The sequence below is a fragment of the Aedes aegypti genome, chromosome 2 (genome assembly GCF_002204515.2).
Source record: "Aedes aegypti strain LVP_AGWG chromosome 2, AaegL5.0 Primary Assembly, whole genome shotgun sequence".
In the NCBI taxonomy this organism is placed as follows: domain Eukaryota; kingdom Metazoa; phylum Arthropoda; class Insecta; order Diptera; family Culicidae; genus Aedes; species Aedes aegypti.
In genome coordinates, this window is record NC_035108.1 from 32,568,615 (window position 1) to 33,537,416 (window position 968,802).

At 36.8% G+C, this 968,802-nt stretch overlaps 3 protein-coding genes and 2 long non-coding RNA genes across 7 annotated transcripts; all 5 read right to left on the reverse strand.

Annotated features, from left to right (window-relative positions):
- Window positions 1-214,346: 214,346 nt before the first annotated feature.
- Window positions 214,347-214,903, reverse strand: LOC110676896. Its single transcript, XM_021846524.1, has one exon. It carries the CDS (start codon window positions 214,813-214,815, stop codon window positions 214,393-214,395), a length of 423 nt encoding a protein of 140 aa, XP_021702216.1. The 5' UTR covers window positions 214,816-214,903; the 3' UTR covers window positions 214,347-214,392.
- A 6,618-nt stretch (window positions 214,904-221,521) lies between these two features.
- Window positions 221,522-222,552, reverse strand: LOC5564014 (protein lin-37 homolog). The gene is made up of 2 exons (XM_001648287.2): window positions 222,357-222,552; window positions 221,522-222,289 (listed from the first exon to the last, which is right to left on the reverse strand). Exons 1-2 carry the CDS (start codon window positions 222,382-222,384, stop codon window positions 221,613-221,615), a joined length of 705 nt encoding a protein of 234 aa, XP_001648337.2. The 5' UTR covers window positions 222,385-222,552; the 3' UTR covers window positions 221,522-221,612.
- An 81,707-nt stretch (window positions 222,553-304,259) lies between these two features.
- Window positions 304,260-928,158, reverse strand: LOC5565109. 3 transcript variants are annotated; one of them, XM_021840461.1, is made up of 9 exons: window positions 926,429-928,158; window positions 644,317-644,382; window positions 499,805-499,857; window positions 388,563-388,741; window positions 373,838-375,957; window positions 312,493-315,320; window positions 312,034-312,432; window positions 305,450-305,677; window positions 304,260-305,296 (listed from the first exon to the last, which is right to left on the reverse strand). In XM_021840461.1, the coding sequence occupies exons 5-9, from the start codon at window positions 375,669-375,671 to the stop codon at window positions 305,165-305,167; spliced, it is 5,421 nt and encodes a 1,806-aa protein (XP_021696153.1). In that variant the 5' UTR covers window positions 375,672-375,957; window positions 388,563-388,741; window positions 499,805-499,857; window positions 644,317-644,382; window positions 926,429-928,158; the 3' UTR covers window positions 304,260-305,164. The 3 variants fall into 3 exon arrangements, with proteins under 3 accessions (XP_021696153.1, XP_021696156.1, XP_021696154.1); XM_021840464.1 differs by lacking the exon at window positions 388,563-388,741; XM_021840462.1 differs by lacking the exons at window positions 644,317-644,382; window positions 926,429-928,158 and adding an exon at window positions 520,787-520,865.
- LOC5565107 lies at window positions 451,971-452,651 on the reverse strand. The gene is made up of 3 exons (XR_002499492.1): window positions 452,330-452,651; window positions 452,157-452,263; window positions 451,971-452,095 (listed from the first exon to the last, which is right to left on the reverse strand). It is a non-coding gene; the product is annotated as an uncharacterized LOC5565107 (long non-coding RNA).
- On the reverse strand, window positions 452,885-453,961 carry LOC110673988. The gene is made up of 3 exons (XR_002499491.1): window positions 453,621-453,961; window positions 453,422-453,552; window positions 452,885-453,361 (listed from the first exon to the last, which is right to left on the reverse strand). It is a non-coding gene; the product is annotated as an uncharacterized LOC110673988 (long non-coding RNA).
- Window positions 928,159-968,802: the final 40,644 nt, after the last annotated feature.

The following is a 968,802-nucleotide window of genomic DNA, read 5'->3' on the forward strand; positions in this document are numbered from 1 at the left end:
CATCATTTTTATGGAATCATAAGGCGTTGAGACCTCGAAAAGGTTCACTTCGAAGCATTTTCCCGAAGGGTTATACTATGCTATAAATCTATAGCTCCGTAATATTAAATATGGCAAACGATTTTCTAGTCGCGTTTTTACGTCTCAACTTCTTCAATTATTTTTTAGAAGCTTTATGCATAATTTTTGTATAAGAGGGCCTTGTAAAACCAATAACCGCATAAGTGACTTTTATTGAAGAACTGGACATTTTCTTAAAACTTTGAGAGAAAACGAAAACAAAAATGTTTTCTTTTAAAGAAGTATTTGCGAATCAAAAGCGCTGGGTATTGCAAAACGGCATGACCTTTTTTTCTAATTAAATGAACATTTAAAATCAGTTTAACTTTTGGACTTTAGCATAAAATCTGAAAAATTCGGTAAGTTTAGAATTGATCCTTCAATTTATGTTTCTGATAAATTAAAGCATTTTATAATGAATAGTTTACTGTATCAAAAGGGCAAACATAAACATGAGAAGATGCATAAATGTCTTGTAATTGTGTAGAATTTAATTTTTACTTGAAATATTTTTTAATTCAGCTTGATAAATGTTTGGCACTGCCTTATGAAATCAACTGAAATTTACAGGATCCTGTTATGGAACCTCAAGAACCTTATAGGAATCTTCAGGTTCTCATAAGAAATCTACAGAAAAAATGCTTGAGCTCTGAAGCATCTTGCCAAGCATCCGTAGGATCTCGCATAGAGTTCTCAGGATATTGCTAAAGATTTTGCTATGAGTTAACATCTTGGAATTTCGCTGCAATGTTGCCGTAAATTCTCAAGTCTCCGATGAAAAAAAAATAAAAGGTTTTTTTATAAGGCTACCACTAGCACACCTCAAATTCCTCTGGGAACCTTTTCAAAATCCTCAAGCTTTCGCCGAAAATATTAAAAATACTACTAGAAATTCACATTATCCCGCTTAAAATGTACAAGACGCCCTAGAGTGTATTAGGAATCACCAGATTTTGGACATAATCCTCCATAACCAGTTAAACACTCTAACGACTCCTCATGAAGCTCTCAGTGTCCACTTGGAATCTGCAGATATTTTCATGAATTCGTGCAAATTTCCGAAAAGTCCCACAAGAACAAGTGGAAGAACAGTGTTTTTTTATTGTATCACCTACTGGCAGACTCAAGTGGGCTGGTCACTCAATATGAATGCCTATGAAAAAAGAATGGTCTTAAGCTGAGATACTGGTGGAGATTATTGGTCTCATGACACGTTGCCTATGTATGACTGAAGTAAATAAGCGCGTACGCGAGTCCTTAGTAGTTGGTGAGATTTGGGGAAACATCGACGAAAATGGAGATCTGGAATGTAATCGGTGTGGAGTTGACATGCTATTCAAGTGACAAAAGCAACAGACACGATAATACTTACAAAAAATTACAAATTTCAATGGTATTGAAAAATGTTGCCAAAAACGGATCCATTTTGTTGCCAAAATCGGGGGGTGCCAAAATCGGAGCATGCCAAAAACGGAGCATGCCAAAAACGGAATCCCACTGTATTGGGGAAATTGAGAAAAACGAGTAAAATTTAAGAAAATTGTGAAAATATTGATAAAAAAATGAAAAAAACTAGAGAAAAATAAATTAAGAAAAATAGGGAAAAATTTAGATAAATTGAAAGCAATTAACATATGAAAAAAATATAAAAAAAGAGAAAAGTTGAAAAAATATAAATTAAAATTAAGAACATTGCTATCAACTCATAAAAATTCATATATATTGAAAAAAATAGGAAAATTTAAACAAAATAAATAATTACATATTAGGAAAATTTAAATAAAATGAGAAAATTTGTGAAAAAACTGAAGAAAAAAAAATTTTAAGATTGCGAAAATTGAAAAAAATAAGGATGATTTGAGAAAAAATGAGCATTATTAGAAATGTTGAGGAAAATTCAGAAAAAATGAGAATAACTACGATAAATTGAAATAATATAAAAAATAAGAAAAATTGAACAAAAATGAGAAAAATTGAAAAAATTGAGAAAATTTGAGAAAAATTGAGAAAAAATGAGAAAAATTGAGAAAAATTGAGAAATATTGAGAAATATTGAGAAAATATGAGAAAATTCAAGCAATATCGAAAGAATTCGACAAACTTGGGAAAATTAGGAAAGTAAAAACAAAATATATAAAAAAAAAATAAAAAAAAACTACTATTCAGATTTCGATTTAAGTTTGGATTCCTCCCTAGAATTCTTGAGAAACTTGAAAAAAGTTGAGAATAATGAAGGAAAATTGAAAAAAATTGAGAAACATTTTGGAGATTTGAAAAAAATTGAGAAAAAATTAGAAAAATAAGGATAATTTGGAAAAATTGAGAAAAATTTGAAAAAATAATGTAAAAAAAAACTGTTGGGGAAATTGAGAAAAACGAGTAAAATTTAAGAAAATTGTGAAAATATTGAGAAAAAAAATGAAAAAAACTAGAGAAAAATAAATTAAGAAAAATAGGGAAAAATTTAGATAAATTGAAAGCAATTAACATATGAAAAAAATATAAAAAAAGAGAAAAGTTGAAAAAATATAAATTAAAATTAAGAACATTGCTATCAACTCATAAAAATTCATATATATTGAAAAAATAGGAAAATTTAAACAAAATAAATAATTACATATTAGGAAAATTTAAATAAAATGAGAAAATTTGTGAAAAAATTGAAGAAAAAAAAATTTTAAGATTGCGAAAATTGAAAAAAATAAGGATGATTTGAGAAAAAATGAGCATTATTTAGAAATGTTGAGGGAAATTCAGAAAAAAATGAGAATAACTACGATAAATTGAAATAATATAAAAAAAATAAGAAAAATTGAACAAAAATGAGAAAAATTGAAAAAATTGAGAAAATTTGAGAAAAATTGAGAAAAAATGAGAAAAATTGAGAGAAATTGAGAAATATTGAGAAATATTGAGAAAATTGAGAAAATTGAGAAAATTGAGAAAATATGAGAAAATTCAAGCAATATCGAAAGAATTCGACAAACTTGGAAAAATAAGGAAAGTAAAAACAAAATATATAAAAAAATAATAAAAAAAATTACTATTCAGATTTGGATTTAAGTTTGGATTTCTCCCTAGAATTCTTGAGAAACTTGAAAAAAGTTGAGAATAATGAAGGAAAATTGAAAAAAATTGATGAAAAATTAGAAAAATAAGGACAATTTGGAAAAATTGAGAAAAATTTGAAAAAATAATGTAAATAAACTATTGGGGAAATTGAGAAAAACGAGTAAAATTTAAGAAAATTGTGAAAATATTGAGAAAAAAATGAAAAAAACTAGAGAAAAATAAATTAAGAAAAATAGGGAAAAATTTAGATAAATTGAAAGCAATTAACATATGAAAAAAATATAAAAAAAGAGAAAAGTTGAAAAAATATAAATTAAAATTAAGAACATTGCTATCAACTCATAAAAATTCATAAATATTGAAAAAAATAGGAAAATTTAAACAAAATAAATAATTACATATAAGGAAAATTTAAATAAAATGAGAAAATTTGTGAAAAAAATTGAAGAAAAAAAAATGTTAAGATTGCGAAAATTGAAAAAAAATAAGGATGATATGAGTAAAAATAAGCATTATTTAGAAATGTTGAGGAAAATTCAGAAAAAAAATGAGAATAACTAGGATAAATTGAAATAAAATAAAAAAAATAAGAAAAATTGAACAAAAATGAGAAAAATTGAAAAAATTGAGAAAATTTGAGAAAAATTGAGAAAAATTGAGAAAAATTGAGAAAAATTGAGAAAAATTGAGAAAAATTGAGAAAAATTGAGAAAAATTGAGAAAAATTGAGAAAAATTGAGAAAAATTGAGAAAAATTGAGAAAAATTGAGAAAAATTGAGAAAAATTGAGAAATATTGAGAAAATTTAGAAAATATGAGAAAATTCAAGCAATTTCGAAAGAATTCGACAAACTTGGGAAAATTAGGAAAGTAACAACAAAATATATAAAAAAATAATAAAAAAAACTAGAAAAAATTTTAAAAATTCATTAAAATTGATCGACACTGATAAAAATTTAAATTAAACAAAAAAATGAGAAAAATTGGGGAAAATTTGTAGAAAAATTGATAAAAAATGAAAAAAATGAGCATAAAATAGGACAAATTAGAAATAAATGGAAAAAATTGAGAAGAAAATATAAGGAAAATTGGAAAAAAATTGAGTTTAGTTGAGAACATTTAAGAAAAAAAGTTGAAAAAACCTGAGAAAATATAAGGAAATTTTGAATAACTGAGACAAATGAAAAATTGAAAAAAAAAATAAAAAAAATTGAGAAAATTTTAGAAAATTTTAGAAAATTTTAGAATATTTTAGAAAATTTTAGAAAATTTTAGAAAGTTTGAGAAAAATTGAGAAATGATTGAGGATAATTGAGGAAATTTTAGAAAATGTGTGGAAAATTGCAAATAAGTGAGAAAAATTTAGAAAAATTGAAAGAATTTGGTAAAATTGGGAAAACAAAATAAGAAAACTTGAAAAAAATAAAGAATAGAAACGAGAAAAAAACATCAAACGAAGAATATAAAGAAAAATTGAGCAAAATTATGAAAATTAAGAAAAATCAAGAGAAATTTATCAAAATTGATGAGAATTTATCAAAACTGATTAAAATTGAGAAAATTGAATAAATTGAAAAAAAATTGACAAAATTAACTAAAAGGGCAGATTGGGAAAATTGAAGAAAAAAATAGAAAAAATGAGGCAATTTGAAAAAATTGAAAAGAATTGAGCTAACATTTAGAAAAATTGAGAAAAAATTGAAACAAATTCTCGATTACTTTTTCAAATCGACGTAAGTAACTTCCATACGGTTTTGAGAAAATTAATTCAGAAGAATGACAACCTGTCTTTAAAAACTGTTTTAGAATGAATCAAAAATAAATTAAATTTTGCATACAATGAGCTCGCGTTCAAAAACAATGGAGTTCCTAATATTTCACACAAGAATTTTATGACAAAATGATAAGCCGTTTTATTCAGTTACTTCCGACGTTTTTCTACCAGTGTTAAATCGGCTCAAGTAGTGTTTTGTTTTGGTTCGTGGTTGAGTCACTTTGTCTCTCCATACAGCTGGGCGGCAAAAGTAGTGATTAGGTTGCGAAAGTTGAAAATCTTACTTTCGTCGTTTTGTAAATCCGAAAATTAAACGTTCAAAAAGTGAAAAATCGAGTTGGTACAGAGCGAAACGTGTAGAATTTCGTTTGCAAAACATAAAGATGGATCGATAAATTATGTTTGTATACTTTTTTGACTTGAGTCTAGATGAATAAGTTTTCGAGAATTGATGAAAACTGATAAAAATGGAAGGTAATAAATTAAAAAGAAAAGGGGAAAATGATTGAAATTGAGAAAATTAAAAAAAAATGAGAAAAATTAAGGAAAAGTGGGAAATAGAAAAACATTAAATGAGAAAAAATTAGGAAAATTAAATAAATGAGAAAAATAGACAATATGCAACTTGACAAAATTCAAGCAAAATTAAGGAATTACTAAAACCCTGAGAAACAAAAATGAGAGAAAGAAAACATACGGTCATAAATGAGGAAAAAGGAGAAAAAAAATAAGAAGAAAATAGATAACAAATTTATAAGGAAATATTGATTAAAATGTAAAAAAATGATCCAAATTGAGCAAAATTGAGGCAAAATAATAGAAATGTGAAAAATTGGAAAAATATTATTAAAATTGAATTTGAAAAATTTAAATCGAAAAATTGAAAAATATTAAGAAAAATCGAAACAATTTGAGAATAAAATTGAGACAAATTGGGGAAAACGGATAAAAACTGAAAAGATAGGAAAAAAGTTAAAATGGAGGAATTTGAGAAAAAGTGAAGAAAATTGAGAAAATATGAAAAATATGATGTATTAAAATAAATGAGAAACGAGAAAAATAAACAATAGAAAAAGAAAAATTGAGGAAATTAAGCAAAATTAAGAAAAATCAAGGTAAAATTGATACAAATTGATGAAATTCTATAAAAACTGATCAAAATTGAGCAAAGTTGAGACAAAATAATATATGAGAAAAAATGGAGAAAATTGAGAAAATATCAGAAAAATTTCGAAACATTTAGAAAATTTGAGAAAAAATAAAAAAAATGGAGAAAAATTTAGTAAATTTGAGGAAAATTGAGAAAAGATATTAAAAAGTTTAGAAAATTTTAAAATTTGGAAAAATTGAGAAAAATTTGTAAAAAGTTGAGAAAAAAAGAAAAATTTAATAAAATAAGAAAATTGAAAATATTGGGAAAATTCGGGAAAAGTCGAGAAAATTTGAAAAAAAAATTAGTAAAATTGGAACAATTCAGGCTTGTTGGTTATAATTGACAAAAATTGATCCAAATTGAGACAAAATATAAGAAATCCAAAAAGTTGTAATAAAAGGAAAACACCTGAAAAATATTGAGAAAAATTTAAAAATCGAGCTAAATTTGAAAACATCGTAAATAAGAAAATAAATAGAAATTGAGAAAATTAACAAGCAATAAAAAAAATTAGAAAAATTGTGGAAATGGAGAATAATAATGAGAAAAATTGGGTAAACTTTAGAAACAAAAAAACTCGGAATTTCATTAATAAAGGACGGTAATGTCATTTTATTTTCCCTATTAGCAATCAAACTAGGGGAAGACGGGGTAAGACCGCCCGCCTAAGCAATTTAATTCATATGTCAAAATCAAGAATTAATAAATCCTTTTTCGATGCAGCATGTCGTTTTTTGAAGCTTTAGGCATGATCAAAAAATATCACAGGTGTTGTATTTCTAAAAAAATATTTATTTCCTAACGCTTGAAAAAGTGATGTCTTATCAGGATTATTTTCAGCGACGGGATAAAACCGCCCACCTACGGGGTAAAAGCGACCACCACGATTTTCGTACACAATATTGCGAAAAAATGTATCAGTTCCCTATGATTCTCAAAGTATAATCTTTTATGAATTCTGCATTGATTAACGGGGATATCGGAAAAAAAATTTAGGGTTAATTAATTAGAAAAACTTAGATATATACTTATTTTCACCATGAGACACCCAAATTTAGGAAAAATATGTGTATTTGGCTTGTATTTATAACAATATTGATTTCATTTTACTTGAAAAGTAATGTAAAACGTAGTTACAGCTTTTAAAATGATTTAGACATTTTATTTGGTATAAATTAGGGGTGGCGGTCTTACCCCATCAACAGTGGTCGGTTTTACCCCGCTTGCGCAATTTTCACAACTATAGCCTCATTTCAAAGCCAAATATTTACAATTCATAATTCACTTCACTGAAGCATATTTCACATTTCTGTTGATGCATGGACGGGTAATTTGTTATGATTTTACAATAAAAACCTTTCCGAAATGCTTAAGTGAGCATCTGTTAAATTTAGATCAAATTCAATTTCGATGAGCAGAAACTTTGTTTTTGATATTTGTTATGAAAAATTTAATGTAAACATCAGCACGTATTTTTGGATTTTTTGATTAGGGTGACCATTTCCGAAATAGGGTGACCAGAAGAATCGCGATTTTGCAAAATTTTTATTAAAAAAAAAAAATTATAACTTTTGAACCGTTTGACCGATTTTCAATCTCTTTGGACGAAATGAAGGCTAAAGATTTTGAATTTTCGAGAAAACTATAAAATTTCACAAAAATTGTGTTTTCTACATGAAAAAACTCAATAGTTTCCGTTTTTTCGTGGTTTGAAGGCCTCAGGACCAAAGGGGCTATTGCTGCTCTCATTTTTTCTTAAAAGTTTAGAAAATTTTACGTATACTGTCAAATTTTCAACGATGTATGTTTTTTAGTTTTTGAGATATATTTTTTTGAAAATAAAAATTTAGTCATTTTTAATCGGCACACACTGTAAATCTCAGCGCATTAGATTTGTAATGTTTAAAAAAAATCATAACTTTGGAACAGCTCAACCGATTTCCAATCTTTTTTTATGGAATAAAAGCTTAAGGTCTCAACTTTTCAGAAAAAAATAGAAATAAATAGAAAACATTGAAAAAAAAAATATTTTCAACTAGAAATTTTTATATTTTTTCACGTTTAAACATAATTTTATCAGATATTTCAATTTTGTCTGAATAGTTTAAATTTTAAGCTTTCATTCCATACAAAAAGATTGGAAATCGTTTAAGCTGTTCAAAAGTTATATTTTTTTTTAAACATTACAAATCTAATGCGCTGAGACCTACAGTGTGTGACGATGAAAAATGACGGATTTTTTATTTTCAAAAAATATATCTATAAAACTAAAAAACATACATCGCTGAAAATTTAACAGTATACGTAAAATTTCCTGAACTTTAAAAAAAAAAAATGAGAACAGCGATAGCCCGAGGCCTCCAAAACACGAAAAAGCGGAAACGATTGAGTTTTTTCATGTAAAAAACACAATTTTTGTGAAATTTTATATTTTTCCTGAAAAGTCAAAATCTTTAGCCTTCATTTCGTCCAAATAGATTGAAAATCGGTCGAACGGTTCAAAAGTTATAATTTTTTTAAAAATAAAAATTTTGCAAAATCACGATTTTTCTGGTCACATTATTTCGGAAATGGTCACCCTAATCAAAAAATCCAAAAATACGTGTATCCTTATTTCGGATAAGGAACAAAAAAGCAAATTTTCACGGAATTCGGAGACCCACTAGATCGGTTTTTCATGGAATGGCTGTATAAGTGATTCTATTTTATGGGGTTGTGATAAAACTTATGAAGATATTGACCATATAGTTTTCCACTGCACTCGGTATATAATTCCAAAAAATAAATTCATTAGCAGTTCAAAGAAAAACATTATCATTGTCCTTCATCTGCACAAGACATTTCAGGAAGAAGATTTCTTCTATCTTTGAAATTACTTTATAGATTTTTAAATGGTACTTCACATTATATATTATACATTTGTTTCTTTCCCCTTTTTTGTTTTAAAGAATATTTTTTGCAATTCCGTTGCAAATCAACCTCCTACTGAAAGAAACAGTGCTGAAAAGTGCTACTCTTCAGCACTCATATCAGTATAGAAAAGAAGCTATTTTCAATACTGTTTTGGGAGTTATCAAAATGACGTCGGATTGCATCCTTACGTCATTTATTCAATTGTTCTGAGATTCTTAATGACTTAGTTAACTAGGTTTTGATTCAACATCCGTTTGACAAACCGAATCGAGTCGGATTCAAATCATAGATTCGTATGTAGAATCAGGAGCTAGTTGACTTTGAGGGATTTTTAGTTGAAAAAGGACGTAGAGCAAAACAGGCAGGAGTTCTATGAGACGATTCATCTATACGTATTTACAGACAATTCAGCACACGAAACTTGATCTTTCTTTGAAAATAGAATGAGCAATGTTGTATGCAACTCGTTGTTGAATTCGATTTTTCAGCACTCTTCGTATTTATCCAACTTGGCAAGCCTCGTTAGATAAATGTACGACTCTTGCTGAAAAAAACATCATTTCGCAACTTGTTGCATATGCATATTTTCTTACAACGATTTTAGAAAAGATAGAGAGGTTCTATGCCTTTTTGATAAAGATATCTCTAATGTCAATCACTCGAAAGGGCTTATCCCTCTTTTAAATTTTTATTAAGACAAATAAATAAATGAAATAAAAAAAATTTAGGAGAAAAAATAATATGACAAAATAGAAAATTGAGAAAAAAATACACAAATAAAGATATTGAGAAAATTGAGAAAAAATGAAAAATTGAAGAATTTAAAGGAACATCTCATCATCTTGTCTTCTTGAATTCTTGCCTTCTTGTGTTCTTGTCTTCTTGTCTCATCGTCTTCTTTTCTATTTACTAAAAAATCAAACAGGGCCTTCTTAGTTCAGTTTCTTAGGAGTTTAAATCGAAACAACACAGTTTCGATTGTTCCAATAAAGAACTGTAATTAAATCATATTTTGTATCTTTTTCACCAGAACGAAAGGGTAATTGTTTATCCAACCCCTTTAACGTTCTCCGAAGAAACCTTCCAGTAAAACCCATCGGCACCTAATCAGCGTATTAAATCTCACACTGTAACGAGTAAATCCAGTTCCAAACAGCTCGTCATTTGGGAAACGCAGAAAAGCCTACACTTTCGTCATGCATCGTCGCGTGGCCTTTCATCATCGAAACAACTCCAACCTCAGCTGGCAGTCAATCGCTGCAATCCTCAATGGCAAGCGCGTGTAGGTGATGAAGTGGTAACACTTTGAATCTTTCTTCCTCTTGTTTGCAGCGACAAAGATGAGGACGACGAACGTAACCAGAAGATGCAGTTTGGTTGCTCAAACATTTATTTATGAACCGGTACGCACCTTTTGAACTCTGATGGGCGAGCACACATGAAACGTATCGACTGATTATTGGTGGGAAATGTTCGGAAGATGAGATGCTCCATGTCGTGTTATGGATCGTGAAGAAGCGATATGTGGCCCAGCGGCTTGCGTGCAGTGTCAGAGAGTGCGCTTCATTGCCAGGGCGTTCAGTTTGAGTCAGTGTCAGTGGTGTTAGCATTGACACCTCCAGTAGTTTAGTACTTAGTTACGAAGGAGTGTGCCGTGCCGACTGCGACTGTCTGTCTGACTGTTTGTCGTACGGTTGTCTTTTGGAATGAAGGGTTCCAGAGTAAGGTAGATGGGACAGTTTTGAACCAATGATCAATCTTGCAGTATCACTCATTTAAGATTATGGGTTACTTATTGAACTTATAGTTTGAGGCTTTTTGAGTTAAATGTCAATTTTCCACATTCCACATCAAAATGAGAAATCAATTCAAAGCATAATACATATAATCTTTTCGAGCAGCATCTGGAAAGACTCTTCGATTCAAATAAGGAAGCAATCAATGTTCAAAATCACCACTACGGCTGAAGCATTCCAAGCCTGTATAAAATTTCCTAATAAAATTGTAATTAGTTTACGTTTTACTAATGGATCCAATTTTTATGAATATTTTGAATTGGAATGCTCTTTCTTTGAATGGTAAAGGAGATAAGCTGTTTAATTTTCTTACAGCTAGTAGCACACATAAATCAGTTATCACATAAACTTATTTTAAACCTGGATATAAACTCAACAGAGATTCAAACTTTTACGTTTATCGCGATGATCGACTGGATGGAGCATGTTAAGGAGTTGCTATCATCATTCATAATTTGAAAGCAAAGTTCTTTGAAACTTTGGGTGTTTCTGTTAAAACACAGCATGGTAAATATACTTTTCATAGCTTTCTTTTAGCCTTTTCAATGCACTGGGCAGCAAAAAACTTGCAGAAATTGACTCACAATAAGTCAATTTTTTTTGTCATTGGTCAACTTTGTCTTCAGAACAAGCTGTTTGATCTACGAACAAATATTCAAGCCAGTCATGTTGTATGCCGTGCCAATATGAACTAGCTATTGTAGTACCAGTAAGATATCTCTGCTGAAGAAAAAAAAATGTAAACGAATCTGAAGCTCCCTCACTGGTATAGTACTTATAAGTTGCATGGAATATCGAATGGTAAAACTTTGGAACATATGTCAAATAAAATAATAATATTTTAGACAAAACCCGGTCTTTAAAAAAACATTTTTTTTCTTTTATAAATAGGCGAATACATATCATCTGTGAAAATTTTGATCTACTTTGGCAAATAAAACGAAATATGTTGTTAACAATATTTGCTAAATTTGGTTCTACTAAATTACAATGATTGTGATGCTGGGCACAAAACACTTGGATATAACAAATGGTTGGCATTATAATTATGAGAGAAATGTAAAAAGTGCATAAAACGAGTTTAGTTCCAAACACAAGACCCCACCCTACCGATCGATTATGCTTACAAGAGCCATAGACACAAACATCTGTAGGCAGCACGGAATTGATTTATGAATCGGGAGTCTATCAACAAGTTGATAAATGAGCCCTTCACCCAGCGAGAGAGCTTGTGAGAAACCGTTTGACTTGAACTTTCCTTCAGCAAACACGAGGGGCTGTACCTTCCTCGTAAGCTACCGCGAAAGAAAGAGAAACTGTCGAGGATCAAATGTGTCGCCGCGCCGTTCGGCGTTTGTTAAATGGTGTCAATGTGTGGGCAAACGGTACGAATGGGTTGCCGCTGATGAGGTGGCTTGGCTACTTGACTATCGTTGATTGGTTGGCGTGTCATTGATAACGGATTTGTCCGAAGAAGCCCTATCCCGCATCAAAATCTAATGATGTGGTTTTTCAAGTTGTGTGCGGCAGAGATCGAACAAGTTCGATATGCCTATTTCGATTCAAGGATGTTCGAAAAGTGTGACAAATTTTTAACTGCCACTCATTAATTCATCGCAATCGATTGGCTCGTGGCGGCAGAAGATGACAAAAGCTGCGAACTGCATTGTTTCTGACATTACCTCCTCCCTCTGGCAGAGTCGTGTCGTAAAATTTAAGCCAACTTTGGCATTCAAATCAGGTCACGAATCGATTCGATTGTCGCTCATAAATTGTAATCTCAAATGAATCAATCAAACACACTGGATGACAACCGATCTCCGTCATCGACGGCACGGTTACTGACACACATCCTCCACGGCGCTTTGACAGTGCACAGTGGCATGACCTAGCCTAAAAAATTTATGTTCATAAAATTGTCAGTATGTATCCTAAATAATAATTAAACCTGATTTTGGCTTTCGTGTGAATTCCTTCTTCTATAATGCATTACTTCATCACTGGGATAGAGCCTGCTTCTCAGCTTAGTGTTAAAAAAGTACTTCCATAGTTACCAACTGAGGGCTTTCTTCACCAAAGTTGCCATTTTCGCGTTCGTACATCATGTAGCAGGTACGATAAGGAAGTCAAGGAAATTGCCATAACGAACCGGGAATCAAACCCAGACACCTGGCTTTGCTTTCTAGCCGCGGACTCTAATCACTAGGCTAAGGAATTAGCCAGACAGCGTGTGGATTTATCGATGTTTTATTAAGGTCACGAGAATTATATAATGGATAGAGGAGAATTTCAGTCACAGGCTGGTTCTCCTCCAAACTTACCTTATTTATACCTCCTTAATCAGTATTTGTGATTTTAAGATACAAAATCACCATAAACATTTCGAAATAATTAATCTGCAAACCGATTACTAATGCAATAATGCGAAACAAATATTCGTTTTGTTTGTTTTTCTTAAATTCTTTATAATGACACGCCCAAACTGTCATACTAAATTGAATATTCCTTTATAATCATAAAAAGCAATACAAATAGGTTGAATCATCTTCAATTCATATTCAGCAAGAAAATATTACATGAACAAATGCCAAATCATAACATAACCGAAACTTATCAATTATGGATCTGCCATATTAGCTTCTCCTTGGTTGTCTTAATTTAACTATTTTAGAATAAAATTATCCCCATTAATATGATCATAACATGCTATGAGATAATGGTGAAACTGATTAAATGAAATTTGAAGCTCAACAATTGTCCAAATAAACCAAGAACTAAAAGATTTTTTTTTTTTTTTTTTTGTTGCTTGGTGATTTTTTCTTGCACATTCGATATGACAAGATATTTACTACTTTCAGAAGGGGCACATAAGTTTTATTTCTCTTTACTTGATGATTGTCCCTCGCTTTAATCTGCTTCATAAACAGGAAAAATTGAGATGTTGCCATCTTGCATTTATATATAAAGTAGCAGGCATGGGCGTTGAATTATAGAAATCATTCAGACATTTTATGTACAGTGCACATTGGTCCCAAAGACATATCTAAAAGACAAAAATGTTTGCACCTAAACCGTCTATTTTAAACATAACGTGTTTTGGGAAAATTTCTCCATATTTTTCACATTTTTGCTGAAACCATCAAAGAGCTATCTTAATTATTTGTCAAGGTATAAACGTTTTTCGTTCAAAAACATATTATTTTCAAAATTCAATAATTCTCTTCAAACAAAGATTATCCTCACAGTTTTCTTATCATTAACAGAAAAACAGATAATCTCTCTAATGGCGGCAAAGCCTTTCAGACATATTGACATTTGAAAACAACATTTTTTTTTTCGAAGAATATCTTTGATAACTCTGCAACCAGAAGAGATAGAACAGAAGTTTCTTCGGTAAAAAGTTGCGAAATCAAAAGTGCTAAAATTTCTTGGAACAAAATTTTTGCGAGAAATTATCGCATAAAAAGTTATCGAGAAAAAACTGATTATTTAGGACCACCCTAACTTTGCTTAAAAAATGATAACTCGCGAACCATAACAGATAGACATTTTAGTTTTTCGGCAAAGTTGCTCCAAATCGATTGTTCTTAAATATTGTAGAACATTGTTTTGGTCTAAATGCATCACAAAAAAAATATATTCTGATCTCCTAAGCCACGTGGGCCATCCTAATTTCACATTACTGAGAAAAATGTCTGAAAAATATGGAGAAATATGGAGAAACTTTCCCGAAGGTACTTTATATCTTAAACTGACGGTTTAGGCACAAATATATTTGTCTTCCTCGCATCTGAAAACTCTTTTCTTCTTCTCCATAAACTCCTTCAATGATCTCTTCGAAAGTCCCTTATTTAAATTCTTGACGAGATCCATCCACCGACTTATCAAAACATTTGTTCTAAGATACCTCTGAGAACCCTTCCAAAAACTTTTACAGATATTCTTCCATAAACTTGACGGATTTTCCTTCAGGACTTTTAACTCCACTTTTTACGAGCAACTCCACCAGAAAACGATAAGATAATATCTTAGGATTCCCACAGGAATTATTTCGGAATTGTTTCATGAGTAAGTTAAGGAATTTCACTACCAACATCTACACACATTGCATTCCATCAAGCAGGGATTCCAAAAGAAACTAATGAAAGGATTCTTCTAAGAAATTTTCCTTAAATAGTTTGGGATACTATAAAAGGAAATTCCACAAAAAATACCTTTCAAAGCATCTTTCAAAGAAATTTGCTGAATAAAACTGGAATTTTCTAAGCAATTTCTCCGGAATATATTTTCGATCTTTCCTTCTTGTATTATTTCAGGAATTACCCCAAGTAGTACATGAAAAGATTCTATAAAGATCCTTAAAAAATGCTCCCTGCAGTGTTTTGTAATTTCTATAGGGATTTTTCAAAGATTTTAATCTAGAAATTCTTATCTGCAGTTTTCAAATAAAATTTCTCAGCATATTGCTTTACAAGTTTTTTCTAACCAAAATTCTGGGACTTCCTGAAAAAAAAAAATTCTGGAATATTTCTAGATGGAATTCCATGAGACATTCATTGGTAAATATTTCAAGCGATCTTGGATTTAGTGCACTATTTTTTGTCTCGATTGACGAGATTTTGGGCTAGCTCATATCGGGATCAACGGTTTTACTTCTCTTCCGAAGGAAATCGTCACTATAATCTTTGCGACATAAGGAACTATCTCGGGGATGAGATTCGATCCCAGGTCCTCGGCGTGAGTGCTTAACACTACACCAGCCCCATCGGCTCGTGTATTATATCTTTTTATCTGGATCTAAAGATAAAATTCTGGGTGAATTCTTTCAAATTATAGTTAAAGAAGTTCTAAGAAGAGCTTTTGTGAAAATTATTCGTACTGTTTCAGAGAAGCTTCTAAAAAATCCGTTTATAAATTCTTATACAGTATTGATCAAAACAGTTGCAACTTTTTCAATGTTTCATACAAAGTGATTAACTTTGGAGGCTCAGATCTCAGATATTTGTGGACCGATTTGAATGAAATTTTCGCAGCACGCCTGACATTACTTGAATTTAACATAAAAAGTTTTAGAGATTTTTCACGAGTTCAACAGCAGTACCGTAATTTCGGGTGAAATTGATCATTTTTCACGGGTTTTCTAGTCTGTTTTCTATAATGTTAACAATTCCAAACAACTAAATGCAGGAAAACAAGTACGAAGGTGAGCCTCGTCGACTTATGTACCGAAATTTTCTAACAAATGTCATTTTAGTGTTAACAAATATCTCTAAAATAAAAAAAAATCAGAGGATCTCATTTCGGGGTGAAATTGATCACTTGTCAATGCCATTATTGATAGTTTTCAAAACAACTCTTTATGATAAATTTGAGCTCCCTGAATCCGAATATGCTTGTAAAATTCTTAACAATGCAATATTTATATAATTAACGAATAGTTAAATTTCAATAATTACGCGGACAACGCCTAAATGTATGCAATTTCCTAAGGTATTCAATGATATCTAACAGAAATTCAATTATTTCAACCATATGAGCTAATTGGTACGAGTTTTGGTGATGAAATCTGGTTTAGGGATACATCTCAAGCATCCTCACAAACTTTTAGGTTTATACCATGTTCAAATCCTTGCTTATAAATAGAAGTTCATAGGTGTTTTTCAATACTGCACCGTGCATGATTTTGAAATTTTACAATATTTTCATAGTAATAAACATTCTTTAACGCAAAAAACTTCACAACACACAATTCGACAATAGTTATGACAAGCAACGTTCATTTACTGCAGCTCTCATTGATATTTGTGCTCCATTACGAATAAATAAAATCATGTGATAAGATGATCAATTTCACCCTTCTGATCAATTACACCCGATTTGACGGTAACAGTTTAGCTACACAGCTAAAAAAAGTTGTAAATTTAAGTTTATTTTCATGCACATATTTGGAGCATCGAAATCAACCTAAATTTCAACGATCAATCCATTATTTTTGAATGTAATTCACTTTAAATTTACACGATCATGTAATATTCAAGTATTTTTAGTTGAAAAATGAATGTATATTCTTTTAAGTTTACATGATGCTGTAACAACACACGAATTTGATTTATTTTTACATTAGACTTCAGTCTACATTGAAGTTTTTTTTTCTGTGTAAAGTGAATTTTTTGACATATTTGTATAATTTTCGTAACTTTCAAAGTTGAATGAATATCATTATGATGACTTCAGTAAAGTTGTTGATTTGGACTATATGAACAAGTTTGCTAAAGACAGCTTATGTGTGGGACTTTCCTACTTTTAGATTGATCGTTTATAATTTTTCGTCAATAATTTCACTTCAGTTAAACCGTTATTACTTTTGAACTCGTGATTTAAAAAAACGTTTAATAATATATGTTGAAATTCAAGTAATGTTTGACCTACCGTAATCCGGGGTAACTTTCATCAGCGGTCATGGGTTCGATTCCCAGCCCCTCCACAAAAAAACCCGTCTAGCCAGTAGAAGACGCCTCACGGAGGACCGTGCTTTGGGGAGCACATCCATCCTCGGTCAGTATCAGATGGTGAATGAGACAAACTGACCCTCTTCGCAGGCAGCTAGCCTCACTAATAGCAGAGCTCTCTCCTACCTGCTCGGTGTGAGAGTAAAAGAGTAGGAGAGAGTGAAACTAGATGTAAATATAATAAAGATAAGTTGAAAATAGATCTGTATCGATAAAGAAGCTACAGATCAACTGAGTCCGGCACAGTAGTGGCCACGAGCACGGAGTGCCTACAATAATAAAAAAAATGTCAACTTTTTGAATCAATGATTTTTATCATTATTGATGACACTACCGAAGATTCATGTCTCACATGAGTTCTGCATATGGTTTGAGCAAGAAAAATGTGGTTGTTACTAGAACTGGCATCGCCGAAAACGATTCCGTAGTCAAATCTTTTATAAGTTCATTCGATTAAGCAACATTAAAGAGGTTCTATTGAGAATGCAGAATTTCCTTAGGAAATTGCCTACCTTTGGGCGTTACGCGATACAAAGTGTTTTTGCTTTTCAAATAACTCAAAGAGTAAGAGACTTGTAAGAGTTTGCTCTTCATACCGTTTTGATTCATATTATGGACACTTAAGGCCTCAGTGAAGTATAACCCAGCTTGGACCATACAAAATAAATCATTCTGTATGATTTTTTAGCGTTATCGAGCGTCGGAAGCCCTTAACTTTCGGATGGTGGGTAAAAAATACGCGTCCGCAACTTGAATAATTTTAAATAAATCAAAACGTGTGGCCTTTTCATGATTCTTATTCCGGACGCTCCTTCACTTTTGCCTCATATTACGGACGCTTTGATTCGAATTACGGACAGCTCATGATAATCATTAATGGAACAGTCAAATCATCAATTGAAATCGTTCAACCACTTAAGAGACTCTAAGGTAGTTGGGCATTATAAATTTGCAATGATATTTATGGAAAAAACCTAATAAAACGAGCCTCGAAAATGACAATTTTTGGACGGTGAAAATTGAAACATTTCGTGTGAAATGTTTCCCATACAAACGAGAGTGTCCGGAATTTGAAGCTGTCCGTAATATGAATCAAAACGGTATTTGGCATCAGATATCATGGTTTAAGTAAGTAATGACCTGTTCAATATTATCGAACGTTGTTTACATGGGTGATCAATGTTACCCCATATCAGCAAAATAAAAAAAATCACACCACACATTTATTTAAACATACTCAAGTCTTTGGAAACCTCAAATACGATAAACAGTCTCGAGCGGTTGGGTGCCAATACTGGTTTTAAAAACATTAAACTTGCGACATTTGCATTTTCAAATGAGAAATTTTAGAAATATCCCAAAAAATGAGCAATGTTACCCCGGATTTCGGTACTGTGAAAATTTGGTTCAACTCGGTTAAAAAAAACATAGATCCAAGCCTCCAAATTTGTCCATTTTGTATGGAAAAACGAAAAAGTTGCAACTATTTTGTCCAATACTGTATGTAGGGGAAGTGAGGGTAATAAACACAGTGGGGACCACCTCAAAAACATGAAAAAACAAAGTCATTTGACTTATGTTAATGCATTTTAGGTAGTTTTATTCAATAACAATCTCCTCAAATGGAATTCACGATTGGATATGCTATATATTTCTTTAAAATTGGATAAATAAAAAAACCATTCATATTGATTCATATTCTCATTGCTTATCGTAAGTTCTTGCATGCCTCTTGTAATGAATTTATTGTAACCTTAATACCCACTTCAATCAAAATTGTCCATTTTAACACCTGAGTAGAAATGAAACTACAAAATAAATTTCTTTTTCACAAAAAGCTCTATTTTATAACATAAGTTAAAATGGGATAAATTGCCCCACCATGGTGATAAAGAATCAGTATGTTCACTGTTAGTGCTGGTAGATTTGCCACCAATTTATTTTTGCTACTCGAAGATGTATTATTTATCAACATTAAATTACACTGCGGAACACGTTTTTGTCTCAAGCACCAAAATACCGCTATTCACTCAATTAAGGGTTGCTGAATCCATTGCCGTTTTCAAAGTTATCATAGCACGTCTAGTTTTTGAGATATTAGCTGTTGAATATGCAAAAATTGACTATTTTGGCCAACTTGCATGCAAGTTTCCCAGCTTGTAAGGCAATTTATTAGCTTAGTTTGACACAGAATTCAAACTTTATATGTATAACAATACTTATCGGCAAAGTTTATAATATTTTCGATGCGGAAAAGTTGTTTTTTGATGGTGTTGAATCTTTAACTATACTGTAGCGTCATTAATGGACTCACTTCAACTGCTCGAATAGTTACATCAATAGTTGTCTCGCTTTCGCTCATGTGCCAATATTATTGGAAGATCACAGCATCCGATCGGATTACCGATCGTTATCAGATCCTATCTCTATACCATCTTCCCGCTTATCGATAAAACTCGATAGCCATCAGAGCTCTAACTCAGTCGCAAATAAAACGTTAACCGCATCACACTGTATATCGCCGCGTATATTCAGTAGAGCGAATAAAGTCGTTCTTTCGTTCCCCCCCCAAAAATCGAAGCACAATCATTCCAAATTCGAAATCCTATAGATGGTTTATAAAAGTATTGTATTTTGCCATATAAGAGAAACGAAGAATTTTGTATGGAAAAAGCAAACATGTCGAAAAAATCGGTTTAATCCAAATTCTTTTCTAACCATGTCCGTGAAATTAAATTAAACTTCATCTAAACGTTAAAAAAAAACTATGTCATGAATAACCAGCAAATCTGCTAGTACTGTACCTAGATGCAGTAAAAGGTGTAAACAAACAAAGTTGAAATGAAAGTTCGTCAGTGCGGTATCCAAAATGCCTCGAAAATACATTCGGAAGTCCACTAGGCGTTGCTGATCCGTCGGAAAATACATGAGTAGTTATGGAACCGGCTTGTCCAGACACGATGTTTAAAATTTTGCCAGCCAGTTGGTGGAGAGAAAACACATCAAACATCGTTTCTGTCACGAAACGGAACTGGCAGGACGCGACTGCCTTGATAGGTTTTTGAAGAGGCACCCAGAATTGTCGATCATGAAGCTGGAAGCCACTTCTCTTGCTCGCCTGAAAGGATTCAATCGTAGCAGCGTTGAACTTTTTTTTTCTAACTTCTTATTACCACGGTATACACAACAAGGTAGGCTATTATTCCCACGTGTAAACAACGATTTTCAATTAAAAAAATGTGTCATCATTCCTATCGCCAAGCATGGGTCTAGAACAGTGCTTCCCAAACTTTTTCAACTTTCGCCCCCTTGAGACCAACATTTATCTGGAATCGCCCCCCTGATATGTGATTTTAATATTTTATGCTGTACGTCAAAAAATGTTTTTGACTCGCATATCCACAGAATCATGATACAATAACTATTATGTACATTTAAACATATATTCTCAAAAATCGATATCCCAAAATTATTAGATAATTGACTAGATTGCAATTTATAATAGCAATTTTAAAATATATTGCGTGCATTACAGGCTACTGAATCAGTTTTTGAGACTAGTTCAGTTCAGTTTAAACTATTTGAATGCATATGCGCCAACTTGTGACGTAGATGGTGATTACATACTAATTTGTCTTTCATTTCTAAAATTACTGCAATAATTTTCAGAAATTGTGAATTTTAAATGTTTGACGTTTCTGAGAACGATTTTTTTTTCGTTCAATAAAAAAAACATTGAACAAATCTCGAATACTTTTTCAAAAGGACGTAAGTCTAAAAATGTACAAAACTTGATTCTGTACTACGTGCAATAGTAAGACATGCAACAATACTACTATTTTAATAAATTTAATCATAATCGAATATTTATACTTTTAAAATAGTTATTTCAAAACGACGAAACATTGCTATTTGTGTTTCAGGAAATTATTATCGATACGTCCTTTTGATAGTAAATTGACGAATCAATCAAGCTCACTAATAGCATACATACGATCAAATGAAAACGACGAAACTGACATAGTAAAGGAAAATTTCTCCTGATTCGACTTTCGTCATTTTGTTTTTTGTGTTTTTGTGTTTCGTTTGCGTTTTTAAGTTCTAGTAACATAGCTTTTAGGTAAAGTGATAACTCAAACGAAAAATATTGAAGGTATGCTTTTTAGCATGACGAGCACAAATGGCTAAAATATTAACGTCCCATAAAAAAATATAAAATTTCCATAAAAAATGCAAAATTTGCCAGTAAAGAAACAAGGGTGAAATCAACAGAAAAGTTAAAAATTTACATAAACAAATTAAGAAGTGCATAGAAAAAACAAAATTTTCCATAAATAAAAAAATTTTGAGCAATAAATAGATTCAAAAGTGCAGTAGAATCGACAATAATCTCACTAAAAAATATCGAATTTTACATTTAAAAACCTAAAAATTTTCCTATTTTCTTCACAAAAAGCAATAAATAATTATAAATTTTCCACAAAAAAAGCCAAAATTTGCAATAATTAAATAATAATTCGCCCACAATAAATCAAAAATTTCCATTCAAAAAATCAAAAAGAGCAATAGCAGTAAATGCAAAGTTGCAATAAACAAACCCAACTGAACAAATCAAAATGACAATCAATACATGAAAATGTTGTAGAAAATTCCAATATTTTTATTCCAACTTTCCATAAAAATAACGTAATTTTCCAATAATGAGTAATAATGTGTGTAATGGATTTCATAAATTTTCAGTCAAACTGAAACATTGTTTTCACAATTGGAGCTAATTAGTCGTCGTATGTAGATGTAGTTATTGCATTTAAGAGTTCGATAATTAATTACGTAAGAATTTAGGTGAGGGGAGAGCGGGGAGATTGGCCGGGTTTGAAAAAATATTTCTTGCCATATAGGAAAAAATAATGTTTCATACAAAAAATCATACATGGAGGGGAGGCGAGGTTTCGAAAAATCACAAAAAATGCTTTTTAATACACCCCATCGTTAGGCGCTACAATTTTAATTATTTCGGCAAAGTTGAAATGAAACATGGAACATGGGATATCTAATCTTCCAATATTAGGAACATTTATGTCACTGCTTGGGTTATGTCCAACTACATTGATGGTAGAAGCTTATGCTCTCATGCCCCACCAGCCAGGGAACTGGTGTTTACAAACTAAGCATCAGTAAAGTAATTGCAGAGCATAAGCTTCTACCATCAATGTAGTTGGACATGGAAAGTTTTACTTTAATATTGGAATTTTCTACAACATTTTCATGTATTGATTGTCATTTTGAATTGTTCAGTTGGGCTTGTTTATTGCAACTTTGCATTTACTGCTATTGCTCTTTTTGATTTTTTGAATGGAAATTTTTGATTTATTGTGGGCGAATTATTATTTATTTATTGCAAATTTTGGCTTTTTTTGTGGAAAATTTATAATTATTTATTGCTTTTTGTGAAGAAAATAGGGACATTTTGAGGTTTTTAAATGTAAAATTCGATATATTTTAGTGAGATTATTGTCAATTCTACTGCACTTTTGAATCTATTTATTGCTCAAAATTTTTTTATTTATGGGAAATTTTGTTTTTTTCTATGCACTTCTTAATTTGTTTATGTAAATTTTTTACTTTTCTGTTGATTTCACCCTTATTTCTTTACTGGCAAATTTTGCATTTTTTATGGAAATTTTATATTTTTTTATGGAACGATTAATTGTCTGCCGAGCACAAATGAAATTATCCAAACGTATCGTGTCATTATAATTCAGAGGAAGTGTGCGGATGCCAATTGCTAGAATGCACTTGAAATTGCAGCGCCTATGGCGCGCCGATCGAGACTGACTGCAGAGGACTAGCCCCGTTGTGGCTAGTGCCCTGTAACAATGATTAAGTCGGCTAGGAGAAGCAGTTTGCCTAAGCTACTTCTGCTACCTGCATGGCCCCTCCTCGAAGAAATACGGTAAGGTAGTTCCGGGGAGAAAATGGTCTGAGGGCAAAGGTAATGACAGTGCATGGGCTGATTTTAGGGGGTCATTGGTGATGCAGTATTCCCAAACTTCCTTGTTAGCTTGTTAGGAATCTAGTTGCAGATTTCCACCTTGTAAAAAAAAAGAAATTGTGCGAATATTAGATTCAGTATTCGCAGGTAGTGCTCAAGCTGCTATCCTTCTTTTCATTAACCAAAACCTAAAGTGATTTGGCGCAGAGTACTGAAGACAAATTTCTACCTTTTACGATGTGATGATGTCCGTTTACTGGTGTGGCCTCAGCAGAACTTGATTGGATGGAGAATGTTCCTAATGTAGACCGCCACAGTGCGAATGCTCTGGTATTCGATTCCACCGGTTGAATGCTGATGCAGCACTTTTTCTCCGAAAGTTCATCATTAGCGCCCATAGGTTCACGGGAATGGGTTCGACGCTAGTCTGATCTGGAGTAGGGCTGACCTTTGCCAAATATCCAAAAGATGAAGATCTACAGCAGCTGGAATTTTGATGCGGGTTGTGGCGTACACAGCCTGATATTCGGGTCGGTTTCTTTGCCACACTCAAATCAATTCCTTAAAAAGGAGGCGAAGCTTCTATCACATTCTTGTTCGCAAACGCTAAGGCTCTTCCGGAACAGTTCCTGCTTCATCGTAGAATCACTAAGCGGGACTGTTTGTTTGCACTGTTGAAATGATAATAAAAATAATATTGAGCACCTGACGTACGATAGAAATTTGAAACTACTCACCTCTCCTCAATGTGAAAACACCGAAAACACACATTCAAAACAACTTTGCATCCTTTCACTCTGCGATTTTGTGTATAAACACCGAGACAAACAAGCTTTTTTGTTTGATGTCAGATTTGTCGTATGTCATGTTCATATTTTGCAGAAGACGTAACACTTTGACGAATGTCAACAACAAACTGGTAACGTAACTTAACGTTTTGACGAAAGTCACGCACTGACTCACAGTGTGACTTATGAAAATGACGCATCTCTTTTTGTGATGCCAAATCGTGGTAAAATATATTTTATTAAAAAATCTAATATACTTTGCAAATATTGGAATATTTTATTTGTGTGATTAAAAGTATTCATTAATGACATATTATAAACGTATAACCATTAAATCAACTTGTCAAATTTTTAAATAGGAATTGAAATGAGATGGAATATATTCAAGCCCAATTATCTGAACAAGAGTAAAAACGACATACGTCCTTTTGAAAAAGTATTCGAGAAATTATAAAATCCAGAATGTTTTTCAAATCATATGTCAAAGCAATACATAAAAGAGTATTTTTTTCTAACACGAAAAATTTGTCTCTCAAATGATTTGTTCCATGAGAAATGATAAGAAATAGTGCAACCGAATCTTCTTTTGTTCTGTAAAATAGCTGAATGCCAATGAAAGAAATATTAGCTTCCCAACCTCAAAGTTCCCATATAAAATATTGGGCATTTGCAGGAAGTTCTAAAAATTCTCAGATATATGTTTTGTACATCCAAAATATGTTGTGTTTTAAATGTTATCTGTGAACTTGTGAAAATCTCAAATACCGACCATTTTTAAAACTCACTTGATATAAAAAACCTGAATGCATGTGTTTGACCTTTAACCTTCCAGTCGTCACGTGGTTTGCCACCGTCAGAACGAACGCGCTGCTGTTGTGAACGAAATTTTTATTCAACAGTGTTGTACAAAATACAACAGTGCGACGACTGAAGTGTTAAAATGACCCTGATTGTTGATATATCGATCCAACGTAAAATATTCCTGGAATTAGTTAAGTTTGGAATTGTTTAACCTTCAGACAGGTCCGTCCCACTCGGGCTCAGATTGGGTACCACTTCTAGTACTGCATTTGGTCCCTCGGTAATGCAAATGGTACCCAAGCATGACAGATCGCAGTACACTTTTCACGCCATTCTAGATTACCTTATGAGCCATAAAATTTTGGGCAATTGCAAAAAGAAAATGAGTTACTATTTTCAAATGCTCCCGTGTTAGCCTTTTCGCCCCCTTTCTGATTTTTTCGCCCCCCAAATTCTATTTTACAAATTTTCGCCCCCTTGAGACCGAAAATCGTCCCTTGGGGCGCGAATTCGCCCACTTTGGGAATCACTGGTCTAGAAGAATAGGAAAAGAGAGCAGGCTTTGCTTTCTCTTGCACTCGTTCGAGATTGCGATAGGAATGACGTCAATACCAATTGTCATTTTTCAAAATATAATACCTTGTTTCTTTTTATCGTGCTTACTACGAACAACGGCAGCTGTCAATATCCATGAAGACGGATTTGGAATAACGATGAAACGGGTTTCAGCACGATGAGTTATATTGAATTTCGATTAAACTTATTTTACTCATAAACATACATTTAAGCTGCCTACCAGGTGTGTGAAAGTAATGGTGAAAAAAGGAGTACGACAGGTTCCAGGAATATCATTCGGCTTTGATGTTTATAATTCCTCGAAAGCGAATGTGCTCTCCGAACCATTGTGCACAACCCAAAAATGAAAAGAAGAAATCAAAGAAGCCAAGAAACCAAGCCAGTTGTCAGTGAGCTGTCTCCTCTCTCTCAGTATGGACCAATGCACTATTTGACGTTTTAGCGGTGCCATGTTATTTATGTGGCCATGGAAATCAGTGAATTCGGCACCGCTCAAACGTAAAATTAGTGAACTCGTGCATCGGTCCATGGAGTTCACTAATTTGACGTTTGAGCGGTGCCGAATTCACTGGTTTCTATGGTCACATAAATAACACGGTACCGCTGAAACGTCAAAGAATGAACGCGTGCATTGATCCATACAATCATATACAACGTATTAGCTTTGATAAACGAAGCATTCACCGCGTGTGCTTCTAATTCGACGGCGAAGAACGGATTTCGAGCAACTGGTGTCTACCCTCCCAACCCTCAGGATTTCTTCGAGGAGGATTTTAGGAGGAGTGTTAACGAATCCAATATAGCTGAAGTTGGGACTCAATTCAACAAATCAAACTCCAATGCATAGCCAAACGGTTCAAACGGATTTCAAATTGAAAACTCCGAACCGATTGCGCAGACTTCATTAACAGATACAAACAAATTTTTGGTGTTGGATCCTGTCGTGTGTTATTTCTGATGATGAAACTATGGACCAGTGCACGAGTTCACGAATTTGACGTTTGAGCGGTGCCGAATTCATTCGTTGCCATGGACCCATAAATAACACGGCACCGTAAAAATGTCACATAATGAACTCATGCATTGGTCCATTCGATTCGTATATGACGAATCTTGCTTCAGAATTCCACAGTGCTCCAACGAGTTGTGTTTTCAACAAGCTTTACGAACCATGGAATACTTTGCTGTTGGATTCAACTAGCTCTCACGGTGTAATTGCTGTTAGTACCGATACACCCACCGATGGTTACCCATCGGTATCGACCAATGCAATAATGGCGCGAGAAGTGGGTATGACAGGTAGGACATGTATCACGCACGAAAAAACCTGGGTATGACAGTCAAGTGTGCCTTCCTTAGCCGAGTGGTTAGAGTCGGCGACTACAAAGCAAAGCCATGCTGTCTGAGTTCGATTCCCGGTTGGTCCAGGATCTTTTCGTAATGGATATTTCCTTGATTTCCCTGGGCATAGAGTATCATCGTACTTGCCACACGATATATACGAATGCAAAAATGGCAACTTTGTCAAAGAAAGCTCTTAGTTAATAACTGTGGAAGTGCTCATAAGAACACTAAGTTGAGAAGCAGGCTCTGTCCTAGTGATGACGTAATGTAAAAAAGAAGAATATTTATGTAATTTGTTATGCGACTTCTGTTTGTCTGGGTAATAGTCCCGTTACTCAGCGTTTATAAATCGAACCAAGATGCGTTTAGGACTCTTCTTACTCACTGTGAAAAAAAAACTGATTTAAATGGCCTTCATGTAAAAAGATATACAGGTTGAATAGAATGATCGTTTTGTGTGAAATTCGTATATGAATAAAAATTAGTCGCTTATCGAATCTTTGCATGGAGGCGCGCCACTGTGTAGCGTAGTTATCCGCTTTGGATTCGATCGATACAGTAGGTAGGCAGCCACTCGATTCCGATGAAGAGTGATTCCAAGCAACAGCACCAAAATTTGGTAAATTTTTTAATTCATTTTTTTCTATTGAGCTGAAACTTTGCACAGTTTTCCAGTTCCATCTAAATCGTCATTTTCCGATATCAAATCTTCAAGTTGAGTCACGACTAACTTTTCAAAAGGGTGTATGTGAAAATGGTTCAAAAATATTCAAAAAGCTGCACAGCAAAAACGGTTCGTTCGATTGTTAGACAACTAAAGAAACAAAGTTAGACAACTAAAGAAACAAAGTTAGACAACTAAATAAAGATTCCAAAAAATATACACACAGTAAAAAAATTTTTTTTTGCATTAAAAAAAATAATATTTGACACAAAAACTCAAATATCTCAAAATCCTATCGGAATACCAACGTAATTTTTTGAGGGAAAACGGTCCATTATATTAGCTATCTACCATAAAAATTTGGTGATGGTAAACCAATAAACAAAAAAGTTATGATATTTCAAACATGTCACAATTTTCACATTTAGTAGAAACAAAATTTTTTTTTTCGGTGTAAATTATTACGGGAACCGCAGTTTGTTGCTGATTTTATTGTTAAGGGCCTTGCGTGAATTAAACAAGTCGTTTTCATGTATTCACTAGTATTATGTATATTATATGTATAGATATTATGTATATGTAAAAATATTATATGTATATGTATATATGTATAAATTAAAATGAATTAACAGATTACACGAAAATATTTTTTTTTTTACCAGGATATTTTTTTTAGAGTATGATCGATGAGTTTCTAAATGTTATATATAAACTTTAAAAGTTTTGGATTTGGGTAAGCGTTATGAGATCATGAAAACATTTTATTAATGCTTATTTATTTATTTATGGTTATTCAATTTTTTTTACAATATCGAACACTTTTGCATCATTATCAGTACAGTTCGAGTATAGTTTTGCTTTAATTTTATTTTCTGACAATGGAATGAAACAGTGAAATTTTTGGGTTCCTTGGATCGTTTTCGCGTTATTATATTGCTCGCTGAGCTCTGATGCCGTTAATTCGTACTCTTCAGTAGTAGTAAAACAAAATGATAATTTTGTTAAATCTTCTTCTTTTCTGCGATTCGCCCAATCAAATAGTTCTTTTGCAGTTTTAATTGGATGCTCACGTTCTTTGGCTAAACTTGCTCTTGTGGCCATGCGCTTTATGGTTCCTCCAATAGCATCATAAGGACCTTTGCCATGTGACGTAGCAAAGAAATGCCATTCTGCATCAATTCCGTACTTTGATTTAAATTGACATAGGCTCGAAAAATTCTTACGGTTTTTGTACTGCGATGCTGCTCCATCAGACATGAAATATATCTTTCTGATTTCTTTATCCTTATCAACGTGTAAAAAGTTAATCATTTTGGCAATGAACAAATTTACAGATACTGAGTCGTGTCTTAAATCTTCGGAAATTATAATAAAACTAAAATGTTTAATGTGCGTACTTCCATTGAAATAAATAACGAATGGATGAATTGTAGCTTGTTGTACGTCCCAGTGATGGGACTGCACTTCATCTTGCAATACAAAGCTATAGTTTTCAGAAAAATCACAAATGACTAAAAATTCACCATCTTGTAATGTATTTTTCGTATTTTTTAAAAAGCGGGATTGCTCTGTTTTAATAAAGTCGTGAGGAATTAAACTTTCTAATTTCAAGCAAAAAAATGACACAAACTCATCTACAGGTTTTACAATAGTTTCTAGGTCACACCTATCCGTGGTCACCCATTGCTCAAATGATAACTGATCAATATAATTTTCTTCAAACTCAGCGAATAAAGTATTTTCCAATGATGAAGAATCTGGACAATCCGAACAAGATCGTAGATAGCAATTTGATGTTGTATTTTCACACAAAAGACTACCAGTTAACATTTTAATATCCTTTGATAAATAGTAAAAAAAACTATGTAAGATTAGGTTAATATTTTCGTGTGTTGTGCACACACAAACATTATGTGTTCCTGAATTGGATAGAAGCTTGCATTGCCTTGGACGAAGGCTTGCAAATGAGGAAAAACCTACCTTAATATTTTCGTTAATTTCCTTGAAGCGTGTATTTTTTATGTATTTTGTAAGCGGTATTTTTTCTCGGGATAATTGACGTAACCCATCTTCGTCCATTTAATCGGAGTCACTTTTATTCCAGCTATCTCTTCGTTGAAGCGTTCGATGTTGACCTTCTGGATGCACTCATCTTCTGATTGATTTGTTGAAACAGATGTCGCTGATGGTACCGTGGCAAGACTATCTGCACTTGGTACTTCTGGTAACTCCTCAGTTGTTGTCGGTGCATCTAGTAATTCCTCAGTTGTTGTTGTTTTCGAACTTCCTGCAACCTGATCCACCGATGATGTACAGATTGCCCGTTTGTCAACGTTTAAACGGCAGGACGTACAAATGCGTAAATTTGAATTCAATGTAGACATTGGAGCATAACCAGCCGCTTTCAGTTTATCTATGGTGCTTTCGGTGAGATTTCGTAGCTCTTTCGAACTCTTTTTTTCTGCAAACGGCCTGCAACAGTTGAGAAAGCGACTACTCATGTTGCTCGTTAGATTTCAATAAACAAAATCACTTTTAAGTTTTTACTGACTAGTTTGGTGTCGTTTGCTTGACTGAAGAAAAATTTTACAATTAAATCTTTTATAACCATAGTGGTAGTATATTTTTAGCTTTTTCGTGAGTATGTTCATGGTATGTACCTATCATGTTTTTGATGTTGTTGAAGTTACTCGCTTTCTCCCAAATATGATTAACAAAGTCTATTCTCTACCAAGGTGGGTCTATACCCAGGTGTAATCAGATTTTAACTTTGTGGAGAAAACCAGCGCCGAGAAAACCGACCTGCTTTACGTATACTAGATCACCTGGGTATAGACCCGCCTTGTTCTCTACGAGGTAAACTTTTTGCAGGTAAACTAGTCGTATACCTGTATAGAAAACTTTTTTTGTAGCTTTTGTCTTCAATATTAGATTTCTTATAGGTTTCTTTTATCAAAAGGTTTCAACTCTATTGAGAGAATTTTCCAATAAAAAATATGACACTATCAAGACTTTAGATCACAACACTGGATCGCGTCTAACTTTCTAGTAGATGCTATAATAGTTATGAATAATTAAATAAAATATCATGAAAACAACTTGTTAACCTCATGTGGTACCCTTAACAAAAAAATCAGCAACAAACTGCGGTCCTAAAAAAATTAACAATGAAAAAAAAAAATTTCACTAAGTGTCAAATTTGTGAAATATTTGAAATGTCATAACTTTTTTGTTTATTGGCTTACCATCACCAAATTTTTATGGTAGATAATATAATGGACCGTTTTCCCTCAAAAAATTACGTTGGTATTCCGATAGGGTTTTGAGATATTTGAGTTTTTGTGACAAAAATTATGTTTTTTAATGCAAAAAAAAAAATTGTTTTACTGTGTGTATTTTGTTTTGGAATCTTTATTTAGTTGTCTAACTTTGTTTCTTTAGTTGTCTAACAATCGAACGAACCGTTTTTGCTGTGCAGCTTTTTGAATATTTTTGAACCATTTTCACATACACCCTTTCGAAAAGTTAGTCGTGACTCAACTTGAAGATTTGATATCGGAAAATGACGATTTAGATGGAACTGAAAAACTGTGCAAAGTTTCAGATATTTTTGAAATGGTCGATCAGAATCGACTTGCATGCCTCCGTGGAATCCCTCTGAAGTGCATCGCGCTCTCTATCTCTCTGTTGTCTGTTGTCTGTCGTCTACCGAATGAACGACAAAATGTTTTCGAACTAAGGGCCACACACTTGTTGGCTGGCGCGCGAACGAAACAATCACCGAAGGCGCGTGACAATAATTTTGATTGTTTGTTGATCCACGTCGGTTAATTCGTGTTTGGCGGTTTCGATACACATACTAGGTCAGTGATGTCATTTTCGGGGTGAATAATTGCCGGAGCTTTTGAAAAGGAGTTCCAATATCGCGCGAGAATGTCATCAGTATCGCACAATTAAAATAGGAGATTAGAGTGAGTCACGATTAAATAGTAATCAAGATAGCATCATAGCATATCCAAGTCACAACAAACATCTTGACAAAATTTATTAAATTAAAGCAGAATGAAGAGACCGAAAAAATCATCGACCTCGGGAAAGATATCGAGATGTCGAATCTCTATTTTATTATACCGTTGAAGTGGTGTATTTTGATCACTCAAAATATCACAGTAAGCCATTAGTGAAACGAATCAAAACTGATTACAATCGAAAAAAAAATGAATGCGACGAATGGACCAATGCACGAGTTCACTAATTTGACGTTTGAGCGTTGCCGAATTCACTCGTTTCCATTGTTACGTAAATAACACGGCACCCCTCAAACGTCAAATTAATGAACTCGTGCATCGGTCCATAGACAACGGTAAGTAATAATTTCATTGCATTATTTCCAATAACAATCAAGATTCATTAAAATCGAAATGTGAAAGCCCTTTGAGGAAACAATAGTTTGGCATTGGTAAGCATCAGCATCATTCACTGGAATACTGGTAAAATTGTATGTTCTCTTTGATCGAAGCGTAATACGCATCACCCTACGTGGGAAGTAAAAAGGTCAAAAGTCCTTCAAATATTTTAACGGTGTTTGTGGACTCAACAGCTTCGCGAGTGATCGACACTGATAGAGTCAGCCCAGTTGACAGTCATCGTCGCCAAAAACGCTTAACATCTGCTCCGTACAGTTTATTACCCTTGGCGCTTGTCACTTCCATCACAACGGTAGTTGTTTCTGTTTTTCTTTCGGAAAATTTCCATCAATCCATTTTCTGGCACACCATAGACTCCGTCGCTTGCTACCACAGCAAGTCAACCAGGAAAACCGTTCCACGCACATCTGGCTTTCCGACGGTGGCGCGAAACGACAGAACGTGTTCACAGTATCGGACATATAAAATGCACCCAATCCGTTTTTTCCATGCGAAATGTTCAACTTATGATGGCTATTTCACCGCCGTTTATAAACTTATTCTCTCAATTTTTTTGCGACGAACTTCAAATTACCTCGAATTTTGAAAGTTATTGGAAAAGTTGTGAAAAAACCATCAATTCAATAGTTACAGATAGATTTAATTTTGACAGGAAAAGAACCAAGACAAAAAGTGATTTGGCAGAAAAATTATGCGTCGACTCATCTTGATATTTGCAGTACATTTGTTCATTGAGTAGCAGAGAACAAATGCGCGAAGGTGATTTGTAACAAAGTTTTCTTGCTACATCAATTATTGTCTTCTTGCATGTTTTTTGTTGAAACTTGCATTCAAAATTCATCACAGAAAAAAAACGGAAAGAATCGGTTGAAAAATGGTGAATATATTCCTATCTGAAGTTGAGTTGGGAAAACGGCTTTGGTGTATTCCATGTCATATCCGATACTGTACCAGCCGGAATCTGAGTGATCTTCGCAATTCGCACGCTTTCCTCACTTTCGCTTTCGTGTGAAATGTGTTTCCCCATTTCAGCTTTTTTTTTTTGCAACGCCATCACTTCAGACGGGTAATAAATTTAACCCCGCGCTGAATCCCAAACGATGAAAATCCAGAACCGACGCATTCTGGCACCGATAAATTAAACGTTGCGACAAGATTTGGGGAATTCCCATAACAATATTCATTAAAGATGGATAAATAATTCATTCGCCGACAAAGAGGGACGCAAAGCGCAGAATGGTTCCCATATGTTTTCGGAAGCGAGTTGACTATTTGGCCGATTACGGAATTTACTATTCTCTGGCCAAAGGAGACATTCTCGGGGTTTTGTGGGGGACGGCCATTCTCACTCCGCCCTCCTAGACATATTAGAAATGGTGAAATGGGTAAATCACGTCAGCTCGAATGGTTGCATTGCAAACATATGGTAAATTACATGGGCGTAGCCAGAATTTGATACAAAGGACAGTGTTGACTCAAAGTCAAATCTCAATAAATGAGCTCTCCACTATTCTCGGAGTTCGACTGAAACCTAATCCAGACTTCCGCCAAATATCATTTAAATATTTCTTTGAGAATCAGAAACAGGTCATAGCAAGGACACTGTCGAGAAATATTATATTCTGATTATCCAGTAATCTTATATAAAGGTACACCAAATCAAATTACGTTGGGTATTTTCTATTGAAATTTGGGGTGTAATTTGTTCAAAGTGTATTTGTTTACGCTGTGTAAGTTTCACTAGCAGATGTGCAATTATTGTGAAGATGGAGTCTGAAGAACAGCAGCGGCGCAAAGAAATTATGCCCATGTACCTCAAAAATCCGGATCTATCTCATCGTGTCATCAGCAGAAAGCTGGCAATGGTACATCCTACAGTGTCTCGTGCTTTAAATCGTTACCACGAACGTTTGACCATCGATCGGAAGGAATAAAGAGGCAAAAATGGATCTCCGTATCGTGTTAAGGATCCTAAACGGGTAGTTCAAGCTTTCAAGAGGAATCCCAACAGTTCACTTCAAAATATGGCGAGAAACCTTAATCTTTCAAAAAATTTTCGTGCAAGGTGCGAAAAAACGTCATAGACTACATACGTACAAAGCAGAAATTGTCAAAGTTTGCCAAAATATATGCTTTGGCAAGCTATTTGCTCGTGTGGACAGTGGAGCTCCCCATTCGTGACAACTGGAACGATCAATGGGCAGGTGTACCTAAAGTAATGCCTCCAAAAGCGTCTACTTCCTCTTCTGAGATCACACGATGGTCCTACGATTTCCTGGCCGGATTTGGCCTCGTGCTATTACTCGAAAGAGGTTTTGGAGTGGTACAAGGCTAAGGAGGTCGTTTTCATGTCGAAGCATCTCAACGCACCGGACCTGCGGCCAATTGACAAGTACTGGGCCATCATGAAGCATCCATGTCGGAAGCATACTTAGGAAGTGAGATCGGAGGAAAATATGAAGAAAAAATGGACTGCCATACAAAACAAAGTTGGTTCAAGTATTGTACAGGACCTTATGAGTAATGTGAAAAGAAAAGTTCATGCATTTGAATATGGAATTGAAACTGAATTAAACATATATGGGAAAATATTCATAAAATGTTTTATTCAAAGTTTGAAGATGACTGGTTGAACGTGCGAATTTGGCCAAGTATTTTTGTGGATCGCAATTTGATTCCGTACACCCTTTAGATCTTACAAGCAGAATTTCTTTTTTTTTTTTTTAATAAATCCATTCAGGAAGGATGGACTTTTAAATTGTCAAGGATTTTCGCAAGAGGTTCCATTTGGTATAAGAGCAATTGCTTTTTCTTCAGATTTTTACCGAAATTCTTTTTAAGTCAGAGGGGGCGACCAAGGAAAACAATCTTGTGAAAAAAAGATCATACTGTCATTGAACCCTGAAATATCTTAGTTCCATTTTAATTGGATAAGATTTGATGAAAGTTTTAAAATTCGAGAGATATCCCGAGTACAGGAGAATAATTAATCATGCCTTGTTTTACCAATATTATGTTATTAATATATAAGATTCAATATCACATCAATAACAAAACATGCAATCAAATTCAAATTTGTAGATGGTATGTCGTATTTTAGAATCATTAAATAACTTATTGATAACAAAGTATACTATCACGGTAAAATTTGCATTAAGAAATACACTAAATAAAATAAGTTACCTAGCTCAAGTGATTCCTGAAACATAAATCTTCAAATCCAACTTGTTTCGTACAGCAAGTGACTGAATACGAAATAAAAAATTCTGTGAGTATTTTTCCGGTTCCATCGTGCACCATGTCCACGTCCAAGGGATTTCTGGTACTAGATAGCGTTAGCGTTAGCGTAGTTACGGTATACTTCGTAGATTGGATACTAGCAACATTCATGTTTCTTTTTAATAATCTCATCCTGACTACTTTCAAGAACAAGGCAGGGGAGTATACCTTGTTCAAATCATAAACAAAAAAACTAAAAGCATGAATATCGCTATTCTCGGCCACGCCCATCTTTACCGTAACTTGGGATAGGGGAAGGAAATGTTGATGTAGCACTTACTTAATGAGAGGCCACCGACTCAGCGACACCCTCATAAGTGCTACGGAGCTGGAGGTTGGGGAAGGTATATTGTCAGGATTCGCCTAGAAAGCTGGCGATAGACCATAAATACTTGTTGTTTAAGCGTTTTCAAATTAATCTTTTGAATGCCGGCAATCAAAAGAGAAAACAATAGCTATAAATAAGTATAAATAGTATTTCTCGAAATGCTTGTCGATTGTGCAGTAATATTTTTGCTCAATAATCAGTAAAAAGCAAAACCGATCCCTCCAGGGTCATCGGATTGTATAAAATAACGATACGCGTAAAAAAAAATCTCCGGCGACAAAAACACGCGCGAAACCGTGAGCAAAATCTATCTGACGACGCAAAACCGAACTGTCCTGCTTGGGCTTTAATACGATGCACTACCCAGCAAGACGCTCCAAAACAGGAAAAAAAAAAAATCTCCGGCGACGAAAACATGCGCGAAACCGTCAGCCAGATCTATCGGACGACGCAAAACCGAACTGTCCTGCTTGGGCTTTACGAAGCACTCCTGGGATTTCTGGTACCAGATAGCAGAAATACTGAAAATTGAAGAGTTTTTCGGTAGCCGGTCGCACATTGTGTAAAATTATTTTAGAACAATAAAACACGTGGTTCAAATTATTTTTAAGATTTAAAAAGTTTAACGTTTGTGAATAAATTTGTGGCCAAAAGAAAAAAGAGTTTTGTGAATAAATGTGTGGCCAAAAGAATGTTGGGCTGAGTTATTAGATTTATACTGTTTCAATAATTATTGGCGCTAAATTTGTTTTATTTCAAACATAATTTTCCTTTCTTTCAATGGAAGGCTGTAATTTTTAGTTGTTTTGCGATATTTCTTAAAGATACACTATTCAGTAATATCCATATGACTAAACTCATTCATGCCAAACGTCTCAGATCTGTTTCCTCAGGTCAGCTATAAATCAAAAAAAGCTAATCTTGCGTCAGTTCTGCCACACACCTTTCACGTTGTGAAAATTGCATAAAATGGTATGCGAAGGTTGTAAAAAAATTGAATAAATTACATGGATCGATCAATAGAGTTTTGTTTTTTTTATTTGGCGCAACATTCACAACGCAATTGTTGTACTGCAGAAGTGACACTAAATTACAATTCATTTTTCGCTCCAGCTGTGCATTCCAATAGTCCAATCCTCTTGATGAAATTATCTGAATGTTTGCTATACAAAGTTTCATGATCAAAGTACAAATAATATGAATAAATTCAAGATACCTATTTTGGAGGTATCGAAAAATTTGGTAGACTTTAATTTTCTATTAATTTGTCAATCAATAGATATCAAGGTTGAAAATAAATTACAAAAAAAAAACGATTCTGGGGAATGGCTTTCTGGCGAATGGTACATTCTGGCAAATGGTTTTCTGGCAAATGTCATACAATCGTATAAAATAACACTGTTGGAGCCGGACCCATCTACTCTGTGAATTATGTCTATCTATTTTAATTTCATTTTAAGCTACAGTTCTGTACCCCTTAAGTACCCCATTGCCACTCAGCAGTACTACGAGAGACTGTGAGAGTAGAGTGGGGATTATTTCCAAAAATTTTCCGTAGTCAGGATTTACAAAGTGGAAAATGATCATCGGTCCCAAAATAACATCCTGTGAAAAAATGAAAATTTTTGGTGAAGGTTTAGAGGTGGCGCAAAGGGCGTATGTGCAGTTTTCCCATTTTAGTGAACTCTGAAAAATTTTGGTATGCTTTTCAGCTTGTTTTGGTAATTTTAGGACCCTTAAGGGCAAAAAATCACCTCAAAATTGCGATATCTCCACTCCTTTAGATGATATTTGACGAAATATATTTTATGCATGCGATTTTTGGCCCTTGAATAGGTTACGCTGACTGATTAATATAAACCCGAATAAGCATATCAATAGCTGGGGAGTCCTATGCTAGAAGAATGGAACAAAGAGCAAAGAAGAATGAGAGAAAGAACAAAGAACACAGAAGAATGTAAGGTGGTGTGGGTTAAACAGGTGGGAGGGTGAAACTAGTGATGTCTTGAGCGTAACTGAGGAATCTAGAAAACGATGATTATATTTATTGATCTTATTTTTTTTTTTCAATCTTTATTAACGAGATTGTTAGCTATTTAGCTATGGGCTAGTTCATCTCGGGACCAACGGGTTTACTTCCCTTCCGAAGGATATCGCCACTGAAATTTTTAGTGACTATCTCGGGGATGGGATTCGATCCCAGATCCTCAGAGTGAAAGGTGTGTGTTCTAACCACTACACCAGGTCCGACTGTGACGACTTAATTTTGGTTTTATTTGAGAGGTTTTCAACCTGAAATGCTTTATCTCTTGCACCCTATAGAAGCTCGTGTACTAATTTAAATTTTGACTACCGATTTTTTTTTCCTTCTGCTGTTGTTTATACACATCGATTTCAAATACAGATGTAGAACTATGTATTGAACTTCATCTGCATTTTCGTTTGTCCGAAGTTATGTTGAAGGTGTTGTGGCGAAAGTGAAGTATTGGAACCCCAAACGCAATTAATTGCTGAAATAGCATCATAATCCAGAAATTCCTGTGGAAATTCTAACAAGAAGTGTTATTGCTGGAAAGCAAAAATCGTTTATGGATTTACCTAATAAGGATATATCGTGTAGGATCAAAATCCGAACACCTAAGAAATGAATCTAAACCCTTCCACTTCATATAAAACTCCTTCTATTTGTATGAAGTGTACGGATTTTGAGCCTGTATGGATTTGGGCCCCTCTGTAATTTCTTTCAGATTATAAAAGCAATTGCTGGAGTTACATCAAACGGACATTCTAAAATACTAAATGAGTGTTAAACTTGCATATAATCACATCTCATACATCCAACCGAGATATTTTCATGGCTCCATAGTTGATTCTAATATGGTCGGGGTTCTGCTAAACCGCACCAAGTGCCAAATGCATTATTTTGAGATATTTAACTTTAAAGTTCACTCATCTGCGAGTAAATCGCAAATGACTCTTTTGAAAATTTCACCGTTCACAAATGACTAATAGGGTCCAATAAGTAACTCAAGACAGAATATTCAAAAAAAATCATCAAATATTTTCCATTTAATTAGATTTTATTTCAAATCAAGAGGTACTCAGTTCACTCTGGCTGAACAAAAATTGAAGAAAATGGTTTTCAGTTCGGTATGGCTGAATGTGTTTCATGATTTCCAGGAACACAGGAGAAAGAAAGGAATAAAAAGGGTTCATATCATCGCCATGCATGTTGGAATGCTTGTCACAAATGTTTATGCACTGTGAACGGAAAAGATTTGTAATTTTCCATAGAACTGGCCACAATGTAGTGGTATGAATTGGTACAAGCCAATTCGTATTCTAACGTATTCTACCGACTTTCGCTTGATGGATTATCTATTTCAACAGAAGAGTTATTGAACCAAGTCAATCACGCATTCAAAGATTCGAAAAAGACAATAATGATGTAGTTAAAGAATGTGCCGATCAAAGAAAACCATGAATTTGTTCTGCCAGAGCGCACCAAGTTACTCGCGTTTAATACACTTTGGCTGAACAAGTTCACGATTATTAAATTTTATGTGAAGTGGATACCAAGAATGGCATGCGTTTCATCATTCCCGTTGTACATGAAACTGCTTGTGCTTTATTGTTCAAAAATAGTCATAAAAGCTGAAAGTTGATTGATTTTACCGTTTTGACTCATATTCCGAACACTTAAGGCCAACAGTGACTTCAAATGCATCTGATTGGCACAAATTGGCAAATATTTGTGTAAATTTTAATTTCTTCGCAAAGTCTAACTGTTAGCTGTTGAGTGTACCAATAATAATGTTGATTAAATTAGTTTTATTATTGTTTAAACGTAAAAGTTTGTAACAACATTTTGATTCAAATGCCGAACACTGTGTTTATTCTGTCTCATATTCCGAACACCTTGATTCAAATTCCGAACAGCACGAATAAATTATATGCAAATGAATAATTTCGCAAGTAAATTTATCTGAGCTTATTCTACTAGTCTCAAACAAGAGAATCATCACTACTCCCGTGGTATAAATTTTATTGGAGACGTTAAAATTGAATTGCAATTGACTGCCATTTCCTTGTTATTTGGTGACATATTTCAGCGAAACATTTCAACCAAATCGCCATACAAAAACCGAGTGTTCGGAATATGAGTCTTTTCGGAATTTGAGACAAAACGGTATATGACTCCCTGTTAGGGACAACGTAAAAAAATATTAATCGGGATTTGAACTCGTGTCCTTCGAGTGGTGATAAGGCGTGCTACCTCTCGGTAATTTAGAACTGTTACATCGAGAGCGAATAATTCGAAACAAGCTGTGCGCGATCTGATCTAGGAGGCTTGATGATGAAAACAGGTGAAAACGTCATTTTCTGAACAGCTAAAGCGCACCAAGTGCTCCCAAATTATTCAGACAACATCTAATTTAAATGTCTTGTTATTTCATCACGGCTCCTGCATGGACCCATCGACATATTATATATAAAGCGAAGGTAAGCGTCTTGCGAATGTTGATATCTCTTCTTCATACAAAAACACGATTTTTATATAAATGGTACTTGGTGCGGTGTGGCTGAACAAAATTTCAATGATATTAGATCAGCACCACCGAAACAATACTGTGTTTTACAAAGCCGTTAACTTACACGACATACTAAAATCCTTTGGTGTTGTTACTGTATGTTGTCCGGAATGGCCACTTAGCAATATTTAAGGAAGAATTTAAAAAATGCCGTCTTCAATCAGAATACTAAAAAAACCTCTAATGACAAGCTAAGGTTTATGGTTCGCTCTGGTTGGATACAATTTCAGTTTTACATGTCCTGCTACAGAAAAATTTTGAATTTACTCAACGAGGGATGGTTCAAATTATTCAATATCTTAAATGTAGATAGGTTATGATAATCTGAATCCTCTAGTGTAAATAACTCATTTTTGATAAAAATGGCGTTTGGTGCGGTTTAGCAGAACCCCGACCATATAATATCATCAGTTACATCCTCCCCCCTGTTTAACCCACCCCACCTTACATTCTTCTGTGTTCTTTGTTCTTTCTATCATTCTTCTTTGCTCTTTGTTCCATTCTACAAGCATAGGAATCCTTCCCAGCTATTCTTATTCGGGTTCATAGTAATCAGTCATTGTAACCTATTCAAGGGCCAAAAATCGCATGCATAAAATATATTTCGTCAAATATCATCTAAAGGAGTGGAGATATCGCAATTTTGAGGTGATTTTTTGCCCTTAAGGGTCCTAAAATTACCAAAACAAGCTGAAAAGCATACCAAAATTTTTCAGAGTTCACTAAAATGGGAAAACTGCACATACGCCCTTTGCGCCACCTCTAAACCTTCACCAAAAATTTTCATTTTTTCACAGGATGTTATTTTGGGACCGATTATTATTTTCCACATTGTAAATCCTGACTACGAAAGATTTTTGGATATAAGCCCCACCCTACTGTGAGAGGAGAGCGCAAGCTTGCGCATACTAGCCATTGTCCACCGTCTGTGGACTCGTATGTGAACAATAGGTAGCAAAACTCATATATTGTGTGAACCTATTGTATTTAGAACAGTTCGAAATAGAAAGTAAAACGAATCACACGTTCGGTCGGTCTGCGTCTCCCGTTGTTCTTTTTTATTCGATCGAGTGAAAATTTCACAAGTCCCCCGTTACCAAGGGACTTAGTCGTTTTACTGTTGTGTGGTAGTAATTTCGTTCGGTGCGAAATTTTCTAAGTGCCCGGTTAACAAGGGACTTAGTCGTTTTCGTGTCGTGTGCTTCGGTCCAACCTTAGTGAAAAGGTGGACGAGCTCTAGTGACCTACCGTTGAAGAAAGCGTGGTGGTATTCTGGAACTCAAGAGGCTTGTGGCGACCCAAGCCCTCGGTCAGGTATTCTCACGTGTTTTGCCGGACTTAGGTTACTTTTCGGTGGATGCCAAAGGCAGCGAAGGAAGCCCTTCGATACCGTGCATAGTTCGCGCTCGAACAAACACTAAAACAAATAACCCTTTGAAAATACAATTGTAAAAAAACAGCCAATTTTAAAAGAAGTAAGAATAACTATGAAAACAAAACAAGTTTGATCATTAAACATAAAATGACATATGCAAGAGCAGCTTATCTTGAACGATTGAGCTACTTTTCCCCGAACTCCTGGTTTCATAATGCCTGCACACCCCATTTTCCCGCATAGCCTAGTTCCTCGAAGTTTTTAGTTCTTATAATTGTCATGACTTTGTGTGTTTCAAGGTGATGAACAAAGCGGTCATCTGATATGCACTCTTCTTTACTTGATTGGCGTTTTTTTTGAGTTTCAAAAACATCATCGGCATTTATGGCAAGATGTATTTAGTCGAGGATTACTTTATGATCTATATTATCTTATTCTTTTAATTGCTTACAATTCTTTTTAGTTCAGCACCCAGCCCCTAAAGACTATTCTTGCACCTGATTGAACTGCATCACTTTTCGGGAAAATGTGTTTTGGTGAAATCCGTCATTTGAAGAGTTGACATTCGGGGAAATTCAGGGAAACAACAGTAGCACAATCATTTTAAGCAGATATAAAATTTTTAAGATTTTGGTAGGGTCTGGCCTTGAACCACGTACTAATTCATTTTGGATTTATTTTCAAACCCCCTCCTTCCCCCAATCTTCTCTTATGTCCGTACAAACGTATAGATTTTTTAAGGGCCGTTGATTTTAGACAAACCATGTCCGCCATGGATGATCAAGTGGTTTATGGACGGCCCCTTGGATGGTAAGATGGTAAATGTTTTTATTTGACTCCATTCCATTTTTATTCGCTTGAGATCCAAAAGAAATGATTTTGACAAAATAATCTTCTTCTTTCTGGCGTTACGTCCCAACTGGGACATAGCCTGCTTCTCAGATAAGTGTTCTTATGACCACTTCCACAGTTATTAACTGAGAGCTTTTTTTGCCGATTGACCATTTTTGCATGTGTATATCGTGTGGCAGGTACGAAGATACTTGTATGCCCTGGGAACCGAGAAAATTTCCTTTACGAAAAGATCGTCGATCAGTGGGATTCGAACCCACGACCCTCAGCATGGTCATGCTGAATAGCTGCGCGTTTACCGCTGCGGCTATCTGGGCCAAAATAATATTTCGAGTGAATTGACGCCTGTGTCCAGAATTCTAAGCTTCTGGAAATTCGAATCAAATCACTAGGTACATTTTTTTAACGACAAATAAGATAGAAAGTTCGGGTCTTCGGAAAAGTTCCTCAGGGATCCAAGGACATCCGGAAAGCAAACAGTTTAGTTCGCGTTTTTGCCGCTTGGTGGCGCTAGTGAGCATGTAAAATTGAGCATTTCAAACTAGTACTAGCTTATGATTCACAAGAGTTAGAAAGTTCCAGTCTTTAGCAAAGTTGTTCAGGGGCTCAAGGACATCCGGAAAGCATATAGTTTAGTTCGCGGTTTTTCCGCTTGGTGGCGTAAAATGTACAATTGAGCATTTTAAACTAGTTTTTGCTTGTGTTTTACAAGTGGTAGAAAGTTCGGGTCTTCGGCAAAGTTGTTCAGAAGGTCAAGGACATCCGGAAGACAAACAATTTTGCCGCTAGGTGGCACTAGTGAGCATGTAAAATTGAGAATGTCAATCTAATTCAACATTCAGTAAATCAGACCTGAAACACCTGAATATAAAATGAATCAGTCATGAACCACTTTAAAATGAGTAAATAAGCTCTGAAATACTGAGATGTGAATTAAAATAAACCTTAATAATTGAATAATGAGACGAAACAAACCGGAATAACTGTAGTATGAGTATATGACACCTGAATCAATTGAATATGAAGTAACTCAGACACGATTCACTTGAATATGAAGATGAATTTTGATATCAGATGAATCGATATGGAACTAATTATCTCTGAAACACTTGAATATAAGGTAAACTATCGGTGAATCGGACCTGAATAATTTGAATATAAAATGAATCAATAGTGCATTCTTCAAAAATGAAGTGTAACATGACATGAATCATTTGGATATAAAGCGAATCACATCGGAATAAATTGAACAAGAAGTTAATCGGTTCTGATTATTTGTATATGATATATTACCTTAAACACTTGACTATGAGGTGAATCAGACATGAATAACATGAAGTGAATCTCACCTGAAACACTTGAATATGAAATGAATTGGACATGAATCTCTTGGATATGGAGCTAATCAAATCTGAAACACTTGAAAATGAAGTGAATGAGACCTGCATGCCTTAAATTTACTTCAAAAATCAAACATCAATCACTTGGATATTGAACTAATCAAACCTTAAACACGTACATAAAGTGATTCAAGCATGAATCACTTGAAAATGAAGTGAATCAGCCCTAACGTGCTTGAACATGAAGTCATACCTGAAAAAGTGGAAAATTTTAGGTGAATCAAACCTGAACAACTTGAATATTAAGTAATTCGTACTTGAAATAGGTGAATATGAAGTACTTCAGACCTGCAGCACTTGAATAAAAAGAGAATCAAACCTGAATCACTTGAATATGGAGAAAATCCGACATGAATCATTTGGATATGCAACGAATAAAACATAAATCACTGGAAATAAATTCAAATCTCTTGAATAGGAAATCAATCTGACCTGAATCACTTGTACATAAAGTGTATCAAACTTGAAACGTTTGATAATTTTTTGAATCAAGCATGAATCACTTGAAATCATTTGAACGTTAAGTGAATCAAACCTGAAACAGTCGAATATGAGTGAATTAGATATGGAGCGAACTGAATCACTTGAATATGAAATGAATCAATTCTGAATCACTTAATAATAAAGTGAATCTGACGTGAAACACTTGCGAGTATGGAGAGAACAAAACTTGAATCTTTGTTTTATAAAATGAATCAATCCTGAGTCACTTGAACATGGCATGAATATGACATGATTTTTTTTTACTCCATATTAAAGTCAAACCTGAATTATTTGAATATAGAGTGAATCAAACCCGAAAGAATATAAAGAGAATCAGACATCAATCACTTGGATATGAAATCAATCAAACTTGAACCACTTGTATATGAAAAGATTCTGATTTGCATAATTTGAATATGATGGATATGAGTCCTGACTGAGTCACTCGCACATGGAGTAAGTTATACCAGAATCACTAGAATATGAATCAGGTATGATACAATTGAATATGCAATTGATCAGACCTGAATCACTTTAATTTAATATGATTCCATCCCAAATCACTTCAACTTCCAAATACCAAAGGCTTTCTGAACATAATTCTGGAGATTCTATCTTATCAAATTCATATTGTTTAGGTACAGTCATCCCTCCAGACCCAGAGTAAACAGTTTCCTTGATACCCTTCACATTCCGAACAACTTTGCCGAAGACTCAAACTTTCAATCTCATATGGCTCAAAAGATAGAATTTGTTTCATATATTTATTTAAATTAAATATGCGTACTAGTGCAACCTAGTGGCAAAATTGCGAACCAAACAATTTGCTATTCGGATGTCCTTTACTTTCTTTCTGTTCTCTATTTGCCGAAGACTCGAACTTTCTATCTCTTGTGGATCACAAGCTAGAACTAGTTCAAAATACTCAGTTTTATATGCTCACTAGCGCCACCTAGCGGCAAAATCTCGAACCAAACTGTTTGTCTTCCGGATGTCCTTGAACCCTTGAGCAACTTTGCTGAAGATTGCTTCTTTGCAAGTCGTAAGGATCTCGAGATATAGCAATGTGAATTTACCTGTTTAGGGGTGATGCTAAACTTTTTGGGGGTGATTCAATATTCAGCTGAGTGTTGCAATACTTATTTTAGTAAGTCCGTATTTATGACGGGTAGTGTAGATGTATAAAAGAAGTTAAATGTCTCTGGAAACCTTGATTGATACAACGCTTGACTTGTGATCAAAGGGTTTTCGCAGTGAAAGGCAGTAGACTGTGACAAAACTTATTCTCCGGTAGTCTGTCACAGCTCAGTTTGGAACCAGCGGATGGATAGAGCAAACGAAGGTGTTCCTGAGTGGTCATTTCCGGCTAAAAGATCATGGTGCGGCAAGGAAGCTCATAAGTGGCCGTGCATCAGTTGAGTCGGTACAATTCCAATTCCGGAATGCAGCAGTGTTTTTAAATAAAATTGTTGTTCAAAAGAAAAACTACTATTATTTTGAGCGATTTCACCTGGTGCGTAACTTTTTAACTGGTACTTCAAATTTTGTGAGAATGAAATTGAGGACATTTGTTTTGATAATGAAATTGAGAATACTTGTAGTTCTCTGCCAAAATGTCATGCCGATTGCTCATAGGGAAATAAAGTAACAGCATGCAAAAGTTGAGCATTTTGTATGAATATCGGCTTACACTACTATTATTCTGAACACTACTTTAGATTATAAGAAATAAGGGATGGTACACAAATTATGTCACGCCAAATTTCAACTTTTTCGACCCCCTCCCCCCCCCCCCCCCCTATGTCACACTTTTTGTATGAGTCCTCCAAAAATTTTGTAAGGCTTGTCACGCTTGGCTCGACCCCCCCCCCCTTGGAGCGTGACGTAATTTGTGCATGATCCCTAATTAAATATATCTACTAGATTTAAACAAAATGATATTTTAGAAATTACTGTGCAATATTAAAGTAATTTCAGAATATATATCGGAATACACTACCGGGATTGTTTTCAAAGTGTTCTGAGGTTGATTTATGTAGAAATTGTAGAGAAAAACTCAGGTTGAATAATAAATTAATAAATGAATTTCAAACACAACTAAAGTTCTTCAATAATATTACGCTTAGAGTTTGCACAAACAATACTGTCTTCTCCCTATGATTTTTCGCCTCGTGACTCCTCCTCGTAAACATAGTCGACTTCTAAAAGAAATAAATTACTCACAACGATGGATAGGTGGAGCTCTTTTCACCATATTGTGAAGTATAAAACCCAAGGTAATTCTGAGCATTGGCCATTCAGTAATCGAAAGTCAAAACGGACGGAACGTTCAGACAGCGACAAAACACGCAACCGAAAATAGCGCGAAAGCCTTAACCAATCGCGTGCGAGTAGCGAACGGTGCGACGAAGCAACAATGCGAGAACTCCACCACTCGCCATCGGAGAACGGGACTGGAGCAAATAAAACCAGTGGTTGTTCTGCTCCCAACTCATTCACAAATCGAACGGCGTAACGAACGGATCATCTGGAGCAGCAAAGAAGAGCGAACGGAACCAGAGAGCGAAAGCAACAACTGAAAAGCATTCAGTAGTCAGCGCCAAAGGTACGGCTAACGAAATATAGGGTAACTTTACCCCCACTCGCGCCCTCTAAGGAAGGAAGCGTTTTTAGCTATGAAGAACATTATTATAAGCCATTTTTTATTCATTACCTCATAGACAAACATGTTTTTATCAAATAGTAGAAACAGTCATCCATTTTCTTTTTTCTGGAGTTAATAAATCAATTTTTACAAAATGCTTGCTTATATCCATTTTTATTTTTTGCGGGGTAAAACGCGCCACTTGATCTCGGCGTTAGTCGTTCGCGCGCACGCAAGCGCAATCATGCTTGCAAATACGTTGCATATATTAGGGCGTTTGATCAGATGTTATTGTTCGATTATAGTATACATGCTGATTCGAAAAATGTGCATTTGTATGGTTCGAATTGGCACGTAACTACAGCGTGCCATTACGTTTTCTGGAATTTGAATTCAAACGGCTGTTTTGGTGTTATGAAATAGGTGTGGCCGTTTTGCCCCACGAGTTGATTAAAGTTTAAGTCCTTCAATACGCTTTTTAAGGTTGAATTCAACACTTTTTTTCGCATGCAATACAAACTTTGGGAGTGCACAAGTCGATTCTCCGTGATAGTTTCAAAAGTTTTGTTGTTTATCGGCCTGAAAAATGGCTTAGAAAATAACACAAAATTACAACGAAATTAGCGAAAAACGTTTTTTTTTTTTGAGTTTTTCACGATTTATGCCAGGAAAACACTTAAAAATATATCTAGAGGAGCATGTTAATACTTTTTCCATTATTTCGGGTGAAAAACAGCGTCCCAATTCACGTCGTTCGTTCAAAACAAGGGTGACGCGTTTAACTCCAACGGCGCATTTTACACCCAGTTCCCCTACACCATCTGCCTCTCCTTACCATTCATATCCTTGATGAATTCAATGAAATGGTTTGGTTTGGCGATGGTGCAAAGAGTTGTTTAGAAGAATGATTTCACTTAACAAAGAGTTATTGATAAATATTCCAATCAATAAGAGTCAGGTTAAAATAATTCACATTTAGCAGAATTTTCTTCAAAAAAATTCTGTTTTACAAAAGAGTTGTTATTGAAATTCCTGCAGCAAAGGGTCGAGTTTCTCCCCACGAATATTTCCGGCCAGGACCAGTCATGGAGGACAACCCATCCCGAGCACCACTGCCCCCACGGCCACTACCGGCGGCAATCGGAAATTTCGACAGAAATCTTTGCATGAATCTCTGATGGGGTTCTGGAAATATGCTTAAGGAATCACTAGAGAACCTTCTAATAGTATTACTGTTTACGACCTTTTCAAAGTGTTCTCAGAGGTATCACTGAGGTACATACTGGTGGTGACCAATCGATTAGGTTTTCAGCTTAAACGGATGTTTGGTTATCCAGATCCGTGCTCTTGAAAATTTGAACTTTGGCTTCGATTCATCTTCACCTTAATTAAAAAAAATCTGAAAAACTTTCCGGATCCGATGAAAACATATATTCTCAGAAAAACATTCCGATGAGAATTATATATTGAATGCTGGAAAATGCCGTATCCCTGAAATAATCCCAAGAAAAATTCCGAGTGTAATTCCTTGAAGAATTGAAATGAAAATACCTGTAGCAATTCATAATAGTATTTTTTTTAACTCTTAAACTAATGCTCTATGCCTTTTCTGTAAAATTTCTTAAGAAACATTCGATTTGTTTTATGTACAAATTAGTTTGAAATTCATTGATAAACTCATGAATTTTTTTCCAATTGTATTTAAAGGCAAAACCTTTCAAATATCTAGAATGTTCTGGTTCTACAAGGGTCTTAAGTTCCTTGTAGAACATCTGGAATAATTCTAGAGAACTTTTGGAAAAATCACTAAACACATCTCAATAAAATCAATAAAAAAATAATAAAAATAATAATAATCAATAAAAATACTCGGAAAGTGTCAAAAATTGTCATTTTATGAGAATTCAGTGAATAACCACCCCTATTCTTGTTCACGGTGGACCCAACTTTCGATCAAATCCTATTCATTCGAATCCATGGCCCATTTGATTTTACTGGCGTAAACGAGAATGCGAAAAGGTTTTTGATCGAAAGCGCACTCGAACGTAGACAAGAATAGGGGCGAATGCAATTGTGGTTATTCAAGATGGAAGTCCTGACTACGCCCATAATAATCTCCACCAGAAAGGACGTCGGAAATCTTATCGATTCACGTACCCACCAGAGTGGAACCCATCCCATACACCTTAATGGCCGCATGACATGTGATGGCGATGGATGGACGATGATGGCCGTGGTCCTAATTAAAACAGTTTTGGTTCATTAAATTAACATTAATCGCTCCAACCAGATCCAACCATCCATCCGGCGAAGAATTACTTCGGACAGTAGTGAGATCCACCGGCACCTAAATGGGTTCGGTCGACTGCTGCTTGTTGAACGATAATGGACACCATTGCAGGGAACTGGGGCCAGTTCTGGATGCCGCACAGTGGTCCAGTTCGTAACATAAAGAATGAGTTTCTCATATGTTTTTTTTTAACTATATGGTATTGCAGGTGCATGTGTGACTTCATTTTTCAACTAATACCATGTTTGGAAATTGGATTTTGCCAGATTTTTAAGAAAACTGGACCGCTGGGTGCCATCCGACGTCACTTAACGGAACGATCCATCCCGGTTAGTTGGCTTGGCTAGGTCGTAAAGCTCTTTCGTTGTTATGTCCTGGATTGTTGTTTTTCGGACGACACAATCATTACGGTGATGGCTGAGCTCGTGTTCGTCCGAAACCCTCCCAAGTGCACCCAGAAGAACAACAACAGTGAGGAGAAATAGTTTTCCACCAGCGGAAAAGTGTGCTGCAACATCTCGAAGGCGGAAGAAAGACGAGGAATTACTTTGATTTTAATTAAAATTATCTTCATACTTCGCTGGAAACGTAAACAGAGCGTGGGAAAAGTCTGCCATGTGGGAAAGTGGAGACGCGGAGAGTTGCAGTTGCTAGCTTTGTTAGAACGATAAGATGTTTCTGATGCTAATTGAGTCTGAATGCGTCTTAAACCTTTAAGTGTGTTGGCCAAGCAGTTCCTTGGAGAGGATAAGAAAAATAATTGTGAACGATTACTGCGGGTGGTCTATGATAGTTGTGAAAAGCCTGTCACAAGATATAATAGGTTCAAATAAATCTTAATACATTAAAACTAAAACATGGTAGTACATTTTTCTATTCAGTAATAAAACAGTCAACAGTCCTGCAGCGCGTTTACAGAGGTTCCTCCATAGGTCATAAATCCAAAAATTCATATTGATATTGATATTTTTCAGGTGTATCGTTATGGGCGGCTGTGCTGGAAGTAGGTTGATCATGCTTGTGGTAAAAATCAACAAATTGTTGATAAAAACATTAACTGTTCTCCACAAACATCTCAACCACTTTCCACAGTATTCCGTATACAAACACACCAGCTGTTGAAACTTCTGTTACGGAACACTTTCAGTACTCTAAATCCCAATCAACTTGCTAATCCCTTTCAGGCAAATCCCGCTCTCGATGTCAGCCATTCAAAGTGGTAACCAACCGCGTGAAACCCGCCAAGTTTCGGAAAGAACAGCCAGACCTTAGTGCGCTTTTGGTAGTTTGGTAGTGAAAAACTTGTAAGCCATTCCGGTAAATCACTGTCTAGGCTAGGCTAGACTGCTCTTTGCCCCGTTGTTGCACTGGATGATTGTTGCCTTTGCAGCGCATCCGTGTTCAAAAACCATCCAAACCACAATGACGACAACTGTCGTCGCGCTGCTGCTGGAAGCGAACAGTCAGTGCTGCAACCCGAGCAGGGGGGAATTGCTGAACAATACCTAATAATTTTCAGTACTTCTTTTTCTTCGTGGCCGTGCGGTTAGTATTACCAAGCATTTAGCCGCATCGAGTCAAGGACTGTGGGTTCAATTCCCGCTTCAGTCCGGAAACTTTTTGTCAGGAACGTATTTCGACTGTGCCACTGGGCGTTGCATGCTAGTCCGTTGTCTAGTGTAGTGCTTCCTTCAAAGGGCAAATCGTCCACTGGAAGCATTAAGGTGTTGGTGTATTTTTTACTTACTATCTGAATAAGGTATTGAACAACCATGCGTAGCAATAAAACAAATACCACAAATAATATCTCATGCCAGTAGACCTCAAAAGCAAACAATTACCTTACTAAGTTCTACCTCACTGATGATTGATAAAAAAATATTTAAATATAATAATAATATCAAGATTACAATCCCTGGATAATAGGATAGTACCTAATTATGGTTTAGTACTAAAATGTGCATAGGAAAGTGCAAGTTATTCGTTTCTGCTCGGGAACGACGGCAGTGGTGACGATGACACAGAACAGGACTAGTCTCCAATGGGAAACACTTTCACAACCAAACCGAAAACGACCCGAGCCGCAAGGGAATTTATATGCTTATGGCTTTTACAACGCAGCTAACGCGTGTTTGCACCATTTTGCAGTTGCTGGTTACGAGAGTTGTACCTAATTGCTAATGTTTTCCAACATCCCTCTTTGCCATCCTTACCAGGTGGTGCTGCCAGGTTCGAATCCGATGAAAGGTGTTGCGCTGCTCGAGGCTCTACAAGAGGCAATGGACCAAGTCGATATTAGTAGAAAAGTTGAATTTCATTTGCACAGACTTTTGCACTATGAGGGAAGATAGTGAAAAATTGATCATCTAACCTTTCTTCTGCTTCACATCAGAATCCAAGCACCAGAATACCGCTAAATACTTAATTAAGATAAACGTAAAAAAATCTGGTGCCTAAATCTTTACTGTTTTTGAAAAAAAAGCACTTCAAGTGAATCTATGACAAAAGGTCGAAAGACAAAAGGTCGAAAGACAAAAGTTCGAAAGGACAAAAGGTCTAAGAACAAAAAAGAAGGGGCAAAAGGTCGAAAATCTTTTTTCAAAGAAGGAAAAATTTCCTACCATGAAAATCATTTTCGACCTTTTTTTTTCCCTCATCTGTAGAGCCTTTTAACCACTGCTTCCATTATTTAGGAATATTGTGGTATGACCCATATTTTATTTGGTGCTCATCAAATATCCTTTCACAATTGAGATGTGATAGACATTGGTTGATGTGTCACACTGTCCCAACTGGGCACAACTCGTTTTATAAAGTCTATTACCCTATTAGGACTACTTTGCCAAATTTCCAAGGGCTCTAATAACCCTTTTCCAAATGTTAACGTTCTTTGATTAAGCAATGCTCCGCAGTTGCAGAGTAAATGCTCAGCAGTTTCGTCTTCAGCTTGACAAAAACGACACTCAGAGGATTGTATTTTTCCTATATTTTTAAGATGATACCTACTTGGGCAGCGACCGGTCATCAGGCCAGTTATTACCCTAAGATTTCCTTTATTTAGATTCAGTATAGCCCGGGCTTTAGCTAGACTGGGTTTTATGAATCTTTTCGCTTGCTTGGATGTATCCGTGGCGTTCCAATTGGATTCTACCATGGACATTTCCCAATTTTTCAGTTTCATTCTGAGAGTGCACTCAGGAACACCACAGTACGGTTCAGGGCCGACAAAGCTCGAAGCTGCACCCTGTCTTGCTAGATTGTCGGCGATTTCATTCCCCTCAATTCCACAATGGCCGGGCACCCAGTACAATGTAACTTCGTTCCTACTGGCCAATTGCTTCAAAGAAAGAATGCATTCCCACACTAACTTTGATCTACATGTGAATGCCTTTAGAGCATTCAAAGCTGCTTGACTGTCTGAGAAAATACAGATCTTTGCAAACCTATAGTTTCTTTTGAGACAAACATTTGTACAGTCAATGATGGCTTGTATTTCAGCTTGGAACACAATGGGACTGCGCCCCATAGCGATTACCTTGCTGATACCGGGGCCGAAAACTCCAGCTCCGGTATTGTCGCCCATCTTTGACCCGTCGGTATAAAACACAATAGAACCTGCACGTAAACTTGGCCCACCAGAATCCCAAGTATAGCGGCTTGGTTTAACCACTTTAAAGGGAACATCATAGTTGGTCTTCGTTGTCATCCAATCTTCTATTGTTTTGTTATCTGAATTCAAATTGAATTCCTTGATGATTTTCATGTGACCAATCAAATCACCATCTAGTATTTTATTATAACGAATAAACTGCAAGGCATTTTTTGCAGCTTGCAGTTTAATGAATTGATGCAAAGGCAGTATATTAAGAAGGGCATCCAAGGCAACCGATGGTGTACTTTTCATTGCCCCTGTCATTGATATACAAGCAAGTCTCTGCAACTTAGCCAGCTTCTTCTGAGCGGTTACCTCATTTGTCTTGGGCCACCATACCAGTGAAGCATAACTAATTTTTGGTCGGACTATTGCTGAATAAATCCAGTTTACCATATTAGGTCGCAGTCCCCAAGTTTTTCCTAGGGCTTTATTGCAGACCCATAGGGCATTAGTACCCTTACTTATGACCTTGCTCAGATGAGAGTTCCAGTTCAATTTCTTATCCAAAGTAACACCAAGGTGTTTAACTTCTTCCGAAAATTGAATTTGAACTCCATTCAAAGAAGGCTGTATAAGCTTTACCTTTTTCCTTCTGGTAAAAGGCACGATAGTAGTTTTTGAAGGGTTTACGTTTAACCCCTCTTTCCTACACCATTTGAGAGTAATGTTTAACGCAGTTTGCAACCGATCGGAAATCGTGTTATCAAACTTTCCACGAACTAAGATGGCTACATCGTCGGCATATCCAATTACCTCAAAACCTTGATCTATTAAATTTATAAGGAGTTCGTCTACTACAAGAGACCACAGTAAGGGCGATAACACTCCTCCTTGAGGACATCCCTTCGTAGATCTTATAGATATTTGCGCACCTCCTAGATCAGCAGAAATTGTGCGACCCTTGAGCATGGTCATAACCCATTCGATAACACTTTTATCCAAGCCCCTTGCTTCCATGGCTGAACTCATAGAGCTATAGGATGCATTATCGAATGCTCCTTCAATATCGAGAAAAGCAACCACGGCTATTTCTTTGGCTTCAAGAGATTTCTCGATTTTATTTACCAGCGACTGCAGCGCCGTAATGGTAGATTTACCTGATTGATACGCAAATTGGTATTTACAAAGAGGCATTTCTATTAAACTTGTTGTCTTGATGAAGTCATCAATTATTTTTTCCATTGTCTTTAAAAGAACAGAGGAAAGGCTTATAGGTCTAAAGGCTTTGGGAGTTGTTTTATCCTTTCTTCCAGCTTTTGGAATGAAGACAACTCGAACCTTTTGCCACGCTTTTGGAATATATGAAAGCGCAACACTTGCTTTGAATATTTCGGTTAAGAGCGGACAAAGCGTCTCTTTTCCTTGTTGCAGTAAGGCTGGGAAAATATCATCTTTCCCGGCAGATTTGAAAGGCTGAAAAGAACTCAATGCCCATTTGACCCTCGAAGGCGTGAAGATTTCACAAGCTTTCTGATAGGCATTTATCGACCATACATGTCTTGCCTCATCTGAGACCTGTTCTTCATCCGAATATGGGATCGATTCAGGGAAATGAGTTCTCATCATTACTTCCAGTGTTTCAGAAGAGTCAACAGTATAACTGCCGTCTTCTTTTTTAAGGCAACCTAGACCATTTGAATGGTCTTTTGAAAGGACTTTGTGCAGCCTTGCAGCTGCAGGAGCGTTGTTGATGGTTTCACATACCCGTCTCCAGTCCTTACGTTTGGCGTGCCTTAGTTCTCTGTTGTATTCTGTTAGGGCTTTCACACATCTTCAACATCTCCAGGAAATCCCAATTTTCGACCTTTTGTCCTTTCGACGTTTTGTCTTTCGACCTTTTGTCCATGAACCGCTTGTATGCACTAGATATTTTAATACAGAAGATTAAGAAAATTCGTTGACATTCAAAATGTTGAACTAATCAAAGGTTATTTTTAGTAATGAAAATAAATGAAAGCTATGCATAAGAAAATTATATTTTACAAGCATAAGGGTTTATGCAGGCACTTGAAGTGACGAACCATCCACAGTTTGTTTGAAAAGTACGAAAACGATAGTCATAGAATTTTGAGAAATAAGTCAAAAACCTTAATCAATCTTCTTAATTTAATGCATTTCGATTTAAATTAGTGAAATAGGCATTAAAATTTAATAAAAGAAATCCTATACATCTTTAGGAAAACGTAAACCTGGATAACGTCAACATTCGTAATATCAAACTAATCAAAGGTTATTTTTGGTTATGACGAAAAAAGAAAAGTAAATGTATAAAAGAATTATTTTAAACAGAAAAAGGGTTTCTGCATTCCACTACCAAACAAGATTAAAGAGATCCATAGAATTAATATTATTGCCGTAACCGCAACACTAACGTTTTTTTAATGATGAAAACAACATGATATATTCTAGTCAAAAGTATAGCAATGCTCTCTGTTATTTTGTATTTTCTTATAAAATCAATAAACTGCAAATTAGGGTACTATTATTGCATTTATTTATTTAATAGGGTGCTATTTTGAATATAATTTGAATATTAATTCAAATATATTGGAATATTGCGATAACATCAATAATGTGGAGGTATGTACAGCGAAATTCAGAAGGTTGTAGGACATTTCCCAGAAAGCCAAACCCCAGAACGACATTCCCCAGAATGACGTTCCCCAGAAACCCATTCCCCAGAATGGGACATTTCCCAGAAATCCATTCCCCAGAATGGGACATTCCCCAGAATGGGTTTTATACGTTTGTAAAGAGTGGAAAAAAAATGGTAGTTTAGTTTTTTTGTCGTTAAGAAATGTACCTACTGAATTGATTCGAATTCCCTGAAGATTCAAATTCCGGACACAGACGTCAACTCCCCTCAAAATATTATTTTGTCAAATTCATTATTATGGATCTCAAGCGAATAAAATCGGAATTGAGTTAAAAAATCTTTTGAACGGCGAGTGTTTGCTTCCTTTATCTCAGGCAAACCATCTAAGCTGCCGTCCATAAATCACTTGGTCTTCTATGGAAGGGGGGGGGGGGGAGGGTGGCATACAAATTTCAAAAAGTTTGTACTATCAAAAAATCACGAAGGGGGAAAGAGGGTGGTTTTGTGGCTAAGTGGTTCATCGGCAGACCCAACCATAATCTTAGGAGGAAAAAGCTGTTTAAAAATTTTCTTAATTGTGTCTTAATTAATTTCATAATTGTGCTACTGTCGTTTCCCTGAATATCATTTCCCTGAATGCCACCTCTCCGAATGACCCGTTTCCCCGAATAGTGATGCAGTTCAAACAGGTGCAAGAATATTTAAGGACTGGGTGCTGAATTAGAATGAATGATTAGCAATTAAAAGAAGAAAATAATATAGATTTTAACGTCATCCTCGACTAAATATATCTTGCCAAAAATGCCAATGATGGTGAAACTCGAAAGAACCGCCAATCAAGTGAAGAAGGGTGCATATTAGATGACCGGTTCGTTACCACTTCAAAACACAAAAGTTATGATAATTATAAGAGCTAAAAACTATGATAATTATAAGAGCAGAAACTAGGCTATTCGGGGAAACGGATTGTTCGGGGCACTGGCATTCTGGGAACTGGCGTTCGGGGAAACGACATTTGGGAAACCGACATTCGAAGAAAAGTAGCTCAACCGTTTAACATAAGCTGCTCCTACATATGCCATACTGTGTTTTATGATCAAACTTGATCCAAGCTATTGTTTTTTGTTTTCATAGTTATTCTTCCTTCTTTTAATATTGGCTGTTCTTTCTAATTGTACTTTCAAAGGGAGATTGGTGTAGTGCAATATGTCATAAAGTAAATTAATGGAATTTGTTTTTCAGCTTTCATGGCATATTCTCCCTTTTTTTTGAACATATGCTGTTCTTCCTAGGTATATTGTCTAAATAATTAGGTATGGTACACATATTATGTCACGCTAAATTTTAACTTTTTCGACGAAAAAATCGTCAAAAAATATAAAAATGGTTCGAATTACATTTCCGACCATAGCTGGTTAATTTGAAAAAATTTTTGATTTAAAGATTCTCAATTCAATGAATGAAAGACTGCAACAAACCGAAAGTCCTACCGTTAAAAATAAAAAAAAGAACAATACGAAAATGTTTTACCTATGAAAATTATGGTTTTCCTCGAATTTTCCAGTTAGATGCATTCACTATTTACTATTTACCATTTTCCTGGATTTGAACACCTCAAAGATCTCTTGTTATTTTTTTTTCTGGGGAATGTCCCATTCTGGGGAATGGTTTTCTGGGGAATGTCCCATTCTGGGGAATGGATTTCTGGGGAATGTCCAATTCTGGGGAATGGCGTTCTGGGGAATGTCGTTCTGGGGAACGTCATTCTGGGAAATGTCGTACAATCATTCAGAACACTTTATTGTTAAACGAAGTTCGCAGTTCAAATTCTTTTACAGACAAGTTCAAAATTAACCTGTTGTTGAGAATGAAAAATTGATTGAAAATAAAATTTTAGAAGAGTTTTGAAGTTATGGCACAACAATTATCTGAACTCAAAAGGGAAAAAAACTGTATATGATTTCTGTGAACTGTATAAATTTCAACTAAATTGCTATCAGAGCTCACGAATATAATTAATAGATTGGATCCAATGATATTATTCGCAATAATGAATTTTGAGCAAAAATCATTTTCAAACTGGCATTTCTCATAATTTTACCCAAAGTTCATACATGTCCGCTAATAAATTGTCCAAATGTACTTCACTACATCTGAACAAAGCACTTAAGCAACCAAATAGAGCTTTTAAATTTAGTTTCGAATGTTGTACTTTGGTAGATGTACGAATATGGAATTAGGTGAATTTTATACATAAATTCAATACTTTGCCATTAATCTAAACTGCCCATAACTGTCCCATATTGATTTTCGAACCAACATCTTTTTTCATCGCAACATTCATGTTTTCATGTGCACTTCACTAAGCATATGAAAATTTATGCATTTTGATTGAAAATGTTGTGGAAAAATATGAAGTTGGTGCAATCCCCAATTTGAAAAAATAGGCATAACAGTCACTATATGAACTTTGAACACCAAGAGCAACTGCAAAACTATAATTATGTTCAACTTTATATTTTTTACTGATAAATATTAGCAAATTGAGTGTTTTGTGGGCGGAGCTGAATGAATATTGCATTCAAAAATTTACTAGAAAATTATAATCATTTGTATGAGAATGCAAACTTCAAACTTTGAGCGCTGTTTTCTCAGTGCCTACTAATTCCATATGGGACAGTTATGCTTTTATGAGCAGCAAAGATGAATGTAAATGAAAACATTTTGTGATTGGCAAATAATAGATGACACCTATTACCTTCAATGTGGATAAAGTATTTTAAACTCAATACATTATTTAATAGTTTTTTACTAACTTGATTTGAAAACAGTATCTTGTACGAATATGAAATTTGGCCACTGTAGTTACACTCAGCAAAGTAATAAAGCACCCCCTATAAGACTGCTCCCAGTTAACACACCATCGTATTTGATGGGATAAAAGAGTGCAAATATGGAGACGATATACGTACATCGTGCATGCAGCCTTATGGCGCATGTACGTATATCGCTTCCACATTTGTAGTCTTATGCGCTATCGTATACGAGTTTGTGTTTATTGGGCTGTTTACAAATAATAGATAACGCAATACATTTCAGAATATAGATTTTTACAGCACAAGCTGTACACTCGGCAAGCCTCGTTGGATAATTACGACGAGTGTTGTTGGAATCTAGCTCTACAACGAGTTGCGTACAACATTTTTTTTCCAATTTCGTGTAAAAACAAATGGGGAGATTAGAAACCATATCGAGATACATTCACCATTATTCCGCAATTTCTTAAAATTATTGCGTAAAGTTAGTAAAATAGTTGCATAATGAAAAATCGTTGCGTAATAGTCATTAAACAACTTCAGTTGTGTTATGACTACTAAAACACTGCATGATTCAGTGCAGAAAAGTAGGCCGACAGATTGGCATGATAAAAAACAGCCTTTGCTTAAAACTTCTCAATCAAAATTGCACTGCGAAATGAATCCTTAAGCATAGGGGTTGTCTATTAATCACGCGAGAGGAGAATTTCGAATTTCATAGCGGCAAGCAATTTAGTTTTCAATTTTATACACAATATCGTCCAGTAGAACAGTCGAAAAACATTCTGACAAAAAGTTTTCCGGACTAAAGCGGTAACTGAATTCACGCATCTTGGCTCGATGGGGCTAAGTGCAATAACCGCACGGCTACGAATCCCATCCTCTTTCATTTGGGTTTGAAATTTTTAATTTACATATTTCTCAACCGTGTCGACCACTTTTGGTAAAGCTTAAAATGATTCATATCAATAAAGCCGTTTATAAATACTACAACATATGGAGAGTTTGACACCATGACAACGAAATACGGTAAAAATGAGATAATGGTATAATATAAAGTCGTGTTCAGTACACGACACGAAATATGCGTATCTGTCAAAAGATACAAGCTAGATATGTAGTTCAGCTCAAGAGAAGTAAAAAATTCTGCGCAAGAAATGGTCAAGAAATTTTCTGCAGTGAGCGCCATTTGAATTGACATATCAACTGCGTGCTTTGCTTGAGCATTTTTTGCAAGAAATTTCCCACGCATCGAGATAAGCGATTACTTTTCTGTTGAAGTACATACTTCCCAATAAACTACAGTTGACTCTCCACATCTCGATGTTCTACATCTCGATATCTCTTCCTATGTCGTTGATTTTTTTCGGTCCCTTCGTTCTGCATACATTTTCACTCTCCATATCTCGATATCCTCCTTATCTCGATATCTCCCTATCTCTATGTGATTTTCGTTTCGAGATGTGGGGAGGTGACTGTAAAGTAGAATGAAATGGTATAATACTAAATTCGGTGTTTCATTTACTTTTACAATATAGGGATTAAACAATTTGAAAAATCTAGTTTATGAAAACATACGTCAACATACGTTACACGAAACGAAAGGACAACCGCACATCCACTGACCCTGGGCGAAACATAGGCAGCTTAGCTGTCAGTAAGTATGTAAAGAGTAAAGGAGAAGGAAAATAAAATCAAATAGATGCGGCAGAAGAAGGCAAAAACAAAATGGTTAAATGGATTTTGTTGGAAGTCCACGAGTGGAAATTATTAGAATGGAATTTACTATTATTGATTGTCTTTTTTGGGAAAAATAAGGATCCTGATTGATTTATTAGAGATACGCAGTAAGTGAAATGATTTGTTAGCTTTGAGACTAGGGTAGATTCAAGAAGCGCAATAAATGTATATGTTAATGTTTTAACTGGAAGTAACGACCTGAGAGAGACTTGCAAAGAGAAAATATATCAACGTCATATGCAGCCCAGATTCCGCTGTTACGAAACGTCAAATGTCGTTTTTATGGCTGACAAAGTGAAAAGTATTGTATTCAAAAGAAACCATTATTGGAAACCTCAGTCAGCGGAGCAGTTTTTCCAAAGATGCTGATAAATCTCAACACAAAATTAGTTATTTATAATGTCTGCTATGTTTGCTGGCATGAAATTTCACTAAAATTTCCGTTTAGGCTTCGGTGTGTTGCAAACGCAAAAGTTTTTTGCTGAGATGGTCATGTGAGAGTTTAAACGGCTTGCGCAAGATTGATGTAAAAACTGAGTCGAATAAGAAGAAAATCAGCACTGTACCACTATTGGTACACTATTCCTTTGATTGCGGTGTATTTTTTATTTGTGTTCCTATAGTTGCGGTATCCGTGGTTTTCTTATGGGATCCTCCACTATAGGAACACGCTACCGCAACTATTGGAACAAGAAAGAAAAGTTTTAGCAATTTAGTGATATTTATTGTTATTGTTATTGTTTATTAACTTAAAAATTTTGAAAGAGGGAAAAGCCCCTTTGAGTGATTTCCTTTCGAAATCTTTCTCAAAAAGGCATAAAACCTCTTTATCTTTTCAAAAATACGTTACAAAAAAATTAAATAAATATAATTAAAGGCTCTTGCGGAGCATATCCATTGCGGAGCCAATATCTGTCAAGTGAGGTCATCATAGTTAAGGGCCATCCACACGATTTACAAAGTCAATCATTGATATGTCCCATGTGCCAATCCTGGACTTGTAGTAGCTGAAAATAAAAAGAAAAAAGAAAACAAAACAGCAAATATCAAACATGATAAGAAATGTCATATAGATATTTGTATAGAATTTTTAATATAGGGAGATATTTATTTCCCAAAATATCGCGAACAGATACAGGAATATCAAAACCTAACCTGATTATGTTGTCCAAAATTTTTTCTCGTGGTCCATTAAAGCGAGAACATTTAAAAACAATATGATCAATGTCTTCATAAGATTCATTGCATTCACAAATATCTGAATCTATAATATTCATGCGGTACAAATAATTATTACAAATATAATGGTTGGACATCAATCTAGAAAGGGAACAAATAAAATTACGTCCAACATACAAGTTTTTAAACCAAGGAACTGCCTTAACTTTCGGGAAAATAGAATAACAATAACGTCCTTGGATACTTGTATTCCATGAAAGTTGCCAATTATTCAAAGAATATTTTTTTAATTTTGTAAAATATTTAAAATCACAAATATCACGATTGTAAGTTATTCCACGAAAAACACCCAATTTTGCCAATAAATCAGCCTGCTCATTACCATAAATATTACAATGAGCTGGTACCCAAACGAATTTAATAACATATCCTCGAAAATACAAATTGTGTAATAGGTTTTTAATAGATAAAACAGTACGATGAGTTTTAAAATGAAAATTACTGCAATTCAAAGCATTAAGACAACTCAGGCTATCAGAACACACCATGTATATGTTAGGAGCGGAATTTTTAATTAAATTACAAGTAAAATGTGGGGCCCAGATAGCCGTAGCGGTAAACGCGCAGCTATTCAGCAAGACCAAGCTGAGGGTCGTGGGTTCGAATCCCACCGGTCGAGGATCTTTTCGGGTTGGAAATTTTCTCGACTTCCCAGGGCATAGAGTATCTTCGTACCTGCCACACGATATACGCATGCAAAAATGGTCATTGGCACAGTAAGCTCTCAGTTAATAACTGTGGAAGTGCTCATAAGAACACTAAGCTGAGAAGCAGGCTCTGTCCCAGTGGGGACGTAATGCCAGAAAGAAGAAGAACAAGTAAAATACAAAGCAGTTAATTCAGCTGTGAACACAGAACACGGAGATTCCAATTTATAAAAATGAGCCAAATTGATGTTAAAAACTCCAAATCCTGCCATATTTCCGACTAAAGATCCGTCTGTAAAAAAAATTTGGTTTTGTTCCACTCCAATAAATTTTCGATTAAATAACATATTAGCAAAACGGAAATGAGCATGACAAGGAATTTGTTTTAATTCTTCAAGTAAAGATAAATCAATACATGGACGGAAGGCATGAACATTCATGCTATATTCATAAAACCAGGTGTAGAATTTGGAATAATGGTTTCTCCAGAACAATATAAAAATGAATGCAAAATTTTATTAGTTGGATTAATTTCAAATATTGATTTTAACAGATCAATAATAGGATGATTATTTGAAAAACAATTTATTAAATATCTACAATTAAGCTCATGTAAGCGATTCCTTAGAGGAATAATGCCAGCAAGAACTTCAACAGATTTTGTATGAGTAGAATTCATTAATTTTAAACAAATTCTCAAACAACGAAACTGGATTATTTCAAGCTTTGAAAAATGTGTTTGAACAGCATTTCCAAATGTAAAACAACCATCTTCCATAACTGAACGAATAGTTGTTTTATAGAGTGTAATCATATCAGAGGGATGAGCACCCCACCATGTTCCAGTAATCATACGAAGAAAATTGATTCTTTTTGAACACATTTTTTGGATATATTGAATATGACTGTTCCATTTCAATTTATAATCAAACCATATACCAAGATATTTGTAATCAAAAACTTGATCAATGCGATGACTATTGAGAAACAATTCAATACTAACTGGAGAATGTTTGCGAGAAAATAATATAAATTTGTTTTTTTGAGCTGAAAAAGTAAAACCATTATTATGTGCCCATGTATCAATATTATCCAAAGCAAGTTGCATAAAATGACGAATTACTTCTCTATTTTGGCCAGTTATAGAAATGTTTTTATCATCAGCAAATTGAATAAAATAACATCCATTCGGAATAATGGAAATTATGTCTCTGGTGAATAAATTGTATAGAAATGGGCTTAAACAAGAACCCCGTGGCAATCCAAAATAACTATAACGAATTGTTCTAAGAGATTCGTTATGGTAAAAATGCATTATTTTGAAAGAAAACAAATTGCATAAGAAATTAGTAAGGATGATTGGAATTTTACAATCAATCATTTTACTAAAAAGTAAATCTATTAAAACAGAATCATATGCACCAGAAACATCAAGGAAGGTAGTAACTACATCTTGTTTTTTATTGAACGATAATTCAATATATGAAGCTAAAAGACCAACACAATCATGAGTTCCACGACCTTTCCTGAATCCAAATTGAGAAGATGAAAGAATATTATTTTTCTCAGCCCACAATTCAAGGCGAATGAGAATCATTCTTTCCATTAACTTACGAAGACACGATAATAAGCTGATCGGTCTTCTACTATCTACTAATGAAGGATTTTTATCAGGTTTAAGAATACTAACTACTTTTATAGAACGCCATTGCAAAGGAAATATATTCTGAAACAAGAATAAATTATATAAGGAAAGTAAATGTAATTTACCATCAATGGGTAAATTTTTCAACACAATGAATTTAATATTATCAATACCTGGAGCAGTGTTATTGGTAATAGATAGTGCCAAATCCATTTCCTCTATAGTAAATTCGTTACAAAGTTCAGGGAAATAATTATAACGTTGCTGATTTTTAAAAGTGATGGGAGGAGGGACAAAATTAGGACAAATTTTAGAAGCAAATTGATCGATCCAATCTTCTGAATATTCCAGAACAGATGTAGAAGGAATATTGTAATTTCTCAAATTTCGAGCAACAGACCATAATTTAGATAAAGATGTGTCAGGATCAAGATTTTCAACAAAGTTTCTCCAATAATCTCTTTTCTTAAATTTAGTAACTCGAGTAAACTGAGCTTCAGTTTTACAATAAAAAATATAATGCTCTCTTGATCCTGAACGCCTAAATTGTTTAAAAGCATTTGATTTATTTTTTAATGCAATGGTACAATCATTATCCCACCAAAAAGAAATGTGTTTCCTTTTCGCTGGCCCCAATTTAATTTGTTTGCATTGTGATTTATATAAACATTCAGTTAAAATTTTTGAAAAACTATCATAATTTTGAAGGGGTGAAAGCGAATAATCAAACTTATTCAAAGCAGAAGAAACCAAGTCCGAAAATTTATTCCAATGTACATTTTTCGTCAAATCATGAACATAAGGTTCTATACTCAATTGCCCACGGACAGGATTATGAAGGGAAATTTTAATGGGTAAATGATCACTACCATTAGGATCATCAATTATTTTCCAAGACGATTTAATGTACAAACTATTTGAACAAAGCGATAAATCAATACAGGAATGGCGAGCAGGAGGCACAGCAATTCTAGTAAATGACCCATCGTTCAAAATATTTAAATTTAATTCGTCGATTAGATCCATTATTAATGATCCTTTACCATCGGTCATATCACTGCCCCAAGCAAAATGATGAGCATTCAAGTCACCAAGAATATAAAATGGAGAAGGAACAGAGTTTAAGGTAATTTTAAGTTCTTGTAGAGAAAATCTTGCTTGGGGAGGAATATATAAACAAATAATCGAGAATTCAATATCATTATGTTCGACAGAAATAGAAACATTTTCAATTTGAGAGTCCAATGAAAATTCTAAAAATTTGAATTGAATATTTTTACGAATTCCAATCATAACCCCTCCATATGAAATATAACGATCCCTTCGGATTATATTAAAAAAAGGAATTCTTAAGTTTTTAGTATCTACTAACCACGTTTCATTTAAACAAAATATATCAACACCATTGTTTAAAAGTAAAGCTTTAAGTCGATCAACTTTTGGAATAATCCTTCGACAATTCCATTGTAAAATATTCAAGCTTTGATTATTGAATTGAGCCATTAGGAACAAAACAAGGAACTTATGAGTGGTCCAAATGAATTCAATTTTTCAAGAATATTGGCCAAAAATGGTAAAAACTTCCTAATCAGGTTCTTCCAAAAATCATTCAATCCCAAAAACTCAGTAATATCTTCCAAAATGTTCAAAATGTTAGCATCATTATTTTTATTCTCATTATCCTGAGAATTATTTTTAATATTATTGCTATCATCAAATTTATTTCCAGAAAATATGGTATTACTTTTCTGGAAACCAGGAATATTCTGAGTTGTATTAGAAGAATTCATGGGAGGAAATTTTTTGTCATAAGATGTTGAAGGTTGTGGTTCCAAAATGTGGTTGTGATTGTTAGATTTATTATTTCTTTTTCTTTTTACAGGAGGTTTATAAACAAAATTATTTGTTTCCTCTTTTAAATTTTCATTGCAATTATTTTCAGATAAAGGTTCGAAAATATTTTGAGAAGCAATACCATCGGAAGTTTTAATAACATCTGAATAAGATAATTTATTTTTATTTTTAATTTTCAGATTAAATTGTTGTTGATGTGCAAAATAAACTGAAAACTCCTTCAACAAGTTATGTTTCTTCCCACAATAAATACAACCATCAGAATTTTTCTTACAATCAGATGGAGGATGAACTCCACCACATTTGGAACATTTTGGTTTATTAGAACAAAAATGTGATGTGTGTCCAAAAAGAAGACAACGATCACAATGCATAATTTTGGGATAAAATAATCTAACATGAAATTTCACATTATCAATAATAACATAATCAGGAAGAATAGATCCTTCAAATGTTATCTTGATACAATTAGAATGTTTATAGGATGATCCTTTATCTGAAAAGGTTAATTTAGATAAACGGACACATTCTAAAATTTTCACAGGAGAAATTGCCTGATTTTTGAAAACTCCAGAACCATGATTTACAATATCATCACACTCTAAAGCTTCGTCATAAATTATACCATTAATTTCACATGAGTCACATGGAGCGTAGACTCGATATGAATTCAAAAATAATTTGTACTCTAACAACGCATTAGCGTCTTCTCGAGATCCAAAAACAACCCTCAATTGATCAAGGGAAATTTTTTTGATTTCCTTGACAGATTTATACAATTTGTAAATCTCAGAGGAAATCAAAAGGACATTAATTGGTTTTTCTTTTTTACGAAAATACCACAAAGGGACCCAGAAAGGTAGTAGGATTAGTTTTCACACGAATGTGTTTAACAGTAGAAGAAGAGTTTTTAGATACACTATCTACAACAGAAACTGACTCCCCGTCAGTCTCCATAATGGAAAAATGACGGGGATAATAAAAAATCGATTACACCAGTATAAAAACCAAATAAAAAAAAAAAACAACAAAAGAAAATAAAATAATACATAACGAGCAAAAATTAACTTCGGCAACGCCAACAACAGCAATCGAAAACCGTCAACGGCTGGAAATACCAACAGCTACGAGAAATCTTGCAAAATAAAGCTTCCCAATGATACAGCAAACCTTCGCTTCCAGTGAATTACACTCAAAATCCAAACGCCTTAGATCGCAAAACTTCGGGGTAGAAATTCACCTGAAAATAGAAAAAAATTGACAAGCGCAGAAAAAAAGACCTGTAACCCGGTCAAGGCCTACTTACCGAAGATGAATTTAGTGATATTTCATCAGTTTTAAAGCAATTTGAACGCTCTTTTCAATTATTCCGTATATCAATAAGCCAATACGTCGTTTGGCATTGTCGGTTGTATTAAAATCAGTGAAGTTGGCACTACCACAACTATAGGAACACCCACAAGGTGTTGGGCACAACTAATGGATCACTTACCCTTAATTTGTTAAACCATAATTTTCGATATCGCAAAAAGCCAGAAATCACGTCGCAGTAATCAACCTGCTGAAAAAGAAGGAAAAACTGTTAATGTAAGTGTAGTTAATATGTGAAATAGCCGTAAAAGAATATTGAATTGATTTTTGTATGTTTTGTTTACTTGTTTAGTAATTGTAGTTTCAAGCTGTTGCTGATTTGAACTCTAGAAGCACTGCTGTGCGAATACATGAGGTATATTTTAAAATGATAAAAATCTCAAAAAAAAGTATTTGGTTGTTTTTTGGCCGCCCTTTATATGGAGCCCGACCATTGTGAATTAGTTGAATAGGGATCATGCACAAATTACGTCACGCTCCGAGGGGGAGATGGGGTCAAGCCAAGCGAGACAAGCCATACAAAAATTTCGGAGGACTCATACAAAAAACGTGACAAAGGGGGAGGGGTCACCAAAGTTGAAATTTAGCATGATATAATTTGTGTACCATCTAGCGTTGGGCAAATTTGTCCAGAACATCGATTTTATTGAATCGATTTGAATTTGAACTGCTGAATCGATTCACCAATTGAATCGAATACTTTACATCGATGTTTTTGAATCGATTCGAATCGGATGGAAGTTGAAATTTATGAAGTTTGAATTGAGACCAAATGCATTTCCATTCAATTTCAATCAAATCAGTTATGAAAATCAATTGAACTGATTTACTACTTCAATGCTGGGTCAAAATTTGTTTCTCTTCCAGCAACTCATTAAACATATTTATATATAAACATGTCGTGAAACTGAAATTGAAATAGTGATGGAAATACCATTTCCAACTATGCGACGCTTGAATTGGAAATATTAACCATTCAACTTTTGCTACTCCATACAGTTATGTAGAATTTTTATTTCATTCGAAAAGTGCCTCTTCACAACATGAACTATCCATGGTTTGTTGGCTCGGTCATACGGCTCGACAATTTTCTGAGTTGCCAATAGAAAAAAAAACTACCAAACAAACACTTCAATTTGCTTTCCGAACGTGAATGCTACTGGTATACGGAACTTTCCTGTCACGTTAAAGCGAATTGAACTTTTTGAATCAGGATGATGATAGATGCATGTGGTTCAATAAAGAGAAGCATAGAAACGAGCCTTATTTCTATCACACAGTTTTAGTAGTAGTTGCAGTATATTTTAACATCATGCTGTGTTTGATCTATGCACAATCGATTGCGGCATCCCAAACAGTTTATGAATTGAAAATGACGATTTGTTATAAACAAATTATATATTTTTATTTTATTTAACATTGTAATTTTAAAAGTTTTATTTGGAGTTTTACTCTTTGCCATTTGACACGATTTATTTCTATTTTAAGTTTTTGTTGTTTCATATTTTAAAATAATATTCACATCTAAGAACGTAAGATACAAACATGTTTTGAAGACTACCAATGTATCCACTGAGATTAGTATTATTTCCAAACAATGAAAGATATCATAAAGTGTCTAACAGTATCTAGTGTAAAGATGAAACTGAGATCAAAGGTAACGGGGTGGGAGCTCAAACATTTAATATTGCCTAGATATACTCTAAAAATCCAATGACTGGCACAAATTCATATTTTTCTCAATAGTTATGTCAAATTGAAGGTAGGAAAAAAATAGATTTTTTCTGGCAAAAAAACTGGCAAAGAAAAGACTTCTAAAACAAATTTTGAAAAAATATTTGATCCAAAAGATATTTTACAATAAAAAAATGGAAATATTTCCTTACTTTAATAAACCACGATACTCATATAAACAAACTGCTATGGTTCCGAAAGATCCCGTAATTATTTGTTCTTGTATGGAAAAAGCATAGATTGCGGACCAGCGACATGTTAAAATTTCTGCTATTTGTTGCAAATCTAAATAAATGAGATGTCAAAAATGTGTATTTTCGTCTTAAAACCGAAACACCCACGCCTTAAGGACACTCTTTTAATCACCATCCATGGTCGATAAGGTTCAGCACAAATGAAATAAATATAAAATTTGCCCTATTGTCTTCCAAAGACGTATCCATATCATCAACCACCCTGGTTGCTAATAATGTTGTTTGCATTCAAAACTTCAAAGGGATGGAAGACACGAGCTGACGCCAAGTCAAACGTAAAACTCGTCACACGCTCTGTGGGAGGAATTCCAAGGAATTCATTTCCTTTCAATATGTGCGATTCCTTTGTTTACTGCTCTTTCTTTGTGGCATTTTTACAGTGCCGCTGCCAGACTGAACTCGGTTGAATAAATAGACTATTTAAGGGCAAGCGGTGAAGTTGAGCTCGTTAATAGCTACATTTGATTGTTCCCACTTTTGGGAAATCTTTCAGATTATAAAGCTATTTTCATCACAGTTCTAATTTTACATTTCATGCATATATGATTTTAAGTTGATAAAGAGTAATAGGGTAGCTTGCCCAATTAAAAGCTATACAATTTGCATTTAAAATAACAGATTTTAATTTTATTGTTGAATTCAAAATATTTTCGAAGTTATTGAATAATTTAAAAGATACTGATAATTTTCAAGATTTTTTTTTATCTGGGGAGATTGAAGATTTTCATTCATAACTAGGCATGATTAAATTTTTAAAGACTTGCTCTACCTGATATCACTTTCTCCCCTGGACAGATTCCACACCGGAACAGCATCCATCCTTGCGACTCTTTGACTGTTCACGCCTACCATCACCATCGACTGCCATGGAAACCATCACCATCACCGGTTGAATGCGGTTTCTGCACCCCGATGGTGCCAGGAAAAGGAAGTAGCTCCTACACAGTGAAAACAATAACCTGCTGACAGGAAAGGAAATACTTCGGAAGAAGAATGCGGTTGGCTGGCGAAGCCTCAGCCAGGATATAAGAAAGGCATGTGTTTGATGCGAAACTACTTACGGTACGGTTGCTTCGAGAGAATATGCAAATGAATTGCTTTTGCTTCGGGTGGGCAATGCAGTTGCATTGTAGGTCTAGTTATAGGCCTATTTCCATGTATCATGTAACGGATCATTCAACACGTCTTCCATCTTCCCCAATAGCTGTCTAACCATTTCAAGATTCCGATTGCATTGTCTTTTCTAGAATGCTCACTGGAACATCATTTCGAAACAGAAATGGGGTGAAAATTTCTTTGAAACAAAATGTGCGGAATCAATAAAAGAAACTCATTTGGAATCCGAAAGAAAATGTGTAAGCTTGAGGTGAATGTTGAAAGCAAGTGGTGTAGAAGTTTCGAGATTAATTGATTCAGTAAGGTACCCCGGGGCAAGTGAGAATCCGGGGTAAGTGGGGCGTTTAGTTATAGCTCAACTAGGAAAAGTTTTTCATGGGGGTATTCTTCTAGAAAGTTGAAGATACAATGACAAGGAATGTATTTAGTACAAAACATATTGTTATTTTTATTACCATGTGGTTCATGTAACAGTTGTCAGTTCAGCGCCATTTTCAACTTGCTTGACAAATTGTGACACGTTTCACGTCTTGCATCGACTCGCAAAAAATAAATGTGTTTTAAATCGAATTTCCATCAGTAAGCTATAATGTTTAGTATTATTACAAGCTGCTAACGATAAACCAGTATTTTGTTTTCATTTCATATGAAATTTTTGATGGTCTATTTTATCCCAAAATATATTTGTACCTGGGGTAAGTGGGACCTATCAAAACAAAAACCAGAATCAAAACTTTTCGTACACGTTTCATACATTTTGCTAGAGAGTAGCACTAAAACATTCAATCAAATGATTTTTATCAAAAAAGAACAACCTCAAATTACGTAATTGCATAAGAGGGAGAAGAAAAGTGTTATTATTCCTTATTTTTTAATCAATTTTTTATTTTTGAAATACTACTTCAAAATTGAACAAACACACAGCTTAAATTTGAAATGCATCATGAGAACGAATACTTTCCTATGTTATTTGAACTTTATTTGTTATTTCTACCAAATTAAGTAGTGATAGAAAACAATTCCATCCCATAAGGTGGTTTTCTGCCATGCATATAAATAATAAAAAAACATATTTATAATTTCGTCAATTATTGATTGTTTGTGTGCTACATTTTAATTAACAACTTATAAATGATATATTTTGAACATGTTTAATTCCTCTTTACGCTTTTATTGAGGAATTTTCAGTTAATATTAAATGTGAGGTGACATACTATTAAATAAAGGGTTTCTTACTAAAACGTAACGTATTTTATTGTTGATCCCTTATGTACATCAAATATGCACTTAAAATTAAAAATCTATGACTTATCAATCCTATTATTGTAATGGTTGACTTACTGATGTGGATTGACGCATGAAACTGGATGTGTCCCACTTGCCCCGCTTAGCGAGGTAACTGCGTCCATTGGCTCATTCTAAAACTTTCTTCCAAGGTTTTCACAATTTCGAAATTATTCGATTAGTTTCATGTACACACCAGCAAATATGTTGCCAGAACGTGATTGTGTTGATGGATTTGAAAAATATTGACATTTGAAAATTTTATTGAACAATTTGTTTGAACTATCGTTTTTTTAGTTCCCACTTGCCCCGCGGTATCTTAAACAAAACTGCTAAGCTAGGATCCGAGGGTCTCTAGACAAATTTACAAGTTTTTTGTTATCAATTTTGTTAGAAAACAAGAAGACAAGAAGACAAGAAGACAAGAAGACAAGAAGACAAGAAGTCAAGAAGACAAGAAGACAAGAAGACAAGAAGACAAGAAGACAAGAAGACAAGAAGACAAGAAGACAAGAAGACAAGAAGACAAGAAGACAAGAAGACAAGAAGACAAGAAGACAAGAAGACAAGAAGACAAGAAGACAAGAAGACAAGAAGACAAGAAGACAAGAAGACAAGAAGACAAGAAGACAAGAAGACAAGAAGACAAGAAGACAAGAAGACAAGAAGACAAGAAGACAAGAAGACAAGAAGACAAGAAGACAAGAAGACAAGAAGACAAGAAGACAAGAAGACAAGAAGACAAGAAGACAAGAAGACAAGAAGACAAATCGAAATTCATGGTAATTCTAACAGAATTTCGAAAAGGAATTTTTTTTGAAAACAAAATTGTTATGCAAATCAAAATCTATTAAAAAATCCAAGCCAACATAAAAAGGGAAAAAGACATCCCATTCAAAGTGAATTCTAATAACAGAAACCTTAATCGAAATCCGAATAAAACAAGAATGGAATCCAATTATTAATTATAATTTATAAATCCAAATTTGGATTAATAAATTTGTAAAACTTAATACATAAAATTGAAATCAAGATCCTATTCTAAATATAAGTTCAAATTAAAATCCAAATTGAAGTAACATTATTTATAATATCGATTATAATCGAAATCAAAATCCATTTAGAAATTGAAATTGGAATCCCAATGAAAATCAAAATAAAAATCTTTTTAAGATCCAAATCCATATGAAATTTAAAATAATACAAAATCTAATTACTATCCAAATTAATTTTGTAAAACAGTAATTCACGTAAAAAATGAAATTTTTAATAAAACTTGTTTCTTTACTCAATTCTAAATTAACATTCATATAATCAATTAATTTCAATTTATAACAAAATTCAAATCTAGATCGGAACTTATATTTAAAATATACATATTGGAACCTAAATCAAAATCTGTTATCAAATCCAATACGATATTCCTATTCGACATAAAAATCTAAATCTAATGCGAAATCGAACTCGAATTTAAGATACAAAGCCAAATTCAAATAAAAACCCACTTAAAATCTAAATCTTATCCCATAACAAAATTTTAAAATGAAGTCCAAACGACGTCATTCCAATTCCGATGCAAAGTGCCAACGTGCCACAAAGAGCCAGATCCAAAAAGCCAAAGACAAAAAGCCGAACCAACACTGCAAAGTCAAAGAGCTAAAGAGCCAAAGCCAAAAAATCAGGTATAAAGATCCAAAGCCAAAGTGTAATAGGCTAAACGCCAAGGTAAACAAACCAAAGACAAACTCAAGGAACTAAAGTTCAAAGCCAAAGATCCAAAATCAAACTGCTGAAGCCTAAGAGCCAAAGATTGAAATCCAAAGATCCGTAACCAAAAAATCAAGCCGAAGATCCAAAGTTAAAGAGCCGAAGACAAAAAGTCAAGACAAAAATGCCAAAGCCAAAAACCCAACCCCAAGGAGCCAAAGATCCAAGGTCGAAGATCCAAAGACAAAGAGTCAAAGCCAAAAAGTGAAAGCCAAAGATCCTAGGCCAAAGAGCCAAGGCTAAATAGCCAAAGTCAAAGAGCGAAATACAAAAAGTCAAAGCCAAAGAGTCAAAGCCAAATAGCAAAAGCCAAAGAGCCAAAGCCAAAGAGCTAAAGCCAAAAAGCCACAGTTATTTATTTATTTATTTTAACTAAAATTTTGAAAGAGGGAAAAACCCCTTTGAGTGATCACTTAATTAGATCTTCTCAAAAAGGCACAAAACCTCTTCATCTTTTTTAAAACGTTATAATAAATATCTTATAAACTAAAGGCTCACTCGGATAGAACCATAACAGAGCCAGATTCTTGATCTTCTGAAACGTTCAATCAGAAAAAAGGGAAATAATCACTCTTGGTAGGTGTTTCATATTTGAATCCTGAAAAAAAAACAAAGAAAATTAAGGCAGATACAAATCAAACAAGATATGATATCTCATTTAGATAATTATATAATAGTTTCAAAGTAGGATAAAATTTACTTCCAAATATATCACGGACAGAGGTAGGAGGAGTTTGGTAAAAAAATCGAAATCAAAAAAGTCAAAACCAAAAAGGCAAAGCCAAAGAGACAAAGCCAAAGAGCAAAAGCTAAAGAGCCAAAGCCAAAGAGCCAAAAAGCCAAAGTCTAACAACGAAATCCAAAAAGTCAAAGCCAAAAGTTAAAGCCAAAGAGTCAAAGCCAAAGATCCGAAGCGTAAGCCAAAAAGTGAAAGCCAAAGATCCAAAGCCAAAGAGCCAAGGCCAAAAAGCCAAAGCTAAGGAGCCAAAGCCAAACAGCCAAAGCCGAAATGCCAAAACCAGAAAAGTCAAAGCCAAAAATCCTCGGATCAAATCAAAGATCCAAAGACAAAGAGTCAAAGCCAAAAAGTGAAAGCCAAAGATCCAAAGCCAAAGAGCCAAGGCCAAAAAGCCAAAGCTAAGGAGCCAAAGCCAAACAGCCAAAGCCGAAATGCCAAAACCAAAAGTCAAAGCCAAAAATCGTCGGAAAAAGTCAAAGCTAAAAACCTAAACTTAGAAAACCAAAAATCCAAAACCAAATATCCAAAGATACAAAACCAAAAAGTGAAAGCCAAACAACCTAAACCAAAAAGTGAAAGGCAAAAAGCCAAAATCAACAAGCGAAATCCAAAAAGTCAAAGCCAAAGAGCCAAAGCTAAAAAGCCAAAGCCATAGAGCCAAAGCCAAAAAACCAAGGCCAAAGAGCCAAAGCCGAAGATCCGAAGCCAAAAAGTGAAAACCAAAGATCCAAAGCCAAAGAGCTAAGGAAAAAAGCCATGGTTAAAAACCCAAACCTAAAGAGCCAAAAATCCAAGGCCAAAGATCGAAAGCCAAAGAGCCAAGGCCAAGAAGCCAAAGCTAAGGAGCCAAAGCCAAACAGCCAAAGCCGAAATGCCAAAACCAGAAAAGTCAAAGCCAAAAATCCTCGGATCAAATCAAAGATCCAAAGACAAAGAGTCAAAGCCAAAAAGTGAAAGCCAAAGATCCAAAGCCAAAGAGCCAAGGCCAAAAAGCCAAATCCTAAGAGCAAAAAGAAATGCTAAAGATCCAAAACCAAAGAGTGATAGCCAAAGAGCCAAAGTCAAAAAGCGAAATCCAAAAATCCAAAGCCAAACCCAAGAAACATTTGCCTATTTTATAATCATTTATTAAGCAATTTTTCATAACTACATACTGAATAGTTGCTTTATTATATTACTTTGCAGCTGCTACGCACACATTGTTCAGGCAAATCTGGCAAAATTATTAGGCTAGTTATAATTTAGTGATTGCAATCATATATTTAAATGATGTTTATTCAGGTGACACTTAGCCTAATAAGGATTGTTGATTTAACAACGATAGTTTAACAAACAACATTCTTCTTCTTCTTTCTGGCGTTACGTCCCCACTGGGACAGAGCCTGCTTCTCAGCTTAGTGTTCTTATGAGCACTTCCACAGTTATTCACTGAGAGCTTACTATGCCAATGACCATTTTGCATGTGTATATCGTGTGGCAGGTACGAAGATACTCTATGCCCTGGGAAGTCGAGAAAATTTCCAACCCGAAAAGATCCTCGACCGGTGGGATTCGAACCCACGACCCTCAGCTTGGTCATGCTGAATAGCTGCGCGTTTACCGCTACGGCTATCTGGGCTCCCTACAAAACAACATTATTGCAGTTTAATTCAGCATCATGGTTAACAGCATTTTAATTATTTCCATGTGAAGCCTTTGTTCAGGCGTTGTTCACACAAATTTGGAGAAGTTATAAAGCGTGTCGTTGTATATTGACTTTATTCTACAACTTGAAAATCGCTCTATAAGCATTTATCTCAGCTTTTATTCAACTGCCACAAAATGAATTGAAAACAAATAAATGAACAAAAATCGCTAACACTGTATACATCAAATGCAGTGTATACTTTTACCATGAATTAATAACCACTTTTAACAATTACCTGGATACTGGATTCAAACTCGAGACCTTCCCATCGTCAGCGTATACCTTGCCATCTGCGCCATCCTTGAATTCATGTATCAGCCTTCCAGTGCCCAATATACATGGTGATTACTATTTCCTGTCAGTAAAATAAGTAATCATAGAAAAAAGATGGTTGTGTGATTTTTAATTATCAGTGCATATCCAGTTTTGGACATCTGCAACATTTGTCTTCACTGTACATAGATAACATATTTATTTTTTTGCCTTAATTTCCAGCCACATGCGTTGTTTCAGAAGGATTACGGTTAACACGAACGTTATTCAGAAGCATATATTTTAACCAAAAAAGACATATTTTTTTCGCTTAAATTTTCCATAATTAGTCTTATACTATTTTCTAGTGAGTCTGAAAGATTGTGGTAACATACTGTTTTAATCAGGAAAATTTTTCAGCGGAGTTTAGTCAGAAATACATATCTGCCGAAAACGTGCGTGCCAGGTGTTATGCCTTTAAAACAACAAATATGACTCAAACCTAAGGTAAATGAAAAAATATTTAATCTTTACATTGTCAAAACAAACTTTATAGATGTACAAAGCAGAATGTACACTGGAAATTAAAATTCATACATACATCTTTTATCTATGGTCGGTTACTTTACTGACCGGAATTAGTAATCACCCTGTAAACCTCTTGTAGCTGAATATTGATCATGCTTGAGCTTCTATTCTACAATGTCTAATCAACACGTGCTATGCTGATCAACAACTGAATAAGCGCATTACTTCTGTTGCTGTTCAGTACTGATGCATGCTGAATTCAGTGGGCTATTTATAGCGCACAGTGAGAAAATTTATGTCAATGATGGTAAAAGATAAAGTTGTTTTCACAAAGTAAAAACAGCCTGAAATGATTATTCGAATTTCATTATTAGTTTGAACCTTTTAAAACTGTAATTTAATTGTTAATCTATCTATACTAAGAATTATTCATTTCATATATAATACTTTTATTAGGTTAATATTTAAATTATTTGTCGTACTTTTTCTATCTATTAAGCATTATAGAAATATAAAATAAAATTCAATCATTTGTATGTTAAATATGTTAAATGTGCTCTTTTTGTTTTTCGAAATTCAGTCATCTCTCCATAACTCGATATTCAAGGGACCATCGACTTATAAAATTATCGAGTTATAGAATATACCGACGCAAAAAATTCCAAAATCGAAGGAACAAATTTCTGAATTTCCAATACAAATATGATTTCTTGTGTAAGAAAGCAATAATATATTGTTGATATTATTTCACAAACTATTATTTGAATTTTTTTTTTCTAAATGCTCGAAAAATCTCATTATTTTTACTGACAATATATTTTTTTTATTTTAATGTTTTTCAACATTTATTACAATTTGCAAGTATTTATTAATTTCTAAACAAGAATTAGTTCAAGTTTCCCCAAATAAGAAGGATTTCAAAATGATTATCGAGTTATAGAGGCAAATTTTCCTCTCATGTGACATCAACTAGTGAAGATATCGAGTTATAGAAATATAGACTTATGGAGAGCACGATGTATGGAAATTTGAAGGCACCGAAAAATCCTTCGAATTATAGAGTATATCGAGTTATAGAATATCGAATTGTGGAGAGTCGACTGTAATCCTATATCAGAAGACTGATTCAAAATATTTTCTAAACATAATTGAATAATTGTATTGAGAAAGTATCAGTTATGATTGTATCCAATATGTTTTTATATATTAGTAAGTTAGTGACGAATTCGCCAAGGGCGAAAAGCCACTCAAATAAAAATAAATGATAATGATATTAGTAAGTTGAACATTGCAATACATAAGGAATACAACGCAATTTTTAGATATTTTGTCCATATTTCGAAAATTTGGCTATGGTGTGACCTCTTTTGTAAGGCTTATTTGTTGCTGAACAATGTGTTTATTAATCGTTATTTTGGCCTTCTTTGGATTAACTGCTCTATGTTGTATTAGGATTTTATAAAATACCTATTCAGCTTTTAACCATGTTCATGTTAAGCATGGAAACAGCTGAAGTGCGAAGCAACTAAAACGTTAGTTCGTGTCCTGTACATCTGTTTACACAATTATATTTGTTTGGCGGAATATTGGCTCTTTAATAGAAGGAAAAATGACTTGTTCAACTCATTAGTAAAACAATATTGACAAGTCGACACAGATTCTTTGGAAAAGTTTAATAAATGTTGATTCTACTATTATTCATTCCAATGAAAAATTTTGAACATTGACAAAAATTTGGATCTAAATAGCATTTTCTCAGCTCTTTGTAGGGCATTTTTTCAGCTGTCACTATAATTCAACAATAATTAAATATGTATGTTTATTTGTGAATTACGTTCTTTCTAACCCAATGTGTTTCGAACTTTACCTTCGTTGATCCATAGTCGCCTGCATGTCTTAGATTTAATTTGAAAAACATTCGAAAATAACATAAAATGACATAATGTGTTTTGCTTGAATAAAAGCATACTCATATATCGTTATTCGCATTGTTTTTAAGTTTTACCAATCATGCTGGCCAACATTTTAAGTATTAGACACTGAAACTTTTGTACGATTTGTTGTTAATCTAATGTTCAATATTCTACTGGAATGATAACTACAACCTATAGAAGATTTTAATCAGTCAATTGTTAAACTTCTTATGTGTTGTAGAACAAAAGCTTCTATATTTGCATTTTCGGAGGTTTATTCAGCTCTTACTAAAACCACAAGCTTCAAGTGGAATAATAGCTTTTTTATAAGCGGAAATTAATTTTATTCAATTAATGATTCAACTAAAAATATGTTCAGCAATGGTTGCTGCTATGCAGCTTGTATTAAACACGTATGTATCTTAAAAGCTATCAATTGTTCCTTGGGAAACCCCAAACCCAAGGAGCCAAAGATCCAAGGCCAAAGAGTGAAAACCAAATATCCAAAACCAAAGAGCCAAAGCCAAAGAGTCAAAACCTAGAAGCAAAAAGAAAGAGCCAATGCTTAAGATCCGAAGCCAAAGAGTCAAAGCCAAAGAGTGAAATCTAAAGATCCAAAAGTAAAGAGCCAAGGCTTTTTGAGTCAAAATCAAATATCCGAAAATAAAGAGCCAAAACCAAAGAATCAAAATCAAAGTGCCAAGGCAAAAGAGCGAAATTCAAAGAGTCAAATGCAAAAAGCCGGAGCCAAAGAGCCGAAGAGATAAGCTATGAAGTCGAAGCCAAATCAAAATCTATATGGATATCCATATCCAAAGTCACATGTAAAACCAATCTCAAATCGAAATGCGATATAAATAAAAAAAAAATATACACGTTCTTTATCACACCAACTTCCGATTCGCTCTTCTATTTTCCATGGAATGACCAAATTTTATGAATGAAATACCTCGTGCAGATGTGTAGTGAGCCAACATAAATATGCAACGAGTTTGCTGTGATTTGTTCGGTAACTCAGCCTCCCAGCATCTTCCGAAAAAACGTCGGTCTCCCATCTCTCACTCTCTTCACATGATCCGCTCTCGCAATTTCTCGAGCAAGATTGAGCAAGAACCTGTTGGCGCTCCTCTCGACAATGAAAACAATAACGGTTGGATTGGCCTGCGGCTGAAACCACGTGTGTGGCTTCATGCTGTCTGGTCTGGTGGCCTCTCCATGCGCTCCGTCCGTCCGTGTCTGAGGAATCGATGATGTCCACGTTCAGACGGCTAATGGATGGATATCGATTGAATACATGGCGCGCGTCATTTCCAGTAAAAACCTAGTTGAACGATCCGGCAAAGGTACAGTTTGGTAGATGGCTCGTGTGAGCTTCCAATGCTGCTGAAATTGCAATTTGTATGGTAATCGAAAGGGATTAGGTAGGCGCTGGGCTGGATTCCGGAGCAGGGCGGCTGCTAGTGCGTATAGCCAAACCGGACCCCAAGTCTGGCAGCGATTCCTCGGAACATCGGGCGCAGCAATGGGATGATGATTTATGGCGTAGACAATTCGTCGTTTGTTGCCGTAGCCGATGGCGACGACCCGCATAGGGTCCAATTGAGTAGTGTACCGATGGGTGTGCGTGGATTGCGGTTTCGAGTGGAACGATGCGTTGGATCTGGACGCCGGTCGCAAGAGGAGACGCCGGCTGGCTCAATCGATTGGACGATTCGTTGGACACAATTGCATATTGGAATTTTTAACTGCGAACTAGAATAGGGCTGGCAATTGCAATTTTTCAAACAGTATATTGCTGAGAGTGGAATCTATTTGACGCTGTCAGCCTGAATCGACGAAAACTTGTCAGATGCAAGCATTTTGGTAACCCTATCCTAAGTGTTGATTCAATTGACAGAGTTTTCATGGAGAAAGGTTTCCGCTGGACTCCCTAAGGATATGCGATATTTCGAATGATTCTTCGAAATCTTTTGAGTCGAAATTTAACGAAATGGTTCTGATGTTTATAAAATGAGTCGAAATTTTTGTTTTCCAATTTAGTTTTGGTTCATACAATTGAAAATTTAATTATTTGTATTTTGTTCTCTATTCAAACAAATTTTCAGGCCAGCCATGTTGTATGCTGTACCAATATGGACTAACTGTTGTATTGTTGTTTGCATTTGAGATGCAAATCTTGGCTAAACGTCCTCTAAACGCGGTAACACAAAACAATCAAAGGACACCTAGCAACGATTATATAAATCACCGCCACCCTAGCAAGAAAAATCTATCTTTGACATCGCTTTTCTTGTATAATATCTTACCGCGTTTGGTGTTCCGGCATTTGATATTTGCATTTTAAACGCACACAGCAATAATACCAGGAAGAAAGCTCTGCACAGGATTCAAAGTAAAATTTTGAAAATGATTCTGAAGCTTCCTCCCCGGTAAAGTGCCAATGAGTTACATAGAATATCCAATGTTGAAACATTGGAACAAATGTCAAATAAAATAATAAATAATTTTAGACGAAAATCGTTATATATTCAGGTTAAGTTAGGTTAAGTAAATTGAAAGCGTTTTTTTTTCTCTTATAAGCAGGTGAAATCAACTCACCTGTAAAATTTCTGAACTGCTACGGCAAATGAAATGCAATATGTTGTAAACAAAATGTTAATAAATGCTTAATTTAGGATGAAAGAATTGCCTAACACAGAACACCTAGATATAAGAAATTAATGTAATGTTTCGAATGATACTATTGAATAAATAAAAAATCTAAAATTTTCATGCAATACTGAAAGAGGGATGATTTTGGTGGCTACATAATGAAAGATGCATGAATTCCGTATAACGTTTCTTTTTGACAAGATAAAAAAATCCATATCGCATACCTGTACACAGAAGTGAGCACGCCACGAAGAATATCGGAATCGATTTTGTATTTCGAATTTAGTATCCATTCTTCATTCAGCAGTACATAAATTTTACGATCATGAATGAGCTGGACGTGCTGGCTGCGCACATTCTGAAGGCTGGCACACCTATCCAACCACTATTGAACGGTGTGGGTAATGCTTCAGTGCAAGTGCAATTTAATACGAAATTGGGAGAATTTTGGTGCGCCAGAGTGCTTTATTGCGAAACAATCAAACGCAGTTTTGTTTTCATCACTTTGATGCCGAAATCATGGCAAGTCATGCGATGTAAGTACGTCACTTATCCACATTTATAACCGAACTAGAATATCTGCGAGCAAAAGTTTTCATAAGCCAAAATCCGAAAGATATATTGACCGTAATAAAAGGATTTATTGACCGTACTTCCTAGACAGCGGAACTCTCTCTCCATGCCGGCAGGTTTAGAACTTTTAACCTTTCCCCTGGGCAGGAATGGATCGCCGGGTTTAAAGGGCGCCACTAGCAGAATGGACGAGAAAGAACGTGGCTATGCATAAAACTTTTGTATCGTATCAGGTGCAACGGTTGTTGCTTTCTCTCGAGTCAGCTGTGTGATGGAGCCGATGTATCCCTTGCGCTTCGATGTGAAGCAGTGGTTCGGAATTTTTGCTGTTGTACGGATAGGTTTCTGAACCGACAAATTTTTCAACTTTAAGTAATGACGGTTTTTTTGCACGAATTTCCTATTGCTAGCAATTTCTCTTGGGGTATTTTTCTTCAAGCCAGTTTATCAAGAAACGCCATATTTTCCTCTGCACTTGATTATGTGTATTGAAACTTACAATTTGTAATATTCCATTAAGCAAAGCTAGGTACGCAGATAACACTGTAACTTATACGAATATATTATGATTTATCTCCACAAAAAAAACAGTGTTTTTAAACGATGTTCCTATTAATTACTTTTAATACTACATCTTATAAAAAATATTTAAAATTTTTGAAAGGAATAAAAAAACAAATCGTGACCTGAAACCGAATCGAGAGCGTCGAAAACAGAGAGCGTGTGATTTACTCACAAGCTCATTGATTATCTGATTGTTTAAAATCCAAATAAGTTGCTGTCGGTAATGATTGGTAATAAGATCGAATAATTTTCATAAAAATTCTCTTTTCAAGTTTATGACATGAACGGTCGTACGAAAATCTTTGGCGACGTATCCTCAATGTAACTCATTTGAGTTGCGTAATGACTCAGCAAACGCAATAGTTATTTATGCAACAAGTTGCAAAATGATGATGATGAAAAAAGAAAAAACAAGTTTTGCAACGCGTCGCATACAAAAAATTTTGCAATTACGAAAAATGCCGTTTGAGGTGGATTATTTCTAGAAACGGAAGGTAACCAACATAGACAAACATCCACGTTTAGTATCGACCAGGCATTGCAGAATTCGCTCTCATTTGAGTATGAAGCACGATCAAAGTAAGCAAAGAAAAACATCCCATCTGTTGCGGTCCACGATCGACAATGTATCGCAAGTTGTTACAAGTCTGATAAATGGAAGCAGCGAATGAGAGCCCCAAAGAGAGAGCGATTATAAAATCCATTTTTCTCGCTTGTTTACCGTTGGGGGGAGGTATTTTTCTTTTTGCAATTTCTCATCGCAATAGGCTGTTTTTTATCACGCCAATCTGTCATGGAACGATTGACTTTCCTGCACTGAAGTATGCAGTGCGGAAATAGTAATTACTCAACTGAAACCAGTGCTGTAATGATTCATTACGCAACGCTTTCTCATTGCGCAACTGTTTTGAGTTGCGTAATGAATCATTACACAACAATTTTTCAGAAATTGTAAAATTATAGAGGGATTCCACGGAGGCATGCAAGTCGATTCTGATCGACCATTTCAAAAATATCTGAAACTTTGCACAGTTTTTCAGTTCCATCTAAATCGTCATTTTCCGATATCAAATCTTCAAGTTGAGTCACGACTAACTTTTCAAAAGGGTGTATATGAAAATGGTTCAAAAATATTCAAAAAGCTGCACAGCAAAAACGGTTCGTTCGATTGTTAGACAACTAAAGAAACAAAGTTAGACAACTAAATAAAGATTCCAAAAAAAATACACACAGTAAAAAAAATTTGTTTTGCATTGAAAAACATCATTTTTGTCACAAAAACTCAAATATCTCAAAATCCTATCGGAATACCAACGTAATTTTTTGAGGAAAAACGGTCCATTATATTAGCTATCTACCATAAAAATTTGGTGATGGTAAGCCAATAAACAAAAAAGTTATGACATTTCAAATATTTCACGAATTTGACACCTAGTGAAATTTTTTTTTTTTTCATTGTTAATTTTTTTTAGGACCGCAGTTTGTTGCTGAATTTTTTGTTAAGGGTACCACATGAGGTTAACAAGTTGTTTTCATGATATTTTATTTAATTATTCATAGCTATTATAGCATCTATTAGAAAGTTAGACGCGATCCAGTGTTGTGATCTAAAGTCTTGATAGTGTCATATTTTTTATTGAACGTAACTGAAGAAAAATTCTCTCAATAGTGTTGAAACCTTTTGATAAAAGAAATCTATAAGAAATCTAATATTGAAGACAAAAGCTACAAAAAAAGTTTTCTATACAGGTATATGACTAGTTTACCTGCAAAAAGTTTACCTCGTAGAGAACAAGGCGGGTCTATACCCAGGGGATCTAGTATACGAAAAGCAGGTCGGTTTTCTCGGCGCTGGTTTTCTCCACAAAGTTAAAATCTGATTACACCTGGGTATAGACCCGCCTTGGTAGAGAATAGACTTTGTTAATCATATTTGGGAGAAAGCGAGTAACTTCAACAACATCAAAAACATGATAGGTACATACCATGAACATACTCACGAAAAAGCTAAAAATATACTACCACTATGGTTATAAAAGATTTAATTGTAAAATTTTTCTTCAGTCAAGCAAACGACACCAAACTAGTCAGTAAAAACTTAAAAGTGATTTTGTTTATTAAAATCTAACGAGCAACATGAGTGTCGCTTTCTCAACTGTTGCAGGCCGTTTGCAGAAAAAAAGTGTTCGAAAGAGCTACGAAATCTCACCGAAAGCACCATAGATAAACTGAAAGCGGCTGGTTATGCTCCAATGTCTACATTGAATACAAATTTACGCATTTGTACGTCCTGTCATTTAAACGTTGACAAACGGGCAATCTGTACATCATCGGTGGATCAGGTTGCAGGAAGTTCGAAAACAACAACAACTGAGGAATTACTAGATGCACCGACAACAACTGAGGAGTTACCAGAAGTACCAAGTGCAGATAGTCTTGCCACGGTACCATCAGCGACATCTGTTTCAACAAATCAATCAGAAGATGAGTGCATCCAGAAGGTCAACATCGAACGCTTCAACGAAGGGATAGCTGGAATAAAAGTGACTCCGATTAAATGGACGAAGATGGGTTACGTCAATTATCCCGAGAAAAAATACCGTGAAATCAACGAAGCTGTACGAAGAAACCTCTTCAAATTAGGACCTGAGGATGTGGAAAATACAGACTACGATGAGGTAATTATGAATATGAAGGAAAGGTTCTCGAATCTAGCCACGACAAGGAAAGAAAAATTATTGATTTTGTCGATGCTGCCAAGCTCGTGGTCTATTCAAGACGCCATTGATGAGTTCAAAACCAATAGAAATACAGCAAAAGAGGCAAAACAATTCAAAAATAACTGTCTTGCAACCAAAAATGCTAGATCGAGTACTTCATTAACAGATGAGACAAAAGAAAAAAAATAATTCAATATTTTGAAGACGATGAAGTAAGTAGAGCTATGCCTGGCCAAAAAGATTATGTATCTGTAAAAAAAGATGGAAAGCGTCAAGCAATCCAAAAACGATAAATTAACGAAAATATTAAGGTAGGTTTTTCCTCATTTGCAAGCTTTCGTCCAAGGCAATGCAAGCTTCTATCCAATTCAGGAACACATAATGTTTGTGTGTGCACAACACACGAAAATATTAACCTAATCTTACATAGTTTGAAAAGAATCAATTTATCAAAGGATATTAAAATGTTAACTGGTAGTCTTTTGTGTGAAAATACAACATCAAATTGCTATCTACGATCTTGTTCGGATTGTCCAGATTCTTCATCATTGGAAAATACTTTATTCGCTGAGTTTGAAGAAAATTATATTGATCAGTTATCATTTGAGCAATGGGTGACCACGGATAGGTGTGACCTAGAAACCTGTAGATGAGTTTGTGTCATTTTTTTGCTTGAAATTAGAAAGTTTAATTCCTCACGACTTTATTAAAACAGAGCAATCCCGCTTTTTAAAAAATACGAAAAATACAGTACAAGATGGTGAATTTTTAGTCATTTGTGATTTTTCTGAAAACTATAGCTTTGTATTGCAAGATGAAGTGCAGTCCCATCACTGGAACGTACAACAAGCTACAATTCATCCATTCGTTATTTATTTCAATGGTAGTACGCAAATTGAACATTTTAGTTTTATTGTAATTTCCGAAGATTTAAGACACGACTAAGTATCTGTAAATTTGTTCATTGCCAAAATGATTAACTTTTTACGCGTTGATAAGGATAAAGAAATCAGAAAGATATATTTCATGTCTGATGGAGCAGCATCGCAGTACAAAAACCGTAAGAATTTTTCGAGCCTATGTCAATTTAAATCAAAGTACGGAATTGATGCAGAATGGCATTTCTTTGTTACGTCACATGGCAAAGGTCCTTGTGATGCTATTGGAGGAACCATAAAGCGCATGGCCACAAGAGCAAGTTTAGCCAAAGAACGTGAGCATCCAATTAAAACTGCAAAAGAACTATTTGATTGGGCGAATCGCAGAAAAGAAGAAGATTTAACAAAATTATCATTTTGTTTTACTACTACTGAAGAGTACGAATTAACGGCATCAGAGCTCAGCGAGCAATATAATAACGCGAAAACAATCCAAGGAACCCAAAAATTTCACTGTTTCATTCCATTGTCAGAAAATAAAATTAAAGCAAAACTATACTCGAACTGTACTGATAATGATGCAAAAGTGTTCGATATTGTAAAAAAATTGAATAACAATAAATAAATAAATAAGTATTAATCAAATGTTTTCATGATCTCATAACGCATACCCAAATCCAAAACTTTTAAAGTTTATATATAACATTTAGAAACTCATCGATCATACTCTAAAAAAATATCCTGGTAAAAAAAAAATATTTTCGTGTAATCTGTTAATTCATTTTAATTTATACATATATACATATACATATAATATATATACATATACATAATATTTATACATATAATATACATAATACTAATGAATACATGAAAACGACTTGTTTAATTCACGCAAGGCCCTTAACAATAAAATCAGCAACAAACTGCGGTTCCCGTAATAATTTACACCGAAAAAAAAATTTTTTTTCTACTAAATGTGAAAATTGTGACATGTTTGAAATGTCATAACTTTTTTATTTATTGGTTTACCATCACCAAATTTTTATAGTAGATAGCTAATATAATGGACCGTTTTCCCTCAAAAAATTACGTTGGTATTCCGATAGGGTTTTGAGATATTTGAGTTTTTGTGTCAAAAATTATGTTTTTTAATGCAAACAATTTTTTTTTACTGTGTGTATTTTTTTTGGAATCTTTATTTAGTTATCTAACTTTGTTTCTTTAGTTGTCTAACAATCGAACGAACCGTTTTTGCTGTGCAGCTTTTTGAATATTTTTGAACCATTTTCACATACACCCTTTTGAAAAGTTAGTCGTGACTCAACTTGAAGATTTGATATCGGAAAATGACGATTTAGATGGAACTGGAAAACTGTGCAAAGTTTCAGCTCAATAGAAAAAAATGAATTAAAAAATTTACCAAATTTTGGTGCTGTTGCTTGGAATCACTCAGCAGTATACGATAAACAGTCTCTCATAATGTGCAGCATATTATGATAGTTACAGAGAGCGATACGCGAGAGATTCTCTCAAGTTTCTCACGTTCTTTTAAATCACGTAGGCTATGCTACTGTTCGCACAGGACTGTCACAAATTTTAACTCTTCCATCGGTATCACATTTGAACTACATTCGGAACAGGTAAGACGCTGAATTCACATGCAATTTTCTGCCATATTTTACCCATAGTTGTATCTCATTTTGGCAGATGAGGCCCTCACGAACCATCATAGAAAGACCCTGATTTTTTTGTGAGTTAACTTGCTGGCTTTACTACATCTTCTACTTACGCTTCTGATTTTTAATCAGAATAGCTCTTCTGAGTCGCCCAACGGATGTAGAATCAGAAACTAGTAGCATAAGTTTTTGAATTATCCAGAGTAATTAGAGAAGAGATATGTGCTAAGACTTGTTGTTGACAAGTTCAAAATCAGAGCTGAAAAGTGCTTCTTTTCAGGACCATTAACAGTACTGAAAAATAGAACTATCAGAAGGTAATAGTATTGTTCTTCTTCTAGATAAAAATTGGGATCATATACAACGGAATTGCAAAAATTTTATTTTTCAATGGATTATCATAACATGCTACATTTTTTTAGCATTAATATAATAGTCATAACGCAACTAAACGAATCACTTTTAAAGTACGCAATTGTTGTGAAATGCATAATGAATCATACAACACATTAAACATTATACAACTATTTTTAAAAATTTCAAAATAATGTGGAACACACCTCAATTTGGTTTTTGACACCTTCAAGCAGTCTTTAACGAAATAACGATTAAACTTGTAACACGCAACTTTTACAGCACTACATAATTCAGTGCAATAAAGTAAGCCGTTCCCTGACATACTGGTATAATGAAAAATATACTATTATGATGAAAACTTGCAAAAACTATTATTTCTCATCGTAAGAGGCGGTTTTGCAACACGCCAAATTGTCATGGTGCGGCGAACTTCCCTGCACTGCAACTGAAATCAGTTGCGTAATCAATATTACGCAACGCTTTTTTATTATGAAAATTGTCTATAATTGCGCAGTGGATCATTGCACAACAATTATCAATAATCTAAAAATAATGGGGAATGCATCTTGATATTATTTCTGATACTCTCACGTAACTCTTTGCAGAACTCATTTCTACAGTACTCGTCATAATTATTCAACTCGATGAGCCTCGTTGCATAAGCCTACGACACGTGCTGTAAAAATCATCAAGTTGCAAGATGAATTATTATTCAGCACGAGTCGTACGTAATATATAAATACAACAAGTGTTGAAAATCTCATTTGCAACGAGTTGCACATAGCGTTTTTGCAATAACAAAATTTTCGTTAAAGTTGGATTATTCATATGAACATCGAACCTTTGTTAACTCAGAATCTTTCACATTAGTCGAATTCGGATCGCTGAACAGATATAAGGCCTGTGCTTGAAAATAATGCACCATTTTTATCCGTGTGTACATTTTTAGTCCGTGGGTAAAAATTGATGAAAATTTCATAACAATCGGTTTAGTGATTATTAAGATGGCATCGAAACAAGAAGAAAATCGCCGGAGAATTTTGCGCGCCGTCATGGAAAATCCGACTGCGAGCATGAGATGAATCGGAAGACAACTAAGAATCACCTATAGAACTGTCTTTCGGGTGGTTCAATCTCTTAAGGAGTCCCAGACGACCGAGCAGCGGGCTGGAAGTGGAAGAAAATCGAAGACAGCTGACCCTGTGAAGGCCCGGATGGTGTTGGATTACTTCAAGCGTAATCCGAATGTTTCGATTCAGGAGAACAAAGTCTTCTATAAAACCAGAGTCTATCGAATTGCTCTGGTTATCAATTATGGTATCAGTTATGGCACTCGAATATCAATGGGCTAACTCCCAAAATATAATTGAAAAGTGTAATACTTTTCAGCACCAAAATCAAAAAATCATATCAGGAGAACACCATTTGCTAAAATCCCATTCCTTTCGTCAATTAGGGTTGATACCACCATATTTTTGAAATTTCTGAAAATCGTTGTGTAAAGGTATTTACCCAAACTTTCAGAATGATGGTTTTAACCACGGTATACACAACAAGGTAGGCTATTTTCACATGTAAACAAAGATTTTCCATCAAAACAGGTGTCGTCATTCCTATCGTCAAGCATGAGGTCTTAAGGATAGTAAAGGAGAGCAGGCCTTGCTCTCTTTTGCACTCGTTCGAGTTTGCAATAGGAATGTCGTCACTACCAAATGTCATTTTTCGGAGTATAATACCTTACTTTTTTTACCGTGGGTTTATTATGACGAATTCTAGGTTCGTAAATTTTCAGATGGTCACTCTAGTAATCATATTGAGATGTAAATTATCAAGCAATTTCTGTAAAAAAGGGCTGTGTGATAAAGTTGGGCTTTGAGTCATTACGCATCAGAAGAAAGCTGCGTTACCTATCAGGCAGGTTCTTCGGAAAAAAAATATAACGAATAGCATAACGACCTTCTTTCTAACAAACGAGAACAATACTCTCCAGTTCGGTTAAAGGAAGTGGCAAATTATTATTATCTCCTTCAAATTTCTCTGGATTTCTCAATGACCTAGTCCACCAACTCCTGATTCAACATCCGTTGGACGATCCAAATTCGACCCAGGTGGGGGATTTTTCAACAATTTTCGTAGTAGCAAAAAATGTTGCGCATTACTCTTTGCAAAATTGGATTTATTAACAATAGTCGTATTTATCCAAATCGGCAAGCCTTGTTGGATAAACGTACGACACGTGCCTAAAAATTTAATTTACATAAATAACGGTTTTTCAATTTCTCATTCTAATCCAGAACGGTTCCACGCCAAATCGGTAAACGATGAAACTCGACTACCTTGGATTCAAATGGAATTTTGCACATAGTTTCGATATAACAGAATAAGTTTTTTTTCCACTGGTGGAGAGACCATTTGAAATCAAGAGTAACTTCTGATAAGGGCGTAAGTGTTTTTAGCATCACCATTTAAAAAAAATGTACCTCGGAGACCGTTTGTTATAGAGAAAAAGTGTCTGAGGAGGGATGGTAGACAATCAAATAGGCTTTGTAAAAAAAATATACACTGAAAAAAAAATACTCTTATTGTCATGAAAAAATCGAAATTAAACCTTAAAACACAAATTGCAAAAAAAGGTATCTGCGATTTTTTTCAAATTTTTTCTGTAAAATTTCAATGTAAAACCAGATGTTTTAAGCACAGTTTCAACATGGTGCAATCTAAAATAAAAAAGTTTTTCTAAGAGCAACTTTTGGTGCATTTCTGAAAATTCAATTTCTGGCCGTAGAAAAGACGTTTTGATGCTGTAATATGATTCTTCACCCAAAAACAATTCAAAATGCTGATAACAATGATCTTCCTAAAACTAGCCGTTTTCAAGATATTTAGGATTCAATTATATTAATATCATAAAACTTAAGAAAATACGCCCGTTTCTTGCATTATTCCAGATGCTCCATCAACAATGTTACGTTAATCTCTTCCCACATAAATATCCCATCTACTTTTTCTTTGTCATTTAGACGGTTGGATGAACTGTTCGAAAGATACAGGATGATTGTTGGAATATTGTTGAGAATTAATATAAGAATAGAAAAACCACAGACAAACAGACGTAACACTGGATAAATTTCCATCGCCCTTGAATTTAACGATCAGTCAGAAATTTTACAGAAAAAATTTGAAAAAATCGAAGATACCTATTTTTTGCAATTTGTGTTTTAAGGTTTAATTTCGATTTTTTCATGAAAATATAAGTATTTTTTTTTCAGTGTATATTTTTTATTACAAGGCCTATTTGATTGTCTACCATCCTTCCTCAGACACTATTTCTCTATAACAAACGGTTTCCGAGGTACAATTTTTTTAAATGGTGGTGCCAAAAATACATACGCCCTTATCAGAAGTTACTCTCGATTCTAAACGATCCCCAATTATATGAGATAATTTTTGTTTCATATACTTAATACATCTGCGCAGTCTCATCTAAATCGGATCACTGAAATAATTGTCATTCCATTTCTGTCACTCAAACTAAAATCTAAATCCGATTTGCATAGATAATACTTTAATCGCTTAATAATCACAAGACAAACACAAGATTTGTTTGACAACATCTCCCAGGATTTTGTGATAATATTACCCAGAGTTAAAATCGTGCTCAATATTACGCCAAACTCTAGCTCTGGATTCTAAGAAAATTCTTGCTATAAAATCTGTGATAATGATGTCCAGGATTTTGCAATAATCCTAGGATCTCGCCAAATAACTTGTTGAAATAAAGTTCCGAATAATGTGGAATCTGTAATAACCTTGCTAAGAGTTTCATCAGAACCTCGTCCAAAGTTCTAACTTACAATCCTGTCATAGAATATGTAAGGGTGTTGTCCAAGACTTTATCATAATCCAACCCAGTAATATGTGAAAACCATGCTTTGAACATTGTGAGAATTACGGCCTGACGACATGCTGCATAAATTTCTTCCAGGACTGTGTAACTCTAAAAAAAACTTCTAACATCATTCTGTGAGACTCCATCCTTTGATTTGGTTATTCCGCAAATCCAAACAAAATTTTCATTTGATTGACAGAAAAAAGAAACAATGAAATTTAACGGTTCGTCAAGGCATGGATATGAGCCTTTGCATGCCATAAAACGTTTGACTTTTACTGTGCGCTCTGTTTTCAAGTTGCCTGTAAGAGTGAGCGAGACAGCACCAACACACGGCGCACAGTAAAAGTCAAAAGAACAAAGGAATTTATAGCACGTACAGAGGTTCATATATCCAGGTTTTAGTACAGTGGTGGTCGTCAGCATTTGTAAAATATTTTATAGCATATTGTTATTATGGCGAGCGTAAAAAGCTGAATAAGCTGTTTTCACCCCGTCAATCTGTCTTCAAATGGTCAACTTTCCTGCACTGAAGTATACAGTGTCGTAAGAGCTATTACGCAACTAAATTTAAATTCATTAAACAAATCTTCTGATATGCGTACTGAATCTTTACACAACGATATTCTGAAATTTGCAAAATTATGGTAGATGCATCACGGTTTAACTTTTGATACCCTCAAGTGGTTTTTACATAATTTTAAAATAATTTTCTGAGAATCATTTAAAAACTTCATCCAGAAATCAAATGAATTCAAATATATTCAAGAGATTTCCTTTCAAAGGGTTCCAAAATATGAATATTTTCTGTTAAATATATCCATCAGGGTTTGTTTGAATACTCAAAAAAAAAAATTACAAGTTCAATCGCCCATATATCATTCTGCTTGTTAGCATTCATATGATTAGAAATAGTATTCGAAAACAATTTTTAGCTCTTTCTTTTTAGGATTATATGGATTTACTATGGAGAAATAATGTCAAACGTCACTAATACATTAGTACTGTAAGCATTAAATTATTGTCTCATATTAGAAACTCATTTTGCAAATCTCAATAAAAGAAGTAATTCAAATTCCGAAAAGCTAAACATTACCTATAATTTGCAATTGGATTAGATGGACAAATTGATGTGAAGATTTGCGAAAAAGTTACACGTCTTCTCAGTGAGAATCGAACTCACAACTCCCCGATCTCTAGTTGGGGCACGTTACCACTACGCCATGAAAGGATTCATGAACGCAGAAGTTAACCTGAATTCGATTTCAGCTCAATAATCACGTGGTCCTTTTTCGCAAAGAGCACCTCTTTTGAAAGAATTAGATGCCCATCCAAACACAACGCTTTCTATATATATCCAATGCCTAACCCGAAAGCGCACTAGGCAGCAACTGCCAGTATCGTCACGTGAATTGAAAAACTAGCAAACAAATTCACGAATATCACTTCACTTATCTGTTGGATTGAATTGCTCTCTCTAGCAACATTCTTTGGGTAGTTTGTAGAACATTTTTTCTTTATGAGATGATAATTTTGTACTTATATTAAGCCCTGAGGTTTCTGCAACATTTTACAAAATTTCTCCAATTTCTATATAAGGTTACATCTTCTTTGGGCCTTTTTTAAATTACCACCAAAGAAGCTGAAAACTTCATAGAACACTATTTTTCATCATGAAGATGTTAGGTAAGATATGACAGATTGAATTTTCAAACTTTTTCAAATTTTGAATTGCCCTAGTGGCCAACAACAACTTACAATGTGTTTTGTACTTGATTGTCGCGAAATAGATGTTTCATCAATTTAATAGAGTTTACAACTTTCAACGATGCTCTTGTCTGGTTATTAATGATTTTGAAAGCCTTTCTGGAGCCGCCAACATTTTCGCAAAATTTAGTGATTCAACCGGTTGAGAAAACTTAACATTGAGTTTCAGATAATTTGAACAATAGCTGCATTTACTCATATCTTGTAAAATTCTCTGAAATTCCTTTTCTGGATGATGTTGAAATCACTTGCAAAAATTTGTTACGATCTTGCTTCGGATCCTGTAACATTAGGCACATAATCTCGCCCATTCAAAATTCAGAAGAACGATGCGTGAATGTCGTCAAGAATTTTTTTGAAATTTATCCTACCATTATTCCTGAAATCCATTAAACTTTATTTATGGAACTTTCTTTGTTTTTTGTATTAACTACATCCCGGAATCTTTTCTTGGATTCGTATAAAAGATTTTTTATTTTTGAATTAGTACCATTGAGTTTCAATGTTTGGACCTAAACTGAAGCTCGTTGCATCATAGAAAATATTGGAATTGGAAAGATTATTTTTGTTTTGTACTTTTGCTATTAAATGTTACACTTTCCAACATAGGAAGTGCTTCGGAAAGCCAAAGCAAGACAGTCCGTTTTTGGGTCGCTGGAGAAGCATTTTTATTGGTGTTGTGTGTTTTTTGGGATGTGTTCGATCCGATAATTCTCTTGAATGCTCCTGAGAGAAGAGCGCCGGAATTAGGATCAATCGTGTCCAGTTTGCGTTGTACGTGGGTCAGGATAGACTACCAACTGGTGAGCTCGTTTCATACTTATGATAACACATTTCTATCATTTCAGCGTTACTAGTATGTGATTTCCTATCAAACTATGGATGGTTTGTCACTACAAGTGTAGGCATAAGCCCTTATTACTGCTTCATGTAATTTCTATTTTCACATTACTCTCTTTTTTTTGTTACCTAAAACAATTTTTGGGTGGTTCAACATTAATAATGTTGACCTGTTTTTAAGTCTTCTCCCAATAACTTTACATCTCGACACAAAAATAATCAGTTAAATGTAAAAGATCATTTTTCCTCCTTCTCCATGGATCGCATCACCGAACAAAGGTGACTCCCAGATGCCTTTCTTCCCTCACTAACAAACTAAATACCCTTCCCGTGGATTCTAGATAACTAGGTATAGAATTTGATAAAAACCCTGGATAGAAGTCAATGGATTCCTGTTAAAGATTGTTTAAGAATCTTGCTCGTGAACCCCAGAATTATTGAATGATTTTGTGCAAGTAGGTACAGTCAACTCTCCCTTCTCGATATTCGGTATCTAGTTAGAGACCCATAGTAAAAGTTGGTTGTCATGGCTAACTCGATAGTTCGCATTCGCACTAATTTTGTGCAGTGTTGATGTACTCACACTCAAATCTCAATCAATACGCTCTCCCGTGAGAGCAAATTCATTAGAGATCTGCTTCGCAAATCTCACTAACGCAAATAGAGTTAGTAGTTGTTTTTTTTATAATCATCTTCAAGTCAGATTATAACCATGAAATGACACACTTGCGTGAGTATGCTCGTTAACGATTGATTTATTCCTTCACTTATATCAACCTTGACCATTCAGAATAAAATGCTTGCATACATTTTTATGAACAAGATGTCAAATCATCAAAATTCTCCATATGAATCGGTGTAGAGCCCTTTCTGCTTAACTTGTGAACACAGCATGAGAGCACGTTGGAAATGCAACGAGCGCACTCTCTCTCCTGGCCCAAGTTGCCAATTCTATCGAAACTTCATCATCACGCCAGGTCGGCCGGAACCTTTTGGGCCACGTTGAAGTAGAATGTTTATAATTCATAATCGAAAGCTCTGAGCTCGATTGCGGTAATACCTCCGGGCGGTATTACTCGAAAGAAGAACATTAGGTTATTATTTCAGCTTGTCGACACTGTACTGGACTGGAATCAAGTTTGACTATAGGCGTACTCGCAAAGCAGATTATTCGGATTCAGTGATGCTCAAATCATTTTTTTTTTTCAAAAATCTAAATTGCTAAGCGCAATATTTGATGCGCAATATGCATCGACTAGTTTTACCAACCTACAACAATTTCAAAACTCTAGGTAGGTCTCGGTTTATCTCTTCCTTAAGGATGCAGAATCCGTCATTGATTTCAAAATTTTCAAAAGCAGTTTTTGTTTTCGTTCAAAATTGAGAAAATTTACATGAGATTGTTTTCACTGTATTCTATTCTCCATTCGAAACATAGTGGACACATTTTCATCGAAAAAATTTAGTTTTGAACAAAAATACTGCTTCTGAAATTTCGATGATGACGATGATTACGATGACGGAGCGTTGAACTATAATGTCATTTAACAGCACTGCCAGGATCAATTCCTGTTATTTTCACCTTCTCACTCACAATGCTGATTGAAAAACTATAGCTCTTTGCTACAGTTTGTCATTGCCTCGAATGAAAGCAAAGAGACAGAAGCTTTCGAAAATTAACCGATGAGTACATAATATTCCAGAGCATTTTAAAATGGAGACAACGTAGGCCAAGGCAAGGCAAGTTAAGCAGAACTAATCGATAATGAGAGCATATTCCTTCCAGAAATGTTCCGCAGGGGATGAATTTAATTGATTATAGGAATTAGAAGGTTATTGAAGGCACCGCAATAAATTATTGATTTGGGGTGTTTTTGAGAAAAGGAAAATCAATTCAACTTGAAATCGAAATCCTGCTTTCGAATTATTTTCTATTAGTTGAGCTTGCATCTAGTACATCTATGAACAATACCTGAAGATACTATTTAGAAGCATTTCCATACTTTTCGTCAGGACGCCTGATAAGCATAATTTCAAGCTTCCTTGTTGAAAAACAAACAATCCCGGGATTTCAGTTTCTGAAAATATCTGGATCAGGTGGCTTACGGCGCACAACATGTGATTGTGGTGGATGCTATGCTTGGCGACATGTCTGGATAATATTTATAGCCTCATCGAGTGCACCTACGTGAAATACACCGGTATACTGTACAAACAGACGACACCCCTCTGCAGACGCCTAAAATGGACAGAAAATCAACGAATAAATTGTGTTCCCTTTCGAAGGTTGGGAATACAAAGCCTCCCAACAACAGCACATTTTTGTAAGCTGCTGGTGGTGGTTCCGAATTCGAAAGCTATGGTGTGGAAAACTGCATCTTTGTCATCCGAAAAGCCCACCACGTTCACGCGTTTTCCGTTTGGAGTGGATTCCGAGAGTTACAGGAATAAGAATGAACTTGCACTATTTTATCGGCATTCGACGCTGTGACGGCGACGTGTTGAAAGTTGGCTGCCGCAGGATGCTGATTTGTCACTTTGTACCGTTAGAGATATATGTCGACGTAAGTACGCAGAGATCGTTTGGAATGCTAACACGTTGCATTTCATGACGGAATGAATAAGTCTGGCCACAGATAATGGTCAATTGTTACTCCATGCAAAAATGGTCTATTTGAAAAAAAAAGTTGTTTGTTAATAACTGTGAAAATGTCCCAATTGGGACGTAATGTTAAGAAGAAGAAGAAGAAGAAGCAGAAGTGTGTATTCGTTATAAAAATGAAAAAAATATTATAAATATATTGCTTTTTGTAATAATATGACCACTTATAATTTTTCGTGTAAAAGAAAATATAAATGAAGTACGAAGAATATCCCAAGTATCACCAAAACATATTTTTAATTCAGTTTGTCCTACACTGCCCATAAAGGCATAACTGTCCCATATGGAAAAAGTAGACATTGAGAAAATAGCGCTCAAAGTTTGAAGTTTGCCTTCTCATACAAATGTTCATAATTTGCTTAAACATTTGAGCCTGACATATTCATTTCACAAAACCACCCAGAGTACTCATTATGGTTCTATTGATAAGCAAAAAATATAAACTTGAATACAATTCACGTTTTGCAGTTGCTATTTGGGTTGAAAGTTTATATAGAGGCTTATATATGCCTTTATTTTTCAATATGGGACTGCACCAACTCCATATTTTTCCACAACATTTTCAAACAAAGTGTTTGGGCCCAGATAGTCGTAGCGGTAAGCTTGCAGCTATTCAGCAAGACCAAGCTGAGGGTCGTAGGTTCGAATCCCACCGGTCGAGGATCTTTTCGGTTTGGAAATTTTCTGGACTTCCCAGGCCATAGAGTATCTTCGTACCTGCCACACGATATACGCATGCAAAAATGGTCATTGGCATAGTAAGCTCTCAGTTAATAACTGTGGAAGTGCTCATAAGAACACTAAGCTGAGAAGCAGGCTCTGTCCCAGTGGGGACGTTACGCCAGAAAGAAGAAGAAGAAGAAGTGTTATTTTTTATATGCATAGTAAAGTACATACGAAAACATGGATGTTGCGAGGAAAAAAGGTGTTGGTTCAAAAATAAATATGAGACAGTTATGCTTTTATGGGCAGTACAATAGTTGCTAGAAAGATTTAAAAATATGTCATATCTTAAGTAAGTCGTTTTCTGGTTTTGTTAACTCTTAAAAGCCCGAGACAGACATTGAATTTTTAAATGACCCCAATTCGGAAACTAGTAGATCAATTAATTCGAAATAAATTTTGAAGTAAATGCGATTAGGTGGTCTTACAATCGTTGGGTGAGACATCCCTCCTGACTCGTCCCCCTTCTCTTGGTAACGGAAAAAGCGTGGACAGGAGGGGTGCAAAATTAGTTTCAAACGGATATCTCAACATCTAAATGAGCTCGAAGGTTGGTATCTTCTTCGGCAAAGTTATTCAGCAGATCAAGGACTATCTGGCGATGAAAAATCTGATTGAGAATTCATCAGCTAGATGGCACCAGTGTAAAACTCTATTCAATCTTCTGTATCTTAAGATCCTTATTATTTAGAAGGTTGGTGTCTTCGGCAAAGCTGTTCAGCACTACAAGGGCTATCTAACAGTCAAGAGTCTGATTGAGAATTTTCCCGCTAGGTGACGCTAGTGACAAAATTTCTTCAATTATCTGTACCTCAAGATCCTAAACAGCTAGAAGGTTTGTGCCTTCTGCAAAGTTGTTCAGCAGGTCAAGGGCTATCTGTCTGATTGAAAATTCATCCACTTGGTGGCCCTAGTAAAAATAAATTTTCAATTTTCTCTACCTCAAGAGCCTTATCAGAAGCTTGGTGTCTGCGGCAAAGTTATTCATCAGATTGAAGGCTATCTGATGGAAGAGGGCCTGAATGAGAATTATCCACCAGGTGGCATTAGTAACAAATTTTCTTCAATTGTCTGTATCTTTACATGCTTTGCTTATCCGCTAGAAGGTTAATGTCTTCGGCAATCCTGTTCGGCATATGATAGGCTATCTGGCGGTGATTCGAGATTCTTGAGATACAGGCAATTCAATGAAATGTGTTACTAGCTTCATTACGAGTAGATCGTTGAAGTACAATTTTGCTTTGCTAAAGTTTTTAGCGAGATGTTGCTGAATTCAGCAGATAAATCTAATTGAGAATGTATTCGCTGATAATGACGCCACATACCTTTACAAACGTTTGTACAAGACGATATATCTTTAGGATAATTCATTTTGATCATTTTAACCAGATTTGCAGACAACGAATGGTCTGATTATTTTTACAGATTTCAAGAGCTTTATAAGTTTCCATGGTACAGGTTGGGCTCGATTATCCGGAGTATAATCGAATCATTAAAAGAAACAATGAAATCTGCGATGAAAGAATTCAAATATTACAGTTGACTCTCCACAGCTCAATCGCACTCCCTATGTCGATGATTTCTTCAGTCCTTTCATTCTGCATACAATTTCTCACTCCATATCTTGATGGCACATATGCTGAACATCTCTTCCGAAAAAAAACCAACCTTTTAGTTTTTCAAGGTCCATGAGTTACAGGCAATTTGAGAAAATTTGGTACTAACACCATCTAGTGCATACATTCTCATTCAGGCCCTCTACCACCAGATAGCCATTGATCAGCATACACAAACATACCCTTTTTAAAACCTCCTTCTTTTACCTAAGTCTAGCACAGCTAAACCATTCATACACACTTAAAATTTGTTCGCGAGCTCGGCATTTCAAAATGTGATTTAACTCGGTTTTCGCACATTTTACTGAAAACTCAGCTAAAAAACAGAGTAAACCTCGGTTAGCTCTATTTTTAAGCCGTAACGCACCAATGCTAACTATGTTTTCACCGAGCTCAGTTTTCTTGAATGCTGACTTATCGGTTTTCCACCTAAGTTTACCGAGATTCTTAGCGTTTCGTTTGACATTCTGCCATATTGTGTTCTTTAATATCCGGAAAAGTGAATCGGTCTTGTATATACAAAAAAAGGTGGACATATCGTGTAAAACTTGGAATGAAAGCTTAAGGCCTCAACTTTTCAGAAAAAAATAGAAAACTTTGAAAAAAAAAAAAAAATTTTTACATTAAAATATATGAAAATTTCTAAAAAATCTAGAAATTTTTATATTTTTTCACGTTTAAACATATTTTTATCAGATTTTTCAATTTTGTCTGAATAGTTGAAATTTTAAGCTTTAATTCCATACAAAAAGATTGGAAATCGGTTAAGCTGTTCAAAAGTTATAATTTTTTTTTTAACATTACAAATCTAATGCGCTGAGACCTACAGTGTGTGCCGATAAAAAATGACAGATTTTTTATTTTCAAAAAAATATATCTCAAAAACTTAAAAACATACATCGCTCAAAATTTGACAGTATACATAACATTTTCTGAACTTTCAAGAAAAAATGAGAACAGCGATAGCCCTTTTGGTCCCGAGGCCTTCAAAACACAAAAAAACGGAAACTATTGAGTTTTTTCATGTAAAAACCACAATTTTTGTGAAATTTTATATTTTTCCTGAAAAGTCAAAATCTTTAGCCTTCATTTCGTCCAAAAAGATTGAAAATCGGTCAAACGGTTCAAAAGTTATAATTTTTTTAAAAATAAAAATTTTGCAAAATCGCCGTTTTTTAGGTCACCTAGTTTCGGAAATGGTCACCCTTATCAGAAAAATCCAAAAATGTGTATCCTTATTTCGCATAAGGAACAAAATAGCAAATTTTCACGGAATTCGGAGACCCACTAGATCGGTTTTTCATGGAATGGCTGATTGAAGATTTATTTTCATTAGCACCGCCTAGCGGATGTAGTCTAAATCATACTCTTCTCCGCCTGATAGTCCTTCATATGCTGAACTTCTCTTCCGAAGACACCAACCTTCTAGCTTTCAAGGTTTTAAAGATACAGGCAATTTAAGAAAATTTGCTACTAACGCCACCTAGTGGATGAATTCTCATTCAGGCCCTCTACCCCCAGATAGCCTTCAATCTGATGAATAACTTTGCCGAAGACATCAACCTTCTAGCTTTTTGGGATTTTGAGATACAGACAATTGAAGCCCAGATAGCCGTAGCGGTAAACGCGCAGCTATTCAGCAAGACCAAGCTGAGGGTTGTGGGTTCGAATCCCACCGGTCGAGGATCTTTTCGGGTTGGAAGTTTTCTCGATTCCCAGGGCATAGAGTATCTTCGTACCTGCCACACGATATACACATGCAAAAATGGTCATTGGCATAGTAAGCTCTCAGTTAATAACTGTGGAAGTGCTCATAAGAACACTAAGCTGAGAAGCAGGCTCTGTCCCAGTGGGGACGTAACGCCAGAAAAAAGAAAAAGAAAGAACAATTGAAGAAAATTTGTCACTAGCGCCTCTTAGCGGAAAATTTTTCAATCAGACTCTTCACCGCCCCTATCGCAAAACATTTACTTAAGAGCCAGTTCGCGAGAGCCGCAACCCCTTCTTGTATCGATGTTCTTCGATCAGGCTGAAGTTTTCAGGGAACATTCTTCTATATAAAAGAAGATGTTCTGCAAAATATTAGATTTTTATATTAGGGGAAAGTGGGTCAAAATGACCCTCAATGATTTCATGTCACTTAACATGCAAAATCACAAAAACCGATATAACTTTAGAAAAAGTGCACGGATTATGTTGAAATTTGGCATGATTACTCTATATACTCTATATTACGCTATATAAACTTTAAGATAAGCATGGTACCGTAATTCGGGGTGTAGTTGATCAGCGGGGAGAAGTTGATCATTCCCGTACCCACATGTATAGGATGTTATAAGAGCTATGACATGATTTCAATTATCACAATTTCTGAGTTGTGGTATTACCTGATAGCTACTCTTGATTTTCATAAATTCGGTTTGGCGTTCAAGTTAATTATTTCATGGAAAAACAGATTTTTTAGTAAATTTTTCATGAACTGTTGAAGGGTTCTTCTCCAAACAATCGACTTTTTCCACGGCTTTACAAAGCTACAGTTTTAATAAACTGTTTCATACATTCCAGATATGTTTTGTGTACCCAGTTTCGAATTTGTATTGAGGATACAAATACTTTTTTTTGGAGAAAAAATGATCTTTTTGCAAGAGGGTTGCTAATTTCAAAGAAAATTGCCTACCTTTAGGCGTTTAATGTAGTGTAATCTGTAATTCACAACTTTCAATTAAAAAATTACCCGATTTATCAATAAGTTGTAAGATTTTTAAGTCTTGATTCAGATTCAGAGACCCCAAATTTAGTGAATAGCATACTTCTTTATTTTAGGAAACCTATCGCAGTAATTGATCAACTTCACCCCGGAATCAAAAAAACCACTTTTTGATCTCCAAAAATTGTTTTTGTTATTACGATAATAATTCATCAAAATTTCATTTATATAATTCGTTAAACATTCAACCAGTACGGGTTTTAAAAATATTTGGATGATAATACATGCATCCCACAAGGAATTATAGCACAGAATCGCTCAAAAGTGATCAACTTCCCCCCAGTTTACGGTATATGATTTTTGAAAGTGCTTCAAATCGAGAAAAACAATTTTTTCATAAACATTTCAGTGATTTTCAAATCGATTTTTTTCTTGCCAACCGAACTAGGTCAAAAAACTAAATATGACGTTTTGTAGGGCAACTAATGGGCTTTCATTTGAGGTGTAATCCAGATATGTCGTTTCACAAATTTCCGAAAAAATTTTTTTTTCGGGTAGTGTTTGAACTTGAGCCATTTTGCGAGTACCGCAACCCCCTTTCCTAGAGAGGTTCTATCGATGTTCTCTAATTGAGCTGAAATTTACAGGAGTTGGATTTTCTATACAAAAGACAATATTTCGCAAAATTTCAGATTTTAATATTAGGGGGAAGTGGTACAAAATATCCACTTATTATTTATTTATTTTTTTTAATACAAAATCAATTAAACTGCTTATAGCTATAGTAAAAATGCACGGATTTGTATTAAATTCGGCATGTTAACTTAACGTTGAACGAACTTCAAAATAAACATGGTATTTGGATTAAAAAAAAAATCAAATTGAAAAAAAAAAACTTTTTTATATAAATTCAGGTTTTTTTTTCAAATTGACTTATTTTTTGTTAACCGAACAAGGTCAAAAACTAAATATGAAGTTTTGTAGGACAACTCAAGAGCAGTCCTGGGAATGGTAATAGTAGTAGGCTTGAATTTCGAGAAACTCATTCGCGGTGTACCGTGGTGAATCAAAGTTCAGTCTGTACTAATTTCCGGACACGCTGATAATATTTACCAATTAAATGCTTAATTCAAGGTTAATATGTTTATTTTAATTCTTTCATTGTTATAAACATGATTGATCATTATACACGCATCTATAATTCAGTTACCATTAACAGATAATTGAAAAAAAAAAAAACGAATAGGTTACTCCAGACGAACTTCTATTCTCCGTGGTGAACTTATATTAGTGAATACACCCACAACGTTTATACAACTATATTGAATGAAAAATATGATTTTTATATAGTTATTGTAACATAATAATATACAAAGTTATAGTTTATTAGTTATTAAAGGCGTGATATATTTAGTTAACTTTGAAAAGCTTTGCATGGTTCAATTTTCAATTTCATGTTAAAACATAGTTGTTCGCATTTTAGCATAGCATAGCATAGCATAGACTGACTGTACATGTCAATGGTTGCTACTCCGTGATTGATCGGAACTGGTAAGAATTGCACTACGATCCAAATGAATAAGGGATGGGAGTTTCCACTTACTCTCGAAGTGCAATTTTAGCAGATCTAATATTATTGATCAATAACGGCGCCGGCCAAGTCCTTACAGTCAGTTGGGATGGGGAAGGAATGTTAGGGTGTAATGATTGTTGCTTCTAGAGACCGAGAATACCTCTGCATCTCCACAATCACCACGGGAAGGGTGTTTATTAGTGAGGGAGGAAAAGATCTGGGAGTCACCTCTGGTCGGTGATGCGATCCATGGACAAGGGGGAAATATACAACTTATATTTAAAACTAGTTTTGTATTTTTGTCTCGAGAAGTTTTTGGTAGAAGCTTTAAAAAATACGTCAACATCTATAATGTCGAACAATTCAAAAGACGTTTTTATTAATGACGAAAACTGAAAGTTACATGTATATATTTTAAATTATTTGAAACAGGAATAATGCTGACACTTGTAGTGACGAACCATACATAGTTTGTTTGAAAATGACATATGAGTATTACTGTGCATTTTGTCTCGATATGGTAGAAGTTTTAAAAAATACGTCAACATTCACAATGTCGAACAATTCAAAAGATAATTTTTAATAATGTCAAAAAGAGAAAAATATATGTATGTTGAAATTGTATAAGAAAAAAGCATAATGCCGACACTTATAGTGACGAACCTTACAAAGTTTGTTTCAATATTACATAAAAGTTACGCTTTCAAGAAAAAATGTGTTATCATAAGCATGAAACGAACTCACCAGTTGGTAATCCATTCTCGACTGAACACAAAACTGACACTGGCAGCAAAACTTCTTGGCGTCCCGAAAACAAACCGTCTTGCTTGGGCCTTCCCAAATACCTACCCAGAAAAACGCTCCAACAAAACAAGAAAAAAAAAAATCTTCGGCGCCGAAAACACGCGAGGAACCGTGAGCAAAATCTATCGGACGACGCAAAGCCGAACTGTCCTGCTTGGGCTTCACGAAGCACTCGTTAAAACATAGTTGTTCGCATTTTGATTCAAAAGTGTCCGGATTTATGATTTGCTACATTTCTCGTTGTAGTGTTTGAACTTAATCAGATAACCAAGTTACAATGAGCACAATTTAAAGCTTGTCAACTATCTCATAATAATCTACAGTTTAACAAGATGTATTTATTAATTTTTAAAAAGAAACCCATTTAGCAGAACTATACTTTTCTTAAGGGAAAAGTGAGTCAAAATGACCCCCAATATTTTTGTGTTGGAAAATACACAAAATCACAAGAACTACTGCAACGTATAAATGAATTTTACTCAAAAATATATATATTTTTTTTGTAGAAATACCGTAAAACGGGGTAACTTTGATAATGCGGGTAACTTTGATAGTGCGTAACCCACCACATACTAAATGAAATATCATAATTTCTGTTAATCAGTTAAGCAAAACGAATGCAAAACTAAAGAATATTAGTATGACACTTCATGTAAGAGCAGTTTTCATTTGAATCAAGAACATTTTAGGCTTTTTATACGAATTTAAAAAAATTACACAATTTTAGCATTTTCAAAACGCTTACAAACAATCTGTTCTACGATCACTATTTGATGTAGTTTTTAATAGTTGGCCACTTATCTTTGATAGCCTAGTTATCATAGAACTTGAATACGGTCTCAAATCTCTTAGAGAAAAGCATATTCACAAACTGGGACCATTTTTGTAATCTAAGTCAGATATTTCCATATAACGTTAAACGCCTAGATGTATGCAATGCCCTACAAATGTTCGTTATTCATTCAATTTTGTTCGAATCATCCTCCATTATCAAAGTTACCCCAAAACAGAAAACCAACTTTCGATTATATGAAAAATTATATATCCATTCAAAATGAATCTTTTGCCAATTTATCGACTGTAATCGATAGCTAGGATGCCAGTACTTGTTTTAAAAATATAAATTGTAAATCTTTGAAACAGCATGCAAAAATATTCAAGTTTTCTTCGAAAAAACTATCAAAGTTACCCCGTTTTACGGTACACAATTTTCGTGAAACAATGCAATCATCGAGAAAAAATGCAATTTTTAACAATTTTCCTCTCTCTTTCACTCTTTCGTGAAATTTGCAAACATCAAGACCATTAAAAGTCAAAATTCCATTCAGATAAAAACAGTACAGTGTCTAATAGCAGCCATATGTGCAGTCAGTCTGAACTTAGCTAAACTCAATTATTTACAAAAAGATCAATAGCAGACATATCATCATATAAGGTACCCACACATGTGGCCCTCTCAATCGATCCCATCAAAACATTACCCAAAAAAATGCGGTAGTTGATTCCCAACCAAACAGCGTGAGAAGAAACAACGCTTATTACTAAACCACCGAGGCTGCCAACGAAAACATTGGTGCAATACCTAATTGTTATCCACATCATTACTTTCACAAGGAAGTGTCATTTCTTTCAGATATGGCAGTGGCAACACGGTATGATAAAACCGGTATTACAACTACAGATAAGAGGCCTCCATACGCTACTTATACCGTCCGGATTTTGATTTCCCACGGTACACCTCAAATGAAAGCCCTTGAGTTGCCCTACAAAACTTCATATTTAGTTTTTTGACCTAGTTCGGTTGACAAAAAATAAGTCGATTTGAAAAAAAAAAAAATTAAAAGAGATAATTTTTCGATTTGAATCATTTTTTTATCCAAATACCATGTTTATTCTGAAGTTCGTTCAACGTTAAGTGAACATGCCAAATTTAATACAAATCCGTGCATTTTTACTATAGCTATAAGCAGTTTAATTGATTTTGTATTAAAAAAAATAAATAAATCATTAGTGGTTATTTTGTACAACTTCCCCCTAATATAAAAATCTGAAATTTTGAGATATTTTGTATTTTGTATAGAAAATCCAACTCCTGTTATTTTCAGCTCAATCAGAGAACATCAATACAACCTCTCTAGGTAAGGGGGTTGCGGTACTCGCAAAATGGCTCAAGTTCAAACACTACCCGAAAAAAAAAAAATTTCGGAAATTTGTGAAACGGCATATCTGGATTACACCTCAAATGAAAGCCCATTAGTTGCCCTACAAAACGTCATATTTAGTTTTTTGACCTAGTTCGGTTGGCAAGAAAAAAATCGATTTGAAAATCACTAAAATGTTCATAAAAAACTTGTTTTTCTCGATTTGAAGTACTTTCAAAATTTATATACCATGCTTACCTTAAATTTTATATAGCGTTGAGAAATCATACCAAATTTCAACATAATCCGTGCACTTTTTCTAAAGTTATATCGGTTTTTGTGATTTTGCATGTTTAGTGACATGAAATCATTGAGGGTCATTTTGACCCACTTTCCCCTAATATAAAAATCTAATATTTTGCAAAACATCTTCTTTTATATCGAAGAACGATCCCTGAAAACTTCAGCCTGATCGGAGAACATCAATACAACTTCCCTTGGAAAGGGGGTTGCGGTTCTCGCGAACTGGCTCTTAATTTGAATTCACACAATGTAAATCAACAGATTTGTGAAGGCGAGCTAGTTTTTTATAAAGCAAAATTGCGTGTTTCACCATAACTTTTGATTCGCACATAAATAAATTGTTTGTTAACAGTTTACTTTAGCCGAAATTCTGCTGTTGAATATAAAGGTTTGTCAATATTTTCACTTCAACATTTTTTTTCTCTACTCAAAACAACAAAAAGCCATAACTTTTCCAAATCTCAATCGATTTCTATAAGAAATTAAGCCCCGAAAAAAAAAACCGTGCTCGAAAACCTAGGATTTGGATTAAGTTTTGCACATGTTTTTGGTATGGAAGAATTAATGTTTAATATGGAAAAATCGATCATTTTTACTTGAGAATGACTTTTGAAAATGGCCTTTAAGATTCTCAATACAATTTATTTGAAAACTCCTTACTCCGAAACTGTTGATTTCAGAGAAAAATGTTGTATGAAGAAGTTGTTGTGAACCGTTTGGACTACAAGAAAAAAACATACACTGAACATTTTTTTTATTTTTTTAATTTTATATCGCACGGGGATGTTTTTTTTTTTTTAATTTTTACCTTTGAATCTTGATAAAAAACAGATGTTAGGAACAAAGTTTCATGATAGAGAAATTTTTAGTAAACAAGTTTTTCTACGAACAATTTCTGGTCGATTTTCAAAATGTTATGTTTTTTTTTAAATAAATACGTTCTGATGGTACAATAAGAATCTTGAAATTATTCTAAACCACAATGATTATCATGATCACATCTTTGAAAGTAGCCATTTTTTAATTATATCGAGTTCATGCAAAACATATTATTATATAGTAAAATAGGACATTTTCATTAGTTATTCGCGATTAAATAAGATGTACGACAAACATTAAACTCTGTTCTGAGGTTAAACGAAACACTGTTTACGATAGTTTATATTTCATTTCCATACAGCGTATATAAATACATCTATATATGCTCCAAAATTAATCTGAACTGTTTCCCAACCATTTACTGGAAAAGTTTCACTTCCCTTTGAGAGCCTTCACTGTTTTACACATTAACAATCGCTTGTAAATTTTCCACCCATTAGCTTCTCGTATTTCGTAGCCATGCTTTGCTATCCCGGGTAAAAGTGAATAATTGATTGGAACCACAATGAAATCATAATTAATTTTTGAAAATTATCTCGAAGATTTAATTTGTAATATAAATAGCATTCAATTGTATTGAGAATAATAATCACAATGAACTTTTATGCGTTCGATACATTTTGTTTGAATCGGTATTGCATTAGTTTCTATATTAAAAACTCTTGTCTACTCTGCATGACGTGATAAAAATTCAACATTTTTGGTATTCTTGTTATCCTCTTATTGGGTGGCATTAATATACGAATCGTTTCTACCCGGGATACAGCACAACAATACCGTTCTCGGAACTTATTTGAAACTAGGTTTAATAATTGCACTAATTGCAGCATTGCATTCACTTTCCGTCTCGTGGCTCATAATAGCATGTAGAATCCCGCTGCGATTGCTCCATTCTACATCCGCACAGTAGTGTGAAGGCAATCCGTTTCCGGTGGTGCCACCCGTCGTCCTGGTTTAGAGACAAAATGTCGAATCCCATAGCGTCGAAATGGATCACACGTTGATAGCAGTCAACTATCAACTGTGATTTGGAACTGTTTTCTTAATTTCTGTTTTTCACATCGTGTTCACTTAAATATGCGTTTGGCACATAGATAGTCAATTATTTATTCTTACAGAAGAGAAGCATTCTTCCATTGAATTTTCGCTCCGTTCCAATCCTCTCCTTTCGACGTTTTGTCCTTTCGACATTTTGCCATTCGACGTTTTGTCACCCAACACGTGGTCCTGCATGGATGCTGCAAGCAAATATTTGCAAGCTTCTGAATTCAATCGAGCTGCTAGGTACCATTATACAACTGATTTATGATTTGCAAGGATCGACGGACTTGTTTGGTTCCGGAAGGCACACGGGAAAATCGAAGCACTTTCAGCATCATAGATTATTTCATTTCAGTTGCGGGGGAAATTGGAGACTTTTACGAGCATCGCCATTGCTGAAGGGGGTTGGATCCTTTGGTTAGTGTTATTGTGGATGGGAGGGCTGCAATTAAGTCTCATATCCGGAAAACTGTACGGTCTCCGAGTGTTATTGTGCATTGAGGAACGATTGATGCTGATGCTTGAATGCTAATCTTTTCCTATTATTTTGCTGTATGATAAACGGTACCCAGATTTGGGTGAAAGGCAGATTTCAAATTCTTGACAATCAGAATGTAAGCTTAAGCATGAACAACAGTATTTTCTCTACCAGAAGGAGTACTGAATTCAAAGAACAATTACCTAAATTTCGTAGAGAAATCATTGGACTACATGATCTTTTGCAGACAAGTCCCAAGCAGTCATCTGCTCAAGTTCAAGCTATGTTATACAGAACTTCTCCAACGAAATCTTCCAAAAAGTTGTCTCGTAAGCTTATAAATAAATGATTTCCATAAATATTTAAAACAATCGACATACAATTTTAGGTGAAGATTAGGTGGCATTCCTAGTCGATTGGTAGGGAATAAAAATTGGTGCAAAAACTTTCGATTTTCTCAAAACTAAGTTTCTGATTAGTAGCAAATTAGTAGCTCTATTATGAAGTTTTGAATTGTCTATTACTATTTTGATAATCACTATATTAAAAAATAGAGAAACATCTTATATTTTCTTATAATTCATGGATTTATAATTTCGAATTGCATTTAATATCTTTAGTTTACTCTTCTTTGATGTTTTAATTATGGTAGAATTGTGTACATTTTGTCAGTTTCGCCTGATTCGCGAATCTTTGTAGACATAAATATTGTTTTATATAACACATTAAATAAAACTCAGGCTATTGAAGGATATAAAATAATTCAATTGTTCAAACACGTTTCAACATTGAAATGATTTAAAAAAATTCAAAACAACGCATGGTCCTACCTATTAACCCACAGTAATAGGCAGAGGTTTGTTTTAGAAACTACGCTTATGCACCGAGTTCAGCAATCTCCACGATGAACACAAGCTTTAAGAATGAATTTCTCTCGGATCGATGACGTCACCGATAAGCCTCCGAATCACCCACCACCCAAAACGTGCTATTGTTTTGAATTTTGCCGGTTTCCAGTGCACTGGAGGACATTGATGGGCATGCGTGGCACTGGAAGAGCTTACCGTTATACCTCCCCTTACAATGCAGGAGAAGGAAGCTTTGCATCGGGAGAAATAATTTCAACCGAAAGGGGAAAGCAACATGTGATTTTGACAGCTGCCAATACTTCTCTCTCTTTTATTGATTTTCTTCGAAGTGATGGTAGCGACATCCGGTCACAAAGTGGAGATTGGAGCGAACTAGTGGGAAGAGTTCATTCAACAGTTGAAGGACGTGGCGGCTGGGTTGAACAACATCAAGTTTGAAAGGGATAGTGAGTCTTTCGGTGGCCTTTGAGTGGATAACACGTTTAACGGAGTTGAAAAATATGATCATGCAGTATCCTATAGTATCCCATAGTATAGCAAGAACACCCAAAATCGTTGAGACTTTACGTCATTTATTTGATGCGTTGCACTATTGGATGGATGTTTGCGCGAGAGTTGTTATGCTTATGTAATAGTGCTTGCAGAGAATCAGTGGCGGAATCTCGAAAAAGTGGTTTAGTGGAGCCTAAGTATTAAACCCCAAACACACTGGGATTTGATACTTATGCTCAGACAACACAAAAACATAAGTTGTAAAATAGCTTACTCTGGCGTTTTGAATTGGTTTGAGACAGATTCAAATTCCATTGCAATTTATTTGAAATTGATTTTTATCTGATTTTATGACACGAAAAAACAGTCTTGACAAACAGCTTTATAATAAATAAAGAATTTAGTACTATACATTGTCTTTGTCGAGTCTAGTACACGACATTGAAGACGGCCTTACAGTTGAGGTCGAAATAAAAGTATCTGTCAAAGAATACAAACTCGAGTGGACTTAAATGGTATTGTACTGAATAAGGTGTATCATTTACTATTACAATAATTATTTTTCTTTATTTCTCACTTAGAGATGGATAATTGAAAGAATCTTATCCTTGTATATCCGGGTAGTTTCAACTCATTTTATCAGCTGTAGCTACTGAAAGCTCCAGCTCTGCTCCCTGTGCAGTTGGACCACTATGTTTCTTAACTTGAATTTCTCTATGGAAAAAATCTTACTGTCTCCAGCAATGCAATCTCGTCAAGGTTCATACGTAATCTATAAGAATCACCTCCGGCGTCTTTGCTTTCACCCGTTCCATATCACAGCCGACCTTCTCCGTTATTTTTTTTTGTGCAGATCTCTTGTGACTCGCGTATCTCCAACCCGTGTGCACCTAATGTTCTGTAGGTCGGCGTTCAAAACATATTCTGATGATTCTAATAATACGCAGGACCTGTAGATTGGCTTCTTTAGTGGCTAAGCAGCACTTCTTTTTTACCATAATATTGTGGGAAGTTTGACCATAATGATAGAGTTCACCTATCCATTTTCCAATTCCATAGACCGTGTCATCAGTATGATGTAACCAGGATCTCACTGGTTTAGAAATCTGATGCGTCAGTTGGCACTCCAGATGTTGAACAGGTTTTTCAGATGCACCTGCCCCTGAATCAGTGCTACTATAGAGTGTACATACCCAGTGCCAAGAAAAAACAAAGATTTTTATTATTCATATTTGTATGCATGTTGTATGTTTCGATCACTCGATTTATCTATTGAAAGCACCAAAAATACTATCCCACCTACGCCTCTATGAGAAGTTGACAGGTAACACTGAAATTTTACTAAGCCTTAATAAAGGTTGCAGCATGATAACTATAGATTCGTACAACACAATCTCATTGAATACCAGGCTGGACCCTTAAAAAAATCATAGAAAATTGAACATGAATCAAAGATTATCCTGAGCGTAATTTACAAAAAACTGGGCAGAATTTCAACAGAAAATTGGGTAAGATTCTCATAAAATCAAGGACAGGATTTTGAGCAGAGCTCTTGCTTCAGCTTGATCGGCCTTTCACATAATTCTATCTGTGATTCTGACAGGTGTATTTCATCAGAATTTCCAAATTTTGTGCAAACATTTAATAGATTCTGTAAATTTGTTTCTAGCTATATGAGCTGCAAATTTTCTAGGAATTTTCCAAAGCATCTTTTACAAGTACTCAGACAATTTTCGTAAAAAAAGAATAAACAATTGTTTATTTTTAAGTCAACATTTGAATGTGTTCTGATCTAAAGAAAATATGTAAGTTATTCATGACACTTTTGATGATATCCTCAAAATTCTCAAAGAAACCGCTCCAATTTTTTCAAAAATAATTCTTGATAAGCTTTGATTAAATGGTGTTGAAATGGAGATTTGTCAAGAGCGGCACTCTACGGCTCTGGACATACTTCATATTAGACTTACAATAGCGCTATGTATAAGCTCATAAAGAGAGTTATTGGGCGATTGATGTTGACTTGGGTGTGATTTTCTCTAAAAGGATTCAACAGGAAATTTTGTTGAAGCTCCATTGTTGCAACTGTTTTCTTTTAGAAGTCCCGAAGGTAAAACTCAAAGTGGTTGGGATTGCTTTAGCTGTTATTAATATACTTTATTTATTTATTTATTTATTTATTTCTCATAGATTGTTGTAGAGTAAGGCAAATTCCTTTTAAATTACCACAACCGGTTTTGTTCGATTAATTCAAACAGTCTTATTTACTAGAAAAAAAAAATCATAATCTATTTAATTTTGATGAATCTCCCTATTATAGAAGGCAAAGCAATCTCGCCGAAATCCAAGCAATGTAGAATTTTGTTTAATCTGAGTTGGTAGCATGTTCCAAATAGCAATACCCCTCACAAACAAGTGTGTTCAGAACGCAATGTATTGTAACGTGGAATAATCAAATTTCTGGCTCTGGAACTACAAAACAGCTGCAATTTCTCATATGGGAGACGAAAGACTTATCATTTTGAAAATTGTTAGAACTGTTCGCATTTTCAAGAAGTCTTTTAGTGAGCATCCAAGCAGCTGGTTTTGTAAGTGTCTAACACTAGAAAAACGTGAAAGATTGAAGATGTACCTGACACAGCTATTAAGAGCAACCCGTAAACGATCGATTGATCTTGCAGAAGCGTTAAGTAAAAATTCCGCTTCATAAATGATATCAGGCAAGACAAGAGATTTAAAGAATTTTAGCTTAATATCCCTAGTTAGCATGCTTAAAGACAATTTTAATTGACGTAAGCTACCATAAACTATACTACAAATGTAATTAACCTGACTATGCCATTCAAGATCATTTGTTAAGACAAATCCTAAGTTAACTACCCTATCGACATAATCAATTAAGTCTTCATCAAGAAAAATGAAAGGCTTTGGATCACTTAGTCGCTTGCGAGTAATACAGATTGTTTTTGTTTTTTCAGCATTTATGGGAAGCAAATTATTATTGGACCAATTGAAAATTCATTGAAGATCAACTAATTCATTTATATGCAAGCTCGAAGAGCAAATGTACAGCTGTACATCATCAGCAAACATGTGTATCTGACAATACTGAATTACTGATGGCAAATCATTTATGTATAGTGAAAATAGCAAGGGCCCCAGAACTGACCCTTGTGGAACTCCACTAACTATATTTACGCACTGGGACAAAATTCCATCTATTGACACACATTGCGTCCGGTTTGTTAAGTAAGATTGAATTAAATTGATGGCACTTCTCGAAAAACTAAAGTGATTAGGAAGTTTACGCAATAGTTTGTCGTGGGATACCCGATCAAATGCTTTTGAGAAATCTATCAATAACAAAAGAGAAATTCCTTTTTTATCAATCTCCTTATGGATGTCATCATGGATTTTTAGAAACGCAGTAGTAGTATTATGATCTGATCTGAATCCGGATTGAAAATCGCTTAGCAAGCCATTATTTTGAATGAAGTATAAAATTTGTTGTTTCAAAAGCTTTTCAAAAACTTTCGAAAGAGCAGACAAAATGCTTATAGGGCGCAAATAAGACAAATCTAAATTGTGTGGTTTTTTTCTAATCGATATAACTTTTACAATTTTCCATGAGTTCGGAAATTTTTCGGAATCAATACACAAATTGAATACATAACAAAAAATGGGCGCCATCATTGGGAATATATTTTTAAAAAGCGTAATAATATTTTATCCAGTCCAACTGCATCTGATTTTATTGAATGCCTTGTTAGCCAAATCTCATCTGCTGTGACATTAGAAAACGTAAAACCATTAGCATTGAGAGGACTGCATTTGCATTGAGAGGTACAGGAAGCGATGATTCACTATTTGTGAAATTTGCTCCAAAAGAGGCATTGATTTCATCAGCAGAGTTATTGAACTGATTATTACCTAGAGTGGAATTGGAAACCCCAATAGTTTTCAATTTTTTCCATAGAGTTTTGCTAGAACTGGTATTATTTATTGTCTCACACATGTAGTTTTTCTTCGCAATGTTTATTAAATTTGTAACTTTGTTTCGCAATCTCTTGTACTGATTCAATGTCTCCGTCGATTTATGGCTTTTCCACGATTGATATGCTATATCTCTTACAATTATAGTATTCAAAATACTATTATTGCACCATGGGTTAGTTTTTGGTTTAGTAACGCGAACCGGAACACAGTGATCGAGCAATTTTAAGAGGCATTGGTTCAAAAAATCTAAGTCTAAGTGCGGTATGTTTTAGGATAAAAAATTTACTTACAATTTTAACTACTAATCCTCTAGTTTTACAAATTTAGCTAGAAGTGTGTATTTTATGTGTCGTAATAAGATTAACAAATTCATTCTAGGTAAGTAATAGGTTGTATATATGAACTTATTTTCGAAGGGTGGTTAAAACATGTTCAGTCCGGGGTTCGAAAATCCTAAGAGTTTGCAAGTCCTTTTCGAGCATAGTTTATGTTTCATGACCGTAGAGGGCCTTCGGTTTTATAAGCGTTTTGTACACAGTAATTTGTATCCGATGTTAATATTTTAAAGACCGTAGTTTCTACTGGAGCCCATTAACTATATAATACAGAGTAGGAAGAAAAGGTAGAAAACCGACGAAACAATTAGTATCTTGCACCTCAATAACTATGATAACGATAATTTTACTCAAATTCCTCTCATTATCAGATATTTGATAGGATTTCTCATATTATAAACAAGGATGAGCTATTGGATTAACGTTTCCTAAACAGAGTGTTTAGGCAGCAGCTGATGACATTAAAACTGACTGCACGGATCGTTATCATTCTCATTTCACCAAAACTCCCCATTATGTCAGGCTAAAAGGCAGCAAGACTTCTTATTTTAACCTTCCTAATGCATTAAGAAAAAGTTACATATTATGCATTGAGGGTCAAAAATAACCCATGACTTTGAAACTCAGCAATTCAGCAGCTCATACACATGTATATAACGACTGTTCACATTTCATGGTTTTTTATTCCGATTTTCAAGAGCACCGAGGGGATCAACATTAAGATTTGGCCTGGTTTTCGGAGCATTCCGGAACCGGTTTCGCTAGGGTATGATGTGGACATTTTCAGAACATCATGTAGTTCCATCATGCGACGGCTCAAAGTACACGATTTTTCATCCTGATGTAAATGAATACCATGCTATATACCTGGCGTAACGCCCCTACAGGAACAGATCCTGCTTCTAAGCTACGCGATAACCGCTAAGGCTATACGGGCCTCTCAAACATAAAGTTATCGTACTCGAATTCCATTTGCGTTATTACCAAATTAAAAAAAGTAATAAAAGGAATCAGAATCATTCGACAAACCATAATTCATGTTTTGGGTAAATAAAACGACATTTCATTGCTAGCAAATTATAACTTGGGACACCAATCGCAATTTTGAGACCTGCTCAGGCTTTGCAGAATTCGCTCTCATTTGAGTATGAAGCACGATCAAAGCGAGCAAAGAAAAACATCCCATCTGTTGCGGTCCACGATCGTCATTGTATCGCAAGGTGTAACAAGTCTGATAAATGGAAGCAGTGAGCGAGAGCCCCAAAGAGAGAGCGATGATAAAATCCATTTTTCTCGCTTATTTACCGTTGGGGATAGGTTTTTTTCTTTACTGGCACGATAAACAATCCACGAACTTCTAATAGCAATAGTGTCCCCCAGGCTTGGAGCATGTTTAGAGGGGTTTTATCATGCACTACTATCCCCCCAATCTGATCAAAGTTTTAGCAGTATACGATAAACAGTCTCTCATAATGTGCAGCATGTTATGATAGTTACAGAGAGCGATACGTGAGAGATTCTCTCAATTTTTGCAGGATTCAATCCCTGGACCTGCTCAAATAGGGCACCAGACTCTTTCAAGAATTCCTCTCTAAATTTCGTCAGAGACTCTTCCAGAGAATTATTTCGACGATTCCTTCAGGGATAATCTCTACTGTAATCCTTACAGGAATTTCTTCACTAGGGCTTTTGCCAGAGATTCCTCCAGACAGAACTATTGATACATGATACATTTTAGACTTGTTACGATAGAGCTCCATACATATCTTAGCAATTCCTCCAGAAGTTTCTCCATGGATTCGAAAAGGAATTCGTCATAGGATTCCTGTAAAACAATGTTTACATGGATTCCCTTAGAGATTTTGCAAGGAATTTCTGCATGAATGTCTCAAGTGACTCTCCCAGTAAACTTTTTACTGGGATTTTTCCAAGAATTTCTCCCAAAAATCCTCCAAGATCTGTTTCAGGAACTCTGTCAGGAAAGCTTCGGAATTCCTCCAGAGAATTTTCAAGCGATTTCTTCTGGTCTTTATTCAGAGATTCCTCTAGAAAATCAAGGATTATTGCAGCGAATCTTCAAGGCTACACTTTTTTTTTAATTTGATGGAGGGATTATTAGAATATATTAATGTTCAATTAGTGGTTTCCATATCTTCAAGGTTTCCTTCAGGAGTTACACTAGGACAATTGCTTTCAAGGATTTCTCAATATATTTACCAAGTGATTTCATCAGAATTTCCTCCGAGGATTCCTCCACGGAAACATACAAAGATATCCCCAAGTAGTCCTCTCAAGATTCTTCCAGGAATTATTTCGGAAATTTCTTCCGGGATTCCTCCCCGGATCGCTCCAGGGATTTTAACATGAATTCTTGCAGGTGTTCCGCAACTCACAAATTCTTCAAGAAATTCTTGCTAGAATTCTCCCATAAGGAAAATCGCAACACGAATTATTTGAATGATTTTTCCAGATAATCCTCCATGAATTCCCCATGAAATTTTGCATGGACTCGTTCTGAGCCTCCTATGAATCCTTCGGGGATTCCTTCAAGAATTCTTCTTGAAATTCAGTGATTCTCCCATGAATCCCATGAAAAAAGTGATTTTCAAGTTTTTTTTCCTAATGAATTCCTGCTGGAATTTATTCAGAAATTATCCTAAGAACTACATCAGTGATTATTTTAGGAAAATCTCTACAAAAATTCCTCCAGTAAATGCTCTACATTAATTCCATTTGGAAAATCACATGAAAGATTTATCCTGGGATTTCTCCAAGAATTATTCCAGGGATTTTTTCAGGAAAGTCTCTACTGGAGTTTTTTTTTTCCAGGGATTCCTCTACAAATTCTACCATAAAATTCTCTACAGTGATTCTTCGCGGGATACCTCCAACTATTCTCCAGAAATTCTTCTAGAAGCCCTTCAGAAATTCCTACAGGAGTTTCTCCAAAGGCTCATTCAGGTATTCAGAAAAATCTTCCTCAAGATGTTGTCCATGAATTCCTCCAGAAATTTCCTCAGGAATCCCTCGATAGGCTCCTGCAAGTAAACTCAGAGATTTTTTCAAGAATTTAACCGGGGATTTCTCAGGAGGTTTAATTTAAGATTTACAGAGCATTTAGCCGCATTCAGCCGACCAAGGAGAGCGGGTTCGATTCCCGCTTCAGTAAGGAAAGCTTTTCGTCAGGAACGTGTTTCGATTGTGAAATTGGGCGTTGCATGCTAGTCCGTTGTCAGGTGTTGTGCTTCTTTCAAAGGACAAATCGTCCACTGGAAGCATTTACGTGCAGGTGTCTTTTTTTAAGGTTTCTTCAAGGATTGCTCCAGGAATCTCTTCAGGTGCTCAACTCGGTTGTTTTTCTAAAAAAAAAACTGTTTTTGGAAAGGAGTAGAGGAATCTCTAAAAAAAATCGCAGGTGAAATTTTGGATGAATTCTTATTTATTTTAATTAAATCTTTGGAGGAATTCATGGAAGAATTCCCCGGAGGAGTCTTTAGAGGCCCACAACGAGTCTCTATAGAAATTTTAAGGAGAATCCCTGGAAGATTACCTGAAAAAATCCTTAGAAGAATTCCTAGATTTCCAAAATTTCCTGAAGTAAACTCTTGAGGAGCCCCTATAAGAATTCATGAAGCTATTTCTTGTAGAATCCCCAGATGAATTTTTCCAAGAGAATTTCTAGAGCAATTCCGGAGGAAATCTCAGGACTTATTCGTAGATGAATCTCGAGAAGACTACCAGAGAAATATCTGGAGAAATCCTTGAATAAATCGTTGTATTCTAACTTGGAGAAAGCCTTGAAGACATTTCTGCATAAATCCCTGTAAAAATATTCCTGGATGAGTGCTTAGAAAAGTCCCGGTCCAGATAAAAGAAGCAAGATTATAACAGGGCCTTCCTTAGCCGAGTGGTCAAAGTCCGCGGCCACAAAGCAAAGCCATGCTGAAGGTGTCTGGGTTCGATTCACGGTCGGTCCAGGATCTTTTCGTAATGGAAATTTCCTTGACTTCCCTGGGCATAAAGTATCATCGTACCTGCAACACGATATACGTATGCGAAAATGGCAAGTTTGGCAAAAAAGCTCTCAGTTAATAACTGTGGAAGTGCTCATGAGAACACTAAGCTGAGCGGCTGGCTCTGTATGGGAACGTTAATGCCAAGAAGAAGAAGATTATAACAGAAAGTATTGCTATGATATGATTTTATTACCGTTAGTAGTTAAAATAGCATAAACTCTAACAAAATGTACACGAAATCAATATAGAACATAACGAATCCTATTAAAATTATAGCAAAATGATTACAAAACGTATTACAGATATGTCACAACATAACAACATTGTTGCAAATTTTGTTCATAAATTTAGATATTATTTACAACCAACTTACAAATGCAATGTCAAATATAGGGTTTCGTTCTACTTCGTCGTAAGAGCTACTGTTCGTCGTATCAAACTTAAAATGTTCCACTACGGCAGATATTCCAACTTACCTGCAACATAGATTCATTTTCCAAATGTAATTTTGTGAAAGCTTTCATGATTCGTCCACCTGTATACCAAAAATGCAATGAAACTACTGTATTTCGATAAATAACTTCAGTTCAATTATCCACTTTGCACTTTTTCACCGAAATCGCATGGACGAACACGATTTGAGAGAAATGCTTAGCGATCGACATCAGTCACACCACTTTCCAACACAAGTTTCTTTCCGCCCCCGTGGGTGACTTACTTCGCCGGGCACTTATTTTCACTATGGAAATCCTTCGTACTTCTTCACTGAAGGATTTCATTCCAATCACACGCCGTAAAACTTTAATAAATCGCCAAATTTTACGAAATTTCCTCAACCGCCGCGTATAATTGAGAATGTATACAAAGTTCAATCCGTCGTACTGAGAAAAAAAAGCTTGTGTGCATCAATGTGTGCGCGACGCTCGACGTAAAAATACGATTCCTTTGATTGTGTTGTTTTCGCTGTACTGTGAGCAAATGCCATAATTGTACGGTCAAAAGCAATTGTGTTCATATGTTTGGGCTGAATTTTGATGACGAACAATTAATTTTAAAGGAAATAAGTATATTCCATCATGCTGAAGGAATGGAGAGAGATGCCCGTAGATCTATATATTCTAGTAAAACATTTTATTATATCGTTGATATGTTGTGTTTTAACCACTCAATACACACAGTGAGCCGTCAGTTGTGAAACGAATCTGGAAACTGATTGCGACGGAGTTGAAAACGATACGACGGATTGAGAATACGATAAGATGCATTTTCTTTGTATTATTTCCAAAAACAGATCAAGATTTATCAACATGTTATTGTACAATGCTAAAGCCGTTTTAAGAAAGAATTGTTTGGCATCGGTTTGTATCAGCATCATTCACTGCAATACTGGGAAAATTGCAGTTCTCACTGATCAATGCTTAATACGATGGACACTAGCACATCACCCTATAACAAATCTTGTAATAAATCTCTTACAAAAAAAGTGAAAAATTAAGAACAAAGTTATCTTGATCGCAGAATTATATCCTCTTCGGATGTCTGAAAGAAATTTGGGAGGAATATCGGAAGGAGTCCTAGAGATAATCTCTGGAAAAGTTCCCTGAGGAATCATTGGAGAAATTTCTGGAGAAATTCAACTGGAGATTCTACTGGGGAAATCTATGGAGGAATCACTGGAGACATTCCGGCAGAAATTCCTATTGAAATATTCCTGCAAAAATTCCTGGAATACTCCTTCGAAGAATCCCTGAAGGAGCTCCTGGCAAAATTCCTGATTGAATTGCTGAAGGTATTTCTGGAGCCCTATCGGAACCGGTCTGGTAGCGAACAAAATTTGTGTCTTGGAGAAATCTCAGGGAAACCGCTTGTGGAATCCATTAAGAAATCGCTGTAAGGATTACAGTAGAGATTATCTTGGATCTTGTGGCTCCTGCACATTAGGCTACAGCATCAGTGCACATGCTACCCGACCAGTTGATTACAACAAAATTGTATCACAATTTTGTCAAGATTTGTTACTAATATCAAATGTTGTTTCAGTTTTCTTCATGCACGTTGAGTTGATGAAGGACATTGTTACATAAATAAAACAAAATCAGTTTCAATAACAAATGTTGTTTGAATTTAAAACATAATAATAACACAATTCGTGATAAAAAAAATCTTAGGGAACTTGCTTATACATTGCGCTTTTATTCATGTAAAGAACATAACAAGGGTGTTTTAAAGTCATGGTCACTTTTTTGTAGCGCTGCTCTTAGAGGTTGCTGAAAGCTCATTTTAGCACTAAAATGTTTGTTTTCAAAAGTAAGGAAAAGTCCGAAAATTTCAGATTTCTATATTTTTTCTCTACAAAGTTACAGCTCATTTACGATCCCGATTGGCCAAAAATGACCCCAATGCACAAGGGAGGAAGGAAGGTTAAAGCACAATTACTGCCCAAATATGTTTAATTCTTCACCTGGCGGTTAATTTTAGCAAATGCTAAATAAATAGAAATATGCCACTTACAGAGGAATCACAACCAAATTTACTTCTCTTCCATCACATTTCACAGTTAATCTCACTCGGCACTAAAAATTTGATCGCTATATCCAAATAAATCACTTCAAATAAGAAGCACTACGAAATAACTCATCACAGACGTTGGAATAAATCTGACAATATCGGCATTATGATAATATCATTTTCAAGATGAAGCGATATTCATCTAGAACAGGTGGCCTCAAAATAGTACCATTTATTTTTTTTTTTTTTTGCTTTATTTGTGTGACATAAATATATACTTCATAGTCTCTTAGAGAGCGGGCCAACTAGTCACGCTCTAGTCTACAAGAGGTTTTGCGGGATGCGATGAAGGCAAAAGTATACCTTTACCTGATTTTATGTGCTTTTATTTAAACAGTAAACAGTGATATTCTGGTGCTTGAGACAAAAACGTGTTCCGCAGTGTTATTAATCTCACGAAGCTGCCGTGATAGATAGTGATGTGAAGAATGTGTTCAAAGATACTTTTAAGTTATTCATAATGGATTCACCATGAATTTAGCAGGGATCCCTGAGTCAGTCCAATGATAAAGATACTACAGATACTCTTCGAGGTTCTTCTAAGGAATCTCTCCAGAGTCGTCAAGTAATTCTGTAGCAATTTTTATCTTCGAAAAACCTAACTGAACCTCATTAAAATTTCGTTTTGACATTACGTAACAATATTCCTAGCATCTCGTATAATATCCAACAAGAATTGGTTTCTTTTTCATTAGTAAGTAATTGGATTGGATTCCATCAACATTTTTCACAACTAGCTTCAGAAACAGCTTCCCCTGATATCATCCACGCGTATGATGATGTTAAGTTCAGTACAAGTTAATTCCTTCAAAACCGTATCATATAAATTTTATGAAGCTCTCTTTGTAATACGCTAAAGTAAATTGCATATTTAATCGATTCCAAAATTAACCCCTGCCTACGATAGAATTCCAAGCAGCTGCTTTTAATCCAGGTTATGAACGGAACCGCAACCAGTTCCCAGACGGCCTTCTCGTAAGGGTAACCCACACGAAAATGTTAATCGCTAGGCCAAAATCTCAAAAGCCGTTTAATTCCGTGTTTCCAAGAGAACATACATGTACCTGGAACCGCAAATTAAAATTCACAAAATCGCTGTCGAACGCCCATTCGGTAGAAGCTTCACCGAAAGGATTTTCCCGTTCGACAGCAGTTCGCGTGGTGGGTTCAAAGGCAGAGAAGCAGTTCCAAGCAGTTTTCCTCCCAACCCGAACGACGGGTTGACTCTGTAATTATCCCCTCGACATAAACCCATCGGCAAACACAGCTCTATGGGGTCAATGAGGGGGAGGAAGGGGTTGTTAACGATGGCGAATGATGGCGTGGCAGCTCATTTCAATATCGAATCTTACCCCTGATTGGATAGAATGGCGAAGGACGCCTATAGTCGGAGTAAGAATCAACCCCCTTCTTGCTCGATTGGTTTGCTTGCAAACAAATAGTGGGAAGGGAGGATCCTGGCTGGGGCAGGGGAAAACTGCTGAATGGTGTGCTTTTGTACTTGTTAAAACACTTATTAACACGAAAAACAGAGCCCCCTGCCTCTCCGGATCTTGACGGGTGCCTTCGAATGGGTTTTGAGTTGCGTGATTTGGTTCAGAGGTGAACAAAGTGCACAAGATGGAGGGGGGTTTCCGAAGAGTAATCATTATTAGCAGTTCTAGATCTAAAAAAAAATTGCGTAAATGAGTACATGTTGTAAATGGAATTTGTGTTACGAATATTCTTTTCAGTTTTGAGTTCTACGACCAATAATTGTACACGAACTTTTTGATCTACAAACTCAACAAGTTATCTTTTGAAGGATTATGTACAATAGAATTTACGTAAACAGAACTTAGGTAAAAGGAAGTATCAGTGTGCTTTAAAATATATCAAATTATTAGAGAAGAGCACTCTGGATATGATGCATGATAAAATTTGAAAAAAAGCTACGATTGCATAAAACTCAACAATAACCACTTCATTGAAACCTAGCAACGTCACTGTTTGAAAGTTTTCCTACAAGAATGTTCTAGCCGATTCCTATTAAGAGGGAAGCAGAGCTACTATAATAGTCTTATTAACTATGTTACAAAGCCGGAGAATGTCCGTGTGTTACAGTAAACGTTCCTTGGCACCATCAGCGAAGCAAAACCACACAAAGAAGAAGAAAAATCCGGGAATCTCGGCTCATTCCCCATAAATTTGCATACTCAAATATGCATGCGAAAAGCAACCAAAGCGCAAAACAAACAGCCGCCTCACCTCAAAGCATCAAGAAACCCAACTCAACCATCATCAACCCAATAGTTAATGGCCGAAAAGTAGCAGCTGGGTAAATTTCCCTAAACAAAACGGTTCCCCAGCCTCGGAGTTGACTTCAGGGGGACTTTTGATGCAAGGTGTGTCCTTTTGATCCTGATTATGAACTCACACCGTCACCTCGCTGAACCCTTTCCTCGTTCCGGACGACGGCAGCAGCAGCAGCTGAGAGAGCTATAAATACTTTTTCAATTTTCCTGGACGTGTTGGCCGAACAAGGTGGACCAAAGCCGCCAGTCGGTGTAATTTAAGCATCGAAAGCAAGCATCGCATGGCAAAAGGATATCAAATGGCGTGTGGCTGGAAACGTTGCATGGATATGTGTGTGGAGTGGAAGAATAATCCAGCCAACCGTTTCGTGATGACGGTTTTAAAGAGAGGTGGAAGAGGAGCACTTGAGAAAGGTGTCGCTTTCAATATAGGTGATGGTCACACTGCTACCGGTATACTTTGCTATTGATCAGGATTCCGATAGTGATTTTAAATCTTCTTGCTCATATTTGACGATGACAAAGAGACAAGAAAGGGGCCCAGATAGCCGTAGCGGTTAACGCGCAGCTATTCAGCAAGTCCAAGCTGAGGGTCGTAGGTTCGAATTCCACTGGTCGAGGATCTTTTCGAGTTGGAAATTTTCTCGACTTCCCAGGGCATAAAGTATCATCGTACCTGCCACACGATATATGCATGCAAAAATGGTCATTGGCATAGTAAGCTCTCAGTTAATAACTGTAGAAGTGCTCATAAGAACACAAAGCTAAGAAGCAGGCTCTGTCCCAGTGGGGACGTAACGCTAGAAAGAAGAAGAAGATGAAGACAAGAAGACAAGAAGACAAGAAGACAAGAAGACAAGAAGACAAGAAGACAAGAAGACAAGAAGACAAGAAGACAAGAAGACAAGAAGACAAGAAGACAAGAAGACAAGAAGACAAGAAGACAAGAAGACAAGAAGACAAGAAGACAAGAAGACAAGAAGACAAGAAGACAAGAAGACAAGAAGACAAGAAGACAAATCCAAACTTTGTTTAATACAATTAAAACTTGTCACAGCTTTTTCATTACCATTATTCATTATTATTGTTACCTTTTGTAGTGAATGTAAATTTAACGACATTCGTTGATGTCGTACAAAACTTCACCGGAACTGTTTCACTGATTTTTCTGGAATTCTTCTATTATTACTGAACTCTTTTGATATCCTTAAAATCTGATATTTTGCTCGTTCCTACGGAATGAAATTCCACTTAAATGTTTTTCATTCGGAAATAATGGTCAAAGCTCTTGTTCTTTATAGCAAGTATCTTGATTACAAATAAAAAGAGTGCGTCGAGAAAGTCCGAGAAGTCGTCAGTTTTTTTCCCTCTCGGGTGACGCGTTCTTTTCTGCCGGGCAGTGCGTCGAGAAAGTCCGAGAAGTCGTCAGTTATTTTTCCTCTCAGGTGACGCGTTCTTTTCTGCCGGGCAGTGCGTCGAGAAAGTCCGAACAGTGCATCGAGAACGCCCGAGAAGTCGTCAGTTTTTTCCCTCTCGGGTGACGCGTTCTTTTCTGCCGGGCAGTGCATCGAGAAAGTCCGAGAAGTCGTCAGTTTTTTTCCCTCTCGGGTGACGCGTTCTTTTCTGCCGGGCAGTGCGTCGAGAAAGTCCGAGAAGTCGTCAGTTATTTTTCCTCTCAGGTGACGCGTTCTTTTCTACCGGGCAGTGCGTCGAGAAAGTCCGAGAAGTCGTCAGTTTTTTTCCCTCTCGGGTGACGCGTTCTTTTCTGCCGGGCAGTTCGTCGAGAAAGTCCGAACAGTGCATCGAGAACGCCCGAGAAGTCGTCAGTTTTTTCCCTCTCGGGTGACGCGTTCTTTTCTGCCGGGCAGTGCATCGAGAAAGTCCGAGAAGTCGTCAGTTTTTTCCCTCTAGGATGACGCGTTCTTTTCTGCCGGGCAGTGCGTCGAGAAAGTCCGAGAAGTCGTCAGTTATTTTTCCTCTCAGGTGACGCGTTTTTTTCTGAGTGCTTTTATATGGCCGAGCACACGAGTGAAGCTGAAAGTGGATTGTGGCTGCTCATTCAAGGATGAAGGATCAATCGGTGAGCTCGTTTCATGCTTTTTTTTCCAAGTCTATAAAATATGTATGACCGCACATTTAATCGTTACATAAATATGATTTTTCAACAAACTATGAATGGTTCGTCACTGTAAGTGTCGGCATAAACTCTTATTCATAACTTTATTGTTTTATATTTTTTGTATTAAATCACTTACCTTTATTTTTATACATAAAAAAATGCTTTGAATGGTTTGGTCTGTGCTAGAAGTGTAGACTTGTAAAACGTTCATTTTATTCAAAAAACTTTGAATGGTTCGCCACTGTAAGTGTCGGCATAAGAATATTGTGTGATGGTCTAGCCAATCGATATTTTTTTTCAATTTGAGTAAAATATCCTGTAGGAATGTTGCTTTTAGCTATTTGTTCAACAAACTTTGAATGGTTCGTCACTTCAAGTGACGGCATTATTTTCTCAAACTTGAAAATTTTTCATGTCAATCGAAAATTTTATATTTCTAAGTATGTTTATAACTCACAAATAATCGTTTATCATGGTCTAATCGCTTATCAAAGTGAATCCTGTGACCCAACGATCCTCCCCATTAATAAACATCCCTCCCAGTAACCTTTGCGGAGATGCAGAGGCAAACACGGTCTCCAAATAGCAAAGGTTACACACTAACATTCCTTCCCACAATCCCACCTGACTGCAAGGACGTGGCCGGCGCCGTTATTGACCCTGTATAAATAGAGGCACTGAATTATGCACACTGAAGAAGATTATGGCCAATCCCAGCCGAACTTCTAGTTGATTCTTTGTGCATTTTCACTGACTTCGGTCAATCACGGAATAGCAACCATTGATATGTGTAGTCAGTCTAAGCTAGTATCTTGATTACAAATAAAAAAATAGTAATATTGATTTGCTTCACAACGACAAACACAATCGAAAGCCAATTTCATACAAAAATCAGAATATCATTGTAATTCAACACTACTAGGAACCTATCAAATCAAAGGCATCTTACACCATAATTGTTCGTAAACTTTCTGTTCTTGGTAATGAAAATGTAAACTTGCCATTCGTTTCATTCCGGCCAATGCTAATACTCCCAACATTAGTACTGTAAACATCCCGGGCATCAGTATAACACCATGCTCTCTTTTCGCTGAGCTGGTGATTTTGCCTCCATCCTGCCAACCATTTTTGTCATCTCCTCCCTTTTAGAGTAACGATGTTGAAAATGGCACCATTTACATTACAACCATTTCCCAAATTGCTTAAAATCAACTTTAATTTGTGTACAACGAGCAAACGTTTTCATCGTTGCTACCAGCATCCAGCGAAGGGTTTTCATTTGCCAAGCATTGTAGTGTTGGCCCCATTTTTCCTCCCAGCGGACTTCACCAGAAAAAGGCATAACTTCTTTCGTTTTCGCTCTCTCTGTGGAAAGAAACCACCCTAAGCTGGTTGGTTGTCTTACAGTTTGTTCAATTTGGCAAATTGCGTCTTCGGAGTCGTTCCGACAAGTGAAAGCGAATGGGCAGACATTTTCAGTAAGGAGGGAAAAAATCCTTCCAAGAACCGATGCTGGCCTGCTGGCACTATTTTGCGTTCCATTTCGCTTCGGTCGTCTCCAAAATGAGAGCGATGCTATCTATCGCTCCATCTTCAGCCCACTCAGCTAGAATTATGGGTATGTGGTATTTTGAATGATTTTTTTTAGTGAAAGCCCAAGCAAGTGCGGTCGGTTTGTGCGTCGCCGGAATTATTTTTTTCTCAGTTTTTGTAGGTGCTGTCCAGTGTTTTGCGAATGCGATCTATGCCATCAGGATCGTTTACACAAACCCGTATCTAGACATGTTTGATTTGGACTGTCAATTGAACGGTGAATTGCAGAGAGGTTCAAAATGCAGGTTTCGGTGAGTTTGTTCCAATATCAATGTCCAAATGTTATTCATATGTGCCAAAACGTCTACCAAACGTATCATATGGCCTTTCCTATCCCATTAACATTCCACAATATCCCGTAACAAGTATGAAAGGTCGTAGAGTTCTCTGCATCTTTCTTGAGTAGGTACCGTTTTGATTCATATTACGGACAGCATCAAATTTCGGACAATGTACTTTGTATGGGAAACATTTCACACGAAATGTTTCAATGTTTGCAGTTCAAAAGTTCTCATATTCGAAAGTCGTTTTTATATGCATTTTCTATAGATAGCTATTCAAATTTAAATTGCTCAACTGCCTGAGTAGCCTCTTTGGTGAATTGACGATTTCGATTAATGATCTGACTTTTCTAATTATGATTTTATTGAGCTGTCCGGAATTCAAATCAAAGTGTCCGGAACGTGAGGCAAAAGTGAGAAAGCGTCCGGAATAAGAATCATAAAAAGTCCACACATTTCTATTTATTTAAAATTATTCATGTTGCGGAATCGAAATCTTCATCCACCAATCGAAAGTTGATTGTTTTGGAGGCTCGATAACGCGGAGGAATCATACAGAATGATTCATTTCATATGATTTCTAATAAGTTACACTTCACTGAGGCCTTAAGTGTCCGAAATATGAATCAAAACGGTATTCAATTAATCATTCCTTCCCATTCCTCAGCATTCGCAAGGACGTGGCATGGACAGCTTCAGACTGTTAGAGGATACGTCAAACTTGTCTAAGAGCCAAGGATTGGTCCGAAATTTTCGACTTCGGTAACGGACGGGAAAAGGGCAACCCTCATACAACGATCTAAGACTATACCACACACTTAATTTAGAATGCCGTATCTCGGCAAATTTTAACCGAGATTCGCACAGCCTAGTAGTCAGCAAACGAATTTCCTGGGATCTCAGGAAATAAATACCGAGCATCAGTAAAACGTTGCTAAGCAACCGGACAATTGGTTAGCTGAGTCTCGGTTAAAATTGGAAAACCGAGATTTGCACAGCCGAGCTCGTGAAAAAAATCTAAGTGTGCATCTACGAATTAATGCGGATTGCTTAATGCTAATGCTAATATATTTATTTCGTTTCGTCAAATTGAAAAAAAAAAACAATAATGAACGATGGATCACAACGCGGCGGACTAATCGTCCACTTTAACAAAACTGGCAGTTTCGGGTAGAATTGCACTTTACCACTTTGCTCAAATTCTGCGGTGATACATGCACTACGTTTATTACGCGAGAAAAAAAATCGAGGTGTATGGCAAACACGACCGTCTCGAATCAGGGTTTATTGGGAACTAAATTAATATGTAAAAGTAGCTATTCAATACATGAGCAACGATATCGCTTAGTGGTATTATCAGAGATAGGCAATTGACCTTTTTTTTTCTATCTTTATTAACGAGATTGACCGTTAGCACCGGCCTTTTTCTCGGTTCCCTATACCTAAAACTACGTTTATAAACAAACGAAATAAAAGGAATTCCGAGAAATATCAAGTTATATTGATGAGAAAATATTATTAACTAGTGGTCCCAGCAAACTTCGTCTTGCCATCAAGTAGGCCGTTGAATATGCTATGGATCGTCCCATTCAATGTGACGGTTCCGTCCACTCTGGTTTTTCTGGGTTTTCCGGTGAATATCCCGGGGTTTTTATACACACAAACACGTCGGAACCCTTGACGATCAAAACGGAGAAATAATCATTCAAATCCGTTAACCCGTTCGTAAGCCATTTCGTGACATACAAACACCATTCCATTTTTATTTATATAGATCTGAAAATTATACCAATTTCGACTCTTCATTATCCCTGAGTGAGATGATATGCACATATTTTATTTCGTGTTTTCTAGATTAAGTTAAAAAAAAAATCATTTTTATATGTACTTGGGTGTACTTTAATGCATGAGTTCTACTGTTTTATGTTAAAAAAGAATAAACTTCACACAAAGATCGAATTTCAATTAGTTTTTTTGTATGAAAATAGCTCGTATGATGCACACAGTCATGCGAAATGGGAATTGAAATTAGATCTGGTGAAAAAAATCTTCTCGAGTACGATAGCTTACCAGGTTTTCAAAGTGAAGCACTATCTAAAATCTATCTATCTTAGATATATCATATCTTCTAAAGCACCGAATGAAATAGTTCCTTATACAGCCATTCCATGAAAAACCGATCTAGTGGGTCTCCGAATTCCGTGAAAATTTGCTATTTTGTTCGCTTTGGTTTGGCATCCAGTCTCAAGGAATCAAAGGAAAACAGTGATTTTCTATTTTCCGATGTTTCGGCGCAATGTATTTTGGCTTCTTCTTAGGACAATAGTGTTCTATTTTTCTGTCATTATGTGTTTAAATAAATCCAACGTTAAATTGCCTACTTATTGTTTTACACATGACGTCGCTAAATTTATGTTTCACTACTTCGGCGTACTGTTTCATGAACACTATTATCCTAAGAAGAAGGCAAAATACATTGCGCCGAAACGTCGGAAAATAGAAAATCAATGTTTTCTTTTGATTCCTTGAGACTGGATGCCAAACCAAAGCGAAGAAAACTATAAACAGTCGATAAATCAAGCTATTTTGTTCCTTATCCGAAATAAGGATACACATATTTTTGGATTTTTTGATTAGGGTGACCATTTCCGAAATAGGGTGACCAGAAAAAAAGCGATTTTGCAAAATTTTTATTTATAAAAACAATATTAATTTTGAACCGTTTGACCGATTTTCAATCTTTTTGGACAAAATGAAGGCTAAAGATTTTGACTTTTCGGGAAAAACATAAAATTTCACAAAAATTGTGTTTTTTACATGAAAAAAACTCAATAGTTTCCGTTTTTTCGTGTTTTGAAGGCCACGGGACCAAAGGGGCTATTGCTGCTCACATTTTTTCTTAAAAGTTCAGAAAATTTTACGTAAACTGTCAAATTTTCAGCGATGTATGTTTTTAGTTTTTGAGATATAGATTTTTGAAAATAAAAAATCAGTCATTTTTCATCGGCACACACTGTAGGTCTCAGCGCATTAGATTTGTAATGTTTAAACAAAATCATAACTTTTGAACAGCTCAACCGATTTCCAATCTTTTTTAATGGAATGAAAGCTTAAGGTCTCAACTTTTCAGAAAAAAAAAAGAAAACTTTGAAAAAAAAATTCATATTTTTTCACGTTTAAACATAATTTTATCAGATTTTTTAATTTTGTCTGAATAGTTGAAATTTTAAGCTTTCATTCCATACAAAAAGATTGGAAATCGGTTAAGCTGTTCAAAAGGTATAATTTTTTTTAAACATTACAAATCTAATGCGCTGAGACCTACAGTGTGTGCCGATGAAAAATGACTGATTTTTTATTTTAAAAAATCTATACCTCAAAAACTAAAAAACATACATCGCTGAAAATTTGACAGTTTACGTAAAATTTTCTGAACTTTTAAGAAAAAATGAGAGCAGCAATATCCCCTTTGGTCCCGAGGCCTTCAAAACACGAAAAAACGGAAACTATTGAGTTTTTTCATGTAAAAAACACAATTTTTGTGAAATTTTATATTTTTCCTGTAGCCTTCATTTCGTCCAAAAAGATTGAAAATCGGTCGAACGGTTCAAAAGTTATAATATTTTTTAAAAATACAAATTTTGCAAAATTGCGATTTTTCTGGTCACCCTATTTCGGAAATGGTCACCCTAATCAAAAAATCCAAGAATACGTGTATCCTTATTTCGGATAAGGAACAAAATAGCAAATTTTCACGGAATTCGGAGACCCACTGGATCGGTTTTTCATGGAATGGCTGTATAAATTTGGGTTATTGCTATTTCCTATAATATTTTTCTTATGAAGACACAATTCTGCAGTAATTTCTGACTAAGCAGTAAGGAACTGTTCATAAATCACGTGGTTCAGATTTTGGAATATGGACTTTTGTCAATGAGCTCAAAGCTGGTTTTACGATGTCCCACCAAATTTAAATTCATTTAATTTAGTAATTTTTGATTTGATACAAATCTGTGAAATATGTCTAGTTTAGAATTTTAGAATTCTTAATTCATAAATCATGTGTTCCGTGGAATCTAAAGGTTCTAAGTCTTCTTTAGAGATACCTATGAGCTATGAGGAGTATCGTATTCTGGGCTTCCTGATCCGTATTCTGGTCCAGCATGACCACTGGATGGCTGATCATAGTTCCTCCTGATCATCCCGCAAATGCGATTTTCGTACACCGACCGATACGTCCTTCCGTTATAAAATCGATTTTATGACTGACTCGCTATTCTCTTCTATTCCCTTCACTCTCACTCCTTCTCTCCTCTTTTTTTTCTGGGTCAATGCTGCCGTACCAACAGTACTTAAATCCATCCTTAGTCAATGTTTTTTTTTTTACCTTTTGATTTATTTTATTATGTTATCTCCTATGAGAATGTCTAGTTGGTTCCAAAAGAGTTTGAAAAGAGTAGCCCAGGGAAATTTTTTTTTTTCAAGACTCTTTAATGAACCACAAAGCATTTCCATCAGATTCCGAAGAGTAAAGTCATTGAGATTTGATCGCGTGTAATCGTATCTGTGCTCGCTGAAAAGTCCGTACTGGCGGGTGAAAACGCACTCGAACGCGTCTAAAAAGTGTTCCCCCGGTTGGCCGGAAACGCGTACCTAGTGGAAGTGATATTTTCATCCGCTGACGAGTTTGGAAAAGTGGCTAAAAGTGTATTTTTATCTGCGGATTTTGAGCCTCCATTAGCGAAGAAGGTCTTTTTTTTTTTGCTGATTTTTTTTTTTTTCGCTCACTCTCTCTCCCGGTGGTGGTCGCATTCTCTCGCTCTCGCGTTTGCAGTTTTGGTCGTCATCGTCGTCGCATCTCCGGGAGCAAACGACGCATTGGTGTTGGTGTGGATTTCGTAGACTTCGTCAGTAAAGTGTGTGTTTGTGTTGTTCGTGCAGTAGTTTGGATCGCATCAGCGACAACAGCAAAAACAGCATCCAGCCCATCTTCCGCATTCATCCGATGGTGGAGGCGAGGCAGATAGATAGTAGATAGATAGCTGTCGGTGGTACCTCGTCGCGTGTCGCGCTTTTTTGTGTTGCGGTTTTTGTAAAGTAGTGTACGTGTACAGCAAAGTTCGCCGTCAAAATGTTGCGGGTTGAGCGATTGCAATGCACAGTGGGACAAATGAAGAATTACGGGGGTAAAATCGTTTAGGATGGAAATGTTTGAGAAAAACAGATTTTTAAAAGTGATTGGAGTGTTATGTAAAATTAAATTTGTATATGGTGAACTGAAAAGTTTTTTTTTTTTTTTATGACCACTATGTTAGGGTTAGATTCGGCAGATGGTGCCATGTGGTGCGAATGTTCTATGGAAAAAAGCTTTTCAAAGTGATAAAAGTGATGATTTGTGGAGTTTTTTACCTCTTGTTCGATTTGCTTGCGTTTGAATTCGTTTCGTGCGACTAGTTTTTTTTTATCTCCTAACACTAAGCTGAGAAGCAGGCTCTGTCCCAGTGAGGACGTTAATGCCAAGAAGAAGAAGAAGAAGAAGTGTGTTGAGCGTGTTGATTCAAAAATTGAATGTTATTCGTTGATGCTCGGTTCGGGATGGGTTATGAACTGCAGTTTTTTGTCGATTTTTGCGTGGTGCGTGCATTTTGACGCTGAGTGCTAAGTGACGGCTCACGTTATTGTTCATTGCGAGGAGCGAAGGATCGCAGAGGAGTTTCGAAAAAGGAATTTGGTGAGTTTGTTCTGATCATCAGCGCATGATCACAATGCGTAAATATTAACCATTTGTTGGCCAGAACGTCTACCGAATGTACCCTATGGCACTACCCTTTCCATCAACATTCCACAACATCCCGTAAAACCTAGCAGAAGTCGTCGTTATGATGATTTCGACATATATTCGTTCCCATGTTTTATATGGTCTGTGTTATGTTAATATGGGTAAATATTTCCATTTTTATTTATATGGTTAAATATTGTTATGTTTTATATGGTTAAATATTACAGAACGAGTGACTGGATACCAGAACATTCATTATTTATTCCTTTCGGGACAAACGGTTTCTCATTTTTATGATCAAATTTCTTTCAGCAAAAATCAAGCAAGGATGATGGTAACTTACATGAATACACACATAACGTAGGCTTTTGTCTATTTAATTGGAATTTTATATTCTTGGAACGTAAATTATTCTTCTATTTAGTCTATTATGCTGTGTACATTTTCAGTCTTCTGCGTAGATAACATATGACCTTTTTTTTTTTTTTTTTTTTTTTTTTTTTTTTTTTTTTTTTTTTTTTTTTTATGAAAAAGTACACTTCTAAACACAACTAACAAAATAATATCAGTATCATTGTTTGTTCCGCGTGAAATTAATCCAAAATTATCAATAATTCATCAATAATAATCAACAATTCCTTGCATTTTCAATACTAATTTTCACATTATGTATTATATTTCAATTTAACGGGAGAACAGGATATTTTTACTATTTGGTTTACAATTATATTCTCAAATATTCTCAATTTCAGCATTCATACTATAGAATCACCGCGTTGGAAGGAGTTTGTATAAATGTCTTTAATGAAACCGAACGTTGGATTTTAAATAGCTGTTGAAACTTACGTGTTGTGTGGACATATTGGACGTGATTGACCATATTATATCAATATTTATTGTTATTTATTTTCGGTTAATTTGATAATTTATTAATAATAAGTTTTTTTTAAATTTATAATTGATTAAGTTCTACACCATTATCTATATGAAACCTCGTACACAATATTTAGCCAATTTACTGGAATCATGACTGCCATCCTTTATCTTTCGCCTCATAGCACATTCTTCAGATCCTGTTGCGCCTTGTTTATCTTCTTATTCCACTGCGTTCCATGGCTTTTATAATTAACAGTACCCGATTCTGTTTTCGCACAAATTTATTTTACACGGCCGTGCAAAAAAAAAAAACAAGTTGCCATATTTTGTTATTCGCTAAAACATGAAACGTCGAGAAATTATATTACTTTGTTATGCACGGTTTCCGAAATTTTGAACTGAAAACTTTGTTTGTTGCACGGTGCACATCAACCGTGCAATAACAGAATCGGGTATACTGTGATTCGTGTATATTATTATAAAATGTTATATTATATTTTATTATATTATTGTATATTGTTCTATATTATTTCATGATATAATACATACTATATAACATATGTATTGTAGTTACAAAAAAAACTGGGGAAAGAAGGAGAATCAGGGCAAGATTAAAGATGCAACTCAACAATGAACTGGAGTTCTTGAATAAGACGCGAGTTTCGTTTTTACAGGATTGTTATTTGGAATTATTACTATCGGCCCTGTCTAGCGTACACTTCAAGCATTAGTCACTTTCAGGATACTTGGATACAGTTGGAGTATTTTATAATATTATATTGTGTTTTATTATAATATATTAGAATTTATATATCATTATATTGTATATTCATTATATTGTATTGAGTTATTTCATATATTAATACTATTTACTATATTACAATATAATGGAAGGGACGGAGCACCAAAGCATCATTCAAGTTACAACAGGACAATGAAGTGGAGGTATTGACCGTGACGCGAACCTTGGTTTTACACTTTTGTTATATGGAATTATTACTATATGTCCTGTCCGGCGTACACTTATAGCATTAATCTTTTTCAGGATACTGGGTTGGCGGATTATAAATACTATATTATATTATATTATGTTTCATTGTATTATATTATGCTTTGTTATATTATATTATGTTTTTCACACACCATATTATGTTTACATCACATTATTACACTATATCGTCCCCTTGATGCTACAACTAGATAACTCGAAATTTGAAATTTTTGACTTCAATATGCCAAAACATTATTCTTAATTGGACTGCAAAATATCCGCAGCTCATAAGCGTGTGATTCAAAATACACATGTTAAAGTTTAATTCTCAATCATTTTCTCTGCGATTAACCATCACCTTATAAAACGGTCATATTTTCAAAGTTACACATCCCAAAATTTTGATTTTCGAGTTATCTAGTTGTAGCATTAAGGGGACGATATAACAATGACAATCTACTGGGAAGGGAGGGGGCATCAGGGCATCATTGAATTTACAACTGGACAATGAAGTGGAGTGCCAATCGGAGTCAGGAGGAAAAGTGTTAGTCGTTCGCGTCTAGTACTTATCTCTCCAACAGTTGTAAAAGATTTGACGCGCCCTTCTTTTAACAAACCTTTCCGTGGAAAGCTCGACAAGTATTGCAAATTCTAATACTCAATCTGTTGGATCATATGGCTGGAAGGAGATTCTCTATTTCCCGCGGGTTTCTACTTACGGGTCCGCCACCCCCCTTTTGGCCCTTCATACAGCGATATGTTGAATGCAGATTGGTAATAAAATTTGACCTTACTGTTGAGTGGAGCCGCATGCAGAGCAAGACTCAAGCAAGGATTGGTGGCTACCTACATACATACATACATACAAAGCATTTCCATCAGATTCCAAGATTTTTTTTAGTGGTTCCTAAGCGATTTCCAGAGGTTACCAGTGATTTTAAAGAGGTTTGCAGAAGTATCTAAGAGGTTTTCAGATGGTATCAATAGTTATTCCTGGAGATCCTGAAGCTAATACAAAAATGCCGGGGGTCCAAAATATATACTTATAGGGTCCAAAATATGTTGGTGTGCAAAATAATAAAAAACAGTGCATCACAATTCCATTATTTTCGACGTTTTTTGGATCCTACATGACTGTTTGAGCATTTTTATCCCGTAGAGGAAGATTTTCTCTACATTTTGGCATGATAATTGGCTTGGTAACGCTGTGCAATTAATTAATTGGGACAAAAAACTAAAATCACTTCCTTAAGAGGTCCAAAATACGACCGTTATCCTACACGTCCACATATGTTTTTTGATTTACACTGCAAAAATTTACAGAAGAGCTATTTTAACATCATAACAACTCAAGAAAAACTTACCCAAAAAGAATCTGTCTTTAAAAGAACTATTTGACATTTTTTACGAAGTTTTCGCAAAAGCATACAGAGGTTTTTATTTTTTCATGTTTTCAATGCTTATATTCCTGGTGATTTTCACTGGATTTCGTGATGTTTTCCGGAAGAAAACAAAATACAGTTAACTCTCCCTTACTCGATATTCCGTATCTCGATATCGAGTTAGAGCCATAGTAAAAGTTGGTTTTCATGGCTAACTCGATGGTCCCTTAGATCGCAGTTGCATTGGTTTTGTGTTCTGTAACTCGATACCAGATAGCCGTAGCGGTAAACGCGCAGCTATTCAGCAAGACCAAGCTGAGGGTCGTGGGTTCGAATCCCACCGGTCGAGGATCTTTTCGGGTTGGAAATTTTCTCGACTTCCCAGGGCATAGAGTATATTCGTACCTGCCACACGATATACGCATGCAAAAATGGTCATTGGCATAGTAAGCTCTCAGTTAATAACTGTGGAAGTGCTCATAAGAACACTAAGCTGAGAAGCAGGCTCTGTCCCAGTAGGGACGTAACGCCAGAAAGAAGAAGAAGAAGAACTCGATACCTCCCTAACTCGATGGTCCCTTCAATATCGAGTAAGGGAAAGATGACTGTACTTTAAAGTTGTTTAAAAGCCACAAAAGCCATCATAGTAGGTCCATAAGCTCATAAGACGTTCTCAATCAAGGGGATTCTAGTGGTTACATAGTGATCTATAAATCATTTTTTCAGTTCATCGAAAAGTGTTTTCCGATGTTCCTATTTCAAAGTTTATTCTAAGGGTTCTACAAAGGAGAGCCTGATTTCAACTCAACTTTTTTTTATGTGAGTATCATGTGAGATCTGTATGCAGAATTTTTATAGAGGACAATGGGCGACCTCTGGAGATTTTTTATGCAAAAGTCAGTTTTCCCATAGTAAATCTCATACAAACTTTGAACGGCTGGCTCTAAAATATAGTTTCTCCGATCGAGCTGAAATATTGCACAGTTGTTATGGGACCTAAATGCAATCCAAAAAAAAAGGACTGGAGCGAGAATCTATTTTTTTATATAACCGTGTCCCAGAATAATGCGTATACACGCAAACAAATGTTGTTGTATAAATCTACCGAATCCATGGTAAAATTAATAACTGCACCAACGATTTTCAACCGACTACAAAAATCTGCAAAAGTTCACTATAATCTAGTACAAATCACTGAGAAGTGCAGTAAATGTGACCATGTCCATAGTAGCATCCACAAAAAGCATTGTATTTCAATCAGTGACACCCACCGTACAACACAGTGTGGTCAAAAGTAGAATGCCAAAATTGTCGAATTAAGAATGTTTCTAGTCATAAATACTGCAACTGTGGTTGAATAAACGGATTGTGTAGTGATGTTGACTATGTTTTGGTAGAATTAACAGATAAATGTAGTCGGTTGAAAAGCGTTGGTGCAGTTTTTAATTTTACCATGGATTCAGTAGTTTCTACAATAAAATTAATTTCAGTATAGCCTTAGCGTGACCTCATGGTGCCCTTTTCGATCCGTCACTTGAGCTCCCTTTATTATTATTTTGGATTGTACAAGTTTCGATGAAACATTTCAGGAAAAAAAAACAAGGATTCTTACTGAAATTGTAGAGCTATCAACGACACACATAGGTCCAGATTTCCAGAAAGCTATCAAAAACCCAATTTCCAAACATGGAAAGTTAAAAAACAAAGTCAAACATTCATTTACAATTTTAAATAGCTAAGAACACATATGAAAATTACGAAACAAGATTGTTTTTTTTTTTCTTGTTTTGACCTTTAATATGTGTCCATGTTCAAAAAGCCTTAATTTATGCTTCACATTTTACCCATTCAAACTTCACAAAAACTTGTGCAAATATCGTTTTCAGCGTAAGTTTTACTGATCTTTTTTACCTTATTTTTACCTAAATCTAACTTTCTCCGTTGCAGATTTATTTTGTTCTGTCGTTAACCCTATTGAATTAACCGTAATAGTGGTTAATGTAAAATAATATAAAAACAACTTCTTCATATCGTACAAATCGCTCCCTGCGGAGATATCTTGCTCAAACGCTCTTTTAAGTCAGAGGAACCCATCAAAGAAGAATGCTCTTGAATAAGTTTGCCTTAACATCCATTTTGTGAAAAAGACGATTGCCTCAAAATGTATAATAACAGCAATTTTGTTAAAAAAATTGTTCTATGAAAATATGGTGATTATGCCCAAAGCTGGATCTGCAATCCTAAAACATGTTCCAGAACAGTTGAAATGATCATATTTAGTTGTCATGTTTTTTTCTAATCTGGACCACTCTGTCCCGGGATACTTCTGCCAAAAATGTCCACCAAAATCCTTAAAAAGTTGCATAAAAAGCTAAAGTAAAATTATGTTATTCATAAATTTCTAAAATTTTACCTTCTGAAAGAAGGTAAAATAAATGTTGGAAATCACTTTTAAAGGAAAACTGTTTAATAGTCCGAAACATTTAGAAATTGCGAAAACAAATTGCTATTAAAATTGTTGTTTATTTTTACAGAGGTGAATTTGCAGGGACTACTGAATTAACCGTTAAAATAACAGTGAAATTGATACTCTCAAACAGATAATTGCAGACGATGACGATTTTTTTTTTTATTTCTGCAAAGTTTTTCAACACATTTGTTCATATATTGTTTCAAAAAAAGTTGCAGTAATTTTCTTTATTGCTATATACTAGTCATATTTTATTGACAGAAAGAACGCAAGACAACTACAGAATATGTTTAATAAATTTATGATCAATTCCTGAAATAATCAAGAATTTTCCGAACATTTGAGCTTGGATAATAAAATAGTTTTAAGAATATTTGTTGAAGTATTGCTAACGATGTGTTTAAACTAAGAGAGGAAGTCTTAAAATGAGAGCTTGAGCTTGATTGGCCGCCCTCAGTACATAAGTGCCGGTGATCTTCTATTTTTAGGCAATAATGGCGTTAGAATGCGGACCAATGACACTGCAGGGAAGGGGGAGGAAATGATGATGCATTAAACTGGCTCCCACAATAGATCGTATACACCACTGCGTCACTACGTCAGTTCATGCGGGAAGGGTCTAGAGGGGCCGGTATTTTTTATGGCAGAGAGGCTTGCTTTTTGGTTAGCAGATTGCCTATGTATCATGTGCAAGGAAAGACGTGCTAAAGTGGTGGATGAATGGAAGCGTAGGGCTTTTTGTCCGTCTCGGGTTCTAGCAAATGCTATGAACTGGGATAGATCAACTGTAATATATTAAGTGGGGAGGACAGAAGTAAGTGAAATGTACAACTACAAAGTATAAGGAAAGGGACGGGCCTGGGATTGAATCCGTTACCTTCTGCTTATGAAGCAGAAGCGGTAGCCATTGGACCACCAACCCCGTCAAAGAGAGGAAGTCTTAGATGAGATATAAAAAATTAAAAGAGATCAAAAAAGGATTCCTAGAAGCTAAATTAAAAACCACAAAAAAAAAAATAGCAAGTTTTGTCAACAGCAAACAAAAACTTGAAATATAAAGATGAGTTTTTCAGGAACTTTTTGTGATTTTTTTTGTGAATCTAAACAGTAAGCAGTCAATTTGAAATCCTATTCAGGAAAAAAAATCACAGTTTCAAATTTTCGAATATTATCAAAGTTGAATGTATCTCTAATTTTTCCAAAGAGGGCAAAACATTTAAATTTTGAAAGTTAGAAAATATTCTGTCGTGAGTAATTGGATTTGTTTGACTTTGAGTGCTATTTTCCAACTTAAATTGAAGAAAAGCCTTATTCGACATCAAAACCATCCTTTATAAAATATTCTAAGTTCCATAAGGGTTCGAGATTTTGACACTAAGTACCTTATATCATTTTTTCACTCATGTCTAACTTCAATATTCAAAAATTTAGCCTAAGGTTTCGTGAGAACACTGAGAAATACTGAAGAATCCTGCTTGATTTCTGCCTGAAATCCGCTTAGTTTTTTTTAAACCTTGGTTATTTGAAAAGCCTGCCCAAGATTTTTTGACGTTGGATAATGTCTTACGGCAACATACTGGGGTACAATTTCGAAAAATCGCTCGCGTCACGAAAAGTGGTTAGATTTTGACTGTTAATAACTTACTAATGCCCGCTTAGATTTTAAAGATTTTTGCACCAATCGATTGGAAATGTTTCTACGAATGTATTCCAATAATACAAACTATTGATTTTCATGACTAAACTTTTGAAAAATGGGTAAATATCGAGGCATGTCTTATTTTCCATATAAAAGTACATTTTTCTTGCTGTTATAAGGTTTTGACGTCTTTGTACCCTAATTTCCGGTGAAATTGATCATTTTTCATGGTTTTTCTTGTGTTTTCAATAATGTTGAAAATGTCAAACAACTGAAACAAGGGAAACAAGTACGATGGTCAACCTCTTTGGCTCATGTGCCAAAATTTTCTAACAAATGTGTTTTTAGTGCTAAAAATCATCCTTTAAATGAAAAATCGGGGAATCCCAGTTCGGGGTAATATTGATCACTTGTCAATGCGATTATTGTTATATTTTGAAACGACTCTACATTATGAATATGAGCTCCCTGAATCCGAAAATGCCTGCTAAATTCTTAATAATGCAATATTTGAAGAAATAATGACTAAATAATTTCAAGAATTGCTATGAAAACGCCTAAATTTAGGCAATTTTCTAAGGAAATCACTGATACCGTAATTTCGGGTGAAATTGATCACTTTTCACGGTTTTACTTGTCTGATTTCTATAATGTTGACAATGCCATGTAACTGAATGCAGGAAAACAAGTATGAAGGTGAGCCTCATTGACTCAAGAACCGAAATTCTCTAACAAATGTAATTTTAGTGCTAAATATTACGTCAAAAATAAAAAATCTCATTTCGGGGTGAAATTGATCACTTATCAATGCCATTATTGTAAGTTTTCAAAACAACTTAACATAAAAAATTTGAGCTCTCTGAATCCGAATATGCTTGCAAAATTCATAACAATACTGTATTTATAGAAATAATGAATGTTTAAATTTCAATAATAACCCAGAAAACGCCTAAATGTATGCAATTTCCTAAGGAATTTCCTGATGTATAACAGAAATTCAATTATTTCAACCAAATCAACGAATTGATACGAGTTTTGTTCTTAAGTATCCTCACAAACTTTCAGGATTATACCATGTCCAAATCCTTGTCTAGAACTACAAGTTTATTGATGTTTGTCAACAATGCACCGTACAAGATTTTGAAATTTACATTATTTTCATAGAAATGAACATTCTTGAACCCAAAAACATCACAACACACAGTTTGGACATACTTACGATAAACAACGTTCATTCACTGCAGGTTACATTGATATGTTTGCTCCATTAGGAAGAAATAAAATCGAGTGGCACAGTGATCAATTTCACCCGAATTTACGGTAGCTAACAGAAATTTAATTATTTCAACCGTATGAGCTAATTGGTACGAGTTTAGAAGATGAAATCGGGCTCGGGGATATATTTTAAACATCCTTACAAACATCACTTACTATGAATAGTGCCGTTGTCGTCGTCGCTAGTAGAGATGGTCGGGTTTCACATTTTTAAGACCCGAACCCGACCCGTACCCGACTTATTTTATTCCTTCAAACCCGGACCCGACCCGAACTCGAGACAAAAATTGAAAAGCAAACCCGGACCCGACCCGAACCCGAAAAATTTTCGCTGTTCAAACCCGAACCCCACCCGAAACCCGAAATATTTTCTGAGAAAAACCCGAATGGAATCCGAGTTCGATAAGATGATAAATTCATCGTTTGAAAACCCGAGACCCGACCATCTCTAGTCGCTACCTACATGTAAATGCACACATAGAAGACTGCAAAAATACTACCGCCGCCCGACCCGAGTGACGGGAACCTAAACTTTGTTTGTCATTGATCTCCGTTGAAAACTAATCAATCAAAATTATAATTGATAAAAAAAAATAATTAATTAATCAATTTATAGTAATAGATTAAGTGTCTCTGGTTGTAACTCTTTTACGTTGAATGCATTGGTGTGACCCTGAAAAGGGCCGTTTTGTTTGAAATGCTGCAATTCATTTAAAGCGCGTTCTCCACGGATACGACGGACGAGTCAGCTGGATGTGCTGACACGCTTGGCGTGGATCGCGTACAGGTTGGTATCCTCAAACAAACCGATCAGTTAGGCCACTCGCAGGACGCCGCCTGCAGGACCATGACGGACGAGCTCTATAATCGCAGATTTGGCTCTACATTTCCCCGACGAAGCAGAATAAGTTCTTCATGGTGCGGAACTTCTTCGAGTATTAAAAAGAGATCATGCCAATCATCGTGACTAGCAACTTTAACATCGATTTGAGTAAAGAGGAGAACATGGAGCTCGCGGACTTCATGGAGAAGTACCTCAACCTCAAACTGGCTTCGGAACCCACTAAAGCAACTAATCTTAGTGGATCGTGCGTGGACCTAACGTTTGACCGAACTATTTGTTTGGGAAGCTAGGGTTACCGCTCATGCTTCTTCTTCCATCGACCGATTCTATCGGTGTTGAAGTGTTAACCGAATCAATCAAATAATAACACACAATATCCATAATAGATCAGAATGACATGCAACAAATAGTGAAAAAAAATGATTGGATTTTTATCCGTAAAAACCTTTCATAAGTTCGTGACGGTATCAAGCCAGGAAATAGAAGAAGCTATCGTTATCCAACATCAACTTGGCGGTTGTATCTCCTAAATTACCTATCTAGGTTTCTGTTCTTCTATTGAGGTCAATCAGTAACCTCTGGCGGTTTTTTTTTTCGTAAGAGTAGGTTCTCCCATAAGTGAACATTGGACGGATGGCGCTAAATTATAGTTATACTTTCACGGTTTGAGCTAAAAATTTTCAGAGTTTTAACGGAACCTAAACGGAATCTAAAAAGTTGACTGGAGTGAGAATCTGAATTTTGCCCCACTCTAATGGCCGTCTAGGCTCATTCCAAGAATATTGTTAATTTAAATGACAGATCCAATGAGTTTGTCGGAAAGAGTTTAATTTACAAAATGAGGAATTTTAGGAAATATTGTCGATATTTTTTCGATTTTCTGGTGGTCAATACTCTTCAAATGAGTTGTCTCGATCAGGTCTGAACACGTTTTTGTAAGTGATGATGTTTGCCACTGAAATTTACCACTTTAGAAAGTAAATAAAATGGGCCAATCTGAGACCGGTTCCACGGAGGCATTAAGAAGAACTAAAAAAATGTCCCAGGGCTGAAGCTGGTTCCATTGGTTTATTTAGTTATCACATATTATGGACACTCTGTTAATAACTGTGGCAGTGCTTAAAAGAACACAAATCTGAGAAGCACGCTTTGTCTCAATTGGGACGTTACGCTAAAAAGTAGAATGAGGAGATTATGAAGAAAACAAAACTATGTTTTCTAAAAATCAAAATATATATGAATACATGTAAGATGAAAATTTATGGGTTTCGTAGCCGTACGGCTAGTGTCTCCAGGCATTAAGCCGAATCATTCTAAGGAGGGTTCGATTTCCGCTTCAGGCCGGACATTTTTTCGTGAGGAATGTTTTCCGACTGTGCAACTGAGCGTTGCATGTTAGTACGTTGTCTAGTGTGGTGCTTCCTTTAAAAGGCAAAATGACCACTGGACGCATTAACGTGTCGGTGTCTATTTAAAAATAATAATATACTCTGCGAAATAAATCCAAAATTTAGTTTTATTCCGAAAATTTCCGCGCATTCTCAGATTTTGTATCGAGATTTACGAAACTTTCTCAAATTTCATTCAGTTTTGTCATGACAATGCTAGAAATTCGATATAAAAAAAACGACATCGCATACCCGTATAGCCAGCGTTCCTCCCGGGTTGCTCCGTGCAGCAAGAAGCTCTGTTTGCTCGCTATGTGCCAAACGTGAAGTAGGGGGAGATCCCCCAGTACCGGACACTTAAGCCACTAAATTCATAATTCGAAAAATATTGATTTTATGGGCTCGTGTTACCCATTTATGATAAATATTATCATTTTTATAGTGTACAAAAATAAATTTGAAAATATAAATATGAATTTTGACATTGAGTTTCGATGATGTATTTTAGTACCAAATTGATCGATCTTGAAAGGTGGCACCCAATACCGGACACGATCTGGAAATGCCTCGAATTCTGTAAATTTGAACATCATTGAATGTGTACACTATAGAAATAGTTTATAATTCCCAATTCAATGCAATTACAACATTTACAAAAATAATTTGAGTTTTTCTTAGTTTGCAAGATGCCTATCAAAAACCTCTTTCATATATGATGAAAAGTAGCACATTTTACGATGTTGTTTTGAATGTTCATTCTTGTTAATTTTATTGCATGTTTGATACCATGATCGACGAAACCCATGAAAATGAAAGTATTTTGAGACACTGGTGCAATAATTACAATGATATCATATAACAAATCAAGCTGTCCGAAACTGAGGGACAGGAGGTGCTTAACCAAAATTGTAATTTGTCAATATTTAGTTCAATTATGGTACAAAATACATTCATACTATCAAATAAGGATTATGTTCGATCATGCTTGCGGGATCCAAAGTATTTTTTCATATTCAAATTAATTACTAAATAGGCTCAAAATTAAGAGCATACGTCAATTTTTTAAAGATTTTCAAACTTTTCTACTTTTTTTAAAAGGCATGCATATTTCAAGGATGTGTTATTCTACGCAAACATTAGTCTACATAATAGCTTTCTTTTCTACTAATACACCATCTTGATTGGACCATGATTTCTCAATGTTTCGACTTTGTCCGGTATTGGGTGCTGTCCGGCACTGGGGGATCTCCCCCTATTCTCGACAGAAGGATTCAACACACTACAATTTTGCGCCTCCCAGCACTCTGCTGGCTGGCTGACTGAGCTGAGATGCTAAAACATATGCAGACACAAACATTATACAAATGGGATGAACATGAGAATCAACATTCAGCAACAGCCAGCTCCTATTCGGCTGCGGGGCAAATAGCTGTCGAGATTGTGACCCCCCTCCCTTTTCACCCGAATGATGCCATTTGCTCCGGGGGATGGGCCAAGGAAAATGGGGGGCATGACTCGGAGACGGAATTGAGTGAGATGGGCTTCGGCAGCAATGTTTGTCCAGGGAGCACTTTGAGGAGCAATAAATTGTAGCTTTGAGATGGTTAGTGGCTTTCAGCTGGGCAAGGGTCACTGAAATCTTGCGTCCATTTGCATTTGGATGCAGTGTCAAAACTTGAATCGTGGTCCGGGTTGTAACAAAGAAGATTGAGCGAAAAGTTGAAGCTGAGGTAAATGAATCTTTGCCTATGATTGTAATACTTCTGATGCTTCGTGATCTACTAGTTACCCGTAACATGAAAATTTCAAGAAGAGGACCTAAATTAGCTGCGGCGACATAAGCAACGGTATTGTATTGGGCATTTCCATTCGAATTGAAAAAATAGAAGCAAATGACAGGATTAAAAAAATCAAACACTACTTATAATTGGAAATGAACTGGAATAATAGACAAATTTAAATAAATTTAAAATCACAATTTCAAATGAATAAAAAAATTCAGCTTGATATGATGCCCTAGTGATTTGTTATTCAGTAAGCCATACGAAATATGTTAGAGTCCATACTACCATTGGCCAACATGAGATGCAGAATTTTAGCTCGTCATGAAAATTTCCTAGCGGCTGCATGCCTAAGAATGGACCATGTGCTTGTCAAGGAACAAATCTGTCTCAAAAACTTGCCGTAGGTTACGAGACGATGACTGTCTGCATTCAGTTTCCGAGTTTTCCCGGAAGGAAGAGAAAGTTAGACGAGCCATTTTTGTTGCAGCTCTAATTTTGAGGAAGACGAACCTCCTTCTGCATGGAGCAAAAACTTTGTGTCTCTTTGTCGTATCATTAGTAAGGATTTATGTCGGCCGGGTCAACAAATCTCCGACCGAATAATTTGGAATAGTTGTTCCGGTTGTGTGGTTATTTTGATTCGTCTAATAGTTGCTTGTCTGTGACTGAGGATAGAATGCATTTTCTACTTTAAAAACATTTTTCATGCTCCAAACCCTAAGCGGTTTTAAAGCTTCCAGCTCTCTGATCCTTCAATGCACTTGTACCCATTACGTTCGACACTCATATCGAGCGAGAATAAAGTGCCGTCTCATAACTCACGTCTCACTTCCGCCATCCGGTTCGCAATCCGGAAACGATACTCAATTACAAGCCGTCCCATTCTCGGTGCCGTTGTTATGCCGAAGAACCGTGCCGTTAACGTCGATAACAATCATGAGAGCTTTCCCGTCGTCGGCGTTGGCTTCGGAGGACCTTGAGACGGTTTCTGCTGAGGAGGCTTCATGGTACAAACCCCCTCTTGTTCGACACTGTTCCGTTTCCACCAATTCACGTACGTACTAAAAGGTTGAACAAGTATGCAAGCAACAACAACGAGCGTAATATTTTATGATCTCATAATCATAAATTTTGTGCGCTTTTTTGTTTGGGTATTAATTTTATATTACTCCACTTGATTAAGTGTATACATGTGTAAGATGAGGAGAATTGAGTAGGTCTGTCCTTGGAACACAACACGTTCGTTCTGTATTATTTTTTTTTCATTATTGCTAATACAAAAAGCTTCTTGTCTTCTTGTCTTCTTGTCTTCTTGTCTGTCTTCTTGTCTTCTTGTCTTCTTGTCTTCTTGTCTTCTTGTCTTCTTGTCTTCTTGTCTTCTTGTCTTCTTGTCTTTCTTGTCTTCTTGTCTTCTTGTCTTCTTGTCTTCTTGTCTTCTTGTCTTCTTGTCTTCTTGTCTTCTTGTCTTCTTGTCTTCTTGTCTTCCTTGTCTTCTTGTCTCTTGTCTGTCTTCTGTCTTCTTGTCTTCTTGTCTTCTTGTCTTCTTGGTCTTTCTCTTGTCTTCTTTGTCTTCTTGTCTTCTTAGTCTTCTTGTCTACTTGTCTTCTTGTCTTCTTGTCTTCTTGTTCTTCTTGTCTTTCTTTGTCTTCCTTGTCTTCTTGTCTCTTGTCTTTCTTGTCTTCTTGTCTTCTTGTCTATCTTGTCTTCCTTGTCTTCTTGTCCTTCTTGTCCTTCTTGTCTTTTCTTGTCTTCTTGTCTTCTTGTCTTCTTGTCTTCTTGTCTTCTTGTCTTCTTGTTTCTTGTCTTCTTGTCTTCTTGTCTTCTTGTCTTCTTGTCTTCTTGTCTTCTTGTCTTCTTGTCTTCTTGTTTCTTGTCTCTTGTCTTCTTTCTTCTTGTCTTCTTGTCTTCTTGTTCTTCTTGTCTTCTTGTCTTCTTGTCTTCTTTCTTCTTGTCTTCTTGTCTTCTTGTCTTCTTGTCTTCTTGTCTTCTTGTCTTCTTGTCTTCTGTCTTCTTGTTTCTTCTTGTCTTCTTGTTTCTTGTCTTTCTTGTCTTCTGTCTTCTTGTCTTCTTGTCTTCTTGTCTCTTGTCTTCTTGTCTTCTTGTCTTCTTGTCTTCTTGTCTTCTTGTCTTCTTGTCTTCTTGTCTTCTTGTCTTCTTGTCTTCTTGTCTTCTTGTCTTCTTGTCTTCTTGTCTTCTTGTCTTCTTGTCTTCTTGTCTTCTTGTCTTCTTGTCTTTCTTTGTCTTCTTGTCTTCTTGTCTTCTTGTTCTTCTTGTCTTCTTGTCTTCTTGTCTTCTTGTCTTCTTGTCTTCTTGTCTTCTTGTCTTCTTGTCTCTTGTCTTCTGTCTTCTTGTCTTTCTTGTCTTCTTGTCTTCTTGTCTTCTTGTCTTCTTGTCTTCTTGTCTTCTTGTCTTCTTGTCTTCTTGTCTTCTTGTCTTCTTGTCTTCTTGTCTTCTTGTCTTCTTGTCTTCTTGTCTTCTTGTCTTCTTGTCTTCTTGTCTTCTTGTCTTCTTGTCTTCTTGTCTTCTTGTCTTCTTGTCTTCTTGTCTTCTTGTCTTCTTGTCTTCTTGTCTTCTTGTCTTCTTGTCTTCTTGTCTTCTTGTCTTCTTGTCTTCTTGTCTTCTTGTCTTCTTGTCTTCTTGTCTTCTTGTCTTCTTGTCTTCTTGTCTTCTTGTCTTCTTGTCTTCTTGTCTTCTTGTCTTCTTGTCTTCTTGTCTTCTTGTCTTCTTGTCTTCTTGTCTTCTTGTCTTCTTGTCTTCTTGTCTTCTTGTCTTCTTGTCTTCTTGTCTTCTTGTCTTCTTGTCTTCTTGTCTTCTTGTCTTCTTGTCTTCTTGTCTTCTTGTCTTCTTGTCTTCTTGTCTTCTTGTCTTCTTGTCTTCTTGTCTTCTTGTCTTCTTGTCTTCTTGTCTTCTTGTCTTCTTGTCTTCTTGTCTTCTTGTCTTCTTGTCTTCTTGTCTTCTTGTCTTCTTGTCTTCTTGTCTTCTTGTCTTCTTGTCTTCTTGTCTTCTTGTCTTCTTGTCTTCTTGTCTTCTTGTCTTCTTGTCTTCTTGTCTTCTTGTCTTCTTGTCTTCTTGTCTTCTTGTCTTCTTGTCTTCTTGTCTTGTCTTCTTGTCTTCTTGTCTTCTTGTCTTCTTGTCTTCTTGTCTTCTTGTCTTCTTGTCTTCTTGTCTTCTTGTCTTCTTGTCTTCTTGTCTTCTTGTCTTCTTGTCTTCTTGTCTTCTTGTCTTCTTGTCTTCTTGTCTTCTTGTCTTCTTGTCTTCTTGTCTTCTTGTCTTCTTGTCTTCTTGTCTTCTTGTCTTCTTGTCTTCTTGTCTTCTTGTCTTCTTGTCTTCTTGTCTTCTTGTCTTCTTGTCTTCTTGTCTTCTTGTCTTCTTGTCTTCTTGTCTTCTTGTCTTCTTGTCTTCTTGTCTCTTGTCTTCTTGTCTTCTTGTCTTCTTGTCTTCTTGTCTTCTTGTCTTCTTGTCTTCTTGTCTTCTTGTCTTCTTGTCTTCTTGTCTTCTTGTCTTCTTGTCTTCTTGTCTTCTTGTCTTCTTGTCTTCTTGTCTCTTGTCTTTGTCTTCTTGTCTTCTTGTCTTCTTGTCTTCTTGTCTTCTTGTCTTCTTGTCTTCTTGTCTTCTTGTCTTCTTGTCTTCTTGTCTTCTTGTCTTCTTGTCTTCTTGTCTTCTTGTCTTCTTGTCTTCTTGTCTTCTTGTCTTCTTGTCTTCTTGTCTTCTTGTCTTCTTGTCTTCTTGTCTCTTCTTGTCTTCTTGTCTTCTTGTCTTCTTGTCTTCTTGTCTTCTTGTCTTCTTGTCTTCTTGTCTTCTTGTCTTCTTGTCTTCTTGTCTTCTTGTCTTCTTGTCTTCTTGTCTTCTTGTCTTCTTGTCTTCTTGTCTTCTTGTCTTCTTGTCTTCTTGTCTTCTTGTCTTCTTGTCTTCTTGTCTTCTTGTCTTCTTGTCTTCTTGTCTTCTTGTCTTCTTGTCTTCTTGTCTTCTTGTCTCTGTCTCTTGTCTTCTTGTCTTCTTGTCTTCTTGTCTTCTTGTCTTCTTGTCTCTTGTCTTCTTGTCTTCTTGTCTTCTTGTCTTCTTGTCTTCTTGTCTTCTTGTCTTCTTGTCTTCTTGTCTCTTGTCTTCTTGTCTTCTTGTCTTCTTGTCTTCTTGTCTTCTTGTCTTCTTGTCTTCTTGTCTTCTTGTCTTCTTGTCTTCTTGTCTTCTTGTCTTCTTGTCTTCTTGTCTTCTTGTCTTCTTGTTCTTTGTTCTTCTTGTCTTCTTGTCTTCTTGTCTTCTTGTCTCTTGTCTTCTTGTCTTCTTGTCTTCTTGTCTTCTTGTCTTCTTGTCTTCTTGTCTTCTTGTTCTTCTTGTCTTCTTGTCTTCTTGTCTTCTTGTCTTCTTGTCTTCTTGTCTTCTTGTCTTCTTGTCTTCTGTCTTCTTGTCTTCTTGGTCTTCTTGTCTTCTTGTCTTCTTGTCTTCTTGTCTTCTTGTCTTCTTGTCTTCTTGTCTTCTTGTCTTCTTGTCTTCTTGTCTTCTTTGTCTTCTTGTCTTCTTGGTCTTCTTGTCTTCTTGTCTTCTTGTCTTCTTGTCTTCTTGTCTTCTTGTCTTCTTGTCTTCTTGTCTTCTTGTCTTCTTGTCTTCTTGTCTTCTTGTCTTCTTGTCTTCTTGTCTTCTTGTCTTCTTGTCTTCTTGTCTTCTTGTCTTCTTGTCTTCTTGTCTTCTTGTCTTCTTGTCTTCTGTCTTCTTGTCTTCTTGTCTTCTTGTCTTCTTGTCTTCTTGTCTTCTGTCTCTTGTCTTCTTGTCTCTTGTCTTCTTGTCTTCTTGTCTTCTTGTCTTCTTGTCTTCTTGTCTTCTTGTCTTCTTGTCTTCTTGTCTTCTTGTCTTCTTGTCTTCTTGTCTTGTCTTTGTCTTCTTGTCTTCTTGTCTTCTTGTCTTCTTGTCTTCTTGTCTTCTTGTCTTCTTTCTTGTCTTCTTGTCTTCTTGTCTTTCTTGTCTTCTTGTCTTCTTGTCTTCTTGTCTTCTTGTCTTCTTGTCTTCTTGTCTTCTTGTCTTCTTGTCTTCTTGTCTTCTTGTCTTCTTGTCTTCTTGTCTTCTTGTCTTCTTGTCTTCTTGTCTTCTTGTCTTCTTGTCTTCTTGTCTTCTTGTCTTCTTGTCTTCTTGTCTTCTTGTCTTCTTGTCTTCTGTCTTCTTGTCTTCTTGTCTTCTTGTCTTCTTGTTTTATTGTCTTCTTGTCTTCTTGTCTTCTTGTCTTCTTGTCTTCTTGTCTTGTTGACTTGTTGCCTTATATTTGCATCATATCAATATTCTTTCTCGTTGATAACAAAAAAAAGGAAACTTCAGTCGACATATTGAAAAACCTTCCAATCGAATTGATATTCGATATCCTACCTAACAATCTTTGTCTGCTAGTCCTGAGAGACGGTTTCACATTTATCTTTCTTTGATACAGCCCCATGGTTCAATAACTTTGGGTCCCCTCAGCAGGACGTATGGATTCGAAATAGTTGAACAGCAGTCAACCGTGTACCAGTCAGCCGAAGATTTGCCTAACGAATGTTGATGCGGACGTGATGTGAATGGGATTCCTTCAACGATTTCTTATATTTTTACAATTTCACCGGACCCAATATCAGTGAGCCATGCCATGCGGAGAGCGATTGGCCGAAACGCTAATCGAAACGAACTGAGGCGGATGATTCGGTGCTAAATGACAACCTACCGTGCGTCTCCTCCGAACTTTTTCAATTTAAATTTTTATCAAGAAGCAACGGGTCGTGATGAAATTGTTATCGAAATTGTCGGTTTCCTCTCAGGTCAGTTACAGTCATTGTCGTCGAATGTTCTCGAATGAATTCAATCATGCATGGACGGGATTACCATTATCAAAGCTTGGAAACAATTTTCCCAGAGAATCTTCTCGAGATTGACCTTGCCTTTTCCATGCAGAGCAGAATTCCGATCAAACCGTTCTGATCCCTTTCATCGATGCCCAGGGATGCAAATGCATAACTGAAGTCAATTTTCCTTCGTCTTCCATCCTTGAATAAAAATGCAAGTTTTGCTGTCCTGTTCTGTTCCACTGCTGGAACCGAAGAACTTTCATCTTGCTTCTCTTTGCATACTGCCCATGGTCACAGTGGGTAAAATCGGACTATTTTAGAAGCCGCTGAATTAGAATATTAAAATTTTGCATTTCTGATGTTAAAATGCTCATTTAATCTATTGGTGAAGGTTGGTCCTTTGAAGACCTCAGATAGTAGTTAATTTTTCACAATTTCCTCAGATTTGGAGAAAATTTCAGGGAAAATGTGAAGAATGGAGCACTTTCTAAGGCCTTCACAGGATGAAATCTACACCAATTGATTCATTAAAAAAAATCATTGGAAAATTTATAATTTTAAGTTTCTTTCTGATTCCTTTTTTTTAAGACTTCTCAATAAGTCTGATTACGGGTCCGATTTCTCCCACTATGCATTGCTTGGGAGCAATAATGGCGAATCAATGCAGCCAATCCACTCGCCAGGGGTAGTCCAGCAAAAGCATATTTTCTATTCTTCTGCAAAATTTCCTCAATCTTAGAGCTTTGGCTCTGTAGTGCAGCAAAAAAAAAGGATAACACAACAAACCCGCGTGGACGTGATATTGTGTCCCTGGGCTCCTCAGCTTGTGCAGTGTTTCTTGAAGGTGATGATGCTGAAGACTGCATCTTGAGAACATTTGCCTTTGGCAGTACACCAGCAACGGGTTTTATAAAGTGAGATAATGGCTCCGGTAATGCCCACCATGAAAGGAGAAGTCGATGTGTATGCGAAACGTGTGGCTGCCGATGACACTCGCTAAAATGCGGGAGAAATTTAATTTTCGTTCATCGGTGAATAACATTTTACGATTATTTTTATTCCGAATCTTGGCTAGCATGCACATGACACGAGGATTGGGGTTTATCTTTTTGAAAAAAGAAAGGTTGGTACTTTACTCAGGAGAGCAAATCTTACACGTACAGGTGATTTTTTTTGAGTTACTTACCGAGACGAAGCAATTGAGTGCTTTGTTCAATTGATTCAAAACAGCCTCTCGTTCAAGAGAGTTATAGTTCTAAAGTATGGACTTTCATGAAATGAATCAAGATAATACCGACAAAATTATTAATATGTGAGTCTTTCCTAATCAGATGCCTGTAGTCTCGTTTAAATGCCTAACTTGCGGTGGAAATAAATGGTTTAAATTCATGCGGATCGACCATTAGTGCTTTTCTGCTTGCAAAATTAATTTTAAGCATGTTTTCCGAACTTAAAAAAAAATACTCTACGTATAACAACAAATTTGTATCGCGATAGTGTTACATTTCTTAAATCGTTAAACAAACAATGGATGGTTCGGCATTATTCCTTATTCATGTTTTATTAAAACAAATGGTAAGGCACACGTTTATCCTCATATTTATTTGTCGCTATTACTTGAAAGAAACTTTGAATAGACATTTATAATGTCTACGCACTGAGAGGCAACTTTTTAAAATGAGTTCACATGAACCGCATCACTTACCATGATGTATCCTGATCATGTGGATTTCGAACCGTACCACCAACAAAACACCTTCCTGTGAAAACCATGGAGATGCTAAGATGATATTGGTCTCTAGAAACAATGGACATCACACTAACATTCCTTCCCTTACCCGATGCCCGTGAAGACGTGGCTAGTGCCGTTATTGGCATTGAAGCTGATGTGCTACTCCCAAGCTGCATCTGATTATTCCGGACAATCACGAAGTAGCAACTATGAATTGTATGATCATCAATGCTTCTTCTTATGCCTAAATCAAAAATACTTCATATTTGCCTAAGAGAATGTTTAAGTGCTGTGCAAAAAACATGCGTGCTGGTACGAAATTTATTGCGCGTCTCTCATTATTTGCCAGTAACTCAAAGCAAGGTACACAAGACAAACTCAAACAGGTGCGTAATGAAAAAGCGTTGCGTAATGAATCATTACAGCAGATTTCATTTGCGTTATTACTATTCCCGCACTGCATACTTCAGTGCAGGAAAGTAGGCCGTTTCATGAAAGAATGGCGTGATGAAAAACAGCTTATTACGATGAGAAATTTCAAAAATAAATTATTTTGATCGTTCCTAAGAGGTTTGGCAGCTACATATTAGTGAAATAAACTCAAGTAGAATTTTGTACGCGTGTACGTAACGCAAAGGGTCAGATTGAGACAATTCGATAAGTGCGCATCGTACCTTCGTGCTGTGCGTACACGAGTTCTCTCTGCTCTTGGAAGTTTTATTAAAAACTACCTAAAGCAATAAAACAGTACTTTTCAGTGCTAAAATTAAAAACGGTACTTTTCAGTGCTTCTTAAACAGTACTTTTCAGTACTATTTTCTACTATTGATCCCTTTACGATCCTTGTTTGGACCCGTGCCTTCGATAACAAACAAAAGGAAGGGTGAATCTCTGAATTCACTACTTCCTTCCAAAAGAGTGGGATTTAAAACTGTCACTAAACGTGGCAAGAATGGAAGAAAGGACGCTTCCCCGGCATGCGAACTTTCTTCCAAGGGTGAAATGAATAATTGTATCGAAATGAGCAATCAGTTCGATGCTCTAGACAAATTTTCCGAACACCAAATCGAAGCAGCCTCTAGCCCAGGCTCTTTGATTCAAGTGAGGAAGCAAAGAGTGCCGCCTATCGTGGTCAGTTGTTCCGAATTTGGAGGATTTAGGCAGGAGATCTTGAACTCCATGAAGGGAATCAAGGTTTCCTTCCAAATCGCAAAGAAAGGAGACTGTCGCGTTTTGCCGGAAATTCTTAAAGATCGTGAACTTCTTCTCAGACATCTTGAAGAGAAGAAGCACAAATTTTTTACTTATGACGACAAAACTGAACGTTTGTTCAAAGTTGTCTTGAAAGGTCTCTCAAGTGACTATAAGTCACCTGAAGAGATCAAAAATGGAATAAATGATTTACTTGGATTTTCCCCAGTCCAAGTAATCATTATGAAAAAGAGAACCCAATCTGGCATTGTTCGGAAAGGGCTTTCTCTAGAATTTTATTTAGTTTACTTTAACAAAAAAGAACTAAATAATATTAAAGCTTTAGAAAAAGCAAAACTTTTGTTTGATGTCCGTGTGACATGGGAACATTTCCAGAAACCTGGAGGAAATTACCAGAACCCCACTCAGTGCCGTCGGTGCCAAAAGTGGGGTCATGGTACAAAAAATTGTCGCATGGATGCTAAATGCAGGATTTGCGGAGGTTCTTCTCACGCTAAGGACGTCTGTCCTGTGAAAGAAGATACCAGAAAGTTTGAATGCGCCAATTGCAAGGGCCCTCATAAAGCTAACTTTTGGGAATGCCCTTCACGCAAGAGAGTCGTTGAGGCTCGTGCCAGGCAGATGAAGGATAATATCCGTTACGATAACGGTCGTTTCCGGAATTTGCCTGTTAGAGTATCGAACAATGCGCATTTTTCAGTTAAAGATCATGAATCATACCCATCAGGAAGATCATAATCATGCTCATTCACAAACTAATTTTAATCCGTCGGGTAGCCGTTCGAATCTTTCAATTTCGAATGTACCTACCCACGGTAAATCCTTTGCCGATATCGTAGCAGGAAATTCGAACTCCTCCCCTGTTCGATCCATGGGTACCCATTCTACTTGTTTCAAATCAAATGGAAAAAACCCTACCGTCACAGGTAACTCCTACTCCGCTTCTTCGTCTACCGAAAATTCCAGTGGGAAATTATCAAATGTACCCACTTCAACTGATATGTCTGCCTCAGATTTTAATTTTCTAACTGAACAATTGAATCTAATGATTGATGCAATGTTCAAAGCCACCACTATGACTGAAGCAGTCCAAGTTGGTGTAAAATTTACAAATCAAATTGTTAGTAGATTACGTTTTTATAATGGATCCAAATAATAATTTAAATATTTTAAATTGGAATGCTCGTTCTCTGAATGGTAAAGAGGACGAGCTGTTTAATTTTCTTACAGTACAATATGCACGTTATTAGCATATTGCAATTATTACCGAAACGTATTTAATATCTGGATCTAAACTCAAAAGAGATCCTAACTTTTTTGTTTATCGTAATAATCGACTTGATGGTGCATGTGGGGGAGTTTGCAATCATCATTCATAGGCGTATAAAACATCAACTGTTTTCGTCATTTGAAAAAAAAGTTTTTGAAACTTTAGGTGTTCCTGTTGAAATACAGTTTGGTTACTATACTTTCATAGCTGCCTATTTGCCTTTTCAATGCTCTGAACAGCAAGTTAATTTGCTCCAAACTGACTTGCGAAAATTGACTCGCAATAAGTCAAAAAATTTTGTCATTGGTGACTTTAATGCCAAACATCACTCATGGAATTATTCTCAAAGTAATTCCAAGGGCAGAATTTTATTTGATGAGTGCTCTTCAGGATATTTCTCAATTCAATACCCTGATAGCCCTACATGTTTTTCCTCTTCTAGAAATCCACCTACGATTGATTTGGTCTTAACCGATTCTAGTCATCTTTGTAGCCAACTGATTACTCATGCTGGTTTTGATTCTGATCATGTCCCTGTTACATTTCAAATATCCCAAGAAGCAATTCTCAATCCTATCAGCTCCACTTTCAATTACTTTCGAGCCGACTGGAATATATACGAAACGTATGTTGACTCTAATCTTGATGTTAACATTTCATTAGAAACTAAACTTGATATTGACAATGCTCTTGAAACTTTAACAAATTCCATTGTTGAAGCCCGGAGCATTGCAATTCCAAAATGTGAAGTAAAATTTGAATCCGTGATTATAGACGATGATCTTTAACTCTTGATCCGTCTTAAAAACGTGAGGAGAAGGCAATTTCAACGCACTCGCGATCCTGCTATGAAAATTATATGGCAGGATTTGCAGAAAGAAATCAAGAAACGTTTTGCTCAATTAAGAAACAAAAATTTTGAAAATAAGATCTCTCAATTGGACCCTGGCTCTCTTGTTGTGTTCGCCATCTGCGGTCTACCGTTGAGTATAATCGTGTTGCTGTACATTAAACCGTTATCTCATCGATTGGTGAAGTCCTTTGGAAGAAAAGCGATTAATATCATCAGTTGGACATTCCGCGAGATAAAGTCTACAAGTTGCTGTTGTTACTGTGTTGTGCGCTCTATCTGTATTGCTGTTGTATGCTGTTGCTGCTTCCATCTGACTATTGCTGCTGCTGTTTGTGTGGTACTGTTCATCGTAGTGTGCCTCGGTTTAATAACAGTTCATGAGTCAACTGTGGTTACGCAGCCGAACAGCCGAAATGTCAAAACTCGATTCCAAGCGTAAGGAAATCGTTCACGGTAGTTCCCCATCTAACGAGATCTCCTACAATGAACTGGCACGATTGATTACAAACCAGGGCAAAACAATGCAGGACCAAGTAAATAAACTCGGGAACGATTTGCGTGCAGAGTTTTCGAAAGGAATGGATGAGATTAAGGCAGATTTGGTTGAAGTCAATTCCAAATTATGCTGTATGCGACAAGATGTGTTCGACAATGCCAACGCGATTGCTCGATCGAACCTTTCGAACGATTTGATCATTAGCGGAGTTCCTTTCACCGAGAACGAAGATCTACTACACTATTTCCGATGCTGGTGCAAGACTATGGGCTATGCAGATGGTAATGTCCCATACGTGGATATTCGACGCCTTTCCAGGACACCGCTGAATGCTGGCAACATCTATTTCATTTTGGTGCAATTCGCTATAACCAACCAGCGCAACGACTTTTTCTCGTGTTATCTGCGGAATCAGTCTCTCAATCTGAACCAAATTGGCTTCCAAACCAACAAGCGAGTGTACGTAAATGAAAATCTTACTCCCACGGCCAGAAAAATCAAATCCAAGGCCATCGAATTGAGGAAAGCAGGGAAGCTGGCAAAGGTTTTTTTCACGTGCAGGGGAAATTTTCGTCAGAAGCAAAGAGATCGACCAAGACGTTATCATCAAATCTGAAGAGGATCTAAGACGTTTCGAGCATCTTGGCGGCTAATCCTATCCCTATAAGTGCTCTCTGTCCTTCCTCACCTGTCCTAATTTCTCCATGTATCCTGTCCTGAAAGTTGTAGCCAATAAGTTTTTTTTTTTAATTAAGGTTTAAATTCAATCCTTGCTATTACCGGTAGATTGTGTTATGTATATCTTTATGTCTAGTTTGTTTCTTTTTTCTTTGCGTTATTAGTAGTTTTATGCGTAGTCCATATCAATGTAAATCAGGTTTTTGTTTTTGTAAATAATGCAATATTCGAGCGAAAAAGGAATGCGTAAACATGTTTTCTTAGGGTGGGATTTCGACTGGGATAATGGCCAATGTACGCCGCGAATATACCTCTACAGATTGGATTGTTCAGGGAATCGTAATGAAATCAGCATTTATATCTAACAAACTGTCAATTTGCTGCATGAACGCTCAAAGCATATGTGCCAGACGAATGAGTAAAGTTGTTGAGCTGCGTCAGATTGCAAAAGTTTCAAATGTAGACGTTATTTGCATCACAGAATCCTGGTTGAATATCAATGTTTCCAGTGATGTGTTGGATATTGAAGGATACACAATTGTCAGAAATGATCGTGTGGGTAGGCTTGGAGGAGGTATTCTTGTATACCTGAAAAAGAACATTAATTTCAAAATTATTGAAGCATCCAGCAATGATATTGGTACACCTGAAACAGAATTCATTTTTGTGGAAATTTCTATCGATCACAGAAAAGTGCTAATGGGATTTTTTTATAATCCCCCAGAACTAGATTGCTCGCAAGTGATTCACGATAAATTGACCTGCTTAAAATATCAATATGACCATATCTATTTGATGGGAGACTTTAACTCGAACATAATAACCCAAGTAACACAGCTAGTTATATAAAGGTTAAAAATTCCAGTTTTTAACACATTCTGTTGTATTTTTCTAGTGATATTTACTTTATATCTAACACTTGTATAGCTAAAACAGCGCAAAAAATGGCGGCTTTTATAACATCTCATAGGCCTGACAACCACTTATAATCACATTCCATTAACGATTTATAAACATACTCTCAACATAATAAAGATGAGAATATAAGCTATAATGAACAGTTGTTATAATTAGTTTATTTTTCAGCATTAAAGACTCACAATTCAAGTGTATATAACGACATAATTCATGTGCTGTAATTGAGCTATTTTAAAGTACAAACCACATATATATGGCACAAGATGACTAGATTATAATAGAGGCAAATGTTCTGGTTATTGTGACGTTATTTGAAAGCTATATAACTTGAAAAACACAATCATATTACATACTATCTGCTTGAAATGCCCAATCTGCAAAACGAAGGAACTTACAGAAAAAAAATACAAAATTGCCTCAAAAAATACATGGCTTCCATAACCTGACAAATGTTTCCAAACTAAAAAATCTAAAATTGTTTTTCATCACGGAAATGAATAAAATTAAAAAGGATGGTGTTCAACGATATTTGAGAAGTTTATTATGCGGATCAAAATTAATGGTGAAACTTTCAATTTCACTTTTCAATAATTCATGGGCCATTATAATAATTTCTAAATGTATAACGAAGCCACCCAAAATTGTGCAGTTTTGAATAATTTTCTTCAATTCTCACGAAAGAATAAGATGGCAGATTTTTAATATGGCTTACAGCGCCGTCCAAAATTATTGGAACGGTTCAATTATTTTATTAAATTTTTCATACTCAATTGTTTTATATCACTGTCAATGACGCAACTTATCAAATCGATACTGATTTCTAATCAATTTATTTAATTTAATATAATCGATATGAAAATTTAATAGATTCGAAGTAAGGTGATTCAAGCTTTCAACCGGTACTGTTAGCCTGATTATTTATTTAGCAAAATGTGAAATGTTTGTGTATGTTGATTCAGATATGTGTTGAAATTACGTTGTAATAACGTCTCCAGAGCATCTTAACTAGAGGATTTAGATTGACTTATAATAACGTTCATAATACATCATAAGAACATATTTTTTTATTATTGTTTTCTCAATAATGTTTATAACACCCAAATAACTTAAATATAGCTTCTTGCTTAGTGGATAGATTTTAATCTGTCAAACGTCAAACATTACTCTACGAATGTCAACAATGTGAAAATTGCAGTAATGTTGACAGACCTCACGCAGTAGCTTTTTGTTATTTTCGACGATATTCATCAATTTGAGAGCCTATTCGACTACAATAATTTTGGCCCGCACAGAAGAAAGCTGCTTTATTTTAACACAAGTGAAATATACATCATTTGGATCATGTGTTTTCTGCTACCAGAACAAATTTGAAATTATGGTGCCAATACACACAAAACACTCTGGACTACGTGATGTGCCAACCGCGGTGTTAAATCCGTGAGTTTATTTTCCAATGTGAATATATCAAAGTTCGTTATGTGCATGTTTAAAACACCGAGTTCTAGTAGAAGAAGCAAACGCAGTTGGCAGAAGTTTTGTTCACCTAAAAAAAATATTTATTTTGTCAATTCGCAGTACACTCTGAAACCACTCTTTCAGAAGTTTATGGTATCAAACCGATTGTTTTTTTTTTTTGTGATAATGAAAAGCAACCGAACTTAGAAAACCACCCGCTAACGATTTCATTACGTTCAATTTTTCTCCACAAGGTTTGATTATGGCATTTTTGTCCCAACTTCAATAGTCGATGTTAGAATGACTCACAACATGTATCGACGATGATACCCATCATCATGATGTTTGAATCTTGTAAAAAATTCGTTTAAAATGCATTGTTACAACATACATTTTATTATGTACGTTTGTAGAGCATCCAATCAACCAAGTCAGGTTGTCATTTTTGCATTTAATGTTTTGGGATGACTTGTTTTCCGATAGCTATTTTATAACATTTATATAACACAAGATGTTATGGTATTCACCATTATCACTCTTATATGACAAGATCTGCTATCTGCTATCTGAAAAGATGTTTTCGGTGTTACTTGGGAAATACTTTATCAGAAAAAGTAAAGCGGTTCTGTGCTACTTTACAATGTTTATCTCTTTCATGTCTAGGCCGTATTCCAACACATTTTCATCGAACTGGTGCATCACTTATTGATATGATTATTACAAATGATACTGGTTCTGTGCTACGCTTCAAACAAATTGAAGTTCCATTTTTATCTAATCACCATTTATTATTTGCTTCACTGGATTTTGAGTATAACCGAATTGAGTGGAATGAATTCTATTCTATTGATAACCCTGACTATTTTGTTCCTTTTTTCAACAATCACATAGAGAATATATTCGATTCCTGCGTACCATTAAAAACAGTCCACACGGATAAAAATCTGATCCCCACACCATGATTTACAAATCATGAAATTCATAAATTGATTAGGTCATAATATCAAGATCACAAATCATGATTCCTGGAGTTATAATCATGATTCCTTATAAGCGTAACATCCAGTGTGAAAACACTAAGCGTTGCACTTTGCTTCATCTCATTCGTATCGATCACTCTCAATTCAAGATGACGAAGCGGTTGAGTGGTAGAGTACGTGGCTTACAATCAGAAGGTTCTTGGCTCGAATCTCAATGCATGCTATTTTTAACTTTTTTTTATTTTGTCGATCATAAACGGATGCGCGACTCAGCATTTTTGGCATTTGAATCATGATTCCGAGCAATCAGCTACAAAAACCTAACGTGTGTGTTGCGTTACGGCAATCTGACTCATGATATCATGAGTCCAAATCATGGTGTATTTTCATAAGACGAAAATACGCTGGAATCATGATATCATGAGCCATAATCTTGTTTTTGGATTCTGATTTCTACCCGTGCATAACCATCCAAGAAGCAATCCTTGGTTCAACCAGGATATATCCAAAGCAATGATTGATCGTGATCTAGCCTACCGAGTGTGGAAGGTCTCAAAATGTGATACTGACTATTCGTTGTATAAAAGCTTAAGAAATAAGATCACGGCTTTGATAAATACAGCTAAGAAGGAGTATTGGAACACAAAAGTTTCAAATGCTTCTACCTCAAAAGAATTATGGAAATATTTTGGACAAATGAACGTCAATTCTAAGAAAACAAACGGTGATACACGTTTTTCGCCTGATGAAATCAATGTTCATTTTTCTAATTGCTACAGCACTAGCAACGATGTTGTTGCGAATAATCCGTCTTTGGTTGATTCATTTTTTTCTTTTAGTGCCATTGAATTGAATCAAATAATAAATGCAACTTATGAAATCAAGTCTAATGCAGTCGGTTTATACGGAATCCCAATAAAATTTGTGAAGTCTATTTTACCTCTCTTGTTGAAACCAATGCACCATATTTTCAACAGCATAATAAAACTGGGGGTCTATCCTAATGCGTGGAAAATTTCAAAAATCGTGCCGATAAATAAAAAATCTAATAGCAATTCTTTGGATAACCTCCGACCCATCAGCATATAGAGTGCCATTTCAAAAATATTCGAAAAGTTGGTTAAGAACCAAATAGTCACCTATATCTCGAATAGTAATTTACTCTCTTCCTCCCAATCTGGTTATCGTAAAGGGCATAGTCCAAAAACAGCAATGATTAAAGTATGTGACGACTTGGGCTTTGTCCTAGATAGTGGCGGCTCAGTAGTACTTCTGCTGCTAGATTTTTCAAAAGCATTCGACTCAATTTGCCATGAGACTCTGTGTCACAAGTTAGAGCGTCAGTTTGGGTTCGACTTTGATGCTGTAAGTCTCGTTCGTTCGTATCTGACGAATAGATCGCAGACTGTGTTCGTGAATAATCAGTTTTCAGAATATTTGCCTATTACTTCAGGTGTACCACAGGGCTCAGTACATGGGCCGATATTATTCACGTTATATATCAACGATCTCCCAATAAGGTTAGCAGGCTGTAATGTCCACCTTTTTGCAGACGACGTACAAGTGTACTTTAATTGCTCAGGGCTTACTACTGACGCTGCTGCAGAATTGATAAACAATAATTTGCAAAGAATTTTGGATTGGGCTGTGGAGAACCATTTAATTCTAAATGCACGTAAAACTCAGGCTTGTTACATCAGCCGTTTTAAGAGGATGGTGGAAAAACCAGAAATAGTGTTGAATGGTAATCGAATTTTGTACTCTGATGTTGTAACGGGTCTGGGAATCATCGTTCAACAAAATTTCGAATGGGATAGTTTCATTCTACACCAGTGTGGGAAAGTTTATGCTGCTTTACGTACTCTTAGATCAAACGCATTTTTTTTGAGTTCGGCTACGAAACTTCGATTGTTCAAAAGCTTAATACTCCCACATTTCATAACTTGCGACTTTATTATGACTCAGGCATCCAGAACCACAATGGATCGATTGAAAGTTGCACTTAATTGCTGCATTCGATTTGCCTACAATCTAAATCGCTACTCGCATGTTACTCCGCTACAGAATGCTTTGATCGGTTGCCCTTTTAACAAATTTCCTTCAGTTAGATCTGTTTTATTGTTACATAACATAATACGAACACAATCTCCTAGTTATTTATTATCAAAATTGATTCGTACGCTTCTACGAGGTAAAAAATTTGTTATAACGCGCGTAAGAACTTCTCACTATGCCAGTTCACTCCTAGTTAGAGGTAAGGTACCGTGGGGTAAGTGGATACAGAAAAATCAATAGTCAACTTCATTGTTATGTACAGCTAACGTGAATAGTTTAACTCAAACTTTTTTCTGTGGATAACAAATAAGGGACTATTATACTTCAAATTGTCATTTATTTCTATTTTTCTGATTGTTATGTATTGAGAATGAGAGACTTAAAAATTTGCGCCAAATGATCCACTTGCCGCACCATGGTGGGGTAAGTGGATCACCATTAAAAAAAATCTGTTCTCGAAACAAATGTAGTATGATTATGTTTATTACGAATGATATTACCCTCGCACTTGTTATTAGTGCTAGTAATGTTACATTTTATTACTTTAAAATTAAAAAGTACCTTTATATAATCAAAATATAATAAAAAGTATGTAGGGTAGGTGTACCAATTATGGATGCAATATGTCAACAGTAGTAATAAAAATCAAGTTGTAATCGCGTTTCTAAAACGCAATCATGACTTGTTGGTGTCAATTACTAGTTTAAAGCCTTGCGAATCTGTTGATTTAAACAGTTTTAGTACTAAATTGACTTTAAGCTTCTAAAAATGGATTTTAAAAAGCGTTGTCTTTGTACCAATTATGGCAATAGCGTTCCTAGCATTCGACATAAAAGTGTACCAATTATGGACTATCGAATTTTTGCACGAAATGAACTCAAACGCCATGAAGAGCGAATGATAATGCAACGCTTATATGTAATAAAGATATCGCTCATAAAATTTTCCAAAAATTTTGGGTTAAATGTATGTTAAATCAATTTTTTTCAATGGGTTCATGGGAGAAAATTAATTTTCGAAAAAGAAGTCAAAATGTAGTGTAAATGCAAATTATGATACAAAACAGCATTAATGATCTCACATTACCTTTCCAGTGCCAATTTTTAACGAAAAAAGAGGAAAAATTCAAAAATCGAGAGTCGCTGAAAACCCCTCTCTATCATTAAATTAGCATCTTCCGCTCGCAAACGTTTTCGAACGTGTGATTGAAAAATCTTAGTAATTGAGTACAAAACATGAAGATAATGGCTTACCGAACCGTCCCGTCGTGGAAGTCACCAGTAAAATAGCTTTACTTCTTTTATTTTACTGATCAAAAAATGTAAACAAACCGCCTCCAGAGTATTGCCATAATTGGGCTCTCATACACTCTTTGTACCAGTTATCGACATAGGGGAAATAACACGATTTCCAACTTAAAACAGTAGAATTGATTGCATACCAGCTAAATTTATTCATTTGTTCTCACTAGGTAACATACATTCATCGGTTGAAACAGTTTATCCGGATGAAAACACACATTTCGTAGCCAACTGCTAAGAAGGTGACATATATGTGAGGCAAAATTTTCAAATGTTCATTTTTCGAAGCTTATTGCACGAATGTTCTTTTCAAGGTTTAGTTATCATCAAAAACAAATAGTTTAATCATTCCTGTGAATATAAGCCATTATAGTCTAGTGAAACAATAAGAAAAATCTCTTTTTGTTCCCACTATTGCCATAATTGGTACTTCTACCCTATATATTAGTTCATACTAATTAGAACAAAAAAAAAACATTGTAACTAGGAAAATTTGGAGAAAATTCATCGATTTATACGCATAAGTTATACAGAAGTATTGTAAGATTATTCCTAACGATATTTTTGAAAAGCACTCTTGGTTTAAAAATATTAGTTACATATACTTTTGAATAACAAACTGAAATCCTTCTGTTTTATTTATGAATATATGTGTATCATCTGTCTAGAACAATTTATATGGTCAAATCATGTACGAGACTATGCTTTCGATTGGAAAATTAGTATATTTTGCTCTTTTATAACCCAGCTTACATAAACTACGAAAAGTTTTGTGTAAATTATGAAATTATTATTCTTTTTATATTTTTTTTATACCAGAAAGGTTAAAAAAACTTTAAGGTGGATTAATTCAAATTTTCTATGGTCAATTTAACAAATTCAAGCTGGGAATGGAACAAAATAAAGGAAAAAAATATTTGCGTGTATTAAAGCTTATTAAAATTCTCCTAAGCAGTCTGCCAATAAATGATAATTATTCTTGATCCACTTACCCCACCCCACTAAAAAGTAGGGGTAAGTGTACCATGTCCAATATATTTGTATTTATTCATAAAAATGACATAGTTTTCATTGTGATTCATTCAATTAGAACTGAAATGCTCACCATGTGTCGAAAAAAATAATAGAATTTGATTTTAGACAGAGATACAATGGATTTTTGATTGATGGAAAACAATTTTCAAATTAATTACTTTTTGCAGCTAACAAGTTTGCTTGTGTTAGTGTACGTGTAGTACCAGTTTTGCAATAGTATCAGTGTGGGCGTAAGAATCAAACCTAAAACGAAGCAATGGTGCGAAAACATTCAACATATCCAAGTATTTAGGCTTTATATTGACAAATGATCCACTTACCCCACTGATACACTTCCCCCACTGTACCTTATATCTTTATGGAATAATTTACCATCGCATATTCAAAATACGAATTCATCCTTAGGGTTTAAGAAAACATGTTTACAATTCTTTAATCATGAATAGATATTAATTTTCGTAGAAAGTTTTTTTTAATGTTTCATCTCATACTATTAATCTACGCTTAACAGAAAAGACTATGTCTTATGTTTATGGAAAATAAAAATGAAATGAAATGTTTTGAATTGCCATATTTTCCTGACAAATAGAAAAATGCTAAGGTTGTTCCAATTTTAAAACCAGACAAAAATCCTGCAGAAGCTTCTCGCTATCGTCCAATCAGTTTGCTATCCTCCATCAGTAAACTTTTTGAAAAGGTTATTTTGAACAGAATGATGGCCCACATCAACGAAAATTCAAATTTGATTCGTTCCAACAAATCTGAAGGCTATTCTACTGGTCTTGCTCTTCTAGACATAGAAAAAGCATTTGACAGTGTTTGGCATGAAGGTTTGATTGTAAAATTAAAAAAACTTTGATTTTCCAACATACATTGTTAGAATAATTCAAAGTTATCTGTCAAATCGTACACTTCAGGTTAATTATCAGAACTCCAGATCTGAAAGACTTCCTGTAAGAGCTGGTGTTCCCCAAGGCAGCATTTTGGGACCAATATTATACACTATTTTCACATCTGACTTACCTGAATTACCTCAGGGATGTCAAAAATCTTTGTTTGCGGATGATACAGGCCTCTCTGCCAAAGGACGAAGCCTGCGTGTCATCTGTAGTCGATTGCAAAAAAGTTTGGATATTTTTTCTTCATGCTAGCAAAAATGGAAGATTTCTCCTAATGCTTCCAAAACTCAACTAATAATATTCCCACATAAACCAAAAGCTCTTTTTATTTGAAACCTTCAAGTAGACATGTTGTCACGATAAGAGGTATTCCAATAAAGTGGTCAGATGAAGTTAAGTATCTAGGGCTCATGCTAGATAAGAATTTAACTTTTAAAATCAATATCTAGGGCTCATGCTAGATAAGAATTTAACTTTCAAAAATCACATTGAGGGCATTCAAGCCAAATGTAATAAATATGTAAAATGTCTCTATCCCCTTATTAATAGAAAATCAAAGCTTTGTCTTAAGAACAAGCTTTTGATATTCAAACAAATTTTCAGGCCAGCCATGTTGTATGCTGTACCAATATAGACTAGCTGTTGTAATACCAGGAAGAAAGCTCTGCAGAGAATTCAAAATACAATGTTGATAATGATTCTGAGGCTTCCTCCCTGGTATAGTACCAATGAGTTACATAGAATATCCAATGTTGAAACATTGGAACAAATGTCAAATAAAATAATTAATAATTTCAGGCAAAAGCCGTTACAATCTTCTACTACCACGATAATAGCGTTAAAAAAAAGCAGCTGATCGATGTAACTCGTCTGTAGTCCCTTTCGATAAAATAAGCATGCATATTTCAGATGTCCCCGTCGATTTTCATAGTAATTAAGTCACAAAGAGTCACAGCTATCAAAAACTCGAGTAATAAAGCCGTAACGAGCGAATATTTTGATCGACAGTGACTCCAGTCGACACTGCTGATCGACTCGACTTAGTAAATAGATCCTTTAGTATGAATATTTACGGTTAACATGGAGCTCTTCTAAGATCAGCAAAATATTTTTGATCAAAAAAATGTTTTCATCATACTATTTTTCCAATAGTTTGTTGCCATTGATTCATCGGTCTTCTATTTTGGGGATATTTTATGGTTCTTGGGGATCTCCCAAATAAACTTTCTCTTACCACCGTTTTGTTTGTACCTTGTATTTGCTACAAGGCTAACAGGACCTAATTCAAATTAGAACAAACACATTTAGAACATTTTATTACAACTACAGCAATAATTTAATTTAAGAATCAGGGAAATGAATCTTCTGCTGCAATTCTTTCACAAGTTACCCCCTCCTTACAACCCATTCAATCTTTTCTATTTTTATTCCAGCCATTCAACTTCCGAGCAACCAGTAGACGGCCACGGACCTTGGTAGTAACAATAACAATCAACTTAATGAGACACTACGTATGACTATCTCGTAGCCATTCCATTGTCTTCCGAACTACGCACTGTTCTACGACACTGCCCACGCAGAAATCAGACCCAATGCGATTCCTGACCCTTGGTCTTCCACCCAATTCCCCTCCCAACACTGTATGTTGTCTCATTCGGGGGCATTTTTTTATTGCCACCATAAATAAAGCTGATGTATGGACCACAATAACATCAGGAGCGAGAACGGCCCGACAAGAGTCACGTTACAAGATTGTAACACATTTCGATCAACAACAGTTAAAAATAACAGAAGATTATGTATTTTTTTTCCTCAACTTGGCTTTAGTTGAATAGAAATGTGTAAGATTCATGTTAAGTTATTCTGGTTGTTATTCAAAGTTATGAACAGTAACATAATTGTCAATGAATTTGTTATTCTGAATTAAAGGATTTGTCATATTCTTGTTTTATTGGGCGCATATTTTGTTAGATGTGTTTGTAATTTCAACTACTAACGGTACATGTTCTAAACAATTGGTGATATAAACAAATCGTATCAGAGGAGTACATTCTTTTGTAATCTTGTCTCTTCCGTCTATTCGGGTGTGTAATCTTTTTCATTGGCAGCATGGTAGAAGCGAGTCCTGAGTAACTGACCTAATAAGCTTGGTGTCATTTTCTGCGTCGGTTGTCGTCACCAACCAGCACAACACAAGAACGAACAAGACTGGAACTCACTGCCAGTTTTCGTTCTGTGGCAAATGGTGAACACACGGTTGGTGCTTGGGATTCATTTGCTGGTAGATTGGTGTATTTTTCACTCAAATCCGTTGGCTCGATGATAAAGCTTTCAATCTCATGTTTTTTTTACGGTTTGTGGGTTGGAGAGCCCAATGAAAATAGACTATTGACGAGTTAAACTCCTGATCACTTTATGAAGAAAAAAAACCATAAATAATATTATAGGAAAAAAAAATGACTTGCTTAAGTGGAACTTGAACCCATGATCGACAAGAGAGCAATTCTCGCTGAAACCAGGCCGTAAACCATCGTTAAAATTTAAATTTTATGTTACTGATATGCTAAAACTTGAGGATAGTGTGCCAGCTAGCTAAACAGTTTGACAAAAAGCCTATTTATTGATAAATCTACGGTATTTATTTGCGAGATATGTATCACATTTCCCTTGGAATATAAAGCAAACTTAGTGGAATTGTATATTTCTAGAAGGATATCGCTTCCATTTGAAGTTATTCTGAGTAGAGAGTAGTATCCCGGGACATCGTGCGACAAAAAATCCCAGGATTTGACATATTTCGGGATTTACCGTTTCCCGTGATATAAGATCTGACGTCCCGAGAATCCCGGGATAGCTGAACTGAACGTAACATTTGAAGAAAACCACTAAATTTCAATGAAAAACGACGCTTTTCTTTCTTTCAGACCAAGCCTTAATAATTTACCCAATAAGAATTTAAAAAAAATATTTATTGCTTTTCTCTTTACTGTTAAGCGTATTTTATAAGCCTAGCCTTTCATCATTCTAACCATCTTACTGATAATATGATGGCAAATACTAAGCTTCAATATCGATAGGGCAATTATTCTAACCATCATCATACAAAAAGCAAGTGTTCGGAATTTGAGACAAAACGGTACCTCTCGTTTGTCGTTTAATAGCCCTATAAACCCAGAAAAGGTGAATAAGTTAGCTAAAGGTAACTCGTTAGAAACATGCTACAGATCTCAGAAGAATCCTACCCGGTAACATTGGTGGAAATGTTCGCGTCACGAAGCACTTGACGAGTGTTAACCAACGCTAAACAAACATGATAAGTTCACGAACAGGTTTGGTGTGAGTACGTTCGCACCCGTCAGCTCGGGAGAACATATCACAAGAAACAGCAAAATGTTCGCGAACATTTATTCTCTAGTAACCGAATAATAAGTCAATTGTGTATCCATCAAATCGACAGTAAAATACCAGTTTGTAGTCAAAATCTCTTGATAACCAGAAACCTTCGAGGGCAAATAGCTGTCTTTTCCGAAAGCGCAATTGACTCTGAACAGCTTCAAACTCGTTCACGAATTACTTCAGCGACGTTTACTCACGAGTGCGACAAATGCGAGTAAATCTGCACTCTGATGCTCGCGAGCATTTTGTTTTGTTTTTTATCCCGTTCAGCAGACATGCTCGCCACTTTCCAGCACTGCCCGGAAACGAGCCATCCTTGAATTACACTGCGGAACACTCGTTTTGTCGCAAGCACCAACATATCGGTTTAATTTAATTTTATATTGCTAAAATATTCGAGATATTGGCTACTGAAAGTACAATAATTCTCCTTTATTCTGTATCTCTATATTTTCGCTAGCTCGATGGAATGCGCGGACCCTTAAATTTAGCATAGATCCCTCTTTTCTAACTCAATGCTATCTGTTTGAGTTTCCCATGCAAGTTTAACTCTCTAAATCGATATTTTTATAAGAAGTTTCAAATATTCTCAAAAGTTTTATAAATTACATAAATTTGGCTGTTATGATTATGATTATAGTTAAATGAAGGGTATGAACTTGTTTCAGGGTGATTTTTTTTTATTTAACTAAAGGTGGATTGTAGGTAAATGCCCCCGACACGAATGCCAAATAAATGGTAAAGTGTCGCTAATAAATAATAATAATAATAATAAGGTGAATATGTCAAAATTCTATTGTTTTTCACGTCGAAATAACAATTTTTGAATGTATTTTGTAAAATTTACGAAAATTTCAGAATTTGAAAAATATTGGATCTGTATCTCGATACCTCCCTAACTTAATGGTCCATTCAATATCGAGTTAGGGAGGGTTTACTGTATTTTACCATTTCAGTTCAATTGCATGCAAGCCTACACTGTTTTTATGGGGATTTATTTGCTTAATATACCTTAATATACTTCATGTGTTAAAGAATACTTATCAACTAAGCTCATAGAACAATCGATGCTTAAAAGTTATTTTTGATGCTCTTTCTGTATGAGAGAAACGAAAAAAAAATATATGCAGACTGGAGGCATGTTGAAATAATCGATTTCATCGAAAATTAATCGTTTAATGTTAACCAAACTATATGTTATATCACATTTCAGGCCCACTTCTACATGTTTTATGGATTACATAACCCAAAAGATTAATAAATCGAAGTTTCAATTTAGTATTAACACCATTTAAACCAATATTTCAGAACCTCAAAGTTTTTTTTTTTTTAAGAGACACGTGATTTGATCCTGCAGAAACGCATTTTTTGTTACGCAGTGTTATACGCGGAGGAGAATTTTCAGATTTTTGTTTGCAATGCAACTTATTGTAAATTTTGTGAGTGTGATTTAAACCTTTTTTTCAAAAATTATCTGGAATATCGTGTGAGAAGGGCCAAACTTTTTTACGCAAAAAATAATATCAATTTAAATACTTCATTATTTTATTTGATTGAATTTTTTTCTCAAAATTGGTAATTGTGTTTATTACTTATCAATAATACATCGCGAGGTGGGCAATTTCATTTGAAAGTATTTTTTTAGTCAGGGTCCCGAATGAGAAAATTTGCATATGGAATTATTAATAATTCAAAGTAAATTGATAAGCTTCAATTTTAGTCGCTCACTGAGCTTTATTGACTTCTGACATGATTGTGACTTTCACTTGTATATTGGTTGAATTGATCACCGTGAACTTCTATTTAATATTATATATTGGCTTTTCTCGGTAACAACAGACAAAAACAGCATATTTTGCGTTACGCGTTTCGGCTTACTTCACTTCAGCCCTCATCAGACGCCTAAAATTACATTTATTAAACAGTTACAGTGTTTATGTGAAAATTGAAATGTTCTTTGTAAATTGTTAAATGTAATTTTAGGCGTCTGATGAGGGCTGAAGTGAAGTAAGCCGAAACGCGTAACGCAAAATATGCTGTTTTTGTCTGTTGTTACCGAGAAAAGCCAATATATAATATTAAATTTCACTTGTATAGTTCTATTTGAAAAAAAAACGGTGCCCAGTTTGGTATGAACTATAGTTATTGAGAGTACACAATCTTAAGACGAAATTTCAATAAAATAAAAAATGGACACATTTTTAAATCGACTTTAAATATTGAAAAAATATTTTTTTAAATGCAGATATCAAATGACATTTATGTCAGCTATTTTATTCAAAATTTCATTTATTTAGTTAACATCCAAACAGTTAACATTGAATCATCAATTTCACGCCACAATACTTGGTTCGTGGCCGCATCTCTCTATCCTCGGTTCTGCCTCACCCTCGTCAAATCGGTACGCATTTGATCCGCCCACCTAGCTTGCTGCGCTCCACGCCTTCTTGTACCAACCGGATCCGGAGCGAACACTGTCTTTTCAGGATTGCTGTCCGGCGTTCTTGCAACATGCCCTGCCCATCGTATCCTTCCAGCTTTGGCCACCTTCTGGATACTGGGTTCGCCGTAGAGTTGGGCGAGCTCGTGGTTCATCCTTCGCCGCCACACACCGTTCTCCTGCACACCGCCGAAGATCGTCTTAAGCACCCGACGTTCGAAGACTCCAAGTGCTTGCAGGTCCTCCTCGAGCATCGTCCACGATTCATGCTCGTAGAGGACTACCGGCCTTATGAGCGTTTTGTACATGGTACATTTGGTGCGGGCGTGAATATTTTGACCGCAGCTTCTTGTGGAGGCCATAGTAGGCCCGACTTCCACTGATGATGCACCTCCGTATTTCACGGCTAACGTTATTGTCAGCCGTCAGCAAGGATCCAAGGTAGACGAACTCGTCGACCACCTCGAAAGTATCTCCGTCTATCGCAACACTGCTACCTACGCGAGCCCTGTCGCGCTCGGTCCCACCTGCTAGCATGTACTTTGTCTTGGTCGCATTCACCACAGTCCAACTTTTGCTGCCTCGCGTTTCAAGCAAGTGTAAAGGTCTGCCACCTTTTCAAATGTTCGGCCGACGATGTCCATATCATCCGCGAAGCAAACTAATTGACTGGATCTCGTACAAATCGTACCCCGGCTGTTAAGCCCGGCTCTCCGCATAACACCTTCTGGCGCAATATTGAACAACAGGCACGAAAGTCCATCACCTTGTCGTAGTCCCCGGTGGGATCCAAACGAACTGGAGTGTTCGCCTGAAACCTTCACACGTCGCTCTTATCAGTCTCCTGAGCTTCCTGGGAAAGCTGTTCTCGTCCATGATTTTCCATAGCTCTACGTGGTCGATACTGTCGTATGCCGCCTTGAAATCGATGAAAAGGTGATGGGTTAGGACCTGGTATTCACGAAATTTTTGGTGGAAGCTGGCTTGATAACTTCCCACGAATTCGTTTACTACAGGTGGCAGATGACGGAAGATGATCTGGGATAGGTCGCATTTAGAATGGTGATCGCTCGAAAGTTCTCACAATCTAACTTGTCGCCTTTCTTGTAGATGGGGCATATCACCCCTTCCTTCCACTCCTCCGGTAGCTTTTCTGTTTCCCAGATTGTGCCTATCAGCCGGTGCAGACAAATTGCCAGCCTCTCCAGACCCATCTTTATGAGCTCAGCTCCGATACCATCCTTACCAGCAGCTTTATTGTTTTTGAGCTGGTGAATGGCATCCTTAACCTCATTCAAACTGGGGGCTGGTTGGTTTATCTATAAGTTTTGTGGAGCAATCGGCTGTATATTTTAATTGTGGAATTTACGGCTGCGCACAGTGGTTCCATTTGTTCTACGAAGCGGTCATAAATCATTTTACTCGATATCCGGTGGCAAATACCATGAGCAATTGCCAAATTAATTATTTTTGACTGTTAAATCGAGGTTGATGTCGTAATTCATATCAGTTCAAAAATTCAGATTAGGATGCGGAGATTATAATGCAAAGGCTCTGTTATGTGAATGATTGTATGTGCATAAAACCGGCTTTGCAATTATCTTTGCAATCCTTCCGTATCCAGTTCATGTATTTAATATCTAGAAAAAGACCATGAAATCTATACATTGAAAGCAATACTCTGGATAATTTTTTTTTTCAACTTGAGAAGATTCTGTGCTCAGAGTTTTTTCACATGTTCAAAAGTTCAAAATTCTATGAATATTTTTATCATTGCCTTTATTGGTAAAAACTAACAACTTTGAAAGCACGCTGCAAACTTATTTGCAAATTTTTGCAGCTAGAACCTTCACAGGTTCATTTTTCTACTCAAACATGATCATGTGATGGCAGACGTTTGATTAAATGTGATTAAGAGCATATTTAAAAACGTACTTCAAAAAAAAGTGATGTAGTTACCAAGTGAGTATATTTGTATTCTCATTACTCACATCAATACTGATTCCTAGATGTCTCAGAACACTCTAAAATGTATTGGAAGTGATAGATATACATCTGTTCTAAGGTTCTGTAATCTAAATTGACTGAAAAATCAATTGATTTTGGTTTGCGAAGACAATAAACAAAGTGCTGAAATCGCTCAATTTTCAACGTATTTTTAAAACATGAAAAATACACTCCTTCATTCATAGCCCTATTATGAATATTATACAGGAACGCCATTAATGTTTATGTTTTTACAATCTTGAGATCATAATTGATCCATGAAAAGGTAAAAGAGTGACATACAAGACATTTTGTTATGGGCGGTACCACTGTGCTGCGTAGTCTTGAAATAATTAAAACGAGTGTAATTTCAACTGGCCCAAAATATTATGTATACTATGGTTATATGGTAAATAAGGGTAATTTCAAAAAACTCCATGAAATTAGCTTGATTTTCACGTTTTTAAGAATTTTCTGGGATTCCGGGAATTCCCGGGAAATGACAATTTTATTTCCCGTTTCCCGGGTAGTCAAATCCCGGGAAAATTGGAAACTATAGTAAATGCCATTGCTCACCAAGTTTTTGTAGCTTTTCTTAAGCTATTTTTCTTCAGCTCTCCGATGGTGATATCAGAATTCTAAACGAGCGGTGCGCTAATGATGAAAAATCATTTTTTCCAACAAAATTCAAGATGCCGGCCAAATTCAAAGTGGCCGCCAAGATTTTTTTAACTTCAAATGAAAGCTATATCCTTTTTCTATACGATGCCACTAAGTTTGCTATGTGTTTCAAGGGAAATATGAGACATACACAGTTCGAACGAAACGTGTAAATTTCTGAGACGTATAATGCACATAATTGGAGTGTGGTATATAATGGATATTTACATGACATGTCATGTAAACTTCAATTATATGTCATGTAATCCAGCAGGATTCTGAGTGATTACATGACATATAACATAAATTTACATGATCCTAGACTTAAATTTACATGACGTCATCTTTACATCGCACAAATGAAGTTTACATGACAAAAATGGGTTTTTTCGCAAATTTTTCAGCTGGCTGGCGTACGAGGGGTCCACCAATTTGAGAAAACCGAAAGGACCACCCTTAAGTTTTATCGAAAACTAGCGATCAATAACGTAAAATTAGAATTCTAACAATGGGTGCCGATGGTGGCCTGGTTTCAGCGAGAATTGCTTAATATACATTCATAAAAGTTGACGAACTTATCATTTTTGGGTAGGTAAATTAAGGCCAATGTTTGCGATTCTAAGCGTCCGGTCGAATCAACGCGGTGAAAAGATGGCAGATCTGTAAACTCAACGTTGAAACGTTTTTTGCAAATGATTGTATCAAGCAAATCTTAGTTTCATCTAAATTGTAGGCAAATATCCACAATTCAGGAATCACCAAACAGACAACTGAAGCGTTAAATTCGCTTCCCCCACCATCCCAACAAATCAATGAACTCATCACCCTAGTCACGTTCGACGCTCGCAAATGAACTCCAAAATGCCTCGCATATAGGAGCCTCTGTCTCTCCGGACCCTGGGCAACTGAATGGAAGAAAAATTTCTCCCTTACGGTCAGTTTGCCAGCTAACGACAGGAAAATTAGCCACCTTAAACTTTCCCAAGCTCTTCGTTATCTTTCCCTCGGTAGGTTTTTCGTGCAACAACCTTCTTCCGTACGCGCCGAGATGGAAAAGCGCTTAAAAAAGAAGCGCCTCCGGAAGTGATAGAAAGTTCCGATCGTCCTCTCAACCGTATCCCCCTCTCCCTTCTCTTAGGCCCATCGAACGGAACTTGGATAGTTTGTTTAATGCCAAAGCAGTGAAAATATTGAACGATAGAAACGTGCGAGAATTTTGAAATGAATATTGAATAAGCAGAAAAGTTTCGCTCGCTTCTGCGAGGATTGGGGGCTCTGTGTCCCCCCTCCGAGCCATCCAGGGAAACTTGGACGTTGACTTTATGCAATCGGAGGCAAAATCTCGGACTGCAGAAACTCCCTCGCATCCGAAGCATCTGAAATCTCTTCCCGGCTAAGTGAGATTGTAAGCAAAGTTAAAAATGGTTCCTTCGCCTTCTTGGGTGTGCATCGGCCTGCAGCTCTAGGGCACGGAATAGAGCGGCCCGACTAGTGGATAATAACAGAAATTTAACAGATTTCGTAACTCAGTTACACACTTTTTTCTAACACAATATGTTTGGCTGATTGAATGTTAAAATTTCAAAAAAATTACCATAATCATTGATTATCTCATTATTCAGACTGTTTTCACAAAAATAAAACTTGTTAACTGCAAAAATCAAAATATTTCTATCGCAGGTAGGTAGGTTTCAATTGTTTTCTATTTTCATATTTCAACTTACAAAAATGAAACAGACCTTGTTGTTTGTAACAACTTTTGATATTTTTGTGAAACAATTCTGTTGCAATCCACCGGTCGAGATGGTCCATCCCAGGGCTCCGTGTAAAACCCGTCGAGGAAACGGACAGGACAGGAAGTTTCTTTTCTGGAAAGTTGCCACCCGAAAGATATTTCTTATGCTCATCCAGAAGAAGCAACACGGATTGAAACTAGCCCATACATACCGGGAGGGCGGATGGGACTTTTCTCGGGTTAGTCCGGCAACGGCAGCAGCAAAGAAAATAGGTTTTCCAGAAAACTTTTCGGCTTGCTCGATTCTATAATGCTGAGATGCACTGGCCCTTGGTTGGACGTCTTATAGGTGGACGGGTTGGAAGAGTGTATCTTGGCTGACTTTCTTGGACCGGTCGTTGTTCTTGATGGTTTTATGCTTCTTTTGAATACTTGTCAGAGATTTACTCAGTTACCCGCTCGGGAAATTCGCAAAGAGGATTATTGTAATAAATTGCCGGCTCGTTGAAACATGTGAATGGATTTTTTTTTTCTCGATTAAAGTTTTAGTCATTAAAATATGTCCGAAAAAGTTATGATTTCTTTGGTAAGCTATTCTGTAGCTCTATACCACAATGGGTTCGCCCTGAAAAGAGTGAGAAAAAACGCATTGATGCAAAGAGATCCTGTTACTTCTCACCACAACTAGTTAAGAATAACAGAATATCCAGAAGATTTTGGTTTCTTAAATCAGTTTCACTTAATAAGTGTTTGTCAAGTAATTGGAGCCACAATTGCACAAAAGCTGGTCAGTTATTTATCAGAAGATACGAAATTGCATAATCGGATTCACAACTATCACACAAAAATGAGTCAGCATTTTATGTACAATTTTGTTGGACAACTCGACTCCAAACTATTCTATTTTTTGGTGCTTAGTTGCCTTGTCATACAATGTTTTATGGCGATCCAACTCATTTCCAGTAATGAATGAATGGCCAGGTAGCCATACAAGGTTTACAGAGATAACTGAATTTTCTTCAACAAGAGTGCGGCCCTGATATCCGTAGCGGTAAACGCGCAGCTATTCAGCAAGACCAAGCTGAGGGTCGTGGGTTCGAATCCCACCGGTCGACGATCTTTTCGGGTTGAAAATTTTCTCGACTTCCCAGGGCATAGAGTATCTTCGTACCTGCCACACGATGTACACATGCAAAAATGGTCATTGGCATAGTAAGCTCTCAGTTAATAACTGTGGAAGTGCTCATAAGAACACTTAGCTGAGACGCAGGCTCTGTCCCAGTGGGGAAGTAACGCCAGAAAGATGAAGAAGAAGAGTACGATAAAAAGCTCCGACCTTGAGTTAACCGAAGCAAGAGCTGACTATCTATCTATCAGATTTTGATTCACAAGTGCCTGGATTTCAATATTCTTGCTCTATGTTTCCGAATTTAAGGACAAGACAAGAATGATTGATTTGACTATTATTGATTATTTAATTTTTTCGGGTTAAAGGCGGTCTTACATCGCTGCTTCCTCCCCCCGCACCAGTCGCAACGCCAACAATTACATCCGTGCCAGCAATCTCCCATTCAATAGGTGTGAAACTTCCAACAATCACCCTACCTCAGTTCGATGGTGATCTGAACGAGTGGTTAACGTTTCACGATTCCTTCAGTTCGCTGATACATTCGTCGGCAGATATCCCGTGTATCCAGAAGTTCCAGTATCTTCGTTCCGCATTGAAGGGTGACGCACTGAAGTTAATTGAATCACTAACTATCTCCGCCGCGAATTATAGCGTGGCATGGCAGTCTCTTCTGAATCGCTATTCCAACAAATATTTGTTGAAAAAGAAGCACCTGCAAGCAATTACGTGTCCACAAAAACCGCTTGCGAAATCCGCTTCCAAACTTTGTGTCGTCGTGGAGGAGTTCCAACGGCATGTTAAAATTTTGGAACAATTGGGTGAGCCAACAGACCATTGGAGTAGTTTGTTGGTTCATTTGCTTTGCTCGAGGCTTGATGAGCAAACTCTCAAGGATTGGGAGGAATTCAACTCGGCCGGTAACGATCCAACGTATACCAATTTGGTTGAATTCCTCAACAAAAAAATACGCACACTAGAATCCCTATCGGTCGCTGCTGATCACTTCGCACCCTCCATTCAGAATAAGCATATTCCCCCCTCAAAGCAAACAAGGTCGTCGCAAGGTCCCCCTTCATCTCGAATCAACAGCTACGCTGCAACGGAAAACTACCTACCTGGATGCCATGCATGCAGCCAACAACATCTGTTGGTAAAATGTCCCGTCTTTGAGAAAATGCCCCTGAAGGATAGGCTGAATTTGGTGAACGCCAAGAAGATATGTAGTAACTGCTTTCGGGGAGATCATTTCGTCCGCAAATGTTCTTCCAAATTCTCGTGTCGTGTTTGCCAAAAACGACATCACAGTTTACTGCATCCCAGGTTCGATTCACCAACTAACAGCAACGGAAATTCAAACACTGGTCAAGCTCCACCAACTCAGTCAACCAACGTGGCACGATGTGAAGTCGAGGCGATCTCTGCACCAACTGAACAGTCGATTTCTTCCAACTCGGTATCGGACCCTCGCAGCGTGAATGTATTTTTATCCACCGTCATACTTATCATTGTAGATGGGTACGGGAGAGAGCACTTAGCGCGAGCATTATTAGATTCGGGTTCACAATGCTGCCTAATGAGTGACCGACTCTGCCAACAATTGCGATTGGTTAGACGCCGAATAAATCAACCCATTTTCGGTGTCGGTGAAGCACAGATTCGTGCTGTTGGCTCGGTTTCTACCGAAGTTCGATCACGATTTGATAAGTTCGCTATTCCGATAGATTGCTTAGTTCTTCGTAACATTACGACGAACCTACCAGCGGTTACAATCCCAAAGAACAATTGGTCCATTCCGGAGGGCATTAACCTTGCTGATCCCGACTACAATGTGTCACGGAAGATTGATCTGATTATTGGCGCCGAACACTTCTACAACTTCCTGAAGGGTGGTCGGATCAATTTGGGCGAAACATCACCCACGCTTGTGGAGAGCGTATTTGGATGGCTTGTGTCAGGAAAATCGTCATATACTCCAACTACCCACCCCCCCACTGTGTCATATTTCCACCCTTGAATCGCTAGATAGACACATAGAAAGGTTTTGGCAAATAGAGGAGGTTGACACGAAGGTCCTTTCACCCACGGAGCAGATTTGCGAGGATTTCTACAATCAGACGGTATCAAGGGATTCTGCTGGCCGATATGTAGTCAAATACCCAAAAAAGGAAGCATTTTCCCAGATGATTGGTGATTCGTATTCCAATGCTTTGCGACGGTTGGAAGGTCTCGAGCGCAAGCTAGACCGAAATGAACTTTTGAAAGAAAGGTATCACGCATTCATGGCGGAATTCATCAACCTTGGACACATGCGTGAAATTCCGTCTGATGAAAAACTACCCCCAACGACATGTTTTCTCCCCCACCACCCTGTGCTGAAGGAATCGAGCTCGACCACAAAAGTTCGAGGCGTATTTGATGCGTCAGCGAAAACCAGTACAGGGTACTCCCTAAATGATGCGCTTTTGGTCGGTCCTGTCCTGCAAGACGAGCTCTATTTGATTGTACTGCGTTTCAGGAGGTACAGAATAGTTTTACTGGCGGACATAGAGAAAATGTACCGTATGGTCCGTATGCACCCTGACGATCAGCCTCTTCAATGCGTACTGTTCCGCTTCGGCAAGGATCACCCTATCACCAGGTACGCTCTCACCACTGTAACGTATGGATTATCCCCATCGTCGTTTTTAGCAGCACGAACGTTGCACCAATTGGCCGACGACGAAGGTAGATCGTTCCCCCTAGCAGCCGATGCCCTCAAACAAGATTTTTATATGGACGATTTCATCCGAGGAGAGGATTCCATCCCAGCGGTTATTCAACTACGGCAGGAGATGACGAAGCTACTCAATCGTGGAGGTTTTCGGCTGAGAAAATGGTGTTCCAATTTCCATGAGGTCCTTGATGGAGTTCCCGAAGAAGACCTTGCCACTCAATCGAACCGAACATTCGATCCTGACGAGGCAATCAAGACGTTGGGACTCGGTTGGGAACCATCGTCTGATCAGTTTCGCTTCGACATCAACGTAGACATGAAGGACGGGCCCATAACTAAGCGCAAGATTTTGTCGGAGATTTCGAGGTTGTATGATCCGCTTGGCTTGATTGCACCGATAGTAGTGAGAGCCAAAATTTTGATGCAGCAATTGTGGATGCTGTCGCTGGAATGGGACGAGGAGGTACCCATCGAAATTCAAGCTAAATGGAGGACATTCATCAACGAATTACCAAGTCTATCTAACTTCCGAATCGATCGATATGCTTTTGAGGAAGGGGATGTGCAACTGCATTGTTTCGCAGATGCATCCGATGTTGCTTATGGGGCGTGCGTATATGTGCGGACGGTTGGATCCGGTGGGGCCATAAAAGTCGAGCTTCTTACTTCAAAATCCCGAGTGGCTCCGCTGAAGAAGCGTAGCATCGAAGGTTCGGACTACTTTGGAAATTGGAGCGAATTCCGTTTGGTATTGGTCCGATTCTATGGTGGTATTGCATTGGCTCCGTTCACCACCCCAAGCGTGGAAGACGTTTGTGTCGAACCGTGTGGCGGATATCCAAATTCTCACCCACGGATCCAAATGGCAGCACGTACCCGGAACGGAGAATCCTGCGGATCTTGTTTCGCGGGGAATGGCAGTGGAGCAGTTTACGGAGAGTCAACTTTGGAGACATGGACCTAACTGGTTGCGGGAGGGAGAGGAACGTTGGCCGGAACAAAATGCAGTTTGGAGAAACGACGACAACGATGAGCTTCTGGAGCGGAAAATAATCACCCTCGCAATTCAAACCCCGCCACCACCTAACCCAATAATTACCCGATTCTCTTCATACCATCGTTTGCTGTGAACCATTGCTTATTGCTTTCGTTTCATCAACAATGCTCGGATGAAACAAAAGGGGAGCTCAGATTTTTTAACAACCGAGGAGCTCGAGCACTCAAAAATTGCGCTCGTTAAAATGGTTCAAACTGAGTGCTACCACAATGAACTCCGTGCTCTGAAAAGGGGACAGTCGGTCGCAAACCAGTCCTCTCTGAGACTACTGAATCCATTTGTTGATTCATCTGGCTTAATCCGAGTCGGTGGCCGGCTCAGACTGTCTGCGCAGCCATATGAAACAAAACATCCTATTTTGTTACCTGGATTCCATCACTTCACGAAACTGCTTCTGACGTCGTATCACCGCAAGCTGCTACATGGCGGTATTTCGCATACCCTGGGTGTAGTTCGGAATGCCTTCTGGCCAACCAACGGCAGGAAGGCCGTGCGCAGCACAATTTGGAATTGCAACCGCTGTACACGTGTTAACCCCCGACCAATTAAGCAGCCTGTAGGTCAAATACCTGCAGCCCGTATCACACCTAGTCGTCCGTTTTCATCAACAGGTGTTGATTACTGCGGACCAGTATTGGTCAAATCAAAAATTCGACGTTCAGCTCCCACCAAGGCCTATATAGCACTGTTCGTATGCTTCAGCACTAAGGCTGTTCATATTGAACTCGTCGGCGATTTGTCTACGCAATCCTTCCTCTCTGCTTTACGTAGATTTATTGCTCGCCGTGGGTTACCCGAGCACATCTACTCGGATAATGCCACAAACTTCGCCGGGGCAAAACACGAACTTCATGCTCTCTACCAAATGCTCAATAATAGAACCGAAAACGCTCGTATCGCTACCAGTCTCGCAACGAATGGAATCAACTGGCACATGATTCCCCCTCGTGCTCCCAACTTCGGCGGCCTATGGGAGGCCGCAGTCAAGGTGGCTAAAAAGCACCTCATTCGCCAAATAGGAACCAGTTCGTTGCTGCGAGAGGACCTGGAAACAGTGTTGGTGCAAATTGAGGGGTGCTTGAACTCCCGTCCTTTGGTCGCATTATCGGATGACCCCAACGACCTTGAAGCCCTCACACCGGGACACTTCTTAGTGGGCTCGCATCTACAAGCTCTACCTGAGCCGGATCTGCGAGAAGTGCCAGTCAACCGACTGGACAGGTACCAGCTAGCTCAGCAGAAGGTTCAGCAGTTCTGGTGTCGATGGACTTCCGAGTACCTAAAAGAACTTCAACATCAAGCCACAATCAACCCACGAAAGGTCGACCTCAAGGTTGGTCAAGTAGTGATCGTCCAGGATCAACAGCTTCCGCCCATTCGCTGGCCATTAGCCCGCATCATGCATCTTCACCCTGGCCAAGACGGCGTGGTGCGCGTAGTGACCATACGCACCGCTTCGGTAATCTTCAAGAGGCCAACGTCAAAGCTCTGTCTTCTACCATCGACCATGGAGGACGATTTCGAAGGGAACATCGCAGAGAATCCAGCTAAGTGAATTATTTGATTGTATCAATGATTGAATTAGATTAAGATTGATTGAAATATTCATTTCGGTGGCCGGTCTATGTTAGGATTAGAACTTTTCCAAATAATTTGAATTTAAATTGCAATGCAGAATCCATCTCTCAATTCGCCAACTAACAGAAACGCACCTTTGCTCATTTTTATGAAACGCACTGCTATTATTATATATTTTTTGGCGATTTTGAGCTTCCTTCTCTTTTCTGCTATCACCCGGGCCGACCGGTCACCAGTTAGCCATAGTGAACAAAGCAACCACAGTGAACTGACCATCTGAATTAAAGTGCTCCCTTTTTGCAAATAAAAATCGGTTTTTCGCTAAGTATTCGTGTCGTTGCCAAGTGTTCAGTGATAATCCGAAAATTACGCCCGTGATTTAAACCCCGTTCAGAACAAAGAGTAAGTTGCGATTTTTTAATGATTAATTTAATTATTAATGTGTCGATAACGTAATGTTTCTTTGGGCATCTCTTATCAGTCAATTCGCATTATTTTGAGCGTCTTTGTTTTAAAAAAATTGTTCTATGCCAGAGAGTGCGTGTAATGAAAATCTCAAAAAATATATTTATCAGCATCGATATGATAATTGATCGGACTATCACTAATTGAAATTGAAATTTTAAACTTAAGCATATAAAATTTGTAATGGAAATAAGAGTTCGATTCCAGCCGTGGTCGATTTGAAAATGGCCAATAATCAAATCCTTATATTACGTAAAAAACATTATTGATTAAAATTTAGGATGCCTATCCAAGTGAATAAGGATTAACCTTTCGTAGATCTGAATTGTATTATTTTTATTACTGTTTAGAATGCCTGAAGAGTCATAACTTCCAGATGTTGTCTTATGTGGAGAAAAAAATACGATATTTTCGAATTTTACCAATTTTTTAAGTTTTCACTAACAAAGACAAATAAAATTTCAAACAAAAATTTATGTAAAGCCCCCTTGATACAATGTACTTGAAATCACCATTGCGAAAGATTTTGATAAAAATATATTTTACTAGTTATTTTTGAACAAAAACACAATGTTGGGTCTGTGCTGACCAGATAAGAATTGATATTCTAAAATCAAAATTTTCAATGTAAACGATTATTGAATCAAACAAATTTATCACAGATGCTGGTTAAAATAGCCTATGGAAAAATACAAAAAATATAAAAATGTTTGATTCTTTGGAAAAGTTTGGATTTTCATTATCAAAATCGTGCCCATACTTTCTGGGACACCTTATAATATTGAAAATGCAATCACTTACTAAAATCATGGTCTTTGAAACCAAACAAAAATATCAAAGTTTTACTTTTTGAATTATTTTAATGTTGCCTAGAAGTGGGCAATTCTGATGCAATCCTAATTCAATTCTATATTCTTCATCGAACTTCGTTATTTTTGCTGATTCGGACAAAGTTGAGAAAATTTTCACGGCTTCTTACCAGCTTACTTACAGGCTTTCAGCGTTATATTCTTTCTTGTATTATTTGCAAACCTTCTTTAATGCATGAATCTAAGGTAGTGTCGTTCACAAAAAATACGCCTGCACAAAACTAAATTTTTGGCATAAGCCTTAATTTTTGTACGCTCTGAGCTGAATTTGTTTAAAAGATGCATCATTCATGCATCGAAAATGCTTTATCGAAATCGTGTGAAAAAATGTCACTAAAATTTTATGTTTTTACTTAGTTTTGTGAAATACTGTTTTTTTTTTTTAGAAAATATAATATGTATGAAATAAAGTATAAATTGACGCTTATATTGAGCTGTTCGGTAATCCAATCTGCATGGTTATTAAATTAATTAACTCATTACGCGTGGTAAAGATATACAAATTATGGGTGAAATTATGAAAAAAATCCACGTGCTCGGCTGGGATTTGAACTCAAGACTCTTGTATGCTAGACGAACGCTTTACCAACTAAGCTACCGAGCCACTTGGTGATCCAATAACTGAGTTGGTTACAAGTTTAGAATTCAAATACCTACAGACCACGCGGACCCCTTTCATAAAGTATGCCTGTCTTAAAAATATCGATGTTTTGTGTATCTACTAGGAAACTTTTGCCCCACACTAGATTCGTTTAAAACAGCGATTTTTCAGATCGTGCTCCACTAAACCTTGGCAAGTATTCCGCGACAATCTTGAACATTTGTACCAATGCTTTGAAATATCTCAACTTTTTTAGTTCAAAATAAGCTTTCAGTTGTACCAAGCCAACTATTCTCAAGAGTACAAATTGTTAAGAGAAATTTAAGGCACTTGAACTAAGAATTTGTAATTAGAAGCAGCAAACTGGACCAACTAAGTAAATAACACTTTGACACCAACAACTATAGGAGTAAAGCATTTGCTACAGCAATAGAGCAGTTTTTCCTTAGGGGGGAGGGCGTATTATACCTGTTTACCCTAGAAAAATGACAGATTGATGCACCTCCCTTCTAAATACTTTGGTGTTCATAGATCTTGACAAAGTAAGCCACAAAATACGCAATTATTTTTTACAATTTTTGTTTTCCTAGACTGTCATTTGAAAAGGGCCAATCTTTTTTACCCGATTTTTTTTTCTCAAAATAATGTAATTAAAAAATCTGTTGTATGGGTGACTTGTAGAAAATTGCCTTCATTTGTGAATAAAAAAATTAAAAAAAAAATCACTTGTGGCTACACTGAAAGAATTTGATTTTCAAAGCTGAAGATCGATTTAAAAAATATTGCCATTAATATTTTAATGACATTTTGTCTCAAGATAGTAAACTACCAACCATCCATAAATAGCGAGGTGTTTTGTTGTATTAAATTAAATTTGTAAGCGTCAGTGCGCATCGTACCTTCGTGCTGTGCGTACACGAATTCTCTCTGCTCTTGGAAGTTTTCTTAAAAACTACCTAAAGCAATAAAACAGTACTTTTCAGTGCTACAAAAACAGTACTTTTCAGTGCTAAAATTAAAAACGGTACTTTTCAGTGCTACTAAAACAGTACTTTTCAGTACTATTTTTTCTACTATTGATCCCTTTACGATCCTTGTTTGGACCCGTGCCTTCGATTTTTCGTTAGACCCGTTGGCGAAAGCTAGCGGTGGTAATCCTTCTTGGACACCGTCTTGGGAAAAAACCTCTCAAAGGTCACGTCTTCTTTCGTTTATTAATTAAACATGGTATCAACAACAAACAAAAGGAAAAGTGAATCTCTGAATTCACTACTTCCTTCCAAAAAAGTGGGTTTTAAAACTGTCACTACACGTGGCAAGAATGGAAGAAAGGACGCTTCCCCGGAATGCGAACTTTCTTCCAAGGGTGAAATGAATAATTGTATCGAAATGAGCAATCAGTTCGATGCTCTAGACAAATTTTCCGAACACCAAATCGAAGCAGCCTCTAGCCCAGGCTCTTTGATTCAAGTGAGGAAGCAAAGAGTGCCGCCTATCGTGGTCAGTTGTTCCGAATTTGCGGGATTTAGGCAGGAGATCTTGAACTCCATTAGGGGAATCAAGGTTTCCTTCCAAATCGCAAAGAAAGGAGACTGTCGCGTTTTGCCGGAAACTCTTAAAGATCGCGAACTTCTTCTCAGATATCTTGAAGAGAAGAAGCACAAATTTTTTACTTATGACGACAAAACTGAACGTTTGTTCAAAGTCGTCTTGAAAGGTCTCTCAAGTGACTATAAGTCACCTGAAGAGATCAAAAATGGAATAAATGATTTACTTGGATTTTCCCCAGTCCAAGTAATCATTATGAAAAAGAGAACCCAATCTGGCATTGTTCGGAAAGGGCTTTCTCAAGAATTTTATTTAGTTCACTTTAACAAAAAAGAACTAAATAATATTAAAGCTTTAGAAAAAGCAAAACTTTTGTTTGATGTCCGTGTGACATGGGAACATTTCCAGAAACCTGGAGGAAATTACCAAAACCCCACTCAGTGCCGTCGGTGCCAAAAGTGGGGTCATGGTACAAAAAATTGTCGCATGGATGCTAAATGCATGATTTGCGGAGGTTCTTCTCACGCCAAAGACGTCTGTCCAGTGAAGGAAGATACCACCAAATTCATATGTTGTAATTGCGGGGCTAACCACAAGTCCAATTTTTGGAATTGTCCTTCACGCAAAAAGGTCATTGAGGCTCGTGCCAGGCAGATGAAAGATAATATCCGTTACGATAACGGTCGTTTCCGGAATTTGCCTGGTAGAGTATCGAACAATGCTCATTTTTCAGTTAACGATCGCTTGATCATGAATCATACCCATCAGGAAGATCATAATCATGCTCATTCACAAACTAATTTTAATCCGTCGGGTAGCCGTTCGAATCTTTCTATTTCGAATCCTTTGCCGATATCGTAGCAGGAAATTCGAAATCCTCCCCTGTTCGATCCATGGGTACCCATTCTACTTGTTTCAAATCAAATGGAAAAAACCCTACCGCCACAGGTAACTCCGCTTCTTCGTCTACCGGAAATTCCAATGGGAAATCACATGACATGTCTGCCTCTGATTTTAATTTTCTAACTGAACAATTGAATCTAATGATTGATGCAATGTTCAAAGCCACCACTATGACTGAAGCAGTCCAAGTAGGTGTAAAATTTACAAATCAAATTGTTATTGGATTACGTTTTTCTAATGGATACAAATAATAATTTAAATATTTTAAATTGGAATGCTCGTTCTCTGAATGGTAAAGAGGACGAGCTGTTTAATTTTCTTACGGTTAATAACGTGCATATAGCAGTTATTACCGAAACGTATTTAAAACCTGGATCTAAACTCAAAAGAGATCCTAACTTTTTTGTTTATCGTAATGATCGACTTGATGGGGCATGTGGGGGAGTTGCAATCATCATTCATAGGCGTATAAAACATCAACTGTTTTCATCATTTGAAACTAAAGTTTTTGAAACTTTAGGTGTTTCTGTTGAAACACAGTTTGGTAAATATACTTTCATAGCTGCCTATTTGCCTTTTCAATGCTCTGGGCAGCAAGTTAATTTGCTCCAAACTGACTTGCGTAAATTGACTCGCAATAAGTCAAATTTTTTTGTCATTGGTGACTTTAATGCCAAACATCGGTCATGGAATAATTCTCAAAGTAATTCCAACGGCAGAATTTTATTTGATGAGTGCTCTTCAGGATATTTCTTAATTCAATACCCTGATAGCCCTACATGTTTTTCCTCTTCTAGAAATCCATCTACGATTGATTTGGTCTTAACCGACTCTAGTCATCTTTGTAGCCAACTGATTACTCATGCTGATTTTGATTCTGATCATGTCCCTGTTACATTTCAAATATCGCAAGAAGCGATTCTCAATCCTATCAGCTCCACTTTCAATTATTTACGAGCCGACTGGAATATATATAAAACGTATGTTGACTCCAATCTTGATGTTAACATTTCTTTAGAAACTAAACTTGATATTGACAATGCTCTTGAAACTTTAACAAATTCCATTGTTGAAGCCCGGAGCATTGCAATTCCAAAATGTGAAGTAAAATTTGAATCCGTGATTATAGACGATGATCTTAAACTCTTGATTCGTCTTAAAAACGTGAGGAGAAGGCAATTTCAACGCACTCGCGATCCTGCTATGAAAATTATATGGCAGGATTTGCAGAAAGAAATCAAGAAACGTTTTGCTCAATTAAGAAACAAAAATTTTGAAAATAAAATTTCTCAATTGGACCCTGGCTCTAAGCCCTTTTGGAAATTATCTAAAATCTTGAAAAAACCTCAGAAGCCAATACCGGCATTGAAAGAGGAAAACAAATTATTACTAACTAATTGCGAAAAAGCTCAAAAACTTGCTATGCAGTTTGAAAGTGCGCACAATTTTAATTTAGGACTTACTAGTCCAATTGAAAATCAAGTTACTCAGGAGTTCGAAAATATTCTCAATCAAGAGAACGTTTTCGAAAATGCCTGGGAGACTGATTTGGAAGAAGTGAGAACTATTATTAAAAAATTCAAAAACATGAAAGCTCCTGGCGATGATGGAATTTTCTACATCCTCATCAAGAAACTTCCAGAAAGTAGCTTATCATTTTTAGTTGATATATTTAACAAATGTTTTCAATTAGCATATTTTCCTGACAAATGGAAAAATGCTAAGGTTGTTCCAATTTTAAAACCAGACAAAAATCCTGCAGAAGCTTCTAGCTATCGTCCAATCAGTTTGCTTTCCTCCATCAGTAAACTTTTTGAAAAGGTTATTTTGAACAGAATGATGGCCCACATCAACGAAAATTCAATTTTAGCCAATGAACAGTTCGGATTCCGCCATGGACATTCGACCACTCATCAACTTTTACGTGTAACAAATTTGATCCGTTCCAACAAATCTGAAGGCTATTCTACTGGTCTTGCTCTTCTAGACATAGAAAAAGCATTCGACAGTGTTTGGCATGAAGGTTTGATTGTAAAATTAAAAAACTTTAATTTTACAACATACATTGTTAGAATAATTCAAAGATATCTGTCAAATCGTACACTTCAGGTTAATTATCAGAACTCTAGATCTGAAAGACTTCCTGTAAGAGCTGGTGTTCCTCAAGGCAGCATTTTGGGACCAATATTATACAATATTTTCACATCTGACTTACCTGAGCTACCTCAGGGATGTCAAAAATCTTTGTTTGCGGATGACACAGGCCTCTCCGCCAAAGGACGAAGCCTGCGTGTTATCTGTAGTCGATTGCAAAAAAGTTTGGATATTTTTTCTTCATACTTGCAAAAATGGAAGATTTCTCCTAATGCTTCCAAAACTCAACTAATAATATTCCCACATAAACCAAAAGCTCTTTATTTGAAACCTTCAAGTAGACATGTTGTCACGATGAGAGGGGTTCCAATAAATTGGTCAGATGAAGTTAAGTATCTAGGGCTCATGCTAGATAAGAATTTAACTTTCAAAAATCACATTGAGGGCATTCAAGCCAAATGTAATAAATATGTAAAATGTCTCTATCCCCTTATTAATAGAAAATCAAAACTTTGTCTTAAGAACAAGCTGTTGATATTCAAACAAATTTTCAGGCCAGCCATGTTGTATGCTGTACCAATATGGACTAGCTGTTGTAATACCAGGAAGAAAGCTCTGCAGAGAATTCAAAATAAAATTTTGAAAATGATTCTGAGGCTTCCTCCCTGGTATAGTACCAATGAGTTACATAGAATATCCAATGTTGAAACATTGGAACAAATGTCAAATACAATCATTAATAATTTCAGGCAAAAATCGTTACAATCTTCTATTGCCACGATTAATGCGTTATATGTTTAGGTTAAGTTAGGTTAAGTATATTAAAAACGTTTTTTTTTCTCTTATAAGCAGGTGAAATCAACTCACCTGTAAAAAAACTGAACTGCTGCGGCAAATGAAATGTAATTTGTTGTTAACAAAATGTTAATTAAATCTTAAATTTGTTTTACCAAATTAGGATGATAGTGTTGTCAAATAACACAGAACACCTAGATATAAGAAATGAATGTAATGTTTGGAATGATACTAATAAAGAAATTAAAAAAAAAAAAAAAAAAAAAAAAAAAAAAAAAAAAAAAAAAAAAAAAAAAAAAAAAAAAAAAAAATTGTAAGCGTGTCATCTAAAAACAGCACTTCACAAGTGATAGTCACATTTATCTCAGAGTTTTTGGAGCACAGCGATGGGACCAGAAACACACTCGTTTGAAATACACTTCCCAAATTGAGAAGTACCTCGTGATTATGTCATGGATCGAAGCACTAACCGAAAGTTACTCCTATATTATTTTTTATCCCACCGACTCAATAGCTTTTCCATGTAGAGTGTCCATTTCCCGGCTGTTTTGCTTATCCTGGAATTCGGAACAAAAGTTTAACTTATCCCGGGAAATACCTGGATTTCTCAAATTACCTTTAAGACAAGTGGTTTTGTTAAAATGGAAATAAAATTTCCATAATATCTTACAATTTAAAAAGTTGTAATAAAATGATTAGCTATAATATTATTATGTAAATATGAATAAATTTTGAATATAAATATATATATATCGATAAAGCAAAAATTAACGCTGATCCCGATTTCTCATTTTTCTAATTCCCTTCAATATAAATGAAAGAATGACACACATTTTATCAGAAAAAAAAACTATTTGCTTCAACGAATTCAAAAAGTTATCCAAAATTTAAAGAACAGAAAAAAACGTTTAAGGATAGAAAGAACAATGCTCTTAGTTTAATATAATTGTAATACAGTGGGATTCCGTTTTTCATGAGATTTTTCTAATTCCCTTCAATATAAATGAAAGAATGACACACATTTTATCAGAAAAAAAAAAACTATTTGCTTCAACGAATTCAAAAAGTTATCCAAAATTTAAAGAACAGAAAAAAACGTTTAAGGATAGAAAGAACAATGCTCTTAGTTTAATATAATTTTAATACAGTGGGATTCCGTTTTTGGCATCCCTCAATTTTGGCTTCATTTTTGAATATCATTAAGAAATGTATTTCTTTGTAAGTATCGTTGTGTTGTTTGTTTTATTCGATTGAAAAGCATGTGAACTTCATGGCTATCGCATTCCGGGGTTCAATTTTCGTCGATAATCCCCCTAATCGCACCAACTACTAGGGATCCCGTATCCCCTTGTTTAAATCGAGATGGTAGTGAGTTCGTAATGTTTCATGAAGTCATTAATTTCTATGAGTATCTCAACAAAGGTTCCAACATATTTTCTTAGACATTCACGCTGTTTGACCAGCCCACTGTAGTCTTCCGGTAGGTGATACACTTAATAGAAAATATTTTTTGATCAGATTTTGATCAGCTCAGAATCACTGACACTAGGGCAACAAAAAGTCTATGAACCTCACAGAGTTTCAATAATAAATTTTGTCTCTCTTTTTCAGTTGTATTCTTTGTGGTGAAACTACATGCCTTGTGTATGTAAAAGCATACAGCAATAATAGAAGCAAATCAAGCAAATCGTCGTGTCCTTAAGCATTTTATAAAACTTCATGAATAAAATAGGTGGCGTTTTTCAAGAAAATTCGTATTCAAGTAAACTGTAGAAGCGTCATCATATAGTCAATATAGTCCTAGACAAAAACTAAAGAAATAAATGACTTATCAGCTTTTTCTGTATACCGTTCAATAGCGCCACCATGACAAATGTGACAACTACCCTTTTTCTTAATAAGGACAGTAAAGTGTGTGATTTATACCATAGAGACTCTGTATGACGTTTGATTTTTTAAGACACGATCCAATATACTATACCAGTGGCACTCAGGCTGGAGTATACTGCGTCCCATATCAAGGATTTAATAAAGAATGCGGGTACCATCGCTAGCTGGATCTAAGAGTTATTTTAGCTGCATTCTGAAGATTTTTTACGGATTCTATGTTTTAATTCTGAGATTTTTAATAGATTTTTGAGGGTACTAGGTGGAATCTGAGTATTTCTATCAGACATAAGTAGTTTCTTGCGGGATCCTGAGAATGCATAATTCTTTATTGGGGATGCTATGCGAAACCTATCGATTCCTATTGAACTCTTAAGATTTAACAACATTGCAATGGAATTTCAAAATTATAAGCGATTTCCTCAAAACTCATAGCAAGCTTTTGGGTAGATTTCAATTCCAATCTGACTTCCAAACAAGATCCTGAGAATTCTATGCAGTATCCTGTCAATTCCTAGCAAGCAACTTCAGATTCCTGGCGGCTTTCTGTGAATTTTTAACGGATACCTGAAGACTCATATCAGGCTCATGGGGTTTCATAAAGGGATCTAGAGAATATCTGTTGATTTCATATGAATGATTACAACATGCAAGCTCATCTTCTAGAACACAATCAAAACTTCTTTAGAATTGAAGTGATAAAAAGCTTAATAGTGTATTGTACGAAATTACGGACCACAGTTATAGATCTTGGGGTGCTTATGCGGCTTGCGAACTTCAGAGCACCACTGTTCTACACTGTTTTGGGATTATTGCTGGAGAAATTTCGCATCCATATTTCCATGGAAAATCCTATTGAAGGCTTGGTCTGTATTCTGTTTCATAATTTGTGTGCACAAAAAATGATTTCAAATGTTTGTATGTGTTTTTTTGACTGAAGTCAATCATTATAAATAAGAAGCATCACGACGCAAAAAAAAAACAAAATTTCGAAGAGCCATTTTCAAATTATTGAATATTGTCAAATTTGAAGCTTTAAAAGATAACATGATTTTTCACTAAATTAGGAAAATCGTTCCGTTTTATAACATCTACAATTTGTATACGTTTCTAATGAGATGTAGGGCGTCTGTACCAGTGATATTGGCAATAGTAACGGGTTGAGGAATAAAAAATCGCCAAAAAATAACGGAAACTCGTTTTTTATATCTGAATATGTCATTCGAAAGCTTTTTTATTATAATTCACGTAAAAAATAATCTTAGAATGATAAAATCATTAAATCTATCAAAAAAGCATTTCCTCCACTACTGGAACACGTTCCAGTAATAGTGGTATTTGCTAACTTTTGTTCCTATAATAGTGGTTTACATTGATTTCCCATTGAGACTCACTATTATAGGAACGCACCACTATAACTGGTGCAAAGGAGCAAAAAAGTTAAGGATTTTAATTATTTTCTACTATTTCCTTACTATTTCACAAGATTTTTTTTCACACATTCATATCATTTCGACAATCTCCATGTTAGAAAAATACACATAAAAATAAAAATTGGCTATAACACGCTTGAAACGGCACTACCACTATTATTGGTACACACACTATGACTGGATCAGACACCCTATTGCATTTCTGTATTCTCACTGTGTTTTGAGAAATTTTCCCGTTCTTGAATAAATGTCACTTATGCGAATGTTGTTTTGCATGACCAATGTATGCAAATAGTATACAAAAAGCTTATAAACAACGTTGAAGATATTTCAGCAATAAAAAGTTTGTAGCACGTCTGTAACAATAAGCAAGACGGGTCTATACATTTATAACATAGTCCTATCTCTGATTCGAAGTGGACCGTTCCGAAGTCTGGCCATCATTGGGTTCCATAATGATGATGTAACAACAAAAAAATAATATTTTTAAAAATTGAATAATGGGTTCCGATTTGGGCACGGTTTGGTTTTTGGCAACTGAAAATTTCTACTTTGTTGCTAAAAACGGATTTCCACTGTACATAATTAAGGTATTTCCAATAAGTTTGCGCTCACACCAGCACTTCGCTTGATTTTTACGACAGTTTTTTATTCGTGTAGATGAGTACAATAATTTGTCAAAGATGCTTTGAGTACAAGCAAGTATATGACAACTTTGTATTGAAATGAAGTGGTTTGCATTAAATTATAAATTTATGCCGCGGGAGACCGTGTTGTTTTCGTTATCTTTCGTCTCACTCTAACAATTATCATCAAAACTTTGTGGAAGCAAATCTCGAGTTTTAGTGAACCGTTGAAGCTGAAAATTTATCGGGTTGTGCACTACATACATAGAATCATAGTGATACATTTTCGCATCGATATATGGAGTGATTTTTGGGATTTGCTTCTTGAAATCGATAGGATGATTATGATGACGTCCCGTGCGGCATTTGCCAAAAGGTTTTCAAGCTTGGTCGTTCAGCAGGACGAAGAGCTTTCTTGCTGATTCTTCTCATGACTGTTTCTTTTCGAGCAGATCGTTGTGTCCAACGCTTTTTTTTCTAGCAGATATCATGATGGTTGGACGATTATCTATATTAAGTAATCCAATACGTGTGCTGCTGAAGTATCCCATTTTCATGAAAACCTGGGACTCTTACAGTTTTTCTTCATTACCAAAACATCAAAGCAGTGTCATCATCATCATCATCATCGTCGTCGCCATTACCGTCCTGATCCCGCTGCCGGGCACCATTCTTTGAAGCGTCATTTGACATAAATCATCCAGCAGCCACCACCAGCGCTTTTCATGTCCAACTTTAATGAGTTGGTACGCTTGCTGGCGACAAAGTCATACAGCATCGAACGAAGGACTAAGATACGATAAGACTTTTCATTCCAGGGTTGAAGCTAATTTCGTGCATAGGAGCTAAGCCTTTTTTTTCATTTCTAGGTTAACGGAGTGTGCAACAAAAGGCCGAAGAAGATTGACGCCGTAGGGGTGGGACGCGGGATCCTGGCTCAGTTGGTCGAAGAGAATTTCTTTCACGAAACAAAAAGCACTTTGATGAGCAGCTCCAAAAGGAAACGGTTGACTTGTTTGGAACGGCTCGAAAGCGTCAAGAATGCACCCAAGGACTTCAAAGCGCCGGCGACTAATCCACCTACCAAGTGCGGAAGCAGACGGCACTGAAAAGAAGTCATCACAGCGGAACAAAACTATCTCGTTGATCAGCACTTTCGAGAGGACCGCCCCCCCCCCCCCCCCCCCCCCCTCCTCAATTGCAGTTGATTGTTGGCAAACAGTTTTGTAGCAATTTATGGTCGTCGCTTTCCGAGTGAAATCATCGCATCATCTTGCACCCAATGAGGTAGGCACTCGTTCATCTATTCATCGCTCGACAAGAGCTCCTCGCATAGGGTTATCATAACCATGAATAAAATTTCTCATGAAAATTTTACAAAACTAAGTGATCAAACCGCTTATGTGAAATCAAAGAATTAAATATAACAATTTGAAAATAATACAAAATATAGCGAGTGAATTTTCTGATCTTATTTTAATCGAATGACCTCTGGAGATCTTCCTGAAGGAATCCTTTAAAGAATTCTATTATTTTTTTGTGTCAGAAATTATATAGCTATCGTTTAAAGCAAGAATTTTTCATTATGGGACAATCCAACTTGGTGTATTTTTTTTTTTTTCTAATTTTACTGGTCAATATGTGTCATCTCGTTAGTGCAGCTGAAAGATCATAGGATGAATGCTGAAAACTGATATCAACTCAATATAGACAAAAATTCAGATGAGACTGACTTACGATTCACGGCAGTTAAGCCCTGTACAATTTTAAGTAGAAGTTTGGATTTTTAGATCTAATGGAAGATCCCCGAGAAAAACTATGAGGGAAATTTGTGAAGTATCCCCCTGAGCCGCGCTTCCCAAACTTGCTTTTTTCTGCGCACCAGCTTGTAATTAGTGATCCTTTATAAGAGAGATTCGCGGAAGCTGAGATTTCTGTCAAAGTGTGAGTCAATCGAGCAGCGAGAGCTGTCAAAGCGTGAGCCAAACAAACATGCGTTATGTTTGTTTTGAACTTTTCTTGGGGAGTAAGGTAGTCCGCTTGAAATTATTTCAGCAAAAGTTATTTTGTATGGAGCAAAAAATATGAACTATTTTCCTTTCTTGAATGTTTGTTGATGCGATATTGAGTTGTTGATATTTTCCCGATGTTTATTAGTTTGAAAATGCAGCTCAAAGATCTATAACAAAACAAAATACACTTTTAAGCAATTAACAAGTCATGTCCGTGTTACAATATTATTCGCGACGTCGAGCAAACTCAGCACTGCTGGTTCGTTGCCAAATCATTTAATTTAACTTCCGCTTATCTCTCATATAAAGCATCACTACTTGTCATGAGCACGCTAGTTGTTGAACAAAAAACTAAACTTACAAACGACTAAGGCACTTGGAAACCCGAGTTTGGGAAGCGCTACGATGAAGGAATGTTCACCGCAGAATATATTTTAGGGATTCCAAATACTTGTGTTTGAGTTCATGGAATAAATTTTGGAGAAATTTTTTGATAAATTCCTCTGTCCAAAATCAAAAAAAAAAAGTTTAAAAAAAATGCAATTATAGTGGAAGAATCTAGAAAAATCTATGTTGGAATATTTGCAAACATGTTCCGAGAAGCGTGTAGAAATTTCACTTTATAAAATCTTTAAGATGTGGCTGAAGGCATCATTCAACACTTCCTGGGGCGATTCCTGTAAGAATTTTTGCAAGACTGCTTCAAGGAATTCGAAAAGAACGTGTAATGCAAAATGTAATATAAACTGTAAATATGAACAATTACTTCAGGTAGTGCAACACTCGACTTGAATACTGCCCAGCCAACAATTTGACTGCTATATCGAAATTGGAACTGAACTATACATGCATCTCTTTAATGAATGTTCGAATCCTCTGAGCAGAATCTCAAATAGAGAAACTTTAAAGTAGATGGAGTACCGTGTACCTTTTAATTCCGCTCCTAAATGCTTATCTTTGACAGATACGCGTATTTCGACTACCACTTGCAGTCTTCTTCAGTGTCAGTTACTCGTATCCACTGAAGAAATCGTCGCATCTCTCTACCTTAAATACTAACACCAGATAAGTACCTACACAATCAAACTACCTAGGAAAAAATTTTTCGACAGGATAATAATAATTATACAAATCCCTAACTATCTACCTATGTATTCAAGCTCGTATTTCTTAGGTACAAACTTAAACAGCCTTGATTGTCCGTTTCCTTGATCCCTATTAAGAAGTAGTGAAGGCTTTTGTTTGTAAATTTCTAAACTTTCAGCGACGTCTAGTTTCCAAGATGAAGATACGCTTCGTACGATGTCTATGTTATCGCTTGTCATTTGATGTCCATCCTGGAAAACATGTTCAGCCACTTTTGATTTAAAATCATACGCTAATCCCTTTTCTAATTCCTTGTCCGCTTTTTTTACCTCAGCAATATGTTCTTTGAATCTTATTTCTAGAGTTCGTTTTGTTTGTCCTATATAGATTTTATTACAATGGGGGCATGAAATTTTATATACTCCTGCTCTATTCAGTTTATTAATTTTATCCTTTGTTGATCCTAATCTAGATTTAAGCTGACTACTCCTACTGCTGAAAACCAAATCTACTCCATATTTTCGAAATTTCTTAGCCAAAGGCTGTGTAATCTTGGTATCAAAATTCACCGCTACTCTTTTTAAATCCTCTTTTTCGGCAGTAAGTGTTGTCATACTTTTCCTATATTTATCCCTTGCCCTCTTATCTACTACTGCTTGTATTGTACTATTCCTATATCCGTTAAGCCTAGCCGTCTCAAAAATATAATCCAGTTCTTTTGATTTTCCAGTTTCACTTAAAGGAAGGGTTTGCATTCTATGTATCATATGATGAAAAGCCGCCATTTTATGCTGATAAGTGTGGTTGGAAGTACTCGGAATAACTCGCATAGTATTAGTTGGTTTCCGGTAAATTTCAAATTCAAAGTGAGACGATTCCCTAGTAATTAGCAAATCCAAAAAAGGTAGTTTATTATCCTTTTCCTCTTCATGAGTAAATTTAATATCTTTGTGGATACTGTTAATTGCTTCTAAAATTTTTGGCAAATAATCCTTTTTGATAATGCTAAACACATCATCTACATATCTCCACCACCGCTGTGGTAACAAATCTTTCTTTTTCAAAATGCTTTCAAAATTGGCCATAAACAACTCGCTCAAAAACGGAGACAATGGATTACCCATAGGTGCACCTTTTGTCTGTTTATAAAAATTACCACGGAAGCTAAAATAGTTCTCTTCCATACAAAGTCGGGTTAATTTGATGTAATACCGAACTTTGTTTTTCCAATTTGACTCATTGTGTTGGTTAAGTAGCCATTCTTCCAAAAGGTTTATGGCTTCTTTAACTGGCACACTAGGAAATAATGCTTTAACATCAAAAGAAACCATAATTTCATCATCTTGAATATACCCAGAAGCTTGAAGTTGGCTTGCAAACTCCTGAGTATTGTTAACCGAACGGCTTTCAAAAGGTTTGGGCATGGATTGGAATTCCTTAACCAGCCACTTTGCAAGTTTGTGTGTAGGAGACCCTTCTGCTGATATAATTTCTCTCATTTCATTGCCAGGTTTGTGAATTTTTGGCAATCCTTTAATTCTTGGTAGAACTGGATTAGAAACTTTGAGGCGGCTAGTGTTATCTCCAAGAAGTGGCTTACATTCTTTTAAAGTTTTTTCTACATGTCTCACCATTGTGGGAAGTGGATCGACTCTAAAATGCCTATAGGGACCAGTGGTTATTTTTTCGTTCATTTGATTATCATAATCATCTTTATCCAAAATAACCACTGCATTGCCCTTGTCCGCTTTTACATAGTATACCGACTTATCCCGAAGTTCACTCAAAACTTTATCCTCATCACTATTTTGACCTCTTAATTGAAATTTGTTACCTTTTAATGACTCTTCAGTGTCATTTCTAGCAGATTCTTGAAACTCTATTGGTATTGTGTGTGTAATGGCGGTTTCAACATCGATTATTGTCTGTTCAATATCTGGTTTTGTGGCAACCGCATATGCTAATCCCTTATTGAGAAGTGTCAATTGTTCTTCTGAGAACTGCTGCGTCGAGCGATTGACCACAAAACCTTCAATAGAATGGACTTTCGGCAATGCTGTTACCACTTTGTTGTGCTGCTTATTCTTTAAAATTGCTAATTTTTGTGAGTGAATATCTTTCTTTCTACGTGCTTCGCACTCCTCTGCTTGTATCACCTTGGTAAGGAAAAGTGGAAATTCCCAAGGGTATTGTTTGGCCAATTTCAAATGTAAACTATAGCACTTCAATGTTTGTGAGTTCAATTTTGAGTACAACTTCTTGATACTGGATCGTAAATATTCTGATTCCATTTTCTTAATAATGTCCTGGGGGACCTGACCTCTAACCTTAATTTTATGACTCTTTGGTGTGAGATTAAGCTTACGACACTCACTTAAAAATGCTATGTCCTTTTTTAACCCTGCGATCGACTTCTTCAGCTTGATAAAAGTATTTGATTCGGAAAGCGTGGAAGCCATTACAACTCTTTAATGAATGTTCGAATCCTCTGAGCAGAATCTCAAATAGAGAAACTTTAAAGTAGATGGAGTACCGTGTACCTTTTAATTCCGCTCCTAAATGCTTATCTTTGACAGATACGCGTATTTCGACTACCACTTGCAGTCTTCTTCAGTGTCAGTTACTCGTATCCACTGAAGAAATCGTCGCATCTCTCTACCTTAAATACTAACACCAGATAAGTACCTACACAATCAAACTACCTAGGAAAAAATTTTTTTTTTTTTTTTTTGCATACATATACATTTTTTTTTTTTTTTTTTACATTTTTTTGCATGCATATACTGCCGTGAATCGCAAGTCAGTCTCATCTACATTTTTGTCAAAATTGAGTTGAGTTCAGTTTTCAACATATCTTCCAATGCCCTTTCAGCTGCACTAATGATACATTATAATTTGTTCAGAAAAATTAAGAAAAAACAGCAAGTCAAATTGTCCCATAATGAAAAGTAACCGCATATCAGTCACACTACTGAACTCCGCACCGTGTACCATATGAATGAACCGTATTCTGATCATCTTTATATTTTTCTTGGATAGATCTTATAGTGAAAAGCAAATTGTGAAAGTTTCATTAAGATTGGAACATGTTCAAATCTTCTGGGATTTTTTATTTATTTCGTATGGAAAACGAATTTGAGAACTTTAAAGTCGATTTTCTCAATGCTTGCTTTTTACAGATGGGACTGATTTGCGATTCACGGCAGTATATAACACCAAAGGAGTCGTAGTTACTGCTCAAAAAGGGCATGTACATTAGTGGGGGACAAAATTTAGATTCTCGCTCCAGTCCACTCTTTGGATTGCATTTAGGTCCCATAACAACTGTGCAAAATTTCAGCACGATCGGAGAAACTATATTTTAGCGCCAGCCGTTCAAAGTTTGTATGGGATTTACTATGGGAAAACATACTTTTGCAAAGAAAAATCGCCAGAGGTCGCCCATTGACCTCTATAAAAATGCTGAACACTGACCCCCATAGGTATTTTTACGATGAAGAATATTGCCAAAGACCACGAAACAATCCGACACTTGTGAAAAAAGTTATTCAATGAAAATAAATAACAATAATAACAAAATCGGGCAAAATTTCCGAATAGTCTATGCTTAATAACTTTTTTCACAAGCATCGGATTGCTTTACGGTCTTCGGAAATGTTGTTCATCGTAGAAATACCTACCGAGATCTGTGTTCAGAATTTTTATTGAGGTCAATAGGCGACCTCTGGCGATTTTTCTTTGCAAAAGTATGTTTTCCCATAGTAAATCCCATACAAACTTTGAACGGCTGGCGCTAAAATATAGTTTCTCTGATCGAGCTGAAATTTTGCACAGTTGGGACCTAAATGCAATCCAAAAAGTGGACTGGAGCAAGAATCTAAATTTTTCATTTAAGCGTGTCCCAGGCTAATGTACATACTAAAGAGGAGGCTGTTTGAATAATGATAATATATAAATTTTGCTTGAAAATATATCATTATAGTTTTAAGTATAATGTTTGCAACATTACCAACCATACCAATTGAGCTATATAGTGGATTTAATCATTTTTGAGCATTATAATTGCCGCTTTGTTGATGCACATCAGCGATATCATTACCGACTCTAACGATTGTGTTCCTATTCTAAACAAAACGAACAGAGGTAATTTGTGGATTTTAACGATTTTATAACTCCTTATACGACTTTATCGTTCTCGTATATACGAGTTCGCTTTGACAGGCTTGATCAGTATACATCACTCTTAACGTTATATACGATTAGTTTGATTTCAATTGCAATAAAAAACATATGTCGTGACCGTGCCACGACTTTCATCATCAAACACGACCAGATATACGACATTTAAAGACGGATCCGTGTCTCAACTAAAATGTTTATCTCTTAACGACTTTATCGGATTATATCCGACATCATACGATTCTGTTCGATCCCTTACAAGATTCGGTATGATTTTGTGAAACATAGTTGTATAATGATCTCATATGTCGGAGAATATGATTTTTTATCATCTGTGACAGTTTATATACATATCAATAAAGGATTCCGATAAAACTTATCTAGATACATTATTTTAATTGTATATTGATATACGATGTCTGGTTTGCTGGGTGCAACACCCCAAAAAGTTCAGAATCATCGGAAAATTGCTGTTGTTCTGATCTTGCACCACTCAAAACTAGTGTTCACGCTTAACCGAATTTTTGCAAAATTGACGTTCACGCCAGGTATGTAACTTTAAAAAATTGTTGTCTCCAAGAAATTTTACAATCTGTTTGAATTTGTTCACAACTCTCTCTTATCTATTCTGACTTCAGGCTAGTGGCCACTAAAGGGGTGCACGACGAAGCAATAATTTGATACGCTAGAGTGCTGATGCATGATCAAAATCGGTATCATTCAACCAATTTAGTGGATGAACTTGGACAATAGTCGTGCTTTTGAGAGTGTAATGGTGACAAACATTTTTCATAAAAAATGTATCTATGTATATGTATCTTTTCTCTAAAGAAGCTCTTTGCAAAACGATTTAGTATTATAATTGTATAAAAACGAAGTTTTGTAATACAGATATTATAATTATCACTATTTTTATCAAAGGTTTAACCTCCTTCAAACCAAAAGCTGATCTTTTTGAGTCATGTTCGAAATTTGAGACAACACGGTAATTGTTGCCAGTTAATCTATTAAAATTAAAATTATGAGCATTGTAACAAGGGTCCTTGTAACTTACTGAAAGTCAATGATTGGCAGAAGAACAAAAATCAACACAAACGATTGACTGAATGCAAAATGTTTTCATGAAAGATTTGCTCTTCTTTTTTTACGACAATTTTTTTCAACGTTTGTGTATAATAGTTGCATGACTGAAAATTTTAGTTCTATGGTTTTAAAGCTGAATAATCACTGTGTTTCTGATATTTTTTTTTTTAATTTACTACTGTAAAAGAATTGGTTGTAAAGCTCAAAAATAGATGACTTGTTTATGAAACAGGTAAGGCTCTCGTTGATCACACCACATGGGATGTTTAAAAAATATCGTCCATCGTTTTTAAAGTTTCTAAACACCCTCTTCCATCTATCACGCATTTTCCAGTTTTAAAAACATGCATTTCAACATTTTCTTAGAAATTCGCATTCCTTCATCAATGATAAGTATAATTTATATAAGTTTTCGCGAAAATTATTGTTGCTTGATTGGTACACCCAGAGGATTGTTTTAAACACTAGCTCATTTAGGTATACATGAGAAACACGACACTGTGATTGTTTATGCCAAACGTCTGTTATGCCCAACTTTTTTTTATGTCAAACGTCCCTTATCTCTAATTTGTCAATGTATTTCTCTAATTTGTTAATGTATTTCTTTTATGCCTAATATCGTTATGCCTAACGTCCTTACGCCAAACGTCTTTATGCCTAATGAGGTAAACTCCTACTAAAGATCAAAACTCATTTGACAGTCTTTGTTCAGAGTCTTCGGACGTGTCTTCAATTCGCTCTCGCACTCTGTAATCTTCGCACTTGTGCCAAACATGAGTGGTATTCGGAAAAAAAAACTCTGGTAGTGGATTTTAATGTCCTGCCAATCCGACCCGATGTCGGTAAAGTGGAACATTTCCTGGAAAGTGAGATCCGAATAAACCTTTCGGACGTTAATTTCATTTACACAACACCCGCAACTGTCTGTATATTGAAATGAAAGACAACGAAAAATTGAACAACCTCAAATGTCATTTTGTTTGCAAAGACAAAGCATTCAAGATCCCCGTATACGTGGACAGCGGGGCAGTGACTGTTAGAGTGTGCGATCTTCCTCCTTCCATGCTTCATGCGACTGTAGGAGATTACATGTTGTGGTTTGCAGATGTTCTCTCCATTCAAAATGAGCGGTAGAAAAATTATTTCGGCGGAGTTTTCAAGGAGTGCGACTTCTGCAAATGAGACTCAAACAATCCATCCCATCATCCAAACAAGTCTAAGATGTGTAGATATTATTCTAGAGCGGTCCACCCTGACCAGAAATGCTTAGATGCAACCGCATCTGAGAACAATTCTTAATCAACGGCAGATGCAACACCTTTATACACAAACGAATCTTCTTTCAACGAGGCTGATTGTCTTCCGATGCAGTTCAATCTTCTCGTGACGCGTTGAGCAAAATCGTAACAAGAGCCAAATGCGCGCTCACCGAGAACGAGACCAAAGCGAAAACATTACCTGCGAGCCAAACACAACAGTAGAGTACAAACGATACGACGACAGTTCATCATCTCCAAGCGAACAAAGTATATTATTCGAGCTGATTTTAAAATTATATGTTGATCATAATGATGCGTAACTTGATTGATGTATATTTCAAATATAGTTAGCACCTAAAAATTTGTAATTTTATATGGAATGTCGCATGCAAGGTTGGCAATCTCGAAAATACCAGCTCAATGCTTATGCACTCAAAATTTTTTGATGATGGGTCACGAGGAATACGCCTGATGGCTAGGTGGATCACATATCCGTAAAAGTTTAGGAATCTGTGACCTAGAGAAACATATGAGATAAACCCTGGACGAAATATTGGTTCTCGGATGAATGCTTGGAGAACCTCTGACAGTACTCCTTAAAAAATACCCTAGATGAAGTTATGGAAAAATCCTTGAAAAAAGTGAATGAACCCTTGAATGAAGTATCATTACTCTTGAAATTCTCAATTTGTCTCTGGAAAAAACTCTGATTTTTTTTACATTCAAAAAGTAATTTTGCTAGAGTGCATAAAAGCATTAATGGAGAGAGTATATCATTGTACATCATTGGATTACAAGAGAGAAATCTTTCGTATAATTTGAAGTGGCGTTTCAAATTCCTGAAGAAGATTTTTGAAGCATTACTAAATAAATATCCAGAATAATTCCTAAACAAATCTATAAAACAAATTGATCGAAAAATCACTTGAGGGATTCGCAAAAATCCTTGAAAGAAATTCTAGAATGGAAAATGTCTCTGAACATCAACCAGGTAAATATCCAGTACGAATATTTGAGTGAAAAATAAAAATAAAGCTTATAAAGTAAATCTGTGAGGAATTTTTACATTTCTCTAAGTGTAACTAAGAATACTCAGAATAATCTCTGAAGAAATCTCTGAACAAAAATAAGTATCCATTTTAATGGGGAACACCTCAAAGCCAGCAAAATGCTTACAAATTACCGGATCAGTAGTTTTTCAAGAAATCTACGACGGAACTGATGAAGCTGGTAGAATACATAGAATAATCCCTTGTGTGAAGTAATTTCTATAGGAGTTCCTTATGAAATTCTTGCATGAGGGCCATCATGAAAGGCTTTTGGTAGATATTTAGAAGACATCGATGAAATCCGTATAGAAAATCATGACGTACGCCCATAAAACGAATCGACTACGGCGATGTGGCAAGGCGGTGCAGGTCTATGCTGAATTCCTTAATTCTTTTAGTTCAATTTAACTGCATTAAGGCCCAAATACAATGATAGCAAAACGGCAACGGGAAGCGGAACCGGTTCGCCAGCATGAACTATAACACGCTTGTCGACTTATTGTTGGTTCACCTTCATTCGATTACAGCTCAGTTGAGATGATGTGATCCATTCTGGCCGAACCATTTCGGCTTCCATTGCCGTTCCGCAACCATTGTGTTCGGTTTTTTAGTAATTGGGGTTGACATAAAGCCAAACTGTATTCGATTATGATCCTGAAGAGCCAATTTTTTAAACCTTATTTTAGTATCTTCATCATTATTCTGCATGTGACAATCATTATAATTTCTATTCATTTTTTTCATATTTAGCTACAATGCTTCGTGAAAATGTCGACTGTTCAACAAAATTCGTCTGTCAGAAAGAACATAAGAACAGACAAAAAGAAACGAGATTCATATTTAATATCTTGAATTTAATATTTTCTTCCAATGCCAGTGATTAAGAACCTGTTTTGAAAAATATGAAAGAATATTGGCTTATCTATCTTCTATATAAATAAAAATGGAGTGGTGTTTGTATGTCACGAAATAACTTCAGAACGGGACACCCGATTTGCACAATTTTTTCACTGTTGTCTTCTTGAAGGGCTCCGACGTGTTCGTGTGACGAAAAAGTTTAGGGGAGTTGTGGGAAAGTTTGGTATAATGGGGGAGTACTAATATGTCATGCTGTGTGAGAGGTTCCATAACATTTTTCAACAGCCTACTTGATGGCAAGACGAAGTTTGCCGGGACCACTAGTTTTTAATAATAGTTTAATGTTGTGTTCCACTAGGGGATAAGCACTTATTTTAGACCTTGAAGAATTTAATGTCAATTTGTGGATATTCATACGAAGTAGACTAAAATTGTATGGATGGGTCAAAAATTAATACTAGATCGAAAATTGGTGCTCTTCCCCTAGTTATTTCGTTTCATGAAAAATTCTGGATGACGTCTTAAAAAGAGAAGGGGGCGATCCTTGATACCAAGATCAATAAAATCCATAAACAATGAATATATTTGAAGACATTGGTGCAATCATTACAGAGATATCATGTAACAAACTAAGCTGTCCGAAACTGGGGGCCATGAGGTGCTAGACAAAAATTGTAGTTTGACCACATTTAATTCAAAAATGGTAGAAAATACATTCTCACTTTCAAATTATGGTGATTTTTAGTTTAAATTTAAGGTGATACATCAACTTTTAATCGTTTTTCAAACATATATAAAAGCTTCCGTTTCTGCTTCTACACCATCTTGATTGGATCAGGATTTCTCAATTTTTCGAAGGGGTCCGGTACTGGGGTATCTCCCTAATACACTTCTCGCGTTCACTATAACAAGGGTGTAACAACAGAGATCGATTGATTTTCATTGATTCTCTCTCTAGATAATAATAAAGTCTGTCGACCAATTTTTGTACTGCCAATTTCGATCCGGTATATAATACTCATCGTCCTTTGTCATATTGCATCGTAAAATATTAGAGTGATTCCAAGCAACAGCACAAAAATTTGATAAATTTTTTAATTCATTTTTTTCTATTGAGCTGAAACTTTGCACAGTTTTCCAGTTCCATTTAAATCGTCATTTTCCGATATCAAATCTGCAAGTTTAGTCACGACTAACTTTTCAAAAGGGTGTATGTGAAAATGGTTCAAAAATATTCAAAAAGCTGCACAGCAAAAACGGTTCGTTCGATTGTTAGACAACTAAAGAAACAAAGTTAGACAACTAAATAAAGATTCCAAAAAAAATACACACAGTAAAAAAAATTTTTTTTTGCATTAAAAAACATCATTTTTGTCACAAAAACTCAAATATCTCAAAACCCTATCGGAATACCAACGTAATTTTTTGAGGGAAAACGGTCCATTATATTAGCTATCTACCATAAAAATTTGGTGATGGTAAACCAATAAACAAAAAAGTTATGACATTTCAAACATGTCACAATTTTCACATTTAGTAGAAAACAATTTTTTTTTTTCGGTGTAAATTATTACGGGAACTGCAGTTTGTTGCTGATTTTATTGTTAAGGGCCTTGCGTGAATTAAACAAGTCGTTTTCATGTATTCATTAGTATTATGTATATTATATGTATAAATATTATGTATATGTATAAATATTATATGTATATGTATATATGTATAAATTAAAATGAATTAACAGATTACACGAAAATAATTTTTTTTTACAGGATATTTTTTTTAGAGTATGATCGATGAGTTTCTAAATGTTATATATAAACTTTAAAAGTTTTGGATTTGGATATGCGTTATGAGATCATGAATACATTTTATTAATACTTATTTATTTATTTATTGTTATTCAATTTTTTTACAATATCGAACACTTTTGCATCATTATCAGTACAGTTCGAGTATAGTTTTGCTTTAATTTTATTTTCTGACAATGGAATGAAACAGTGAAATTTTTGGGTTCCTTGGATCGTTTTCGCGTTATTATATTCCTCGCTGAGCTCTGATGCCGTTAATTCGTACTCTTCAGTAGTAGTAAAACAAAATGATAATTTTGTTAAATCTTCTTCTTTTTTGCGATTCGTCCAATCAAATAGTTCTTTTGCAGTTTTAATTGGATGCTCACGTTCTTTGGCTAAACTTGCTCTTGTGGCCATGCGCTTTATGGTTCCTCCAATAGCATCACAAGGACCTTTGCCATGTGACGTAGCAAAGAAATGCCATTCTGCATCAATTCCGTACTTTGATTTAAATTGACATATGCTCGAAAAATTCTTACGGTTTTTGTACTGCGATGCTGCTCCATCAGACATGAAATATATCTTTCTGATTTCTTTATCCTTATCAAAGCGTAAAAAGTTAATCATTTTGGCAATGAACAAATTTACAGATACTGAGTCGTGTCTTAAATCTTTGGAAATTACAATAAAACTAAAATGTTCAATTTGCGTACTTCCATTGAAATAAATAACGAATGGATGAATTGTAGCTTGTTGTACGTTCCAGTGATGGGACTGCACTTCATCTTGCAATACAAAGCTATAGTTTTCAGAAAAATCACAAATGACTAAAAATTCACCATCTTGCAATGTATTTTTCGTATTTTTTAAAAAGCGGGATTGCTCTGTTTTAATAAAGTCGTGAGGAATTAAACTTTCTAATTTCAAGCAAAAAAATGACACAAACTCATCTACAGGTTTTACAATAGTTTCTAGGTCACACCTATCCGTGATCACCCATTGCTCAAATGATAACTGATCAATATAATTTTCTTCAAACTCAGCGAATAAAGTATTTTCCAATGATGAAGAATCTGGACAATCCGAACAAGATCTTCTTCTTCTTCTTCTGTCTGGCGTTACGTCCCCACTGGGACAGAGCCTGCTTCTCAGCTTAGTGTTCTTATGAGCACTTCCACAGTTATTAACTGAGAGCTTACTATGCCAATGACCATTTTTGCATGCGTATATCGCGTGGCAGGTACGATGATACTTTATGCCCTGGGAAGTCGAGAAAATTTCCAACCCGAAAAGATCCTCGACCGATGGGATTCGAACCCACGACCCTCAGCTTGGTCTTGCTGAATAGCTGCGCGTTTACCGCTACGGCTATCTGGGCCCCGAACAAGATCGTAGATAGCAATTTGATGTTGTATTTTCACACAAAAGACTACCAGTTAACATTTTAATATCCTTTGATAAATTGATTCTTTTCAAACTATGTAAGATTAGGTTAATATTTTCGTGTGTTGTGCACACACAAACATTATGTGTTCCTGAATTGGATAGAAGCTTGCATTGCCTTGGACGAAGGCTTGCAAATGAGGAAAAACCTACCTTAATATTTTCGTTAATTTCCTTGAAGCGTGTATGCTCTTCTTTCAAAGTAGTCATCATTATTCGTTTTTGGATTGCTTGACGCTTTCCATCTTTTTTCACAGATACATAATCCAGGCATAGCTCTACTTACTTCATCGTCTTCAAAATATTGAATTATTTTTTCTTTTGTCTCATCTGTTAATGAAGTACTCGACCTAGCATTTTTGGTTGCAAGACAGTTATTTTTGAATTGTTTTGCCTCTTTTGCTGTATTTCTATTGGTTTTGAACTCATCAATGGCGTCTTGAATAGACCACGAGCTTGGCATATCGACAAAATTTTTCTTTCCTTGTCGTGGCTAGATTCGAGAATCTTTCCTTCATATTCATAATTACCTCATCGTAGTCTGTATTTTCCACATCCTCAGGTCCTAATTTGAAGAGGTTTCTTCGTAGAGCTTCGTTGATTTCACGGTATTTTTTCTCGGGATAATTGACGTAGCCCATCTTCGTCCATTTAATCGGAGTCACTTTTATTCCAGCTATCCCTTCGTTGAAGCGTTCGATGTTGACCTTCTGGATGCACTCATCTTCTGATTGATTTGTTGAAACAGATGTCGCTGATGGTACTGTGGCAAGACTATCTGCACTTGGTACTTCTGGTAACTTCTCAGTTGTTGTCGGTGCATCTAGTAATTCCTCAGTTGTTGTTGTTTTCGAACTTCCTGCAACCTGATCCACCGATGATGTACAGATTGCCCGTTTGTCAACGTTTAAACGGCAGGACGAACAAATGCGTAAATTTGTATTCAATGTAGACATTGGAGCATAACAAGCCGCTTTCAGTTTATCTATGGTGCTTTCGGTGAGATTTCGTAGCTCTTACGAACACTTTTTTTCTGCAAACGGCCTGCAACAGTTGAGAAAGCGACTACTCATGTTGCTCGTTAGATTTTAATAAACAAAATCACTTTTAAGTTTTTACTGACTAGTTTGGTGTCGTTTGCTTGACTGAAAGAAAATTTTACAATTAAATCTTTTATAACCATAGTGGTAGTATATTTTTAGCTTTTTCGTAAGTATGTTCATGGTATGTACCTATCATGTTTTTGATGTTGTTGAAGTTACTCGCTTTCTCCCAAATATGATTAACAAAGTCTATTCTCTACCAAGGCGGGTCTATACCCAGGTATAATCAGATTTTAACTTTGTGGAGAAAACCAGCGCCGAGAAAACCGACCTGCTTTACGTATACTAGATCACCTGGGTATAGACCCGCCTTGTTCTCTACGAGGTAAACTTTTTGCAGGTAAACTAGTCGTATACCTGTATAGAAAACTTTTTTTGTAGCTTTTGCCTTAAATATTAGATTTCTTATAGGTTTCTTTTATCAAAAGGTTTCAACACTATTGAGAGAATTTTTCTTCAGTTACGTACAATAAAAAATATGACACTATCAAGACTTTAGATCACAACACTGGATCGCGTCTAACTTTCTAATAGATGCTATAATAGTTATGAATAATTAAATAAAATATCATGAAAACAACTTGTTAACCTCATGTGGTACCCTTAACAAAAAATTCAGCAACAAACTGCGGTCCTAAAAAAAATTAACAATGAAAAAAAAAAAATTTTCACTAAGTGTCAAATTTGTGAAATATTTGAAATGTCATAACTTTTTTGTTTATTGGTTTACCATCACCAAATTTTTATGGTAGATAGCTAATATAATGGACCGTTTTCCCTCAAAATATTACGTTGGTATTCCGATAGGGTTTTGAGATATTTGAGTTTTTGTGACAAAAATGATGTTTTTTAATGCAAAAAAAAATTTTTTTACTGTGTGTATATTTTTTGGAATCTTTATTTAGTTGTCTAACTTTGTTTCTTTAGTTGTCTAACAATCGAACGAACCGTTTTGGCTGTGCAGCTTTTTGAATATTTTTGAACCATTTTCACATACACCCTTTTGAAAAGTTAGTCGTGACTCAACTTGAAGATTTGATATCGGAAAATGACGATTTAGATGGAACTGAAAAACTGTGCAAAGTTTCAGATATTTTTGAAATGGTCGATCAGAATCGACTTGCATGCCTCCGTGGAATCCCTCATTACGAAAATCGATTTAATTTCGTGTACCAAACCAAAGAGAGAAATCGATCGCTGCAGATCAGTGAATCAATTGTCAAACAACCCGCAGCAACAAATACATTGTTTTTAATTATGAATCGTGGTTTTACGGCTTTACGGTTACGGTTTTACAGCCGAGTGGAAGTTTAACAAACTTGTTAAACTTCCACTCGGCTGGTTAGCCGTAAAACCACGATTCATAATTAAAAACATGTATTTATCGAGCAACGGACTCATGTTCCGTAACCGATCGTTTGAGAACGTCGCGACCCATTGGAAGCCCACACAATAGATACCTCAGCCAGCGCAGTTGCTGGCTAGTGTAGTGTGCTATTCCTATACCTAAAAAAACAATGCGCTCTCGGGCTAGGCATTGGATATATATATAGAAAGCGTTGTGTTTGGATGGGCATCTAATTCTTCCGAAAGAGGTGCACTTTGCGAAAAAAGGACCACGTGATTATTGAGCTGAAATCGAATTCAGGTTAACTTCTGCGTTCATGAGTCCTCTCATGGCGTAGTGGTAACGCGCCCCAACTAGAGATCGGGGAGTCGTGAGTTCGATTCTCACTGAGAAGACGTGTAACTTTTTCGCAAATCTTCACATCAATTTGTCCATCTAGTCCAATTGCAAATTATATGTAATGTTTAGCTTTTCGGTAGTTGTTAACAAATACATTGTCCTCTTTTATTATTGTAACAAACTTGTTCCATAGTTTATCACAGATTGAACAGAATATGATAATGAGCACTCACCAAGTGCATAGCAACTTTCTAGACTATGCATTAAAATTTTCGAAAACTTTCCTGCCTTGGTTAACATTGCCACATTATCGAAAAACAACTATAAAAGAAATTTGATTTTGTTGTTAAAATAACTTTTAAATCACGTATTGCAAAAATTACAACATTCACGTCCTCTGTGTTTGTCATGAAAATTTTTCTTGATGTTGAATCCCAATCCATAAAAGAAGATACAAACGATTGTGAACTCGCTTGCTTTATTGTTTGATTAGCGTCTCTTTCGATGACAATTTGAATAATTGCTGCAGATACATCTGTATGCAACTGAACGCGATTCTTAAGCTCATTTAACACAAAAGAATTACACTGCGGAACACGTTTTTGTCTCCAGCATCAAAATACCTCTATCTACTTAATTAAGTATTTCTAAATCCATTGTCTTTTACAGAAATATCATATCTCGTCTAGTTTTCGAGATATTGGTTGTTGAAATTGCAAAAAATGACTATTTCAGCCAACTTGCATGCAAGATTGTCAGCTTGTAAGGCAATTTATTTGCTTAATTTGCCACAGAATTCAAACTTTATGTGTATAACAATACTTATCATCAAAGTTTCTAATGTTTTTGATGCGGAAAAGTTATGTTTTGATGGTTTAGAAAACGTATTGTATTTTGCCATCTAAAAGAAATGAAAAATTTTGTATGGAGACTGCAAGCATGTTGAAAAAAATTGGTTTAATCTAAATTTAATCGTGAAATTTCAACCACAATATATCTAAAACGAAAGTTTAAGTCCTCTTTTGCATGCATGGTGGATAAAATCACAAAAAAGTTTGATAAAATATACTTAAAATTTTAGGTAAACATTAATAAAACCAATGTTTTATACAACTTTGGCGACCTGTAGCTTAAAATTGTGACGTGCTGGAAAATTTCTGAAAACTGCATCAGATTTAGCAACCCCAAATCTACTAGAGACACATAATTTGATCCTTGAGACACGCAAAAATGTCATTTTTGTTGCGCTGTGTAATAGCAACATTTTGAAGGTTAAAAAGATTACTTACATGTACTCTCAAATGAGTGCGTATGGTAACCCTACCCAAGCACCATCAGGTCACAATTTTCGTTCGTCAAGCAACAACGTTTGATCTAAACAACTTCACCCAAACCCCATCATGTCCTGTCCATGGTCCTGATCTCGAACCAGTTGCTTTGCTTCGTCAACTGAAAACTCCGCGAGATTGACTTTTGTGCTTTGAAACGTCGGTTAACAACAGCAGAAGCGGTATCACTTGGCTGGTATAGCAGCAATTTTCTCATCACGACGATTCTTCACCCTTGCCTCTTCTGTGTTCGCATCAGCAGATTTGTTAGGAGAAAGAGTGAGAGAGTCCTTCAGGACGATCCTAGAGTTGCAGCAACGGCAGCCATCCATCCATGGTACTATCTAAAATTAAATCTGAAATCTTTGAATTATGATCCTGGATGGATGCTGCTGGCCTAGGCGTAGAGACAGCACTGTGGGGCTGCCAGTTAGTGGCGTCAGCATTGGCCTGGAAATTTGCGACTTGTTTGTTGGCCACTGCCGCCACAGTTTGACGAAGTGGAAAGCGATGATGCCAAAAGCGTTTTCCTGTGTGATTCGGATGAATGAGCGATTACCCTAAGATGCATTAATGGAGGATGCACATCGTTTGTCAGATAATCGGGAACTGGGAACATATGTTCTTGGAGAGCTCAGGATTTTGTCTGTAATAGTAATGTGGAAATTCTATGCATAAATATTCCAAAATATATGGTGAGTTTCCTAGAGTCGCTTTATTAGGCCACACATCTTAGTCCTTAATGTGGGTTGAAGGATCCTAAGTTGGCGGATCGAAAGTTATTGTTAAAGCCATTCGTCAACTTGAGATTTCTCGAAACTTCACATACCAGTACACTAAGGTTTTTTTTACTTCGGTCAATGTCCCGGCCTATATTGTCAGTCGAGGCGATCTGGAGCCACTATCGACCAAAGAATTAGAATTGTTAACAACTATCACTTTTTATGACTGGATTACTATGAAGGTCAATGAATTACTTATGAATATGTGTACTTACTTTGATTGGTGCTGGATCATAAGGCCGAAGTACGTTAGGCCGAATGGATCATTGCAACTTGAATTTGTAATAAAAGAGACTAATACTGTTTAGCCATGATTTATTTTTGATTGTATCAAATTGAATTTCCTACTCATTCCTCGGAGTGATAGCCATATAGCACATCACCTCTCCCTGCTGATTCTGATGAACGGAAATGACGGCCGTATCGTCTTCGGAACGGTGCAGCAGAATGGGCTTCAACGGTCCACTTCGGGGCAGATACGGACACTCGTTGGCCAGCGAATTCCCCAACGATTCTGCCAGCGGAACCAAACGGTGATTTTTAGGCGGATAGCTTTTGAAGGGATTCACGAAATAAATCGGCGACGAAGACAGCAAAAGTTTCAGATAGTCCATATATTCCTCCACCAGCCGTGGATGAGCATCGGGTTCGGCAGCCGTTTCTGACAGTTTCCTAATCCATTCGGTGACGCGAACCCTATCACCGGGGTTACCAATTTTCGACGCCAGGAACATTAGTTCGACGATGGATTCTTTCATGCTTGACATTTTCGGTTCGCTCTCACCTTTCCGCAGAACTATCCTGACGCAAAACCACAGCTCACTTGGATCGGTGACGGATGATTTGAGTTGACAAATCGACCTACTGTGACCGCAATCAAACGGGGGACCAAAAGCCATCCGGCAAATTGTTTTCAAAATGCTGCCCATAAAAAAGGTCGCCGGCTTGCAATTTTGACCGGTCAACGACCATTTGGTCGCAGGGTCGAGACCATTCAACTGAACGACGCTCCTAGGGTAATTGAACTTGGGACGTCAAAAGGTTCCTCCATTTACAATTTGCTAATAGTGAGTGGATGAAATTTCATCAATCTAATCAGCCGGAATAAATTTCTTCCCATCAACAAAGCTGGATGGCAAATTGGCCTGAGAGAAATGTGGTTCAGTAATGATGAAGATTTTCGCGCCAGGTGGAAATAATGGATGTTTTTGTCCCAGAATAACGAACGACGGCGATGTAGGCTGAAATTTGAACGGCATACTCAAACGAAATCACATAAAAAATTGCGTTCAGAATCATCGAAGTAACTACAGTAATCTATTCCTTTTTTGGTTGATAACTTGTGCATATCAATGTTATCGATTGCCACCCGCATATCAGTTGAGCATGAGCATGAGCATGATTGACCGCCCGCAGTTGCTACTCCGTTATTGCAAGAACAGCTGTACTTACACAGGGAACCAACAGATGTCACTCAGGATCAGTAGCGATTTCAATGTGTAAGTACTGGTGCTCTCATTATTATAACAAACAATACCGGCGTCGGCTGTGTCCGAATGCAGGTCAATTTGGGAATGGGAGCGAAATGTTGACGTGTTACTTGCTTTATGGAAGCCGAGAAGTCCTCTGCACTTCCACAAGAAAACACTGAGAGTTTGGATATGGGAAAGGATTCGTTTTGGTAAACGATAAAGTTATAATTTTAAATGAATACGTGAACATGTACACGGATGATCGATACCGATAGTGCGGTTACTATGCGAACTGAACACGATCTGAATTCCATCGCTCACCCTCAAAGGAGCATGCAACAGATTCAACGGATCAAACACTACTCGATTGCCACCCTCATATCAGTTGAAACAAAAAGGTATCGAAAAATATAGCTCTAAAACAGCCTATGTATAAAACAATATTAAATTTATTCAAATTTTAAAGCAACAGTTTTTATACCTATTATTATAGGCTTTAGAACATTTGGTCGCATGACGTTTGGTCGAATGACATTTGGTCTAAAGTAAATTTGGTCGAAAGGACATTTGGTCGAATTGCTTTGGAATATTTATTTTGGTTTAATGACGTTCGAACCCAGGACATAATTTTACCCATAGTTTATCCATCTTTACCACGCGTAAAGATCACGTTAATTAATTTAATAATCATGTGGATTGTATTACCAAACAGCTCAATGTAAGCGTCAATTTATCCTTGGAGTTATTTTTGTAGAGATTTTCCTGGAAATCTGGGAGAATTTCTGGAAAAAACTCTTGAGAAACCTTTGAGGAATGTTTTATACTTGATGGGATGCAGAACTCAAAACAGATGCAGATCACCAAAGGAAGCAGAACAAGAATCTAATCATTGAGAAATCCAAAGCAATTAGAAGAAGGGCTTTACAGACATTTGGAGATTAAGTTGACGATTCGTAAAACAGTAGCAAAAAGTAGCACTTCCATCATCAAAAACAGTATTGTAAAAAAAAGGAAATTTATGTGTGGACAGAAGACCACCAGGAGAAGTTTTTTTTTTCTGGCGTAACATCCCAAATGAGATAGATTCTGCTTCTTGGCTTAGTGTTCTTATGAGCCTTCTCGATGATGATGGGCTTTGAACACTCGACTCTCAGCATGGTCTAGCTGAATAGCTACGTGCTTATCACTGCTGCAAACTAATACTTATAACTGAAACATCTGACTCTAAGCTGAGAAGCAGGCTCTGTCCCAGTGAGGACGTCATGCCAAGAAGAAGAAGAAGATCTTACTCCAAAACCTTCATGAAACATGGGCTAACACTCTAATCGATTGAGAGAATTACTTGATTTTCCTGTAGTAATTCTCTGGGAGGGAGGAACCGATACGAAATGTAGTACATAAAGGTGATCCAAGATTCATTTGTCACGAACTGCCACTGTGAGCTGCCTTTTGAAACAATGGACTAACATGATAGAAGCGTATTTTTGCATTTTAATCAAAGTAACAAAAACCAGATAAGATTTAATTTTACACTTCCAAAAGCAATGTCACAATATCGTCTTTGATTTAAATTTTAAAACAGTGATAAAATACGCATTTTGTTGATCTTTTTTTGATAAAAATTGTAATTAAATGCATAGGGAAATATTGCCCATTCTAAAAGTTTGTTCAGAAAGTTCGAAGGTAGACAACAAATCGAAATTATTGATTTTCAATAAGCCGTTAGCGAGGTGAAATCTTCTTGGAACAAACTTGTTCCTCGACGCGATTATTTGTATAATAGAGAACGGATGAAGAAATACCATTTATGTTATGCTAGCCGAAGAAGAATTCTTGTACCATGAGTGAAAGTAATTTGCACATTCTATTCAATTTTGAATAAAGACATTTTACACATTTCTGCCATGAGATACGCAACATGATTTTGCGACGTCACGTTACATGTGAAATTCAATTAGCAGCAACAATATAAAACCTCCCTAACGTTTACCAGATTCTCATAGCGATTTTTTCAAGAACACGGTTTATATTTCTTCACTGAAAGATCAATGTTTCTATAAATAGAGTACAATTCTATAAAGTCCTCATTAGAGTGTCCATCCCGGAACGAAAAATCTCGAGATTTGGTAAATTTCGGGATTACCCATTCCCCGGGATTCGAGATCAAACGTCAACATCCCACCGCAAAATCGCTAGTGTTTGGAGGTGATTTTATCATCCAAATTGCTAAATAACCTCCAAATCATCACCTCCAAGTTAGTTCTAATAACCTCCGTTATATGAAATATGGTGGCGCGTCGATCGTCGCAAGTTTATCGTTACAGTCAATATAAGCTTCACGTCCCGGGATTCCCTTGATTCCCGAAGTGGACGTAAAATAAGTTGATAACCACTGAATTTCGATGCAAAACAATGACTCTTTTTTCTAAGACCCAAGCTTTGTCCGATTAAATTAGACTATCGACATGGATTAAAATAACTTAAATGACAGAAAACCAAAGAAGAATAAGTTATTATTTTCACGAAAAGATCAAATTATAAAATAAGTGAAAATATGTTAATTAGTCTAATATCAAAGCTCATTTATGGGATTTCTTTTTAACATTCGCTGTTCACATGATCCTAGGCTGAAAATGCCAATCGAAAAAAAACAACCAAATTTCTGTCGATGATTTTCAGTGATCAACATGACATAATCAACTACAATATCTCCAATGATGCAAATCGTTTCTTTTATTCTTCCAAGTTTTGATAACATTTCGAATGTCTGAAAAAAACAGCAAACCCGTAGCAAGGTGAGCTTTGGTTTTTGTTTAGTTACTTTATCGGAGTAAAAAGACATGTATAAAATATAAAATGTTACAATTATCTTGTTTACCATGGAAAGTTTACTTTCTGTTTATTTTTTATGCAACAACTTTGAATTTGTAATGTTTAATTTTATCCATTTAATGTTTAATGTTTAATTTTATATTCTAATCCAAAATTTTAATCAGTGATTCATTCATCGATTTCCCTGCGACAGTCTCCAAGATTCCCGGTGAGAACACCTCCTAAAATTGAATCAATAACTTTTCCAGAAATTTCTAGGAACTCTATTTGAAATTGCCTTTCATGATTTACATAAGATTTCAACTAGGGATTTCTCTAGCAATTGCTCCAGAGATTCTTTCTATAATTTGTACAGAAATTCATCCAGTAATTCTTTGAGCTTTTCTCAAGTAAGTCATGGAAGCTTTTTTTCAGGATTTCTACCAGGATTGTCTCCAGGGAAATGTTAAGGAATTATTTTTCTGAAAAATTAATCCAGGCGGTATTTCTAAAGAAAATCCTAGAGTAACCTCTGATAAAACTTGTATTTGTTGTAAAGTCACCCTTGATGAACAAAGATCTCTGAGATAACTCGTGGACTCTTGAAGATGTTTTAGAAGATTTCCTAGATAATTTGCCTACATAATCAAAAAAATCAATCGAATTTAGGGAGATTTTATCCCGCAACTTCGAAAAACTTTGGACTGAATCTCTTCAGTTTTTTTGTAGGAATGATTAGGGATTACTGGAAAAAATGCTGTAGTATGAACTGGTTTGAAAACTCAAACAAACTTTTGAAGATTGCATAGGACTTTTTTGAGAAACCTTTTAAGAAATGTTTGGTTAAACTACACGACTAATGCTTAGAAGAAATTTTGGAAAAAATCCTTGAAATAATAAACAGACTAATTTGAAGAACTTCTCAAAGAATTTTGAGTTTCTGGAAAGAAACGTGGATCAATTATTGAAGAAATCCACATGATCAGGCAAAGGAATTCTTTCAGGTTTTTTTTTCAAACACTTTGGAATAAACCTTTGTGGGTTTCCTCGGAAGAAATTCTGTAGAAATCTTTGTAAGAACTCCTAGAGTAACAACTAGCGAATTCTATTGAAGGATTAGTGAAAAAATACCTGGAGAAAATTCTAGGATAGTTTTAGAACAAAAAATAAAATTATACTTTAGGAAGTAGCTTTAGTGTTCTCAAGGATTTCCTGTAATAAAATCTGGGTAAATTCTTTTAAGCTTCCTTTGAAAAATTTGCTGGAAGAATTTCTAGGAAAATTGGTAGATAAATCTCTAGAAGAATTTCTGGAGGATCTCCGTAGAAGACCCTGAATGTAAGTATTCTAAATAAAAACTGATAAATCCTGAAGCTTTTCCTCTGGGAATGTCAGACGAAATTCTTGAAGAGCCTGTCCAACCTCGTAATAGTCTTTGAAGGTTTCTTTGGAGCCTGTAAAAGTTTGCATCAGGATTCAAGGCAAGCACCATTCGGGTAAAAAGATATATTTTAAAAACATGCAATAAAGGCAAAGTCTTTAAAAAACTACTACTTGTCATGTCTTTAGGATCATTCGTCGGATCAACTTTTGTTATTCGTATTAAATATTATAAATATCCTTTATATTGATATCAAATTTGAAAAAAATAGACCAAACTGCTTGCTTTTACTACCAATTAGGATATTCTCATGTCCTCATCTATTTCTAGATAATAAATGGTTGAATCGTGGGTAGGGTAATCCTTTGATTTCCCTACCCAGATGATTTTCTGCGTAGCACATGTCCTACCTGTCCTATCCACTCCCGCGCCACTAGATGGCGTCGTAGCTAACAAAACCAACAAGTAACGCACATGTAACGCTTTATGTTGGATTTTACATTGAATGCAAGATGCGTGCTTCTATGGAAGTGCCATATAAACTGACGTGTGAGTATTTATTTTTCGACGTTGAAAATGTGCACGAGAATCTATTCCTCAACTAAACGAACAATACTTCCATTTTAATAAAAATGCTAGTTTTTTTTTGAAAATTAGGAAAAAAACCGGGATTTTGGGAATTTTCGGGACAAGCATAAATTCTTGTCCCGAATCCCGGTATATGCAAAATGGTTGGGAAATGAACACTATAGTCCTCTCAGAAGTTGTGAACATATCAATTTTACATTTAAAATTGCCTTTGTTCGTGATCTAAATCATGGTCGTAATTCGAGACAAATCGGAACTCTGAATGCCTAACAATTGTCAAAGGAATCATTTTCGTTCGTGATATCGCTTATCTAAAGAAGAAAATATGCCGTAAACTACAAAATTTAACAGGAAAGATTCAACACAAAAGTGTTTGCAACTTCTTAATAAGAAATTACAATATTTCTATGAAGATGCGAACTCACAGCCTACATTTCAACAAGCAAGCTCATGGATCCATTATCACAAAATTTGATTGACCTTTGCGAAAAACTATCACGTGTTTTCTCCTTTTATATCTGTAGCAGGTGCGGTTTTCAATTTACGGCTAAAGTTTTTATAATAAATCTTCGAGCTGTTTAGTAGAATACCTATAAGTAGATGAAAAAGACGAGTTTAGTACTACACCATTTAATTTCACTAGAGTTTGTATCCTTTGACAGATACGCGTATTTCGACCGCAACTGTAAGGTCGTCTTCAGTGTCGTGTTCTAAGCTCGACCTTATATAGTGATCCTTCATCATACGGCACAAAAATATGTTACGAAAATAAGAATCAGTTTTTTTGCAATTACACAAAGAGATCAACGATGAAGAGAAATCGATGAATCTCTCGCGTTCAGTATCATAAGGGCGTAACTGCAGTGATCGATTTCTCTTCATCGATTTTCTCTTTAGCTTATTACTTGGCCAGGCGGCTGTTTTCGACAGCAATTTTCGACTCAGTTAAAAGTACTCATCATCCTTCATCGTACTGAACCGTAAAATGTTTCGAAAAACGATTGAATTTTGTGTAGTAATGCAAAGAGAAAATCGACGAAGAGAAATCGATCACTGCAGATACGCCTGTATGATACTCAACGCGAGAATCTGCAATAAGCCCTAATGACAAAAAACAATGCAGAAATACTCTGCCTTGTATGCACTGCATGTTATGGTATACTGGGAATATAAATCAATCCAAAAACCTGAAACAACTCCAACCACATAAAAAGACCTCAATTGATAATCAAACTTTATTATCGTTAATCCGTAAACCAGCAACAATCGTTATTACAAAATAATTGTTGTCATTTCCCAACAGCGCCTTAGCTCACACTTGCTTCATCATGATAGCGTCCAGCACATCGTAGCTAAGCTGATACTTGCGCAAATAGTTCTGTCGATGGCCCTGCCAACTTCGACGCACTTTTGTCCACCGCGCCTTGTGGTGCTGCAGGAGAATCTCTTTCCGATCAGCTGATCCCTCTACTCCATCCAATTCGGGCTCTTCATCTTCACCCTCCGCGAAATGCCGCTCGAACCGAAACGGTTCCAGTTCGGTTTCGCTCGGCTTCGGCATGTCTGGAATTTCAAGCACCTCTTTCCGATTGAACCGCTCGACAATGTCGGGCATCGAGTGGCGTGATGATTCCGCTCCCCGCGGAGGCGAAGCCGGGTCGGATGGTTTCGGGCCGTCCGGGTTTTGCCGAGCACGCGGTTGATTGCGCATCCAAGCTCGACAAACGGGATAGAGCGAACTTTCCCCGTCGAATTGAGCCAAATCGACGCTTCGATCGAAGAGTTTCATGATGAAGGAGGAACCTTGTTGATGGCGGAGACCCACCGATAGCTGTTCCATCTTTAAACGCTTCGGTGGCCGTCCACGGAGGGGTAACGAAGGGTCGATGGGCTTCGGTGTGGTTGGCATAGTTAGAGGTCGTAGAAGGGACATTTGTCTGGTTACTACCGTTTGGAGCTGCGCATTTCGATTGACCTTGAGAAGGCTTTCTGCAGATTACAGAAAAACAATCAACCCTTACAATTTTACGAACGGATTATGTGATATAATACTTACGACGACCTGGGAATCGTGGTTTCGACATCGTTGTTGTTCTGACAAATTAGTCTGTGTAACCAAAAATTTAGCCGGATCGGTTCAGATATTCACTTTCTTTACTAAACAATAGAAAAACATTCATGACGAACATCACAATGACGGCTCAAGCTACATGTCACTAATCTGTCAAAACACGATGACAGATTAGTGACAGCATTTTGTTTTTATAGCAGCTGGTATTTTTGCAACACCACGTGTTCAATAGAGATAATTAACTATGGAGAACAAATTCGCTGGTTAACATATTTGAGGAAATTTCACGATTCACCCCTATTTTTGTTTACGTTCGAAGAATAGAAATATTAGTAGTAGAACGCTAATGGCGTTGTTGTCACAAACTGGTTTTAATTATTATTACTTCAAATTATGGTTTTTCATTGTTTGTTCAATACCATGTCGTTGTTTTGGTTTTTTAAAGTAATCTGACACTTTGAGCCCCGGTACTCAAGTTGTCAGTTCGTGGCAAACTAGATATTGGTAACACGAATAGCAGCGACATTAGCATTCTTAGGTTAATGCTTCTACTGTTCGAAGGCACTTTCGATCGAAAACCGTGTCGCATTCTCGTTTACGCTAGCAAAATCAAATAGGTCATAGATTCGAACGAATAGGATTCCATCGAAAGTTGGATCCACCGTAAACAAGAATTCTCGCGTAACATTACTAAAGGACCTATCTAACATTGAGAGGCTCTCTTTGTTTACTTTCTCTTTCATTAATAACTGAGTCTCATTAATCTCATCTATTGCGTTTTTTGTATGAAACGCTAGTCAAGGAAATTGACTTTCGATCTATAGTGAAAAACTTCCCAAAATCTTTAGTGTTCCACTGTTATAATCGAAAGAGAACGAGAGAGGAGAGAATCTCTCATTTGTACATAGGTCCTTTAGTAATGTTACGCGAGAATTCAAGACGTGCAGAATTCGGGCTAAGATTTTGTAAATGGAAATAACAAAATATTCTGTCGGCGAAAAATGTCCATGCAACAAAACAATCAGTGGTACATCCAACTTCGATAATTATCAAAATGGTAATGTATGGAAGTTGAAATTTTTCTGTTATTTCAAAAATGTCCTTCATGGTTATATCAAAACAAAAGTTTCTTGCTTCTCCAAGAGACCTTCCGAGAGTTTCTTCAGGAATGCTTCCAATATATCATTCACAAATTAATTCAAATTTATTGATTTAAAACACACTATCTTTGTGTTTCTCCAGTTTATTTCCATGGAAATTCTGGTATTTTTTCTCGGGATTCTCTCAAATCTTCCGCCGAGCAATAGCAGATGAGTATCCAGATGAGGAAATTTCAGAAGAATTATCTCTAAGAATTGCAGAATTGAAGATTACATTTTTCGAGAAGCTCACGCGCATTTTACCACAGCCAATTACTTTTGCAATTCCACCATTTCGTCTTAAAGCACTTTCCAAAGTTTTCCCACATTTTACCTACAAATGTTTCTGCATTTCTCGGACCATTTCTTTTTGGTACATAACAAGAATTCTTTGAAAAAAAATTCCTCCAGTGATTTCTCTAGAAACTCTGCTTGATAATTCTAAAATGTGTTCTGTGGGTCAATTTAAAAATAATATATTCTAGAATTCTGCTAAGGGATTCCATATATATATTTTTTGTATTCAATTTTCAGATTCCAAGTAAATGAAAACTGAATTGAGTAATCGAATTTAGCACGACTGTACCAAGTAATTCTTTATGCATTTCTCCAAGTAATTTCACCAGAATTATGCCCCTGTTCCTACGCTAATTTCAATTACTCTTATGATAAGAAATTAAAATGATAATTCTCGAAAACTTATTCATACAGACTCAAGTCAAAAAAGTATACAAACTTACTTTATCGATCCTACGTGTTTCGCAGACGAAATTCTACACGTTCCGCTCTGAACCAACTCGATTTTTCACTTTTAGATCGTTTAATTTCCGGATTTTCAAAACGACGAAAGTAAGATTTTCAACTTTCGCAACCTAACCACTACTTTCGCCACCCCGCTGTATGGAGAGACAAAGTGACTTAACCACGAATCAAAACAAAACACTACTTGAGTCGATTTTACACTGGTAGAAAAACGTCGAAAGTAACTGAATGAAACGGCTTATCATTTTGTTATAATTATTTTAGTGGGAACTAGTAGAAACTATCTAGATTTTGAACGCGAGCTGATGGTATGCAAAATTTAAGCGATGTACACGGCGAAAAAATGTTAAAAAGGTGATTCATTTCAAAACAGTTTTAGAAGACAGGTTGTGATTCTACTTAATAAATTTTCTCAAAACCGTATGAAAGTTACATACGTCGATTTGAAAAAGTAATCGAGAATTGATTTGAAGCTGAAAAACAAACCCACGCCCACCAAGTTCTCGAAATTACTGGCTCTCTGCGACAACACCGAAAAGCACAAACTAGAGTGTCCATCCCGGGACATCCCGGGACAAAATATCCCGGGATTTGCCAAACTTCGGGATTTCCCGTTTCCCGGGATTTTAGTTATGACATCCCGGGAATCCCGGGATTCCCGAAATGTATGTAGAATTTTATGAAAACCACCAATTTCAATGAGAAACAATGACATTTTATCGCATTGTCGAGCCTTATTTGATAAAATAGAAAAGCATAATGATAAAAAATAGACAATTAACTATTTTCATGAAAAGTACTTAGTAAGAAACACATATTTTTATTTGTCTAGTAGCAGAGTTTCAATGCTTTTCTCTTCAACAATAGCCGGTTTTATAATTCTAGGCTGAGAAAGCAAATTTGAAAGAAAACCTAAACTTCAGTCAATAATTTTGGGAAATTACCTTTTTGCATGATCAATTGCCTTAATATTATGGCCTAATATTTTACCATACTTCTATTCATAAGTGATATAGAGAGTTTAAAAAATCCCAAACGTCAAGCTAAGTTTTGATTTTTTTAAGTTACTTCATCAGAATAAGAAAGTCATACATGAAATGTGATTTGTTATAATTATCATATTGTCTTGGAAACATACATTATCTTTTTCTTTCATTAAAAAAACATTGTATTGTTGAATTTGTACTTCTATTTCAACCAAAACACTAGTTTTATTGAAACTTCGAGAAATCCCGGGATCCCGGGATTTCCCGGGATAAGCTTAGATTTTTGTCCCGAATCCCGGGACGAGCAGAATGGCCGGGAAATGGACACTCTAGCACAAACATCGCCATAATCGACGTCATCTGCAACGACGTTCGCACTTTGATCTCATTCTTGCTTCCAGTTTCGACACGGTTCCACAAGGATGCTCCACAGGTGCTGTAAAGTCACGCCAAAACATACATAATAATCATAAATTTTATGTTTGCATTTTGGATCATGTACGTGGTGATACGGGGTAAACCATCAACGAAACGGATTATATCGCGAAGGGTGTTTATGTGGAAAAAGCCCCTCCTTTTCGACAGGTAGGTGTTAATTTCTTCATTCTGTACAGATTAAGAGAGTAGCTTCTTCTTCCTGGCAGAACAACTCAACATGGACAGATGCTGCCTATCAACTTTTTATCATTTGATAATAAATCTACGTACACAGCTCGTATACCGATAGTTAAATTAAAACCCGAATTTAGTACTTTACCATTTAATTCCAATAGAGTTTGTATCCTTTGACAGATACGCGTATTTCGACCTCAACTGTAAGGCCGTCTTCAGTGTTGTGTACTATTCATGCCAAAACATTAAAAGACTTTTAAATGTCGTCTTCTTCTTCTTGGCTTTAACGTCCTCACTTGGTCAGAGCCTGCTTCTCTGCTTAGTGTTCCTATGAGCACTTCCACAGTTATTAACTGAGAGCTATCAAGGAAATTTCCATTACGAAAAGATCCTGGACCGATCGGTAATCGAACCCAGACACCTTCAGCATGGCTTTGCTTTGAAGTCACGGACATTTAAATTAGTATTTGGTTCAATTTCAGGAAACCCCTTAGAAGCGATGAATAGAGTTTTTGTGACAGTACATTGTGAGAGATCCCGGAAGGTAACATTTTAAAGCCATATATGACAAAATTCTATCAGATTTTCTGTCAAATTTCTGTGGGAATTTCATACGACGTAAAATAACATATTTGAAGGGTTAGAAACAAAATGTTGTTAGTGACTAAAACATTCTTTTAAAAAACCTCTTTGAAAATGCTTTCGAAACTTTTTCATTTTGAACACATTGTTATGTTACTATTTCTGTTTGACGGAATAACCGATATAAATCTTGAAAACAGTGTTATCTTAGTGAATTGTTTTTAATCCGACCAAAAATCTCACACGAATCTTTACGTTAGCGTATGCGCGTTAATGCTAATGAACGATCTTTAGATTCAAGATAGCATATTTTTTGCTACTTCATGTCAGCTAAGTAATCGAACTGCTGAGCAACAAACAGGTCATATGCTTTGAGTATTCTGCTGTGCTGCTTTTTTAGTGTTTACTGGTTACCTGGGTATCCATTTTTGAATCCTCGAAACTATCGAATAAATCCTAAGTAAGACAGGGTGTCTACAACCTGGAAAAACCTGGAATTCTCAGGGAATTCCGACCATAGTCAGGGAAATTATTTTGAATCAGTAAAACAAGATAGAATATGTCCTTTTTGTGACAGAAAATCTTTTCAATCATTTTTTTTTGCTGTGCCGCTATCAAGACGTTTCTAGAGATGTTCAGTTGTTATTTTATTTTTACGATTTTCATTATTTCAGAACTTGGATTGAAAAGTTGGTAAAGACACATATTTTTGGCTGTTCCACAAGTGTTGGAGGAAACTTCAAGGAATACTTAAGGTATTATATAGATTCTTTCTGGAATGCCTTTATGAATTTTTCCAGGAATGCTACCAGCAATTTTTTCAAGATAAGCTTAAATGAATTCCTTCACAAATTTTGTCAGAACATATTAGAGCATTGAAACATTATTACCTCCAGTAATATTCAGATATTTTTCCACTGATTCATTCACCGATTTTTACAGTTGTTACTTCTAGGAGATTTACAACACGTCATAAATAAGTTCGTCCACAAAGGTTTATTCCAGGTTCTTTCACAAAGGTTTATTGTTTATTTCGATATTCTTTCAAGAAACCCTACCAAAGTTCCTACGCCTTTTTTTCTCATTTTTGATAGGTATTCTATAATAAATAACATCCACGATTACTTCCAGAAATTGCTACGAAAATTCCTTCAGACATCATTCAATGAAATCTTTCATAAAATTTACCGAGAATTCCTCAAAAAATCGACCTGGAATTTCTCATAAAGTTCTTCAGAATTTCTCTAGTATTTCATCAAAATATTATTGCTGTGGATTTCACTAATATTTTTCCAAAAAATATTTCCAAACTCCATGGACTTTTCAAAACTTATTTCAAGGTTCCACATCAGTTATCACTACAGCCAATCTTACAGGTATTTTTCTAATTATTCATACCTAAATTTCTCCAGTGAGTCTCTCCGAGTTTCTTCACACATTCTTGTAGGACATTATTCAGAGATTCGAGGGTTTTTCAGTTATATTAGCATTTTATCAAGAAAATCCCAAGAAGTACCTATTTCACCAAGGAGATCTTTCAGAGATCCTCGTAGTAATTCATCAATGCATACTTTGAACACACAAACATTTTTTTTGCAAATTTCTCGCGAATTTATCTCAAATATTTCTCCAAAAAAAAAAACAAACAAATCCATGACATTTCCCTGGAGTTATCTCTGGAAGAATGAATGTATTTTTTCAAATTTCTTTGGCAAATAATCAAAAATAGTAATTTCTGAATCAATTTTGAATTTTGAAGATGCTCTTAACGGGAATGATGTAAAAAGTCCCAGGTAAATCAAAGAACATATTTCTTGAGAACATGGGACTTCCTTAGAAAATGTCTCCAACGGTCTTTGGAGGGATTCCTGATGGAATCTCCGAAGAATTTTCTATAATTATCCTCAGATAAACTCTAGCTTGTGTTCAGGAAGGTATCCCAAAGTCTTGGAAAAAAATTCTTAGAGAGTTATTGAAAAATCACAAAACAAACTCCTGAATAGATCGTTGGAGTAATGCGTGAAGGAAATCAACAGTAAAACAAGCAGTAATACTTGTCGTAATGTCAAGGGACGCTTAAACAAGTCTAAAAAATCATTCTTATAGAAATCTATGTGTGATCTCTTTTTGGTACATGTTTGTTTTTTTCAGGCAAGAGGTATCTAAAATTCTTATATCCAAGACAATCAAACGCTACCAGACACGATTTCCCGAAACCCGAAATACAAAACATCCTCTAAATAATTGTTGTGGGTGTATGTCCGTAATTCAGAGTCCCATGAGTCCCAGAGTCCCGCTGATGTCCGTAATTCAGAGTCCCATTTTAAGGGAAAGGTTTATTTCCCTTAAGTTCAAATTGAATATTTTCTTCATATCTGATTTTCATGATTAAAGGCACTGGCAGATCATTTGGTTAGAATAATTGTTTTTTTTTGTAGAAACCAAATGAAAATCACATTTTTTTCTAATGTTGTTAACACGTTTAGAACAAACTGATACTAAAATATTTGCTAAGCTAAAAACTTAATCGATTGGTCACCAGCTGGTGGTGACCAATCGATTAAGTTTTCTGCTCAAACGGATGTTTGGTTCTTCAGATCCGTGCTCTTGAAAATTTGAACTTTGGATTAGATTTATCTTCACCTTAATTAAATAAAAAATACATACTTTGAATTTTTGTTTATTAAGGTGCTCTGAAACACTTAAAAAAAAAAAAAAATTAAGTCGTGCAAAATGAACTATTCGAGAATATCTAGAACCTAGAATTGTTTTTCTTTAAACCTGGAAAAACCTGGAAGCCTCAGGGAATTTCATTTGTGTAAATGAGTAGACACCCTGTACGAGATTTTCATAGAATTGCCTAAGACATTTCTGGAAAAACCCTTTCACTTTATCTTGCACAGCATTTAAAAGTCTATATAAGAAGTTTTCAAAGTTTTTCAGGAATTATTCCCCAATTCAATTATATCAGAACTGGCTAAGAATGGCTTCATTGATTATTTATTAAAAAAATCTGGGAAATATTATTAAAGAGAGTCTCTCAGGAAATTCTCCAAGGAATTTAACAACAACCTGCTCAGATTTTTTTTCCAGAAAAAAAACTTAAATAAGAATAAGAATGAAAATCTAAAAAAATCATTATTCTACAAATCCTACCTAATAAATTCTGGCAAAAAATTTTGATTGATTTTTTAGAATATGTGTATTTATATTGGATTGGAATTCCAACAGAAAACGCTTAACCATTATTCCACTCATTTTGCGAACATTCACATTGATTTCTATACAATTTTCTCATTCATAAGACGTGTGTATTCGAGGAATAAATCACAAATGCATGTTTCATTAATTTGAGCTCAGGGGCCCTTGAAAAAGTAGTTTTTGAATTTAGCAATTAAGAAATGTTAACCATTTATTCCAAGACAATTTCAATATTTGCAAACGTTGAACGAACAGAAATATCGCAGCAATATTTTCAACGGAATTCTCAAAAAAAGATAGTGTTTCCAACAACTTGGAATAACTCAAGCTTTTTGCAAAACATCTAGCGGAATTTTTGAACGAATTTCTGAACCGAGCTCCTCTATAATTCAAGTGAAATTTCTTGCGCATCTTTAGAAGTGCTATCAATATTGAGATATTTTTTTTTTAAGATTTTAGATTAGGTTTAACTCGACGTTTGTAGTGGTTTTACATTTCTAGTAAAAACATGCGTGCCACTCCTAAATTAATTGCACATCTGCCATTCCTTGCGAGAAAACTCAAAACAAGGTGCAGGAGATAATCTGTTTTTGTGCAAGACAAAGCAAAGCACAATCTCTACTCTTTCAAACTCTCTCAAGCCAGCATAAAAATTTACTCTAGGAAAATTTCATGCTTTGCAAAAACTTATAATTATGGATATTAAGTGATGATGAACTTTGTTCATCGCGTTTAAGAGTTTTGACAGGCACATCCCAAGAAGCACAATTTGTTTCAACTTAAGAATAAAATTATCTCTTGCAACTCCGATTAGTTGATGAGTTGTCAGTGGTTGAAAATATGACTTACAATTGCACTGAATGGCAACGCAAAAAGCGCAAGAAGCGGAGTCTGTTTGCAACATATTTAAGTTATATCGAAATTGCCTATTTGCTGCAAAATACTTGAGAGAATAAAAATGAAAACAAAAATATGAACGATTAACAAACTTCCGACCTCAAGATCACCAATCTTCTCCTCTTCTCACTACTCCACCAGCTCTTCGAACAATTGTTTTGCCAATGCACTATAAATGCGACCACATGGCCCATTAATCAAAGCTTTTTGCTTATAACTTTATTGCACCCGTCGGAATACAAGTTCATTACTGGTGAAATTAGACCACGCCTGAAATAATCTAAACTTTTTGCAAAAACTTCCGCGCAACACATGAGAAACCATGTTTTCGTTGTTAGTTGATACGTAAGGTGCAACTCGACCGTATTGCAACTGGATTGAAACAAACTCTTGCTGTCATACACGTAGTTTATTGCAACTTTCTCGCATCTGGGATGAATCCTCTTGAGTTGTGGGTATGGGAACGAAAATTGAATGCAAGTTGCGGATGCTCTAAATGAAATTAATTTGAAACATAACATTAAAACCGGCCTTGTGAGAAGTTTCAAGAGTTTGTTTGAAAAGTTGCTGAAAAGATGCTGATAAACTTGACTTCATTGCTATTTGCAAAAGACATTTGCAGCAAATCTTGTATCAAAAATGTTGAACGTCAAACAAGGAGTGAAATGCATGTTCATTGGAATGGAAATTAAACTTTATAAGCCGATTTTGTTATGCAACCGATCTAGAACTAGGCATGTTACAGATGCTTTTATTGATAAGCGATTGAAACCATTTTAGAAAAGCAGGGGACTGACCTGGTGTAGTGGTCGCCTCTCACGCCGAGGACCTGGGATCGAATCCCATCCCCGAGATAGTCACCAAAAATTTCAGTGACGACTTCCTTCGGAAGGGAAGTACAGCCGTTGGTCCCGAGATGAACTAGCCCAGGGCTAAAAATCTCGCTAATAAAGATAGAAAAAAATAATTAAAAAGCATCTCTTTGGAAGATGTTTCGCGTGCTACTTGGGATATTAATGAAATGAATTCAAGAAGAATATTTGACGCGTGTATGAAACGCAAAGTGTTGCCACCTCGAAGTAGAAACAGGGATTCGCAGATCTTTTGGCTGTCCAATGTAGTTTATTGACGATGCTTCAAAGCTAAAATGTATAATCGGTTAACAAATATCCACATAATCTATTTTCATACCAACATCTTACAATTCTGATAACCCTTTTCAGCCTTAACTACTCCGAGTCAACAAATAGCTATTCCAAAACCCTGTGGACTAAATATAAAAGTTGATGGAATGGTGTAATAGCTAATAGAAACATTACTCACAATTATACAACTATTTCCAGTCACTTTGTGTACTTTAATCAATAAGTTCAATAGCTGTAAGTTCTTTAACCTGAAAGTTCATGTAGGTTTAATATTTTAGATAGTAATTCATTATACTGACTATTTAGGCACTTACAACGTGAATTAATTGCTTTTGATTATAAATACCGATAGGTATAAAATATTATTTGTAATTGCGAAAACTCATTTTATCTAACAAAAAACTATGGCATGGTTCTAGATAAATACTACCTACACAGCCTTCTGTCGACTCATCTCCCTCTGACAGTTACCTATCGTTCTTCACATTCATGTCATCTTTCAATTCGACAACCTAATCGACACCCAGTGACCGTTTCTGTGCGACAGTCGTAGCAGGTTTAGCAATGTGTGCTACGCTCCTGCTAACACAAAGAGTAAAAATAAGAAAACTCGATACCACGTACACTGAAAGCAACCTCCCGCCATGAATTCTCGCGAAATATTATTAAAGGACTTATGTACAAATGAGAGATTCTCTCTTCTCTCGCTCTCTTTCGATTATAACAGTGGAATACTAAAGCTTTTGGGAAGTTTTTCACTCAGTTATTGGTCAAAGAGAAAGTAAACAAAGAGAGCCTCTCATTTGTACATAGGTCCTTTAGTGATGTTTCGTGAGAACTGAATGTTTTGTAATTCACTTGTCTATAAATCTTTACATTCCTCATTTTGAATGAATATTCAAGTATATGATGACACTACCAATTCGGTGATGACTTTTGGTTATAGGCAAATATTTTCAAAACTAAACGATCACTACGACATCTGGTGGCTAGTCGAAGAACCTTCAATACAGAGGTTGGGTTGAGAACGCACCGTGTGCAGCATAGGAAGGAGCACACAATTTACACTTTTTCTCGGAATAGTTATTTTGTAGACGATCAGAGAGCATTGAAAAAACATTATAAACTTGTTTTCCAACGAAAATGTACAGATCAGGTCAGTGCTCATGTGCGGTTAGTGGGATAAAATTGGAAAATTGGTGTTTGACAACAGCATAGGTTATAAACTTTAATGGTTAAATTTATTGTGAAATCACGCGTATCGCAAGAATAGTGGTTCCAAATGATTATTCCAATGGAAAATAGTTCGATAATCGTTTGATTATTACCTAATTTTTAGGTTGAAAAATTGAATTTTGGGCGTAAACAAACATTTTCAGTACCATTTCTTTCATTCTTCCCCAGCGACCCACACTGGGGCAGAATCGAAAAAACCCGGAATCAACCTGTAGTTCTTCGGAATGAAGAGATAGACGTTTGATGTCTTCTGCAAAAATGATCCTTTCAATGAGGCCGATATTTTGAGATGAAGTCATATTTTTATTATTATTCGCCTAAATGACTCATATGCCATTTCGGTCAAATGGCAGTTTAGGTGTATGGTTCTTTCGGCAAAGTTGATCGTTATTTTCTCACCCGAAAATAATTGCTGAAGACGTCAAATTTCCAAGGCCTACTATTTTTGAAATATAGGCATTTTGAAAAGAAGTATGCTAAAAACCAAAATTTTTGATTTTTTTTTTGTAATTTTTCATTTAAAATACCATATATCACCTACGATTATCTCATTAATCAACATAAAGCAGGGCTGATGAAAATTTGATGTTAAAAATTATATTTTGTTTGATTTTATTAGTAAAGTGTTCAAAAAACAGGGATATTGCGTATAGGCCATTTTTGCGATCGGGCAAGTTCGGGCAGGTGTTTTCAACGCCATCCACTTACGAAAAGTCAGAGCATTCATGTCATATTTTTTCAAGGATGTGATATTTAATATATTTTTTTATGCGGTCTGGAAGTATACTAAGTTTATTCAAAGGTAAAAAATATTTTACATGAAAATGTAAAAGTTTTCCAATACAAACAAAAGTTCAACATAACCATGAGCATTCTTGCGGTTTACTGGTAGCTAAATGTACTTAGCTATTTCCTTTTTACATTGCTTGTATATTTGCTATTCGCAAAAAGATCCTAAGCGCCAAACTCATTATATCACATCATTTCGGTCGAATCGAAATTTAGATATATGATTTCTTCGGCAAAGTCAATGGTTTTTTTTAAGCTGAAAACAATAGCTGAAGATGTCAAATTGCCAAAGCCTACTATTTTTATTGATAAATTGTGTTAAAAACTGTTATATACATAAGTTTTGTATTTTTTCAGTTTAAATACCATTTAACGTCTCTGATTCTGTCATTCATTGGCATAAGGTAGAGCTGGTAAGAATTTGATGGTAATTTTGTTGGATTGCTGCAAGAATAGCCTATAGGCAATATCCCTGTTATTCTTTATATTTTTTTTACCATTTTTTTCGTTTATACCATCAAATTCTTACCAGCTCTGCATTATGCCAATGAAAGACATAATCAGAGGCGATAAATGGTATTTAAACTAAAGAATCACAAAACTTATGTATATAACGGTTTTTAGCACAATTCATCAAAAGCTTGTCAGTTTTTCAAAAAAAAAAAATTGAACACTACAGCAATTGTTTGCAGCTTAAAATAACGATCGACTATTCCGGAAAAAATCATATACCCAAATTTTCATTCGACCGAAATGGTTTTGAAATAATGAGTCTGGCACTTAAGGCGTGTATGCGAATAGCAAATACACAAGCAACCTTAACCTCTTTATAAGCTTAGCATACTTCCAGATCACGTAGAAAAAATATATTAAGTATCATATCCTTGAAAAAAATAGTCACGAATATTCTGACCGCGGGCGAATATTCTGGATGGCGATGAAAACACCTGCCCGAACTTGCCCGATCGCAAGAATGGCCTTTACGCAATATCCCTGTTTTTTTGAAAATTTTACTAAAATAATAAAACAAAATATTATTTTTACCATCAAGTTTTCACCAGACCGGCTTTATGGTAATTAATGAGATAATCATAGGTGATATATGGTATTTTGATTGAAAAGTTACAAGCAAAAATAAAAATATCAGTTTTAAGCACTTTTTTTTTGAAGAATGCCTATACAGTGAAACCTGCATGAGTCGAGATTGAAGGGACCATCGACTCATGGAAATATCGAGTCATGGAACAGCAATCCTTTGGAAAGCTGTTTGAAGGGACCATCATAGTAACCATGAAATTTTGCTTCCAGTATGGTTCCATGAGTCGATATCGAGTCATGGAACATCGACTCATGGAGGGATCACTGTATTTCAAAAATAGTAGGCCTTGGAAATTTGACGTCTTCAGAAATTATTTTCGGCATAAAATAACGATTAACTTTGCCGAAGAAACCATACTCCTAAATTGCCATTTTACCGAAATGGCACATGAGTCATTTATGCGAATAACACTAAAAAATATGACTTCATCTCAAAATATCGGCCTAATTGAAAGGATCATTTTCGCAGAAGACATCAAACGTCTATCTCTTCATTCCGAAGAACTACAGGTTGTTTCCGCGTTTTTTCGATTCTGCCCCAGTGTGCGACCTCTATGATGGTGGCGCATTATATTTGCCTATACATCCGTATGACATTAAGTAGACATTTGACTTATGCTAACACAAATGAAAAACATCTAACTTATGACGAATTTTAGTTTCTATCATGTCCTTGATTGGAAATCATTCAACTGCCGTCTGACAAAACATACAGGAAGCGAACGATGATAGTTGTCAAATTATTCTTTTGAATCGGGGTGTAAATATGGCGACAGCAGCTTGGTGACTCCGGAACTCTTGATTGAATTTAACAGGTAATTGTGTGTTGTGTTAAAATGACTCAGGATAATCTTTACTTTTAACATGTCTCTTATATTGTAAAGGCTTCATAAATCACTGATATGCACATAATCCAAATGGGAGCGTGGAGTTTCTGGAGTCAAACATGAGGCAATTGTTCCTGGCGATATTAATGTTCTTGAAACTTTTCCAAATCAAATTAAATTATCATACATTGAATTAAATACGTCTTGTGTAGAATTACCAAGTGTTGAGAATTATTTATTTGTGAAAGCGAATCCTTTTGAATCATAAATAACAATCAGCAAGGGATGTTCACTTTCATGTATGATAATCATTCATTTCTATTCAGCTTTTTAGGGGATTGAAATCATTGCAAAATTGGATGATTTTCAATCGATGAGATATGTAAACAGATGATTTCAACGAAGATGAAAATCATCCTGAATGGGTATGAAAATAGGTATGGGGCTCGCATGAGGCAAAAATTATTCAATTCATGTCGAAAGATTTCGTTCAGTGTATGCCAAAGCACGTAGCGAGACATCACTGCCAGGATGCAGTGCAGAAAAATTACTCGCGTACGTCTCCTTTGAATTGGAGGTGCTCGCAGCAGAGCGTGTAGCATCAAAAGAGATTTGAGTCGCACCCCATCCCTGATTGAAGTTCTGAATTAATTCTTGAAGAATCATTCACTTGGAAAATTAACCCAAGCTGAACTTATGAGCATAGTTGGAAACCTGATAGAGTTCATAGTGTTACTTCGATTGTAATATTTAATACAAATCCGAAGACTCTTTGGAAGAACTGTCGGAAACAGTTGAAATGTTTTACACTCAGAAACGCAATTAATTTGTTCAATAACTCACACAGTCTGTTTTTATTTTAGTTTCAAATTGTACGCATTCGGGTATGCACCTGACGTAGTCCATTTACATTGCGAAAATTATTTAAACGAATCAATTATGACCACAATTAACAAGGTTCATTCACATTATAAAAACGTCAAATATGTATCTCTGCAATTCGTATGAATTCCAAAGAGTATAATGATTGTTCCACCTAGCGGAGAATACTTTCGTTTCTCTTTTTATTTCGTTTTTCGTATAATACTTGTCCAATATGTCAAGCTTCGTTTTCATTCAATTTATACTATACCACATTTCTTTCCATATTTAGCATCTAGAAGCTTGATCTCATCAATATCGAAACCCATTTGACTGGTGGATAATTTCTTTAAGTGGAATGAATTTTGATGATTTAGGGTTTCAGTATAATAAAGTCAACAATAGTTCATATTTGACATTACAAGCGGCTTCAAACTGTATCGAGGAAGGAATGCACACCCCTTCTGTTCGACTACCCAGCCCGTGAATCGCGAAATATTGTCCTTATTAATTACTGCAGTATCTGCGGTGCGTGCGTGGCGTTGCCAAGTACCGTTGGGAAATTATTTATACTGCCAATTTCCGATTCGATCGGGCGGAAATAAAAATTTCCACCCGACTGAACAGGGCGCTTCCGTTGCGTTGAGCACGCGTTCAGCAATTAAGGTAATTAATTTCAATTAGGTTTCAAAACAATTCAAATCGATTGTCTCTGAGCTGGATTGTGAAATATTGTGCGGTGGAGTTGATAGAAAAATCCAATGCAGTACAAGGTGAATGAAAGTTTTCCAGTTAATGATGACGACATAAGCTCGCTTAAGTCGCATAAGCTGATTCACCCACGAAGTCTCATTAACAATCATACCATGAATGTTTGTGGTTTTGTTTCGGATACATTTTAAATCGATTCAATTCTGAGTGTTGCAAGTTTTCAACAGTTTTATGATTTATAGAATGTTTGCAAATTCTTAAAAGTTTGATTACGCTGCGCGTTGGATGTAAAATGATTTATGAAATTTTGCACGAAAGAACCAATAATGATTCCAGGAATCCTTGAAGAAATTTATCAAATGGAACTCTACTTTGAGTCGCTGTTGTTATTTAAAGAATTTTAGATTTATATCTGGAAATAATATGGTGCAGCTGAAACAAGACAAATATTGACAGGAATCCCAGAACAAATAAGAGAAAATTTGAAACCAGAACGAAAAGCTTGAACCTTGTTAAAACCATTTCGGCATTTGCTCGAAGCTTTCGTATTAGGCCTAGTTTGTTGTGCCGTTTTGGGAGGACTGGTTTCGAGCTGCAGTACACCAAAACCTTGATAATTGCCAAAACAAATGGCGCACACAGTCGCCAGCTGGCAATAAGAGCCAGCATTCGCAGATTGTTTACAAAGCCTAGGCGCGGGCTGGATGTGTCGTTTTTACTGCCATAATTGCTCTAAACAGTTGTTTGGAAACAGCAGTCTGTGCCTGGTTTAGGTCACACCGGCACAACTTCAGTGAAGGACCGCTTTTGCCAGTAACCTGCACAAAAGACCCTGAAATGTGAATGGAAAATGCCGCAATCGGCCCTCCCGAAAGGATAATGTAATGAAATTAGTAATACTCGATCCGTGCCCGGAACAAATTGCTGCTATTAATCAATACACTGACTGCGGTACCAGAGGGTAGCTCTGTATAAGGCTTTGCAACAGCCATTAGCAAATCAATGGGTCTATGAATTGAATAGCTACCGCCAAGACTATTGCTGGGTTTTGGGGATGTACTGTTGTAAAAACCAAGCAGTAGTGGCAATTTGCAGAGTTGTTTGCAATGGAAATCCATTACTGGATTTGGTTTGTTAAGATATTTTCATATTTTCATGCATCCGATGTAACTTAATCTTAGATATAGCTGAGAAAACTGAGAGCGATTCTGTCATGGATAACAAACATTTGATGTTTTATGTAACTCAAAAGGAATTATTGAATGAATCTTGCAAAAGCAAAAAAAAAATCTTAATTTAACATTGCACCTAAACTTTTATGGTAATCATGTAAAACGAGTTACGACTGAATATTCAAATATAAATAATGTAAACTGCCGCATTGCATTTAGGAATGCTTGCAATCTTGAGTGAAACTGAAGAATCTATCCAAAATAATGCACATAGATGGATCGACGGCTTGATCATTCCATGTGCATTATTTGTGTTTGATTTTTCTACTTTTCGAAAGAGAGACTGCGACCATCATTTTAATTTTTATCTTTCGTGTGTAGAACATGTCGCATTACTTCATTTCCACTGTTTTCTGTACAGTTATTGTTATGATTCCTCAGAGATGGATGGAAAAAATCGATTATGATGAAAAGGCCTCGCTATTTACAATACTTACATCTAAGCAGCGACGCACCCTTTATAAAACAAAATCGATTTGATTTCTTAAAAATTAAATTGGTAGTCCAATATTAGACCATACAACAAAATTCTATTCCCATTCTTGTTTCGCTTTTAGGTTAATCCCCAAAAACTACATTAAAGGGGCTTTAGACTATTGGCAACACCAAATCGAACTATTTTTTTAGCAATCAGCAGTATTTAACAGTCCTTGTTGAAATAAGGACTGTTCACTTTATAAAGTGGACACTTTGTTTATGCTATATCTTTTTTATTTATTGATAAAATCGTTATCGGTTTTCTGTGTATCGTTGACCTATTATTCTAAAATGCTATGAAAATATAAAATCTTTGAAAATGCTTTTGGTTGAAGAGCTAAATAGTTTTTCCAAAAACTCTTAAAAAAGCTGTTCGTCAAAGTTTAACATTATTTTTCCCAAAACAAAAGTCCTTATTTTTACGAACAAATTGTATGTTTGTATCCTTTACTATTCTACTAAAGGTAAAGCATTAAAAATATCAATTATATTCCACCATTCTATCACATTAGGTAACTTTAGTGATTTACCCATTTATGGCCAAATTTGCTGATACACCATCCTTTCACTCCCAGCAAAAGAGAAAAGTTAAAAGCGTGTTCAAAACTAGTTTGGATTACTAAAGAAACTATATTAGTATAAACGAAAGCCAAATCGTGAGATTAAACTACAGTCTTAAGTATAAATTTTACTGTTTATGGTAGTTTTACTAAAAAGTCTCATACTTTTAAAATCATGTACGCATATTTATCGATCTACAGCAAATCGTAAACAGTTTTCTCCGAATTTTTCAATTGGTAATCTCAGAATAACATATTATGAAAATAATATGTGGAAAATGAAATCGATTTTATTACAGCAGTGTTGCCAATTTTGATGATTGTCAATGTACTTTGATAGGTCTACTAAGAATAAAACAATTGTGTTTCTGTTGTGCTTTGAATGTGACGTGGGGACTTACTAAGTAACTCTATGAAGGCGTAAGTTATTTTTCATATTAATACTATATTAGGACTTCCGTCAGGACGTACTTTTACACAAAAAATTCTACTCATATCATTTCCCATCAAATTTAAAAAAAATTTCTTTAAAAATATACGGGAAAATTGATGTTATTATATCTGTAAAATTGTTGCTCCAAAAATAACTTGATTTTTTCCATCAGGCTTCTGATTGATGATGCTTTCGAAGAACAAGCCTTTTTTGAAAATAGAAAATATAAATTATTGAATTTTCCAGCCAATTTCTTACAATCATTGATTTTGATAACCTAAAAAAATCGACCGATCTAATCGTTGTTCCATATTCGTGTGAAATTTAATTATTTTGGAGAACTTTTATTATCACAACATTGTACAATACTAGTCGAACGATGTGCAAACAACCGATTGAAATTTTATTGATTAATAAGAAAGATACAGCATGCACAAGGTGTCCACTTTATAAAATGAACAGTCCTTAGTATTAATGATTGTTATCCTGACTCCAAGTTTAGTCTTGGAACTGGCAAACTCCGAGTCATTAAACATCTTCTTCTTTCTGGCGTCCCCACTGGCACAGAACCTACTTCTCAGCTTAATGTTTTTTATGAGCACTTCCACAGTTATTAACTGAGAGCTTACTATGCCAATGACCATTTTTGCATGCGTATATCGTATGGCAGGTACGAGGATACTCTATGCCCTGTGAAGCCGAGAAAATTTCCAACCCGAAAAGATTCTCGACCGGTGGGATTCAAACCCACGACCCTCAGCTTGGTCTTACTGAATAGCTGCGCGTTAACCGCTACGGCTATCTGGCCCCCATTAGAGTCATTAAACATTTTTTAGATAAAATAGACTCAATGGATCTATTCTAATGAAACGAAAAAGAAGTCTTGGATGCTTTGAAATGAACTAGAGATGGGAAAACGGCTCTATTTAGTGAACAGGTCCGATCCGAATGACTCACTTTGGTGAATCGCATATTTTGAATGATTCAGTGGTAAAAGAAGCGCGAACGAATCCAATGGTTCATAGCACTCTTTTTATTCTCTCTCCTGTAGCTCTCGATTCGGTTGGACACGAACTCGAGGTTCGGCCGACATCCCTACCCGCAGTGAATGAATGATGCAAAACTATATGCTCTGCCGGTCAGGTGGACACTTTTTCTCTTTATCTTCCGTTTGCCAGTGATAAAAGTGGGAGGAGCAACGTTGCACGTGTAGCGTGGCGAGCAAAGCAAGGCTAAGGAGCGTGTTAAGCGTTTAGGCTCCCCCAAATCAACGCGATTTTTTTCAGCGGCAGCGACAAAAATCGTTGTCTTTTCGCTGCAAGCACTCTAATGTGGTACCAACTAGACTGACACGACGCAATTTCGCAGTGATTCGCGTACATGCGCAGTTTTCAGCGAAATCGCAGCAAATGTTTGTCGCTGTCGCCGTAAAAATGGCTTTGATTTGGGGGACCTTTATAATGGACCAATGCATGAGTTCACTTGGGGCGGGATTTACATATGTGGGGGTCCGGGGCCAAAATCTTTTTTTCTAAAAATTTTTTAGATGAAATTACGTTCAATTAATTACCCTTATAGCTTTTATGCTTAATGTTCTGAGTAAGGTTCTTTTTATGAGAAGTTAGTTTTTACCTGCCTTGAAACCATCATAAGCATAGCTTGAGATCATGATAGTTTTGGTCTGGGAAGAAGACACCGATACTACACGCAAAATATGAAATAAACTGCAAGATAATTCCAGCACGTCAACGAAAATCAAGGCTTGGTGAAAATTACTATTTCCGTATTGTTGTATACTGATGATCTCTTCGGACAAACTTTGAAAAATTTAATAATTTCATAGAAAATAAATAACAAGGTGCGTGTTTAAATACTGTTTTTTTGCATCTAAGTCAAATATGCTTTTATGACATTGCTTTTTCATTCGTAGAAAATAATGGTCGAAATGTGTTCTGCTCCAAGTTAATCATGAGTTGTTACAATTTCGGACAAACTGTTCGCCCCGCGCCAACCGGACCGGAATCAGACCATTAATATATTCGTGATGAGTTAGACGCGTTGAGTATTGAAATTGTGCTTCCACAAGAAAAACAACCATCTTAGACTGTTCAAATACTGTATTGTATGTAATTTTTTCCATCCTTAGTAGTTTAAAAGTGTGAATCTCATCAAGTAATCTTTGTTGGGTGCTGGGGGGTGTGGACTCGAAAATTAAGGTCGTTCAATTTCAACCTAATACAGGGTGTCTACTACCTGGAAAAACCTGGAAAACCTGGAAAACCTGGAATTATCAGGGAATTTTATTCAACCTGGAAAAAACCTGGAATTCTCAGGGAATTTGAATTACAATCAGGGAAAATATTTTGAGGCAGTAATTCATGGTAGAATATGTTCCCTACAAAGGATTTTTGCGTCAAAATCCAGAGATTACCATTCATTTTCCAGAATACTCTCTTCAATTAAAAAAAAATTCGGCTGCGCCGCTATCGTAACGTTCCTTAAGCTATTCAGTGAGGATCTGTTTAGGTATGAAACTTAATCGACTTATCTAAACATTAAATATCTTCAGGTATATTTGATCAGTATATGATTGAAATATCTAGAGCTGGGAGCAGGTTTCTGTTTAAGGTGAAGATGAATCGAAGCCAAACTTCAAATTTTCAAGAGCACAAATCTAGAGAACCGAACACCCGTTTGAGCTGAAAGCTTAATCGATTGGTCACTAGCTGGTGGTCACCAATCGATTAAGTTTTCAGCTCAAACGGGTGTTCGGTTCTCTAGATTTGTGCTCTTGAAAATTTTAGGTTTGGCTTCGATTTATCTTCACCTTAAAGACTTGGTCTCTATTTTTATTCAAATCCCTTATAAGTCTCTATTTATGATGAAAGGTCCCTATTTTAACCAATATGGTCTCTGAAGGATCTCTTTTCCCTATCTTGCTTGTAGTGAATTCTAAGGCAAAATTCTACAAGGCCTAGTTCTTTCAGAAATTCTTCACATATTTCCAGAGAAAATGTTCCAAGAATTTTTCTTATGTTTTCTCCAGATGTTTCATCTGGAATACTTTCAGGGACTAATACAGGATTTTCTCCAAAAATTCTTCAAGAGATTCCTTTACCAATTCAACCAGCAATTTTTGAGGAATGCTTAAGAAAGTGTCACCAGAATTTGAATCAGGACATCATTGAGCACTTAAGACCATTCTAGGACTTCTTCCAGATATTTTTTTCACTAACTTTTCAACCGAATTTTCCAGCTGCAACTCTATCAAATCTTACAAAGATTCCCACAGAATATCTTCCAAGAAGCCCGAAAAGGTTAATTCATAAGCTCTTAATAAAACACGTTCGAGGATTTTTTTTTAAGAATTTGTACGCCATTATGCCCACATTCACTCCAAAGAATTGTTACAAAAATTCCTCGAGTAATTAATCAGTAAATCTATTAGGAACACTTCATCCAAGGATCACAGTTGTACCAACCATTCCTCAATTAATCTAATAAAAAATACCATATTCTCAAAAGTTCACTAAAGATTCTACACTAGTTACTACTACAGCTATTTTTCCAAGAAATCCTCCGATCATTCCTACACAGCTTCTTAGCGATTTCGTTTTTCAAGGAGTTGCTTCACAGAGATTCAATATTGATTTGTTTTCTTTTTTCATTAATCTTAGCAATTACTCTTAAGTTTTGTCAAGAGTTTCTCTAAAAATCCTTATTTATCAAGAATGACTTAAAAACCTAAACAAGTTTTTTTAGAGGTTACTCTAATATTTGCTTTAGAAATTCGTTACGAAAAACTTTTGGAAGAATGCTTGGAAAAATCTGTGAAAACTTCATTGAGGAATTTCTTAAAGTTACTGCTACTGGAATTTACGGGATTTCCTGTTACTGGAATTTTCAAAGAAATCTTAGAAGCTATCTCTGGAGTAATTTCTGAAGATATACTCAGATAAATTCCTAGTCAAAATCTTAAAGAAATTCTGAAGGACAATTATGTAGGAAATCCTGAGAAATCCCTGGAGGCATTTCAGGTTGAATACTGCAACATGTTTAAAACGGGAACCTTGGCGATTTTCTTGAAACATATTTGAAATTATATATGAACCCGAATAACACACATGTTATAATTATGGCATATCAACTGCTATATGACAAGATATAGTCATATAATAGTTATTCTGCATCTATTATAACATGTGTGCTACTAGGGAAGTAATTCCTGATGGAATCTTCGAGATAATTTCTGTAATTATTTTTGGAAAAATCCAGGTTGTATTTTAAGATATTGCGCATTTATTTCACCACTGGACTATCGCACAAATTTTTACAAGTGCGGAAACGCTAATAAAAGCGCGCAATTGCATCAAATCGGGTAGGTGTCTTTGGGGGACTTATTCTTCGTAAATCAAAGAATAAGTGCTCTGAAGAACCCACAGGATTCAATGCAATCCCGCATTTTTATTCACACTTTCGCACTTATGAGGCCGCACTTTGCAGTTCAGTAGTGAAAGAAATATTTAGAATAAAATTCTTGGAGAAATTCCTTAAGTGGTTTATGGGAAATAATCACTAAATGAACTCCTGGAGAAAAATTCAAATCTCTCAAATTGAAATATCTATCCATTTATCTAATTTGAAGAAATCTTCTGAGTTATATCTGGATCTTTGGGCAGATAACTGAGTTTATTTCTGATGAAATATCTGAAGAAAATCATTGAAAATGCAGTAATACAAACACTATTATTTGTCGTAATGTCTCGAGGAAGTTCAAACAAAAAAAAATCTCAGAGAAATGTCTGATTCCATAAATAATCAAACTCTTTCTTCCTGGTTTCTGTTAAGTTTCTATTTGTTTGTAGATAACTGTTTGTCTCTTTTGTCAAGCAAAAGCTTTCTGAATGTTCTATTTACAAAACACTCAGTCCCTATCAGCCATGCTTTACGAACAATTTCTGAAATTATCGGAAAATATTGAATTTCGGAAAAATCTATTCTGGAAAAATAATCTAGAATTTAAACAAATTCCACTATTTTTTACAATTATGATTCATTCAGAGCTCTTGAAAGTTTTTGAATGGAATGCAAACAATTAATCATTTATCTAAATTACCACATTTGTAAATGTTATACAGGTTGGATTCGATTAACCGGGAACTTTATTATCCGTGTTCTAAACACAATGATGGACAGAACAAACAACATAAAAAACAGCGTCATTATTAGGGGAAGTGGTGGTAAAATGAACAGGGGTGGTAAAATGAACACCGTTCCTTTTACCGAGAAAAACAAATTTCGAATAATTTTTATCACGCACGGACGATTTAGAGCATAAATCTGAGTGTTCGAGTTGATACGGAGGTCAATTGAAGTGAAAATATCAACAAAAACTAAGATTTTAGAAAAACACGTTTGAAAATTAGAACTGACGTAACTTTAAGCTCGGAAGGCTTCAGGTTTTTCAGTGAGGTGAATATCGTTATGATATGATGTCAAATCTGATACCTTTATAATTGTTTTGAATGGGTTACAATCATTAATGGATGTATTTTTGGCAAGGCAATGAAAATTTTCAGAAATATTTGTTTTGCTCACGTTTTTTGCGTGATGTTCATTTTACCACCAACTGCAGTTCATTTTACCCACATAGTGCAGGTAAAATGAACATTTGCATCACTTTTCGATAGCGATGAAAAAATGGGAAAATTTAGCTATTTTAGTCTGAATCCATGTCGCTGCTTTAGATTACATCCCTATTTTCAATGTTATGCGATAGAAGTACAAAAATTCCTCGTTTTTCTATCAGAAACAAGATGATTTCCTTAAGGTGTTCATTTTACCACCCCTTCCCCTAAATGCAATTCATATGAATATTTGAATTGAGCTCTAATATTGTTAGCACATTGCTTTAAAATTTCTAGAAGAGTGAATACACTTTAAAATACTTTTAAAATTGTCATTAGTTTGTTTTGGTCATATAAAATTAGAGTATATCTTGAACCTGGAACTATTTTATAAAACCTGGAAAAACCTGGAAATATCAGGGAATTTCATTTCGGTAAACGAGTAGACACCCTGTAATATTTTTCAGAGCTAACCGTTATTTGTTTCCCTGTCTTGCAGGAAACTATTTTCAAAGTGCACGACTTAACTCAAACTTCACCAAATGCAGACAATAAATCCAATTAATCACCTAATCATAAAGTTTGTTAATGTATATTAGCTAGGAATATATTTCCTAAAGTTCTTAACCATTAATGAATAATTTGAGGGCCAAGTAGAACGTTTTGTTGAAAGTTGACGGTCTTTGTGTTGTCGGATATGTATAACATTTTTTTGCGTTACAAAATTATGATGGCATAGTTCCAGGCAGACTCTGATCATTTATAAGGCAAGTTTCGAATAATATGATTTTTGTTTGTTTTCCAGCTTTGAAACTTGCTGACGGGCCCATTTATTTACGTTTCTTCTAGCGCCACATTTGGGAGGAGCTCATCCAATAATGGCGGGCAACAAGCTTTTCAATCATCTCCAGTAAATTTAAAATCAGCAGGCAAGGAAGATTTTATTTTATCTGTTGGTACCATCAAACATTTAACCGGATGGAAACATAGCCACAAAGAGACGAAATCGTTATCGCTAACAAAAATTTGACTAGCGCCATTCACATATCATGCTAGTTTTTTGAACAATAACAATGAGCAGCACGCCAGAAAACGTCAACCGAACGTCTCGTAAAATGGCTTCTACGAAAATTTTAGTTTGACAGCAGCTTTGCTTCCTTGTTGATTTCCAGTCCGCACTCCTCAGGTTGGGTGCATGAATTTCCTAAATCAGTAGTGTCATCGCAGCACTATGGGGGATTAGGCGATCATAAATCGAAGAATTGTGTTTCCTAAATCATTTTTTGTTATTTTCCACTTATCACTAACAATATAATTAAGAAAAATCCAAAATTTGTAAATTCTACTTTCTTTAGTTTCTGAGATATACAGTATCAAAGTCAACAATTAATGCAAAATTTACACTTTTCGGCGAAAAAAAACCTTTTTCTTCAAGTTTATTAAACAATTACATTTTTTATTAATGCACTTCATCAAAATATGTTCCAATAAAGGTTTGAATAAAAGCTTTGTGTGGGACTATTAAAATAATGTCAAATCACTAATAGAAAATATATTAAAAATAAAATAAATTGAACATTTTAGAAAGCAATGCCTAATTTCAACATTGATAGTCAAGAACTTGTTTCCTCGCATTTACCCACACTTCTGTTTAGATAGAAACCAAGCTTGAAACTTCCAAAAACATATCCCGCAGATAAATCTTGCAACAAATTGCAACTTTGAAGATTATATCATTTTTTTTTGTCATTATTATTTTTTACTTTACATGCTTAACATAAGATTCCTTCCACCTTAACAAAGTTTACAGATGGTCAGAATCTCGTTGTCTCGTGTTTGTGAAGTTGGCCTACAAGTTTTTGACTTATTTTGTACCAATATTTAATTTTGCCCTTAGGGTAGCCATCTTAGGGTTAGGGTGGCCAGAAAACATGGTTTTAAGAAATATGAATTAAAGCTACAGTTATCTCTCCCTTACTCGATATTCTGTATCTCGATATTTCCCCTAACTCGAAGGAATGCGCGGTCCCTTCAATCTAGCATAGTTTGATCTCTCTGTGAGTCGATACCTCTCTAACTCTATGTTCCTTAACTCGTTGCGATCTGTTTAAATTTCCTATGCAAGTTTACCGCTCTAACTCGATATTTCCATAATAATTTTCAAATATCCTGCAAATGTTATTAAATATCATAAATTTCATTATTATAATTATACTGATGGTAAAATTAATATTACAAAGCCATTTCAGGCTGATACAAACTATTGTTATTGAAAACTATTCAAAAAGCTTCGCGTTGATAAATTTACAATTTTGCACATTCAATTCACTATTTTGGATGTACCTTGTCAAAATAATGAAAATTTCAAAAATTGAAAAATATGTGTTCTGTATCTCGGGGTTTCATTTAGAGATGGGCAAAACGACTCATTTTAGGAGACCGATCCGGCCCGAATCACTCATTTCAGTAAACCGGATCTTTTGAACGATTCAGTGAATCAGTGGCTTGCAACGAAAGAACGAATTGAACCAAGCGAACGAAAAAAGAGCGGTTTACTCTTTCTCTCTCTCATTCTTCCCAAAAACTCACGATACACCAGGCAGATTTCCCCTACCCGAACCAACAAGATAAAGCAAGAGTTTTGCCTCACTTTTTCTCTCTCTTTCACCTGCCTGAGGACGGAGCAAATTTGTCGGTCTATGGCGTGCTCGCATGTGTGGCGTGGCGCGCAAAGCAAGGTTCGTGTCAAGCGCTGAAAAACGAACGAAGGAGTATAGGAGAAAATAATAGGTTACGTTTTTTTCGGGTTACTTTTTGTCTAATTCGTGATGATCAAATGAACCGACTCTCACCAAAAAAGAACCACTCGTTCTTTTGAGTGATCCGGATCTTTTGAAAGGCTCCGAGTTGTTTTGCCCATCTCTAGTTTCATGACTTGTTTATTCACGACCACCAGAACCACCACGAGATTCGGAATAAAATTTCTCCATTAGGTATCTAGGAAACATTTATCGCTTTTTGTTGAGCACTAACAAAAATATGCTTTTTTGATTTCTTTTACAACAGCTAGTACTTAATACTGGCAATTGAATTTTATATATGAGTAGACTATTTCACTGTCAGGGCTTTTGAAAATGATGATATTGTTGAAAAACTAGAAAAAGCGGGAGCACCATCAAAAACAATGATAAGTGAAATTATGGATAATCACGCTGTATTTCTCTTTTCGATGTAAAATTAAATCATATAGAGAATGTTGAAAATGCTTTCAAACATATTTGTGCAAATTATGGAATAGCAGAAGATGATTACGTTGACCTAAAAGCTATATATATTTAAAAGTAAATTTGTAACAAAGTGGAAGGAAGCTTATCATATTAAATATTTATTGAAAGGTTGTATAATATTCTGATAGCAATCATCTGTCAAGAGCCAATTAACCCAGACAAATTTAATGAGTATTGTAAAGCAGTAACAACCGACGAATGATGGCAGACGGAGACTTACACTCTAAAGGAGCTTGGTCGAAATCTTCAACTAAATTACACTCTCACTCTGACAAAACTGGCTACATCCTAAGCCTTGACAGAATTCAAAATCCCTTATACTTGTTTCAACATATTTCAATATTTTATTATGAGCAAATATGTTAATATGAAAAACAATATAAAAATAAAATAAATATGTTGACTAAATAAATAAATGTGTATATATATGCAGCCATTCCATGAAAAACCGATCTAGTGGGGCACTGTGAAAATTTCCTATTTTGTTTCTTATTTAAAATTAGGATACACGTGTTTTTGGATTTTTTGATTAGGGTGATCATTCCCGAAATAGGGTGACCTGAAAAATCGCTATTTTGCTTAATTTTTATTAAAAAAATCATAACTTTTGAACAGTTCGACCGATTTTCAATCTTTTTGGACGACATGAAAGCTAAAGATTTTGACTTTTCAGGAAAAATATAAAAATTTTACAAAAATTGTTTTTTCACAAAAAATAGTTTCCGTTTTTTCGTGTTTTGAAGGCCTCGGGACCAAAGGGGCTATTGCTGTTCTCATTTTTTCTTGAAAATTTTACGTTTACTTTTACGAAAATTATCAGAAAATTTCACGTTTACTGTCAAATTTTCAGCGATGCATGTTTTTTAGTTTTAGAGATATATTTTTTTGAAAGTAACAAATCAGTCATTTTTCATCGGCGCACACTGTAGGTCTCAGCATTTAGAATTTAAAAAAAAAAAAATCATAATTTTTGAACAGCTCAACCGATTTCCAATCCTTTTTTATGGATAAAAGCTCAAGATTTCAACTTTTCAGAAAAGAATAAAAAACATTAAAAAAAATTTTTTTACATGAAAGTAAATGAATATTTTCTCATGTAAATTTTTTCTTTCAGATTTTTTCAGATTCTTCAATTTTGTCTGGAAAGTTGAAATCTCAAGCTTTCATTCCATAAAAAAAGATTGGAAATCGGTTAAGCTGTTCAAAAGTTATGATTTTTTTTTTTTAATAAAAAATCTAATGCTCTGAGACCTACAGTTTATTCCGATGAAAAATGACTGAATTTTAATTTAAAAAAAAAAAAATCTTAAAAACTAAAAAACATACATCGCTGAAAATTTGTCAGTAAACGTAAAAATTTTTGAACTTTTAAGAAAAGATGAGAACTGCAAGGGGCTATGGTTCCGAGGCCTTCAAAACACGAAAAAATGGAAATTATTGATTTTTTTTTCATGTAAAAAACCTTTTTTTGTGAAATTTTATATTTTTCCTGAAAAGTCAAAGTCTTTAGCTTTCATTTTGTCCCAAAAGATTGAAAATCGGTCCGTTCATGGAATGAAAGCTTAAGATTTCAACTTTTCAGGAAATATATGAAACTTTGAAAAAATATGTTTATACATTAAAAAATATGAAAATTAATAAAAAAAAACTAGAAATTTTTAAAAACTTTCATGTAAAGTAATATTTTTGTATATTTTTTTTTAGATTTTTCAATTTTGTCTGAAAAGTTGAAATCTTAAGCTTTCATTCCATAAAAAAAGATTGGAAATCGGTTGAGCTGTTCAAAAGTTATGAATTTTTGTTTTGTTTTTAAATTTAATGCGCTGCACTGTGTGTTATTTTCTCGATTCCATGCGCTTTTTGAATAGCGCCCAAACCGTTGCACATTGGGGAATTCCGAACCCAAAGGTGGAAAAAATTGATAAATTTTACAATAGAAAGATAAAAAATAAGTTTTATAGCTCATTCGAAAGGAAATTTTCTCAGGAATCGATTGATGATGGTTTCATGAATATGGGGCCACTCTGGGATAAGCTATGGTGCCCGTTTTGCCCCGATTCCTTGAAAGTTTTAGATTTTCATGTTGTTTTGAGTAAAACTATTTTATTGTGGAGATTATTTCCCATGAAATCCATCATTTCTTGTCCAATCAACAATGTTTCACAGAGAACGTTATAAAAAGATGGAAATTTAGGGGATTATGGGGCCAAATGTACAATGAAATATTTTTGAAGAGGAATTTTTGTTTTAAATTTTTTCAACGTGTTTTTTTATTGAAATAAATTCTAAAATAGTCAAATCATCATGAATATAGCTTGCAGAAATAAGTTGTAGGAAAATTTGTAGAATATGTATGATAATTATGTATGCTCTAGGCAACATATTGTGAATAATTTACCTTCGTATATCACAAATTCCAAACATTTCCAAATGATGTGCGATAGTTTGGGTAAACTATATTGATCTAAATGATCGATTGCCGTTAGCCTCATTGATAGGAGATAGTGGGAGCATATAGTTTTTTTGCTTTTTTTGCCCCAATTCCCCTAAACACGATTTCTTTCGTAATTAATTCAACTTTTTTTCCTAAATCAAATTTATTGTGTACTGAATTGTTTATTCTGTATCTGATACAAGATTTAAATCCTAAAACAAAGGAGATTTTGGGGATCTTTTACACATAAACAAAAATATAACCAAATAAAAAAAATCAAAAATGAATCCATCAAGAAATCATCAGCCGTTTTTTCGTATTGCAACAAATTACTCAGGATCAGGTTGGTTATTCAATCATTACTGTAGCAATTTAGTGAGAGTCAAATTGCATTTTACAAGAAATTATTCGGGAAATAATTTTGTTTTTTTATGGATATTTGGTATTCAATATTCCAATTGCCATCATACACTACAGAAAAAGTTATCATAAAAGTAATAATGCAGTTGTTAATAATGCTCAATTCTAGATTTTTCCAAAATCGATCATTCATTTCATTAGAATAATTTATAGTTACTATGTTTGTTATGTTGCCTCTACATTAGCTGTTAACAGATTGCTTGTTGGTTGACATCAATGTTCCTCATGGTGAACCTTACTTTGTTAATATTGTAAACAGTAATTATGGTTACATCTGTTTGACTGAATTTCAAGCATGTTCAAGAGCCTTCTAAAATGCATAACATGAACAAATTGAAATTAATTAACTCATTATGCGTGGTAAAGATGGACAAATTATGGGTGAAAATATGAAACTCGGTTGGAATTTGAACTCAGGACTCTTGTATGCTAGACGAGCGCTTTACGGGCTCGGTAGCTTAGTTGGTAAACATTCGTCTTGTATGCAAGAGTCCTGGGTTCAAATTCCAGCTGAGCACGTGGAATTTTTTCATAATTTCACCCGTGATTTGTCCATCTCTACCACGCGTAATGAGTTAATTAATAACATAGCCATGCGGATTGGATTACCGAACAGCTCAGTATAAGCGTCAATTTATTTTGAATTAAGCATTATTAACTACTACATCTTCAATCAAAATGTGCCATATTGAAATATATGGGAGACTTTGTTTGTTTATGATCACTTTTTCAGTAGTAGGGTGCAGGTAGAGCTACTTGGGCACTTCCACGCAATTTTATTGTCATGAAATTTCTTCAGGTTTGATTGTGTAACTAATTTAATTCTGAGTGATTTGTTTCAATCAGAAAAAAAAACTGCAGATGGTTACTTAATGGATCCATTTTTAAGGGTTTTTTTATTTGTTTTTTTTTTATTTGTGTGTAAAAGATCCCCATAATCTCCTATGTTTTAGGATCATCTACTGAATAAACAATTTAAGACATAATAAATTTAATTCGGAAATATCTGTTCAATTAATTATGAAAGAAATCGTTTTCAGGGGAATTGGGACAAAAATAGCCAAAAAACTATATGCTCCCACTATCTCCTATCAATGAGGCTAACGGCAATCGATCATTTAGATCAATATCGTTTACCCAAACTATCGCACATCGTTTGGAAATGTTTGGAATTTGTGATATAAGAAGGTAAATTATTCACAATGTTTTGCATAGAGCATAAATAATGATCATACATATTCTAAAAATTTTAATACAACTTTTTTCTGCAAGCTATATTCATGATTATTAGACTATTTAAAAATTTATTTCAATATAAAAACACGTTGAAAAAATTTAAAACAAAAATTCCTCTTCAAAAATATTGCATTTGGCCCCATAATCCCCTAAATTTCCATCTTTTTATAACGTTCTCTGTGAAACATTGTTGATTGGACTAGAAATGATGGATTTCATCGGAAATAATCTCCACAATAAAACAGTTATACTCAAAACAACATGAAAATCTAAAATTTTCAAGGAATCGGGGCAAAACGGGCACCATAGCTTATCCCAGAGTGGCCCCACATTCATGAAACCATCATCAATCGATCCCTGAGAATGAGCTATAAAACTTATTTTTTATCTTTGTATTGTGGAAGTTATCAATTTTTTCCACCTTTGGGTTCGGATTTCCCCAATGTGCGTTGATTTAAGCGATATAGTTTGTTCGGAGAAGTTTCTTGGTATATTAAAGCGCAACTTTTGATGAAAAAAGTTTTGTGATCAATCCACCTAGCAGTGAGATAGAAAAACTATTTTTTCAAAACATTTAGATAGACATATGGTGGCTTCGGCAAAGTTGTAGAATTGGCAATTTGAAACAACTTTGTCGAAGACACGATTTTTCTATCTCTTATACTTTTTGAGATATATGCCGTTGTGTGTGAATGGCCCCTAAAAATCATATTTTTTATCATATTTTTTATCATATTTTTTTCCAAGATTTTTTGTGTGTTCTACAAAGTTGTTTGTTATGGAAAACCCGTGTTTTTGCTGAACATATCATCACCCTATCTTTTGATGTAACAAAATTATTCATGAATCACTCTTTTTTTCAAGGGGTAGTTTAGGCCTCTATAACTGGCTTCGGTGCAAAATGGCGCAGATAACTCTTACAAATCCTTTTGGCAGTTGATAAAAACTTTTGTCTATAAGCGTCTTTGTATGGGTTTTTACTTTCAAACAAATAAGCCATATTAAAACGAATTCGACTGATAATTCTTTTAATTTAAGAGATAGACAGGTGCGATGTTCAGCAAAAACACGCGTTTTAAGATGTTTAACAACTTTGTAGAAGACATGGAAAATGTTGAAAATCTTGGAAAAGAGTTACGAATTTTTTAACATAAAGTACACAAACTCGTTAAAAATCATTTTTTTTCAAAACTTTTTTCCAAGATTTTTAACATTTTTTATGTCTTTTGAAGACATTTGTGCACTGTCGAAGGAATCTCCAAATTGGTATCTTCGATATGAATCCTCTATTTCAAAATACCCAAAGATCAACATTCTTCCCGCTCAAAAACAAATCTACAAGCTCATGACAAGAGATCGTGCGCTCTGATTTTTTTTGTATTCAGAGATATCAACAGGAATATGTTTTAAAATTTGATTTTCCGTATTAAAGTAACATAATCACAAAATAAATTACTCAACTTAGGCCATGATGGTAACAATTAACAGACACATGATCAAATTTGTTTGGCATGCTATATGATTCGAATCATTGAAGAAAAACTTACATGCACCCTGTTTTAATTTACACATTCATCTACATGATATCAACTCAAGGCTACTGCTCTAAAACTAAATTTCATGACTACTATTATGACTTATTTAAGCAGTTCTCTAGAAAAAATCGTTATTTCTAAAAGTCGATCGTCCCTTCAAATCTACTCATGAAAATTTAACTGTATTGGAGTAATATAATACCAAAATGTACCTCTCTGAAATTTTGACGTCCTTTCCATCTAGTATTGTTCTATGTTGCCTATAAATTAGATCGAGCGATTTTTTTTTGCGCTTTTGGAGATATTTAGGTTCAAGTTGTTTCATTATTTCTTAATTTGAAAGTGTCATATTATTATTTTTTTCCACCAGAGTTTGTGATTATCATATTTTTACCAGCAAAAAACGTTATATGACATGGTTCTTAAGAAAAATATCAAATTCGATGAAAAAAAAACGTTTTATTTTTTCAAAGATTTGGTCTTAATTCACCAATAACTAGAAAACAGTAGGCTGTGGAAATTTTATGTCTTCGAGAGAATTGTTTATTTTATCAAATTGAACAACAAGCCTTGTCTCTAGAACGTCACAGTAAATAGTTAGATTGTGGCACCATCTATGCGGGTGATTTACGAACTATTCGTTTAGGTCAGTAGATAGTCCTCGTTGTTACAAAAAACTTGGCGGAAACGCTTCGTTACCGAGCTATTTATTTTGTCCCGCCAGATTGCATCGTTGGCCCATAGTACATTGCTATGAACTGTGATTACGAGTGGAAGACAGAAATAAGTGAAACAAACAACGACACAGTACGAGAAAAGGGGACGGGCCTGGGATTGAACCCATGACTTTCTGTTTATGAAGCAGAAGCGGTAGCCATTGGACCACCAACCCCGTCAATAAACTGATAAGTCTATGTTAAGACATAAAGTTTTAATTCTTTGGTAAATTAGGCACTTAAATCGATATACAAGCTGATAAACTTGCATGCCAGTTGACTGAAATGATTATAAAAGACTTACTCAACTGAAATTATATCACAAACTATGATTTTTTTTAAACGTCAATGGATTTAGCTACTCTAAATTAAGAATATACATAGTGAATAATTTGGTGCTTCAGAAAAATAATTCGATTGTTCGAGATTAATAGATCTAAAAAGTATTGAGAATTGAGTAGAGTAAAGTGGGGCAAAAGTTCGAGTGGGGTAAAAGTTTCTTTTGAGGATTTCTAGCTCAATTAAAAACAAAACTTATAAATGTCATTGTGACTCGAATTCTATTCAAGTGAGAGACTTTCACTCCAAATATCATAAAAATTGATTGAGATTTGGAAAAGTTATGGCTTTTTATTGTTTTTCGACGTGAAAATTGTAATTTTTGGTCAAACTTTCGTTGCATGGAACCAAATGAAGAAAAAATCTCTTTCAATATTTTTTGTAAGGGCGTTTCTAGGCCTAACATAAGGATGCTTTGAGGTGTATTAGTTTCTGCATAAATGCTTGGAGTAGCCCATAGTGGGGCAAAAGTTCGACCTATGTATAAGCTCACGGAAAAATTGTCAAATTGCCTAAAATCCACATATTATCTTCAAATTTAGCAAAAGTTGCCTGATCGTGCGAAAAATGTCACCAACATTTTACATTTCCACTTAGTTTTGCAAAAAAACTGCTGTTATTGAGTATATTATAATTAACCCTGTTTTGGGTAATTTTTTGATAAAAATTTAGTGTGTATTTTTCGGCAAACTTAAGTTTTCGGCTGGAATGAAGTATGCCTGTCATAAAAGTATCGATATCTTGTGTTTTAGCCAGCGAACTTTTGCCCTACACTAGATTCGAACTTTTGCCCCACCGGTGGGGCAAAAGTTCGTTTAAGACAATCAATTTTGAAACTGTTATAACTAAAAATGAGTAAATATTTTGACACAAGTTTGTTCACCAAAATTATAGCCAATATGTTGAAGGTTCACTGTATGGTATTTGTTTAGTTTCAACTGCTATTGTTTTCCTGGAAACTTTGATTATACCACTAAGGTCGAACTTTTGCCCCACCTTACTCTATTGCATAGGTTCCCAAACTTTTCGAGTACACGACCCACCTAGCGATCAGGCATTTTTTTCGAGACCCACCAGGAAAAACGTGAACAAAAATAAATTGGTTCCAGAGACCTTAAATTTCAGAGTTAATTTTTTGTTTTCAACAAAAAAACTCATCGATTCCATAAGATGATATCTGGGGGCCCAGATAGCTGTAGCGGTAAACGCGCAGCTATTCAGCAAGACCAAGCTGAGGGTCGTGGGTTCGAATCCCACCGGTCGAGGATGGAAATGTTCTCGACTTCCCAGGGCATAAAGTATCATCGTACCTGCCACACGATATACGCATGCAAAAATGGTCATTGGCATAGTAAGCTCTCAGTTAATAAATGTGGAAGTGCTAATAAGAACACTAAGCTGAGAAGCAGGCTCTGTCCCAGTGGGAACGTAACGCCAGAAAGAAGAAGATGATGATGAAGAAGAAGAAGATGATATCATTTTTCACCATCAGTTATGTATTTTTGTAAGAAAGAAAGAACAGAAAAATCATCATAATTAATATCGTGTTCTAAATAATAATTTCCCAAATTTAAAATTCATTCAAATTTATTTATTTTTTCTTGCGTGTAATTACTACAAAACTCGTTTGAGCATTTTCAGCGTTCTTAGTTTGAGAAAGCATTAGTCGATTGTTTCTAGACTATAATGGCGGTCATTTTTAGATTCAATCAACATTGTTCTGAACGTAACTCTATAACTCTTCAACAACTACTGAAAAAACTAAACATTGAATATATTTTTAAATTAGATTAAATGGGTGAAATGTTGTGAAATTTGCGAAAAAGTTACACGTCTTCTCGACAAGCATCGAACTCACGAAAATAATAGCGCGCGTTACCCCTACACCACGAGAGAACTCATGGACGCATCCGAGGATCCCCTTGTGATGTAGAGGTAACGCGCGCATACTTGTAAGCCAAGAGTGAGTTTGATTCTCTCCGAGAAGAAGAACTATAACTTCGTTAGCTCTCAGCTTTAAATTATTTTATTTTGCTGCGTGGAAATATGAATATATACAAAACAGATAATCTGTAAAAATCCGCTGAACTTCTAACTTTTATGGTGAAATAATTTATTTTCAATATTAGGAAAGTTTAGATGTGTTTTGAGATAATTCAGTATTTTTTGCAGAACTTGTCGAACATGAAATGTTGAAATTTTCTTCTATTACTGACAGTCCTTTTCTCTTGGTAGGGTCGGTGTTCCCTTAGTGGACAGTCCCCTATAGTCGCACTAGTGGCTTTTTACGGCCGATTTGCTATAAATCTATTCAAAACATTTTTTGACATGAAGGTCAGGATCTATTATCATTGATACACAGATTGATTTTATTCAAAAAATGATCGAAATAATTAGTTTTGCTTAAAATTTGAGCTCCCTTGCGCCTATAGTAAACCTATTGTTCCTATAGTAGCACTACTGAGAGAATTTATCTTACGAAATATGTAATTGATGAATTGAGAACTTTTTTACACCAAACGAAAGCTTTTGATCCACAATTTGTAGGAAAAATATAAAAGTTTTGTTAAAATACGGTTTTGATAAGTATTTTGCCAACGCCGTGATGCTAGTGCTACTATAGGAACAGAAATTAGAAATAGTTCTACTATAGGCACATGTATTCCTATAGTGGCACACGTGATAATAAATACAAACATTTGAGTTTTCGTAGTTTTCATATTTTTCCCACAAAACCAAGATGAAAAGCTTTCAGATGATGTAAAAATAATGACGCTAGCGTTATTTTTCGATTTTATACGAATATTTGTTCTCAGCTATGCGGCTATTGGTACATCGACCCTAATTTCATAATCTTTTTATCTTGGCTATCTTTTTTAATTTGACTTCTCGTCTTTGACGAGTTCGGTACTCAATATTCAGCGAGTAAAATTATCGATTCAAAAATCATGACCAGTCAAATGACTTAATGCCTGATTTTCTACAAACAAATTAATCACAGTTTCAATCCGATCGGCACAAATCTAAAAGAAAACGAGGTAAATCGATGAAAACCAAAATTTTCTCGCGACCCACCAGAGGTCAGCTCACGACCCCCCTGGGGGTCGCGACCCACAGTTTGGGAATCTATGCTCTATTGAGTATTGAGAAGTATTATTATTTTTTTCTTTATTATCACATTTTCAGCCCTAGGCTGGTTCATCTCATAGAAGTATTATTTATTTGCTTTAATTAGTCTCTAAACTACCGTCAGTAGAAAGAATTTGTGCACACAGCATGAGAGTTGGATGTGCACTGATTGATATTTTGTTGGTTTTTCTAAATGCTTTTCATAAATGTAGTTTACTGAAAAAGGCAAATGTTTATCCCTAAAAAGTCATGAACCCACTTCAAGAGAAGCCTTTAAAAGAAAACATGCGTATTCCACTGGAAAACACCTGCTACAGTCGAATTTCAGTAGACAAAGTTTCAAACCATGCGTCTCCATCGCGAAACGCACCACTTACGGATCCAATATCTTACTGGGACAAAGCAGAGATCTTTCCCAACTTTCAGTTTCAAATCATGTTCTCCTTCCTGATTAGCATTGTAAAATTGCTAGCAAACGTTTTCTGCCTTTGAACTGACACCTCTACACCATATCATCATCATCGTTGTCGCCCTCGTCTTCGCCTTCGGCAGCAAAATACTGAATCGAAGAAAACGGAATCTTGTCCACGGGCCTCTACAGCCTACATCCATACAGGGCCTTCCTTAGCCGTGTGGTTAGAGTTCGCGGCTCCAAAGCAAAGCCATGCTGAAGGTGTCTGGGTTCGATTCCCGGTCGGTCCAGGATCTTTTTGCAATGGAAATTTCCTTGGCCTCTCAGGGCATAGAGCATCGTACCTGCCACACAAGATACGAATGCGAAAATGGCAACTTTGGAAAAGAAAGCTCTCAGTTAATAACTGCTGAAAAACAGTCTTTGTTCCAGTGAAGACGTAATGGCAAGAAGAAGAAGATCCATACAGGCACAGAAAGCGAAATTCCTTATCTTGTGTTTCGTTTTTTTTTTTCGTTCGGGTGGGAAAGCTTGAAATCGAGAAGTGATCTTCGCTTCAATCTCGCTGTCAGTTTTGGTTATCATCGTCACGGTTTTCTCCGGGATTCGAATTCTGCCGGGGCGGAATCTATCTGGATGGGCAAGACAGGGTAGATTGAAAGCTTTTATGAGTTTAGATTACAACAGCGAACGGAGCGGAAAGTGGATGCCAGTTACTGTGGATGAAGCCATTGAAGACGCAAACGTTTGCGATAGTGTTTCTCAATTGGGAAGGATGGGTTCAAAGTTTTTCATATCACTGATTGGAATAGCGGAGGATGCTTTAAAATGATACCTTAGCTCAATCGTATTTTACAAAGAATACAATAAGCTTGACTAGAAACTTGTAACGTATCAGTCAACACATAATTTTACAGAACAACAGTTTATGTAATGTAAAATAATGATTTACAAACAATACCAGTTCAAAATACTGGTGAAAAATAAGCGGAACAGATTGCACCGAAACATTGGGTTATGCCTAATCGAAATATTAAGGAACTTTTTACTTTAAAACTCAATGCAAAAATAGATTGAGAACCTCTGTTGCATGGTGATACATAAGCAGAGTGGAAAAGAACACTGGTTAAGCAAAACCATTCAAAACAGGGTGGCAGCAAAGTGATCGAATTTGTTCGTGAACAAAACAGTTCGATAAACAATTCAACAAGTTAAAGTGGATCATTATTGAATCTGTTTTTTTTTTTCAAGCGAGCAAATGCGCTGCGGTGTGGTCGCCTCTCGATGAAAATGGGTTACAGAGAAAGAAAAAGTTCACCCCCATCTTTCTGTTTGTATAATCAAGCTTGACTTGTCTCTCCCTCTTGCCGGGGATGGAAAAAATATGTTCGTGGGCGAAAAGTTTTATCTACCCCGGACGATAACCATTCATTAGCAGCAGTCGCTCGGTTTTCCTTCGTCGCCAAAACCGGGAGCAATCTAATTTTCACACCCCTCCTACCCGGAGCATGTCCTTTTTGGCACATATTTCAACCATTATCACACCAATCCAATAATCATGTTAGGCAGTAAAACTTTTCTTCACAATCCCCCCTTTTTCACTTCCATCATTTCATCCTCAAACCGCACCCGTTGGGAAAACAAGCAAAACTTTTTCATTTGGCCAGCATTTTTGGATTGCTCCACTATTTGCCTGGGACATCCTCGGTAGTAAAAGCGCTCGATGATTACCTACCGTTTGGACCCACTACGGATCACGGACCAGGCGCAGCACTATGGGCCAAATATTAAAACTTCGTGACAAAAGAAAAAAAACACTTGTTTATCAATAGGAGATGTATTTGAGCGAATTTTGATGAAATATACCACAATTAACATTATTTTCAACCAAAACTCTATGATCAAAATTATTTTAAGTTCGCTCTGTGACGTTGTACAGAACAGTCGTTACTGTAGGGACCGGGAATAGAAATATATTTCTTTCGTTTTTTCGGGCGCCGGAACATTTGGTCTCCAAGAGCGAGCTTTGATTTATTACTTAGTGCGCGAGTTTAGTAACAGAGAAGTGTGTTAAATTGAATCGAATTGAATCTAAGGATTCAATTAGCTTGGACTAGAGCCCCTCTAACCAGTGAGAAACAGTTTGCAAAAGCACGTGCTTTCTGAAACACAGCAATCCATTGTGTCCCGAACAATAGTGAACAACCATACTGAGTGTGCGAGGTATACAGTATTCTCGTTTCATCGCTTCTCGTTGAGTGCCAACTAAACGAAGTCGCTTCGTCGATCGTTGGCAGCGAGAGATGGCCTTGGGGCCATCTCTGGAGATCGGAGGGAACCCGTTTCCTCCTGATCCTCCAGTAACACAGACATGGGCCAATAGAAATGACATGATATCGAATATGGTGGATGGTAGTTTCGCGGGTCGGACACAGCCAGAATGGATGGATCCGATCAACGGTGGGTTGTCGATTCTCGTGATGAAGCCTGTCGATGTCAACGGGTCGTTGCCCGATGACCCGTTTGTAATACGCAAGTCCATTGAAGATGCTGTAGGTGAAATTGAAGACGCCCGTCCTGAAGCAAAAGGTGCTCGGTATGTTCTCAAAGTACGGCAGAAACGGCAAATAGAAAAGCTTCTGAGATTGCGGAAGCTAGTTGATGACACGGCTATTGTAGTTGAATTCCACTCTACGCTGAACATAAGGAAATGCACTGTAACCTGCAAGCATGGTGTTCACATCTCTGACAGCGAAATGACATCCCGCTTAAGTTCACAACGAGTTATTGAGGTACGACGGTTCACACGACGAGATCCAAAGGACAAAAAGAAGATCATACCACAAACACAATGGTTCTGACGCTCCAAGGTACAACCGTTCCAGAGTTCATCTACTTTGGCTACTAGGACAAAAACTCGCCCATATTATCCGTCCCCTTTACAATGTTCTAAGTGCCACAGATTTGGACACACCAAAAAATACTGTACGGAGACTGCATTGTGCGCGGATTGCTCCTCGGAGCATGCTGAATCAAATCCTTGCTCAGCTAATCCCCACTGCGTCAACTGTAGAGGGTCGCACAGCTCCAGGTCAAGGGATTGTCCGGCTAAAATTGATGAAACCAGAATAGTGAAAATCAAAGTGGATCAGGATGTGTCATACGCAGAAGCAAGAAAGATTCATGAATCACAAAAAGAACAAGGACCACCAATGAGCACGAGCCGGAATGTCAGCAACCTTATGAAGAAATTGGAAGAAAAAGACCAGGAAATCGCAAAACTGAGAACACTGTTACAAAATTTGATCAAAGAGGTAGCAGAGCTTAAAAAATGCAATCAATTAGCGGCATCAACTTCCAAAGAATCCGAAGAAGAACATAAAATGGACACCAGTGAAGATCAGAAAATCACGAAACGTCAACGCAGTAAGGATACATCACCGACCATCTCGCAAGGCAATGGTAGAAACTCTCCACCGCTAAAAAATCTGACTGGAACAACGCCCAAGGACCAACAAAAGACCTCACCGAAGAAGGAAACTACTACGAAAACTAAGACGACTCAAGAAAAAACTACTTACAGCCCAACAACTTTCTGCATCTCTCCCACACACGATTCAGGTGAATCTGTGTGGCAGGAACCAAAGCTATGATTTTCTTTCTGTGAGTTTGTCTGATTCTAACTCAACTAACCAGCATTCAACCACGAACCTAATAACGAATTAATTGATAATCCCTCGATAACAAGCCACACCAATAGTACTAACACAGACAGACTACATTCAAAAAAAGTCACTGCCGTTCAGTGGAACTTGCGCGGTTATAGAGCAAGGCGCTCAGAGCTTCAAATTCTAGTGAGAACTCATCAACCAGATATAGTTTGTCTACAGGAAACACTTTGTCAGCCAAATTGTCCATCCTTTTCTATCAATTACGAATTTTACTGTCTCCACCCAACACGTATAACCGGTTGGGGAGGAGTAGCCATTGCGGTATCGAAGGATGTTCCACATTCAAAAATACCCATAGTGACAAGTCTACAAGCATTAGCCGTAAAAGTACAACTGCCTACCGAACGCACATATGTGTCTTTATATATTCCTCCTTCATATGACAACAACACGTTGAAGGATGAACTTTTGGAGCTTATCCAGCAATTACCAAAACCTTTTATTATCATGGGAGACCTCAATGCACATTCAGAGATTTGGGGTGGTCGCTCTACTGACCTACGTGGTAAAATATTGATAGGTGTTATAGGAGAGTTTGACCTGACGATTTGCAATGATGACTCTATGACCTTTTTTTGCCCTGCAAACGGCAATCAATCCGCCGTAGACCTTACTCTTTCATCTGACCATCTTAACAATCTTGGTTGGAGTGTCGATAACGATTTGCGAGGCAGCGATCACTTCCCGATTTTCCTTTCTCCTAATAATTCAATTGCCCCTGAATACGCAACGCCCAAGTGGATTTTCGAAAAGGCAGATTGGGCTGAGTACCAAAAACTAATAGACTCAACTATAGATTCAAACAAATGTTATACTCCCAATGAATTCTCAATTTTGATAACTGACACAGCATTATCCTGTATCCCTAGAACTTCAGGGCGAAACGGCAACAAGCGTGTTCCTTGGTGGAATGATGCAGTTGCAAGCGCAATTAAAAGTCGTCGTAAAGCATTAAGATCCCTACGTCGAATGGAGAAAACCAATCTCATGTACCAGGAAGCTTTATTGAAATTTCGAAAAGAAAGAAATAATGCACGAAAAGTCATTACAGATGCCAAAGAGCACAGTTGGCAGAACTTTGTAGAAGGTGTGAGTGTACACTCATCTTCCTCCGAGTTATGGAGAAGAGTTAATGTTTTGCAAGGACGACCTCAGTGCTCGAAACCTTCCATAAAAATAAACGGGAGTTTTTCTGACGATCCTGTTCAGGTATCAGAGTCTTTCGCTGACTATTATGAGAAGATTTCGATTCGAGATACTATAGCTGTCAGTGAAAGAAATTCAGATGATCTTTTGCAGTCCAATGTTGATACTACTGCCTCTTATAATCAGGATATTTCTTTGAGTGAGCTTGACTGGGCTTTGAGCAAATGCACTAGCAAAAGTACTGGATCTGATAACATAGGATATCCATTGTTAAAACACCTACCAATCACTGGTAAATCAGCTATATTGAACTGCTATAATCACGTCTGGCGTACAGGCAAGATTCCAGATATTTGGAAGGAATCCATAATCGTACCCATTCCCAAGAAAATCAGAAAACATGGAAGTCCTGACGAATATCGACCCATTTCTTTAATAAACTGCATGGCAAAAGTTTTAGAAAGAGTTATAAACAGAAGATTGATAACCTTTATTGAAGAGGAGAATTTATTAGATCCTCGACAATATGCATTTAGAGCAGGACTTGGAACAGACGTCTATTTTTCTGAACTCGAGGATTTTTTGGACAATCCAATTAAACAAAATCAACACTGTGAGCTTTTGTCAATTGATATTTCTAAAGCTTTCGATACAGTAGACAGAGATGCTGTGTTGGATTCCCTCTCGAAAATGAATATCAGTGGCAGAATGTTTGATTATATCAGAAACTTCCTCAGCAACCGTACGTTCAAAGTACGCATTGGATCTACACTTTCCACTGCACGATCTACAAACCGTGGTGTTCCTCAAGGATCGACGCTATCCGTTACATTATTTTTTATCGCAATAGACCCTCTTTTTGCTGCAATTCCTACGGATGTTCAGGTATTAATATACGCTGACGACATCTTAATAGTTGCTTACGGTAAACAACGAAAACGTCTAAGAACTAAAATTCAACAAGCTGCAGAGAAAGCAATCACATTGCTGGCTTCCATAGGATTTACAGTCGAAATTCCTAAGTGTCAACTACTACACGCTTGTACAAATCGTCGACATCGTGGTTCTGTACCTGACATCAATGTCGGTAGTATTACAATTCCGACAGTAACCCAAATGAAAATTCTAGGATTAACTATCGACCATAAATTCGATTTTATGAAACATGCTGAAGAAAGGAAAAAGTCTGCATCAGGAGTTTTAAATATCCTCAAGATGCTTGGAGGAAAAGCAAGGAGCTCTCGAGATACGCTGCTAAAAATTGTAAAAGCTTTAATAGTACCACGATTACTCTACGGATATTCGATCACCAGCAGAAAAAAAGACAAGGTACTGCCAATACTCAAACCTATATATAACAAAGCTATAAGATTAGCGTCTGGAGCGTTCGCAACTAGCCCTACTTCAGCAATATGTTGTGAATCGGGCCAACTTCCTTTTGAATACCTGGCTCTTTTGATAGAATCTCACACAGCTTTAAGAATGATGGAGCTTGGACGTACATCTGAAGACCTTGTATTGATACAAAAAGCCAAAACCTCATATGAATCAATTACAGGACAAGATTTTCCTAAAGTACCTCCACTATTTCGTTGGGGTGCTCAAAAATGGGGTTTTGAGTTTCCAAAATCTGACTGGTCCATGAGTAAGGTAGTGAAAGCAGGAGGTTGTGCCACTAAGGCACAGGCATATTTTAATGAAATTGTTAACAACAAATATCGGTTGCACACCAAAATTTTCACGGATGGTTCAAAAGGAGGCGGTAAAACAGGATACGGAGTCTTTTCAACTGATTTTACGGAAAAAGGTCGACTTCATAACGAATGTTCGGTTTTTTCGTCAGAAATAATGGCAATCAAATCGGCCATATCAAGTGCTCCTGAAAACAGGAAAACTGTAATTTTTACCGACAGTGCTAGTTGCATCAGGGCATTAGAATGTGGACTTTCAAAACATCCCTGGATACAACAGTGTGAAGATATGATTAAAACTAAGGAAATACGGTTGGCTTGGCTTCCTGGACATGCCGGTATATTGGGGAATGAAATGGCAGACAAATTAGCCAAAGATGGTAGAGCTGCTGATTGTGCTGGGGAAGAGCTTCCTGGGCAAGACGCTAAGCTATTTATTAAAAAAACAATCTGGAATGCTTGGCAACAAGAATGGAGTTCATCTAATCCTGATACACAACTTAACACTATTAAAGAAAGAGTCTATCAATGGACTGAGCGAACTAACCAATATGAACAAAAAATATTAACTAGGATCAGAATAGGTCATTCACGCATAACTCACGATTATCTGTTTACTCCGTATTCTGATTCTCCAATTTGTTCCACATGCAACTGCAAACTTACTATTAAACATGTACTATTAGATTGTAAAAATATAATAGATGTAGAAAAGCTATAGGAATTAATGGAACATTGAACAATTTGTTACAAAATGATAAGCAACACGAAGATAAAATAATAAGTTTTGTAAAAGCAATAGATTTGAACAAGTTATTGTAATCAATATTCATGTAATAATAATAATATTGTCAATAAAGAAAGACGCGAATGACCTATATGGTTAAAGCGTCTATAAAGAAAAAAAAAAAAAATATTTTAACCAATTCAATTCAGAATGCATCTTAATTGCTCAAAACAAGATGTCGTGTATGTTTCAGTTTGTATTACTTTGAAGTTGGTTTCCGATCAATTCGAAAGTTCTTGAAATTTTGTCGCACAATTTCCAATTCCCGGCCCACAGTGCACGGGCAGTTGTTCGTGAGCGGGTGTCAACAGACAAGGGTCGCCTCTGCGCCAGCCGTTTTCCCAAATTTGCATAGTTTCCAAACACTTTTAATCCTGTTTTGCCTAGTTAGACTAACTCGGCCGTGTTTGCACGGCGAGAGGTGGCAATATAAATGTCCCGTTTCCTGTTGCTGATCCGCTCTGAGCTCGCTGATGTAGCTTCTGGCACTCTGCACACTGAACTGGGTGCGATAAGAAGCGAAACGGAAACAGAAAAATATGTCTTGTTCCGTTTGGGGGTCGAAAGGTGGAGTAATACTAATGCTGTTTCTAGTTGGGAAGCTAGGAATGCTTCAATTTATTGCAGTAACTTACCTGGTTCGTGGATGGCTTCAGAATAGCCGTATGTCAAAGTCGTACATATCGTAGATTTGAATCTTTGTTCGGCTTTGTTCTTCGAAACTACTTCAGGTATAGGTGAAAGATTTCCTTCAGGAGTTCTTCAATAAAGACTTTCTCATTATCTTCAGACAACTTTTTAAGGTTTTTCTTCAAAAAACTCCTCAATTGATTATCACAATCTTCTCCAAAAAACTTTTTTCTTAAACTATTCAATAATTTTACTCTCAACTCTTAACTGTGCAATGAGTTTGGTTTTGCTCAAACCACCGGATGGCGAACTGATCGTACCGAACATCGACGTCTGTACGTCAAATTGAAGTTTCGGCGTTCCATGAACTGCCGATGCAGATGGGTGGCAAGTCAAAATGAGTGAATTTACACAGCTTCAACGACATAGTAATCTAGGAAATGCGAGTTCTTGAGTTGTTTCTCCACTAGCGTTTTCCCACAATCTTTAACCTATTTCTTTAGCAAACACATCAGCAGTTCTACCTGTGATTTCATCAAAAGTTCAATACGGAATTCCTCCAGGGATTGTATCAGGAGTACCTACAAGGAATCCATCAGGAATATTACCAGGATTTCATCCAGGTAATGGGATTCCTTTCAAAGTTCTTCCAGGGTGGATAGTTTCCATCAGAAGTTACTGTAAGGATTACAGTAGGAATTCCATCCGAGATTCCACCAGGTACTCCATCAAAACTTCCTTCAAGAATTCCATCATGAGTTCCACGAAGAATAACATCAGGAGTATCCTCTGGGTTTCCATTAGGATTTTCTCTAGGTTAAAAAAGGCCCACTGTGAGGTGTTCATTTCAGCGAGCTTTTTACATGGTTGGGAGTCCGCAAACCCCCTGTTGAGAAACGTGGCTCTACGGATTCCATCGGAAGTTCTTCTAGCGATTCCATCATGAGTTCTTCTGAGGATTTCATCAGATATTTTCCAAGGATTCCATTAGGAGTACCTTCAGGAATTCCACCTGGAACTTCTCTGGGAATTCAGGGGTTCCCTTAGAAATTCTATAAGAAGTTTCTCCAGGGATTTTACCAGGAGTTCCATCAGTAATTCCACCTGTAATGCCTCCAGGAATTCCATCAGGGGTTCCTCTAGAGATTCCATCAGAAGTTCTTCTAGGAATTTCACCGGGAGTTCCTCCAATAATTCCAACAGGAGTTCCAGCAAGAATATTTTTAGGAATTCCCCCAAGAATTCTATTAGGAATTCCTCCAGGATTTCCGTCAGGAGTTCCTATAGGGATTCTATCAAGAGTATCTTTAGGGCTTTAATCAGAGTCCTTCTGGGGATTTTATCATTAGTTCCTCCAGGGATTCCATCAATAATTCTTTCTCAGATTTCACCTGGAATTCCTCAAGAAATTCTATCAGGAGTATCTTAAGATATTATATTTTTTTCTAGGGATTTCATAAGGAGTTCCTCTACGGATTCTATCAGGAATCTTATCGGAAATCCCTCCAGGGATATAAAATTTCTATCAGGAGTTCTTCTTGGGAATTCATCAGGAGTTCCTCCAATGATTCCATAAAAAGTTCCTTCACGAATATCCTTGGGAATACCACCAAGGATTCAATCAGGAATTCCCAGAGGCATTCCATCAGGAGTTCCTATAAGGATTCTTTCAGAAGTACCTAAATGGCTGTCATCTGAGTTCTTCTAATGATATCCTCAGGAATGCCTCCAGGGATTCAATCAAAAGCTTCTTCAGAGATTCCATCCGGAGTTGTTCCAGAGATTATATCAGGAGTTCCACGAGGAATTCTATCAGGATTTTTTCTAGGCATATATAAGGAATTCTTCTAGGTATTGTATCACGAGTTCCATCAGGAATCTTATCAGGAATTAATATAGGGATTTTATTGGGAGTTTCTATATGGATTCCATCAAGAGCTCTTCAAGGGATTTCATCAGAAGTTCCTCAAATGATTCCATCTGGAGTTCCTACAATAGCATCTTTAGAAATTCCTCCAAGGATTCCATCAGGAGTTCCTCCAGGGATTCCAACAAGAAGTCCTTCAAAGATTTCACCTACAATCCTTCCAGAGATTCTATCAGGAATTCCTCGAGGAATTCCGTCAGGATTATACCTAGTGATGTCATATGGAGTTTCTCTAAGGAATCTATCAGGAGTTCTATCAGGAATTCTTCCAGGGATTTCATCAGAAGTTCCTATAGGGATTCCCTCCAATGATTCCATCAGGAGTTCCTTCAAGAGTATCTTTGGGAATTCCTCCAAAGATTTCATCAAAAGTTCCTTTGGGAATTTTATCAAGAATACATTTAGGGTTTCCATTAGAGTTCTCCTGTGGATTTCATCAGGAGTTCCTCCAGGGATTCCATCGAGAGTTCCTTCAGAGATTTCACCTGGAATCCCTCCAGGCATTCTCTCAGAGATTACATTAGGAGTTCCTCGAGGAATTCCATCAGGGTTATTTTTATGAATATCATAAGGAGTTGCTCTAAGGATTCTATCAGGAATTCCATCAGGATTCTTATGAGGAATTCCTCTAAGGATTTCAAAGTTTTTTCAGATATTTCACCTGGAAATCCTCCAGAGCTTATTTCAGGAGTTCCTCAAGGAAATGCATCAGGTTTTTCTTTTAGAGATTACATCACGAATTACTTAAGGAATCTTATCATTAATTTCTTCAGAAATTTCAACAGGAGTTTCAGAAATTTCAACAGGAGTTTCTATAGAGATTACATCAGAAGTAGATTCTGTAAGTGATTCCTTCAGTGATCTCAGGTCGAATGCCTCCAGGGTTACGAAGAAGAATCTTCGATAGGAACGCTGGAAGAATTTATTAAAGAACTTATTGAAGATTCCTTAGAAAAATTCTCGGGAAATACCCTGGAGGAACCTCTCAATAAATTGCAAGTGGAATCTTTAAAGTAATTGATGGTGGAATCCATTGTAGGAAATTTTTTAAATTCTTATGCAGTATTTTTATGGAAACTTTGAAGGCTTCCTCTTGGAATCCCAGGAAGAACTTATTGATGAATCCTTGTAGAACCTCTGAGTAGAATCACTGTAAGAGTTCATGGAGTAAACCCGTTCATATATTTTTGTAGGAATTCATCAACATTTATCATAAGGCAAATTTTCTATTTTCAAAATATCTAAGTATCAAAATTTTGACATTTTTGTCAAAATGGGCGGATTTAAGAACCTAGACACTTTTGCTTAGAATTTGATGATTTATTTCCAACATGCAGTTCAAATTTCAGGTCAATTGGCGTCGTGTACTTTATTTTTGCAAGTACTGTAAATACTTTCTTTTTTTATTTTCAGAGGGTGCGGCAACCAGAGAATAACTGGAAACTTGTACTAAATAGTATTGAATAGGCTTTGAAGACTTTTAGCAATTTTTCATTCCATACAAATTATGTATAAGCCAAAAAACGAGCCAAGCTTTCACGAATTATTATATCTACCCCTTTGTACGCAAAAATTACCTCAAAACATTATTGGAAAGCTTCAAAACAGTCGAATTTTTCAATGTATTTCACAAACGAGCTCACAAACGAAAATGTCACGTATGCTGCTTTGAATTTGGGCTCTCGTTCAAAACTCAAATTCAATATGTTAGTTTGTGGAATCCTAAAACGTGCTGAATTTTGTATAAAGGGGCCCCCTGAAGCCCAAATCCGGCACTGCCAATGATGAACATATCTTGTTGCATATATGTATTGAGAACGAAAGCCATCCATAACAGCTACAAAGTAATAACTAAACACCACTTATTATTCCGCAATCTAAAACTGCAACTGCATTCTCTTCGGGCATCCATTAAGCAGAAGTGGTTCTGCATGATTGCATAATCCACTTCGGTCGCCTTTGATCCCGGCAACAAAGTATCTTGCTGAATACCTACTTCCCGTATGCTCAAGTTTAATTGAGTTTTCAGAATGGATTAAAAATCAATTTGTGTGGGTGGGTGTGCGTGTACTTGCAAGATACTTTATTTGTTGGCGAAGTTGAGTTACCCGAGGGAATCATTGGATGGGCTTGTGGCTAATCTGCTCTAGCTATCCGTTACAAAGCATTATAAAGTTTCTTTGAAACAATAATGTGCATAAGTTGAGAGACTTTACCAGTGAATACGTTGCACTTTGTTTGACGGTAAGTATTCTCATATAAATGATGCAGTCGTCCTACCATGAGGCGGTATTGGAAAGACTATTGAATTATTGTAGTAACATATTTTAAAAAGCTCTTTAATTCCTAGTTCCATTAAATGATTGTTGGCAAAATTTAGTTAAGTGCAACTGGGTGCGAGATAAAGTCTAGTGTACTATCGCTATGCTCCGAAATGTTCAGTCTCTCTGACATCATATTCCAACTGGAACTTTGTCTGCCTACATCGGCTACTGCACATACAGCTCGATGATTTCCAACGCCCACAAAATGGTTCAATTTTTCCATTCGAAAAACTCGACCACCAAACTGGAATCAAAAGTGCTGTCTTTGGATTGCCTCCTTAATCCAGTGGCTAACTGAGGTCCCGACGTAGTAGTTCATAATCCAAACTTCAACAGGAAATTCAAATATCCCAAGCCCTGATAAATGAATGCTGATTAAATGAAACCTCAAAAGTGTAGGCATCCACACCGTATGCCCACAAACCGCTGTTCGTTTTGAATGCGTAAGTTTTCTCAGTACAACCATCCGGAGTCCTTTCATCCGGGTCCGCCCCCCTCTACTGGCTCAGGAAGTCGTGTGGTCATAGTTCCGTATTATGCAATCGGAAGACTCCCTCTTTCGGCAATGCATCCATCCAATGCACAGTGGGCAAAAACGGATCCAATACCGCAACTTTGAAAAGACACTATACAACAAAAATTAAATTGTAGTATTACGTCGTTTCCAATGTAGATCACTCGCGGCGTGTTTATTACGTAAGTTACACTTAGATTATTGAAATACAATATACGAAATGAGGTAAATTGACCATGTTGTATTTCCTATCTTTATAAACGAGCTTTTTTGCCATTCGCTAGTTCATCTCGAGATTTTCGAAGAAAGTCGTCACTATAACTTTTATGCCATAAGTGTCTAAACTCGGGGATGGGATTCGATCCCAGATCCTCAGCGTAAGAGTCGTATGTTCTAATCCTTACACCAAGTCCTTCCCAAGTCATATAAGGTCTCTCAAGTGTCTATTTTTTCCCCACTGTGCAGTCTGAGACAAACGGTATCTACCAACTGTGCCTCCATTTGAATATGAGTGTGTCCGATGCAGTTTCAATTTGTGCCTCCGATGATGGTTGTGCCCCTGGTCGGCTTCGGGCCAGGGCGGAAGATAAAGTTTAAACCAAATCAAAACCAGCATCCGGCTTCCAGAGACTGAACTGAGGGTAGAAAGTTGTCCTTTGTGCGGGATACGACGTATGGCATTCTATGGGGCGGTGAATGAATCGATCACATACACACACAGTTACAGTTGGTGAGGATGTGGTGATGAGGGGAGGGCAGAAGCAGTGCTAATTAATGATTGTCAGAATCTATGAAGTGGAACGACCAGAACCATTCGAAAATAGCAATCCTCTCAAATGATGGAAATGTCATGTTGTTATTTTGCCCTTTGGTTGTCACAGAGTAATAAAAAGTTCACTTAGTGATTATCGGTACCAATTGTGACTTTGTTGTAGAAGAGAAAAAAAGATACATTTTGATCTTTCAGAAGATTTTGTTGCCCTGGAGGACATGCAACGAGACTAATTTTGATGGAATTATTCTTAACACCTTGCCAGGGGAATACCCAGAATCCTGCAACCCTTCTCCATCAAATGTGTCAAGATATTTCATATGAGAAAACAATAGTACATCGAATACTAGAAATAAACCTAGGAGAGATAGAGAGTATTCAATATTGATAGATAAACCTATATATTTATTTACATAAATTAGTTTGATGAAACCTCGTCAACGATGTTACGCCAATTTGCTCGGTTCATGGCTGTGTCCCTCCAACTTCGATTTTGGCCCACGCTCTCCAGATCTTGTTGCGCCTGATCAAGCCAACTCGCGCGCTGTGCACCACGCCCTTGTATATCAACTGGATTTGACGCGAATACCATCTTTGCAGGGTTGTTGTTCGGTAGATTTGCAGCATGCCCCGCCCAACGCACCCGGCTTTTGCCACCTTCTGGATACAGGGTTTGCCGTAGAGCCTAGCGAGCTCAAAAAGCAGGCCTCGACCTATAGATCTATACACAGAAAAGCTAGCCATACGGCTATGCCGGTTTATGGACAAAAGGTCGAAAGACAAAACGTCGAAAGGACAAAAGGTCGAAAGACAAAAGGTCGAAAGGACAAAAGGTCGAAAATGATTTGCATGGTGGGAAATTTTTCCTTCTTTGAAAAAATATTTTCGACCTTTTGTCCCTTCATTTTTGTTCTTCGACCTTTTGTCCTTTCGACCTTTTGTCTTTCGACCTTATGTCCTTTCGACCTTTTGTCTTTCGACCTTTTGTCATAGATTCATAGGTTGTCCTGATGTCACACTGTTCAGTCCGCCATTTTGCAGTTGAATGTGTTTTGTTTTATGTCACAGAACTAATTTTGATCTTGTTAACATATTTTCAGATGTTGAGCTATAGCGCTGAGATTTATAAAATTTTCGAACATCTTTCCAATATCAAATTGAGATTTGCGATCATAATTTGTTCGTTTCGAAATGTGATTTTGATTTTTCCGTCTGCCCAGGAAATAGCTAAAATTTACAAGATTCTTCATTATTGTGCAGGTATGCTGAAAAATCTACTATTTCCACGCTGTTCAGCGGTATTCTTAAGTACTTTTTCCGTCCAACTTAATTTTTGGTTCCCCTACAATGTCTATGAACTGAAAAATTATTGAAAAAACTCCAAAGTCAATTTTCAGTCAACTATGTTTTTGTCGTTTGAGGTTATGGCTTTCAGTTTTAAATAAAATTCAAAAACGGATTTTTGCTTACATCCGACGTTTCGGACACATGTATTGTGCCTTTTTCAAGGATTAGCACAATAGGCACAATACATGTGTCCGAAACGTCGGATGTAAGCAAAAATCCGTTTTTGAGTTTTATTTAAGACTGAAAGCCATAACCTCAAACATCAACATAACAGTCGTAACTGCAAGAAAGATATGTTTTTGTCACTAACACTTATTTGCTTCTAGCACCCTCAATCCTACTCGAAGTTCTTCAAAGCTATCAATCTCTTCTACTCCCATTTGTTTCATAACTGTGTTCTGGATTGTTTTCAGACTTGATGAGGAAAGTGATTGAAAATGTTATTGAAAGATTCTCAAGAAAATCTCCTTCGACATATTTCCTAAAAATTCACATAAAACCGCTAGAAAAATGTTTTCTAGATTAATAGGCAAATAAGCAAAAAATTAATCTAAGAATTTCACCAGATATTCAGTCAGGATTTGTAGATTTTTTTGTTAGGAATTCTATAATGTACAAAACAAAATATTCAACAAAAAAAATTGAAGAAACAATTTCCCACAAATACGAATATTTCCCTCAAATCTTGTGAGAAATTCCTTAACATATTACATCAAAACGTCCAACAAAAGGTTAATCACAAATGTACAAACTAAAATTAATTTACGGATTCCTGTGAAATCTCAACAGCTGAACGGTTCGGTAAAATAAATTAACGGAGTACGGAAAATTTTTACAGTATTCGGTAAAAATTCACCGGAATTCGTAAAATTCCGACGAAATTACGGTGTTTTATTTCACCGAACTATTCAGCTGTTGAGATTTCACAGGAATCCGTAAAATAATTTTAGTTTGTACATTTGTGATTAACCTTTTGTTGGACGTTTTGATGTAATATGTTAAGGAATTTCTCACAAGATTTGAGGGAAATATTCGTATTTGTGGGAAATTGTTTCTTCAATTTTTTTTGTTGAATATTTTGTTTTGTACATTATGGAGATACTTTATGGAGATTGTTTTGTACATTATTGAGATTACGGAGAAATTCACCAATTTCCAGTAAAATAAGCTTAGTGCGTATACCAAGTTTCTGGTAATGTTAATCTTGTGGAAATCTTTGAATTGTTCTTAAGAAACTGTTCACTTTAAATAGCATTTCTGATTATGTCAAAAATTGTATGATTAGTCCAATTTTATATCAATGATTTGAATGAATTTCTGCAGAAGATAGGTTTAAAATTCTCCTATAGATTTCGCTGAAAATCAGAAAGAGTTCCGCCAGACACAATTTCAGGATTTTTCAACAGGTACTGCAATTAAATGCTTTGAGCACGCTAGAAGTTTAATATTGATTCCTAGCTTGATTATTCTTGAAAGTTTTATCAGGACATTCTATTAAAAAAATTAAAATGATAAATGTAATAATAAAAGCAAATAGTAATTTCATCATAATCATAAAAACTTGTCAGATCTGACTGAGTTCCAATAGGTAATAAAATTTAACAAAAACAGCATATTTCTTAAGGTGAAGATGAATCGAAGCCAAACCTAAAATTTTCAAGAGCACAAATCTGGAGAAATAAACATCCATTCAAGCTGAAAACCTGATCAATTGGTCACCTCCAGCTAGTGACTAATCGATTAGATTTTCAGCTTAAACGGACGTTTGATTATCCAGATTTGTACTCTTGAAAATTTGAGGTATGGCTTCAATTCATCTTCACCTTAACATCATCAAAATTTATCTTCTTCTTCTTTCTAGCGTTACGTCCCAACTGGGAAAAAACCTGCTTCTCAGATTAGTGTTTTTATGAGCACTTCCACAGTTATTAACGAAGAGCTTTCTTTGCCGATTGAGCATTTTTGCATATGTATATCGTGTGGCAGGTACGAAGATACTTTATGCCCTGGGAATCGAGAAAATTTCCTTCACGAAAAGATCCTCGACCAGCGGGATTCGAACCCACGACCCTCAGCATGGTCATGCTAAATAGCTGCGCGTTTACTGATACGGCTATCTGGGCCCTTAAATTTATCTAAAAGTAAATTCTGAAAATTCTGATTTTTTTTTCACGTATTTTAATAAATTATAAATATGGTAACAAATCGTATGCATGAAATTTCTAATGGAATAATGAAATGAATTTATACACACTTAGACCAAATCACCGACTTCGGTAATCTCATTACCGAAATCTCAACAGCTGAACGATCGGTAATCGATTCGGTAAACGAATAGATTACTGACCTTTCGGTAATTTGCGTTTTGTGCCTCAGCTGTCAAAACTACCGAGTTTTCGGTGAACGTTTACCGTAGATCTGTAAATACGGTGCATGGGTTTGTTCCTCCGGATAACCAAATTGCTTTTACGAAAAAGGACAACGTAAACGTATAATTGACAATTTTACGTTTATTTCATCTTATAATAATATAATCCTGATTAAGCAGCATAAATCTATCCATGAAATTTTACGGTGACTCGTGCTGGGCTGCGGGAGAATTGCGGAGAAGTAGCGATCGTTGCAAACCTGCCATAAAGAGTAACATTAGTTCATATAAACATCACTTTGAAGCTATCTTTTACTCACCTCTATTAGATTTCCGTATTTGGTAAATCCTTAGAACACATTTTTATTTCGGTATAACATGGGCTTGCCAACATTTTCACCAAAAAAAAAACATGAATAGTTTGACACTTTGCCAAATTACTGATTTCGGTAATCTATGGGCCAGTTTACCGAAACTTCAGTTAAATATTTTACAGTTTTCGGTAATACTGGAGATTCGCAGACGGTTCGGTGATTTTTTTGACAGCTCAACAATAGATCACCGGAGATCTGTAATTTCACTCCTGACACACTGTCAAAAACTTATCGATTACCGAAACTTCGGTATTTCTGTAAATTACAGATCTGTTTCGGTAAATTTATTTACCGAACGCTCACACTCTGTTTGAGTGTGTAAGGATATTTAGGGAAAAAACATCTACTGTGAAATATTTCGGTAAAAAATATTCCGCCATTTCTTGGAAGATTTTTTTTCAGATTTCTTATACAACTTTTGGGAGATTTTTAGTAATTTGATTTTGATTATTTCATCCAGAACCCTAGACTTGTCAGGTTTTTGTCAATTGTTACCTTATAATAAAAAAAATGTCGATGTCCTTAATAAGTTCCATCAATAATCTTAAAAAGATTCTCTGATAAAATGTTTGAAGGACCTTGAGACCAACCTTAAACTATTCTAGGAACTTGACTATAATAATTAACCAAAAATCTTACCAAAAAAGGTAATCAGAGTTTTCAAAACAGATTAAAATCAATTCCTTCAAAAATTTAATTTGACTCAGAATACAAATAACTTTCGTATGTAAAAAATGTATATTATTAACAGCTCCTGAAATTCCCATGCAAATGCTTTCCTGAGCAGCCCTGTCGTCGTAAAATTTGAGCTTCTTAGTCGTCTCCATTTGAGGGGCGCGCTGCTATAGCCCAGAGGGCGCTTCAACTCTCAAGCGTTAATAAGGGTGTTTTATAAGAAAAATTGTCACAAATACTTAAATATGTATTCCAAACACACAAGAATCATCATGTATTTGCACGTGTTTAGTTTGTGTTTCATTTCAACTGAAATTTGGAACGACGAGACCAAGTACATGGGCTTGAACATTCTCATGTTTAAAAAAAATGGGTCCATAAATTCCCCACAGCTAGTACAAGTTGCTACAGATGCTCGCTTTATTTACATGTCAATTTTAAATGGAAGGTGCTTAAATTCATAATAAATATTTTAGTTTAAAATGAATATAATTTAGTATACATTATCTGATTATTCTCCTAGATAGAAGTACAATAAATAACATGAAACTACAACGCGTTGTGAGCAGGACAAGCACCACCTCGAAAGTTCGGAAGACAATTCTCAAAATTTGCAAAATAATGGTAAGTACGTCCCAATATGATATCTGATATCCTCAAGTGGTTTTCTACCGAATTGCAAAAAATGTTGTATACAACTCGTTATGGAATTCTTTATTACAGCATTCGTCGAAATTAACCAAATATACGATTAGTTCTGTAAAGATCATCATTCTGCAACTTGTTACGTAAACTACTATTTTGTACATGAAATCACTTGATCAACAATTGGTACGCGTGTTTCAGTAATTTTCCCTCGTAGCAGTTACTGAAATCTCTCAAATGAAGCATAAAGGTCATATCTAGGACTTTTCTTCATTTTTATATATCTATTTTAAGGACTGCTTCCATTGGTTGATCGACTACTGCATTACGATGGTAACTACTGATGAAAGAAAACTATTTTTTTTTTTCGAAAACCTAATTATTTATATGACTTTTTGATCAGATAAAAAGCACAGGTAAGCCACAAAATTTTGAAATTCCCGCTTTTGTCCCGTGTTTTTATTTCGCTAATCATATCTTATCTAAAATCTCTCAATTTTTTTCATGAAAATAAAGGGACCTCTAAAGCAAATAACTTCAAGGTAAAAATGAAACAAAGCCACATGTGTAGACAGTAGAAGCACCTTATTTATTCAACACTTTTTTAGAGAATTACTCTTATACTTTAATAAGTCAAGGTTTGGTTTTCAATAATACATGTTGGATTTCCAAAGTGAACATGTCTAATGTACGGAAATTAAATCGGATAGTACGGTTGATCTAAATTTGAATTGTGTGAACAGGATCAGTAGTTGAGTTAGAGTGCGCACGATCGGTGCACAAATACATTGATCAGTATTAAAGGATGTTTCAGTGCCATAATCCGAATGAGTTTGTGGGATAGTTAGTTTGTAATCCCGGGAATCAACATACATTCTTCTTCTTTCTGGCGTTACGTTCCAACTGGGACAAAACCTGCTTCTCAGATTAGTTTTCTTATGAGCACTTCCACAGTTATTAACTGAGAGCTCTCTTTGCCGATTGACCATTTTTGCATATGTATATCGTGTTGCAGGTACGAAGATACTCTATGCCCTGGGAATCGAGAAAATTTCCTTTACGAAAAGATCCTCGACCAGCGGGATTCGAACCCACTACCCTGAGCATGGTCATGCTAAATAGCTGCGCGTTTACCGCTACGGCTATGTGGGCCCCATATCAATCAACATACATGTCCAGCTTACTTGTGATATAAATGTTCAGTGACTGAAGGTATTTTTCCAAAACGTTTTATTGCCAGAATCTTCTAAATAAATTTATTTAATATTGACTTAAAACATTAGGTCAAAACAGTAAGGGAAAAGTTAAAAAAATCATGATAGTAGTGGAAAGATTAAAATATTATTTCGAAATACGGCTAACGATGTTGTGAGAAAAGTGAAACATTTTTAAAATGCTCAGTGTAGGGACCCAGATAGCCGTAGCGGTAAACGCGCAGCTATTCAGCAAGACCAAGCTGAGAGTCGTGGGTTCGAATCCCACCGGTCTAGGATCTTTTCGGGTTGAACATTTTCTCGACTTCCCAGGGCATAAAGTATCATCGTACAGGTCTGCCACACGATATACGCATGCAAAAATGGTCATTGGCATAGTAAGCTCTCAGTTAATAACTGTGGAAGTGCTCAAAAGAACACTAAGCTGAGAAGCAGGCTCTGTCCCAGTGGGGACGTAACGCCAGAAAGAAGAAGAAGAAGAGTGTATTAAAGTAGAAATAATCAAAGCCAGTTACTTGCTCACATTCACAAATGCTGAATTACAATACATTCAAACATGATGATTTTCCACAATTTCTGATTTGTAGATTTATAGCTCGAAAATGTTCGTTCAAAATGATGTTCCCGGTTACCATCTCCAATTATCGGTTTTCCCGGTGGAATCCAATTCCCATCATTCCCGGTTTTCCTGATTCTGTGGCCACCCTGAATGCAAAAAATTTGCATATCAACTAATTTGGAGATGATTTATCCTCGAAAAAAATTGTTTATTTTTTTAGCTAGCTTTATGGTGGTGTGCCCAAGTAGCTCTGCACCCTATTATATATTTTTTGAGTTTTTTGAGATTTGATTGTGTCTGAACGTGAAGTAATGTATAAATCGGACTTGGAGGAATATATGATTAAGAAAATAATAATCGGGAACTTTTGTTCACATAAAATTTCTGAAAAATTTGTTCACAAAGTTTCTGAAAGTAAGACATGTGGAAAGGTATTACTTTTTTGGGAGAGGTTTTCAAACTGCAGCCAAATATATCGCTTTATTCTAAAATCAATTGTTGCTCTTGAAGTGATATCAAAGTGCAAAACATTTGTCAATTGCTTTGGATATAAATGTATTTCGCTATGGTTTTGTATTGTAGTTTTGCGTTGAATCTTTTAGTGGATTTTAGAATTGACAACTTTTCTACAGGTGGCTTTAAAACTCATTTCATCAAATAAAAAACAAAAATGCTGGTTTTGATGCATGCTTGATAATAAACTTTCTTATTTTAAAAGACACGGCCACCATCTTCAGCCATTTAGCTGCACAACCTGTAACTTAACACTACGCAACGGACAACCATGCTCCAATGGTACAGCCGAAAAACATTCCTGACGAAAAGCTTCAATGACTACAGCGGGAATCGAACCTACACCCCATGACACGATACCTTTAACTGCCTGACGACACTACCGCACGGCCATGAAGCCCACTGTCACTCATCCCTTTCGTCACGATTATTTACAAATTATTGGTACAAAATGAATAAGGATATTGACTAACTGTCTTTAGAACATATGATCGGTAAAAACTGCACCAAGCGCCAAAAACTTAATTTTGAGATATTTAACTTAAAATCCATAAACTGTTTACTATGTTTATTATGTTTTGAAATTTGTTTTCAGCTCCAAACTTTCATATATCTCATCAAACTTCAAGAGTTGCTCGGGATAATTTGTCGATATTATTTCACTCATGCTAGAGTTAACGTAACAATTTCAACATAATTTTGCTCATGCTAGAGTTAACGTAACAATTTCAACATAATTTTGCTTTCCACGTGGAAAAGGTAATTAATACCAGAATATCAGAATTTATTGGTGACAAGAGGGTGTACGGGTCGGAAATTTCGATTGATTTCTACAGGGCGTTAAGATGCTCCAGGATGTTTATACAGTTCAAAAGTGTCGATCGATGTCCAACAGAACGTTAAAATGCACCTGATCTATGTGGAATAAGGTTAAGGGCGTTTTACAAGGAATTTAGATGATGAATACATGAAACAAGATCAAATTACTCCAGGAAGTGAATACAGCTCGATAATTATGATTGATATCATACAGGGCGTTAAGATGCAGCTGATCTACGTATGATACGGTCAAATTACTCCAGGGCGTAGATATCACTTAGAATTTGTAACTGATGGCAAACAGAGCGTTAAGATTTACCTGATCTACATAGGATTTGTTCCAGGGCGTTGATACACCTCGATCGATTGGTGTCAAATAGAGCGTCATCTGATCTACATGAAATAAGATCTTACTCCAGGGCGTTGATAAATTTTGAAATTTTCAATTGATGTTTAACAGGGCGTTGAGATGCACTTGATCTACATGGGATAAGTCAAAAAACTTCAGTGCGATTATCCAGTTCGGAGATGATCCAGATCGCAAAGATCTATTTGTGATAAGGGGGAATTACTGCAAGGCGTTGGTACAGCTGGACCAATTGATGTCATACAGGGCGTTAAGATGAATCTGATCTACGTGGAATAATGTCAAATTACTCCCTGGCGTTGATAAAGCTTGGTATTTTCAACTGATGTCCTACAGGGTGTAAAGATGCACCTGATCTACATACGGTAAAGTCAAAATACTACAGGGCGTTGATACTGCTGGGAAATCACGACAGATTTTCTACAGGGCGTAAGGATACTCCAGATCACGCAAAGATCTATGTGGGATAAACACAAATTACTCCAGGGTGTTGATACAGCTTGATCGATTGATGTCATATACAGTGTTGCTCAGACTCATTTCCCCGAAAATAACATTTTCCGAACTACGAAGCCACGAACTACTACAACCATGCTCTATCTTCCTAAGATAGAAAAGCAGATGGTTAAGCTTGAGTACTGCACACAAAATCGATCAATTTTGATCCCAGAGAGCCACAATTCAAGTTTCGGTGAAATGAAATGAGTGAGTGAGTGAGTGTGAATCATTTCACCGAAACTTGAATTGCGGCCCACCGAGATCGAAACTGTCGGATCCCATGTGCAACACTCAAGCCCAACCACCTCACCCTCCATTTCAGGAATACAACGCACAGTTATAACAGTTCATGGCTTCACAATTCGAATTTCGGGGAAATGAGTCTGGTCAACACTGGTCATATAGGGCCTCAAGATGCATTTGATATACGCGAAATATAATCAAAATACTACAGTGCCTTGATAAAGCTTGGAGTTTCCAATTGATGTCCTCCAGGGCGTTGAGATGGACTGAATCTATACAGGATAACGTTGATACAGCTTAGAAATAAGATGCATCTGATCTACGTGGAATAATGTCAAAATACTCCAGGGGGTTGATAACGTTCGGATTTTTCAATTGATGTCTCACAGGGCGTTGAGATACACTTGATCTAGGATAAAGTAAAAAAACGCCAGGGCGTTGATACAGCTCGAAAATGTCAATAGATTCTCTCCAAAGTGTAAAGATGCTACAGATCTCGCAAAGATCTATGTGTAATAAACTCAAATCACCCCAGGGCGTTGAAAAACCTTAATAGATTGATTTCATACAGGGCGTTAAGATGCATCTGATCTACATAGTACAAGGTCAAACTACCTCAGGGCGTTTATACAGCTTGGAATTATTAAATGGTGCCCTACAGGGCGTTTAGATGCTGCTGATCTGTTTGAGACAAGGTCAAGTAATGTCAGGGCGTAGATACATGTCGACAATTTCGATTGATGTCCTACAGGGCGTTAGGTTGCACCTGATCAACATTAAGCAAAGTCAAATTACTTCTGGTCGATGATACAGCTTGAATTTTCAATTGAAGTCCTACAGGGCGTTAAGAAAAAAATTCTGAAAAGCTTCTTAGTCGTCGACTAAGTCCGACTAAGCAGGACGACAGGGCTGTTCCTGAGTATCATTAGAATTTGTGTCAAATATAATGCCAGCAAGTCATATCAGAATCTTCAGAATATATCGTCAATTCTGCTTTCAGAAAATTCTTTAAAAATTTTCGATCATTGCAACAGGGATTTGCGAAAACAAACTCAAATTCATCTACAAGATAATACTTAATTGATTACAACCAATATTTCTCCAAAAAAAATTGTAGTATTCTCGGTCAAACAAAAAAAAAAAACATTTAGGAATTTGCTGAATATTACAGAAACCCTCAAAACATGTTTGCACATCTGGCTTCTCCTTTGATCATAATTCATCTCTAGGAGGAGTTCACAAAAATAATGTTTCCTCGAAGGTGAATCTCAATATACTACCTTAGGTTGTTCCATGAAGAAATATCCATAAGAGTCTCTTTTGAAATATGAGAAAAGTTTTATAGAATGATTCCCACAGAAATCCTTTAATGCATTCTGATTTTTATCTGGGAAAAACTGCTAAGTGCATTTCTGGATTTCAAGTGAACTTCTTGTATGGATTGCTGGAAGACATTATTGGAGGATATCTTGAACAAATTGTGACATTTTTAGAAAGCCACATTCTTGAAAAAAAAATCCCAGATTCTTAAAACTGTCCAAAAAACTGCTTAGAAATGTCTTGATTTAGCCATGGTGAATTATGAAGAAGGATTTTTTTTTTAAACAGAGAAAAAAAAATCCGTAGGAATATTCATAAGAATAGTTTGAAATGAATACATTGGTTTTTCAATGTTTCTGGATGAAGCAATGCGCTGTAAGAAGTTAGTCAATGCTCTCGAAAAGTTCTCAAATACTGAAGAATTCGTATATAGGTCTTTCCGTACCAAGTGTCCACAAAAAGTACGAACGTCTTATCGACCATTACCGATTTGAACCATATTTTGATTAAATTTAATTGAATTTGAACAAGCAAAGCTCCAAATTTTTATGCCAATCTGACCACCCATGTAAAATCCGAAGCAATCAAATCTCGATGCAAAGTTAAGGTATTCTGAGCTGATATAAAACGAAGCAAACAATAGGATTACAATAAACGATTGCAACAGGGTTGCCAGATTATCTTTGTGACAATTAATGCGTTTCTAAAGTTATTTTTCAATCTTGGAATACTCAAGATCTACTCAAACATGAGAAGACAGTGTAGTCACATTTGCATTTCTTTTTTCAACGACGAACAGGCGTTGCGTGTGCAACTTAATACTGAACTTGGTACACTTTCATACAATTTTAAATTTAAAAATCTTGTAATTTATTTCATGTTTTTAAGTTTGATGGGCAATAATTGATATTTTGCATGATCCAAGTTAATAAACATTTGACCAAAATTTAAAATCAGACAAAAATTTCAAATCTTGATACTATATACTAATAAATGTATTTGAGTGACTGACAGGAAAAAATCAGCCCTGATTATATATTTTTTTATTTATTTTGCTCGGCTTCATTCGTGTTTCACTTAGAAAGCTCAATGTTAATAACTGTGGAAGTGCTCATAAGAAAACTAGGCTGAGAATCAGGCTATGTGCAAATTGGGATGTATTGCCAGAAAGAAGAAGATTAATGTTTTTGCTCTCATTCGCTTGCTATGAGAATTCCTTTTTTGGAGTAGGAAAAGACAAGTGACAAACAAAATTACGTAAAAATTAAATTCAGGTTAATAAATTGACACACTTGCGATACTTTCTTCTATATCAAGCCTACCTTTAGCCCTTTCCATAACAACATAGAAAAAAAGGACTAGCAAAGCCATGTAAGCCCCTCCATTCCAAATATAGTTGGCAGCGCTAGGGAAACCCATTGCAAGGACACGCGGCAAGGGTGGGCGTACCGTGTTGTAATAAATCAATATAAACGAGCTATTTTTCACTCCTGACATCGTCCTGTATGCGGAAGTTTTTCAGCGGCTGACGAGATTTCCTCGCGAAGATTCACGGGCTGTTGTGATTTGGCACATTTTCCCACCAGAGGCGCTGCGTCCCCAATTCGGTGCGCAGAATCATGAACCAGCACACCGGTGTGGTTCATTCTAACGGATCTCCGAAGTTCGTTCTGTGGTACCGGACCTACTCGGCTACAGTCGCCGTCGGTGAGTTCCCGAGTTTAGTCGCGTGCCATCCTAGTAGCCGAATGGACGCAAGCTGTGCCATCGGGACCCAAGGCCTGCTTTGACGGCGGCCGTCTCGTGACCTGCATCAAGTGTGACGGAATGTTTGTCTGTCTGTTTTGGCCTACTTCGTTAAGTCCTTCCAGCCGGCCTTCCAACTAGACTGGGATTCCGTCCGTCAGGCCATAACCGCATAAGTTGCTTGTCGACACTGCCTGTGAACTGCGAAGCGTTGTGTAGTCTGAGCAAGAAGGACGTGTTGCTTGTCGGACTCACAAGTGGGCATACGGATGATGGGCCGTCATTGTCAAGGCCCTGCGGGAAGGCTGAGTGTTCAAAGGGGGATGTCGAGGCAGGCGGCGAATCGCTGTGGAAACAGAAAACCGTGGAATTTGTTCAGGAGATTATTTGGGCGATATGGGAAGGGAGAAAGGTATTCCACGTGGTTACTGGGAAAGGGTGTGTGTGTACGTGTGTGGGTTTGTGCGTCACTGTGATTGTGTGTGGCATGTTTTGATAAATTTAGGCTAAAGCCCAAATCGGAGCGATGTCGCGTTTATGGCTATATGTCGGTATGGTTACGCCGTCAATCTCAGACGAAAGTAAAACATCCGGTGTCATGTGGGTTGGAGGAAATGCTGGGTGTGCGTGTTAAGCGATGTGAAGTCAGTAATTTTTGGAAGCGTGCTAGGGACGGAAAAGTTAAAGGCCTCGGCACCGTTTCATTGGGTCGGGGTCGGGAAGTAATAACTTCCATAATAGTTTGAACAGTTGATGAAGTTTTGCTGATGCTTCCGTCAACAACGTTGTAATTTTGAACGGTTTTTCGCGGAATTGATGCGGTCGAAGCTGAATATATAAGTTAGCCGGGTAGCGTGCCAACGTACTGTGATTTGAATAAGCTTAGGAAAAAGTAAACCGTACGGGAAACTGGGTAAAGTTGTACCCCGGGAAGACTTGATACCTCCTGCGTTTCACGAAATCTATAACAAATTAAGTAATTTTGTGCAATACTGCCTAAACGATAGATGCAAACTGGACTATCGAATTTCATAAATTTTGCCTTATGAAGAATGTAACGAATATTGCAACATGAAAGCTCCTTGTATCACTTTAGCACCACAGCACAGGTCTTAAGCAAGGTTCCAGTTTTTTTTAATATGAATATTTGAATATTTTTAAAACAAATTTTCGTAAGACAATTATATATTAATCATAAGAATTAGTTGATTTTGCAGAATTGAAATCACCTATGAAAATTTTAACATCAGAATCGATTTCAGCTCTGCCACTTCTAGTTAAAATTTCATTTTCCTTGCTGATATCTTTTGCAGAACTAATGTGAGACATGAAGTTTTGCCAGCTTTGCGCATAAACAACATTGAGTTTTCCCATGAACATTTTAATTAGCTCATGAATATAAGAAAGAGAAGCACAATTAATGCATCGAAAACAGTGAATAAAAATTGTCATCAAAACAGACGAAAAACAAACAACAAAGCAGGCTCGCTTACAACCGTTTGTCCCAACTGTTGCGTCATGACAATATCAGAGCGCAACATTGTTGAAACTTTTCCAACTCACGATTAATCAGTTATTTTGAATACAAAACTAAATCTGCTTTATTGATGATGTTCGATAATGTGCAGTTTACCAACACGGTGAAAGTTCTCGAAAATTGCAATGCAAAGCCCAGAAAATCGCTGCGCACGATCATTGTCATATTCTGTTCAGGTGATGTTGAGGAATAAAATTGTTGCAACAAGAATAGGAGATGACAATGTCTTGGTTACAGCGTGTCGGGTGAAAATTGGTTCACTTATCAAAAATATTCCATCGATAAATGTTGATCCGTACTTCTTACTAGGAGAGGTATTCCGATGAATAATTCCTCAATTAAACAGCACAACAAAAATAACATGTTTGCGTGTTTCAAAGATCAAATTATGTGCCTTTTTTAGATTTGGGGTTGCTGAATCTGATGTCATTCTCAGAAATAATCCAGCACGTCACAATTGTCAGCTATAAATTGCCAAACATGTTCTTAACATTACATTCAAAATAAGTCTTTAACTTTCATTTCAGATACAATTTTATTGAATTTTTTTTATCATGCTTACAGTCTCCGTACAAAATTCTTCGTTTTACTCATATGACAAAGTACAATACTGTTCTACACCATCAAATGATAACTTTTGAGTATCGAAAGTGTTATTAACTTTGTTAATATGTATTGTTTTACACATGAAGTTTGAATTCTGTGTCAAATTAAGCAAAAAAAATTCCATACAAAGTGGCAAACTGGCATGCAAGTAAAAAATAGCCCAATTTTGCATTTTAAACAGCCAATATCTCAAAAACTAGACGTGCCATGATACTTCTGATAACGGCAATGGATTCAGCAATCCTTTATTAAGTGAAGAGCGGTATTCTAATGCTTGTGATAAAAACTTGTTCCGCAGTGTTATCGTTTGTTTTACCCATTTTACGGTAACACGAAATTATTGTTTTTTTTTTCCAATTTTTGGTTTCTTGAAGCAAATAGGGGAACTTACGTATTGTCGGCAGCCTAAGCAGCTGAACTTTTAAGAGGGCAATTTTACGCAACAATAGAGTACAACAATTAGCAGCAGACACCTTAACTACACTTGAGCACTCTTCATTTGTTAATTATTATACACAAAACACTATTTTTTTCTCTTAATCTTCTATTATTCCTCACCAAAGTCACGAGGCACTTGTTCTTTTATCGGCAATGCAATTACTATTGTCGGCAACAAAAATGTTCACTTCGGCAATCCAAAACTGCGCAAAAACTAGTTTATGTATTGGTAACATTTCGTATTTGTTGACAAATCCTGAAATTAAACGTCACTCATTATGTTCTACTCGTTGAAAGGGCCAATGTAGAAAAATACAGACTACACTGACAACACAATTGCAGTTATAAATAGAATAGCAGAGAGTCAAATTGAATACACAACGCCACTATATTTATGCAGACTAAGACACCGTCCACAAATTACGTAACGCTCTAGGGAAAGGGGGAGTAGGCTCAAACGTCGCGGCTCAAACACAAAATTATTTTTTTTCTTGCAAAGACCGTTGCGGAGGAGGGAATGGTCGAAAATTGTACATTTTAACGTTATGTCATAAATGGACGCTGTCTAATATCGTTTTCATTTATTTTATCGAATATTTTTGTATTCAATCTCACTATAGCAGCATTTCGGCTGTAGAAATTGCCATGTCATGGTCTTGCAGCAAGTGCGAATCCAGCCTAGAAGTTGCAGCGTGACGTCATGGTTAATTGATTCATAACATTGTGCTCTGCAAGAAAAATCCACGGAACACGATTATCGGATTACTTGAATTTCAGAGTTGCGTTTGAATGGGTTACATGCATGCCCCTATTCGCTACTCACACTACTGTTTATTAGGGCGCGGCTTATTTTTCAAAACCTCTTGAAACCAAAAATTATTGTACTCTTATGAATTCGAATCATATTAGAAGAGAAATCTCAAAGTTTGAGCCAAAAATATTAAGATTCAGAGGAGGGCAAGCGTCTTGAAGGTAAATTTTCTAATAAGTGAAGTCACCATAACTTCGGTAATTTCTAACCAATTTTGAAACTTGCAGCAAAACTTGCAGAAAAATAAATTTATGAAAACTTTGTGGAATATCAAATTTGTGTAAAATCAAAACTAGTTTCAATAAAAAGTAGTTTACTCCAAATGTTTCCTCATTTTACTAAAATAATATCTTTGTTTTACCATAACTTCATGAACCGATTCCAAATCTTTTCGCATGGTTTAAAAGCTTACCTAATAAATTTCATACTTTTCATTCGATACATTTCACTAAAAAAAATGATTTGACCAAGTTAAACAACAAATACTGCACAAAACCATGATTTCTTAACGAAAAACGTCAGTTTTTTTAATTATTGTCAGTTAAACAATATTTTTAAAGCTGTAACTGGTTTTCCTCATTTGATAAACCTTTGAAAAGAACTTGTCAAAAATTTTAAATAATTTTGAAACAATAATATTTTCGCTCATGTTAAAAAAATATATGCACTATTAAACGAGTAATTAAAACAAAATGATTTAAAAACAAAAGTTTTATAGGAAAAATGTATTTTTTTGGCGAAAAAAAAAACATAAATAATTCAAAGAAATTCGATTTTTCCTTTAAAAATCATGTTTTTGGGTAGTTTTTGTTACAAAACTAAGCCAAAACCATTCAGCTTAGTGTTCTTATGAGCACTTCCACAGTTATTAACTGAGAGCTTACTATGCCAATGACCATTTTTGCATGCGTATATCGTGTGGCAGATACGATGATACTCTATGCCCTGGGAAGTCGGGAAAATTTCCAACCCGAAAAGATCCTCGACCGGTGGGATTCGAACCCACGACCCTCAGCTTGGTCTTGCTGAATAACTGCGCGTTTACCGCTACGGCTATCTGGGCCCCTAGAACAGTATGGAAACAACTATTTTTTGCTTCAAAAACATGTACAGTTGAAGCTCGTTATAACGACCACTTTAATAGCGACAAAAGCTCTCTATTGCGACATTTTTCAATCCCTTCAAAAAAAAAAAAAATAATGTTATCACTATTCTCTATAACGACATTTCTCTATTACGACGCTCCCTTGCCATGCCGTTATAACAAGCTTTGACTGTACAAATATTCGAAATAGGTTGAGTATTTATGAAGTTATGGTCAAAAAAATATGAATTTTCCAGTAAAATGTAGAAACATTTCGAGAAAACTACTTTTAACAAAGATTTGTTTCGATTTAAGACAAATTTGATGTTCTACAAAGTTTTCATAAATTTAATTTTGAAAATAATGAAATTGGTGAGAAATAACCGAAGTTATGGTGACTTCACTGAAGGCCATTTTTTATAGCTTGAAAATTCACCTTCAAGACGCATGCGACACCCCTAAATTGTTAATAGGATAAGGGATAGGATTTAAGTAAAGTACATAATACTAAAATGAGGGAGCCCAGATAGCCGTAGCGGTAAACGCGCAGCTATTCAGCAAGACCAAGCTGAGGGTCGTGGGTTCGAATCTCACCGGTCGAGGATCTTTTCGGGTTGGAAATTTTCTCGACTTCCCAGGGCATAGAGTATCTTCGCCCTTCTGCCACACGATACACACATGCAAAAATGGTCATTGGCAAAGTAAGCTCTCAGTTAATAATGTGCTCATAAGAACACTAAGCTGAGAAGCAGGCTCTGTCCCAGTAAGGACGTAACGCCAGAAAGAAGAAGATAGTATTAAAATTACAGTCTGTGTGACCTGTAGTCAAAGACGGTGAATAAATCAATATATAAATCATAATATTTTTGGCTCAAACTTTGCGGTTTCTCTTCTAATATGATTTGAATTCATAAGCGCACACGAATTTTGGTTTTGAGAACTTTTGGAAAATAAGCCGCACCCTAGTGTCTATGCGCAAAAAATCGCTAAAAGGTAACGCGAAATTGAAAATTCTGCAGGCTATTTTTACATTTTTTTACGTTCATATTATTTTCATTGTATGAGAAAATCAGAATAGGAACTTTGCAAATCAATGCACTTATGGCTTGACACAAAAACATCATTCTCTGATTGCCTGTAGAACAACAGAAGTGTTGCCAAAATAGTTCAACTATTGAAAGGCGTATATTTTATATGTTTCTCAGTATACTGATGTTTATGCGCTACAATCTTCAGATAAGGAAAGTATTGAAAGGCTCAATTATTACCAATGCATGCTTTGTTGCCAAATTCCAATGCATTAATTAGTTGTGTTCGATTTTTTCAATTAATTTAAATTGTGAATAAAAAATACACCGCAATTGAATATGGTTTTCTGGCAACCTATTTGCGTAATAAAAAGTGATTGCCGAGGAAAGCAAAGTGCATTAATTTTAATTTGTGATTTTAAGCATAAAAACTCAGTATTTTCGAGTGCTTTATAGAAAAATCAAAAGTTTATTAGTGCATGAGTGATCGGTGCGTAGCTTTTGTGACAAATTGGTATTGAAGCGGAGAATTGCACCTTTCAATGTGGTGAGTTTTTCTTAAGCTGTTCTTGGATTGTTTTATTCGGCAGCTCACGAATGACGATAATTTCGTAATGATAAAACCCATTTAATGATAAAACCCATGTTATACCATATTTTTGTGAAAGATGAGGTTTACATGGAAGATTATAGTTCAAGGAATATATTGAGTACATTGGCTTCGGCACCCTGAGGGTATTTTCGGCAGCACTAACTTATCGTCCTTGAAAAAAAAAACGAATTTAGTACTATACCATTTAATTCCACTAGAGTTTGTATCCTTTGACAGATACGCGTATTTCGACCTCAACTGTAAGGCCGTCTTCAGTGTCGTGTACACGACACTGAAGACGGCCTTACAGTTGAGGTCGAAATACGCGTATCTGTCAAAGGATACAAACTCTAGTGGAATTAAATGGTATAGTACTAAATTCGTTTTTTTTTCATCTACTTATAGGTATTCTACTAAACAGCTCGAAGATTTATTATAATCGTCCTTGTTAAAATTTATCTACGGAACAAGAGTTACCTTCAATGTACTCAATATATTCCTTGAACTATAATCTTCCGTGTAAACCTAGGAGCTATTTTCATTTGAATCGAGACCATTTGAGGCTTTTTACACGAATTTTAAAAATTGATACAATTTTAGCATTTTCGAAACGCTAACAAACAATCTGTTGTACGATCACTATTTGATTGTTGCAAAATACTTAAAAGAAAAAAAAATACGAACGAGAATCGAACTACCGACCACAAGATCACCAATTTTCTCCTCTACTCACTACTCTACCAGCACTTCGAAAAATTGCTTCGCCAATGTATTATAAAAGCGACCACACGGCCCATTAATCAAAGATCGTTGCTTATAACTTTACTGCACCCTTCGGAATACAAGTTCATTACTGACGAAATTAGGCCACGCCTGAAATAATCTAAGCTTTTCGCAAAAACTTCCGCGCATTTTAAACAAACAAACTGTGGCTAGATCCATGTTTTCGTTGTTAGATGATACGTGAGGTGCATCACAACCATATTGCAACTGAATGAAACAAACAAACTTCATACACGTAGTTGAGTGCAACTTTCTTGCAACTGGGATGAATCTTCTTGAGTTGTGGTTATGGGAACGAAAATTGAATGAAACACAACATTGAAACTGGCATTTTGGGAGAAATTTCAAGAGTTTGTTTGAAAAGTTGCTGAAAACATCTTGATAAATTTGACTTCATTGCTATTTGCAAGGGACATTTGCAGCAAGTCTTGTCGTTTTAAAAATGTTGAACGTCAAACAAGGAGTGAAATGCATGTTCATTGGAACGGCAATGAAACTTTATAAGCCTTGATATTGATATGCAACCGGGTAAGTTACAGATGCTTTTATTGATACGCGATTGAAACCATTTTTGAAAAGTATCACTTTGGAAGATGTTTCGCGTGTTACTTGGAATCATTCAATCAAGTTTTGTCCTACAAATTGACCTCAAAGGATTCACAACTATGGAACAACTGCAAGGCAAAGGACATACTTTTGATTTTTGAAGCTCTCCCCAATTACCAAAACAGTAGCTAACTTTTCACAAAAACTATTTCAATTTTCATTTTGGAAATTATGCCTACCGTCCATTATGCCTAATGTCCATTATGCCTATCGTTTTTATGCCTATCGTGCTTATGCCTAACGTCCTTATGCCTAACGTATTTATGCCTAACGTCGTGCACCCGGGAAATTAGTCTCTTCACTCACGTGTTTGAAGCGGACAGGATAATTTGTATTAATGAGTTCTTCCAGTGATGAGTGGTGTATTTATGTGTCGGTATCGCTCAAGGCGACCTCAACATCTGAGAGAATTCTATCCACGATACCATTTGAGTTTTCGGTACGGTTCCCTGAATAGCTATTAGGACTCTTATGAAACAAACACCCTCCCCCAGCCCTCGATTTTGGGTTACTTGCCGGGCAAACGTAACTCGACTGACGGTCTTTTTTGGAGGTGGTGCTCAAGATTCTACCCCATCACCCTGAATCCTATTACCCCGAATGCCATTAACCCGAACACCATTACCCAGAATTCCAAAACCCCGAATAACCCATCATCCCGAATGACATTACCTCGAATTCCAATATGATGGGGAAATGTCATTAATATCATCATGTCAAGATAATTGAAAATTCGGGGAAATAGCATTCCGGGTGATGGAATTTGGGGTGATGGCATTCGGAGAAATGGCATTCAGGGTAATGGGGTTGAATCGGTGCTCAAGCAGTTTGTTTTTTTAATATAAGCCATTTTACGAAGCTGGTCAAATGTCAGGTGAATTGGGATTAAAGTGTTCTTTTTCAATCATCGCCTTCAGTATTCGCGATGATAATGGTTGATGATTGTGCGCATTTCTAGCGTAGGTTTTCATACAGGCAAAAACCTAAATGAAGAATAATTTTTAAAACTTTTTTGATCACAAAAAAGTTTTTTAAGTAAAAAATGGGTAACAAAGTGGTAGCTGATACAATAACTAGGTGTGATCTTGCAGCAACGAAATTTTTTGGATCTCTGTTTTATCATTTTTTCCATGTCCCCGTTGTTTAAAAAACCCGCTGGATTTTATCAAAACAAAATCTCAGGTCTCCTGTCAATTGACGCCGTTGTGACGATCAGCTGTTCCGAAACGATAAGCAGTCAAAAGAAGGAGTTATTTTATCATTCTTGGCTATACACATGTTGCCAAAAATCTGGGGACGGTAAAACTCGAATGAACCGCCAATTGAATAAAAAAGGATGCATATTAGATGACCAGTTCGTTCATCGCCCTGAAATGTATAAAGTTGCGACAGTTGTGAGTGCTAAAAACTTTTCGGGGAAATGGGATATTCGGGGAACTGGCATTCGGGGAACCGACATTCGGTGAAAAATAGAACAACCCAACGAAGTAACTGCAGTAATCGATGTCTCTTTTCACTGATGACTTGAGCAGATCAATTTTATCGAATACCGCCCTTTTGTTAGTTGGGAATAATAAAATATTTAAAAAAATATAGCTCCAGAGAACAGCCTCTGTATAAAAGAAGGTGAAAATTATTGAAATTTTAAATCAACAGTTTCTTTATCTATAATTATGATAAGATCATATTTAGAAAAAAATAGAAGATTCTACCCCATTTCCCCGAATTTACAATTATCGTGACACGATGATATTGATGGTATTTTCCCATGATATTGAAATTCGGGGTAATGTCATTCGGGCTGATGGGTCCTTCGGGGTTTTGGAATTCAGGGCAATGGCGTTCGGGTTAATGGCATTCGGGGTAATGAAATTCTGGGTAATGGGGTAGAATCAAAGTCAAAAAAGAATTAATATTTGAAATAAGGGTAATTTATGGATAAATAATAAAATAGTAATAATAGGCAACAACATTCCTAATATGCTTTAGTTTAATCAAGAGCATATGATTGTTGCAAGGTGGTAGGTCATTTGGCATAAAGTCGTTTGGCATAAAGCCGTTTGGCATAAAGTCGTTTGGCATAATGGTCATTTGGTATAAAGTCGTTTGGCATAATGGTTGTTTGGCATAATGAGTCTGTAGAATTTCTCAATTTTCGTTTTTACGTTTCTATTCAATCTTTCTGATGACAAAAGGCTTGTTTTGGAGTCGATTGATACAAAATAGCACTCATTTCAACAATCATTTGCTCTTGAATAAATTTGAGCACATTAGGAAAGTTATTGCCAATAGTATTTTATTTTTTATCCAGAAATTACCCTTCTTTTATATATTAATTCTTCTTTTGAGTTTCGCAATTGGAACAAATTTTTGCACTGAAAATTTTTATATATTTAGCACAAATTTACCCTTCTATTAATTGTTCTATTTTTTTTTTTCCTAAATATGATGTAACCATTATTATAGGTATGAAAACTGTTGATTTCAAATTTCATTAAATTTCTCCTTCTTTTATGCATAGGCTGTTCTATGGAGCTATATTTTTTAAGTATTTTTGTATAGAACTGACAAAAGGGCGGCAATCGATAACATTGATCTGCTCATATTAACCTCCTTTTCCCGAGCAGCCTAGATAGCCGCGTAGTGTCGGTAGCGGTTGTTCCAACTGGCTAAGAATTAACACTACGGACTGCCTGTTCCGGTGGTAAAAATCCACCTCACAGGTGACCCCTAATTCATGGTGTGATGCGTGCCGTGCCTAAGAATGAATGATTAGGGGGGTCTAAATAAAACCTAACCGCTAACGGAGCCTGTGGGGTACCAGGGCGCCCTCCACAGTATTGAGTCCTTCCTGTGCTACCCGGAGCAATGGTGCAGGTGACCTTGTGTTTCTCCGAGATAATCGGCTACCCTTCTTCAATCTCTATCCTGAGGCTTAATAAGGGTGGGATTATGCATATGTTGACATTTAATTTAAATTATCACCTATATGGATTCGCATTATGCGTTTTACACAGTATATTCTGTGCTCTTTCGCCTTTGGCGACTTTAGATAGATACCGATCTGGTTTTTTCGTTGCTGGTCTTTTCCGTGCTGAGAGTGCAAAAAGCTTAATCCAGCATAGTGTGGGTAGTGGCTACGGTTAGGTTAGCTCAGATCAATCTTCAGCATAAAAGAACAGCAACGATCAATCTTTGCAGACTCATGCAAAATGGTGCAGCCCAAGTGGCGCTAGTTCAAGAACCCTATTTTCGTAGAGGGAACTTCTATCTAGGTAACCTTGTGGACCCAGTTTTTGCTACTTTTAGCAAGCTTGAAATGGCAAACTCGCGCTCCATGCCCCGCGCATGCGTGCTCGTTAATAAAGCAATCGTTGCTACACTCATTTCTGAGTTAACTACCAGAGATGTATGTGCTGTCACAATCGATGTTTCTGTTGGTGACCTCAACAGGAAATACGTCTATTGTTCGGTATATTTACCACATGATGAACCATCCCCAACGGATGACTTCAAACGAGTTGTCGTACACTGCGTAACAAAAGGCCTTCCGCTGATTGTGGGCAGTGATGCCAATGCTCATCACATCATCTGGGGCAGCTCAGATACCAATTTGAGAGGCTCCAGTCTGATGGAATACTTAAGTAGTACAGACCTTGGATTACTTAACATAGGCAATCGCCCAACCTTCATGGTTTCTAATAGAGAAGAAGTGTTAGACATAACGCTCTGCTCGAATAGAATCAGTCACGAGTTGACGAATTGGCATGTATCAGATGAGGAATCATTATCTGATCATCGCTACATCTTCTTTGAACATTCAAATGTAACTGCGCTGACTTTGCGTTTTAGGAATCCCCGGTCAACAAACTGGGAACTCTACATTGAATTGGTTGCGACCAAATTTCATGGATATTCTCCGTCCATTGAAAATCCAAGTGATCTGGATGATGCCGTTGATACTACAACATCCTACATTATGGAAGCTTTTGAAGAAGCATGTCCTCTGCGGTCTGTAAAGACTACAAGAGGGACCCCATGGTGGAATTCCGATCTGACTAGACTCAGGAAACAATGTAGAAGGAATTGGAACAGACGCCGTTCAGCTGGATCAGAGTCGTTCAAGTCAGCTCGCAAGGCTTACAAGAAGGCTCTTCGTTCTGCTGAACGATCCGGCTGGAAAAACCTTTGTACAAATGTTTCCAGTTTGAGTGAAGTCAGTCGGTTGAACAAAATTCTTGCAAAATCTAAGGATTTCCAAGTGAACGAAATTCGCTTACCTAATGGTGACTTTACTTCTTCCGATGAAGAAGTTTTAGAATGTCTATTCAATACACACTTCCCCGGATGTGTGGACATAGCATCTACGGATGAACCAAATGTCTTTTCATGTAGTTACGAGTCTCTGGCCTCGGCTCGCAGTATCGTAACTACTGAATCGATTCAATGGGCACTTAATAGTTTTGCTCCTTTCAAATCTCCAGGAGCGGATGGGATTTATCCTGTTCTGCTCCAAAAGGGATTTGAGTCTATCAAACATGTTTTGAAAAAGCTACTTGTAAGCAGTTTTGCTACCGGGTACATTCCCAAATCCTGGCGTGATATTACTGTAAAGTTTATCCCAAAAGGAGGACGTGCGTCGTATGAGGAAGCGAAGAGTTTTAGACCAATCAGTCTGACCTCTTTTCTTCTGAAATGTCTGGAACGCATTATCGATCATCACATCCGTGATGTTTATTTGGCAAACATGCCTCTTCATGTGAATCAACATGCTTACCAATCTGGAAAGTCCACTGTGACTCTTTTACACAAAGTTGTATACGATATCGAGAAAGCATTCGCTTAGAAGCAATCCTGCTTGGGTGTTTTCTTGGATATTGAGGGTGCCTTTGATAACGTGTCTTTCGATGCCATATTGGAAGCCGCACGAAACCATGGGCTACCTACAATGATTACCAATTGGATTCATCAAATGCTCAAAAACCGACATCTCTTCTCGACATTGCGTCAAGCAACGATTCGAAATTTGAGTGTTTGCGGATGCCCCCAAGGGGGAGTCTTGTCACCACTTTTGTGGAATCTCGTAGCAGATACGCTATTGATGCAACTCAATAATTGCGGTTTTCCAACTTATGGATTTGCCGACGACTATCTAGCTCTGATAGTTGGTATGTGCATAAGCACCCTATTCGACCTGATGCAAAGTGCTCTTCAGATAGTCGAGAGTTGGTGTCGCCAATATGGCCTTTCGGTTAACCCGAATAAAACATCTATTGTTCTTTTTACGGAAAGACGAAACCGCGATGGAATTCGACCTTTACGTCTTTTTGGCACTGAGATTAATGTGACTGATCAAGTAAAGTATGTCGGAGTCATTCTAGATTCCAAACTTTTATGGACAGCTCACATTGATTTCAGAGTCAAAAAAGCTTGTATGGCCTTCGGTCAATGCCGGCGAACCTTTGGTAAAACTTGGGGCCTCAAACCCCAAATATATCAAATGGATTTACACAACAGTTGATCGACCAATATTGGCATATGGATGTCTTGTGTGGTGGCAAAAGGGCGAAGTGAGAACAATCCAATCAAAATTGGGCCATCTCCAAAGGATGTGCTTGATGGCGATGTCTGGTGCGTTCTCTACAACTCCCACAGCAGCGCTCGAGGCCCTTTTCGACGTTGCGCCACTACACATATATCTTAAACAAGAAGCACTTTCTTGCTCTTACCGTTTATGGGTACTGGATCTACTGGAGAAAAATCCAGTGAATCGTAGATCTACACACACTTCGTTGTTTCCACTTTTGGTGAATTGGGACAAAATTGTCCTTGCTCCAAGTGATCTCACAATTGCTTGTAACTTTCCTTACAGGACATTTACCACACAATTCCCTTCACGGGAAGAGTGGACGTCTGGCTATTTGGAAAGAAGTATATCAAACAATATAGGAATCTATGACAAAAGGTCGAAAGACAAAAGGTCGAAAGGACAGAAGGTCGAAAGACAAAAGGTCGAAAGGACAAAAGGTCGAAGAACAAAAAAGAAGGGACAAAAGGTCGAAAATCTTTTTTCAAAGAAGGAAAAATTTCCCACCATGCAAATGATTTTCGACCTTTTGCCCTTTCGACCTTTTGTCTTTCGACCTTCTGTCCTTTCGACCTTTTGTCTTTCGACCTTTTGTCCATAAACCCAATATAGTATGTTACACTGATGGCTCCCTTCTTGAAGGTAGAGCTGGTGCAGGAGTATATTCTCGTGAACTAAGGCTGAATCAGTTTTACTCACTTGGTAGAAACTGCACCGTTTTCCAGGCGGAAATATTTGCTCTTATGTGTGGAGTGCAATCAGCACTTCAACAGCGCGTAATGGGTAAAGTCATATACTTCTGTTCAGATAGTCAGGCTGCTATAAAAGCTCTCGCTTCGGCCAACTCAAGGTCGAAGCTTGTTATCGCATGTCGAACTCAAATTGAGGAACTGAATTCAGTCAACTCTGTAAACCTTGTATGGGTACCTGGCCATTCTTCCATCGCTGGAAATGAATTGGCTGATGAGCTAGCTCGCGATGGAGCATCGCATGACTTCATTGGCCCTGAGCCGGCTATTCCAATTTCGAAGTGCTGGGTGAAGCTTAAGATAAACTCTTGGGCGGCAACTCAGCACAAGCAATATTGGAATAGTTTGGAGTCATGTCGTCAAACAAAATTGTACATTACTGAGCCATCTCCAAGGGTGGCGAAGTATTTAACAAATCTGTCGAAGCAGAATTGCAGTCTCTTGGTCAGAGCGTTGACAGGCCACTGCCGACTCAACTATCACATGGCAAATATTCAGCGTGCTTACTCATTTGTGTGTGATAGTTGTGACTCCGATTATGGAACTTCGTATCACCTGATATGTAACTGTCCAGTTTTTGCGCAAATGCGATTCCAATTACTTGGTAAACACTTATTAAGTGAAACTGAATACAGAAGCCTGAATCTTCAGGACATCCTGTTATTCTTAACCCGCTGTGGTAATGAGCTATAGGCTCTCTTTACGCTCATGCGTTTTGCAGTGCCCTTTTTAGGGCGCTGTTCGAACCCATTGTGGTATGGAGCTACATGCTCTCATTTCGCTTATGCGATCTTCCCTCTTCAAGGGACCCCACTCCTATTTCCTCCCATCTTTCCCTTCCCTTTCCTCTCCCATCGGGTAGATGATGAAATAGGCTCAAATATGGCGATGGCACAAATCTCCCAACTGGTGGGGAACGTGCCTTTGGAGCCGGCCTTCTGATACCTGATACCTGATAGCACAAATTTACCCTTCTATTAATTGTTCTATTTGAAGATTGTTGATATTTTTCGGTGATCACCGAAAAATATCAACAATCTTCAAATATAACAATCGACGGTGACTTAAACCCTATAGAATATTAATTGTTCTATTTTTTTTCCTAAATATGATGTAACCATTATTATAGGTATGAAAACTGTTGATTTCAAATTTCATTAAATTTCTCCTTCTTTTATGCATAGGCTGTTCTATGGAGCTATATTTTTTAAGTATTTTTGTATAGAACTGACAAAAGGGCGGCAATCGATAACATTGATCTGCTCAAATTATCAGCGAAAAGAGTAATCGATTACTGCAGTTACTTTGATGGGTTGTTCTACTTTTCCCCGAATGTCGTTTCCCCAAATGCCATTTCCCGAATATCCCGTTTCCTCGACTAGCCCAATTTTTAACACCCATAATTGTCTTTACAATATACATTTCAGGGGGGTGAACGAACTGATAATCTAATATGCAACCTTCTTTATGTAATTGGCGGTTCTTTCGAGTTTTACCGTCTTCAGCATTTTTGCCAACATGTGTATAGACGAGAATGACAGAATACTTCCTTCTTTTGACTGTTCATCGTTCTTTCTCGTCACCATTTTTCGGGGGAACCAGTCATTGCTGCAATAATTTTTGGCGTCAATTCTTGTATTGGTTTAATTGTAAATTTTGCCTTCTTTTAAAAATAGGCTGTTCTTTATGTTCATACTGTTATAAATTTTATTATTTGGTAAAGCTAATTGTGAACCATTTTTATTATCAATTCTTGCCAGATGTGTTGTTAGAATTATAATTATTTCGGAACCTGCCAATATTCTATATATACATTTTTTGGGGTAAACGCGCTGGAAAATATAATATTTCAATCACAAATTTTCCCTTTTCTCGATAATAGACGGTGTTTTTGATGTACACTTCCAAAATTAGAATTTATATTGAACCGTTGAAAAGTTTTGCCACAAATATTTTCTTTTAAAGATGTGTTGTTCATTTGAGCTGTGCTGTGAAAAGATTTTTTTTTGCGTTAGAGCCTGAAACATTTTAATCGAAAAATAATCTGCTCTCGTATAAAGGCTATTTTTGCATTAAGTCGCATTAATAGATCTTTTGATTAGAGCTTTTGATACTTCAAGCTCAAGGGTACTCTATGTTCTGAGATGTAGAGACCCGTCACGAATGTCACAACATTTTTTGAAATTCTTAGCTCGGATAATCTCTGAACGAACACCACGCTTGTTTAGAACCTACCAAATTTTTTTGCTGTGAGCTCGGTGGTGTTAATCTCGGTAAAAGCTTAAAAAATGCCGATATTTATTTCAAGTCCATCATTATGCCAAACGGCCATTATGCCAAATGACCATTATGCCAAACGGACATTATGCCAAAAGACCATTATGCCAAACGACCATTATGTCAAACGACTTTATGCCAAACGGCTTTATGCCAAACGACTTTATGCCAAACGGGGTACAATCGTTGAACAAAGTGTAATTTTATGTCAATTGACTCCAAAACAAGTCTGATATCATCAGAAAGATTAAATAGAAACGTAAAAACGAATGTCGTCTTAAGAAATTCTTGGTTTCAGACTCATTATGCCAACCATAATAAACGACTTTATGCCAAATGACCTACCACCTATAACATTAAGTGCCAGAATCTTAGAAACGTTTGGACAGCATCTTTCATTGTTTAGAACAGGATTCTAAAATATGGCAGGATTGCACATCATGAGATCACCATTCTAAATGCGACCTACAAAGTTTTATCCCAGATCACCTTCCGTCGCCTGTCACCTGTAGTAAACGAGTTCGTGGGAAGCTATCATGCCGGTTTCATTGACGGCCGATCGATATCGAACCAGAGCTTTACTGTACGGCAAATCATCCAAAAATGTCGTGAATACCAGGTCCCAACTCATCACCTTTTCATCAATTTCAAGGCGGCATACGATAGTATCGACCACGTCGAGCGATGGAAAATCATGGACAAGAACAGCTTTCCCAGGAAGCTTACGAGACTAAAAAGAGCGACGAAGGAAGGTGTGTAAAATTGTGTGAAGGTTTCAGTCCAACATTCCAGTTCGTTTGAATTCAGTCAGGGACAACAAAAAGGTGATGGACTTTCGTGTCTGTTGTTCAATATTGCGCTAGAAAGTGTTATGCGGAGAGCCGGACTGAACAACTGGGGTACGATTTTGCGAAATCCAGTCAATTTGTTTGCTTCGCAGATGATATGGACATTGTCGGCTGAACATTTAAAAAGGTGGCAGACCTGTACATCCGTCTAAAACGCGAGGCAGCAAAAGTTGGACTGTTGGTGAATGCGACCAAGACAAAGTACATGCAAGTTGGTGGGGCCGAGCGCGATAAGGCTCGCCTAGGTAGCAGTCTCCAACTCTACGGCAAACCCAGTATCCAGGAGGTGGCTAAAGCTGGAAGGATACGATGGGTAGGTCATGTTGCAAGAATGCCGGACAGCAACCCTGCAAAGTTGGTGTTCGCGTCGGATCCGGTTGGTACAAGAAGGCGTGGAGCGCAGCGAGCTAGGTGGACGGATCAAGTGCGTTTCGAATTGGCGAGCGTGGGGCAGAACCGAGGATGGAAAGATGCGGCCACGAACCGAGTATTGTGGCGTGGAATTGTTGATTCAGTGTTATCTGTTTAGATGTTAACTAAATAAATGAAATGAAAACGTGCGTTTCGAATCATGGGATTCCAATCACCGTAGCAGAAAGTAGGATTACAATTTCTTAATAATACTGGAGCATTTCTTAAATTTAAAAAAAATAAAAATAATTCAAACATTTACATTAAGAAGTTACTGTAATGACGAAGCAAGCATTTGCTATGATCTTTTGAATAGGTTAACATCCCCTTCCTTGAAAATTATTCAAATGTATCAAAATGTCAGTCTTTATGCTTTAGGTTGTCACAACGTTGTACGCCCCTCGAGAAAAGCGGTCAAATGTCCAAATTTGACTCTAAGCTCGTCTACTTTCCAATGCCCGGGATGACTGTGCAGGTTGCCAATCTCCTTCTCTACCATCACCCACGCATACATTAACTCTCAAAAAGCTCCACGTTTCCTAGTTCAGGCTAATTGTTATTCTTGACCCGCTTCGGTAACCACACCGTCTCCCGCGTTCCTGCCTAAGAGATGATGGGAAGAGATGGATCGAGCGGGAAATAAAATCTGGCAAATTTCCCGTTGCCCATACGTTTTGTGCAAACATATTCATCCCCCGGTGGTGGAAGAAAAAAATCAAATCGCAAGCACCGTAGCACAGTGGTCCAGATTTATCAAAATCGTGACAAATATTAAGTATTTGCATCATTTTACAATCATTACATCATTACAATTGTTGCGAAACATTTTTTTTTGGATTACATACCCTATTTTGGGCATAGCCACACTACAGTTAGCTCTCCCTTACTCGATATTGAAGGGACCATCGAGTTAAGGAGGTATCGAGTTACAAAACACAAAATCAGTGCAATTGCTATCCAAGGGACCATCGAGTTAGCCATGAAAACCAACTTTTACTATGGTTCTCTAACTCAATATCGAGATACCGAATATCGAGTAAGCGAGAATTAACTGTATTTTGCTTTTCATAGAGAATGATTTTAAAATTGTTATTTTTCATATGTTCTTAACATTTTGAAAAAATAAATGACAAACTTTTTCAAGAGAATCCTTCCACATTCAATTTCTTAGACTTAAAAGAAAACTCGAGCAAGACGAGTGACGAAGAGTAAATTGTACGTTTTAAAGAAGCAGTCATTGATTTGTTTGACATGTAAGTATGTTTTTGAGCATGCCCAGCTCTCTGAAAACAGGACCTCTGTGTGCTGTCGTCCCCAGAGGTGAATTTGAATATGGATCCACCAAGCAGAAACTGTTCTCAGCTGTTCTACGTTGGTTTTGTGTGAGAGTAGAATGGAATCCGGCCGGGCCGGAGATGGGGACGGTCTGGAAATGGATATGAATATTAATGCAGATTGCCTTGGCATTTCTGACCTCAGCCGAGGGGAAATGCTGTCAAACGACAGGATGGAAAATCGTCGTCGAATTAGTTTTATTTGGTAAGCACGGATTACCTAAACATGGCTCGGTACGACGGTATGTGATGGGATTAAGAGGGGTGAAGGACATTTCGAAGCATTTTAGGGAAGGTCTGATTGCTACACATTTTGAAGATTTTTATTTGATTTCCGATAAATTTATTACATACATATCGATTGCAATTCTTTATTGTTAGAGCTTCTAGTAAAACCTAAGTTTCCGTGATTTGATTTCTTCTGTTAGATAAGAATTTCACTTAGTTAAAACCTAGTTCTTGTTCGAGGGCAAATATTTCATATTTCTCGTCTGAATACTTTATAGTGGGGTATATTCAATTCGTAGACTTTTCCAAAATTGCAAAATAAAATAACTTTCACTGATGCAAAGAAAACAAGCTTTTTTAAGAACAACATCGCATTAAAACATTGGAATCATAATTTAAATACTACTCACTAATTGTCGCTTGCTACTCTAGTCGAATTTCGGATACCTCATTTATTGATTTTCATTATTCTTGAGAAGGAGACTTTCTAAATAAATATTGTTGTTTGCTCCCTTAATTTGGATCCTAAAATAGTCAACACTTTCTGTACATAGTTTAAATTTTCTTCGACGAGCCCATCTTATCAGCTTCCTAGTTAAAGTTTAAACGATCATAAATACAGGTTATAAAATCTACAAAGAAAATAAAACGCTGGGAAAACATTGCAAGCAAAGAGTCAAAAGCAACAAAACCTATACTGACAGGCAGAACTAACTATCGGGCTTAAACACAATGGGCAGGCATTTGCTACATACAAACACAAAGTGTTAAAAACCTGCCGGATAGATACGGTGAAATAGCGTGGCGGAAAAACGACATAAAAGGAAGAAATTTATTAGCATCGTTCTACGTTATCCTCTTTTTCGGGATTACTCCATTGTTGCTCCGGACGGTGCGTCAAAGTAAGGACTCCCTTCTAAAACGTCCATTCTGGAATAAGGCATTTTCACTACGCTTGGGATACGACGTCTTCCCCCATAACTACGTTCGTGTCATCATTCCATTAATCATGATGTTTGCCAGTGCATTTCGACGCTTTCGCCAGGTTCCCATGCCCTGCGAATGGTACTGCAACTGACTGTACCATTGCTTGGTTTTGCTACCGTCTTCAGCCTGGTCCGAGGATTTCCCGTACAAGCGATAAGAACCACGTGTGAGGTTTAGGCAAGCACGTGCATCGTAAGGACATGCAAATACAGAGAGAGAAAAAATCGAGAACAATGATATTATAGTACCCAATCATACAGGATAACTGTACCGACATACCTTGAAAATGAACGATTCCTTTGAGAGAATTTCCTGCACTTCGAAGTAGTCTTCCCAGTCGTTCTCGGTGCAAACAACGCAACGGTCTAGGTAGAGGGGCTCACGCAGCAGAGTGTAGCGGCCATTCTTCTCGCGAACTAGAAGGAGTGACGCTTCTCTGATGCCGGTGTGGCGCGGGAAGTTGAGCAGCTCGGAGGAAGCTCGATCCGGTTTGTAGCTAGAACTTGGCTGAAATGACATAGATAAAGTGAAAATTAGAACGAAATTCAGTTAATAAATAACAACAAAACAAACTGTAGGAAACTAAAACGACAAGAATACAAGAAGACAGATTGAGATTTGGATTGGATTTGGATTGGATTTGGATTGGATTTGGATTGGATTTGATTGGATTTGGATGGATTTGGATTGGATTTGGATTGGATTGGATTGGATTTGGATTGGATTTGGATTGGATTTGGATTGGATTTGGATTGGATTTGATTGGATTTGGATTGGATTTGGATTGGATTTGGATTGGATTGGATTGGATTGGATTTGGATTGGAATTTGGATTGGATTGGATTGGATTTGGATTGGATTTGGATTGGATTTGGATTGGATTGGATTGGATTTGGATTGGATTTGGAATTGGATTTGGATTGGATTTGGATTGGATTTGGATTGGATTTTGGATTGGATTTGGATTGGGATTTGGATTGGATTTGGATTGGATTTGGATTGGATTTGGATTGGATTTGGATTGGATTTGGATTGGATTTGGATTGGATTTGGGATTGGATTTGGATTGGATTTGGATTGGATTTGGATTGGATTTGGATTGGATTTGGATTGGATTTGGATTGGATTTGGATTGGATTTGGATTGGAATTTGGATTGGATTTGGATTGGATTTGGATTGGATTTGGATTGGATTTGGATTGGATTTGGATTGGATTTGGATTGGATTTGGATTGGATTTGGATTGGATTTGGATTGGATTTGGATTGGATTTGGATTGGATTTGGATTGGATTTGGATTGGATTTGGATTGGATTTGGATTGGATTTGGATTGGATTTGGATTGGATTTGGATTGGATTTGGATTGGATTTGGATTGGATTTGGATTGGATTTGGATTGGATTTGGATTGGATTTGGATTGGATTTGGATTGGATTTGGATTGGATTTGGATTGGATTGGATTGGATTGGATTGGATTTGGATTGGATTTGGATTGGATTTGGATTGGATTGGATTGGATTTGGATTGGATTTGGATTGGATTTGGATTGGATTTGGATTGGATTTGGATTGGATTTGGATTGGATTTGGATTGGATTTGGATTGGATTTGGATTGGATTTGGATTGGATTTGGATTGGATTTGGATTGGATTTGGATTGATTGGATTTGGATTGGATTTGGATTGGATTTGGGATTGGATTTGGATTGGATTTGGATTGGATTTGGATTGGATTTGGATTGGATTTGGATTTGGATTGGATTTGGATTGGATTTGGATTGGATTTGGATTGGATTTGGATTGGATTTGGATTGGATTTGGATTGGATTTGGATTGGATTTGGATTGGATTTGGATTGGATTTGGATTGGATTTGGATTGGATTTGGATTGATTTGGATTGGATTGGATTGGATTTGGATTGGATTTGGATTGGATTTGGATTGATTTGGATTGGATTTGGATTGATTTGGATTGGATTTGGATTGGATTTGGATTGGATTTGGATTGGATTTGGATTGGATTTGGATTGGATTTGGATTGGATTTGGATTGGATTTGGATTGGATTTGGATTGGATTTGGATTGGATTTGGATTGGATTTGGATTGGATTTGGATTGGATTTGGATTGGATTTGGATTGGATTTGGATTGGATTTGGATTGGATTTGGATTGGATTTGGATTGGATTTGGATTGGATTTGGATTGGATTTGGATTGGATTTGGATTGGATTTGGATTGGATTTGGATTGGATTTGGATTGGATTTGGATTGGATTTGGATTGGATTTGGATTGGATTTGGATTGGATTTGGATTGGATTTGGATTGGATTTGGATTGGATTTGGATTGGATTTGGATTGGATTTGGATTGGATTTGGATTGGATTTGGATTGGATTTGGATTGGATTTGGATTGGATTTGGATTGGATTGGATTGGATTGGATTTGGATTGGATTTGGATTGGATTTGGATTGGATTTGGATTGGATTTGGATTGGATTTGGATTGGATTTGGATTGGATTTGGATTGGATTTGGATTGGATTTGGATTGGATTTGGATTGGATTTGGATTGGATTTGGATTGGATTTGGATTGGATTTGGATTGGATTTGGATTGGATTTGGATTGGATTTGGATTGGATTTGGATTGGATTTGGATTGGATTTGGATTGGATTTGGATTGGATTTGGATTGGATTTGGATTGGATTTGGATTGGATTTGGATTGGATTTGGATTGGATTTGGATTGGATTTGGATTGGATTTGGATTGGATTTGGATTGGATTTGGATTGGATTTGGATTGGATTTGGATTGGATTTGGATTGGATTTGGATTGGATTTGGATTGGATTTGGATTGGATTTGGATTGGATTTGGATTGGATTTGGATTGGATTTGGATTGGATTTGGATTGGATTTGGATTGGATTTGGATTGGATTTGGATTGGATTTGGATTGGATTTGGATTGGATTTGGATTGGATTGGATTTGGATTGGATTTGGATTGGATTTGGATTGGATTTGGATTGGATTTGGATTGGATTTGGATTGGATTTGGATTGGATTTGGATTGGATTTGGATTGGATTTGGATTGGATTTGGATTGGATTTGGATTGGATTTGGATTGGATTTGGATTGGATTTGGATTGGATTTGGATTGGATTTGGATTGGATTTGGATTGGATTTGGATTGGATTTGGATTGGATTTGGATTGGATTTGGATTGGATTTGGATTGGATTTGGATTGGATTTGGATTGGATTTGGATTGGATTTGGATTGGATTTGGATTGGATTTGGATTGGATTTGGATTGGATTTGGATTGGATTTGGATTGGATTTGGATTGGATTTGGATTGGATTTGGATTGGATTTGGATTGGATTTGGATTGGATTTGGATTGGATTGGATTGGATTTGGATTGGATTTGGATTGGATTTGGATTGGATTTGGATTGGATTTGGATTGGATTTGGATTGGATTTGGATTGGATTTGGATTGGATTGGATTGGATTTGGATTGGATTTGGATTGGATTTGGATTGGATTTGGATTGGATTTGGATTGGATTTGGATTGGATTTGGATTGGATTTGGATTGGATTTGGATTGGATTTGGATTGGATTTGGATTGGATTTGGATTGGATTTGGATTGGATTTGGATTGGATTTGGATTGGATTTGGATTGGATTTGGATTGGATTTGGATTGGATTTGGATTGGATTTGGATTGGATTTGATTGGATTTGGATTGGATTTGGATTGGATTTGGATTGGATTTGGATTGGATTTGGATTGGATTTGGATTGGATTTGGATTGGATTTGGATTGGATTTGGATTGGATTTGATGGATTTGGATTTGGATTGGATTTGGATTGGATTGGATTGGATTGGATTTGGATTGGATTTGGATTGGATTTGGATTGGATTTGGATTGGATTTGGATTGGATTTGGATTGGATTTGGATTGGATTTGGATTGGATTTGGATTGGATTTGGATTGGATTTGGATTGGATTTGGATTGGATTTGGATTGGATTTGGATTGGATTTGGATTGGATTTGGATTGGATTTGGATTGGATTTGGATTGGATTTGGATTGGATTGGATTGGATTGGATTTGGATTGGATTGGATTGGATTTGGATTGGATTTGGATTGGATTTGGATTGGATTTGGATTGGATTTGGATTGGATTTGGATTGGATTTGGATTGGATTTGGATTGGATTTGGATTGGATTTGGATTGGATTTGGATTGGATTTGGATTGGATTTGGATTGGATTTGGATTGGATTTGGATTGGATTTGGATTGGATTTGGATTGGATTTGGATTGGATTTGGATTGGATTTGGATTGGATTTGGATTGGATTTGGATTGGATTTGGATTGGATTTGGATTGGATTTGGATTGGATTTGGATTGGTTTGGGATTGGATTTGGATTGGATTTGGATTTGGATTTGGATTGGATTTGGATTGGATTTGGATTGGATTTGGATTGGAATTTGGATTGGATTTGATTGGATTTGGATTTGGATTGGATTTGGGATTGGATTTGGATTGGATTTGGATTTGGATTTGGATTGGATTTGGATTGGATTTGGATTGGATTTGGATTGGATTTGGATTGGATTGGATTGGATTTGGATTGGATTTTGGATTGGATTTGGATTGGATTTGGATTGGATTTGGATTGGATTTGGATTGGATTTGGATTGGATTTGGATTGGATTTGGATTGGATTTGGATTGGATTTGGATTGGATTTGGATTGGATTTGGATTGGATTTGGATTGGATTGGATTGGATTTGGATTGGATTTGATTGGATTTGGATTGGTTGGACTGGATTTGGATTGGATTTGGATTGGATTTTGATTGGATTTGGATTGGATTTGGATTGGATTGGATTGGATTTGGATGGATTTGGAATGGATTCTGGATTGGATTTGGAATTGGATTTGGATTGGATTTTGGATTGGATTTGGAATTGGATTGGTGGAATTTGGATTTGGATTGGATGGATTTGGATTGGATTTGGACTTGGATTTGGGGATTGGATTTGGATTGGATTTGGATGGATTTGGATTGCGATTTGGATTGGATTTGGATTGGATTTGGATTGGGATTTGGATGTGGATTTGGATTGGATTTGGATATGGATTTGGATTGGGATTTGGGATTGGATTTGGATTGGATTTGGATTGGATTTTGGATGGATTTGGATTGGATTCTGGATTGGAATTTTGGATTGGCAATTTGGATTGGATTTGGATTGGATTTGGATTGGATTTGGATTGGATTTGGATTGGATTTGGATTGGATTTGGATTGGATTTTGGATTGGATTTGGATTGGATTTGGATTGGATTTGGATTTGGATTGGATTTGGATTGGATTTGGATTGGATTTTGGATTGGATTTGGATTGGATTTGGATTGGATTTGGATTGGATTTTGGATTGGATTTGGATTGGATTTGGATTGGATTTGGATTGGATTTGGATTGGATTTGGATTGGGATTTGGATTGGATTTGGATTGGATTTGGATTGGATTTGGATTGGATTTGGATTGGATTTGGATTGGGAATTTGGATTGGATTTGGATTGGATTTGGATTGGATTTGGATTGATTTGGATTGGATTTGGATTGGATTTGGATTGGATTTGGATTGGATTTGGATTGGATTTGGATTGGGAATTGGATTGGATTGGATTTGGATTGGATTTGGATTGGATTTGGATTGGATTTGGATTGGATTTGGATTGGATTTGGATTGGATTTGGATTGGATTTGGATTGGATTTGGATTGGATTTGGATTGGATTTGGATTGGATTTGGATTGGATTTGGATTGGATTTTGGATTTGGATTTGAATTTGGATTGGATTTTGGATTGGATTGGATTGGATTTGGATTGGATTTTTGGATTGAATGGATTTGGATTGGATTTGGATTTGGATTTGGATTGGATTGGATTGGATTTGGATTGGATTTGGATTGGATTTGGATGGATTTTGGATTGGATTTGGATTGGATTGGATTGGATTTGGATGTGGATTTGGATTGGATTTTTGATTGGATTTGGATTGGATTTAGTTTGGATTTGGATTGGATTTGGATGGATTGGAGTGGATTGGATTGGATTTGGATTGGATGTTGGGATTGGATTGGATGTGGATTTTTAGTTGGATTTATTTAAAAATCAAAATCGAGGAAATCCAGAAAACCATGAATACAAGAAGCGCAGAAATGAAACAATCAGAAAAAACAATAAGAAAATTGAAAAATTGGAATAAATAGAGATAAGGAGAATCTGAAAATCAGGAGTCAACGAATAACAGATTTTTTTTATTGTTACAATTGGCACCAGAAATGCAGAAAATCTTTAAAATTTTTGACAATGGTAACTTTTGTTTTCGGCTTTGCAGTCTTTTTAAAAAGCGTTGAATTTATTCAATCATTTCCAACGTTTCGGTCCTTGGATCTGATCTTCTTCAATGCTCGCTATTAATCAATATTGATATCGAGTCCTGAAGAAGGTCCGATCCAAGGTCTGAAACGTCGGCGATGATTGAATAAAATCAACGCATTCTAGAAAAACTGCACAGCTGAAAACAAAAGTTTCCGTTACCGAATCCAACAGTTTTAAATTTTTATTCTAAAGTCAACTCTTCCTTACTCGATATTCCGTTTATCGATGTCGAGTTAGAGAACCACAGTAAAAGTTGTTTCTCATGGATAACTCGATGGTCCTTGGATTGCGATTGCACTGATTTTGTACTCTATAACTCGATACCTCCCTAATTCGATGGTCCCTTCATTATCAAGTTATGAAGAGTTGACTGTATAGCTATAGACATACCTTTCCATTGGTCACCAGCAGAGCGTTGATCGAGGTCAGCTTGATGGTACGGCTCTTCTTCCAGTTTCCATCGTTCGGCTGCGTGAACAGTAGCCTTCCCTCGATGGCGAATCGAACCTCTTCCGTATTCCACTCCAGAACATCTATTGCCATCTTCCTCAACTTGATGTTGATCATATCGAGTTCACAAGATAACCGTCGACCTCCCGGATTGGATGACGAGATCCTTCGCCAGAGTTTCGTCGGAACGTCCTTGGCTTCCCGATTCATGTGATTCAGATGCAGTTCGATCTTTTCCTGCGCCTGTTTCAGCTGTTCTTTACCTTCCAGATGCGTCGGTGTTACTTTGTACAGTCGGGCAAGCAAAAGGGGATACTTCGTGACTCGTTGAACGGGGACCTAAAACAAGAATCGTGTGAAATTCCTTCATCACCCGCTCTTCATATCGATCATACTTACCATCAAAAACGAGTTCAGATTCATCCGTCTCAACACGGCGTTCTCCATCTGCGACACCCTCAGAAAGATCCTCAACAACTCCTTCTCCTTCTCAAGGTTAGCCAACAGCAAGCTGGCTCCTCCTTGCCGCACGCAGTAACTCTCAAAAGCGTGCAGCATCGGGGCAGCTTCCAGAAACACCTTCCCCACGTTGACCGTCAGTAGATCTTCGTCGCCCTGTTCCGTAGCGATGTCCAGTGCGTCTCGCATCCGCTCCGCCAGAAATTGATTGTTCTCGAGCAATTCTTCCACGTTCAAAAAGATTGCAGAGAGTTGGTCTTGGTTCAGCAGTCCAGCCACCAGCATCGGCTGGTAGAACTCCTCCAGGATGATCTGCAGATCGCGTCCGTACTTCTCCTCCGTTTCGACTATTTCGGTGATGATCTCCTTACGCTCGGCTCGCTTCTTACCGCACTTCCTGCATACGAGGGGAGCATACATGACTCCGGATTCGGTGATCTGAGTTTCTACCGGGCCGTCGCAGTCTTCGCAGAGGTGAATCGGACTGATCTTGTCCATGAGGGAGGACGAAGGGTGCTGCCACTTACTGCGTGAGGTCTTACTCGTTTCCGATCCCACTCCGGAATCGTTCCGCTCAATCTCGGAAGCCTTGCGCTGGGCGAGATTCGTCGATAGGAGCGAGGTGTCTTCACTGGAGTCGCTGATGTTGGAGATGTGCGACAGACGGCTGCTGATATCGGAGATCTGTCGCTGATGATGCCGTAGATCGGTGATGTTCTCGTCTTCTTCCTCTTCTAGGATGATGTCACTGGCGTTACCGAATTGGAAGCTGTACGCCTCCTCTTGAGCGATTCCACGCTCTTTAGCGTCGACCAGATACGATAGGATGTCGTACTTGGATGCTCCTTCGAAGATCGATCGCGCGTTCCGCTTTTCACGATCAATATCGTCGACCATCGGTGGAGCCGTCAACGGTAGAGGAGGAGGGATATCACTGATTTCCTCGTATATCGGATCGCTGTTCAACCTAATAGATTCGTAATGATGATCATCATCATTTGCCGTACTAATCTCGATCTCGCTTAGCGTAGCGTCCACCAGCATCTGGTAGAACTTACTCCGCGACGAATTTGCATCATCATCCACAGTCAGATCACTCGAACAGCTCTGATAGCAATCACTCAAATCCCCAGTTGCATCGAATTCCATCAATTCATACGCCGCCGATCCATAACTGTTCCCCGAACTGATACTACTTCGTTTGCTGTCCTTCTCCACCTTCTTGGCCTCCAATTTGCTTCGCTCCTCCTGTATCATCATCAATGACTCCTCGATCATCTTCGACACATCATCCTGGTCTTTGGTTCCGCTCATGTCCAGTTGGTTTCGACTTTCCTTCAACCGCAGTAACGAGTTCTCTATCAGCTTGGCCACCAGTTCATAGTCCAGCCCTTCAGCCAAATGGCCCAGCATCGGATCTTCCAGCAGCTTCGCTATAAAACTATTCCGCTGGGCCTTCAAATGTACATCGGGATTCTTCTGTCGGCGAACTACAACCGCCCCATCGCCATTCATCCCATCAGCCGAAACAACATCACCCCCTTGGCTCTCCTTGACTTTACCGCAGAAATGTGGGACCAGATTGCGCTTGACCGCTTCGACCGGATTACGCAGGAGCATCTCGAAACTATCGCTACTATCTTTGGAATTTTCTTCGTTAGGAACTATCGAAATCGTGTCTTTTGCGTTGGATGGGATCGAAGCTGGTGATGATGGTTGGGTCTCTGGTTCGTCGTCGACGGAGCTTTCCGGGCCGGTGGAGTCGCGCATGCTGGACATTTTTCGATCAAAGTCTAGGCTGATGAGGGTTTTGCCGGTGGACTTGATGGGAGTCGTTGGTTCGGATGTTTCGGGTGGGGTCATAACCGTTACGGATGTGGATCCACCGATCGGGATGATTGAGGTCGAGTTGGACCCGTTGAGAAAGGTGTTCTTTTGGTTGTTGATGGAGATCAGTTCGTCCTGATCGGATCGCTTGTTGCGAGGGTGTTGGAGGGTGGATGTTGGCGAGTTGACGCTGATCGTAACCGTGTTGAATGACGTTTGAAGGATGCCGGGTGAGAGAAACACGTCGTTAACGACTACGGATGATTGGTACAGAGGTGTCTCGTTGTCGTCGTCCACGTTGACCGTGGAGTAGCAATCGTCTCCGGTGATCATGATTGAGGTCTTCTTCTGGCCCATCGATTCGTAGCTGCTGTCTTCGTCCTCATGGCGAATCTCCAGTCGGTGGACGGCATCCTTACTGAAGGTGGTCGGGATAGGGGTTGAAACCTGAACTACGGTCCTCGAGGCGGTTGAGCTCCGTCCGCTGCTTCGTTCCGATCCGGAGCTCAGGTCAAAGCAAAAATCCTCGTACACATTGGAGTCATCTTGATCGGAGGACTTGTTTCCGTTTTTTGCTAGAGTCTCGGTTTCACTGCTGATAATTGATTGCTGGTCCGGGGAGGATGATCCAGTTGAACTGGCTGGAGGCGGTGGTGGCGGAGGGACTCGTGGCCGCATCCTTCCGTTGGTTAGAGTCCCACTTGAGCTCCCGGTGGACGAGCTGTACGACGATGAAGACAGTGTTTCTTCGTCAAATACTGCCCTAGCGTCTGCTCGAGTGTGCTTCCCTCGCAGTGCCATCGTGTCGAGAAAGTTCGACTTCTGTCGCTGCTGGAGATCGCTGGTACCGTTGAAAGAGGTGACGCGTGGTGGCGAGGAGCGTTCGCTGAAGCTGCGCCGAAGTGGACCGGTTCGGCGACGAACACTCCATGGTGACAGATCTGGAACGGTGGAGAAGAGAGAGAGAGAGAGAGAGACAGAGATTAGAATAACTGGTTCAAGGTCGAAGCTTGAAAGTTAAGCGGGCAATCAATCAAAGGAGATGTGTCTCTAGGGGGGCTGACAGTTGGATGGAGAGGCATTTGGCGGTGATTACTGCACCTGTCTATCCATCATTCAAGACCGACGTTTTGCATTCGCAGACAAGATTTCGTTTCTATAGTAGGGTACACTGAGTAAGTAATTAACAGTAAGTTTTAGAATAGAGAAGAGTAAGCTGTTGAGGAGATAATGACAAATAATGTAGAGGGACAGCACGAGCGCCAAGTAGTTTCTTGTTTCATATTATTTATAATTAGTAATACATTTTTATCAATGGAAAGTTCCTCAACGATTTTGCTTGAATATCTTCTATAAATTTTTCAAAATCCTTCCCTAAGAAACGTATTCAAACAAAACTTCTTTTGATTATCATACACAAGGCCTAAGGAGTTCTACCAGAGCTAATTTCTGAAATCATTTTTAGATTTTCTTCACTCTCTCTATTAATTTCTTCGGACACATTTACTCCTTTCCTGCAGGGGACGATTCAAATATGACGTCCATCGTTTTTTGAGATTTCTAGACCCCCCCTCCCCCCTCTGTCACGCTTTTTCCAATACCTTCTACACGTACTGTCACACTTTCGTAGACCCCCCCCTCCCCCTAATGATGGACGTCATTTTTGGATGATCCCCAGTTACTATCATTCAACAACCATTGGTCTTGGTTTAAAATTAGTCATAGACCCCATCTTAATCTCAATTGTTATTCACACGGAGAATGTTACAAAATGAAATCGAAAGAAAGTCGAAAGTGAGTCGAGATTCAGTCGATAGAAACATACTCTCTAATCTTTGGACTTCTAATCGCACTCTAACAGTTTCGAACCAGTGTTGTGAGAAGCTCAAATTGGGTCCTAAAATTTTTAATGAAATCTTGTTTTTATTTAATAACATGAAAAAGCATGTTACTGTAACTACTTTAGCAATTTTTCCTGCTCAAATAATGGCTATATCATGTTTAACCCATTAACGCCCAGTGATCTATTTTGAGATCAGATGCCTCGAACGCCCAGTGATCTATTTTGAGATCAGTAACATTTCTGAATACAGTTAATTTTTTAGACAAAATGGATGGTTGGTATCTTTGACAAAGTTGTGAAAGACATTATGGGCAGTCTAATGATAGGTGACGGATTCCATGTCAAATCGGTCAGTCACAGAACTCGACCATCTTCGATTTGGATTAAATTTTTTCACATATTTTTGGTATGGTAGAATAAGTGTTTTCCATAGAAAAATTGATCATTTTGACTCAAGCGAAACTTTTGAAAATGGCCTATAAATTATTGTTTGCATCTTATTTGAAAAATTCTAACTCCGAAACTGTTGATTTCAGAGAAAAATGTTCTATGAAGAAGTTGTAGAGAACCATTTGGACTATAAGAAAAAAATATACACTGAAAAATATTTTGTTTATTTTCATAGAAAAATCAAATATAAAACTTAAATTTTAAATTACACAAAAACCCCATTTTGAAATTTTTTTAAATTTTCACCATAGAATCTTGATAGTAAAAAGATGCTTGGGACAAAGTTTCATGATGGAGAAATTTTTAATAAAAATTTTTTTCTAAGAACAACTTTTGGTCGATTTTCAAAATTTTGATTTTTTGTCGAAATAAATTCGTTTTGATGATACAGTAAGTATCTTGAAATGATTCTAAGCCATAATGATTGTATGAATAATTTCTCTAGATGTAGCCATTTTCGAATTAAATCGAGTTTAATGCAAAAAATATTGTTTAAATATTAAAATAGGCCATTTACATAAGTTATTCGCGTTTCTCCATTAATAATAGTACGTTTTCGAGAGTAAAGACCGTATTTCATTCCACTTACTTATTTTTCTTGATCGTGAATCACGAAAAACTAATGAAAATGACCTATTTTAATATTTAAACAATATTTTTGCATTAAACTCGATACAAATCGAAAATGGCTACTTCTAGAGAAATTATTCATATAATCATTATGGCCTGGAATCATTTCAAGATGCTTACTGTATCATCAGAACGTATTTATTTTGACAAAAATCAAAATTTTGAAAATCGACCAAAAGTTGTTCTTAGAAAAACTTTTTTATTAAAAATTTCTCCATCATGAAACTTTGTCCCAAGCATCTTTTTACTATCAAGATTCTATGGTGAAAATTTAAAAAATATTAATAATGGAGTTTTTGTGTAATTTAAAATTCAAATTTTATTTTCGATTTTTTTATGAAAATAAATAAAATATTTTTTCAGTGTATATTTTTTTCTTATAGTTCAAATGGTTCACTACAACTTCTTCATAGAACATTTTTCTCTTAAATCAACAGTTTCAGAGTTAGAGTATTGCAAATAAGTTGCATGCAATAATTTATAGGCCATTTTCAAAAGTTACGCTTGAGTCAAAATGATCAATTTTTCTATGGAAAACACTTATTCTACCATACCAAAAACATATGCAAAATTTAATCCAAATCGAAGACTATCGAGCACGATTTTTATTTTTTTCGACTCATTCTGGATGGAATTCGTCAGGTTTTTTAATTCATATTTCTTCCTCTAGGTTGCGCTATCAGCATGAAACATTTCTGTTTTGTCACCAGCTCTTGTCGGCATCACCACGCTCGTCTTATACTACCATAAGCGTGGTTTGCAAATCAGAGATTCCTGAACAATTATAGAATGGTTCCTGTGCCGGAAGTCAGTGTGGATTCCGGGATTCCAGAGTGAATTCTGAGATTTCAGAATATATCCTGGGATGCCAATGTGGATCCAGGGTTTCCAGTGCGGAATCCTGGGATTCCAGTGTGAATCCTGGAGTTATAGTGTGGATCGTAGGGTTTCATTGTGGACGCTAAGATTGTAGTGTAGATTCTGGGAATCCCGTGTGGATTCTGGGAATCCAGTGTGGATTCTGGGAATCCAGTGTGGATTCTTGAAATCCAGTATAAATTCTGGGAATACAATGTGGATTCTGGGAATCCAGTGTGGATTCTGGGAATCCAGTGTGGATTTTACGAAACCCAGTGTGGATTCTAGGAATTTAGTGTTGATTCTTGGAATCCAGTGTGGATCCTGGAATTACAATGTGGATCCTGGTGTTCCAGTCTGATTCCAAGTGTTCAGTGTGGATCATAGGATTCTAGTGTAGATTGTGTTGCTGCATTGTGGATCCCTGGTATCTAATGTGGATATTAGAATTCCACTAGGTTTGTTGTATTTTTGTGTATATCTTGGGACTGTTGTTCCGAATCTTAGTATTCCATTGTGGATATTGAAATTCCTGGAATTGAATCCGTGAATTCCAGTTTAGATCCTGGGATTGTAACATGGGTCGTGTAAATTCAATGTGAAACCTGAGATTTCAGTAGGGACCTTGGGTTTTCAGGATTGATGGACCTTGCAATTTTAGTGTGAACCGCAGGATTAGAACATGGGTCCTTGGTTTCCAATGTGAATGCTGGGATTTCAGTGTGGATTTTAGGATTTCAGTGTTGATATTTGAACACCAATGAAGATAATGCATTTTCAGTGTAGATCTTTGAAATTCACTGGGGATCCTGGGATATTCCAGTATGGATTTCAGATGTGGATCCTAGGGTTTCATTGATGGATACCAGTGAAGAGTTTGAGTTTCCAGTGTAGATTCTTGAATTCCAGCGTGGATCTTTGGATTTCAGCATAGATCATGGATTTCTAGTGTAGATTTTGGGATTCTAGTGTAGATGCTTGTATTCCAGTGAGGATTCTGGCATTCCAGTGGGAATTGTTAAATGGTAACCCAAGGATATACTGAGGGAATCCTGTTGGAGTTATGTTGAAAGTCTGTGCAAATTTTGTAAAAAAAAATTGCGAAAATAGTGAGCAAAAACATTGGGAATCTAACGAGAATGCTGAGATTCTTGTGATGGCCCTGTTGAAATCTTGTCTTATAGTTATATGGCAAACAGTTAGTATTCCTGAGAGAATCACGTAGAAATACTTTGGGAATTTGGATTGGTCTTATTGGTAAGAGTCAATTGTAAGAATTATTTGGGTATTGTGTAGAAATACTGCGGGAATTATCAACATAATGAGAATTCAGTGTGTTTTTTCATGAGCATCCTGGAATTAATGCATTGTGGATTTTGTGATATTCTTCAAGAATCCTGAGGGAATCCTGTTGGAATTCTGTGCGAAGCCTTCAGGATTTCTGTAGAAACAATATGTAATTGTTGGGAATCCCGCTAAATCCTGAGTGATTTTTATTACGACAAAAAATATCATATTCGTGGAAATTTGTATAAGTGTGTACCCCGTAACCATTTGATACAAACGAGCCTGGCGTAAAATAAAGGAGGAAAATGCAACTACTGCGGCTATATGTGTATGAATGTATGCATGTTTGTATGTACAAACGAGTTTGTGTTGTGCATGTACGTGTATGTGATCGTGTGTGTGTGTTTCGTACGCGTGTCACATTCAGCATCATTTTGTGGTGTAGTTTTCAATTAAGCCTCGTTTTGTTATTTATACTTATGGTATCATGTTCTTACCGTTTACATAATGTTTGTCATAATATCTTGTCACTTTTTAATGCACCATACTACCTTCAAACATTTGCAAAAATAATCAAGTATTTTAATTTTTTTCAATATTTTGCGTACATATGACCCACTGTGTACTGTGACAAAATGTGACCGTAGATTTCCATTTAAATGACGGTTTAAGTATTCTCTTATCATAATGCGATACTCCAGAAAGAATCAGGTGATTACTATAAATGTGAAATAATTCGGGCGTTAATGGGTTAAACTTTAATTTAAAAATTTGGTCCTTAAATGAACCTTGACACTTTTGATCATGTTTGACGTTCGCTTAGTCGACAAAAACACCACAGGGGTTTTAGTTCGACCACTGGGGTTGTTCCTATCTGACATTTCGTAAGGGACACGGAAAACAAAATACACCCAAAATTTGAGTTTAAGCCAAAGGATGTGACAAAATCTAAAACAATGTTTTTTGGGCTTAAACCAACGGAAAACATTAGAAAATTGAGTAAACATGTGTTTTTGGCCTAAACTTAAGCGTTTGGCATCAAAATTGGAACAGGGCTTCAGGACCCTATTCTCATAACTCACGATTGAATTTTTTCCTGCGTGAGTTGTGTCAATCACGTTACTCATCAGTCAAAAAATCATTAATGAGTTGGCTCATCTGTATGACCAATTGTCTCGTATTTCCACTGTTTACTCACACAAAGCAATGGTTTCCTTTCCTTTCTAACATAAACAACAACATTCGATTTTCCGAGTTTTTGACGAGCTTTATGACTGAATTATTTTTGACGGCTTAACTGTGATTGAGTGTTTTTGCACGAAAAACTCAAGCATGACATTTTCGAAGCAAATCTCTAACGAGTTTTCTCTCGCTGGAGAGCTCATTGATTGAGATTTGAGTGTGTGTCTGCCAGCACTGTTTCAAACCACTATGGATTTAATTTGTTTTCAAAATTACGGACGATTTATCTTACTTATTCTAGATTTTTTAAGGACTCACTCGTGGTTCACTTCATCTCGACTTATTTTTGACTTACTCTCAATGGATCATTAAAATAACCAAAACGGCCGCTATCAAAAGCATAGATAGCGTCACAGTAGCCTTGTGTGTTTGACAGAACAGCAATGCTGTCACAATGTTAAATCCCATATACAGTGGCGTCTATGTTTTGATCAGCTGAGCACTGACAAAAACTACCTTTAATGATCCATTCATTCTTAGCATACTTTCGAATTAGTTCCAATTTTCAATTGGCGATCAAAATGAGATTAGGTATGTGCCTTAAATTGCAAAAATCTTGTTATTTTATTAATTGTGGTGATTTTTCTTCCAAAGTTATCAATAAAAATGTTGATTAAGATGCACTAATCCCTGTTCTAGAAAAGCGCCATTTACGCATTTTAGCTTTGCGTTATCAACCACACGCAGATTATTGAAAAATAAATCAATGGTGAGAATAAATTCGCGCATTGAGTATCAGACAAGGCGTATCTGCAGTGATCGATTTCTCATCGTCGATTTTCTCTTTGGCTTAGTACACGAAACTTAATCGATTTTAGAAACATTTTACGATGCTGCATAACGAAGGACGATTATAATTTTCTACTTAAACATAAAAAGCAGTTGAAAACAGTCACCAAGGCCGTGTAATTTGCAGAAAAGAAAATCGACGCAGAGATACAATCACTTCACATACGCCCTAATTGAGTAGAGATGAGCAAAAAGAATCGAAGCCGTTCAAAAGATCCGGATCACTCAAAAGAACGAGTAATCTGTGGCTCCCTTTTGGCGAGAGTGGGGAATGAAAAGGGGAATGAAGCGATTTTTTTTACGCTCGTTTAGTTTAGTTTGCTCTTTCTTTGCAAGCCGCAGGAGCCACTGAATCGTTCAAAGATCCGAATCACTAAAGTGAGTGATTTGGATTGGAACACTTAATGAGCCGTTTTGGTGAGTGAAAACTGATGCAGGAGTGAATTGAGCTAAAGAGTAATTGAAAAGGAAGTAGAGTAGAGAATGAGTCGAAAGTTAATTAGAGGAAAATAAAAAGTTAGGGGCCCAAATAGCAGTAGCGGTAAACGCGCAGCTATTCAGCAAGACCAAGCTGAGGGGCGTGGGTTCGAATCCCACCGGTCGAGGATCTTTTCGGGTTGGAAATTTTCTCGACTTCCCAGGACATAGAGTATCTTCGTACCTGCCACACGATATACGCATGCAAAAATGGTCATTGGCATAGTAAGCTCTCAGTTAATAACTGTGGAAGTGCTCATAAGAACACTAAGCTGAGAAGCAGGCTCTGTCCCAGTGGGGACGTAACGCCAGAAAAGAAGAAGATGAAAAAGTTAGTCGAAAAGGTTGTTAGAGAGACAGGAAAGTTAGCTGAAATTTATTGTCTCTGAAAGGTGAGTCATGGATATGAAGAATATGGCTCTGATTAAATAAGGTGTGATTCGTTAGTGAGTTGAAAAAAAAAAATAAGGCAATATGTATATAACATTGGAGAGTATGTTTTGAAAAGCCCTTCAGTATGCTTTCAATAATTTTAAATTTATTTAAATATCATTCACCATCTCGGAAATACAAACTTAACTACCTGTCTTAAAGCGTTGGAGGTGTAAATGAAATATAAGTAGAGTGAGAGTCTGCAATGAGCGTGTCACAACCAATCGAGAATGCATTTGTAGTGAATTGAAAGTGAATGAAGAGTGGCATGCAATTGACCACAGCATCACGAAGCACCTCACGTGTGTAAAGCAACGCAAAACAAACATGGTAGACTCGGGAACAGGCTTGGTGTGAGTAAGTTCGCACCCGCCTGTTCGGAAGAACGTACCAAAAGAAATCGGAAGAAGTTCTCAAACATTTAAGCGTTAGTGACCAGCACAAGATGTGATTTATTATGGTTTAGACAGACAAATCAATTGTATACTCTTCAAATCGACAGTAAACTACCAGTTGTGTCCCCAACAGAAAACAGCGTGAGAAGAAACGTCAAATGCGAAAGCAACATCATCACTACCAGCATCCAACCCACCCGAAGCCAGCAGCAGTGCGCGGTCACTGACTGATGTCAACAATTACTCATGAGTGACGTGCGCGCACGTAACCGCCGTCAAATGGAGCTCAACGTCGACATCACAACCGTCATCGCGCACAATGGATTGTGACAGCGTAAGCGGCAGTGCACCCAGATTCCCGAATTATCTAGAATGTTCCAATCTGGAGAAGAATGAAATGTTCTCGATACTTTGGGAAGGGTCTGTAAAGCGAGTGGAAACGTCGTTTAAGGGAACAGTATAATTTGACCCGGCGAACGGTCAAGTAGTGAGTAGAGAAATAGAATAGAGCTGGGTAAAGCTCAAGTGAAGTGTGCTGTATAAGTGAAGTAAAATAAAGTGTTATTTTTTGCGAAGAAAGAAATTCCCGCTTGAGGCACTGCGGCGCCTCAACATTTGATGAGAGTGCTTGAAGTCCGTTTGATTTCCATCCGTCACTTGTGAGCGACTCACTCTGTCATTCGGTGAACACCCCTGCTGAGTGCCGTCTAGTTGACGTGAGCGAACGACAACTGTCATTATCAGCTGGTTCGGGTTGCAGTCGACATCAGCGCTGCTGGATGTTGTTTACCTTCATTGATGGGTGGTAAATGGGTGGTTAATCGTGCTTTAAGAGAAACCAGGTGTATCTGCTATCTGGTTAGTTTAAAATCTTCCGAAGCGGTTGATTCGGGCGCGAGCAACGACAGATGCCAGTAAATCAGCACAGATGCCAGTAAATCAGCACTGTTATGCTTACGAGCATTTTGTTTTGATTTTGTTCTGGTTTAGTAGACATGTTCACCACTTTCCAATCACTGAATTTTACTATGCGATTGAGAGGAAAGTGAATTATGAGGCCGTAAAAATATGTACATTAAAGAGTGTGCCACATTAACAGCACAAAATTATTGAAAAATTAGTTCAGAGTAGGCACATATGCTCTTGATGTGCCTACTCTGAACTAATCTCTGTCTAAGTCTAAGGTACATCGAGACTAGGTTGAATACGAGTAAACCTCAAGTAAATTATAAACTTTTTAGAGAAGGAATCCAGTGTGGGTTTGGAAGGCGTAAAATGTAATTTTGGAATACTCTGTTTTTGGCGGGAGGGTAATGAACACTACTGATACTGAGTTATAAGCTACGTGTAATAAGATACTGAGATTGAAAGTTAATCGAGAGTAATTCGAGAGTGAATTGAGAGTAATTTGAAAGTAAGTCGAGTAAAGAATGCTATCTTAAATTGAGAATCCAATTTTTTGATCCATTTTTTGAACATGGCTTGAATTTTAATAAGCTCGATAATAATCCTGAACATCACCAAAGTTCGATAGCATGCTTCAAAGTAGCGCGATGTCTTTGACTTTTTGTGATGTAGCGCAAAAATACTAAGCAGAGAGGCAACAAAAAATGAGCGACAGAATGGAGGAAAATTTCTTAAAAAAAAAAGAGTGCCATCACAACTCCGTGAGACCAGATTGTTCAAACAAGTCTCTCAAGAGTTCTTCTAAAGTGTGAGTAAGGATGAGCGCAGAAGCAAGAGAAAAAGAGTACAAGCAAAACATCCTCTCATTCCATTGCACTCTCATTCCAATCGTTTGAGGATTCATATTGTTAAGACGAAGTACTGCCATAACTGCAAAACAGTCACATTCGACATTTTTTACAAATTGGAGTTTATACCATGGAGAGTCATCAAATGACAAATACTTTCGATCAACTTACTGATTGATTAATTGATTGACTGATTGATTGATGATTAAGTTGATCGAAAGTATTTGTAATTTGATGACTCGCCATGGTATTAACTCCAATTTGTCAAAAATGTGGTCATGGCAGCCGGTGATGCTGGAAATGCTTCGGAAAGCATAACCTTTGAAAATCATGAAGTATGAAGCCCATATTGATATGGTTCCAGATATGTTCCTAATTGACCACTTCCCCAGGGCACCTGGAACCTTCTATAGAGTGGTCTGTGCACCTAATGGCTCTAAATACGCTGCAGGAAACATCATTTGTAAGCTTGGTGTCCGCTTGGATATAGCTCCGGATAATATTTACATGATTGGAAATACCAGTCATGTTTGCTTTCCAGAACCAGTTTTACGGAAATGGTCATATTTCTGAAGATTTCCAACCAATCTTAATGCGTCCGGTGGCATTCAACTTCCTATTAGTTCTAGTTTCTAAGAAAATTGCAAACATCTATCTAACTTTACACCGCACAAAAATACAAGCGACTGAAAAAATGACATTTGGACATGACCTCAGAAAATCAATGGACAAAATGCATGGCCAAGGAAGGTCCTACAACTGGACCAAATTTGCCGTCGACTGCTTCCTGATGCATCCAATTTCATCCATTTTTCATAAGGTTATAAGCATTTGAATTTGGGCAAAATTTTGCCTATCTCAATCATTTTGCCTATCCCCTGTAGGTCTCAACGTATTAATTTTGTTATTTGAAAAAAATCATAACTTTTGAACAGCTCAACCGATTTCCAATCTTTTTTTATGGAATGAAAGCTTAAGATTTCATCTTCCCAAACAAAATTAAAAAACCTGAAAAAAAAATTACATGAAAAATTTAACAAATTTCTAGTTTTTTTTTATAAATTTTCATTTATTTTAATGTAAAAAAAATATTTTTGTCAAGGTTTCATATTTTTTTCTGAAAAGTTGAAATCTTAAGCTTTCATTCCATAGAAAAAGATTGGAAATCGGTTGAGCTGTTCAAAAGTTATGATTAAAAAAAAAAAAATTCTAAAGCGCTGAGACCTACAGTGTGTGCCGATGAAAAATGACTGATTTTTTATTTTCAAAAATATATGTCTAAAAAACTTAAAAACATACATCGCTGAAAATTTGACAGTAAACGTAAATTTTTTTGAACTTTCAAGAAAAAAAAATAGAACAGCAATAGCCCCTTTAGTCCCGAGGCCTTCAAAACCCAAAAAAAAACGGAAATTATTGATTTTTTCATATTAAAAAACAATTATTGTGGAATTTTATATTTTTCCTGGAAAGTCAAAATCCTTAGCTTTCATTTCGTCCAAAAAGATTGAAAATCTGTCGAACGGTTCAAAAGTTATAATTTTTTTAGAAAGAAAAATTTAACAAAATCGCGATTTTTCTGGTCACTCTATTTCGGAAATGGTCACCCTAATTAAAAAATCCAAAGACACGTGTATCCTTATTTCGGATAAGGAACAAAATAGCAAATTTTAACGGAATTCGGAGACTCACTAGATCGGTTTTTCATGAAATGGCTGCATGATTCTAATATAGCTCTGTTGGTAAGCGCGTGGAGTTGACGATTCAGAGATCGTTTCTTCGATGCCAGACAAGTTTTGTGGTTTTGTTGTTGTTTTATTTCTTCAAAAAAATGCTCTCAATCTGTCCAAGACATGATTCATATTTTAAGTCGGCTCAGTGCTCCCGAACGAAGATTCTCCCGTAACTAAGGAATCGTATTTGTTCGTCATGACGCTCAGCCTATGTGATCCGATCTCTGCGGCAAATGGTTGAGTGACGATGACGATGCTTCTTTTAGTTTCGTCGCCGACTTTTTCCATTTGACGGTGACGATTGTCTACCCTGATGGTATTGTTCCACGTGCCGAAATGTGCCGGAATACGCTGGAAGTATCTTGACAGACGAACTTGAGGCGATTGAGAGGTGGAATCAGCACAACGATGAACACCTGAATGACGCAGAGGAGAAATATGTAGACTAGACTGGCCCTTAAACAAAAAAGTTGTAAAACTTAACGGGGCACCCCCTAGATATGAGCCTTAGGGTAAGAAAAACGCTCTCTCAAATTTTCAACTCAATTAGTTGCTCCACCAGCTGGCGCAATCGTTATGAAGTTTGTATGGGATATTCGTCTCAAATATATTGAAAATTGACCCTGTGTCACTGTTTCGTTCCGTATACTAATTGTTCGCGTTCAAATAAGCCCAGAATGACAAATACACTAGTTGATACCCTAATGAACATAATTGCAGAAGGTTGTATCTGGATTTAATCTAATTTACATTACATTTTCAGTTGTTGAAAGTTAGGCTTAGATTAGCACTCCCGTACAGTCACTTATATGCATGCGACATGTGCCTCAGCTCGCCCAGCGTCATAGGTGGCTATGATACGCTTAGTGGTTACCTCCAAGCTATGTTGAAGAAATACAAGCAGTATTGCATGATATACTTCAGATGGTTAAAACACCAACTTTATTAATTTTGATCGTGGTACAATCTTCTACAATATTCTTCGCTATTATATCAAGTAGTGTTTTTGACATTCTGGGTCCAATTGAACGCGATCATCAATTTTCCTGAACCAAACAGTAGATGATGTGCTGTTGCTCATATGTTTGAGCTGAAAATCCCATATTAACTTCAATTCAAATGCGCCAGCTCATGGAATGACCAAATGAGCTGAATTTTTCAGAAAGGCTTCCTCTAACCCCAAGAAATAATCCTGGGGGGTGCCCCGTGGAATCATACGACTTTATTTTTCTCCCATACTGAGCTGGGCCAGTCTAATGTAGACAGTATAGGCAATGGATTCATCGGTGCGGTGGTTGAGGGAGACGTGCTAATTCTCGCAATAGGTGGAGTTATTAAGGATGCTTTCAAACAGTTCAAGAACAACAAATCAGAAGGGAAAGATGGTATTGGAGTCAGCATCTGGGATACAGAACAACTTCCGGAGGATTGGAAAGAGGGAGTAATATACCCAATATACAATGAGGGGACAAGTTACAATGTGAGAGCTGTCGTGCTATCATCATTCTTAACGTTAAAGTGCTTTCCCAGATCATCTTTAGCTCTCTATCGCTGCTAGCAAGCACATTTGTGAGGAGTTATAAATCCAGTTTCGTGAACGGGCGATCAACAACGGATCAAATTAAGATGCGGCAAATCCTCCAAAAGTGTCGTGAAAATCAAGTTCCTACGCCTTGTCATCGATTTCGAAGCGACCTATGATACCATCGATCGCGAAGAGCTATGGAAGATTATGGACGAGAATGGTTTTCCCAGGAAACTGACTAGACTGATCAAAGCAACGATGGATTGTGTACAGTGCTGTGTGAAGATATCGGGTGCGTTATCAGACCCATTTGAAACATGCAAAGAATTTCAACAAGGCGATGGTCTTTTCTGCTTCCTATTCAATATTGCGCTAGAAGATGTTATGAAACAGGCGGGCTTTAACATGCGGGGCACGATCTTCAATAAATCCAGCCAGTTCATCTGCTTTGCTGACGACGTGGACATTGTCGGAAGAACGTTACAAGTGGTTTCTTAACAGTATACCAGTCTGAAACGTGAAGCAAAACAACTTGGATTGAAGGTAAATACGTCGAAGACGAAATATCTGCTAGCTGGAGGAACCGAGCGCGATAGAGCTCGCTTTGGCAGACGCGTGATGAGCGACGGGGATGAGTTCAAGGCGGTGCTAAGTGTACCATGTACAAGAAGTTGATAACTGGTAGTCCTCTACGGGCATTAAACGTGGACAATGCTCGAAGAGGACCTGCAAGAGCTGGGAGTTTTTGAACGTCGTGTGCTTAGAACGATATTTTGCAGAGTATGTGAGAATGGCATATGGAGGAGAAGAATCAAAACGAGCTTGAACAATTCTACGGTGAACCCAGTATTCAAAAAGTCGTCAAAACTGGAAGGGTACGATGGGCGGGGCACGTTGTAAAAATTGTGTTCAACTCAAGTCCGACCGGTACAAGACGAAGATGGCGAAACAGGCTAGGTGGTTTGACTAAGTGGAGCAGGCGCTTGGAAGTGTATGGCGATCAAAAACTGGAGGCTAGCAGCCAGGGACCGAGTTTGTTGGCGTTACATTGTGGCGCAGGTCATGTCCTAAAGGACGTAGCGCCATCAAAGGTAAAAGAAAAGTGGGTAACTTTGCGACTGTTAAAATATACTCGGCAATCACCGGATATAAAAAGATGCTGCAGTCTCGTTAGTGATAAATTGTTATTTTGGAAACTAAGTTTCATCATTTTCAACTTGCAAAAAGCAGAGTCAACAAAGTTGGAACCCCGGGTAGGAAAAAACGGCATTCCCTACAATGTAACCTGGCAATATAACAAATATGCACACTTTCCTTCTGCTAACTGCAAGGGACCAACATCACGATTGACTGACTGGTGTCATCAAAGCAGAAAATGTTTTCCCAATAAAGAATCTCAAGTTGTTTTGGTTTACTTGCCCATGAATGCGCCAGACTGTGGTTCGATATTGCCTGGGAGCTATCGTCGGTAGGGAGCACAAACATTTCAACAAGTAACCGTTTGTCTATTGAAAAAGGGACTCCCTTTCCTGGAAAAACCGTTGAAAAGGTGATATTGCAGTTTGCTCCATCTGTCGGAAGATGAAACTTTAAATTGCAGCACAAAAGTCCCAGAAACGTCCGCTTCGTTCAAGCTCAGTGTTTTTTTTTTTCTCCAGGACCGTTCCCAAATTTTCATTTGATGAAACGCAAAAGCAAACCCATTCAAGCGTCTGGTGTTTCATCCCTTTTCTCTTATCTTAACAATGTTGAATCAAAGCGTTTTCGAGCAGAAAATCCCCCTTACTTGGGAGACAGACGCAGGCCAGAGATAGCTGAAACAACATCATTTATTTCAATACTCCACTTTGCTTCTGCGTTATCCCGTGTCGATCCTCCCAGCTGCCTTCCCCACATGGTTGGCACCTTCCCAGCAAGCAGCAAACCCAGAAAAAGGATTGTCTTTCCCGGTGGTGTCCTTTCCATCTCAGTGCCAATGGCGTAGGAACAGGGGGTGGGGGCAATCCTAGTTTATTTTATATAATTATGATTGACATTTTTTTTTTTCAAAACTGTTGCATAATTCCACCAACAATTTTCATCAGGTCACAGGTATTTCAGAAATAATAATTAAATTCGTTTTCTGATCTATTTTCCTAAAACTTCAGCTTCTTCTGAAAATCTTCTTCTTGGAATTCCGTAAGAAGTTTATTTATGTACCATTATGATATAATATGATATATTACACAAGATAATCAAGAAAAAAACTTAAAAGACATCAGGGGAAATTTTCTAAACAAAATCTGGTTTATAGAAATCCCTGGCCAGATTTTTGGTTTATCCATGGTTTAGAATGATTTGTTGGAAAAAGTCATGAAAATCCCGAAAAAAACTTAGAGCAAACTTTTGGAAAAAGTCCGCAAAAAACATTGAAGAAATGGTTTGAAGAGTCTGTTGCAGTTTCTCGGGATGAATTCCTGCTAAAATGATGAATGATAGCTTATCCGGAGTTACAGGTTTTATGGTTTTGCACATCAGAAAATGCCAACTCCCACTAGTCCCCCCTAGAAAAAAAATCTAGCTACATTATTACTCACACCAACCAGCGCTCGTTCCTTTAGACTGCGAAACGATAAAACGAGATCCGATCTGCTGGCCGATCCAAGAGCTGAAGAAGCGAGAACCGAGCCAGATGACCGAAGACCGTCTTGGTCCTGAGAAGATCCAGCAGCAGCAAACGGAAATTGGGAATGCTGCAGTTCTCCAGCAAGACGAGATATGGGGGGCGAAACTGAAGAATTCGAAAATTGAGACATATTGAATAGCACCCAAGGGTGGTATGTGCTCTCTCCTACTCTGACGCTGACTGGTGATTAGGGTGGTCCATTTTTGTAAGGAAAAAATCAATTTGTAAACATTTGAGTAACACTTTCAGTAAACTAATGTGGAACCCCAGAAGCTACTGTAAAAATTTGGGTGAAATCCTTAAACTCTTAGGGGAGATAACTAAGAAGTTTGTATGCAGAAAATCGACTCAATTGTGTAGGAAAATCGGATCTAATAACATTTTAGACTCAAGATGTTGCTGTAGTCGATGAATTTTCTTCATTATTGATTTGAAGATTTTTCAATCAATAGAGAAAAGACTGCAACAAATCGGAGATTATGTCTTCAAGAAACTTAAAAGTTATACTTAATACGGGTCTAAAAATTTTGAATAATGATTCGACTTACAAAATTTAAACCGAATCGGAGGTTTTTTGAGACAAGCTTAGCTGCCCTTTCCAATAAGGAAGAAAACTAGTTTTTTTTTTCTCTTGGCATAATTTTTTTTGTTTATTAACGAAAAGACTTCCGGTTTGCTGTAGTTTTTTTTATTGCTCACTCTACTCTCTCTTCAAATCAATAAATTACAAAATTCGATGACCACAGCGCTATCTATGGTTGAAAATGTAAATATATCCGTTTTTCCCATGTATTTTTTCTTCGATTTACTTCCTAAAAACTACAAGTTCGTTTAGCTCCCTTTTAGAGTTGATGGGTTCTGCTCAAATTTTAACAGTAATTTTTATTTTTGTGCGTCCAAATGAGCGAATTCAGGAGCAAAAATAGTTGTTAAAATTGTTGTAGTTTGATCATTATGGTCCACCCTACTGGCGATGATTTCGAATCAGCATCATGATAGGGTTTCTTATAGAAGCGTGGAGCAAAACTATCCTTTGTTGCCGACGACGACGACGACTACGTGCCGAAGGAGGAAGATGGGCGGTTCCCGGAAAACGATAAAACAGTTTTACATCATAATAAATCAATCAATTTAATGCCTTGTTGCAAACCGGGATCACCTTTCCTGCCCTCTCAGAACACGGTTCTTCCATCCCCTGAATCTGTGCCAGAAAAGGTAGAACCGAGTGAAGTCGAGAAAGGGTTACGGAATGACAGCCGGGGCAATAGTGAATTGTTTTACGGTCGATTGGGGCCAATAGCGGAAACGGTTATTGAATACGATGAATGCTAGATGATTGGGTGGAGAAAGTTGTTTCTTCGGGAATGGATTGAGTTAAATGTATATCTTTAATCATTTTCTTTGAAGCTTGAGGGTTTATGAATCTGCATAGCACTTCCCTATTTAGTACGAAATTCGGGGTTATAGGATTCGGGGAAATGGTATCTGTGCTTATGGCATTTGGATTTATGTCATTCATAGTAATAGGTAGAATCTTGAGAGCATGAGCATAGATGAAAAAACGTTTCGTGAATGACCAGAACAATCGAAGTACACAGACATTCAACTAATGGTGATTGGGATTAGCATACTGTATTCAATGTGCACCAATTGGTCGGTGTTCAGACAAACCGGACGAGATGGTATTTTGGCCTTGTTAAGATAAGCCAAGAACTCCGTTAATTCTGATTTTTCTGATGCTATTTTGATACAGATGTTTCATCAAACAGATAAGTTCCACTATCATAGCAAAAAATGCAAATATTTTTTTTATTCTGGACGCTTGGGTACGTTTTCCAGACATCATTGAAAAACACTTGGTTCAGTCCGTCTGAACACCGACCAATTGAGAGTTCAATGTCAATAACAGCGCCGGCCACGTCCTTTCAGCCAACTGAGAAGGGGAGGAATGTTAGTTAGGCAATCATTGTTTCTTTCTAATAAGGACTAAAGAGTAAATCGTTGCATCTCAACTGCTGTAATGGAAATAATATTGGATAAGTGGGATAAGGTAGAAACTGGGGGTCACGTATGGTTGGTAGTATGATTCACGACACATTAACATCTGAACCGGGTTTGCGACGAGAAGTCTTGTTAGAGCCCTATATAGCAATCTTCACGGCGATCTCCAAAGAGATTTCTACTGAAGTCTCCACGGAAGCTTACAGATATTCTTACAGAAGTCTTCTCAGGAACCCAAAAGAAATCTTTAGGCAAGCCTCCAATATGATTGCTGCGCAGGTATAATAATGTGTACGTAAGTATTCACAGAAATTGTCTCTAAGTTCTCCACAGAATTCTTCACAGGATACTTTACAGCAGTCTCCACAGAGATCTCTTGAAATTACTCAGTATGTAGGGGAATTGGGGTAAATTTGCCCATAGGAGGCAAAACGTGTCATCCTTGATTTAGACAAACGATGTGTTTTAGAAAGCTTCTTTTCACCCAAGATTGTAGTTAATGGACAAAATGCATCTCTTAATATGTTTTTATGTGTTTCACTCAAAAAAATTGTAAAAAAAACGGATACAACGTTTTTCGCTATTTTCGTTGCAATTTTGTGCGATTTTCAAGACCATTTTTTAGGTCGAAAAATAACCAAAGTTCTGAAACTAACGACGAGAGCAAACCTGTGCACTTTCATAGTTTGTATTACATGCAAAAAATATGTTAAATTTGTTCTTTAAAAGCTTATTGAAGGACCTAAGCTTTTATCAACTCGTGTGGTAAAACGCCCTCCCCTATTTCATAACACCAAAACAGCCGTTTGAATTCAAATTCTACCTAACGTAATGCTACGTTAGTCACGCGCAAATTGGAACCTTACAAAAGCACATCTTTCGCATCAGCATGTATGCTATTATTGAACAATAACATCTGAACAAACGCCCGGATGTATGCAGCATATAAGCAAGCATGATTGTGTGCGTACGTTTTCAGCGCGAGTAACACCGAACTCAAGCGGGGCGTTTTATCCCGCAAAACAATACATAATGCAGTTAAGCAAGCATTTTTTGAAAATTGATTTATAAACCCCAAATTCTATTGATAGCTGTTTCTACTATTTGATAGTAAATATGTTGGTTTATCCGACCATAATTAAAAATGAGCATAAAATAATGTTTTTCACATCTAAAATCACTGCTTCCCTTAACATGGGCATATTACCCCCAGTCCCCCTATTTGTTGCGTGAAATGCACTACCGTTGTTAGGGAATTTCGTAAAAAAATACTACGAATTTTCCTTCAAGATAGTTTTCTTGATCATTGTACATGGGACGAATTCCAATTAGCGAGCTATCCCATTTTAAATGTAAATTATTTTAAAAAGGGTTCATCTATGGAGGGAGGCCTTCCTTAGCCTAGTGGTAACGTTAGCGGCTACAAAGCAACGCTCTCCTGAAGGTGTCTGAGTTCGATTCCCGGTATTTTTGTAATGAATATTGCCTTGACTTGACATGGTTCTCCTAAAACCTTGTCTTGAATGTTTCACAGTAGAGTCCTGTATAGTCAATAACCTACTACGATAACGGAATTCGAACTTTATGTCTTCATCTTTCCTCTGGCATTTCGTTTTTCGTTTCGCAACAGGGGCAGAGAAAGATTCTGCCAGAGTTTCAGTAATATGTATTCAGTTACATACTTCAACAGTTTTCATTATTGCAAGCGTATTAAACGTGATTGATAAACAATCAGTATGCATATAATAAAACACTTTCCCAGAATACTCACGCAACTCTCAATATCCGTACATGATGCAACGTAATGCGATATAACTCCGCAAAAGCCGCTACAACTACTAATGCTGATAATAGCATCAACCTTATCAATTTTGATCACGAAAATCGGCTTGACTTTCCGGCCCGCTTTGTTGGCTTTGACGCGTGGTGCGGGATCTGCTCGCTATTTATCTCCAAAGCATGGTAAAAGCAGCAGTATTAGCCGTTTAGTAACACAATCTAGGTAGCTGTGATCCGGATCACGGAGAGGGAAAATCAATTGACCATTGTTTTCCCAGATGCGCGTGTATTTTGTGTCAATCCTGGTTTGGTCCACCCACCCACTCCACCTGATGCTATCGATGACGCACAGTGCTTCGAAGGTATGGGATCGAGGGACATAAATCATGACTTACGTTACAAACGTTACAACTCTATAATGTCTATAGGAAACAATTTTCAGTAGAGTTAAAACTAGCATACCTTTTGGCGTTAAAATGTACAACCTATATCGAAGCTCATTATAACGACAACTTCTATAATGACATTTTTCTGTCCCTTAAAAAATATTCCGATGAAATAACTACAGTTAACTTTCCACAATTCGATATTACAAGGACCATCGAGTTAGGGAGGTATCGAGTTACAGAACACAGTGCAACAGTGATCCAAGGAACCATCGAGGTAGCCATGAAAACCAACTTTCACTAGATTCTCTAAATCGATTATTATTATTATTATTATCTTTATCAACAAGATTTGCAGCCCGCTCTAAATCGATATTGAGATACGAAATATCGAGTAAGGGAGAGTTGACTGTATTCTCTTCAGTTACATTTCTCTATGGATGTTTGTATGAGTTCACTAATTTGACGTTTGAGCGGTGCCGTGTTATCTAGGTGACCATGGCAACGAGTGAATTCGGCACCGCTCAAACGTCAAATTCGTGAACTCGTGCATCGGCTCATGGACGTTTGTACGAGTTCACTAATTTGACGTTTGAGCGGTGCCATGTTCACTGAGGTAGATTACAATTTTATATATGTCATATAATTCAATATCTACACCCATTAAGTGATGCTATTCAACAAACCATGCCTAGGGTCAGTGTTTGGACTTTAAACCGAATTAGCCGATCGAACCATATTCAGAGAGTGTAACAGTTCGTGAACCATAACAGTTCGTGGCACACCTCTATCGGACAGCCCTATGAATGTTGATATTCACTCTCTCGTTTTGCGAGAGAGTTTTCCAGAGCAGCAACTCTCACAGACTACAACAATATCGAGCCATACGGGTGATTTATGTTTTGCAAACAATTGTCAATAATGTCCATATTTTCTGGAAATGCATCTTTAAACAACTCAATTAAAAGCTATTGGATAATCGAACACCCCTTTGATTGCAAACATAGCACAGAAAATGGAAAATATTCGCCTCTGTTTCTTGATCAGAATGAGAGTGTCAACGAATGTAACACGTGGTGACACATCGGCGCCAAAAAGTTGGTGGTGTGTCTTTTCCTTTTGTGGCTCTTCCACGAACGATATATGTCATGCGTGTTGTGTGAATGCAGTCCCACTAATGGGATAAATTTGAAACACGATATGGTCGGCGTTAAGTCAGAGTGGACCAAGTCACATTTTTCATATTTTGAGAAAAATGGGTTTAAAATTTAGCGCTTTGTAATTTTTGAACTCGTTTGAAGTTAGGTTCAATATTTCTACACCTCTTTGTATTACTTTCAAACAATATAATGTGAAGTGATAATCATGAAAAATCGTAATTCAAACCTCTGATAGAACGATTTTTTGATGGAATATGTATACTTGGTCCACTCTGACTGAACTAAAGACCACCGTTCGGTGAGTTGGTTCACTCTGACTGAACAATTTCTAGGAAAATAACAATCATTCAATGCTTGCATGTTCAGACTGGGTACATATCTCTAAGAAAAGCAGATTATCAAGACCCTTCGACACCAGTATTGTAAATTCTTCTATATTCCATTGGTCAATACCATGATCAGTGGCATTACGATAGCTTGAAAATTAAGGTTTTGCAGGGTCAGGGCATTGAAGACCAGAAATATTCAAATATGTGTTCAGTCAGAGTGGACCAAGTGAAAATCTTGAGTACCGACCAAAATATACTGGTCCAATAAGCGTGTTCTAGCACACTCCATACATACACCACAGCTTCTATCGGACTCTGGAATTGACTCAAAAAAATGCAATAATCAATTAGTTTATTGCTTTTCAACACTTGGTCCGCTCTGTCTGCACAGAAATTGTTGCAATTTCTGACCACCCATCCAAATATGGTAAAAAGTCAAAAATCAAAATCAAATGCATCGAATTAAGTAATATTAATAAATTTCTATTAATGGATAAGTAAAAGAATCATTCGATGTCGAAAAATCTTACAAATCTCTTGAAATGTTTTTCATTTCCTAGCATTCCTCAGCGCGTTGATCATTTTAGCTGTTATGGTAATAAGCACTTGGTCCACTCTGACTGCACACTTTATCGATTTTTATTGATCATCCAAAGTAAATTTGCCACATATCTCTCGCAGTTTACAGCATTCATCAAATCTGGTCAAAGTGAAACGGAGGTAAGGTAATTTCGCATCTAATGAGAGAATAATCCAATTTTCCCAAATTTTGTACTTGGTCCCCTCTGACTTAACGCCGACCATATGGACCATATGACCATTTCAAGAGATTTGTAAGATTTTTCGACATCGAATGATTCTTTTACTTATCCATCAATAGAAATTTATTAATATTACTTAATTCGATGCATTTGATTTTGATTTTTGACTTTTTACCATATTTGGATGGGTGGTCAGAAATTGCAACAATTTCTGTGCAGACAGAGCGGACCAAGTGTTGAAAAGCAATAAACTAATTGATTATTGCATTTTTTTGAGTCAATTCCAGAGTCCGATAGAAGCTGTGGTGTATGTATGGAGTGTGCTAGAACACGCTTATTGGACCAGTATATTTTGGTCGGTACTCAAGATTTTCACTTGGTCCACTCTGACTGAACACATATTTGAATATTTCTGGTCTTCAATGCCCTGACCCTGCAAAACCTTAATTTTCAAGCTATCGTAATGCCACTGATCATGGTATTGACCAATGGAATATAGAAGAATTTACAATACTGGTGTCGAAGGGTCTTGATAATCTGCTTTTCTTAGAGATATGTACCCAGTCTGACCATGCAAGCATTGAATGATTGTTATTTTCCTAGAAATTGTTCAGTCAGAGTGAACCAACTCACCGAACGGTGGTCTTTAGTTCAGTCAGAGTGGACCAAGTATACATATTCCATCAAAAAATCGTTCTATCAGAGGTTTGAATTACGATTTTTCATGATTATCACTTCACATTATATTGTTTGAAAGTAATACAAAGAGGTGTAGAAATATTGAACCTAACTTCAAACGAGTTCAAAAATTACAAAGCGTTAAACTTTAAACCCATTTTTCTCAAAATATGAAAAATGTGACTTGGTCCACTCTGACTTAACGCCGACCATATAATAAAGCAAAAATAGTCAATGATCAAAGAAAGCTCATGATAATATACTGTGGAAATGCTTATTAGAACACTAAGCTGAGAAGCATGCTCTGTTACAGCCAGGACGTAAAACGCCGAAAAGAAGAAGGAAAGACAAAGATTATTGTATACGTCAGAAAAAGCGTTTCTGCTGCACAAACTGATGAGATCATTTTGTTTCAGTAGAACAACGTAGAACCATTGTTCAACAACTCTTGTTATCTATCAAAAGACCATCATCTAAAAAAAACAAAAATTGATCTAACGAAGAAACTCTCCATGCACTGGAGATGCTGCAACGCCAATAATAATTTTGCTGACGCATTTAGGTCTATACAATGTTCTTTAATGTTTTAGAACAACTAATTTAGAACAACTTCGCCTAAGAACCCAAATTACTATCACTTATGGTTCGCGAGTTATTTTTTTTAACAAATAAGTTAGGTTAGATCTGATTTTTTTCTTTTTTCCTTGATAACTTTTTATACGATAAATTCTCACAAAAACTTTGTTCCGAGCACTTTTGGAACTCTTAATTGCACAACTTTTTCCGAGAAAACTACTACCGCCGTGCGGGGTGACATTGGGCCTCGGGGGTGACATTGACCGCCTCTTTCGATGCATTTTATGGCTAGCAGAAACGTCAAAAAACTAATGTATGACCATCTATTGGCTATTTATCACGTATTCTTTAAGCTTGACATGTTGTTTTCATTGTTCTGGCATTAGCTTGCTGTAAAAATATTAGCCCAAAGTCACCCTTATGGACCAATGTCACCACGCCTTACGGTATTCTATCTTTTCTGGTTGCAGAGTTATCAATTATCAGAGTTATCAGAGTAATCAATTTGCAAATGTAATATCTTTGGAAGGCGCAAACGAATACTCAATTTCGCCATTAGGAACATTATCTTTTTCTCTAATAATTATGCGAAAACTTTGAAGATGAGATGCGAAAACTGTGATATGAGATTAACAAAATATTGGAAATAATATGTTTTAAACGAAAAACGAAATAACTTGAATAACAATCGACACAGCTTATTAGTGGTTTCAGCAAAAAAGTGCAAAATTGAAAGTTCTGAAAGTGTTTGATACAAAGTACCCATAAAATCAATTGCGCTGCAGTATTTATTCGTCATAAATCAAAATGTATATCGAAAGAAATCGAAAAATAAAAGATATTTGCTCCATGAAAAACCAATCTAGTGCGTCATCGAATTCCGTGAAAATTTGATTGACACGTGTTTTTGGACTTTTTTATTAGGGTGACCATTTCCCAAATAGGGTGACAAGAAAAATCGCGATTCTGCATTTTTTTTTTCAAAAATTTATAACTTTTGAACCGTTTGATCGATTCTCAATTTTCTTCGACGAAATGATGGCTAAAGATTTTGACTTTTCAAAACATATATAGAATTTCACAAAAATTGTTGTTTCACATGAAAAAAAAAATTTAAAAAATCCGTTTTCCGCGGTTTGAAGGCCTCGGAACAAAAGCGGCTATTGCTATTCTCATTTTTCCTCCAAGGTTCAGAAAATTTTTCTTTTACTGTTAAATTTTCAGCGATGTATGTTTTTGAGATATATTTTTTTAAATAAAAAATCAGTCATTTTCCATCGGCATACATACAGCGCATTAAATTTTTTATTTAAAATACAAAATCATACAATATAAACAGCTCAACCGATTCCCAATCTTTTATTATGGAATGAAAAAAAAAATTACATGCAAAATATTAAAATTTCCTAAAGAACTAGAAATTTTCTATATTATCTATGAAAAATGACTGTTTTTTTTAAATATATCTCAAAAATTAATTAACATACATCGCTGAAAATTTTACAGTAAATGTAAAATTTTCTGAACTTTCAAGAAAAAATGAGAATAGCAATAGCCCCTTTGGTCCCGAGGCCTTCAAAACACGAATAAACGGAAATTTTTGATATATTCCATGATAAAACAAAAAACAATTTCTGTGAAATTTTATGTTTCTTGAAAATTCAAAATCTTTAGCTTTCATCTCGTCCAATAAAATTGACAATCGGTCAAGCGGTTCAAAAGTTATAATATAAAAAAAAAATTGCAAAATCGTGATTTTTTGGTCACCCTATTTGGGAAATGGTCTCCCTAATCAAAAAATCCAAAAATATGTGTATCCATATTTCGGATAAGGGACAAAATAGTAAATTTTCACGGAATTCGGTGACCCACTAGATCGGTTTTTCATGGAATGGCTGTACAGGTCGGACTCGATTATCCGGAGTATCGATTTTTTTTTTCACTCCGGATAATCGAGTCCTCTGGATAAGCGAATCACTAACAAAAAATTTGAAATCTTTGACAAAAGAACTTAAATATTATCTTTTTTCGCTATCCTATTTATATGATGCGGTGGCATAGCCAGAATTTTTTCTAGGAACAGTCTTTACAAGAAAAAAAATTTGACCAGCATACACAAAAAACACTTTTTCAAGTCCCTACTTTTCTCAAATACGTTCTAAACTGCAAAACCATTTAAAGTGTATATTGCAATTCAAAATCTAAGTCTAAGGAGTTGGGAGTAGTTAAATTATTTGATGAAGCAGTTTTCTTCTTCGTCTTTTCTGGCGTTACGCCCCCACTGGGACAGAGCCTGCTTCTCAGCTTAGTGTTCTTATGAGCACTTCCACAGTTATTAACTGAGAGCTTACTATGCCATGACCATTTTTGCATGCGTATATCGTGTGGCAGGTACGAAGATACTCTATGCCCTGGGAAGTCGAGAAAATTTCCAACCCGAAAAGATCCTCGACCGGTGGGATTCGAACCCACGACCCTCAGCTTGGTCTTGCTGAATAGCTGCGCGTTTACCGCTACGGCTATCTGGGTCCCTAAAGCAGTTTTATAATTTTTTTTTCGAAGAATTTCTCTGATAACTCTGTATAATTATAGAGATAGAACAGTAGTTTCTCCGGCCAAAAGGTGCTCAATCAAAAGTTCTAAAAGTGCTCGGAACTAAGTTTTTGCAAGAAAATGTCGAATAAAAATTGAGAAAAAAAATGATTTTTCAGGACTTCCCTTATAAATATAAAATTGGATTCTCCGGCAAAGTTGCTCCAAATCGTTTGTTCTAAAACATTGTAGCACATTATAAAGGTCTTAATGCGTCAGCAAAAAAGTTTGTATTCGGATTACGTAAACCATGTAGGCCACTCTAATTGCACATCACTGAAAAACGTTTCTAAGAAATGTGGAGAAACTTTCCCGAAGACACCATGTATCTAAAACTGAAAATGTTTCTCACGTCCATAAGCTGCAAGACCCGGAATTCAAAGAAAGAACCCGAGGACTCTCTCCGAATGCTTCCATCAGATAAAGATTAGCAGTCCATTACGAAGAACGATGATATTTCAAACACATAGTTGAGTAATGAAATAACTTGTTGAACAGTTTTTTTTAAGAATGATGATTTTTTCGAAGAATAATAATTTCACTAGAGCTAAATATTTCAGTCAATGCACAAAAAAACTTCTAAAAAGTTCATTCAATAATCATCGCAATCCTTGATTTTGGCAGAACTTCAAATTACAAATAAAAAGATGTGTGAAATCTTAAAATAAGACTAGGCTATGTGCACCAGTTATGGATATAGAGGTTCCCAATTTCGCCATACGTGATTACTTGATTGTCTACACATTTTGAATGGTTTTGTGTGTTGTAGTAGGTATATCTTGATGTCAAAACATTCAAAAAGATTAAAAATGTGAAAGTTATCAAAATTTTACATATGTTCAAATAGGGAGCCACTTTGGCCATAACTGGTACACATTCCCTACAGTAAATATACCATTTTTTTATCGAGCAAAAGTAAAGATGGAACATCAAGGAATTCAAAGATGGTCGCTACAATGGCCAACTTGTGTCCCTATTCATGTTTTCAAAAGCACAAAACTGAAGAAATAGTTGGCAAATTTTTTTAATTTTCTTATTTTAAGCTTTCTGTTAGTGCACGAAGCCAAAATAAAAAAATCACTGTTGCTGGATGCTTTTTTCGCGAGATTTGTGCCTTTTAAATATTATATTTGATTCCAAAATGTTTCACCTTAATGATTCTAATTATTCAATAGAATACGTTATCTTACCAACTTAGCAAAATCAGTATTTCAATGTGGATCCTCTGATTCCCGTGTGGATGTTGAGATTGTATGTAGATAGTAGAACTTTAGTATGGATTCTTGGATTTTAAGCTGGAATGTCTATAATGGAATTGCAGTATAGTTTGTAGTATTCCAGCACTTGTTCGGATCGTAGTGAGGTTGTGTGATTTATTAGGATCCAGTGTGAATCCTAGTATTCCCGTTTGGATCCTGAGATTGTAACGTGGGTCCTGGAATCCCAGCATGGAACCTGAGATTTCAATGAGGATCTTGAAATTCCAGTGTGTATGTTGGGATTGAAACATGAGCTCTTGGTTCCAAAAGTGACTTCTGGGATTCTAGTGTGGATTCCGGGATTTCCGGTGTGGATCCTAGAATTTCAGAAGAGATATTTGGATACCAGTAAGGGTTTTGAGTTTTCAGTATGAATCCTTGGATTTCAGTGCGGATCCTGGGATTTCAGTATGGGTCCTGGATTTCCACAGTGGATTCTAGTATTTCAGAGTGGATTCCGGGATTCCACTGTGGATTTTGATTTTCCAGTGTGGATTCTTGGATTTTAGTGTGGATCCCAAGATAACAAATAAGGAATTCTAGTGTGGATCACGTAATTCCAGTAAGGTTTCTGGTATTCCGGTGTGGATATTGGTATGCGGGCATTGAAATGGGAATGGCTAGATAAGAATCCTAGGATTCTTGTAAGAATCCGGGGCTTTCAGTGGCAAAACTGTTGGAATCATGTAAGACTTATGTGGAAATACTATGCAAATGTTGCAGAAATACTGCGGAAATTTCTGATAGAACGAAAATCCTGTGAGAGCAATGTGGCAAACAATTAGTATTCGTGCGAGTATGACGTGGAAATACTTTGAGAATCTTAACAAAAAACTTAATGCTTAAAAAGTAGTTAATACTTAAAAATCCCAGTAGAGTCATGTGAGAATTAAGAATTCTCTGGGAATTGTGCAGAAATACTGCGGAAATTGTGAGAATCTGTGAGCTGTTTGGTGGATTAGCTATAAATAAACGAAAAACCGATTTTAGTACTTTACCATTTAATTCCACTAGAGTTTGCATCCTTTGACAGATACGCGTATTTCGATCTCAACTGTTAGGCCGTCTTCAGTATCGTGGAGAAGGAAGTCGAGTCTAGTACACGTCACGGCCTCACAAATGAGGTCGAAATACGCGTATCTATCAAAGGATACTAGCGAGTTTGTATGTCAATCGGACCACTCTTCGGCCCATAGGACCAACACCGTGATAGAAAATTAAACGAAAACCCATGATTTTACATACATTTTTTTGTCTTCGTAAGTATTATAGATAGGAACAAATAAAAAAAAATATCTTCGGACTTTTTAATTAGAAGCAATATTTTTCTTGGATACAGTATTGCCAGTATATATGGCATATATTTTCAATATAAAAAGTTGACACAGATTTTTCGATGAGTGGATTTAAAAAAATGATTTCATCGTGTTTATCAGACATTTTACAGCCGAAAACATTTAAGCCTCCTAGGTACTTTGTGCCAATCTTTAGAAAATTTAGTTTTAGGCTCCTAATTTTCCGAACAATTTTGGATTTCGACGAAAAATATGCGAAATTAACGTATACTAGGTTGTTTGAGCTTGGAACAAGTAATAGACAACAAAAAAGTCGTAACAGTTTTGTCAATTTTCCTATTTTGGTTAATATGGTAAAATAATATCGAAAGAAGAAAACAAGGAATAAATTGTTGAAATTTTACATCATTTAAAATTGTGTTTGTAATTTTTAAACATTTTTGAGTGCATCAAGTATTAAGTTACAGTGTTGCCAAATATGCGGAATATGTATTGAAAATCGAAATGTCATAATTTGAGTATACAACTCAATAATGGACCCTAATTTATTTTCTTTTTTCACTTTTGTCCAAAGAACGCAGCACTGTGTGACAGGCGAATAGTTTTCCCGATGGATACCGTTCACAGGCTCAGGAAAAGCACACGCGGAGTAGCATTATAATAAGCTGATTTCTGACGATTGGTTCGCGAATCACGATGACCTAAATATTGTTGTCCCGACCGCGACCTGTTATCCCTCTGCAAGAGAAGTGGGAGAAGGAGCAGGAAGTACAGAACTAACTAACATAATGGATGGACTGTAAAGCAAACAAATGGCTGCCAACAATCGGACAGCAAAATCGGAATCGCCTGGGTGTCGTTCGTTGTTGTCACCGACTGTTGTGGGTGTGAAGAAGGGAAGCACTCTGTGCAGAGAACAGCCCACTCGTATAGCAGGGCAGGTACCCATAAGGCACCTTCGACCCATGTGCTGTGCTAATCGGATTCCGCATCGAAGCGCGCAAAACGGCCAACAGTTCGACCATAAATATCATTTGAATATGCAAATTTCGTCTCCCTAATTAAAGTGATTTATTGTTGGGCTTAGGTGGGAAACAGTTCATAATGTTGGGGTAGTTTTAGCTTCGCACCGGAACAACGCAAGCGGCTGCCATCGATTCCCAACGTAAGGCACTGTTCCCAGTGGAGACGCACGGTCGATAACTGCAACGGCGAGCTGAAATCGTTTCCCAATGCGGTCCCCCACATTCACTTGGCAGCCGGGGAGGATTATTTTTATGAAGTCCAACCGCATCGGAACCGCATCAGGTTGGCGATATACCGATCCGAATTTCACCCTCATATCGCTACTGCTGCTGCTTGGCTGCCAGCCACAATCGCAATCTGCATTTACGTTCCACAATTAATATCACAGAACAAAATAAATCTCATTATGTCGTTCGTTTTTCATCCGAGGACGACAAACACAACAACCGGACCGAGTGGCAGTCAGAACCGAGCCTGCGTCCCGATGAATGGACTTTGAAGGCCTTTTGTTCCTGCAGCAGCGCGTGCAACTCATTGAGGCCGAACCGAACCGAACCGGAAGTCCTCCATTTGTGACGGGGTTCGGGTATTATTCAAAATATTTGCGGTTTCCTGTTCGCAGTGCATCGGATAGCGCGGTCGTCCGAACCAGCCGTCAGAAGCAACGGTAGCCCGCACTTCACTTTTTCATCCCGGCGTGCGCAAGAGGCAAGGATCACTCCCATTAAACAACGGGATTAGCGACGCAAATCCCTACCGAACTTGTGTTCTCGCTGGGGCGGCTCTGGAAGCCAGACCCCGACTCGCGATGCTGGCTAATTATTTAGAATTAATGTGTATGCTAATCTTCGGCCTGCTCTCAAGCTCGCTGGGCGTAGTTGTTGATGGTGGTGGCGGCCACTAGGACCAGTCTGTTTCGGTCGGAACATGAATATGCGATTCGGGAAATGGCTTGTTTAACCCCTTATTGTTTGACCAAATGGTGGTTGGTCGGAAATCGACCGGCAGCCAAGAAAGGGACGTGTTTCTTCAGATAAATGCCATGTAGAAGTTTCGCTTTTTGTTGATAACTCTTATCAACAGCCCTGTCGTCGTAAAATTTGAGCTTCTTAGTCGTCCCTTTTTTGAGAGAGGCGTTTCTATAGCCCAGAGAGCGTTTCTACTCCCAGGCGTCAATGATGTCGTCTCATAAGAAATATCACCAATATTTTAATGAAGATTATCAGAATAAAAGAGTACTTGTTTTAATTTAATTCCAATTTCAATTTAGCTTGATGAGTACTATCTTCGAGAGCTTGAGTTTGATTGGCCGCCCATGGTTGCTACTACAGTATCGCCAGAACAGCTGAACCTACACAAGGAACCAACCAGATGACTGCTTTGGATTGACAGACACCCTAAGTGTATAAGTGCTAGTGATCTTATATTTTTAGGCAACAACGGTGCCTGCCAAGTCGGAATGCAGACCAATGAGGAGAAGGGGGAGGAGTTGATGATGCATTCAACTGGCTCCCACTGTAGACCGTATATACACGAAGCCGCAAATCAACCCAAATTCGACTTCTTTTGACGCAATTCAGCTCTTTCGTGGGATAACCTGATAACCTGATATATACCTATCATTAGGTTGTATCCATTTGACAGCGGCAAAACAAACAAATCAGTGCAAAAAAAATCTACCCAGCGTTAGCTTTCGAAGTCTCCGTGATGGGTTAAAACAACTTAACGTTAGGTAAACTCGAAAGAAGCCAAATTTGGCTTATTCCATTAAACTTCGACGCTGGGTCGGTGCGTCTAACTCTGTTTTTGACAACATTGCTGTTGCGAGAGAGGCAAAACAACCCAACTGTGGGTAAAAACTGAATGCAGTTTACCCAAATTTGAGTAAAAAGAACTTTTTTTGGGTATTCTGATTTCTCCGTGTACCATTGCGTCTACGCCAGTTCATGAGGGAAGGGTGAAGGGCTGGGATAATTTTTATGGCAGAGAGGCTTGCTGGTTTGGTTGGCCTATGAGTCAGTAGACTGGCCCAGCTCAGTATGGGAGAAAAATAAAGTTGTATGATTCCACGGGGCACCCCCCAGGATTATTTCTTGGGGTTAGAGGAAGCCTTTCTGAAAAATTCAGCTCATTTGGTCGTTCTATGAGCTGGCGCATTTGAATTGAAGTTTTCAGCTCAAACATATGAGCAACAGCACATCATCTACTGTTTGGTTCAGGAAAATTGATGATCGCGTTCAATTGGACCCAGAATGTCAAAAACACTACTTGATATAATAGCGAAGAATATTGTAGAAGATTGTACCATGATCAAAATTAATAAAGTTGGTGTTTTAACCTTCTGAAGTATATAATGCAATACTGCTTGTATTTCTTCAACATAGCTTGGAGGTAGCCACTAAGCGCATCATAGCCACCTATGACGCTGGGCGAGCTGAGGCACATGTCGCATGCATATAAGTGACTGTACGGGAGTGCTGATCTAAGCCTAACTTTCAACAACTGAAAGAGTAATGAAAATGAGATTAAATCCAGATACAACCTTCTGCAATTATGTTTATTAGGGTATCAACTAGTGTATTTGTCATTCTGGGTTTATTTGAACGTGAACAATTAGTATACGGAACGAAACAGTGACATAGGATCAATTTTCCATATATTTGAGACGAATATCCCATACAAACTTCAAATCGAATGCGCCAGCTGGTGGAGCAACCAATCGAGTTGAAATTTTGAGAGAGCGTTTCTCTTACCCTAAGGCTCATATATAGGGGGTGCCCCATTTAGTTTTACAACTTTTTTGTTTAAGGGCCAGTCTATTGAGTCAGGCGTAAGGAAAGGCGTGCAATGAAAGAATGGAAGCGTAGGGAAACGTTTTTTTTTTTCTGTCCGTCTCGGGTTCTAGCAAATGCTATGAACTGTGATATATTAAGAGTGGTAGATAGAAGCAAGTGAAAGATACAACTACAAAGTACGAGGAAAGGGACGGGCTTGGGATTGAACCCATTGCCTTCTGCTTATGAAGCAGCAGCGGTAGCCATTAGACCACCAACCCCGTTTTAGCATGATGAGTACTCTCTTGGTTAGAAAAGCTCATTCATTCGCTTAGAAGCAAGATGTCGTCAAAATTCTAGATAACCACCAGATTTTTTTGCACTTAAAAACAATAATCCCATTTTACAGTCGACACGAAGAAAGAACCAGCGTTACATTATTGTAAAATATGATTTTTTCATTGATTTAAAAGGTCGTTCAATCGGTTATTATCAATACTCAGTTTCCGCTCTAACTCCGCTCTTTCATAAGCTTTTTTATGGTGTCTTCTGAATTCAAAACGAGCGGCGCGCTAATGGTGAGAACACGTTGCCTGATAAAATTCAAAATGGAGGCCAAAATCAAAATGGCCTCTAAAATTATTTTAATTGATGCTACATTAGGGCAGTTCAAAATTTAAAAATGTTTGGGTATCCAATCTTCCATATGTTCCTCACCACCCTTACCATAAAAATAGTGTTCTGTGAAATTTTCAGCTTTCTAGGTGGTGATTTAAAGGTGGCCCAAAGACAATGTAGGTTTATATGTAAATTACTATGGAGAAATTTTGAGATATGTTACAAACACGCAAGTACTGTAATGTAAGTACAAACTTATTATCCCATGGTAAAAACTCATTCTTCAAACCATAATAAAGAAATTTACTGAAAAGAGAAATTCAATCCGATGGATAGCAGAAGAGATATTCATGAGTATGATTGCAAATATTTAGCTTAATATGGGATTATAGCCCTGCAAACATCTACAAAAATCTTAAACAAAATTAGCACAAAAGGGATTTGTTTCTTCAGCAACATCCTTCATGAAAGTTTGAAAAATTAGTTTTTATATGGGATGATAAGTTTCTACTTACATTACAGTACAAGCGTGTTTGGAACATTCCTTAAAATTTCTCCATAGTAATTTCCATATAAACCTATATTGCCTTTGGGCCACCTTTAAATCGCCACCTAGAAAGCTGAAAATTTCACAGAACACTATTTTTATGGTAAGGAAGGTAAGGGGCATATGGAAGATTGGATACTCAAACATTTTTAAAATTTGAATCGCCCTAATGCTACATCTTTCCTCCATGCAATGCTACTAAATTTACTTCATGTTTCAGGGAATAATTGCAGCCATTCCATAAAAAACCGATCTAGTGGGTCACCGAATTCTGTGAATATTTGCTATTTTGTTCCATATCCGATATAAGGATACACGTGGTTTTGGATTTTTTTTATTAGAATGACCATTTCGGAAAAAGAATGACCAAAAAAACCGCGACATTGCCAAATTTTTTTTTTTTTCAAATTATAATCACTTGACTAATTTTCAAAATGAAAGCTAAAGATTTTGACTTTTCAAGAAATATATAAAATTTAACAAAAATTGTTTTTTACATGAAAAAATGAAAAACTTCCGTTTGCTTCGTGTTTTGAAGGCCTCGGGACAAAAGGGGCTATTGCTGTTCTCATTTATTCTTAAAAAAAACTTAACGTTTACTGTCAAATTCTTTGCGATGTATGTTTTTACTTTTTGAGAATTGAGGGCAGGTGCCCATTGGACGAAACATTTGCAACTTTTTCGATTTTCCATACAAAATGACCAACTTTGGTGAGCTATATCTCAGTTATTTATGGACCGATTCGAATGAAACTTTCACAGAACATAAGATGTAACTTTAATTTAACATATATTTTTGAATATTTTTTACAATCACGAGTTTATAAGTAATAACGGTTTGACTAAAGTGTAATTTTCGACGAAAATTTCGAAACTTTTTATCTCAAAATCTGATAGCCCTACACAAAAACTGTCTTTAGCAAACTTATTAATCTCGTCAAAATCTACAACTTTGCTGAAGATACCATGAAGCTATCCCTTCAATATGTTTAGTTATGTCAATTATAAAAAATCGTCAAAAAATTCACTTTAGTCAAACCGTTACTGCTTTTCAATTCGTGATTGGAAAAATCACTCAAAATATATGTTAGAATTCAAGTAATATCTGATATTCTGTGAAAATTTCGTTCAAATCGGTCCATAAATCACTGAGATATAGCTCACCAAAGTTGGTCATTTTGTATGGAAAATCGAAAAAGTTGCAAATGTTTTGTCCAATACTGTATTTTTTTTTTGAAAAAAAAAATCAGTCATATACTCCAGTTTTAATTCAATTCCAATTTCAATTTAGCTTGATGAGTACTATCTTGGAGAGCTTGAGTTTGATTGGCCGCCCATGGTTGCTACTACAGTATCGCCAGAACAGCTGAACCTACACAAGGAACCAACCAGATGACTGTTTTGGATTGACAGACACCCTAAGTGTATAAGTGCTAGTGATCTTATATTTTTAGGCAACAACGGTGCCTGCCACGTCGGAATGCAGACCAATGAGGAGAAAGGGGAGTTGATGATGCATTCAACTGGCTCCCACTGTAGACCGTTTGTACACGAAGCCGCAAATCAACCCAAATTCGACTTCTTTTGACGCAATTCGGCTCTTCCGTGGGATAACCTGATAACCTGATATATACCTATCATTAGGTTGTTTCCATTTGACAGCGGCAAAACAAGCAGCTCAGTGCAAAAAAAAATCTACCCAGCGTTAGCTTTCGAAGTCTCCGTGATGGGTTAAAACAACTTAACGTTAGGTAAACTCGAAAGAAGCCAAATTTGGCTTATTCCATTAAACTTCGACGCTGGGTCGGTGCGTCTAACTCTGTTTTTGACAACATTGCTGTTGCGAGAGAGGCAAAACAACCCAACTGTGGGTAAAAACTGAATGCAGTTTACCCAAATTTGAGTAAAAAGAACTTTTTTTTGGGTATTCTGATTTCTCCGTGTACCATTGCGTCTACGCCAGTTCATGAGGGAAGGGTGAAGGGCTGGGATAATTTTTATGGCAGAGAGGCTTGCTGGTTTGGTTGGCCTATGAGTCAGTAGACTGGCCCAGCTCAGTATGGGAGAAAAATAAAGTTGTATGATTCCACGGGGCACCCCCCAGGATTATTTCTTGGGGTTAGAGGAAGCCTTTCTGAAAAATTCAGCTCATTTGGTCGTTCTATGAGCTGGCGCATTTGAATTGAAGTTTTCAGCTCAAACATATGAGCAACAGCACATCAATACTGTCCAATACTGTATTTTTTTTTTTTGAAAAAAAAAAATCAGTCATTTTTTATTGGAACACACTGTAGGTCTCTGCGCATTTCATTTTAATTTAAAAAATCATAGCTTTGAGCAGCTCAAACGATTACCAATCTTTATTTCATGGAATAAAAACTTAAGATTAATATATAAAACTCACTTTTTCTGACATGAGCATAAATAAAAATTTCCAGAAAAACTAGAAATTTTAAATTCTTTTTAACAGAGTTTTAATTTTTTTCTGAAAAGTATAAAATAAGATTGGAAATCGGTTGAGCTGTTCAAAAGTTATGATTTTTTTTATTTTATTTTAAAAATCTAATGCGCTTAGACCTTTAGTATGTGCATATAAAAAAATACTGATTTTTAATTTTCAAAAATATATGTCTCAAAAACTAAAAAACATACATCGCTGAAAATTTGACAGTAATCGTAAAATTTTCTGAACTTTCAAGAAAAAATGAGAACAGCAATAGCCCCTCTTTGTCCCAAGGCCTTCAAAACACGAAAAAAACGGAAATTTTTGATATTTTTTTCATATTAAAAAAAAAAATTATTTTTTTCTGAAATTTTATATTTTTTTCGAAAAGCCAAATCTTTAGCCTAAATTTTGTTTGAGAAAATTGAAAACCGGTCAAGCGTTTCAAAAGTTATGTTTTTTTTTTAAATAATAAATTGCGAAGTTGCGGTTTTTTGGGTCACATTATTTCGGAAATGGTCACCCTAATAAAAAAAATCCAAAAACCCGTGAATCCTTATTTATGATGAGGAACAAAATAGCAAATTCTCACGGAATTCGTTGACCCACTAGATCGGATTTACATGGAATGGCTGTATTACAAAAAGTTTTTAGAAATCACGAAAGTGTTACTTTTTGCGCATACTTGATAATAAATATTTATCACCATCATATGAAAATTATTGGTTCAAAATGAACAAAGGTTTGAACTGATTGTTTTAAGAATGTAAAACTTCTTGAGTTGCTTGAGATAAGGGGCGATTTCAGATTTTATTGTTGACAGTGGTCCAGCAATCAGTTATACGCGGAAAGATGCACTTTGAGTGTTGATTGATTCTTTACAAGGCGTTAAGATCCACTTCATCTACATATGTGGATTAAGGTTCAATTGGTCGGTGTTCAGACAGACCGGACTAAACGATATTTTGCCCTTGATATAATAAGTCAAGTACTCTAGGAAATCTGATCTTTCCGATGCAATTTTGATTCAGATGTTCCATCAAGTTACAATATTACTGCAAATGACCCGAATATTTCGTTATTATGAATGCTTGGAGTACATTTTCCTGAAAGCATTGAAAAGCACTTGGTCCAGTCTGAATGAACACCAACCAATTACTGCAGGGTGTTGATAAAGCTTGGAATTTTCAATTAATGTCGTAGAGTGCGTTGAGATGTACCTGATCTACATAGGATAAGTTCGATATACTCCAGGGCGTTGATATTGCTCAGAATATGCAATTGATGTCTTACGAGGCGTTAAGATGATCTATATGGGACAAAATCAGGGCGGGTATATATCTTGACCATTTCGATTGTTATTATTATTATTAATTAGCTTTATTAGGGAGATTTTCAGCCCGTGGCTGGTTCATCACCAAAATTTCGAGTGTTGTCATACAGGGCGTAAAGATGCATCTTATGTACATAGGATAAGGTCAAATTTATCTAGGGCGTTGATAAACTTGAAATTTTATAATTCCATACAGGGCGTAAAGGTCTACCAAAGATGAGGTCAAATTACTCCAGGAAGCGAATACTGCTTGAATTTTCGATAGAAGTTCTACAGGGCGTTAATATGCAACTGATCTACATGGGAAAAGATAACATTATACAGGGTGTTGATACAGCTTGGAGTTAACAATTGATGCCCTATAGGATATTGAGTTGAATCTGATCGACATAGGATTATGTCAACATTCTCCAAGGCGTTGATAGATTTTGGAATTTCTATTGAGGTAAGAGAAGGCGTTAGATGTACCTGATTTACATAGGGTGAGCTTAAATTATTCCAGGGCGTTTATATGTGTTTAAATTTTTATTAATTTCTTACAGGGCGTTAAGATGCAGCTGATATAAAAGAAATAAATTCAAATTTCTCCAGGGCATTGATACAGCTTAGAATTTCCAATCGATACAGGGCATTAAAGTGCACCTGATCTAAGTAAGACAATAGTCTAAATAGTCTAGGGCGTTTATACATCTTGTCAATTGTTGTTGATGTTCCACAGGGCATTGATTTACACCTGACTTACATGGGAGAAGGTCAAATAACTCTAGACCATCGATATAGCTTGAAATATTAAATTTATGTCGTACAGGGCGTAAAGATGCACTCGGTCTGCATAAGATAAGTTAAAATTAGCTTGATTATTGAATTAATGTCCTTCAAGGCGTTAAGATGCAACGGATCTACAAGGGAAAAAAGTAAAATTACTCCAGTGCGCTGATACTCCGTTGAGATATACCTGATCTACATGTAATGAGGTTAAATTACTTAAGTGTGTTGATACAGTTTGGAAATTACCATTGATGTTCTACAGGACGTTAAGATGCACCTGACATAGAGTTATGCTATTTTTTCCAGGGCGTAATAGAGCTTGGAATTTCTATTCACACAGGGCGTAATATACACCTGATTTGCAAAGGATAAGTTCAAATTAATCCAGAACGTTTAAATAATTTGATTTTTTTTAATGATGTCCTACAGGGAGTTGAGATGCAATTGATGTATATGAGACAAGTTCAAATTACCCCAGGGCTTTGATACAGCTTATAATTTTCAAACGACACAGGGCATTAATGTGTACCTAATAGGGCGTTGATAAGCCTAGAATGTACAATTGATGTCAAGATATACCTCACCTAAATAAAATAAGATCCAATTACTCCAAGGCGTTGATCTCGCAAAATTTTAGGTAAAATTATTCCGGAGCGCTGGTAGAGGTTGGAAAATTGAGGGATGTCTTACGGGGCGTTAGATTGTTGTTGATTTTGCAAGGCTCTATCACATTACCAACATTTTTTTTATGGGTTTGGGTAAAAAGTTCTAGAGAAATTTGAGAAAATTTCTTAGTCGCCGACTGAGCGCGACTAAGCAGGACGACAGGGCTGACTTATCAACTCTTATCTATTGTTGATTCTATTATGTAGTAGTGCTTAGTATCTACCAAATAGTATCCATGAACGGCGGAACAAACCAGAATGTTCCAATGTTCCAATAACTAAAATTTCCTTTCTCAATGACAATTAAGTTGTCTCAATTCAAGTCTCGTCCACACTTGTTCCACTTGCTTTCGATAGCCCAAGAGTATAAAATGTTACTCGAAATCATCTAATGAGAATGAAATGAGCCAACTGTAACTGAAAAAGGATGTCCACCCTTGTACTGAGTAGCCTCAGTATGTGCTGAAATCGTTCCTTGAATGGAGATGATCCGCAGTCAATGGGCAACAAAGCCTGTGTAGGTGCTGAACTAGAAAAAGAATCAAATGATCGAACTCAATGCGTAGGTTGACCGGATGGCTTGAACCCAGAAACAGATAACTCGTCTGAAAATGCCCATCGTCAGAAAATTTCTAACACTTTTAATCAGCAGCTCCACTCTACAATGGAAAGCGGGGTACACTTTGGAATTTTGTGTATTTTTTCGTAGCTCGGAAATCAAAATGATTTTATTTTTGGCTAAAACCTTGACCCATAACACGCATATAAGAAAAGTTTTTTATGACTTTTGAAACTTTTTTGTATTTTTGAAAATTGTTTGAAAAATTGTATTCTTATATAACCTACAAATACCCGGGGTTCATTTAACGTGTGATATAAAAAATCGTACCTTTTATATTTTTCTACGATCAACCTATCACAAAAGAAGAGCTTGGTGGTATTCAAATAATTTTGAACCTGTTTTTCCGTTAAATAAACGGAAAATAAAAATATTTCCAGAAAAATATTAAAAATTTTATATTTTTAAAATTAGCGTAAAAATTTTAATTTTTATTATTGCCAAAAATCAGTAGCTAGAAGAGGCTTCAAGAAAAAATAAAAAAGGGTAGGGATGTTATAAATAAATAAATAAAAATAATAAAAATCAAAAACCGAAATCCATAGATTTGTGAATAAAAATAAATCATTGTCCAAAATGTGTTTAGAACGATTTTAGATAACTAAAAATGATGTTTAGATCGAAAATAAAAATTTGGGTATCAGAGGGTTAAGGGAACTGAAAGTCAATTAGCCTTGAAACCGATCGTCACTAATCAAGTGGGCTGAATGTGAAACGGAGCATTTCGCAGGCCGGACTCAATCGACTCGTGGGGGAAAGTAGCAAATTTCGGTGAAATTCACTTCGTCCGGTGCATTTGATTAGCAATATGGGGATTCAACCGAACACTTGAGCAGATTGGGCAGCAGTTTGCAAGTCCAAGGGTGAGAATTTCCAGAAAATCGGCTTTCTTATTGGTCGGTAACCTTCGCTCTGCAGAGACAGAATTTCACTGGAATGCTAAATATGGAATCTCTATGCGTTGGCTTTGTTCTGCCAGCTACGAGATTGAACCATATGAAATATTTAATAAAGCTCTCGCACCTGTGGTTCTGATTGAACTGAAGGAATAAAGAGCTTCGTAAGGGTTACAATCATGAATTGAAGAAATGAATGATGGAATCCAATAGAAATCATATGTTGTTTTTTTTTTTGAGAATGAATTGCAAACATCAAAAATAGCTTTAGATCAATTCCCGCTGAAACCAGGCCGCCATCGGCACCCATCGTTAGAATTCCAATTTTATGTCACTGATCGCAAGTGTATGCTAATACTACTCAAGTAACATTAGTAGCCGAATAACAGCTTATTCAGCTAAAAGACTGCTTATACAGCTCATTTCAGGCTGAATAAGCTGCTATTCAGCTACCAATGTTACTTGGGTAGAGAGTGGTCTTGTAAGTTTTCTCAAATTGGTGGACCCCTCGTACGCCAGCTAGACAAACAGTTTGCGAAAAGCCCATTTTTTGATAAATCTCAGGTTTTTCTTTGCTTGGTGTGTCTCATACTTTAATAAAAAGATTCGTAGAATGAGGTTTCACTGTACTGGAAATAAATTCACTTGTAAAAGAAAGAACTGCAAACCGCCTCTTCAACCGGTGAAGAACACCCAACTCGCCATAATCGAAACTGCCATCCAATCGAATCGACATCCCACTGGAATGCGCCAATCGAAGTCAATTGTCTCTTCCAACTAACCGGTGTGAATTTGCACCGCTTTTGCTGCAGAGAAAAAAAAACACAGGGAACAGAAAAAGAAAAGCGAAATTCCGTCTCTCAGGTGGAACAAACCGACCAAGCCACGCAAAAGACACCCCGGTATAAATTGAATAGAAGAAAAAAAAACGGAGAAAGAATTGGAACAGAAATTCGAATCAAAACTTTCGGATTAGATTACTGTCGACTGGTTCGAAGAGAGAGGGGTGGAAGAACAGCCAACGGGGATGTCACCATTTTTTTTCTTGTTTTCCCTCGCATAGGGAGCTTCCGGCCAGTTTCGAAGCAATGGTGCTCTTCGGGTGCTACGATGGTAACGAACAAGTGAATCGTAATAAAGTCTATAAAATAATCGAATTGAACGGAATATAAACTGTGCGCGATGGCTGCCATAAAGATTATGAGTTCATTCCCTGGTATGTGTGAGTGTGTTTGTGTGCGCGGGTGTGTGTCTTCGAAACTGGCTCCAGTTTTGCGGAGGAATTTTTTTCCTGATTGTTCCGAAGTTGGACGGAATCAGTTGGAAAATTTCGCAGCGGGTGCTGCGATAAAAGGTTCTTCAAGATTTCTCTCTGGTTGGAATGGAAATTGGTTGGAAAATTTGTCGTTTTCATTCTACAAGTGAGACAAGTGAACTGTAAAGCACCCTACGATCAGAAGAGATACAAGTGGTAGGGTAGTTGTTCCTAAGTTCGCACCTACATTCACTGAGAAAACGGAAAGTGTGAGGTACACATGATGTTCTTATGGAATAACGACATGAAAAGTAGTTTGTTTTTCAATTTCCGAATCTTATAAAAATCCACAACATACTTATGGAATAATACTTATAATATAAACCAATCTACAGTTAACTCTCCCTTACTCGATATTGGGTATCTCGATATCGAGTTAGACAACCATAGTAAAAGTTGTTGTTCGGTCAAACCATCTACATATACACCAATACACTGTCACCTGTATGCTCATCAACTGTATTGCACTTTAGATAAATAAAATAGTAGGGGGAGATCCCCCAGTACCGGACAGCACCCAATACCGGAAAGTCGAAAAATTGAGAAATCATGGTCCAATCAAGATGGTGTATTAGAAGAAAAGAAAGCTATAATGGAGGCCAATGTTTGCGTAGAATAATATGGTCGGGGTTCTGCCAAACAGCACCAAGTGCCAATTTTTCCAAAAATGAGTTATTTACACAAAAGGATTCAGATTATCATAACCTTTCCACATTACAAATATCGAATAATTTAAATCATCCCTCGTTGTGTAAATTCAAAATTTTTCTCTGGTAGGATATGTGAAACTGAAAATGTAGCCAACCAAAGCGAACCATAAACCTAAGCTTGACATTGGAGGTTATTTAATGTTCTTATCCAAACCGTTTTTTTTTTTTAATTCTTCCTAAAACATTGCAAACTGGCCATTCCGGACAACATACAGGACCAACACCATCGGATTTTAGCATGTAATGTAAGCGAACGGCTATGTAAAATAAACTATTGTTTCGGTGGTGCTGATGTATTTTCATTCAAATTTTGTTCAGCCACACCGCACCAAGTACCATTTATATGAACATCGTGTTTTTGTATGAAGAAAAGGTATCAACATGCACTAAACGCTAGCCTTTGCTTGTTATATAACATGTTGATGGATCCATGCAGGAGCCGTAATGAAATAACAAGACATTTTAGTTTGATTTTGTTTGAATGAGTTGGTAGCACATGGTACGCTTTAGCTGTTCAGAAAATGACGTTTTCACCATCAAGCCTCATTGATCAGAATACGCATAAGTTGTTTCTAGTTTTTAGCTCTCAATTCAACAGTTCGAAACGACCGAGAGCTAGCACGCCCGATCACCACTCGAAGGACACGAGTTCGAATCGCGACTAATATTTTTTTTTACGTTGCCTCTAGCAGACAGTCATAAAAATCAATCAACTTTCAGCTTATGTGACTATTTTTGAACTATAGATCAGAAGCAGTTTTATAAACAATGAGAATTTCATACCATCGGAGGTGAATAATGGATTTCGTGCCAGTCCTGGTATCCATGTCACGTAAATAATCGTTCTTGTTCAGCCAAGGTTCTCTAAATACAAGTAACTTGGTGCGCTCTGGCAGAACAAAATAATGATATTGTTCGATCATCAAATTTTTTAACTACATCATTGTTGTCTCTTTTGAATCTTTGAACGCGTGTGGACTTTGATTTAACATTATTTCTATTAAAATAGGTAATCCACTATGAGAGAGAGAGAGAGATAGAATACGTTAAGGATGCCTTGTACCAATTTATTATTCAAATAGGTCCCCAGCATTACATTGTTGACCAGTTCCATGGAAAATTCCAAATCCTTCTCATTCGTAGTGTATAAACATTTGAAACATGCATGGCGATGATACAAACCATATGTCTTTATTTTTTTCTTGTATTGCTGAAAATCATGAAACACATTCAGCCAAACCGAACTGAAAACCATTTTCTTCCACTTTTGTTCAGCCAGAGTGAACTAAGTGCATTTTAATTTGAAATTAATTCTAATTACATGGAAAATATATTCTATCTTGACTTACTTATTGGAACCTCTTAATCATTTGTTAGCGGAAAATTTTTGAAAAGAGTCATTCGCGATCTCATCGCAGGTGAGTGAATTTTAAAGTTAAATATCTCAAAATAATGATTTTGGTACTTGGTGCGGTTTAGCAGAACCCCGACCATATATCCTTGAAATATGTATGCCCTTTTTTAAAAGTAGAAAAGTTTGAAAATCTTAAAAAAATTGAGGTATCGCCTTAATTTTGAGCCTATTTATTAATTTTTTTGAATATGAAAAAATACTTTGGATCACGCAAGTATGATCGAACATAATCCTAATTTGATAGTATGAATGTATTTTGTACCATAATTTAACAAAATATGGACAAATTTCAATTTTTGTTAAGCACCTTCTGTCCTCCAGTTTCGGACAGCTTGATTTGCTATATGATATCTTTGTAATTATTGCACCAGTGTTTCTTAATATATTCATTTTTCATGGTTTTCGTTGATCATGGCATCAAAAATGCAATGAAATTAAGAAGAATGAACAATCAGAACAACATCGTAAAATGTGCTATTTTTCATCATATATGAAAGAAGTTTTTGATGGACATCTTGCAAATTAAGAAAAACTCAAATTGTTCTTGTAAATGTTGCATTGAATTGGCAATATATAATATTCCTATAGTAATTCGTATAGTAAAAACATTCAATGATGCTCAAATTTACAGAATTCGAGGCATTTCCAGATCGTGTCCGGTATTGGATGCCATCTTTCAAGATCGATCATTTTGGTACTAAAATACATAATCAAAATCCAATATCAAAATTCATACCTATTTATATTTTCGAATTTATTTTTGTACACTATAAAAATGACAATATTTATCATAAACGGGTAACACGAGCACGTAAAAGCAATATTTTTCGAATTATTAATTTAGTGGCTTAAGTACTGGGGGATCTCCCCCTAGTTATGACGCCTTCGCTATGGCAGGACGGCAAATCGATCGCTCTTGTTTCATTACTAATTAAATCACAACGTAACCAATGGGACCATTCGTGCGCGATCAGTTGGTTTTCATGACTAACTCGATGGTCCCTTGGATAGCAATTGCACTGATTTTGTGTTCTGTAACTCGATACCTCCCTAACTCGATGGTCCCTTCTATATCGAGTAAGGGAGAGTTAACTGTAATTTCTCAACAAACTCTTTTTGGTAATCATACGCATTGATCATTGGCTTACATAAGACAATCTAATGAAGTACGATTTTCGTAACAACTCCATACGTGTGTATGACAATGATTAGTAACACTTGTGAAAACGGGTTGCATTCGTATAAAAAAACACGTAAGAATTTCATACGTATTTCTAATGGAATAAATACATATAAATAAGCTGATGGGACTCTTAAGAAAATCTTGTGAACTTCAATCGCTAATTGCAATCATAATATGAATGGGTATAAGAAACTCTTATGAAAGATCAACGACAAGGATTTCTTGTGAATATTGTTTGGGTGTTTCATAAGAAGACAGAAGAAGGAAAACCAGTCAAGCAATAAATTAACAAACGTTCTCTTATATTTCATACTTAATTTTTGGCTAAGAGTTGATAACTTATGCGAATGGTGAATTTCACAATTCACTGTTTTCCATGGCCAAAACATGAAGTAGGGTAGAAGCACTGGTTTTGGCCAGCCTAAGAAAAAATATTTAAAAAAAAATACATGAAAAATACTGCATGTACTGTAAATACGCCAAGTGAAATCTTGCAGTCATTTTCGAAATGGGCGATGTAACATACTATTAATATCAACTTGGTGCGTAGGTACATAACGCTTGCTATATCACATGCCGACACACATCTAATTGAACCTGAACTCATTTCAAAGCATATAACTCCAATTACATTTTTTCACACATGTCATTCGGGTTTTGGCGCTAAACGATGAAAATAAGATGAGAAATTACCGTGAATGGTGTAATATGAAATTGTTTAATATTGCTGGCAAAAGTATGATTTAGAGCGTGTCACCGTGTAAACTCTCAGTGCACAAAAATTAGAAATAAGCTGCTTCATCGCGATGTTCGAACAATTACTTAATTAAAATGTATTGTTAGTGCTAAAGAATACAGGAGATCCACAGTATATCATTCGTTAAGTATACTTATAAAACCAAACCTTTTCGTTTTTGATGATTAATTTGAATAACTCAATTCAAGACAAATATAATAAACACTTTTTTCCGTTCTCAAGATATCTCGTTCCGTAATCCGTACACAGTATTGGACAAAATATTTGCAACTTTTTCGATTTTTCATAAAAAATGACAAATTTGGTAAGCTAAATCTCAGTTATTTAGCGACCGATTTGAATGAAATTTTCACAGAACATCCGAAATAACTTAAATTTTATCATATATTTTTGAAAAAAATTTCCAAGCACGAGTTTATAAGTTATAACGTTCACGGTGCCCCGACAGACCGTTATCATGTAAAAATTTATTTCCATTAAATCTGAGTACACGTATCGATTCCTAAGGTCCTTATGCACCTCTGGGCCAATTTTTCAAAAAAATCTCTAGGAAGAATCACGAGAAATGTTGATTTTGACTAAAAATTTCGATATAAACCATATAAAATTTACGCAATAGCACTGAAAAAAACTACAAAATCGCTCAATAAATGGCCAAACTGCTCTCAACTAGTATACAATTGCAACCGTTGTTATAATTAGAAAAACTGACAACTAACTTATTACCGGAGTGACTTAAGTATGTTATGTTTTGATAGTTCACTGGTCTGAGTTCTATTGATTGTTGTGTTCTATGTAAAATAGATTGAAAGGTAAAACAACACGATTCACAATTAACATTGTTATTGTTATTTCGAAAAACAAATAGAATAAATGTAGCATAATAATAGTCAGAAGATATGCCATTACTGATTGATCGACTATTTAGATTAGAGCAAGTATCAAACGTTTGTTCCAAATGTGGAATGATTTGGTTATTCTGGCACGCTCACGTCAACGTCAGAATGAACTAACGGAGATGTCTTCCACGGGGCCACTGACCTTCACCTGATTGATGTAACTTTTCTTCCGGATTTCACACTAAATGACCAGTCTACTGAAGTTTGCCGTATTTTATTCTCCTCATAGTCTTCGCTCATATTCCTAAATAAATGTGGTTAGAGAGCCAAGAATCTTCGTTATATACAGGGCAAATTGACAATGATGTTTCATTTGGGCATGCTTTCATTCATCGTTGCTCTCTTTGCATTAATATTGAAAGCTGATTTACTTTTCGAAACACTTTTCAGTATTGTACGATAAAGGGTCGCAAGGTGTTTTGTGCAAAGTTGTTAAGGAAAGAATGGATCTATGAAGTCAGATAAGCCTTTATAAAGCAACAGTGTAGTAATGTCGTTTCCCTTTGAAAGTTGCGGGTCCCTAGGCTGGTTGCGTAATTCATAAAAGAAGATATTCGCAGCCAGTACACATGTTTTACAACACGGGAAATATCATCATTACACGTCACAAGTGTTCTATGCCTCTTCAATAACTTCAACTACATTCCCATCAAGCACTACCTCAGCACCAACACAACTAAACCTGCTCATTTCTCTACATGCAATCACATACGTTTAAGTAGAGTTAATGGCATTACAAGCTCCTAGTTGTCCCTCTTTGAAATTACTCTAGGGTAAGCACCGGTTTTGGCGAGCCTAAGAGAAAATGTCGATAAAAAATATATGGGAAGCCGTGTTTATACTACAAATATGTCAAATGCAAGCTTTCAATCTACACTCCCGTGCATAAGTTTGGGTTCACCCCCTAAAGAACATTCAAAAGTGTTCAGTCCATATCTCTGTGATTACACGTCCAATTCAAACTCTTTATGCCGCATTCCAAAGGCAAAGAGTTATTCTTACTTCGAATGTATTTTTCCAAAAACATTCTTTGAACTTTGTATACTAAATATGTACTTAATATTGTGACATTTTTTAAAAAACACACTGAAAAAACATTCCTATTTTTCTCAGCATTGGATCGACCAAAATTTTAAAACAAGGTGACTTTAGAATCTCAATTTTATATTCTTTGAAGAGCACTCATGAAATTTTTGCGGAAAAATCTGAAAAGTATTCAAAATCAATGAAACAGTCAGTCAAGTCATCGTGCAAAAGTTTGGGTTCACCCCTCAGTATGGTGTATCGTGCAAAAGTTTGGGTTCACCTGAACTTACTTAAATCTGTGAAATCTCAAACCAATCATGTACGCGCCATTATTTGCGCTCAAAAAAGCTTTAAACTATTAAAATCGGTTGAAAAATGGCAGAGATATTGACAAAAATTATGTGCGTGTGGCTCAGATGAACCCAAACTTTTGCACGATTTGCATCATACTGAGGGGTGAACCCAAACTTTTGCACGATGACTTGACTAACTGTTTCATTGATTTTGAATACTTTCCAGATTTTTTCGCCGAAATTCCGTAGTGTCTCATCAAATAATATAAGATTACGATTCTAATGACACTTTGATTTAAAATTTTGGTCGACCCAATTATATATGATTTTTCAGTGTGTTTTTTGAAAAATGTTACAACTTTAAGTGAAAATTTAGTACACAAAACTAAAAAAATGTTTTTGGAAAAAAACATACGAAGTAAGAATAACTCTTTGCCTTTCGAATGCGGCTTAAAGATTTTGAATTGGACTTGTAATCACGGAGATATGGACAGAACACTTTTGTATGTTTTTGAGGGGGTGAACCCAAACTTTTGCACGGGAGTGTATATTATGTATGTAAAATATCTAAACTGAGCTAAAACCATTTTGTTGCCTTGAAAATCTCGTTGGTCAATATAGGCCACCAGAACCAGTTTCGGCCAGAGATTTAACTTCGCTTCCTAAATTGGCCAATCGCATTGATTTCTTATGAGAGTGGATTTCAGGTCTATTTGGACGAGTAAATGAATTTAGCTCTATCATGTGAATGTGATCTACTGAACACAAAAAGCTCCATGCTGATTGGCTATGTAAAACAGTGTATAATCCACTATGGCTACAACAGGCGTATGGCCAAAACCGGAGCTTCTACCCTACTGCATTGCGATCGATTCCAATCAAGTCATCGTCTGCGACAAAACGCAATATTGAACAGTAAATTCGAAAACTCATCTCCTTTTCATTCCATGTAATTTTATAAAAAAAATGGGCACCTCGCCTACAATTGTTACACTTGATTTATAAGTTTATTCAGCTTTCCCTGTTTATGTTAAGATGTTTCCATGTTCTTTTTGAGTCTATAATATTACCTGCCACAGCTAGATCTTCGTTATTTAGTCGAACGTGACCTAGAAATCATTAAATAGAATAATTAACTAGTACTTAATATGGATTTGTTTGAAGTAGTTAAATACTTTGTAAATCTTCGAATACTTGTGACATATGACAATCATGTTTTCCATATAAGTAAAATCTTGTTGTGGTCGAGAATGTAGAACAGGATAATGTTTACGTAAAATGCTGAGGGCAATACTCGGTGGAAAGCTAGACGTAAACATCAAGAGTAGTACCAGATGTACAAAGAAGCAAATTGTGTTAAGCAAAATAAATACGGCAGACTTCAGTGGGCTGGTCACTTGGTGTGAAAGTCTAAAAAAAGCTGTTAATAAATAATATTCAGCATTGAGTGATTCTCGTTTATCGAGTTTAACATCAATATCATGTTGGATTTTCTTTTTTATATTTTATTCTATTAAACTAAGCTTACGGGTTCAAGCCTTGTAAAAACGTACCTAAGCGACTCTAATAAGTTAAGTTAGTTATCAATATATCTAAATATAACAAAGGTAAAAATTATATAGTAGTTGAGCACAGTTTGATCAACTTATTCGAGCGTTTTTGTAGGTTTGTTCAGTGGTTTTATGTTATTTCAATATGGATTGTAATGAATTTTCTAGTCAAAAACTTCAAATCAAGATTTCTCGAGATTCCTCCTAGGGAATTTTTAAAAGTTGGCCTAGAGTTGCAGAATTACCTCAGGAATCGATCCCTGTACTCTGATTTGATGGACAATTTTTTTACATAATAACGGTCTGTCAGGGCACCGTGACGTTATAATAAAAGTAAAATATTCGACAAAAAATCAAAACTATTTTTCTCAAATTCTGATAGCTTTACACAAAAACTGCCTTAAGCAAGCTTGTTCATCTCGTCAAAATCTACAACTTTGCTTATCTCAATTATAAAACAATCGCCAAAAAATTCACTTTAGTCAAACCGTTACATCTTTTGAACTCGTGATTGGAAAAACACTGAAAAATATTGTTGAAATTCGAGTTATTTCTGAAGAACTGTGATAATTTCATTCAAATCTGTCCATAAATGACTCAGATATAACCCTTTAAAGTTCATCATTTTGTATGGAAAATCGAAAAAGTTGCAAATAAGTTGTCCAATACTGTACGTTTCTCTTGTTTAGATATATCAGGTGGTTAAATTGTAATGATTAAGTTATAAAAAACTTAGATTTGCACAAAATAAATGTATATAACAAAAAATAAGGATTGAAAAACCAGCATGCTACATTTTTACATACTTTTTAAATAACATCGACTTTTATTAGTTGTTTTCACCCTCCCAGATCCTTTAAATATCTGTATCCAAATCAGTTTCAATTGAAAGGTACTATTACATAATATTTGTGACTCAAATGATGTGCATCTAAAATTCTAAAATGACGTGATAATTCACTTTTTTTGCTGCGTAGGCCACCAGAATCAGTTTCAGCTATTTTTTAAACTTCGGTTCTGAAATTAGCCAATCACATTGATTTCTCATGAGGGTTGTCAAATAAGGAAAACTCTGGCCTAATAACTAAGGACGAACCAAAGAATGTTACTCTATCATGTGAATGAGTTCTGCTGAACACAAAATAGTTATGCTCATATGCTGTGTAGAATGATGTTTAATCCACTATGGCAAAAAACTGGTGCTTCTATCCAAAAAAATCTGTTCGTTCAATTTAAAAGCATAAAAAATGAGGCCTTTTGTATGAAAACTGGGACCGGACAAGCCCTTCCAAATTTGTATAGGAATCACTATGAAAAAAATGATATAAGTAACGAAAATGATGTTTTCACTGAAAATAAACGATCCCGTAGTCAAAATTTTGAAAAATATGTTCAATTTGTTGAATTATAGGAATTACTATGAATATTTATATTTTTTTCAGGAAATTTTCTACATTTTTGTGTAACACGAAGTTTTTAATTTTAAAATAGCTGAAACGGAAAGAGTTTAGCCTTCATATTCAGTTTCACGCCTAACGACTTTTTCAATGTTATCGAATATTTTTTACATGCATGATCAATGTAATCTCTCAACAGCCATTTAATAAAATCACATTGAATATTTGTTTGAACATGCTCAAAACAATGAGAAAACAAAATACAATATACAGTTACAAGCTATACACGCCAGTACTTTTTTAAAAAAATATGAAACTTGCAGCATTTGCATTGTCGAATGAAACTTTTAAAAATTATTGAAAAAAGCTGCTCAATGTTACCCCGGTACGGTAATTCAGATTCATTATTCAGGAATGATTAACACATTAGATGAAAATTTTTGATGTTTTTGCAAATGAAGAAACAGGGACAACCGTTCCATATCGGGAGATTGGTAAAATCGTTAGAACGTTGCTGAGAATGTTCCATTGTTGTTAACGATCTTTTTATCTTTCTCCTGATTTTCCCCGAATGGCCTGGCTCTAGAGTCTAGTGTTAAGTGCCATTACATTACAGTACATCAAAGAATAAAACTCAACTTATATTTATTCCAAAACATTTTGTCGAAAAACTTGGGTCAAACAAACACATGGATCATTCCGTTCCAGTGCTGTTATTTTATCCTTGTCTTTTATTTGACTGAGACGAGTCAACCTAAAATATCTTAACTTTTAATTGAACAAAAAACAATATGTCAAAATCCAAGATTTATTGAAAATTCGGACTTTTTAACTTGAAAACGCAATTTCTGAAGATTGGCTTAAATCATCTAGGGGAGTTGAGCGTTTTCGACTGTAAAATATCTGATAATACTCATTCGACAAACAATGGATTGAAAATTATTAAATTTGAAAATAAGTATATTCGTTTCTTCATTCTGAAAGTCTCGTCAATAAAGATGATAATAATAATTTTTTTGGCAACAGTGTATTCAAACATTTTTTTTTTCTAGACTCCCTAATCAATTTCCTTCGAAACGGCCAAAGGTCATTTTTCTCTACGGAAAGAGATCCATTAGTTGTGGGTGCTTCTATGGTTGCACTTATCCTGATTTCATTAGATTAACAACAGAACAATCAACGTTTTAGCTTGTGCGTACACGAAATTGTCGAAAACATGGTTCAAATTGCTTAAAAATTCATACAATTCCACCAAAACTGTTTAAACTTTTCTCATTCGTACCAAAAGTTGCGATGAAGTGTTCTTATCATGTAGGATCCCATAAGAAAATAATAGATACCGCAACAATAGGAACAAAATTAAAAGTATAACGCAACTAAAGATACAGTGTAACAATGGGATTCGGCACAAAAAAAACATCCTCTCTCTTTCACTCTACCATGAAAAAAAGATTCCAGTAAACGCCAAAATCCCTTGCAAAATCAAAACAGTGCAGAGCCCCATGGTGGAGGCATTATTTTTTTTTGCAATTTATCATCGTAATAGGCTGTTTTTCATCACGCCAATCTGTCATGAAACGGCCTACTTTCCTGCACTGAAGTATGCAGTGCGGGAATAGTCATTACGCAACTGAAACCAGTGCTGTAATGATCCATTACGCAACGCTTTCTCATTACGCAAATGTTTTGAATTGCGTTATGAATCATAACACAACAATTTTTCAGAATTTGTAAATTAATGGTGAATGCAATCCGATATAATTCCTGGTACCCTCAAGTGGTCTTCTACGAAATTGCAAAAAATGTTTTTCGATTTTCACAGCACTCGTCGCAATTATCCTACTCGGCAAGCCTCGTAGGATAAATTTATGACTCGTGCTGTAAAAATCATCATTCTGCAACTTGTTCCGTAAACTACTATTACAAGCATGCCGTTGGTTACTACGATGAAATCATTTTTCTCATTAAAGCGAAGTATGCACTTCAACAGAAAAGTAATCGCCTATCTCGATGCGTGGGAAATTTCTTGCAAGAAATGCTCAAGAAAAGCATTTTCCTTTGATCGCAGTACGCAGTTGAAAAGAAATGTCATTTCAAATGGAGCTCACTGTAGGAAGTTTCTTGACCATTTCATGAGCAGAAATTTTTACTTTTCTTGAGCGGAACAACATACCTAGCTTAAAGCCTGATTCGCTGCTGACAAGTAATTTCTCGGCCTATCTCGATGCATGGGAAAATCCTGCAAGGAATCGATCAAGAAAGCGTTTTTTTTTCTGATCGCAGTGCGCAGTTGAAAAGAAATATCAGTTCAAATGAGAGCCGCTGTAAAACATTTCTGCAAGGAATCGGCGAGAAATTTCTTCAGCGATTTCTTTTCAACAGCAAATCAGGCTAAACTCAATAATCGTTACTTTCCTTCACAACAACTATATTTACGATCATTGCGCTACTATTCTGAGAGATTAAATGAGTATACGAACTGCGAAACCAACTTGCTAGGCCAACCTGGTCAGGAAGAGAACCGTTTGAAGAATATTACCAGTCAAAGCGTTTACTTGCACGGAAGCTCAATTTACCGGAGAAAGAACTAGTTGAATACTTGGTAGAAGGCATTGAAGATCAAATTCTCCGAAACCAAGCCAGAATGCAAAATTTCCAAACCGAAAATGAAGTAGTACAAGCATTTCGATTGATACGGTTTAATCCAGCACTAATGAGGAAGACGGCAAAGCTTTGTTTTGCGTGCAACCAACCCGGACATTTTGCAGCAGATTGCAGAACTTATCGAGGAGCTAAGCCAGTCCAGATGAAATTTATGGAACCACGAAAAAAATTTGGAGAAAAGCCAATCAAATCAACTGACGAGACTATACATGCTTTGGACGACCAGGATTCAAAACAATATGACGGACAATTCAAATGTGACGGTTTGGTAAAGTTTAGGCTAATCAATAATTGTACTAACTTAAAAGCACTTTTTGACACAGGAAGCCCTATCTCACTGATACGTCAAGGTTTGATAAATGCTAAAGATGTTAAAAAGATAAATTATAACAAAAGTTTTCGAGGTATCGGTGGGAAACGGCTCAAGATTTTAGGAATATTCACCAACAAAATTCTTATTCAAAATATTGTTTTCAGCATTGACTTCTATGTAGTTCCGGATAATGTTCTAAACCTCATCGATGCAATTATTGGACGAGATGTCATCATGAAGCCCAGCATTCGGACGATAATACAGAATGATATTAAAATTTACTCAGTTGATCCTGATCATTTGAAACCTGAAAACCCTGAAAATAAGGTACATAGAAATACTTTGTATAATATTAACTCCAACATAAATGAAAATTTGAAAATATATCAGAAGATCATTTGGCAACATTTTTAGAAATTTTTCGAACCCTGTATGTAGATTATATGAGACCGTCTAAACCAAAAGTTGAATATGAGATGTTAATTGATTTAAAAATAGGAGAACCTTTTCATTATAAACCTCGTAGGTTGTCATTTGAACGAAAACGTAAAGTTGATGAAAAAATCAAAGAACTTTTGGAATCAGGTATTATTAAAGAGAGCAATTCACCTTTTGCTAGTACAATAGTTCTAATTCCAAAGAAAAGGCTTTGCGTTGATTACAGAAAATTGAATAAAGGTACTGTTCGTGATAATTTTCCGCTTCCTGTTATAGAGGATTTATTTGATAATCTGAAAGACAAAAACTATTTTTCAATCTGGCTTCCATCAAATCAAAATATCAAAAGAGTGCACTAAATTTACTTCTTTTGTAACACCTAGTGGTCAATTTGAATATCTACGAGTACCTTTTGGTTTATGCAATGCTCCTGCTGTATTTCAACGTTTTATAAATAAAATTTGTCAAAAACTCATTAAAGAAGGGAAATTATGCGTATACTTCGATGATATTCTAATTGCAACCAAGTCTACTGAAGAACAGTTTGAAGTATTACAACAGGTTTTTGAAATATTAAGTCAAAATTTATTAGAACTTAATTTAGAGAAATGTAAATTTTTGTTCAATGAAATAGATTATCTTGGTTATACAATCAATAATAAAGGCAGGAAACCCAATAACTCACACATAGAAACAGTCAAACATTTTCCAATCCCTCAAAATCGTAAACAAGTTCATAGGTTTCTTGGTTTGATGAGTTGTTTCAGAAAGTTTATCCAAAATTTTGCTGTTATTGCCAGACCATTATATAGTTTGCTTCAAAAAGACTCAGTATTCCATTTTGAAAAAGAACAAATTGCTGCATTCAATCAATTTCATCCGGTTAGTTTCTTTAGCAAGAAAACTGATGAGTATGAGTCAAAACTTCACAGTTTCGAATTAGAAACCTTAGCTGTGATTCATGCTATTAAAAGATTCCATGTATATTTAGCTGAAAAGAGTTTCAAAATTTTCACTGATTGAATGCATTGGTTCAAACTTTGAAGAAAAAATAAATGAATCATAAAATAAATAGATGGGCCTTATTTTTAGAAAACTATAATTTTGAATTAGAATACAGAAAGGAGGAAAAAATGAAACACGTTGATGCGTTAAGTCGGATGCATATGACTAAGAAAGGTAATAATAATCAACATAGGGAGAAAATTAGAGAAAAAATTATTGGAATAATTGATGAATCTCAAATAGAACGCAATATTATTTTAGCACAAGAACAAGATTCTAAATTGAAAAATATAATACAAATATTAGAAACTTCTTCTTTTCCAAATTTCTTATTACTAGATGGTATTTTATTTAGGAGAGATAATTGCAAGAATTTATTAGTTGTTCCCAAAAATATGATTGATAATATTTTGAGGATGTACCATGATAACTGTGGACATATAGGAATAGAAAAAACAATAGTTGAAATAAATAAGAATTTTTGGTTTTCATGTATGAGAAAATATGTAAAGAAGCACATTAAGAATTGTTTGTCATGCATTTTCTACAACCCTATAGGAAAAAAGGAAGGCTTTTTGAAAATCATAGAAAAAGGTAATGTTCCGTTATATATGGTTCATTCAGATCATTATGGGCCTATAAAATTAGAATCAATCAATAGATTCAAATATATTCTTGTTATTACTGATGCCTTTACAAAATTTACGAAATTTTTTCCAACCAAAACTACTAATTCTGATGAAATAATACAACATTTAGATAATTATATGTGTTTTTACAGTAAACCAGTGAGATTAATAACTGATTGTGGCTCCGGATTTACTTCTAAAAAAATTCAAGATTTCTTACATTTTAATTGTATTGAGCATGTTAAAACTGCAATACGTACTCCACAAGCTAATGGCCAGGTTGAAAGAATGAATAAAACATTGACTCCAATGCTGGCCAAACTAAGTAATGAAACTAATTGTAGTTGGGACAAGCTATTGCCAAAAATAGAGTTTATATTCAATAACACGTTAAATAAATCAATTTGTAATTATCCTAGTATGTTATTGTTTGGTCAATTGCAAAATGAATTAAATAATGCCAATTTTAATTTAGAATCTTTTGTTCGGAATCGACAACCATCGAGTGAAAATGAAAATATTTTAGAAATACGACAAAAGGCTCAACAAAACAATTTGAAAATGCAAATTTATAACAAGAAAATAACAGATAGAAAGAGAACAAATACAACAAGTTATAAACAGGGAGATTTTGTTGTATTAAAACTCTCAAAAATTATCCCCAAAATTTAAAGGTCCATATAGAATTTCCAAAATTTTGCCAAACGATCGATATGTTGTAGTTGATATTGAAGGGTTTCAGATTTCAAGTGTTCCTTTTAACGCGGTATGTTCACCACAAAATTTGAGGAAATGGATTGATGATGATAGCTCAACTGTAGATTGTCTCGATGAGGACATCGAGAATGTCAGGATGGCCGAGTTGTAGTAGGCTGTGGTGAATGTTTCTAAATTAAGTAGGCTTTGACATGACAAAATGACAAAACGACAACCATTAAGAAATAAACCATTGGCAAGATAACATCGTCTTTCAATCTCTTACTCTAACCTCTCGACTTAGGTTGAAAACATGTATGTGTTGTTATAGGTGATTCTTAATGGCAAGCTTTGAGATTTTTTAGATTCTTCTTTACTTCTTCAAAAGAGAGTTATAAAAAAACTCTTTTTAGTCTACTATCTTTTGTTGATAGCATTATAAGCTTTTAATATCCGATTTCTGCAAATCAGAACATAGCAATTTAAATTGGATTTCAAAAATGTCGTGATAAAGATCAGGTTGGAAGTGTGATACACTATAGGATTGACTACAAGCTCGCCTCTGCTCGACTTTATATTGTAGTTTCAGCGCAATTTTTGCCGCCTTTCCATTGACATCTAGGGAAAGTGTACCAGTTATGGCCATAGTGGTTCCCTATTTGGCCATATGTGAAATTTTGACAACTTTCACATTTTCAATCTTTTTGAATGTTTTAGCATCAAGAAATATCTTAAATCTAACTTCTACAACACACAAAAATTTAAAAAAAATTGAAAACGTTAAAGTTATCATGTATGGCGAAATAGGGAACCACTATGTCCATAACTGGTACACCTACCCTATTTCCATTTATTTTCTCGAAAACCGATAAAAAAAATGCTTACTTCTCGGATGCAATAACCTGAAAGACAGCCGAACGGTAGCATCTCTCCACCGTCTATCACCCACGAGACCATATAATAAAAGAAGTCTTGAGCCCAATAATGATAATGCCAGGGCTGCTTTCCCTGATTGTTACTTCCGCAAGCAAAATTTCTGTACAGTGAGACGTCAATTATGAATCATCATTTTTTTTCATCTTCATCCCAAAATAAAAACTACACGAAATCAAGTGAAACATTTCTCAAATATGTTTTAAATCAGCTATGGAACTTTCTTTGAAATTATTCATATTCACTCGAGAAATGGCTCCTCATTGCAGGTGGACTGTATTTCCATCGATGATGACCCCAAACCCTCTCCACGCAGTGCAATCAAAGCGAAAAGGAAAGCAAGCCGTACAAACTAGGTACCGTCCGAAGATGGCGAAGATGGCCCGGTAGTGGTGTTAATAAAAACGACAATGATAATAACTGTACAATGAATGGGTCACTCTCGGGAAAAGAGAGAGAGAAAGAAGAAAATATATTGAAGAGGAAGGTTGCTGTCTTGCAAGCTTCACATAATGAACTTGCGGGTTATGACGGAGAACGGCCGTGGTAATGAAATTTTACCGATCTCAACATGGACGCACTGAAGTGCTTTTTGGTTATGAGGAGCCGTAATTGTGATCAGGTTAATGCTCGATTTGGTAGATTCGACGAATCTTAAAGTTGGTAATTACCTTGATTTTGCTAATAAGTATAGTATTTTGTATTCAAATGAAACATTTAAAGTATTGAAGATGTATGAGCTCTTGTTTAGGTTGACCTAAATATACCAGCCCTACTTAATGATAGCATAGGTTTCAAAGACCAGCGTTAAATTGCTAGTTTCCTCATAAAATTCCTTCAATGTCTCTACATGCTCTAATCGCTTCAGTGTGACACGAACAAAACCTCCTTAACCGGAACGGGAACGGGTTTGAATTACCCCCTATTCGATTTCAATTTGCAACACGTACCAAATTGCACCATTTCAACCCATTATACTCAATCCATCATACTATTTGATTTGATTGTTGCTTTCTTCAAATTGGCCTGCAAGTGCTAAGCCATGTCCCAGTCCCACACACGACGTGAGTTCGACACACCTAGACTGTCGAGTCCAAGCCTCATAAAAGCTTGCCGTGACCCTCGTTATCCTCCCAAACAAATCAAAACAAACCAACCATCAAACGGTTTATGGCAGGAGAAATTCGCGTGAGGCTTATGTCGGGGTGTAGTTTGCATTCAATGTGGCATTATTCGGTTTCCGGGGAAGGATTTCATTTCCGGAACTACGGGTTAATTTGTTGCTTTGCTGCGAGGTGAGTTGGCAATGGGATCAAACTTCTTCGGAAGAATGGATCCGACGATAATTCCTGACCCTTGCTATAATAGCAAATTCGTGATCTGAAATCGATTTCCGATTTGCAGAGCTGCTCATTCTTCTATGATGAAGTCCAGTCGATTCGGACGCGTCATTAGACGCGTACGGTCACTAAATTAGAATTTTATGCGAGCTCGTTAGCAACACGAGCGAAACCGTTCAATCGGAGTTTTCACCGTCCCCAAATGTCCTTCCACGAAGCGTGTCGCCAAAAAAATTTGATTCAGTTATAATCGCCCCGAAGAAATGGACCCATTTATGAATAAAACATTACATTGCCTGATGATGTCTTACCTCCGTCGGAATTGCCGTCACTGCTAGATCCGTTGACAAGGGTGCCATTTACAGCTCCATTATCGGCCTTCACCGCTTCGCCGTTCGGTTCTTGCTTCCCACTGCCCGACTCCTCCTGCATCGCACTTCCATTCGTCAAACTCTCATCAATCTGCTGTTCCACTGCCACGTGCTGTCGCTGTTGATGCCGCAAACTATCCAAATGGTTCACTAAGCTCTTGATCACAGATTCACTCGTTTGGTCCATAGCCGAGGCCACAATAGTCGTCTTGTCCTCTCCATTCTCCGGCTCCACCTCCACTATCGTCACCGTCGGCTTGGCTGGGTCTCTCCCGCTCCCGGTCTCCGACAGCAACAACTGAGCAAAGAACTTGTCGTCATCGATGACTTCGTTCTCGACTAAAAAATGGACCTTCTTGCGCGATCCCAAGGCAGCTGCAGATCCGGCTCCGTTCAACGGACTTGGCAAGTAAAACTGTGACGCAGAGTTCCGCTTTGCATCCTTACCGGAAGGCGTCTTCGCATTTCTGGCACTAACGGAGCTGGTTTTCGAGAACACATTTTCATCGGAAGTCAGCTTGGCAAGGCGCTGGACCAGCGTCTGATTCAGACGTATAGTATCGAAGCTGGGTTTATCCGGGGGACCCGTGGGAGCACTTACCGTCGATCCCGGTCGCTTCAAAATCGACTTTATTGCACTTTGTGTCGCTTCGGACGAGATCTGGGAAGGCAGGGACTTACAGTCTTCATCTTTGGGTGCGGAATCGTGTTTGTGCTTGGTCCGAGGGGGTCGCTCCGGAATGACTTCGACTCTGTTCTCTTGGTTTGGGTCTGGCTGTACCTCCACCGGATCGTACACGTACTCATCGACGTCGTCATAGACAGGTGGTCCCGCATCTCCGTCAAACACTTTGATTCTTTGGCCCGATATTGCTGCTATGTTGTTGATGGCCGGATTATACCGATTAGCGTACAAGGTATCCAGTAGATTTTCATACTTCTGCGAATGCTCCGACAGGTCGTAATCTTCTGTCCCGCTTGTCGGTGAAAACTCATTATTCAACCCGCTACTCAGCGAAATCAAATCATACGGATTAATATCACACCGTAATATCGATCGTCGAGCAGCTGCAGAATCTTCCACATCGACCAAGGGAATCTCCTCGGGTTCAACCCAGCAGTCCTTGAATCCCTTATTGTTACCGCCTCGACTCGCACTCAAACTTCTGCTTCCGCTGCTCTTACTCCCCGTAGGCGAAACCGCCCTCTTATCCGATCTACTCCTCCCCTTCGATGGACTCGTACTTTTGGCTCGTCCCCTTAGCTTCTCCTTAATGCTAGTCTTCACAGATTTGCTTGCTTGTTCAGGCTGACTCAGTCTCGACCTTCGCATAAAGTCGTACGGATCGCCACTGCTGCCCAGTATCGATGGCCGCGACTTCTTCCCGTACGTGGACGCCAACTTAATCGTTCCTCCAGCTCTTGCCGGCGGTGCCAGGAAGGTCGCTCCTGAAGTCAGCCTCATGGTTCCTCCGATCGGGGCCAACGGTAGCCTCGACCCCTTGCACTTCTTGCAGACGCTCGCCTTCTTCACGTCTCTTTTGGTTCCATTCAGGTACTCCGGACAGCAGCAGATGACGACCGCTACCTCTGGTCCCGGGCCGGGCATCGAGTAAAACATTCCGGCCGGATGATGAACCATCGCCGTTGCTGCGGCCGCATGATGGTGTGAGAGAGGGTGCCCGGGATGCGGCATCGGTGGCATTCCAACCGCCATTGGCGGCGGCATTCCACGCATCGTGCCGTACACCCAGGTCGATTCGGCATACTTCATCGAGTGCGTTGCCAGCGCAAAGGGGAAGGGGCATTGGCAGCAGCGGGGTGAAAGCGGACTTGCTGCTGGACGTGGTGCTGCTGGATTTCGGAGTAATCGAGCACTTCGAGGGTAACCGTTGAGGAGGAGGAAGAGGATGATTTGATTGGTTGGATAGCTTGGATGGAGAGGTTTGACTGGACGAACTGGTGCTGATTTGGGAAGATGAGCTGCTTATCTTTTCGCTGGCCGGTTTGGTTAGCTTAAGACGTTGGCCCCATGTCCGTTTGGATTTGTCCGTGGAGATCTGACAAAGAGAGGGAAAAAAGCCAAGGTAAGAATTTTGATAACCTGGGAATCATTTTTAATCATTAAAGTTAATCAAATTTTTACAATACGCAATACAGTAAACTTCTCTAACTAAAGCTGGAAAACTTCTCTAACAATAGCTTGAAAGCTTCTCTAACAGAAGCTTAGAAGCTTCTCATACAGAATCTTGAAAGCTTTTCAAACAGAAGGCTGAAAGCTTCTGTAAAAGAAGCTTAAAGCTTCTCGAACAGATGCTTAAAGCTTCTATAACAGAAGCTTGAAAGTTTTTCTAACAGAAGCTTCAAAGCTTCTCAACCATAAGCTAAAAAGCTTCTTTAACCTTCCGGTCGTCGTGCGGTTGACCACCGCCAAAAGCACCACGCTGATCCTGAGTACGAAAAGCGAGGTTTTTTCACCTCTGTTGTACAAAATACAACAGTGCGGCGACTGAAGTGTAAAGATAAGCTGAGAAGCTTCTCTAGAAAAAGCTGGAAAGCTTCTTTAACAGAAGCTGGATAGCTTCTTCAACAGAAGCATGAAAGCTTCTAAAACAGAAGCCCACAAGTTTTTCTGCCAGAGGAAGAAAAGCTTCTCTAACAGAACCTGGAAAGCTTCTATAGGATAAGCTGAGAAACTTCTCAAAAGAAGCTTGAAAACTTCTTTAACAAAAGCTCAAAAGCTTCTCGTATAAAAGCTGGAAACCTTCTTTAACAGAAGCTGGAAAGCTTCTATAAAAAAGCTGGAAATTTTCTCTAATAGAAGCTTGAAATTTTTCTAACAGAAGCCCAATAGTTGCTCTTCCAGAGGCAGGAAAGCTTCTCTAACAGAAGCTGGTATGAATTTCTTACAGAAGCTGGAAAGCTTTTTAAATAAAAACTGGAAAGCTTCTCTCACAGTAGCTAAATTTTTTTTTAACGAAAACTGAAAAGCTCCTCTGAAAGAAGCTAGAAAGCTTCTCTTACATAAGCTGGAAAGCATCTTTAACAAACGATTTCTGATTTCTGATTTCTGATTTCTGATTTCTGATTCTGATTTCTGATTTCTGATTTCTGATTTCTGATTCTGATTTCTGATTTCTGATTTCTGATTTCTGATTTCTGATTTCTGATTTCTGATTTCTGATTTCTGATTTCTGATTTCTGATTTCTGATTTCTGATTTCTGATTTCTGATTTCTGATTTCTGATTTCTGATTTCTGATTTCTGATTTCTGATTTCTGATTTCTGATTTCTGATTTCTGATTTCTGATTTCTGATTTCTGATTTCTGATTTCTGATTTCTGATTTCTGATTTCTGATTTCTGATTTCTGATTTCTGATTTCTGATTTCTGATTTCTGATTTCTGATTTCTGATTTCTGATTTCTGATTTCTGATTTCTGATTTCTGATTTCTGATTGATTTCTGATTTCTGATTTCTGATTTCTGATTTCTGATTTCTGATTTCTGATTTCTGATTTCTGATTTCTGATTTCTGATTTCTGATTTCTGATTTCTGATTTCTGATTTCTGATTTCTGATTTCTGATTTCTGATTTCTGATTTCTGATTTCTGATTTCTGATTTCTGATTTCTGATTTCTGATTTCTGATTTCTGATTTCTGATTTCTGATTTCTGATTTCTGATTTCTGATTTCTGATTTCTGATTTCTGATTTCTGATTTCTGATTTCTGATTTCTGATTTCTGATTTCTGATTTCTGATTTCTGATTTCTGATTTCTGATTTCTGATTTCTGATTTCTGATTTCTGATTTCTGATTTCTGATTTCTGATTTCTGATTTCTGATTTCTGATTTCTGATTTCTGATTTCTGATTTCTGATTTCTGATTTCTGATTTCTGATTTCTGATTTCTGATTTCTGATTTCTGATTTCTGATTTCTGATTTCTGATTTCTGATTTCTGATTCTGATTTCTGATTTCTGATTTCTGATTTCTGATTTCTGATTTCTGATTTCTGATTCTGATTTCTGATTTCTGATTTCTGATTTCTGATTTCTGATTTCTGATTTCTGATTTCTGATTTCTGATTTCTGATTTCTGATTTCTGATTTCTGATTTCTGATTTCTGATTTCTGATTTCTGATTTCTGATTTCTGATTTCTGATTTCTGATTTCTGATTTCTGATTTCTGATTTCTGATTTCTGATTTCTGATTTCTGATTTCTGATTTCTGATTTCTGATTTCTGATTTCTGATTTCTGATTTCTGATTCTGATTTCTGATTTCTGATTTCTGATTTCTGATTTCTGATTTCTGATTCTTTCTGATTTCTGATTTCTGATTTCTGATTTCTGATTTCTGATTTCTGATTTCTGATTTCTGATTTCTGATTTCTGATTTCTGATTTCTGATTTCTGATTTCTGATTTCTGATTTCTGATTTCTGATTTCTGATTTCTGATTTCTGATTTCTGATTTCTGATTTCTGATTTCTGATTTCTGATTTCTGATTTCTGATTTCTGATTTCTGATTTCTGATTTCTGATTCTGATTCTGATTTCTGATTTCTGATTTCTTATGCCCATTAGCACTTTGAAATACAATACCACAAACAATGCAGAACACGAGAAAAACGATTTCTCCATAACCTAATTGCTTCTATGCCCCTAAGTCGTTTGTGTGAAAGAAAAGCATTCCCATAACTCGCTCAAACAAATTCCATTTGTTGCAAATACCCAACCCGACTAATCTCTCTTTCGGTAATTATGATGAATAAAACAGGACTTAGTAAAACTCATAATAAAGTACTTGGGGCACGGAATTGCTTTATGATTAGTTCAGCAACAGAGAAATAAACCAAGGATTCCCTCGACATGGCGGGGAGCAGCCCAGACCCCCCGAAAACAAACAGCAGTCAGATGGAAAAATCAAACACATTCCAAGGCGACACACAATACGACAAACAGCCTCAGAATGAGACGAGAGAAATCATAAACAAAGTTTTATGTCACGCCAACGTCATAAATTTCTCAGGTGTTGTTTATTACTTTTCTCGACTTTGAATTCACGAGCTGCCAGCCCGCCCTTGTGTGTCGTGACATTGCCACCGTTTGTTGTACTGTTAGGGGTTGGAATCATTTCAAATTATGTGGTTCTAGAATGGGTACATCCTAGCTCACAAAGGATTCACATTCTTTGGATCAATGACTCGGTTTGGCTTTAACGAGCCCATCACGCCACACGTCACTTCTGCTTGGCCGACTTGGCTCAAATTGATAGGTCAATTAGAGACGTACCGAGGCCCCATTTTGGCTTGATAGTTCATCTACCTTTCGCTTAATTCCCAAAATGGATCGGTATTTCCCTGTCATGCTTTGCCGTCTGCCAGCCATTCGTCGTTTCAATGGCCGAGGAGCGACTTTAAAGTTTGATGGCTCATTCAGACATATCGTCGGCAATCGACCGGAATGGCATCGGAACAGTTAATGAATTGGTACCAAAATGCCGGAATTGGGGAGGGAAAAGGGTTTGACCAGATTGGACGGATGAATCTATCAGCCTATTGAGTCAATGAATAAGATCGATGGCAGCAACTGGTCATGTGAACACATTTGTCTACCAATTATCGATGCACAGGTGGATCATCTGGTTGTGGGTTTAATGGGTTCATTGACGATGATGATTGGATTATCTCCGAACGATATCATGCAATAAAATTACTATTACGATGGCTCATTGACAATTTAAAATTTGTTGTTCTTTTCACACTTATTTTAGTAAAAATTGTATTATTTATTTGCCTTATTGTTTGATTTGCATAAACATTTTCAGAAATCAGAAATCAGGAATCAGAAATCCGAAATCAGAAATCAGAAATCAGAAATCAGAAATCAGAAATCAGAAATCAGAAATCAGAAATCAGAAATCAGAAATCAGAAATCAGAAATCAGAAATCAGAAATCAGAAATCAGAAATCAGAAATCAGAAATCAGAAATCAGAATCAGAAATCAGAAATCAGAAATCAGAAATCAGAAATCAGAAATCAGAAATCAGAAATCAGAAATCAGAAATCAGAAATCAGAAATCAGAAATCAATCAGAAATCAGAAATCAGAAATCAGAAATCAGAAATCAGAAATCAGAAATCAGAAATCAGAAATCAGAAATCAGAAATCAGAAATCAGGAAATCAGAAATCAGAATCAGAAATCAGAATCAGAAATCAGAAATCAGAAATCAGAAATCAGAAATCAGAAATCAGAAATCAGAAATCAGAAATCAGAAATCAGAAATCAGAAATCAGAAATCAGAAATCAGAAATCAGAAATCAGAAATCAGAAATCAGAAATCAGAAATCAGAAATCAGAAATCAGAAATCAGAAATCAGAAATCAGAAATCAGAAATCAGAAATCAGAAATCAGAAATCAGAAATCAGAAATCAGAAATCAGAAATCAGAAATCAGAAATCAGAAATCAGAAATCAGAAATCAGAAATCAGAAATCAGAAATCAGAAATCAGAAATCAGAAATCAGAAATCAGAAATCAGAAATCAGAAATCAGAAATCAGAAATCAGAAATCAGAAATCAGAAATCAGAAATCAGAAATCAGAAATCAGAAATCAGAAATCAGAAATCAGAAATCAGAAATCAGAAATCAGAAATCAGAAATCAGAAATCAGAAATCAGAAATCAGAAATCAGAAATCAGAAATCAGAAATCAGAAATCAGAAATCAGAAATCAGAAATCAGAAATCAGAAATCAGAATCAGAATCAGAAATCAGAAATCAGGAAATCAGAAATCAGGAAATCAGAAATCAGAAATCAGAAATCAGAAATCAGAAATCAGAAATCAGAAATCAGAAATCAGAAATCAGAAATCAGAAATCAGAAATCAGAAATCAGAAATCAGAAATCAGGAAATCAGAAATAGAAATCAGAAATCAGAAAATCAGAAATCAGAAATCAGAAATCAGAAATCAGAAATCAGAAATCAGAAATCAGAAATCAGAAATCAGAAATCAGAAATCAGAAATCAGAAATCAGAAATCAGAAATCAGAAATCAGAAATCAGAAATCAGAAATCAGAAATCAGAAATCAGAAATCAGAAATCAGAAATCAGAAACAGAAATCAGAAATCAGAAATCAGATCGAATCGTCAATCGTCAATCGTCAATCGTCAATCGTCAATCGTCAATCGTCAATCGTCAATCGTCAATCGTCAATCGTCAATCGTCAACGTCAATCGTCATCTTCATGCTGTCTTGCTTGTTCTCTTCTTTCTTCTTGTCTTTTGTTTCTGTTCTTTTCTCCTGGCTTTTCTTCTTGTCTTCTTGTATTCTTGTCTTTCTTGTCTTCTTCTTCTTGTCTTCTTTTCTTCTTCTTGTCTTCTTCTCTTGTTCTTCTTGTCTTCTTGTCTTCTTGTCTTCTTGTCTTCTTGCTTCTTTCTTGTCTTCTTGTCTTTGTTCTTCTTGTCTTTCTTGTTCTTCTTGTCGTTCTTGTCTTTCTTGTTTTCTTGTCTTCTTGTCTTCTGTCTTCTTGTGTCTTTCTTGTTCTTTCTGTCTTGTCTCTGTCTTCTTGTTTTTCTTGTCTTCTTGTCTTCTTGTCTTCTTGTCTTCTTGCTTCTCTTCTTGTTCTGTCTTTTGTCTTCTTGTCTTCTTGTCTTCTTGTCTTCTTGTCTTCTGTCTCTTCTTGTTCTTTCTTGTCTGTCTTTGTCTTTCTTGTCTTCTTGTCTTCTTGTCTTCTTTGTCTTCTTGTATTTTTTCTTGTCTTCTTGTCTTCTTGTCTTCTTGTTCTTCTTGTCTTCTTGTCTTCTTGTCTTCTTGTCTTCTTGTCTTCTTGTCTTCTTGTCTTCTTGTCTTCTTGTCTTTCTTGTCTTCTTGTCTTCTTGTCTTCTTGTTCTTCTTGTTCTTCTTGTCTTCTTGTCTTCTTGTTTCTTCTTGTCTTCTTGTCTTCTTGTTCTTCTTGTCTTCTGTCTTCTTGTCTTCTTGTCTTCTTGTTTCTTGCTTCTTTCTTCTTGTCTTCTTGTCTTCTTGTCTTCTTGTTCTTCTTGTCTTCTTGTCTTCTTGTCTTCTTGTTCTTCTTGTCTTCTTGTTCTTCTTGTCTTCTTGTCTTCTTGTCTTCTTGTCTTCTTGTCTTCTTGTCTTCTTGTCTTCTTGTCTTCTTGTCTTCTTGTCTTCTTGTCTTCTTGTCTTTCTTGTCTCTTCTTGTCTTCTTGTCTTCTTGTCTTCTTTGTCTTTTGTCTTTTGTCTTCTTGTCTTCTTGTCTTCTTGTCTTCTTGTCTTCTTGTCTTCTTGTCTTCTTGTCTTTTGTCTTCTTGTCTTCTTGTCTTCTTGTCTTCTTGTCTTCTTGTCTTTGTCTTCTTGTCTTCTTGTCTTCTTGTCTTCTTGTCTTCTTGTCTTCTTGTCTTCTTGTCTTCTTGTCTTCTTGTCTTCTTGTCTTCTTGTCTTCTTGTCTTTGTCTTCTTGTCTTCTTGTCTTCTTGTCTTCTTGTCTTCTTGTTCTTCTTGTCTTCTTGTCTTCTTGTCTTCTTGTCTTCTTGTCTTCTTGTCTTCTTGTCTTCTTGTATTCTTGTCTTCTTGTCTTCTTGTCTTCTGTTTATTTCGATTTGCTGATCAGATTGACATTTGAGAACCACCTTAGTCGTCCTTAGTCATAATCCTTAGCTCACGAAGCAACAATCGACCGGTTTCCCACCCGAAGCCTTTGGGAACAAGCTTTGAAAAAACTTCCCCGGAAGACAACCGAATAATAAAAGGGACGACAACGGCAACCAGGACGACTTTTGTGAATTGGCTGTCCGTTTGTTTTACGGGGATTCATGCAACCGATTCCGCGTGCCAGATTCTCACGGCTAGCATCGAAAGAGTTGACCCACCCTTTATCCGGGATTTTCCTGGTTTGCTGCCTTTTTTTTCTCGGTGTCCCTTATTACAGCTAACGTAGCAACTTGCAGAATGATAAGGGCTGCGTTCGTTAGGGAGAAAAAAGGAAGCTCAACACGTCGAAATTCTCATCCGTTCAGTGAACAAAAAAAAACTAGAACGAAAGGGTTTCCCCAAGCGGTTATGGAGATGTCCTAAGTTGGAGCCGGAATTTTCATTTCGATAAGCCTGAAGGGAAATCTAGGCGTACGAAAAACGGATTAGCGATCCGACGGTTGGTTTTTGTTTCTTTGGGCGGCGGAAAATCAGAATGACTGGAGTTTCAATGATGGAATTTACATTTTTTTGCTAAGTTGAAATATGTACGATGTAGTTTTTGAGGTAAAATCATCTCACAGGTAAAAATAGTGATGTTCTTTAATATTTATTTAATTCTGTTTAAACTCCTTTTTTTGTTTCTACTTTTAGAGCCAGCAAAAGATTTTCAAAATTTTCAACCAACATTGATTTGGTTTGTTCAATTCAGCCGCTAAACATCCTCCTTCATGATGTTTTACAATATGTTTATCACGCTCCGCAAAACTTTTGCACGCAATTTATAAAATTTGCATTTAGCGCTAACTTTTCCGTAATGACTCGTATGAAATAAATATAACAACCTCCATACCGTTCTTCTTTGGAAACTTCCGCTGCCTACGAAATGAAAAAGTTCTCATTTTCCACCAAATTTATCTTCCCTCAACCGATTTGCCATTTGCCGAGCAGTTGAAAAACGCTCATACAAAACATATCCTCAGACCAATCTCGTAATGAGGCCTATTCTGTCAGTGCCATTTGCCAGTTTATTTCGACACGAAACCGAGCAGAGAAAAGCTCACATCCATCCCCTTGGCCGGCCGTTCTGTGTACCTTAATAAATGACTTTCTGTGAGGAGAACAGTTGAACGAAACAAGAAAAAAAGTCCGTACGAAATCACACACTCGAAGCCCATAACTAGCGGCGAATGGAAAAAATGTTACTATGACAATGGAAAAGGATAACCATCAATAATTTGTAACAAGCAAAAATGTTGTATCAACCAAAAACAGCAAATAAAAAACGAAAATAAACATTTAAGGATAAAATATATTTGAAGAAAAAAAAACAGAGAATAAGTACAACAATATTGGAAATTTTCCATGTTCATGGACAATTAAGTTAGTTCTGAAAATTTGATGAAAAATCCTAATTTTTGCATTTAAGTGGCAACTTTTTATTTTTATGGCTGATTTTTGTTTTGTATTTTGCTTTCTTCGAGTTTTCAAGTGCTAAGTATCAATTTTGCGTTGAAATCTTGCAGTTGTGTATTGCTTATTACTTTCTTTCTGCAATATTTTATTTTTTATAAAAAATCCGTGTTTCTTTTCTATAAATGTTCTTTAATTCAGCTGCCATCAACGAACAGGCTTGAACGATTTACCGCCGGCTGATATATGAGCGTGTGTTGCCAAGACAAATGAGTTGCTTCATTTTTCTCAACATCACCTCGCCACCACCGAATTCAGCAGCGATAGCTTTTCTTTTCGGCAACAGCTGCCTCCCGTACAACTCTAGCCACACGTGCGCTTTTGACTGATTCTCAATCTGGGGGCGACGGATAAGTTACTCTGAGAATGAGGTACACGTTGTCTGAAAAATGGCTTTTCGAACGATAAAAAAACGCTTCTGGTAAGAGATTGTTTCCAATCGACAGTTGGTGAGAAATCTGAGAAAGAACACGAGTTCTTTCTATTTCTTCAGTGACGTTAAGACCGACTATTAATTTTTCAAATTTCTGTTGAAACGAAGAAGCTTAATAAGCCTGAAAGAAAACCCTAAGTTTATGAGCTAAAAAGCTTCTCCTCAGAAGCTGGAAAGCTTTTCCACAGAGGCTGGAAAGCTTCTCCACAGAAGCTGGAAAGCTTCTCTCCAGAAGCTTGAAAGCTTCTCTCTAGAAGCTGGAAAGTGTCTCCACAGCAGCTCGAAAGCTTCTCCGCAGAAGCTGGAAAGCTTCTCCGCAGAAGCTGGAAAGCTTCTCCGCAGAAGCTGGAAAGCTTCTCCGGCAGAAGCTGGAAAGCTTCTCCGCAGAAGCTGGAAAGCTTCTCCGCAGAAGCTGGAAAGCTTCTCCACAGAAGCTGGAAAGCTTCTCCACAGAAGCTGGAAAGCTTCTCCACAGAAGCTGGAAAGCTTCTCTTCAGAAGCTGGAAAGCTTCTCTCCAGAAGCTTGAAAGCTTCTCTCCAGAAGCTGGAAAGTGTCTCCACAGCAGCTGGAAAGCTTCTCCGCAGAAGCTGGAAAGCTTCTCCGCAGAAGCTGGAAAGCTTCTCCGCAGAAGCTGGAAAGCTTCTCCGCAGAAGCTGGAAAGCTTCTCCGCAGACTGGAAGCTTCTCGCAGAGGAAGCTTCTCCGCAGAGGAAGCTTCCGCAGAAGCTGGAAAGCTTCTCCGCAGAAGCTGGAAAGCTTCTCCGCAGAAGCTGGAAAGCTTCTCCGCAGAAGCTGGAAAGCTTCTCCGCAGAAGCTGGAAAGCTTCTCCGCAGAAGCTGGAAAGCTTCTCCGCAGAAGCTGGAAAGCTTCTCCGCAGAAGCTGGAAAGCTTCTCCGCAGAAGCTGGAAAGCTTCTCCGCAGAAGCTGGAAAGCTTCTCCACAGAAGCTGGAAAGCTTCTCCACAGAAGCTGGAAAGCTTCTCTTCAGAAGCTGGAAAGCTTCTCTCCAGAAGCTTGAAAGCTTCTCTCCAGAAGCTGGAAAGTGTCTCCACAGCAGCTGGAAAGCTTCTCCGCAGAAGCTGGAAAGCTTCTCCGCAGAAGCTGGAAAGCTTCTCCGCAGAAGCTGGAAAGCTTCTCCGCAGAAGCTGGAAAGCTTCTCCGCAGAAGCTGGAAAGCTTCTCCGCAGAAGCTGGAAAGCTTCTCCGCAGAAGCTGGAAAGCTTCTCCGCAGAAGCTGGAAAGCTTCTCCGCAGAAGCTGGAAAGCTTTCCGCAGAAGCTGGAAAGCTTCTCCGCAGAAGCTGGAAAGCTTCTCCGCAGAAGCTGGAAAGCTTCTCCGCAGAAGCTGGAAAGCTTCTCCGCAGAAGCTGGAAAGCTTCTCCGCAGAAGCTGGAAAGCTTCTCCGCAGAAGCTGGAAAGCTTCTCCACAGAAGCTGGAAAGCTTCTCCACAGAAGCTAGAAAGCTTCTCTCCAGAAGCTTGAAAGCTTCTCTCCAGGTGCTGGAATGTGTCTCCACAGCAGCTGGAAAGCTTCTCCACAGAAGCTTGAAAGCTTCTCTCCAGAAGCTGGAAATTGTCTCCACAGCAGCTGCAAAGCTTCTCCACAGAAGCTGGAAAGCTTCTCCGCAGAAGCTGGAAAGCTTCTCCGCAGAAGCTGGAAAGCTTCTCCGCAGAAGCTGGAAAGCTTCTCCGCAGAAGCTGGAAAGCTTCTCCGCAGAAGCTGGAAAGCTTCTCCGCAGAAGCTGGAAAGCTTCTCCGCAGAAGCTGGAAAGCTTCTCCGCAGAAGCTGGAAAGCTTCTCCGCAGAAGCTGGAAAGCTTCTCCGCAGAAGCTGGAAAGCTTCTCCGCAGAAGCTGGAAAGCTTCTCCGCAGAAGCTGGAAAGCTTCTCCGCAGAAGCTGGAAAGCTTCTCCGCAGAAGCTGGAAAGCTTCTCCGCAGAAGCTGGAAAGCTTCTCCACAGAAGCTGGAAAGCTTCTCCACAGAAGCTGGAAAGCTTCTCCACAGAAGCTGGAAAGCTTCTCTCAGAAGCTGGAAAGCTTCTCTCCAGGAAAGCTTCTCTCCAGAAGCTGGAAAGCTTCTCCCAGAAGCTGGAAAGTGTCTCCACAGCAGCTGGAAAGCTTCTCCGCAGAAGCTGGAAAGCTTCTCCGCAGAAGCTGGAAAGCTTCTCCGCAGAAGCTGGAAAGCTTCTCCGCAGAAGCTGGAAAGCTTCTCCGCAGAAGCTGGAAAGCTTAGCTTCTCCGCAGAAGCTGGAAAGCTTCTCCGCAGAAGCTGGAAAGCTTCTCCGCAGAAGCTGGAAAGCTTCTCCGCAGAAGCTGGAAAGCTTCTCCGCAGAAGCTGGAAAGCTTCTCCGCAGAAGCTGGAAAGCTTCTCCGCAGAAGCTGGAAAGCTTCTCCGCAGAAGCTGGAAAGCTTCTCCGCAGAAGCTGGAAAGCTTCTCCGCAGAAGCTGGAAAGCTTCTCCGCAGAAGCTGGAAAGCTTCTCCGCAGAAGCTGGAAAGCTTCTCCGCAGAAGCTGGAAAGCTTCTCCGCAGAAGCTGGAAAGCTTCTCCGCAGAAGCTGGAAAGCTTCTCCGCAGAAGCTGGAAAGCTTCTCCGCAGAAGCTGGAAAGCTTCTCCGCAGAAGCTGGAAAGCTTCTCCGCAGAGCTGGTCCAGAACTGGAAGCTCTCCGCAGAAGCTGGAAAGCTTCTCCGCAGAAGCTGGAAAGCTTCTCCGCAGAAGCTGGAAAGCTTCTCCGCAGAAGCTGGAAAGCTTCTCCACAGAAGCTGGAAAGCTTCTCCACAGAAGCTGGAAAGCTTCTCTCCAGAAGCTTGAAAGCTTCTCTCCAGGTGCTGGAATGTGTCTCCACAGCAGCTGGAAAGCTTCTCCGCAGAAGCTGGAAAGCTTCTCCGCAGAAGCTGGAAAGCTTCTCCACAGAAGCTGGAAAGCTTCTCCACAGAAGCTGGAAAGCTTCTCCACAGAAGCTGGAAAGCTTCTCCACAGAAGCTGGAAAGCTTCTCCACAGAAGCTGGAATGCTTCTCCACAGAAGCTGGAAAGCTGGAAAGCTTCTCTCTAGCAGCTGGGAAAGCTTCTCTCCAGAAGCTGGAAAGCTTCTAAACAAAAGTTGGAAAGCTTCTAAACAAAAGTTGGAAGGCTTCTCCACAGAAGCTGGAAGGCTTTTTCACAGAAATTGGAAAACTTTTACCCAGAAGCTAGAAAGCTTCTTTACAGAGGCTCCTTCACATAAGCTGAAAGCTTCTACCCAGAAGCTTGAAAGCTTTTACAGTTCTTGTTTTTATCTTTGTGTCTGTTCAAGAATCAGAATCTCAATGAAGTTTTGGTTGTAACTGTTCTCGAATTTTCTGCTCCTACGTCACCTGGCCAACGAAAAACCCAATTAAAATTCCGGACGATTTTCATAAAAGACGGATAATTTTCACGGTTCGTCAAGTTTGTCTCGAACTGTGTAGGCACTCCGCATTCCGAGGGAAAGACCATCCAATCCAACCGTAACTGCAAGAAGCAACAACATAAGAAGAAACTGTTTACAATCCGCCCCACAAAGAGTCAAGAGCCACCAAGATCGAAATAAGAGATTTCCCGGCTGGCTGATCTTTCCTCCTCGGTTGCAATCGACGACTGCGAACCGGAACCGGGGCCAAAAGAAAACCCAGAGAAAAACCCAGATTTCCACACTTAGTATGAGTGGGGTAGCAACATGGAAAATAACCGGGGTGCATTCGAGCGGAAAAGTAGCACAAAAGTCCAAACTTGTGGGCGCAAGGACACACAGGTTGCTGATGCGTGCCATGCCGACCACCTCAGCTTACTGAAATGGGAGGGTTTCGGCCAATCCGCGATTTGAATATTTTAGCATTTTTCACGCGGGTGATTTCCATCGACGGCAACTTCCGTTAGTGGTTCGTGGGTCCTATTTATGTCGGGAGGTTGATCCGAGGGGGTTGGAATATGCGTTAAAATTACCCCGACGCAAAAGTTAAGTGCCCACTTCAGATTCGAAATTTGTTAAACCGATTTACATGTGAGACGGAAAATTTCCTTATGTGTATTGTTGTAATATGGGGCTCTTACCCGTTGACTAGTCCCGTAGTTGGCCGGCGGATAGAAGTTGATGGTATCTACATTGGTCGCAGTCGTCGTCGATGTCGGGGCTGAGGTCGGCGATTTGGCGGTCGGATTCGTCGATTGGTCCGTCGTTGGGTAGCGTCTCATTGGGAGATGGCTAACTTTCGCCATCGGACGGATTCATTCTGCAAGTGAAAATGGAGGGAGAAAATGGGGGGTTCAGTCATAAATGTTTGGGGATTTGCCGCATGGTAGCACTTAAACTGAGAGTTCAACGGTTTTGGATGAATTAAAAAAATGTTCAAATAATTGATTGGTACTGGTCCCTATGAGCGACCATCATACTCTAAGTAGTTAAATGCCTGACTCAAGCACATTGCACACGACTGCCAGATTATATCAGGATTTCATATGATTCATCCACGATTTTGCCTGTCCGTTCCTTTTGAATTTAAACTGGGATATACAGATTTAATAGCTTTAAACAGGTTAGATGAAATAATGCACTAATAACAGTTATATTATTACCTTCACTAAACAAATATATGCTGATTTATTGCGTTTCATATTAGTCCAATCGGCAGAATTCCCCCTTTGTACATTGCACAATCCAATAGACAATGGCAACATCCTCCATGAATTTCCACTCAATTGTTAATAAACACCGAACCCGCATTCAACGAGCAGGAAAAATATGCCACGAATTTGTCGACCCAGCTTTCCGTCAAAATCTGCCGGAAAATCCCACGTCCGTGTCGCACGCCACTCGATGGACTCTAATTAGATAACAATAATTATTTTACAACTTTTCGGTGGAATTTTAATTAATTATACGTGGTCAACTGGCGCTTCCGGGAAGAGAGCTCGCCATAGACCCCTAATGTAACAGCTTTGCTCTGTTCGCGGTCTTCTTGCGGAATTTCATTTCGCGTTGCCGGATAATCCTCGTCGCACATAGGAGTTACAGTAGCAAATTTGTGGTCAAAATGGTTTAAAGATTTTTAAATGGCCTGAGATACTTTTATAAACTCCACAAGGCCAAGCTGAGGTTCGTCGTAGTAGAGACGAATTGAGACATAGGTAGTAGTCGGGTTCATAATGGGTACCACTTCTAGTACTGCATTTGATTCCTTGGTACTGCAAGTTTGCCAGTTCGCAGTGTACTGTGCACGGCACTCTAGATTTTTCTATATTCCCTTATCTGCCCATAACAGTCACTTTCGACATTTTTGACAAATTGGAGTTAATACCATGGAGAGTCATCAAATGATATATACTTTCGATCAACTTACTAAAATCTGTGAGAAGAAAATAAGAAAAAATACCAAGTTTTTTGTCACATTGGCAAATGTAACCACATAACAGTCACATTGTGATTAAGCGCAATAATCGAGTGTGTTTCCCGTGCTTGCCTGCCACACGATATACACATGAAAAATGGTCAATCGGCAAATAAAGTTCTCAGTTAATGACTGTGCAAATGCTCATATGCTGGAGACGAACCAGCCTCCGGCTGAAAGTCTCGATAATAAAGATAATAAAAATGCTCATATGCACACTAAGCTGAGAAGCAAGCGCTGTCCCAGTTGGAACGTAACTCCTGAAAAAGATGAACAAGACATTAATGAAATACAGAATTATTGTTACAAACATATTGTGAATAAGAAATCGTCATCATGTGTCATTCCCAGTCAACACCCAGACAACCAAAATGTACGTTTAACGAAATCACCTGGAGGCTTTGTATGTGCAAAATTTGACTTATAAGTTGTCGTGTAAAGGCCTTCTACGAACAAAACTGGAGGCGATATACATGCATATATTATGTGATGAATAATACCATACAATGCGAGTGTATAAATATTCTACCGAACTAACCTGTGATCTTATGCGACTTAACTTATGATAACTAATGTTAAATTGACAGCTGCTACGGATTGATTCGACTTACTTTGTACGAGTGTACGGGACGAAACAAAATGCACAAATGAACTCAGAAAAAAAGTGTTTTATGTGAGAAAACTTATCAATCTGATGATTTTATCCACGGTGTTTTACGGGTTTGATGTAATTAGTATGAATAAACGAGTTATAACATGAACTTTTATGCGATTTCTGGTTGTCTGGGCAGTCAGTGGCATGGTCGTAGCCAGAGGGGGACAGGGAGAGGCCGTTGTCCAAGTTTTTTTTTTTTTGATAACCATTCCAGTAATCGTTCCTGGGAGTAGCTAGAATTTCTTCATCTAGTACTCAGGAGTATCTCAAGCCTCTCATTTTTGTTCCAGAAGTTTATCCTTGATTCCACCCGATAATTACTACAAAATGTCTTCAGGAATTTTACAAATAATTTCTCTCAATACATCTTCAAGAGATCATCTATTGAATCTTCACATACTATTTAAGTTATGCAAGGAATTTTGTATCATGAATAGTTTCAGTAATTCAAGCAAAAGACATACTGGAATTTTTATACATTTTTCTTTAGGATATTTCTTGCATTCCCCCTTGAACTTGATTGGAAATAACACCCATAGTTATGCTTCAGGAATTATATTTTAAGAATCACATCAAGAACATATTGCTTTTATACCTTGTAGAATTTGTCCAGTTTTTTCATGTATGTATCCTTTCATATTTTTATCCCCCAAGATATTCCATTAAAAACTGATTCTGATAACTCTTTCGGGATCGCTTTCAATAACTCCATGAAGTCCTTCAAAAATTTATTTTATTTAAATTTTCTCTGGATGAAATCAAGTTTTTGATTAATCGATAAGTGTGTGAATTCCTTCAAGAACTCTTTTGAAAATTCTTTCAGAAATTGCATTTCCCTTCTGGAATGAACATAGAATTTTCATCAAGTCTATAATTCCACAGGAAACCTTTCCAGGTAATACTTTTGCCCCAGGAATTCCTCTAGAAATAATTCTTTATTACAGTTTAATATATAATTTTAGGAATTTCTCCAGAAATACCTACTAATTGAGCTTCCTGAATGAAGTTTGCAGAATTCCTCAGATGAACGGATTTAGCTTTGAGTTTTTCTAAACATTCGTTCTCGGATTATTCTAAGAACTACTGGACATAAAAAATCTGATAACGATTCCTGCAAGGATATTTTCATGAATTTGTCTGGGACCCAATCCACGACTTTTCCAAGAATTTTATCTTTAAATTCTCCCTTCCCCTCTCAAACTAACTTGAAGACAATTTAAAAAGTTTTTAAAAATTCTTATACAGATATGTTCCGTTTTTATCAACACTCAAAAATCTTTTTTTTTCAAATTTTCAATTGGAGTCAATTTAAGTCAATTGGAGTATTCAAACGTAGCATGGTCTGTTGGTCAAGATTGACCCATCCTTCTACAATCGATAGTTGCTCTGGCCATGTCCTAGCAACAACTGGAATTTGTGATTAGTTGAATACGTACTTAAGAGAGTTGCAAAGACCTCTCCTTTTTCTTATATAACATTGCATCAAAGAATTTTCTATACATATTTGATAAACATAGAGCTGCCCGAAAGACAAATTTGATGGTTTTCCGACCTCCCTCCCCTATGGTATGATTTTTGGATTAAAATAAGAAAATAATTTGTATGGATATGGCATGTTCCCGCGGATACGATCCGGTAGGGAATAATTACACGAAGAGAGATACGTTCGACTTCACGATTTATTTCCAACTGATATTTACAACGTAAGTGTGTCCTATTTATACTCCGCTCTTCCCTATTTACTTGCATGGAATATTCCAGAACTGTATTGTTGTATACAATAATGTGTTGTGTCTTAACTGTTATACAACCTATTTGTACTGCAGAATCTTCTGGAACTGTCAGAGAATGATACAATGCGAAAGTAAACAATAACAATGCTTTTTCAATGTTGCGATCTGGAATGATCTTGGAAGGTAAGTTGATTACTCTGTGTTTTTACGATTTGATACTAATTGTTTTATGTTTGTAGGTATGCTTTCTGAATGACTGGATGATCATATGTTACAGGTGAGTATGAAGTGTTGCCAGAATTGTGGTTTTGAAGTGTTTGTGGCCGGCAGCATGAGGTATGCTGCGTCCACTGGTGTGGTGCTGTATGATGCACCCCGGTGGCTTGCTGCTGGCCTGAACATGGCACGTCAGATATCTCATACCCCCACCTTCTCTCATTAACCCCTTACGTGATTAATTGACTCTTATATATGTTATATATGTTCACTTCTGATGCACTTGGAAATGAACTCAATAATGTTTGCGCAACGGCAAGAGGCATTATCGAGTTTTATCTTTTTAAAAGACTGTAGACCCCGTCATATTCTGAACATTATCTTCTATCTCTCAAAATCGTTAGCATTGCACAAATTTTAGCAAATAGCCATGGATTAGAGCCGGTTCCAAGGGGTAGGGGAAAAGTCCAATAAAACTAGGCAATCTATAGGAAATTTTGGAATCTCCATATAATAAGTTTGCATCGAGGAAGAGGGTAAAGGGTTGAAGTGGCTTACAATTTGAGAATTTTTTTAAACTGGACATTTCCACGTCACGCACGTTGCCATCCCAACTTTACTGGGATCTTGATCATTGAGCAGACATGCGAATCGTAGCTAAATCGTTTATGGTTTGATCAAAACGTTTATGCTTAAGTATTGAAAAAAGAGTGCACGGTAAAAAAATATAAACGATGTTTTCAAATGAAAATTTGAAGCTAATAGTTCTTAAAAACCGCAACATTGATGTTTTTAATTTTTGGATATATTTTGCGGTTGTTGTAGGTATTGTTTAGGACTATTTGGAAAAAATATGCACGGTGAAAAATAATGACAGCTTTTTTTAATAAAAAAAATAAAATCGATTTTCTATGAAAATGCATCTGTGATTTTTATTATTTTGGGACATGTTTTAGGGGACAACTTATGTGATTTATTGCACAATGTTTCATAATGGAAGTATTATGGACAAAAAAGTTATAATTTTATAAAATATTACAAATTTTGAAAAAAAAATCGAAATAAAGGAAATCAATATTTTTTATGTGTTTATTTGAAAGTACAGAAAATGCATTGGAAGAGTACTTAAGTAATTTTTTTCTAGGTTGCATTAATTTCGAGATATACTCATACTTATATAAAATTTTCAAATAAAAAAAGAAAAATAGGTTCTTTTCAAACATATTTCGTGTTTCTCCATTCCGGAAAATTTTATTTTGATTTCAACAACACAAACCAAGTCAAGTCAAGTACACAACACTGAAGACGGCTTTACAGTTGAGGTTGAAATACGCGTATCTGTTGAAGGATACAATAGTAGAATTTAAAGGAGCAGTACTACTCATCTTTTTGTATATTTACAGGCATTCTACTAAACAGGCTCCACAAGGGTTTTCATCACTTTTGCCTGTGTTAGTAGGTATGATGAACAAACACGTTTTTCCCATACCCATACATTTGGACATGGTAAATGAATAAAAGAAAAACGATGCTTTTTTTAAACGTGCTTCATGGGTACAAAAATAATGCGCTATGTTGTCAAGTTTTATCACTGTAGCAATCATCATTGAAAAAAAATGCGGTACAAAAACTTCGTGGTGTGATTGTTCAGTGATTGTAGGTGACGTTTATTTGCCTGTGAAATTGAAGTGTTACGAAAGAAGATACAGCATTATATTGTGGACTAAGGATTTTACTATATAGGTTTTGATCAAACAATAAACAATGCAGCTACGATTCACTCAATCAAAATAAAATATTTCTGGAATGGAGAAACACGAAATATGTTTAAAAAGGGCCTATTTTGCTTTTTTCATTTGAAAATTTTATGTAAATATGAGTATATCTCGAAATGCATCAAAAAAATTTACCTAAGTACTTTTCGATTGCAATTTTTCTGTACTTTCAAATAATCACATAAAAAAATATTGTTTTCCTCTATTTCGATTTTTTTTTCAAAATCTGTTATTTAAAAAAAAATCATAACTTTTTTGTCCGTAATTCTTCCATTTTGAAACATTGTGCAATAAATCACATAAGTTGTCCCCTAAAACATATCCAAAAATAAAAAAAAATCAAAACTGCGTTTCTGGAGAAAATCAATTTTAAAATTTTGTTTTTGAAATAAAAAATAATCTGTAACTTTTTTTACGGTGCATATTTTTCTCCATATAGTCCTAAGCAATACCTACAACTTTGTAGAAGATCTCAAATCGATCGGACAAACCGTTTTCGAGTTACTGTTTTTTTTAAAGATTTGCTATGCATTTTCCGATACGCCCTTCTCAAAAGGCGAGGTTCAAAATGGCGGTCTGAAGGTGCAAAATGGCATTTTTGGTCATAAAGAATCTGTATGCAAAATTTCAGGCGATTCAAAAAATACAAAAATTAAATTAAAAAAAAAAATCGTCATGTTCGGTGGAATTGCTCTTCTGCATACATCAACTGAAGATAATTTCTTTTGAGTTTGTCTCTCTTCCATATAAGAGTTGATCAGTCATCCAAATGTCCCAATGAAGCCTCAGAAAATCTTTGTAACACTGCTACCGTAAAATCGGGTGAATTGATCAGAAGGGTGAAATTGATCATCGTATCACACGATTTTATTTATTCGTAATGGAGCACAAATATCGATGTAAACTGCAGTAAATGAACGTTGATTGTCGTAGCTATTGTCGAATTGTGTGTTGTGAAGTTTTTTGCGTTAAAGAATGTTTATTACTATGAAAATAACGTAAAATTTCAAAATCATGCACGGTCCAGTATTGACAAACACCTATGAACTTCTATTTATAAGCAAGGATTTGAACATGGTATAAACCTGAAAGTTTGTGAGGATGCTTGAGATATATCCCCAAACCAGATTTCATCACCAAAATTCGTACCAATTAGCTAATATGGTTGAAATAATTGAATTTCCGTTAGATATCATTGAATTCCTTTAAAAATTGCATACATTTAGGCGTTTTCCGCGTAATTCTTGAAATATAACTACTCGTTATTTATACAAATATTGCATTGTTAAGCATTTTACAAGCATATTCGGATTCAGGGAGCTCAAATTTATCATATAGAGTTGTTTTGGAAACTATCAATAACGACATTGACAAGTGATCAATTTCACCCAGAAATGAGATCCTCTGATTTTTTATTTTAGAGGTATTTGTTAACACTAAAATGACATTTGTTAGAAAATTTCAGTACATAAGTCGATGAGGCTCGTACTTATTTTCCTGCATTTAGTTGTTTGGAATTCTTAACATTATAGAAAACAGAAATGATCAATTTCACCCGAAATTACGGTACTTTAGTCTTTTTTTAAGTTACAGAATATCGTAGCTTGTATGATGCCTTCTCTCTTGGTGAGATGCTCATCTACTTATGAAAGTTACAGAGACCTCTACATTCTCTTATCGGCATCACAGCAAGTTGGAAGTTGTTAGTTGGTCAAAGGGTATGAAGAATAATGCGTACACAAATTCTCTCTGCCTTTGGAAGTTTTTTATTAAAAAACTACCTGGAGCAATAAAACAGTACTTCTCAGTGCTGTAGAAACAGTACTTTTCAGTGATAAGATAAATAACGGTACTTTTCAGTGCCACAATATCAGTACTTTTAAATACTATTTTTCTGCTATTGATGCCTTTACGATCCTTGTTAAGACATCTGCCTTCGATTTTTCGTTGGATCCGTTAGTGAAAACTAGCGGTGATAACACTTCTTGGACACCGTCTTGAGAAAAAAAAAACCCTCTTGGAAGGTCTCCAATTCTTTCGTTTATTCACTAAACATGGTGGCAACCACGAACAAAAAGAAAGGGTGAATCTCTGAATTCACAACTTCCTGCCATAAAAGTGGAATATAAACCTGTCATCAAACGAGGCACAAATGGCAGAAAAACAGAATGCGCGCTTTCTTCTAAGGGTGAAATAATTAATGTTGATAATTGCATCGAAATGAGCAATCAGTTCGATGTTTTAGACAAATTTTCCGAACACCAAATCGAAGCGGTCTCTAGCCCAGGCTCCAAATTTATTCCAGTTATTCCAAATTTGGGGGATTTGGGCAGGAGATCTTGAACTCCTTTAAGGGAATCATGGTTTCTTTCCAAATCGCAAAGAAAAGAGACTGTCGCGTTTTGCCGGAAACTCTTGAAGATCGCGAACTTCTTCTCAAAAATTTTGAAGAGAATAAGCACAAATTGTTTTCTTATGACGACAAAATTGAACGTTTGTTCAATGTGGTCTTGAAAGGTCTCTCAATTGATCAAAATGTACTATTACTAAGCTTTTTTCACCTGTTCGGGTATAGCGTAACCTAATGTAGCATAACCTCAAATATCTCAGATAAAGGCATGTAAAAAGCTAATAGAAATATGACCAGAAACTTTGCCCCGTTACTCCCGTGTGCGTCGGCTTGAAGGATGTGCATTTGATTATGACATACACGTGTGTGGGCTTTGCCGTCGTGAATTCCGTGTGCATCTCATTAAATGAAAACCTTCTGGCGTGTAATTGTGGTGCAGTTTTACAGAAGCGATCCTACGACGGCCCGGTCGTTTGGTATTCACACGCAAAGCTGTGTGTTTCAGGAGCAGCCGTAAAAATGAGCCCGTCCGAATATCAGGCCGGCGAAGAGGAGGTCGTACAAAGTTAATCGAAATTGCAAAACTATAAAACCTAATTACACTTACTTTTATGATGGTTTTCAGCGAGCGCCGTTATGGGGGCAGTTTACGGTTTGACCTTTAAGCGTGGAGGCGGCCCATTGTGTAGCGTGACAGCCCCCGTGTGGAGGAAATGGCTGCGGATCAACCCTAGCGCTGTTCCAGGAAGGGGTAAAAGCAAGTGACCGGGATGGAAAGAACCGTGGCTATGATGGGCCATTTTAACGCCAGGTTTGATGGCTCGATTGGGACAGGTAGCGCTTTTGATAGTTGTGTGGGATGTTCTGCCACTTCGCCGCCGGTAGCTGTTATATCAATAATGGCTTCATTGCTGAAGGATCGGGGATGTTTGTTCATTATTCGTTTCGCCCCTATCATTGAATTTTGTTGTGGTTAAATTCATACAAATGAATAATTTTGCTAAAAAAAATCCCTTTAAAATATTGAGGATTTTTTTGTAAAATTACTTCGGCATAAAAAAAAATCTTCGGTATAAGTTCGGAGTTCGGTATAAAACAATCTTCATTTTGAAATTGGCTTGATATTTCAATTCACACTCGGGTGTTGAAATTTTGTTACATAAAGCAAATAAATAAAAAAATACAAATATAAAAGAATATCCTCTATTTTTTGGCTTTACATCCCAACTGTGACAGAACCTGCTTCTCAGCAAAATGTTCTAATGAGCACTTCCACTTAACTGAGAGCTTTCTTTGCCGTTTGACAACTTTTGCTACGGCTATTTGGGGCCCACCAGCTCTTAAAACAATGGAAATTCCCGGAACTTTAGGCCTACACGATTATTTTTATGTTTTAGTTAATCGATGCCCCGTATGCCATTTGACCCCATTCTAGAGTACTCACATTTTTCAATGCTCAAATCACATCGCTTCATATTTGTCACGCCAGCCCAAAACTCTATCCATCATCGTTCCCAGTGGAAACTGTTCAGATATCACAGTTACACACATTATTCATGATCCCACCACTTTACCATTCGGTCCATCATCCGGTCCTCTCGGCAAACCGTCCATCAAAAAACTTTTTCCCTCTCGTGCAGTAAATTTCAGTCACCACAAACTAACCTCCTAAACCGGGCTCAGCTAGGCAACCAGCTACTGACCATCAAAATCGCAAACAGTTACTCTACCCACTGGCGGCAACTCCATCCTTTTAGTGCATATTTTCAAATATTGCAAAAACATTTGGACCATGAATGAATAAAAAACGCCCCATGAAATATGTAGATTTAATTCGAATGTCATCCTTCGTCGTTAGACCGTGTCCTGGCTCCGGATCGTCGTCAGTCATCTGGTAAAACTACTGACCGACGACCAAAACTAGGCAGCCTTGTTCTTCTTGGCATTACGTCCCCACTGGGACAGAGTCCGCTTCTCAGGTTGCAGGTTCGCAGTTTCTAGCTGAGAACATTGTTTGCCTAATTTGCATTTTCCGCATTCGTGTATGATTCATCGAACCCAGACGCCTTCGCTTTGTTGCAGCGGACGTAATCACTTGGCCAAGGAAGGCAACCGCGCTTCATAAATGTCCGAATTGGACAGTTTTGTTTGCCAAACAGCGAACAGCTTCGACTGTGTGCATATGATGAATGGTTACATAAGCCACCACTTTGTGCCAGTTTTGGTGGAAACCCGTGTGAAAACTTGAACGTTTTTCATGAATGCTTTTAAGATTTCGTCGGTTCTCCAATTAGGGAACATTCATAAACTACGTGGTTATTTATGAGAGGAGTGAAATTCATGGACGCAGCCAGGATGGACAGGAAGAGGGTAGATGCGTTCTCTCTCTCCTTGACCGAAAAAAAAATTCAAATTCAGCTATTTTGCTACAAAGGTTTATACCGTCAAACATGACGCATATTTTGAACACTCTTGATTTTAAATAGTGATTTTTCAAGAAAATCTTAAATATGAAACGGTGTCTGCGTTCGAATCCCGGTCGGTCCAGGATCTTTTCGTAATGGAAATTTCCTTGACTTCCCTGGGCATAGAGTATCACCGTACCTGCCACACGAAATACGAATGCAAAAATGGCAACTTTGGCATAGAAAGCTCTCAGTTTATAACTGTGGAAGTGCTCATAAGAACACTAAATTGAGAAGAAAGCTTTGTCCCAGTGGGGATGTAAGGCCAAGAAGAAGAAGAATGTGGGAACACTTTCATTATTACTTTGTTCAAGGATCAGCCCATCGATATAGCCCATCGAGCGAACACCATCATATAACGTCACCGAGAGGAAAAGGTTCTCTCATCCTCTCTCAAGACATGTGAAACACGCCTAACTGACGGATCAGTAACACAGAGCAACAAAAATGACATTTGTGCGTGTCTCAAGGATCAAATTATGTGTCTCTAGTAGATTTGGGGTTGTTGAATCTGATGCCGTTCTCAAAAATTTCCCAGCACGTCACAGTTTTTAGCTACAGGTCGCCAAAGTTGTATAAAACATTGATTTTATCGATGTTTACCTAAAATTTGAAGTATATTTTATCAAACTTTTTTGTCTCTTATCCATCTAGCATGCAAAAGAGGAGTAAAACTTTCATTTTAGATGTATTTTGATTGAAGATGCACGATTAAATTTAGATTAAACCGAATATTTCAATATGCTTGTAGTCTCCATACTAAATTCTTCGTTTCTCTTATATGGCAAAATACAATACTTTTCTAAACCATCAAAAAATAACTTTTCCGGGTCAAAAGTATTACGAACTTTGATGATAAGTATTGTTATACACAAAAAGTTTGAATTCTGTGGCAAATTAAGTAAATAAATTGCCTTGCAAGCTGGCCAACTTGCATGCAAGTTGGCTGAAATATAGTCAATGTTCGCATTTTCAACAACCAATATCTCAAAAACTAGACGTGCTATTATATTTCTGTAAACGGCAATGGATTCAGCAACACTTTATTAGGTGAATAGAGGTATTTTGATGCTGCAGACAAAAACGTGTTCCGCAGTGTAATCAAACGATTAAGCGCTCAGCCTTTTCTTCGACAGTACGCAAAACTCGATAACGAGCATAGGCGTGTAGATGGATCAGTTCTGCTTAGCCGATTCAGAAGAACGGATGTGTCTAGGGCGATCAGTTCGCCGCGTTGTATTGGCAACTGGGAAGATCGTCAAAAGTGTCTGGAAGAAGGTAAGGCTAGTAGGCGAAGAGCAACGTAACACGAACTGGTTGGTTGCACGAAGATAGAGATATTATAAAAACTAGGACGTAGCTAGGAGTAAGAACAGGGCAGATGAGGAAGGGCAGATGTGAATAAAGAATCACTATTGTACAATGTAAAGTGTTTGGGTGTTGCGTATAATTTGAACGAAAAATCCATTATTCGTCACAAAATTTTGGAAACTTCTTGGGGTCCAACTAACTCATATCAAATATCTTCCCAGAAATCATTAGAAGAATTTTGAATAACCACGCCCCTCCCTGATCGATGGAAAATTTAACGACTCAAAAAATAGTGGTTGATTTTGTCAAAAAAAGTTTCAGCATTTTTTCCTATAAAATATTTTTTTTTCATTCAGGAATTACCTGACGAAAGCATCAAAAAATGAAACTAATATTCCCCTGCATATTTTTCCTGAAAAACTTCAAAAAATTACTTCAATGATCATTTTAGAGTACATTTCCGGAAACCGTTCCTCGGTGTACCGTAAGCTCTGGTAAAATTGATTATTTCCCACGGTTTTTAAGGTCTGTATTCTAAAATGTTGTCAATGCTAAATTACTCAGTGTTGCAAAACAAGTACAACGGTGAACCTCAATGGTCAATGACTGAAATATCGGAACAAATGTGGGTTTAGTGCTTAAAATCATCAATATCTGCGAAAGCTCAAATGTAGACAACTCATAAAGAAATTTCTCAACACCTGACAGAAATTCGGATATTTAAACAAAATGAGCAAACTTATATGAATTTTGATGATAAAATCCGTGTTGAGCTATATTTTCTACATCAACTACACTAACTTCTAGACTGACACCACATCCAAATCCTTGTTTAGAGCTAGGAATCAATGAAGGTCTGTCAATACAATACCCCACATGATTCTGAAATGTTGCATGATTTCCAAACAGTCCTTAAGCATAAGCATAGCATAAGCATAGATGACCGTACAATTCGTAGTTGCTACTCCGTGATTGACTAGAACAATCGAAATTGCACAGAGAACCAATGAACGGGGCTTGGGTTTAGCTAACCATTCTCAATGTGCACAATTCGAGAGCTCAAAACATAATAAATGAGTCAATAACAGCGCCGGCCACGTCCTTACGGTCATCGAGGAGGGGAAGGGATGTTAGTGTGACTACCGTTGTTACTAGAGACCGAGATCACCTCTGCATCTCCACGGTTGTCACAGGAAGGATTTTTGTTAGTGGGAAGGGTTAAAATGTTATATGATCAGGATTCACCTTGGTAAGTAATGCGACTCATGAAACTTTGATTTTTAATATACCTAATTATTCTTTTGGCATCATTATAAACGTAGACAGATGTATGTCGACACTATTCAAAAATTATTGGTCATGTAAAAAAATGAATATTTTTATTTTCATTTGATGAGTGCTCTTGATAAAAGTTTTTGCCGACACACGGAGTGACGAACCATTCATAATTTATGTATTTAATTCACAAGCATGGCAAATTTTATTACGTTAACCACTGTTATAGTTGAATGCGCTAAAGTCTAAAATTTCTTTATACCTGACCACGTCCTTTTATATCACCGCTTTTGAATCGTTAAAGTCCATTCATTCACTTAGGGAACCAAATCTGCTTCCAAAATGATGCAAAATGAAATGATGAAGATGTCAAAAAATGTCGAAATACGTATACGTTTTACATATCAAATTTTAACATATTTATTTGATTATTGCGTAGTAAAAGATAAAAGGAACATTTTCACCGACTGTTTTAGCTTGTTTTCATAAAATGCAAACCAGTTGCAGCTGCCAGAGGAAGCTTCGTTCACCTAGAAATGAAATAATTTCGAAAGACATGTCGCGAATAAGTTGTACACCATTTGGTTTTGTGGCGTCCCATAAAGACAATATCAAATACAATTTAATGCTGGTCTTATACGGTACAAGCGAAGGGCTCTGAACAGTTTTGATTTTGTATGAAATTGATGTTTATCATTTTTATGTGAGCAGAGGGAGATGTTTGTGTAGAGACCTTTAAGCACGAATCAAACATTATCAAGATTCGATTACCGTCACATTTCTCACCATAACAGAACCTCAGGAAGAAACTTGAAGCGATTTAAGCAAAATCTATCGAGGTTTTGATATTTTTGCCCTGCAATGTACATTTATTCATTGCGATCACCTTTCACACAAACTGCGACAAACGCTGATTTATCTTAACTACTACCAACCCTTCGTTGTTGGTGGGTGGCTATAATTTCACAGAGAAATCTCGCGTAACTTTTCAAAACGTCCTAAGTAACAAATGTAAACAAATCGAGATTATCATTGCAAATCATTTGCGTTGCACCACTTAGCAGCACACTAGAACACTCGTTCTGATATATTAACAATAAATTAATCTATTAAAAGCTTAACAAAATGACCAATGTTCAAAACTGCACCGCTTTTAATCAATTGTTACATTGGACCTTTGATCAGAGAACCAACCACATGTCCTATGTAACATTTATGAATAAACACGATTCTAATGTTACATTGGACATTCCTGAATAAAGCTTTGCAATGGAGTTTAAAAGGTAGAATGATTTGAAGAAGCGTGTCTGAGACACTACTTAGATGTATGGAATGCCATAATAACTGCTTCTCAATCATTTCAGTCGATATTTTCAGAGTCGCACTGCCTCGCAAAATTGAAAACGCTCAAGTGACAAAAAGAGTGAGTTACACAAAACTGTATTGTGGTCTTTTTGCCAAAACATGTTTTACCGTTTCGCTGGATTGGATCAGCTGCAACTTCTCTTTTCATATTATTAGCGCATTGCGTGCATATAGGGGAATGATATTGAGCACAAGATTGAGCATCATGATGTCATTGTATCAATATGATTCAGATGCATGGTCGATCAAGCATATAAATATGCTTCCCGGCAATAGAAATAATAAACCATAGAAGAATAATGTCGCTGGTGTTCCCTTTGTTCTCGCTCAGAAACATGTTGGGTACATAAGTGTCAAACTGCATACATTTTCGCGTTGACATTTATAGCCCCGCCTATCTCCGCCAGCAAAAGATGTTCCTACTGCGACACCAGCGACATTCTTCTTCTATGGTTTATTACTTCTATTTTCCCGGCAGCAACACGAGCAACGTACATGCGCGACTTGCTCACACATATTTTCAGAGCGATCAATCACCGAAGAGAGGAGAAGCTGTATGTATTTGTTAGGCGTGAGCTCCTTTCTCAAGTTCCTACAACAAGATGGACGGCGTCGTCATCGTCATCATTCCCCACCGCAATTTCTTGTTTCAACCGACGGCTGGTGCAACACCACCACGTCATGCAGTGGGAAACTCACACATGATCATGTAGGCGAAACCGTCATAAAAACGGGGGGAAAATTGAGGGAGAATCAGTGAGAGAGCAAAATGTCCTACATACAGCTAGACGTTTCCCCTCCTTCTGTTGTTACATAGGACACATAGACGGAGGGGAAGAAGTGACGTCGTGGGATTGAATGAATCAAAACAAAGCACAGCTGGTGTCTCCGATTAGCACACCGCAACAAAATGTCGATATTTTCAGAGTCGCTTGCTTCGCAATATTGAATACGCTCAACTAAATAACAAAAAGAGAACGAGGTACACAAAACTGTATTTTGGCACGGCAGCAACACGAGCAACGTGCATGCGCGACTTGCGCACATATATTTGCAGAGCAATCATTCACCGAAGAGCGGAGAATCTGTATGTACAGTGCCTCAATCTCATTTTCGTACGGGGCACTGTTTTCATATCAAGTTGGTATAAATCTATTAAGTGGTGCATGGACTTCGATATACTTTATCAATAATGAAGGTTATAGGTGTCATCTATTGTTTGGCAATGACAAACTATATTCATTTGCTTAAATCTTTGGAATAATGGAAAAGTATTGAGATTGCGTCTATAATTGACCCAATTCCATATTCGTACACCTAACAAAAAAGAAATATACAATATTCAAAACTAATTTTTAATGGACTAGATGATTACTTAAGCTCTTCATTGTGTTGTTCAGATGCAGTAGAATACATTTGGAAAATCTAAAAGAGGACATACTTGAAACTTAAGTAAATTTAAGAAAAATACCAGTTTTCCCATGTTTTTTGCTAAAATATTCGGTAAGTCGAACAAGAAATTGCATTTTTTTCAACATCACTTCCTTAAGAATGATAACTGCGAATATTGCACAAGTTTCAAAAAATTATAATCAGTTTTAGAGTAGCTAGGACAGGATATCGACAACTTATACTATTGAATCTTAGGTAGTATAACATTTATAACAAATCCAAAACCAAAAATTTTAGTCAATTTCTTTATGTTTGGCTCTTAAATGTATATACATAATCCATAGTTAATGTTCCTATCAAAACATTGCGTAATTATCATTTTAAATTTACATTTTACTACCAAACATGATAATAGAGATTTAAAGAATAAATTTTATTGCCATAACCGCAACACAAACGTTTTGTAAGATGAAGAAAACAACAGGATATATTCTATTAAATAGTATATCAATGCTCTCTGCTCATTCAAGTTATTTTGTATTTTTCTTATAAAATCAATAAATTGCAAAATAGGGTGCTATTTTGAATATAATTTGAATATTATTTCAAAGATAATTGAATATTACGATGACATCAATTATGTGGAGGTATGTACAGCGTAGTTTAGGGTACTTTATTGTAAAACGAAGTTCGTAGTTCAACTTATTTTTACAGACAAATTCAAAATTAACATTTACCTGTTGTTTAGAATGAAAATTTGGTTTACATTGATTAAAAATATCATTTTTGAAGAGTTTTGAACATATGGCACAACAATTTTCTGAACTCAAAAGGGATAAAAACTGTATATGATTTCTGTAAACTATATATATATTTCAACTAAATTTCTATCAGAGCTTACGAGTATAATCTGTAGATTGGATCCAATGACAAAAATAAACGTTATTGTTCGAATTATAGGATTAAATAGCAAAAATCATTGGAAAACTGGCATTTCTCATAACTTTACCTAAATTTCATATATGTCCACTAATTAATTGTCCAAATGTATTTCACTACATCTGAACATCATAAAAAAGCAGTTCAGTAATCAAATAGAGCTTCTAAATTTAGTTTTGAACGTTGTGCGTTTGAATTTTGGTAGGTGTACGAATATGGAATTGGGTGAATTCCAGACATCAATTCAATACTTTTCTATTAATCCAAAGATGAATGTAAATGGAAACATTTTGTGATTGGCAAACAATAGATGACACCTGTTACCTTCAATGTGGATAAAGTATTTGTAGCTCAATACTTCATTTAATAGTTTTTCACCAACTTGATGTGGAAACAGTATCCTGTACGAATATGAAATTGGGCCACTGTATTTGTTTGGCATTGGTTTCCTACAACACAATCGACGGCGCCGTCATCGTCATCATTTCCCACCGCTATTTCTTGTTTGCGCCGACAAACCAGGGCAAAACCAGCATTGAAACGGGAGGAAGATTGAGAGAGAAACAGCGAGAAAGCAAAAAGTCCCATGTACAGCTCAACGTTTCCCCTTTTTCTGTTGTTACATAGGACATATAGACGGAGGGGAAAAACTGACGGCGTGGCATTGAATGAATCAAATTGTTGTTGTTTGTGAGGGACTTTAACCCGAAGGTCATTCGTCCCTTCTTCAAATGAATCAAAACAAAGCACAGCTGGTGCCTGCGATTATCACACTGCAACAAAATGAGCAGTTCACCTTGAATGTTGAAGCAGTTCAACGCACGTGGATACAAAATGAAATAAAACATGCTTGCTGTGTGCTCAAATCAAAATTTCCGATGTTACTATAACAGAAACAAAATGACCGAAGTGAATGTCCAATGTAACAATTGTTGAAACAGAACGACCTATGTGATTTATCCTATGTACATATTTTTGGTCAGAACGTCCTATCTGATGTTTTTATAGATTTCAGTGTAATTTCCAAGTAAATTGACAAAATTTCATTTCTTACGTTGAACTCTATTACACTGCTTCCCTCTACAAGCAACACAGTGGGGAAAAATTGGTTCATTTTGATACAGTTTCAAAATATATTTTCACAACCTTCAAGCTCGATTTACTCGAAATGTGTGAATTGTTAGATAGGCCGTTTTGAAAAGTTACGCGAGAAATTCTCTCTCTTTCGCTCCCCAACAAAATCCGAAATCATTGGTGCGAGCACCCATCAACTTGGACAGGTACTGACACCCGCTGCCTCCAGATCCTCCTAAGGAGAGAAAGAGAGTGATTCTCTGATGACGTCACCGTACAATGGGCTATAGTCATTGTGTGCAACAGTCATCAAAATCAGCATCCGCAAAACGAGTTGGCAGTTCAGCATCCTATACACGGTAAAAAATAGGCACCATGCTATCAATAGTTCTGCACTTGGATTTGCACTACTGTTGAATCTTGACAAAATCAAGGTAACAGCACTTGAATTCAACGTTGTATGTATTGATTTGAAATAAAAAAAAAATTTAAAATAAACATTTCCGCCTGAACGAGATTTGAACCACCAACTTTCGGAGTGCAAGTCCAGTGTCACTCCTCGAAACTAACTCGCATCTGTTGAAACGAATTGAATTGATCTCAATCACTTTCTACAACGAGCTGTCAATGTTTGCTCTTATACAAAAGACATGATGTTCAAAATCAACGACTTTTCACTTCAGAGTCTAGTTCTAGAGACAGTAGAGCAAATCTAAAGTTGAAACTCTTCAAATCATGGTGATTTGTGTTTTGAATTGAGTCAAGTGATCAATCTATTCAATCGAACGTGCTGATTTTTTACCGTGTAGCAATGTTGACTCAACAAACCAGCACTTCTACCAGTTGGGTGAAACGGTACCCAACTCTGATACTGCTGAGACGTGTATGCATTATAAGCCTTTAACAGTATTAGTAAAATTGACTTCATCTCCAACAGCGAACCAAGCCCGCTAGGTCGAGGAACTCAAACACGAGAGCGGGGCAAGGTGGGGAGCGTTTCCCGTTAATAAAATTATCAAACCGAATGAAATCCTTGACCCGGCTGAAATGCGTAGTGTCACCGCAGATCTTACTATATTCCCTAAAAGTAATTATAAATTATTCAAACAATAAACTTATCTGCATTGCGTATCATGGATTGTGCAAAATATGCCATCGTGTCCCTGCGTTGTGGCATGATGATGCTTCAGATGTTGCAGACACTCACACTAACGTTCCAAATCATTATGATCATCATCAGACCAACATTTAGACACAAAACACTACCATAATGCTCGCATGTTCCGTCACTCGTCATCGTGTAATCACTACCACTACAGAGACCAAAAAAGTACTGCCCAACATGTCGACTTTTCAGCCACCAACCAATTGAAAGAAAATCACTTATCTCTTGCGATCAATCATTTGTGCACCATGAACTCCACTTATTCTGTAATGAGATTCTCACTCCAATCCTATTCTTACTACTTTTATTAATAAAAAACACTTTTAGACACTAAAATTTGCCAAATATTAATAGACGTTAAAGCTATTCAACCACTACTCGGCAGTGCTGCCAAAACTCCTTTAATCTGTTGCATGATTTCCAAACAGTCCTTAACACAAAAAACTTCTTAACATACCATTCGAAAATATTAAAGAAAAAAACACGCATTTACTACAAAATATATTGATTTTGGTGGTATGTTAGTAAAAGCTAAGATCGCGTGCCATGGTGATCAATTTCTCCCGAATTTACGGTACCTAGCACTTCTCCAAAGAATCGTCAGCAATGCCTCAAGGTATTTCTTTAGTATGCATCGTTGCATACTAAAGATTGCAACGCTAGATTTTTTTTCTTAAACACAAAGAAATTTTTCTAGATTTTTTTTTCTAAAACACAAAGAAATTTTTCATGACTTGATTCAATAGTTCTAGCAAAGAACTTACTGGATTCCTCCAAGTATTCGTCCGCCTGAGATTTTTCCGCATATTTCTTGAGAGTTTTCTTCATGCATTCTCTCTCGAACTCGGTCAGGAGCTACACCCGGAATCTCGCTTTAGGAATCAAATTTTGTTTTTAGAAATCATTTGAGGAGTTGTTTTCCCTTATTCGTTGTAAAATTCGTGAAGTTTTTTCCTTTTATCCCTAAAGGTATTGCTCAAGATATACCTCTAGAAATTACTTCTGATAACTGAAGCACTTTTGAGGATACCTCAAACATCCCTTCTCCAAACATTTTCTCTGAAATTTTTTGATGAAATGACTAAGTCGTAGACTTGTACCAATCAAACACCTCTGAGAACTTGTTCAGAGAGTTTTACAGAATTTTCACTCATTTTTCTACATCAAACTTAAGCTATTTATTTATTTATTTCTTTCAACAAAAATTTTGAAAGAGGGAAAAGGTCTTTTGAGTGATTTTTATTCAAATACTTTTCAAAAGGGCGCAACACCTCTTCATATTTTCAAGAACTTCTTAAAAACAAAGGAAATAATCCACAACAAAGCCAAGCTCTTGAAAGGAATACATCATTGAGCTGTGGTGGTCAACGGACAAACGAGGAGATAGTTTCTTGGACGCTGAAAAGATAATTTTAAAAAGTAAGAGGTTGTTTCCGAGATACAACCGCCAAGTTGACGTTGGATAACGTTAGCTTCTTCTATTTCCTGGCCTGAGACCGTCACGAATTATGGACTTTGTTTGTTATTATTTGGTTGGTTCGGTTAGCACTTCAACGCCGATATAATCGATCGATGGAAGAAGAAGCATGAGCGATAACTCTTGCTCCCCAAACAAATATTCCGGTTGAACGTTAGGTCCACGCATGATCCACTAAGATTGGTTGCTTTAGTGGGTTCCGAAGCCAATTATAGGTTGAGGTACTTCTCCATGAAGTCTGCGAACTCCATGTTCTCCTCTTTACTCAAATAGATGTTAAATTTGCCAGTCATGATGATTGGAATGATCTCGTTTTGATACTCGAAGAAGTTCCTCACCATGAAGAACTTCTTCGGCTTCGTCATGGTATCCAGGAAAATGTAGAGGCAAATCTGCGATTCCAGAGCTCGCACGTCATGGTCCTGTAGGAAGCGAGTGGCCTAACTGTGCGCGATACACGCCAAGCGTGTCAGCATCATGCCGAAGGACATCCATATGACTCGTCGTATCCGTGGGGAACGCGCTTAAATTGAATTGCAGCACAATTTCAAACAAAACGGCCTTTTTCAGGGTTTTAGCTCTTTGTTTGACAAGTTGAAACTCCGATCGCTCTAGCATGCATTTACATGTAAGTAACGACGACAACAACGGCATTATTCAAAATAAGTAAAGTTTGTAAGAATGCTTAAATATATCCCCGAGCCCGATTTCATCTTCTAAACTCGTATCAATTAGCACATACGGTTGAAATAATTAAATTTCTGTTAGATATCTGTGATTTCCTTAGGAAGTTTCCTTCATTTAGGCATTCTGATTGCTACTCTTGAAATTAACTATTCATTAATTCTTTAAATATTGCATTATTCGGATTCAGGGAGCTCATATTTATTATTTAGAGTCGTTTCAAAACATAACAATAACCGCATTGACAAGTGATCAATTTCACCCCGAAATAGGATCCCAGATTTTCTATTTAAGGCATGATTTTTCCCGCTTTTTTCCAGCAAATTTTGATGCAGATTCATTATATTTTATACATTTTTTTTAGTGGACCGTAGAAATGATTTTTAAGAAAATTTATATTTACGATCCCATAATTCACCAGCTATTTATGAATTGAGAGATAGCTCAAACCGCAATGGTATCTTCAGAGAAGTTGTTTGTATAAGGAACACCTGAGTTGCATATAAATTTTCATTAAATTCATACAAAGTGGATTAAGTTAAGAGATTGTGTAAAATATACTATCTTTTCAAAAAATTACCTAAGAGTTTAGTTGCCCGCGATGAGAATAAGTTCATTCTAAAGCTAAAAATAAAAACTTTTAAGTATGGAACAATTTATTTTGTGAAAATTTTGAGACAGACCACTTTTATCACGCTTGAAAGTGTACGGAGCGTAATTTGAATTGAATAATTATAACCCTGTGCTATGCTAATCGTATTAGCCATAATTAGCATGTAATGTTATTTGTTAGATCTGTAAATGTTTTTTTTATCAAATCATACTTTCGCCTTTAGTATTACATTTTCAAAATGTTTGTAAGGAACGTCGCATTGCTTAAGATCTCCTTCTACGAAGTGTTTCGTAATTCATGGACGCTCCCCAAGATTTATCTTGATAACTCGTTGTAATAAACCAGTTATAAATACTATAAAGATTCGTAATAACAATTCAACAATTGCCTTCTGTTATTTTGGAATAAAAAAAAACATTTAAGACGTAAAATCTTGGAAACTAACGAGAAAAACATGAACTGCACAAGGCTCCTTCCTATGTTTTATCAAAAATGCAGTATTTGTGGCATTTTAAAAGAGTCTCTCTTCTGAGTTCCTTAAAAGTCAGGATACTTTAAGGTACAACTTGAATTGTAACTAAATAAATACGTTAATACATGAACAAAAATCATCCCGAATTATCAAAGTGATCAAAAAAAGTACCTTCTTTGAAATGCAGTCTCCCGATTGATGGAAACAAATTGGGGAAAAAAACATTTCCTCCATGGACATGCTCTTTTTGCCAAAACAAGTATGATATCAGACTGAGAGCAGAGAATGTACAAATTAAATGTATGTTACTTGTATTGGTGCAGAGTTAGATCTGCAACATTTATGGACTAACTTTTTTTTATTTCAGTTCTTCATTCAACACTTGAATTTTAACATATATTTTTGAGTGATTTTTCGAATCACGAGTTCAGAAGCAGTAAAAGTTTGGTTACAGTGAATTTTTCGACAAATTGGAACAATTAAGTGGCCCAACCGCAAACGAGTGTAGGTATTTTAAGTATTTTTTTCCGCTCAACAGGCAAAATAACATAATTCGAAGTGCAAGTTGAAGAGCCCGAGCAAGCACAAGTTTTTTCCTTGCGCGCAGGTTTTTGTTTTTTTTTTTTTTGGTTTTCACGTTTGCCGGGCAGTGCGAGTTGAAGAGTCAGTGGTTTGCCACTGCAAGTGTCGGCATAAAAGTGTTCTGTGATGGTCCAGCCAATCGAATTTCTTTGAGTAAAATGAGTCCTTACCGCTGCAGGAATGATGCGTTTATATATATGTTGAACAAACTTTGAACGGTTCATCACTTCAAGTGTCGACATTATTTTTTATACTTGGAAATTGTTCATATCAATTGAAAATATTATATTCAAAGGCATGTTTACCTGACCAGATGGAAGAAACAAGATTATAACAGAATGTGTTCCCCTGATATGTTTTTTTTATATCATCAGTCGTTATAAAACATGTAGGTACCGTTAGTAGCTAAAATAACAAAAATTCTAACAAAATTTGCACCAAATTAAACTAAAATATAACAAACCCTGTTACAATTATACCAAAATTATTACAGAATCTGTTGCAAGGATGTTACAAAATAACAAAATTATTGCAAACTATTTTACTGTTTATGACATCGGATGTAATTTGCAATAAACTTATAAATGCGGTGTCAAAAATATGACAAATGTTGTTATAAATATGTTTCTAAAAATGTATTAAGTTGAGAACATCTTCTTCTTCTTCTTCTTTCTGGCGTTACGTCCCTACTGGGACAGAGCCTGCTTCTCAGCTTAGTGTTCTTATGAGCACTTCCACAGTTATTAACTGAGAGCTTACCATGCCAATGACCATTTTTGCATGCGTAATATCGTGTGGCAGGTACGATGATACTCTATGCCCTGGGAAGTCGAGAAAATTTCCAACCCGAAAAGATCCTCGACCGGTGGGATTCGAACCCACGACCCTCAGCTTGGTCTTGCTGAATAGCTGCGCGTTTACCGCTACGGCTATCTGGGCCCCGAAGTTGAGAACATAGCCATCTTGATAACAAAATTTTATCAACATCTGTTATTTTTAACTGCTGCTGATAGGAATGTGTTATAATTTTGTTATGTGGTTCTGGTCGGGTATGTCTCACAAATAATTGTTTATCATGTTGAATCCTGTGAACCAACCATCCTCCCAATTAACAAACATCCCTCCCAGTAACCTTTGTGGAGATGCAGAGGCAAACACGGTCTCCAAATAGCAAAGGTTAGGCACTAACATTCCTTCCCCCAATCCCACCTGACTGCCACCTGATTGACCCTGTATAAATAGAGGCACTGAATTATGCACACTGAAGAAGTCTATGATCAATCCCAGCCGAAGTTCTAGTTGATTCTTTGTAAGCCACTTCTTGGAGATAACACTAGCCACCTCAAAGTTTCTAATCAAGTTCTACCAAGAATTAAAGGCTTGCCAAAAATTCACAAGCCTGGTAATGAAATGAGAGAAATTATATCAGCAGAAGGGTCTCCTACACACAAACTGGCTGGTTAAAATGGACGGAATTTTAAAAAGGAGATTGGGCAAATCTGGGCCCGGAGTGTACACAGATGACTCATATGTCATATGAAAGATCTAAGTGAGACAAGAAAAAGTTGGTATGGGGTCAAAAATATCCGTCGTGGGAGAAAAAAGTTGAGATGGATTTTTTATGTATTTTATTATTATTTTGCTATATTTTTTATCGATTAAAAATTAAAAGATAGATTTTTTTTCTGCACTTATATGATGATTAGCAGCTCTATGTTTTAAAGAAGTGAATTAGTACTTTGATTCAGAGATGAAAACATTACATGGTGATGTTAGACTTTAATAACATTAAAAATCGTTATAAAATAAATATGTATATTCAGTAAAGTATTCTACCAGACCCTGCTGCCCACATTATACTAATCACAATTCCTAACGGTTTTTTAACAGACTTATATGATATGTTTTGTTCACAATAAGGTAATATTCGACTTACATTCAAATAAAAAAGTTAGACTTATTCGATAAAAAACAATTGGGAAACAGTGGTGAAAGAAAGGTGTGTGGTGTCTTATAAGAGAACTGTTTGTTTTTGCTAAAGTACATATTTATCGAGAACGGATATTGCAAAAATATTAATAAAACCATCAGCTCTACCTCAATGAACAACATCATCAGCATAACAAAACGTGAAATGTGGGTTGAAATGCTCATTTGAACTTATCAGTAACAAATGCGTAGTTTTAGAATTTCATGTGTTTAAATCAATGACGATCTAGCTCGCTAGTATAAACCATCTCTCGCTGTATTTTGCATACCTGGATGTTCAGTATCACATGTACTCCTACATTATCCAACCAGTCTTAAGTTAGAATGTCAATTATTATCGTTTTACGAGTTGGTATACGAAAGCCGAGGAGCCTAATGACATTTTTTTTTAATGAGTGTACTTTATCATATATCATCTCCTATCTCTCTCTCCGTCTATTATTCTCCAGTAACTTGTGTGCAAGCTCTTGACAACCTCTATGCAAGTATTACAGATAGAGGAAAAGGACAGACAGATAGATTCTTATGTTTTCGGTAGATAGGGTATTTAATCCCTTGGCTATACTCTTCTTGCTGCTCCCAGATTCTTACAGTCAGCCGTTTCATTATTATTATTATTATTATCTTTATTAAGGAGATTTTCAGCCCTATGGCTGGTTCATCTCCGTCAGCCGATTCAGACAAGCAACTAACTTTTCCGGGCTCATCTTGAGGAGTTCCACTCATATACCATACTTAACTACTGCTGTGTTGTTCTTGAGTTATTGTACAGCATCCTTAAATACTCACAAAGTGGGATCTAGTTGGCTGCTATTATCCAACATTCTGACGTAGAAATGCTCCCAATTGCTTTGAACCTCCGTGCATGTGCCATCAACACAGGTCTGCTGCTTCCCCTTCTGTGTATGGTGTTTCACGTTCTTATCCTCTAGAATAATTCTACACCCTTCGTCAAAACAATCGTACCATAGACTACGTTCGACGCACAACGATTCACCTGTGAGTTGGTGGCTACTTTTACTGTAGTACAACAGCCAAGAAGGGTTTTAACAAGCAAAACCTATTCCAGTTACACTTGCTCGAGATGCGGAGCGATTCTGTGGCGACATCCGTCTATTTCAGTCTCTGAAGGTCATGCTGCAGCGGGCGTCGTTACTGTTCGTCGTTAACGACGGGAAGTTTTAAGCGCTATTTAATAATTATCGGATAGTAGGCAGAGTAAATGTTAGCAGACGATAGATTCTGCCGTTGATTATGTCGGAGACGTGCAAGCCATCAACCAATACCTGATCGGTTCGAGATTCCGTTTGCTGTGGTGAACGCCAGTTATAATGCTAAGAGAGGTTATCTTGGAAGAAGGTTCTACAAATTAACAAATTCTTGGAGGCGGCAAAACAATTAAGCGTAGGACGTGCATGTTCGCCAGTCGGAGAGCACTGATCTTCCCAATCGTTCATCTCAATTCCTCATCTTGACGTTCTAAACCCTATAATGATCTTGACGCGGTCCTACTTGCGTTCCAGCTGCGTCTTTTCCATCATCAGTGCCGTTGATCGACCGTTGATCCTCAACCTGTACATTCTTTTGTTGATCAACCACCATTTGATCTCATGTTTTTGCATATCATTCATCACGATGAAAGCTGTTCCCAGTTCAAGTGTGACATGCAACTCTGGAATGATTATTATTACTTCTGAACATTCACATTATTGATATCCTCATGAGTATTTAGCGTTCTTAGTGAAGCATTTGTGGAGGCACATGTGCTCAGGCGTCGCCAATGTCTATTGATAGCAAACTGAAATGGTTCTGTTCGGATTATTAGCAGTTCGTTGGCAGCAAACAGTCAAACACTATAGTTACCTTCAGTTCAAAAGATCTCCTTCTCTGAGTAGCAATAGCACGATAGTATGATGTATTGATATCAAAGATAGAAGTGTGGTAACTGTCACGCGGATTTCTTCTGCTAAAATAAGCACGGTACAGCTGTGCACGACAAGCGAGGTATTTCTACAAGTGTAGTACAGAATACAACAACGCAACCACTGGAATGTTAAATCGGATATAGTCTGGAAATTCCTTTCTGAGTTAACTGCCGGTTTATACAAACATATTGCTAGAACAGTGAAAAAGGATAACACGATTTGGTACTTATGTTCTGTTACCTATAGTGACGTGTTCCTCAAAGGCACATTCCTATATCTTTATTTTTTATATTCGTATGTTTTAAGTATTTACATTACAGCAACTCAAAACCCCCTGGAGTCTGAGACAAATCACTACATTTTTGATATATTGTCAATAAAAATAAAAACATACATAAGCACTTACGTACGCACGAATTCGATAACATTTGCGCAAGAAAATATCATTTAATGAAAAACTGTCCAAAACATACCCCTTTGTACATCATTCCAGCACACATAACTTTTTTCTCCCACGACGAATATTGTTGGCCCCATATCAACTTTTTCTTGTCTCATTTAGATCTTTCAAATGATATATGAGTCATCCGTGTACATTCCGGGACCAAACTACATACATTTTTGCCCAATCTCCTTTACCAAAATTTTGAAGAAATATTAAAAAAACACATTTTTTATTTTAAGTCACAATTCAAACAGTAGTCATCAAATCGAAGGCTTGAAAATAAAGCCTATTGAGCTCAAATTGGTTTTGCTGAGATACAGCTGTGTGAAGTTTGTTAGGTAAAATATAGTTGATGAATTTAAGACAGTCCAATTTTGCTGATTATGTCATACTTACGATGCTGCCAAAAATTAAAAAATTAACTGATCAATCTCAATGCCTATATACATTATTTTGAGAACATAAAACTTTAAGATTTTGTCCGGCCATGCGATTCTGTTCTTTACTTCTGTTTCTATACCAAAAAGAAAGATACTCTCTGAAATAAAGCTACACAAAATCAGACTCTTCTGGACCAACACACCATGTGTGTTATATTTTACACATCCTGGAAAATTGATGATGTGCTAATTAATGCTTCTTAATATTCCATATACTTCACAAGAATAAGAAAAAAAAAGTCCAGGCGTTAGACAAGAGCTCGATTTTATGCGAATCGGATTCAATATTGGGAAACATCGTTAAAGCGTGTATGTCTTTTTCTCATTGACATTACGTCCTCCATGGAATAGAGCCTGCTTCTAAGCTAAGCACTTCCATAGTTATTAACTGAGAGCTTTCTTTGCCAAAGTTGCCATCATTTGGATGTAAATCGTATACGATGATACTCTATGCCAAGAGAAGTTAAGGAAATTTCCATTACGAAAAATATTTTCGTATTGTCGACTGACTGGGAATCGAACCCAGACACCTTCAGTATGGCTTTGCTTTGTAGCCGCGTACTTTAACTACTCGGCTAACGAAGGCCAGCATGTTTGCACCTTCCTCCAATTATCGATGATGACTTATTTGTTACGGTGAACCATTGAACTGATTATGGGTCTCATCAATATCTTCGCCTTCTCAGTTGTCAGTGTCGTCGTCGTTGTCAAAGACGGAAACCCGGTCGGAAGCAGCACGACATCATCATTATCATTACAATCACCGGTCGGTAGCAACCGGGGTGATGACGATGATGTGCTCATAGTTTGCGTTGCTATCGTTTCCAATGTTGACGTACCGCTCAGGCGAATGCATGAATGGACTTGTGGATGCTGGAAAGCTGGATGCTGGGGTGTTACCAAGTACCATTACATCTATTGGTACTTGTGGAACTTCCAAACAGAGTTTGCCGCATGAGTGAACAACCAAGTATGAACAAGCAGCACTGTGTATTTGTTCTCAAACATGGGGAGTTACTGTGGGCTACCGGTAACTAATGGTAAATTTGTGCATCTTGCTGGTGGAACTCGCATCTTCATTATGGTACCATAGAAGAGTGGCGTGGAATGATCACACCAACTTCGATCCGGAATAAAAACTTTTTGGGAACACATTCTTCACACCATTTAAAGCATTTGCGGAAGTTTGTGATTAAAAGTTTTAAAGTTTCAATTGTGAAGATTTCAAGCTTCTTATAAGAAGCTTTCCAGCTTCTGTTCAGAAAAGAAGGCTGAAGAGAGGCTTCCAAGATTCTGAAAAGAAGCATCCAAGATTCTGAAAAGAAGCATCCATGATTCTAATAGGAAGCTTCCAAGCTTCTGAAGAGAAGCTTCCAAGCTCCGCCATCAACTCAAACACGTATCGCAAATCGCTTCCAAATAAACTCCCAACCCCATCGCAATCTGTCCTTATTTGCATTAGCTCACCGCCATCTTCCAAATTCCAGCAACACACTCTCCGACTGAACATTATGCGTAGTCTGCCACTGTTTCAACAACGGCTCAATCTGTTCCATGAAATGGGCGAGACACTGACTCGACCCTATGCTGACCAAACGACCGAACCTTAATTTGAATGCACCATTAAGTTGCGTAATCGTGTAATTAATTTGAATTCAATTTGGAGCTTGGATGGTTGTTTTCCGCTTGGCTTGATTATTGTGTGGCGTTCAGGAAACTGCTGGAATGGAGTCCCAGAGTGCATTCGGTGCAAATCAAGTCAATGTCCGTCTGCTCGGTTGATCTATGACTACAAAGGCAGGGCATTCCGAGCAATCAACGAAATGCAACTAATCGAAAGATGAATGTTTGCTCGCGTGCACGACGATTCGGATTTGCTGAAATATGTCCAGATTACTGAGGGGAAATTCCTCAAACCCAGACATATCAGAAGCGTTGAAGTTCAGTTTCAGTTGGGTTTAAATTTCGCCAAAGTGCGATATAATCTTCGACAGAGAGCTATAACCATTTCAGTCTAATCTGATTTTCCGAAATGGCATCGTTTCAAGAATAGGCAACCTCCGAGCGAAAACCGTGGCGTGATCATAAAGATAATGGATGCTAAACTATACATTAACAGGAGAATTTATGCAAATTGCATCTGCACGTTCTGCCGGCTTGTCGAAAAAGCGCATCGTTCTCATAAAAGCTAAGCTCAGGCTGCTTTCTAATCCTCGCTCCGAACGTCGTGCACCAAGAGAGCCGCCATTAATTTTATTGCATGCTGCCGAAGTCACTTCCATCCGATATGGAAGCCCTCCTTTTCTTTCCTCGCTGCGAATTAAATAATTTCCAGCCAGAATCCATCATTTTTCGCACAACCAACACTGTCCCGATCAGAGAGGAATAATATATTTTTAACAATCTTCTGACGATAAGCCTTTCTTTGCAGCTTCAGTTGAGTAGCTTTCAAGCTTCTGTTGTACAAAAAGTGTTCATAGACAACTTTGAGGCGAAAAATGTTACACTTTAAATTGAGTGGTAAAGGAATTTGAAATGTTAATATTCAATAAGTGTTTTCAAAAAAATGTTCTTAGACCATTGTTTTTCAAAATATATAAATATTACAAAACATTGGCATCAATAATAGCTTTCCATATAAATGATTCATTCTTCTGTTATGCATTCCCAATCGGGACTGAGAGCAAGCGCAGACGTTTATCACAATCGGCGCTTAGCATTTATGGAAACATCCATTTAACACAACAAAACCATGTGCAGAGGGCAAATCAACTCGTCGTTCCCGTTCATTGTTAGCCGGTATGGGAACCACAATTTATCAACCCCACTCCCTCGAACCTCGAACCATCGAACGAACGAACCCCTTAGAAGCTGGTAGCAAAATTGCACCCCATCATGCAACGCAAATTAACTACCATCCATCGTCTGGTGGTGGATCGAGAAATCTTTTATTTGCTATAACTCACGGTCAGCCAACGGAGAAAACAAATACTGGAAACTCCCGACGAACGACGACCAGCCAGTCGTGCTTGCAACAGTTTACCTTCCTATCTGCAGTTTATCGAGACCGGGTTGATGGAAGCGATGAGATCCTTGAAGGATGTGTGCATGGTCGTTTAGAAATCGTGGTGAACAAGAAAATTGTCGATAATTGTGGTTCTGGATGAGTCTTCGAAAATCTTGATGCTTACCTAGAATTGAAAAAAAGAGAAACGAAGAACTGATAAGAATGGTTGCAAATTAAGGGGTTTAAAATTTACGTTGGTAATCGTAGACTAACTTTGTTGAATTAGAGCTATTTATTATTTTGTATTAGAGCTTTTATTATTTTGAACACTGTCTTGAAAGAGAATATGGAAAAAGTAGGTTGTCTTCTTATGCAAATCTTCATAAGTTTTCTAGTACATTTCTGCATGCCACATTCATTGAGCAATTCCCAAGCTTCTCATAAGCAGCTCCCAAGCTTCTGCTGAGAAACTTACAAGCTTTTCAAAATTTAGTTCAAGCTTCTGCTGAGAAGCTCCCAAGCTTCTACATACAAGTTCTCAGGCTTCTGCTGAGAAGCTCCCAAGCTTCTGTTGAGAAGCTCCTGAGCTTCTGCTAAGAAGCTTCCAAGCTTCTGCTGAGAAGCTTCCAAGCTTCTGCTGAGAAGCTTCCAAGCTTCTGCTGAGAAGCTTCCAAGCTTCTGCTGAGAAGCTTCCAAGCTTCTGCTGAGAAGCTTCCAAGCTTCTGCTGAGAAGCTTCCAAGCTTCTGCTGAGAAGCTTCCAAGCTTCTGCTGAGAAGCTTCCAAGCTTCTGCTGAGAAGCTTCCAAGCTTCTGCTGAGAAGCTTCCAAGCTTCTGCTGAGAAGCTTCCAAGCTTCTGCTGAGAAGCTTCCAAGCTTCTGCTGAGAAGCTTCCAAGCTTCTGCTGAGAAGCTTCCAAGCTTCTGCTGAGAAGCTTCCAAGCTTCTGCTGAGAAGCTTCCAAGCTTCTGCTGAGAAGCTTCCAAGCTTCTGCTGAGAAGCTTCCAAGCTTCTGCTGAGAAGCTTCCAAGCTTCTGCTGAGAAGCTTCCAAGCTTCTGCTGAGAAGCTTCCAAGCTTCTGCTGAGAAGCTTCCAAGCTTCTGCTGAGAAGCTTCCAAGCTTCTGCTGAGAAGCTTCCAAGCTTCTGCTGAGAAGCTTCCAAGCTTCTGCTGAGAAGCTTCCAAGCTTCTGCTGAGAAGCTTCCAAGCTTCTGCTGAGAAGCTTCCAAGCTTCTGCTGATAAGCTTCCAAGCTTCTGCTGAGAAGCTTCCAAGCTTCTGCTGAGAAGCTTCCAAGCTTCTGCTGAGAAGCTTCCAAGCTTCTGCTGAGAAGCTTCCAAGCTTCTGCTGAGAAGCTTCCAAGCTTCTGCTGAGAAGCTTCCAAGCTTCTGCTGAAAAGCTTCCAAGCTTCTGAAGAGAAGCTTCCAAGCTTCTGCTGAGAAGCTTCCAAGCTTCTGCTGAGAAGCTTCCAAGCTTCTGCTGATAAGCTTCCAAGCTTCTGCTGATAAGCTTCCAAGCTTCTGCTGAGAAGCTTCCAAGCTTCTGCTGAGAAGCTTCCAAGCTTCTGCTGAGAAGCTTCCAAGCTTCTGCTGAGAAGCTTCCAAGCTTCTGCTGAGAAGCTTCCAAGCTTCTGCTGAGAAGCTTCCAAGCTTCTGCTGAGAAGCTTCCAAGCTTCTGCTGAGAGGCTTCCAAGCTTCTGCTGAGAAGCTTCCAAGCTTCTGCTGAGAAGCTTCCAAGCTTCTGCTGAGAAGCTTCCAAGCTTCTGCTGAGAAGCTTCCAAGCTTCTGCTGAGAAGCTTCCAAGCTTCTGCTGAGAAGCTTCCAAGCTACTGCTGAGAAGCTTCCAAGCTTTTGCTGAGAAGCTTCCAAGCTTCTGCTGAGAAGCTTCCAAGCTTCTGCTGAGAAGCTTCCAAGCTTCTGCTGAGAAGCTTCCAAGCTTCTGCTGAGAAGCTTCCAAGCTTCTGCTGAGAAGCTTCCAAGCTTCTGCTGAGAAGCTTCCAAGCTTCTGCTGAGAAGCTTCCAAGCTTCTGCTGAGAAGCTTCCAAGCTTCTGCTGAGAAGCTTCCAAGCTTCTGCTGAGAAGCTTCCAAGCTTCTGCTGAGAAGCTTCCAAGCTTCTGCTGAGAAGCTCCCAAGCTTCAGCTGAGAAGCTTCCAAGCTTCTGCTGAGAAGATTCCAAGCTTCTGCTGAGAAGCTTCCAAGCTTCTGCTAAGAAGCTTCCAAGCTTCTGCTGAGAAGCTCCCAAGCTTCTGCTTGAAAGATTTTCACCTTCTGACGAGAAGCTTTTCATCTTCTGACCAGAAGCTTTTTTGCGTCTGACGAAAAGTAGCTCAGTTTCTGACGAGAAGGTTTTCAGTTTCAGATGAGAATCTTTTCAGCTTCTGACGACAAACGTTTTAGTTTCTAACGAGATGCTTTTCAATTTTTGACATGAAGATTTTCAGTTTCGGACGAGATGCTTTCCAGCTTCTGGCGAGAAGCTTTTCAGCTTCTAACAAGAAGCTTTTAAGCTTCTGACGAGAGGCTTTTTGACTTTTGACCAGGAGCTTTTCAGCTTCTGACGAAAAGCTGTTCAGATTCTGACGAAAAGCTCCACAGCTTTTGATGAGAATATTTTCAGTTTCTGTCGAGAAAGATTTTAGCTTCTGACAAGAAGCTTTCCAGCTACTGACGAGAAGATTTTCTGCTACTGACGAGAAGCTTTTCAGCTACTAACGAGAAGCTTTTCAGCTTCTGATTAGAAGCTTTTCGGCTTGTGACCGCTCACTTTTAGGTCACAATAAAATATTTGTTGGAAAGGCCAGTTAGAAGTTTAGCTCAAAGATTTTGTTATTTATGTAATGTGCCGTATTAAAAATTAAATGTCTAAATTTGAAATAAATGTCTGTCTCCATCATTTATTGATGTTTGAGTGACGTTTATTTCATATTTAGTAGCTCCTTGGTTGATGTCTTCTTAGGATAATTTTAATTTGTTTATTTTGCTCACTCCGATAGTAATTTATTTATTTATTTATTTATTTATTTATTTATTTATTTATTTATTTATTTATTTATTTATTTATTTATTTATTTATTTATTTATTTATTTATTTATTTATTTATTTATTTATTTATTTATTTATTTATTTATTTATTTATTTATTTATTTATTTATTTATTTATTTATTTATTTATTTATTTATTTATTTATTTATTTATTTATTTATTTATTTATTTATTTATTTATTTATTTATTTATTTATTTATTTATTTATTTATTTATTTATTTATTTATTTATTTATTTATTTATTTATTTATTTATTTATTTATTTATTTATTTATTTATTTATTTATTTATTCATTTATTCATTTATTTATTTATTTATTCATTTAGCTATTTATTTGTTTATAAAGTAATTATATATCTATTTATTTAATTATTCACTTTTCGTTATTTTTTATTATTTATTCCTATATACACACATTTATTTATTTATTCAACATATTTAATTTTCACATACATTTACTTATTTAGATTGTTTATTTTATTTTATTTTTCACATTAACATATTTATTTACAAAATATTAAAATATGCGGAAACAAGTGTTAGGGATTTTGAATTCTGTTAAGGCTAAGCATGCAGCCAGTTTTGTCGGAGTGAGAGTGTAATTTAGTATAAGATATCAACCAAGCCCCTTTAGAGTGTAAGTCTCCGTCGGTCATCATTCGTCGTTCTTCGTGTCTCCGTCATCATCATGATCATCGTCTGGACTTAGACCGTGAAATATGCGAATTCGTCATGGGCTATAAATAGACTCCACCAACTAGGGTCAAGTCTCTTTTTTGATTATCGAAGTCCGGAGGAGCGACGTTAGTGACGACCCGCGAGTTAGAACGCTAATTTAGAACTAACCGCGAAAAGTTCCGAGTGCGTATTATTGCGCGAAGTTCAAATCGTAATTACATTGAACTAAACGGTGTAAAGTCGATAATTTAAAACTTATAAAACTAAACACCTAAAACAAGTTAAAAAGTTAGTACGGGTTAATTAAAGGACACACCACGAACGATTAGACGAAAGCACCAAAGTGAAAGTTATTTCTAGTCGCGCTAGTCCTTGATTAACAAAACCGTACACTGTGGTCAAGCGAGCCGTGGTGGACTTTGAACGCTGCAGTGTGAACGTTATAGTGGTCGAACGGACAATATGAGTGACGAACAATGAGAAGTGATTTGTCCGTTCAAAAAGGTGCATGCTCGCTTGACGAAGACCACTAGAAGACATTAGTGCACTTTTCGGTACCGCTCCCCGGACTGTGGAACAGTGGCCTTACGTTACACTGGCCTGGTCGTCTCGGTTCGTTCGATCCCTTGTTAAGTGTGGGATTCGCGATGTGAATCGAATGGTTAAGCCCAAAGAAGAGAAGAAGAACATTAAAAGAAGAATAAGAAGAAGAAAAAGAAGAAGCCCAGGAGGAAGGCCCACAAGGAGTTCCAGAGAAGCTGCATGTCGACCAACCCAACGATCGGCCGCAACGGTGAGCGCTCAATAGTTTGTCCAATAAATGGTTAACCAAAGTTATTTACTGTTTTTCTTTGATTTAATCAATAAATAATTATGTAAGGCCTGCTAAACTTTGACTGTGTGTTCGTTAATTTATTGTGTAAAGAAAATCTTGTTGTCGCCATTTTGTAATTGTATTGTCCGCCTTGCCACCAAATATTCACGGTAAGATTATCCGGGAGCACCATATGGAACGACCCTGAAAAAGTGTGTTGTTAACCCCTGTTTCATTGAATTTCCCTATAACAGGGGTTCCCACCACGCTTTCTAGAGTATCAATTGGCGCCCAACGTAAAAGTTTTTTAAATAAAAAAAAAGTGTTTCTCTTCAAGGCCTGAAGGAAAACCCTTTTTTTTAATCGGTCTCCCGGAGAATTTCAATTAATAAAATTAATTTCAATAGTCGCGTGGTCGTCTCGTGGAATCAGTGGACTCAAATATATTCTTGTGAAAATTGTGGAAAAAGTTAATTGCGGATTGTTGCGAGTGATGATAACCCACTACATAAATGCCATTCGTTTCAAGTGTTGAGTTGAGTTACAAACCTTAAATTTGATCTACTTTATTGCTTTAGTGCTCAATCTGGAACTTCGGTAAATTCAACTAAATCAATGTTTCATGTATTCTATTACCAAAAAGTGCTTATTTTTCGTTATTTTGTGGTTGATGATGGAAAATTATTTAGTTTAAATTAAATTATTTAAGGAAACTGTGATATTTATTTACTTAAGTGTTTCCTGGGATATATTTATTTAGATGAAATTTATTTATTTATCCATCTATTTATTAATTTATCTATTTATTTATTTATAATAGTGTGTTTGTTGAATTATTTATTATCTATTTATAGATTTATTTATACATTTTTGTATATTATTAGATATTTATTTATTTATTTATATAGTTTTTCATATTTTTTCCGTTTACTTAGTTACTAAATATCTGTTGAGAAATTTATTTTTCATATTTCATAATTCAAAAATAAGCCCAAAATGGCTTCAAATCGCCCAACATTCGATCAAGCTAGTGAGCTTATTATTAAGTGGTATTACACCATGAGGGTAGATTTCCTCGAAGTTGATGAACTTGATTGGGAACTTGAATCTCGATCGATAACGATTGACAAAAATTTGAGTTTATCTCAAAAAAGAAAATGGCTGCGAGACAGTTTGAAAACTGAGAAACAGAGTGCGGTTTCTAACCTAGCGGGGATTTTGAAAGGCGATGTCAAACAAGAAATCCAAACATGCATGCTAAAGTTTTCTAACTTGAAAGCAAAATGGGAGTCAATGAACAACGGAGATGACAGAAACATTCACAGTGCTCGCTTGGTACATTTAGGAGCTCGGATCGTGGTGATTTTAACATCTGCCAAAAATTCACCAAATCTACATAGCAACTTACAAAACATGCTCGTTGAATTGGTGGAAATGCTTGAAACGGAGTTGAATAAATCACCACTAAACGAAACGACTACTGGCCCCGCGATCACGGATGTGAATGATCACCTAGATCTTCAAGCAAATGAAAATTTACCTGGTCAGTTTGATTTAACTGTAACCCCTCCGCCTCGAATGACAGTATTAAGTCAAGAAGATCTTGACTGGATTCACTCTTTACAAAACAGGATAGTGGATCTAGAATTTGAACTGCAACGTAGAAAAGGAAAGGACGTAGGCACCCAAACATCGTTTGAGGACATTCCACCTCAAAATCCTGAAAGAATGAATTATTACAACCCAAACCAAAACTTCAGTTCATTTCCACCCTATTCCCATCCTCAAAATATTTTTCCAACCGTAGATATTTTCAAGCAGTCCCGAGGTACAGATTCTTTTGGTCCACGGTTGAGTAATACCCATAGTAATCCTCCGATAAATACCACTTTTCCTATTTCCTCTCACAATCCAAATACCAGCAGACCAGTGATAGATTCCCTCCATCAACAGCCATTATTAGCTACTCCACCCATTCAGCATCAGATCCCAAATCAACCACACTACCATTCATTTACAAATCCATACCCTCAAAACCAGTATACAGTACCATATCAAACTCGCCATACTCTGCCATTTTCTAAGTGGAGTATTGCCAAGTATAGCGGGGACGACCAAGGCCTGAAATTGAATGAGTTCCTTGAGCACGTGCAGGCTCTCTCTCAGGCAGAACGTGTCTCTGAGCGAGAGTTATTTGAGTCAGCAGTACACTTATTCACTGGGTCTGCGTTAAAATGGTACATGTCTCAACGTTCGACGGGCAGACTTATGAACTGGCAGCATCTTGTCTTTGAACTTCGTAGAACCTACATGCATCCGGACCTGGACGCCCTGATAAAGATGAAAATCTATCAGAGGCGCCAGCAAAAATACGAATCCTTCCACGAGTTCTTCTTTGAAATGGAGAAACTATTTCGGACGATGTGTTCCCAGATTCCCGACTTTGAGAAAATGCAAATTCTCCAACAGAATATGCGGGTGGACTACAAACGCCAAATGACGTTTCTCCCTATCGCTGATCTGGAAACACTGTTAGCGGCAGGCCAAAAGTTAGACGCTTTAAATTTTTCTGCCTATAACAAGGTTTTTGGAACCGATAAAACGGTTCAAGTGGTTAACCAGGAACCAGGTGGCAAAAAGAAAGCCAAAAACAATAATACTCAGCCGGCTACCCGTGAATCTGGCCAGTCAGTGAGTGTGAGCCAGCCGACTCAGTTCAACCCGAACCGAAATAACCGTAGTCAACAGACTCCGCAAAATCAAAGCCCCAAACCAAATTCATTGAATGATCAACGTTCGGAGACCTCGAATTCTCAAACTCGAAATCCTTCCAAAGATTCATCGTCCGGTTCTCCCATTGCTGGGCCGTCTGGTACCCAATCACGACCAGCACTCACATTAGAGGAAGTGGTAAACAACCATAGTCCTCCTCCGAATAATACCTGCTACAATTGTGGCAGATTTGGTCACCACACCGTCATGTGTAGGCAACCTCGTGGAACGTTTTGTAGTGCGTGTGGTCTACGAGGATTCCCAACTGATTTCTGCCCGTTCTGCATAAAAAACGGCCGAACTGCGAACGAAAATCGCCGTCCGCAAGGTCCTCAGGCGTAAATTTAACAAAACTTAATCGAGAACGAACCCCTCCACCCTTTTGGGAGTCCGTTCCCAATAATCTATATGTAGACACGGCCGAAATTTGCCAGATTACGTACCCCTATGAGAACGACAATCGTCCATATGTGGCGGTTAAAATATATGGTTTTCATCTACACGCCCTTTTAGACAGCGGATGTAACTACACCATAATCAGCGAGAAAATTTTCTCTAAGCTAAACCTAAAACGTCTACACAAGCCCCCTTCAAACACTACGCTTAGATCTGCCAGTGGAGACCGACTACAGGTTCTCGGTGAAGCCCATCTTCCCTTTTCTGTTCACGAAAAAGTGCGGATCGTCCCAACTATGGTAGTAGCCAACCTCTCCATAGATTGCATTTGTGGCATGGACTTTTGGAGAAAATTTCAAATCCAACCCACTATGCTATCTAACAGACGAGATTCCATTCTGGCTGCCGTAGAAGAATCCGTAAACGATTCCGTGTTATCAGAGAAGGAGAAGTTAGTGATTGAAGAGGTGAAGAAAAAATTCATTCCGGCACGAAATGGTAGTCAAACATTGACACCATTGGCCGAACATAAGATTATCTTCAAAGAGGAATGGAGGGATCAACCTCCAGTCCGTCAGTTTCCATACTGCATGTCACCAAAAACCCAAGAGTTGGTCGCTGTTGAGTTGCAAAGGCTGTTGGATATCGGGATAATTGAGAGAAGCATCTCGGATTGGTCCCTAAACTGTGTTCCGGTTATTAAACCAAATAAGGTAAGGTTGTGCTTGGACGCGCGCAGAATCAATGAGCGAACTGTGCGTGATGCATACCCTTTGCCTCACCCTGGACGCATTTTGGGCCAACTTCCTAAGGCGAAATTCCTTTCAACGATAGACCTTTCCGAGGCCTTTCTACAGGTCCCTCTCGACCCGAAATCTAGAAAGTATACCGCGTTCAGTGTGCAGGGCAAAGGGTTGTTCCAGTACACCAGGATGCCATTTGGCCTTATAAACAGTCCAGCCACCTTGGCTCGGTTAATCCATCAACGGTTCTTGGTCATGGTGTACTGGAACCGTACGTTTTTGTGTACCTCGACGATATCGTCGTGGTCACAGAAACGTTCGAGCATCACGTACAGCTCCTCACTGAAATTGCGCGTCGTCTGAGCCAAGCCAACCTTAGCATTAATTTGGAAAAGTCACGCTTCGTTGTTTCAGAGGTCCCATTCCTAGGATATCTTTTGAGCACCAACGGTCTACGGACTAACCCTGACAAAATACGGCCAATCGTTGAATACGAGAGGCCGACAACCATCACTAAGCTTCGAAGGTTCCTAGGAATGGTGAACTACTACCGAAGGTTCATTGAAGACTTCAGCGGAGTTACCGCTCCCTTAAGCGACCTTCTAAAAACCAAGTCGAAGGTGATTCAGTGGACCGACTCGGCAGAAGAAGCCTTCTGTAAAATTAAGGAGCTTTTAATTTCCTCTCTCATACTGGGAAGCCCCGATTTCACAAAAGAATTTGTGATTCAGACTGACGCCAGTGATGTCGCAGTGGCAGGAATACTGACGCAGCAGCAGGAGGGGGCGAGAGAGTAATTGCGTACTTCTCGCATAAACTCACTACGCCACAAAAGAACTACCACGCTGCTGAGAAAGAAGCCCTGGCCGCAATCCTCGCTATAGATGCCTTCCGTGGATATATAGAAGGGTACCACTTCACATTGATCACGGATTCGTCTGCGTTGACTCACATTTTGAAAACCAAGTGGAAGGTGGGATCTAGATGTAGTCGATGGTCATTAGACTTGCAGCAGTTTGATATGACTGTGATTCACCGGAAGGGGAAGGACAATGTGGTCGCAGACGCACTGTCGCGAAGTCTAATAACCGCCATCGACTCATCCGATTCACCCTGGTACTCCACAATGGTGGACAAAGTGTCGAGTCAGCCAGACGAATACGTGGATTTCAAGGTTGAAGAAGGCCGCCTTTTCAAATTCATTTCGCCCAAGGATCACCCTTGCGATTCCCGCTTCGAGTGGAAAATGGTTCCTCAAAGCAGTGAAATCCCTGGAATAATCCATGATTGCCACGATTCATCCCTTCACCCAGGTTATGAAAGGACGCTGGCTCGTATACGGCAACGATACTATTGGCCGAAGATGGCCGGAGAAATCCGGTCATATGTCCAACAGTGTGCTACTTGCAAAGAGGTCAAACCTGCCTCAAGACCCGTGGCACCAGAAATGGGCAATATGCGAATCGCCGACCGTCCGTGGCAAATCATTTCCGCTGATTATATCGGTCCACTTCCTCGTAGTCGCCGGGGAAATCAACATATGCTGATTGTGACGGATTATTTTTCAAAATGGACTTTGATCCAACCAGTAAGAAGCGTCAATAGCGGAAACCTCTGCTCCATTCTCAAAGAACAGTGGATATTACGAAACTCTGCACCTGAGGTTATAATAACCGATAATGGGAGTAGTTTTGTGTCCAGAGAATTCAAACAGCTATTAAGTCAGTTTAATATCAAACACTGGCTTAATTCTCGGTACCATTCCCAGGCGAACCCTGTGGAAAGAGTCAACAGAACCATAAATGCTGCGATTCGAACCTATGTGAAAGAGGATCAATGTCTTTGGGATACCCGTACCGCAGAAATCGAAATGGTTCTCAACACCAGCGTACACGCTTCTACTGGATTTACCCCGTACTTTATCACGCACGGCCACGAGCTTTCTGAACTTGGATCCGATCACAAATTGGCAAGAAACGACGAAAATCTTCCTCACGATGAGCGAATCGAACGAAGGAGGCAAATGTTTACCCGCATCTACGACCTAGTGAGCAAAAATTTGGAAAAAGCACATCAAACCTCTCGTAACCACTACAACCTTCGTCATCGGCAATTTTCCAAATCGTTTGTCGATGGACAGCTGGTTTACAGAAGGAATATGAAGCTCTCCAATGCCGCAGAAAAGTACAATGCCAAATATGGCCCACAATTCCTTCCATGCCGCGTGAAACGTAAAATCGGTTCGTCGTCATATGAACTAGAGGACTTGCACGGTAAAAATCTTGGTACATGGCCAGCAATCCATCTGAAACCAGGATAATCATTCAAAAAAAAAATCACACTGAGCCAGGATTTGAAAATTGTTGTTGTCCAATGAGTAAACAAACTCCATCATCACTTTCGAAAGTTTATTTTTATTTCCATCATCAGCACATCATCGTCATCACTGTTTGTTGTTGTGTTGATCATCCTCCCACGCATGTTGTTTGCCTAGAAAGCCTAAAAATATACAAAAATAATCTAAAATTAGTATCATACTTACCGCAACTCAACTTTCGTCATCAGTTTTGTTTTGTTTTGTTTTGTCATCGTTGTAGTCGTTGAGTTCATTGACAGATGTTAAGTGTCATCTACTACACATTAGGGGTGTGCAAGAGACGCGCACGCAGCTGCATCCGTGTCGGAGTTCCGATAGGATACACGGAAAATTGAACCGTGCCACTCAGCGAAATTTCATTCCTTTTTTCACTTGCAAAAGCAAGCGAGCAAACAGAAATCTCGAGTCGAGTGCGCTAGATTCAATTGATGTTAACTAAAAGCCATAGTCACTCTGTCCTAGGAGAGTGATAATATGACAAACTTAGTTAAAAGGGTACCCTACCATAGTTTTAGTCAAGCTCATAAATCTAGCATCGAAAGGCAGATTTGTATGTACAATTAAGTGTGTGAATGACAGTATGTTTGTGAGTGTGAATGATAAGGGGGTTTATGTATGAGTGCGTGTGAATGAATCGGTTTGAATGTGGTAGTATAATAAGTGTTTTGTGGTCCAAGGTGAATCTTGTGACAGTTGATGTTGAAAGAGACGTTGAAGAAAGTTTGGTCTCTTTAGCACTAATTTAAAATCAACCCAAAGAGTTGAGGTGAGAATTTCTGACCTGTAACTGAACTCAACAACTGAAATGATGGCCTATACATGTAGTTTATTCTGACGCACCATGAACAATCTCGACAAACGCAATTTTCACAATCCTAGCAAGAAACAATTGGAGGATTCACTATTCCACAGGCTTTGACAGTCCCCTGGTAGCTGTTCGTGACTAAAAGTGGACAGGCTCACTCCACTAGATTCTCACAATTCGTTGGAAAGAGCTCCTCTGGTTACTATGAAAAATCATTCAACGAATTGTAACTGGATCTGGCGGAGCAGTAGTCGCATTTGATGGGCAGGCTCACTCCATTAGATCCTTACAATTCGTTGGAAAGAGCTCCTCTGGTCTCCATGAAAAATCATTCAACGAATTGTAACTGGAACTGATGGAGCAGTAGTCGCATCGAAGGTCGGCAGCCCAGAAAAAAAAACTTCTTGGTTTTTTTTTACCCCGACTCCGGGAAGATTGTGACCGCTCACTTTTAGGTCACAATAAAATATTTGTTGGAAAGGCCAGTTAGAAGTTTAGCTCAAAGATTTTGTTATTTATGTAATGTGCCGTATTAAAAATTAAATGTCTAAATTTGAAATAAATGTCTGTCTCCATCATTTATTGATGTTTGAGTGACGTTTATTTCATATTTAGTAGCTCCTTGGTTGATGTCTTCTTAGGATAATTTTAATTTGTTTATTTTGCTCACTCCGATAGTAATTTATTTATTTATTTATTTATTTATTTATTTATTTATTTATTTATTTATTTATTTATTTATTTATTTATTTATTTATTTATTTATTTATTTATTTATTTATTTATTTATTTATTTATTTATTTATTTATTTATTTATTTATTTATTTATTTATTTATTTATTTTATTTATTTATTTATTTATTTATTCATTTATTTATTTATTTATTCATTTAGCTATTTATTTGTTTATAAAGTAATTATATATCTATTTATTTAATTATTCACTTTTCGTTATTTTTATTATTTATTCCTATATATACACATTTATTTATTTATTCAACATATTTAATTTTCACATACATTTACTTATTTAGATTGTTTATTTTATTTTATTTTTCACATTAACATATTTATTTACAAAATATTAAAATATGCGGAAACAAGTGTTAGGGATTTTGAATTCTGTTAAGGCTAAGCATGCAGCCAGTTTTGTCGGAGTGAGAGTGTAATTTAGTATAAGATATCAACCAAGCCCCTTTAGAGTGTAAGTCTCCGTCGGTCATCATTCGTCGTTCTTCGTGTCTCCGTCATCATCATGATCATCGTCTGGACTTAGACCGTGAAATATGCGAATTCGTCATGGGCTATAAATAGACTCCACCAACTAGGGTCAAGTCCAAGGGGTGGATCACTTGTTCGGTGCACATCTAATGTACATCGATTTGCATTAAATGCATTTTTTCGACATATGCATCAACTTAGCCCTGGCTCGTAGTATCATAGTAACGCGTCATTGTTTGTTGTGGAAGTTTGAAAATTGTTATATTCTACACTGATTCTTTTTCAACTAATCCCAAATTTCATTTGTTTCAGATAAACAAGCTAGATTACAGTTGTGTAACTATTAAACGATAAAATATATTAAGATGAAGATTTATCGAAGCCAAACCTAAAGAACCAGACAAACGTTTGTGCTGAAAATTTAACTCACTGGACACCACATTAGAGAGAAAACCGATAATATTTTTTTAGCATCATAATTTTTAAGGACTACAATAACGATCTACAGATATGTTGGATGTACTGTGAAAAATATATGATTGATTGCTGGTATGCATTGTCCCACCTAATCAAGATTAATCAGAACCCTTGAAACTTCCTTCCCGAGGAACTAACAGCTTTTGACTTATTGGTAGGAAATAAAATCCGCATCGATTCTCAAATCAAAGTCAAAACATAACATAACATTATTTGTTTCAATAACTTGTTTTATTTCTTGTAATGTTGGTTGGAGATCTTGGGGACAAGAAAGGAACGATAAGCGCTTAAGGTTGATACTCTCCTCCTTCCAGAGAGACGCCAGAATGAATGTTTCTTTATCGGAACTTTGAATCACTGCAACGTTTGGATTAGATCAAGAGAGGTAAAGGAGCCCCTATTTGTGTATGGGCCGTCGAATACCAGACCTTGCCCAACTCTAAAAACAACGCCTTTGGGTACTCTGCCACTGCTCGGTTCAACTTTCAGTTTTACAGGAGATAACGGTGATGGATTTGTACTTGAGTTTAGGTCATTAGTGGATAAAGGATTAGGATAATATCTATTCCACATAGGAGAGTGAAGTCCAAAATGACAATATCCGATGCTCCACTGAATCCGAGGAGTGTGAGCAGCTACTTCGAAGGGTCCATTCCACAGCTGGGCAAAAGTATTAGGGTTTTGCAGGCCTGGATCAGAAAATAGCAACTTTGTTTCACCTATGAGTATGTGGGAGGCTTCACTCTTTGTCAGTCAGAGTGAAAGCTGACCAAGACCGGTTACGACAGGGAGTGGTAAATTTGTTGGGTGAACAGCAGCTTTTCTTGATATTTTTAAAAAATGAGTTTGACATTCCGACAAGGATAACAAATAAACATTGGAGCAAGCCATGAATTGAAAATTTTCTGATTCTGATTCTGTGCATTTAAATGCATTTAAATAATTTCGATGCATCAGAAGTGATCTACCCCTTGGTCAAGTCTCTTTTTTGATTATCGAAGTCCGGAGGAGCGACGTTAGTGACGACCCGCGAGTTAGAACGCTAATTTAGAACTAACCGCGAAAAGTTCCGAGTGCGTATTATTGCGCGAAGTTCAAATCGTAATTACATTGAACTAAACGGTGTAAAGTCGATAATTTAAAACTTATAAAACTAAACACCTAAAACAAGTTAAAAAGTTAGTACGGGTTAATTAAAGGACACACCACGAACGATTAGACGAAAGCACCAAAGTGAAAGTTATTTCTAGTCGCGCTAGTCCTTGATTAACAAAACCGTACACTGTGGTCAAGCGAGCCGTGGTGGACTTTGAACGCTGCAGTGTGAACGTTATAGTGGTCGAACGGACAATATGAGTGACGAACAATGAGAAGTGATTTGTCCGTTCAAAAAGGTGCATGCTCGCTTGACGAAGACCACTAGAAGACATTAGTGCACTTTTCGGTACCGCTCCCCGGACTGTGGAACAGTGGCCTTACGTTACACTGGCCTGGTCGTCTCGGTTCGTTCGATCCCTTGTTAAGTGTGGGATTCGCGATGTGAATCGAATGGTTAAGCCCAAAGAAGAGAAGAAGAACATTAAAAGAAGAATAAGAAGAAGAAAAAGAAGAAGCCCAGGAGGAAGGCCCACAAGGAGTTCCAGAGAAGCTGCATGTCGACCAACCCAACGATCGGCCGCAACGGTGAGCGCTCAATAGTTTGTCCAATAAATGGTTAACCAAAGTTATTTACTGTTTTTCTTTGATTTAATTAATAAATAATTATGTAAGGCCTGCTAAACTTTGACTGTGTGTTCGTTAATTTATTGTGTAAAGAAAATCTTGTTTCCGCCATTTTGTAATTGTATTGTCCGCCTTGCCACCAAATATTCACGGTAAGATTATCCGGGAGCACCATATGGAACGACCCTGAAAAAGTGTGTTGTTAACCCCTGTTTCATTGAATTTCCCTATAACAGGGGTTCCCACCACGCTTTCTGGCAGTATCAGGCTTCTAATGAGAAGCTTTTCGGCTTCTGACGAGAAGCTTTTCAGCTTCTGACGAGAGGCTTTTCGGCTACTGACGAGAGGCTTTTCGGCTACTGACGAGAAGCTTTTCAACTTCTGACGAGAAGCTTTTCAGCTTCTGACGAGAAGCTTTTCAGCTTTTGACGAGAAGCTTTTCAGCTTCTGACGAGAAGCTTTAAGCTTCTGACGAGAAGCTTTTAGCTTCTGACAAGGAATGAGGAGTGATAAAAGGGGAGTGAGAAATGAGAAATGATATATAGGAAAAGAGGATTGAGGAATAAGACGTGAGAAATGAGAAGTAAGGCAAGAAGATTGCGGAATGAGGAAATGGGAATAAGAAATGAGGAATGAGGAATGAAGAATAAGCAGTAAAGAATGAGGATTGAGGAGCTTAAAGTGAGAAGTGAAGATTGAAGAATGAAAAACGAGGAATGAGGAAAGAGGAATGAATAACGAGAAATCAGGAGTGAGGAATGAGGTGTAAGGAATGAGGAGTGAAAAGTGAGGAATGCTGAATGAGGAGTAAGAAGTAAGCAGCGAAGAGTGAGAATTGAGGATTAAAGAACGATAAATGAGGAATGAGAAGTGAGAATAAGGAGTACGGAATGGCGAATGAGGAATGAGGAATGAGGAGTGTGAAATGAGGAGTGTGGTATGAGGAGTGAGGATTTAGAAATGATCAGTGAGGAATGATCATGATGTGGTGTGAGTAACGAGAAATGAGGAGTCTCAGGAATGATGTATGACGAGTGAGGTATGTGGAATGTAGAATGAGGTATGGGGAGTGAGGAATGTGGAGTGATGAGTGAGAAATGAAGAGTGAGGAACGAGGAGCGAGGAATGATGATCATGATAATGTTGGAACAAAATGTTCTCACATTTCAGAAATATATGTATGTTATCTTTAGTACGAAAGAACTCAAGAACAACCAAAGGATGAATGGAAGATAATATGAATTTCTTTGTTCATAGAAATCTGAAGGAAGAAACAATCTTCTTGTACACTAAATAGAAGCTTCTCAACTTCTGAAGAGAAACTTCTCAGCTTCTGAATCTGCTGCTTCTTTGCTTCTGAAGAGAAGCTGCTCTGCTACTGAAGAGAAGCTGCTTCCGCTTCTGAAGAGAAGCTGCTCAGCTTCTGAATCAGCTGCTCAGCTTCTGAAAGGAAGCTGCTCAGCTTCTGATGAAAGTTTTCTCAGCTTCTAAAAAGAAGCTGCTCTGCTTCTGAAGAGAACATTCTCAGCTTTTGAAGAGCAGCTTCTCTGCTTCTTAAGAGAATTCTCTCAGCTTCTAAAGAGAAGCTGCACTGCTTCTGAAGAGAAGTTGCTCAGCATCTGAAGAGAAACTGCTCAGCTTCTGAATCTGCTGCTCAGCTTTTGAAGAGAAGCTGCTCAGCTTCTAGAGAGATGATTCTTTGCTTCTGGAAAGAAGCTTCTAAGCTTCTGAAAAGATGCTTCTCAGTTTCTGAAGAGAAGCTCCTCTGCTTTGTAGGAGAAGCTGCTCTGCTTCTGAAGAGAAGCTGCTCTGCCTCAGAAGAGAAGCTGCTCTGCTTCTGGAGAGAAACTTCTCTGCTTCTGAAAAGGAGCTCCTCAGCTTCTGAACAGAAGCTACTCAGCTTCTGAAGAGAAACTTTTAAGCTTCTGAATCTGCTGCTCAACTTCTGAAAAGAATCTTTTCAGCTTCTGAAGACAAGCTGTTCATCTTCTAGAGATAAGCTGCTCTGCTTCTGAAAAAAAGCTGCTATGCTTTTTAAGAGAAGCTTCTCAGCGTCTAAAGAGAAGCTTCTCAGCTTTTGAAAAAAGATGCTTCTCAGTTTATAAAGAGAAGCTTCTCAGCTTTCTAAGAGAAGCTCCGAAATTTCTGAAGAGAAATTATTCAGTTTCTGTGGTGAGACTGTTTTCATTTTCGGAGGAGTAGCTTCTTAGTTTTTGAAGAAAGGCTTCTAAGCTTCCGAAGAGAAACTTCTCTAAAGAGATTTTTTTAGCTTTTACTTGGAAATAATCGATAAATCACTCTACATTTTCCAAACATGCTCCACTGTTTGATGCATTACTTCGTGAAATCCCCAAGGTCCTCCTCATCGAGCGATAAATTAAATCATTCAAAAGTAAACACCAATTTCCACAATATACTTGACTGCAGAAGTAAATCCAGCACAACAACCAAGCGATTCTTCTTGCCGTCTGTTTCACCTCATGTAATATCAACTCCGCGGTGACTTATTGCTCTGACGGCAATAGCAATCGTTGCGCTTCCAGTACAGTTTGCATCAGGAAAAAGTATAGGGGCCAACTTTTATGTCCACTATTATTAATCGACATCACAAGATCAACAGTTACTGTTCCGAAGAACAAGGACTCCTCACTGATTCTATTAGCAGATTGCAAACACATTACTTTGTGTGAAACAGCTATAAACTATAAATTTTATTTAATAAGTTTTAGTTTATAATGGTACAAATATTTCATTAACTTACATATTTCGGTCTAGAGCGTAATTTAAGTTGCCCTATTGATGATGCCCTATTGTTCCTTGAGCACATTTACTCCAATCTGTGATTTAGTTTTTAGGTTAAGAATTGTATGACAATTCAATTTCAGTTAAACTTACTTCTTCTGTGATATAAACTGTAATACTTTTAGAGTTCACCCAGCGGTGCTCCCAGTTGGTAACAGTAACCGTTCTGTTTCCTTTCCAGTTATCACATGGCTCAATGTAACTACTAGAATTTTAACTTTTTCAAAGCGTTCTTTTGAGTTTTTTTTTATCAGTATGGCTTAGTATTAGTTTTTTTTCAATTGAAAGTGTATAAAATTTTCGATGAACTCCTGTAATCCTTGACAAGTTTGTAGAAATTCAGATATATCCTTCAAGTTTAATAGCTCTATTATCTGGGACGGTCCTGGTGTAGTGGTTAGAACACACGCCTCTGGCGCCGAAGACTTAGGATCGAATCCCATCCCCGAGATAGTCACTAAATATTTCAGTGATGAATTCTTTCGTAAGGGAAGTAAAGCCGTTGGTCCCGAGATGAACTAGCCCAACACGTTAATGAAGCTAGAAAAAAAGCTCTATTATCATTGTTCCAAATTTCAAACTTCATGAAATTCATTCCAATTTTTTTACCACACACTGCAATCCACTATCGTACCGTAATAGAATATTGATAATCTCTAGTTCGCTTCGTTTGGCTTCGGTCGGTGGATATCCAGCGACTGGAAGAGGGCAGGATCGTGGGGCAAAACTCAATTACACTTCTACTCAGCTGAGCGGAGAGTTATCGAGGCGGTTATGGCCCTCCTGTTGAACCCCATCGACGTTTTTCCAATGCTTGGCGTTGTTGGCCCCTTTCATTGTTTTCCGAATCAACACTCTCTAGCTCTAGCACCAACCAGCATGGTCCAATGTTCCAATGTTCGAACCTGGTGTGCAGCTCGTTTGAGGTGAGAATGCAATTTTCTATAAATAATTTTTTATTTGGTTTTTGCTTCCCGCTTCACCGGCAAAGCTGGTCCGCAAATGTTGGGTCCGTTTTTATTATTTATGGGCGATATTTATGGTGTTTTAGGTAGCAGCATGTCGAACGGGGTGAAGGTGGCTAAAGTGAATTTACTCTGGCCAACCAAATGTAGCAAAAGCACATTCGCCATTATTGCATCGCCTTCTGCGGCGAGGTCGGTCATGTTTACTAATGTTGGTCCGGGGTGGAAATTTATTGCTTTAGAATGGAGCGAAATTTACGGAAAATAGCACCTTGTTGAAGGCGCCAGCACCGTCGACATTTCATGTCCGACCTGGGGGGACTTACATAATTTTACTTTACAGCCACATACTTCGGGGTCCCGTTGTCGTTGTTGCATGCTTTGTATCACTAACGATGCGATGGAAGGATTCATGTGGGTGGCAGCGAACAGAAAGGGGAAGAAAGTGAAATTAATTTAAACACCCAACACGGGAAAGGGGACGGGTACTGTTGGTAGACATTTTTTTTTATTGCGACCTCAAGATCCGACCCGCAGACAAAACTTCGAAAGCGACGCTTAATTAGTGCGAGCAGCTATCCTTGGGTTACTTTTATCACTTCTCCACAAATCTCAGGCGAAAGGTCTGCTTCGGATCAGGTTGACTTTTTCGCAGTCTATTTGAGTTCTTTTTTCTACTTGTGACGGCCGAGAAGTTTTTTAATCCTCGCCAGATTTTGTGTCTATTTTTTTTTGATTTTCTTCACACTTCCACCAAGAGGCCTCGCGCTAATCAAGCAATTAGCTGCCAGGAAAGGGATATTTGGTATGACACTTTGGGCGCATCCTCTACCGGAAGGGTAACTTCTGGAGAGTTGATTGTTAAAACACGATGCGCTCGGAAGATCAAGGCAAGATAGATAGACCCACTTGGGAACATGACTAATTACACTGTCCCCGGGGAGGATGCAAAATTTCGGTTCGGTGACTCGTGGGAAAATTAATCCAACCGACCGCAAAAGTACCCCGCTTTCGTTCTCGGAGTTGATTAATTACTTTGGTAGGTAAGTGCGTTTGCAGCGTTTGCAGTGCGAGATCATTAATCAACTCTGATATGTTTGCTTTCCTTGAAGATCCTGACGGCGGTTATGGCGGTTGAGTTCAATCTAAGATGTTCCGAGAATATGGCTTACAGGATGTAGGCGATCAAATATTTGTGACAAATTGTGAGACTTCTTACATATGTTAGCTATAAATCTTTAATATATTGATAACAATCAGGAATATTACGAAGGAACAAGTTCTCACGCCAGAAGCTTAAACGATCAAAATAATTGAAAAAAAAAAAAAAAAAAAAAAAAAAAAAATATATATATATATATATATATATATATATATATATATATATATATATATATATATATATATATATATATATATATATATATATATATATATATATATATATATATATATATCAAAAGGATGTTGAAAAGATAACATTTACAGTTTTTTTTCAGATGGAATTACTTTTGAAAACTTTCAGAAACCATTGAGCTTCTCTTGAAGTCGTGAAGTGGTGATTGGCAAACAATTTTCTCCAGATTCTGAATGTTTATTTTCCATAAGATAAAAAAGATTCTTTTCACAAGCTTGAAAACTTCTCATTGGAAGCTGGAAACCATTTCTCGAAAAACTGAAAAGTTTTTCTCCAGAAGCTGAGAAGCTGTTTGGAAGAAGAATATATGAATAATTAAAATCTCTGTCTCAACATCTCGGAAAAGCTTTGAGGCTAGGAAACTAAACAACAAAAGCTCTGCAACATCTCATTAAAAGCTTTAAAGCTTCTCAGCAGAAGCTTGTAACATCTCATTAAACATCTCAATGAAAGCTTGGGAGCTTCTCAATGAAAGCTTGGGAGCTTCTCAGCAGCTTCTTAAGCAGCTTCTTTTCAGATGGTGAGCTTGGAAGCTTTTATTCAGAAGCTGAGCAACTTCTCAACAGAAGCTGAGCAGCTTCTCCTCAGATGCAGAGCAGCTTCTCTTCAGAAGCTGAGCAGCTTCGTTCCAGAAGCTGAGAAGCTTTTCATCAGATGCTGACAAGCTTTTCATCAGATGCTGACAAGCTTCTCCATATAAGCTGAACAACTTCTCTTCAGAAGGTGAACAACTTCTCTTCAGAAGCTGAGAGGCTTCTCTTCAGAAGCTGAGAAGCTTCTCTTCAGAAGCTGAGAAGCTTCTCTTCAGATGCTTTGGAGAAGCTTGGAAGCTTTTCTTCAGAAGCTTGGGATCTCCTCTTCAGAAGCTTGGCAGCTTCTCTTCAGTAGCTTGGAAGCTTTTCTTCAAAAGCTTGGAAGATTCTTTTCAATAGCTTAGAAGCTTCTCTCCGGAAGCAAAGAAGCTTCTCGTCAGTAGCTTGGAAGCTTCTCTTCAGAAGCTTGGAAGCTTCTCTTCAGAAGCTTGGAAGCTTCTCTTCAGAAGCTTGGAAGCTTCTCTTCAGAAGCTTGGAAGCTTCTCTTCAGAAGCTTGGAAGCTTCTCTTCAGAAGCTTGGAAGCTTCTCTTCAGAAGCTTGGAAGCTTCTCTTCAGAAGCTTGGAAGCTTCTCTTCAGAAGCTTGGAAGCTTCTCTTCAGAAGCTTGGAAGCTTCTCTTCAGAAGCTTGGAAGCTTCTCTTCAGAAGCTTGGAAGCTTCTCTTCAGAAGCTTGGAAACATCTCTTCAGAAGCTTGGAAGCTTCTCTTCAGAAGCTTGGAAGCTTCTCTTCCGAAGCTTGGAAGCTTCTCTTCAGAAGCTTGGAAGCTTCTCTTCAGAAGCTTGGAAGCTTCTCTTCAGAAGCTTGGAAGCTTCTCTTCAGAAGCTTGAAAGCTTCTCTTCAGAAGCTTGGAAGCTTCTCTTCAGAAGCTTGGAAGCTTCTCTTCAGAAGCTTGGAAGCTTCTCTTCAGAAGCTTGGAAGCTTCTCTTCAGAAGCTTGGAAGCTTCTCTTCAGAAGCTTGGAAGCTTCTCTTCAGAAGCTTGGAAGCTTCTCTTCAGAAGCTTGGAAGCTTCTCTTCAGAAGCTTGGAAGCTTCTCTTCAGAAGCTTGGAAGCTTCTCTTCAGAAGCTTGGAAGCTTCTCTTCAGAAGCTTGGAAGCTTCTCTTCAGAAGCTTGGAAGCTTCTCTTCAGAAGCTTGGAAGCTTCTCTTCAGAAGCTTGGAAGCTTCTCTTCAGAAGCTTGGAAGCTTCTCTTCAGAAGCTTGGAAGCTTCTCTTCAGAAGCTTGGAAGCTTCTCTTCAGAAGCTTGGAAGCTTCTCTTCAGAAGCTTGGAAGCTTCTCTTCAGAAGCTTGGAAGCTTCTCTTCAGAAGCTTGGAAGCTTCTCTTCAGAAGCTTGGAAGCTTCTCTTCAGAAGCTTGGAAGCTTCTCTTCAGAAGCTTGGAAGCTTCTCTTCAGAAGCTTGGAAGCTTCTCTTCAGAAGCTTGGAAGCTTCTCTTCAGAAGCTTGGAAGCTTCTCTTCAGAAGCTTGGAAGCTTCTCTTCAGAAGCTTGGAAGCTTCTCTTCAGAAGCTTGGAAGCTTCTCTTCAGAAGCTTGGAAGCTTCTCTTCAGAAGCTTGGAAGCTTCTCTTCAGAAGCTTGGAAGCTTCTCTTCAGAAGCTTGGAAGCTTCTCTTCAGAAGCTTGGAAGCTTCTCTTCAGAAGCTTGGAAGCTTCTCTTCAGAAGCTTGGAAGCTTCTCTTCAGAAGCTTGGAAGCTTCTCTTCAGAAGCTTGGAAGCTTCTCTTCAGAAGCTTGGAAGCTTCTCTTCAGAAGCTTGGAAGCTTCTCTCAGAAGCTTGGAAGCTTCTCTTCAGAAGCTTGGAAGCTTCTCTTCAGAAGCTTTGGAAGCTTCTCTTCAGAAGCTTGGAAGCTTCTCTTCAGAAGCTTGGAAGCTTCTCTTCAGAAGCTTGGAAGCTTCTCTTCAGAAGCTGGAAGCTTCTTCAGAAGCTTGGGCTCTCTTCAGAAGCTTGGAAGCTTCTCTTCAGAAGCTTGGAAGCTTCTCTTCAGAAGCTTGGAAGCTTCTCTTCAGAAGCTTGGAAGCTTCTCTTCAGAAGCTTGGAAGCTTCTCTTCAGAAGCTTGGAAGCTTCTCTTCAGAAGCTTGGAAGCTTCTCTTCAGAAGGAAGCTGAAAGCTTCTCTTCAGAAGCTTGGAAGCTTCTCTTCAGAAGCTTGGAAGCTTCTCTTCAGAAGCTTGGAAGCTTCTCTTCAGAAGCTTGGAAGCTTCTCTTCAGAAGCTTGGAAGCTTCTCTTCAGAAGCTTGGAAGCTTCTCTTCAGAAGCTTGGAAGCTTCTCTTCAGAAGCTTGGAAGCTTCTCTTCAGAAGCTTGGAAGCTTCTCTTCAGAAGCTTGGAAGCTTCTCTTCAAAAAGCTTGGAAGCTTCACTTCAGAAGCTGGAAGCTTCCCTTCAGACGCTTGGAAGCTTCTCTTCAGAAGCTTGGAAGCCTCTCTTCAGAAGCTTGGAAGCTTCTCTCCAGAAGCTTGGAAGCTTCTCTCCAGAAGCTTGGAAGCTTCTCTCCAGAAGCTTGGAAGCTTCTCTCCAGAAGCTTGGAAGCTTCTCTCCAGAAGCTTGGAAGCTTCTCTCCAGAAGCTTGGAAGCTTCTCTCCAGAAGCTTAGAAGCTTCTCTCCAGAAGCTTGGAAGCTTCTCTCCAGAAGCTTGGAAGCTTCTCTCCAGAAGCTTGGAAGCTTCTCTCCAGAAGCTTGGAAGCTTCTCTCCAGAAGCTTGGAAGCTTCTCTCCAGAAGCTTGGAAGCTTCTCTTCAGAAGCTTGGAAGCTTCTCTCCAGAAGCTTGGAAGCTTCTCTCCAGAAGCTTGGAAGCTTCTCTCCAGAAGCTTGGAAGCTTCTCTCCAGAAGCTTGGAAGCTTCTCTCCAGAAGCTTGGAAGCTTCTCTCCAGAAGCTTGGAAGCTTCTCTCCAGAAGCTTGGAAGCTTCTCTCCAGAAGCTTGGAAGCTTCTCCTCAGAATCTTGGAAGCTTCTCTTCAGATGCTTGGAAGCTTGTCTTCAGAACCTCGGAAGCTTCTCTTCAGAAGCTTGGAAGCTTCTCTTCAGAAGCTTGGAAGCTTCTCTCCAGAAGCTTAGAAGCTTCTCTTCAGAAGCTTGGAAACTTCTCTTCAGAAGCTTGGAAGCTTCTCGTTAGAAGCTAATAAGCTTTTTCCTTGAATTTTAAAAGCATCTTCTTAGCTGTTTATGATTTTTTTTTCCAAGAGCTCAGAAGTATCTTTTAAGAAGAGAAAAAATTCCTCTCCCGGAACTTAAAGTATTTTCTTAAAGCTTTCAAAGCCTAAAACTTAAAGGTTTTCTTCAGAAGTTTCGCACCAGAAACTGAAACAGCTTCGCACCAAAAGCTAAAAAGCATCTCTTCAAAAGCTGTAAAACTTTTCGCCAGTAGCTGAGATTCTTCTTATAATAAATTTAAAGCTTATCATAAAAAAAAAGATTTATTTTCATTTAAAAGTTTCTTTTAAATACTGAAGAGCTTTTTTTCTTATGTTGTTTATAACGTTACGAGAACGTCATTCCTTGAAGCTAGAGTGCGGTTTTCACGGAAACTAAAAAGTATCTTTTCCAGAAGCTAGATTGTTCTTTTTTTAATATTGATTAATTTGAGCACTGAAAAACTTAGCTTAGGTGTTCGAAAGCATCCCTGACAAACTAGAGATTTCTTTAGAGAGTTTGTTTACATCTCTCAGATACTGTAAAGCTTTATTCTAAAAGTTTTGCATGCAATTTGTTTGAAAAATTCTAGTCCAAAACTGTTTATTTTATAGAAAAATATTCTATGAAGAAGTTTTAGTGCAGCGTTTGGACTTCTTGAAAAAAAAAATATACATTGAAGAAATATTTATTTTTCCATCAAAAATTCCAAAAAAGATATAACAATTTTAAATTACATAAAATCCCCAATTATAACATTTTTAAAATTTTCATCATAGAACCTAGATAGTAAACAGATGTTTGTGACAAAGTTTTATGACGGAGAAATTAAAAAAAAAAAGTTATTCTTAGAAAGTTTTGGTCGATTTTCAAAGTATTGGTTTTTTGTAAAAATAAATAAGTTCTGATGATACAACAACAATCTTGCAATTATAATAAACTTTAATGATATTCATGATCACTTATCTGGAAGTAGCCATTTTTTAATTATACAGTACTGACCCGATTTTGTCAGCCCCCGTTTTTGTCTGCCCCCGATTTTGTCTACCCCCGATTTTGTCAGCTTTTTGACCCGATTTTGTCAGCCTATTTTAATTTTGTCAAAAAATTGTTATCGTCATGTTTTACCACGTTTACATTAAAATTGATGATGATGTTTGATGTCATGCATGCATGGGCGTAGCCAGAGGGGGCAATGGCAATGCCTTTTATTAAGTGTTAAAAACGATATAATCAATATAAGGGAGGGGGAGCCCCTAATAAAAAAACTGGCTAAGCCGATGTCTTAAAAGTCCATGTAACCATGTAACACGTCAAAATTTGAAAAACAGGAACAAAATAAAATGACCCGATTTTGTCAGGTTCCCCATTTTGTCAGCCTAAAATTCATCGAGGGGCTGACAAAATCGGGTCCTTACTGTATCAAGTATTATGCAATTAAGTATAAATTACAGTCGCCTCTCCACATCTCGATATCGAAGGGACCATCAAGATAGGGAGAGATCTTGACATAGAACAAATTTTTAATGAGTACTAGATTGAAAATCACTCCGTTACCAAGTAAATTAAAAACAAACAGACGTCATTTCATCTTCGCAAAGTGTTTTGAGCCCCTTAAATCTAGTCTAGTAACCTTTGATAATGGGCATATCGACATACGGAGAGAAAATTGGGAACGAAAATCACATCGAGATAGAGAGGTATCGAGATAAGGAGGATATCGAGATATGGAGAGTGAAATGCAGCATGAAGGGACCGAAAAAATTATCGACATATCTGGGGCCCAGTTAGCCGTAGCGGTGAACGCGCAGGTATTGAGCATGACCATGCTGAGGGTCGTGGGTTCGAATCCCGCTGGTCGAGTATCTTTTCGAAATGGAAATTTTCTCGAATCCCAGGGCATAGAGTATCTTCGTACCTGCCACACGATATACACATGCAAAAATGGTCAATCGGCAAAGAAAGCTCCCAGTTAATAACTATGGAAGTGCTCATAAGAACACTGGGAAGCAGGCTTTGTCCCAGTTGGGACGTTACGCCAGAAAGAAGAAGAAGAAGGGAGAGATATCGAGATGTAGAACATCAAGATGTGGAGAGTCGACTGTTTTTATAATGAGATAGGCCATTTTCATTACTTTTTTGCGATATTCCATGAAGAAAATTAAGTAAGTGGAGTGAAATATGTTCTATACTCTCGGAAACGTATTGATCTTGATGAAGAACTGCGAATAACTAATGAAAATGGCCTATTTTATTATTTTAATAATATTTTTTGCAAAAAACTTAAAATACTTAATTCGAAAATGGTTACTTCTAGACTTATTTTCCAGATTATCATAATGCTTTAGAATAATTTCAAGATTTTTATTGTATCCGCAGAACGTATTTAATTTGACTAAAAAACAATATTTTAAAAATCGACCTGAAGTTGTTCTTAAAAAAAACATTGTTATTACAAATTTCTCCATTTTTTTTTCAGTGTATTTTTTTTCTGTAGTCCCAATGTTTCACTACAACTTTGTCATAAAACATTTTTCTTTAAAATCAACAGTTCGAAACAAGAATTTTTAAAACAAATTGCATGCAAAAATTTGTAGGGCATTTTCAAAAGTTATTCTCGAGTCAAAATGATCGATTTTTATAAGGAAAACACTCATTCTACCATACTACATGAGTGATTCTAAGCAACAGCACCAAAATTTGGTAAATTTTTTAATTCATTTTTTTCTATTGAGCTGAAACTTTGCACAGTTTTCCAGTTCCATCTAAATCGTCATTTTCCGATATCAAATCTTCAAGTTGAGTCACGACTAACTTTTCAAAAGGGTGTATGTGAAAATGGTTCAAAAATATTTAAAAAGCTGCACAGCAAAAACGGTTCGTTCGATTGTTAGACAACTAAAGAAACAAAGTTAGACAACTAAATAAAGATTCCAAAAAAAAATACACACAGTAAAAAAAATTTTTTTTGCATTAAAAAACATAATTTTTGACACAAAAACTCAAATATCTCAAAACCCTATTGGAATACCAACGTAATTTTTTGAGGGAAAACGGTCCATTATATTAGCTATCTACCATAAAAATTTGGTGATGGTAAACCAATAAACAAAAAAGTTATGACATTTCAAACATGTCACAATTTGCACATTTAGTAGAAAAAAAAAAAAAATTTCGGTGTAAATTATAACGGGAACCGCAGTTTGCTGCTGATTTTATTGTTAAGGGCCTTGCGTGAATTAAACAAGTCGTTTTCATGTATTAATTAGTATTATGTATATTATATGTATAAATATTATGTATATGTATAAATATTATATGTATATATATATGTATAAATTAAAATGAATTAACAGATAACACGAAAATAATTTTTTTTTTACCAGGATATTTGATCGATGGACCAGGAGTATGATCGATGAGTTTCTAAATGTTATATATAAACTTTTAAAGTTTTGGATTTGGGTATGCGTTATGAGATCATGAAAACATTTTATTAATACTTATTTATTTATTTATTGTTATTCAATTTTTTTACAATATCGAACACTTTTGCATCATTATCAGTACAGTTCGAGTATAGTTTTGCTTTAATTTTATTTTCTGACAATGGAATGAAACAGTGAAATTTTTGGGTTCCTTGGATCGTTTTCGCGTTATTATATTGCTCGCTGAGCTCTGATGCCGTTAATTCGTACTCTTCAGTAGTAGTAAATCAAAATGATAATTTTGTGAAATCTTCTTCTTTTCTGCGATTCGCCCAATCAAATAGTTCTTTTGCAGTTTTAATTGGATGCTCACGTTCTTTGGCTAAACTTGCTCTTGTGGCCATGCGCTTTATGGTTCCTCCAATAGCATCACAAGGACCTTTGCCATGTGACGTAGCAAAGAAATGCCATTCTGCATCAATTCCGTACTTTGATTTAAATTGACATAGGCTCGAAAAATTCTTACGGTTTTTGTACTGCGATGCTGCTCCATCAGACATGAAATATATCTTTCTGATTTCTTTATCCTTATCAACGCGTAAAAAGTTAATCATTTTGGCAATGAACAAATTTACAGATACTGAGTCGTGTCTTAAATCTTCGGAAATTACAATAAAACTAAAATGTTCAATTTGCGTACTTCCATTGAAATAAATAACGAATGGATGAATTGTAGCTTGTTGTACGTTCCAGTGATGGGACTGCACTTCATCTTGCAAAACAAAGCTATAGTTTTCAGAAAAATCACAAATGACTAAAAATTCACCATCTTGTAATGTATTTTTCGTATTTTTTAAAAAGCGGGATTGCTCTGTTTTAATAAAGTCGTGAGGAATTAAACTTTCTAATTTCAAGCAAAAAAATGACACAAACTCATCTACAGGTTTTACAATAGTTTCTAGGTCACACCTATCCGTGGTCACCCATTGCTCAAATGATAACTGATCAATATAATTTTCTTCAAACTCAGCGAATAAAGTATTTTCCAATGATGAAGAATCTGGACAATCCGAACAAGATCGTAGATAGCAATTTGATGTTGTATTTTCACACAAAAGACTACCAGTTAACATTTTAATATCCTTTGATAAATTGATTCTTTTCAAACTATGTAAGATTAGGTTAATATTTTCGTGTGTTGTGCACACACAAACATTATGTGTTCCTGAATTGGATAGAAGCTTGCATTGCCTTGGACGAAGGCTTGCAAATGAGGAAAAACCTACCTTAATATTTTCGTTAATTTCCTTGAAGCGTGTATACGCTTCTTTCAAAGTAGTCATCATTAATCGTTTTTGGATTGCTTGACGCTTTCCATCTTTTTTTTACAGATACATAATCTTTTTGGCCAGGCATAGCTCTACTTACTTCATCGTCTTCAAAATACTGAATTATTTTTTCTTTTGTCTCATCTGTTAATGAAGTACTCGACCTAGCATTTTTGGTTGCAAGACAGTTATTTTTGAATTGTTTTGCCTCTTTTACTGTATTTCTATTGGTTTTGAACTCATCAATGGCGTCTTGAATGGACCACGAGCTTGGCAGTATCGACAAAATCAATAATTTTCTTTCCTTGTCGTGGCTAGATTCGAGAACCTTTCCTTCATATTCATAATTACCTCATCGTAGTCTGTATTTTCCACATCCTCAGGTCCTAATTTGAAGAGGTTTCTTCGTACAGCTTCGTTGATTTCACGGTATTTTTTCTCGGGATAATTGACGTAACCCATCTTCGGAGTCACTTTTATTCCAGCTATCCCTTCGTTGAAGCGTTCGATGTTGACCTTCTGGATGCACTCATCTTCTGATTGATTTGTTGAAACAGATGTCGCTGATGGTACCATGGCAAGACTATCTGCACTTGGTACTTCTGGTAACTCCTCAGTTGTTGTCGGTGCATCTAGTAATTCCTCAGTTGTTGTTGTTTTCGAACTTCCTGCAACCTGATCCACCGATGATGTACAGATTGCCCGTTTGTCAACGTTTAAACGGCAGGACGTACAAATGCGTAAATTTGTATTCAATGTAGACATTGGAGCATAACCAGCCGCTTTCAGTTTATCTATGGTGCTTTCGGTGAGATTTCGTAGCTCTTTCGAACACTTTTTTTCTGCAAACGGCCTGCAACAGTTGAGAAAGCGACTACTCATGTTGCTCGTTAGATTTTAATAAACAAAATCACTTTTAAGTTTTTACTGACTAGTTTGGTGTCGTTTGCTTGACTGAAGAAACATTTTACAATCAAATCTTTTTTAACCATAGTGGTAGTATATTTTTAGCTTTTTCGTGAGTATGTTCATGGTATGTACCTATCATGTTTTTGATGTTGTTGAAGTTACTCGCTTTCTCCCAAATATGATTAACAAAGTCTATTCTCTACCCAGGTGTAATCAGATTTTAACTTTGTGGAGAAAACCAGCGCCGAGAAAACCGACCTGCTTTACGTATACTAGATCACCTGGGTATAGACCCGCCTTGTTCTCTACGAGGTAAACTTTTTGCAGGTAAACTAGTCGTATACCTGTATAGAAAACTTTTTTTGTAGCTTTTGTCTTCAATATTAGATTTCTTATAGGTTTCTTTTATCAAAAGGTTTCAACACTATTGAGAGAATTTTTCTTCAGTTACGTACAATAAAAAATATGACACTATCAAGACTTTAGATCACAACACTGGATCGCGTCTAACTTTCTAATAGATGCAATAATAGTTATGAATAATTAAATAAAATATCATGAAAACAACTTGTTAACCTCATGTGGTACCCTTAACAAAAAATTCAGCAACAAACTGCGGTCCTAAAAAAATTAACAATGAAAAAAAAAATTTTTTTTCACTAAGTGTCAAATTTATGAAATATTTGAAATGTCATTACTTTTTTGTTTATTGGCTTACCATCACCAAATTTTTATGGTAGATAGCTAATATAATGGACCGTTTTCCCTCAAAAAATTACGTTGGTATTCCGATAGGGTTTTGAGATATTTGAGTTTTTGTGACAAAAATGATGTTTTTTAATGCAAAAAAAAAATTTTTTTACTGTGTGTATTTTTTTTGGAATCTTTATTTAGTTGTCTAACTTTGTTTCTTTAGTTGTCTAACAATCGAACGAACCGTTTTTGCTGTGCAGCTTTTTGAATATTTTTGAACCATTTTCACATACACCCTTTTGAAAAGTTAGTCGTGACTCAACTTGAAGATTTGATATCGGAAAATGACGATTTAGATGGAACTGAAAAAACTGTGCAAAGTTTCAGATATTTTTGAAATGGTCGATCAGAATCGACTTGCATGCCTCCGTGGAATCCCTCACATGTGCAAATCGAAGATGGCCGAGTTCAGTGATTGCCCGATTTGACATGGTATTCGTCAGTAGTATTTTTATCTCGTTGGGAAGCAAAGTTAGATACATCTTTAATTCAATCTATTGCCCTTTATTATGCTCAATCATCCCATGAAAGTTGAAGCTAAATTAGGTTGACTTTTTTCTCAATTCAAAAACTACTTTTATCTGCGCTTTCGAAAATCGTCTATACATCAATCACTGTACATAAATTTTCTTTTAAAATGACCATTAATCTCAATTTGCTTCCAATCAAGGTGCATGTAAAACAAATTCAAACATGCGTTAGTCAAAATTTTAATACCGCCCAATCATCGTTTTTTTTTACGCGAACAGATGAAACCTGTGCTATGCGAGTCGAGCAGGTTTCCATAGCTATCGAAAAAAAAAAAAACTATCGTAACAGCCCGGGAGCTACCTCCAACACCCCTCGCCAACACTTGGCGGTCATTGAATGTCGCTTCATTCACCAACGACATTACAACGACGTGAAAGGGTCAACAACCAGACCTGAGACAGACCTAACTAGCGGACCAGTCCGAACTCATATGACCAAATCCAGCCAAATCATCAAAACAAATCGCACTCTTCCACTACTGGTTACACGTTCCACGTTTCCCCGTCGGCCCAAGTTGCTTCCCATGTGGTTAATTGCCCCCTGTGCCTATCGTTAACCTGTTCGTCCGTTTGGTCCGGAATGGCTCACCGAGTAGAATATGATTCCAAAATCTTGTCAAAATATTGGCAAAGAAAGTTCTTAGTTAATAACTGAAGAAGGGCTCTTGAGAACACTCATCTGAGAAGCAGGCTCTGTTTCAGTTGGGACGCTGTCAAAATTGGTTATTATTCTGTTTAAGTTCAAACAAAATTTTGATCTCTAATTACGTTCTGACTATATATATTATCTTTATTATCTAGACTTTCAGCAGTTGGCTGGTTCGTCTCCGTACGTTCTGACTGATACGAGCTCCATGAAAATATTACCATATGGAGTTATTAGAAACGATGATACCACAACGTCAAAATAAGTTTTCAATTAGTTTTCATTCCTTGCTCGGGTCTGGAGGAGTTGAGGAGGACCGTTTTCGGAAATTTCACTTTCAACGGCTCGAACGCGATCTGCGAAGGCGACAGACGACGATGACCGTGGGTTGATCTTTCAAAACACGTTCCTAACTAACTAAATAATATCGAACGGCGGGTGGTGGCGAGGTTCAGTTTTACCTCGAGACAGAGAGAGAGAGAGAGATCATTAAATGGAATGGAATCATCATATGCATCGCGTTGAAACAGGTTTCGATGGCTTTGCCGCTTGGACGAGGGCAAGGATCACTCTCACTTTCGATGGGCTTCAGAGATTGCTATGGCTGCTGATTGTGGTGGTGGTTGTATGTGAATGCAGTTCTCATAAATGTGGGAAATATATATGGGAGGCATGCTATTTGTCAAAACTTGAGTTGCAATTGATCGATTGATCCATCGCAAAGTAGCGAAGGGGTTTCTAAAATCACACAATAAGGACAATTTGATTATAAATAGCGAGTTCTTGATTGCTGACAGAAACACAGGGAAGTATTGCTATCCTCATGTTAATACAGAGATATTCCGTTTTTGAGCTTGAATTTCATTGGCCATCCGTGGTTGCTGCTCCAGTATCGCCAGATTAGCTGCACTTACACAAGGAACCAACCCGATCTACTATGCTTAGCCAACTATGGCGTCTGCCACGTCGGAATGCAGAACAATGAAGGAAAGGATGAAGAATTAATGTTGCATTGAAACTGGTCCACAGTAGATCGGATATACCCCTGCATCTACGCCAGAGGAAAATCGCGTGAAAATGAAGTGGGGCGTATTTCACCGAGCTACCCTACAATACTAGAAGAATCTAGAAGAATCATTTCGTTAACTTCGGTCTATGATTTTTGTAAAAAAAAGAGCTGCAGCATTCTTTAATTAATCTGATAATTCTGTATTGATTCAAGAACAAAGACCTGTTTCATAATGCATTTAACACATGGTAGATTATCTCCAAAGTTTCCACCACGGCTTCTTCGTTGTCGTGATGGGAATCTGCAAATAAGCAACATGTAAAATGATCATTTCACCCCTTTTGGACTATTTTGAGACCTACCGGCGTAGTCGTAGTGGTCGTCGTAGGGCTAGTCTTCGGAGCGAACGGGGAAAATGTATAGGCAGCTATCGCGTCTTGATATTTGTAGGTCGTCGCTGGATGGCGAGCTTATTGAAACAGTAAAGTATTGTTTGATTTGTAATCATTCTACAATAACGTATAAAATTTCTTACCAACTCTCACTAGCTTCATATCGCTGTCATCTTGCACAGGAGCAGCACTAGTCAAACTTAGCCCAACCAAAGCGAGGATCACGATTCGCGTGACGATTTCAAACACCGAGCTTATCTTCATTTTACTTAGAAGAAAAGTTACGCACAAAACCCAAAAGTTCTGAATGTTCTCCAACAAATGTTTCACTACAACTGACTACAAAGAACGATTCTCACTCGACCAAGGTACTTGCGAACTGGAACAAGCGATAAAGAGCATCACCGGAGGTTGCGAATAATCGAGGGATTCCCCTGTGTTTACAGCTCATCGCTTCTTCATGAATATGAACGAGAAAGATGATGCTCAAAGTGTGTTATCAATTCAGAGTGGTAATCAGCTGGGAGTCACTGTTTATACTTTCATTTCATTACAAAGTGACGTGTTGTGGTTCTCTAGTGGCGATTAACTAGAAAGGAGGTGGCCAATTTCGTATAAAGACATTATGGACGTCTGTCGCAAAGTAGCGAAGCCTTCATATACTTAAGGTCTTTCTAAAATCACTCAATTAGGATAGATTTGGTTATAAATATCGAGTATTTTATTGCTGACAGAAAAAGAGGAAGCTATTTCTATCCTCATGTTAATACAGAGAGATTCGGCTTTTAAGCTTGAGTTTAATTGGCCGCCCGTGGTTGCTACTTGCCAGATCAGCTGCAATCACACAAGAAATCACCCAGATCTACTATTTTAGCCAACTATAGCGCCTGCAACGGGGAAAATATGATGTTGCATTGAAACTGGCCCAAAGTAGATCGGATATACCCCTGCATCTGAAAGTGATAATGAGGTTTATTGCGTTTTAAGATTCTAGTAGAATCATTTCGTTAACTTCGGTCTATGATTATTGTAAAGAAAATAACCGCAGCATTCTTGAAATAATCTCATAATTCTGTATTTTTTCAAGAACAGCGACCTATTCCATAATGTAATTGACACAAGGTAGATTATCCCCAAAGTTTCCACCACGGCTTCTTCGTTGTCTTGATGGGAATCTGCAAAAAAAAACATGTAAAATGAACATTTAACCCCTTTTGGACTATTTTGAAGCCTACCGGCGTTGTCGTTGTGGTAGTGGTTGTCGTTGTGGTAGTGGTCGTCGTAGGGCTAGTCTTCGGAGCGAACGGGGAAAATGTATAGGCAGCTATCGCGTCTTGATATTTGTAGGTCGTCGCTGGATGGCGAGCTTATTGAACCAGTTAAGTATTATTTGATTTTATTCGATCTACAATTGTGTATAGTACAATTTCTTACCAACTCTCACTAGCTTCATATCGCTTTCATCTTGCACAGGAGCAGCACTAGTCAAACTCAGCCCAACCAAAGCGAGGATCACGATTCGCGTGACGGCTTCTAACACCGAACTGGTCTTCATTTTACGGAGAGACAAAGTTACGCACAAGATCCGAAACTTCTGAATGATCTCCAGACGAATACACTACAACTGACTACAAAGAACGATTCTCACTCGACCAAGGTACTTGCGAACTGGAACAAGCGACAAAGAGTATCCCTCGGAGGTTGCGAATAATCGAGGGATTCCCCATTGCTTCTATTTGAATTTGTTCTTCCCTGAACGAGAAACTATGATGCTCCAAGTGTGGTATCAATTCAGAGTGGTTATCAGCTGGGAGTCACCGTTTATACCTTCGTTTAATTACAACGTGTTGTGGTTCTCAAGTGGTTTCGTATAAGAACGTTTGGCATAATGCAGTTTCATACAAGAACCAGGCTACCAAAAGTTTGGACTTTATTTAAGCAGTGAACTCAAAAATTCCATTCTTGTAGATTTTGAGTTTCAATAAAACTGTAGCGCTGAATTAGAGAACATAACGGATATTAATAGAACTTGATTCTCGAGAAAGTAACTCATGCCCTAATAAACAACTAGAAAGTTCAGAACAAGATTGAGTCGAACTCTTCGCCTACGTTATAGTGAACATCATTCTATTTAAGCAACATAAGTGAACTTTATGAAAATTTATGCCGGTTAATTACTAAGAAAACAAGTTGCTTAAGGCAAAACATACCCTTCTATCTGAACTTTGCATTGACCTTAGACGATACGTCTTGATGATAAATGTCCCATCCCTAGCAGAACCATGTGCATATTGCAATGAAAATTATTGATTCGCATTAGTTCCTCTGACCAGTCTGTAATCTGCAGACTCTCTGTGATTCGAAGGAATTCCGAGAGCTTCAATGGAATTTGAACATCCAGAGATAACAGTGGGATTCATGATCATTGTGGAGCTCTTGTAGAAATCTAGAACTACGATTTGGATTATAGGACTTCAAAGGACTTCCATAGAAGCACTTGTGTTTATGGAAAGCATGTAGGGCTGATGCAGTTGTTTTAGATTTCTTATACATTTTCAATGGAATTCATGTTTTATGTCTGGGTTATAGATGTGATACTTCCGAGGAACGTCGTGAATTCAATTAACTTCACTGGAAATTTGATACATTCCGTGATACTCTTCTTATTCTTTCTGGCGTAAGATAATGGAAAGGTGGAATCGGACTACGGTAAACACCTGAATGGCTGATACTACTGATCGCGAAGTGTTATGGAAGTTTATGGAAAGAAATGGTTTTCCCGGGAAATGGATAAGGCTGATTAAGGTTAAAATAAATGGTGTGGAGTGTTGTTTGAATGTAACGGTTGTGTCATAGAATTCATTTATAATACACAAAGGATTGCAACGAGCCTATATTTGGCATTCTTTATGAAGATGAAGGTGTAACGGGCGGGCTTCACTATGCGATCTTCAATAAATCCAGCCAGTTCATTAGCTTCACTATCTAAGTTGATATCGTTGAAAGGACGGCAGAAGTGGAAAACCTCAACACTGATATCCCTCTAGAGTTCTGGAAATTTTAAAACAATTTTATACAGTAAGTTGCTTACAGTTATGAGTATCTTTTTGCTTTGAAACCCATCGCAATACCAAATGGATTGCAGCAAGCCGTGCCCACAGACAACTGCCTTTTGAATTTTATGTCATGTTTAGTGAAGAATTAAATTCGGTGAATGGCGCTATGCCACGTGCAAATGTTCTGTGGAAATACAGTGGAGAACCGAAATCCGTACAGGCTCAAAATCCGTACACTTCATACAAGTAGTAGGCGTTTTGTATGAAGTGGATGGATTTAGATTCAATTCTTAGGAGTACGGATTTCGATCCCTCACGGTATATTGTTTAAGTAATAAAAGTTTTTTTTTCTTTTGAAAGATTATAACTCAAAATTTGTGTCGTTCTGCTTGCTGGACCTTAAAATAATTTCCCTAATGGTGCGGCCAGTACTGCGCCATAGTTTTTTGTCTCGTCTGTGATAAACTTGACTTGAGATGAGAAAGCATATCAGTTAAAGCTGAGCGATTTGATGGTGTTGTTCAATGTTTTCTGACAATAGTTATAGAAAAAACTATTTTAAGTGTGAAAACAGCATTCAATAATGACTATTGTGCTATGCAAAGTTAAATATTTCAAACCACAATGATCTGTCTAGTTTTGCACCATATACCGTGCACCCCCGCTAATTTGAACGGTACCTCATGCAAACCATCGGGGTTCATTTTTAATTTGAACTTCTAGTCACCCTACGACCAACAGAAAATCGTACTTCTGGTTACCATTTTGGCTGTTTTGTTTTGATTCTGCGTTCCGTTCCACAGCGTTCCATTTCACTTTACTCCGTTCCACGAGCTGAATGACGTTTGAACCATTTTTAATCTGAACGATGTGCAAATTAGCGGGGTACAAATTAAAAAGTGTTCAGATTAAATGTGGTCAAACCAACGGGGGTACCCGGTATTCGATTTCCCTACAACATACCGTGGTGAATCAAAATCCAATGCCCAGACACTATGACAATTTTTTTTTAATTCAAGAAAAAATTATATGGTAATATGTTTATTATTATGTCATTACATTGACTATGAAAAAAGCTGATCATGTTACATTGAATGATAATCTAGTTACCCTTGCCAAATAATTAAGAATAATAAAAACAAAAAAGTTGCTCCTATTGAATGTCTTTTCGACGCGGTGCAATTGATTTTAGCGGTAGCCTCGACGAACGCACCCTCAACGTTTATTTGCTATAATGTATTAAAATAATATTATTTGTGCAGTGATTTCAACATAATTATTAGTTAAGTTATTGTTCAATAGTTTAGTGACACCACATTGGAGATCTACAAGATAAATACAAGCCATTGGGGCTAAGTGTTTGTAAATCCGGATAACCAATCATAAACGTAAAAAGTTTAGCACAGTTTAATATGATTATTTTATTTTGAAACTTAGCTGTCCGGATTTCGATTCAAAAGTGTCCGAATTTATCGACATGCTTTGCCACAGGTGTCCGGATATAAAGTCAAGAAATACTTCATTGTTTTATCTATTTTCAATGTGAAATCTCAACATTCATCGGAAAATGTATCATTTATCAGCTTAAACATAAAACTGTTCGTTAAGTAACGTGACTCTGATAAATTCCAAAGGAAACCTATTGTAAAAGGGTTTCAAACATTTGTTCCGTCTTAAGTGTCCAGGTATTGATGCATCATGGTAATTGTTTTTTTTTAGTTGAAGCGACTTTTTCATTGAACCTTAAGACAAATGAACGGATTTTGTAAGTTTGTTTCATTTTCTGGGCTCTGTATATTACAGAGTAGGATACACTTTTCTTCCTACTTGACAGAGCGAGTAATGGCGCTTAAACCAAAGCTCTGTAGCTAGGACACTAGGTGTAAATACCTGTGCCCTATCCCTGGATGACAAACGCGCATGGATTGACTTTAACTTTCTTAGCTGCGTCACTCCCAACGATGATAGAAACATTACATTCGCACTTATTTATACCCTATTACAAGAAAACACTAAAGACACATACACCATATTATAATCCGGTCACATCACTCGCTTAAAGTGAATCCTAGCCCATTACCCTTCATATCATTCAACGCCTTGGCATACATGAGAGCGTCGGTGAGTCGCTGACCTCTTTTGAAGTTGATGTCATATTATCATAATCCGGTAGTGAAAATTGCCATGACTTTTCATCTCTGACTTTTGATTGAAGAGCTATATCATCCAAAATCGTTTTTCATGAGCAATTAAAAAAAAGAGTGGTGAAGTAACTAACATGACAGTTTTCAGTATGCAATCTACAAAATACTCCGTTACCACACAATGCAACGCATCGATTTGAAACCAATCAAAATACCAAGAATATTTCAAAATCCCGAGATTTTTTAAGAACTCCTTGAGTAATTTACGCAAAAATACGCTTCGTTATTCTGTATTTTTTTTTTTTTGAATTTTTTGAATTTCATTTCTTTTTGGAATCTTTGGAATCTATTATTCTGTTAGCTTTTCGATCATAATATCTAGGATTTAATCAGATTTTGTATCTTTTCGATCCCATTCCAGAGTTCTAAAAATCTTTTTCAAATTATTAGAACCGCTTTGAAATATTATTGCAAAAACTTCCTCCAACAGAGTCTGAAAGCTTGACGTTTCGCTTATCCCATAAATCTTTTCAAAAATCTCAAAAATCTTTAAAACCTCTAGAAACACAAATTTGTTTGTGGACTTCACATTTTTTTTAAATTTTCTCAACTTGTTTGTCTGATGAATCTATTTGAAATTTGAGAAACCATAATATCTCAAACAGTGGAAAACTTCAGAATCACCTCAATAAATTCGAAAGGTATGTGCTCAAAAGAACATTAAGCTGAGAAGCAGGAAAGTTTCGTCAAGTAGGAGGGAAGGAATCTTTAGACAGGAAAAACCAAAAATTTTTTTTTGAAATACGAAATTATTCTTGATCTACACTACTAATATTCAGAGGTTCGTTTGATGAATGCTTTCGACTCTGATGTTTATTTTTTTCCTGACAAATAAATCATCTATAAGCAGCCGTCTTCAAATCCCCAGCAACACACATGTTATAATTGTGTATTATCAACTGCTATATGACCAAAACTAGTCATATATAAGTTGATAATACACAATTATAACATGTGCGTTGCTCGGGATGCTGCCTATTAACTCTTGGAGAATGCGAAATATACGCCGAAATATATGGCTTTGGAGAACCGATTATTCACTAGTCCTGACAATCCCTCCTGATAAGTTAAAATAGTTTTAAAATCTCTCATCAATCTTACCTTTCAAACGATAGTACTTCCGAGTCATTGCAATTCCTTTATATTTCTCCTCATAATCTTGCCTCGAGAAAACCTTTGGCTCTGAGCACTCCATCTTTAATAATTGATATTGTTGTTTTTAGAACTCCAATTCTTTTTTGTTTGAATTGTCTAATAACTTTAGAATCCCTAAAGAATTTTGAAAAACTCATTAAAGTTCATAGAACCACTTCGTAAACCTGAGAGTTCATAGAATCTTTTATTCGATAATCATTTTCAGAATCTTTTGAGGAGCACTTCATTGTGCACATAGACCAAATATTGGTCATCTGAGACCTCTCATTTCTCTTTTGTAGGCTTTTGTTTGTAAAAATTTTTTGGAATTTGTATGAAATGTAAACAGCATGAAATGTAAACTAAAAAGCTTGAGGATTTAATTCAGAGAATACCGATCGTAAAACTTCCTCGAATTTAAGGATACCGTCGTTGGGGGTGAGAATGGATCAAAAAAGGATATGTACGATTTATTTATTGAATAACTTTCGCAATTTAACTTCTATAAACTTCAAATTTGGTGTGTATGTACATTGATGGTACTTTAACAACATAGAGGGGGTGACATTGGGTCACTGAAATGAAATCAAATGAAATTATTTATTTTTTGAGAATATGATTGCAAAACCATTCACAGCTAAAAAATATTGATGAAATACGATGCAAGCAAGACGAAAAATCATCTGAGATGTTTCACAAACATGATTAACCCACTTAAAAGAACGATTATAGCAAAACATTGAAAAGATATGAGAAAACATATGTAAACCCAGCATTTATTGTCAATACACACATTTTCTTGTTTTTCCCCCCAAATTGCCTCCAAAGTGTCGTCCCCATTTCCATTGCACCTTCAGACCGCCATTTTGAACCTCGCCTTATTTTTCAGAAGGGCGTAACGGAAAATACATAGCAAATCTTCAAAAAACTGTAACTCGAAAACGGTTTGTCCGATCGATTTGAGATCTTCTACAAAGTTGTAGGTAATGCTTAGGACTATATGGAGAAAAATGTGCACGGAAAAAAAAAGTTACAGATTATTTTTTATTTCAAAAACCAAATTTTTTAAATCGATTTTCTCCAGAAACGCAGTTTTGATTTTTTTTTTTTGGATATGTTTTAAAGAACAATTTATGTGATTTATTGCACAATGTTTCACAATGGAAGAATTATGGACAAAAAAGTTATGATTTTTAAAAAATTACAGATTTTGAAGAAAAATCGAAATAGAGGAAAACAATAATTTTTTATGTGATTATTTGAAAGTACAGAAAAATTGCAATCGAAAAGTACTTTGGTAAATTTTTTTCTAGGTTGCATTAATTTCGAGATATACTCATATTTATAAAAAAAATTCAAATAAAAAAAGTAAAATAGGCCCTTTTTAAACATATTTCGTGTTTCTCCATTCCAGAAATATTTTATTTTGATTGAGTGAATCGTAGCTGAATTGTTCATTGTTTGATCAAAACCTATCTACTAAAGTATGTAAAAAAGTATGCACGGTAAAAGATACATAAACGAAATTTTCAAATGAAAATTTGAAGTTCATTGTTCTTAAAAACCGCAAAATTGATGTTTTTAATTGTTGGATATGTTTTGCAGCATATTGTTTGTAAATTCTTGCACAATGCCTCAAAACGGAAAATTTTTGGATAAAAAATAAATTATTTAAAAAAATAAATAAAACAAATTTATGTAAAACGATATTTGTGATGCGTTTTTTTTTGAGTACAGAAAAATAACTATAAATTTTTAAATATGAAAAATTTCTATCGAAAAATACTCAAGTAAAATTTAGCTGAGATGCATCACTTCCGAGATATACACGGTAAATCTTAACGTGTCATTAAAAATGTGATTCTATCACAACGGTGTACCTTTGGTCCCCAGGGCTAAACCCGGCTAATGAGTAAAGCCCTCTCATATCGGCAAAACACTAACACAGGCAAAAGTGATTAAAATCCTTGTGGAGCCTGTTTAGTAGAATGCTTGTAAATATACAAAAAGATGAGTAGTTCCTTTGACCTCTACTATTGTATCCTTCGACAGATACGCGTATTTCAACGTCAACTGTAATGCCGTCTTCAGTGTTGTGTACTTGACTTGGCTTGGTTTGTGTTGTTGAAATCAAAATCAAATTTTCCGGAATGGAGAAACACGAAATATGTTTGAAAAGGGCCTATTTTTCTTCTTTTGTTTAAAAATTTTATATAAGTGAGAATATCTCGAAATTGATGCAACCTAGAAAAATTTTACTTATGTACTCTTCCAATGCATTTTCTGTACTATCAAATAAATACATAAAAAAATATTGTTTTCCTCTCTTTCGATTTTTTTTTTCAAAGTTTGTAATATTTTATAAAATTATAACTTTTTTGTCCATAGTTCTTCCATTATGAAACATTGTGAAATAAATCACATAAGTTGTCCCCTAAAACATATCCAAATATAATAAAAATCACAGATGCATTTTCATAGAAAATCGATTTGAATTTTTTTTTTATTAAAAAAATCTGTCATTATTTTTTACCGTGCATATTTTTTTTCCAAATAGTCCTTAACAATACCTACAACAACCGCAAAATATATCCAAAAATTAAAAACATCAATGTTGCGGTTTTTAAGAACTGTTAGCTTCAAATTTTCATTTGAAAATTTCGTTTATATTTTTTACCATGCAATCCATCAATACTTAAACATAAATGTTTTGATCAAACGATAAACGATTTAGCTACGATTCACTCAATCAAAATATTTTTTTTCTGGAATGGAGAAACACGAAATATGCTTGAAAAGGGCCTATTTTTCTTTTTTTTTTTTGAAAATTTTATATAAGTATGAATATATCTTGAAATTGATGAAACCTAGAAAAATTTTACTTAAGTTTTCTTCCAATGCATTTTCTGTACTATCAAATAAACACATAAAAAATATTGTTATCCTTTATTTCGATTTTTTTCAAAATTTGTAATATTTTATAAAATTATAATTTTTTTGTCCATAATTCTTCCATTATGAAACATTGTGCAATAAATCACATAAGTTGTCCCCTAAAACATATCCAAAAATAAAAAAAAATCAAAACTGCGTTGCTAGAGATAATCGATTTTAAAATTTTGTTTTTGAAATAAAAAATAATCTGTAACTTTTTTCCCGTGCATATTTTTCTCCATATAGTCCTAAGCAATACCTACAACTTTGTAGAAGATCTTAAATCGATCGGACAAACCGTTTTCGAGTTACAGTTTTTTAAAGATTTGCCATGTATTTTCCGATATGCCCTTTTCAAAAATAAGGCGAGGTTCAAAATGGCGGTCTGAAAGTGCATAATGGCATTTTTGGTCATAAAGAATCTGTATGCAAATTTAAGGCGATTCAAAAAATACAAAAATAATCGGGTTTGCGAAACGGCGTGGAACAGCTCGATACCTACTTTCATCTAACCAATTTATTTGAACCCCTTGAAAGTTTCAAATAAAGAGGTTTTGGTTTTTGTGAGCATATCATTAGTTGAGCTTTGGTAGTCTTTAATTATTGCAAGTGTGAAGAAAAAATAACCAAACTTTTTTGCAATCTACTAAAGATGACACGCAGGCTTCGTCCTCTGTTGGAGAGGCCTGTGCCATTCACAAACAAAGATTTTTGACATCTCTGAGGTAACTCAGATAAGTCAGATGTGAAAATATTGTATAATATTGGTCCCAGAATGCTGCTCTGAGGAACACCAGCGCTTAGAGGAAGTCTTTCAGACATGTACTGCCGTGAATCGCAAGTCAGTCTCATCTGAAATTTCGTCAAAATTGAGTTGAGTTCTGTTCTCAACATATCTTCTTATGCTCTTTCAGCTGCCCTAATGAATTTGCTGAGTTCCTTTGAAATCTCTGAAATTAGTTCAAAATCCCAAGATTCAATTCATAATTTGAACAATTATCAAAACATCCCTACGAACACAAGTAGTCTTATACTAAAGACAGGCCTCTGGGGGCCCAGATAGCCGTAGCGGTAAACACGCAGCTATTCAGCAAGACCAAGCTGAGGGTCGTGGGTTCGAATCCCACCAGTCGAGGATCTTTTCGGGTTGGAAATTTTATCGACTCCCAGGGCATAGAGTATCATCGTACCTGCCACACGATATACAAATGCAAAAATGGTCAAATTGGCAAAGAAAGCTCTCAGTTAATAACTGTGGAAGTTCTCATAAGAAGGTGAGAAGCAGGCTTTGTCCCAGTTGGGACGTTATGCCACAAAGAAGAAGAAGAAAGCCTCTGGTTCATACTAGAGAAAAATAACACAGTTGTACATTTATTAAATGAAAACCAAGAGACTATTACCCTCCCTGTACAACAAACCGTGTTTACTCTTCATCTGCAAAACCATTTAACTTTAATCATCACCGAACCCGGCTCATTGCCTAATGGATTTCGTGCGGCGCGACATGATCAAAAAAACTCTCACCTTCATAAGCCGGAGAAATTCCAACACGCAACCCGCGCCCAGCTTCCCCACATTCAACGATGCATCGACGATAACCGCCCGGAAGAGGGAAAGGCCCTCATGGGAACTTATTCATGTATTCATGAACCACGCAGCATCAGCATCACAGCATATTACAACATACGCCGAACACACGCCAATCACGCGGCGCATCATGTGCCTCTCTCATAACTGCATATCTCCTCAAAACCCATTATGCAGTACCTACCTAGGTATGCTGTCACATCGACGGAAGAGAGTCAAGTGGGCAACCCAAAATTTCACTTCCCGATCCGTCTGAAGGCGGTTTGGTTTCGTCAGAAATCATGCAGTGTCAACCTTGCACGACATTTGTCATTTATAATCGTCTTTCTCCCAAAAACGGGCACCCCTCTGAGCTGAGGGGTGGCTTCCGAGTTGGAGGGTTTATTGCCTCGTAGAAAATCGTTGATCCACATTAGATTTCTCCATCAGAGTGGGTTCCTATTCAGGGGAAGGTGGTACAAAAGTTCGACCTCCACGGGATAATTAACATATCTAGAAGTTGAGTCTTGAACACGACACTGAAAGCCAACAAATAGTCATAGCTTCTAAAAATCTCAAGATTCTAATAATTTTTAAACTGAATGTCTCTTTATTGAAAGGTATTGGAGCCTCATTTGATATTCATATCATCTCTTTTGAACAAAATTAAAATCTCAAAATGAAACTTTTGCCCCACTTTACCCTATATGATGCAGACTAATTCTCGCGTAACATTACTAAAGGACCTATGTACAAATGAGAGATTCTCTCCCATCTCGTTCTCTTTCGATTATAACAGTGGAACACTAAAGATTTTGGCAAGTTTTTCACTATAGATCGAAAGTCAATTTCCTTGACTAGCGTTTCATACGAAAAACGCAACAGAAGAGATTAATGTGACTCAGTTATTAATGAAAGAGAAAGTAAACAAAGAGAGCCTCTCAATGTTAGATAGGTCCTTTAGTAATGTTCCGCGAGAATTACTTGTCATTCACCAAGCGGAAGTTATCGATGGCGAGACAGCCAAAATCTTCGAATTTAATCCAATCTTCCCAACCCTTCAAACCGCTTGGACCTGCATCAACACCGCCGCAGAGGGCAAATTCAATCATATTCAAGAGGTTTCGAAAGCAACTGACGGCCCACAGTACCTGTCACAACTTTCTTTTCGGGTGAGGTCCAAGAGAAAACACATCTCAAGGGCTTCGATCGAAGCCCTCGAAGCTCAAATCGATTATCGAAAAGTTGGGTGACCCCCCTCCCCGTAGGGCTCATTTGTGATCTAATCGAAAAGACGCAGACCAGCTTCCAACCAACAACAGCGCTTTTCCCTTGAAATCCATTTTTCAGTCAAAAACAGATTTGATTAGATTCGCGCCCTCGATGTCGAGCCGACAAAAAATCGAGGCGTCATCGAAATATGGGGTTAACTATGGTAACGTGATGTAGGTTTATTGGAAAATAAATTCACAGAAAAACGGGTTATAATTGGCTTCAGGCAGCTGATTGACGGCTGCTCGGCTCTCGGAAGCCCCATGCGAGCACGTGAATGGAAATCAATCAAAACTACGGTAACGGACATGATTGGTCGTTGGTTAGGAAGATAGCAATCCGCACATGTAAATAAGGGAGAATTTGGAAAAATACTTGCATGATGATCTTTTATAATCAAAAAATCAGAAAATCAGAAAATCAGAAAATCAGAAAATCAGAAAATCAGAAAATCAGAAAATCAGAAAATCAGAAAATCAGAAAATCAGAAAATCAGAAATCAGAAATCAGAAAATCAGAAAATCAGAAAATCAGAAAATCAGAAAATCAGAAAATCAGAAAATCAGAAAATCAGAAATCAGAAAATCAGAAAATCAGAAAATCAGAAAATCAGAAAATCAGAAAATCAGAAAATCAGAAAATCAGAAAATCAGAAAATCAGAAAATCAGAAAATCAGAAAATCAGAAAATCAGAAAATCAGAAAATCAGAAAATCAGAAAATCAGAAAATCAGAAAATCAGAAAATCAGAAAATCAGAAAATCAGAAAATCAGAAAATCAGAAAATCAGAAAATCAGAAAATCAGAAAATCAGAAAATCAGAAAATCAGAAAATCAGAAAATCAGAAAATCAGAAAATCAGAAAATCAGAAAATCAGAAAATCAGAAATCAGAAAATCAGAAAATCAGAAATCAGAAAATCAGAAAATCAGAAAATCAGAAAATCAGAAAATCAGAAAATCAGAAAATCAGAAAATCAGAAAATCAGAAAATCAGAAATCAGAAAATCAGAAAATCAGAAAATCAGAAAATCAGAAAATCAGAAAATCAGAAAATCAGGAAATCAGAAAATCAGAAAATCAGAAAATCAGAAAATCAGAAAATCAGAAAATCAGAAAATCAGAAAATCAGAAATCAGAAAATCAGAAAATCAGAAAATCAGAAAATCAGAAAATCAGAAAATCAGAAAATCAGATAATCAGATAATCAGATAATCAGATAATCAGATAATCAGAAAAAACTTATAAGAATAAGATAGGAAGGAAAGAAAATAAAAATAAAAAGAAATATTTTCACAAAAATTCAAAAGTAAAATAAATAAAATTTACGCGAATATTTCAATTTTAATGCATATAAATCCATCTCTATCTCATCTCTCGCATTCAAATTCACCATTGATTTAAGGATTTGAATCGTCGTCTGAAATGAAATCCAACTAACACAATTGAGTTACACAACGACTTCAAAAAGCAGTCTATCAACCGAGACATAAATTGAAACAAGCATAAATTTGCAACATATAATAGGCTTGAATGCAAATCGCATATCCTCTTCACTTTTAAATGCTAATTTTCGCAGTCATTAATAGTTTCTCCTCCATAGATCGAAAGACACAAAACAAAACTACAAAAACACAAACGGCACCACCGACCACTCGGACATTCACACTCCAACCAAACCGAAACTAGTTTTCTCTCAACATACGCCTCTTCACGACGTGGAATCCAATCCATATTGGCTATGGGAGCGCCGGCCACTGCCGCCGCCACTTGCCACCACTGATTTGGATTTCTCTGACGAACTGAAAAAAAAACCTGCTCTGACAACTCTTCAAATGACCTGTGACGAAAAGGCTAAGACACCGTGCGCGCGCTCGAAAGAAAGTGAGAGTTCGCTGCGTGACACAATGTGGCCGTAGAAGTCCCGGTTCATTGACGGATCCGGCCGTTGATTGCTCGGGAGATTCGCGTCATCGGCTAACTCGCGGGTTTCAGCAGTTGGTCCTCCCAATATGGTAGCGGCTAATTAATTTCATTATTGGGAATCGACCGGCTTTATGACGAGCTTGTTGGGCATAATCTGCTCGGGGGAAGAAGTGACGAAAAATTTTAAATTTGGGTTTTGTAACTACTATGGGTAATCAAGTGGCCAAAAATTGAAGGAAGGCTTGTTTTGTAGAATATGTAGAAAGGACAAAACGTTGCAATGATAGAATTGAAGGAGAAATTTATTGGAAGAATTATGCTCTTCGGAAAGAAGAAATAATTCAATATGTTCTGAATGAAACTACGTTTTGTACTTTCGATGTTTCGTCCCACGCAATGTTTTGGGTTTCGATGTTTTAGCATTCAATGTTTTGTCTTTCGACATTTGTTCCGCCAAATTCGTTACACATAAAATGAATCAATCTAGAAACATCAATTTAATCGTACATATTAACGAGTTGCTGGCTATCCGGATTTCTTTATATGTGATCCCGAATAACTGTTTATGGGAAGAAAAACAACCAATTGATTCATTTGTTCTTTTTTGACAAAATAATGAGCAAATTTTTTTAAAAAAATCACCTATTTACTAATAGTGCTCTGAAATGATTGATAGAATCTTGTTTTTATACCAAATCACAATAGAGTGTGTCCCAAGTAACCCTCCGTGCTAATATAGGGCTATTATAGAACTGACATGCCCTATTTTAGCCGTATAACAGCCCTATAAGCAGGCTAGTGGTTACTTGGGGTTCTAGAAACTATTTAAAAAAAATGTTTTGCTCAACTATCGATCAGGTTCGGTGTACCAACAGCTAACAACAAATTTGCTTATAAAGTCGAAAAATAAAGCCAGACGTCATCTGAAAGCTTTTTATCTTGGTTTTGTGGAAAAATATGATGACTGCAAAAACTCATATTTTTGTATTCAATATCGCTTGTGCCACTATTGGAAAACATGTGCTTATAGTAACACATTTTTTCATTGTGAACGCCGTGAAACCAAAACTTAAACCAAAATAATATTGTGGCAAAACTTCTATATCATTCCTTTAAAGTGGATTAAAAGCTTTCGATTGGTGGAAACAAGTTTGTAATTATTATTTTAGTTTCTTTAATAAAAGGTTATTTATCTTAGTAGTGCTACCATAGGTCCAATTGGTATGCTATGGATGCAAGGAAGCCTAGATTTCAATCGAAATTATTTATTTAGGTCATTTTTTAACGAACTTTAGGTGTGAATCAATGGTGCTAAGATAAACAGATCGTCACTTTCATGTCAAAAATATTTTGCAACGATTTTTGGCAGAACGATTGTAAAAAGGCCATTAGTTTACTAACAAGGGAAGGTCACGATGGTGTTACACCGGTTTTCAACCGGACTATTTGTGTTTGGTTCTACATGTCGAAATATGAAAAACCCCAAAGCCTTTCTGGTGATGGACCAGTGGTGTAGCCAGGAGGAGCTCTAAAGGGGCAAAACTAAACTTAAGCGTTTGGTACTAAAATTGGAACAAAGCATTCAGAACCTACTGCCAAAAAAATTTTGGTTTACTTATGATGAATTCAATTCAAAATAAGTCGAAAAAAATAAAAATCGTGCTGAACTCTCTTCGATTTAGATTACATTTACACATGTTTCTTGTATGGTAGAATAAGCGTTTCAAAAGATAAATCGATTATTTTGACTCAAAACTAATTTTTGAAAATGGTCAATGTTTTTTCATGTAATTTATATGCAAAATTGTAGTACCGAAAATGTTGATTTTTGGAAAAAATAAAAAACCTTTGGAGGACTTGTAGTGAACCATTTGCACTACAAAAAATATACAATGAAAAAAATATTTTATTTTATATCTTGACAAATCTAAAAATAAAACTAAAACTTCAACTTATTCAAAAACTCCATTTTCAATATTTTTCAAATTTTTATCGCAGAATCTTTATAAGAAACAGGTGCTTGTAACAAAGTTTCGTGATGGAGAATAAAAAAACCCTTATTTTTATTTTTGAAATTTGAATCTTGAAATTATTCTAAACTATTATCAATATCATGATCACTTCTCTTTAAGTAGCCATTTTCGAGTCATTTCAAATGTAATGCAAACCAAAATATTATATAAATACAGTTAACTCTCCCTTACTCGATATTGAGGGAACCATCGAGTTAGGGAGGTATCGAGTTACAGAACACAAAATCAGTGCAAGGAGGGGGCATCGAGTTAGCCATGAAAACCAACTTTTACTATGGTTCTCTAACTCGATATAGAGATACTGAATATCGAGTAAGGGAGAGTTAACTGTAACCAAATAGCGATTCACCATCAAGAACATCTATTGATTTATTTGTCTTGATAACATATCGTGAATAACATTTGTAAATGGCCTATTTTATCATTTAAATAAATCCATTTTCTTTCATTCCATTTTCTATGGTAAGAATTAAAATTATACAATTAATCTGGTGTTCTCGTGTAATTCAAAGTTTAAGTTGCATTTTTGAATTTTTCATTGTAAATACATTTGTTTTCTTGTAGTCCAATCAGTTGACTACAACTTCTCCATAGATCATTTCTCTCAAAAATCAATAGTTTTGAAATAAGGGGTTTTGAAATAAGTTGCATTCAAAAGCCATTTTGAGGAGTTTTTCTTGAGTTAAAATGATTGAATAATCTAAGGAAACTCTAACTTACTCTACCATACCGAAAACGATTGTGCTACTTTTCCTCAAATGTCGTTTCCTCGAATGCCTGTTCCCCGAACAACCCGTTTCCTCGAACAATTCCCTGAATGACCCGTTTCCCCGAAAAGGTATGAAGTTCAAGAAAAGGTAAAGTTATAGTCTTCAGTGACAGGGTGTTGAACCTGAAAGAACGATTAACAATTAAAAGAAGGAGATATTTGATCATTCTCGAATAAACACATTTTGCCAAAAATGCTGAGGACGATAAAACTTGAAAAAGTCGCAAAACAAATGAAGAAGGGTGAAAATTCGATGATCGTTTCGTTCACCACCCTAAAATGCAAAAACTTATTACAATTATGAGTACCAAAAACTTTTCGAGGAACTAAGCTTATCGGGGATACAAGATATTCGGGGAACTGGCGTTCGGAGAAACGAGATTAGTGGATATTACATTCAGGGAAAAGTAGCACAACCACCGAAAACATGTTTCAAATTTACTGCAAATCGATGATGGTCCAGTTCTGTGACTGACGGATTTGACATGGAATTCGTATTGTTTGCTCGCCTCTGCATATCTCAGACTTTAATTTCATTTTGCTTCATAAAGTGGTGCGCCACTTCTTTTCTCGTCAGAAGTGGAAGTAAGATTGACATTTTTCTGAAAATTTGGTCCATCATTAAGTGATGGAAATTATAAATATTGTTGTTTTCAACACCGTCCACATCGCAAGTATTTTTTTTCCTCAGCAACGCTAGTTACAGTATGGTTCATAAAAAAATGCGAAAATTATTTGAACGAGAATTCAGCATACACAAGCGCTACACACTAATCTCTTACGGTAAATTTCACCGTAATCTCAACAGCTGAATAGTTTGGTGAAATAAAACACCGTAACTTCGTCGGAATTCAACGGAAACCGGTGATTTTTTACCGAATACTGTAAAAAATTACCGTACTCCGTTAATTTATTTAACAGAACCGTTCAGCTGTTGAGATTTCACAGGAATCCGTAAAATAATTTAAGTGATTGTCTTCGTGAATTAATGTTATTTAGAATTACTGCAGTTTGTTTTGACATAACTTCGCGCTATAAACCATGTTATGTCATATTTTTGTAACATGCCAAACAATGTACTAGAGCAAAAAAGTTTGAAGGTTTTGTTGTCTAAAATTCACAAAGAGCGTTAGTTCTTGCATAGTCTGATGATAAACTAAGTAGAAAGTTCACTCCTAATGTTGAAAATACTCTTAATTGTTAAACATATTAGTTTGTTTGGTATGAGAGGATGAAGGAGTTCTTAGACAACATAATTTTCATGGTCATAATAAATTGTTTTGTCATGGTTTTGGGATCATTTGTTTTGCTATGGGTGTCATTATTTTTTGTTGAAGTTTAATGAAAAAAAAAAGTGCAATAGTATATAAAAGTTTTTTGAGGAAAAAATGTGTTCCTCTAGTTAGATACAACTCAGATTAATACTAACTCAAAAGTTTTAAGCAAAACAGAGCCACTCATCACACTTTATGAAGGTTCAACCTCGGCTCTTTAGAAAGAGCCGTTTTTGTAATGTATGTTTATGTCTCCAGCGCTACAATTTGAAATCCTTCATATCATTTGATATGAGTGAATGTTCGAGACAAGGATTGTGAAGAATCTCTCATCTTCGTTGGCGTTTTAAAATTTTTCATCAAGATGATATTGAGTATCAGTATCTAGTAAATAGAAAGTATCAGACAGAAATCCTGTCCATAGCAAAAACCAATGTCTGAACAGATTGAACAATACATATAATGCATCATATTTTTGTTTCGTTTCCATTTTCTATATAAAACTACAATTGTACATGATATCACGATTTTCACACTTTTTATGGGACATACTGTATCTAAAAACTTTCGCTAGAAAAATGACTGCTATCGACGTTTTTGGATTCGCCGTTTTGGCATTCCACGTTTAGTCTGTCAACATTTGGCGCTAAACAGTTAAAGATATAAACTTATTCGTGAATCATTTAGCTGTATGTTGTGTGAAAAAAGGTCCAAAGGCAGAAGGTCGAAGGAAAAAAACGTCAAATGGACAAAAGGTCGAATGGAGCAAATGTCAAATGGACAAAGGGGTCGAGAGGATAGAAGATAACTGAACTTTCAAGTTATACTATTGAGAAAATTGATGGGATTCTAATTGCATCAGAGATTTATTAAACATCTGCTATTCTTTAGAGATATTATTGATAGTCATAACTTGCATTTACGCTCCTATTTATTTGTTTTTTTTTTTGAGTCAGTTAGAGTTACGTTTTTCAATGAACCTTGGTATTTTATTTAATATTGTAAATCGAAAAATCGTTCATTTTAAGTGGTAGGAAATTCTGATCATTTTGAACATTTTTAATGTAGTCTTCTCTTTAATTTGAAATAGGCTGCTTTTTAGATTAATGTTTTGGAGTCCTCATTGAGATTTTTGTTTTTTTTTTTATCAACAAACATATATTCTCATTTCAAATTTTGAGTGCTCAGAAATACCGTTGCTGACTACATCTATATTTTACATGTACTATTTTCAATATAATTCTGATTCCATCTAATGATCTATTCTTGATTTGAGATACACTTTCAAGTAGTTATTGGCAATTTGTTTAACCCAAGAGCAGTCGTGCATTCAGGCATCGTAAGCACCACCTCGCTCGAGCTGTGTATGAACAGCGAGCTTTTCCAAGGTGCATGTACCGATCTTGGGTTAACAGAGATTTGCTCTTTGACTTTGGTTTTTATTTGGAGTTTTTTTCTTCCTTTACTAATTATTTGTTCTGAATTTTATGAGTATTTCCATTTATTGGTACAAAATTGAAATTTGTATCAACAGATATATACCCTTACTTAGACCTTCAGATGTTCTTCACGGCTAAACTGTTTTGATCTAACGATTCGATTGAAAATAATTTTTACGTATCTCTTTCTTTTCAGGGTTTGTAAGAGTTAATGGCAACCGACCCAAAAGTATAGGACTCTCTTGTTGGTTTTGAGCGATACAGAATGCAAGATGTTTCTATTATATAATAACGTGGCATAGTTTCTTATTTGTTCGTCAATGCTTAATATGAAACGAAACCATGAATCTTAAATCATTTGGCAAATTACCATACGTTGTTCCTTACTTCAACTACAAGGTGTTGCTTGACACTACTCCCTGTGGTAGCTAGAGCTGGTATATTGAATTTTAATTGCAATATTGCTTATGTTTAGTTGAGCGTGCATGTTTGGTTTGATATTAGCGTGCATGTTTTATATCAGCGTGCCTTTTCATTTCAGTGTAACAAAATTGACAGTTTGAATGAGCGCGCAAACAGCTTGAAGTCTGGTCAGTTTAGTGAAAGATTTTGTGACGAGCGGTTGTGCTGATTTGTACCTAGTACAGGCGCTTTCGGCCGAAAGTGGAGTGACTGCATTCGGTTACTACACTCCCTACATTACCAAGAAGTCAATGATTCATTACAAAACCTTGCCTATTTTATTTTACCACTCACATTTTTGCAATACAAAATTCGGTCCTTCCGGCTTTCTGTCCGTACGACCTTGTCATTCGATTTTTTTCCTTTTGACCTTTCATGCATTTGACGTTTTGTCCTTTCGACCGAATATTATGATTCTGTCGCATGCTCCTGTAGGGCGAGCAGGCCGGTTCGTTATTCATAGAGCCCGCATTCGTAAATTGTGTTAGTGATGAAATTTAGAATGATTTTGAGCTACTCTGTCGATGATTGGTTGGTGAGCTCGTTTCATGCTTTTATTTCAAATGAAAAAAAAATGTGTTTACACACCTCTTCATCGCTAGAGTCAGTGACAAAATTTAGTAACCATATGCTGTTTTTCAAAGTCCGATTTGGCTAACATTTGGATGACAAACTACAAATTATCTGAAGTTTTGTCAGGAAGGAATTGATTACACTCCAGAAAATTTTCAAGAAGTTTTAGAGGTTTGTTCAAAGACCAAAGTAAGTAATTGAGGGATTTTTTCAATGAATTCATAACAGACAAAGGTAGTTCGTCATCCAAATTTCAGTCAATTCGACCTACTAGAAGTTGAGATACAGACCACCAAACTTGGGCATTTTGTATGGAAATGCAGCATTTGGTTACAACCTTTTGTCACTGACTGTGAATGCTACGTTTGTGTGTTTAATCGGTAGACAATGATTGGTTATGTCCCATGACAATTTTTAGTTATGTCCCACGAAACGCATCACTTATCAAACGAAAAAGTCCTATAATGTATTTTACAATTCTTTGGATGGTTCGTTATCGAAGAAGTCTATGTAAATACAGGGAAACATGGTCCTATTCGGACCTAGTAACAGCTTTTAGGAGATAACTTTTAAGCGTAATAAACGGCATGTAAAATTGTATGTTTAAGCTTGATTCAGTGCGTAAACTTTTCTCTCAGAGAGTGTTTTGCTATCTTTTAGCAGGACATGACTAAGGACTGTTCATTTTATAAAGTGGACACTTTGGACATGCAATATCTTTTCAATTTATCAATGAAATCGAAATCGGTTTTCTGTACATCGTTCGACTAATATTGTACAATGCTGTGGTAATAAAAAAGTTACCAAAATAATATGATTTCACACTAATAAGGCACAACGTTTAGAACGGTCGATTTTTGGAGGTTATCAAAATCAAGAATTATTAAAAATCGGCAGGAAAATTTGACAATTTATATTTTTTATTTTCAAAAAATGGTTGTACTTAGAAAGCATCATCAATTAGAAGCTTGCTAAAAAATATCAAGTTATTTTGGGAGAAGCAATTTTGCAGATATCATAAAATCATTTTTTATCATTTTTTTTAAAGAAAAATATCTTAAATTTAAATGGAACTGATATGAGTAGAATTTTAAGGTTTAAAGTACGTCCAGACGGAAGTAATAATATAGTATTTATAATAAAAATAACTTACGCCTTCATAGAGTTGCTGATTTAGTCCCCACGTCATATTTTAAGCACAATAGAAAAACAAATAATTTATTTTCAGAAGACCACTCAAAGCACAATGACGATCATCAAGATAGGGAACACTGCTTGAATTAAATCAAATTTATTTTGCATGTATTATTTTCAGAATGTGTTATTCTGAGACTACCTATCAAAATATTTTGAGAAAAACGCTTACAGTTTGCTCTAGATCGATAAACATGCGTATATAATTTTAAAAGTATGGGATTTTTCAATAAAACGACCATAAAGAGTAAATTTGGTACCCTAGAATGCGGTTAAAACTCAAGATTTTGCTTTTTTTATACATATATAGTTTCTTTAGTAATCTAAACCAGTTTTGAACACGCTTATTACTTTACTTTTTTGCTGGTAGTAAAAAGATGGTGTATCAGCAAATTTGACCATAAGGAATAGATCACTAAAGTGACTCAGCGTCAGGAACTGATGGAATATTATTGATGTTTTTAAAAGCTCTACCTTAAGTTGAATAGTAAAGGATACCAACATACAATTTGTTCATTAAATTTAGGATTTTTTTCATGCGAAAAATAATGCTTAAACTTGACGAACAGTTTTTCTTAGGAGTTTTTGCAAAAACTATTTAGTTCTTCAACCGAAAGCATTTTGTAAGTTTCTGTATTTTCATAACATTGTAGAATAATAGTTGAACAATACACAGAAAACCGTTTACGATTTCATCAATAAATAAAAAAGATATAGCATAAACAAGGTGTCCACTTTATAAAATGAACAGTCCTTAGCCATGTTTGATCAAAACTCTTTAGAAGGTCCGGATTGGACCAACCCTGTTCTAATTCGGACCACCCCATATTTTATAGTTGTTTATTAGTGTATCAATAAAATATAACACCGACCTGTTTATTATAACAATAGTTCATTGACCTGTTTTGTTAACCCAAGACTTAAAATTTATGCTCAGCTGATGACATATCACAATGTACATGATGTCAGAACTAGCTGAATTTTATTTAAAAAAGAATGAAACTTAAATTTGAATCTGGTTCAAAATTGAGTACAGTCAACTATTTCAGACTTGATTTCGAGAGGAATATTGAATCAGAGGAATATTGTGATACAAAACCCAATAATTTTTTATTTTAGATTTTTTGATTAAATTGATAAAATACATTCTAAATTTTAATTTCAACATTAAAATAGTAATAAATAAACACATCGAAAATTTTCATGCAAATAACAAAAGTAGAGTAAGAGATTTAATTAGTATAGGAAGTAGAAATAGATAGTATCGAATTTGTGAATATCGGCTTAGAGAGATATACAGAGTCATATAACAATATATTTAAGGGACTGCGCATTTCAACGAGCTAGCAAAAAAAACCGACTTACAGAATTTCGAGTAAGGCAAGTTATCTGTTTTGCTATTTGCACTCTTGAACGTTTTTTGGATTGTATTGTCAAACTATTTTGGATAAAGCTTGGCTGTAGAATTGATGGAGATGGTTTTGAACAGCTGATTTATTGATTTCTTTCTTATTTAGTGGTTCACTGTGTTTCTTAAGTTTGTTGAAAGCTCTTTCAAGATATCAAAACAAGCTAAGACATCATCGCTCATTACCTATTGCAACTTCTATAGTTTTCTACTATTTCAAAGATACTTTTACTTGATGGATCTGGGAATAGGAATAGACTTGGAAGAGATACAATCCTCGTCGAAAATTAAAAGGTCCGGTTTGAGCCAAATCATGAGGTATTCGATCTAGTTGAGCACAAACAGTGCATATACATATAAAAACCATATCAGGCGAAAGGTTAGGCCAAAGGGATTATTAATTAACATAGATTAACAACTGAATTATTGTTGATTACAAAAGCTTTAAAGTAATGCTAAGAATACAGTATATCAGAGCAAACCAAAACAACAAATCAATATAAAAAGCAAGGCGTCACATTTATAGTGTTAGATTGAGGCGATTCAAAATTTAAAAATGTTTGGAAATTCAATCTCCTATATGTTTTTACCATCCTTACCTTAAAAATAGTGTTCTGTGAAATTTCCAGCTTTTTCAGTGGTGATTTAAAGGTGTCCCAAAGACAATGCTGGTTTATATGGAATTTACTATAGAGAAATTCTGAGAAATGTTCCAAACATGCTAGTACTTTAATGTAAGTACAATCTTATAATGCCATAGTAAAAACTCATTCTTCAAACCTCAATGGAAAATGTTGCTAAAGAAACAAATCCCTTGTGAGCTAATTTTATTTGGGATTCTTGTAAATATTTGCAGGTCTATAATCCCATATTAGGCTAAATAATAGCAAACAAACTCATGATTATCTATTCTCCTATCCGTCGGATTGAATTGCTCTCTTCCGGATATTTTTTATTATGGTTTTAAAAATGAGTTTTACTATGGGATGATAAACTTGTACCTACATTCCAGTACTAACGTGTTTGGAACATTTTTCAATTTTTCTCCATAGTAATTTCTATATAAACCTACATCGTCTTAGGCTACCTTTAAATCACCACCGGAAAAGCTAAAAATTTCCAAGAACAAAAATATGGTAAGGATGGCAGAGAAGATATGGAAGATTGGATTTTTAAACATTTTTAAATTTTGAACCGCCCTTGTATTAGAGCCCAGTCATATGATGGATAGAAAAAATGTATAAATCATTTTTACTGTTGCGCTTGTCTTGAGAAATACTTGATGGTCCGAATTAGAACCGAGTCTGAATTGGAAAAGGTTTCCCTATAACTTTTAAAATTGAGGTTACATAAATCGCATCATTTACCAAGGTAAATCCAGATTGTGTAGCTTCTGAATCCTTACCACTAATAATAAATCCTTCTCGTGACAACCATGAAGATGCAGAAGTATACTAGTAATAATGGATGTCACACTAATATTACTTTCTTCTCACGATGACCGTAAGGACGTGGCCGGCGCCGTTTTTCACTTTTTTTTTAATTTTTTGAAACTATACACTGAAGAATGTATGCTACTGACGAGCTCTGTCTGTTGATGCTTTATACAATTTCGATAATTCTGGCAATTACGGAGCAGCAACTACGAATTTTACGGTTTTCATTGCACTTACACTCATAGGGGAAGTGGTGGTAAAATGAACAGGGGTGGTAAAATGAACAGGGGTGGTAAAATGAACACCAAGCCTTTTATCGAGAAAAAGCAAATTTCGATGAATTTTTATCACGCACGGACGATTTATAGCATAAATCAAAGTGAACCAGTTGATACGTAGGTCAATTGCAGTGAAAATATCAAAGAAAACTAAGATTTTAGAAAACCACATTTGAAAATTAGAACTGACGTTATTTTAATCACGGAAGACTTGAGGTTTTTCAGTGAAGTCAATATTGTTATGTCAAATCTCATACTTTTAGAATTCTTTTTGAATGGGTTGCAATCATTAATGGATATATTTTCGGTAAGGCAATAACAATTTTCAGAAATATTTGTTTTGCTCACGTATTTTGCACGCTGTTCATTTTACCACCAACAGCTGTTCATTTTACCCACATAGTGCAGGTAAAATGAACATTTACATCGTTTTTTGCTAGCGACAAAAATATGTGCAAATTCAGCTATTTTAGTCTGAATTCGTGTCGCAGCTATGGATAACATCTCTGTTTTTGATGTTGTGGGATAAAACTCTACAAATTCCTCGAAACAAGAATAATATCCTTAAGATGTTCATTTTACCACCCCTTCCCCTACTCATTTTTCCACTAATTCAACCTTTTTGTTGAAAGTTGAAGTTAAATACCGCGATCTTATTCTTGGATGCATATGTATGATGAAAAAGTGACCTGTGATCATCATTAGTGACAAAACACAATTTTTCGCAACAGGCCCTTTTCAAAAGATTGTCTTGGAAATTGATGTTTCAAATCAAAACATAAAAATGGTGTCGCAGAACTCAAGCCAATGACATGAAAAGATCAAACTATTTTTGACCACCAGACAGTATGAAACCTGCCCATAGTGGCAGCTGCTTTGATTATGACGGTTCCTTCTACGTCAACGGGAAGTAGCTCCCATGAGGAGTGCGACAAAAGACGGTACTTACTCTTGATTTGAGACGTTTTGTGGTCACACGCACATGTACCTGAAAGAAAGGAAAGTACTTTGATTAATAACTGCGGCAATCTCAATCAAGCATCGATGGCTTGGTTTGGTTGAAAGGAAATAGAAGTTTTTTTTATCGGTATTTGAAGGCAAATACAGACAGGGCAGTTCAATGGTGCAAACCTCTTTTTTGATCATCAGTTCGGTTGCTCAATAAATCCTATCCTTAGGGCAATCGATAATTACAACGCTGACTTTCTACCAGCAATGAAGGAGCAGCAGCTGAGTGCGGTAGCGAAGTTAAAACGAAGCTGTTTTGCTGACCCGGCAAAGATGAGCAATTTATTGGCTTCCGATTGGAAGATAAATGGTCCAAGCTTGCTGAAGCTAGCGAAAGGCACATTTTTTCTTCTTCAAAGGGCATCCCAGATTGGGTCTGGGTGATTAATTACAACGGGTTGCCGATTGGAATGGAATCTTTAGGAGATCTTGGGGGAGAAACAATGAAGGTCCAATCGAACTAGGTTTCGATTTTTATCAAGGTTGACTAGGAAGACATAACCAATTTACGGTATTTATGAATAACTTCTTTTCAATGTTTTTTTTTTAAATCTTCTCTTATTTTGAAAACTATGTCCCAAATCTGATAAAGTCTATGTTTCAGATAAGAGGTTATTTATTGATAACGTACGATAATGTTGGAAGATAAGAAGAATTCCTTCAAGTCTAGGATGTAGGATAACACATCCTCTCTAAATTAAGTTGTCTTGATGAGTACAATATAAAACTAGTGTTATAAGCATCATACTTTCCCAACGTGTTTCATGAACAACTATACATTTTAAAGCTACCAAAATAGGAAAGCCTAAGTGTGCTGCCTACATCGACTGCAAAAAGCTGCACCAGACAGCTACAAGGTCACCCAACTCCTAAACACCTGCTGAAACCTACATTATGCATCACCTTTCGCAGAGCTTACCAGCAGGGTAGAACAGATACACATTTACACACACTCCACTCCGCATGCAGCACAGCAGCACTTTAAGCGAAAACATGCTTCCAAATGGACCGTTTACTTCATTTGCATATCAAAGTTCATTACTGGTTGGCTCTGCGTGCATAATGCAGGTCGCGCTTCTAAATGGAGCGACGACTGCACAGTAAAAAATACGTAAACTAATAAACGCCTCTCGCACCGAGGACCTTGGATCAAATCCCATCTCCGGATAGTCACTCATGACATTAAAAGTTGCAGTGGACACTTATCGAACCATTTTCATCGATTGCTGGACCATGACTTTCGGAAGTCGTTGACTGATTCTACCCATTTAGGAAATGTTAATGTACACCATATTTGCAACGGGACTGATGTAAATCTCTGTGCAATCTCTATTTTTCGGTCAATCACGGAGTAGCAACTACGAATTGTAAGGTCATCTATGTTCATGCTCAAGCTCATACTTGCGATGGCACTGATGTGCAGTTAAAATGACGTAAAATTGCAATTTATTTTTTCACAGTGTATGACAACGATGACGATCCGGTTTTGCAACCCGGTCGGTCAGTGTTAACGATGCCAATCATGATGACCACAACAACCGCTGCTGCCATCGCTAGAGACCACTATCATGTTGATTAAAAGTCACATGAGCGTGCGAAATGTCACCTGAGCTTCCTTCTTACGTAACGTGATTCATTCGCTGAGGGGCGCCAATCAGGCCAACACCAAGCAGCACGCGGGATCGCACCTTCGGATCATCCAACTATAACTGTGTTTTGCCGAGCGAAGTCTCGGTTTCATCGTGGTCTGCATCATCGTCACCATCCAATTTGCTCCAGTTTAGAGAGGTTGGCTGACCTCGAAACCTTTCCATTTTTGTTTGCGATGTAGGCGATTTGTTGCAAATACACACTTCGAATCACCTGCAGCGTTACGGATGGTGTGGGAATTGACTACACTGAAACTATCTTACGTTTCTCTTCGTCACAGAAGTTTTTTATCGTCCAAATCTTCTTAAATTCTGAAGCATGATGCACTCCTATGCCTTATTGCTGCAAATTTTGAAACCTATATGTTTTAAAACACCATCTTCTTGGTATTTCGTCCTCCCTGAGATAGTGCCTGCTTCTCAGCTTAGTGTTTAATGAGCACTTCCACAGTTATTGACTGAGAGCTTTCTTTGCCAAAGTTGACATTTTCTCATTTGTATAGCATTCGTATAGCGTTTGGCAGATACGACTATACTCTATGCCCAAGGACGTCAATGAAATTTCCATTACGAAAAGATCCTGGACCAATCGGGAATCAAACACAGACACCTTCAGCATGGCTTTGCTTTGTAGCCGCGGACTCTAACCACTCGGCTAAGGAAGGCCCCAGTTTATTACGTAAATGAAGCTTTCAGTGTACCACCAGCCCATGTATGCCATTATATCGCACGGTTCGCAGGTGTGAAGCGACTTTTAACAGGGATGAAAAAGATCTAATAATGATCAAATTTCAACGTCAGACCTCCCTCACTTTGCCCCGAGAGTAACCGCCTGTCATTATGTTTGACACACTTTGTCAAGAATCCATTTCACTCAAAACTGTATCATTTCAATAATCACTTCCCTCGCTGTCAGTGATTGACATCAATTGAAGAGGCATCAAACAAACGCCGGCTGATTGCCGATGGCACCGAGCTTCCTCAAAATGGGAAAAGCAGCTCGTCACACAAAACAAATCTATTTCCGTGAGTTATGAATTCAGAGCTTCGGAGCGTTTGGGCAATATAAACGGCTTTGACGTGTGTCGTTCACTTGCACATATTTTGCTCAACGAACGGGACACTGAACTGACTTATCCGACGATATGGAAGAAACCCAGACACGAAAAATCCAATTTTGTTGCCAAGCTTTCTTTCCCGGGAGGAAAAAAAAAAACACACCAAAAACATTCTCCAGAGGAAAATTGATGCGATTTGAGCTCATAATTGACAGAGCGCTTATTGCTTTGCCAACTCCCGGACCACCCACAAGGGGCGGCTTCTCATGGAATGAGAAGGCGCGTGGATGAGCTCAAGATTTCTTTCTCTTCCGGCTGCAGATACCTTCCGGACCATTTGCATTTGACAATCATAAATCCAGAGAGGGAGAGAGATACAAGAAACGGTCCAGCACACCTGACACCGGAACCCGAGCAGATGGAATTTGCTCGGAATATCTGACTATGGTATTCCTTATCAGATTATTTTTGATACACATTCTATAAAAAGCTATACTGCCCATAACTGCATATTTGTGACATTCGACAAAAGTAGGCATTAAGTAAATGGGATACCAAATTTGCATTTAATTGCAGTATGGGAGGGAACTGATATTTCAAAAAAATCACTAAGAATTCAAAAGATCCTATTTGAGGCTGAAATTTTGTACAACTCATATCGCATATTGGGTGAATAGTCAGAAAAAAATTCTGATAGAAATTTCGTTGCCACTGCATTATGAGGCTCATGTATAATCTCAATGTGACTGTTATGCGGTTACAATTGCCAATGTGACAAAACAACTTGGTATTTTTTTCGAATTTTCTAGAACAATCTCACAGATTTTAGTAAGTGGATCGATAGTATTTGTTATTTGATGACTCTCCCCGGTATTAACTCGAAATTGACAAAAATGTCGAATGTGACTGTTATGCAGTTATGGGCAGTATATTGGAGATCAATTATGCTTTTCGGCTACGCAGTCTTAATTTTTTTACAACGGCTTATTTATTTGCCCGACGGAGTTGTGTTTGATCCTTTGCTCGCGTCGCAGGATCAATCGTGTCGCGCGTCACTCGCGTGGCATGATCTATTAGTGGCGCGGTTCACGAAGCAGGTTAGTAGTGTTTGATCCTTTGCTCGCGTCACTTGCTCCTGCGGGGGCGGGTGATGTGAGCAGGATCAATCGTGTCGCGCGTCGCTCGCGTGGCATGATTTATTAGTGGCGCGGTTCGCGAAGCAGGTTGGTAGTGTTCGATCCTTAGCTCGCGTCAAATAATTTATCATGGTCTAATCGCTTATCAAAGTGAATCCTGTGACCCAACGATCCTCCCCATTAACAAACATCCCTCCCAGTAACCTTTGTGGAGATGCAGAGGTAAACACGGTCTCCATATAGCAAAGGTTACACACTAACATTCCTTCCTCCAATCCCACCTGACTGCAAGGACGTGGCCGGCGCCGTTATTGACCCTGTATAAATAGAGGCACTGAATTATGCACACTGAAGAAGATTATGGCCAATCCCAGCCGAACTTCTAGTTGATTCTTTGTGCATTTTCACTGACTTCGGTCAATCACGGAATAGCAACCATTGATATGTGTAGTCAGTCTAAGCTAAGCTAAGCTAAGCTAACGGCTTATTTATTTGCCCGACGTTTCAATACGGGAATTGTGTCTTCCTCAGGGGGTAAATATTGTTGGACTGCGAACGACAACAATATTTACCCCCTGAGGAAGACACAATTCCCGTGTTGAAACGTCGGGCAAATAAATAAGCCGTTGTAAAAAAATTAAGACTGCGTAGCCGAAAAGCATAATTGATTACACCATACACTCGATTCTTCACCAGCTATATTAGAAGTAAAATACATCCGATAATATCTCACGTTGAAGTAAATTGCGTCATGACACACTTTTAGAATAATTCTTGGAGTTCAACTTAAAATTAGACTTCTGCCAAATAGGGTTTCGTTCTACTTCGTCGTAAGCGCTATTATTCGTCGTATCAAACTTAAAAGTGGAACGGTGGATATTCAAACATACCTGCAACATAGTTGAATTTTCAAAGTGTAATTTTGTTAAAGCTGCTATGGTTTTTACACTTGTACACCAAAACTGCACACGACGTACACAATCTGAGTGAAATGCTTCTCGATTAACTGAGCCACACCACTATACTTTACAAGTTTCTTCCCGCCCCCTTGTGTGACTTACTTCGCCGGGCACTTATTTTCACTATGGAAAACCTTCGTACTTCATCACTGAAGGATTTCATTCCAATCACACGCCGTAAAACATCTATTATTCACGAAATTTTATGAAATTTCTTCAAACGACCGCGTATATTTGAGAATGTAAACAAAGTTCAATCCATCGTACTAAAAAGAAAAGCTTGTGCACTTCAATGTGTGCGCGATGCTGTTAGGTTTCTTTGATTGTGTTGTTTTCGAACAGCTGTCATGCTTACTCGGTCAAAAGGAATTGTGTTTAGAGTAAGGTGGGGCAAAAGTTCGACCTTAGTGGTTTGATCAAAGTTTCCAAGAAATCAATAGCAGCAAACCGAAACCTTCAACATATTGGCTATAATTTTGCTGAACAAACTTGTGTCAAAATATTTATCCATTTTTAGTTATAACAGTTTCAAAATTGATTGTCTTAATCGAATCTTTGCCCCACCGGTGGGGCAAGAGTTCGAATCTAGTGTGGGGCAAAAGTTCGCTGGCTTAAACACAAAATATCGATACATTTATGACAGGCATACTTTAGACCAGCCGTAAACCTAAGTTTGCCGAAAAGTACACACTAAATTTTCATCAAAAAATTGCCCAAAACAGGGTTAATTGTAGTATACTCAAAAATAGCAGTTTTTCGCAAAACTAAGTAAATATTTAAAATTGAGGCGACATTTTCAACACGATCAGGCAAATTTAGATAAATTTTTAGATAATATGTGGATTTTAGGCAATTTGCATATTTTTCCGTGAGTTTATACATGGGTCGAACTTTTGCCCCGCTGATTCGAACTTTTGCCCCACTATGGGCCAAAAATTGTTTCCAAGCATTTATGCAAAAACTAATACACCTCAAAGCATCCTTATGATAGGCCTAGAAACGCCCTGACATAAAATATTGAAAAAGATTTTATCTTCATTTGATTCCATGCAACGGAAGTTTGACCGAAAATTACAATATGCACGTCAAAAAACAACAAATAGCCATAACTTTTCCAAATCTCAATCAATTTTTATGATATTTGCAGTAAAAGTCTCTCACTTGAATAGAATTCGAACCAACATGACATTTATAAGTTTTGTTTTGAATTGAGCTAGAAATTTCAAAAAGAATATTTTGCCCACTTTACTCTATATGTTTAGGCTGAGTTTTGATGACGAATAATGAATATTAAAGAAAATAAATATTTTTCATCATGTTGGAGGAATGGAGGGAGATGCCCGTAGATCTATATATTATAGTAAACATTTTATTATAGCGTTGATATAGTAAAACATATTATAGCGATTATATTGATTCTAGTAAAACATTCTATTATAGCTTTGGTATGTTGTATTTTAACCACTCACTATATCACAGTGGGTTTATGGACAAAAGGTCGAAAGACAAAAGGTCGAAACGACTAAAGGTCGAAAGACAAAAGGTCGAAAGACAAAAGGTCGAAAGGACAAAAGGTCGAAAGTGATTTACTTGGTGGGAAATTTTTCCTTCTTTGAAAAAGGATTTTCTACATTTTGTCCCTTCTTTTTTGTTTTTGTCTTTCGACCTTTTATCGTAGATTCATCACAGCTGTGATGAGCTGTGAGCAGGTAACATAGGTAGCTGAATAACAGCTTTTTCAGCTGAAAAGAGGCTGTATAAACATTATTTTAGCTGAATAAGCTGTTATTCAGCTACCAATGTTACTTGTGAGTGGGCCGTTAGCTGTGAGACGAATCTGAAAACTGATTGTGACATGTAATAATTTCATTGCATTATTTCCAACAAACGATCAAGATTTTTTTTAAATCTTATTGTACAATGCGAAAGCAGTAAAATTTCTATAAAAAAAATATGAAAATTCCTCACACGATTTCTTGAAGGTTTCTTTTTTGAAATCCTGACAACTCATTTTTTCAAATATACACCACGAATCGTTTCAGTAATTCTAGCAATTCATAATTTTTATTATAGAAGCTTGTGAGTACACCTCCAAGTAAGTCTAAAATTCTCAACGGTGCGATCTCGTCTACACAGGGACGAGGTGCGAGACAAATCTCTTTCGGCGCAGACGCAAGACAGCACCTTGAATTCGAAAGAGATGTGCACGAGTAAATGCACCCTCGCAGTGCTGACTCTAAATGTGCGATGGGCTGCGTTGTACATCCGATTCTGTTTTGCACGGGGGATGCGTACCATGTAAAGAAAAATATTAGTTAAAAATTTCGAAAATCGTGCGAAAAAGTAACACAATTTCTCGAAGTTTCATGCAAAAATAAGGCGGAAAGAAATGTATAGGCACTTTTTTCCCATACGGCCGTGTAAAAAAATCCGTGCAAAAACGGAATCGGTTGTATCGAGTTGTCTCATTTTCACTCTTTTTTTCGCTTACGCGTTAAAAATTTCTTTTGAATTTATGCAGAGCACTTATAAAGCTTGTCCTCCTTCAACGCAAACAATGCTGAAAATTGATAGAGTGAATTACTGTACAAAAATATATTCTCCAAGATATTAATTCTAATAACTTTCTCACGATTTCACCTCTGATAACTTCATAAAGTCCTTAGTCCTTGAAAGTTTGCTAAAAAAATCCATTTCCTTCAAAAAAATTTCTCTTTAAATTCTTGATAAAATAGAACTTGTGACTAATCTAAAAGATCAGTAAACGAAAATTCTGCGAACTTCTCCAAAAACTCTTCTAGAAATTCTTAATTCCAAGAACTTCGTTTCCTTATATGAATGAATACATGAATTACAGCAAAGCAGGAATTTCACTAAGAGCAGCTCCAAGCATTATTTAATACATACATGGGAAACTAACTAACAGGCTTGATGAGAGTAAGTTCGCACCGATCATTCACCGGGGAGAATGTATCGAAGGAAATAGCAAAAAGTTCGTGAATATTTGCTCGAGGGTAACCGAACCAGATGTGATTCATAATGATTTTGACAGACAAATCAATTGTATATCCATCAAATCGACCGTGAACTACCGTTTGTTAGTCAAAAGCCCTTGAAAACAGGAAATCTTGGAGTGGAAAGCTTTTTTTTCAAAAGCGCCATTGACTCTGAACAGTTTTAAACACGTTCATGAATCACTTAAGCTTCGTTTGTAGCGAGCACGACAGATGCGAGTGAATCAGCACTCGGATGCTCGCGAGCGTTTTGTTTTTGTTTCGGTTCAGCTGAAATGTTCGCCATTCTACATGACTGGTCCTAGGCAGGGTAATTTTTTCATTAATTTACCTTAAGTAGTTTTGAGCGAACGTGCGACCACGATAATAGCTCAACGCATATTAAACATCTGGCTGGAAAGTATCCGACTTATAGGTATGCAGTTATAGAGCGTAAGAACTCAGTATCTATGAAGAATTTGTTCTCTTTTGTAATCGGGAGGTACACACGTGTTAATGGTTAGTACTAAGGATTCAGGATTCAGTTTGGCGTTTTTGACGTAGAAGTACGTCTTTCTTCGCTATACAGGAGTGAAATTGGAATTTAAAAACCAAGAGCGTTACGTTGGCATGAAATATTTTAAATGTTTATAACTTTTCGCTGGCTTAACGAAATTTCTTGATTAGCACCTCAATCGAAAGACAAGACATCAAAGCTTCATGTTGTTTACTTACTGAATCCCACATTCCTGTCCAAATAGTTTAATAACTGTTTTAAAAGAGAACGTTGATTTCAAGTAAATCTATAAATAGGGGTGGCTAGATAAAATTTGACGTCATTTGCTTTTCACTCTCCGATTGGCTCGCATCTCAGCAGGCGACAGATAGGCTTGCTCTGACCGGGCGTGCTTCTCAGACATCGATAGCGAAGGACGCCCCCGTTTGTTGTGGTTCGCTCAAATCAAACTATCGAGCGAGCAATAGAAGATGCCGTCCGAAACTAAAGCCATCACCGCTGCCGCCGCCAAGAAGAAGAAGAAGAAGAAGCAGTCCACAGGAGAATTTGCGGTCGAACTGTGAACACAGTCGGGTGAGTCATTCTCGCTTTCGACTCGTGATAAAATCAGCATTGGTGGTCAAGAAGCAATCCCATTAGGAACAAATACCAGAAGCCACCTGAGTTGCTGGTCCGAGGAACTGCTAATCGAGCGTCGAACTAGTGAAATCGCTCAAGATTTCAAAAGTGAGCAACGTTTCCAGCCACGAAACATTTAGCTGGTTCGTCAAATAACTTGCTCAAATTTAGCTAACAAAGCCATCGGCCCTTTTCAGGGCCATCAAATTAGTGGAAAAGAGTTAAAAGAGAAATAAATCTCACTTTATTCACGACTTCTTATATTCCTAAATAAATTACACAGCTTCATACAAAATTTCATTTGTCATGAATAATTTATGACTCAACAATTTGAGATTGTACTCGCGGACGCTGCTGCAGTGCCGTCGGGGTGAGTGCTCAACATTTCACAACGATTGTAAAATATAGTGGCTTTTCCAACAGCGCCTTTTATGTTCCATATTTTATGGGAACACTTTGATTAGGAAAATTATCCCATGTAACAAAATTGCGACATATTTAAAATGCTTTTGAAAAGACATTCTAATTGAACAATTGTAATAATTTTGGCACCCATGGATCAGAAATTTACCTTTATAATAAAGAAAACTATTAATTATCAATAGCTCGTATTGAATATTAAGGGATTGTCAATCATTGCAACAATTCATGTTCGACCAATTTCTCACGTATTAGTATTCTCCGCAATTTTCAAGTAATTCCAAGCCCAACACATTATTGGCACTTACCCATTCCCCAGATTGGCCGATCAGAAAGCGAAGAGCACAAAAGGGAGGAGCATCATCTGCTATTCCAAGGTTATAAAACATGCTGCCTTCGTCGAATTCAGTTTCATTCCATTTCCGCTTTCGAGCTGGTAAGAGCTCCTCCGAACTTGCTTAGCGAGTACCCAAGTAGCACACGAAACATCTTCCAAAGAGATGCTTTTCAAAAATGGTTTCAATCGCGTATCAATAAAAGCATCTGTAACTTACATGGTTCTAGTTCGGTTGCATATCAATATCAAGGCTCATAAAGTTTCATTTCCATTCCAATGAATATGCATTTCACTTCTTGTTTGACGTCGAACATTTTTGATACGACAAGATTTGCTGCAAATGTCCTTTGCAAATAGCAATGAAGTCAAGTTTGTCAAGATGTTTCCAGCAACTTTTCAAACAAACTCTTGAAACTTCTCCCAAAATGCCGGTTTTAATGTTATGTTTCAAATAACTTTCATTTGAAGCATCCGCAATTTGCATTCAATTTTCGTTTCCATACCCACAACTCAAGAAGATTCATCCCAGTTGCGACCAAGTTGCACTAAACTACGTATACACGACAGCTAGAAGTTTGTTTGTTTGAATCAAGTTGCAATATGGTTGAGTTGCACCTTACGTATCATCTAACAACGAAAACATGGTCTAGCAACAGTTTGTTTGTTTGAATGGTGTTTCTCATATGTTGCACGGAAGTTTTTTCAAAAAGTTTAGATTATTTCAGGCGTGGTCTAATTTCGACAGCAATGAACTTGTATTCCGAAGGGTGCAGTAAAGTTAAAAGCAACAAGCTTTGATTAATGGGCCATGTGGTCGCTTTTATAGTGCATTGGCGAAGCAATTGTTCGAAGAGCTGGTGAAGTAGTGAGTAGAGGAGAAGTTTGGTGATCTTGAGGTCGGAAATTTGGTTCTCGTTTATATTTTTGTTTTCATTTTTTTTCTCTCAAGTATTTTGCCACAAGTAAGCAATTTCGATATAACTTAAATATGTTGCAAACAGACTCCACCTCTTGCGCTTTTTGCGTTGCTGTTCAGTGCAATTGAAAGTCATATTTTCAACCATTGACAACTTGGATTAGTTTCAAGAGATTATTTTATTCTTGAGTTGAAACAAACTGTGCTGCTTTGGTACTTCGCTGCTAGAAGCCTGCTGAGCTGTTAATCCAGAATCTGGTTTGTGAAATCGCTGTAGATTTCAAGAATGAGCTACGTTTTCAGATTTCAACTTAATCCCTGTGATCCGCTACCCTGTTGCTATTGTGCACCCATGAAATATTCAGCTGGTTTGTCGAATAAACAGAGAACTTATTCACTTCTTCTTCTTCTTCTTGGCATTAACGTCCTCACTGGGACAGAGCCTGCTTCTCAGCTTAGTGTTCTTATGACACTTCCACAGTTATTAACTGAGAGCTTTCTTTGCCATTTTTGCATTCGTATATCGTGTGACAGGTACGATTTTACTCTATGCCCAGGGAAGTCAAGAAAATTGCGGAACATGGAACATCGACTCATGGAGGTATCACTGTATAATATTGGTCCCAAAACGCTACATTAAAAAAGGCTTTCACAGGAAGTCTTTTAGACTTGGAGTCCTGATACTTAAGCTGAAGTATACGATTTAACAGATAACTTTGGATTATTCTAACGATTCTACCCCATTACCCCGAATCCCATTACCCCGAATGCCATTAACCCGAACGCCATCACCCCGAATTCCAAAGCCCCGAACGACCCATCACCCCGAATGACATTACCCCGAATTCCAATATCGTGGGAAAATGTCATCGATATCATCATGTCAAGATAATTGTAAATTCGGGGAAATAGCATTCGGGGTGATGGAATTCGGGATAATGGTACATTCGGGGTAATGGAATTCGGGGTGATGGCAATCGGGGAAACGGCATTCGGGGTAATGGGGTAGAATCGTGGATTATCATTCTGTTCAGAATGACCTTATCAAAAAGTTTATTGATTGAGGAAAGCAAATTAATGGGACGATAGCTAGAAGGTTCTGCTGGATTTTTGACTGGTTTTACAAATGACTCAACCTTACCTTTTTTCCATTTGTCAGGAAAATATGCCAACAGAAAACATTTGTAAAATATTTTGTTTGTCTTTTCCAATGCCGGAATTGGTCCCCGGTTTTTTTTTTAATTTTAGATAATTTTCGAAAAGGCTAATAGCCAGGATCCAATTGAGAAACTTTATTAACAAAATCAAAATTTAATTAAGAAAATCGTCTCTTAATTTTTTTTTGCAGATTCTTCCATATAATTTTCATAGAAAAATAAATGTTACTTATACTCCCAGGCTCGGGAAGGGATACTTGCTGCTTCCAGCTACTAAACGACGTGCATAATTGATGATGATGGCCCCGGGATAGCAAACGATTTTTGAAGATGATGCGTACATGTTGCCTTCGGGTGTCACAACCGGTGTCTTGACAGATCTCTTTCTTTTTTGTGGCTATTTAGACGGGAAGACAAATCGTTAATCAAGTTTTGAGGAGGTTGATTGTGCGGATGACATGATGATTGAAACCATTTCAATGTACCGGGACGTCAATTTTGGTGATTGTGAAATGGGTTGTTAATGCAGAAGATAGCGGTGGTAATGAATTTGATTTTCTGGATATCAAACCAAGCACAAACCAACATTTGCAGAGAAAATCGTGCCACCCAACGACAAACAACCATCTCGATTAAATTCAATAAATCGCAGAATCACCATTATACAAATTGCGCGACAAGCACCACCGCCGACGACGTGTCTCCACGCAGTGAATCGAACATGAATAAATAGTCGAAAGTTTCGGAAATTTTGCGTAATCATTATTACTGATGCATGCATGCGAAAGCTTCCGAAGGACAACCGTCGTCGTCGTCGTCGTTTGTGTCGCTGGTTTCATAGGAACGCACGTTTGCATATCACCAACCCACCACCAGCCGACTCGCGTGAAATTCTCACCATAAATGTCATCCTGTCGGCTTGTCGAAAACGCTGCTCCCGCCGCCGTGCCGTGGTCGTATTCATCGCCCGTCACTGAGTTTCTTATTGCTATGCAAGCTATGCGCTATGTGCGGTGCATTTCGGTTCGGAATACGGCCTGTGAATGCAATATGCACAAAATGTAGCGTAAGTTTGCGCGGCATACAGTGACTTCGCGATTGTGCTGCAGTGGAAAATCTGACAGGCGTTTCAGGTGGTAGACTGATTCAAGTGGAATAAAATAAAAATCATTTTTGAAGCTTTTTCCACTGGATTTACAAGTCTTCTTGTCTTCTTGTCTTCTTGTCTTCTTGTCTTCTTGTCTTCTTGTCTTCTTGTCTTCTTGTCTTCTTGTCTTCTTGTCTTCTTGTCTTCTTGTCTTCTTGTCTTCTTGTCTTCTTGTCTTCTTGTCTTCTTGTCTTCTTGTCTTCTTGTCTTCTTGTCTTCTTGTCTTCTTGTCTTCTTGTCTTCTTGTCTTCTTGTCTTCTTGTCTTCTTGTCTTCTTGTCTTCTTGTCTTCTTGTCTTCTTGTCTTCTTGTCTTCTTGTCTTCTTGTCTTTTTGTCTTCTTGTCTTCTTGTCTTCTTGTCTTCTTGTCTTCTTGTCTTCTTGTCTTCTTGTCTTCTTGTCTTCTTGTCTTCTTGTCTTCTTGTCTTCTTGTCTTCTTGTCTTCTTGTCTTCTTGTCTTCTTGTCTTCTTGTCTTCTTGTCTTCTTGTCTTCTTGTCTTCTTGTCTTCTTGTCTTCTTGTCTTCTTGTCTTCTTGTGATATATTCTTCGTTTTATGTTGTAAAAAAGCTCAAATGATTTTTCTGAATCATCCTAACCCGCCCGCGATATCGCTTGCAAACCAGCATCCAAGTCAGACTTTTCCGAACGTTTGGGACACAAATCGAAAAATTAATGAGCTGTCGAATAATAAAACAAGTGAGCAGCAGCAGCAAAAGCAACAGAAAACGCACTATATTCAGAAGGGGGTTGATGCAGCTTTCATAGTCTCATCGATTTCATGAAATAATATGCACAGCTCCACGACGAATCGCGCGATATCGATGCTACAGTTAAATTATGAGTCGAGTTTCAAAAGCTGTGTCAGCCACGGAAAATGTCAACATGGTTGCGAGACGTAAAAAAATCGTAAATAAATACGCTGACAAAGAGCCTTTCCCGATCGATACCCCCTTCTGCCTGCCCGGAGGGACATCATTATTGATGACTTACATGTGGGAAAATGGATGCAAATTGTCAGTGCGAAACCTGACAGGGGTCGATTTTTCATGCGCCGAAATGCAAACATGCACCGAGTGGCGAAATCATTAATTGAAGCCACGATGCAGAATTTATGGAAGTACCCACAGTAAATGACCCAATTTCGGCGATACTCCGGTGCGATCCGGTCCGATCGATCGAGATCAGTTACGTTACATCACACCCAACTGTAACGAAACCCGGTAAGGTTCCTCCATCCCCGCGGTTGTCGTCGATTATTGTTATCCAACAACCGCACTATGGGCCAGACATTAAAATTTCACGATGATCGTCGTTTATAATCATGGGTTTGAATTTCACTTCATATTTTTTGTAATGCAATGCCCCTTGCTTCAACAATAGAATTTGTCGTACTTTTGAAATTATGTTTTGTTTAAAATGAAATGTTAACATGTTTTTAAGACTACTTTAAATTAATTGTATGTGGAGCTTATTTGATTGAGAATCGCTTCATTGGATATTTGAAATGTGACACGGACATGATTAGAATCAAAATCAGTGTGAGTAGCTAGAGGGGGAAAAACAAGGTACGGCTATCGGGGTTTTGAATTAAAAAATATCCTGAAGAGAACTCGTCAAATAAAATTCTGCTGTTGGAATCGCCTTGCGAATCATTCCATGAGCGATGTCATAAAGTCGTTTGGCATAATGGTCATTTGTCATAATAGTCGTTTGGCATAATTAGTCTGAAACCAAGAATTTATAAAGATGACATTCGTTTTTACGTTTCTAGTGATCTTTCTGATGGCATCAGGCTTGTTTTGGAGTCAATTGAAACAAAATGACACTTTATTCAATTATCATATGCCCTCGAATAAACTAAAACATATCAGGAAAGTTATTGCCAATAGTATTTTATTGTTTATCCAGAAACTACCCTTCTTTCAAATATGAATGCTTCTTTTGAGTTTCGCTATTGGAATATTTTTTTGCACTGATGATTTTGATATATTTAGCAATTTACCCTTCTTTCAAACATTCTATGTTTTTTTCTAAGCATGATGTAACAATAATTATAGGTATAATGAGTGTTGATTTATAATTTGAAAAAAAAAAATAATCTTATTTTATACATAGGCTGTTGTTTGGAGATATATTGTAGACAATTTTTGTTTCCAACGAACAGAAGGGCGGCAATTGATAAGATTGATCTACTCAGTTATTGGCGAAAAGATAGATCGATTACTGCAGTTACTTCGATGGGTTCTGTTACTTTTCTCCGAATGTTGTTTCCCTGAACTTAAGTTCTCCGAATACCAGTTCCCTGAATATCCCTTTTCCCCGATTAGCCCACGTCCCCGAAAAGTTTTTGGCACTCATAGTTTTCGTAACTTTATACATTTCAGGGTGGTGAACGAGCTAGCCATCTAATATGCACCCTTCTTTATTTATTTGGCGGTTCTTTCGAGAGAAGCTTTAAAGTAGATGGAGTACCGTGTACCTTTTAATTTCGCTCCTAAATGCTTATCTTTGACAGATATCCACTGAGTGGATACGAGTAACTGACACTGAAGAAGACTGCAAGTGGTAGTCGAAATACATGTATCTGTCAAAGATAAGCTTTTAGAAGCGGAATTGAAAGGTACACGGTACTCCATCTACTTTAAAGTTTCTCTATTGAGATTCTGCTTAGGGGATTCGAACATTAATAAGGGTTCTTTTGAGTTTTATCGTCCTCAGCATTTTTGCCAACATGTGCATAGCCAAGAATGACAGAATACCTCCTTTTTTTGATTGCTAATCGTTCTTTCTCGTTCACTAGGGGAACGGACCTGGTGTAGTGGTTAGAACACATGCCTCTCACGCCGAGGACCTGGGATCGAATCCCATCCCCGAGATAGTCACTAAAAATTTCAGTGACGACTACCTTCGGAAGGGAAGTAAAGCCGTTGGTCCCGAGATGAACTAGCCCAGGGCTAAAAATCTCGTTAATAAAGATAGAAAAAAAAATTCTCGTTCACTATCCAGCCACTGAAGACTATTATAGCTTCTTTTTAAATTGCACCACTTTTCGGGCAAACCGTTAATTCGGGTAACTGGCATTCGGGGAACCGATGATTCTGATTGCAATTTTTGATGTCTGTTCGTTGTATTATGACGCGATAATTTTTGGCGTCTAATCTTCTATTGGTTTAATCATAAATGTTGCTATTTTTTGCTAATTTATTGCTAATTTAATATATTCAAATTTGTATATCGCAACAAGCTTCTCATAGTCCTTGAGCTACTGAACAACTTTGCCGAAGACGCCATCTTTCTAAGTGGTCAGGATCCTGAGATATCCGCAAAACAAAAGATGGATGGCTCTACCCCATTCGGCATAATGCCATCTGGCATAATGCCGTCTGGCATAATGCCAATTGGCATGATGGCCATTTGGCATAATGGCCATTTGGCATAACGGCCATTTGGCATAATTTGAAGAATATATTTCCTCAAATTATTGTCCTCAACTTTTGGCCTGATAATGATCAGCCTAAATGAAATACATGTCCATTCTAGACAACATAATAGAATCATTTTCGATTTTCGACCAGTGCCCTTCAAGTCACACTTGTAGCTGTGAGATTTCATTCACGTAGCTTCATAAAGAAGTTTTATGAGGAGTAAAAATTTGGCACCGTAGAGTGAGCCGGCTTTTATCATTCTTGTTATGCTCTTTGAACGTCTGTCTTTAATTATATTTAAAGCATTAACTCGATTTCTGGCCGTCGCTTGGGTGCCACGATTTTATATTGATTTATTTTTGAGGGCACAGAAGTTAAATATGAAGAACATCCAATGTTCCAAAGAAGGAAAATCTCAAGAGAGATGCTTTGCCTTAAATGCTACAACAATCAGTTGATACACGGTTATTAGTTAAGCAGAATATTTCGCGTATTGTTGAACGGCCTTAAATCTCGCCTTTTACTGAAAAACATGTGTGTTCCTAACGAAATGTTCAACAGTTAGCGAGCATTTTATGCATTCAATAATCGGTGAACTACCCAACTAGAAATTTTACCTTCTTTCAAACATAACCTGTTCTTTTAGTATGCAGCATAGTGAACCATAGGCACGCCATGATTGATTTTTAATTACATCGGATGCCCTTGGCACCGTGTTGATTCAAATTTCCCGAACGCTTCAAATTCCGGAAACTCATCTTAATTGAATGAGCACGACTCAGTGGTGAGATCCATGATATGATCACGACTATCCGGATTTCCAATATTACTAGGTTACGCATTGCATGCCAAAAGAGTATGTTTCTACTACTCAATTCCAGACACTGCCCCAAATTCACCCAAAAGTCATTTTTCTTCTACTTTATGCATGGAGAATGTAAAGGACGTGGTAATTATGGACTTTAGACGAAAAAGTCGGAATTTAGTCTAAAAACATCGCGAAAAGGCCACTGTCCGGCATTCGCAGCGTCCACAGTTCGTTATGACTCGCTAAACTGCAAACTCAAATGAACAGCTCATGTTTGAAAGAAGGTGAATTTTACTAACGAGCTGCCCATTAACCCATGGTAGTTTTTCCCAATTTCAGACCGAATTGTTTCCTCCCCTGTGGTCCGTTGTCCACATAAAAATTTTAAAATTTGTATGGACTGTGGTCTTCGGCCAAACCCCCCTTCTGCCCATAAATGACCACATGGTTCATGGACGACCCCTAATCTAAATTAATTACCCCATATGTTATGGGATGCCTCTCCAGCGATATGCTCAACCTCAGATGTGACAAGTAATAATGTTGGTAATATTATTATCATCAGCCTCAAACGCACTATTTGGACGAGCCTATCTTAAAGTATTTCCTCGTACTTACTTCACATTAACTTCTTTGGACTAAAAATCATTGTCAATATTAGTCCCTTTTTCCAGTCAATTTGACTTGTGCTAGACAAACATTTCAAGCACTTTAAGGGGGCAGGATCCGTCATTGATTTCGGAATTTTCACTGCTTTTTTCGTTCAACATCAAGAAAATTTACAGGAAAATGTGTTCACTGTTTTCTATTTTCCAACTGATACACAGTGAACACATTTTCATCGAATAATTTTCAGTTTCGAACAGAAAAACTGCTTTGGAAGTTTCGATGATGACGATGATTACAATGACGTAGCGTTGAACGTTAAATGTGAAATGTGTGAGAAAAATATATATATTTTTAATTATGCCAAATGGCCGTTATGCCAAATGGCTATTATGCCAAATGGCCATTATGCCAGTTACATGCACACTTGTACTGCCTGGTGGCGCAATTACACTCAAGCAGTGTTGCCAGCTATGACAAAATTTTAAACCCTTCATGAAAAACTGGATTACAGTTGAAGAGTATTGCTATGTTGCTAAGCATTATATTTTTCTGTTCCGCTCAAGTTTAATGGTTTAGATCTTTCCTTGATTCTTCTTAAACAGTGTTGCCAGCCACATGAACATTTGTGATTTGGATGACTGTATGGCACGCAACACTTCCTTCAACTTTGGTAAACATTCGGTATCGTTATCTTTAATTTTTTTTTTTTGGTGTTTGCATATCACACCCCCATAAAATTGGCTCTTTTGATAACAATCGAGCAGTGTTGCCTATTACCAAAATATGAAAATTTGAACGGCCATTTTGGAAAGTTCTCAACTCATGCTTCATCTTTGCCGAATATCTCGAATCAGTATTTCCGCAACTAGACGTTGCATTTTTCAAAACCATAATTATAAATCTGATTTTTTTTTTTTTTTTTACGACCCTCCGATAACGGCCGTAAAAGAGGTTGGGGTATATAAAGTTGAACGGGCCTGTACCCTTTGTCGCGTAGCAAAAGCAGCTCCAAGGACGCCTGTTATGGCGCCGCTTCCGAAAATGCGTTTCACAACGTTCAACCAACCCTTCACTCATACCGGACTGGAACTGGGTTATTTCGGACCACTACTGGTAAAGGTGGGTAGACGCAACGTGAAGCGCTGGGTAGCTCTGTTCACTTGCCTCACCGTGCGAGTGGTACATCTCGAGGAGGTACACCCGTTGAGTACTGCATCCTGCATAATGCCAGTCCAAAGGTTTGTAGCACGCAGAGGTCAACCAAGGGAGGTCTGGTCTGACAATGCTACCTGCTTTCAAGGTACTAGCAATGAAATTAAGATGCACAACCAAATTTTAGCAGAGAAGTTTACTTCCCCTCATTGCACGTAGAAATTTATACCGCCCGCTGCTCCCCATATGGGAGGTGCTTAGGAGAGACTTGTGCGATCGGTAAAGGTAGCTATCGGAGCTGTGAATGAAGCTTCACGCAAGCCTGACGATGAGACCCTATTTTAACAGAACAGCGGAAGGAATGATCAACTCGAGGCCGCTTACATACGTCCCCCTTAGAGTCTGCTGACCAGGAGGCTTTGACACCCAACCATTTCCTGTTAGGGGTCAAAATTCTTGTCTACCGAGTCATCGAACAGCCGAGCAACATTGAGAAACTGTAGGAAGCTAGCGAGGCACATTACGGATGAGTTTTGGCGACGGTGGCTCAAAGAGTACTTACCAGTGATAACTCGAAGAAGCAAGTGGTTCAAGGACGTGAAGGAGCTAGAAGTCAGCGACCTAGTGTTGGTGGTCGAAGGAACAGCTAGGTGGGGACGGACCTGGTGTAGTGGTTAGAACACACGCCTCTCACGCCGAGGACCTGGGATCGAATCCCATCCCCGAGACAGTCACTGACTAAAAAAGTTGTAGTGACGACTTCCTTCGGAAGGGAAGTAAAGCCGTTGGTCCCGAGATGAACTAGCCCAGGGCTAAAAATCTCGTTAATAAAGACAAACAACAACAACAACAGCTAGGTGCCAGTGGGTGCAAATACGAATTAAAGAAGTGTTTCCTGGACGAGTCGGAAGAGTACGGCAATCACTAGTACGGACATCGTCAGGAGTTCCCCGAAAAGCAGCGTCAAAACTAGCTGTGTTCGACGTCGCAGAGAATAAGAAACTTAGTTCTAGTTCCTCTAGAGCTTCATACTCTCACGAAGGTTTACGGGCGGGGGTATGTTAAGACGAAAACCCTTACCACGGCAACACTGCTGAGTCCTTACACTTAGTTCACCTTATTGCGAACAACCGAGAACCGTCATCAGACGTGAACAATAGAAAACCACAACAATCGGTCGCCAGTGATTCATAGTCGAGTATCGCTACATCGAATTATCTATCCTACGTTATTTACAGTTGCTAAACCTAATCCTAAAAACTACAGTGCAAATTATAATACTAAAGAATAAGTTATCACTTTTATCCACGATATTCGAGGCGGGAATTCACTGCAATCCAGTACCACTTTCAGAGTAGGAACACCAAATTTGTAAGTAAATTTAAATCGAAAATGAAAATAAATGAATTCAATAAAATCCTATTTTTAGCTTAAAGCACACCAATGTACAAAAGTGTTTGCTAAACCGAGTTGGCGACTTAACCTAACACCATTCAAGGAATGAGCATTCAAATTCTTCAATTATATAAATGCCTTAAAGTTTCTCTCGAAATTTCGATTTCCGACCCACAGTGAACCGCAACCGAGCGTCACACCGTCCGTCGATTGATATTGAAATTGCATCTCCTCCAGTAATGTTTCACTGCTGGGCCGTTATGCGAAAGAGCTCATTTTGCATGGCGACAGAGTAGCCGGGTACCTTGTGGTGGTTTTTGCAGTCGCCCACAACCAGACGACGCGACGGGACAAGGAAAGGAGGCTTTTTCCACCTTTGGGCAGCAGCAGCGGCTTGGTTTTGAAATTCATGCTCTGCCGGTAATGGTCATCGCGCGGAGGTTGTTTGCTTGATGCAAATAAGGTCTGTTGTCTTTTTATGGTATTAAATAATATGGCGATTTGGTTTTGCATGCAAAACTGTGCCACCCAAGGATTGTCCCACGTGGGAAGAACTGTTTTGTACTTATAATCTTGAAAGATCCTTGAGTTGCCAATGCCAATCATTACATTGGTTTCTTACAAAGAGGTGCTCTGCAACTTTCATACTTATTACATTATATTTGCAGTAGCGATTTCTAAATTAAATTCACCTGCTGATAATAAAAAGAAAAAAAAAAACAGTTGAATCGTAAGTATATGATGCATTTATAATGAAAAAAAAAAAAACTATGCCAAGAAATTATCATTTTGTTTCTTATGTATTCAAATCGGCTCTTAAATAATTGAAGGTTGAACTGATAGGATTGGGAATTGCTTCATTGGGTATTTATAAGGTAACAGGGACATGACCAGAATCAAAATTAAGTTGAGTAACCAGTTAGCTACAATGGTGACTTGAGTCGGTTAAGACCAAATCAATCGTTTCTAGAAGAGGAAAATCAAGAAGGGCTATCAGGGTGTTGAATTGAGAAATATTCTGATGAGCACTCATCAAAAAAATTGCCGATGGCATTGCTTTGCGAATTAATGTCACAAATGACAAAAGTTTTGGACTTATTACGCGTCAATTTCAGCAAGTCGACTTGAAACAAATTTCCTTGCTGCCCAGTGCATTGAAAAGGCATGGAATGCAAGTATATTATCCAAGCTGAGTTTTAACAAAAACACCCAAAATAAAAAAAATGGTTTCGAAAGACAAAAAAAAGTTGTTTTTATATGCGCCTATGAATGATGATAACAACTCTACCACATGTTCCGTTCAGACGATCATTATGATACACAAAAAAATTCGAATGTGATAAATGTTTTGAAACTTACCTTTATTCGATCTGTAGACCGTTATTCCCGTTGCTATTCTTCCTCGATAATATCTGAAAAGAACAAAAAACAAAAGAAAATTATTTAACTGCAACCCGTTCAAAGTACTTAACTGGCGTATTTCGGTAAATATCGGAATTCAATTTCACGCGAATCACCCTTTTTTATCGCACCCCAGCAATTTTCCACCGCGCAAAAGGATAATAATTTCGATTAAAATTCATCACCCAACCCATTGGAGTGCAGTTGCAGTTTGCAGTTCCCGGACTTTTATCGCGGATAGGTGCCGCACCGCAATGACGTAACTCAAAACCGCAAACCGATCACGTAAAAAAATAATTTCCACTCATCTTCTCATCGGATCCGCAAACGCGCAATCAAGTGGGCGGAAAGGTCTGAAATAATTTACACACACATCGGAGTCCTCGCCTCCCCCTCCCCACCAGAATCCCACTTCGGAAAAGTTAATAAACCATTTGTTAAAACAGTTCCCGGAGGTTTGGGGGTCGGGAAAGCCGCCCATCGACAAACATTATTTTAAACGGCCGAGGCCATCGTCGGTCGGTTGGCTTTGCTCTCAAATTTTCATGATGGGTGTTAAATGCAAACGATGATGATGCGCGCTGTTTGCGTATTTCATATTCAATGCAGCTTAAGCTTCGGCTGTTGTCATAGCGGACATTTTTTTTTATACGATGGGAAATTCCTCGCCCTTGTCATCATCGCCATCGCAATTTTGTTTGTTCGGCGAACCACACTCAAAAATTCATCAATTTAATATTATGTTGGGGACAAATATGACAGGCGTTTCAATGAGGCGAAAACCTAGAATTTCCTGAACGACAAAATGAAAATTCTCAAGAATTAAAAACAAAAGAGATTTAATAGCAACATTTCATTTGTTTCAATTAAGTAATAGGTAGTGACATGTTGATGCATAATTTCTGGAAAATCAATTCAAAGAACGGCAATTAATTGAAAAGCATTTTTCAACCAACAAAATAACGCTTGGAATTTTGGAAAAAAAAGTCAGTAAGAAGACAAGAAGACAAGAAGACAGAAGACAAGAAGACAAGAAGACAAGAAGACAGAAGACAAGAAGACAAGAAGACAAGAAGACAAGAAGACAAGAAGACAAGAAGACAAGAAGACAAGAAGACAAGAAGACAAGAAGACAAGAAGACAAGAAGACAAGAAGACAAGAAGACAAGAAGACAAGAAGACAAGAAGACAAGAAGACAAGAAGACAAGAAGACAAGAAGACAAGAAGACAAGAAGACAAGAAGACAAGAAGACAAGAAGACAAGAAGACAAGAAGACAAGAAGACAAGAAGACAAGAAGACAAGAAGACAAGAAGACAAGAAGACAAGAAGACAAGAAGACAAGAAGACAAGAAGACAAGAAGACAAGAAGACAAGAAGACAAGAAGACAAGAAGACAAGAAGACAAGAAGACAAGAAGACAAGAAGACAAGAAGACAAGAAGACAAGAAGACAAGAAGACAAGAAGACAAGAACAAGAAGACAAGAAGACAAGAAGACAAGAAGACAAGAAGACAAGAAGACAAGAAGACAAGAAGACAAGAAGACAAGAAGACAAGAAGACAAGAAGACAAGAAGACAAGACAAGAAGACAAGAAGACAAGAAGACAAGAAGACAAGAAGACAAGAAGACAAGAAGACAAGAAGACAAGAAGACAAGAAGACAAGAAGACATTCTAAATCCAAAATAGGTGTGTCAAATTAATTTTGCTGCATCAACTCAATCATATTAGCCCCTGAAACCGATTTTCGCCAAAACCAGCACCGTAGTTTCTGTTTTTATTATCATATACCCCTATATTCATCGTTCATTATTAAATGTCAACATAACAACAACACATTTCAGCTTCCGATGCAGACTGCCAGCATCATTTAAATCCCCGAATCTGAACCCAAAAAGAATAGTTTATTCCGATCAAACAAAAAACCTCAAAAAGCACCACTCTGTCAACACGCAAATCTGTGGACACAGGTTTTCCACCACATTTCCAGCATTTTATTTGTTTTTTTTTTCTGTTTTTCGGAAACAGATGACAGTGATAAGGCCTCAGTGCGCACACATTCATCGATTTGCTCCCATGAGAGGACACAGATTCGACATTCCAGGCGCCATAAAATAATCCATCGGAACATTTTGCACGCTCCAGCTCATGCATCAAAACAACAACTGTCTATTATTTATTGGCGTCATCGTGTTTGTTGCTCTTCGGCGGGTTTTTCTGGGGCTGAGTGGGTTATGCAAATTCGGCTGAAATCACTGACTATGACGGCCGAGGCGATAACGATGATGGTGGTTTGCGTTTCGGATGACCAGATTTGAAAAAAATAAATGTTTTATTAATTATAGGAATGTTAGGTTATCATCGGTTGGTCAATTGGTCAAATTTGATGATATGGAAATTAAAAAAAAAATGTAGAAAAATTGATCCATCGCGGAATATTTTAAAGTGTTATAAAAACCATTTAGTAGCAGAAAACTCGTACAACATTCTTAAATTCGGAGTAAAACCAGTGTAAAACTCTTGAAATTCTGAAATTTAAATCCAATCTTTTTGCATAGCAAAATGTTTACATGAAAATACATTGAACACATGAAAAAAAAAACTGCCTTGTAACAAATTCTTTTGAAACTTTTAGAGTTTCTATTAAAACACAGCTTGGTTTATTTACTTTCATACCTGCCTATTTGCCTATTCAATGCACTGAGCAGCAAGTTTATTTGCATCAAAATGACTTGCGGAAATTCACTCGCAATAAATTTTTTTGTTATTGGTGACTTTCATGCCAAACATCGCTCATGGAATATTTTGCAAAGTAACTCCAACGGTAGAATTTTATTTGAAGAGTGCTTTTCAGGATATATCTATTAAATACCCTGATAGCCCTACTTGTTTTTCCTTTTCCAGAAACCCATTTAGGATTCTTAACCGACTCTAGTCACCTAGTCGTTGATTTTGATTATTATCATGTTTCTGTTATGCAGCCCACAGACGCTCAGACGATTTGACCAACATTGACTCCACTCCCCCAGGTTGGTGCTATATTTGACCGTATGTGATGCTGCTGGACATACCAATTTGACAGTTTGTGAAACCGATTTGACCGGTGACGAATCGGTCGACCAAAAGCAAACGAGTTTAATTTTGCTCAAACCACCAGCGGGCGGAGCCAAATGTTTGACGAACTGGTCATACTGTCTGTAGGGATGTGGCACGAACATCGACATCAGCATGCCAAATTGAAGCTTCGACGTCCCTGCACTGTCGATGCAGATGGGCGGACAGTCAAAATGCGTGAATTTACTCAGCGTCAGTGTCATAGTGATCTATCAATTGTGCGCTCTTGAGTAGTTTCTATATATTTTAGTATCGTTTCCTACAATCTCTAACCGTTTTCTTTAGCAAATTCATCAGGGATTTTTTAATTATTCTGTGGTAACTTTTCCTTCCTGACCGTAGCTTGAATTCGGCTGATCCGCCATTTTGAAGTCAAACGCGAAAAAGGACAAACGTCCGTTCGTCGCTACAACCGTCACAAGAATGAACGTTACTCTTCGTCATCGATTTCATCCAACAACAATTTCTCGAATCACACGCATTCATCTACCAAATCTGCCATTCACATCTACGAACGGTCTCACTGGTCTCGGGTGAGTTTATGTACTTAAATTCAATTCAACAATCATTTTTCTGAAACACTCACTCACTTCCATCTCTATGGATCAATGCACGAGTTCACAAGTTTGTCGTTTCACTCGTTATCATGACCATCATATATACAGGGTGTCCGCAAATTATCCGAACAGCAAAATTTGGGAAAGATGATCTCGCATTTAAAACAATGAAAAATCAATGTCCATGTACCTTTTATAATACATCTACATGCTAACACAAAATACAACTTTAAATAATTTCGAATTGAGTGCTTGTTACTGAGAAACATAAATTTAAATTTTTCGGGGACGATTTTCCTGAGGGCCGCCAGTCATACTGGAAATGTGTTATCCCTAAAATCTAAAAGAGACGAATCCAAATGTCCTATTATCATTTGAAATAACCTACAGTTTAGTGGCTTCAAGTTTGACTGGAAATAGAAAATTATACAGTTCAAATTCAATGAGTTCTATGGACATTTCTCTTCCGTCATAAAGCTCGAAGAACAACTCTTTTTAAGACACCTCAACACATTTGGCTTGGTTTGACAAATATTTGAATTCATAAATGTGTCAAACTTACACCTTAAAGATTTAATAAGCTAATGGTTGAAACCATGCAAGAATATTGAATTTATCATGCTTGATTGTATAGAGACAGGTCTTCAAAGTTTGTACGGATAATTTGCGGACACCCTGTAAATAACACGTCACCGCTCAAACGTCAAATAGTGAACTCGTGCATTGGTCCATTCATCGTCTCACCAACACTTATTTGTTATCTTCAATTTTCCCATCCGCTCTACACCGGCAGTGTGGATCTGCAGAATCCACCTCTTACAGACTACTATGTTGTTTCACTTTCCACCGTTTCGTTTTACTTCGCATATTCCTATGAGCCAATGCATGCTATAAAACTTTTACTGTGCGCTCTGTTTTCAAGTTGTCCGTGAGAGAAAGCGAGACAGCACAAACACAAGGCGCACAGAAGCTCATTGGAATATAGAGCTTAGTGACATTTGAACACACGTAGACTAACATACGCTCGTCATACACAGTTTGTTTTTGTTTTCCTCAAAGAAACTTGCACACGCTTTTCATACTCATCAAAATGCATATGGAAATATTACCCAATTTGAAAAATTTACACCCGGATTCAAGGTGTTTTTCGAGACAGAGTGCATATTGTTTTCCTCTAAGGTTCAAAACTACATCTACACTAGGGCACCCATACCATTGGGCGTGATAACTACTATTTTGCATAGAAATGAACTGTCAAATCGTGTTTTTATTTGTTATTCGTCATCAAGTCGATTCGGAGGAAAAACAAATCTCAAGTAAGTACGAAAAAAATAAGGATTTAATTACTTTCTTTTATTGTAGGAATACTCTACCACATATTCCTCAAACAATTTTTCCAGATTTATCTTTAGAGAATCCATCAGTAGTTTGACCTGTGATTCCATCAAAAGTTCAACATGAAAACAATTCAGGGATTGTACCAGGAATTCCTCCAGAGATTCCATTAGGAATTTGACCAGGAATTCCTCCAGGCAATCCTCTTGGAATATCTTTAGAATTTCCACCAAAAGTCCTTCATGGATTTCATCGGTAATTCCTTCATGATTCCACCAAGTTTTCCTCCAGAAATTTAACCAAGATTTTAACCAGTGATTAAACAAGGACTTCCTGTAAGAATTCCTTCCGAAAATTCACCTGGAATTCCTCATTGGATTCCATCAGCAGTGCCTCAACCCTCTCCTTCTCTATTGACTATTTCTAAATTAAAAACCGTTCCGAACAGAAGTTATTGTGAGGATTCCACCAGGAATTCCTCCAGAGATTCCTTTAGGAATTCTATAAAAAAATCCTCTAAGGATTCAATCAATATTCCACGAAGATTTGTTCAGGAGTTGTATCAGGAGTCCCTCTTGGAATTCCATCGGAAATTCCTCTAGGGAATCCATCAAGAGTTCTATTGGAGATTTCATCAGATGTTCGTCTAGGGATATCATCAGGAATGCCTTCAGAGCTTTCATCAGAGTTCTTTCTATCAAGAGTTCCTTCTGAGATTTCACCCGGAGATCCTCTAGAGATTATATCAGGAGTTCCTATAGGAAAGCCATCAATATTTCTTCTAAGAATAATATCCTTTATAGATTTTATCAGGAGTTCCATCAGGAAACTTATCAGGAATTCCTCCTGAAATTTCATGAGGAGTTCATGTAAGGATTCTTTCAAAAGTCCCTTCAATGATTCCATCAAGAGTTTCTTCAACAATATCTTTGTTTTTCTCCAGGGATTCCATCAAGAGTTCCTTCAGAGATTTCACCTAGCATTTCTTCAGAAATTCTATCAGAAATTCCTCTAGACATTATAACAGGAGTTCCCCGCCACGAAGATTCGTCCAGGAGTTTCTTAGGGGGTTCTATCAGGAGTCCCTTTTGGAATTCCTTCGGAAATTCCTCTAGGGATTCCATCAAGAGTTCGATTGGGGATTTCATTAGATGTTCGTCTAGGGATTCGTTCAGCGATTCCATCAGAATTTCCTATAAGAATTCTATCTGGAAAACCTTTAGAGCTTTCATCAGAGTTCTTCTTGGGATTTCATCAGGAGTTCTTCAAGGGATTCCATCAAGAGTTCCTACTGAGGTTTCACCAGGAATTCCTCTAGAGATTCTACCAGGAGTTCCTCTAGTAGGCCATCAATATTTCTTCTAGATGGAGTTCCATCAGGAAAATTATCAGGAATTCCTCCAGAAATTTCATGAGGAGTTCATCTAGGGATTCTATCAGAAGTCCCTTCAATGATTTCATCAGGAGTCCCTTCAACAAAATCTTTATATTCCTCCAAGGATTTCATCATGAGTTCTGTCAGAGATTCCTAGCATTTCTTCAGAAATTCTATCAGGAGTTCCTCCAGAGATTATATCAGGAGTTCTCCGAGGAATTCCATCAGGATATCTGGAGTTCCATCAGGAATCTCATCAGGAATTCCTCCAGGGATTTCATCAGGCGTTCCCATAGCGATTCCATTAGGAGTCTTCAAGGGATATCATCAGGAGTTCCGCCAATGATTTCATCTGGAGTTCCTGCAAGAATACCTTTAGGAATTCCTACAAGAGTTTCATCAGGAGTTCCTTCGAATTCCATCAGGATTTTCTCCAGGAATTCCATCAGAAATCATCATTAGTTTCTTCAGAAATTTTAACAGGAGTTCCTCAAGAGATTATGTCAGAAGTTTCTTCAGAGATTCCACCTGGGATTTCTCCAGGGATAACATCAGAAGTTCTTCTAGGGATAACATCAGGAGGTCTTCTGGGAATTACATCAGGAGTTCTTTTGGGGATTTCAAGAAGAATTCCTCCTGGGATTCTATCGGAAGTTCCTCCAGGAATTCCATCAAGAGTTCCTTCAGAGATTCTTAGCATTTTTTCAGTGATATTATCAGGAGTTACTCCAGAGATTATATCAGGAGTTCCCCGAGGAATTCCATCAGGATTTCTTCTAGGGATATCATAAGGAATTTCTTCAGGCATATCCAGAGTTCCATTAGGAATCTTATCAGGAATTCCTCCAGGGATTTCATCAGGAGTTTCTATAGCGATTCCATTAGGAGTCTTCAAGGCATTTCATCAGGAATTCCTCCAATGATTTCATCTGAAGTTCCTGCAAGAATATCTTTAGGAATTCCTACATGGGTTCATCAAGAGTACCTCAGAAATTTAAACAGGAGTTCTTATAAAGATTCCATCATGAGTTCCTCTGAAGATTATATCAAAAGTTTCTTCAGAGATTCCACCTGGAACGTCTCCAGGGATTACATCAGAAGTTCTTCTAGGGATAACATCAGTAGCTCTTCTGGGAATTACATCAGGAGTTCTTATAGGGATTTCAAGAAGAATTCCTCCTGGGATTCTATCGAAAGTTTCTGCAGGGATTCCACCAGGAGTTCCAACAGAGTTTCAACAGGAGTTCCCAAGGGATTTCATTAGGAGTTCTTCTTAGGACTTTATCAGGAGTTCCTCTAGGGATTCCATAAGGAGTTCCTTCAGAGATTCTACCTGGATTTTCTACAGAAGTTCTACCACGAGTTTCTCCAATGATTCCATCAAGAATTACTCCAGAATAACATCACAAGTTCTTCGAAGGGTTCCATCAGAGGTTTCTCTATGGATTTCACCAGGAGTTCTTCAATAGATTTCTGCAGGGATTCCATTAGAAGTTTTTCATGGATTTGAGTATAAAATCCTCTTGGGATTCCATCAGAAGTTCTATCAGGGATTCTAAGAACTGTTCATTTAAGAAAGTGGACACATTTTGGTGTAAAAATTCCATAAAAAAAAACAAATAAAACTTCGTTTTATTGTGTACTCAAGTGTTTATTTTGACAGCAGACAAAAGTTGACTTCAAAAAAATTATAAATTCCATGCGATGGGTCGGATTGACATGCCGACACGCATTTTTTTTCTGCACAAACGTGTACAGTAAAACTGTCGTTCCGAGATTTGGCTAAAATCGCGAAGTGTCTAAATTGAATTTTTTTTCATCGCTGTGGCGAAAACAGATATTCCTGACGACGTACGATACATCCCAACACAAACTTTGGGAAAAAAAGATTTGGTATGGTATGCAAATTGCTCCTGCGGTATGAAAATACTACATATTTCACGACGAGTTCAATTAACGGCAAAAATCACAGAACTGAATGCATTAAAAATAGCTTCTGCCCATTTACTGAAAGCATACCATGCCTCCATTGTTTTTGTCAGACCTAGCATAGCTAGCTACTTTGGAGATGCTCAAGAAGGAAAAAGTCGAATTTGTAGAAAAATGATCGAATCCATCAAATTTCCCAGAACTACACCCCATTGAAACATATTGGGCAATAATCAAACGGCATCTTAAGAAGGATGGAAGAGAAGCAAGCTCCATCATTTTTTTTTTAAGAAAATGTGCAGCACAATGAAAAGTTACGGAAAAAGTTGTGCAGAACCTTATGGGAGGTATCAAGAGAAAAGTAAAAGCATTCTCCAGAAATGCTCAATAAATGTTCAAATTTATGTGAATTTGGTCGAAATTACGTTGATTTTCATGTATTTCAGGTAAACTCATGAATTTGTTGGAAAATAAACAGCTTACTGCAAAAAAAAACACGTGTCCACTTTCTTAAATGAACAGGCTTTTTCAGAAATTTTCAAAAGGTTCCTTCAGGAATCCCTCTAGGGTTATTCTGGGTTCCATTAGACAATTTATTACGAATACTTCCTGATATTTATTAAGGGATTCAACCCGAATTCCCTTCCAAGGGTTTCTCTAGAAAATTCTTCAAGAGATTTATCCAAGAACTCTTCAAGGTAGTCCTCCAGGAATTCCTAAAGAGATTTCTCCCGGAATTAATGAAGGGATATCTCACAAAATTCCTGAAGAAATCAATACTCAAGGAATTTCTCCCGGAATATCTCAAGGATTATCAGGAATTCCTTCAGGAAATTTATCAGATATTTCTGGTAAGGGTTCCATTACCGAAATTTTACAAAGGATTCCCCGCGGAATTCACCAAGAGATTCCTTCCAGAGTTTCTCAAGTAATCAATCCCGAAATTTCTCAAGGAATTCCCCCGGATTTTTCAAGGAATTTCTCGCGGAATAACTACAGGGATTCTTGAGGGTTTTCAGGAAATCCTCCAGTGATTCTATCAGAAATATCTTATAAGAGTTTCACCTATAATTTGTAAATCCACCAGTATATCATCTAGTGGCTCTATCAGAAGTTCCTCCTGGGATTCAAAACAGAAATTCCTGCAGGGATTCCTCCGTGGATTCCCCCAAGAAGAATTCCAATGATGCCATAACAAATTTCCTATGAAATTTGTCCACAATTTCCTATAGAGATTCCACTAGTAATTCCATCAGGGACTTAACTAGTGTTTTCTCTCATTATTTCACCTGTAATTCATCGCGAGAAAAGTTTTATGAGAAATTTCACAAGGAGTTCTTCTGGGGTCAATACTGGGAATATCACCAGAGTTTCGCTAGGATTTCCAGCAGAAACATCTACCAGAGGGGCCCAGATAGCCGTAGCGGTAAACGCGCAGCTATTCAGCAAGACCAAGCTGAGGGTCGTGGGTTCGAATCCCACCGGTCGAGGATCTTTTCGGGTTGGAAATTTTCTCGACTTCCCAGGGCATAGAGTATCTTCGTACCTGCCACACGATATACACATGCAAAAAATGGTCATTGGCATAGTAAGCTCTCAGTTAATAACTGTGGAAGTGCTCATAAGAACACTAAGCAGAGAAGCAGGCTCTGTCCTAGTAAGGACGTAACGCCAGAAAGAAGAAGAAGAAGAAGAAGATCTACCAGAGTTTCGCCAGAAGTTCAACTATAAAATACTTCAAAGGTTTTACTACGATTTTGCATCATTATCAGATGCGGATTATCAGAAATTCCTCCAGGGAATCTTCTGATATTTACTCAGAGGATCAAACAAAACGTTTTTTCTGAATGCCTTCAGGATAAATTCCTAAAGTGGACCTGAAAGATTTTTTTTTTATTTCTTAAAAACTGATACGAATGCACCATCTTAATGGTGTAAAGTATCGTTAAACAAAATAAAAAAAAAAATCTTAAAAAATCCATGGAGCAATTTCTTGAGAAATTCTTGGAGATATCACCAAAGAAATCACATGAGAAATTTCCTAAGGAATTCCCTGGAGAGTTTCCTTAATATGTTTCTGGAAGGAATTTTGAAACAATCTCTGAAGGAGTTCCTAAAACATTCTCTAAGGTAATTCCTGGTAGATTCCTTGGAAAAAAACCCTTCAAGAAATACTGAATGGAATTTATGGATAAATTCCTTTAGGAATCCTCAGAGAAATTTATGGTAGATTGTTGCAGAAATCCCAGGACGAATGTCTCGTAAAGTCCCTTCAGAGAGACAAGGAAGAATGTATAGAGGAAACACTGATGAAATTTATAAAACAATTTATTGAAAATTCCCTAAAAGAATACCAGAAGATAACCTGGGGGAACGTCTCAAAAGTTGCAAGCGGAATCTCTAAAGGAATTCCTGCTGATATCCCGTGTACAAAGTTTTGATGAATTTGCAGTATTTCTGGTGGAATCCCTGAAAGTGTTCTGGTGGAATTTTTGGAGGAAGTCTTGGTGGAATCCCTGGAGGAACCAGATGAATCCTTGGATAAATTCTGGGTAGAATCTGTTTGAAAATGCCTGAAGTTTCGCTGGAGGAATTCTTAAATAAATCTTTGGAGAACCTTTTGGTTGAATTCCTGAAGGAATTATAAATGACTGCAGAAATCACTTGGGAAGTTTTTGTATAGATTCCTGGAGAAATCTGCAGAAAAATGACTAGAGAGAATTGCTGAAGAAATTATTGGTGGAATTTTTGATGCAATCCTTGTGGAATTTACGGAGGAATCCTATAAGCAAGCCCTGAAAAAAGTCCTGGTGAAATCCTTGGCGAAATTTCCGATTATGAGTTTCTTGAATCCTTTGAGAAGTAGCTGAAAGAATGCGTAATGTGATTCCTGGGTAACGCGTGATTGAATCCTTGGAACTAACTTCTAGAAGCATTGCTGAATAAATCTTTCAAGAAATTGGTATTGCAATCTCTGGAGAAATTCTAGGTGGCAGCCTTACTAAAGTAATTACTTGAGGATTTTTTGTGGACAGATCTTTCAAGGAATCAGTGGAGGAAATCCACAATAGTTTGCAGAGGAACCATTGAAGGAATCTCTGGAAAAAATGCCACCTTAATATATGTCTAAAGAATTTTCCCCGAAGCAATTTCTGGTTGAATCGGTGGATACATTTCTAGAGGAATTATTGATAAAATTCCTGGTAGAATTCCAGGATTTTTTTGTGGAAACCTGAGTATAACACATGGATTTCTAGAAAAAGCTTCAAAGTAGAATAACTAGGGGAAACCACCAAATTCTGGATAGAATGTTTGAAAAAAAATTCCATAGCCATTCCCATATCAATGACTGCTCAGAATATTCCCCTAAAGAGACCATTCATAATTTCAGGGTTTTTTCCGGAATATTTCGTGCAAATTATAACTGGAATTTCTCATCAATATCCATTTTTTCCGATACTTAAATGTTGAAAGTTCTGCTCTTCCTCACTGCGATTATTATCAAAAAATAGTAGAAATCCCCCACAGCCACAGCATTCGAAAAAATAACAATCACATATTCACTAGGCTCTCGGCAAGTCTGAAAAGATGCGAACAAATATCGTGTTGCTGCAACCTCGTTTGACAGTCGGTCAAACGGTTGCAACAACATAAATCGGTTTGACTAACTTGGGGGCGCAGTCAATGTTGCTCAAACCGTTTGAGCGTCTGTGGGCTGCATTACATTTCAAATTTCCCATAAAGCGATTCTCAATCCTATCAGCTCCACTTTCAATTATTAACGAACCGACTGGAATATATAATTTGATGTTAGCATATCTTTGCCAACAAAACTTGATGTTGACAATGCTCTCGAAACTTTAACAAATTCCATTGTTGAAGCAATGGGTAAGTAAACCCGTAATTATAGACGATGTCCTTGAATTCTTGGTCTGTCTCAAAACGTGAGGAGAATGCAATTTCAACGCACACACCTAAGACTAGAAACCATTGAAATTGTTACTTGTGATCTCATCGAAAATTTTCATTCGACCTTTTGACCACAATCCGACCTCATTCGAACTCATCGTGCTCATGTTCCATTTTTGTCATGATTCACCATTTATGACAGCTTTTCGAGATGAATTGTTCCGAATTTGCATTTCCGAATAAAAACACTCGCCGGCCGAAGCGGTTGCCTCAGCTTCCATCGGTAGGCCAAGAGATTACCCACTTTGACTGACTGCTGTGCGGGTTACCAATAATGGTTACAAAAATACGAACAACAAGATGAAAAGCTGGCAACGCGTTCTTAAATGGGCAACGTTTGCAAATCCCAATCGGATTCGAATTTCGCGGATATGTTATGGGCAGCCGTCGATGAAGGGGGTGGGGGGCATCCGATTTCGATGCATTTCTGGTATTTTATTTCTGTTGAAAGGCTTTCCGTTGATCCCTCCGGTGAAAAAGCGATGGGAGGAAAGGCCGCTCCATTGGGCTGGAAATTTTAATTTATTTGTATTAAATTGTTTGGCATTGTGTCGGGCAATCGAGAAAAGCGTTTGTCGAAGTTGTTTTTTTGGAAGTGGAATCTTTGGTTTGCATTATTTGAGCAATGTTGATTTTGCGATGCGTTTGATCGCCGGGGTGAAAATCAACTGTTTCGTTTTGGTATCAAGGAATTGTTATTTGATTTGCGCAAAGGGATTCCGCTTACAATGAATTGCATTTCGAATGTTTTGGGAACGCAATAATTGAAAAAAGAAAACGATTGATAGTAGCATTCTATCTGAACATTTTTTTACTTTTGTTGAGTAAATTGATCGTATTGCGTTTTTGTTTTGAATGTGCAATCTATCATTGTTTCGATCATGTTTTTTACATACTTCGTAAATAGGCACATAAAAAAAATTTAAAACATCGGGGAAAGAATCCACTAAAGCTTTTGAAAAAAATTTGCTTAAATTTCTACAACGAATTAGCAAAGAGCTTACCAAGGAATGATTTTGCGAAGGATCTGGAGAGGATGAACATTAGTAATCAGGGTAAATACTTTTAATATAATTTAGAATCCAGGAAAACATCATCAGGAGAACGCCATAAATCTTCCTAGAAAGGATCTCCTAAGATATATAAAATGTCAAAAAAACTGCCAAGGCTGGTGCCCAGAATCACTTGCAACGATAGTAAAAGTTGGAATGAAACTATCAAGGGTCGTAATTAAACCCAAAGAAGATCTTTTAATTGAATTTTATGCTAATCTCTAAAATATTTCAATATCGTGATGAAAGTATTCGAAATAAATATATATTTAGATGGTTTACCGAAATTTCAATTATATATCTGGTAGAAATCTTGGAAGAATTAGAAATATAATCCTGCAACTTTATGTGTATAAGTGGAGGAATTCTGGAAGAAAATGATTAATGTGTAAAGTGGAGTTTTGTCAAAAAATATTTTGTTATTTTTCTTGTAACGTTTGTGAAGAACTGTTTCGTAAATTTCTGTTAGTTCTGTTATAATGAAGAAAACATTTTTTAGATTGTTTATTGGAAATAATTGAAGCATTTTTTGTTCAATTAACAGCGCAAGAGAATTCATTATCGTTTCGACTCATATTCCGAAAAATTAAGGCCATCAGTGACTTCAAATGCATCTAATAGGCACAATTCAGCTGGTATCTGTGAAAATTTAAATAAGGTACCGCGGGGCAAGTGAGAATATGGGGTAAGTGGGGCGTTTTGTCATAGCTCAACTAGGAAAAGTTTTTCTTGGGAGTATTCTTCTAGAAAGTTGAAGATACAATGACAAGGAATGTATTTAGTACTGAACATATTGTTATTTTTATTACCATGTGGTTCATGTAACAGTTGTCAGTTAAGCGCCATTTTCAACTTGCATGACAAATTGTGACACGTTCCACGTCTTACATTGACTCGCTAAAAATAAATGTGTTTTAAATCGAATTTCCATCAGTATGCTATAATTTTGAGTATTATTACAAGCTGCTAACGCTAAACCAGTATTTTGTTTTCATTTCATATGAAATTTTCGATGGTCTATCTTACCCCAGAATATATTTGTACCTGGGGTAAGTGGGACCTATCAAAACAAAAACCAGAATCAAAACTTTTCGTACACGTTCCATACATTCTCCTAGAGAGTAGCACTAAAACATTCAAACAAATGATTTTTATCAAAAAAGATCAACCTCAAATTACGTAATTGCATAGGAGGGAGAAGAAAAGTGTTATTATTCTTTATTTTTAAATTTATTTTTTATTTTTGAAATACGACTTCAAAATTGAACAAACACAAAGAAATGCATCATGAGAACGATTACTTTTCTATTTTATTTGAACTTTATTTGTTATTTCTACCAAATTAAGTAGAGATGGAAAACAATTCCACCCCATAAGGTGGTTTTCTGCCATGCATATATATAATAACAAAACATATTTATAATTTCGTCAATTATTGATTGTTTATGTTCTACATTTTAATTAACAACTTATAAATGATATATTTTAAACATGTTTAATACCTCTTTACGCTTTTATTGAGGAATTTTCAGTTAATATTAAATGTTATTAAAGTTAATATTAAATACTATTAAATAAAGGGTTTCTTCCTAAAACGTAACGTATTTTATGGTTGATCCCTTATGTACATCAAATATGTACTTAAAATTAAAAATCTATGAATTATCAATCCTATTATTGTAATGGTTGACTTACTGATGTGGATTGACGCATGAAACTGGATGTGTCCCACTTGCCCCGCTTAGCGAGGCAAGTGGGACCATTGGCTCATTCTAAAACTTTCTTCCAAGGTTTTCACAATTTCGAAATTATTCGATTAGTTTCATGCACACACCAGCAAATATGTTGCCAAAACGTGATTGTGTTGTTGGATTTGAAAAATATTGACATTTGAAAATTTGATTGAACAATTTGTTTGAACTATCATTTTTTTCGTTCCCACTTGCCCCGCGGTACCTTATCTCAGCAAAGTCCAATTGCAAGAGCTGATAAAAATGTTTGTTTAATCTTGTTTAATATTGTTTTAACGTTAAAGTATGAAACAACATTTTGAATAAAATGCCAAATTCTGTTCCGTATAGGGTGTCCCAGAAAGTATGCACATGATTTGGATAACGAGAATCAATATATATTCTCAAACAAGTAAATATTTGAATCTTTGAAAAAAAAAATCATTGAGAAGCTCTGAGGGATGTCGTTGTCGGTAGAAATCATTGAAGGAATTTTCTGGAAAAAATGTGGGAGTTCGCAAAGGGAATCGCTGTCAGAATTACTGGTACAAATCCCAGGAGTAATTCTTTGAGGAATCTCCGGGGGTATTCATGGAAGAATTTCCGGAAAATATCAGAATTTCTTTCTTGGTGAAATATTTGAAAAATGCCATGTAAGAAGTATTGAACTCAATGTAGAAGTTCTCGAAAATATTTCTTGTTCCTTGTCGAAATGATCTTAGAAAAATTCCATGAGAAATACATTAACTAGGTTATGGAGAAATCCCTGAGGGAATGCTTTGAAAAATTCCAGAGACATCTTCGAGGAACCCCTGGAAGAGTCTCTGCAGGATTGGATTTTTTTTATGTAAAGGTGAAATCTATGGAGGAATTACTGAAGTACCTACGGTATATTTCTAAAACAAAACCTCCTATTTTTTAGTAGTGAAATTTCTCCATAGCAATTGCTTGAAAAATAACGGATAAAAAGGAATTCTGTCAAAGAATCCCTGAAAAAAAAAATCCAAAACAAAGGGATTAGCTTCAGAGTTTCTTAGAAGAATCCATGGAGAATTCCTACAATACTCTTAGTTGTACCCTTTTCGAAAATATCTGAAATATTCCAGGGTTTAATTTTTGAAGAAATTCTTCAAAGGATTTAGAACATCCTTTGAATCAGTGAATTATTTACAGTTGAAATGTTCCTAAAGAAATTCGTTAAGAACTCCCTGGAGGAGCTTCTGGAGTAATTCCTGAGTAAAACCTAGCACAAATTTCTAAGAAAAAATACTGGGGAAATCCCTATAAAAATTGAAGAAAAAACTCTTGGAGGAGTCCCTTGTGTAACTCTGAAGAAATCCCATGCTGAATACTCGGAGGAATCTCTGGAGGAATATTTGAAAAATTTCAAGAAATGGGATTCAGATATCTGTCCAAGTGAAATCTTCGAAGGAATTACCGAAACGCCTGAATTGTTTCGAGAAATCCCAATTTTTTTAAAGAAATCTTTGGAAAAATTACTAGAGGTTTCTTTAGAGGAATTTCTGGGAAATATCTGAAATATTTCTTGGAGAAATATTTTAAGGAAATCCTTGGAGAAAGTACTGTAAGCCCTGGAGAAGTTTTCGAAAATATCTCCGAATTAATACCTGGGGAGATGAAGAAATTGGTTTATAAATTTCTGAAGAAGCTCGTGGAAGAATTCCCGGAGGAATCCTTTTGAGAAAATCCTTAGAGCAATTTCAAAATAAAGAATTTTCAGATAGAATTCTACGAGAAATTTTTGGGGCTGTCTCTGGAAGAACTCGCTGAGAAATTTCTGAAAATTATCTGAATTATGTATCAATAAAATATTTGAAAGTATAACTTATATCTTCGGAGGAGTATTCGAAAAAAAATCTGAATGTTTACAAGGCGAAAAAGGAATTCCTTGAGAAATCTCTGGAGGATTTTCTGGAGGAATACTGTGGAGGTATCTCTAGCGACATGAATTTCTGGAAGAACCCTGATGAATCGCTGCCTAGAGGAACCTCCGTGGAAATTTTCGGAAGAATCTTTGGTAGAGTTTCTGGAGTACTCCCTGGATGAATTTTTGGTGGGTTATATTTAAATTATTTCTTGATCAATTCTTTGAAGAAATTTATGGAATATCCGAAAAACTTCTTGAGAATTTCTTTTATTTCCTGGCAAAATGATCTAAGAAAAAAAATCCTCAAGAAATATTTGATGTATATTTTGGAAGAATTCCTGAGGGAATCCCTGAGAAAAGGAGAAATCCCTGAAAGGTTCGCTTGAGGAACTCCTGGACAAATTGAAAGCATAAATCTTGGAAGAGCCCCTGGAATAACCCCTGGTGAAATTCTAGAAGAATTCAAGAAGAATTGGGAAAATTACTTGAGGAGTCTCTGGAAGAACTTGCTGGGAATTTTCTGAAAATTATCTAAATTATGTCTGGATAAAATATTCGAAAAAAATTCCGAAATCCTTGGAGAAGTTTTCGAAAGAATCTCTGAATTATTCAGTGGCGAAATTTCCTTGAAGGAATTCCTTGAGAAACCTCTGAATAATTTTCTTGAGGAATACTGTGGAGGTATCTCTAGAGACATGAATTCCTGGAGTAAGCCTCTATGAACACCTAGAGGAACCTCCGTGGGAATTTTCGGAAGAATCCCTGGAAGAATTTTTGGTGCAATTTCTGGAATATTCCCTGGATGAATTTTGGGTGAGTTATATTTCTATTATTTCTTGATGATTTCTTTGAAAAAATCCGAAATTCCTGGAATATCGGGAGAAGTTTTCGAAAACATCTTTTACATCCTGTCAAAAAAATCCTCAGGATGCCTTTGAAGTGGAATTTGGAGGGATTCACGAGTGAATCCCTGAAAAAATGAGAAGTCCCTGAAAGATTCTCTTTAGCAACCCTGGACAAATTGAAAGAGTTAATCTTGTAAGAATCCCTGGAGGAGTTCCTGTTGAAATTTTAGAATAATTTAAGGTGAAGATGAATCGAAGCCAAACCTCAAATTTTCAAGAGCACAAATCTGGTAACCAAACATCCGTTCAAGCTGAAAACCTAATCGATTGGTCACTAGCTGGGTGTGACCAGCTCAAATGGGTGTTCGGTTCTCCAGATTCGTGCTCTTGAAAATTTGAGGTTTGGCTTCGATTCATCTTCACCTTAAGGGGAAAAAATTCTCGGAGAAATTTTGGGAAAATATATGAATTATGTCGAAGGGAAACCTATGAAGGAATAACTGAAATCTCTGGAGGAGTTTTCGATGAAATCTCTGTATTTTCAAGTAGTGAAATTCACCTGGAGCGATTCCTTGAGAAATAGCTGAAGGAATATCAAAAGAATTCCTGAAAAATTTATCTGGAGGAATCTCGGAGGAATCTGTGGAGGAATCTCGTGAGTTTGTAGGAGAATTTCCTTTCGGATTTCTTGGAAGAATCTCTGGAGAAATCTGTGAAAGAATTCAGGAAGCAGTCTTTGGAAGAATCCTTGGAGACATTTCGGGAAAGTATCTGAATTGTGTCAAAGTAAAATCTTTGAATGAATTACAGAAGTCCTTGGAAGAGTTTTTGAAAGAATCTCTTTATTATTTGGCGGCAAAATTTCCCTAGAGAAATTCCTTAGGAAGTCCTTGAATGATTTTCTAAAGGGATTCCTGAAGAAATTGCAGATGAAATTCCTGGTTGAATTTGTGGAGAAATCTCTGAAGAAGTCTAGTTCTTCAGGAGTTCTTTGTTGAAGGATTTTCTGGAAGCATTCCTGGTGGAACTCTGGAGGAATTCCAGGTGAATTTTTCGGAGATATTCCTGGAAGCAGGCTTGATAGAAACTCCTCTGCGATGCAAAGAGGAGGCGATTTTGCCTTTTTTTTGAGGAGTAAAAAATAAACTCAAAATTTTCAACACAGATCCTCAAGCAATTCGAGTGAGAGTGCAGAAAAATGCGAGGATTTTTTTCAGGCACTCTCTCTCTCGTTGCGATGTTCACCATCACTCACACTTCAAACGAACTCTCGAGTCTGCCGCCCGACCAGACAGTCCTCGGGGAGTTGTGAGAGCACCCTTTTTTGATGGAATTTTACTCGTTTTTTTTGTGCTGCATCTTCCTTGCTCATTTTTCGTTGCCTCTCTGCTTATTATTTTTTCGCTCCCTCGCAAAGAGGCAAGGGCAGCACGCTGCTCTAGAGTAAGTCACCGAACTCAGATGTTATTGAGGAGAATTATCAAGCCTGCCTGGAGGAATCCTTAGAGAAATTTATGGAAACTGTCTGAACTATGTCTAGGTGAAATCTTTGAAGGAACTACTGAAATCCTTGGAAGAGTTTAAAAAAAAATCTGAATTTTTTAGTGGTGAAGTTTTTTAACACCAATTCCTTGATGAATAGCCATAATGGAATCCATGTAGAAGTTTCTGGAAAAAAATAAGGTACTTTTTAGAGAAACAACAGGGGAATCCCTGGAGGAATGCTGGAGGAGTCTCTTTGAGAATTCAGAAGAATCTCTCGAGAAATCTGTTGAAGAATTTTTAGAGGAGTCTCTATATGTGTCATTGGAAGAATTTCTAAAAAAATTTCTGAAAAATTACTTGATGAATTTTTTGAAGAAACCATTGAAAGAGAGAAACCATTGCATTCCCTTGGTGAGTTTTCGACAAAAATCTATGAACTATTGCCTTCGTATTGACTCTTGAGACATTTTTAGACAAAACATTGGAGAAAAGCGTTTTTACTCGGATATGGTTTATACATACTCTTCCCAGTTATTGTTGATATTGAATTTAAATAAAACTGCGGTCAAATGGATGGAATTTGTTTTTATACTGGTGCTCTATTTCTTGGATCATTCGTACAATTAGACCAAAAAAATTGAGCACCGATAAAAAGAACTAAGTTTAAATCTTGAAGGAAGTTTTACTTAGTTTATGGTTGATAATGTTATGAGAAGTGTTTACCATTTTTCCGTTTTCCTCAATTTCTGCAATTATTAAATAAAAGTCTGAACTATCAATCCCATTCTCAATCTAGATCAGTTTTGATCTGGATGTAATGTTCCTGTGCATGAAAAACCATTTTTTCTACCACCCGATATACGAGTTATAAATGCCACTTTTTGTGATGAAAGCTACCAGATTAGAAGTCGTAGCTAATTACTAAGAAAAGCTCTTAAATCATCAAACTGAAGCAAGAAATGAAAGCGAAAAATGTGTCACCTTCCCTATGTGTTGCCCTTAATCAACATTTTAATTTTTAATTTATCGCTTTGACGGGCTCTGAGGGAGTTCCGGGAGACACAGTAACACCACCCAGGAGAAAAACAAATAGAAGTCTTCCAAAGCGTTGCACTTTCGTTACTTTCGGTAGCTACAAGTCAACGAACGCTGATGGGAAATGTTTATGGCCCTGCCCAGCATCAGGCATCAGGCGTCAGGCAGTATGATGTAACAGAACAGCTGCCGACGCCGCCGGTTCAAATAAGGTAACTTCTGGGAAATGAGGGAAAACCGGTATGGGGGGGAAATGTGGTGTATTTTGTGGTTTCTGATTAAGGCCTTAACGGAAAGTAGGTCGACGAACGTTGAAAAGGTTTCCCCTGGGAGAGGTGAAAGATGTGTAGAATAAAGAGCTTAATGTTTGAAAACGATGGGCATAAACTTGGATCCAAGATATAGTTGAAGAGGTAGAGCATTTTTTATAAGATTTACAAGATGCTAGTCGAAAACTTACTTTCTTAAAAATTGATTTGTTCTCAAATTTGCAAAATAAGCTTTGAAACAGAAAAGGTAAAAACGCTTGAATGGAGCACACCCTCACAATGATGACTTGAAAATGATTTTTGCGTAACAACTCTACCAGATGTCTCAGAATTCCCCTTGGACACACAATCTTACCTTCCTCACATCGAGCAAGTGTCTTTCTGTGGTGACGCAAGTGTCTCAACGTTATGTCCACGTCGTAAAACGGTTTTTACGACCGTTTGCAATTGTTTTACCTGAAATGGAATGAAACAGAGAAAAAAAAAACTCAAATCAGTACTCGCTGCAATTCCAAACAGTTTGCCATTTATTATCTGGCCGCATTCCCCCTAAGCAATTGCCCAACCCAACTTTCTTCTGGAAAAATTGCGTCTCGCTGACTGAACTGCGTCCAAGCGCCCGGGTAATGGCTCATTTTCGCAACAGAGTTGAAAAAAAAAGTATGACATTCAGCGCAATCTCGGCGTTCATCATCGCCCAGCAATCTAACCTCTCTAATCGACACACACTTAAAGCCACAGTTGAGGCCAAACGTATAAACTGCTTTTATTGTGCCTTTATTTGGGCGATAAAATGGAGTCCGCACCTCCGAATTAGGATTCGACCAACCAACAGCGGTATGTAAGGGTGTGTCGTCGACGGGTGTCCTTCTCCGAGCACTAAGTGACCCTCATTTTATGTTCAGTAAACGAAACTCATCTAAGTACCGTAAAAACGTTTTTTAACAGTATGAAACAGTCTCATGGTTGGACAATGTCACTTTTTTGCAATGAAATTCCAATTCTCCCGAAATATTAAGGGTATGCGATATGATTTTTTTTTTCGTGTCAATACGAAAAAAATGGCACAGGGAATTCATATCACCGCTTATAACTAAACGATACGATTTATTAAAATGCTTCGAGCCAATGTTATACTTATTTTAAACCGTACAAAAATTCCTGCAGAAGCTTCTAGCTATCGTCCAATCAGATTGCTTTCCTCCATCAGTAAACTTTTTGAAAAGGTCATTTTGAACAATGTCAATGAGTGTCAACATAAACGAAAATTAAAATTCCGTTAATTAACAGTTTGGATTCCGACATGAACATTTGACCACTCATTAACTCTTACGTGTAACAAATTTGATTCATTCCAACAAATCTGAAGGTAGTTCTACTGGTCTTGCTCTTCTAGACATAGAAAAAGCATTCGTGTTTAGCACGAAAGCTTAATCGTAAAATAAGTTTTTTTTTTAATTTTCCAACATACATTGTTGGAATAATTAACAGTTATCTGTCAAATCGTACACTCCAAGTGTGAAAGACTTCCGGTAAGAGCTGATGTTCCTCAAGGTAGAATTTTGGGACCAATATTATACATAATATCAACTTCTGACTTACCTGGGTTACCTCAGAGATGTCAAAAATCCTTGTTTGCGGATGACACAGGCCTCTCTGCCAAAGGACAAAGCCTGCGTGTCATCTGTAGCAGATTGCAAAAAAGTTTGGATATTTTTTCATCTTACTTGCAAAAATGGAAGATTTCTTCAAATGCTTCCAGTCGTATGCTGTACCAATATGGACTAGCTATTGTAATACCAGCAAGAAAGCTCTGCAGAGGATTTAAAATAAAATTTTGAAAATAGTTCTGAAGCTCCCTGGTCATATCTCGTGGAACATTACTAATAGGACCTATGTACAAATGAGAGATTCTCTCCTCTCTCGTTCTTTTTCGATTATAACAGTGGAATACTAAAGATTTTGGGAAATTTTTCACTATAGATCGAAAGTTAATTTTTTTGACTAGCGTTTCATACAAAAAACGCAACAGAAGAGATTAATGTGACTCAGTTATTATTGAAAGAGAAAGTAAACAAAGAGAGCCTCTCAATGTTAGATAGGTCCTTTAGTAATGTTCCGCGAGATATTATTCCCACTCCCACTTCCCACAACACCTTCAATCTCCACAAAATGTCAATAGGAATCCAACAAAATTCCCACAGTATTCCCACAAGATTCTCAAAGAACATCCATCGGGTTCTCACAGATTTTTTCCAAGATTTTCATACAAACCACACGAAATTCCGATAGGATTCTCATGATTCCCGCAGTATTTCTACATAATTCTCACAAAGTTTCAGCAAACAGCAGTTTGCTATTTTCGCAGCATTCCCACAACGTTTGCTCAGTATTTCAATAAAAATCACACACTATTCCCAGAGTATTACCACTGAAAGCCCAGGATTCTTACAGGAATCTAGGATTCCCATTGTAATTCTAGAATCCTCACTGGAACACCAGCAGCCAACCTGAAATATCAGAATACTCACTGGAATCCCAGGACCCACGCTGGAATCCCAAAATCCACACTGAAGTAATTGGATCCATACCGGAAAACCAGTACTCATACTGAATTTCCAGGATCTACACTGGAATCCGAGAATTCACCTTGGAATCGTAGTGTGAATCCAGGAATCCCATTATTCACCTTGAAAAACCAAGGATCCATGTTATAATCCCAGGATCCACACTGTAAGATCCAAAAAGGAATTTCAAGATCCACACTGGAAGCCCAAGATCCAAATCTGAACTCTAAAACTCCTCCCTAAAATCTCACATGCTACATTACCATTGACACAGTGCTATCCACATTACAGCTCCAGGATTCACACTGAAATTTAATAAACCACACTGGAATCTCAATTAAATTTGTTTTACCAAATTAGGATGATAATGTTGTCTAATAACACAGAACATCTAGATATAAGAAATCAATGTAATGGTTAAAATGATACTAACAATCCCAATATCTACATTAATCATAGGATCTACTGTAATGCAACAAAATCCACACTAGAATCCTTAGATCCACACTGTAATCCAGTATCCACATTGGAGTCCCAAGATGCATAATAGTGTTTCGGTTTGAAATCCCAGTATCCACACTGACACCCCAGGACCCACACTGAATATCCAGTATCCATACTGGAATCCTAAGATCTATACATAAAACCCAGGATTCACACTGAAATCCGCTGACCCACGCTGATTACCCAAAATCCACATTGGCTTCCTAGGATCTACACTGTAATTCTGGGATCCACACTGGAATCCCTGGACCTACACTGAAAACATAGGATCCACATTGAAATATCAGAATCCACAAGGAATCCTTGATTCTTAACTGGAATTCCAACATCCACACTGAAATCCTAGGACCCATATTGTATTTACTGAAATATGGATCCTGGACCTAGATTACCAGGATTCACACTGCAATACGAATATCAGCACTGGAATTTAAGGACCCACACTGAAATCTACTATGGATTCGCATGATCCATACTGAAATCCTAGTATCCCCACTCGAATATCTGTATCCACATTGGAATCCCGATATCTACCCCTGAATTTCAGCATTCACACTGAAATCAAAGATGATTAGAAAGTTAAAAGGTTCCATCTAAACATCTTTGCTGAAATCCTAGGATCTACACTGGAAAACCTTGTTTCACACTGGAACACGAGGATCCACACTTGGAATACTAGGATTCACAGGGGAATCTAAGGATCCACGTTGGAAATCCACTCAAAATTCAGTATTTCACATTACAATCCCAGGATTCACATCGAAATCTTACGGTCCACGCTTCAATTCCCTGATCCACACAGAAATCCCATGATCTACACTGGAAATCCAGGCTCACCACTAAAATCGCAGGATTAACACTGTAGCCCCAGTATTCATATTGAAATCCCATGATTCACACTGTTATCAAAAGATCCACACTGAAATACCAGAGTTCAGGCTGAAATCTCAGTATCCACACTGCGATTCCAAGATCCACTCTTAAATTCCAAGATTAACACATTAGTCCCAAGATTTACTCTTTTACCAAAAGGATCCACACAAAAATACCAAAATTCAGGCAAGAATCTCAGGATTCAAACTTTAATCCCATGATCCAAAATTGATCCTCGGGATTAACACGGGAATCCATACTGAAAGACTAGGGTCTACACAGAAATGCCAATACACTCATCAAGATCCACACTGTCACCCTACTATCCACATCGCAGTCCCAGGATTAACTCTGAAATCCTTCAATCTACATTACAAATCCAGAGTTCACACTTGAATGAAAGGATCCACACGGAAACACCGGTATCCACTTTGATGTCCATATTGAAATCCTGCGATCCACACTAGAATCACAGTATCTTCACTGAGTTTCTACGATCCATACTATAATCCCAGGATTCAAATCGTAATCATAGGATCAAATCTGAAATACCAGGATTCACACTGGATTTCCAGGATCTACACTAGAATCCTACGATCCACATCCACAGTGTGAATCCAAAGCTTCACACTGAATTTCGGCAATCCTCATACCAAAATTCCTATCCTGAAATACCAGGATTATTTCTGATCCTTCTTAAATCCAAGGGTACATTCTGAAAACTCAGAATTCGCCCATGGATCCCGGAATCCTCATTGGCTTTTAGGATCCAGTCACACATTTCATAAATAGATAACTGGGCGTTCGAGGTTTTTGATCTCAACATAGATCACTGGGCGGTAATGGGGTAATAGATCAAAGAATTAATTTTTCAGGAAACCAACCAAACTGTTAATATTTCACTCAGAACGTAATTTTCCAAGTGGGGTGAAACATATACTCAGAATGATTACACCTAAAATTTCCAAAAGATTTTGATTGATTCTCAAATAGACTCAGAGAAAATTCTAGATAAGATGAATGTAAGCAGTATTGGTGAAAACTAGGCGGTTAACATTTATTGACCAAGCATCTTCGAGAAATGCTTCCTTGCAAGTGGAATAAATCTATGATACAATTTGACAAAATATGTAATATTTTTATTGAAAACCCTTCGACTGTTTTACGAAAATTGACAAGTTAGGGAGGTATCGAGTTACAGAACATAAAACCAGTGCACCCAACTTATTTGTTTAAAAAAATCGTAACTCGCGAGCCATAAGAGATAGGAATTTGAGTTTTTTTTTCGCCAAAGTTGCTCCAAATCGATTGTTCAGGACCATTGTAGAACGTTGTATAGGCCAAAATGCGTCAGCAAAAAAGTCGTTTCCTCTTCTCGTCAATCATGCGGGCCACCCTAATTTCACATGACTGAAAAAAAAATGTTTAAAAATTATGGAGAAACTTTCCCGAAGACACCATACATCTAAAACTGACTGTTTAGGCGCAAACTATCTTGTCGTGGCTTTGGGATCAATGTGCAGTGCAACTGCGATTCAAGGGACCATCAAGGATGCCATGAAAGCTAACTTTTATTATGGTTGTCCAAGTCGATATCGAGATACAGAATATCGAGTAAGGGAGAGTTGACTGTATTTTGACTAAAGGCCGTACGGGACGTCATCACAATCATCCTATCCATTTGAAGAAGAAAATCCCAAGAACCACTCCATATATCGACGTGAAAAATGTATCACTATGATTCTATATATGTAGTGCACAACCCAATTAATTTTCAGCTCCATCGGTTCACTAAAACTCGAGATTTGCTTACACAAAGTTTTGATGATAATTGTTAGAGTGAGACAAATAGGGAAAATAACACGGTCTCCCGTGTCACCTTAAAAAAGCACCATAAGTTTTGTTTTGTGAGGTTTCGTAGTCGAAGCCCTTTTCAATAAGGTTTCTAAAGGTTCCATGATTTAGTATTGATAACGTTTCAAAAGCTTCCATAAGTCTTCAAAAGATTGTTTCTAGAGTTTCTAGGGTTTAGAGTCTAAGCTAAGGGACCTTCCTTAGCCGAGTGGTTAGAGGCCGCAGCTACAAATCAAAGCCATGCTGAAGGTGTCTGGGTTCGATTCCCGGTCGGTCCAGGATCTAATGGAAATTTCCTTGACTTCCCTGGGCGTTGAGTATCATCGTACCAGCCACACGATGTAGGAATGCGAACTTTGGCACAGAAAGCTATCAGTAAATAACTGTGGAAGTGCTCATAAGAACACTAAGCTGAGTAGCAGGCTGAAAAAGAAGTAAATTAAACCTAAATCCAATGAAAATTAAATAATGCAGTACTGAATTCCTCAAGTTTGAGGCAAATCAGACCCACGCAACTAAAAACTTATTTAAATGAGACTTCATTCACTTGAGTATCGTGACAAAAATTATTTGGAAATGGATAAATCAGACCAAAATCACTCAAAGATGAAGTGAATCAGCCCTGAATCTCCAGAAAATTGAGTCACCACTTGAATATAAAGTGAATCAGCCCTAAAATGCTTTATGAAGTGAATCACACCTGAGCAACTGGAAAATGTAGTGAAACAATACTGAATGACCTAAATTTTGGGTGAATCGAAACTGAACTACTTGAATATCAAGTATTTCATACTTGAAAAAGGTGAATATGAAGTAATTCAGACCTGAATCACTTGGATATGCAGTGAATCCGACATGATCCACTTGGATATGCAACGAATCTATCATGAATCTCTGGAATATGAAGTGAATCAGTTCTGAATCATTACAATATGGAGAGAATCAGACCTGAATCACGGGAACATAAAGTCAATTAAACATGAAGCACTTGAAAATGAAGTGAAACAGACATGAATCGCTTGAAATCATTTAAACATTGAGTGAATCAAACCTGAAACAGTTGAATATGAAGTGAATCACTTGGTTCCATATCCGCTCCATAGCGAATTAACCCTTTGGGGCCGGCGCGGTCATATATGACCGCAGTACAAAAAAGGCTGTAAAAAAAGAACCAATGAACAAATGTATATACTGTCTTCGGCAAAGTTGTCCCAAATATACTCTTTTATCAGAGAAAAATATGAAGTATATGCCTTTATGACCTAATTGACTACCTAGAACATCCTGAACATCCTGAAGTTTGGAAAATTGAACTATAAGTACATACGAAGCGTGAAATACTGTTTGTGAACATAAATGATGTTCAGGCTAGATAATACAGAACTACTCTTTTAACGAAAACACTATTTCACTTGCTTTGCTATGTCCTGGGATGTTCTAGGACGTCCAAACTGCCCTGAAGCACACTCTTTGAAATCTACAACCGTAACAGTAATTGTTTGGGTTAAAAACAATAACATTACAAATTCAAATAGAATCTACCAACCTCTGAGAATCTCAAGAGCTATTTCAAGGAACGTTTGTGATATTCCAGGCCCTTCAAATTACCCTGGAGTTCAGAACTTCAGGTCTACACTTGTTCCAGTAGTTATTCTCGCTAAACTGATTGAAGTTATATAATCTACAATGTTTACTGAACCTTGTCACGGATCAAAAGGCTACTTCAAGAAACGTTTGAGGTAATCCAGGCCCTCCAAATCACCCTGGAAATCTGAATTTCATGTCTACATTTATTCCAGTAGTATTTCTTGCTAAACTGGATGAAGTTATATAATCTACCATGTTCACTGTACTTTCGCACGTATCAATAGGATGTTTTAAAGAACGTTTGAAGTATTCCGGGCCCTCCAAATTACCCTGGAGTTCAGAACTTCAGGTCTACACTTATTCCAGTATTTTTTCTTGCTAAACTGAGTAAAGATATATAACTTACCAAGTTTACTGAACCTTGGCACGGATCAATAGGCTAATTCAAGGAACGTTTGGGGTATTCTAGGCCCTCCAAATTACCCTTGTGTTCGTAACTTCAGGTTTACATTTGTTTCAGTAATATATCTCACTAAACGGAGTGAAGTTATAAAATCTAACATGTTCACTGAATTTTCTCACGGATCAATTAGCTGTTTCAAGGAACGTTTGGGGTATTCCGAGCCACCCAGATTACTCCGGAGTTCAGAAATTCAGATCTACAATTGTTCTAGTAATTTTTCTTACTAAACGATGAAGTTATTTAATGTTCACTGAGCTTTCTCACGAATCAAAAAGATATTTCAAGGAACGTTTGGAGTATTCCAGGCCCTCCAAATTACCCTGGAGTTCAGAACTACAGGTCTTCCCTTGTTCCAGTAATTTTTCTTTCTAAACTGAGTGAAGTTATATAATCTACTATGTTGACTGAACCTTCTCATGGATCAATATGCTGTTTCAAGAAACGATTGAGGTATTGCAGATCCTTCAAAATTTCCCCAGGACTTCAGGACTTCAGGTCTACTATTTTTCCAGTAATATCTCCTTCTAAACTGAGTGAAGTTATATAATCTACCATGTTCACTGAACCTTCTCACAGACCAATTGGCTATTTCAAGGAACGTTGGTGATATTCCAGGCCCTCCAAATTACCCTGGAGTTCAGAACTTCAGGTCAACCCTTGTTCCAGTAACTTTTCTCGCTAAAATGATCAAAGTTTTCCCTTTGGGGCCGACACGGTCATTTATGACCGCAGTAGGAAAATGGCTGTATAAAAAGAACCAATGAATAAAATTTACTGTCTTCGGAAAAGTCCTTGCAAATATACTTCCCTGTCAGGGAAAAATTTTAGGTGTATGCCTTAATGTCCTACTTGGCAACCTAGAACATCCTGAACATGCAGAAGTCTGACAAATAGAATAATTAGTATAAAAGTAGTTTAAAATGCCTTTTGTAACTACAATCGATGTTCGTACTTGGTAATACATACCTATTATGTCAAGAAAAATGCTGCTTCACATGCCTTTTCATGTCCTGGGATACTCTACGACGTTCAGACCATCCCGAAGCTCAATTCTCGAAATTTACAGCAGTAGTTGCTTGCGCTAGAAGTAATCAGCGATGCCAGATTTCTTTGGAAATCATTCCGTAGACGAAAAGTGATAAGCGGGGGGAGAGATCCCCGGCATTGCAATTCCGTAGATTTCCGTTGGAAAAATCCATAAATTACCGTAGAATAATAAGAATTTCCGTAGCTTTCTGTAGAAAATATACATTTTCCGTAGAATTATCTTACGGATCCGTAGAAAGTGCTCAATTCCGTAGATCTACGTAAATTTCCGTAGATCTGGCAACGCTGCAAATAATAATATTTTCAACTCAAACGGAATCTATTGACCTCTGAGAATCTCAAAAGCTTTTCCAAACTATCCTGGAGCTCAGAACTTCAAATCTGCCCTTGTGGCAGTGTTTTTTTTCGCTAAATAGAGTTCAGTTATATAATCTACCAGGTTATATAGGGCCCCCATAGCCGAAGCTGTAAAGACGCGGGTATTCATCATGACCATGCTGAGGGTTCCGGGTTCGATTCCCGGTCGGTCCATATTTCGAAACCTTCGGCTCAAATAATATAAGTTCTTGTGATACTGAGCAACTTTGCCGAAGACGACATCTTTCTAAGTGGTCAGGCAACTAAGCTATGCGCAAAACAAAAATTCCATGCCCACTAGCGCCGCCTGGTGGCGTAATTGCATATCAGAATGACCACCGCATGTCAGCCCTTGAGCTACTGAGCAACTCTTCCGAAGACACCAACCTTCCAAAACATCAGGATCTAGAGATATCATATGTTACAAAATTTTGCATTCTTATCCCTCATGGTTCATATAGTGCAAATCAGAAAAAGCGCCCCTACCGGCCAAGTTCTCAACTAAAAGGATGATCCTCAACTCCTAAAGGTAGATCGTACTTAGCACTGAAACTTCGTCGAAGACAGTACTCTTTTGGCATACGAGATATTCAACAACACCCCCAAAGTGATGAAATCGCATAAGCCCTGGGTCTCCTATAACGCAGATTCCTATTACGCCCCCCAACTATGTGATAAATATGTAATGGATCAGATCTGAATCACTTGAATGAGACATGATTCTGGCCTTGAACACTTCTCTTTCCAAATGCCAAAGGCTTTCTAAACAACATTCTGTACATTCTATTTTATTAAATCATGAATTTTAATAACAGTCACCCTGCCATAACTTGATGTTCCATATCTCGACAAAGAGTTGAAGAATCAGAGTAGAAGTTAGTTTTCGTGACAACCTCGGACCTCAGTAATACTGATTATGTATTTTATAAGGGGATCAAGTTCAAGATGCTCAATTTCACATGCTGACTAGCGCCACCAACTAACTTTGTCGAAGACTCGAACTTTCTATCCTTATCTGGATGATGAGATAGAAGCTCATTTTATCTGCTCACTACCATCACCAAGCGGCAAAATCATGAATCAAATTACCTCTCTTCCGGGTGTCCTTGACATTCTGAATACATTTTCCGAAGACTTGAACTATCTATCTCATATGGATCACGAAATAGAACTTGCTTAAAATGCTCAAATTTACATGTTCCATCTAGCGGCAAAATTGCAAACCAAACTGTTTGCTTTCCGATTGTCCTTGATCTGCTGAACAACTTTGCTGAAAACCGCACCATTATAAATCATCAGTATATCGAGATATATCATCATGAATGTTCCTGTTTTGAGGTGATGCTAAACTTTTCAGGGTGATTCAATATTCAGCTGAGTGTTGCAATGCTTTTTCAAGCGAGTTCGTATTTATGACGGGTTATTCACACGTTACACGTGAAGTGAACACTTAAATTCTGAAATCGACCTCGGAAAACGTATTTGCCGAGAACCTAACAGCTGATATCTCAGTAATTATTCCCCGAATCTTGGTTAAAATTTTATCGAGATCTAGGTGAACGTCTACCGAATCTCAGTAACGTTCTTTGAGATTTCGGTAAAAAATAAGGATGTTGAAATCTCGGTAAAATAAGTACTGAGATTCAGTATCGAAAATTACCGAAATCTCAACTGATGGGTTCTTGGCGAAACGTTTTGCTGAGGTTGGTGAAAAAATTTAAGTGTGTGAGCACTAGAACTAATTTCCACTACAGCGGCGTGTAAGTTTCAAGAAAACCGAAACTCCTGGCGAAGACCCCGCCACAAGCTCAATCGAAACGTCAAAAAAGTAACACCGCAAAAAAACTAAAATGTTCTGATACTCAGCTAGAATTGGTCCACATCCGTCACGACTTGCGTCAAGTTGTCAATCCCGAGTGGCAATGTAGGCCAAAATCGTCTCTTTGCGCGCAGTGACAGACATCGTGAACGATTGTCGACGGCACAGATAGATGTCATACCGTCGCAGACGTCTACCATCGATCGCCATGAAAGTTGTGCCTTCAGTTCTTGGAGTGCTTTATTCCTTTACTTTGGAATAGTGCGGCGGAGGGACAGTTGGCATGGTGTATTGTGTATTTTAATGGCTTTCGGCTGTTATGCGCTTATTAGGGCAAATTGATGGTTTTGTAGCGGACAGCAGCTGCGACGGCGATGGCGAGAAATGGAACGGACATGCAATGGCCAAATGGATTTCGGTAGTAGGTACACATAAACAGATATAGTAGAGAAGGATATGGCTTTTGTATATTGCAATGCCTTGCATTGCAATATTCAACAGAAATTGGTTCGGAGATACTGAAAAGAAGCTAATTTTACCCGAAGATAAGTCAATTCGAAAGTACTTTGAAACTATTACTTATTCCATAAACAATACCACTGCACAGATAAATAGTTTTGCTTCAAAAAAATTAAACTTGGACACAATTTACATTTTGTAGTTGCTGTTTGAATTGAAAGTTCATACAGAGATTGTTATTGCTTTATTGTTCAACATTTTCAAATGGAATGGGGTAAATAAATGAAAACCGTATTCAGTACTTTACCATTGATTTCCACTAGAGTTTTGTATCCTTTGACAGATAAGCACATTTCAACCTCAACTGTAAGGCCGTCTTCAGTGTCGTGTACTAGACTCGACGAAGGGTGATAACCTTTTTAAGCTTAGTAGAGTATTTATTAAAACATCAATGTGGCGACGAAAAAAAAAATTCGAAATTCCATATGAGACAATAATGCTTTCATGGGAAGAATAGCTTTTCCTTAAGTCATCAAAGTATCTCAGTGTTGCTTATGAGCGAGCTTTGTGTTTGTGAGAAACTCTTGAAATAGGCATTTAGGACTCTCATAATCAAATTGCATTTTACCGCTAAATTTATGATTCATGTTTTCAACCGACATGAGTTCGAATTGAGTATTTTTGAGCAGTTATTTGGTACACCACTAATATTATAACAATTATCTTTATTCTGTTTTTTTTTTTCTGCGAATTAAGTTCCCCCTAAAGAAAAATACAATTTGAAGTGCGAATTTTGCTGAAATCTTCACCCATTATTGCGGACTTCAAAATCAATTATTGCAGGGAAGTCTAACAAAAAGCTCGCAGCTACAAACAAAAGTTGTTGGGCAACGCACCTGATAACACAGCGTAACAAAAATGACAGTTTTGCGTGTCTCAAGGATCAAATTATGTGTCTCTAGTAGATTTGGGGTTGCTGAATCTGGTGCCATTCTCAGAAATGTTCCAGCACGTCACAATTTTTAGCTGCAGGTCGCCAAAGTTGTATAAAACACTGGTTTTATTAATGTTTACATAAAATTTAAAGTACAATTTATCATACTTTTTTGTAATTTCATTCACCAAGCATGCAAAATAGAACTTGAACTTTCATTTCAGACATAATTTGATTGAAATTGCGCGATTAAATTTCGATTAAACCGATTTTTTCAACATGCTTGCAGTCTCCATACAAAATTCTTCGTTTCTTCTATATGGCAAAATACAACAATTCTCTAAACCATCAAAAAATAACTTTTCCATATCGAAAGTAATACAAACTTTGATGATAAGTATTGTTATACACATAAAGTTTGAATTCTGTGGCAAATTAAGCCAATATATTACCTTACAAGCTGGCAAACTTGCATGCAAGTTGGCTGAAATAGTCATTTTTTGCATTTTCAACAGTCAATATCTCAAAAACTAGACGTGCTATGATATTTCTGAAAACGGCAATGGATTCAGCAACCCTTAATTAAGTGAATAGCGGTATTTTGGTGCTGGAGACAAAAACGTGTTCCGCAGTGTAATCTAAAAGCCAAAAAGGTTTTGTCATGGCTTTATTATTGATGTTAAACTAAAAATTGGACTTTCAAACCACTCTAAAACTAGAAAAATATTCAATTAGGGTTTTATAAAACTCTTCTGATACTGAACTAGAATAAAAAAATCTACATTTATTCCATTCGATCATTCAGTATTGTGCGGCATCTCAAAAACTTAATCATCAAATTTGTTGAAGGAATGAATTAAAGGTTGGATAATCAGAGATACAAAATCAATTTCATAATTTTTGCTACTCCTTAGGTTAAAGTTGACAGTACAGTCGTATCTCTACGCCAAAATCTGTTCACTGATAGTGAAAAGTGCGTACCTATCATATGTCAATAGCACAAAGATGAAACCCAGAAACCCAATAACGACCCACGTGCACAGTTTCCAAAAGCGGAAATACGAAGCTCATTGCCTATTAATTGTCCCACATCACACTCACAAAAGGGTGTCACTTTTGTGCTCAACGGCGCGCGAAACATCACCAGTTCCATCGTCATAATTGTACTCACTTACAGTAGTAACTGGAGGTGACTTCCATCATCATCATCGAGCGCACATCCAACACCGTTTCAGGGAAAGAGACCTTTAACATAAGCAACGAACGTTTTAACGGTACTTGACGTGCCTCCTTGGTTTGCAGTAAGTGATCTGGCAACCGACAAAACGGAACACTTTGGATCAGATTTCAGTGGGTTCCTGCCTCCTTAGTGGTCGTTTGCCGGTAGTACACATTAAACTTGATGAGATCTATAAACCAGAAGGCAGGAAAAAAGTGAAAGGATGTGTCATCTGGTCGGCTGGTTAGTTGGTTGGGGCGTAAGTGATATCTTCCCCATAGTTGAAATGGGAATGGCTTTTGTGGAACGCAACGCCAGTGAAGGTGAACTTTTATGGCATTTTGGAAGCCGTAAAGTCTGCCGGTTTGAAGGTCAACGTTTGAGATTTGCCCGATAGCTTTGTCATTGGTGGGAAAATGTAACTCTGTGACAATTTCTTCAACATTCCATATCGGGGACAGGTTTTGTCGGTACGAGTTCGATTACATCAATTCCCACACCGAGAGCGGTTTTTGATCCGACTGAAAAGAAACCGCCACTAACCGTATGTAAGAAGGGTTGCGCAACCGTTGAGGCGCACATAGAAGTGAAAAATATGTTTCTCATGAACAGTCAACCAACAGTCTAGCAAATGGAAAATCCATTAGCACCACTTCGGCCGATGCTGGTGGCAACGATTTCTGATCGACACAAACATTATTGTCAAGCTTGTTAGGATCGGGGGCTGTAATGATGATGACGGAGCCTCTACGCCGCACCCCCGCCTCAATGGCTTGAAAGAGTACGGCACCGCACTCTTCGAGAAACCGGCTCACGAGCCTAACCCAATCTCGACCTAACCTATATCGCAATGTAGATCGTGAGCCGAGACGAGATCTTGATTACGATCGGGGCAACGGCGATCAACGGTGCCACACCTAAGCCACGATTTTTTCTTGTTGGAGGTTTTTTTTCATGTGTCCAATGGCGACATGATTGGGTAAGATTGAGGATTGGCCAGAAGAACGCCGTCGTCGGTGACGAACGAAGGCAACGAGAATCGGTGTGTGTTATACAACGTCGGTGCAATGCACCGACTCTGTGTAGTTGTTCGGTATAGGTCTGGGACATTTATCAGGAAGCAGATTTTTCTGAATTCTTGCCCGGAGACTCCCCTTTCAACGCTTTAATTTCAGATCTAGCAAAGTCGTTAATCAAATTTTAGCATTCCTAGTGGTTTGACTATAAGACTAACAGGCTGCTTGGGAACGTCAGGAGTTATTCATCAATATTGTCTGCTTTTTCCCGATCAGCCAAGATAGTTGTGTAGTGTTGACAGATATTGTTTCAATGTACTAAAAATTAACACTACAGATTTTCTGTTCTGATGGTAAAAATCCACCTCACAAGTGACCTCCAATTCCTGGAACGATTACCGTGCGTTGATATGATTATTAGGGGGTCGTAATGAATTCTAGCCACAAACAGAACCTGTTACACTGTATTGAGCTCTTTTTGCGCTACCCGGAGAAATGGTGCAGTTGACCTTGTGTTTCTCCAAGATAATCGGCTACCCTTTTTTAGTCTCTAACTTGAGGCTAAATAAAGATGGGATCATAAATATGTTGTATTTAGTTTTAATTTCCACCATTATGGTTTCCATTATGAAATATACAGAGTGTATTCTGCGCTTTTCGCCTTTGGAGATTTTTAATAGATACCGTTTCCGTGTTTTCGCTACTGGGCTTTTTCTTGCTGGTAGTGTAATAGTAGTTGACAGAACAAGTTGCAGAATGGTGATTTTTGCAGCACGAGTCGTAAGTTTGTGAAGGCTTTATACCCGGAGATTGTACTTATCTGCAAGGATCTGAACGAAATCACGTCAGAAGAAGAGTTGAGTGGTGCACTTGAGTCACAGTGTAACTTAGGAGCAGGCTTGATAATACTCCTCAACATCATCAGAGCTCGGTGACATACTCTAGAGAAGCATGCTGCCTTTGCCTCTTCGCGAGGGAGCGGAAAAATGCTAAGCAGAGAGGTAACAAAAAATGAGCGAGGAAGATGCGGCATAAAACACAACAGAGTAAAATACCATTTAAAAAGAGTGCCATCACAACTACCTGAGGACTGTCTTGTTCGGGTGGCATACTCAAGAGTTCTTTTGAAGTGTGAGTAAAAAAAAGAGAGAAAGAACCTGAAAAAATCCTCGCATTTTTTTTGCACTTTCACTCGAATCGCTTGAATATCTTTGTTGAAAATTTTGAGTTCAGTTTTTTCTCCTCAGAAAAAAGGCAAAATCACCTCATCTTAGCATCGCATAGGAGTTTCTATCAAGGCGACGTGCAAATGGCGATCCAATTGAGGAAGGTGTATGGAGGCACACAAACAGCGATTATTCACTGGAGGTAGACAAAGTGTCGATTGGGTGGTGGAAATGCTGATTGAACAAGCAATAAGAAATATTTTTCAAGTGCTGAAGCTTTGGATACCATGCTGGATTGTGGGGAACGACGGGTCGTCTTGTGACAGACTGCACGCAGAGCCTATGCACTCCATCAAACGGGTAGCTTCAAATGCCAACAAGAGGGCGATAAAAGTCCAATGGAGATAACCCAGATCAATCTGAGCCACTGCAACACCACACAGCAGCTGTTGTGGCAGTCAACGACAGATATTTTGTGACGTGGCGATTATTGCAGAGCCGTATTTAGTTCCTCCTGATAACGGTAACTGGGTGGCGGATAGAACGACTACGATACATGTTATCGGTAGATTCCCTATCCAGGAAGTGGTGGACGATTCAGGTGAAGACTTCGTCTTTGCAAAATAAAAGGTGTTGATGTATGCAGTTGTTATGCACCTCCGAAGTGGACAGTTGAGCAGTTCAGCCAGATGATGGATCAGCTAACTGACAAGTTGATCGGAAGGAAACCGATATTCATTGCAGGAGACTTCAATGCCTGGGGTGTGGTGTGGGAAGTAGAATTACCAACGCAAGAGGATATATTCAGCAGGAAGTCTTAGCGATTGTGCAATGAAAGCTCCGTTAGCACATTTCTGATAAACTGAAGGGAATCCATCATTGACGTTACGAAAAAAAATGTGTGTTGACGTTACGTTTTGCAGGACAGCACTGTCGGTGAATATGAACTGGGGAGTTTGTGAGTGGTACATCCATAGCGACTATCTAACGATTCGCTATTGCATCCGTCAACGGAACCCTGCGCCAACAATGAAAAGAATAGCTAGCGAGCGGAAGTGGAAGACGGAAACTGTTGACCAGGAACTATTTGTTGACGCACTTCGTCGAGATGGCGATTACGAGGATATCGACGCCACCGAGCTAACTCAAAGCCGTAACGCAACTATGCCGTGAAAAATGGAGCCGAGGAACAAACGGCGACTGGTGGAATAACACGCTCAGCTTAGTAAATCTAATTGCTACAAGGAGCTGTGCCGAGATGCAGACACCAATCCGTGGGGTAATGTGTATCGAGTCGACATGGCCAAAATCAAGTTCCCTCCGACATTAGCTGAGATGTGCCCAGCACGACCCAGCGTCCTGTCCACCACCGCCGTACGGTAGAGGCGATAACTTCTTCGGCTACCTGAGGAACGGCAAGTGTCCAACGACAATCTTGTAGATGCGGCAAAACGAATAAAATCGAAGAAAGCCCCTGGTCCAGATGGAATACCGAACGTAGCTCTGAAAGCTGGCAAATCCGGACATGTGCAGGAAGGTGTTGCAGAAGTGGCTTGACGAAGGTAATTTTCCAGGAATATGGAAGATCCAGAAACTGATACTGCTGCCAAAGCCAGGGAAGCCACCTCATTTGCATGCTGGATACGCTCGGAAAACTCCTGGGATAATCATCCTTAACAGGCTGACGAAGTGAACGGAGAGTGAGCGCGGGTTGTCGCAAATTCACTTTGGATTCCGCAAAGGCTTATCGACGTTAGTAGACGAAATTCGAGCAGTACTCGAGTGTGCTGAAAAGGCGTCAAAACAGAAACAAAGAGAAGATCGATACTGCACCGTAGTCACAAAAAAAGCATTCAACAGCGCCAGATGGGAGTCTGCACTGCACAGAATGCAGGTTTCCGTCTATTGGTGCAAGATCCACTTCCAGAGCAGAATCCAGGTGTACGAAACAAATGAAAGGCAGAAGTCAATGCAAGTGACAGCGGGCGTCTCTCAAGGTTCCATTCTCGGTCCAACTCTTTGGAACGGGATGAACGACGAAGTGTTGACAGTGCGGCTACCCAGGAAAGTAAAGATTTGTTCAAATTGATTTTTGTGTCTACGACCTTCAGGTTTTTTCAGGTAAAGATTGTTGGTTTTGCGGATGATGTGTCACTAACGGCGATGGGCGAGACACTGGAAGAAATAAAGATGTCAGTGATGAAAACAATTGACGCAAACAGAGGTACTACTAGCCAGCATTTTCAAGGCGGTGAGGCTGATGGAGGTCAACGTCGGAAGATATGTGATTACTCCGAAGCGCGTGTTGGAGCACCTGAGAGTAATGATCGACGTTCGACTGAATTTCAACAGCCAGATTACGCATGCAAAAATTCCGAGAAGGCAATGAACGCAATAAGGGGAAGCATGCCAAACTAAGGCGGTCCAAGCAGCAGTACGAAGCGTCTGCTAGCTAACGTATCGTCATCGATGCTGAGGTATGGAGTTCCTGCTTGGGTCAAGGCACTAGAAACAAAGCGGAACCGCGAAAAGTTGAACAGAGCGTTTCGGCTGATAGTATCATCAAATACTGAATGCTGCTACGACTGATTGATTTTGCCGCCTCCAAGAATATGGTCATTCGTAGCACCTACTTCCAGCACAGCCTTCCATATCGATACACCTGGAGATCACCACAGCAGACAGAATCGCAAATCGACCACGTTCTGAATGATGGTCGGCACTTCTCCGACATTATCGACGTCAGGACCTATCGTGGCGCTAACATCGACTCTGACCACTATCTGGTGATGGTCAAACTGCGCCCAAAACTCTCCGTCGTTAACAACGTACGGTACCGACGGCTGCCCGGTATGACCTAGAGTGGCTCAAGCAACCAGATGTCGCAGCGGCATACGCGCAGCAACTCGAGGCTGCATTACCGGAAGAGGGTGAGCTGGATGAAGCCCCTCTTGAGGACTGCTGGAGAACAGTAAAAGCAGCCATCAACGATGCAGCTGTGAGCAACGTCGGGTACGTGGGACGGAGTCGACGGAACGATTGGTTCGACGAGGAGTGCCAGGAGGTTTTGGAGGAGAAAAATGCAGCGTGGGTGGTCATGCTGCAGCAAGGGACCCGGCAGAACGTGGAGCGTTATAGACGGAAATGGCAACAGCAGACCCGCCTCTTTCGGGAGAAAAAACGCCGCCTGGAGGAGACGGAGTGCGAGGGGATGGAACAGCTGTGCTGGTCTCAGGAAACGCGTAGGTTCGTGTCGCGAGCCGAGATGTGCAGGGAAAAGGATGGGAGCATTCTGACGAACGAGCGTGAGGTGATCGAAAGGTGGAAGCAGCACTTCGACGAGCATCTGAATGGTGCTGAGAGCATAGGCAATGAATGACGAGACAACGGAGGAAATGCCTTCGTCAATACTGCGGAAGCTGGAAACCAACCAGCCCCACTTTGAGGGAGGTCAAGGATGCCATTCACCAGCTCAAGAACAATAAAGCTGCTGGTAAGGATAGTATCAGAGCTGAACTCATAAAGATGGGTCCGGAGAGGCTGGCCATTTGTCTGTACCGGCTGATAGGCACAATCTGGGAAACAGAACAGCTACCGGAGGATTGGAAGGAAGGGGTAATATGCCCCATCTACAAGAAAGGCGACAAGTTAGATTGTGAGAACTTTCGAGCGATCACCATTCTAAATGCGGCCTACAAAGTATTATCCCAGATCATCTTCCGTCGTCTGTCACCTGTAGTAAACGAGTTCTTGGGAAGTTATCAAGCCGGCTTCGTTGACAAATCCTCCAAAAATGTCGTGAATACCAGGTCCCAATGCATCACCTTTTCATCGATTTCAAGGCGGCATACGACAGTATCGACCGCGTAGAGCTATTGAAAATCATGGACGAGAACAGCTTTCCCGGGAAGCTCACGAGACTGATAAGAGCGACGATGGAAGGTGTGCAAAATTGTGTGAAGGTTTCAGGCGAACACTCCAGTTCGTTTGGATCCCACAAGGGACTACGACAAGATGATGGACTTTCGTGCCTGTTGTTCAATATTGCGCTAGAAGGTGTTATGCGGAGAGCCGTGCTTAACAGCCGGGGTGCGATTTTCACGAGATCCAGTCAATTTGTTTGCTTCGCGGATGATATGGACATCGTCGGCCGAACATTTGAAAAGGTGGCAGACCTGTACACCCGCCTGAAACGCGAGGCAGCAAAAGTTGGACTGGTGGTGAATGCGACCAAGACAAAGTACATGCTAGCTGGTGGGGCCGAGCGCGACAGGGCTCGCCTAGGTAGCAGTGTTACGATAGACGGGGATACGTTCGAGGTGGTTGACGAGTTCGTCTACCTTGGATCCTTGCTGACGGCTGACAATAACGTTAGCCGTGAAATACGGAGGCGCATCATCAGTGGAAGTCGGGCCTACTATGGCCTCCAGAAGAAGCTGCGGTCAAAAAAGATTCACGCCCGCACCAAATGCACAAAACGCTCATAAGGCCGGTAGTCCTCTACGGGCATGAAACGTGGACGATGCTCGAGGAGGACCTGCAAGCACTAGGAGTCTTCGAACGTCGGGTGCTTAGGACGATCTTCGGCGGTGTGCAGGAAAACGGTGTGTGGCGGCGAAGGATGAACCATGAGCTCGCCCAACTCTACGGTGAACCCAGTATCCAGAAGGTGGCCAAAGCTGGAAGGATACGATGGGCAGGGCATGTTGCAAGAATGCCGGATAGCACCCCTCCAAAGTTGATGTGCACTTTGGATCCGGTTGGTGCAAGAAGGCGTGGAGCGCAGCGAGCTAGGTGGGTGGATCAAGTGCGTATCGATTTGGCGAGCGTGGGGCAGAACCGAGGATGTAGATGTTAACTGAATAAATTAATGAAGTTCCTTAGCCGAGTGGTTAGAATCTGCGGCTATAAAGCAAAGCCATGCTGAAGGTATCTGGATTGGATTCCCCGGCGATCCAGGATCTTTTCGTAATGGAAATTTCCTTGACTTCCCTGGACATAGAGTATAATCGTACCTGCCACATGATATAAGAATGCGAAAATGGCAATTTTGGCAAAGAAATCTCTCAGTTAATAACTGTGGAAGTGTTCGTAAGAACACTAAGCTGAGAACCAGGCTATGTCCCAGTGAGGACGTTAATGCCAGGAAGAAGAAGAAGAAGCTTACACAACTGCACCGGTACCTTTAGGCGGTGAAGTGCGTGGGCTATCGCTTCCCAGCTTCCGTTGTTGAACGCATTCTTCACATCCAGAGTGACAACTGCGCAGTAACGAATACTGCTCATTTAATGCTCGATTTCCACTTCAGCTGTCTGAACGACCAATTGAACAGCGTTCAGAGTTGATTTACCTTTCCTGAATCCAAACTGGTTGTTGGACAGGTCGTTCGTTCCTTCAGTGTACGGTACTAGCCTATTGAGAATCAACCTCTCCAATAACTTGCTCGTCGTATCTAGTAGACAGATAGTTCTATGCGCCGAAGGGTCACCTGGTGGTTTCTCTGCATTTGGTAGTAACACCAATTTTTCTCACTTTCTTACATCCGGAAAGATTCCATGAGCTATGTAGCGTTACATCGTGGTTCTGAATCTCATTCGGGATACCATCGGGACCTGGTGCCTTATTCGACGCGTTTGATTTCACGACTTCTGACAGCTCTTTGTTCGTCACCCTTGCCCCTTCTTCTCCTTCATCTGCCGCATACGGCTCTGAAGGCCATGGGCTTGTGGGGCGATGCGGGAAGAGTACTCTCTTGACTTCTCTTATGGCACCATGACACCTTTGAGCTTAGCCATTACTTAGGCGCCCCACGAACTCAAGCTGGCACTCTGTGGTGTCCGGCCATTTGGCCAAACGCCGTTTGGCCGAATGCCGTTTGGCCGAATTACGAACAAAAAAATTAGCAAATTACTACAACACTTATGTTTAAGATTCTTGGGTGTTACCCAATAATTGATCCGCCAATTAATTGACTTTAATGATGTAACGGTACGTCAAGTTTGTCACTCTATAAGAGCTCCAAGAGAATGATAAAATTAATCCGTTAATTTAGGACTAAGTTGTGAACTCCACTCATTGCATCAAGAATCAAAGCTCATGGTTGTTTCATCTGGGGCTACCAACGGTATGATAAGGCTCCAGTTTTTTATTGATTTCATTAGAAGTTTTTCCTTCTTTTAAGCATAGGTTATTTTTTCGAGTTATACTGGTTTTATTACTTTTGGCAATAATTCAGCTTATATTCTAATTGTGAATTTTACCTTCTATTTCCTTCTTTTGATCATAGGCTGTTCTTTCTGTTTATCCTCCAATATTAGGATTGCAACGTGTGAACAGAGCCCTGCATTGTTGCTTGCGTTTAGCAGTTAACTGATTGAATCGGTAAACAATTACGTGGAAAAAGCTCACAATTTCTCCGCTGAGAAAATAATAAGCCAAAATTTGGAGGGATCGAAGCAATCTAGTCCTGCAGCAGGACTAATATGTCGTGAACCGATTTATTTACTGTCAAAAACTGACTACAAACACAATGCAAAAACTTCTGCTGGCAGTTATTACCACCAGCAAAAAAGTAAATATTTGCTTACATTTAGGATGTTCTTCTTTCAGCACTGACTGTTTATTGAACTAGCATTAAAGAGCCAGTGATGTGTATATCAATGATGATTAACCTTCTTTAAAAATAAGTTAAATAAGTACTTTGAAATTCAGCTGCGAAACTCACTACAATAACATGTTAACTGTAATTCACTATTAACTCCTATTTCGGCCAAACGGCATTCGGCCAAATGGCATTCGGCCAAATGACCCTTTCGGCCAAATGGCATTCGGGCAAACGGCATTCGGCCAAATGGCATTCGGCCAAATGACCCGGGTGTGGTTCCGGTATAGACTATCAAAGCATGCCCTTTTCGACTCTTGAATTCCTTTTTAAAAGTTAACTTTGTCACTCTGAATGCTGCTCCGCGTTTTTTTCTCTCTGTGCTTCTGTGCGTGAGCGATGCATCTAGCCCGAAGGCCTCTTGCTCTTTTTTGCAATTATTTAATTCGAATCACCATTACACCGGCGGCCTGTTCTCTCTGGGGTTTTTTTCCTCGACATGAGAACATACAGATTATAGCAAAACTTATGTTTCAAGGGGGAGCGGAAGAGGTCCAGCTAAACTTTGAAATGTTTTGTATATTTCGGAATCTCCATACAATAAATTAACATCGAGGAAGAATGAATAGGACTGAAATGGCTGAAGATTTAAGAAACTGTTGATTTAAAAAACAATAGTTCCAGTCTCACTATAGTTTGAGCGACAGCTCGTAATCCCCCCGATAAAGCATAATTAGAATTTGAAGATCAACCTGCCACTATTACAGTTGTGTTGTCGCCTGGTGATAAAATTTTGAATCATCTGACTCGAAGAATGATAGTCCTAACCTTACTCAATAACTTTGCCAAAGACGTCATCTCTCTAAGAGTTTCATGCTCACTAACACCATTATATAAGATTCACGGTACAGAAATATCAGCAAAACAAAAGTTGAATGGGCACCTAACCCACTTAGTTGAGTAATTTTGAATATCAGGACTTGTATAAAGGTTTCCCTTGAGCTACTGAACAACTTTGGCAAAGACGCAATCAGTTCTGGATCTCCTTTTGGGTTTGAGAAAATCATGCATTTTGTTTTCCAAACCGCCATCTTGAATTTTAACATGTTAAATTTAAGTTAATTTGCAACCTAGACAAGCTTGTTGAAGAAATCATCCATCTAAATGATCAGGTTAGGGAGGTCCGTAGCCTTGAGGTTATGCATTCGCTTCATAAGCGGATGGTCATGGGTTCGATTCCCAGCCCCTCCACAAAAAAACCGGTTCAGCCACCAGAAAACGCCGCACGGATGGCCGTGCTTTGGGGACCCTCTTCCTTCCTTCGTCAGTATCAGATGGTTACCGAGACAAACTGACCCTCTTCGAAGGCAGCTAGCCAAAAACGATTCAGGAACACGGCAAAATGAACCACGGCAAGAGCAATAGACTATGGCTTATATGGAATTTGATTGGACTAACAGCAGAGCACTCTCCTACCTGCTCGGTGTGAGAGTAAAAGAGTAGAAGAGAGTGATAATAAACATAGATTAGTTAAAAATAGAATTTGTATCGGTTAAGAAGAATTATGATTCCGGCTCAGTGGCGGCCATGAGCTCAGGGTACCTTTCAAATAAACATAAGGAAAGGAATAAAAAAAGATCAGGATCTTGTGATACAATGATTTTCATGAACCGAGAGTCGCCATCTTGTTTTCTAGGCTGCCATCTTGAATTCCAAAATGTTCAAATGAAAGCAATTTTCAACTAGGGCAAACTTATCGAAAAAATCATCCTTCTAAATGATAATGATCTTGAGATGCAAGCTAGATATATATCTGTAGAGTTTGTATGCTCACTAATGCCGCCTAGCAGATAAATTCCTGAAAAATAAGCTCACCATGAGGTAGTCCTTGAACTAGGTAACAACTAAGCAGAAGACATTGTAATTCTATTTATTGAAAACCATCAGAATATTTAGCATTGTAGTGAAACTAATATCAATAGCAACTTGGCATCCAGCGGGCGGTGAAGCAGGAGCTTTACCATCAACTTTCCGATATAGAATGCACCGTGATGCCAGATTACAAAGTGGCAAATCATGCGTTATAAAATGTTCGATGCTTCCAAATTTTAAGACTCGTTTATTTGAAGAGCTACTAGAAAGTTGTGTTCAAACGAAATGTTCACTGATCCATGCGCTAAATAATCAGCTAGGGAGAGAATTTTTAGTACTTCCTTAAAATACCCCTTTCTTTCTAATTTTTTGAAGGTTCTCTTTTCCCATACTAAATAAATCATTTTCCCATACTAAATTCAAGTCGCTTGCCAATTTTTAAGAAATTTCAAATTTCCCAGGGTTTTGTTTGCGCTAATTTGCTACTATTTGTGACTATGCGGTTTGTTGATTTGGAAAATTTGAGAAAATCGATACAGCCTATTGCTACAGCTCATGTGGCGGTGGACCTTACTGTCGTATAGGTGTTTCTTGGAAACTTTGTGGACCTAGATTTTGCTACTCTCAGCAAAAATAAAATGGTAAACTCGAGTCGCATGTCTCGTGCTCGTAAAAAGCGCATTCGTTGCTAGACTCATTTCTGTGGTAACAACCAGAGATGTATGTGTTGTCACAATTGATTTGGTGTATTACCACTTGATGAGCCACCCTCAACGGATGATTTCAAACGACTTGTCGTACACTGCGTAACAAAAGGCCTGCCTTGGATTGTGATACCAATGCTCATCGCATTTCCAACAATTCATCAATCAACGAACATCTGATAGCAATAGTGCCCCCCATGTTTGGACCTTGTTTAGATGGGCTTTATCATGCCCTGTTAATCAGAGCTGTAGCAGTAGACGATAAAAAGACTCATGATGTGTAGCGGATCATGATTGTAGTGTATTCTCTCGAACAAATCTGACAAAGAAATATTTCAGTCTATTGACCCAAACGTTGTCTCAGCTATCTTATTACAAATATTTAGCGTGATGACTCATTTGTATGTGATAGTTGTGAATCCGTTTATGGAACTTCGTATCACCTAACCAATAGGCGAAGAATGTGCTGTTTAAGTCGGCCTTCTGATAGCTGATATGCACCTACTTTGAGTGTTGAAAACTCTGGGACAATTATCAGGGAGCAAATTTTCCTGAATTCTTGCTCCCTCTTCGAACATTCCAATGATGCATAGGAATAGCAACGTCGTAAATTAAATTTCGGCACTCCCTGTGTTTCGGCTAGACGACGACTGTGTTGCGAGGTCGAATTCCTCCTCCACAGTCCGGTACTTCACCACCCCAGTACGAGAGCATTTGAATGACATCTGGACGTTCACTTTTAAGCGCTGTTGTGTCAGTCATCCCTCTATACTATAGATACCTACCGCACCGTAGACAAATTGATCCAATCGCTAACTAAAAATCGATTCAGCTCAAACCTCGGCGCTAGCACGCTGCTAGTCCGATGCACATTCATCATTCACGCGAGAGCGCATTTGATGGCGAAATGATCGCGTACACCTCCTCCATTCATCATTAGCCGGGGGCTTGCGTTGCACGGTGGTTCCATTTGTTCTACGAGGCGGTCATAAAACGTCTTACAAATGGTTTGATGAAAAAAACCATCTGAAGTTGCCAAATCAATTTGATTGTTTTGACAATAAAAAACAATCTTGAGATTATTGTCAATTCACTTCAGAAACTCTTATAGGGATTTCTCCACCTTTAGAACAGGAATGCAAGAGTTCAAATCTAGTGTATGGCAAAACTTCGCTGGCTAAAAAACGAAATTTCGAAAATTTTATGACAAGCGTACTTTAAACTATCCGTATACATAAGTTTACAAAAAATACAGACCAAATACACATAAAAATATAGCCCAAAACAGTGCTGATTGAAATATACCCAGACATGGCAGTTTTTCCAAAAAAAAATCTCAATAAAAACGGTAAATTTTGATGACAGTTTTCGGCAATTTAAAAAATGATCCGCGAGATAATGTATGGTTCAATCTTTTGTTCTGCTGATTTAAACTTTTGCTCCACTATGGACAACAATTGGTTTCCAAACATTTATGTAAAAACTAATACAACTCAAATCATCCTTAAGATAGAATTTATTGTTATTTTGTTATCTCATGACATTTATAAAATAAGTTTTGAATTAAATTAAATACTCTGTATGAATTACAAGTTTCTTCATTCTTGAGATCGTAATCGATCCACAAAATGTACGGGAATGAACAACAAGGTAATATATTTAGTGATTTTTGACCTATGGTACCACCCATTGTGCGTCGTTTCTCATCAGGAACCGCCAGCCAGCCTAAGGGACGAAGCGCCCCAGAATGGACAATACCTCTCGGAAAGGCCACTCGAGGATGTTGTCCAAATAGGTGAGTAGGAGTTTTTTTTAAATGATGCCTCAACGCAGCAACTGCACGAACAACGCTGCATGAATGAGTTTGCATACCTAGTGCCCCAGCCAGGTGAGGCGATTGCTGTTTCGGTGCAGAACAACAGAAGAATAAGGTAATTCACGACGCGACCGAGCTTTTTTTGGCGGTGGGTGGACCATTTGCTGGTTTGCTGGTGAACCATTTTTTATCACCCAGCTGTCTGGAGGTTGAACCGAATTTAAATACAATGAAGCTTAGTCTTCAGGTTGAGCGACGGACAAGGAACCCAACATTGCTGGATTGATTAATGGTTAGACACAGTTCCGCAAACTTGAATGCTCAGGCGGGACACAGCCTTTGGCTGAGGTTTGATGTTCGTAAATCATTTTGGGCGCGAAATGAAAGCAAAAACGATTTTAAGTTTCATTGTTTACCAAATAGAAATAAGCTCAGTATACATAATGTGATATATGACATAAGAAATACTCGTAAGGACGTCATGGTTTGGTAGATTTCAAAATTAAAGAAGTCTTCAACAGTCAGAGTTCTGTGGGTTTAAAATCATTGTTGCCTTATTATGAAAGCAATGAGCTACTCTAAGATGTGGGAATTTATTGCAAAAGATGTTTAAAATTCTAAGATAACTAATGATCTATTGAAAGACATGATAGATCATACAATGATGGTCGTGGATCAAAGAATTTAAAACAAAAAAAAAGTTCCTTAGGCCTTCCTTAGGTGTTTGGAGTCCGCGGCTACAAAGCAAAGCCATGCTGAAGGTGTCTAGGTCCGATTTCCGGTCGGTACAGGTTTTTTTCGTAATGGAAATTTCCTTGACTTCCTTGGGAAAAGAGTATCATCGTATTTATCACACAATATACGGATGCAAAAATGGCAACTTTGGCAAGACAGCTCACAGTTCAAAACTGTGGAAGTGCTCATTGAACACTAAACTGAGAAGCAGTCTCTGTTCCAGTGAAGACGTAATGCCAAGAAGAAGAAAAAGTCAACATTATTTACAAGTTTCTTCCAGACATATCACGATCCAGATTTTAAATGTTGTTAACTGTAGCTATATTCATGGTAATAGAGTTGTATAGGTACGCACGGAGCTATCAAGATAGATCAAGCTGAGGGTCGTAGGTTCGAATCCTGTCAATATCAATATGTTCGAATACTGTCAATATCCAGGGTGACGAAGAAAAGTAGAAAAGTAGAGCTAATAGCTAAAGGAAGATATTAAAAATATGGAAAAAGGGGCGGGCCTTGGATTGAGCCTTTGGCTTCCGTCGTGGGAAGCAGAAGCGATGGCCATTAGACTACCAAGCACCTCAAATAGCTGTGGAGGTGCTCATAACACACTTAGCTGGGAAGCAGGCTCTTTCAGTGGAAAGCAGAAGTTCTTGATTTCATGTGTCATCTAGAAAGATTGAAATTTAAATAATGTCTTCTTCCTCTTGCAACGTTACTGAAACGAACTGTTCTTATGAGCACTTCCACATTTATTAACTGAGAGATTATTTCGCATAAGTAGGGTAGAAATACAGTACATACAGTACTAGCAAGAATAAAATACGTAAATACATAAATTAAATTTGGAGACCTATATCTTTACTTCGAGCAAGCATATCTGAAGTTTGCATTGCTGTCTCCTCTTCTCGCATCTAGTATAACAGTGCAATACAACAGTACTCTTGGGAAGTTTCACACTGTAAATCGAACGACGATGTCCTAGGCTAGCGTTCCATTCAAAAAATGGTATGATGAAGAGGTTAACGTGGCTATGTTATTCATTAAAGAGAAAGTAAACAAAGAGCGCCTTTCAATGTCAAATAAATCCATTTGAAAAATTACGCGAGAAATGAAAATGTTAACAATTTCTAACGGTCGCAATAATTTTCCATTGGAGAATCCTGGTGACCTTTTTGGTCTAATGATCCATTTGGCTCAACTAACTTCGGCCTAATGACCTAGCACCAAAGTGATCAACTTTGGTCGGTTAGATTTCAGTTAAAATTTGAATTTAAAAATATATACTTTTTGAGCGTTTTTTATTTTAAATACGAGTTTAACAACGGTTTGACATAAGTGATGTGTTTTACAAAAAAAATATTTCGAAAAAGAGAAATCGCTTCAGAAAAACCGCCTTCAGCAAACTTGTTCATCTTAGTTACTCAAAAATTATAAGGACATCGAAATGCAACTTTTAAGACGATCAATTAAAACACTTTACCGTAGAATTAACGTAAAACTTTGGAATGCTAATCTCTGCATTTAAAATTAGCAAAAAAGTTCCAAGATAATTTTTAAATTTCCCATACAAACGTAAAAATAGCAGAATATTGTGAATCAGAGAGGCATTTGAAATTATTAGCAGAAAAATGTAATAAATTAAAGTACCGTTTTGACTCATATTCCGAACACTTAAGGCCAACAGTGACTTCATATGCATCTGGTTGGCATAAATTAGTTGATATATGTGAAAATTTTAATTTCTTAACAAAGTCTAACTGTTAGCTGTTGGGTGTAACGATAAAATTGTTTATTTAAACTTGTTTAATATTGTTTCTACGTAATAGTATGGAACAACATCTTGATTCAAATCCCGAACACTGCGTACATTCTGTCTCATATTCCGAACACCTTGATTCAAATTCCGAACAGCACGAATAAAATGAAAAATTTCACAAATAAATGTATCTGAGCTTGTTTAAGGTGATTATAAAATGAAGCCAAACTTAGAATTTTCAAATGCACAAGACTGGAGAAACTGACAACAGTTCGCGTCAAAAATCAATCAAATTACTTGCTTGCTGGTGGTGACCAATGGGATAAATTTTCAAGGCGGAGCGCTGTTTGGTTCTCAAGTCTTGTGCTCTTGAAAATTTGAGTTGTGGCTTCGTTCTATAATCACCTTAAGTGGTATCACACTATAAAATCATCACTACTCTCGCGGTATAAAATATATTGGAGACGTTAAAATTGAATTGCAAATGACTGCCATTTCCTTGTTATTTGATGACATATTTCAGCGCAACATTTCAACCAAATCGCCATACAAAAACCGAGTGTTCGGAATATGAGACATAACGGTATCAAACTCCAAAGTTTTCACGTCTCTCTCGAAAACCTAACACGCATAGCATAGATGGAATAGTGGTCAATCGTTCATCTGAACAATTTACATGGACCTTACCGTATACGAAGAACAGATCCTCTTCCAGGAATGGTAAGGCGTGCTGACAAAGCGTTAAAGGAAGCAGAACCGGTGTTGGGTGATGTTGTAGACTCTCTGAAAAAGAACTTCCTAAAATTCATAAGCCTGGTAAGGAAATGCGTGAGATTGCTTCAGCTATTGGATCTCCTATCCACAAGATTGCAAAGTATTCAATCCAGAAATTCCAAAATCTGCCAAAAAGTTTCAAAGCAAAAAAAAACTGTTGAAAATTCTAAATATTTAACAGAAGAAATTGAAAATCTAAAAATAGTCGATGATGAAGTTTTTGTTACTTTCGATGTTAAATCTTTATTCCCTAGCATTTCTGTTAAAGAGGCCATAATCCTATTAGAAGATTGGCTACATAGTCAAAATCTGAGAGAAAGAGGAGACAGCTCACTGACAGCTGGCATGTTTTCTAGCCTTCTTTGATTTCTTTTTTCAATTCTTGGTTAGTGCACACCGGTCAGGTGAACTTATTTTGTTCAAAACCATATTTACTTCATGTTGTTCACTATGAAAAAGGATATGGATGCGAAAAATCAATGGCAATTCACCAACATACAACTATATTTAGGTATTCTACTTTTTGAAATGTGAAACCATCGAAAAACACCTAGACATTTTTATTACGTTTATTTGAATTTTGACTCGTTTTCACGTTCTGCCCTCTGAATTTGTTGGTTTTTCAGTGACAGTTGGTGACAGGTTCCCTTTGGGAGCTCGCAATCTAAACCAGCTGTCTCCTCTCTCTCTCAGGTCAAAAAGAAGGCACATATTGGAACAAGTACGTACATACATTAAATTTACTAAACGTTGCATAGAAGAAAACTATTTTTCCTTTAGAGATGAAATTTATCCACAATTAAATGGAGCCCCATGAAGAATTTAGAGAAACGTTTAGAAGGTAAAACCAGACCCCCCCTGATGGAGATACGTTGATGATGTTTTCAGTATAGTTAAAAACATATCTTACCCCAAACTTGAGAAACAATTAAAAATGCTCACAATAACACTGAATTCACATACGAAGTTGAGCATGATAACAAAGTTCCTTTCTTGTAAAGGAACAATCATCACTCACATTTGAAATATGTAGAAAACCAACTAACACTCAACGTGTTAATCCAAGTACATCAAATCACTCACACCAACACAAAATGCATTCTTTCAACCACATGATACATCGGATTCTGACAATTCCCCTTAGTGAAACTGGTAGAAGAAAGGAACTTGACTACATTATTGAAACAGGACAATTAAACGTTACACAAAACGAACAATACAACAGCTCATTGATGAAAGAACACGAGAACAATACAGACGTTTACTTACTACTTACTTACTACTCTGACACAAGAACAATCAACACTCAAACGTATAGCCGTAAACTATAACGATGAAACAAAAAAAGCTACGTCAAATCCTACGAAGATTTGGTTTTGAGTTACTTTTTACTAGTAGAAACAACCAACTCCAAATTCTCTTAGGTTCAACAAAAGACCCAATTGACAGTTTATGTACATCAGGCGTTTACAAAATTACATGCGATCACTGTTACAAAATTAACATAGGATAAACAAAATGCACTCTCAATACACGTTTCAAAGAACACGTAGCAGAAGTTACTAAAGCACACAAAGACACGGAAAAGAGACTTGTACACCATTTCAAATCGAATGTTACAGAACATATTAACAATAAACAGCATTTCTTAAACTTTTTTTTCAATTTATTTTTCGAAGATGTCAAGGTTTTTTAAAACTGTTCGTAATAGTTTCATGAATGTAAAACTAATAGAATCGGAGCATGGCACAATGGTCCGGATCGACAATCTAGCACGCAAAAATGTTTTCTCTGTTCTCGTCGATTTAAGATGTATAATGTCTTCAGAAAAGTTATACCTAATTAAAAAAAAGTATCTTCTAAGAAACAAATTAATAGGATAGCCTTTACATAAGTTTAAATTTTGACTCAAACTATTTTGTTTCTTGAAATTTGGAGCGGCGCTCTGTTGTTTTAAACAACTTTGTCCAAGACACTTTCGATCTAACTCTTCATTCAAGCTATGTGAATCAATTCTGAAAGTTTGAATTTAGGGTGGACATTAAAAATTAGTTTTTTTTTTGTTTTTAGTTTAACGTGGATGTGGTCTTCGTAAGACTTGTAGAGGACGTAAAGATACACAATTTTGCTAAACATTGTAAGTTTATTATTCTTGTCACTTTGCAGTTTTAAGCAAATCTAAGTGAATACCATGAAATCTAAAGATGCAGACGCCGATAATTTTAAAATCTTGTGAGTTACAGGCGAGTTTGGAGTTTTTAAATGTATTTTTGAAACGCATTTTCTCAATATACTAAAATGACGTTCTCACAATTTTTGTAGCATAGGTTGCCTTATGTATGGCTTTTTGAATGCCGCTAAAAGAGTAGAAATATCTTACCAACTGCATAAGTTGTGAGCATCAAATTTCTTAGTTTTTCACTAAAATTTGCTCATAATTTCAGAATTACAAGAATTGCCAACTTACAATTTGCAGCAAAAATGTGTATTTTTACTTCCTCTACATCTTTTATAAGACCACATGCACGTAAAACTAAAAACAAAAAGGTTAGACCAAAAGAACAGGTTTTTCGGGTCCCTCTACGCTAAAACTTTTAGAATCAATAAACATGGCTCATACAAAGAGTTAGATCAAAAGTGTCTTACACAAAGTTGTTTAAAATTGCAATCAAATTCCATCATACAAAATATTTTAGTCAAAATTTAAACTTAAATAAGTGCTAAAAGAACAGAGAAAATCCTTTTTTTCTGCTAAATTTTAGATTTGAGCGGTTCCACAGAAAATGACGACTTTTTTCCCAAATTTCATTTTTATATTTTTTGATTTGGATGAAATTTTGCACATGCTTTCTTTATGCCCAAAAATGCCTTTTTGCATCATCGGCTCGCCATTTTGACTCTAGCCTTACTTTTGAGAAGGGCCTAAGAAAAAAATCCTTAATAATTTTCAAAAAATTATAACTTAGAAACGGTTTGTCCGATCAGTTTGGTGCCTTCCGCAAAGTTTAAGGTTATTGTTGGGACTATCTGGAAAAAAATATACACTGTAAAAAAAAATTTTTGTAATTTTTTATACAGTGGGATTCCTTTTTTGGCATGCTCCGTTTTTGGCATGCTCCGATTTTGGCACCCCCCGATTTTGGCAACAAAATGGATCCGCTTTTGGCAACATTTTTCAATACCATTAAAATTTGTAAATTTTTGTAAATATTATCGTGTTTGTTGCTTTAGTCATTTGAATAGTATGTCAACTCCACACCGATTACATTCCAGAGCTTCATTTTCGTCGATATTTCCCCAAATCTCTCCAACTACTAGGACTCGCGTACGCGCTTATTTACTTCAGAATGGTCATTGGTCATACATTGACAACGTTTCATGAGGCCAATAAACTCCACCAGTATCTCAACTAAAGACCAATCTCTTTTCTTAGGCATTCATATTGAGTGACCAGCCCACTTGAGTCTGCTGAGGTGATACAATAAAAAACACTGTTCTTTAGATTTGAAACAGCTTGTTTGAACAAAGCACCAGCACAGACATAAGAGCAACAAAATGACTCACACAGAGTTACAATCATAAATTTGGTTTCATCTTGTTGGCTCACTGTCTTTATTATTATGGATTTACATACATTGCGCATGTACACATTGCAATAATAGATATAAATGTTTACAGCAAAATGTCGTGTATCATAACTTTTAATAAATTTCATTAAATAACATGACAAATGCGGATACAGTCCAAACTACAATTTATTCTCAATAATATCATTGAAGCGCGGGATAAATACGACTGAGAGTGTTCTAACTTTTTGTCTGTGGTATTGGTGTGTATATTGATCTTTCTGCGTCAACTATTTGAAGCTACGTTCCCTCTTTTCTATAGACTCTGTAAGGCGTTAGATTTGTTAAGAGACGATCCAGAATTCTGTACAAGATAGTTAATCAAGGATACGGGTCTCAACATCATCAAAATGTTTCTTACGAGCTGAGTCTATGAGGAGAATCCTTAAGGGATTCTTGGTTCTTGTGGGATTTTTTAGAAATTTTAACGAATTCATGAGGATATCTACAGATTACAAGTGGACATTGAGGGCTTCTTGAGGGATCCTTAGAGTGTATAATTGGTTATGGAGGATTATGTGCAAAATCTGGTGATTCCTAATAAACTCTAGGGCGTTCTGTCAATTTTAAGCGGGATAATGTGAATTTCTAGCAGTATTTCTAATATTTCCGGTGAAAGCTTGGGGATTTTGAAAAGGTTTCCAGAGGAATTTGAGGTGTGCTAGTGGTAGCCAATAATAAGCTTTTATTTTTTTCATTGGAGACTTGAGAATTTTCAGCAACATCGTAGTGGAATTCCAAGATGCTAACTTCTAGCAAAATCTTTAGCAAGATACTGAGAACTCTATGCAAGATCCTACGGATGATTGGTAAGATGCTTCAGAGCATTTTTTTTCTGTAGATCTCTTATGAGAACCTGAAGATTCCTATAAGGTTCTTGAGGTTCATAACAGGATCCTGTCAATTTCAGTTGATTTCATAAGGTAGCTGTAAAAATATATCAAGATTAATTAAAAATTATTTCAAGTAAAAATTAAATTCTACAAAATTAACAGTCACATTTACGCATCATCTCATGTTTATGTTTGCCCTTTTGATGCAGTCAACCATTCATTATAAAATGCTTTACTTTATCAGCACATAAATTGAAGGAGCAATTCTAAACTTACCGAATTTTTTTTTTTCCAGATGGTCCCAACAATAACCTAAAACTTTGCGGAAGACTCCAAACTGATCGGACAAACCGTTTCTAAGTTATATTATAATGACCGAAAATTGAAAATTATATCATAATTTTGTATTAAAATCGCTGTATCTTTAGAACGCTAAAAGTAAGCCTGATTTTTCCGTAAACCTTTTTTGTTGTAAATTTTGCGTACTTTCATAAAATCGAGTTGAAAACTATTTAAAAAGTTTATTATGACCATTTTCAAAAATTCACCTATTTTCAAAAAATCATAACTTTTTTGTCCATGATTTCTCCATCTTGACCCACTGTGCAAAAGACTTCATATTTTGTCTTCTTTAACATATAAAAAATAAAAAAAATCAAAAATACGATTTTTGAGAAAATTGATTTTTAAGCTTTATATTCGGTATATTAAAAATTACAACATTTTTTTTACAGTGTATATTTTTTTCCAGATAGTCCCAACAATAACCTAAAACTTTGCGGAAGGCACCAAACTGATCGGACAAACCGTTTCTAAGTTATAATTTTTTGAAAATTATTAAGGATTTTTTTTAGGCCCTTCTCAAAAGTAAGACTAGAGTCAAAATGGCGAGCCGATGATGCAAAAAGGCATTTTTGGGCATAAAGAAAGCATGTGCAAAATTTCATCCAAATCAAAAAATATAAAAGTAAACCGATATTCGAATTCAAATGGAACCGCTCATTTGGACCATTGTCAACAAAGTTATTCCAGTACAATACCGTAGGGAAAAAACATAGAAACATCCTTTTACCATCGTTCTCTTATATCAAGTCAAAATGTTTTTGCACAAAAAGTGAACAAACTCATGATTTATGATGAGTTGAAATGAACCATGGGATATAGAAATCTAAAATTTATCTCAATAAATCTATTTTCTTATGAACATAAATGAATTAAAGCTATAATGTGCAGTAGTTCATGTATTATTTTCAAGGATATGAGGACTACATTGAATAATATGAATAATTAATAGCATTTGCTAAGCCTCAAGAGGTAAACTACTAGAAATTTTTTGTTTAAGGTGAACCAATGAGTTATTGTTTTTACCTTAGGATCATACTTGAGTAATATTTGAATTACACTATCGTTCTTATTCACGAAGTTTAAATTTGTAAAAAAGTTTTTTGTCTTCAAAAACTTATCGTTATGTAAAAATACTGCGTAAAATGTTTCTTTATACCATGACCTTTCTTATCAAATCTCAATCAAAATCAAATTCTGAACTATTTTCATAATTTCAGTGTTATAAACTGAATCATAAACTGAAAAGAAACTTCAATCTTGCGGGCATTCGTATTCTTTTATATTTTAAATTCCAATAATTTTAATTGTACAAAAAACCATTCAACCAATAATTAAAAAGTCCTATTGCCATCAACCAATGCCCCGATAATGAATTGCTCAAATTAGCGGACTTCCGGCACCGCAAGCCGGCCCCAAACTCTCGACCCTCAACTTTTCAGCTGCGACAAACAGTAGGTCATATTTCAGTTTAAAAGCCCATCGAAAATAAAAAAAGGCAAGTCTTGGGGCTGCCTAAATTGCCCATTAGGTGAACGTGTCCGCGTCCAATGTCGGCTGCAATGCTCCTCCTCCTCGGTAGCTATCGATACTCTGGTCGCATGCCTCTGCATCTAGAGTAAAGTGGGGCAAAAGTTCGAGTGGGGTAAGAGTTTCTTTTTAAGATTTCTAGCTCAATTCAAAACAAATCTTATAAATGTCATTGTGGTTCGAATGCTATTCAAGTAAGAGACTTTTACTCCAAATATCATAAAAATCGATTGAGATTTGTAAAAGTTATGGCTATTTGTTGTTTTTCGACGTGAATATTGTAATTTTTGGTCAAATTTTCGTTGCAAGGAACCAATTGAAGATAAAATCTTTTTCAATATTTTATGTAAGGGCATTTCTAGGCCTATCATAAAATTGCTTTGAAGTGTATTAGATTTTGCATAAATGGTTGAAAACAATATTTAGCCCATAGTGGGGCAAAAGTTCGAATCAGCGGGGCAAAAGTTCGACCCATGTATATAATCACGGAAAAATTTGCAAATTGCCTAAAATCCACATATTATCTTCAAATTTAGTTATATTTGTCTGATCGTGTGAAAACTGTCACCAAAATTTTTCATTTCCACTTAGCTTTGCGAAAAACTGCTATTTTTGAGTATATTACAATTAACCCTGCTTTGGGCATTTTTTTTATGAAAATTTTGTGTGTATTTTTCAGCAAACTTAAGTTTACGGCTGGTGTAAAGTATGCATGTCATAAAAGGATTGATATTTTGGGTTTTAGCCAGCGAACTTTAGCTCCACACTAGATTCGAACTCTTGCCCCACCGGTGGGGCAAAAGTTCGAATAAGACAATTAATTTTGAAACTGTTATAACTAAAAATGGGTAAATATTTTGACACAAGTTTGTTCAGCAAAATTATAGCCAATATTTTGAAGGTTCACTGTATGGTATTTGTGTTGTTTTAACTACTATTGTTTTCCTGGATACTTTGATTATACCACTAAGGTCGAACTTTTGCCCCACCTTACTCTACAGATTTTTTTTCGTTTCTGTAAGGAAGCAGAAGCGCCATAAACTTCCAAACGAAGTGATGCTGGCCCCGATCGTTGACGTGCGAAAGTGCATCCACCACAGTTGGGTATGACTTCCGTCGACATGATAACCCGAGTTGGGAGAGATGAGATATTGGTGGAAATTTAGGGGCGTTAATGATAAAGATTTGTTTGCCTATCAAAATATTGAATCAAATGATAAGTAACATTTCAAATGAAATAATCTAATCCATGTATCAGTTCTCAAGGAGAGAAAACACATTTTACAACTTCTTACTTAAATTTTGAAAAATCCACGAGCTCAGGTGAAATTCAAACCCACGACTCCTGTTTGCTGGACGAGTGCTTTACAAACTAAGCTACCAAGTCACTTTTTTGACCCATTAACTCAGAACGTTAAACTTCTGAGTTATTGAGTCATCAAGTGGCTCGGTAGCTCAGTTGATAAAGCACTCGTCTAGCAGACAGGAGTCATGGGATCGAATCCCTCTTTAGCAGATGGTTTTTTAAGAACTTCTCTCATAACTCATCTATTTTTATCACGCGTAACGAGCTAATAAACATAAAAAACTATTTGGATTTGATTACCGAACAACTCTACATAAGTCAATGTAAAATTTCCTGTTATCCTGAAATTTAAAGATTTTCCAGAAGAAGCATAAACATTCAATGCATTGATTCAAAAAACATCTTTATCTTCAGCTACTCGGTCAAGAAACGCGCACGAGCGAGAAGAGTGCTTAAATTAATTGCGTATAATTTGAGAGATTTTATTTTTCGCCCACCTGGTCGATCAGTCGTTCGTTCGTTTCCTTCAATTGCGAGCGGCTGATATGGAAAATGTGAACGTTAGTGTTTCAGCAAGGTGAAGGTGCGACATTGGAAGTTTTGCAACTGCTCATAAATTTTCGAATCTTTTGATCTTGATAGGAACAGTTTCCAATTATCAAATGGATGGCAATTATCTTCCATATTAAAGTGGAAATTATATGAATTTATTCAACAATCGTGCAACATTGTTACTTGTTTTCAAAGAGCATGGATGTAGTATGAATCCTTTCTTTAAAAATGTTGCTAAAATTTGGCAGAATTGTCAAAATGTTACAAAATCTTACAAAAATCCACAAAATCTTCAACTAATTTTTATAAAACTTCATAAAATCTTACAACATTTCACAAAATCCTCATAAATTTTACAAAATTTTTCAAAATATTTAAAATTTTTCGGAATTTTATAATTTGCACAAAATTCTACAAAAGAACTCAACATTCTACAGAATCTTATAAAAATATTACAAAATTTTACAAAATCATATGGAATCTAACAAAATTGTACACAATCTTTTAAAATCTTACAAATACTTACAAAACCTTACAAAATAACTCAAAATTTTTCAAAATGTTTCGAAATCTTACAACATTTTACAGAAAAATTTTGCAAAATCTAACAAAATCATACAAAATTATACAAAATCTTACAATCTTACAATCTTACAATCTTTACTATTTTTATTAAATTAAAAAAAAACAGAACAATGTGCAGGAAATTCTAAATTATAAAAATTATGCTTAAAATTTTAAAACCAGAATGCTCTATGATACCTTGTTACATCCAAATGAACCTTTACATCGCCAAATAATGCAGTTATTTGCCCTTACGATGGTTACAATGTATGCGATCATCATGCTCTCCATCCTCCAACATCATAGAACTACCAAATTTGCACAGTTGGTCGGTTCAGATACGGCAGCCACCTCTTACATGGATCTCAACAATCATCATTGCGCCCGGAATGGTGTGTTTTTCTGCAGCGCGTGGTTTGTATAATGCTGGCCAAGTATGCAGCACACAATGAAAGGAAGGTACACCTACGAAAGGTAACACTCCGTGTTTGAATGGATGAATGCATCCAGTGTGTGAAATGCAATGCTTTAGGGCTGACTACGTTGCTATTCGGTCTCTGCGAGGGAGATGACATAGGTCATGGGTGTCGGAAGGATTGGAGACCATCTTTTCGTTTCCAGAATCAGGGAAAATTCATATGAGGAACTTATTCAAACTAATTGAAAATTGGAACTTACTGAGACTACCATAGAACTTGGAATTTTATTGCATACCTGAAAATAAAGAGAGAAAACAATGAAATATTAGGACTTATTTTTAACACTTACATAAATATTAGAAACATTGTGTAAATTTGTTTGATAAAATTTCGAACCTTGACCAGATTTCTGCAGAACGACAAAAATAATCTTCCAGAATCTTGATCAGATTCTTGCGGAGTCTTGTCCAGATTCTTGACCAGATTCTTTCAGAATTTTGTCCAGATTCGTGTAAAATCTTGTTCAGACTCTTGCAGAATCTCGTCCAGATTCTTTGAGAATCTTGTCGAGATTCGTGCAAAATCTTGTCCAGATTCTTGCAGACTCTCGTCCAGATTCTTGCAGAATCTCGTCCAGATTCTTGCAGAATCTCGTCCAGATTCTTGCAGAATCTCGTCCAGATTCTTGCAGAATCTCGTCCAGATTCTTGCAGAATCTCGTCCAGATTCTTGCAGAATCTCGTCCAGATTCTTGCAGAATCTCGTCCAGATTCTTGCAGAATCTCGTCCAGATTCTTGCAGAATCTCGTCCAGATTCTTGCAGAATCTTGTACAGATTCTGGCAGAATCTCGTCCTGATTCTTGAAGAATCTCGTCCAGATTCTTGCAGAATCTCGTCCAGATTCTTGCAGAATCTCGTCCAGATTCTTGCAGAATCTCGTCCAGATTCTTGCAAAATCTTTTCCAGATTCTAGCAGAATCTTGACCAGATTCCGGAAGAATCTTGACCAAATTCTGGAAGAATCTTTACCTGATTCTGGAAGAAGCTTGACCAGATTCTGGAAGAAGCTTAACCAAAATCTGGAAGAAGCTTGACTAGATTCTGACAAAAGCTTGACTAGATTCTGACAGAATCTTGTCCAAATTCTGACAGCATCTTAACAATAATCTAGAAAAATCTTGACCAGATTCTGGCATAATCTTGTCCAGATTCTGGCAGATTCCTGTCAAAATTCTTGAAGAATCTCGTTCAGATTCTTGCAGCATCTTGTACAGATTCATGCAGAATCTTGTACAGATTCTTACAGAATCTTGTTCAGATTCTTGCATAATCTTGTTCAGAGTCTGACAAAAACTTGTCCAGATTCTGGAAGAATGTTATCCAGATTCTGGCGGAGTCTTGTCCAGATTTTTGCAGAATCATGTCCAGATTCATGCAAAATCTTGTCAAGATTCTTGCAGAATTTGGTCAAGATTCTTGCAGAATCTCGTTCAGATTCTTGCAGAATCTCGTTCAGATTCTTGCAGAATCTCGTTCAGATTCTTGCAGAATCTCGTTCAGATTCTTGCAGAATCTCATTCAGATTCTTGCAGAATCTTGTCCAGATTGTAGCAGAATCTTGTCCAGTTACTAGCAGAATCCTCAACAGATTCTGGATGAATCTTGACCAGACATTGACAGAATATTGACAAGATTATGGAGGAATCTTTACCAGGTTCTGAAAGAATCTTCAACAGATTCTGGCGGAATCTTGTCTAGATTCTGACAAAATCTTGTCCAGATTCTGGCAGATTCTTATCAAGATTCTTGCAGAATCTCGTTCAGATTATTGCAGAATCTTGTCTAGATTCTTGCAGAATCTTGTACAGATTCTTACAGAATATTATTCAGATTCTTGCAGATTCTTGTCCAGACTTCTGCATAAGCTTGTCAAGATTCCTGAAGAATCTTTTCTAGATTCCTGCAAAATCTTGTCCAGACTTTTATAAAATCTTGTCCAAATTCCTGCAGAATCTTTGACCAGAAACTCCCAGAACTTCGCCCAAAACCCACTCCTAGTAACGTCCCTGAACTCATGGACCATTGCTCAACAAGCTATTCAGTTCGCTCGGAACTTGTTCCACTGCAGGAAGAGCGTGTACAGCAAGCGATAATTTTTGCTGCATCGAGTAAGTTGTAAAAAACCTTGCGCACGGAAACAAAAGATGATGTTGGATGGAACCATTCCTTTCATAACCCCCCCACCCCCGGCCAATTCATGTAGCCATCCATCCATCCATTCATTGAGAAGCAACATCATCATCGGAGCCAAGGAACATGTTACTCCTCCTCGGAGAACGAACCTAATGTGTCTACTAGTTTCGGACTGCGAGCGCTTGCAAACGTTTCTGCGTCCAGCAAACGGAAGTTGCTGCACAGAACAAACGCATATGTAACTTCTGTCTACGCTTCGGTTGAGTTCGCAGCCTCCCCCGAAGAAGAGAACATGGTCCTAGAGTTCCATTCAGTGAATGCGAAATGATTGCTGGCATTAGGGTGTGGCTTTTTTTTCTTAACCAAAAGTTCTCGGAAGCCCATACAAGCGGTTTCTTTGTTTGTTGGACAGTGTTGATGACGAAATTGAAAGTGATTGACAACTGCTATCAACGATGGATTGTTAATTGGTGAGCTCGTTTCATGCTTCTATTTCAAAAAAGTTATATTTGTAAACACAGAACTTTTCGAGAAAACGGTTTTAATGTTACGATTTTGCATTTGTGGAAAAAAAATGATTAATTCGTTTCTTTAAATGTCAATAGATTCTTCTTCAATTTATACATAACAATATGAAATGAATATACCTCAACTTTGTTTGTAATTATAAAAAAATGAAGGTTTGATACTAGGAGGTAGGTTTGATACTAGAATGCCGATGTTTTCTTTAGATATTGATGAAGAGCTATCTATTAAAAAAAAATGATGTGACTTGTCAATTCTCCTAATGAAATAACAACCATTTCCCGTGACAACCATGGAGATACCTCTGCAAAAACAGTCGGTTTTAAGTATCAATGGATGTCACACTAACATTTCTTCTCTTTCCCGATGATCGTAAGGACGTGGCCGTGGGTTAAACTAAAAAAAAACCGACCTAAATGTCACTTACGCCTTTTTGTGCTTGGACCCATCATATAAGAATTTGAGAAATCATCTCCAAATGGCTTGCACAACCTCTAAATCTTAATATTTTTGCCCAAACTTTAAGGTATCTTCATCTTTATGTGATTGAAATCCAGAAAAGTACACGAAACTTTGAAAACTTTCGAAAAATAAGCCGCACCCTATTCCGCATTCATTCTCCAACTCAGATCCGCTTCTTTCAGCCGCATTGCAACACTGCTGCTGCTGATGCTGGCTGCTGACTGGAACTTGTTCTTCCGAGAAAATTATGATGGATCAAGTTAATCCCGGAACAAATGCGCTTTTCTTTCCACCTGTTTGGCTCTGCTCCCTGCTGGAGACCGAGAGCCTAAATAAACGTTCGCACTCGTGCCGAGGATAATTGAAAATCACACCCTCCTTTCCAGTGTGGGGGTGAGGTCCCATCGATCGATGTAAGGCTAAGCGGTGTCGCTCGTGTCTCGGGCTTGGGGTTCTCTCGAGAATTTAAGGTGACATTAGATCGATACCACATCTTGAATCTTGAAGAGCACAATTATAGAAAATCAGGAAACCGTACAAACTGAAAACTTGATCGATTGATCACTTGGTCAATCGATCAAGTTTTCAGTTCGGTCTCAGTTTTCAGTCTGATTCATAAGATTTGTATTCTTGAATGTTTCATATATGGCCTCAACCCATCTTCACCTTAAGAGTGCGAGGAAAGGAAGTTCGCAGAGGAACCCAATAAATCTGTTCGTAATTATCACCGCGTCAAGGTCTACCGGCAGTTGGAACCACCCGGAGCCGCCATCCGGCACAGTGCCATCAGTTCCCAATAAAGTTGCGAGCGAAAATTGACTCATAAAGTTGATTTATATGAGAATGCTGGTCGGGCTGAAATAACGGCTACAGCGTGAACCTATAAGTATTATAACGATTTGGGGAAGCTCATGGAAGGTGGGTTATTATATGAGCGTTTCGTATGAAGTTCGTGATATGCAGGAGAACATGGCGTAATACGCATTGATGGGGTAAAATGCCTCAAGTTATTGGATCATTCCTAGAACGTTTCAATTGGCATTCTTTGCCAAACGATGTTGAATTATGTTTACCCAAGAGTTTCCGCTACAATTGGATTTTCTAGTAAAATTAATCAATGTATAACTTTTTTGCCTAAGTCATATGCTTTTAGAATGAATTTATTAACGAATAAGTGTAACCATGTCACACAGCAAACTCATGGAGACGCTTGGTAGCTGACTCTTTGGTCTTCATACCGCGTATCCCCGCTAATTTGAACGGTACCTCATGCAAATCATCGGGGTTCATTTTTAATTTGAACTTCTAGTCACCCTACGAGCAACAGAAAATCGGACTACTGGTTACCTCTTTGGTTGTTTTGTTTTGATTCTGCGTTCCATTTCACTTTACTATCCCCAAAACTCAAATTTGGGAAATGTTTCCATGGTAGCCAGCAAGTATTGTAAAGTTATTATTTAGACTTTTAACCTTTTGGCTGTGTATGGGGTCGATATGACCCCAGAGCACTTTGACGAAGCTGTAACTATTTTGTTACTGTACCGATTTGTGATTTTTTTTCCATACGTCGATGAGTTTCCACGACTTGTTTATATTATCGTAAAGTATTTTTCAATTATCTTTAAACATATTTTTCTACAGTAATTTTCGTGAAACGTACTATGGCTGTGCCTTGGGGTCATATTGACCAAAAATTCAAATCGATGTAACTTCGCGAAACACAAATGGATTTTCAATTTCTCTGGCATTTTGATAAGCGAAAATAATTAAGTTTTACTGAAAAATATAAAAAAAATTCAAAAAGGGGGGGCTGATTCATCGCGTAAGGGAGTATTGTGAAAAATGGTAAAAAACAGCAAATTTTTGAAACATCGGACGCTTATATCTCAGAAGCAGTTCTATATACAATCATATTTACTTTGAGGAAGATTTGAATCAGGGCAAGGACCAACATAGTACACAATGGTTAGTTAGAAATTTCACCGCATTATGGCGCTAAATTACAAAATGTTACTACATGGAGCTCATTTATTTGTTATGACGTTCTATATCTTAAGGTAATGAGTATTTGGAAGAATGATTACTCCAGTAAATTTCCTCCTGCTTAACTCAAAAAACTCAGTTCTTTCCATATGTTGCCAGTAGGAGGAGACTATGTGACAGAATATACAAATATAAACAATATGAGAAATAATAGCTAATAGTGCTGACCCTTACAAACAATTTTGCTGTAAAGATTGCCTCTATAGTTTCGTGAAATATGAGTTGAAAATATTTAATACTCATCGGTGAATTTCACCGTAATCTCAACAGCAGAACAGTTCGGAGAAATAAAAACACCGTAATTTCGACGGAATTTTTTCGGATTGTGGTGAATTTTTACCGAATACTGTAAAAATTTACCGTACTCCGTTAATTTATTTCACTGAACTGCTCAGCTGTTGAGATTTCACAGGAATCCGTAGAATAATTTAAGTTTAAGTACGGCTACAACAATTACAACTGCTCACTAGTGCCTCCTAGTTCTACAATTCCAAACTAACCAAGCGTGCAGCACATTGTTCTAAACCTAACGAACAACTATGCGAAAAAGCTGACTTTCTAGTTGTTCTACATTGTAAGATATATGAGTTTGGAATATTTGTAGCTCACTAGTTGTAGTGAACTAAGCGAACATGTAGTAACAGGTAGGTAGACTAATGACTAATTTTGCCAAATACATCAATATTTCAAATCATCAGAATTTAGAATCATCATAAGATAGAGATACGAAACGTTATAGTCATTTAGGGGAAACAGAAAACCATGTTTTTTAGTTAGCGCCATTATGCGGTGAAATTCCCAGTAAACCTTTGTGTAATAAAGTAGCCTTTTCCCTGCTGCAAATCTTCACCGAAGAAAGCATAATTTTATATAGAACTCCTTCGAAGATATAAGCGCCCAAAGTTTCAAAAATTCGCTGTTTTAGGACCTTTTTTTACAGTAACCTCTCCTTGCAAGAAACCATCAAACAAAGTTTCTCATATTTTTTTAGTTAAATTCAATAACATTTGTTTCACAATTTGAACTTGGGGTCCTAATGATCCCAAAATACAGACAACGTTACATTCTTTTTTCGCATAGACAGCAGAATAATGGCCTTAAAATGTTTATCTTATAACGACACAAATCCTTAAAGTGGCATTTTGGATCATTTTACTTTTTTAGGGTGGCCCAATTCATTCCTTTTCTTTTCAAGACGATTTGAAATAAACAGCTTCATGTAATAAAAAGTTAGAGAATTATGTATCTTTTGAGATTTGTAATGATGTAGCTTTCTTTCACTGATTCTTTGCACTCCATCCCTCGTAGCATTTAGAACCCACTTAGAAAATATGTGTCATAACGGTTTTCGATTTTTAAAATTTGTATTTTTGAACATCTCAATACTTTTTCATTTTTTCTTGAAGGCTCTTCTGTATATTGATTTTTGACAATAATTAAAATATCAATTTTTTCGGTACTTTCAATTTTCATTTTTTTTCATAGAGCATATGTTATTTTCCGTGTAACTAACGGCAAAAAACAGGGTTGAATTTATTTTAATATCACCAGGCTCTTCTTCTGTGATAGGTTGATAGAAGAAAAATTTTAAAAGTATGATTTTCTGCATTACACGTTAAATGAACCCTTGGCATTTGTTAATAATAAAAAATACAATTTTCCAAATATTTATGAAAAATACAACATAGTTTCAAAAGTCATAAAAAACTTTCGTTATATGCGTGTTATGAGCTAAAATTTAAGCCATAAAATAAAATCGTTTTGATTTCCCAGCTACGAAAATATAAACAAAATTCTAAAGTGTACCCCGTCTAAAGGCACGGTTGGGTATTAGAGAGTTACATAGTTATATATGACAGCCCCTAAGACAAAAATGGTTAAAATATTTTAGATGCACAATAATTGAAATTAAGTTGACTTTTTGAAACTCAACAGTGATTGGATGTTTCTAAATAAACCCATTTCGTGCCAAATTGTATTGTGAGATGGAAGCACGCTTTTAAATTTTAATGAAATTTTGTGGATTTGTAGACCTTGACTTAGTAAGTCATTTTGCAAGCTTACTTTTTCCAAAATTTATCTGTACTAAAAATGGACACTCCTTCAAAACTAGTTTGGATGACTTGTGAATAATTATCATTTTTTTTTTCAAATATAGTACTGAAAAAACCTCAACTTTGCAATAAGAAGCGCTTCAGTATGACTCATATTGTGGCCGAATATGAGCTCAGTAGCTTTAAAAAAAAAAGCCCTGCCAAAGTTAATTAAAAGTGCCAAGAATAGGATTCGGCTTCCTATGTGGCCCACACTGACAAAAAACGGATTTTTGGAAATTGAAGTCGACTGAACAAACGGCAAGATATTATTTGAATGAAATTTTGTCTCAAGATGAGGAAACACCAACCGCCCATATATCGCAAGATGCCCAGACAACCAAAATGTACGTATAACGAAATCACCTGGAGGCTTTGTATGTGCAACATTTCACTGATAAGATGTCGCGAAAAGGCCTTCTACGTACAAAAGTGGAGGCGATATGCGTGCATAAATTATGTGATGAATAATAACATACAATGCGAGTGTATAAATTTTCTACCGAACTAACCTGTGATCTTATCCGACTTAACTTATGATAACAAATGTTGATTTGACAGCTGCTACGGAGTGATCCGATTTTGTTTGTACGAGTGTACGAGACGAAACAAAATGTACAAGTGAACTCAGAAAAGAAGTGTTTTATGCGAGGAAGGTTATCAATCTGACGAGTTTATCCACGGTGTTTTGCGGGTTTGATGTAATTAGTATGAATAAACGAGTTGTAACGTAAACTTTCATGCGATTTCTGGTTGTCTGGGTGGGTACTTTAAAGGAAAAAAAAGTTTTCCAACAAGACATTTACTTGTGTTCAATTTATTTTTTGAGCGTGTCGTGGCAAGGAACGCATCATGAGCCCTTTTTAAATTGAATTCTGGATAATTTTTTTAAAAGACAATTTACACGAATTCTGGATAATTTGAAGTAAACCGATTAGACAAAACTGACTTGCTCATTCAGCTATATTGAATTCTTAGATGATTATGACTTTCATTTGTTTAGTTTTGCATGAGAATGGCACACTAAAAAAAATAATTAAAGACGATTTTTGAGGACCTAAGAGCAGTTTATTTATTTTTGGAATCCGTTTTACGTGCTGTATTAAGAAAACATATTTTTCGATAAAATAAGCTTTTCATCCTATTTTGTTTGATATAAACTTTGTTCAATACAAAGCATCGCATCTTCAAAAGACACTGCAAAAATGTATTTTTGTGCAAGATTTTATTTTGTATGCTTTATTACCTGATTGTATTTATATTGAAACTGCATATTATTCAATATTTTTTAGTTGCTTCAATACTTGATGACATGATGCAGATTTGCATGAAAAAAGCTTTAAAAAAGATAAACTATGCTCTGAGATAGACCGTTTTGAATGTTTGTGGCTTTTTTTCGATACACTCCTTACACTGAACGTTATAACCCCGAATATGCCATTACCCAGAATTTTATCACTCCGAATGCTATTTCCTCGAATTTAATCAACCCTGACATGATGACAATTCCCTTTGAAATTGGAATTCGGGGTAATGTCATTCGAGTATGTCATATGGGTCGTTTGGGGTTATGGAATTCAGGATTTTGACATACGGGTTAATGCCATTCGGTGTGATGGCATTCGGAGTAAAAGGGTGGAATAATCTGCCTTGCAAACAGAATCCAGGTATGTAATGTGATAATAGACGATGATCAAAAAAACTTCATACGTCTTAAAACGAGAGGAAAAGGCAATTTCAATGCACCGGCGAACCTACTATGGAAATTATATGACAGGATCTGCAAAAAGAAATTGAAGAACGTTATACTCAATTAAGAATAAAATTTAAAACAAAATTTCTCAATTGGAAATTATCAAACAATTTTGAAAAAAAACCTCAAAAGAGAATTCCGGCTTTGAAAGACGACATCCAATTATCTCTAACTAATTGCAAAAAAGTTAAAAAAAATTATGCAGTTTGAAAGCGCGCATAATTTTAAATTTAGGACTCACTAGTCCAATTGAAAATCAAGTAACTCAGGACTTAAAATTCATTCTCAATCAAAAGAACGTTCACGAACCTTCCTTTGGGACTGATTTGGAAGAAGTAAGAACTAATATCAAAACATTCCTTGCAATGATGAATTTTTTTACATCCACATCAAGTAATTTCCAGAGAGTAGCTCATCATTCTTGGTTGATATATTTAACAAATGTTTCTAGTTCCCATATTTTGTTGACTAATGGAAAGATGCCAAGGCTGTACCAATTTTAAAACCGGACAAGAATTCTGCAGAAGCTTCCAGTTATCGTCCAATCAGCTTGGTTTCCTCCACTAGTAAACTTTCTTTAACCCTTTGGGGCCGGCGCGGTCATATATGACCGCAGTACAAAAAAGGCTGTAAAAAACGAACAAATGAACAAATGTATATACTGTCTTCGGCAAAGTTGTCCCAAATATACTCTTTTATCAGAGAAAAATATGAAGTATATGCCTTTATGACCTAATTGACAACCTAGAACATCCTGAACATCCTGAAGTTTGGAAAATTGAACTATAAGTACATACGAAGCGTGAAATGCTGTTTGTGAACATAAATGATGTTCAGGCTAGATAATACAGAATTACTCTTTTAACGAAAACACTATTTCACTTGCTTTGCTATGTCCTGGGATGTTCTAGGACGTCTAAACTGTCCTGAAGCACACTCTTTGAAATCTACAACCGTAACAGTAATTGTTTGGGTTAAAAACAATAACATTACAAATTCAAATAGAATCTACCAACCTCTGAGAATCTCAAGAGCTATTTCAAGGAACGTTTGGGATATTCCAGGCCCTCCAAATTACAATGGAGTTCAGAACTTCAGGTCTACACTTGTTCCAGTAGTTATTCTCGCTAAACTAATTGAAGTTATATAATCTACAATGTTAACAGACCTTGTCACGGATCAAAAGGCTACTTCAAGAAACGTTTGAGGTATTCCAGGCCCTCCAAATTACCCTGGAAATCTGAATTTCATGTCTACATTTATTACAGTAGTATTTCTTGCTAAACTGGGTGAAGTTATATAATCTACCATGTTCACTGAACTTTCGCTCGTATCAATAGGATGTTTTTAAGAACGTTTGGGGTATTCCAGGCCCTTCAAATTACCCTGGAGTTCAGAACTTCAGGGCTACACTTATTCCAGTAATTTATCTCGCTAAATTGAGTGAATTTATAAAATCTTTCCTGTTCACTAAACCTTCTCATGTAGCAATAGGCTGTTTCAAGGAACGTTTGGGATATTATAGGTGCTCCAAATTACCCTGGAGTTCAGAACTTCAGGTCTACACTTATTCCAGTATTTTTTCTTGCTAAACTGAGTAAAGATATATAACTTACCAAGTCTACTGAACCTTGTCACGGATCAATAGGCTAATTCAAGGAACGTTTGGGGTATTCTAGGCCCTCCAAATTACCCTAGTGTTCGTAACTTCAGGTTTACATTTGTTTCAGTAATTTATCTCACTAAACTGTGTGAAGTTATATAATCTAACATGCTCACTAAACCATCTCATGGATCAATAAGCTCTTTCAAGGAACGTTTGGGATATTATAGGTGCTCCAAATTACCCTGGAGTTCAGAACTTCAGGTCTACCCTTGTTCCAGTAACTTTTCTCGCTAAAATGATCAAAGTTTTCCCTTTGGGGCCGGCACGGTCATTTATGACCGCAGTCGGAATATGGCTGTATAAAAAGAGCCAATGAATAAAATTTACTGTCTTCGGAAAAGTCCTTGCAAATATACTTCTAATAAACTTCTAAAGCCTCTCGGCTATACGAAGCGACGCCGAATGAGAGAAAGAGGTGGAGATAAATAATGTCGTCACTGCGCAAGCTTCCATTGAAGTGTTAGCTTATGCGTGCGGAAAAATTTGCACCCTTGGCAAAGAGTGTACCAAGTGCTTAACTGACAATAAGGCAATCCATGAGACAGCTGTGATTAGCTAAATTTTTTTGTATACCATGAATTTTTGACAATCATCGCTTGGGGAACAAAGGAGATTGGTAAGCACTGATGACGCTTAACAAAATTTCGGTTAGTTTAGTGTTCACTGTGCTTGCACTTTGAGCTGTCAACCCAATCGCGAAGTGTCCTCATGGATAGTCCACACTGCCATCTGTTGCAAGAACCGCGCGAAGCACTGTCTGCCATGAAGGATTTTTAGTTGACGTTTGCCTAACACGCACACTACTATACGAATTGCCTGTAAGTTTTGTTCGCATCATTCAGCAACGTGTACACTATCAAAAATCAAAGCGGTCGAACACTAGCGCCTCTGGTGGAACGATCGCGTCGGTCAAATGAAATTCAAATTGTTACGTCTGTTTGTCTGTGACAGTACAGTAGTGACGCCTCTACACGGATAGTCGTGTTGCATGATTGCAAAAAAGAAGTAGAGCTTGAGATTTGTATGACGATTACCGGATCTTTTCGTAAAGGAAAGAGTCTTGACTTCCTTGGGCACAGAGTATGGGCGCATGCCTGCCACACGATCTATCCATGCAAAAAGGTCATTAGAAAGATCTCAGGTAATAAATGTGGAAGTGCTAAACTAACACTAAGCTGAGAAGCCAGCTTCCTCCCAGTGGGAACGATATGCCAAGGAAAAAGAAGAAGATTCGTCGACAAACACATATATTCAAAACGTGTTTCTACTCGTTTACGCATTTAGGTGTCGGTCAGGGTAGACGCGTCACGCGAAGCGACGCGAAAATCCTTTGGAGTTTGACATTTCATTATTAATAATTGTTATTCCTTCCCAGGCAATTTTCGCGTCGCTTCGCGTGACGCGTCTACCCTGGCCGACACCTTAGACGCCACTGACGTTTTCACAAATTGTTCTCAAACAAAAGGTGAAAAGCAGGGGGGTTGAAAATAGTATATATTTACGTGACATAATTTATGGATGCTTCCCGATACATGTCGTAAGTGCTTCGTTTCGTGATTATTAATTTATTACCACTAAATCCTGACTCTCATCGCGTTGTAGATCTTATGTACTGAACATCCCAACAAGTTAGATAATCTAGAACATTCGAAATGATCTGATAACATTTGCTGAACACTCAGAAGGTTCAGAATATACGGTAGATTACAGTTCATCACCTTGTATGATGAACAAGGTTGTTATTACAAGCATAGACTTCAAGTTATGAACTCAAGAGCAGTTTGGAAGACCTAGCACCTCCCAAAAAAATATTTGTCATCATTTCTTGTTATGTTTAGCAGTTTGAGCACCAAAACTATTGAAAGGCGTTAAAAAACTGTATATTAGTTCTTGGAAAAAATCAGGCCCCAAAGGGTTAAAGTCATTTGGAAGAGAATGATGGTCCACATAATCGTTAAATTTTTGCCAATGAATAGTTTGAATTCCCACATGGATATTCGATCACTAAGCAACTTTTAAGTGTAACAAATTTGATTAGTTCAAACAAATCAGAAGGCTATTCTACTTGTCTTGCTCTTCTAGACACAGAAAAAGCATAAGACCATGTTTGGCATGAAAAAACATACCTAGTTTGTAAGAATAACTGAAAATAATCTGTCGAATCATTTCAGGTTAATTATCAGAACTCCAAGTCTGAAAGACTTCCTATAAGAGCTAGTGTTCTTCAATGCATCATTTTGGGACCAATATTATACAATATTTTTACATCTGACTTACCTGAGTTACCTCAGGGTTGTCAAAAATCTTTGTTTGCGGTTGTCACAGGCCTCTCCGCCAAAAGATGAATCCTGCCTATAATCTGTAGTAGACTGCAAAAAAATTGATATTTTTTCTTCACTCTTGCTAAAATGGAAGATATTACCTTTTGCTTCCAAAATTCAACTTAAAATATTCCTAAATAAATTAAATGCTCTTTATCTGAAACCTTCAAGTCGACATGCGACTTCTGTTTGTCTAGGTATCTCCAATAGCCCTTGAATATTGAATTCAAATCTATCAAAGGACCTGACGTAGATCATAAAAACCATTCAGGAGAAAATAAATGTTATAGGTTATGGCTTTCATTCTGTTAGGTTTAAAACGTATTTTAAGTTTTTATCCGTTTTGTGAGCATAACAGACTGAAAGTCATAACTTAGAACAAAATCATCACAGTCGTATCCCCAAGAAAGGGAGAAAAAACGCGAGCAAATTCTACTCTCTAAACAAAATTACAATATTTGTAACACAAAAGTTTATGTTAAAATTAAGTGTCTGAAATCAATTCAATATTTAAAAAAATTCTTGAATATTCTGACTTCTCCTTATTCTTTATATTTTTGTGACCAATCTATGACGCTATTATTCAAATGCAGCTAATGTTCTCCATTCCTTCCAGCGTACCTGACCTCGAAAACCCCTTCGCGCAGTAACTCGTTTTGGTGGAGTCTCTAACAACGCAAACCAATCGAGCACGCGTCTAATGATAGCGCCAATGAGTAAAGCACGACCCAGCGAACAAGAAAAAAAAAGTCTCAGCAATGAACCTGGCGAAAATTGCTGCCTTGGAGATAATTAAAATTGATGTTCAGGCTCTGCTGGTCGGTGTGGTTTGGTGCCGTTTGGTGGTGGAGGTGGAAGTGCACTTGGCCGTCAACTACTGTTGCTAGTCATAAACCACTTCGGCACTCAGGTGATGCAAACGCAACGAGTTTAAGTACTAAGCAGTGCGAAGTCGATGTCAGTGAGGGGCTGTCTGAAGTTTCGTCACTATCCAATACGACTGAGTGAGTAATCAATTTGCATTAGGTTGCGACATGGTTATCACAACCCCGAAGCTCGATGACCTATACGAATGTCACCGGCGGTCGGCGAATTGTCCGAAGAAATTCTCGGAATTCGTCCCAGCCCCGCGAACGAACTGCGAACGGTCACGTTTCTCTCAATCTCAGCCACCACTAATTAAAACGACAGCAGAAAAGTTGCATGCTAATTATATCGGGAGCGAGCGAGGGCAATTAGTGGTAGTTGGAAGCTTTTGGGGCGCCAGCTCATAGAAACGGAGAGCGTTGCTGCTTCATGTGTGTGTATCTTTTATGTTCTGCTAGGCCTTAGAAACAGGCCTGCCCGAGTCGTTAAGTCAAATGTGAATAGCATACACATGCTCAAAGCGGGTTGAGGAGATAATTTGAACAGGGTGCGTTCATGCATTCACAGTCATGCGGAGGTAAAACAACCTTGAGCTGCTTCTATGACAGCAGCAGACCTTGGAGAGTTGTCAAGTAGGAATGTGCGTCTGATAGAATTTATTCTATGATCTTGCTATCTTTGATCGGTTCTCGGTTATTTGGAAGAAGAATTGAATCGGACGTCCACAAAACGAAAGCTACAAATGGTGCATATTTCAAATGCAATCAATGGGATTAATTTATTCATTAGTCGTCTTCCTCCATTTGCCAGTCTTTTGACGTCTAAAAAATTGTATATTGATGAAGTTGTGATAGGTAACCGGATCCTATTCTTAACACTTTTGATTCACTTCGTCTGTGAGTTTTTTTTTTTTTTTGAAGCTACTGAGCTCACGATTGGCCACAATGTGCGTCGTATTGATGTGATTCTTAATGAAAAGTTCCAGAAAATTCGGCTGAGCAAATCCCTTCCCATACCAAAATGAATCATGAAAGTGCCCACTTCTTCTTCTTCTTATTGGCATTACGTCCTCACTGGAACAGAGCCTGCTTCTCAGCTTAGTGTTCTTATGAGCACTTCCTCAGTTAATAACTGAGAGTTTTCTTTGCCAAAGTTGCCATTTTCGCATTCGTATGTCGTGTAGGTAAGATGATATTCTATGCCCAAGGAAGTCAAAGAAATTTACTTAACGAAAAGATCCTAGACCGAGCGGGTATCGAACCCAGACACCTTCAGCATGGGTTTGTTATGATTTGATTTCAAGTAGCACAATTCCTGTGACGTCGTATTACCTGATGACTGCTCTTGATATTCCTAAGTTCGGTTTGATATTCAACATAATTATACCATGGAAAACAATTTTTTTATGAAATGTTTGATGAACTGTTGAAGGGTTCTTCTCCAAACAATCAACTATTGACAAGGCTATATAAAGACACCATTTAAACAAACTATTTCTTACATTGCAGATATGTTTTGTAAATCCAGTTTTAAATTTGCATTGTGGATAAACAATCATTTTCTGAGTAAAAATGTATTTTTTTTGTGCGCTTGTTGCTAATTTCAAGGAAAATTGCATACATTTAGGCGTTTAATGTGGTGTATTCTGGAATTTCCAGCATTCAAATTTAAAATTGACCGATATATCATTAAGTTGTAAGATTTTTGGTACTTGTCCCAGATTCAGGGACCCCAAATTTAGTTTAGAGATATGCTACTCTTTATTTTAGGAAACTTATCGCAATAATTGATCAACTTCATCCCGGAATCAAAAACTTCACTTTTTGATTTAAAATAAATGTTTTTGTAATTAAGTGAACATTTCGTCAAAATTTCGTTTGTATAATTCGATAGATATCCAACCAGTAAATGTTTTAAAAATATTTTGATAATAATACATGGATTCTACTAGGAGTTATAGAACAGAATCACTCGAAAGTGATCAACTTCACCCCATTTTACGGTAGCTCTTCATCCTATTAATATATTTTTTTTCTTTTCTTTATCTACATGTCACACACGCACTCATTTTTATAAGTATTCAAACCTTTTTTTACAATAAAAGCCATGGAATGTTGAAAAAATGACTAAATCATTATTTTTTCATTGAAATCTTTATAGAACGTTTGACGTTATTGTCCAAACCATTTCGTATACGCTTAAAAACTAAACATGGAGTAGTTAAATCACGACTTAACAATAAATCCAATATTACTCAATCATTTCAAGCCTTTTACACTAATGCACACTAATAGGAACCATTAACATAGAAAAGGGTCCATTCACCGTGCATTTGTGTTTCTACTGGACCACTTAAGAAAAATATACTTTGCATAAAATCTCATGATTCATACGATGAAATACATCTTTGAGAAGCATCAACAGTGGAAACTTATTGAAATTATGAAAAATTTGATTCTCTAACGTTAAAATGAATAATGTGATTTTTTGTTGTTTCTACTAAGGAATTTTAAAAATCCCATTATTCAACAGAATTCACATGATTTTGACTGCATGAACTAGTTTTTTCAAAAATCTTTGTTGCAAGAACTACTTCATTTCATCAGTGGAGATCGAAACGTGCCGTGCTGAAAGAAGGATGTAAAAAAAATCCGTCCGTCAAAATCAGGAATTTACAATATTTGAAAATTTACTGATTCGGTTAGCTCCTTCATGAACTACGTTATTAAGTTGAACATTGAACAATCAAGCAGTAGTGCAAATTGTTTTTAATGAGAAGATTTTTCAAGTCCAGTGTTGCTGTTTCCAGAAACGATGAACTTCCGTCAATGTGTGAGTCTGAATTCAGTTAAGAAGTGGTTTTGGCTTGTAAATGAAGTAACAAGAATTAAAACTTAGTGACAGTTTTGGCGTCCGGATACATACTTAGGAGGTGAAACAATGCAGTAATAACCAAAGGATCCCAGAAACGAAAAATGTTGGCTTTCTGACCACCAAAAACCTACTGTTGATTGCCACAAGCGCGACATGCAATCATTTTGTGGTAACAGTGAGATCCAAGATCTAGGAGTAGAAAAACTGCAAACTTTTGTGCACTACTAAAGCCTGGTGAGATCGTATTTAATACTCATCATTATAATTTTTGATAAAATTGCACGTTTATGGGAAAAAAAATTCTGTTCATGTATACCGAAAATTAAGGGGCGGAGGCACATAAGTTTCCATCTAGTTTTAGAGAACGAGCAAAGGCGCTTAAGCCAAGGCTCTAGAGCCAGGACATGAGGAAGAAATACCCATGTCCCATCCCAGGAGAACAACAATGGAGTGTGCATTATCATTCTCAGCAACGCCACTCCCAACGATTTTAGCTCTTACATTTAACCCTTAATTGAACCGGTTGGTACGGTTGTCCCCGTTTCTGCTTTCCTTGAATTGAAAATATTTTGTCTATCAGTTTATGTGACTTAACGGTAATCCAAAACATTAAAAACACGCTGATTAAATTAGGAGTTCCCAAAAATTCATATTTTTTTTTCGCGGTTTCCATATGCTTTGAACTTAGGGCTTTCGTATTCTAAAGGGGTTCCCAAAAAGGTTTCAAAAGTAATTAATTAAAAAAAAATAATAATTCTGCTTATACATCTTCTGACATTTTAAAGGTGTATAAGCATAATCAATGGTACTTTTTTAATTTTTGATATGCAGCTTCATTATCTATAAACCCGGTCATTAAGGAAACAAACTGAATAATAAATATATACTAGAAAAAAATATTCAATTTAGGAGAGTTCATCAGCATTTGCTGTTAAATAGCTTCCAGCTGCTCTTAAGCCATCCTGGTGGCTTGAGGACATTTGGGCGACAGACATTCCGTCCAATGACGTTTGGTCGTATGACATTAGGTTGAAGGGACATTTACTCAAATGTATTCAGAACATTTCGTCAAAAGATAATTTGTGAATCTATTACATTTGATCTAAAAACATTTGATCGAATGACATTTCGTCGAATTAAATGACATTTGTTCAAAAACGTTTAGTTGGAATGGAAAGGATACGATATTAAGATGAATCTACATTTCATCGAAATGACTGTTGCCGACACTTAAGATTGATTCCGTCATAAAGGTTTACTAGAAGCATTTTTTTTTTCGTTTTAGGTGTGATTTCCGCATTCCGAAATCTATCTCATGTTCGTAAGCTTCGAGACCAAAAATTCAAAAAAAAACATCCTGATAACTGATATTTTGAAAAAAACAAAAAATTCTATAGATCTTTACAGCCATTCCATGAAAAACCGATCTAGTGGGTCTCCGAATTCCGTGAAAATTTGCTATTTTGTTCCTTATCCGAAATAAGGATACACGTATTTTTGGATTTTTTTATTAGGGTGACCATTTCCGAAATAGGGTGACCAGAAAAATCGCGATTTTGCAATTTTTTTTTTAATTATAACTTTTGAACTGTCCGACCGATTTTCAATCTTTTTGAACAAAATGAAGGCTAAAGATTTTGACTTTTCAGGAAAAATATAAAATTTCACAAAAAATTGAGTTTTTAACATGAAAAAACTCAATAGTTTCCGTTTTTTCTTGTTTTGAAGGCCTCGGGACCAAAGGGGCTATCGCTGTTCTCATTTTACATGAAAGTTCAGAAAATTTTACGTATACTGTCAAATTTTCAGCGAAGTTTGTTTTTTAGTTTTTGAGATATATTTTTTTGAAAATAAAAAATCAGTCATTTTTTATCGGCACACACTGTAGGTCTCAGCGCATTAGATTTGTAATGTTTCAAAAATATTATAACTTTTGAACAGCTTAACCGATTTCCAATCTTTTTGTATGGAATGAAAGCTTAAAATTTCAACTATTCAGACAAAATTGAAAAATCTGATAAAAATATGTTTAAACGTGAAAAATATGAAACTTTCTAGTTTTTTTTTAGAAATTTTCATATTTTTTAATGTGAATTTTTTTTCAATGTTTTCCATTTCTTTCTTTTTTTTCTGAAAAGTTGAGACCTTAAGCTTTCATTCCATAAAAAAAGATTGGAAATCGGTTGAGCTGTTCAAAAGTTATGATTTTATTTTAACATTACAAATCTAATGCGCTGAGATCTACAGTGTGTGCCGATGAAAAATGACTGATTTTTTATTTTCAAAAAAATATATTTCAAAAACTAAAAAACATACACCGCTGAAAATTTGACAGTTTACGTAAAATTTTCTGAACTTTTAAGAAAAAATGAGAGCAGCAATAGCCCCTTTGGTCCCGAGGCCTTCAAAATACGAAAAAAACGGAAACTATTGAGTTTTTTCATATAAAAAACACAATTTTTGAGAAATTTTATATTTTTCCTGAAAAGTCAAAATCTTTAGCCTTCATTTCGTCCAAAAAGATTGAAAATCGGTCGGACGGTTCAAAAGTTATAATTTTTTTTTAAATAAAAATTTTGCAAAATCGCGTTTTTTCTGGTCACCCTATTTCGGAAATGGTCACCCTAATCAAAAAAATCCAAAAATACGTGTATCCTTATTTCGGATAAGGAACAAAATAGCAAATTTTCACGGAATTCGGAGACCCACTAGATCGGTTTTTAATGGAATGGCTGTTTATATTTACATCGTTCAGCAATAAAATAGCTTGTAGAGTAGTTTTTCGAAGAAAGATGATATTATGAAAGTATAATAAATTCACTAATAATAAATGTTCGAGTCAATGTTCAAAAATAATTCCGTTAAAAATTCAATTAAAAGTATCGATACTGTAGAAATTTGAATAACTTTAGATAGCGAACAAATTTATGTATGATTTATAATAGGATTGCATAACCATCATTTCGATTTATTAATATACTTTGATGTAATATTGGTTTATCTAAACTAAATTTTTGATCAAATGTTCAAACCATTTAGTGAAAGTTGCATTTTCGCAACATGTCTATTTTATCAATTCATATATTTCATAAAATCATTTCAAAATAAGCTTTCGACCAAATTTACGTTAACAAAACGTCATTCGACCAAATGACGGAATATTTCAAAATTTTTCGACCAAATGTCCATTTGACCCAATGCCCCTTCGTCTAAATGTAATTTTGACTAAACGTCACTGGACCAAATATTCTAAAACCTTAATAAGTAATGAAAATTCAACGAAATGTCATAGATTCATTACAATAAACGAGGTGAAAATAATTCAATGGCATTTTACTCAATTACCGCCGTGCGGGGTGACATTGGTCCTAGGGGGTGACTTTGACCGCCCTTTTCGATGCATCTCTTGACTAGCACGGGAGGCAAAAAACTACTCCATGACCATCCAGTGGCTATTTATAACGTATTCTTGAAGCTTGCCACATTGTTCTGGTTTTAGTTTGCTGTAAAAATCTTGGCCCAAAGTCACCCTTATGGACCAATGTCACCCCGCACGACGGTACCTTTTAACTTCTACAATTTATCCTATGTCATGGGCGACCCCTTCACATGGTATTGTAGAGAGATTGCCAAGGGTTCAAAAGAGCTACATTAGGCTCTCTAGAAGTTTACCAAATGGTCTAAAGTTTTTTAAGGGGGGGGTATTTCTTGCGATTTCTAGGGCCTCCCAGGAATATCCCAAGATGTTCCTAATGAGTTCCTTTATGTTCTCAGGGCTTCTTCGACTTATTCAGAGATTCATAAAGGGTGCCCAGAGGCTTAGGCAGGCTACAAATGTTTTAAGAGAGCTAATTAAGGTATACCGAGGGCAATGATCAGCAAACAGTGGCCCTCGAAAGAGTTTTGAATATGAATGTTATGTAGCCCGCATTTCGTAATTCGTCAAACAAAGGATTTTTATTTCTCAACTTTTGCAATCAATTACTTAAATCTTGCTAAATTTTTCTTCGATGAACCCGTAAATAATCGAATAGCTATCAATAATTATCTTGGTATTTACTGTAATTTAATATAAGGTGTCGATTTATGACAAAATGGGATGAAGAACTTTAGGTGTTTCAAACTTAGCAAATGTCTTGAATAAAAAACGTAGCTTAGATAAGCTAAAGAAAACCAAAAAATAGTTATATTATTCAAGGGCATTTTTCGGCTTTTCAGTCTACAGAACCTTTGCGTTGATTATTATAGAGTCTTTGCCAACGTTTCGGTCCTTGTTGGGACCTTCTTCAGGGCTCGATTTAAAACAACAAGTTAAACAAGTTATTTATGAACATGAAAAGTAGTAGACTTTTCACCGAGCGCCATACCCAAAAAATTAACAGTTTAAACCCCCAAAACTAAAACTCTACCGAATATAAAAATCCAGGCACAACCGTTGAATGAACAAGTATACGGATGGAACAGAATTGACCCTTTCAAGACCCAACGTTTTCATGTTTATAAAAAACTTGTTGTTTTAAATCGAGCCCTGAAGAAGGTCCCAACAAGGACCGAAACGTTAGCGAAGATTCTAAAATAATCAACGCAGAGAAAATCCAAAATTTTCTCAAATTGCAAAAGTAGCTTTGTCTTAACTTAAACTTTATTTCATAGATTGAAGTTTGACGAAGAAGCGAGTTCTTCAAATGTCTTTTAGAGGAAACTTCGCAGAGCTCAGACTTTTCAGCAATGTCAATGACAGTTTGACCCTGTTACGACTTGGTTTATAATATCAATCGTTCTTGTTTTGAAGAACCAAAAAACTTCATCTGAATATTGAAGAAATAGAATATTTGAATCCCATGTTCCGCAGATTTTTTTCACAAGTTCTCAAAAAAACTCTTCGAGTTCAAGAATTTGCGTCGATATTGATCATGATCATTGGTGATCTTGTTTTGAAGATATTTCAATGTTTTATGGAGGATCGACGTTCTCCATATTAAACGTCTTTAGCAGTCATTTTGTTTTAAGATCATCAAAAAAAAATCAATGCCTAGTTATATGAAACTTTACAAATCATACAAATCGGTTAAGTATTCTTGAAGATATCTGAAAATTACTTTATGATGTTTTTTTTAAGTTTTGAAAAAAGTGGCTTTGAGATATTTACGTTTTCCAAGGAATTTTGAAGTACCTCCGGATCCAGATAGGGAAAGTGTACCAGTTATGGCTATAGTGGTTCCCTATTTGGCCATATGTGTTTTCACGAGAAATTTCACATTTTAAATCTTTTTGAATATTTTAACATCAAGATCTAACTTAAATCTAATTACTACAACACACAAAAATTTTCTAAATTTGATGACATGAAAGTAATCACGTATGGCGTAATAGGGAACCATTATGTCCATAACTGGTACACCTACCCTAATCAATGATCAATATTGATACAGATTCCAAAACTAGAAAAGTTTTAAGAAAAAAATTGTGTCAAAATATCGAGAAACAAAAATGTTGTTACGAGTTCAATATTTGTTGTGGTCAAACAATCTAATTGAGGTGTTAATTTGAGGAGAACAGCGAACTTTCAAAAAGATTCAAAAGATATCCACATACCATATTCACAAAGCATGTTTTAAATTATTAAGGAATTGATTGTGTAGTTAAGTTATTGGAAAGGAATTAACAAAGGTTCCAGAAGATGTTTTTTTTTAATCAGAAGATACAATTGTAGAAGTTTTAAAACAGTTTCCAAATATCATGCAAAGGATACCAATAGATTCAAGACTTTTGCAGGAGTTTCTAGAAGTTAAAAAAAAAATTCATCGGGGGGTTTTCATTCCAGTCACAATGCATTTCAAGAAAATATCCGTGCTTCCCCAAGAGGAGCTTGAAGAGGTTTCTCCAATTGTTTTTACACCAATCATTAGAGTTCCTTAGGCTTCTCAAGTGAAGAGGTTACCAGAATTATCTAATAGTATCCAGAGGTTTTAGAGGCTTCCAAAAAATATCTATGGGAAAGAATTGAGCATGACAAGTTATGACACGGTTCACGTCCTGCTTTGGCTCGCAAAAAATAATTGTGTTATGGGGATTTTTTTTAATTTCCGTACAAAGTGGGCCGAAGGGTTGTAACCTGCCCTCTGGCTTGATTGTTGCGGTGAGTATCCATTGCTCTCGTGGATTGAGCCTCTGATGGTGCTCATAGCCCGCCAATCAAAACAGAAGTTTCGGGTCATGTATATCATGTCAAATCACCACACAACAACACTAACAACATAACAAATTCAACGGATCAATCGTTGTCAAGAGTCGATTGGTCGCGCCGCATGCCTCATGGATGCTCCGCTGGGCGCAAGCTGCTGAAGTTAAAACTAATCAATAGTCATATATTCCACCCGACATCACCCAATCATTCTCACACCAATAACCAGCCAAAGCAAACTATCCTTGCCATAAAATCAAAGTACCGGTATTAGGAACCCTAACACGGTGGCGCTCATTCTCTGATAAGAGATTGATACGCATCTCACGATATCACGAAGGCCGATCTGAGTTGAGTACCACTGCACTGCAAATATAATCCATCCACACTGAGGAGAAACCATCAGTTGTCGGTTTAAAGTCAATCAGACCGTAGATTCGATAGTGTTATCCAGTGAGCTAACCTTAGTTGTGGTGCGTAGTATAGTCTGACCGATGTGAGTAGAATACGGCATTGTGTTATGCGTCAGATAATTAATCTAATTGTGTCCATAGAACGCAGTTTAGTGATGGCAAAATGAAGTTCCTGATGAGTCAGCGTGTGTGAAGATAATTCTTTGGGATCGGTAAGAATAGGGCAAAGACGGATATCTAGCATGACCGAAAACTGCATCTATTGCTTGACTAATGTGTGCTATGATGCCTACTATAGGCCTTTCTTCTTTCGAACCAGCAAACCCATGGTGGTGCATTTTGCCACAGTGGGATGATGTCGTGGTGTGAGCATGTCAATGGCGTGCAAAGCAGCGGGGTTGCCGGCATGGCGCCGGTGGTCTATATTCCCCATAACTGTCCGGACAGATTAGAACCTGCAGACGCCGAGGGATACACGCCCACACTTCAGTACACTCCAACAGAACTTTAGGATAAGCGTAAAATTAGGCTAAGTCAACAATTAAACGTAAGTACACAAACCCTTTTGATCATTCCTTTTTTTGTGAAACTTGAACTTCTTTCTTGGTTTGGGGTGGCTCGATTTAGTTAGCGTTGGTTCCGCTTTATCGAACCTGGTGCTTTCTGCGGGTCAAGTAAGTGGGTCGGGGGACCAGTGCTCGCAGAAGCCATTCTATATCATTACATTTTGTCTCCGAGTCTCATGCGCCCTCTGCGGAGTGGTGACAGGGTCTCAGATTTTCATGACACTTTTTCCACAGGCAGGGCTCATCAATATATGAATAAAAAAAAATTGAGAAACATTCAGGGTCGCTTATTTTCCCGGAAAACTCAATTGGATTTTTTTTTTCCTCTGACACTACTAACTTTGAAAAATCATAACTCAAGAACGAAGCATCGTAGAAACCAAGTTTTTTTTATGAAAATGAAAGCAAATTTTCTTAGGACTTAAAAAAAAAATATTACCTGGAAAAAGTTTTCCACAAAATTTTCCACCGTTGAGAAAATTCGTAAAGAAAAGCCGGAAAACCTATGTTCCAATTAGTGGAAAACTTTCAAAAATAGATTTTTGAGAAGGTAATTTCATAAGCTTTAATCGCTGAAATTTTTGAAATGTACTTTTTTTTTCGTTTTTGAGTTATGGCCAATTTTGTGGAAAATGACCATATAAGCCTTTTCTTTGAAAACCCATATTTCAATCGAAGCATCGAAAAAACAAATATTTTTTATCAAAGCAATTGTAAATTTTCTAAAACATCTGAAAAAAAGATATGGGATTGGTTTTAATGAAGTATAAGTCGGAATGGATGATATTTTTCATGAAAAATTACACCGCTAAGAAAAACTGAAAAAAAAACTGTTTCTGCCTCATTTTTTTATTACACTGAAAAGGGATTCTTTCTTTTCTATGGAACAAATAAGATTATTCTTATTTTTATAAATTTTATTCGTTCAATTATTCAGTATATAACTTACATTTACATCTTAATACTATCTATTTTTTCAACCTGGAAGATTGTGTTTGGTTGCTAACACCAGAAGATTTTCGTTTTTTTGTATTATTTAGAACAAAGCATGGTGTCTTTTCTTGGTTTAGATAGTTGAAACAACTCAGGTTTGATTAGATCCGCGGTGCAGTGTAAGCTACCAAACTGTCATCTTTCACGCTGCCCCGCCTTTTCAGAGAAATCACGAGAATTCAACGTAATTATAGATAACAAACCAACATTGAAATGTTTATAAAGGTTATTATAAATAATGGGTCACATTTTCATCTTACACATGTGTTTGTGTAAACCTAGCGTCGTCGTCAGACGAGATCGGATCTCAGTCGATCGGTTGCGGTAGAGAACCACGCACTAAATTACTGACCGATAAGTGATCAGCGTTAGTCACAAAGCTGATGTCTAAAATAACATCTCTCTCGTTTTGATGTCTACAAGTACACGACGATGTATGTGTGAAGTTACCAGAACGCATGGCATCCTCAAGAGGAGTTGAAACTCAGTTCCAAAACTGATCAAATTTACCTCAGTGGCCAAATTGACCCCGGGTTACGGTTCCACTGCACATAAGCATCAAAATTGGCAAATCGTTTCCCATCACGGCAGTTGACTTCCTTTCCGGTTGGTGTTAATATCACGGCTCAGTAAACGTGTGCCAATCTCCGTCAGCACTGACCAAAAGACCAAAAGATTGCCTTTTCCTCCTTGGAAATGAGTGCCCGATTGAGTGAGTTCGCATGACCGACAATGGGCAAGCAATATGAAACCACAATACAGAGTCGTCGTCCGTTTCGGTTTTCGCTAATTCTGCCGGGAACCGAGCCAAGAAAGAAAGGCTCCACGGACCGAGAAAAATTAATTACTGTAGAACAAGATAGCTTCGTAATGATTATTACGACGATTATGATGAGGTTCCGAGAGTCGAGGTACAGTGTTGGACAGTGCATATGGAACTTTTCCGATTTTTCTTACATACTGGTAGGCTAGATCTCAGTTATCTATGGAGCGATTTGATTGAAATTTTCACAGAACATCAGACATAACTTTAATTTCATCTTATATTTTTGAATGATTTCTCCTAAAATGAGTTCATAAGTAATACCGTTGGATATCAAATTCCGAACATGATTCATATTTCGAACACTCAATTTTTTAAAGTGATTTTTCAAGAAAACTACAAAAATTTCTTCAAAGAATGATCAACCCTTCTATAATTTAAGTTCTCTACATTGTGAAAATATCAATGCTTACAATTGGAATTGTCACTGCTCGGAATATGAATCATGCAAGAATTTAAAAAAAAAAACCGTTTATTTTAAGTGGAGTGAATTTTTTTGTGACAATTTTTAATCAATTCTTCAAAAATATGAAAAACCTACACAAAACTGACTTAAGTTAACATCTTTTTCTTTTAAAAATCTAAAACTTTGCTGAAGATACCATCAAATTAATCTTTGAACTTTTTTAAGTTATGTCAATCATTACAATTCGACCAAAAAATCACTTATTCAAATCGTTACAGCTAGCTCACCATTTTGTGTGGAAAATCGGGAAAGTTTCATACGTATTGTTCACTACTGTATGATAAACTGTAAAGAGCCGTGCCTGTGAAGACGATGACAACGACTTGCCACGGTCGGAAATGAGTTCATCTTAATAGTATTGTTTCACGGGTTAGTCGTGGAGATTCAACTCGGCCAATTCTCAGAAGCCAACGTAGGTCAACGATTGCCCCAGGTTTGCAGAACGACAATTCAGCCATTCTGGAAGGTTACATCATCATCCACATAGAGGTAATAATTTATGAACAGCGCGCTGTCGTCGAAGCAGACAAGCATCAGTCAGAAAAAAAAACTGTCAATTCTTCCCCTGGAGCCGATCATGTGCAAATTTGTGGCAGTAAATCCGCTTGGCTGGTGTCATTCGGAATGCCACTCTTGATGACAGTGTCATCGTTGTTGGTGTGTGTGCATCGATGCGAACCGATTCACGCTAATGAACCTGCATTATCACCGGTGCGAGTGTCATCAAACGATGTGTCGTATATCTTTCGCTATATATTTGCTAAAGTTGGCATTTTTCCGGAACTGTCACCTTGGATTTATAATCGACTAAATTACTGAACGAAGGTTGTTGTCAATTTTTGATTAGTTTTTTCTGCATTCCCGCTTGATTTTGTGGAACTAATATGTCCAGCTTTGAGGGCAGGAATCAGTCCATGAAGGGGAATTTACGTAAGGGATCGTCAATATAACACGTGATTAACTTAAAGGGGGTAGGGGGAGTGCAAAAAAGTCCACGCTAGTCCATGAAGAGGTGGTTGCGATAAACGAAGTGCCCTCGTTGCCTCTCCGCTAAAGGACGAAACCGGCGCGTCATCTGTAGTAGATTGCAAAAAAGTTTGGATTTTGTTTTCTTCATACTTGCAAAAATGGAAGATTTCTCCTTATGCTTCTAAAACCCTATTTATAATTTTCCCACATAACCCAAAAGCTGTTTAATTGAAACCTTCAAGAAGACATGTTATTACGATGAGAGGGGTTCCAATAAATTGGTCAGATGAAGTAAAGTATCTAGGGCTCATGCTATATAAAAATTTAACTTTTACAAATCACATTGAGGTCATTCAAGCCAAATGAAAAAGATATACAAATTATATTTATCCACTTATTAAAAGAAAATCAAAACTTGGTCTTAAGAACAAGTTTTTGATCATAAGAAAAAAATGCAGGCTAGCATTGTTGTTTGCTGTGCCACTATGGACTAGCTGTTGAAATACTAGGAGAAAGCTCTGCAGTGCAGAGCATTCAAAATAAAATTTTGAAAATGATTCTGGAGTCCCCACCCTGGTTTAGTACTAATGATTCATATAGAATATCCAATGTTGAAACATTGGAACAAATTTCAAATAACATAATTAATAGCTTTTGACAAAAATCGTTCACATCTAGAGAAACTTTAAAGTAGATAGAGTACCGTGTACCTTTTAATTCCGCTCCTAAATGCTTATCTTTGACAGATACGCGTATTTCGACTACCACTTGCAGTCTTCTTCAGTGTCAATTACTCGTATCCACTGAAGAAATCGTCGCATCTCTCTACCTTAAATACTAACACCAGATAAGTACCTACACAATCAAACTACCTAGGAAAAATGTCGACAGGAGTATACCTGTCATGTCTTGGTCAGAATTGAAAAGGGGGGATAATAATAATTATACAAATCCCTAACTATCTACCTATGTATTCAAGCTCGTTTATATTTCTTAGGTACAAACTTAAACAGCCTTGATTGTCCGTTTCCTTGATCCCTATTAAGAAGTAATGAAGGCTTTTGTTTGTAAATTTCTAAACTTTCAGCGACGTCTAGTTTCCAAGATGAAGATACGCTTCGTACGATGTCTATGTTATCGCTTGTCATTTGATGTCCATCCTGGAAAACATGTTCAGCCACTTTTGATTTAAAATCATACGCTAATCCCTTTTCTAATTCCTTGTCGGCTTTTTTTACCTCAGCAATATGTTCTTTGAATCTTATTTCTAGTGTTCGTTTTGTTTGTCCTATATAGATTTTATTACAATGGGGGCATGAAATTTTATATACTCCTGCTCTATTCAGTTTATTAATTTTATCCTTTGTTGATCCTAATCTAGATTTAAGCTGACTACTCCTACTGCTGAAAACCAAATCTACTCCATATTTTCGAAATTTCTTAGCCAAAGGCTGTGTAATCTTGGTATCAAAATTCACCGCTACTCTTTTTAAAACCTCTTTTTCGGCAGTAAGTGTTGTCATACTTTTCCTATATTTATCCCTTGCCCTCTTATCTACTACTGCTTGTATTGTACTATTCCTATATCCGTTAAGCCTAGCCGTCTCAAAAATATAATCCAGTTCTTTTGATTTTCCAGTATCACTTAAAGGAAGGGTTTGCATTCTATGTATCATATGATGAAAAGTCGCCATTTTATGCTGATAAGTGTGGTTGGAAGTACTCGGAATAACTCGCATAGTATTAGTTGGTTTCCGGTAAATTTCAAATTCAAAGTGAGACGATTCCCTAATAATTAGCAAATCCAAAAAAGGTAGTTTATTATGCTTTTCCTCTTCATGAGTAAATTTAATATCTTTGTGGATACTGTTAATTGCTTCTAAAATTTTTGGCAAATAATCCTTTTTGATAATGCTAAACACATCATCTACATATCTCCACCACCGCTGTGGTAACAAATCTTTCTTTTTCAAAATGCTTTCAAAATTGGCCATAAACAACTCGCTCAAAAATGGGGACAATGGATTACCCATAGGTGCACCTTTTGTCTGCTTATAAAAATTACCACGGAAGCTAAAATAGTTCTCTTCCATACAAAGTCGGGTTAATTTGATGTAATACCGAACTTTGTTTTTCCAATTTGACTCATTGTGTTGGTTAAGTAGCCATTCTTCCAAAAGGTTTATGGCTTCTTTAACTGGCACACTAGGAAATAATGCTTTAACATCAAAAGAAACCATAATTTCATCATCTTGAATATACCCAGAAGCTTGAAGTTGGCCCCATTTTTGAGCGAGTTGTTTATGGCCAATTTTGAAAGCATTTTGAAAAAGAAAGATTTGTTACCACAGCGGTGGTGGAGATATGTAGATGATGTGTTTAGCATTATCAAAAAGGATTATTTGCCAAAAATTTTAGAAGCAATTAACAGTATCCACAAAGATATTAAATTTACTCATGAAGAGGAAAAGCATAATAAACTACCTTTTTTGGATTTGCTAATTATTAGGGAATCGTCTCACTTTGAATTTGAAATTTACCGGAAACCAACTAATACTATGCGAGTTATTCCGAGTACTTCCAACCACACTTATCAGCATAAAATGGCGGCTTTTCATCATATGATACATAGAATGCAAACCCTTCCTTTAAGTGATACTGGAAAATCAAAAGAACTGGATTATATTTTTGAGACGGCTAGGCTTAACGGATATAGGAATAGTACAATACAAGCAGTAGTAGATAAGAGGGCAAGGGATAAATATAGGAAAAGTATGACAACACTTACTGCCGAAAAAGAGGATTTAAAAAGAGTAGCGGTGAATTTTGATACCAAGATTACACAGCCTTTGGCTAAGAAATTTCGAAAATATGGAGTAGATTTGGTTTTCAGCAGTAGGAGTAGTCAGCTTAAATCTAGATTAGGATCAACAAAGGATAAAATTAATAAACTGAATAGAGCAGGAGTATATAAAATTTCATGCCCCCATTGTAATAAAATCTATATAGGACAAACAAAACGAACACTAGAAATAAGATTCAAAGAACATATTGCTGAGGTAAAAAAAGCCGACAAGGAATTAGAAAAGGGATTAGCGTATGATTTTAAATCAAAAGTGGCTGAACATGTTTTCCAGGATGGACATCAAATGACAAGCGATAACATAGACATCGTACGAAGCGTATCTTCATCTTGGAAACTAGACGTCGCTGAAAGTTTAGAAATTTACAAACAAAAGCCTTCATTACTTCTTAATAGGGATCAAGGAAACGGACAATCAAGGCTGTTTAAGTTTGTACCTAAGAAATATAAACGAGCTTGAATACATAGGTAGATAGTTAGGGATTTGTATAATTATTATTATCCCCCCTTTTCAATTCTGACCAAGACATGACAGGTATACTCCTGTCGACATTTTTCCTAGGTAGTTTGATTGTGTAGGTACTTATCTGGTGTTAGTATTTAAGGTAGAGAGATGCGACGATTTCTTCAGTGGATACGAGTAATTGACACTGAAGAAGACTGCAAGTGGTAGTCGAAATACGCGTATCTGTCAAAGATAAGCATTTAGGAGCGGAATTAAAAGGTACACGGTACTCTATCTACTTTAAAGTTTCTCTATTTGAGATTCTGCTCAGAGGATTCGAACATTCATTAAAGAGTCGTTCACATCTTCTATGACCACGATAAATGCGTTATATATCTAGATTAAGTTGGAATAAGTTAAAAGAAAGCCATCTCTTCTCTTATAAGCAGCTGAAATCAACTCACTTGTGAAAAATCTGAACTGCAACGGCAAATGAAATGCAGTATGTTGTTAACTGAAAGGTTTATAAAAGCTTTATTTTGTTCTATCAAATTACGATGAAAGAGTTTTGTAACACAAAACACCTAGATATATGAAATGAATATAATGATTAAAATGATGCCAATTAAAAATTAAGAAAAAGTGCATTTGTTGATATTATGTATTTAACATAAGGTTTCGATCTACTTCGTCGCAAGCGCTAATATTCGTCATATCAATCTTAAAATATTCTACTACTGCTGGTATTCGAATTTACCTACTATGTAGATTAATTTCCCAAGTGAAATTTTATTGTAATGTATCATCCACTTGTTCACCAAAAATGCAATAAAACTACTGTAATTCGATGAATAATTTCTGTTCAATTCTCTACTTCGAATTGTTTCACCGCAATCGCAATCGAAATATGATAAACGATGGACTAAGCCACGCCACATAACGATTTATATTTCATTCCAATCACATGCCTTCTACAATTTGTGGAACTTTAAAAAAATTTCAACGAACGTACTAAATTGAGAACGTAAAAAAAGTATTTAATTGGACGAACTGAGAAAATAAAACTTGTGCGCATCAATGTATGCGTGATTCTCGGCGTAGAAAACGGTTCCATTGAATGTGGTGAGAAAGATTGTTTCACTGCATTGTGAGTAACTGTTGTGATTTGTTTGGTCAAAATTAATTGTGCTTTTATGTTTGGGCTGTATCTTGATGGCGTCAATGAATTTCAAGGCAAATTCACATATTTCATCATGCTTTAGGAATGGAGGGGGATGCCCGTAGAACATTTTATAATAACGGTAATACAACACATTTTGACCACATACTTTATTACAGTGAACAGTTAAGACGAGTCAAAACTGAATGTGACCGAAATCGAAACGGGTACGACGGACATAGGTAACGGTAATGAATAATTTAATTGCATTATTTCCAATAAAAGATTAAGATTTATCAAAATCTTATTGCACTATAAGAAAGCCGTCTTGAAAAAGAATTGTTTGTGTATCGATTTGAATCAAAATCATTCACTGATACGTTGGAAACTGAGAGAGAGGAGACAGCTGGCTTAGATTGCGAGCTCCCAAAAGTCAAGGGAACCTGTCATCAACTGTCACTGGAAAACCGCACATTCGAAGGGCAGAGCGTGAAAACCGTCAAAATTTGGCCAAACTTAAGCTGGATGAGATTGAAAATTCAGGTTGTTTTCCTGTGCTCTCGCATACAAAATCGATGATTATTTAATTATTGTCAATTGGACTCAAATTGCTATTAATATTTATGAATTTTGTGATCTTTTTGAGAACAAATGGGATGTGAAAATAGTTTTGACCTAGCTTGTGCTCTCTGAACCATTGTGCACAACCCAAGCATGGGAAGAAGAAATCAAAGAAGCCAAGAAAACAAGCCAGTTGTCAGTGAGCTGTCTCCTCTCTCTCAGGTTGGAAATAGGCACATCACCCCACGAAAAGTTCAAATTATTCAATATTCAATTATCGTGATAACTTTTTTGCTTCTCAATATTTTTGTTTCATTTTTTCAAAAGTTCTCAAAACACTTTTTTCGTTTAAGGATCCATGTCGATATTTAGCAAAAGTTCGAGTGGGGTAAGAGTTTCTTTTTAAGATTTCTAGCTCAATTCAAAACAAATCTTATAAATGTCATTGTGGTTCGAATGCTATTCAAGTAAGAGACTTTTACTCCAAATATCATAAAAATCGACTGAGATTTGGAAAAGTTATGGCTATTTGTTGTTTTTCGACGTGAATATTGTAATTTTTGGTCAAACTTTCGTTGCATGGAACCTATTGAAGATAAAATCTTTTTCAATATTTTATATAAGGGCTTTTCTAGGCCTATCATAAGGTTGCTTTGAAGTGTATTAAATTTTGCATAAATGCTTGAAAACAATTTTTGGCCCATAGTGGGGCAAAAGGTCGACCCATGTATAAAATCACGGAAAAAAATTCAAATTGCCTAAAATCCACATATTATCTTCAAATTTAGTTATATTTGTTTGATCGTGTGAAAACTGTCACCAAAATTTAACATTTCCACTTAGTTATGCGAAAAACTGCTATTTTTGAGTATATTACAATTAACCCAGTTTTGAACAATTTTTTGATGAAATTTTAGTGTGTATTTTTCGGCAAACTTAAGTTAACGGCTGGTGTAAAGTATGCCTGTCATAAAAGGATCGATATTTTGTGTTTTAGCCAGCGAACTTTTGCCCCGCACTAGATTCGAGCTCTTGCCCCACCGGTGGGGCAATAAGACAATAAATTTTGAAACTGTTATAACTAAAAATGGGTGAATATTTGGACACAAGTTTGTTCAGCAAAATTATAGCCAATATGTTGAAGGTTCACTGTATGGTATTTGTTTTGTTTTAACTGCTATTGTTTTCCTGGAAACTTTGATTATACCACTAAGATCGAACTTTTGCCCCAACTTACTCTATCATCTATGATCTGGTTTTGAAAATTTTCCGATGTTTCTTGGAGGACCAACATTCTCCATATAAAATGTCTTCAGCTGAATTTTTTTTTGCTCAATTTATCAAAGACATAAAATGTGAACTATACAATGTTAGGTAATAAGAAGCTACTCTGAAAAAATCATACAAATCGGTTGAGTAATTTTGGAGATATCTGAATACTATGATATAATGTTTTTTTTTGAAATTTTCAAGATCTTTACTTGACTTACGTGATACCAGAAACCTAAATGCCCATTACTCAAAGTAGGATGCACCTAATTGCTTCATATTTCTGCGAAGATTGAATAATTGAATACGATAAAAATTCTGTAGCCTGAGAAATTTAAGTGGGTTATGGCCACGCGTCGGTCCGTCAGAGATTTTGAGAATGTCTTCAGATTCAATGATCAATGATCAATGTCGACACAGATTCTAAAACTAGAAGAATTGTTGATATTTTGTGAAAAAATGGTGCAGAAATATGGAGAAACAAAAAAATATTCGCAAATTGAATGTTTTTTGCGGTAAAAAATTAAGCTGCTGGTAAAGAGATTAAGCAATGCATTTTTAAGTTAAAAGAGTGATTTATCTATAAGTTCTGGTGTTTTTGATTTGTCATTTCGAAAAGTTCAAAGTCTTCGGTTTATTCAAAACACCAAATTATTTTCAAGGAAATTTTAAAATAATTAGTTTTGATTTTTTGTTAAGACATATTACATTAAAATAATTTCATAATACATGTTTTTAAGCAATTCACCTGGGATAACTTCAGGGATTCTTAGATGACTCCTTTTATAGATTCCTTCATCAAAAATCCAATGATTATTGCTGGAATTTCTTTAAAAAAATGGCTTAATATTTGTTGTAAAATCGATTGTACGACATTTCCCAGAATGACGTTCCCCAGAATGACATTCCCCAGAACGCCATTCCCCAGAATGAGACATTCCCCAGAAATCCATTCCCCAGAATAGGACATACCCCAGAAAACCATTCCCCAGAATGGGGCATTCCCCAGAAAAAAAAATACAAGAGATTTTTGGGCTGTTAAAATCCAGGTAAATGGTAAATAGTAAACACATTTAACTGAAAAATTCGAGGAAAACCAATATTATAGTTTTCATAGGTAAAACATGTTAGTTTTTTTTTAACGACAGCACTTCCGATTTGTTGCGGTCTTTCATTTATTGATTAGAAATTACGAAGACAATATACCTATGAAGAACAGCATATGTTCAAAAGAAGGGATGGTATGGATGCTATGCAAGCAAAACAAAAAAAACATTCCATTAATTTATTTTGTACATATGAAGAATATTACACTAATATAAATCACCCTTTGGAAATACAATTAGAAAGAACAGCCAATTTTAAAAGAAGGAAGAATAACTATGAAAACAAAAAAAAATCAAAAGCTTGGGTCAAGTTTGATCATAAAACATAGTATGACATATGTAAGAGCAGCTTATTTTGAACGGTTGTGCTGCTTTTCTCGGAATGACGGTTCCCCGAATTTCGTTTCCACGAACGCCAGTGCCCCGAATACCCTATTTCCCCGAATGCCCTAGTTCCCCAAAAAGAATTTAGCTCTTTTTGTCATAACTTCATGACTATTCTTTACTTTTCTTTACTTGATTTGCGGTTCTTTCGAGTTTCATCATCATCGGAATTTGTGGCAAAATGTACTTACATATTTAGTCGAGGATAACCTTATAATCTACATTATCTTCTTCTTTTAATTGCTTATCATTCTTTCTAGTTCGACACCTAGTCCCAAAGACTATTCGTGCACCTGTTTGAACTGCATCACTTTTCAGGGAAACGAGTCATTCGGGGAAATGTCTTTTGGGGAAATGGGTCATTCGGTAAGCTGGCATTCGGGGAAATGATATTCAGGGAAATAACAAAAGTAGCAAAATTATGTTAAGCAGATGTATGTAAAATTGTTAAACAATATTTTCCCCTTAAGATTTTGGTTGGTGAACCACGTACACAATTATTTTGAAATTTCAAACCCCCATCTTTCGTATTTTGCCCGTACAAACGTTTTTAAATTTGTATCTGCCGTGGTCTTTGGCCAAACCATGGACCCCCATAGATGACCAAGTGGTTTATGGACGCCCCAGATTGTTTGCCTGAGAAAAGGGGAGCAAACACTCGCCTTTTAAAACAAATATTTTTTGACTCCATCCCGATTTAATTTGCTTGAGATCCATAATAATAATTTTGACCAAATAATATTTTGAGTGAATTGACGCCTGTGTCCGGAATTCGAAGTTTCTGGCAATTCGAATCAATTCAGCAGGTACATTTTTTAACGACAATAAAACTAAATAACCAAATTTATTTTTTCCACTCTTCTATAACGTATAAAAACGATTCTGGGGAATGTCCTATTCTGGGGAATGTCCCATTCTGGGAAATGGATTTCTGGGGAATGTCCCATTCTGGGGAATGGGATTCTGGGGAACGTCATTCTGGGGAATGTCGTTCTGGGGTTTGGCTTTCTGGGAAATGTCCTACAACCGTAGAATCAACAAGAATTTATTCAACCGTATATCTTAGGACCACTCCAAAGAAAAACCTTCCGAAGCTACTCTTTACAATACTCTTGGAATAACTATGAATATACTCCTTCTAGAATCGCTCCAGGAATTTTGTTAAGAATTCTCCAGTTTTTTTTTTTAATTCTCGAGGAATCCCTCCAGATTACTTGAGTATAAAGTGCTTGAATTCTTAGAGAAGTCAACAGAAATTCGTGAGAAATTTTCTTGAGTAAGTTCTCAATTGATTCTTTTAGAAGTTTCTCACAAGAATTTCAGCAAGGAGTCTTTCAATCAGAGTCTTCTGCAGTAGCAATACCAAAGATGCTCCAGTTATTCAAACAGGAACATTTGAAAGAAAAATAATATTAGGTTCATTAGAAGATTTTTAATGGACTACTCTAGTTTTATCTTCTCTCACTGATGCATTCACGAATTCCTCCAGATATTTTTTCAGGAGTCTTTTAAAAATATCTCAGAAGATACTTTTAACGGAGTTTAGCTGGAGTTTTATAAGAGTCATCTTAAGGCTCTTTCAGACTTGTTTTTGGGATTCCTGCATTAGTTTTTTCAGAGATCTCTTCGCTTTCCAAACAAATTAGAAAAAATCATGACTGTACTACCGCAAGTTGAATAAGTTATTTCCTTCTAGAATTCATGTATCTCATTGATTTTTTTTAAGTCACTCCAGTAATATTTCCGGTGATGTGTGAAGTATTTTTTAAAGAATACATATTGTATTGTTTCAAAGACACTAGGACATTGATGCCTCCAGTGGCGAACTACCACACAAGACAATATTTTTTGCAAAAAGTTTTGTGAGCTGCAGCGAGAATCAAACCCACTCTCCTTGATACGTTACAGTTAAACACATGACGGCACTAACCGTACGGTCACGAAGTCACGTTTGTTAAGGGCAGGGGTTTTTATCTTGTTTCGCTCGCGGAGCACTTTATGAAGCAAAATTGTTGCACGGGGCACATTCAACTCTTCATCATTACTCCGTTTAAAATTAGTTCTTTACTTAGCCTAATTTGACCCTATTATTCAAACCAAAACCATGGAACACGGTTTATGTTGGCCAATATATCAATATTTTTTGCAGGTCCAAACAAATTCTTCTTCTTTCTAGCGTTACGTCCCCACTGGGACAGAGCCTGCTTCTCAGCTTATGAGCACTTCCACAGTTATTAACTGAGAACTTCATTTGCCAAAGTTGCCATTTTCGCATTCGTATATCGTGTGGCAGGTACGAAGATACTCTATGCCCTGGGAAGTCGAGAAAATTTCCAACCCGAAAAGATCCTCGACCGGTGGGATTCGAACCCACGACCCTCAGCTTGGTCATGCTGAATAGCTGCGCGTTTACCGCTACGGCTATCTGATCCAAACAAATGTTTTATTTGATTAAGCAAACTTGTTCATTTTTTCTTTTATTGTTAGCTCGAAACGAACAAGTTTCTGTAGCAAAATATGTCTTTTTCATTTATGTGTCTGAATGGGTTAACCACGAGTTCAACTCTTTAGAAAATATTCAAAATATGTTTGAAGTATTTCTGATTATTATTACTTAAAATTTTTTTTTCGATGAAGGTAAGCATCAAGTACTCCGCGAAGCACGAAATAATAACCACTGGTTGAGAGTTTATTATAGGAATTCTTTCAAAGATGGCTCTAAACGTTACTCCAAGGAACAATGTTGTGAAAGTATTCCACCTGCTCCTCTAAGACATAATGATAGGGTATATCCCAAATGATCCTCAAAAAAATTATTCTTCGACTTCTTCGATGCTTACTTTTCTTAGATAACCTACAGTAGATTACAATAGATGCATTTCTGCTGAAGTTTTGAATTTTTTTTCTTGATTTTCTACGAATATTCTCATGAGAATTCTTATAGAAAACCCTACTGAGCTTTCCTCCAAATTTCATCCTGATATTCTTCACAGATTCTTTCATCAGCTTTTCCCCAAATTGTTTTTACAGTAAGTCTTGTGGATTTGTCAAAAAGATTTTTCAGATATTCCTTCATGAGCTTCCCAAGGAACTCCCCCATTATTATAAGTTCCCACCGTGACAAATCAAACAAATTCTGAAAAGGATTGAATAGCATTCGATCCATGTTTTCTCAAGGTTTGCTGCAGATATTCCATCAGAGGTTGTTCCAAGGATCGCAGAAATAGTTTTTAGGGAATTATTATAATAATTCCAACAAGATATCATTCAGAAAATGTTCAAGATAAGCTAATAGAGGAAAAGCACTTATATTCGACCACAAGAGATCTGTGCTTGTTTTCTAGGATTTACATATAAAACAGGCCTAAATTGCATGAATAAGCCAGATATAATTGCGGGGTAAAAATTGGAGCTCTTTCCCTACAGGATAATTTTTTTTAATAATTGTAATGTTTTAGGCATTTTTGAATTGAAAAGATATGTCCATATTCATAACAACGGTCAGGGAAGAAATGCCCCGATCTCACCGCCGATCATAGACATTTTGGAAAATAGGTACATGATTTTGATGTCCGTGTTCGGGAAACATGGAAAAAACCGATTGAATACGTGATTTTTTGACTTTTCAATAATTTCTTGTTTTAAATCAGTAGTCAAACATATTGCGACCACTGCGTTAATGGTACGATTGATGTTGAATTCTTTATATTTCATGCATTTTCTGATAGCTGATTCGAATTGACTTGTTGGTGACAGCTTCTCTTCTACTACTATAGCCTAGAAAGACCTTTAAGTTACGTTAGGCTGTGTCCAATTTAAATAGCATCTGTATGGATGAATACATCCGCAAACTAGAGCAAAAGTCTGAATTCTTAAATTGAGTAGGAATCGAATTCAGGTTAACTTTTGCGATCATGAGTCCTGTCATGGCTATCTAGCAAACAAGGAGTCGTGAGTTAAATTCCTACCAGGAAGACATATAGTTTTTCACAAATTTCACTTAGTTTGGTTAGAGTCCGCAGCTACAAAGCAAAGTCATGCTGAAGATGTCTGGGTACGATTCCCGGTCAGTCCAAGATCTTTTCGTAATGGAAATTTCTTTGACTTCCCTGGGCATAGAGTATCATCGTACCTGCCACACGATATACGAATGCGAAAATGCCAACTTTGGCAAATAATAACTGTGGAAGGGTTCATAAGAACACTAAGCTGAGAAACAGGCTCTGTCCCAGTGAGAACTTAATGCCAAGAAGAAGAAGAAGAATGTAATCATTAGTTTTTCGGTAGCATGCCTCTTACGAAAAGTTTAAAATCGTCTTTCAATATATGATGCCTGGAAAAATCTAAAATGTGAGTTGGACCGAAATATTCGAAGGAACATCTATTATCTACACGACTGCAATTATCTATCTCAAATCAACTCCCCACCATACGCGCTGTCGAATCGATTTATCGTCTACATCGCTAAATCTTCCCTTATTTTTCCACTCCTCTGCACCGCTCGGATCAGTTTCTCTTTCATCGAGTCACGAAATCAGTGCCAAAAAGGTGTCGATTCGTCTCAGCACCATACTCCGTCGACCGCGTTCGGCCAACCGAACGAAAACTCCAATCGTCATCACACCCGCCCCCTCATGATGCACAGTAAAGAATATTATCAAAAATCGGACTTTAGTAAAATCTATCATAGCCATTTTTCCCACTTCGACCAGTAACAAAAACATGGTGAAATAACCAAGAGGTATCAGACGCGGCTATCGCTTGCTAAACCAAGGCTTAAATTCCACTCAAAGATTTTATTGTTAATTTCCCAAACCTCTATCGATAGTTAGACTCCGATTCTTAACTGCTGTCGGCTGGTGATGTTACATTCTTTTTACTGTGCACCTTCTCGAACCAAGCTGCAGGTCAGCCCTGTCTGCATTCCACCCCATCCCCCTCAAAGTTCAAAGTGTGCGTCTGAATTGCTATAATTTCAACCTCCACTCCATCAGCACCACCTCCCTACCGTCCACAAAGGAAAGCGTAATGCCAAAAGACACCAACCGAAAAAAGAAAGCAATCGTTGTTAAAATTTAAATCAAATTATCCGCCGACGGCTCTGTTGCAATTTTCGGTTCTGATCCAGACAATGGATGAAGAGAGGAAAAAACTACTTCTCAAATTATTGAGTCCGCCACCAGTGAAACAATTATCATGCAACACGCAGCAATGATGACATCCTCCACTATTCTTGTGGCAACAATCTTATTCCGCGACAACGATTTATCACAACTTTAACAGAATATGACAATAATCGCTCGCAGCTTGCCTAGTGATTTTCTGGGCTTTGCTTTGCAGTTTTAAAGAACTTGCTCCGTGTTTGTAAGCATTTCCACATTATCGAATAACCATCATAAAACAATTTAATTTTTGTGTTAGAAATAACTGACTAATCACGAGTTGAAAAGGTTGCAACAATGTTGTCTCTTGTGTTTGTCATGACAATTATCTTGAGATTGTATCCCAATCCACGAAAATTGGGACAAACGATTGTGAGCGTTCTCCATTTGCTTTTTTGTTTTGCGTCTATTTCAGCTTGACAATTTGATTCACTGCCACCGAATAAAGACACAAGCACTTGGATTCCGTTCATTCAGGTATCTACACCTTGATTGTGAACTTGTAGTTTCGTTGCGACGAACACCTTCCCCCTTCACCCAAGTGGGGAAGGTTGGTCAAATCCAATCGCTTAAGATCCACTAACTTCTGGGTAGTTTTTGTCGGAAATGCCAGGAAAGCTTGCACGAATTGTCCATTAGGGGAACTTTCGTTGATCGCATGAGTGATTAAAGTACGGCTTTTTACTCAATTTTAGTAAGTAGATGAAAAAAACCGAATTGAGTACCATACCATTTAATTCCGCTAGAGTTTGTATCCTTTGACAGATACTCATGTTTCGACCTCAACTGTAAGATCGTTCTCTGTGTCGTGTACTACACTCGACTTATAGCACACGACACTGAAGACGGCCTTACAGTTGAGGTCGAAATACGCGTTCTGTCAAAGGATACAAGCACTAGTGGAATTAAGTGGTATAGTACTAAATTCGTTTTTTTTATCTACTTATAGGTATTCCACTAAACAGCTTGAAGATCTATTATCATCATGGCAATTTTAGTACCAAACGGTTAACACATGTGTTAAGGTTGAAATTCCGAAGCATTTATATTTGATTTATATGTTTTTTGTTATCTATGTGATGTTTGAGCAAGAAAATTTGCAGTGTAAGAAAAATAAAAACGTACTATCGTGATATTAAAAAAGAAATACTGTTCATACATTTTATGGAACTATTTTATCCTATTTTAAAAGTTAAGCAATAAAGGAATGAATGCAAATAAAGCAGGTATGAACTGTCAATTGCGCTTACGTCACTTATGCAATAAGAGGAAAACAATTGCATCTGAATCGGTCGGTTCTTTTGAAGCTTACATGCTGCTACTTGTATGTGGGTGGATGAGATAAAAGCATCAATGGATAGATTTTGGCAGCAAAACACCTACATCGCCGAACCACTGTCGATTGAAAGTGAATGTTGGGGGCGAGGGAAAATTAAGAAATTTCCAATTTCGATTTCGGTTTAATTACTGTGATGAACAGTGCAAAGAGAGATGTGGTAGTGGTTGGATTGGCTTATGCAATAGCATTAAAGAGTTCTGGAGCAAAGACACAAATTCCACTTATGTTATTTCACATCAATCAGTGATGCAGGAATGGTATTACTCATGAAACTGTTTTTGGATTGAAAGTTTTACTCTTTTGCAAATTCGAAATTCACCAAACTAAAAAAAAAAAGCTTTTCAGAAACCTACCAATTACTAAGTAATGTAAAACAATATTTTGCTATATATAGGAAACTGGTAGCCTTTGACAGATACGTGTATTTTAAACTAAACTTTATGGCAATCTTCTTAAAAAAAATCATCATTATTGATGTCATAATCGATGACTGTGATAGTATTGAAAAAGGAAAACTTAGACTGAGACAAACCCTAGTAGAACATATTCCTGGGAAAGTAATTCTAATGAAATTTCCACTAGCAAAATGAAATCGGTTTCCCATCATCATGCTTTGGATGGACTCATTCTGGGAAAACTAATTTATGGAATGACATGCTTGCCGACATAACAAAAACAGTTCCAAGCATTACATCCGGTTCTGCTGTAAAACGTTTCATGCTGAGCCCAACCAAAAATGTTGAGAAATGTGAGGACGTGACTGATGCCGATATACATCTGCATTTCCTGAAAGTTATTAGAAGTTGATGCAGTTTTAGACTAGGTTTCTTGAAGAAAAATGTTAAGTGACGTTTTTGAAGAAGCATATTAAATATTGAATTACTTAGTTCTTCAAAATGTTTTGCTTTATTGCAAAAAAATTGAATTTGATAAAAAATTGCCCAAGTTCAAGTGAGAAATTTTCTCCACACGCCAAACAGATGCGGATTTTTATTTATTTTCTTAAGAAGAAACTTTAAAAGAAGTGTGAATAATAATCGGAATGAATTCCTGAAAGATATTTTACGGATTACGGAAGAAACTTTCAGACGAAAGAAGTATTCGGATGGAGTAAACTAACATGAGACAAGAGAGCTCTGAATTTCTAATTGCTGAAAAATATTTCATCCAATTCTGGGAGTTATTCTCACCGGGTAACGATAAACTATCATATTCAAGAGATTTTATACAGTGCTATAATAGAGCATTTAAAGCAAGTTATCGTTGGTCACGTGTTTACGATTTCAAACAAAATACTGGGTCTGATTCTCTTTTAAATATGAAGATATCTCTATGAAACATTGTAAGATTTTCCATATTTTAGAAATAGATTCGGTTTAGTTTAGGCTCCTAACAAGAGTAAGATAACTTCTTCAAGAAACCAAAGAAGCTTGCATTCATAAGTAACAAAAAGCTTCTCCTAGATACTGAAAAAACGTCGTCAAGACGATTCAAAAAGCTTCTTCAAAGAGCATTGAAAAATTTCTAAAAAAGCTGAAAAACCTTATCCAAGAAGCTGCGAAAACTTTCCTCCTAAGAAACTGGAAAAAAACTTATCCCAGAACTTTAATGAATCTCAATAGCTGAATTTAAACCCAAGAGCTGTCAAAAACTCTTCCAAAAAACTTAGAGACCCGTATAGCTTCTTTTTTTCTTTTTGGTTCCACTATATCGAACCTGGTTGTTAGTTGGCAGAGTTGATATGTGGGAAATCAATTCCTCTGCAATTTCTTTCAACCGTTTTGTCTCCGTCTCATGCGGCCTTCTTAAGGGGAAGTGACAAGCTTCTGTCTGAAGCACAGAATAGTTCCTTCCAGAAGCTGTAAAATCTTGTCTCGGAAGTTGGGACCAGTTTCTCTTATGAGCCCAACAAAGCTTATCTAAAACAACGAATGAATCTTTCGCAGAAGCTGTGCTCATTCTTCACAGAAGCGAGAAAATGCTTCTTTCGAAGCTGTGAAAAGCTTCTCTTCGATTCAGATAATAGATTTTCCAAGAAGCTGCGAAAAGCTGCTATAAAAAATCTGCTTTTTGAAAAACTATGAAATAATTTAGCAGAAGCTGCAAAAATCTTCATTAATAAGCGAGAAAAAAATTTCATCTCTGAAGATGCTCCAAGGGACTGGAAAAACCTTCTTTCACAAGCTTGGCAAAACATTTCCCAGAAGCTCCAGAACTTATCCCAGAAGTAGGCAAAAACTTCTCGAAGTATTTTGAGAAAGCTTCTTCCAGAAGCTTGCGAAAGCTTTTTCCAGAAGCTTTGGCAAGCTTCTCCCAAAAGCATGAGCAAGCTTCTCGCTGAACCTTCTAAAAGTTTCATTCAGAAGCTAGGGTAAGCTTCTATCATAAGCTGGAAAAGCTTGTTTCAGATATTTGAGAATGCTTTTCCTGAACCTGGGGAAAGCTTTTGCAGAAGCTTGGGAAAGTTTCGCCAGAAGCTTAGGAAAGCTTCTCCCAGAAGCTTGGGAAAGTTTCTCAACAGAAGCTTTCATAAGCTTCTTCCAGTAGCTCGCAGAAGCTTGGAATAGCTACTTCCAAAAGCTTGAAAAAACTTATCCTAGAAGCTTGGGAAAGCTTCTCCCTGAAGCTTGGGAATGTTTCTCCCAGAGGCTTGGGAAAGTTCTCCCAGAAGCTTGAGAAAACTTCTTCTAGAAGCTTGGGAAAGCTTCTCCCAAAAGTTTGGGAAAGCTTCTCTAAGAATCTTGGAAAAGTTCCTTCCAGGACCTTGGAAAAACTTCTGGAACTCCAGAAGCTTGGGAAAGCTTCTCTCAGAAGCTTGGGAAAGCTTCTCCCAGAAGCTTGGGAAAGCTTCTCCCAGAAGCTTGGGAAAGCTTCTCCCAGAAGCTTGGGAAAGCTTCTCCCAGAAGCTTGGGAAAGCTTCTCCCAGAAGCTTGGGAAAGCTTCTCCCAGAAGCTTGGGAAAGCTTCTCCCAGAAGCTTGGGAAAGCTTCTCCCAGAAGCTTGGGAAAGCTTCTCCCAGAAGCTTGGAAAGCTTCTCCAGAACCTTGGGAAAGCTTCTCCAGAAGCTTGGGAAAGTTTCTCCAAAGCCTTGAGGAAGCTTCTCCAGAAGCTTAGGAAAGCTTCTCCAGAAGCTTGGTTTTATCACACAAAAAGTGCTCTCAGCAGAAGCTGGAAAGCTTCTCAGCAGAAGCTGGAAAGCTTCTTAGTATAAGCTGTAAACTTCTCTTTAAAAGCGGGAAAGGATTTCAGCAGAAACTAGAAAGTTTCGAGGCAGAAGCTTAACATGCGACTTAATTTTTCATCTAGCCGATTCTTGGATTATTTAAGAGTGCTCTACTTACTCATCTGTATATCAGTTCCACACATCCAATGAGTCAATGAGTTTCATTCAATAAACATTCTATTATCGATCCAGACACCTTTAATGACGAATTGATATTTTACCTGTAAAGAAAGAAAAAAAATATTGTTGAATTACCGTAACAACTAATAATTAAAAACTTAAACCCTTAAATTTCTCTCTAATGTAACCGAATCTATACCAACCCAACAAAACCACATACAGTGCCCTCAATTAGGCAAATTGAAAATTGCCAACCCCAGTTTACACGGTCCATCTAGCATTCGCCGATAATTACACATTCCAGTGTAACCGAACAAAGCAAATTTGCTTGCGGAATCAAATCAGCCAAAAATACCAATAATCAATTGTTGCAAACCACTTTCATAGAATATTGCAAGGGGGAGTTGCATTTCACATTGCGGCGGGCTCTAATGAAAAATTTTCTGCTTCGAAGTATCGGTTTCCACTTGAGTTGAGAGCATATGCCCTGTATCTGAATCTGTGCATCGTCAACAAAGGAAGTGGGAATTAGGAGGCGATCCAATGGTTATTTTGCTGCCCTCAAAATGAGGTGGTTTTTCAATCAGTTCGACATTCGAATATCGGAGTGCTATCGCAGCTCAGGGTGTAATGATGCGATGTTAATTTTCCATACTCCAGATTGGAATGTATAATTACACATTGTATGGGATATTGTTCGATTCTCGAGTGCTTGCACCGAAAATGCTATCGTTCCCCGACCAGTGGATGGCAACAAATTTCTATGTCAATTATTTTAAAAGTTGTTACCAATTATAAATGTTGATATATTTTTTGAAGCATTTTAATTTGGTGAAAGGAATATTAACACAAGAAAATCTTCTTTAAGAAGCTGTCAAAGGCTTCTTTCAGAAGCCGATAATAGACTTTCCAAGAAACTAGGAAAATCTCTTAACAAAAAATTTGAAAAACTTTTGTCAGAAAAGAGAAAACTTCTTTCATGAGCTTGGTAAAGCTACTCCCTAAAGCTATGGGGAGCTTCTCCCAAAAGCTTTTGGAAGCTTAAAAAAGCTTTTCCCAGCAGCTGAGAAAAGCTTCTAAGAGAAGCTCTGAATTACTGCTTCCAGAAGGTGGATAAAGCTTCTCATCAGAAATTGAAATAAGTTTCTCGCCAGTTGCTGAGTAAACTTTCTCCCATTAACTTATGTAAGCTCCTCACAAAAGTTTGGCAAAGCTGTTTTCAGAAGCATTTTTGTACCTTTTCTCAGTTATTTTGGTGACCACAGAATTCAAAGCGAGTGGTGCGCTAATTACGAAAAAAATGGATTTTCCTACAAAATTCAAAATGGCGAACAGGTAAAAATGGTATATCACGTAAAAAATACCTAAAATAAAATAAATTTTCAACAAACTATTAAACCAGTGCAAACGGCAGCCAGCTTTCAGAGTAATTTGATGTCATTTTACCTAGGGGAACTTACGTATTCTCGGCAGTCTAAGTCGATGCCGAGCTTCTTTTGTAATTTTCTCGGACATCAGTAGACAAATTCCGTCTTTGTCTATTTCAATTTATGCGTTGCTCAATCCTCTATCGATTCACACCGACAGACTTGTCAAAATGCTTTTGGAAAAGTTTTTACAACGCTGCGAACAGCTGTTGTCAGTGTGACTATTGTCGGCAGCCTCATTCTCTTCGGCAACTTTTCCATAACAACTGCTGGTGAATCTCTTCGGCAGCTCCAAATCAATCGCATTTTGAGGCGTGTTCATTTGAATTGATGACATCTCTGGTGATATTGTTTGTTCAGTCTCGGACATCTCGTCTGAGGGAAGCGGGCAGAACGAAGAATCATCTGAATGTTGTCATTGACGTGTTTTGATAGAATAATACTGTGTATTTGGCGTTTGAAATTTGGTTGCCGATAATAGTCGTATGGTGCCGAAGCCGTAAGTCTCCCTATTAATAGGCAAAAACAACAACATATTTTGTTGAAAAAAAAACTGCTAACTTAATAACAAAATTTGGTACAATTCTGTTGTTGTCGACTGGTCGAGAATAAAATCTCATATTGCAATTTAATTCGAACGTTATTTGATACATCGGAAAATTGATATGCTCGAAGAACAAACCGATTTCGTGTGAATTTTGGGGAAGTCCGTGGTTGTGGTCCAAACCATCACTTACCAACTAAAAATCTCTCAAAAATAGAGACATTGTTTGTGAACAACGATTATGTGCCCTACTCCGCTGATGGAGTACTTTGAGGTCGCACGCAATTGATCGAACGCCGCAAGATTACAAAAAAAAAACACTTACGTCAGGGTCACATCGGACCTTTTGCTCGACACCGCAGACAACCTTTTAAGATTGATCTCGTACAACACCCATCATCATCATAGACTTCGCCGAAATTTTCGTTCCACTAATTCATCCGAAGCAAGACCTTCTTTGTACACAGTTCAACCGAAACCTTATGTCGCGATTACTCCCATTTTTGTGAGACCCCAAACCGCACAACGAGGCGATTCACACGCATATGTGCTCCGGTTTTTAAGATACGACCACCAAACTACCCACCGAGCACCTACTCGAAATCGGTAATGGATTATGCAATGAAGTACTGCCCTCACTCGTCGCCTGGGTCCATTAACCACGGTTGGTGCGATGTGCGGTAAGGTACCCGATTTAGTAATTAAGACCCCAACTTTGAGGAATAAAGCGCCATTTGCTTTGGGCACCTTTTGTGGTTTGCTAAAATCGAAGACATATATGTAAAAACTAATGGCGATTAAATGAAGCGATAGTAATGCAATGTGCTTTAAAAAGAGAACAGTATTACGCGTCTATGGTATGGAAGAGAATAGTCTTCGATTTCGATTCGATTTCGATTCGATTTCGATTCGATTTCGATTCGATTTCGATTCGATTTCGATTCGATTTCGATTCGATTTCGATTCGATTTCGATTCGATTTCGATTCGATTTCGATTCGATTTCGATTCGATTTCGATTCGATTTCGATTCGATTTCGATTCGATTTCGATTCGATTTCGATTTCGATTTCGATTCGATTTCGATTCGATTTCGATTTCGATTCGATTTCGATTCGATTTTCGATTCGATTTCGATTCGATTTCGATTCGATTTCGATTCGATTTCGATTCGATTTCGATTCGATTTCGATTCGATTTCGATTCGATTTCGATTCGATTTCGATTCGATTTCGATCGATTTCGATTCGATTTCGATTCGATTTCGATTCGATTTCGATTCGATTTCGATTCGATTTCGATTCGATTTCGATTCGATTTCGATTCGATTTCGATCGATTTCGATTCGATTTCGATTCGATTTCGATTCGTTTCGATTCGATTTCGATTTCGATTTCGATTCGATTCGATTCGATTTCGATTCGATTTCGATTCGATTTCGATCGATTTCGATTCGATTTCGATTCGATTTCGAATTCGATTTCGATTCGATTTCGATTCGATTTCGATTCGATTTCGATTCGATTTCGATTCGATTTCGATTCGATTTCGATTCGATTTCGATTCGATTTCGATTCGATTTCGATTCGATTTCGATTCGATTTCGATTCGATTTCGATTCGATTTCGATTCGATTTCGATTCGATTTCGATTCGATTTCGATTCGATTTCGATTCGATTTCGATTCGATTTCGATTCGATTTCGATCGATTTCGATTCGATTTCGATTCGATTCGATTCGATTTCGATTCGATTTCGATTCGATTTCGATTCGATTTCGATTCGATTTCGATTCGATTTTCGATTCCGATTTCGATTCGATTTCGATTCGATTTCGATTCGATTCGATTCGATTTTCGATTCGATTTCGATTCGATTTCGATTCGATTTCGATTCGATTTCGATTCGATTTCGATTCGATTTCGATTCGATTTCGATTCGATTTCGATTCGATTTCGATTCGATTTCGATTCGATTTCGATTCGATTTCGATTCGATTTCGATTCGATTTCGATTCGATTTCGATTCGATTTGATTCGATTCGATTCGATTTCGATTCGATTTCGATTCGATTCGATTCGATTTCGATTCGATTTCGATTTCGATTTCGATTCGATTTCGATTCGATTTCGATTCGATTTCGATTCGATCGATTCGGATTCGATTCGATTTCGATTCGATTTCGATTCATTTCGATTCGATTTCGATTCGATTTCGATTCGATTCGATTCGATTCGATTCGATTTCGATTCGATTTCGATTCGATTTCGATTCGATTTCGATTCGATTTCGATTCGATTTCGATTCGATTTCGATTCGATTTCGATTCGATTTCGATTCGATTTCGATTCGATTTCGATTCGATTTCGATTCGATTTCGATTTCGATTTCGATTCGATTTCGATTCGATTTCGATTCGATTTCGATTCGATTTCGATTCGATTTCGATTCGATTTCGATTCGATTTTCGATTCGATTTCGATTCGATTTCGATTCGATTTCGATTCGATTTCGATTCGATTTCGATTCGATTTCGATTCGATTTCGATTCGATTTCGATTCGATTTCGATTCGATTTCGATTCGATTTCGATTCGATTTCGATTCGATTTCGATTTTTCGATTTCGATTCGATTTCGATTCGATTTCGATTCGATTTCGATTCGATTTCGATTCGATTTCGATTCGATTTCGATTCGATTCGATTTCGATTCGATTTCGATTCGATTTCGATTCGATTTCGATTCGATTTCGATTCGATTTCGATTCGATTTCGATTCGATTTCGATTCGATTTCGATTCGATTCGATTTCGATTCGATTTCGATTCGATTTCGATTCGATTTCGATTCCGATTTCGATTCGATTTCGATTCGATTTCGATTCGATTTCGATTCGATTTCGATTCGATTTCGATTCGATTTCGATTCGATTTCGATTCGATTCATTCGATTTCGATTCGATTTCGATTCGATTTCGATTCGATTTCGATTCGATTTCGATTCGATTTCGATTCGATTTCGATTCGATTTCGATTCGATTTCGATTCGATTTCGATTCGATTTCGATTCGATTTCGATTCGATTTCGATTCGATTTCGATTCGATTTCGATTCGATTTCGATTCGATTTCGATTCGATTTCGATTCGATTTCGATTCGATTTCGATTCGATTTCGATTCGATTTCGATTCGATTTCGATTCGATTTCGATTCGATTTCGATTCGATTCGATTCGATTTCGATTCGATTTCGATTCGATTTCGATTCGATTTCGATTCGATTTCGATTCGATTTCGATTCGATTTCGATTCGATTTCGATTCGATTTCGATTCGATTTCGATTCGATTTCGATTCGATTTCGATTCGATTTCGATTCGATTTCGATTCGATTTCGATTCGATTTCGATTCGATTTCGATTCGATTTCGATTCGATTTCGATTCGATTTCGATTCGATTTCGATTCGATTTCGATTCGATTTCGATTCGATTTCGATTCGATTTCGATTCGATTTCGATTCGATTTCGATTCGATTTCGATTCGATTTCGATTCGATTTCGATTCGATTTCGATTCGATTTCGATTCGATTTCGATTCGATTTCGATTCGATTTCGATTCGATTTCGATTCGATTTCGATTCGATTTCGATTCGATTTCGATTCGATTTCGATTCGATTTCGATTCGATTTCGATTCGATTTCGATTCGATTTCGATTCGATTTCGATTTCGATTCGATTTCGATTCGATTTCGATTCGATTTCGATTCGATTTCGATTCGATTTCGATTCGATTTCGATTCGATTTCGATTCGATTTCGATTCGATTTCGATTCGATTTCGATTCGATTTCGATTCGATTTCGATTCGATTTCGATTCGATTTCGATTCGATTTCGATTCGATTTCGATTCGATTTCGATTCGATTTCGATTCGATTTCGATTCGATTTCGATTCGATTTCGATTCGATTCGATTCGATTTCGATTCGATTTCGATTCGATTTCGATTCGATTTCGATTCGATTTCGATTCGATTTCGATTCGATTTCGATTCGATTTCGATTCGATTTCGATTCGATTTCGATTCGATTTCGATTCGATTTCGATTCGATTTCGATTCGATTTCGATTCGATTTCGATTCGATTTCGATTCGATTTCGATTCGATTTCGATTCGATTTCGATTCGATTCGATTCGATTTCGATTCGATTTCGATTCGATTTCGATTCGATTTCGATTCGATTTCGATTCGATTTCGATTCGATTTCGATTCGATTTCGATCGATTTCGATTCGATTTCGATTCGATTTCGATTCGATTCGATTCGATTTCGATTCGATTTCGATTCGATTTCGATTTCGATTTCGATTCGATTCGATTCGATTTCGATTCGATTTCGATTCGATTTCGATTCGATTTCGATTCGATTTCGATTCGATTTCGATTCGATTTCGATTCGATTTCGATTCGATTTCGATTCGATTTCGATTCGATTTCGATTCGATTTCGATTCGATTTCGATTCGATTTCGATTCGATTTCGATTCGATTTCGATTCGATTTCGATTCGATTTCGATTCGATTTCGATTCGATTTCGATTCGATTTCGATTCGATTTCGATTCGATTTCGATTCGATTTCGATTCGATTTCGATTCGATTTCGATTCGATTTCGATTCGATTTCGATTCGATTTCGATTCGATTTCGATTCGATTTCGATTCGATTTCGATTCGATTTCGATTCGATTTCGATTCGATTTCGATTCGATTTCGATTCGATTTCGATTCGATTTCGATTCGATTTCGATTCGATTTCGATTCGATTTCGATTCGATTTCGATTCGATTTCGATTCGATTTCGATTCGATTTCGATTCGATTTCGATTCGATTTCGATTCGATTTCGATTCGATTTCGATTCGATTTCGATTCGATTTCGATTCGATTTCGATTCGATTTCGATTCGATTTCGATTCGATTTCGATTCGATTTCGATTCGATTTCGATTCGATTTCGATTCGATTTCGATTCGATTTCGATTCGATTTCGATTCGATTTCGATTCGATTTCGATTCGATTTCGATTCGATTTCGATTCGATTTCGATTCGATTTCGATTCGATTTCGATTCGATTTCGATTCCGATTTCGATTCGATTTCGATTCGATTTCGATTCGATTTCGATTCGATTTCGATTCGATTTCGATTCGATTTCGATTCGATTTCGATTCGATTTCGATTCGATTTCGATTCGATTTCGATTCGATTTCGATTCGATTTCGATTCGATTTCGATTCGATTTCGATTCTTTCGATTCGATTTCGATTCGATTTCGATTCGATTTCGATTCGATTTCGATTCGATTTCGATTCGATTTCGATTCGATTTCGATTCGATTTCGATTCGATTTCGATTCGATTTCGATTCGATTTCGATTCGATTTCGATTCGATTTCGATTCGATTTCGATTCGATTTCGATTCGATTTCGATTCGATTTCGATTCGATTTCGATTCGATTTCGATTCGATTTCGATTCGATTTCGATTCGATTTTCGATTCGATTTCGATTCGATTTCGATTCGATTTCGATTCGATTTCGATTCGATTTCGATTCGATTTCGATTCGATTCGATTTCGATTCGATTTCGATTCGATTTCGATTTCGATTTCGATTCGATTTCGATTCGATTCGATTCGATTCATTTCGATTCGATTTCGATTCGATTTTCGATTCGATTTCGATTCGATTTCGATTCGATTTCGATTCGATTTCGATTCGATTTCGATTCGATTTCGATTCGATTTCGATTCGATTTCGATTCGATTTCGATTCGATTTCGATTCGATTTCGATTCGATTTCGATTCGATTTCGATTCGATTTTCGATTCGATTTCGATTCGATTTCGATTTCGATTTCGATTCGATTTCGATTCGATTTCGATTCGATTTCGATTCGATTTCGATTCGATTTCGATTCGATTTCGATTCGATTTCGATTCGATTTCGATTCGATTTCGATTCGATTTCGATTCGATTTCGATTCGATTTCGATTCGATTTCGATTCGATTTTCGATTCGATTTCGATTCGATTTCGATTCGATTTCGATTCGATTTCGATTCGATTTCGATTCGATTTCGATTCGATTTCGATTCGATTTCGATTCGATTTCGATTCGATTTTCGATTCGATTTCGATTCGATTTCGATTCGATTTCGATTCGATTTCGATTCGATTTCGATTCGATTTCGATTCGATTTCGATTCGATTTCGATTCGATTTCGATTCGATTTCGATTCGATTTCGATTCGATTTCGATTCGATTTCGATTCGATTTCGATTCGATTTCGATTCGATTTTCAAATTTCGAACTTTTACTGCTATTTTTTCGAAAGCACTGCATCTTCAGTCAATCCATGCATGAATTAAAATGTTTTTTCAGTTCGTCTGCATCCTCCAGGCAGGTGGGCAGACAGACAGAAAATCTTTGCAAAAGACACAAAGTCTCGTCTGGAGGCCCTCTGCTTCAATCTCGACTCGTCGACGACGGTACATCAAATCATCAAATAATAGCTACTATGCTGCACATTTCACTCCCAGCCATTTTCGGTTCGACTTTATGCGAATGACTGCACCAGGGAATTCTGCTGCTGTTCCTTCGTACCGAATACCATACCGTACCGCTTTGGGGTATTTTCTTGGTTTGGATGTGGCGTGCTTCTCCTCCTCCTAACGTGGCTGACATTCCAAGAGAAGACGAACCTGCCATCAAGTCATGCATAAAAGATCAAATTTAATCTACCGGTGTATGATGTTGAACAAAAACATCAATCTGGAATGATTTGTACGAATGTTGAAACGAACGCAAACTGGAAGCTGAGAAGCTTAGATATTTGCCGGAGACGTGACATTCCGAAATGGTCGTACCAAATGTAAGTTATTTGTGAGGAGATTGGGCTTGAAATGTTCTAGGCAAATATATTTTTGGGTCGAAGTTGTTTGACCTTTTGCATAACAGAGCTACAAAAAAATGGATTCTACTATTAGATTTTTTTAGCTGACAATTTAACGGTAAAATATTTCAAGCAAGCTTGTTCCTATGAAAATTATGTAAATTTTCCATTAAAGTTTTCTCTCAAAGTCTCATATTCACCAAAACGGTAGCCTCACACCTAAAACAAAGGAACGCAAGGATCACCACAAAGCGATAAATTCCGCTTAAATAGTCCTCGTCACCTAAAACCTCAATACTCAGCTAAATGTTTACACTTGTTTATCCTTGTCGAAACAATGGATTTGTGCACTGGAGCAATTCGCGATTCATCGATTGAAACCCAGTAGAACACAGTGGTTCGAAATCTTGGACTCAATTCATCTCTGAAGAATACATTTATAGCTTTAAAGAATTCTTATAGAAATAAGTTGAATCTTAAGAGGAATCTTAACTGGAACTGAAACTGAACTGAAACTGAAACTGAAACTGAACTGAAACTGAACTGAAACTGAACTGAAACTGAACTGAAACTGAACTGAAACTGAACTGAAACTGAACTGAAACTGAACTGAAACTGAACTGAAACTGAACTGAAACTGAACTGAAACTGAACTGAAACTGAACTGAAACTGAACTGAAACTGAACTGAAACTGAACTGAAACTAACTGAAACTGAACTGAAACTGAACTGAAACTGAACTGAAACTGAACTGAAACTGAACTGAAACTGAAACTGAACTGAAACTGAACTGAAACTGAACTGAAACTGAACTGAAAAAAAGTAAAAAAAAAAAGTAGGAGATCTTTTAGTAGTCTTTTATCTATCAAATAAGAGGTAGTAGATCTACTATAAGAATTCAGTCGAATAAGATGTAGAGGATCTACTATAAAAATCTACAGAATAAGAAGTAGGAGGTCTACTAAATGAAGCTATTGAATATGAAGTAGTGGACCTATTATAAAATCTATCGAATAAAAAATAGTAGATCTACTATGAGAATCTGTCTATAAGGAGCAGTAGATCTACTAAAAGAATTTATCGAATAAGAATAAGTAGATCAAATATAAGAATCTATCGAATAAGAAGTAGTATACCTACTATAAGAATCTATCGAATAAGAAGTAGTAGATCTACTACAAGAAAGTAGGAGATCTTCTACAAGAATCTATAAGAATAAGAAAAAGTAGATCTATTACAAGAATCTATCGAATAATAAGTAGTAGATCTACTATAAGAATATATCTCTTAGAAAAAGTAGATCAACGAAAAGAATTTATCGAATAAGAAGTAGAAGATCAAATATAAGAATCTATTAAATAAGAAGTAGTAGATCTACAAAAAAAATTCAAGTTGAATAAGAAGTAGTAGTTCTATTGTAAACATCTATCGAATGAGAAGTAGGAGATCTACTAAAAGAATCTATCGAATAAAAAGTAGTAGAAGAAGAAACAAGGAGATTTAGAAGAAGAAGAAAATGGAGAAGAAGGTGAATAAGAGGAAGCATAAGAAAGGGAAAAATAAGATGAAAAATATTATCAAGAAAAATAATTTTTTTAAATTTTCAAACCTGACAAAAAAGGAAAGTTTTAAAACTGACATATCCATTACAGCCATTCCATGAAAAACCGATCTAGTGGGTCACCGAATTCCGTGACTGCTAGATTGCTATTTTTTTCTTATCCGAAATAAGGATACACGTGTTTTTGGATTTTTTGACTAGGGTGACCATTTCCAAAATAGGATGACCAGCAATTTCGCGACTTTGCAAAAATTTTAATTCAAAAAAAAAAATCATAACTTTTGAACCGCTTGACCGATTTTCAACCTTCTTGGGTGAAATAAAAACTAAAGATTTTGACTTTTCAAGAAAAAAAATAAAATTTCACAAAAATGGTTACATGAAAAAAAAAAAATTAAAAAAATCCTTTTTTCGTGTTTTGAAGGCCTTGAAACAGAAGGGGCAATTGCTGTTCTCATTTTTTCTTGGAAGTTCAGGAAATTTTACGTTTACTGTCAAATTTTTAGCAATGTATGTTCTTTAGTTTTTGAGATATATTTTTTTGATAATAACTGGTCATTTTTTTATCGATACACACTGCGGGTGTCAGCGCATTATATTTTTTATTTATAAAAAAAAACATTACTTTTGAACAGCTCAACCGATTTCTAATCTTTCTTTTATGGAATGAAAATTTAAGATTTTATCTTTTCAGAAAAAAAATAACAATAATTGAACTCTGTAAAAAGTTGTTTTACATGCAAAAATATAAAAATTTCAAAAAAAAAACTAGACTTTATTATATTTTTTTCATGAAAAAAAAAAAATGTTTTCTGAGTTTTATATTTTTTCTTAAAATTGAAATCTTAAGCTTTCATTTCATAAAAAAGATTAGAAATCGGTTGAGCTGTTTAAAAGTTATGATTTTTTTAAATAAAAAATCTAATGCGCTGAGACCTACAGTGTGTGCCGATAAAAAATGACTGATTTTTTTATTTTCAAAAAAATATACCTCAAAAACTAAAAAAACATACATTGCTAAAAATTTTACACGTTAAATTTTCTGAACTTTCAAGAAAAAATGAGAACAGCAATAGCCTCTTTTGTCCCGATACTCCGTTTTATATCGGGATATAAAATATTTTATATTTTTTTATGTTAAAAAACAATTTGAGCAAAATTTTATATTTTCTTGAAATGTCAAAATCTTATGTTTTCATTTTGTCAAAAAAAAAAATGGAAATTGGTCAAGCGGTTCAAAAGTTATGATTTTTTTTAATAAAAATTCAGCGATTTTGTTGGTCACTTTATTTTGGAAATGGTCACCTCAATCGAAAAATCCAAAAACAATATTTCGGATAAGGAACAAAATAGCAAATTTTCACGGAATTCGGTGAGCCACTAGATCGGTTTTTCATGGATTGGCTGAATATATTTCCCACTTCGAACCACTGCTGAAGGGTGCGAAACGAATAAAAGCATGTTCGGTTGCAAAAGAAACAAAAATGTACCAATATGTTCAACTATTCGATGTACGAACGCGCGAATCAATTTGTTTGTTGCTTCCGCTAGTGCCACCGATATAGTGGTGACCCACTAGCATAATGGCACTATGTGTAGCATCGAAAGGGATGCATGCATGAATGGATGAATGTACTCTACCCTCGACTGAGAGTGTGGAACAAATAGCAGCAGCAGCAGCACATATGTTGGAACAACATACCGTACCCTCCCAACCTCTTCTCTCCTCACTATAGAGAACAACGATCGGTGGAAAATAATGTTTGGCTAAACTATTTTTATCAATTCAATGGAAGAAATGAACCACAGATGAATGCATAATTCTGAATTAGGAATGCAATGATTTTTTTTATATCGTTTAAATTCAGATGACTTGAATCATAGAAGGATTGATCATCATGTAACAAATTTGAGTAGTTTAAAAAAAAAAATCAATATGACAAGTCGAGTGTTCGGAATATGAATCATGTTCGGAATTTGAGACCAAACGGTGTTCAATATTCTAAAAAGCAAAGAATTGAAGCCACAATAGTTTTTCATGTTAAAAATCATCAACTTTACTTAAGTCCAAAATCCTTATGTAGGTATTTTTTATATATTTTCACAACTTTTAAATGTAGAGGTCTGGAATTATTGGATGATTGAACATCACGTCATGAATTTCAAGTGGTTTTATTGAATATAAGCAATAAAAATCTTGTGTTCAGAATATGTGTGATGTTTGAAAATTAAGACAAAACGGTAAAAATGAAATTCCCAAAATCATTTTTGGTTGTTTTGGCCACTTCTCTGCATGGATCCTAACCACTGTGCGTGGTGGGCATCCATTTTCGTTCTATTAATTTTTGTAATTAAAATGTCACGAGTTAACACATTCGACGCTCGGACGCGAACAGCTTGTGAACAAAGTTATGTTGCTGGATGTTGTTGGATCGGCGTACAAGTTTGCACCTCCGGTATTATAATTGTGTAATTAATGCTACCCTACCCCCCCCTCACAGCCAACAAGCAGAGAGCAAGGTGGTGGTGATAGGAATCAAAATATGGAACAATTTGCCACGGCGATTACAATTAATCACAAACAGAAGCCCGGCGAACGACGGGGATAATTGATGAGCTTTAGGAGCTGTGTTTGCGAGGAGAGTGCAGTCTGCGTTTGAAGGGACTTTGTTTGACAACCGATTCAGTTGTTTGGAGCTTATTAAAATTGTGCCACTCAATTGAGGAGGTGTGATCGATCGATTGTTTGCGTTGGGCATTGAATCAGTTATTAAATTGTAGATTTTAACTTTTCAGGAATTCAAGAGGACATTGGGGCCTTCCCTTAGCCGAGTGGCTAGAGTCCGCGGCTACAAAGCCAAGTCATGCTGAAGATTCGATTCCCGCTCGGTCCAGGCTCTTTTCGTAATGGAATTTTCCTTGACTTCCCTGGGCATAGAGTATCATCGTAGCTGCCACAAGATATACGAATGCGAAAGAGGGCAACTTTGGCAAAGACAGATCTCAGTTAATAACTGTGGAAGTGCTCGTTTACCACTAAGCTGAGAAACAGGCACCAATTAGCAGATTTTATCTTAAATATATCCGAAATGGACTGTCAGTCAGTATTCTAACATACGATTACTCTTAAATTAAATTTCCTTTCCACTAAACTGTGCAACATTGAACTGCATCAACCCACCATAATCTGAAACTTTTAAATATCAACTTCTCCTTTTCGCTTGCCTGGCGTTACCAATCCATCTATCCTACAGTCGAAACAGATGCCATTCGCCAATCTTGCCTTGCGTTGCTCTGTGACAACCGTATCAATATCTGCCAACTGGTGGGTAACTCGACGACAACGACAACGACCACGGTCGACATCCACCAGCGACAGGCAGCGTGTGCAGTCATCGAATCGTGTTGCAACGATATCGAAAATGTCAACACCTTGCATTGACATTTACCTCCATCGGTCGTTTGGCATGATCTTTGGTTTGGTGGAAAACTCCACCGGCTGCAAAAACAACGGTCCTGACAAGCTAGACTCAGCCAAAAGGCGCCATCATCATCTGCCCCAAGATTCGAGGTTGCTTATCTTGATTTGATGTAACAACAACAGTGTGCAGCACCACAGGCGAAGACGCTGCAACAGCGTCGGATAAGTTACGCTGTTTTGCGTTCATGCGTGTAAAATTTGAAAAATAAATCAAGAGACAAGGACTTTTTATTGAAACCGTGAAATGGGAACTATACGCATATCTTTTGCTTTTTTGTAGAACAGACGAGATTCCTCATACATAACGCATTCCATTGAGACTTTCGACCTTCAGCATTTTTGACGAAAAATGTTCAACATTGAAACAGGGCAAACATACAAGCCTAAAACAAGATGCAGGGTGCAGGTCTTTTTAATCTGCTCGATTACAACTCAACTTTCTTCAACCTCCTTATGGACTAGAACCAGACTTCGCACGACGCGTAGACGCAACGCCCTCAATCGGGTAGCCCGTCCTCACTCCGTCCAAACCCATCCCATCAAAGTAAGTACATTGAACCGCACCGGGAAAAGCTGCAGTGCTCCAATTTCCCTTCAACGGCAACAGCACGTTCCCGATTATTTTCCAATTTTTCAAATTGACTCCAACACGTTTCTGCAGTAATACCCAGTGCCTATGCGCGCCAAACGCTCTCACACCCGGCAGCAACTTATCAGTATCGACTTTAGTATAGGGACTGCCAGGCCACGCCAAGCCTACGAGAGCGGCGCGTGAAAGCCATAACCACGACCAGAATATTGATTAAAGGTGAGAAGAGCCGCGTGTTCAGCATCAACGGCAGTGTGGACTAGGACGGCCTATCATCACACACAGGGGCAATTTTGGTAATTTTCATACAAAAGTCTTACCATAGACAGCAATATAGGATGGACCATTCCTATATGAAAATATCCAAACTATATCAAGGAGTATTGGTATGGAATGGAGTATGCCTGTTTTGAAATATCAGATCACATTACAGCATAAAAAAAATCAGAAATCAGAAATCAGAAATCAGAAATCAGAAATCAGATATCAGAAATCAAAAATCATAAATTAGAAATCAGAAATCAGAAATCAGAAATCAGAAATCAGAATCAGAAATCAGAAATCAGAAATCAGAAATCAGAAATCAGAAATCAGAAAATCAGAAATCAGAAATCAGAAATCAGAAATCAGAAATCAGAAATCAGAAATCAGAAATCAGAAATCAGAAATCAGAAATCAGAAATCAGAAATCAGAAATCAGAAATCAGAAATCAGAAATCAGAAATCAGAAATCAGAAATCAGAAATCAGAAATCAGAAATCAGAATCAGAAATCAGAAATCAGAAATCAGAAATCAAATCAGAAATCAGAAAATCAGAAATCAGAAATCAGAAATCAGAAATCAGAAATCAGAAATCAGAAATCAGAAAATCAGAAATCAGAAATCAGAAATCAGAAATCAGAAATCAGAAATCAGAATCAGAAATCAGAAATCAGAAATCAGAAATCAGAAATCAGAAATCAGAAATCAGAAAATCAGAAATCAGAAATCAGAAATCAGAATCAGAAATCAGAAATCAGAAATCAGAATCAGAAATCAGAAATCAGAAATCAGAATCAGAAAATCAGAAATCAGAAATCAGAAATCAGAAATCAGAAATCAGAAATCAGAAATCAGAAATCAGAAATCAGAAATCAGAAATCAGAAATCAGAAATCAGAAAATCAGAATCAGAATCAGAAATCAGAAATCAGAATCAGAAATCAGGAAAATCAGAAATCAGAAATCAGAAATCAGAAATCAGAATCAGAAATCAGAAATCAGAAATCAGAAAGAAATCAGAAATCCAGAAATCAGAAATCAGAAATCAGAAATCAGAAATCAGAAATCAGAAATCAGAAATCAGAAATTCAGAAATCAGAATCAGAAATCAATCAGAAATCAGAAATCAGAAATCAGAAATCAGAAATCAGAAATCAGAAATCAGAAATCAGAAATCAGAAATCAGAAATCAGGAAATCAGAAATCAGAAATCAGAAATTAGAAATCAGAAATCAGAAATCAGAAATCAGAAATCAGAAATCAGAAAATCAAAATTCAGAAATCAGAAATCAGAAATCGAATTCAAGTCAATCGTCAATCGTCAATCGTCAATCGTCAATCGTCAATCGTCAATCGTCAATCGTCAATCGTCAATCGTTCAATTCGTCAATCGTCAATCGTCAATCGTTAATCGTCAATCGTCACTGACATTTTTTCAAGAATTTGTACAGAGGTATCTAAAAGAATACCTACGAAGATGCTTTGATTTATTCGTCTCGACTTTCTTCTAGGAATTCCTTCCGGATTAAGAGTTATATTTAGAGATTTTAACTGCAATTTTTCTAGTTATCTTCTCTTTTACTGAGACACCCCCAAAAAATCCCCTCGAGGCTTTTTTCAAGGATTCCCTAAAATTATTCAGGGATTTTTATGGGAAATCCTTTCGGAAATCATTCAAAAATTTCCTGAGACTCCTTTAAGAATTCGTTATGGGCTATCCATAGGAAATTTATCCTTTAATTCCCCCAAGCACTCTGTCAGTTAATCTCTCTGGGATTACTTCAAAAAGTTTTCCCATAATTCCATAAGGATATATTCCAGGAGCTTCCTTAGGTATTCCTCCTACAATTTCTTTAAGGATCTAACAGACCAGATAGTTCTCTTGGGTTTCATTTTAAAATTTCTTTTAAAACTTCCCCCTCCGATTTTTTTTAGGAATTTCTGTGGTAAATCCTGCAGCAATCTTCCTAGAATTTCTTCAAGTTGTTTCAAAGAGAATTTAACAGCTATTTATCCATGAGATCTCTAGAGATTACACAATGAATTTATTCAAATTCTTTTGTTCTCGTAAAGTTACTCTCTGAGGTTCCTTCAAGAAGAATTTGAAATATGTAAGAAACATTTTATTTGGATAAACTATTATCCAATAAATACAAAGAATTGATAGACACCCAACAAACAACTAGAAGGATATCCAACAAGTATCAGACAATCAATTCAATAAAGTTGACAGACAGATTATCTAACAAATCCTCAAAAAGACCTATAAACATTGAGAGTCTCTCTTTGTTCACCTTCTCTTCAATCAATAACTGAGCCACATTAACCTTTTCTGCATTTTTTGTATGATGAGCGAGAGAGGAGAGCATCTCTTATTGTTACAAAGGTCCTTTTGGAAAGTTACGCGAGATTTCTTCAATGTTCAATATAAAACACCAGAATGTGTTCAAAAATTTACACTCCTACTTATTCGTTAAAAAAAGACAATTTACACCGTCTTTAGACAAAGGCTGCACAGACTGGACAATCACAAACATTAGGCAACGGACAGCACATAACATCCAACAGTGATGAATTTTTCGTTTGACGAAAAGTTTTCACTGACTGGAGCGGGAATCGAACCCACGCTTCGTGGCACATTATGTCTAAACGGCTGACGCCGTTTATCACACGGCCACGAAGCTCATTCGTTTTTTATGTACATCTACCTGTTTTTTGGTTTATGGACAAAAGGTCGAAAGACAAAACGTCGAATGGACAAAAGATCAAAAGACAAAAGGTCGAAAACGATTTGCATGTTGGGAAATTTTTCCTTCTTTGAAAATATTTTCGACCTTTAGTCCCTCCTTTTTTGTTTTTCGACCTTTTGTCATAGATTCCTGTTTTTATAGGTCACTGCACAAAAATTTTCCTCTCTCTTTTACTCTTACACAAAATTTGTAAAGGCCAGTAAACGTCAAAATAACATACAAAATCAAAAAAGTGCAGAGCACTATAGCCTTATTCGGCAAACAAACTTTCAATGTTTTGTCTTCAATTTCAAACCTGACTCATATTCCAAAAATTCGACTTTTTACAAGGTTTTTTTTTTTAAAGAAACCACTCAAAATTCTTCACAGAATGATTATTGTATGATTCAAGTCCTTTACTGTTGTTACTGTTTACTGGTATGTTACTGTTTCTCTCCGGTGGGTCGCGAAACATGAACTACATTCGTATATTAGGCTCTAGCGATTTCGCGTGGAGTTTCTTCAGAAGTGCCTGTGGGAATGCCTTCAGGGATTCCTCCATAGATTTTTCCAGTAAAATGTTCACTCTCCAGGATTTTCTCTGTGAACTTTTTCAGGATATCTTCCAGAGATTATTTAAGGACTCCTTCATAGATTCCTCCAAATATTCTTGAAGTGATTATTCCTGATATTCCTGCAAAAATCCTTCCAGAGGCTCCTCTAAGGATTCCTCCAGGAAAATCAATACAATGATTCTTGCAAAAATATCTTTAAGGCTTTCTCCAGGTTGCAATTCGACAAATTTTTCAAGGATGACTTCAGATATTTCTACAGCGATTTTTCAGTAATTCCTCCATAGATACTTTCAAACAAAATCTCAGGTGGGCATCTTGAGATTCTTCTAGGAACAATTGTTGAGATTTCTTCGGGGATTTCTCCTGGGATAGCTTAAAAAATTCTATCAGGAATTCGTCCCGAGCTATTTTGCAAGGAAGTCCTCCAGGGATTTCTCACAAAATCGCTTTACAAATTCCTATAGAAATTGCTCAGGAGTTTCCTCCGGGAATTAACCCAGAGATACCTTCAGGTAAATCTCTAAAAGCATTATTCCTACATTTTTTCAGGTAATCTTACAGATTGAAAATTCTCCTGTGATTCGTTCTGGATGCCCAAAAACTGCTCCAAGGATTCCTCTCTACAAATTCCTGTAAAGATTTTCCCATGAATTCTTCTAGGTATTTCATCCGAAATTACCTTAAATAATCCTTCAGTGGTTCCTCTTGAAATTTCTCCAGAAATGCGTTCCGGGCTTCCAAAATCTTTTTTCGGGGATTCCTTCAACCGTAAGAATTCCTTCAGGGTTTCTATACGAATTTTCCCAAAAAATCCACAAAGAGCTCCATATCTGAAGAAATTTTTGAGAAATCCCTGGATAATTTCCTGGAAAGATCCCTGAAGATTAACCTACAGGAATTCCTTGTGGAATCTCCAGTTAGATCCCTGGGGAAAATCTTGCAGGAGCCTATGCAGAGATGCCCGAGGAAACCTCTGGAGGAATTCCTGAAGAACGTTTAAAGGAAATCATATAGAAAATTTTCTGGAGTGATCTTTGGAGAAATTCCTGATCAAATTGAAAGGGAAATCACTGCAGCAATCCCTGTACAGATTTTTCTTAAGAAAATCGTGAGAAGGCACTGGAGAAAATCCTGCAGGAATTTCTAAAGGATTATGTGGGAACATAGCTGAAGGAACCTATGAAAGGTTATCTGGGTAAAATGCTGAAGGAATCTTTGAAGGATTATCTGAACAAATTACTTGCGGACTTTCTGGAGGAATCCTAAGAGGTTACCCAGGAAAAATCACTATCAAGTGTTACTGGAAGAATCACAAAAAAAATCCCTGTAGAGATTTTTCTGAAAAACATTCTTGAAGTAATCCTTGAAGAAATCCATGGAGAAATCCGTGGTGGAATCCATAAAGAAATTCCTGGAGAAATCTCTGGAGGAATCTATGAAAAGATTTGAGAGAAATTATTGGAATAAATTCTGATTGAACTCCAGGAAAAATTGATAAGGGAACTCTTGGAGGAATCCCTGGAAGACTTTCGGAGGCCCAGTACGAATCTGTGGAGAAGTTCCTTAGGAATATCTGGAGAATTATCTAGAGAAATCATGTAGCGTGAAATCCATAGAGTATTTCGTGGATGCAATTCTTGTAAAACTCCTGACTAAATCTTCGGAATAATTCCTGAAAAAAACTCGAGAGGCCTACATCGGAATATCCCTGAAAGAATATCTGGTGAAATCACTAGAGAAATGTCCCGAGTAATCCTAGGAGAAATGGTCTTAATGAAACCCCTGGATGAATTCTTGAAAAGCCTTGAAGACATCTCTGCAAGGATCCTTGAAAAACAGGAATATGACAATATGTTCATATTATTTAATGAAATTTTTGCATTTGTACATTCGATAAGATGTTCCATTTTCATCGAATGACGTTTCACGTCTTCTTGCTGACAATCGAGCTCACGACCCCCTGTTCATTAGATAGGGCAAGTTACCTCTACGCCACGAGAGTTACTATGTTGCTTATCTTGATAGATAGAACTATTTTGTCTGCATCTTACAAACGTCTTCAACTATTTGCTCGCCTTATTTGTGATTTTTAGTATTTTTTTTCCAAGAGTAAAGTTAATTGTTAAAGTTCAATTAGTGTTTTTCTCAGACAACATCTTCAAATTTCACATTAAAACAGTAATTTTGTTGCAATGAGTCGTATAACGCGACTATTTCAATGAGGAAGTTGACTGAACACGTGTTTTTTAAATTGCCTTCAACAAATAAAACATTATTTTTGGATAATTTAGATTAGAAGCTCTTTCTGTAATCATAAACAAAAAGTGCAACGAAAAAAAATATGTCAAGGTTACGAAATCCGTAACAAAAAATTATAACAAAAGAATGAAAACATGGACAAATTTCATTTTTGCGATCGCATAACATTTTTTATCGTTTTTTACGTCTTCTCAATTTGACTACAACATGTCAGCAATGTTTAAAAATATTGGGATCAAAAATCTAAAATTCCCATATTCAAAATTTTGGCCACATTTTTGTTCTAGTCACTCCTCTGTGGCATCGATGCAAAATAAATCAAAATTTCTGGCAGCGGCTAAATATCGGCGTGTGTGTGTGTGTGTGTGGGTGTCGACGGACCGCTTCAGGAAAGTCGATAATCGAAATGTAATTTACATGCCATATGTGTTTGATTACTGGACAACAAATGCAGACGACGATAACCGGTTGCCTCGCTGTGCTCTGTGTGCCTGAGTGTGATGCTTCCGCGCTACTGACCCCCAAAGGGGAAAACAATAAAATGTTTTAATTAATTGATTGGGACCTGTTCCGCGCCGGCTAGGAAGGATGGGCAGACAACAAGAGCTGGGATGCATGACGATTACTGAAGCCGTCCGTTTGCGGAGTCATCTATTGGCGTTGGGGACAAGGGGCAGGGACATAATGGGTGATTCGGACTGAATTGTAAGGCAAATGAATGGGTCGCAGTCATGGCGGATTGGGATGTTTTGCGAACGGACACACACGAACATGGGCGATAACAACAAAAGTGCGTGTCGTACAAATAGGGGAATGGTTGTACACAATTAATGAGCAATGACAATTGAGCGATACTTTTTTTCTGTGAATCAGCAGAAAGAGATGGATGAAAGTATGAATGGAATCAACTGAAACAATTGTTGTAAGTTGCACAGCAAAAAATGTGTAACGTATTGTAAACAACTTCATTGTTCAAAAAATGAAAAGCAGGTCAGTGGGGAATGGAGGTTGGTATAATAAGCGATTCGAATAGTTACAAAAACGAAAATTTGAATATAAAATTCTGAAGGATTCTGAATCATATTTCCAGAATTAGCCACCGAACACAAAGACCAATTATTTTCTATCAGCTTGCAGCTGGGCCTATTTTGTAAATCGAGCAGATTCATGTGACTCGTCTGTATTTATTGTCGATCAAAGCAAGCATGCATATTTCAGATGTCACCCGTCGACTCCCATAGTAATCTAGTCACATAAAGTGACAACTGTCGATAAACTCGAGTGACAGAGCCGAGTCAAGCGAAATTTTTGGTCGTCAGTGATTCCAGTCGAGTCGTTTTTGATCGACTCGACTTATTATATAGGGCCTTTAGTCACTTTCATAAGCCTCACCCCGTGAAAGTCTTCTCGACTTGGTAGAAAAACACAGAAGTTGTAATATTGGTCGATGGTGCCTTTGTTTCTGTTGCGGTCAAGAAAAAGTCTTCGAAAAAATCTAAGAAATACAGTAGAATACCAGAAAATAATGGAATGTTGAATAGAAGGAATCTTGCTACTTGAAATGCTTTTCCATCAATAACACAGCCTATTTTGGATACAGCTTGCCAAAGTAGTTCGACTATACGATACCGAAAAAAAAAGGTTTACGAGGGCTGAGAACAATACCGTCAACTTCCCCTTACCCGATATAATGTGTTTTGAACTTGAAAATTTGAAGTTTGGCCTCGTTTTATTTTATAATCACTTTAATATAGTATACTTTAAACCTAAAATGTAAGTCTTTTCTTCTCCAACTTGATATCCCGAGACTCGATGCTGTCTCATTATTTTTAACCCGATATTTTCATGACATGTTTCAATACGTCGAAATTTTACTATATTCTGAGGTAAAATGGCGTTTTCCAATGTATTTTGTCAACATTGCAAAAAAACTCCAATTAAAAAATATGTGCTCTTTTTCTCGATATCTCTCATACCCGATGATCAGTTTAAAATCGAGTTAGGGAGAGTTGAGTGTACTCAATTTTGAACGAGTTTTAGATTTCACTCATTTTCTTTTTATGAAATTCACATTTTACTTGAGCTAGTTCTAACTTGAATTCAATAGTATTTTTAATACATAGAGTTTATTTTTTATGCTTGTGCTTATAGAAGAAGTTCAATAAGCTCCAATACCTACCAAATCGGAGTTATATTTTATAACTACCATACGAAAAATCGATAAAATATAAGGTGGTCCGAAATAGAACATGGGGGGTCCGAATTGGAACAGGTTTGGTCCAATTCGGACCTTCTGGAGAATTTTGTTCAAACATGTCTAGTAGACAGTTTCACAAAAATCAAAATGTCTGGGATTCAACCAGTCACCCCCTAGTCCTAGTTGCAATACTACAACAAACTACCAGACAAATTTTCATGCAATTTGGAAAAGATTTGGAGGTGCCTTAAGTCAAATTTGTGTTTTTTGGCTTTTTTTTACATTCAAAAAATTCTAACGAGGATTTGGAAAAATGAAAATTTAAATAAATGCCACTAGTTGAACGTGTTATTAGTACTTTACAACTTTTGACAACACTGTATGCCGATTAGAGATGGTTTTGACCTCATTAAATTGATTTCTGTTCATTAAAGTACCTGTAAAACATACATTTCTCTACAGTTTTTGTTCTACGAGATTATTAACCTCATGCCTAATTATAAAAGTTCAACCGTAGTATTATTCCTTTGACATTTCTGAACATTATTGTAGTAGGTACATCATTTTTGTATCCGAATTACAGATAAATTGTATAAAATCATCGAAAATACGATATTCCTCATTCCCCTGCATTTAGAGTTGCTGCCATATGGCGCAATTGCTGACATGTTACAAAATAGAACACAGTAGCTTTGCTTTTTCAATGATGGATGATGATTGAAGAAAGCAGCTATCAAATGTCATCTACGCAGTCGTGTTTCAAGCAACATTCGCATTTGATGCCAAGCAATTACATATGTGATATAGCCCCGAGGTCAAGCTTCTCGACTACCGATCTTGAGGATCAGAGTTTGATTACGGGAGTTCATTTAGAGTGTTGTTTTTTGCCATGGACCAAATGACTTGAGGCCAAAAAATTTCATCACGATTCATTGTTCAAAGGTGCATCTTGTGGCTGAGTCTTAATCAATAGAACTCACAAAAATCTCCCACTCCTAAGTGAATGAAGAGAAACGCTCAAGTAGTGATTTGCGCCTTTAGTCCTTTTTCTATGCTGCATATTATGAGTTTCACTCGAAAAAAAGAATCATAATTGAACTCTGATCCTCAAGATCGGTAGTCGAGAAGCTTGACCTCGGGGCTATATCACATATGTAATTGCTTGGCATCAAATGCGAATGTTGCTTGAAACACGACTGCGTAGATGACATTTGATAGCTGCTTTCTTCAATCATCATCCATCATTGAAAAAGCAAAGCTACTATGTTCAATTTTGTAACATGTCAGCAATTGCGCCATATGGCAGCAGCTTTAAATGCAGGGGAATGAGGAATATCGTATTTCCGATAATTTTATACAATTTATCTGTAATTCGGATACAAAAATGATGTACTACAATAATGTTCAGAAATGACAAAGGAATGATACTACGGTTGAACTTTTATGATTAGGTATGAGGTTAAGAATCTCGTAGAACAAAACTGTAGAGAAATGTATGTTTTACAGGTACTTTAATGAACAGAAATCAATTGATTGAGGCCAAAACCATCTCTAATCGGCATACAGTGTTCTCAAAAGTTGTAAAGTACTAATAATACGTTCAACTAGTGGCATTTATTTTGATTTTCGTTTTTCCAAATTCTCGTAAGAATTTTTTGAATGTAAAAAATAGCCACAAAACACAAATTTGACTTGAGGCACCTCCAAATATTCTCCAAATTGCATGAAAATTTGTCTGGTAGGTATGTGGTGAGATTACTCAAACCACTTTAGCTGTGATTTCAGAGCAAATCTTAAGATTTTACATCTAACAATTTCAAAGCAATAAAATTCAGTACTCACAACTAATATTGTTTCGAGAAAGTATCAGTATATTCGCCTCCATGCAGAAAGAAAGCTGATACTTTTACAGCAGAGCTAGTGTAGAACCAAATTATTTACACCTTTATGGTACTTATTTGTAGGGAACTTGAACTCGATTTTTTCAAAGAATTTCTTGAGTTCCTCACTTTATTTTCGTTTAAAACGTACAGTCAATATTGTTCGCGTTTTCTCTTTTATTTCTCTTGTATCCAGTCCTATTAATTCTACAGAAAACCTACATAAAATTCACGTTGCTTCGTTCGCTCTGCTTTGCTTCTAGCGAAAGCATCTCTATTACGGAGTTTGCTATGCTCCGCACAATAAATGAAGAATTTGAATGCGAAGAAGTTCGCCGGACAGTTTCCGTAGAGTTTCTGGTAGAGAGGGGAGAACGGAAAGCGGAACAGTGCGTCCTGTCAGCGAAGACAAGGAGCTCGGCAAGCGACGAGTTTTTGTTCTACACCAAGCTGAGAGACGATCTGGAGCCATTCCTCTCCGGCCAGCAGCTGCCGACTAAAAAAATCGTGATGAGCTTCGTAATGAGTTTGACGAAGATTGCGTAGAGAAAGGGATAATAAGATTCCCAGAATTCGGAAGCGTTCGCATTCTCCGTTATTTCTTCTTGGGAGGGCGTACCCTAGACTACAGCAGCCTTCAGCTCCACGATTCGACGGCGCAAGCCACTACGCGAACGGTGCAGCAGCATGCGTTCGCATCGATACGACAGACGGGCCGCTGTGTTTTCTCCTGATGTCGAGGTCGAAAGTGGCCCCGCTAGATCACCTATCAATGCCCCGCTTAGAGTTGCAGGCAGCAGTCCTTGGAGCAAGACTGAGCAATTCTGTCGTCGACGTTCTTTCCCTAAAGGTGAAGCAACGTTTTATGATGTCCGTCTCCAAGACAGTCCTATCGTGGATTCACTCCGACCACCGGCGATACAAGCAGGACGTGGCATTTATGATCGGTGAAATCCACAGGATGACAAGACTTGCGGAGTTGCGCTGAGTGCCAATATAGTGCAACGTACCTGATGCGTTGACCAAGTGGGAGAAAGGGAGCACCTTACGTTCCGATGGGCCGTCCCCGAAGAAGTCCGAGGGAGTCTACAGTTCCACGATATTTCCGTGACCGAACCGACGGTGGATCCGCAGCGGTTCTCGATGTGGAAGATCCTAGTACATATGGTAGCATGCGCCTACCGGTTCGCATTGAACTGCAGGAGGAAGCGAGATGGTGTGGAGATCGAGGCCGTACGAAGCACGGCGAGAGCGAAGAAGGTGATGAAGAAGGAAGTCCGCTCAACTGTAGTACTATTGAGAGGCGTTCCTCTGGAGATCGGCTCAACCCGATCATTTCGAAGACGAGATTAGGACGCTGAAAAAGAACCAACAACTCCCAGCAAAACAACATCACCGGCTGGAGAAGTCCAGCAACTTGTACAGCCTGAGTTCATCCCTCAACAACCAAGCTTTACTACCACCAGTGAGTAGCCACGGGAACAAGGAAACTACCGTAAGCGAGATCCGGCAGCGGTTCAGCATCACGAACTAGTGAACAGAGATGAAGAAAGTTAGGAAGGCCTGCGTCTGGTGTAAAGTGCAGAAGTGTCGCCCAGGATGTCTCGACTTCCGGAGTCGCATGCCACACCGGACATACCACCGTTCAGCCATACCGGCGTGGATGACTGCGGACCGGTGACAGTGGAAGTTAGCCGCAGAACGGAGAAACAATACATCTGCCTCTTCACGAACGACGAGGGCTGTCCACCTTGAGATCGCTCACAGCCTAACGACTCAAGCGTGTCTGATGAAATCGATTTGAAATAATTTCAATTCCAACAAGCTCTTGTTTTCAGTTGGGTTGATTATAAAAACAAACATAAAGGTTATTTTTTTTTCTCTCCGGATAATCGAATCACTAGAAGGAAAACTAAAATCTGTGAAAAAAGAAATTAAATATTATCTTTTTTTCGTTGTTCTATTTATATGATGCAGTGGCGTAGTCGGAAATTATTTCTAGGAACGTTGGGGGTCTTGAAAAGAAAAAAAAATGACTGGCGTACATAAAAAAAAAACTCTTTTTCAAACCGCCCCTTTTCTTACCTACGTCCAAAACTGCTAAATCATTCATGTTGTGCATAGCAATACTAAATTTTCTCAAATTACATAAAAACTGAAAAACAAAAATATCAAAAAACATATTCCAGATAATCGAGTCTAAAATTCCGGATAATCGAATCCCCGATAATCGAGTATCTGGATAATCGAGCTCGAATCTCAATATAATTTTTTTGTATGTAACGTTAAATAAACCCCAGGCATTTGACAGCTACAAAATACTACAATTTTTCAAACATTTTTCAAAAATAAAAAAATGTTTCAAAAGTCTTTTAAAACTTTCCTAATATGCGTGTTATGTTTTACTAAATCAGCAATAATAATGATTTTATCTACTATAAAGCTCAAATTTTTGATAATGTTTATAAAATATTTAGAAGTATAATGACAGATTTGCAAAATATGCAAAATATATATTTAATCATTATTAAACAGAAATACTTTTGAAATAATTTCAGCAGTTTGCAATAACACTTGGAATGATTTGGGATTTTGTCCAAGTTACGCCCAAGTTGTTGATAACGACTCTTCCAACTTGTTTTTCTTCATTTCTACTGTTTCAATTAAATCAGACAGTTGCAGTTGGGGCACTGGTATAACAACCTAATTTCAATTCCGGTTAGTTATTTTTTTTTTGCTTTCGCAAGAGTTAATTTTGCATTTGACTACAAAGAGTCGTAAATATATATATATTCATTTTGTCGTATATTCTGATTTACAAAACCGGTTGTATAAGGTATTTTTGATTACAATCGTAAATATTGTCGCACGAAATCGCTGCGATCGCACCGATCTTCATATATGGCCATTTGGGTCAAGGGTAACATCATTTAAGCAATTAGTCAAAAAAAAAAACAATTTCTTAATCAAGCCAGCAGGATATTGGAGCGAGATCGAATCATTGAAATTTACGTCATATGTGGCAAAAATATCAAAGCTAGTAAAATGACGTAGTTTGAAGTTACAAGTAACGTAATTTTCCATCACATTGAACTGAACATTGTTCGGATTACTCACAATTTCGTTCGCGTTGGACGTAGTTTTGCAAGAATGGCGTATTTTTAAGTTCAAACAGAATCAAATTTAAGTCATATTCATTTTCCACACGTGAAATTTACGTCATTTGTAAAATTAGTTTTTTCTTAGTGTGAAGATTCGATCAATAGGGTCCTAAAATTTTTGATAAAATCTTGTTTTTATTGAATAATACGATAGAACGTGTTCCTGCTACTACCTTGGCAACTTTTTTTTTTGAAATAACGGCTGCATCATAATTAAAATTAAATTTAAAAAAACATATTTAAAATTAAATTTAAATTTAAAGTTCCTAATATAAACCTTGACACTTTTGATTATGTTTGACGTTCACTAGTCGACAAAAAACGCAAGGGCTAACCTTTTTTACACTGGGGATGTTCCTATCTGACAGTTCGGAGGGGACACGGAAAACAGAATATACCCAAAATTTCAGTTAAGCCAAATGGGTGTGACAAATTCACAAAAAATACTGGAAAAAATAATTGTTGGACATAAATCAGCGAAAAGCATTTGAAAATTGAGTAAAAATGTGTTTTTAGCTTAAACTTCAATTGGAACAAAAAAGTGCTCCGACATACTAAATAAGTTGATTAGTTTATTGGAACAAATCTATTTGGGAGAATTTTCTGCTTACTTTACAAACCGTTGAGTTCTTGCCTTCCCTTTCCTCGTACTTTTTACACTATCTCAGTTGATCTATTACGGTTCATAGCATTTGCTAGAACCAGAAACGGAAAAAAACCGTTTCCCTACGCAACCATTCTTCTGTCATTATAGCACGCCTTTCCTTAGGCCTGATATACATGCAGTTTACTAACCGAAAAGCAAGCCTCTCTGTCATAAAATTACTACCCTTACATCTTCCTGCATGAACTGGCGTAGATGCAGGGGTATAGGGGTAAGACCATGAAGGTCAGTTAAAATTACAAATCAAATAAATAAATATCCGGTCTACTGTGGAAGCCAGTTTTATGCATCATCAGTTTCTCCCTCTTCCACTCAGTGGTCAGAATGCACGTGGCAGGCGCCATTGCTGCCTAAACATACAGTTTTGGACAAAACATATGCAACTTTCTCGATATTCCATACAAAATGACCAACTTTGGTGAGCAAGATCTCAGTTATTTATAGACCGATTCGAATGAATTTTTCACAGAACTTCAGACATATCTTGAATTTTGACACATATTTTTGAGTGATTTTTCCAAACACGAGTTCAAAAGCAATAACGGTTTGACTAAAGTCAATACTTTGACGATTTTTTATAATGCACGTAACTAAGCACATTGAAGGAATAGCTTCAGGGTATCTTCAGCAGAGTTGTAGATTTTGACGAGATAAACAAGTTTACTGAAGACAGTTTTTGTGTATAGCTATCAGATTTTGACATAAATAGTTTTGAATTTTTCATTGATAATGTCACATTAGTTAAATAGTTGTTACATTTAAACTCGTGGTTGGAAAAATTGTTCAAAAACATATGTTAAAATTTAAGTTATGTTAGATGTTCTGTGAAAAAAATATTTGAATCGGTTCATATACAACTGAAATCAAGCTTAACAAAGTTGGTCATTTTGTATGGAAAATTCAAAAAGTTGCAAATGTTTTGTCCAATACTGTAGATGATCATCAGCACTTATACACTGAGGGTGTCTGTCAGTCCCAAACAGTCATCTGGTTGGTTCTTGTATAAATGCAGCTAATCTGGCAATACTGGAGTAGCAATCACGTGCGGCCAACCGAGCTCAAGGTGAAGCAAAGGAAATATGCATTACGAAAAGTTACTCGATCGTCCGGGAATCTAAATCTAGCAATCATGTCATGGCTTTACTCTAGACATTCACAGACGTTACATCAAGTCTAAGGAAGGCTCCATAATATCTTAAACATTGAAGTATATAGCAATATAAGTACTGTGGCTGATCGTTATCCAACTGGACCACAACATGATCAAACTGGGTCACCCATGTCAATCGGGAGTTTGACCGACTCATGCTCTTTGCCACTATCCGCGCTCCGATTTCAAATGGGGTAGCATTCATCATCACAGTCCCTTGCTTCGAGATGTTTGAATGAATTAATATATTCGTGACGTCTGCTGTACAAAGCGTAATCGGGGCACGATATGAAATAACAAGCGGTGGATATGTTGTTTCTTGTGCTTGCGGTTTACATCATACTTGTGTTTATTATTATTGAGCAATTCGATTAGAGTACGAGGGTACCCCAGTTCGAGGACAGATTTGTTGTGAATTCGTTCCACATTGTACTATAGACACAAAATTTAAGGTTTCAAATGAGACTCATTTAACCCCATTCCTCAAACAAAGTCAGCAAACCGAGCTCCAAATGCATTCAAGTAAAAAAGCAATTACCGGCAGCTGACACATTTCTTAATGACTCTCAGCTGGACGCAGGAAATTACACAGCTTTTTTGTGTTTCGACACCTCTCAAACTGACAATCGCTACTCCCATAAGTAGCCCCGGAGAGCTTTCCAATCAAACAACCAACCAATGCAATGGCACCAAGTTACTCGCAGTGATTAACATTTGTTCAAGCGAAAAAACATTGACAACAATTACTGTACGGTACAGCCTTCCAACACAAGTGATAATAAAGCAGATAACGAATGTTCCAATGCATGTTCACCACTGGAATTAACTGCCGTTTCGATCAGCTTCCTACAGGGGTTACACCAGAGAGGTACTGTCACATGCATGTTTTGTTCATTCGCGAAGCTCTCTGTAGGACTTTGTAATTATCGCTTTAATTAAAGCTTTGTCATTGTGCTGCTTGGTTGGGAGACTTCTGACCCGAAAAATGCATTGTCAATCGATGGGAGGGTACTTTTCCTAAATTGGACACGTGAACGGAAGGTTCTTGTGCTCATCAACGAGTATCGAATCGAAATTCGAATCGAAATCGAATCGAAATCGAATCGAAATCGAATCGAAATCGAATCGAAATCGAATCGAAATCGAATCGAAATCGAATCGAAATCGAAATCGAATCGAAATCGAATCGAAATCGAATCGAAATCGAATCGAAATCGAATCGAAATCGAAAATCGAATCGAAATCGAATCGAAATCGAATCGAAATCGAATCGAATCGAAATCGAATCGAAATCGAATCGAAATCGAATCGAAATCGAATCGAAATCGAATCGAAATCGAATCGAAATCGAATCGAAATCGAATCGAAATCGAATCGAAATCGAATCGAAATCGAATCGAAATCGAATCGAAATCGAATCGAAATCGAATCGAAATCGAATCGAAATCGAATCGAAATCGAATCGAAATCGAATCGAAATCGAATCGAAATCGAATCGAAATCGAATCGAAATCGAATCGAAATCGAATCGAAATCGAATCGAAATCGAATCGAAATCGAATCGAAATCGAATCGAAATCGAATCGAAATCGAATCGAAATCGAATCGAAATCGAATCGAAATCGAATCGAAATCGAATCGAAATCGAATCGAAATCGAATCGAAATCGAATCGAAATCGAATCGAAATCGAATCGAAATCGAATCGAAATCGAATCGAAATCGAATCGAAATCGAATCGAAATCGAATCGAAATCGAATCGAAATCGAATCGAAATCGAATCGAAATCGAATCGAAATCGAATCGAATCGAATCGAAATCGAATCGAAATCGAATCGAAATCGAATCGAAATCGAATCGAAATCGAATCGAAATCGAATCGAATCGAATCGAATCGAATCGAAATCGATCGAAATCGAATCGAAATCGAATCGAAATCGAATCGAAATCGAATCGAAATCGAATCGAAATCGAATCGAAATCGAATCGAAATCGAATCGAAATCGAATCGAAATCGAATCGAAATCGAATCGAAATCGAATCGAAATCGAATCGAAATCGAATCGAAATCGAATCGAAATCGAATCGAAATCGAATCGAAATCGAATCGAAATCGAATCGAAATCGAATCGAAATCGAATCGAAATCGAATCGAAATCGAATCGAAATCGAATCGAAATCGAATCGAAATCGAATCGAAATCGAATCGAAATCGAATCGAAATCGAATCGAAATCGAATCGAAATCGATCGAAATCGAATCGAAATCGAATCGAAATCGAATCGAAATCGAATCGAAATCGAATCGAAATCGAATCGAAATCGAATCGAAATCGATCGAAATCGAATCGAATCGAAATCGAATCGAAATCGAAGTCGAAATCGAATCGAAATCCGAATACGAATCGAAATCGAATCGAAATCGAATCGAAATCGAATCGAAATCGAATCCGAAATCGATCGAATTCGAATCGAAATCGAATCGCAAATCTGAATCGAAATCGAATCGAAATCGATCGAAATCGAATCGAATCGAATCGAAATCGAATCGAAATCGAATCGAAAATCGAATCGAAATCGATCGAAATCGAATCGACAATCGGAATCGAAATCGAATCGAGAATCGAATTCGAAATCGAATCGAAAATCGATCGAAATCGAATCCGAATTCGAAATCGAAAATCGAATCGAAATCGAATCGAAATCGAATCGAAATCGAATCGAAATCGAATCGAAATCGAATCGAAGTCGATCGAATCGAATCGCCAATCGAAATCGAATCGAATCGAATCGAAATCGAATCGAAATCGAATCGAAATCGAATCGAAATCGAATCGAAATCGAATCGAAATCGAAATCGAAATCGAATCGAAATCGAATCGAAATCGAATCGAAATCGAATCGAAATCGAATCGAAATCGAATCGAAATCGAATCGAAATCGAATTCGAAATCGAATCGAAATCGAATCGAAATCGAATCGAAATCGAATCGAAATCGAATCGAAATCGAATCGAAAATCGAATCGAAATCGAATCGAAATCGAATCGAAATCGAATCGAAATCGAATCGAAATCGAATCGAAATCGAATCGAAATCGAATCGAAATCGAATCGAAATCGAATCGAAATCGAATCGAAATCGAATCGAATCGAATCGAAATCGAATCGAAATCGAATCGAAATCGAATCGAAAATCGAATCGAAATCGAATCGAAATCGAATCGAAATCGAATCGAAATCGAATCGAAATCGAATCGAAATCGAATCGAAATCGAATCGAAATCGAATCGAAATCGAATCGAAATCGAATCGAAATCGAATCGAAATCGATCGAATCGAAATCGAATCGAAATCGAATCGAAATCGAATCGAAATCGAATCGAAATCGAATCGAAATCGAATCGAAATCGAATCGAAATCGAATCGAAATCGAATCGAAATCGAATCGAAATCGAATCGAAATCGAATCGAAATCGAATCGAAATCGAATCGAAATCGAATCGAAATCGAATCGAAATCGAATCGAAATCGAATCGAAATCGAATCGAAATCGAATCGAAATCGAATCGAAATCGAATCGAAATCGAATCGAAATCGAATCGAAATCGAATCGAAATCGAATCGAAATCGAATCGAAATCGAATCGAAATCGAATCGAAATCGAATCGAAATCGAATCGAAATCGAATCGAAATCGAATCGAAATCGAATCGAAATCGAATCGAAATCGAATCGAAATCGAATCGAAATCGAATCGAAATCGAATCGAAATCGAATCGAAATCGAATCGAAATCGAATCGAAATCGAATCGAAATCGAATCGAAATCGAATCGAAATCGAATCGAAATCGAATCGAAATCGAATCGAAATCGAATCGAAATCGAATCGAAATCGAATCGAAATCGAATCGAAATCGAATCGAAATCGAATCGAAATCGAATCGAAATCGAATCGAAATCGAATCGAAATCGATCGAAATCGAATCGAAATCGAATCGAAATCGAATCGAAATCGAATCGAAATCGAATCGAAATCGAATCGAAAATCGAATCGAAATCGAATCGAAATCGAATCGAAATCGAATCGAATCGAATCGAAATCGAATCGAAATCGAATCGAAATCGAATCGAAATCGAATCGAAATCGAAATCGAAATCGAATCGAAATCGAATCGAAATCGAATCGAATCGAAATCGAATCGAAATCGAATCGAAATCGAATCGAAATCGAATCGAAATCGAATCGAAATCGAATCGAAATCGAATCGAAATCGAATCGAAATCGAATCGAAATCGAATCGAAATCGAATCGAAATCGAATCGAAATCGAATCGAAATCGAATCGAAATCGAATCGAAATCGAATCGAATCGAATCGAAATCGAATCGAAATCGAATCGAAATCGAATCGAAATCGAATCGAAATCGAATCGAAATCGAATCGAAATCGAATCGAAATCGAATCGAAATCGAATCGAAATCGAATCGAAATCGAATCGAATCGAATCGAAATCGAATCGAAATCGATCGAATCGAATCGAATCGAAATCGAATTCGAAATCGAATCGAAATCGAATCGAATCGAATCGAAATCGAATCGAAATCGAAATCGAATCGAATCGAAATCGAATCGAAATCGAATCGAAATCGAATCGAAATCGAATCGAAATCGAATCGAAATCGAATCGAAATCGAATCGAAATCGAATCGAAATCGAATCGAAATCGAATCGAAATCGAATCGAAATCGAATCGAAATCGATCGAAATCGAATCGAAATCGAATCGAAATCGAATCGAAATCGAATCGAAATCGAATCGAAATCGAATCGAAATCGAATCGAAATCGAATCGAAATCGAATCGAAATCGAATCGAAATCGAATCGAAATCGAATCGAAATCGAATCGAAATCGAATCGAAATCGATCGAAATCGAATCGAATCGATCAATCGAATCGAAATCGAATCGAAATCGAATCGAAATCGAATCGAAATCGAATCGAAATCGAATCGAATCGAATCGAAATCGAATCGAAATCGAATCGAAATCGAATCGAAATCGAATCGAAATCGAATCGAAATCGAATCGAAATCGAATCGAAATCGAATCGAAATCGAATCGAATCGAATCGAATCGAATCGAAATCGAATCGAAATCGAATCGAAAATCGAATCGAAATCGAATCGAAATCGAATCGAAATCGAATCGAAATCGAATCGAAATCGAATCGAAATCGAATCGAAATCGAATCGAAATCGAATCGAAATCGAATCGAAATCGAATCGAATCGAATCGAAATCGAATCGAAATCGAATCGAAAATCGAATCGAAATCGAATCGAAATCGAATCGAAATCGAATCGAAATCGAATCGAAATCGAATCGAAATCGAATCGAATCGAATCGAATCGAAATCGAATCGAAATCGAATCGAAATCGAATCGAAATCGAATCGAAATCGAATCGAATCGAAATCGAATCGAAATCGAATCGAAATCGAATCGAAATCGAATCGAAATCGAATCGAAATCGAATCGAAATCGAATCGAAATCGAATCGAAATCGAATCGAAATCGAATCGAAATCGAATCGAAATCGAATCGAAATCGAATCGAAATCGAATCGAAATCGAATCGAAATCGAATCGAAATCGAATCGAAATCGAATCGAAATCGAATCGAAATCGAATCGAAATCGAATCGAAATCGAATCGAAATCGAATCGAAATCGAATCGAAATCGAATCGAAATCGAATCGAAATCGAATCGAAATCGAATCGAAATCGAATCGAAATCGAATCGAAATCGAATCGAAATCGAATCGAAATCGAATCGAAATCGAATCGAAATCGAATCGAAATCGAATCGAAATCGAATCGAAATCGAATCGAAATCGAATCGAAATCGAATCGAAATCGAATCGAAATCGAATCGAAATCGAATCGAAATCGAATCGAAATCGAATCGAAATCGAATCGAATCGAATCGAAATCGAATCGAAATCGAATCGAAATCGAATCGAAATCGAATCGAAATCGAATCGAAATCGAATCGAAATCGAATCGAAATCGAATCGAAATCGAATCGAAATCGAATCGAAATCGAATCGAAATCGAATCGAAATCGAATCGAAATCGAATCGAAATCGAATCGAAATCGAATCGAAATCGAATCGAAATCGAATCGAAATCGAATCGAAATCGAATCGAAATCGAATCGAAATCGAATCGAAATCGAATCGAAATCGAATCGAAATCGAATCGAAATCGAATCGAAATCGAATCGAAATCGAATCGAAATCGAATCGAAATCGAATCGAAATCGAATCGAAATCGAATCGAAATCGAATCGAAATCGAATCGAAATCGAATCGAAATCGAATCGAAATCGAATCGAAATCGAATCGAAATCGAATCGAAATCGAATCGAAATCGAATCGAAATCGAATCGAAATCGAATCGAAATCGAATCGAAATCGAATCGAAATCGAATCGAAATCGAATCGAAATCGAATCGAAATCGAATCGAAATCGAATCGAAATCGAATCGAAATCGAATCGAAATCGAATCGAAATCGAATCGAAATCGAATCGAAATCGAATCGAAATCGAATCGAAATCGAATCGAAATCGAATCGAAATCGAATCGAAATCGAATCGAATCGAATCGAAATCGAATCGAAATCGAATCGAAATCGAATCGAATCGAATCGAAATCGAATCGAAATCGAATCGAAATCGAATCGAATCGAATCGAATCGAATCGAATCGAATCGAAATCGAATCGAAATCGAATCGAAATCGAATCGAAATCGAATCGAAATCGAATCGAAATCGAATCGAAATCGAATCGAAATCGAATCGAAATCGAATCGAAATCGAATCGAAATCGAATCGAAATCGAATCGAAATCGAATCGAAATCGAATCGAAATCGAATCGAAATCGAATCGAAATCGAATCGAAATCGAATCGAAATCGAATCGAAATCGAATCGAAATCGAATCGAAATCGAATCGAAATCGAAAATCGAATCGAAATCGAATCGAAATCGAATCGAAATCGAATCGAAATCGAATCGAAATCGAATCGAAATCGAATCGAAATCGAATCGAAATCGAATCGAAATCGAATCGAATCGAAATCGAATCGAAATCGAATCGAAATCGAATCGAAATCGAATCGAAATCGAATCGAAATCGAATCGAAATCGAATCGAAATCGAATCGAAATCGAATCGAAATCGAATCGAAATCGAATCGAAATCGAATCGAAATCGAATCGAAATCGAATCGAAATCGAATCGAAATCGAATCGAAATCGAATCGAATCGAATCGAAATCGAATCGAAATCGAATCGAAATCGAATCGAAATCGAATCGAAATCGAATCGAAATCGAATCGAAATCGAATCGAAATCGAATCGGAAATCGAATCGAAATCGAATCGAAATCGAATCGAAATCGAATCGAAATCGAATCGAAATCGAATCGAAATCGAATCGAAATCGAATCGAAATCGAATCGAAATCGAATCGAAATCGAATCGAAATCGAATCGAAATCGAATCGAAATCGAATCGAAATCGATCGAAATCGAATCGAAATCGAATCGAAATCGAATCGAAATCGAATCGAAATCGAATCGAAATCGAATCGAAATCGAATCGAAATCGAATCGAATCGATCGAAATCGAATCGAAATCGAATCGAAATCGAATCGAAATCGAATCGAAATCGAATCGAAATCGAATCGAAATCGAATCGAAATCGAATCGAAATCGAATCGAAATCGAATCGAAATCGAATCGAAATCGAATCGAAATCGAATCGAAATCGAATCGAAATCGAATCGAAATCGAATCGAAATCGAATCGAAATCGAATCGAAATCGAATCGAAATCGAATCGAAATCGAATCGAAATCGAATCGAAATCGAATCGAAATCGAATCGAAATCGAATCGAAATCGAATCGAAATCGAATCGAAATCGAATCGAAATCGAATCGAAATCGAATCGAAATCGAATCGAATCGAAATCGAATCGAAATCGAATCGAAATCGAATCGAAATCGAATCGAAATCGAATCGAAATCGAATCGAAATCGAATCGAATCGAATCGAAATCGAATCGAAATCGAATCGAAATCGAATCGAAATCGAATCGAAATCGAATCGAAATCGAATCGAAATCGAATCGAAATCGAATCGAAATCGAATCGAAATCGAATCGAAATCGAATCGAAATCGAATCGAAATCGAATCGAAATCGAATCGAAATCGAATCGAAATCGAATCGAAATCGAATCGAAATCGAATCGAAATCGAATCGAAATCGAATCGAAATCGAATCGAAATCGAATCGAAATCGAATCGAAATCGAATCGAAATCGAATCGAAATCGAATCGAAATCGAATCGAAATCGAATCGAAATCGAATCGAAATCGAATCGAAATCGAATCGAATCGAATCGAAATCGAATCGAAATCGAATCGAAATCGAATCGAAATCGAATCGAAATCGAATCGAAATCGAATCGAAATCGAATCGAAATCGAATCGAAATCGAATCGAAATCGAATCGAAATCGAATCGAAATCGAATCGAATCGAATCGAAATCGAATCGAAATCGAATCGAAATCGAATCGAAATCGAATCGAAATCGAATCGAAATCGAATCGAAATCGAATCGAAATCGAATCGAAATCGAATCGAAATCGAATCGAAATCGAATCGAAATCGAATCGAAATCGAATCGAAATCGAATCGAAATCGAATCGAAATCGAATCGAAATCGAATCGAAATCGAATCGAAATCGAATCGAAATCGAATCGAAATCGAATCGAAATCGAATCGAAATCGAATCGAATCGAATCGAAATCGAAATCGAATCGAAATCGAATCGAAATCGAATCGAAATCGAATCGAAATCGAATCGAAATCGAATCGAAATCGAATCGAAATCGAATCGAAATCGAATCGAAATCGAATCGAAATCGAATCGAAATCGAATCGAAATCGAATGAAAATAAAAATTCTTCAACTGATAACGTAGGTGAATCAATCAGATGATTTTTTTCGACCTCACAAATCCGATAATTAAATAATAAACCAGCGCTGGGATCGAACCCATAACCGCACACCGCTGCCCGCCTACGAGGTTATGGCTTTGGTGTGGTTGACGGGACGGGAGTAGGATTACAATCATTCTCTTCGATTACGGTTGTGAGTTATGCGCTCGAGCAACGCGAAATTAATCTGTGGCGAGTAATTACAGAATGCAATCATTTAATTGTGTCTACGGCAAAAAAAAGTTTGGTCTACGATGGAAAAAGTTGGGTAAGTTGAAAAAAAAAGGGAGAAGAGTAGTAGTATTAAAAATGCCGGTTATTGATCTTCCAGGATTAATAAGAATGAGGCAGACGTTCTCTAATGGTCAACTTCGCTGGTAAAATTGGGAGACCATTTGAGCTTATCTTAAATCGCATTTGAACAAGAAACAGAAAGTAAGAGTTACTCACATGTTAAGTAACGGGTTAAACACAAAACGCCAAATTTCCAAACGTCGAATTCCAGAACAACGAATACACAGAGCCTTCGTCGAAGGAACGCAACGTCAAAATAACACAAAGTTGAAAATCTTTTCGAAAGAACAAAAGGTCCTAAGTACAAAAGGACGAAAAGATTGAAGATTGAAGGAAAAAGGTCGAAAGGAAAAACAATTCGAAAGGACAAAATGTCGAAATGATGAATGTCGAATGGGTAATAGGAAGGTAGGACAGAAGGTCGAAAAAACAAAACGTCAAAATAACAGAAGGTCGAAATGAAAAAATGTCGAATGAACAAAACATCGGTAGGACAAAAGGTCCACAGGGAAAAAGGCATAAAGGACAAAAGGTCTTGAGGACGAAAGGTCTTAAGAACAAAACATTGAAAGGAAAATTGTCGACAGGACAAAAAGTCAAAACAACAAAAGATCGAAACAAAAACAAGATCGAAAAAAGAAAAGGTCGAAGGTAGAAAAGGTCGAAAGGAAAAAAGGTCAAAAAGACAAAAGGTCTAAAGAACAAAACGTCAAAAGTGGAAGGGATAATAGGTCGGGAGAAAAGAATTTTGAAAGAACAACATGACGGAAAGACAAAACGTCAAAAGGACGAAAGGTCAGAAGGTCGAAAGTATTAAATATTTATGTGTCACAATTTGTAATTTGCTTATGTCAAAATAACAATCCAATCTTCGAGGGTGTTTATTTCCGCATTGCATTGAATAGTCAACACTCCCTCCAAACACGTCCAATATTAGCTGGATAATTGCCTTTATTAAATACCTTTTATCCCATTAACGTGAGGAACGTGCACCCAATCATCGAGGTCGTCTCGTTTTGCAGTTTGTGCTGAAAGTAAAAACCAGAGAGAAACAAAATTGGAACGATAAGTGCCGTGCATGTTAATCGTGTTACATCGTTTTGCGTCAATCAAGAGCCCGATAGACCCTCCGAGCCACAGTGGGCGATCGGGTGGCCAAAAAATCGAAAAATATGACTTGTTCTGATGAACTTTTCTTGTTCTTAATTCTATAGTAAACACTTCTACGAGGAATAATTGATACCCCAAAATGAATCACATCGATGTAACTATGTCAGCATTCAAATTTACGAGTGTTTTAGCAACGTTAATCGCACAGGTGAACCATAAGCAAAATTTATTATCCCAATTTTGGCCCTTTTCAAAAGTTTGTCTCGAAAACTTGTTTTTATCAAACAAAAAATCAAATCTTATTACAAAATTCATAAATATGGCAGAAGATGGCAGCCACATTTTTGTCCACCTATAATATGGAAACTGCGCATAATGCGTAGTCGCACAACGCAACGCACATAATGAAGCATTAACCGAAATGTAAATTGAGCACATTTTTAAAGCAGGTAATTAATGGCAATGTTGATAGGCTCTCCCCCGCTGCTTTAAGCCGCTTTTGCCGAACTGTTAATGAAATTGCGATGTTGCCACCCATAAAGTTCCGCGGTCCGTTAGATGTGTGCTGCAAAACATCAAAGAGGCGTTCAACGACTCGAAGGCGATTAGCATTTTGTAACAATCCTAGTTTCGTTAAAATCGAAAAAAAAATATAACTACATGGTGTGAACTACCCTACAAAGACTTTTGAGCCGTTTCAGAGGGGAAAATCACCGAAACCACTTACTTCAGAGAGAAGAGCCCACTAGAGAACGCAAGGTTGTGCGAAAATTGGCAGTTATTAAAACCCTACAATTGCCACCTCTCGTCTCGGCTTTCAGGCTCATAGCCGTCATCACGGTTGTTAACGCCGCCGACTTCTTCCGTTGTGACAGGCTTTGATGATGGCTGGGTGCGCGACACTACTCAAGTCGGGCTTTTTACCGCAAAGTATAATTAACGTCCATTAGAAGCGGGGGTGGGATTTGTGGCACTTCAGTCAGGTTTGTGCCATTACGAGAATGGAGGCAATCAGGCCGCATAATGCGTAACGATGGGAAGATTTTGCGAACCTTTACAGAAATTAGTAAATCGGAAAGTAATAAAATAAAACTTAAAATATAACAAAATATTTAAAAAATATAGAAAACCAGAAAATCAGAAAATTAGAAAATTAGAAAATTAGAAAATTAGAAAATTAGAAAATTAGAAAATTAGAAAATTAGAAAATTAGAAAATCAGAAAATCAGAAAATCAGAAAATCAGAAATCAGAAAATCAGAAAATCAGAAAATCAGTAAATCAGAAAATCAGAAAATCAGAAAATCAGAAAATCAGAAAATCAGAAAATCAGAAAATCAGAAAATCAGAAAATCAGAAAATCAGAAAATCAGAAAATCAGAAAATCATAAAATCATAAAATCAGAAAATCAGAAAATCAGAAAATCAGAAATCAGAAAATCAGAAAATCAGAAAATCAGAAAATCAGAAAATCAGAAATCAGAAAATCAGAAAATCAATTGTCTTTTTTTTTTCTTCTTGTCCTGTCTTGTTTCTTGTCTTCTTGTCTTCTTGTTGTCTTCTGTCTTCTTGTCTTCTTGTCTTCTTGTCTTCTTGTCTTCTTGTCTTCTTGTCTTCTTGTCTTTTCTTGTCTTCTTGTCTTCTTGTCTCTTGTCTTCTTGTCTCTTGTCTTCTTGTCTTCTGTCTTCTGTCTTTCTTGTCTTCTTTGTCTTTCTTTTGTCTTCTTGTTACTGTCTTGTCTACCTGTCTCTGTCTTCTTGTCTTCTTGTCTTCTTGTCTTCTTGTCTTCTTGTCTTCTTGTCTTCTTGTCTTCTTGTCTTCTTGTCTCTTGTCTTCTTGTCTTCTTGTCTTCTTGTTTCTTGTCTTCTTGTCTTCTTGTCTTCTTGTCTTCTTGTCTTTTGTCTTTCTTGTCTACTTGTCTTCTTGTCTACTTGTCTTCTTGTCTTCTTGTCTTCTTGTCTTTCTTGTCTTCTTGTCTTCTTGTCTTCTTGTCTTCTTGTCTTCTTTGTCTTCTTGTCTTCTTGTCTTCTTGTCTTCTGTCTTCTTGTCTTCTTGTCTTCTTGTCTTCTTGTCTTCTTGTCTTTCTTGTCTTCTTGTCTTCTTGTCTTTCTTGTCTTCTTGTCTTCTTGTCTTTCTTGTCTTCTTGTCTTTCTTGTCTTCTTGTCTTCTTGTCTTCTTGTCTTCTTGTCTTCTTGTCTTCTTGTCTTCTTGTCTTCTTGTCTTCTTGTCTTCTTGTCTTCTTGTCTTCTTGTCTTCTTGTCTTCTTGTCTTCTTGTCTTCTTGTCTTCTTGTCTTCTTGTCTTCTTGTCTCTTGTCTTCTTGTCTTCTTGTCTTCTTGTTTCTTGTCTTCTTGTCTTCTTGTCTTCTTGTCTCTTGTCTTCTTCTTTGTCTTCTTGTCTTCTTGTCTTCTTGTCTTTCTTGTCTTCTTGTCTTCTTGTCTTCTTGTCTTCTTGTCTTCTTGTCTTCTGTCTTCTTGTCTTCTTGTCTTCTTGTCTTCTTGTCTTCTTGTCTTCCTTGTCTTCTTGTCTTCTTGTCTTCTTGTCTTCTTGTCTTCTTGTCTTCTTGTCTCTTGTCTTTCTTGTCTTCTTGTCTTCTTGTCTTCTTGTCTTCTTGTCTTCTTGTCTTCTTGTCTTCTTGTCTTCTTGTCTTCTTGTCTTCTTGTCTTCTTGTCTTCTTGTCTTCTTGTCTTCTTGTCTTCTTGTCTTCTTGTCTTCTTGTCTTCTTGTCTTCTTGTCTTCTTGTCTTCTTGTCTTCTTGTCTTCTTGTCTTCTTGTCTTCTGTCTTCTTGTCTTCTTGTCTTCTTGTCTTCTTGTCTTCTTGTCTTCTTGTCTTCTTGTCTTCTTGTCTTCTTGTCTTCTTGTCTTCTTGTCTTTTCTTGTCTTCTTGTCTTCTTGTCTTCTTGTCTTCTTGTCTGTCTCCTGGTCTTTCTTGTCTTCTTGTCTTCTTGTTCTTTCTTGTCTTCTTGTCTTCTTGTCTTTTGCCTTCTTGTCTCCTTGCCTTCTTGTCTTCTTGTCTTTTCTTGTTTCTTCTTGTCTTCTTGTTCTTCTTGTCCTTCTTGTTCTTCTTGTCTTCTTGTCTTTTGTCTTTCTGTCTTCTTGGTCTTCTTGTCTTCTTGTCTCTTGTCTTCTGTCTTTTCTTTGTCTTCTTGTCTTCTTGTCTTCCTTGTCTCCTTGTCTTCTTGTTTTTCTTGTCTTTTTCTTGTCTTCTTGTTCTTTGTCTTCTTGTCTTCTTGTTCTTCTGTACTTCTTGTCTTCTTGTCTCTTGTTTCTCTTGTCTCTTGTCTTCTTTGTCTTGCTTGCTTCCTTGTCTTCTTGGTCTTCTTGTCTTTTGTCTTCTTGTTCTTTTCTTGTCTCTTGTACTTCTTGTCTTCTTTCTTCTTGTCTTCTTGTTTCTTGTTTTTTCTTTTTCTTCGTGTCGTTCTTCCTTGTTCTTCTTGGGTTCTTTTTGTCTTCTTGTCTTTCTTGTCTTCTTGTCTTCTTGTCTTCTTGTCTTCTTGTCTTCTTGTCTTCTTGTCTTCTTGTCTTCTTGTCTTCTTGTCTTCTTGTCTTCTTGTCTTCTTGTCTTCTTGTCTTCTTGTCTTCTTGTCTTTTTGTCGTCTTGTCTTCTTGTTTTCTTGTTGTTTTGTCTAAATTTTCAGAGATTTTGAAAAATTCTGAAAGATTTGGAAAGGCTTTGTAAGATTTTGTAATACTTCTTAAGATTTTGTAAGGTTTTGCAAAACTTTGTTAGGTTTCATAAGATTCCAATTGAATGTTTCGTTTTCACTGCTGCTTTGATTTCTTCATAATTCTACACAATTTGCCATTTGAAAGTGCCACTTCTGTCAGCACTCAGGCGTGGGAGTTGCTCGAACGCTCGATACGATCACCATTTACCGTTTTCTCACGTTAAACCTTCTCCAATCTCCAACGGATATCTGTTCAGCTGATTTAACATATGCTCTTACGATGAACTCGCTGCTGTAATGACACACTCTCTCCACATCTGACTCCAAACTGGTCCCCAAGTCTACAGCGAGGGGTCTTCATTAGTCGAATAATACCCAGACAACCAGAAATCGCATGAAAGTTCACGTTACAACTAGTTTATTCATACAAATTACATCAAACCCGCAAAACATCGTGGATAAACTCGTCAGATTAATGAGTTTCCTCGCATAAAACACTTATTTTCTGAGTTCTTTTGTACATTTTGTGTCGTCCCGTACACTCGTGCAAAGTAAGTCGCATCAATCCGTAGCAGCTGTCAAATCAACATTTGTTATCATAAGTTAAGTTGCACAAGATCACAGGTTAGTTAGGTAGGATATTTATACACTCGCATTGTATGTTATTATTCATCGCATCATATATGCACGCATATCGCCTCCACTTTTATACGTAGAAGGCCTTTTCGCGACATCTTATAAGTGAAATTTTGCACATACAAAGCCTCCAGGTGATTTCGTTATACGTACATTTTGGTTGTCTGGGTAGAGTCCACGACCACAAATCAAAGCCATGCTGAATGTATCTGGGTTCGATTCTTGGTCACCTCGGGACCTTTCGTAATGGGAACTTCCCCGACTTCCCAGGATGCGAACGTGAAAATGGCAGATTTGGCAAAGCTCTCATCCAAAAACTTCAAAAGTACTCATAAGAACGCAAGCTTAGAAGCAGGCTCTGTTCCAATGGGGACGTAACGCCAAGAAGAAGAAGAACTCTCCATCAAGTCAGACTAGTTTAGTACATCCGCTTTCTCGATCCGGGCCCGGAATCGTACTCTCATGATCTGTGCTCCCAGGTAAAATCCCTATCGCTAAGCGCTCCCATCGCGGAATGACGACAGAGCAGTGCATTTGCAGTTTAGTGCAGTGTGTCTGATTTATGCTAATGCGCCTCTCCATCGTCGCTTGGTGGCGTTTTTACATTCACAGCTTCTCGCGTTGTTGGTTCAGAGGCCTTATAAATAAAATTTGTGCACTATATTTCACTGTTTGCCTGTTTGTGGAAGCTGGTCCCAGTTGGTGCTGCCTTCGAGAGGACTTCAGCAGTTGCAGTTGGGGCAGTCTGATGAAAAATGCACTTTTTTGTGTGTTGCAACACGATTGGTGAATGGGTTTTCTGGTTTACCTTCGTCAGCTCGCAACATTGTGAAAGGTGAACTTGTGCCCGATTCGAACCTCTCACGGAGTGGGTGTAGGGGCTTTTTGGTATGGTACGGTCGATCGGAGTCGATGTTCGATGCAATCATCTTGAAAATATTGATTTTTAATTTAACACCTCCGAATCGGTTCCAATCCATTTTCGAAACTGAAAGATATGGCGAGAGATGTTCCCTCATCGAATTATCGGTCTAAATCCGATTCAATCATTTGCTTGAGCTGTCTCAAGAGCGAATCAGTAATCCTTTGCCTGGTTCCGGCATAGCGCACCAACTCACTCAAGCGGAATGATCGAATATTCCAATTAAAAATGAAATACTTCAACCATGGGTGGAGCTAGGGGATTATCTCTCTTCTGACCGAAGGATAATACTAAATAATCACGCATTGCAGAATTCTCTCTCATTTTACAAGTTATAACAAGCTTGATAAATAACAGCAGCCTTGCTGTTGCAAGAACAGCTGTACTACTCAGGATCAGTAGCATCCTCAATGTACAAGTACTTATGATCTCATTATAATAACAAACAATAACAGCACCGGTCCGAATGCAGGTCAAATTGAGGGTGAGAGGAAAATGCTGACGTGTTACTTGCTTTATGGAACCCGATTAGACCTCTGCGCTTTCACAAGAAAACACTGGAAGTTCGGATATGGGAAAGAGTTATTTAAGGTATTCAATGGAAATCCTGGCTACGTCCATGACTCCAACACTCTTCAGTCGGTCGATTGGTCTGTCGAAGCAGAGAAAATTCCGAGCCACATGATGGTCGCTGCTTCGTTCATCGGAGAGAAATTCCGTATCTGTGTCATGTACCATCGTTTTTATTAAACCGAAATCCTTGCTCGAGTTAGTCCTTTGCCTGTTCCCCGGGAGAACAACACAGTGCCAGGCGGGGAAGTGGGAAAAAGTGTTAGTCGATCCCCTTGTGAAACTCGGTAGGAAAGGACTGTATGCAGATAAGAAATAGGAAGCTGTCAGTAGAAGAATGATACTCGTATCTCATTGCGAAGCACGTTTCCGCTAGCACTTCTCCCCGGGCTTGGGGGAATACCTATCGATGCGGAAGCGAACTTCAACAGGAGCAGTAGAATAGCTAGCTGGTTGAGTCGTGGTGTGGAGTGTTGGTTGGCGTTTGGCAGAAATGGACCATCATCGGGACCGAGTGTGCTGCCAAAGCGTTATTGTCCGATGGATAATTTAATAAGTTGCGAAATGCTATGAACACGTCCGCTCACTATTCGGTGGTTGCGTTTCAAGAGGGAGGAGTGGGAGGTACTTTGATGCAAATTGAAAGGGGATTTCTGCTTTTTTGAAACGTTGCTTCCTGAAAGTTTAAGAAGCTCCTTCTCTAGGTTTGGCGTGGTACCCAACTACAAAGCAAGATAGCTAGCTAGTTTTAAATTACGGCAATCAAAAATGGCCAACACGAGAAAGCAAAGTGAATTACACATAAATGGTATTACATATCTTAAATATCCGCGAAAAAATGATGTTGCGCACCCTATATGAGAAGTATAAACAACTTATAGAAATTCAATTAACATCGAAAATCAGATTTTGACGTTAAATTTTGCGTCCGATAAGCAAGCCTCGTTGTAAATGAAGCCCATACTTTACTATTGTACTGTTTACAAACACTTTTACCGGAAGACGACTGTTAATGGACCCTTTTAAGCTTAGCAAGTGGTACAACTCTCTTTCGCAATATTCCTACAACGCCGTGGAACTTTTTCTACGGGAAGGTTTGCCCGGTTTGTTTGGAAACGTCAAGATTTGGACTGTTTACGAAAAACGTCTTCTACCCTTTTTAGAAGCTACCTATCAAGAAAAAAACTAAGCAAAGCATGACCAATAAAATAAATAACTCCTCGACATCAAAAACTATGGAAATAATGCATTTGCTGCTATTTGAATTTATTTTCCTTAGGGGTGCGTATTATACCTGTTAACACTAATCTGCGGCAAATAGATTTCGTGAACTGTATGATTGTTGGTCGTTATACTGACGATTAGTTAAGACCGATCTTCACTGATCCACCTTTATCGACTCTAAACTTATCATCACGATAACTATCACAAGGCTACTACAAAAATTGTTGCCACCACCGGGATTTGAAACCATATCCATGGACAAAACGCACCATAACCACACGACCACGCATACTGCCCGCGATCCATACAAATACTGGCCAAAAGTACAATAATCACACAAAACGTCCAAAAGCGCTAATAATTTGACAAAATATAATTTTTGAATGCGATATGAAAGGAATGGTCTCTGAAACAAAAAATCTATATTTTCGGTACTTCTGACAGATTTGGTTTAAAAAATCATATATAATTCATTTAAATAATTTGAATCAAATAATTTAACATCAACATTTATTGAAATGTTATTATTCACTCACTAATTTGAAGTTGAATCAAGGCCAAACTTGGCTTCTGAATCTATTCGGAAGCTGTTATAGTCACCCCACAGTTATGGATCAACTAAGGGTCATTTTTCAGAACAAACTAAGATTAAAAACATGGTGACGCTGTATCAAACAAAATAACCTTCCTGCAGTACCAGTTATAGTTGTTTTTGAGAATACACCTCAAAATTCGCGATTGTCGCGAGTGTCGATTTCGATAGAAATTTCAAACGATGTCCTCCCCACAGATGTTGATCAGAGGGAGAGGAAGATCCCTATTATGGTTCAAATCGCCTCATATTATGGATCAAAACTGTATAACAACAATTTGCCTGCGAGGTAAACGAATGGTGTGTAAGTGAAACCATACGTTTTGGCGTTTGTTTCGGAATCGTCTTATCTTTGATTCATAACTGTCGTATGGTTTTCAATGCCCACAGTTATAGATTAACGGTTCTGGGAATACGATTGACATTTTATTTTCTACAGACGGAAACAATATGCTTAAGCATATTTAAATTGATTGTGATGCTGTATAGATTTATGGTTCACGTAGGTAAAATATGTTCTGCGTAATTGCAACTTTATTTGATGAGATATTACCGTTTTAGTCCAACTCTGATCCATATCTGTGTGCTATCCGTAACTGTGAGGTGACTGTAATTGAAAAAAAGGTGATCTTTACAACAATTATGATGATCTAACGGTTTGATTCAGAGTATAACAAGCAATAAATTTTCACATCTTGGCGTATATAAGCGCTAATGAAGCCGTAGTACATCGAATACTATTGAATATTTGCAACACATTGAGGGGTATATGAATGTTTTAGAGTGTTTCCAAGGCTTGCTTTGAAAAATAGCCATGTTTTTGAAGAAGTTCTATGTTATACACTTGTTGGCATTCTCAAATGCTAAACATGTCAAATACGATTCATATCCATATCTTCAGAACAAAGAATAAAAAAAGTCTTTCGAATTAGACCCTTTGAGACAGATTTGGTCATGATTTATTACATTAATATCGATAGAACAACATCCACGACGTTTTTAAAATTAAAAACGGATAATTTCAGCTGGCATGGTCACTATAAATCACATGGTGTAAAAAATTTAAATATATAATAAACAATCTGAAAGTTTTACGAATGGTTATTCAATACTAGAGAAATCAAAGAAAAACCCTTGCGGGAAAAAGATGAAAACTTGAATGAGCTCCAAATTAAATAATTGCTGACTAAATTATTGTTTAATTTCTTATGAAATCCTCAAATTCCCAATTAGCTCAATAATATAATATACGTACAAAATTGCCCCTTTTAGAGCCCCTCCTGGCTACACCACTGGTCCATCACCCGAAAAGCTTTGGGGTTTTCCATATTTCGACATGTAAAACTAAAGAAAATAGTCCGGTTGAAAACCCCGTGTAACACCATCGTGACCTTCCCTTGTGAGCAAAATTTGTGTTTTGTTGCACATGCGACTCCTCCATTCGCGTATACGATAGACGGAATCGACATTTGGCCGAATTTACTCTACTTGAAATGGGCAATCAGTTATTTTCTTTTTTATACCGTTAAAATAATTGTTGTCAGCAAATATGCCAAAGGTCCGTAAAACAAAGTGATAACATTAATCATAAGAGTGTTTTATAGTGTATTCATGTGGAGTTCCATAGCGAATTCATTTTAAGTTTTTTTTTTACTTATTTTTTGAGAACCCTGTGTAATTAATAGAAGAATTTTTTGATGATATAAACAAAATTCATAGAAGTTTTCAACAGATTATTGGTAACATTCGAACCAAAACCTTTTCCTGGCGTATTTATGAAGATCTGCATGACAGATTTTCCAAAAATCTGTTCTGAAAGAACAGACTGAAAGTTCTGACTGCATCAACCACATCAGTTTGTGTGCATTTTATCCTAGATTTATTTGAATACTTCTCAGAATTTTCATTGTGCTTAAACTGTGGCATTGAATTTTTCCGCCATATGCACAAAGCATGATGTTTGTGCATATGACAGAAAAGTTTCCGAAGAGTTTTCGGCGGAACCTGTTCTTTGTGTTCCAGAGTGGCCAGATCTGTTGGTAGCGAGGTCATTCTTCATTTATTGACACATATATTTCGCTTTAAATAACGGAATTGTCATAAAATAGGCCTTCCTGGAGATAATATAAATAAATAGGCCACTCACAGGTGGTGCTCAAGAGTGGCTACACAGGATCTATTCCTCATCTATTGACATGTTCTGTCAAATTCACGAAGATTGAGACGTTGCACAATAGGTTTTTGACATGCAACTGACATGCCTTGGCGGAACCAGTACCAAGTGCTTAGGAATGACCTAATTAGTTGATACCTAGCTCATTCTTCATTAATTGCCAAATTCTTTCGAATTCACGAAGATTGACACTGCACACGGTTAATTTTGGATATAAAACATAAATATCCGCAAGGAGGCTCTGGCGGAACCTATGCTTGGAGCTATAGAGTGGCCACATCAGTTAATAATAAGTTGATTCCTCCTTTTTTTCATGTTCACATAGATTGGAACGTCGCACGGTATGTTTTGGACAAGAAGCAAAAATGTCCCCAAAGGGCTTCTTGTGGAACCTAAGGCTAGAAGCTCTGGAGTGGCCAAATCTTCTATTACCGTGTTTATTTTTCATTTATTGACAAGTGCTTTAGAATTCTTGAAGATTGAGATATCTCATGGTATGATTTTGGACATTTAACGGAAATGTTCATCGAGAAGCCCTTGTGGAACCTGTGCCAGGAGATGTGGAGTGGCCACATTTGTTTGTAACGATTTTTTCTTCTTTTATCAATATCAACTTTTATCTCCAGAATCCATTAAGATTGAGACGTAGCACGGTATGTTTTGGACATTAAACGGATATGTTCCCAAACTGGCCCTGGCGGAACCGGTTACGATGTTCCGAAACGGTCCACTTATTAAAATCATGTTTAAATGAAGACAACCGATCATTATCTTGTTTTACATAAAAAAAATGCAGTGTTGTAACTGCAATAAATAAAAAAATAATCAAATTTTCCAAATTTGGAATCCTCGTGACCCCAGTACAACCCAGAATATATCCGGCATGGTTCCGAATTCAGCATTGTCCATTCTCGACAAATAACTGAAACCTTTTTAATGTAAACTAAGGGAGTTTTCGAAAAAATTGAATGAAAATTAACGAAATTGAAGCTATATGAATATGCCTTGTCGGAGGTCGGTAACGTAAAAGTTAAACACTTTTTTTTTCAGAAATTCCGAAAAAATTAACAGTGGAGTTCTTATGAAGCTTGACAGCTACTTAAGAAACGTGTTTGGTACTTTATAGACCGACAAGCATTGCATGAGCATACTTGTGCCTCTAAAGCAGCTAATATTTCACTTAGAACTGTATGTGATCTTTTGAGAGTTTGAAGAAGTAGTTTTTTGTGCGATGCCAAACTTTTGATTACTTAGAGTTCTCATTATTTTTTTATGTTAAAACGCGTGGGGGAACCCATAGTAATTCTCGGATGAACTGTTAAAGCAATTCCTAGAAGAATCCTCAAAAAAGTCCTTGGAAAACTTCCTATCATCTTCTTCTTTTTGGCATAAACGTCCTCACTAGGATAGAGCCAGCTTCTCATCTTAGTATTCTTATGAGCACTTCCACACTTATCAACTGAGAGCTTTCTTTGCAAAGCTGCTATTTTTGCATTCGTATATCGTGTGGCAGGTACGATGATACTATATGCTCAGGGAAGTCAAGGAAATTTCCATTACGAAAAGATCCTGAACCAACCGGGAATCGAACCCAGACATCTGCAGCATGGCTTTGCTTTGACGCCTCTGACCACTCGACCCCTATCGTTATTCTTGCAAATATTTCAACAGTAAACCAAACACAATTTGTTTGTGGAATTTTCGGTGAGGTTCCGAGACTATAAATATAAAATTTATAGAAAAATCTATGTTGTTTCTAGAGCAGTGACTGCAGATGCTCCAGACAGTATATAAACCACTTATTATAACAAATATTTTTTTCAATGTCAGACTAGTTTCAGAAACTGGTTTGACACAAAATCAGAAACAGACTCTACTACTTTATACATAAACGGTCTCGCTAAAAATAAATTTAAAAAAATCTTTGAGATATAATTGCTAAGAAGTGGAATTAGAGGAAAAGTACGTGTAAAAATCTGAAGAAATTACCACAAAATGTCTTGACATTCCTTTGTTTTGGTATACTTTTCAAAACGAAAATTCGTAGATTCTCTGGAGGGGTCCTAGCCTTGCCGGATTTTGAACAAATCACAAGCTAGAGTGTACTGAACTTTTTCGAGCTTGGCACGCGAACATAGTTAACATTAAAAAGCTCAAAATTCGAAATCTTACATCAAACTAAGTTGAATTCATATAATTCAAAAAAGATGAAAATTTAATTTATGTGACATCTTGGGGCCTTCCTTTGCCTAGTGGTTAAGAGTCCACGACTATAAAGCAATGCCATGCCGAAGATGTCTGGGTTCGATTCCCGATTGATCCAGGATCTTTCCGTGCTGGAAATTTCCTTGACGTACCTGCCACATGATATACAAATGCGAAAATGTCAACATTGGCAAAGGAAGCTCTCAGTTGATAACCGTGGAAGTGCTCATTGAACACTAAGCTGCGAAGCAGGCTCTGTCCCAGTGAGGACGTAATGCAAAGAAGAAGAAGAAAGAAAAAGATCTTAAAAACACGCCTTTAACAGTTTCCATGAAAATAATATTCAAAATTTTGTGAACCACTGTTCAAGTCGTTTCGTTGTTGTTTATGTTGCTCTGATCATTTCCCGTGTCATCTTCTGCTATTGCCACCGTAGTTCATATTTCCGAAAATCGAAATCCAAGTACGACGATTCATAACCCACCTCTACTATCTCTACTATATCTGGTCAGGTAGGAACGTGATTTCAAGTTAAAATCCGCGCTGGCTTGAGAGTGGAAGTAGTTTGACTCCTCCGCCATGGACCAATGCACGAGTTCACTCTTTGACATTTGAGCGGTGCCATGTAATTTAAATGCATTTGCGTGTCCATTGGAACGGGTGAATTTAGCACCGCTCAAATGTCAAATTAGTAAACTCGTGCATAGGTCCATGGACTAAAGCTAGAGTTCATTAATTTGACGTTTGAGTGGTGCCAAGTTAACTCGTTTCCATGGGCACGTAAATAACACGGCATCGCTCAAACGTCGAATGGACCAATGCACGAGTTCACTAATTTGACGTTTGAGCGGTTCCGCATTCACTAGTTTTTATGCTCACTTAAATAACACGGCACCGCTCAAACGTCAACGGGTGAACTAATACATTGATCCATAGTGAACTCGTTCATCGGTCCATAGATTCAGCCTCAGGAACCATCTCATTTCATCATTGGACCATCTTTTGTCACCAATCTGTTCGCCATCCGAGTAAGTCGAGTGGAATAGACCGATGCACGAGTTCACGAATTTAACGTTTAAGCGGTGCCAAATTCATTCGTTTCCATGGTCACATAAATATCACGGCACCGCTCAAACGTCAGATAGTGAACTCCTGCATTGGTCCATTGCTGCCTCATTGTTGGTCTCTCGCTAGCGTTCTTATCTGCTGTTGTCACTGTCACCGCTGACAAATCGCCTTTTGCTGTCTTTCAACTATTCGCTGCGCCATCTAGTTTTTGAGCATCAAAACTCTTTCCAATATTAGGGCGACTCAAATTCTTTGCCGCAAAAATGCTTTTAGTTTATGGGCAGTGTGCAAAAGAATTTACCGGTACGCCAGTGATGGGTTCCAACTCAAGCCTTTTCTGTAAGAAATGCTCTGGAATGACGGACGAAACCCAGCACTTGATCGATACAAACAATCATCTCTTCTGGATGAGCTTTGCTAGCTACAACATTCTCCAAGATATTCTGACTGAAATGACTGTAATCCGCGATGAATAATCTAACGAATGCTGAAAATTACCGTGGTGTTTCAAAACTGAGCAGTTTTTCTAAGACTCTCGAGTGCTTCTTCCACGAGGCCTTGTCCAGCCGTTTTGCCAGTCATTCCGGAGGTGTAGCAAGCTTTGGTCAAAAACAGATCGACAACGAAGAATCTAATGACGTTTGTAGCCAAAATAAAAAAAAATGGAAACGTCAAGCCGATGCCGGCTTTTGATAGAGTACCACACGGACTACTTATTGCAAAGCTACAAAATAAGGGCCTCTCGGAGTGGGCAATATCATGGTTACGCTCATATTTGACTGCACGCTGGGCTTTCATCAAAGCCCAGTATGAAGTCATCCCGCTTCAGGATACCTTCGGGTGTTCCCCAGGGAAGCCCATCAGATTACCTCCCTACGATCACCATTGCAGACTAATAGGATTAAACATGTTAGCATCGAGAAGAGTTATGTCACAAAGAATTTTCTGCTTTGACCTACTGATAGGTAACATCGACTGCGCAAATCTACTTCGGCAAATGGATTTTCAATCTTCGGTTCGTAGTCTATGGCAAAATACGTTATTATCTTCGCCACTGGGAGAGATCCCGCATCTCAGCAAAGTGTTCTTATGAGTACTTCTATACACATTACCTTATTATTAACTTCGAGCTATCTGGACCACGTCATCGAGTTTAAAGATGTGAAGACTCACTGAGGCTCAAATATCTACTTCCATTATTATCGCATGGTTACTCAGCGTCACAAATTCTATAGACAGCAGAATGATAAGGGTAAATATCTAAAGGTTGTTAACAGATCGAGTAACTGCACAGTCCCGTGAGCAGTTGGAAGAATCATAAATTATTCAGTATGCCAACAACTTTTGTGACCCTATCAACGCACCTGTGACAACAAAGGTGACGCTGGCCAACGAAGAAGATGAAATGACTGCCAGAGAATAGCAGACGTGAAGAATGCCACCAGGAGCTGAATACTCGTCTGAACACTGCAAGAAAAACAGGTAGTATGACAGATGAAGCATAGAAAGCATCCAAGAAGCGTTAGCAGAACACTCTGAGAAACAGACTCTGTCTCAGTTGGGATGTAATGCCAGGAAGGAGAAAAAAACAAGGATCCAAAAAATCTACACGCGTCGTAAATTTTCCGAATCAATGCTACAAATATCCAAATAGCCGTGAAATCAAGGCAATCCCGGTAGGTTGGAAGAACATGAAACTAAACCACCCTTCAAATCTCTGCGATATACCGCAAACTAAAATCTCATCACATTTCGTAGTCCCAGGTTCTGACTCGTGAGGTTTTTCCAAGCACATCTAATCCTTCGAAACTAAAGTGAAGAATCACCCTAAACTCAAACATCACCCTCTCTCGGTGATTGGATGGTGTCGTGTCACCCGCAAGTCACGCTACAACAAAACTCCGCTAATTGTAAATTGAATAGCTTGACAATTCCGACGATTTCGAGTCTTCGTGGGCGTATGTGAAATGCGTGCCTGGCCTGTCCTAGCACCAGTGGTGACATAAACTCCGGAGATCAACCCACAATGTCGAACCAGCGCCAGAAGAATCCTAACGAAAGGGATATCTTCCAATGTTGGGGAACGAGGTGTCAAATGCGCCGTCGAAGTAAAACGCACCATAGCGATATATTCAAGATATAAACAAAGCAGCTTAGCATAGACTGACTGTACATGTCAATTGGAATTGGTAAGAATTGCACTTCGATCTAAATGAATAAGGGATGAGACTTTCCGCTTACTCTCGAAGTGCACATTTTAGTAGCTCTCATATTTTTGATCACAAACGGCGCCGGCCAAGTTCTTGAAGTCAGTTGGGATGGGGAAGAAAACCGAGAATACCTCTGAATTTCCACAATCATCACGGAAAGGATGTTGATTTGTGAGTAGTTTAAGATCATGACGAGCTTATTTATGCAAGTCCCCTGTAAACCCTAGAAGAACAACATTTACAACTCATCCACACTTAAAAAATAATCTTTCCTCAGGGCGAGCATACTACCCCGTCTTCCCTTATAGGACTTCAACCGTGTGGGATGGAATCAGGAAAGATCGCATTTCACTCGTCGCTAGTCGAAATTGCCATAACAGCTCCGGCAGCTGTTTCCGGTTGTGTGATTCGTGGTTTATTTGCGTGCTCTCCGCCATCGTCGTCGTCGTCTTCGTCGAAAACGACTCCCGAAGACAATGCATTGCTGGATCGGGGCGACGACGACGTGACTAAAGCTTCGAAGACTTTGTCGCATTAATTGCTTACGCCCCCCACACACTCACTGTTCCGAAGATATCTATTGAGGTGATCTATTGGTCCAAGACAGTGAGGAATTGGGGGGAGGGGCTCTAGGTCGATTCGATTGTGGTTAGATAAGAAACGAGAAGCAGACACGAGTCCGCAGCAATACAATCCTTTGGAGCTCCCCGTACGTTCGATTGAACTAAATTAATCGACTTGCTTGGCAGAGATGGGGGCGCTGCTGGGACGTGATACGTGTACGCTAATGAAGTCTCTCGGTGAAGACGGTCGACGATGCGTTGCTCATGTTCGAGTGATGATGGAGTAAAAGTCAAATCGGAATCTTCGTAGCATAAATAATGAACTTTCGTTCCACGCAGTAAGAGACACTCTGTGCTGGATACGAAGGTACGACGCGAATGAAAATCTATTTCGAACAACGTAAAAGCTCTTATGTTGAGCTGAAGGCGCAATATGTCACCGTGGTAAAGTGAGGGGGGAAGGGAGCAATTGAACAAAGAGAAAATCATGCCATCCAGAATAACTTCACGTTTAGCCTGTTTACATAGCTAATGGTTTTAGGATTAAGGGCGTCTACGGGTTGGCAGCGGCTCTGTTGTTTGCTTGGGGCGAGACTTTGTTGAGGGATTGCCTACGGTGCGAAATGACGGTGGTTAAAATGTTGAGATTTGTTAATGGTTGTTGAACGATAATGCCGATTTTTTTGGGTTTCTATTTTAATTATTGCTGACGTGAAGGTGTAAGGTGAATATGTCCTTCAATCTATGAGCTGTTAAGAGATGCGAAGTATTTGGGAAAGTAACTTTTGGAGAAAACTGGATTGTTAGGTATAGATTTCTTCAGAGTTTGCTTGAAAGAACCCTTATAATTTCTTTCATAAGATCCAGGAATATTTCAAACAAGAAACCGTTCAGAACCCTTTTGAGATTTAATCAGAATGAGCTTCGGAAAACATGCTTGGCAAACTAAGTTCACCCAATCAAGAATTGCATCTAGCTGCACTGTCTACACGTAGACATACTCAACTGGTTGTTCCAACAATCAACCGCAGCTGCAACCGGTAGTTAAATGGTTATCAGAACCAGGAAGCCATAAAAGTCGAACGATTCTTCCTATAACCGATTCCCACGCAAGCTGCACCAGCCAGCCAGACGAAGCCTACAAAACGAGCAGCAGCTTGATTAGAATGATTGCCGGGTGAGATATGTATCTTAGCAAATCATCCGCTCCGAAACCTTTTAGTTCGAACGATTTCCGATCTGATCCAAACCAAACCCAACCTGAGGCTGACTCAGCTTTAATTCGAAATGGGGTCATTGCGTGAGCCACTACCAGCCATCGAATGACGAACAGACCGCGCCGGACTGCCGGAGCGTATGACTTCATTCAAGTTCCAGTCATAAATAATTTTATACGACTCCACAAGGAGCGATATTCTCGGTCTTGCAGCACTCATTCGCATGCTCGTCCAGAGTGAAGTTGCGCCAGAAGAACCGGTTTTTTTTTTGTTGCACGACTCTGACTCACTCGGCAGCGCGCAGCGCCTTGACCGGAGTTGATCTGAATTTGGAAAATTCTTCCTCGCAAGCTTCGACACGGTGAACCCTTTTATTCCTCGGTGATTCGTACAGTACAGTACAGTAGAACCTTTATGTATGTAATGGATTGGAGATACGTAACCAGATTTTTTCACAAATTGAACCATTTTGTAAAAAAATCGAAATTTAGTTGGTACGAGCTTCCTGAATTGATTTCAAATAGACAACAAACAAGACTTGTTTGAAAAATCTGGTGCCATTGACTTGGGAATATCTTCTGAATCAATTATCAGTTTGTCTCTTATTCTATACAAAAAAAAAAATTCAGTAGTTACCTATGTTCTTTTATATTGTACATCAATAGTGACAAAACCTTGCTTGTCGCACACAGCATCAGCGTGAAGATAAACTGATAGGTTACCGCTAGAACTAGCCTGTTTGAAATTCCGTTTCCCAAAATTGATATTTTCTGAAGAATCCAAATTTAGGTTTTAAATGTTTTATTAGAATATTCACTCCACTATCATTTGTCATATTTTTGGAGAATGGCCTCCTAGAGGATTTTCCTTATAAGAATTCACTTGAGATATTCATACATTAGGGGATTTTTTTTATTATCGTACAAATTGGGCCGAAGGGTCTCAGATTTTCATGAAACTTTTTCCACAGGCAGGGCTCATGGATATATGAATAAAAAAAAATTGAGAAAAATTCAGGGTCGCCTATTTTTCCGGAAAACTCAGGTGGAAAGTTTTTGTTTTCCCTTGACACTACTTACTTTGAAAAATCAAAACTCAAGAACGAAGCATCGTAGAAACAAAGATTTTATATAAAAATTCAAGCAAATTTTCTCAAAAATCCAAAAAAAATATGAACTGGAAAAAGTTTCCACAAAATTTTCCACCGTTGGGAAAATTCGTAAAGAAAAGCCGGAAAAACTATGCCCGAACTCGTGGAAAATTTTCAAAAATATATTTTCGAAAAGGTAATTTTATAAGCTTTAATCACTGAAATTTTTGGAATGCACTTTTTTTCCGTTTTTGAGTTATGGCTAATTTTGTGAAAAATGTCCAGATGTGCCATATAAGACATTTCTTTGAAAAATCATAACTCAAGAACGAAACATTAAAGAAACAAAGTTTTTATATGAAAATTTAAGCAAATTTTCTCAAAAATCCAAAAAAATATGAACTGGAAAAAGTTTTCCACAAAATTTTCCACCGTTGGGAAAATTCGTAAAGAAAAGCCGGAAAAACTATGCCCGAACTCGTGGAAAATTGTCAAAAATATAGTTTCGAGAAGGTAATTTGATATGCTTTAATCACTGAAATTTTTGGAATGCACTTTTTTTCCGTTTTTGAGTTATGGCTAATTTTGTGAAAAATGTCCAGATGTGCCATATAAGACATTTCTTTGAAAAATCATAACTCAAGAACGAAACATTAAAGAAACAAAGTTTTTATATGAAAATTTAAGCAAATTTTCTCAAAAATCCAAAAAAATATGAACTGGAAAAAGTTTTCCACAAAATTTTCCACCGTTGGGAAAATTCGTAAAGAAAAGCCGGAAAAACTATGCCCGAACTCGTGGAAAATTGTCAAAAATATAGTTTCGAGAAGGTAATTTGATATGCTTTAATCACTGAAATTTTTGGAATGCACTTTTTTTTTCGTTTTTCAGTTATGGCCAATTTTGTGAAAAATGTCCAGATGTGCCATATAAGACTTTTCTTTGAAAAATCATAACTCAAGAACGAAACATTGTAGAAACAAAGTTTTTATATGAAAATTTAAGCAAATTTTCTCAGAAATCAAAAAAAAATGAACTGGAAAAAGATTTCCACAAAACTTTCCACCGTTAGGGAAATTCATAAAGAAAAGCTGGAAAATCTATGCCCGAACACGCAGAAAATTTTTATGAAAATATTTTTGAGAAGGAAACTTTATTAACTTCAATTCTAGTAACTTTTAGGATGCACTGTTTTTTTTTTGTTCCTGCGTTATGGTCAATTTGGTGAAAAATGACCATATTAACCTTTTCTTTGAAAACCCATATTTCAATCGAAGCATCAGAAAAACAAGGTTTTTTTTTAACAAAGCAAATGCAAATTTTCTAAAAGATCTGAAAGAAACGATATGGGATTGGTTTTAATGAAGTTTAAGTCGGATTGGATTATATTTTTCATGAAACATTACACCGTTAAGCAAAGCTGAAAAAACTGTTTCTTTTCCATTCCAAATATTGAAAAATATTGTAGGATTGGATCTTATTGATCGCTCTTTTCAAGTATACTTTGTTTGAAAGCTGGAAAAGCTAATCGGGTTTTCATTATTTGTTTTCATAAAAATGTCCTGGGAAACTGATTCCATTTCAAAAATTTCATATTTTTAAGATAATTTGAATCCGGTTCGACAAGTCATGATGAGTCTTGAGTCATGATTTTTAAACGAAAAGGCATGTATGGCAAATCTTTGCATTTTTTACAAAATTGACCATTGATCAGGAACTAAAGAAAAGTACATGCTAAAAGTTACCAGAATTGAAGTTTATAAAGTTTCTTTCTTAAAAATATTTTATTAAAAAATTTCCGCGAGTTCGGGCATAGATTTTCCAGCTTTTCTTTATGAATTTCCCCAATGGTGGAAAATTTTGTGGAAAACTTTTTCCAGTTCATTTTTTTTTTGGATTTCTGAGAAAATTTGCTTAAATTTTCATATAAAAACTTTGTTTCTACAATGTTTCGTTCTTGAATTATGATTTTTCAAAGAAAAGTCTTATTTGGCACATCTGGACATTTTTCACAAAATTGGCCATAACTCAAAAACGAAAAAAAAGTGCATTCCAATAATTTCAGTGCTTAAAGCTTATAAAATTACCTTCTTGAAAATATTTTTTTTGAAAATTTTCCACGAGTTCGGGCATAGTTTTTCCGGCTTTTCTTTAAGAATTTTCCTAACGATGGAAAATTTTGTGGAAAACTTTTTCCAGTTCATATTTGTTTTGGATTTTTGAGAAAATTTGCTTAAATTTTCATATAAAAACTTTGTTTCTACAATGTTTCGTTCTTGAGTTATGATTTTTCAAAGAAAAGTCTTATATGGCACACCTGGACATTTTTCACAAAATTGGCCATAACTCAAAAACGAAAAAAAAGTGCCTTCCAAAAATTTCAGTGATTAAAGCTTATAAAATTACCTTCTCGAAAATATTTTTTTGAAAATTTTCCACGAGTTCGGGCATAGTTTTTCCGGCTTTTCTTTACGAATTTTCCCAAAGGTGGAAAATTTTGTAGAAAACTTTTCCAGTTCATATTTTTTTTTGATTTTTGAGTAAATTTGCTTAAATTTTCATATAAAAACTTTGTTTCTACGATGCTTCGTTCTTGAGTTATGATTTTTCAAAGTAAGTAGTGTCAAGGGAAAACAAAAAATTTCCACCTGAGTTTTCCGGAAAAATAGGCAACCCTGAATTTGTCTCAATTTTTTTTTATTCATATATCCATGAGCCCTGCCTGTGGAAATAGTTTCATGAAAATCTGAGACCCTTCGGCCCAAACCCGTACGGTAATAAAAAAATCCCCATTAGCTACAATTCGACAAAACTAATTGAAAAAATAGGCAACAATTTCAAACTGGCTTAGTTTTCTTCAGATTGATGGCAGAAATTTAACCTGGTGTGAAAAAGTCTAGAAAAATCGATCAGCATTTTTGCATGAACAAACTTATTGCTTGAACTCTAATCAAAATTTTCCAATAAAACTTGTTTTTAATTATGAATCGTGGTTTACGGCTAACCAGCCGAGTGGGAATTTAACAACTACCGAAAAGCTAAACATTACATATAATTTGAAATTGGATTAGATGGACAAATTGATGTGAAGATTTGCGAAAAAGTTACTTGTCTTCTCAGTGTGCTTCAGAACCCAATCTATAAATTTCTTGGAAATAAAATTTGTTTGAACTTTCAACGTGGATTCATCCTGGAGGACAATCATTTCTTTTATAAAAAGTAGGCATAGACATCCAAAAATAGATTCAGGAATATATTCCCATATTCAACTTAAAAAGTTATGCAGCCCTTCAAAACTTAAAAGTTTTCCTGGAATCTCCTCCAAAAAATTCATTGGTTCTGTCAAATCTTATGCTTCGCTGAAATTCCTCCATTATCCTTCAAATAATTTTCTAAAAAAATAAACAAGTTCTTCCGCGAAGTTCATTAAAAGTTCTTAAAAAATATTTTTAAAATGTATCACAAATTGCGTTTGAAGTTTCTCTTTATTTTTTTTTCTGGAAAACTTATTTAAATCCCCAGATTATACAAGAATTATTCATTAAACTTCCTTCGAATCTTTAGAGGAACTTTTTTGGAAAACCTCTTGGAATACTTTTGCATACGAAATTTGCGTAGCAATAATGAAAACTGTGGAGAAGCATTAAGCAAAATAACTAGGTGGGGGACGATATTATAAAAATATTTACAAAGAAATTTGTTAGGATCTTCCTTAATTTCAGGCCGGAAACTCTAGAGGATTTCTGGCACAGTTCTGGGTAATTCTGGGAAGAATTCAAGGAAGGATTGTTTGGAAAAGATTCATTAGGAATTTGTTCAATTTTTCTTAATCATTATATGTTACAATTAGAGATGGGCAAAACGGCTCTTTTTTATGAACAGATCCGATCCGAATCACTCACTTTATTGAACCGGGTCTTTTCAACGGTTTGTGGCTCAGCGGCTAGTAAAAAAAGAGCGAATTAAACAGAGCGAATGGAAATGAGCCATTATTCCGTGTCGGACAACTCGTTCACGCTCACTATGTGTTGTACTGAACAACATTTTGCTCAAGAATGCGAGAATTTCTTGTGGTACTATCCATCGCTTTTTGCTATGCTCACCTTTACCTTTAAAACTCTTTCTGTCAGGCATATCGTATGGAATTTCATCTAAAAGTTTCAGAACCATTACGTTGAACTCTTGAAAATGTTTAAAAGTTTAAATATTTTGCCCGAATTTAATTTAGGCTGAATTATTCTGACAAATTTATAAGAAATTCTTCCAAAATTTTACTTGAGAGTGTAATTATAGAAATGAGCTTGAGCTTGATCTTGATTGGGCGCCTGTAGTTGCTACTCCAGTAGCGCCAGATTGGCTGCACTCACACAAGGAATCAACCGAATATTTGCTTGTGACTAACAAATGTAGTGCTGGTGATCTTCTATTTTTAAGCGAAAATGGTGCCTGCCACGTCAGAATGCAGACCAATGAGGGTAAGGGGAAGGAATTGATGATGCATTAAACTGACTACCAATGTAAGACCGTATATACCTCTGCGTCAAAGCCAGTTCATGCGGGAGTGTATGGGTTGGTTGAAAGGCATTGGCAGAGAGGTTTTCTCTTGGGTTAGCAGACTGCCTATGCATCAGGTGTAACGAAAGGCGTGCTATATTGATGATAGAGTGGAAGCGTAGGGAAACGGTTTCTTGTCCGTCTCTGGTTCTAGCGTTTGCTATGAACGGATAGGGTGTGAGAGTGATAGATTGAGAGTGGAAGATAGAAGCAAGTGAAAGATACAATTACAAAGTACGAGGAAAGGGACGGGCCTGGGATTGAACCCATAACCTTCTGCATATGAAGCAGAAGCGGTAGCCATTAGACCAGCAACCCCGTCTTTGAATGCCTTACTCTAGAAATGTGATTTAAATTGGAAATGGGTACGCAATGATTTGCTGAGTATTTTGTTAAGAAATCTTTGAAAAAAATGCTGAGGTGTACCTGATGAATAACTTATAGAACCTGAGAGAATACCTAAAGCAATTTCTTGAAATTTTTTTGAGAAGTTCTAGCATGAATTGCAAAATCCTCTCAGTAAATTTCTTGAAAAATGTCTTTAATATTTTTTTCTCTGGAAAATACTTGGTAAATTTTTCGGTACGATCCTAGAACAGAATTCTAGGGGAAACAACAATATAGTTCTCTTAATAAATGCTTGTGAAATTTTTCAGTATTTTTGCGAAAGAGTTTTTGAGAGTGCATTTTAACTTTTTCCACTAGAAACTCAGGAATGTTAGATTTTTTTCTTTGCCAGAATTTATAATAATATTTCAAGAGTGTTTAAAAGTAATGTGGATTGATTTTTGGAGATATATAAAGTATTAAACTCCTGTGCAAAGAAATGAATAGATTTACGGAGAAGTGCTCTGAAAAATCGCTTAAAACATTTAACCAGTAGAATTCCGTTTATTATTTAAACCGTCAGAAGTATTAAGAGTAGCGTTGTTAAAAACTCAATTTTTCATAACTCACGCTTGAGGTTTTTCACGCGTGAGTTGTCAATCACGCAACTCAGCAGTCGAAAAATCATGGATGAGTTGACTCACCTTTTTGACTCATTGTCTCGTATTTCCACAGTTTACTCACACATCCTAATAATTTCTTGTTAGTCTGGTAAAATTATAGTAATTCTTTATAACGTTAACAACAACAACTGGGTTTCACGAGTGTTTGACGGATTTTGCGACTGAATCATTTTTTTACGGTTTGAGTTGATTGAGTGATTTTGCATCAAAATCTCAAGCGTGAGATTTGCGAAGCAGATCTCTAATGAGTTTGCTCTCACGGGGGAGCGTATTGATTTATATTTGAGTGTGAGTCTATCAACACTGATTAAGACGAATCTTTAGAATTACACCTGGAAGAACCATCCTATGTTTCTTTTGCAGAAGTCCTGGATAATTTTTGCTGCGAATGTTTCAAGCAGTCCTTGAAGAAGTTCCGAGAGGTTATGTGAAAAAAAATGTTTAATGAATCTGAATAGAAACTTTGGGGACAAACCTCAACAGCAAAGTTGGGAAAACTGTTGGTGAACTCTCTGAAGAATTTGTGTAAAAATCTTTGCTTGGTGATTTCAACGACAATTTTGGTGGGATTCCTAGAATTTCTTCTACCATTTCTTGGTAAAATCCACAGTAATCCCAGAAAATCCTAAACAAAATATTAAGGAACAATAAATGAATTTAAATTTTGGTCAAACTTATGCTGAAAAACTTTGCCCATTTTGAAAATGTTGCTACTTCAAGTGAAAATTAAGCTAACAAAATCACATAAATTCTTTGGCCAAGATAACTAAAACGTAAGATTTACTTATAACCTTTGAATGAGCTAGATTTCTAGAAGTTTATTATCAACATAAATATCCATAAAAGCTCAAGAGAATATTTTTCTTATAATGTAGAGGCTTCAGTTAAGTGACCGTATCAGGTTATGTTAGAATTTCTTTGGGATCTTTTGAGAATTACCAGTGAATCCCAAGGTTTGAGGTCAATGACCGTAAAAGGTTATCCAATAACTTAGTAAATCTTCGGAACTTTGCGAACTCATATATTACGCTCATATACTTAGATTCTACCAGGTTTTGGTTTCAAAGACTATCAGGTTATCCCGAAACGCCTTATGGATAACATGGAAGCGTTGTTAAAATCAAAATAAGGTTGGCTATATTTCTATGAGGCTTCATGATCCGAAATCCTCTACTCAACGCATTTCTTTGAACCTAAGACTTTTTAGCCTTAGTAACGCCAGAAAGATCGCTGAGAAAGCACTACACTGGATAACGGACTAGTATGCAACGCCCAGTGGCACAGTCGAAAAACATTCCAAAAATCAGGCCTGCAGTGGGAATCAAACCCACACTCCTTAGCACGATGCGGCTAAAAGCCTGAAGAAACTAAACGCACGGCTGCGAAGCCCACAAGGCAACGCTTGTAGTTACAAAGGCCCTTACTTCATGGAGTTCAATGATAACCTTAAAGAAGTTACTTTGCACACCCAAACCTATTTTAACGTAACTTCTATTCACATAAACTCTGTACGGAAAAAAATCTATTCCAATAGTACGATTTTTTATACATTTAAGGCCACGCCACTTAATCCCATTTGTTTAATGTTAAGTGTATTAAGAACATAAGAACTAGTGCTAAGCCAAGAGAACATATTGGTGGATATAATCTCCATAATGATGTAAGGTACGTCTTCTTGAACTCCTTGGAATATTAGTATTCTTATTTATGGAGGTACTCAGAGATCATCTGGAATTTTATCGTTGCAACTCATGCTCACGTGAGATCATACAACTATATGTTCTATTATGTTTTCAGTTCAAAGCCCATCTAAAGCTTTCCAAGTCCTCAACGGTTTTTAACACTTATTCAAACACGTTCTTGAGGCCCTTCATATCTACACTCAAGACCAGAGATCCTTCAAAAGAATTCCAGAGATCCTTCAAAAGAATTGGGTCCGTACCCAAGCAGACTCAAACAAATTCTACATCTCGATATCTCTCCCTATGTCGATGATTTTTTCGGTCCCTTCATTCTGCATACATTTTCACTCTCCATATCTCGATATCCTCCTTATCTCGATATCTTCCTATCTCGATGTGATTTTCGTTCCCAATTTTCTCTCCGTATGCCGATATGCCCATTATCAAAGGCTGCTAGACTAGATTTTAGAGATTCAAAACAATTTGCGAAGACGAAATGACATATGTTTGTTTTCGATTTTCCTGGCAACGGAGTGATTTTCAATCTAGTATTCATGAAAAATTTGTCCTAGGTCTCGATCTCTCCCAATCTCGATATCGAGATGTGGAGAGGCGACTGTAATAACAAGTTTAGGGTCCAATGGCTTTCTAGGGTTATCCAAGAACTCCTATAAGCCTAGGTCAACATACGTAACTAGTAATTTCTTGACGATAAATGAACAAGGTTTGCCTTTATGTGAGCTCATACGATTCTGGTAAATCCATTTTAACATTTCACCTCTCACGCCGAGGACTTGGGATCGAATTCCATCCCCAAGATAGTCACTTATATCCAAAAAGTTATAGTGTCGACATCCGGAAGGGGAGTAAAGCCGTTGGTTCCGAGATAAACTAGCCCAGGTCTAAATATCATGTTTATAAAGATAAAAAAGGCCCAATAAACTCCTTTGAAAAAAGGCCTTCCGATCTACAAGCGTTACTTGTAACCTTTCTAACGTTAATGATCATAATATCTAGCTAAACAGCTTCTGTTTTTTTTACAAGGGGGATATCGGCAAACAGACCCCGAAATCAACGAAACGAAAACAAAACATTTATAAGTATGTGATGAAATAAAGTTGTGTTGTTTTAAATACGTACAAATTTCATACATGAGACATAACGGGGGCCAGATAGCCGTAGCGGTAAACGCGCCCCGGTAAAGGGTCATTTGTTTAAATCTCACCGGTCGAAGTTCTTGTCGGAATGAAAATTGTCTCGACCTCTTGTATCTGCCACACGATGTACACTACCCAAGTAACATTTTTAGTTTTATCACATACTACAAGCTGTTGTTACCACCATATCGTTAAAACTCATTTTAGAACTTATAAGATTTAACAAACAATTCCCAGCCCCTCCAAAAAAAAAAATAACCCGTCCATCCACCAGAAGACGCCGCACGGAGGACCGTGCTTAGGGGAACACATCCATCCTCCGTCAGTATCAGATGGTGACTGAGACAAACTGACCCACTTCGCAGGCAGCTAGCCTCAAACGACTCAGGAACACGGCAAAACGAACCACCGCAAGAGCAATTGACTATGGATTATGGAAATCGATTGGACCAACAGCAGAGCACTCTCCTACCTGCTCGGTGTGAGAGCAAAAGAGCAGAAGAGAGTGAAAGCAGATGTAAATATAGATTAGCTAAAAAATAGAACTGTATCGGTAAGGAAGATACAGATAAACTGATTCCGGCACAGTAGTGGCCACGAGCACGGAGTGCCTTAAAAAAAAAAAAAAAAAAAAAAAAAAAAAAAAAAAAAAAAAAAAAAAGATTTAACAACCTTAATAAACCTTTGATAAAACTCCGTTAAACCCCAAGAGGCCCACACTACAGGAGGTTGTTAAAACTATAACTTAAAACCGTTTTTAAACTTCTTAGTTTTATATAGTATGAATACATCTACCCTTGTAGTGTACGTTAAAACATACATAAGAGCTATTGTATAGTCTTGTTGAGCTCAACTAGCGGTATTAAATATTTTGCGATATCCTAAAACACGGAATAAAACCGATGTTAAGAGCTGACGATCGAACAATCATCGGTCAACAAGTTGTTTATTAATCAAAACTTTTTTTTATAATATTGAAACCATCATGATGTCTGCCGACTCATAACAATAAATTGAAATAATCATTTTTGTGTAGCAGTAAATTTTCTTGCAATCGCGTGAAACTCATGCCAAAGAAAATTTACTGGTGGATTGGCAAAAAAAATTCGATTTACAACAACGCGCCACAATTACAACATCATAATTATCTATCGAATATTTCATTCCATTACATTTTTAGAATGTAATCCCACGCATATTGTAATTATGAACCCGAAACGGCGTCAATAAAAATGGATTCCATCCAGTTAAATCTAGCTGGTCTTGTCTGGGATGATTTAAGATCAATTGGTGATTGTTCCGTACAATATAATCATTCATGAGAGGTTTTGATCTTAAGAATCCTTGCACAAAATCCTCCTCTGGCTATTATATACTTAAATCAGATTATTTTTTCTGCAGTAAGACAAATAGGTTTTTTAGGAGCCTTGGCTTAAACTTAATGCACTCAGGAAAGCTAGTGCTGTCAAAAAAGGGTAAACAAAGCGGAAGATTTGATTTTGTGATACACTTTAATTTAGTTTATTCGTTCCGTTATGTATCTAATTATGTTTTTACTGGAAGAAATTGTTGTGGGAAAGACCGTGGTTGATCGGTTGTACTGTAGCAGACAACGGTAAGTGATAAGTGGCTGAAAATGAGAGCATTTTTTCGAGCAGCTCAGCTGTTGTGTGCAGCAAAGTTGTTCCCCGAGAACGGGAAGTTCAGGCAAGCATGGGAAAAATATGCTACACACGGTAGTCAGATAATTCTACGAGCGGAATGTTTGCCAATTTAATATGTTTCATGATTCTTTACATTGGTGTTTCATAATTCTTTACATGATTATCATTATCCACTGATGATATTGATAACCACACGCAGGCCATAACTTGCATCAGACATTTGAGTTTTAAGAAGACTTTAACATGACTTAGTGCAGTCTTGGGAGTTTTATCGATGTCATTGTAAGACAAACAAGCTGAGGTTTTAAGTATAGGTTTTAATAGACACTATACAGCTCCTTCAACATACAATTTATTATCAACAAATTAAGCTAGCAAACAAGTTTTAACGAAGGCACTTATAGGTATCTACAAAGCAATTTAAAGTGGTTTTTACTGAAAAGATCGTTTAGCACTTTTAAATCTATTATTGAATCTATTGGGATTTAATGCATCTCTAATAAAACCTCAATAAATAACATCTAAGATCAAAGAGCATTGAAATTGTTACTTGGGTATAGGGTGCCAATGAAAATCGATTTTTCGAATTTCAAAAAATGGTAGGGCTCAAAAGTTTTGTCTCCTCGAAAAAAGTCCCCATGCAAAATTTGAGCTCAATCGGACTTCATTAAGTGGACCCCCAAAGCGGTCAAAGTTTGGCTTTTTTGACCCATGAAAAATCTCCAAATCTGAAATTTCCGAAATCGAAATTTTTTTTTTTTTGATGCCAGATGTCTTAGAAATGCATGAAACGTCGAGATCTGTTGTCATTTGAAAAAAAAAAATTTTTTTTGAAAAAATCGACCTTTTGGGACTTAGTAAATTTTTGAGTTGGGGAGTGAATTGAATTTGAATTGAACGATTTGAATTCAATTGCTGAGAAATTCAAGGCAATAGTATTGAAACATATCCTATATGATTGTTGGCCACTGAAAGCATATGATATGTGATATTTCATTAGGGTGGTTCATTTACTTTGCATTAGGGTGGTCCTTTTTGTTAAAAAAAAATAGAATTTTAATTGAATATTGAAGACAATAGTATTGGAACATATCTCACATTATCGTAAGCCATTTTCTACATTTAATATGTGGTATTTTATTAGGGTGGTTCACTTATTTTTCATTCGGGTGGGCCTTTCTGTCGAAAAATCATAATTTGAATGGGATATTAAAAACAATAGTATTTTATCACCTCTTTCATCATCGTAGGGCATTTCCTTCATTAGATTCGTGATATTTTATTAGGGTGGCTATTTTCCATTGGTGTTTGCCGAAAATTAAAAAAAAATCAAGAAATTTTGAATTTGATCCTTTTTTTAGCACAATAGTATTTTAACACCTCTTATATAATCGTAGGTCATTGTCTTCATTTTTGTTTAGAGAGGCTTTAAATTCCTCTGTATTCATGCGCCTCTAGTTCCATTTGATATGCGACATCATCGTAGGATACTGTTAACATATTTCATTAGGGAGTTTCTCTTGGTTGGTTGGTTTGACTTTATTAACGAGATTTTTAGCCCTGGGCTAGTTCATCTCGGGACCAACGGCTTTACTTCCCTTCCGAAGGAAGTCGTCACTATAACTTTTTACGTCATAAGTGACTATGTCGGGGATGGGATTCGATCCCAGGTCCTCGGCGTGAGAGGCGAGTGTTCTAACCACTACACCAGGTCCGTCCCCCTCGGAGTTTCTCTTATTTTCCATTAGGATGCATCATTTTTCGTATAGTTTGAAATCATGATTTCTCGTAAAAGTCTCGTCCACTTTCCTTAATTATGGTATCATTGTAAAAATTTCAACCTTAATATCTACAGACCGAAAGATTATGGTGTGGACTACTACATAATATTTGCGTAATGTTCGACGAAAAATGTAGAGGTAACTTAGTTAACAACAAAAGAGTTTTCTAGAAAGCCTCTCATTGTTAGAAAGGTCCTTTTGAAAAGTATTGCGTGATTTTCATTCGGAATGCAACACTTCACTAAGCTGAACCAGTTCGGAGTCCTCGTCTCATACAAAAAAATCCGCTAGCTACTTCGTGATTTCAGATGCACTCATCTCAGAGATCAAGCATTGAGGCTCAGTGACCTTTCCAATTTAGTTTTGCGAATTCCGAAGGAAATTCTACAAAAAATTCTGAAGGAAATTCTAGAGGAAATACCGAAGGAAATACCGAAGGAAATTCCAAAGGAAATTCCAGAGGGAATTACGAAGGAAATTCCAGTGGAAATTCCGAAGGAAATTCCAGTGGAAATTCCGAAAGAAATTCCAGAGAGAGTTCCGAAGGAAATTCCAGACGAAATTTCTCAGGAAATTCCAGAGGAAATTTCGCAGGAAATTCTAGGGGATGTTCCGAAAGAAATACCAGAGGAAATTCCGAAAGAAATTCTAGAGAAAATTCTGAAGGAAATTTCAGAGAAAATCCCGAAAGAAATTCCAGAGGAAATTCCAAAGGAAATTCCAAAGGAAATTCCAGAGATAATTTCGAAGAATATTCTAGGGGAAATACGGAAGGAAATTCCAAAGTAAATTCCGAATGAAATTCCAGAGGAAATTGCGAAGGAAATTCCAGAGGAAATTCCGAAGATAATTCCAGAGGATATTCCGAAGGAAATTGCAGAGAAAATTCCGAAGGAAATACCGAAGGAAATACCGAAGGAAATTCCAGAGAAAATTCCGAAGGAAATACCGAAGAAAATTCCAGAGGAAACGAAAATTATAGAGGTACTTCCGAAAAAAATTCCGAAATAATTTCAAAGCTTCAAAAGAAATTCCAAATGAAATTCCGAATCAAATTAGCATGAAGCTCCAAAAGGAATTCCGAAGAAAACTCCAGAAGAAATTCCGAAGCAAATTGCAAAGTAAATTTCGACGAAAATAACGTAGAAAATTCCAAATCAAATCCCGAAAGAAATTCCAAAGCAAATTTAAAAAGAAATTCCAGAAAAATAAATCCGAATGGATTTTTGAAGGATGTTCCGAAGCAAATTCCAAAGAAAACTTGGACCAAAATTGCGCAGAAAATTCCAAATGAAATTCCGAAGCCAGCTCTAAAAGAAATTGCAAAGGAAATTCCATAAGAAATTTCAAAGGAACTTCCGAAGCGAATTCCAAAGGAAATTCCGAAGGCAATTCCAGAAGAAATTCCAAAAGAAATTCCAAAGGAAACGCCGAAGAAAATTTTGAAGAACTGAAGAAGGAAATTCCGAAAGTAATTCCAAAGAAATCCAAAATAACTTCCTGAAGCAACTTACTGAGAGAAATTCATGAAGAAATTCCAAAGGAAAATCTGAAGTAAATGAGATATGAAGTTCCGAAGAATACAAAGGAATTTCTAAGGATACTCCTAAGAAAATTCCGATAAAAACAATACGAAGGAAATTCCAAAGTAAATTCCGCGAAAATTCAACGGAAATTCCGATGAAAATTACGTAAAACAGTCCAAAGGGAAAATTCCGTAAAAAATTCCAATCAAAACTTCTAAATAAAATTTCGAAATCTCCATAGGAAATTCCACAGGAAATTCCGAGGAAACTCTATAACAAATTTGGAAGTAAACTTCAAAAAAAATTCCGAAAGAAATTTCAAAGAGAATTTTGAAGGACGTAATAAAGGAATTCCTAAGAAAATTCTGAAGAAAATTTGATAAGTAGCCTCAAAGAAAACTGCAAAGGCATTTTAAAAGATACTCCTAAGGAAATTTCGACGGAAATTCCAAAGTTAATTCCGAAGGAAACTAAAAAAAATATCCAACGGAATTTCCGAAGCAATTTTCAGAGGAAATTCTGACGAAAATTGCGTAGAAAATTCCAAAGGAAATTCCGAAAAAAATATCCAAAGGAAATTCCGAAGAAAAATCCGTGGAAAATTCCAAAGGAAATTCCGAAAACTCCATAGGAAATTCCATAAAAAAATGCAAAGCAAATTCCGAATAAAATTCAAAAAGGAATTTCTAAGGAAATTTCGAAGAAAAGATCACAGCTCCAAAAGAAATTCCAAAGGAAACTTAGATGGAAACTTTTGAAAATACAAGGGAAATCCCGAAAAAAAATGAATAAAATTGTAAAAGAAATTCTGAAGCACATTCTAAAGGACATTCCGACGACAATTCTGAAAAATATCCAAAGCATATTCAAAAGGGAATTTCTAAGGAAATTCCAAAAAAAAATCCAAAACAAATCCCGAAGCAAATTGCAATGAAAAAAGAAAACTCTGTAGAAATTCCAAAGAAAATTGTTAAGGAAATTTCTAAGAATATTCCGCAGTAAATTTCAAAGGTCCAAAAGAAATCCCAAATGAAATTCCGAAGAAAGCTCCAAAGAAAATTTCGAAGGAAATTCCAAAGTAAATTCCAATGCTTTGAAAGAAATTCCAAATAATATTTCGAATACAATTCTGAAGGAAGCTCCAAAGATAATAACACAGGAAATTCCGAAACAAACTCTAGAAGAAATTCGGAAGGAAACTCCAAAGCAAATTTCGAAGGAAACTCAAAAAGAAACTCCGAAGTAAATTTCGAAGAAAATTCCAATGAAAAGTTCAGAATGAAATTCCGGAGGACACTTCATAGGAAATTTCGAAGGAAATACCACAGAAAATTCAAAAGGGCACTTCTAAAGATACCGAAGAAAATTCCACAGGATATTCCGAAGCAAATTCAGGGTAAATTTCCGATTTTGATAAAAATTCCGTAGAAAAAAAAGGAAATTTCGTAGAAAAGTCAAATAAAAAATTTTAAAAGGAATTTCGAAGGAAATTCCGATTAAAATTCCAAAGGAAACTCCAAAGAAAATTCCGTTGAAAACTCCAACGAAAAAATCCATATGAAATTCCGACGAAATTTCTAGAAGGAACTTTGTTACATCTTTGAAGAATAAACGAGAACTGATTGTCAAAACTGGAATTGCCTACGTTGTCACAACCGAATCGCGTGTACTATAGCAAGCAGAAGGCAACGTACTTTTGTTTCGGGAATGAAGGAGCCCAAGGCTGAGAATCTCTTTTGAAAATATAAACTAAACACTTTTGTTGCATTTCATCGTCGCCCATCAAGCTATTGTCATAATTTGAATACGTCAAAAAATATTTCATTCCTTTTCTATCTGTATTTTGATTATGGCAGTTAGAGTTGTGCTTCACTGGATTCACTGATGATTGTTATTGGAACGTTTTATTTTAACTATTCAAAAGAAACCCTTAATGAAAATAGCTTAACGAAGAGTCGCATCCAATGAAGAATCATGATTCAAAACTATACAAACAAAGTTGATTTGTTAGATCTGTTGAGAATATTTTACAAATTAAATGATCACCCTTATGCAAAACTGAGGACAATAGCCCCAATGAAATATCACATATTATACGTTAACAGTGGCCTACGATGACATAGGATATGTTTAATTACTCTTGTATTTACTATTCCATTCAAATACTCAATTTTTTTTTTAAAGGACCACCGTAATGGAATATAAGTGAGCCTTCCCAATGAAATATCACGAATCTAATGAAAGAAATGGCCTACGATGATGAAAGAGCTGATAAAATACTATTGTTTTTAATATCCCATTCAAATTATGATTTTTCGACAGAAAGGCCCATCCGAATGGAAAATAAGTGAACCAAGCTAATAAAATACCACATATTAAATGTAGAAAATGGCTTACGATAATGTGAGAGATGTTCCAATACTATAGTCTTCAATATTCAATTAAAATTCTATTTTTTTTAAACTAAAAGGACCACCCTAATGCAAAGTAAATGAACCACCCTAATGAAATATCACATATCATATGCTTTCAGTGGCCAACAATCATATAGGATATGCTTCAATACTATTGCCCTGAATTTCTCAGCAATTGAATTCAAATCGTTCATATCAAATTCAATTCACTCCCCCAACTCAAAAATTTAGTAAGTCCCAAAAGGTCGATTTTTTCAAAAAAAAATTTCAAATAACACCAGATCTCGACGTTTCATGTATTTCTAAGACATCTGGCATCAAAAAAAAATTTCGATTTCGGAAATTTCATGTATTTTTCATGGGTCAAAAAAGCCAAACTTTGACCGCTTTGGGGGTCCACTTAATGAAGTCCGATTGAGCTCAAATTTTGCATGGGGACTTTTTTCGAGGAGACAAAACTTTTGAGCCCTACCATTTTTTGAAATTCGATGGCAAAAAATTTCCCATACATTCCATTGGCACCCTAATGTACACATGCAAAAGTCAATAGGCAAAGAAAGCTCTCAATTAATTACTATGAAAGTGCTCATATAAACACTAAGCTGAAAAGCAGGCTTATTTCAGTTCAGTTCATATATCTCATCTTCATCATCTTGGCATTAACGTCCTCACTGGGACAGAGCCTGCTTCTCAGCTCAGTGTTCTTATGAGAACTTCTACAGAGCGTTTTTTGTCAAAGTTGACATTTTCGCATTCGTATTTCGTGTGGCAGGTACGATTATACTCTATCCCAGGGAAGTCAAAGAAATTTCCATTACGAAAAGATCCTGGACCGACCGGGAATCGAACCCAGACACCTTCAGCAAGGTTTTGCTTTGTAGCCACGGACTCTAACCACTTGGTTAAGGGGAAAGCCTCAGTTCATATAATGTAGATGGAAATACTCAAATGAAATTTACGTAAACAGAATAATCGTAGATGGAGCTATCATTGTACTATAGACTCACGCCAAATCACGCTTCATTAGAGGGGACGTCCATTTGCATAAAACATAAACATAAATCGATTATGTGACGTCGTTTATCATCGCGCGATGGATCATTTAGTGCTCAGCGTGAGTTTGATCCCATTATGGACGAATAAATCAACCCTTTTCCAAACAAACGGGGCGCGTCGCAAACGACCCTTTTTCATAGGAAATTTCTTTGTCGTACCAATCTTCGAGCTTTGAGAAGAACTTTCTGAGAGAAAGCGGCCAACGACGACCCACGTAGAATTTCAATTAGCAAGCAGCGGAAGCCAATTTGCACCTCTTCGGGGAAGCAAACTTATAGAAGGCTCACATGATTTCTCACCTTCCATACGCTCACCGAGCTCGAGAAAATCGTCCAATTTGACACCAGGAAGAAGAGCCTACCAATGTACTTATGGGCGACCAATGGCAATCAGTGCGGGTTTTATTCGTGATCGGAGCAACTTTTTCGAGAACGTGCCATTTTGTTGCAAGGAATTCGACGGCACCGGAAGAAAACCGAACGGGGTTCATTATCGGAAACTCAGCCGACGATTTATCTCAGTGCCACCAACTTTATCGTTATCGCTCAGAGCGATGTGCATTTCGAGTCGGAATCACTGCTGCTGAGTCGTAAGGCTAACTAAATTATGGTTTACTGTTACTTTGATTTACCGTCTTGGGGAAGTGGTGAGATAGTCAACTGGTTCTGCAGTCCGGCAATGATGATGATGGTGATGATTCCGCTTGCCGGTGATTATTGTGAGCGAAACTTTGTTTGCTTTCTGGCGAAGTCGTAGTTTTGATGATGAATGACTCAGTTGAAATGGGGTTGTTTTTGCATTTAATAGTTGATGGGTTTCGAGAAGTTAGTGGGATCATAATTTGTAGGTCGGTCAGAACGTTTCATGGATTAACGTTCTATTTATGTATTTGATGAAACTAAAAAAAATGCATTGATATTTTGATTGCCGAAAAACATACTAATGAATACAAGGAGCCTTTAACGTAACTACACCTGAATGTCGTCTTCAATACCTGAAACGAAACAAGAAAAAAAAACAAATTAAACTACATTGCATGAAAGTCTATCTGTTTGAAAAATAACCCTGTAGTTAAACTGGCTACCACTTCTGCTTTATAATCCCCGGCTCGTCCCTTTCATCGTATTTTAGAGTTGTATAGATCGGTTTATCGCTAACTTCTTGCTCTCAATATATTTTTCATATAAGTTCAAAGCAATCACTGGAACGGAACTATGAAACGGGTTTCGTCTCATTCGATTGATTTCTATATTTTATTTCTCTACGCCTGATACATTGGCAATCTGCAAAACTTAAAAGCAAACCTGTGCAACAAAATCAAAACCACCTTTTACCCATGCCATCCGCATAACCTTCCGCAGATGCAGTGGACTCCACGGTCAGCAGTGGACAAGACGCAAGATTCGATGCATCATCAAATCCTCCCCTCTATCATCATTGGTCGGCATACTGACGGGGCAGGGACAATTGTCGCTTACGAATAGAAGATCACTGCTTTTGCTTGTGCAAACCTTGAGCGTCTGTACTCCATGTTAGGAGCGGCTCACAACAGCGTCTGTTCTCCATGTCAGGGGCGGCTGATCAACGTCCGAGTGCCAGAGAAGAACTCTAAGCTAAACTGTATACTATGGTCCTCCGAACATTTAGGGGGAATGATCCTTCGGAAATCTAGGGAGTTGGTGCCAGGCCCTGCAAGCCAGCCGTAAAAAAAACGAAACAACGAATAATCAACGAGAAAATGCGAACCGGGACAATCGGCGAAGATCACAGCGACGTAAAGGGACTAGCGATTGGAAGTTCGGTACGTGGAACTGTAAATCTCTCAACTTCATTGGAAGCACACGCATACTTGCCGATGTGCTGAAGGACCGCGGATTCGGCATCGTAGAGTTGCAGTCAGTGTATTGGAGGGGATCAATGGTGCGAACGTTTAGAGGTAACCATACCATCTACAAGAACTGCGGCAATACACATGAGCTGGGAACAGCTTTTATAGTGATGGGTGATATGCAGAGGCGCGTGATCGGGTGGTGGCCGATCAATGAGAGAATGTGAAAGTTGAGGCTCAAAGGCCGGTTGTTCAACTTCAGCATAATAAACGTGCACAGCCCTCACTCCGGAAGCACTGATGATGATAAAGACGCTTTTTACGCGCAGCTCGAACGCGAGTACGACAGCTGTCCAAGCCACGACGTCAAAATCATCATAGGAGATCTAAACGCTCAGGTTGGCCAGGAGGAGGAATTCAGATCGACGATTGGAAAGTTCAGCACCCACCGGCTGACGAAAGAAAACGGCTTACGACTAATTGATTTTGCCGCCTCCAAGAATATGGCCATTCGTAGCATCTACTTCCAGCACAGCCTTCCGTACCGATACACCTGGAGATCACCACTGAAGACAGAATCGCAAAACGACCACGTTCTGATTGATGGACGGCACTTGTCAGACATTATCGACGTCAGGACCTATCGTGACGCTAACATCGACTCTGACCACTTCTGGTGATGGTCAAACTGCGCCCAAAACTCTCCGTCGTTAACAACGTACGGTACCGACGGCCGCCCCGGTATGACCTAGAGCGGCTCAAGCAACCGGATGTCGCAGCGGCATACGCGCAGCACCTCGAGGCTGCATTACCGGAAGAGGGTGAGCTGGATGAAGCCCCTCTTGAGGACCGCTGGAGAACAGTAAAAGCAGCCATCAACGATGCAGCTGAGAGCAACGTCGGGTACGTGGGACGGAGTCGACGGAACGATTGGTTCGACGAGGAGTGCCAGGAGGTTTTGAAGGAGAAGAATGCAGCGCGGGTGGTCATGCTGCAGCAAGGGACCCGGCAGAACATGGAACGCTATAGACGGAAACGGCAACAGCAGACTCGCCTCTTTCGGGAGAAAAAAAACGCCGCCTGAAGGAGACGGAGTGCGAGGAGATGAAACAGCTGTGCCGGTCTCAAGAAACACGCAAGTTCTATCAGAAGCTCAACGCATCCTGCAACGGCTTCGTGCCGCGAGCCGAGATGTGCAGGGAAGAGGATGGAAGCATTTTGACGGACGAGCGTGAGGTGATCGAAAGGTGGAAGCAGCACTTCGACGAGCACCTGAATGGCGCTGAGAGCACAGGCAATTCACCAGTTCAAGAACAATAAAGCTGCTGGTAAGGATGGTTTCGGAGCTGAACTCATAAAGATGGGTCCGGAGAGGCTGGCCATCTATCTGCATCGGCTGATAGGCACAATCAGGGAAACAGAACAGCTTCCGGAGGAGTGGAAGGAAGGGGTAATCTGCCCCATCTACAAGAAAGGCGACAAGTTAGACTGTGAGAACTTTCGAGCGATCACCATTCTAAATGTGGCCTACAAAGCATTATCCCAGATTATCTTCCGTCGTCTGTCACCTGTAGTAAACGAGTTCGTGGGAAGTTATCAAGCCGGCTTCGTTGACGGCCTATCGACAACGGACCAGATCTTTACTGTACGGCAAATCCTCCAAAAATGTCGTGAATACCAGGTCCCAACGCATCACCCTTTCATAGATTTCAAGACGGCATACGACAGTATCGACCGCGTAGAGCTATGGAAAATCATGGACGAGAGCAGCTTTCTCGGAAAGCTCACGAGACTGATAAGAGCGACGATGGAAGGTGTGCCGGGGACTACGACAAGGTGATGGACTTTCGTGCCTGTTGTTCAATATTGCGCTAGAAGGTGTTATGCGGAGAGCCGGGCTTAACAGCCGGGGTACGATTTTTACGAGATCCAGTCAATTTGTTTACTTCGCGGATGATATAGACATCGTCGGCTGAACATTTGAAAAGGTGGCGATAGACGGGGATACATTCGAGGTGGTTGACGAGTTTGTCCTTGGATATTTGCCGACGGCTGACAATGACGTTAGCCGTGAAATACGGAGGCGCATCATCAGTGGAAGTCGGGCCTACTATGGCCTCCAAAGGAAGCTGCGGTCAAAAAAGATTCACGCTCGCACCAAATATACCATGTACAAAACGCTCATAAGACCGGTAGTCCTCTACGGGCATGAAACGTGGACGATGCTCGAGGAGGACCTGCAAGCACTTGGAGTCTTCGAACGTCGGGTGCGTTGGACGATCTTCAGCGGTGTGCAGGAAAACGGTGTGTGGCGGCGAAGGATGAACCACGAGCTCGCCCAACTCTACGGCGAACCCAGTATCCAGAAGGTGGTCAAAGCTGGAAAGATACGATAGGCAGGGCATGTTGCAAGAATGCCGGACAGCCACCCTGCAAAGATGGTATTCGCGTCGGATCCGGTTGGTACAAGAAGGCGTGAAGCGCAGCGAGCTAGGTGGGCGGATCAAGTGCGTATCGATTTGGCGAGCGTGGGGCAGAACCGAAGATGGAGAGATGCGGCCACGAACCGAGTATTGTGATTTAGTGTTATCTGTCTTGATGTTAACTGAATAAATGAATAAAGGTGTAAAAAGAAGACTTCCCGGACAAAAGACTGATAAGCATAATAAATTATTCGTTGATGGCAGGTTTTGAAAGAAGTTCATATTCATAACTGGGTAGTTCTTGAGCTGCATTTCCTGGAAAGAAATTCTGCAGGAACTCTTAAGGTCTTCCTGGAAGAATTTTTGCATTAGTCCAGAAGAAATTTCTAGAAAAAAAATATGAGATATCTCTCATTTTCATGTAGAATGTTGATTTTGAAAGTACGAGCTATACTAGGCTTGCTTAGTCCGTTATATAACTTACAAAATCCAACGGTTGAAAAAACATGAAATTTGTGTACATCATCCAATTTTCTTTGAGTTTACTCTTTTTATTTTTGTTGTTGACGTTTTAAATAAATCTGCCATTCCACGAAAAACCGATCTAGTGGGCCACCGAATTCCACGAAAATTTGCTTTTTTGTGCGTTATCCGAAATAAGGATACACGTATTTTTGGATTTTTTTCATTAGGGTGACCATTTCAGAAATAGAGTGACCAGAGAAATCACGACTTTGCAAAATTTTTATTTAAAAAAAATCATAACTTTTGAACCGCTTGACTGATTTTTAATTTTATTGGACGAAATGTAAAAATTTTGACTTCTCAAAAGAAATATAAAATTTCACAAAAAATTTTTTACTAGATGTCCGTTTTTTCGTGTTTTGAAGGCCTTGGGACCTCGTTTTTTCTTGAAAGTTCAGAAAGTTTTACTCTTACCTTCGAATTTTTAGTGATGTATGTTTTTTATTTTTTGAGATATACTTTTTTGAGAATAAAAAATCAGTCATTTTTTATCGGCACACACTGTAGGTCTCAACGCATTAGATATTTTATTTTTTGAACAGCTCAACCGATTATCATTTTTTATGAAATAAAAGCTTATAGTTCCAACTTTTCATAAAAAAAAACAAAAAAATATGAAAAAAAGAGACGGGATTGGTGGTCTAATGGCTACCGCTTCTGCTTCATATGCAGAAGGTCATGGGTTCAATCCCAGTCCCGTCCCTTTCCTCGTACTTTGTCCTTGTATCTTCTTCCGCTCTCTATCTATCACACTCACAACCTACTCGTTCATAGCAAACGCTAGAACCAGAAACGGACTTTCCCTCAACCCATAAACTCCTGCATCAACTGGCGTGAATGCAGTGGTATATATGGTTTACGTGGGAGCCAGTTTAATGCATCATCAATTCCTCCCACTTCCCCACATTGGTCTGCATTCTGAAGTGGCAGGCGCCATTATTGCCTAAAAATAGAAGATCACCAGCACTCATACACTGAGGGTGTCTGTTAGTCCCAAGCAGTCATTCGGTTGGTTCCTTGTGTAAGTGCAGCTGATCTGACGATACTGAAGTATCAACCACGGGCGGCCAATCAAGCTCAAGCTCGAGCTAAAAAAAAAAATCTGAAAGAAATAGAAAATTATAAAAATTTCTAGTTTTTTGTTTTTTTTTCGGTTCTGGGACCAAAGAGGGTATAGCTGTTCTCATTTTTTTTTTCTAGAAACTTCAGAAAATTATACGTTCACCCTCAAATTTTCAGCATTGTATGTTTTTTAGTTTATGAGATATATTTTTTGAAATTAAAAAATCAGGTATCCCACAATGATAAATTATTTAAAATTCAAGTGAACTAAAGCTCGAAGTTTGTAAGGAAAAAATCATCCAAACGGTTCTAATTACATTTCTGACCATAATTGGTGTTGGTTTTGATTAATTTCTTGAATTATTGGTATACGATTCCTCCAATCAATAAATAAAAGACTGCAACAAATCGGAAGTACTGTCGTTTAAAAAAAACAAGACAAAAATGTTTTACCTATGAAAACTACAATTTGGTTTTGTAATTGTCTGTTTTGGAATTGTCTCGTTAAATGTGTTCACTATTTACTATTTACCTTGATTTAAACATCCCGAAAATCACTTATTATTTTTATTCTGGGGGATTTCCCATTCTGGGGAAATTTATTCTGCAAAATGTCGTATAATCGATTTTCATCATATTTGACACCGTTCAAACTTAGGGGAGCAGAAAATTCAAAATTTGCATCAGTTTAATAAACAAAGCCAAAAAATAAATAATAAACAAAAAAAACAAAAAAATCTGAAAAAAAAGAGACGGGATTGGTGGTCTAATGGCTACCGCTTCTGCTTCATATGCAGAAGGTCATGGGTTCAATCCCAGTCCCGTCCCTTTCCTCGTACTTTGTCCTTGTATCTTCTTCCGCTCTCTATCTATCACACTCACAACCTACTCGTTCATAGCAAACGCTAGAACCAGAAACGGACTTTCCCTCAACCCATAAACTCCTGCATCAACTGGCGTGAATGCAGTGGTATATATGGTTTACGTGGGAGCCAGTTTAATGCATCATCAATTCCTCCCACTTCCCCACATTGGTCTGCATTCTGAAGTGGCAGGCGCCATTATTGCCTAAAAATAGAAGATCACCAGCACTCATACACTGAGGGTGTCTGTTAGTCCCAAGCAGTCATTCGGTTGGTTCCTTGTGTAAGTGCAGCTGATCTGACGATACTGAAGTATCAACCACGGGCGGCCAATCAAGCTCAAGCTCGAGCTAAAAAAAAAAATCTGAAAGAAATAGAAAATTATAAAAATTTCTAGTTTTTTGTTTTTTTTTTCGGTTCTGGGACCAGAGAGGGTATAGCTGTTCTCATTTTTTTTTTCTAGAAACTTCAGAAAATTATACGTTCACCCTCAAATTTTCAGCATTGTATGTTTTTTAGTTTATGAGATATATTTTTTGAAATTAAAAAATCAGGTATCCCACAATGATAAATTATTTAAAATTCAAGTGAACTAAAGCTCGAAGTTTGTAAGGAAAAAATCATCCAAACGGTTCTAATTACATTTCTGACCATAATTGGTGTTGGTTTTGATTAATTTCTTGAATTATTGGTATACGATTCCTCCAATCAATAAATAAAAGACTGCAACAAATCGGAAGTACTGTCGTTTAAAAAAAACAAGACAAAAATGTTTTACCTATGAAAACTACAATTTGGTTTTGTAATTGTCTGTTTTGGAATTGTCTCGTTAAATGTGTTCACTATTTACTATTTACCTTGATTTAAACATCCCGAAAATCACTTATTATTTTTATTCTGGGGGATTTCCCATTCTGGGGAAATTTATTCTGCAAAATGTCGTATAATCGATTTTCATCATATTTGACACCGTTCAAACTTAGGGGAGCAGAAAATTCAAAATTTGCATCAGTTCAATAAACAAAGCCTAATAAACAAAGCCTTTCAAACTCATTAAATTGAGAATTTCCAATCAACTATTATAATCGCAGCTTAATACAGTGCATTCTTGTCTCCTAAACACCATAGAAAACCCATCTTCTAGAAAGAAAGATACTGTGCAGCAAAATTTATCATCGGTTGCCGAGTGCACCCCTTCATCTCCGTCCAATAATATGTGTTCGCTATGCATGCTGTTTTGTTTGGCATTTGCTAGCAATAAAGCACAAGCCAAGCAGCAGTAACGCGGTGGAATCCCGCTGCCGTGGACCAAGAGATGGGTCCCCGCAGCAGAAATGACTGCATAAATCTAACGAGAGCATATTTAGAGAGACCATCCATGTAGCTACTAGACCAGGCTAGGCTAGGCAGAGAGAGCTAACCCGTGTGTAGCGGTTTCGGTTACAAAACGATGATGCTTCACACATTTACTGAGGCACTTTATCAACCGTCGTCGTCGTCGGCTTCGAGTAGCCCTGCTAAGCAAATGAACCAAACCGAAGACGGGGAGGGCGATGAAGCCCGAGAGGAATTATTATGCAAAAAAAGTGGAGGCGCCGGAGAGGAGACTCCCGCAGAAAGGTTGAATAACTCGTGTAGCACAGAAATTAGTGTGCGCTTCTTTCGTAACGAGAACGCGAATCTCGCGTTGCTCTGCGCGCTCTATTGCTTTGTGTGAGTGCGGGGGTGGGGTGCAGAGAGGGGGAACCTACTTTCCGTGCCTGACTAACTGTTTAGAATGGCATTTAAGAGCAAACGCGAGGAGGATGCTTCAAAGTTCATCAAAACATTGTTGGCTCTCTATGTTGAGTGCAAGCGTGGCGAGGCAAGGCGAGGGGAGCTAAATAGCACTTGTCGAACAAGGTTTCTTCTTTTGTTGGAGCAACTTTGTGCAAGATGATGCGAGATGTGAGCCTCCTAGGGATTCATTTTTTTCGAGAGATTCTCAAAAAAATATAAATTTCATTTTATTGGCTCCATCCTGTTCGATTGGGGAACAGCGGCTTCAAATCAGACGTATGCACAGAAGGCAGCGAGATTTCTGATAAGAGCCCGTTCTCATAAAAGAAAAACAACTTGAACGGCCAATCACACGATTCAAATGGTTCTGTAGCGATGATAAATCGCTGCCACAGCATCGGTTGGATGAATTCGAAGAATGTGATTTCCGATAGATAGGAAGGTACCTGCGATGAGGCGAACGAGGATTCCAGATTTCTTCGTTTGCATTTCCACCTGAGAGGCGACTAAGCAACGATTCGATGTGAATGCCCCGCAGCTATGCTATCGACAAAGATTCTTCTTAGATCAAAGCCCGCCCAGTGCCACAGTCTATAAAATAAGCAGAACATTGTTTTTATTAGCATTCTGCCGGTCGGTTATTTCTTTTCCACTATTTTTACGCCTCTTGTTGGATCTACGACCTCATTGGAACTTGAGCAGGCGCTCTCATTAAGTAGTCTTGTGATTATTTTTAGGACAATTGAACGATTGAACTTACAGAAAAAAGAATCCTCGTATCGATCGTGAATCGAACTTGACTTCTTTGGGTATGCTTTTCGGTGCCTTTGCTCACTAGCCTGACTGGAAATTTTTGCGTTTCTATTCTTGGAATCTTTTCTACCGGCTAGTTTGAACAAGGAATGGGTCAATTCTCGTTGAATAAATTGCTGCACTGTCTGTTTCCTCGAAAATACTGTTTAATGCTGTGAATGGATTTTGTATGACAAATATCTACGGTGCTTTCGTTGTCATAGATTATGGAATTTATGATGCATATTTATATTTATTTTTGAAATGCTCAAAGGCAAGAAAGAAGTAAAGAGAGACATAAGGAATAAGACAATTAACTAAGTATATTAAATTACGACACACACACACATATTTGGTAAAATTCGCTCGTTGAACCAATCATCTTCAAACTTTCAAGGAGTAAAATTAAACATGTAATAAATATTTTCCCATGTTTGTTCTATTCAATTTCAATTCCACATTCAAATGCTTGAACTTTTCTCTTCACACTACTAATAAGGTCCTGTTTTGCGTGGCAGTCCATTTTTTCAATCATACCATCCTACGATTTCACATCCTTAGGGTGCTTCCGAAGTACCTGCTTCATGATGGTCCAGTACTGGCCGCAATTCCGGTGCGTTCAGGGAGTTGAGATGCTTTGGTACGAAATAGATCTCCTTAACCTTGTACCACTCCAAAACCTCTTTCGAGTAATGGCACGAAGCCAAATCCGACCAGAAAATAGTAGGACCATCGTATGATCTCAGAAAATAAAGTAGACGCTTTGTTTTTCCGACTCCATCTTCACAACGATAGCGCATTTGCTAATGAAACTTACACAGCTTAAACAAATACACATTGAACAAATTACACCCAACATTTGAATAAAAAACACCAAACGGGTAAAAAGTTACATCCATTTAAAAATAGTGTTTCCGATGATTTGATTCCGTACACCCTTTAGATGCAGGAGTAGAATTCTGAGAAAACGCAGAGTATCTCTCACTAATCGCCCTCTGTTACAATCATGAACCGCAACACAGCATGAGAATCTGTCAATTATCTTTTGTTACAGCTCTGATTTTAGCTTGAGCTTGATTGGCCGCCTTTCGTTGCTACTCCAGTATCGCCAGATCAGCTTCACTTACACAAGGAACCAACCAGATGACTCCTTGAGACTAACAGACACCTTCAGTGTATAAGTGCTGGTGATCTTCTATGTTAAGGCAACAATGGCGCCTGCCACGTCAGAATGCAGACCACTGAGGGTAAGGGGAAGGATAATGAGCTTCTGTACGTGCCATATTGTTTTGACGTTGGATAACGTCTTACGGCAACATACTGGGGTACAATTTCGAAAAACGAAAAATCGCTCGCGTCACGAAAAGTGGTTAGATTTTGACTGTTAATAACTTACTAATGCCCGGATAGATTTTCTAGATTCTTGCACCAATCGATTGGAAATCTTTCTACGAATCTACTCCAACAATGAAAACTATTGATTCTCATGGCTAAACTATTGAAAAATTGAAAAATATAGAAGCATGTCTTATTTTTCGAAGAAAAGCACATTTTTCCTGTGTATTCCTGACACAGACATCATTGAGAGATATCTTAGCCACTTTCGTCTTTCGAAGGGAAACGCCCCTTTCGGTCTTCTTCTTACTTCTCTTTATTATCTCGTGTTCAGTCAAAGCCAATCAAATTCCACTTCACGCGCACGCGCACGACCGCATTTTAATTCAATCGTCTTCGGTAATCTTTTGGTGTGTTTCTGTCTAAGAATGGAATGAAAACCCAGTTCGATGGATTGTGACTACCACCAACCGTCCTTATCAGGACGACAATTTAATTTTGAAAGAGAGTTATGAGAATTTTACACCGTGAAGAGCGACATTACTGGTGAATGGATGTGATGGATTCATATTTCGGTCAGTCATTTGCATGCAATCTTTCATTAGCGTCAACATTAGTGCTTTTCGAGAATCACAGGGCCAAGAAATCAATTTCCCATCGCGCTCTTGCAGGGCAATCTTCGACATTGTGTGCATGAGAGATAAATTGGGGACGGCACTAGAATGAGGATCCCGGTTTGCCTCGCATTTAGCGATGATTGAATAATGCCGTTGTCGTCGTCGTCGCTAACCACGTGCATGACAAAGCGATCAGTATAAACTTGTCGATTTGAAAGCTAAAATTTATCAGCAACAGCTTCGTTGATGATTTGATTTGGTAAGAAATTGTCGATCGAAACCAAATAATCGCACAGAGAAGACTGCAAAAATGCTACCGCCGCCCGACGGAAACCTATGTAAAACTTCGTTTGCCATTTCACTCCGTTGGAAAACTAATCATCCGAAATTTCAATTGGCAATTAAATAAATAAATAAATTAATAATAATAGGTGAAATATCTCTAGCCGTAACTCTTTTACGTGGAATGCATTGTTGTGGCTCTGAAAAGGGCCGTTTTGCTTGTGTCCCAATTCAATTTAAACTTGTTCGTCACGGATACGACGAGCCAGCTAGAAGGCTTTCGGCATGATGGTCACACGCTTGGCGTGGATCGCGCACATGTTGGCAGCCTCAAAGATAGGCCTAGCTCGCTTCCTGCAGGGCCATGACGGCCAAGCTCTGTAATCGCAGATCGGTCTTGAAGTCCTGAGCGATTTCACGGACCAGGCGCTGGAAAAACAATTTGTGGATCAGCAGCTCCGTCGAATTCTGGTAGCGACGGATCTCACACAGAGAGACCGTTCCTGGCTGATAGCGATACGGCTTCTTGACTCCTCCGGTGGCTGAGGCGCTCTAGCGAGCGACTTTCGTGGGGCCGCTTCCACCAGTGCACTTACGGGCAGTCTGCTTGGTAGAGCCATCGTCGTAGTGTTCTCTGGACGGATTGAAACAAATGAATGATTGAATGTGCGCGGCTGCCGGTCCCTTTTATGACCTTCTCTTGCGAGCAAGCGAGACGAACAGTGAACAGCGAGCGAGCAAGAAGAATTCATCCATTGCGTACCGCTTAAAAGGAGCCGAGCCGGCGGCCAAGCATCAGTTTTGTTACAATCGTTGCCGAAGATAGACCGGACTCGGAAAAGGAAGCGCCATGCGTCATCGCAACATCAACATCAATTGCATCATCACCAAACCACCGCCGTTTAGCTCGCCGTGGTGACGTCAAGCGTACCTTCGGTCTCATCTACGAGAAAACCCGCGGTGTGCTGAAGTCATCCAGAATTCTGTCGGCTATGCTCTGAAGTGGCAGGGCCGTACGCTGTACAGATTTGAGGTTAAATCACCTCCATCACCGAGACCAGAATTCAAAACTAGCACTGAATCCATCAAACCTGAGCATGGAATGGCGATCGACGATATCCAAGCCCAACCGTCCTTTTCAGGACGACAATTCAATTTTGAAAGAGTTTTGAAAATATTTCTATTATGAAGCGCAACAGTATTGGCAATTCTCACAGCAACAGAACTGTCGGTGAACTAAATAATAGTTACTCGATTCTCACAGTTCAATCGGCCCTTTTCAGGGCTAACAAATGTGTACTAAAGAGTTATTTGTGTTATATTTGCTAATGTGTTTACCACATTCTTGCTATAATTCATCTCTGATTAGTTATGAATAATTGACAAAACGACAATTTGAGAATGTTTCCGAAGACGCTGCTGCAGTGCTGTCGGAATGCAATATATTTTCTATTGTTAAGGAATGATTCAAATATTTTGAATTAATTGCTCCAAATTAACAATGATTAAGTATACACTTAAAAATCAATTCTTCAATATAACGGACTAAGCTTCTGAATACATGTAAAGTGATTATTTTGTATAAACACAAAATAATAACACAAATGTCTATAATAAATCAGAATTGACATGCAACAAATAGTGTGAAAATTAATTGAATTTTTAGCAGTAGAAATCTTTCATAAGTTCGTGACGGTCCCAAGCCAGGAAATAGAAGAGGCTAACGTTATCCAACGTCAACTTGGCGGTCGTATCTTGGAAACAACCTCTTACTTTTTTTTTTTGTTCTCATGACTTTTACTGTACGCCGTGTGTTGGTGCTGTCTCTCTCTCTCTCTCACAGGCAACTTCAAAATAGGGCGCAAAGTAAAATTCAAACGTTTTATAGCATACATAGGCTCATTGATGATGCATTCAACTGGCTCCCACAGTAGACAGTATATACCATTGCGTTAAGGCCAGTTCCTGCGGGAAGGGTGTAGTTTGCTGTTTGCCTATGCATCAGGCGTAAGGAAAGGCGTGCTATAATGATGTAGGAAAACGTTTAGGGAAACGGTTTGTTTGTCTGTCTCGGGTGCTAGCAAATGCTATGAACTGTAATATATTAAGAGTGGAAGATGGAATCAAGTGAAAGATAACAACTACAAAGTACGAGGAAAGGGACGGGCCTGGGATTGAATCCATGACCTTCTGCTTATGAAGCAGAAGTGGTATCCATTGGTCGGTTGGTGGTCACGTCCCGTCCCTACAGCTCTGATTTGATCGGGGGGATAAAAGTGCATGATAAAATTCAACTAAACAAGCTCCAAACTTGGGGGCCTGTATGGCTATAGGATATTGGGGAATTGTTTTTCATGTCAGTAAAATGAAACTCCTTCCCAAATAGTTTATAAGCGAGAAAAATACGAATATTATCATCACTCTCGTTCGCAGCTGTTATTTATCAAGTTGGTTACAACTTGCGAAACTTTGCCGATCATGGACCGATACAGATGGGATGTTTTTCTTCACTTGCTTTGATCGTGCTTCGAAATCAAAGCAGCTGTCAAATAAACATTTGTTATCATAAGTTAAATCGCATAAGATCGTAGGTATGTTCAATAGAACATTTATACACTCACATTGTATGCTATTATTCATCACATAATATATGCTCGTATATCGCCTCCACTTTTGTTCATAGAAGGCCTTTTTGCGACATCTTATGAGTGAAATGTTGCACGTTCAAAGCCTCCAGGTGATTTCGTTATACGTACATTTTGATTGTCTGGGAGATCAACTCCCACCTTGGTACCAAAATGTGCACAGCAAAAAATAATTTAAAATCGGTTGACGTAATTTTTGTCTATGTGTAAGAATTGCATGTAAGTCATTTAGCTTACTTCCAATGTTCGCTCAAAACGTAATTGGATTCATTCGACAAAATGCCAAGAAAGTCATTTCGTGTTTTATTGAAGAGTATTTCTCGCATTGCAGTAAGATGACCGAGAGGTATCAAGCGCGTTCCTCACTCGCTACACCAGAGTTCAAATCCCGGTCAACATTTTACACCTTTTTGTAAATTTCTCGATAGAAGAAGTTATCGTTTATTGAACGTCAATTTTCAGCAGTCGCCGGCTGGCTTTATAAGTTTAAGAGATGTAATTGCATCCACATATGCGAAGGGACTGATGCGCAGCTAAAATGCCGAGATAATACTTTTTTTGCTGTATACAGACAAGCATGAGAAACACTCACTCAGTTCAGTCACTCTATTCACAGTTTGGCGGATAGGACTATCGAAGTCAATCGAACATGACAGGTAGAGTGTTTGAATCGGTGGTCAGTATTATGATCATATAAATATTTACATCAACAAGACAAAAAATAGTTTGCATTACATGCAAAATTGACAAAACTTGATTGGTATTCTAACAAAATGCATTTCAAAAATATTCTACGAAATTGGAACTCAATGAAACTCATTGGTTGACCGAGAAAAATCATCATTTTGTCATTGTTGAAATAGGAAGGTCACTTGAAGGCTAGAACGTTTTCTCAGGTTGTCATCGATTTTTGGGAGATTTTCACGTTGCCAGTTCTTGGGATTTTCTATTCGCCAGTCTGTGAATTGAGTGTCTGTATCACTCAATTATCGCGTTTCATTCACTCGCTTCAACGAACAGTCGGGAGCGAGGATGTCGTTTCTTTAACCAAGCTTCTTCTTCTTGGCATTAACGTCCCCACTGGAACAGAGCCGGCTACTCAGTATAGTGTTCATATAAGCACTTCCACAGTTTTTAACTGAGAGCTTTCTTTGCCAAAGTTGCCATTTTCGCATTCGTATATCGTGTGGCAGGTACGATTATACTCTATGCCCAGGGAAGTCAAGAAAATTTCCATGACGAAAAGATCCTGGACCGATCGGGAATCGAACCCAGACACCTTCAGTATGGCTTTGCTTTGTAGCCGCGGACTCTAACCACTTGGCTAAAGAAGGCCCAAGCTAAACGTTTCAATTTCCAGTGCCCATTCTGCTTCTTCAGCGATCACTAAGCGATCACTACCGATTCTGAAAGCCGAAGGCAAACAAATGCAATACCGAATGATTGTTTACATTCTGATTCCGTTCAAGTGGCATTCGGTTTTGAGTGCCGAAAAAAATAAAATGGTTTTACATCGAAATTAGTCTTAATTAAAAATAATTTACTCCAAATGTTTCCTTGTTTTACGGAATAAACCATTTTCGTTTGACCATAACTTCACATAAACTCAACCAATTACAAATCTTTTCACATGTTTTTGAAGCAAATTTGGGGCTTTTAAACTGTTTATATAACACGTATTTTCTAAAAAATGGTTTTGACTTAGTTATTCAACAAAAGCTACACCACAACATGATTTTTATTTGAAAAAATCATTTTTTTTGGAATTTTTAAGGTTTTTCTGCCGGAAATCACATTTTTCCTTTGAAATTAAAGTTTATAAAGCATCTTGTTTTAATTACGACTTGAATAGTGCATATATAGTATTTTAAAATGCGTAATATAGTCGCATTTTAAAAGCGTACAAATATTTTTGCTTCAATTTTTTTACATTATTGCAAAGTCCCTTCCAAAGGTTTAACAAATGCGAGAAACCAGTTTCAGCTTGAGTAATAATGTTTAACTGGCAAAAATTTGGAAAAAAACAGTCTTTTTTTGTTAAAAAATCATGTTTTTGCAGTTTTTGGTAAATAACTTGGTTAAACATTTATTTTGTGAAACGTGTTGTATGAACAGTGTGCACATAACTAAATTAGCTTCAAAAGCATGTAAAAAGATTTGAAATCGATTGAAGCCGAACCTCTTTTCGCGCTCACATTTTTTACGCTCCTCTTTTTGCGCCCCCTCCATTTACGCTCCAAATTCCAACCTATGCTCCCTCTTTTCCCGCTCCAAAAATTCCATTTACGCTCCTGCCTGATAACGACCCACGAAAACCAATTAGGTAGCGTAATTTTTTAATGGGAACGATGAGTAGATGCCGGAAATCGATGTTTGACGCCTTTTTGAAATCCAAGATGGCGACTTCCGGTTTGTGAAAATCACTTGAAACCCACTCGGACATCGATTTCCGTTTCGTTCCGTCTTAGATTCAAAATGGCATCGGACATTGATTTCCGTCATCTACCCATCGGTTCCGTTTCAAAAATACCCAAATTTAGTGAGTTTCAAGTGATTTTCATAAACCGGAAGTCGCCATCTTGGATTTCAGAAAGGCGTCAAACATCGATTCCGTCATCTACTCATCGGTTCCGTTCCAAAAATACTCATATTGCAAAAACAAAAAGCTTTATTATGCCTCTAATTCTTTTAACGCTCAAAATTCGAACTCACGCTCAATTTTGTTACGCTCCAAATTCCAACTTACGTTCCCTCCTTTTGCGCTCCGATTCTTTTTGCGCTCCCCCAGTTAATGGCGTAAAAAGAGGATTGGCTGTATTCGTGAAGTTATGGTCAAACAGAGATGAAATTTTTAGTAAAATGAGGAAAAATTTGGAGTAAATTATGTTTAATAAAGATTAGTTTCAATTTTAGAAATAAAAAAATGATGTTTTACAAAGTTTTGCTAATTTTGAAGACAATGGTGGTAAAATTTTCAAAATTGATTAGAAAATAACGAATTTATGGTGATATTACTGAAGGCCATTTTTTATAACTTGAGCACCTTCAATACGCTTGCACCATCTTCAAATTTTAATAATTGTAGCTCATACTTTGAGGTTTCTCTTTTAATGTGTTTTGAATTCATTAGAGCTCACGATTTTTTGGTTTTGAGAACTTTTTAAAAATAAGCCGCACCCTAATGGACGTGCCCTATGGACCAATGCACGAGTTCACTCGTTGACGTTTAAGCGGTGCCGTGTAACCATGGAAATGAGTGAATTTGGCACCGCTGAAACGTCAAATCAGTGAACTCGTGCATCGGTCCATAGCAAATGCAGCGATTCGCAGTAGACAGGATGTCCCGATCCCGATCCATTTGACAAGTCACTATGGACCTATGCACGAGTTCATTATTTGACTTTTGAGCGGTGCCATGTTATTTACGTGACCATGGCAACAAGTGAATTCGGCACCGCTCAAACGTCAAATAGTGCTGAATTCACTCGTATGCAATTCCGTGATTGAGCTCAATTACTCAAATTTGGTTCCCACTAGGTAGTTTGTTCCTTTGAAGCTGAGAGAGACTCGCGAAGAGGAAAAATATCAACGTCATATGCATCCCAGATTCCGCTGTCACGAAACGTCAAATGCAGCCCGTCGTTTCTATGGCTGAAAAAGTGAAAAGTATTGTAATCAAAATAAACTGTTAATAAAAACCTCAGTCAGTGGAGCAGATTTCCCCCAGATGCTGATAAATCTAGTCACAAAACTAGTTAAGGACTGTTCATTTTATAAAGTGGACACTTTGTTTATGCTATATCTTTTTTATTTATTGATAAAATCGTAATCGGTTTTCTGTGTATCGTTGACCTATTATTCTAAAATGCTATGAAAATATAAAATCTTTGAAAATGCTTTTGGTTGAAGAGCTAAATAGTTTTTCCAAAAACTCTTAAAAAAAGCTGTCTGTCAAAGTTAAACATTATTATTCGCAAAACAAAAATCCTTAATTTTATGAACAAATTGTATGTTTGTATTCTTTACTATTCTACTAAAGGTAAAGCTTTAAAAATATCAATTATATTCCACCATTCTATGACATTAGGTAACTTTAGTGATTTACCCATTTATGGCCAAATTTGCTGATACACCATCCTTTCACTCCCAGCAAAAGAGAAAAGTAAAAAGCGTGTTCAAAATTAGTTTGGATTACTAAAGAAACTACACTGATAGGCAAAATAAAGTGCCCACCTTACCAGTTTTCGAATTTCTCTCATTGATTTGGTTCAAATTAAAGTTAACACACCTAACTCTTTTGTGGTATTTTATTTTTGATGTTCTTTTAAAGTTGCACTTATGAACTTTTGATAAAAAAAGAAATTTTACTCAAAGAAAAAGAAAATCAATTTGTATTGCAAAAAAAAGTAATAACAAAAATAAGTGCCCACTTCCTTCTTGGCCCCAGAAAAGATGATTTAAGATAAATAAAAAGCAATTTAATAGTTAATGTGTCCTCCTTTGGTCTTAAGGACTTGCTGGAGGCTCTTCGGCATGCTTTTCACCAGGTTTTGTAGGTGTTGTAGATCTAGTTCTTCCCAGGCGCGCTCCAAGGCTTCAAAATAATTATTTTTGTTGGTAACACCAGTTTTTTCAACCCTGGCATCGAGAATCGCCCACAAATTCTCGATGGGGTTCAGGTCTGGGCTTTGTGGAGGCCATTCCAGCGGTTTAATCCGACAAGACAGGAAAAAAGACTTGGTCTTCTTTCCAGTATGCTTCGGGTCGTTGTTCTAGAGAAATATGAATTTCTCTTCAAGGCCCGTCTGGATCAGCGAAACCTCCAGATTTTCCCGCAAGTTGTTAATGTAGGAATCTGCCGTCATTAATCCGTCGATTTTCACGAAGCTTCCTACTCCACCCCATGAAAAACACCCCCAGACCATCACATCTACAACACCTACAAAACCTGGTGAAAAGCATGCCGAAGAGCCACCAGCAAGTCCTTAAGGCCAAAGGAGGACACATTAACTATTAAATTGCTTTTTATTTATCTTAAATCATCTTTTCTGGGGCCAAGAAGGAAGTGGGCACTTATTTTTGTCACTACTTTTTTTTCAATACAAATTGATTTTCTTTTTCTTTGAGTAAAATTCTTTTTTTTATCAAAATTTCGTAAGGGCAACTTTAAAAGAACATCAAAAATAAAATATCACAAAAGATTTAGGTGTGTTAACTTTAATTTGAACCAAATCAATGAGAGAAATTCGAAAACTGGTAAGGTGGGCACTTTATTTTGCCTATCAGTGTATATTAGTATAAACGAAAGCTAAATCGTGAGATTAAACTACAGTCTTAAGTATAAATTTTACTGTTTATGGTAGTTTTACTAAAAAGTCTCATACTTTTAAAATCATGTACGCATATTTATCGATCTACAGCAAATTGTAAACAGTTTTCTCCGAATTTTTCAATTGGTAATCTCAGAATAACATATTATGAAAATAATATGTGGAAAATAAAATCGATTTTATTACAGCAGTGTTGCCAATTTTGATGATTGTCAATGTACTTTGATAGGTCTTCTAAGAATAAAACAATTGGGTTTCTGTTGTGCTTTGAATGTGACGTGGGGACTTACTAAGTAACTCTATGAAGGCGTAAGTTATTTTTCATATTAATACTATATTAGGACTTCCGTCAGGACGTACTTTTACACAAAAAATTCTACTCATATCAATTCCCATCAAATTTAAAAAAAAAATTCTTTAAAAATATACGGAAAAATTGATTTTATTATACCTGTAAAATTGTTGCTCCAAAAATAACTTGATTTTTTCCATTAGGCTTCTGATTGATGATGCTTTCGAAGAACAAGCCTTTTTTGAAAATAGATAATATAAATTATCGAATTTTCCAGCCAATTTCTTACAATCATTGATTTTGATAACCTCAAAAAATCGACCGATCTAATAGTTGTTCCATATTCGTGTGAAATTTAATTATTTTGGAGAACTTTTATTATCACAACATTGTACAATACTAGTCAAACGATGTGCAAAAAACCGATTGAAATTTCATTGATTAATAAGAAAGATACAGCATGCACAAGGTGTCCACTTTATAAAATGAACAGTCCTTATTCGTAATGTCTGCTACGTTTGCTGGCCTAAAATTTCACTCAAAAGGCTATTAATGCTTCGGTGTGATTCAAACGCAGTAGTTTTTTACTGGGATGTTCATGTGAGAGTTTGCGCATGATTGATATAAACACAGAGTGGAATAAGAAAAAACTCAGCAATCACAGAAAAAGAAGACCGTCTCCGCGAGTCTCGCATCAGCTTTGAAGTACCCCCATTGGGTAGATGCAGCTCTCCCTATTTCTGACAAAATTCGTGAGAAAGAAAAAGATTACCGAGAGATTTTGAGTTGAATGTATAATTGATATACTTAAGTTTAGGTAAACTAATCTCAAAAATTGGGTAACATTTTTCTCCGATTAGCAACAAGATAAAAAGAGTACCAGAAAAAAATATTAACATTTTCTTGCATGCTCACTCGAATGGTTTGAGGATCTGTGTTGAGAATTTTGAGTTCAATTTTTACTCCTCAGAAAAACGCATCGCATAGGAGTTTCTGTTAAGGCTGGTGACAGATTAAGAAAATAACATAAGGGCAAATGTAACACTACCCATAAGGTAATTTTAAGAACCTTGCTAGAGTAAAGTTGATTCGTCGATGCCACTCATCTTATCTTCAAAAGCACAAATCTAAAGAAACAACATATGCCTATTCTGATTTGAAAATTTAACAAATGGATCAATTAAGGTAACTCTAACGGCACTCATTATCAAAACAGCGGCACCACCGTGTATGGGATTTGAAATTGCGACAGCATTGCTGTTCTGTCAAACACACATGACTATGGCGCTAGCTATGCTTTTTAAAACAGCCGTTTTGGTTATTTTGATGGTCCATTGGAAACCATCTGTGATTTATTGTTTTTTAAGTTCTTAATTTAAACCGACCTTCAAAGACTATTTTGGAACATTTGATCATTAAAATTAAATAAGCTTGCCATTCTTTCTCGGTCTCAAATTTGGAACATAATTATAGCTTTTCTAGACCAAAGCCCGAATTTACGCCAGTTTTGTGCAATGTCCTTGCGAGCTCACCGAAGCTGCCAAATCACAAACGAACATTTCCGGCGATAGCTTTGCGCCTATATTTCCAACAATTACGTCAGTTTCCTAAAGAACCACCATCATCATTATACCAAAAGAAAACCTTGCTTTTGAATGGCTGGCCGAAGATGGCGCTTGAACAACTCCCATCTCAAAACTCCACAGCTCCACTCAAAGTTCATCCCCTAGAAGGAATGCAAATTACCTAATCCTCCTAAAAGCAGCGAACGCTCGAAAAAAAAAGCCCAAGCCACTCCACTTACCCACCGAAGGCTGCGCGCTCATCAAGTCTCATCACCCAAACCGTCATAATCATCATCATTCGGAGCGAACTCGAACTTGGCTCGCCGTCAGCCTCCATACTTATTGACATCGTGTCGCGTGCTTGAGCCTAATCTTAATTGCACGCGGAAATTGCGTAAAAATGGTTCGGCCCTGCGTCGGCGCCTTCTTCTTCAAACATCACAAGCGCCATCATCGGTTTCGAATGAACGTGCGCGAAAAAAGGCGGGTGGCATGTCTGTGGTGCGATTCGTCTTCCTCCAACTCTCGAGAGGAAGTGGATTTTTTTTTCTGTTGGCTCATATTTGACTTTGACTTGCATCGCATCGGTTTCAATGAAAACCTCCTCTCCAACTACCGCCGGAGGATACTCGAAAGCTCTAAACATGCGATAAATGAGTCGAGATAAAGCCAACTCCCCGGTGAAGTGCGGGCCTATTATTTCGCATGATTCCTCCTCAAATCGGCACAAACAACGAAACCATCGAATGGCTGACAAGCAAAACAAAAACCACATTTTCCTTGAGACATGGAAGCACAGTGGTCCAAAGGCTGTCAAAACCTAGAAAGTGTTTGCGTTATAATTATGTTATGATTTGAAGCATTAAATTAAATTTATAACAAAAATTAAACGAAATTCGTTATTAGTTACAAATATTGATGTACTTGTGGTACAATTTTGTTGTTATCCCCTGGTCTGGATAAATTAGATAAAATGCTACAAAAGTTTTACAAGAAAGTTTGACATTTTGGCCGATTTCGTTCAAGATAGAACCACCGTGGCACGGATTCAGATCTTTCGGAGCGGTTGCGGGGTGGACAATATAATGAGCCTTTATGACTACGACGGTGACAGCATGTTTCCTATTGAACGTAAAGCCTCTCCTACTAATGCTGGCACTCATTGGGAGTGTGGGCTCATTTTCCCACAAAGGGGCTATCACATAACATCATCATCTGCTCTGCAACAAAGGCAAAACGAATAAAAACCAGAGCACCAGCACCAGCGACTTGACGGTAAGCATTATGAAAAGTAAAAGTGCACAAAGCGATCGTATCATGGTTTTTCATATGCTGACTAGACACCAAACATAAAATTGTTCCCAACTGAGTCTGAGATGTTTGTTTTCGTATAGTTTCACTTTCGTTCGATACGTCGTCGGCTTGATTTCTTGGCTTTAATCTGCGGGTGGTTGGTTGGTGCAATTGTTGTTAATCGTGAAAATTCCCACCATTCAAGCTCGGAAATGCCGGAATTCCACAATCGGGTGTCGGTTACAGTGTTTGCAATGGGCAAGGGGGGAGATATTCAAGAAGCAATGAGTTTTCTTGATCATTACAAAATAATGATATTGCTCGTTAGGGTTCAAACTTGACGGAAATTGTATGCCGTTTATCAAATTATATGATATACGAATACTTAGTAACAATAGAGAAAAAAAAAGGTAAAACGAGCTCACCAGTGCTTTGTCACCAATGTTCATTGATCGTCGCCATTATTGAAGCAATTATTTAAATGTTTGTTAATATTTGCCACTTCATCGACCATTGCAGTCTGTATTGAGTACTGCAAGTAGAAATTGCAACTTTGATTCAATTTCCATGATATGATTGTGACTTCATACCAATTTATCAAATTTCAAGAACACACAATCATTTCCTCAAAAGAACCGTTCAACTAAACATAAATCAACACGAGTACTGTTATTTGCCCCCAACCGAAATAAGCATCAGTTGCTTCTGCCGGCATCGTGACCGCCGACATACATCATAGAATGAAAAATGACCCCGCAGAAACCGCGAAAAGACACACCGCAGAACGAATAAACGGTTGCCGTGATTATTGCTACGGAAACGCAAAAGCACCGAAACAAAACAGCGCGTATAAACAAATAGCCCGATCGCAATCGCTCTCGAGCAAAAAAAAAAACAGTTCTCGTCGGAGCTGAATTTCCCTCGGCTTGGATTGACCCTTGCATTCCCACGGCGAGACGACTCGAATGCCGAATTTGATTTCCTTACGACAGACGTTCTATCACAACAGGGTTTCCCAACCAGAAACCTCTCAGAAGTAAAGAATGGTCTTTCGATTCCGTTGCATGCCCCGGTGGGGTAAGTGACGGAAACAATACCAATCGTGTTCGGTTTGCGTTGTGCGATTGCGAAAAAATATTTGTGTTCAGTCGAAGATAATTGCCAATTGGTGAGCTCGTTCCATGCTTATAATAACATATTTTTATTCTGACAACGGCACGTTTAATTTTCAAACAAACTATGGATGGTTCGTCACTACGATTGTCGATATAAAGCCTTAATCCTAATTCATGAAAATTTTACATGAACATTCTTTTCTATTTTCGTTATTTCTTCAATAACCTTTGAATAGTTCGACGTATTGGAAGTCGGCGTAGTTTTTTTTTTTATTTTCTACCAATATCTACCATTATATTTTCACAGCGAGATAAACATTGAAAACTACATTTAAATAAGTGTCGTATTTTTCCGCTTTGCGAAAGAGGACCACGTGATTATTGAGCTAAAATCGAATTCAGGTTAACTTCTGCGTCCATGAGTCCTCTCGTGGCGTAGGGGTAACGTGCCCTATGCAGAGAACAGGGAGTCGTGAGTTCGATTCTCACCGAGAAGACGTGTAACTTTTTCGCAAACATCACTTCAATTTGTCCATTTAATCCAATTGCAAAGTATATGTAGTGTTTAGTTTTTCGGTAGTTGTCAAACTTTCACTCGGATGGAAATCCGTAAAACCACGAATCATTATTAAAAAAACACGTATTATTCCTCCTTATCCATGAGTCGCGTCACCGACCAAAGGGTACTCCCAGATCTTTAGCACCCTTCCCGATGGTTGTGGAGATGTAGAGGTCTCAAGAAGCAATAATTACTACACACTTACATTCCTCCCCCATCCCAACTAACTGTAAGGACATGGTCGAAGCCGTTATTGATCAATAATATAAGAGCTGCTAAAATTTGCACTTCGAAAGTAAGTGGAAAGTCCTATCCCTTATTCATTTCAATCGAAGTTCAATTCCTACTGGTTCCGATCTATCACGGAGTAGTAGTCATTGACATATACAGTAAGCCTATTCTACGCTAAATGTGAGGAAACTCTTACTTTATTTGCTTTGCTTGTGATTATAAATATCGAATAGCAGATATTTGATGCATCAAATATCTTAAAAACGGCTTATCACTTTTTTTTACTAACTACAAAACAACAGTAACTTTTCCTCACCGGCGTAGCCTAGGTATTATTCCAGTGTTTGCGACAATGAAACATAGTAGCTCCTGGAGATCAGTATGGGAAATTTGATTACATTCTTGCGCCAGCTTCGTGGGCAGAAGCTCTTAACTCTTTCCGCTTCTATTAGAAGAATTTTTTATGAGTTTTTCAACGGATATATGAATTATTGATCCTAGCTAGATTCCTGAGCAAATTCTTCACGAATATCTGACGCAGCATCCTGAAAGTTTCTAATCTAAATTTCCTTAAAATAATCAATAGCACCTTCCGGATCTCACTCTATTTTTTTTAAACATTGACTGACCTTTTTAAATTACTAGTAAAACCAATGAGGGATATCTCATAATCTTGTGGCATGAATCCAGAAACAATCTTCAACAAACTTCTGGTAAAATAATCGATAATTTTCTGACGGTATTTTCATTGAAATCTTCCTAAATAACTGACTTTTTGCAATATTTTTACAAAATACGTTTTTGAAATTATTCATCAGCCGTTTTTCACACAATATTGGTCAAAATAAGGAATTTACCTTAAAACGATTGTGTCTGAAATCTTGAGAATTTTCTGTTGGATTAAATTCAAATTACCCAGCTTCGTGTCAGAAATTGGGGTCACTCAGAGCTCTTTATGGTGCGGTCTAGGCCTCCAAATGACTTTTTTTGTAAAAAGAACGATGAATGCGTATATTATTCAATCAAGAACTGGTTCTATTCCGTTAGGCCGAATGCCGTTAAGCCAAAAGGGTCGTTAAGCCGAAAGGGTAATTAGGCCGAAAATAACCGATAGTTCTAATAAACCGTAAGGTCGCATTGGTAAACTGTATTACCTAAAAGACCACAAAAATCGCTGTGACATATAACTAGAAAGAACAGCCTTTGATTAAAAAAAGGAAAAAAAACACTGATAAATGTATTAGCCATTTGAAATAGTAGTAAATGATCAAATTACTGAAGTGCTCTAAATATTAATGTTGACAAGAAAATACCAGAAGACATTCGAATATTTCCAGGATGCTTTTCAATATTGGCTATGCAAGCGCTTAGAATAGAATAGAATAATAATAATAAAGACAAATCCCTCGTTATCATATGCATTTAATCATAAAATCATTAAAGTATTTAGGCATCTGCAAGATTTGCAAAGAGTTGAGTACGACAACTTTTTTTGGAAACTAAGAAAAAAACAAAAATTCTTGTGCTCTTCTGAATTTGAATCAGATAAATCGAGAAACCTCATGGTTTGAGCAGACTTATTGAGACTTTGAGGTGGCACAAGCTTGGGTTTTCAAGTTATAATGTGAACTTAAATGAAGTTTACATAACTTTGTTGTTTTTTAACATAATGAATTCAATTAATGAAAAGTTTGTAGAACAGAATTTTTGGCTTATACTATTACTAATATATGTGAAAATAGTTTTTTTTTTTTTGTTAATTTTTGCTCATTTTACCTAAACCTTTAGGTAACCGATATTCTTAACTGAATGCAAACCTTATTACATGTTTTGAAGAAAAATTTGTTTTTTTTTTTCAAAAGGTTGAATAAACATTAAGTTTAAATCATTTTGATTGGTTGTTTATCAAAAACAAGCCAAAAACATGTTTTGACGAACGTTGGATTTTTTTCCAAATTTGTAATTTAAACTGCTTGATTTATCGACTGTTTATAGTTTTCTTCGCTTTGGTTTGGCATCCAGTCTCAAGGAATCAAAGGAAAACAGGGATTTTCTATTTTCCGACGTTTCGGCGCAATGTATTTTGCCTTCTTCTTAGGATAACTAAAAAATAATGTTCACAAATAGGTATATGTCGTCGGTATAATTTTGTGTTGTCTACTTACTAGTGTTCTGTTTTTTGTCATTATGTGTTTAAATCCAACGTTAAATTGTCTAATTATTGTTTTACACATCACTATCCAGATAAAAATATACATATAAGAAGAAAAAAGTTAAATGAAATGTCAATTATGATTTAAATATTGAAAAAATACCGTCGCTAAATTTATGTTTCACTACTTCGGCGTACTGTTTCATGACTGTTATGTGGTTTGATCTTGGTTATGCTGGGAAGGGGGGGTTTATGTTTGTATTCCTAGGTCTATAAGTATTTCTAGCCCTTACTGTATTTATTTTATGTATTAGTCCAGATAGTGTTGTGTTTAAGCCGTCTGTGTCTGTGCGTTTGTTTATTGTATTACTGTCGTTGCTGATGTGTATCATTTCCAATACCGGTAGAATATTTTTCTTGTATGTTTGATCAACTATTTTTGTCGTCTCATAGTTGAATCTGTGTTCGTGTTCGATGCAGTGGGCTAGGAGAGCAGTTTTTTCCTTCAGTGCTCTCACTGGTTCATCTGTATACGTAGAACCCGAAGCCAATAGACTCTCCAGCTGATTGAGATTGCTAATTTAAACTTAATTATGAAATCTTTAACTGAATATTCTACTAACTTAAACCGTTGAAAACGTCCTGCCAATGTTGCTTAGCATGTTCTGATATAAAATGTTTTTGCATTTGATGGAAATATAGGTATGCACTATTCGACTTGAAATTAAAAAAATGATTTCGGTTGGATAGTTGAAAATTAATTTCAGAAAATTGATCTTATTTTGAGTTTTTTTTTTATCGAAAATTAATTAGTTTTGGCATATGTGGTCAAATAGTTAAATCAAAATGGTTCTAACTGAATGGGGAACATTACGTTAGGCCGAATGTCCTTGGATCGAATGTCGAATGACATTATCCCAAAAAGGTTGTTAGACCGGAAGGGTCGTTACGCCGAAATAACATTTGACTATTTAAAATAAAAAATCGAACAGCTGTTTCAAATGGCAATCATTTATCAGTGTTTTTTCCTAACAAGAGCTGTTCTTTGTAGATATATTTCACAGCAGATATTGTGAGCTTCAAGAAAATACAGATAATATTTACCAAGCTCCAATAATCCATTTGGCCTTAAAAATTTTTCACCGAGAAGACATGTAACTTTTTCGTTAATTTCACCCCTACTAGTCCATTTAACCAAATATCAATGAACAGCCAAACGTCCCTAACTGGGAGAGCATAAACAAAAAGAATTGGAGCGTAAAAAGAAGGAGCGTTAGTTGGAATTGGGAGCGTTAAAAGAATTAGAAGCGAAAAAAGCTTCTCGTTTGTTCTCAATGAATTTTGTAAGAGTATCAATTTGAATGACGGAAACCTTAGTCTGACACCATTTTGGATTCCTAGATGACGACTTCCGGTTTATGTAAATCACTTAAGACCCATGCAATATGGGTATTTTCTAAACTGGATCGATGAATTCAAGGATGACACCATTTTGGGATCCAAGAAGGCGACTTCAGTTAAGGTAAAACCACTTGAAACCCATGAAATGTGGGTATTTTTAAAACGGGATAGATGAGTAGAAGACTACTAGAAGGGTCTCGTAAATACTCATGTGGCAAAAGCTTCAAGTGATTTCTATAAATCGAAAATCGCCATCTTTCATTTTAAATGGCATCAAAAATCGATTTCTTGCAATTACCGTAATCCGGGGTAACATTGATCATTTTTTCTGAATGTTTCTTTAATATTTCGTTTGAAAATGCAAATGTTACAAATTTTATATTTTCAAAACAAGTACTGCCACCCATAGCTCGAGACTATATATTGTATTTTCTTTATTGAAGGATTTAAGCATGTTAAAAAAAATGTTTGAGGCGATTTTTTGATTCAGCTGATATGGGGTAACATTGATCAGGTATGTAATCAACTTTCAGTAATACTGAAAATGTCATCACTTACTTAAATCATGGCTCCTGAAGCCGAATATGAAGGCCAAACGCTAACAAGTCATTTACTTTTTGAGTTATTTTAAAATTAAAAACACCTCGAAACACGGAATACGCCTAAAGGTAGGCAATTGCCTAAGTGAATTTTACATTCTTGACAGTAATTCGGTAATGTTGCCAAATTGAGCAAATTTATAAAAGTTTTGACAACGGAATCGTTTTCGGTGATGCCATTTTTAGTAAGAATCACATTTTCCTTGCTTATAACGTTTGCAGAACTTGTGTGAGACATGAATCTTCGGTAGTGTCATCCTTAACAATTAAAATCATTATTTCAAAACGTTGACGAATTTACGCATAAGGTAAACTGAATTTTCGCCAAAATATTAACTTCTATTGGCTCATGAATATCAGAAACAGAAGCACCATTCATGATTTGGAAATGTTTCATCAATAAATGATAATACGTACTTTTGATGAGATGAGTCATTCCGGTCAATGTTACCCCCGCTGATCAATGATACCCCGGATTACGGTACTCATTGGTTCCGTCTCGTAAATACCCATATTGCATGGGTCTCAGTTGATTTTCATCCAGGATGGCGATTTCCGGATCCTGGATTCCAAAATGGCGTTAAACAACTATTAACAGCACCTATTCAACAGTCCCGTTTAAAAAATACCCATATTGCATGGGTTTCAAGTGATTTACATGAACCAGAAGTCGTCATCTTGAAAATCCAAAATGGCGTCAGACTATGGTTTCCGACATCCTCATTGATACTCTTGACCGTTTTTCGTCAGCCCCGTTCCAAAAATATCTATATTGCATGCGTTTAAAGTTATTTCTACAAACCTTATGTCACCATCTTGGATTCCAAAATGGCAACAGACACCGATTTCCATCATCTACTAATCGGTCCCGTACCAAAAATACTCACACTGCATGGGTTTAAAGTGATTTCCGTATACCGGAATTTGCCATATTGGAATCCAAGATGGCGTCAGACATCGATTTCCGGCATCTTCTATCGGTCCCGTTCCAAAAATAGTCATTGGTTTCCGTTCCATAAATGAACATTGGTTCTCGGACAGGAGCGTTATTTGGAATTTCAAGGGTAAAAAGAGGGCGCTTAAGTTGAAATTTGAAACGTTAAAAAGCTGGCGTAAAAAGAGGTTTGGCTGTATATGCAATGCTTAGTTTTTCAGTAGTAATGTATGTATGTATGTAGGTAGCCACCATCCTAGCTTGAGTCTTGCTCTGCATGTGTACAGTCCATTTTCATTATCAATCTGAAATGAACATACCATTGTATGAAGGGCCAAAATGAGGTGTGGCGGCTCCGTAAGCAGCGACAATTACTCGAAACCCACGGGAATTAGAGAATCTCCTTTAAATAATATATGCTTAGTTTTTCAGTAGCAGTTGAAAAACATGCTATATATTTTGTCGTTTGGCTCAAATAACATTTGACTATTTAAGGTGAAAAGTACAAACTACTGTTTCAGAAGGTTTAGTCATTTACCAGTGTTTTTCTTTCTATTAAAAAACGTTGTTCTTTTTAGTAATATTTCACAGCAGATATTGTAGGCTTCAAGGTAATACAACAACTCATTCGGCTTATAAATTCATTTGGCCTTACGATCTATAAGAACTATCAATCATTTTCAGCCTAATGACCTTTTCGGCCTAGCGGCATTTTGCCTAACGTCATTCAACCTAATGGAATAGAACCAACTAGACGTTTTATTCTCACTGATTTAGAAGCATCGAATTTTCGAAAATACATGGAACAAATTGAGTAATCATGAAGCTATGGTCAAGCGAGTTCAATGTTTCAGGGAAATGAGGAAAATTTTGTTGAAAACTTTTCCCCGAATGTCACTTTTCCCTAGCATCAGTTCTCCGAATAACCCTTTTCCCCGCATGTCGTTTATAAGAATGACCCTTGTTCACGAAAATTGATTCAAAATAAAAATGAATAAGGATGAATCTTCAACGGCAATCAATCAAAAGAATGAGATATTAGGTCATTCTCGCCTAAAAACATACTGCAAAAAATGCAGAGAACGGTTAAACTCGAAAGAATCGCTGATCAAATGAAGTAGGGTGCATATCTAATGACCTTGAAAGTTATGACAATTATGAGTAGCAAGTTTCGGTGAAATAGGCTTTTCGAGGAAACGGGGTATTAGGAGAAGTGACATTCGACAAACTGTCGTTTGCGTAAACGACAATCGGTGAACCTTCATTAGGTGAAAAGTAGCACAATCACTTTAAATCATTCTAGCTCCAGTTTTGAACAACACATGAAAAAATGTAGAATTCAATATTTTCTCTGGAAAGTTGAAATCTTAAACTTTCATTCCATAAAAAAGATTAGAAATCGGTTCAAAAGCTATGAAGTTATAAAGATATATATTATATAATGCGCTGAGACCTACGTGTGTGCCGATAAAAATGACTGATTTTTTTATTTTTTTTTTCAAAAAAATATATATCGCAAAAACCAAAAACATACATCGCTGAAAATTTGACAAAAAAATGTAATATTTTCTGAACTTTCAAGGAAAAATGAGAACAGCAATAGTCCCTTTTGTCCCAAGGCCTTCAAAACACGAAAAAACGGATTTTTTTGTCATGTAAAAAATAACATTTTTTGTGAAATTTTAATTTTTTCTGGAGAAGTCAAAATCTTTAGCTTGCATCTGGTCCAAGAAAATTGAAAATCGGTCAAGCGGTTCAAAAGTTCTTCTTCTTAGCATTAACGTCCTCACTGGGACAGAGCCTGCTTCTCAGCTTAGTGTTCTTATGAGCACTTCCACAGTTATTAACCTAGAGCTTTCTTTGTCAAAGTAGCCATTCTCGCATTTGTATATCGTGCGCCAGGTACAAAGATACTCTATGCCAAGGGAAGTCAAGGGAAATTTCCATTACGAAAAAATCCTGGACCGACCGAGAATCGAACCCAGACACCTTCAGCATGGCTTTGCTCTGTAGCCGCGGACTCTAACCACTCGGCTAAGGAAGGCCCCGGTTCAAAAGTTATGATTAAAAATATAATTCATTTGCAAAGTAGCGATTCTTCTGGTTACCCTTTTTTGGAAATGATCACCATAATAAAAAAATCCAAAAACACGTGTATCCTTATTTCGGATAAGGGACAAAACAGCAAATTTTCACGTAATTCGGTGACCCACTAGATCATTTTTTCATGGAATGACTGCAAATGTATCTTATATCAATTTTATAAAGATTGCTGCTTAAAGATTTAAAACTGGTTAAAAATACCAATGTTCTATAAACTTCACTTGGAGGTACGACTGTTATGTTGATGTTGAGGTTATGGCTTTCACTCAAAAACTGATGTTTTTGACATTCGACGTTTCAGACACAGTTTTGTGCCTTTTTCAAGGAATTAGCTGTGTTCAAACGATAAAACGGAACACAGTTAATTTCTTGAAAAAGGCACATTACATGTGTCCTAAACGGCTGGTGTAAGAAAAACTCTGTTTTTGTGTTTTATAGAAGACTAAAAGCCCTAACCTCATTTTAATCTTCATGGAAGATCATATTTTCTCAATATTTTTTACTCAAATTTTAAGGATTCTCTTTTTATCCAGCTATAATATAATAGAGCACACGAAGAGTTGGTTTTAATAACTTTGAAAACAAAGGCCCCCTTGTGTGAAGCATTGAGAAGGGACAGCAAATTCAGAAACGATTGAGAACCTCTGTCCTACCCATTCGCGGGTCAGTTTCCCATCGCATTTCGCAATCGCAATAAATACTTCGGGAAGCGCCGAATTAATTCCATACCCAATTCTGGGGTCCATCATCGTCTATGGGAAGACAGACCCTGCTAAGATGATGATGTGCCCTCTCTCTGTCTGTGTTCTGATGATTTTGATAAACGATCGTGACGATTGAACTTTGAGCGCTTGGCCCCGACGCTCCGAATGATAATAACGGTTTTCCGCCTGCCGATAGCCCACTTTTTCACTCAAACGAATCGTAAGACTTCCTCGTTTGCTTTGGCTTTCAGCTATGCGCCGAAGATGCTGCTGACTGATATGCGAGATTTGCTAAACTTGCTCACCGGCATTGGGCGATTGGGAAAAGCTGGTTTCTTGCTTGGGGTGCTCCGAAATGGGTCATGGAGGTCTGACTCGTTTACCCACCCGGTTGGTTTGGGATGAGGTTCAGCGCCAAGTTTTTATGAGGCAACCAATTCGTTTTCCGCTGGATGATAATCGCGGTTGGATAATAGAAGATTTAGCACAATGGGACTAGCTGTACTTGACAGCGTTTATTTGCCCATTCGGCTGGGTGCTAGAGGAGGTCACTGCTGGAAGATATGACAGCAGGCTTTGCGCAGTGTAGAGATCCAGTTCCCAAGACTAATCGATTACCATGCGATTCCGGAATGGGAACATCGTTGATGCACCATGCAATGGTATGTCGTTTTTTCTTGAAGTTACATCTGTTTGAAGTCTCATACTAGTACTTGAATATTTTTCAGTAGTCCGTTTAATGTCAGTTGCATTCCAAAATGACATTAATTCTCCGCTTGAGTTGCAATCATCTCGCCGGCTATTCCAATATCCACACATCATTCCACGTGCCAATCAATTCCCCATCTACGAAAGTCACCTTACCGGCAATTGCATCAGCAGCCAGCAGCCGTCATCTCCATCATATCCCCCAAATTGCTTCGGCTCTCCACCGGTCCATACCTTATGGATTTCAAATCCATCATTATTACACAAACGACGGTCTGTCGATCCGTTAAGCCACCTTAAAGCTCCTCTCTCCCGGGAGATGCATTGCATATGCAGCCAAGCGAAGTGGCAGCCCAATCACCATAGGTACAGCTCATCTGCTTACAATTGCGAAATTGCACACCCTCCTTCCCTCAGAAGGCTCAGTCATGCCCAGCTGATCTCAGACAAACCACCCAACCAAAGCCAGAGAAACAGTACTGAGATATGCGCAATACGTCATTTCGGCGGCATAGGCAACATTCATCAAGAAGAGCGACTCAGCAATTGGGCAGATGGATGGAAAAATTGAATGAAGTAACAATACCAGATGGCAGTAGGGTGGGTGTACCGATAGTGGAGCGACTAAGGAAAAAAAACACTCCAATCCATAAGGGAGCATTTACCCTAGCAAAAGCAATGGCCAGCATCACTAAAACCTCTGCGAGACGTGGGGGAAGATGGATGGCTAATTCAATTAATTTGTCCGGCAATTTGCGTGAATATGATTTAGAGATGAGATTGCGTGGTGTGGTATTTGCGTTGGCTTTTTCTTGCAGTTTTTGATCACTGTATACTAGGGTGCGGCTTATTTTTAAAAAGTTCTCAAAACCAAAAATTCGTGTGCTCTACTGAATTCAAATCACATTGAAAGAGAAACCTCAAAATATGAGCCAAAAATATTAACATTTAGGGGTGGCGCAAGCGTCTTGAAGGTGAATTTTCAAGTTAAAAAAATAACCTTCAGTGAAGTAAACATAACTTTGTTATTTTTCAAGCGATTTTAAAACTTTTAGCATTAATACCTTCAAAATAAAATTTACGAAAACTTTGTAGAACATCAAATTTGTCTAAAATCAAAAAAAGTCTTAGTTAAAAGTAATTCATTCCAAATTTTTCCTCATTTTACTAAAAATTTTAACTTTGTTTGACAATAACTTCATGATTACTCAACCGATTCTAAATCTTTTTACATGGTTTTGAAGCTATTTTAATTGTTTTTAAACTGTTCATACAACACATTTCGCTAAAAAAATGTCTTGACCAAGTTATTCAGCGAAAACTGCACAAAATCATGATTTTTTAACGAAAAATGCAAGTTTATTCAAATTTTTGCCGATTAAGTATTATCTCTAAAGCTGAAACTGGTTTTTCTCATTTATTAAACCTTCAAGAAGGACTTTGCAACAGTTTTTTGAATAATTTTGAAACAGAACTATGTTTGCATATGTTAAAATATATATGCACTATTCAACTCGTAATTAAAGCAAGATGCTTTATAAATTTAAGTTTTATAGAAAAAAGTGCAATTTCTGGCGAAAAAACTTAAATAATAAAAAAAATATGATTTTTTCATTAAAAAATCATGTTTTTGGATAGTTTTTGGTGGAAAACTTAGGCAAAACCATTTTTGAGAAAAATGTGTTGTATGAACAGTTTGAAAACAACTAAATTTGTTTCAAAAACATGTAAAAATATTCGGAATCGATTGAGTATTCAAGAAGTTATGGTCCAACTAAGTTGAAATTTTTAGTAAAATGAGGAAAAATTTGTATAAAAGTATTTTAAACTATGACTAGTTTTGATTTTAGACCAATTTGATGTTCTACAAAGTTTTTATAAATTTAATTTTGAAGATAATGATGCTAAAATTTTTCAAATTGGTTGGAAAGTAACAAAGTTATGTTTACTTCACTGACGGTCATTTTTTATAACTTAAAAATTCACCTTCAAGACGCTTGCGCCACCCCTAAACGTTAATATTTTTGGCTCAAATTTTGAGGTTTCTCTTTTAATGTGATTTGAATTCAGTAGAGAACACGAATTTTTGGTTTTGAGAACTTTTGAAAAATAAGCCGCACCCTACTGTATACTTAGCGCCGAGTAGCTAATCGCAGTTGAAAGGGATTTGAAACGAAAAAAGGATGATTTTAGCGTTTCGCAAAACACCACCATTGCAAGTGGAACCCCGGTGGTTTTGGATCGTGGTCAGGTGTGCGTGAAGGCGTGAAAGGTTTTCACGCTTCGGTACGCAGTTCGATCAAAAGGCTATATTGTAAAAGGTAAATTGCCTTTTGGACAGGATGTTGATTCATTGCAAAACGGATGAAACGAACGGAATTGGCAATTGAAATTTTGGTTCAATACAGAATTTGAACTTTGAAGAGCCAGGGTCAAATTGTTGTGTTTGAAATTATTCCGGGAAATTGCTCAGCTAAAAATATGTTGTAAAGTTCAGTTAATTTTCATGCACATATTTGGAGCATCAACATAAACTGAAATGTCAACGACAAATCCTTCATTTTCCAATCGAATGCACTTTAAATTTACACGATCATGTAACATTCAAGCAACTTAAGTTGAAAATTAAACTTGATGCTGTAACATTAAATGAATTTGATTTACTTTTACTATACTCTTCTTTTTATGCCACATTGAAATTTAAATATTTTTATCTGTGTGGCCTCATAATATACATTACCGATTACTCAAAAGTGTCTTTTAACGACCATTCCGTATCAGCCAGTTTTGTATTCACCTGTAAAGAGAAAAAAGGAAACAAAATAATTATATAATTTTACACTAAGCACAGGATAGTCACTTATCTTTCTAACAGTAAAGGTTTATAAGCGAAAATAGCTATCCCAAGGTTCTGTCACATCACAATCAATCAACCCCACTCGTTTATCCGTCAACTAGATCACACGCCTGGGTCGATGAAAACGCCAACAGAGATCCCCCACCGAAAAGCCAATCAACCTCCTGCCGTTCTGCTTAAATACAGTCGGCATTCTTCGTCAATCCTACTGGACAACGCTAAAGCCATCTTCATCTTCATCATCATCAACCGCGCTTTGCCCGTCACCGCCCTAACAGTTCACTCCGAAGAAAGCACAGTTTCACCCAACCGTTTAGAATTTGACCCCCCAACAACTGGCAGTCAGCCACCTGAAAGCAGCATCATCCAACTGAATCAACCCAGGCGAGCGAACGAAACGCACACTGCACAGTGGCTCATGCCTAGATAAAACTTCGAAAGTGGAACTACCTTAAACTACTTTACATTTTTTTGTTTTTTTTTTTAATATCCATACTTTTAGAAAATGTTTACCCAAACCTTGAAATCGGTCGGATTTGTGGTGATAAGTAAACAAAATTCAACTACCTTAACTTCCCAATATTGGGCCTTCCTTACCCGAGTGATTAGAGTCCTCAGCTACAAAGAAAAGCAATACTTAAGGTGTCTGGTTTCGATTCCCGGTCGGTCCAAGCAAGCTCCCAGTTAATAACTGTGGAAGTGCTCATTGAAGTTGGGAAGCAGACTCTATCCCAATGGGGACGTAATGCCAAAAAGAAGAAGAACTTCCTCAATAACCATATATTTTGCGTACTCAAAACATATATAGTTCAACGAAATCTCAACCAGTGCACTGTGTTTTATTTTCTCGATTTCATACATTTTTCCCATAGCGCCCAAACCGTTGATTTTAGCGATATAGTTTGTTCGGAGAAGTTTCTTGGTATATTAAAGCGGAACTTTCGACGAAAAAAGATTTGTGATCAATCCACCTAGCAGTGAGATAGAAAAACTATTTTTTCAGAACATTTAGATAGACATATCTGCACATAAGTTGTAGAATTGGCAATTTGAAACAACTTTGTCGAAGACACGATTTTTCTATCTCTTATACTTTTCGAGATACATGCCGTTGTATGTGAATGGCCCCTAGAAATCACACTTTTATTCATAACATTTTTCCAAGATTTTTAACATTTTTTGTGTTTTCTACAAAGTTGTTTTTCATGAAAAAACCCGTGTTTTTGCTGAACATATCATCGCTCTATCTCTTGAAGTAACAAAGTTATTCATGAATTACTCTTTTTTCAAGGGGTAGTTTAGGCCTCTATAACTGACTTCGGCGCAAAATGGCGCAAACAACTCTTACAAATGATGAAAGTACCATATCTTCCCTTTCGGCATTTGATAAAAACTTTTGTCTATAAGCGTCTTTGCATGGGCTTTTACTATCAAACAAATAAGATTTATTAAAATGAATTCGACAGATAATTCCTTTACTTTTAGAGATAGAGAGGTGCAATGTTCAGCAGAAACACGCGTTTTCACATGTTTAACAACTTTGTAGAAGACATGAAAAATGTTAAAAATCAACACACCAAGCCTGTTGCGAGTCTGTCATGTTTGTATTGCGTTGGTTTACATTCGTGAAGTGCTTCGTGTAGCGAACATTCAACAAATTTAATCTCATCAAATTCTATTTGAAAAGTGATCCACCCAACCCTTTAATTTGACAACAGCCATATAGTTTTCAATATATTATCACCGTAAGGCAGCAAAACAGTTATCCTGAAATTGATTCATCCAAATATTATTCAAAAAATACGTCAAGGAATGCAATCTCGGATTCTTCTTTATTTTCCTCTACAAATTATTACACTCCAACCTCTTTTAACGACCGTTTTTTTTACCGACGGTTCTTTTTCCGACCACTTTTTTACGACCGAAATTCAGATTAACGACCGTTTTTGTAAATGATCATTATCTTAAAATGTATTCAAAATAGAGGATCATGATGTTCAGCAAAATTGTTCAGTAGTTCAAGGACTAACATATGGTGGTCATTGAATTGCGGAAGTTTGCCACTAGGTGGCGCTAGTGAGCATAGAATTTTTGTTTTCCGGATACTCGGGATCCTGACCACTTAGAAAGATGGCCTCTTCGGCAAAGTTGTTCAGTAGCTCAAGGACTATTATTATAAAAGCTATGAGATTCGAAAATTCTGCCACCAGACGGCGCTAGTGAACATGAAACTTTTGTTTTGTGGATATATCAGGATCCTGACTACATAGACATGGTGTCCTGGGCAAAGTTGAACTACTCAACAAGTTTACCGAAGACTCCATCTTTCTTAGTGGTCAGGATCCTGAGATATTCGCAAAAAAAAAATCATGCTTACTAGCACCAGGTGGCAGGTGGCAAAATTTTAAATCTCATAACATTCATAATGATACGCTGAAAACATTCTACAAGCTGGATCAATGTGTTTCACACATGAATTTTCACTAATTGTAAAACTCATCAAACGATGGTGTAAAACCAGTCGCTATCGGCTCCAAATTCGAATTTATAACACGTAATTTTACAATTTATCGTAAACTTTGCAGTAGGATTTATTAGCGATTGCTTGATATTCTGATCCCAGGCACCCATTACGGGCACCCGGTTTCTCCAAAAATAACACGCGTGAATGGCAAATGTGAGTCCTTGTTATGATAGGACAACTAGTTCTACTAGTGATGGATATCGCCATTGTAAAAACCGTTCAAATCATGTGTAAAAGACTTTGCTATCGAACCAAAGTCAATCCTTCACAGAATCACAAGTTTTACTCGTCATTTCACCTTGCAATTCGACACGACAGATCCACGTTGAAAATAATTAGGATCGAACGAGTGGATTATTTTCAGTGTAGCGCTTGAGCTACTGAACAACTTTGCCGAAGACGCCATCTTTCTAGGTGGCCAGGATCCTGAGATATCCGCAAAACAAAAGTTCCATGCTCACTAGCGCTGCCTGGTGACAAAATTTTGAATCTCATAGCGTTTATAATGATAGTCCTTGAGCTACTGAACAACTTTGTCGAAGACGTCATCTTTTCAAGTGATCTGGATCCTGAGCTATCCGGAAAAAAAATTCTATGCTCACTAGCGCCGCCTGGTGGCAAAATCTCGAATCTCATAACTTTTATAAAGATAGCGCTTGAGCTACTGAACAACTTTGCCCAAGGCGCCATCTTTCTAAGTGGCCAGGATCCTGAGATATCCGCAAAACAAAAGTTCCATGCTCACTAGCGCTGCCTGGTGGCAAAATTTTGAATCTCATAGCGTTTATAATGATAGTCCTTGAGCTACTGAACAACTTTTTCGAAGACGTCATCTTTTTAAGTGATCTGGATCCTGAGCTATCCGGAAAAAAAATTCTATGCTCACTAGCGCCGCCTGGTGGCAAAATCTCGAATCTCTTGGCTAGAATAATGATAGTCCTTGAGCTACTGAACAACTTTGCCGAAGACGCCATCTTCCTAAGTGGTAGGATCCTGAGATATCCGCAAAACAATAGTTGCATGCATACTTGTACTGCCTGGTGGCGCAATTTCTCTTAAACAGTGTTGCCAGCTACGAAAAAAAATTTTAATCCTTCATGAAAAACTGGATTACAGTTGAAGAGTATCGCTATGTTGCTAAGCATTATATTTTTCTGTTCCACTCAAGTTTGATGGTTTTCATCTTTACTTTATTCTTCTTAAACAGTGTTGCCAGCCACATGAACATTTGTGATTCGGCCGACTGTATGGCACGCAACACTTCCTTCAACTTTGGTGAACATTCGGTATCGCCAAAATATGAAAACTTGAACGGCAATTTTGGAAAGTTCTTAACTCATGCTTCAACTTTGCCGAATATCTCGAATCAGTATTTCCGCATCTAGACGTTGCATTTTTCAAACACATAACCCTGATTTTTTTACGACCCCCCGATAATGGTCGTAAAAAGAGGTTGGGGTGTACTTTACTCAAGGAGTGTTTTCAATAACCACCAAATGGTTTATTCGACAAATCATTCTTAAGAGTACCGTAATCCGGGGTAACATTGATCAGCGGGGTAACATTGATCGGAATGGCTCATCTCGTTAAAAGATCAAATAAAGATTTATTGATGAAACATTTTCGAATAATGAATAGTGCCTCTCTTTCTTATATTCATAAGCTAATGAAAATTAAGGTTTTTGCCAAAATTGCGTTTACTCCATGCGTAAATTTGTCAACTTTTTGAATCAATGATTTCTAGCACTTTCACTGACACTACCAAAAATTAATGTTCCACATGAGTTCTGCAGACGATGTGATCAAGAAAAATGCGGTTGTTACTAAATATGACATCGCCGAAAACGATTCCGTTGTCAAATCTTTTATAAGTTTATTCAATTAGGCAACATTAACTAATTACAATTAAGAATGTAGAATTTCCTTAGGAAATTGCCTACTTTTAGGCGTATTCCACGGTTCAAGGTGTTTTTAATTTTGAAATAACTCAAAAAATAAATGACTTGTAAGAGTTTGGTCTTCATATTCGGCTTCAGGGGCCATGATTTTAGTAAGTAACGACATTTCTAATATTACCGAACGTTGTTTACTTTGGTGATCAATGTTACCCCATATCAGCTGAATCAAAAAATCACTTAAAACATTTATTTAAACATGTTTAAATTTTTCGAAAAACAAAATAAAGTATAAAGTTAGGAGCGGTGGGTGCCAGTACTTGTTTTAAAAATATAAAACTTGTAACATTATAGGGGCCCAGATAGCCGTAGCGGTAGACGCGCAGCTATTCAGCATGACCATGCTGAGGGTCGTGGGTTCGAGTCCCGCTGGTCGAGGATCTTTTCGTAAAGGATTTTCTCGATTCCCAGGGCATAAAGTATCTTCGTACCTGCCACACGATATACACATGCAAAAATGGTCAATCGGCAAAGAAAGCTCTCAGTTAATAACTGTGGAAGTGCTCATAAGATCACTAATCTGAGAAGCAGGCTTTGTTCCAGTTGGGACGTGACGCCAGAAAAGAAAGAAGAAAGAAACATTTGTATTGTGAAATGAAAAATTTGAGAAAAACTCAAAAAAATTATCAATGTTACCCCGGATTACGGTACCTCTTAGTTTGGCTAAGAGTGACAATATTTGAATACTTCTACCTCTAACGATATTTCCAGAAGTTTGTCCATGAATTCATTTGAGAATTTCTTCGACAACCCTATAAGAATTTCATAAAGAATTTGTGATAGGGTAAATGATGGCTTCGGCACCCTGAGGGTATTTTCGGCTACACTAACTCATCACGATCTTTAGATATTCATTGAATAAATTTTGGTACCACCAATCTTCTAGTTGTATCTTAATAAGAATGTTAAAAAAAAGTTATAAGTACCACCCAACGATTTAATTCTCAACTAAATGTCGCCTTAATCTGCTGAACTTAATTGCCAAAACCACCAACTTCCTACCTGAAAAGGTCCTTGAGAGATCGAATAATAAAGAAAATTTGTTACTCGCGCCAATTAGCGGATGTGTTTCCAATTACATTTTCTACAACAAGATAGCCCTTGAACTGCTGAACAACTTTGCCCAACATATGAACCTTCTACCAGATAAGGATACAGAGATACAGACGATCAAAGACAATTTGTTACTAGTGGCACCTGGCGAATAAATTCTCAATCAGACTCTTCTCCGCCAGCTTGATAGCCGCCAGATAGCCCTTCATCTGCTTAACATCTTTGCTGAACACACCAGCCTTCTAGCTGATACAAGAGAATAAAGAAAAGTTATGACTGGCGCCACCTAACGGATGTGCTTCCAATTGCAGGTGACCCATTTCGCATAAAGACGTTTCGCAAAAGGACATTTCGCATACGGACGTTTAGCATAATGGATATTTCGCATAAAGCAGTTTCATACAAGAACAGGTAGCATTTTAAAGAAGGCAAATAATTCTCATTATGCCGAATGTCCATTATTCCAATTGTCATTATGCGAAACGTCCCGCTCCCCTTGCATAAGATAGCCCTTGATCTGCTGATCATCTTTGTCGAAGACATTAACCTGCTAGCTGAGCAGGATCTTGTTATGGTTCTATATCGATAGGTCGAATATTATTAGGCCGAATGCCGTTAGGCCGAAAGGGTCGTTAGGCTTGAAATGGCCAATAGTTCTAATGGATCGTAAGGCACCGGCGAATGAATTTTCAGGTTGAATGGGTTGTTAGTTGTTAGGTCAGAATAATTTGCATAACCTAGAAGCTCACAATATCCACTATGAAATATACCAGCTTTTGCTAAAAAGAAGGGAAAAACATTGATGAATGTATTATCCTTTTGCAATAGTAGTACCTCAACTTAAAGGCCTAACGACATTCAACCTAACGGCCTGCTCCCTTCTATCACAAGATAGCCCTTGATCTGTTGAACATCTTTGTCGAATTTTCCAGCTGATCAGAATGTTGTTATTTCTGAAAGAATTCGTGAAAGTACGTCAGGAAAAATGTTTGGAGGAAATACCAAAAGATATTTGGGAGTATCCCTGAATAAAATTTGAAAGAAATTCTTGGATGCATTTACGTAGAGTTCTGTGGATTAATTTTTGGAACTCATTCTTGGAAAATGCATTGCATACTGCCAAAATAGACAAAATAAGCAGAGAAAAGTCGGATGACATTAAAAAAATTAAAATAATATTGAATTAATTACTAAAAAATAACAGAACATCAATTAAACAATCCGAAGAGGTATAATTTTGGAAGAGAAAGAATAAGAAATATTCACAGGAATTCATTGGTGAAACTTTTCGAAAAATACTTTGTGGAATTTGAAAAAAAAAAAATGAAGAAATCTGTCGAAAATCCTACGGACGAATCTCTGCACTCATGTGTTTTTAAGTTAGACATTTGATAGAATACATTGAGGAAAAACTAAACCTGGATCTGGAAGAGCTGCTTGTATAGTATAAAGTGACCGCAGTAAAAACAAGTCAGCCGTTTCAATCATAAGACATTCTTCAGGAGACTTCTTAATCGACTCTTCGAAGAAATACTTCTATAAACTATTTCAGGGATACTTGGCGAAATAAGGATATTATTTCAGGAAACAATGTTGGTGTACTCTATCTTAGAAATTCAACGAGGAACTGTATGAGCTTTCAGCATACCTTGTCAATTACTGGCCAGAATGAAAATGTTGGTCATTTTTAATTATATCTACTAATCTAATTTTCAGATTTTTTTCCAATCTTTTTTTCAAATCCTAATAGTTTTGGCCTCTATTTTGCTCACAGTGAAAAAAGGAGGATAGATTTCTTCCATTTTTCAACGATTTATGCAAAAAAAAGTACAGAGATTGCGTATAAAGATGGTTTTTGCGTGAACTTCATGAATGAACTTTTGAGCTCACTGCTTGACAATTCTGCTTAAATTTCTACCATTGAAAAGTTGCATCTCTGCCTTTAGTTTCTTATCAATTTCTTGCGTTTCATTTGAAATTTATATAAAACACCTCTTTGAACTGAATTTGCTAACAATGTCATCTGCACAAACTACATCGCGGAATCAAAATTTTCAAAAATTAAATAACTTTCGTGGTAAACATGGATTTATTATGAATGAAAACTCCATATGCTCAGGTGGGATTCGAACCCAAGACTCCAGTATGCTAGACGAATATTTTTCCAATTAAGCTACCGAGCCACTTAGTGACCCAATATCTCAGAAGTTTAGGAGTTTTGGATTCAAATCCCAACAGTTCAAAATTTATGTTGATTTTCATAACCTTTATGAATTTATTTGTTTACTTTCCTGAACATTACTTAGAACAACAAGTAAAGATCAAGTTAAAGTTTCGTCCGAAGTTCGTATGGAAGTACGCCACTGTGCACCGTACTATGGAGAGTTTATAACTCAATTTCCATTGTTATTCAAATTTGTAACACCACCGCCGCCCGGGAACGGGATGATGACCACGACAGCCGAGCCCCAACAGCTGAACAGCGCGCTACCGAAGTTTGAAGTGCGAGTTATGCCATTTAGCAACAGCAACCGAAGCAACGGTTCTTGCTGTCAGCTGATGATTTAATGGGTGGGGGCGTGCGCTGGGGGTAAAATCCAGAGACCCTTGCATTTATGTATGGCAGAGGTTCCCAAATTTCTAGTCGTCAAGTTTTTTCTTCGTGACTTACCTCTGAAAAGCTGTAAAATTAAAGTTGAAAGGTATTTCTTGGGTTTATTTTTTGAAAACTTAGGATTCATCAAAAAAAGTCAGCTAACCAATATGTACACATGAAGTAGTGTTTTACTCTACTAGGTTTATTGAGCAGACTTAACGGATTGCTTGCAGAATATTTCAGCCAACTACAAAATTTGAATACTCAAAAATTAAAACAAAAAATTGTTTATCGCTGGAATTGTGGGTATTTTAACTTTTTTTTCCAATCAATTGTTAGACACTTGTTGGTGCATAAATCTTTCTATTGTGTTCAAACCTAGAAAAAAAAAAATAATTTCCAATCTATCAATATGTACTTGAAGTTTTTCGTGAAATATTGCAAACAAGCAAAGTTTTTGGACTTGCAGTCAATTTATTGAGAAATTTCTTGTGTACCGTTAACTATTAAGAGTTTCTTGAGAATATTTCAATTATCCAAATGTTCAAATTTTATTTGGAACAGTTGAATACTAAAAATTTTTGAACATATAACTGTCGACCAACAAAAATTTTTGAAACTAATTGTGCACAAAAAAATGGTTTAGCGATGACTAATTAGAAGTTTTTGCTAAACTTCATCTCGCTGAAATCCAACCATATTCTGTTAGTCTTCAGAAAAGATTCTGACCCCCAGGGGGTCACCATCCACAGTTTGGGAACCTTTGATATATAGGTACCCATCAACAGAGAGGTACAGGCAGATGTGTATCCAAACAGCGAGTTGGGTTTCTGGCGAGGGTTTTTCTAATTACATTCAACGCAACCGTCGTCGTCGTCATTATCGCAAGCGGTGAAGTATGGCCATTATTATTCGGGAAAAAGGGGCAGCAGCTTCGGGCCAGCTGGGGATGACTCGGCGCTGTTAGGTGTTTTCCAAAGTGGTTCGTCATTTTATTTTTCTTCTGAGATACATAGATACTGTGAAGAACCGTTAGACGCGGATTGATGCATTAGATGAAAATGGATACGGGGAAGGGTTCGTCGCTTACTTACGCGGCAATTAAATACCTTTCGTTTCAACTTAATAGCCCGATGATGATCCATATTCAGAAGCTGTTTCTTTCCATTGAATAATGGGGACTGATACACCTATTTCATGGGTGTATCCAGAATGAGGCAGAAATGGCTATTGCTCAAGGAATTCCTACATGAATTAATAACAATTAGTTTTACTATTGATCGTTATATTATAGGTATTAATTTTGAGAAATCTTCGACGACTTTATTCCATAAATCAGAAATTTTAGTGGTTACCTCAGATATCGAACATCCAAATTTCTAAACTTTCAAATTTCCAAACTTTCGAACTTCCAAGCTCAAACATTCTAAGAGAAGCTACTCAGCTTCTGAAGAGAAGCTTCCAAGCTTCTGAAGACAAGCTTCTGAAGCTTCTGAAGAGAAGTTTCTCAGCTTCTGAAGAGAAGCTGCTCAGCTTCTGAAGAGAAGCTTCCAAGCTTGTGACGAAATGCTTCCAAGCTTCTAAAGAGAAGCTTCCAAGCTTCTGAAGTGAAGCTTCCAAGCTTCTGAAGAGAAGCTACCAAGCTTCTGAAGAGAAGCTTCCAAGCTTCTTAAGGGAAGCTTCCAAGCGCCTGAAAGGAGGTTTTCAAGCTTTTGGAGGGAAGCTTCCAGGCTACTGAAGAGAAGCTTCCAATTCTTTTAAGGGAAGCTCCCAAGCTTCTGAAGAGAAGCTGCTCAGCTTCGGAAGAGTAGTTTCTCAGCTTCTGAAGAGAAGCTGCTCAGCTTTAGAAATTTTGGGCCTATTACCCATTAATCAATTAATTTTTAACAATAAATAATCGTTGAACTCTGAACTTAATAGAACTTTGCATATTGTGCCTGTATGGGTATTTTTTTTTTTGCAATGCTCTGGAAGATCACTCGTTACGCTTGTAGATCTGATGACCTGCATTCCAAGTAATTCTTGGATAACTGTAAGCAGTCATAATACCAAACTCTTGGTGGAATGTGATAAAGTAACTCTCGTAAATCTTGAATCCTCCGGAATTTAAGATTGGTCATAGAAGGGGAAAAGGGGGGTTGCATGCCCCTTCAGGAAATCTTAGCTACATTCTTGACCTGTTCTCCGAAAATTTCTTCAATTTTGAAGATGAATTCATCAGCTTGGATCAATCCTAACAGGTAAAGCTATAATCTTTCAAAGGAAAGTTTGGCTTCCACATTTTTATTGGTAATCAAATTTCAAAGTTTAAATAAATCATCCCCACTCAAATCGCCAATAAAATCTAATTGGAAGTCCAAATGATCCAACTCATCGGTTATTGGACTTCTTCAGAGAACGTATTCATCACATCACCCAACAAAAGCAGAACGAGACAATAAAAACTAGTTCTACGACGTGCCGATTAGCATAATCTACAAAACTCCCTGCTCTCTCTCTCTCTCTCTCTCTCTCTGTGGTCGTCTTCCAACCATCTTCCGAATGCTTAGGAAACTCCACTAACAGTTATGTTAATTGTCAGATCAAGCTAAGCCGCTCGCCAGCCAGGGGTCTTTCTTCTGACCACGCTTCGATGTTTTGACGAAGACGGCGACGACGCCTTGGCTGCTGCGGGAAGCATGATTATCACAGCGACAGACAACCCCGAAATAAAATATCATAAAATACAATTGGTTTTGTGGTAACAATACCATATCTTCCAAAAGATTTACGATCAAATTAACATTTATTCAAAGAAGAAAAAAGTGGTTCGACTACTGTGAACTTTAGAGCTAGGGCAAGTGAACCATTAGTGGTGCACCTAAGGGAAAACTGCTAAAACACGGTGTTAAGATCATGAAATATATGATTTTAACGTATCATTCGATAGATCTCAAATCCTTCTATCATTAAAATGTATAAAAATCACGATTCATTTGAAATTTCCCTGCAAAAAGCCTTGCACCAATAATAGGAACACTGTTCCTTTAGTGGAGGTATATTTTAAGGATGGTTCCTTTAGTGGCGCAAACCATTGATTTCTTATGGGACCCTCCACTATGGGTACTGATGCACCACTATAGGTGCAAAGGAGCAAAAAAAATAAGCAAAATAATTGTTTTAAATAGTTTTACGGTTAAATTTCATGAATATTATTCGATTCCTTGTATCATTTTCGCATCGTACATAATACAAAAATATCACATAATCATTTATTAGCGCGAAACATGCCAAAACACACTACCTCCACTATTGGAGCTACCTCCTCTAAGGGAGCGTTTGCCCTACTGGATTCAGCTCTTCAGTCTTGGGAGGAAACAAAACGATGATTTTAGATTTTTCCAAACGTTTTGACTCAGAAGAAGACTCGATTCTGAGTCGAAACATTGGGAAAGTCTTAAAACATCATTTTGGTTCCTCCCAGGACTGCAGTGAAGAGCGCAGTAGCTCTAATTATCACCTATTCTATTGTAATGTACCAGAACTCTATGCTCAGGGAAGCCAAGGAAATTTCTATAACGAAAAAATCCTGGACCGACCGGGAATCGAACCCAGACATCTAGTATGGCCTTGCATTGTAGCAGCGGATTTTACCACTAAACTTAGGAAGACTTCTATCGATTTTAAAGATTGTATAGTGTTTTCATAACTTGAAATCAATTGTAAATTTTTATTCGGGCATCAACCCGCCGATGACGAGCGGCTGATGATCATTGATGCTGTATGTATAACTAGCGATGATGACAACGGCTATGATTATGCTACTGCTTACCATTGAATGGGTCTTTGTGTGGTTCGTTGGATCTGGAGGAAGAAATTCTACGGCAGCTCCATGGAGAGTCACTTTAACACTCCATTGCTAGTTTTGTTCTGGTTACGAACGAGTGGTGGAAGGGGTGTGCTTTGGAGGGGCAGATATGGGCCGAGTTAGCTTCTTCGGTGTGAATTACTTTGACCGCGAAAGGAATGCTTTGCGGTGGAGATGGAATTCTAATTAGAGCGAAAATGGGCTTGTTCATTGGAGCGAAGCCGGACCAGAAGTACAATGGTCGATTTGGGGTGGGGGAATAGTTAAGCAGAGCGTTAAATTGCTACAAGAGGCTTTGGAAGCGGGTTTCGTTGTTGAAATCCGGAAATAAACAGGAATTGATTAAATTTTTGAGTAATGATGAGAAATTTAGCAAAAGATTAGTGGGATCATTGTTAAACCACAGCTCGCCGGAACAAAACACAACATCTACGTATTATGTTTCCATGTTCAAATATAGGATTAAATAAGGAAGAACCTGGAAATGCAATGGAATTTTTAATTGAAATTCTTTTAATAATACTGGCAGAAAACAACTACAACAATTCAGTTAAAATACATGTTCAGTAGACTGATGCAAATTTTGAAATTTTTGCTCCCCTATGCTTAAACGGTGTCAATTATGATGAAAATCATTCTTCCAAAATTTGAAGTGATTTGGACGAAATTTGGTTGTGCACACGCCATTTGAAGTTTATATGGAAATTACTATGAAAATGACAAAGCTTTTGTGTTCAGTCCTCTAACTGCTCGAAATAATAATCTATGGAAAAATGAATACACTCTTCTCATGTGAAATCTTCCCAGCTACAACTTTGCCGAAGACATTTTGATGGGATGTAAGGATAATTTGTTATTATTGCTAACAAAGTCTAAGCCATGGTGAGATGATCATTCAATTACTTTCAGAGCAACACTGCTTTTTTGCTGTTGAACATAGTAGCCTGGATTACTTTGATCTATTCTACCCACCAGGAGCACCACTGTTGAATGCCGGGCAGTTGGTTCAGCATGCAAAATGCATATCCAGTTTATGATTATTAATAGCAATTTATCCTGACGTCCAATCAAAAAGTGGTTTTCGGCAAAGTTGTAGCTGAAAGGATGTCACATGAGAAGATTGTGTTCACTTTTCCATAAAACATCGTGACGAAGAGATAGAGGACTGAACACAAAAAGATGGCGTTTTCCATAGTAATCTCCATATAAACTTCAAATGGGCTGTGCACAGTCAAATTTCTTCCGATTAATTTCAAACTTTGTGAGGAAGCTATTTACCATAATATAAGTCGGGGAGCAAAAAATTCCAAAATTTGCATCACTGTAATGTTCAGACAGAGAATCATATTTATGTTACTCAATCGGGAGTTTTCACCAAAAATTTCCACTAATTTATTCATAAGAAAAAGTAAGTAATATTTTTCGCTGATACTGAATTTATAAATTACATCAAAAATTGTTCTAAGAATTGTACTAAAAAAAATTTGGGGTGGGTAATGTCTATTACATTACCGCGGGGTTGACGTAGAACTACGATGATTAATAATTTGATTTGTCATGTGTATGAATTTGTAAGTGTACTATTTTTGTGTTGTTATTGATCGGATGAAGTTTTCAGAAGTTAACTCTTTTTGGACTCATTTTGGTAGTCCTGAAAAGAACCATTTGTCGTTCTGTGGTTTCGAGAACCAGTGTATGGTGTTCCAGGAATAATGCCAGATGTTTGAATTTGTTTGTTTGGTCGTTGCTTCCTTGTGTTGCTTGGTTGGGTGATCGGTTTCTGGCTCCAGCTGTAGTTCGCCAAACTCCTCCAGTAGATTAGATGTTTGATGGCTCGGGTGCTTCGATCGTGATAATCGATTGAATCGGTCCAGTGCTATGGTCTGTAGCAATATCCATTGCATCAGCATTTAGGCTCTGTACATTGATTATCATCAATATGCAGGTTGGGCTACTATGATCCAGTATTTCACGTCTCAAAGCGTCACTAATCGATGATTGCCTAAGCGCTGCAGCTCATTCCTCAAGTCAACCCTTGGAATTGCTGCCTTTGGCGTGATGGAACTGAGAAGACAGACATCGATAGCGAGGGACCTCCCCGTTTGTCTTGCTTCGCTCAAATCAAACTGTCGAGCGAGCGAGAGAAGATGCCGTCCGAAGCCAAAGCCATCACCCCTGCCGCAAGAAGAAGAAGAAGAAGAAGAGGAAGCAGTCCACAGGAGAATTTGCGGTCGAACTGTAAACACGGTCGGGCAAGTCATTCTCGCTTTGTGGTTCACCGCTTGTTTGCGTTCACCCAGCCATCGTCATCGCCGCCATCATCAGATTTTGACATAAGCCCGGTGATCCACTACCTGTTACTGTTGTGCGCCATCCACGTCACGAAACTTTCGGTTCGTCGTTTAAGCAAATAACTTGCTCAAATTTATACATTTGAGTTGAGGATTCCCCGTTTGACCATGGCAATCAACTGATAACATCCCGCAGTGTTATTTATCTGTAAGAGCATCAAAGCTAACAAAGCCATCGGCCCTTTTCAAGGCCATCAAATTAGTAGAAAAGAGTTAAAAGAGAAATATATCCGACTTTATTCATAACTTCTAATATTCCTAAATCAATTTCACGGCTTCATACAAAATTTCATTTGTCATAAATAATTTATGACTCAACAATTTGTGACTGTATTCGCGGGCGCTGCTGCAGTGCCGTCGGGGTGAGTGCTCAACATTTCACAACAATTGTAAAATAGAGTGGCATTTCCAACAGCGTCTTTGATGTTCCATATTTTGTGGGAACACTTTGATTAGCAAAATTATCACATGTAACAAAATTGCGACATATTAAGAATGCTTTTGAAAAGACATTCTCATTGAACAATTATAATAATTTTGGCACCCATGGATCAGAAATTTACCGACATAATAAAGAAAACTATTAATTATCATTATCTCGTATTGAATATTTAGTTAATGTCAACCCTTCCAGCAATTCATGTTCGACCAATTTCTCACGCATTAGCATTCTCCGCAATTTTCAAGTAATTCTAAGCCCAACACATTATTGGCACATACCCATTTCCCAGATTGGTTGATCAGCGAAGAGCACAAAAGGGAGGAGCATCATCTGCTATTCTGAGGTTATAAAACATGCTTCCTTCGTCGGATTCAGTTTCATTCTAATTCCGCTTTCGAGCTGGTAAGAGCTCCTCTGAACTTGCTCAGCGAGAAGTACCTCGCTGCTAGAAATCTGCTGAGCTGTTATTCTTCAAGCTGCCAATCCAGCATCTGGTCTGTGAAATCGCTCAAGATTTCTAGGTTGACCGATCCGCGCTTCTAGATTTCGCCTCGTGGTAAACTCGTGGTCACAGCATCCAAGCTCAATCGGCCCTTTTCAGGGCCAACATACGTTCATAAAAGGGTTTATTGGATGATATTTACTGATTTATCTATAATGATCTAAATATCGCGGTATACTACAATTTGGTTCACATAATTTACCCCACATAATTACATGAATTTGAGAATTTACCACTGCAGCGCCGTCGGAACGTAATAACATCATGCTACTCAGCATTGTATGGTATTTCTAACAGCATCGTTGATTTATCATATAATGGGGGAACACTTCCTAAATTCTCGAGTATTAAATTGGAAAATGTATTAAAATTGCGACAGATTTTAAATACTGTTCAATAAACTGTTTCCTGACCAATTGTAATAAGCAACTATTGATCTGAAATTTTTCTACATGTTAGTCTATTGCGTTAATCTGAGAAATAGGCTATATGAAATTGATGTCTTGACAAGGGATGTACAAGATGAGCATTATGTATTAATTTTCCAATTTCCGTACTCGAGAATTTTGGAAGCGGGGGCCGTGATGCTCGGGATGGATTGTCCTCCATGACTGGTCCTGGCTGGAAATATTCGTGGGGAGAAACTCGACCCTTTGCTGCAGGAATTTCATTAACAACTCTTTGGTAAAGCAGAAATTTCTGATAAAAGTGAACTTTTTCAAAACAACTCTTATTGATTGGAATATTTATCAACAACTCTTTGTTAAGTAAAATCATCCTTAATAACTCTTTGCTCCATCGCCAAACCAAACCATTTCATTGAATTCATCAAGTACAAGAATATGAATGGTAAGGAGAGGCAGATGGTGTATATTTTGCTGGCGTTACTTTCCAACAGGTCGCCGGTTGGCGCTGACTACTAATCCGTCCACTGAATGATTTTCAGTTGTTGCTTTCGCTCTCTGGTTCCGTTCGCTACTCGCACACTGCTGTGGCTTTCACGCACTCTTCTTTGCTGCTCCGCTGCTTGATCCGTTCGTTATGCTGTTCGATTTGTGAATGAGCTGGGAGCAGAACAACCAGTGATTTTATTTGCTCGAGCTCCGTTCACCGATGGCGAGTGGTGGGGTTCTCGCTTGGTTGTTTCGTCACACCGTTCGCTACTCGCACGCGATTGGTTATTGCTTTCGCGCTATTTTCGTTGATGGTGTGATTCTTCGCTGAGAAATAAAAACTGAAACTCTTTTGATTTTTCATGCAAAATGACCAACATTGATAAACTATATCTCAGTTATTTATGGACAGATTTGAATGAAATTTTAACAGAATATCAGACATAACTTAAATTTTAACATATGTTTTTGAGTGATTTTTCCAATCACACGTTGAAAAGCAGTAACGGTTTGTCTAAAGTGATTTTTTTGACGATTTTTTATGATTGACATAACTAAACATATTGAAGGAATAGTTTCATGGTATCTTCAGAAAAGTTGTAGATTTTGACGAGATGAATAAGTTGGTTGAAGACAGTTTTTGTGTAAGGCTATCAGATTTTAAGATAAAAAGTTTTGAATATTTCGTCGAAAATTACAGTTTAGTAAACCGTTATTACTTATAAACTTGTGATTGGAAAAATTTTCAAAAATATATGTTAAAATTCGAGTTACATCTGATGTTCTGTGAATGTTTCATTCGAAAACATTTCCATAAATAACTGAGATCTAACTTACCAAAGTTGGTCATTTTGTATGGAAAATCGAAAAAGTTGCAAATGCATGCGAATAAGTTGGGGCCTTCCTTAGCCGAGTGGTTAGAGTCCACGGCTGGAAAGCAAAGCCATGCTGAAGGTGTCTGGGTTCGATTCCCGGTCGGTCCAGGATCTTTTCGTAATGGAAATTTTCTTGACTTCCCTGGGCATAGAGTATAATCGTACCTGCCACACGATATACGAATGCAAAAATGGAAACATTGGCAACAAAAGCTCTCAGTTAATAACTGTGGAAGTGTCATAAGAACACTAAGCTGAGAAGCAGGCTCTGTCCCAGTGAGGACGTTAATGCCAAGAAGAAGAAGAATAAGAAGATGTGAATAAGTTCTCTGTTTATTCGACAAACAAGCTTAATATTTCATGGGTACACAACAGCAACAGAGTAGCGTACACAGGGATTTAGTTGAAATCTGGAAACGTAGCTCAATCTTGAAATCTTGAGCGATTTCACAAACCAGATTCTGGATTAACAGCTCAGCAGGCTCCTTGCTGCGAGGTACTTCTCGCTAAGCAAGTTCGGAGTGGAAATGGAATGAAACTGAATCCAACGAAGGCAGCATGTTTTATAACATTGGAATAGCAGATGATGCTCCTCCCTTTTGTGCTCTTCGCTTTCTGATCGACCAATCTGGGAAATGGGTATGTGCCAATAATGTGTTTTGCTTGGAATTACTTGAAAATTGCGGAGAATAATACGAGAGAAATTGGTCGAACATGAATTGTTGGAATGATTGGCATTCCCTAAATATTCAATACGAGCTATTGATAATTAATAGTTTTCTTTATTATGACGGTTAATTCCTGATCCATGGGTGCCAAAATTATTACAATTGTTCAATGAGAATGTCTTTTCAAAAGCATTCTAAATATGTCGCAATTTTGTCACATGGGATAATTTTCCTAATCAAAGTGTTCCCATAAAATATGGAACATAAAAGGCGCTGTTGGAAAAGCCACTCTATTTTGCAATCGTTGTGAAATGATGAGCACTCACCCGACGGCACTGCAGCAGCGTCCGCGAGTACAATCCCAAATGGTTGAGTCATAAATTATTCACGACAAATGAAATTTTGTATGAGGCCGTGAAATTGATTTAGGAATACTAGAAGTTATAAATAAAATCGGAAATATTTCTCTTTTAACTCTTTTCCACAAATTTGATGGCTCTGAAAAGAACCGATGGGTTTGTTAGCTTCGATGTTGTTACGGATAAATAACACTGCTCGGACCAGCAAAACTCAGGGGGCTTCTGGTATTTGCTCCTAACGGGATTGCTTCTTGACCACCAATGATGATTTCATCGCGAGTCGAAATTTTGAAGCGCGGGTCAACAGCTCCTCGGCCGATGAAATTTGCGGCGGCGATGACGATGGCTGGGTGAACGCAAACAAGCGGTGAACCACAAAGCGAGAAAGACTCGCCCGACCGTGTTCACAGTTCGACCGCAATTTCTCCTGTGGACTGCTTCTCTTCTTCTTCTTCTAGGCGGTGGCAGCAGTGATGGCTTTAGCTTCGGACGGCATCTTCTCTCGCTCGCTCGACAGTTTGATTTGAGCGAAGCAAGACAAACGGGGGCGTCCTTCACTATCGATGTCTGTGCCTGAGAAGCACGCCCGGTCAGAACAAGCCGATCTCTCGCCTGCTGAGATGCGAGCCAATCGGAGAGTGAAAAGCAAATGACGTCAAATTTTCTCTAGTCACCCCTATTTATAGATTTGCTTGAAATCAACGTTCTCTTTTAAAACAGTTATTAAACTATTTGGACAGGTATGTGGGATTCAGTAAGTAAACGACATGAAGCTTTGATGTCTTGGCTTTCGATTGAGATGCTAATCAAGAAATTTCGTTAAGCCAGCGAGAAGTTATAAACGTTTAAAATATTTCATGCCAGCGTAACGCTCTTGGTTTTGAAATTCCAATTTCACTCCTGTATAGAGAAGAGAGACGTACTTCTACGTCAAAAAAACAATAATACTACTTTTAGAAACATTTTTTTGGACATTTCTTCTGAATTAAATTTTATGTTAACATAAATACTCAAATTCAATACCTTGAACGGTTGGTATTACGAACTATGGTTGGAGCTAGAAGGAAAAATGCAAAATTTCCATATTCCATTAGCTAACAGTTGGGTGTAAACACATAAAATGATCGCTTTTTCCAATAATGTAAGGCAAAATGGTCCAAAATGTACTCATAGGGTAAAATGGCCCAGTTTAAATTTAAATTAAATTAATAATATATATAGTACTTACCGGATAGTTCATGGTAGTAAAACAATACCAGCCATCTTGAGCTTGATACGGATTCGGTCAAAGCTGAGGAGAGAACACAATAGGGTGATTCTGGTTTTCTCAATATGTCTTAATGTTTATACGTTTCTTAACATATTCATTTTTTAGTGTCAAACTGAAGTCAGCAGAATCGAGTTTTAGAATCGTTCGAGGTATTTTTCTCATAGCGGGCATACCAGATACCATGTGATGGACACAATTTTGAAATCCAAGATGGCGACTTTTAGTTGAAATCGTTGAAATTCATATATGCAACATGGGTATTTTTGGATCGGGCACAACGAGGGAATGGCGAAAATCGATGTCCGATGCTATTTTTAAATCCAAGATGGCGACCGCCAGTTCGGGAAAATTGTTGAAAATCCATGGGTGTTTTTGGAATGTGGCTGACGAGAGGATGACGGAAATCGATGTCGCCATCTTGGATTTCAAAATAGCGTCGGGCATCGACTTTCGTCATCCTCTCGTCGTGCCCGTTCCAAAAATATCTACATATATTGAAACTGGTGACACTGTAATCTGGAAGTCTTATACTTCGTGAGGTTTATGGACAAAAAGAAGAAAAACAAAAGGAAGGAGGAGTGCAGCTCCTGTGATTGTTTGGAAATTTTTTTAATAGTTTTTTTTTAGAGCAAGAAAACCATGTTTTTTTAAATACTCATGTTTCTTTAAGGCAATTAGTTTTTTAATCTTTTTATATAAACTGTCAGCTATTAGGTTTTAATCTTAAGGACATGAAAAATATAAATAAGAATATCTCAATTGATTGAAAAAATATAAATACATTTGTCTCTGACAGTCTTCAATCACAGAAATGAAGAAATGGATTTCATTATTTTTATTGAGAAATGTCGTTTGGTTAAGGGCTTTAATTTTAAGAAAAGAATAAATTCCATATCCTTTCAATTTCTTGGCTATTTTATTTAACATTAGTTCACCCAAATGGTATAATTTTACAAACGCCGTTATTTCCGACGAAAATAAATGCTTCGAATTATTATGATATGTTTAACAAATGGGACAAATCTCTAAGTCTTTAATGAAACTTTTTTGCTCTTTTGGCCTTATAAGGCTATTATACGGCCAATATAGGGCATATCTGCTGTATAATAAACCTTTTTTAGCACGTAGGGTGAATTTTGTTACTTGGGTAATGCATCTTCTAACAGTCTTAAATTGTTTAAAATTCCCACAGCCTTGGGAAAGGTGAGGGATAGAAAAGGATAACAAATGAGACAACAACTCCAACCATTGAAAACTCCACCTGATTGCTAAGCAAAATCTGCCTACGTAGAAGCTGTTCAATAATTCCACTTTTAATTGTTCACAAATTACTGGAATTAAGCATAAGCATAAGCATAGATGACCGTACAATTCGTAGTTGCTACTCCGTGATTGACCAGGGCAATCGAAATTGCACAGAGATTTGATGAATTGGGCTTGGGATTAGCTTACCATTCTCAATGTGCACAAATCGAGAGCTCAAATTGTATAAGTCAATAACGGCGCCGGCCACGTCCTTACGGTCATCGGGGAAGGAAAGGAATGTTAGTGTGACTACCGTTGTTACTAGAGACCGAGATCACCTCTGTATCTCCACGGTTGTCATGGAAAGGGCATTGGATTAGTGGGATAAGGTAGAGATCTGGGAGTCATCAATTTTTGATGATGCGATCCATGATATAATCACGCCTAACCGGATTCGCGAAATAATTCGATAATTTCATTGTACGCCGAACAAGTGTCCATCGCTCGCCCACATAAGAGCAAGCAACGCGATCAATAGATCAAACACTACTAAGCGATCGCGGCATTTTTTCACTACGACGCGAACAGACACGCGACATGATTAATCCTGCCTTCATCGCCCGCCCCCACAGAAGCAAGCGTCAAGGTGGAAGGATAAAACACTACTCTGTTAAGTGATGCGATTCATTAATTTCGACTTTGATAAAACGTCGAAACCTTTTTGTGTCGAACAATTCAGTTTTTTGTTTGAATTACAAAACAGAAATAAAGATATATCGCCTTCAATATGTATAATGTAATAAATGAATTATAGTACGTCGACACTTGGAGCGTCGAACCAATCATTGTATTTTAAATTCAAAACTGAAATATTCATACCGTTTTCACAAGAAACATCTTTCATTAGAAATAGAAGCATTAAACGAGCTCACCAATTGATATTCCATCGTTGACAGGGCAGCTTCCAATTCTTCAATTTCGTCACCAGCCTACCGCATATTGGCTAAATAAATAACGAGTCGGCTTGCTCAGGCTTCACGGAGCACTGCCCAGCAAGATTCGCGAAAACCAAAAAAAAAAACTTCTCCAGTGAGGCAAAATCGAATCATTCTGCTCGGGCTTTACGAAGCACTGCCCAGTAAAACTGGCGAAAACGAGAAAAAAAAACAAACTGTGCTGCTCAGGCATCAAGGAGCACTATTAATATTTTTTTTAAATGTTGAAATTATAGAAATCAACTACGTATAAGCAACATGATCCTCTTTGCAGTATTTCATAAATCTTGCTAACTAGTTTACTTATCTACCAGTGAACCGAGCTCACCCGGCTCGGGAGCCCTCCCCAACACCTGAGCGGAGCACGCTTCTTAATGCTCTCCATGTGTTTCAGCACCGCTTCAGTGTAAAAATTCCGGAATCGAGCAAATCCAACGCACCGGCCGGCAAGTTTCCATAGGCAGTAATCGGTACAGTCAACTCTTATCTACTCGAAATTCTGTACCTACGATTAATTTACGATGCAGGTTTACCTTTCTAACTCGATACTTTCATGAACGACCACCCATTGCAGGATTATAAGCTTTAATTTTTGACGATTTTTTTAACATGAATCCCTTCAATATCGAGTTAGGGAGAGTTGTAAATCCATTCCACAGAGATATCCTGACACAGAGCTTAGGGACGATTCAATTATGACGTCCATCGTTTATCGGGATTTCTAGACCCCCTCTGTCACGCTTCTTCTAAAACCTAATACATGCACTGTCACAATTTCATAGACCCCCCCCCCCTCACCTAAATGATTTTAGGTCATTTTTGGATGACCCCTTACTGAAACTTCAACGGCAATGTCTTGACGACAGTAGATTTTAAATGAAACGTCACTCTCATCCGACTTTCACGCGGGATCGTCATTTCCTTTGCAATGAACTAACTGAAGTTCTAATAAATACCTACGGCTCTTGCTCTAGTGAAAAAGGTAAACACAGTCATTTCTAAAACATTAAACCTGGAAAGTCACACTAACACATGGACCTTTCGATTCTGATACTCATACTACTTCGTTGCGATGTATGTGAATTCGGCGAATTCAAAGTTGGTGCTGTCACTGCAAGTGAAGGTGACAGCCATAAAATGAGCTTTTGACGACTGTTGTCGTTAAGTCATCGCGATTCGTCAAATCAGTGTAGCCATTTTTCAAACATTTAAATTAGTTCACCTCACAGTTGCTACTCTTTGCGGTGATTTGTTTTCAAAATTAAAAGCACTCAATAATGATCTCATCAACATTATAAAACAAAAGAAACCCCGAAACTGATTAATTTTTGATAATCATGTGAATAATAGTTTTTAATCTTATGATTTAACTTTGGCACTAGGTAACGGCACGTAAAATTTCTTGTAATTTGGTATCACTTTCGGACACCAAGGAGTTTTTCAAGCTTTCTTGAAATCACTAAAACATAGTATCGGGCGAGCTTTTTCCAAATCACATTCCATGCTTCCATTTTCTTTTCTTGCTGCGGCCTCTTTCTTCCAAATAAAAATCACTTTTTCAACACAATAAGGAGAATTATTCACTTGGATTCCACTTTCTACAACTGAATTAGGCACTTATTATTACTTCAATTTACATTTACAGAAGGATATTCGTTGAAAACAATAAAAAAATCGTTAATAATTACGGAGCTAGGAAAATTAACTGCTAGAGACAGCCAGTGCTGCCAAAAGCCATCTGTTCACAAATTACTGGAATTCTACAGAAATCACCTACATAACTATTTACTGTAAGCGTATAGCAAAGTCTTAAAAAATCATCTCCTAAACTTTTCTGTACAGTTATTCTAACAGAATTGTATTTAACATATTCACTAAAGGCCGCCAATAACTCACATCACATTAATCAAACATATTTCTTGTCCACAAACTGTCGCAAACAGCTCCACGAATCAGCTGAGAGTTTTGATTGGAAATTGTTCTCACATTCCTAATAGAATATTCTTTCAGTACTGTCAGAAAATTTTGATTTGATCTATAATTTATAATTATACTACAATTTTCTTGTGAAATACCTCTAGTAAAACTCATTTAATTAACTGTAATTTCACTAGCAGCCTCCAAAAATCTTTTGTTGAGGAAAAATTCGTTCTGTAGTTGTGTCAGATATTTCTAATGAAACTTTACTGAAATATAAAAAACCCTTTAACAATTCAACAAAAGCTTTTCAAGAGAGGAACAATTTCAGAGGTTCAAAGAAATTGGGATTATTTGAGAAAATTCCGTAGCTGCTTCCATGAGTTTCAATATGCAAAAGTCTGGAATTCTGTCGAAAACTTTTAAGAAATTATCAACTGGTGATAACTATGAAAATCACTTAAAATTACTTAAGACGTTCGCCAATTAATTCAGTTGCAGAACATATTTTCAAAAAAAAAAAAATTAAATATTTCTAATACCTACAAAACAAAAATAAAGTCTTATGCAGTGTTCAACATGTTCTTGCTGATATTCGGCAGCACTTCGTTTTAACAGTACAACACGAGCGATCAAACGAATGTAAAAAAAAGTGAATTGAATGCCTCTGACCACGATAGCTTCGCTAGTAAACGTTACCGTTTTGTTTGTTTCTGTCTATTTCACTGTATGTGTGTCATATTCGACATTCAAGCAAGATCAAACTAGATTTTCATGTTGTTTATGATACGATATATCTGAATGCTATGCAAAACTTAAGATTTATGTAAATGTCATCGTATCGGACGACATTCAATCGACAGTTTTTTGTCTTTCTCGATATTCATTCTATCGTTCATGCTGTGTGTTAGAGGTGACGGTAACGGATGAATGCAAAAAAAAAATGAAACGATTGCTGACCATGCCAACGAAGCCAACGTCGCGCCATGTGTTGAAAGTTTACAGCACTGCTTTCATGGCATATTTCAAATCCTTGGAAGGTTATATCAAGCTTAGGAGAGCTTAAAAATTTTCAAACAAAAATCAATAAAAAACCTGAACAAAGATCCAGGAGAAAGATACACTGTTTCAACTTGAAGTGATTCGAGGTAATTGTTTTTTTTTTCGACTCACGCTTCAGAAACCCTGGCAACACTTTATGGGTTTGACTCCTTATTAGGTCAACTGATCACAAGATAAAAACATAAACAATTTTATAAAAATACTACGAAGTTATAAATAAAGTAGTCCCTGAAAGTGTATAATGAGAATTTTGGATGGCAAAAATCATTAACAACAAATAAAAGAAACTCTAGTCAATTTTCAAATTTGTTTTACTCGGCTTTGGGGCAAAGGTTCGAAGGCGCCGTGGGGCAATAGTTCACACTAGATTTTCAAAGTAATTTGGCACATCAATGTAAGAAAACCACTATAAAAGGATAAAATGTACAAAACTATGAATTGACCAGAAAAATCAACTTAAATTTGGGTACGAGTCGAAACACAGTCCGTGGACGTTGTTCGAAGAATTTCTTCTTAACGTTCCGTAGAAAACTGAGTGAGCCAAAATAGATCTGTAACAAGCAATTTTTATGCTATAATCTTATAATTTATTCAGTGCGAACTTTTGTCCCGAACAATGCGAATACTTGTCCCCAATCTTTGACAAAAGTTTGCAGATGTTGCACTAAATATTATATCTCATGAAAAAAAATCAAATTAAAGTCAAGAAATCTAGTACTACGCTTTATAGGTAATATGTAAAATAACTGGCTCTACAAGCTAGAGCTGAAATATTTTAAATTCAATTGATTTTTTCAGCAGAATGTTAGGTGCGAACCCACATCAATCTGTACCTAATCAATCTTCAATCTTGACAATCCTTTTCATTTGATAAGCTACACATTTATGTAGAACTCCTGTATATTGCTATTGGTAGACTCTAGTTTTTAAGACAAATACAAGCACATACGCATTAAAAGGTCAGCAATTTAATAGAGTTTATCGATATTTGATCGCCTTACTAAAGGTTGTTCAATGAAAAAATAAGATTTTTTTCACTCATTTAGTTAAAAATTAAAATAAACGACGAAAAAAGTGTGTGTTATTTAAAACATAATATTTATTGTTAAAAAAACGTCAACGACTATTAAAGAAGGAGTCCTGATCAGCCGTACGACACAACTTAGTCTTGATGGTCTCACAAGAGCAGTGGCGCGGGAAGTGGGTAGGACAGGTAGGACATGTACTACGCACAAAAACACCTGGGTAGGACATTCAAAGGATTGTCCTACCCACGATTCTGTCATTTGTTATCTAGAAATATATGAGGAAATCAGAACAACCTCATTGGCCGTTAAGGCAAGCAGTTTGCATTATTTTTGTCACATTTGTTAAATAATATTGGTTTGAAAAGGATATAAATATAGAGGATATTTATATTATTTAATATGAATGATAACAAATGTTGATCCAATGAATGATTCTTAAGGCAGTACTGATAGTAGGTTTTTTTAAAGACTTAGTCTCTATTTTAATGCGTGTTTCTAAGAAGTCTCCATTTTTATGGAAGTTCTCTAATGCATCGATTATGTCCAAAATGAAGCTTGCCTTGAATCCTGATACAAAATTTTACAGGCTCTAAAGAAACCTTCAAAAACTATAGTGGGTTCAACAGGCTTTTTAAGAATTTGGTATCAGATTCGCCGAAGAAAAGATTCAAGAATTATCATAGTTTTCAAAAGTGTTTGGAAAAAAAGCTTGAGAGTTAAAAAAAACCTACAAGAAATTCTTCCACCTGTTCATGTGGATTTCTTCAAGAGTTCGTCTACTTTTCCTCCCAGAAATCCAAAATTCCTTCAGGGGTTCTCTAAACAAATCTATTTTTTCTGCAAATTCCTTCAGCATTTTTTTAAGTTCATTAAGATAATCCAATGCAATCTCCAAAAGTTTATTCAGGTTTCAACATCAATTCATACTACAATTTTTCCAGTAATTCCTCCGATCCGATGTTTAAAATTTTTCGAAAAATTTCTTTAGAAAATTGTACGGAATACCATCCCGAGATTTGATTGCTTTTTCGACTATCTTAGCAACCTATCAGGAAATCTTCTTTAACTACCCCAAGAGTCCACGAGTTATTTCAGAGATTCTTGTTCATTGAGGGTGATTTAAAAATAAGTGGTATCTGATAGTTTTATCAGAGGTTACTTCAATTTTTTTTAAATACATCCCGGATTAATTTTCCAGAAAAATTTCTTTGACATTTCCCTGGAATAATTCCTGAAAAAAAAAACTTTCAAGACTTATTTGAGACAATCTCAAAGAATTACTGGAGGAATTTCTATATGAATTTTAGAAAGAGTCTCTGGAGCAATTGAAGAAAGTTTCTTTAGAGTTATCCCTATTAAAAATCTTATATAAATAATGAAAAACTATTTTAAAGGAAATCCCTAGAAATTTCTAGAAAAGTTATTGATTGAATTTTAGAGGATGTTTTGACCGGGAATTTTAGAGGATATCCCAGATAAATCGATGGATGAATCAATCGATAACATTTGGCGTAATTGGGACTTTCTTGAAAATTTTTCACAGAATTTGTGAAGGATTTCAGATGATTACTGAAACAATCTTTGGTGAAATTCATTTCTGTGGTTCTCCTTGGGAAAATCCTGGCTGAATTCTTGAGGTATACTTAACAAAGTTCTTAGAGAAAATCCGTGATTGAATTTAATTACGGAGATGTATTGAAATCATTTTCTTTTTTTACCGAACACCCATTAGTTCCTTTTGGGTACTTGTAATCAGGAGACACAGTGTGTTTGTTTGGCAAATTTGGACATGATTTTGCGAAAAAATACGCGTTCTAGTGAGACTATAACTCACGACTCCGTGTACGCTAGACCGGTGCTTTAACCAACTAAGCTACAGAACACCTTATGATTCTGCGGAATAGAAAGCCAAACTGATTCCGAGTACTAACTATTAACACGTTTCTTTTCGCAAATCCATGTCCCATTTTGGACTTAGATGCCAAACCCCGAACACGCTCTCTTTTGTATCTCCCGATTACAAGTGAGAGCGAATTGTTTATGGAAACTGAGTTCTAACGCTGTACAGCCGCATACCTATAAGCCGAATACTTGCCGGCACGATATTCAGTATGCAATTACAAGTTCCCAAAAGTATGTCTCACTAGAACGCGTATTTTTTCGCAAAATAATGTCTTTGTCAATTTGTCAATTTGTCTAACAAACACACTGTGTCTTCTGATTACAAGTTCCCAAAAGTATGTGTCAGACAAAACCAGTAAATCTGGTATATGCCAGTAAAGGGCAAACATTCGTTAATGAACCCAATAGTTATCAAATAAGAGAAGACGTTATTCCTCTTACTCTTGCAACAGTTTCATTCAGCAACAACAGTTTATCTCAACTGGAATAAAATATGACAATGATCGCAAAACGCACGCCTAGTCTATGACATCGTAATTTTCTAGAACTCTCTCCTTGTTGGTAAACATTGCACTATGGTCCAGGAATCAGTTTTACGCGAAAAGATGCATTTTGAGCTTTAGAATGAAACATTAGACAAAAACGGTCTTCTACAAAGTTATTTGTATTAGTTGAGTCCTTTGTTTGGTTTCATTGAAAATTAGGGTGGACCACATTTTCATAGAAATTGTGTAACTAACTTTCTTATTTGTAGAAATTATATTATACATGCTTCAGCAAAGTTGTAGACCATTCAATTTCAAGCAACTTTGCCAAAAACGACTTTAAAAAACTTAACAAAACGCAAATTTTCATGCAAAAGTATTGATGATATCTATTTCAGTTCAAAAGTTATTAAAGTTTTTTCTGCTTAAAATCCTTTGTTTTCAAGGCATTTTATTAAAGTTACAAAAATAACATATCTGTAATTTTTTGATATAACATACAATTTTATTTTGTCTTTCAAATTCCGTCAAAAGATATTTTTTATGTTTGCCCCAATCAGAGATATTCACAATCAAAGTAGGCATGTTTTGAGAGAAAAACAACAAAAACTCCTGAACGGAAGGAGATAGCGAGTTTCTTCACTCACCAGATTACGCATTTTTTAAAGCTCTAAAAGTGTTTCATAGACTACTTTGTTGAGAAATTTAAATTGAAAACTCTAGAGCCAGAAAACCACTTTTGTTCGGACCACCCTATGTCACTGTAGGAAAATAGCTCTAAATCGGTCAAATTAAGATATACAAAAAAACTTTTTTTGGCAAAGTTGCTTGAAATTGAATGGTCTATAACTTTGCTGAAGCATGTATAATATAATGTCTACAAATAAGAAAGTTAGTTACACAATTTCTATGAAAATGTGGTCCACCCTAATTTTCAATAACATTAAACAAAGGGCTTAACTAATACAAACAACTTTGTAGAAGACCGTTTTTGTCTAATGTTTCATTCTAAAGCTCAAAATGCATCTTTCCGCGTAAAACTGATTCCTGGACCACTGTGCATTGGCACATAATCGAATAACAACCGTAAATTATATTCAATTTTGTGTTTAAATAAGCTTTCTAACCGCGAGTTGAAAGGTTTACATGTTGCCCTCTGTGTTTGTCATGACAAGTATTCTTATTATTGTATCCCAATCCGCAAAATTTGGGACAAACGGTTGTGAGCGCAATAATATTTGTATGAATCAAGTACAATTTTTCATTCCTATTTACAAGAATGCAGTTAACAATCAAAACTATCTCTACGACAAAAAATTTCTGTTCCAAGTAACTGGCAATAATACAGGCCATTTTAGGCATGTAAGCTCAAATCCCGCCGGTCGAAAATCTGTTCAGGTTGTAATTTTTCTCGACTTTCCAGAGCTTATAGTATCTTCATGCTGGCCACAATAATGATCTATGCAAAAAAAGTGATTTTGTTGAAGAAAACTCTCAGTACATAACTGCATAAATCTGAGAAGCATTCTCTGCCCTAGTTGAGATGTAAGAACATAGATAAGAACGACAATAACTGATTTTAAAACATTCAACAGTGCAAAACTATGAACCCAATTCATAGCATATCTACTGCCTTAAACATCAGTTTATTGAAGCATAATTAATCATTGTTCGCATACCTACCAATCACCATTCGTTAGCGCACACATATATAATCAGACCGTGTTAATTAAAAATCTCGTCGCCGGTAAACGACATACGTTTTATCTGTCCCAGAATCCTCTGCACCAACTAATTGGCTACCTTCCGCACCTCGCACCATCTCAATCTCCCAGCAGAGACAAGGCGCCCAAATAACCAAATCATCCATCACAGTAGTGAAGCCTATTAACCCACCAACAACTGAAGGTTTTTGTCGTAGAGAAGAAAAAACAGATCCACCGATTGCCGCCGACTGTAATTCAGCGTGTAATGGCAGGGAAATTACACGCGTGTAACATCATCGCTTTCAGCAGCGGCCTGGTTGATCTTCCGCTCGCCGAAGCAATTACACTCTGTCATTGTCGGGGAGACAACGACGAAATCATCTCTTGGCGGTAGATTATTCTTCTTGGCGTTACGTCTCCACTGGGACAGAGCCTGTTCCTTAGCTCAGTGTTCTCAGGAGCACTTCCAAAGTTATTACTGAGAGCTTTCTTTGCCAAATTTGCTATTTGCGCATTCGTATATCGTGAGGTAAGTACGATGATACTCCATGTCCAGGGAAATCAAGGAAATTTCCATATCGAAATGATCCTGGATCGACTGGGAATCGAACCCGGACACCATCAGCATGGCTTCACGTTGCAGCCGCGGGCTTTACCACTAAGCTAAGGAAGACCCCTTTTGGCAGTAGCATACCTACCATTACCGGAGAGGCCAATTACCTCCCGCACTATTGCGTCATTTAAATCCGCCCGATTTCGCATCGGTATCCACCAAACTGAATCAATGAGCTTGGGAGCGACTTTTGTTTTCGATGGCGTAAAACTCACTTTTGAAACCCAGACGTATTGTACTCCACTTCTTCATAGATTGCGTTCAGTCACATGGATGAGAGCATACGGTTCATACGCTGCGGTCGATATTGATCTTCTCATTATTGTAGGGTGATTGCAATTTCTACGATGGCGAAGGCGAAGGCGTTGTTGGCGGCAGCATCCATTGTTGTTGGTCAAGCCTGCCAGCCAGCTTTCGGTTGATATGCAAAGACGATGCAACAATGGATTCACGGTGTTACGACGACGATAAGTGCCGCGGTGAAATGTCCGGCTGGAGTTTGCAACCGGAGTAGATTATTTTTTTAGCAGTGGGTGGCAAACTCAAAGTGAACATTTCTCGCTGATTCCTTAGATTATTTATTGATATTTCTGAAATTTCTTTGGTTCGTGTGATTTTTCATGCGTTTTTCATTTTTTTGTGATATTCTGTTCTGATTTTCTGATTTTCTAATTTTCTAATTTTTCTGATTTTCTGATTTTCTGATTTTCTGATTTTCTGATTTTCTGATTTTCTGATTTCTGATTTTCTGATTTTCTGATTTTCTGATTTTCTGATTTTCTGATTTTCTGATTTTCTGATTTTCTGATTTTCTGATTTTCTGATTTTCTGATTTTCTGATTTTCTGATTTTCTGATTTTCTGATTTTCTGATTTCTGATTTTCTGATTTCTGATTTTCTGATTTTCTGATTTTCTGATTTTCTGATTTCTGATTTTCTGATTTTCTGATTTTCTGATTTTCTGATTTTCTGATTTTCTGATTTCTGATTTTCTGATTTTCTGATTTTCTGATTTTCTGATTTTCTGATTTTCTGATTTCTGATTTTCTGATTTTCTGATTTTCTGATTTTCTGATTTTCTGATTTTCTGATTTTCTGATTTTCTGATTTTCTGATTTTCTGATTTTCTGATTTTCTGATTTCTGATTTTCTGATTTCTGATTTTCTGATTTCTGATTTCTGATTTTCTGATTTTCTGATTTTCTGATTTTCTGATTTTCTGATTTTCTGATTTTCTGATTTTCTGATTTTCTGATTTTCTGATTTTCTGATTTTCTGATTTTCTGATTTTCTGATTTTCTGATTTTCTGATTTTCTGATTTCTGATTTTCTGATTTTCTGATTTTCTGATTTTCTGATTTTCTGATTTTCTGATTTTCTGATTTTCTGATTTTCTGATTTTCTGATTTTCTGATTTTCTGATTTTCTGATTTTCTGATTTTCTGATTTTCTGATTTTCTGATTTTCTGATTTTCTGATTTTCTGATTTTCTGATTTTCTGATTTTCTGATTTTCTGATTTTCTGATTTTCTGATTTTCTGATTTTCTGATTTTCTGATTTTCTGATTTTCTGATTTTCTGATTTTCTGATTTTCTGATTTTCTGATTTTCTGATTTTCTGATTTTCTGATTTTCTGATTTTCTGATTTTCTGATTTTCTGATTTTCTGATTTTCTGATTTTCTGATTTTCTGATTTTCTGATTTTCTGATTTTCTGATTTTCTGATTTTCTGATTTTCTGATTTTCTGATTTTCTGATTTTCTGATTTTCTGATTTTCTGATTTTCTGATTTTCTGATTTTCTGATTTTCTGATTTTCTGATTTTCTGATTTTCTGATTTCTGATTTTCTGATTTTCTGATTTTCTGATTTTCTGATTTTCTGATTTTCTGATTTTCTGATTTCTGATTTTCTGATTTTCTGATTTTCTGATTTTCTGATTTTCTGATTTTCTGATTTTCTGATTTTCTGATTTTCTGATTTTCTGATTTTCTGATTTTCTGATTTCTGATTTTCTGATTTTCTGATTTTCTGATTTTCTGATTTTCTGATTTTCTGATTTTCTGATTTTCTGATTTTCTGATTTTCTGATTTTCTGATTTTCTGATTTTCTGATTTTCTGATTTTCTGATTTTCTGATTTTCTGATTTTCTGATTTTCTGATTTTCTGATTTTCTGATTTTCTGATTTTCTGATTTTCTGATTTTCTGATTTTCTGATTTTCTGATTTTCTGATTTTCTGATTTTCTGATTTTCTGATTTTCTGATTTTCTGATTTTCTGATTTTCTGATTTTCTGATTTTCTGATTTTCTGATTTTCTGATTTTCTGATTTTCTGATTTTCTGATTTTCTGATTTTCTGATTTTCTGATTTTCTGATTTTCTGATTTTCTGATTTTCTGATTTTCTGATTTTCTGATTTTCTGATTTTCTGATTTTCTGATTTTCTGATTTTCTGATTTTCTGATTTTCTGATTTTCTGATTTTCTGATTTTCTGATTTTCTGATTTTCTGATTTTCTGATTTTCTGATTTTCTGATTTTCTGATTTTCTGATTTTCTGATTTTCTGATTTTCTGATTTTCTGATTTTCTGATTTTCTGATTTTCTGATTTTCTGATTTTCTGATTTTCTGATTTTCTGATTTTCTGATTTTCTGATTTTCTGATTTTCTGATTTTCTGATTTTCTGATTTTCTGATTTTCTGATTTTCTGATTTTCTGATTTCTATTTCTGATTTTCTGATTTTCTGATTTCTGATTTTCTGATTCTGTTTTCTGATTTTCTGATTTTCTGATTTCTGATTTTCTGATTTTCTGATTTTCTGATTTTCTGATTTTCTGATTTTCTGATTTTTCTGATTTCTGATTTCTGATTTTCTGATTTTCTGATTTCTGATTTCTGATTTTCTGATTTTCTGATTTTCTGATTTTCTGATTTCTGATTTTCTGATTTTCTGATTTCTGATTTTCTGATTTTCTGATTTTCTGATTTTCTGATTTTCTGATTTTCTGATTTTCTGATTTTCTGATTTTTCTGATTTCTGATTTTCTGATTTTCTGATTTTCTGATTTTCTGATTTTCTGATTTTCTGATTTTCTGATTTTCTGATTTTCTGATTTTCTGATTTTCTGATTTTCTGATTTTCTGATTTTCTGATTTTCTGATTTTCTGATTTTCTGATTTTCTGATTTTCTGATTTTCTGATTTTCTGATTTTCTGATTTTCTGATTTTCTGATTTTCTGATTTTCTGATTTTCTGATTTTCTGATTTTCTGATTTTCTGATTTTCTGAATTTTATTTTCTGATTTTCTGATTTTCTGATTTTCTGATTTTCTGATTTTCTGATTTTTCTGATTTTCTGATTTTCTGATTTTCTGATTTTCTGATTTTCTGATTTTCTGATTTTCTGATTTTCTGATTTTCTGATTTCTGATTTTCTGATTTTCTGATTTTCTGATTTTCTGATTTTCTGATTTTCTGATTTTCTGATTTTCTGATTTTCTGATTTTCTGATTTTCTGATTTTCTGATTTTCTGATTTTCTGATTTTCTGATTTTCTGATTTTCTGATTTTCTGATTTTCTGATTTTCTGATTTTCTGATTTTCTGATTTTCTGATTTTCTGATTTTCTGATTTTCTGATTTTCTGATTTTCTGATTTTCTGATTTTCTGATTTTCTGATTTTCTGATTTTCTGATTTTCTGATTTTCTGATCTGAATTTTCTGATTTTCTGATTTTCTGATTTCTGATTTTCTGATTTTCTGATTTCTCTGATTTTCTGATTTCTGATTTTCTGATTTTCTGATTTTCTGATTTTCTGATTTTCTGATTTTCTGAATTTTCTGATTTTTCTGATTTTCTGATTTTTCTGATTTTCTGATTTTTTTCTGATTTTCTGATTTCTGATTTTCTGATTTTCGATTTTCTGTTTTCTGCATTTTCTGTTTCTGATTTTCTGATTGGATTACTGATTTTTTCTGATTTTCTTTTTGATTTTCTGATTTTCTGATTTCTGATTTCTGATTTTCTGATTTTCTAATTTCATGATTATTCTAAGTTCCTTTTTTTAAAATTTATAATCTCTTGCTACTTCTACTCTTTATGAATTGCTAATCTCTTTGAATAGAAATGTTTATGAATTTCAAATAATTTTTCATTTCTGAAGTAACGAATTGAGAACCAATGCACGTATCGAATCGGTGCGCTTTCCGACCGGCCAGTTACAATCGGATTCCGGCAGCCGTAACCACATTGTGGATCACCGGGACCAAAAACCGGACCACCATTGCCATGCCATGCGATATGTCCGTATCGCAAGCTTGTAGTTCGCCGCCGCTGCTGCTACCTGGCTGCCATGGAGGCGGTGATGCTGGTTTGGTGGTTCGTGGTCAAAAACGAGATGTTGATTTAATTACCAACTTCTGGACCTGGTCTCCGACTCGGTGGACGTGCTCTAGCTGCTGCTGCCGCTGCTCTGATCTCATTTGCGTAATGGAAAGTACCTCGGCGAGCCAAGAGAGTCGCGATAGTTCTGCTGCCTACCGTCGTCCATGTTTCCAATGACAATGGACCCTGACGGACGGGGACCGGCTGACCAACCAACCAACCCATTGAGACCCCGATACGACGGCAGATATTTGCAAACTAGCTGTGGTCAAGTGGGTGTAACGCGGTTTAGTCTAGTTCGGTTGGTTGGTCGCGGTCGATGACGGTTTAAATGGTCGTCGTCGTCGAGCCGCCGAAGGAAGTGGGATTGAATTTTATTAAGGGCCATGAACATATGGGCTTCAAATGGAATTAAATGACTTACATAATGGGAACGGATCGCTCGGTGGCCGATTGAAGCTGCTGGAGAGTTGTTTTCTTGGCAGATATGTGGGGCATAAGTGAAACAGGTATCGGCGAAGCGCGTCGTGCCGGCCCATAATTGAGAATTAAGTATGCTTTGTTTCGAGATTGGGAGCCGCTGCGCCAATGTGTTCAAGCACATCGAAATATTAAAAGCTGAGGTGCATTGTTGGTAGCCGTGGTGCAATCCAGAGAGCACAGGAAACGGCTGCAATGGGTTTGGCTACTGGAATTTGCTGTAATTCCTGATAATGTGCAAGGTTTGCTTAGCAAATTGAAAGCAATGGCATTGAATGAATGTGGGAAGTAAGGCTTTGATGTAGGCGATAAGGTGCAAAACTCCATTAAATTTAGTTGATTGTTCATTCTTCAAATTAAAATGAAGTAGGAAAAAAGAGAACGCATAAGCAAATAATTCTATTAAAAAATAAAAAATAAAAAAAAAAAAACAATAAGAAGGAAAACAACATAAAAGTAAGAAAAAGTCATAAATTAATGGAAACAGAAAGGAAAAAAATCAAGAAAAAATGAAACTGAATGAATTATGAATTGTAGGAAAACAAAAAGGAAAAAACCTGCAGATGATGGCCGTCCAATTTTCTTTGACTGTTTGCTGCAGTTTCAGAATATTAGTACAGCATAACTTCATCCGTAATCCACCATTCACTACACATACAAAGACAATTTACAACAATTTACCATTTGTCAAACAACAATCAGCAGCTCATATCGCGTCATCCTCCAAAGGTGGCTGTAACACCGACCACCCATCTGACACGACAAAGAAGGTCATGTCGAACTGTGATTGCATATTTTTCCCATTTCGAGAAACAATTTGCCATTCCATCATTTGCACCGACATTTGGCCAGCTCTGTGTGAATGTTTGCGATTGCACTCAGAAACACTACCAGAGCTTGCTTTTAGGAAGACACCTAAGCCATCTAAGTAGCATCGTCTAATCAAAAGACACACGACGACGACGTCGATGGCAAAGGCGAAAGCTCGCAAATCGTGATGGATTCCGTCCCCATCTTCACACCCACTACCCAAAGTCATCTGTCTCCTGTCTCTCCGAGACACTGCCGTGAAAAAGTTTAGGTCCACCTCCCAAAAAACATACCAAAGTGTTTTGTCTATATCTCTGTTTTGCATGTCTAAGTGAAATTCTCAATGGCTCAATCGAAAGGCTATGACAAGTCTTGTTCTGTAGGTGTTTTGAAAACAACATTTTTAGTTATTTTGGTTACAACTTTTTAACTAATGGTAGTGACATTTCTCAAAAATTACACGGAAAATACATTGTTGATTATCTCAGCATTGAATTCACCAAAATCTCGAACCAGTAAGGCATCAGAATCGTGATATTAAACCATCATAGAATTTCCAAAGAACTTGCAAAAAAATGGCGATAAAAATTGAGAACTATTTAAAATTATTAAAACTTTCAATCTAGTCTTCGGGCAACAGTTTGGGGTTACCCTATAGTTTGGAATCACTAAAACTTATTCGAAACAATTAAATTCCGTAAAACCTTATACCTTATAGTGGTAGAGCCCGCGGCTATAAAGCAATACCATGCTGAAGGTTCGATTCCCGGTCGGTCCTTAATGTCTTATTAATCAAAAATTTTTGGCACTCCTACGTTAAGGAAATCAGCCATGTTTTTTCAGTGTCATTTCTCAAAAGTGGCTCAACTTCAAGAAAAAAATAGTAAAACAAAATTAGAATAGGGGTTTTGTCAAAATAAATACGAAATTGGTTTGCCTTATTGCTATTAAAGAGTCAAAGAATGTTTCAACTTGATGTGTACACACAGAGATATGAACAAACACTTTTGTATGTTTTTAGCGGGTCACCCCAAACTTGTGTACGGCAGTGTGTAGCCAAGTCCACCACCGAAGCGGCTGCATCTAATCGAGCGGAATTTCGAGCAATCTTTCGCTCGCAAGCCCACTGATTGACACTTTTTTCGCTTTCATCATTTCAATTTGTGGTTTCCTTCTTTGGTCCGAGTGTCTTCGGGAAGCTGAAGCTTGAAAGATGATGAAGATGGGTCCGGGTCGTGCCAGCGTGCTGTTCCATCATCGTCGTCGCCATCATTGGATCGGCAGGTCCCAGACAGCTAGCTATCCAGCCGAAGAGGTCGTTGTCACTTGTCGTCCATTGCACAATGTTAAGGTTCCTTAGAAAAGGTCGACCAAAACTACAAAATATGATATATATTTTGTATATTTTTTTTGTATTTTTAAATGTTTAAATTTGATATTTCACGCTGAACTTTACTAAAGGTTCTTTGTAACAATGGAAGATTCTTTCATTTCTCGCTTTCTTTCGATTATAATAGTGCAATATTGAAGAGTTTTGGGGTTTTTTCAATGTGGATCGAAATGCAATGTCTTTGGCTAGTGTTACATACTCAAAACGCAACAGAAGAGGTTAACGTGGTTCAGTTATTGATTAGAGAGAAAATAAACAAAGAGAACTTCTCAATGTTAGATAGGTCCTTTTGAAAAGTTTCCCGAGATTTCTTCGATTAAAACAGTAAAGTATATTTTGACCAATTTCTTCTGTTTTCGACAATTGTGCACAGTAGTGCTGTTGTGAGCCGGAAAGCACTTCTTTCCATTACGCATACCCCAACCGACGACAAGTGCCAGTAGCAGAACGTGGACTGGCGAATGGTCCCATCCGAATGGCGATTTGACCGCCACGGGCAGGAAGGAAGACATTTTGAGGCGATACAAAAAAAGTTGTTTTCATGAATATCTTATTAGCTGATTGGAAGGGAGTTCGATGATGGGAATGGCGCGGTTTGAATTACTAGCGCCATCCGGTGCGGTCATTGATTCTGAGTCGATCGCGGGAATTTTCTGCTTGAATGAGAATTGATCGATTGTGTGGCATAGAGATTAGGAACGAATCCCTTGAAGACTGAAATATTTCGTTAAATAATGTGTTCAAGTTCAACTCAGATAGTCGCTGGTGGCGAACCAATTACATAATCAACTGATGGCTGATGTACTAAAACTTTCAATATCACTATAAAGTTATCAATATCGTCTTGGTTTGACAATCAGATTGAAAGAAACATTATTATTATTATTATTATTATTATTATTATTATAATCTTTATTTGTAAGACTTTCAGCCCGTGGCTGGTTCGTCTCCACGGAAGAAACATCTGTATATCATAAAAGATTTGATCATACTGTAGAAACAATTTGAGTGGTTTTCTTGAAGAATTGTATTGATTATTATATAAATTATGCACAACAAATTGACGTCCATCCAGGCTGATTACTTAAAAAAATGCCCGTTCGTTATGCATCAAATTCTGTCACCGATTGCGTTCAGGAATGTCCACATCCCCCGTAAATCGTTCCGCCATAACATCCCGAAAAAAATCCCCCAAATGACACAACACTCCTCCTCGTGAGCTGCAGAAATGAATCATGCTAATAACATTCAAATCCACTTTCGCTTCTCCGCTTGTCGGAGGGCATATCGACCAGCTCTTCGGATTTATGCAACCAAACATCATTTGCCACTCCAGTTTCGTGGAGCTCTATGTGCAAGATCCACACCCCTTCACCACACTGTCTTATGCTTAACGCCGCCACTTCAGAGCGCAATAACTTTCAATTGCCGTTGTTTCAGCTCGGTTTGGGCGTTTATCTTGTAAAGCGATCTGTTTTTGCTCTCGCGGAAAGTTTGAGCAACACAAATCTTCGCGGAGGTGATGCAAAACTAGTGCTAGCTGGCGCGGAAAAAATGTACTGCGATTGAATCACCTTTGATTAGATTGGATCTTTCTTGCTATATTCAGGTATTGAACGGTTTTTTAGGCAAATGATTTCCATGAAGAGTTATGCAATAGGCGATTTGGGGTAATCAATTGGAGCAACTTGCTTCAACTTTGCACGCTGTTTTTTTTACGATTTGAACTTTTGAACTACCCCGTGCCACATTCGAGATAATCGCTTTCCATTCGATTTTCACGTACAGGAAGGTAACGAAATCGAAAACAATCGTGCTCATTTAAATGAGGGGCTCAACGCGAGACGGACACTTTCGGAAAGTTTCGCTCCGGATCGTTTCACAATGGTTGAAAAAAAAAATAAGTTTGACCAAAACTAGTTTTTTCACCATTATCGAAGGAACGGAAATCTTCACGTGCTAATTGATGTTTTTATTGCTTCAGAAACACTTTTTTAACACGTTTACCTGAATGTTTTATATACCGTTTATTTCGGAAATACAATCAAATTCGATTGGAAAAACAAAATTGGGTATTTGGTCAAGTTTTATGAAAATATATACGAATATTTGTCAAACTTATTTAAAATTATGAGAGTACAAAATATATAATCAAAATTTTACATTTTTTTTTTTCAAATAAGTAGCTCTTTTTTGAAAAAAAAAACAAGAAAATTCCTGCGAGTAAACAAGTAAAGTAATAATAATAAATAATAAAGTAAAAACTAATAAAGTAATTTTTTTTTTTGAGTTCCAATGATGCTTTTTGATGTGTTTTTATCGAAATGAGGGCGACATGACATTATGTTGAACCATATGTTTTCAGTCGGTCCATAACGTTTTTGAAATATTTTATTCATCAAGTATGAATTTGGTTCATTTTTACCATATTTTTTACTAAAGTCAATTTGACGGCAAGACAACCAAAGAAATTTAAATATTAGTAACTACATGAAAAGTTTTATGTCTTCGTGAAAGTCTGATTCAGCGCCATTGAATATATCGATAGCCCTTGTCATACTGAACAACTTTGATCAGGTTACGGAGCTATCCGCAAAACAAAAATTCTTTGCTCACTAGCGCCACCTAGTGGCAAAATTTCGAAACTTTCGGCTCAAATAATGTTAGCCCATGTTATCCTGAGCAACTTTGCCGAAGACGCCATCTTTCTAAGTGGTTAGGCTATTGAGCTATGCGTAAAACAAAAATTCTTTGCTCACTAGCGCCACCTAGTGGCGAAATTTCGAAACTTTCGGCTTAAATAATGTTAGCCCTTGTGATACTGAGCAACTTTGCCGAAGACACCATCTTTCTAAGTGGTCAGACTACTGAGCTATGCGTAAAACAATAATTCTTTCCTCACTAGCGCCGCCTAGTGGCAAAATTTCGAAACTTTAGGCTAAAATAATGTTAGCCCTTGTGATGCAGAGCAACTTTGCCGAAGACGCCATCTTTCTAAGTGGTCAGGCTACTGAGCTATCCGTGAAACAAAAACTCTTTGTTGACTAGCGCCACCTAGTGGCAAAATTTCGAAACTTTCGGCTAAAATAATGTTAGCTCTTGTGATACTGAGCCAGTTTGCTGAAGACGCCATCTTTCTAAGTGGTCAGGCAACTGAGCTATGCGCAAAACATAAATTCCATACCCACTAGCGCCGCCTGGTGGCGTAATTCCGTATCAGAATGACCACCGCATGTCAGCCCTTGAGCTACTGAACAACTCTTCCAAAGGCACCAACCAGGATCTTGAGATCATATGTTACAAAATTTTGCATTCTTATCCCTCATGGTTCATATAGTGCAAATCAGAAAAAGCGCCCCTACTGGCCAAGTTCTCAACTAAAAGGATGATCCTCAACTCCTATAGGTAGATTGTACTTAGCGCTGAAACTTCACCGAAAACAGTACTGTGCTATCCCTTTTGGCATACGAGATATTCAACAACACCCCCAACGTGATGAAATCCCATAAGCCCTGGGTCTCCTATAACGCAGATTCCTATTACGCCCCCCAACCATGCGTCTAATAGGAGACCTGACTGTACAATGCCAATAAAGGTGCTACTATGGTGAGCAGGATGAACTCATACGCCAAATGTACAAGAAAGAGCACAGACTGGAGTGAGCGAAATACAGAAGAATTACCCCGCTGAATTCAGCGTACAAAATTCTGTCGCGCATCCTGCTTAACATACTGAGACCGCTCGAGGAGTCCTTCGTCGGCGAATACCAAGCTGGTTTTCGTGAGGGCCGCTCAACAACAAACTAGATGTTTACTTTGTTAATGATCCTAGATAAGCTCCGGGTGTACAACATGCTTGACTCACCATCTGTTTATTGATTTCAAGGTGGCATACGATTCAGTGAAAAGAAATGAGCAGTGGCTTAAAATGTTTGAACATGGTTTTCCGGCGAAACTAATTAGGTTGAACCACTAGCTACGCTGGATAGTTCGATTGCAGACGAGGTGTCAACCTCGTTCGTGACGTTAGACGGATTGAAGCAGGGAGACGCACTTTCTAATTTGCTGTTCAACATTGCACTCGCGGGCGCTATAAGAAGCTCTGGCGTGCATAGAAACGGATGATAGACACGGTCGTACAGGCTACTTGGCTTTGTGGACGAATTCGAGCTTATTGAAATCGATTGCAGGTCAGTGGAAGAGGCCTTCGTGCTTATGAAGAGAGAGACAGCGAGGATAGGCCTGACCATTAATTCTCCCAAAACGGAGTACAGGTTGCAGGTAGATATAGAGTCAAGCATGGTGGCGTAGGTGCTGAGGTAGTGTTTGATGGGGATGTGTTTGAAGTTGTTGAAGAATTTGTTAACCTTGGAACACTTGTGATGTGTGACAACGACGTTTCCCGCAAAGTGAAAAGCAGTATTGCGGCTGCGAATAGGGTCTTTTACGGACTACGTCACCAGCTTAGGTCCCGCAGCTTGCAAACGGAAACAAAATTCGCCCTGTATAAAACATTGATTCTTCCGGTGGCTCTCTTCGGGCACGAAGCGTGGACGATGAAAGAGTTAGACCGGAAAGCTCTCGGTGTTTTCGAGCGTAGTGCTGCGGACAATACTTGGTGGGAAGCTCGAAAATGGTGTGTGGCGCAGACGCATGAATCACGAGTTGTATCAAGTGTACAAAGATGCGAATATTATAATAAATACGGCAGACTTCAGTGGGCTGGTGACTTAGTGCGAATGTCGGAAGAAAGAATTGCGAAAATAATATTCAGCAGGGAAGAGGTCGGGTAGAGGTCGGTGGCTTCGGGGTGACCACGAATACGCTGGCTGTACGCAGTGGAAGAGGACCTGGCGACCCTAAACGTTCGGGGCAACTGGAGAAGTTTCGCCTAACACCGACGAAGAGAGAGCTCTACGATGCGCCCGGCAATGTCGTGATGCTATGCTGTAGCGATCAAATTTAAACAGTCGTTGAACTCTTATCTTGATAGAGTATGGTTGAATAACTCGTATAAACATCACCTTCTTCCGTAATCTACCAAAAAATCTGTGGTTATGCTTGTAGATCTAAAAGCTCAAAGAAGTTCTTGTATATTCAAAAACAGCCATTGTTCACAAAACTTTAAAGAAAATATATTCATAAGCCTATCAGGTTTTTTATGTTTTTCATATACCTTTGAGAGATCACTAGTTACGCTTGTAGATGTGAACAGTAGTTGAACTCAAGTATTGTGTTAGAGCTAATTACATAAACCTCTACTGGTATCCTTCTTAATTGCAAGGTTCTTAAACGTCACTCTTTACGCTTGGATATCCGATATATGATGACCTGTACTCCAAGTAGCTCCTGGATAACCTTTAACAGTTGTTGTACTCAAAAAACTAACGGAAAATTTTCAAAACATATGACGAATTCAATGTCAAATCGATCAGTCACAGAGCTCAACCATCTTCTATTTGCAGAAAATTTTGCAGATGTTTTTGGTATTGCACAATAAGTGTTTTCCATTGAAAAATCAATTATTTTGACTGGGGAATATCTTTTGAAAATGGCCTATAAATGTTTGCATGCAATTATTTAAAAAAATCTAACACCGACACTGTTAACTTTAGGGGATTTTTTTTATTTCCGTACGGGTTTGGGCCAAAAGGTCTCAGATTTTCATGAAACTTTTTTAAAAAGGCAGGGCTCATCAATATATGAATAAAAAAATTTTGCCACCGATACCATCAAAAGGACCTTCTCCATGTGAGGTTGGAAAAAAGTGCCATCCTGCTTGAACTTTAAAATCATTTTCATGGTTGCATACATTTTTGAAATTTGACATTAAGCGAAGGGCTAGAGATGCTAGTAATAGAAAGTCAGCAGAAATTAATAACGCCAAACAATTTTTCGACTGGGCTGTCTCGCAAAAGGTGAAAGACCAATTTAAAAAAGATTGGGAATTTATCTATGCAACTGAAAATGACTATTCAGAGGCTGAAAAATTTCTTCAGGACAGATTTTCTAACCTTGTTCCAATTCCTGGAACAAAAAAATATAATTCATTTATACCAAAAGACGAACGAAGCATTTTTGCTAGTGAATTCTCAGATGCACATGAAAACCAAGAAAATAAAGCATGCTTTGTTCTAAATAATACAAAGAAACGAAAATCTTCTGGTGTGAGCAACCAAAGACAATCTTCCCGGTTGAAAAAATAGATAGTATTAAGATGAAAATGTAAGTTATAAGGACTGTTCATTTTATAAAGTGGACACTTTGTTTATGCTATATCTTTTTTATTTATTGATAAAATCGTAATCGGTTTTCTGTGTATCGTTGACCTATTATTCTAAAATGCTATGAAAATATAAAATCTTTGAAAATGCTTTTGGTTGAAGAGCTAAATAGTTTTTCCAAAAACTCTTAAAAAAAAGCTGTCCGTCAAAGTTTAACATTATTTTTCGCAAAATAAAAATCCTTAGTTTTATGAACAAATTGTATGTTTGTATCCTTTACTATTCTACTAAAGGTAAAGCTTTAAAAATATCAATTATATTTCACCATTCTATGACATTAGGTAACTTTAGTGATTTACCCATTTATGGCCAAATTTGCTGATACACCATCCTTTCACTCCCAGCAAAAGAGAAAAGTAAAAAGCGTGTTCAAAACTAGTTTGGATTACTAAAGAAACTATATTAGTATAAACGAAAGCTAAATCGTGAGATTAAACTACAGTCTTAAGTATAAATTTTACTGTTTATGGTAGTTTTACTAAAAAGTCTCATACTTTTAAAATCATGTACGCATATTTATCGATCTACAGCAAATTGTAAACAGTTTTCTCCGAATTTTTCAATTGGTAATCTCAGAATAACATATTATGAAAATAATATGTGGAAAATAAAATCGATTTTATTACAGCAGTGTTGCCAATTTTGATGATTGTCAATGTACTTTGATAGGTCTTCTAAGAATAAAACAATTGTGTTTCTGTTGTGCTTTGAATGTGACGTGGGGACTTACTAAGTAACTCTATGAAGGCGTAAGTTATTTTTCATATTAATACTATATTAGGACTTCCGTCAGGACGTACTTTTACACAAAAAATTCTACTCATATCAATTCCCATCAAATTAAAAAAAAAATCTTTAAAAATATACGGGAAAATTGATTTTATTATATCTGTAAAACTGTTGCTCCAAAAATAACTTGATTTTTTCCATCAGGCTTCTGATTGATGATGCTTTTGCAAATAGAAAATATAAATTATCGAATTTTCCAGCCAATTTCTTACAATCATTGATTTTGATAACCTCAAAAAATCGACCGATCTAATCGTTGTTCCATATTCGTGTGAAATTTAATTATTTTGGAGAATTTTTATTATCACAACATTGTACAATACTAGTCGAACGATGTGCAAAAAACCTATTGAAATTTCATTGATTAATAAGAAAGATACAGCATGCACAAGGTGTCCACTTTATAAAATGAACAGTCCTTATACTGAATAATTGAATAAATAAAATTAAAAAAAAAAAAATAACAATCTTATTTGTTCCATAGAAAAGAAAAAATCCCTTTTCAGTGTAATGAAAAATTGAGCCAGAAACAGTTTATTTTTTGGTTTTTCTTAGCGGTGTAATTTTTCATGAAAAATATCATCCATTCTGACTTATACCGTAAATTCGGGTGAAATTGATCAGTAGGGTGAAATTGATCACCGTGTCACGCGATTTTATTTCTTACTAATAGTGCACCAAGCTCATTGCAACTTATAGTAAATGAACGTTGTTTGTCTTAAATAATGTCTAATTGTGTATAGACAGTGAAGTTTTTTGTGCCACAGAATGTTTATTTCTATGAAAATAATGTAAAATTCTAGAATCAAGTTTAGTGTGAAATTGATCATCATCTATAAACTTCTAGTTCTAAACAAGGATTTGGACATGGTGTAAACCTGAAAGTTTGTGAGGATGCTAACAATATATCAAAACTCTTACCAATTTGCTCGTTTTGTTGAAAAATTCAATTTTCTGCAACAAAGTAGGGAAATTTTTTGGAAATTGCCTACATTTAGGCGTTTTTCGCGGTATTCTTGAAATTTAATTATTGATTATTTTCATTAATATTGTCTTGTTAAGAATTTGGCAAGCAGATTTGGATTCAGGAGGCCCAAATTAAGTATGTAAAGTTGATTTCGAAACTAACAATAATAACATTGACAAGTGATCAATTTCACCCCGAAATGGGATTCCCCGATTTTAAATTTTGGACCAGGTTTTTGGCACTAACATCACATTTGTTGAAAAATTTCGGTACACGAGCCAATGAGGTTCACCGTCGTACTTGTTTTCCTGCATTTAGTTGTATGATATTTATAACAGTTTAGAAAGCATACCAAGAAAACAGTGAAAAATGATCAATTTCACCCGAAATTACGGTACTTCATTAAAACCAATCCCATATCTTTTTTTCAGATGTTTAAGAAAATTTGCAAATGCTTTGATAAAAAATCTTTGTTTTTTCGATGCTTCGATTGAAATATGGGTTTTCAAAAAAAAAAGACTTATATGGTCATTTTCCACAATATTGGCCATAACTCAAAACGAAAAAAAAGTACATTTCAAAAATTTCAGCGATTAAAGCTTATGAAATTACCTTCTCAAAAATATATTTTTGAAAGTTTTCCACTAATTGGAACATAGTTTTGCCTTTTGCTTTTCTTTACGAATTTTCTCAACGGTGGAAAATTTTGTGGAAAACTTTTTCCAGTTAATATATTTTTTTTATTTCTGAGAAAATTTGCTTTCATTTTCATAAAAAAAACTTTGTTTCAACGATGCTTCTTTCTTGAGTTATGATTTTTCAAAGTAAGTAGTGTCAGAGGAAAACAAAAAAACTCCAACTAAGTTTTCCGGGAAAATAAGCGACCCCGTATTTTTCTCATTTTTTTTTATTCATATATTGATGAGCCCTGCCTGTGGAAAAAGTTTTTTGAAAATCTGAGACCCTTCAGCCCACTTTGTATGGAAATAAAAAAAAATCTCCTTTGAAGAAAAACATTATATGGAGAAGTTGTAGCGAACCGTTTGGGCTACAAGAATAAAATATACACTGAAAAAATGTTTTATGTTTTATAATGAAAAAATCAATAATAAAATTTAAATTTTAAATTACACAAAAACCTCTTTTTCAATATTTTCAAATTTTTGCCATACAATCTTGAAAGCAAACAGATGTTTGCGACGAGTTTCATGATGGAGAAATTTTTAATAAAAAGATTGTCTTAGTACAAATTTTGGTCGATTTTTTGTCAAAATAAATACGTTTTGATGATACATTGAGAATCTTGAAAAGGTTCGAAACCATAATAATTATCTGGATAACTTCTCTAGAAGTAGCAATTTTTTTTCGAAATATATCAAATTTAATGCAAAAAAGTATTGTTCAAATATTGAAATGGGTAATTTTTATTAGTAATTCGCGATTCTTCATCATAACAATACGTTTTCGAGAGTAAAGACCATATTTATGTCCACTTACTTATTTTCCGTGATGGAGAATCGCGAATAACTAATGAAAATGGCCTATTTTATTATTAAATTCATCATTTTTTGCGTTAAACTTTAGATAATTAGTGATCACGCTAATCAGTATGGTCCAGAATACTTTTAAGATTCTTATTGTATCATCAGAACGTATTTCTTCTGACAAAAATCAAAATTTTGAAAATCGACCCAAAACTTTTATTATTAAACATTTCTCCTTCATGAAACTTTGTCCCAATTCTGATGTTACTATCAATATAAAAATAAAAAAAATATCAAAATTGTTTTGTGTAATCTAAAACAAAAGTTTTATATTTGAATTTAAAATGAAAAAAAATCAAATATTTTTTCAGTGTTCATTTTTTTCTTGAATCAACAGTTTCGGAGTAAGCATATTTCAAATAAGTTGCATGCAAACATTCATAGGCCATTTCAAAAGTGACTTTTCTATGGAAAACACTTATTCCACCATACCAAAAACATGTGCAAGATTTAATCCCAATCGAAAATTACACTGCGGAACATGTTTTTGTCTCAAGCTCCAAAATACCGCTATTTACTCAATTAAGGGTTGCTAAATCCATTGCCGTTTTCAAAAATATCATAGCACGTCAAGTTTTCGAAACCTTGACTGTTGAAAATGCAAAAATTGACTATTTCAGCCAAATTGCATGCAAGTTTGCCAGCTTGTATTCAGAGCCGTAGCGTTGCCTCATGGCGCCCTTGGCGAACCTCTGTTTGCGCGCCCCTAGTCAAAGTCAAAATTTAACTTTTTTTTTCTCATGAAACACGTTAAACTTACCATAAAAATTCCCAAAGGTTCATTTTCAATTTTTTTCTGCGGCTTCTATATGAACTCATTTTTAAAAACACAGAAGAAGTGTCATGCTAAAGCTTAAGTGTTCACTTACATTTAAAATACATGAACTGTTGATTGATTTTAAGAAAAACCCTAAAATTTGTTTTTAGATGAACTGTCTGAGAATTGTGTTTATAATACATTTGTTGATGAAATTCCATGATATTAGCATGAAAGAAATCGGCGGAAAAATAATAAGCTTTTAACAATATTAGCATATATTAATAACAAATCTCAATACTATGGAGTTCAATTTTTTGAATTGTGTGTGATAAGTTCGTCTGAATGAGTCATTCTTATTCCATATTTTCTTAAGTCAAAATTGGTGTAAATATTCTATTTAGGATTCTGAAGATTAATTTATCAGGTCCCTGTAGAGGTTTTATCTACGATTATGTCAGGGAATTCTTTGAAAATTGTATCCAAGACGATATGATTATTGCAGTGATGAATTTTGTAAAATTATACTCAGAATGCAATCAAAAGTATTCTGACTAGTATTCAATCAAAATGACACCAACTACATACTTAAATTATTTTACGGATTCCTGTGAAATCTCAACAGCTGAACGGTTCGGTAAAATATATTAACGGAGTACGATAAATTTTCACAGTATTCGGTAAAAATTCACCGAAATCCGTAAAATTCCGACGAAATTACGGTGTTTTATTTCACCGAACTGTTCAGCTGTTGAGATTACGGTGAAATTCACCATAAGAGCTTAGTATGTATTCTGCTAAAATCCAGATATATGTCCACGATTTCCTGTGATAAGATATGTTGTTTTCAACAGCGTTATTATTGTTGTAATGAACAGTGTTTAAAACAGTCTTAGTTCTAAATTCGTATGAAATTTTTTCTCACAAAAATATATCATTCAGCTAAATGTCAGAATGTTTAACTTCCAAAAACATTTCATTACAAATAGTAAAAACTGCAGTAAATACTCATGTTCTCCTAAGATCCCAATTATGTGTGAGTCCTGTCTATAAATTCTGTGGAATCCGCTGCTTAAGATTGTATAACAACGGTACCCTATTCACATAGAAATATTTTCTCAGGGTGTTCTTTCTGGATTTTATTAGTTGTGTCTGGCGAACTTCACTGAAGAGCAATAGTTTTTCTCCAGGTTTATTAGAAATACAGTTTAGCTTTCAAACAGCTTAAAAGGCATGGGAGAGGAAGCGTATCTTGTGATGCTTATATTTTTCCTAATTCACAAAAAAAATTGTTTATTCTCGTTTTGAATCCTTAAACAATTTAAACAGTTATGACGGATTTTATAACAGAAAAAAAAGAAAAGTACTTAGAACCTGGCTGCCATACATACTTGTACACTAGTTTTCAAAAATAGAAATAAATTTCAAAAAATAACCAGCAAATTTTAAAGTAAATTTAAAGAATTTATAATTTTAAGAACTCTTGTCAGGAATCTTCAAGCTCCGAATACTGAAATCTTCTGAGATGCTTTCAACACATATTGTTAAAATATCACAAATGTGTTAATTTTTCCACTTTGAATTTGACACTTATTGGCTATGACTCTTCCAAAACTTTGCCAAGTGCGTCACGCATTTTGGCGCCCCCTGAGAGCTGGCGCCCTTGGCGGGTGCCAACCTGGCCAACCGCACGCTACGGCACTGCTTGTATTACAATTTATTTGCTTAATTTATCACAGAATTCAAACTTCATGTGTAAAACAATACTTATCAACAAAGTTTATTTTACTTTCGATGGTAAAATGTTATTTTTGGTGGTTCAGAAAAGTATTGTATTTCACAAATATAAGAGAAACGAAGAATTTTATATGGAGACTGCAAGCATGTTGAAAAAATCGATTTAAACTAATTTTCATCCGAATTATATCTAAATTGAAAGTAAAAGCTCTATTTTGCATGCTAGGTGGATTATTTCACAAAAAAATTCGATAAATCATACTTTAATCCTATATTAACATCAATAAAATCATTGTTTTATGCAACTTTGATGATCTGTTACTAAAAATTTTGACGTGCTGGAACATTTCTGAGAACGGCATAAGATTCAGCGACCCAAAGTCTACTAGAGATACATGATTTGATCCTTGAGACACGCAAAAATGTCATTTTTGTTACGCTGTGTTATCGAACACGATTTTTTTTCGACTCATTCATTAATGGAATTCATCATATTATAGTCTCAAAATCAGTTTAAATAATTTTGGCCGCCACCTTGTGAGTATCCCGACCACAGTGCTCTCGTTGCTTATAATGCGGAAATTGGTCCGGAACCAAGTGACTGACAGGCAGCCCAAGCTGCAAGATAAGCGCCGATACACTTTTTCTTCGACCTCGCACAGACTGGGCTGACTGGCTGCAATGAAAGTCCTTTGTCGAGATTGGGGGCGCAAGCGGATATGCATCGAACTGGACCGAGCTCCACGACAGTGTGGAACCCTATGTTGGGGTATCATTGACGATAATTTGCATATTTCACAACCCTCCGAACCTGCCACCGGTCGTCTTGTAGTTGTTTGAGGTGCATTGGATCGTAGGGGTGGCTACGAAGGTTTTAGGTCTTTCTTTGCGTTCAAGAAATCGTGACCCCGAAGGGCGAAGTGGTGGGACTTTGTTGTACGATCATTCCGATCGAAATGGAAAGTTGATTTTGTACTCTGATGCAATTTGTAAGGGTTTTCTTTCTGTCGTGTTTAGCGGTCTCCAACGATGGCGATGGAAGAAAAAATCTAATCCAAGTGGTTCACAATTTAACTAATTGAAAGGGCCACCTTAGGGCTTCAAAAACGAAACCACAAGATCTGCAACGGTTCATTTTAATAGCGAACTAATCTGTGATCTTATGCGACTTAACTTATGATAACAAATGATGATTCGACAGCTGCTACGGATTGATTTGACTTACTTTGTACGAGTATACGAGACGAAACAAAATGTATAAATGAACTCAGAAAAGAAGTGTTTTATGCGAGGAAACTCATCAATCTGACGAGTTTATCCACGTTGTTTGTCGAGTTTGATGTAATTAGTATGAATAAACGAGTTATAACGTGAACTTTCATACAGCCACCATACAAAAAGGGCATTTCCCTCCTCATTACAAAGCCGATTACGGGACGTTAAGTCCTTAAAACGAGACACATTCACCAACCAGGCATTGAAATTCCCACACAACCCAAGTGTGTTTGACAAAACTGTTCAAACATCCCGATCCGGACTTTTCCACAACGTCGCGAGACACTATTTATCCCGCAAACACAAAGCGCAGCCCTAGCAGCAGCTTTTCCAGTCGAGTGATTCTTTGAAATCCACCGATCTCGTCGCGCGTCCTCTTAATACCAAGAACGCTAGGTACCGAGGTATAGGGTAGGTGTACCGGTATTTGCCATTCTTATTCGCTGTTTCTAATTTCGGATACTGAATTCAGGAACACCATGACAAAATAAGTCGTAAAGGTACTAAGGTATAGTAAAAATTATTGTTATCTATTATTTTCTCATCACATTTTGAAGTTTTAAGAACCAAATTTAGAAGTATCAAGAACCATATCATTTCAAAGTCTTTACTTTCCTGTACGATATATGCCAATTTGTTTTGTAAAACAGAGTAGCAGATTCTAAGTAGTAATATGGCAAATGCCTGTACATCTACCCTATAGGGCTCGCAAGAAATGACATCCATCGTGGAGTCGTCGGTCGGTCGGTTGGTTAAGAGTAAGCCTAACGGAATTCTTTCCGGCCATGATGTTGTAGTCTTGAGGAGAGATGGTTCGTTGACCCTTCCCTGCCAGAGTTGTCATGTGAGGAAGAACACCATTCGTGACTGGTGTCGCGGGACATAACTTGACGACGACGACGGGACGGCATTCATCATCGTCGTCGTCGTCTGAGCTAATGCATAATAATCAACGATAAGTGCAGTGCTTTGGATGGTCACGAAACAAAAAAAACGCAGACTGGAGGTGGAGTTGGGTCTGAGATTGAAAGTAGGGTTTAACCTATTTTCTGAGCCAAAAAAGTTATGTTGTCTGTAACTTGGGATCAAATTGACCCCCAGTTCAATGTGTGATAACTTCTAGAAATTTCAATGTTCTTATATTTTTTTTGCTAATCTGGAAATGAAAGTCAATTCATTTTTACTACAAAATATTACAAAAATTAAGTTTTTTAGGATTTCTCGTGAGAAGAGAACATTTTAAAAAAAGGTCCCAACGACCTACGTCAATTTCATTCCAATGGACTCACATCACGGAAGATTATTATTTCGCATTAAAGTTCACCGATACGCCCAATTAAGGCTTCCACACACCTTCCAAATCTCTGGCAGGTAGGTATCGATAGAAAGTTCCCCAAATGCCAAGCCCCATTAAAATTTTCTATCCGAAAAAAACTCCAACCCAACCAACGTACGCTCGGATCGTTCATTTCGTTCCGTCCCGAGGGGCAAATCACACCAACATATTAGCACCACAAATCAATCAAATCACACACACCACGTGTGCAATTATTGGTCATTTTTCAACGGCGGCGGTAGGGTGAGCGATTGCAGGCGCTCCTCTCGAGCATGAAAAAAGATTGCTTTCAAGCAATAAATAAATTACAAATCATTCGCACAAAAAGATGAAATGCCGTCGACGGGGCAACGATGGTGATGATGATTATGATGCGCGGATGACGGTGGTGATGTTCGCGATGGAGATTATGACGACGACGATGCACTAAGGGATATTTGGTGAATCTAGCTGGTCATAAGATAGCCGTAGCGGTGAACGAGCATGCTGAGTCCCATCGATCGAAAACTATTCGTTGAGAAAGTTTCCTTGAATTCTAGGGCACAGAGAATCTTTGTACCTACCACACGATAGCAAAAATGACATTTTTGTGTGTCTCAAGGATCAAATTATGTGTCTCTAGTAGATTTTGGATCCCTGAAGCTGATGCCTTTCCAGCACATCACAATTCTAAGCTACAGGAGGAGGAGTTTCTGGCCAATGACCATGGTCCACATAAATTTAGTGAACAATTGACCACGAGGGTGGGGGCGGGGTCTGAAGATCCAGCTCCATCAATAGTAATTACTTGGAAAATATTCTAGAAACAGAATGAAGTTTCAAAACTGCAGTTAAATATTTAATAGCCTATTGATTTGGTGTAACTATTGAACATCATAGTCAAGTAAATGGTAGGACTGAACGTTTCTTACATTTGGGTATTTGTTAAAAGCTTTAAGTGCTATCATTTGGATAATGCGCATCAATATTACTCTTTCTATAACTATTCTTCAACACTTCCATGACTTTAATAAACTACGTTTCTACAAATCAAATTTATACGCGCTTTTCATCGAAAATTCAGTAAATGCGTTTCAGAGTTATTATGTGTGCGTTAGGTGTGTTGGTGGCGAAACTGACATTTATTTGTAGCAGAGCTATTGACAATGGATTATCAATTGGTGAGCTCGTTTCATGATTCTATTTCAAATGACCGTGAAAACGGTATGCATGATACGTACAGTGAGAGGCAAAATAAAGTGCCCACCTTACCAGTTTTCGAATTTCTCTCATTGATTTGGTTCAAATTAAAGTTAACACACCTAAATCTTTTGTGATATTTTATTTTTGATGTTCTTTTAAAGTTGCACTTACGAAATTTTGATAAAAAAAAGAATTTTACTTAAAGAAAAAGAAAATCAATTTGTATTGAAAAAAAAGGAGTGACAAAAATAAGTGCCCACTTCCTTCTTGGCCCCAGAAAAGATGATTTAAGAAAAATAAAAAGCAATTTAATAGTTAATGTGTCCTCCTTTGGCCTTAAGGACTTGCTGGAGGCTCTTCGGCATGCTTTTCACCAGGTTTTGTAGGTGTTGTGGATCTAGTTCTTCCCAGGCGCGCTCCAAGGCTTCAAAATAATTATTTTTGTTGGTAACACCAGTTTTTTCAACCCTGGCATCGAGAATCGCCCACAAATTCTCGATGGGGTTGAGGTCTGGGCTTTGTGGAGGCCATTCCAGCGGTTTAATCCGACAAGACCGGAAAAAAGACTTGGTCTTCTTTCCAGTATGCTTCGGGTCGTTGTTCTAGAGAAACATGAATTTCTCTTCAAGGCCCGTCTGGATCAGCGAAACCTCCAGATTTTCCAGCAAGATGTTAATGTAGGAATCTGCCATCATTATTCCGTCGATTTTCACGAGGTTTTCTACTCCACTCCATGAAAAACACCCCCAGACCATCACATTTCCTCCTCCATGCTTCACCGTTCCTTGGATGTGGTGCTCTGCATCACACACGAGCCCGCCGCTCTCGGTTAGACAGCTCGAGCTTCAGGAGCGCCACATCCAAGGAACGGTGACGCATGGAAGTGTGATGTAATGAAATGTGATGGTCTGGGGGTGTTTTTCATTGAGTGGAGTAGGAAGCGTCGTGAAAATCGACGGAATAATGACGGCAGATTCCTACATTAACATCTTGCTGGAAAATCTGGAGGTTTCGCTGATCCAGACGGGCCTTGAAGAGAAATTCATATTTCTCTAGAACAACGACCCGAAGCATACTGGAAAGAAGACCAAGTCTTTCTTCCGGTCTTGTCGGATTAAACCGCTGGAATGGCCTCCACAAAGCCCAGACCTCAACCCCATCGAGAATTTGTGGGCGATTCTCGATGCTAGGGTTGAAAAAACTGGTGTTACCAACAAAAATAATTATTTTGAAGCCTTGGAGCGCGCCTGGGAAGAACTAGATCCACAACACCTACAAAACCTGGTGAAAAGCATGCCGAAGAGCCTCCAGCAAGTCCTTAAGGCCAAAGGAGGACACATTAACTATTAAATTGCTTTTTATTTTTCTTAAATCATCTTTTCTGGGGCCAAGAAGGAAGTGGGCACTTATTTTTGTCACTACTTTTTTTTCAATACAAATTGATTTTCTTTTTCTTTAAGTAAAATTCTTTTTTTAATCAAAATTTCGTAAGTGCAACTTTAAAAGAACATCAAAAATAAAATATCACAAAAGATTTAGGTGTGTTAACTTTAATTTGAACCAAATCAATGAGAGAAATTCGAAAACTGGTAAGGTGGGCACTTTATTTTGCCTCTCACTGTATCTATACCGAAAACAATGACTGGTTCATCACTTTAAGTGATGGCAAACTAATTTATCATTTACATATCCAAGTAACGACTTGCTAATTCATTTTGGCCTTTTAGGGCTATTATACTGCTAATAAAGGGCGTGTCAGTTTTATGATAGCTCTATATTAGCACCCAGGGCGAATTAAAGTACTGTTTCGTAACTTGGGTAATACTTATTGAATGACACATGCATTTCTTTTTTTTTGTAATATACCTTGACTCAGCAAGCCACTTTGTATACTTAGTTTTTTTTTCCAAAATTTATTTAGACTTTTTTTTTGTAAAGAGCCAAACTATTTTGAACAACTTTTTTTTCTAAATTATGTAATCGAAAAATGACAACTCCTACAAAAAAGTCTCGTATTGTAGATAATTTTCGAGATGTTCGAATAAAATTCTAAAACACATCTCATTTGTGGCGCTTCCAAAAAAAATCAAAATTTAAAGTCGACTTGACTAAATCGTCGATTTCTCTTTTAATGGAATTTTGTCTCAAAATAGCTAATTGTGTTAACTCAGCCGTTTGTACATCGCGAAATGGACACTTTTATGGAAAAAAAGTTTTTCTAACAACACTTTTTTCTTGTCTTAAATAAGGGTCTAGTCTTGTCAACAAGTGTAAGTCACTATTATCTCAGAATTCAATGAAGCTCAATAAACGAGTAAATTTGGTCTAGTCGGTTTATATTAAATCATCAAGAATTCCATATTCAAATTTACACATTTGTGGCTTACACTGATTATTTTTTAATTCGGAGCCGATAAAAAAAATGTCCATTTATTATTTAGATGATTTTTTTTCTCCAGACAGGTTGTGGTGTTCACTACCAACCGTTCATACATCGCAAGATAAATACTTATAAAGAAAAACAATTTTAGCGTTAGCGTTAGCGTAGTTACGGTATTCTTCGTAGATTAGATACTAGCAACATTCATGTGTCATTTGGGTAGTAAACCTTGGCTTAATCTTGGACAATATTGTCAAAAGCATGAATATGGCTATTCCCGGTCACGCCCATGTTTACCGTTACTTGAGATAGAGGAAAGAAATGTTGTTGTAGCACTTACTTAATGATAGGCCATCATCGACTCAGCAACACTCTCATAAGTGATGTGGATGAAGAGGTATGAGGTCAGGATTCGCCTAAAAAGCTAGCGATAGACACAGGGTATTTGGGGTTAAGTGTTGTAAATTTATTTTTTTGAATGCCAGCAATCACAAGAGAAAGTTTTTGCTTTTTTTTAACTAGATTGATTATTGGGCACTGTTTATGATGATTCAGATCTATTTTTTTCTGCTCAAAAGTAAACACAAAGCAGAACCAATCCCTTTAGGGTCATCAAAACGTGAAAAAATATACAAAATAAAATCAAAGAAGCGCGATTAAAACACTTTTCAATACACGGACAACGAGCGGACACCGTTTATCGCAAAGCGATTGAGTATCAAAAAATCAAAAGGAAACTGACAATCTTGTGGCAGGCGCTTTACCAATCTTTGTTCTGTTGTCAAGGAGAGCATGAGTATTGATGACCGTACAATTCGTAGTTGCTACTCCGTGATTGACAAGAATCATCGAAATTGTACAGGGATCCAACAGATGTAGCTTGGGAGTAGCATACCATCTTCAATGTACATTTTCGAGGACTCGGAAATTAGTAATGTCAATAACGGCGCCGGCCAAGTCTTTACGGTCATCAGTGAAGGGAAGGAATGTTAGTGTGACATCCATTGTTACTAAAGACCGAGTATACCTCTGCATCTTCATGGTTGCCACGGGAAGGAGTTTTGTTAGTGGGAGGGCTTCAAAGCTACATGATCGGGATTCACCTTGGTAAGTGATGCGATTCATGTAACCTCTGTTTGAAAAATTATCTATCAATGCGTCGGAATCTTAAACATCCAACTATTCAAAGGTTTGAATCTCGAAATTTTATAAAACATAAAGAAGCGCTTATGTCAACACTTAAAGTGACGAACTATTCATAGTTTGTTCAACAAAATCATAAAAAAATACATGTTATGATACAAATGTGTTATTACAAGCATGAAACGAGCTCACCAATTGGTAATCCATCCTCGACTGAACATTTACAATCGCAGCGTCAACACGTATAAGCAGGAATGAGAAATAACTCCGATGGCGCGCGAATGAAGTGCTAACAAAAACAAAAACACTTCGGGCGCGCAAAAAATGAATCGGACAGCTTGGGTCTTCGCAAAGCACTGGGCAAACGAACGAAGCCACCGGAAAACACACTCCGAGCACGGCATAAAAATTAACAAGGCAGGCTCTTTACTGATGTAAATATCAAGTTTGATTGTAAACATGTGACGTCACTCCTATTGTACCATATATCTTCCGGACCACTAGATCATTTTTTTCGTAAATTTGTTCGAGGTGGATAGAAATGACGTCGTCAAGTAGCTGTCAGTTTTCGGAATATATCACCTTCTTAATTTTGTCCACCGTGACTCCGAGCGCGCGAAAATGAATCGGACTGCTTGAGTCTTCGCAAAGCACTGGGCAAACGAACGAAGCCACCGAAAAACACTCCGAACGCGCGAAAATTAATCGGCTCTTTGTTATGTTGTCAAGGTGAGGAAAAAAACAAATAAAAATCAACGACGATCCTACCCCGCAAGTGACAATATAGGCGAGAGTAGATTGAGTATTTTCGTCCATGCTTACACCTAAAAAAAATTGCCACACCAAAATATTGTCCCACTAAATTTGCCATATATTGGATGGTGTCGTAGCTAACAAAACTAACATGTAACGCATATGTAACGTACGCTGTTGGATTGTGTATTGAATGCAAGGTGCGTGCTTCTGCTAAACAGTCTTACCGTTTTGATTCATATTACGGACACTTAAGGCCTCAGTGAAGTATAACCCAGCTTGGAACATACAAAATAAATCATTCTGTATGATTTTTTAGCGTTATCGAGCATCGGAAGCCCTTAACTTTCGTATGGTGGGTAAAGAATACGCGTCCGCAACTTGAATAATTTTAAATAAATCAAAACTGTGACCTTTTCATGATTCTTATTCCGGACGTTTCCTCACTTTTGCCTCATATTCCGGACGCTTTGATTCGAATTACGGACAGCTCATGATAATCATTAATGGAACAGTCAAATCATCAATTGAATTCATTCAACCACTTAAAATACGTCTAAGGTAATTGGGCATTATAAATTTGCAATGATATTTATGGAAAAAACCTAATAAAACGAGCCTTGAAAATGAGAACTTTTGGACGGCGAAAATTGAAACATTTCGTGTGAAATGTGTCTCATACAAACGAGAGTGTCCGGAATTTGAAGCTGTCCGTAATATGAATCAAAACGGTATAAACAGACATGTGAGTTTTTATTTCCCAAGTTGAAAATTTGCACAAAAATCTATGTGTCAACAAAACGAACAATATTTTTTTATTTATTTTCAAACAAAACAAATGAAAGTCACAATCATCTCAAAATGTAAATAAAAATGACATTTCCAGTCTGACTGTTTTCAATGTAATTGAAACTTTGCGTAGCTATCAAAACATTTCCACTGCCAAATTGCCTAGACGTTTCAAGAAGAACATTTCGAAGAAAATCATATTTTTAATTTGGAAATTTGAAACCCAACAAAACGGTGCATTCGATAAAAACGGTGTCGTTTCTTTGAAGAAGTTTTAGTAGATAAAAATCACTAAGCATTTTCTCTCAGTGTATTTTTCTTAATAGCCTTTGTCATTTACTGAATCTTCTTTGAAAACAACATTTTGATTGATACCACTGTTTTTGAGTTATACAGTTCCAAATTAAATGAAATTTCCGATTACATATACAGTACCCGGGGAAAGTCGAATAACAAACATATAACATTGCAATAACATTGAGTTGAATATAGACACGAGTGCGACAATGATGGTAATAAAATAAAATAAAAATTGGAATAACAAGTTTTGTTCAATAATTCAATATTTTTTTGTCATCAATGCACAGTAGGGTGCGGCTTATTTTTCGGAAGTTCTCGAAACCAAAAATGCATGTACTCATCTGAATTGAAAGCACGTAATAAGAGAAAACCTTAAAGTTTCAAGCAACTTGAAGGCGAATTTTCAAGTTATAGAGCATCAATAAGGTTTGCTATTTTCTAACCATTTTCGAAGCTCTTATCATGCTCATAATGCTCTTCAAAACTTAATATATAAAAAACTCGTTGAACATCAAATTTGTCGAAAATCTAAACTCTGTCATAGATAAAAGTAGTTTTCTCCATTTTTCCTCTTCTTTATATTAAAACAAATCATATTCGTATGACCATACCAAATAGTTTTGAGTCTGTTGTTCAACAAAAACTGCCCAAAAATATGGTTTTTAATTAAAAAATACCAAATCAATCAATACATTTTTGCAAGTCAAAAAAAAAAATTAACCAGAAACATGTTTTTCTTATAAGTTGAACTTTCAAAGAGGTCTAAGAAATAATTTACACTGAGTTTCATAACAAAAATGTTTTTGCAATTAAAAAAATTATCTCGTTGTTTTAACAAGATGCTTTATAAATCTCAACTTAATAGTAAACATGTAATTTCTATTCTACTCAGAGGATTCGAATACATTTTAAAGATATGTAATTACCGCAAAAAAAGTATCATTCCAAAGTAATTTGATTTTTTTTTACTTAAAAAAAATATGTTTTTGGGTTGTTTTTGTGGAATAACTCAGTCAAAACATGTTTCCAATTCAATGTGTTGTTTTGAGAGTTCAAAATCATATAAAAATCTGTGGAATCGGTTAAGTAATAATGAAGTTATGGTCAAACAAAGATTATTTTTTTGATAGAAAAAGGAAAAATTTGGAGAAAACTTTATTTATCTAAAACTAATTTTGATTGTTGACTTATTTGATTGTTCCACAAACTTTTCATGAATATAATTTTGAAGCATGTTTCAAAGAGCTTCGGAATTGGTTAGAAAATAGCAACGTTATGAAGCCTTTACTGAAGGTTAAATTTTATAACATGAAAATTCACCTTCAAGTCACTTGCGCCACCTCTACATCTCAATATTTTAGGCTCAATCATTGAAGATTCTTTTTTATGTGATTCAAATTCAGATGAACGCACAAATTTTCGGTTTTGAAAGATATCGAAAAATAAGCTGCATCTTACTGCGGAGCCCTTTGAGCGATCCCGACTCTCGGTGGCGAACTGAACTCGATTAACTCAAGGCGCAAGGTATCGTTCTTACCATTCTTATCCTTCAAACACACAGTGTGCTCAGAAAACGTCAAGCTACCCCAAAGAGCAAAACAAAATGAAGTATAAAAAAACCTTGGGTCACAAATCAAACCTGATGAAGACATGTTTGCAAAATCGAATGAAACGTAATTTTTAGGTCAGATTTAGATATAATTTTTCAATAAATATTCATCTTCAAAAAATGAAACAATATTAAGTGGGTTGTTAAAAGGCATCCAGTTGTTTTTTTTTTTTTGGGCAATTTATGAAATCCCATTCGAAAATTTCCCAAAGCCCGAATTTTGAAAACTGTTGGAACCCTGAAACTTTTTAAGATGTATTGAAAATTAATATGGGATTCACCGAATTCACCGATTGTGTCATTTGCTCCACAGAGAGCAAGCGATGGTATCGGAAGCACACTCGTTTGGCATACAATGCGTTATCAATTAAAATCGAAAATCTACTAAGGCGTTATTTATCATGGGTTGCATAACCATTATCTTCACCTTATCCCACTGATTCAATATCCTTTCCATGACACCTGCGGAGATGCAGAGGTATATTCGGTCTCTAGTAACAATGGTTGTCTAACTAACATTCCATCCCTTCCCCGGTGACCGCAAGGACGTGGCCGACGCCTCTATTTGTGCACATTAAGAATGGTTAGCTTATTCCAAGCCCCATTTATTAGATCTCTCCTGCTCCTTCGCTTGTTCTGGTCAATCATGGAGTACAACTACGAAGCTGTTATGCTCATACTCAATCATCACTTCATGGTTGATATAAAGTAGCTATCTGTCGTACGTAAGGTATGTGTTTTAGTAAGCAAACTTTTACCCAGGCTTGACAGAAACTCTCCGGCGAAGAAGAAATGCGGAGCAAAATGCGTTTTATTGAGAAGTAAAATGCTCGAGGATTTTTCCTATTCCTCTTCCTCTCTTATTGCTTTACTCACACTTCAAAAGACCTATAGAGTGACCCGTCCGAACAAATCAGGCCTCGCGGAGTTGTGATGATACTCTGTTTTGATGGAATTTTGTTCTGTTGTGTTTTGTGCTGCATCTTCCTCGCTCATTTTCCAATGCCTCTCTGCTGAGTTTTTTTTTCGCTGACTCGCAAAAAAAACAAAGGCAGAACGCTGCTTTAGAATATGTAACCGAACTCTGATGATGTCGAGGAGTATTATAAAGGCAGCTTTTACCCCACACTAGTTTCGAACTTTTGCCTCAAAGGCGGCAAAAGTTTTTTGAAAGATCAAATTTAAAATGTTATAACTTAGGTAAGATGCGCGTTTTGAAATACGTTTGTTTGGAAAAATGATTTATTGAAAGTTCATTATGATGATTTTATTCAATATTTTTGATTTTTTTTCTGGAAATATTTATTATTACTCTAAAGTCGAACTTTATCTCCTTTTTTCCACATCAAAATTCTGTTCAAAACGTGTTCCGCTACCAACTTAACATAAATCATTCGAAAAATGTCTCCATAATACTTTTGGCCAGCTAGATGCTCCTGAATACCCCACAGTGCGATGCCCATGAAGTCAAAGCGGGCGCATCTCGCGGCACAATTTTCCGCGAACCGGAAATTGCGGGCGAAAACAGCAGTGAAAGAAGTTGGAAGGAAAATTATTTTTATTGCAATGGTTTTGTGTGTGTGCGCCACTATTCCACCATTTGGTATTTATAGTTTTTCTTCCATTGTGTTCCGATTGTCGGTGTTTTTTTTCGTTTCTTCGTTTGGTTTGGCAGACTGTGCGAAATGATGCGCCCAACAAAGCGGCCCGAAGAGAATCTGGTTTGTGGTTACGATTGTTGTGGCTTTTTTTCGTGGTTTGATTATGTTTTGTTCGGTTGGTGGAAAATCTTCGCGGCTGATAATGAGAGCAGGCGAAGCATTTGCGTTAAAGATGTACTATTAGCAGAGCGAGTATTTATGTTAAGAAAAATATTCACTGTGATGAGAACTGTTTGGAAAACAATAAGCAGAATGTTTTGATTGTTCAAATAATTTTCATCGTAAACGTTTATGCATTGTGCAACAAAGCTGATCAAATCATTTTGTGGTGCAAATAATTTGCATGAAATAAATATAACAGAACGTGTACGATCGCTAATCGAAAACCGAAAAAAGTGAGAGTAGAAAGAGCATAGAGGTCGACACACGCTTAAACAGTTTGTGTTTGTCATGTTGAACAAAAAGTGACACCAAACTTTATCTATCTCAATAAAAAAAAATGTAAGTTTATTTACCAGGAAATTTGTAAATAAGATGGAAAATTTTATGTTTTGATTAAGAATTCATTAGGAACTATAAAACATTTAAGGATACATTTTTCTAGAGGCCACGAGACAGTTGTAAATTTTTCAAGGAGATTGTTACTCCGAAAAGGTTGATAGCCATAGTCGACGGTAGTGGATTAGGGAGAAAAAGAGATGTTGGAAAAGAAATCATTAAATGTAGATTGAAGTTTTGTCATAGAAACAGCAAGCTTAACGTTACATTAGCATCAATCAATCACCAAAGAAACACCAGAGGGGATAAAGCACAGAATACACTGTAATCCCTCTTTGTCATAATCAGTACAAATAAACTCATTCAAGGATCGACCCTTAGAAAACTATAGATAAGTGATAATTTCTTGTCAAAGAAACAATCTAACTTAATTATTTGTTGGACAAAAATAATGCTCTCAAGTTGATGTTCACTGAGCTATCTTCAAATCACGAAGCAGATCAACGTACCGAAACTAAATTTTCCTGCAGATTTGTAATCCGCAGCACATCAACATTCGTCACGCCAAGTTGCAATCCAATCAAAAGAAAATGTTGTGTCAACATCATAAATCTTCCAGTTCTTTTTCCCCCCAGAATGGCTCTGGTCTGCTTACCGCCATACCACCGCTTTGAGACACTTTTCAGACAAAAACGAAAATCCTCAACGAAAAAAAAAAGTGAATCACAATGATTCATGACAAGCGTGCGACAGGATGCATCCAAACAATATTAGCTGCACCGTTATCCTGGCACGTACCGACGACGTCGACGACGAGGAGTAGACGAGCCACTTGGCTTCACCGGGTCCTCACACTTATTCCATCTAACCCGCAATCCAGTAGCGGCATCAGTCTGTGGGGTCTGACTTGAGCTCCATTTTTCCCATTCAACACACCGGATAATGCAGGCTGGGAGTCTTATTAGGTTGAATGGCTTGGTGAGTCTGGTGGGAGCGGAGGGGTGGTTGGACACAGACTCCCAAGACGTATTATCCCAACAAGCAGACAACCAGCTTCATCCAGGTGAGTGAGCTGGGCTGGGAGATTCAGCTATTCCTTCCAGCTGCAACCATACGGGATCGTCGTCGTCGTCATCGTCAGAAACTGTCTTGAGTTGAGAGTAGTGCACTTGAATGAGTCAACAACAGCAGCAGGAGATTCCAGCCAGAGAGACTGAGACAAGGTGGGAGTTGCTCAGGTAATGGGATAATGAACTTGTTGAATCCTGTTTGCGCAGAGGGTCCTCTCATCACCCCCGCCCCCCAAGATCTACGCCACATCAAGGAAAGGAAAAAGTTGCGGTTTTGAAGGGTACTCAAGAAATTTTATACGGAGCTGCTCCGCTGTCTGACGGCTGCCGTAGAGCAAAGTTTGAATTTGAGAGAAAATTTTCGCTGCGTTCGCTTTTCGTGACGCGAAATCAATTATGGTGCCCATCAAGCGAGGGCATATTATCGCATGTTCGTGAAAAGCAAACATCGCAAAACGGATCCGTCCGCTGCCTGATGTTCATCAAATAGGGCAAACCGGCGCGGCGGTAAACAAGCTTCAAAGAACGGGCAGGACGAGCGATTTAAGACGGTTTGTGTTGATGTTCGTTCGCGTTTTGCCTGGCCTTGAAGCCTTAATTGCAAATTTTAACTCAAACGATGTTCAACAACAAGATTTCACTGTGGTGCTACCAGGGGCGTTGCTAGAGGGGGCAGGGCCCCCGTAGACTCCCCTTTTTGAAGGAGAAAATAGCTACTTGAAGAATGCTTGTATTTGTCCAGCACTCATATCTATGGAACTATTGCTCCAAGATCGATTTCTTGTATAATTTTTAAGCTTATCTGAAATTATACAATGGATTATACAACAGTCCGCAATGGAGCTTGCGTAGAATCTATTATGCAACTCAAAAGGTCCGAGTCCCTTTCTTTACAATTTTTACGTGTGAGAGAAATTATTAGATATTTTTTCGGAAAAATTGCGGATGTTTCTACAGACAATTCTGTTGCAACTCAATATAATATATTTTAGAGGATTCTTTCACAGATTCCTAAAGGCTCTAATAGAAATTCTTTTGTAATTCATTCGAACTCTGAGATTCTTTCGAAAATGTTTCTAAGATACCGGTAGTAGTCATGAGATTCTTCCTTTTCTTCCTCCCAAAATCCTGTTGGAATTCATCCGGATATGTTTGGAGGAATCTTTCGGAAAACCTTATGGGATTCTTTCGGAAATCTGTCTGAGGATCCTCAGAATATTCCTACTAGATTTTATCGAAGATTCTTTCATAAATTCTTCCAAAATTTGTTCTAGGATGCTTCTGGGCATTCCTCCTGGGTTTTTCAAAAAAAAATCTTCGTGTGATTATTCTTTCGAGTATCTCCGGAAGGCATGCTGGAAGGCTTCATAATATATTTGAAAGATACTTCCGGATTTTTTATTTTATGGAATTATTCCTGCTTTTTTAAAAAGACAATTTACACCGTCTTCAGCCATAGACTGCGCAGACTGAACATAACTTACATTAGACAACGGACACACGGAACGACCAGTGGACTAATGAAGAATTTTTCGTTTGACGAAAAGTTTTCTCCGACTGGGGCGGGAATCGAACCCACACTCTGTTGCACAATACGCCAAAACGACTGACGCCGCTAAACGCACAAAGCCCACGGCTTTTCCGTGAAAGTTTTTGAGATTCATCCGGAAACACTATATAATCCAGATATCATTCAAGGATGCTACTGGAAGTTTTCCTGGGATTCTACCGTGAAACGTTCTGGTATTCTTTCAGAAATAACATTGGGATTTTTCATACAATAATTCTAGGACTGTTCTGAATGTTTTTCAAAAAATATTATAAAATTCCTTCTGGGAATTTCTTTGGTATAGTAAAAGAATTTCCTGAAGAGTTCTGGGATAATTAGCGGAAGAATCACAGTGAGATTTCTGAATGAATTTTTGGGGGGGCACCTGGAAAAATTACTAATGAATGTCCACAAAAATCCGAAAGAGTCCCAAGTGGATTTTTATAGAAGAATTACAAATAGGTATTTGAATGTATTTCAAAGAGATATCCAAAACAATCCCAGAAGGCATTTCGGAGGAATAACTGTAAGATTTTCAGGCAATTTCCAGGGTTTTTGAAAAATCACTATGCCATCCGGAAGAATTCCTGAAAATTTTCCATAAAAATTCCAGAATACCAAAATCCTAGTGATAATTCTTCAGTGTCGAGTCTGTAAGTCGCAGACGAAATAGGCCTATCTGTCAAGATAAGCAACACATATTAGAGTTTAAAGGTATTTGCTCGCCTTACTAGTGATTTTAGTATTTTATTTTTGCAAAAAGTGAAGTGTTAAAGTTCAATTTGTAGTTTCAAACATGCTCTAATAATCCCTCCCCTAAATTTAATATAAAAAAGTGTATTTCCAGAGCGATGTTCGAGATTTATGGAAGTACAAACGGAATTTCTGGAGCTATTTCAGGGTAACTTTTATAAGAGTATTGGAAAAATTTCCGTAAGAATCTCAGTGGTTTTTTGTAAGAGTCTCACAGGGCTGTTTGGAAGTTTTCTTAAGAAATTTCCATTTGAACTCAAGAGGGATTTTCTGAAGATTTCACCAAGAATTTTTCGAAAATTTCCAAGGAAAATAATTAATTAACCAATAAATCACAAAAAAAATCCAGTTGACAGTTGCCCTTCGTGCGCGAACGACATCCTTTTCATAGCTCAAGCCTCTCGCGACTACTGAGTGAAACACAAGATGTCTTCGTACAGGAAGAACACTCTTGTAGTGGATTTCAGCATCTTGCCGAAACGTCCCCCAACGGATCAGGTGGAGGAGTTCCTCCGGAATTTCGTTAAGCTCGATATGGCCGATGTAGCGCTGCACACTATGCGAAATTGTGTATACATTGAAATGCACAACGCTGGTTAACCCCCTCGCCTAGCAAAGCATTGGCTCGAGCATAACGGAGGTGTCTACCACATCCCAATTTACGTGGATGGCCCTACTACCACCATTACGATCACGACTTATCCCCGCAGATGGCGAATACTACTATCACCGAATATCTGAATTAGTACGACCACAACGAAGTGTGGAAGTATTATTTTACCGGAGTACTGAACGGGGTAATAGTGGTACGCATGAAACTGAAGAAGCCGGTGCCGTCGCACATTACAATCGATAACCAACCGTCCTCCGCAACGTACCCAAAAAAAACGAGAAACAAAAGACATCAACTGTACACGAGAAAAAAAGATGAAGGGGGACTGGGGGTAATTTGCCCACGTTAAGGAAAACAGCGATTTTAGATGTGAAAAACATTATTTTGTGCTCTTTTCAAATTATGGTCGGTAAACAAACATGTTTTCTTTCAAATAGTAGAAACAACTATTCATTTTAGCTTTTCTGGGGTTTATAAACTAATTTTTAAAAAATGCTTGCTTAACTGCATATGTATTGTTTTGCGGGGTAAAACGCCCCGCTTCAGTTCGGCGTTAGCCATGCTGTAAACGTACGCACACAATCATGCTTGTTTATAGGTTGCATACATCCGGGCGTTAGTTCAGATGTTATTGTTCAATAATAGTATACATGCTGAGGCAAAAAATGTACATTTGTAAGATTTCAAATTGCGCGTAACTTCAATATGGCATTACATTTGGTAGAATTTGAATTCCAACGACTGTTTTGGTGTTATGAAATAGGGGTGGGCGTTTTGCCCCCAGAGTTGATTAAAGTTTAGGTCCTTCGATAAGCTTTTTTAGGACAAATTTAACATATTTTTTGCATGTAATATAAACTATGACAGTGCACAAGTTGACTCTTGGCGATAGTTTTAAAATTTTGGTTATTTATCGATCAAAAATATGACCTTGAAAATCGAACAAAATTGCAACGAAAACAGCGAAAAACGTTTTTATACGTTTTTATCGATTTTCTTGAGAAAAACACATAAAAATTTATCAATAGAAGCATTTTTATCCATTTGCTATAACCTAGGGTGAAAAAAAATATTCTAAACCAAACCGTTCGTCCAAATCGAGGGTGGCGCGTTTTGCCCCCTATGGGCATATTACCCCCAGTTCCCCAACTACAGCAAACGTCCAGCTCGGCTGTTATCAACCACGCGAAGCCCGATAACCCAACAACAACACTAGCACATGACATGAACGATGATGACGACAACGACGACGACGACGATAGTTCGATCGATGATAGTACGACCAACGATGACCATCAAACTACCACAAAGCGGCGACTGTCAACCCGAACATCCAGCGACGAAAATGGTGCATAATGCACCCCACAGACGCTCAGACGGTTTGACCAACATTGACTCCGCCCCCCAGGTTGATGCTCATGTTGGTGCTATGTTTGACCGTGTGTGATGCTGCTAGACGAACCAATTTGACAGTTTGTGAAACCAATTTGACGGTTGACGAATCGGTCGGCCAAAATCAAACGAGTTTGATTTTTCTCAAACCACCGGTGGGCGGAGCCAAATGTTCGACGAACCGATCGTACCGTCTGTAGGGATGTTGCACAAACACCGACGTCATCATGTCAAATTCGACGTCCCATGAACTTCCGATGCAGATGGGTGCAAGGTCAAAATGCGTGAATTTACGCAGCGTCGGTGCCATAGTGATCTTTCAAATGCACGCTCTTGAGTTGTTTCTATATATTTCACTATCGTTTCCAACTATCTCTAACCGTTTTCTTTAGCAAATTCACCAAGGATTCTTTAATTATTCCTCAACCAATTTCTCCAGAAATTTCTTCAGAAAATCCATCAGCAGTTTCACCTGTGATTCTAAAAATCCATCCATGTATTGCACCTGGATTTGTACTACAGGTATTCCATCAGGAATTTTACCAGGAATTTCTCTAGGTAATCCTCTTTTAATATCTTTAGGAATTCTTACAAATCTGCTTCATGATTCCACCTTTCAGAGGTTCTATCAGAGGTTTCTCTAGAGATTCCATCCTTGATTCCATCACTAGTTATTCAATGAATTTAGTCAGATATTCCTCCATTGATTCCATCAGGAACTCCTTCAACAATATATTTAGGATTTCCTCCAAGCATTTCATCAGGAGTTCCTCCAGGGATGCCATAAAGAGTTTCTTCTAGAATTCACCCGTAATTCCTCAAGAGATTCTATCAGGAGTTCCTCTATATATCCTCCAACAATATCTTTATATTCCTCCAGGGATTATATCAGGAATCCCAAAAGGGATTTTATTGAAAGCACGTTTAGGGCTACCATTAGAGTTCTTCTGAGGATTTCATCACGAGTTTCTCCAGAAATTCCACTGAGAGTTCCTCCAGAGATTCCAGCTAGCATTTCTTCTGAGATTCTATTAGGACTTCCTCCAGAGTTTATATCAGGAGGTCACCTAAGAATTCCATCAGGATCTTCTATGGATCATCATAAGGAATTTCTCTAGGCATTCTATCAGGAGTTCCATCAGGAATTTTATCAGGAATTCCTCCAAGGATTTCATCAGGAGTTCCTATTGTGATTCCATAGGGAATTCTTCAAGGGATTTTATCAGGAGTTCCTCCAATGATTTCATCTGGAGTTTCTGCAAGAATATCTTTAGGAATTCGTACAAGGATTCCATCAGGAATTCTTCCGGATTCCGTCAGGAATTCCTTCAGGAATAATCATTAAATTCTTCAGAAATTTTAACAGCAGTTCCCTTAGTTGGTTTGGTTTGACTTTATTAACGAGATTTTTAGCCCTAGGCTAGTTCATCTCGGGGCCAACGGCTTTACTTCCCTTCCGAAGGAAGTCGTCACTATAACTTTTTACGTCATAAGTGACTATGTCGGGGATGGGATTCGATCCCAGGTCCTTGGCGTGAGAGGCGAGTGTTCTAACCACTACACCAGGTCCGTCCCCTACAGTTCCCTTAGAGATTCCATCAGGAGTTCCTCTAGAGATTGTATCAGAAGTTTTTTCAGAGATTTCACCTGGATCCTCGAAGGATTACATCAGAAATTCCTTCTAGGGATAACATCAGGATCTCTTCTGGGAATTACATCAGGAGTTCTTCTGGGAATTTCAAGAAGAGTTCCTTCAGGGGTTTCATAAGCATTTTCTTTAAACATTCCACCTGGAATTCCTTCTGGGATTCTATCAAAAGTTTCTATAGGGATTCCATCAGGAGTTCCCTTGAGTCTTTTAATAGGAGTTCCCAAGGATTTTCATCAGGAGTTCTTCTAAGGATTTTATCAGGAGTTCCAATAGGGATTCAATTAGGAATTACTACAGGGCAAAACAACAGAAGTCGTTTTTGGAATTTCATCACGAGTTCCCAAGGGATTCGATAAGGAGTTCTTCTAAGGATTTTATCAGGAGTTCCTCTAGGGTTTCCATTAGGAGTTCCTTCAGAAATTCCACCTGGAATTTCTACAGGAATTCTATCAGGAGTTTCTCTAATGATTCTATCAGGAATTACTCCAAGGATTACATCACAAGTTTTTCCAAGGATTCCATCTGAAGGAGTTCTTCAATAGATTTTATTGGGAATTTCTGCAGGGATTCCATCGGAAGTTCTTTCATAGATTCTATTAGAAAAACTTCTAATACATTTTTTATAAATCCTCCTGGGATTCTATCAGAAGTTATGTCAGGGATTCTATCAGGAATTCTACTGAAGGTTCCTTCCGGAATTCCTCTAGGGTTATTCTGGGTTAATTTATTATGAATTCTTTTCAAAATTTTTAAGGAGATACTACCCGAACTTCCAGAGAATACTTCAAGACATTCATCCAAGAACTCTTCAAGGTAGTCCTCCTGGCATTCCCTAAGGGATTTCTCCAGGAATTAGTCAAGGGATACTTCCCGAAATTCCTCAAGGAATTCCTTCAGCAAAATCTCCAACGATTCTCGAACCCAGTAAACACAAACTCGTATACGATAGCGAATTCGAGTACAAATGTGGAGGCGATATACGTACATTCGCCATAAGGCTGCGTGCAATATGTACGTATATCGCCTCCACATTTGTACTTTTATATCATATTATATACGATGGTGTGTTTACTGGGAAGATTCTCAGGATTTCCTCCAGGGATTTTATCAGAAATTTCTTATAAGTATTCCATTACCGGCATTACTCAAGAGATTCCTTCCGGAATTTCTCAAATTTTTCCTCCCGGATTTCCTTAAGGAATAAATCCCCCGTTAACACTGGGAATATCACCAGAGTTTCGCTAGAATTACCACCAGAAAGTTCAACCATAAAATACTTCAAAGGTGTTACTAGGATTGTGTTTAAGGATAATCCTAAATTCCTCCAGAGTTTCAAACAACACATTTCTCTGGATGCCTCAGGATAAATCCCTAAAGTAGACCTGAAAGATTTTTATTTCATTTCTGTAAAAAAAATCCATCTTTAGAAATTGTTGGAGGTATCACAAAAGAAATCAATAGATTAATTGCTAGAGAGTTTCCTAGAGAGATTCCTTACTATATTTCTGGAAGAACTTTCGAAGCAATCCCTGAAAAAGTTTCTGAATGATTCTCTAAGGTAATTCCTGGTAGATTCCTTGGAAAAAATCCTTCAAGAAATACTGGATGGAATTGATGGATAAATTCCTTTAGGAATCCTCGGAGAAATTTATATTAAATTATTGAAGTAATTCCTGCAGAAATCCCAGGACGAATGCCTCGTAGGGTCCCTTCAGAGATACAAGGAAGAATCTTTGGAGGAAACACTGGTGGAGTTTATAAAATAATTTATTGACGATTCTCTCTAGAGGAATACCGAAGGATAACCTGGGGATCCTCTCAAAAAATTACAAGTGAAATCTCTAAAGGAATTCCTGATGATCAAGTTTTGATGAATTTTTGCAGTATTTCTCTTGAAATCTTTGAAGGATTTCTGATGGAATTCATGGAGGAATTGTTGGTGGAATTCTGTATAGAAATGCTTGAAGTTTCGCTGGAGAACTTCTTAAATTAATATTTGGAGAATTTTTTGGTGGAATTTCAGAAGGAAGCATTGGATGAACCACTGGAGAAATCCCTTGGGAAGTATTTGTATAGATCCCTGGAGAAATCTGTTGAAAATTGCTAGAAAGAATCGCTGAAGAAATTCCTGGTGGATTTTCTGATATAACTCCTTGAGGAATTTGAGGAGGAGTCCTAGGAGCAAGCCCTTAAAACAGTCCTGGTAAAATCCTTCAGGGAATTTCCGCTGCTGATTTTTTTTTTTTTGAGAAATCTCTTAAGAAGTATCTGAAAGAATTCGTGATGTGATTCCTGGGTAACGCGTGATGGAATCCTTGGAACTAACTTCTAGAGAAATTTCTGAATAAATCATTAAAAAATTGTTATAACAATCTAGAGGAATTCTAGGAGGCAGCCTTGGACTTAGCCCTGAAGAAATTCCTTGGGATTTTTTTCCTATATCAATGACTGCTCAGAATATTTCCCGAAAGAGACCCGTCATGATTTCTGAGTTTTGCCGGAACATTTCGTACGAATTATAACTGGAATTCCTCTTAAAAAAATATTTCTTCCGGTACTTAAATGTTGAAAGTTCATCTCTTCTTTACTGCGATTATTGCCAAAAAATCGCGAAAAGATTCTCCTTCACAGCCACAGCAATCGAAAAAATAACAATCGTATATTCACTAGACTCTCGGCAAGTCTAAAAACATGCGAAGGAATATCGTGTTGCTGCAACCAACCTCGACAGTCGGTCAAACGGTTGTATCAACATAAGTCGGTTTGACTAACTTGGGGGCGGAGTCGATGTTGGTCAAACCGTTTGAGCGTCTGTGGGCTGCATAAGGGTCCGGAGATAGCAAAAGATGATGGAGGCAAAGATCCATGCGAACCACCGGAATCGGAATAGAGAGTTACCCGATCTAGAAAGTGTAAGAGAATGGAAACTGCTGTTGAGATAGGTAGAATAATGAATTAACAAATTGTATTTTTTTATCGTTGTCTGTTGAATTTCAAAACAACACGAATGCACCTCAAAGGTGTAAAGTGTCGAAAATAATAATAAAAAAAAAAACGAAAATATCAAAAGTATTTCCCGAAGAATCACAGAGAGGTTGTATCTGTAATTCTGATATTCTGAATTCCAAACGGATATTCGAGAGTTCTCGGAAGAATTTCTGAGAAAATTTTAGAAAAATTTCAAATGGATTTTCATTTAAAGATTGTTAAACAAATCCCCGTCATTAATACTAAACTTTAGGGGATTTTTTTTATTATCGGACAAATTGGGCCGAAGGTTCTCCGATTTGTATGAAATTTTCACCAGAGGCAGAGCTCGTGGATATATGACCAAAAGTGAAATTCAAAATAATTATAGTGGCCTATTTTCCCGGAAAACTCTAGATGAATTTTCACGATTTCCCTATATACCTCAAACATTAAAAAATCATATCTCCTGAACTATGCATCGTAGAACAAAAGTCTCTCGGTGAAATCGAATCGAAAATTTTTCACCATTAAGAAAATTGTCTGAAAAATAGCGAAAAAACTATTGTCTGTATCATGAAAAATTTTCGAAAAAATATGTTTTGTTTCATCAATCCATACTCTAACTTTCGTACATAGACGTCAAAGTGGTATCATTTACCGTTTAGGCGACAGAACTGACCACCCGCACGCTTCCCATAGGAAAATGTGTTCTATTATGGGCTTTATAACCGTGCGCTGACGGCGGCAGTAATTTACACGCATTGTAAGTGTTACACAGTAAACCATCTTTCCCTTTCCAGTCAGAAGATGCTTTCCGTCTATCGGAGCACTCCCCATTGGTCTGTTGGGTGTTTTGTGTGCCCTTTATCAGCAATATTATTTAGTATTAAAGCTAACAGCCTCTATGGAAGCCACACGGCAAGTACTTGTAACAATCAATCATTATGCTATCGTTGGAAGGAGCAAAAATCAAGATTCACATTCTTTGAAAACTTATCAATATATACTAAATATGTTGTTTCGGTCAGGAAGTCTTTCCTACGATGTGTCTTTTACGATGCAATGGACGACTTTCACTTTAACTGATTCATTACCACTGAGAGGCAGCATGCCTACTCAGTGGAGAAACGAGAGAAACTACATTCTTACAAGTTACCTGTCCGATAATTTAAAAAAATGCCCTTTAGTTATTCGATGACAATTTTTTTCTAAGCGGTAATTTTTCCGTGTACGCGCTCGAGAAATGAACCTGGCCCTGGTGCAACAACCGCGCTGCATTCGATGAATCCTATGCAGCATAAATTGTCGGCGCTATCCATCAAATTCACTCATCAAAACCATTTTGGTGAATATAACAACACAGATAGATCATGCCGATGTTTTGTCTTCTGTAAGGAGCTGGCCAGAGAATTTGTTTATATAGAGAAGCGCGTATTCTGAAACCAATGGTTCCAATTGAACCGTCCTATTCTTGCACCTTTCTCTCCTGGTTGCAAGCGGATCCAAACAAATATCGGCAATTCGCTCAGTCGGCTAGGAAGCCGATCGAAGAGAGGATGATGGTACGCTGCAACTGGGACTTCTGCAGCCAACTGTTGGATAAGTTCTGGACACGTTGAATTAAAGAATGTCTGCCTACGATCACCAATCGTACGAAGTGATTCTAGGGCTGCAAGTATGTTCAAGCTGGAGAGCTGGTGGTTGCTGTAGAGAACCTGCTCCAGAACGGCTAACGGAGAGGTCGGGTTCTACGCGTGTTTCCGGGAAGCGACGACCGTGTGCGGAATGCGGAAGTTAAGACAGCCAGTGCAGGATTGCTAGTTCGGTCAGTGGGCAAAGCTGTCAGTTCTGGAAGTTGGTGGCACTGCTGAAGTAAACCTCGATCAATACGGGTCGGTGGATATTTCGATCGACGATAAACCAGCACCCAGTTCATCGCAAAGCAAGAGGCCACAGTAAAGGCAAGATACAATCATGCCGATGTATTGTCTTCTGCTGGAGCTGTCATGCTAGATGATTGTATTGAACTGTCTTCATAACTTATGTTTTAAACGCAATAAATTTCATAGATTGTATATTGAGAAATTTCTGTAAAATATTTTGAATAGTGCAAAGTTTACGGATGAATAACATTGAATGGAGCAATATTCGCGGGAGTTCCAAGATAAATTCGTAGGAGTTTTTCTGTCGGTTTCCTTGAAAAAAAAAAACACTTTTTGATGGATACCTACATAAATTCGGAAGTTATTCCTGGATAAAGTGCTGGATAAATCCTGGTTACGCCCATGGCCGCTATGCTACCATCTTTCACTAGTGGCCAACAAACCGTTTGGTCCAGGTGGTGGTGATGGAACTCGGCCTTGAAGCTAGAGGCAGTCTCATTTTACGGTCCTTCTGTCGTTATGAACAACGGCGGTTGATGATGGAAGGTATCCTCCCGCTGGCTTCTGCTGCCGTCACCATCCACAAACTGCCAATTAATTAGCCAGCGACATTAATGCGAATAACGCTTTGATGATCTACTTTATGGTGGCGGTGAAGGTCACTGGGGTTCGCAACGCTTAAGTTCATGTCATAATTTGAGGCATTTATTATGAATAACCGCTGCAACTTACGGAAAACAGTAGATCCACACACGTGGATGAAAACAAAAGTGCAGCCTTGTCAAACGGCACCTGTTTCACGATCAGTTCTTGAAAGTTCAGTTGAATCGCAAAGTCCACATGATGGCAAAGTGGAGGGCGTCATCTAATCACACGTACTCCGTACACGTACGCTTGAATGGCCGAAGGAAAGTGCCGCGCTAAACCACTTGCTGCGAAACGCCATACGTGCGTACCAATATCAGTGGAGGGCTCGTGCGGAGCCAGAGGTTTCATTTTCCCTATTTAGGTCGAATAATTTCAGTGAAACCAATCACGTTCCGGGGCTTGCAGTTGGTCGTGGTGGTGATGCGTTTTATTGAGTCACAATGCTTGGAAAAGGCTTCATTTGAAATAAGTAGCTATCGTTGGGGTGTAACGATCTACGGGAAATGCTGGGTTATTGGCGATATAATGTTCTTATCAAAGCACCGAAGTGAGCCCAGTGGTTCGGAAAAAGTAATCCAATGTACCGTAAAATGGGGTGTTAAGGATTCGTGGGGTTTTAAGGGATTGAACTTCTCCATCAAGTTTGACAAGTCACAAAAACGTCGAAAGTCGATATATCAGTCATCTGAAATGCTTGATTTATTCGGAGGATTGTGAACTGCAGTATGTGAGAGGGAATGTCTCATAAAATAAAGTGTTGTGGAGTCTAGATATTGAAAACGATTCAAAATTTTTTTGTTCAAATTATTTAGTCTAAATACATTAAACTACACAACTATGAAACAATATTAAGAAAAATGTGTGAGTAACTTAGAAGATAGGTATATTTAATTGAGATCACAATGCAGGCCACAAGTTTTGAAGATTTTATCTAGATTTCGACTTTTAATATTTTTTATGAAAAAAGTCTGTGTTTGAAAATACGTGGGGTGTTAAGGGATGTTAATCTTTTCTACTTTTTCCAAGTTACTAAACTCATTCGATTTATGCTGTAATATATTCCAATATACTTTTGCCTTCCTCCATGAGATAGAACTGCATTGTAAAAGTTAGGGACCCTGTTTTGTTTGTTACTGATTATCTCTAAAAATGTCTAATCTCAAAAATTGGGTAAACGGGTTGGAAAATCTTGTTAACTACGTATTAAACTATATATAAGATTTTTCTAGATATTTTTTTTTTTTTGTATGGTATTCAGTTGGAGCTGTCTGACAGCTTAACTTGTCAAGGCTGAACCCTCGGTCTGGCTTTTGCCAAGTTTCCCCTCTACCAGGACCAATACTCAGACGGACTAGGCAATGGCGCCCACATGAACACTGCTTTTTATTAGTATTGTGACGTGGTAGTTTCTGAAAAGTACCCATATTCCCTTGCTTCTGAGAAAAGGAAGCATTATACAAATCAGCAGCTCCATCAGAATTTGTTTGAAATAGTAGTGTAGTAGTGTCATTACTAATACTGTCTAGTCGAAATGGTTTTGAATAATTTGTCATTCAAGTGCTATTCTGATTACTCCTGTCTTTTACGTAAGATTAGAGTCTTAAATGTCAATTGTCGTCAAGTCTAAACAAAATTAGGCTGTTTAGTAAGAGTTGTAGTTAATTTCATTTTTGTTGTTAAAAGTATTTATTGGTCATTACGTTCATATATCCTTAAAGAAAAAAGTCGCTTTCCTTGTCTGTTCAACAATTTTTCGAAACTAGCAAGTGTACCCTAATGATCGATCTCAGAGTCTTACTTTCCATAGTCATTTTTATAGTGAATATTGAAGAGTAAAGTTACCTTAGGCTTCTATTACAGTCTCCTACAAGATTCACTTTTCGGTGGCAAATGCAATGCTTCACAACGGCTACTTTCTACTTGTAAATTTTGCGAAAATGAAGCTGGAATTAGATTATTTATACCGTTGTTACAAAAGAGGTATTTCAATTTTTGGCAATGTAAAAACCATATTAAAATAAGATTGTCGCCACTTATTTCTACTCAGCGAATCTACTAGTCATTTTCCTAAGAGTTCCTAAGTATTCCCTACGTCGTATATGATAACGATGTATCTAGCTAGCTAATAGTAAGAGTGGCTACGGATCATTCTGGTTAGCAAAAGGCAAACTGAACGTCACCAATAGTATTGATGTCCACTTCGAATAGATTATTTTTTTGAAATGGGCATCAATTCTATCAATGACGCAGAATGTCCGTTGGATCACATCCGAGATATTATTGCGTCTATGCCATATGAATTATGACGCGGCTTTAAGCAAAAAATGCCAAAATGTGATACCACCACTACAATATAAGATTTTTCTAGATATTATTTCCAAAACTTGTTCGAACATATTGGTAAAATGTTGAGAAAGTTAGAATGATTCTTTTATTTGGAAATGCAAAATGGTTTTGCAGCCGTTGTTTCTTTTAGTGGTAATCCTATGAAGTGGTAAACAATAATAATATTTTGTCATTTCTCAGAGTCTATAAATGAAAAGTTGCGCGAAGAGTTGAACCAGATCTATCGAGACGAAAGAGAACAATCATTCAAAGAAGCCTCTTCGCGTAACTCTCTGTAGGGGAACTGGGGGTAATATGCCAATAGGGGGCAAAACGCGTCACCATCGATTTGGACGAACGATGTGTTTTAGAATGCTTTTTTCACCCTAGATCATAGAAAATGGATAAGAATGCTTTTCCAAATATGTTTTTATGTGTTTTTTTCAACCAAATCAATAAAATCGTATAAAAACGTTTTTCGCTGTATTCGTTGCAATTTTGTGCGATTTTCAATGTCATTTTTTAGGTCGATAAATAACAAAATGTCTGAAACTTTTGCCGAGAGCCAACTTGTGCACTGTCATAGTTTGTATTACGTGCAAAACATATGTTAAATTTGCCCTCAAAAAGCTTATTGAAGGACCTGAACTTTAATGCCACGTTGTAGTTACGCAAAAATTGGAACCTTACAAATGTACATTTTTCGCATCAGCATGTACAGAGACCCAATTTCATTTTCGTACGGGGGACTGTTTTCACATCAAGTTGTTAAAAAACTGTTTAATGATATATTGAGATTCAAATACTTTTTCAATAATGAAGGTCAGAGGTGTCATCTATAATTCGACAGTCAACAAATGTTTCAATTTATATTAATCTTTTAAATAATGAAAAAGTATTGAATTTGTGTCTGAAATTGACCCAATTCCATATTTGTACACCTATTGAAAATCGAACATACAACATTCAAAACCTAATTGTAATGATCAATTTTATTGCTTGAGTCCTTTATTACGTTGTTCAGATGTAGTAGAGTACATTTGTACAACTTATAAGCATACATATATGAAACTTAAGCAAATTTAATTAAAAAAAATATAACAACTTTTTTTAATGTTTTTTGCTTAAAAACCAAGTAAGTCGTACAATTATTTTTTTTTACAAACATTACTTCCTAAAGAATGATAAATACGATTACTGAACAAGTATCAATAACTTATAATCAGTTTTGGAGTAGCTACAAGTGGATATCGGCATCCTATACTTCGGATTCATGGTTGGTATAACATTTATAACTAATCCAGAACCAAAAGTTTTAACCATTTTCCCTCAGTTTGACTCTTAAATAGATACATATGATCCATGGTTTATGTTCCTATTGAAACATTGCCTAATTATTATTCTTATTTTACATTTTATTATCAAACATAATTAAGACTGATGATGAAAATATTGTTGCCGTAATCGCATCGCATACGTTATTTTTAATGATGAAAACTAAATGGTATATTCTAAGAAAAAGCATATCAATACTCTCCACTCATTCAAATTATGATGTATTTTAATTATAAAATCAATAAATTTCAAAATATGGTCCTTTTTTGTATGTAATTTGAATAAGAATTCAAAGATAATTGAATATAGAGAAAATATCAACCATTTAAAGCTAAAATCAGCATGGCACAGGGTAGTTTGTTGTAAAAAAAGTTCGTCGTTGTCATTCTTTCTACAAAAAAGCTTATAATTAATCTTTATCGATTGTTTAGAACAAAAAATTGGGTTACTTTGATTTAACCCTCTAATACCCAAATTTTTATTTTCGATCTAAATATCATTTTTCGTTATCTAAAATCGTTCTAAACACGTTTCGGGCAATGATTTATTTTTAATCGCAAATCTATGAATTTTGGTTTTTGATTTTTATAATTTTTATTTTTGAACATCCCTACCCTTTTTAATTTTTTTCTTGAAGCCTCTTCTAGTTACTGATTTTTGGTAATAATAAAAATTCAAATTTTTACGGTACTTTTAGGAATATTAATTTTTTAATATTTTTCTGGAAATATTTTCATTTTCCGTGCAATTAACGGAAAAACAGGTTTGAAATTATTTTATTACCACCAAGCTCTTGTTTTGTGATAGGTTGATCGTAGAAAAATATAAAAGGTACGATTTTTTATATTACACGTTAAATGAACCCCGGGAATTTCTAGGTTATAAAAGAAAACAATTTTTCAAACAATTTTCAAAAATACAAAAAAGTTTCAAAAGTCATAAAAAATGTTTTTTATATGCGTGTTATGAGTCAGGGTTTAGGCCAAAAATAAAATCACTTTGATTTCCGAGCTACGAAAAAATACATAAAATTCCAAAGTGTACCCCGTCTAAAGGCGGGGTTGGGTATAAGAGGGTTAAAATAACATTTGATAAGAGTTTGTAAGTTATGACAAAACAATTTTCTGAACTCAAAAAACGATAAAAAAAACTGCTTATGATGTGTGAAAACTGAACATATTTCAATAAAAATTCTCAGTGCTCACGAATATCATTTTAAAAATGGATCCATATACAAAAATGAACGTTATTGTTAAAATTTTTGGAGTTTATAGCGAAATTTATTGAAAAAATTGTATTTTTTTAAATTTTACTTAATTTTTATATATGTCCGCTTATAAGTTGTCCAAATGTACTCCACTACACTTTGAACAACGTAATCAAGGCCCTGAGCATTCAAATAGATCATTAAAATTAAATTTTGAATGTTGTGTGTTCGATTTTTAATTGGTGTACGAATATGGAATTGGATCATTTTTAGACACGAGTTCAATACTTTTCCATTATTTCAAAGATAAATGTAAATGGAAATAATTCATTATTGTCGAATTGTAGATGACACCTATGATAAACTATTTGAAACTCATAATGAGTTACTCATTGTATCATTTAATAGTTTTTTTTAACAACTTGATGTGAAAACAGTCCCCGTACGAATATGAAATTGGGCCACTGTATACTTAGCAATTCTCGCTGAAACCAGGCCGCCATCGGCACCCATCGTTAGAATTCCAATTTTATGTCACTGATCGCTAGTTTTCTATAAAACTTAAGGGTGGTCCTTTCTGTTTTCTCAAATTGGTGGACCCCTCGTACGCCAGCTAGCTGAACAGTTTGCGAAAAAGCCCATTTTTTGATAAATCTTGGGTATTTCGTCACGTGATATGTCTCATATTTCGCTTGGAACACAAAGCAAACTTAGTAGCATCGTATAGAGAAAGGATATAGCTTTCATTTGAAATCGAAAACATTTTGGCGGCCATTTAGAACTTGGCCGACATCTTGAATTTTGATAGAAAAATCGTTTTTTCACCATTATCGCACCGCTTGTTTTGAATTCTGAGATCACCATCAGAAAGCTGAGGAAAAATTGCGTAAGATAGGCTACAGAAACTAGGTGAGCAATGGTATTTACCCTATCAAATGAACGATTTTCTAAATCATGTTGTACGATTTTGACGCATATGGCGAAAGCAATCAACACAAGAATCTTTTTTTGTACTACAAAGAAACAAGTTTTCAATCCTTGATGTTTTATAGAGTCGAGTAAAGAATATGAATCTTATTTAAGGTGAAAAAATCGGGCGGCCATCTTGGATTTTGACGCCATCTTGGTTTTAAGTAGTAGAATGATTTTTCACCTTGTTAGCACTCAACATGTTGAACTTTAATGCTACCGTTACACTTATTATTCTTCTTGTTTTTATTTTTCCTGACGTTACGTCCCTACTGGAACAGAGCCAACCAGCTTAACTAGCTTAAAAAACAAATTATCAAATATGATTTTTTAACGCTTGTTTGCTACCTGAATGATTCTTCTGCATATCTTCGAGTTGAAAAATAGCATTAATTCTTTTATTTATTTGGTCTAAACCATTGATAGAAATGAACAATCAGTTGAACAGCTGAGATAAGATAAGAAAAATAGAATCTGATTGTTTTTTTTTTAACGGAGACCTCATAATTCAACATGATGAGCACTGAGATGGTAAAACATCATTTAACTGCTAAAAACCAAGATGGCGTCAAAATCCAAGATGGCAGCCAGATTTTCCAACCTCGAAATAATACACCTGCGTTTCGGCATTTCGTCCACATTAAAACAAAACCTGCTTCTCATCTTTCAATGTCGCTATTTTTCACATGCATGTTGGGCAGTAGTAAAAACGATACTTTATGGTTCAGAAAATCAAGGATGTTTTTTTTTGCTTCAAAATGTAAGATTTCCATTCTAAATTAATGCACTTTTGTTAATGTTTTACGTTAAAACTACAGATATAACAACAAGACTTACTAATGTCCCGTTGCCCAATCTATAAACTTCATTCAATGAATGGTACAAAATTGTTTGTTTAATACAATAAATGTTTTTGGCCAGTTTTCATTTATTGAATTTATTTATTCATTATTACTGAATTCAAAGATATGTCGTAGAATTATTCTGTTGTCAGAAATCGCATCTTTTATAAAATTCCTGTCTAATAACCTGCTTTTATAACTAAGCTTAGCATCAGGCTCGGTTCCAGTAGGGACGTAACGTCAGGAAAATGAAGAATAATAAGAAGAAGAGCATACGTAACATCTTTTTTTATTGGTGGTCACTAAATTCGACATACTGAGTGCTATCAAGGTGACAAATTCATTCTTCTACTTAAAACCAAAATGGCGTCAAAATTCAAAATGGCAGCCAGATTTTTTCACTTAAAATAATATTCTTATTCTTTACTCGACTCGATAAAACATCAAGGATTGAAAACTTGTTTCTTTGTGTTGTGTTGATTGCTTTCGCCATATGCGTCAAAATCGTAGAACATGATTTAGAAAATCGTTCATTTGATAGGGTAAATACCATTGCTCACCTATTTTCTGTAGCCTATCTTACGCAATTTTTCCTCAGCTTTTTGATGGTGATCTCAGAATTCAAAACTAGCGGTGCGCTAATGGTGAAAAAACGATTTTTCTATCAAAATTCAAGATGGCGGCCAAATTCAAAATGGCCGCCAAAATGTTTTCGATTTCAAATGAAAGCTATATTCTTTCTCTATACGATGCCGTTAAGTTTGCTTTGTGTTCCAAGCGAAATATGAGACATATCACGCGACGAAATACCCAAGATTTATCAAAAAATGGGCTTTTTCGCAAACTGTTCAGCTAGCTGGCGTACGAGGGGACCACCAATTTGAGAAAACAGAAAGGACCACCCTTAAGTTTTATAGAAAACTAGCGATCAGTGACATAAAATTGGAATTCTAACGATGGGTGCCGATGGCGGCCTGGTTTCAGCGAGAATTGCTCATTATTATTGAACAATAACATCCGAACAAACGCCCGGATGTATGCAACATCTATACAAGCATGATTGTGTTCGTTCGTTTACAGCATGGCTAACGCCGAACTCAAGCGGGGCGTTTTACCCCGCAAAACAATACACATGCAGTTAAGGTGAAGATGAATCGAAGCCAAACCTCAAATTTTCAAGAGCACAAATCTGGAGAACCAAACATCCGTTTAAGCTGAAAATGTAATCGATTGGTCACTAGCTGGTGATGACCAATCGATTAAGTTTTCAGCTCAAACGGGTCTTCCGTTCTCCAGATTTGTGCTCTTGAAAATATGAAGTTTGGCTTCGATTCATCTTCACCTTAAGCAAGCATTTTTTTAAAAATTAATTAATAAACCCCAGAAAAGTTAAAATGGATAGCTGTTTCTACTATTTTGTAGAAAACATGTTTGTCTATCCGACCATTATTAAAAAAGAGCATAAAATTATATTTTTTACATCTAAAAACGCTACTCTCCTTAACGTGGGAAAACTATCCCCAGTCCCCCTACATAGATTCTGTCATTTCTGAGCTCTTTTTGAGAAACTTCGCGGCCTCGTCGGGCACTTAACGTGTTATGTAGTGAGCGTTAGGTTTCCGCTCCATACTGGAACACTTTTCTTCTTCGGTATTTTTTCGACCATGCCACTGCACAGTGGGACGGATTGAGGTTTTAGGAGGAAAGATGGAACTCACGCCTTCAATTGTGATTTTACGTAAAAATGATGTTCTACAAAGTTGTTTCTAATATAAAAACAATTTTTTTGGTCGGAACGAAAATTAGGGTGACCTTTGTTAAAAAAGATAACCATCAAAACTTTTTTAATTTACGGAATATTGATATAGTTTGTTCTACAAAGTTGAAGATCGAAAAATTTCAAGCTGATTTGATAAAACAGTTTTTTCCTAGCTCAAAAATTGACCGTTTTAGAGCATTTTTCGCTTTTGATGTAGGGTGGCCCATCAAAAATTGTTTTTTTTTTGTGTTTAATTTTTATTATTTCAAGTTTCTTAGTAAATTTGTCTTCCCATTACTTTCAAGACTAATTGAAACGCAAACATAAAAGATATAGCTAATGGAAACAAATAGATACAAGAGTCTTTTCATAATGAAAATTTAATTTACTTCCTTGGACATAAAGTATCATCGATACTAATATATACGATATACGAATGCAAAACGAAAAATATGGCAAAGAAAGCTCTCAGTTAATAACTGTGCAAGTGCTCCTAACAACAATAACCTGAGAAGTATGATCTGTTCCAGTAAGGACGCGATGTCAAAAAAGAAAAGAATATTGATACAATTTTTTTCTGATGAAAAGTTAAAGACTTTTTGATAACAAAAAAAAAATATTTATATGTTTGTATAGTTGAGAAAACAAAATGAATTGTGTTGACAAGACGATAGTATTTGTCAGCTTAAAAATGTGAATAATCGTATTATACTTCGGCGGATCTGTTTGCTAATGATATGACTGGTTCATATATTAATAACCGTTACTAACAGATTTTTGAAGGAACTCCCAAATTTACTATAATGTTCAATTTTCAGGCATGGCTATCTCTAAATTGTAGCCTTAATTAATCAAAACATCTAAACATGATCAAATAATGCATATAGTTATTCCTCTTAATCTAGCCTTGAAAGTCAGCGTCATAATCAGAAATCGTACTCTAGTAATATACCGTTCCAGATACGATATATCTCCTACGGTGGACAAATTACTAGTAATTGAGCATTCGTTACTTCTAATCAGAATGTTTCCCAAAGAGCCCGGCAAATCCCAGAACAGAAGTATTCGGAAGTTTGGGATGAGCCATGTCAGGAAATTCAACCGTGAGGTAAATTTAAAAGATATTTTCAAAAAACTTTTCTCCTTATTTATATTGCTGAGCTTCTTTGACTCTTTTCGAAAGTACGTATATAAGAATATGAAATAAGTCAATTTTTTATTCCAATTTAAAGCCGAAAGATAATAATTGTCATGCAAAAAAAAATAATCTTATTTTGCCCCAACTACATGTACATGTAAAAAAACGTTTGTTTTTCATGAAAAATGTTTATAAGTATTCACCGACAGAATTGTATAGGCCTTAAAATATGCGTCTCAATCGTCTAAAAATGAAGAAATGACAACTTTGATGAGATAGCTAAAAAAAATATATATATAACACGAAAACCAATTTTTGAAGGGCCACCCTACATCAATAGCGAAAAATGCTCTAAAACGGTCAATTTTTGAGCTAGGAAAAAACTTTTTTCATCAAATCAGCTTGAAATTCTCCGATCTTCAACTTTGTAGAACAAGCTATGTCAATATTCCTTAAAATAAAAAAGTTTTAATGGTTATCTTTTTTTACATAGGGCCACCCTAATTTTCGTTCCGACCAAAAAAATTGTTTTTATATTAGAAACAACTTTGTGGAACATCATTTTTACGTAAAATCGCAATTAAAGGCGTGAGTTCCATCTTTCCTCCTAGAACCCCTATCCGTCCCACTGTGCACTGGGTGTTGCATGCAAATAAATTGTTTAGTGTAATGTTTTATTTTAAGGACAAATTGACCATTTCCCCTATTATAACTAAAAGCTTGTTGAAATTATCCTTATATTATAGACTAGTGGTCTCGGCAAACTTCGTCTTGCCATCAAGTAGGCTGATGAAAACCGTTACGAATCGTCCCATACAAAATGACAGTTCCGTTCACTGTCGTTTTTCCGGCTTTTTCGGTGAATGTCCTGGAACTTTTATATACACAAACACGTCGGAACCCTTGAAGAACAAAATGGAGAAAGAATCATCCAAATCCGCTAACCCGTTCGTAAGCCATTTCGTGACATACAAACACCATTCCATTTTTATTTATATAGATTATTTACGAAGTTGCTCTGTATAGCTTATAGGATTCGTAAACTACAAATATTTAGGTTATGATCCTGTTGCATATAGGTATAAAAATTATTTCAAGATAATTTAATGATGTTTTGATAGTTCTTAAATAGGATTAATAACTATGAAAAATTTAGTAGGTCAAATGAAACGGTTTGCGTTTGCAGGAGTTCCAAGTTCAATAATATTGATATATTATCTGATTAAGTTTGAACATAACTTATGAAATTGAATGAAAGCACCAAAGTTATTGACCAAAAAGATTATGTTTTGCTGTTTGAAAAATATGGTTTTATTTACGAAACTCAAATTCCTTAACACCTCATTTTACATTTCCGTCAAAAATCACACATTTTCCTTATTATCTCAAAAATCTGTCATGGGATCCTCATAGAGTAAAGTGGGGCAAAAGTTCGAGTGGGGTAAGAGTCTCTTTTTAAGATTTCCAACTCAATTCAAAACAAATCTTATAAATGTCACGGTGATTCAAATGCTATTCAAGTAAGAGACTTTCAATCCAAATATCATAAAAATCGATTGATATTTGGAAAAGTTATGGCTATTTGTTGTTTTTCGACGTGAATATTGTAATTTTTGGTCAAACTTTCGTTGCATGGAACCAATTGAAGATAAAATCTTTTTCAATATTTTATGTAAGGGCGTTTCTAGGCCTATCATAAGGTTGCTTTGAGGTGTATAAGTTTTTGCATAGATGCTTGAAAACAATTTTTGGCCCATAGTGGGGCAAAAGTTCGAATCAACGGGGCAAAAGTTCGACCCATGTATAAAATCACGGAAAAAATTGCAAATTGCCTAAAATCCACATATTATCTTCAAATTCAGTTAAATTTGTCTGATCGTGTGAAAATTGTCACCAAAATTTTTCATTTCCACATAGTTTTGTGAAAAACTGCTATTTTTGAGTATATTACAATAAACCCGGTTTTGGCAATTTTTTGATGAAAATTTAGTATGTATTTTTCGTCAAACTTAAGTTTACGGCTGGTGTAAAGTATGCCTGTCATAAAAAGATCAATATTTTGTGTTTTAGTCAGCGAACTTTTGCCCCACACTAGATTCGAACTCTTGCCCGGTGGGGCAAAAGTTCGAATAAGACAATTAATTTTGAAACTGTTATAACTAAAAATGGGTAAATATTTTGACACAAGTTTGTTCAGCAAAATTATAGCCAATACGTTGAAGATTCAATGTATGGTATTTGTTTTGTTTCAACTGCTATTGTTTTCCTGGAAACTTTGATTATATCACTAAGGTCGAACTTTTGCCCCACCTTACTCTCATTGTATTTGACTTTTGATATACACGACGAGAGAATGGTAGGGCTGTGCTTTGTTCAATTATTGACATACTAGAAGTTGCTTGAAATTCGAGTTGATTTTTTTTTTAATCCCTTGACACCCCATTTTACGGTACGTAGTATGATGAAAGGTGAAAGCAGAACATTGATGGACACCTGAATAGCATGAAGGTGGAACACAAAGATTCAAGCAGTCATAAGTTCATTAGCACAGAGGGCAAGATTGATGCGACAACCGCCACATTACGTGAAGTTTAGGATTCTAAAGTTTTCAACATATTTATTCTTATAAACACCAAACTGCTAAATGAAAATAAAAGTTCTTATGAAATACCTGGTAACGTTTCCCAAACATACTTTGTGTAACCTGGCAGTGATAGAAAAACGTCTTGAACAGTTAAAAACCTTCTCTGACAAACAAATGAATTATTATGCCCCAGCTGATGTCAAATTCTTCGTGCAATATCAATGCTTTAAATCGCACCAACCACTTCATACTATCCCCTTTTCAATTCTGCCCCGAATCACGTGACACTAATCCGTTTGAGAAACTAAAACCCCCGCACACAACAGACAGGCCGCGTGTCAATCGATCGTCACGAACACCCGAATCCAATGTGTCACCATCAAACATGAATTCAATCATCCCAACCATGCGCCGTCCGTGATTTGGCTGGCAGCGAGACTGCCATGCATTCACTTTTGCCCAAGATTGATAGAATTAGGCCACCCGATTTCGGCCGCAGTCGTCGTCTACTCAAATTAACAGCTCGAGCGTTCGATTGGATGGATCCTGCCGGATCCATTATCGTTATTATTTGTCACCGGGGCTCACACACATTCACTCGCATCTAACCAAATCAGATCGACTTTTATGGGTACTGAAAAATGAGGTATCTTTGATATCATTTTTTTGCTTTAAATGAAAGCTAGGATCATTTTTTATACGATGCCATAAGTGTGCTATGTGTTCCGAGGGAAATATTAGACATATTCCGCGAAGAAATATCTAAGATTTATCCCCATTTTACGGTACAGCATTCAAATCTCCAATTTGAGAAAATTTCCATCGCGTCGTCACACGGTTATTTGCCTTGCAATTAACACCCCCGTCCGTGGGTTGAATCGTGCTCGATTGTTTGTCTGTTTACTCGGAAGATATTAGCTCTTTTTTCTGCGCATCTTGGCCACCCAAACCGTCGATGCAAATTTTCGATTCCCAGAAATTGTCACTTTTTGCTTGATCGCCATTTTTTGAGGATTTCTAAGTGAATCTGTGGTATTGCTTGGCTACTAGTCACATCTCGAAGTGCACCATCAAACCCTGCTACCATCCGGCTTTAGATTTCCCGCTTGGGGTCTCCCCCCAGGAAAATTATTCGCCTCGATAGAGAAATTAATATGGCGAATCGAAAACGGGCTGCTACCGTTTGGCACGGCGCTGGTCAGTATTCAAATATAGTTAGTTATCGAGAGTTGTTCGCCCACTTGCCGCCTGATGAAGATCTATCGGGGGCCCCTTCGACAGGTGATTAATATGTGTAACACACACACCCGGGGGCGCTTTCGCGAGCTGCGTGCGTGCGAAGTGCTGTAAGGGGAGATGGGGTTGAATGCTCCCCCTAAGGAAAAACTCTATTTTAACTGTGAATTTCGCTCAAAAACTTATTTTTAGTTAGGTTTACAGGAAAGTTGAATAAATATGCTTTCAATTATTAAAACAGTCATTGAACTGAGGCAGTCATATCTAAGAAATCAAATTTTTAGGTGAAGATGAATCGAAGCCAAAGTTCAAATTTTCAAGAGCACGGATCTGGAGAACCAAACATCTAGTGACCAATCGATTAAGTTTTCAGCTCAAACGGATGATTGGTTCTCAAGATTCGTGCTCTCAAAAATTTGAGCTTTGGCTTCGATTCATCTTCACCTTAATGGGAAATAAACCATAGTCAACGATTTTTAAAGCAGTGTGGCACAACGCACTACCCATCACCTACTTCAAAACGGATTTTCTATACAGTAAAATCTAGCTATTTTCTAAATTAAAAAAAGCAAATACTATGAAGTCTAGCTTGAATTTGGGTTTCTGTGGTAGAATTAGAATTTCACCGATTGGTTTTGAACGACCAGTAAGTTTGGCGCATTATGTCCCACGTCATTGACTCCCATGGTTGTTAAAATTGTTTTTTTATTTATTTGTATATATATTTTTTCAAGTGATTGAGAAGTTTTTTTTTTGTAGGAGGCACTAAAATTGATGTAGCTACCGTATGAAATGATCGAATTTACCTAAAACACCTCTCATATTGCAGATTCAGCGGAGGCAGAATTTTTCCCGATCGCGCATTTTGCACCTCAATCCCCTCTAGATCGTTTCCGCCAGGGATGGCTGATTTATGCGTTCGGGGTGGGTGCGTATTAGATGTGGGTCGTCCCGATATCGGTCCGAGATTTGTTTGCTTGCATCGGAAGGGGGTGGACCAGAAAGGGGGGCGGGAGGTTGTGGGCAATGAGTACGTGTTTTATGGTGCAGATCGCCCCATCACGGACAACTGGTTTCCAATACGGGCAGAGGAACATGGATTCGGTTTTATCACGCAACAGGAGAACATCGCGCACTTAATTGGCCATCTTTCATCCGAACGCCAAGGGAACATTGGAAATCCATTTTGATCGACGGGATCGGTGGCGGGGAATGGATCTTATTTACTGAACCTAAGTGGATTCTACTTAATAAATCACTCATTGGATTCCTTAATTATTCTGGAGAGGATTCTGACAGAATCCTCGTCAAGACTCAAACAGAATCCTTTCAAGTTTCTCAAGGATTCTGTGAGAATTATGAACTCGATTTTGGGAGAATCTTAAACAGGATACTGGGAGAATCTGGGAGAATCCTGCGAAGGATTCTGGAATTTTCCTGAACAGGATTCTAGAATAATCCCGAACACGATTCAGCAAGAATACTGACCAATATTCAGGGAGAATCATGGATTCTGAAGGAAACCAGGACAGGATTCTGAGAAAATCCTCCACAAAACTCTTAAAGAATACTCGACAAGATTCTTGAATAATCTTCGACAGAATTCTAAAAGAACCCTCGATAGAATTCGGAGTAAATCTTCAGTAGAATTCTGAGTGAATCCCGGACAGGATTCTCTGAGAATCCTCAACAAGATTCTGAGATAATCCTCGATAGGATTCTGAGAGAATCCTTGGAAGAATTCTGAGAGAATCCTCGAGAGGATTCTGAGAGAATCCTCTATAGAATTCTGAGAGAATCCACGACAAGATTCTACAAGAATCATCGATATAATTCTGAGGAAATCTTCAACAGGATTCTCACAAAATTCTCTCCGGGACTCTTAATAAATCATCGACAGGATTCTGGGAGAATCTTAAACAGGATTCTGAGAGAATCCTCGACAGGATACTGAGAGAATTCTCGACAAGATTTGGAGAGAATCCTTGACAAGATTTTGAGAGAATCCTCGACAGGATTCTGAGAGAATCCTCGACAGGATTCTGAAAGAATCCTCGACAAGATTCTGAGAGAATTCTCGACAGGATTCTTAAAGAATCCTCGACTGAATTCTGAGAGAATCCCTGACTTGATTCTGAGAGAATCGTCAACTGGATTCTGAGAGAATCCTCGACAGGATCTCACCAGAATTCTCGACAGGATTCTGAAAGTATCCTCGACAGGATTCAGAAAAAATCCTCGACAGGATTCAGAGAGAATCCTCGACAGGATTCTGGGAGAATCTTAAACAGGAGTCTAAGAGAATCCTCGACAGGATTATGAGAGAATCCTCGACAGGATTATGGGAGAATCTTCAACAGGATTCCGACAGAATATTCGACATGATTCTGAGAGAATCTTCGAAAGGATTCTGAGAGAATTCTCGACACGGTTCTGAGAGAATACTCGACAGAATTCAGAGAAAAATATCGACAGGGTTCTGAGAGAATCCTCGACTGGATTCTGAGAAAATCCTCGACAGGATCTTGCAAGAATTCTCGACAGGATTCTGATAGTATCCTCGACAGGATTCAGAAAGAATTCTCGACAGGATTCAGAAAGAATCCTTGACAGGATTCAGAGAGAATCCTCGACAGGATTATGAGAGAATCTTCAACAGGATTCCGAGAGAATCTTCGACAGGATTCTGAGAGAATCTTCGAAAGGATTCTGAGAGAATTCTCGAAAGGATTCTGAGAGAATTCTCGGCAGGACTCTGAGGGAATCCTTGACAGGATTATAAGAGAATCCTCGACATGATTCCGAGAGAATCTTCGACAGGATTCTGAGAGACTCCTCGACAGGATTCTGTGAGAATCCTCGACAGGATTCTGAGAGAATCCACAACAGGATTCTTAGAGAATCCTCGACAGGATGCTGAGAGAATCCTCGACACGGTTCTGAGAGAATCCTTGACAGGAATCTGAGAGAATCTTCAACAGGATTCCGAGAGAATCTTTGAAAGGATTCTGAGAGAATGCTAGACAGGATTCTGAGAGAATCCTCAACTGGATTCTAAGAGAATCCTCGACAGGATTATGAAAGAATCCTCGACTGGATTTAGAGAGAATCCTCGACAGGATTCTGAGAGAATCCTCGACAGGATTCTGAGAGAATCCTCGACAGGATTGTAAGAGAATCCTCGACAGAATTCTGAGAGAATCTTCGACAGGATTCTGAGAGAATCCTCGACAAGATTCTGTGAGAAACCTTGACAGGATTCTGAAAAAATCCTCGACAGGATTTTGAGAGAATCCTCGACATGATCATGAGAGAATCCTCGACAGGATTCTGAGAGAATCCTCGACAGGATTCTGAGAGAATCCTCGACAAGATTCTGAGAGAATCCTCGACAGGATTCTGAGAGAATCCTCGACTGGATTTAGAAAGAATCCTCGACAGGATTCTGAGAGAATCCTCGACAGGATTCTGCGAGAATCATCGACAGGATTCTGAGAGAATCATCGACAGGATTCTGAGAGAATCATCGACAGGATTCTGAGAGAATCCTCGACAGTATTCTGCGAGAATCCTCGACAGGATTCTGAGAGAATCCTCGACAGGATTCTGAGAGAATCCTCGACAGGATTCTGAGAGAATCCTCGACTGGATTTAGAGAGAATCCTCGACAGGATTCTGCGAGAATCCTCAACAGGATTCTGAGAGAATCCTTGACAGGATTCTGAAAGAATCATCGAAAGGATTCTGAGTAAATCCTCGACAGGATTCTGAGAGAATCCTCGACAGGATTCTGAGAGAATCCTCGACAGGATTCTGAGAGAATCCTCAACAGGATTCTGAGAGAATCCTCGACAGGATTTAGAGAGAATCCTCGACAGGATTCTGAGAGAATCCTCGACAGGATTCTGCGAGAATCATCGACAGGATTCTGAGAGAATCATCGACAGGATTCTGAGAGAATCATCGACAGGATTCTGGGAGAATCCTCGACAGTATTCTGAGAGAATCCTCGACTGGATTTAGAGAGAATCCTCGACAGGAATCTGAGAGAATCATCGACAGGATTCTGAGAGACTCCTCGACTGGATTTAGAGAGAATCCTCGACAGGATTCTGAGAGAATCCTCAACAGGATTCTGAGAGAATCCTCAACAGGATTCTGAGAGAATCCTCGACAGGATTCTGAGAGAATCATCGACAGGATTCTGAGAGAATCCTCGACTGGATTTAGAGAGAATCCTCGACAAAATTCTGAGAGAATCCTCGACTGGATTTAGAGAGAATCCTCGACAGGACTTGGAGAAAATCCCTGACAGGATTCTAAGAAAATTCTCGGCAGAAATCTGAGAAAATCCATAACCGGATTCAGATTTTCTGTTTTTTTGATTTTTTGATTTCCTGAATTTTCTGTTTCTGTTTTTGGATTTTCTGATTTCCTGATTTCTGATTTTCTGATTTTCCTGATTTTCTGATTTCTGATTTTCTGATTTTCTGATTTTCTGATTTTCCTGATTTCCTGATTTTCTGATTTTCTGATTTTCTGATTTTCTGATTTTCTGATTTTCTGATTTTCTGATTTTCTGATTTTCTGATTTTCTGATTTTCTTGATTTTCTGATTTTCTGATTTCTGATTTTCTGATTTTCTGATTTTCTGATTTTCTGATTTTCTGATTTTCTGATTTTCTGATTTTCTTTCTGATTTTCTGATTTCTGATTTTCTGATTTTCCTGATTTTCTGATTTTCTGATTTCTGATTTTCTGATTTTTCTGATTTTCTGATTTTCTGATTTCTGATTTTCTGAATTTTCTGATTTTCTGATTTTCTGATTTTCTGATTTTCTGATTTTCTGATTTTCTGATTTTCTGATTTTCTGATTTTCTGATTTTCTGATTTTGATTTTCTGATTTTCTGATTTTCTGATTTTTCTGATTTTCTGATTTTCTGATTTTCTGATTTTCTGATTTTCTGATTTTCTGATTTTCTGATTTTCTGATTTTCCTGATTTTCTGATTTTCTGATTTTCTGATTTTCTGATTTTCTGATTTTCTGATTTTCCTGATTTTCTGATTTTCTGATTTTCTGATTTTCTGATTTTCTGATTTTCCTGATTTTCTGATTTTCTGATTTTCTGATTTTCTGATTTTCTGATTTTCTGATTTCTGATTTCTGATTTTCTGATTTTCTGATTTTCTGATTTTCTGATTTTCTGATTTTCTGATTTTCTGATTTCTGATTTTCTGATTTTCTGATTTTCTGATTTTCTGATTTTCCTGATTTTCTGATTTTCTGATTTTCTGATTTTCTGATTTTCTGATTTTCTGATTTTCTGATTTTCTGATTTTCTGATTTTCTGATTTTCTGATTTTCTGATTTTCTGATTTCTGATTTTCTGATTTTCTGATTTTCTGATTTTCTGATTTTCTGATTTTCTGATTTTCTGATTTTCTGATTTTCTGATTTTCTGATTTTCTGATTTTCTGATTTTCTGATTTTCTGATTTTCTGATTTCTGATTTTCTGATTTTCTGATTTTCTGATTTTCTGATTTTCTGATTTTCTGATTTTCTGATTTTCTGATTTTCTGATTTTCTGATTTTTCTGATTTTCTGATTTTCTGATTTTCTGATTTTCTGATTTTCTGATTTTCTGATTTTCTGATTTTCTGATTTTTCTGATTTTCTGATTTTCTGATTTTCTGATTTTCCTGATTTTCTGATTTTCTGATTTTCTGATTTTCTGATTTTCTGATTTTCTGATTTTCTGATTTTCTGATTTTCTGATTTTCTGATTTTCTGATTTTCTGATTTTCTGATTTTCTGATTTTCTGATTTTCTGATTTTCTGATTTTCTGATTTCTGATTTTCTGATTTTCTGATTTTTCTGATTTTCTGATTTTCTGATTTTTCTGATTTTGATTTTCTGATTTTCTGATTTTCTGATTTTCTGATTTTCTGATTTTCTGATTTTCTGATTTTCTGATTTTCTGATTTTCTGATTTTCTGATTTTCTGATTTTCTGATTTTCTGATTTTCTGATTTTCTGATTTTCTGATTTTCTGATTTTCTGATTTTCTGATTTTTCTGATTTTCTGATTTTCCTGATTTTCTGATTTTCTGATTTTCTGATTTTCTGATTTTCTGATTTTCTGATTTTCTGATTTTCTGATTTTCTGATTTTCTGATTTCTGATTTTCTGATTTTCTGAATTTCTGATTTTCTGATTTTCTGATTTTCTGATTTTCTGATTTTCTGATTTTCTGATTTTTCTGATTTTCTGATTTTCTGATTTTCTGATTTTCTGATTTTCTGATTTTCTGATTTTCTGATTTTTCTGATTTTCTGATTTTCCTGATTTTCTGATTTTCTGATTTCTGATTTTCTGATTTTCTGATTTTCTGATTTTTCTGATTTTCCTGATTTTCTGATTTTCTGATTTTCTGATTTTCTGATTTTCTGATTTTCTGATTTTCTGATTTTTCTGATTTTCTGATTTTCTGATTTTCTGATTTTCTGATTTTCTGATTTTCTGATTTTCTGATTTTCTGATTTTCTGATTTTCTGATTTTCTGATTTTCTGATTTTCTGATTTTCTGATTTCTGATTTTCTGATTTTCTGATTTTCTGATTTTCTGATTTTCTGATTTTCTGATTTTCTGATTTTCTGATTTTCTGATTTTCTGATTTTCTGATTTTCTGATTTTCTGATTTTCTGATTTTCTGATTTTCTGATTTTCTGATTTTCTGATTTTCTGATTTTCTGATTTTCTGATTTTCTGATTTTCTGATTTTCTGATTTTCTGATTTTCTGATTTTCTGATTTTCTGATTTTCTGATTTTCTGATTTTCTGATTTTCTGATTTTCTGATTTTCTGATTTTCTGATTTTCTGATTTCTGATTTTCTGATTTTCTGATTTTCTGATTTTCTGATTTTCTGATTTTCTGATTCTGATTTTCTGATTTTCTGATTTTCTGATTTTCTGATTTTCTGATTTTCTGATTTTCTGATTTTCTGATTTTCTGATTTTCTGATTTCTGATTTCTGATTTTCTGATTTTCTGATTTTCTGATTTTCTGATTTTCTGATTTTCTGATTTTCTGATTTTCTGATTTTCTGATTTTCTGATTTTCTGATTTTCTGATTTTCTGATTTTCTGATTTTCTGATTTTCTGATTTTCCTGATTTTCTGATTTTCCTGATTTTCTGATTTTCTGATTTTTTCTGATTTTCTGATTTTCTGATTTTCTGATTTTCTGATTTTCTGATTTTCTGATTTTCTGATTTTCTGATTTTCTGATTTTCTGATTTTCTGATTTTCTGATTTTCTGATTTTCTGATTTTCTGATTTTCTGATTTTCTGATTTTCTGATTTTCTGATTTTCTGATTTTCTGATTTTCTGATTTCTGATTTTCTGATTTTCTGATTTTCTGATTTTCTGATTTCTGATTTTCTGATTTTCTGATTTTCTGATTTTCTGATTTTCTGATTTTCTGATTTTCTGATTTTCTGATTTTCTGATTTCTGATTTTCTGATTTTCTGATTTTCTGATTTTCTGATTTTCTGATTTTCTGATTTTCTGATTTTCTGATTTTCTGATTTTCTGATTTTCTGATTTTCTGATTTTCTGATTTTCTGATTTTCTGATTTTCTGATTTTCTGATTTTCTGATTTTCTGATTTTCTGATTTTCTGATTTTCTGATTTTCTGATTTTCTGATTTTCTGATTTTCTGATTTCTGATTTTCTGATTTTCTGATTTCTGATTTCTGATTTCTGATTTTCTGATTTTCTGATTTCTGATTTTCTGATTTTCTGATTTTCTGATTTTTCTGATTTTCTGATTTTCTGATTTTCTGATTTTCTGATTTTCTGATTTTCTGATTTTCTGATTTTCTGATTTTTCTGATTTTCTGATTCTGATTTCTGATTTTCTGATTTTCTGATTTTCTGATTTTCTGATTTTCTGATTTTCTGATTTTCTGATTTTCTGATTTTCTGATTTTCTGATTTTCTGATTTTCTGATTTCTGATTTTCTGATTTTCTGATTTTCTGATTTCTGATTTTCTGATTTTCTGATTTTCTGATTTTCTGATTTTCTGATTTTCTGATTTTCTGATTTTCTGATTTTCTGATTTTCTGATTTTCTGATTTTCTGATTTTCTGATTTTCTGATTTTCTGATTTTCTGATTTTCTGATTTTCTGATTTTCTGATTTTCTGATTTTCTGATTTTCTGATTTTCTGATTTTCTGATTTTCTGATTTTCTGATTTTCTGATTTTCTGATTTTCTGATTTTCTGATTTTCTGATTTGATTCTGATTTTCCTGATTTTCTGATTTTCTGATTTCTGATTTCTGATTTTCTGTTTCGATTTTCTGATTTTCTGATTTTCTGATTTTCTGATTTTCTGATTTTCTGATTTTTCTGATTTTCTGATTTTCTGATTTTCTGATTTTCTGATTTTCTGATTTTCTGATTTTCTGATTTATTTCTGATTTTCTGATTTTCTTGATTTTCTGATTTTCTGATTTTCTGATTTCTGATTTTCTGATTTTCTGATTTTCTGATTTTCTGATTTTCTGATTTTCTGATTTTCTGATTTTCTGATTTTCTGATTTTCTGATTTTCTGATTTTCTGATTTCTTCTGATTTTCTGATTTTCTGATTTTCTGATTTTCTGATTTTCTGATTTTCTGATTTCTGATTTTCTGATTTTCTGATTTTCTGATTTTCTGATTTTCTGATTTTCTGATTTTCTGATTTTCTGATTTTCTGATTTTTCTGATTTTTCTGATTTTCTGATTTTCTGATTTTCTGATTTTCTGATTTTTCTGATTTTCTGATTTTCTGATTTTCTGATTTTCTGATTTTCTGATTTTCTGATTTTCCTGATTTTCTGATTTTCTGATTTTCTGATTTTCTGATTTTCTGATTTTCTGATTTTCTGATTTTCTGATTTTCTGATTTTCTGATTTTCTGATTTTCTGATTTTCTGATTTTCTGATTTTCTGATTTTCTGATTTTCTGATTTTCTGATTTTCTGATTTTCTGATTTTCTGATTTTCTGATTTCTGATTTTCTGATTTTCTGATTTTCTGATTTTCTGATTTTCTGATTTTCTGATTTTCTGATTTTCTGATTTTCTGATTTTCTGATTTTCTGATTTTCTGATTTTCTGATTTTCTGATTTTCTGATTTTCTGATTTTCTGATTTTCTGATTTCTGATTTTCTGATTTTCTGATTTTCTGATTTTCTGATTTTCTGATTTTCTGATTTTCTGATTTTCTGATTTTCTGATTTCTGATTTTCTGATTTTCTGATTTTCTGATTTTCTGATTTTCTGATTTTCTGATTTTCTGATTTCTGATTTTCTGATTTTCTGATTTTCTGATTTTCTGATTTTCTGATTTTCTGATTTTCTGATTTTCTGATTTTCTGATTTTCTGATTTTCTGATTTTCTGATTTTCTGATTTTCTGATTTTCTGATTTTCTGATTTTCTGATTTTCTGATTTTCTGATTTTCTGATTTTCTGAATTTTCTGATTTTCTGATTTTCTGATTTTCTGATTTTCTGATTTCTGATTTTCTGATTTTCTGATTTTCTGATTTTCTGATTTTCTGATTTCTGATTTTCTGATTTTCTGATTTTCTGATTTTCTGATTTTCTGATTTTCTGATTTTCTGATTTTCTGATTTTCTGATTTTCTGATTTTCTGATTTTCTGATTTTCTGATTTTCTGATTTTCTGATTTTCTGATTTTCTGATTTTCTGATTTTCTGATTTTCTGATTTTCTGATTTCTGATTTTCTGATTTTCTGATTTTCTGATTTTCTGATTTTCTGATTTTCTGATTTTCTGATTTTCTGATTTTCTGATTTTTCTGATTTTCTGATTTTCTGATTTTCTGATTTTCTGATTTTCTGATTTTCTGATTTTCTGATTTTCTGATTTTCTGATTTTCTGATTTTCTGATTTTCTGATTTTCTGATTTTCTGATTTTCTGATTTTCTGATTTTCTGATTTTCTGATTTTCTGATTTTCTGATTTTCTGATTTTCTGATTTTCTGATTTTCTGATTTTCTGATTTTCTGATTTTCTGATTTTCTGATTTTCTGATTTTCTGATTTTCTGATTTTCTGATTTTCTGATTTTCTGATTTTCTGATTTCCTGATTTTCTGATTTTCTGATTTTCTGATTTTCTGATTTTCTGATTTTCTGATTTTCTGATTTTCTGATTTTCTGATTTTCTGATTTTCTGATTTTCTGATTTTCTGATTTTCTGATTTCTGATTTTCTGATTTTCTGATTTTCTGATTTTCTGATTTTCTGATTTTCTGATTTTCTGATTTTCTGATTTTCTGATTTTCTGATTTTCTGATTTTCTGATTTTCTGATTTTCTGATTTTCTGATTTCTGATTTTCTGATTTTCTGATTTTCTGATTTTCTGATTTTCTGATTTTCTGATTTTCTGATTTTCTGATTTTCTGATTTTCTGATTTTCTGATTTTCTGATTTTCTGATTTTCTGATTTTCTGATTTTCTGATTTTCTGATTTTCTGATTTTCTGATTTTCTGATTTTCTGATTTTCTGATTTTCTGATTTTCTGATTTTCTGATTTTCTGATTTTCTGATTTTCTGATTTTCTGATTTTCTGATTTTCTGATTTTCTGATTTTCTGATTTTCTGATTTTCTGATTTTCTGATTTTCTGATTTTCTGATTTTTCTGATTTTCTGATTTTTCTGATTTTCTGATTTTCTGATTTTCTGATTTTCTGATTTTCTGATTTTCTGATTTCTGATTTTCTGATTTTCTGATTTTCTGATTTTCTGATTTTCTGATTTTCTGATTTTCTGATTTTCTGATTTTGATTTTCTGATTTTCTGATTTTCTGATTTTCTGATTTTCTGATTTTCTGATTTTCTGATTTCTGATTTTCTGATTTTCTGATTTTTCTGATTTTCTGATTTTCTGATTTTCTGATTTTCTGATTTTCTGATTTTCTGATTTTCTGATTTTCTGATTTTCTGATTTTTTCCTGATTTTCCTTGATTTCTGATTTTCTGAATTTTCTGATTTCTGATTTTCTGTTTTCTGATTTTCTGATTTTCTGATTTTCTGATTTTCTGATTTTCTGATTTTCTGATTTTCTGATTTTCTGATTTTCTGATTTTCTGAATTTTCTGATTTTCTGAATTTTTTCTGATTTTCTGATTTTCTGATTTTCTGATTTTCTGATTTTCTGATTTTCTGATTTTCTGATTTTCTGATTTTTCTGATTTTCTGATTTTCTGTTTTCTGATTTTCTGATTTTCTGATTTTCTGTTTTCGATTTTCTGATTTTCTGATTTTTCTGATTTTCTGATTTTCTGATTTTCTGATTTTCTGATTTTTCTGATTTTCTGATTTTCTGATTTTCTGATTTTCTGATTTTCTGAATTTTCTGATTTTTCTGATTTTCTGATTTTCTGATTTTCTGATTTTCTGAATTTTTCTGCATTTCTGATTTTTCTGATTTTTCTGATTTGATTTTCTGATTTTCTGATTTTCTGATTTTCTGATTTTCTGATTTTCTGATTTCTGATTTTCTGATTTTCTGATTTTCTGATTTCTGATTTCTGATTTTCTGATTTCTGATTTCTGATTTCTGATTTTCTGATTTCTGATTTTCTGATTTTCTGATTTTCTGATTTTCTGATTTTCTGATTTTCTGATTTTCTGATTTTCTGATTTTCTGATTTCTGATTTTCTGATTTTCTGATTTTCTGATTTTCTGATTTTCTGATTTTCTGATTTTCTGATTTTCTGATTTTCTGATTTTCTGATTTCTGATTTCTGATTTTCTGATTTTCTGATTTTCTGATTTTCTGATTTCTGATTTCTGATTTTCTGATTTTCTGATTTTCTGATTTTTCTGATTTCTGATTTTCTGATTTTCTGATTTCTGATTTTCTGATTTTCTGATTTTCTGATTTTCTGATTTTCTGATTTTCTGATTTTCTGATTTCTGATTTTCTGATTTTCTGATGATTTTCTGATTTTCTGATTTTCTGATTTTCTGATTTTCTGATTTTCTGATTTTCTGATTTTCTGATTTTCTGATTTTCTGATTTTCTGATTTTCTGATTTTCTGATTTTCTGATTTCTGATTTTGATTTCTGATTTTCTGATTTTCTGATTTTCTGATTTTCTGATTTTCTGATTTTCTGATTTTCTGATTTTCTGATTTTTCTGATTTTTCTGATTTTCTGATTTTCTATTTTCTGATTTCTGATTTTCTGATTTTCTGATTTTCTGATTTTCTGATTTTCTGATTTTCTGATTCTGATTTCTGATTTTCTGATTTTCTGATTTTCTGATTTTCTGATTTTCTGATTTTCTGATTTTCTGATTTTCTGATTTTCTGATTTCTGATTTTCTGATTTTTCTGATTTGTTTCTGATTTTCTGATTTTCTGATTTTCTGATTTTCTGATTTTCTGATTTTCTGATTTTCTGATTTTCTGATTTTTCTGATTTTCTGATTTTCTGATTTCTGATTTTCTGATTTCTGATTTTCTGATTTTCTGATTTTCTGATTTTCTGATTTTCTGATTTTCTGATTTTCTGATTTTCTGATTTGATTTCTGATTTTCTGATTTTTCTGATTTTCTGATTTCTGATTTTCTGATTTTCTGATTTTCTGATTTTCTGATTTTCTGATTTTCTGATTTTCTGATTTTCTGATTTTCTGATTTTCTGATTTCTGATTTCTGATTTTCTGATTTTCTGATTTTCTGATTTTTTCTGATTTTCTGATTTTCTGATTTTTCTGATTTCTGATTTTCTGATTTTCTGATTTTCTGATTTTCTGATTTTCTGATTTTCTGATTTTCTGATTTTCTGATTTTCTGATTTTCTGATTTTCTGATTTCTGATTTTCTGATTTTCTGATTTTCTGATTTTTCTGATTTCTGATTTCTGATTTTCTGATTTTCTGATTTTCTGATTTTCTGATTTTCTGATTTCTGATTTTCTGATTTTTCTGATTTTCTGATTTTCTGATTTTCTGATTTTCTGATTTTTCTGATTTTCTGATTTCTGATTTTCTGATTTCTGATTTTCTGATTTTCTGATTTTTCTGATTTTCTGATTTTCTGATTTTCTGATTTTCTGATTTTCTGATTTTCTGATTTTTTCTGATTTCTGATTTTTCTGATTTTCTGATTTTCTGATTTTCTGATTTTCTGATTTCTGATTTTCTGATTTTCTGATTTTCTGATTTTCTGATTTTCTGATTTTTTCTGATTTTCTGATTTTCTGATTTTTTCTGATTTTCTGATTTTCTGATTTTCTGATTTTCTGATTTTCTGATTTTCTGATTTCTGATTTTCTGATTTTCTGATTTTCTGATTTTCTGATTTTCTGATTTTCTGATTTTCTGATTTTCTGATTTTCTGATTTTCTGATTTTCTGATTTTCTGATTTTCTGATTTTCTGATTTTCTGATTTTCTGATTTTCTGATTTTCTGATTTTCTGATTTTCTGATTTTCTGATTTTCTGATTTTCTGATTTTCTGATTTTCTGATTTTCTGATTTTCTGATTTTCTGATTTTCTGATTTTCTGATTTTCTGATTTTCTGATTTTCTGATTTTCTGATTTTCTGATTTTCTGATTTTCTGATTTTTTCTGATTTTCTGATTTTCTGATTTTCTGATTTTCTGATTTTCTGATTTTCTGATTTTCTGATTTTCTGATTTTCTGATTTTCTGATTTTCTGATTTTCTGATTTTCTGATTTTCTGATTTTCTGATTTTCTGATTTTCTGATTTTCTGATTTCTAGATTTATTTCACAAAAAGTTACATTGTTGCATAAAACAGCTATCTGCACTTATTGCTGCCCAATCGAATTCTCTGCAAGAAAAACGCAGCAAAACGAGAACAAGAGTGAACGTCGTAAGGAACCTTGTACTTCATGAATAATTTTCAAAGCCATTTACATGACACGCTCCGCTCTGTGTGCTGCGACCAGACACTTTGAGATTGGAAATTGCTAAACAGGCTTTTCTGTGCTGATAGCCATATCGAGAGTACTGCTTAGCTAACCTGCATCAAGATTGCTGCTTATTGGGGCCTGATAGAAGCTTGGTCACGACCTCCCCTTGCTGAGGAACAAATAAATATCTCATTTTGAAGCATGGTCAAGCAAAAAGAAGGACGAAATAGTTCGATTGAGCCAATTGGCACATATTGCTCCGTTTTAGAATGGCTACTTTGAAAAGTCGTCATCCGGATTCTGAATCAAGGTCGACCAGTACGCGGAACCTTCAAATCTTAATCTTAATATTTTCTGCCAAAGTATGGAAAAAATCCACTTGCATAGAAAAAAAAGTGCATCCAAATCACTACCCGAAGAGAGCTTTGCATAATGGGCCCCTCCCGTCAAATCCCTCTTCTGCTGGGATTAATTTTCCTCAACGGCACGGCGTTCTAAATCCCTCAATTACGCCGTATCCTTTTCCAAGACGATGAGACATTGACGGCAGACAGCGACGCCTACGCCCCCTGGACAAGGCTCGATTCTCGTCGTGGAAGCTAAAAGCCATCACCACCACAACGTATGGCTCATTATATTGTCATCTATTTCAAATATAGCTACAGAGCATCGTTCTAAAAGTGCGACCACGAGGACCCACTTAGAAACTATGATACCGTTTGGAACAACCTCCAGGAGAACCCCTCTCATACAAAACGATGACGAACAACACACGTAGCGTGAATTCATCATATCAGTCCCCGTTGCTTGCGTGAGCTTGGAGGTTCTTCGGTGAGTTGAGTATGCAGATGGAAGGGAGAAGCCCTTTGCAGATTGCGCTTGTTGACGACGTTGATGACGACGCTGATGGAGGGAAACGCTATGCATTTATAATTGAGTGAGCTTAAACGGGGATGATGATGGTCTCCGATACAACAGACGCGACCAACTTATGGGAAAAGGGGGCGGAAGAGTTCTTGTTGGAACAACCTTAGTCTGGAACTGGCTCCGGGTCTGTGTGTAAAACTTATAGCAAGCAATTTAGACTAAAAAGCTGACACGATGCCGTTTTGCATAGAGCTTAAGCGGTTTATGAAAGAGTGGGAAATTGGCAGTTTGGTTCAGTCTGGGAAGCTGGTCTCGCGAGGTATGGATTATGCATTCGTTTGAAATTGAGATAGTTTATAGGTTATACATAACAAAGCTCCAGTTTGAATCAGTCAAATTAAAATGGTCTCCTAGATCGATAGTAATTTTTTTTAAATCGATGATTCTCTCAAGACAAGAAGACAAGAAGACAAGAAGACAAGAAGACAAAAAGACAAGAAGACAAGAAGACAAGAAGACAAGAAGACAAGAAGACAAGAAGACAAGAAGACAAGAAGACAAGAAGACAAGAAGACAAGAAGACAAGAAGACAAGAAGACAAGAAGACAAGAAGACAAGAAGACAAGAAGACAAGAAGACCAAAATCAGTAATTGAGAAAACCAATATGTCAGAAAATGTTGTATTTTTTTGCAGAACTTTAGTCAGACTTCTTAGAAGAAGACCGCTTCTAGCTTGACTTAACTTTACCTCGAATTTCCATTACCCAGCACACAGGCATTTGCGCCCATTTGCGCAAATTGAAAACCTGCTCTCAGTGCCGATCTTTTGACGGAAAGGTCTTACCCGACCGAAAGCTGAGCTGGTGCATTGATTGTTCTCGGTGTTTCCTTTCGCAAACAGCAGCACTATTCCGAGCGAAGGAATCAACAGCGGCAAAAGCCACAATAAGTGCCAGAGCTCATTAGCCGGAGCGCACTGAGCCGTGATAAAAGGTGAAGACCTGTGTGTCTTGAAGCTCTCTTCAAGGGATCCGAGGGCCAGCGGAGGTTGATATTCCTTGAAAAACTCAAGAAAAAAAAACTACTCCACTTTGCATACAATACGCTTTGGGTTTACTCCACGGTTGAAGTCTTGCACACCATTTGCATTTTCCTGTAGCTCGGAGCTGAATTTGGTGGGAATGGGGAAGCGTAGGTGGGTCGGATTGGGGAGGAAATCTTCACTCTTAAACCAACCGCATTTTTTCCTTCGATTCCATTTTGTTGCTGTTGTTGTTGTTGGTGCATTTGGGATGGTTGAATTGAAATCGAAAGTGCTTCTTGCTCGTTAGGGGAGCCGGAGCTGCAGATGCCACTCATGATTGCATGGCGAAGGCTTTGAAAGGCTTCTAGAATTGAGATGAATCTAGGGAAATCAATCTCTTATTATTCTAGCTTTGGGCTAGCAAAAGTTGTTCCATTGATTGAAGAGAGGACTTATGGTTAAATTGAGAATTACTCGTGGATTGGATGGAGTTTATGAGAAAAGCAGAATCATCTAGTAGGAAGTTAGATTTTCACGTAGATCATGGTTTCCCAACCAGTGATTCCCGTACCCCTAGAGAGCTATGACGACTTCTCAGGGATTTTCTAACTAATATTTTTCAAAGAACAACTTTTTTGTCATTGGAGATTTGATCAATTATCACCATTCATATAGGTATTAATGGGATATTCCTGGAATATTTGTGGATTAAAAATTAATCCAGTTTCATCATTTGGAAACATATATTTTATTGTTTGTGGAACTTTGAAGGGACTCGTAGTTTCAAGTTGAGAACCACTATCATAGATTTTCCCTCTGCAATTTCCAAAGCCTTCAATCGATGCAAACCCAAGAAGGAAGCCTAACACAATGGCGAAGGCTCTGTGCTGCAATCTCTTACTCCACTTCGAATCTAGACTTCGATGTCTGGGCGGCTGTCATACTGTTGCACGATGCTGCCTCCACTACTGTTCGCTCAATCGTAATGGAAGGAAGTGTAGTAATATTGAACGAGGCTTCCAAAAAAAAAAACCTTAGTCTACATTGAAGAAAAACATCAGTTCATGGATCTCCGGTTTCTCGATTGATGAATGCATGAATAACGAACGGAGATAGAGCTCAATTTTTCTTGCGTAATAGTTCACAGAGCGCAGAAAAAAAGAGCAACCGGCTGAGACTTTTGCTTCATTTCCTTCGTTTCTTCAACCGGTGAACCGAAGCCGTACACTATATCTACGAAGTAATTTGATCTTTTTTTGCGGTGGTTTAGAGCTTGCAGCAGATTCATAAAACGAGCCAGGTGCCATCATCATTTGCAAAGAGGAGTCCAAATTGAGGCGATCAATCATAGTGATGAACTTTTTTTTGCTGAGCTTTGGGCGACCTTTGAATTTGGGTTTCATTTTTCGGCTTGATAGGTTATGTGGCTGATTAGGTTGTTGGTTTTTCCAAGCAATTTACTTACGACCTATTCACGGAAGCATGTGAAATGAGAACCACTGACTACGGATTACAGCTAAAACCAGATCCTGCAAAACACGTTTTATCGAATTCCAGGCAAACCATCTCCAACAGAATAATGAAATGCTCTCATCTGCAGCGTTCAGGCAGATTTTGCAAAGAATGGAAACTTTCATCATAATTGACTGACTCGTTTCCCCACCACCCCCAGCCAGCCATCATCATCCGTAAGACGACAACAACATGGGAAAGCTCCCACTACGAGAGACGACAACAGCTCACTCAAACATCATCTTCAACGTCTAAATAAATGATGTTGATAAGACTATAATCCTTCAATTATCCTGCTCGGATCCAGAGATACAGGCAGGATACCTCTCCCGTCTCAAACCCAACAGAAGCCTAGTACCTGGGAGGATTCTTCGGTATCATATCATTCAACAAAGACACGAGAGCATTCGACTGGCAGCATGCGTAGGTAGGTAAATATCTGCTAAGTTGTTGAAAATCTTCTTGTGGGATTGTTTATTTGCTGGAAATGGTTTCCCGAAGAAGAATGGGGCCTGGAAAACTGGGAAGCAGCAGCCAATTCTCCTTAATAATGTCGATCGGGATGAGTCTATGGGAGATACTGTACGCTGGCGATGGTGACAAGTCGAAAATTGGAAACACATTTGAGTGATGACTGTCATGATCCAATTCACAATGAGAAATTTCAACCTACTTTACATTCACTTCGTAGAGGAAAGGAGACAATTGTTGCAAAATGTATAATCAACATCTCGAGGACTAAATCCCAATATTCAATTCATATTTTTTTAATGACGCCTTACTTACGGTGATTCTCAGTAATAGAGAAGTAACTGAATCATGAGGTAAGATGAACGTCAGTCAGCTTGTGAAATTACCTGCAAGAAAAAAAGTAATTTATTGGTCAAAGATGTACAAACTATGCAAATGAAGATACGAGAAATATTATCTGAAAAAATGAAGTAAACATATAAAACTGAGAAATGGAGTTTGATCAGAATCATGGCATTTATGATTAAAAGTGACCGTTTAGTAGTACGGATTGGAGGATCCTCAAGATTTTTAGTGAAGGTAAATGCATATATGCTCAAAGCTTTGCAACAAGATCAGGCAAATTGTTCAAATCCCAGTCCAGGCAAAGCAACCCATAAGATTGAAAGACACTCTTAATCCATAGTCAAGAATTCTTAGGACTAAGGTCCAATTTCAACACTTTCGCTTGAGCCGTTAACCAAGTTAATCGATATTGTTAAACTAGATTCAAGGCATAAACGGTGGTGAAGAAACCGCTTTTCAGAGTCCAAAGTGACCACCAAGCACATAACGCTTCAAAGCGGCGATATAGTATAGTGTAGGGCTTATAAGTCGGTCAATAGTTCTATAGCAGCACTATACAGGAACTTCGCGATGTTTTTCGGTTACCTGGAGTAGACATGGGCAAAACGATTCTCCTTAGTGATCGGATCCTCATCCATTTTTCAATCTTTGACAATTGTCACTGATTGAAAACCAGTTTTAACGTTTAAATTTAAAGAAATCCTCATGAAAATCTATTATCGCAGAACAGATATCAAGCGCAATGCAATGATAGACTTTTATAAGCTTTGCTTCAATTTTGGGTGGAAAACTGTTTTTTTTTTTTGTGATGGATATTTTCTTTTCAATGAATCTAATCTTTTTAACGGTTCAATGACTTTTTGATCTAAAAGAAAAGCAAACTGAACCGAGCGAACGGATCCAACGGTTCGTTCCGTGTCGCGCGTCTCGAGCGCCGCGCAATGTGTTGTACGATCTCATTCTTCTTCTGAAACTCAAGATTCGACTGGACATGAACACGACATTCGGCCAATTCCCTCTACCCGCACCAAGGCAGCTGCAGCTCCTCCTAAGGTGATACATTATGCTCACTTTGTGGAGAAAACCAGGAAGGGTAGGTGAGGAAGGGCTGGCCGTTTTGTTTACAAACATCTGAGACAGGTAGTCGGACAATCCGCTTCTGATTGGTTGGAAAAACAGTGTTTTCAATAATTATTCTAATACGGTCGCATCTGCTCCATGTGTGCTCTATACTTCTTTCTCTATTTTCTACAATTTCGTCCACACCTATGGCAGCACGGTTAGTTCAAGTTTCAGCATCTTGCGGGCCAGGCAGTAATGACTTCTGATTGGTTGGAGAAAAAGTGGTGTCAAACATTATTCTAATGCAGCCGCATCTGCGCGTAGCGTACTCTACTTTTATCTCTCTTTTTAAATATTTCGTTCGCACTATTGGCAGCACGGTTAGCTTCAGTCTGAGCGTTATCCAGACCAGGCAATAATGTTTGTAAACAAAACGGCCAGCAAGTTAAAGATGGCCTCCTAGCCATCTTCGCCAAGTGGGACCACCTTACTCTGGCTACAGAGTAAAATCCACACATCTTGACCCGAACCAAACGAATGATCAAAAACTATGCGCTGGGGCACTTTCTCTCTTTATCTTTTGTATGCCAGTGATGCAATTCGGCGGGGCAAATTAATCTGTCTATGCGGAGAGCGCTGAGAGCACGGAGCAGCAGCAAACTGTGCTTGCATGTGTGGTGTGGCACGCAAAGCAAGCCACGTGTCAAGATTTATTAGTGATCTAACGCGCTCTTCTAGAATAGGGACAAGTGCATATCTATCAAAATTTCTTGTAATAACTTTGGAAGAAAAATCACCACAATCATTTAACTTTTAGATTTTTGCAATTTAAGGCACAGGAAACCGTAAATATTCATTTCAATTTGAAAAAAAAAATGTCTGGTTCCCCCAGACAATTCAATGTTTCGTTTCGGGACCAACAATATAAAATAGCAAAAAACTTTTCACGGTGAAATTTTAGTTTTTGATATTTCATGTAGTTTTACATTCAAAACCTATATTGTATTTGATTTCGAATAAAAACTTTGTGTGTGGTGAACTTTGAAAACAGTATGGAAAGCCGGAAAAATGTTCCTGAAATAATTTGGTCAAAATCGGTAATTCCTCTTGAGTATGATGCTCACTTCAAAAACATCGCTTATTAGCACTGGGCTGATTAAGTGATTCGATTCTTTTGAGCGGCTTTGATTAATTTTGCCCATCTCTAACCTAAACGGCTAAAAAAATACCTACATTTTGAGTTTACTTACCCTAAATTGAGTACATCGATTATACTTTCAACCCAAAATCTCTCGGTATTCTCTATCTTCCTCACGAATGTTTTTTTTTAAATAGAGAAAACTAAATCGGTTTAGGGACAAAATGTCGGAGGGCAAAACGTCGAAAGCAGTAATTTTTGGATAAATACTGTTGCTAAGAAAAAAATAATATGGTTGCGATACGAATGGCTTAGGAAACGAAAAGAAAACATTTTTTTTCCTCAAAGTATGCAGAGCAAATGAAATGTTGAGAAGGCAACTTCATCAAATTCACAACTAAACTTTTGACAATTTTTTTATTCTTTATTCTTTAGAAATTTACTCATTCTTTTGTCGAATGAGTATAATTGAATCATCAGGATTTTCAACTTGTTTTTCAATATTTACTTTTGAATTGAGTCCTATATTCTATTTTATTTTTCTGGTAGATAATTTTTATTTAGATTAATATAGTTTAATGATGGTTTATACAACAAATAATGATGACAACACAAGCATCAATTGGCATGTATGACAACTTAATTAAGTTCGACACATCTTAATGCCAACTACAGTTAATTGATGGTTTTATTAAAAAATAAGCATTTTGATGAGATACTCCGATACAATTCTGGCATGTTTTTGCTACAGTAATGACCCAATTTTGTCAGCCCTCGATTTCGTCTACCCCCGATTTAAGCATCCATTTTTGCCCGATTTTGACAAAATTGATATTTATTTTAATCAGAGTAAACACATCTATACTGACAAATTTGGGTGCATAAAGTCAATTATGATCTTGGCCACGTCTATACAATCATCAAAAGACCGAAATTTCGAAATTTGAAAAAGTAAGAGGTTGTTTCCAAGATACGACCGCCAAGTTGACGTTGGATAACGTTAGCCTCTTCTATTTCCTGGCTTGGGACCGTCACGAACTTATGAAAGATTTCTACTGCTAAAAATCCAAATAATTTTCACACTATTTGTTGCATGTCAATTCTGATTTATTAAAGACATGTGTGTTATTATTTTGTGTTAATACAAAATAATCACTTTACATGTATTCAGAAGCTTAGTCCGTTATATTGAAGAATTGATTTTTAAGTGTATACTTAATCATTGTTAATTTGGAGCAATTAATTCAAAATATTTGAATCATTCCTTAACAATAGAAAATATATTGCATTACGACAGCACTGCAGCAGCGTCTTCGGAAACATTCTCAAATTGTCGTTTTGTCAATTATTCATAACCAATCAGAGATGAATTATAGCAAGAATGTGGTAAACACATTAGCAAATATAACACAAATAACTCTTTAGTACACATTTGTTAGCCCTGAAAAGGGCCGATTGAACTGTGAGAATCGAGTAACTATTATTTAGTTTACCGACAGTTCTGTTTCTGTGAGAATTGCCAATACTGTTGCGCTTCATGGTAGAAATATTTTCAAAACTCTTTCAAAATTGAATTGTCGTCCTGAAAAGGACGGTTGGGTTTGGATATCGTCGATCGCCATTCTATGCTCAGGTTTGATGGATTCAGTGCTAGGTTTGAATTCTGGTCTCGGTGATGGAGGTGATTTAACCTCAAAATCTGTACAGCGTACGGCCCTGCCACTTCAGAGCGTAGCCGACAGAATTCTGGATGACTTCAGCACACCGCGGGTTTTCTCGTAGATGAGACCGAAGGTACGCTTGACGTCACCACGGCGAGCCAGACGGCGGTGATTTGGTGATGATGCAATTGATGTTGTCACGCAAAACCTTGCGATGACGCTTGGCGCTTCCTTTTCCGAGTCCGGTCTATCTTCGGCAACGATTGTAACAAAACTGATGCTTGGCCGCCGGCTCGACTCCTTTTATGCGGTACGCAATGGATAAATTCTTCTTGCTCGCTCGCTGTTCACTGTTCGTCTCGCTCGCTCGCAAGAGAAGGTCATAAAAGGGACCGGCAGCCGCGCACATTCAATCATTCATTTGTTTCAATCCGTCCAGAAAACACTACGACGATGGCTCTACCAAGCAGACTGCCCGTAAGTCCACTGGTGGAAGCGGCCCCACGAAAGTCGCTCGCTAGAGCGCCTCAGCCACCGGAGGAGTCAAGAAGCCGTATCGCTATCAGCCAGGAACGGTCTCTCTGCGTGAGATCCGCCGCTACCAGAATTCGACGGAGCTGCTGATCCACAAATTGTTTTTCCAGCGCCTGGTCCGTGAAATTGCTCAGGACTTCAAGACCGATCTGCGATTACAGAGCTTGGCCGACATGGCCCTGCAGGAAGCGAGCTAGGCCTATCTTTGAGGCTACCAACATGTGCGCGATCCACGCCAAGCGTGTGACCATCATGCCGAAAGCCTTCTAGCTGGCTCGTCGTATCCGTGACGAACGAGTTTAAATTGAATTGGGACACAAGCAAAACGGCCCTTTTCAGAGCCACAACAATGCATTCCACGTAAAAGAGTTACGGCTAGAGATATTTCACCTATTATTATTAATTTATTTATTTAATTGCCAATTGAAATTTCGGATGATTAGTTTTCCAACGGAGTGAAATGGCAAACAAAGTTTTACATAGGTTCCCGTCGGGCGGCGGTTGTATTTTTGCAGTCTTCTCTGTGCGATTATTTGGTTTCGATCGACAATTTCTTACCAAATCAAATCATCAACGAAGTTGTTGCTGATAAGTTTTAGCTTTCAAATCGACAAGTTGATACTGATCGCTTTGTCATGCATGTGGTTAGCGACGACGACGACAACGGCATTATTCAATCATCGCTAAATGCGAGGCAAACCGGGATCCTCATTCTAGTGCCGTCCCCAATTTATCTCTCATGCACACAATGTCGAAGATTGCCCTGCAAGAGCGCGATGGAAAATTGATTTCTTGGCCCTGTAATTCTCGAAAAGCACTAATGTTGACGCTAATGAAAGATTGCATGCAAATGACTGACCGAAATATGAATCCATCACATCCATTCACCAGTAATGTCGCTCTTCACGGTGTAAAATTCTCATAACTCTCTTTCAAAATGAAATTGTTGTCCTGAAAAGGACGGTTGGTGGTAGTCACAATCGATCGAACTGGGTTTTCATTCCATTCTTAGACAGAAACACACCAAAAGATTACCGAAGACGATTTAATTAAAATGCGGTCGTGCGCGTGCGCTTGAAGTGGAATTTGATTGGCTTCGACTGAACACGAGAAAATGGAGAGAAGTAAGAAGAAGACCGAAAGGGGCGTTTCCCTTTGAATGACGAAAGTGGCTAAGATATCGCGCAATGATGTCTGTGTCAGGAATACACAAGAAAAATGTGCTTTTCTATGAAAAATAAGACATGCTTCGATATTTCTCAATTTTTCAATAGTTTAGTCATGAGAATCAATAGTTTTCATTGTTGGAGTAGATTCGTAGAAAGATTTCCAATCGATTGGTGCAAGAATCTTGAAAATCTATCCGGGCGTTAGTAAGTTATTAACAGTCAAAATCTAACCACTTTTCGTGACGCGAGCGATTTTTCGTTTTTCGAAATTGTACTCCAGTATGTTGCCGTAAGACGTTATCCAACGTCAAAAAAATTCAAGGAATTGATCAATGTAACCTTGGGTTACGGTACATAGAAAATGGAAGAAAAATAAACAATGCTTATATTAACAAAATGATAAAATTATGTCCTTAAGTTAAAATGAAACTTGAAACCAGTCAAATTTCTTTTACCCGTTTTAAGCTCTTTCCCGATTTTGTCAACCCTAAATGCAGCATGAGGCTGACAAAATCGGGACACTACTGTATTTTAAACATGATTTTTCTCACATTTTTTCTTCCAAGCACAGTTAAAAATAAAGATGTCACGGCGATTTCACTTTATCAACTGTTCAGAACAGTATTTAATATTGGGATTTGACGCTTCATTTTGGCGATGTTTTTTCGTATTCTTTATTAATCGAATAGGTATATGTTTCGTCAAACATTCATGTACCTTTTTGTTTTCGACTTTTTGTCTCCTCGAAGATTTGTTCTTTCGACTACAGTCGACTCTCCACAACTCGATATTCTATAACTCGATATACTCTATAACTCGATGGATTTTTCGATCCCTTCAAATTTCCATACATCGTGCTCTCCATAAGTCGATATTTCTATAACTCGATATCTCCACTAGTCGATGTCACGTGAGAGGAAAACTTCCCTCCATAACTCGATATCCATTTTAAAATCCTTCTTATACGGGGAAACTGGGACTATTTCTTGATTGTAAGTGAATAAATACTTGCAAGTTGTAATAAATATTTAAAAACTTTAAAATTAAAAAAATATTAAAGGTAAAAAAATTGGATTTTTCGAACATTTCGAACAAAGTATTCAAATAATTGATTGTAAAATAATATCAATAAAATATTATTGCTTTCTTACAGTAGTAATCATATATGTATTGGAAATGCAGAAATTTGTTTCTTCGATTTTGGGATTTTTTGCGTTGGTATATTCTATAACTCGATAATTCTATAAGTCGATGGTCCCTTGAATATCGAGTTATAGAGAGTCGACTGTATATTGCATTCGACGTTTTCGCATTCGACATTTTGGCATTCGATGTTTTCACAAGAAATCCTATGAGTGCGCATCGAGTAGGCTAAGAAGCGGATTCAGTTTTCGAAATGCTAAGTGGAAGATTTTTTTTCTCGGTTTTCGAGCAGCGCTTTTCGAGATGGCCAGGAATCGGCTTCGGTTTTCGCATCTCCGAAGTGGATGTTTGAAATTTTTCGGTTTTCGGGCAGTGCGGTTAGAGAAGCCCAGAGTAGAGGATAAAAAAAAGGTTTTTGGTGAAGCGTGCGGATAACTTTCGTAATAACTCGTAGAGATGGTCGGGTCTCGGGTTTTCGGGTTTGAACAGCGAAAATTTTTCGGGTTCGGGTCGGGTCCGGGTTTGCTTCTTAATTTTTGTCTCGGGTTCCGGTCGGGTCCGGGTTTGAAAGAAAAAAATAAGTCGGGTACGGGTCGGGTTCGGGTTTGAAAAATGTGAAACCCGACCATCTCTAATAACTCGCATAAATGATAATTTATAGTAAACGGTGAAATAGCTCAACGGCATCGTTTTGACGGCCAGCTTCAAAATACTATACAAGGATAAAAAAAAACTGGTGAGATTTTTTCATATTTGATTATATTTCCAATATTATATGCATTTTGGGTTGGGCGTGTCCATCAGAGCACCCGATTGAAGCAAGATGGATAGGAAGAGTGAAACTGTCAACTTCCTACCGCTAACATTTCGTGGAAAAGGGCGGGCTTTTCTCCACATCTATTGAGTCTTTCTGACAAGCAACGGCTTGATTGTACGACTATTTGTATGAATTTACTTCTGGAAAGAGAATCTTTTTCCCTTGTGGGTATCGAGTAAGTGTCTTTGCTTACGGGTCCGCCATTCATTTTGGCCCTTCAGATAGGAGTATGATTGAATGCAAATGTTTATACAATCTTGAACTTATTGTTTTATTAGAACAGGGCATTGCTACCGATGGATACCTTGCTACACAGTTAAAAATAATGAAGATTACACGTCATGTAAACTTCATTTATGCGATGTAAACATGACGTCATGTAAATTTCAGTTTGAAATCATGTAAAAATGTGTTATATGTCATGTAATCACTCAGGATCCTGCTAGATTACATGACATATAATTGAAGTTTACATGACATATCATGTAAATATCCATGATATTCCACGCTCCAATTATGTGCATTATATACCTCAGAAATTTACATGTTTCGTTCGAACTGTGTACAATAGATGGCAGCGTATATAAAATTAATCATAATCGACATTTTGGCATTCATTATTTTGTCATTCGACGTTTTATCACCCAACCAGTTGCATCTACACAATGGGAATACTTTGGCTCAATAAGCCAAATTGAGTTATAATTATGTTTTAAATTGAAATAAAATTGGAAAGATACTTTGTTAACATAACTGAGTTTATTTTATTTATGTTTTGAGTTCTTCTATCACCTCAAGAAGCTTCTAACAAACTTGAACCAAAATTTATTATTTGTAACAAATCTTGATGAAATAGTGAGGAAATTTTGTTGTAATCCGCTGTTCGGGACAAAATTGCATTTAAACAACCTAAAATTGGGTTGAATTCCGTCTCCGCATAGGGTGCAGTGAATCAAATTGTCATCGAAACAAACGCAAAACAAAACATGCTCACTCACAATCGTTTGTTCCAACTTTTGCTAATTGGAATACAATCTCAAGAAAAATCATCATTACAAACACAAGTTGCAACAATGTTGCTCCCCTGTTGCTCCCCACCCTGATAGGGTGTTTTCGTGCTTGCCACACGACATAAAAATGAAATAATTTACAATTGACAAATGAAGTTTATGACCTATAATTATGTAATATGGTCGACATTGAAATCGTGAAGAACTAAATGGCTCATTAATTCCAAGATTATTTGTGAGTTCTCAGTGACTTCATGGTAGATCCTGTCTGAATGTTTTTCTGGCTACATATAGTAATGATTGGCAAATCGTTTGGAATCAAATGCAAATCCTTGGTGTATTCATGCAAGATCTTCAGTACATTATTGGAGACATCACTGTAAAATTAAGGTTATCTTAAGAATTGGGAATTCCATTAACAATAGCTGAATGTCTAGGCGGATTTCTGTGAAGACCAATGGACTTGGTGGACTCTCTCTAAGATCCTTACAAATTGTTTTCAAGCTGTGGCAATATGTTTGAAATAATGATAGACTTTGGAAAGATTCTTTCTCAAATCTTTCGAAGATACTTCATATTATTATTAGGAGTTTGTAGACGCAATTATCTCTTATGAAACTCTGGCATACTTCTTAGAAGCTTGTAGGTAGGATCTGAGTATTAGACAATCGTGCACTTCAAGTTAATTATAAGAACTCGAAGTCCCAAAGACTGTAGGAGCTGGTATTAGCCAAGGCATCACTTCAAGACAAATATTGTTCAATATTTTCGCATTTTCTTACCTCAGATTAGGAAAGTTCAAAATTTTTGTTTGCAGATAACACAGGCCTCTCCGCCATAAAACGAAGCCTGCGTGTAGATTGTAAAAATGTTCGAGATATTTTTCATCAAATTTGTTAGAGGATTTTCCTGATGCTTTACAAATTTGGCTTATAAATATGATGCCTAAGCCAAAACTATAAATTCAAGCGAGGAGATTCAAATATGTTTTCATAGCCGATGGTATATACATTCATGGGTGTATACATGGGGATATACCCATGTATACACCCATGAATGTATATACCATTTTTTTCAAAATCGATTTTTATTAGGATGTTTCTTCCAAAAGCAAATCGGGTTCAGGTTTAAATACTGGTATATTTTCGGTTTCGGGTATGGTCTGGGTTTAGTAATCAATTATTGTCTCGGGTTCGGGTCGGATACGGGTTTGAAAAAATAAAATAAGGGATGGTACAAAAATTATGTCACGCTAAATTTCAACTTTTTTGGCCCCCTCCCTCCCCTTTGTCACACTTTTTGTATGAATCCTCCGCAAATTATATAAGGCTTGTCACGCTTGACTAAAGCCTCTGCCCCCCACCCCTCTGTTGAAGCGTGACATGATTTGTGCATGACCTCTAAGCTGGGTTCAGTTTAAAATATAAAACCCGACAATCTTTAATAGATAGAAAAAAAATATGTATACCGCTAGTCGGGGCTTCTTTTGATCTTACTTTAACATTCTTCAACTTTGTGAAGTTACAGCTCTTAGAATGTTGGCAGGATTTTAATAATTCTTGCATGTTTCTAAGTTGTATATGTACGTAGCAAATAAGCAAAGTATGAGGCAAACCCATCAAGCAATAAAAATGTTCCATTAATAGCTAAAAAATTCTGTCCTTCAAGACAAAAAGAGGCTACTGTGGACACTTTTAGAAATCAATATTGATTTGATAATCGTAGATAATGATATTTTTTTTTTATAAATTATTGTTCATTGTAATATTTTTGAACGTTTTTTTTTATTGATAAACATAAATTAGAAAACTGTTAAAATCTAACACTTAACACATATATAAATCTTTACAGCAGAACGTGCTTTCAATATTTTTTACTTTGCAGTATGATATTTCTAGTTTACCTTTTTTACTGGAACTGTCAATTACGAATGCTTCATGGTTTAAGTTGATACAAACGGATGATGTAACTGCCAAGTACTGCGTGATCAATTAGTTATGTTCAAAAACATTCGTTCTGATGTCATATGAACGCTATGAAAAAGTATCACGTATGGCGTAAGAGCAGTTCATTTTAGCATTTGAACGATACAAAAAAAAAACGTAAAATGTATAAACCAACAACCTGATAATGAAATAAAAGTTGTAAAACTAAGACCTTTGATCAATATTTCAGCAATATTATTTTGATAAAATTTCAATAGAACAACCATTTACTACCTAAAACTATTATCAATTTTAATGAAACATGACGACTTGATAGTTTTGTGATGCTCCCAACAACTTTCCACTATTTGTGAAAAATTCAAGCAATGTTTACATAGCAAATACCTTGAACCTTGTGAATATTTTTTCGGGCTTTATAGAATTATTTTTTTGTTTATCATTTTATTGTTAAAGTTGTTCCAACAAATTTTCATGACTGATTGTAGAGCATATGTTGGTTGTTAGAAGTGCCAAAGACACAACATGTATGTTGCAAATAAAACCAAAACGTGAGTGTCCGTCTTTAGAATCCAAAGTCTGGCGGTATTTTTCAGATGTTTAAGATTCATTATTTACAAAAACTTATGTAATATTTGGAAAGAATGCTGATGTGTAAAAATATGATCGATGTTGGTTACACACTTTCATATCGCGACTGCATTTAAAATCCGGTATCAACGAATTACGTAAATATTTTTTTTTTGCGTTGAACCTAACGCCCGGCATAGAGTGCTAGACTGCGAAGCGTACCCTGTTCGACCTAGTTCCGATGCATGGATTTCAAAAAAACACATTTCGCGAGCCAAAAGCACAAAATTTTTGGCCAATTTGCTTATTTTGTTTTTCTTTTTTTTATTTTCAAACCCCAATTCCCCCTCCTTGATAATTTCCTAACGCTCATTCAAGAATACCCTACATCGTTTAGCATTTGTTTTAATAGGATGCGTGCATGGTGCATGTTTTTTCTTAGATTTAAACAACATAACTTTCTCTCGTCTGCCAAGCCAACTTTTTTTTTTGCAGAAGTTTATACTGTCAATTGTGTAAATTGCTTACGAAACGTTTACCCTTCTTGTAACAGCAGTAACGAAAAATTCACCCCCCCTTCTTACGTTACGTATTTTGTGTACAATGTCTTATTAATTGTGCACCCCCATCCAGTAACTAGAAGCTCTAGAAGCTTGACATATTCCATACGAAGAGACGTTTTACTTTATCTTGTTTGCATTGGTCAGATTCCAGCACAAAGCGCGACCAACAAACGTTCGAGACAAACAATCCTACAAACGTTCCCGAAAGAATCACGGAGAATGAAAGATTGCATTCACTTGTGATTGTGTTGAGATACATTCGCAGTGCGACTCATATTAATGTGAATGAATCAACAAATGAACACACACATCAGAGTGTTGGTTAATTTTTCTTGTCTGCATTTTATCTCTCTCTTCGGGATGAACGCGCGACACTTTCTATGTAGTGCTGCTGTGATCGGGCTCCACAGGTAACACACGCTGGCTCAGGAGTGCAAAATGAATGTAACGTGAAACGATTTTCCCATGCCTGATCCTACCACTAATCAAGCTCAAATACAATCTCCCCTGAAGAAGACTCAGATTAGAGTCGAAAAGTTGGGAAAAATCTAAAACAGTCTTTTGATTACCCAGGACTGCTGCGCCGAAACTAATAGCTTCACTATCAATTTGAAATTTTCAAGTAAACACGTTGTCACGACGAGAGGGTTTCCAATGAATTGATGGAACTAAATATCTATGACTAACGCTAACATAATTTATGTATCAAAAATCAAATTCAGGACCAAACGTAACAAGTATAAAATGTCGTAAGAACAGAAAATCGATACATTGTGTCAAATAAAAGTTCAGGCCAGCCATGTTTTTGCTGTACTTATATGGACTAGTTTTTTAATACCGAAAAAAAAGCTTTATAGAAGGTTCAAAAATATTTTCTTAAATGATTTTCAATCTCCTTCCAAGGTAAATTACTGATGAATAACTTAGAATGTCCAACATTAGAACATTTGAGCTGCCAAAGAAATTAATGAATATTTTATGAATGTTTACATTCTATAAGCAGGTGAATTCAATACATCTATGAAAATTCTGAACTGATACGGCAAATGATATGTTATGTGTTATAAACATAGAAAATAGCTTAATTATCCCAAATATCAAGTGATATATTTATCCTTCAAATTAGTACCAAAAGTGTGCTTTTTTGGTAGTCAAATCAGCTGTTCAATGCATAACGATGTATATTTCTCTATATACAGACATGCTTGTAGGATCGCAGTAGTCAAAGCTTATAATACATTCTGACATTTGTGTAATAAAGATTCATTCTTATTCTAATACTAAATCAAGGGACGATTCTTCAATGCTGCATTTCGTTACCCATGCGACGCTGTTTTATTCAATGTAACTAAAAGCTTTCTCGATTCACGACATAGATAGATAGCAGTATTATTTTAGTTTCTTGCTCTGATTTTTAAACGATTACTTCTTAATCAGTCTTTCCGGAAACAAACACTGTTTTTTGTGCAAATAACAAGTTGACAAAGGCGTCAACTGACGTAGTTGGGGGAGAGACCTTCCAAAAACACACAATTACAAACAAGATCGATGCAGTTCAATCAAATATGACATGTTCATGTGAAAAGTGAAGAGATGCGTAAGTGTTTGGAATACATTGCATTTTGTTCAATTTTGGAGAGCTTCGCCCCCCAACTACGTCACAAGTTGGTGCCTATGCAAGTAGATAAAACATGCAAGTAATTGGAATTCCAATATTGAGCCAACAAACTTCACACAAACGCTCACCATTCTTTCAATAATGAGAGCCTTTGTAATGAGCATTCTAAAAATAAGCTGAATCACATCGCTATTGATGCAATTCACCGTCTCTTTTTCACATCCACCCCTATCTAATCCCATCGCGAGATGGATTAAGATTTCAGCCAATTCAATTAAGATTTCGATAGCAAATTGAAATGCAATTCGTGTAACCACCATACTGACTAGCAGATAGGTATCTTTGCCCAGCTAAGCCCAATGATGTTCGCCAGCAAGCAAAATTCAAGACATCACACCACTCTAATTAAATCATTTAGCCTTCCACCCTCTGCGGACCAATAATTGCTTCACCATCAACTGACTTGAGAGCCATCAAACAACAACAACACAAGAAACTGAAGCTCTTCTGATAGAGACGAAGGCGCACACGTTCGAAAAATTGCGATGTGTTGCTGAATTAGTCAATAAGCTGCTGGGCTGCAAAAACACATCTCATTGAAAGCGAAACACTATCTGTTTGTACTGACTTGAGTACGTGAGCCAATCTACCAGACGCCTATATTGACAGAGCCTACACCCGCCACCCTCTCCTGCTCACACTCCTGCAAAAGATAAAGATGGCCAATTTCAAAACCAAAAGTGAAAAACTCTCACCCGAACCAATAATGCAATAGGCTGCAAGGCGTAGATATAGAAACAGACACACTCACAGCACCAGCACATCAAACTGGTCTGCCGAAGATTACGCACTTGTTTCGTTCGTTGGTCGCGCTGAACAGCGTGGTCGCACTACGAACAAATGTCACTGAAATTGTTCAAAAATCCTTGCCCTTTGAAAAAGCATTATTTTCAAAGACAATTTGATGGAAATTATCGCGGAAACAAAAACATTGATTTTTTATTGAAAAAATGGCTTACAGTTTGATTGACACTAAAACGTCGAATTCCATATCGTCGCATGTCAAAATGTCAAAAAGACTAAACATGGAAATGATGCAGAAAATCGCAGATTTTATGCCATTGGACCAGCTTTGAAGCCACTGCGCGTTGGCATGTGTGGTATTTCTAAATTATCCCACCACGCAGCAGCAGCAGCAGCCTAGAGGACCACGCCGTGGTAGTGAAGGCGGCTGCGGGCACAGGTGCGCACTGCATGGCAACTCTTGTGCTATGATTGAGCTAAGGAAAAAATGAGGATGCCTCATTTTTCATGCTTTCCAACGGGCTGGACTGTGCTGCTACAGACTATGCTGTGCTAGTCCGTAGTTAGCTAGTTATTGCTGCCAATGCCAATGGTTGGGTGATGGTGTGAAATTGCATCGAAATGGAAAAAAGAAACATATCATTATTTATCTTTATTTTCAGATGATGGTAATTATTGAGAGGTGGGGGGAAGGTCCGAGGAGGGACATGAATGGGGGCAATTCGCAAGTCAAACTTGCGTGATCCAGTCGCTTGTGATAGCGAGCTTCTTTGTGGATATTTGTTTACGATTGTGTGAAGTGGTGTTGGGTTGTGCCGGTGGTAGTGATTACTTTCTCCATTCCGTTGCGCTGTTTAGCCGAAATAATGAGATATAATTGAGTAAATATTTTTAGGAGAGCAACTTGATTTTGAAAACCGAATTTTGTATCATACCATTTAATTCCTGTAGAGTTTGTATCCTTTGACAGATACGCGTATTTCGACCTCAACAGTAACGCTGTCTTAAGTGTCGTGTTGTAGACTCGACTTGAAGGAATCCTTTTTTTGATTTCGAAATATTTTGTTTATGAGAAGCCTTCAAGGTTTATTCACATAAGCATAAGCATAAGCATAGATGACCGCACAATTCGTAGTTGCTACTCCGTGATTGACCAGAACAATCGAAGTTGCACAGAGATTTAATGAATGGAGCTTGGGTTTAGCTTACCATTCTTCAATGTGCACAAATCAACAGCTCAACATCTAAAAGTCAATAAGGGAGAAGGGAAGGAATGTTAGTTCGACAACCGCTGTTACTAGAGACCGAGATCACCTCTGCATCTCCACAGTTGTTATGGAAAGCATATTGGGTTAGTGGGATAAGGTTTACACCGTGTCCAATATATTCTCATACACTTTTTCTTTTCTTTGGTATAACTTTACTGAATGTAGGATAATCCAATGTTGTAGTATTTCATTGTAGTCTGGTAGTATTATACTAACGTAGAATAGCTTGTTTTATGAATAAGAAACATTAATTGCTAGGATATGTGATGAAATGTCCATTGAAGTCGTGTTTTGCACTTAAAATGAATTTTGTTCATATTGGTCTGGTTAACAAAGTGAAAATCAGAGCATTCACAAAAAAGTTTTAGAAACTTTAAGTCAATATTGCGTTTTGAATAGATAAATATTGATAAAATTTGATAAATATATGTGCAATACCTGCAGATTGAAATTGGGGTCTGCCTGTGAGCGTGCCACTGGAAATATTTTTCGTAAATTTTTAAGTTGATAAAATAAGTTTATAATTGAAATATTTCCAAAATATTTCCTGTAGTGAGTCAGTATTACAACCACTTTCAAAAAATATTATCACCAATGATGTCAGTTAAACAAGCGCAAAGTAATGTTATCTCGAATTTGTATGAGAATATACTGGACACGGTGTAGATCTGGGAGTCACCAATGTTTGGTGATGCGATCCATGATATAATCACGCCTAACCGGAGTCGCGATATTTTTCGATAATCGCATTATACGCCTAAGAAGTATTAATCATTCGCCCCCGCAAGACCAAGCGACACGATCAATAGATCAAACACTATTGATGCTCGCGGTACTTTTTCACTCTAACGTGACGACGCGCGACATGTTTGATCCTGCCCTCGTTGCCCAACCCCGCAGGAGCAAGCATCAAGGTCGAAGGATCAAACACTACTCGAATCCTTCAAGGTTTATTCACATGTTTCAAAATATTAAGGTGAAGGTGAATCGAAGCCAAACTTCAAATTTTCAAGAGCACGAATCTGGAGAACCAAACATCCATTTGAGCTGAAAACTTAACCGATTGGTCACCACCAGCTAGTGACCAATCGATTAAGTTTTCATCTTAAACGGACGTTTGGTTCTACAGATCCATGCTCTTGAAAATTTGAAGTTTGGCTTCGATTTATCTTCACCTTAAGAACGCGTGATAAATACCTTTTAGATTATAAACGAAAATTATCGTAAAAATCAGGTGCTTACTTCATTGGAATCCCAAGGAGTTGGAAGTTTTTAATTTACCATAGAATAATTTTGTATTTTTTATATCAAGGATGGACCTAGGATGAAACAATTTATCTAATGTGGCAAAGCGAAACGAAATCGAAGAAAAACAGTGCGGATTTTCGTTTTGAAACGGCATTTGACGGAATCATTCGAAATGTCGCTTGTTTACCGTTAGTAATTGAGAGATTTTTTTTGCCTAGGCTAATGTGACCAGATGTGTCCCGGAAAAAATCCGGACACTGATTGTACCCCGTTTGGCATAAAGTCGTTTGGCATAAGGTCGTTTGGCATAAAGCCGTTTGGCATAAAGTCATTTGGCATAATGGTTGTTTGGCATAATGGCCGTTTGGCATAATGGTCATTTGGCATAATGGTCATTTGACATAATGGCCGTTTGGCATAATGATTGACTTAAGATAAATATCGGCATTTTTTAAGCTTTTACCGAGATCAACACCACCTAGCCCATAGCAAAAAATGTTGGAAGGTTCTAAACAAGCGTGGTGTTCGTTCAGAGTTTTTCTAAGCTAAAAATTTCAAAAAATGTTGTGACATTTGAGAACATTACTAAATAAAACTCGTGACGGGTCTATACGTCTCAAAACATAGAGTATCTTTGAGCTTGTTGCGATATACATATTTGAAAACAGTAAATTGGCAAAGAAAGTTCGCAGTTATTCATCAAGGGAACGCTCATAGAATATTTCGCTGCAGATCAAGCTCTGTCCCAGTTTGAACGTAGTTTGAGAGCAGATTATTTTCCGTTTAATATGTTCTAGGCTCTAACGCAAAAAAAAACTTTTCACAGCATAGCTCAGATGAACAACAAATCTTTAAAAGAAAATATTTGTGGCAAAATTTTTGAACGGTTCAATATAAATTCTAATTTTGGAAGTGTACATCAAAAATACCGTCTATTATGAGAGAAGGCAAAATTTGTGATTGAAATAATATTTTTTCCATCATATCTCGGAAGGAGATCACGCGTTTGCCCCAAAAAATAATTCTAACAACACATCTGTCAAGAATTAATAAAACAGCAAAATATAAAAATGGTTACTTTACTACATAATCAAATTTAAAACAGTATAAATATAAAGAACAGCCTATTTAAAAAAGGAGTCAAATTTATAATTAAACCAATAGCAGAATGGATGCTAAAAATTATTACGACAAGATAAAACGAAAAGACATAAAAAAGTGTGTTCAGAATCATCAAAATGATTGCCATTTCCCCGAAAAGTGGTGACGAGAAAGAACGATGAACAGTTTAAAGGAGGAAGTATTCTGTCATTCTCGGCTATACACATGTTGGCAAAAATGCTGAGGACGGTAAAACTCGACAGAGCCACCAACTAAATAAAGAAGGGTGCATATTAGATGGTCAGTTCGTTCACCACCCTGTAATGTATAAAGTTACAACAACTATGAGTGCTAAAACCTTTTCGGGGAAGTGGGCTAATCGGGGAAATGGGATATTCGGAGAACTGGCATTCGGGTAAGTGGCGTTCGGGGAAACGACATTCGGGGGAAAGTAGCACAACCCATCGAAGTAATTGCAGTAATCGATTTCTCTTTTCGCTGATAATTTGAGCAGATCAAGGTTATCGATTGCTGAAAATCTTGATTTCAGACTCATTATGCCAAACGACTTTATGCCAAATGACCATTATGCCAAACGACTTTATGCCAAACGGCTTTATGCCAAACGACTTTATGCTAAATGACCTACCACCGTTTTTAAATCCGGACACTATTGAATCGAAATCCGGACACTTGAACCATTTGCACAAAATTCACGAAAATTGTCATGTGTCATGTCTACCTATCTCAACTGATATTCCTTATGACTCTGGTACCTTTTACTTGTTTGTACCTACGGGATTTCTGAGCTATAAATACTGGCTACTGTAAGCTGAAAGTGAGACTTCACGGACTGTGGGCTGATTAACATATTTTTTTATTCTTTATTTCAAGATATAAAAGTGGCGACGAGGATCATGGAAACGTAGGCGATTATCGTTTTTCTTTGAGGTGGCGAGTTTGCCAATTTTATTTACTCGAGTATGGTGAAATTGCCAATTTGAGTTGAACTTAATTGTTCTTTAGAGCTGACGAAGTTGTCGTATATTGTGAACATAGTTGTTCTTTTGTGAAACGAGATATTATATTGAGATGAACGAAATTGTTCTTTAGTGTTGACGAAGTTGTCAAATGTAGTGTTGAGTAATATGAATCCAATGATTTGAATGTTTAGTTGTAGTCATGAAAAAGGTATTATGAACACACAATTGTGGGATTTTTTAGGTATATTTTCGATTGTTCGTTGTATGAGTTGTTATAACGTGAATGTGGCTTTTTAAAGAGTTATTAGAAAATTTCTAAAGGTGAAAGGACTGTCATGTCTACTTATCTCAAGTGATATTCCTTATGACTCTGGTACCTTTTACTTGTTTGTACCTACAGGATTTCTGAGCTATAAATACTGGCTACCGTAAGCTGAATGGGAGGCTTCACGGACTGTGGGTTCATTAACATATTTTTTATTCTTTATTTTCAGGATATAAAATATTGAATTTGAATTCCACATCTTATATTTTTCAATATAAAGCATTTTTGCGACCCACAGTGCTTCAAATAGATGACAAATGAATATTGTTTGTATTTGGTTCTATGGTAGTTATGATAGGTTCACCCAGTTTTTCCGTATAAATCACTTTGTTTTCACTCATAATGCCTTCTGTAGCTGTTTAACAAGTTTTCATTTATTACCACAAATTTTACATCCGTTCATTTAGATTCAACTAGGGTTTCCAATGCAATTTCCGGATTCAAAACATTTGGCATTAATTCCGGACACCCTCTTATCACACCTCTTAGTACACGTTTTCACCATATTCCACGACTTTGATGTTCCAGAATCGTAAAACTATCGTTTTAAGTCTATTTCCGTTTAAATCACTCCACTAACAATACGAATGAAACACATTATCACAAGAAAATCATTCGACCTGCGTTTGTCAACACTTCTACCGAATAAACTAACGATGCGAGAAAATGACGTCCAGACGGAGTGGCATATTTATTTTGCATGTTTATTAAAAAAAAAAAACACCACCGGTAAAAACATTTTCCGCTGACTTTTTTAAAAGGTAGAATGATATTTTGAGCCGCTACCGCAAACGTCACCGCTTGCAAATCCGCTTTTTGGAGGAACTACAGGGTGTCCGCAAATTATCCGAACAGCAAAATATTGGAAAGATGATCTCGCAATGAAAACAATGAAAAATCAATGTCCATGTTCCTTTTATAATACATCTATATGTTAACACAATATACAACTTTAAAACATTTTGAAATGATTGCTTGTTACTGAGACAGGCAAATGTAATTTTTTTGGAAACGTTTTTCCTGTGGGCCGCTAGTCATACTGGAGATGTGTAATCCCTAAAACCTAAAAGAGATGAATCCAAATGTCCTGTTATTATTTGAAATAATCTATAGGTTAGTGGCTTCAAGTTAGACTAGAAATAGAAAATTGTTCGGTTCAAATCCAGTGAGTTCTATAGACATTTTTCTTCCGCCATGAAGCTCGGAAAACAGCTCCCTTTAAGACACCTCAATACATTTGGGTTGGTTTTGCAATTATTTAAAATCGGAGATGTGTCAAACTTACTTCTTAAGAATATAATGAGCCAATGTTTAAAACCATGTAAGAATATTGAATTTATTATGCTTGATTGTATAGAACCATGTCTTCAAAGTTTGTACGGATAATTTGCGGACACCCTGTAGATCAAATGACGATGTTTTCGTTGCGACGATCCCTCAGCCAAGTGCCTTTTTCTGGATCCAACATTTGGCGATTACATCCTTCTGTAAAGTCTGATGCTGTTCAGAAAGACACCAGAGAGAGCTTGCATTGTGAAGAAGCGAAGGCAGTTTCGCTCGTTAAGCGCGGAACCGATGTGAATACGCTAAACTTCGCTTCATTCAAAGTTGGTGTGGACTCAAAATACCGATCAGCAGCGTTGGACCCACCTACTTGGCTGAATTCTCTGTAGAAAATTTAAGGATAACCGATCATCTAGTTACTGGATGCCTGACCTCGTCCCCTTCACGCCTACTATGGACCAATGCACGAGTTCATCATTAGACGTTTTAGTGGTGCCGTGTTATTTATGTGACCATGGAAACTAGTGAATTCGACACCGCTCAAACGTCCATGGAAAACGCTGCCTGCTGACACCATGGTGCACAATTACCGGGAGCTTCTAGTCCCTCCATCACAGTCGGGCCTCACGCTGCTTCTTCCATCATTCGCATGTGTTTCCGCCATCAAAGCCGCCCTGGCCCTGTGTTTGGAATTAGACTCGCCTTCAGGCAAGTACAATTTTGACCGAATTCATTCACTACGCTGAAGCAGCCTGTCTGCTTGTTGATTTTCAGTTCGCATCTCCCAGGTTGGAACCAATCCAGACATAGGTACAAAAATATTCTAATACTATACTATATCTAATCACTATATTTAAATTATTTTTGTACTAGCATCATACAGCTTAAGACTAATAAACACTTCAGGTCGTCAAAACAAGAGGATTCCAACGAAAGCGGTATTCAAGACAATATTCATCGTATTGTTCATTCAACACCCATGTTCTAGGGTTCCGATGAATGACTACACGATGTAATCGATTATTCGTCAACGCATTCCGTCAAGAGACACGAATCTGTAGATAATTACAATATTTTAAAAATAAACATGCAATTTAAGGTTGACGTTTCAATATTACAACGCAATTTCTGAGAAAGGATCCGATATTTAATGCACTGCAAATGATTTACACAGATTTACACCAGCTGCTTGAATGTGTTTTGCTTTGTAATCGATCTCAATTTTGAATGCAGCTTAAACGACCTCAATTCATCCACTAGGTACGGACCTGACCTCGAACTTTACTGTCTTCTGATTTTCGATACCGTTTCATTTAGACGCAAATGCAGTGTATGCGCCTAAGTTTGTTTTTTAATGATTTTTCATGGAAATTTATTAGTAACAATAAAAAAATTAAAAAAAACTTCAAAATAGTGGCTTCTATGATGTTTTTTTATAAGGCGGTTAAAAAAATCGAATAAGCTTATAGTTAACACATCGAGTACTTTTTTGTCCCAAGTTGTCCCAGGCTTAAATTTAGTTCCAAGGGTACTTTGAGATGTAAACTAAAGGATCGTGAAGAATTTTGCTGCACAAATTTGCACTTTTTTAATTTAAGGCTTTTTGAATTTTTCCAATATTTTTGACCATTTTCTATTGAAAACAGCTAAAAACTAATTCAGAAAATAACTGAATTTCGCTTAATCATTCATATCATCATTTCTATGTAAGTTTTAATATTTATAATGGTTTGCACAACGTTAATCGCATAAATGGCTTATATGAATTATAAGTAACAAAGTTTAATATTTCGGCCCTATTCAAAAGTTAGTCTCGAAAACTTGTTTTTGAAAATAAAACATCAAATTTGTATCATAAAACGACATGAGATGGAAAAAATATTTTTGGCCGTCAGTCTGTATGGAAACCGCCCAGAGTGCAGAGCCCAGTGAACGAGTTTTGGGAACAGTAGGGTTGTAAGGCTTAGATTTATCACTTAAGTTCATGTGATGGATCTGCCATCTTACCTATAGCTTCCGGGGAAGAACATTCAGTCGCTATTCCCAGGCTGCATTAAACTAAATACGGAACGTAGCCCTTAGCTTAAGGTCTCAATCATGAGGTATTAACCTGTGAGGACCAGAGCAATATTGGACACTTCTTCTAGATTGTGGACGCACCATTTTGAACCAATCCACGCTGTACCAAAATCTATGCATGGTGAAACTGTAGTGTAGAGCAAAAGTACACGTAAATTAGCGCATGACAAATTGTTTGTAGATCACCATTCTGTGATCAATCTCTTCAAATGCTGAACATGAACACGAGAGCAATCGAAGGAACATTTGCAAACGCTCGCAGAACATGAGCGTTCAAAATGCATCTCTGGTATAATTTCACTTTCACTTTTTGCTATCTGTTCAACCAAAAGTGAACCAAATTGCAAGAGATCCTGATCATCGGTGGGTTGCATGTCAATACCCCACACTGGTAACATATGCAATATTTTAGAAAAATAAAACAAATTACATTACATTACAATTACATAAATCGTATTCAAATGAATAAATTCGCAAATAATTTCTTCGGAGCTTGTTCTACTGGTCTCAAACTAGAGAATCACAACTACTCCCTTTGTATAAATTATATTAGAGATGTTAAAATTGAATTGCAATTGACTGCCATTTCCTTGTTATTTGGTGACATATTCCACGAAACATTTCAACTGAATCGCCATACAAAAACCGAGTGTTCGGAATATGAGTCTGTTCGGAATTTGAGACAAAACGGTAATTTGTAGCATGTCTTGTTGTACTACTTTTATGGGGAACGTCAATTTTTGAGCCCCACGGGATGACGAGGTTTTGTTTACGGTGGCAGGATCCGACTTCAACATGATAGTTTTCAGGTTTTTCGTTCAAAATCATGAATATTTTCATGAAAATGTGGTCACTGTATTTTATTCTCCAACCGAAACACAGTGAACACATTTTCGACGAGTAAATTCCAGTTTTAAATAGAAACATTGTTGTTGAAGTTTCGATGATGACGATGACGGATCCTTGAACGCTAAAATGTTTGGGTCCTCTAGTCAATCCCGTAAGTGATTGTATTTTGTTAAGCTCGATGACTTTTAGTCGACAGCAGATCAGTCTTCGTTGTAAAAATTTATTATAGGTTCATTTGTGCACTGTCATAGTTTGTATTACGTGCAAAAAATGTGTTAATTTGTCGTTAAAAAACTTATCGAAGGAGCTAAACTTGAATCAACTCGTGACGGCTAAACCCCCATCCCCTATTTTATAATACCAAAACCATTGAATTCAAACTCTACCAAACATAATGCCACGCTGAAGTAACGCACAAATTGGAACCTTACAAATGTACATTTTTCGCATCGGCATTATTTAACAATAACATCACAAACGCCTTCATTTATGCAAGCATGGTCGAGTGCGTACGTTTACTGCACCACTAAACGCCTTGCTTCTAAGGCAGCGTCCATTTGTTAAGTAACGCTAAATTTGGAAATTTTGATCCCCTCCTCCCCTTGAAGTGAAAAATTGCTAACAAAACCGCATCTTGTCACCTTTATTCACCTAATAGAGGATCGATGAAGAGAAATCGATCATTGGACTGGCGCCCTTTTTCTAGCACACGCTTGATTTTGCCTTCTTTCAAGCTATTTGAGCACGTCACAAACCATGTGCTTTCTTGGATGGAGCATTTAATTTTCATACCTTTGTATGGTTCCAGTCAATTGGATTGGGGATTTTTGCACATAATTTAGTGATTAATCGCAAATGCATAATTTTTCCATTAGAAGCAAGACGATGTTATGATGACAGATGAGATTAAATGACGGTTTATGATAGGCAATCAAGAAAATCCAACAGCAGGATACGAAAAAACGTGATTTTGGAATCACACACAATGAAATACAAATGAGAAACACTACTGATTTGAGTAACAGTGTAAATTTTAATTTTTTTGGCATTTACAATAGCATATTATCTAAGCAATCCACGTATCATGTATTATTCAATTTAAAATTATAAGATATTTCATGAGCGCGTCAATTTTGAGCAAGTAAAATGATTGATTTCACCACAAATTTAAATCTGCATGTTAAATTTAATGTGTACCGTAAAACGGGGTACCGTAATTTCGGGTGAAATTGATCACTTTTCAAGGTTTTTCTTGTCTGATTTCTATAATGTTGACAATGCCAAACAACTGAATTCAGGAAAACAAGTATGAAGGTGAGCCTCATGGACTCAAGTACCGAAATTTTCTAACAAATGTAATTTTAGTGCTAAAAAATATGTCTAAATTAAAAAATCGGGAGATCTCATTTCGGGGTGAAATTGATCACTTATCAATGCCATTATTGTTAGTTTTCAAAACAACTTTACATAATGAATTTGAGCTCCCTGAATCCGAATATGCTTGCCAAATTCTTAACAATACAATATTTATAGAAATAATGAATGTTTAAATTTCAAGAACAACGCAGAAAACGCCTAAATGTATGCAATTTCCTAAGGAATTTCTTGATATATTACAGAAATTCAATTATTTCAACCAAATCAACGAATTGATACGAGTTTTGGTTATGAAATCTAGTTTGGGATATATCTTTAGTATCCACACAAACTTTCAGGATTATACCATGTCCAAATCCTTGTCTAGAACTAGAAGTTTATTGATGTTTGTCAACACTGCACCGTACAATATTTTGAAATTTTACATTATTTTTATATAAATAAACATTTTTGAACGCAAAAAACTTCACAACACACAATTTGGACATACTTACGACAAACAACGTTCATTCACTGCAGGTTACATTGATATTTGTACTCCATTAGGAAGAAATAAAATCGAGTGACACAGTGATCAATTTCACCCTACTGATCAATTTCACCCGAATTTACGGTATCTTTGGTAATGCGGGTAACTTTGATAGTGCGTAACCCACCACATACTAAACGAAATATCATAATTTCTGTTAATCGGTTAAGCAAAACGAATGCAAAACTGAAGAATATTAGTATGACACTCCATATAAAAGCTGTTTTCATTTGAATCAAGACCATTTGACGCTTTTTACACGAATATTAAAAATTGACACAATTTTAGCATTTTTGAAACGCTTACAAACAATCTGTTCTACGATCACTATTTGATGTACTTTTGAATAGTTGGCCACTTATATTTGGCAGCCTAGTTATCATAGAACTTGAAGACGGTCTCAAATCTTTTAGCGAAAAGCATTTTCACAAACTGGGACCATTTTTGTAATCTAAGTCAGAAATTTCCATATAACGTTAAACGCCTATAGGTATGCAATGCCCTACAAATGTTCGTTATTCATTCAATTTTGTTCGATGCATACTCCATTATCAAAGTTACCCCAAAACAGAAAACCGACTTTCGATTATATGAAAAATTATATATCCATTCAAAATAAATCTTTTGGCAATCTATCAACAGCAATCGATAGGTAGGATGCCAGTACTTGTTTTAAAAATATAAATTATAGTTCTTTGAAACAGCATGCATAAATATTCAAGTTTTCTTCGGAAAAACTACCAAAGTTACCCCGTTTTACGGTACTTGTGAATAATTACGCGTTCCAAGATCATAGGCATAATATTTGTTGACATTCAATTCTAAAATGGTTGTTCGGTTTCAAAACTGTCGGAATGAAACAATAAGTTCCACGCCGTTCCTATTATTTAGTCGCAGGAAAACCCAAGCGTAATCAACAAATTGCATATCCGTCGTCAGTAAACTTCTTATGTAACAACCAACAAGTTACATAAGGCTCGACTTTTTGCGCTTTTTCGGTTACAAAGCAGTATGTTTCCATGTTACAATGTTTCCTATTGTAACTTTTGAATATGTTAAGTAGTCGTTGCTGTTACTTACTTGTAACAATGTGTGCTGCTTGGGACATCTGGATGCGTTTACCTTTAATACATGCCTTATTTTAAAGTACCTGTAAAGAGAAAAACAAAATTGAATTAATTATTTATATTAAAATGTAGGCTATAGAATTCACTTCCGAGCATTCTGGAAGCTTTTGTGGAGAATAACAATAATTCAATCTATCTAAAGAGAAAAAAAAATCAACCAAACTATTTCTGATCGCTGAAACACATCTTTTATTTAAGACATTATATAGAGCTCCAGGGATACCTCACAGCAATTTCTGGTTGGTAATTTGGTTCTATATCATCTAAGAGCATTTTCGCCCGTCACAAAAATGTTGTTCATCAAGTTTAGCCGCGGAAGTAGATACCTCGTAAACTATGGATTTTTTATCTTATACAAACACAAACAACCCATCACTTGAGGCAAACTACCGCATTTCATATAACAACCACGTTTTTCGCATGTCGCCAAAAACAAAACCCAGCACGTGCAGCAATGTCTTTCTGATTAAACCCGTTACAATTCCTGTAATTCGATCCACACCTCCGCATAGCTTTCGTGCTAGCTCAACCTCCAAAAACTGCTGCTCAATGGACTGCACGGTGAAGTGTTATCATACAGAAAATAATAAAGCCACACCGGAATGCACTTTGTCGTCATTAAATCAAACAGTTTTATATGCTGCCACACCACCCCGGCAAGGAAGTGACGGAACAGCCTTCATCACTTCTACCGCAGCATCAACGCTCAACATAACTCGTAAAAATGCTGCTCATAAATTTATGCAATGCACATTCGATCTCGTCTGAGACTTAGCCGGAAAAACACATGATGATGATGATGATGATGATGATGATGATGATGATGATGGCGGCGATGAATATGATATAAGCTCGCACACCGAAAAAAACAGAATAGCTAAGTCTGACTCAACGAAGTAGTTTTGTTGAGATGGGCAAGCTTTTGCGGTTAGTCAGTCAGTTGGTGTTTCAAGTTGTGGTTGCTGGGAGAAGGCTTACATATGTAGATTGGGCCTCTTTCGATGAGCAGCAGAAACATTGAATTTTGTCGGAGGTAAATGTAGGTTAAAGCAACACGGAGAGAAGAATTCGCTGGAGGCGAAGAGTAATAACAATCATAATAATCATAATAATCTTCTTCTTGTTGACATTACGTCCTCACTGGGACAGAACCTGCTTCTCAGCTAAGTGTTCAATGAGCACTTCCATAGTTGTTAACTGATAGCTTTCTTTGCCAAAGTTGCTATTTTCGCATTCGTATATCGTGTGACAGGTACGATGATACTCTATGCCCAGGTAAGTCAAGGAAAGTTCCATTACGAAAAGATCCTGGACCGACCGGGAATCGAACCCAGACACCTTCAGCATGGCTTTGCTTTGTAGCCGTGGACTCTAACCACTCGGCTTAGAAACGCCCTTAAGCCTGCGTGTCATCTGTAGTAGATTGTAAAAAAGTTTGGGTATTTTTTTCTTAATACTTGCAAAAATGGGAGATTTTCCCTCAACTTATAACATTCTGATTGAACGTCTTCAGAACCCAGCTCGGAACTGTCATCTTTTCGGCATCCCACAGAAATTCAAAACTCGTACCGATGTCGAAAACCTTCCATTGCAACCAACAGCGCATTGAACGATCTCAATTTCAAGTAGCTGCGCATGCTTCCAAAATAAAGCTTGATTTATCGAGCTCCCACGAAATGGTCGTAAAAAATTATACCCCAGTTGATAACTTTGTTGCACATGATGACGGTTTGCGGTGTGGAAAGAATTCGACATCGACGGCAGATAGTGTTTCACAGTCAATCATTCCCTTTCACAAAGTCCCCCTTACAAAACGGCACGTTGCAACAGATCGCAAACAACGTTTTGCAACAAAGCAACTGATTTGGTTGTAAAAATTCGTGTCTGTCCCTTGGCGTTGACGAAAGTAGGGTGATCGGGCCTGTTTTGCAAATATCCCCTCAAAAACGGCTGAGTCTCGGAAATGTAACCACCAATCAGAGCTTTGAACACAACCCAAATCCAACCACCGTAGCGCGGTGAAATCGAACCGAACACCAAAGGTAGCAATTTGAAGGGGGTTCACCTTTTTCCCCAAATACGCCCCCACACAGCATCCAATCCTGTGGAAACCAGCGAGGTTGAGGACAAACCGTCGAATTACAAAACGTCGAAAGGATAAACAACGAAAGAACAAATTTTTTATTTGATATTTTGTTTTTCGAAATTTTGTTTTTTGCCATTTTGTCTACAATTTTCGACATTTTGTCTTTCGACATTTTATCCCTAACTCACCCGGCAACCAGTCTACCAAACTAACAAACAGTCGAACAGAACTTTTCGCGTTTGGCAGCGATTCAAGCAATGGTTCCCGAATCCGGCAGCTTGTCTCGTCGTTGGGTCACAAAAACGTGACCAAATGGATCGTGTCGGCACCCAGGAGCAATATACGGGACCAAAAAGTACTACTACTACTGGGTGTGTGTGGTAAGAATGATGACGACAGCTGCAAAAGTGTCTCACCGAATGCGAATATTGGACGTCATGGCAGTCGAACGTTGCAACACGCAATACGGGTGAGGTAGAATATTTGGACTTTTTTTCTAACAAAGTAGGTACTAGGCACATAGAGCAAATATTTGCAACAAGCTTGTCTGAGCGGGTTACTTTGCAGTTGAATGAATGTTTTGGTAATAAAACGGATTGTGGATATTTTGAGGCTTCTTTCACACATAAATATGATTACATATCTTGAATATTCGCGAAAAAATGATGTTGCGCATATAAGTTCTTTGAAAAGTATAAACAATCAATAGAAATTCTAAAAATATCGAAAATCAAGGTTTTTGGTTTAAAAATTTGCTTTTTATAAGCGAGCCTCAGGGGGGATGAAGCTCATTCTTACTATTGTACTTAATACAAAAACTTTTACCGGAAGACGACTGCTAATGGACCCTTTTAAGATTAGCAGGTGGTGGAATTCTCCTTGGAAACATTTCTATAACGCTGTGGACGTTTTTTCTACGGGAGGGGCATATTGCCCGGGTTGTTTTGAAACGTAAACAATTGGGACCGTTTACAAAAAAACATCTTATATACTTTTTAAAGCAACCTGGAAGGAGAAAGTTACGTGCAGAGCATGGCCAACTAAGCAAGCAACACATTGACATAGAAAACTATAGAAGTGATGCATTTGCTACTGCGATAGAGCAGTTTTTCCTTTTAACTGTTGATTTTGGAAGTGTTTATGAGAAAAAAAACTCTGCAATTGTTTCGTAACATAAACATTAGGGCGGTACATATTTTAAAAATTTTTGAAAATCTTATCTCCCATATCTTTCTTACTATCTCTACCATTAAACAGTGTTCTGTGAAATGTTCAGCTTTCTAGGTGGTGGCCCAACGACGATGTAGGTTTATATAAAAATTACGTTGGAGAAATTTTGAAAAATGTTCCAATCACGTTAGTACTGGAATGTATGTACAAATTATCATCCCATAGTTAAACTCATTCTTCAAACCATAATAAATAACTTTACTGAAGAGAGCAATTCAATCAATTTAGATTTGAATTAAGATTTGAAGGATAAGTTATCACTATGAGGTTATAAGTTTGTGCATACATTACTGTACTAACGTGTTTGAAACATTTTTCAAAATTTTGTCTTTGAGCCATTTTGTCTACATTGTCTTTGGGCCACCTTTATATCACCACCTAGCAAGCTGAAAATTTCACAAAACACTGTTCAATGGTAAGGAAAGTTAGGAAGATATGGGAGGCTGGATATTCAAAAAATTTTAAATTTTGAAGCGCCCTAATGAACATCCATTGATTAAGGGAGGGCTTTAGGTTGCTTCTCTGTTTGAATTGAATTACCAGAGAAATATCAAAACAAAAAGACAAAATGTCGATGAAGCAAAAAAAAGTTTTGTTCCTCGTTGTGTCGAAAATCTTTTTCTTAAGAATAAAACCCTTTATAATACAAACTATTCTCGACCTTTTGTCTATGGGGTCGTCCATAAATGACGTTGCATTTTAGGGGGGAGGGGGGCCTTCACGAATTTGTGACGATGTGTGACGAGGGGGAGGGAGGGGTCCCAACTAGTGGACGTAGCATTTTAAATAACATCAATAAAAAATAGATAAGTAGCTTTTTTAATCAAACTTCTTTGTCTGACTTATTAAACTTGGGTTATAAGCTGATGATTCAGTTTCAAAACATTAATATGATAAATACAATGGAACAGATTTTATAAAGCTTTAAATAGATATGTGAATATCATATTGAATTCGTGTCCAAACTATGTTGTTTATTAATAAACAAAAAAAAAACGTTCAGCAAATTAAGTAAAAATCAATGCTTTATCGAATCAAAAAATATAGGTTTTCCATTTGTTAAAAAGACATTGAATCAACCGTTTTATTTTCATTCGATAATCTCATTCAGTCACAGCCTGGATACTAGTGAGGACATCAAAATCGCGTGTTTTCCAAATTGTTCCATCATTCAGTTTTCTAAATCACTCGGTAATGGATTCGAATTAAAAATAACATTCTCAAATTGAAAGATAAAATCCTCTAATGTAACAAAATTTCTGTTTAATAAATTATAAAATATTTTGAACTCTTACTCATTGCTGTTAGCGTTATCAATCCAAACACATTTAACTACATATACACATTTCCCTACATTTACATAACTTTTTTCTACATTCTGATTTTAAACTTGATTACGTAAATGGATTATGCCTTCACCATTATTTGACCAATATTTTGTATGATTTTGACGCAATGGGCTAGCAAGATAGAGCTGCGAGTACTTCCCTTGGTTTCAATCAGTTATTAATATCAAACTTTGTTTTGAATTTCTGGATTTTAATATTTCGATTTTGCAAAATCTATGAAAAAAAAAATAAAAAAATTCAGGGAGGGGGTGGTATTGTACTTGATATGCTACGTATTTTCCAAGGGGGGGTACGAGAATTTGTGACTAAATGCTACGAGGGGGGAGGGGGGTGTAAAAAATCAGAGAAAAAATGTTACGTCATTTATGGACGGCCCCTATTGATATTTTGTCCTTTCGACGTTTTGAGATTTGACTATTCCCAGTAAACACAAACTCGTATACGCTAGCGCATACGAGTACAATTGTGGAGGCGATATACGTACATTTGCACTCTTATATCCCATTATGTACCATCGTGTGCTCACTGGGTTTGTCCCTAAACCTCTCGATGAGTACAATATGTAACATATGACAAAATTTCAATCGTTCAAGTTACAAATTAACATCACTTCAATCCAGTTACTGTCAATCGACTGAATAGACGAATTCCATCCAGAATGAGTCGAAAAAAATAAAAATCGTGCTCGATAGTCTTCGATTTGGAATAAATTTTGCACTCAACAATAACTTTTGAAAATAGCCCATACATTTTTGCATGCAAAAAATTTTGAAGGGGAGAAAAAAAAGAGTCATCATTTTTTTGACAACAGTCAGTTTTTTTTTAATTTTTCAAGTAAAAACAGGTTAAATAATGATCCAGAGGACAATCGAAAAAATGTTAGCAACTATCTTAAAAAATAAACATTAAATAAAAAATTTTTTTTTCGTTTTCATTTATTTTGTTCCTTATTTATGTTTATCCACCCCCCCCCTCGTACCTTCCAAGTGGTCTCGGACATAAAAGAAAATAATATTTGTATCAGCCCTATTTGAAAAATTCTAACTACGAAACTGTTGATTTTAGAGAAAATTGTTCTATAAAGTAGTTGTAGTGAACCGTTTGGACTATAAGAAAAAAATGTACACTGAAAAAATATTTTATTTATTTTAATAAAAATATCAAAAATTAAATTAAATTTTTAAATTCCACAAAAAACCCATTTGTATTATTTTTTAAATTTTCACCGTAGAATCTTGATAGTAAACGGATGATTGAGACAAAGTTTCATGATGGAGAAATTTTTAATAAAAAAGTTTTTCTACTAACAACTTTTGGCCGATTTTCAAAAATTTGATTTTGTGTCAAAATAAATACGTTCTGATGATACAGTAAGAATCTTAAAATTATTCTGAACTTTAATGATTATATGAATAATTTCTCTAGGGGTAGCCATTTTCCAATTATATCGAGTTTAATGCAAAAAATATAATTTAAATATTAAAATAGGCCATTTTTATAAGTTATTCGCGATTCTCCATCAAGGAAAATAAGTAAGTGGAAAGAAATATGGTATTTACTCTCGAAAATGTATTATTATTGATAGAAAATCGCGAATAACTAATGAAAATGCCCTATTTTAATGTTGACATAATATTTTTTGCATTAATCTCGATATAATTCGAAAATGGCTTCTTCTAGAGAAATCATTCATATAATCGGAGTAAGAATTTTTCAAATAAGTTGCATGCAAAAATTCATAGGCCATTTTCAAAAGATATTCTCAATTATATGATCGATTTTTCTATGGAAAACACTTATTGTACCATACCAAAAACACGTGCAAAATTTCCTGCAAATCGAGGATGGTCGAGTTCGGCGACTGACTGATTTGGCATGGAATTCGTCAATAGTATTAATAAGCACCACTAGCACAGACAGGCAAAAGATCGAACAAAAATGTCAGGAAATAGAAGGAGCCAGCTCACCACCATCCGAACCACTACCGTGGTTTTTGTTCGCCTTCCCAGTGACGGTTGATTTAATCCAAAGAAATCCGGTTCTCTTGTCTAGCAGGATGGGGTATATTTTTCTTCCGATTTCGAATACTCGTGAAATGCAAAATTGATCTTGTACACTGATTCATCATGCATCGCGGCGTGTGTCTACCAAATGACTGAAGATGTTACTGGTGAAAGCTGACGCGATAGGAATCTACTCGAATTCAAAATTTAAAAAATAAATAGGAGTCTGGCAAAGTATTATTTTTTCTTTCCGACTGAAATGAAACAACGTGTTGTGAATTACAAAAATAACAACAACATGAATAACAATAAACAATCAAGTTTAACTTAAACTCATTGAAAAAAATAAACTGTTTCTACTTTTGTCTTGATAAGCTAATATTTATGAAAATATGCACCTAATACCGTTTTGACTATATTCCGAACACTTAAGGCCAACAGTGACTTCAAATGCATCTGACTGGCATTAAATGGCTGATATTTGTGTAAATTTGAATTTCTTCGCAAGTCTAACGGTTAGCTGTTGGATGTACCGATAATAATGTTGATTAAGCTCGTTTAGATTGTTTTACGCAAAAGTATGGAACAACATTTTGATTCAAAATGCCGAACATGTGTTTTATTCTGTCTCATATTCCGAACACCTTGATTCAAATTCCGAACCAACATGAATAAATCGTATTCAAATGAATAATTTAGCAAAAAAAATTATCTGAGCTTGTTCAACTGGTCTCGAACTAGAGAATCATCACTACTCCCACGGTATAAATTATTTTGGCAACGTTATAATTGGATTGCAATTGACTACGTTTCCTTGCTATTTGCTGACATATTTCAGCGAAACATTTCAGACCAAATCGCCATACAAAACCTAGTGTTCGGAATATGAGTCTGTTCGGAATTTGAGACAAAACGGTATCTGCTAAAAATATTTTTTACAACGTAATTCAACTATATTTCTTCCAAGACTTTTTTTTATAGAGAAACTTTAAAGTAGATGGGAGTACCGTGTACCTTTTAATTCAGCTCCTAAATGCTTATCTTTGACAGATACGCGTATTTCGACTTCCACTTGCAGTCTTCTTCAGTGTCAGTTACTCGTATCCACTAGTGGATACGAGTAACTGACACTGAAGAAGACTGCAAGTGGTAGTCGAAATACGCGTATCTGTCAAAGATAAGCATTTAGGAGCGGAATTAAAAGGTACACGGTACTCCATCTACTTTAAAGTTTCTCTATTTGAGATTCTGCTCAGAGGATTCGAACATTCATTAAAGACTTTTTTTATACTAAATTCAGTCTGTACGATATTTCAAAGACGGTGTAAATAAATAAACTAAATAAATAAAAATAAAAACTAAGCTTTGGACTAAATTAAAATAAATAGATGTGTTTTAAAATTCGACATAAATTAAGTAATTATTCAGTAGAACTCAAACCAAACTTCAGCAGGTAACTAAAAGTATTTTTAACATAATTTTAAATTTAGTAACAAACACTTATCAAAATTCAGTTTAATTCTGTCCAAACAGATCATCGATAGTATTAAATTAGATAGCTGAAATTGCAGTATTTTTCAAAGTTTACAGTTGTACATTAGTGAAAACAATTACCTCTTGGACAAACTGGCATAAAATGTATACAAATTTTAAAATTAAGGTCGAACGCTCTGGAAGGTCCGTTTTCTTTGGTTAATTTTCACACAAGAAAGGTTTATGAAGTTAAAAAATGGTAAATTTTACTGGAATACTGATAATAAGGAAATTTCCGTTTTAAGAAAACATAAGAATTTATGGGAAAATTGGTAAGGGAATCTCTAGAAAACAAAAATGTTTTAGTCACTGAAAGTATTCCAGATGTAATTGAGTATTTCTTGAGTATTTCTTGAAGTTTTTCCTCGAGACATGTAAAACAAAATCCTTGAAGAACCTGCCGTATAGCTCCGCGGCAGTCTTTGAATTTTTCTTTGGATCTTGTAGCATTTTGCATCAAGATTCATTGCAATCACAATAAGAAAAAAAGACTTAAGAGACCATTTTGATTAAATGGAGACATTAGAGACCTTCTATTAAAAATAAAAACTTTTTAGAGACTTGCATTAAACTTGAGCCTCCGTCTTTAAAGAAAAATCTGCTACTAGCTCTACACTAATTTCTTGAACTCAAAATTATTAAGATAATCTGTATGTTCAACAACATGAATATAAAACCATGAATAAAATCTGCATAATTTCAATTAGAGTACCAATAGAAGGAAGTCAAGAAGAAGCTCGAAAAATTGAATTAAAATTATAATATGTACAAAGATATTTAGAATATTATGGAAAAAAAAATATTTAAATAAATTTAAATTGGTTAACGTTCATAAGGGAAAACATTTTTTATCGTTATAAAATAGTTTGATTTCTGATGATGAAAACCTTACAAAGAACATTAAAAATATCTAGTCTATTCTAAACTATCAAAATGTTAATCTGGTCCTGACCATAATGATTATCATGACAATTTAACTAGAAGTGACCATTTTCAAATTATTTCAAGTTGCATAAAAGTTTGTTTCATCAAATATTTACGATTTTCTAACAGGAACAAAAGCCATGATATGATCTTAACTCTTGAAATCCTATTGTTTTTTAATGTTAAATCGAGAATAGCTTTTGCAAATCACCTAGGGCAAGTGTACCATTAGTAGTGCACCTAAGGGAAAACTGCTAAAACACGGTGTTAAGATCATGAAATATATGATTTTAACGTATCGTTCGATAGCTCTCAAATCCTTCTATCATTCAAATGTATAAAAATCACGATTCATTTGAAATTTCCCTGCAAAAAGCCTTGCACCAATAATAGGAACACTGTTCCTTTAGTGGAGGTATATTTTAAGGATGGTTCGTTTAGTGGCGCAAACCATTGATTTCTTATGGGACCCTCCACTATGGGTACTGATGCACCACTATAGGTGCAAAGGAGCAAAAAAATTAAGCAAAATAATTGTTTTAAATAGTTTTACGGTTAAATTTCATGAATATTATTCGATTACTTGTATCATTTTCGCATCGTACATAATACAAAAATATCACATAATCATTTATTAGCGCGAAACATGCCAAAACACACTACCTCCACTATTGGAGCTACCTCCACTAAGGGAGCGTTTGCCCTATTTCATTATTAAATCCATATTTTTTCCATTAAATTTGTGTAACTCACTACTACTAGAGAACTGACCGTAATAATAACTATGGCTCAGAATAATTTCATGATTTTTATTTAAACATCAAAACGCAATTAATAAATAAATTAAGTCTAAAAGAAACAGAAAAAAAAACCATTTAGTTTAACAAGAAATTAACGTAACTAGGGTTGTCATGACTATTTACGACTTAAACCAGTCGTAGACACAAAAGTCAATTAAGACAAATTTAGATGTAAAGTAGTTAAAAATAATGGAACCGTTCTGGTGGGGGTGACGGACTTTGATTTCTGGTTGGCCGACGGCGTAGTTGGTTAACACACCCAGTCTAGCGTATTGGGAGCCGAGGGATCGAACCCCATCAGAACGATACCATTATTTTTTCACAATTATACATCTCAATTTATCTACATTGACTTTACTGCCTATAACTGCATAACAGTCACATTCGACATTTTTGCCAAATTGGAGTTAACACCATGGAGAGTCATCAAATGATAAATACTTTCGATCAACTTACTGAAATCTGTGAGATTGTTCTAGAAAATTCAAAAAAAATACCAAGATGTTTTGTCACATTAGCAATTGTAACCGCATAACAGTCACATTGAGATTATACATGACCCCCATAATGTAGTTGCAACGAAATTTCTATCAGAATTATTTTCTGACTATTCACCCAATATGCGATATCAGTAGTACAAAATTTCATCCTCAAATGAGCTCTTTTGAATTCTTAATGCTTTTTTGAAATTTTAGTTTCCTCCCTCACTGCAGTAAAATGCAAACTTGGTATCCCACTTTAGTCGAATGTTACAAATATGCAGTTATGGGCAGTATAGTGGAACTGATTTTTTTTCTTATTTTACAGAACAAATCGTGACTAATAATAAATTAGTGTTCGCTTAAAATTATCACAACATATTATTATCAAATTGTTGTTTCGAACAGCGAATGAACGAAATTAAGAAAAAATTGTAGCCTGAGAAATGTACGTGCTTCAATGGCTACGCGTCGGTTCCACTAAGAATTTTGGAATATCTCCAGATGCAAATGACTAACAGAACCCCCCAATTCACCCTCCCCCCCATAACTATCCAAGTGATTTATGGAAAGCCATTATACTCTCAAGAGTACCCTGAGACCTGTACAAGCAATTCATTTTCCGATACCATTGAACCATAAATAGCAGCATTGCACATAATTTGAAATAAAACTAGTGACCCCGCAAGCTTCGACTTGTCATCAAGTAGGCTGTTGAAAAATGCTATAAAATCTCCTTTAGAAAATAACAAATTAGTTTTCTTACAATTTTCCAACTATTCCTGAGAACTTCCTACACTTTTTTGTCACACAAATACATTGGAGTCCTAGAAAAATCTAACAGTGAAAGAACTATTGAAATTCTTTGACTCGTTTTCAGGCCAACTCGTGACATACAAAAACCATTCCATTTTAATTAACAGTCATCTCTCCATAACTCCATATTTAAGGGACCATCGAGTTAAGGTGGTATCGAGTTATATAACATTGGTCTTGTGTGCAAATGCGATCCCAGGGACCATCGAGGTAGCCATAAAAATCAATTTTTACTATGGTTTCTCTAATGGAGATACATAATATCGAACAAGGGAGAGTTGATTGTACATAGAAAATAGAAGATAAAAGATATATTTATTAGTTACAGGGATTTCTGTACACTGGCTTACTCTTCGAATTCTACGGTTTAACCCCTATGCAAGCTGCTTCATTTTTTACCGCAAAATAAATATTGAAATCCTGATAAGTTTTTTGTTTATTAATATTTTTGCACCATTTTTCCACAAGTTTTCGAAAAATTCTGAAGTTTTAAAATCCATGAGAATATTGATCATTGGTGATTTGGATTTGGAGATATTTCGATGTTCTTTAGCGACCGACATTCTTCATATGAAATGTTTTTAGCGGCCATTTTATTTTCGGTCAAATAATTCAAAAAATAAAAATAAAATGTAGACTATACAATGATAAAAGAAAGAAGCTACTCTGACAAAATCATGCAAATCAGTTTAGTATTCTTGGAGATACCTAAAAATTAAGATATGTTGTTTTTGGAAGTTTTCGAGATCTTTATTTGACCAGCGTGGTGCAGCCGTCTTTGAGTAATGAGCATTTAGGTTTCTGTTACACCTAAATGCTCATTACTCAAAGACGGCTGCACCAAATTGCTTAAATTTTTCACAACATACTCTTATTAATGTATTGCATCGAAGAGTGACAATCCAGATATGATAAAAATATTGCAGCCTGAAAAATTAACGTGAGTTATGGATGCGCGTCGGTCCCCCAAAGAATTTTGTAATATCTTCGGATTCTTTGGATGACCAATGATCAGTATCGACACAGATTCTGAAACTAGAAGAGTTTTTGAAAACTTGTGTGAAATTGTGAAATATTGAGAAACAAAAAATTAAGCGTGATTTGAATATTTTTTTATGCTAAAAATTAAGCTGCCAGTAGAAGGGAGGTTTAATAACAAATAGATAATTTTTAGAAAGATAATTAGCAATGCTCACATGATTCAGTTTTCGGAGAGGACAACCGAGACAATTCAGACATAGAAGGCCACTGATAATGCTTCTTTGAATCACAAGCAATCATCTGTTTGAATTTTGTGAAACTTTTCTTTAATCTTCAAAAGGAAGCCAACACAAGAAGCCACACATCAGCCACTCACTCCACTCATTTAGGATTCACATGCGCTCTCTACCGGTGCAAGTCCGTTTCTTCCTGGCAATTGCTCCGCTTCACTTGGAACTGACAGGTCTTGCTCCGTTTCAAGAAGTGCTGTCTCTAGCGGAAAGCCATGACCTGCACCGGAGGGAAGCAGCACGGACGAAGCAATTCTGCATTTGAACGGTCTTTCGGTCTTTCCACTTTCAGCAGCATCCGATATGCATAATGTGTGTCAGTGGAGTGCAAATGAGCATCCAGCAGTAGCTTCTTCCAGACTCCAGGAGGAGGGATTCGCCTAGATCCGAGATCCGGGCAAACATAAATATTCAAACCGTCGTCCCGATATCGCGCTGAACAACAGGGGCACTTTACTGAGAAACCAAGAAAGACACGACTCATGGCAGCTGCCGACCACTGCTGACTGCTTCTCATGCGCCAGGGAACCGTGCGTCGTTTCGTTTTGAATAAATTATCGAATTTCATAGTGTGGAGGGTATTCTGGTTCAGTCAGTTGGCTTTGAAGAGCATTACCCGAGAAGAATCTGATCTCAAAATTTCTTTAAAATGAATTTGATTTTATAACATACTGATAACTGTTTCTGATAACCTTTTTCTGGATATTGGTACACAGACACGACGGAACAACTTATGGTAAAATTTTCAAAATCTAACAGCCCATTCTTAAGCCATTTCATGACATACAAACACTATTCCATTATCATTTATGTATAGAAGAAAATAGATATTTGAAATTGAAGCTACATTGAAATCTCCATGAACCCATGTCTTCTCAAACATTTTTTCAAAGTAAATGAAAAACCGAATTTAGCATTATGCCATTTAATTCCACTAGAGTTTGTATCCTTTGACAGATACGCGTATTTCGACCTCAACTGTCAAATCGTCTTCAGCGTCGTGTACTAGACTCGATTGAGTCTTTATCACAACATCAAAATTATTTTTCAATTAGTTTTTATCTTCTACTCGGGTACCCGGTGCTGTCTGCGGATGGAAAGTGATGATTAGAGCGGAATCTAACTGTGCTTTGCCTTTTTCGCTCGATAACTGCAGGGCAGCTCCTCATCTTCATCCTTAACCACAGGTTTGCCTTTTTCCCAACCACATCACGTTATCGATCGGGGAAGGCGCTCTCGCTCTCGATGATGATATTTAATATTTCGAGAAAAAGGTCACGGTGCTTTTCAAAAAGTTATTATCAGAAAAAAGCTTCATCAAATCTGTGCTCAGCGTCGATTTCTATGTTTTAACTAAAAAGCTGAGCAAATATAAGAAAAATTAGGGCCCGTTACGCCCTTTTTTATTAATAAGTCCACACATTCTAAGGAAATCGATTATTGTCTGAAGAAATATATTCATCAAAGCTTGGGTTTCAATTGGAGCTTTTCTTCACCTCTGGATAGATTTTTGATGTTGTAGAACAAGCAAATTTTGAGTTACGCCCTTTTTGAGGCGTAATCGTCAAAAGCTTTAAGAAGGTTAGAATAGCATTTGGATACAATCAGTTGTCATTAAATGTGTTCGATAACAAACCGCGAATACAAGCTGTGAAGGTTTATGTTAATAACATAGTTGATCAAAGGCCCACGCGCTATGAGGCATTACGGAGCCAGTTGCATCATGCGATTTTTTGCGAAACAATATGATAATAAAATAAAATATCAAGAAGAGAACCGTGAAGATCTGTCTGCAGAAACGCCAACATCACAAGCAGCAAGTACGCCGCTGGTGGATTGCCAATACATTTTTCAGATCTTCGCCCCAAATCAGAACGGCAACTGTTTTTCGGGTTGTAAAAAATATTAATTTGCGAAAAAATAAACACAATCTGTTTCAATTCCGTGCACTGCTGTTGAGTGAGTGAACCGCAAACGTGGTGTTTCGTGATTGCTTATCGCAAATGGCAGCTGGTTGAGAGTTTCGATTTCGATGGGGGAGTTGATGCCAGCCAAGGAGATCCAGACGATTCGACGGAATTGAAATAAGTATAGCTATCCATTTGCAGTCGAAGAGAGGGTTCGGTGGTGGTGGGAAAGAAGCTGACTACTGCAGCAGTCTAGACCGCAGCAAAAGGAGGTCACCCGGGAGATTTGGTTGCAGCGATGACGTGTGTGCGTTGCGGGATTGGATGCTGTATTTTGTTCAAGGTTGATAACAACAAGATTGAAAATTGAAAAAAATGGCGCTTCAATCCAAGAGTACCTCTACGTACTCGGAACTGTTAAGCAATATCCTCAATATTCTAAGCAGCTTCGGTGAAACTACTGAAGAGTTTCGTTGAAGGTTCTGGAGAGCTTCGTTGAAGCTTCTAAAGCAGAAGCGCGTCCACGTTCGAAACCATGGGTAGGACAAACGTTGACAAATATGTTGTGAGAAAAATTTTAACCCTGTACTGGAAATTGAAAGTTACCATATTTAAGGGGCTCAAACGCAAAGGAGTGTAAGTGACATTTTGGTCGGTATTGAGTTGATGAAATTCTACTGTTGCAAAGCATTCTTGAGATATTTACAGATGATTTTTTTGCTCAACAGAAAAATTACATGATTCTTAGTAGACTGTTTTTTGACTCCCACGCAATTTGTATAAAATGAAAAATTGCCGGAAAAAAATCAAAATAGTTACTAGGTTTTTGTTACTGACACCCCTTTGCTTCTAACCCTCTTCGTATTTACAGAGCTGGTAGAGATTGATTGCCCTACAATAGTAAATTAGACACCTCTTGCCAGAAAAAAATAGTAAAAAAAACGCTATAGGATCAATTCGGATGAGTAAATGAGTGTAGCACTATCATTTGAATGTGATCTACTGAACACAAAAGGTTTCATGCTGATTGGCTCTCTTAAACTTCCACTATGGCTAAAACTGGCGTATGGCTAAAACCGGTGCTTCTACCCTATTTGTACAAATATTAAGATATGACTCCTGAAATGTCTAAAGAAGTTCATTTAGGGATTATTTCCCAAGTAATTTCTCCACGAATTTTCCTAGGGAATTTCTCCAAGAATTTTGTTTAGGATACCTCAATAATTAATGCTGTATTTTTTCAATGAGAGCCACAGAAATGGAATTTATCCAAAGATTATCTGAATTCCAAATATTTCCTAAATTCTCCAAATATTCTTTGAGATACAATATGTAATCCATCAATTTCTTCTAAAATTCAATCAATAAGTGCTTCAGAAATTTTCAAGGATTTTCTTTCAAATTGTCTTTTAGGATTCATATAAGATTTCAATTCTTTCTTAGAAATCTTGTTCTACAGAAATTTCTCCAGTAATTCTTTGAGATTTTCTCAAGTAAGCGTTGTTTTTTTTAGGAATTCATCCAGAAATGTCTCCAGGGAAACGCCAAGGAAATTTTTCTGAAGATAAAAATTCGTGATGAAAGAAAATCCTAGAGAAACTTCTGATGAAACCTGTGTAAGTTTTGAAGTCACCCTTAATGAACAAGAATCTCTTAAATAACTCCTGGACTTTTGAGGGAGTTTTAGAAGATTTCCTCTAAGATTATCTTTAACTTGCTAAGATAATAAAAAAATATATCTCACGATAGTATTCCGCAAGATTTTTTAAAGAAATTTATTATACAGCATTGAACAGAATATCTATAGAAATTTGTATATGAATCATCGGAAGGATTATTAGAAAAAAAAGGTTGTAGTATGAACTGATGTGAAAACTTAAATAAACTTTCAAAGATTCTAAAAAATAGATTTGTTCGAATAGCTCATCAAGAAATTTTGAAAATTGAAGAAATCCATATTAAAATTAGGAGGAATTCTTGCAAGGTTTCATGAAAAAAAAACATAAGGCTGTATTTTGCAAACACTCTGGAATGAACCTATGTGGATTTCCTCTAAAGAAATTCTGTAGATTTTTTTGGAAAATCACCTAGAGTAACAACTGTAAAATTTTTCTGAAAGATAAGTAAAAAAAACATCTGGGGAAAATTCCAAGTTAGATTTGAAAACAAAAATCAAAGTGATACCTGAGGAAATTACAGGAGGTAGTAGCTTTGGAGTTCTCAAGGGTTTCTTGGAGTAAATTCTGGAGAAAATCTGCTAAACATCTTTTGAAAAATCGCTGGTAGAATTGGTAGAAAAATCTCTTTATCATTATACATACCCTTTTAAAATCAATTTTATTAAACAAATTTGACAAAAAAAGAGAAAACTGCTTGCCAGTGAGGTTGTTCTAGTTTTCTCTCCTGTTTACAGATAACAAATAGAACAGCAAAAATTCTGTGAATTTGTGTAGATTTTTTATCTTTGCACCGAAGTGGCCCGGAAAAGCTTATGTTTTAAGGAGAAACTGAAGATGCTTCATGAAAATGTTTCATATTGCAAAAATAATAAATTATTTAGTTTATTTTTCATGCTTTCATCTGACCTCATTTTTTTTTCGTTGAATCGAGGGTAGGACAATCCTTTGACTGCCCTACCCAGGTGATTTTGTGCGTAGTACATGTCCTACCTGTCCTACCCACTTCCCGCGCCACTGTTCTAAAGAATTTCGTTGAAGCTTCATAACAGCTTTGTTGAGGTTTCTAAGGAGCTTCATTGCAGCTTCGAATTCCGTTGAAGCTTTGAAGGCCTTCGTGGAAGCTTCTAATAAGCGTTTTTAAAGCTTCTAAAAGGTGTCGCCAAAGCTACTAATGAGTTTCGTTGAAGTTTATAGAGAGCCTCGCAGAAGCTTTTAGAGAGCTTCGTTGAAGCTTCTGAAGAGCTTCGTTGCAGCTTCTAAGGAGCTTCGTTTAAGCTTCTGAAGATCTTCGTGGAATCTTCTGAAGAGATCCGTGAAAGCTTCTGAAGAGCTTCGTCGAGGCTTCTTAAAAGCTTCGTTAAAGCTTCTGAAGAGCTTCGTTAAAGCTTCAGAAGAGATCCGTGGAAGCTTCAGAAAAGCATCGTTGAAGCATCTGAAGAGCTTTGTTGAAGCTACTCTAGAAGCTACGTTTAATCTTGTAAAGAGCCTCGTGGAAGCTTCTGAAGAGCTTCGTTTATGCTTCTGAAGAGCTTCGTTGAAGCTTCTGAAGCTTCTAAAGAGATCCGTGGAAGAAGAACTTTGTTTAGGCTTCCGAAGAGCTTTATTTAGGCTTTTCTAGAACTCCGTTAAAGCTTTTTAAGAGCTTCGTGGAAGCTTCTGAAGAGCTTCGTGTAAGCTTTTGATGAGCTCCGTGGAAGCTTCTGGAGCGCTTCGTGGAAGCTACTGAAGAGCTTCGTTGAAGCTATAGAAGGTCTTCGTTGAAACTTTAGAAGAGATCCGTGAAAGAAGAGCTCAGTGAAAGCTTTTTAAGAGCTTCGTGAAAGCTTCTGAAAAGCTGTTGATGCTTCTGTAGAGCTTCGTGGAAGCTTTTGAAGAGCTTCGTTGAAACTTTAGAAGAGATCCGTGGAAGAAATCCTGCGTATAAGCTTCCGAAGAGCTTTATTTAAGCTTCTCTAGAACTTCGTTAAAGCTTGTAAAGAGCTTAGTGGAAGCTTTTTAAGAGCTTCGTTGAAGTTTCTGTAGAGCATCGTGGTAACTTCTGAAGAGCTTCGTGGAAGCTTCAGAAAAGCTTTGTAGAAGCTACTGAAGAGCTTCGAGGAAGCTTCTGAAGAGCTTCGAGGAAGCTTCTGAAGAGCTTCGAGGAAGCTTCTGAAGAGCTTCGAGGAAGCTTCTGAAGAGCTTCGAGGAAGCTTCTGAAGAGCTTCGAGGAAGCTTCTGAAGAGCTTCGAGGAAGCTTCTGAAGAGCTTCGAGGAAGCTTCTGAAGAGCTTCGAGGAAGCTTCTGAAGAGCTTCGAGGAAGCTTCTGAAGAGCTTCGTTGAAGCTTCTAAAGAGCTTCGTTGAAGCTTCTAAAGAGCTTCGTTGAAGCTTCTTAAGAGCTTCGTAGAAACTTCTAGAGAGCTTCGTTGAAGTTTATAGAGAGCTTCTTTGAAGCTTCTAGACTTTTGCATAAGCATCTAGAGACCTTCGTTGAAGCTTCTAGAGACCTTCGTTGAAGCTTCTAGAAAGCTTAGTTGAATCTTCTAGAAAAACTTCTAGAAGTTTTTGGAATTTGAAGCTTCTAAAGAGCTTCGTTGAAGCTTCTAAAGAGCTTCGTTTAAGCTTTTAAACGGTTTCGTTGAAGCTTCTAAAGAGGTTCTTTGAAGCTTCTAAAGAGCTTCTTTGAAGCTTCTGAAGAGCATCTTTGAAGGCTGTATTTTGCAAACACTCTGGAATGAACCTATGTGGATTTCCTCTAAAGAAATTCTGTAGATTTTTTTGGAAAATCACCTAGAGTAACAACTGTAAAATTTTTCTGAAAGATTAGTAAAAAAACATCTGGGGAAAATTCCAAGTTAGATTTGAACAAAAATCAAAGTGATACCTGAGGAAATTACAGGAGGTAGTAGCTTTGGAGTTCTCAAGGGTTTCTTGGAGTAAATTCTGGAGAAAATCTGCTAAACATCTTTTGAAAAATCGCTGGTAGAATTGGTAGAGAAATCTCTTTATCATTATACATACCCTTTTAAAATCAATTTTATTGAACAAATTTGACAAAAATAGAGAAAACTGCTTGCCAGTCAGGTTGTTCTAGTTTTCTCTCCTGTTTACAGATAACAAATAGAACACACGTTGCAGCTTCTAAAGAGCTTCGTTTAAGCTTCTGAAGATCTTCGTGGAATCTTCTGAAGAGATCCGTGAAAGCTTCTGAAGATCTTCGTCGAGGCTTCTTAAAAGCTTCGTTAAAGCTTCTGAAGAGCTTCGTTAAAGCTTCAGAAGAGATCCGTGGAAGCTTCAGAAAAGCATCGTTGAAGCATCTGAAGAGCTTTATTGAAGCTACCCTAGAAGCTACGTTTAATCTTGTAAAGAGCCTCGTGGAAGCTTCTGAAGAGCTTCGTTTATGCTTCTGAAGAGCTTCGTTGAAGCTTCTGAAGAGCTTCGTTGAAGCTTCTGAAGAGCTTCGTTGAAGCTTTAGAGGAGATCCGTGGAAGAAGAGCTTTGTTTAAGCTTCCGAAGAGCTTTATTTAGGCTTTTCTAGAAGTCCGTTAAAGCTTTTTAAGAGCTTCGTGTAAGCTTTTGATGAGCTCCGTGGAAGCTTCTGGAGCGCTTCGTGGAAGCTACTGAAGAGCTTCGTTGAAGCTATAGAAGATCTTCGTTGAAACTTTAGAAGAGATCCGTGGAAGAAGAGCTTAGTGAAAGCTTTTTAAGAGCTTCGTGAAAGCTTCTGAAGAGCTGTTGATGCTTATGTAGAGCTTCGTTGAATCTTTAGAAGAGATCAGTGGAGGAAAACCTTCGTTTAAGCTTCCGAAGAGCTTTATTTAAGCTTCTCTAGAATTTCGTTAAAGCTTAGTGGAAGCTTTTTAAGAGCTTCGTTGAAGTTTCTGAAGAGCTTCGTCAATGCTTCTGTAGAGCATCGTGGAAACTTCTGAAGCGCTTCGAGGAAGCTTCTGAAGAGATCCGTGGAAGCTTCAGAAAAGCATCGTTGAAGCATCTGAAGAGCTTTGCTGAAGCTACCCTAGAAGCTACGTTTAATCTTGTAAAGAGAAGAGAGAAGAGAAGAGCTTTATTTAGGCTTCTCTAGAATTCCATTAAAGCTTTTTAAGAGCTTCGTGGAAGCTTCTGAAGAGCTTAGTGTTAGCTTTTGATGAGCTCCGTGGAAGCTTCTGGAGCGCTTCGTGGAAGCTTCTGAAGAGCTTCGTTGAAGCTTTAGAAGATCTTCGTTGACACTTTACAAGAGATCCGTGGAAGAAGAGCTTAGTGAAAGCTTTTTAAGAGCTTCGTGAAAGCTTCTGAAGAGCTGTTGATGCTTCTGTAGAGCTTCGTTGAATCTTTAGAAGAGATCAGTGGAAGAAAACCTTCGTTTAAGCTTCCGAAGAGCTTTATTTAAGCTTCTCTAGAATTTCGTTAAAGCTTGTAAAGAGCTTAGTGGAAGCTTTTTAAGAGCTTCGTCAATCCTTCTGTAGAGCATCGTGGAAACTTCTGAAGAGCATCGTGGAAACTTCTGAAGAGCTTCGTGGAAGCTTCTGAATAGCTTTGTAGAAACTTCTGAAGAACTTAGAGGAAGCTTCTGAAGAGCTTCGAGGAAGCTTCGGAAGAGCTTCGAGGAAGCTTCTGAAGAGCTTCGAGGAAGCTTCTGAAGAGCTTCGAGGAAGCTTTTGAAGAGCTTCGAGGAAGCTTCTGAAGAGCTTCGTTGAAGCTTCTAAAGAGCTTAGTTGAAGCTTCAAAAGAGCTTCGTTGAAGCAAGAGCTTCGTAGAAACTTCTAGAGAGCTTCTTTGAAGCTTCTGAAGAGCATCTTTAAAGCTTCTGAAGAGCTTCTTTGAAGCTTCTGAAGAGCTTCGTTGAAGCTTCTGAAGAGCTGAGTTGAAGCTTCTGAAGAACTTCGTTGAAACTTCTGAAGATCTTCGATGAGGCTTCTAAGAAGCGTCATCAAAACTTTTAAAGACCTTCGTTGAAGCTTCTAAAGAGCTTATTAAAAGCTACTAAAGAGCTTCTTTGAAGCTTCTAAAGAGCTTCGTTGAAGTTTCTAAAGAGCTTCGCAGAAGCTTCTTAAAGCTTCGTTGAAGCTTCTAAAGTGCTTCGTTGGAGCTTTGAAACATCTTCGTCACAGCTTTGTCGAAGCTTGCGAAGAACTTTAGCAAAAAATAAACTCTCAGTTAATAACCATGCAATTACTCATTGAACATGCCTCAGCAGACTGTGTCTCAGTGCGACTTCGAACAGCTTTTCGAGGGCTTCTATACTGCTTCGCAAGAGCTTCAACGCAGCTTGTGAACTTTTTCAAGGGCACCAATCAAGCTACTTCAGATTGACTGAAGATTTCTGAGAGCTTCAGTGAAGCTTCTTCAAAACTTCAATGATGCTTCTTCATAGCCTCAATGAAGTTAGTCGAGTGATTCAAATAAGCATTTTTAGCTCCAGTGAAACTTCAAGACACATGTAGTTAAATTGCTCATGAGCTTAACTGATGCTTCGAAAGAACTTCCTTGAAAATTCTCGTGGAGTTTTTTGATGATTCTAGAGACTTCCTGTTGAGCTTCAGAATAGATTCAGTGAGGCTAGGGCTTCATTCAAACTTGTGTTAGTATCCATGAAGGTTCTTAGAAGTTTCTGGAAGCCTCAGTTAAGTTTTTTTTTGAACTTAAACAAATATGTTCAGAGTCCAAATGCACTGTCTTGATAAATTTACTAACGCTAAGACTAATAAAATCACTTGAGAATTCCATTGGAGCATCTAGATAGATTTTTTGTAGCTTAGGGGTTATCCATTAATTAGGTAAGGGTTTATGGGGGGACGGGGGGTTTGAGATTTCTTACGTGCCATACAATATATTTTTAATTTTCATACAAAAAATCTTACTATGGGGGAGGGGGTCTTTAAACCGCCAAAATTGTCTTACGTAATTAATGGATCGCCCCTTATGATGGCTTCAGTGAAGCTCTTCAAGAGTGCTTCAAAGTAGATACGCGGCAGTTTTAGTAATTCCTTCCGAAAATAACAGTGATGCAATTCAGGGCTTCGAAAAACTTTCTATACAGTTCAATTCCATTTTTTGTCAAACTTCTCTGAAAATTGAGCGTATCTTTTCAAATTCTACAATCAAATATTTTGACAGATTGGGTAAAGTATGTCACTTACAGTAAATCTGTTCAAAACCATTGGAGTAGTTACACGAAAGCTTCATAATAATTCAGTGAAGCTCTTTGAGAGCTTTATTGTAGTTTTCGAGTGTTTCTATCAAGGATTAGAACAGAATTAGTGAAGCTATTGATTATCGCAAATCTCCCTAGTAACATTAAAATTTATCAAGAGTATATGTGAAGTTCCTTGAGAGCTCAATGGAAACACCTAGGGCTGGTTTTGGAATCTAGAGCAGGCTTGGGAACTGTGATCACAATTCACCACAGTTCATTGATTCTGCCAGTCAACCAAAACACAAAGCAGCAGCAGCATCAATACCATCAAGCGTTACGCTGCCAACGGTTCACACACTGCTTGAAAGTTTTTGTCTCTCCACTATGATCGTTTTCGGGCAGCCATTCCGAGGTGAATGATTGAAAAAAATGTTAAATAATTCAATCGCTAATATTTCTCTTGTGTTTTAAACTAATTGAAATCTATTAGCTCTAACAGCAAGAGCACAATCATTCTGTTGCGATACAATTTTACGCCGCCTTTACCGAGCAAAAAGTCGAATCCCCGAAAACCGGAAAAATCGTGTTACCACTGTGCTCGAGTCATTTCGCATTCGGGTTTGAAAAAACGTTGGGAAGAAGAAGATTACAGTTTTGCAGAGCCATGACATTTTTTTGTTTTGAACTGTCATGGTATGCTTTGGATTTTGATGGTCGTGTAGAAACATGTGAATGTCATGGTGGTAAATGTTTGCTACAGTACATTTCCCATCCCTGATCTAGAGTAAAAAATCTGGAGAGCTTCTTGAGAATTTTAGTGGGCCTTCTTGACAGCTTTAGTGAAACTTTCTATAAACTGCAACGAAGCTTCTTAAGTAGGGCTGTTAAATGTCATGAATATCACGTGACTTTGACATTTGAATACAGTAATACCTCGATATAACGTAACTCGATTTTTATTTTCGTTACGTTATATCGAGGTTACGTTATATCGAAGCATAATATGTTTGTTTCTGAATTTCGTTCAACTTGTATTGTTTGATGAGAAAATGGGTCTTACATTGATATTATTGAAGTAGCAGGCATTTTCTTACATATTTTGTATTGCAGGCATTATCTTACATATTTTGTCGTATTTTCCGTATTTAACTTATTTATATTTTTCTTCTTTTTTTCTTTTTTTATTTAAACATCTTTATAGTAATGCTGAAAGAAATGTGTACAGGAAATTTTTTTGAGGAATCCTTGAATACCTGGAGAAACTATGAAAGAAGTTCATGTATGAGATCTTTTAGGAATTAAAAAAAAAAGTTGTTGAGTTGTTGAAATGTTCATTTCTAGCAGACAACAATGAAATTCCAAGAATTTTATTATGAGAAACTCGTGGTTAAACTTTTAAAGCATTCTTTTTGCAATTTCCGGACAGAATTTTCGAATGAATGTCCCAAGAATTCTTTGACAATGTGTTTTTAAAGATTCATGAAGAAATCACTAGAAAACTCCATTAAAAACATTGAGGAACACGCAAAAGTTTCTGAACGAATTCGTGGTAAAACTATCAGCAGTATTCTAGGAGAATTCTCTGACGAATCTGGAGAACTTGCTCAGTTTAAGGACGTATCCCTAAATATAGTTTTGTATTAAAAACAATCTAAAGAAAAATCTCCAGACGTTAACTTCAAAAATTACTTGAAGAACCAAATGAAAAAGAATCATTGAGAACTTTCTTAAGTAATTCCTAATGGAATCAATGAAGGATTTCATTTCATATAGAATCTTTGAAGAAACTTAAGTAATACATGTAATGGTTTTTGCATGCATATTTGGAGAAAGTTCTGCAGAAAATCATAATGAAATTGCTGGAGAAATGCCGAGAAAATTGTTTTTCAGGTTTTTGGACGAATACCTATACGATTTTTAGAAATAATTTGTAGAGCATTCCAAGAATTATAACTGGATTGTTCTCTAAAAGGGCAGCTGGAAGAATTGATGGAAAATTGTTGAAATAATTTATGAATCTTTAAGGAAAGGAATACTAAGGAAAAATATAAGATATCATAAGCGAAATGATTTTATGAATTCATAGATGAACCCACTTTATATCCTGGAGAAATTTTTGTACAAAGGCACAGTAGAATTCATAGATATATTTAAAAATATAGCTATTGAAGAAATTCAAAATAGTGTAAATTAAAGCTCCTAGACTCCGGAATTCCTTGGGAATAGTTCTTGGACATATTCTGGAGAAATTTCTGAATAAATATTTGAACCATTTCTTGGTGGAAATGAATGCGAACTTTCTGATGATATTCCTCAAGGAATTCTTAAGATGGGAATCCGTGAAGTCAATACTGATGAATTATTCCTAGAAACTCTTAGAGGAATCTCTGAAATCGCTTTAAAATGTGGTGGAATCCCTGGCATCATTTCAATCTTAAAACATGAATATCAGGAAGGTTAACTAGTGGAGTTTCTGGAATATGCCTGACGGAATTATTTTAAGAATTTGTTTTAAGTTTTATACATACCGTTTTGATTCGAATCCCGGACAGCTTCAAATTCCGGACACTCTACTTTGTATGGGAAAGATTTCACTCGAAATGTTTCAAAATTTTTAGTTTAAAAGTTCCCAACTTTCAGGCGCGTTTTAATAAGTATTTTACATAGCAATCCATGAAATTTTACAATGTACAACTAGTTTTGACGTTGCTCTTACGGCTGGAAATCCTAATTAATAATTTAATCATTTTAGTTTTGCTTTTCGTGAGCTGTCCGGAGTTCGAAACAAAGTGTCCGTAATATGAAGCAAAAGTGAGGTTGCGTCCGGAATAAGAATCATGGAGAGATCACTAATTTCTGTTTATTTTAGGTAATCCAAGCAGTGGAATCCAAATATTCACCTACCATTCGAAAGTAAAGTGTTTTAGTAGCTTGATAACGCACAGGTATCAAACATAATGTTTCAATTTACATGCTTTTCGATCGGTTATACTTCACAGGGGCCTTAAGTGTCAGTAATATGAATCAAAACGGTAAATACCAGGAGAGTTTAAGATGAGCCCATGGATAAATTATTGGCGGAATCTCTGGGGGCATCTTTAGAATGATTCTAGTTGAAATTCGTAGAGAAATTTCATTAAACTTCAAATTCTTGGAGAATCCATTTGAAGGATATCTGTAAAAATTTCTAAAGCAATAGCTTAGTATTTCCTTAAGCATTAAAAAAAAAAAGTTTATCAAACATACGTAAGTGATTATCATAGATCGGCGATGGCAGCGTGGCACGGCGACACACAAGTCTAATTTGAGTTTGATCTAGTCTTTTTGAATGCAAAGTCCAAATTAATAATTATTAAAGTTTTCATAGAAGATGGAAGTGATTGTTTAAGGCTTGGTTCCAGTAGGAGCGTAAGTGCAGCATAAATAAAGAAGAATTATATATGCGGATGTACAACAATAACAGCATGTTGGTTTTAACATAAGCTCACTCGATATCGATTTATGACTGTATTCAGTGATAGTAATCACTTGCATTGCTTTGATTTAGTATTGGTTGGTGTTTAAATCTAGAAAAATGTTCATCATAGAAAAATCATATTTTTCATAACAATTGGAAAAATAAATGAGAGCCAAAAAAAAAGTTACGTTATATCGAGGTAAAAATTACGTTATATCGAGTTACGTTATAAAGAGATTACGTTATATCAAGGTTACGTTATATCGAGGTATGACTGTATTGCAAATATCATGCTTACCTGTGGGAAAAGTCATCGGAAAATGTTTTTCTCAGTGACTTTTTCTGAAATACTATCGGTTGGCAATATTTGCTGATGCTTTATTTTGACTGGGAAAGTGCTGTAAGTATTTTAATTTTTCCAAAATTTTGACATTTAACAGCACTGTTCTTAAGTGCTCCAGAGCTTATATAATGCTTCTTGAGAGCTTGAGTTTAGATGGTTAAGAACATTAATTAAGGCTAAGTAGCCCGTCATTCGTTTTGGCATCAATGATGACTTTTCAGCTTGCATTTCAAAGTGATAAAAGCCAGTCTTGATAGTTTATATTGACTTGAAAAAGTATCCCTGTACGCGCTTACATGCATAGAGTATGCTGATACTTTTTCAGGTGTGTCAGTGCAAAACCAACTGATTTTCTTTGATTCGAAATCGTGAGATGGATTAGCAACAATCATCAACGATGCGTACAAATTTTAATGACGGCCTACTTCGCCTTAAGCTTCATTGAAATTTTTCGAGAGCTTCAGTGAAGCTTCTTGAGAGTTTAAGTGAAGCTTCTCAAGAGCTTCAGTGAAGCTTCTTGAGAGCTTCAGTGAAGCTTCTTGACTACTTTAGTGAAGCTTGAGAGAATCGATTTGTTGGGAAATTGTCAGTGGTACGTGTATAAGTCATGACCTCCGTTAAAATTTCATCCATCCATCCGAAAATGCAAATGCATTGGGATTATCGAAGCCTTTAAATTTATAAATAATATAAAAATCATTCAACCCTTGTGACATATATAACATACGCTTCAGGTCCAACATCCACGACAACTTTTACCAAACAACATCACGATCCGATTGATCCAGTTTGCTGTCATGGTTTGTTTTGATCCGCTTAAACGCTACTCGTTTTTTTCTTACCTCTCTCCAATCAGTGATATCACTCAACTCAAGTTAACCCGTCTCCATGAGGTCCAGCCGACGACCCTCCACAACTTGTGCTCCCATACACCTCAAGATTCATCCTCCGAGAGACGACGGCATTTCGCTGGCCATTGATGGCGAGCTGCGAAGCAAGTTTTCCTTTTCGCGAGACCCAATCGCAAGACACAAGCGCGAAGGAGGTAAAATTGCGAGCAATAAAGAAATCTTCACCACCCGGCTGGCTGCCCCTTGTCCCCCACAACCTGTGGGTCGTCCCCATTGGCCTGAAAGCAATAAATAAATGAAAAGAAAGCTCGGCATCTTTCACCTTGCTTCTCTCGCTTGCCTTTTCTCCTTGGCAGGGGGTCCTACGCTAAGACGCATAGAGGTTCAGTTTTTATAAACGCTGACAAAAACTCAATTTCAAAACATGTTTTAGTTGAAAAATGAAGTCATATTGAGAATGCGTATTTTTTCCATGATTTTTCAAATCTGGACCACTATACGACGACACCAACGGCTTTAATGATGGTATACCGCGATGAAAGCTATCCTGTTAGTTCCATACCTTTGCACCTGAGAAGGGTGGAGGATGCCGGGGTGCAAACCGTGATTTTATCCAAGCTACAGTAGAGCTCTGCACTAGAAACGTGAATGGCTGTGACTTCTGAAAAAAGATAGCCTTATGCAACTGCGAGGGTTTGATTCGAGAGCAACATAGGCAACACATTCCTAGACAGAGTATATACAAAACACAAATCGAGAGTTAACTTCTGTAAAGATAAAATCATTCACAATGATTTTTTTTGACTTTCTGGTGATTTAAAATTTAATTTGATTACCATTTGGTCGAAATTTAACTAAGAATAATTTGCTTTTTTGGTTCTCTTTTGATAGAAACTGTTTCGCAACAAATTGATAAATTGGATGTGTTATTTTATGAACAGAAGATTTTAATAAGGTTCTCTATAATTTACTGGTATTCCTCGAAACAAGATTCATTTTTAAACAGGATTTGACTACATAGCTTAAAATATGTTGTAAATTTAAGTTTATTTTCATGCACATATTTGGAGCATCAAAATAAACCTAAATTTCAACAACCAATCCATTACTTTCTATCAAATTCACTTTAATTTTACACGATCGTGTAATATTCAAGCATTTATAGTTGAAAATTGAAGGTATATTCATTGAAGTTTACATGATGCTGTAACAACACACGAATTTGATTTATTTTTACAGTAGACTCCAGTTTACACTACATTGAAATTTAAGGAATTTTTTATGTAGTGGTATTTTGAATTCAGTAAGATTGAGTAGAATTTTAAGATTATTCTTATTGGGTATTTTTGTCTCTCGGTTCAATTTTAGTTGAGCTGTAGGTTTGTTTAAATATATGTTACGTGAGCTCCGAAAGTAAACTTTTATAATTTCTCTATTCAATGTGTAAATTTTGTAAAATTTCATCACACTTTTGAGCCCACTGCCTCCGAAGCAAAGGACAAGTGAAAGAAAACCGTTTAGCGATGTAGCGAAAAGTTGCACCAATCAACGTGGATACCCAGCACTAGTGCAGTCAGCAGCAACAGCATCCTCGGCATAGGCTCACGACTAGTTTCTGCACCAAGGGCAGTAGCCAGTGTAGGAGAGATCTGCTTCAACTTTGGTTTAGTGGAATGTGGCACAGATTACCGTTTGGTTCGATCCGGTGTTCGCTGTCTCGATGGTGTGCAACTTTAACTAGATGGGAACGACACTCTGCTCGGCGCGAGGGCCAGCGAATGGAAAGTGCCTCTCCTCGTCGCGTTGACGGAAAGTTGGTGACATTTTCTGGAATTGTGGTGTATTTGAAACTCATTGAGTCTGGCTGGCGGGAGAAAAGTTGAACATATCCATTTCGGTTCAGATAGCGTACAACTTTCGATTCAACCGGATTAGACTGTTGCACACCGTACATTGACATCTGTGCATAGTTTCTTCATCGATTTTAAAACTATGTCGATTGCCTTGAGCTCACGAAATCTAGTCTGAAATCTGTTCTAAAGCAATAAATCTTCCCATGCACGCTCCCGATTGCGAAATCATGAATTCTTGCTTGCTAGCAAAATCCGATCGAGTACAAAAAAAATCGCACCGTCACGAATCTAACTAGCGAGGGTGAGCACATGTATAGCTACTCACGAATCTCCACCGTTCGCCTTCATAAGCAAACGCACGTGACCATTAGATTCAATTTACTCGTATATGGTCACCTCCTTCTCCTCCTTCTTTGTCGGGTGTTGAATCACTGCGTCCAATTATCTTGAACTATTGTGATATACCCTTTTACTGTATGTATAGTACATACATCATCCAGTGACATGTATGTCACTAAATGATCTATGTACTTCTGAGCTCATGAACACCTTATTATTGAGAAATAATGGTCCTAAGCTGCAGTGTGAGGATTCCCCCAGTCTGGTGCAATTAGCTTAATAAAGCCTATAACATTGCTGGGGGTTGCGATCCTTATATCGGCAGGCTCTAAGAAGGGCTTACCAAATATCCTGGACCTACAATGGATTTGTGCACTGCAATAGCAGATGAGGTGTTCTGATGTTTCTCGCTCATCGTCACAGAAGCGACAGTTGGAGTTTTGAACAACACCGATCTTTTGTAAATGGTATCTGCTGGGGCAGTGTCCTGTTACTAGACCAGTGTATAAACTGAGATCCCTTTTGCTGAGACCTAATAGTTGTTGGGTTTTCTTTGGGTTTATATTTACAAGCCTTTTTGACTGACTCGTATTAGGAGATGCATCCCAGTTTGATGAGGTCTGGCTAACCAGCCAGTTGTTCAGTTCCATTTTTAAGAAACTGTCTGATATTCCGAAGAATGGCTCGGGGCCAGTGAACCTATTAGCAGATCCGTTTCTGGCCAGCTCATCAGCAATTTCGTTTCCCTCTAGACCCGCATGCCCTGGGATCCAATATAAGTTAACTCGATTGCAGAGAGCTAGTTTTTTCAAAGCTAGAATGCATTCCCACACTAGTTTTGAGTTACACGTGTAAGTGTTAAGCGCCTGAAGAGCCGCTTGGCTGTCGGAGAGAATACATATACTTGCGTGTCTGTATTTCCTCTTCAGGCATAGTAACGCACATTCTAAGATAGCATATATTTCTGCCTGAAATACTGTAGACCACTGTCCTAAGTGAATTGAGGTTTTTGTTCGGGGTCCGTAGACTCCAGAACCTGCCAGATTATTCATTTTGGAACCATCTGTGTAGAATTTAATAGACCCTGGAGGGATGTTGGGTCCACCTTCTTCCCATTCTTGACGAGAAGACATGATCACCTTATAGGGTATGTCATAGTTGACTACCATTTCCATCCTGTCACTACACTTTTCTACAATTGGATTTATAGAAAATTCATTTAATATACTGAGGTGACCCGTAAGATCACCTGATAGTAGGGTTTTTGTTCGTTTCAGCCTCAACGCACTTTTCTCAGCGTCCAGCTTTATGAATTGATCCAGCCGGGGCAGATTAAGCATCGCGTCTAAGGCAGAGGTGGGTGTACTGCGTGCTGCACCAGTAATTGCTATACAGGCAATACGTTGGATTTTATTTAACTTTGCCCTTGCCGTAGCCTCTTTTGTTTTAGGCCACCAGATAAGAGAAGCATAAATTATTCTAGGACGAACAATGGTTTTATAGATCCACATAATCATACTTGGTTTCAGGCCCCATTTCTTACCAAGTGCTCTGGAGCATACCCAGAGTGAATTGAGGCCTTTTTGCACCACTGTTTGAAGATGTGAATTCCAATTTAGCTTGGAGTCAAGTATGACACCAAGATATTTGGCTTCCTTTGAGCAAGTCAATTGTGTTTCGTTTAGGAGAAGGGTTCTCAATTGTACCTTCCTACGTTTTGTGAAAGGTACGATGGTGGTTTTGGAAGGATTTATTCCTAGTTGCTCTCGTTGACACCAGGAAAAGGTATGATCAAGAGCTAGCTGCATCCTTTCGAATATAACGTCTTCAAATTTGCCTCGTACAATAATGACCACGTCATCTGCATATCCTACCACTTCGAAGCCTCTCCTTTCTAAGCTATCGAGAAGCTCGTCCACCACCAGTGACCAAAGCAACGGTGAAAGTACCCCACCTTGTGGGCACCCCCTTGTAGCCTTTACAGTGACGCACGAACCACTTAGCTCAGAGGAGATCTGTCGATTGGCTAGCATAGCATGTACCCAGGTAGCAATGCATGGGTCGAAATTCCTCCTCAACATTGCCGATCCTATAGACGAATAAGAAGCATTATCGAATGCACCCTCAATGTCAAGAAATGCTACAAGAGCGATTTCTTTAGCTTGTAGTGTTTTTTCGATCTTATTGACTAACGAATGTAGTGCTGAGATCGTGGATTTGCCACTCTGATACGCAAATTGGTGTTGTGAAAGAGGCATTGCTTTCATAAATTTAGAATTTATGTATTCGCACAATACCTTTTCCATAATTTTAAGCATCACGGATGACAAACTGATCGGCCTAAATGCTTTGGGATTTGTTTTGTCTTTTTTACCTGTTTTAGGAATGAAGACAACTCGAACTTGACGCCAATCATCTGGAACATGCCCTAAAATCAAGCTCGCCCTAAAAATCTCTACCATGTGTGGGATTAGCGTTTTCTCCGCTTTTTGGATTAACGCTGGGAAAATCCCATCCATGCCAGCAGATTTGAATGGCTCAAAAGATCTCACAGCCCTTTCAACTCTGGCACAAGTAAAAGCTTCTTTGGCAACCTTGATGGCGTCTCTTTTTGTCCCAGAAACCAAAGATATGGTTTGTTGTGGAACTGAAACAACAATCTCAGTACCTTCTTCACTTATTCTTGATTGAGGAATTGAGTCAGGGAAGTGAATTCTTAACATTTCACACAATGTATCGCTTGGCTCTACAGTGAATGAACCGTCGACTCTACGGATACTACCCAGACCATTGGAGTGTTCTTTTGAGAGTGTTTTTTGAAGCCTGGCTGCCACGGGGGTCATCTCTATGTTCTCGCACATACTAACCCATGATTTCCGTTTTGAGCGCCTTAGCTCCTTATTATAGTCTGTTAGAGCTTTTTTGTATAGGCTCCAATCGGAAGTACGCTTAGCGCGGTTAAATTCTCTACGCGCTGTTTTTCTGAGCTTATCTAGAGTTTTGTTCCACCATGGAACATCTCTACTCGAACTAGTTGTTCTAGTCGGACAACTCTCTTGAAAAGCATTAAGAATTTTGTTTTTAATGCAGGTGGACGCCGATTCCAACTGCATTATGGATTTAATATTATTTTCAATTATGTATGATTCAGATTGGAGAATTGCTGAATAGGTTTCAGTCTCGTTCGTCACCAACGCCGTTCCTACCTACCAGTCGACACCAAGATTGCAACGCCAACATAACTAGCCTAAGGTCAGCAAATTTGATTGCAGCTCTAATAAAATTTGCACCCGTTCGCCCATTCGCTGCTTCGTCGTCGAGTGAGCAATGCGGATTAAGGGTATGCGATATGGAATTTTTGATACAAAATGAAACAAAATTCTTTATACGGAATTTTAAACACTGCTAATGATGCATCGAAACGAATTATGAAAATACTTCGTATCACTCGATACAGCATCCGATATGGAACAGAGTTTTTACAAATGAAACAAAGTTTTAACATTTTTCCATAGAATAGTTTTTTTAATGTTCTGGCTTTTTGCAAATGTCTTGAAGAAAACATCTTTGTTTATTTTCTGCTATATGGCTTGTGATAGAGTAATTAAGGTAGAGCAAAAGTTTCTTTTCACTATTTCTTTCTCAATTAAAAATAAATGTGCAAAATTTGCTAAATATACCTGATCATGTGAAAAATACTACAAATTTTGAATATTTTTCTTAAGTTTGCGAAAAGCTTCTTCTTCTTCTTCTTTCTGGCATTACGTCCCAACTGGGACAGAGCCTGCTTCTCAGCTTAGTGTTCTTATGAGCACTTCCACAGTTATTAACTGAGAGCTTACTATGCCAATGACCATTTTTGCATGCGTATATCGTGTGGCAGGTACGAAGATACTCTATGCCCTGGGAAGTCGAGAAAATTTCCAACCCGAAAAGATCCTCGACCGGTGGGATTCGAACCCACGACCCTCAGCTTGGTCTTGCTGAATAGCTGCGCGTTTACCGCTACGGCTATCTGGGCGAAAAGCTGCGAAACCCTAATTTGGGTAAATTGATGATTAAAATTAAGTCTGAATTTTTAAGTAAACATTATTTTACGGCAAGCAGGAAGGTATTCTTTGCACGATATATCAATATTTTGTGTTTCAGCAAGCGAAATTGCGCCCCACATTTGATTCGAACTCTTGACCCACCGGTGGGGCTAAAGTTCGTTTAGGACAATCAATCTTCAAACTGGGTTATTTTTTTAACACAAGTTTGTTTAGCAACATTGAAGCCAGTATATTGAAAGTTCATTAAGTGGAATTTTTTAAATGATATTTTTTTATAAAAACATTGATTATTGCACCAAGGTCGACCTTTTGCCCCACCTTATTCCATGGATGAAACCGAACACACACTCCTTTTATACGGTCTTACCTTACTACCGTATCAGAAAAGACTGCATAATGCTGTTTTGAGTAAGTGGGTTCTTAAAAATAACTTAATATATAAAACGTTTAAAAGTTTAAAAAGAGGTTCGAAACATTCAGCATTAGTTTTGAAATATTCCTATTTTTGTAATTCTCACAGTCTTGTTTGGTCTGAAATTTTGCCAGCAGTCCTTAGCATAGAAAAAAAAAAATAGGAATAATTCCTCCCATACTATTCTCACTGTTTTATTTTATATAATTTTCCGAACGCTCCAACAAATGTACTGATTTGATTATTTCATTAAATGCAACTGTTAGGGACGATCGAGGTTAAAGTTTAGGCATTACATTTGATCTCATCCTTCGATCTTCTGAGCGAGATATGGATCGAATAACAAGATATTATCTTAGAGCTCTTTGATCGATTTTTAACCTGGATCTTTGGCTCATTTGATCATAGATCAAATCTTTGTACCTCAGCAAACTGTGCGGAAAAAATGCTCAATCAGTGACACTGTTTGTCATGCGAATCATAACCACGACTTCCAAGGAACATCATTCGTAAATTACCAGTAGAGTGTGAATAAATGTACGTATTTAAAAAAATATACAGACATAACATTCGTTCATTTGTAGGTAAAGCAGCCTTCTACTTCATTGAAGGCTCCTACCCAAGAAGTCCTTCTCCCATCCGCGAGAAATATAGAAAAACCTCAAATGGCATGTTTTTGGATTAAATTGATTCAGAAAAGATTCCTTGGCAGTATAATCTGACAGTAGACAACAGTCTTGCCGCCCAGTGGAGTAAAAAAGAAGGAGATTCATCAAAGGACACTACTAGGAACCTTCCGTCCCAAAATCTGAATTTCATGTACTATGTACTCTTGTAATATATAGGGGGAGATCCCCCAGTACCGGACACTTAAGCCACTAAATTCATAATTCGAAAAATAATGGTTACAGGTGCTCGTGTTACCCATTTATGATAAATATTATCATTTTTATAGTGTACAAAAATAAATTTGATAATATAAATATGAATTTTGACATTGCATTTTGATGATGTATTTTAGAACCAAATTGATCGATCTTGAAAGGTGGCACCCAATACCGGACACGATCCGGAAATGCCTTGAATTATGTGAATTTGAATATCATTGAATGTGTTTACTATAGGAATAGTACATAATTGCCAATTCAATGCATTTGCAACATTTACAAGAACAATTTGAGTTTTTCTTAGTTTGCAAGATGTCCATCAAAAACCTCTTTCATATATGAAGAAAAATAGCACATTTTACTATGTTGTTCTGAATGTTCATTCTTCTTAATTTTATTGCATGTTCGATACCAGGATCGACGAAATCCATGAAAAATGAATGTATTTTGAGACACTGGTGCAATAATTACAAAGATATCATATAACAAATCAAGCTGTCCGAAACTGGGGGACAGGAAGCGTTCAATCAAAATTGTAATTTGTCCAATTTAGTTCAATTTTGGTACAAAATACATTCATACTATCAAATAAGGATTAGGTTCGAACATGCTTGCGTGATTCAAATTATTTTTTCATATCTTAAATAATTACTAAAAAGGCTCAAAATTAAGGCAAGACGTCAAATTTTTAAAAATTTTCAAACTTTTTCACTTTTTTAAAAAGGCATGCATATTTCAAGGATGTGTTATTCTACGGAAATAGTAGTCTCCATAATAGCTTCCTTTTCTACTAATACACCATCTTAATTGTACCATGATTTCTCAATTTTTCGACTTTGTCCGGTATTGGGTGCTGTCCGGCACTGGGGGACCTCCCCTATGTCATCAGTAGGGTCAACATGACATTAAATGAAATAAGTTTACCGTGCTTAAATTCCGTAATAAATGGGGTTTTGAGTATTTTTTTTAATTTCAACTGATTCATGTTTTGTCTATAATCGGGTTTTATTTTGAGAGTAACTAATTTAGTTAAAAAGTAAAACTGATGTGGCCTTATCACATTTCCAGTAAAGGTAAAAATATGACTAGCTCATAACATATTTATTACACGCATCCATTACATGGATTTCTTCCGATAATATTGTTTTCAAAACATTTAGAATGTTGATCATGCTTAGAATGCCTCTAAATAAGAATGACATCATGTCCAAAAAGGGGAGATTATTAGCCGTTCAACAATAGGAAAATTACTCTACGTACAGCGACACCACTATGCTAGTTCAATTTTGAGGCCACGGATCCACCGCCAGTCCCTAAAAACAACAAAATTTCATCTAATCTAAACAAAACTTGACTGCAGACGAACATCTATACTTGATATGCTTCGAATATGAAGAAGTTACTGACGGATTTTCAAAGACCAATCCAGCTCATCATTTAGTGGACGAAACATTTTTTCCAATAGTATTCAATTACCTTATATGATGTTCCGCTTTCAGTCTTGCAAAGGTAGGTACATTTATCAACTGTCAAGATGATCATTTTATGCTCAAGATGAAAAGATTGACTCATTTCAATTTGCTCTTGGATTAAAGATATTATCTTCCGAACATGCAAAGATGATCATTGCGATCAGATGAGATTGCAATGCCTGGGTTAAACTGACACCCTAAGCTTATTGATGTATTTTGCATTCTTTCGCATGTGAATTTCATCTATTATTGTGTCAAATTCGCATATCTTCTATATAAAAAACAATGAAGTGGTGTTTGTATGACACGAAATAGCTTGAGAACGGATGAACGTATTGACCTTAGTATTTCACAGTTGCACTCGAAAAAGGATGCGACTTGATTGTGCAAGGTAACCCGAGCAAAGTCGAATAACAACCTCATAACATAGTGATAACAAGATGTACATCATGATTTCATTCTGTTATTTTTTGTTATCAATGCAAAGGCTCTTGTTATTATCGAATTTCAAGCTGTCAGATCGAGGATGCCATCGACAGGTGAATGACATCATATATTTGTTATCATCATTCGATCTTTATAACTAATTGATAACATAATGAGTTATCAATGAGAGAAATTGGCTGGATAACAAAACTTGTTATCATTGTGTTTCAAATGATAACACAATGAGATATGTAGAGTCGTTACGAGTCTGATTTCCTCAAGAAAGCCATCAATGAAGCAGTATCATTTGCGAGGGCATCGCGGATGCTTTCGGAAATGTTATTGCTTCTTATGTGGTGTTCAGAGGGCAGTGGAAGATTACATGTTGTGCTGAAATGTGTACACCGCATTGTTCACACTTTTGACGGAAGGATCTGCCATCAAAGTTGTAGGCAAAACGGGTATGTTCGGTCCTAAGGCGTGAAATTATTTGCTGATCTCGGAGTGAGAAGAGCTCTTCCCAGCTAGAAATATTTCCCTTTACCTTCCAAAGCAGAGCCAAAGTATTTTGATGATAGTGTTGGGCCCAGTAGTATCTGACGGATTTAGCTACCCAGCGTTTCACGTCTGGGGGTGTATTGGAGAGGGGAAAGCAAGACATTTGGTGTCCTGTTCCTGCTTATAAATCTGCAGCCACATTTCCTGGGATACCGCAATGCCCAAGGTAAAGGTGACTGTCACAGGAGTATGGGCTAGTATATTCTGTATCCACGGGAGGAACAACCGCGCTAACTGTAAGTCTGATAGAACGCTTGCGGAATCGGTGAGGATGAGGATCGGAGCACTCGCTGGTGAGATCGCCGCTGCTTCGTCAGAGAAAATCGAACTCTCAGTTTACTCAGACTTTGACAGAGTGTCAGATTGGCACCGGAGATGCCGATACCTGAGAGGTTTTATTTGATCAAAGAGGTGACTTCAATACCGTAAAGAAGCCTGCTCTTAACGATCGCTTGGGCTACCTTGAAGCGCGTAGATCGATTGTTTGATCTGTATAACTTGGATATCTGTTTAATGATGTTCAGACGGGAAAGTAGAAGCATTAACCTAAGAATGCTAATGTCGCTGCTGTTCGTGTTACCAACATCTAGTTTGCCACGAACTGACAGCGTGAGTACCGGGCATCAAAGTGTCAAATTAATTATAAAAACCAAAACAACCACATGGTATTGAACAAACAATGAAAAATCATAATTTAAGGTAATAAAAATTAAAATCAGTTTTGGTCCAACAGCGCCACTAGCGTTCTAGGGTAGGTGTACCAGTTATGGCCATAGTGGTTCCCTATTTCGCCATACGTGATATCTTGAATGCCTTCACATTTTGAAATTTTGTTTGTGTTTTAGCAGTAAGATAAAGGATAAATCTTGATGTTAAAACATTCAGAAAGATTAAAAATGTAAATGTTATCCATATTTTGCATATGGCCAAATAGGGAACCACTATGGCCATAACTGGTACACTTTCCCTACTACTAATATTTCTATTGACGGGAACGACAGTTTGTCTTGACAACATTGAAATGCTCCTTAATTTTCAGATTACATCGATCAATAGATATTCCTAACTTCCGGACAGTTTTCCTGTTTGGAATGGGTTGCCTATCAATTTTGATTCCTCGACCTAGTAGTTTGTGTCGTAAGTCGCGGACACTTTTAGCTGCGGAGAGGAAAACACCAACGGAAGAAGCCCATTCGTGTACTGCCGTTGCTGCTGCTTGCCTTGTAGGACCCCAGTTTTCTCGACAAAGGCTACAGCTTTGGTTCCCTACAGCTACTCGGAAAGATCGATAAGGAAGCCGATCAGTTTCCCAGAAGAGTCCCATTCTGTCTGTTGTTTTAGTACCGGAGGCCTCCATGATCTAAATGATAAAATAAAAGAATAAACTAAAGTTTGCATGATTCTTATGAATTCCGAAGCTACAGCTACAGCTCCTGAAAAGAGACAAAACATGATCTTGCCAAAGTTGAGCATTTAGTATGAAAATTGACATACGCTTCTTTGATTAAGAACAAGACTTGCATACTATAGCTCATTGTTGAAGAAGGACAAATTGACATTGATATGCAAATAACTATTTCTTCAGTGTAAGTTCAATTTTAGTACATCTTTGGAAACCTGAAAACGAATCAGCCTCAAGCCAAGAGTCTTGACACGATGTGCAGAATTCAAAGCTTCGTCCTTAACCTATGCGTACCCAACGTCTGTTTTAGAGGATTTTCAAATCTTCAATCAGCTCTTAAAAAGTCATTTTTCAACCGATTTTCTTGAAACCAATGGCATGCGATCCAGATTTGTTTAAATTTGCAAGGGCCGCAAAACGGAACCGGTTCACCTAATGGTTCCGGAGTTATTCCGGATTCCGTTGGGGTCAGAACCTGTCGAAATACGAATTTTCAAACAATTAAACTTCTTTACTCGTGCTATTCGATATGTTTATACATAAAACACTATCAATATATATAATCATATATAAATATGTGTTAATGACCTCTTTGGACACGACAATCCGTTTACTTGTGCCAGATATGTTCCGGAAGTCCTGGGGGAGGTGGTCATTCCCACAATGTTATCAGAACCATTCGTGCGACACCTCAATCTTCATGATTTGTCATATAATGAGTGGAAATGGTTATAAGAAAGTTCAACGACCATTCGGGATTGACCTGGTCACACCGGACATGTTCCGAACACCCTGGCGGAAGTGGTCAATTCCACAATGCTGTATAAGCCGTTCGTACGACATATCAAACTTCATGATTTGTGGAAACAATAACGAAAATAAATGTTCTGGACATCCATGACCATTCTGGACCGGGTTACACCGGACATGTTCCGAATACCTCGAGGGAAATGGCCATTTTCTAAGTTTTCCAAAACAATTCGTGCAACACGTCAAACTTCCAGATTTGTCAAATAATGAGTGGAAATGGTCCTTTGATAGTTATTATAAATATGTGTTAATGACCTCTTTGGACACGACAATCCGTTTACTTGTGCCAGATATGTTCCGGAAGTACTGGGGGTGGTGGTCATTCCCACAATGTTATCAGAACCATTCGTGCGACACCTCAATCTTCATGATTTGTCATATAATGAGTGGAAATGGTTATAAGAAAGTTCAACGACCATTCAGGATTGACCTGGCCACACCAGATATGTTCCGTACGGCCTGGCGGAAAAGGCCAATTCCACAATACTGTTCATGCGACATATCAAATTTAATTTTTGCGGCATTTTACACCGGTTTCAGAACCAATCAGGACGGGTTCCTTTGTATATAATCTGATTGCTTCAAGAGAAGTGGTCATAAGCTGAGTTTTTCCAAAACCATTCGTGTGTACCTCATTTCGTTTAGATGAAATTGGAAACATTTCAGATGGTTTGTGACCATACCGAACAAAATCTGGATATCCCGAGTAGCGCACAATGTTTCCTTGAATCATGGATATGATGTTCGCTTGTAATAGTCAAACTTTGTTCTCTTTCTATGGGAAACTAAAAAAACAAGAAACAGCTCCTATCAAATGAATTTTCTAGAAGAACGAAAGAGAAAGAATATCGCTGTGAAGTGACCTATTAGGCATTTCACGGCGAAATTCTCTCTCTTTCGCTCTTCAACCAAACTTAAAAACAATGGTGCCAGTACCTGTCAAAACCTGAAAACAACGGTGCCAGTACCAGTCAACTTTGACAGGTATTGGTACCGTTGTTTTCAAATTTCCCATAGGAGAGAAAGAGAAACATTTTTTGATGACGTCACCGTGCAGTGGGCAATAGCTCATTTCACGGCGAAATTCTCTCTCTTTTGCTCTTTAACAAAACTTGAAAACAACGATGCCAGAACCTGTCAAAGTTGATTTCTCAAAGGAGAGAAAGAGAGCGATTTTCTGGTGACATCACCGTGCAATTAGGCATTTCACGGTGAAATTCTCTCTCCTTCGCTCTTCAATAAAACTTGAAAACAATGGTGCTGGCACCGTTGTTTTCAGCAAGGCGGGTTCACTTTACTAAGGTGACTCATTATGCACACTTTGTGGAGAAAACCAGACAGGGTAGGTGAGGAAGGGCTTGCCGTTTTGTTTACAAACATCTTAGATAGGTAATTTAGAGATTGACTCCTGATTGGTTGGAGAAGGAGTGTTGTCAAGAATTATTGTAATCTTTAGAGTTTACATTCCCAGGACCATTTCCCGGGAATTGAGATTTCCCGGGAAATGACTTTCTGTTTCCCAGGATTCCCGTATTTCCCGGGATTTTCATATTTCTCATATTTCTATAAAAAATAAAAATTTACTATCTATTTTCAAACAAAAACCATCGCACAATTTACTTTTCATATAATTCTAACCAATGGACTCACTACATCAATAGTTATATTTCGATGCTTATTTTTGTTTCATTTTTTGTAATGAAATAGTTGTTCATAAAATGAATATCGTTTTCGGCGAAAGAATATTTCCTATATAAAATAAAGGAACTTTCGATGGATCTTTGCTATGAATTTCTTCTACTTAGCATTACGTCCTCACTGGGACAGAGCCTGCTTCTCAGCTTAGTGTTCTTATGAGCACTTCCACAGTTATTAACTGAGAGATTTCTTTACCAAACTTGCCATTTTCGCATTCGTATCTCTTGCGGCAGGTACGATTATACTTTATGCCCAGGGAAGTCAAGGAAATTTCCATTACGAAAAGATCCTGGACCGTCCGGGAATCGAACCCAGACACCTTCAGCATGGCTTTGCTTGGTAGCCGCGGACTCTAACCACTCGGCTAAGGAAGGCTCCAACTGAACTGAGTAGGCTTATAAAAGTTTCATGGATTTACTGGTATCAAATACATACATATAGGGTCGATGTACCAAATACATGTTGAATTTTGAAGCCGCATAACTAAGAACAAATATTCGTTTAAAATCGAAAAATAAAGTCAGTGTCATTATTTTTACGTCATTTGAAAGCTTTTTACCTCGGTTTTGTAAAAAAAAAACATAAAAAATACGAAATCTCATTTTTTTTTTGTATTTATTGTCGCTTGTGTCACTACAGGTATACATGTGCCTTTGATACAAAGCAAAAAACAAATCAAAACCGTATTTTTACAAAACTTCTATATTTTTCCTTCAAAGTGTGGAATAAAAGCTTTCGATTGATATAAAAAAGTTCTTATTTCATATTTTTTTTATTTATTTTTTTGAAAAGGGTTTCTCTTACTATTGCTACTATTGGAATAAAAGATTTGCTATAGATGCAAGGGAGCTTAAATTATAAAGTAAACTATACTTGGATCATTTTTTTAACAAAATCGAATTTTTAACAAAATATCAATGGTACCTAAATAAATAGTTCCTGAGCCTCATGTCAAATAATATTTTGCAACGATTTATAGCAAAACGGCCATAAAAAGCCACTAGTGTGACTATAGGGGACTGTCTACTAAGGGAACACCGACCCTACACGAAATACGAATAATTTGAAAAAGAAAATTCCATCGAATTTGCTTTATTTTCACGTTTTTCAGAATTTCCCGGGATCCCTGGATTTCCCGGGAAATTGTAATTGTATTTCCCGTTTCCCGAGAAATCGAATCCCGGGAAATTTGGAAACTCTAATAATCTGGTCACACCTGCTCCTTGTGTGCTCTACTTCATTCTTTCTTTTTTTACAATTTCGTCCACATTGATGGCAGCACAGTTAGCTTCAGTTTCAGCATCATCCGAGCCAGACAGTAATGACTTCAGATTGTGTTGTCAAGAATTATTTTGAAACGGTTCATCCTGTGCGTAGTGTACTCTTTTTTTATCTCTCTTTTTACAATTGTGTACACACTAATTTCTGAAAATTTCTTTTGGCCATTTCCACTAATTATTTGACGCATCGTGGGTTTTCAGTTGTTGTGCGAATTGTTTTGGAAAAATTTAAAAAATTGACATTTCCCTCGAGGTATCCGGAATATGTCCGGTGTACCCCGGTCCAGAATTGTCATGGATGTCCAGAACATTTATTTTCGTTATTGTTTCCACAAATCATGAAGTTTGATATGTCGCACGAACGGCTTATACAGCATTGTGGAATTGACCACTTCCGCCAGGGTGTTCGGAACATGTCCGGTGTGACCAGGTCAATCCCGAATGGTCGTTGAACTTTCTTATAACCATTTCCACTCATTATATGACAAATCATGAAGATTGAGGTGTCGCACGAATGGTTCTGATAACATTGTGGGAATGACCACCTCCCCCAGGACTTCCGGAACATATCTAGCACAAGCAAACGGATTGTCGTGTCCAAAGAGGTCATTAACACTTATTTGTATATGGTTATATATATATTGATAGTGTTTTATGTATAAACATATCTAATAGCACGAGTAAAGAAGTAAAATTGTTTGAAAATTCGTAGTTCGACAGGTTCTGACCCCAACGGAATCCGGAATAACTCCGGAACCATTAGGTGAACCGGTTTCATTTTGCGGCCCTTGCAAATTTAGACAAATCTGGATCGAATGCCATTGGTTTCATGAAAATCGGTTGAAAAATGACTTTTTAACAGCTGATTGAAGATTTGAAAATCCTCAAAAACAGACGTTGGGTACGCATAGGTTAATTAACAAATCGATTTTATCTCTCTCTTGGTGCACTACATTCCGACAAACAGGACATCCAATAACATCATAAAAATGAACCAACTTAATAGTTGATCAGTAATTGGGCCACATTTTCAAATTCTTTTTATCAGCGTTGTAGCAAGCTGTTATATTTTTAGTTTACGATTCGGCCAAGAGATCCTTACGCTACACTTTTTTATATTAAATTTAGGGGAGGGATTATTAGAGTATGTTTAAAACTACAAATTGAACTTTAACACTTCACTTTTTGCAAAAAATAAAATACTAAAATCACTAGTAAGGCGAGCAAATACTTTTAATCTCTAATATGTGTAGCTTATCTTGACAGCTAGGCCTATTTCGTCTGCGACTTACAGATTTCTTCAGTGTCGAGTGCTCGACTTGATCCTTTCAGCCAAAGAGATCCTTTCGGCCAAATGGCATTCAGTCAAACCGCATTCGGTGAAATGGCCGGACACCATTTATATGTCGATGCTCTGGGTACGAAGTAACACATGACATCCATAAAAATAAATTATGAGGAAACATTTCATATTCTATTTGTTCATAAGGTCTCATTGAGAAAAAAAAATGTTCAAAGAATCTTCATGAAGTTCAGAAAAAGTATACATTTTTGACCATTTTTTTTTGTTACAAATACTCGCCCAATCATCCAATCCGTTTATTAGTTACTAAGGAATTATTCAAAAAATATTAATATTCGTAAAAATTCCCATTTTGCTAACACTTTTCAAAAAGCTTAAAAAGAATAGACGATAATAAATGGGGATATCGAAAGAGTACAATCAGTTGTGATGAAGCACCAGACATATCTGCCATCTCATTTATTGCATGTTTTCCAAATCGTTGAGCTCCGTCGATTTCGTCAAACTTTTCAAAACAGTTTTCAGGAGTTCAAAATATTCAATGAAGAAAAATATCTACACTTTCTTTTGCTATAACCATCAAATAAATGAATCCCGACCAGTGGATTACAACAAAATTATATCACAATTATGTCAAGATTTGTAACAAATAACAAATTTTGTTTATTTTTGTTAGAAGCAATTTGAGTCGATGGAGGAAATAATAACGAAGTTTCGACAAAATCAGTTATAATAATAAAAGCTGTGTCAAATTTGTATCTATTTAAAATATAATTATAACACGATTTGTTATAATAAATCTGAGAGTTATATGCGTTTTTATCCATGTAAAAATATTAAAATTTGTTATAATTCAGTTATGGAAAATAACAATATAAGTTACATTTTTGTTTGATTTGAAACATAATGAGTTACATTTTTGTTTAAATTATAACATATTTGGTTTCAATTTTGTTTAGTGCAGAAAAAATTGTGTTATATTTTTTGTTAATTCAACTACTAATCAGTCAAATTTATAATATATTTTGTTAGAAAATATGCACTAACTGAGTAACAGAATCTGTTACAACTCTGTTGTAATCCACTAGTCGGGATGCCATTCACCAGCTCAAGAACAATAAAGCTGGTGGTACGGATGATATCGGAGCTGAACTCATAAAGATAGGCCCGGAGATGTCTGCGCCGGCTGATAGGCACAGTCTGGGAAACATAACACTGTCCATAACTGCATAACAGACACATTCGACATTCTTGAAAAATTGGAGTTAATACCATGGAGAGTAGGGTGCAGCTTATTTTTCAAAAGCTCTCAAAACCAGAAATTCGTATGCTCTACCAACTTCAAATCACATTGAAAGAGAAACCTCAAAATCTGAGCCAAAAATATTAATATATAGAGGTGGCGCAAGCGTCTTGAAGGTGAATTTTCAAGTTATAAAAAATGACCTTCAGTGAAGTAAACATAACTTCGTAATTTTTCAACCGATTTTGAAACTTCTAGCACCATTATTTTTCAAATTAAATTAATGAAAACTTTGTAGAACATCGAATATGTCTAAAATCAAAACAAGTTTTAGTTAAAAGTAATGTATTCCTATTTTTCCTCTTCTTACTAAAAATTTCAACTTTGTTTGACATCATGATTACTCAACCGATTACAAATCTTTTTACATGATATTGAAGCTAATTCAATTGTATTCAGATCTTTCATACATCACATTTCAATAAAAAATGTCTTGACCAAGTTAATCAACAAGAACTGCATCAATATATGTTTTTTTTTTACGAAAAATGACAGTTTCTTCTGATTTTTATGCTCCATTAGGGAATCATCAAATGATAAATACTTTCGATCAACTTAATGAAATCTGTGAGATTGCTCTTTCGAAAAAATACCAAGTTGTTTTGGCACATTGGTATTTATAACCGCATAACAGACACAATGAGCCTCGTAATGTAAAAGCAATGAAATTTCTATCAGAATTATTTTCTGACTATTCCTCTAATATGCGATATGAGTTGTACACAATATCAGCCTCAAATAAGCACTTTTGAGTTCCTGGTAATTTTTTGAAACTTTTATTTCCTCCCATACTACAATCAAATGCACACTTGGTATTCCATTCACTCAATGCCTACTATTATCGAATGTTGCAAATATGCAGTTATGGGCAGAACAGCTACATAAAGAGTGGAAGGAAGAAGTAATATGCCCCGTCTACAAAAAAGGCGACAAGATAGATTGTGAGAACTTTCGAGCAATCACCATTCTAAATGTGGCCTACAAAGTATTATCCCAGATCATCTTCCGTCGTCTGTCACCCGTAGTAAACGAGTTTGTGGTAAGTTATCAAGCCAGCTTCGATGACGGCCTATCGACAACGGATCAGATCTTTACTGTACGACAAATCCTCCACAAATGTCGTGAATGCCAGGTCCCAACGCATCACCTTTTCATCGATTTCAAGACGGCATACGATAGTATCGACCGCGCAGAACTATGGAAAATCATGGACGAGAACAGCTTTCCCGGGAAGCTCACGAGACAGATAAGAGCGATGATGGAAGGTGTGCAAAATTATGTACAGGTTTCAGGCGAACACTCCAGTTCGTTTGGATCCCGCTGGGGACTACAAGGTGATGGACTTTCGGGGGGTGACCCATTTTGCATAAATACGTTTCGCATAAAGCAGTTTCATATAAGAACAGGTAGCATTTTAAAGAAGGCATATAATTCTCTTTATGCCAAACGTCCATTATGCGAAACGTCCACCCATAAAATTATACGAAACGTCCTTATGCAAATCGTCTTTATGCGAAACGTCCCTCCCCCGGACTTTCGTGCCTGTTGTTCAATATTGCGCTAGAAGGTGTTATGCGGAGAGCCGGGCTCAACAGCCGGGGTACGTTTTAACGAGATCCAGTCAATTTGTTTGCTTCGCGGATAAAATGGACATCGTCGGCTGAACATTTGGAAAGGCGGCATACCTGTACACCCGCCTGAAACGCGAGGCAGCAAAAGTTGGACTGGTGGTGAATGTGATTAATACAAAGTACATGCTGGTGGGTACGAGCGCGACAGGACTCGCCTAGGTAGCATTGTTACGATACACGGAGATCCGTTCTAGCTAGCAAGAAGCTATGGTCAAAAAAGATTCGCATCCACTCCAAATGTAATATGTACAAAACGCTCATAAGACCGGCAGTACTCTACAGGCATCAAACGTGGACGATGCTCAAGGAGGACCTGCAAGTCTTCGAACGTCGGGTGCTTAGGACGATCTTTGGCATTGTGCAGAAAAACGGTGTGTGGCGGCGAAGGATGAACTACGAACTCGCCCAACTCTACAGCGACCCTAGCAAGCTGGAAGAGTGCGTTGGGCGGGGCATGTTGTAAGAATGCCGGACAACAACCCTGCAAAAATTGTGTTCGCTTCCGATCCGGCAGGTACAGGAAGATGAGGAGCACAGCGAGCTAGGTGGACGGATCAAGTGCGTATCGATTTGGCGAGCTTGGGGCAGAACGGAGGATGGAGAGATGCGGCAAACCGAGTATTGTGGCGCGAAATTGTTCATTCAGTGTTATCTGTTTAGATGTTAAGTAACTAAAAGAAATAAACTTCCTCAAAAAACACTTTCCTCTTATCATCAAATAAATGTAGAAAATTAATTCCCATTTTAATTCCTCGACATTTCTAAAATTTGGCTTTATTCCGCTCATTAACGGAAAATTTCACACAAATTTGGTCAACTTGGCAAAACGAAGAAATCAAAAAAATGGTTTATAAAATTTCGTGAAATTCCGCAGTATTTAGTTTCGAACGATGTTCGGTATTATCAGTCACATACCCCTAATGCGAGGTGATGATCTGTGTTGTCGGTCGGTGGTTACCAACACAGGAAGTCTAGCCACTCGAAATAAAACTAAAAATATGCTCTCTAATGCAATCCGGAGCGGCAATCGAAATCGTGCAGAGAGTCATCATCAATCGCGTATCCTTCCCTCTGCTGAGCCACCTCGGCTCAGCGCCCCCACAGACAGCTCGCTGATGGTCTTCAAGTTGTGGCGTGTGATTTCGATTGCTCGGTGACCATGATGGGGCTGCGGTGGAAGGATGGTTGGAATTTATCTGTAACAACTATCGGACGGGTTAAGCTTTGGCGAGTGGCTTTTTGCAATCTGTTTTTTTTTTTTTGGGAAATTTCAACGCTCGTTTGGAGGTCAGTTCAGTTGGGCGGAGCAGATAAGCCGAGAGGGGAAGCGCGTTCGATTCAATAAACAATTCGGAGCACGAAATTGGAAAAGTTTTCACTTTGTAACGTGCACAAATCTGCACCGGCTAGGTTTTATTTTCACCGGAGTGATCCGAGTACGGATCAAAACTTTTGCGTTTGTGGTACGATGTTTTGAATTTGCGAATTGGTGAAATTCCTACGTAGGTCAAATAGTTTTGAAGAAGCTTCGGAGCACAATCAGTTTGGGTTTGCGGACTGTTTGTAAAAACATTATTTTGCGGAATGAAAAAGATGGCTAGTCAGTTTGAAATCTATGATCTTTAATCTGAAAACTTGATCAATTTTCCATCAGCAGTATCAAGTTGTCAGCTTAAACGGATGCATAGTTCACTAGATTGGTGCTCTTGAAAATTTAAGGTTTAACCAATGCCAGATTTGATTGATTTGATTATTAAGGCGAAGGTGCAACGAAGCCACACATCAAATCTTCAAGAAATTTGAAAAAGAAAACAATGTTTGATCAGTGAAAAGGATCAATGTCATGTACCGCGAGGATGTGCACTGTTTCTTTGGAGATGGTGATCACCTAGTCTGGACGATCAAAAATTTCTCGTAGAATCAATTAAATGAGCCTCCAATCATTTGCCTAATTGGTATCAAATGCTAGCACCTGCACTGAAATTTCTTGCTTTCAAATCTCTTTCAAGACAAATTGTGCCTTTCACCACACCGTTTAGGTTTTTACGTACCTATTCAAAACCTCTGAATCATTTGAACCCTACTTAACAAATCTAAAACGCTCATGTGACTTTGAATAATAAAACCCGCCAACCAGCGCTAGTTTCAAGAGGTCCCAAACGGCAAAGGTGACAAAAAAGTCCCCCACTTGATTTGTCTCTCCTTCGCCGCCACCCACCAAAAAAAAAAACCTGACAAGTAAGGTAAGAGTAAGTGAAATTGTGGACCAAGTGTCAGCCCGAAAAGAAAAAAAAAACTCACTCTCCTCTGCACTGCAACGCGCACCGGCTATTTTGTGTGGTGGTAGTTCAGTCACCGCACCGCCAATTGCGCGCCGCACAAGCTATACATTTCCCACACGGAATGCGGTGTCCATTAGGGTGCGTTCGAAAGCTTCCAGAACCAAAAGTTTGTGTGCTCTTCTGAGTTCAAATCATATGGAAAGATGTTGCTCAAAGTTTGCGCCAAAAATTTATTGAATATTGAGTTAATCAAATTTATTGGTCCACAATCTTTTTATAAATTTGATTTGGAAGAAAATTCTGCTCAAATTCCAAAAATAGTTTGAAAATAACAAAGTTATGTAATTTTTTTTCACCATCAAATAGCTTGTACCACCTCTAATTCTTAATAATTTTGGCTCAAATTATGATGTTTCTCATTTCATGTTATTTGAATTCGGAAGAGCACACGAACTTTCGGATTCCAAAAAAACTTCCGAAAAACAAGCCACACCCTAGTGCCCATTCGTCGGTGAGAGAGAAAGGGGGTATTTGTACTTGCTGGCACGTTCGAAACCAACAGTACCGTAGCTCTGTTCGTCGCCAACGTCTTTAAGAGTATGATTTGGTATGTTGCACCCGGCCAAAGTTTGTCCAGTCCCAGGCAGCATTCGGGCGCGCAATGCAATGCCGAGTTTCTGTGTTTGGCGCTGCTCGTTAAGAAGTGGATTAAATGTCCCACATGGGTCGTTAAAACGATGCCGCTTTCCTTGGGTCCCCTCCGCTGACTGGGACCCATCCGCCCCTTCCCCACGGAGCATAGTTTTCATGTTTGAACCAAACGAGCCGTTTCTTCAGAAGAGAGGTGTTTAGGAGCTTTGTGGTTTTGTGGAATTGTTGCTGCTCACTCGTATGTATGGCCGCCGCCCGAGCACTTGCATTTTGTTGTTATGGCTCTTATTAACTGCTTTGGGTTTGTAACTTTTTACTTGCACTGTGGACACGTAAACATAATTAAGTTCCAAAAGTTATTCAGTAAAAACGTAACAAAGTGAGTCGCCGGCTAAAACACAACTCTGATCCTGAAAATGGTTTACGTAATGGAACTTGTTTAAATTGAATCAGTTTGGATCAGCGAGAGCAGTGGTGGGACGGAAACGTGAGGTCACTTGTTCCAGTTTCAGAGCAGGCATGATGCACTTTCACTTTACCCTTATTAGATTGAAATCTACTTGAGACGGCTGTCGCTGCGATTGAGCCTACGCGTCTGATCCGACTACTTTACAATCAAATCCATCTTACGGAAACGAAAAGCATCAGTTTTAATGGCATCAATATCCCAATTGGAGGGAAACGCGCGTCTGGAGCAGGCATTGCAGAATTCGTTCTCAATTGATTTCGTTGCACGATCAAAGCAAGCGAAGAAAGACATCGCATTTGTATCGGTCCATGATCGGCAATGTTTCGCAAGTTGTGACAATCTTGATAAATACCGTGGTGAATCAAAATCTAGACGGTATCGATATCCGGCCACTCTGATAATTTATATCAATGAGAAGTTAATTTGAATTGTTATTAGAGTGGATCAAAAAATCGTTTTTGCTCCACACCGCTCTTTCGATCCTAGATCGAATTCTGAGTGCCACCCAAAATTTGAATTCATTTGGATGAAAACTGAGACTGCACAAGCCCTTTAAGGTGAAACATCTCGGAATCCAAAGATGGCCGTCACAATGGCCGACTTGTGCCCCTACTCACGTTTTCAAAGGCACAAAACTGGAGAAATAGTTGGTAAACGTTTCTGATCTTCTTATTCTAAGCTTTCTGCTAGTGCACAAAGCCAAAATAAAAAGTTCACTGTTGTTGGATGCTTCCTTCGCGTGATTTGTGCCTTTGTAGTTTCAATGCAATCTTAGAAATTGATTCCAAACTGTTTCACCTTAAAGTTTATATGGGAATTACTACAGTTATCTCTCCCTTACTCGATATTCCGTATCTCGATATCGAGTTAGAGAACCATAGTAAAAGTTGGTTTTCAAGGCTAACTCGATGGTCCCTTGAATCGCAGTTGCAATGGTTTTGTGTTCTGTAACTCTGTACCTCCCTCACTCGATGGTCCCTTCAATATCGAGTAAGGGAGAGATGACTGTATAAGAAAAGCAAGCAATTCATGCAATCGGTCATACTTTTTGCCCATGTGCTTGTGGGGATTAGAACTACATTTATATTGTTAGATACATTCATCAGCTACAACTTTGCCAAAGACCGTTTTCAAATTGGATGCCTCAGTATTTACATCCAGTCACAAATTCTTCAGCACTTAACTTCTGAATAGGCAACATTGCTGCACCTGGCGCGGAAGATAGCACGCACAAATCATGGCTACTATGTTTTACTATATATATCCAGTGATGCCCGCAGAACAGCTCAATAGTTATAGCCAAAGTTTTACAACTCATTCAAAAATCAATAACAAATTACTGGGGCGTCCGATTCAAAAACGGTCTTCGGCAAAGTTGTAGCTGACTATTGTATCTCACAGTATCAATGTAGTTCTAATCTCCAAGAGCACATGGGCAAAAACTATGAAAGATTGAATGGATTGCTTGCTTTTCTCATAGTAATTCCCATATAAACTTTAAAGGGCTTGTGCAGTCTCAGTTTTTATCCGAATGAGCTCAAATTTTGGGAGGACACTCAAAATTTGATCTAGGATCGAATGAGCGGTGTGAAGCAAAAACAAATTTTTGAACCACTCTAATGGTTATATGTTTGAATTTACACATAACTTACACTGTTAACACTGATGATCATTTCACTATCATTCTCAATCTAGTTACCATTGCTAAATAATTAATAAAAATGAAAACAAAAATGTTCCCCCAGTTAGATGTCATTTCCTTGCTCGTTCTAGTTCAGTTTCACCAAACGGCGACGAACGCATCGCAATATAGTGAACGAAAACGGGCTTAAATTATGTTATTTGATTAAGTTTTTTCAACATAAAAGTGAAGGTGACGACTATTCAAGAATTCAAGGCTTTAAAAAATGGTGCAAATAAGCATTTTAGGTTGTGAATAAAGACTGTCAGGAATTACATGGAAGTGTCTTCAAATCCGGACATTGATTTAATGTCATATGTTTTGCTTATTCAAGTGCATAAGTGAACAATGAAAATACAATATAAGTATAACCACGGTGCTCCCCTGACCGTTATTATCAGAAAAAATTCTCCATCAAATCTGTGCTCACCAGTCGATTTCTATAGCTAAGCTGCATGTCTGGGCAAAATTTCAAAAAAATCGTAGGGCCCGTTTTGCAGTAACGCCCTTTTTATTGTATAAGTCTACTAATTCAAAGGAAATCTGAGATATTCGAACGGATTTTCATTGGCCGTGATTACCAGAAGAAATATACCATCAAAATTTGATTCAAAATTGGTTTGTTTAGTTGTTTGTTAACTATTGGTTGAGTATTGAATGAGAAAATAGGCGAAATTCGAAGTTACGCCCTTTTTGAGGCATAACCATTGAAAACACTAATTTTAAAAAGAATAATTAGGCATTCTAATACTGTTGAGCATGTTCAAAATGTTTCCAATGACACATTGCACTCACATGCCACAAAAGTCTTTCACTATCAACTGATTTTTCATAGGCTCAAGTGCTTTAAGGCATTACGGAGCTGATTTCATCATGTAAACAAATTAGTTCTTGTAGCACAATATTCTGGATTGGTTGGTGAACCAATGTACTCACGATTCAGATTATTTTAAATTCGAAGCATACGTCAAGAAGTACTTAAAGAGTTAAGTTTTTCGTAATGGATAGCAGTGTATGGAATAAAATCAACTACGCAGAAAGCAGTGATTCAAAATGGAAGAATCTAATGCAAAGTTTAGAACATCCGTTATTATTTTGTTTAATTGATTTCAAAATCGTAGCATTTACAAAGTTTAATATTGACTGTTTGTCTTTGTCAGTTTGAAAAACTTTGTAAAGGGTCATAGCAGCTGATGTGTCATTACTTCACAAGCACAGCTAGCAATCAAAAAAATAAAGTTTACATATAAATCTTCAGTTTGTGTAGGATTCAAACCATTTTATGGTAGGTAGATCGGCAGGTAATCAACAGGGCCACAGAACAATTTACAATTTTCCGGTAACCGAAACTGGAATTCACGTAGAATCCATGAACAACTTGCTGGGCGTATTTTTTATTAAATATACCCCTTAACTTTGAGATCCATTAGCCCGAATACCTGAAGACCATCACCGTGAGTTCCAGTACCAAGAATATCATTACTTCGAATTTCATTATCACGGGATAATATCGTTCAAGGTAATAATATATTCGGGACAATAGCATTCACCGTAACAGTGCGTTCAGTGTGATGAAACTTGGGATAAATAAATTCCGGGAAATGAAACTCGGGGTTAAGGTTTAGAATATTCTAAAGAGAGTTTTGATATATAAGGAAGATATGTAACATTAAGCTCTGCAAGTGTTATGATTTTGAAATCAATGAAACCAAATAATAACGCATGTTTCTTACTTCTCTTAAGCGTATTTCAAGTACTGACGCTTTCTCTTCGCGAGTTGGCCTGAGAATGAGTAAATTTATGTATACCTTTCTTTCACTATTGTATTTATCCTGGGCTCTTATCGGTTTGTGTAATCGAAAAGACCGGGAAACCCAAAGGAAATATTGTAGATTCGTGCAAAATCTAAATGTAGTAATGTATGTTACAAATGATCACAAAAGTATTGACAGTGGTCTAGAGTTCCATGGTTTACCCAATAGTCCATTACTAAGCGATTGAAGTTCAAGTTCTAGCGCAGTATAATGTTTGTCGGAACAGCCGAAGGGTGGCTAGTTAGGCTATAACAATATTTTTTGACTAATAATAATGTCACAAAAATTGCTCCGTAATGCCTTACAGCGCTTGAGCCTATGAAAAATTGATCAATTGTGAAATACTTTGGCGACATGTTGTTGCAATATGTCATTGGAATTACTTGAAATGCTTATCGGTATTAGAATGCCTAATTAATCTATTTGAAATTAGTGTTTTCAATAAATACACCTTAAAAAGGGCGTAACTTCAAATTTCGCCTATTTTCTCATTCAAAACTCCACCAAGAGGTTACAAATAACTAAAAAAAAACAACTTTGAACCAAATTTTGATGGTATATTTCTTCTGGTAATCACGGCCAATGAAAATCCGTTCAAATATCTCAGATTTCCTTTGAATTAGTAGACTAATACAATAAAAAGGGCGTAACTGCAAAACGGGCCCTACGATTTTTTTGAAATTTTGCCCAGACATGCAGCTTAGCTATAGAAAACGACTGGTGAGCATAGATTTGATGGAGATTTTTTTCTGATAATAACGGTCAGGGGAGCACCGTGATAACCTTATTGCCTTAAGCGTTATAAGTGAACAGAACGAATTGAATGCCTGAAAACGATTGATTTTAATTACCAATTCAACTGTTCGAACCCACCAGGCCAAATCGGATATCTTCGGCTCCAAGTGAGGTAAGCAAAACGAAAACCTTCTTATATTTCATTCAATAATGTATGATGGAGGTCGTTCGTGCTTAATGTTCTTATAAATGAGGTATTCAATCGCTTAAAACTATTCTTTTAAAAACTTTAAACGAATTTTTCAAATACTGTGCAGCTGTCCGGATTTTAATTCTTAAGTGTCCGGATTAAAATACAAGGTTTGCTTCTGGTGTCCGGATTTGTGGACAAAACATATCTCATCATATCAGTGATTTAAATGTTATTATTATAATTTTGAACGTAAAATTTATCACAAGTACCTAGACCTAATATAACAGTGTCTGTAAGACAATTAATCATAAACTCAACTAAAAGAAAACTTATTCAAAACTGGATTTGAACTTTTGCCTTTCCCTAAGCGTCCGGATTCATCGCAATAGCAGCAGCTAAGAATAGTCCAAAATATAGAGCGATGATGAAACCCATTTTTTACCTTATTTATAATCGGGCGTACCGTGATGAATCATAATCCGGACGGTATCAATTTCTGGACATTCTGATAATATTGATTGAATAAAGGTAAAATTAAATGTTAATTTGTTTTATATTATGCATAACTTTAACCTTTAACATAATTTATCATTTTACTGAAATTTGTGATCTAGTTAACATTGCTAAATTATTGATAAACATAAAAACAAAAGTGTTGTTCCAGACAGACATAATTTCTTCGTAGTGCAAGTTTATCTCAATTGAACATCGACGAACGCAGTACCAAGTTCGGGTGAATAATATTTTGATCAAATTCAATTGTTTCGATGGTATTTTCAAAACAAGTGCGAACGGGACTAATATTTGACAGTACAGTGTTATGAAAACTGTGAAATATGGATAAAATGGCTATTTATAAGTGTTACAAGCAGGGTTGGGAAAAAATCTGAAACTCACTCTACAGTAGCCATACAAAGCCAATCACAGTCAGCGAAGCCAGTGAAACTCACGCCCATCGCTGCTGTAGGCAAATGCCTTGAAAATTGCAAAACACCCGTTGCTAAGGGCAACCTGAAATTACTGTAGAAAAATGTTCCATTTCCCGCTGCATTTCCCGCATTTAGAGCCGTCAATGACACTCATGATTTAGAAAATTCGCGCACCCAACAGAGGCTACTTGATGAGATTCACGTTTTTGAACTACTGTACTGGGAGAGCCACGTGATTTTCGCGAAAAGTCAAGCCTACTACTATTACCATTCCCAGCACTGGTTACAAGAGACTGTCCGGAATTGAAGACGATTGGCCGGACGTTATAAAATATTCCTGAATTAAAAAAAAAAACATACAAAGAAAAGTTGAATCAAACCCGGTGAAAGTGTTATGTAATCACTTACTCCGTTTTTCACAAAAAAAAATTTGCTATTCATGTATTTCAGCAGTTCGCAGACATGAGCGTTCAACCAGATATCTTTGGACTTAATTGAGGTAATGAAAACACGTTTCAACTTACATTTCACGTTTTTTGGAGCAAAGTACGGTAAATAAGTGCATCAAAATCATATATATGTTGACTTTAATAGGTCTAGTGTCCGGATTTAAGGTCAAAGCTAGTTCTAAGTGTCCGGATTTAAAGACAAGACAAAAATTAATAATTTTACCATTTGAATGATAAAAGCTTCATTTTTAGTTAAAAATTCGTTATCATTACATAGATAAGATATGAATCTATATGTTGCATCACAGAAGATTATCTAAATCTACAGATAATGCTCTTTAAATAGAATTTGAACATTGATCCCTACTTAAGCATCCGGGTATTGATGCAGTAGTACGGTTGGTGTTTTACTTTAGGTGTTTTTTTTTTTTATTTAACTGTTAACCCCCATATAATCAGAGCTGTAGCAGTAGACGATATACAGACTCTCATGACGATATACAGACGGATCATGGTTGTAACAGAGAGGAATAAGTGAGAATCGTTCTGGAGTCATCCTTTTGATAGATCAGGGCTGTTGAGTACGTCAGGAGATTATCATCAATATTAAGTTCCATTTTCCTGTCAGCCTAGACAGCCAGATAGTACACAACGGAGTGCATGTTTCCGTTATCCACCTTAAATGTGACCCCCTAATCATGGTGTAATGTGGCTTCATTTTTACCGTTTATAAGAATTAATGGATAGGGGGATGAAATATAACCTAATTGCAAACGGAGCGTGTGTAGTACCATGGCACAGTGTTTTGTCCTTCATGCACTACCTGGACCACTATTATACGTGACCTTGTGTTTCTGCAAGATAATCAGTTATCCTTCTTAAGTCTCAAACCTGAAGTTAAATGAGAGTGAGATTGTTTTGTCAATCAATTCGAATGATGACCTACACAGTTTTGTATTAAGCGTTTCCAACAGTATGTTCTGTGCTTTTGCGTTTTTGATGGCTTTTCATTGATACCAATCTAGTTTTTTCGCTGCTGGTCTTTTTGTTTCTAAGACTGCAAATAAATTAATCCTTCCTGATTTGGGTAGTAGCTACGGCTAGGATAGCTTAGATTAATATTCAGCGTAAAAGAACAGCAACCTTAAATCTTCGTAGACTCATGCAACATGATACAATCCAAGTGGCACTAGTTCAAAAACATTACCGTTTTGACTCATATTCCGAACACTTAAGGCCACCAGTGACTTCAAATGCATCTGATTGGCATAAATTGGCTGATATTTGTGTAAATTTTAATTTCTTCACAAAGTCTAACTGTTAGCTGTTGAGTGTACCAATAATAATGTTGAAATAATTAGTTTTAGTATTGTTTTTACGTAAAAGTATGGAACAACATTTTGATTCAAATGCCGAACACTGTGCTCATTATGTCTCATATTCCGAACACCTTGATTCAAATTCCGATCAGCACGAATAAATCGTATTCAAATGAATAATTTTGCAAACAAATTTATCTCAGCTTATTCTACTGGTCTCAAACTAGAGAATCATCACTACTCCCGCGGTATAAACTATATTGGAGACGTTCAAATTGAATTGCAATTGACCGCCATTTCTCTGTTATTTGGTGACATATTTCAGCGAAATATTTCAACCAAATCGCCATACAAAAACCGAGTGTTCGGAATATGAGTCTGTTCAGAATTTGAGACAAAACGGTACATTTGTAAGGAGCACTTCTGCCAGGGTGAACTCAATTGTTGCTGCTTTAGTGAACATGAAATGGAAAAGGGGTCTTTCTTAGCCTAGTGGTAACTTCCGCGAAAAGAAAGTAGATTCTTGCTGAAGGTGTTGAGGTTCGATTTCCGGCCGATTCAGGATCTTTCAAATAGTAACAGAAACTTTCTTGACTTCCCTTGGCAAAGAGAATCATCGTACGTACCTCACGATATGCGAATGCGAAAATGACAGCTTTGGCAACAAAGGCAGCATCCATTTATTACGTAACAGTGTCTGCATATTTCAATATACAGTCAACAACGCCGATCCTCAGTAGGCTCCGTCGTCGTTGAATTCTTCTTTGTGTGAATGTTTGTTTGACAATACATGTACGAATCTGGTAGAACGTGCATTCAGTTTTTCAATTACTTTTGCTACACTAATTCTCATCCACTACTGACATTCAAATTCAATTTCACTAGTGAAAAAAATCATTTCCGTCAGAATACCCCACAAAACATCCGCAAATTGCAAAAGTTGTATTTTTTTATTGAAAGACAATCATGATTCATCAACTGGAGGCATCACATTGCCGTTTTCTTACACCAGTAATATAAAATTCATTTGTAATTTTTTATATTCAATTTTCAATTTCAGTGCCTCTAGGTGAAACTGAATTTTGAAATGACACCAACAGTGGGTGAAACTGAATGTGTGCGTGTGTTGCACCCACTCTCTTTCTCGTCGCATTCGCACTCGAAGTCAGATTGGCTTCTTGCTAGCGGAGTTTGTTTTTGTTCGTTTTCGCACTGATCGGGTATCATTCGGCTGAATTTTTACGACACTGTTACGTAATGCCTAAATTGTGAAATTCTCAACTCCCTCCATCCCTTTGTAACGCTTTTTTTATGGAAATTATCAGAAATTTGTATAAGTCGTAACGTGTGGGCCAACCAAGTTTTTTTTCAATTCGGCGAGTGAAAATTAGATTTGGCGGATGGTGCTTGCCACGCGCGAATTTTCTGTGGAAACATGTTTTTCAAAGTAATAAAAAAGGTTTTTTTTTGGGAAAATGATTTGCTTGCGTTTTCCTCGAAAGTGCTCTGTGATAACTCCTGCAAGTGAATTCATTTTGCGTGACTTGTGCTTTTTTTATCTTATGTGGTTCGCGGATGCTCGGTTCGGGATAGGTTATGAGCTGCTGTTCTTATGTCTGCGATGCGTGCATTTTAATAGGCAGTGCCAAGTTACGGTTCAATTGTTCATTATTGAGGAGCGATGGATTGCAGAGGTGTTTCAAAAAGGAATTTGGCGAGTTTGATTTGATCAGCAGCGCATGATTCGAATGCGTAAATACCCAAGTAACATTAGAAGCTGGATAAAAGTTTATTCCACTGGAACTAGTTTTCGAATGATTTGTTCAACCCTTAGGTAGCAAAATTGTTTGTTGGTTACTAACAATTTGTCAGCAGAACGTCTACCGAACGTATCCTATGGCACTACCCTTTCCATCAACATTCCACATGCATCTTTCTTAAGTAGGTGTTTAAGGTGAAGATGAATCGAAGCCAAACCTCAAATTTTCAAGAGCACGGATCTGGAGAACCAAATATCGGTTTAAGCTGAAAACCTAATCGATTGGTCACTCGCTGGTGGTGACCAATTGATTAAGTTTTCAGCTCAAACGGGTGTTCGGTTCTCCAGATTCGTGCTCATGAAAATTTGAGGCTTCGATTCATCTTCACCTTAATCAATCATCCTTTCCCATTCCCCAGCTTTCGCAAGGACGTGGAAAGGACAGCTCTCGATTATTGGAGGATGCGTCTATCTTGTCTAAGCGTTAGAGGTTAGTCCCAAATTTCTGACTTTGGTAACGGACGGGAAGGAGGCAACCCTCATACAATGGTCTAGGACTGTACCACCTAGGAATTTGTGCAAAATGCTTAAGCGACACAAAAAATTGATCCAACTGTAATCAAAATGAGACCGGGAACAGTAAGAAAAACAAAAAGTAACAAACAGAAATCAGGAGATATGAACTTTCATGACGGCTTTTGAGAGAAACTGATAAAACAATTCCCTAAAGATGTTTTAAGAGTTTTTTTTTTAAATTCTTCCTAAGATTAAGACAACAGCAATTGTGTTATAGAATGCAATTTTTGAAATACCTTGAGGCGCTCATTTTACACTTCTTTCTCTGACTTCTTGATTGATTAATTCAACATTCAACGTCCACGATATCTTCAAATATTAAACCTGGAATGTTTCTACTCGAAGTCCAAAAGAATCCCGACCATTGGAATACAACAGAGTTGAACAGATTTTGTTACTCAGTAAGCACGTTTGTTGTAACATTATGTGTTATTATTTTGGCTGGTTAGTAGTTAAAATAACAAAGATCATAACACAATTTCCTTTACACTAATAAAAATAAGAACAAAATATGTTATGATTTGAACAAAAATGTTACTCATTATGTTTCAAATCAAACAAAAACTAACTCATTTTGTAGTTTTCCATACCTGGATTATGACAAACCTTATTATAAGCAATTGATCTCAATGGTTCATAACAAATTGTGTTAAAATTATGTTTTGAATTGAAACAAATTAGAAACTTACTTTGTTATCATAACTATTCATTTCAATTATGTTATAATTTCCTCCATCAACTCAATGTTATTCGAACGAAAATGAAAAAAAAAAGTTATTTGTAATGAATCTTGATAAAATTGTGCCGCAATTTTGTTGTAATCCACTGGTCGCGTAATCCAGCTGTTCCATCTGGAATTCCTCCAAAAATACACCCACAAATATTCTATAACATGAATAAAAATGAAATGGTGTTCGTATGTCACGAGCTGGCTTGAGAACGGATTAACTTATTCGCATAACTTTTTCCCTATTGGATTCGTGCAGGACTCCAACTTGAAATCTAGCCAAGAGTGAAGTGAGAATTCTGGCTTTTTATGATCTTTTAAAAATATTTCGCCTAATACGTCCATTATGTCCTTAATCCCACTAATGCATGTATGAAACAAACTTATGAAAAATAATCTAGACAGCGGTGCCGGGTGACATTTGACCTTATAGGCAGAACAGGTTTTGAAGGGATATCCATCCAGTATCTTAGAAAATCTCCAGAGTTCTCCAATAATTCATCCAGTGATTGTTAAATCGATTTCTTTCAAGATTTCCATTCAGAAAAACTTCAAGAATTTAAACTATTTTTGTCCAAAAATTTCTAAGGAATTGCCGTTCAGGATTGCTTAAAGATTTCAAACAATCATGGGCTTTTGGAGGGTTTTTAAACCAAATAATATTTGCAAAAATAATTTATCGAGTTCCAGGATTTCGTGGAAAAGCATCGTCTGTGTTGAATTGAAATTCCTTGGAAAACATCGTATGAATTGATTTGAAATTCCTTGAAAATCATCGGACGAAATTGTTGTTGTTTGATGAGGGGGACTTTAACCTGAAGGTAATTCGTCCCTTGTCGGCGACATTCTTGACGCAATTTGTATAGGAATGATTAGAGGATTGGAATACTTATTGTAGTATTTGCCAGTGTAAATTAGCTTTTGAACAATTCCAACCGATTTTATTTGAGAAATGTCTGGGAAAAATGCCGAAGAAATCTTTGGACGAGTTGCTTGAGAAATTTCTGGACTTCATGAAGAATCGTTGGTTGAATTTTTTGAGGAAATTATGGACGAGCTCTTGGAATTATATCTGAATGCATCCATACGAAAAAGGTTGGAATAACACTGTTCGACAAAAAAATTTTTTGGCTGGATCAGGGACGCGGTTATATGGGTCTTGAAGTGCAAGAAAAGTGTAGAAAGAGGCCGTTTTCAAATGATTTGCAGCACCCCTGGATTAGTTTTTGACAAAGTTTGAAAATTTTGCATTTTTCATCAAAAAAAAAAAAAGCGTAATAAGCAAAATATCAATATATTTTGAAATTCAATTATTCAACCATTGAATTAGTCAAATCAATATTTTTTAGCCCTAGATCGCTTCAGGGAAACTTGCACCATTTCAGAAGAATATTGGCATCATTTTTATATATGAATTTGGAATGTTAACGATCATTAAACAAGCATATGAGGATGTGCACCATATAAATACTACTTATTTTTCTATTCCACACATCTGGTTCATTATATAATAATTATTATAGGTTCAAGAAGACGCTTGATTAGGATTTAATTTTATGCTCCATTTTATAAAGCAATGAGCAATTCAATCCAGTAACATTTGATTTCAACAAGGATACGAATACGGAATTGATGTGTCTGTTATGTTTATATGGGCTGGTTGGTCTAATAAACTCTTGGCAGTAATACAAAATTAGGTTGGACACTGACATGTAAATGGTCTTACATGAGTTAGTCGGTTTATCAGGAGCCGATGGCGAAGTCTGTGAAAAATGTCATAATAATGTTATTTGCGATTTCCAAAGATTTTTAAAGGTACTTATTAAGAATAGATTACCTATCGTGAGGTCCATTTGTTATCAGAATATCCCTAGAAATTACAGACTAACGTTAAATAGCAACCAATAATGCAGTAATCAACATTTCAACATTTTTCGTGACAACATTTGACAGCCACTCAGGCAGGCATGAGATCTTTTTGATTCAGTTTGCGCACAATACTAATCATTTGTGAAAACTGATTTAGTGGTAACATGCCTACTTCTTACTTGTAAGATGATACAATTTCTGGTTAAACCATTTCCGATTTTTTTTTTGTTGGTTCTACATTTTACATATTTTTCGGCAATTTTAATCAAACTTTCAAATGGAGCGTTAGTATATTGTTCAATGGGATGTTTTCTTCAAATGAGTTTAGTTGTAAGCATATTGGAAACATAAAGAAGTCGACCATTAAGGTTAATTTTAAACTCGTCTCCCATATAAGGACAAACGTGTCCATTTATGAGCCCCCATTCCCATATCCTCGAAACGAGTAAAAATGCTTTTCAATTAAGTGAAGAAACAATTTATCCATACATTTGTGATAAACAATTTTGCGAAACTTCACGTAATTTCTAATTTTCTTCTGTAAACAAGAAGACATTGAAAAACAAGTGTTTTACTCATTTTGAATATATCGCAATTATTTGTGAAATTCATTCCAAATCTCAAACTAAAAGTTTGATTAAAATTGCCAAAAAAACATGTGAAATTTAGAACCGAAAAACAAAAAAATATCGGAAATGGTTTAACCAGAAATTGTTTCATCTTACAAGTAAGAAGCAGGCATGTTACCACTAAATCAATTTTCACAAATGATTAGTATTGTGCACAGACTGAATCAAAAAGAGCTCATGCCTGCCTGAGCTGCTTTCGCAAAAAATGTGATAATGATGATTACTAAATTATTTGTTGCTATTTTATGTTATTCTGTAATTTTCCTAGGGATATTCCGAGGAAAATGAATGTCACGATAAGTAAACAATTATTAATGAGTACCTATCAAAATATTTAGAAATTGCAAATAACAATGTTATCACATTTTTTTACAGACATCGTCTCCTGATAAACCGACTAGCGCATGTAAGACCACTTACATGTCAGTGTCCAACCTATATAGATTTTGTATTTCTGCTGAGAGTTTATTATACCAACCAGCCCATATATTCACATCACATCACATCACAGACACATCAATTTTCCGTAGTCGTATCATTGTTGAACTCAAATGTTACTGGATTGCATTGCTCATTGCTTTATAAAATGGAGCAAAAAACTAAATCATAACCAAGCGTCTTCTTGAACCTATAATAATTATTATATAATGAACCAGATGTGTGGAATAGAAAAATTAGTATTTATATGGTGCACATCCTCATATGCTTGTTTAATGATCGTTAACATTCCAAATTCATATATAAAAATGATGCCAATATTCTTCTGAAATGGTGCACGTTTCTCTGAAGCGATCTAGGTCTAAAAAATATTGATTTGACTTATTCAATGGTTGAATAATTGAATTTGAAAATATATTGATATTTTGCTTATTACGCTTTTTTTGATGAAAAATGCAAAATTTTCAAACGTTGTCAAAATCTAATCCAGGGGTGCTGCAAATCATTTGAAAACGCCCTCTTTATACACTTTTCTTACACTTCAAGACCCATGTAACCACGTCCCTGATCCAGCCAAAACATTTTTTTTGTCGAACAGTGTAATAATTAGAAAAACCACTGAAGGAACTTTTGGAGGAATTCTTATAGAGCTTCCTAAAAACGCTAAACGAATATCTTTGAAATCTTTGGAGTAAACCTTTGTCAATTTGCATGACCTCCTACAGGAAATACTGAAGAAATCGATGGAAATACTTTTTACGCGAGCTTGCTACAAAGTTTGAATCACCCCTTTTTGACATTTCTTGCCTACACTATAATTGTTATAGTTCAATCAAAGCAAGATTTGTGGCTATGGTTGTCAAAAATTTTCACGTCAAGGCAATCCAAACCAGATGTATTTTCAATTGGCTCGCGCTTTTCTTTAATTGATAATCGAGCAATTTTAAATAGTAAATCGAGGCTAAAAGGACCTACGTACTGACCTAATGCCGATTTAATTTTGTTATTATTCAGCCATTCCATGAAAAACCGATCTAGTGGGTCTCCGAATTCCGTGCAAATTTGCTATTTTGTTCCTTATCCGAAATAAGGATACACATATTTTTGGATTTTTTGATAAGGGTGACCATTTCCGAAATAGGGTGACCAGAAAAATTGCGATTTTGCAAAATTTTTATTTTTAAAAAATTATAACTTTTGAACCGTTTGACCGATTTTCAATCTTTTTGGACGAAATGAAGGCTAAAGATTTTGAATTTTCGGGAAAAATATAAAATTTCACAAAAATTGTGTTTTTACATGAAAAAACTCAATAGTTTTGAAGGCCTCGGGACCTAAGGTGCTATTGCTGCTCTAATTTTTTCTTATTAGTTCAGAAAATTTTACGTAAACTGTCAAATTTTCAGCGATGTATGTTTTTTAGTTTTTGAGATATATTTTTTTGAAAATAAAAATTCAATTATTTTTCATCGGCACACACTGTAGATCTCAGCGCATTAGTGTTGTAATGTTTAAAAAAAATCAGAACTTCCAGAACCGATTTCCAATCTTTTTTTATGGAATGAATGCAGGGATTATTAATGCAGCACCAGTGAAGAAGCAAGTAAAAATGATTTTAAGTTGTACTATTGAAGTGCTCTCTTAACACATCTTTTAAAATGTATTGCTTGAGACATTATTGGATGAGAGAAATTGTTGAGGAATCTCTGGGGGGATTTCTGAAAGAGTTTAAGAAGATAACTATCCAGAGGATTATAAGAAAATTGCACCACAATTGTATCAAAACTTGTTGCACATAACAAATTATGTTTCGTTTCTGCTAGAAAAAATCTTATAAGGTCAAAGAAATGTTATAGTAAAACAAGTTCAGTCATAATAACAAAGTCAGTTCAGAATTTGCGTAAGCTAAAAACATAATCATGTCACTGTTTGTTATAATTTATCTTAAAACATTTTGAAATAGAATGAATACACCAAATATCGTTTAAACTCAGGTATGAGAAATTATACAATAAGTTATATTTTAAGTTTGAAACAGAGTGAGTTACAAATTGGTTTAAAGCACAACATGTTTTGTTGTTATTTAAGAAAAAAAATTTTCTGTTATTATAAATACTAATCATCCGAAATTATAACACGTTATGTTAGAATAAACGAGCTAACTGAATAACAATATAACATTAGAAAATGTTTTAACTGATTACAGTTGACTCTCCATAACTCAATATTAAATGTACCATTGACTTATAGAATTATCGAGTTATAGAACATACCGACACAAAAAAGAGAGCATGATGAATGGGAATTTGAAAGAACCTAAATATCCATCGAGCTATAGAATATCGAGTTGTGGATTACCCCATTAAGCATAGAGACGTTTGGCATGAGAACGTTAGGCACAATGATGTTAGGCTTAATGAACGTTAGGCATGAATACATTAGGCATAATGGGCGTTTAGCATAAAATAACATATGGGTATGGGTTGTAGGACATTTCCCAGAAAGTCAAACCCCAGAACGACATTCCCCAGAATGACGTTCCCCAGAAACCCATTCTCCAGAATAGGACATTCCCCAGAATGGGTTTTATACGTTTCTAAAGAGCGGAAACAAATTGGTAGTTTAGTTTTTTTGTCGTGAATAAATGTACCTACCGAATTGATTCGAATTCCCAGAAGCTTCAAATTCCGGACACAGACGTCAATTCACCCAACATATTATTTTGTCAAATTCATTATTATGGATCTCAAGCGAATAAAATTGGAATTGAGTTAAAAAATCTTTTGAACGGCGAGTGTTTGCTTCCTTTTTCTCAGGCAAACCATCTAAGCTGCCGTCCATAAATCACTTGGTCTTTCTATGGAAGGGGGGGGGGGGGGGGGGGGGTGTGACATACAAATTTCAAAAAGTTTGTATGGTCAAAAAATCACGAAGGGGGAAATTGGTGGTTTTGTGGCTAAGTGGTTCCTCGGCAGACCCAACCATAATCTTAGGAGGAAAATGCTGTTTAAAAATTGTCTTAATTGTGTCTAAATTAATTTCATAATTGTGCTACTGTCGTTTCCCTGAATATCATTTCCCTGAATGCCACCTCTCCGAATGACCCATTTCCCCGAATAGTGATGCGGTTCAAACAGGTGCAAGAATAGTCTTTAAGGTCTGGGTGCTGAACTAGTATGAATGATTAGCAATTAAAAGAAGAAGATAATATAGATTTGAACGTCATCCTCGACTAAATATATCTTGCCAAAAATGCCAATGATGGTGAAACTCGAAAGAACTGACAATCTAGTGAAGAAGGGTGCATATTAGATGACCAGTTCGTTACCACCTCGAAACACAAAAGTTATGATAATAACAAGAGCTAAAAACTTTTCGGAAACTAGGCTATTCGGGGAAACGGGTTGTTCGGGGCACTGGCATTCTGGGAACTGGCGTTCGCGGAAACGACATTTGGGAAACCGACATTCGAGGAAAAGTAGCTCAACCGTTTAACATAAGCTGTTCCTACATATGCCATACTGTGTTTTATGATCAAACTTGATCCAAGCTATTGTTTTTTTTTTGTTTTCATAGTTAGGCTGATACAAATATTAATTTTCTTTTATGTCACCCCCCCCCTTCAAAAATCCGAAAATTTTGAAGGGGAGAAAAAAAATTTTCATCATATTTTTGACATCAGTTAGGTTTTTTTAATTTTAAAAGTCGAAAACAGGTAAAATAATAATCCAGATGACGATTGAAAATAGTTTAACAACTATCGTTAATAATAAAAATTCAAAAAAATATTTTTTTTTTCAATTTTTATTTTTTTGTTCCTTATTTATTTTTATCCCCCCCTCGTACCTTCCAAGTGGTCACGGACATAAAAGAAAATTAATATTTGTATCAGCCTTATTCTTCCTTCTTTTAAAATTGGCTGTTCTTTCTAATTGTACTTTCAAAGGGAGATTGGTGTAGTGTAATATGTCACAAAGTAAATTAATGGAATTTGTTTTTCGGCTTTCATGGCATATTCTCCCTTCTTTTGAACATATGCTGTTCTTCCTAGGTTTATTGTCTAAATAATTAGGGATGGTACACATATTATGTCACGCTAAATTTTAACTTTTTCGACGAGAAAATCGTCAAAAAATATAAAAATCGTCCAAATGGTTCGAATTACATTTCCGACCATAGGTGGTTAATTTGAAAGAATTTTTGATTTAAAGATTCTCCATTCAATAAATGAAAGGTTGGTTTTCCTCGAACTTTCCAGTTAGATGCATTCACTATTTACTATTTACTATTTTCCTGGATTTGAACACCTCAAAGATCTCTTGTTATTTTTTTTTTCTGGGGAATGTCCCATTCTGGGGAATGTCCCATTCTGGGGAATGTCCCATTCTGGGGAATGGTTTTCTGGGGAATGTCCCATTCTGGGGAATGGATTTCTGGGGAATGTCCAATTCTGGGTAATGGCGTTCTGGGGAATGTCGTTCAGGGGAACGTCATTCTGGGAAATGTCGTACAATCATGGGTATGAAGAAATTTGGAAAGAATATTGAGACTGATTTTTTTTAATAAAGGAAACATTTATAAATTATACTTATCATTGAAGAAAATAGGGAAAAGGCCGGTAGGAAATAATTAAACGGGAAAGATAGGTTCGAGCTCACGTTTTATTTCAGACTGATGTTCACTTCAATATTTAATTTTATTTATATTCTGCTCTTCCCTATTGAGCTTGTACAAAAACTTCTAGTAGTGTATTGCTTTATGCAATTTTGTGCTGAGAGGTAGCTGTTATACAATTGATGGATTGAATCTTCTGGAACTGTCAAACAATGATACCATGCAATCAAGGTAAGCAATTATCAGGAATGATCCGGAAGGAAAGCATATTTTTGTTAGCTAATTATTTAAGTATCTAATGTTCTGTGTGTTTCAGGTATACTTTATGAACGTATGAGGAATTGAAAGCTGCTTAGAGCGATGAGCAAGTGAGTACAGTATTGCTAATTTGCTGGTGAACTTGTGTAGTGTTTGTGGCCTCAACCTTAGAGATGTTCATCCTCTGATGTGGTTCGATATGATGCACCCCAGTGGCCACAAACGGAACTTTGTTAGAGTTGAAGTTTGAGTATTGAAAAATGCATGACAGACGAAAGAGAGAGGCTAGAAACCCCAACAACGATGGTCGACCTATTTTAACCTTCCCATGTAGAGTGGTCTTCATCACCACTTTTCTGATAAACCTCAAATTACATTTGCAATAGACCCAAGCCTGGTGATCAGTTCAGTATTCTGAGAGCATTTCCAAAGTAAGTGACTGAAAGCATTCTGTCAATCATTGATGCTGACATTTTTTCTTTTCCATCGATTTTTAGTAAATTACAAGCGTTTGGTAAACCCTTAGTTACAGAATCCGAAATTTAAATTTAAACATTCTAACTTGCAGCAATTAAAGGCTCCCCCAAACAGCCGCGATTTCCTTTACGGCGACATACACTCACGCGATTTCGCTGCATGTAGAATTTTATGAGCGTGTCTAAACCACAGTTACGCGATCTTGCAACGATTTTCGTCGCGTCGATCTAGATGGTTTCATACAAGAGTGCTTGCATCGACACAACAACGAAATCGCGGAGATTTTTCGTCGCTGTCGCTGAAAAAACCGCGTTGATTTGGGGAGCCCTAAATCGAGCAAAAACTATAAAGAATGGCCTTTGACTTCAAGAAGGGAAGATCATTGTTGACATTTTTGCCGATAATAAAAAAGGGTAATTTTTGTATTGAAATGTAAATAATTCTATCGTCATTTTTTTGTCATACTGAACAATAAATAACAACCTTTGATTTGAAGAAATTGAAACTATATATGTATAGCCACAAAAAAGACTTAAGACATTAAATGATTTTTTGGCTAACAGTCTAGTGATATCAATTATAACTTTATGTTTTTTCACGCTTGACGATACAGTGGGCGATAAAAAATATAAAGTTTAAACGATATCACTAGACTGGAAGCCGCAAAATCCCCAGTTTGTTAACTAAAATCAGTCGAAAGCAATAAAATAGTGACCAAGTCTCTTCAAAGAGATCAAACAGAAACTGTAGATCAATTTTTATGCGGCAATTCAGCGCAAACAATACTGGAATAGTCATCAAAGAAAATTGTTCAGTACTCCCAGTGTGGAAAACAATTTAACAAATCTGTCAAAGCTGAATTGCAATCTCTTAGTCAGAATGTAAACAGCCCTCTCAACTATGACAAAGCAAATTTTCAGCGCGATGACTTATTTCTGTGTAATAGATATAAATCTAATTATGAAACTTCGTATCATCTGATATGAAATATTCCAGTTCTGCGATTCAAAACACTTTGTTAACACTTATTACTCCTTCGTAATCAAATCCGGCTTACGAAAAAACGAAAAGCTCCACAATAATAAGCACTCAGCAGACCGTCGGCCTCTCTTGGCAGCCCAGCAGATACTTCCCGGGACCCGCATTGAGCAATCGTTGGTCTTCGAAGTCAGCATTGCAGCGCTTTTTACAAATCTACCCTTTCCTGCCAGCATCGTGCAAAAAGCAGCTTGTTTCTGACCTGCATCAAGAGACGTTCGTTGCTCGACGCCAACGCGCTCGCTCTGCTGATGATCTCCTCGGAGCAGGGCAGTACCCAGCAACGCCTCCACCACGTGCTCTGACCCAGATTGGCGCTTGGATCGTTTGTGGCAATTTAACCATTTCACTCTCCTCGCCTCCGGAGATGGACATTACATGGGCGCGCACCAATTCGATTGATCGGGTTCGGGGTAGCTTGAAGGGGCGAAGAGAATGGAGACCCTTTCCAGAAATTGAATCCATAAGTCAACCACTAACCTCACCGCACTCGGGAGCTTGCCCCAGGCTGACTGGGATCGATTCGTCTTCAAGAAGTTTAATTGAAAGCCATATTTTCCTAATGCACTTACCGGAGGAGAACGAACCAGTTCTGGGGACCGAATGGGAAGTTTTTCGTTCCGAAGGTTCCATGGTCGTAGTCAGGACGGCAAGCAACGTAAAACGTTTATTTGCAAATGTCACGTAAAATGATCTTGAATCTTGATCTATCTTCCACAGTGACCAAAGCTGAGCACAAAACGGGTCCATTTAACACCTTAAAACAGGGGTGTTTGAACCTGATGGCCTACGGAGAACTTTTTGAGGTAATGGGTGGACTAATCATCCTCCAGGATATTTTATCCCATCCTGTTATCTCGGAATCTAAACTGCCGTGAATCGCAAGTCAGTCCTATCTGCATTTTCGTCAAAATTGAGTTCAGTTCAATTTTCATCATATCTTCCAATGCTCTTTCAGCTGCACTAATGAGATAATATGGTTTGTTCGGAAATATTAGGAAAAAACAGCAAGTCAAATTGTCCCATAATGAAAAGTAACCGCATATCCGTCCCATTGCAGGTTTTCGCACTATGTAACACAAAAATGAACAGTGGTTCGATCATATTTATGTTTTTCTCAGAATGGAATCATAGTGAACAGCAAATTGTGAAAGTTCCATTGAGTTTTGAACATGTTCCAATCATCTAGAATTTTTTGAACATTCGTATGGAAAACAAGTTTGATAAATTCACAGCGCATTTTCTCAATGCCTACTTTTTACAGATGGGACTGACTTGCGATTCACGGCAGTGAAGCAGTTCAAAATTTGTTCATGTAATACAGTAATAGAGTCAACAACCGGGCGAGTCGGTATTCGGTATCTCAATATCGAATTAGAGAACCACAATAAAAGTTGATTTTCATGGCTACCTGATGGTTACGACGGCTACTCAATATCTCCCCAACTCGATTGTCCATTTTGATGGTATTTTGTTTTAACGAAATACAATGTCAGAATGGGAAATTCATCAGAGACGTAGTACTGACCATCAAAACGTAATATTAACATGTTTTACATGGGAGATAAAAGATCCTAAGATAATATCAAACTATTATTTATGGAACCTCTGACCTACAGCAGGTATTAGCAGATCTGATGAAAAGCTCGTTGCAATTGTTTAGATCTTACAAAAGCTCATTTTTATATGGAAATGGGATTCCAGGGAAAAAAATTATATATTTCATACTTTTTATCTATCAAATAATATCAATTTAAGATGTCCATATTAAAATTAGCTATTTCTAAGTTTTTTCACCAGCTCGGGATGTGATGACGAATAATGTTTGGTGAGTAGTTTGTCATTTTGTCGCAAATAAAATTCAGAATCATTTGAACGACATTCTCATTCTAATCTTTAAAGTTGTGTTTTCCTTGATAAAGTAAACTGCTGCATTTTGGGCTAAAGTTGCTACAATTCTACATATTAAAAGAATTATTTATGATTTTCTGCAAAAAAGTGTAAAGAACTGTTTGAGATTTTACATGCGACGAATGTTGTGGCCAAATTTGCCCTAAATATAGCACTGCCGACGTGACCCAAAAGTTACAATAGTAGGATAGGTCGTAGGTATACCAGCTATGGCCATAATGGTTCCTTATCTCATTATTCATTCATAATTTCCTTGAAAATTCTAATACTTTTAAATTTTTAAATATTTTTTCTTTAAGTAGTAAAATATAAATAATATCATAATATTAAAACATTCAAAAAGTTTCAATATGTGAAAGTTTTCGAAATTTCTCATATGACAAAATAGGAAATCACTTTAGCCATAATTGGTTCACCTTCCACTTTCCCATTTTTGTGACAACCCAGCTAGTGTAAGTATAGCAGCGAAAAATCTAAATTTGGTCTGAGACTCTTGAAAAATTGTATTTCATCATCAATCATATCGTCGATAATATAATGCTGTGAAATTTGAGCTGCTTACTCGTCAAATTTTTTGGGGCGTGTTTATAGCCTAAGGGGCGCTTCTACTCTTTGACGTTTATGAGGGCGGTTTACAAGAAAAATGTCACTAATACTCAAATATAGGAAAACCAGAAATAATATAGCACATTGTTAAGGGTTCCCACCCGAAAACCTTACTTGCATTTCGAAGCAACAGCTCCAGGGAAAAGATATATCCTGCACTGTCGAGTCATTATTGACATCTTTTCTATTGGTACAGCTAGGATTTTTCCTGGAAGGTACCGGAGCATGTTGTAAGAAGGATGTAATATCCCTAGATTTTTAGATATTGATTTTTTAGATGGTTGAATTGGATCTTTTAAGATGTTTGTAAGTTTTATAATCTTGTATTCACATTGGTTCTGATTAATTTACTTTCATGTCACTCAAAACATGATAGAGAAATGTTCAGAAACTCATTCAGTGATTCTTTAGATTTCTTTAGAAACTTACAAACATCATGAATTTGACGGAAATTGCGCCAGAAAATGTAGGAACCTTTCCCGCAATGCAGCCAATAATTCGCCCATCATTTTTTTCAGCCCCTCTACAAAGGGTTCTTGCAAGAGTGCATCGTAAGATTTTGATAAATCTGTTTAATCAACCATTTAAAAAATTCTAAGAACATTAATTTTAGTATATTATTCAAAAATCTCTCCCGGGATTCCTGAAAGAACTCTTTAAAACATCCAATTCCGGTGAAATTTTACCGAAAACTGTAAAAATTTACCGTACTCCGTTAATTTATTTCACCGAACTTTCTATCTGTTGAGATCATGGTGAGTTTCACGCATTTGTGTAAAATAATGTTAGTGTGTACAGTGCGCTAACACGCTTATGACCAGACAGAGATCTACATCAGAAAAGATTGAATTGCACTAGGGAGTTGAAACAGTTTGACAATTTCGGTTGATGTCCTAGCAGCACTTGATCTTGCAAAGATGCATATCCATCTATCTATCTAAGCGCTTGCACAGCCAATGTTGAAAAACTTTCTGAAAATACCATAATTCCTTATTATTCATTTATGAATAACGTGTAAGGTTTAAAATGTAACGAATGAAGAAATGAGGGCAACCGTACCAATTGTTTCATTTCGAAGGGAAATATTAAATCGTTGGGAGTGGCATTGCTAAGAAAGTTATTACACACTCCGTCATTGGAACTTCTCCTTTTCCTGGGAGGGGACACAGGTATTTCTCCCGCATGTCCTGGCTATAAAGTCTTGGCTTAAGCGCCATTACTCGCTCTCTGAAGCGAAATTAAAACTTCGCCCTCTGCTATTGCAGTATTTTTTATTGTTTAAATTGACATTGTGCTGTAAGAAGCATCAATACATGAAATAGGGTAGGTGTACCAGTTATGGACAAAGTAGTTCCCTATTTCGCCATACGTGATAACTTAAATGTCTTCAAATTTTAATTTTTTTTTTGTTTGTAATAGAAGTTAGATTTAAGAAATATATTGATGTTAAAACATTCAAAAAGATTTAAAATGTGAAAGTTGTCAAAATTTCACAAATGGCCAAATAGGGAACCATTTTGGCCATAACTGGTACACTTTCCCTATATTACGTATCAATTTATCCTTGAGAGTTGTGATGTAAGGGAAATATAGTGGATCTTTTATTTGCATTTTGAGGCAAATTAGCCATAGAAATTATATAGAAAAAGAAAAAAAAAGAAATGTCTCACGAAATTTGTCCATGACATGGCTGAAATTAGATTGTATAAGTAATGACGAATAATTCCGCTGATAAATTCGTCGATAACAAGTGATACAGGAACAGTAGGAACACATTCAAAAGCCACTTAAGAAAAAACTTGTTGATGCACATTCTCACTTTTTAGTACTGAACCGTTCATGCAGCCCGTAAATCTACAGCTAAAACACTTTAAATACTCACATTCTTATTTCAATAGATAACTATTGAAATCGGATAAAACGTATCAAAGTTCAATTTTTTTATATTACAAGAGCAAAATTTTGACAGACGCACAAAAAACACTACCGTTCGATATCAACGCTTGCTGCGATTCACTTGATCTTGCATAGATGTGTTACCAAACCTTATGAAACTTATAATGAAAAGTCTGAGAAAACCTTCTAAGTTGTCGACTAAGCGTGACTAAGCAGGACGACAAGGCCTCAAAAGAGTTTTAAATCAACATCAACAATAGCAATAACAGTAGCAGTCGAGAGGCAAAACGTCGGATGCCAAACGTCAAAAGAACAAAGGGTCTATATGACAAAACGTCGAAAGAAATAATGGGGAGGGAACAAACATTTGCAGGAAGAATGATTATCTTCTGAAAGAATAAAAAATGCAACGTTTCAGCGTTTTGAGATTCAACGATCATATTTATGTACATCAAAACTCATATAATACATAATTTTGACATCAAGAATATGTTGCACTAGCTCCACCTTCTACGCTTTTCCGGCCATATACAAGTATAAATTTCAGTTCAATCGCCATGAAACAGAACATTTCAACCAGTCATATTGGAGTCATTGTGATTTGTATGCAACAAGTTGTGTTACTTGGGCAGTCACTCCATGAATTCTTAAACATAGATTCCACCAGCCTTTTTCCAGCAATAATTTATAAGGCATGTAACAAGTATTTTTCCAAATAATCCAAAAGAAAATCCCGCAGAAAGTGTTTAAAAATTTGTCCAAGATTAGTCTTTAGTTTCTCCTCCGGGTAATTTGCAATTATCAATAAGTTCTTTCAGAAACTCTATGGTGTATTCTATCAAATTGATTGTCTCTTTCAAAGACATACTACATTTATATTAAAACTTGTTGCAAAGATTCTTCCCAAAATTCCTCAAAGGATTTCGATTTTTTCTTGGATTCCAGTAAGTATTTGTCTTAAAGTCCAACTAATGGTTAATTGATTTATTTTCTCAACAAATGCCTTGAAATATTTCCTGTTGAATTCGTTCATGAGTACTTCATGAATCAAGATTTTGTCAAGGAATTCTTTCACATTTTACATATTTTTTTATATATACTGAATACTTTTCTAATGTATTTTCATGAATTCAATATCAAGATTTTTTCAATGAATTCTTTCACATTTTGTATATCTTTTTATATATACTAAATACATTTCTAAAGACATTACTCCTGGTTAATTTGTTGGGACCCTGTCATTATTTTTCATTAGTTCCATCAAGTATTTTCGATTGATCTCTTTTCTGATGTATTTCTCTGGAGATTGTTAATAAAAACCATACAAGGAGTTTAACAAAAGTTCTTTGAAAGATGTTTGAGAAAAAAAACTCTCTTAGTATTTCTTATGACATAACTTCCAGATTATTTTCTAAATGAACACCAACAACCACACCAATTATCTAAGAACTTCTAACAGAGCTCCGAAATTCCAACATAGATTCATATAAGAATTCCTAGATGAATTCCTTCAACTCCCCCGAAGTAGTAACAAAAAAAAATCGCAGGAGATTTTCTTGAAATCCCTATAAGAATTATTTTAAAGTATTTCTGCTGAATTTGATGCATAAATTTCCACATAAATTTTCCTAAGAATGCTTCGAACATTTATTCAGTTGTTCCTAAAGAAATATTTACAAAATAAATTTAAAAAATTCTTTCCTAACTCCAAGAATTCTCTCTGAAATTCCTCTTTCAGAAACATGTGGAGTCTTATAAGCAATATGTCGAGAAATCTCCTCAGAATTTTTCAGATCTATATTGCGATTCGTTTTAGACATAATTCTGGAATGGACTCAGGTAATACCATTTGCGAAACTTCTGGTTGGATTCATGAATTATATTTCCGAAGAAACTCTCAAAAGTTTCCATAACCTCTATAAAAAAAGTGAAACTTTTTGAGAAGAACTCAAAAGATTCTCAAAGAGAATTCCTAGATTGAAATATTCGAAAAATCTCTGATGGAATACCACATAAAAACCATAAGATATTTTCCTCTGGATTGCCACAGATTGTTTTATGTAATCTTGAGTAATTCCTTGGAAGGCACACTTGAATATATGTGTAAAACCCTGAACTATTGCAAGTTAGGAGGTATTCTGCAAAACTTGAAGATGTTTCTGAAGAAACACCTAGGATAGTATCCAGAATCTATTTGAAGCAAATTACTTTGTAGAGTCCCTTGAATTATTTCTTGTTTGAGGCAGTGCTTGGAGCTCTTCCCAGTGAACTTTCTGATCGAAAATTTTAAGCATCTCTCGGTAAAATCATTCAGAATGATCATAAATAATAGAGTTCTAGTAAATCTGTTAGAATTTCATATGGAAAAACAGTTACTTTTTTGTAAGAATCTGTGATAGAGTTCTTGAAGGAGTTCTAAGGTTGCTTTCCATCAAGGTTCTTCAGAGAAAATGTTTGAGAAAGTTATGTTCAGAGGGATCCTTAAAGAAGTATATAAAGTTATGCATGAATTCCAAGAGAGTAATTGGTGGCCAGGAATATTTTGCACAATATCAAATAATATCTAAAGAAAACAAGCGGACGATCTTTGCTAGGAATAAATGAATAAAGCTGACTCCTTGCAGTAAATACTGACCGAGTTCAGAAGGGAATTCATGAAAAAAAATCAAAATATATTATGAAGAATTCCTGAAGGAGCAATCTAATACGAATACTTGGAGGTATCTCTCCAGTAAGTTTATTGCTAGAACTGCTTGAACTCTTGAAACAATTCATGAATAAATTTCTTATGTTTAAAGAAATTTCTGGCAATACCTTAAGGCATCGTTTTCCAAGCTTGGGTTTCACGACCCCCCAACACCTCGTCACCTCGCTTTTTGTTGAACGACCAAAGCGAGGCGCTGTCAGGTCGGGAGGTCGCGAAAGCCAAGCTTTGGAAGCGATGCCTCAAGGTATTGCTGACGATTTTTTTTTTGTGTCGGCCATTGAAGAGCGAGGCAACGCCAAATACCCCCATTGATTTCTGGTGAGTTCTTTGGCAGATGTCTGATTTTAAATTGAGCTTCAAAAACTATCCAAAAAGGTTATCATACCTCATGTTTAATTTTTGAAGTCTTGAAGCTTATCCTGAAGCAATTTTATATAAATATGAATGCTGAAAACAATCTTTGGTAACGTCCCTCTTCTGGCTACACCCATAGAAGACTCCTGCTCCTGGTCGACTGAGTTGAGTAATGAAACGGTTCCCCTTTCTTGAGACACACCACCCCCCCCGTTCTCGTTGAGCACAAAATATGCGAACGTTGTTCCTCCGTTTGCGAAGAGTGAGTGGGCAGAAGGTCTCGTCTCCCGTATGAAGTAGATACAATTTCTCAAAAACTTTTCAACTTGTGTAAACATATTGCCCACGTCCCATGCCCATCGTTGGTAATGTTAGCCCCCATACACATCCATGTAATGTAGCGTAACGCTTCTTCGCATGTTGTTGGGGGCGGGTGGCGATGATTGGATTTCCAGGAAATCGTGCTGGAAAAATCTGTTTACTCTTTGGCTTTGGCGGTGGGGAGAAACTGCTGGAGCTGCCTGGAACGCACACATTAGAATGTCTTAGTCAAACCAAGCATCATTCCGCAAAAGTTAATTTCGTGAAACTTCTCGCTTTGGAAAAGTTTGTCTTGGGAACAACTTGATATGATGTGAGATGGCTGATTCGATTTCAGCATGCGGTTTCATTAGGATGAACCTTTTAACGTATGAATCTATTTCATGCAGAGTGTAAACATTTTTTTTCTGGAAATTAATTCCATCAAAGTATTAAATCATGAACTAACAAAATACTGATTGAATAGCGACCGTACAATTTCCATGCTTCCACGATTTTTTTGTCAACAATAGCTCCATGTTATTTTGCAGCGGGCATACTTGATATCATTTTCGCATCTTGAACTACGGAAATCTTAGAAGATGTCAACAAAGATTGACTGGACTTTGATGATGATAATTGGATTTCGGCTTTCAGTCACGAATTAAGCGTTGATTATTTAAATGATTTAAAATAATCAACGCTTAATTCGTGACTGAAAGCCGAAATCCAATTATCATTAGAAGATGTCTTCTGATTCAGATTCCTTATCTGAACAGTTGAAACAACTGTTTGATGCAATGTTCAAAATTGCAACTACGGCTGAAGTATCACAAGAGAACTGTTTGAAACCTGGATCCAAACTCAAAAGAAATACAAACTTTTTTGTTTTTCATAATGATCGCATGGATGGAATATGTGGTGGAGTTGCTATCATCATTCATAGGCGTATAAAACATTAACTTTTTTCGTCATTTGATACCGAAGTTTTTTAAACTTTGGGTGTTTTTGTAGGAACACAGCTTGGTAAATATACTTTCATAGCTGCAAATTTGCCGTTCAAAGCACTGGACAGCAAGTTAATTCACTTCAATCTGACTTTCGAAAATTGACCCGCAATAAGTAAAAAAAAAGATTATTGATGACTTTAACACAAAACTTCGCTCATTTGCACAGCAATTCCAACGGCAGAATTTTATTTGATTAGTGCCCATCAGGATATTTCTCAATTAAATGTCCTGATAGCACTATCAGAACAGAACTTCTATAAAAAAAAAAAACATGCTTCAACGGTTCAATTAAATCTAACTACACTTAGAATAAGAATGGAATTAAATATTAAAACTTAAACTCTCACCTTTTATGTAACAAAACAGCTTCCCAAAGTTGAAAATAAAATCCGAACGAATGATGCCAACAGCTCTTTTCAATGTATCAGCTACTTAAATAAGGTTTGCAATAACATCCTCTTATCCACTTGTAAACTCCAAAAATCTTCTTTGTTTCAAATAAAATCACTCAAACTGAACTTTGTCGGGGTTTCACTTAACAGCAAAATTTTCAACCCTCTCGAAACATTCTTGACAAATCACGCTGCGAAAGAGCAGCCTCTAGTTTTCTCTTTGGTCACACTGCACACTTTTCCACGGCTCGTACAAAAAAATGACTGATATTGCGATTTTCCCCCAACGGTTCGTTTCGTTCCAAGGGAAGGTTAAAGGATTTTCCGCTCCACTTTCCTTTTCTTTCAGGGGTTGCCTCGCCTCCGTAGACCGTCCAAGTTGGGTTTTGATTCAAGCCTTAATCCTCTTAGGGGTTAGCACACTTTTTCATTCGTTTGCCTTTTTCCCGATGCACATACACAGCAAACACAGACGGACATTCACTTCACTTTAATCTTGTTTGGCTTAACTATCATTTGCAACACTTGCATACGGGCGGAAAATGGGTTATGTCAACTCCGGCTTTGCCTACTGCTGCTATATCCACCGCTTGATCCGTTAGCAAGAGAGATTTTTTTGTCCAGCGCGGACATCGACACTTTGTTGGAACTCGGTTGTTTGTCTTCCGAAACGGGGAGGATTAGTTCCGGAGGTGGCTTCGACGGCACGTTCCGGTGGATGCTGACAGACCGTTACCAATCCTGACACCAATAGGTTCTTCTTGCACTCACTCCGGTTCAAGATCTTTCAATTACCGTTCGGGCACTTGCACCTTGTAACTAGTTTCACTTCCAACTCCAATTTACCACTCGCCGAGACAAAATTGGTCTCCCTCTCTCTTCTTTTGTGCTGACAAAAGCCTTTTTTCTCGAGATTGTGTTATTTTAACGAACCAGAACACGATCAAACACACTTTCTTCAGTTGATCCCCTCGTAGATAAACGGTTGCACCTTTCTTGACATTGAGGTGTTTCTAATCCACACGAAAGGCACGTATCTCCAGGCGAAAACCGTCGAAAGTAGAACTGCTCACAGACAAAAGCCCATTTTATCGAACGCCACCTGAATCCAAATTTGTTTCACCTTCGCTCGCTTCAACATTCAGCTCCAACTAAACTCTTCTTTTCGTTCGCACGCACTTCACATGTGTAACGCTCCAACAGAGTAGTTCACCAAAATCTTCCCGAAAACGCAAAAAAAAATCTATGCTAATTGTTTCACTAGCTGTGTTCTACACATCCAAAACCAGGCAAAAAAACCACCAAACCGAAACGCGATAAGCCCCAGAAACCTCACACGCAATTCCTACGCAAGTAAAAGTCGTTCGGGAAGCACGCACACCAACTTCGTTCGCAAACGTTTTGGGTCCGACCCCGGGAGGCAAAAAGAAATTTCCCCCTTTCGAAACAACAAAAAAGAAACGGGAACTTCAACGCACTGCGCGATCGATAGCGACGAACCCGTTGCTCACTCACACACACACGCCCGCTCGCGCACTTATTTCCACACAGGTTTTTTTTCCTATGGTCGTATTGTTGGTCACAATGGCCTTTCTCTTCGGGATCGGGAAGTCGGGAGTTCGCGGTTTTCCACACGGCCGTCGTCGACGTCTTGCACAAGATCTCACCGTAGCGGCGGTCTACGAACGAATGCTGAGCCGTACGCGATCGCCGAGAGCCCGTTCGGCCCAATCGTGGTCGGGTTGAAAGCGAAGCGAAACCGCGAAGGCGCACAGGTGAGAGCGCAGAGTCGAGAGAGTGGAACACTTTTCCTTCTTCGGTTGATCGTTGGTTGGGTTGTGGGCTCTTTTCTCAGACAGTGGCGCGTGGTGATCGACGGGTAATGGGAGCTGATGGGGTTTTGGGCGGGGGGATCGGGAGTGTAATGCATGCATGCGCTCAAGAGAGGGTTTTCGTTGCGGCTTCGCTTTGTGTGTTCTGCTGCTGGCTGCTACTGGATCGGCTTTGGCGGAGAGTCGATGATCGCGGCGACGTGATCGTCAGCGGTCACGGGACTCAACGGTGCTAGGGTGGTTCGTTAGTTATTTTTGTTCATAGTTAAACATTCAGAGCCTTCATTTTTTTGCATTGATTTTGTTGGCAAACATGGTTACTCGATCAAATTCCACCTACTGTTTTGTCTCAAGTCCTGAACAAACTCATATTGCGAACCTGAAAGAGAGAAAACAGCTCACTGTTAGTTGGCATTTTTTCTTACCTTATTTGACTTCTTTCTTTTAATATTGGGTTGAGCTCAACGGTCAGATAAACTAATTTTGGTCAAAATGAAGTGAATATTATTAACTTTTTGATGTTCACTATGAAAAAGGACATGCATATGAGAAAAACAAATCAGCCGACGCACAACTATATTCAGGTACAACTTTTAAAAACGTGAAATCATCGACAATTACATAGATTTTTTAATACTTTAATTATTACTATAATTTACTTTTTTCAATATGATTTAAATTTTGGAAGTTGTAATGATTCTCTACTTCGACGTTAGTGAAACTAGATCAGATAAACGTGTTAGCGTAATTATTCATTTGAATACGATTTCTTCGTGCTTTTCGGAATTTGTTCAATCAAAGTGTTCCGAATGTGAGACAAAATAAACGCTGTGTTCGGCTTTTTAATCATTTTTCACATACTCTTACGTAAGGGAATGTTTTCTGACTGTGCCACTGGGCGTTGCATGCTAGTCCGTTGTCTAGTGTGGTGCTTCCTTCAAAGGGCAAATAGCCCACTGGAAGCATTAACGTGTAGTGTCTTTTTTTTGAAAAAACAGTACAAAAATTGATTTAATCAAAATTATTTTCGGCACACCCAAAAGCTGTCAGTTGAGTTTTGCCAAAAAATTTAAATTTTCACTAATAATTGCTAATTTATGCCCTCCACATATTTTGAAGTCACTGTTGGTCTCAATTGTTCGGAATATGAGTCTAAACGGTATGTTGTATTCTATGCTTATTGTCAATGCTTGCTGTTCTTGATTCTAACTTATTCTAGCTGGATACAAATTTGAAGGGTTATTTCCCCCTAATATGGCAATGTGCCCTGTCGAACATACTTATTAATATAATTGAAGGTAGTTTCAGAAAACTGGGTCATCTGGTCGAGCATGCATTCAAATGCGGCCATAAGACTACATCTTTTGAAGTTCATTACATGAAAACACATGATAATGCTTTCAAGCATAGCCTGTTATTATTATTATTATTTTTTTAAGGCACTCCGTGCTCATGGCCACTACTGTGCCGGAATCAGTTCGTCGGTATCTACTATACCGATACAGATCTATTTTTAACTAATCTATATTTACATCTGCTTTCACTCTCTTCTACTCTTTTACTCTCACACCGAGCAGGTAGGAGAGAGCTCTGCTGTTCAGTCCAATCGATTTCCATAAGCCATAGTCCTTTGCTCTTGCGGTGGTTCATTTTGCCGTGTTCCTAAGTCGTTTGAGGCTAGCTGCCTACGAAGAGGGTCAGTTTGTCTCAGTCACCATCTGATACTGACGGAGGATGGATGTGCTCTCCCAAAGCACGGTCCTCCGTGCGGCGTCTTCTGGTGGCTGGACGGGTTTTTTTTTGTGGAGGGGCTGGGAATTGAATCCATGACCTTCCGCTTATGAAGCGAAAGCGTTACCTCAAGGCTACGGACCCCCCTTGTGCATAGCCTGTTGTACATATTAAATTTTTCTATTACTTACATACTTTGGCTGGGTTGTAAAATGGTGAGTCGACAACTAGGAAGGAGCGTCCAACATAGCTCTGGTCCTCGCAAGTCCCTACCTCACGCTTCCACGGGTCTAACGATGACAAAGACCGCCAACTAAGGGTTGCGTACTTAGCTGGTAGTGCAATCTGGGCACTGTTGTCCTTCTGACATCAGCTAGAGGTGCGGCTCAAACAGCGTCTGTTCTGGTCTCCAGCGGCTGAGTATGAAATGTTGTATCACGTCAACTAACCTAAGGTGGCAGCCCCATCAACGTAATGTAGGGCAACCCCGGTAAGGTAGCATACCGAATTGCTCACCTACCACGAAAAATGGAGAAAGAAGAAATAACGAACGATATTTTCGGCAACCGACCTGACAACGAAATAAGGACTATGAATGGAAACTTGGTACCTGCAATGTCAGGACGTTAAATGAACCCGGACGAGTGAGCCTTTTGGCTCGTGAACTGCAGAAGGTTGGAGTGGGCGTGGCCGCCATTCAAGAAGTGCGGTGGCCTAGATCTGGAGAACGTGAATTCCGGGCGGTTGATCCCATCGCCAACACTACGTTCAAATATAACATCTACCACAGCGGCGGCGATAAGGCAGAACATAGAGTCGGTTTCATAGTGATCGGGAAGCAGATGAAACGCGTTATGAAGTGGAAACCGATTAGCGAACGAATCTGTGTACTGAGGATACGGGGCAAATTCTTCAACTACAGCCTGATCAACATCTATGCACCGACGAACGACAAACCTGATGACGTGAAGGACGCGTTCTATGAAGGCCTTGATAAGACCTATGGAGAGTGCCAAAAACACGACGTGAAAATCTGACGAGATGCGAACGCGCAGGTCGGAAGAGAAAACTTTTTCCGTCCGATCATCGGTAAGGAGACTCTTCCTCGCCGGAGCTGTTCCATGCATTTTTTCCCGTGAGTGCGAACTTCAGTGATGAAAGACTAAAAGGGCTCATAGAGAGCCAGAACGATGGGATTAATACAAATGGCTGGAATATTCTTAATTGAACAAATGCGAACAAACATGCAGAATGGAAGTTGTACTTGGACGATGAATCGCTAAGAACGTTAGCTGATCGCAACTTTGTCCTTAACTTTTGTTTTGGCGAAACGCAGTTGAGGAAAGTCAAAACCCAAGGCCGTAGCCAAGACGATGGCAATACGAACGGGAATGACATGAAACTAAATGTAGAGGAGGAAACAACGCCCAACGAATCGAACACACAAACAAGTGGAGCCAAAATGGAGGCCTTAACTGAAGCGGTAAACTACAAAAGATCCCAACTGGAAGTACACGATAGGCCTATCGCTCCCCCAAAAGGAAAACAGGAGCGTATAATTGGGAAAAATGAAGCTAATTAAGTTCCTGCAGGTGAACCTCCATCATGCTAAAGGCGCTTCTGCCGTATTAAGCCGGAGGTTCAAAAAGGAGGAACTGGACATGGCCCTACTACAAGAGCCATGGTCCAACAAAGGAAAAATTCTTGGAATTCAAATGCAAAAATGTAAGTTGTTTTATGACGAGAATCAGAGTTCACCGAAAACTGCGATTCTTGTTAATAATACAATGAAATGCTACAGAATATTACAGAATTCATCAAACGCGACATAGTGGCGGTTGTGGTTGAGTTACCAACCTCCAGGGGAAAGACGGAGATCATCGTGGCTTCAGCGTATTTCCCTGGCGATGTTCCTGAGGTACCTTCTCCTGAAATTTCATCTTTCATTCGATACTGCCGGGAAGTTAACAAGTCGTTCATCATCGGCTGCGATGCCAACGCTCATCACACTGTGTGGGGTAGCACCAACATCAACGGTCGAGGTGAGTGTCTATTAGAATTCCTATCATCGAATGGTATTGATATATGCAACAAGGTTAATAAACCAACATTTCTAAATGCAATCATAGAAGAGGTTTTAGAGTTGACGTTGTGTAACTCTGCAATTTATGAGAAAATTCGGAATTGGCATGTCTCAGATGAAACTTCTTTATCGGATTATAAACACATTGTTTTTTAGTGGGGTGGAGGCGACTTATCACCAACAGCATATCGTAATCCTAGAAAAACGAACTGGGGTCATTATGCTAATCACTTGAAATCTGACACTTTTACAAAGGAAATTAGTATTAAGACAATACAACAACTTGAATCATTTTCGCAAGAGGAAAACGAAGTGATTCTAAAAGCATATAATAATAGCTGTCCTATCAGGCAATCGTCCTCTAGTAGGGACGTACCATGGTGGAACTCAAAATTGGAAAGCCTTAGAAAAACATCTCGGAAATTGTTTAATAAAACAAAACGAACCTCAGATTGGGCTCAGTATAGAAGAGCTCTAGCTGAATACAATAACGTATTAAGGAAATCAAAGAGAAGAACTTGGATTCATATGTGCGAGAGTATAGATAATACACCAATTGTTGCTAGATTACAGAAAACTCTTGCTAAAAACCATACTTTTGAACTTGGCAACCTTAAACGCCAAGATTAGGCTGTATTCTAAAACTTGTAATGAGACACTTGATTTGATGATGGATACTCATTTTCCAGGAGCGGCTTCAGGCGAGGATATACAGTATACTGGAGTGCAAGGATGCTCTATGCAGACCATACCGGAGGTCTGCAGTATAGAAAATCCAACACCAGATAAAGCTGATAAAATCTTCACGTTTGCAAGAGTGGACAATGCAGTGAAATCTTTCCAGCCTTATAAATCTGCAAGTGTGGACGGAATATTTCCAACACTACTTCAAAACGGAGAAGCGGTTCTGATTCTGTCCCTTATGAAGATTTTCAATGCAAGTTTAAGATTGAACTATATTCCATCAAAATGGAGGTTGTAAGAGTCATATTCATACCTAAACCTGGGAAACGAGATAAAACGAACCCAAAATCTTTTAGACTCATTAGTTTGTCATCAGTTCTGTTGAAAACTATGGAAAAAGTATTGAAGGATTACGTAAACTCAACTTACATGCAGACATATCCATTGTCTAAATATCAGTATGCGTATCAAGCTGGAAAGTCGACAGTCACAGCGCTTCCTACGCTGGTAGATAAAGTCGAAAGATCTCTTTCAGTGAAGGAAATCGCACTCTGTTCTTTCTTGGACATTGAAGGTGCTTTTGACAACACTTCATATTCTTCAATAGCAAATGCTATGAAAAAACGAAATGTCAACACATGCATTGTCGACTGGATTCATACTATGCTTGCAAAAAGAGAAATCACTTCAGAACTGGGTGGTTCGTCTGTAACCATAAGGGCGACGAAAGGATGTCCGCAAGGTGGAGTAATTTCGCCACTTTTATGGTCTTTGGTTGTAGACGACCTTCTCAGAAGCTTAGAAGCTAAAGGTTTCGAGGTTGTAGGCTTTGTGGATGATATAGTCATCGTAGTAAGAGGAAAGTTTGACAACATAGTACAGGTCGGACTCGATTATCCGGAGTATCAATTTTTTTTTCACTCCGGATAATCGAATCCTCCGGATAATCGAATCACTAAAAAAAAAAAATGAAATTTTCGATAAAAGAACTTAAATATAATCTGTTTTTTGTTGTTTGATTTATATGATGCGGTGGCGTAGCCAGAAATTTTTTTCTAGGAACAGTAGGGCTCTTTACAAGAAAAAAAAAATTCGACCAGCATACACAGCAAAACACTTTTTCAAACCCCCTTTTACTTAAATTCGTTCAAAATTGCAAAACCATTAATACCCAGTAAACACACAATCGTATAGAATAGGGTATAAGAGTACAAATGTGGAGGCGATATACGTACATATTGCATGCAGCCTAATGGCGCATGTACGTATATCGCCTCCACTTGTGTACTCTTATGCGCTATCGTATACGAGTTTGTGTTTACTGGGTATTGTATATTGCAACACCAAATAATCTCAGATTTATGCATAAAAATTGAAAAACAAGAACATCAAAAAACAAATGCCGGATAATCGAGTCCAAAATTCCGGATAATCGAATCCCGGATAATCGAGTCCAACCTGTATCGGAAAGAATGCAGCAGGCCCTAAAGTATACCCAATCATGGTGTGTAAAGGAGTGTTTAAGCATAAACCCGTCAAAAATCGTGATTGTCGCATTCACTAAAAAGAGGAAAGTCAACTTAAAATCTTTTAAGATTGGAGAAGTTGAAATTCAAGTTAGCAGTCAGGTAAAATACTTGGGAATAATCTTAGATGCCAAGCTTAGCTGGAATGCGCATCTTGACTCTGCGATTAATAAAGCGATCAACACATTATGGTTATGCTCCCAAACTGTCGGGAGGAAGTGGGGCTTGAGGCCAAAAATGATTATGTGGATTTACACATCTATTATACGACCAAAAATTACCTACGCTTCATTAGTGTGGTGGCCTAAAACCAGGGAGGCTACTGCAGAAATGAAACTAGCTAAGCTTCAAAGACTTGCGTGCATTGCTATCACGGGAGCAATGCGCAGCACTCCATCGAAAGCGTTAGATGCTATTCTCAATCTGCTGCCTTTGCACGAATATGTGCAATTATAAGCGGAAAGAAGTGCTCTAAGGCTTAAGAGGTCTAAAAATGTTTTGCCAGGACCGGTGATGACTATGAACGGAGACTGGATGAGACCTGAGGACAACTATGATTTTCTCTACAAGGTAAGCGAAATGACGCGTACAAGTTGGGATGTCGGAGGTCCCACGGTTCGTGAAGGCTCAATCATATTCTTTACTGACGGCTCAAAAATTGGAACAAATACAGGGGCTGGGATCTTTGGACCCGGAGTAAATATTTCAGTTGCAATGGGACACTGGCCAACAGTGTTTCAAGCTGAGATTTTTGCAATACTTGAATGTGTGAATGTCTGTCTGAAAAGAAAATACGGATATGCAAATATATGTATTTTCTCTGATAGTCAAGCAGCTCTAAATGCATTAAATGCATATAAATGTACATCAAAACTCGTCTGGGAATGTATTCTCTCGTTGCGACAGTTGTGTGAATCAAACTCGATAAATTTGTACTGGGTTCCAGGACACTGTGGCATTGAAGGGAATGAAAAGGCAGATGATCTTGCAAAACGGGGCTCAAATTCACAGTTTGTTGGCCCAGAACCATTCTGTGGTATACCAAACCGTGCAGTAAAAATGGAACTTAAGTGCTGAGAAGAACAAAAGGTGATGACCAACTGGATGGATGTCAAAAAGTGTACCCAGTGTAAAAGATTTATAACTCCAAACGCAAATAAAACTAAAAAGATTTTAGAGCTCAACAAGAGGGTTCTTTGTACATACACTGGCCTAGTAACTGGGCACTGTCTGAGCAAATATCATTTGAAATACATTGGTCAGGTTCAGAATGATATTTGTCGCTTTTGTTGTATTGAAAGTGAAACCTCGGAACATCTGCTATGCAGTAGTGGTGCATAATACAGGCGCAGATCAAAGTTTCTCGATAGCGGCTGTTTACAGCCTAGTGAGATCTGGTCTGCTGATCCGAGAAAGGTGATTGGTTTCATAAATCACATCATACCTGATTGGGAACGTGTCAAGGTAAGCAGCTGATCGTCTAATCAATGGTGTTTGGCTACCGTGACATGTACTGTTTTGACTCATATTCCGAACAATTAAGGCCAAGCGTGACTTCAAATGCATCACACGTACATAAATTAGATGATATCTGTGAAAATTTCAACTCATACGTCAAGTCTGATTGTTAGCTGTTGGGTGTGCCGGTAAAAATGTTTAATTTAACGTGTTTAGTATTGTTTTTATGTTAAAGTATTGAAAAACATTTTGATTCAAATGCCGAACACTGTGTTCATGCTGTTTCATATTCCGAACACCTTGATTCAAATTCCGAACAGCACGAATAAATTGTATCCAAATTAAAAATTTCGTAAATAAATTTATCTGAGCTGGTTTTACTAGCCTCGCACTAGAGAAACATCACTACTCCCGAGGTCTAAAACAGATTGAAATATGTTTAAATTGAATTGCAATTGACTGCCATTTCCTAGTAATTTGATGACATATTTCAGTGAAACAGTTTAACTGAATCGCCATACAAAAAGCGGGTGATCGGAATATGAGTCTGTTCGGAATTTGAGACAAAACGGTACAGTAAACTGGGACATACTACAATAGTTCTAAATGATGGACGCAGTAGTTTCAATATCCCCCAACAAAAAAAAAAAACAAAAAGGAGACTCTTCACTCCGTTACCAATAACAACGGCCTACGACTAGTGACTTTCGCTGCTGCCAGGGGGATGGCCATCTGCAGCACCTACTTTGCACGCAAGGATATTCGGAAGCACACCTGGAAGCATCCAAATGGTGATATTTGCAACCAGATAGACCATATTCTGGTGGATGGCCGACATTTCTCAGATGTCATCGATGTTAGGAGCTTCAGGGATCATAACATTGACTCGGATCACTACCTCGTTGTCAGTAAAATTCGAGCGCGGTTATCAACTGTAGCGAATTCAAGACCACAGCGAACAATGCGATTCAATTTCCAGCGCTTCTAAGCAGACGGTGTTACAGCTGAATACCACCAAAAGCTGGACGAGTGGATAAGGGAGGTTAATGTGAGCGAAAACCTCAACAATCTATGGGATGCAATCCATAGAGTGGTGAGTGAAACAGCGCGAGAAGTGATAGGTACTGCTCGAAGACGCCCCATATGCGGATGGTTCGACAAGGATTGCCAGAGGGTGACGGATGAGAAGTACGTGACCAGACGTCGGATGTTAGTGTCTGGTACCAGGCTGAACAGAGAGCGGTACGGGTAAGATCAGCCGAAAAGCGAATCCATCGCAGGAAGAAAAAAGAGTTTGATGAGAACGTGATAGCCGAGGCACAAAACTGTATGGAACAGAACGATATGCGACGATTCTATGAAACTGTCAATGGCGTGCGGAGAAAGTCAGCGCCGTTTCCCGTCATGTGCAACGATCGGGAAGGTAATTTGCTGACAGATAAAACGATGGTGACTGCCAGGTGGAAAGAGCACTTCGAAACGTTACTGAATGGAGGGAACGATAGAGCATCGGAGTACAGAACAAACATCGACAACGACGGTCAAACTGTGGAGCCTCCATCTCTAGATGAGGTCAAGAAGGCGATTAAAGAGCTGAAGAACAACAAGGCTGCTGGGAAGGATGAGCTCCCGGCCGAGCTTCTCAAGCACGGTAGTGAGCAGCTGCAAAGAATAATTCAACATATACTACTAAGGATATGGGAGGAAAAAGAACTGCCTGCTAGCTAGATGGATGGCCTCATTTACCCTCTCTTCAAAAAATAGCATAGATTGGAGTGCGCCAAATACCGAGGAATAACGCTCCTCAATTCGGCGTACAAAATAATGTCACGTATTCTGTTCAACAGATTGAGACCGCTTGAAGAGTCCTTCGTCGGCGAATTCCAAGCTGGTTTTCGTGAGGGCCAATCGATGTCGGATCAAATGTTTACCCTGCGACAGATCCTCGATAAATTCCGGGAGTACAACTTGCACACCCATCATCTGTTCATTGATTTCAAGCCGGTATACGATTCAGTGAGAAGAAACGAGTTGTGGGAAATAATGATGGAACATGGCTTTCCAGCGAAGCTGATTAGACTTATTCGTGCAAAGTTGAAAGGATCGCAATCAAGTATACGTGTGCGGATGAGATTACCACATCCTTCGTAACCTTAGACGGATTGAAGCAGGGCGATGCACTTTCAAACCTATTGTTCAACATAGCGTTAGACGGAGCAATACGGAGAGCTTGCGTAGATAGGAATGGCACTATTATCACACGTTCGTATATGCTCCTTGGTTTTGCGGACGATATCGACATAATCGGGATTGATCGCCGAGCCGTGGAAGAGGCATACGTGCCTTTTAAAAGGGAGACAACGCGAATTGGGCTCATTATCAATACCACGAAGACAAAGTACATGGTCGCTGGTAGACATCGTGGGCCCATAAGTGATGTTGGTAGTGAGGTGGTAATATTTTTGAAGTAGTTGAAGAATTTATGTACCTTGGAATTCTAGTGACTTGCGATAATGATGTTACCCGCGAGGTTAAAAGGCGTATTGCAACTGCGAGTTGGGCTTTTTACGGACTTCGTAACCAGCTTAAGTCCCGCAGCTTACAGACGAAGACCAAACTCGCGTTGAACAAGACTCTAATTCTTCCGGTAGCTCTGTATGGCCACGAATCTTGGACGTTGAAAGAGGTTGACCGGAGAGCTTTTGGGGTCTTTGAACGTAAAGTACAGCGAACAATACTCGGCGGTAAATTGGACAATGGCATCTGGCGGCGTCGCATGAACCACGAGTTATACCAAGTCTATAAAGAAATGGATATTGTTAAGCGTATAAAACACGGCAGGCTGTGGTGGGCTGGGCATGTAGCTCGCATGTCGGAGGAACGTCAAGCTAAACTAATATTCAGCAGAGAACCAGGGAGAGGTCGTCGCCTCCGTGGAAGGCCGCGCACCAGATGGCTTTTTGCAGTTGTGGAGGATTTAAGGTCGTTTAACGTTCAAGGCGACTGGAAGCGATTGGCCCAGGACCGGGTCCAATGGAGCAGGCTTCTTCATTCCGCGTAGATTCAACGCAATAGCAAGGAATTTTTGCCCATCAAGTGTCAAGTAAGTACATACTTTGGCTGTAGTTTAACTGAGATAATCTGTAATAATCATTATTAAAAGCGAAATTTATCACAATTCTCTAATGTTTCATCCAATCGTCTACTTTTTCTAACATTATTTTAAGTTTTCTCTGCATTTTTCTTCAATCAATCGGCGTCTAGAATTTGCAGTGGCAACATTCTTCAACGTAGTTCTTTATGCAATTCGTTTCTAAGCAAGACCACCTTAGAGTAGTCATTGTTTGAAGCAGTTGAAAAGGTTGGAACGGTATATCCTACGCAAGTTTGAAATCCTGAGCTGTAAGCATCATTACCATGCTGCCAATGTTCGATACAAACGATTCAATGAGAAACTGTTTATTTCGCATGAACGGAAAATTCAACAGAAACCACGTCATGATTCCAAAGCATTTTGGAAACATTACAACGAACAGCGGAAGGAATCTGGTCTCCCAACGGCCATGTTCAAATACAACGTAGAGGAATCGTCAAGGCATCTGCAATCTATTTCTTAGTCAGTTTTCGAGCGTCTTGACATCGGAGTCTCTTGACGAATAACCGGTTGACTTAATAGTGAACAATGTTCCTGCTTTACTTTGCTCTGTTTTGAAGGCGTCATGAGGCTGTGGTCCGGATGTTATTCTGTTACCGTTTTGGGTACTTTACCCCAGGACCCACCTCCGAGCAAAGATGAAGGAACAAAATAGTTGTAGTGAGAAAATTAGGGTAATAATACTGTTCGTTTAGATATAAGATCATCATAGTCACTCATTTCAACTATATTTATAGTATTTTTCATTAGACACGATTTGCAATAACCACCCCAACTTCCGGGAACACTCGCTTCCCTAGCCTTGATGAGATTGCAATAACCAGCTACAACCTCATAATAATAAAGCGTTAACCCATTCACCAAACTTGTACCCAAGGTGGCCACAGCTTTACCAACAGCAAATGGTAACCAACCATTCCCATTCCAGCCGCATCGGGAGAGAGTTGATCGGTTTTCTTGACTCCCAACATGGAGCGAAAATGCAACATGCCATGCCGCGAAACAGAAACACGAGAGAGAGAGAGAGAAACCGGGTTCCCGACACACACGATCGACAAGTCTCTTTACGACGACGGCGACGATCGAGGAGATCCACTTTCCATTCTACGGATCGACTGGATTGCAGCTGCAGAGAGCATGCTCCCATACCGGGAGAGGACTCCAACTCCCAAGAAGAAGAGAAACCTCCACCGAAGGCGATCGGAAGAGACTATGTTGGTCACTTTTGTTATTTTATGATGAATGTGCAGCGCTGGGCTACCCTGATAAAAAATATTATCAATACAATTGCTTTTATAGTAGTTACACCAAAAAATATTCTTTTCAATAATTGTGCACTGTCGAATGCTTACTCAATGTCTAGAAGAGTAGGATCAGTAGAATAGCCTTCAGATTTGTTGAAACGAATCAAATTTGATGTCATCAAAGTCGAATGTCCACGTCGGAATCCAAATTGTTCATTTGCAAGAACTAAATTTTCGTTGATGTCGAACATCATTCAATTCAAAATGATCTTTTCAAAAAGTTTACTGATGGAGAGAAGTTAGCTGATTGGACGATAGCTGGAAGCTTCTACAGTATTTTTGTCAGGTTTTGAAATTGGTACAACCTTGGCATTCTTCCATGTTTAGGGAAATATGCCAACTACATACATTTGTTAAACATATAAAAAAATGGTAATCTATTACCTGGAAGTTTCTTGATGAGGATGTAGAAAATTCCATCATCGCTAGAGGGCTTTCATAGGTTTGATTGTACACCACAAGTTGTATGGTGGTTGAATAACTTCAACTATGAAATATTTGAATAGTTTTATTCGGGTGGGCACCACCAGCAGCTCGTTGAGCTATTGGGGTCTCCTATTTGGTATATGGGTGCGAATCTACGAACATTGCAACTTACAACCACTACGACACGGATTAATGGTCGTTTAATGGGGCCGTGAATCGAAGTATTCACAACCGACAAATTCCCAAATTTAAAGCTCCCGCACCCTGAAATGGTGTTTTCTCGTGGCTTTGTTCAAATCGGGGGGATTCCTCGTTTTGACAAGGGCTGACACATTTAGGTCCGTAGACCCCAATCATCTCTCTCCATCGCTCTCTCTCTCTCTCTCTCTTTCTATTGTGCCCGTTAAGCATGAATAATTTAAATCGTTCAATTAATTCGAAACCTGCTGAAAAAGTCATGTTAAACTGTGTTATTATCCAGATTGGATCAACTAATTTAAACCAATTAGTGCAAGTTTTAGGTGGGAGCCCGGTGGGGGAGCAATGCTTCTATTGACCCTTTCAGGCCGATATTTTTTCCTACACGCATTTATCGTATGGATTAAAGCATGAGACTTTTAGTTCAGATGTAATAGTCATAGAAATAGCATAATATGTAGAAAAGGTTTTTTTTCAGGATTTTCAAGATCATCCGAAATATTGTCGAATATCGATGTTAAAGTGAATACAAATTTCACATAGATAAAATACTTCCCTTCTATCAAAGTATGTTAATGAAGTCAATAAAACATCAAATTCAAAATTTTATAAGCATAATTAGTAATCAAGATATTGTAGGCTCTCCTAATTATTTAGAAATTTAAATTCTTCAATCCATTAGGGTACCAAAGACTGGAGAGGTTTTCATTTCGTTCAATAACAAATCCTTGTTACATTAGTATGTGATTACAAGACTTATAATACTAGGGTAGGTGTACAGTTATGGACATAATGGTTCCCTATTTCCCTATGCATGATAATTCAATTGTTTTCAATTTTTTGATCACTTTGTGTGTCTTAGTAGTTCGAAATCAATTGTATCTTGCTGTTGAAGCATTCAAAAATATTTGAAATGTGAAAGTTTTCGAGAATTTACGTATGGCCAAATAGGGAACCACTATAGCCATAACTGGTACACTTTCCCTATATGGAATAAAATAAGATATATTAGGTTTTGCATTTTTTCTAAGTTCCAAGGTTCATTAAATCTATCAGCTCACCAAAACTTGCAAGATGTTCCAATTGATCATAACATATCCAAGTAGATCCATAATGCCCTTATACGTTGAGTATAGCAGGCTAAGCTATCCAGGGTGGGTGTACGGCTGTCAATTACAAACAAAGCTCGCCTAACAATCATCTCTCACGCGGGCCGGCCGAAATAGTGCAGGTCGAAAACGCGGGCCAAGCCAGGCAGCATATGCTGTTGCTTTTCAACACTCAAACAGCGGGAAGTCTAGCAGCGTTGTGAGCCATACGAACACACCCACAAAACATGAACGGTATGCGCACCTCGTTGCGTATACCCCACAGGTTCCCAAACTTTTCAGATGCGCAACCCACCTAACAGACATCAGGGAAAAATCCCTAAAAAATATGCTTTTTCACATAAACTTTTGAGGCAACTTGTTACATTACTGGCGATGTGATTCAATTACAAAGCGTTAAAAATACACATTTTTTTATACTAAAACTGTGTAAAAATCAGATTTTAATCTTCACTAGTCTTGAAATGGCAGTATGGTCAAGTCGTGCCCATACTTTCTGGGACACCCTATATGAGAGGTCGTAGAGTTCTATGCATCTTTCTTAAGTAGGTGTTCAATCAATCATCTTTTCCCATTCCCCAGCTTTCGCAAGGAAGTGGCCAGGACAGCTCTCGACTGTTGGAAGATGCGTCAATCTTGTCTAAGAGTTAGGGGTTAGTCCCAAATTTCTGACTTTGGTAACGGACGGGAAGGCGGCAACCCTCATACAAAGGGCCAGGACTGTACCACCTACGAATTTGTGCGAAAGGTTTAATGCTAATGCTAATATGAATGATATGGACCTTAAGAATAGTACTCAAGGTATTTTTTATGAGTATGGTCTTTTAGGCACAATGGACACCTGGAACTTGTTTCAGAAAGAACTGGCACATTCATATTCAGGAATTCACCCAGGAAAATCGGTGCATGAATTATTCTAATGATTTTTCAAGGTAAACCATCAGGGATTCTCTTTGAAAATTTATCGAAAAGAATAAGAAGTTCTGCAGGATTTCAATCGCCTTTTTTTAGGAATTTTTTTACTGAGAAATTTGTTTTGAAAAATCTCTGGAAAACTTCCTGGAGAGATTCCTGGGGCAAACTCTGAAGGAACCACTCGGAAAAATCTATGGAGGGAATCTAAATCTCTGAAAGAATTCCTGAAGAAATCCCTGATATATATATATTTTTTCTTAACAAAAAAAAGCAAATTTACAGTCGAGTCTCTACCAGCTCATCCCTACAACAATTTCTAGAGGAAACCATAAGCGATTTTTTGGAGCAATCGTTGGAGGAATTCCTGAACAAAATCTAGAGAAATCTCTTTGCAGCAATCCCTCTAGACGTTTTTTTAGAGTTATCCCTGGAGGAGTCACTGGAGAATCCTCTGTAGTAAGGGTTATCTAAGTTAAGTACTGAAGAATTCCTGCAAACATTTCTAGAAGAATCCCTGGAGAATCTTTGGAGATATCCCAGAAAGAACCACTGTAGATATTTTGCTGGTGGAATCCCTAGGAAAATCCCGGTAAAACCCCCTGTAGAGATTTTTCTGAAGGCAACCCTGTAATTATCCTTGGAAGAATCGATGGAGAAACTTCTGTAGAAATCCCTGGTGAAATCTCTAGAGGAATCCATAAAGAGATCTTCCAAAAGGAAACATAGTACTTTTCTTCTTGGCATTACATCCTCACTGGGACAGAGCCTGCTTCTCGGTTTAGTGTTCAATGAGCACTTCCATAATTATTAACTGAGAGCTTTCATTGCCAAAGTTGCCATTTTCGCATTCGTATATCATGTGGCAGGTACGATGATACTCTATGCCCAGGGAAGTCAAAGAAATTTCCATTATGAAAAGATCCTGGACCGACCGGAAATCAAACCCAGGCACCTTTAGCATGGCTTTGCTTTGTAGCCGCGGACTCTAACCACTCGGCTAAGAAAAGCCCCTAAGAAATAATGATTTTATTGGGGGAATTTTGTAGACACTTTCTAATATAATTTCTAGAGAATTTTTTTTGGTAATTTCTGATAAAATTATTGTGAGAATTCATGGAAGAATCTCTGGAAGCATTCCAACTCTTGGAGAAATTCCTGGATATTTATTTTAAAGTCCCAGTACGAATCTCTCGAGAAATCTGTGGGAAATCCTTGCAGGATTATTTGGAAAAAAAATCTTGTAGTACCCAAGTCATGTAATGATTTTCCTGATGGTAGCTATGGAAGAACTCTTGTATTATATTCTTGTAGAATCCCTTGAGAAATTTGTGAAATGTAGAACGCCTGAAGGAATTTCTGATGAAATCCCTGGAACGTGTGACTGTGGAGGAGTTCTCGAAGTCAACTCTGGGAAAATCACTAAAGATATTGCGTAATCCTTGGAGAGATTTTTCTAGTTGAACTACTGGATTATTTCCTGAAGAATATATTGAACATATCTTTGCAAGAATCTTTTTAGAGACTTTCCTAAAAATCCTTGAGAAGTCTCTGAAAGATTTTTTCGAGAATTCTCTGAAGAAATACCATGAGAAATCTCATGGAAAACTCCTTGTTAAATCTGTGTAAAAAATCAGAGTTTTCCTGGAAGAATTTCCTGAAACAGGTTATAGAAGAATCCTTGGAGAAATTCCTGGAAAAATCTAAAGAAGATTTTACTGGAGGAATCTATAAAGGAAACTCTGAAGATATTCTTGCATGAACTTCTTGTGAAATCTCTCAATAAATGATTCCCTGCAGCAATATCCCTACAAAAATTCCTTGAACCCCTAGAGGAACCCCTAGAGGAACAACTGATGGTATTTATATCAGAACAGGCCAAAATTATCTCATGACGATCCAAAGTTCTTCCTGAAGCAATCTCTGACAAACCTGACAAAGCCCTTTAGAAACAGCAGTAGGGATTGCGGTAGAAAGTATTGTTCCTGGAAAAATCTCTAGAAAAATCTCTGGAGATATTTCTAGAAGAATTAAAAAAAAAAATCTGGAAGTTTTCCGGGAGGATTTACTGGAGACATATTGGAACCGGTCCCAAAATTTTGATTGTTATCATAAATTATAATTCGTCAGCGATAAAATGTGTTCTTACTTATAAATAAAAACACTTGAATTATGACTTATCGAATGATGCCGATCCCTTAATTATCATTTTCCAATATAATAATTTTATGTTTGGAAGGGCCATATAGCCGTAGCGGTAAATGCCTAACTTTTCAGCAGACTTAGCTTACAGGAATTAATTTTAATTGCACCGCTCCTGCGCGTAGAGTATCTTCGTACCTGCCACAGAGTTGCAGGTAGCTGCAGCTGATTTATTAGAACTCTTAATGAACGCACTAAGAAACATGATTCAGGTTGGAAAACGGTAAAACTTTTTTTTTAAATCGATTATCAAAGTTACACGTCGGTATTTCATAAGATTGATTTCATAACCAATTCAAAGTACCAATTATTTATATTCAAAGTCAAAATAATGTTCTTTTCCCATCAAATATACTTTACCAACCTTCAACTAAGTTCTCCTCACGATTTTGATTGGTTTCACCATTCCTTGCAAGTTGAAAAGAATGTTAATAACATGCTACAAAATTCAGTTTTTTAGCTACTTCAACAACTGTCACTTTTGACGCTTGTTGTACAAGTTTTGATGCTTTGTATAGCTTACAAATGCTCGTTGCAATAGTAGATGCCATCTATAAACACTTCTGGATACTTATTATGGCCGAATAAAATAGCTTGAAATTTGATTATTGTCTATGGAGGGGTGCAGGTCGTTAGGTCGAATGCCGTTAGGCCGAAAGGTTCGTTCGGCCGAAAGGGCCGTTAGGCCGAAATAACATTTGATCATTTACTACTTTTTCAAATGGCTTTCACATTCATCAGTGCTTTCTCCTTCTTTTAATCAAAAGCTGTTCTTTTTATGTATATATTACAGCGGATATTGAGGGTTTCTAGGTAGGCAAATTATTCTGGCCATTCGACCTGAAAATTCATTTGGCAGCTTCTAGGTAATGCAAATTGTTCTGACCTATCCCTGTTAGTTACCCATTCAACCTTGCAGTTAATTAGAACTATCGGTCATTTTCGGCCTAATGACCCTTTCGGCCTTACGACCCTTTCGACCTTACGGGATAGAACCGCTTTGAATTCCGTTTTGTCAGCCAAATCCTGGTTGCGCTACTGAAATGCATACACACTTCTTTTTCTACTTCTGGGCATTACATCCTCACATGACTACAAGTACTATTACGGAACATTATTAAAATATGAATCCGGATTCAAATACTTAGTTTTTTGATGGGACAAAATGTCGAAAGATGAAACGTCGAGATGACAAAAGGTCGAAAGGACAAAAAGGTCGAAAAATGTTTGCTTGGCGGGATTGTTCCTTCTTTGAAAATAGATTTTCGACCTTTTGTCCCTTCTTTTTATTTTTATACCTTTTGTCTTTCGACCTTTTGTCATAGATCCTTTTTGATATATTTACATTTCAGGGGACCCAGATAGCCGTAGTGGCAAACGCGCAGCTATTTGTCCAGACCAAACTGAGGGTCATGCGTTCGATTCCTACCGGTCGAAGATCTTTTCTAGTTGGAATTTTTTTCGACTTCTCAGGGCCTGAAGTATCTTCGTGTTCGCCACATGGTATAAGGCTCTTCCAAATCAAGGCAGCGACAAACAATCACCACAATTTCGCTGATGTTTCGCTGCATGCAGAGTTTTATGAGCATGCCTAAGCCACGGAGGCGCAATTTCGCTGCGGTTTTTGTCGCGAGTGCTTGCAGCGACACAACGACGGAATCGCTGTCGCTGTGGCTGAAAAAATCGCGTTGAATTGCAAATACTCATGCAAAAATGTGACCATAGGCTGAAAAATATCTGAAGGAATACTGGAGCTGAAGAGCAGGCTCTGTCCCAGTAAGCACGTTACGCTAGAAAGAAGAAAATCATTTCAGATATAGCAAAACTTGCTTGCCTATATTTTTGCTGCATAGAGAAAAACTTAAGGCACAACATCGAAGATGAAAATGTGCAGCTATTTTTCGTCCTTGATTTTATACTGCCAAACATAGAAACTGTGTCAATATGCCCAATCCGTCCTGAAAGGGTTAACACACGAATCGCTCGCGCCCGCTTTTCACATTAAATCTAACAAGCCATTTGTCAAAAAAAAACTTTCAACTAACGACTGCGTTTTGTTTTCCCTCTGGTGTAGCCCTTTAGTTGGCTATTTATTCCGTCCAACCATAACGCCATCTCTCATTCGGTAATCCATCCTTGTGGCCATTTCTCACATGACCGTTCAACATTGCTGCTAATCCCAAACGGGTTGTGTTTGCGTACCTACCATTCATTGCATTGGCACACGCTATGTGTGCTCCGATATGAACATGAGCAAACGGAAGAAAAGGGCCAAAAGTCACACGAAAGTATTTTAAATCAATTCGCAACCATGCACAAACTGCATATGTTGCCTGGCGTGCATAAGTGGAATGATGTAGGTGGCAATCGGAAAGCGGAAAAGAGTATTAAACTTTTTCCACATCCGAACAACAATATCCCCAAAGTCCGATCTGGGCGTTACTTGAGCATGGGTGGAGTTGGGCGAGGCCCTTAGGGGTTTAAAAAGCTTCTCAATTTCGGTTCGGAAAAGTTTTTTCTCGGTAGGCTGCATTTTCGTCCTGCGCAGAATATCAAACACTCGATGAAAATAAGTTTCTAAAAAAATGAACCTACATGATATTAAATCGAGTTATCTTTCATCCCTGTATCCACCCACGCCCTCATCTAATTCGCACACCTACTCTATCACAGTAGCAACAACCTCAACTGCATTTAAGCACTGCATCCTGCATCGCTGCAAACCACCAACAAACACCAACGGCTACGGGCTGGTCGCTTGTTCCCTCGCAAACGGTGTGTATTTAAAATATTTTAATTAAACCCTCTAAAAGTTTGCCAACATCAAAAGCGTGAAAAAGAGCCACTTCCACCTGGTCGAATACAAATGCGTTTGCAGCCATCAACCATCAGGCAACATCTCTTCGAATCACACACTCGTTTACGCTTATTACGCCCCAGCGGCACCGTTTGTCCACCCTCGACCCGATTGGAATTGTATAAAAGGAAAATAACTAATTTATAAGTAGATTTAAAACACCGAATTTAGAACTATACCATTTAATTCCACTAGAGTTTGTATCCTTTGACAGATACGCGTATTTCGACCTCAACTGTAAGGCCGTCTTCAGTGTCGTGTACAAGACTCGAGTCTTGTTCGGTTTTTTAAGCTACTTATAGGTATTCTACTAAACAGCTCGAAGGTTTATTATAAGTAATTTATATAAAAAGTTGTTATATATAACAACGTATGCCATGTGAGGAGGCCATTCGGTACAACTTCATATTGAAATTGTACATTTCATTTACAGCAGCTTTTGTTATAATTAATCAGTTCAATCTTAATTAATATGTCTCAATTTGTTATGATTTAAGTAAAAGTATATCTAGACCTGTAATAATTTTGATATAATTTTGATATAATTTCCTTTGTTATTTTTTTTTACACCTATCTGGCTATAATTTTTAACATAGTCTGTTGTAAACCATATTTTGAAATAATATCTCAGGTTGTTGTAGTCGTGTTATTCCTTTCTGATCGGGAAACCACCATTTAGCCGCTGGTCGTTGATTAGGATGGCTGCTCCACGTCGTCTCTCACAGAAAGGTGGCTGCCCGGTAGAAATTCCGAAAAATCTAACCCCCTCACGGAACGCTTCATCTGTACGCAGGTACGGGACCCGAAACCGAACCACATACGAGCGCAAGCAACCAAAGTTCCTGGTGCAGTTCCCGATCAGAAAAGAACACCAAGATTTAGGAAAAAAACACGACATATTTTTCTAAAACGATTTAGTAACTAAATTTGATGTAAATCAAAGATTGTTAGATGTTGAAATAACAATACAGTAACAGACTACGAATGACCATTCGAGTCGTTTCAAGTAGGCAATAATACATAAGTTTTAAGTAGGCATATTTTCCCGACAAATAGAGAACTGCGAAGGCTGAACCACTTTTAAAACCGAACAGAAATCCTGCAGAAGCTCCCAGTTATCGTTCAATCAGCTTGCTCTCCTCCATCAGTGAACTTTTTGACAAGGACATTTGGAACAGAATGATTATCCACATCAACGAAAATTCAATTGTTGCTGTTTGGATTCCGACATTTCAATCACTCATCAACTTTTACGTGTAAAGAATTTGATTCTACTGGCTATTTCTCTGGTCCACCTCTTTTAGAGAAAGAAAAAGCATTCGACACTGTTTGGCATGAAGGCTTGATTGTAAAATTAAAAAAAAGAACTTCAATTTTCCAACATACATTGTTAAAATATTACTAAGTTAACAGCCAAATCGCACACTTCGGGTTAGGTATCAGAGCTCCAAGTCTGAAAAACTTCTGTAGGAGCTGCAGTTCCCCAAGGCAGCATTATATTTTTTAATTATTAGGTTGCAAAATGGCGAGTCGACAACCAGGAAGAAGCGTCCAACACAGCTCTGGTCCTCACAAATCCCTACCTCACGCTTCCACGGGTCAAACGATGACAAAGATCGCCAGCTAAGAGTTGCGTACTTAGCTGGTAGTGCAACCTGGGCACTGTGTCCTTCTGACATCAGCCAGAGTGAGGGGGTGATGTAGGTAGCACGACTCCGGTAAGGTAGCATACCGAATCGCTCACCTACCACGAAAAATGGAGAAAGAAGGAATAACGAACGATATTTTCGGCAACCGAAATAAGGACTATGAATGGAAACCTGGTACCTGGGATGTCAGAACGTTAAATGAACCCCACGAACCGGTCTTTTTCCGTCCGATCATCGGTAAGGAGAGCCTTCACTGCTGTCCTACTACTGGTGACATTCGCTGCTGCCAGGGGGATGGCCATCAGTAGCAACTACATTGCACGCAAGGATATTCGTAAGCACACCTGGAGGCAAACAAATGGTGATATTTGCAACCAGATAGACCATATTCTGGTGGATGGCTGACATTTCTCAGATGTCATCGATGTTATGAGCTTCAGGGATCAACATTGACTCGGATCACTACCTCGTTGTCAGTAAAATTCGAGCGTGGTTATCAACTGTAGCGAATTCAAGACCACAGCGAACAATGCGATTCAATATCCAGCGCTTCTCAGCAGACGGTGTTACAGCTGAATACCACCAAAAGCTGGACGAGCGGATAAGTGAGGTCAATGTGAGCGAAAACCTCAACAATCAATGGGATGCAATCCATGGAATGGTAAGTAAAACAACGAGAGAAGTAATAGGTACTGCACGAAGACGCACCAGAAGCGGATGGTTCGACGAGGAGTGCCAGAGGGTGACGGGTGAGAAGAACGTGGTCAGACGTCGGATGTTAGTGTCTGGTACCAGGCTGAACAGAGAGCGGTACAGGGAAGTAAGAGCAGCCGAAAAGCGAATCCATCGCAGGAAAAAAAAGAGTATGATGAGAATGTGATAGCCGAGGCACAAAACTGTATGGAACAGAACGATATGCGACGATTCTATGAAACTGTCAATGGCCTGCGGAGAAAGTCAGCGCCGTGTCAGCGCATTGGAGAATAAACATCGACAACGATGGTCCAGATGTGGAGCCTCCATCGCTAGATGAAGTTAAGCAGGCGATTAAGGATCTGAAGAACAACAAGGAAGGATGAGCTCCCGAACGAATTTCTCAAGCACGGTAGTGAGCAGCTGCATAGAATAACTCACCATATACTACTAAGGATATGGAAAGAAGAAGAACTGCTTGTTAGCTGTTAGATGACCTTATTTGCCCTCTCTTCAAAAAATGGCATAGATTGTAATGCGTCAATTACAGAGGAATAACGCTCCTCAATTCGGCGTACAAAGTAATGTCACGTATTCTGTTCGACAGATTGAGACCGCTTGAAAAGTCCTTCGTCGTCGAATACCAAGCTGGTTTTCGTGAGGGCCGATTGACATCGAATCAAATGTTTACCCAGCGACAGATCCTCGACAAATTCCGGGAATACAAGTTGCAGACCCATCATCTGTTTATTGATTTCAAGACGGCATACGAGTCAGTGAAAAGAAACGAGTTGTGTGAAAAAATGATGGAACATAGTATTCCAACGAAGCTGATTAGACTGATTTGTGCAACGTTGGAAGGATCGAAATCAAGTATACGGGTTGCGGATGAGATTTCAATATCCTTCGTAACCTTAGACGGATTGAAGCAGGGCGTTGCACTTTCAAACCTACTGTTCAACATAGCGTTCAAGGAGCAATACGGAGAGCTTGCATGCATAGTAATGGCACTATTATAACACGTTTGTATATGCTCCTGGGTTTTGCGACCGATATCGACCTAATCGGGATTGATCGCCGAGCCGTGGAAAAGGCATACGTGCCTTTTAAAAGGGAGACAACGCGAATTGCTCTCATTATTCATAACACAAAGACAAAGTAGATTGTCGCTGGTAGACATCGTGGGCCCATAGGTGATGTTGGTAGTGAGGTGGTGACATTTTTGAAGTAGTTGAAGAATTGGTGTACCTTGGAACTCTAGTGACTTGCGATAATGATGTTACCCGCGAGTTAAAAGGCGTATTGCAGCTGCGAGTCGGGTTTTGTACAAGGGCTTTTCGTGTTGCACAAGACTCTAATTCTTCCGGCAGCTCTGTACGGCCGAGAGTCTTGAACGTTGAAAGAGGTCGACCGGAGAGTTTTTGGGGTCTTTGAACGTGAAGTGCTGCAAACAATACTCGGTGGTGAAATGGAAAATGGCATCTGGCGGCGTCGCATAAATCACGAGTTATACCAGTTCTGTAAAGAAATGGATATTGTTAAGCGTATAAAACACGGCAGTTGAAATTTTCACAGATATCGTCTAATTTATGTCCAAAAGATGCATTTGAAGTCACGCTTGGCCTTAAGTGTTCGGAATATGAGTCAAAACGGTACCAGGGAGAGGCCGTCGTCTGCGTGGAAAAGCGCGCACCAGATGGTTTTTTGATGTTGAGGAGAATTTAAGGTCGCTTAGCGTTCAGGGCGACTGAAAGCGACTGGCCCAGGACCGGGTCCAATGGAGAAGGCTTCTTCATTCGGTGTAGATTCAACGCAATTGCAAGGAATTGTTGCCCATCAAGAATCAAGTAAGTAAGTATTATACAGTATTTAACGTCTGACTTACCTGAGTTACCTCAGGGATGTCATTTTTTTTTGTTTGCTGATGACACAGGCTACTACGCCAAAGGCCGAAGCCTGCGTGTCATCTCTGTAGTAGATCGTAAATAAATTGGATATATTTTTTTCATACTTACAAAAATGTAAGATTTCTCCTAATGCTTCCAAAACCCAACTAATAATATTCCCACAGAAGCCAAAAGCTGTTTATTTGAAACCTCCTAGTAGACATCGGGAGCCCAGATAGCCGTAGCGGTAAACGCGCAGCTATTCAGCAAGACCATGCTGAGGGTCGTGGGTTCGAATCCCACTGGTCGAGAATCTTTTCGGGTTGGAAATTTTCTCGACTTCCCAGGGCATAGAGTATCTTCGTACCTGCCACACCGATATACGCATGCAAAAATGGTCATTGGCATAGTAAGCTCTCAGTTAATAACTGTGGAAGTGCGCATAAGAACACTAAGCTGAGAAGCAGGCTCTGTCCTAGTGGGGACGTAACGCCAGAAAGAAGAAAGAAGAAGTAGTAGACATGTTGTCACAATAAGAAAGGTTCCAATTAATTGGTCAGATGAAAGTAAGTATCTAGGGGTCATACTAGATATAAATTTAATTTGATTAAATCAGGACATGCAAGCCAAATGTAGCAAATCTATCAAATGTCATTATGCACTCATTAACAAAAATCAACACTAAAGAACAAACTTTTAATCTTCAATCAAATGTTCAGCCCAGCCATGTTGTATGCTGTACCAATGTCAACTGGCTGTTGTAATACTAAGAAGAAAGCTCTGCAGATGATTCAAAATAAAATTTTGAAAATGATTATGAAGCTCCCTCTTTGGTGAAGTAGGGGAATCAGTGGCATAATGAACATACGGGGCGAAATGGACACCCCCTCAATATCTGATAATATGCATACTTCATCAAAAGTTCATACACTGCATGAAACCTGTATTGGATTTGAAATGTTTGACGGTATAAAAGTTTATTTTTTCTTTCAATTTTTCTTCTAAATTTGACTTTAATTTTTTCTCTGTTTCAAATTGGCATATTAGCAAGGTCGTGGAAGAATCTAACTTTTAAGCAAAGTAACGAACCCAGAAAGGTTATTTTTAGCTATTATGATTGAGGCAAAGTCCTTTTACGTATCGGACCGATAGATAGTCATTAAATATATTGGAATCACTTAATTTCATGCAACTGTCCATTTCGCCCCGATACATTTTTGCCAGCCTTGTTTTTGACCCAATTTTCTATCTCGCTTTTTATGAAAGACAATTTACACCGTCTTCAGCCAAAAGCTGCACAGACTGAACATTCACGAACATTAAGCAACGGACAACGTAATTTACACCATCTGGAGCGGGAATCGAACCCACGCTTCGTGGCGCTATACGCCTGAACGACTGACGCCGCTAACCGCACGGCCACGAAGCCTAGCCTTTTCTGACATATGATATGATTTTTACCATCATGTGTGAATGTAGCACATCGTTCTAACATCACACTTGAAAACTAGCTGGGGGTAAATTAAATACATTGCCATTTTATGGTCTTAAATTGAACATCTGCTTAACGTGTCCATTATGCCCCTTAAGGCCTCAGTGAAGCATAACTCATCAGAAAGCATATGAAATATATTATTTTATATGATTCCTCCGCGTTATAGAGCCTTCAAAACACTTAACTTTCAAATGGTGGGTGAAGACTTTAATGCTACAGCATGAATAAATTTAATTGAATAGAAATGTGTGAACTTTTCGTGATTCTTATTCCGGACGCTTCCTAACTTTTGCCTCATATTCCGGACACTTTGATTCTAAATTCGTACAGCTCATGAAAATCATAAAAAGAAACATCAAATCATCTTGAAAGAGTCAAACCACTTAAGATACGTCTAAGACAGTTGGGAATTCGAAATTTTCATAGATACCTATGGAAAATGTTAATACAACTAGCCTCAAAAGTGAGAACTTTTGAGCGGTAAAAATTGAAACAGTTCGTGTGAAATATTTCCCATACAAATAAGAGTGTCCGGAATTTTAAGCTGTCCGTAATATGAATCAAAACAGCATAATGTTAACAAAAAAAAATCCAGTTTTTTCCAAATTAGGACGACAGTGTTGTCAAACACAGAACACCTAGATGTAAGAAATTAATCTAATGTTTGAAATTATTCTTATAAAGAAATAATCTAATCTAATCTAATCTAAGTGCTTGCACAGCTAATATTGAAAAGCATCCTGAAAATACCGAAATTTATTCAAGTATTTTCTTGTCAGCATTAATGTTTGCAGCACATCAATGATTTGATACAAACGTTAAAATGGCCAGGCCCATTGTGCAGACTTGGGGTTTGAAGTCAATTCAAAAATAAACGTCGATCATGTCATTCACGAGTGAATAATATGATAGTCGAAAATTTTTGAAGTATTGTAAAGGAAGAAACGGGGACAACCGTACCAACCGTTCCATTTGGGGATATAGGCAAAATCGTTGGGACCCAGTAAACACACGATCGTATATCATAGGATATAAGAGTACAAATGTGGAGGCGATAAACGCACATTTTGCATGCAGCCTTATGGCGCATGTACGTATATCGCCTCCACTTTTGTACTCTTATGCGCTATCATATACGAGTTTGTGTTCACTGGGGAGAGGCGTTGCTAAGAAAGTTAATGCACACTCCATTGTTGTTTGTGGCCCTATTCCTGGGATGGGAGACAGGTATTTCTCCCGTGTGTCCTGGCTTTAGAGCCTAGGTTTAAGCGCCCTTACTCGCTCTCTGAAAAGAAAAGAAAAAATCTGTCCTCCCTCCCGTTTTGTATGAAATGCATGGAAAAAGAAACTGAAATACAATTTCTAGTCTTGATTTAAACCGAAATATTTGTGTTTAATAACTGAACATTCCCAAACCTTTTACCCAAAAAAAACAAACCTTTCAACAATGAAATCGACAAACAGTTCTAGTACAGATTATTCAGTACGAACATTCATGCAATGTGGCTTGTAATACTTTGAAAACCACAACCATTAAATGCATGACGTATGCTAGAGATGCTTTTACCGTCAAATTTTGCATAAAGTTTTAAAATTGTTCAAACAACGTTGAGAGCCACTATCAGATCAGCATGTCCGTTTACCGTGACTAACCTCTCCATTCCAGTCCAAGACTTATATGATAAACTTTCTGCCATAAAACAGAGACTTGAAGAGTAATTCTCGCGTGGTTCTCGAAAAGTTCAAAATTTCTTTGTCACTAATTGTGCATCGCGATGGCTCTAAGTTCATCAAACACAAATCTTATTACCAATGGCATTCAATCTGTCACAAATAATGCAAAACCAAATTGAAACGAACTCACCGGATCCAATCTTCAGCTGGATTGTCTATCGTCTCAGAATCGTTCAAGAGGGATGATGAGCGTGCCGATGATCCTTGTGTTATGTATGAACCCTTGTGGTGGCATAATCGATGGCTGGCACATCACATCCCGAACTATAAAAATTTGAATTAACACGAACTACTTTAAAAAAATCCAAATAAGTACACCTTCGAATTAACTGTTTTTCTACAACTAAAACTTCAAAAATTTCAGAAAATTGACGGAGCATGAAAAAATCTGAAATTATTCTAATAAAGGAATAACAAAAAAAAAGTATTGCAATCATATAATGACCATCACATGTTATGATATAAGTAAATCTATAGATAGAAACAAAATATGATCTAAAAATTGAACTATTTTTCTGTTATTCCTCTCTGATCGGACTGGTATAGAGATGGTCCAAAAATATCGAAGTGATGATAAGGGTTGGGGCAGCTCACAGCAAGAGCAGAGCAGGAAGTGATATAGTTACCGATTTGATACATGAAGGCAAACGAAACGTGTGCTTATGTTTACTCTTTGGTTGAGGAGCACTTAAATTGGCCCAATCTAGGGAACCTCGACTCGACTAGTTGCAGGAGATGATGAATGTGGACCGAGGTAGTAAAGTATTTGCGTGCATTGAATGAGGGTAAATAAACGGCATGGTTGGTGTTTTTGGTAGAGAACGAAGATCGTGAAACAGTGCGGAATGATGCAAAAGTTCAAGTAGTAGGTAACTATCGTGTAAACGATTTTGTTGTGATGCGGTGGAAGAGAACGATCACGCGAACAAATGCATGCCTCATGAAAGCTGATTTATTTCGACAGATATATTTAATGACGTAAGTTCCGAGGAAGAAAATTCATGGAAGTATTTTTATAATTTTTAACATTTCTATCCTTTATCACATGTTTCAACTACGAAATAATAAAATAAAAGGTGCTCTTGGGAAACATCTAAACTGACTCATACTTAGTGAATGCTTCATTCTTCTTCTGCTTTGCATTACGTCTTCACTAGAATAGAGCCTGCTTCTCAGCTTAGTGTTCTTATGAGCGCTTCCACAGTTATTAACTGAGAGCTTTCTTTGCCAAAGTTGCCATTTTCGCATTCGTATATCGTATGACAAGTACGATGATACTCTATGCACAGGAAAGTCAAGGAAATTTCCATCACGAAAAGATCCTGGGGTGTCCGGGAATCGAACCCGGACACCATCAGCTTGGATTTGTTTTGTAGCCGCGCACTCTAGACACTCTGTTACGGAAATCATGTTAATTACTCGTGTTACAGCACATCATACTTCGTACTAATATTTGTACTAAAGAGCTTCAGACTTAAACGCATAGTTTGCAAGTTTTACCCAGTCTGTTTTATTATATTTATTACAAAAAAATGTTCTTTAAACCCGAGCTTTAATTAAACTTTTCTGGAATTTATAGATAATCCAAGAGGATTTTTCCTGGTATATGGGCTTATTCACACTGTGTTTTCCAGAATATAAAATACAGAATTCCCATGTTCAAACATTTTATTTTCACAATTTATATTTCAGATAAAACCCATTATTTAAATCGACCCACCAAGCTTTCCTGTAAGGCAGCCCCAACCGAAAATTAAATTCCTCTCCAAAGCTGCAGCAAAACAGAGCACAATGCTAGCAGAACCAGCCAGCCCCAGAAACGGTTTTACCGCCGTTCGCCACACGACCACCATGACCAAGACGACGACGCTCAGCGGGTTACCTCAACAGAAATAGTTCCGAAATGGCAAAACATTACTGGCTCATTATAGAAGCACTTATTTATGTTGTACTATAGTCGGCCCAGTAGTGCAGCTAGCTGTGTATATGAGCAGGAATACGATGGATGTGTGCTGTTCTTCTCTGTGGGGCATAAAAATCGTGTTGCAACACCCAAAGCCGCCGAAGGAAAGGCAACAACTCTAACTATGGCAGCAGAGCACTTCGACCTTTTCCCCATTGCTCTGGGAGAAGAAGTCTGTGTGTGGGATGCGCTGGGCAGTGATGCCAGATCTGGAGACATTTCAGTCAACTCTATCTATATTATAATATACATGTTTGGTTCAACTGTTTTGAATGGTTGTTTTTTATATCCTTATTATCGAGATGTTTAAGCCTAAGTTAGTTCACTTCTGTTTTACTTCCCTTCCGAAGAAAGTCGTCACTATGACCTCGTGATCATAAGTGACTACCTCTGGAATTGGATTCGATTCCAGGTCCTCAACGAAAGAAGTTAATTATGATGATTAACATTATCGAGGCATTGAAGGGGATACGAAGTTCGTATACCAAACAGAGAATAGTCAGTTACTGCTGGATAAAACTTTATTTTAAGTTTTGCATACTGTCAAAATGATTATTTTTTCAATAAATTTTCGAGCTTTTCAGTGGAATACTGATAAATAAATGAAAACCCGAATTTAGTAGCATACCATTTTATTCCACTAGAGTTTGTACCATTTCACAGATTTCAACCCCAAATTTGTAAAAAAATGGCATCACTGATACTGCATCCCTGTGCAAGTTTCTCGTTTGTGCTGCGGCTTCTTGGTGACTTGGAAGGAATGCATGATGCATTATGAGTAGTGAGTGGCACACGGTTCGCGAGATATACCTATAGATGCGATGTGTGGATGTCAATTGCTTTTGGTTCCTGCATTATGCCTCAAAAATCTACGGTTTGACGAATGATATCACAAGACCGGCATAAAAGCTGACGCAAGGCGCCATTCAAATGAATTTATGATTCGTCTCTAAGCAAACATGCGATGGCGTTGCAGCCTGCGAGAGCCGATCGGCACCAGTAAATGCCATTATGCAGTAACGCCCCTCAAGAGAGATTCACAAGTCAATAAAAAGATAATTGCACTTCGTGGCTTATGCCACCTTTGAGAATGGAGAAGGCTTAGAATGGGGGGAATCGGAACAGAAATCGAAAATGTGGTATGACGATCAAAGTGGATTAATTCCCCTTTGTACGATGATATTATTTTTCGAAAATTTCTCACCCAAAATTATCGCATCTCGTTATTCTCCGACACCAGTTTGGATTATTTCGTACGCGTATACGACATTTTGAAATATAACGCTAGTTTTCATGTAGGCGTAAGAATCGTACCACCTCCAATGGTGAATGTAAATGCATTTTAGAACGAGCGACTCCGTCTGCTTGAACTTCACTGACAGAAGAACTCCAAGTCAGCATTCACTTTGGGCGCCATTGGATGGCTCTAGCATTCTACCATTCTGCGCGAGTCGAGTATCCACTAGAGATGGTCAGGATTTAATACCAAACTCGCGGACCCTATTCGATCACGAAAACAATATTTTTGTTCAAACTGGAAGCCAATTTTTTTTTAACAAAAACCCGAATATGAAAAAAAAAAAAAAAAAGATTGGTAAATTTTCACCAGACCCGACTTTTTTCAAGCCAGAACCCAACCTGTACCCGATAAATTTGTAGCCTTTCAAACCCGACCTGAATCCGAACCTGCAAATTTTCAAACCCGAACCCGACCATCACTAGTATCTCCCGCACAGCCAGCACAGAATATTGGATCAGATGTGTGGAGCCCACATTGATCCGCGCAGTGATCGGGCCGTCCTCAGAGCTATACCGACCATAACTCCTTTGCGAAGTGAGCGGGAAGTAAAGGAAAAAGGTCAAAAACATCAAACTTCCACTCATTGGCTGAGCGACTCGCTGATATTCATGGAACAGTGAGGAGCGTTTAGTTGTACAAAAGTACATCTAGTAAGTAAAGTTATATCAAAGACAAACAGAAGTAACACTGATAAATTTTCATTGACGACACTTTTAACGATCATTGCCTATTTCCTGGATACGATGTATGTACAGTAGGGCGGTTCAAAATTTAACAAAGTTTGAAAATCCAATCTCCCATATTTTCTTTACCTTCCTTATCATAAAAATAGTGTTTTGTGAAATTTTCAGCTTTCTAGGTGGTGATTTAAAGGTGGCTCAAAGATGATGTAGGTTTATATGGAAACTAATATGGAAATTTTTTGTAAAATGTTCCAAACACGTCAGTACTGGGATGTAAATACAAACTCATTACCCATAGTGAAAACGCATTCTTCAAACCTTGATGAAGGATGTTGCTGAAGAAACGAATCCCTTTGACAAGCTCATGAATATCTCTTCTTCTATCCACTGGATTAAATTGATCTCTTCAGAAAATTTCTTCATTATCTTTAAACCGAATGAGTTTTTACTATGGGATGATAAGTTTGTACATACATTCCACGTTAGTATGGAGCATTTTTCAAAATTTCTCCATATTAATTTCCATATAAACCTACATCGTAGTTGGGCCATCTTTAAATCACCACCTAGAAAGCTGAAAATTTAACAGAACACTATTTTTATGGTAAGGATGGTAAGGAAGACGTGGGAGATATGATTTTCAAATATGTTCAAATTGTAAATCGTGTGGCTTGTAAAAAATCTCAAACCCCGTCTCCCTATAGTACCTCATATTTTTTTTTTTTCTGAGTGTTACATCTGTTCAGGCTTTGGGAAGTTTAACGATCGTTGACACACGAGCTTTAATGTTATCCCATTCATCCGCCTGCATTCACACAACACGCATGACATTTATCGTTCGTGAAGAAAAACGAGTTATGAAAGAGAAAAAAAGAAAGACGCACTACCCACTGTTTGGTGCCGAACACTGTGTGTCACACTAAATCTTGTAACATTCGCTGACGCTCTCTCGTTCTGATCAAGAAACAAAGGCGAATATGTTCCATTGCAGAAAAAAATCTTATAAAACCCCTAACAATTAGAGCAGAATTCATGCATAAATCAAATGATATTTCTGTTTGCATTTGAGATGCAAATATTAACTAAAAGTCCTCCAAATGCGGCAACACAAAACAGTCAAAGGACACCTAGCAACGATTGTATAAATCACCGCCGCCCTAGCAAGAAAAATCTATCTTTGACAGCGCATTTCATGTTAAAAATCTTTCCGCGTTTGGTGTTCCCGCATTTCATATTTGCATTTCAAACGCACACAGCAATATAGATAGGAGGACGGCACAACGGTCGAATAAAAGTAAATGCGAAACACAGAACACAATTTGTTATAAACGCTGACTGTGCTTGGTAGCCAATACAATCTGGCAAAACCAGTTGCCAACCACGAAAAAAGGCTATTCGCTTATTCCGAGTGAGCTTGGTGGACTTGACTTGGCCACTACTGGTAGACCCCAATCGAAGCAATTTTTAATACCAACTTATTCCAAGTAAAGTGAGACAAGAGAATATTTCTCCCCTCAAGTGGCGGATCCTAGCGACGATAATACCCACAAACCAACTCCAGTGGCGGTCGACGTTGAGCGATTTGTGACCGTGGACCAGACCAAGATATCGTCCGGCTCGTATAGAGTCTATACCGGCTGTGACTTCGGACAGAAGTTTAATAAAAGCTCCAGGCTTTGGACAGAAACCTGGTCACGGAAACCACTACAGCGTACTGAACCACACAACCAGGCCACGTAGAGTTGAGGATCTACCTCGGCTAGGACGAACCTCAGCAGGCAGATCGGCATCAGGCAGCGTCATCAGGGCCCCCCACTAACACCACACTCATAATAGAGCCGTAAGTAAACCTGTTTAGTAGGTTCTAGATAGGGCTGTAGGTGTTAGGGAACCAAATATAAGCCGCCATTGTACCTTTAAATACCGCATTTCATTGTTTTTCCTCTACTTGTGAAACCTCGGAGAATTGTGCCGACCCTGAAAGGACTGGGAGTCCTTGGGACTGAACGGACGAAACAAAGGTTAGAAACAATAAAGTTCCCACATGTTTATAATCACGAAAAACTGGCAAAAATCATAAGATGCAACAGGTAATTCTTTCGTTGAAATGTTTGATTTTATAGGTAACATGAATGTTTTTCGATGCACAGTAAAATGTTTTTAATCGATCTTCTATTTATATCTAAATAAAAATGAAATGGTGTTCGCATGTCATGAAATGGAGTATCGGATTTTGAGAATACTTCCATTTCAATGTTATGCATTGTTATATTCCTAAAGTTTTCGGACGTTTATATGTATAGATAAAAACACAACATATTCAACAGTCGATTGAAAAACGAGATTGAACGGAATTGTCATTTTGTACGGAATATTTAATGGCGTTTATCAACAGCCTACTTGATAAAAAGACAAAGTTTGCCGGCAACACAAGTTTCGAATAAAACTTCGATTCTCATAAAGACGAAAAATGAAGGTACCGTTCTGATTCAAATTCTGGACAGCTTCAAATTCCGAACACTCTATTTTGTATGGGTAAGGTTTCATTTAAAATGTTTTAAAATTTCCCATTTAAAAGTTTTTAACTTTCAGACCCTTTTCGATATGCATTATCAATATTTCCAGTGCATGAAAATTTATAATGCGCAACTTATTTTGACGTTTTTCGAACGTCTGGTGGAGTTAATATATAATTTTACCATTTTAGTTTTATTTTTCGTGAGTTGTCCGGAATTCGAACCAAAGTGTCCATAATATGAAGCAAAAGTGAGATTGCGTCCAGAATAAGAATCATGGAATGACCACTAATTTCTATTTATTTTAGGCAATTCAAGCTGTGGCATCGGAATCTTCACCCTCCTTTTAAATGTTAAGTGTTTCAAAAGCTTGATAACGTAGAGGTATCATACACAATAAACTTATTTATATGCATTTCGATCGGATATACATCACTGAGGCCTTTAAAGTGCCTAATTCTTACTTGACAATTTTTCTTCATCAAAAACATATTGTTTTAGATAAACGTTCAAAACTTTGGAGAGAAATTTGTAAGCATTTCGTGATAGTTTCAAGGACATAATCAGTGGTGTTGTTTGATGGCGTATTATTATTTGTGATAACTTAAACTACTTTTAGAGAATTCTCCATTGGTTTGAATGGCTAAGATGAATCCCTGTTCTCTTGAGTTGTTGCATAGATTGAACCTTCCAAACCCTTCACTACCGTATAACATAACAATGAATATAGATTTTTTCGATTTGGATCACGATTTCATTTTCTTTCATAATCACACAAAGAATTACAAACATTTATTTTCAGTGGCACAATTAGCAAATAACACAAGTATCATTGAACGTTTGAACCGTAAAACGGGGTAACTTTAATCTAAATATTTCTGATTCGAACATAACGATTTTCATTTTCTATTTTCAAAACAAGTACTGGCATCTTAGTTATCGATATTACTTGAAACATTGCCTCGAAGTCTTGCGCGTCAGTCGTTTAGGTGTGTTGAGAATGCCACAAAACATGGGCCGTGAAATTAGTAGTATGATGTCTTCAACAAAGTATTTTCTTACTAAAATTCCCATCTATCCGATAATAAAGTATACTGCATGCATTAAGTTTGATACCTTCTTTTGACAATATTTTTTTTTTTTTGAAAATCATGATTTTCAAACATTTAAAGAGTCACCCGAGCAACACACATGTTATAATTGAGTAGTATCAACTTAGATATGAGTTGTTTTGGTTATATATCAGTTGATAATACTCAATTTTCGTGAAAAACATTCAGCTAAAATATTTTTTTCCAGAAATCTTGAACCAAATAAAAACTTTGGGTTTTACGATATTTGGTGAACCAGAAATATTTGTTTGACATTACTCACGAAAATCGTCCTTATTTGATAAAGCCTGATTTGCTACTGAAAAATAATCGCTTAAGAAATTTCTCGCCGATTCCTTGCAGAAATTTTCTACAGCGACTCCCATTTGAACTGAATCTCGACGAGGCAACCTGCAAACCTCACTTCGTAGTGTACAAAGGTACTGAAATTCCTTTAGTCTGGTGAACAACCAAGTAGTTTTGAGAATTGTCTCTGGATTAGTTTATACGAACTCCTATTGAATTTACACCAGAAACAACTCAGAGAACTCTTATTTGACTGCCAAACAATATACAAATACAAAAATGGTCGTGACAAAGAAAGCTCTCAGTTAATAACAGTTGAACTGCTAATATGGACACATTGCTGAGAATCAGGCTCTGTTCCATTTGAGACGTAACGCCAGAAAGCAGAAGACATTCAAAAATTGTATCCATTAATTTAAGAAACTTCTTAAACAAATCTATCAGGAAATTTTTAAAAGTGTCTTCGAAAAATTCATCCCAATGATTTATCGAATGTTAGATTACATTTGCAAGCTATACTATATGTATTCCAAACTTTGTTCCTCGTGAACTTTCTATGAATTGTGCCACGTATCGTCAGAAACTCTTAAAAACCCTTCAATCAAGTAAATGTTTTTGAGAGCATTCTAACAAATTATCCAAGAAAACACAAAAGAGTTTTTCTGAGAATGCCTGATAAGACTCTACCAGTTATTTATATGAACAACACTTCTAGAAACACCTGATTATGAATTATACTACATTATAACATATATGTTGGATTTCTTCAGCGATTTTCCCAAATTTTCTTCTGTTATTACTTGAGGAAAATATAAAGCATGTGTTCATGGGATTCATCTTGCTACAAGGTTTTTCTGAGAATTTTTGCGGAATTTTCTTAATGAATCACTTTGAATGAATTTTGTGATAATTTTGCCCTAAATTTCACCTTTTCATGTAGATTCGATTTAAAGATAATTTGTCCAAAACCCCAAGCCCTATATTTTATAGGACAGCGCCATAAACTTCTTCCAGCTAAAATTATTTGAAAAAATATGCTATGAGTATATCAGCTGAGCTCTCACAATCTTCAAGAATTTCTCGTAGGATTTGTTTTGAAGTTCACAAATATTTGAACAGAAATTCCCAATAATATTTGTGGTAATTCCATACCAAGGACTTGCAGAAAACGTAATAGGATGTCTTATAGGTTTTTAGAAACTTCCATCAGAATTAGTTCAAAAATATTGCAGAAATTACTTAAAATTTGAATGGAGGTTGTTTTTAAAGTTATTTCTCCTCCTTGAAATGTCTCCTAAGATGCTTCAACCATTTACATCAGGATCCAAAGAATTCCTACAGGAATGTTTCCTTAATTAGTTTTTTTTTTCTGCCTTCTAGACACCTCTCCAAGGATTAATTTAAGAGTACTTCTGAGGTGAACGCCGTTAGATCCACAAGTAATTTTCTCAGTAATACTTCAGACATTTTCTAAGGAGCTCTGAAAGTATTTATTTCAGATTTTTTGTGATAGACTCGAAAATTCAATTTACAAATCTTTATCAAAAGGTTCCAAGTAAAACTGCAATTTTTAAAAGGATTTCTGAAGAAAGTGCTCCAATTTCAGAGGATAACCATTTGTTTATGTGTTATACAGTGAAACCTCCATGATTCGATGATCCATGACTGAATATCAACTCAAACTAAAATCAAAACTTCATGGCTTCTATGATGGTCCCCTCAAACAACTTTCCAAACCATTTATGTATCATTACTCGATATTTCTATCAGTCGATCGTTCCTTCAGATATCGACTCGTGGAGGTTTGACTATTGAAGTGAATTTTGTTGTCTCTTGGCAAAATTAAATTTTCATTCCCTCATAAAGTGCTTAAATTTTCATAAGTGAATGAGGACATGAACATGACTCGATGCAATTCCGCACTTTCATTCACACTTTCGTACTTAGGCGCCGTCTACTAGTTACGTAACGCTCTAGGGGGAGGAGGGAGGAGTAGGCCCAAGCGTTACGGCTCATACAAAATTTCAAATTTTTCGTACAAAATGCGTAATGGAAAGGGAGGGGGATCAAACATTGTCAATTTTAGCGTTACGAAATAAATGGTCGCTGCCTTATGAGACTGAACTTCGAACTTCCAGTGGTGAAAGAAATACACAATATAAATGCCAAACGATATGACAAACTTCGTCAAATGTAATTTACTTGGTATAATCTGCATCACCTTTGCTATAAAATCATAAATGAATTGATGTATCGCCGTTATTTGTGAAGCGCCTTAAAGTAGACTGATGAACAATTCAGCTGGGTTTGAACCCGCTGCTCAAGCCTACACGTACCTTCTATTTACTCAACCATAAACCAGTTTCTCAGTTATAGCAGCAACAGCTCATATCCACCACTTCTGTTTCTCTCCACTTACGTTGACTGTGTTGCACAACACTGTCATTAGATGGAGAAGCGCGTCAAACTAAAATCGTGTGGTGGATTTCGAACCTTTTCTAGATCCTCCTATCGTCCCAGGTATGATACTCATGAATTTCTAAAGAGCTTTCGCACCAATTTTTGCCACTCATATTCATCACTTTCTGGCAGTCATTTCCCACTTACCAGTGGGAAAATGGAGCTCGGTTTGATTTATTCTTCATACTTCGTGTCGTAGCACACTTACTGGGACAAAACCAGTCACCTAGGAAAAAATTGCAGTCGGAAGTCACACGAATGGGCGGAAAGTGAAAAAGGAATCGTTAAACCGAAAAACCGAAGGTGAACTTTTCGAACTAATTTCATAACACTTTCCGGAAAAGAGGACTACGGTCACATGAACCCAACCAACCATCGTCTAAAGCCGGATTAGCATGATTTAAGGCAGATTTTTTCTTGAGATGGAATGCATAAGAAAGGTGTGAATCGTTCGTTTATCGCCTTGGGTTTTGAGAAGGACCTGCGAAGTGGAATGCATTTGCGTTGAGAAGGTGATGAGAATTTCATAAATTTATGGAAATCTAGAAACCTTAACAGATTTGCTGTCATTGATAAATTATGCCTAGCTTTCAATGTTGAATTAGACTTTTTTTTAATGAACAATGCTAATAAATAAAAAAAAAATATATCTGCATAACCTAAACTGCTATTTATGTAATGGGTCAGGGGTACGGCAATAAAATTATGCGAAAATTGAATCATCGCGTAAATGGAAAACATTTGTTACGTAAATAGCACTCTTGCCCACGCAATTTAGTTTGTATGAAATTTCGTTAATAATAAATGTCAATGTTTGTAGTATAACAAGACTTGATTGACAAAGTTTGCCTAAAGCTTTGTCAGCTCTATGCAAATTTGCCTTGTTGTTCTAGGTGAGCAACAAACTCCGTGGGAACCAGGTCATTGCATCTACAAGCGTAGCTACTTATCTGTCAGAGGTTTATGAATAACATTCAAACCCATATAGAAATATGAAAATATATTTCGTCAAGTTTTGAGTTCAACGACAATTTAATGTTCTACAAGAACTTTTTTGAGTACAAGCTTTTGGAGGATAATGAACAGGGTTCATATCTATACGGATTCATTCAAATATACTCTACCAATATTTGAGAGTTCAACGTCTGTTTAGGGACACCCAAAACCTACTAGAAGTACAGGTCATCTGATCGAGTTCAGTGAAGTTTTAAATATCATAAGTCTACATTTCCAAGGAATAATCTCTGAAGCAAATGCACCCGTCAAATGCAAATCTGCAGTCGAGTTCCACGTGAACCTTATCAACGGTATCCCTATAGAACTAAGCCACGAACTCTGGAAGACAAGAAGACAAGAAGACAAGAAGACAAGAGAAAGACAAGAAGACAAGAAGACAAGAAGACAAAAAAAAAAAAAAAAAAAAAAAGAAAAAGAAACAAGAAGAAAAACAAGAAAAAGAAGACAAGAAAAAAAAAAAAAAAAAAAAAAAAGAAAGAAGACAAGAAGACAAGAAGACAAGAAAAAAACAAGAAGACAAGAAGACAAGAAGACAAGAAGACAAGAAAGACAAGAAGACAAGAAGACAAGAAGACAAGAGACAAGAAGACAAGAAGACAAGAAGACAAGAAGACAAGAAGACAAGAAGACAAGAAGACAAGAAGACAAGAAGACAAGAAGACAAGAAGACAAGAAGACAAGAAGACAAGAAGACAAGAAGACAAGAAGACAAGAAGACAAGAAGACAAGAAGACAAGAAGACAAGAAGACAAGAAGACAAGAAGACAAGAAGACAAGAAGACAAGAAGACAAGAAGACAAGAAGACAAGAAGACAAGAAGACAAGAAGACAAGAAGACAAGAAGACAAGAAGACAAGAAGACAAGAAGACAAGAAGACAAGAAGACAAGAAGACAAGAAGACAAGAAGACAAGAAGACAAGAAGACAAGAAGACAAGAAGACAAGAAGACAAGAAGACAAGAAGACAAGAAGACAAGAAGACAAAGAAGAAGACAAGAAGACAAGAAGACAAGAGACAAGAAGACAAGAAGACAAGAAGACAAGAAGACAAGAAGAACAAGAAGACAAGAAGACAAGAAGACAAGAAGACAAGAAGACAAGAAGACAAGAAGACAAGAAGACAAGAAGACAAGAAGACAAGAAGACAAGAAGACAAGAAGACAAGAAGACAAGAAGACAAGAAGACAAGAAGACAAGAAGACAAGAAGACAAGAAGACAAGAAGACAAGAGACAGAAGACAAGAAGACAAGAAGACAAGAAGACAAGAAGACAAGAAGACAAGAAGACAAGAAGACAAGAAAGAAGACAAGAAGACAAGAAGACAAGAAGACAAGAGACAAGAAGACAGAAGACAAGAAGACAAGAAGACAAGAAGACAAGAAGACAAGAAGACAAGAAGACAAGAAGACAAGAAGACAAGAAGACAAGAAGACAAGAAGACAAGAAGACAAGAAGACAAGAAGACAAGAAGACAAGAAGACAAGAAGACAAGAAGACAAGAAGACAAGAAGACAAGAAGACAAGAAGACAAGAAGACAAGAAGACAAGAAGACAAGAAGACAAGAAGACAAGAAGACAAGAAGACAAGAAGACAAGAAGACAAGAAGACAAGAAGACAAGAAGACAAGAGACAAGAAGACAAGAAGACAAGAAGACAAGAAGACAAGAAGACAGAAGACAAGAAGACAAGAAGACAAGAAGACAAGAAGACAAGAAGACAAGAAGACAAGAAGACAAGAAGACAGAAGACAAGAAGACAAGAAGACAAGAAGACAAGAAGACAAGAAGACAAGAAGACAAGAAGACAAGAAGACAAGAAGACAAGAAGACAAGAAGACAAGAAGACAAGAAGACAAGAAGACAAGAAGACAAGAAGACAAGAAGACAAGAAGACAAGAAGACAAGAAGACAAGAAGACAAGAAGACAAGAAGACAAGAAGACAAGAAGACAAGAAGACAAGAAGACAAGAAGACAAGAAGACAAGAAGACAAGAAGACAAGAAGACAAGAAGACAAGAAGACAAGAAGACAAGAAGACAAGAAGACAAGAAGACAAGAA

Excerpts from the sequence above, each read along its gene's own strand:
- LOC5564014 (XM_001648287.2), bottom strand. The coding sequence starts at position 222,384 with ATGTCGAAACCACGATTCCCAGGTCGTC. Across the intron at positions 222,290-222,356 it reads ACCACGATTCCCAGGTCGTC|AAAGCCTTCTCAAGGTCAAT; the intron begins GTAAGTATTATA and ends TGTAATCTGCAG.
- LOC5565109 (XM_021840464.1), bottom strand. The coding sequence starts at position 375,671 with ATGAAGTATGCCGAATCGACCTGGGTGTACGGCACGATGCGTGGAATG. Across the intron at positions 305,678-312,033 it reads TGCTGGTGACCAATGGAAAG|CCAAGTTCTAGCTACAAACC; the intron begins GTATGTCTATAG and ends ATGTCATTTCAG. Across the intron at positions 305,297-305,449 it reads AGGAATCGTTCATTTTCAAG|GCTGAAGACGGTAGCAAAAC; the intron begins GTATGTCGGTAC and ends TCCTCGGACCAG.
- LOC110676896 (XM_021846524.1), bottom strand. The coding sequence starts at position 214,815 with ATGTCAAGCATGAAAGAATCCATCGTCGAACTAATGTTCCTGGCGTCG.